At 38.8% G+C, this 1,153,433-nt stretch overlaps 2 protein-coding genes and 2 non-coding genes across 4 annotated transcripts; 3 read left to right on the top strand and 1 right to left on the bottom strand.

Annotated features, from left to right (window-relative positions):
- The first annotated feature begins 38,229 nt into the window (after positions 1-38,229).
- On the top strand, positions 38,230-131,734 carry GAP43 (growth associated protein 43). The gene is made up of 3 exons (XM_057697487.1): positions 38,230-38,480; positions 89,723-90,314; positions 131,042-131,734. The coding sequence occupies exons 1-3, from the start codon at positions 38,451-38,453 to the stop codon at positions 131,128-131,130; spliced, it is 711 nt and encodes a 236-aa protein (XP_057553470.1). The 5' UTR covers positions 38,230-38,450; the 3' UTR covers positions 131,131-131,734.
- A 71,221-nt stretch (positions 131,735-202,955) lies between these two features.
- LSAMP (limbic system associated membrane protein) lies at positions 202,956-828,987 on the bottom strand. Its single transcript, XM_057697840.1, has 7 exons — positions 828,397-828,987; positions 476,598-476,830; positions 411,637-411,762; positions 242,878-243,012; positions 233,876-233,996; positions 233,242-233,390; positions 202,956-203,072 (listed from the first exon to the last, which is right to left on the bottom strand). The coding sequence occupies exons 1-7, from the start codon at positions 828,549-828,551 to the stop codon at positions 202,975-202,977; spliced, it is 1,017 nt and encodes a 338-aa protein (XP_057553823.1). The 5' UTR covers positions 828,552-828,987; the 3' UTR covers positions 202,956-202,974.
- Positions 753,573-753,707, top strand: LOC130830653 (small nucleolar RNA SNORA70). The gene has a single exon (XR_009047826.1). It is a non-coding gene; the product is annotated as a small nucleolar RNA SNORA70 (small nucleolar RNA).
- Positions 828,988-1,047,222: 218,235 nt separating the features above from the next.
- LOC130830706 (U6 spliceosomal RNA) lies at positions 1,047,223-1,047,332 on the top strand. Its single transcript, XR_009047873.1, has one exon. It is a non-coding gene; the product is annotated as a U6 spliceosomal RNA (small nuclear RNA).
- Positions 1,047,333-1,153,433: the final 106,101 nt, after the last annotated feature.

Here is a 1,153,433-nt window from a genome sequence, read left to right as displayed (position 1 = left end):
TACAAATGAGGAACTTCCCTGGTGGTCCAGTGGTTAAGACTCTGCACTTTCACTGCAGGCGGCACAGGTTCGATCCCTGGTCAGGGAACTAAGACCCCATATGCTGCGTAGTGAGGCCAAAAATTAAAAAAAAAAAAGAATGTACAAATGATTCCAAGACTAATAATAATAATAAAACAATAAAATGTAACCTTAATGAATTCTTATCATGGGCCCGTGCTGTGCTAAGCATTTTCTATGCCTCTCCTCATTTACTCATGAAAATGTCGCTTTAGGGAGGCACTAATATTGTCTCCGTTTTATAGCTGAGGAAACTGAGGCTCAGAGAGGTCACACAACTTGTCCAAGGTCGAAGAGCTAATAAGGGGAAGAACAGGGTTTGAATGAAGGTGTATAGACTCCAAAACCTCACTTGTTACATTGCATCAAGAACTTCTCAATTCTCCTCAAAATGGTCATTTACACTTTAGAAAAAAATAATGAAAGAAAGTATTTATTTATTGAAAACATAAACTTTCTTCAAAGTTGAGGATACTGATGTTGAAGTTAGACCAGAAGAGCAATTAACAAGAAAATATTTGTAGACCTGAAAAAAGAAGAAAAGAAAGTGGAGCACAGACAGATATTGGTGTTCTCCACGGTTTTACTGTGAACCAGTTGAGATTATGTAGACTAGAATACGTACGGATTTTCTTTCACTGCCTCTCTCCAGAGTTTTAGGACACGTGACAAGACTCTGGCATGGTCATCTCCAAAGCATTTCTCTGACTGAGAGCCAGCAAATAAAGTCCTTGCAGTTTCCATTAGAAATAGTTTTGATATAAGCGTCATATAATATTGGAAGTTGAATGTAACAGATGGAGTTGAAAGAAAGGACTAATGGCCAACGTACTTTTAAGATTTTTGAAATATGCATCTATTATATATATATATCTAACATATATATAATATACTATCTATTTCATATATGTATATTTATATTACCTGTACTTTTCTGTACACCCCAGGAGGCCACTCAACATCAGCATCAATTGGATTCACACTGGAGATGAATGGATTTAGACAACCACATGTGGAAAGAGAGCAACTGCTGCTCCAAACAGACAGATGGAATTGTGCCCTGAGCATTCTTCCAAAGGGAAATAAGAACAAGAAAAGAAAAGATTTGGGGGTAGGAGCTAGAAGAAAATAAGCCCAGACAGAGCACAAAGTTGAATGGACTCAAGCTGAGCAAGATGAGGGGAGGAGGGACTGGTAAGGAGATTCACGCCACCCTTGTCCATACTTTCTACACATTCCCAGCGGCATCCACATCTGGAGAACTTTCAAAAATTTCAGACTCCTGGGTTCCACCCACAGCTCAGTGAACTTGAGAAAGTCAAGTTGTTTCTTACTTGTGCATCATTGAGTCACCAGAGCACGTAGGAGCTTGGAGAAGCCGTTGCATTTTCAGAATATGAAAAAGAAGCTACCTCATTATGTCGTTAAGGTGGTGAATCTACTTGCTGGAGACCTGAACCTGCTACGCACTTCCTGCATAATGTGTGGTGGATGAGTGATTGTTTTTAACATCTTTGTCTCGAAAACCAAAGTACATCATGCTCCCTCCTATGACAAAGGAGAGGAAGATATAGCAATTTGTGCATCTTCGTAAAAATAAACAATACAGATACCGAAGGAGCTTCACATTCTATTTAGGTAAACCAAACATATAAGCCATGTTTTGCCTACTTTCACTGGTTTCCAGAACTGAGTCCCAGATAAGAGGTGATATAGACTCGGGGTAACTCTTTTCATACAGTAGTGCTTCTTAAGGTATCTGTAGGGTCCCTGGCTCAGCTTTTGGTATATGGGAGGATGGTTGTTAAAAAACAGATTCTCAGGCCCCAGTCTACACCTATGGAATCCTAATAATCTCTGAGTTGTGGGGTGTGGGTATCTGGTTTTTAACAAGCTCCCCAGGAGATTTTTATGCACAGTGAAGTTTAAGAACTATTGCTCTGAACAGGAACAGAAATACATTCATCATTGTAGGCTTTTCAATGTATTGAATATAATAGGTGGCCAAAATAACATCTGTTGCATAAATGAAGACATGAAGAAAGAAATTATTTCATCCTTGATCCTTCTAGTAGCATGTTTTCATAATCAGAGGCCTTGGTAGGTTGTGTGTAGGATGGGTAAGGCAAGCTTTAAGCTCTACCTCCTGATGAGGAGGGAGCTTTATATACAGAAAATGCCCCTTTCAAAATGATCCAGAAAGACTTTGAAGAAAAGCCTCCAGGGAGCTAATTAAAGAGTCAGAGGCAGACAGGCTGCTGAATTAGGTCTTTCGTAAGCCACTGAACTCAAGAAGGAAAATCGTAGACCGGGAATAACCATGAAAAACCCTGAGACTGGGGATATATACACTGATAGGAAAAGGTCAGGGGACAGATCATGGGCAGTAAACTTGTGGCCAGAAGGGACAAGGCAGCCAAACATCCAGCTTCTAGAAAACATTAAGTCTCTATCCAGAGCAGGAGAGAAGACTGGAACTTGAGATACTTCAGAGTCTACCTTTAGTGAACCTTGGGGGTTGGGGAGGGGCACCCACGGAGGATGTCAGCGGAGCAGAAGAGCTGCCTGGGCAGTAAAGCGCAGAATTCGGGCAGTGGCTCCCTAGTTTTAAAAAGAACTTTCATAATTCGTGGGTCTGGTCCCTTTGAACAAACACCAGAGGCTTCTGCAGGCAAGGTGAAAACAGGCCTCCTTGAAGAGTTAATTGTTACAAATTGCTTTTTACTATGATTAATTAAATTTTCTGTTCTAATGTTATTTGTTTAAGTTACGTTGTAGTGTAACCCTTGGTGACTTATATTCCAAGCTGGCTATTATCACACACGTCCCCATATGCTTTAATATTTTCCAAATAAAGAATTCCTTTCTTTTCCAGCTTTTAGTTAGGTGGAACCTTCAGACAAAACAACTTAGCAGAAAGAACTTAGGAGATTTTCCCAAGAATGAGAATTGTAGATGCTAAAGCTTCACAGGACAAGAGCTGTGCAAACGGCAGGGGACCTGTGACAGCCTGATCTCGCATATTGCTTCATCCACAGCTTCACACAATGTCGTAAGAGCGGAGCCATAGTGGGTGATGTAATTACTCTGAAAATAGGCGGTAGAGTCCCAGCTTCCTTCCTCTGCACAAGGACGCTAATGGAGCCTCCTTGACCTCAGTTCTCTAAAACCCTCGAATAGCATGAAAGAAACCCTAGAAAGGGGAAGGGCTTCTCCAGAATTCCTTTAAGATGCAAACAATCTGGCCCAGTCCTGCAGAAACCACGCAGATCACAGCCAACTACTGCCAAATAAAGCAGCAAATCCCTCTAATTAGAAAGGCCAATTAAAGAATTCAAAGGGAAATGGTGAATCCCTTATCGTTGAAGGTGAAGGGTGCCTTTTCTCTTTAAAACGTTAATCATCTGTGAGGTATTGTCCCAGGATGAGGACCCTCAGGACTGCTTATGACCAGCGTTGTGACAAAGAGTGAGTCATCCAGCAGACACAGTCCGGAAGAGACGGGCAATCCAAGTCTGCTGGCTGTGTGCTTCTTTTCTCTTTTTTGCTGCTTACCTTGGGCTCGAAATTTCTTGTTCCATCATCTGACCCAATAGCTCACATGAACCACAGTTTTCCTATGGATGGTAGGGTGGTAGGTAAGAAAACGGAGGGTGGGTTAGGCCAGTTATGACCTGTTGGCAGAGAGTCAAATGAATGAATAGCTTGCTAACTAAACTGCCATAGGCAAGTGCACCAAGGAATCAGTGGTGCAGTTTCCTGTTATTTCTGACTTAGAACTTAAGGAGACTTTTTTTTTTCTATTGAATCCACTTAGGTTCTTAAGTAGGGAAAAAATACTAAATTGTCTTATAAGGAATGTACAAAGGAAATGTATCCATCTGAGATACTAGAATGATGCTGACTTCTGTCTTTGGTCTACTTTTTCACCAGCTAACATTTATTGAACAGTTTACTGGGTACCAAGCATTGGTCTACGTACTTTCTCTGAATTCTCTCATTTCATCCTCATGATGACTTTTTGAAGTAGGTACTGTGATTATCTTCCTTTGACAAATGAGAAAACTGAAGCCTAAAGAGGTTAAGTAATTTGCCTAGGGGTAAAAACCTAGTAAGTAACAGAGAGACAAGACTTGTACCTGGGGCAGTCAGACCCCTAGAAGGATCTCCTAGTCAGTTAATACACTCTACCACCCTTGATGAGGTTGCCTTTGCAAAGTGTTTGTTAACAGTAATTATTATCAAAATCTATTTAGTTCTCTGATTCATTGAGATGATATAATAGACCTATTAAAATTTAGCATATGCAAAAATGTGGAAAAAATCAACATTTCTAGTAATGATGTATCTTCTTTAAGCTCAATCATTGAGGAGTAGAAGATCTGCCTGTGATTTCATTTTTCATGTATCTTAAAAAAATAAAATAGACCTATTTGACCTATCCCCTGTACTTTTATTGCAACCAATGAAAAGAATGTACAGTTAAGGATAACAAAAGAGACTAGAAATATAAACAAAACAGTTTATAACATTTTCAAATGCTTCCCCTAAATCATTTGAATGATTCTGCATGAAATCATAATGATATGCTCTCCTTTGAGATAAATTGCTCGTTTTCTTGATTCTAAGATGCAAATTTTTTTCACATCTTGATGTTTTTGAAATTAGTACATGCCTTATAATCAATGTGAACCTTTAATATAGAATTCTTTATCCTCCTTCCACCCTCCGAGAAACTGTTATTAAAACTATGGTGTATCTTAGAATCTTAAAATAAAAATATATAGTATTTTACATTCTTGTTAAGATGTATAATACTAGGTCAGTCAATATAGAATGCCCACTCTTTTGCTCTACGGACACAGTTGGCTTTGCCCAAATTGGCGTTTTAGGCATAATGGAAAAAATACTAAGTATCTTTTAAAGCTTATGTTTAAAAATATAATTGTATGTCTACATGTGGGATTCTAAGTACTATTCTTCCACTAAAAGGGACTGTGGTTGATTCTAGGACTGGGGCAGAGAAAATCCAGGCTGAGCTCAGAACATCTTGCTGTGCTACAAAATAATGATCACAAAATGATGAGGACGTGTCAAATGGATACAAGAGCCAGCTTGAGAAGGCTCCACATAGTTTCCACTAAACGAATATGTGACAGTTTGTGCTTTGAAATGGATAATTACAGTAATTTATTATAATTCATTGAATAAAATAAGAACCCATAAATCCAAATTGATAATAAATTAATACATAAATAAATAACGTGTGAGACGGGGAAGCTTTTCTTACAATAGAATGTTACATAATAAGTTGGAAAGAATTATAGAATTTAAAAATCACTATTTTGCAGTCATCCCTAGTATTCAGTTAAGTATATCATCACGGGGTGCTATAATGATTGGTGAAAGTTTGATAAGAAACAGGGTATTTATATAGTCTCAAAGTCTCTTTCCACAGATTTCTTGTTAATATCAAGGGGGACCATGGTAACCTTCCAGTGGAGAAATCTGACACAGAGCACTTCAACCATGGTCAAAGTTAATATCACCAACAATGGGACAGCCTGACATCATGTGTCTCCTCATGGGATGCACATGGAAGGACACAGCATTTCTTACATGCCATTCCTGCTGCCAATGGATAACTGGTATGGAAACATGAAGAAATATCAGACTCCAAACAGTTGATCTGTACTCTTTTTAAAATGTCAGTGTCATAAAAGACAATGAAATCCTGAGGAACTGTCCCAGATTAAAAGCAACTAAAGAAACGTGATAAGTGAAAGAAATGTGTTATCTTGTATTAGATTCTCAATTGGCCATGGGATGGGGAGTATGGCTGTAATGGACATTATTGCAACAGTTGGTAAAATCCGACAATGAACTTTCTATTACTTAATAGTACTGTATGAATATTAAATGTTCTCAAACAACTATACTGTTTATGTAGGAGCATGCCCTTTTTTTTTTTCAAAGAAAACTTGAAGTTTTTATGGGTAGACATGATTACGAATACGTTCAAGTGATTCAGCATAATAATATATATCACACACAGAGAGAAAGCAAATTAGCAAAGTGTTAGCAGTTGGTAAATTTGGATTAAGAGACTACAGGAGTTATATTTATTATTCTTGAGACTCTACTGTAAATTTAAAATTATTTCAAAATAATTAAAATAGCTGAAAAGTATAATCCATTTGTATTCTGTTTAAATATACTTTTTAAAGTAAATTTTGAAGAATTTGTGTCCATGGATCTTTTGATAGAGGCTGAAAACTTGTAGCAAAAAGCAGTAAATAAGTAAACGTAATGTGTAAATTAATGGTCAGCCCTAGGTTTCAAAAGAGATTCTTGGAAAAGTTGTTAGATGAAGGAAAATCTATTTGGAAAGACGATTTTATATAGGACCTTGAATTTTTGTTGTATGATTCTTCTTATCATCTGCTTTTGGTATAAAACAAAAAGAAATAACCACTTTGAAATTTAAAGAATTTAAAATGTAAGCAAAATAATTGAAGTGTTAGATGGTATAATTGCCAAGTAAATGGGGTAAAGTTCCTTGTAAGGACATTTGACGATAAGCCAATATGCTGAAAAGCAGAGTGTGAATCCCGGAATGTATTTGTCTCTAAGAAAAAATTCTGAAAGAATTGTTTTATAATCTTCCCAAGCTAGAACCAGAATTAAATTAAGCAAGCGTTGGTAACAGTTAAGAGTTACACATTGGTATCTTATATCACGTATTTATATTTTTTTAATGTAAATGCACTTATAATCTTCCAAGTAGCCTATCATTTTTATTATACTATCTTCTGGTTATCTTTTTGTATACCGTCATCTTTTCGTATGTTATCTTCTGGTTAGTTCACAATTGAATTCTGATCTCTTGTGGTTTAATTTTGAAGGAAAGGTAAAGTTGGCTGCAGCATGTCCCGTGGTGTAGGCCCTCAATTATTCATGGTCATAGGCCATGGAGCCACAGAAATATACCATCATTAGCTAAGAGGAAGTCACCTGATTCGTATGGAAGTTGCAAAATGGGAAATGCCATTGATGTCTAGTACATGTCTTGCTTTCTCTAGTATGTGACTCAGGGTCACACGTATATTTAACTAAAATCTTGAAAGACCAATGCTGGTATATACAGAAAGACTTTCCTTTTGGTTCTCCTTGATAACTAATGACTACAGCGGGCATCTCGGGTATCTCTGGAGACTTCGAAGAACTTTTCTTTTTGTTAACGGTATGGAAGGTTATAGAAATGTGTTTCCCTTCTACCCGCTTGGTAAAACCATTTAAAGCTGCAGTTTTCTTATTTGACTGTCTAGACTTATGAGAATATCAAAATGCTTGATAGGCTAATAAAGCTGACCTTGACATAGGCATTCATTAGGCCTGAATTAGAGAAACCAAAATTCAAAATCATCAATCCACAAGTAGTTATTTAGTACTGATTATGTGGGAAGTATCTCCGAGCTGCTCTAGGAGAAACACAACTCAAATAGTTCCTCTGTGCTTCTGGAGCTCAACTCTACAGAAGTAGCCAGGATCAGGCAATATATTCCAAGGGTCCTGGGAGTGGTAGAGGGTGAGGACCAGTGAGCACTGGGGCCGTCTCTCCCTGCTGCGATGGGACCCAGCCTCGTTAAGCAAGAGCCAAAGACCACAGGAGCTCTGTAATACCCCAAATGTGAGAATCAAACGCAGGAAGGTTGTTATTTGATAAGAAGCACATAATATAATTCAAGTTTCCTTCTTTTTCTTATTTGAATAGAACTTTTTCTCAGTTTGGCTTCTTAAAGCAGCTGGGGTGGGGGAGGGAAGGGAAAGGGGACAAATGCCAGAATGGGTTCTCATCAATCACAACTATGACACAATCACTTAGAAACTCAAATTTCTAATTGTGAAAATGAGGCTAAAACTACATGCTTTGCTTTGCACCGTATACCTGGCGGGTGGGTTAAGAGAATCGTATGAAAATATATGAACGCACTTGGAAGATAATTAAGTGCTATAAGAATGTAGAGGATTGTTAATAATATCTGACATTTATTAAGCACTTATCATGTGCCAGGCATTGTGCTGGCCCTTCTATTCATTACCTCACTTAACCCTTCCGCAGCCCTCTGAGGCAGGCACTATGATCCACATTTCAGTAAGGAGGAAACTGAGGTTTACAGTGATTAATGGCACAAGAGAGAGTCGGGCTCTGGTGACCTAATTCAAGAGTCCCCACATAATTATTCCTCTTACCAGCTCCCAGTTAATTATGGGAGAAGCCAAAAGAGATGTGTGACCATTGTCTACAGCAGGGCAGAAGCAAATCCCATGCCCTCTCCCAGTGGCATCCAGGTTTGGGTTTGGGGTCAGCACAGGGATAAAATGGTGCACCGTGCTGGGGGAGCCAGGAGTGCATGAAGAAGGCAAGTCTTGGGGAAAGGAGCAGTTCTCCGGAGACACACTCAATCCCTTTGCCTTATGTATGCACAGGCGTGCACACTCCAGCCCTGGGTATTTAACCAAGCTAATTTCAAACTAATATTCAAGGCTTACAACGAAGGCACTGATTAATCTATTAGCTGCACTTGGTAACAAGCTGAGACATTATTGTTTCAACTGCTCTCTTCCCTGCTCAGAAGCCCCACAGGGCTGCCCCGTGTTCTCTAGCTATGGGTTGAATGGAAGCCCCCATGTTAGTGAACAAGGCCACGCAAGGACACAGTTTGAGGCCCAAGTGAGGAAGATGGCAGCTGATTTGGGGGACCTTGGCTTCTGTTTATAAAGGTGAATCCAGATGTTGCTCCAGCTTCCCACTACATCTTAGCAAAAGCCTGACGCTGAAAGCAAAAGGTGAGGTGAGGTTTGCAAATAGAACCCCAGAGAAAATGTGCGTGTACCTGTGCCTCGTGCAGAAGCAGGAAGGAGGGGAAGAGAGACGCAGGCCAACTGTGGAGGGGGCTTTGTCTTTGCTGTTGGAGCGAGTGGTAGCGTTTCTGGCTCTGATGGAGCCTGCCTGGCGCCAAAAAAGCTTCTCCCGCACGATGTTTCTCCATCCTCACCTGTAACATCTCCTCTTGTTCCAGGCCCCAACAGGAAGTAGCAATCATGTGGAATTGTGTGTTGGCAACAGCAGTAGCTAGAGATGAAAGTCACTGTGTAATAAAATAAATGCCTCAATGCTGTCCAGTTTGGAAGAGAAATCTCTGCAGATTCTGGCCAGGCTAACATGAACAGCAAAAACACATCAACCGTGCTATTCTGCCTTGCCCTTCCTGATCCCTTCCCCAAGAATAAGATAACAGAGGTGATGGAAGCCACTCGGGGTCCTCTGACTTCCCTCCTATATCCGGGCATCCTTCAAACACACCCTGCAGCTCACTGTCCTTTGGTTTGTTATGTGTCAGGCTCTGTGCCAATCACTCCGCATACATTACCTTATGTAATCCTCACAATGCGTCTAAGAAATAGGTGTTATTATCTCTCCCCTCCCTGCTTTTTTCTTTCTTACAGACAAGGAATTTAAGGCTCAGAGAGAGTAACTTGCAGGAAGTCATACAGATACACAGAAATGAAGTTGCGGTTAGAATCCATTTTGTTCAACTCCAGAACCTGGGCACTTACCCCCACGACATACTGCCAAACTGCCACACCTTGGGGATGTCCCAAGGAAGGATAGCGAAGCAGGATTTTGGCTCTGGTGACCTCAGGTTGTGTGAGCCTCTGTGTGTAGTACATGTAGGTACCCATGCTCATTTTAATTCTTTTTTCTGTCTCTTCCTTCCAGCCTCCCACCCCCCTGCGCCCTATGTACTCCTTTTACCTGCCTTGCCAGTTTTCTTATTCTCAGTTCTCTTGTCACCTGCCTGAGGAACTAACTCATATGCGCATGTTAGAAATTTAGTAATTTAACTGTCTCCTGAATATTTGCATTTTAAGAGAAAATAAAGAGTGAGACACTGATAAAAATGCACCAGCCCTTCAAGCAGGAGTGGGTCCAGATGTTTTCTGGGAGAAGGGAAAATGATATTTGGGGGACCATGAATCCCATCCCTGGCCCAGAATGGGCAAACACAAAAACTCACAAACAGACTAACATCAGAGGTCCCGGTATTGGAAGAGGGAAGAGAGACCAGCCTGATCCTGTTTGAGAGTGTCCAAATAAGCACATTTTGGGGTCTCAAAAAGAAGAATCCTCATAGGCCCTAAGGAGAAAGGATCTCCCTGTGTCGCTGTGGCCCAGGTCAGGCAGGGCTGGGCTGGGAGAGTTAGCAAAGAGAAGCATGGGGTCTCCCTGGCAATGCCACTCCATGCTGCCCACCAGCCCAGGGTGGCAGGCTCAGCCTCTCTCTGTGCACGTGTCACATCCCATGGTAGCCCTGATGCACAAGCTCAGGGTTTCTGTAGCATCCAAGCAGCAGAACCTGTGCTATAAGTTTCATACTGAACAACAGAAAACATCCTTTCTACTCTCTCACATTTAGTGTAGAAATACAGGCTCCAAAGGAGAAGGAGGAATAGAGTGCAGGTTTGGGGAAAACTACAGTATCACCCTGGTAACATCATTCGTGGCACCATTTTTCCCCCAGTCCCAGCCCATCCTTAATGCAGCCCTTTATAGAGCTATAGCCCCACACAGAGAAGGCCACGTGAAGTGGAAATTTCTTATGTATCATGCTTAGTTGGTCTCTCCTCTCTCCTTCAATGCATGTGCCTTTGATGTCGGTCTGAATGTTTGAGTTCACCTGTTCTCTTCTGTTAAGCAGATCTAGTCATGATCTTTGTTTCCTTTTCAACAACCACCCCTCCTCCCCAAACAGAACATAACAAACTCTATTTGGACTAGAACTTTTGTTAATTTTGTCAACTGCTGTATTTCCAGTGCCTAGAACTGTACCTGTACGTAGTAAGTGCTCAATAAATATTGAATATGTAGTTTATGGGAAAGTATGTAGCTTAGCTTTAATACCCAGAGCCACCCATTGGCATTTGGCCAAATATTCCTAGCGAAGCACCTGAAATCCCCATTCCTGGGCCACACATTGCGACACAGCTGCAAATATGTTGCTTACTCAAGTAAATGCACAAGACAGGGGGGGTGACCTATCTAGGAAATCAACTTTCCCTTCCCAGAAATTTTAACCCAGATCTTAGCTATCCTACCTTCTGAATCTCTGTTAAGAGCCATAATGTTAAAATGCACTTTGAAAAGACAACCTATGGAGAATTCCCTGGTAGTCTAGTGGTTATGACTTGGCGTTTTCACTGCCAGGGGCCTGGGTTTGATCCCTGGTCAGGGAACTAAGATCCTAGAAGCTGTGTGGTGCGACAAAAAATAAATAAATAAAAAAGAAAAGAAAAGGAAAGAAAAGAAAAGAAAAGACAACCTATGGAATGGGAAACAATATTTGCAAACCATATATCTGATAAGGGGTTAATATCCAAAAATATATAAATAATTCATGCAAATAAATAGCAAAAAAAACCCCAAATAACACAATTGCAAAATGAGCAAAGGACCTGAATAGACACTTCTTCAAAGAAGATATATGAAAGGCCAACAGGTACATGAAAAGATGATCAACATCGCTAGTCACTAGGGAAATGCAAATTAGAACCACAATGAGGTATCACCACATGCCTGCTAGAATGGCCATCATCAAAAAGACAAGAGATAACAAGCACTGGCAAGATGTGTAGAAAAGGGAACCTTTGTAAACTGTTGGTAGGATTGTAAATTGGTACAGCCACTATGGAAAACAGAATGGAAAAATCCTAAATAAAAAAAAACAACTAAAAATAGAACTACCATATGATCCAGCAATTCCACCTCTGGGAATATAGTCAAAGGAAATGAAAACACTAACTCAAAAAAATATCTGTACCACCACGTTCACTGCAGCATTGTTTACAATAGCCAAGACATGGAAACAACCTAGGTACCCATCGATGGATGAATGGAAAAAGAAATTGTGGTGTATATAGTCGTTCCTAGGTATCCATGGTTGGTTCCAGGACCCCTCTCAGATACCAAACTCTGTGGATGCTCAAGTCCCTTATATAAAATGGTGTAGTATTTGCACATCCTCCCATATACTTAAAATCATCTCTCGATTAACACAATGTAAGTGATATGTAAATAGTTGTAAATACAATGTAAATGTCATGTAAATAGTTGCCAGCATGTGGCAATTTCAAGCTTTGCTTTCTAGAACTTTCTGGAATTTTTAAAAATTATTTTTAATCTGTGGTTGGTTGAATCCACGGATGTGGAACCCGAGGATACAAAGGGCTGACTCTGTGTACAATGAACATTATTCAACCATAAAAAATGAAGAAATCCTACCATTTGTGACAGTGTGGATGGACCTTGAAGGCATCATGCTAAGTGAGATAAGTCAAACAGAGAAAGACAAATACAGTATGATCTTACTTATATGTGGGATTAAAAAAAACCAAACTCATAGAAAGAGATCAGACTTGTGGTTACTAAAGGCAGGGGCTGGGAGGATGGGGAATTAGAGAAAGGTGGTCAGAAGGTTCAAATGTCCAAGTACCAGGGATGTAATGTACAACGTGACGACTATGGCTACCATGGTGTGTGATGCGTAGGGAGGCTAAGAGAGTAAATTCTAAGAATGCTCATCACAAGGAGAACAGTTTTTTCTTTTTTCTTTCTTTCTTGCTTCTCTGTTTATACATATATGAAGAAATGGGTGTTAGCTGAAACTATTGTGGTAATCATTTCGCAATCAATGTAAAGCAAACCATCACACTATATGACTTATACAGTGTTGTACGTTAGTAATTTCTCACTAAAACTGGAGGAAAAATGCAGTTTGTTCATTCATTTATGCAGCTGACATTTAGTGAATGTGAACATGGGGCACCAGGCACACTTCTAGGTATTGGAGCCCAGCGACAGAAACACAGACATGGGATGTATACCCCAGTGGAGTCATTTATGAAGAAGAAAGGGCTTCTGCAGTAAGGCCTCTGCTATTCATTTTTTTCTGGAAGATATTTGGCTGGTTGTGTCATCAAAGTGGCTGCATTTTGCCTATGAAACAAACATTCTAGTGATGGCTGAGGTAGGGAGGATACTGGCTGTCAGCCTTTCACTCTTTGTTGCAAAGAATTAGGAGGAATACTCACAAAAAGGAAACTAAAGAGTTGATTGAAAAGGAAAGAGAAAGGTGCTTCTGAGGGGTACTGGTATTGAAGGTTCTGAAAAACAGGGGATGGCCGTAGACAGATGCAGAGACATCTGAGTATCTGAAACCTAACACCCCAATACCACACTATGAATTAGTTTCTCAGGCAGGTGACTAGAAAGCAGATGTGAGCTCAAATTCTAGCTTTCCCTTTCCTTAGCTCCCTGTCTGGACGGATTCCATAACCTCAGCCAACCTCGATAGCCTCACCTGTAGATGAGGACGATACTGTTACTTAGACCATAGGCTTTTGTGGGGCTCAAGGCCCAGTGCCTAGCTCACAGAGGTGACTGGACAAATGACAATTACTGCTTAATTATTGGAGAATGAGAGGGAGCAGAGATGAAAGGGAGGTAAGAAGTTCTCCAAAGATAAACCTTAGTTCTGATTTTTGCTAAAATGAGAGCTTGTCCCTCTTTTCAGAAAGCAAACATGAATGTTATTTAACTTAGGTTGAGTCTCACGCCTTATTTTTGTCTTTCCCTAGCAATGACTCTTGAACTTTAGAGTACATGAAGCTCACATGGACACTTGGCAAGAAGAATCCAGATTCCTGGATTCAAACTTGAGAAACTCTGATGTAGTACATCTGAGGCCAGGCCCACGGATCTGTATTTTAAAATGTGCTTCAAGTACTTTTTGATGACTGTTACAGGCGGATTCTACTTTGAAACCTGCAGAAGCCTGCAAAGCAGAGGCTGTCCAGGACACAGAAGCAGCATACACCATAAATAGAAGGGATAAGCAGAGGTTAACATGCAGAGTGTAGTAGTAGTCATTATATTTGGAAGAGGCCTGACTCAGGATGTTATTTGAAATGAGTGATATGTTGGACAGAGGCCCTGCTATTTTTCAACCTCTCAATAAAACAACTATCAGTTTGGCTTTGTCTGTGGGACCTAGAAGCCCAAAGTTATTCCCAAATATAGAGATATTTCATAGTCAGATGGTAGCCTGGATCTGCCCTTTTTAATCTCAATGATTCAGAACCACGTACATGACCTTAATTGTCTAAGTCTTTACAACAGTTCTAGGCTTAAGTAAGTTATTTCTGTAATCGAATAACTATTCGCAAATAACCAATTTCACAAAGTTAGCAAGGCAGGAAACCAGCAAGAGCAGACTTCCTTAAGTAGCACATGTTCCCATGTGGATAATTGCTGAGGACTCTCTCTTCTCGGACTGTCAATGTAACCAAAGGAATCTACGGAGGAAAAAGAAACAAGAACAATAATGGCAACGAAAAAAATTTTAAGTAGAAAAGAAAATCACAGAGTCCCAAATAGAGTTAGCCATAGTAGCCTTCTTTAATAGTGATGGGGCTGTCAAATACAAACTTACTGGTAGCGTAATGCCATTCAATCCTAAATTGAGAGGTGTTCTAGGAAAATGAAAGTTTGTGTTTCTAGAATGCCAACATGACTAGTTGAGTAATGAAAAATCAAACCAGCAGAATTGTCTTGTCTGCATCCATGTTTTGCACACCTTTTTTTTCCACCACATCCCAGCATGCATACATTTTCTGCTATACTCCATGGGCTATTCCCCAAAGTAAAAAGAAACATAGCATGGCCTTGTGATGGTGTAGTAGGCTGTTACACTGGTGGCCCCAGAAGACCCATATTGGTTTTCAGCCCTTGGGTAGTCCCCTCCCACGTACAGTATGAGCTAGAGGATGGTTTGGTTAATGAGATATTAATAAACATGACTCAAGCAGAGGCTTGACAAATATTTGCACGTTGGGGATTGTGTTTTGAAATGTTCACTTTTAGAAGCTAGCTGCCATGTTATAAAGGAGCTCAGTCTTGACTACTGAATAATGAGAAAACAAAGAGAAAGAGGCCCTGGGGGACCATCTTGGATGTTCCATCCCCAGCTGAGCTCCCGGTTGAATGTAGCCCCTTGAGTGATCTCAGCTCCACCACATGGAGCAGAAGAATGCTTAGCAGAGCCAACAATCCACAGAATTGTGAGAAATAAAAGATCATTGACAGGAACTTCCCTGGCAGTCCAGTAGTTAAGACTCCACAATCCCAGTGCAGGAGGCCCAGGTTCGATTCCTGGTCGGGAAACTAGATCCCACATATATGCCTCAACTAAAAGATCCCACACGCCACAAAGAAGATCGCGTGTCTCACAACTAAGATCCGGTGCAGCCAAATAAATAAATTTGAAAAAAAAAAAAAAAAGATCATTGACATTTGAAGCCACTGGGTTTGAGGGTGGCTGTTATGTAGCAACAAATAGTTAACGTAGAAATTGGTACCTAGAAACATAGAAATTGGTACCTAGAAGTAGGGTTCTGCTGTAAAGCCTAAAGCATATGACATTGGATGGCTTTAAAATATACCTAGGATTTTGTTTTTATTCAGGTAGGTGAGGTCAACAGATTAGGAGATGATTGCCGTTGAAAAGATAGTTTGCTTTCAAGAGGAAGCGGCATGCTACACTGGGGAAGCACTGGGGTCTGTCAAGAAACAGGCATGAGGGAAACACATGGACAAGAGTTTTTATTGTGGTTTTCACGGGAAGGACAGGGTAAAACAGGTAATCAGGCTAAGCAGTTTTAGGGTTGGTTACTTTGAATAATATCAGCAGGCTCTGGGGTGTAGAGACTGTCTTGAGTTGTGTGATACCTGGCCCTGGGATGATTAGGGCAATGAGTGATGTGTGAGAGCTCATTAAGGGAGTAGTTGGTGGGTATGGGCTCTTAATTAGTTATTTTGCATATATGAGGAACAGTTGCAGGGTAGTCATTTGCTAGCCCTCAAAGGGGACAGTCTCTTCTGGGTCAGCAAGGTCCCAATATATAAAAGCATCATGATATACAGAAAATTAAAAAAACATGGTTAATACAGGATTTGGGACTGCATGGAAGATGGAGGCCTGAAAAGTGAGGAAAATGGTAGCAGAGGCTAGAAGAAAGCTAAAATTTCTACTGAAGGCTGGAGAAAAAATTAATAGACAAATGAAGGAAATGGTCACCTTGGGGTACCTTAAAAGATAGAAAGATTAGAAACCTCATAAAGTTGAGAATTTACCTAAAGAGACTTCCAGGCAGAATATTGAATGTGCCAATTAGTGCTTTAAACTACTTATGACAAAGTATTGCCAAAAAAACCCAAAATAAATGCTGAAGAAAGTACTATCCAGTTTTCAAGCAGAATTTAGAGGAAATATTTCCAAATCAGGACTTTTTGGATGGTTATACAATATAACTCTTTCTTATTTTCTGTTTTTTCAGTGGGTTAAATATTCTAAAGTAAGACTTTTCCTCAGGGGTAAAGATCAACTCCAAGATGCTTTCAGTAAAATGAGGTTTGAGGGCAAATATCCAATCGAGGTCGCAGATGTCTGATCCCTTGTTTAGGCCTCTGAAAGATTTAAGGCCATGCTTTGTGGATCCTCTCACCTAGACAAAATCACTTCTGAGAATCTTAAGTGTATTTTACCATAACACACTTACTCTCAGTTCAAGCGAAAGAGCGATCTATGTCATTAAATTTGTGGGTGTGGGCTTTTGTCTAATGGAATGGATTTAAAATTTGATATCTAGAAAGTCCCTAGCAGTTTTAAAGGAGTTGTATCAGCTTAGACTCAGAGGAATGGGTCAAAATGAAAAGATGTCTCTGAGCCACCAACTTAATAATGACAGGAAGTCATCTAAGAGTACTATTCAGCTGCAAGCACAGCCATAATTTATAGAAAGGAAGGCCATCTCAGAAAGTGAAGCCACAAACCCAGATGATCACAGAGTGTAGAAGAGTAGTGGGTTAAGGAACCACTCCTGAGGAGTGTTCAATACAACAAGCATTCCCCTCCCCCTGGTGTCCTGTGCCCAGATGGACGATAGAGCTACTGTGGAGCAATAACTATATACCCTGGTCCTCCACCTGCTCTCATTTGTGGAAAGAGAATGTCTATTGAGGTTATCCTTTCTTGTTTTCACCATTGAATGTTGGATGTGTGAGGCAGACAATTTGTTTTAATCCATAGAAGATTAACCTGAAGAACCACATTCAAGGGACCTCATCTACACCTGAAACTGATTCATACGACAAGATGCCAGCTACCAAGCCTGAATCTAATGCTGAAATGGGATGACACTGGTCCTGGGAAGAAGGCAACTTTACCTTGAGTGCAGGAGAGATATGAATCATTGAGGACCAGAAGGCAGACCGTGGTGTTCTCTTACATTGGTGGCCCCCAGTGATTCATACCTCTGGGCAGTGACACCCCCGTGTAGCCCTCTCCTACTTTGCCTCTGGGATTGGCCATGTGACTTGTGTTGGCCAATGAGATTTTAGCAAAATGATACAAGCAGAGGCTTGATGAGCACTTGCACCCTGGAGTGCGACCTCTTGGCACACATCCTCTTGGAAGTCATATCCCATGCTGTGAAAGACTAGACTACTGCATAATAAAAAGCTGCGTGGAGAGAGGCCCTGGAGGATGAGAGGCCACTTTGGATGTTCCATCTTCCATTGAACTATCAGTTCAATGCAGCCACAGGAGTGACCTCAGTTACACTGTGTGGAACAGAAACACTGCCCTGCTGAGTCAATCAGCTCACAGAATCATAAGAAATGATAAATCATTTTTCTTTTAAGCCAAGGGATGATAAACTACAGCCTGCAGACCAAGTTTGGCCCACCACCTGCTGGTAAATATAGTCTTATTGACACAGTCACACCCATTTGTTTACATATCACCTGTGTGGCTGTTTTTGCTCTACAATGGCAGAGATCATACATCCCACAAAGCTGAAATGTTTACCATACAGTCTGTACAGGAAATGTTTTCTGACCCCTGTTTTGAGCCACTAACTTCAGTAGTGGTTTGTTACACAGCAGTAGATTAATAAAACAGGTGTTTTACCTAAGGAAACTAGAGAAAACTGTAAATTTGCACTAAAAGTAAGTATGTTACCACAGGAGAAGACAATGGACAAAGAGAAGTAAAGAGAGAAGAAAGAACAAAATGCCCAGAGAGGGAGATGAGATGCAGGGAGAAGAATTGATTAAAAAAAAAAAAGGAAGACTAGGGGAAAGGGAGAAGAAAGAGAGGAAGAGGAATAGATTTCCTGTGGAGTGAATATTATAGTCAAATGTAGTGTTTGAACATTGGAATTTTTTGATTAATAGCTATGGAGTCTTGTTTTTATTTTGTATGGTGGTGGCTAGTTATATTACAATGAGTGAAGGCATCAGTGCCAGTTGTCAGTACAACATTCATTTTCCTTTAATCAATGCCTCAGAACTGTAATTTTTATTGTGTGTAATACACTCAGCTAAAATACTAATACTAATGACCCCAGACTATCTTCAGCAGGGAGTAGTCATGTGTCTTAGTCACTTGGGAGCTGATATAACAAAATATCCTAAAGTGGGTGGCTTAGAAACAACAAAAATTGATTACTCGTGGTTCTGGAAGCTGGGAGCTCCCCACATCAAGGGATCAGCAGATTCGGTGTTTGGTTAGACCCTGCTTTTCTGGTTCATAGAAGGAGCCTTCCAGCTGTAACCACACATGGTGGAAAGGCAAAGGAGCATTCTCAGGCCTCTTTCATAAAGACGCTAATTCCATTTATGGGGACTCCAGCATGAAGACTAATCACCTCCCAAAGGCTCCACCTCCTAATACGACCACATTGGAATTAGGTTTTCAACATATGAGTTTGGGGGGAATACAACCTATACCATCACGTGACTCAGTTCTGGCCAATGAGATGTAAGCAGATATCATTGGTAAGGACTTTATGGAAAACCTTTTGAAAGGACAGACAGCTGGCTTTTGCTTCCTTTTGCCTTTTGCTTCTGTCATTTTGCTCATTCTGCTGCCTAGGTCTTGGATGTGATTTGCATAATCATAATTAGCATCTCATAACCACGAAAATTGAAGCCCTGAGCTAGGGATGGTGAGGCAGGAAAACAGAATGAACCTAGGTCCCCAAGAGCACTTCTGAGTGGTCACAAGGATCTTGAGCTATCCACCTGCATACTTTTTGTTATGTGAGAAAAATGAATCCCTTCTCTGTTTATGCCACTATTTTTCAGGTTTCTGTTACTTACAGCAACAATAAATTATAACCAATCCAGATAGCATCCTTACCTTTTCTTAGGAATCCAGTCCTATCTTCAAAATTTGGCAAATTGAAGGGTGAAGAGTTGAACTACAACATAAGAACTGCTCTCCCTTTTTCTTGAGCTATAGTTGAGTGTTGATCAAGCTGTCTCTACTCATCGTGTTGTAAATGATAAAGAGTAAATGCATTCTTCTGATATTGAGGCTTCTTGGAAGTGAGAAATAGAAGTTAGACTTAATTACTAACAAAGTTACATTAGACTGCTTAAAACTAATGTCTCATAACTTTCCCTTAAGTTGCACATTCTTTTAAATCCACTAAAAAGGTAGATGAGAGACTTTTGTAAGTTTTAGTATGGAAAGATCTGTGGCACCATTGAAATAAAAACCCTGTGTCTGTTTTATCTTTTTTTCAACCTATGAATTGACTGATTGAATTCCACAGTGACCTTCAGGTAGTTCTTCTGACGCCAACAAATTCTCTAATTATTCAACACCAACTCAGTGTCTAATAATTCAATTCAATTCAATTCAGACATTAACTATGTGGAGTTAGCCCAGACTCTACAGGTTAAAATCTCAGCCCCACAAGACTGCCTCCACTTCAGACACCTGTTTCAAGTCCTGGGCCAACGGTATTTCTGACTAACCAGCTATCAGTTGGGGGTTCCCACAACTCCTTCCTCAGGTTTGATAATTTGTTAAAATGGATCACAAAACTCAGGAATATACTTTATTTATGTTTACCAGTTTACTATAAAGAACAAAACTCAGAAAAGCCATCTTCCGAAGTGATGCACAGGGCAAGGTAAGGGGAGCAGGGGCACAGAGCTTCAGTGCCCTCTCTGGGCATGCCACCCTCCCAGCTACTGAGTGTGTTCACCAACCCAAAAGCTCTCTCAACCTCACTGTTAAAGAGCTTTTGTAACCCACTTCCCCGCCCAGAGTTGGCGGAGGGGAGGAGGGAGCTGAGTATCTTCCACTCTCTAATCATTTGTGTAGTCTTTCTGAGGACCAGCCTCCATCCTGAGGCTGTAAATCACCTCATTTGCATAAACTCAGGTACTGTCAAAAAGGGCTTCTTTTGGATAATAAAAGACACTCCTATCACCCAGGAAATTCTAAGGGTTTCAGGAGCTCAGCTCCAGAAACCAGGAAAAGAATAAACGAATTTCTTATTATAGGACATCCCTCATTCCATTTTCTTCTTCTAGCTAACCATAACGATGACATACACACAAAATCCATACAGTACTTTCCCAAGCAGTTAAGGAGATGAGTATGAACTTCATAAAATCTTCAACTCTTACACCTGTTAGAGGAAGCAATTGTAGCCTGTTTTTAAACTCTGCAGATAATCCTTAAGTACTAGTCAATAAAAGTCACATAGATCCCATGTGACATTTCCACCACAAATTCTCCATATAGTCCATGTTCTTTCCAGGCAGACAGAAAAACATTTTGTATGAAAGAAAGTGCAAAGGTCCTCAATCTGGGTCAATCTACTCAGATGGATTCCCTGAAAGATGGATTCATCTATTTATGAAGAGTGAAAGTGTCCCCATTGTCAGCTTGTCAAATCTTTCAGAATCTTTGACATCTCTGAATATCCCAGTTCAAGGCCAGAAAAAAAAATAGTATTTCCATCTGACATGGAGATCAACAGCTTTTTAGATTATGGAATGATTGTTTGAGTTCATATAGACTAAGTGTTACCCAAAAGAATGGTTTCACCTCTTGGTGGATGTGGAACTGAAAGACACAACGAAGCCAAATATCAGGAGAAGGCAGGGTTTATTATTACTTGCAGCAAGTAAGGAGAACGCCAGGGAGCTTTCCCAAAGCAGTGTCTCCTTGAACAGGAAAACTGAGGAAGTTTAAAGTTCAGGGTACATGCACATTCACAAGGGTCAGAAAAGGTCTGTATGTTCCAGTTGATCTGGTTGTTGAGTGCTTCAGGCTAATCTTTACCATTGAAACAGACTGGGAGTCTATACAATTGACACATAATCTTTGCTATTGTTACTTCTCTTGCCTGTTAACAGTTTGTTTCTGCATTCCTAAGATCATTAATTCCTGAGACCTGTTCAAGCCTTGTGGCCAGGCTTAGGTCTCAAGATGGCTTAGACCAAAACTGGCTTCTCCTATGTTAAGAAAGCCATGTCTGGTTCTCTTTCTTTAGGGACGCCCTACCCTATCTCCTTACATAAGAAGAGGAGAAAATCTATAAATGGGACAAAGGTTTAAGTCAGCTTTGCTAACTGAAGTTCTATCTAGAAGAGGCAACATTAGAAGCTTGAGACTTTGAGAATAGAAGGCCTCTCTGGACCTTCAAGTCTGTTAAATCTACTTGGGGGAGCTGCCCAGACGGTGGCTAGTTTCTGCATAAAGTACTCTTCTTACTCACACATCCAGAGCCCACCCACCCCTGACTGCCTAGCCTGAAACTTCGTCTCCTGACTTCAAGTACCCCCAAGGGCAGCTGCCTACCCTGACCCCTCTCATACCCTCCCTTGCCCACCCTCAATCCTGATAATCAGTTCCCTGCCCCAGTTGGTTGGACCTGAGCTTACCTGACCTCAAATCCCATCTGTTCCTGCATACACACTGTATCTGTGGTTCAGTTACTGCAGTGAGTCCCCCACCACTACCATTTAAAAATGATACCTGCCAAGAAAAAAACATGCATTCACACATATGTACAGACACAACATACGCACACATACACACAAACAGTTCAGCACGCAAAGCCAGTGATCAGATTGTTGTAAGGCTGAGTCCTGGAAAAGAGAGGTAATTCTGACCCTTTCCTACTTTTCTTTAAAGCTTTAATATAAAGTTTTCTCCTTAGTCAAAAGTTTCTTCAGGAAATAAAAGTTTTACAAAATTATTTTCTGTGCCTGCATGTACCAAAGCAGTTAGTCAATTCTGATAATTTCATTCAAGTAAAGAAATACGCCTGAAACAACTAATAGATTATCAAAGATACAACTCTGTTTAATGCAGTGTTGTAGATACCTCGCCTAGAAAAGCTGAGGAGTACAATGCAATGGTAAAACTTAGTAGAATTTGACCATTATAGAAAGGTATGAAAATTAAAGCTGGATATATAGTAAAGTAGGAATCCAGTGGGGGGATAAAATAGATCAATTCATTTTCAAGATACGAACATCATATATCTAGAATAGATGGTCTAAATATTTGGACGTAGATTATAGCTAATCTAAAAATGCATAGGTAGAGATAAATGTAAGCTAAATATCTATGTAACTGTTAAAAAATATGTATGCAACTGTTATTTTTGCTTGTATGTAAAATATAATTTATACCAATGTTCTGTTTAATGCTTTCAAAGAGAAAGCCAATTGGAAGGCTCATGTAAATGCAGCAGAAAAAACTGAAACACAGAACAAAATAGGTTTTCTAATAAGATGTAATAAATAAGTAGGAATATAAAAAGAATGATGACGAAAAAAGTAAAGTAGCAATTGCTTTAAAAATCTGTTATTAGTAAGATAAATTGAAGACAGCAGAGTAGACAAAAGCTAATGGCAAAAAGTAAGTTGGAGATAAACACTTGGTGAGTTGAGTATTCCTAAGTAATCAGAGTGAAAAAACTGCACCTGAACCACAAAAGGCACAAAAGCTAGGAGCCAGCATCTGCTTGGCAATCTTGTCTGTGTAGCTTTACTGAACTGACCCAAAACCCTGCCAATTTGTTTTGTTTTGTTTTCTGCCATCATAATGGATAGTTACTCAGCAATTGATTGTATCATTGTGCAGTTGGTTGGATTTGGTCATTAAGATGGATGGAATGATTGGACCAAGTGTTTCATGGTCTGGTGGTCTTGGTAACCTTAATGACCTAGTTGTATCGACTGTGCAGAAACCTGACCACCGTGTATTCTCTCCATCTCCAACTGATATATTCTTATAATCCATATACTGTCCTTAGAGCTGTTTCCATGTTGTCTGTATTTTTTTTAAGTCTCAGAGAAATAAGGAGCTGCTGAAGGAGATCTAAAATTAACACAAACCAACAACGTAACTATATTAAGACACACAAATCTGTAAACATATTGTAGGTAATGAATTCATGAACACCACCTACTACTGAGATGCTTTTTTTAAAAGCTGCAAGATAAATTTTTCCTATGGAATTTATTAAATTAAGGTTTGTAGATCCTGACATGCCTTCTTCCATCCCCCACCCCGATAAAATTTTAGGTCAAACATTAAGTGTAAATTGGATTCTAGCAACCGCAGGGTGTGATGCCGGATCTCCTGACTGCATTCATTAGTGCTGCAAACCTACAGGATTGGTTCTGTCTCCCAGCCTGAGCCACTGCTAACTGAGACTACTGAGACATTGAATTAAATCCTGACCTATAGACCTGAGGCCCAAACACTCAACTGTGGCTCTTGGGTTTTCTTCATGCTTTCCAAGCATCCTTTGCTGCCCCTCAGCTCCAAGTGCTGGCATTCCAGGGTGAGCCCTGGATGCCTGTGTAGCCTGTGATATAGTACTACCCCTGGTATTGGACCTGGCCACTTTATCTTATTTCTGATTAACTTCCTCCTCCTTGGTTTGCAACCAGTCATCCAGAGACAGTCAGCCGCTCTCTATCACCAGGGTCCCACTCTCAACTGCTGTACATCTGTCTAGGACCCAGACCCCACCTGGCACCTGTCAGCTCTCCACTCCAGGAACTGGAGCCTTGCCCAAACATAGCCTTCTGGCGGGGATTCTACAACATATGGGCACATCTCCCAGAATCACGACTGCCACCTGCCTGGCTCCCAGGGGCTCACCCCCTGCTGTGCCCTGTCCTACTGGATTGGACTTGGTTCCCAAGATTGCTTGAATCATGCCTGAGCTTGCTCTACAATTTCCAGCTTGGCTTTTTCCTTGCCCTTTCTTGGACTAACTCTATAGTCCATCTCCTTGGCTCCTCCTCCACTGGCCCAATGCTTCTAATACTTAACATGTTTCTCCTGCAAAACCCACTTACACCTCAACCTAGTGAAGGAAACATCAAACTGAGGGCCAGTGTTTCTAACACTGTGTTAACACCAGTCATTTTGACCCCCTGGGTCTTGGTGATCTGACCTCTACAATGAAGGGAGTTGGAGCACACGATGCTGAAAGCTCCTTTTAGATCTGATCATTTTTAACTCTGTGAAAAGGCTTAAGATTTGGTTTAGAGATGTGAAGACATTATAAAATGAGCATATGTACAGTTGATGAGAGATGTGTCTATTAGGATGACTCAAAGGTCAATATTATACATTCTGTTTTGGTTCTATTTAGTATCACCTTCATGATCTAAAAAAGGGAATAAGCAGAATGCTAGAGAAAATTGCAAATTGTATTAAAATTTAAGTTATTTATTAGCACTGGTGAAGAGAAAATAATATAAATGGGCCTAAAGAGTTTAGAAAGATGAATAAAATAGATCAGATTTTTGTCCACAAAAATGCCACTATTCAGAAAGAGAGAGAAAAATTAATCAAAATAGATGCGGTGCATGTGGGAAAGGCAGCATAAACATTGTCCAAACTGTTCAGAGACAAGTTTGGTGCACTTTTTGAATTAAGAAAGCAATGGAGTAATGTAAGATAAAAACTAACACAGATTGGGAAACAGAGCCATGATGAGACCATTCCATCTAATCATACCCACTGAGGTAGGCAGGACTTAATTTCCAACTACTTTTTTTCTTACTTTTCTTCCACTATGAAAGCTAAAAAGAAAACCAAGATATTTACTTTTCTAATCTCCCTGATTTTTCAGGTATGATCATTCAACTCAGTTCTGACCAATGAATCATAGGACAAAATCTGCAGGAAGGATTCTGGGAAAGCTATTACTTTCTTATAAAAGGGACAGATATCAGTGCTGCCCCTTCCCCCTCATATTGCTTGGAAAGTATCTGTAATATCTGGAGCTGCAGCAGCCATTTTACCACCAGAGGCCACACATGGAATAGGGGGTGGGGGGTGCAGAGGGAAGCAGTTAAAGATGGCAGAGAAGGAAAAAGAGTCTGGATCTCTAATGATTTCACCCATGTGATAAGTGAACGCAAGCAATCACGTACCAGCACAGTTCTTGGTATAGAATACAGCTCAACTCTTATTTTTGTCATAATTAATTAAATTTGGTTTGCTACTTATAGCTCTAAAACCTTCTTAATACACCCATTATGTTCCTGGTTTTGTATTAGCACACACATACAACTGCTCCAAAAACTTTCACCCAACAATGATGACTTACGTAAGTGACAAAATTCTGTCTATAGTACCATTTCTTGGACAGCACAGTTGTATTTGGAAAAATTTTACTTCTGTTTTCAAAAATTAAAATGAGGAAAAAGTTTATCCCATGAACTAATGAGTTTAATATTGGTGTATTTATCCAGAGTTGAATATTGAAAGTCTGGTTCGAGAATATAGATGTAAAAGCACTGATCCCCAAAAGCCAGAATTAATTCACCAAGAAAAATTCATGCCAGTTTCCATATTACTTTCTTTGACTGAGGTATAAAATATTAAAGAGAGAAGTCACTCATTCTGTGAAAATTTACTGAATTACCTCCTGTGTGCTGGGCCATGTGCTAAGAAGTGGGGATAAAAAGATAAATAAAATTTGATTCCTTTTTTTAAGAATTTGTCAGTTTCTTAATTTCTGTATAATGATGGAAATAGGCGGGTAAGTAAATACTGTCAGTAATGTGTGAGAAGTGCTTGACAAGGGCCTGAATGAGAAAGAATAGTAACATATAAGAAATGGTGACATAAGGAGAGTGGTCATGTTTCACAGAAGAGAACTTATTTTAGCTGCTAGTTGGAAGAATGGGAATTACCTCACTAAGCCATGAGAAAAATTATTCTGTGAATTGTAGTCAGCACATGTGAAAGCATGGGGATATTAAGGCATAGGCTTCTTTGGAAAACGCAGTGAATTAGGTGTTCAAGGACGTGGAGAGGTAGGTAGGTAGACTGTGTGGTGGTGAGGCGTTTGGACCTTTTCCTGCAGTTAGCAGGGAGTTACCGTGGGAGAGTAAGCAGAGGAGATTCTTGATCTGGGAAGGATGTTTTAGAAAGATGACGCCAGCGGTGGGTAGAGGATTGATTAAAGTAGTGAGACTGCAGACAGGGGAAATAGAAGTAAGAAATCTATCACACACACAAAAATCAGACAAGAAACAAGAACCTAAAGTATTAATATCTAGAGGATTTCGTGACATACTGAATGTGGGTGAAGAGGAAGAGAGAGGTTTCCAGCACATTTTTGGCCTAAGCAAGTGGGTGAGTGGCCAGTCCTATAAACCAGAATAGGGATTACAGGAGGAGGTGCATATTTTGGTGAGAAGATGCGGGGGGAAGATAAGATGTTCATTTTGGGAGAGTGAATCATGCACATGGAGATCTGCACTTGAAGCACAATTGCAACAAGTTCCCAGCTGAAAATACAGAACTGGGAGTCGTACAGAAAGATGTAGTGGTGGTGGAAGCTGTGGGCCGTGGAGACTGAGGAAGAGAACTCTGACAAGAAGAAAGAAAAGGCATTTAGAGATGGACAAGGGGAACTGGGCAAGTGAAGTGTCATCGAAACACAGATAAAAAGAAAGTAAAGAAAAAACAAAACAGGAGTGTTTAGTCTTGAAGCTGCAGAGAAGCATTATAAGGTAAGAAATAAAAAGGTGTGTGTGTGTGTGTGTGTGTGTGTGTGTGTGGAGGGAGAGAGAAAGAGAGAGAGAGAACAACTACAGGGTTACTGGTGATGACCTAATTAAAGCCAATGGCTTGGTGAACACAAAAGGCAAATAGCCAAGAACTGAGAATTGAAGAGGTGAAGAAGTGCAGATGGTGGTGGGCAGGGGGACACAATGAGATGCACAGCTAGGGTTAAAGGAGAGCATTTTATTTATGAAGAGGTGGAAGAAGCTAGACTCTTTGAAAAGATGAAGCTAAGGATGCAGTTGAGAGGAAGACGATGATGATATAGGAGAAGGAATAGGAAGACTAAGTTCTCTGAGGAGTTATGAGATGGTCTTCCAAATATGCAGGGGAAACTTTCATCTCCACTTTGCCAGATTTGCTTGCACATAAGTCTGAAGGTGGCAAAACAGCAAATGGGTGGAGTCCCTGCCTGGATGCATCTACTTTCTAAGTGAGAGCAAAGACATGGTATTGGTCATGCTAAGAATAAAGGGAAGAGATGGAATAGTAAGCCCAAATAATTGAAAAAAATGAAATATGCAATCTTCCAAACTGGAAAAGAGCAGAGTGGAGAAGCAAAGATTCTCCAGCACTGCTTCTATGCTATGTTTCTATGCTAGTGGCGTGGAGGTAGAAGAGGAGGGAGATTGAAAAGACAGGAAGCATAACTGATGAATCTTGGAGAAAGTGATCAGCTTTGCATAGGGGGAGTGTACTCTTTTCTCTGATATGAGAAGAAAGAGGTTAAGAATTTCTGGACTACAGTCATACACTTCATAAATAATCTCTTGAGAGTCTTATAGACATGGTGGAGAGATTTGGACTGGATGTGAAGGCAATTCAGTAGACAAATACCTTGTTGAATCAATGCTGATGAATGGTTTAATGCTGTGTGGAGAAAGAATTGTATTTGCATGACCAAGGATTCTGTCCTTGGCCCTGTCCTGTCGGGCATTTTTTTTAATTCAATGCCTCAGACTGAGATATATAAGACTTGCTCATCAAATGTGTAGATGACATGAAGCCAGAAGGGATAGAAATAACAGAAATGTGGGATGACAGAATTAGGATCTAAAGAATTATTGACAGCGTGAGAAGATTTGTTGCCTCTAACAAGACAAAAATAAACAAGAATACGTACACAATATTTTACCCAGATGAAAAAATAAAACAAAAGTTAACAACAGAACTAGACAACTTCAGGAAGGTGTGAAGGGTACTTGGTTTAGCAGGGCCAGAAATAAACAAAGGTTTCAAAATTTTAGTTGGAGTAAATAAGTGGTATGCTAGATGTGGCTGGATGAGCTTTTGCAAACTGTTAAATTTTCAGGAATTTTGTAACCTGGTAGTTAAACACAGGATGATTAAAAATTCAACTATTTATAAACCAAAAATTAAATAAATTATATTAAAAACAAATAATAAGTATTCAAAACGTATCACTTCCTGATTTAAAAATTGTTTTTTACTATTATCTATGCTCTTGAGATTCTTTATGTCTATTGTATCTGCTTGGTAAAAATACTATACTGTGTTGTTTTGCTGTGCATCTCTTCCCAGCTCTGCACTGAGTGACACCACATTTGCAGTTTGAAAAAGGCCATGGTAGGAATATTTACACTAAGGAAATTGGCAAATACTACAAATAATGTCTCCTCCACCCTAGCTCCTGGAGAGCCAGTTGTTAAATATATACCAGCACACCACTGAATAGGTTCACAGTTCATTGATACAGTGGTGGGACACACACGCATACACACACACACACATAGCGCACTTACAGTTCTGTGATGTATTAATTGATACTTAACATCTAAAATTATGGCCATGATTTTTTCCTTTCTCACCTCAAGTGTAATTTTGGGTTAGGGATGCTACATGTTGAGGGATATAAAGAAATTGTAGTGTGTTGAGGAGATAGGAGCGTAACCAGAGTGAAAGGACTCAAAATCTTGTTAAGTGAAGAATAGCTCAAGAGATGTGTAGTGTGCAGAAGACTCAGGGAGGATGGGTGAATTGTATTTAAACATTTGCTGAAATAATATATGAAAGAGCTATTTGCAGTGGCCCCAGGGAATGCAAACAGGACTACCAGAGGGGGGAGACAAACATTAGTTTCTACAGGAAAGACTATCCCAACAGTTGTCAGAAGTTAAAATTGAAAAGCTTTGGGAAGTGACGTGCTTTCCTTTAAGCACAGGATGTTTTAACATTTGGAAACATCAAATGGAGAGCTTGGGCCAGATGACATTACAGATGTCATCCAACCTCATGGGATCTTTGAAGTTCAGGGGCAGGCAATGCAAATGACTGAAAACATGCAGGGCCCGACTTCTGTGAAGCTGATTATTTGAAGACTTATTAAGAGGGAGCACATTTCCTCATTGTCCACATCTACTCTGATGAAGGCCCAGAAGATGACAATCTGCTAAAGTGAGGGAAAGAGATTCTGAATACTTAGGCATTAGGAATGAGTATGACACAACCTTATAGAGATTTCCTCAATTAAAAAAAAAGCAAATGAAACTTTGGGGTCATTTGTCAGTGTCAGGGAGGCAGACAAGGTAACATTTTTGAGCTCTAATTTCTATAATTCTAATCTTTCAAAGCTGCATAATCTAAAGAATTGGATTAAAATAAATAAAATAATATAAATATACTAACACCTTCTAGTATTCAACATTTATACATGGATTAGAGAGTGGTGTGGTCTGGAGTATAGTGAGAGAGACCATGGTGTGGTCTGGAGCATAGTGCACTTGTAGGTATCCTGGGAGAATTATTAGATGCTAATTTTGTCTGGAAAATTCAGACAGGGGTGTTGTTACCAACAAAGAATCTTGAGAAGCCTAAATGATGGAATTTTTTGTTGAATTTTAGATAAGTTTAGGGTTTTGAGGTGAAGGAAGAAATAAAGAACTTGGAAGTAGAAAACTAAATAATCATCAGAGTGGTTTGGGGGGATCTTACAGGTACCCGGAGGGATTTAAAGGAAAATTAGATGAGGATTATTGGGAATATATATATTCCAGAAACTCAGGGCAGAGAAAGTTCAAGAAAAGTCTGTGGACAGTGTACATTCGACATGGTAGATGTGTTTTGATGGCTTCACTGTGAATGTTTAATGTGAAGAAGAGTAGACTTGGATTTCAGACAGAGAAGGACCAAGTTTGTTAAGCAAAGAAAACTCAGTTCTAGATTTGATCAGAATCATGGTGGAGTGAAGGGAAGGAAAAGGGGGAAAGTTAACCCAAAGGGTTGGATTATAGGATGAACTGTCCTTATTGAGTGAGAGTTGAAATCAATAATGTTTAAGTAAAGCCTATCAAGATTTCAAGCCAAGATGAGTAAATTAAGTAATATGAAGCTATAGATCTGCAATTTCTTTTACTATTGTATAGTATACAAAATCTCCCAACACTCCCCCATTCTATAGAAAATAGTGCATCTTAGAAGGAGGTATTGTGAAGCATCATAGTCAAAGAGTTATCATAAGATGCGGGAGGAGATGAAACATGACAAGTGTAGGGATATTGTCTTTGGAGAAGGACACGTGCCTAATTACCCACGTGATGGCTGTTAACATTTAATTGAAACCAAATGAGGAACTTCATGTTTGAAGCCCACCAGGAAGCTGCATTTTGTCATTTCTCCAAGCCCTGTGCATTCCGGAAGGAAATTTAGAAGAGGACAAAATCAGGTTAGGAGTGGAAATGCTGAGAAATGTAACCACGTTTGTGTAGAAAATAATAAATGCAGATAAAAACCGTGGGGATCCCGAAAATCAATGTCTAACAGCCTTCCTCCCTCCCTCTTCCCCTTCTTCTCTCCCTCTCTCCCACCCTCCTCCTCTTCTTTAACGGTTATGTATTCAAGACTCAATGGCTCTATACTCAATACTGGAAACCCGAAGCAAATTGACCAAGATGCGCATTCCTCCAGGTTTCCTCACTTGCATGGACCATGTGCTACATGTTTGTGTGTGTTTTTATAATTTGAGATAGTAAGATATTTTAATAGCAATCCGTTAGGACTCCTACCTCTTTCCACTCAGACTTCCCCTCAGCAACCCTTGCTCTCATGTCAGGCTGGGCTGAATGACTGTGGGCAACTTTGGGAACCAGGTAATATGAGGTTGCATTGGTGTTACATTTATATTGGGTGTAATGGGATATATTTACATTTCACGCAGATTTAAGTTAAGGCCAGCCACCCATGGCTACAAGGAATACTATGGGCCAACTCACCAGATGTGGCATCCTGAAGTTCAGGACCAGGGGCTGAGTTATAATATAAATAGCTCCTGGCCTACACCACGAGGCACCTGAGTCATGTGGCAAAGATGAGAAACAAGTTTGGAAATGTGTGACTCCAGAAGCTAGCCTGTGGGACAATCTTCCAATCATCAGCTGTGTCCATTTTTAAGTGGGAGATTCAGTTCTTAACAAAGCCTGACCAAAACCAAAGCTCTTTTCTGTCAGGAATAAATTCGACAATGGCACATAACTCAATTATAAATGTATAATATATATTTTCTCTTTCCACAGCAATTATTTGAAATAGAATTTCTCAGAATTCCCGTGTTTTTGTTCTACTGCTAGTGGCCTACACTGAAAATACATCTGTGAAATCTCACAGATGTGAAATCTCACATTTTAATCCTCTAACTAAAACAAATCCAACCAACTGTGTTAGACTAGATTATCCTTTCCATTTTCCTTTAGAATATTATATACAAAGTCGTTGTCATACAAAGAGATGATCAAAGAACATGGAGCCAAAAAAAAAGTGAGAATTCTAAAGATGTGTCCGATAGTTCTTTAAAAATATATTTATTTTCCTGACTTTTGTGATATGTGTGGTATAAATCAATTTTTAAAATATATAACTTATGATTTTGCATTCCAAATAAATATTCACTTTCATATTTAACTTGTATTCTTTTTCTTAAAGAAGGCTTTCCCAAATCATATAAGCTTTAGGTCTCATAAAACCCATATATGCCCCTGCAGGAAACACCAGTACAATTTTTTTTAAATTAGAAAATAGTGCTTCCTATGCAGAAATGTGCATCCCAGGGAGGAGGTAAGCTGGTGAGTGAACTACTGCAATTCTTTGAAGGGAACAGAACAGAGGTGTGTGAAAAGTTCTGTGCCTCCTTTAATGATCAAATTAGATGAAATGCTCTAATTTCAGCTTCTGATGGTGTGTTGGTGGCAGAGGTTTGTGTAATATGATGGAATTTTTCACATCAGCTGCTTAAAAGCCTCAGGAGGCCACTGAGTTCGATTTGTTCACGCAGGCAATCTCAAACTTTTTTGGTCACCGCGTGGCTACTGAGTCTTAGCTTTCATCTTCTCTTCCTGTACCACTAGCACATGGTTCCCTCCCTGAGATATCCTTGTTCTTGGGATATTGGCTACTCAGATTCAGATGGCCTCCAGAGTGTGCTGGAAGGAGAGACTTTGAGAGGATTGGCGGCAAATCTGGAAAGATGGAAGAAGATTTAGAGGGTCCTAAAAATGATCCAGGTCTTGGCTTCGGACTCCTGTCTGCCTGCGGGAAGCAGGAGGAGTTCTGGCAATGAGGCCGTACTGAAATGCTATCAGCCTAATTAATATGGTGACATCACATCATAGAGGCTCGCCTTTCCTTGGAACCAGATGCAGCATGTCTGCCTGGAAGACTTTGGCAGGCTCAGACGACTTCTGGGTCTTCTTTCTTACAATCTGATCCCGTGTTGCACTTGAACTTTTCAATGCGTCCATAAAACAAGCACTTTCAGAACTGACTTATCACCTCCCTTACAATACCAAGTCCCTTTCTGGACTTCCTCACATCCTAACTTTATATTCTCATTCTCCAGGCTGCCCAAATTCAATCTCCAAGCCAATTTTGGTTCTTCCATTTTTCTCTTCCCTCTTGATATTCTTCTGTGAGGCAAATGAGACAGAATATGTAAAGCATAAAATATGTGATACCTGAAATATAATAGGCAATCAACAACTGACAGTTCACTTTCTTTTCCACCTTCCCTTCCTGATCTAGGCATTAGAACAGTTCCATGCTCCTCTCAGTGAGCCCCACTATGTCTCTCTCCATTCCATACTATAGAACGTCACCATAGGCATTCTCTACAGTGTTCCTACTCACAGCCTTATGTTTAATCCCCTTCCGTGGGTTGACTTCCTCAAAGAGCTGTATTCGAGTCCTAACCCCTAGTACCTATGAATGTGACCTTACTCGGAAAAAGGGTCTTTGCAGATGTGATTAGGTTAAGGAAGATGAGATCCTCCTGGATCTAGAGTGGACTCTAGAGTCAATGACAGATGTTCTTATAAGAAGAAGGGAAGACCACGTGAAGATAGAGGCAGAGATTGGAGCGATACATCTTTGAACTGAGAAATAGCAAGGACTGCCTACATCCCTGAGACACTAGTATAAAGGTATGGAATGGATTCTCCCTCAGAGCCTCTAGAAAGAACTAATCCAATCAGTACTTTAAATTCAGACCTAAAAAATGTGAGAGAATAAATTTCTAGTATTTTAAGCACCTGAGTTTGTGGCACTTTGTTATGGCAGCCTTTGGACACTAATACACTCCTTTTGCCGTCCTTCTTAGCCTGGGTGTAGCCAACGCTTCCAAGGTTCTCTCCTATGACTTTCCTTTACAACTGCCCCTCTTCTGCATATCGACAGTCCTGTGATCAGGTGATGGTTATTTGTGCATTTTGCCTTTCCTGATGTAATCCTTTTCCGTTTTCTGAAACTCATTGTGTCTTCTCTGCTCAACTCTTAATTATGAAGTGAAAGACATACCCTAGTCCGCAGTGATTTCTTTCCCATTTTGAATTCTTATAGCACACATTTGACACTGAATTCTGTTTTGTTCAAAGGACACTTGTTTTGCTTTTCACGTGTGTGTATCTCCTTGAGGACAGGATGTTTTTGCAGCATAGAAAATGTTGGATACATGAATTCAGTCGGAAAGTACCAATTAGAGAATGCAGGTGTTACCAGCTAAATTGTCTCCTTAAGAGTCACATGTCAAAGCCCTAACCCTCACTACCTCAGAATATGACTGTATTTGGAGACAGGGCCATTAAAGAGGTAGGTAAGGTTAAATTTATGTGGGTAAGTTCTAATCCAATTGGACTCATGTCCTTTAATAAGAGGAAATTTGGATACAGAGAGACACCAGGGGTGCAAGTGTACAGAGGGACCACCTGGTGAAGAGGCAACAAGAGGGCAGCCATCTGCAAGCCATCTGCAAGACCTAGAACAGACCCTTCCCTTATGGCCCTCAGGGGAAACCAACCCTGCTAGCACCTTGATCTTGGTCTTCGAGCCTCCAGAACTGTGAGCAAATAAATTTCTGTTGTTTAAGCCACCTAGTCTGTGGTATTTTGTTATGACAGCCATAGCACGCTAGCAGGTAAAAGGCTAAGACTAAAAGTTAAAAAAATGAACTCCTGCAAGGGGGAGAGAAAAGATGAACATATTCTCTACCTGATTGGGTGACACTCCTTTCTCAAATACCAGTCACAAAATGGCAGATTATCTGGCAGAGATCTTAGTAAAGCCTAGAAACTTCTGGGTTTGTTATGAAAAGCAACATCACTTTAGTATGAAATTCAAAGAGCTCTGAGAATGGAACTGGGACTGGCCTTCACCACTCTTTACCCTCTTCTAGAATGATGCTATTACCTAACCTATAATCATGAAGGTACCTGATAGTCTCATGAATTAATCACAAATCTAAAATTCTTTAAGGACTTAAATGTAGGCATTTTCTGGAATTAGTTATAAGGGTATACAGATTAGTGACCCATTGAAGAGTTAGCTGGTGGGGATCAGGACAATACCAGTTATTTAATTTATTTTTATTTTATATATATTTTTTGCCAAGATCATATCAGCATGTGCTTTTTTCTTCCTCATGCTTTTGCCATCCTATAACCTCCATTGCTTAGAGGAAAAATAATGTATTAGAATCTATTCCATGTTATTCAAATTAAATTTGGAATCTTGAGCTCGCTTCTGGGAAGTAGTTTTTAGAGCTTCATTGACAGAAAGTAGTATGTCCAGAGGGAGGCATCCAAAATCGTGAGGACTCTAAACACTGAGGCATCTGAGTAGGGCAGAAGTAGCTAATGTTTGGTCAGAAATATATATACAGAGGGCTCGCTACTGGATGCAGGTATCAGCGTATTCTTCATGGCTCTTGAGGGTAAGGGCTGGGCCTAATAGGTGGACCTTTCAGAATGCTGATTTCATTTCAACACAAAAACTTCTAATACATAGTCTAAACTCCTAAGGACTGAAGTAACGAGGTGTAGAAGCCCGTTGAGTGTCGATGTGTTTTAGCAGTTATCAGGGTTTGGAGTTGTGGCTTTACCTCTTATTAGCTGTCCTAGTCTAGTATTAGACTAGTGTCCTAGTCTAGGTACTTAATTGACTTAGCTTTAGTATTCCTATCAAAATGAAAATAATAATTGCACCTATCTCATTTTGAATATTAGATGAAATAATGTATGTAAACTGCTGAGGAAACTGATGTTAAGAGGGATGGTGTAACATGTCACAAAGTTCATCCAGGCCTGTGCCTGGGTCTGAGCTCTAGACTCTGATTTAATTATGCCACATTGTTTCTGAGTTTTCTCCCAGAAAATAAAGGGGTAAAGAAGATATAAATGGAAGGGCTGAGGGGAGTGCATTGAAAGAGAAAGGAGTTGGCCCCTTTCCATAGCCAACTATGCTCCTTAAGTTATGCCACAGAGTTGATGAAATGACCTTATCTATGAACCTGTTTAAATCCCCTAATAAGCAAAATTTTCTCTCTTGCTCCCGGTTCTCGTCCATTCTGCTTGCTCCCTTCATCACCTCCAGCCCCAGCAGGCTAAGTAGGAGGATCCTGATCCTCACGCAGCAGGAATGGCTCTTTCAAAGCTCTTTTTGACCCATTCTTTGCCCTCTTCTATCACTTAAGTACATAGACGGCTGTTTTGGAAAGCTTGGCTCTGACTGGGCTCATTACAGTGTTAAAAAAAATTATTAAACTCAGAACCTAATTCTTTTTTTAATCATTAAATATGAAAACCAAGAAGCAAACTGAGAGGAGTAAAAGACCAAGTAAGGCTCGATCGGAAGCAGGTCATGCCTAAGAAGACCTCTGGGGATAATTTATAATTACCCCCGGGGAATCTCTCTGAGATAGTCCATTCTGAGGTGGGTGTACCTTGAATTTTGTCCAAATGTATTGAGCACCTATTAAGCTCAGTGATCTGGATAGTAAGTGTGATAATAAGCTGTCTGGTTGACATGTATGAACCAGGCTCGTGTATGGGATGGACTAGAAAGAATGTGAGCTGTTTAATTGGGGCTGCCTGTCATCACTAATGAACAACAAGAGTTTGAAAAGTTCTTTGAGATACTTACTTGAAAATATCACCAAAATTTCAGAAAAGTACAGTCTCTGAGGTAAAGCTACTATGTGCTGACAATGACTTCATTGTGCTTTTCATACATTATGTTGTTTGGTCCTCAAAACATATTGGCAAGGTTGACATTATTATCCCTGTTTTACAGATTAGAAACTAGATGCAGAGAGCTTTGGTAACATTCCCAAGATCGCATAATACTCTTCTAAAAACTATTTTGTATATACTTTTTTGAAAACCATATTTTCCTCCACCCAAATTATGAAGAACCATAGACCAAATTGAAGAGGTAGGCTTCGTGATATATCTTTTCTTCTCATAACAGATGAGTTTACTTTTATTTTTCTTGCCCAAACTGTAAAATATCATTTTGGGTGTGCCAACTAAAGAATGTCCCTAGCCACCCAGCTCTGTGAGGATTACATCATCAGCCACTGCAGTCACTGACCTTTAGTACACCCTGAAAGGAGTTCAGGGTGGAAATCAGGAATGAGGCACTCCGTGCTCTGGGAAAACTGGCAGAATAGGCCTTCAGATAGATATTTTCAGGAGAAATTTTTGAAGAACTCAGATTCTTGCATCTTCCCGTACTTAGAAAAGCACTAAAACCATTAAGCAAGATATTTGTTCCTCACAACTAGCAGTAATCTTCTACCAAGATGTATTCTGGTTGCACTTACTCCCTTCTCCAAAATCACATATGTGCCTACCTCCTCCCTTATCTCTTCAGAGCAGTTCCTCAGAGCTATCTGGAAGGCAGTCTCCCAGGCTATAGTCCTTTGTAAGTCTCCGCATAAAACAGATACTCAGAGTTCTCACATTGTGCTTTTCTATTTCAGTCGACAGCACCATTCATATTACACAGATTTATTTTTCAAACGTGCTCAGCTTTTTCAGTAAAACTAGAAGAAACTCCAATTTTCAAACAGGTATCTGCACTAAGAAAAAAACCACCATGTGATTTTAGATACAGATGCTAATTCGTAAACATTAGTTATTATTTCTGAACTCGAGTGCTTAGAATGCTTAAAATGCAACATATTCATGTAGATTGTTAAAGGATTTTGGAGCATGTATGTGATATGTCTGTGCATATCTAAGTTTTATACATATGTATTTAAGTTATATATGCGTAGTGAGTACATTGTACACCCAGGGCATGATATTCACATGTTATTTCATTTTTTAAGAGAAATTCACCCTCACAATTATTAACTGTGCATCAAATCTAAATAGCAGTTATAACATATTGTATAGGTCTGGCTACTCATTCAGAATAGCTGTTCTTTGCTTTTATGATACTGGGAAGAAAAAAGAGTTAGCAAAGAAATAGAAGCATTCCTCAAGCCCCTCTTCTGTAAAACATATTCCATATAATCTCCTGAACAGGCTGGAATATCCTTCTCTGCCCCCACCCCACCACCCTCTCAGTGCAGTGGGAAAGTCGGTGGGTAATTGGGTCCAGATTGGAGGTGTTTAAATATTCATGAGGCTGGCAGGGGACTGGAGGGGGTGACTGTCTCCAGTGGGGGTGGGGGCTGGGGGAAGTGATTAGTCACTGAAAGCTAGTGAACAATTCTGAGAAAGAGATCCAGAGACCGGGAAGAAAAGAGAGAGATAGGCAGTGAGTGGGTGGGGAGAAGGGAAAAGAGGAAGAGAGGGAAGAGGAGAGAGTGAGAGCCAGAGAGAGAGAGAGCATGTGCGGTGAGCAGTAGCTGTGGACCTTACAGTTGCTGCGAACTGCCCTGGTGTGTGTGAGGGAGAGAGAGAGAGAGAGAGAGAGAGAGAAAGGGAGGGAGAGGGAGGGAGAGAGAGCGTGCTAGCGCGAGAGAGCGAGTGAGCCAGCGAGCAGAAAAGAGGTGGAGAGGGGGGAATAAGAAAGAGAGAGGAGGAAAGGAGAGAAGGCAGGAAGAAGGCGAGGGACGATACAACCATGCTGTGCTGTATGAGAAGAACCAAACAGGTAGACCTAAAGATTTTTGCTTCTTGCTGTTGTGAAATTACCAGAGTGCAGTATTTCCCTGTAAAGGTAGAAAAAATATTTTAACTGCTTCTGCTCTGGCCATGGTGCTCGCGTTTCCTTAGCATGTGGTAACTGATGCTTGCATCCCAGCTTTAATTCTATTCTTTCACGGTCTGGTTTTGGAATGCTGCTACTAATTAGGATGAGGTTAGAAAAAAAAGTACGCCTGTTTGGCTAGAAAAAAAGAAGATTTTTTTTGGCTGTTAGTAAATGTTCAGCGTTTCAGGTCTCTGGTTTTGCGGGTCTGGATACGGAAAGGGGTGTGGGGGAGAAGATGTGGGCTCTACCTACAAGATGGGGAGGCAATCCTTTATATTTTTTGCGAAAAGCGAGGTTGAAAGAATAATATTCAGTAATAATGAGTATTGCTTGTTCTATCGTACCATTTTCTCACATGTGCTGCGGAAGTAGCCTCATTTCCTACATGCACGAGCTTCAAATGGGCGCAGGTATTAGTGGAAAAACATATGAAGGTTTAATTAATTTATTTTTCAATGAGTGAATGAAACTGTAATTTGGGAGATTTTTTTTTTTTTTTTAAGAGAATCTAGAGACAGCTGGTGCTGTGGGAGAAACTGGCCGTGTAGAAGGGGAAAATCCCCTTCCCAAGACCAGCAGCCGATTGTGCTCCAGCTGGTCCGAGGAGAGGGTGGACCACGCCCCTAGGAGCTTTGAGCTCCGATGGGATGGGAAAGACGAACCGAGTATTACCTGTTGGAAATCAGGTCTCTTCTCCTTTTCCTTTGCATCCTTCCTGGAATTGTAGTGACCAAAGACGGACTAACATTCCGGATAATAAGCATGGTGACTCATTTTCATCAGGAAGAGGGACACACACAAGATTAGCAAGAATCAGAGTCCCCTCCCTCCCTCTCTCCCCCACTGCTCAGGTTTTTCTTCCATTTTCAAATTGCTCACTTATTTCTTGAAAGACATTTTAGAAACTTGATTGGGGTGATGGTGGGGAGAAATAACTAGTTCGGTATTCCGCAGCAACCGCCAGTGCCGTGGCATTCTCCAAAGGAAGCTTTCTAACGTTGATTGGAACACGTTTGAGTGATTTGGGCGAAGGTTAAGGAGAAAACTGGGTGTGGGATTTGGGTGACTGTGTGCTTGTACGTGTGTGTGCGTCTCTCTGGGAGGGGAGGCGATCTTCGTCAAAAAAGCCCTTTGCACGCTGATTGTCTTCGGGGTGGGGAGCAAGAGGTAGGATTTGGGTAGTATTCCTGTGCAGGTATTGGATAGGGGGCAATTTGTAATACACTCGCTGCATCCGAAGGGGGTGGAGGGAGAAGTGGAGAAGAAACAGGCTGCCAGCTTTGCACATTTGGCCAGCGCCCTGGAAGGGGGGCTGGGGGCGGGGGCGGGGTAGTGAGGATGAAGGAGAAGGAAGAGGAAGGGGAAGGGACACAGAAGCAGAGTCTCAGAGCAGTGAGTGGAGAAGGTGGTGAGGCAGGGCAAAGATAGATAGATGATAGATAGATAGATGATAGATAGATAGATAGATAGATAGATAGATAGATAGATAGATAGATAGATAGTAGATAGATATAGTAGCAAGCCCCTGGGGTTTTGTGAGTGGTTTGTGTAAGAGTGTTTGGGGAAGAGCATGAGAGTCTTACATGTGGCACTTCCCTAAACGGCTCTATGATTCCAGAGACTGATGCTTCCATTGGCTCATTTTTCAAACCAGGACATTTCCTCTCCTTGTCTTCATTCTAATGCATAAATACAGTAGATACAGGTGGCTGGGTAAGCACACTGTCAAGGAACTGTTCTGAGGTTGCCTCACTGGTGAGCTGCAGAAATAAAATTTAGGAAGGGGGAGCCCTTAGGAAGCCAATGCTATTCATTAAAATAGCTTTAATTTGGGGAAAGAAGAAATATGCTGGTCTACAACTTTTTTGCCACCCTCCGTGTACACACACATGCATGTATGCACATGCCCCCTCTGACAAAGGAAACCAACCATGATTTTTCGAAAGGGAATTGAGGCTAAAGAAATTCCCTTCCCCAAAAGGGGACAGCTGCCTTCACTTAGGTCCTCTCACTGCCAGCCCCAAGCATTTACAAGGATATGTGCAAAGTGTTGAAGCTGAAATTGTGTGTTTCGGGAGTTGCAGAAATTCACATATAAATGTATACGGTATCCGCATACTTCACGTACAGCAGTCATGCATGTACTCTGTATGGTTTCTGTACGTCGGCATGTGTTTTAGCATAATTCATATTCAAGAGAGAAAATGGAAAGGTATAGAAATAGTCCTATTTTGCCCATACATCTTATACATGTGTACTTCTGTGTGAAATGGTCATGTCCCCTATTGACCACTGCTGTGTATCATTCACATAAGTCGGTATTTAGGATGCCATTAAATCAGATGGAAGGAAATGGTGTATTCAGGGCGTGGGCTCACTCTACACTGACTGGCATTTCTATAGCCTGAGTACTGAGGTCTCACACAGGTTTCATGCTTGTGGGTGAAATGATCCTATATCAGTCATGGCAGAATCCGATTGTGTTTGTCTTTCCTCTGCCATCTATTCATCATCTGAGTCCTTAACAGGGAATAAAACAAGGGCAAAACCCTGCAAAGGTCTAAACTCTGCCACACCCATGAAATCCAGCAGAAACGTGGGAGGGGGCTGGAGGGATTGCACTTCCTTCCTCTTCCACTTGAGCTGCATAAAGAAGTGGTCCTGAATTTCCGAGTTGTAATGCATTGCCAATGGCTGAGGAGAAAGCATAAATGATCTCTATTAGCCGTTAATTACCACGGTAGATTATTATAGCAGAAAGAAGAGAATGAGAGTGGGGTGGAGAGGAGAAGATGGTTAAGGAGTGGTCAAAGGAGGAATAAAATAAAAGAATGCCAGAGATTGTATTGGCTTATGATTTTCAAATGTCTTGGGGCTAACTTTAAATAGCTTAATTACCATGCATTTTGCAGATGATGAAAAACTTGCAAGATCTGTATCCACAAAGCAAGAAAACTGTGAGGTGTTTCTTTTGTTTAAAAATAAAGACTTTAATTTGTAATTGAAGTGCAAAGAACACCAATGCAAGCAAGAAGCCCCTCTAGCCCTCACCCCTTCAACCCCCACCAACATCTGCAGTTTTCCACATACAACAAATAATCCTTATCCTTGCGTGATCTGTGGTGCAGACTTCCAACCTTGCTGCGCCTTTCCCTTGCAGTGTTGGAAAGGTGTGGAAGGATGCTGCCTTGCTGCTTGGTGCAGACGATTTCTCCTAGTGATAAACTGGATTCCTCCTACATCTCACCGAGCCACACCCAGTGTCACCCAGGGACTAAGTGAATTAATTAAATAGAGGCATTGTACTTAATATAATTGAAACTGTTTTTTTTTTTATTGGTGATTTCTACCACACATTTCCAAATTTAAACAGAAGAAGAAATCATTTAAAGGGCATTTTTTTCTGCCAAATTATCCAGACTCACAGAGACTCTTAGAGAATTAATGGTGACTCTAGAAATGCATTAATATCTGGTGACTCTATAATTCCTTCTAAGCCGTGCCGGGGTGCATAGACAATGATCCCTGCTCTCTCATGCTGACAGTCTGTAACTCAGGTCCCCTCCTTCCCCACCCATGCTGAGGCAATTGGGATAAGAAAATGTAGGGTTAATTTCTCTCTTGCTGAGCTGGCAAAACTACAGAAACCCTTCATGTTTTATCTAAAGGGGAGCACTCCTGTTCACTGAGAAGGAGAGTGGCTTAGGGTCTCCTTCGCCTCCATCACAGTGAAATTATCAGTGTTAAGCCTGGGGCTGATTAATCTACATAGTCAGTTTTACCTGGCTCCGTGAGGAAGAGGGAGGGTGTGTCTTTGAGGCAATGGTAGGCGCATATATTAACCAAATGTTCCCCTTGTTCACATCCATAAAGTAAGACACATCTAAAATCCTCCCCTAATACTAAAGGGACATTTCGAAGGATGCACATACTCAGGTCATCGAAAGAGAAGATATAGCATTTACCTAATCACGTCCCTATTAGCTGTCACAGAGGCATTTAGGCAACCAAGCATGTCTGTTGTCAATCAGAGAAGTGACTGTGGGCAGGAATTCTCCCTTCTGAATTTCTGAAGTGTGGTCTGGTTGCCCCTGCACCCCTGTGTTGATCCTCAGAACATTCTCTGTTGTATTGGGAAGAGCACTGTGCTGAGAGTCCTTAGTTTACACCACTTACTGATTCTGTGATCTTGAATGAATCACACAATCTTGAGCTTCAATTTCCCTATAAAATGGAGACTAAGAAACAAAAAATGAAAACGAACAAACAAGCAAAAACCCACCATGTTTTACCTTAAAGGTTTTTGTAGGCTTCAAACAAAATTGATATAAAAACAAAGATCAATACAAATGTAGGAAAATTTTCTCTCTGAGGTTTGCAACATGAGGCTTGGCTCAGAAATTTCCAGTCTTTCAGGATTGCCAAGTGCCTACTGAGCTTCCTTTTCCTGTTAGAGAGTAATTCCTTCTGCTCATCATTGATTCCTCCCCTTCATTACTCCCCATTCGCTATTCCATTTACTTTAATAAGGCTTCTGTTCCCATAATTCCATTGAAACATATTCTGAAAAAGACACCATAGCCAGTGACTCTTTAGTTCACATCCCATTTGATATTTCTTTGGTATTTTGTACTGTTGTCCCTCCCTCTTCCTGAGACTGTCTCTGCATCTGGCCCCATCATTGTTCTCCTCTTTCTCCTCCCTCTCAGATAGAGCCTTCTCTGTTCTTGGCTGGCTTCTTTCATTCTCTCCCTCCCCAAATATCAATTATCTCCCAGTTCTTTATCTTGATCCCTTTCTCTTCTTATTCAACACACTAATTCCAGGTGATCTCATCCACTTCCAGAGTTGGAACCACCTGTGTGAGTTCCAAATCTGCAGACTGGATATCTCTCCTGAGTTCTGATCCATAGGTATCTCTGTCTAGATATTTCAGAGACACCATGCTCATTACGAACAAAGTCAAACTCAGCGTTTCCCATTTTGTACCATTTTCCTCCAGATTCCCACTCTTGTTGCTATAACACCACCTATCCAGCTTGCAAACTCTAGGAAAATGAGAGTGATCCTAAAAGGATTCTTTTCCTTCAGTGGTCGAATCTAGTTATGAAATCCTTCGATTCCAGTTAAAAAGATTTTGAATTCATCCTCTGCTTTTTCACCGCCACCACAAACAACCTGGTTCTGACTTTCACTACTTTCCATCTGGACGAAGACAGTAGCTTCTTCCATGGACTCCCTACCTCCATTTTTCTCTCCTTCCATTCTTGCAAATAGCACTGCTCTTATCTTCACTTAACACAAATCTGGCCAGATTATTTCCCTCCTGACAGTCTTGTAATGGCTCCCTGTTAGCAGTAAGCTAAATACAAACTCCTCAGCATGGATGGCATGATCTAGTCTTTCCCTTTATTTATTTATTTTTTAAAATTTGTCCGCACCATGCAGCATGGGGATCTCAGTTTGCCGACCAGGGATGGAACCTGTGCCCCTGCAGTGGAAGCATGGAGTCCTAACCACTGAACCACCAGGGAATTCTGGCATGATCTAGTCTTGGCTCTCTTTCCAGTGCCATTTTCAAACACCTCTTCTCTCAACTTACGACACTACATCAGTACTTCAGGCCTTGATGTCTTTGCCCTATGCCTAGACAATGTCATTTCCCTCTCAGACTGGAACATTTCCATTCCCCCTGTAAGAGTCAGCTCTTTTAAGCCATTTTTGACACCCCTCCACACCATCCGATGTTAAGTTTTCTTCTACCTTCTTTGTGACCACAGTGTAGTTTGTACAATCACTATTACATCACTTGTTACACTATACAGCATTTGTTTTTTCATATACTGGTGTCCATACTGTAAACTGCTTAAGGGAAAGGGTGGAATCTTAATAATTGTTCTATCTTCAGTTGGCACATAAAGAAACGGATTTTAACTGTGGATAATTTGCTAAATGAATACAGAACTAGGTTTACAGTCTTTCCATAAGTTGTGGCATATCTAAATGGATGGAACCACTACTAGATATTTTTTTCATCTATTGGCATCAAATTTTGAAGTGGAGCTTATCATCATTGATTCTTATTATTGACCTATAGTCATGAAAACCATCAGTTTTTAATGGAAGCAGGTACAAAATGCAAAACGAGCCCAAGTATACTGTGTTTCTCCAAAGTACTATAACTGGTACTACCTGAAAATGTCCCTTTGATGTCCCCCTCCCCACCAACCAGCATATCAGCCCCACCCTCTGAGGGTGGCCATGTCCCAGGTCAGACACACAGGGTTATCGTCATCTTGAATCTTCTCGTGCCCTTCCGTTTGGCCCCTAAGTGCTTACACATGTTGCTTTTTTGCACAACTATCCCAAATAGACTCTGACTCAGTTCCTCACTACTCAATTATTTCACTGATCACACAAACTTTAAAAAAATGCTTGTAGTGTTGGCCTCTGCTCAGGGGCCCATGTCCAAGAATTAATTTCAGTTTCATTTGGGTATCTTTTCTTCCCACCGAACTAGCCACATAATAATATTCCACAAAGAGAAATCTTACATGAAGGTAAAGGGAGGTTAAATGGTAAGTAATCCCTCAAATGACTGTGAAATAAATGAGAATCAGGTCAAGCTCATCTTTCTTAGGTTTGAATTGGCTGAAGGAATTTGGATTCTGAGGCCTCTAGTGGCCACTATGGGGCACCTTGTGACTACAGCTGTACCTGAAAATACTCTTTGCCAGACCCCAAGTGATGGACTTTCTCTGACTGAATTGGCATGGCCTTGAGAACAGTAGGACAAAATGATCTATCGGTGAAATTGAGTAGCATTTCCAGTCTCCACATCCTTATATTATATCTTGGTCATGTCTCTCAGTCTCTTTCAGTCTCTCTCTTTGAGTTTTCCTATTTTATTTTCCTCCTTCCCTCAGGCCCAAGTGGAGTTTGTATAATTAAGTGATGCCAGCTCATTCTAGTGTTTAGTGGGTGAGGCCATAATAGGAGAATTTTAAGAAAAAGTGCATCCCTTCCAACTTTGCAAATAGGTATTTTAGACAAAAGGGGTACATTAAGCTATGTCTGACACATAGTGGCCTCTCCATAAAAAATCTTTACTGAGGGAATACAAGTAGGAAGGGAGGGATCATCACGATGGGCCATTGGGGAATATGTTTGTATACAGAAGACCATAGCTGTGTGCCTGTTGAGAGCTGGCTCTGTGTAAACACATACCCACTCTATTGGTCCCCCTCGCAAGGTAGCGGTGGTCAAAGTTACCATTCCGGCTCCTGTCTGCTTAGAACAGAGGGATACCCTTGCAGGGAGTTCAGGTTGTAGAATGGGAGTGTGACCCTCCAGATTCCCTATCCTTAATTATTTACAAGTCTTATTTTCTTAGATGTTGTTTGTTTAATGTCCTGTTTCATGTCTTTGTAGTGGAATAAACCCTACCCTGGGTTCTAGACCTGGCTCTGCCAATTGCTTGTCGTGTGACCTTGGGTAAGTAACATCAACTTTCTGAGCCTCAGTTTATTCATCTATGTAAGTGGGCACATAAAAAGAATACTCCACATCCAGTCTTGCCTTTTCTACTAGGTTGGCATGAGGCTCAAATAAAGTAATCAAATAAAAGTGTTTTGCAGACAATGTGTTTTTCAAGTGTAAAGTATTATTAATTGATGAATTCCACACATTAAAACCTAAAGTATTCACAGTTCTATGCCAAGAAGTACCCTTGCTCCCCGTATAGAATATACATACATTTTGCCATTCCCACCCCTCCTCCCCTATTTTCTACAGAGTAAATATTAACCGTGCTAGTGGATGGGAGCATAGCATATGTTTACCATTTCCTTTGAAAATTTCAGTGACGGAACTTAAGCAAATATTCAAATTGTCATGCGGCCCCAAGGATCAGTTCAAAGGCATTAGAGATATCTACTGTTTTGTTTTTTTTTTAATCTTTTTCTGTTTTAGTCTGTTCTTCACATTTAGATTTCTCTTCTCCATTTGCTGAATTGGCTGCTTCTCTCCTATCCCATCCCCACACCCACCTCCCTTCCAAATTGGGTTCTCAGCACTAAGATTTCCAGGCATGCTGTGCTCATATCAATCACATGAGGACCAAGTCAGGCAGAAGAGTAGAGAGGGAATGTGAGGCTGATTGGGAGACTGCAAATGGGGATGGAACCTGGTTGGGGAAAGCACAGTTTGAAGACAGTCACCTGAGCACCATTTTCATACAACCTCAGGGTTCCTCAATGCATCAGGAATTAACCTTGATCAAAAGTGGTATACAATCCTGAGCCTTCTCCAACTCAAGTCTAATACCAAAAATAACCTAAACTCTCAGGATCTCTACAAAGGACATTTCAGTTCTCCTGTGTCCCTGGTTAATTGCGATGTTACCTATTTAATAGTACAAAATTTATCCAATTCTCATACAAGCAATAAACTTTTGCAACCCAAAGGATCTGATTTCTTAAAGTGTGAATGACATTCAAAAATATTTTTAAGTATAACAATTGGATCAAGTTTGTCCAAGAGATTTGTTATTCTTAGAAGCCAGAAGTTTAAAATAGAAAAATTAATATCATGGATATTTTGAAAAATACTTTTATAAATGGGGCTGGTATAGAGTTTGATAGAAAAATACATTAACTAGAAATTTGCAAATAAGCTGGTGTCCAGTGGGAAGCAGTTATTTTTTGAATTATATTTATAACTGGTTAATGATCACCTTTACTCTTTCACTCTAGCCACATTTCTCTGTCTCTATCTGTGTGTGTGTGTGCGTGTCTGTCTATCTGTCACTCCCTCTGTCTCTCTACACACACACACACACACACAAGTACTTGTATTATTTATGTGTCCTTTGATTGGATATAAGTAACAGATACCACCTTTAACGGTCCAGAAAAGGGATCTATTGAAAGGAAACTAGATATCACATGAAATTAAGAAATTGAACAGCCAAGCTGACGGGAACCAGAGTAGATCCGGGAATCTCAACTTAAGGAATTCACAGACTTTCTTTCTAGAGCCCTGCATTTAAAAGACTCAGTTACTAATAACCCCAGCTTCTCTGCCTCTCAATTAAAAATTCTAGCTGAGAGATAGAAATATATCTCCATAGATACACATATACAGAGAAAGAGACAGTATGAGAGAGAATGAGAATGAATGAATCTCATCAGTTCTTCTCGGCTCAGCTAATTACCAATAGACCAATCATCTTTGACTGGAGGAAGGGCCAGATCAGGTGGTTTAGACAATTTCTGGAAACTCACACCTGTGAATCTAGGGAGAGAGTAAATTGGCTGAGACAGAGTCTCCTGCATGTGTACCTGTACGTCTGTAATAGGGAAGCTCACCAGATTAGGAGGGATTTACCTCAAATGTGGTAGATCACTATTTTCCCTTTGGCTGTTTTCGTTTAGCCTGTATTATACATTCCCATTATTGGTATGGTTGTCCTCACCGATGGCTCTGAAAGGAAGCAGTAACCACACAGATAACTGATCTCATGAGCTTTTATACCTAAAAAAGAAGGGTTAGGGCAAATCTCCACACCAGAGTTGACAAGTGCTAGGTTTTCAGTCTTTTCCAGAAGTTGAACTCTGGCAGGTACCACCTGACCAAGAGGAATACCAGCTACCATATATTCTTGCTAATTTGGCATGGCGTAACTTTGATCTAACTTTCCCTTTCTGGTTTGCGGAATTCATTTCTGGGAAAGGACTGGGCAATAACGGGTGTAAAACATCTCCCTTGAATTTGTATCAGAGAAATGCTACTCCTTGATGGTAGTCATCTCATTTTGAATGTCCTTGAATTAATTCCAGAAGTAATCATCATATTTGTCTATTTTTAGCAAATTGGCACTTTCTAAAATATTGAGCTGTTGTCTCCATATGCACCAGTTTGCTCTAAATGTAGAATTTTGGTAATTAGCTTTACATCCCTTATTTGTATTCCCGGTTCCAATAACTATTCAAAATGTTATTTTTAAATGAAAATTTCAAAGACCCTAATGTCGTCCCATTAATGACTACATAAAAGAGCTAGATGAGGCAAAGAAAAAATAAACGAAATGATCTCCAAAGGTTAAGCAAACTCAGGAATTGGCTGCTTGTCTAAATGGCTTCAAAACCTCCTAGTCAGCACAACCAGCCTAAGGACTAGCCTAGACCAGGAGCTGTTAAAATGCAAATCCTCTTCCCACTCCTACTTTGCCTTTTGGTTCAGAAACCAATTTACCAGTTTGGAGTACAAACTGAGAAGTAAAAGCCCTTCTTTTTTTTTTTTTTTTCCACAGCATCCTGGCTCCAGAGCCTGTGCTTTTTTTTTTTTAATGAATTTATTTATTTATTTATTATTTATTTATTTTATTGGCTGTGTTGGGTCTTTTGCTATGTGCAGGCTTTCTTTTAGTTGCCGTGAGTGGGGGCTACTCTGCTTTGTGGTGTGCAGGCTCCTCATTGCCGTGGCTTCTCTCATTGCGGAGCACGGGCTCTAGGCATGTGGGCTTCAGTAGCTGCAGCACACGGGCTCAGTAGTTGTGGCTCATGGGCTCTAAAGCGCAGGCTCAGTAGCTGTGGCACACAGGCTTAGTTGCTCTGCGTCATGTGGGATCTTCCTGGAGCAGGGATCGAACCCGTGTCCCCTGCATTGGCAGGTGGATTCTTAACCACTGCACCACCTAGGAAGCCCCTAAAAGCCCTTCTTAGTTGCCAAACTAGATCCTTAACAGCTATTCCAAAAGGTGCATTCCACAGTTCTACTCAAACTCCAGTAGAGACAATCATCTCTGATATGTACAAAACAAAACAACAAAAAAATCAAGGCAGGATTCTTTAAAGAGAAATTATTAGTTTCTAAATAATTAACTTGCAATTAGATTTCTAGATACATATTATATTGAGGGCAGCCCTCTTTGGCTATCCAGGCTCTTAACAAAGGGGTTCTATTGGGGTAAGGGAAATAAGCATTGAGTATATTTAGAGTGGACATTGCATTTCAAAGCCCTTTTTATTCAAACCTTTATTTGAGAGATGTAAAGGAATAGTGAGACTTTTTAAGTGATCCATTGTAAAAATCCCCCGTTTCATCTTCAGCTAGTCATTTGGAGAATTTTTCATCCAAAGTTTTATTGGATTAATATTTCTAAACATTTCTGAGATTTTCGAAAGGAAGGAAAGACTATTATCTCACTTAAAAAATATTGGCTCTTTCTTTAGACAAATCTGATTTGGGGGTTTGATTTATTCAAATGTAGGGGGTTTTTTTGCTTTTTTTTTTTGTTTGTTTGTTTGTTTTTGAAGAGTATGCACCGTTTGCAATCTTCCCTTAACCATTGAATGTCACAGACTTATTTACTCCAATGAAAGAAAGCTGATTCTGTTTTCTCTATCACCTTGAAAAGCTACTCTGGAGAAATCAGGGTAGTATTTAGTATGCATTTGAATAAATCTTTCATGCGAATCTAAATTCAGTGCCCCTCATGGCTTTGATTGCCTTTGATTGAGAATACAGAGTGATAGCTTTTGATAACTCAGCCAGATTTGTGCTCCATACTGATGGACAGTTAACTGGAGAGCTGAATAGAAAGCATCAACAAGATCTAGTTTCTTGCATACTTCCTTCCATCTTGAACTTCATACCTTACCCCTTTGGAGTGATACTAGTGTAGAAGAGGAAATGAAGAGGACTATTCTTGAAAAGGGATGAGGAATTATAAAATAGAATTACTGTTTGGAATTGGGCCATTGCCCTCTAGTGAAAACTGTCATGGGAACATAAGACCACAGATGGCTCAGACTTTACTTCTGAACATCATCTGGGAGATACAGTAAGCCCAGATTAAGAGTATTTAGGAAAGAATCCAAGATGCTTGGGCACTAGTATACTTAAGTATTCTTAAGCATACTTAGGACCCAATTCAGTTTTTATCCTCACTTAAGTGAAAAGAAACTTGATTTTTGGCTAAAAAAAGACTGTGTATCTTTCAGTAATAATGGGTTTTCCTGTAGGCTGCATAATTCTTCTATATTCTCATTCTAGTGTCACTAGAAACTGATTGGCTCGTGTATAAACTGGTTTATTTTATTAAGCATGTCTTATCAAAATTGCTATTTTTTACTGAACTTGGGTATATTGTAAAAATCCATAAAGGACCAAACTATGAGAACCACAGGAAAACCAATAAAAAATTAACTTTCCCACAATCCAGGACTTCCAGATATTAAAAACATTATTTTTTCTTTTATCTTTTTGTTATCACCTCAGAAAGTATCATGTTAAGCTAATTATCTTCTCCCTAGATTAGGCCTCTGACTCCCCTACTCTTGACAATATCTTTTTGGAGACACCAGCCATTCCCAGTTATCTAGCTCATAATATGGAAATAACTAATTATTCTTCCTTCCCTCATGAAAGCCATACTATCGGTTACCAAATTCTATTTGCAATGTCTTTTGCTTCTTCTGCCAGCCTTTCTCAACCAGCATTCTAGAATAGAACCAAGCTCTAACACCCTAAGGCCCTAAAGCCCATAATTATACGTAACGAATTAACCTCTTTCCTGTACATCTAGACCAGTGCTAGTTACATGCCATCCCTGGCAGAATGGAGACAACACTTAAATCATTTTTTAAGTGTTCTGTGGATCAGATGAGAAGCCTCAGCTAAGAAAGGCTGGAGAATCACCAAAATTCCCTGCTTTTTTGGCATCACCTCTGCACACTGCATGCTGGTTAATCTTACTTCTCACTCCCCTTTTCTCTCAAAATTTCAATGCTTTTTCTTTGTTTAGAGCATTAATTCTAATTTATTTATTTATGAGTGTTTTTCAAGGCTTATCAGAATCGGATACCAATCTCCTATTCTTGCCTTACCTCCTACTGGCCCTGCCACTGACTAGACGTGTGAATTTAAACAAATTTAGTCTCCCTGGGCTGTCATTTTCCTCTATATAAAATAAGAGTATTGAGCTAAATTGTCTCTAAGGCTTTCCAACTTATAAAATAGCATGTTCTATAGCAAAGCTCCTCCTCCACTTTGGCATTTTGTCTCAGCCAGACTTAGTATATCCCTGTACTTTTGTTTATTGTCAGTTCCATTACTTGGAAAGTCCCTTTGGTGTCTAGTTCAATTTCACGCACCCTCTGAGGCTGAGTAAAAGCTTACCTCATTTGTGAAGGCTTTCCTTATGATCAGTGACTTCTTCCCATCTTAAATCTAAAGCAGCACAAGCTACCAATCCTGTTTTTTCAGTATTCACTAAACAGAGCCCTACTTGATTATCCATTAGTACTTGTATGTACCTGATCTTTCCGAACTAGTTTGCAAACTCTTTGAAGGTAAGGTATCGAGTTCAGAGCCTGGCTCAAGAAACATTTGATTGTTTCTGAGGGAGTGTACAAAACAAATAGATGTATCTGTAAACTCTCAGAAAGACAAGTGGGGCTGTTTTGCATAACCTCTCTGGGACATTAGAAACCATGCCTTCTCTTTACTTTCTTGGTTTCCATAACACCTATTTCTGCTGGTTTTTCTCTTCTCCATCCTTGGTTTCACATTCTTTTTCTTCCCCTTGGCTCCTCTTTCTCTACCAATCCCTGAAAAGTTGTTGTTACACAGGCTTTTGTCCTTATTCTTGCATGTTCTCACTCAACAGATGCTCCAAGAATAATCTAATCCATGCCTACAACTCCTACAGGACTAATGGGTCTCAAATTCTCCAGGATCTCTAGCCAAGTCTGCTTCCTGGGCTCTAGAGCTTTGTATCTAACTGTCCACTAAAAACCTTGTTCTGATGACCCTCAGGAGCCCAGTCTCCACTTCCTAGAAATGTCTTCCTCTCTTGTTCCCAGATCTTTTCCCCATTCTCATCCAGTCATCCAAATGGAAATGGAATACTGATTCGTTCCCCCAATCTTCCTTTTACCGTTAGATGCTACTACTTTTTCCAGTTTCTATAAGTAAAGAAGAAACAAAATAGCCATTCATTATTGTTTTGCCGTCACCCTCTACCTTGTCTCTGTCCCCTTTTCTTCATCTCTATTATCATCTCTAACCCAGTTGTCTCTCATGGAGACTAACACAATAGCCTTCCCTTCTAATCTCCTCTCTTTCACCCTCAATCCCTTACAATCATTCTCCCTTCAGTAGAAAGAGTGGTCTTCTAAAACGTATCTATCAGATCATGTGTTTCTACCACTTAAAAACCTTTGATAACTTCCTATTCCACGTAGAACCAAAACCAAAACCAAAACTCATTATTACCAAGACCTATAAAAGTCTACATGATCCAGGACTTGCCTTCTCCTCTGAATTCTTCTTATAACCATACCCCTCTTGCTCACCAAGTCTACTGGCCTCCTTTTAGTTTTTAAAACACACCAAGCACATTCCCTCTTCAAAGTCTTTGCATGTGTTGCTCTCTCTACCCAGAATGCTCTTTCTCTGACTCTTTACTTGAGAAGCCTCTGTGACAAATCCTTCTGAGTGATGTCCAGGTCACTTTCTAACACATCACCCCACTACTTTTATTTTCTTTAAGGATTCCTCTTAATACGAATTTTAAAAAATTTACTTGCTAATTTTCTGATCCCTGTGTATCCCTTCAAACTTCAAATTCTACCCTTCTTCATATCCCACACTCCATTGTGATTGTACAGTTTCATGGAACAACCCATGTTACTTCATTCTTTCTTCCTTTCTAAACACTATTCCCTTTTCCTGGAATGTCTTCCTTTCCTTTCTTTTCTACATAACACGTTTCTATGTATGTCCATGATGTGGCTAGAGTTGTTTTCTTCTTTGTGGAGAGTCCCTGATCCTCCAAGAAGATATGTGCATGCCATCACTGTGTCTAATACATGCCTGTAGGACAACATTCAACAGACTTTATTAGAGGTACTCACGTGTCTGTCGCTTTTGCTACACTGGTAGCTCCTTTAGTGTAGGAATCAGTTTCATTTATTGTCTTATGTATATAGCCCGAGTTCAATGCCTTGCACATAACAAGCTCCCATTAAATAGAAATTGAGTAAGTGAAGCCCACATAGATGACCAAATATCAGTGTCTAATGAGTAGTATGTGATGGCAAAATTCGGTTATGTCTAAGGCAAACGTTGCCCAGTTCCTACCAATTAATCATGGAAACTGCTCACTCTGGCACACTTTATAGTTAGGGATCTGGTAGATATCTCACACAGAGCTAAGACCATACAGACTTGGATTTCACCCAAATACGGCCAGCTGGTTGCTTCAGCAAATAACAGTCCCCATTTTGTAGAGAGATACTTCAACACGGAAAGATAGCCATACTTGACACTATAAAGTTCTTATGACTTGGACTAAGAATGAGTAGCCATTTAAAATATATGGCTGTAGTATTTTCAACCCATTCATATGCCTTTCAAGCTTGATGCTAAACATTCAACATTTCCATATATAAAACTGGTGTCTCCTGAAACCCCTTCCACAGGAATCCTGATGAAGTTTCATATCCTTCTTCTTTGTTAATGATTTGACTTGTAGTTGCATATACGCACTCTCTCACTCTTTTTCTCTTTAATTTCTAGTTAGAAAAAACAAATGCACTATGATGTTTACTTGTTGTCGTTTTTTCCGGTGCCTGTCTATGTGCTTTGGAAGCATCCATCCATCTGTCCGATGGTGTTGTACCTATCCCCAAACTGATAAACAAAAGGAAAGATTTTCCAGCATGGGAATGAAGAAACAAATGGCCAGGTAATCGTTGACTTAACAACACCTAGCATATGTCTCTTACAAACATATGATTCCTTCTGGAGAGTGGAGCTGAGGAGGAATGGGTTCCCCCTTGGAGTTCTGGAGAGGGAGAAATAGTCTTCCATGTAGTCTGTTTCCTTTTTAAGAATATATATGAGACAAGAAAGGAGAAGAATGGTTCATGGTCATTAGGTAGATAGGTCCCTTTGGACTAAAGCTATGTAACACAGAGATTAAAAATACTTTTCTGGTCTGGCTGGAAACTTAAACGCTCTTTTAGATTTCTTTCTTCAGGAAATGATATTCTAAGTTTCAAGCTGCTAACTTGCAAAACAAACTTTGGAAACACATCCCATTTATAGGTTGGGGTAATGCTCACTCCAAAATCAAATTTGGGAAGGACCAAAAGAATATAATTTTCCTGTTTAGGGAATGGGTGAGCATAAGGAAGGCAAGCTGAAGCAGACTTCAGCTGAACAAAATGAGTCACTTTTCTCAGTTGTACATTTTTTATTTCGGTAATTACGTGGGAGGTGGAGAAGATACATGAGTAGTTTGGGTTGCTGAGAAAGTAGATGAGAGAAGCAAGTACTCAACGTTGGAGAAGTTGGATTGGTGCAATATGGTGGAAATTTGAAAGACCCACTAGACATGGGTGGAACACTTGGAGCCATTTCTAGAAGAGAATTCATTTTCCATCCCACTGATCTAGCCAGACATTCCTTTGTTTTCTCTTTCCACAGACTTTTCCATAGCCTATTTTCTCAACAGACCTTTTAAAGAGAGGAACACCATTTTCACAGGAAGGTTCTGGCCTTCTCAACTGATGTGTACCCAGAGACACCACAGTATCAGGCCACTGTAAATTTTAAGTTGCCAATGACCTTATCATATTCAAGAAGAGCCAACAAATCTGGGTTGCTCTGATTAAACAAAACTTCAGCCAAATTCTCTGGAACTAAGAAGGGAGTTTTCCTTGGATTCCAGTGGCGGGTCAATGGGTCAGGTCTAAGCTGGTAAAAACAAAGGTTAGAAAATAGACTAAATCGACTAGAGGATAACAAAATCTTCTAGGCACTCTCTATACATATAGACACCCTCTATACATATAAGCTTATATTATCTCATAACATTAAGTGGTGCTATCTTCTCCACCTGAAATGCTTTATTTCCTCCATCTGCCAAACTATGTTCTGCCTCCAAAAATTCTGTTGAAAAATCTTTTACAAAATCATTCCAGACCTTTCCTCATTCTCCATCTGGATCCCTGTTGCGATCACTGTAGTAACCTCCCTAGTAACTCCTCGTTCCCCATATTGTTTATGTGTGTATATATATATGTACACAGAGAGAGAGAGAGAGAGAGGAAAGAGAGAAAGAGAAAAAACATTTTTATGTTTTGTACTTATGGTCCTTTCCTGTTTCCCTAGACACTGCATAAGTTTCATTCCTGGGTTCACCACTGTCCTAAATATCACAAGGCATTGTACTTCCTACTACCTTTTTTAATCTCCCAGGGAAAAATTGTCATCCTCTTTCACTGTATGCCTGGTGGTAACAATTATCATTGATTAGTAGAGCTAAAGGGATCTTAGAGATTACCTAGTTTGTTTTTTAAACTTCGAGTCACAGCCCTATTGATTCCAGATACTTCTCAGAATCCAAATACATAAAATAGATAAAATGTGCTGTTTGGCTAGGGCAGAGTTTGGTGACCCAGCCTCTGTCTTGTCAGTTCCCTCCTCTCTGCCCTGAGGCCCCTCTGAAGAAGCCTAGGGAGCAGAGTTTGGGAGACACTGATCTACATCCAATCCTTCACAGTGCAGATGTTGGGAAGTTAAGGTCATTCAGCTCAGAAAGGGCTGAGCTGGAATTTCTTCCTGTGTCTGTGCCACTTCTTTCAGAGGGGTAAGAGAAGATCATGCTTTCAGTTTCTGGATGTACATATCCTTAAATATTCTAAATTTGTGAAGTCAGCATCTGTGTGGTTCATAAATGGACAGGGTTCTTTTACAAATGAAGACTAGAATTTTTTGTGTTTTCCAACTTTTGACTCATTTCTCTTATTTTTCAATTAGTCTTTTTCATCAGGACTAACTTTGGGAGACAATATTTTCCTCAAATGTTATTTGGAGGTCATGTATTCATTCAATAAACATTTATCAACCAACTACTGAGTCAGAAATTATGTAGAGTACTGGAAACACAGAAACAGTTTTCTTAAAAAAAGAAAATCCTCTACCCTCAAGTAGTTCACAGTGTAGTGTGGTAGACCTACCTGTGTCTGTTTCAAAGTGCGTATTCTACAATATGCTCCTGGATAATTTTATTAATCTCAGGTGTATTTTCTTAATTGCTCAGGGATATTTTCTGCTAGGAATACACTAGTATTTCTTCTCATGTAGAGAGTGACTATCCAATCTGCCTTGTAGGCCTGCAGTGTGAGTTTTGTGAATAAGAGAACATTCATAGGTATTAAGACTAAAATACCGCAACATCAAAGGATTTTTAAAGATTAAATGTGTTTATATCTGTAAAATACTTAGAACTATACCTGGCATTTAGTGAGCACTGAATGAGGAATTGCTTGTTATTGATGATGCTGATGATGTGTCCATGTTGGTTGAATCATGTGTCTAAGTATCTTTCGGAAGAAATTCCTCAAGGATGAATTTCTGGATTTGGGGAGTGTGTGTGTGTGTGTGTGTGTGTGTGTATGTGTGTGTGTGTGTGTACATGTCTGAGGTTTAATGAACATACAATTGGTTAACTGACAAATGAGATATTAATGTCACTGATTTAAATTTTGCGCACCCTGTGCTCTCAGTGGTCTTTAGGGCTAATATATATTGGTTCCTGGAGTCTGGAACTCAGAGATATAATTAGCCTACCTTATAGATGCGGCTAACAAAATAAGAATAGAAATTTGAGCCTGCCTCACACTTTGAAGGTGGAGAGGCTCATCACTTCCAGGCAACTGGAAGGTGAGCATCTCAAGACTTAGACTCAGCCACTCTGAATCTTCAAGGAATGATGCAAAGATGCAATGGCAATGATAAATTATCCTCAGAGATGGTGGCATTTGGGGTCTGGTGTCTGTGGTGCTCATGAACTGATGTCCTAACCAGTCAGTGGTCTTGCCTTGACTGTGTTTTCTGGGTCCAGCTTGCTTTCTTTGGTTCCGCCTATTTTTTGAGGCTTGTCTTCTGGCCTTCCCATCAGTAATGTGAGCTCTGATATTATGTGAATTCAGTCTAGTTTCTATGCTTGCATGCAAGAAACTGCCTGGTACAATCTTATACTCAAGAAATCAGATCAAAGCTACTAATATTGTTCCATGTATTAAGGCAGCGGCCTAAGGGCTTTTGCACTTACTGTTCCTTCTGCCTGAAATGCTTTGTTCACACTTCTTTTTGTGACTTGCTCCCCTACTTCCTCAGGGCTCTGCTCAAATCTCGCTTATGTAGATCTCATCAAGGAGGCTTTCTCTAATCATCCTATACAAAGCAGACACCACCCTACATTCCTTTTCTCTCCTATTTTATTTTCTTTCATTTTTCACTCTACCCTCGTATCCACCGAAGATATTTATTTACTATTATCTGTTGACACCAGTGGCATGTAAACTTCACAAGGGCTCCCTGACTCTTTTAGTCACTGACATTTCCTGGCACCTAGTATAGTGGCTGGCACATATGAGATGATCAATAAATCTTTCATGAATGAATAAATGAGTTTGAATTCTGCACAGATGTAATAATAACAATAAGCTAATGTGCTATGGCTAATACATTCATTCCACCTTCCTCCATGTTCTTGCTTTCTCTCCCTTAATCTTGACCATCAGCATCCCATATATTTCTTTACACCTATCTGTCAGTCTAAGATGTGATACAGCCAATTTCCTAAGAGTAACGAAAGCGGAATTCGGTCCTGCCTACCACTACAAAATGCTTATTATCTCTCCTTTTACATTTTAATTGTTTAAATATTTGGGGAGGACTTCCCTGCTGTGGTAAATTTATACTCATTAAATTGTCAAACGTGATGGTATTATTTATTTATTTGATGCAGGCACTGTAAGGGGAAATGCTTGCTTTTGCCACTGGCACCATCTGGCTTTGACTGATTATTGTATTTTACCTGATAGTCTTTGGACAGAACTATCAGGGTGATGAATGGGTGAGAGTGGGAGGAGTTCAAACACTGGTTGAGAAAGGATAACAAACCTGTAGCAATAAGTCAGACACCAGGAGGCATTCTAAACACTGAATAAGATAGAACATCCATCGCACCTCCTATTTGCATTCCAGGTTAATCTTCAGAGAGTCAACATGGCAAAAACATTCCAAGATAAAACTAGCAAGATCTTCTAGAAAAGATTTAAGTTGCCAGGCAAAAAGAAAAATTTTCTATGGTTACTGAGTGTGCTGTGATTCCACATGGCTGTGGTTGTAGCTAGAATTCTGATTATATCTTTTCACATGATCAGTAACTTATAATCTTATGCAGATTTAAATAAAAATGAAAATTTTCAAGACATTCCAACATTCTAAGAGAAAGTTGGATTTGTGGGAATTAGAGAATAGAATGTACAATAGCAAATGAGGCTACAATGGGCAGGCATTGGGTTCTGGTGTTATAACCTGATCTTGAACAAAAACCTAATCCCCCTGGCACTCTTGAAGCCTGACCTTCATCAGAGGCTTCATTCCAGACAGAAGTGAGGCGACAGCTTTGTTAATGTGGGGCATCTTCAGCCTGCCTGGATTCATCTGACAGTCTCGTTGAGGCAGGAAGCCTAAAAAAGCTACCACTAAATCTTTCATTTTCCCCAGAGAGACATCTTTAAGGTACATGTATGGCTGCCCCCATGTTAGTCTGGTTTATCAATAGATCACCTATCACTTTCATAGTATCTTCGAGTTAGAAGTGATTTTAGAAGTCATCTTGTCTATGAAATCACTCATTTATTCATTAGGAAACATTTATTAAATGTCTACTATAAATTAAAGGATGTAGACTGGAAAAATGAATCACATATGGTTGTCCCCTCTACATATGCATGAATTCCTCTTCATGACATCATTATTAGGTTGGAGTTCAGCCTTGCTGGAATATCTCCAACATTTTGGGTGTTGTTGCTACTCACAACATCCCTCAAATGAGAGAAAGCAGGTTAACCTCACTTAAAAGGGGATTAGCGCCCAACCAAAACTTTGCTTACCCCACGTCATTCAAAGAGTCAGATGCAGAATCCTTGAAATCAAAGTCAAATACTTGAAGCTCTGAACAGTTAATTTAGTGAACTCTTTCACCTTTGTTTTCTTGTCTTAATCCCTGTCGAACTTCGCTGTGCCTGGCCATTCTTCATGTTCATTCAGAGATGGGAGGTAAATACCAAATTTGGATATTTGTAACCAATGAGTTTAGTCTCTTGTTGCCGCTAAAAAATATCCCCAAACTTCTTAATGTATTTCAGAACACTTTCCCTTCTTAATGAATGAAGCTTCATCAGCTCAGTTTAGTTTTGTTTGCACAGAAAAATCAAGCTTTGGAATAAATCTAGAGTGTTAAAATGAAATTCCGACAATTGTCAAATGCTTTGAAATATCTCAAGAAAAACACTTATTGAGGCTTTTCAGCATTTGGCCTTGGCAAGAAGATAGATATTAAGAGTTCCCACAAAATGAAAAATAAAATGGCATGTAAATATATACCTATATACATAAAACCCAAACTATGGACTTTTAGGGATTTTTGAGATTTCTAATTTGGATCTAAGGTAATGGTCAATTGCCATTTGTCAGAACTTTCGTTTAATAACAATTTTAAGAAATTGAACAGTGGACTAACTTAAATTTTTTTTTAATGTGCTACTAAAACCAAAGCATATTAGATTATGTCTCTGGATAAGATTATTCTTAAACCATGATTTAAGGTTCTCCTAATATTCCGTCACTGTCAGGGTCCAGAAACTCAGGGCCAAGGGTAAGTCAGCCTTAGATAAACAGATTGTCTGGCTTAGGCCACCAATCTGTCCAGCATTTGTGACCTATAAAGATCTTTCCTGCAAGCATCTCTGCTTATGCCAACTGTTTATATGCACAGTGGAAACTTCCAAAGCTGTCATTCCCACGTTTTCTTTGCTTATACAACTAACTGCTACTATGCTGAGACTTTTCCTTTCCTCCTTCCTTCCTTCCTTTCTTTCTCTCTCTCTCTCTCCCCCTCCCACCCTCCCTTCCTTCCTTTCTTTACAAAGAAAGGCTCAGTTAACCCATGAGTTTGGTCAAGAATAGAAGTTGAAGGACAAGACCTGAAAATTACAGCATTTAAGCTTTGCACAGTGTCTTGTGATGGAGCAAGGACTCAGGGATGGCTACTATAGGTGGAGATTCAGAAAGAGTCTAATGAACGAGAGTGATGGGGAGATCACACATACACTTCAAATCATTCTGAAGAAATGGAATAAAATAGAAATAATCTAAGACAGAGTGGGGGGAGGGGGTGGAGCTCTGCAGTTATTCCAAATTAAGCACAAACCCTCAGAAATATTTGCAATACCCTAAATTAGTAGATTGCCATTTCTTTTTCTTTTTTCAGTTTTTTTTTCCATTTTATTTATTTATTTATTAGCTTTTTGGGGGTACACCAAGTTCAATCATCTGTTTTATACACATATACCTGTATTCCCTCCCTCCCTAGACTTCCCCCCACCCTCCCCATCCCAGTCCTCTAAGGCTTCATCCATCCTAGAGTTGAAATCCTTCTGTTATACAGCAACTTCCCACTGGCTATCTATTTTACAGTTCGTAGTATATATATGTCTATGCTACTCTCTCACTTCATCTCAGCTTCCCCTTCACCCCCCACTCCCCCCAAACCTCGAGTTCTCCAGTCCATTCTCTGCATCTGCGTCCTTGTTCTTGTCTTGTAACTGAGTTCATCAGTACCATTTTTAGATTCCGTATATATGAGTTAGCATACAATATTTGTCCTTCTCTTTCTGACTTACTTCACTATGTATGACAGATTGTAGTTCTATCCACCTCATTACATATAGCTCCACCTCATTCCTTTTTATAGCTGAGTAATATTCCATTGCGTATATATGCCACATCTTCTTTATCCATTCATATGTTGATGGGCATTTAGGTTGTTTCCGTGTCCTGGCTATTGTAAATAGTGCTGCAATAAACATTATGGTACATGTTGCTTTTCGGATTATGGTTTTCTTTGGGTATATGCCCAGGAGTGGGATTACTGGATCATATGGTAGTTCTATTTGTAGTTTTTTAAGGAACCTCCAAACTGTTTTCCATAGTGGCTGCACCAACTTACATTCCCACCAACAGTGCAAGAGAGTTCCCTTTTCTCTACACCCTCTCCAATATTTGTTGTTTCCAGATTTTGTGATGATGGCCATTCTGATTGGTGTGAGGTGATACCTCATTGTGGCTTTGACTTGCCAAAAAAGCAAATAACCCAATCCACAAATGGGCAGAAGACTTAAATAGACATTTCTCCAAAGAAGACATACAGATGGCCAACAAACACATGAAAAGATGCTCAACATCACTAATCATCAGAGAAATGCAAGTCAAAGCCATTTCTTATAGAGAAGAAATAGTCAGGAAAGATCTCAACCACAAGAGACCCCTCCATTGAGAATTATTTGCAATTTAGTGCCATATCATGTGTCAGAAACCCTTTTCTCATCCTATTTTAAGTGTTAAGTATCTCTTTCCAGGAAACTAAATAACCAGCTCATGTTTCCTGAACCCCTAGTATGGACCTAACTGTATTACTAATATGTACGATGGGACACATTGTGATGGGCAGGGGAACGTAAACCCCGTCATCAAGAAGGGGAAAGAAGGCTGATGTTTAAGAAAAGTGTACAAACTAAAAAGTAATACTCATGAAAATAACAAAACAAGGCAGTGTGTAATTAAAGAATATGAGTGATCTCTTTAATTAAAGAATAATTAAAGAGATCAGTGAGGTGTCGTTGGAGGAGGCAGAGGAACACGAGGGCTTTAAGGATGGGAAAAGTAGGAGGGTGTTCAAGACGAGGGAGAAGAGACGGTATTCCAGCTAAGTGGGATGATGCAGTGCCTGCTTGTGGAGCCTTGAGGAGACCATCTTGAAGAACGTGAAGAGTGTTTGATGGTAAGAGTTAGGATGTAAAATGGTGTACATGAGGCTTAGCAAAAAAAAAAAAAAAAATTTAGCCTGCCATGGTAAGAAATTTGTGCCATGAACAGCTTTTGACTAAATGAGTGACATGAAAGATGTATTTATGGTACACATGCATGCAGGACTGCATGGGGAGACTGGAGACAGGAATGCAGGTTACAAAGTTATTTTTAAAGAAAATAAGAATGAGCAAATGAAGGCTTGAACCAGGGTGTTCACAACTGGAATTGAAATGTAAGACTAACTATAGGCCTTTTGAGAAAAATGGACCATTTTCAGTTCTTATAGGACATGAAGAAATGTCTCTGTCAATACATGTGGTCTGTGACCCTTCTAATTTTTCTGACCAAGTGACATGTGGTATAGGCAGTATGACAAGGCAAGTCATAGAAGCAGTCCCTGTTTTAGGCAATTACTAAGAGCCCTTCTGCAGATCTATTCGCTTTTCATTTTCACTTCCCTAGTTCTTGGATTGCAGCTCTATATCCTACCTTTATTTTCTGCTTCTGCCCCCTTTGGGTGGACCCTATCAAATATGCGTTCTGGGCCTCTGAGATTGGGAAACCCCTGGGCAGTGGACTCTCAGTCCTGCTCTCTTCTTTAGTCTTGGACACCATCTCTAGCATGGACTCCATCACCCCATTTCAAACCCACTGAACTCTGTAAGCCATGCCAATTCCCACCAATTTGCCCTGTGACAGGTAGAGAAATGAAATATGATTGTAAGATTTCTAGCTTAGATAGTGGAGTGGAAATACTCTGGGCAGAATTCATACACTTGAAAGGAAAAGCTGGTTTGGTAAGGAAGGCGATGGTTTAAATTTCCAGCATGATCAGTAAGAATGAGGCATCCAGAGATGCCTAACTGAAGATTCGGAAGTGGAAGGAAAGATAACAGGTGCAAATGACTCAAAGGGAGATTGAAAGCTTATTCATCTTCGTGGGCTTCAGTCGAGGGAGAGTTAGAAAGAGAAGAGCTGAGGGAACGGCTTACTCTCCCTTCAATGGCAGAAGATACTTCATTAAAAATCACTTAGTAAAAGAACTAGCATAATCAGAATCAGAGAAGGCAGTAAGGAGAAATCTTCAAAATAGAATGGTGAACACTATGAAATCAGAGTGATCCATGAGGATGAGAATGGAGAATAGACCACTGCATGTAGGATGACTATTAATAACCTCTGGGTGGACCATTTAGTAGAGTGGTGAGGACAAAAGTTGGATGGTAGTGGCTTAGCAGGGACTAAGGTGGAAGAAATGCAGACAATTGGCAGAGACCACACCTTTTACATTTTTGGCACTGAACAGAGGAAGAGAAATGAGATTGTAGTAAAAGGGTGCTATTTTTCAAGCTAGGGAGAGACCTGTGTTAAACAGAGGGAAGTGTAGAGAAGGGTAGACTGAAAGGCTAAAGGAGGAAATGTCACATCAATGAAGGGATGGGTGCAAATTCTTAGATTTCAAGAGGGTTTCTTGTGGAAAAATGATATCCCTTTGAAATAGAAAGGAAACAGAAGTGGATGAGAGGTTTGTTGAATTGCAGTAGCATATATGCAGGACATCCTGCCAAAATCCTGAACCCCCTTCCTTTTTTTCCTCAGTGAAGAACTTTGATCAACTGCTCAGAGTAAAAATGGGGAAACTAACACCTTCAGGGTAGTTTACTAAGCAACACTAAGCAGCATATTCCCAAGTGGTTTGTGGACACCTGACTGTGTATCACCTAGAGAAGCTTTTAAAAATGAAGATTCTTGGAGGAGAAACTTCATTTACAAGCTCCTCTGATGATTCTTTTGTGTGTGAATTCAGGAACCAGTGCCTTGATGGGAGGTGGCGCCATCTTGAAAACACTGTCTAATTTAGAAAGGTAGCAAGAAGCTCCAAAGTCTCTCATCCTGTGGCCATTTTAATCTTCACATCCCTCAGTGCTCCCTTCACTAGGTATATTTCCATGGGAAAGAGAGTAAAACTCAGGCCTGCATCAACCTGCATGAGCTCTTGGTTATATCTGGGAAAGCATAAACGTATATCTATAACCAAAAAGAAAACCTCAATACTGATCCTGTGTACACATGAAATTTAGAAGATGATGTAAACCACTTATTTTTCCCACTGAGTTTCCTTTCAGTCCATTATGAGTTTACTTCAGGTAGGCATCCAGGTGCCCCCTCTCTCTCTAGGCTTCCTTTCTTTTCTCTTTCCCCCAACCCCATTTTCTACCTTTTTGTCCCTCCCTCTGCTGCCCCACCGCAATTCCATCCTAGATTTCAGATGGGATACTAGATCTTTATGGTTCTGCGCATTGTGCCATGTTCTGTCCTAGAGGGTCAGCATTGGAAGTTTCAGACATTTGGTCCCTAGAGCTTTCAAAGCTGCATATGTAGAAGATCAACTGACATTTGCTTGCTAACCTTGACTACCTCTTGTAGTCATAACATTGATATATTGTTATGTATTAAAAAGAAGAAAGAAAGAAAGAAAGAAAGAAAGAAAGAAAGAAAGAAAGAAAGAAAGAAAGAAAGAAAGAAAAAGAAAGAAAGAAAAAAAGAAAGAAAGAAAGAAAGAAAAAGAAAGAAAGAAAGGAAGGAAGGAAGGAAGGAAGGAAGGAAGGAAGGAAGGAAGGAAGGAAGGAAGAAAAAGGTTACTATAAGTTGCCTAGGGTGAGAAGGAGTGAACATTGAATGCCACAACATTAAATTGGACCCTGTCATCAAGAGCAAGCATATCCTAAGCTCATTTCTTATGTAAATTGTATATTTTTCTTTCCTTTCTCTGCATTCCACTTTATCTACCAGTGCAGAAATGGAAGGTTTTAGTTTCTCTGTCTCTTTCTTCCAGTATATTGATATATTCAAAAGAGTAGAGTAATTTTGTCCATTTTTTACCTGACCTATGTTTTTCTTAGGCATGTGTACTTGGTCCTCCCTGCCCACCACACTGTTCTAAAATTGCTCTCTCTGAGGTCACTAGTCACCGCTTCATTTTCATTTCCAAAGTCCTTTTCTTGGTCTTCACTTAACAGTTTCACCCAATTGGACTCTGCTGGACACCTCTTCCTGGCATTGATGCTCTCTTCTCTTGGCTCCTATTCTGGCCCCTTTCAATTCTTACTCTCCTTGTCTAGGCTTGCTTTCACTAGATCAGTCGTTGTTTCTTAATCTAACCTTACTCCTCATAAAGAGTAAAGGGGAAAATAGTATGTGGAATAAGGTAAAATCCAATTCTGCTACACTGGGATCTCTCTTATTGTTTGGGACTCATATGCTAGGCGGCCCTCAATAGGGAAGCATAGGCATAAGTGATAGAGTTCTGTAAATTGTAGCTTCTTCCATCTCTAGTTGGATTCCCCCTTTCAAATGTTTGTAGTTGAAACTGACTCCATCACCTTTCTCCAAAATCCATCTTTCCCTTTGAATTCTCCCCTTTCTGTTAATTCTTCCATTCTCAGTGATTTTATCATCTTACTTTCTATATCACATATTAGCTGTACCACACATTTAACTCTGAATTTACACTACTTTGGTATTTATTTAATTCTTTAATTTTATTTCTTATTACCATACATAAATAATAAATATTTGAGGGCAAGAATTGCATTTTTTACATCTTTATAGTTCTGATTCCTACCCAGTGCTCAATAAATGATTTTTATTGTTAAGCTGTTTCAACAAAGTTGCTAATGTTTCGCATATATTTCTCTCAGTGTGGTCGTTTTTGAAAGAGTTGACAGATTTTAATGAAAATTAGTAGATATGAAGATTTAATTGTGGTTCAGACCACCATCTTGAGACAAAATGGCAACTAATAAATTTACTGGTAAGGGATTTTTCCTAGCATTATTAACAGTGGGTTCTGTAGAATTTTATACGTTTGTACTGAATGTGTCCTGCTATTTAGAACCTCTGACAGAGTGAGGTATCAGTCAAAAAAAATTTGAAGTTGAAGGAGCTAGAGTTAGGTTAGGTCATGCAGATACCCAAAGGAGAGGTAAGGTTGAGCTAAACATCAAAAACTGGATGCCTACACCTTATTTGAGAGAATACTGACAGCAGGGAATATACATTTTCTTAATTTTTATTGACCAAAACATAAGGCAGTTTTTTCAGTGTCAAAAGAGGTTAGAAAAAGATTGGAGAAATAGTTTATGCTCTCACTTTGTGTGTGTTAGGCCATTAGTTTACCAAGGGTAACCTCTGCTTCTTAAACTTCCCAGTCTCTCAGGACTAGGTTTACAGATTCTTAGAATTAATGAGTTGGAAAGAATTTGACGATTTAGTTCAAACTGCTTGTTTAGAGATAGGCGACTTGCTTCCTCTGAAGCCCCACCTTTGTACTGGCTCTAGAGTTTGAGTAATTCCATCCAAATGGAAATGTTGCTGTTACATTATAAAGTAACATTTCTTGCCCTGTTCATATTTAATAAATTTTCCCATGAAAAACTAGATTCACTTTTCACTTTGTAGACAATTTCCCATGAAAAAATAGCTTGATTTCTCACTTTTCAGACACTAAACATTTGAAATTGAAAAATTAGTCCTAAAGAAGAGTTTTCAAAATATATAGAACAGTAATAGGGAGGAAATATCACTTTCCATCTTCCCCCATGTCCATTCCTCCTCTACCCCAAATCCACTCTATGTAAGCATTTATGCATTTCTTCTGCAATAATTCTGCCATGTGTAAGCCTGGAAAACTTAGTTCAGTTGACTCTCATTAGCTTGAAGTTAGTTGCTCTGATGTAAAATAGTCTATATTTCATATATTCTGTTGTTTTAGTTCAATTTATCAGTTGGCCACTGTATGTGCAAGACAGAATTGGTGCTCAGAGCGAAGTACAAAGTCTTTCGAACATTGAATATTACACTTGTTTTAGTATGACCCTAAGCAAGTCCCCTACTTGTCCACTTATCCACCTACAGTGGATGAAACAGCAAATTACAAGAGTTTATCTGAAAAGTTCTTCTCTGGAGAAAGAGACTTAGGAAATATAAACTCTCCTAACTGAAGAGCCCAGCTCTTCCCAGGACGATCTGAGAAAATGTAGAGCAAACCCAATACTACTTCAGCACACCTCTCTCACAGTCTTTTTTAAAAAGCCCTATTTTGTTTGAACACTGCATTCCTGAGCCTAAAGAGTGCTTCAGCAAAAATCTTCCTTCCTGGGGGCAAAAGCAATCTCACAGTGTTACACTCTCAGAAAGGCAGATACTGCTGAACGTTGACTGGACAAAAGACGGTTTTCTTTTTCCTCCAGCAAAAATTTGCTCCAATTACACGAGAAAGAGACACAATATGATGTTTATTCCTGTTTACAGATGTTTAACCAGTGCCCCTTCAGAGGGTCATGTGTCTACAAACAGCATCGTGGTAATTATATCCATTGCTGTAGAGAACAGATGTGGAAATTGGTGGTTTCTTGGGGGAAGAGAATACCAAGCCCACTTTCTAGAAATGTACCCAGTGCAACACAGCTGTAACATTCTGTGCAGAGGTCTTTAATGTCTGTAACTGCATGTGCTTACATTCAAAGAATATAGGAGTTCAGTGGGGCAGAAAAGTCCAGGGGCACCTAGAAAATGATGCAGATCATTTGACGTGTTTAGAAATTCCTAGTGATACTGGGCACATCTCCAAAGCCAAAGAAGGTAAATCTTTGATTCTAAAGTTTTCCTGGCGAGAAATATATATTGAGAAGAGAGTAGAATGCAGAAACCTCTGATACTTCGCACACCTCTGAGGTCAGTGCATCCTAGCTATAACAAGAGTTTAGTGAGGCTAGATTGCATCAAGGTGATCATACTTTGACCTGTGAACACCAGAATATCCTTAAACTCACCATTTCAGGGTCTGGCAGGGATCAGGGGTCACTGGTCCTCTCCTGAAAACTAGAATTCAATGGTTCCTTATTTTAAATGCCTATGTCACCTGGGATGTAACAAGAAGAATTAGATGAAATCTAATCTATGTCACATATTGTGTACAGAGATCCAGTGTGTGCCTAAAGGGTGAGAATTCTTCTGAACCAAAGCTATCTGTGCCTTTACACGTACCAAAATTTTACAGAAGACAATATGTATCCTATAAATTAGTAATCGTGATGAAACACTGGAATTTAATTTGCATTTACATTGTATACAATAATATGAAATGCCATTATGCCTAACTTGGAAATTTTGCTTCTGGGGCAAAAAAAAGTGTAATCTTTTTCCAGCCTACGCTTTTCTGCTTTTCATGATTCCACATAAACGACCCAGCAGCACTAAACTGGGTCTCTATGATTGAAATGTAACAGAGGAGCAACCTAACCTGCTAATCTGTACCTTTCAGGCCCAGATGGAAGGATAATAAAGAGACCTGCCAAGCGCCTTAGGCCAAAGCATGCCTTTTGACACTAATGGTCTAATTCAGCTATCTACTTTGTCCCACTTTCAGCCTTCTCATTCTCTGTGGCCCTAGGGACTCAAAGGAAAACACAGGAGGTGAGGAGGCCTAGCGTCAGCTCTATCACTGGTGGCCTCACTCCCTCTATAGGCCTTGGTTTCCATGCTATGAAAGGACATGGTTTAATGATCTCTTCTAGGTCTCATGTGTTGGGCTGAGCGTGTGTATGCACGTTGGAATTTTTTTTTTTAATATTATTTATTTATTTGGCTGCACCAGGTCTTAGGTGCAGCTTGCAGGATTTAGTTCCCTGACCAGGCATTGAACCTGGGCCTCTTGCCTCCCCGCATTGGGAGCATGGACTCTTAACCTCTGGACCAGCAGGGAATTCCCTGCATGTTGTAATTTAAGACAGGAATTCTTGGTCATATGTGTGGGATAGCTCCAATTGTCTCTAAAACCAGGAGGCAATGTGGTAAGAATAGAAAATTCTGAGTGATGCTTGATATAAACATTTTCAGTAAAATCAAGGAAGCTATTTCCAAACAGAAACATGGCTCAGCTTATCTTCCTCGTGGTCTAAGCCCACTAGGGGCTTATTAAAACGCCTTTCAGGCCCTCTGCAGTGCTACACCAGACTTCCTCAGTCAGCATCGTGGAATCTGCTTTACACAAGCACCCTGGTGGAAAAACATGCTGAAGTTGCAAACCCTTCGCCTAGGTGAATGAACACTTCTTCTGCTCATCTGTAATTTGGTTGGGAGAAAACCATTAGTCTACCCTAATGGAAACATTATCCATCTTTCCTGTTTCCCAGAAAATGTTAGTACCTTAGTAGGACAGTCTCTTAGAAAACAGCTTCTTAGGAGAGCAAGCCATTTCTTAGTTACAAATGGATTGTTTTTCAAAAATAAATAAACTTGGAACTTAAAATGCTTTTGCCACAGAAATAACATAAAATGATGTTAATGTTTCCAGATCTATCTATAAAATTCAGTTTGATCCAAAATGTAGCTAGAATTCTGTACATTTGGAATGAAAACATAGGAGAAAACAATAATGTTATTGGGTTTGGGAAAGTAATAGAACCAGTTCTTTATATCTAATTTCACACACACACACCCCCATAAAAAATTCCCTTTTTTGATCTGTAGGTGTTATGCTAGCTCCATTCAACAGTAGCCAGAATGGAAATTACAGCAAAACTCTTGTTTATTAGGTAACTTTGTGTCATGATGGGATTCTCAAGAGGAATGAGAAGAGGGGTGAATAAAAAGGAAATTTCACATGTTGATTGGTCAAAAGAAGTACCATTGTGGGGAGATGAACTCGGGGCAGGGGGCAAACAGAGAAAAAGGACATGAAGGAGGAAATGAGTGGTTTGTGTGAGCAGATGAAGATCTGCATGGAAGTGTAGGAGAGGTGAGTTGCTTAGGTCTAAGCAGAAGAACTTGTTGGATGCATGGTTGCCCCAACTCCCCCCTCACTCCCACCTCCACCCCATCTCAGGCAGAAGAAAGGAACAGTGGGTAAGAGATTTTGTCAATTACCGATAGTTACCACCAGATGGCGAAATTCACCCCAGGCCTCTTGCTACTGGTCAGTTTACTGGGAAAAGGGGAATTGGGACTATGTGCATCGCTTAGTTACTCATTCATTTATTCCACAAATACTTACTGAGTGCCCCCTATGTCCCATGAACTATGTTAGGAACTGATGTTGACATGGCCAACCCAACAAAGTCCGTGCCCTCAACGAACTTATAGTTGGGTGGAGAGCTAAACTGGCACAAGAATGTCCCTAGAATATTTGTTAATATTCTTCTTATATAGTGAAGTACAGGCTTTCTCCTCTGGTGACTTGCCTCATTGTCAGCCCAGACAAAACCAAAGATACACAAAGCCAGTAATTCCTTTTCTCCACGAACCTGCCCACACCTGGAATTCTGCCTCTCAGCTTCTCCTCCACCCCATCCCTTGGTCTTTCATGATCCAGCCTTCAGTCTTCCCTCAAATAAAAACGTACTAGCCTTTAGCCTCTTGCCTTCAAAATGTTTATCTTAGCTAGATGACCGGTATTAATCTGATTAACCTAGAGTAGAGGCGTTACAGAATTCCTCACTTCTGATATTATTTGCATTTTAGGTAAGCTTGCTGGGTTCTTGGTGTTTGTTTTGTTTGCGTTTTGTTTTGTTTTGTTTTGTTTGTTTTTCCTTTTCCACAGTGCTTCCAAAGTCTAGTAACATTTAACTTTAGGGTATTGGACACCTCTGACATTCTTAGAAAAGCTGTGGTCATTCAATAGCAAAATAATCAGATAAACAAACTGCAAGGCACATTACTTCAGATTCAGGGACACCCTGAAGCCCATTCTTAAACCTCACAGATTTAAAAAAAGAAATCTATCATCTCTCTATATCTATCTATCTATCTATCTATCTATCTATCTATCTATCTATCTGCCTATCTATCCGTCATCTATCTATCTATCTATCTCGTTCAAAGAACTGACACAAAGCGTGGGAGCTTGGGGCACAACGTTCTGGGAAGCAGCAGAAAGGGTTTAAGCAAACTTTCTTATTTCGCCTAAGCAGGGCAGGTTCTGATTCGTGTCTCTCCCCGGTTTCTGTCCTGCGCCGACAGCTGACAACTGACAGCTAGGTCTCTCTTCCGCAAGCCACTCAGCCTTTGTCTCCCGGCCCCCTCCCCCTGCATTTTGACTTGGGTTTCCGTCCCACAGTCCCTCTTCGAGTCTCATTTTCTGCCTCCTTTAGGCGTTCCCTCCGGTCTCTCTTTAGGGTGACCTCATCCCTTTGTTTCTCCTCGGCTGCCACCCGTCAGCCCCTCCCTAGGCCCTCATCCCCGGCTGCGGGCGTGGCCCGGCCGTTGGGACCCAGGGGACCACAGGGCGTGGCTCGGACCCGCCGCCCCGTGAGCCTCGCTTGGAGCCCTTCCTCCAACGCTCCAAACCTCCGGGGAGAATTCCCGCGCCCCGGGAACACCGGGAGATTTGTTTTATCTTAACGAACACTCACAAGTTCTCGTTGGGAGATAATTGCTTCTTTCAGAGGTTCGGACAACAAAAGCATCAGCCGGCGCCCCAGGCCTGTGGGTGGTAGAGCCGCGGCTAGGGGCGATGCGCGGGCTCCCTCCTTCGCCCTCATCAGTCCGCGGGCTTCACCTCCCGCCCGCTGCAGCACAGCCGCACGGCCGCCAGGGACCGAGCCCCCTGTCCCGTCAAGGTTGCACAGCGGGTGAGGAGGGCACAGGAGAGAAAGCTGGCTCAATTGCAAGTCCCACTCCTGTCCCTCCCAGTTTTCCCTTGCTTGGGGGCTACAAAGAGCATCTTAGCTTCGCTCTGGCTGTTGGCACCTGTTTCTCTAGCACAGGCGGGGAGAGGCCGAGCAGCGGGCAGGAAGGTTTCTGTATATCAGCAGGAAAAGGCCGTTGGAAACTAAACAGGAATACCTTGTCCGCAGCGTGTACAAAGGCGAGAAAATCAGCTAAGGTGAGGGCCAGAGGCAGTGGTCCATCCTTGAAAAACAGAGTTATCCAGGCTTCCTCATTTGATCTTTCCATTTCCCACCCATGAAATACAGGCTCCACAGACAATTTCAGATGAGTTATTTTGGGGTGGGGTGGGGGGAAGGAGGGTAAATAGAGCAGGTGGGAAGAAATGAGATGACTTCTGTAGGTGCGGCCAAATGTACAACCCTCCCCCACCCCCGTGAGATTTTTCTCTTAGTCCGGAAACATGGTACCAGCATATGTTTTCCATTCATTCCATAATATTGTTTAAAAATGATTAAAGAACACACTTTGGGTGATACAGACAAACTTTATTCAACATTTCCTGAAGCCAGCAGTCTCTGGTCTCAAGGGCCCAGACACCTGCAAAATGGGGCAGAAAGCAGGATGCTTTTATAGGATAAGGAATAAGGAACAAAGAAGTAAGTATAGAGCCCATAACTGGTTCAGCGTTTGGGGACTGGCTGACTGGTTACACTGTGTTTCTGGTCAAATGGATCACTTACATGGACATGAAAATTATCTAACCTTCAGTTTACTGACCTAGCACCCTGGGCAGGAATGGCTCCATCTTGACCTGGGGGAATGGAGGTGCTGCAGAGGAAAGAAGACCAACCCTATTTGCAAGTGATGAGGGTAGGAAGCTGATGGGAGTTGGAGCGTTCTCTCCCTGTGTTCTGACCTCTTTTTCTTGTTTAAATAGGTTGAAGCCAACTGTGGCTGCGGATGAGTGATTTGCATATCTTATTTATTTATTTTTAGCAATCTTGGTGATTTTTTGCCCCAACTAGGACAGTAGATTTCATTCAGATTTTGCATACAGATGGACAAGTTGGCTTTAAAAATTGTCAAGTAACACGTTCCTTTAGAAGGCTTCGCTCTCTCAAACAAAGGCTCTGGGGAAGGCACAGCTTTTTGCTGACTGATAAATGATGTATTCTTGCATTCTGAGAGGGTTGAAATTAGGTGCTTAAAGGAAGACCATGTCTGTTTTTCTAATAAGGTGGGCCATTTGCTAGTTCACAGAGCATGCAAGTAAAGGCACCTTGAACTGTGCAGAATCAAGAGTCTTGGCCCACAGGATTCTGGCCAGTGGACAAATTCTGCGCTCACTCACTATGGTGATTCTCTCTGGGGACTGGCACATTTGAGAAATATCTTAGTCTCATGAAATGTTCAGTGTACTATATAACTGATTTTAAAAGGTAAGTGACAGTAGAGGTTAAAGTGTATGGGGGAGACCCTGTCCATTCCAGAGCAGGATTAGGTCACAGTCAACTTCTCTGATGCTTTCTTTTAGGGAAATAGAAAAATGAAACATATATACATTTGCACACAATTAGGACTTTGATGCTTTGAACGTTTGAGTCTTGAATCTCCTAGTGTACAGACTTCCTCAGTGTATAGACACAGAAACTGAGGCCCAGAGAAGCAAAGAGACTTCTAGGAGGTTGTAGTGGGGATAGAACCTGTCAGATTTACAGCCCTGGTCTCCTGATTCAGGACTCTGGATAATTTACCTGCTGTTTCTTATTTCTCTGAATTTCATAATAGGGGCACCTCTGAAATTGTACTTTCGTTTGAGGAGATAATCAAAAGGAACTTCCAGGACAGGTGTGTTTAGTCTGAACATCACAGGCGAGTACATTTCACACTGTGATGTGCAAAATATTTGTGAAAATGCAGATACTGATGAGTAGATCTGGGGCAAGGTGAGAACACGTTGCTGCCCAGCTCTCGGAGATACGGATGCAGCCACTCTACAAGTGTTGAGCGGCAAAACTGTGGCCAGAATCTTTCCTCCTTGCCTTTTCTTTCTCACTGATAGAACAGCCCTGGGGATTTCAGGAGCCCTTGTTTTTCATGTTATCAGGTCACTGTGCTCCCCCAGCTCATCTGGATGCCTTCCACTGCTTTGTCCTCACCCAGACCTAAGGCTGTTAGAAACAGTCCCTAGAGACAGGGATCTTGAGCTGGAGGATGTGATCTTTTGTCTAGTGACTTAGCACCATCTAACTTGCTTCCACAGAACCTTTCACACATAAGCAACTTGCTCAAATCTGATAGTTAAAAAAAAAGTCTTTTTTCTCTCACACAAGTGGCCTCCCAGCTGCAGCTCATTTCTCTCCTTCTGGGAGTGCAGCTGGCGTGGCGGGTGCTCACAGGCCTGGCCCTGCCCCTGGGGCTCAGCAGGTCTCTTTGTGCATCTCCCCTTGAGTGGCTTCTGTCCTGCACCTCTCCAGCTGCGTGTGTTACCCCGATTCAGGTCTGAGTCCCTCTGTGCACCCCCTGAGTTGAGCAAACAGCTGAGCAATGGCAGGGAAGGACCCTTCTAAGGCGGGTAAATGTCAGTGGCACCCAGCTCTCACTTCTCTGAAGCTTGCCTGCCTCCCAGGTGCTCTGCTATGGCTCTTTAAGTTGCTCTGTGAGCCCTTTTCCTATCTCTCTTATTATCAGCTATTCTCAGGAAAGAAGCAATTTAATCCAAACTATCATACACATTCACGAGGCTTTTATCAAGGCCTTCCTATGTGAAACAGGGGTAGAGAGTCTATACAGTGGTAGAGGTGGTGAGCTCTGGAGTCTGACAGCCTGAATACTCAAATCATAGCCCTGCACCATTAAATATGGAGCCTCCCCAATTATCAGTTTTGTCATCTGCAACAATAATAACACCACTTATCTCATATATTATAATTCTCATACCTACCTCATGCATTTGTTATGAGATTTTCCATGCAAAACATTTAGTTCAGTGCCTTAGCAAAGTGATCAATAAATGTTAGCCTCTAAAATTAGAGTCCCGAACCCAATTCCAATGTGATGGGGGTAGGGTGGGGAGGGTGTCCTAGCTGGGTGTCTTACAATTCAACTCAATTCCACCACTATCTACCCCGAGATAGCAGACTCCACTGGTAAAGTGTTCAGTCCTGCAAGACACCCTCCACTTCAGACACCAATCACAAGCCCTGGTTTTTCCTTGTGCTTCTGATGGATTGGCTGCAAATTGGAGGTTCCAACGACCCCCTTCAAAACAGGATGCCAATTGCAAGTCCAGGTTACTATCTATACCTCTGACCAACTGGCTGTAAATCAGAGGTTCCCATGACCCCCTCCTTGGATTTGATAAATTTGCTAGAGTGGCTCACAGGACTCAGGAAGCCCATTTACTCACTAGTTCACAGGTTTATTATAATAGGAGATAACTCAAGAACAGCCAGATGGAAGAGATGTTTAGGGCAAGGTGCGGGGGAAGGGCACGGAGCTTCCATGCCCTCTCTGATCATGCCATTCTCCCCAAATCTCCTCATGTTTACCAACCTGGAAGCTCTCAAACCCTGTTTTGGGTTTTTGTGGAGGCTTCATTACACAGGCATGATTGATGAAACCGCTGGCCATTGGTGACTAATTCAACCTCCAGCCCTTCTCCCCTCCCAGGAGGTCAGAGGGTGGGACTGAAAGTTCCAACCTTTAACCACAGGGATGGTTTTCTTGGCAACCAGTCCCCCCTCCCTCCATCATCTCATTAACATAGCAAAGGACACCTTTATCGCTCTCATCACAGGAAATTCCAAGGAGTTTAGGAGCTCTGTGTCAAAAATAAGGATGCAGACCAATATAAATTGTTATTATAAATCACAATATCACAGCCTCTACTATTAATAAGACAATACTCCTGTCCTCAGAGAGTTTATAGAGTAATGGAGAGTTTGAAGAATAGGTACATCAATTACTACAATGCAAAAATAGGTGATAGATAGACAGATTAGATAGATAGATAGATGATAGATAGATAGATAGATAGATAATAGATAGATAGATAGATAGGTATGCAGAGGGAGATGTTTGAGACAGACAGATGTTTGAGGATGGCCAAATTGTAAGTGAAGTCACAGAACCCAGGAGCAGTTTTCAGTGAGCCCCCTGTGGAGTTTCACATAAAGGTAAACCCTGCCCCAGAGACTGGCAAAGTACACCTTCAGGCTAAGAATGGTTTTTACATTTTTTAATGGTTGACAGAAAATCAAGAGTAATGATATTTCATGATCCTTTACAATTATGTAAAATTCAGATTTCACTGTTCATAAATAAAGTTTTATTGGAACATAGCATTCTCATTCACTTAGGTAGCAGCTATAGCTTATTTCACACCACAGTGACCGAGCTGAGTGTCCGTGACAGAAACCTTATGGCTCAAAAAGCCAAAAATATTTACTACCTGGCCCTTTGCAGAAAAAGTTTGCTGACCTCTGGACTTCCCACTTAAGAGGATGCAAGAAAACTCTTCAGCCAACGAGGTGAGGATTGGGATGAGTCACGAAGGGTGTGTGGGGTTTCAGCGGACACACAAGATTGGAGGGCCAAATTGTTAGTGACATCACAGAACTTTTGGAGGGAGAAGCATGTTCAGTGAGCGGTATGTGGATCTACTTGGTTAAAGTAAAGGGTGTGCTCATGAGAGAAGCAGGAAGGGCAGACTGGGTCCATTCCAGGAATTTCTCCAATGTTGAAGCGATGCATATCTTCTTAGCTTGCTAAGCAATGGGAATATTTAAAGACTTTTTGGGGCGGGGGAGGGCATGTTATGATGAAACCATAACTCTATTTTAGCTTAATCTCATAAAAAATGTGTAGCACAGAGTGGAAGACAGACCAATGAAGAGAGCTTCTATAGTGTTGGCTTTCAGTGCCTGTTTTAAACCTTAAAATAAGGGAATAATGCTCCACGGTGGAATTTCAGACATGTGGTAAAAGGAGAATCTTTATGTCTTTAACGTACACCCACTCCGCTATTGCCACCAACTGTGCCGTTATTACCTTGACTCTGCACAGTGATTTAAACCTCCTGTTGTATGTCTCTGGGGTGCACAGCCAGGCTGATGTGCACCCACTTACTAGAGGCTGCAGAGGTACCGGGCAGCTACCAGAGTTTGATGTGACTTTTACTATGACTTTGGCTTTGGGATTTACTAGGGGATTATTCTAACCTAAAGCCATTGAGTTGCCCCAGTCACAGGGGGACATGGCTATTGAATTGCCCTGGGAATCTTTTATTCCTAGTCTTGGGTCTAGGCCTGAGCTGACACAGGAGTATCACTGATTTCCGATGACTAAATCAGAATTGTGGGAAGAGTGGTGGCATTATCCTACCTTCCTGGAACTCTGGAGTTCAGCATAGTCTCCAAGGCTTCCGCGTGTTATGACATGTCTGTAAAGCTCCCCAGTTTTTGGAGTTTCACAGTGCTGGGCACGGACTTGGTGTTCTGTGGGGCACTTTGGGTCACGTCAGGGGCTTACGGCACATCTCACAGTTGTCTCTGCATCAAGAAGAAAGGAAAGTAATTTTCACTGACTTTAAGACCTCAGAATCAGACTTAATACCTCCTTAATTTTACCCAATTACCCAGCCTAATTGTTTTGGCTCAGAGATCAGGTTATCATAAATCTTTGGAAGGCACCTTCATCTGGATTAATCCAGAAGTTGGAGAATCTGCTTACCTAGTTTCGAAAACAGATAAGAGGGAATTTCCTCTCCTTGATGGCTTCAGAGAGTGCAGTGTTTTCTCCCTGCAAAACCACAAAGCTGGTTCTTCGTGCCGTGATGAATAGTCACTAAACTCCTCCAAGGAGCTGTGTGGCATACATAGTATATATTTTTTTGAGAATATAATCAGAGCAACAAGCGTGACATCCATGGAACAGTTCTAGATAGATTTCTCTAATTGCCTCGGTACAACTGTGAGTCACGTAACAAGAAGAGCTGGTTCAAGAAAAAGGCAATGTTTAATTCAGGAACTCTGGCTGGATTTAAATGCTCAGACTTTGGAATAAACCTTTACCACCTGCTCAGCCCCTTGCCTCTGATAAGCATAAAAGTGGCTCCAGCTTATTCTTCTGCTTTTCTCATTTAATTAAATAGCCATGATTCCTGACCTGAGGCCCTCGTCTCACACTTCCCCCAGTATTTCTTTCTCTGCTCTCTGATATTTTCTCTCTCCTGCTTTCAGAATTAATAGGAAACCTGGTCTCTGGGCTGTTCTCAACATCTCAAGTACGAATCTTCCCTGTCAAAATCTTCACAAGGAAAACGAGTCACAGCATCACCTGGGTGGTGAGGTCCTGATACCACAACCCCTGCTTTGAAAATGTATTTGTACTTTTCTACTGTAAAGAGATTGTGACAGGGGAAGATGAAATTGGGGTGACAGCTCTGAAGCCTGTTCTTTTAGATGCTGGTAACTAGCTCAGCCTTGGCAGGCATTGGCTGTGACCAAGTCCTGCTCTGGATTCTCCCACGCTGCACTCCACTCTCACATTGCCTGGGAGCCTGGAGAAAATGCCCACAGCGAGTAGAGCAGCCCTGTCGTCCTAGGCTCCTTTTACTCCACGTGCAACCTGTACAAGTATTTTGAGTTCAAATCTTAGCTCTGCTACTTCCTAGCTGTGTGATTTTGAGCGTCATTTAATGTCTCTGTGCCTAAGCCTCTTCACCTGTAAAATAATAGTACCCATTGCATAGTCTTGTTAGAATTACATTTAATAAATGTATTTGTGTATATATATATATATATATATATATATAAAACGTACAATAAAGTGCTTAGAAGAGTAGTTGACACATAGTACTATAAAATTTTTCAATTTATTATTAGAATTATTTTCTGCAAGGATCTGAGGGTATTTTTCATAGCTTCAAAGAGGTTTTCTTTTGAAATGTGCATAGTCCTGAAAAATTTCTCCATAAGCTATCAGAGATAGAAACCCATAAAATATTTATCAAATACTGCACCCAATCCCTGGTCTCCAGAGAGTAGCAATTTTCACTTCACTTGTACTTTCTTCTTCCAGGTAATTATTTATTGAGTTTTTAAATACTAGACATTTTACAAATACTATTTTCTTTCATCCTCAAGAAATTCTGCACAGTAAGTATTAGTATCCCAATATGAGGGATGAAGAAGCTGAATTCTAAAGAAATTAAGTAATTTATTCCAGGTCATACATTTAAGTCATGGCTGGACCAGAACTTGAACTCAAATCGTTTGTGCCAAAAGCCATGCCAGGGAACACGTAATCAATGAGTGTTAGTGCCTGATGGCCTAGAGAGAATTCGATGCCAAAAATGAAGGGAGGGGCAAGAAAAGAAGAATGACAAGGATAACAACATTAGCAAATTTAGACTCAGTTATGATTTACAGCTTTTTCTAGAGTCTTGCGTAAATATTTGCCCTTAAACAATCCAATAGCTTGGGGATAGAAATCCAGTTGAAATGGAAGTAAGTCTATTCGTCTTGAAACTCTATGCCATTGACCTGACTTCCCCACCCCTCCCCACCAAAAACACTCAATTGTTTTTTTCCACACATGGAAGAATACACAACACATATTCTAGAATCAGAAAGAAAACATACGTGTTCTTTCTTTTTTCCTTTATTTCTCAAGTAATCTTCTAAATGGGCAATCACTGACCTGGTGATTGATATAGACCCTAAGGCATATACAAATTATTGTTGACAGATAGCAATGTCCCCGCAAAATCATCCCATCAGCCACCTCATAGAAATAAGCATACTGTACAAAGCAGTATGCTTGCTGTGCAAGTGCAGTTTCAAGAAAAATCACCTAGATGCCCTTTCCAAGCATGTTCCTGCCCCTAATCCTGCCTATGTAGAGATTCTGGAGCCACCTGTTATAGGACCTGAAATGCAGACCAGTTCTGTTCATTAAAAAGTACTTCAAGTAGTCTTAGTGCTGATAATAGGATTGCTACTTAGTCAGTGACACTTTTCTTCTCCCCCTCCCCTTCTTCCTCTTCCTCTTCCTCTTCCTCTTCCTCTTCTTCTTCTTCTTCTTCCTCCTCCTCCTCCTCCTCCTCCTCCTCCTCCTCCTCCTCCTCCTCCTCCCCCTCCCCCTCCTCCTCCTCCCCCTCCCCCTCCCCCTCCCCCTCCCCCTCCTCCTCCTCCTCCTCCTCCTCCTCCTCCTCCTCCTCCTCCTCCTCCTCCTCCTCCTCTTCTTCTTCTTCTTCTTCTTCTTCTTCTTCTTCTTCTTCTTCTTCTTCTTCTTCTTCTTCTTCTTCTTCTTCTTCTTTTCTGTGTATTTATTGTTGAATTCTTAGATTGAATTCTCTGTTAGTTTCCTTAAAAATGTAGGGAGATTGGAGCCCTAGATCTAAGACCTGTTCTACCATTTGTGGGGCTTTCCACCAATCTGTGTTTTGGTTTCTTTATTTTATGAAGGAGATAGCACACTTGCTCAGTCTACTTCATTGAAACTCTTCAAGGAACAATTTTATGAGATGGAAAGTACCTCATAGCCCATAATATAAAAATTCAAGTTACTGTCACTTTTTTTTTAAGTGAATGGCATCTCGAGTTCTTTTCCATCTCCTATCAACTAGACTTCATAATGACATACACTCTGATGACACATGTTATGTACCCTCACTGTGTATTAGGTACAATGACACTCAGAGTAGTTTCACTAACTATCCAATGGGTGTGCGCTGGATAGAGCTGGAAATCCCAAATCTTGATGTCCCTCTCTCCTCAAGACCATGTGCTCCTAAGCTAATCCTTCACAAAGTGTTTGGCATCTGCCTCCACAGCTTTTACCAAAGATGGTAAATAAACGAGCTGTCAGAACCTGCAGGGCTGTTGTTTTCCTGGTAGTGGAAGGGATATAGCCAGATAGTGAGATAGAGATATTAAATAGTAGCTATATGAGAGTTTTTGTGGGACAGGGGGTTGGGGGGGGTGAATAGATTTCTAGTTTAAGTGAATTTTCATCACCAAGATGCTGGACCATCTGGTGGTTTAGACATGGATAAAGTTAGAGAGAATTGGTGTGTTAGGTGTTAGAAAAGTAGGATTATGATTTATTCATGACAAAGTAAACAGATCTGCCCCCTTCTCAAGGATAGGAAAGAACTAGATTGAGTATTGTGGCATATTTAAATGGTTTTTTGCTTATCTCTTTGAGGATAGATAGTACTATAGAGTGAAGGAACTGGACTCTCCCCTCCCTGGGTGGAGATACCAGCAGTCATGGAGATGAATAAAGTTTCATGGACTTGTCTAATGGTGATGTAGAAATTACCCTGAGATGAGAGTGGTGATGACAGGGATTATGATGGGAAAATTAGCTGTCCCTTTTTGAGAATGGACAATACATCAGGGACTGTGCCAGGTACTTTATATACATTAACTCATGTAATCCTCCCAATGCCCCAGTGAGATAGCCCTGTTATCCCCCCATCTTACAGACAAGGAAAATGATGAAGTCAAGAGCTGGTAATTCAGTGGCAGAGCCGAGATTTGAAGGTACACACATCTAACTCTATAGTCCATGCTCTTACCACTGGAGAATACCAGCTTCCTACAAGCTATTTTAAAAAGCACTGAACAAGGAGTGGCATTGAGGGAAGGCTCAGTCTTTAGAGTCGGGATAAACCTGGGGCCTTTTCTGTTTCCTAATTTATCTCAATTATAAAGCAGGCACAGTGATGTGTTCCTCACATGGTTTTGATGAGAACCGAATGGAAATACTAACTGTATACTGACTCATTGAGATACTAACCCATAAATGTAAGAGGAGAGAGGGATATGGTTGCTGGAGAATAGCTCGACAAAGGCCCTGAGCATTAGTTTCCCAGAGAGAAGCAATGATGCTCAGCCAGTTAGCTAGGTGCTGCCCGTTTACATGCTCTCTGATTGATAACATGGCATGGCAGGCAGTCACTTAACAACAACTACAAATAAATATTTTTGGAGCATTACCTATGTGCCAGCACTATTTTAGGTACCAAAGCTTTGAGGATTGTACAAAACTGACAAGTCCCTGCCTCCAGAGAGTTTACAGTCCACGGGACAATTCAGTTAATAATGAAATAAAAATATTGTATATATCAGGTGAATATAAGGACAAAGAAGAAAAAACTAGGTAACTAGACCAACAGTGACAATACTTGGGAAAGGGCACACATTAGAATGGTTGCGGAAGGTCTCTTTCACTCATTCGTTTGTTGAACAAAATTTATCAAGTACTTAGAATGTAATAAATTTCATTTCATAATGAAAGAGGTTTAAGTAAGAAACAAATAAATCAATAACCACTATCCAATATAGTAGGAAGAATATAGCAGTTTAATTAAATATTTATCTCATGTTTTATATTCCTGAACATCTGATCAGAGACATTTTGCAGTGTCTTACCTGAAAGGAAGGCAGTTTTTGGCCACATTCCCTGGGCTCTGGGGCTTCTCTTCCTGCGGGTTGGCTCTGAGCATCTTCTCCAGCAGTTGGGTGTGTAGTTTGCTCTTGGGAATGTTCAACTGGGTGGGCTTCACCTGTGATGGTGGTACAAGGGGCTGGCTGCCGGTTAGGTAGCTTTCTGTCTTTTCCCAGATGTGTTGGCTGCCCCTGTTTTCCTTCTTTCTCCAGTTGTTAGCAGAGGAAGCCTCACAATCCCTCTCACGGTCTGGTTTGTGAGTCCAGCCCCTTCAGCAGCCTAACGGGGAGTCCTTCTATTTTGTTCCCAGCTCAGCGGCCACTGTAGGCCTAGAGACCTCTCCAAGAGCAGGGTTTAGTATCTCCTCACCTTGTCCACTTCTCCCTCCTTCCAGCATGCCACTTAAGAGGTAGTGAACAACTTGTAGAGTTAGCAAACAACATGTAGAGGTAGTGAACGCTAGTACCTGTAGTGAACTGCAATCAACAACTCTCATCAGAGAATCTGCTTCTGCTGCTCAAGGGTTGAGCCCCTTCCTTTCAGAGTTGACTCTCGGCAGGTGTTTGCTTGGGTGTCACTTTGACGCTTCATTCAGTTAGGTGACTTATACCTCTGTTTGCCATACCTAAAGCATTTCTGAAAGAGGTTAGTCAAATTATTCTGTCCAGCATGGGTCCTGAGTGGTAGATAAGTATGTGCCTCATCTTATGAGTATGTACATCTTCCCAGCCCCCATTTGAGGAAGGAGGGCTTCCTTCCTTGAGTATTTAAGAAACTAGTCATCTCCAGCCCACAGCCTTAGGCCCTGAGGCTCATTATACAGACTAAACAGAGGGAAGGAAAGAGTCTCCAACAATCTTCCATGACTATTTTCACCTCTTCAACGTGTGAAAAGCAGAGATATATTTTTGAAAAATAATTTGATTGCTATGATTCCAGCCGAAACATGGGTAAGATGAATGTCAGTTGTTTTCTCTTAAATTTATTTCCATTTCTAAGTGCTTTTAAAATTGTTATTATCAATGTCATTTCTATAGTTTTGTGACTTCTCTCCTTGTCTGATCCCTGCTCCTTCATTTCTATAATTGGTTTCTCTGTTCAACCTCACCACATGAAGTCAGTTATTCAGATAGGTGTTGGAGAAACATATACCTGTCTTAGCCAGATGCTCTTGAAGTCCATCACTGGAAAATGAAGGATTTGAAAAGCTGACAAAATGGAATCCCAAATTAATTTCCCTATCATCATCTTTCTGAAATGGCAGTAATTGAGAAGTTCAACCTTTGGATTCATTCAACAAATATTTCAGCATCTACTATATGCCAGACACCGTTCTAGAAACTGGAGATTCCACTGTGAACAAAATAGACGAAGTCTTTTATATGCTGACTTTTGTCTGTTAGAAGTTGCCAGTTATAATATGCTCTTTGCCTCATCTCCATCTGTCTTTGTGGGACAAATAGAGTTATACGTATACAAAATAAAATAAAAGATAAGTCTTTCGAATGGAAACTGAGTTCTCCACCAGTAATGCTTTATACTGAGTTGAATATGTCACCTCGTATTCTTTAGGAAGTAGCTAGGTGGTACGTGTTAAATAAATAATATGTGAAAGTGCACTGAAGACCTGTATCTTGATCACCAGCTATAATCTGAAAACTTTACATTACTATTCCAGTTTCGGATGCGGGATATTTGGTTTTCTATATAGCCGGTCAGTCAGTGAGCATTTTATGCCCACTTATTATGACTCTGGAGCTGTGGTGTTATCCTGCACGCTTCATCGGAAGGGGAGAAGAGAACTCCCTCACTACCACTGTACCAGGACTTGCAAAGTCACTCTTGATATCTCACGTTCCCTTGGAGAATTTCTATTATCGTATGTCCGTGTTCACACCTGCCCAGGAACCAAAAAAATGCTCTTCACTGGACTGAAAATCAGAGTGTAAAAAAATGGCCATTGTTGGCTATTGCACAACAGTTTCATAGCATCTGCTTGCATCTTGCCCCCCACCTCCTCACACCGTTAGACGTGCAAACCAGATTGAGTGTTAAGAGACCCCTGTATCCCAGCTGTGCCTATTCATCATTTAAATGGCACCTTCTTCCCTAGAAATGCCCAGAAACCTGAAGACACTTCCTCTACAGAGCTGGAGAAGGTTGGCCCATCCTCCTTTCCCTCCTCCATAAGGGGCAATTCTTTGGATTTCTGATCTTTGACTAGATTCAAAGCAAGTAAAGCAAGTACAGAAGCTCCACTGGGAGCTTCTTCAATATGTGGACATTTCTCCTAAAGTATATGCTATCAACTATGCTCAAAGCCAACTAAGCTGAAAAATAGAGTGAAATTTTCTTATGTGGATTTCACTTCAATAAATTATTAATAAAAAATAGAGTGAACCAAAAGTAGATATATGTTAGATTCATACATGTCCATCCATACTCTGTACTGGTTCTGAGATCTCTGGCCCTTTGATTTTGCTTCTTGGAAATATCTTTTGCTCAGTCAAATTGGAAATATTTTGGTTTGCTAAAGATGTTCTTAGAGCTGGTGCACACCAATTATTTTTTAAAGCATTAAAAATTCAATCCTGTTTCAGAGAAAATTTGAAGTATTATCACCGTAGTATTTAGAGCTAGCAAAGGAGATAGAGGGCCACATTTTTCTGTGCTTGGAAGGCTGAAGTATTCCTATGATAATTAGAAAAAGTTAAATAAATTGAAGTGTCCCAGTTGAATGGATGATGTTATTTTAGTCCTGAAAGTTAGGCATTTATAGATTGTTGCCTAAAGCTCTTTGGTAACATAATAAACGCAAATGTTTGGACATCTTAGACTGAATCCTAATTTGTCTACTCTCTCTTCCGCCAAGAGGGAAAGGAAACCATTAACCAGAGCACCAATGTTGGGTATGAGATAGCTAATTCTTATATTTGGCTTTCTTACCTGTGATTCTTAAATGGGGATGAAAAGTATTGCCCTTTCACCTAACGACTTTAAAATTTGACTAGATCCCAGCAAGTTAGTAGAATGGTACCCTTCATCTTCTTCAAACCAATTGTCATCCAAGATATTAGCCTTGGTTGAAAAATAAAGATTTCCCATACCCTGGTTTTCTTTAAGACTTCATAAATTACAGAGTTCTCAAACAAATTGTTCAGTAAAAATTCTAAACTATAGCAATGAAGATTCCTGAAAAAAATTATGGTAACTCATCCTGACCCTCTTCCTATGCGTAAGGAAATGAATTGGCAAGTCCACATTAGTTAATTCACAAATAGCAACAATCCCATGTAAAAATGAAAGAATTTCATCAGAGCTCAGCACAAAGCTTATGGCCAGACTGAGTTTAAAACATAAATATTTTTAATGAGACTATAAACTGACTCTTTTTAGCCATTAAATACCAGGCTCCCCTTTTTATCGACCTCCTCCATTGCTGAATGACATGTTTAGACTATTGGCCTTCCTATAGAAGGGGATGTAAGGTCAGGTGTCTCTTTGAATTCCTGGGAAATGATTGATTGTTAGATACTATGAGGTTATTTTTTTAAGAGGTATTTTATTTTTATTTTTATTTTTTTAAGGGGTATTTTAAAAAGAGTCCTATGTGGCTAGATACAGTCTCCATCTGCTCACTAGTGTGTCTGTGGTGGCCAGCCCAGGCATGCAGTATTGTTAAATGAAGAGATGAATCAGGATGGTCACATGATGCTTTATGGACAATCTTCCACAAGAAAGACTAAGTTATTCCAGGTCACTGATGCAATAAAATTGGACTTGGGGGTGGGTGGGAGGGGAGAGGACCTGAGTTCAAATACACATGGGGCCACTGACTGATTCACTCATGCTATCTGTTGAAGCAAGTGACTTAACTTTTCAGGGCACAGGTTTTCCCTTTTAGAAGCTGAAAGGATTGTGCTGAGTGTAGTGGGTAATCTCTGGTTTCTCTAGGCTCACCTGTTCTTGTTTTAGGCAAGCTCTTCCATTTCCAGTTGGGAAAATGTCTATGTAGCCTGACATCTTGGGCCTCCCCCACAGCCAGTCTGGGGAAATGTTTTCTTTCTTCTTGTCTCCTTTCTCAGCAAAATACACTCCCAATACAGCTACCTCTAGTACCATGAAAGGAATTTTACCAGAAAAGAACCTGTAGTTTAAGCCATATTTACGGAATTAATTACAGGTACAAGAGAAAGATGCACACACACAATCCGAAACTGTCTGGCTTAAGACCCAGTTTTTACTTAAAATATTTTTGTTTCTGGATGCCTCTGTTCAATCACTTAAGTCTGACCTCATCTTAGGCTGGTTTCCTCCCTCCCTTCCCCTCCTTCCTTCCCACTCCCCTCCTCCTCTTCCTTCCCCTCTCTTCCCTTCTTTTCTCCTTCCCTCTTGATCTCTGTCTCTTTCCCTCTGACTATCTGTACAATTTGTATTAGTTGTCTATTTCCACCCAATTTCTAAAAATCCAACCCCCCTAAATCTCTAATAATATTAAGTGGTCCAGCAGTTCCTCCAGGAGAAGCTGCATGTCTGTGGGGGTACTTTGAGCACTTCTTTAGGTGTATCTACCTACTTGGGCACCCAGCTCTCGTAGGATTGTCTCACGTCTCTCCTAACTATGGTTTTTCACTTCTCTCCTTTCCTGCCCACCCCCTCCTATCTTGTGTTCCTGACACTCCTGGATTGTTCAGGTGAGCCTAACCCCACAATCTCGGCACCCAAGTCTAGTCTGAGCCTTTCTAAATAATCATTTTATTGTAGAGGCTGTGCCCAGAAGCTTAAGTCCTGATTATGCGGAAAAGTAAAGTGGCAGATGATCTGAGAAACTGAGAGAGAGAGAGAGATTGGGGATAGAGGTGTAAAGAACTTGGAGGGGTTCTTCCTTTATCCCTGTAAAGTATCTTCTTTATGTCATTCAGACTCTCAGCTTTGTTCCATGTTTTCTAGTGTTTTAAGAGTTTCATCCCCTTTCCTTTGCGTTCCTAAAGAGAAAGGGTGATGTAGTTTTCTTGAGTCACCAGAGGGTCTTTTCTGCGCACCTGCCTACTAGGAAAGAATTGGTTTATTTACTTTCACAAGGAGCAGTATTTGTATTAAAGAACCACTTGGCATCAAGGCCCAAGTGCCGATGTCCTATCCTGTAAGATGGTGCCTCACTCAGAAAACTCAAGATAGAGTCAAATAAATTAACAACATCTTGGCTGCATGCTTCATTCACAACTGTTAATTTAACCGGGTTACGCTTCCATCTCTGAGCAAAGAGCTCCTGGCAGGCACAGCTGCTCCCCTGCCCCAGATTGTGCTGTGTGCATCCCAGCAGGAGTCATCAAGAGCAGCAGGAGAGCAGGAAGGTGTAGTGCAACAGAGCACTGAGCAGCGTGGCGGCAAGGCATCGGGAGGAGGGAGCAGAATGGGCCCCTCCAGAGTGCTTTCATGCACTCCATTTTTTGTAGGGATACATGCGCACTTAACTGAGGAAGAAGAAAAACTTGCCTTGAGTTTTACCAGAAATTTATCAACCCTGCTTCTATTCTCACATGTTCGCTTATTTTCAAAAATACCTTTGTGTACCCACTAGCATGTTGTTGGACCTAAGCAATACAGGCCCATATGTTTGTCCAAAGAATGTCAGACAGGTCTACGTCATGACGAACAGGGTCTGGGTCACTCGGGCAGAACTGGTATGACAGGTGGAAAGCATGCCTTGTGTTGGCCAGCTGTGATTTGCATCCTGAACTGGAGCAAAGGCCAAGGTCAGGCCAAGGTTGAGATTGGGGCCAAGCAGAGGACTTGGTACATGATAAGCGTTTTTAATTATTGGTCTCGTGAAGGAAATTTGCTGCATTTTTCACTGCTGTATTTTCCCAGTTCCTGAGACAGTATTCACAAAAGTTAACTAGACTGATTGTGGTGATTATTTTGCAATATGCACAAATATTGAATCACTATGTTGTATACCTGAAACTAACATAATGGTTATATGGGGACTATACGTAGCCACGCTGGGGTACCTTGGTGGGCAACGGAGCTATATAGAATTCTGAGTACTTGCCTAGACATTTCTTTTCATGACTATACCTTCTACTCCTATCCTCTGATTTAATATCCGTGTGGAAAAAGTTATTTGCAGCCTATGTTACGCTGTAACATGATCAAGTTGTAAAAACTTTGTATTCTAGTCTCACGCCTTCAGTCCTAGGATGGTTCTATTGATGATGATATAAAACTAATTTTAAGTTTAAATTGTTTCGGGAATAAGAAATCGTGATTTAAGTGAACACATGCCACTCTTTCAAAAGTGGATGCAGTGTTTTCCACTCTTTTTTTTAAAACTCAGGGACAATGACCATTTTCTGAATTCAGATTTTGAAGGTCTGGTATGTTCATTGCTGATGCTGGACCACACACAGAGGAGAGTAAAGTCACTTTGTCACCAGCATTCTGAGTTATCACATCCTGAACAAACCCCTCAAAGCCCTGGAACTTATCTGCATTTTGCACAAGACCCTGGTGGAATTTGCTGTTTAAAACCCTTACCATACTCTTTGCCCCAAACCTATTGGTTTCCTGACCAGACTTAAAATCTTGGGGAAACAAATAGACTTTTCCACAGTATTTTTTTTAAATCATAAAGTCTTTCACAGAGTTCCTCTCAGAAACCCTGAAAAACCAATATCTTTCATAGCTGTCTGATGAAAACCTAGGGTGGGTGTGGCTTGAATTGTCAAAGTCCATCCACAAAAAGGCTGACTTAAGTTTGGCAGGAGAGACATTGACTTGGGGGGGAAAAAGACATATAAAACCATGCCAGTGATCCTGGAAGGCCAAAAGGACATTAATTTTCCCATAAAATAATGTGTTCTCTCTTAAATTCTTCACCAGGGAAAGAGAGAGGCTTGCTTTGAATTTCCAGGGTATTGCCGATGTCTTGACTCCCAGTAAGGTGCCTGGCACAGAATAAGTCATTCAATAAGTGTTTGTCGAATGCTGTGATTTGACGGAAGAGAACATTACTCCATCTCTCCTTTTTTTCTCCTTTCTCCACAAAGGTTGAAAAAAACGACGAGGACCAAAAGATTGAACAGGATGGCATCAAACCAGAAGATAAAGCCCATAAGGCCGCGACCAAAATTCAGGCCAGCTTCCGTGGACACATAACGAGGAAAAAGCTCAAAGGAGAGAAGAAGGGTGATGCCCCAGCCGCCGAGGGGGAGGCGAATGAGAAGGATGAAGCCCCCGTCGCTGACGGCGCTGAGAAGAAGGAGGGAGAAGGTTCCGCTCCCGCCGAAGCGGCCCCCGCCGCCGGCCCCAAGCCCGAGGAGACCGGCAAAGCCGGCGAAACTCCTTCCGAGGAGAAGAAGGGGGAGGGCGCCCCCGATGCTGCCACAGAGCAGGCAGCCCCCCAGGCTCCCGCCGCCTCGGAGGAGAAGGCCGGCTCTGCTGAGACAGAAAGTGCCACTAAAGCTTCCACTGATAACTCGCCGTCCTCCAAGGCCGAAGACGCGCCAGCCAAGGAGGAGCCTAAACAAGCCGACGTGCCTGCTGCCGCCACCACCCCTGCTGCAGAGGATGCTGCTGCCAAGGCAACGGCCCAGCCTCCAACGGAGACTGCGGAGAGCAGCCAAGCCGAGGAGAAGATAGGTGAGCGGCCTCCAGGGTCAGACGCCACGGGTGGGGGTGGGGGTGGGGGGGCAGGGGGCCTGTTCGGAAGGCCAGGCCACTTGTGCCATCAAGGGAGAGGGGATAATTCTCGAAGGAGTATTGAGGAAATCAAGGTAGGCGGTGCTGAATCCCCCAAAGTGGCAGGACTGAGAGCTAACTCTGGCCACTTACATCCCCAAACATCTCCAAGCCCGAGCGAGAAGTCGGCTGGGCCTGTAGAGCAGCCGGTACTGGACAGATCTGGCAATTACCTTGTTAATTGGATTGGCATAAAGAGTAAAACTAGGTAATCCTGTTTGAAAAAAAAATTCTCTGTGCTGGGTAGACTTAGTTTAATAAGTAATTACTGCAGCTACGTATATCTTATGGATGGGAATTAGCTAATGTGATTATTTGGCTCTAGGAAGTGCCTGGTATAAATGCAGCCAACTCACTATTGATTCAGATGATGTAGTTTGTGAATTGCCGGCAGCAAAAACATAATCTCAGACCACCTTTCCCTATCCCACAATATGTTTCTGGGCATTCTCCCCACCATCAATCGGTGAGTAGTGTGCGTGTGTGTATGTACGCTCAGAGAATGTTAATTGTAACATTAATCGGGGTCAAACTAATTAGGAAAATACGTCTGTTGATGTTGCCAAAAACAAAAGAAAAACTCCAAATATAGAACATGTTGTGAAGTCAACCATAAATTATTATTTTATTATTGAAGACACTACTTTCTACCATACACATATATAATTGAGGGTTGACTATAATTATAAAAAGGTACTAGATTCTCTTTGGTTTGGAGCTCTAACTTGAAGTGTTTCCACTATTATTGCCCAAAGAGCCTGTGCAGAATTAGAATAGAGCATTCAGAGTACAAGGTGAATTTAAGGGAACTTCAGCCCTCAACATTAGACCTGTCCCTCACCCCAACCCATCCATAGTCATGAAGGAAGCCAGTAGTCTCCAAGGTCTTTCTCTAGCCTAGTATGACCCATGAATACCTTTCAGCCCCAAATGTTAAAGCTGTTTCTGTGCCAGTAGAAAATGTTGGGTTTACTCCTTTAGAATTTAGTGACTCAACTCACAATGTGTCCAAGGACCCAGATTTGGACTGGACCACACTGTGCCCTTGGGAAAAGACCTCCATGAGGATGCGCTGGGAAATGCCTTGCTATCTGACTGGTAGATCGAGAATGTAATTATTGGAAATTTACCGTGATACCATTTTTCCACATTAGATACTGCAGGATGGTGGAAGATTATTCTGGATATTTTCAGGTCTACTTCTTTCATCTTATCCCCCAAATTCTGTGAGTTAGAAGCCAGATTATATTAACTCTTATTAGCATTCTCTAGCATCAGATAAAGCACACACCTCTTTCAACCAGTGACTCATTTTAAATCTTTATTCTAACTACATACCTGCCCCAGGGGCCAGACCTTGAGGTTGAGAAGATGGGGATATTTCCCTGGAAAAGGTAAGACATGTGATAAGAATGGCTTTGGTTTTAATTTACTCAGCAAAACAAACCTTGTTAACTATTCTTCTTTAGGTTTAAGTTCCAGCCTTAGATATGATGGCTGGAAATCACTTTGCATATGACAGACTACCTGTTAGGTAATTTTCATACATCTTAGAAATTACTTATGATTTAAATAGATAAAATATTTGACATTGCTCAGATCATATTTTTAAACTGGGATTTCTGAAGTTGTAAGTAGAGACAGAAACACATAATGTGATTTTAGGATATCCTCATGATTTGGATTAATAGAAAGGAGGACTCCTTGAGTCAATGAAAAGTCTAAAAATAATAATTTAAAAGAAATTCAATTTTATTATTTTTCAAGTTATGATAATTTAAATGAATTAATAAAATATTTTATGTCGTACCTACTCAATTAATGTCAAGTGATGAATGAATGAAAACTGGACAGATTCAATTTAGAGATAATAATTTGTGTACTCACTCATCTATTCTTCCTGCAGCCCTGCTTACTCCATTCACTTATTCAATTAAAAATGTGTCTGGTCAATGAAGGCCAATAGGGATCGTGCTCTGTCCTAAATTTTACAATTTCTGACTGAAAAATTCCTCAGTTAGCCTGAGTTTAATACGCACTCTGCAAGGTAATTGAAAAGTATAGATGAAGTTCAACTTGAAGGTAGTCACAAAGGGCAATTTATTTTACATCGTTTCTGAGCTTTGGGTAGGTATTGTCCTCTTGGTTATATCTTGAAATGCTGCCTGTAGTTGCTTTCTGGGCTGATGTATCTATTAGCCTTGCCTGCTATAGGTGACAAGAACAAATTACCCAGATACGGTGAGTCTCATGGAATCACAGCAACTAGAGGTGACAAGGAGATCCATCACGGCGTATCAAGCCCAAATTCCCAGGGGCCCCGTGCCACATTTTCCGCTTTCTCCTATTGGATTTCATTCTAATCCAGGTTAAAAGAACAATATTCCCAATTGAGCGCTACCATTTAGGAATGGATGTCTACCCTGGGTCGCTTTAGGATTCTGCGACTGCCCGCAGGGGTGCAGAGAGACAGTCTGAGAGGGTGGAGTGAGGTTGGGGGCAGAGCAAGCCAAAAGAGAGACTCAACACAAAAATTGCTGTCAGTAAGAGGTTCAGAATTTTGGACCAGTCTGATCACTACTTTAATACTCATGGAAATTCCTTCTAAATTGTAAATGTTCTGTTTATTTCATTTCCTTTACTACTGGTGGGTTTATTGCAAATGGATGCCATTTGCCATAGGACCTTTGGAATTCTTGCAGTGCCCCCTCCCCACCCCCCTGGCCTTTTTTTTTAATCCTCCGACTGTAGTTTCCTGTCTCTGCTGTGCCACTCTGTTTGCCCATCTTTCCATATGTCTATGGCCAGAAAATGTCTGTGCATTTCTGATGATGATCCCTTTACAGGAGAAGCGTTTGTGGGTATCTTTAGGACACTGCCTCCCTTCAGCCATGAGGAGAGGACTTTCAAGGCTCTTTCAATGATAAGGTCTTTGGCGTCTCCGACTGGATAGTGTCACTGTGCTCACTGGACTCTCGGTGAAAGAATTCTCTGCTAAGTCTCTTTTTCTCCATGATGAGCCGCTGACTTTCCCCAATAGAGGACTCCGAAATTTCTGCTCTGGCTATATTCGGTGATGTCGTATTACCAGGGGAACACATCACATCCAGGAGGCTAGAAATCAGAGATGTTTTGACTGGGTAGCTGCCACAGGGTACTTAACCGGTACTAGCAGGATGTGTAACTCTGGGTGACTCTAGCTTTTCTGTCTGTTGACTTTGGCTGCATTTTATTTTCGTGGTTTCTTTACCTTTGTCTAATTGGAACCATCAGCAACATCTAGGCGAGAGAGGAGTTCCATTTATCATTTCTCTGAATAGCAGCTCAGTGTCTCTGTACCTCTCTTCCTTCTTTTTCTACCTCCTTCTTCCTTCCCTCCCTCCCTCTCTTCCTCTCTCCCTTTGTTCTTTCCTTTTCCCCTTCCATTTATATTAACTTTCTACCATGCTAGGCATTAGGGTCACAAAGATGCCTTAGTTATGGTCGCTGATCTTTAGGAGTTCTGATTTGATAGTAGGGGTGGGGTGAAATTCAGGGAGCAGTTTTGAAAACTATCACAGTAATAATCTCAATTCAATTAAGTTCTACAAAGAGATATGGAGTATCTTTATATGCAGATGTACTGTGGGACAAAATATGGATGAGACAGTGCTTTGTGCAGTTTGCTACATGCTAAAAAGGTTTTTATGTAGTGTATGTCTCTATAGCCAAATTAGTAACAAAAAGAATAATGCAGATTTTAAGTTTCTGGGAAGGTAATTATGTGTAAAAAAATGAAATACCCAGCCCACGTCTTTGGAGTCAGAGAAATTCTTTACTTTCCCCAGAACAAAATGTTCCAAAGGCCCAAGATAGCCATCCTTAATATTCTTAGCTCTCCAAAGGACAGACCCACTTCCACCGCGCTCTGTGTTACATGTGAGATTTCCTTAGAATATTTACGCTTATTTGGCAGGGTGCCTCAGAAGCGGTTTAGATTTGATATGTGGTTTCAGCCACTTCCCAAATTTATACACAACTCATAAAGGGTGAAACTTTGGATTGTGAAAGTCCACAAATGCTGTCTATAAAACATGGGCACCCTGTCAGCTACTCAGTGGCACGCTGCTTAAATACTGTTGATCATTAAGCTTTTATAGAACATTTTTATATTGCTGGACTAATCATTTCCACTGGCTTTTCTTGACAACAATCCAGTGACATTTGATAACATTTTTCTTTCTGCTTTTACATTCTGAGAATCGGGGCAAAGGAAATGGATATTCTGCCCACAGACACAGTGACAAAGTAGGGGTCAAATGCATAGACCCCTAAATCCTCACCTTAATCTTAGCCTTGCTGTTCTTTACCTCTCTTTTAAGGTGCTATGTTTTATCTCAGTTCCTGCATTTTCTATTTACCTTAGCAGTTGTGACAATTTCTGATTATTGTCGGGAAATACCAACCAGGTCCTAGGATATTTTGTGCCCTCCACACCCAGTAAGATAATACTAAGGAAAGAATGTTGAAGACCAGGGGTATAGTCTCCATATTTGTACGAATCAGATGTGGGGTGTTCGGCAAGTCATTGCTTTTCTCTGGGCTTCAGTTGTCTCATCGTGAAGAGGAGGAACTAGGATAGTTGGTTCTCAAGGTTTTTTCAAGGTTTAAAATACATAGTTTCTATAATAGGTAGCAGTTAATGAGCATTTATTAAGCACCTGGGCTAAGTGCTGTGCGGGGATTATCCCATTTCATCATCAGAACCATTCTGTGTGTGAGTGCTGTAATTTCCTTTCCACTTTTACAGACGTGGAAACTGAGGTTTAGAGAGATTGAGGCACCTAATCAGCATCAGCAGCTGGCAGGTAGCTAAGCCAAGAGCTGAACTCTGACAGCCTGATTGCAGAGGTCCTATACTGAACCCTGACACCCAGGGAGGAGTGAAGACGAGAGGACGGTCTAAGAACCCTAGCATCGTGTCCTAATCTAAGACCATCCCCCTCATTTGTATAATTGGATACCCCAGACTCTTGTCTGGGAATCATTAGTGATCATATTTCTAGACGGGTATCTAGTAACTAGCCACACTCCTTGGTCATAACTTTCTCACATCTCCATCACCCTAGGGTTATTGGGAATATTAAACTGGTTTTGAGTCTTGAGTTCTTAGTTTGAAAATCCTTCAAGTACTATTTGATTAGGCCTCAGAGAGCTATAAGATCAGTTAAAATTGATTGCTCTTAACAGGAATACTGCTGACTCCATTAAATATGCCGGAAGAGCTGAAATTTAGAAATTGAGATTTTCAGAATTCAATCAGATGAAAGCAATTTTATGTATTATCGACAATTCCGACCCTAAATTTAGCTTATCAGAATTAGTATCTTTCAGAATTCTTGTTTATATCTGTTCCTCCCTTTTGGCAAGTACACTTCCAAAGGACCCTGATACCTTTATATTTACAACTAAAATAGTATAAAGAACTTAATAGGTAGGACAGATAGGAGAGCAGTCACTGTCTCTTCAAACAAAAAATTTAAGCAGACAAAAGATAAGAAGAGATGTATTTTAGAGTCAAGAAACTCATATTGTGAGGCTTTTTATCCATTCTTTTATAGCTCATATTTAATAACTACTATCACCTTATAAAAGAAGCCAGTAAAGAGAAAAGCATGTAAGTAACTCCCCCAACTTTAATCAGTGAAACTATATTTGGAACCAAAAATCAAACAATACTTCTTGAAATGTAGCATATTTTTCAGTTACTGATGCATATTTATCAATTTTTTTTTTCCTCTACGTACACACACACACACATACATATACACCCAATTCCAAAAGGATTACAAGGAGGAGGACGAAGAACCAAGAGTGGCAAGAGTTGCATAGTCAGGCCATTTGGCTAAACATGGGGAAAGAACAGAACACCCAATCTAATGGACTAGAAAGCACTGAGTGGTCATTACTCTTATTTTGTACTCACAATTATAGCTTCGTTAAATAAAGAATGAAAAGCTTTCTCTAACCAGACATAAAAGGAAGGGAAGAAGGAAACCAGTAGTGCTGCTTAAAGCTGCAAAGATGGAGCCCTTGATGATCTCCCAAGACTCTATGGTTTACAGCATGCACAAAGAGGATGGAAAGGTTTGAAAGGATGTGTACGTTTTGCCAGCCCTCTTGGTCATGTTTTAATCTTGGGCCATAAGAAAATGACTGAATCAGGTGCTGGACCGCAGACGAATTCATATCATCAAGAACATTTGAATCACTGCCTTCTTCAAAAATCTTTAGCCAGTTATTAATCTCACAGCAATAAAAGCTTGGCTCTCTAAGCAAATAATTTATTTTGAGGCTTATTTAAAAGAATTGCCCATAAAGTGTTTTCACAAGGATGAATAGCATCATGTTTTTAATAGATCCAATATCTCGTAGGAAGCATATAGAGCAAATGGTCTGTGTTTTCAGCAGAACAGATTAAATTCTACCTAAAGTTAGGAGACCTGGGTTCTTGCTCAGCTTCTGCTGATGATTTCAGGCCAGCTCTTTTGCCCTCTCAGCCTAGTTCCAACATCTTCAAAGTAAATGGGTTCAACTAGGTTGTCTCTGCCTTTTAGCTTCGAAAGGCAAGTATGCAGCAGTAGACTTAAAGAGGCATCTGGTAGAGTGGGCATGTGGCCTCTTACTCAACCATTCTCGCTTCCCTGTAGTCTCTTATTTTCTAAACTATTAGATAGTGGGTTTAGGGGACAAGGAAGATAGCAGAGAAGTCTGGAGAGATGGACAAAGATTTCAGGAAGAGACAGCACTAAGAAAGTCTGTGGTTACACTGGAAGCCCAGGAGACTGCAAGGAAACCTCAATGGACTTTCCTAACCCACTTTACACTTGAGATTGAAAATAAAAAGTCAACGATGATGTTTTTGGATATGGTTAGACTTGCTTTTAACCTCCCTGAGATAGAAAACTACAGCTTGAGTGGCTATAATTTACTGTCAATAGTTTCACTTTCATCTTAGACTTTATTATTAATTTATTTTTAATACTCATCTTATTTCATTAAAGTAACTAAAACAACTTCAAGAGTATATAAAGCCTTGGATTCTTGTGTAGAGCAATGGATGCATTTGAGAGACAATTGAAGTCGATATGCTTTTCAAAGATTTTGTCAGTAGAGCTTCATTAAAACATAAAAATGATATGAATAGGCCTAATACAACTTTCCTCCGATTCTTTTATTTATTCTAGAGTCACAATAATTGAATCTTTGACCGTTAGTGAAACTGGCTAAGAGGCCCAAGTATTTGAAATTGGGCTATTGTACATCCCAAGAAAAGATGGTGTAGATGATGCACAAGTTAGATATGCTTACTCAGCAATTCGCACATGTATTTTCAATTTTTGAAAATTTGTGGAAGATAAAATATTTTAGTTCAGTCATCTCACATCATTCTATTTGGAATGGAAACTGCGGTATCTTCAGGGGAAAAGAAAGTATCCTAGGAGGGCTATATGCCTTTCCTTATGAATCATATTCAATATTAATGTTCTTTCCTGGAGGCATGTATATGGTTAAGTAAGTCCTGAGGCTAATTTTTTGTTTTTATTTTTTTCCAGTATGGGTTAATAGAATCTTTTGGATTTTAGAATAGAAACCAGAAGCCTTTCACCTAAATGGTCCCTTCTCTGTGTCTCTCAGAGTGGAGATGAACATTTTTATAGCTCCACAGGAATAGTCTCTTTGCCTTGGGGTATGAAAAAGTGCAGAATATAATTCAGATATGCACTGTCTTCATGCCTATAGCATACTCTTCTGCCAACTCACAAACACACGTGTGCATGTGAAAACACATGCACACACAGACACACACACACACTCAATATATAGGGAAAGGTTGGCCCAGGATTTCAGGCCTTTGGAGGAAATCTTGAAGAACAATGAACTACACATTTTCAGAAAATCTAGAACAATGAACTCAGCAAGCAGTGGGAAATGGCTTCAGGCACATCTCTCTGTTTCTTAGAGGGGGTGTGGGGAGAGTAAAGCTCTTTTCTCTGCTGGTTGTGTTATTGAAACGTGTTTGTGAATCTACAATGAGATGGGGAGAGCTAGGTGTTAGGATTAAGGCTACCTATGGTGAAATTTATAGTGGTTGAAAATTAAAGTCTTGCTTAGGCTAATTAGGGAGAGATAGTCCAGGAAGACTTCTTGGTGTAGAGTTGCTGCAGCTGAATCTTGAAGGACAAGATGTATCTAATAAAAAGGGTTACCTTTTATTAAAAAAAAAACTTGAGAAACCACCTTGCATTCAAATTAACACAAAAATACAAGTAACTTAATTCGCATCATAATTCAGCAGTAGCTTTCGAAGATCAACCATCAGCGGGAAAAAGCTCCATCATACGTTTTGTTTATTGTTGAATCTCTTACACCTATAGCAATGGGAAGTAGAAGGCAGCCAATAAGCATATGATGAATGAGTTAACGATGAATGAACAGGGACTTCCCTGGCGGTCCAGTGGTTAGGACTTCACCTTCCACTGCAGGGGGTGTGGGTTCCATCCCTGGCTGGGGAGCTAAGACCCCACGTGCCTCGCGGCCAAAAGAGCAAAACATAAAACAGAAGCAATATTGTAGCACATTCAATAAAGACTTTAAAAATGCTCCACATCAAAAATATCATTGGAAAAAAAAGAATGAATGAACAATGGTATCACAGTAGAGAAAGTCCTAAACCGATCTAAAAAACTGGATTCTAACCTTAATCTAATTCTAACTTTTAGCACTCAAATTACTTTGAGTGCGCGTTTACCCTTTCATAAAACAAAAACATTGGACAGAGGGTTTCCAAATCACTACCATTTCTAAGATAGCTCGACAGTGGCCGTTATGACGCATCCTAACTTACTTGCATATTCTTAGTGACAAGGGGAGGCACACACTTGCTCAGACAGAAAGCTGTGCTGCTGTCCACCTATCTTGTATTTTGGAAGCTGAACACACAAGCTCCCGGGAAACTTGTGTTGTTACTCAGAGGCATACGTCATCCTTGAGGTAGCCAGGATTCACACCACTTAGGGCTTCAGACACCAGTGTGAGCATTTTACATTATGTTCAGGAACATATTGAAAACTAGAGGAGACCAAAGCTGCTCCCTTCTGAACGCAGGTGATTAATTTCATTCCAGCCCCATGAGTGACCTGTGTGTGGCTCTTGCCAGTGTGTGACAGGTACACCCAGGGAAGGAATGATCTGCCAGGTTCCTTGGCTCCTTTTCCTCATCTGACATGTTTAAGTAATCTTTGCAAGGTGTTATGAGTCTCCTGAACCTGCTGTGCCCCTGCTATAGGGTGAATTGTTAATATGGTCCCAAACCAGCAGTGCTGGGACAGAGACCAGAAAATAGGCTTTCCACTCCTGTTGCTGATTCTCCTTTTCCACGGTAGTGTAAACGTACTTTGCATACAGTTTGTGAGCCGTGCAGGCTGAAGACCACAGGGGATGCTGGACTGGGAGGCTGAATAGATTTTCCCCCAACATGTAAAGTGTAACTTGCAGCAACTCTCATGTATTTGATAAAAAGACAGAAACGGTCTCTAGTTCAATTTAAAGGGCTAAGGAAGGCCAAGGTTTAGCAATGTGGTCACAGCAGTCTCCCCAGGGCTGTAATCAGATCCTCTGAGAAAGAAAAGCAGTTATGAAACATGTCTGTCTCTCTCCTTCCTTCTCCTTTAATACAGGTGGCTTGACTCTAGTAGGTGGAGAGGAGAACCGGGCTTCTATTGGAAGATACAAGACGGTTTCCCTTTTTTTTTCTTCTTTACTTAACATATAATAAACTTATTCCAAGAAATTATATGAACTAAAAAAATCAGTACATTTAAGAATGATCAAAACAAATAGCCTATGAATAATAACACCGCAAGTTACTTGAAAATAATTGGGAATGTTAATTGTAGTCAATTTCTAAGGACCACAAAAGCCGGTTTCCTTTCTCTAGACTGTTTTTAAAAACGGAAAAACAGAAGGTAAAAAGTGAAGTAAAACCTTGTCACCTTCTGATTAGCTATTCATGTATGCTTTTTACGCCAGCAGAAAAGTAGACATTTAAGATGTACCATTGTATTTGTATTACAGGAGAACCATCTGAATACAAGGTTTGTGCCGTTGTCAAATTACATAATGTCTAGGAGGAGAAACCCCTCTCTGTTTTCCTAACATCCTGATAGAGCAGGTTTTTGTAAGAGTACCATACAGTAAGTGAAGAAATTGTTTTTCATGTTCAAGATGAATCTGGAATTCTGGTTCCATGTTTATCACATTAGGAGTCTCCACCAAAAGGTTAGTTTGAAATATGAGTGAGAATGAGCGTTTATCACACTTTCAGGTATTACTGAACAATATTTCTCTTTCGCACTCTCTCCCTATATTGTTTTATTGTTTTAGTCATTTTCTGGCCATCTGCCCTGAGGTACATGACGACTATCACTAAACATGGGTATGTGCTGCAATGTAAAAAAAAAAAAAGCCCAAAACCTAAAAATCATTCATGATTGATGGTTTTATTAGATATCTGCAGTAATGTGTTTTGTGTCAAAACAGAACAAAACAAACAAAAAACCCTAAACTCAAAAAGCCCTGATGTGTAGTGTTTGCTCTCAATTCTCCCATCATGGCTGATTTCAGGCTACCGACATGTTGCCACCCGACACACAGCTGGGAAGTGAGGCTAACAAATTGCTCTCAGTAGCCAACGGGAGCCAGCTTCATCGTATCCCAAATCCATATATTTTAATAATTTAATAAACTTTACTTTTGGTGACTAAAATACTGGAACAATGATTATCAGTTCTCAATGTATCAGTATAGAAACATACATATCAATTTATAACATTCACATAGTTATTGTATACATTGTATTGAGAACTAGTTTTAACATTTGCAATGAATTCTGTTGTGCACTGTACTCATTATAAAGGTTAAGAAAAAGGGTAAAGATTAGAATTGTAACAATTACTACTGAAGGGATGGACGGATATATTGCCCTCAAGAGTGATCTGAGATGCATCTTTTTAATGAATTGAAAAGCCTTTTATCTTTTCAGAGATGAGTTCAGCATTCGGATTGAATTGTGACCATGGCTGACTTTTCTAACGTCTAGTGCAGAGGAAGGGTTGCCTCTTTCCTTTCTTCCTAGTAATTTTTAGCGCGGATGATGCTTTTAATTCTAGGCAGAGCACTGTGAGTGAATTCATCAGATAGCAGGATCAGATTAGGGAGTAATTTTTAAAGGGTGAAGCTTTCCAGATTTTTAGCCTGGGCATCGTTTGTTCAAACAAGGTTCAAATGTATATACTAAACCCCCAAACAGAGCTGATCTGGTTGAGAATGGTAGGGGGAAATGGTGATGGCTGGAGAGGCCTGGAGCTCCTTTTACTCTGCTCCTATCCCTCCTCTCTAAATGGACCTTCTCTGGGCTCTGAAATATAGTTTGAAAAATACAAATTTAAGGAGTTTCTCTGGTACTGACTTTCTACACATGGCCAGCAAAATGGTCAAGTCAGATCTGAACCTGTCAGTCTCACTGCAGTGCTCTTCCCGACGAGTGTGAAGAGCTGCAGCCACCCTGATTAAGTAGTGAGTTATGTACATTATTTAGAAGGTGAACAGAACCCCCCTCCCCCAGTATTATATAGTCCATTTGCTTGGTCACAGATATGATTGGTCTGAGTAACCTCCAGGCACACTGTTAGATACATTAAACTATGTTCTCTCTTATTTTGGTTCCAAATAGTATTAAAGCCATGCAAAATTTATTTCATACATAAGAAGTCCACATTTTATTTTCTAAAACCTTGTTTTAAAATCCTAAATCAGAGAATTTTGAATCAATTGCCTTGGAGCCCTGAAGTTCCAGGGAGTGGACCTCAGAAGTGGTTTCTGGGAATTAGGTTGTTTCACAGGGGCCAGGTTGGTGGCCATCTGGGTCCTCCACCATCCCACAATCCCCTATTCCTCCACTCACGATTTCTGGATCTTAGTAAAACGTTGGCATTTTAACTAATAATAGCTGAAAATTACGATTGTAAACTTAAGGCCAATTTCAAAAGTCCTTGAGTTTTGGCAGTTGATTAACAGTCAACTGAACATAGTTCAGAACCCATATTTTCATTTAGGCACCCACTGTATACTCAGCTTCAATTGTTTGTTTTACAAACAGATAATCTTCCCAGATATAGGACTTGTTCAAATTTCAGTTGTTCAAATTCAAATAGGAATTTTTCGGATTGTTCACATTCTATAAGAATTTGTTTCCTACGCAAATTGTTAAAAAATGGAAGTTGGATGACTCACCCAGGGTTACTAAGCAAGGCTACATAAAATTACTACATCCATAGCTTCTGAATCTTTAACAAAAAGAAACAGACTAATAATGCAGCAATATTTTTTAGTTCTACTCCAATTTGCAACATAATTGTATAAACAAAACATTCTCTCTGATGAGGTACCACTTAAGGAATTCCACTTGTGTGCTTTTGGAATATCCACAAAAAAATAAGATTTCTAAAAAGCTAAAGCCCCAAATCTGTCTCAAGAATTCTAAAAAATCTGTCACCTTTCTTTCTTCTGCTCCTCAGTCCCAGTGAATAATAGCTGTCTGTGCCTCTGTCTAAAAGGATGCCAAAAAGGAAACACCCATGTGCAACAGGGTCAGTTCTTATTTAACTCCAGAGATTAACATCCTAAATGTCACTTGAATGATTAACATCATGTCGTGAAACAGCTCAGCTGGGTAAAAAGGAGTAGATCCAATAATGGCAGGATAATCTTAGGCTTAGGGCTGGAGGGGCTTTGACTTATTATAACTTCTAACAGACAATTTGAAGACCACTCATACAAAGCTACAAGCTTACACTTATCCATACAAATACCCTACATAATACCTTCCACTGTTTACCTTTGGAATGAAATCTAAGTTATAACCATGACCTACAAGGCTGCATATGATCTGACTTCTGCTTCTGTCTCTGATCGTGTGATGTCCTACTCTGCTCTTCCTCACTCTTCTCCAGCCATCCCACATTTCTTAGTGTCTCTTGAACACACTCAGCTTGTTTCTATCTTAGGGCCATTGCATTTGCTTTCTCCCTCAGTCTTCCCATAGCTTCCTCTTAGACCTGAGGTCTCCATTTGGATACCACTTGCTCAGAGAAGACTTTCCTGACCGTTTGACCAGAAAAGCACCACCTCTGCCAGCCCCATCAGTTCTACCCAATTTGTGTTCTTCCTATCACTCTCAGTGCCTAAAATGACTGTATTTATCTTCCTAAAATGACTTATCTATCTCTCACTAGACTTTCTGTTCCCTGAAGGCAGGGATGTGGCATCCTTCAGCACAGCACCCCCAGTGCTCCAAATGGATCTCAGCATGTAGATAGCCCTCGATGGACGTCAGTGATTGACTAATAATATGAATTTTGTCTATGGAGAGATTTATCTTCGTAAGCAACTTGAGAAAGGGAAAGCATCATTTCATTTTTCCAATTCGAAGACCTGCAAAAAAAGCTAAGGATTTTTTAGACAAGGGTCCAACTTTATTGCTTAGAACCAAACTCTCATAGGCTTTATAAATCAGAATCCTCTTTTCCATGACCTGTCACCCAGGCACCAGGCACTCTGCATCTGGAAGAGGGTGTTTGGCTCAGAAGGGAAATTGGTTGGAGTGTGAAGTCAGGAGTCCCAGGAAGAACCAGGTGAGGTGTGGTGGGGACTCTGCATTGAAGAAAGAGGAAGTAGAAAGGAGCAAAAATGGATTAGAAAATGGGAGAGGAAAAAGGGAGAATAAAACTCCAGAAGTGGAAATATCAGAGGAGGCAGAAAGAGTAAGAAAGGAAGTAGAGAAAGAAGAGAAGGTAGAAATGAGAAAGAGGGAAAAGGACTCATGGGAAAGGCAGGACTGGAGGGGCAGTGATGGGTGAGCAGAGGAGAGACACGCAAGCTGTGGGTGCCCTCTAGGTCGGCTGCCAGCACACCCTCTGAAATGGGCAGGACACATTTACCTTCCTCTCTGGTAAAAAAATATGTGGTTTTGAAGGTGTCTTCCCTCTCTAACACTCTCTATTCTCCACTTCACAAATAGCAGGCCCTAAAAGCCTCCCTGGCAAATGGATTTTCTGTCTCGGAGCAGATCTAAGTGGCAGATGGGGCCTGGCTCCCTGAGGACAGACCGGTTCCCCCTCCCCACCCTCAAGGCTCACTATTGTTCCAGCCCTCCTGCAGCATCAGTCCCCAGCCAGCGCAGCCTCAGCAAAGCCAGACACTGCCTCTGCCTGTTTCCAGGCAGGAAAAGGAAAGGAGAGGTGAGCTTTACTGCCCCACAAGTTTAGATGGAGGTCTGTTTTCATCCTAATAAGAGGGGGAGTCAAAAATTATCCTCACTCTGGCTGTAGAATTTATTTTAACTTTTAGAAAAGACAAATCCATCATTTTTTGACATAATCTCCTTGCTTTTCAATACACTTTGTCCATCTGTCAACAAGCTTTCGTATTCCCTCATTAAAAAATGTTTTAGGCTGAGCTGTGCGCTACGAACACACCACTGTCTTCACTTCTTCATCAGAAGTGAATCTTCATCCTCATAGGGCTGCTTTCAGGGGACCAAACAGGTGAAAGTCTGGTGGAGCAAGATCAGGATTCTAGGGAGGATGCTTGAACACCTCAAAACGAAGTTTTTGCAGAGTGTCGACAATGTGGGCAGAAGTGTGTGGACATGCACACCCTCAGACCACGAAAAACAAATCTGCACGCTGCTCTTTTGTGCAAATCACAAAGTGGGGCATCCATTTTTGCTCGCACCGTAGTTACAAAGGAACTGATGTAATACATTCACACCTGCACAGCAGTGACTGGGGAGATGGCAGCCCTGAAAGAAAAGAGCTGATAAGACAGTGCAGCCAACAGAAGTTTTAATATAACCGGAGTGCAGAAAATGTTTGACTCACCCACGTACATTATTGGACTCCAAGGCACGTATCAGAAACATTTTTTACTTAGAACACCTCATAGGGAAACAGTTTTGGAATTGTACCATCCTGGGTTCTCACTGTGTGGCTTTCATGATTTGTTTAATCCCCAATCTCTTTACTTATAAGATGGAGATAATAACACTATTAATAACACTATTAAACAGTTGCTGTGAGGTTTTAATAACGTAACATATTTAAAGAACCTGGTACAGAGTATGTCTTCAAAGAACATTACTTTGCTTTACCTTTTTTTTCCTGATAATCTGAAATGAGTGGTTCTCATACTCCCCTCTCCCCATATGGAAATCCTCTGGGCAGATCTTCAAATTGGAGAAAATGAAAGCAAGGATCTTCTATCATCTTTTCGTATGTAAAGGTATTAGTAGAAGAGATTCTTTTATTCAGTAAATGAAGAACTACCTTTTTTTTGGGGGGGGGGTGATCCGAATTAAAATATCTCAAAGAGTATAAAGTACTACAAAAGAAAAATGCATTACTTAATGGATACTGCAACAGTAGACAGAGAATTGCAACAGCCATGGCTTTAGCCAGCTCTCTTCCTTAGAGGGCTGCAGTGCAAGGGAAAGCTCAGAGGTGTTGGAATTGGACCTACCTATGTTTGAATCAATGGCCTAGTCTCTAACCAGCTTTATGCCGCTAGTGCAACATCAGTTTTGTTACGCTAACATCAGTTTTGTCATCTATGAAATAATATAATATCTTCTTTGCTGAACTTGGTAGTTGTACTCAATAGTAGTACTAAATAGTAAATAGTAGTAAATTAGTAGTACTAAATAGATCACATGTAAGGTGCCCACTATGGTATTTTATTGAACACACAGTTAGTGTCTAATAGAAAGTCACCATTGCTTCTGGTTCCTTTCATCTGAAGCTATTGGGAAACTTTATTTTTTTTTCCTGGCACTAATTCTGATTTCATAAAGGAAATTAATGAGCAAATAGGACATGTTTTATGGCCAACGAGAGAGACACATAATGATTTGCAGCCTCTTCTGGGAGTCGGAGACTATTCTATTTGGCCTACCTTGTAGCTCAGCAAGATTACCAAGTCCTTACATTATCGGTAATGATTGAGCTTGGAAGTCAGCCAAGGCCACCAGGTAGTGATGTTAATTTAGGCTCCATGTAATTGGTCCCTGGGAAACTGCGATCTAGGGATTCAATAGAAAATGTGGGGGTCCCTTAAGGGAAATAACTAATACACTCTTTCTAGGTAGATACCAACTATAAACCCTCACATCTTGGATTTCAATCTTACAAACTTAGACCTAAAAGGAAACTTAAAAATCTTCTACATGTGGGAAGTGGGTGGACTTCAGAAGGGCCCTTTAATCTCCTGAAACTATTTGCAACGTGTTATACTGGGTGTGAATATGGGTGATATTCTGGTGTCCTCCTCTTTCATCAGATATTCAACTGGGACTAAGACACAGAGATTAAGATCTGCCATACTCAGACACCTTCCAGGAGATGCTGTATTGTTGGGTTTTAATGAAAGATGAAACATGCTCCAGGATCTAGCTTGCATGGTCTGTCCATGGTCACATACTGAGTTTGGATCAAAACAGAGGAGATAAACTCAGAAGTCCCACAGACTGTATTTATTTATTAATATCTATAACTTCCATACTGCACTAGGCACTATGGGGAGATAGATGCATAAAAGTGCATATCTGTTATCATGGAAGTTATAATCTGGTTGAGAAAAAAAAGTAAGTCTTAAAAGAAAAAAAAAATCCAGGAGCAGTCAAGAACAATGTAAGTAAGTGCTAGTTTGCAGGCTGCAGTCTGTAATTGCAAAGAAGGAATTCCAAAGTTGAGATGATGGGAGGGTCCTAAGGAAAGAAATGAACGTCACTATGGTGTATTGGTGAAGATGCTGGCCCAGTAGCTTGTGCAGTGTGGGGAGGATGGGATATGCTGAACCTGCTTATTAGAAGCCATGAAGTGGTCAGAGGACTTCACTCTTAGTCTAGGGGTTAATAGAGGGTGAATAGAGGGTGGTTGAAGTTTTTACTTTATTATATTATTTTTACTCCAGGAATGACTCTGATGTTTCTACAAGGTCTACACAAAGCACAATCTACACTCACTAATAATTTTAGCTTATATGTTGAAGTAGCTCCAATGAATAGTCTTTGACTGAGCTTTTAGTCGTTTTGGAAGGACTGAAAAAAAAAGAATTTCAGGACAGCTTAAAAATAGAACCCAGTCGCAGTAGGCTCTTCCAGCCCTAGTGCATCGCTCTATCACTTGTCTGCAGCACTTTCTTCCTGGAGGGTGATTCCAGGCTTTGCCTTCCACCCAGGCTCGCAGCGTGGGAACTGAATTACGCTGGTGCCCTCTGCTGGGAGGAGAGAGGAAGTTCAGTGGGAAACAAAGGTGTCCTGGTCTTTGCACTGCAGGGACTGAGTCAGTGATTCTGGGCCCATAGCAGGATTCATTTAGTTCTATTTACAGGCTTCCCAGCCAGGTATGCTCTGGCATCATGCCCAAATTCATTAACCAGGAATAATTACATTTTTATTGTAAGGAAATTGTCAGCTAGCTTTTTAAAATAGTCCAAGAAAACTGTCCCCTCTTACCCTGAGAGTTAAGAGCTGGACCCTCCTTTCACTGAACACAGTACCATGACTCATGGTGGGTGTGGTCATCGTGCTACCAAACAATACCTCCTGAGAGGCCAGGGAAAGGCTCAGGCCATTTTTTTTAATCCTGTTCAATTATTGTTTTCTTTTAATGGCAGGGAAACACATTGATATTCACTGCTGATTTCCTGGCTCAGATCATCAGAATTAATGCCATGGTGTTAAATCAGATTTAGAGTGTCTACTCTGGTGTTCCTGTAATACCCTGCTCAGCTGATTTTTTGCTAGAGGTGAAAAAACATTCAGTTGTAATTAGGAAAGGGGTAGGGGAGTGCTGAGAAGGAACCCAAAAGAGAGAAGAGCTGTGAATTCTCATGTGTGCAAATTGGAGGCGAACTTCTGAAATAAAATGATGGGTGTGGGGGAGGAGAGGATGGATTGAAACGATCATTTCCAACACTCCACTTTTATTTTATTTTATTTTTTTAGGATCAATAGCTGGGACATGGAGGTCTGCCTCTGGTTTCCATAACAACCTGGCTTATTGAAAGACTGCAGGCTCCACAAATCCCCAATTATCAGCCTTGCAGGGCTTATTAATGGAGCTGAGGATCCCAGTGAGGCAGGCAGCTCATTGCTGGCACGTGCCTGGTGGGCTGGTGGGAGGGTGGAGGAGATGAGAAGGGAAGATGTGTGATGAGACAGCAGCCGTTTGTCCCCTGTCACTGAGGGGGCTGCAGCCATACAGGAGGCTGTGTGAGCATCTCTCCAAGCCTTGAGTGGCTGCGGCTGCTGCTGCAGAAATCGAAGTGGAGATGGTTTTTTTCCAGCCCCACCCCAAAAGCCATCCATCTGGAATAAATCCAGATGAATATATCACACACCCTGTATGTTTATTGAGCTCCTATAATTAATTGAGGCTTCCTCACAAAGACAATGGTGACTCTATATTACTAATATTAACTCAAGCCTTAATTAACATGTGAAGCCAACCTAATGCATATTAGATAGCTTTGAATTACTCAGTCTTTGGTCTGGTGTTCGCTTATTAAGTCCTTGCTGTAGAGTAACTGCAATAGCAACAGTAATACCGGTGATGATAACAATATAAATAACACGTACTTGTCTTGTGCCGGGCTCTCTGCTAAATGCTCTACATGGAGTTTCTTGTTTAAGCCTCATAATGACCTGGTGAAGAGTGGTATCATTGTCTCTTTTACGGAAGTCAGAGACCTTAAAGGACTTAGGTCACGTGGCTAGTAATTTGAATATATCAGGGTCTCATTTCTGCTCCGTGCATACCATTATTTTTATTCTCCCCTTTTATTTAATTTGGATGTCCTCGAGACATAAAAGGAACAGCACATTTAAAGTAAATTCTGTGTTCTCCAGTGTGATTGGGGAACAGAACATTCTGGCTAATCAAATGTTGCGATTAATAATTGCCATCGAGTCATTATTGGATTTCCAATTAGGAAAGGTTTGAGATACAATAAAATATATACAACATTAGAAGTATAGTAATCATAGTCATAAAATGGTTCAGGACCATTATACAAATGTCAATTTTTATTGTGATGCAGAAATGTTCATTGAAAAAGATGTCTGTTTCACAGCATGCCAGGCAAACTGTTTTTGTAACATAGAGCTATCAGTGCCTTAACACTTGGAATTTTATCTGTTTCAAAATACTTTATGTGAACTACCACTGAAGCTCCATGTGATCAGAAAAAAATCTTTTGGGGTCTTTCAGAGTTAAAGAATATTAGTGCTTGGTAAACCTCAAACTCATTAAATACTCTGGATCCCTAGACTGTATTTTTATTAAACCGGAACCTTACACTATGTGGAAAATGAAATATGACACTCCCTTGAGGTAGTTCAATCCAAATCTGCCATAGAGCACTGTGAGAGTAGATCAAGGTTGGCAGAATTTTCATTATAGTTGCGCAATTTTTTTATGCTTTTAGTGCGCACAACCAGTAATATTATAGAACTTGTTCACAAGGACTATACCTTATTAAGGATTAAGCGAAGTGATGATAAGGACTGTTCGGGTTAATACTTACTGAACACATCAACTAAGTATTTTATGTCTCATACCTTACAACAACCCTATGAGGTAGGTACTATCCCCATTCTGTGGATGACGAAATTAAGGTGCGGTGAGGTTCTATAACATTCTCAAAGTGTCACATGTGGGAAGTGGTGGGCTCTCTATTCAGACTCAGGCTGTCTAGCTCCCGAGTCTGTATTTTTCACCACACGTACCCTCCCACCCTCCACTGAAACAACTTTTGCCAAACTCACAAATGACTGCTTTCTTGCTAAAATCCAATGGTCAATTCCATGGCTCATCTTCTCCGGCCGCCAACAGCATCTCATAGTTGATCACTTTCTACTCTTTGAAGAAATGCTTCAGTTACTATTCTTCCAGCATATTACCTATTCCTGATTTTTCTCCTAACACATTGGCTATTCCTTTTCAGTTTCTTTTGCCCTCGCTTCTTCATCTCCTGGTTTCTAACTGTTGGAGCCTCTCATAGCTCAGTCATGGACCTCCTCTTCCCTACGTATATGTTCTCTTTTGGTGATCTCTCCCAGTTGATGGCTTCAAATGTTGTCTACAACCTGATAAATCCCAGTGTTCCATCTGTAGCCCAGACCTCTCTCCCTGCTCCAGACCACTCAACTTGTGTATCTAATAGACGTCTAACTCTAAACATTCTGAAAAACAAACACCTATATTTTCTCCCTGAACCAGCTCCTTCTCGAGTGTCCCCATCTCAGGAAATGGCAAGCCCAGTTTTTTCCTGAGGCTCAGGCTCCATATCTTGGAATTATCCCTGACTCTTTTTTTTCTTTTCCGATATTAAATCCTTCAACAAATCTTGTTGGCTCCACGTTCAAACTACATCTAGAATCTGGGCACAGTTTCACTTTCTGTTGCATCCATCTCATTTCAATAAAAGCCAAGGTCTTAAAATGGCCCTAAAGCCCTCCATGATTAACCTCCCATGTAGGTCACCACTTGGAGTTCGTCTTCTCTGTTCTCCCTCTCTTGCTCCCTTCTAGCAATACTAACACCTGTGCTGCAACCCCAGCAAACACATGTGCTCACATCCAGGGCACTGCACTCCTGGTCCCTCTACCTAGAAACCTCGCCCCTTTAGATGCTCACTGAGTCACTCTTTAACCTTCTCCAGCAATTGTTCACATGTCACTTTCTCAAAGAGAGTTTCTCCCTGTTTGATATTGTCACGTCACCCCCATTCCATCAGTCTCTATACTCCTTCCCAACATTAGGTTTTTCATAGCTCTTACCACCACCTGACATGCTATATATTTTACCTGTTAATTTCTAGAATAATGTAAGCTCCACAAACAGGGTGTTTTCTTGTCTTATTATTATTTTGTACACTGCTATATCCCCAGCAACTAGAATAGGAACAGAGGACTCCATAGATGTGTGAGAAGGAAGACACCTCCTTAGTCAAACAGAGTAGCCGAGTTGATCTTGATGGTCAATGCATAGGTAGCAAAGGTGACCCAAAGTCACTGTCACATTCAGTTGGTTCACTCCTTATCACCACTGCAGGAACCTCTCCCCTGCCACCTGGACAGACATTCCCCCTTCTTCCTCTGCCCTTGCAAGTTCCTTGGAGACACCTATAATTCTTACATGTAATGCCATCCCTCCTAGTGATGGGAAGATGTTGGCGGCTGGACAGTGACTATAACTGGACTGTCAGTGGCACCAGAGGACAAGATCTGTGTCCTGTCTCACTGCCTTATAGTCACTCCCTACGTGGGACACAATCACAGGGAGGAAAGTGGTTTCATCTCCCAATGCAAAGGATACATCTCTGAAAGAGAAGCATTTTAGCAGTTCCAAACCACTGGGAATTCTGCCCTGACCAAAAATAGATGGCATAAACACATCTTTGCTTAGGAGGGAGCTGCCTTTCTTTCAGGGTAAGTCATCAAATCAAAGTCATGGAAGCTTTAATGTCTAATGAAGAGTCTCTGGTGGATTAAAATGTTCTACTTATCACAAATGATAGTTAACTCAGTATTTACCTATTAGTAGCCCTTTTTGAGTGTGTAGAATTTGCCTAATGTTGACCATAGCTCAGTGTGATTGGAACATTGTTTCATACAGGAGCATGTCTTCAGAGGAACCGCTGCATGAAAATTTACAGAATCTATATATGTATATATATATATATATGCATCTCTGTTGGTTTTGATTGGTCAGAGTCCAAGGGTTAATTCTCATACCATCTTTGCACAATTAGAAAACAGTTTCGTGACCCAGATAACACCAATAAAATCAGTAGGTCTTCTGTTAGACTGTAACTGTGATGGGTAAGATTGCTGGAGTAAAAGCAAAACACTGTGAGACAGACAGTAAATGTAGTCTGGGTAGCTGTAGACAAACTTCGGTGAGAAAGGGCTGCTCTGCATCACCAAAGGGCTTGGAGGTCCCTGCTGGGTGGGGTGTGTGTGTGTGTGGTGGTGGTGTTTAGTCAAGGAAGTGGAGTGGAGAGATGTGGGTAGGGGTGGGAATGGGCGCAAAATTATGTGATGAGAGGGATGGGGTGCCAGTGCTATCTGAAAATCCCCATCCAAAAGGAATATGTGGGGGGAAGCGACCAGGGTTACAGCAAGCAGCTGTAAAGCTGAAAATCTATGGATTGGAAATCTCTGATGAGAGGCATCTGTCTATGAAGAAGAGAACAAGATACACTATGTGATGTGTGATTTGGCCGTAAACTGGTATCTCTTCATTTCTTGCTCACCCCCTCAACCATCCCACCACCAACCTCCTTTATTTAAACAGCATCCCAACCCTCTCCTAGGACAAAGGAAAATGGGAGGAGCAAGAAGAGTGGACACGTCAGGTACAGAGCTGGGAGGAATCTGAATCTCTGGGTGCTTGTCAAAGCGGCAGCCGTTCTCGGACCGGAATATCCCCCTCCCGAGGCTTCCTCGGGCAATTGTTGACGGTGTCTGTTTGCCGTGGAAAGCTTTGGTTTACTGAGGAAGTACTTTGGCACAGGCAGGAGGTTGACGGGAATAGAATCATTCCAGCTCAACGCTTCATCTTTCGCAACCTGTGTCCCGACACCTGCCGGGTGCAGCAGATTTGTACCTTGTCACCGCGTGTGGAATGCGCGCGAGAAAAATGGTAACGAGGGTGGTGCCACCGTTTCACAGAGAGTTGTGTTTCCTCTTGCTCTCTCCGTTATTACTCTACACATTCTGTGCCATCGCTCCCAACCTTCCTTCCTCTCCCCCCACCACCAAGCTCCCAACAGGATCTCCTGAGAGTCGTTACACCTCAGCCCATCAGCCAAAGTTGTGGGTTTCCATGGTTACCGGGCAGCTGGTGTCTAGACACTCTGAGAGATGCCTTGCCATTGAGCTGCGGATCCAGCTTCTATCACGCACACCCCTCCCCTCCCATCTCCTCTTTCCTCCCATTTTCTCTTTATTTACAGCAGGAACGAATGCCAACACAGGATGGAATTTCCTTTTGACAGGCCATTGAAGGAAGGAGGGGAAGAGAGAGAGGGTGAAAAACCCAAACTTGCTGTCTCGTCATATCAGTGAAGTGAGAAAACAACTGAAGTGACAGACCCAATGTGGTTCGCTCTTTCTTCCTCAGGAAGGGTTTTATTTAATTAAAGTATGTTAAATTAGGAAACAGTGCCACTAGTCCGTTGGGAGCCATCAGCATCTTTAAGAGCCGGTAAAAGCCTTTCAGGATAGGGCTTCGGCTGATGACAGTGGGCTGATGTAGAATCTTTTCACTGTCTCTGGGCAATCAATGTAATTTCTCTTTCTGTGCTCAGGGCAATCACACATTCGTAAGTATGACGAGAGGGAGAACTCCAGAGGGAGATACAGGCGATTCCGAGGAAGGACCTGAACCATGACATCTCAGATCTAGAAAAGCCAAGTTTAATCTCTCCCCTGTTTCTCCCAAGAAAGAGAAAAGCAGCTCCTGACAGCCAGGAGCTGGCTGGCACCCACCGGCGGGCCTTAATCTTCTCCTATTAACATCCACAGTTTCATAGGACACCAACATCAGGCTTCCTGTGATGGTTCAAGACAAGACAAGACCACCTTAATCTCGTCTGAACACAGGCTGAGCATGGACATTGTCTAAACCATAAAATGGCCAAATATTTCCCTAGCCTGGCTGTATGAATGATGTGCTTACCTCATTCTTCCTTCCTTCTAGGTGATATTCATTAAGATGTCCAGCCATAAAATGAAACCTGTTTCATGATAGCATTCAATAAAGGGCAAAGCTCTGCTTTCATGAATCCACCTCCAAGTCCCTTAGCACAAGCCCGGATAAGTCCTTTCCAACCCCTCTTCCGGCCACATCTCATAGTTCCATGTCCTATGCTCTCCTTAGCTTCATTGTGTCAACAGACCAAGCTTTGTTCAACTGTGGGTGTGTTCCTAGTATTTCGCTAGACCCTTCCACATAAAATTTCTTTCCATGTTATAATTTATACTCAAGTTAGCTTCAGAAAAAAAAATCATTTTCTCCCACATTTTTGGAATATTTTCAATACTTTCTCCGCAAATTTACTACTAACTCTCCCTGAGTTCACCAATTCTCCTTCTAAGATCTCATAAAAATCTAACCTATAAAACAAAAGTAACTCCTACTTTACTTTTTTCTCCCTCGTATTTTCTTGTGTTTGGTCTCAACATTAGACAAGATGGCCCAGGTCCCCGGATGAGTTTAAACGCCTCTGTACTACTCTTGGGGACTTCTATGACTTTAACAGTGATGGCAGAGACATGAGGGTCAAACAGACAACAGACATAAAACAGGTCCAAGCAAAATTATAGTGAGACTACGACAAAAAGTTTTATTTAGTACGCTTCCATTTAAATCACAAAGAAAGTTATGTCCCCTGTTTTAGACTCACTGATATCCAATAATTGGTTTGGGGTGGCAACTATCTCCCCTCTCTTTTTGCATTATCCTCTGTAGGCTTTAAATAACTCTTACAGCTACCCCTATCAGTGACAGCAGAGGAGCTTGCAAGAGGGCCACCTTGGAGGCAGAAAGATGTAAGAGATGGCTGCATTAGTTCAGACACTAGTGTTGCCACCACTCCCTGAAACGCTAGCCTATATACTGTCCTATGTCCATCTAGGCTACATCAATGAAATTACTTGCCATCAGTCTTTCAAGTTGAGTTCTATGTCTCGTTCTGGAATCAATGTCACTCTCACTCCTAGACTAGGAAGAATTAAAGAGCCCCACATGCAGTTGGCTCAACATCAAGTCAACTTGTGCCCAAACACTAATAATTTGTCTCTCACTTGGGAACAGTCCCACTAACTAAACTTCAGCTTGGTTTTGCTCTACCTAAGTCCCTGTCTCATTCATCGCATATGTACTCCGGTTTCTCTGAGACCAAGACCCTGCTTATTCTCATCCTGTCTCTTAGAGATGGAGATCTTGTCCTTGGTCCCATGATTAGGGGAGCCTATTGCTGACTAAGATACTTCCCTACGAGTCCATGGTCTGTCTCTGCTGGCCTTTATCTAGTTGCTGTGTTCTACCAGCTTCCAACGCCTGTTGACTACCCTCGCTGTTGACCTTCTGTTTGACTATTGCCCTTAATCATATACTTCATATACTGTGTCATTCACACTCACCTGTCCTTTCTTCCTCTGACGACTACTGGCTCCATGCCCAAGCTGTCATAGTACGGCTAGTCTCTATTCCCTTTTAGTTTGCCACATTTTTCATCAAGTATATCAGTACAGTACTTATATTTATTTGCTCTTTCCATTTCATGGCCTCAATTAGAAATATGTGATGCTGAGAAAAGAGAATCAATAGACATGGGTAGCTGCACATGCAGAGGGAGGATTTTAAACTTGGATCACTAAAAGAATGGTAAGGCTAATCTCATTATATTTGTAGTGATAGTGGTTGTGTGATGTCCAGTATGGACTGAGATATAGAATTGGAGCCAGGAGGAGAGTCAAGGATGTAGACAAGTATTTGGCAGTAGAAATCGGAATCTGATGTATATGAGGCCAGGAGTCACTAAAGCTTATGTTAAAGAAAGCAATGTGCTTACAGTGATGTATAGGGATTAATAATATGACCGTGATGAGATAAAAGTGGTGGTTACCTGGTTATGGGGTCAGGGTTGAAGTCATTAGAGAGAATGAGTTATTTGATGCGGAGCCTGTAGAGAGAATGCAGAATTTAATCTTGGATTGTGTCTTGTTAGGAGGTAGGGAATAAACACCAGAGCCAGAATGGCAAAGAATAGCGGGGAAACAGCAAACATAAGTCCAGAACATGGTCTTCATTGAAGTTAAGAAAAAAGGAATATTTTAAGAAGATGTCAAAAACAAAAATACACCAACAATTTAGGAGTTGATTTTGTTTAGACTATTGCAATAGGGACCCCAGCTCCCAAGATCATAGTGTCTTGGCACGGTGGCTTTCCCTTAGACTTTTACAGGAAGAGTAGACAAGTTACAGGTGGGATGATTTACAACTGGAGTTATTGTGCAATCAGGGGAAGTCTACTCAGCTGAACCAGATTCTTTTTATCTCTGTGTCTACCTTGTTTCAAGAGAAACAATTCTATTCTCAGCTACTCATTCATGAAATGAAGAAAAAGTGCAAGGGTCTGTGTCTGGCTTTGTCATTTGGTTCAGGCAAAGGAGGAAAGCTGTGTTTGGCCTTGTTACAGGTGAACAAGGGAATCATGCATGAGTCTTCGGGAGTCATGAGAGAGAGAGGCTCATATGGGGAAGAGTGTTTTTACAGTCAGCCATTTCCTAGAGCATAAAAGGGTGGGAAGATCTCAGAAAACAGAAGGTTGGGAGAATTTCTTAACAGCCATTATTTTCTGGAGCATAGAGCTCAAGTAAAGGTCAACTCTGGCAGAAGGAGTAGTCAGAAAAACATCGAGAGCGATGGTAAATGAAAAAAGGCCTTATGATTTGGATATAATTTTGAGGGCGGAATTTGAGGAGAGCACTGTTAGAAAAATGGTAGAGTTAAAGTCAGCTCCTAGAGAACCAAGAGAGGTGAGGTGAAGAAAAAGTGGCATAATTAGAATTTATTTTTTCATGAAGTTTGTTGATTGAAGAAGAAAAGAACAGGCCTTCTTGAAGAAAGAGGCTGTTATCTTTGCATTTTTGGACTGTCTTGTACAAAAGAAAACATACTGAGCATATATTTTGTTCTGTGTTATTCTAGAGAAAAGAACTCCATAAGAACTTAGGAGAGGTAGATGTTAGCTGACTATCAGGAAGAATTTACAGTTAGAGCTGGAGTGGCCTGTTGTAGCAGAGTCTGTCTGTCTGCTAGGAGGATTCTGGGGGGGGGGTTCCTGTATTGGGTGAGTTGTTGCTGGCGGGTCTCCAGAGCTCCTTTCTATTCTAAGGTTTCTGTACGTCGTCTGATTACTTTCAAATAAATAGGGTTTTGAAAGAAGGAAGAGAGTAGGAGGTAAATTCTAGACATAAGGTATGTCTTAGAAAATGGCTTTATTAGAGAAAGAACACTGGGTGGAGAAAAGAGAGAAAGGCTTCAGCAGGATGATTTCTCCAATGGCAGTGCTGTAGGATGGGCAGGACACATATGATTCTATGCTTCTATCTCAGGTAAGCTACAGACTCACCGTGAATCTTTATTCTTTAACTACTCATTGTCCCAATGTCCCCAAATAGCCAAGGCTATTACATTCTTTGCCACTAAGTAGAAGAGCTTTGAGATCTTTACTAAAAAGAAAGAAATCAGTACAAATATGAATATCACTTTTTCAGTATAGTTCTGGTTGAGTTCCAGTGAGTGCTATTGATTCTTAAAGCAATTTTTCATTCAAAGGCAGTGCCGTAATTTGACAGGCCCCAGGAAGCCGAAACACACAATGTGTGCAAAATGAATTGTCCCAGCAAGAGCTGGGGATTGCATCTATTTGCCTGCATGAAAGCATATAACACAAACAACTTTTATAGGGCTTTCTTGTAACAATAATTTTTTTAAAAATTAATTTCAAAATTGAGTTAACCTTCTCAGTGGGCTTTTGAACACTCTGCTTTCATTGGGAAGTGGAGGGGGTGATAGACGGGGGAATGATACGCACTTTTATTTCCTCATATCAGAACAGTACTGATCTCTTACAGATTCCTAGGTATGACAGCATGTGTAGTAATTTCAGCTATTTCTGGACTGGCAGTATCCAGTAACTCTTTAGTCATTTGGTTTATGAAACCTGCCATAATTAATGATAACTCTTCAGCCTAAGCCACCAATTTTAGAGGTTCCCATTTTTTCCCCGCTCTAAGTAGAAAATCCACATCACCTCTCACCATCTGTGTATAACGTGTTCAAGTCTGATACAACAGTAATCCTCAGCCCTGGTTCTGCAAGCCTCTGGAGTATCTAAAATTACTTCTGGTAGCTCTTAAAGTAAAATCAGGTTGAGTTTACCTTGTATTTCACAAAGGAGAGAAGGGATGGAGGGAGGGAGGAAGAGTGGTGAGGGAGTGAGGGAAGGGATGGAGGGAGGGAGGAGAGGGAAGGAGGGACAGACTTACACAGTGCATTTAGGATTCCTAGGGAGAGATGCCAGTTAAAATCAAGCAGTGAAATTCATCATCCCCAAAGGTTGTGAGAGACACGATGGTGTTATGGGAGGACCAATGAATTCTAATTAGCTGTGAGACTTTGGGCAAGTCACAGAAATGCTCTACCTTCGGTTTTTCTCAGAGGGAGTGAGGGGCTGAGATCGGATAATCTCTAAGATCTCCCTCAGCTTTCATTAATCTGTAATTTTACAATTACATGCTCACTCCATGACAATATGTACAGATTTGTATTTTTGTCCTGAATTATGTGGTTTATCCATTTGCAGTGATAAAATTAGCAAGACAACTGCCAAGTCTTTAGTTTTCTTTGTGCTGTGTGATACAGCCATAAGGGAAAATTAAACAACACAGATAAATAATTGTCTAGCTAATCTCAATTGCTACCCAAACACATCGTGGTGAGGCCTGACAAGGCATGGGCTGAATATGACTCATAAATAGAGTGCTTCTATTTTAAAATTTAAATGGTATCCAAGCAATAGATATTCATACGTAGGAAAAACTTTTAGGCAGCAGTAGTCACTATTGGAGTGACCCTTATAGAGTTAGAATTATTTCGAGTTTGGGTTTCTGTATTTTAACCGTGGAGTCAGGTAATGAAATTATGTAATCAGATATCAGATCATGAGAATTGGCAAGTCTGTATCTGCTTTTGCTTTTAAAGACAAATGTTGATAATATTTGTAATAAGGCATATTAACTCAATATATGTTAAAACATTACAAATCATTGGTTAAATTTTTTAATTAAAACCAGCATAAGCTAGAAAATAGTTCACTAACTTTCTGAAGGTCTGATAGACACAAAATATTGCACTTTTGTAGCTGATACTAGATAAGATCTAGGATGACTCATTGTTGAAAATAGTGAGTATAATAGAAATACCTCAGGAAACAAAAGCATTTGAAATGGCTGGTACAATACCTAAGCAGCCTGTTTCAATAAATGGGAAAAACTTCAAGAAAGAATAGCTAAGAGAGTAGATTCAATGAAGAATGACCAGCTAACACAATCAGCCTGTAGGACGTTTCCTCATCTCCTAAATATGGACCTAAATAATTAACATCAAATACATGAGGTTTGATTTTTAGAAAATTATTAACTTTCTCTGAAGTGCAGGAAGGGGAATTATAGATAATCTTTGGGGGGGGAGAGATGCTAACTTCAATCATGTTTGATCAAGATTCCAAAAGAAATATGGCATTTCTTTGCCTGGAATTCTCTTAAGAAAGTGGCCACGTCCTACTCCATCTTTAATTTCTTTATTCTTCAGAGTTTGCTGGAATTCCCTGCTGGAGAAGTCCCAGAAGTGAGAGCATATTGTGCATAGGCAGAAGGAATAACCCCATCAGGGCGGTCTTCCACCCGGCCTCAGGGATTTCTCCCCCCAAACATGCCTTGTCCACAGATGACTGCAAGCCTTCCCAGAAATGAAAAGTTCTCTCTCATAATAAAGCTGGAAAGTCTCACTTTATCTGATCATTTTCCTGAAGGTTAAGGGGCAAGAAGTCCTAGGTTTCTTTCAAGTCTTGGATTCAATAATTATTATTGAATCAGGGAATTTTTCTTAAAATTGGATGTACTGTCTTAAGCCTGGAGAATTGCAATCCCCTCTGTAACTTGCCTACAGGACACAAGACTTACTATACATCTGAGGGTAGGGGGTGCCTTTGTTCTTATTCTTCCAGTATAGAAAATGTGCTTTCGTTATAAACTGGAGGGAATCACATGGAGCTAAGCCCAAGGATAAAGTGGTTTCCTTTGAAATCAACTGACTGCTATTTAGGTGTGCAACAGAGAAGATTGTCCTCTTCTTAAGCAGGGGCACTAGCAGAGACTTGCTTGCCTTTGGAGACGTTGCTATTCAGCAGCCTTGATTCTTGCATCACAGAATCATGCCTCTCAAGTTTGGCCAACAGTCAGCTTTGCCCTGGAAATCATTTTTGGACTTTAGACCTTGACTTCAAAGCCTTTTTTTCAAAGAATTATTATTATTTTTTTTTATCTACAAGCAAGAACTTTATACGGCACAGACTTCTCTCTCCCGTTCTCAGGATACTTGAAGAAAGTTTCTCTTTGACTGTGGGCTAGGAGTGGGTAAGCAGGAATTAGCGGCAAGAGAGAAAAGATGACTCTCATTTATTAGGCACGTGGGTGAGCGAGGTAGTAGCACCGTGTTAGGTTGTCTTTTTTTTTCCCTCTCATTTAATGCTCATTGCAAATCTATGAGGTAGATATTATTTCCACTTTTACTGAAAAAGAAATAGGAGAGCAGGGATGGTATATGTTGAATACCAATATGTGAAAGCCCTTAGCACTGGCCTTGGAACATAGTAAACAGGAAACCAGTGTTAGTTCCCTCTGCTCGCTTAATAATAATCACCGATATTTCTTGAGCAGTTTACGGAAACATGCCACTCATTATCAAGTACATTAAATAATTAACACATTTGAGTGTTTTAATAACCCCATGAGATGGGTACCAATATTAACACCAATTGCAAATAGGGAAAATGAGGCAATGAGAGGTTAAATAACTCACTCCAAGTCATGGCAAGTGTCAGAGACAGAATTTAAATGCAGATAGGCAGGCTCCAGAGCCAGCTGTCTTAACCACTCCTCTGTGCCGTCTAAGAATAGAGATGCTTATAGTAGATATCTATTTTTACATTTGGGTTTTTTATATCTGAATAACTTGTTATAAAATTAGAAGACATAAAATTAAAATTAGTAAAAAGAAAAAAAGGAAGATGATGGAATAATTCTTTCCATGCCTATAAAGCAGAATAATATTAAGTTCCTTTTTATAATACAATATTTTGAAATTCAGACAAACCTCTGTTATTTGGTCATGATAACAATACAGGTCCACAGTTTTTATGCTTGAGGTAATTCACATTTTATCTACATGACACAAAGCATATTTGGAATTGTCCCCTTTTTTCATCACTTTCTTCCCTCCTGTAAATATTAAATGCCTGTCTTGTAATAAGCGTGGCACTAGTAGTTGAGGTTAATATAGACGCTTTGATTCATTAAAAATACATATATTTGCCAGGCACTTTTCTAGGCATGTGGAATTCATCAGTGAACAAAATAAAAAATCTCTGCCTTTGCAGAGTTTAAATTCTTCCAAATATATCAAACTAATTTGAGAAATTAGTTCACAGTCAAGAAGACTAGAAAGATACCACAAACTAGGATATAATGCAAGGGATATAATTTCTATACAAATAATGAGAAGGAAGTGATTAATTCTGTGTAGAATAGGTTTGGAGGTGTGGAAACATTTGAGCTAGGTCATGAGGGTTAAGCAGCAAACCCAAATGATTCAAACCTTGAAGACTTGCTGTGTACTTTGACTAAGGAAATTGCCTGGCCTGCTTCCCTAGTCCAGTCTTTAATTTTTGGTTAAAGGAATAACTTTTGTCCCATTCCCCAGAGTCAGAGCCTGAGAAGGGACTCTTGTACGAATATTTTATTGGTGGAAATCTGTAAGGGAATGAAGAAAGAGGAGAAGCCAGGGGAAGAAGACAAACGAGGTAGGTTCAGGAAAAGTGTGATCTCAGCCTAATCCCACAGACAGCGTGAAAGCACAAATTGCATCACAGACAGAGACTGTGTCTGGAGTCACGGGGAGCAGAAGGGGCGTGACCTCTCAGGTACCTCAGGTTGAGGTGGTTCAACTTACATCCCCCGCCCAAGGAGCATGTGTGGGTCCCTGGCAGCCAACACCTCCAGCAGCTGGGAGATGGGGACATGGGCCTGGTAAAAAGAGATCTGAGAATGTCACCAACAACATCTGTAAAAGGAGTATAGGACATCTGGAAAGCATAGGTAGGGATGTAGAGACGTTGAGAATTTTTGAACAGCCAGTGAGGGGAGAGAGAATATTGAGAATTGGATTTTTTGGTATCTCTTTTTGCTTTGGTGGGCCATTTATAAAACCTGCCATAGTCATTATTTATTTTTTTACTTTATTTACTAAAAAAGTCTTAGAGATGTGAGTAGTTTAAATTTTGGAAAATGGAAAAGGTTGCACTGTTATTTAGGACTTCTGATTTGGAGTTAGTTCTTGAAGACAAAAGCAGTGTGACTATCTTTTATTCTGATTAAAGGGAACCTCTTTCATTTTGAAGCCAGAGTCCAGATATGTATCTGCCTGGTATAATTTAAGAGTCTTACCCCAGACACTCCTTCCCCTTTTTATTTTTCCAGGGATAGTGTTTTTAAAATGTTAAGTGCCTTTAGGCAATGCCTGCTCTCGCCAGGTCCCCATGGACCCCGCCGCTGGATTTACCTGTGGCTAGATTTCCACATTAATGTCATCTGCCTGGTGCCTTAGACAGCTGAGTTTATAAAGGCTTAGAGCAATGCAACTAAGATTTTCTCCTAGCTAGATTCTCCTCACCTGGGATCCTATGAGGTGAAAGGGGAGATGCAGAGTTGAACTCTGGTCAGGTGGGATTTTGAACTTTTAAATATATATATTCTGCAGAAAAGAGTAAGACAACTTTTAGGCTGAACTGCTTCTCATAGTCACTGCTAGCAACACACGATATCACAACAGCACTTTTCTGTCCCTGACACGGCCCTCCTCCAAATGTCTCAGTGTCATAGGAGCCGGCATTGTTTGTACTGACTCCTCATTCCTCTGCTCCTCCCACGTCCTAGCCTAGCCGTAAGCGATGCCTCAACACATCTACAGATTTAACTGCCAAGTCAGCACAATTTGGCTGAGGGGAGGGATGAAGGAGTGAGTCTACTTGACTGTTATGCTAGAGTGGAAATACCCCCCCAATTTTAACTTTTTTTTTCAGTCTTTAAAAGTTGACTTATTCATTGTAATGATGAAAAGAAATCATGTTAACACCATTCAATTTTATGTGATTATCCCATCTTGTTCCAGAAATGACTTAAGGTAACTACACAAGCCACATAAATTGTAATTTTTGATCTTTCTGCATGTTTCCAATGGAGGAAGAAGATAGGACACTCATTCTTGATGGTTTGATAGACATTTTGTACAGAGAAAGTTTAAGATGTTTTCAAGGCCAACTTGTACCTTCTTTGACTTTTGTTTTAATTTAAAAAAAACCTCTGGGTTATTTCTGTTTCAGAATAAAACACTAAGTTTTGTTCCAAAGGTTAGAAATCCTGGGTTCATTCTCAATTTCTGTAACAGAGTAGCTTAATTAATAAATCACTTGTATTCTTATTCAGAGACTTTATAGGAACATTCTAGGCGAGAAGCCCTCTTAACCATTTATCTGAGAAAGAAGATTTGTTTTCCTTTGGGGAATTACTTTTTGCCTCCTGGGATGAGACTGTTAAACTTTGGTGTTTTTTACCCAAATCCCACAGGCTGGATTAAAATCTCAACATACTATATGCTGCACTTTAAATTTTACAAAGTGCTTTTAAATACCTTCCTTCAATGAGGTGAGACAGTCTTTATTATCCATACTTTTTATAGATTAGAAACTGGAGGCAAAGGAAAAGTAACTTCTCTGAGGTCAGATGACTAATTGGTAGCAAGGCTAGATAGAAATCAGCTTGGTCCTAGGCTGAAACTATGGACACAAGTAGACTTGTGTATGTATGTTTCAGATATCACTGGGACCTTGCCTCTGAGTTTTCTCTTTGGTTAAGTTTTTGTTTGCTACTCTTGGAAGTCCTCTAGTGAGTAGTGTGATAGGCGATAAGATTATTCTCTTTCAAAGTCTCTGAAAGCAAGGAGTGGGGGCATCGGTGATATTTGCACCATTCGACTGACATCACAATGCTGTGTACTAGCTCAGCATTTTAAAAGGAACTTAAAATGTAAAACATGATAAAAATGAAAAACAAACGAAATAGCAAAACGTGACTACCCAAAGCCATGATCCAGGCTCCAGACTGATATCTGGTACACAGCTCAAGAGGGAGACCATGTCATTAACAAAGGGATATATGTGAGTTAGCGACAGAATGTTCTTTTTATTACTTTCCTTTGAGCCTTGGAGATAATGATGCTTAATACTCAAGAAACGTGAAAATCAAAAGGGAAAGGAAGCAAACACCCCAGCCCAGTGGTGGTTGGTAGAGTGATTGTGGGCATGGCCCCAGGATGATAGCAGCTTCTGTTTAATCAATGTTGACAAGGCTGGGGAGAGCTGGGCAGGTCCCAAGAGGTAATGTTTTACTGGGAAATCCACTCAACCTAATTTCAGTAATGTAGGGCTGTGGAGGGGCCTGGACCGGTGCCAGTAAACAGGGCCATTAGAGCTCCGTGTAGGCGACGGCAGCTGGGAACCCCGCCATCCCTCCAACAGCACTGCAGCCGGGCTGCCTGGCGGAGCACACGAGCAGCCGCTGCTGCATATGCTCCTGGTATTTGCTCACCAACAGAATGCGCAGACGTGCTATTCTCACCCTTTCGAGGAAATGAATGGAATGCATAATGGCAAGAGCTGCTTCCAGAATCTGTTTCAGCAAGAATCAGAGAGCCCGTTAGACATACGTATTTCAAGGACCCCTGTGAAATCATACACCTAGGTCCCCTTATTCTTTTCAGGTTACCACCACCTCGTTCCAAATGGATGTAGAAATGACTTTCATTTTTATTTCTGTCTTACTGTGGTCTTGATCTTTCTTAGGACTGGTAGTAGTGGGTCAAGAATGTGAAAACTACTAGAGTTTTTCGTATGTCAAGATTTAGGAGTTTCATTAGAGCTGCTGAAGTTTTCAAATCCAGGAGAAGCGGCCTAGGAGAAAACATGCCCCTTTGAGCTGAGTTCTTCTTGCCTAGATGTTACTTTTTCCTTTAGCACCCTTCTCTCACAAACAAGACACATGACAATAATTACTAGCATATGAACTGCAAAAAGGCACAGCTTTCATTGCTGTATCACCATTGCATTGCATTGCATTTGAAATGCACAGCACAGTGCGTGGCATGTAGTAAAGGCCTAGGACCTTTTACTGAATAAATAAATGAATTAATGAATACATTTCTTTCTTCCCTTTTGAAGCACGTTTCAACTCTAGAACATGAAGAATACATGGCTTTACTATCCATGATGTTAACTTTCTCTTTTTAAGGTGACACAGAAATGATAAAATTCATGGCGGCCACTAGTGAACATGGTGATTTCTAAGAGGTCTTTGGGCCCAGAAGGCATAATGTTTTTGTCAAGGCTAAAATGCCAAGGCTGAAGAAGGGTATAGCTCTTTATCAGATTCTCACATCGTCTCTTCAAATTGTAATTTTTGAGAATTTATTTAATATAAATAAAAATTATTAAAATTGCTCAACTTTATTAAGAAAAAATTTTTCTCCTGTGTTAGACCAAACTGCTAAAACATGTCATCAGTTTTTGTTTTCTTTATTTGGGGGCATAGTCTATATCATAATAAACTTGGATTTGAGGATCGATTTCCCCTGGTGAGGATTGATTTGGGGGGAGAAGCCATCCTAGGTAGAATAGTAATGACTCCTAGTGAGGATAAGTTCACTAGTGACATGATAGATACATATAAGTAGGGGATATATACAGTTGACCCTTGAACTGCACGGGTCCACTTATATGTGGATTCTTCTTAATACTGAATGCTATAGTACTACACGATCTGTGTTGGTTGACTCTATGGATGTTGGATGTTGGAGACAGAGGAACTGCAGATACAGAGGGCCCACTATAAGTTATACACGGGTTATTTTCAACTACTCAGAGGGTTGGCGCCCCCCAGCCCTGCTGTTGTTCAAGGGTCAACTGTGATTCACTTGGGGATCTTTCTTTTCCTGTAATGCCTTAACTGAAATAACAGTATTAATGTTAGGTTTTCATGGTTAATATGAGTAAAAGTACTAGTCAGAGCTAAACTAAAATAGGGAGAACATGTTCTACTCTTTAACTTGCTGGATTTCAGCTGTCACAGCAGGCTTTCCTCATTCACCAGCTCCGGGCCCATTTACTTCTCTCACTTGCTCTATGTCACTTGGTTCTGAATATCTCATTCAATCATTAGTTTCCACAGCCTCTCCTTAAGTAACAGCTGTCTCAGAGGGAGGTTGAGCCTCTAGATGGGGAATGTGATTATTTACCCTAATTAGATCATGGTTATTGGAGTGACCAGTTGGCCTTGGCCATTCATCTATCTTTGATACTCACCATGATGATCAAATGGTGATAAAGATTAATATGTAATCTTTAGTATTTTGCATAAAATACTAAAGATTACATATTAACTCATCTCTAGCATTCACAAATTATGTAATTAGTGCCAGAAAGGGCCAAGATCAGATTTCATATTATTCAGGACTAATCAGAATTCTTCCCTCCATTCTGAACTGCTTTGACAAAGACCAATTCTTAGACTTCATAGTCTCCGGGCCTACATACCTGTGGACCCCTTGCTATGGCTCGTACTCCGAGCCCACCCACTCTTCTTGGGCAAAGAGACAGGCAAGGAGAGCAATCTAGAATAGATGCTACCTTGATGGCTCTGTCCCAGGTTGAAATTCACTGTTGCCACTCACCGAGAGTGTGGTCCTTTATCTTATTGTGCGTCAGCTTCCCCGGCTATGAAATGGGATGATGAGGTAGCTGTGAGAATTAATGAAATGACACAAGGGCACTTGGAACTGTTCTAAACATGTAGGAAGGACTCAGATATGTTACCTAGAGCTAAACACTTTATGCAAAGTGTCAGGCAAGTCACAATTTATGGTTCTTTCCATAAAGACCTTCTTGATCTCCTCTGGTTGAATTTGACCTTCCTCAAATGGGGAAACCTGGGCAAGTAGGAGACCTAGATTTTAGTCCTGGCTTGACATGAGCAAAACATATGATTTAGAGAAAAATCTCTTTATCGGAACTACAGTTTCCTCATCTATGAAATGAGGATGCCCATTCATTCTTTCATTCAGTGAGTATTTCTTGAGGGCCTTTCCTGCACAAGGTTCTGTGCTGGACATGGGGGGTAGGGTTGGGGCGTTCAAAGTTGAACGAAAGTAGATACTGTCATTAGCCTTGAAGAGTTATGGTTTAGTGACTGGGTGATCTTGAGGTCCCTCTCACTGCCAACATTCTATAATCATGGATTTCATTGCCTATGAAAGGTATGTTACAAAAGGCTTAAAGAAGAGCAAGGATATTTGCTGGTTTTCTCACTTTTCTTCTCAATACCTAGAAGAATGTCGGGCACATTGCAGGTGTTCAATACCAATTTATTGAACAACTAAATGAATAAACAGTTATATTTCAAATACTTTGAAGCATTTGAGAGAAATAATATGTAGCTTGTGAAGCTCTTTTAATAAGGAACAGACAGCAATGACTTCCTGTCACAATAAACAGATACATGTCAACTTTCACCTTTTCTGTGGCCCCAGGCAAAGAATGGCAAGAGAAAGTAGGGGAATTTGGGAGAATTTAACCTGATTCCACTCCAAAAGTGGACAGAAAGTGTAGCTGCTTCTCAGAATTATCTGGATCTTTGCCCTTTTGTTTTCCCCTTTTGAATTGTGTTCCTTTATTCCACAAACATGTCTCCATTCTCACCTTTCCCAGCCTGACTTCAACTTTTCTCTTGAGTTTCCTAATCTCCTTCAAATCACACACAATAGCTCCCAAGTTTTTATTTCAGTAAGTGGTTTGAAGTCTTTTCTTGCTCCTGCAGCTAATCCTTCTATGTTCTTCTAGACAGATTAAATCAATATTCCATTTCTTTTGCAGTTTGAAGAGGGCACTCACCATGTTGTTTCTCGGGACTGGTAAGGATGGTAAACCACCTGTAGTCTCCAAAGGTTTGGGTAAGGCTACAAAACTAAATAAATTATCTGAAAGAATTCCAAATTACTATAAAAAGATCTAACAAATCTGGAAGCTTTCTTCTGGTAGAAAATGAAATGATGCATTAGCACACCAAAGCTCTATAATCCACAGGGAACACCACTGATACATAGGGTATCATGAAGATCAGAACTGGGTTAGTTTCATCCAAAAATTTTTGTTGGAAAATGTGATTAGTCTGCTGGTGCTTCAAGAGTTTGTATTGGTCACCTTGGAGAGCGATAGATGGGGGGCAAAGGGGAAGCTGGGACGAAGTGAAAGAATAGTATTGCCATATATACGCTACCAAATGTGAAACAGATAGCTAGTAGGAAACTGCTGCATAAAACAGGGAGGTCAACTCGATGATGGGCGATGACTTAGAGGGGTGGGATAGGGAGGGTGGGAAGGAGTCACAGAAGGGAGGGGATATGGGGATACATGTATAAATACAGCTGATTCACTTTGGTGTACAGAAAAAACTGGCACAACAATGTAAAGCAATTATATTCCAATAAAGAGCTTTAAAATGAAAAAAAACTTTATGAGTAGTAGTAGATAGTCTCACTAGGATAACTACATTCTGAAAATAATTTACAGTCAGTTGCAAACCCCACATAATAAATCAGGCTTAAAAACTTTGGTCAAAAACAAGTCATTGTAAGATAAAATGGCCTATCATAGTTACTACCTTACTTACCAGAGCAGCCTCATTTGATTCTAAAAAAAAACACATCTATTTTCAAAACAATAAGCGTTTTCTGCTACTGAAGAGACTCAAAAGAATATTATTAGATAAATGTTCCAAAGAAGGAACCCCCAAAAATATATTTAGCAGCAGTGGTCTTGTTTGGATATAAATGTTCAGCTTTATCTGAATATAAATATATAGCTGACTGATTTCAAAGAAACGTTTATGAGCTCTTCTAGTGGTCTCCTAAAAGCCCCCATTTCTGTAGTCTTAGAGAACATCTCTCATTTCTTAGAAATATTTGTTTGAAAAATTGACCCTTGGCTGACATCTGGAAACTTGAATTTTGAGAGAGTTTTTACCATTCCCTAACTAAGAGTGTTCACTGTGCCTACACTCTTTGTGCCAACAATGTGGTTTATGCTGGGCATCTGTTTCCCTCCTGGGAGTCTGGATTTGGTACATGCTAGGTAGAGGGTGCCTGCACTACCAGCCTCCAATAACAACCCTGGACTTGTAAGCTCAGTTGAGCTTCCCTAGTCTGTGACATCTCACACATGTCACAATTCATTGCTGGAGGAATTAAGCACATCTTGTATGCTTGTATGACTCCATGGGGAGAGGACTCATGGAATCGCGTGCCTGGTTTCCCCTCCAAACTTTGTCCTGTACAACTTTTCCCTTAGTTTTTTGTTTTTGTTTTTTTGTGTTTTGCTTTATATCCTTTCACTGTAGTAAATGGTAGCTGTGAGTAGGACTATATGCTGAGTCTTGTGAGTCCTCCTAGCAAATTAGTGAACCTGGGGGAAGTCTTGGGGACCCTGATACAGGGAGTTTAGTTTAATAACAGATGTGACATCAGGGCAAATGGAGTCTCTTTCAATTAGCTGGCATATTAGTAAGCTGTCTGTAGGATGAAATCTATGAGTTCTATCAGGAAACCAGACAGAAGAGTAATTAGAAAATCACCTCTTTCCTAAGGAAAAAGTGATCCTTTAAAAAGAAACAAAGTCTTTCTTATTAAGCAAAACACACTTGCCTTACCGATAAGTGTACTCACTTGAAAGCTTTTTGACTGCCAGAAACTAAAAACTACTACAGTGGCTTAAAGAAGTTGGTTACTTTTTTTCACATTAATAAGAAAAAGTGTGAGGAAAAGTGTCCAGGAGCAGTATGGTCGGTCACAAGTGGGTTTTTTCCTGTCTTTCTGCTTCATCTTTCTTAGTGTATAGTTTTTCTCTTCATGGTCACCGGGTGGCTGCTGCAGTATTGGGTATTGTTTGATGTTGCAGTCATCAGGAAGAGGAGAAAGTAGAGCAAACACCTCCTCTGGAGTCTTCCCAGGGAATTCTGTCTCTAAGTGGCCATCACTGGGTGATATGGACGTTCCTAGCTCCAAGTATTCACTTTCCAGCCTTTGTAATACTAGAAATCAGAGATGAGAGAGTTGGAATGGATGTTGAATGACCCACATAAAGTATCTGTCATGATAAATCTGACATTGATGCAAAAGAAATAGAAGATCGTTTTGGACCCCCGGTGTGTGGATACCTTGATTGAAAGGCTGAGAGATTAAACACCGTGGTAGTTTCCCTTGAGTGAACTCCTTGCCCACAATATCACGGCTTTGTTCCTAAGCTCTTCCCTGTGTGTTGCTGAACAACTTTCTGGGGGTAAACTCTTCTGAATCTGGAAATTATATTACTGAGATACCAATAATCTCTGTTTATCTTCAATCTTTTATGAAGTGGTATGGAAAGAAGAAATGCATTGCATTATCATCTGAACAGATGAGACAAAATACTAACTCTCCTTCCCCCGCCCCCACCCCATCTGTTTTCTTCCTCAGAAGCTGTAGATGAAACCAAACCTAAGGAAAGTGCCCGGCAGGATGAGGGTAAAGGAGAAGAACGCGAGGCGGACCAAGAACATGCCTGAACTTTAAGAAATGGCTTTCCAAGTCCCCACTCTCCCCTCTCCTGAACCCTGTCACTCCCCACCCTCTTCTCAACTCCACTCTGAAGTTTCCCTTCCTGTCCTGCTCACGTCTGTGAGTCTTTCCTCTCCCACCCACTAGCCCTCTTTCTCTCTGTGTGGCAAACATTTAAAAAAAAAAAAAAAAGCAGGAAAGATCCCAAGTCAAACAGTGTGGCTTAAACATTTTTTGTTTCTTGGTGTTGTTATGGCGAGTTTTTGGTAATGATGATCCAATCATTTTGGGAAATTCTTGCACTGTATCCAAGTTTTTTGATCTGGTGCGTGTGGCCCTGTGGGAGTCCACTTTCCTCTCTCTCTCTCTGTTCCAAGTGTGTGTGCAATGTTCCGTTCATCTGAGGAGTCCAAAATATCAAGTGAATTCAAAACCATTTTTCTTTTCCTCCTTTTCAATGTGATGGAATGAACAAAAAGGAAAAAATTCAAAAACCCAGTTTGTTTTGAAAATAAATAAATAAAGCAAATGTGCCAATTAGCATTAACTTGCGGCTCTGAGGCTCCTTTTTCAATCTGAATATTAATAAACCATGAGAGTAATCAAACTCCAGTGGCTCTGTGTTTCTGTTCCACTTCATGACTTGGTTTCACACATTGGGGTTCTTACATTTTATCTTTTTCTCTGGCTTTCCAGTCTGATATCAACAACCCTGACAAAGAAAAGATGGATGAAACCATAGGGCTTCAGTCAGAACCAAAGGTGTAGGTCCTCGATGGGACTGCTGGGCACTATATTATTTTGCAGGGCTGCTGTAACAAAGTGTCACAGACTGGGTGGCTTAAACAACAACAGACATTTATTTTCTAACAGTTCTGGAGGCTTGAAGTTCAAAATCAAGGTGTTGACAGGATTGGTTCCTTCTCAGGGCTATGAGGGAAGGATCTGCTCCAGGCCTCTCTCCTCAGTTTATAAATGGCCATCTTCTCCCTATGTCTCCCCACATTATATCTGGGTATTTCTATAGCCAAAATTCCCCTTTTTGCCGTATTGAATTAGGGCCCACCCTAATGACCTCACCTTAACTTGATTACCTCTGTCAAATCCCTGTCTCCAAATGAGGTCTCATCTGAAGGTATTTGGGATTAGGATTTCAACGTGTGAATTGGGGGAGAAGGGATACAATTCAACCCATATCAGGCACTAAGACTGCTTCTACTAAGATCACCCCAGAGTATTTTCATGACTCAGGAGAAGTATCTGATGGAAAGTTATTCTAGGTTTTGCTAAGTTAAATAATGTAGAGACATGCATAACTCTTAGACACTCCTAGGCTTTTGTTTAGATAATTTATTTTTAACTCGAGCATTGACCTGGTCCATTTAATTTTTTTTCAGTTTATTAACTTCTATTAGACTTATCCCCACACAAGGCATCTGTCAGACTCTGGATTAGTTATAATCATTGTTCCTGCCAATAGTGACAGTATATAAAGAAAAGGTCTACTTTTAGCAGGTCCATCCTTTTCAAATTTCCTTCCAGTTTCTGTTTTTTAATACCCTCTACTAGAAGGTAAACTGTTCCCATGAGAAACAAAGCAACGTTCCTAAATCTTGAAGCATCTAATGGTGTTCTTTTTCCCTCTAAATTTCGTAAGTCGATCCTGGTACGAATTCTTCACATGTCATACTCTGCCCTGACCCTGATTCTCATAGGTAAGCATTGTCAATGGACTCCCTTCAGCTTTCTACATTCATCTGCACATAGAATTTCCCAACAAGGAAGATAAAATTGTGTCAAAGCCTTCAAAATAATGAAGATTATGGAAATAAGTGATCTTTGGAGATACAACCTACACCTTGGTAACTCTGCTCAGCTTTGTGTGGAGCTGGTGCCCACTTAAGGCTTTGAAAAAAGCTGATGTCACGTGAAGGATGAGTCCTTACTCGGTCACGGGGTTTTTCCTTGTCCCTGACACTAAGTGGAAGAAGAAATCACAAGGAAAAAGACCTATAAGGAAAAGCATAAAAAGGTCAAAAGGAAAGTATCAATAACATATTAAAACAATTTAAGAGTTTTGAATTTATTCTGAGTTGGTATGATTTCCACAGAAGACTTTGCAAGTATCTGAGACTCAATCTTGATCTGATTATAGTCTCATCAGATGTGAGAAAAGGTGTTGGAAAAGGTTATCCGTGGGTTGGAGCCATATTGGCAGGATATTTCTTTAGGAATTGTTTTACCCCAACATTTTTCTGGTAGGATAAAAGCTTTAATTTGTTTCCCAAATCTATACCTCAAAGCAACATTCCTGTGACCTGGCACCATTCATCTTCTTCAAAGTATAATTCTAAACTTCTTCCACTGAATCCATAGTCTTACTGAAAGCAATAGCATATGACCTTTTAAGTCTATATTAACATACACTGTTCAGTCATTTTACTAGTTGTGTCAGAGTTGGAATTTTGTTTTTGCTTATGAATATCTATTTTTATTTGATTTTTAAAATCTTGTCTCCTTAATAGAATTTTAAAAATGGGGGAAGACACATCAGAGAGGCGTGTAATGATCCTAAAAGACATGCCAAGGATAACTGCAGCCCTCACACTGATACAAAACAATGTGACTCAAATATATACACTACACACACAAAGTCAGGTGATACTGGAAAATACAGACCATTCAAGATACAAAAACAAGTATATTCTAAATTCTGTTCAGAATTTGATGATTCTAAAACATCTACGTCTGGATTACTGTTTAAAAAATAAAAACTAAGTTAAGGGCAAGTTAAAAAGGCTTCAACATTGACAAGTGATTCTTTCAGGTGGTGATAAGTGATATTCTGGGCACCAGACCCAATATTCAATTGACAGCAAAACCATGGCCATGTCTGCATGAAGTAAATTCTTTTGACTGAGGCATATTCTTTAGGTCTAAAATTTCAGGCATGATGTAATACGTTTGATCTCTTTGAAGATGAAGAGGTTTCTAAAATAGAACCTTTTATTCCCATTGCCCTACTCACACTTTGTTCATCCTTCAACCTTTTCCACCATCATCCCCCCAGTGTCTTAGTTCAGAAATCTAGAAAGCAGCCTGACTCCTCTTTTTCTCACACAACATTTAATTCATGAGCAAACCTGCTGATGTGTATTCCAGAAGAGAATGAGGATAAAACCTGTGCCTGCTATTCTGAACAAACCTACACTTTCTGTAGCTCCTTTGAGGTTTTGTTTGTTTTTTGTTTTCTAATAATAGTCTTTTCCCATATTCAGCTCATAAGAGAGACTGAGGGGGGATTACCAAACTCTATCTCAACTCCCTAGGGAAAGGCACGCTGGAGCTCACAAAAATGCATTATTTCTGACATCAGCCCACCCCAGGAAAGCTGGTTCTGCAGTTGGCATGGAATCCTGAGCAATGGGAAAATCAGATTAATGAATGATTTCCATAGAGCATTATTAAGATCCCCACAAATTTCATTAACTTTTTTTTTTTATCTTCCATACATTGTCTGTTGTCATGGAAACACAGCTTCTGCTAAGTTGCCTATAAAAATAATTTAATGATTGGTGACCCTTCTAGCTAAATGTTAGCTAATGAACATTAAAAATGTGGGCTTATTTTATTTCAAAAAAACTCACTTTTTCCTCATGCCTGCCTATCATGTAGGAAAAGTCTGCATGCACATTCACCACCTCATTCAGTCACATATTTACTCCAATGTAATTGCAATTTTGTCCTTCTTCCTAGAAAGAAATTTACAAAGGAAATGAGGATAAGGATATAGCCAAGACAATGATGAGTCATTAAATATTCTTGGAGAATTCTAGTAAAGGGGCAAGGACATTTTGAATGTACATTTTCTAGCAGATTGTTATTTGATTTGTTTTTTCACAGGTATGTGTCCTTGTTGGTAATTACAGCATATTTAGTGTCACAGATGGTATCTTACTAAGTACATCTTTGATGAAGTGAGATGCCTCCCTACAAAGAAAAGTGTTGCCAGTTAACATTGAACTACATATAATCAGGCTATGAAAGCACATGGGATTGTTATGGAACCTTAAAATAATTTTATTGTTTACTCAAATAATACTCTTTCATTGTGGAAATGTAAAAAATATAAACAAAAAGAGGTTAAAAATAACCCACAGTTTACCACCCAGAATTGAGTGTCTTAACATTTAGAGATACAGCTTCATGTAGCATGTCTGCTAGATATCTGCCTACCTCCCTTCCCATGTATTCTCCACTTGTCTATTAAGCTATATCCATGTGTGTATAGATATATACTTAAGGCTAAAATAGGCTTATGCTGTAGGTATTATATTGTAAACAGCTTTCCACCCTGCAGACGTTTTCTTTTTTATTTTTTTTTAATAAATTTATTTATTTATTTTTGGCTACATTGGGTCTTCCTTGCTACATACAGGCTTTCTCTAGTTGTGGTGAGCAGGGGCTACTCTTCATTGCAGTGCACAGGCATCTCATTGTGGTGTGCAGACATCTCATTGTGGTGGCTTCTCTTGTTGCATAGCACAGGCTCTAAGCACGTGTGCTTCAGTAGTTGTGGCACTCAGGCTCAGCAGTTGTGGCACATGGGCTTAGTTGCTCCACAGCATGTGTTATCTTCCCGGACCACGGCTTGAACCCGTGTCTCCTGAACTGGCAGGCAGATTCTTAACCATTGCATCACCAGGGAAGTCCCTGGAGATGTTTTCAATCAGACTGCTAAATAAGAGAGGATTTTAAAATTCATGGTTTCCATTGCTGCTTTCCAGTGCCCTAGTGAAGCCTGAGGTAAAAAGAACAATGTGTAGGACTTCCTAGGTGGCGTAGTGTGTAAGAATCTGCCTGCCAAGGCAGAGTACATGGGTTCAATCCCTGCCCCAGGAAGATACCACGTGCCGCAGATCAACTAAGCCCATGCGCCACAACTATTGAGCCTGAGATCTAGAGACCGTGAGCCACAGCTATTGAGCCCATGTGCTGCAACTACTGAAGCCCATGCGCCTAGAGCCTGTGCTCTGCAACAAGCGAAGCCACCGCAATGAGAAGCCCGCACACCACAACGAAGATTAGCCCCCACTTGCCGCAACTAGAGGAAGCCTCTGTGCAGAAACAAAGAACCAACACAGCCAATAAAATTAATTAATTTAAAAAAAGAAAAATGTGTAATTCTGTATACACTTATTAAAATATCATTCTGTGTTTTTTTTTAAAGCTCTGTATTGGAATATAATTGCATTACACTCTTGTACCAGCTTTTGAGGTATACCAAAGTGAATCAGCTGTATTTATACATATATCCCCATATCCCCTCCCTCCTGCGACTCCCTCCCACCCACCCTGTCCTGGCCCTCTAAAGCATCATCCATCATCGAGTTGATCTCCCTTTGTTATACAGCAACTTCCCACTAGCTATCTATTTTACAGTTGGTAGTGTATTTATGTCTATGCTACTGTCTCACTTCGTCCCAGCTTCCCCTTCACTCCCTGCCCCCCCAACCCCGTGTCCTCCAGTCCATTCTCTGCATCTGCATCCTTATTCTTGCCTTGTCACTGGGTTCATCAGTACCATTTTGTTTTAGATTCTGTATATATGAGTTAGCATACAGTGTTTGTTTTTCTCTTTCTGGCTTACTTCACTCTGTATGACAGACTCTAGGTCTATCCACCTCATTACATATAGCTCCATCTCATTCCTTTTTATGGCTGAGTAATATTCCATTGTATATATGTGCCACATCTTCTTTATCCATTCACCTGTTGATGGGCATTTAGGTTGGTTCCATGTCCTGGCTATTGTAAATAGTGCTGCAATAAACATTACGGTGAAAGTTTCTTTTTGGATTATGGTTTTCTCTGGGTATATGCCCAGGAGTGGGATTACTGGATCATATGGTAGTTCTATTTGTAGTTTTTTAAGGAACCTCCAAACTGTTTTCCATAGTGGCTGTACCAACTTACATTCCCACCCACAGTGCAGGAGGGTTCCCTTTTCTCCACACCCTCTCCAACATTTATTGTTTCTAGATTTTTGGATGATGGCCATTCTGACCACTGTGAGGTGATACCTCATTGTGGCTTTGACTTGCATTTCTCTGATGATTAGTGATATTGAGCATCTTTTCATGTGTTTGTTGGCTATCTATATGTTTTCTTTGGAGAAATATCTATTTAGGTCTTCCACCCATTTGTGGATAGGGTTATTTGCTTTTTTGGTATTAAGCTGCATGAGCTGCTTGTATATTTTGGAGATTAATCCTTTGTCTGTTGCTTCATTGCAAGTATTTTCTCTCATTCTGAGGGTTGCCTTCTTGTCTTGTTTATGGTTTCTTTCACTGTGCAAAAGCTTTTAAGTTTCATTAGGTCCCATTTGTTTATTCTTGATTTTATGTCCATTCTTCTAGGAGGTGGGTCAAAAAGGATCTTGCTTTGATGGATGTCATAGAGTGTTCTGCCTATGTTTTCCTCTAGGAGTTTTATGCTGTCTGGCTTTACATTTAGGTCTTTAATCCATTTGGAGTTTATTTTTGTGTATGGTGTTAGGAAGTGTTCTAATTTCATTCTTTTACATGTTGCTGTCCAGTTTTCCCAGCACCACTTATTGAAGAGACTGTCTTTTTCCCATTGTATATTTTTGCCTCCTTTGTCAAATATAAGCTGCCCATATGTGCTTGGGCTTACCTCTGAGTTCTCTATTCTGTTCTGTTGATCTTCCTTTCTATTTTTGTGCCAGTACCATACTGTCTTGATCTCTGTGGCCTTGTAGTATAGTTTGAAGTCAGGAAGCCTAATTCCACCAACTCTGTTTTTCCTTCTCAAGATTGCTTTGACTATTCAGGGTCTTTTGCGTTTCCACACAGATCTTAAGATTTCTTGTTCTAGTCCTGTGAAAAATGCCATTGGTAATTTGATAGGGATTGCATTGAATCTGTAAATTGCTTTGGGTAGTATAGTGATTTTCACAATATTGATTCTTCCAATCCAAGAACATGGTAAGTTTCTTCATCTGTTTGTATCATCTTTGATTTCTTTCATTAGTGTCTTATAGTTTTCTGCATACAGATCTTTTGCCTCCTTAGGCAGCTTTATTCCTAGGTATTTTATTCTTTTTTGTTGCATTTGTAAATGGGAGAGTTTCCTTAATTTCTCTTTCTGCTCTTTTGTTGTTAGTGTATAGGAATGCAAGAGATTTCTGCACATTAATTTTGTATCCTGCTACTTTACTAAATTCATCAATTAGAGCTAGCAGTTTTCTTTAGGGTTTTCTATATACAATATCATGTCATCTGCAAAGAGTGACAGTTTTACTTCTTCTTTTCCAATTTTGATTCCTTTATTTCATTTTCTTCACTGATTTCTGTGGCTAAAACTTCCAAAACTATGTTGAATAATAATGGTGAGAGTGGGCACCTTTGTCTTGTTCCTGTTCTTAGAGGGAATGTTTTCAGTTCTTCACTATTTAGAATGATGTTGGCTTTCGGTTTGTCATATGTGGCTTTTATTATGCTGAGGCAATTTCCTTCTATGCCCATTTTCTGGAGAGTTTTTATCATAAATGGATGTTGAACTTTGTCAAAAGCTTTTTCTGCATCTGTTGAGATGATTATATGGTTTTTATCCTTCAATTTGTTGATATGATGTATGATGTTTATTGATTTGTGTATATTGAATAATCCTTGCGTTGCAGGGATAACCCCACTTGATCATGGTGTGTGATCTTTTTAATGTGCTGTTGGATTCTGTTAGCTAGTATTTTGTTGAGGATTTTTGCATCTATATTCATCAGTGATATTGGCCTGTAATTTTCTTTTTTTGTGACATCTTTGCCTGGTTTTGGTATCATGGTGATGGTGGCCTCGTAGAATGAGTTTGGGAGTGTTCCTCCTTCTGCTATATTTTGGAAGAGTTTGAGAAGGATAGGTGTTAGCTCTTCTCTAAATGTTTGATAGAATTTGCCTGTGAATCCATCTGGTCCTGGGCTTTTGTTTGTTGGGAGATTTTTAATCACTGCCTCCATTTCCATACTTGTGATTGGTCTGTTCATGGTTTCTATTTGTTCCTGGTTCAGTCTCGGAAGGTTGTACTTTTCTATGAATTTATCCATTTCTTCCAGGTTATCCAATTTATTGGCATATAGTTGCTTGTAGTAGTCTCTCAGGATCTTTTGTATTTCTGTGGTGTCCGTTGTTACTTCTCCTTTTTCATTTCTAATTCTGTTGATTTGCGTCTCCCTTTTTTTTTCCTGATGAGTCTGGCTAATGGTTTATCAATTTTGTTTATCTTCTCAAAGAACCAGCTTTTAGTTTCATTGATCTTTGCTATTGTTTCCTTCATTTCTTTTTCTTTTATTTCTGATCTGATCTTTATGATTTCTTTCCTTCTGCTCACTTTGGGGTTCTTTTTGTTCTTCTTTCTCTAATTGTTTTAGGTGTAAGATTAGGTTGTTTATTTGATATTTTGCTTGTTTCTTAAGGTAGGACTGTATTGCTATAAACTTCCCTCTTAGAACTGCTTTTGCTGCATCCCATAGGTTTGGATTGTTGTGTTTTCATTGTCGTTTGTTTCTAGATATTTTCTGATTTCCTCTTTGATTTCTTTAGTGATTTCTTGGTTGTTTAATAGTATATTGTTTAGCCTCCTTGTGTTTGTATTTTTTACAGTTTTTCTCAGGTAATTGATATCTAGTCTCATGGCATTGTGGTCTGAGAAGATGCTTGATATGATTTCAATTTTCTTGAATTTACTGAGGCTTGATTTGTCACCCAAAATATGATCTATCCTGGAAAATGTTCCATGTGCACTTGAGAAGAAAGTGTATTCTGTAGTTTTTGGATGGAATGTCCTATAATTATCAATTAAGTCGAGATGGTCTAATGTATCATTTAAAGCTTGTATGTCTTTATTAATTTTCTGTGTGGATGTTCTGTCCATTGATGTAAGTGGGATGTTAAAGTCTCATAATATTATTGTGTTACTGTCAATGTGCCCTTTTATGGCTGTTAGCATTTGCGTTATGTATTGAGGTGCTCTTATGTTGGGTGCATAGATATTCACAATTGTGATATCTTCTTCTTGGATTGATCCTTTGATCGTTATGTAGTGCCCTTCCTTGTCTCTTGTAATAGTCTTTACTTTAAAGTCTAATTTGTCTGATTTGAGTATTGCTACTCCAGCTTTCTTTTGACTTCCATTTGCATGGAATATCTTTTTCCATCCCTTTACTTTCAGTCTATATGTGTCCCTTGGTCTGAAGTGGGTTTCTTATAGGCAGCATACAGAGGGTCTTGTTTTTGTATCCATTCAGCCAGTCTGTGTCTTTTGGTTGGAGCATTTAACCTATATACATTTAAGGTGATTATTGACATGTGTGTTCCGATTACCATTTTCTTAATTGTTTTGGGTTGTTTTTGTAGGTCTTTTCCTTCTCTTGTGTTTCCTACTTAGAAAAGTTCCTTAAGCACTTGTTGTAAGGCTGGTTTGGTGGTGTCGAATTCTCTTAACTTCTGCTTGTCTGTAAAGATTTTGATTTTTCCATCAAATCTGAACGAGATTCTTGCTGGGTAGAGTATTCTTGGCTGTAGGTTTTTCTCTTTCAGGACTTTCGGTATATCCTGCCATTCCCTTCTAGCCTGCAGAGTTTCTGCAGAAAGATCAGCTGTTATCCTTATGGGTTTTCCCTTATATGTTATTTGTTGCTTTTCTCTTGCTGCTTTTAACATTTTTTCTTTGTGTTTAATTTTCATTAGTTTGAGTAGTATGTGCCTTGGTGTATTTCTCCTTGGGTTTATTCTGTATGGGACTCTCTGTGCTTCTTGGACTTGATTAAATTTCCTTTCCCATGTTGGGGAAGTTTTCCACTAGAACCTCTTCAAATATTTTCTCAGACCCTTTCTTTTTTTCTTCTTCTGGGATGCCTATGATTCGAATGTTGGTACACTTCATGTTGTCACCAAAGTCTCTGAGACTGTCTTCCATTCTTTTTATTCTTTTTTCTCTTTCCTGCTCTGTGGCAGTTATTTCCCCCATTCTATCTTCCAACTCACTTATTCGTTCTTCTGCCTCAGTTATTCTGCTGTTTATAGCATCTAGAGTATTTTTAATTTTGGTTATTTTGTTGTCCATTCCTGTCTGTTTGCTCTTTAGTTCTTCTGTGTCCTTATTAACTGTTTCTTGTATTTTCTGTATTTTGTTATCGAGATATTGGATCATCTTTACTATCATTACTCTGAATTCTTTTTCAGGCAATTTTCCTATTTCCTCTTCATTGATTTGCTCTTGTGGGTTTTTTTTTTTTTTTTCTTGCTCCTTTGCCTGCATGGTGTTTCTTTGTTTTCTCATTTTGTCTAATTTATAGGATTTGCTGTCTCCTTTCCCTATGCTACCTAGTAGTAATTCCTCTTATTTCTGCCCTCTGCCCCTTGTGGTGGGGTTCATCCAGTGTCTTGAGTAGGCTTCTTGGTTGGGGGGTCTGTTGTCTGCTTTCCACTGTGTGGCTCTGTGTCTTTTCTCTCTGATGAGCAGGGCCATGTCAGATGGTGTGTTTTAAGGTATCTGTGAGGTTAATATGGCTTTAGGTAGTCTGTGTGCTGATGGGTGGGTTTGTGTTCCTGTCTTGTTTGTAGTTTGGTGTGAGGTGTCCAGCACTGGCAGTTGCAAACAGTCGGGTGAAACCGGGTCTTAGACTTTGATACAGGGCTCTGTGAGAGTTCTCTACAGTTAATCTTCCCTGTGTCTGAGGACTCCCTAGTAGTCTAGCATCATGGATTCAGTGCTCCCTCCCCAGAGCCTCCTACTTGACTTCTGATGGAGTAGTCCAGACTTCAGAGGTTGCTTGTCCCAGTTATGTTGGGATCTTTGCAGTCCTTTCTTGTGTCCGAGGTCATCTTCTGGTGTTCAGCTGGTTCTCTGTGGGAATTATTGCATCTTTTGGTGTATTCCTGATGCGTCTGTAGAGAGGGATGCATTCCACGTACTTCTACTTTGCCGCCATCTTTCTTCTCCATTCTGTGTTTTGAACCAGATGGGAAGTTTAACAAAAGCTCTCCAATAAAAAACATAACTATGTAGAAAGGCCTTTGTCACCCAATCAGTGGGTACACCATCATCAGCCTCATCAACCTGCCTGCTGGTGGACATGGGCCACGTTGCCAGGCCAGGGAGCTGAGGGGTGATGGGGAAGGAATGGTGCCATTGTGCAATAATGCATGAAACAAACACACAGCAAAAACAAACAAAAATTTTTTTTGAAATTTTAATATTCTGTTTATTGTAGACATTTTTTACATTCATTTTGATTTTTAAAATATTGCATTAAATATTGATATTGTTCATCTTGATCACACATGTTTTTGATGCACCTCACTCGCCTCACACTAACCCCAGCCCTGCTGCTCACAAAGGGAATGCTAGAATCATGTTCTCTAGAAGAACGTTTTCTAATTATGGCTGGGCAGCTGTGATTTTGTGAGGTCTTGGTGATACCCAGGGACTGGAAGGCTCGTGGGTGGCATTGGCTCATGAGGACCTGAAAATTAAATGTCTAATATTCCCAGAAGTTTCTTTGCTTTTGAGAGATATAGACACAATGGAGTGGTTCCAAGCTGGTGGGGGCTGGGACGAACTGAAGAATTCATGACCTACCTAAATAGTCTGAAAATAAATTAAACAATAAACAAGAATAACCAGGATGTCAAACCAATCCACCAGTTTGCAATGCCTAGAAGGCTTTCACCACCCATCCCAGCTGTGTTTATCCCCGGGCTGGAGAGAGTACAGTTTTGAAGCAAGTCACTTCAAAACTCATATTCATGAAGGGCTCATTGACTGTGCACCATGGGTACAAACTTATTTTTAAACTATAGATAGGAAGATGATGGATATTTCATCTTATGCATCAAAGTAAAAAGAAGGTCTCTCTCTCTCTCTCTCATAATTTTTTTTAAGCCTAGAGGGAAGAATTATGCTTTTTAAAAATTCCCCACCATATTGGGGGAAAAAAGATGCAGAGTAGAAACAAAAGGAAGTGTTTGGGGTCTGTCTTTTTTGTTTTTCTACCCTCATTGTCCTCCCCCTTCTTCCTTTAGGGAGAAGAGTAGGGATGGCACCTAGAAACCCAGGAGTGTTCATTAAGCAAGGGGTGATGTGGAGCGGCAGAGTGAGAAAAGAAGAACCAGGGTCTCAGTTCTCACAGCAGCAAGAGTCAGGGAAGGCTCTAAGCATCATTTCCACCCCAGAGGGAAGGCAGCCTCTGCCTTAGGGCTGGGGTCACCAGCAGTGCTCTGCAGTCCTGCCCTTGCCAACTTTCTGACCTCCTACCAGCCTGGACCTAGGAATCCTGCCTTCCCCTCCCTGACATAGCCTACCCTGTCTGCATAAATGATTCCTGCCAGACTACAAACTGCTTAGGTGTGAGATTTTTGTCCTGCTTAGTCTTGTATTCTGGTTACCCAAGTGTCTGAAAATAGCAGGCAGATACAAAACAAGTGCTTTAAAAACACATGAATAGGTTAATGAATAAATGAATGAAAGGGCTTTGATTCTCACCTGTCACTCTCTACCTCCTTTTCCCTTCCTTTGGTTTTGCAAACTTCTCATGGGAGCTCCAAGTTGCAACCCAGCACCACTTGTCCAAGAAGAGGGAGAATTATTTCCCTGAGAACCTAGGGAGACACATATCCACCCAATGATGAACTTGGGGTAACAATGGCCTCAGGACACTCACAAGTCTTGATTCAGTCACTCCATGATGACTGAGAGATTCCAGCCACAGCAGCCTCCTCATTGTCCCTGCTAGCTCCACTCTTGACACTTCTGCCCGCTCTGTTCTCTCTGCTTGAAATCCTCTTCCCTAGATATCCATGTGACTCTTTCAAGTCTTTTCTGAGATATCAACTTCTCATCAGAGCCTCCCATAACCAGCTTGCTCAATATTTTCTATCACCCTTTCCTGTGAAAGTATTCCAAGTAAAGATATCTCCGTTAAAATACTGTATCCTTTACTTAATTGCTCAATTGCTTTATTCACCTATCTTCCATCACTAGACTATAAACTTCATGAAGTTAAGAACTTTCTTTGTTTTGTTGCTCTTTCTATCTCTTAAGACACTGCCTGGCATTTTGTAGGCTCTCAATAAATGGAAATGAATGAATCTCTCTCAAAATTGTAATCACAAATTTTACTTTAAGTGATTTAAATTTGGCACATGTTTTTGACCTTCTCACTTTTAAAACAACGGAGTTATCCACGGACCACTGTCTCATAACATTACTTATCAGTGGACGTCTGTTTTTCTTGCCCACCTGGCATCCTTTCCATTCCTCTGGCAATAGACTACCTCTTTCTTATGTTTAATCTATGCTGTTTAGTTTTAATGGAGCTAACTCAGAATCTTTTCCTCTTCTCCTCATCATAGGATAGATACAAGAACCAGCCCTCACCAATTAGACCATACATCTTCTGGACACAGTGATAGACTTAATCATGAGCATGTGACTTAAGCCAGTCCTCCCATGGAATCTTCTGCCAGAGATAGCAGGAAAAAAACCTTTTTCCTGGTAGGACTGCTAGACAAGTGAATGCATTTCACAGATGATGACTGTTTTCTCACCACGTGAAATGAGCTTGCCCCCCAAATGGAAAGAGACAAAGTCCTAGTAACATGGTTTGGTTGCCTGGTTTTAACAATGCCTTAAAACAAGTACTATTCTTGGACTTTTCAGTTATGTGTGTTAATATCCTTTTTTGCATGAGCTAGTTTGAATGTGCAATTTAAGAGATTCCCAATATATCAGCCCCTCCATGCTTGCCCCAGCCCCAGTAACCTTCCACATAGCTGGTCCTGGTTTCTTGGTGCCCAGACTTTTGCACAATATCTGCGACTTAAGCATGGTGATTTGCTGTCCAAGGTATATAGTATATCCTCATTCTTCCCCAACATGTTGATTTGATATTTTCAAGATTCAATGCAAACACTGAAAATGCTGAGAGACAATACCATTATGTCCACCGAGGAGGAAAACATGATAATATATAGCTAAGGTTTGAAGTGAGTTTTAGGGATGCCAGTGACATTTTCCCCATCCCCAAACTCTGAGTGAAAGTCATAAAGCATGTTGTATGTTTAGAAGAATGGGATATTGGATGTGATCTAATTTTGAAATCATAGGTATCACCTTCAAAAATCAAATATTTTTTTACATCAGAACAGCATATGGTATGAAAGTAATTATACATCTTAATGAACACGAATCCTTTCCTATTAGCAAACTATGTTGAACAAATATTTTTAAATATTTACTCTGGGTATGTTACTGTTATGCTACAATAGAGTGGGTGTTTAATGACATAAAAATTAGTATAATTTTTTTTGCCTAGAGTAGAAAATACTACATATGTATATATATACACACACATATACATAACACACACTCATATATGTATGTATGAATATAAATGCATGTATATATGTATATATACATATTTAGTATGTGTATGGTGTATATCTATAATATATGTATATAATAATGTGATGAGGTGTAGAAAGTGAGATAAGAAATAAAAATTGAAAACAAAAATAAAAACAGAAACACTGGAGCCTCACCTTAACAGCTGTAACAAAACCAGTTGTCACTAGTATCTATCCTGGATTTTTTCCAAAGGAATTAGGATATAAGAAGAACTCATTTAACCAAGGTATCACTTAAAATAGGGGTGATCAGCTAGCACCCCAGGCCTGCTCTGGAAAGGGGCTTTATTGTATTCCTGAACAGGCTAAGTTATGTTGTTTCTCTCTTCTCTTTGCTGGGCTTTTCTCCAAATAGTATTTGTGAGGCATAAGTTGGTGCTATCGCAGCATGTTGTGTATTTTTAAGTTCAAATCCTCATCTACTACTTTAAAGCCATTACCAGGGCAACTCAGATGGACTCACTTCTACTTATATATGCTCAATCTCTGTGTTCTGGCTACTCCACAGGAGCCTAGAAGCTACTACAGTTTCAGGACATCAACTGATTGCACAGAAATATATTAAGCCCTAAACACAGGAAGTAGCACAAGAAATAAGACATGATCCATACAGTTAAAAGATGCTGACATGAAACAGGTAGGTTTGTGAGGGCTGCTATAGAGGAATAAACAGTTCTGTGAGAACCTGGTAGAGGTGTTATCTAAACCTGGCAGAGAATAATAAAGGCTTCCTGGAAGAGGCGAAGAAGTCAGAAATGCTTAGTCTTAAGCGATGAAGAAACCTCTTGGGTGATGAAGTAGGAGAAAGATATTCCAGCCAGAGAGACCACCCTTAGACTTTAAGACACAAAACAACTTGATAGAATTGGACATGGCAAGAGGTCTGTATGTCTAGAGATTAGATTACAAGGGGATATGTGACTTTGTACACAGAAGAGGCTGGGAAAAAAGTGCTGCAAATATTTGTAAATTGTTCAGAAAACTAACTAAGGAGCTTTGACTTTATTGCAAAAAAATGGTATGTAGGAACTTAACTACTAGAATCCATCTGGGATAGAACTCAAGGGGTGGTAAACTTAGATGGAAAATAAAAGATGTATTTATTTTTACTGATTATTATGTAAAATAATAATTATTATAGTGTCTCTTGTGTTTGTCTTCTTGGGCTGCTAACAAAATACATAGACTGAATGGCTTAAACAACAGACATTTATTTCTCACAGATTTGGAGGCTGGGAAGCCCAAGATCAAGGTGATAGCAGACTTGATTCCTCATGAGGACCCTCTTCCTGACTTACAGATTGCCACCTTCTTGTTGTATCCTCGCCTGGCAGAGAGAGAAAGAGCTCTGGTGTCATACAAGGGCACTAATCTCATCATGAGGGCTCCACCCTCATGGCCTCATCCAAATCTATTTGCCTCCCAAGAGCCTCACCTTTTGATCTGTAATGTTGAGAGTTAGGACTCCAGTCTATGAATTTTGGGGGGGAAAGAAACACTGAGTCATAACACGTTCAATTATGTATGTAGCTAGCAAAATACAGTGGTACTAGCAATATCTGTGACCCTGTTATCAAAAAAGATCAGGTACTTTTATTTCATATTACAGTTATTACAAATACCTTGAAATGTTTATGCTAATCAGTCTTCAAAATTTTGCTAATGAGATCTACTGCTACATCTTGTTATCAACAAAGAAGCACAAGATAACAGTATCACAAATTTTTGAAAAAATTCAGTAACATATTTCACAATAATTTGTGCTATAATTGTGTGTATATTATTTGATTATTTTCAGACAATATTCTGAGAAGGAGAATAATAAGTGCTGATACTTGGTCAGCTGCCAAAGGATCTATGGAACAAAAAGGTTAAGGACTTTATATTAGAGATATTTTAGAGATTGGATTTGAGGTTTAAAAAGAAAATTGACGATACTGCAGAGTACAAAGAAGTTGGAAAGATGAAGACTCTCGCGAGGAGGCTAAAGTTATTTTTTAGGTGAGACATGATGGGGAATAAACAGAAACACTGGAAATAAGAGTGAGAAGAAGGAAACTGTGGGAAGAAGTGAGGAGGAGAAGATGAGGCAATGGAAACAGCACATGCAAAGCCCTGAAGTGGGCAAGAGCTGGTTGTATTCTAGGAAACAAAAGTAGAGCAGTCTGGCTAGAGGTGATGATTAGAGGGCAAGTGGGACATTGTGAGACTGCCAGGGTAGAATGGATCATGGTAGCCTTGATTAGGAGATTGCACCTTTCTCTAAATAGAACAGGAAGCTGCTTAGGAACTCAGGGGAGTCAGTGTGATTTGAACTGTAGATAGTATTTCAATCAACCTGGAGAGAGAAGACTAAGCCTTGGGGCACTCACAGAGGCACCAATAAAGCCAACCAACAGGCCACCCTCAGAAAGTCAGGAGAACAGCCATGAAAGTGTAACATTCTTGAAAAAGAAGAGTGTTTCAAGAAGGAAAAAAATAGGGGTTCACTGTACCAAATGTAAAATTGATTTTATTGGTGTATAATTTGCATATAACTAGATGAACATATTTTAACCACACTATTCAATAGGCTTTGACAAATGTATATACCTGTGTACCTCTCATAAATCAAGATATAGAATATTTTCATTATCCTTCCAAAGATTCATTTTTTTGCCCTTTCCCAGTCCATTTCCAGCCCTACGCAACTCCCAGCAATCATTGGCCCTCTTTCTGTCACTATATATATGAGTTGTCCCTTCCAGATTTTCGTATAAAAAGAATCATATGGTATGTACTCTTTGTGTCTGGCTTCTTTCAAGTGGCATCTTTTTGAGATTCATCCAGTTTGTTTAATGTACCAGTAGTTCATGCTTTTGCATTGCTGAATATTATTCTATTGTATAAATACAATATAATCTGTTTTTGCACTTACCCATGGTATATTTGGATTGTTTCTTGTTGAAGGTTATTATGAATTGAATTGCTATTAACATTTATGTATAAGTCTTTGTGTTAACATGTTTTTATTTCTCTTGGGTAAATAATTAAAAGTGAAATTGCTGAATCATATAGTAAGTGAATATTTAATTTTTTAGGAAGCTGAAAAACTATTTCCCCAAGTGGTTATACTGTTTTTTTATTCTAATCAGCAATGTGGCATAGTTCTGCTTGTTCCAAATTGTCCCTCACCAACGTACCTGATAATGTCAGTCGTTATAATTTTGGCCATTTTAGTGGGTATGTAGAGGTATCTCACTGTACTTTTAATATCTTCCACTGATTAGTGACCAAAATCCCAGCAAGCTTTTTGGGAAAAATTGACAAGGTGATTTTTAAATTTATTTGGAAAGGCAAAAGACCTAAAATAGGCAACATAATTTGGGGAAAGAATTAGCTTGTATGGTTTACTATAAATATAAATGTAAAATTTATTATAAAGCTACAGGAATCAAGATAGTACTTATTGCCATATGTCAAAGGAAAAGAATACTGAGTTAGGAAGTAGACCCACAGTTAATATGCTCAATTGATTTTTTTTAAGATTTTTTTTTGATGTGGATCATTTTTTTTAAAGTCTTTATTGAGTTTATTACAATATTGCTTCTGTTTTATGTTTTGTTTTATGTTTTTTTGGCCTCGAGGCATGTGGGATCTTAGCTCCCTGACCAATGATGGAACCTACACCTCCTGCATTGGAAGGCGAAGTCAACAACTGCACCACCAGGGAAATCCCTGTTCAATTGATTTTTGATAAGGAGTCAAGATAATTCGATAGGGAAAATAGTAGTCATTTCAATGAAAGACATTAGAACAATTAATAACTGTATGGAATAAAATAAACCTCCTCTTACATCAAATAATATATGAAATGGAACTCGAACCATATAATAGACTTAAATGTAAATGCTAAAATTATAAAACATCTAAAAAATATAGGAGAAAATCTTTGTAATCTTGGGATAAGCAATAATTTCTTATATGAGGCATAAAGAGCATGATTTATAAAATAAAAAAATGATAAAATGAATCTCTTCAAAATTTGAAACTTATGAACTTTCAAAGACAGTATAAAGGAAATGAATAGACAAGCTACAGATTGAGAAAAATATTGAAAGAAAATTCTTATAACTCAATAGTAAGATAAAATATATAAGATATGTAAGATATACATAAAATAAAAATGAGCCAATGAAACACTGGCCAAAAGATTTTAATAGAGCTGTCATACAAATAGCCATTAAAATAATTCTAAATAACAGCTTCTTTTCTAACTACCTAGCTAAATAAATAAATAAACAAATAAACAAATTAATGTGTAAAGGAACATAATTACATTAGATATATACATTTCTTGAAGATGAATCTCATTTTAGAAATATTAACATATGAAAAATCCACATTTTAGGAATCAGAAAACACGTCTACCCATCTTCAAATTGTCTCCCTTCCAGGTTGTGACTGTCCCAGCACTCAGGGACCTCCTGCTTCTCAGTTCCTCCATAAATCTTTTTCAATTATATTAGAGAGGACCTTTTCACTCCATTCTCTATGTAGATTCAGAACTGACACTTCCCCGTTACTCAAGACTCTCCCAAATCTTAATTTCAAACATCTCCAACCTAGTTTAGAAGCCATCTTCCAGGTTTATTATAACTATGTTATATTCAGTTAAAATTAAATTGCTTAGAAAGCTTGAGTAAATGTAATGTCACATGCAAAATGGTGCCTCTCCATGGCTTTGGCATCCTGCTGGCTAAATCTTCCTTAATATGGGTAAGCCCTTACCTGAGAGCAATCTCAAGTTACATAAAGTAATAGCAAGCTGAATCATGCATACCGACAAAATTTCCAGATCATTTCTAATTGCTTGGTCTTTGTATTATACTTCATCATAAGGAAAAGAAAGAGTAGCTGGATTTTCTGCTGATGGTAAAATTTATAATGCAGACAACTGGAAAAAAGAAAAGAACATGTTTTGATTGGTATGACCAGGTTGAATAGTTAAGAGAGTGAGCAGAACATAAATCCAGAGTCCTCAAAATCTATATTAATACTCTATGCTTATTGTTTTCATCTCTCTCATATTAAGTTGGCTTATTTAGCAAAGGAAAATGGAAATTTTTTTTTTTTTGAAGACAAAAATCTTCCCTTATGTTTCTGTAAGGAGCTAAGAGAAGGAAACATCTGCAGGGAAATGCTGAAGCATCGTTATTATAAGCAGCGTTCCTTTTATCATTATTTCAGCTTCAGTTTCACCTTCAGAAACAATCATCCTTCCTTCTTTCTTTGCCAGCAACAGGCAGAGCTAGAATGGCAATTGCTAAAGTTGGGTGAGAAAAATAGCTTTGCCCTACTCCCACAATATTGACTCCAGCTCTGCTGATAATGGGGTGACTGGTCTAGTTCAATGACTTAAGCAGATCGGAGGTCCATGATTACACCAGGGGACATTCCTCTCCTCCAGGAAACTGCCCTTTTTGGGATTTGGTCATGTAGTGAACTCCTGAGAAATAAGAAACGTAAGAATTTATCAGAAGTTGGTGACAGATTGCCAACGGGATGTAAAGGGTGAAAAAGAGAGAAATTGAGAGTGGCTGTTTGTTTGTGAGTCTGAGAATTTAGAAGGATGCTGGTGGCAAGGAAGATAGATGGAATCGTGTGATCGCAGGGACGTTTGACATTAGATAAACAACTTGGCTGTTTGCCTCTTTAAGCCCCATTTATTACTACTTAGACTGAATTGATTTTTGCATGGCAAATATTGACTCATCTTTCAAAAGCCCCAGCTAAAATGTCACCTCTGTGGAGAAAACTTTCAGACACTCCCCAGGCATTTAGTTGCCTCTCCAGGGCCCACAGAGTACACAGTACATGTACTGGTCATGCTGCTATATTTCCCATGCTGTAATTTGCTGCTTATATATTTTCTCTCTCTGACTAATGAGTTAACATGGTGTGGTAAAAAGAGCACTGCTTTGGAATAGACAGATTAGTTCCAATCCCACCCTGTCACTATAACATAGAGAACTCAGAGATAACTAGGTTACATGTAACATGGGGACACTAGCAATTTTGTGGGATTGTGGTGAAGATTAAATCAGAAATGTATCCCACAGTTTGGCACAAAGGTAGCACTTAATTCACGCTCTTCTTATCTCTTTATCTTGTCAAGATTATGTGCTTCTTGAAGGCAGGAATTGGGTTCTTGGGATCCTTGGTTCCCAGCACAGTGTGTGTACCCAATAACTGTTTTCTGAATGCATAAATTGTTCCACTGTGTCCCTTAGCTCTATGACATCACCTCTTCTCACCATCACTGTGAAGTCCTTATGTGTCCGTCTTCTTCACTACACTGGGAGACACTCAAAAGCAGTGGACTATTATTACATGCACCACCAGCATACTCCTGCTATTCACCAACTCTTCATGGCTCTCTGCCTTCTGGCCACATGCTAGGATTGTACTTCTTGTTCTCCTTGTGGCTGTGTCTGGGTCATGTGACTAGTTCTAGTCATTGAGTTATAAGTGTTAGTGGCTTCCTGACATAAGCAAATATGTGCCCATGTGAGACTCTCAAATTCTTTCCATCTCTGCAACTGGTAGTACTCAAGATGGTCAATGGCTTGTGTCCCTGAGTGACTACAGAGCGGAGCTCCCACCTCCCACCCACAATCTAGGAGGGACAAGTTAAGTAGTTAAGAATATACCTTAGTTGATTTAAGTCACTAAAATTTGGGAGATGTTTGTTATTGCAGCCTAATGTCACCTGTCCTGACTGATAGAGGCAGTAATGGATAGAATGTGTAATATTATGCTCATTAAAAGGCAATTATAAGGAGGCATGTTCAATAAACCAAATTTGTAGTATTTTACTCTTTAAGAAGAATTTTAGAAGTATTCTATCATTAACATGACATAATCCCATGAAATGGCTGAGCAAGGGATATCATCCCATCCAGTAGATGTGGCAACTAAAACTGGCAATTGATACCCATGAGACCTTCAGCAACTTATGCAAAAATTTTCAGAGTCAGGAGTAGAATCCATGGTTTTTGCCTTCCAGACAGTTGGCCTTTGGCAAAACCACACAGGAAATATTAGAAACATATAATTCACATTGATAAAACTCCTACTCTTGAGAAGCTTACAATTTCACTGGGAGTGAAAAGACTTCAAACAGTTGTAAAACAGCAATGAAAGCTTTGACTTTGTCTAAGTTCTAAATTATAGGTATAAGGGAATGAGCTATAGAAGATCAAAACCAGGTAAGATTAATTTGCAATAGAAGAGTAAAGCAGGAGTCTTCGTAAAAAGATGAGATTTGAGATCAGGTGTATAGCATTTTGTCTGAAAGAATTTGCTCTGATGAAACTATGAATTATGTATTGTATCAGACAATTGGTTAATTCTTACTCATATTTCAGGATTCAGCTCAGATGCCACCACTGCTGAGAGGTTTTCCCTAACTGTCCCCATCTGCTTTTTTTTAAACAATTTTTTAAAATTTATTTTTATTTTTGGCTGTGTTGGGTCTTCACTGCTGTGCACGGGCTTCTGTAGTTGTGGTGAGCGGGGGCTACTCTTTGCTGTGGTGCACAGGCTTCTCATTGTGGTGGCTCCTCTTGTTGTGGAGCATGGGCTCTAGCTGCACAGGCTTCAGTAGTTATGGCACTCAGGCTCAGCAGTTGTGGCACATGGGCTTAGTTGCTCCACAGTATGTGTTATCTTCCCAGCCCAGGGCTCAAACCAGTGTCCCCTGCATTGGCAGGTAGATTCTTAACCTCTGTGCCACCAGGGAAACCCTGTCCCCATCTGCTTTAAGGCTCCACTTGCCATGCCACTTAACTTCTCTGCTAGCAGTCCACTGTATTAAAATCACCCATTTAATTGTCTACCCAGTGAGTTGCTGATTAGATGCTAAATTCAGTTGTTCATTAAACTCTAGGATACTAAGGGCAGGGACCAAGTGTTTTTTGCGTACCCAGCATCTAATGCTGAGGCTAATGATTCAGTAGTCATGCAATAAAGTTTGTGATGTGGACTGAAAGTTTTTGTCTCCCCAAAATTCGTATGTTGAAGCTTAATCCCCATTGTGATGGTACTAGGAGGTGGGGCCTTTGAGAGGTATTTAGGTCATGAGGGTGATGCCCTTATGAATGGGATTAGTGCCTTTATAAAAAAAGTCCCCACAGAGCTCCCTAGTTCCTTCCACAATGTGAGGACACAGGGAGAAGTCAGCAGTCTGCAACCCAGAAGTGTGTCTTCACCAGAACCTGACCATGCTGGCACCTTGATCTTGGACTTTTAGCCTCTAGAACTGTGAGAGATAAATTTCCATTGTTTATAAGCCATTCAGTCCATGGTACCCCTTTATAACAGCCTGAACTGACTAGGACTGTTTATGAGTAGAAATTGCAATATTTTTCAATGGCCCAGAGAAAATTCTGTAATCTGGGGAATGCTTTACAGATTAACTGATTCCAAAACATCTTGGTCAGTGCCTACACCATCTCTTTGAGGAGTTTACACAGAGCACATCAGCAGGAAAACGGTTTTCCTTTCTCCTATTCCAGTAATGCCAGAGTTCAAAAGAGATACCCATTTGGGCTCTGAGTTGTTAATGATGAACATGGAGGGTCTGAGAACTCAGAAGTGATTTTTATATTGTATGGAGGTGGCTAAAGAAAGGGAAAGAGGCATATTTTCCCACCAGATCAGAAAGCAGAAGGTATCCCCTATTATACACCTACTGACTTAACTGGTCCTGACAGCATGGGGGCCATTAATAAAGCTTTTCTAGCCTGTCACATGCATGTGCGGGCTTAAAGCCCTGTTCCCCCAGGGCCATTAGAAAGAGGACTGGGTCTGCTCCAACATATGCATCTGTCAGGCTGATGTTGGCTACTTGACACTGGAAATGCCAGGCCTGGCTGCTGACCTGACCAATGAGGCCAAGGCCGTGCACAGCTGTGGTTTGGAAAGAAGTTGGGAGAAGAAGATAGTTTCTGTGCATATAGGAAAAGACATGGAAGAGGAATACACAATGAAAAGAAGAAACATTTAATAAGCAATCATTTTGTGCTCTGAGATGCATGTGCTTTGCTATGTTTAATTCTCATCACACTATTCTAAAGTGAGGGTTGTATCACTCTCTCCTTGATCCTGAATTTCTTCTCAACATGGAGGTAAAACGCCTTTCAAAGTAATGCCAGTCAACGTGAGAAAACAGGACTCTTGGACGAGAAAGGCTTACCTTTAACCACTTGCTATTTGGTCTCTCGTGCCTTTTTGTGGTAAAAAGCCCAAGAATGTTGGATGCCTGAAAAGAATTGGCCAAGAGAAGCTAGAGGGAAGAAGGCTAGAGAGGAAATGGAGATTTTGTCGTGGTGAGAAGCATTTTATTTCATCCCTGCCTGTTTTGCTCTGAAATTGCCTTAGTACCTCTGAGCATTTCATTATTCAGCTCTTTCTCCATTTACAGAAGGGGGTACAAGGTTTAATGGAGTCCCTTGGCTTTTCCCTTTGAAATATTCATGGACCTTTAGCAGTTTCTTTCATGCGCACCTTCTCCTCCATTAGGGAAGAGATCTTGGAGGAGACAGTTGAGAGGAAGCAGCGCAGGGGGAGGTATATGCCTGGGGCGGGGGGAGCTTACTGCCAGCTGCAGGAATGGAAAGAAAGTGCTCATTCCCCCAAGGAGCTTGCCTGCCTCCTCCAGACCTGGAAGAAAGGGAGTGAGGAATGGTGCATTCTGGGAAATGGCTTTTGACTGCGTCATATTTCCGTGCCCACCACCCACCCCCACCCCCACTAGACAGGAGTCTACCAGGCATCAAGTAATGAGAAACTGCCTCCATGAAAGGGCTTGGGGAAGGGTCAGCAAACAAGAATAAGGCGTGAGTGGACCTCACGTTTCTCAGAATGGACCTTCACATCACCACCTCGGGGCCCCTGCTCCAACATCAGACCCACCCCCCCCCCCCCAGCTGCTTTCCCTGCTTGCATCCATCTTCTGTCTCTCAGACGTAGGAGTAACACAGCATCACACAGTGACATAGTGGGGACCCTTGAAGAGTTTAATCCTGGTTTACTCACGTGAAAAACAATACACATATATTGTTTTCATTTAATACTATTGTCTGTCTACTAAACATGAATCCTTTTCTTGAGCAAAGTCTAGCTCTTTTGATAGCTGTCTTTTACAGAGTACCTATTATGTTCCAGGTACCATAACTATCTCGTCAAGTAAACCCTCTTTGAGAGAGAAGTAATTTGAAGCTGAGAGAAATCAAATAACTTCAGACTTCTCTTGGGGGAGCTAAGATTTGAACCCCACTCTAATTCCAAAGCCCAAGCCTTCTTCATTTTTCTGCCTCTCTTGCCAAAAGTAGTTTGAGAGTTCCAACCCTTAATATCACTAAAAACAAACAAACAAGCAAATGTTTTTCAAGCAAAATATAGATACTCTAATTTTAAGCTTGGGGGATTTATGAATTACCCCAATTAAATGAATAAGTTAAAAATAAATTAAGAACATAAATTAAATAAAAACCATAATAATTGCTCATTGTAAGCTTATATAAATATCATGTAATCAGATATAAATCATGTTAAATGGAGAAATACCTATGGGAAGGAATTATGAAACTGCATTTATGTGCATAAAGGAAAAGCTACATAAAACTTAGAGATGCAATAAGCAGGCAAGATAGAAAAAGAGCGTCTAGGAAAAAATAGATCATTTATTAATACCGTTCCTTAGGCCCTAAAAATTGTCCTCCCTTTTCCTAGGTATTCTTTCATTTAACATAATCTATAATCAGATTACATGATATTAATATAACATCTCTTTCTATTCACTGAATATATATCTATTAAGCAATGATAACTAACATTTATTAAGCACTTATGGTTTAGGCACTGATCTAAGTATTTTATATATATATATAGCCACATTTAATCCTCACAATGGTATGAAGTCAACATTATCTTTATTTCCATTTATAGACGAGCACACAAAGGCATAGAGAGGTTATGAACTTGCCCAAGGTCACTCAGACATGGCAGAAACAGAAACCAAACTCAGGAAGTCTGTTTCCATACTGCAAAAGATACATCTCCTAACATTTTCCCCCACATTCACAGGTGTATCTTTTATAGGAAATGCATTTCCAGATCCCAGTCTCGAATCCACCATCCTACACTATTTCTTAACTAAGTGTCAGGTCCTGAACTAGGCCACGAGACGTGAAGACACATGCAACACTCTCCTAAGGGTCTCACAGTCTCACAGGAAATAAAACCTGGGATCAGGCCTCTCACCCATGACCTCTGACTGAAGCCTCCCAAATATCCAGCTTTCTGTTGATATTTCAGTGAGTCCAGGCCCCAGAAGCCCAGAAAAAATAAGTCCACTCCCCAATAGGAAGCTAACACTGAAACAGAATTAATTATGTAAGAGATGTCAAATAAATATAAAGGAGCATTAAAGTACTTTACACCATTCTCCTATAACATACCTCCTGAGGTAGAAAAGCAAAAATTGACATTAGGTCTAAAAATGAGCTCTGATTTATCTGAGAAACCATTTGGCTTGCTTGCCCTGGTATGCTGAAAAGGCAGTTCTGCCTGGCCATGTAAAAATAGAGCTCCTCCCCTCCCCCCATTCAGTTCTGTAGGGAGCGGGTAGGTCTCCTGCTTTAACTACTGAGATAAGAGAAGCAGAGATGAGAAATGAAACAGCAGGTTAGATGGAGTTGGTGCAGGGCCAGAAGCCGAGTTCCTGTCCCTCATTGCTATGTATTTTTTTCCTTTTACAAAAGTTAACTTTTCTTGCAGAGGCTTTAAAACACAAAGCGATATTATGCAATCATCCCAACCGGGATAGAGGTTTGGTAGTCTTCCTTGTGGCCTCAGTTAAGTAGATCACCAGGCAATTTCTCTGCAAAGGTCAAATGAGTAGAATCCTCCAGTTTCCCATCTCTAAGACCTGAGATGGAGCTAAACATAAGCATCAGACATCAACTATATATGCCCCCACTGTGTCAGAATCTGATAGAATACATCAGGATTAGGGTCCAAAAGAGGGTTATGAGAGCGAAATGAAACGCTGAATCTTGAATGCCAACCTCTTCTTTCATGAAATACCTCCATCTCACAGAATCAGCACATTTACGCTTTAATACAATCTCATTGCCAAACTGGTAATGACCTCATCTTCTGATGCTCATTTAAGTTAAAATATTTACCTGCAAATTGTACCTGCAGCCTGTCCCTACACATCATTAGCAACCATTTTATATCCTCAGGGATCCCTCCAGTCCTTTGTTTTCAGTGAAACGTAGCTAATACTACATAATTCCTCAGATTATTGTGACAATTACATGAAATAATATACGTAAAAAATGTTAACAAAATAGATGCCTGGATGTGATCGGTCTACTGCAAAAATGGTTGCAATTCTCGAGCCCATTATGTGTCCGTATCCTTTGTAATATGACTTTGGAGCTTCTCCCCTGAAGAGGTGAAGCCTATTTCCCAATCCGGGCATCTGGACTGGCCTTGTACTTGCTTTGGCCAATAGAATATCTCAAAAGAGATGGTGCATCTTGTAGGCTTTTGCTCTCTCTATTGTTCCGCTGCCTTTGCCGTGAATAAGCCTAGGCTACCCTGCTGGAGGGATTTCAGGGAGAACGAAGGCTGTCCTAAACCAGGCAACAGATAGCCAACAGCCAGCCCCCAACCAGTGAGGGAATCCATCCAACTTCAACAGAGCCTTTACCCAGATCACTACAGATGCATGACTGAAGCCAGTTGAGACCAGAAGAAGCATTCATAGACTTCAAAACAATAGTTGGTGTTTTAAGCCATTAGGTTTGGGATGATTTATTATAAAGCAGGAGCTTAGCGATATCCTGAGCCTTACCTTGATCCTCTGGATCAGAAGACATAGGGGTGGAGCCCAGGCTTCTGCAACTTTAGAATATGCCAGCTCCACACTTGGGGTGTTGGTTTAAAAATGCACTTTTCTAGGATCTATCCCAGGCCTAAATCAGAAATTAGAAGTAAAGGGACGTGGGATTTCCATGCTTAACAAGCTCCTTAAATGACTCTTAAATCACTGATAAGACGCAATGCTCTAAGACAGCCCTTTTCAAAGTTGAAAATACATGCCACACTTTAAATGAAATTTTCTCTGTCTAGCTAGAGTCATAGAACTATAACTTCAAACTTAAAAATAAAGTCTCCTTCAATTGAATTAGGAAGGAAAAACCTTACAGCTAAAACTATGCAATAGTTTACAAACACACAACTTTACATATAAAAATTCATGAATCAGATTTTGGCAAGAATGAGTGGCAAGATTCAAAGGCCCTGGTTGTACAGCCTGGCTGCACGTTGGAATCACCCGGGGAACCTTAGCAACCGAGCTTGGGTCGCAGCCCCAGAAATTCTAATTTCATTGGTATATGCTATGCACTGGGCACTGGGATTTTTAAAACATCCCTGGGTGACTCTAACGCGCAACCAAGTTTAAGAACCACAACTCTAAATTCTGCTGTGCAGCACCATTTCCAGGTAAATAAGAAAAAAAGGTGATAAATCAAACAAAACAGGTGTGTGTCATGTGGTCATTAAGATTCCCTGCGATGGTTCAAATTACCTACTCTTCAGGAAGCCTTGTAGCTCAGCTGACATCATGTATCAGCAGCCTGGAAGGAATCATGGGACGCAGAAATCTGTCCAGATCCTTCTTAAATTGCTAACTCATTAAACTCTCCCATAAGATTGGATGATTTGGCCAATCAGTTGGAGACTTGAGCGTCTACCCATATTCTACATGTATTTTTTGTAAGTAGGCACTTATTCTAGGAGTATTTTTCACAGTATATTAAGTGCATTGTCAATAACTGTGACTGGAGCACATATCTGATGAGGAATCTTAGTTTGAACAAAGTGATTCTGCCATAGCCTTAAGAGGTTTTAGTCTTAGATGACAACGGCCGACTTTACAAACATCATCGTGAGTAGATGCCTTGATTAATTAAACTGTCAATGCAGTGTGCTGATGTGATGTGGAGTCCCATACCAGCCCCTTCCCTTAGTACTTGAAATCCAGATTAATATAATTCCTTAACATAAGCAAGGGTAGGAAGAGAAAGAATATGGCACACAGGTCGACACAAAATTTTGCTGACTCATCTGATAACTAAGATTTTTAGAGCTGTGATTTTAATTACTCGATCAAGAATGGTCTGAAACACCTCTTCCTCTGCTGTACTGGTTCTTTCCTGCTGAGTCTTGATTGTGAAATAGAAATTTAAAGATATCAATGCTCATCATTGTCTTATCTGTGATGATAGAACAATATAACCACCAACAAATACAAGACAATCATTGAACACTTACTGTATTCTAGGGACTGTACTAAGGTCTTTATAAGCATTAGCTTATTTATTTTAATTCTTACAGTTGCCTTGTAAAGTAGGAGTTATTATTATTATCTGCATTTTACACATGAAGAAACTAAAGCACAGAAAAGTTAATCTCCAGAGGTCCCTCAACAAATAAGTAAATAAATCCAGTGGAGTCAGGATTGGATCTTTGCCTGATACACTCAACCACTAGACTGTAGTGCTATAGGTAGCATGCGATGCACTGTAATGACACTTACCAGAATCACTGTATGTGTAGAGTTGGGTAGAAATGTCGAGGTATTTCCAAATCCTCTGTTTATTTTATGGATGAGAAAACAAAATCCCAGAAAGATAAAGTGATTTGTTCCAGGTCATTGCGCAAGTTTCTGGCAGCAATAAAATTAGGACCCATGACTCCTTAGAAAATATACTTAGGGCTCCACATTTTTAAAAAATTCTTAAATTTTGAATTGTTATCCATAAAACCCAGGTTCCAGAAATGTTTCTATATTCTAACACATATGCAAAACGATGAGCTCAGTTTCTGGTACACAGTGAGTACTCAAAAATATTAGTACTTCCCTTGGCATTTTCACTAAGATGTTTTCTCTATTAATTATTCAGAAGAATTTAAAAAAATATACTTGACCTCTAGCCTGTACACCCGCTTAAAACTGTCTTCTTGGCTTCTCCTGATTACTCTCCACCTCTGTAAAGATCACTTTCAGTCTTCTTCAAGGCTTCTTTTCCTTCACCTGTTCCTTCATGCTACTATTTCCAGATTTTGTCTTCCATTCTCATCGCTTCAGTCTATACATCCTCCCTGGGCAATTTCCTCTCTGTCTACTGCTTCATCTACTTCTTGAGTGCCGATGAGTTAAAAAAACAAACAAAAACAACAACAACAAAAAGAAACCCTGTATCTTGAGGTAAGACATTTCTCCTGCGCTGTAAGACTTACAGTTCAAACTGCCTACTATATACCTAGATGTCATCCTCTCTGAGGTTTAGGGACAATATGAGTCAATGTGGAACAGTTGAGGGGATGGTGGGGATGGCAGGTATTTGTGTGGGACAAATGCAGTTTCCCCCCAGCTGTCCAAAATGGATTACCTGCTCCCCCTGACATGTAACAGCAAAGCAGACTAATAATTCACGACGACAGAGACGTCCAGTGGATGAGCCAGTCCTGCTTACAGCGAGAGTCCAGAACGCATCATTTCAAAGATATATGTTAAAACCTCTATTTTAGGATATAAAAGTCTTTTCTTCTTTCATTTTTTTCCTAGGCAAACTGTGTATGTTTATGGATGCGGAAGTGTGTGTGTTTATACGTGCATACTTATATACACGCATATATATTTATATACATAATAAACATTCATATGTATATGTGTGTGTGTATATATATATATATATATATATATATATATATATATATATATATACACTTCCCCCCTTTTCATTGCATGGTTGAAAGGTAGTTGGGTGGGGTGGGGTGGGAGTGGAGGCCAAAACACTCACATGTTTATTCGTAGCATGAAAATATTCATCCAACCGCCTACACACTTTCCAAGAGTGAAATGTTTATCCAAGTGTTCACAGATTGTGCCATGCTGCTATGAAATCATCCTGACGTGCCCAGAAGCATCCCAATTACCAGGTACTCATACGCCGCCCACAGATCTTTCTACAGGGCCACGCCATGGACTGAGGCGTCTTGTGTCTGTCCGCCTGCCTTCCCAGACGCAGAGCCATGGGAAGCATCATCACTGGAGCGGTTGTCTAGAGACAGTGAAGAGCAGGCAGAAAGGCTGCACTTTCCCGGTGGAGAGCAGAGTAAACGCCCACTGCTGCCACAGCGTTTTAGTCCACAGGGATGGAAATGTTCACTTCTAGGTGGCGTTCAGCACATAGACTTAGTTTTATATTTTATGAGGGTATTAATTCTGAGGCCAGTTTTCATTTTCACTCTGTGGCAGTGCATATTCCTAAATTCAATTTCCTATAGGCACAAAATATATTACTTTGGTTGTACTATACTCTGGATATGAAAAAACATAAAAAGGTGGGAGACAATTTTTACTTTTACTTCCCACCTCAATTTATCAACCAACCTTCCCACGGTAAAATAGAATTGTCTTAATATTAGTATTATTTCAAATTCCCCCTGAAAGTGGATCATTGTCTATACGATTGAGGGCTTAATTAATGCTATTATTTTATAAAATTCAGAAAACTGCATGTATAAATTCTATAATTAAAGATCTCCATGAATTAGCATTTGTTATATGTATATAATTAAAACTTATCTCTTCATCGGATTTTCAATTTTTACATACAAAATTTTACGTTAATTTTAAAAAGCTTGAAATCAGTGTAGCATGGTAGAAAGGTTATGAGACACACAATGCTTGGAATTTTAAATTTCTCTTGCATTTTAGTAACTGTGTGACCTTGGCCAAGTTACTTACTATCTTTTAACTTTAGTTTTCATATCTGTAAATTGGTAATAAAAATGCCTACATCTCAGGATTAAATTAAATTAAGCACATTCTAGAGGTTAGTTCAGAGCCTCTCACCTCCTCTAGGACATGGGAGGGAAGGTGACCTGAATCTTCACCCTGTTCAGTATGGCTGGAGTATGACAGAGAGATGGCTTTTGTGCCAGTGAAGCAGGAGCTCTGTGAGTAAGACTAAGAGTCATTGGATTTAGCTTCCGTTCTTCAGGTCCTAGCAGTGTTCAGAATCTCTCCTCTGCTGGTCTCTGAAGCACTCCCATGCGCTGAGCCCTCTAGCACAGCAGGTCCCCTCTCCTCTTCGATCCCAATAGATTACTAATTTTCAAGAATGGTTTTGGATGAAAGTGAAGAGGCACCTCTTTACTTTCTCCACGTGTCCCCCACAGCAGGAGGGAAAGATGATGCAGATAAAACCAATTTGTAAGAAACTCGCCAAAGCAGTGTGGTTGTTTTGTTGCAAGGGCATTTTGTTAATGTGGACTCATTGAAAGCAAACACTCTCTAAACTGTAGCCGGAAAAGAGGAACAGCAGGCTGAGCCCCCATTGTACATTAATAGCTGAAAAGCTGTCCTGTAGAGAAAGAGCCATTCAGACCTAGCTCCGAGATTCAACTTCTCTCAGGTTTTGTTCTTGTGGGATAGAGTTGGAAGGCGATTTTCTTGGTAGCAAGACAAAAGAAGTATAAATAGCTCAGCTATGGCTCAGTTCACCTTCCTCCTTGAGCACAGGGCACAAAAATGGTGGATTCTTAAAAGATTTAGCAGGACCAGAGATGGAAAATCTGCCAAGGAAATTCTTCTATAGAAAAACAAAAAAAGGTATAGGGCCTGATCTACAAAACTGATTGTCTCTAATTTAAAATGTCTCCACAGCACCAGGGTTTTTATTCTGGATGAAGTGGGCTATAGAGAAGGTGACAGATGACTCACCCACCCTGACAAATTGTAGCTGATGACTCAGTATCCTAAAGTGAACCAGAAAAGATAAAAAGATGAGAAAGGTAAGGCCGCATTACTTCACTGCAGGGGCTTAAGGAGAGGATGGAGGGGCCAAGATCTTAGCGAATTCTTTTTCTCATGGTAGCCGCTTGTACTCTCATTGAGCCCCAAGACCAAGGAGCAGACAGATCAGAAAAGCGATTTCTCATCCCACTCTATTCAGCATTAATGGCATGAAATCCCATTAGTGCACTCTAGGGGTTCGTTTCTAAACAGACGATGGCCTCCGAATCAGTCTGCCATGCATAATCATCTGGCAGTAGGGAAATTACACAATCAAAAATTTAGCAAAGCACCATGAAAGGCAGCTATGTGAGGTCATATCCGTTCCTTCTTTTGTGCAGACAAGAGGAATCACTTTAAAGCCAGCAAGAACAGATTTTTGCTTCCTAGCTGAATTCTCATGATCAAGCCAGGGAAGAGATTGTATATTCCTTCAGAAGAGAAAGTAAGAGAAAGGAGTTTTACAATTATTTCCTAAATAGATAAAAATAATTTTATCCCCCTTAGATGTTCCCGTGTTCCTGACCCAGCGCCTTTAAAGGAAACCGTCCCATATTCCTGTCTCATACAATCGCGTCCAGGAGGACTGTCCTTTGCCCCCATCCTCCACCTTTACTGTCTCCTCGGCTCGCTAGGCCTGCTTCTCCAGTAGTTTGTCAGACTTCATCGCATGAATTTCCTTCAAATGCATGTGTGGTAGCGAAATATCATCATCACGCATCTCACCCTTTATTTTCAGATACCTTTCTTGTTACATTTATACAGGTCCTTTCTGTTCTTAACATGAACTCATATAGTACATTATCTCGATTCCTACAACTGGGGTGTGACAAATTCTATCAGGATGCTCTCAAATCCTCCTTTCTGTTTCTATTCTCACAGCCATCACCCAGCTTAAAATCTTATTATGCCAAGCGAAGGTTATTGCCATCTTTATTCTGGTCTTTGTATCCTCAGTTATTTTTTTCTTCAATTTCCCCTGCTGCTAGAGTAATCTTATAATAGCAATTTCTTGGTTTAACTCTCTTTTGCTTAAATGGCTTAAATGATTGGCTTAAATAAATGAATTAAATTATTTATCATATAAAAAGGCCCTTCAGCCTAGCATTTACAGCCCTCAATGTAAAAGGCCCAAGTTACCTTTTTTTAACCTTCCTTTTAGCCATCATTTCCCACCTGCCTCTATACTTCCTTCTGTAAAAGCTCTTTGAGGAGTTCACTGTGCCAGATCTTCTAGAGTAGCCCTGTGGCCCCACCCATCTGACCACAGATAATTGGACAAGGGATAGACAACTGACCCAGCTGGACCAATCAGATTCTCTGTCCAAGGAATTTGGATTTAGGACTCAACAACTCAGTTGGTTTTGTAATATTACTGGGCTTAGATGGTAAGATAGATAAAGAGTGTGTGGCTGTCACTTTGTTACAGCTATTTGGGGCCATGGATGCTAAGAACTGGACGAAAGGAACACTCTGCAGAAAGAAGCACATAAACGGAGACAAAACCCAGAAAACAGCAAAAATAGGAGGCCCAGAAAGAGTGAGAGATTAAAAAGTAGATGCTTTGGTTCCTGAAGGCATACCTACCCTTAGTTCCACACAAACATGAGGTTTGGCTGGTCTTCCTGCCCTTGGGTTCCATGTAGTACTCTAGTACTTAGAATAAATCCCCTTTAATTTAAGCTAGTTTGAGTGAATTACTATTTCTTGTAACTAAACAGTCCCTGACTAATAAATATTCCCTAGGGACAGCCAGATTAGCCTTCCTACCAGGCCTGAAATACATCTTGCCATTTCTCACACCATCCGTCAGAAGGGCCCTCAACTTTCATTTTCTCACATTCTTTAGCATTCATTTCAGGGCCATTTCTTTTATCCACACTTCCATAATCGCCCTCCTCTCAAAGATAGAACAACTTTCAGCAATTCTGCAATCTGAACGTGCCAAGAGAATTTCAGGAAACAACTTCTGATCTATTGGATCTTTATACAAATAGTTCAGGAGAGAAAAACTAGGACAGTCCTCTGGTTTGTTTCAGAAGAAGGAAAAAACCCTCTCTCACTTTTACTTAGGGGTAAACCAATTCAATGAATTAAAAGACGTTTGGGTCATTGAACTAAATCTTCCATCTTTAGTCCCCATTTGGCCAGTGCCTTGACCTTATGCCCTGCCCCTCTACCAAGATGCAATTTTTATCTTAGTGGTGTAATCCCATGACCCCGGTTTAGTGGTGGGTGATACAACCTCCCCGGGTGGGTTGGAGGAGGCCACCCTGTTCCCTTTCCTCCTGTAGTCCAAACTGGCCACTTCTGACTGTCAGCTGACACTGAATTTGCCACCCATGGTCACCTCAAGGTCTCTTTTCATCAGCATCAGTGTTCCATGTGCTCCTTCTCATTGAGTGTATAGTGCCTTGGATATTTTCCCCAGATGATTCAAGCTGAAACTAATTTTCCCCCTATTTTCACGGATCCTGTTTTGTACTATATTCAGAACAATTTTTTTCTCTTACCTTGTGTATTAGAGGAGCCTGTTGAATTATGGGCCTCAAGTATGTGGCCCTGGATTTGCCCTGACAGTTTTGCAGTTGTATTGTGCACGAGTTTTGAAGCAGGCTGTTTAGTAATTTCTCCTTCATTGGAAGCCTCTGCTGAAGAAATCTCATTTGATAGCAAATACTGTTCAGATTCTAAGAGTCACTATATTTGGACTTTTAAAAAATCACTTGTACAATTGTTAATTCAAGTTTTATTTTCATCAGTCTCTTCAAGATAAGCCTTCAATTCTGTAGAAATCGTATTAAAGATTTTTGATATGATTCTACCACTTGTTCTGTCTGGGGGATGCTCGCAGCCCTCGTAGACCCTGACCTTTGCCCGTCAGTGTCGAGTTGATACATCCTTCCTAAACACTTCTCCTTGACTTTCTGGACTTGGGAACCTACTTTTCTAGTCACATGACACCTGCTAGACCCTGCCCTTTATCAAAGCTCCCCTTTCTGCTTCCTTCTAATCATCCTGTTCCTGAAGATTCCCATGCTCTGTTTTAACCAGATTCTCTCCTGAAAAACAGTCATGCAATACATATATTAGTTACATCTAAGCAGACCTTTCTTCTGTAGTCCTCTGGAAACTAGATTTCTATTACATGGCCTTGCTCCTTTCCCCATAGCTGGACATGCAATCCAAGCTCAATCATTTATCCTTTTTCCTTTTGGAAATTGGAACAGAAGTAGAAGTATCATGTTTATATGCCTATAGGAACAATTTAGTGGAGAGCAAATATTCGATGAATTAGGAGAGAGAAAAGGGAACTTGCTGGGTCAATGTCTTTGAGTGAAAAAGAATGCATAGAATCTAGTCCACAATTTGAGATATCATGCTTTGCACAAGAGTATGGGAATCACCTATTGTAACAGGAAGGAAGAGGTGTACATAGGTACAGATGCTGGTAGGTAATAGTGTAGTTGGATATTCTCCACTGACTGTTTCAACTTCCTCAGGGTAGTGGGAAATAAGTCACCAGGTGACGGTAAGGATGGGCAAGGAGATGTTGGAGGTTAGAAAAGAAAAAATCTGAATAGTTGTAGAGGAGGTTGGGAGAGGGAAGTGAATCACGCAGTTCGATTGCCTGGTAGTGGTGAGGGCCCACTTGGGATTCGAGATCATAAATTTGAAGTTAGTGTGGTTGTGTATTTTTCTCCAATTATGTTCAATGGCACAGGTACAGTTTGGAGCAAACAGAGTTCGATTCCAGCATGGAATTTAAGCATGTACAAGGAAACAAACAAAAAAGTGGAGAGTTACGAGAGTGACTTTAATGATTGAAGAAATTAGCTGGGTAAGGAGAAGAGTGAGGGTACCAAGGGGGCAGGAAAAAATAACAGAGTGGTAGGATCCAAAATCTGGAGGTTCACCTAGAGTCAAAGCATTGTTCAGATTGAGATAGGAGAGGGAATTGAGCCAGAAACATAGAAAAAGATGGGCAGAGAATAGGAGGCAAGAAGACAAGGTTCTAAAGGATCTGCAGTTATTGGTGATGAAAAATAATGTGAGAGTAAGTGATTGAAGTTAGGGAAGAACAAGATATCTGGAGGGAAAGAGTTAAAAAAACTGAGAGGTGAGGGTATTGGAAGGATCATCTCGGTGCATACAGAAATTATGAAAAATAAAGGCAATCCTATTATTAGAGAGAGTTACAGTAAGCTAAAAGTGCAACAACCAAGAAAGGACGGGAAGGGACCTCCCTGGTGGTCCATTGGTTAAGACTCCACACTTCCTATGCAGGGGGCATGAGTTCGATCCCAGGTTGAAGAACTAAGATCCCACATGCTGCAAGGCAAGGCAAAAAAAAAAAAAAAAATAGGAGGGGAAAATGGCTTAGGTGTTGGTAGATGTAAAGGGTGATGGAGGCTATAATCTAATGTCATGGAATTCAAAACGGGAGTTTCAGGCAAAAGGAAAGGAGAACAGTCTGAAAGTGGCAATGGGAAACAGCTGCTCAAAATGATTAGACAACCAAAGTTTATTGAGCTTATTAATTGCTAGGCAAAGTCTTAAGACACTAATAGGTCTTAACCCATTTAATCCTCATAACCATTTGATAAAGTAAATACTGTTATTACCCCTATTTTAAAGATAAGAAAATCAAGATCCAGAAGTATAACTTGCCCAAGGTCATACAGGCAGACTAGCTCCAGGCGATGTGCTTTTTTTCTCTTAAAAAATGTTTTTACAACCTTTTCATTTATAAATAATTTTAGACTTACAGAAAAGATGCAGAAATAGCACAAGAGAGTTTCCATATTCCCTTCACTTGGCTTACTGCAGTGTTAACATCTTGCGTATCCTTAGTGCTCTTATGAAAAACCAGAACGTGAATGTCAGTACAATATTATTAACTAAACTACAGACTTTATTAGAATTTAAGCAATGTTTATCCTAACGTCCTTTTTCTGGTCCAGGATTGAATCCAGGATGATGTATTGCCTTTAGTTTTTATGTCTCCTTAGTCTCCTCCAACCTGTGACAGATCCTCATTCTTTCCTTTTGTTTCATGAACTTGATGCTTTTGAAGAGTTCCGGTCAGTCATTTTGTAAAATGTCTCTCAATTTTGGCCTGTCTAGTTTTTTCTCACAATTAAATGGTGGTTGTGCCTTTTGGACATGAGTATCACAGAAGTGATGGTGTGTCCTCAGTGCATCATTTCAGGAGGTACATGAGGTCAATATATCTTATGTCACTCTGAGCACTTGGCTAAGGTGGTGTCTGCTCGACTTCTCTACCATAAAAATACTGTTTTTCCCTTTGTAATTGATTAATATCCTGGGGGATATACTTTGAGACTATGCAAATATCTTGTGTCTTCTCAACAAAGGATCTGCTCTTAACTACCATTCTATATTTCTCCTAATCAGGATAATTTATTGGGGAATAGGGAACCTGTTCATAGAGAAGAGGGCATTTGATCTAAATCAGAAGCTAGATGTTAATAGGCAGAAATAAGAGGGAAGAGTATTCCTGGCTGAAAGAACAGAATCAGCAAAGGCTCAGAAGTCTGAATGTGCATCTTGCATTCAGTGAAACTGGTATGTAGGCTGTATGTGTGGAAAAAGTGAGAAATGAAGCTTAAGACATATAGGAGCATAGATCATCCAGACCTTGAATTCTCTGCTGAAGAGTTTGGACACATCTTCAGTTTCCAACAAATTGTAATTTTGGTGGGGGGGTGAGGGTGGGTTAGGGGAGAGAAGTCATACTTTTTAGAGCCTGTATCTTCATCTGTGAAAGGACGTCAGATAGTCTCTAAGGCACCTCTCACTCATGAAACTTTATGATTCCATGAATTGGTAACATATTGATTCTTTCCATGCCATTGTATACATAGCTTAGTGGTTTTCAAAAATCTACCCCACGAGGCCACTTTCTCTTTTCCTCTCCTGAAATCATACTCATAATCTGAGCTGTTTCAGCTGAAGAGAATGCAGAAACTCATTAGCCATACTCTCCCTCCCCATCCTCCACCATTATCTCCAATCAAAAATACGAAAGAAAAGGAAAGGTTTATCTGGGAGAATGATGGGCTCAGATTTGGACACAGCTGCATTGAAAGGATAACAGGATTTTTTTCTTTAATCAGATACAAAACATAGGATAAACTGTGAGGATTCCCTTGCTTTCTTGTACAATCTGCCATGGTAGGTGGCAATAAAACTAGAGGCCAGGAAGTTCTTTCTCCTGGTACCATGATTTTAAATAATTCTAAGATGGTGGTAGACAGAAAAGAGGAGAAAAATGTACAGAGGATAATTGGAAAAGCAGGAAAGGATGTCAATAAGTTGACAGGAAATATAAGAAGCATTGGTTCTGCCATGAATTTGGAGAGCCTTCTGAAAGGTCACCTTGATCCTTCCATTAGGCATTAGAAAGAAAAAGAAAGGGGTACTCAGATCAGCAATTAAAGGGCTTCCTAAATCCACTCAATTCTATTAGCAAATGCAGCTTTGTAGCCAGGCTACATTGGTAAAAATAATTTTACATTGCCTCCTTTTTATTACTGAATGCTGTTATGCTTTATAAAAGAGTCCCAGACGGATGTTAAAATTTCAGATCAATGAAAGACAAACTATGATGTATTGTCACCAGGTTCTTGCTGTTCTTCATGAGCTTATTCTGTAATGACTCTCTATGTACTGGGTGGTGCCTTTGATGGCCTCCTGGTGTAGACATATACAACAATTTTGAAACCTAGCCAATTTACTGGACCCGCTTTAGATCGCTCATCTCATCTTAAAAATTAGTTAATAGTTTGTGTGAGTTTAACCATTCTAATTTTTTCAAGTGTATTATCATAAATAACATCACAGTTTTTGCTTTCTGGGCTATCAGTATCAGGGATATTTTATTTTACATCTGCATTACTCCAGGAAAGATTTAAGATGGCTTCGAGGATACAAGCCATACATCAAGATAACGTAAATTAGAAGCAAATGAGAAAGAGAAAAGTTAAACAGCAGGTCAGGACATAAATTAGAATCAGAAATGAAACTAATGCAAAAACAGATTCCTATTCTAAGCTTTCTAGAATCCATTTATATAAATTCTAAGACTATAAGGGCTTAGGAAACAAGTTTTTCTCAGGGGGGAATAGGCTTATTTCTTAGACTATAAAGACATTGCTCCTGAGGGTTTTTACAATAAGGATGCCACAGTATCAGGAACAAATTCCTCAACAACATTCTTATGTTTGAGGCAACGCATATTGTAGGTCTGCTTCTGAAAAAGTCCCTCAAAAAAAAAAAAAAAAAAAGAAAAAGAAAAAGAAAAAGAAAAACAAAGCTTTGTGGTATCATACCAGATACAATTTTGAAGAAGCTATTCTAGAAGGCTTGGAAAGGGTTGGTAACACAAAATCCATCGAGTTAGCAGCTCTGCTGGCATGATTTAATCCAGAGGCAGGTTTGTACAGAATCTGGAGAAATGGATGTACTGCAGACCACCAGGCTTTACCTGCTCTCTCAGCTAAGCTGGCTATTGGGCAACAATCATGCTATAATATAGTCAGGGACATTGTTCGTTGGAGGAAACAGAGATCCACATAGTTGGTACAAAAAAAGGATGTAGCAATACAGAGAGGACTCCCACAATTCAAATATTTAAATACAAGAAGTAGAGAACAGCTGGGCTTTGTGGGAAATGCGTCTGGGAACTGCAAAGAAACAAAAGCAGCTGATTTACCTGTCTTTTTCTCTGGGCTTACCTTGTCATCTCCACCATGTTGTATCTTCATTTTATATCTGCTATTTTCTTCTCTCTAGAGAGGCTTTGCCACCATGGCCCAGAGCAGTTACTCCAGGCCTTAGAATTAAAAACTCAGCATCCATGGATGATAAAAGTTCACTTGAATTGCCCAAACCCGAATTCCCAGGAAAGGAACCTGACCCAGCTCTTCTTTCTGACCTGCCACAGGCAGCTGTCCAGTGTTCAAAGGTTAGAAATGACCTTTGAATCAAATGTTTCTTGGTCCAAAGAGTGTGTCTAGAGGTGGGGACACTTGGTACAGATCTTAGGTGTGACACTCCAGCATGAGCGTTATAAATAGGGAGAGGTTCCAAATGTGACCAGACCATCTCTCATATGTGGCACACCACCTAGCTAACGACACTTCTTAGGAAAACAGCCGATTGCTTGGTCATGTTTGGGATGTCTTCCAGACGGGGCAGGTTGGTCCAAACTAATTCAGAAGAGTCTTTTGGGGGAAAGCAGAGAGATTTATCTGCTGTCTCCTTTCCATCGTCTTTTCCCTGAGTCAGAATTAGCCCCATAGAGTAGTAGTTACCCCACACTTCCAATTTTTGTTACCTGGGTGCTTCTGCAGCTTCATGTAAGTTCAAAAGCAGCGGGAATAGCCACAGTCCTAAGTGACACACATGTTTATCATAACTCAGCCCTTAGCCCATGTTTCCAAACTAGACACCCTTTTTGTTGCCTGGTTACGTAAAGAGAAAGTGCCTTATGTCCAAAGGGAATTTGTGTAGAGTCTTTGCCCATCTTACCTTTTTTGCTGTACTTTCTGCCTGTATGGACCAGAGAGTGGGTAACAGAGGTGAAGGGAGAGAGAGGGGTCACAGGTCCACTATTCCTTCCTCGTCCCTTCTCCTTGGTCATACCAAACTCTAGGACAATTTACTTGATTCATTGCACATTTTCTAACATTTATGATTAAACTTTCCATCTGTGAAAATATTTTAAAATAAATAGGTCTATTCAGTTAATCAGTGGTCTCTAAAGTTGCATATGTACAAGCTGATTAAACAGAGTGCAAAAAAATTACAATTTCTATTTATATATTTTTACTTCACCTTTTTAAAATATTTATTATTTGTGTGTATTTTAAATTATGTACAACACATTAGTACAGAAATGCAACCACATATAAATATACATGTTTGAGGGTATATGCTCAAATTATTTTCTAGATTGGGTATATGATCTAAAGTTTGGAGCCCACTAGCATTGAAGTCCCAATGAATGGGCATTACATTACAGTTTTTATATCTAGAGAAAGATGAACAGTTCCCATTTTGGGCCTATGGCCAGTTCTGCCTCCAACATCCTCGTAAGGACCTGGTCCCAAGGCACATTACATTATGCAGCACATTATGCTTTCAAACCACTCACCCTTTATTTAAATATTTATTTTGTATGAAACACTGGGAGACAGATTGGACTATGGTCATTTATTTATGTGTTTAATTTTGAATCAGAAAGTTTTAAACAACAAGAAGTCCATGATTAACATAGGGTGAAGGCCAGCCTCTGGGTATCAGCTTATATCAGCCTACAGGGTTCCTTGGTATCCTTTGAACTGGGAACCAGAAAGGCAGGCATTTGTTTCTAGTGACCACTCCATTAGATAATATGTACCTCATGCCCTGGAATCATACCATATAGGCTCTCCATGTATATTAATATATGTAGATGGTCAACAATGGTTGAACTAGGTGAGGCTGAGAGCTAAGAGGACTCAAGGATCACTATTTCAGTGGTGACTAAGGGACCAGAGATAGAGGGCTACCGGTATAGGAAGAATGGAAGGGCATTGATACTTAGATGAACACTTTCCATTTTATTATTACAAAGATCCTATAAAATTGGTGTTGATGTCATTAGACAAGTCACTCCTTCCCTAAGAGCCTCAGGTTTCTCATCTAGATAATGTCATCTTGCACATAAGTGCTGGAGTTAAGATTTGCACCCGTGACTCTCTGACTCCACAGCCCAGGCACTCTCTGTCGTGTCAGCTTTCCTTCCAGTAATTTAGATTTGCTCCAGAAGCCTCACGTTGACACCCAGGATACTGCTCATAAATATAGATATTGTAAACTTAATACTTAGTGTGATTCATCTTTTTATTAGTGTTCTGGCTGCTGTGCAGAGAGTGCATTAGAAAAGGAAAAATGGAAGAAGGAAACCAGTTAGAAAGCTCTTACAGTGGATCAGGCTTGTGTTATGGGGGTGGAAATAGAGTTGAAAATATTTAAGATGTGTTTTGGTGATAGACTTGACAAAGCAAATTGATGGGATGAAGGAAAGAGAGAAATCAGGGTTGACACCTAGATTTTTGCCTTAAGAAATTGGGTGGATGGAGGGTCAATTCAGAAATGGAGACATCTGGAAGAGGGGCAGATTGTGAAAGATTAGAAAAAAATGTTTATTTTCATAATTAGGTACACATAATTAATTTTGTTGTGCATTTTATTTACTTTTGACATCAAATCCTATTTAGGCTTGCATAGCAGACATGGTATGTCCTGTATGAATGCTTTCTTAATCCTTAAAAAATACTAGAAGCCACATTCATGGTACTCTGACACTGGCAGATGTCCCATTGCCTACTTCATTCAATAAATTTCCACTCTAAAATGAGAGGGGGAGAAAAGAAGGCGGCGAAGTAGAGAGAAGTGGAGTGCATCCCTCTCCACAGATGCATTGGGAATGCACGGAAGGACGCAGTCATTCCCACAGAGAACCAGCTGAACACCAGCAGATGACCTCAGACACCAGAAAGGACTGCGGGGAGCCCGACACAGCCGGTAGGGAGGCATCTAAGAAGGCTCAAAGAGGGTGAGGCGGCGGAGCTGTGGCAGACGGGAGGGAGTGAGAAACATACGGAGGGTATGCAGCGCAGCTCAGCGTTCCTGGACCGAGACATCCATCCGCGGCTGAACGGAGGGTCCAGGAGTGGGAGCGTGGGAAGCGGAGAGAGCTGGTTCAGGGTGAGAAACATTGTTGCCGGTAGGGTGACGGACCGAGAGGACAGGAGGGAGGAGGTCCGCGGAGAGGAGTGCCCGTCCCTGAGAGCTGCCCGGCCATGATGGCGGCTGGAGGCTGCAGGCTCACGGGCGGGGGGGAGGAGCCGCGCGCGTAGCCTCTCCCTCTCTTTCCGCGCCTCTGCAACAGGCAGTGGAGAGACGCCCGTGCTCAGGGATAACAAGCACCCTCAGGCACTCGGGCGGGGCTAGATTTAAACCCCTTGCAAAGCCAGCAGCAGGGAGGCTGCGGAGAAAGAAAAAAAAAAAAAAAACAACAACAGCAACAACAACAAAAAAAACCCGAGAGAGGCCCAACTCTAAGACTTTCTGTTTACGCCTGAGCCACCAGCGTCCCTCTGCAACAGGCACCTCCAAGCCCGACTGAAACAACAGTGCGCCACTGCTCACTCACTCCCAGGAGAAGGAGCCACTATTGTACCCTCTCCCTCCCCACACACCGACACTTACAGACGAACAATAAAGGAACCTCTGCTGGTCACAGAATAACACAAAAAAACCCAAGGCAAGGAGAAGGACACTTACAGCTGAGACGCTAAAGAAACAGAAATAGTAGTATTAATACCTATTGAACTGGTCCATTCTGGGATCAGTTCTGGATTTTTTTTTTTCTTTTTCTCTCTCTCTCTCTCTTTTTTTTTTTCTTTATTAAATACAATCTTAGCCCTAAGGGATCTACAAGTTTTATAACATAATTTTTTAATGATTTTTTTATTCTTTTTTATTTTTATTTTTTTGCCTTTTTATATACTTCTATATCTAGCTAAGTTTTTGGTAGTACGGACAATATATCTCTCATACTTTCCTTTCATCCCTATCTTTTATACATTTCTATTCCTTTCTTTTTATTTGCATATTTCCAACCACATTACGCTCTTCTGTTCCCCTTTCTTCCAGCCATTTTAAGTTTATTTTACCTTAACATACTTATAAGCAACACTATCGGTCTGCTCAGACTCCTTGCTCTATTCTCCAGATGACGCACTGCCTTGGTATTTAATATTAGGCTTTTGTCTTTATCTTAGTTCTTAGTACAGTTGTCTAATTACATTCTGAGAATCTCCATTCTCTCTGGTGGTACTCTGGCTCTTTTCTATATTTGATCCTAGCTTACAAAATCTCCCTGGATTAATGTTTGTATGTGTAAGGTGTTATTTGTTTCTTTGTTTGTTTGCTTTTGCGTTTGTCTCTGATTTGTTCTGTTGCAGTTGTCAATTTCTGTTGGGTTTCTCCTTGAATATCTGATAGCACACTGGGGTTCTGTCAGGTCTTTCTAGAGCCTTATGTCCTAATGGATTCAGTAATTGTGTGTCTTATACATGTATGTGTTTCCTAGACTTAATATTCGTTTAATCCAATACTTGGACATTAGTCTGAAGCTTGGACAGTCTTCTATAAACACCTCTATCACCAGGACAAGCAACCCCAAAAGTTTGGACAACCATGAGGAAACAAAGAAACCCCATGCAGGCAAAGGAGCAGGAAAAAAACCCACAAGACCAAAGAAATGAGGATGAAATAGGAAAAATGCCTGAAAAAGAATTTAGAGTAATGATAGTAAAAATGATACAAAATCTCGATAACGAAATAGAGAAAGTACAAGAAACAGTTCATAAGAACTCAGAAAAACAAACAGCAATGGATAACAAAATAACTGAAATTAAAAATACTCTAAATGCTATAAGCAGCAGAATGACTGAGGCAGAAGAACGAATAGGTGAGTTGGAAGATAGAATGGGGGAAATAAACGCCACAGAGCAGGAAAAAGAAAAAAGAATAAAAAGATTAGAAGACAGTCTCAGAGACCTCAGTGATAACATTAAGCGTACCAACATTCACATTATAGGCATCCCAGAAGAAGAAGAAAACAAGAAAGGGTCTGAGAAAATATTTGAAGAGGTTATAGTGGAAAACTTCCCCAACATGGGAAAGGAAATAATTCACCAAGTCCAAGAAGCACAGAGAGTCCCATACAGAATAAACCCAAGGAGAAATACACCAAGACACATATTAATCAAACTAATGACAATTAAACACAAAGAAAAAATATTAAAAGCAGCAAGAGAAAAGCAACAAATAACATATAAGGGAAAACCCATAAGGATAACAGCGGACCTTTCTACAGAAACTCTGCAGGCCAGAAGGGAATGGCAGGATATACTGAAAGTCCTGAAAGAGAGAAACCTACAGCCAAGAATACTCTACCCAGCAAGAATCTCATTCAGATTGGAGGGAGAAATCAAAAGCTTTCCAGACAAGCAAAAGTTCAGAGAATTCAGCACCACCAAACCAGCCTTACAACAAGTGCTAAAGGAACTTCTCTAAGTAGGAAACACAAGAAAAGGAAAACACCTACAAATACAAACCCAAAACAATTCAGAAAATGGTCATTGGAACACACATGTCAATAATCACTTTAAATGTAAATGGATTAAATGTTCCAACCAAAAGACACAGACTGGCTGAATGGATAAAAACACAAGACCCTTCTATATGCTGCCTACAAGAAACCCACTTCAGACCAAGGGATGCATATAGACTGAAAGTAAAGGGATGGGAAAAGATATTCCATGCAAATGGAAGTCAAAAGAAAGCTGGAGGAGCAATACTCATATCAGACAAATTAGACTTGAAAGTAAAGACTATTAAAAGAGACAAGGAAGGACACTACATAATGATCAAGGGATCCATTCACAAAGAACATATCACAATGGTAAATATCTATGCCCCCAACATAGGAGCACCTCAATACATAAGGCAAATGCTAACAGCTATAAAAGGGGACATCGACAGTAACACAATAAGAGTGGGAGACTTGAACACCCCACTTACATCAATGGACAGATCATCCAAACAGAAAATAAATGAAGACATACAAGCTTTAAATGACACATTAGACCATCTTGACTTAATTGATATTTATAGGACATTCCATCCAAAAACGAGAGACTACACTTTCTTCTCAAGTGCACATGGAACATTTTCCAGGATAGATCACATCTTGGGTCACAAATCAAACCTCAGCAAATTCAAGAAAATTGAAATCATATCAAGCATCTTCTCAGACCACAACGCCATGAGACTAGATATCAATTACAGGAAAAAAACTGCAAAAAATACAAACACATGGAGGCTAAACAATTCACTCTTAAACAACCAAGGAATCACTACAGAAATCAAAGAGGAAATCAAAAAATATCTAGAAACAAATGACAATGAAAACACAACAACCCAAAACTTATGGGACGCAGCAAAAGCAGTCCTAAGAGGGAAGTTTATAGCAATACAGTCCTACCTTAAGAAACAAGAAAATGATCGAATAAACAACCTAACCTTACACCTCAAACAACTAGAGAAAGAAAAACAAAGAAACCCCAAAGTGAGCAGAAGGAAAGAAATCATAAAGATCAGAGCAGAAATAAATGAAAAAGAAAGGAAAGAAACCATAAGAAAAATAAATAAAACTAAAAGCTGGTTCTTTGAGAAGATTAACAAAATTGATAAACCATTAGCCAGACTCATCAAGAAAAAAAGGGAGAAGATGCAAATCAACAGAATTAGAAATGAAAAAGGAGAAGTAACAATGGACACCTCAGAAATACAAAACATCATGAGAGACTACTACAAGCAACTCTGCGCCAATCAATTGGATAACCTGGAAGAAATGGATAAATTCTTAGAAAAATACAATCTTCCAAGACTGAACCAGGAAGAAATAGAAACCATGAACAGACCAATCACAAGTACGGGAATTGAGGCAGTGATTAAAAATCTCCCAACACACAAAAGCCCAGGACCAGATGGGTTCACGGGCGAATTCTATCAAACATTTCGAGAAGAGTTAACACCTATCCTTCTCAAACTCTTCCAAAATATTGCAGAAGGCAGAACACTCCCAAACTCATTATACGAGGCTACCATCACCTTGATACCAAAACCAGGCAAAGATGTCACAAAAAAAGAAAACTACAGACCAATATCACTGATGAATATAGATGCAAAAATCCTCAACAAAATACTAGCTAACAGACTCCAACAGCACATTAAAAAAATCATACACCATGACCAAGTGGGATTTATTCCTGGCATGCAAGGATTCTTCAATATACGCAAATCAATCAACGTGATACATCATATCAACAACTTGAAGGATAAAAACCATATGATCATTTCAATAGATGCAGAAAAAGCTTTTGACAAAATTCAACATCCATTTATGATAAAAGCTCTCCAGAAAATGGGCATAGAAGGAAATTACCTCAGCATAATAAAAGCTATATATGAAAAACCAAAAGCGAACATCGTTCTCAATGGGGAAAAACTGGAAGAATTCCCTCTAAGAACAGGAACAAGACAAGGGTGTCCACTCTCACCACTATTATTCAACAGAGTTTTGGAAGTTTTAGCCACAGCCATCAGAGAAGAAAAAGAAATAAAAGGAATCCAAATTGGAAAAGAAGAAGTAAAATTGTCACTCCTTGCAGATGACATGATATTATATATAGAAAACCCTAAAGACTCTACCAGAAAACTGCTAGCACTAATTGATGAGTTTAGTAAAGTAGCAGGATACAAAATTAATGCACAGAAATCTCTTGCATTCCTATACACTAACAACGGAAGAGCAGAAAGAGAAATTAAGGAAACTCTCCCATTCACCACTGCAACCAAAAGAATAAAATACCTAGGAATAAACCTGCCTAAGGAGGCAAAAGATCTGTATGCAGAAAACTTTAAGACATTGATGAGAGAAATCAAAGACGACACAAACAGATGGAGGGACATACAATGTTCCTGGATTGGAAGAATCAACATCGTGAAAATGTCTGTACTACCCAAAGCAATTTACAGATTCAACGCAATCCCGATCAAATTACCAATGGCATTTTTCACAGAACTAGAGCAAGAAATCTTACGATTTGTATGGAAATGCAAAAGACCCCGAATAGCCAAAGCAATCTTGAGAAGGAAAAATGGAGTTGGTGGAATCAGGCTTCCTGACTTCAAACTATACTACAAGGCCATAGTGATCAAGACAGTATGGGACTGGCACAAAAATAGAAAGGAAGATCAATGGAATAGAATAGAGAACTCAGAAGTAAGCCCAAACACATATGGGCACCTTATCTTTGACAAAGGAGGCACGAGGATACAATGGAAAAAAGACAGCCTCTTCAATAAGTGGTGCTGGGAAAATTGGACAGCAACCTTTAAAAGAATGAAGTTAGAACACTTCCTAACACCATACACAAAAATAAACTCCAAATGGATTAAAGACCTACATGTAAGGCCAGACACTATAAAACTCCTAGAGGAAAACATAGGCAGAACACTCTATGACATCCATCAAAGCAAGATCCTTTTTGACCCACCTCCTAGAAGAATGGACATAAAATCAAGAATAAACAAATGGGACCTAATGAAACTTAAAAGCTTTTGCACAGTGAAAGAAACCATAAACAAGGCTAAAAGGCAACCCTCAGAATGGGAAAAAATAATTGCCTATGAAACAATGGACAAAGGATTAACCTCCAAGATATACAAGCAGATCATGAAGCTTAATACCAAAAAAGCAAATAACCCAATCCACAAATGGACAGGAGACCTAAATAGACATTTCTCCAAAGAAGACATACAGATGGCCAACACACACATGAAAAGATGCTCAACATCACTCATCATCAGAGAAATGCAAGTCAAAGCCACAATGAGGTATCACCTCACACCAATCAGAATGGCCATCATCACAAAATCTGGAAACAACAAATGTTGGAGAGGGTGTGGAGAAAAGGGAACTCTCCTGCACTGCTGGTGGGAATGTAAGTTGGTACAGCCACTATGGAAAACAATTTGGAGGTTCCTTAAAAAACTACAAATAGAACTACCATATGATCCAGTAATCCCACTCCTGGGCATATACCCAAAGAAAACCATAATCCCAAAAGAAACTTGTACCATCATGTTTATTGCAGCACTATTTACAATAGCCAGGACATGGAAGCAACCTAAATGCCCATCAACAAATGAATGGATACAGAAGATGTGGCATATATATACAATGGAATATTACTCAGCTATAAAAAGGGATGAGATGGAGCTATATGTAATGAGGTGGATAGACCTAGAGTCTGTCATACAGAGTGAAGTAAGTCAGAAAGAGAAGGACAAATATTGTATGCTAACTCACATATACGGAATCTAAAAATGGTACTGATGAACTCAGTGACAAGAACAAGGATGTAGATACAGAGTATGGACTGGAGAACTCGAGGTATGGGAGGGGGCGGGGGGTGAAGGGGAAACTGAGATGAAGCGAGAGAGTAGCACAGACATATATATACTAGCAACTGTAAAATAGTCAGTGGGAAGTTGTTGTATAACAAAGGGAGTCCAACTCGAGGATGGAAGATGCCTTAGAGGACTGGGGCGGGGAGGGTGGGGGAGACTCGAGGGGGTGGGAGTCAAGGAAGGGAGGGAATACAGGGATATGTGTATAAAAACAGATGATTGAACCTGGTGTACACCCAAAAAATAAAAAAATAAAAAATAAATAAATAAATTTCCATTCAACAGCATTTATTTAATACTTACAATATGTCTAGATCTATGAATTTCTATGAGGCATTCAAAAGAAATATAAGACATAGTTCCTGGTCTCAAGAAATTTATAATCAGTTTTCCTTTTATGCTTAATATGCATTTTTAATTTTTCAACAATTTTAAGTTTCCAGAAAACTTTAAGTTTAGTACAAAGCTATTTTTTCCTCTGAGCCATTAGAGAATGTTACCAACACAATGCTTCATAATCCCTGAGTCTGTTATTGTATATTAAAAAAAAAAAAAATCTTCTACATAACCACACTATAATCAACAAATCAGGAATTAACACTTACACTTTACTCATATCCTATTTTCAGATCCCACTCAAGTTTCACCAATTATCCTAACAATGGTTTTTAATAGCAAAAATATCTAGTTCAGAACATGAGTTCCGTTTAGTGACCATGTCTCTTCAAGTTTCCTTCAATGTGGAATAGTTCCTCAGTCTTTCCTGGTTCGTGACCTTGATCATTTTGAAGATTGTTGGCCAACTATTTTGTAGAAATATGTATGTAAATACCTCCTTCCTCATTAAACTTTCAATTTATTCATTGATCTATTTATATCAGTGTGGACTCACCTATTTTATTCAATGATTTGTAACCTGTTGCTATCTCTTAATTTTAATGTTCAAATTATCCCAGATTTTGTCAGTGATAGTCCTTTCAAGCTGGTATCTGTCCTTTTCCTATGTCTCTCTCATTCTTTGTGCTCTTTTTAAAAAAACTTTTTGATACAGAAACATGCTCCAGGTTTATTTTATACTTTTTCTGCTCTGACCTTAGAATCAGCTATCTCCAAGGACCCTGGTTCCTTTTATTGGGGAATGGTATTTAGAAAGCAATTTCCAGGAACTAAGTGAGCTCATTACTTTAGGGTGTTGGTGCTCTTAGTGAACAGTGCTAGGGTTATGTCTGTGCGCACACACATACATGTGCATACGTTTATATCCACAGTTATCTACTCTCATCCTTCCATCTACCATCTATATCTATCTATCTATCATCTATCATCTATCTATCATCTACAATCTATCTATCATCTGTCATCTATTTATCATCTATCATCTATCTATCATCTATCTATCATCTATCATCTATCTATCATCTATCTATCATCTATCTATCTATCATCTATCTATCATCTGTCTATCAATCTATCTATCATCTATATCTATCTATCATCTATCATCTACCATCTATCTATCATCTATCTATCTATCATCTATCATTTATCTGTCATCTATCATCTATCTATCTATCTATCATCTATATCTATCTATCATCTATCTATCTATCTATCATCTATCTATCATCTATCATTTATCTATCATCTATCATCTATCTGTCATCTATCTATCATCTACAATCTATCATCTATCATCTATCATCTATCTATCATCTATCATCTATCTATCATCTATCTGTCTATCTCTCTATCATCTCTATGTGTATCTGCCTTTATTAAAAATTGTGTTCACACCAATAGCTCTGATTCCATCCTATCACAATAGAGTTCATCCTGCTTTCAATACCCACCCCCCTCCTTCTCTGAGAAACTTAGCTCCTATCATCCTCGATATGTTTATTTATCTGATCAGTTCCCCTCTGTGTTACTGCTTTCCCACTGCTGTGGCCTCACTGTGACACGAAGCTTCAGGGCCTCTCATGTGCATGGACACCTATGAATGCTGTGAGTTGACAGGGGTTCTAGCACCTTCTTTTTTTTTTTTTTTCTAGCACCTTTTTGATGGGAAGGGAAAGCCAGGTCATAACCAGGACAATTTTGCATGTCAGCATTTTTGGTAAATTGCTTGAAGAAATCTCAGAAGAAAGAAACTGGAATGTCAAAGGTGTCTATTATTTGTTGGGATTTTTTTCCCTCATTCTAAATAAACATTTACTTTCAGCAGTTAGTTTTTTAATAAAAATTGTATAGTTTTATCCTGAGATAAGGTTCTCTAAACTGAATAAGATTAGCTACCCCAAATTCTAAATATTTACTTTCAGCAGCTACTTCTTTTGTATTCTTTTTCTTAGATAAGCTTCTCTAAATTCAATAAAGTTTAAGCACCCTAAATTCTGGATTTGCCCGTCTATACTATGTATTTCAGATGCATTTTCTGATTTACAGCAGGGCCCATAGGCAAGCTTTGTGATTGTCAAATAAAGACACTGAACCTCTGACAACTTAGATCATTTGCTCAAAATCACACAGCTTGGAATTTGAAGCCAGCTATTCTGACGTCAAGTCCACTGCTCTTTCTCATATATCACACTCCCTCATGGATTATAACCTTGATGTAATGATGGGTCGGAGTTGAAGAGCTACTCCTTTAGGGAGCAGACAGTTTTTTTATGCTTGTTGAAATATGAGTAGGGAAAATATCTTTGCTTTTTCTCCACTAGGCAGGAAGTGCCTGCAAAGTGTACAGATTAGTGTAGACCCTAGGGAGGAGTTGACAAACTACAGCCCACAAGCCAAATCTAGTCTGCCAACTGTCTTTTTTCCCCCTGCTTGTTTTTTGTACAGCCTGAGAGCTAAGAATGGCTTTTACATTTTTTAACTGTTGAAAAAAAAATGTAAGAGCAATATTTTGTGACAAGTAGAAATGACAAATTCATATTTCAGTGCTCATAAATAAAGTTTTATTGACACAGATATGCTCATTCATTTATGTATTATTTCATGCACTAATACAGAGTTGAGTAGTTGCAACTGAGACTGTATAGCCACAAAGTTTATCATGTATCTACTACTATCTGGCCCATTCTGGAAAAAGCTTGCCAACTCCTGAACTAAAATCACACACTCATCTGCCTTTAAGACTTGGCACCACCATTTACTAGTTGTATGTCTGTGAGCATTTTATCTAAGTCTTCATGCCCTATTTTCCTCAGATAGAAAGTGAGGATAACAACGGTGTTCACTTCAGTGGTTTATTACAAGAATCAAATTTAGCATAGGAAGCCCTCTGTAAATGTTAGTGTGCAAGTATATGGATGTTGGAAAAAAATTACATTTTTTTAATTTGTCTAGGACAAATTAAATGATGGTTCAGCTCCCACATATTAAGACTGGCAGGTAAACTTACCTCCATCATTTTTGAGGGGGCCCTCTCCCCCTCCTTTGGGATCATGCAAGAATCCCAGAGGCTCAGGAGCATCCCCAGAGAGGTTTGTTGTAGGTGATCCCCGTTGGTCTCCTTGATCCAGCCCACATGGCTTAACCCCAGCCAGGGAGCTCTGCTAGTGATTCCCCCTCATGGCCAGCACAAGAGATCATGGGACCTTCAACACAGCTCCCATACCTGAAGCCCCAGGTATCACAACACTTTTCTCTCCCAAGCTCTGCCCATCCCTGGGCACTGTGTGGAAGCAGAGGGCTGATCTATTTGTGATACCCTTTATCAGGCTATTCTTCCCAGGCTCCTGAATCCAACTCTGATTTCAGGTCAACCATTCCCATTGTCTTCATGGAGAAAGGATCCTCCCCATGCAGCCTCCTTCTTCTCTGAGAGCTCAGTTCTCAGCCTCTGTGAGCCCCGAGGCATCTGAATGCCTCACAAGGCCGTGCAGGTGAAAAAGCTGAGCGTAAGACAACAGGGTGAGGCAGGAACTGTGGCAAACTTGCCCCTGCTCCTTGCTTCCTGCCAGTGGTTGCCATTTGGGACCAACATCTCCAGATGTTCTACTTGTTCAAGGGAGGCTGTAAAGCTGCGTAGTTACGTGAAAATTTCCATTAAAAAAATACCTTGTGGAGGAAAACACTCTGGAGGCTGCACCTGGCTTAAAGGCAGCCAAAAACCCTAGGTTCTCTAAAAGTAAATAAATAAGGCTTCTAGCTCCTCTGGAGGTAGGAAGACCCCAGACCTAACTACGTTCTTGGCAGGGAAAAAATACCTCTCCTGCTCTCAACCTGAAACCACACAAATAAGACAGAATTAATTTCTCAATCAACATTATTTGGGCATATTGCTATTAGTTATTATTTTACTGCCGATCACGTAAGAACAGTACATGTCTGGCACATAGCTAGCCCTCAATAAATGTTTATTATTACTATTTTATTAATGATATTACCCCCTCTCCACCCTATTTTGGAATATTTTAGGAGTGGAATCCCAGCGGGGCACCAGGAGGGTGTGTTCGTGTGAGTATGTGTGTGTGTGTCGGGGACTGACCTGTGACAGACACATTCACAGAGCTCCAATTCCAGCTACGAGGAGCCTGCAGGTTGACAGGTGGCGTTACCGCCACCTGCCGTCCAGTTCGCCAAACTGTCACTGCTCACAGCCGCGCCCGCAGGGCAGAGATGCTCACCCGGCTGGGGCTTCTGGGCTGAAAATCAATCGTCCCCTGCAACACACGCACACACACACACTCACACACACTCACACGCACGCACGCACTCTGCAGGCCGGCTCCATCACTGCCTGGCCCCAGGGTGGCCAAACACAGAGCGCCGCCTTTTAGATCCCTCCTGACCTGGCGACAGGAGTGGCCTGTCCAGCTACCAGGGGAGGGGGACTAGGAGAAGAGCGAGCAGGCGCGGGGACCCCAGGGGCCCAGACTGAGGGCAGCAAACAAGAACGTCGGGGACACGCACGGCTGCGGGGGGTGTCCGGTGGGCTCGCCCCGCTCTGCCTCTTTTCCTTCCCTTATCAGAGGCAGCATGACTCACTCCTTTGTTTCTGGAAAAATATCTGTACTAGCCCGAGGCGGAGTTCACCCCGCCCGCACTCATCGGGAGTCGCTTGCCTATTCGCTGCGCCCAGCAGCGCTCGCCGGGGACGCGGGCAGGATCCTCACGCGCGCTGACAGCCGCCGTGATGGCTGACACCGAACCAGCGACCTTCCGAGCCCTCCTCCCAAGCGCTCCGGGATGTGCTTGGCGGTGGCGCTCGCCCGCCGGCGCGCACCGCTGCTCCCTCGTGGCTGATGCGGGCATCGCAGCAGCGCCCATCCCACCGCCCACCTGCAGCCCCTGCAGCGTCACCTCTGGGTGTTTTTCAAAGGGAGCATTTTTACAGCTCCATTCAGCGGCTGGGGATGGGAGATGTGGCTCTCAGGTTAATTACTAATGAATGAGAAGGGGGTGTGTGTGTGTGTGTGTGTGTGTGTGTGTGTAGGAGAGAGGGGGGAGAGAGAAGCTATAAGAGCATGTTTGTGACAGGATAATGGAGAGGAGAGAAAGGAATAGGAAAAATGAAGGAAATTAAAAAGCCAGAGAGGCAAAGTGACAGTGATGTGGGAATAGAATGACAGCAAAGGATGCAGAAAGAACGCGGGGAGCAACAGTTTGATGGGAGACGGGAGGGGACTTATGCATGAAAAAGAGGGGAGGGTTTGACATCTGTGAGAGGTAAAGTTTCATTTCGGTGAAGTGAACCTTGTGAACATTTCAATATACCTCTCGCCTATTTTACATCCCATTTTGTTTGGCAGCTGCTAGAAATGAGTTTCCATTTTTCTGTCTTGTTTTAATATTCTCATGTCTCCCACATCACTAGATCGTCAGAGGCAGAAACAATTATGCCATACATTCCTGTCTGACAGAGCCCCCGGGTGCTCCCGGGCTTATTCACGCTGCCTTGCCCAGCCGCCATCAGCCACATCTGCTTTTGTTATCTGATCCAGGTTTCAAGCTCACTCTCTCTCCACTGACCTCTATGGGCTAGTTTGTCCTTTGGGAAATAGACCAGTAGCCTCTCAGAATCCAAATGTAGGTGACACACACTCTCACAAAGGCTTCTGCCACCTAGTCATCAACAAACAAACAAAGCAAAGCAAAGCCCAATAGCAACAGATAGCTTCAAAAATGAGTTCTTTTGAATCACATCTGTAACTCCTGACCTCATCCCTTTCATCTTCTCTAGAAGTACAAAAAAAGAAGAGAGGTTTCTGCAAGGTCTATGCCAGCTATTGCTCGCACAAGCAGTGAGACGTTGAAAGGGATTTTCCCTACCCCAGGCTCAGTTACTATTTGCCAATATTACCCGATCTTGTTCCAGATTTGGGGGCGGGGGTCACATTTAGAAAGCCTGGATAGGATGATAAAAACTGTTTTGGCAGGAGATAACTCAATGCATATGGGCGTGGGCAGTGATGCCCAAACTCACTCACCACAACAAATGGTCTCATGAAAATGTTTTGGTCAATACAGCTTAGTTTGCCATACGAGGAGTGGTTGCCTATCAGCATGATTGAATGGGGAGGGAGTGTTGGGCATCTCATGGTCACTCAGAGGGAGCTCTCAGCGGGGTGGCCATCTTGGTGTTTGACCCTTATTCTGGAATATATTCTAGGAATGCACTTTGGAGATAAAATATTTCTCACTGAGGTTAATGGATGGTGATGCAGATAAGAAATAGGAAGAGAAAAATGTGTTGGGCCCTCAAAATGCAAACCCTTTTTGTAATATGGTTATTATCAAACAGGGAGACATATATTACTCTTGTCTCAACCTGTGAGGGTCCGAAGATGCTCTGCAGGGCCAAGGTAAGACAACCCTGTAGAGGAGAAGCATGTTTACCATAGGTTTTTCAGAGACAGTTGACGATGTGTCTTCACATCATTAAATAATCGTTTAATTATCTTCCTCATATTTGAACATTTACATTTCACTTCCTCGGTTTCCTTTTCACTCCTTTTTGACAGCTCTTTCTGCTTGACTCTGCTTAGCGTGTTTTCTTAACATCCTCTATCAGAGGTTCAGCCAAGGAGCCCATACTTTAGTGGGTTTCACTGTAGCTGCAACAGGCTGAGTCTGCAGTAGAGGTCAATGCGTGCGTCTCAGCTCCACGCTCAGTGCTGTGACATGAGAGCCGTCTCAGAGAACTCGGAGGAGTCTGTGGACCTACGCTGTGGAGCTGAGAGGGGGACCCTCTCTAACTGTATTTTCTATTGAGATTGGAAATGTGGTGTGCGTGTGTGTGTGTATTAACCACCCCCACGACGTACATACTAGTATTTCTTACACTTATGCACAAATTTACCACTTTATAAGCCTCAGTGGTTTGCCTTCAGCTTTGGAGTGAGAGTAGAAATACCAGTCCCTATAGTAACTGTCACCCTAGGGTTGAAAAATACAAACATTTATCAAAATCTCACATGGACCAATAAACTTGCTCTCTGTATTGGATAACTGAGACTACCAAAACAAAATGCCACAGACTGGGTGACTTAATCAATCAATCAAGAAATTAATTTTCTCATAGTTCTGGAGGCTGGAAGTCCAAGATCAAAGTGCCAGCTGGGTTGGTTTCTCCTGAGGCCTCTGCATGGCTTGCAGATGGTCACGTACTTGGTGTGTCCTCACATGCTCTTTTTCTTGTGTGTTTTCATCCCTGGTATCTCTTCTTTTTATGAGGACACCATTCATATTGGATTAAGGCCCCACCCTTATGACCTCATTTAACTTTGATTACCTCTTTAAAGGTCTTATCTGCAAACACAGTCATATTCTAACGTTCTGGGGGGCAGGGGGTGTCTAGAGCTTCAACTATGAATTTTGAGGGGCCACTATTCAAACCATAACCCCCTCCCAGCAGATTCGCATGGGCTAGTGAAGCTGGCAGCTGAGAGTCCTCTTCTGGGTTCCACAGGGAGAGAGGTCTGTAGTGGAAACCACACTAATGTTAGACCAGAAGGCCTAGAGGTCAGGAGCTAGGGTACCACTATTCAGCCAGCTCTGTGTCCTTGGTCAGGCAGTCAGTTTTCTGAGGCTTAGTTTCCTTATCTGTGAAACACGGACTAACTCTTCACATCCCACCGTTAGTTATCATTGCATTCATTATTACTATGTGGTGCCCTGGGATAACCATGTAAAGAAGTTCTGTGAAATGATATATGCTGCTTCAATATATAGTAATGTTATAGTGAATCTTCTGAGTGGTGACTTTCCTTTGCGCTAGGAGATAACATTGTGGTTAAGAGTGGTGCCTGTGGAAGATCTGAGTTTGGATTCCAGTCTGTTCGTCTCCTTTGGGCCATCGTTTAATTTTGAAAGATTCAGTTTCTCTCCAAATACCATGGGACTAATAATATCAGCAGTCGTACAAAACTCATATGACGATTCAGGAAAACAAAACGTATAATACGTGTGGGCTTGAAAATGGTTTATTTATCACCACTGTCAACAATGTGTGTCTGTAAAGTCTTCCCTTGCCTTTGCCCACATCACCTTAACCTCCAAATGGAGTTCGGCCCCACACTTGATTTGGGGTTCCTGAATAATCTTCATGACACCCTTTTGTGCCAACGACTGCAATTCTTTCTTCAGTAGGTTCTCTCTCCTCTTCCTCCTTTCCCCTCGCCAGCTTTCAGTGGGATGGAGCTCTGCAACTTTGTAAAGATGGAAAAAGCACTCATGAATCCTCCTTTCAGACGTATCACCTCCTCTCCATTAGAGCAATCCCATGTCATGTCACACACAAGCGTCACAGCTGTTGCTTCTAACAGGCAGTGCTGATTGACTGCCACCACTTCACCTCGCTTAACACTCTTTCAAAACATCCCTCTCAGCCTGAAGCTTGAGGAAGCTGGCGGGAATGAGGACCGAAAAACAGTATTCCCCTTCTTACAGGGGCCTCTCAGGACCTAGAACAGCGCCCAGCAAGCAGTGCGAGCCGATGGGTATTTGGGTAATGAGTGAATACATGAATGGTGTGTTGACAAGAGAGTAGCCAAAACACTAAACCTGTTTTTCAGTGACAGATAATACATGGGGAAAATCCCAGAAGGGACAGTGATAGAGGATGGCGTGAAGCTTAAAGTCGAGGAAACGTGTGTGTGTGTGTGTAAGAGAGAGGAGCAGGAGGTACAGTTCAGAATCAGTTTTTTTTTAATTGAATGAAAGATTCTTTAAATACTACACTGCTTTACAATTTAGTTTCACACACATGATTTCATAGAATCCCATAATAACTCTTTTTTTCTCCTACCCGTACATTGCCCCTTCTGCCGCTTTCCAAGCATCAAATCGTTTAAAAGTCAAAGGAGGAATCAGGACACTGCACACAATAAAGGGTTCTGAAAAGCTACCCCTTCTGTTTATAAACCGTTCACAGCGCCATCTTTTAGGGATCCAGTTCAACTTGGACCCAGCTCTAGCCAATCATAGTCTGTTTGGCCAAACGGTAGGACTCTGAAAGGCTCATTAAAATGCTGTATTTGCATCACGAAAGGATTGACTTATACGTCATTGTCAAATGTCTGTCTTTCCAGCCCGACTTAAACTCCAGTGGATAGGAGCTTGCCCTCAGGGAGAAAGTGGAAAATCCAGCGTGGTGCCTGGCCCACTGCAGCCTCTTCATGAAGACTGCATAGCACGGTATTTGGTATCCGTGTCTTCACCCCCTCCAGAGTTTTTTCCGACCACTCCCACTGAACAACCTGTTAACTACGGATCAGCAACCTTGCATCAGCAGCTGCCACACCCCTCTGCATGCTTCTCCCTTTTCAGGTTACATTTTGCACCGCGTCAACAAATGGTGGTTTTCTCTCTCTCTCCGCCTTGTCTGGCCACGGGTGTCTTCACTTAGCTCTCCTTTCTTTTCATAGCTACATCGCGCGCGTGCCGATCTCCAATTAGTTACTTTGTTATTTATGTGATGATATTTTAGGGCATATTTATTTCAAAAAAGGATAATGTGTTTAGCAAATGTTATATATGCAGGTGGTTTTAAGTGGAACTAAATGCGGCAATTAATGCTAACGAGTCTGCTGTTAATGTAATATTTTTGGTGTCAGAATCATGCATCACTGGGCGTTGGAGCCTCAGTTTGTTCAACAGATGCTGATTTTAATGGCTACATTCTCCTCCCATGGATAAGTGAGCTTTAGTTAAATGTACCATTAAAAATAACCATTTAAAATGTTAATGAAAATAGAGGCTGTATCCACCAGGAATTTTTGTTTTAACCTCTGCTTTATTACGTCTTATTTTCAGAAGGACTTTGGGGAGGTGAGGAGCCTATTGCCTGTGTAAGGTGCTTTAAACAGGAAAAGAAAGAAAAGAAAAGGAAAGCTCGGTTCTTTGCAGTTCAGATGTAGTATAGATAGGCAAGCGCAAGAAGAAGGGATCCGTGGGGAAGGTCAACATCACAGCAGCCCAGGGACTGAAGGCCTGTATTGTTAACACTAACCATACTTGGAAACGAACTCTCTTGTGTTTGCAGTTCTTGTTTGTTTTCAATGTTCATTTAGGATGTGAGGCAGTATTGGGTAATGGGGGTTCTTGGTAGTTCAACTAGTTGACACTCAAATATCTTGTCTTCCTGAAAGTACTATGATTCCATCACAAATTAGGATCAAAGAGGGAAAAATACCAAGATGTCGCTGCTTAGGAATAAGGATCTGACCCTTGCTAAACATCAAGAGGCCTGGATTGGGCTCTCTCATGGGAAGATGGAGTTTGTATAACAAAGGATTAATAGATTCCCAGGGAGAGCTCTGTACCTTTCTCCGTTGTATCACTAGTTGTGCCCTGAGACAGATTCTCCAGGTCTCAGAACGTGGCTGCGTGGTGACCGGGGATAGGGTAGAGGGATGTCTGTGGTTTTGGGGGGGTCCATGTGTATTTAATGGGTATGACCCAGGCCACCTCTTGACTCGCTGTTTCCTTAGCTGGGCTACCTAAGTCTCCAGGCCTGGCTAAATCAGTCAGGGAGGTGTAGCTGGTACCGGCTGCGGAAGGGCTACCTAGGTGGGGATTGGCCAGACCTGGGGAGCATAAGGAGCTTTTTCAAGGGCACAGTCCAACACTATTGCTTGTAGGAACTGACTCTATCCAGAAGGAATTTTCAGTCCTTCCCCAGGCGAGTCCTCTTGGATCTGGGAGCTTTCATTTTCTTTTTTCTTGCAGAATTTACTCAAATAATAATGTATCTGGGTGAACTGATGCTACTTGAAGGGTATGAAATCTCAGAATTGCTGGCTCAGAGCTTGAGAGTTTACAAATTAAGGCAAGAACTCAGTAGTGCAAGTTAGACTAATGGTCTAGGAGCCAGAACATAAGAGAAGGGTAGAGAGGCACGTTCACAGTCCAAGGGTTTGGAGTCCAAGTGGTAATAGCATAGAGGTGTGTGGGTGGGGCCTGCGGTTGCTGCAGCACAGCTTTACATTGACAACTGCCTGGGAACTTCTGATGGCTCTTAGGCTGGAGCTGCTTTGGGTTACAACTGCACCATTTCTCTTAACCGGACAAGCGTCATTCCCTGCTCCTGGGTTTCTGACCAGGATCTACCTCTGGTGCTCGCTCCCACTAGTAGGAGCATCCTCTCCAGGCACACAGAAACTGAGATAGAGGTTCTTTGGGAAATAGGAGTCTTTGCTCCCAGATCAGTGGATATCTAATTTGATCTGGGAGGCTAGACAGGGGCAGGGTGAGCAGATGGAATGATACAAAGTAAAGCTAACGTGGCCAGTCAAAATTTCACACTGTCCCCTGGAGTGAAGACCTAACGTCTTGTTAAAACAGACACCAAGTCTGCCAGCACCTTCTCATTGCGGATGGTTGGGTCTATGAGAGGTGGTTCCGTTAGATGATGTACCCGCTCCGTACATGTTCTCACACACAGCTCCCAGGGTTCACTGTAGATCATTAATAGTATGAGTTTCTTTAGTCAGGGAATAATAGCTTTGACTGATGGAAATCTACCCCATCTGGGCAGTCTCCAGTCTAGGGAAGAGAAGGGAACAACTTAGGTAGGAAAGTGGAAAGAGGACCTTTTTCTCTTCCCAGCAAAGACCATTAAGACTTGTCTCAGGATTACAGGCAGCCAAGTTTTCCATATTTGTGTAACAATTTTGTGTGTGTGTAACGGAGGGATCTGCCTTTTCTTCCAAAGATTTAAATTCAGACATCTTCCACAGCTGTGGTGAGGTTATAGTGACTGGTAGAAAAGAATTCCACATGGAATCAATTTGTTGGTTGCATTGAATACAACTCCGTTCTATTGTGACAAATGTTGATAAGCCATTAGCCTTTCGCCATGCTAGTGCTGAAAGAACCACGAGGGTGGAAAAGACATGGTCCTTTCCTTAGGAGATCACAGACTCACCTTCCTCCTGGTTTCACCTGCTGTTTTGGACATACTTTTAAACAGATGGGGGTAGAAATAAAGGGGGTAGAAAATGGAGGAATACGAGAAGGAATTTCTTCTGGGCTACCAATGGTAACAAAGCCTCAAGCTGGTGTTAACTTTTTAAACCTGAAGCTTCTGTGGCTTAAAGGAAATGAAATCTCAAGCCAGCTGGGGACAATGCTAATTGGGACTCAAGTGGTTTTTCACAAGATCGGTCATGGGAGGTATATAATAAAGACTTTAGCTAGCCTTCGTCCCCAGTTCCTGGGAGGTAATCTCTAAATCCTTGGAATTTTCTAAGTAACAGGAGTTTCTTTGTTATTTCATGTTCGGCCCCCTTGGACCACACTTGATAGTTTAGGTAATGAGGGGATAAATGGTGGGCCCCTGGATAGTTTATGCTAACAAGATGACTCAGGGTGGGGCTGGCTGTGCCAGAAAGGCTGGCCAGCCATGTGGTTAGAGCACTGGGGCTCTGAGTCACGTGCTAGTGATATCAGCCTGACCTCTTGGCAAGGGAGGAGGCCTGGAAGATTGAGTTCAGCTGTGTAGCCAGTGATTCAATCAATCATGCCTAAGCAGTGAAACTCCAATAAAAACTCCAGGCGTCACAACTTGGGTGAGCTTCCCCGGTTGGCCACGCTGTGCATGGTCGCCCGTTGATGTGCTTGGAGGGTGATGTGTCCTGACTCCACAGGAAGAGGACAGTGGAAATTTCATGTTTGGGACTCTCTCAGACCTTGCCCTACATGTGTCTCCCTTTGGCTGATTCTGATTTGTATCCTTTTGTACAATAAAACTGTGAGCATAACACTTTCCTGAGTTCTGTGGGTCATTCTAGAAATGATTAAATCTGAGAGGTTAGTGGGACGCTCCTGAATTTGTAGCCAGCTGATCAGAAATGAGGGGGGCCTGAGGTCCCTGAATTTGTGGCTGGTGTCTGATGTGAGGGCTGTCTTGCTTGAGAACTGTGGCTTTAACCTTGAGTTTGGCAAACTCATTGAAGGAGGGCGCTTGCAAGAGTTTTATATAAAATTCAAATCTGGGGAGATTGAGGCCAATTTTAAACCGTCTCTTTGAACCAGAGGGGAGCAGAGGTTTTGCGTCTGTCTGAGACCCTCTGCTGATTGTTGACTGTGGTCATGAGTGCCCCTCCCTCTCCCTGTCCCCCACCACCCACCCGATTTGGGGTCAGTTCTCTTGTTTTTTCTGACCCAGTTTGGCAGCTTGCGGTCAAACTTCACACCCTCCTGATCACTTCTGATGCACAATTCATCTACCTCACCTCTTTGTGTTGCTTACTTCTCGTTTCCTCCTGCCACCTCCTGTCCATCCTGTGCAATGTGATAGGATTCCATAGAGATTCTGCAAACATGTGGTGAAGGTAACAGCTCTCAGCAAGAACAGAGAACAAACTGCTTATTTGATAAGGAAAAAAAAAAAGTGGCTTCAGAAGGTAATTTATTTCCTCTTACTGCTATTAGGCTGGATCTTATTAAAACTCAACCTTAAAGATAACCCCTATTATGGAGATTTTAAAGGAGTATATTCCCTAATGACCTAATGATTTTTGGTATCCTGTCTTAAGGTCTCACTTAAGTCGAACAATCAAAAATTCGTAATGCTTTATCAGTAGCTTTCTAATGGTGATTTCTGTTTATTTCTTATGATTCCTTAAAGGAGAAAAAGAAAAAAAACTTTCAGAGACTCTCTTTGCTTAGATGAAGACACTTATTTTAAATACCACATGCTCTTCTGTGATAGAAGAGACGTTGACAGAGGGCCTGCAAGTGATTCTTCAGTGTGCGGTCCACCCCTTCTTCACACAGTTTTCATTATTATTGGCTTCATTTCCTATCTTATTCATGAAAAACTTCCAAGAAGCAGTGCAGTCAACCACAAGATCACTGACTCAGGTCAATGAAGACACATCTCCTTTTCACGTTTATTTCATTTTGTTTTAAGATCACAGAAGAGCAGAGCATTCATACGTGTAAAGTAACAGAAGAGAGGAACAGAATTTAAATACACTTAAAAAGAAAAGGAAAAAAGCTTTTTTTTAATTTTAATTTTTTTAAACACACACTGCGCTTTTTATTTTCCTTCACAGAGCTAGTATCCAGGGAAAAAAAATCCACCCAGTAAACAAATATAAAAAAACCTCAAACAACAAAAAATCCAAACAAAAAAAAAATGGCCATGAGTTTTTGTCATCAAAGAAAGTTTTGTTTATGTCTACAGGAATGAAAAAAGGAATATATTCATATATATATATATTTATATGTATATAACACTGTTAAGAAGGAGAATTCTAACCCAGAGCAGGATTTATACACCCTTCAACAGAGCAGTGAGAAGGAAGGGGTGACCCAGGGGCAGGGGAAGGAAGTTGGAGGCTTTCTCCCATGCTTCTCTCCTTCTGTAATTTCCTCACTTTATCCTTCTCCCTCTCCCAGTAAATACTTAGGGAGTAGAACATGGTCATAATTCACCAGGATGAAACTTTATTCTCTGGTGAATAGCCAAGACTTAGGCAAGTGATTTAAAAAATAAAGAAAGAACGGCTCCAGATAGCTTAGAATTACTGCTGCGTGCCAGGAAGCTAGTGGTTCAAAGGGTTTTCTTCATTTGCAAGAAGCAGATTTTTACTCTGTGCCTGGCTTTACATAGAGAGGGCTTGTGCAGAGAAGAATGTAGCTGTGGGAGTCGCCCAGGAGCATCACTCAGAAAGAGGCACCTCTGAAATCACCCTGGAAATGGGGAGCTGTCCCACGGGCAGGTCATTCTCTCACTTGAGTTTCATACATACTCTAAGCACATTGTAAACCTTCATCTATAAAGAGCGATACTAATGCTGGGGAAGTTATGAACAATCCTCGTTTTTCAGTGCACAGGAGACTAGGATTCTTTCTGTTCTCTTAAGCAATGCATGAAAAGCTACCATTGGACAGATGCTAAGTTGAGCATCTAGGATGGCATAGGGCTATACTTTGATGGGTCAAGACAAGTGCACCTGTACTCAATCCATCCAGAACATGCCACAAGATGGTAATTCCTCAATAATCACCCGAGAAACCATCCTCTCTACTTATGCTCTGCTCGGAGTACTTCACTCTCACATTTGATTTTGGCCTTCACCACTCATTATATTCAGCTCTGTAACCTGCTAAAATGTTTGTTCTTGTCCTATTTTCAACTTGTCTTTTTAAAATGGTATTGACTTGTACTTTTTGAAAATGAGGTTTGTTTTCTCTTCATCCATTTACTTGACTACATAGCCTATAAGTCAAGTTTAGGGAAACTTATGCCATGAGAAGTTCCTTCCAAAACAAAATATATTATCTTGCCCGTTTCTCATAAAATAGTCTTTGAACTTGTGTGGGACCACGTGCTTATGGCCACCAGCACAAGCAAAGAATTTTAAGGACAACCATTTATTATCACAAGGCACTTGGCCCCGGATGAGAAAAATCTGATGTTTCCCTTCATATGCACAACCTCCTCATTTATTACACGCCTAATACCTAATCCGGCTATTTTCTCCCTAAGAAAGATTATTAGAATATAGTTCAACAGTTAGATTTTATAACATTTCAGCTAAAGAAACAGTTCCAGCTCTCTCAATGCCATCAGTATAATTTGAATATGTCCCTTCTCTACATTGCTAAGAAACGTTGATCAGAAGAGAATTATAGAACCAGTCCAGGGACCCTGTATTCTAGAAAGTTTTGGCTTTTTGAAATGGAGATGATGGAATGATGGTTCTGAGAAGTGACGATCACACTAGATCAAAGAGATCAAACCAGAGACGACAAATAGCTGCTTAGAATGAGGAACTGGGCACAGAGCTGCATAAGAACTAAATTCTTAGAATCAGAGAGTTTAGAGATGACAGAGGTTTTAGAGATGTCATCCAAACTTCTCACTTTCAGGCTGAGAAAACCAAGACTCAGAAAGGTTAACTAATTTGCCTAAGGTCACATGGCTTGCTCGTAGGCTAGACCCAGGGCTAAAACCCAATTTTCCTGACTCCCAATCCACCTTCCATCTACCTCACTTTATAACATTGTCATTTATCTTGGGTAGAAGGGTGTACTTTAAGCGTGGTATTAATTTGACCTAAATTTCTTTCAAAAACAATCTTTGCAGAAAATTCATGTGGTGCCTGAAGTGATCTCTTTGATGACTCCTTATGTACCAGCTGTGCCGACTGCAGAAGACGTATAATATGTCATTCTGTTAAACACATCAGACAGTTCAAAAAGACTTCAAGAGAACGTGCCTAGAGATATTTCCGATTAAAATGTCCCTGTCCTCATTTGCAATAGTCAGGATAGATATATAGAAAATAGGTCTACCAGCTTAAGTGAGAGGAGCTCTTTCCTAGGGTGATTTGGCAAGATATTTCTCAAGGATATAGCATTTTTTTAAACATCCTTCAATTTCTTAGGATTGAGATGAGAAAGCAGCTATCCCAATGTCTTTGTTGGCTGGAAAATAAAAACTGAGTTATATTTTGCTCATTAAGGTATAGGTGACTTACTTTTCTTGGAGCTATTGAAATGAGACTTCTTAGGTGGTAAGCAAGAAATAACAAGAAGACACTTGAGAGCTGATGTAACAGACACATGAGCCCTTAGAACTCCATCCTTCCTGTCTCTTTGTTTCCCTTGCTCTGGGGTCAGGTGAGACAACTGTGGCAACGGTTGGGAGAAACTCCACTTAGGTCCTGAAGGAACAAAGAGGTGGCCTCCTGTGACCTGGGCAGGATGTGAACCTTTAACAATTCTGTGGGTCTGCTTCCTTTTGCTGAGACAACCTCGTGTTTGGGCTGTTAGTCATCCTTCTTCCCATTCTGACCTGTGACATGCTTTGGTTTTTATTTGTTTTTATTTAATTTTTTTCTTTCAGATTCGTAGGTTTAGCTGAACTTGGGCCCTGCATGAAAAATGAAGTTTACATAGTTTATATTATGTACATAAACTACTGATTTACATTGATTTACACATGATTGGTGCCTAATTTATTAATCAGCACACAGTATGTAAATGCGCCGAAAGGAAATCAAGATTTTGAAATAAGTTTTCCATAATATCCACAAACATTTACGCCGGGGTAAATGTTAAACCTACACCTTAACGTTAACACCAGCTTGCTTGCCAACGGGAAAGGCATGTACGTTGCTGGGTGAAGACAAATTCTTTCTGGAATATCAGTTGCCCACATTTAACAACATAGCTGCAAATGAGAACAGCAGTTTACTTCCCTTCCACTACATGCACATAACTGTAAACTCCATTTTGCATTTAGTGAGACATTTACAGATGTTATGCCAACCGCTATGGAAAATTTACACCACTGGAGCAAATGCAGTCTTTGGAGAAGAAATATTTTAAACACTTAAGAAAGAAGGAGCCTTCCTAAATTGCATTTGCATTTCTTAACTCAGGGTTGTAGCTAACCATTTTTGTGGTGTGTTTAATATGTGCCTTGAAAATATTAATAGTTTTTGGAGGTCAGATACAGCGTTGCACTTATATTTCTATAAAAAATGATAGTTATTAGGAAGCAAGACTAAATACAGGCTGAAAGGTTATGAAGTTGAAGAGAAAAATAAGGCCATGGTTATTCCCACAGGACATGGTCCATAAGCAAATTCCTTTTAAACAAATCATTACAAAGTAGAAAAATGGGGCTCCACGTCTTTCTAAATGAAGCAGAGCTCTTTTTTTTTAAACCAAATTCAGTACTTTTCTTCCTTTTAAGTTTAAATCATTATTCTAGATTTGTTTTATAATACATACAATATTGTAAATATAGCATCTGTAAACATAAGATTTAAAAAAAGTACATACACATATATATCACTTTTTCCACAAATAATTTAAGACCTGCACAAAAACAAAATGGGAAATTCTGGAACACAAGCCAATAGAAACAGTCAAACCACAGCCAACCTGGGGGTGGACCCTATCATTCTGGAGTGGTTAAGAAGCTAATAACTCAGTAGGTAATAACTCAGAAACAATTTCATGCTGAGGAGTTTAGTTTTTGTGTGCAAAGGAGGTAAGTCCATTTTTGGAGGAGAAACAGATTTTTGTTTCTGTCCTCCAAGAACGTGAAAATCACGAGTACTTTTACAAGGTCTCTATGAATAGCCCCAATTGTCTGAAGATGTAGTAAAAACAAATGGCCAGGGCAAGGGTGACGTCTGTCTGACTTGGAAGACAAGGCAAAGGTCAATCGGACAATTCCTCCCAACAGAAAATGCAAGGACTTTTCCCTAAGCCTTAGTTCTTTTAGGGCAGAGGGATTTTATGTCTCAAAACTGGAAGGACTGTTCCTCCAACAAGGGAAAAGCTTCTGATGAACGATTGCACAGAGGATATAATTCTGCAGTTGTAGAACCTAGGATAGTTTTCATCCTTCAGGAAGTGCCCTTGGTCAAGGTCATCACTGCTTTAGTTAACTGCAAGTCAGGTCTAAGGATTTTATTTTATGAATGGTGGAGTTTCACGTTGCATACAAAGGACATTAAATATATTAGCCATTCAGATTAATTGATGTATTTCACGCCTCTCAGTATATTGTTTCCAACCAGTTGGTTCTTTTCATTGTAGAGTTTCAAGCTTTGATTACCAATGGACAAAATTCTTGAACAAAGTTATCACACTGTGATGAACTAAATTCCAAGAAAGCCCATGTTTAAACTTATTCTTTTGGTGTCAGTCCTCTGGCTTCTACCTTTTTCCCAACCTTTCTCCAAACTATGCTTTCTTCCATTTATCACATCGCTTAAAAGCATCCTCAAACCTATGAGATTTCTGGGGTCAATGATTGCTCTGAAACAGGATACAGGACAAAAATCCCAGATCCTACCAGAGATATATGCAAACACCACAACATTCAGTATATGTTTAATTATGTTTAATATGTGGGCCATTATAATAAAACTCAGGGAACAAATGGTGCTGACATGGCAAAGACATTCCTTTCAATGGATAATCTCCTTCCATAAAGCAAGACCTTGTCTTTAGAATAGGGTAGAGACAATAAGAATTCTAGGTGTATAATGAAAACCTGTGACATGCCATGGGAATCTGTTCCTGAAATTGATACTAAACTGAATTAACTCCTGTTACTTTCCTCTTCTTATATAGCTTTAAATTAGCATGCACTCCACTGAAGCTTCCACTTAAGGATATGGCTGACTCTTCAATATATGGGAAATATTGATCATCAAGATGATGAGCTTTTATTCCTGTACTAAGAAGACCAAACTGTTAGAGAAATCCCTGATTGTCAATAAATCAATGTTGCGTAGGAATATGGGTCACCTTCTCTATGTTTTAGTAGCTACCATCTCAGATAAGAATTTCCATCCTGTTTCAGGATCTGCCACAAATACTTTTACCCACCCCAAAGCCCAACCTGTCCTTCTGGTTCATGTCTAAACTGCAAAATTGTAAAAGAAGTCTGGTGACAAGCTTTTAAAACAAACAACAGAATCCCGTAGAAGAGATTAAAATTACTGCTCATAAAGGAGTTCATTACCCTCAAAGACAAGACTCATCGCAAAGAGCCTTCAGTTAATAAAATCTATCAAGATAAATTTCACATTTATTTCCTTCCTTCCTTCCTCCCTGCTTTCTGTCTATCCTCCCTCCCTTTCTTCCTTTTTCTCTTTCTCCCTCCCTTTCTTTCTATTTCTTCCTCCCTTCCTTCTTTCCTCCCTTTCTTCCTTCCTTTTCTGATTTGCAGTTATGAAATTTCCTATTTTACATTACATAACGGCTATTTTCCAGGCTCTAAGACTTGGTGAGGTACCATATTTGGCTCTGCTGAAATACAGTCAATTATGGCCTCGAGAGCAATCCTCTGTCCTTTCGTTAACTGAGCCATTTCCAATGCCTCCTATAATCTAAGTGAAAGCAATGGTTGGTTTCCTGACAAAGATCTCTACATACAGAGAGCCAGCTCTCTCTGTAAAGCCTTTCCTAAGAAAATCTTTCTGGTGCCGTGGTGATGCTGACCTTTGTGGTATGTATATAACTTTCGTCTAAATGATTACAAGTTTCTGAGTTCTTCTGGTTAAGAACGAACTCACATTTCAGTGTTAACAGCAAGATGACTCTTGTAGATGTATACTTAAACACCACACTGTATCTTTCTCAGGAGACTAGAAGCCAAGAGTGAGCAGGGAAGATGGACTGGAATGCCGTTCCTCGTGGCCTGGCCTAGAATAATGATGGAATACTATGAACGGTGGTACTGCAAACACCATCGGTGGATGAGATGGGAGATGATGTGGGCAACCAAATAAAGTGTTAGCCTGGAGAGAGCTACAAAGGAGCACAAGGAGTATCCACTTTCCACTATGGCCAATGCCTTGTATTGGGACTGTGACACTATTTCTACCACATGAGTAGGGACCTGGGCGCCTGTAACTCTCCCACCTTGCTCACATTCACTGTATTTTATCCGAAATAGGGAAAAATCTCTGCTCAGGGAACTCCATGGGGCAAATACAGTGCTATTTGAAGATCGGAGAGGGGACAAAACAGGGCTGCTTAGGAGCTCCATGGGACTCATCATCCTTTCATTAGGACTTAACACTTGGAGAGCTTCCTGCGTCTGGGGGTTTGCTCCACACACGCCACAGATGCTCCACACATGCGGCAGAGCAGGACCAAGTCTGCCAAAAGCCAGGACATACACGAAGCCCTCAGACTCGTGAAACAAGAGTGAAATCAGAAACCTTCTATCCTAGGTCACCTCATCCACATCACTGATCCCTTCTACCGTTTGCTCACCCCATCAATAGTAGGCACTTTCATTGACAGTGATAGAGGGACTCTGGACTGGGTTCTGATGTCTGGACTGGGAGGAAGATGAGGTTCTGCCCGAAGGCACAGCTTGGGCTGAGTACACACTGAGGTCCTGTGACAGCTGTGTATGGGGGGGGTTCTGCTCCTTGCCTCCTTCCCCCCCGCTGGCCCCCAGCACCTTGTCACAGCCGCATCTCAAGATTACAGTGAGGGACAGCATCTACAGCACGATGAGTCTATGTACACGTGGACCATTCCCTCGGCATGCTTTAGAGAGAGGCGCACACGCTCACACACACGTACACCCACGTTGAGAGCGAGAGACAGCACGCGCGCACAGTGGAGAGAATTAAAATGGCACTTCCTAGCATCTGCGGCATGACTAGTGCTGGGGGGGTGGGGAAGGGAAGCAGCGGCGATGAGGATAAAGAGGGGATATCCGGGACAGATGTGGGAGAGATAGAACACACCGGAGGGAAAAGAGATGGTCTTAAAAGTTGGAGAGAGAGTGGAGGCAGGAAAGCCAGATAAAGGCTCAGGGCAGGACTCCAGCATGGATTCCATTGATAGCCTGAATGGCTGAGTCAGCGCAAGTAAAAAACAGAATAAAATGATGATGGAAATATAAACACCAACTGCAAGACCATATTTTTTTTCTTTCCCCACAGATGAAAAAGGATGAAGGAAGGATAAAGTGTGTGTGTGTGTGTGTGTGTGTGTGTGTGTGTGTGTGTGTGTGTGTGTGAGTGATAGTGGTGGGGGTTAATATCCATCTGGTACTTCTTCACTTGTCTTATTTTTACAACATCGGATCTCCTCACCATGATGGAGTCTTTACACCGTGTACACTTGCTTAGATATACACATTTCTTGGTAGAACTTTTCCCACCCTGAATTATACTTGAATTTTTATTGATGGACTTCAAAATTGTTTAAATGTTGCATTTTCTTCTTTGTTTTCTTATTTTCCCCTTCATTTATAAACACACAAAGTTGTGAAATAAACAGTCTCCCCCCCATCTCGCTCGCTCTCGCTCTGTATCCTGTGTGACGCATTTTTGTGTGTTTTTTTTAATTATTTTTAAACTTTTATTCTATTAACATTTGCTGAGAAGGCAGAGCAGAGATGCTGCCAGCAGCCACAGTGGTACGGCCAGACTGATGGATCCGTTTATTCCTCTCACCGACCCAGGTCCTGCAGTGCAAAAGGGAGAGAGAAAAGAGAACAGTTACATCCTGCCCACACCACGTCACAGCTGACAGCTGACTGTGTCAGAGGTGAGACTGGGCCATGTACCAGCATCTCAAAGTCAGGGCACTCGTATACAGCCCGAGAAGGGCTGCTGATCTTTTCTAAATCCTTCTCCTGGAGCTGTAAGTATCTTAAGGGGTATCATTGGTTGAAACACTTCCAAATACAAAATGCCATCTCCAGAGAAGACCCTAAATTGGCTGCCACTGATGTGTGTGATGCTGGATTGGTCTTCTCTTCATCCAACCTTGTCTTGCCTGCTCTGCTCTGCACAGCACTGTGATGCCATCCCTCATTAAGATTCCAAGCATTGGTGAGGGTCCTTCAGCGGCCAGACGCGGGATCCTCCTGCTAATTCATCACAGCATCTCCATCAATGAAATGTGGAGCCAATCTGTGACTCTCTCCTTTCTCGGGGCGGGGGAAGCAGTAATTATTTATTTGTTTATGGGGGAGGGCAATTGTTTCAAAGGAACATTTATGGCTAGGTGGCACCTTAGCTGCAAGGCAGAAAATAAGGCAACTCATTGTGGACTCTTAAGCAGCAGCGGGGGATCATCTGGTCCAAACTCTTCATGTGACACTTTGAAAATAAAAGCCAAAGACAACAATTACACCGGGAAACAAACAAACCTAGCAAGGCAGGTCCAAACTGGAAGCAGAGCTGAGACTTGAATTTGCCCATAATTCATCCCCGAGGGGAGGCCTGTGGGTTCCCCACTGCCACCTGAGTTTTCCCAAAGTGGACACGATTTCGGGGATGTGGGTGTGGGAACAGAGAGGAAAGTGGGATAGGGATTCGTGTGCGGACACAAAGAGAGAACTGGGGTAGCAAGTGTAGGTCTGACGAGCTTGTCTTCTTTGCTTTGCTTGATCCCTTTTCTCCTTTTGTACAGTTCTGTTCATTTAGGTGAATCACAAGAGGAAAACAGTATTTTTCACAACAAAGACCTTTGGATTCAAGACTGTATGCTTAGACAGTGACATTCAAAAGAGAAATTCATGTGGCTGTAATTATGGGTCACTTGGAAGTTTTGAGGGTACAGATGGAGATCAATGGGTGTGAGTGAGTGTGTACGTGAGTAAGTGTGTGTGTGTTTAAACCTAGGATGGTTTTCAAGAGCAATGGAAACATCCTCTGGTATGTGAACGTTTCCAAAATTGTCTACAAACATACCAGATCAGATGTAAAATAACAGGGAAAAAGTTGAATTCAAGAATGTTTTCCCATCTATATTTTACATAAATAATAATAGGAACAGCAACAACAACCAGACACAACCAAGAAACCTCTACGAAGCACTTCTTACAAGTACTGTTATAAATGCTTTGCAGATATAAGCACACAACCACGCTACGAGGCAGGTACTCTAGAAAACACTGCTTTACAGTGAGATAAGGAAGGCCCAGAGAGGTTCACTCCATCGCAGGAGTTTACACAGCTAGTAAGCAGAGGAGCTGGGGTTTCCCTGGGCTGCTGGCTCCAGAGTCTTTGCCTGTCACCACTACCCAGTGAGGTTGCACAGTGATGGGGTGCCGGTGAGTTTCTTGTCAAACAAGCATTCGGCAAATAAAATCTGGATTTGTTTAAAATGGTAGCCCAGAACAAACAAAACAACAGGAAGGCATCCATTATCTTTGAAAAAAATGATTTTCAATAGAAGATTTTTTACTAGAATGCCTTCTTGAGAATACTAAAAATATCCCTTAATATAAAAATATAAATATATACAAAGTGTGAACGGCATAGTTGCAGTATAAAATGAGTGTTATGATATGTTGAGCTATGGAAATACAGAATAAACAATTTAAATATTCAATTAATTCTTAATTTTTCTGAATGGCTGTAGGATCACATTAAGAGAAGGCACTTTACCTTCAGGTTCATGCCTTTCTGAGGAATTAAGTTTCAAGAAGATTATATATCCTGCACAAAGCACCTGATTAGTAATCGTTGACCAGGCACTAGAATCCAGGTGTTCTGTCTTAGCTCAGTGTTCTTCCTCATTCACCCCCGCCCCGCCCCATTCTTTTTGGCCTTTAGGGACCTTTAAGCTCCCTTAATGGCAATGCCCCAGGGCTTCTGGCCTGATGGCAGTGTTTCCCTATCATTTCAATTCCTCTTTAGGCTTCAGATGTCATGAGCTCTGTGGCGCATTTGTTTCGATTAGTGTGTCAGTGATGCTTCCAAAACAGAGAAGGACTCCACACAAATTGAGGCCATACAGAGTTAAGCAAGAATGACTTTTGTTTTGCCCTAGGGATAGTATGAAAACAGAAGGTCTTCAGAAAGACTCACTTCTGCCTATTTCCTAAATCTCATTTTTAGTGCTGGGACAGGCTAGATTATCTTTCAGACATCTTGGAGCTGAGTGGTACCTGGGGGAGTCTAAAAAGTCTATTTGAAGGGTAGTAAATATGTGAAAAAACAAAAATGCCGTCATTGAAAAGTATGATATATGCATATGTGAACCTAGATAAACATTTCACATATAACATTGTTGCTAATGTATGTGCTCATATATAATGCAGATACCAAGAGGAATATACTCATTATACCCATACTCATATATACACATATGATATACACATATATTACAGGTCTTTTCATACACATAACTGAGAAATAACTGTTACTTTCATGTGCTAGTCTATGTTCTACATAGGGAATCCCAGTGTGACTGTGTTAATAATCTTTAATTTTATCTCTAATAGAATTATTATTACATGTTTGAAATGTATTTTGTGGATCTGTTAAAGATATTTTCATCTCTATCAATTGTTATTTATTAAGTGCTCTCGTATAGCTATTTGATGTACTTATATGACTTGCTCTTTTCATAATTGGTTTGAGAGTAAATAAATAGGCTTGAAAAACATACAAGGGTAAACGGGTGATAGCTGGCGAATGAACACAAGTGTGTGTGCAACTACAGACATATATACGACTGCATAGGAGACTACTTCAGTTCATGGCTATTTCTGGGAAGAATAATCAGCAAAGTCATTAATTATGTTTTAGTTCATAGTTATGAAATTTCTGCTTATTTGGGGAAATGCAAATGATAAATCTTATTTCCCACACCAGATGGCCACACTCAGCAAGTGCTTTTATATACTGGCAGATATAATGAAACCAAGAGTCTGCAAACATAAATTAGCCTTAAGAGTAGATGGGCAAATAGAACCACAATTCAAAAATTGCTACATGTTGTTCATACAACAGACAAAAAATCATATCTTGGTATTTAGCCGTACCCTATATGTGTGTGTGTGTTTATCTAGTGAACATTCAATATGCCGTTGCATTGTCATTACTGTGATTAACTCTAGAAGTCTGGATTACAGAAAGGCATGAAATGCCCCTGAATCAAAGGCATTAGTTTGCGAAATGAGTCAAGGCTTTTAGTGTTTGACTTGAAGGTGCGAAATTTAGCTGCAGCAGGACTGGTAATCCTGAGTCAGCACACCAGGTCAAGGTTCTCAGCCCCAGAACAGGATGACAGGTGAGACCCTGTGTCTAGGTCGAAGCTGGACCACACTTTGCCATGACGTTGCTTATCAAAGGGAGTTTGTGATGAAAGGCAAGATTGATAAAACATCCTGAAATTTCAGGATCTGAGAACTGGGGGGCAAGTCTGTACACTACAAATCGGATGCAGGATGCCAAGCCAATTGATCTGTCTTTCAGTAAAATCGCAATGAAGGGACAAGGTGATTTTTCAACACCTGCTTTAGAGACTGTGTGCCTGGAGACACTTGGTGATTCAATGTGGCCAGCATACTTCTGTTGCTTCTACTGAGTACTTCGGGCTCTTTTCAAGGATTTGGGACTAGATTTATTCAAAATAATCATGAATCACACCCTCAGTGACCCCTGGGCTTTCCTTCCAGTCACTCAGATCCAGGTCATTTATAATTTTACTCCTGTACAAAGTTCAGCCATATAAGAAAAGAAGGGCCAGGTGAGTTTAAGTTTGAATTCTCCTTAGAATTATTAAGGATTGACTGACTAAAAAATAAAACAAAAATATAAACAATATACAAAACAATTGTTAAGCAAAGGAGAAAAATAATCTCCTAAATGTGTCTTAGATATTATCAATATCTAGATGCAGACTGAGGTCCCTCCGTGTCCTGGGAGCCACGTTTAAAGGGAAAAAGACTGACTTTGGCGCCACCTGCTGTCCACTTTCCGCCAGTACAGCTTCCTCTGAGTGAATGAATCCAGCGGGGATGAGAGCCTATAATTTCCAGGCTGGAGCAGATTGGAAGAGGGGTTATATTGATATTTTTTTCACCAGTGTGTCTTAGAATTAAATTTGCATTCCTTCTCCATGATCCTTTATGCATTAGCTCCCCTTTCTATAAAGTGAGTCTTGGTTAAGGCTCAAGTATTCTCACAGTGAAGTAGGAATTATCACATCTTTTCTATCAAAACAGCATCAAATATTTTGACTTGCAGAATTTGGAAATTTTAGGCCATTAGTTAGAATTCCTTTGAGTGACACTAGGAATTTTTCTTGTTGGTCTTTGAAATTAAAAAAAAATCCTATGCCCTATTCTCCCCTCCACACCAAAGCTTTGTCCTAGCATTATGTTCTACTAACATCAGCTACTTAAGTTTCAAATGTAATTGATAATCATGGCATTGGAGAGAGAAGAAGGGCTGAAGACAACAGCAGTTAATACTTCTTGCTGCAAATAATCTTGGCCCAATGTACATATTTCTGGTCACTTCTCACCGGCTGCATTCGGTGAGGACTTTCTAGCACTGGTCGTAAACAAGGTGCTGGCCCTTTCCTGGGTGTAACCAACAAGGTGTCCACAAGCTCTGAGGCTCTGCCTTGGCAGGCTCTAAGCACCACAAGAATAGGTTCTCACTATTGAGAATGATCTTGGTAATCTCAACCCCTTTAAAACTCAGAGAAGACATCTTCACAGGAGATAATTACCAATCCACGTGGGTGGCCATGAAGATATATGGCGGGTGGTGTCTGCCACACAGATTTTTCCGTGGCTCTGGTCTGGAGACAAACACTGTTAGGGATTTCTGTTGGTCTTGTAAAGGTGACACCTCAGAATTGGCAACTGTTTGACTCTTAGGGTCCACGTCATGAAGCTTTGACTTGATTGCACTGTCTTTGTAGGGGAAAGTATGTAAATTACATGCCACACGGCTGACAGAGTTACGTGGGGCAGTTGGAGGGCACAAAAAGGCAGTTCCCGGGATATGCCAGCAGCCCGGGTATAGTGTAGCAGGGAGAGGGTCTATGAAGACCTGGGAGAATGCTCAGGCAGGAAGGGACATTAAATGCTCAAGTGCTTCATTTTAGGAGATGCTGCTCTATCTCCCTGCTACTTGAACAGCCAACAGGGGATGGTAAAGTAGACTCTCTGTCCCTACTGACAGCCCTGTCATTGGGCAGTGAACATTTCCAAAAGTGCAGCTCTGCAGGAATTAACCACGGGCACTTAAGGAAAGTGGGAGGGGGATAACTGGCTCAGTTCCTGAGATTTAAAAATGAATAGCTCTCAAAAGCAATACTGGGGTCATGGGTTGGATCAGGGGATTTTGCGGGGGAATGAGAAAGTTCACAATTCGGGAAAAAACAGTAGCAAAGGTGTTATGGAAATTATTATCACAAATTATTGACTTAAAATAAATGAAAGGGCATAAGGCCCCAACGTATTGCTACAGAGGCTTAATGGTAACACACAGAAGGTAATCAGAAATAAGAACCATACCTTTTTGCTTGAAGTGCACGGTGGTGCCAATTTCTAAAGAGAAAACATTTAGCAAAACAAAAGCAGGTAAAAAATTCTGTATCAATTGAGAATAAGCACAGAGGTAGTCTGGTACTCTCCACTGAACGAAGCATGAGAGGAAAGATGGAAAGAACGCTCTCATAAGAACTTCTATTGGTTGAGACGGAAAGAAAGGCACATGGAAAGAAATTGTTTTGTTGGAACAAATGTTGTGCAGTTGGAGGTGGCAGAAACAATGTGCAACTACACATACTTGATGTAACACGTGATGTGTGCGGACAAGTACAAGAACTCTGAGGATGGCATGCGAAAGTGCTCCTGACTGCAATTTAGGATGTATCTGGCCCCCAACTCCCTTCTACCATTTTGCCCCTGGTTTGCTCTACTCAAGCCAATTGCCTTTCTTCCTTTTCCTTTCTTCCTTTTCTTCTAATATGCTAAATCCATTCCAACTTTCAAACCTTTGCACTTGCTGTTTTATCCTCTTGGAATGTTCTCCCCCAGACCTCTGCCTGGCCTACTCAGTCACTTCATTCAGACTTCTGCTGAAATGTCACCAACTCAGGAAGGATGTCTCTCATCAACTTCTCAAAAATGGTACCCTCTGTTACTTCCTATTATTTTACCCTGATTTGCTAAGCATTGATAGTACTGGTCACTTGGCATCATGTTATACATCTGCCTATTTGCTTGTTCAGAGTTTATCTCCTCTGTTAGAACACAAGCACCTTCAGGGCAGCAACAATGCACGTCTTGTCAACCACTGTGTCCCTGGTGCCTAGATTAGAGTCCAACATGTAGCAGGTGTTCAATAAATATTTGTTGAGTGTACAAATAAATCTCAGGGCTGGAAAAGCTTCTATAGGTCAAATACTTGGATTCCCTTTTAAGTATCCTTATCAATTCAACCACAGTACTTAGATCTTTAGAAGTAAATATGGAAAATTTCCATACTTTGAATCTCAGGACCAATGGAATGATTGATCAGATACAGGAGCCCAAACCATAGCTGTTGGATAGGAATTTTCTTCTCTGTGAAGATCAGGATGTAGCCCTGCATCCCTGAAGGGCATGCTTTCACTAAGGGAGTAAAGTGACTTGGACTCTGAAGCCGAAGAGAAGCTTTTGATTTGGACATCCAGTCATCTCATTGTCCTGCTTGAAACTTGTACGTGCTTTCTTACGGCTTCCAGGATAAAGGCCAGTATCCCTAGCGTGGCAACCATGGCTCTGCCCTTTCACCTCTCCAGCCTCATCAATGTTTATGATCTCTGCATTCCAGCCCACAAGCCTCCCTAATGCTCCGTGGTACCAGGTTTTCTCTGCTGTGGGGCCTAATGATACCTCCACTAGGAATCCCACTCATCCTTCAAAATTCAAACTCCACAGAGAAGGCTTCCTTAGACTCCTTGGTAAAATTAAGTCCCTTTATTATAAGCTCTATCCTCCTTCATAACACTCATCTCAGTTTTAATTGCAAATGCATTTATCTGAGGTTTTGATTAATGCTTATCTCCTCTAGCGGACTGTGAGTTCCATGGAGGCAGGGGCTGTGTCTGTTCCGGTTCCCTGTTTAGCACAGCAAATGCATGACGGCACTCTGAGCGCACAACGGGCCAAAACAGAACGGGCAGAATCACTGAAATGTGAGAAAAATAAAGATATGCCAAGCATCCTCCTAACAGAGGATCTGAGGCTGTTAAGACAACAGAGAATCTGAGTAGCTGAACTCTTCATTCTCTGATACAGCACAAAGGGGTCAGATCTTCAGAATCAGGTCTGCAAAGTTTCGGAGGTTCAGAGCAATCTACTAACCCTCTTCCTTGCAGATTTTCCATTTGCCCGTCCAGAGGAGACCACAAGGAGAAGCTCTCAAACAGCAGGATGTGTTCTAGCATTCTTATGATGGCTCTAAGAAGGGCACAGTTGTCTTAGTGTCTGAAGTCCAGGAAATGTTTGGCTACAATTCAGTATTAGCAAAACTAGCGTCAGTTAGGCTGCTCATAGAGCAAGCTGGGTCTACATGTAAGGACAGTTTCCCTGAACTGGTCAGATGTAGGGCGGGAGCAGGTGGGGAGCCCAGTGTGCATGTTCTTTTATACCATGATTGCTGGTGCACTTCTGAAGATACTCAAAGCCATCAGCACCTGCCCTTCTGTCCTTGAAGAGCTAGTCCATTACTTGCAGAAGGATGGAGGTCCATTCCGAAGCTTGGAGCAAGATTTCTGCTTCTCCCCTAGCAGAAGGCAGCAACTCTCACCTTAGAAGTGAAGTGAGATCCTATCAAGATATAAAACGCCAGTCTCCACCTGTTGAGCACACTGATCATCTGACCACAAACCTTTCAATTGTATGTTAAACACGCTGACACCTGCTTTCTTTTGTAACACCTGCTCTCACAAGTTTTCTTTGAAATCAGCATATTGCCTTAAGATTTGTTGAAAATGCACCGTAGAGAACGGCTTATCATAAAAGGAGGAAACTGAGGCCCAGGGAGGCTAATCAGTTCCCCAAGGTCACACAGACAGTGAGAGGCAGAGCTGAGACTGAAATTCAGGGCTCCCAGCTCTCCAGCCAGAACTCTGTCTGTTATTCACAATACCCCTCTGGAATTTTAATGCCAGCAAGGCTGAGTAAGTATAGCCTATATAACTCTAGGGTTATCACTGGGACATTTAAATAATTCAGTGTTGATGGGGGAAAGTTTGGCTCTGCTCCTGTGCAAAGTGCAACTTCTTTCTTGGATCAAGTCTTTTGGCTTATCATTCTCTAGACTTTATGAGGGCCTCTCAAGGTCACAGAGTGATGCTCTTCACCCAAAGGGTCTTAGATCCCTGAGGGGATCATCCTCAGGTAAAGAACACTTGGTTTCCCGTGTTCCATCCCAGGCCTCATGGAATAATTCCAAGCAATTGTTCAGGAACCTGGGCAGGCAGGGAAACTGACAGTTCTGTGTAAGCTGGAAAATGTCACTTCACTTCTCTTTGCTCGTTTCATCAACTGTGAAATAAGTTTAATTAAATGCTTCTTATAAATTTTTTCTATTAGGCAAGTTAATTATCATACTATGCTCAGAATATTGCCAGACACACAGTAAGTGCTCAATAAATAAGAGTTGTTGCAGGGAGATCAACTCGATGATGGGTGATAACTTAGAGGGCTGGGATAGGGAGGGTGGGAGGGAGTCGCGGGAGGGAGGGCATATAGGAATATATGTACAAATACAGCTGATTCACTTTGTTGTACAGCAAAAACTGGCACAACAGTGTAAAGCAATTATATTCCAACAAAGAGCTTAAAAAAAAAAAAGAATAAGGACTATATTCACATTACAAAAAAAAAAAATGAGTTGTCGGATTTATGGTAAAAATTCCTTCTAGAGAAGATTGTCAGTGAAAGTTTGGTGGAAAAAGAGACAAATAGATCTTAAAAATAATCCATGGCAGTACAGTTTCAAAAATTAAAAAAAAAAAAAATCTGCAACACTATGGTTGAACACTGCAAGATGCTACGGCACTGAAGTGATAGGGAAGCAGGCTGATTAGGCAGTGTTTTGGTCAGGAGGAAACTAGCAATGGGTTAACCAGTCACTGGCTTGGGCAAATGGATTTCTTAGCGAACAGACAATTAAAAAGAGTTCAACAAAGAATTTAAAAGCATTGCTCAAATATTACACTCTATAAAAAAAATCACAAAAATTCAGATAAAAATATACACTTGTATAAAATATCTTTAAAAAGCAAACTAGCTTACCAGTTAAATTTTAGGAAGTCTTCCCTATTGAAGCAAATGAACTAGTTTGTGAAATACTAATGATCTTAACAGTTGAAATTCAATTTGTATTTAGAAAAAGAGAAGAGAGTGCTTATTTTGTACTATTATTTCCTCCTCATCCTCTTTGACTGGAATAGAACATTCTCTTTTGAGGAGAAAAACGCCAAATTTTTTTGAGCCGGGCTCTTTGAAAACTTGGTTGTATGCTGCCATCTTGTGGTAATTCTAAGACATGTTCCTTTGCGCCGTCTAACGTCCTCACCTTTGTCCACGAGGTGGCAGTAGTGAGAAAAAAACTTTTTTTCAGAGCAGGCAGGAAATATTATTTTCAAAAAGGAGTCTTTCCTACTACAGACAAGAAAAAAAATTTTTTTTTGGTCCTTAACAACTGACAATTTTTCTTTCTTTTCCAATGTGAAGGCGATCTCAAGATCTTGAGTAAAACTGCCTTGCCAGGGATACCAATTCTGTAGGGATTCCCTGGCCATACACATTAGAATATACCTGTAACCTACAATTTTTATGCCTCTCGTGAAAACTCTCCACACCAATCTTGCTTTAGCAAATACACTTAACAAGAAAGCATGGCAGTGCCAGTCTAAATAATAAAATAAAAAGATAAATCTGCAGCAATACAATGGACAAAACTTGTGGTGGGGGGGGAATGGTACTAGTTCAGAGAAAGTTCTAGACGTCTGTGGACGCATGACTGTCATATGCTTAGATCTCAGCTCCTGAGGAGGGGTACAAGGAAGCAATGGCGAAAAGAATTTAATACTAGAAAAGGCAATTGCCTTGGCAAATTTGTTTATGCTAATCTGTCTTTGACTTTTGATTTACAGATTCTTTACAACCAGCTGTGTTAGACAAAGGTGCAGCACCGGAAAGAGCAGACTGGGCCTTCCTCCTTGGCATAGACAACGTCTTCCTTGTCCACCACTGTAGCCTCAGCTCACTATTTCTCTAGCACAAAGTATGTGTTCAATAGATTTGCAGAATAGGTGTCTGAGTACATAAATGGAAAAACGAATGAGTGAATTAATCAGTCGATACCTTAAGAGCCTCCCTCCCTAAGATTCTAGGTAGAGGGAAATTTTATTCTTTGAAACCATCATGTCTTAACACAAAGGCAAAATGACTGCTGTGAATTCATAGTCATTTAAAGAATGATATGGGGCTAGGAGGTCCTTTTATTAGTTCCCAAATCCCTGGCAGGTACAAAATTTTCTGGAGGGCTGAACTTTATTTAAGAACTCATGAAATTTAAAACTTAGAAAATAAAAACTCAAGCTTTTTTTGTTGTTGTTCAAAGGCCACAAGATTTATTCTTTCCTTTCATCTGCCATTATATGGTATGATTAGGTCTGTCTGTCTGTCTGTCTCTCTCTCTGTAATTAAAGTGAGTGCTGTGAAGGTGAAAGATGCTTCATTGAAAACGTTAGAGTTCACAATTTGGGAACTCCCTTATTCCCTGAGGAAATTTCTGTATCTATATTTACCAGCAGTTTTGCCATTTTGCCTTCTCTAAATTTTATCTGGGAGAGGAAGTGAGGGTACAACAAATCCATGAGGAGAAGAATTGATTTTCAGCACTTTGACTCTTGACAACTTGCCTCTAACCCTATGCTTATCATCGTTCATTCCAGTTCACAGGTAGGATATGTAGAGTTTGGTGGTTTGTATTGTTTGTGCAATCGTTCTAATTTCAGGGTATTTACTTGAACGTAAACGGCTTACTTTTCAATATGCCATAGTTATCGGAACAAGGAAACAGTCTCTGTTGTATGTGGCACAGCTCATTCTGGGAGGCCAGTCTTCTGATGAGCCCCAGGTTTTGAAAATGACATCTTAGAGGGCTTAAAATAACTGATTGCACTTTTTTTTTCCTGGGCCAGAATTAATAAGAGTTTATGTGCAGGGGAGAGGGAGGGTCCAAATTCAACAGGGGTTTTATCCTTCAGTTGCCTGGGAAAAGTGAGAAGGGATGGAGTTAAAATCATTAAGAAATTTAATTAAATAAATGTATAAGAATATTTGAGGTGCTGCTTCTTTCTCCCTCACTGAAGCATAACGTTTGTAAGAGTCCTCCATGGGAATTTATGTTTTTCTGCACTCTTTTGTGTTTTGTTGCCAAGGTTTTGAAAAATAAAAACTTTTTTTTATTATAGTGGATTAAAAGGGGAACATTTTTATTAATTCAGTTTTCAAAGTCACACTCCGAAAGTTGTTAATTTCTTTCTCAATGGTTTCTCTGCTCTACTTGGAGGCTTTAGGGATTAGTAGCTTCTACTTACAAGCATTATTATTATTTTCCTTTTTACATAGCAAAAAGATATGCCTGTGGTTTCTATTTGGATTGTTAAAGTTTTTAATTTTCTCTTTTGCTATATTCACGTTTTATAAACCCTAATGCCTAATATTTTTAGCGTAATGTTCACAGTAATCATTCTGGGTCTAGTTCAGGGGGAAGAGCCAAAATAGAGAAATAGTTCTAATCCTCATGCTTTAAGGTTATTTCTGTTTTCTTAGTTATTTCATAGGTTGAGCGTTATCCTGACTCCTAGGAAAATATATGACACTGGCTGGGAAAACTAAAAAGTCTTAGCATGTTATCAATATTTGAGAAGGGAAGGTGGCCTCCCCCTTAGCTAGATTTGGGTCAGAAAGGAATCCTACACTTTACTTTCAAATACGCCTAGGGGCTTTTCCTTTTATAGTTGACCCTGACGAGGAATGGACTTAGATGTTTGATGTTGTTTCGGAGTGAGTCAGAGACATGAATATCTTACGAAGCTTTTTGCCACCCTGGACATACAGTGAGAGCTCTGTGCTCAATGAATGAGTAAACCCACATCAAAACTAATCTGACATAATTTCTCATTATGTGATGAAATAATGGAGACACCCCATTCTCATCAATAAGTGAGCCAACCCTCTACTAACTAAACGTTCTATACTAAAGAGAAGAGGAGAAAATACTTTTAAAATAAAAGGTCATTTCATTAAAAGAAAAAAGACAGATTTGTATAAGTACCCCAATTTAAAGAGAGAGCCTAGGAGGTCCCACATCTGAAAGGGGGACCCTTACTGGAAATCCTGGAGCTGACACAAGGGAAATCTCTTGTAAGATGAGTCAGATTTGACTTAGGACCTGCAAGAGCTGAAAGCGTGCTTGTCCCTATGGAGAGAGCACTGGCCTGGGGGCAGGAACACCGCTCCTGGACCTGTCTCTCCTATGACCTTGAGCAAGTCACGGGAACAGGCCCAGCCTCAGAGAGGACAGAAGACAGAGAACAGGTTAGGTGTTTTAACCTGAATATTTCATAGTACGCCGACAGCTCAAATATTCCCACAAAACATTTGTTTATATCATATTAATGGTGCTCTCTCTAAGGAGAGAGATTATATATAATCTTTATTTTCTTCTTTATTAGTTTCATATATTTTCATATTCTTCCATAATGAGAATGCATAACATTTATTATCAGAATAAAAAACTATTTATAAAAATAAATCAAGGCTTTTTTTTTAAAAAAAACCTCTAAATCTGGGGAAAAGAAAATAATCATTTTCTGATTCTTTAGCTTTGCGTTGACATCATTACAAGCAGACTGAATTTCTTTCCCCACTTTTTAGTTGGCTGGTATCATACAGTAAAACTAAAGAGAGGCTAAGATAGGGGAGGTCTAACTTCCATATGGAACATTGTCTTTACAGTGTGAAGTGACAATGCAATAAAAAATGTATTATACGGGCTTATGAGGTCCTTCTGGCTGTACGCTTGAAGTAATCGCCCTGTAGAGGAAGTAGAGGTGCACGAATTGACTTTAACTGCTATGGACTCTGCTCAATGGTGACATGGACTATTCTGGAAAGTGCAGACTCACTAAGCACTCCTGAGATAAAGAGAGGGTTTCTTAAGTGTCTTACAGCAAGTCAGCCTTCTTAAATCCTGCGGGTTTCTTATTTAGCCTGAGAGGTTTAATTTTTAATAATCAGTGAATTAAAATGTTAGAGAATGCCCATTGGGCTAAGTTTAATCAAGGAGTTTCCCTGGGTCACTCCACCTAAAAATACTTGTAAGATAGAAAAACTCCAGAAGTAAATTGTTTGAATCAGCTATCAGTAAGGTATTAGGGCCAGACATGCACTTTCTGGCCCTTAAAGAAGAAATAAGTACTTCTGCCCTTGTGCCTAGAACATGCCCATTGCACCTGTGGGTAAAATCCTGGCCTTTGTCCCTCGTTGGAATTAAAGAACAGTCATCTCCTTTCATAAAGAGCTACCTCCCAGCCCAATCTACTTATTGTTGGGGCAAAATAGATTATACTTTCCGTGTTTAAAAATACACGTTTTATGTATATTTTGAAGCCTTTTGTGCCTTCATGTATTTGACTTGCTAAAAAAGGATTTTACAAGTACAGGTTTGGGTAGGTCTCTAGAGATTTTCCTCCTGTCTGGTTTCCTTCCTCTCTGTTTCCATGCTCTAAATTGTGAATTGCAAATCCATTTTAGAATACATTTTAGATTTAAATTCTAAGCGATTCAAAGTGGTCTTTAATCCATTTAACATGTGTTTTCATTTTGCATGTTTCCAAATCAAAAACGTTCAAACACCATGAAACAAGGTAACTAGCCCATGGAATTTGAATGCAGAGATAACAAGTGAACTTGTGAGATTTCCTGGGATTTTAAGGCTCTTGGAAATAAGATAAGGGATTAAAACACAGTGCTATGCTCAGAGTTACCCCTGAGTCTCTGTCTGTGGCACTGAGCGCCGTAGGGCAGGACTTGGTGAAGGCGGTTCTGCGTTGGACCCTTCGCAGTGACTGTACTACTTGGAGCCCCAGGACACCTCAGTGATTTATCTGTAATTCCTGCAGTGTCACTGACTCCAAACATAGCATCATCGCCAGGTTCTAGAGCAGCTCCTGGAAAATACAGATGGCTGCATACAAGCTGACCGTTCCTACAACTAAAATGAAAACCTACTATCAAACCTCCTTGTTGAGAGGCTGAAAGTTTTCCCTAGATGTTCTGCTAGGTAATAGGCTCTCGGCATCCTCCAGAAAACTCACCTCTATAACACCACATACCATACAGTATACACTATCCGTACGTGTCTGTACAATCAGGCTTATAGGTCTCTTTCTTGTCTTAAATGTGTAACAGGTAGAAATGTCCATCTCCTCTCTTTTAACTCCACTGGTCTATCACTTTTCTTTTTAAACAGGCCAGATGCGAACAAGGAAGAGTAAGAAACTCTTAGGGAAAAATGTTTTTTTTTTTTTCAGATTTTCAAAATTAATTAGACCATATTGCTCAGCTCTCTCTGGATTCTAGACCTCTGCATTCCTGGGATATCCTGCTCCTCTCTCCCTTCTCTCCTTTTAGCCTGAATTCTGAACTTCACTTTCACCTGCGAGCCTCTCTGACCAGTCCAGGCTAGTTAAGGTGCCCCTGTTCTATGCTCCCCATATACCACACAGCTTTCCTCAACTTAGCAAAGCTTCCTGTGATTACATAATTCATCATGTACTGCCTCATCTGGTCTGCAAGCTCTGTTAGTGCAGAGGTCATGTCTGGCTTGTTTTCCACAGCCCTTCCCAAGACCCAGCTCAGAGCTTGGCACAGACAAAGAACTAGGATAGTATATTTTTTTTGAGGGAATGAAGAGTGTAATCAAGATATTGTACATTGTCAAATAAACTTCATCTGGGCCAGAAACTAGCGCTCATGGCCCATCGAGAACGAAGTTTATTTCTCATGATCCTGACGGTTAGAAATCAGAGGAAGAGGAAAATGAGCTCTAAAAGGAACCATACAAAGCAAAAGCAAGTGGAGAGTACATCTAAAAGCAGGACAAGAAGTGATGCTATTCGTTTACTGACAGAATGGGAAGGTTGATCCTTAGGGAAGACCAACCTTCAATGGAGGAGAGCAAGCCAGCTTTTTCAGCACTGCAACACGAAGTAAGCAGCTTTCAACAATGAACTTACCTGTGTTCAGGAACTCCAGGGAAGAACATAGAACAAATCTTCCAAGTTACTCTCTAACTTGTGATTCAACAAAGAGAAGTGCAAGCTACTGTTTCTCTCTTTCTTTCTCTTTCTTTTTCTTTCTTTTCTTTTTCTCTTTCCTTCCTTTCTTCCTTAGTTGTTTCTGCCCTCCAAACCTCCACACATATAATTGAGAGAGCATTTTAGAATGGCCAAACAACCTTCCAACACTGAACATGGCTGGTGGCGCTTGGTGCTGTGTGGGCTAAAGAGGATGGGATGGTACACAGGATGGGTACTCAGCCAAGGCACAGTTATCTCCCACCGCTTTTTTTTTTAAAACTACAGGATGCTACTGTTGCCCCAAACAACAGTTAAAAAAGCGGTTAAAAAAAAAGTCATACTGGAACTGCAAGTTTTGGAAGGTGAGTGGGTTAAGGCAGAATCTCCCTTGTGAATATGGGGCAGATAAAGTAGAATGGACTGATAGCTGTGATTTATAGCAAAGATACTCTGTTTGCAGTAATATCTAGGTATTAAAACATACATATGTGTTACAGAGATGCAGGAAGTGTTTTCTTTTATAATCAGCATTGTGATGAGTGAAGTAGTGCAGTAAATTCTGGCGGTGCTTGGCTCCCCAGGGTCCAATAAGGAAGCGTGATCAACGATTTGTGAGGTCTCTCCCCCTGCTGATTTGCGGTGGATATAGCTGGCAATTCTCAGTGGAGTCCTAGTGAGTGGTCTGCCTACTCCCATCATATATCTGGGTACAAACGAACACCTTAAATTGGAATTCCAAACTCATTATGTCATGCTGTGTCCTGACTTGGCAAGTGTGTTTCTTCACAGCAGTATACAAGGGGAGATGGAAGGTGGGGCCCCTTAAGCTGATTTCTTCCCCCTGTGGAAGTGCTTGTTTAATTTAATACCTACAGATGACTTGTGATGATGAAAGACCACTGTGGGCACAGAGTGACTGTATGAGGGAAGTTGTTACTAAGGTTAACATGTATCTTGCCTCTTCAGAAGTAGATATTTCCTCCGGATAGATGGGATAATGTCTTTGTGGTACTTGCATGGCTGGTAACAAGTGTGGATGCTAACTTGTTAGCAAGTGAATGCCAACACCATCAAAAGTTTTCTTTGGTTTTATTTGAAAGATGTCAAAGACAGTGTGTATACATAATGCAAGATGAATATGGTGGGAAATGTAGAGAAAAAGAAGATCAAGAAATAGAGATAACAGGAATACGAATTTCAGGTGAAAAAGAAAGAGGGAGCCAAGGGGTAGACAAATGAAAGATTATGCGTGTGCAGGACTATACTATGAAATCTGTCAGGTGCTGAGACTGCATTGATGATTGAATTCTTGGAAGAATATGTATTCTTTCTTTTTGATTCTTAAGTAGTACCACTTCCTTTAAAGACTCTTGATCCATATTAGGTCTCTGAACCCACAGCGAAGCTTCCAAGGAAAGGAGCTCCTTCCTGGCTACACCCAGCAATGCTCCTCTCGGTATATCGCTCCCCCTGCTAAACACGACACTCAGGAGAACCCTGAGGCGAGCTCTCCCAAGACCAGAGGGACCTGCAACAGCATTTTCTATCCATTCGAGATCCTGGTCTTCTCACCCTTTGAGGCAGCATGCCAGCATTTTCTGCTGCAAATCTCACTGAGCTCTTAGGCAGCTTTATTCCTTTTAATTAAAAAGACAAGACTGTCAATTACTTAAACTTAATCCCCAATTGTAATTGTTACTTTGGAAGATTTTTTTCCCCATGAAGCTCATAGAAAGGAAATATTTCCATCAAATTAAAATTTAGTGGGAGCTTGGATTTAAAAAATCTTCATCTTCAAGTCTCTGCTGGCTCTAGAAACCTAAATAGCACAACAAGTACAGGGAGATCACCAGGAAAGGCTGACTGATGCAGGCAGATCCAGCCTAGGAAAATAGGAAAAGGCACCAGGACAGAGTCCCAGGACTAAAAATTCTCCTACCTCTAAATGGACGCTGTAGCATTTTTAGTCATTTAGCTTGAAGCTAAATGTAAATTCAGAGAGAGGTAACACTTCCAAGCCTCTGTAAGACATTTAAATAAGAGCGTGAATAAATTTCAGAATTATTCTTGCTAGAAAATTTTAACAGGGAGAGAACAAGAACTGTTTAGGAGACAGGGCAGAAGCAAGAATGAAAACGTGAAAAAGCAAAACATGAAAGTGGATTCAACAGAGAAAGTGCTTGCTACAATTGGATCTCAATCAGTAGTTTGGGCCACCTATTAGTGGTGGGTCTAAATCACTGAACTGGCAGGTGAAGTATTGATTCCAGGCAAAGTATTGGCACAGTGATCCCACTTGGGACAAACCAGGAGGCAGGAGGAAGTGAGACTCGTTCCCATTAAAGGAGTCAGGGGATGGCTGTCAGGTATTCATGTCAACTCTTAATTATCTTCATGTGGTAATTAATCAGGGCCCATGATTCTGCTGTAAATTTGTGTTGACATGGCTCTCTAAGTTCTATCAATAAAAACAAAGCCCTTGTTTCCATCAGCTAGTGGGAAAGGAAAGATGTACTTAAACACTGAAGCCTTTCCTAGGACATGCTTTACACCTTTGACCAGAAAAAAAGGGCATGTTCTTTAGACTGATGTTTATGGACTAGTCTGACAGGTGGTAATATGCACACGGGCATCCGCAGCAAGTGTGTGTGTGCGTGTGTGTGTGTGCGCGCCACACAATAGGGAATGGTGCAGCCTACAGCTCTTCTTAAGTGTAGTATTATGATAGTAGTGAAAAATAATGAAAAGTCTTCTTTATCTGACCTTGGGATGCATCTATATTTAAACTTGTTAACAGTGTGGGCATTTCAGACATCCCTAAAACCCAAAATACATCAAACTATAATGAAGCCAAAGTGCACTTTTATCTAACTAATATCCAGGCAACATGATACATGATACAAGTACATCTTTAACTATAAATACATCTTTAAAATCATAAGAGATATGTGTATCTGAATACGATTATTTTGAATTCAAGATGCTTTCTTTCTAGGAACTTGAAGCTCTCTTTTAGATATTATTTAAAACACCACTTTGAGCTTGTAGGCATGAAAAATATAATTTCTTTCCCATTTCACAGTTGGAAAAACTGAATTAAAGAGAACAATGCTAGTAATTATCCATGATTAATAGAGGTGTGTATGTAAATCAGCCTGAATAAGTGTGTGAAATTAGATGTGCCAATGCCAGATAGCTCTGCTCATGTTTTTTAAAGATGAATGCTTTCAAATCTCTGTGTGAGTGGGGCATGCATCTCTGTGGGTTGAGTGGGTCTGGAAATGAACTTTGTAAAAGTGTACGGATATTAAGGCAACTGTATTATATATTATAAGCATAATACATAAAATAAATGAGATGAGTGTTTAAAATTCATTAGACAGATATATCCAATACATATCTAATGAACACGAATGCATACATAATGGTTATTTATAATGTACTATAGATTTATATATGTGCCTGGGTGCAGCAAGAAGTAGATTGGAATTTGGGTGTACTTTGATGATTAAAAGCATGGGAGAAGGAGCACGTTAGTTTTCCCAGGGGTGTGGGGATTAATTGGATTAATACGTGCAAAAGCCCTTAGAACACTATTGTTACATGAGAAACCCACGATCTATGTTAGCTATTATTATTATTTATTATTATTACCATTATTATTAGACAAGCTGAAACTGCTATTATAATAAGGAGCTGAAAAGAAGCATTCTCGCATTGATACCTGGGATAGTATCCTACAGAAAATACATGAAGCTATAGGGGTAGTCTAGTCACCTTTATAGCATGGGATCTCTGTAGGATTTTTCTCCCAGTCTTCCTTCCATGCCAGTGGAGTCTGATTTGAGAACCCATTCCTGGGAGTGCCTGGTGAGGGCAGGTACATCTCCTCCTCTTTCTGGAGACAGCATCTGGCTGTAAGGATGTCAGGCCTGCCCATGGTAACACCAGTCTCCCTGTGGGAGGAAGCAGGCCAGGAGGACTGCAGATTCCTGCAAGCCTGGTTTGTCTGTGGGTTGGATTTTAATTTTTTTTAAAACTTTCATTTGGGGAGGTGTTGTTTTGTTTTCAGAGCGAGCTTTAGACAGCTGTATTAATCATGCAGACCCAGCCATGTGCAATGCGTTTTATCAATGGAGAAACAGGAACGGAATGGCAAGCAGCTGTGAACAAACCCAGTGCAGTGCCTGAACCTGGAAGATAATCTCAACGTTTCTCAAACCCACTCGCCACACGGGGTTAGTGAATGGAAAGGCTGTTCACTTGGGATAAATAATCAGATGGGAGGCAACCAGGGGAGACAGATTCCAGGGTTACTAATTTTTTTTTTTTTTTAAGTGGCAGAGATTGCGGCCAGAGAGCCTCGAACTCGAGGGAATTCTTCACTTGAGGGTGATAAACACACAACAATGGTGGTTTGTCCTCGTCCTTTTCTCTTCTTTCCCTTTAACTTCCGGAGGCTGGTTTCATCACCTCATGCTGCACCTGCAGTCCTTCTAAATGTGAGAGCATCTCCGGGGCACATGTCCATCATGAGGGGCTGTGCACAAAGAAGCTTATGGGGAGGAGATGGGAGCAATGTTACCTGCTTCTCAGTAGTCAGAGCCCTCAGGAAATGATTTGAGATTAACACAGTGAGAAAAGTTCCCTCAGACATTTAGAGCTGGCTCTTTCCTCATTTGACAATTCAGTGGATTTTCTGCAGCGATGTAGTCAAGGCTAGTTATGCAAATATATGCAATTCAGGACTCATTTCAGAATAAATAAACCTAAATTAAAATTAATGGGAAAAAAAACACCTATCAGAAACAGATCAAAAATGGGACACTATTTGTTTTAATTAATTAACTTATTTATTTATTATTTCTTTATTTCTGTCTTTTAAATTAAGGAGCAGGGAAGCACCTTGATTTTTTGGTTTGGTTTTGTTTTTGGCATAAGAGGAAAGGGAATTCGAAAATTTCTGATTGGCCGCAGACAATACAAATTATCCTTTGGTGTAATTCCAGTATTATTATTATCACTGCAGAAAATCAAGCAATATGAGGAAGGAAACCCAGGGGAAATACATTTGATTCATTGAGCCTTGTTTTTGTTTAATCACAGCTTGAAGGGGTTTAGGACCGCGTTCCTGCTGCGACTCCGCTTCGTATCCCCCGTCAGCTTGATGAGCCGCGCAGAGCGGGGGCGGCGGGGAGGCCCTCCAGTGAGGGATATTAACAATGAAGCAGCTGAAATTAAACATGTGTTTCTGGTATTGGAAAGCAGGAGGGAAGGTTCTCTTGTTCTATGATGGGACGACGGAAAAGGAGCTTGGGGACTTTCTCTTACTTTCAAAACACCTTAAGGAATTTAATTGGCTTAGAATCCTTCCGGCCATTTGCATCAACCATCTGCTTACAGACATCTTCACACTTTACAGCGGAAAGGTAGGATTCCACATAGATGATGACAATATATAATATTTAATTAAGTGAAGGTGTCTCGTGCTAATAGTTATGACCACAGTGAGGCAGTCATCTTTTCTTAGATACTTCTGTAGTCAAGGGGCATATAAAAAAAGGGTAAGGATCCCGTATGTTAGTATTTTTTTTCTGTTGGAAACTGCATTTCACATGGGCTGCCATCTTGATTGGAAAGAAGAGGAGAAAACAGGTTTGATTCTAGAAAGTAAAAGTCCTTGTAAGGAACAGGGGAACTTAAGAGGGCACTTACTATAACCACCTCTCACACCAGCTACCCCAAGTCTCCATGAACAGCTTTTCAATTTCTACCAGCAGAAGCCCTCAGTATTAGTAGTAAGATAAACTATATTCTCTAAAACTATTGGCTCTAACGAAGCTATCTACAGTTATCTACAATGTAAAATCAAACTAGGGTCATTCTCCAATCAACAATTCCGTTTGTGGGAAAATATCAAGTTCAGCAAAATCCCACATGCTCCATCCTGGTCCAGACTGTTTTTCAAAATCAAACAGCTGTCCTTTGTGAACAGTCTCTGGCTTAGTTTTGTTCAATGTTACTTATAGAGTGATCAGATAAAATATTTGACTTTGTGGCTGTAGACCTGCACTCACAAAGGATACCTCAAGTCAGAGCTACACTGTACAAAGCTCATCTTGATGGAGCGTGACTTCTTTGAAAATGGTATCCATTGCGACAAACGTGTATGTGCGTGTTTGTCACATCAAGATATTTGCAAGATGGCAACAAGATAAAATGGTGTCAATCTCTACAGCAACGGTAGAAGATAAATGTCTTAAAATAATTGTGGCATGTCAGGAATTCAAAATGGGATACTTTCCATGAACACTAAGTTTCATGTCAAAGTCTGAAAAACAGGCACATTTTAACAGTCTTATTTTTAGGGGCTGCAATAAGAAACAGATTTCATCAATGTTTTAGGGAAGAATTTTATTCAACACAGTTCTTCTAAAAATAATTTGGACCCTACTTAAAATTTGAGAATAATTCTTTTATTAAGCTGTCTAGTTGATCCTTGAAAGCTTGCAATTCTCATTTCTAATACAATTAAAATAAGTTTGCATATATGTGAATACATACATATGCAAAACATTGCATTATTGCCACTCTGCATATCTGCACCCAATTCTGGCCTAATTTTTAGTTTGGACAAGTGTTAATGAAACATGATCTGTCTTCAAACTTATAAAACAGCAGCTTGCTACCTTCAATGCTGAGCACATTTCCTTTAGAGTGCATATGATAATCTTGTTTAATTGGATTTATTTTTTCCACACTAGGCCCCGCATGGCGTACTTTCCATTTTTTCTTAGGTCTTTGAGTGTTATTTGCAAGTCACTTTTCTGGAATTTAATTTCAATGGGAGGTTGGTTTCATTTCAGATTTTTTGTATTGTTTTAATTTTATTTGCCAATTTGCCTTTAAACAGCCTTAACTAGAAGGTTGGGGCTGTCACTTGCATCTAAACATGATGTAGGAGGCAAAATGGAATTTGAGTGGGTAGAAGGGTCTGTGAAAAGGAATATGGAATGACTACCTTGTTTTCTTATTTGTGTTTTCTAAAATAGTTACGTTTAAAAGGAAAAAGCCCCCAAATTGGCCAAGATTTTAAGAAAAAGTAATGTCCTTATAATCTGGCTGAGTTCAACTTTTGATAACAGATAAATTCATTTTTACAAGTAATACACATGATTTCAGATTTGGATTGTAGAAGGTGGTCAGTTAGAGGATTCATATTTTTGTGAGCTACAGAATTTTAACTGGCTGTGTTCCAAATATGTGGGTTCACAGATACCGGTAATATGTAGTAATTGAACAAAAAATTGCTTTCTGAGCTTAGCGCTGTCTCCTCAGTTACCGACCAACTTGAAGTTAGATCAGGTACAGACCAGTTACCTGCCTTTCAACTAGCAATTGAATAGTGAGGGCAATTGACTGACTTTTTTTTTGAAGGTTTAAAGAAAAAAAATGATTCCTATTGGATGTGAATGTTGTGAATGTACTTCCCGCTTTTTGTGTTTTGCACATAACAGGTGATGGAGAATGACCCAGGAACAGAGCTACAACGATAAAAATCATACTGACCTTGAATGGGGTGGGGGATTGTGGGTAAAACACGCTCTAAAGGGGAAAAAATAGTAAGCATCATGGAGAATTTATATAGATAGATGGATATAGATACATCTTACTCGTGTTTAGCTACTCAGACAATTACAAAACAGATGAATTTTCATGCCTGTGGGATCATATCGCCTGTAAAGTGTCTATCCTTCCTGCCAACACTAACTTATCAGAGAGCCATAGTAACATTTAAAATCCAAAGCCTTTAAAAACATTAGCTAGAGTAGGGGAAAACACCTTATTGTGGTAACCCTACAAACAGGATCCAACTCTCCTCTGGAAAACCCACCAAGATTACAGATTTTGTGGAGGGTGGGTATTGAGGATGTTTAAATTAGCAGTGATCAAATTCAAGTCATGCATATCGGTTCTGGTTCTGGACTCTAACTTATGAACGTGTCATAGGAGGGCTCCTTTCCTCCCTCTGAGCCCTCCAGTTCATATCAGCTTTAGCCAAGCATCTGGAAAATTTATTTTGGTAAATACGAATTCAACTTTTCCCTCAGATTTTTCCTTCCACATTATTGGTATCAGTGCAAGAGTAATGCCAAGATACTAAACTTCTTGGCATGATATAATTTGATCTTCAGTCTTTTCCTTAATCCCACCCTCTTGTGATAATATAATCTCATCTGAAGTTTGATTAACCATTCAAATTTGCTTGATGACACATCTTGTTGAGTAGGAAGACGTGCTTTTCTTTTAAACACTAGGGTCTCAGCTTATGAGTCCCTCATAGTCCCATCCCCAAGCTACTGACCATAAATTGAACATGGTGAAATAGTTCAGGCTTTAAGGTACCCTCTATTTGTCTCATCGAAAGCCAGGTGTAACTCTAAATCCTCCTCCGAGGCTCTTTCAGAAAGATAGAATGTTGCATTAGGGACGGGGTGCATTACCTGCTACCCCCAAACCCTATAGTATAATATAATCGTAATACTTTTCTACATTCCTCCTAGCAGCTTGGTTAGATAAAGACCAGTGATAAATAAAAATCAACAAGAATCAAAACCATAAAAAGAAAAGCATATGTGTATGTTCAAATCTGATCTGCCTTCCATCTTGCATCATAAGCTTTGAAAGAGGAGATTTTGCCTGGAATTTGGGCACTCAATACATCTGGACGCTAAGAAAACTCAGTCTCCTCGCAGAGTGAGCTTTCCTCTAGCTTGGATGAAAGTTGTGGCTTAAGGGCCAAAGTTTTAATAAGTGCATTAAGATAGAACAAGTCAATAATAGCACAGTGAACAATTGTGTCTTAGTTACACAAGTGTCAAGGAGAAAAATGTTTTAAACCTCCACTGGTTATCTGGTATTAAGTTTCCAGCTTTGAAAATAAATAGCAAAACTGCTTTCAGCATTTATAGAGCAGTTGGAGACCACTGTCCCATATTATACTCTATCTATCCTATTTTATTTTTATTATTACAATTATTATTCAGACCGTTTAAATGACTTGACTTAATATTTTCTCATCCCACTGTTCACAGCTGGGTAAATGCACTCTGCCCTCATTTCGACAAGACCATTTATATTGCTAAACCATCCCATCCACCCTCCTCTTATCGCCTCTTCAGTGGTTTCCCAGCTTGTTATTATCGTCTTAGCTTCACCCTGTTATCATCATCTTAGCCCCATTATGCCCCATTAGTTATTCTCGTTCTCTTAATTCCATCCTACTGGCTTATCATTCCTTAGGTGCTTCCCCATCTCAGCCTCTTGTCCTTATTCTTCCACCATCATTTTGCTGTATTTTGTAGTTTATGTCAGGGTTTGTCGGCTCCTGTAAGAGTGTAAAGTGAAGCAAATACCACTTAAAATGAAAAAGAAACCTCCAACTTTTAACGTTCAAAAGTAGGGGAGAGCAGGAATCTTGGGGCTATACGCTCTGTCTTTTGGCTGCAAATATTTGAGGAGGTCAAGGTTGCTTAGCAACTGATTGGGAGGTTTTTAGGAACAGAACACTAAGGCTGACACCGATGCTATCTGCTGAGCTCTAAGTCTTAAGTCTGAGCTTTGGTTTCTTCTCTGATGAATGGGGTGGAGGGTGTTATTGGCTGGGACACCATCAAAAACAGTTTAATTGACATTCACACTTTGAAAGAAACCCCTCTGAATTAAAAGCACCTAAATGACAAAAGCTGGAGTTGAGGGTAGGGTATATATAGAGATAATTTATTAACTAAGATATGATTTTATTTTCCAGGGGGTATTAGAGATGTTCACTGGTCTCTCTGGAAGTAGGTGTATTCAATGCCTACTCTTAAATCTTAAACTAGTCCTGGTGCTCATCTATTTTCTATTGTATCCACAGAGAGCTCTCATAAGGAGTTTGAAGCCAGTCTTTCGGACTGCGTGTTGATAGTGTTCAAACAACTGCTCAAACTGTTTTACAACCAGGAGTAGCTGGTTAACAGGCTTTTCCAAGTCTTAACTAGCATCATGAAGTGGTGTATATTTAAACACTGGGCCCCAAAGATAATAACTTGAAATGGCTTCTAAAGAAGCCGGGAGGCCCTCATTTTAAAGGCTTTCTCCAGTGCTGGGTTGCTTAGGTTGTACTTGAAATTTAATCAAGTATAGGTTTACAAGTTAATGATCCTTTAGAATTAAAAAGAAAATTTTGGCACCTCCTACACACTGATGTGGTATGGCTCGGTGTAGATTTCTTTGTATTTTCATTCCTTTGTACTCAGTAGCCTTAACATACCATACCAATCCACACATGCCTCTAAAGTACAAGGTCATTGATCAGTAGGACTGTCCTTCTTGAACATGTTGAAGACTCCCCTCGCAGGGTCAAAGGCTGAGCGCAAGGCTGGACTCTCTGCTCAGAGTCTCAAAGTGCCAAAGACAAGCCAATGGTCTCACTAACTTAATGGACCCAGGCTGGTGAGGGTTAATGGGAACGGATGTGGGAGGTGGCAGAAGCAATGCCCCCGGGTGGGAAGAAATATAACAATATTTGGTCAGTGAAAAGACGTCATTGAGGGAAAAAAGGAGAAAGAAGTTAGGTGTCTTTTCACTTCTAAACTACAAAAGACACATCTCCTAACCTTTTCCCTACGTATGCAAATCTAGCTAATGTGTTAGCCTGGAGCCTGGGCCCTGGAGGGAGATTACCTGAATTTAAATCCCGCCACTTAATAAGTTAGTGGTAATTACTTATTACCACTAGGTAGTTAGTTACACTAGTTACTTAACCTCTTTGTATAATGGAGAAATATGAGCGCCTAGTAAGGCCGTCCTGATGATTAAATGAGATCACGTATGTCAAGCGTTTGGCACATGCGCAGAGAACCTTGTATGCATGCACTCACTTGATAAGAAGTGATGATATTAAAATCACCTTCCTTATTCTTCCTCCCTATCTGTTGCTTTAAAAATAACTCCATGTAAGCAATGAAACGAGATAGCTTTCCTCTGCAGGTGCCTTGCAGTCCCCAGCATGGATACAGAGAATCTATGTTACACATGCTGACAATGGAATGTCTCTTGGCATCACCAGAGGTCCAAGTCTTCACCCATGTGATGCATATTCCTGCATCTGGCAAAAACTAAGGCGCTTAATCCTTGCCTGTATACATTGTACCATTGGATTGATGTGTTCAGAGAAATGATATAATGCAATACTTTGCCGAGGATGAAAAAAAGCTATACAAGGCATTACGTGGAAATACAGACTAAGGTACTATGGATCCTTAATAAACAGAATGCTAGAATGTATGGAGGACAAGACAGATGAGAAAGGAATTCTTCCACTGGCTTAGGAAAAACTACTATGAATACAAGGTGTTTTTGCACTCTCATTCAATTATTTTGACCCCTTTGAAGATCAATATTTGAATAGTGAAGAAGTACATGTATGTATGTGGTGGAGGACAAGATGTATCGGTGACCGCAAACTGACCCTGTGTACAAAGTCAGCACATGTCCCCGTGGTAGACATGGAAAATGTGCCGATGCACCCATGAAGATGGATCATCGAGCCCTCTTCAGGGGCTCTGGCTCTCGGCTTCTACCTGCTGCTGCCTCCGGCTGGCAGCAGCTCACCAGCCGCCTTGTCTGCTCTGGACTGGCTGGGTCAGCAGGGCACCCCGCCGCCCACACAGTGCTCTCTGTCACGGCGGCTGGCCCAGCATCTCTCCCCTCCTGACCCTGTTCTGGGGAGAAGTACCGCCCCAGGCAGTGTCTTCCTTCTTCCCAATCAACCTATCTACTCTGAATCTAAGCGACAGGCAATCTGTTCACACGTACTTTTTCTCTTTTTTCCTTTTATTCTCTTTCTTTCCCCTACGCACTTTCTCTTTCTCTCTGTCTCTCTCTGTCTCTCTCTCGCCTGTGTAAAACTGGCTACCATAAAGCCACATTCCCAAAGATCCAGTATGAAGCCTGTAAGAACACCTTTCCCAAACCCCAATCGTGGTGGCAGGGCAGGCGTGGTGGAATTGCTGCTCCTGTTATGTAAGGAGCAGAGCTCTCCCTTTAAAATGTCCATACTTAGGCCTTGGGTCGAAGAAACAGGGCAGTAGATTCACTAATGTTTGGCAATTTTAATAGCTTCTTTTCGCCTCAAAGCCCAGTGACCCTTTGTGTTCTATTCTTTGGAAAGTATGACAACTCCTGACTTTCCCATCAGGTGGGAAATCAGTTCCAAGCCGAATGCTGAGGCATGCGCTGTCCTCGTGCTGCCACGTGCAGAGGGGGTGCCTGTGTGGGCTGCTCTGCAGCGGGCCCGCCAAAAGTAGCACGTCGTTAGTCACGGCCCTGTGCTCTTCTCGGATGCATGAGGATGACGTCTGTGACGTCATCCCGGGCAGGGTGACCAGGACACACTTGCCCCATGTCTTGATTCTTGGTTTAAAAACAGAAATTCTGTAAGGTTCTTGACATTTGTTACTCTTCCTGGGTTGAGTACTTTAAGTGAACTTTTGTGAACAGGACCATGGTATTTTAGGGCTGGAGATTACCTTTCATCACCACCAGCAGACCAGCAGTATCTCCATTATCTTTGACGTGGACCATGTTCTTTCTCTCCTCCTCAAATATTTCCTTTTCCCCTCCTCCTCTCTTTCTCTTTCTCTATCTCTCTTTTTCTTTCTTTCATATCTGTGTGAAATAGGCTACCATGCAGTCTAGTCCATCCCTCTATCCTTCTTTCCCTTCCTCTCTCTCAGTCTATAGGTATCACTGTATCTATTATTTGAAATATATCGTTAGCACATTCCTTCTTATAGGTGGGATAAGAAGAAAAGATACTTTCATGCAAATTTATAGTTGCTCACTTTTTCTAACTAATCCAATGATCCCATTTTCTCTTTTCCAATCCCTATAAAACCTCTTGTTAAGTGTATGTTTTTCTACTTAATCAGCTCACCTTAGATTTGTCAGATTCTCAAATTCATAGTTGAGGCTCTTTCCCCCCCTAAGTATGAATCCCTAATGTCAGTAATGAAACAGGTAAGTACACTTCTTAAAAAATACCTTCTCAAGTGTCTTGAGATACCAAGGTCTCTAGCTTAAGTAAAGAACAGTGATGTCTGGTCTTTGCAGACAAGTAAACACGGGTATGAATTTTAAGTTTCATACTGATGCAGTATTTGTAGCATAGCTGTATCCCATCAAAAAGTTGTGAATGAGAAACTGAAGACCTAATTTAGAATAGTTTGTGGTGGTTTTTTTTATAAGCAGAGTTGGATTTTGAGCAGTTTTAAAATGGCTTTAATGCTATGTTTTGAGGGAACTCTCACTTGAATAGATTTTTCTCCTAAAAATCTTTTTCTTGAAGGCTCATCTAAACTGAATAAAGCAAGATGGAGACATTTATCCTGGTCATAGTATTGCTAAATTTTCCAACTTAGCCTGTGCAGAAAAGAAACAAACAAACAAAAAAAGACTTCCTAGTGGCTTGTTATTTCAAAATAACAATAATAATAATAATAAACTTGTTGGACTTTCTCATTTAGTCCAAATGAACTCTCTAGCCCAGCATGTGCTAACTCTTTTGTTTGTTTTACTTATTCTGACAAACACTTTCTTATTCTAAACGTCATCATTTCCCCTAATCTCACCTTTCATACTTTTGTTTCTCAGGAGGCATTTGATTCTGTGCTCAAAGCTCCCAGACCAACAAGGCCGGGGGTCAGATATCCGACTACTCAAGGGAAAGGCTCTCAGGTGGGCTTTCCTATCAATACCAATGACTTAAAACCACTTGTCCTTCCTTAGTCTGCCTTGAGGATCTTCTTTGGTCTTCAGAAGAAGAAGCCTTGCTCCTCTCTCTCACCATCCTGTGTCTCTTCCAAAAATATATCAGACAAGTAATGTTTCCTGCTGTCATATGGAAACCTTTCTGCAACCATTTTTCCTCCCTTAGATTTTATGTTTTAATCATTCATTCCATTCTTCCTCTTGTGTTGTTAAAAATACTCTCTTTTTCCAGCCTCTCCTTCTCCCAGCAACTTAACCATTCTCACTGAATATTTCTCCTTCAATCACTCCCATCACTCCCATTTTTAAAGTGCCATCCACTTTGCAGGATCTTAAATCATCTCTCCTCCTTAAAGAGATCATCACCAAAGAGATTTTTGTTCTCTGAATATTCTTACAGTTTAACCAACAAGGGGAAAAAAAAAAACAAAACTAAAACCAAACCAAACAAACAAACAAAAAACCAAGGCTGTTTATCAAAAGTACACCAGGGAATAGAGAGGAAAGGTATTCATTTGTAAATCTCGTCTTATGCAGAGGGATTGTGAACCTGTGTTTCGGTTTCAGTGGTTATACACTGATTTTTGTTTAAGTTTACCTTTAATAATATGGGAATGATATTTTGAGTTTCCCATGGGAGAACTCCAACAACTTGGTCCTCCCAGACGGGGTCCCTGCTTTGTCATACTTACTGAAAAGGACGAGGCTGGCGTTGGTGACCCCCAGGTTGTTGGCAGCCACACAGGTGTAGTTGCCATAATGCTCCTCGGTGACGTTGGCCACCGTCAGGGAGGACTGGCCCTCCGTGCTCTTAATCTCAAGGCCATTGGCACTGTTTATCCTAAGGGTTCAAAGACAGAAGAGTAAAGAGAAACACTGATGAAGATTTGGAAGAGTAATTTCTTTTTCATCATTATATTGGAGAAAAAGGAGAGAAAAGAACTAGTTAGAGCTTGTTCCTGCTCAATTCCTCATTTAATCATGCAGTCCTACAGGAGAAGAATCAAAGTCCATTGATGGAGGAGACTTGGGAATGGATGTTTCATTAGGCTTTGGTTTCTGCTCTAGGCGAGAAAGACATGCAGGTGGAAACTACCCGCGAACCACCTGCCTCACCCTATGCAAGTAACCTGAGTGCTTTCGGCTTCAGTCTAAGAGCTACAGCCCCAAAACACTTGGTAAAAAGCCTTGGAAAAGGAAGAGTGTAATTGGATAGGTCTACATAATTACAGCCGGGCTTGGCTTTGTCATTAGGGCTTCTGGTTTCCCTTGTGGAGCGGGGGAGACCTGGCGGAGCAGTGGGGACGCAACAGGTTTGCCACATACCTGGTGTCATCCCGGTACCACTCAAAGTCAGGCGCAGGCACTGCCGAGGCCTCACATTTGAGAGAGGCTTTTCGTCCGGTGGTGGCTTCGTTGCTCTTGGATTCCGTGATAGTGGGAGGATCTGTGGCAAGGACAGACACACAGTTAACATGAGCTTCGGATGGTGCTCCAGAATTTCCACGCGAGAAGGAAGTAGAAAGGACAGTTTGATTACAGAGGGGTAGGACAGGAATGGCCTTAAAGCTCCATTTACATGAATTATGTGATCTGCTGAATGGGACGGATCACTAGAAAACTAAATAAAAATAAGAGATTAATGAAACCGTAGACTTGGTTTACTTAAACGGGACACTTAACAGGGTTTTATGGAAATGAAATCTAGGATATCTTTCTCCCTCCTCCAACTGTTATTCCAGTCGTAAGTTATAGTATTTGCATAGTTTTTTTTTTCTTTTCATAAATTAAGTGGTGATACTAAAGGACTTGGGATTTTAAGTGTATAATTAGAGCATTTTTCTTTTTCACCATCATCATTATATTTTTATTATTGTTACCTTTGGAGATGGCAGTAAGAAATCTAATGAAAATAAGAGAGCATTAAAGTCCTCTCAGCCCAAGCTTAGCCTGATATTGTTGCAGAAATTCAGGAAAACAAACAAACTAATATCAGATGATTGCTATACTTTTTTCCCTCCTCTGTGTTCCCTTACCGCTATGACCCAGGTCAATTTTGCTTTTATGTATGAGGGTGCAGTTTGAAGTCTATCATGGTGCATAAACACCTTCCTGGGGTACCAGTCTTCCGTTCTCTCTGGCAATTGTGCACTTGGTTCTTTCTGCTTAGGACTGGGTATACAAAATTGTAACGGGCTTGAAATGAGCTCAGAAACACATTTTCATTTGCCATGCTTCTTTCAAACAATCCCATGGAAAGTGGAACAAATGTTTACAGGTCCACAGAGCTGAGCCACGATGGTAAACTTGAGCTCTTGGCTTGATGACGCTGTGTTTGTGTAGGTTATGGACCCTCAAGGAGAAAAAGACTTCTGTCCAAAGGTCATTTGCCAGAAAATGGCAACTTGGCTGTGTGTGCATGAACGAAATAAGCCTAAACCACCTGTTCATATTTTATAAAGGAAAAAGCTTATTTAGGTCAATTAGTAAAGTGAACTCTAGTATACAAAATTCATTGTCATCTCTGCTCTTCAGCATCTGGTTTGGCTCACTGCTTTTCAGGGTTTTATCCTCATACTCAAAACCTATTTTCCAAGTTTTCTGCCTATAGAAGACCTGGATCCTCTTAGTTAAAAAGGATGGACAAAAGCATCAGGTTAGTCTGCAATTTTCTCCCCCATTTCATTTTCACATCAGCTTGGACATCTTTAAATCACTGTCACAGAGAGGAGTTAGAGCACATTTGGATAACACCACCAGCCCATGTACAAATGTGTGGACTTCCCACCACATGCTTTATCTTTCTGAGCCTTGGTTTTAATATCTATAAAATGAAGAAACCACACAATAATGATCTATATAGCATTCCTTTCAATTTAAAAAGATACTAATTCTAGGGGACTTCCCTGGAGGTCCACTGGTTACGACTCTGCACTTCCTCTGCAGGGGGCATGAGTTCAATCCCTGGTCAAGGAACTAAGATCTTGCATGCCACACCGTGTGACCCCCCCCCCAAAAAAAACACAAAAAACCGATTTTTTTAGTCAAAACGGCCCATTCTTCACAAATGGGCATTCGGTTGCATTAGGACCCAAGTGTATTTTCATAGCCATACCTCCTTTAACCATTAACGCTTAAATTGCTAATTTCAAAATTGTAACTCATTTATCTAATACATGGGTTGGGAGTCAGGATTAGAAATCAGAACTAGGATACCATAGGTCTGGTTTTGACTCTTAACAGAACTGTGGCCTGGACAAGTGTCTGTACCAGTTTGAGATTTTTTCTTTCTCACCCTTTAAAAGAAGAAGTTAGCTTAAAATGATCACGAAGGTTCCATTTAAAATTCTTTCATTCTATGATTGGTTATATAGATTGTTAGAGCACATTAGTTCAATGGTTAGTGCAATGATTAGTGGTAGTGGTGTGGATGGGGGAGATATTTGTATAGAGGTGGGGCGTGGAGTAGAGGTTAAGAACTTGGATTTAAAGTTTGATAGACCTGAGCCCATATCCAGTATATGTCCTTCACTATCCTTCATCATTAGGGAGCTCAGTACTTTGTCTAGAGTTACACTGTCTCAATTTCCTCATCTATAAAATGCTGGAACCAGAGGCAGGGAGGTCCATTTGGAGACTGCTGAAGGAACCCAGAGATAGCCTGCACTAGGTTTGTGATAAAGGGGCTGGAAGGGAATGAACAGATTTGAGATTGAGAGCTATGAGCTTCAGAATCGACAAGATCAGATGTGAAAAGTGAGGGAAAAGAGGAGGAGTGCCAAAGATAACACCCAAGTTTCCGGCTTGGGCATCTAAGTGATGCCATCCACTGAATAAATGTTAGTTTCCCGTCTTCACCTCTTCGCTGTATTTGGCTAGGCTCTTAAACTGCCAATGACTCTGCAATCTGTAGCATGTTGGCCAGAGAGATGATCTTGCTTGTGATTCAGTTGGTTTGTTCAATTTCTCAGTTTGTAAAATGAATGTTAACCAATGTTTGTGAGTTTCTGGAGGCGCATGGTTAAGACTGACAAATCCTTAATGATGACTACTGCTTTGCTAAACCAGGCCCAATCTGGACCAGACTCCACATTTTCCATCACCTCCACCTCTGGGGTTCATAGTTGGGTCACCTCAAAATAATAATCCACGGTGGAAGTCTTCCAGCCCCTCCACCATGGGACCAGGAACACAAGTCTCAGCTGTGTAGTTTTATGGGCCAGTTCTTCCTGACTCTGGATGGTTCCTTCTATGTGGTGGGAGCTCATTTAGTAAACCTCCTTGCTCTGGGACCCAGAGGCAAGGACTGGTTTTTCTAACTGAAAACTTAGGGAAGAGCAAAATTAGTTTGTTTGCTTCATCTCTTCCCTTTCTTCCTTCTGGGACCAAGCTTCTGCCGGGGAGCAGAGGTTCTTCTCTGTGTCTCCATACTGATGTCTTATGTGGGCCCTCTCCTTCCCGCTCTCATGTAGGCAGGCCTGGCCCGGTCCAGGGCTGCCATGACTGGGGAGGTAGGTTAGCCTCACTAAGCTACTACCTCTAATTACCTTGATCTCTAATAAGGGGGGCAACTGGGGCTCCTGCATGTCTCTACTTATTTCTCAATTTGTTCAGAACCTTAATAGCTAAGTAGCATGGGAAGGGTGGCAGTGAACTAAGGCTGAACACTTTAAAACGCATTGATCTTGGGACAGGATGATACTGGCCAACTACAAACGCCAAACACTTGCTCCTCTCTTTGAAAATCTAGGAAGTTTCTTGTACTAAGGTATAGTCACAGATAAGATAAATGTGTGAAGAGTTCATTACTTCCAATATTTCTCAAATGACACAATGGTGTGGTCTGTTCCATAGCTTATTGGAATGAACATTTCAAAATTCATTTGTAATGAATTCTGTACAGGTGAGGCTAAGAAAAGTGATTACAAATCATATTGTGGCATGCCTAGTATAGTTAAAATAATAGATGTCCTTGCTCAAAATATGGCTATAATTAAAATCTGGCCTAATAAAAATGCTGCATAGAGGTCCATTGTTATTCTTTACATGACTTTGCAATAGCTTACGATTGTCAGAGGACTCATTACTTTAAAATTCTGGGTTCTGAAAATATTAATAAGGGCTTTCTTCTTATATCACCAATAATAAGACTCTTTCAATTAGAATGAATAGGATAACAATGGCAGTGGCCTGGCAAACAGAATATCATTCATTTAATCTTCCTAATGTTTGGAATAATAGTATAAAGGAACAAAATTTTAATAAAAGATTCAATTTATAGATATTTACCACGTGTCAGCACTCTACTAGGCTTTATTTATTCTTTTCATCCAAACAGTAGCCCTGGGAAGTAAGGATTATTAACCCCATGTTATGAATGAGAAGACAGATCTACAGAGGGTGAGTACACTGTGCAAACTCACGTAACCAGCATTTGATGGAGTCTATATTTGAACCCATGTTCTGAAGCCCATGCTCTGAATCTCCCTGTCTTTCCATTTAAATGAGTTCCTTTAGAGATAAATAAATTCTTCATAAGGAAAAACACCAGTTAGGGGAGCATGCTGGTAGCTTAAAAGGTAAGTGTTGCATATTTCTGCTCTTACAATGTACCCCAAATGGCACAACATGCTCTGGCATAGTGGATATGAATCCACATTAGAAATCAGGAGATGTGGGCTCAGTGTCTGCCCGTGCCACTTAGGTTGTCACCTCTTGAAGGTGACATTAATTCTTGGAGTCCCCCACCTTTGAATGTAGATGATAAGACCCGCCTACCTAAAGATGAAATGTAAAGATGAAATGAAATCTCACACATCAGAGCACATTTAACACCTGAAGTGATTACATTTATCATTTTTATCACTATTACCCACATGGTATCTTGGAAGGAAAGAGGGCTTTGGAGTTAGACCTGGGCAGCGTCCCAGCTCTGCCACGCGCAGGTTCTTTGACTTTGCAGCAGACGATGCTTACCTTCTCTGAGCTTTGTTTTTGTCCTCTGCATGGAGATGATTTGATTATCTCCAGGGGTAGTGTGTGATAGTGGACCAACGGGGTGGGGGCAGAGAACACAGGCAATAAGAAAGCTATTGTTTCCAGAGAATTTAAAAACAATAATAAAACTAACTAAACGTTGTCTTTTTAAAAAAATCAAAAAAACAAACAAAAAAAATCACCAGGTACCAGCAATTCTAAACGAAACATACCAAACAATGTCAGTGATAAAGTAAAAACTCCTCCTACTGGGGCAGACCGGGCCCCTTACACCTCTTTCCCTGGTTGGCCACTGTTGGTGTGATGATTACAGTGAATCATACAAAATCTCTAATAGAGTCTTGGTACTCTGGAGGTACTCAGAAAATGATGGTTCTTGTTCGCATTGCAAAGTTATAGTGGAAAATCACAGTTCTCTGGATTCTTATTGAGTAGGTCCTCTGACGATCCCATAATAGATTCATAAACATTAGGATGTGTCTTTATCAATATGACCCCAAATACAAGAGGAAACTAAAGGTTGACATGGAGAATGGAGAGGTGTAGCCATGAATAGTTAGAGAAAGTAACCAGTTTGGTTCCATGTTGAGCAGTTTTTTCCTCAACTTTTATCATTAGGTGATTTTGAAATCAAAGTATTAAAGAGTCCAGTTAAAATACAGTTATATCATCTGGAGATGACAGATGTCTCCAGTCCCAACTGTGGAATCCATGGTAGGTAACCTCTGCTTCCTCTAAATAAACGGCTATCAAATGTAAGGGTGAACTGTAGAAATGTCAGCATCCCATGTCCCCCAGCACCTATGTTGGGTTGGTTAGCTCTGGACACCAGGATGGAGGAAGACCTGAGTTGAAAGGGAGATGAGAAGAGGAAAAAAAAAAAAAGTAATGAAGACTGACAATATGAACCTAGTTGGAGAGAGAGCTGTAGGAAAGCTGAAGGCAGGACTATTAGCTGGTCAATGGGGTGGGGGTGGGCTGGCTTGAGAGCTGCAGGCAGCTTTTGAGAAGAATTTTTCCAGGAATAGGAAGAGCGTCCAGTATAAGAAGAGTCCAAATAAAATGAACTCTTCACTTATTGAACACTTACTATGCACTAGACATTGTCCTTGGGATACTGGGCAGTAGAATGAGACAAATCCATAAATAGTTACTTTTAATGCACCGTGAGAACTGAAATGGGGGGATTATACCTAGAACCTATAAATGAAAGGACAGTTGTCCCTATGGCTGGAATCTGGAAGAAATTAGCAGCTATACTGTAAGATACAAGAAAACAGAAGTCCTGCCTATTGTACAAAATTTTACTAAGCTTATTTAGTTGAAGAGATTTCAGGTCAATAATTTAGCTTCTGTAAACTCCAGGACCTCCTACCACTTAGAAAATAGATTTTGCATGTCAAATGGCTATGTACAGTGCTGTAGACCAACTGTGGAGAAGGATTATCCATGAGAAATAAAAAGGAGAGACGGTAGAATCCAGCTTGTGAGCTTAACATGAGGAACTGTTGTCTCTCTTGTTTACTGCTCTAGGTTCTCAATGCCCTGCAACAAATATCTGTTGGGAACTGAGTAAATGAATCAATGAGATGCTAGTAGGAGAAAATTACCAGCACTGTTTTTTGTTTGTTTGTTTGTTTTAGTGGTACTCTGGGTCTGTTCCATTATGATAATCTGTTTAGCCATTAATTATTTTAGCCATCCTGATCCCCTGACCTAATTCCAAATCTTGTGTCTTGAAAAGGGAATCAGCTTAAATAATGGGACATTTTCATAGTAAGCAGGCTTCTATGAAGTGACAAAATGGAAATTTCTCAGTTTGCATGAGTTTTCCTAGCCAGACCTGGTTCAGTAATTTAATCTTGCAGACGTCATCTACTTAATACAACTACATTTGAGTAGGGTGAATTGTTTGAATAGGACAACAGGTGCAATGGCTGTTGTCTTAATATAATATACACAAAACTTATGAAGTGTTAGTAAAATGTGATTGATTTAGAATATGCTTCCTGATTTGTTACCAATATAAATTTGCAAAGTTTGGTGAAATAAGAGAGCAGAGCTTATCTGTGAGATTTCCCCCTATCCATTCAGTAAACATTTACTGAGCAATGTTCACAGGGTTGAGCATGTGCTAGGTGCTGCTGGTTAGGACAGACTGGCTGACAAAGCTCATTATAGTTTTCTATGTAATTTGTGATGACATGTCTTTTTAGAATCTTGAGGCTCTGTCCGTATTCTTCGGTGGTTCACTCATGGCGAGGAAAAGCTCACATTTTATAAAAGGCTTTTCTTGAAAATTATCAGCATTTTCTTCTGGTCTAAGTTACACTTTGGGGACAGTCAAGAAGGAGCAATGTCAGACTAATTGCGCTAATACTAATAGGACCCAGGCGGCTGGCTTTGATCTTGGGAACCATCTGCAACGCAGACTGCTTTGATGTTTCACACAATGGAAGCATAAATATTGTCTATGTACTCTATGATTGGACTTTCAGAAATCTAATTAAGATGAAGGTCAATTAAGAGAAAATAAAATCTTAACTCCGAAAGTCAGAAAAGCGGTGGAAGATGACGGCATGGCTGTGTGTACATAAAAGAAGCTAACTAACCTAATTATAAACTTAGATAAACACCCAGAGAAATGGCCTTTCATGTGAAAAAAAGGTCCTAAAGCATTTTATAACATTGAGATCATTAACGTGTCTTTGAAACACACCCAGAACTGGAAAAGAATAGTAGTACTGGCATTTCAAAACTCTATTACTTAAAAATTCGCAGACAGCGACAGGATAAAAGCACTCCGGACCTCATCAAATGCATCCCCTTGCTTCTTGGAAATGAGTGCCATAAATGCGATGGTACAGTCCTATCTGTTAGGTTCTCCTAGGTCTGGATGAAGGGGATTTTGCTTTCTGTTTCAGAAGGCTGCCAGGCTGGAGCAAGGCCACAAGGAGTTAGTGCAGTCCAGTGTTGACCGGGTCACCTACAGCAAGCTTCCTTGGCTCTTTATGCCCCAGTTTCCAAAATTTTAAAGTCAGACTACAGATGATCTCACGAGTTTACTGCGAGGATTAAATAACCAATGTAAATCCCTCAATCAGTGCTGCACATAGTAGGTACTACGAATTGAAACCTCCTCTTCCTCTTTCTCCTGAGGGCATGGGCTTTAGAATCAAATAGGCTGGAGTCTGAATCCTTTTTCTTCCTTTGCTTTCTGTGTCACTCGGGAAAGGGAATTATACCTTCTAGGGTTCCAGCGTTTCAAACAGTAAAAGGGAGTCAATTATATCTACCTTGCTAGGGACTTTATACAGAATCACTAGTGCACAGGTTAACTGCATGGAAGGCTTAAGATAACGGAAAGTAACTGATCACCATTCAGAGCATATTTTCAAACATGGGTTAAGATGTGTATGCATGCGTGTCTGTGCACCTTTGTGCATGTGTACATGTATGTTATATGTGCATACGTGTGTATGTGCGGAGTGTGTATTGTGTGTGTGTATGTGTTAAACACACAGGAGGGAAGAACTGTCAGGACATCCCTTTATCCCTGTCACTAGCCACAATGATGTGATGTGGAACTTGAATTTGAATGACTTGGGAAGTCACTCCTCACTGAACAGGGTAAACAAATTCTCTTTATTCCTTTGCTGGGTGACACACATCATGGACCCGCCCCCGCCCCCTGTCTTTTGAACTACATCTAAGGATCCTTTCATCTGAGAAGTTCAAAGTATGCCCACTTACCTATGCATCTTAGCGAAATCTTCCTTTCTAATGCCCATACTTTGGGACAAATAGATAACCAGTATTAACTTATCAGGTATCCCTCGTAGCCACCAGGGACACGTGGTATCGGACCACAGTGGCTTAAATTTATCCCCAAGGCCAATTAGTTCAATAGCAGAGGATAAAATATGATCTTGAATTATTCCCTTCTGACAAACAACGCATTAAGTTGGAAATTCCAACAACGAATTGTTTTTTCCAAAGTGGTATGACCTTCGTCTCCGCAAAGACCAGAAGAGTGATTGCCTGAAATGCTAGTGCTGTCTGATGTTTTCTTAATTCTGTAATCTGAGTAAACGAGTGGATTGTTAAATGCATTACGGGTTATATTTAGAGTTGGTACTGTTGATTTATCAAATTCAAAGGCCAAGTCCTGCCCTTGGATGTGTCCAATGTACAAATGTGCATCCCTGACTAGAGCAGCATCTGCGTGAAATGCAATATTCTTTTGCTAACAGGATCTTTAGAGCTCACTGGAGGTGGAGGTGGAGGTGGGCCCTGGGCACTTGGCCCCTGCCGGCTCCTGCCATACTCACAGTTCACAGTGACCTTGACTTGTTTGACGTCCGCCGAGGAGACTTCATTGGCAGCTTTGCACTCATATTTGCCTGATTGCTCCCTGGTGATGCCAAAGATCTCCAGATATTCTTCTTCTCCTTCATATTCTCTCCCTGAAAAACAGAGGTTTGCATTATTTTTTTTGAGTTTAAAATATGCAGCAGATCACCTCCTTTTGCTTTTTGGAAGCAATAAATCCACTTGGCTTTTCAATAATTTGACAGTGTTCTTTGTCTGAGGTCAGGGGCTATAGAAGCAGACCCCCAAGACAAAAAGTCGTGTGAAAATGATTAAGGAGGAAGTGCTCTCAGGAAAAACTGGTGGGTGAGTGGGAGAGAAAGGAGCCAAGCAGGGGTGCAACACCAGGTCTTGTCCCACAGAGGGCAACTAGCCTCAATCCCTCAGGGAGTCCTGGGGACAGCACAGCCCCTACTTCCACGCTCTCCTGACCAAGAGTCAAGAAGCTGAAGTGTTTATACATCACACTCATCAGTCACTGGTTAAAGGCTTAGAGCAAAGTGGGAGTTGCAGAGAGGGGCATGCAAATCGTAAAGGGCTCAGAGGGGCAGCCACTGAAGTGCTGGATCATCAATTAGACCATATGCTGCAAAGCACTCTGTCAGCCAAAGCTGGCATTAGGACAAGTGGCTTCCTTTTGAGAAACTGTCACTCTTCTCCCCCAGATTCTGTTCACAAAAGTCATGTTTGAAACCCTGTCTTATACTTACGGTTTCCTTGTTCAGTGTTAAACTACAACATCAATGAGACTTTCAGGCCATGGACCAGATCCAAGAGATTGTGCTGCTGATGGTACGTTTTGTCACATGGGAGCAGAGGACTAGGGAGCGAAATATCATTGGCTTAACCCAGTGGGATTAGGGATCAGGAGGCCCTTTTTGGAAAATTGCACAAAGTTGGATGTGTCCATTTTTGTAAAGAATTGTCAAAATAGGCAGGATTAGGGGGATATGTGTAAAAAAACAGTTGATTGAACCTGGTGTACCCCCAAAAAAAATAAAAAAAAAAAAATAGGCAGGATTGTTTAATTCCACTGATTAAAAGACTATTTATGAAGAGAGAGAAATAGAGAGAGGAAATGGAGGCATGGAGGTGGGAGTGGGGGGTGGAGAAAAAGCGGAAAGAGAAGGTGAAGAGGAAAGGGGACCGAGCAGGGAATAGCTTGGCCAGAAAGGCCTACAGACATCAGCTAAATTCAACTTCCCTCACCCTCAAGTTACAAACCCCACTGCTGTTGTGTTAGGACAGAGCAGCGGGGAGGGTGCTAGAGAATACAGTCCTGCCCCCATGAAGAAAACTTGCTCCTGGTCATCCTACACTAAATGGTCCCAATTAATAGCTCTGTTCAAACACCACAAGCTGTTTTCCTTTTCTGGAAATTCCCTGATGGCCAAATCAACATAACAGCCAGCCAGCACAGAAACAACTTCACTGTCTAAATATGTCAGCTAAGCCCATTAACTAGGCTCCCAATAGAACCTAGGGCCTCTTTGATAGCATTCTATAAAAATACTCCAAGCTTCAAGTCTTCTGTTAATTGTCAGTATCACTAGTTTGGAGGAAACTTTGTAATCCCAACAACAAAAAGGCAGTGATTATAATTATTTGGTTTGGAGCCTTGCACATTATCTAGCACATGCTTCTACTGAAAACTTTTTAGAATTAGTCTGTAAGTGTATAGCTGCATATTATTTATAAAAGGCCACTTGTTTTTCCTGCCTGTGTTTTCACCTTTTTTATTCTCCGCGCTCATGAAAGTAGTCAGACATGACTTCTCATGCCACAGAAGTAGAATGTGGTAGGAAAGAAAACAGAAATCTTAGAAAGGGTAATAGTTACTGGGTTAGCTGGGAAGCACTTGGGCTTGGAGGAGAAAAAAAGATCTTTCTAGCATACTTGCAAGTATGAACTGAGAGTCATGCCAGCAAAGTGATGCTAAGAACCTTCTAGCTAAATATAAATACCCTGAAGACAAATGGCAACACTGACAACTGCAGGCCAGAATAGGAGAAAGCTCATTAAATACCTGAAGGGCAAAGGTGGGATTTATAGTAAGACAGCATTATTGATTTTGAGAATAATGGTGGATTATAATGAAAAAAGAGTTAAAGATGAGGTCAGAATGGTTTAGGATTTCTGCCTGCCCTGCTCCTGCATCCAACAACTTTACTCCTAGGTTGGTACAGAGTTGTTAGTAGAAGAAAGGGAGAAGGAGGATAGTCTTCTCAGAGATGGCTAAAAACATTGAATTCTTTTCACTTCCCATAAAATACCTAGAAATGCTGAGTAATGGATCCCTACCTTGCACTTTGCATTTCTGAAAGGTATAAACCTGTTCCAGGCATGGGAAAGATGATTTTTAGCAACTACCAAGGCCCTACCCATTTGGGAAGATGGCACCTGTGAGAGTAAACATTAAGATGAACTAGAGAAAATAAAAGAATATTTATTGGGCTTGGGACCTGGGATTCTTACATAAATACCAATGTAGATATTCATCCTCTCCTTTTTCCCTGATAAGCAGATAATAAAACAAATCTTCATGGGATGGAAGTTCAGTTCCATATCTCTAGGAAGAATTTCCCCCAATACTACCTGGGGATGAAGGGGGGTGGTTTCCATTAAATACCCCACCCATAGGGCAGAAAGGTCATCTTTGTTTCTCCCATGCCAACTCTCTTGCACTCTGACGGCCACCTCTGTCTCTGGCACACAATGTGCACAGGTGGTTCACTAGAACAGGGGAGTCTCAAAATGCAACCTGAAGATAGGTAAGAGGAACTAGATGGTCTTCCCTCATCCACCATCTTGACAAAAATTTAAAATATTAAACAACGTCTCTGGGCCCTTGTCATCCTTCCTTTATCTCGTGGACCCTTCGTTTGAAACTTACCCTAGCACTTCTTGCTAGTCTATTTTTCTTGCACCCACGGGCGACTTAACTCACAACACATTATCTCTCCTAGTTCACTTGAGCATTTCTCATTAATCCACAGTGATTCGAGAGGAAATGGATTTTTTTGTTGTTGATAAAAAGTCAGAGAACCAGATTGTAAATTCCTTGAGGACAGTGTCTTGCAATATCCCCATGCACAGCACAAGGTTTGGCACAGATGAGTTACTGAATAAATGTTTGTTGAGTTAGCTGAATTGAATTAAGAACCGCAAGCAGAAACTAGAGTCAGATTCAACACATTGTCTAGCTTAAGAGAACCAAATATTGAAAGGTACTTTCTGTACCTTCTGTTCTTTCTGTAACAGAAGCTGGGGCATAAATCTACTCCCTTTTAATGATCCTAAAAAATTGCCCTTTAACTGGGGAAGGATGGGTGTGCTGAGTACTCTGCTGTGGAAATGCTGAATGGTGCATCTCTGGCTGTGTCCTGAGGATGTATCTGCTATGCGGATCTATTATTTCAGGAAAACCTGCACAGACACCAGTAGAGCCCCAGGTGGAAATGGGTACAGTGCCATTCCTTTCATCTGACCAACTGCAGTTTCTTGTTTCAAGGTATGGAATACACCACGTTAATCTTGCATCACAGAATTTTAAGATGCACTCAGACCTTCTTGCTCCTCTGCCTTGGCCCCTGTGTGTCAGTCCCCATCAGGGCACCTTTTCTCCCATTCTTTCAGATCCCTCTGACTAGCTGTTCTCAACCCAGGTGTCCTGTCACCATCTCCCTATACTCTCTCAAGAGAAGACTCTTAGGCCAGGGTCTGAAACTCAACCTGCTGGTAAATTCTCTGCTGGAATAAAGCCATATGGCTAACATGTGGGCCCTTCTCTTGTTCCTATCTATTATTTTCTGCCCTTGTATAAATGTTTACTTGAAATGCAGATTGCAATATTTTGGTATTTTATACATCTCAACCTATTTCCACAAGCTTGCTCACGTCTCCGAGTGTTATATTTATTCTGGGATCTGGTGTTTAGTTTAAATCTCCTTTTGCTTACTGCGCTTCTGTGTCTCCTGGCAATATGCAGATACCAGGCTAAATAACTTCTCATCCTCCTCAGTGTATGTACCTTTCAAACTCTTCACATAATTAGCATATTGCCTCTTAGCCACTGTTTACTCAAGTTGTACATATTAGTTCTTTTAATATTTCTTCATAAGTCGGAAAGGAGGGCCTCGAGCTAATGGCAAGAAGAAAGTGTTCTTTTCTGTGTTCCCTGATGTAAAGGCAAATCAGCCAGGAATAACGCCAATTAAAATATGCCAGGTGCCACCTTCTGAGGACAGTGCCTTCGGCGGACTGTGATTTGGTGAAACCTGTAGCATTCACATTCCAAATGTTGATTTACTTAGATTTCCAAGGTCAACCAGGCATTTGGAAGCAGCCATTTGGAATTAAATACATTTCCTTGGTGTTTCTCTCTCTCTTTCTCCCATTCTCTCCTTCTTCCTCTCTCTTTCTCCCCTCCCCCCCACCCCTCCCACCGCATGCATATATACAAACAGCTATTTATTTACATATAGCCATCCACTCAGACTTTTAGGAAACAGCATGTAAATTCACTAACTCCCAAATATTTGCTCACTAAACACAGCAAGCCTATTCTTGAAAATTCTCCAAGGTATGACATTCAATACCCTATTTGGAATTAAAAAAAAAAAAACACTGCTACCCTAATAATCATTATGATACCTGTCTTTGTTTTCCTTTATCTGAGATACAGGAAATAAAATTTAGAAGATTTGTTACATTCGAGTGTTTTATGACTTTAAAATAGAATTCCATGGATTTTTATATGTTTGTTAGGAAATGGATGAAGCATTTTTTCCCCACTATTCTGTGAAGAGTTTTATAAGTATAACATCTCTGTAGATCATTCTTTTACAGAAGGGAAGATGGATTTTCAATGGGGTTGACATTCCCTTTACTCACCTAAACTAATATTTTTTAAGTAAGTGACTGTAAACACATTGGCTATAAACACAAACACGTATACAGATGAATGAAAAGCAAGGAAGTGGCACCTGTGGGGTGTATATATGTGTATGTGTGCATTTGTGTGCGTCTGTGGTCGGAAAGGGGAGTGAAGAGGGTGAGAAAAAGCCAGCTGTGAACTTCTACCTTTAAAAATAAAAGAAACAAGGATGGCAAATAAATCATGCCATTTGAAGTTTCCTGTGCGAACTTCAAATGCTGTAACAAGTTTCTGTTCTTAGAGTACATTTCATGTTTTCATTTTTTTTTTTCTCATCCTAAGGACATACTCACCTGTTTCTGTTTTTGCTTCCCCTACTTTTTTTGCACAGCACGTTCTATACAGACATGCTAACAAAAGGAAGAGAGAAAGAAACGCAAGAAATCTAGAAAAAATGCCTGTGATGGTGTTCTGTTTATATTTCCAGCCATGTCTCTCTCGAGATCCTTTGAAGTTTTTGTTTCTCGGCTTCACATCCCACCTGAGAGACCCTTTAGTGTTTGACAACATTTCTGTCCAAAGGTGGAAACCGCTCCTCATCTCCACCTCTCATCACCCATCAAGGGAGGGGTGAACAGTGGTAAATGATCCATGATTGAAAGAAGGCAGGGGTAGGCGGCGGACACAGCTGCCAGAGCAGCAATCTTAGGAGAATAAGGAGACACGGGGAGAGTAATGTATTGAAGAGAATGAGGGGGGAAAACCAAGAGAAGTGATACAATGAGGATGATTATAAGGTAGAGTTAGAAGAATAGAAAAGAAAGAATAGAGAATTCTCTAGAGACAGAGGCATTTGCCTATTAAGATATTTGAGCCTACATGGAAGGGAAGGGGTTGGTTACTCTGCTGTAGAAATGTTCCCTATTTGAAGAGTAAGACACAGCAGGGTGTGGATTATGCAAACTGGCCCCATGTAGCCCCAGAGGGTGTGGCCAGTACCCAGAAATCAGAGGCAAGCACAATCCCGGGAAAGATTCACAACTGGCTTTGGCTCTATGAATGAACATGGGCCAAACAAAGAAGAACGCCCTGGCATTATTTTTCCTGGCATCCAGAGAGATCCAATTTATTCCAGTTTATGTTTTTGCTTTCACATACAAAAAATCAGCTAGTGGACATAGTTTGAGCTCAGCATCCACCCGGAAGCTGCCATCCACGCATCCTTTTCAGTCCTGGGCCATGGCATTTCGGTATTGTGCACATACTTAACCATTATCCCCTACTTGGGGTCCGTTTTCAGAAACTGTTCTGCTCTTCTAAATGCTAGGCTTGGAATCAAGATCCCCCATGTTTAGTTCTCTGATGGGGAACCGTACTGATGACAGTGAATCTTCCATTGCAGGGACCACATCTGGTTTTGCTCATCATTGTACTCCTAGTGCACAGCACGATGCCGGATGCTGGAGTGCTCAAGAAATATCGCAGAGGGACTGTGGAAGGAGCTACCACTTCATAAACACACACTAGGTGCTTTGCTAAGTAGCTCAGACATTATCTTATTTAACTCACAGTACCATTAAGATGAGGAATCCAGGTTTAGAGAGGACCTTTAAGGCACCTGCCCAAGTTTATAATGATATTAAGGTAGAGGGGAGGTTTGAACCAGGTCTGTGGACCTCTGGAGCCCATTTCCCCAACTAGGCATGACTATTTCTATCATTAGAGATTCTAGTTAGCTGGATTCTTAGCTCTCAGAATCTGCTCCATTTCCTTCTTCTGAATATAAAAGTGAGGTTGAGAATGGGACACTTGGGGAATTTCCAAAACAGTATAGCTGAGTTATAAATAAAGGAAGTAAAGAGACAGCCTTCAGCTTTTCTAAGGTTTGTCTACCTGACTTGCTTATCAAGAGAATCAAATAAAGCAAGAAATGAGAAAAAAGCTGGTATTTAAAAGTTCAGACTCACTCATTTATAGAGGAACCTCCAAAAGCAATATAAAGTCATGGTACATGTGAATGCCAACAGACAGCAAAGGATCTACAGGAACACTGTCAAATGCACTTATATTAGGAAAGACTTACTGGGAGAAGTGAATTTTCAGGAAGTTGAAAAACACAAGTGAAGAGAATCAGCGCCAGCAAATTGTAAAAGGGTGTGGCAATCTGGTTATTCTGCCTGAAATAGAGTTCTCCATGCAGGGGAAATGAGCAGTGTGATATGACAGCAGGACACAGGCTAGGGTGTGAGGGGTGGTGTGAAGATTCTGTATTTGCTATGTTCAGTATCTCTGCATCTCAATGAAGACACAGTGGAGCCTTCTGGCTTCCATAAGGTACTGAGTAAAATGACATTCAAAAAATGATTTGTTTTAAGCTTTCTTCCTTCCATCTTTCCTCCCTACCCTTCTTGAGAAAACAGGGTATGTAAGTATACAATTCCACAGAGATTTTATTTGTTTAAAGTCCTTTGTATATTAACACCACTTACGCTTGGTGCCAGTTTCTTTGCACTGAGTCCCAACATGTATTGTAATAAGTAGCCCTGTGAACTGCTGTGAAAGTGGAGATGGTTCTTCAAGGTTGTCAAACAGTCATCATCGACCCTGACTAATTGGCAGTGGCTACCTGGAGCATGAGAAGAATGCTGAGGCAGAGTTTAGACTCTGTGGGGGTGAGTGGCAATGTCTGTGAGGGCAGGAGAAAGGAACGTGTGCCACCTCCTTGGACCCTCACCGGCCCTGGGGTCTCTTGTGGTCCACTTGAGTTTTCTTGGGTATAGAGAAATGTATCCTAAATAAAGCATGTAGGTTGAATGCTAGTGACTTCCTGGGTTTGAATGCAGTTGGTACTATTTGGGAAATTAGGAAAGAGTGCTTATTTTGGGGTGAAGATAATGAGTTCCATTCTTGACATGGTTGATATCAAGTTGAAATATGCTGGGGAGTGCCTTTCATAGGCACTCAGAAATGGAGCTGCTAAGAGACTAGGGCTAAATGTGGATTAAATGTGTAACATATACATTGGTAGTAATTCAAGCCACTGTAGTAGGGACTATAGAACATTTGTATGATGTAGCATCATGTCATGAAGCAAGGAATCACTGTCTTACTTCTTTTTTATTATTCTGGGATAAGGGGAAGAAGAAGCAAAAAGGTAAAACTGGGGGAAAAAAAAAACCAATACTTAGAAGACTCCTTTGGAATAGAATAGATAGAAAAAGTCCTGCAGGTGTTGATTGTTTTCTAGACTATTTCCCAAGAAGGGGGCGAGGCAGAGATTAGAGCTGCTGGTCAGAGGCAGCAACAACCAAGATCTTCCACCATTGTCATCAAAACTGTAGGGGTTTCTGCGACCTGTCATTAGCGATCCTGCCATGGCCAAGGATTAAATATCAAGAGAGATGAGAGAAGCGGTTGCTGTTTTCAAGAGTCACGTAAATCAATTGGCATTTTGTAAGTGAATGTGTTAAACTCAGCAGGGCAACTGCACTGTGGAGGGATTGCTGGGCATAATTTTGTGGCTGCTGAGAAGCCTTTGAAAGGTAATTAAAACAAAGCAGGCGATGACCCCATCTGGCCCTCTGTCCTTTCATCCTGGGCCCTGATGTTGCAGTGACCTTAGTGGGGCTCACCCTCAAATCTCAGCCTCACTTCTTCAGCTAGCCTAACTGCTGAAAGAACCTTTCGATCCAATTTAAAGAACTGTTCTTGCTTAGAGTCAATAAACAAGTAATGCAAAGAAAAGGAGGCGGTAGGGATCGGTGTAGGCCAGAAAAGAAAATGGTTTAACAGACTCACAGACACAGAGAACAGACTTGTGGTTGCCAAGGGGGAGGGAGGAGAGGGGAGGGATAGACTGCGAGTTTGGGGTTAGCAGATGCAAACTGTTATATATAGAATGGATAAACAACAAGGTCCTAGTGTATAGCACAGGGGACTATATTCAATATCCTGTAACAAACCATAATGGAACAGAATGTAAAAAAGAAAGTATATGTGTGTTTATGTGTATATATATATATACACAGATAGATAGATATAGATAACATTTCAATTAAAAAAAATAAATAATTGAAAATTAAGAAAATAAAAACCCAGTGAATGAGATGAAAATTAAAAAGAAAGAAAGAAAGAAAGAAGAAAGAAAGGAAGGGAGAAAGAAAGAAAGAAAGAAAGAAAGAGAGAGAGAGAGAGAGAGAGAGAGAAAGAAAGAAAGAAAGAAAGAAAGAAAGAAAGAAAGAAAGAAAGAAAGAAAGAAAGAAAGAAAGAAAGAAAGAAAGAAAGAAAGAAGAAAGAAAGGAAGGGAGAAAGAGAAAATAGTTTAAGCAGGTAAGGAGTCCAGCAATTGGCTTCTTTCCTTTAGACCAAAGTGTATGAATGGGGAATTACCCATCAACACTCAGGTTGGGTTGCAGCCCTCTGGGGACCAGCACCCCTCAGTCCTGGCTGGGGTTTTTCAGCCTCTCTGTGGAGCAGATGGATTGCAGTGGGAGTGAGGGTCCTCGCTGCAGCGTTGGGGGTACACTGGAGAGGCCGGGTGGGAGAGACCGGGGCAGCTCCCGCCTGCTTTGGAAAGCAGTCGCTCTCCCCAGCTGGGCCCAGGAGCTCCTGGAAGGCTACGAGGCCAGGCGGCCAACGCTTAATAAGAAAACAGCAGCGATTCGTCTGCACCGCTATTTATGTTTCAAGTGCATGACAGGCTGTCGGTGCAAGTGAGGGTCGCTAAATTTACTGCCTTTCAGATTACTGCCACAGTCTCTGACTTGACAAGTCACTTCATTTAAAAAGCACTGCGTGAGGACGTTTCCTCCACTTCTTTTTAAGTAAAAACAAAGGGAGAGAAAAAGGCCACCACAGAGGTTTAAATGATTGAAATGAAGAAAGCCCACAAGACTGCCTTAGCCTGATGGAAGGGCACTGCTTTCACACACTCCACTCTAATGAAAGTGGCAAGTGAGGGAAAGGGATGACCCCGAAGTTCTTGGTTTGACTGATTTGTGGGCTGGATGAGATTTTTATGTGGCGGGGAGGTGGGTCATCACATGAGTTTTCATACCTGTTGAATTTGAATGCTTAAAGCACATTCAAATGGAGATTCCTTCTAAACAATTGGATATAGATGAAAAACTACTTGTTTTTTTACACTTCATTTCTTTATCCGTTCATTTGTTTTCTGAGGCCTTTATAAACGGAAGAAGATAACTGTAGACAAAAAGGAGGAATTAAAAGCATCAAGGGGTTAAGGGTATTGAAGGGGTAACTGAATGCTGAATAAGAGTAACAATTCAGAATACACATTTTTGATATAATAAGACCTAAATACTTAAAAATACGTGTGCAAGTAGATTACGATCTGAACAGTAGAGCATGACCTCTGAGTACAATTATATACAGTCATTTGACAAATATCTATTGCTAGCATGTGCCGGCCAATAATTTAAAAAGGAAGTACAAGAAATAGAGGAAGTAGATGAAAGATATTATTAACTCTTATGGAACTCACATTCTCATCAGGGATAGATACAATTAAACAGGTTTGGAAGGCCTTGACTTTATTTCACATGAGTGGGAAACAGATTAAAGGCTTCAGGAATTATGTATACTTGGACTAGTTTCTGTTAATACTACTAATCATATTTTCTCAATGATTTTAAATGCTACTCCTAATTACAACTTGGTTTTTTTCTTGATTCTGTTCTGTTTTTGGATTCCTTTTGACTATTCCGAGGCCAGTCTCCTACTATGTTAATCACCATAGTTTTTAATGCATTTTAATGAAAGATATGAATAGTTATTGCATTAGAATTTTCCTGATTCGTTTCACCTATTTTTTCACATGAACTTTAGAATTACTTTTTAAATCAAACGAAAAAAATTTGATCTTTCTTTTGGGTTTATATTGGACTTATAGGTTAATTTAGAAAGATATATCTTTACAATCTTGATTCTTTTTTATGCAAGAATAAGATATCACATTTAAGTCTTCTTTATCCATCAATTGTTTTCTTTTCTTCCTAAGTCCTGAGAATATTGCATTCAGCTTGTTCTAATATATTTTATATTTTCTTATTTCTAGCAAATAGGGCCCTTTTGCCATTATGAAACTGGTATTAGTCATATTTAGAAAAAAATAGTTTTGTATGTCAATACAGTACTTAATTACCTATTGAATTTTATTCTTCTCTTACTGTTGCTAGAATGGTGTTGAAACAGCAGAGTATCCCATTTGGAAAAAAAAGCCCTCATGTTATTCACCAAAAGAAATTCAGATAAATCAAATTATTTGAAATTAAAAATTAAACTATAAGAGTATTAAAAGAAAAGACTAGAGTTTGATAATATTGAAGAAGGGAACACCTTTCTAAGCAAGTCACAAAACACAGGAGCCACGAAGAAAAAAAAAGATTCATTCGTTTGACTACCTATAAAAAGTAAAAAACTTTCCACAGTACAAAAACTTCATCAACAAAGTTAATATCACGTAAATAGTAGGATGAAAAATGTCATTATAACATATGACATAAAAGGGCCAAACTTAAAAAGTTGAATTTTCAAAGTCAGTAGGCTGAACTGAGTATTTTGGGAGACAGTTTGACAATATCTACTAAAGCTGAGGATGTGCATGTGATCCAGCAATTCCATCACTATGTGCAGAGATGTTGACAGCAGCACTGGGAGCACCCACAGGGTGTGGAGGGTAAATAGATTGTGGCATATTCATATCACAATACCAGAGAGCAGAGAAAACATGACAGCTCTATGTGGCAACATGGGCAGTCTCCCAAATATAATATTGTGTGAAATAAATAAAACAATCAATACAGTATAAATCCTCTCCTATGAAAGTTACAGACACGCAAAACTAACCTATTCTTTTCCGTGAATGCTGTATAGTTGTAAAATTACACAGTAAAAGCCAGGAAAAGATTATCACAAAATATTTCACAGTGTTATATCTAGTATTTATTATGTGTTTACTATGTGTCATGTTTTTCATATACATGTATTCACTTAAGAAAATTTCATTCACATAATGTAGTGCTATCCAGTCATAAAAAAGATATATTGATTATAAAATACTATGTATAGTATATCTGCTTTGTGCTGTTATGTACATATATAAATGCATACATTCACATATATGCTTTTTAACACATTTGCTTATAAACACACAATGTCTGCACAATATTAGTAGCAGTCTGACTTCTGGATTATGGAATCGGGAGAGCCAGAAGTGTGGGGTCAGGGAATTTCTCTTCATTTTACGCCCTCCTACACTGCTTGGATTTTTGACATAGATCATATATTACTTTTATATTAAAAGTTTCTTAAAAATGGAATTGGATTTAATAATTTCAGTACAGGGGAAAGACACACCCACCCTTGTGGCTGTGTCCTCAGGGCAGGTTTCTCATAATGAAAAAGAAAATCTCTGAGATTTTTCTATTTCTGACATAAAGAAAGAAGAATTAATAGGAAAATAAGACACCAATACCAAATGACAGGAGGAATGGTAGCAAGAAAGTTGATATCACATAAAACCTGAGGAATTCTCTAATTAGCTTGGCAATAAGGAGGTTTAACGACTGTGCGTGGGTATTGTCCATTTCATTCTAACTCCTGCACTGTGTCTATTAAAGAATTGTGACCTGCAGGCCCACTCTGCCCTGAAGCAGTGAGACTCGAGCCTGGCCCATCATTACAAGCTCTTTGCCCACTATCGGGAGGGGTGTGGACTTCCGTGCTGACCGTGAAGGCGGCAGGCACCTGTATGCATAGTCAGTAGGGTACCTTTTCTCTTCCTGTTCTCCACCCTGTGTACTAGTTTCCCGGATTGCTCTTTGGTCTTTGTTGCTGGCACTCCGATTGCACTCCAGTCCCCAGCTGGGGCTAACGTAGGGCTAGACTATGAACTTGACCCATCATCTAGGTGTCAGTAATACCGTTCTTCCATGGCTGGAGGCTTTTGAATCCTTCTTTCTATCACTGATTAAGAGCTTCCTAGCCTTGATGCAGCACCGCCACCCAGAAATCTCTGTGCCCTGCTGCTATCCGCGCCTTCGGACCTGCGTATTCTGGGAGCAATCCCAACCTGATTTTCTGTAATGATATGATCTACGAGTCTTCCAGAAAAGTGGAGGCGGTCTGAGATGTGGGTAGAAAGAACCCATCCTTCGTTCTAGTGTATTTCTTCTTTTATATTCCTTCAGCCCAAGCAAAATTTAGCTTCTAAGCTTATCTTTTTTTCTCCCTGGAAACTTCTAAATTCACTAGTGGCTGAGGCCCCCCAGGGCCTAACAGGCGAGAACCACAAAATTACTTCCTTAAAAGTATACAATTTATAGGATCTATATAGAGACATTTTATGGATGGAGAGAGCAGGTACTAACTAATACCTGTCACACAAAAATACTAGGCTCAGTATTTTTTTCCCATAGTATATAGCACAGAACTTTGTATCTCAACCAAGCACATAAATGCACTCAATCATTTGTTTATATCAGACAACTTCCCAGCCCTGTGCTGAAGCCATTTGGTCTCACTCTAGGAAGCTGATCAGTCTGCTTAGAAGGTTTTCCTCCCTCTTACCTTACAAGGATCTCACTGCAACCACACAAAATAACTGTATGTACAGAGATTCAGCTGCTAATGGATTTCAATCTAGGCCCTGTCAAACGCTTGTTGAAGACACTTGATAATTGCAAGGCATATTGTTAGGGACTGAATGTATCCTCCCAAAATTCATATGCTGAAATCCTACCCTCAATGTGATGGTATTAGGATGAGGGTCCTTTAGGAGGTGCTTAGGTCGTAAGGGTCGAGTTCTCATGAATGGGAGTCGTGCCCTTACAAAAGAGACCTCAGAGAGCTCTCTCGCCCCTTCTGCCACGTGGGGACATAGGAAGGAGGCTGCTATCTATTTACAAAGAAGTGGGTTCTCATCAAATACTGAACCCACTGGCACCTTGATCTTGGACTTCTCAGCCATAAGAACTGTGAGAAATAAATATTTGTTGTTTAAACCACCCAGTCTAGGATGCTTTGTTATAGCAGTCTGAACTGACTGAGACAGCCTCTCTACTCAGTACACTATTGTCCATTTACGTAAGAGTCTCTGGAGTCTACCCAAGGATCCCATATTTAGAAAGCAGGCAACTTGGACCATAATTATTTCCTAGAAATGGCTTCACTGACATGACACCACAGACTGCTCTATGAAGACTATTAAAAATTACCATTACGAACACATTTTCTGTGTATTTCATAAACTTCAGTCAAATATGCTGTCAAATACATTACTCAATACCCTTTACAAATGGCCTTTGTACATCAGATCTTTGCAGAAGATCATGTCTCCTCAGATGAATTTTTAAACTCTTGCTGCTATTTTTGAAATTAAAAAAATAGCTTTGTGAATCAGTGTTTCTTCCCTTTTGTTTTCACTTTAGAAAAATTATGCAAATATTGTGCCAGGCTTAGTGATCACCTTATCTCAGATTCCTGCCAGCATCTATCCCAGTGCCTCTCAAAGTGTGATCCAAAGACCACCTATGTAAAGACCACAGTGGGAGCTTATAACAGGCAGATCAGTGGGCCCTTCCACAGGCTTAATGAGTCAGAATGGCTTGGGGTGAGGCCCAGGAATCCATGTGTTTATAAAGCTCGCTAGGTGATGCTTGGGCATACCTACATTTGGTACCCATGCAGCTGATCTTAGTAGTCTGACATACAGAGGCACTGCCTTTTTCTTCTCTCAAGGGACTTCAATTACCTGCAGCTGACAGGTTTAATCTTCGCCTGGGATTGGGGATCAATCCAGTTTCTAGGTCAGGGGAAATTAAGGGGAAAAGTTAAATTATCAAGAGAAGAATCAATGTTCTGCATTGAACTTGACACTCAAGTCCCATCACTGAGCTAACAATTCCTCTTTTTGTTAGTACCACTTTGTGACACTCAGGCTCCTTACATAACTAATTCATCTATCTATGTAGACGTATTCTTTTCTCTTTACAAATGAAGCTACTTAAGTTTAGCAAAGTTAAGAAACTTACCCAACATCACACAGATAGCAAATGGTACAGCCAAGATTTCTGTGTGACCTTCGTGTTTTTAACCATTAGATCATATTTTAAAAGTCTCAGTTCCTTTCTTGGGACTAACTTCCATTTGCCTACCAGTACTAGATACTAGGTTCCCATAAAAGCCAATGCTGACTACTCTGGGCTGCCCGGAACTCTAAACAAAGCCTGGTTCCCAGTCCCCAATTGTCTGCTGTCCCTTTACTTTCCCCTCTCTCTCCTGCAGTTCACTTGTTTCGCCTGGCATGATTGCTAGATTTTCATATTGTAAAAATCACCAAGAACAGGTGATTTACATGCAAAGTTGGATAAGAAAACGCAAACTGCCTTTCCTACCTCCGTTATGCATGAATTTTTTTTACAAAGGCACCTTTGATCAGTGGATAAGCTATCCGTGAACTTGAAGCATGACTGACGGATGGCTGTTGACCTCAAGGAGTAGAAGATCTTTAAGAGTAAATTAATTTATAAACAGATGAGAGATTTAATTTCTTTGGATCATGTTACATGGGCGTCTGAGCTATTCTACCCCACACTCTTGTAGACTGGTTGTAGCATTTACACTAAAATTACACGTGGCCAGCATGACATGTAGGCAGATAAGGTGAGGCAAAGCAGGGGCTGCCTGTATGGTGAGATCTGACAGGTTGCCAGGCAGGATAAATTGCCTCAAAAATATCAAACTTTAAAGCTTAATTATTTTCCCATTAAGACTCCTTTTACAATGTAAATATTAATGCTAGTGGTTATACCTTTTATCAGCTAATGTCTTAATTCTCAGTGAACACCTAAGGGACTTGTCAGCCTGCAGGCAATCAGGATAGGTAGCTGAGGGAAGAGGTTCTGAGGAACTGGGAGGATTGGACTGGAAGAAGAGGACACTGTTAGGGAAAGTGGCGGGGGGTGGGGTGGGGGGGCAGGGGTCACAGTTCAATACCACACTGAATACACTCTGGCTTAGTGTGTCTGAATGTTGGAGGTAACACTGAGACAGAAAATCATTCTCACAAATATCTAAGTCTTGGTGTGAAATTAGTTGCAGATGGGGATAAAAAGGTCCTGGCTTATGACATCTATAAATAAGTCAGTCTTGGAATAGATATAAAACACACAAAAAGTCTTTGGGTTCCTTTGAGGTCATGCTAGGTGGTTTTTTTTTTTTTTTTTACTAGTCCAATCTTTTTTTTTTTTTTAACTTTTTATTTGTTTATTTTTTACAATAAACTGCATATATTTAGAGTGTACAATTTGGTATCCCAGTCTCCCAATTCGTTCCCCCCCCCAACCCTCCCTGCTTTCCCCTTTGGTGTCCATATATTTGTTCTCTACATCTGTGTCTCTACTTATACCTTGCATACCGGTTGATTTGTACCATTTTTCTATAGTCCACATATATGTGTTAATATACAATATTTGTTTTTCTCTTTCTGACTCACTTCACTCTGTATGACAGTCTCTAGGTCTATCCATGTCTCTAAAAATGTCCCAGTTTCATTGCTTTTTATAGCTGAGTAATATTCCATTGTGTGTATGTACCACATCTTCTTTATCCATTCATCTGTTGATGGACATTTAGGTTGCTTCCATGTCCTGGCTATTGTAAATAGTGCTGCAATGAACATTGGAGTGCATGTGTCTTTTTGAATTATGGTGTTCTCTGGGTATATGCCCAATAGTGGGATTGCTGAGTCATATGATAGTTCTATTTTTAGTTTTGCAAAGAACCTCCATACTGTTCTCCATAGTGGCTGTATCAATTTACATTCCCACCAGCAATGCAAGAGCATTCCTTTTTCTCCACACCCTCTCCAGCATTTACTGTGTGTAGATTTTCTGATGATGCCCATTCTAACCAGTGTGAGGTGATACCTCATTGTAGTTTTGATTTGCATTTCTCTAATCATTAGTGATGTTGAGCAGCTTTTCATGTGCTTCTTGGCCATCCGTATGTCTTCTTTGGAGAAATGCCTATTTAGGTCTTCTGCCCATTTTTTGATTGGGTTGTTTATTTTTTTGATATTGAGCTGGATGAACTGTTTATATATTTTGGAGATTAATCCTTTGTCTGTTTATTCATCTGCAAATATTTTTTCCCATTCTGAGGGTTGTCTTTTCATCTTGTTTATAGTTTCCTTTGCTGTGCAGAAGCTTTGTAGTTTCATTAGGTCCCACTTATTTATTTTTGTTTTTATTTCCATTACTCTAGGGGGTGGATTAAAAAAGATCTTGCTGTTATTTATGTCAAAGAGTGTTCTTCCTATGTTTTCCTCCAGGAGTTTTATAGTGTCTGGCCTTACATTTAGGTCTTTTATCCATTTTGAGTCTATTTTTGTGTATGGTGTTAGGAAGTGTTCTAATTTCATTCTTTTACACGTAGCTGTCCAGTTTTCCCAGCACCACTTATTGAAGAGGCTGCCTTTTCTCCATTGTATATCCTTGCCTCCTTTGTCATAGATTAGTTGACCATAGTTTATCTCTGGGCTTTCTATCCTGTTCCATTGATCTGTATTTCTGTTTTTGTGCCAGTACCATACTGTCTTGATTACTGTAGCCTTGTAGTATAGCCTGAAGTCAGGAAGCCTGATTCCACCAACTCCATCTTTCCTTCTCAAGATTGCTTTGGCTATTTGGGGTCTTTTGCATTTCCATACAAATCGTAAAATTTCTTGTTCTAGTTCTGTGAAAAATGCATTGGTAATTTGATCGGGATTGCATTGAATCTGTAAATTGCTTTCGGTAGTATAGTCATTTTCACAACGTTGATTCTTCCAATCCAAGAACATGGTATGTCCCTCCATCTGTTTGTGTCTTCTTTGATTTCTTTTGTTAGTGTCTTATAGTTTTCTGAGTACAGGTCTTTTACCTCCTTGGTTAGGTTTATTTCTAGGTATTTTATTCCTTTTGTTGCAATGGTGAATGGGATTGTTTCCTTAATTCCTCTTTCTGATCTTTCATTGTTGGTATATAGAAATGCAAGAGATTTCTGTGTGTTAATTTTGTATCCTGCAACTTTACCAAATTCATTGATTAGCTCAAGTAGTTTTCTGGTGGCATCTTTAGGATCTTCTATGTATAGTATCATGTCATCTGCAAACAGTGACCGTTTTTCTTCTTCTTTTCCAATTTGGATTCCTTTGATTTCTTTTTCCTCTCTGATTGCTGTGGCAAGGACTTCCAAAACTATGTTGAATAGGAGTGGCGAGAGTGGACATCCTTGTCTTGTTCCTGATCTTAGAGGGAGTGCTTCCAGTTTTTCATCATTGAGAATGATGTTTGCTGTGGGTTTCTCATATATGGCCTTTATTATGTTGAGGTAGGTTCCCTCTATGCCCACCTTCTGGAGAGTTTTTATCATAAATGGGTGTTGAATTTTGTCAAAAGCTTTTTCTGCATCTATTGAGATGATCATGTGGTTTTTATCCTTCAGTTTGTTAATGTGGTGTATCACATTGATTGACTTGCATATATTGAAGAATCCTTGCATTCCAGGGATAAACCCCACTTGATCATGGTGGATGATGCTTTTAATGTGATGTTGGATTCGCTAGGTGGTCTTTTAAACTTGCTGTTGTACACCATGATGAGAGCAATAATGTCCAGGTTTTCAGAAGATAATTGGGTAAATTCTGAGCAGGAGGTCTTGGAATGTTGTCAAAAAATCACGAGGCTCTCAAATCTCCTCAGCCTTCCCTTCCTTGTATAACATTCTAAAATACTGTTGGTTTCCAGAATGCCAAACCTGATTATATCAATATCTCAGCATAACATGTACCAATGAAACTTTCGGTTCCTGGTCTGAAAAACCTTGCTATTTCAAGGTGAAAAAAGTTGAGCACCTGAAATCACCACCTCTGGACAGACGGTTTCACCTGAAGGCGAACTTAGCAGTGGATCTCAGGGAACCCTGTCTGACCTGCTGTGTTCAGGGGCAGAGGAGACCACAGGGAAGATGTGAAGGCAGGAAAGCACAGGGAGGAAGTCATGCTGCAAACAGGAAGGCAACAGAGTGGGACACATGGAGATCGCAGGAAGAGAGCCAGCAAATCAGACCATGGGCAAGAGCAGGAAGAAAGTATCAGAATTACCACAGCCTGGAGTAGACTCACAGATACCTACAAAATCAGCCTGTTAGCGGTCAGGGCAAACAGGTTTGTTTTGGTTGGTTGAACCTAAGCCTATTTAGAGAAAGACTTCCTTTAGATATGACATAAAATCACCATGCTAAGAAGCAGTTACCTGTCATCCTACACATCTGAGAGTAAGTGAAGAGATGAGCATATGACTGCAGAAGTAGCTGGGTATAGGAAAGCTTAAGGGTCACAAAAGTTTGGAGTGGTCATTCCTGACAATGTAGCGATAACCTTTAGTCTTCTTTAAAAGACTGGAGGCTCAAATTATTATTATTTTTTTTATCAATATCCCTGGTCTTGATATAGTTCCAGATCAAAGCACTCTCTGCATGTCAGGGATAAGGAAAAGGTTTGTCTCTGTGTGCAATGCTTGCCTAATGAAACAGCTACCTAGAGAACTGTTGAGTGCTGTCATGGATGAGAGCTGTTGGCTGTTGGCACGGGATACGGGTGTGCTGGCTACATGTGAATTGCATGTGCTAATTGCACCTTGGTTAGACCATGGTAAGGTTGGATCCTCGCTAATCAAAACAACACAATTCAAAACAGTGAAATGTCTGACATCCCCTCCTGCAATCCAAACACTGGCCGCTGATAAATCTATCCCTCTTTCCTTCAAGGGGTCAGAGTTGGAGCATCTTCTTTTTTTTTAAGAACTTTTATTGAGACACAGTTAACATACAATAAACTGCATGTATTTAGAGTGTACAATTTGGTGTTTTTTTCTTATTAGTAATGTATATATGGCGATCCCAATCTCCCAATTCATTCCCCCCCCTACCCTCCCTGCTTTCCCCACTTGGTGTCCATATGTTTGTTCCAGAGTTGGAGTATCTTAAAGCAACTCAGGAATGAGAGGTATTTGGAAGAAAATAGGAGTGTGTGTGTGTGTGTGTAACATATTTATTCAGGGATAGTTGGAGAAACGTGACAGAATTTGGGTTACCAAGAACGTGGGATTATTCCCTAACCTCGAAAAAATATATTTTCTACTAAAAAGTCAAAAATATAAAACTTTTTATGGCTGAGTAATATTGAGTTATTTGTAGTGAGGTGGATGGACCTAGAGTCTGTCATACAGGGTGAAGTAAGCCAGAAAGAGAAAAACAAATACCGTATGCTAATGCATATATATGAAATCTAAAACAATGGTACTGATGAACCCAGTGACAGGACAAGAATAAAGATGCAGAGATAGAGAACGGACTTGAGGTCATGGGGTGGGGGTGGGGGGCAAAGGGAAAGCTGAGATGAAGTGAGAGAGTAGCACTGACATATATACACTACCAAATGTAAAACAGATAGCTAGTGGGAAGCTGCTATATAACATAGGGAGATCAACTCAATGATGGGTGATGCCTTAGAGGGGTGGGATAGGGAGGGTGGGAAGAAGTCGTGGGAGGGAGGGGATATGGGGATATACATATAAATACAGCTGATTCACTTTGTTGTACAGCAGAAACTGGCACAACAATATAAAGCAATTATACTCCAATAAAAGGCTTAAAAAATAAAATAAAACTTGAGGCACGTGTATCTAAAATGAAATTTAGCTGAAGTAAAGTTTAAAAATAATTTCACTCAATTTAATTGTATAGATTTGATTTCCTTTCTGGAAAAGACACAAGTAACTTTTCCAAATTACATCCAGGACATAGGTTCTCAAAACTTTTCAGGTAGCAGAGCACTGGATAATCATAATACTCTCTGTCTAACAATACATCCAAAAACAAGAAGCTAAATATTGAATTCTGTGATTTTGTGTTTATCCTGCACCTACATTGCAATGTTAGATTTTGATTCAGAAAAAAAATGGTGTCGACATCCAAAAAATTGAGAATGTTTTATGGGACAAACTTTGATCAATAAAATTCTATTTTATTCAGTAATATTTTTCTTCTATGCGTGAGTAAAAGAATGCCAACATTCCATTTTAGCAGCAGAACCACTAAGTTCAGTTTCTGGAATGCCAGTGTTCCTCAGCACATAGTTTGAAAAGCTTCCAAAGGACAAATCAGTGCAATCATGCACAACAGATCAACTAAAATCAAGTGAGGTAAAGATCCACTGCCAACTGCCCAGACTTTGATAGCCATAAGTGAAAAGTCAAATACAATCAGGGAATTGGCTTAGGTTCTTCATAAAGCTGAACTCTATCTCATGCTGCAGAGAGAGAGAGAGAGTCAACAAATACAGGAAGGGTGCCTTCCCTTTGTAATGAGTACCAGCTCCTCAGAATAAAAGGTAGAGTAGAGAATCTAATTTGACAACTATTACATGAACAGCACTATGCTGGAAGATACCACAAAACATAAGAGGACAATACTGAAATGTAAACAGGACGTAACTATTTAGGAAACCATTATATTAATAACAATGACTTTATAATAAATTGGCTTTAACTGTTTATATTCATTACCTTGGATGTTCTAGTTTCCTTTCTCTGAATCTGATGAACAGTGCCCAGAGACAGTAGACAGTCATTAAAAGTGAATTTCTTTTTAGCCCCTTTTTCTTTCGGTCACAGCCATCTTTAAGAGGTTTTACCTCCCAGACTCTGCATAACCTGCCCTATATCTGATGAACCACTTATAAAATCTAAGAATGGAGATGTAACACACATATCTTTGCAGAACAAAAATCTTTCATTGGTGGCATATATCTAGATATCTATATCTATCTTAGTATTTTATTGATAACCAAAAATGCTTTTGAAAAAATATTTCCTGAAACTGTGGTTTATTTTTTTTTTCCAAATTTGTTTTAAGTTGGAAGCAATAGAGGGGCAGAGAGAGGGTTAGCAAACAAGGCCCCATGGGTCAAATTTGACCTGGTGCCTGTTTTCGCATAGCCCATAACTAAAAGTGGTTTTTGCACTTTAAAATATTTCTTAAAAATTAAAACACAAACAATATTTTGTAGCATATGAAAATAATATGAAACTCAAGTTTTACTGTTCATAAATAGTTATTGGGATTCATCCATGCCCATGTATTTATTTGCTATCTATGACCGCTATCAGCTACAACAGCAGGGTTTACTTGCAGCAACGATCACATGGCCTGCAAAGCTTAAAATATTTACTACCTGGTCCTTTATGGAAAATATTTGGCAACTTCTGGTATAAAGGACCATACTATAACATGTTAAGTCTGGAGAACTGCATTTTTCCTTGGGCTGTTGTGTTTCCCATCTTTTAACAATTGGGGAATGTAGTAGATGACCACAAAATTATACTTCAGAAATGTTCTATGATCTAGGAGCTAAGCAATTATTTTCAGATAATTATGGTATCAATACCGATGAGTACACTTTTCTTTTTAGGTCATCTTAAATATTCTGCTAAAGCAGAGGTTCTCAAACTAGAAAAAAATAATCTGGAGAACGTGTTAAAAAAGAAGGCCCAGCTCTGGAAGTTCTAGTCCAGTAGGTCTGCCGTGAGCCCCAGGACTCTGCATTTTAACAGTGTGGGGATGATTCAGATGTACACTCTCACTGCAAAAGCTTCACAAAGACACCCTGGTTCACAGGTTCCTTTGCCCTGGACTCAACAAACCTGCCATGATGTTTAAAAAAAGCTTTCAAAGCTCTGGCAGTAGATCTGAACTGAAATATTTTATCTTGCATCCTGAGACTTTCTAGGGAAGAGAGTCCTGCACTTGCCACGGAGTTGCTCCTGGGAGAAATGCAGTAAAAGTTAGAATCAGACTGACAGCATTATACTTGTTTCTTTCCAAAAAAGCCGAAAAGGCCCCAGGCATTTCTTTTGCCTGCTGGAGAGACAGTGATCACAAGCCCATAAGGTGCACAGAATTTGGGTTTTCACAGCAGAGAAAAGCCGTTATATGAAATCACACACAAACTCACAACAACAAGATAGGAGAGAAACGCTCAAGAATCGGTCACAGAGCCTTCAAATTATGAAACTAGAAATTATATTTCCAAGAGTTGAAACGTTTTCCCCACTGAGAATAGTATTATCCCAAATTCTGGGAGTTCTTAAAATTGATAGACCATAGAAGAAATGCCATGACATTCTCATAGGGACTGGCAACCTGGACTGGCCAAACGGTTTAGACCCTGAAACAGAGATATTCATCCACTCCCCCTTTTAAATTATCCTCTTTGCCCTGAGTCAAGGCTCAAGACTAAGTCTATTCATCAGGGACAGAGAAAGAATGGCTACAGGGAAACAGAAGACGATCATCCTTAGAAAGGCGCAGCCCTGGGAAATCAACCTTACTATAGGAGGGTCCAAAGTCCCTAGAAGATCTCGGGAAAGGCAGCGACTTAAAGGAAAAAAATGTTACTAGTGCAGTGCTGAAACAAAGAAGGCATAAAGACAGGATACCCCTATTTAAATTCTTCCAGCGTACAAAGAGCAATTCTACCCAAAGAAAATCAACATGAAAGCAGTGTGCGTGTGTGTGTGTGTGTGTGTGTGTGTGTGTGAGAGAGAGAGAGAGAGAGAGAGACAGAAAGTGTCCCCAACTTCCTACTCCTTTACATTTTTCTCTCTGTCTCACCTGAAGGTGCCTTATTGTCTGACTTTCCCGGGATACTGCTGACACTTTGTAAGATTCTAGGAAGAAATAACACTTATGTGAATAAGCAAAGCAGGAGTAGCATCGGCTTTCCACAAGCTAGAAAAGCCATGGCGTACACTGTCAGTCCTTTTGCCTCAGGACATAAAGTGATCGCCAGCTGGACTCAGAAACATCCCTACACCATGCAGGGCCTTGTGAGAAAGAAGAGTTATAAGCTGCTCAGAACAAGTGTGCAGCTTGGCTGGTACAGTTAAGAGGATGCTGGTTCTAAAAATATTAAAATGTTCGTGTCTAGTTGTTTATATCTCAACATTTCCCTTTTTTATGTCCTTTTTTTATTTCTTCTTAGATTTCTATTGATTTACATACTCAGTTATTTTTGAAGTCCTGAAAATACATGAAGAAAAATTCAATATAAATACAAAGAGAAAAGGATTCGCAAGAATGAGTGAGGAAGTGATCACATGCATAGTTCTTGAGTAGGCTCGTGTGTGTGTGTGTGTGTGTGTGTGTGTGTGTGTGTGTGCACGCGCGCAAATGTGAAAGGAGGGGAATAAAGAGGATCTCTACTGTTCAATACATTTTGTTCTCTCCATTCTCCCAAACCAAAGACATCGAAATCATTTATGCTTCAGTGCTTGGAACAGCTTGAAAAGTCTTCTGGGCAGGTAGGATTTCCCCATCTTCCACCTTTAGACATCACCTGGTCTCTACACTAGCTCCCGAAGAGTCGGCAAAGGCAAGAGAAAAGGATGCAGGGATTAAGAAGAGGGACCACAGAAGAGGGTGCGGGAGAAAATAGGAAGTAGAAATCTGGAACAGAGGAGGGGTATGAGTGCCAGGAGAAGGACAACAATAGAAGGTGGAAAAGTGAACAGAACTGATATTCTTGAGGATTGAAAAATGAAGAGTTTAAATGGTGTGCAGGATGCAAGTAAGAAAAGGAAGAGGAAAGATCATAAGCATTTACTGAGTGAAAGCTATGTGCTAAGAACTCATGAATTATATTATTTAACCTTCTTGAAAAGTCTGCAATATTAAGTACTGTTATCTCTACAGATGAGAAAACTGAAACTCAGAGTTAGTTATTAAGTATCTGGTCTAAGATCACACAGATAGTGGGGAAGGAGAAGAGAACTAATACTAGTTCACTAAACAAATACTTATTGAGAGCTTACTGTGAACCAGACATGTGCTAAGCAATTTCACACATACTTACTCATTAATTCAGGAAGTATAACATCCATGTATAACATATATAGTGTGTATATATATATATATGTATATGATCTATATATATATAACATATACATATATTTATAGACATGGTAAGGCACAGAGAGATATCGGAATTATTTTTTCAAGGTTATAAAATAAGAATTGACAGAATCAGGATTTGAATTCAGCTCTGTTTAGCACTGAAGTCCATGCTCTTTTTTTTAACTAAAGCAGAAATTCTATTTCTGAAATAGGGAAAAGGGACTAGACTAAAAAAAAAATCTATAGCTTGAGAGAGAAGAAATCCAGAAAGTAAGAGAGATATGTATTCTAAGATATGAGATACTTGGTGAGTAGATCAAATATAGTTAGATTAGATTTTTAAACTTTTTGATATAGCAAGAGACTCAGAAAATTTACTATAACATTTACATTTGATTTTTCTGGTCATTCTACCTTATTTTATCAGTTTTGTTTCGTTTTGTTTTCCAAAATAAGTGAGTTTAACAGATTTTTGGAACTGAATTTCGGGATCCTGAGTTTATAGCTTTGCCATTAACTTTGAGCAAGTCAGTAAAAGTCTCCAAAGTTCAGTTTCCTCATCTGTAAAATGGAGGTTATAATACCTTTCTTGATGACCTTATAAGATGGCTATGAAGTTCAAAAAAGGTAACATATGCAAATTACCAAGTATTATATACTTATAAGTAAATGCACACAGTTAAATTTCATAGTATTCTTGTCTTAGGCTATTGGAGAGCCTCCAGCTTGCTCCTCCTCTGTCCCCTCTGGAGATCATCCCAGGAGTCCACTTTGCATGTAGGAGTCAGTCCATAAAGGTGCGCGCCCAAGGAGCTGACCACTAGCCATTTGCACGTGCCAGAGCCTGCAGGTACTTAGAAATATTTTACACTCTGAGCTTCTGCCATCTTATAGGTTTATTCTTCCCTCTTGGAGCCTTCCCAGAATTTTTATTGTATGTTTAAATCTATTCAAGCCTTGAATATCGCCTCTGACTACTGCAAAACATCCGTTTGTTTTGTTCGACATAATAGAGTTGGAGCTTTTAGTTTTCAGTGTACAGATTAAAGCAAACAAAACATGCTGTCCCTCTTCTGCCAGAAAGACATTCTTCTCCTCTCTGTCTGGGCTTTTTCTAAGTCAACCTTCAAGAACCAAGTCCATATGACAGCTCCTTTATGAAGTCTTTCTCAGCATCTTCCCTTCTGCCTCTTCCTCTTAATCCCTGCTTGAAACTACCCCTATTCTCAGCCTAAGTTCTTTTCCGTCTCCCTATACTCTCCAGTAATTTTGTTCACGCAATTATGGTGGCCTAGATCAGGTTGTACTGACATCATTTATATACATTTCTGTCTCCCTGACTAGATACGAAATTCCTAAAGTTAGGTCTCCAGGCCTATTTATTTTTATATCCCCACCCCCATTTGTTCATTGACTTGTACATTTATTTGTACCTTCAACTAAATCTGTTACTGAGTACTTGCTACATGCCAGACACTGTGCTAGGTGCTGAAGACACAGAGGTGAATAAAACCAGCCCATTTTCATGTTCACAAAGCTTGCCTCTCAAATGTGTGTGTGTGTGTGTGTGTGATTATTTAAGTCTGTTACAACCCTGTTCAGTGCTAAGAAAGCAAAATCACCTAAAAAAAGCCACTTACATTAATATCTCAAGACGAAGTGTTTTATTAACAAGTAAGGAGTTCACAGAACATAGTAAGTGATTTAAAAACAAAACAAAACAAAAAACAAATGAAAGGCGTCCTCAAATGAAAAAGATAAGTTTAATATAAATAGCTATTATTTATTTAAGGCTTTTACACATCTATATTATTTCAGGTAATTCTCACAAGGACCATATGAGAGAATATTATTGCTTTTATTTCTTTTTATAACAACTTCAAAATGAGTGCATTAGAAATTAGACAGTGAGTCAAATGTAACACAAACTGTCTACTTTCAGTCCAAATCACAAATTACTCTGGAGAGCATCTTCCAAATATTTTTCTCAGAGGAGATTTTATCCTTTTCCTTCCTATCAGAGAAACCAGCCAAGTAATCTTTATCATTTGAATTTATTTGTTTTAATTGTATTTTTTATCTTCACTGCCCACATAAGATTTCTTCATACCCTCACCAATACAGTACTGAAATATTTGAGTGAGAGGTTAGAGTAGGGGTTTTATAAGTAGTTGTAGTATTTCATTTTAACAAACATGATGGGTTGTAGCCATATCTCTATAAATAGACACCTATTACTAGAGGGCCTAGAATAACTTAATAATATCCCAAATATCACTATGTACTACGTGTGTCACATAGTAGATTCTCAATAAATGACGACTTCTTAATGATGAATCTGATTTTTCTTTGACAAGGCATTGCTGTTGTGACTGACTCTTTATTTGTGGGTTTACGGCCAGGGTTAAAGACTATGGTCAGAGGACAAAGAGAAGCTTGCTAGATGATGGAAACTGTCCTTGTTCGGACCTCATCAGCATCAGCTGATGCCCCAGGGTTTTTGAACCCGATGCCAAATATAGGCCTTATGACTGCATTAAAGAAGATTACAGTTCTTCCCTACAGGGTCACCACCAGGAAAGAGTGCAAATATGCATCTATCTTGAATGAACTTTACAAAATATGACCCCGGATGAACTTTATACAACAGTGTTTTTCTTCTGAAGTTTAGGAATGGTACTCCTAATACTGTAAGAAGCATAACAACAGGCTGATGGTATATTTGTATAAAGGCAAAATCCTCCCCTAACTTCCATAAACAGGTGATTGATTTTCTTTTCTTCTGTTTGAATTCTTAGAGCACAGAGGAATTCCTTTCTGTTCCAAACTATAAGGAGGGCTCTGTTGGGGAGATTTGTCTCTGTAGCTAATTTTTTATGCTAATCAGTCATATGGTTATCTCCACTTTCACACCTCTACTGATCCAGATCTTTCACGTGAATTATCTGCCTTGGCCCTGTAGAGGATTTCAAACTCAGTAATGTCTTGAGTGCCTCATTCACTTCTGCTCAAACAAATGGTTGTCATAAAAAAAGCAAATTGTTTTCTGAAGCAACAGATGACACCCAGAGTTTCATAGCGCTTATTCACTTTACCTTGAGGAAGACTTCATTTCCATTAGATATTTTACACATCCGGACCAATAATGCATTCAGACGCACCAATCGGTACTGCTAGGAAATGAGCATGTCGGCAGTGTTTAACTACAAAGGGGCCCACGAAGCCAAATGCTTTCTGCCACAGAGTATGAAGTTACTATTGATTTCTCTTATTGCTTTGCTGCATTGATTTGATTTCTGTTGCAATCCTGCCACAGGTCCATTCTCTGCACCAAGACTCCTGCATCACAGCCGTGTGCAGTGACTTCACCCACGTTCCTGCCATCATGATCTCACTCTCAAGATCTCACCCAGGACTTCCCAGCTACCCTGCACTGCTCATTTCAACCACCCCCAGCAGTTTTACCTGTCCCTCTTCCGTTCTCTTTTTCTCTTCCTTTATCCTTTTTTCCTCTGTTGTGATCATAAACATGTGAGAAACAACAGGGTGGGATTTCATAAAATCCTTGAGTTATGAACTGAGAAGATGTGGATAGTTCCCCATTATCAGGAGAGCAGTTTTAATTAGCTTTTTCTTCTTATAGTTCTTCCTCATTCTGTCCACACTCTCTCCCCTCCCTAACTCACCCCTTCCTTTTTGGAAGCTTTCCAGCAATAAAGCAGAAGGAGGCAATCTGAGAAAGGTTAGGCAAACACAACAATATTACCGGAATAAGTAACATATTGCTCATCAAACATTTAAAATCAAACATTTAAAATCAACAGTTGCTCGCTCGATCTGCCAATATTTTGAGAAATGCCAGTTTTACTGCTAGGTGCCACTTGGCTTGAGCTGCTTAATTCATGATTTGTGAACTGACATCGGGGATAACAAAACCATATTCCAGTTAGGATTTTGCCGTCAAGAGGAAAGCTGAAATATCACAACTCCCTGAACTGTTTCCCTCTCCTTCCTGCCTCCCTCCTTTCCTCCCTTCCTCCCACCCTCCTGCCTCTGCCTTCATTCCAGAAACAAATGGATGTGTTTAAACAGTGAAATGTGTTTGTGGAAGATAAATAGTTTATCTTAAATATACTGTTGTAGTGTCAAACCAAGTCTCAAATACATGTACATATTTTATTCACAGACATAACATTTCAAATGAGCAGCTTTTTTTTCTTTTTCAAACATTTATACATGAATGCGATGTCTACGAAAAATAAGAAAGGAAGGACAGTGTAGCTCAGATCTTATCAGTATTATGTGCAGATCTCATCAAGACCATGAGCCCAGAGGATAGTATTTTGTTCCCCAAAAGGCATCCATTCCTAACTGGCAGCAGAGAGAAGTCTCAAGATTTTTAGCACATCTCTCTCCCTCCACCCATTTTGAAGTTTTGTTGTATTTTTGTTTTGCTGCCACCAATGTGTCACTTCGTGCTTAAGGCTTCCAATGCTATGGTCATGTTCTGTGTATATTTCAGCAAGGAAATTCTTTGGTCAGTTGGAGCATCAGTAACTGTGTCCCAGGCACTGTACTATTTGAGGGAGAGGAGTTGTAAAAATAAATAAAAAGTGTGCTCCCACCCTTAGGCCGACCACAGGCTACTGGAGAGACAGCGAAGCAGAGGGATGATGACGGCATGCTGCACTCATGCCGGAACTGAGGTGTTTTGATCTTCTGCTACAATTCGGGCTTTTCAACTCAATGGGATAGGATGTGTACCATCAGGCCAATGAGTTCCACCTCCCCGAGCCATACCCACAGACACTGTTTTCCACCACAAATATGAGGGGTGTGGAGGCCCAGGCTGATGCACTAAAATGACAGTTCTCGACATCCACAGAGTCATGGGGAGATGATCGTGATTAGAAGAGAGAATCTCACAGGGAAGTGGGGTGCTTCATGAATGTCCTCTCAGAACACTGGTGTGTCTCAGCTTGAGATAATCTCAGATGGAAGGGGAGCAAGGAAAGATGATGGAGGGCACTTTTCATAAGCCTAATACCATCGGTCATGGGATGCGACGAGGAAGCACTTTTATTCTGGTTATAAAGAGTGACAAACAAGAGACAGGCAAAAGAATGCATTCTCCTCATTCCTGATTCACCAATAAAAGATTTACTTGATACTTTGAGAACACATTCTATGACAGAACTGTAATAACAGGGACTTCCCTGGTGGCGCAGTGGTTAAGAATCCACCTGCCAATGCAGGGGACACGGGTTTGATCCCTCGGCTGTGAGGACAGCACATGCCGTGGAGCCACTAAGCCCGCGAGCCACAGCTATTGAGCCCGCCTGCCACAACTACTGAAGCCCACGTGCCTGGAGCTGGTGCTCTGCAACAAGAGAAGCCACGGCAATGAGAAGCCCTCGTACCGCAAGGAGAGTAGCCCCCGCTCGCCGCAACTAGAGAAAGCCCATGCGTAGTAATGAAGACCCAACGCAACCAATAAATTAATTAATTAATTAATTTTAGAAAATTGTAATAATAATGATGGTGGCACATGTCACCAACTCCAGAAGTAAGTGAGAATTACTTGGGAATGGATCTACAAGTGTGGCAGCTACAAAGGATTTGGTGAATCCAAACAGCTTTGGTGAATTACAGGGTCAAATTGAGTAGTAGAGACTGATGCTTTGGAAGCTTGGTATTTGCACTATCTGCAAGTCGAATACATTACTCCAAATCTGCAGTACCCATATCGCAGACTTTTGCTGAAAGCTACATGACAGTGTATTTACGATAGGCCTTAAATAACCACTCTCATGCGTTTGGGGCTGCAAGTTCAGTCAAGTTTGCATCATTATTACCATTCCTTGGGCTTGCAGAGGGCAAATTTTATGATCCAAGAAGTACAAGTCCAGCCAAGCAGGTAAGTGAGTTCAGATTTATTGTGAAGATACACTATTCTACCCTTTTCTGCTGCCCATGATACAGGTCCACAAGTGTGTGCATTTAACAAAATTAATGGAAATTGTCAATTTCAAATTACCCAAGCCATTGGATGCTTAGAGGATCATAAATGAATAAATGAAACCCAAAGATAAAACTCAAACTTTATACTGCTAAAAAATTTCAAATTCCACTTCCATCACTGAAGCATTTATTAGTTATTATTAGGTGGAAAATCTGACCAACATGGGTTTTATATGCCTCTTTAGAGCTTGTACATACTAGTTTATATTGCTAATAATAAATAGAAGCTGACATTATAAGGTAGGAAGAGGAGATGTAGTCATTTATTCCCTCACTCATTCAACAAACACATCCTTAGTGCTTGCAACAGGCTCCACTAAGCATGGGCTATACAGATGGAGGGCAGGGCTCCTGCCCTTCTGGGGTTCACATCTGAGTGACAATTTTGCGACTAAACAGCAAGCCCTGAGCAACTGAGAACTGGCTTATTGGCTAGGCCAATGTGTAGATGAGAAATAATGGCATCTCACTGAGAAAGAGGTCAAATTTTCAAAAAGGAAGCCCAGGTAAAACTAAGAGCCATTGAGTATAAGCCCTGGATACCACAGTCTTTTTTTTCCTGATCCTTCATTAAAGAGGTTTTTAAGGCAACCCCTGTATCACAGACTAAATGCTTAATTTGACTTTAAGATGCCAGTATTAAACAGCATCTGTGAATTTAAATTTATTTAATTTAAATAAATTGTGAATTTAAATTTAAATTTATTTAATTCTACATTTGAAAAAACTCCTAATTAGATATAAACATTTAGACCCATTAAAGATACACACAAATAAAAATACATTTAAAAGCTCTTACAGATCTGAACACACTGATGACCACAGACATCAAGGGACAAACTCTAATGCTTAAGCCAACATAAACTGGATGGCTGCCTGGACGTCAGTGATTCCTCTAGTGACCATTTCTGTGTCACCAGCTTCTGGACAAGCTGACTGATTCCAGGGGGGAAAATGACAGGATAGATTAATAAACTCTCTCCTGGAAATGTGAAACTTGAATGGAGAGTCTCAGAAAGAGATATTTCATTGATGGCATCATGCTACAGAGAAATTCCCCAAACATCTCCTGCTTAAGAGTCACTTTATTTTTGCTTTATTAAGGACTTCTTTTCTTTTTTTCTTTTCTTTTCTTTTCTTTTTTCCTTTCCTTTCCTTTCCTTTCCTTTCCTTTCCTTTCCTTCCTTTCCTTTCCTTTCCTTTCCTTTCCTTTCCTTTCCTTTCCTTTCCTTTTTTGGTCAGTCTTCAATAAATATTTAATAAATTTGATTTTGCAAAAACAGCTGTGTCTTTGGGTTTTCTCATCTTTAAAATGGAGATCAAATTGTACCAAAGTCACCTTCAAGACTTCTTTCATTTCCAACAGCATCTGCCCATGAGCCCATGTTCCAACATGAAGCCTGTTTCATGGTACAGAAACAGGCTTCATGGTACAGAATGACTGTGTGCATATGTGCGTGTGGCAGGGGGATAAACCTGAAACCAGACAGCCCGAACAGAACACAATCTGCAAAAGTGCACTGTGGCTCTTTTACCAAGGATATATTCTCACCTTTTCCTTCAAGTCTAGATTTATTCCTGAAAATTCTAATAAATTCTGTTCTGCCCTGTTAGGTCAGTTAGTTTCTGTTGCTGACCACTGGAGAACATTAACAGAGATAAATACTCGACAACCAACTTTTCCTCTTGAGATACTCAGAGTCTCTATAAAATAAAGGGCCACACTGGCAATTCTGTTTACTTACCAAAACTTCAAAATCATTAGGATAATCTAAGATCAGGCCTATGTAATCATTTAGTAGCAGAGAATTTTTTTTTATGTTAGAAAATCACATTAAGAGATCATTGAAACCTAAATACTTGAAATCTGCTGTGTTAAAATAATGTACATAGTGCTTTATGTACCATTTCCAGTGAGACTGTATCATCCTTACACCTAAAGCTACTAATGCCATACTTGACCAGGTAACATTTTAATAACAGTCTTTCCATTTTCATTCATAGATGTTGTTGCTAAAGGTGGCTGTATACCTGTGTTCAGGTAAAGGGTTAACACATAACCATCCCTCTTTGTCAGCCTGGGCATCCTTGAAAACTTCCCCAGGGTCAATAAATTAAGTTGGCATCCCTGTGCCTTCTGTCATTTGAGGCCCTGCGTTAGGCCTATATAGAAAGAGCAATCCATATACCCAAGTGATTTGGGTATCACTTGCCAACCCTGCATTTCCAATTATTCTTTTTACCTAGAATTACAGAGGCTTTCTGCATTGCTTGGGACCTTGTTTTAATGTTTTAATGGTCTTCTGCTCACCTTCCTTATGATCTCACCCATCCAGCTGCTTGTGAATTTTGTTGCTTTTACCCTCCCAATGAGAGCTATCTTAAGAGCAAACATTCTTCTTTGACTGCTTCTTGGCTTGTTGTGTTCCTGGACTTGGTAGTTGTTTATATTCACTTGCTACTTACATGTGAGTTCTAAAATGACACTGATTAAGCCAGGTGGGACATATGCAGATGCTGAAGGAGACTAATAGCCATAAAGAAAAATTGGAAAAATATCCAATTCTTATAAAATGCGAAGTTAGAATAAGATTGGGCCATGCTCATCTCTTCACTCACCTAATACATATTTATTGATTACTGCAGTCTATGCTTTAGGTAGCTAGTCCAGATTCCCTTTCCAAAGGGTGCCTATTTCCTAGCTGCTGTGTGAACTATGGTTAGCAGCTTATACCTGTGGCCTTCTCTGGAGAATTTTTGGTGGATGGGAACTAAGATGTCCGGAAATTTGTGGGTTGCAACTTCCCTACTCCCAAGTGATTAATGACACCCTGATTGAGGATTAAGCCTAGCCCTTCTGTCTCAAGGTGGGACAACCCTGCAGTACTAGCGACAATCCAGAGCCCCACCGCAGACCAGGACAGAGCTGGCTTCATGCACTATTCTTCTTGGATCTTTCCCCTTCCCTATCTCACTTCTGTCCTTCTTATAGGTTTTTTCTGGGGAACACTCCTCAATAAATCACATAACCCTGAATCTCTGTCTCAGGCAAGGAACCTGACCTAAGGCAATCACCTACTTTGTGCCAGGTACTAGCACTAAACATGTGAATAAGACATTGTCCCTTACCCCGAAGTGCTTAAGGTTCACTTCTTTTCTGGATTTCTCCAGACACATTCTGGTCCAATAATTGCTGATTCAATAAATGATTTTCATTTTCTTTTTTGGCCACGCTGTGGGGCACGCAGGATCTTAGTTCCCTGACCAGGGATCGTTCCCCTTGCAGTGAAAGTGCAGAGTCTTAACTACTGCACCACCAGGAAAGTCCAAATAAATGATCTTCTTGATTCACAATTTCCTGTTTTTCTGAACCTATACCTTCTTGATACACCTTCTTTTAATCAAGACCCATGTTCCTAAAACATCATGTAATAGAGTTTCTCTAAATAGAGGCACATTTGAGGTGGCACATGGGAGTATGCAACTAAAAGTGTTATTGTTAATCCCTTCACAAATTGAATAATCATGAATTTACTTTACTTTGAAACTTGAATTCCATTATATCATGTTAATATAAAGAAGGTACTGCTTTACCAGGTCATGTATTAACACCAAAGGAATCTACTGGTGCTTCTAACCCCGCCCCCCTTCTGACTTTTGGACTACCATCCCTGTTTTTATGGTTGTGATATTTTGGCCCCAAGGCTTCCATCCTGAGATTACCTTGTGCTGATCAAAGCCAGCTCTTTTCCCTTATTCCTTTACTCTGGGCATGTGGGTGGAATGGCTATAAGTAAGAATTTGTGCATGATATAGGGAGAATAAGGCAAAGAGACTGAATGAGGAACAGAACTGACGTTAACTCCTATTCCACTAAATTCCAAAGGATTATTCACATTTTTTTTTGGTTCCTAAAACTCTCTTTTATCAGTTGCCACTGGGAATAAGAAAACCACTGGCTGGGGCTTGGGGATATCTTAATTAAATGGAGGAATTTGTTACACTGTAGCCCATTAGTACAAATTTGGATAAAAGAATAGAGAAGTGATTCAAAAGGATGAGAGGTATGAAGGTCAGGAGGCAAGAGGATAAGTAGAAAGATAAATGAAAGAAAAAGTGGTTGGGAGAAGAGTCGTGATGTGATTGTATTTTGAAGGCATCAGGGCTGGGAAATACTCATGACAAGACTGTGTAGGTATCCCAGGGACAGGGGATGGGCGTATGATTGGGCCTATAGTGTAGACGGCATAGGCGGTATATGCGGATAGAGTATGCGTAGAAATCAGGTCCACAGTGTAGCTGATTGGGTCCCTGAGCAAGCACTGAGTCCACATCTGGGGCTCTGTAGAAATCTTGGATATGAATCAAGCATAGGGTAGCAATTCTGGCTATTCTCTATTTACTTACTATTAAGCTGTTTACATAAAGAAATGGTAGGGTATTGTAACTTAGACGTGAAAAAAAGAACACTACGAAAGGAGAATGAGTCAGGGTGGCACAAGTGGTTAAAGCTAAAATGAAGTATTTTTAAAACCTCATGAGGGGATACAAGGATGAAGAAAATAACTAAGTGAATGAAGTCAAATATAAATGAGGGACATGACATTAACGATAAGTCCAAATGGCTGAGAGTCTCAACTAATTTCTTAAATCTTGTTTTAATAAGAAAACAATTACTGTGTATGATTAGGATATAATTAAGTTTCTGCAAAAACAGCTCTTAAAAGCAGAGAATGGAGTTAATTGGAAAACTTGGACATTAATAAATCAGTGACTCTGGGTATATGATGACTGCAATTGACTGGATAGTTGAGTGTCACAGTGATTAAATTTGATTTTTGCAAAGGTATGAAGGAAAGAGAGAGCTCTATGTATGTCCAAAAGATGTAGTAATAATGGATGAATGGAAATAATCTTCATAATGGGTAAAGAGAATGATTTTGGAGGCTGACTTAAGCAGTTTTTAAAAGGAACAGATCTTTATAGAGAACAATCCTAAACAACAAGATGACAGGTAAGCAATATTATCTCGAGAAGAACAAATGGTGGACATCATTTCTGATAGCTTTATGGTGGACAGAATCACAAGCAGGTAAAAAAGTCAACACAGGACAACTCATACAGTTGAATTTCAATAAATGTGAACTAGTACAGATTTTAATTCGATTCAAATTCAATCTGAATTTAATGCTATTAGTTTGTCAATTAGTAAACATCTGTCATGAATGACCAGAGATCTAGTTCTGCTGATTTCTTTAGAGGGGGTATGATAAGGTTCATCACTGTCACAAGAATGACTATGGAGAAACTGTAGATGACATAGATTTAAAGATATTGCAAATGTCAGAGAACAGAAAATAATGCAAGGAATGCCAATACGCAAATATAAACAGAAAGCATCTAAAATAAGATTGAGTTTGGGAAAAAAAATGTTCTGGCAGAGGGGAAAACAATCTAACAGACACATGTGTTCAATAAGAAGATGAACCTGGAAATCAGCAACACTAAAAAAAGAACAAGTATGAATGATTATAAGAAACACAAGTATATTCTGAGTACAGCAAATATAAACAAAAAGCTGTTCTTTTAGATGCTGAGCATAAGGAGGCACTCTTCAAGGTCAGAGAGGTACGTGTAGATACAACACAGGAAAACTGAATAAAAAAAGAAATGTTATTTAACACCTAGTATGTGCAAAATACTAAGCAAAGCTCAAAAGAAAGTATATGAAACATGCAAAATTGAATATCTTTATGACCCAAATATAAAAAATGAGGAAATTTACAGAATAGAAGAGCAAAAACTGAGATGAAGATGCTGTAAGAATGCCACAGACTCACTTCAACAAGTACTCAAATTTAACACCTGCAGTGTGCAGTGCAATGTGATTGGTGTTCTGAAATAAAGCAGAATTTGTATTTATCTGTTCCTGTTCTCCAGTGTTTTATTCTTCTTTGGGAGAGAGATTTATATACAACAGAATGTGTCTTGTATTCAAGAATTTCAGGAGTTATAAATGTGGTGTAGTGGAAAGAACAGTAGAGTGAGCAGAGATCCAAGATCCATTGATTTATGAGATTGAGAGGTTGGGTGAGATAATCTCAATTCTCTTCCCTATGTTACAATTCCATGATTTTCAGTTCTAAAGAAGAGACTAGAAGACTAGAGGGAAAGTGAGGCTATATCAACCAAGGAAATAAAAAGAGTAGATTGAAGAAGATAGGTTTAACATCAGCTATAGGCCTGAGCAGCTGGTCAAAATCAAGGCTGTGCACATGAAGGAGTCATGCTGTAACTAGCACAGGTTAAATTTGGAAGATAAAACATTTTTGGGAGGCAACTATCTGCCACATAATGCACGATGCTTCTTTATCTCATTTAGATACTTCTGATCAAGCAGCATATTGTAAGCAACTTAGAAAAGCAAGGCCAAGTTAGAAGCAGGAATCACGCAGGCTGATGCTGCCAGGATCTGAAGCAGTACCATGGAGAGCTCCCACTATGCCTGAGGGCCTGAAGAGAAGGCTGCCCTGGCATCCCATAAAGTTCTCCATCAACTACAAAGTGAGCACTTGAGTTCTTAAAGTACCCAGTGAAGAGTAACTTTGGAGTTTTCATCTGTAACAGGGCTTTGTCTACCCAAATATGGCTTTTAATGAAGGGCTGGTTTCTCAAGTATTTGGCAGAGTTTTATTCTTATGTCTTTTAGTCTCTGGTGGAAATTTATTTTTTGAGAGCATAGATCCTTTCTAAGTCTTCTCCTTTGTCTCAGACTCTCTTGGTAAAGGAACTATTTAAAAGAGCACAAAGGAGTTACTGTTGAACATGAATATCAAGGTGAATATACATCCACTCATTCCTTCCTTATTTTTATTGAATATTTTATAATATTGCTATGTCTACATATTAAAATATTAAAAGGAAAACTGTAAGATAGCTTATTAATTTCTACCCAATAACACAAAAGTTAAAGTTAAGGGAGAATCTTATTTTAACAACAACAGGCAAAATGTTTGTAATTCAGATATTTGCTGTTTATGATATGTTTTGTGATGTCTTGCAGGCTTCAATTTAAAAGGTTAGTATGGATAAATGAATGAAGAAAAGTTAAGGTGAAATATTACAAAAGCATATTCAAAAGTCAAAAGCATATTCAATAGAATCACAGAATGTTAATTACGGAAGGGATTTTAGAGATTTAATTCAAGTCCTCATTTTACATTTGAGGTAACTGAGACCAGAAGTTAGTAGTTGATAGTAGCTCCAATTAAAATATAAATCTTCAGACACCTATTGCTTTGCTGTCTTTTTCTTAAATTACATGCTAATCATCACTACTATTCAAATTATGATCTCTGAATTTTTTTACTGGTTCACCAGCTAAGTTATACTTATCCAAATGTTTACTCTCAATTTCTATATTTATCTCGTAAATATATACATATTTATATGAGTATAATGTATATTCATAGACAGTTAACATTTTACCAACTGGCACTGGTCCGTCAACCACACTTTAAGTAGCAGTGACGTAAATGACAACATGCACCATTTGAAATTAGAACAACCAAAGATGGTTTTATAGAGTGGAAAGATGCTATGTCCAAGTAAATGAAGGTCCAAAATTCAACTCTAAATTCTTCAATTTTTCCCTTTCATTTTAAATACTAGTGGAATTATGTTCCTGGATTTTCCTCAAACAGAATTATTAATGCTGCTTTCAGTTCTGACTTTTGGTGTCTCTAGCTAATCTATTCCTGATCTCTTTTTGAGTGGCTGTCAGAAACGAAGTGGGCAAATGGTGCTGGCTGAATAGGCTAAAGCTTCATCTCTACAAACCCACTTCATTTATGACCCAGGATAAAATGGAGCAGTTGTCTCGAAGGATGGAATGTCATTTGCAGGTTAACGATGTGTTATCCTTTCTTATGTATTTTGGAAATTGGAAACCACCTTTAGATAGCAAGTCAACTTTTTTGCCCAAATTGCTGAATGTTTCATTGTTGCTTATGTAAACAGAGTTCAGCAATAATGTTCCCTTGGATAAACATGCTCAACTTTAATCATCTTTTAAAAACCATTCTCCTGTGACGAAGGCCTAATACAAATGCCAAGCCAGCATCAGCAATAATTAACATGCGAGGAATTTTATATGTTCTTGATGTTAGAACAACAGGTTTTCTTTGAACCACTTTGACCTTAAAACATGGGGCAAAGTAATAGCCTACATAGACAGGAATGGCTTTCATAAGAACCCAAATCATTTTTTAATCAAAATTTCAGCATATTCAATTAGTTTTTAAGTAGCTGTTAATACTGTCTAATATTGAATACATACTCAATGGTAGAATGGACTATGATTAGCGTGGCGACTACATGAAAGCTGCCTTTCTCCTTTCCATTATGTACCTTATTAGTATAATTTTATTATGTCCATACATTTATGCAAATATCAGAAAGTCTAAGAACAACGTGTTGATTTTTATCTTAGAATACAAATCAAAGTAAAGATAGATTTTATTTTAATAAATTGCAAAAAGCAAAGTTCTGCATATATTAAGACCACTTCACTGCTCTTGATAAAATAAATGAGATGCTTTAATAAATACTGGCCATCTAATAATTTCATTTAACTCAGATGTTGCTCTCCTGGTTTTTCATTAAGTGGAACAATTATATTAAACAAATTCATGTAGGAAGATAAATATTTCAAATATTTTTAACCCATTTCTTCAAACTACAGCCAATTTTGGGGGTGGGGATAGGATGTGTTATGTTTTCCAGAACCAGGGACAGAAGCTGAGGCCACTGTCAATTAATGAATCATCAATTCAGTAAGCATTTGGTGTCTATACATATCCACAATATTTTAAGTGACAAAGGAGACAGTGGTTAGAAAATATGTAGGAATGTAGAGTAGATGACCTCAGAAAGACTGATGAATTATGCACTCTGTGAATCGCAGGTGAACCAAGGCTTGCTTCGTCTGGCTACAGTGAGCTTAATCATGCTCAGAAACCACAGAGTGAAGTACTGACTGATATTTATCAGGCAGTAAGTACCATAAGATACCAATTTTCCACTGAATCTAAAATCACGGGCAGTAAGGCAAGCCACATCTCCCATATCGTAAGGGTCTTCGCTCTACGTGGAGGAAATACCTGAGGCCTTGGGTCCCCAGATCAGAATTTTTCTGGCATCCTTTTTGCTTACAGCTGCAGCTCTCTGACACTGAGGGGGCTGTGGTGAGGTAAAAGATACTGACTGCTCTTCACTATTGTTACAAATTGTATCTGAAGCGAAGGGCCATGAACCCTCAAGATTTGTAAGGTGAGTGTACCAAACCCAGAGAAAATCACAATCACAGATTGGAAATTAGAATGTGATGATGAGGCAGTTCACTGAATCAAAGAAATTCTACACTATATTTAGATTAAAAAGTGGAAATATGGAAAACATACAGTCAATCTTATTAAGAATTTAATGGTAAGTACCAAATACTTATTACCTATATTTATAAAGAACGCACAGGTGTAGTTCAGAGATACTGTGGGTTCAGTTCCAGACCACTGCAATAAAGCAAATATCAAAATAAAGAGAGTCACATGAATTTTTTTTGGTTTCTCAGTGCATATAAAGGTTATTTTTACACTATAGTCTAGTCTATTAAGTATGCAATCACATCGTGTCTAAAAAAGCAGTGTACATACTTTAAAACTTTATTGCTAAAAATTGCTAACCACCACCTGAGACTTCAGTGAGTTGTAATCTTTTCGTAATAGTAACATATAAAATCACTGACCACAGAGCATCATTACAAATGTGCTAATAATGAAATTTTTAGACATTGTGAGAATTACCAACGTGTGACACAGAGACAGGAAGTAAGCAAATGTTGTTGGAAAAATGGCACCGATAGGCTTGCTCAAAGCAGGGTTGCCACAAACTTCCAGTTTGTAAAAAATGCAATAAAGCGAAGCACCATAAAATGAGGTATGCCTGTATTAAGCTTGTAAAGAGTCTGTGCTCTGCTTAATCCGTGCTGGGTAGTACTCTAAGCGCCTCTATTTATGTAGTCTTCACGTATTTCAGCTCACTCTCCTGGGCTTCGCTCACTTGCCCTGAGAATAACATGTCTTGCTCCTGAAGCCTGGGCTCCAGCCTGAATACATGTAAAGTTGACCTGAACTCAAAGAGCAGCTAGAAGCCAACCAAGCTTACCTGACTTGCAGCCTGATGTATACTCACACAGCAGAGCCTTGCCTAGATCAACTGAGACACGGTTATCTTGAAAATCTATGAATAGGAGGGTGAATGCTTATTTTTGAAGGGTCAGAGTTAGAAGGAGGTTTGCTACACAACATTATTGTGCCAAGAACTCACACAAGTATTAATCCTGAATCGACTGAAGCAATCACTGGCTAAATGGTAGACATTCCCTTAGGCAAATACAGTGACATTCATCTTGTCATTTGATTGGATGTAGATCAGGCATTGATGAATAAGAAAGAAAAAAAATTATCCTTTCATATTCACACTCAAAATACGTGTATGTGTGGGATGTGTATGTGTGTATTTTAACACACAACCCTGTTGATTCAGAAAGAAGCATAAAAATCCTTCTTCCAGTTTTTTTCTCATAAACTATGAAATACCACAGCAAGACTTAAAAGAAGTAAAAGCTCTTAAGTGCCAATTAATTATCTTGTCATTGACTTAGCTGCGCTAAGGGCTACTTCTCTTCATACATTTGTGTTTATCTTCCTATTACACCCTAGGCCTTTTGTGCAGCTTCTAGTCCCATCTGTTCCCAAATCTAGCTTTTATTTAGAATATAGTTGTTAATTACCTCCTTTACATCTCTCTGCTGCTGCACACAACCACACAACATCTGACCCTCTGCCAGTGTCTCAGTGTCTTCTGCTATCAATCCCTTCTGTTATTCAGAGTGTCACATCTTCCCATTTTCTCTCTCAAATCAGCATCTTCCTAATACATTTAAAGAAAAGTGTGGAATATACTCAAACTCTTTCTCATGCATTCCAATCCCTGGTCCACTGTTCCACTGAAACCCTGTTCTCCTTGAGGACCAGACTTCCATGCTTCCTGCCTGGGCTCTTGAGGCTCACCATCTTTCTTTCTGGTGTTTTGAAATGTTCAAGAAAAGAATGCACAGGTTGAACTGATTTCTATTTTCTTTGCGGTCCTTTCTCTACCACCCCTATCTTAAGACTGTTGGAAGTATGATACCTTTAAAAAAGAGGAGAGTCAGTTCTGTGGCACAATGGGATTGTTGAGGTTATTTGGAATGGAAGCCTTGTCTGTCCTAACTCTTCGGCTGGAAGGAGTGAATGTGGGAGAACAAGAAACAGCCATTCCACACCAGCGTTTTGAGCACTAAGGATGTCAGTCCCTCTGAGGGCTAGAGTCTGTTTTCCAGCACATAGAGTGAGTAAACGGGTCCTCCTCTCCACTCTGCCTACAGTAAGCTGGAATTGAAAGGATGCTCTTGAGGATGGGCAACATTCCCTGTGTTGAAAACTGGAATGCAGTTAGCTGTCATTCTACTTAATGGAAATCTTGCTCTTTTGAAATTGTGTAAAATATGAGGTTGAATATCTATATAATCTAAATATCCTTAATGCCAGATGTCATGTTGGTGAATTTTCAGAGTCCTACGCACAGCTAGGGGTGTGTGTGTGTGTGTGTGTGTGTCATGGTTACTAAGAAATAAAACTTGGTTTCTGGTGCTCAGACTGGGATTATATTTCTGTCTAGGAACTTCAGAGCAAGTCAAACGATAAAGTCTGGGTGTAGATCCAAGTCCCAGAAAAACTGGTATTTCTCATATGAACACATCATCGAATTAAGTCGCAGAAGGCATGATTTTAAGCTCTGGTTTGGCCCCCAGTTAGGTGTAACTCATAAATGGATAAAGGAGCATTAGAGTATCAATGGCCTTAGAGAGTGAAATGAGAGTGAAAACTAGCAACAGGCTTAGAGATTAATATTCTATAACTCTATATGATAATCCTATAAGAATAATTTTTTACATCTGAACTCTCTATAAACAATAAAACACCAGTAATTCTGTTTAGGTATCTCTACCAGGCTATTGTCTAAGACACACTCCTAAAAATCGAACACCATGAGAGAAACCCTGTCCATGTTTCCATCACTATTAAAACAACATGAAAAACATACAAATTGTATTAACAGCATCTTATATTGCATTTAAATATAGTTATAGCAGAAGAGATACTTTTAGGTACTCCCTCAAAACTGGCAAGAACATCCTCTTTTGCACCTCTCCCACTTGTTATTGTTTTCAGACACAGTGTGTACCTAACACTTGTTTTATGTAAACAAAGAAAAAACTCAATAAACAGTATATCCCTTCATACTCTGTAGCAGTAAACTTCCATTTTAATGAGATTTGGATTCAATACAGTGAGTTCAATTTCTCTTCAAGTTGGTTAAAATAAGATTCCACCTGAATTTCTAAATCTCAAAAGTATCCATAGCTCTATAGACAGGCCCAGTGCAGAAAATGGCAATGCACTTTCTCTCAGGGTCATTCTGCAAATAATTCCCTGAGCGTGTGGACAGGGTATGGCGCATCAACCCACAGTGTTCCATAATTATTAACGATGTTACAGATGCATAGTCATTTAACTCTACTTGATAATCCAACAAGAACAATTTACTTTCTTACCATAATAACTAAACTCTGTGTGAAATAATATGGCACTAGTAGTTCAGGTTAGGCATCTCTTCCAGGGTATGTTATTAGTTTGGCATGAGGATACACCTCACATTTCCAATAAAGGTTAAGATGTTGTCCCAGGTGGAGGAGGCTGAATCCAAATTATGAGGGTATTTTAAAATTAATTAATTAATTAATTAATTTTGGCTGCATTGGGTCTTCATTGCTGCATATGGTCTTTCTCTAGTTGCAGTGTGCAGGGGCTACTCTTCATTGGGGTGCATGGGCTTCTCATTGCAGTGGCTTCTCTTGCTGCAGAGCATGGGCTCTAGGCACACGGGCTTCAATAGTTGCAGCACGTGGGCCCCGGTGGTTGCAGCGAACAGGCTTAGTTGCTCCGCATGTGGGATCTTCCCCGCCCAGGGATTGAACCCGTGTCCCCTGCATTGGCAGATGGATTCTTAATCACTGTACCACCAGGCAAGTCCCTAGGGTATTTGCTTTTTAAGCCCTCTAGCTTCCTCTCTACTGTTTCTTTATTTTTTGTTTTGGCCGTGCCGCTTGGCTTGTGGGATCTTAGATCCCCAACCAGGGATTGAACCCAGGCCCTTGGTAATGAAAACATGGAGTCCTAACCAGTGGACCCCCAGGGAATTCCCTCTACTGTTTCTCTTCTATATTTCCAGAGCACATATCCTGCTCCTGCCTGTGTAAAGCCTTTCATAAGTCTATCTTTTCTCTTTCCCACACAACAAAACACATGAAAATGAAATTTCAGTAAAAGATGTAGTCATGAAGCCTTTATGTACTCATGTGTAAATGACTGATGAGGCCTGTTGTATTACATCCCCCAGAGATGCTTCCATATGGAAAGAGTTTCACACACCAAAGGGATAAGTATCTCATGGTGAAAGCCTGAGTAGCCTTAGTCCTCTAATGAAGTCCTTCTCAACTAGTGTGCTGGGTCACACAAATGTGATGGAAACTGGTTCCTGGTATGCAGAGATACGGAGCCCCTTAGCCCTCAAAGAAGCCGCCCAATACCTCTCTCATCATGAGCAGCCTAGTCTAGTAAGCTGTAAAGATGTCATCATTTTCCATGCATTTCTTGATGTGAAGAGTTTGTGGGAAGTTTGGTTTGGACAAAGGTAGGCTTTTTGGGAGGGGAAGGAGTGTTTCCATCGTGACACAAATTACGCCACAGTGTGCCCTCTATACACTTTTCTCATCCAGCCCTAGCTTATTCCTAAAGATACTCCCAGTTGTGTGTGGAATGAAGGCCAGGAAGCAGAGGTAGACTTACTGGCTACCTAACTGTCCTAGAACGGTGGCAGGAATGGCCTCCATCTTCCTCCTTCCTTTTATCCACATTCATTGCTATGTTGCTATGATATTTTGCAGGCCCCTCCCACTTCTGACTCTGGGCTCAGCCAGATGACTTGCTTTAACCACTGAGATTTAGCACACTGTGGCTTGTTCTGCTCATGCCTTTTGCTACTGCCATGAGAAGAAACATGTCTGGGCTGGCCTGATGCAAGTTGAAGGACGTGAGGAGAGCTGAGTGATCCCAAGTCAGGCCAGTCAAAGCTTCTTAGATCAGCTGATTCCCTCAACATACAAGTGATTCCCAGCCAAGATCAGCAGAGCTGCTTTGCCAATTACGCCACACAAATGAGCAGATATGCTTATTGTTGAATGTCTCTGAGTTGTGGCTGTTTGTTATATGGCATTATTCAAGCAACAGATAATAAGCTTATGCTTCAGGGTCACTTACTTGCCAAGGTCCCTTTCTAAGCCCGTGGGAGAGGCTTTAGCTATTTGTTCAATTTGGCTAGATATTTTGTAGAATTTGCAAAAATATGATATTTTAATTACAGTGGGGGCACTTCCCTGGTGGCCCAGTGGTGAAGATCTGTCCTGCAATGCAGGGGATGCCAATTCGATCCCTGGTTGGGGAACTAAGATCCCACATGCTGCAGGGCAACTAAGCCAACGCACCACCATGAGAGAGCCTGCATGATGCCAACTACAGAGCCCATGCACTCTGGAGCCTGCGTGCCACAACTAGAGAGAAAACCTGCAGGCCACAACTAGAGAGAAAACTGTGTGCCACAACGAAAGATCCTGCATGCCACACTGAAGATTCCGTGTGCTGCAACTAAGACCCGATGCAGCCAAAAAAATAAAAATAAATAAATAATAAAAAATATGTATTTTTAAAAATCACAGTGGGTTACAACTGTTGCCTCCTTTCACCCCTCTTCTCCATCACACTTGTCCTAGTTGTGGGTGGTATTGTAGTGGCTTCAGTTATCTTGGGAATCCTGCTAAGGGGAAATTGAATTGGTGCTGCCTATAGATAGGTTGAATGGGATATGTTTATGAGGTTCACAGCTGATTCCTTGAATAGATAAGTTATTATTATCACCCTAGTGTAAGAACGTAGTTTCCTCCCACTGTTCTGTCCTACTCAGTATTGCAGGGACGAAGATTATAACATGATATGAACATATCTTCTATCACCCAATACCAGAACTACATGAGTAGTGAAGGACAAAGTTTGAAGTGTTCAAAGCCAAAGATGGTGAATGGAAAATTCTTCCAAACATCAGACCTGTAAAATTTAAGCAGAGTAGTTCAGCCTCTTATGAAAACTATCCGGCAGAATCTACTAAAGCAGAATATTTGCCTACCCTAGAACCCAGTCCTAAGAACACAACTAACAGAAGCATAAAATCCCACTCCTAAAACATAGCCAACAGAAATGGGTTCATATCATCATTAAATGCCATATAGGAGAATGTTCTCAGCAGTGCTATTTACAATAGTCCAAAACTAGGAACTGCCCAACGCCCATCCATCCATCCATCAATGAATCAAATTTTAAAAATCATGGTATATCCACACATTGGAAAACTCTATGTCATAAGAATAAACTATTTAAACTATGCATATATTATAAACACACTAAGGGAATGAAACCAAACACAAAAAAGAGTATTAGAGGGATTCCATTTACATAAAATACAAAAGCGCACAACTAATGGTTACTCTTGTGGGGGTAGTGACTGGAAGAAGGCAAGAGGAGTGCTAGTGGTGTTAAAACAGGCAGAGAGCTACATAAGAGCAGAGAAAGGGAGGCATGGGCCAAATGGCAAGAAACCATACATCTTGTGAACAATGGGGGTCTTTGGACAGACAAAGAAAAGCAGGAACTTCCAAACAGACAGGAAACCATGCACTTGGGGCACCAAGAGTCCTGGAGGCAGGCAAAGAAAGGTGGGAAAAGGCAGGAACTTCCAGCATCGGAATGTAACCTTCTGTTCGTTGTGCCCTCATGACTGTAAAAATAGCCTTGCATATCAGCAGGACTCATCATGCACCTGGCCACGACACTTCTGATCAAGGCTAAATAAGGACAAAAATGTCTCCTCCCCTTGGGAAGGTGGAGCTGGGATGAAAATCAGGAACTAGAACCCCAAACCCTCCCTCCTCAGTGAAGACTCTGCCCATTTATTTTCACACCGCATGTAACCAGCTTCCCAAAGAAACTCAGGGCTACTGCTCACCTGAGTCTGCCTGCTCTCCCCCGAGAGTGTGCTATTGCTTAATAAATCCTACATTTTTTGCTCTCTTGACTTCTGTGTCTCATCTCTGAATTCTTTCTGTGATAAGAACATGCTCTCTGGTTACACGCGTGCTCTATTTCTTGATCTATTTCATGGAAGTATATTTGTGAAAACTCATTGAGCCACACAAATATGAAAGGGGCACTTCTCATGTTTATACTTCAATGACATATTTGAAATATTGTAAACAGGAGATTGAGCTATCACCAAGATGGAAAACGTTTCCTTTCAGGAATATATTGATGACGCAGTACATACAATCATGAGCATTATATATAAATCCTATATTTTATTTTTTATGTAAACTGGAGGCATTTATCAGCATTCTTTTTTTCCCTGTACAACATGTTAATTAATTAATTAGTTAATTTTTAAAGCTCTTTATTGGCATATAACTGCTTTACTCTTGTGCCAGTTTTTGAGGTTCACCAAAGTGAATCAGCTGTATTTATACATATATCCCCATATCCCCTCCCTCCCGCAACTCCCTCCCACTAGCTATCTATTTTTACATTTGGTAGTGTATATATGTCAATCAGCATTCTTCTTTTTAGGAAAGTAGTTTGTCACATTACTAGAAATATTAGGTATGGTGATATGGGAAGTTGTCTAAAAAATCCCTCCATATCACTGAATCAAGAAATACTTAAATTTCTTGTCAACTTTACGCAAAACATTAAAACCAACAAGGATAACATAAAACTCTTAGTTTGCCACTAGAATGAAGACACTGGCAACACTCTGGTTAAAGATTGTTGTCAATTCAAAGAATATTTAGGAGTAGTCACTGTATAAGAAAACTTAAAATGCCTTTATATCTTACAGCTCAAAGATGACAGGATTCCAATAGAGGTTTCCTTTTTGCCAAATTGACAACATTCCAAAATATTTGCATGATGTTGCCAGTAACAGTTGTGAAACTCAAAGGAATTTTTAAAATTATCAATACTATAATACAAATTTTGATCATCGGTAGCAAAAGAGAAATTACATTGTCTTTATACATATTCTATAGAAAGTATTACAAGAATATAGCCTTACAAAGAAGCCATCAAAATATATACAACACCCCCCAAAAAAAGGAGGGGTAAAAGTATTAAACGTATATCAGCAGTTAATTAATAAAATGATATTCTCTTGATTTTGTTACATTTATAGTATGTACCAGTTTTTAAAGTTTATAATTTATTGCAACATCTATTTTTACTTTAAAGAAAAATTAACTTTTATACAAAACCTGTATTCTTTTTTTTCAAGAGGACCCCCAAATTATGGAAGTTTTAAGCCCTATAGAACCCAGAGGCCCATGCTGGGAATCACCAGGCATATTCCACAGCTATGTGCGCTAATTGCAGAGCTGTCTCCTGCTAGTCAGGATGTCACTGCTTCAACCCCCCGGTCCCTCCTTCTAAATCCTATGCTGTAGGTCAGTCAGGTCTTCTTTTCTCCTTCCCTACTTTCCCTTTCCCTTTCTGTTCTTTCTTATTCTTAATTTAGACTGTCCCATTATGCACTATAATCTGAATTAAAGTATGCATGGATACCTCTTTACTGCACCAGCCCTAGCTGAAGAATTTAGACATCTCTCTTCTAGTGTAATCAGACAAACGTCTCTGATGCACTTACTTCATGTAGAGCAATCATATCCAGATCTCTGATTCATCCAGCTGAGTCCTAACATTTTCCTCACTGCTTACAATTCCTTGCCTCTGGCTACTGTCTATACCCTAATACTCCCTTCTGTTCTTCCACTTTGTCCCTGTTTACATGCAGCACCTAAGAGCAAAGGTGAGAAGCTGGGAAATAAAGTATGTGCTAACCATGCGTGAGCTTGTCCAAGACCCTCTGGATGAAAGAATATCCTCACACTGAAATGCTGTATGAGTAAGGAGAGAAAATGAGGTCATTCTGAGCTTTCTACGTTTCGGCTGGAATTTGGGGAAACAGAGAACACAATAAAGGAAAAAGCAAGGGGCTTCTGTGGCAGACCATCTTATTTAAAATTATCATCTTCTGAGTTAGGACCACTGACTCGGTGTTTGGATTTAATTCACTGTTCATGAAAAATGAAAACCATTGATACATATTTTTTTCCCACAAGGAGTTCAGAAAAAAAGTCTCAAGTCACTGAAAGAAGGATTAATTTGCCTGTAATGAAACTGACATGCAGGGAAAATTTTAAATCAATCTCGTGCTTAAAAGCAGAACAACACTGATGGTGCCTGCATATTTCTCCCTCTTCCCACTGCTAGCATGTTACCAGTGAGCACATATTATGCATGTTACCCACAAATCTTTCTTCTATTTAAATTAAAAAAAGAAACACCATGTTTTTAATCAATCTATTTGCACTTGGTTGTCAAAACTCACAAAGGCATTTTGATTTCCTTTCATTATTCTCAAGAGAACCAAATGCAGATGAACAGAAAAGAATGAAAAGGAGGGCAAATTAAGGGTTAATACACCTTGTTAAATTCAGAAAAATGCAAAAAAAAGAAAAAGAGACGTGTGTTTATTCACGGCCTTTAAAAATCTGTGCTATACTTCTTCCCAGTGACAATTACCAGAATCACCAGGTATAAATATAGGTTTTTGTTCTTTCACTATCAGATTGTTCTTCTATGGTTTTTTTTTCTATTTCACGAGCAACAGCTCTTGACATCAAAACAGTCCAGTCTCTTGAATGTGAATTACAGGGTCTTAGAGGCCAGGTAGGACCATCTCTAAGAACTTTGGGGACGTATCACTTTCGTGTTGTTGGTCAAAGATCTTCTACCGACAGTCAAGAGACCAAATGCTCATCAAAGAACCAAGATAGATGGAGTCAGATGACTCCTAGCAAGTTCTGGGTACTGGGAGCAAGGTGTCTTGGCAGGAGCAGCAGACTCTCCATTGGTTACACAAACTGGCTGATTATTAGAACTTCCTGAGTGCAATTTTCAGAGTCAGCAAATAAAAACACAGGATGCCCAGCTAAATCTGAATATCAGATGAACAACGCATCATTTTGTCATATAAAACTCCCTTTTTTGGGAGTGCATGAAGAGGTGATATGTTTCTTTGAATGGCTCTATGGAATGTGGGAGGAGCAGGTGGATGGAAGTAGCATGAGAAGGGATGCGTGTGTTTAATACATAATAAGGACACATGACAAACTTGTAATTCCCTTTCAGTGTATTTATTCCTGGCAGAATAAAAATCTATCTGTAAGACCATATTTATTCAAGACTCTTTGGAAATGATTCCTTCCGGAGAGCCAAGTTTTTTGTTTGTTTGTTTCTTAATAGCTGGAGAGTTCCATCTTTAAGCAGTAAGACATTTTACATTTTAACTTCTTTGGATGGAAATCTTTCTTAAATGTATCACACATATAGTCTTGCCATTTTAAACAGAAAACGCTGCTACTATTAAATCAGCTTCTTTCCTTGAAGAGCCAGGGTTATAATAATGAGCATCTATTATTGTAAAAGATTCTGATATCTTTAAAATTCATTGAAGAATCTGTTGGACTATTTGCCCCTTCACTAAATATTGTCTCTATTCTGCTCTGAGTTTTAAATTTGTTTTTGTTTTTCTGTCTTCTCCTGTCAGGTTATTAACTGTTATTCGTCCTCTTTTCTAATTTTTTCAAAATTCTTTCTCCCTTCAATTTGTTTCTCCTTATCTCCTAAGGTTTAAAAATACGACAGCAAGGCACTAAATTCAGCTTTTAGAACTGTGTGAAATTTAAAAGAGCCCCATATTAAGGCCCTAAAGGGGTCTCCCATGAAGAAAGTGCATTAACAGGTAAAAAAAATGACCACAAGCTGTCAAAATAGTTGCCATATAGATATTCTACTCACATTGACTGCTAGCTAGTCCCAGGTAGGTGTGGTTACGAGGTGGGCACTTATCTATCCCAGGTAGAAACATAAGATGTAACATACTGCCTCTGGACATATACACAGTGGTGCCTGAGGTAAAAATTATCATGGTAGAAAGGAGGGTAGGAAAAGATGGGACCAGTTGCTGTAGGATAGGTGATTCTGGTCCAAGGGACAGTAAACACTGGGGCTGTCAGAAGCAGTGTATAGAGAGATCATCTCGTCTGCCATTCACCAGCTTATATGATGTTTTACCATTCATTTCATCACCCTGTGTCTTGGTTTCCTCATTTGTAAAATGATGTTGATAATTAATACCACTTTGGGGAAGTGAGGAATATTTCTGCTTCTGTCATTTTTCTACACTGGTCATGAGGGATGCAGTGTCTGCTCTTTTTCCATGTGATCCACACCTCATTCGTCTCAATGGAAGGACTTTCTAGTGGAACAGAACCTCAGTCCTTATGGTCATGATTTACAAGTGCAGAGTTTCTATATCCTGAGGGTTGTTTTCTCAGTTCCACCTGGCACTTCTGTGCTCACGCATGGAGGGACCTCTTGCATTCCCTGGAAACAGATCCTGAGCAAGGCCTGCTGTTTGGGTTTGGCTCTCCATGTCTGCTTCTAGTCCCACTCCTTGTCTCTGCCACCGGTTGGGTAAATGCAGACCTAGAGGTTTAGATATGTGCGTGGGGGTGGGGGTGGGGGTAGGGTGGGCAGGGAATAAATAAGAAGCCTTACTCCAAGTTTAGACTCTAAGTCTCCTGCAGGTGCCTCTTACCTGAGAAACCCTGAGCTGCACAGGGTTGGGCTATGTTGGGGCGGGGGGCGGGGTGCACAGAGGGCATGGTGGAGGGGTATTCCTCAGATGCTTGTCCAGCTACTTACAAAGCCAGTAATTTACTCCCTTCTTTGGTTGGTGTTATTGTTGCATATAATTTTCTCTACAGCAAACTTGGAGGGAGGAGGGTAGAGCAGCATGAATCTAATTCAGCCCCATCTAGAAATCTTATCACTCCCAGGCATGATGGTGATTACATGTTATAAAAGCCTGACACACAGTAGGCCCTGTGTAAGAAGGGAGGGACTGAGTAGAGGAGAATAAAATGGTAAAAGTGGTAAATCACAGTGTTCTACCTAATAGGGAGGCTGTGAGGAATAACTAATGAATGATTGTAAAACCTTTTGAAAGATAAAGGCTATAGAAATGCAAAATAATAATATCAGGGAAGTAGAGATGTCAGTTGAATATAAAAGAGACAGCTTTTATTCCCATACAAATATCTTGGTCACCATCAGCACCAGTGGAGAAGAAAACAGAAGAAGAGTATCTGACAGTTTAATAGTGTTTTGTTAAAAATAGAACACTTTTTAAGAGTATCTGGACTTTCTTTAAAATGAAAAGATGAGACCTGACTCACTGCCTGCTGGAATAGATTCAGAAGTGCCTCTGGCAAAAATCACTGGCTTTTCCATCTCCGATTTCTTACATTAATTAAGTTGGGAGGGCAAATTTGGTTTATGAGAGGAATAACGCCAGGAAGCCACGCTGGTGGGAAGAGTACCACTTCATGTGGGAGCAGTCTGTGAGTGTCCAGCTCTGAGCAGCTCAGCCTTCCACCCTAGATTCAAATCTCACTCCAGATCCAAATCTGTGGCCCATCGTATTCCTCCCGAGGATGTCCTAGGGGTTTAGACAAACTCAAGACAAAGCACCAGGTTACGGACTTACATTCAGGAACCTGGGGTGAGGGGGAGCTCTTGGCTCTTTCTATGAATGTTCTGAGGCTGCATTGCCTCAATTTTGAATGAGGATATCTGCCACGCAAAAATTATTGGGTCGGCCAAAAAGTTCGTTCAGGTTTTTGCGTCTCTTACAGAAAATCCCAAATGAACTTTTTGGCCAACCCCATAGTTTCTCTGGCAAAATAACTGGGAAACACTGGAGTTAAAAAACAAAAAGCAAACAAAAAAACAGCTTATTTTTAAACGTAAAAGTTCCTAAAACATTTAATATGTTAACATGTATTGTGAATTTCCAAAATATAAAGGCAGTGTATTCCTCAAATTTTGTTGACCATGGAACTGTTTACCAGAGTGTTTAACAGGATAAGGCACAAGGCACACTTTGGGGAATTCTGTTCTGGGGCCCCCTACAGATTTTTCTTTTTGGCTTAGGCTTCCTCAGCATTTTCTAGGGAGAGCTGAATTCCCAGAAGAGCCAAGGAAATGGAGTTGAGGATTTCATTTCAGTCTGAACAAGCTATTTAGGTTGCATCTCAGACCACTTTAGCACCAATATATGATTCTCTAAATTTGTTCCAGTGTCTGCAGATTGCTGTATACATTCAGGCACCCAAAAGAGAGTTTTTTGAGCTTAACAAGATATGATTAGATTGAGACCCACCTAGGGACCACCTAACGGTCCATCTTCCCTCACTGTGCCTGAATCAGGCAGACCTCACTTTGAAGAAAGCTCCGGACATGGGGAACATGATGCTTTCTTATTTGAAGATTGTGAGAAATCTGCCATGATGACCACGCCACTAAATAGTCATAATGGGAGCTCAAACACGGCAAGAGAGGAACTAGTGTGTATAAAGTTTTCTTTGGCCACTTTGAGCGCACTCTGAGTTTGGGTTACAGAGGCCAAGGGGCTGTCAGGTAATGGTTATCTGAAGCCGTACACCAACATATACAGCCATGGGCATCTCAGATGCCACCACAGTATAAATGTAGACAAATTAGTTCAGTATCTAGAATCCAAAGGACGGAATTGTGCTGAAATCATGGAAAAGGAAAAAAGAAGCCTCATTTTAATGTGTTAAACACACACACACATAACTAAGGCAGCCAATCTGAAACCGAAGCAGATGTATTCAGGGTACAAAGAATAACATTTTTAGCTAGCTCGGCTTCCTTTCAAACGATCTTTTTCAACAGTGAGAGCTTTCTGAGAAATGCATCTATATAGGTACAAAGCATGTGTCTCTGTGACAGCAGGAGTCTTTATTTGCATCAGATTTGCTCTAACACCTGTTTGTTTCAGAGGGCACAGCCGTCCTAGGAAACACTCCAGAAAAGAGATTACATAAAAGATGCCTTACTTCGGAAAGAAGAGGCAGAGCAGAGCATTCACAGTTCCTATAAATCACTGAGTCTACTTTCCTTGGTGACTAAAAGAAAGGTGATTTTAAAAAATTATTATTAGGAGAGCTGTGATTACCCTTGTGTGTATAACTGCCTTATGCCTATTTTTAAACCATGTCCTTGGACCACAATGAGTATTCAGTAAAAGGTGTAGAGTGAACTATTTCAATAACTCAATCCTGCACATCCACTAAATCTTATTTGTCAAATTGCTGTGAAATCTAAATGTGATGCTGTTTTATTCTGTTGATTAGAATGATCTGGCATCTCTCTCTATACATAGTCCAAACATCAACTTTGCACAGTCAGCAACAGTCTAGATTCTTACACATCCCGAGAAGGGGACATGGCATCTGGCTCCACTTTTAGATTGTGCTTACTACCGACAGCATAATTCTCTAAAAATGGCACTGGAGTCTATATTTATTCACATTTAATTTATTTCGGAGGGACAGACCCAGTTTCCAAACTGAAATATGGTCTTCCTGATGACCATTAGGGAATGTCCTGCTTTCTTAAGATGAGAAAGGCAGGAAGACAGTGAAGGACTGCTATATATATATTATAATCCTTTATTTCCTCACGGTGGTGATCTAAGCATGATAAATAATTTGGATGTGGAATTATACTTCACTATTTACCCTTAGGATATCTGACTAGCCTTCCCTAAGTTTGACAGATGAGAGAATTTCGGTGTGGATTCTGATTTTAGAGATGCTACTTTCTTTTTTTTTAAAGTTAATTAATTAATTAATTAATTGCCTGTGTTGGGTCTTCATTGCTGCACGCAGGCTTTCTCTAGTTGTGGCAAGCTGGGGGCCACTCTTTGTTGCAGTGAATGGGCTTCTCATTGCGGTGGCTTCTCTTGTTGTGGAGCACAGGCTCTAGGTGCGCTGGCTTTGGTAGTTGCGGCACACGGGCTCCACAGTTGTGGCTCACAGGCTCTAGAGCACAGGCTCAGTAGTTGCGGCGCAGGGGCTTAGTTGCTCCGCGGCATATGGGATCTTTCTGGACCAGGGATCGAACCCATGTCCCTTGCATTGCCAGGCAGATTCTTAACCACTGTGCCACCATGGAAGTCCCAGAGATGCTACTTTCTAAACCCAAATTCTACAGATGAGAAAACTGAAGCAGGACAAGAATAACAGCTTCATCAAAACTCAAATTGCTATTTGATATCAGAGCTGGCATTTCCTACAAATTCTGACCTTAAGGCTCAAAGACCAGGGATTTGAGGATCATCTACATTTACTAATTTTCTGCATAGTGATAAGTTAGAAGGGTCAAAGAGTGGATATACAACCAGAAGGAGAGAGGTTGGCTGCCCCATTGACTTGACTCCTGTTTTTTATCTTCAGTATCAAGGGGGAAACTGACAGGAAAATAACAATGGTGAACTAGAAAAAAACAGTATTCTCTTGTTAGGTGCTTCCTGGGCCCATGGCACTAACACAGTAGATTCTTCATCAAGGTGAAAACAGCTGATTTTGGCTTAAGGCTATAGCTCCTGGAGTCGAAAATGTCTAGTGTAGTATACACTATTTTCTTATTTATTTGGAAAAATTCTTCTTTACTGAAATTTTTACTTTTTCCCCTCCTGATCCTGACAAGGCAAAAAAGAAAGTTTTCCATATCTTCTTCCCACACATATTCTCCCCACCCCTCTGTGTTCAACTTTGCTCTCGTCGTGAGCGGCAGGTTCCTCTTTAAAAGCTTCCTGAGGCCATCTGTATGTCTTCTTTGGAGAAATGTCTATTTAGGTCTTCTGCCCATTTGTGGATTGGGTTATTTGCTTTTTTGGTATGAAGCTTCATGAGCTGCTTGTATATTTTGGAGGTTAATCCTTTGTCCATTGTTTCATAGGCAATTATTTTTTCCCATTCTGAGGGTTGCCTTTTAGTCTTGTTTATGGTTTCTTTTGCTGTGCAAAAGCTTTTAAGTTTCATGAGGTCCCATTTGTTTATTCTTGATTTTATTTCCCTGATTCTAGGAGGTGGGTCAAAAAGGATGTTGCTTTGATGTATGTCATAGAGTGTTCTGCCTATGTTTTCCTCTAGGAGTTTTATAGTGTCTGGCCTTCCATGTAGGTCTTTCATCCATTGGGAGTTTATTTTTGTGTATGGTGTTAGGAAGTGTTCTAATTTCATTCTTTTACATGTTGCTGTCCAATTTTCCCAGCACCACTTATTGAAGAGGCTGTCTTTTTTCCATTGTATACTCGTGCCTCCTTTGTCAAAGATAAGGTGCCCATATGTGTTTGGGCTTACTTCTGAGTTCTCTATTCTACTCCATTGATCTTCCTTTCTATTTTTGTGCCAGTACCATACTGTCTTGATCACTATGGCCTTGTAGTATAGTTTGAAGTCAGGAAGCCTGATTCCACCAACTCCATTTTTCCTTCTCAAGATTGCTTATTGCAGCACTATTTACAATAGCCAGAACATGGAAGCAACCTAAATGCCCATCAACAAATGAATGGATACAGAAGATGTGGCATATATATACAATGGAATATTACTCAGCTATAAAAAGGGATGAAATGGAGCTATATGTAATGAGGTGGATAGAACTACAATCTGTCATACAGAGTGAAGTAAGTCAGAAAGAGAAGGACAAATATTGTATGCTAACTCGCATATACGGAATCTAAAAATGGTACTGATGAACTCAGTGACAAGAACAAGGATGCAGATACAGAGAATGGACTGGAGAACTCGAGGTATGGGAGGGGGCGGGGGGTGAAGGGGAAACTGAGACGAAGCGAGAGAGTAGCACAGACATATATATACTACCAACTGTAAAATAGTCAGTGGGAAGTTGTTGTATAACAAAGGGAGTCCAACTCGAGGATGGAAGATGCCTTAGAGGACTGGGGCGGGGAGGGTGGGGGGGACTCGAGGTGGGGGGAGTCAAGGAAGGGAGGGAATATGGGGATATGTGTATAAAAACAGATGATTGAACCTGGTGTACCCCCCAAAAAAATAAAAAAATTTAAAAAAGCTTCCTGAGGAAACTAAAGCAACAGGAGCACATTTATGGACTACTGTTAGCTTCTGTGGACAAACTCTGGAGTCTCTGCTACAAGAAACATTCTGGGTCTGAGCGTCTACGCTTAAACTGTCAGCAATGGCAGCTAAGAGCAACTTACATAATCATTGCCTTTTGCCAATTTAGAAGCAAAATACTAGACAGGAAGGCATATGAAGAGGGCATATGTATAATAATACATTTTTATAGGTTTCAAAGTGTGTCCTCGGCCGCCTTCTCTTCTTGTTTTACTTACTTCACTTGGGCTGCAATTACTCCCTTGACGTGGATGCCTCCCAAAACAGTGTTTCAAGGCCAGGTCTCTCTGCTGAGCTATAGATACATATTTTCAACCATTTCTACACACATTAACCTGGATGTCACACCAGCATTTCAAAAGCAACATGTCAAAACTCGACTTTTCATCCTATCATCACAAATCAGCTTACCTGCCTCTATTTCCTCTCTCAATGCACAGCATCTAAATCCCCTCAATAACCCAAGTCAGAAGATTGTTAAATCATCCTAAATTTTCAATTTCCATAATATCAACATCCAATTAATTATTAAGTAAAATCTTCTAAATATAGCTCCGATACATCTTCCTTTCTCCATCACCATGGCCTTAGTTGAACACATTATCTTACCTCATTAAGGCAACTAATTTTTAGGCATATACAGAATATTATACCCAACAAGTGGAGGATACGAATTCTCCTAAATACATATGGATCATCTACAAAAACTGGCCACATTCAGGAATAAAAAAGCATGTCTCAATAAACAGCACTTTTATTTACAGATCACAATCTCTGGGCAAAAATGCAATTCAAATTATGTCAGCGACAAAATTTGACTGGGAAAAAAAATAACCCTGTCCATTTAGAAACCTTAAATAACTCAAGGGCAACAGTAAAAATCATAATAAAATAAGAATGAACAATAATAAAAATACAACAAACCAGCTCCTCTGGGTTTCAGTTAAAGCAGTTCTTAGAGGGTGAGGTATGACATTACGTCCTTATGTTATAAAGATATTGAAGATTAATGAGCTCAGCATATACTTTTAGAAGTTACTAAAGGAACAACATAATAAACTCATAGAAAGTAGAAGAAAAGGGTAACATAGATAAGACCCTAACTTGTAAAATGGAACAATAGGATATAAACATAGAAAAAATCAACAAAACTATAAGTTGGTTCTTAAAAATATTAAAAATTATCTTCTCTGTCAAGAATAGTCAAAAAAAAATAAACAGAAAAGAAACAAATATTAGTAATAAAAAAGTGGATAGAACTACAGATGCTAATCAAAAATTGAATGTCACTACAGATGAAAAAGATGAGGAACCATTATACATACTTTCAGAATTATATATTGGGAAATTAGAAAAATTTATGTCAAATGCTTTTAAAAAATGAGAGGAAATTTTAAAATGCCAAGCAAAATAACTTATCAAAACTGATTCAAGAAGATATTTTAAAAATTTAGTTTTATACTTATTTTAGAAGTTTATCTGATAGATTCAAATCTTCCCACACACAAACAAAAAGACAGATAAAATTGTAGGAAAAAAATCAGAAAAAAATTCCAAATTTATCATACTACTCCTGTATTTATAAACATAGGAAACATTTTTTTTTCTTTTAATTTAATTTAATTTAATTTTTTTTTTTGGGGGGGTACATCAGGTTCAATCATCTGTTTTTATACACATATCCCCGTATTCCCTCCCTTCCTTGACTCCCCTGGAAATATTTTATAATTCATTTTATTAGGCTAGCAAAACTTTGAAATTATTTCCAAATCTGTGTCCTAGTCTCCTCTCTCACTTCTACCAGATCTACCCTTCATTCTCAGCAGGAAGAATGAAGAAAATGCAAATCTGATCACACCCATCCTTTGGAGACATTCTTTCAATGGTTTCTTGTTACCACCAGGATAAACCAACAAAGCTCCTTCCTCCAGTGTCTTGTCTTCTCATTCATCTTGTCTCTTGCCTGGCTTTCTGACCTCATCATGCATTACTCCCCATGCATTTTGGCTGCATTTTTCCAAAGCTGCTGTGTTTTATGCACTTCTCTGCTTCTTCACTCAAAACACTCTCGGACTTCACATTGTTGTCTTTTAAAACTAGATTTAGTCAGTCCCTTATTTGGACCCCCAGAAAACTTTTGCATGTTTTCTTCATAGCATATATCTAACCATATGGAACACTGCTTTTGATGATAGTTTGTCTTTTTCACGATAATATGAATTTCTTAAGGGAATTTGTTTGTGGGTCTCCAGGGCTCAGCACTACATTTCAGTGTATCGTGGATGAAATGCTTTTCTGTATAGCTTGTCTTGCAATTTAATCGTCAAGTAGAATCTTATTTCTGTGGGAAAATAAATTCCAAGGTACAAAGAACAACCACAAATGCACTTTTGGAATACAACCCATTTGTAGGTTGGGATCTTCTCTGTTAGTCATGAAAAATTTCTCAAAATTTGGGATATGGGGAGGTAATAAAAGCATCTTTCTTTCCAAAGTACTTCAAAAGACAGGAAGCTCACAGGTGCTCTGACAGGAGACACTGATGATATTGGGAAGCATTCTTTAGTGCACAGGCACATGGCATCCTGAAAAAAAATCAATGTTTCACCTTCCTCCCTGCTGGGTTTCATTTCACAATACAGAGCTATCATTACAAGCCTCCAAAATATACCTGTTTGGTTTTTCATCTGTGAACAACATTACACTGATTTCAATTAAATTCCAAAATAGGTACTCCAGAGTCCTCCCTAGAATTTTTAATATTTGGCCTTTAATATAAATTGATCCTCTGCTAGTGAGTCAGTAACACAAAACCAGGAAAAGGCTTTGAGAGTTATTAAAGTCACAGGCTGTGCAGCTGTATAGGGCTTACTTGGGAACATGTACTATAGAAAATGCAGCCCTACATAGAGAAGCCACGTGTTTACAATACACCAAAGGCCTGGCATAAGAACTCAGCAGAAGATGCCAGGATGCTCATTGCCCTCAGCTGCACTGGCACTTGCAGTTCTCAGCAAAAGAGGAGGCTTCATCCTGGCTGCCCCGCAGGAGCATCACCTAGGGTGTCAGTTGTGAGGGGCCTCTGGGAGTGAGAAAATACTGGGCACTCCTGTTTTGCAACATGCTGGGGAGGTGAGATGAGGTCAGCCAGAATTCCCAGGTCATGAGGCGGTGGCAGAACTGCAAATAGCAAACATGACTTTCTGGCATTCAGTCTGTTCATCTGACCACTGGACCCTGGAAACAGGTGCTGAAACCTTACGGAAAGCAATTAGAGCTCCCATCCAGATTACAGGCTTTTGCCAATGTCAAAAGGAAAAAAGAGCTGATGAGGTTACCAGCTCAGGGAATTTCACTCTGTGGCTCTCGCCTTCAGTATTATGCCAGAAACGCATTCAATGATGGACTTCTGCCATTTATAACGCATGTCATTTTGTCTTTGGGAGAGCCGTGGTAACTAAGTGAAATTACTTTTATTTATTCCATTTCATCTCTCAGAGACCAGCATTTATTAAGCATGATACTGAGATTACACTTGATTTCCCCTCAGTTTTCTTTTATTGTTTTTTCGTGCAAGTCTTGGGGAAAATAATATTGCTCTGAAGAGCAGATGACTTAAATGAATCAGAGGTTGTCTGGGTGTAGGTACTGCCGTGAGATCAACTTTATTACGAGTTGTTATCATAGTTATTGCAACATGTAGCTATCTGCAGAGTAAACTTCAAAGAGCAAGCAGTTCACAGCTCTGTAATCCAAAGAGGGAAGCAGCATGGAAGAGCAGAAATAGCTTTAACTTTGGAATCCCATTTCTCTCTCCTAGTTGCATATCCAGGAGCAAGTCACGTCAACCATCAAAGGCTTCATTTATTCCTCTGTAAAATAAAGCTAATAGCTTTGTTTGCTGAGGGCTTTAAATCAACTACTATGTAGAAAGAGTTTGGCACAGTTTTTGGCACACAGCAGGTGCTGCTTGCATGTTAAGTCCTGTTCCTTATTTTAGACATGTTTTTCCAAGAGAGCTCAGAGATAAGATGTGGTCCAATAAGCAGATATTACATTGTAAACTGAATCAGAGTCAGCTAATTATATCTTTGCTAGTTTGATCTCAAAGAATGAGCAAAATAACTTTTGGGGGCTGATTTGAATTCTTTGATTCTACACAGAGAAACCCAAGTAACAATAAGCCTAATAACTTGATGTCAGCAGCAAATTAGAATAATTGGAATATGGCAAACAAACTCCCTTTCCTTCAAAAACTGCACCAGTAGGTTGGTTTCCCATCTCCGTCCTGTACTGCTAAACAACGGCCAACACACCCAGTAGAATTTGCTACGGTCGCCCTCAAGTCTTGTTTGCTTCCAGCTTGCTCCCACTTGGATCTATTTCCTGTTTAGTTCATGACCTTGGCTCCAATTTTCATTCCTGCCTTCTCTATCTTATCCATCTTCTGACTTTCTGCTCTCCCTCAAGCTCACTGTAGGCTACTTCCCCAGTCAGAGCTGCCTGACTGCAGCGAAAGAAAATTCACAAGGAAGTGTAAAATAACAAAAGGTAGTTTCCAAATAATTGCGAACTGGTTTGTGAATATAATATAAACTCAAAAGTAAAAAGGTTTTTCAATGAAATGCTTTAGCTTATAATCAAAGCAAAATCACAGACATATTTGAAGCATTTTGCTGAAGAAAAAGAAAGGCATATGTCCAGCTGTTGGGCAAGACAGGACACTTTGGAGGCTATTCAAAACCTTCTTATCCTGAAGATCAACACGACACTTGCTGGGCAGTTTCCACTCGGACAACATAATTTGTCTCATGTCACTGCTGAGTTCAACTACCTGCAGACGGATCTTTAATGTTAAAAGAGTGCTAGTGACCTACGCTTAATTCATGGGGAGATTTTAGGCCAGTCTATGAAATCCTGATCTTTAACCAAAAGGGGAGGATGAGAAAACTTCCCTAATATTTTCTTAAGAAAAAGAACCATCGCTCAATACCTACCCCCACAACATCGAATCTAATGATTTTAGGTCACTTCATCCCTTAGAAAATTATGTTGTACCAAGCTCATTCAATTACAGACTTATCCCTTATCTTACTATTATCTTGCTAACAGGAAATCTTCAGTATAATCTGCCCATCTGTAAGGATCAGAATAAAACATTGCAAATGGGCAGATCTGCAAAACTCGAACCCAGGAACTGACCTTGGTATTTAACAAATGGAGGGATGAGATGAACTCCTGTTTAGGTCTTCCATAAGCCTAACCTTGAAGTTGCTCATAGCTTGGCCCTTTTTCTATAATTTTTCAGATATTCAGCCTCTGATATTTGTATAGAACTTATTTCTACTATGACCAGAATACAAAAGAGAAATATAAAAATAAAAGGACAAGAGACAGCATTACTATGCTGCTTGCTTTTAGTATATTTCTTTGAGTGCAAAAAAAGCATCATTTCTGAGTCATCTTAGATATGGAATTCACAGGAAATAAATCTACATCAGAGACTTTACAGCTTCTTTTCTGAAGTCCTTTCCACTTACAGCATGGCTGTCTTCACGTCCACCTACCTAGAAGATCAACCCAGGCACAGAATCCCTCCTGCCCTCAGTCAAGAGTGACATAAGGTACTCTAATTCATTCTTTAGGATTCCAAACGAAGTAATCCTTACTGTTTGTTTGCCTCCCATGACCTTGTACTTATATTTAAATAGTATAACTTTAATCTTTATCTGAAAGTCCCAACTTAGACCCTAATTCTGGAAAAAACTGGATTCCTGTGTTGTTCTATACACACTTTCTCTATCCTAATGGCTGTCGAGATTCAGTATCTGTCTAGGACTGAGAGGTGACCTTACTTCAGACCATCTTCTTGCCTCATCCGTCTTTACCCTTCATCTCCCTTTTGCCATCCCGATAACACAGATTACTGATTCCCACTGCATTCTGGAATTCCAGGCATTTTGGTTCTAGATTTCTGATTCTCTGCTCATTTGCCAGATCTCATATTTCTGCTAGCTCCCCATCTTGGCTTCTCTTAGTCTGCACAATCATGAAAGGGGTCTTTTTTGGCTTGTCTCTGTCATGACATATGAATGTAAAACCAGTTGAAAGATCTCCAAATGAATGATTCAAGTGTTAAATGCCCAGGTGTTTATTTCTGTTCCTTTGGTATAGTCATCTATGTAACTTACAATGGTACTTTTTTTAAAAAAAAAATTATTTTCTTTTTGACTGTGTTGGGTCTTCATTGCTGCACATGGGCTTTCTCTAATTGTGGTGAGCAGGGGCTACTCTTTGTTGTGGTGCGAGGGCTTCTCATTGTGGTGGCTTCTCTTGTTGTGGAACACGGGCTCTAGACATGCTGACTTCAGTAGTTGTGGCATGTGGGCTCAATAGTTGTGGCTCGTGGGCTCTAGAATGCAGCCTCAGTAGTTGTGGTACATGGGCTTAGTTGTTCCACAGCATGTGGGATTGTCCCACACCAGGGATCAAAACTGTTTCCCCTGCATTAGCAGGCAGATTTGTAATCACTGCGCCACCAGGGAAGTCCTAGTACTTACTTTTATTTCAGGAACCATATAACATTTCCACCCCCCCCCCCCCCCACCTCCTATAAATACAGCTTGGCTTGGCAACTCCTATTTCTAGGTGTTGACTCAATCTGTAGGTTTCTATTTCCTAACTTTTTTTTTTTCTTAAATTAGGAAATGCATTACTTCTTAGGATGGGCAGTTATCTGTTCAATAGGTTGAAAGCCTCCATCTGTTTGATTTTGGGGAGATGGTGCCACAGGATAAAACTTAAAATGTTCTAAATAGCTAAAGAGATATATCATCTGCATGCCATCAGTTCTGGTCCAAAAGTAGTAAGAGACTAGTCAAGATAAATATATTTCAATGAGAAATTTGCTGTATTAGAGAGGAGATAATTTTGCTTTCATTTAGCTCATTCTACTTAAATTTCTAGTACTTGTGTTTTACTTTTCTAAAAAGCCAACACAAATATATGTATCCTCCTGTTTGCACTACTGTGTTTAAGTTAGTTACTTTTTGCTTGTAAAGACACATCTAAATCCTTGATTCTGTGTGCTCATATTTGAGTTTGTCTTAATAATAACAATACTTTTCACATTACAGAAACATATTCTCTCATTTGATCCTATTGTAAACCTGAGAAGAAAGTAAGAAAACATTTTTTTATTATTCCCAGTTTACAGAAGCTCAGAGAAATTAAGTAAAATATTTAAAGTCCCAGGGCTAGTAAAAAGTGAAATCCAGGTATTCCTCTACATTCTCTGTTTTTCCAGCCAGCACTTCTCACGGGTTTTCACTCAAGCACACTGGGAAGCAGAGTTGTGCAGATTCTTGTTCCTATGGGTCTACAATATAGTTTCAAAAGTCTATTGTAAATGTAAGATGTCTTTGATGTTTCATGTTTTATAAAAATTCAGGCAATATTTGCATTCTCTCTGTAACATATCAGCGTGTGTTTTAATGTAAGTAATGCCTCCTCTAACTTTTCCACCCTCTCATTTTATTTTTTTAATTAAACTTTTAAATTTTGAGTTAATTGTAAATTCACACGTAGTTGTAAGCAATAATCCAGAAATCGCTGTGAACCTTCTATCTAGCTCCCCCTAGTGGTAAAAATACGGCACAATACCACGATCAGGATGCTGACATTGATACAGTTAAAGATAAAACATTCCATCACCACAAGGATACCTCACGTTCCTCTTTTATAGCCGTAATACTGCCTACCTGTCCCCACTTCTTCCTTAGCCCTGGAAAACACTAGCATGTTCTTCATTTCTATAATTTTGTCCTTTTAAGAGGATGAATGAAATTGCAGAGTACATAACTTTTGGCCTTGGCTTTTTTCAGTCTATAATTCACTGGAGAATCATCTGGGTTGCTGTGTGTATCAATAGTTTATTCCTTTTTATGGCTGACTTGTGTTCCATGGAATGGATATACCACAGTTTAACTCCACGCATTGAAGAACATCTGGGTTGTTTCTGGTTGGGGTTATTATAAATAAAGTAGCTATAAACATTTGTGTAACAGGCTTTTATGTGAATATAACTTTTCATTTCTCTGGTATTAAATGCCCAGGAGTATGGTCACTGGGGCATATGGTAGTTGTATGTTTAATTTTTTAAGAAAATGCCAAAATCTTTTCAGTGGCTATACCATTTTACATTCCCGATAACAATGTATGTGTAATTCAGTTTCTCCAAATCCATTCCATCATTTGGTATTGCAATATTTTTCATTTTAGCCACTTTGATAGGTATGTAGTGATACCTCACTGTGGCTTTAATCTGCATTTCCCTAAGTTAATGATGCGGAATGTCTTTTCATGTTTATTTGCCATCCATACATCCTCGTCAGTGAAATATCTGTTCATTTCTTTTGTTCATTTTCTGAGTTGGTTTTTTTTTTGTTTGTTTGTTTACTGTTGAGTATTAATGAGTCCCTTATATATTCTAGATATCAGTTCTTTGTCAAATAAGTAGCTTCTCCCACTCTCTAATTTTTTTTCATCCTTTTGAGAGGTTTTTTTTAGGGCAAATGTTTTTAATTTTGATGAAATCAAATTTATCATTTTTTCTTTTTATGAATTATGCATTTGGTGTCAAGTCTAAGAAAACCTTGTCTAGCCCCAGGTTGTGAAGAATTTTTTCTCTAAAACTTTATAGGTTCGCATTTTATGTTTAAGTCCCTTTCTTGGTCTTTTGGTTAGAGAGAGCAAGCTTTTGTTGAGGCTTTTTTGGTCTATGTCCTTTGGCATTTCCAGGTTGCCAGTTTCTGCTACTCCAAGCCCGGGATTTATAAAATAAAAACAAAAACAAAAAGGAAACCACAGGGAACTTACAACCATGTTGTTTCTTGCATCTCAAGGTCCTGAACTAGTTTGCCTTTTTTCTCCAGCCTTTAGAGTCTTCTGTGTTTGTTTTATATGTAATATGTAGGGCTTTGTAATTCTATTTTTCTGGAGGAATAGGATAAATAAGTCTATTCCATCTTTCCAGAAGTGGATGTTCCCCAATTTGACTCTTAAGTAGAACTTGATGGTTTAGAAAATGTGTCATGTTTATTCTGGCCGGCGAGCTATATTATTTTAATACGCTCTTCAAAGTCCATAGCGCAAGACTATAGAGAGGACAGATGCTTCAATAAATTGCTGTATTTTCATGTTGATGATTAGAAACCGAGAGACAAAAATGGATCTTCATCAGTTGAGTAATCTACCCACTTAATGACCTCTAAGGGAGAGAATATAATTGATGTCATTTTTTCTCTCAGATTTTATATTCCTCTAGATATATAGCAACTTGTTTTCCAGTGTTTTTTCTCTGTCCCACTCAATCGGGTGTATTGACATCTCCAGCTCACCGGCTGCATGACAAAGCCACATCCTTACTGACCTACAGGCTTCTGTCAGTCTACAAATATTTACTGAAACCCCCCAGGGGCAGAGACCTGTGCTCGGTCCTTAGCAGGCTAGCAGCAGCCAGTGTTCTTTGGCCTTCAGCCTCCTCAGAGCAAGGACTGTCAGACAGGTGTTTTAGTTTAAAAAAACTGCCCTAGAAATGCCTTTCTTCAACAAAGCTCTTGTGAGGCTGAGTCTGAGTATTATCTTCAGAAAAGGAAAAAAAGATTATGTAAACTCCCCTAACCACTGATGAGGGAGCTCTCTTTGACGTGGAAATTGAAGAGAAAAGTGAGTGATGCATCATTAATGTGGGCTCTTCCACGAAACATCAGCTTTTCCATAAGGACAGTGTCTTCTTCATGTATGTCTCCTAGCATGGTCCCTGGCACAGAGTAAAGGCTAAAATCGATCTACGTCACGTTGAGCTGCAATCATGTGTAAAGCCATCTAGACTTTGAGAAGGAGATGTCCAGGGAACGGAACTTCATAAATCCAAAAGTATTTCAAAAGAAGAAAGGGAAAAAGAAAGAGAGAGAAAGAGAGAGGGGATGGGGGGAAGAAAGAAAGAAACAAAGAAACAAAGAAGGAAAAGAGATAGAGACAGAAACTATTAAACCAGTAAGTTTCACAGAATCACAAATATGAGTTAGAATGATTAGTGATTAAAAGAAAAATAGGCCCCTAAAGACATAGAACCTTCAGAGAACTGACAAAAACTCTTGTCAAGGGAAAAATTATTCATGACACTTAGTAGAGACAGTAAGGCTGACTTTATTCAATATCGTTGAGGTAGATGTAGGAACCACTACAATGGTGTTTTGCAGTAGAGGAGAGAGATCGGGCTCTACTCTGAATACAACAAGGAAAAGTGGGAATTTAGAGCCAAAGAGGAGGATGGGGTTCAGTGGATGGAAAATTAGTAAGGGGCAACGGGGAATTCTGGTTAGACCGACCTAACAGAATCCTTGCTGAAGGCAGGTCAGGGTGATCAGACGTCACCTGGGGGATGGTGGAGGATAAGGAGCCTGATTTGTCAAGGATGATCAGATGTTGAGGATGGGGGAGTCTGGCTAACTGACCGACTTAGCAGGATTCTTGATAAGATTGGATGATACAGACGTGAACGTGGAAGCCCAAAAGTTACAGCCTTGTCAAAATGTGAGCTCGGAAGAGCTTGACCAAACTTTGATCAGAGAGAGACTCTTTGTCACTCTCCCCTTGACCAAACTTCAGTCAGGTTCCTCTGAGCCATCTTCCTGATCAGGCCTCAACCTTGGCCTCTGTATTTGCTGGGACAGCATAACCCAGTTTTAGCAAGAATCTAGCTAAGTCAGTTTAGCCAGAATCCCTCTATCCTGATCACCCTCAATATCTGATCAAATTCCTTATCCCCAGCTATGCCACCCTTGATATCTGATCATTCTGGCCTGCCGTTAGCAAGAATCCAGGTAGGTCAATTTAAAGGTTAAGATATTCCTCTTAAACATGGATGTCTCCTCTTAGTAATTTTGATCTGCCAACCTCTACCACTCCCTCGCTCCAATCCCCTGCACCAACTTAGTCCTTGGTTATAAATCCCTACTTCTTCTTATTGTATTGGGAATTAAGCTTGATCTCTGTGCCCTACTGGGGTAGTCTTCATATATTTCACGGATATGAAGTTAGTTCTGAACGAAATCTTCCTTACCATTTTAACAATATCAGAATAAGTTTTGCTTTAACAGACTGTAAATCTAGAGGAGAACTTTAGAGGCAGCTTCTTTTCTCCTTCTCTCTCATTATATTTCTTTTTATTATCCCTAAGAGTTAGAAAAACTGAAGAGATAAGCATTTCTCTTATAGCTACCCCTAGATCTGTGCTTTTTAGCTGCATGCCACATAAAACCTGATGTATAGTGTCAGGGAGAATGGGGTCCTACATGCTCTCAGGCACAGAGATTCAAAACTTCTTCATTCTTCCTAACCTCTTGGGATTTTTCTGCACTGCTGGCAAGTTGGAACTAGGAAGTTTATTTTTATCCTTGAAAGGGCCGTATCCTGGGTTTGACTCAAAAGGGGGCGAGACAACAATTACCTTGAAAGGGGCAAAGTGGGGGAGGGGTGCAGAAGGTGGGGACTGTTTATGTTTTTTATTTACCAGGAAGCCAGAAAGCAGAGAGAGGATGGTGCCTTGCTGTGATATAGAAACTGTCTGAAAAGGGATGTCCTCTCACCCTTTCCTTGCTGTTATGTAAGTGAAGCTGGAATTGGGACACCCAGGATTCGCTGCACCTTTCCATTCTCTGGTTTTTTTTAACTGGGACCAAACACCTGAGTGACAGTTTGACATCCCTAACTTGGCTGAGACAACTCCCACACTGTAAAATATGGCTAACTCAGCTCCCTTATCTTGGGCAAGGTCTTATTGACTACTCAAGTGATAAATTTAGAAGTGTAGACACACAATTGGGTTTCTCCGGTGTCTGCTTGCCTACTTCTAAGTGGTTTGGCTGACTACAGGATTTTGCTGCTGGAAAAGACCTTTGAGATCGCCTAGGTCAACTCCTCCCTTATTTTATGGATGAGGAAAAAGAAGTTTAGAGATGTGAAACAATATGACTTAGATCATCCAGCTAATCAATGGCTGGGGTGCATCTTGAATCTAAGTTTTTTCACTCCCAGCTTTTTCTTCTGCATCACTGTATGAGAAGCTTCTGAGGTCACCTTGCTGCAGCCTTTAAATGTTAGTCCTGGGAAGTATCTGGTGATAGGATAAGCTTGTGCTAGATACAACCCTTAGAATATTATGCTAACTCTGACCCAGAAGGGAGGGTGGTTGACATACAAGCCACCAGAAGCACCTTGGGAAGACCACCATGTTTCTAGTCGTTCTCACTTGACAGAGAATGAATGAGATGTGGGTGTTTTGGTTTTGTGGCTTGTTTTTACTTTATAGATGAATGAAGCACATGTGAAATGTAGAATATTAAAGCTTAAGGTCCAACACCAATCATCCAACAGAGAAGTAGATGCAAGCAAATGCCAGAGGCCACAGAGGATGCTTGGCCCTGTTTACAGGGATGCTCCCCACCTGCTTCTTCTCTTCAAAGCCCACTGCTTAATCAGCTGAGGCTTCAACTGTAAGGGATTCAGAATCGAAAAGAAATGGGGAGCTTCAAGGGGCTCAGCAGCCAAGAGGCAATGTAAACAGATGTTCACGATATGGAAGTCGAAACATCTGAAATATACGATAAGCAGGTAGAAATTTAACTTTCTATAACACATCTGTCAAATATCACCACTTCCTCTCAAGTATAAATTCCTATCATCTAACAGATCTTAATTGTTCTGTATAGCTCAATCAAGAGCATAAAGGCCATTCAATCCTTTATGACATTGGTGTATAAGATGTATCAAACTAAGGAAAATCTCTATAGGGCTTAGTGGTAGTCTTTTTTACCTTCTCTTACACTAATTTCATTCTCATTTAACATATGTCCTTTCCCCCCCCCAGCTTTATTGAGATATAATTGACATTTTGTAATACATTGTGATGATTTGATACACGTGTATATTGTGAAATGATTACAATAATAAGTTTAGTTAAAACATCCTTCACCTCACATAGTCACCAGTTTGTTGTTGTTATGGTGAGAACATTTAAGATTTACTCTTTTAGTGACTTTCATTCTCTTACACTAATTTCATTCATTCACTCTTTCCTTTAAAATCCAACTTTCCAGGCATTTTAGGTAATAGTAGGAACTTAAAAATATTTCTAGGATAAAGGAAAGAATGAATATAATTTCATTTATTTCTCATGACAACAATCTGATGCAATAGATACTATTCTCATACTGCAGATAGGAAAACTGAAGCTCTGAGATTGTAAGTTACTTGCCCAAGGACGGAAACTACATCCAGGTCTGTCTGTCCTCAAAGCATTATACACCTTGCATGTATGTCTTTATACTTCTAGAGACTTGGGGAGGATAAGGATAGAAAGTTTTGAGAGAGAGAAAAAAGTGGTAATATTCACCTTATAAAGGGTAGCTTCACTTTTCTATGAATGAGATCCCAACGTGTACATTATTAAAAAGTCTAAGTAAGAGACCCATGGTTCTGTAAAATACCGAATAGAGGAACAAGGGGCCCTACTAATGATTTCCTGAAACTCGCCTCAGGCTTGCAGCTGGGAAGGAGGAAATGATTGCATCCCAAGGCACACAGTAACTTACAGTGGATGGTTTCAGATATTTCTCAGGTTGGGAAACTTAAGGGAAAAATCAAATATTAAGGTGAGGGCTGAACTAGGACATTAAAAAATGTTCAGTAGCCCTGGGCAATCCCTGGACACTGGCTTCCACACTTCTAACTTGCAACCAAATCTTTGGTTCCACCACTTCAGCTGATGGTTTTTTTACTTGCCTTTGCTCATATGTCGTTGCTGCCTTCTGAAATAAAACAATTCAATCCAGGGATCTTAGAAACAGGACCCGTCTCTCAGTGAATTCCTCTTCATCGCTTTTCCAGAGGTAGCTCTGACGTTGTGTTATCACCAACCTCTCTTCCTTCCTGATCCTTCTAAAACATATTTCCCTTTGTTTTCTTCCCATCCTCAAAAACTGCATTACCCATGTTTTTGTTTTGCACCATCCCTAAAGGTCACTATAGTGTTTTCATATATTTTTTCCATTCCTTCTCCTTCTACCAAGCACTCTTTTAATCTAGTGAACACATTTTTCACGTTCATCATAACTACTAGATATCTGAAAGCTTGCTTTGGATAAGAATAGTATCCCCAGTAGGAAAAAGGATTAATTAGGTGTTTATTGGATATTCAAAATGGAATGAAATTTTCTTCACTTTTCCCATTTTGCAATTTGCCTGAACATTTATAAAACTATTTATTTTAATAAGTGCAGTACATTAACCATGTAAACATGCTAATGACTAAAAATCCGCTGCCTTGGCATCTTCCCTGGATATAAAAATTATCTGCTTATCAGAGAGATTTTAATTATGTATTATTATTTCCTAAGAGCACCTCCTGTTCCAAACTGATGCGGTCTTCAAAATGCAAGGACTGTTCAGTGAAAGCTTCATAAGAAGCAAAGCAGAACCTGCGGCTGACACCGTGGCTGTGGGCAGCAGTCAAGTTCAACCGCACATTTCTATCTGCTGACCTCTCTGCCTCTCTGATCGTTCAGGTCAGTGGTCCCCTGACTCTTAGCAGGGGACAAAGAAGCAGTTTCATTCTTTGAGTGCCATTAAGACCCAGGGTCTGTTGGTGGATTCTCATGTGGGGACATTACCAGCACAGGTCTAGGATAAGATTACGCTATTCCAAGCAATGCAAAGGTTAGGGATTATTCTTCCTGACCATGGTAAAAAAAAATCGCCAAGTGAAATCAAATGCTCAAAGATTTCTGTCGAAGCTGAGGAATGAATGATGTTATCTGGTATGACATTATGTGTCCCTTCAGTTAAACAAACCTCTATTCAATCTTTCAAGGGACACTTTCTGAGATCGTGATAACCTCTTAGGATAGCCTGCTGAATTTTGAGGTGTGGGGGAGGGCTTTTAATTTTGTGCCTGGCCAAGACTCTTACCTACCTCAGTCTCCTACTGGCATGGCTGTGATAAAAGGTACAGGAACGGCCCCACAGTCAGAGCAATTATTCTGGCCCTGACCGTGGCTTTGGCTGGGTGATGATGAATTGTCACTCTCAGTGGTGGCTTTGCTCAGAGTAAATCCCTAGATGGCTTTAGTTTTAGATTTGGGACAAGATTCTGAAAGACAGCATTTTGTCCCTATTTTCATGGTGCTTATATAGCTCAGAGATCAGGGGAGGGGTACCCTTAACCGCCTTGAAAGTAGTTTGGAAGGAGTTCAATTTGACCAGATTAGATAATAGCTACTGAGTATTTAGTGCTTTCTAGGTATCAACCATTGTCTTAAACTCCTTACATGCGTCATCTATGTTAATCTCACAATCTTAACACAATCTACACTGCCTCTCAGGATAGGTAAAAAGAGGTGAACTATCTGACCCAGAAGAGTTGATGCTTCCCTACTTCCTGTAGGACAGACCACACAGCACTTGAAAAATTCTTCTATTTTTTCCCCAACTGCCCTGCTTGATGCTGGGTTGTCAATAGGACATTCTATATTTAGCTTTCTGAATCTAGAAATTAAATGCCAACGCGATCCATTCAGAGTCGTGTTTCTGTACACCTCGGTTTGTTTAGCCTTGAGGGAAAAAGTTGCAGGTGACCTTTCTTTGTTGTGCTTACCGGACTCAAAAATACATATAGTTAAAGTAACTCAACCAGAGCAGCTCAGAAAGATGGATGTAACTGCCTCATAACAGGTCAGAGCTCTGCTGGTCAACACTTTGTTTTTTACTGCAATTATAGAGGGCTGTTGTGGGTTAAGTATGCACATGGGGTGTGTGTGTGTGAACGTGTGAATTCTAGAGGGCTGTTTTAGGGGGAGTGTGTGTGTGTGTGTGTATGCATATATGTATGGGGTGTATATCTGTGAATGAGTGTGAATGGGGTGTCTGAGATGTGAATAGTTAGCCTCTCCTTCGTTTACTTTACTTCCTTTCCTGCATCTGAAAGTGCTACAAAACAGGTTTTATTAATTTTTTTCACTCACTCAATCTCCACAGAAAGCCCAGGTTGCAAGAGGTAGGTTCTGATATAGATTGAAGTTGGTGGATTCTCTAGAGTGTTCAATTCTGGGATTAAAAAACTGAATGCACTGTAATCATCTATCCCTGAAAAGTATAAATATCTCTTTCATATATATTATGTATAACGTTCTCTCTCGATACACACACACACACATACACACACATCAGTTAAGCTTGCTTCAACCTAAAGAGTCAGTGATTCTGGAAAAATGCAAACTCCTTAGGGAGGTATATGAGAGGTTTTACAGCATACTTTTTATTTTATTTTTTAAATTAATTTACTTATTGGCTGTGTTGGGTCTTCTTCGTTGCTGTACATGGGCTTTCTCTAGCTGTGGTGAGCAGGGGCTACTCTTCGTTGTGGTGAGTGGGCTCCTCATTGCTGTGACTTTTCTTGTTGCGGAACACAAGCCCTAAGCGCATGGGCTTCAGTAGTTGTGGCACATGAGCTCAACAGTTGTGGCTCATGGGCTCTAGAGCTCAGGCTCAATAGTTGTGGCACACAGGCTTAGTTGCTCTGCGGCACGTGGAATCTTCCTGGAGCAGGGATCGAACCTGTGTCCCCTGCATTGGCAGGTGGATTCTTAACCACTGTGCCACCTAGGAAGTCCACAACATACTTTTAAAAAGTCATTTAAAAGAAAGAGAAAAGAATAGTATAGTAGTCTAAAGCATCCTGGAGACTAATTTGGTTTAGATCCCAACTACATCACCTGCTAGCTGTCAGCCCCCATAAAAATTTCATCTAAGCCTCAGAATTCTCATCTGCAAAATTAGAGATAGTAACCGTTATGTGTAGGGTCATTGTAAATCTTTTTAGAGCAGTGTTAACCATAAGCACACTGTTGTACAGCAGCTCTCTAGAACATTTTCATCTTGCATGACTGAAACTATATTCATTGTAACACTTCCATTTCTCCCTTCCCCCAGCCTCTGGCAACCACTTTTCTAACAGTTGACTCTAGAACAGCTTGGGTTTGAACAGTGTGGTTCCACTTATACAGGGACTTTTTTCAATAGTAAATACTACAGTACTACATGATCCACAATTGGTTGAATCTGTGGATGCAGAACTATGGATACAGAAGGACCACATATATAGAGAGCTGACCATAAGTAGGTTTTTGACTACATAGAGGGTCAGTGCACCTAACCCCTGTGTTGTTTAAGGGTCAATTGGATTTTCTGTTTCTATGGATCTGACTACTTTAGATACCTCATGTGAGTGGAGCAATGCAGTACTTGTCCTTCTGTGACTGGCTTATTTCATGTAGCAAAATGACCTCAAGTTTCAACCATGTTGCAGCATATGTCAGGATTTCCTTCTTTTTCATGGTTGAATAATGTTCCATTGTATGTGTATGTCAAATTTTCTTTATCCGTTCAACCATCGATGGACATTAGATTATTTCCACCTCTTGTCTATTATGAATATTATTGCAATGAATATGGGAGTGCAAATATTTCTTAGAGACCCTGATTTCAATCCTTTTGGATACATATTCAGAAGTGAGATTACTGGGTCATATGGTAGTTCTAGTTTTAATTTTTTGAGGAACCTCCACACTGTTTTCTGTATTGGCCACAAAAATTAACATTTCCACCAACAGTACACAAGGGTTCCCATTTATCCACGTCCTCTCCAACACTTGTTATTTTCAGCTTTGTTTTGTTTTGTTTTGTTTATAGTAACCATCTTAATAGGCATGAAGTGATGTCTTATTGTGATTTCAATAATTAATCATGTCAAGCATCTTTTCATATACATGTTGGTCATTTGTATGTCTTTTTTGGAGATATGTCAATTTTTATTATTTTATTTTATTTATTTTATTTTTTTGCTATTTAGTGAGATCTTAAATTTGTTAAGACTTGTTTTGTGATCTAACATGTGATCTATTCTGCAGTATGTTCCTTGCGTGCATGAGAAGAATGTGTATTCTACTGCTGTTGGGTGGAATGTTCTATTGATATATATCTGTAAGGTCATTTATTCTATAATGTTGTTCATCACTTCTATTTCCCTCTTGATCTTTTGTCTGAATATTTTATCCATTGCTGAAAGTGAAATATTGAAATCCCCTACTATTGTCGTGTTGCTGTCTATTTCTCCATTCCGTTCTATCAATGTTTGCTTCATATATTTGGGTGCTTTGATGTTGGATGCTTATGTATTTATAATTATTATATCTTCCCAGTGAATTGACTCTTTTATCATTATATAATGTTCTTCTTTGTCTCTTTTGACAGTTTTTGACTTAAAGTCTATTTTATCTGATATAAATATAGCCATCCCTGCTCTCTTTTGGTTACTATCTGCATGAAATATATTTTTCCATCCTTTCACTTTCAGTCACGTATCTCCTTAAATCTAAAATGTTTATCTCAGGCTTCCCTGGTGGCAAAAATCTGCCTGACAATGGAGGGGACGTCGGTAAGAGCCCTGGTCCAGGAAGATCCCACATGCCGCAGAGCAACTAAGCCCATGTGTCACAACTACTGAGCCTGTGCTCTAGAGCCTGCAAGCCACAAATACTGAGCCCACACGCCACAACTACTGAAGCCCACACACCTAGAGCCTATGCTCCACAGCAAGAGAAGCCATCGCAACAAGAAGCCTGTGCACTGCAATGAAGATTAGCACCTGCTGTCTGTAATTACTGAAAGCCTGTGCACAGCAACAAAGACCCAGTGCAGCCAATAAATAAAATAAAAAAAAATTTTAAATTTAAAAATAAGTAAATAAAATTTAAAGTGGTTATCTCATAGACAGCATATGTTGAATCTTGCCTTTTTTATCCATTCAACCACTTTATGTCTTTTGATTGGAATTTAATCCATTTATATTTAACGTAATTATTGACAGGGAAGAGATTACTATTGCCATTTTGTTAATTGTTTTCTATCTGTCTTGTAGCACTTTTGTCTCTCTTTTACTCTTCTGCTCTCTTTGTGTTTCATTTTTTTTTTTTTGTAGTGATATGCTTTGACTCCTTTCCTATTTGTATGTGTGTGCACGCGTGTGTATCTTCTATAGATGTTTTCTTTATGGTCACCATGGGGATTTCATAAAATATCTTATAGCTATAATAATCCATTTTAGCTGATAAAAAATTAACTACAATTGTGTATAAATTCTCTACAATTTTGCTTCTCCCCCTCCACACACTTAATGTTATTGATGTCAAAAAGTACATCTCTATATATTATGTAACCATTATTTTTATGGCTACTTTTATAGTTAATATATTATAGTTTTTTTACACTTTTGCTTGTTTTCTTTCTATACCAGAAGTAAAAGTGATTTATGCACCACCATTACAGTATTACAATATTCTGTATGTAACTATATATTTACCTTTACCAGCAAAATTTATACTTTCACATATTTATATGATGCTGTTTAGGGTTCTCTCATTTCCACTTGAAGGACTCCCTTTAGCTTTTCTTATAAGTCTAATGGTGATGAATTCCCTCAGGTTTTGTTTTCCTGGGAAAGTTTTTATTTCTTCTTCATTTTTGAAGGGTAGTTTTGCCAGATATAGAATTCTTGGTTGGCAAGTTTTTTCTTTCAGTACTTTGAATATATTATCCCATTCCCTTTCGGTCTGCAAGGCTTATGTGAGTAATCCACATAGAGTCTTATGGGTATTCCCTTGTTTCCCTCGTACATGACAAGTTGGTCTTGCTGCTATCAAAATTCTCTTTTTGTCTCTGATTTTCTACAATTTGATTGTAGTTTATATGTGTGTAGATTCTTTGAGTTCTTCCCAGGTAGAGTCTGTTAGATTTCTTGAATTTGGATGTCCATTTCCTTCCCCAGATTTGGGAAGTTTTCAGCCATTACTTTTTAAAATAAGCTTTCTGCTCCTTTTTCTCTTCTTCTTCTGGAATTCCCATAATGCAAATATTGGTCTGCTTTATGGTACCCTGTAAGTCCATTAGACTTTCTTTATTCTTCTTTTGTTGTTGTTGTTGTTCCTCCAACTGGATAATTTCAAATGATCTATTTTTGAGTTAGCTGATTCTTCTGCTTGATCAAGTCTGCTGTTGAACCCCCTAATGAAATTTTCAATTCAATTATTCTTCAGCTCCAAAATTTCTGTTTGTATCTTTTTATATTTTCTCTCTCTTTGTTGATATTCTTATCTTGTTCATGCATTGTTTTCTTTGGGCTGTAGAACATCTTTATGATAGTTATTTTTAATTCTTTACCAGGTAGTTAATATATCTTTGCTTCTTTAGGATCAATTTCTGGAGATTTATTTTGTTCCATTTATTGGGACATGTTTCCTTACTTCTTTGTGTGTCTCATAACTTTGCCTTGTGATCTGAAATTTGAAAAAAACAGCCACCATTTCCAGTCTTTACGGAATGGCTTTGCATGAAGGAAGACCCTCACCAATCAGCCCAGCTAGAGATTCTTGGGACCTCTGAAACCTTTCTTGGGAGGTTGCAATTTTTCTGAGTTTGTGTATCCAGTTTCACAATTAGAGAGGCATGTTGTTTTCCACCCCCCACCCCCACCCCCAGGAGTTTATAATTTCTTGCTCCCCCTGGTGTCTATCTGTGGCACTGAAAATTATCTCGTTCTAGCAGCAAGTTGTCCTGTTCTTGTTGTCAGCAGCCACCAGGCATCCAAAGTCAGCTGGTTCCCATCAATGCCCATAGTAAAGAGAACAGATATCAGTCCTGCATGCATTCATCCAAAAAGCTGGAATGCTGCATGCATGCTCTATTCCTCTGCTTCCTTCCCAAAGGAGAAGTCTTGAGTTGGTGTCTTCTCCCAATCATGATGAGCTGTGCTAGCCACAGCAAGCCATCTCCCGCCTTTGTTCCCAGTGGCCCTCAGGCATTCAAACCATGTCTGTTCTATCAGCACCTTAAGTGGAGCGAAACAGAAACTAGTCCCTCAGGCAGCCCTCTAACAAGATGGAACATTGGACACATACTCTACTCTTCTCATTCCCCTGGGGGAGAAGTCACAAGGTAGTGCATTCTCTCCTAGTTCGCAGCTGGGCCAGTTTGGGGGAAGGGCTAATAAAATTTCTTTTTTTATCTGTTTCAGTGCCATTGCTTTTGGCTTTGTGCTCACTTGGAGTACAGAAACTTCTTAATTGGATTTTGGAATTCTCATAAAGGTATTTTGGTTCATATATCATCGTTAAATCAGTGTTTTTGTGGGGCAACAAGCGCTGGGACTTATTCTGTCATCTTGTCAATATCATTCCTCTGTAAGTCTTAATTGAGATAATCTATGTGAGGTGCTAACCATATTTCTGATATATATGCCCAATATATTCCATTGGCTATTACTATCATGAAAATCAACTTCTTCTACTTTACCGAACATTTATACTATTTACTGAACACATCATGTTTCCACGTCTTATATTGTGTCTTCTGCCTGGGATGGCCTTTTCTTCCTTTTCCACTCAGTGAACTTTTACTTAGCTTTCTAGAAGAAGTCTGAATGTCATGTTCATTGTGAGTCACAAAAACACAAACAAAAAACAAACAAAAAACAAAACACCCCACTCACTTCTAAACTATTCATAGCACTTTTTTTCATTTTTACTTTAAAACCCATACCACATAGTATCATAACAGGTTTTAGCATTATCTGTCTTGGAACTTCAGAAGAGGGCCACTACCTAAACTGATCTGTGTTTCTATTCCTGACCCCTGTCTTCTCTTTCTGTCCAGTATCTAGCAAGGTGACTGGCATGAGGTGCTTATTAAACGTTTACCAAATGAATTGTATAGGGTATCCGTGCTGCTTTCCTGGAATCTCCAGGAAACCTGATTCAGTTTCACATTAGCAAGAGATAATAAAGTTTTGTTCTTTCTTAATTTGAATTTTTTGGCCTTGACTAAAATTCTTAGCCAAAATGAAATGTCAGTGGACTTGCTCTGTATGCCTTTAGAACAGTGAATGCATAAACATGGCAAAGACAATGTTGAAATTAAAAGGAAACTTACAGACTGCCCAAGCATTGCTGTCTCTCATTTACTAGAAGGATAAAACAATTTATATAAAGTCACTTAGCCTTTTAGAAAGAGGGAAGACATTGCCTCATTTTGGGTTTGGGTGGAAGGCAGTTTTGAAAGATTATTTCATTGAACATTACCTAGGCTGATGAAGTAGAACAAATTTTCTGTTCTTATTGTTCTCTAGAATTCTTCATTGAGTCTCTTAGGAAGATATACTAGGGGAATATAATACCTTTAAAAAAAAGTACATTAGAAATTATGCATGAATAAATGTTGGATCAAATTGATGTTAACTAGAAACCCATTTTAATTTAGTCCTTGCAACTAGAATCCTCCTAAAACATAAAGTCCTACTCTGTTAGTTCTGTACTACACTTAGACCCAGGCTAGGGAATCCCTTGATGTGGGTCTTACACTTCAAAGCAGGCCCTATTCTGGCCCTTCTCTGGCCATTAGCCTTCTCATGAGACAAAGAACCCATGGGACTCATAGGGCATGCCTTCCCACAGCCAGTATCTACCCCACATCTTTCTAGACCATGCTCTAGGTATACGGGCCTCCAAAATCCCCTGCCCAAATAGCTCCTAGTCTGCTCCGAGGCTCTGCCTGGGCGTCCTTCCCAGTCTATTCTTTGGAGGGTAGGCCATGTCTCAGGTGTGTGTATTCCTAAACACACAGGTGGTAGACAAGAGACAACTGTTTATGGGGAGTATGTATGGATCTTGGACACATGGGCCGGGATGTCCACACATGTGTTCAGAAGGCTGCTTGTGCTATGAGACAAAGCCAAGTGTGGAAAGAGGAGAGGACTGGGCTAGGAGCCAGGATCCAGGATTCAGCTCTCAACACCACCATATTCTGGCACAGAACTCTGAGGTAGTCAAGGATTTTAATTCACATGTGGCTTCCATGACTTCAAAAAATAATTTTATAAGTTAGAGGATAAACTTTTTTTTAAAAGCTTGATTTGTAGCTTTAAAATATATATCTATTAAGTTATGGGCCTCCATTTTCATTTTTGCTCCAGGACTCAGCATTAAGGGAGGACCTACCTGCCTTGGTAAGTACTAAGTGTCATGAAAAAGACTAGATGTGTTTTGATAATTGCAGCCTGTACAATAATATAGATTAGAGATTTTGCAAACATTTTTCAAATATAGCTAATGTGAACTGACCCTGAAACATACCTTGAAAATTCTTCCTAATTAAACCCTCAGTTATTCACTCATTTATTTCAAATTTTGCTTTTTATTCTAAAAGTGGAATGGCACTGATTGAGTGTTCCAGTTAATTGGGTCAATCAACATTTTTTTGAATAATATTATTTATGAACTGATAGAAGATGTTGACATGCATAGTGCAGGAAAACAGGAAGAGGAGAGGCTGAATCAATGGGAGGGGTTTCATAAGGCAAAGCAGATGCATTTAACCAGGCTTTGGGGAAAACAATAGGTCCAAAGGGCAAAATCAAGGAAGAGAACTGAACAATACAAATGGTAAATACATAAGACACAAAGAAAACAACAGAAGTATTGTAGTACCTCCTAGAGTGCATTAAAAAGAAAAACTTGCAAGGGAGTGTGTTGAACATTATGTGAGATGTATGAAGAAATGTGGAGAACAGGTGCCTGGAGATGAGCAGATGCTGTCTCCATGGCCATGGGCACTGCTGTGTTAATTCTGGGCACTGCACTTAAAAAGGAATGTGAGCACTTGGAGCATGTGTAAACGAGAGTGACTGGGATGATAAAGACATCACCTTTTATACGGAGGGATTAAGAAAAAAGTGCCGTCTTCAAAGACCTGAAGGACTGCCGCATGCAAGTGTTACTGAACTTCTTCACAGTCCCAGAGGACACAAGGGCAAAGGACAGGAAGTCACAGGTTAATGGGTTTTGAATGAACACATACATAAACAAGTTCCTAGTATTGGGAGCATACCTACACAGTTCCACAAGGACAGAGAAAATACTTGCTGTGTTCACGGCTGGATCACTAGTATAATGGTTCTTAAACAAGGCTGAACATTTGGTGGAGCCTTTTGGAAAAATAGGCATATTTAATCCCATCACCAGAGATTCTGATTTAGGTGTTTTACTGGGGTGTGCTCCTTTGAAGACCTGAAATGTTCCGGAGGGATGCTGATGTGCTTTATAAGTGAAGAACCATTGTCCTACTGTGAAATATAAGGCCTGGTACATGCTAAAGCTTATTAATTTATTGATTCTGAACCTCTGCACTTGTTGTTCTCTCTGCTTAGAATATTATTCTCTAGACTTCTGAGTTTTGCTGCCTCACTTCTAAGCTAGGACCATCTAAGATAAGCCCATCTGCCATTCTCCTATCAGTTCTCTTTGCCTTGTTTTCTTTCTCTTTTTTTTTGTACTTACCCCTTATCTGAAATTCTATTTGTTTTTCTATCTATTGGTCTCTTTGCCACTAGAATATAGGTTCCATGAGAACACTGACTTTGTCTTATTCTCTGCTTTATATTCATGGCTTAGAATAAAGCCCGGAAAATCACAAATGCTCAACAAATACTTGTTAAATTAACAAGTAGAAACTGCATGAATGAGAGCTTGTTGATTGGTCGATGGCTTGATTGAGAGATTGAAAGACAACTCACCACTCCTTGCGGAGAAGTTATTCAAGCAGAGGTTGGCTGACCACATTTTTTGAGGATGCTTTGGGGCAAATCATGCATCATATGTAAGGTTGATCTCAAAAGTTTCTTTCCAGCCACAAAGATTACATAGGGGATGGTGAAGAAGGAGAGGAGGAGAGAACTGGCATAAAAAACAGCAGAATTAGGAAGGAACTAGAGAACACTGGAGTGAAACAGCTTGCTGAGAAGCTGGCTATGACAGCTGACTTGTTGAAATATTCACCACACTCTGAAATAACGGATGTGCTTTGAGGGATCTCTATGAGCATTTGTAATCTGCTGCTTTCTATGCCTTTCTCCTCCTACCTGCTTCCCACACACAGCAGCTTGCTGCCTGTCCCTCCAATCCCAGAAAGTGCTTTTTCTTCTTTCCCAAAGAGAGGACTAGTCCCACCCCACCTAACCATGGTCATACATTATCCCATTCTTGGAGAAAAGCATCTGATGCCTCCTTCCCTTAATTCTTTGCCTTCCTCTCTTTCTTCTCCTGCTATCTGCCCTTGCTCACTCTTCTTGGGCTATGCTGGCCTTCCTGCTCTTCTTTAAACATACCAGGCCTGTCCCCACTTCAGGGCTTTACCCTGGCTACACGCTTTGCCTAGAAGGTCTTCCTCCAGAGGCCACTTGACTCCTTCCCTCCCCTGCTTCAAATTTCTGCTCAAATATCACCTTCTCAGCGAGTCTGATTTGACAGCCCTATTTAAAACAGCAGTCTTGCCCTCTCCACATACTCCTGAGACCATTATCTTGCTCCATATTTTTCACTGTTCCATGTACTCCTTGCTTGATAATGTTTTTAAATTTTGTTATTGTGTCTAATTGACCATATGCCTTTCCACAACAATTCCTCATACTAGAACGTTCATGAGGAGAGCAAAGCATCTTTGTTTTGTTTGAAATTGTATTCCCCAGGAGTAAAGGAGTGCCTAGCATATAGTACATGCTTAATAAATGTGTTGAATGGCAAAATGAATACGTGATATATTAACATTAAATAAAATTCAGCAAAGAGTTCACTTAACAATTCTCACCCAATGAGAGAATTGGGAATCCCTGATTCTTTTTATTTCAGAGTCTCCCTTGTGTTCACATTTGTTTTTCTTCTTCAATGATTAATTTACTCAAAAAGCACTTAACAGCACTGTGTAAAGAACACCTCACTGAGTTCTTGAAAGAGGCAAAATCAAGAGAAGACAGTCCCAAGCAGCTCGCTATGCAGCTATGAAGAGAACACATGGACAAGAATATCCTGTGACGAAAGACTGTGTGTTATCAGGATGTCCCTGGCAGTCCAGTGGTTAAGACTCTGAGCTTCCACTGCAGGGGGCCTGAGTTTGATCCCTGGTCGGGGAACTAAGATCCCGCATGCCACTCGGTGTGGCCAAAACAAACAAACAAAACAAAACAAAACGAAAGAAGACTGTGGGTTATCAAAAAGGCTTACACTACATTTCCTTGGCTAATACATAAATGTGAGACATATAACAGCTTTTTTATATTTGTTTAATGGAAATCGGGGATTTGGGGGAAGATGGGAGCTGCCTTTAAAATGTTAAGTGCATATTGTGAATTTCTGGATTTGTTTTACAGAATTTGCTAAATCCTATAAAGGGATAAGTGATAGGACCTCTGGGAGGAAAGGCCCTGTGGCAAACAGAGCGATTGTGGGAGGTGGAGCTAGGCAAGTGGGGTTGAGGAGGGTGCTGGGGAGGAGGGGCATACAGGAGGAGCGTAAGAGAAAGAAGAATGAGTCCAGCATGTTCAGAAACCATGGCCCCAGGATGTACAAGTTACACTCTGTAACCATGGATCTCGGGTCACAGGCTAGCGAAAGGAAATGGAGAGAAAACGAGATTCCTGAGGGAATGTTAAGGTACTTTCATTTGACGTGTTAAGGGCAGAGAGAGGAACACAGAGGCAAGGATTTATAGCGTGAGAAAACTACTGTCATGAGTGTTGGGATGTTAACGTGCCTCTGTGCCCTTGATATGTGGTTTATCGGGCAGGTTTTTGATACCCTATTTGTATAATACAGGAAGTTGAACATGGCTACCTCTTAGCTGTAATAATATTCTACGAGAATCTCGGCTGCTTAATGTGGACTGTGAATATAACTAGATGAAGGGGCGTCTCTAAGCCCTACCAGGAAAGCATCTTAATATTCTAGTGCTCCAAATGGAGACGTAAAGGTAATCAATTAACTCAGGAATGGAGAGTAGAAAGCATGGCAGACTAGTAAAACAACACAAACCTTAACCCTGACATCAGGAAGAGAACCATAGAACATTCAAGAGAAAGAAAGGAGGGTCTGTAAGCACTGGTGAGAGCTACAAATCTGGACAAGCTAATGAGGTTACATGGGACTGCACTTGTGACATTATCTCAAACCTCAGGCCTCAGGCCTCAAATAGGAGATATGTGAACTAATGATATTCTGCACAGAAGTGGTGTGAGTGAGAATGTACAGAAATCCCCTCCCTTAGTTTCATAGTGGTGGCTCTGAAGAAGAAACATCTAGGTCTACTGAGAAGGTAGGTGAAAATTCACACATGGTATAGTTTATAAAATACCTTGGCAGAAGGTCAAAGAATGTGGTGTTCTGCAGAAGCTCAGCCATTAACCAGCTGCACAGTCTTAGCCAAGTAAATTTCACCTGTGGAATAGTTGGATTATAAATTCCTTTCCTACTCAAAGCCCCAAAAGAGCTCCTCCTGAGATACACAGGGCTAGGTCTATGACTCAGCAGTAAAAGCAGTGAACTCCAAGAGAAATTGAAAGGATAAGTGCCCTGCCCACCCCTACCCCCCAGCCCCCTCCATTCTTACACTCTTTAGTTCCTTGAAATTCTACCCTTGGTGTTGATCTTTTGATTAAGTGTAGTTTTATTCCAGTAGTCACCTTAAAGACACCACCATTCCTGGAAGGGACAATGCTTGACACCTAGTAGGTACACACAATAAATGTTTATATACCAGAGCTATATATCACCAGATCCTTCATTGAGTGACATGTAAGATAGGTCTTGTGAGGTATGAGGACCTATGGGTATACAGTTTGGAATGGAGAGAAGGATTAGTTATGTAGTTAACTACATAACCAGTGCCTTGGGATGGGACTCCAACACCAGCTCCATCCATTTTACAGTTGGGTCTGATGCATGCTGAATTAAGAAAAAACCTTATTCAGTCAAAATTACAGATTTATTTTTGAGAGTCAGAATGCAGCCTTTTTACCTTGTGGCTCTATGGCTAACAGAAATAATAAAGGCTTGATATGCATCTATTAGGGGTCAGGCAGTGTTAGGTGTTCTGTTTTCACTTTTATTATCTGAGCACCTTCTCTAGGAGGGATGCTGGGAGAGTCAAGAGCAACAGTATGGCTATTATGTGGCTAATTTGCTACCAGAGAGAGGAGAGAATTTCTTAGTTAGGACAGTCTCCTAGTCAGTATGTTCCCAGGGGGACCAAATTGGGAAACCCAGTCTACAAGAAGTAAAAGGAGACATATATGAAGGAAGAAAATCCACTCCAGCTGAATGGAAGTAGCATTTCTTATCTTTGTATCACTGAGTGGCACACAGACCAATGAAACTTTGTAAATCTTTTGGTTTGAAGGACTTTAAATACATCAAAATATTTCACTGGTGGCCTAGATCTCAACTTACACATTTTCCACCTTGAGAGATGAGAGGAGATTAACTGTTGCCTCTGTCTTTGGAAGTTTCTCTCCCTAAATACTTTGATACCACAGGGCTTTTCCTGGCTTGTTTTTAGGAGGTCATCTGGTCCTCCAAGTCTAGATACATGGGATGAGAATGTGAGCCTGAAAATCTTAAGGGAATATTCTGTTGCTTTTTTTTTTCTCCTTACATTTTATAAGACAAGAAGACCCAAAAAATTATGTCTTAAATCAAAGCGAGTCCCAGGTTCTTTAATGAACACTTCTTGCAGAAAATGCAGTAAGGTCAATGTAGCCTGCAGATGGTGAGTAACCCAGTTGGGTGTTTATTCTAAATATATCACTGCCAGTATCACCCTGAGCAGCACCCCACTTCCTCCTTCCATCTGGGATTTCCCACCAGATGGGGAGAGAGCTCATTAGTAACCAGGGTGGGAGAATTGATGCTAACACCCACCACAGCAGTTCCGTCAAGCCCTTCACTACTCTTCCTTCTGCCTAAACTCCCAGCAGCCTCTGGTGAAAACCTTGGCCATGGCCATGGCGCACTGCAATGCCCAGGGCCCCTCACTAACACTCCACTTTTCATGGAGGTCATGACTAAGCCGAGCAAGACTTTCTTTGCCTGCCCCCAACTGAGTGACCTGCTTTCACAGCAGCACGATTTCTCTCATGAGATTGTTTCACAAAGAGAAGAATGAAATCAAGTGTCAGGGGGTTGGATCAAAGTGATTCTTATGCTCTGAGGCACAGGGTCAGACTGCAGGTACGATGAGCTCTTGGACTAGGATCCTGGGGAGAGCACCTCCCCGCCACCCTCATGTCTCTCCTCTTTGTCACGACTGACCTTTGAAATTGTAGAAAGGATCCTCCCATGCAAATACTTGAATTGATTGCAAGATTCAAAGACTATCTAACATATAGCTATTCTTTTGCGCATGTAGCTCATCTGACACACATTCCTGTGCTCATTCCCATGAGGTAGAAACTATTATTACTCCAAGTTTATTCAAGGAGGAACTGAGGCTCAGAAAAATGTTGAGTAACTTGCCCCGAAGCAGAGTGCTAGTAAGTGGCAGAGTGGAGATTTTAACCCAGTTTCATTTATCTCTATAGTTTATGAGCTCAAATCCTAAGACACAGCAAGTGATGTATACCTAGCACCGAGCTAGGCAACGTGGGGGATGCAAAGATGAAAGCGACCAGGTGTGGCTTCGAACATCTTACAATGTAGTGGTTGAGACAGACATCAACCTTAAATTATAGAAAGACAATGTAAGGAAGAATGTGAAAATTGTGGGCCTGAGTCTTCTGACCACAGTGCCACACTCAACTTCCATGTAATTCTAATTGACTGACAGGGGAAAACTTTATAGAGTAATTATAATTTTAGCTGGGCCTGAATTGATACATTTTTTAATCAGAAAAGCTTTTCATGGGGGAAAGAGTGTGCAGGTCTTTCCAGGCAGTGAGGAAAATGTATACAAAGGCTTAGATGTGTAATAAGATTGCAGGGTGGATTCCAGAATCACTAAATAGTCAATTATGGCTAGAAAGGAGAGACAGTTCAATGCTAAATCTAAAGCCTAAAGAAGTATTACCCAGATCCTATTTTGCACATACAGTGCAACTTAGATATTATGAAGATCATAGGGTGGTCAATTCGGAGGAAAAATCAAAACACATGGAACAGTTCTGTAGATCATCTCTAGATATTCTAGGTTTATTAATTCTTAGTCTTTTCTAACATGGTAGTCATTCAAAAAAAATCATATCTACTTCATGACTTCATTCACTAGGGGAATATTTATCCCATTAAAATGTTTTCTGATTACTAACAATGTGCAAGTCACCAGTTACATAAGAGAGTAACGGCCAAGAAACACATATTAAATTGAAGAAATACAATTCAGTTCAAATGAAGAGTTAAAGCACTGGCACAATAACTCTCCATGCTAAAGAGTGGGCACGTAGTGGACACAGGAGTTGACATGACTGTTCGAGGAAGGAGGAGAAAATGAACTAGCCCTTGAGCATTCCTTCAAATGATAATGATCTGGAGGAAGAAGGAGAAAATAAATCAGGAGAACCAGAGTGAGTGAAGTGAGAGCTAGCAATCAAGGAAGGCTAGAACACAGAACTCACAAAAGAGAGTGCTTTAAGTCTAGACAAGTATGGGAAGACTCCATCACAGTGATGCATGCCAACCTGAGTTTGGACCCTACTAAGACAGCAATGGGAAACCACTGAAGGTTGTTCATCACGTAGTGACAATAGCAGAGCATTAGAAAATCTGACTCTGCAGTGGTAATTCTGAATGGGTTGGGGTCAGAGAGACTGGAAGTAGGAAAGACCAGGCGGAACTCTACAGCTCTGGCTCAAGTACGTGGTCATAATAGTGACAATGAAAAGGATGGGATGGCTTGAATGTTGTCACAGAGAGAAGATCAACAAGTTTTGTGGACGACTAAATTTAGGGAACAAAGGAGAAAGAAGAATCAAGGTAATATCAATACAAGATGAGTGGAGATAGAATTATTAATATTAAAAGAATCTAGTTGTCACAAAAAAGATCTATTGGCCATGTGAAATTGACTTCCAAATAAAATGATCAGCAGGCAGGGAAATTCAGGTCTAGAGCTCAGAACAACCTGCTTTTAAGCTCTGGACTATATAGGCATAAGAGCAGCTCTGGAAGAATTGGTAGCGAGAGAAAAGTAGCAGAAAAATAAGGAACATCTCTATATTCAGGCGACAAGGAGATGAACAGCCATCGAAGGAGATAGTAGAACCTTGGCAAAGTGTTACAGGACAAGGAGAGGAGAGAGCAGTGTCAGAAGCTGCAGCGCTGTTAATGAGGACGTGTCATTTGGTGCTGGTAACTTTCTGGGGAGGAAATAGTAGAGTGTTTGGGACAGAAGTCAGCGCGTAGGATTAATATGGCCAAGGAAGCAGGGGCACTAAATGTAATCCATTCTTTTCACAACTGGGACACTGAGAGGAAAGGAGAAAGATGGAGCACCGGCTTGAGGAACTAGCAGGGTGTCCAAGGGGAATTTTTACAATGGAAAACATGATTTCACCAATGTCTTTTAGATATGGCCTTGGAACTCAAAAGCTTAGATTTATACCCCCTAAAATAGCCCCCCCAAATGGTTTCCTTAAATGTATAGTTTACATTGTGTTTTAAATGTATTATTGAACTGAATAAAAGTCCTACATAAAATACAAGTATACTATATTTTATTTGAACCTTTGGACCACGAGAAATTGGGCAGTGTATTACATAAAATAGCAGTACTTGATGAGCTAATGGTTTGAGCAGATACAGTTTGTGTTCTGACATTAAGTCAAACAATTTATTTTCTTTTCCCCACAGATTACTTAAGTCTGGCTCTTTTGCCATACGTAGAGGAACTGTGCAGGTCATGGTTCTGGGTGTGTCACTGACCACCTCTGCAGCCTGGGGCAAATGAATTGGCTTATATGGGCCTCTACACCACTTTCTAAAAATAAATATTCTAGACTCAACCTCTTAGAAAAATTCCAGCTAGTAAATGTTATGTTTTCCTTTCCTTGTTTTAGCTGTATTTGGGGGAGGGTATTGAAAACATCATGCACATATGATGGGTAGGATTAGAAAATTGGTCAGGCTTTAAGAGAAAAAGTTTCAAAGACTGAGCACTGAATTACTTATTTGGAAATTAGGGTAGGACACAGATGAGACAAAGATACACAAGTCACCAATGGGGGGAGAAAGAGAATGACAGTTTCTGGAATGTTAAATATAAACCTGAAAAAGAAAATAAAAGGGTAATTCAATAAATAAAATATGGAAGCATAATTCCTTCTGTGGTTATACTAGACAAGGATTTTCTGTTGGCTTAATTAATAAGAATCCCTGTAGTAGTCTTCCAACCCATAATACTTTTGCCAGACACTTGCCAGACTCTTTGGCTGTATCCTATTTGGGAAATGAGAAAGGAGAGAAGAGGAGAGAGGGAAGATGGAAACAGAGGAAGCAAAGCTCATTTAGTCTTGATTCTGAGGATGATGAAAGAACTGCAGGCATGAGAGGCCCTGAGAGATGACGTCTCTGCTTTCTGAGAAAGTAATGTGGGACAAAGAGCCTCTTGAGAAAGTCAAGTGGAGAGAAGCACAGATAACGGCAAACTGCAGTCGTGGCTTCATGGTTCTCGGGAGGCAGTGGACAGGGCCTGTGTGCTGTAGTTCACATACTGCTGGTCCATTAGCCGTAGGCGGTGCGATGGTCTGAATGTTGTGCCCCTGCTCCACCCCCGCCCATTTAGATGCTGAAATCCTAACCCCCAAGGTGATGGACTTTGGAGGTGGGGGTCTCTGGGAGGTGATTAGATGATGAATCAGCCTTCATTAATGTATTAGTGCCCTCATAAAAGTGGTGCTAGAGAACTCCATTACCCTTTCTGCCATGGGAGGGTGCAGTGAAAAGACAGCTATCTAGGAAGCAGGTTCTCATTAGACACCGAATCTGCCAGAGCCTTGATTCTGGACTTCCCAGCCCCCAGAACTGTGAGAAATAAATTTCTGCTGTTTATAAGCCACTCAAATTATGGTATTTTGCCATATTGGCCCAAATGGACTAAGACAGGTGGCTCTGCTATTTTCTACCAAGTTATCTCTTCATCTCCGTCTCCACTGCCCTGGGACAGGATGTCAAAAGGCCTCTCTCATTGGGAGTGGGTTGGAGAGTTGCCACTTCATTCCTTTCTGATTTTGAGACATATCTCTGCACCTGCTGTATTTTATATGAGAAAAGACTGCCATCTCAGAGTGGCAGGACGGAGGATGTCTTTGGGGTGGCAGGAAAGGAAGAGACAAGGATTTTTCACATCATGACAATTTCGAGAAATAGCAGAATGTTTTAGTATCTGTAAAAGCTAGCAAGATGTCATGACACTTCTTGGCTGTAAATAGAACTCTTTCAGAACCCGAAACGTAATTTGAGGTGTCCTGCCAGCCTCCTCTTTTTTCTTCTCGCTACATATGCTGTAATACCTGTCCCAGGCAATCCCATCATTTGTGACTTTGTGATCTGACCAAACCTTCACTATTTTGGTATTAAATTGGATTTGAACTTGGGTCTCAATTCAATTCAGTTCAATTAACATTTATTGAACAGCCACCAGGCAAGGTCTTCAACCTTCTCTATAAGTCACATCCAAACCCCTCTAAACAAGCAAATTGAACTGGAAGTCTGAAAGAAGGACACTTTTCTAAAACACTTCCAGTATCTTTCAGTGTTTTGCTACTTAAAGTATCTCAGGTTTGCTTTAAAAAGCAGTATTACTCGGTAGCTGAGAACACTAAGACTCTAGATTTCATGTGGATCTTTACTCATGTAGGGAGAGCGGGTTCTGCCAAAGATTCTGTGGGTCAGATTCAAATGGTAAGTCACGACTAACATGGCCACAGATTTGAATTGCTGCCACTGGCACTTCAGAAATCAAAATAAAATGAATCCTTCAGTCTGAACGCTTCATGCTTCTATTACCTGGATGCTTTTTTCTTTACTATTTACTAAACCATTTTGAAAACACAAAGAGTGAGGTGTCATGGAAAAAGAATCCTGGATCCCCACAGACTGGTCGTGGGACTCTGGACAAATTAACTGATCTTACCTGGGTTCCTTATTTCAGTAACATCTGTCATCTGTCCCACAACATCGAGCACATTAGATGATCAATTCTTCCTCTTACAGTTATACATTGGTCATTAAATGATGTCCTTTATATACGTAAAGAGAAAATCATTAAATGTAACAACTGGCTTTGTTCTCTCTATTCAAATGCATTTTAAATGTTTAGTTTGTTGGGTTGAGATAATGACAACATTATTACTGTAACAATATTATTGCAAAAAGAATAATATCTTCTTGCTTGAGGTCGGTGGTCAGAAAAACAACTGATGATATGTTTGACAGACTCCTTTTGATTTTAGTCTGGACAGAAAATTGGAGTGATGGTGGAAGGTCACCTTTGTTCTGACTTTTCGAGGAGTTGACAAAGACCTATCACTAGTCTCCAGAGTGAAGGAGGATAAGTGAGACACCGCCCCTCCCCGCCGCCCAGGTGATAAGGGAGAGCAGTGATCTAGAAACCAAGCCTTTGGGAGCCTGGTGGGGGGCGGATTCTAAGCCAGGGGAAAAGCCATGTCCAAAGTTAATGTATTCAACTCATCCCTTTAAAATTATTATGCTAAGGTCCTACAATATTCTGGGCACAGTTCTAGGTTCAACTAATACATCTAATATATCATATAGTAGAGCTGCTGCATTAAAATTAGCTAAATTAGGGAAATTTTGATCCCAGGAAGGAAGTTTGGGGAAATGTGCAAACTAGATCTGAGTAACTTCAGCATTTGACAAAGCTGTAATTAATAGTTATCATTTAGTTAAGTACATAAAATATGTTTAGAAATTTTAATTAATTTTAAGATTTCTCCACATTGTATCTCTTTCATATACTTATGTATTATACTAAAGATGCCATCAAAATAATATTCATTGTTAAGATGCTTTAGATCACAGTGCAATGTAACCTGAAAATGTGTACCCTATCTTAGCTTTTTTATATAAAATTTTTTTTTGAGGAGAACCTACCACTTTTGCTATTGAACTATTAACAGCAGTACCTGGAATCAGCTTCTGGAATTTCAGGTCCAATGAATAGAGAATATAGTTCAGTGTAACAGAATTTTATGTGAATTGTAGTTTAAAAATAAAATATGGTGGCATAAAAAATTTAGTGTCTTGCATTATATACAAATTTTAGAATACAGTGGCTGATCTCTTAATCAGCTTCCAGTTTACCACATCCGCCTTACTTAACACTCTATTTCTCTGTTAAAAGGGATGCCCATAGCTTGCTGAACGGTATTGGCTAATACTGCGTGGCTACCTATTGCTTCCACTGTTAAGCTGTATGCTTACAATGACATGGTTGTGTTTCTTATCAAACCTATTTCTCACAGTTGTATTAGTAATTGTAATTAAGTAATTTAACTTAATGTTGTATAGACTGCTAAAATACATGTGAAAGAAAAGGTTTTTATTTAAACTATATTCAAGACATTGGAAATACTCATTAAAGGAAAGTTGTTTATAAAGTATTATTATATCACATGTGGGCAAGACAACTGTAAAAAGAAGAAAAGCAACCGTAAAAATACTGCAGTCAGGTTATTTTATAAACTTTTCTAGGTTTTCACTACGCTTAAAATAATGTAAAACAGGAAATTGAGGAGAAACATTATGGATGTGGTTTATGAGAGAAAAATAACATTGAACTCTAATGAGCAGGCCTACACTCACAAAATATTATGGTGCTAAATCAAGAGATAAGGGTATATGCTTATTTGTATACACTGAAATATTGCAATATTTATGGGATGTATATTTTCTTATGATTTCCATGTTTGAGCTAACTTTTCCAATGACCAAACTTAATTTCCTATTATATCAGGTTCCTTCAGTAATGAGTATTTCCCAAAATACTTAACAAAAAGTCAAGAATTACTATATCAGATGAAATGTTGAATAAGCTATAAACTGTATTTATGCTCTTATAACACGGAGGCACCAATTTAGCTAAGCAAAATGTCAGTCCATGCCATATTTGGTAGAATTAGTCCTGAATAATGTAAGTTTTCAATTATAAAAGGTTTTAAAAAGCACATAAAATGCAGATACAAAAAAGACTCATAACACACAAAAATTTAATTGTCTAGATGTATCTTATTAAAGGTAGACATGTCAATATAGAAGGATTAATAGCGATTTTCAGTATGTGAACAACTGCAGTCACATAAGGCTACCAAAACAAACATTTGTATAAACATCCATTCAAACTGAAATACCTTTTTTTTTGGTTTGTTTCTGTGAATATATTCCTTCTGAGACACTGAATTCATCCACTTCAGTACCTTGCTTTTTTTTTTTTTTTTTCAATTTCAAGCACCAGGACAGCAGGTACTCAGTAAATATTAATTTATTATAAGAACGTGTAACTTGATAGCTTTTATTCTATCTGTTTCATTGACTTTCAGATTTTGGGTCTATGACTTTCAGTATATACAAGAACAAAATAACAAAGGGAATGTTCTTTGACCTTAAATGATGGTATAGAGGTCAAGAAATGACATGATATATCACAAGATTAGTTTGCTGTATATGAATACAGATGTCCTACTCACAAATAAATTTAGCATTGAAATGTTTCGATGAAGCCCCAGTCTTAGTTTTCCCATCTTAAAAAGATATAAAATAATAAGTGAGGAGGATATATATATATATATAATTTATACATATAAAATATATAAACATATCATATATATTTATATATATATAAATAACCTAAAATAGAACAAAACAAGCAGGCATTGACCTCATCTCAGGATTTAGCATCATGTTCCTTTCACCATATCAGGTTGCTTCTTGAAGGATAATGTTTTATTTCTTTTACAAAATTATCTTATTTTTTCATTACATTTTCCCTAGTAGTTGTGTAGAAAAGTGATATTTATTTAGTAAATTTTACTAAAATCAACATACTGCAAAAGAGAACCAGTAATCTAGCTAGTTGATGAAAGAAGAAATAGTAGATTTCACGCTGTACAAAGACAGAAATGGAAGGATAGGTTAAGGAAAGAAAACAAAGAAGTAAATAGTTTTGCAAACAAATTTGGTGTCAGTTCTGAGTTCCATCATAAGTATTGTCCAGCTTCAAGTGTATGTCTTTATTACTTTCTCCCTTATATGAAAACGTGGCTCCCTTGAAAAACTCTAGTATTTCCCATCACCAAGGTCATCATTCTATTAGTATCCAGAGGAACTAAAGGGTAAAATCTCAAAAAAGGCTCGAGCATGATGATTGAGTCAGTTTCTCCTCTATAAACTGATAATTATCTCACACTGTTATAGAAGTATTTACATGGTGGAGAATATATATGTGCTTTAAGAGGGTGCAACATTTAGAGAAGTGTTCCACTGTCTTGGACACAACATTTGAACTGTAATATTTCTAGTTTCACTCACATCTTTTGTTTTTGATTCATCTAATCACCATAAATATGATGATTCCATATCTTGTTTTAATATGTGCTAGAAACTCTCAATGTGCTTGTTAAAATGCATTCCCCACCCCCAGCCCCAAGATTCAGATTCAATAGGTCTGTAGTGAAGCCTAGGAATGAGTATTTTTAACACTCTCCAGTACATTTTCATGCAAATAATCTGTAGACCACATTTCGGAAACTTTGAGTAAAGACCTGTCTTGAACTTTTCAGTTGATGTTAAAGATGAAAAGCGAATCACACTAGCATCCGTGGCTTTAACAGTCTCCTTGTATATAGTTGTCAACATTAGCGCTTTCACAGATTGATTTACAGCCCAGTGGAAGGAGATGAGAGTAGACTCGAGCATAATACAATGCAATAAAAGAGTACTCAGTGAATTGCAGGGATGAACAACGTAAGTTAAGAAGATGAAGAAAAAATAGTTTTCAGTTGTAAGGTTCAAGATGAACTCCTTTGAAATGAGATTTGAAAGTTGAGCATTTACATGGGGGAGAAAAGCATTTTGGCAATGGAGCAGGTTATTAAAAAAAAAAAAACACCTGGAAGAAGATTTCATCTGTGGTGGAGCAGGTGAGCCAGTGAGGCAGGAGCACAGGATGCATGTCAGAGAGTATTGGGAAGAGAATTTGGGGAGGTCCGCTGGGCTGAGAATTAGGTTACCGGTCTATTGGTCTTCCTTGGTTTGGCTCTGATTTATCAGAAATTCTTCATCTGGATTGGCTCCTCCTCTAGACCAGTTGCACATACTCTTCTAGGGAATTTGGGAGCTGACAGTCCCTCCCCTTTCATTGGAAAGTCAAAATGAACCCCCTAATTGAGGGGACCACCCTCAATGAAAGAACAAGTTGGAAAGTAGTTTCTTACTATTCTGCTCCTATTGTTAGACTGACTGTTATCCCCTAAAATTAGTTAGGCCCTGAGCACGTGACAGGTAGGCTGTCTGCTCTTAATTCCCTGAGATCTTACTTCTGTAAGCCCCCACTAAGAAGATTTTCCTTAAGTAATAGGCAGCTGTAAATCCTGATTAAGCTGTTCTCACTTAAATGGGCTCTTGCCTGGAAGATGCTACTTCACCTTCTCAGGTCTCACCTGAAACCTGAACTAGACTGCACATGTGGAGATTCAGAGCTCTCTGCTCTTCATTTGCCCTCACAGCTGCCTCTGGAGAGCCTCTGGCAGGACCTGGGGTTGTGAGTAGCTCTTAGAGGATCCTACTTTTTCAAGAATGTCTGAACTAGTCCTTAAACAAGGACAATTTCCTTTGGGGAAATTCCCAATTGCCTTCTAACTGCGTCGTTCTTTCCCCGAGGGAGAATGCGTCTCCTCCTAACAGACATTTAGGAGTAAGTTCCCAGAAGCTCTCCTTCTGGTGGCTTAAAATCTAGGAATGCCTTAAGAAGAAAATGATATATAACTAAGTGCACAGATTTCTAGTGCTATATTAACAACAATCATTACTATTGTTTTTCCACAGTACTTAATGAGGATGACAGCTGGTGGTGGTGATGAATTTCTGACTATATACTCTTGCCAGGCGCCCTCTGGGGAAGGAGCTGCTGCTGGCGGAGGCATTTAGAGTTTGTACTAAACTCTTCTCAGCAGGAATGTCCTTGTTGGTGCTGCTGAGGAGAGGAAGGACTGAAGGTGAGGTATTAGTTCTCATTGAAAGTAAGAACATATCGACCATAGGCTATTAAAGACAATCTCTCTGGATACATGTGTTGTTATCAATAAAATGACAGTGTTGCCTATTTGAAATTCAGCCTCATGTTTCACACTGAACCCTTGGGTAGTTGTCAGTGGAAAACTTTGGAGAGGACTTGATCAGCTAAGCTTCAGCTCATGCAACTCCACCCTCTTCTAGTTTAGTTGTTCCTGATGGAAACAAAAACCAGTGGGTCCAAGGGCTCTGAGACCCCAGTGCACCTCCTTCCGCCAACACTAAAGTACTCTAGCTACCACTTATGGAGTGCCTATAGGACAGATAATTTATAAATTCTCTTAGTTAATAATTGTAATAGCTCTTTATGTTACTCTCATTACCCAAATCCTGCAAATAAGGAAACTGAAACCCAGAGTTAAGATATTGTTCAAGGACACGTATATTACAAGCAGCAGAGTCAGAATTTGAACCCAAGACTATCTGACTCCGTAGCCAGACCTTTTTAACCTCTGTAATATAGTGCGTCTTTCTAGTCTACTGGGCCCATCCGTGTTCCGGCCCACTGTGCACCTGCTCAGATTATTTGTGTTACCTGAAGAGTTAGGTCCCCTAACTGAATTCCCTTCCTTCCCCATATCTGCCTATCAAAAGAATATATATTTATTCAATGCTGACCATAAGTATCATCTTCTCGATAAAGACCTTCCTAATTTTCTTTTCCTCTTTTCTACACTCCTCTAACCAGATATGGGCTCCATTTTTGAATATTTTCAATAGCTTTCTTACAACTGGCCATTTAACTGGAAACCCTCAAGTCCTGGCTCATATACAGCCCTGAAAGACTTAATCAAATATTGGTCATATGATGGATGTTCAATAAGTATCTATCAAATGTAACTTGCTGAACGCATTTCTAGAATTCATCTGGATGAGGGCTCAGAATAAGTATCTGTCCTACTAGGTATGGAGGTTTGGGATTACAGGTCTCTGTCTCCCATGGGGAGGACTGAGGGTTGTGGTATAAGTTTCCAGGCTCTACCAGGCTTCAGATATTGTAAAGACAAGAGAGTCAGGAGAAAGTACTTAACAAAGGTGACAAAAGTTTGAAGCTTCAGAGCCAGTGAACTGTGACTCATGTCACCTTCATACTGTGCAGTATTCTTTTTGCTACATCATGCTGACACAAACAGAATGACCAATGACATTTCAAATATCTTGCCTTCAATATTTCTGGTCCTAAAGTCCAACAACGTTTCCTTCAAAATGTTATTGGACACTTTAGAAGAAATCAGACCTCAGCCTTCAGAAATAAAGTTATCTAACAGCTTTTAAAAAACAGTTTCAATTGATAGAATCTTTACTGTTATAGAAACTCTTTGCTCAAACAGATACCTCACAATTATTCACAGGCGGACCACCAAGAACAAATTTTGCTTTCGAGTTCTTACTGACGTTATCACTCACTCAATTCAGCTCCATCCTTTGTGAAGGCAACTTTACTGTACTCTTCTTGCGAAGTTTTTAAATACAGTGAGAGTTTGAAGAAAAGACTATTTTAAAGTCAAACTCTTAAACAGAATATTCTCTGAAAACTCTACTTACATATTTAATACACTTTGATTGAAAAACGCCTCCCAGTCAATATGAAAATTAATGCCATGAGAGTTCCCATGTCTATGTATGACAAAGTAATTGGTATTATATTAGCTTTTCTCTTGAGAAAAAATATAAAAGTTAGATTTAAAAGAACCCAATAAAACTCTTCAAATTAATCAGAAAGCAACCAAGACAGCTGGAAATGAGGGGCGGGAAGAGAAGAAGGGGGTTAGGTCCCAGAAGAGAGGGCAGCCCTTGAGGTAAGTCCCATATTTGCAGCTGTGTCTTTTTTTTTTCCTTTAGAATATTTATTGATTCAAAGTATGGTGCAAAGAGGCCAAGAGAAAGCAGAGGTCCCTGAACTGGAGAGATATGTACACACACATACATAAATAGTGCCACCAATGCAGCTAGGACATGAGGAGCCACAATAGTGGGATCTACCAGAAGTTTTCCCTGAGATATGTCAGCTTCCAAGATGTATATGCATAGGACAAGATGCCTAGAAACCAGGAAGAAAAGAGCTCCTAAGAGGCTAGAAAATAGAAACAGAGATTTTGTCATTCTCATAGTACTGAGCCGTGATAATTAAAGTTAAACTTGCTAAGGGGCCCTGTTAAACAACAGACTTTCCACTGAGACCTTTGAAAGACTATGCCTCAAGTGTAATAACAACCATGAAATAGACGAGCTTTGATTGGGTCAAGTTTGATTGGGTCAAGTTGATCTGCCCACGCTCTGACTGCTGGAGCGTGAGAAAACAAATCCTATTGGAAGAAGACAGCATCGCTCCAGGTCTCTAACCAATATTGTTTAATACAATTCCTGGTATCCAATAAAACATCACCAGACATGCTCAAAAATAGGATTCACTGACGAGACACTAAGATAAAATATATATAAAAACGTTCCAAAGAAAAACATACCCACAGGTGATCTGGGTATTGATGCTATCAGATGTAGATGTTAACACCTTTTAATTAATATGTCTAAGAAAACGGAAGACAACTTGGACAATTTTAATGAAGAAATGAAATCTCTAAAAAATAGTAAACTAGAAACCTCAGAATTTGAACTAATACTCAAAAGACAGATATAATAATGAGTAGGGACATCAGAAGACAGGTTGATCCAGATTTAAGCATAGAGAAATTTTTTTAATGAAAGGAAATACAGCAATGGGTATACAAGACAAATAAGTGAATTGGAGTTCTAGAAGCAGAGCAGGGAGAGAAAATAGAGCAGAAGCCCTATTTAAGAGATACCAAGAAATTCCCAACAGGAACAAAGGATATCAAACTATCAATTCAAGAAGCTCTATAAACATTAAGAAGGGCATATTCAAGAAAACCACACCTAATCATATCATGCTATAACTACTGAAAATCAAAGGGAAATAGAAATTTTTAAACACTTAGTAGGGAAAGAGACATTACCTTCATTGGAGCAACAAAAAGACTGGCGGACAATATTTTAAGCAGAAATATGGAAAAAGACAATGGTATGGCATCTTTAAAATGCTGAAGAAAAATATCTTTCAATCTAGAATTCTATACCAGTGAAACAATCCACTAAAAAAATGAAAGCAAAATGCATTTTTTTCACACTAAACTAAGAAAATTTATCAGCAGGAGAATAACACTAAACATTAAAAAAAAAAAAAAAAAGAAAGAAAACAATACAAACAGGAATTCTTCAGAATGAAGGCAATTCCACATAGAAGCACCATAGTGCAAAAGAAATAAAGAGCATCCTGAAGGATGAATGTGTGGTCAATCTAACTGAATATCTATAGTTTAAAACAATAATAACATCTTGCATTGCTCAAGATATATGTTGCATTAAAATATGCTATAGAATAAAGTGGAAAGTGGATAAACTAAATTGAAGGATTGTTTTATCTGGGAAGTGGTAAAAGTATTAATTTAAGTAAACTCTAGGACTTCCTAGGCAGTGCAGTGGTTGGTAATCCGCCTTCCAATGCAGAGGACATGGGTTCAAGCCCTGCTCCAGGAAGATCCCTCATGCTGTGGGGCAACTGAGCCCGTGTGCCACAACTATTGAGGCTGCACTCTAGGGCCCATGAGCCATAATAAAGTAAACTCTAATAAGTCAAAGATGCACATTGCCATCTTTATGGTAACCACTAAAAGAATATTTTTAAAAGTGTATAGTGAAAAAACTAACAAATGTGCAATAATTTTTAAAATACATGAAGGTATGAAAAAAGAAAAAAAGAATAAAAAAATAGGACAAAGAGGAAACAATAATATGATAGCATGAAATATCAGTAATTATTTTATTATATAAATTTATTATATAAATACATATATTATATAAATTTAATATATATTAAATATAAATGCATGGAATATTGCAATTAAAAGATACAGGCTGTCAGACTGGACACCAAATTATATGATGTTTCAAAGAGATACATCTTAAATATAAACCCACAAAAAGGTTGAAAGTTAAAAAAAAGAAAAAGCCATGCCATGCCAACTAAATAAAAGAAAATTCATATAGCTATACCATAATTTAAAAAAGACAAATTAAGGCAGGATTTACTATAGAGATAAAACAGCCATTTCATAATAATAAAAGAATAAACAATATATAAATTCCTAAATTTGGATGCATCTAATTGCATAGTTCCAAAATATATAAAGCAAAAGCCATCAGAACCAAAGGGAGAAATAGAAAAGAATGCAAAGTAGAATACTTTAACATATTTTTTTCAGTAGCTAATAAAATGAAGGATATGGAAGATTTGAAAAACAATTGAATAGTGCCCTAATTGATCTATATAAAACACTCCACACAACCACAGTATGAAACGTGTGTTTTTCAAGTGCAACTAGGACATTTACCAAAATTTACCATAATCTGGGCCATAAATCGAGTCAATAACTTTCAAAGTACTGAAATCTTTCAGAGAGCATGTTTTCTGATCACAGTGAAATTAAGCTAAGACTCAATAAGAAAAAAGTAATTAGAAAAGCCCCAAATATGTCAAATTAAGCAACACTTTCTAAATAAGCCATAGGTCCGAAAACTATTACAATAAAAATCAGAAATTTTTTAAACAGTGTAACAGTGAGAACAAGATATAAGGATGCAGCTAAAACAGTATTTGAAGTAAATTTATATCTAAATATATTAGAAAGTTTTAAAAGGCTAGAAATAATGATATAAGAATTTATGTTAAGAAGCTGTAAAATGAAAGGCAAATAAAGAATAATAAAAGGTAGAAATTAATAAAGCAGAAAACAGACTTACTATAAAGAAAATAAAGCCAAATATTAGTTTTTAGTAGACTAATAAAATTGATAAACCCCATGTAAGATTATTTGCAAAAAGAAACCCACCAAAACTTCTGAATGTTAGAAATGAAAAGGTGTACAATACTACAGAATTTATAGAGAATAAAAATATAAAAACTAAATGTAAACAATTCAGTGCCAATGAATTTGAAAACTTGGATGAAAATAATGTATCTCTTAAAAAACAATTCATCAAAATTGGCACAAGAGATAGAAAATCTAAAGAGTCCAATATCTACTGAAGAAATTTAATGCATAATTAAAATCTTCCCACAAACTATAGGCTCTTCATTGATGGTTCTTGCAAAGCTTTAAGCTAGGAAAACAAAAAATTCTTCCAGAGAATAAATAGAAGGGGAAATATTTCCAGAGTCATTTTCTGAAGTCATTACAACTTTGATAACAAAGCCTGAGAAAAAATGCAAGAAAGTATTTATTATTTAAGCCAAATTTTTTATAAATGTAGATGTAAAAATAAAATACTAGCACATTAGAATCATATATATTACCTTATATAAATGTAATATTTCAAACTAGGTTAGATTTTTTTTCTCAGAAACACAAAGGTGGTTTAACGTTTGATAAAAAGCAATGTAGGGACTTCCTAGGTTGCACAGTGGTTAAGAATCCACCTGCCAATGCAGGGGACATGGGTTCAAGCCCTGCTCCAGGAAGATCCCACATGCCGCAGAGCAACTAAGCCTGTGTGCTACAACTATTGAGAGTGCGCTGTAGAGCCCGTGAGTCACAACTATTTAGCCTGGGTGCCGCAACTACTGATCCCACATGCCTAGAGCCCGTGCTCCGCAAAAAGAGAAGCCACGGCAATGAGGAGCCTGTGCACCACAATGAAGAGTAGCCCCTGCTCGTCACAACTAGACAAAGCCCGTGTGCAGCAGCGAAGACCCAACACAGCCAATAAATAAATAAATTTCTTAAGAAAAAACCACAGCCAATAAATAAATTACTTAAAAAAAAGCAATGCAATTCACCATATTAACAGAAGAAAGAAGAAAAAGAGTATCATTTTCTCTATATACGCAAAAAAAGGATTTTTAAAATTTTAATACTCATTCATTATAAAAACTCTGTAATTAGCAATACAAAGGAATGTTCTCAATCTGATATAGCGGGTCAACCAAACATCTACAATAAATGTTACACTTGTGTTTGAAAAATTTCCCTGAGAAATTAGAAATGAGACAGGATTTCTGCTGTCCCTTCTAATCACACTATACTGATGCGCCCAGGTAATGCCATAAGGCAAGAAAAATAACAAAAGTTAAGAGAATTATAAAGGAAGAACTAAAACTGTCATTATTTGCAGATGACGTGATGGTGTAAATGACATATTACATAATACTGAGAGAATGATACCAAGCATGAAAGAGTACATATTATGGTATCACATTTTAGTTAAAAAGAGAGAAAGAAAACCTCTTTCTAGTGAAAGAACTAGTCATGATAGTGGTTACTCTGGGGAGGGGTAATCGCTGAGGAAAGGCAAGAGGGAGGTATTGGGGTTTCTGGTCATGTTTTATTTCTTGACGTTGGATGTGGTAACACTAGCATGTTCACGTTGTGGAAAGTCATCAAAATGCATAAGAGTTTTAATCTGTACTGCACACACATTATAATTTAATTAAAAGTTTATAAAAATAACTTAAAAAATAATTGCCTAGTAACCCATGCCTATAACAGGCTTAGATTCAAATCGACAAGTTGGCAATTGTGGGATACACGTTGGTGAATGAACTGGTGGGAGAGCGGAATAAACTGAGAGGGTGAACCTGGAACGAGCCAGCCTCAACAGGGAACATACTGCCAGTGGTGATTCTGTGCGCTCTTGTCATGTAACAGCTTACTCAGGCGTCTCCAAGCTGGGAGCTGGCTGATGGGAGGGCCACTGTCAGGGGTCTGTCCAAAGACGGGGCATTTAGGAAAGTGTTCAGGAGAGAACTCAGAGAGAAAGTACATCTGTGTATAGGCAGGCCCTTTGATTATGCTCTGCAGAAAGGCGTTGTTCATCTTACTGCAGAATTTGAGTGTGAAACGGAAAAAAATCTTGGGCCCAAAGAGTCAAGTCCAAAAACGTTTCAGTCTCCTGGATCAGGTCTTAACAATAAAGATGGCCTAGTTGAAATGATATGAATTTTCAAATACACATCCTCATAAGTAACAAACCTTATTACAAAGATAAGATTTTATTGAGTGGAGATTTCATTCATTTGGTTTCCAGTTCCTTTTCTGCCTCCCTTCTTTACTGCTTATTCAAAAAGTCCTGGTGTTTTCTCAGGCTCAATAAGCTTAGTTAGGGTCTGATCTCTTGTGAAACAGATTTAGGAAGAGGATAATGTGACAGCAAGATATATAAAAGCAAAGAGCAACAGATGAAATAAATTTAAGATATGAAGGAAACTATCATAATAGTAAAAGCCAATACTGAATGCTTATTGTATACTATCTTTAGGTAAAATGCTTCATTATTTAACTCAATCTTGACAGAAACACTATAACGTGGGGTTAACAAAAAGACATTGTTAACCCCATGTTATAGACAAGGAAAGTGAGGTTTAGAGAGTTGAAGTAATTTACCCAAAGTTATAGAGCTGTATGGTAATTGGTAGAGAGGGGATTTGAACTTCTTTCAGTCTGACTCAGAGCCTCTTCTCAAGCACTGTATCTCACCTATGCTCCAGCAGAGACAGCCATAGGGAATGTCCCTCTTGTTTGGTTCTCAGATCCCTTCATTCAATTCCTGCCCATTTTTTCCTCCTTTTTTTTCGTCCCCATGCACGCCTGTTTTGTTTTATTTTATCTTTGAAAAAGGAGTGTGATCACCTGTGATTATTGGGTTGATTTCCCGTGGCACATTTTTATGCTGAGTCATTTTCTACGCGTCCCAGTCACATACGCATGTGTGCAGTGGAATCAGACCAATGTTAATTAGCAAAACTGATCAGTGAGGCAAGTTTAATGGGATGAAACAATAGTATAGTCTATGTTTATATATACATGTACTCATGATAAGCCAAATAAACTCCCTTTGGAGCGGCACTTTGGGGTTTTCTGCAACACTGTCTCCAGTCAGGCTTTCTCTTTCCCCAACTTTTCCTTCATTGGGATAACTCAGCTCAGTGTTCTAGCTAGCAAAACTCTGGTACCAGTAGAGCCACCATAAACATGACCTAAAAAGGACTTAAAAATTAAAAGGGTAAGGTTGTAAGGAATCCTAATAAAGTAGGAAGACCATGAAATATGCAGAACTCCTTACCATGGGCCACAAGTCCTTGGAGAATCTGGCCTCTGCCCACCTCTCCAAAGTCTTCTTATGGCCGGGGGGCTTTCTTCCACCGTGCTCACCTGCATTGTCCACTTTTCTATTTCCTCAGTCCTTGTCTGCTTTGGAGACTCCTTTGGTTTTCCTGGTCCCCCCTGCCTGGAATGCCCTTTGCCCAGTTCTTTCCATGACTGGTCTATTCTTATCGTTCAGGTCTCAGGTCAAATGTCTCCTTCTGTGACAGGCAGTCCCTGAGCTCTTTTGCTAATGTAATCATTCCTAAGCCCTTGACCTCCTCTTATGTTACTCTAGTGATTTTACTCCTTTTGTATCACATATAATAATCTAAAAATATCTTGTTCATTTGCTTTTTAATTGTTTATTTTCTGCCTTATCCCCCAATCCCTTTTCCTTATTCCCAGCTGGCATGTTATATCCATAAGGTGCTTGATGAATATTTGTTGGAGGTTTGTTCCTTCCTTCCTTCCTTCATTTAATTTTCTGAGCCTCCCTGTTTGGAGGGTTCTGCAACTTTTCCCCTTTCATCTCTGGCATCTGGGCTGCCTTAGGCAGCCAACCTGGGAGCACAGCTTTAGTGTAGACAGCCCACAATGGGCCTTTGCTGAAGGACAGGGCCTTGCCTCTACTCCCCCATCCTTGGACATTCATATACTTAGCTCTGTAAGATCTAGTGATGGGATGAAATCGACCTGCCTGCTCTTTCAGATATGCAGGTATAGGAACACTGCCATGGGGAACAAGAAAACCCAAGTTCTAAATATGCAGGAAGGGGCCAGATACATTGAAATGGATATGACAAATGTAGAAAGAGGACTGGGAAGAATGCAAGAGCCTGATACATTCCTTTTAGACACATCAGCGGCAACACTGAGATAGAATACTCAGCTGCACTAAAGACAAGCTCTTTCAATGCTGGGACCAAATATAGACTAGAATAAAAGGGCAATGTGTTTTTAACAAATCACATGATTTTAGGATGGCTGGCAAGGAAAAGGTATTCTTTTACCAGAGCCCAGCATTTATTAGATGCTGCCTTTAAGATAGTCTCTGATCAAAGAGGAAGACACGGACTGAGTCTTTTAAAGTAGCTCCATAATTATTTCCTCCTCAATGTACCATATTCTGTTACCAGATTGGGTTCTGCTGGTTCCTGGCCTTGTGGGTCCAACTAGTCCTTGTCACTTTGCACCAGTCCTTCTGTACTTGACTTTGGCATTACCCTTCCACCTGTTTGCCCCCTAATGTTTCTGATATTTTATCTATAACTTAGTGGTAAGTCTTGACCCGAGGCTCAATCTTTGCATCTTCAATAGGATTTCTCTGTTTTCTTGAAGCTTCTCTAGAATTATAATTGTTCTACCCATGTTCCTGGTTTACTCCTAATACCTTCTTTACTAAAATAGCTCAGTCGGCCATGTTCACATCCCACGAAATTAGAGGTGATATCAGACTACACGCATTTCTTTAATCCATTCATTTACAAATATTTACTAGGTATCTACTGTATGTGAGACACTGTACTACCAGTAAACAAAATCAGCACAGTACTTATCCTCAAGGAACTTACATTTGGGAATGGGAGACAGATATTTTAAAAAGTCGTTGTAAGATTGCCAATGGAAAAAGAAGAGGTGCTAACCCGACACGCAGCTGTGCGTGTGTGTTATCAGATAAAACTTTCTGGAAGAAATGCTGTCTAAGTTGAGGTCCAAGTCATAGGTTGAAATGAGGCAGGTACTCTGTAAGAACAATCGTAAAAGAAAGTCTCTCTCCTCGCTGCTCTTAAGGCACCACATCCTGCCTGCTCGGCTGGTCAGGGAGCTCATGCAACTCTGGAGTTGTCTTCGACACAGATCTCCAACACGGGTCCTATTCATCCTGAAAAGGTGAATGGTCGCTTTCACTTAACTACTTGGACAGGTCAAAGGCGTGAACTCTTATGCATAAATCCCCAACGCCCTCATTAGACCGGCAAAAGATCTTTTTTTTCCAAGAGTTTTACTAGAAAATTCAAGCTACTGCCAAGGAGGAAAACTGAAACTGGTCATACATTAAGGACAACAGGGGTATAACCCGGTTCAAATGTAGGCTACCATGATATACCATGCCCTGAACCTCACTGGAGACTCAATACCTTCTATGATAAGTTTTAGAAAGAGCTTGTCACCTCTTCCATGATTGTTATCTCCAAATAGTTATATTGGAAAACTTATAATCTGACTGAGGAGGAAGATTCAGCAAAGCACTAGGGTATGAGATCAGAGGTTTGGGGCCTGAAACCTGCATGTAGAGTTCTGCAAGAAAGATCTTAACTAGTAGGAGTGCTATCCAAGAATGACTGACTCTTCATCATTCGGAAAAACCTACCCTAAAAGAGAGAAGCCTCTATTGTAGTCCAGCTAGTCACTTCCAAATGACCTGAATGCACAGAGAAGAAATGCTCTGCCTTGCCAGACTGGCACAATTAATTATCTACCCCCATTAAATTCACTATTTCTGCACCATGGGCTTTAATTGACTCTTGACATGCAGCTAGTTGCCCACCTCTATTCTTAGATAGGAACTATTTTTTGGGAAAGATATTCATGTTCTAAAGATATCCCTTATGAGAGATTCACTAAAGATTTGGATTTAGGTCCATGTCAGCTTGCTTCCATGATAGAAGAAATCCAAATGGCAAGAAGAGAAAGAAAATGTTAGGGACTTATAGTTAAAAGCTTTGCAATTCTTTAATTACTTTCCAATAAAATATATTAGTCTCGATTTAACTCTAGCACATAAGAATTTTCAAATGTTCCTTGGATTTAAGATATTCATCTCTTCAGTCCCAGTCTCCTCTTATAGATTTCTTAGAGAAGAAGTCAGTCCAATATTCTTCAGACACCATAAGCCTCCTGGAACTTGCAAGCCTACTTCAATTCAGAGACTTTTGAGAGGCCCACCTAGTCTAAATATACCCCCAGCAAACATTTATGGTCAAAATTAATACTCCAAACGTTTACAATTATCTAATTTTGTTTTGAGTACTCTGATGCCATCTCCATTCCTTTTTTGTGAATATCTTATAGAAATTTAACTCAAATTATCTGAATGATTTATGTGGGGTAAAGATACTCATGATATACATTAGAAGCCTGGCATTTTTATTTGAAGTGGTCTAATACCTATAAAAGGTCAAAACTCGTATCAGAACACCAGAAATCTCTGCTAATGATAGATGCAGGAGTCCATTCTATCCCACATTCATTCCCAAGGGCTACAACCAACTATGGAAGTGGCTTATGTTGGAAACAGAGCCTGTGTAGGAAGCTATTAACTTGAGCACTTTGTGGCCATTGACCCGCACTCAGTGATAACTTGTCAATTCTATCCTGGCCTCAGACTGCATTCTAAGTATCCAGAGGCCCATCACCAATATATTTACTTTTTATTTTTAATCTCTTCGTTGGGAAGACCTAAGCCCAAATACACCGGTGGCAACTGGATGCAACCACCTGACCCTCAAAGGGGTAGTGGGGACAATAGCTAATTGACCAGTTTTCTTGTCATTACATAGCATTACACTGTGAGTTCTACGTCAGGACAAAGGAGCTGAGAAATTTTCTTTTTTTTTTCATGTCAGCATCAAATGACTGCGTGGTGTAATTTCAATGAACATGATGACTCAGTTGCTTCCATCTCAAAGCCCTGGTACCGTCCTGGTGGTTTCAGTGTACACAGCAAGAAAATACCTTTTTCTGGAAAACATGGTGACCCTCTTATAGAGGAGAGCTCTCAAAAACATGCTCTCCTAAACCATATGCCTTCCAACCATAACAATCATCACCTTGTTATGGGTGGTCCTTGTCTATTACCGCTATGTCTATTACCCCCATTTTTGCCCAATATTTTCAGGTAGGTGCTGCTCAAGTTTCTTAAGAGTGGAGTGAGAGAAGGAGGGAGCTCCTCAAGGTCGCTGAAAGGGAGAGGATAAGAAAAATTGTACAATTGCCAGAAATGTAGTAATAACCATTTCTGAGCCTGTTACTTCTTTTGAGATGAAAATAATTACTTTTTTGTTTGCTTATTTATAATTATTATATATATATATATACACATACTTTGGCTCATTTTATGAAGAATTTGAGGTGCTGCATAAACACATTGTTACAGGAGTTGTACAATGACTTTCTTAGTGTCTTCTTTATAGAACATTAAATTTAAGAGGGAAAATGACTATCTGTAAGTACTGAGGTATTATAACAAATCTTACAACTACATGTTTTATTTTGCAACTAGATGACAAATGACTAAAAGGTAGGGTCTTCAGTGAGTTCAGAACAGCATTTTTTTAATTTATTTATATTTTTAGTGTTACTTAAACTTGGTTTTTAATCCCTTTTTAAAATTTTTATTTTATATTGTAGTATAGTGTTGTGTTAGTTTCAGGTGTATAGCAAAGTGATTCAGTTATACATTTGCAGCAACAGAACAGTGTTTTTAAATGGGGAACATTTAAAAGCTTCAAAGATGTTTGTGAAATTCTGTGCCAACATTGTTAATATTTCTCCTCTGTTTGCTCAGACATTGTAAGTCATGTGTGGTAAGTGAGGAGGAAATGGAGGGCAAATATGAGGTTGATACAACCTCCCTGAAGGTCAGCCAGTGAGCTGGGGGGAAGGACAGAATTAGAACTCACACCCCTCCATTTTCCAGGCTGATGCTTAGCCCACTGGACCCCACTGCCTCTGACTCAGTGCATGCATATAGACTGTGAAACACAGATTGCCTGAACATATGGCGGAGAGGATGAGAAGATAATATTCCATAGCGGGATTCATTTCTGCAGACGGGTGGCTGCAAAGGCTGTTTTTCTGCAGAGCATTCAGCAAGCGAAGCGTTAAGCGCTTTTCTTATTTCTGTCTCCAAATGAAACAACTTTTCCCCTTGAATGAGATCCATTTCTGGGCGTTCCTATTGTCAAGAGAAGCTGGTGGAAGTGAGGCCAGGAGGTGTGCAGGCCTCCCCATAGGTTACAGGGAATAATCGATAAATCCCACGCTGAGCACTCAGCGTTAGACCCAGAGAGGGGCCTGGTAATTGTTCCCTCTCCTTTCTCAGCAAACCACAGCTTGTATTTAGGACACAGGTTCTAGCAAGTTCTCTTGATAGAGATGCTTCTAATTCTCCTTAGCAATAATCTACAATATTCTATGCTTTTCATACAGCCTATTACTTTATTTCTATAACTAGATGCCACTAATAATCTAGTTTAAGTACTTCATAAAATACCTTGGACAAGTTATTATGGATTTTAGCCCCAGATTCTTTCTTGAGCAGGATACAGAAATATAAAGTTTGCAGGGAAGAGAAGGAAATCAGAGCGCATGAGACAGGGATCAAGGCTTCCAAGGCAGACAGTCCAAAAGCGTAAGGACTTCAGGCATGATTTAGGGCTGTGGTTTTCAGGTTTGTGCATACTCCAAGAAGAGGAAGTGGGGAGACTGCATGGATAGGGTTCTGACTTATACATTTTATACCTGTGGTGTCTAACAGAGTTCAATGTCAGAGTTTGGTTGGAAAAACAGAGGGTTTTGTAACACAAAGACGGTTTTCAAAGCCTGATTTAGGAAATAGTTGGTTCTATACAATAAAGTGTAGTCGTTAAGAGCATGGTGATTGGTTTAGGCAGAATACAGCTCTGCATCTACTAATCCTTTGAACTTGGACCAGCTGCTTAGCCTCCCTGGGCCTTTACGTCCTCATCTGTAATAACAGGGTAATAATATTGTCTACCTAAATATTATAACACATAGAAAGAAGTACTTGACATTGAGACTGGCACACAGTAAACACTCACTAAAAGGTAGCTGCTGTTAAAATTTTACCACTGCTATTACTATTACTTTTGCTATTGTTATAGATCTATTCCAAAATGGATTCATTGCCTTATTTTAGTTTGGAATTCAGGTAGAATGCCACGGGACTCCGATGATCTGACCATAAACGATGGGTTCCCGCACTCACAGAGAGACAGAGAGAGCAAGGGAGCATGAAACATTCTGGTGGCAACAGAAACAGAAAGATCTTACGGAAAAATGGTGTTTCAGGGTCCAGGCCATGCTGAGGGCTGAACATGCCCCGTGCAGAACTGAAGACTTGCATCCCTTACTGTTATGGGCTGAATTGTGTCATGCCTGCCCCTGGCACCCCCAACCTTGCCCCAGCAAATTCATATGCTGAAATTCTAACATGCAGTACCTCAGCTTGGGACTATATTTGGAAATGAGGTCTTTAAAGAAGTATTTAAATTAAAATGATATCATTAGGGTGGGCCCTAATCCAATATGATTAGTGACCTTATAAAATGAGGAAATTTGGACACAGAGCGTGCAGGGGGAAGATGAGGGGAAGAAGACACAGGCAGAAGACAGTCACCTATAAGCTGAGGAGAGAGGCCTGGAGCAGGTCCTTCCCTCACATCCCTCAAGGAACCAGCCCTGCTGACACCTTGATTCAGACTTTTAACCTCCTGAACTGTGGGAAAATAAATGTCTGTTGTTTAAGCCACCTAGCAAATCCCAGAGATTTCATATTTTAGTTTATTCCAAAAGGTGGCTTTTCTTTACCAATCCAAATGCAGGCAAAACAGTCTGAGGCCTGGTATTCCCCTGCAATTTCAGTTCTACTCTTCTTTTTTCTAAGTAGAATGCTACTGGTACCTGGTTGATCTTTAAGGCACCCTCCAAATCAGCACTGAATTTTTTCAGCCAACGTATTTCAGCCAGCTTTGCATCTGCTATTCCCACCCTACGCCCATCCTTTCAGAATCTTTGTTATGGCACTGCTGGCACGCGGTTGGCGTTGCTTTCCAGCTACACCCTGGCGCCTAGCATATCCAGCACTTAGAAGAGGGCCTTAAAGAGTTAACAGTCAAGGTTTTAATCAGACAATATAATGCCTGCCAAGATAATGCCTCTGGAATACCCTGGAATCAACTGTTAATAAAAGGCAAACAATTAAAAAAAAAATCATTGCTTTTTTTTTCCCATAGAGAAAAAAAATTTCTTTTTAATCCAGCTGCACCCAAAATGAAATCGCTATCAAAGAAAGCTCCCCCATTAGCTGTCAGTTCACAGCAACTTCAATCAGCTAATGTGTCTGAGCCTGCGGTAACATCTCCCCAGAAGCCTCCCACATGCCAAGCTTGACTGCTCTGTTCGAGCCACATTAAACCTGTCTGCCATCAATCCCCAGGTTTCCTTCGCAGCGGCAACTTAACTAGGTGAGGGAGCTGGCGTCACCAAGAGGCAAACGCTGCTTTAGAAGGACCGAGAGATGCTGAGAGAAGAGCGATGATGGAGAAAAGCTAGATATAGGCCATTAAGCAACAGGGTTTTTCTCCTAAGATCTTCTTGTATTGTCATTTCCATGCAGATGTGTTGTTTTCAAACTTTCTAACATCGGAATATGCAGTGGAAGATGAGTTAGGAAGCACCAAATCACGGCAGGCTGGCCACACCTTCATACAATTTTATCTTATGGAGAACCCGAAGGACACTATGCCAGTTTCTCTCCACACATCTTGTAGAGATGGAGATCCATCTTTTTCCAGGATGGGCTATAGCTGCTTTCAGAATTCACAGCGAGAAACACTAAGAAGAGCATATTTTCTTTTCACCCTTTCAAACAAGTCTGGCTGGAAGCACATTCACAGTGTGTATCACCACTGGGGAAGCAGACCTAACTCCCCGCCAAAGCTGCCAATGAAGGGGGCCTCACCTCCAGCAATAGGACCAGAATGAGAAGTAACTTAGTTAACTAATCAGAGAAACCGTCTCCCAACCAGTTCTCCGCACTAGCAACCAGAAAACCACATGCGCAGCTCAGCCTCTCCTTTACTCCGTCCTGGAGGCCAGTTTCACAGATTGCTTGAAGACCACAGCAGGGCTGGATCTGGAGAGGCTTGTGGGAATAGAAGCTGAACTTCTATTTGAAATGCCTCCCTCCTGCTGTTCTTAAATAACACTGACAACAATAATAGGCATTTATAACAATTGGGTCCTTCAGAACCTTTATTAAATCCTTCCAAATATACTCTCTTACTTCTATCCAGCAAAGATAATACACTTTGTGTCAGGTGCCCAGAAGATAGCTGCATAGCTTTTGGCTACTGGAACTACCCCCTGTCTAAAATAACTCCCTTATTTGTGTCCAGGCTCCGACAAATGCTCAGCAAAAGCATTGACCTTCAAATTTTTTCAACCCAGTAATGTGTGCTATGTTGTTATAAAACCACAGAAACTCAGTAATGAGACTTTAATGATCCACTTGCTGGATCACACATTTGAATGTGTGACATTTGAATGAGCATTGCAATCAAGCAGCCACCCAGTCTGGCCTTGAAATCCTGGGATAGAGAATATAAAAGTATGAATAAGAATCTCCTCCATTCTGGCTTTCGTTGAAGATCATTTCCCCCTTAAAATGCTTAAACTCTCTTTTTTACTAATTCCACTTAACACACCCCTCTCCCCAAAAAACCATGACTATAATGGCAGTTTGTACAGACCATGACCAGTATTGGAAGAGTAACATTTTCTTCTTGTCTTTTATTAGACAATTGGGGATAATTCTCTAAGGACACAAACTGGCATCGCGAAGACAGTTAAGACCTTGAGTAAGAAGATACAGGTGTGAGTCCCAGCTTGATCAATTACTACCTTGTAACTTGGGAGGCCTATCAATCTCCTATCTATTTATAAGATGGGAATAAAGCGGTATGTCCTCAAGAGGGTTGTTGAGAGAGTTCAACGGGATAATATATGTGAAAAGAATTTGTAAATGGTAAATTACTACATATTCTTAAATTGTTTATTCCTTTTTTGTTTTTTTAACTTTTAGCTTATTCCTTGGAAACTTGTGCCAACGTGGGTAGAAAAGAGAAAAGGGCAAGAGTGTGGTGATTTAATTAGATCCATAGGACATTGCCTTCGCAGGAGTAGTTGGAGGCCCCAGCCCTTTGGATTTCAGCTCGTTGATATGTGGTAACTTAATATGCAAATGAAAGACCTCAGAGGGCACCCAGTCCTCACATGTACCAATTAATCAAAGGAAACAGTATCATCCTCTAATTCCACTAATTAGAGGATCATCCGTAAACTCCTAGGTTTCTGAGCTACGGAGGTTTAATAAATTTGTAATAAATTATGAGTAATACATTAGCCAGGGACTAAATTGCTACTGAACCATACGCCGAGAGGAGGGCTCAGGTTATCTGTACATGTGAAGGTTTTTTTCTTAATTTCCATTTTATTATTTCCCATCCTGAAATGTTCTGAACACTTTGGTGGTGTGGGGCCACAGATCCCCATGGTTCATAGTAACAGGGGGTCCAGAAATAATATATAAATGCAACTATTAAGTAGTGTGATTTAATTTTAACAATTTAAATACATGTATAATTCATCCAAAGGGTTGCTTGCTTTAAAACAGTCACTTTGTGAATTTATACACTTGTTCTAATGATACACTGTTGCTAAAAATTAGGGAATTCTTAGACAATTGCCTTCACATACTCATTCATTTGACTCTCCTCCAGAGGGGCAAATTATCAGCTGAAGGTAGATGTGAATTCGAAGGTAGCTGAAAGATGTTTGGATCTACTCTGGTTATTAAGGTAGGTGATCAAGCAGAATAATGGTATCTGTCATCACTTGAAGGAACCATCTCATCACCGATATGCCCCTGTGAAGGGATTGATAGTGCTAGAACAAAACTCTGGCTATCCGATTTGACTCCATTGTAAGACTGGATTTGATTGAAGGTATATTAGATGTAGCTAGTTTAAATCTGTTTAAGAGGCTTTTGGCTTTTAACCTCACTCAGAGTACAGGTGCAACAGATGGAGCCCTTTGCTCATGCTGTCCCTATACCTAGGGTGTTTTGTTCCAATTCAAACTCTACCCATTCTTCAGTGTTCAACTTATATGCGATCTCAATAGAAAAGGTTTCACTGCTAGTCTCTAATTGGCAGACTTGCTCTGTTCTTTGAGCTTTCCTTATACCCACTTGAACCTCTTTTATGGTACCTATTACTTTCTGTGTTTTATTGTGTTTGGTTTAATATAGCTCTTATCACTTCTTATAGATAGTAACCTTTTGAGGAGTAGGATTTGTGTCTGATTCTTCTTTAAATCTCACATAACCAGCTCAAGCTTTGAATATTATATTTACTCAATAAATATTAGTAATTGAGTAATGAGTTATGGAGCAGTCTGGAGATTTTACTTATATCTCTCTATTTCTATATATATAATCTATGTATATCTACATCTATCTCCCAACAACCATGTATACAGAAGGATGTCCAAGAAAGTATCTAATTTACTTACATAAAATGTCACTCATTGATGAAATGTTAAAAAGCATCTCCTTTAAAATTAAAATAATGCAAGAATGCCTTATATCACCACTTCTATTCAGCAATATGGTGAGGTCCCAGCTGGTACCACAAGACAAGAAAAAAAAATATCAGGACTAGAAAGAATGAAAGGAACAAAAATGTCCACCATGCACAGATAATAAAAATGTCTATATAGAAACCCAATAAAATCTGTACATTTTGGGAATTAAGAGAGTTTAGAAAACTGGATAGCTACAGAATGAAGAAACAAAAATCAACTGCATTTCTATATACTAACACAATTCAGCTTGAAAAGGATATTTCCAAAAAGATAACAATAGCAGCAATACTGTAATACACTTAGGGATAAATCCAACACATAGGTGCTGGACCTTTTTGATAAAATGTAAAGCTTTATTGAAAGCCATTAAAGAAAATCCCACAAAGGAAAAACATACCACATTCATGAATAAGAATACCTAAAATATTATAAAGATGTGAGTTCTTCTCAAATTGATAAATAGATTTAATGTAAGACTACCAAGTGTGAACTGTATTTTTTTGTATTGTTATTGAACTTGAGAAACTGGTTCTAAAATTTATGTGCAAGGACAAAGAGCCTAGAGTAACTAAGAAATACCTGAAGCCAAAAAATAAGATGTGGAGAGGGTCCTGATTTTTCATATAGCAAGTCTACTTATAAATATAAGGCAAATATGTATGCAGATATTTTAATACAGAGAGAAAGTATAGATAAAGGAATAGAGAACTAGTTCTCAGAAACAAACTTCTGTTTATAAAAAAACTTGTATAAGATTGAGCTGGCATTTCAAATTAGTAGGAAAATGTTAGGCTATCATAATTGTACTTAGACTATTTTAGTTATCCACGGGAAAATAAATGAAATTGTGGTCCTATTCTAAAATACATAAAAAAATATCAATTCTGGGACTTCCTTGGTAGTCCAGTGGTTCAGACTCTGTGTTTCCACTGCTTGGGGTGCAGATTCGATCCCTGGTCAGGGGACTAAGAAACTCCATGCAGTGCGGCCAACAACAACAAAATATATACATATGTATAAAATATGTATTATATAAAATATATATTCTATATGTATATATATATTTTATATAAAATATATATTATATATTATATATATTCACATATATATACATATGCATATATATATATATATTGGGTTGGCAAAAAAGTTCCTTCGGTTTTTAAACAGGACACATTTTTCATTTTCACCAAGAACTTTATTGAACAATGTGTTCATCGTTTCGTTCCACTATCTTCTGCCATTTTTCAGGCAACTTCATAATTCTATCTTCCCAAAACTTTTTATTTTTTTGAGCAAAGAACTGTTCCAGGTACCTTTTACAGTCTTCCAGGGAATTGAAATTTTTTCCATTAACAGAATTTTGTAAAGACTGAAATAAATGGAAATCCAAAGGCACAATGTCTGGTGAATACAGCAGATGAATCAGAACTTCCCAGCCAAGTTGTAACAGTTTTTGCCTGGTCATCAAAGAAACATGCGATTTTGCATTATCCTGATGGAAGATTATGCATTTTCTGTTGACTAATTCCAGATGCTTTTCATCGAGTGCTACTTTCAGTTGGTCTAAATGGGAGCAGTACTTCTTGGAATTAATTATGTGGTTTTCCAGAAGGAGCTCATAATAGAGGACTCCCTTGCAATCCCACCATATACACAACACCACCTTCTTTGGATGAGGACTGGCCTTTGGTGGGGTTGGTGATGGTTCATTTTGCTTGCCCCATGATCTCCTCCATTCCACATTACTGTACAGTATGCACTTTTCATTGCCCGTCACAATTTGTTTTAAAAACGGAACATTTTTTGTTACGTTTAAGTAGAGAATTGCATGAGGAAATATGGTCAAGAAGGTTTTTTTCGCTTAACTTATGTGGAACCCAAACGTCAAAGCAATTCACATAACCAAGGTGGAGCAAATAATTTTCAGTGCTTGATTTGGATATTTTGAGTATTTTGGCTGTCTCCCACGTGGTATAACATTGATTGTTCTCAATTAATGTCTCCATTTGATCACTATCAACTTCAACTGGTCTGCCCAACCGTGGAGCATCATCCAGCAAGAAATCTCCAGCACGAAACTTTGCTAACCACTTCTGACACGTTTGATCAGTCACAGCACCTTCTCCACACACTGCACAAATCTGTTTTTGCATTTCAGTTGCATTTTTACCTTTCTTGAAATAATAAAGCATAATATGCCATAAATGTTGCTTTTTCTTCCATCTACAATATTAAAATGGCTACACAGAAATTCACCAATTCTGATAAATTTTTTTTAATGCACACTGATATGAGAGCTGTCGCAATACAATCTAACAAAATTGTTTCAAATGAAGTTAAAGACAGCTAAGGGCTACTAGAACCATTTTATGGAAAAAACCAAATGAACCTTTTGGCCAACTCAATATATATATATAAATTCCAATCCATTCAACATCATATATGCGAAGATAAAGCTTCAAAACTTTTAAAAGAAATTGTAGAGATATTTTACAACCATGAAGTGAGGAAAGATTTCTCAAACAAGATATAAAAAGTTTAAATCATAATGGAAAAGACTGATGTATTCAACTATATTAAACTAAAGAACTTTTCATCAACCAACATTCTGAAAAAAATAAAAAGCTAAGACAGCAAGAAGATTTTTTTGCAATATTTATAACTGGTGAAGGGTTATTATTCAGAATAAATGCAAAACTCATAAAATCAATGAGAATAAGATAAAGCATATAAAAATGGGAAATATATGAACATGTAGCTCATAGACAAGGAAATCCAAATGACTAATAAATATATGAAAAGATGAAACTATTATTAGATACAAAATTTTAAATGGTGTTATATTATTACCTATCATTTTGAGAAAAATTTAAGTCTGATAATTTTAATTGTGACCAATATACAGAGAAACCAAATCTTAATCTTCAGATGGGGGTATAAATTAGTCCAATCAGTGTGGTAGAGCCTGCTAGTTACCCCCCAATATTTGTCTTTTTTTCTTTTGCAGTGATAAGAACTCTATTTCGCAGTGATAAGAACTCTATTTCACAGTGATAAGAACTCTATTCCTGTCCAATTGGAAAGACTTCATTTCCCAGTTTCCTTTGTAGCCTGATATGACCATGTAAGTTCTGGCCAAGTAGATACAAGTAAAAGTGCTGTGTGCATCCTTGGGGAAAGGGCTATGGAGTTCTTATTTCTTTCTCGTTCTTGCCAGCCAAAATGTGGATATTCTGGCTGGAGCTTCAGAAATGGTTTGGACCTTGAGATGACCTTGTGGATGAAAACTATACACTGAAATGACCTATACAATAGAAGGAGCCTGCATCTTTGACACTGTGCCTTACCATCTTTGGACTGACCACTCTCCAGAATTCTTGAACCTGAGATAGAAATGCATAGTTTTAAACTACTGTGATTCTGACTTTTTTTTTTACATACAGCCTAACCTAATCCTAACCAATACAACCTCATTATGAAAAGGTTTGGCATTATCTCATGAAGTTGAAGATGTGCATATCCTACAGCCCAGCAATTTACTCTCCTAAGTATGTGCCTTGAAGAATGACATCCTTATGTGCACCAGGAAGTATGTACAAAAATGTTCATAATAACACGGTTCTAAGACTAAACACTAGAAATAATCCGAAAGCCCACAGATGAAAGAATTGATAACTCGTTGTAGTGTTTTCATTCAATAAACTACTAAGACAGAGCTAGGAGTAAACTCAGTCTCTAAGGAAGCCATCAGTATGACATAATTTATAAAATTCAACAATAAGGAAACAAACAATATATTCTTTAGGATTACATACATCGATCCAATTTGTAGATAAAAGCAATGCAATAATAAATTCAAATTTAGGATAGTCATTACCTCTAGTGTAGGGGGAGAGGGCTGCAATCAGAGAGGAGCATAGAGGGAGCTTCAAAATACTGATAAGCCGCTTTTTTTTTTTTAATGCTAGAAGCCAAGTACAAGGATATTAATTTCATTATTTTTATTTTTAACTTAATATATGTTTTATATATTCTTTGAATGTATAAAAAGTTTTACAATAACAGTGGGAAAAAGAGTAGGGAGGACAAAGTAGTGCTTGGATATCGAGGTGCGTGTGTGAAATCTAGCTCTGGGGACATGAAGAGATTTAAGCCTAACCATAACTCTTAGGCTTAAGCAAAGTTGCTAGAGCAAAGCACTTCTTTCTCTTCTTTTAAATATGCAAATGATTATCAAGGATGTGCAACCCAAAGGGATGAAGGTGACCAGCCCTCTGGCAAGGAGACTGAAAGCTCATGTCTAATTGTCACCATCACAACTGTCTCCACCGTTGCTACCCCCTTCACCACCATCTTGATATGATTACTTTGTATTAAGTCTGTCATGTTCCTGGCATTTTACTAGGTGCTTTATATCATTATCTCAATACTCAACAATCCAGTGAGCTAGATATTATTAACCTTTCATAAGATCTACTCCAGGTTAAGTTCAGAGTGATGAATGAACAAGTCTTGTCATAGCTACTATATGGCAGTACCTGGGTTCAAATGCAAACCTGTCTGTTCCCAAAATGTGTCCTCTCAATCATCATACTGCTTCTCTTATTTCAAATATGGTTATTTTTTTACTGTCACCCCTTCAGTTATAATAATGAGTACCACAGCTCCTCTGAAGCAATATTCATAGAGATGTTTTAAAGTGTTAACAAAAAAAGGAAGAATAGAGTGAATAGATGACTGACTAATGACAATAATTCTGAAAGGTAGAAAGGAGACACATTGAGAGAAAAGAAGCAGGACATTCTGAAAAATTGAGGGTGAAAGAATAGAAATGGAGCAAGACAAATTAAAACCAGAGAAATAGGCAAGAAAAAGAAAAGGGGGGGGGGGATCAGGAGAATGAACAGAAAACAATAAGACCATCCTAAAAAATTTACTTTTTTCTTTTCCCCAGAAGCCTCTCTCCTCACCTTGGAATAGGTGTTTCATCTTTTGAAATGAGTTGGATAAACAAAAAGAAAAGGTTGAAAAGTAATTTCAAGTCCACAGAGCAAATCCTAAGATAGATTGTGTTTCCCTCACAAGACTTGCATCCAGAAAGCTGTCAGGTCTCATGTTTTGGCAATAATTATACTAGTAATAATAATTATACTGCCTAGCTGGTGTCTTCCTCTTGGCAGCATGTGTGTACCAATCGGTTGGTCACAATAATATCTTCAAGTTCACACACTAATTTGCATGAATCCATTTCTTAGTCTATAAAAGTAAGGGCTCTTTCCTGCCCTGGGACCTCAGTGTATTTGGGACTGTCTATTTGGACATCTGCGCTAATGAGGTGCTTTTAGGTCAGAACAAAGAAATTCTTGCTTTAACTTATTATGTATATTTGAATATTTTAGCTATGCATTTGAATGTACATATCACAGATATGTGTAGAAAATTCTTTGGGGTGTGAAAACCCAGATTGTTAGGGTAAAAGTATGACACTTCGTACTCGTAAAAATTCTTTACAAATAGGCTATCTATTGGGCTTCCTAGGTGGCACAGTGGTTAAGAATCTGCCTGCCAATGCAGGGAACACGGGTTCGATCCCTCCTCCAGGAAGATCCCACATGCCCGCGGAGCAATTAAGCCCGTGCGCCACAGATACTGAGCCTGTGCTTTAGAGCCTGTGAGCCACAGCTATTGAGCCCATGTGCTGCAACTAGTGAAGCCCATGTACCTAGAGGCTGTGCTCTGCAACAAGAGAAGCCATGACAATGAGGAGCCCATGCACCACAATGAAGAGTAGCCCATGCTCGCTGCAACTAAAGAAAGCCCGCGCACAGCAAAAGACCCAACACAGCCAATAAAATAAATAAATAAATAAATAAATAAATAATAGGCTATCTATCTACTTATGAAAAAGGGTAATTTTGGTACGGTTGGTTAGCAGGTCGATGTGTGAGAGAACACTTCCTACTCTAATTTCTGTGATTTTTGTGCAGTCATGAGATCTATTAGCTGTATGTATTATGTGGTTTTAATAGCAATCACTGTACATTATAATTCATTTAATCCTTTTTATTTTAATGATATTATAGGAGCTGAGGATGTGAGAGAGGAAGGAGGCAGACAGAGTAATAGGAAGAGTTCATTCAACCTCTTTAAGGCAGACCAGAGCCAGAAAATCCAAGGGTACATTCAGATAGTTCTGAGGCATGAGGATGAATCCTGTGGTGGGTAGGCAGTGTGTTTGTGCTGGAAGGGAAGCTGTGGAGCAGTGGGTCTGGAGTCAGGGAAAGGCTGCAGAACAGATTTCTTACTCTTCATTTTAAAAGCTCAAAATTATGCCCATACAAGGTTAATGAGAAATACTATTATGATGAAATAATAATATTTTCCCCAAATTTCACAATAAACAGGTCAAAAATCTAGTTGACTTTCTAAACTAGGACAGTGATGTGTTTAGGTTATAATGGCAGGAAAAAAAAAAAAAACTACTGTTAGAATTTCATGATAAAGCTCTTTAAAATGGTTGTATCTTATCTTTAAAAGCCCTAAAGGGGAATACTTTCTCATTTGCTTTCATATTACTAAAAGGACTCTTGTTTTTATATGAAAACTAGTTCTCATTTTTAATGCACTAATTGACTTAATACTACTGAAGCTTTAAACCCATTCTGGGTATCAAGTCTTATTTTCCTAATTATTATTATTTCATTGCTACTGAGCATCAGTAATATGCTAGATATTATCTTCATAGCTCTTCCTAAAAGTTAATAACAATATAAAGGTTCTCTACCCTTTTGGTGATTCCGACACTTAATTATCTTAGCCATTAACTCTTGTCAAAGTCATAATCACTCTGGATTTCCTTTACATACCAGATATGAAGTTAACCATTTAGAATAGCTATTAGATAGCAGGCTGCTTAAGGAAAAGCTTCATTTTTTTCACATAGAAAGTGCTTAATAAATACTTATTGGATGAAGGAATGAGTGGGTTCAGTTATTTGTGTAGGTTTAGCAGAAATTCAGCTTTTTGAAAAATGGGTTCCATGCTTACATTTTCCCTGATTTCATTCCAAATTGCATTGAATTATTATTTGAGAAGGTACACTTCCTAGTATTTTTTGTGGCTATATCACAATATAAATCTTATAAATTTTATATATTCATTAGATATTTCAAGAATACAGATATCATTAGGTTTAGGACACTAATAGGAAAGATCCAAAGGGAGAAAATCTATTAATGCTGCTATAATTATAGACAGCATCTCATTCTATGAACAAATTACATTAGATCATAAAGAAGGATCTGGAGAGTTACTAGAAATAATGTTGACAACATACAGCATTTCTAAAGAAATATAAGGTAAAAGGAAAACCAAAGGCTATTGGAACTAAATCAAACTACTAAGGAGAACTGCAAAAATACATCACCTAACTCTAAATGGAGAAATTTGGAGAAATAAATATATAAATGCCAAATGAATAGAACTATGCCGTAAACCAGGTCAATTTTACTCTACGCTAATTATATTTTGATAAACTAGACTAAGAAAAAGACCTTTTCAAAGTATAATGTCATTATTAAAAATTTTCTCCCATTACTATGGCTTCAGTAAAGTCATGGAACTCATTACCAGAAATGGGTGATTGTTGCAGAAATCGATCCCACGAGAAACCAAGCACCACACTCGGAGGGTTGGAGAACTCAGGTTTATTGAGCCGGCGGTCCCAGATGAGCTAACGCTCCAAAATTCTGGGCCCCGTTCTAGGTGAATTCTCTCCTTATATAGGTTAAAACACATAGCTACAGTTGGCATTAATTGATTGGCTACAGTTGGCATTAATTGAGGGGATTAATTGATTGGCTACTCAGTTTTCATAGGTTACAGGTGATTACAGAGCGCGGGCGTTACTAGGGGTCACATGCAAAGGGTTTTCAAACAAAGGTGGGCAGGCAGAAAGCTATGAACTCCAAATTTTCCTCACCAGATTGTAAACATAAAAATATTTCTATCAAGATTAAGAGTACTGACTTTGAGGCCAGACAAACATGGAAAGCTGAGTTATGTTATGTTACTTTGGGCTAATTTTAAAAACACATATAAACACCAGCTAATACATTGGTGAAACTTAGAAAAGAGGAGCTATGTGATAGGGTTTTGTGAGAATTTAGCATGATAATATATATGACACACTTAACATATAGCCCCAAACATTTTGAATTATTCTGTAGGGCAATCAACAAAGGCTTCACAGAGAAGAGTGAGTAGAAAGAGAACAGAATGAACAAAGGGATTGAGACAGACAGGAACATCCCATGTTGTACTTTGAATGCGGTATCGGATTTCTGAAAGGGAGAAATGGAAGACACATCTAGAAATGTGGGATATCACCAGATGGTAGATGGTGTTAAATGTTATTTTAAGGAGTTTGGATTTTATTCAATGGGTAATAAAAAGCAATTAAACATTTTGGAGTAGTAGAACGACATGATTCAAACTCTACAAAGATTAATTTGCCAGCAATCTATAGGGACAGATAAGAGGTGAGGACAGCTAGATGTGGGAAGTCCATCTAGGAGATTAATACTATACGTGACACGGAGGTCTTGAATTAGAATGGGAGTGGTTGTGACAGTAATAAAGCAAATATATGGATTTGGGGAATGGTTTGTAGGCAGAATTGATAGGATTTGGCCTTGGAAATGGAAGCTAGTGAGGAACAAGACAGAGAAACAAGTCAAAGCCGTTTTTCAGGTTTACAACCTGGGCATCATGGAGTGTTCCTGAGCCATTAAAGAGATTTTATTCGAAGATTATGGGTTCTGCTCAGGATAATTTGTGTTTGAGATACAAACATGCAAGATATCCAGGTGGGCATTTTGGTCCATCTATTGTAAATACAGATCTGGAACTAACGAAAGAGACTGTGATACAGTTTGGGCCCTTTTCTGATTTATGAAGATGATTGAAGCAAAGGACTGAGGACAGAGCCTTCAGGGGTGCTTGGCATTTACAAGACAAAAGGAGGAAGCCGATGAGACAGAAAAGATAATGTTTTCTGAGAAACTAGCTTCAATAACCTATGAAGGCAGGAGCTTGATTAATGAAAGTTCAAGACTGTGAGAGAGAGAGAGGAGATGACCATGTGGAGACAGTATCAAGATGACTCATTCAAGAATGAACAGTATTTTCTTGGCTTCTGTACTTCTGTGCCCAGCCAGTTATCCTCCTGTTTTTCTGACCATCAAGATTTCTAGCCACTAAACCACTGACTTTTTCTCAGTCATCATTGTAGATAACCTCTCAGTAACATCCTATGTTATTGACCTCTTGAAAGTCTTTACCTAATACCTTCTATGTAAACCACAAATCTCTATTTCTAATCCTTGTCTTTTTCCTAAACCCTAGCCTTTCATTTCTAACCATCTACACAGTCATTTTCACATGTGTGTCTACATGATACTCAAACTCAGTACGGCCCAATAGTCCCCTCTTTCCAAAGCAACTTCTATTTTGGCTTTATTTCACCATTCTCTCAGCTGTGATTGTTAATTTTATCTGTCAGTTTGACTGGGTCACAAGATGCCAGACTTTTGGTCAAACATAATTCTGGTTGTGTCTGTAAGGGTGTTTCTGGATGAGACTAACATTTGAGTTGGTAGACTGAGTAAAGCAGGACCACAAAGAGATCCTCCTGAATGTGATGGACCTCATCTAATTAACTGAAAATGTAAATAGAACAAAAAGGTGCAGCAAGAGGGAACTCAGCCTGCCTGAGCAGGGACATCAGTCTTCTCCTTTCCTTGCGCTGAAATTTACACCACCAGCTCTCTTTGTTGTCAGGCCTTTGGAATCAGACTAGAACTACATCACTGCTTCTCCTGGGTCTCCAGCTTGCTGACTGCAGATCTTGGGACTTTTCTCAGCCTCTAGAATCATGTGCATCAACTCCTTATATAAATCTAATTCCTTGGTTCTGTTTTTCTGGAACCCTAAATAATATACTAAGTTATCACTGTTTGAAACCTTTCCAGGAACTTTGATTTTCTCCTCTCTTTCATGTTAATCATTAGTAAGTTTTTCAGCTTCTGTCACCATGCTTATCACTCTTCATTTCCTTTGATACCACTCCAGGGGGCAATTGAAATATCCTTCAAATTGCATTCCTGTTTCTCCTCATTTCAATTTGTTCTATTTGTGGCTGCCAGATTTGTCTACCCAAAGAAAGTTTTGATCATGTCAAACAATTTCAGTGGCTTCTTGCTCTCTACTTAATTAAATGCAAATTTATTAGCTTTTCAATAAATATTCTCCATAAAATAGTTCCAGTTTTTCAGAGGAAATAAAAACTCCCTTATTTGGATTCAAAAAAATTAAGAACACAAGAAAAAGATTAGGGGAGATAGCAAGGAGAAAGGGATAGAAGGAAGAAATTGGTTTAGTAGCTATAAAATCAACTGATTTTATTGGAGACATACTATATATGAAACCATATAACTCAGATTGGGACTTGAACCCACATGTCAGGATTCAAACTCAGCCAAAACCCAGATAGGTTCTTAAACCCATGGTCTTTTAATTGAGATCACACACCTGGTCTCAGGACTTAATGAAGCTCAGGTTCTTGATGTCTCATAGCAGAAAGAATTCAGTGAGAGACAAAGTGAAAGAAGTGGATTTATTTAGAGAGAAACATACTCCACAAAATATGGGTCATCTCAGAAGGTGACAGCAGTCCCAGGGTATGGGGTTGTCAGGTTTTTATAGGAGTGGGTAATTTCATAGGCTAATGAGTGGGAGGAAAATTCCAGCTATTTTGGGGAAGAGGTGGGGATTTCCAGGAATTGGGCCACTGCCCATTTTTTGACCTTTACGGTCAGCCTTGGAACTGTCATGGCACCTGTGGGTGTGTCATTTAGCTTGCTGATGTGTTACAATGAGACTCAAGGTCTAGTGGAAGTTGACTTGTCTACCATCTTGGAGCTATTTGGTTCTAATCAGTTTATGTTGTGTCCTCGGGTTATGCCATTCTTTTAAAGGTTGTGCTCTGCCCTCTTCCCTCCTGTTTCATATACACAACAAAAAACTCAATCTACTCAAAAGTGCTGAGCAGAAACAACAATCAAGAAAGGTCACCACCATTGAAGTGACTTCTATACTTGTTTGAAGAAAAAGATTTCAGAAGATACTAGAAAAAGATGATCCTGCAGGGATGGACAATACAGTAGGACTTTATCCTATTTGATCAGGATTCATAGTGAATATTTCATTCAGTACTAGATATTACCCTATAAGATGGATAGAGAAAAAAGTGGAGAACATTCTTAGGAGAGCAAGCATGATGTTGAGTAACGGAAATGAACTTTATGTCATTAAAGTCCATGTTATATACTATGTTATATGGGATACTGCTGAAGGAACTGATGATGTTTTACATGAAAATGAGAAGATTTAGAGGGACCTGAGATGTCTTTTGAATATATAAAGAATAATCAAGAGAAAAGGTAATTTAAGTTGTATAGTATGGCCCAGACAAGCACATTTGGAACAGTGGGTAAAAAGAAGATACATTTAGGCTCAACGTAGAAAGAAGTTTCTTTTTTTTTAAATAAATAAATAAATAAATTTATTTATTTATTTTATTGGCTGTGTTGGGTCTTTTTTTGCTGTGCGCGGGCTTTCTTTAGTTGCGGTGAGTGGGGGCTACTCTTCGTTGTGGTGAGCGGGCTCCTCATTGCCGTGGCTTCTCTTATTGCAAAGCACAGGCTCTAGGTGCATGGGCTTCAGTAGTTGCTGCACACGGGCTCAATAGTTGTGGCTCATGGGCTCTAAAGCGCAGGCTCAATAGCTGTGGCGCACAGGCTTATTTGCTCCGCGGGCATGTGGGATCTTCCTGGAGCAGGGATTGAACCCATGTCCCCTGCACTGGCAGGCAGATACTTAACCACTGCGCCACCTAGGAAGCCCCAAAAGAAGTTTCTTATAGTCAGTGCTAGCAAAAGGTGTACTAGGTTACTTCAGGAAGAAGTGAATTTTCTGTCATCAAAAGTTTTTAATTTATTCTGAGAAGAATGTTACAGGGTTAATTCAGACAATAAAAGTGTTGAGCCATGTGACCTCTAGGTTGTCCTCCAAACCATGGTATCTAGGATTCGATCTTTCTAATGCAGATGTAGTCCAATCCCTTTAACTTTACCATAGGTGACTACCAGACATGGCTACTCAGAATCTCTTATGTTTATACCTTCCCAACTCAATTTCTTTGCTCAGGTTTTGATCTTTTCCTGAAATTATCCTTGGCTGACATACTCCAGCAGCTTGAATTGTACCTAGATTGTTCTTCCTTACTGAATGTCTCCCAACTTAAGTATCTTCTCCTTATTATCCCAACTACTAGGTATGATGTATTTAAATGAAAGAGCGGGAATGAACATAACAGAACACTGAAAAATCTTTGACATTTCTTTTCCTCCTTCCCTCCCTTGCCCCTCCCCTCTCTTCTCCCCTCTCCTCCCCTATCCTCTCTTTTCCTTTCTTTCTCTCTTCCTTTCAAGTTTAAATATATAGTTGACTGGGGCAAGCTCCCGTGGTTCCAGTTGTAAAGGAAGGAAAGAAGGACAAACTAAAATAGAAAGAAAACACCATTTTCATAGCCTTGAGGAGCTGAATGAATTAAATTCACTTTAGGTTATTAATAAATTGGTAAATGTTATGACAGATGCAATAGCTGTCATTTTTGAGTAGTCATAAAAGGTGAAATCCCCAAGGACACAGCTCTGCGATTTGGAAGGGATGTGAAAGGGCATAGCCTTCTGCCTTAAGGCAAGGAAATTACAGTCAATCCCTTCTCCTGGGAGAGGCAAAAGCTATATGAAAGAGAAAGGTAAAGGACAACTTTGGTTTTATGTGGATCTTTTAAACATTGGTTCCCAGTAAGAATATGATGGGTTGAAATAGTACTTTAACATTCACAAGATGCTTTTACATACACCTTGTCATCTGATTATCACAACAATGAGGTAAGCAGACATCCTAATCCTCATTTGCAGATAAGGAAACTCAGTGAGGCTAAATTATCAGGATCTTAAACATTCTATTCCAATAATCTCCCTCCCCCCATATAAAAAATGATTCATCAGTAATTTGCTATGAATTTTTGAAAAATTCTGGCGCCAAACAAGACATTTTTTTCCTTTCGTGATAGTGTCAAGTTACAAGGAGAAAATAAGCTCAGAAATGTGGTATTATTAATAGTATTCTTACTAAGTAAACCAGCTCTAAACTTTGAAGATCTCATCCAAGGTAACAAACAAATCTCACTTCATTTCACAGATGGGAAAATGAAAAGGAGTCAGTGAATAAAAAAGATGAGTGGTTAGAAAAAAAAAAAAAAAGGAAAGGAAAGGAAAAGAAAGAAAAAAAAAAAGAAAAGAAGAGAAAAGAAAAGAAAAAATAGGGCCTAGCAGTGGATTGCTGATGGAGGCTTGGTTTTTAAGGAAGAAGGAACTGTCGACGGACTGAGCACCACCATAAAACAAGCAGAATTAATATGATGCCCAGATTTGATTTTGCAGTTAGGAAGAAACTGGTGATTGCCACATTTAATTGAAAGCAAAAGAGGTGACTAAAGAGATGAAGTCCACTGTTTTGAGAGATCTGGCCCAAAAGAAGGTATCTGCTTATTGGTAGAAAAGACAACATTGTAAAACAGAAAATAAACCAATAAAACTGAGTCTTATGTGTTTAAGGGAGAGAACTAAGAATGAATAGAGAGATACTGAAAAGGCAAAAAAAAGATCAATACAAGAAGAAGGTTAAAGAAGCATTTAGAAGATAGGAAAAAGAGCACTAAAGATAGAGCCAAAGGAAAGAAGAGACTACAGTAGCTGGTCTTATTGGAGTTCTTCCATCAATCTTAGAACACTGTTTAGCTAGTACTAATATTTGTTTTAGGGAGGATAGTTTGAAGAGGAGAAAAGAGAAGATAAAAATGCTGATGCCCAAGGAATCAAGCTCACGTGGCAGAAGGAAATGAGAAGAAGCCAAGAATGCTGTGGGATTTTACAAGCTTGAAACTAAAGGAAATTCTTGTCATATGCATTATGGAATGTATATGAAATATTTGAAAGAATTAGATATAAGTATTTCCTAGCAGCAGCAAGGACTCAGTTGATATGAGAAAGCATGGCTTTGATGGTTCTATGATTTTCCTTAGCAGTACCTTTGGGCCCAGGAATATAAACAGAAATTAGATAGTGGTTATTACCCTGATCAGAGGTTTAGAACATAGTTTCTTGATATAACCTTGGAATGAGCTTCCAAGGGAGACCAACAAATCTCCATTCCCTAAAATCTCCAAGAATAGAATAAACAATGAAGTTCCTTTTGAGTACTCTGATCCCATGAATAATAATTTTGATCACCACACATCAAATTTCTCTCCTCTAAATAGATAAAAAAGGGCAAAGATTATTTCTTCTAATCATGGTGTATTTTCCATTAGTCCAAATATTAATCTCTGTATGCCATAGGTGTTTAATAAATGTTTGCCAAGTAATTCTAAGGCTTTGGAGTGACTGAGGCAACTTTAATGACACATGATTTTTCTGCTTAAAGATGCCCTTCCATCATTAGTATATTTGTTCACTGTTTTCCTTACATAGTCTATTAAGCTAAATTCACACACTCTTTGGCTCTAAAACCAATGTATATTTCAGTTTCAGTAAGTTATGGTACCTGTAATTCACTGCATCTTATTTTACGTTAAGCCTGTCATACAAAATACATAAGAAACCTTGTTAGACTCCAAGATTTTATCCTAGAATTGGGAGAGGTTTTGATATTTAAAAATAAATTCTCTTAAAATTTCAGACTACTGATCCTTTGCCAATTCATTTCCCTCTTAAGAAATTATCACTTCAAACACACCAGTGAACAGACAAACAAAAAAAGATCACTTCACGTATTCATTACCATTTAGTTTCACAATAATACCAAAAAAAAAAGTAGATTGTAATTTTTTCTCTCCTACTGAAGTTAGCTGTTGAAATCTTCTCTTATAATTTGGAAAATTTCCACATTTCTCAGAACTTCTAAATAGATAATGTTTTGCAATTCCTCAATTTTTATTTTGTATATAAAAGAAAAATAAGCCTTATAGGGATCCCCCTGTTTGGAGTTTATCTTTCTATTAGTGTAAGAAAAAAATAGTCTTAATTTTTACTTTGAGACTACAGATGGTAGGAAACATTTCTATACTATTTTTCACATGTATTCCCTTAATCCTGGTTTTATAAAAACATAATGGAAAATATTGGAATACATCAGGTTGGCTGACACATCCTGGAACTCTTAGATGCCTTGAATAATTATTGAGACCTTTGGGTTATTATATGTACCAAGTCTTTTGAGGTTCATCCACCTCTCTTTTCCATCTAAAGGAGACCTTGGTCCCTGTGACTTCAGAAAGGACAAGCCCCAAGGTCCCAGCTGCATTCCCCTTTTATCCCCTAATCTGAGTCATCTCACTCAGCTCCTAAGGCCACGTATCTCTTGCTGTTCTCTATTGCATGAAGTGGCCTTTATGCTTCAGAAAATGTAAAGGTCATTTTCCTTTCTTTGAAACCTCACTACATTTTGTTACTTACAGTGTCAGTTTCAGTAGAGGAAAACAGAGAGGTGAATTGTTATTCTACTGGTGATAACCAGAGCTTTGGGGAGTACCTTTGAGAGTTGTTTTCAACCCTGGATCACAATGCCAGTGTCCCAGACTGAGTTCCTTTCCCTTTTAAACACCATAAACTATAACCTAACAATGACATGGCATTTGTGGCGTGAAACGAAAGTTGTTCCATAAAAACTGCTTCGTCACAGAAAACATTTATAAAGAAGAGAGCTCACTGAATTAACAATGAAAATTAGGATAGGGCTAAATGATTTTGCCTTCCAGAGCTGAGTTCTTAAAAGATTTTGAGAAATTAACATCCACTACAGCTTTATGGTAAGATTCTTTCTAAGATAAATCATTAGATATTAATATTTACCTAAAGTGGAGCCTTTTGTGGTAAATAGAAAGCAGTAGGTATTACCTAATAAATTCCCTTTTGTTTGTTTTGGACTTCTTTTCTACTGTTGATAGTAAGATCTTATAAAAAATTATATCTTTTTGATGATTTTTTTTTGATGTGGACCATTTTTTAAAGTCTTTGTTGAATTTGTTACAATATTGCTTTTGTTTTTTATGTTTTGATTTTTTGGGCCCTGAGGCATGTGGGATCTTAGCTCCCCGACCAGGGATCAAACCTGCGCCCCTTGCATTCAAAGGTGAAGTCTTAACCACTGGATTGCCAGGGAAGTCCCCCAAATTATATCTTTTCTAAAGCTGCAAAGTACATTTTCCAAGCCTATTAACCCTGAAGCTTTGCAAAATTGCACTCCAATCCATTATTTTATAATCATTACATACCTGAATGCTACCTTTCATTCTTTTTCCGACATAAACTGGTTACTAATTACATGAAATGAATACTGATTGGATGGTCTATTTGCCATGAACTGTGATTGGCTAGTTGCTCAGAAGCATGACGGTCACTTGCTGAATTGTTTTGTACTTTAGTCAATATTGTCCCATGTTCTCTTGCAGTCCTGATTTCTGGGAACATTATTTAACAACAACAAAAACAACAAAAAACAAATCCACACATCAGAATTCGAACCAAGAGGCCTTGCTCCCTACCAACCTCCAAGGCAGAACTCCAGCTATGGAAATTACACTATTCTTTTTCTCTCACTTCTCCAGTGCCGTAGTCAATCGCACAAGGAAACCTTCACATAAGTATCCAAAGAAGCCCAACCTTCGTGTGACTAGGGGTTTAATGGTAAAACGTCACTAATGATGGAAAAGCGTAAATTGGAGGTCCAAAGTGTATTCATTTCAATCACGTTTACACCTTCGGTGAAATTTCTTTAGAAAAAAAGGAACATTAATGCCTTCACATTTTATTTCTCTTTGAAGGAGAGAGAAGCTAGAGAACAAAACTTCATCATCTCTACCAATGTATTCTGCAGACAGACAAAGGATAGAGTTGAGACATTCCAAAGCTTTCATCAACTGTTACTGGCCAACCAGAGGCAGTAACACCTTTATGCAACTGGTAGATGCGCATAAAGGATGAACTGTGTGTAAAGAAGAAAACATTTATAGACAGAAAGGCAGGGATGGGTGGCAACTGCAGGAAATGCAGACGGTATGACTCCTGTTCAGGAGACACATTTGCCAAGTTCTCTAACTTCATATGTTAGGAACTGAGCTTCCAAATTATCTGGATGGCCTACTGCTAGCTCACACTGATTTTGAACATTGTCTCATAAGAGACAGAGTCCTGATTTGAATATTTAATTATTTATTTTAAATGAAAGGGGGAAAAATCCTCCAAGTGACCCATGATTCCTCTGGTACAGAAGTTAATGAAACAACTGAGAAGTGAGATCTCCAGAGGTTCTTGGCGGCGCAAGTTCCCATGTTCGGTACTCTTCAGTTTCTCGGTTTTTTGGCCTCTTCCTGTGTTCAGTTTACCCCTTTTTGTTCGCGTCTTTCTTTGCTCTTCTTTCTTTCTCTGAGGCTCCATCCCCCATTCCTCCGGCCCCTCCACTTACCAGCAGTGCTGACTGTGTTTGTCCTCTTTCTCTCTTGTATCTTCCTCACTGTCTCAGCCAGGGCTTTTCAGGTACCAGAGATTTTTTATTTTTAACCGCTTCCTCCTTTTCTGTTTCTCTGCCTGTCACTGTCTTCGCTTGCCTCAGCCTCCTCCCGTGGGCGAATCTTTATCTCTTTTCTCTGTCTTAACCAATCATTGCCCATGGAGGCAGTTTTCTTCCTCCCTTTCTTCCTTCCTTCCTTCCTCCCTGCCTCCCTTCTTTCTTTCCCTTCTTGCTTGCTTGCTTTCTTTTTTTAATCCAGTATAAGGCAAAGTATGAATAGTTTGTCAGAGATGTCATTTGAGATTCTATTTAAAAACGAAGCTATGGAAAACCAAACTTTTCAATATTTGTTTCTTGCTGCCCTCACCAAAACCAGAATACAACAAAAAGCAAAACCCCAACTAAAAACCTGGCTGTCAAGATACAAAGAGGAAAACAGAGATGGATTATTTCAGTCATTATAGGAGGATCCCAACATCTAAGGTGATATTTAGCAGTATAAATTAATTAATTAATGGCTAAATTGCAAATACGTTCTGTTTTTAGGTTTTGTGCTCTTCAGTGTTAAGATTTCTGATGATTGTGCATTGAGTCAACACATATTTACAGAGAGGGCTGCCTGTAAGTAGGGTTTTCCAGAATAAGCAGTTAACATTTAGTCAGAGAAAGGGCAATGTACAAGGAAGGGCAGAGCACATGAGAGGGCGGTGTCTTCCAGGAACTATAAATTATTTGGGGCCTGCGGGAAGATGGAGGACAGGAGAGAGATGTGTCTCCAAATAGGTAAGGGTGCAACCACAGAGTCTTCTCTGTGTCAGCACAAACTTAATGGTATTAACATGAAGGCAATGGGAAACTACTGATGGTGTTTAAACAGAAACGGCACATGGCTAATTTATATCAGAAAACAATCATTTTATAGCTCTGCAGAGAATGAACTGGAGAAATGTCAGAGAGGAGGCAGGAAAACCAGTTAGGAGGCTCTTGCAGTATCCTACCCAAGACATGATAAGAAAAAAAAAAAGGAAAGAAATAAGAACAATTCAAGAGATGTGTAAGTCACACGCTTAGTGACAAGTTGGATATGAGGAGGAAGAAAATATTAAGAATCTGGGATGACACTCAAGCTTCTGTCTTGAGTGAGTTGTGGTGCCACTCACAAAGAAAGAAAACAAGAGTAAAAATGGGTATGGATGGAAAATATGATGAATTTAATTTTGTACATACTGGATTCATTTATTTCAGGAATAATCAATGGAGATTTTTATCAAAGCGTTAGCTATATGAGCCTACAACTCAGAGTAGGAGTGTAAATTGGAGTTCAGTTTTTGGAAGGCACAAAATATAAACGGAGATGTAAATAAATTGAATTATCCAGGGAGAACAGGTACAGTTAGAAGAATAAGACTTTTTTCATTCATTTTACAATTGTTAAAATACTTATTGAGGGTCTACTGCAGGTACAAAGAGATTAGGAAGCTTAGATCTGTGGTGAAGGTAGAAAGAAGACAAAATGATCCTTGTCAATTCATTCACATTCATTTACATATTCAATACATATTTATTATATTATTACTACTAAGAATCTAACTGCTTCTTAACCCAAACAGTAGGAGATGGTATTTTAAAAGACTTTGAATAACAAAAGGCCAATAAAGCCTCTTAGTTGATTAAAGAGACTCAGGACAAAATTCATAATGGGGTGGCCCCTCAAGGTAGTTACCATTAAGTTGGTGGGGGGAGGATGTAGAGCTTAGAAAGCAAAAGGAATAAAACATGTTTGAGCACTGGGTTCTGAAAAGAACACTGAGCATAGTAATTAGCACATGTTGATGACTCGAAAATAGATCAGAAACCTACTAAGATATTGAGGGAACTGTATCACCAAAGAAATCATGAACTCAGACTGAAAAAGCCAGAATTTCTGGGGAAAAAAAGTAATTTTTGAATTTGTATTTAATTGAGAAATTGGCTGAAGAATTTCATTGCTGGATACTTTTTTAAAAACCATGGGCTACCACGAGCAGAAATTGAGCTTCAAAAGTTGTGTATATTTTTTTTCATAGTTTAATTTTTACTTTTTATATAGCAAAAGTAAGCTATGAGATTCATGTACAAAATTAAGCAGTATATTAACCCTTAAGTGACAGTGAGAATCGGGAGTCAAGATTCTAGTTCCTAGATAATAACACTGTAATAACTCTATAACATTAACAAAAGTTGTGTAGTCTTCGAAGAGAACATATTTCCAAATCCCTGCTTCAGATGTCATCAGGAAAACGGTGGGTGAGTGCTAGCCTCGCCCCCCCTCACAGAGGGCAGATCTAGGAGCCACTGAGAAAAAAGTGGCCAAGACCACAAAGTCAGAGAGGCTCAACAGCCACCAGGTTGGGGGGATGGGGCTTTGATAATATAACAGCCAGTGAAATTTTGGAATTGTCCTGGACTCGTGACCAATATGTATCTCCCATTCATCTCTCTTCCCAGTGAAATAGTTTATTGCAATTATACCATCTCTGCTCCATCACTGTATATTAGGGATATGCATGATGGGAGAAGGGAGGAGACAGACAACTTATCTTTTTAGGTCCTCATTTGTTGAACGGGGAGGAACAATACCTGGACCTCATACGTAAGGCTGTGGAATTTGAGGTGCACATGGTGACTGGGTTGTCTCCCTTAGGGAGGGGATCATGGTACTCTGTGTGAAAAAAGAAGTCTGTGACTATCTGGAGGCCAGAAGGGCTGACTGTGGCAGAAAAATGGTTTCTGTAAGATGCTTTTTACCGTATCTCATTTCATTTACTTGTTTCTGAGCACAAATGAGACCACATTTTTAGCCCTCTGTGCAATCGGGTATGGTCCAAAGAGTGAGTTCTGGCCAATGAACTATGAGTGGAAGTGAAGTGTGCTTCTTCTGGGCTGAGGCAGTTATGAGCTAGTGGCCCAGCCTGTCCTCTCCCTCTTCCCCCATCACAGTGACCTTGGAGGCCACGAATATAGGATGGCAGAGCTACAAGCTGGAGAAGAATGATACACATAGGACTATAACATGAGCATGGAATACATTTTTATTGTGTTAAGGCACTGAGATTTCAGGGACTAGAATGGCAGTTACGATTAATTATCCTGACTGATTCAGACTCCCTTCTCCTCTCTTCTCCACTCCATATAAGAATAGTAAAAACATCCACTAAGTAAATAATATAATTAGAATCAACATCCTCAAAGTTTAGAAAACATTCATCAAATAGAATATAGTTTTACAATGTTTCATTTATGAAAGGTTTCTTGGATGATTTGTGAATTCCTGTTCATGCAATCATATGATTAAGCATCAGGACCTATTGTACCTATATATCAAGTTTTGCATCATACCTACAAATGATACTTCTGATATAGGATTTTTAATACAGGTATATTTTGCAATAATGAAAAAATGCTTCAATACAGAGCTTCTTTCTATTTAAACAATTGCATGGAATGGCTCCCCTATCACTGTATACAAAAAATCTTCAAATCCTTCAAATTCTTCTAGCAAGTCAGAACTTCTACTTTCCTTCTAAGCTTTTCTGTACATAAGGGCGATAAGAAATTATATGCTTGTGATGTTTCTAAAGCTAAATGTGTATTTCCTTTCTGATCACACTCTACCTGGATGACTTTCCATTCTGTAATGTCTACATTGTCTCGTCTCCTCTACAAATATGAGAAGATCCATCTCACTCAAAAGCTTTCTAACTACAAGAAAACCAGACAAATGTAAACAACTACAATGGGTAACTTTTTTTTTTTTTTTTAGCTTACCCAAAAAGAATTTTCATCTTTTATCCTTTTTTTTAAAGATCTTTATTCGAATATAACTGCTTTACACTATTGTGCCAGTTTTTGCTGTACAACAAAATGAATCAGCTGTATTTATACATATATCCCCATATCCCCTCCCTCCTGTGACTCCTTCCCACCCTCCCTATCTCACCCCTCTAAGCCATCCCCTCACTGAGTTGATCTCCCTGTGTTATGCAGCAGCTTCCCACTAGCTATTTTACATTTGGTAGTGTATATATGTCAATGCTACTCTCTCACTTCGTCCTGGCTTCCCCTTCACCATCCCCACCCCCCGCCCCTTGTCCTCAAGTCCATTATCTACCTCTGCATCTTTATTCTTGCCCTGTCACTGGGTTCATCAGTACCATTTTTGTAGATTCCATATATATGAGTTAGCATACGGTACTTGTCTTTCTCTTTCTGGCTTACTTCACTCTGTATGACAGACTCTAGGTCCATCCACCTCACTACAAATAACTCAGTTTCATTCCTTCTTATGGCTGAGTAAAATTCCATTGTATATATGTGCCACATCTTCTTTATCCATTTATCTGTTGATGGGCACTTAGGTTGCTTCCATGTCCTGGCTATTGTAAATAGTGCTGCAATGGACATTGTGGTACATGTTTCTTTTTGGATTATGGTTTTCTCAGGATATATGCCCAATAGTAGGATTGCTGGGTCATAACTTGATTCCTTGATTTCAGTGATAACAAAATCACACAAAAATTTTCACTTCAAATGATCCCAAATGGATAGCTTATTGTCATTCTGAGCTACTATATTTCACTTAAAATGACACAGTTAATTCTCTTCTTACAGCGTTTAATTTGGTTCCATGTACACATGGAAACAACAGCATACTTAGAAGACTAGTAGCAAGGCAACTAACGAGTGCTCTCCCATGCTTGCTTCTGGAACAAGTTACACATTGGCTATCAAAGCAGAGAACAGAATGGCCCCAAGGTGAGGCTTTCTTGATAATGATTAATTGTGGGTGGACTTAGTGTGAACTCTTTAGAAAAAACAGAATCTTGAAAATTAGAGAACTATAAACACATTTTGGTTTTCTAATTTCCTTCATTTCTGTTTTATTAGGAAAACAATACCTTCCATTATCAACATGGCTAATATTTTATAAGTTCTGAGTTGATAAGTGTTCTTGTAGTTAAAAAAGTCATCCAGATGTCCTTGCTTATTTCATCAACACCATCTATTTTGTTCTCTTTCCTGTTATGACTGTCCAAAAATGTACTTGAAAACAATTAAAACTCTTTTCACCCTGCAGAATGATTTGGTTCCCTTTCTCTTGCAGCTTGCCCTTCTCTCCAATAAAACTATAACATTTCTCTAAATGAGAGGAGCACAGTGATATCAAACAGACAATACATTTCTTAAAGGGCATTCAATTTTCACACTAAATGAGTTGTTCTGAGGATGAGAGTACAGTTCAAGTTATGTGGTACATAGAAGTGAAGAAAGTGAAAGAAATTCGCAGGGAGAGAAAAGAAGTAGGGGGAAAAGGGAAAAGGGAATAGCTTATGTTCTGTGTATAATATAAATAGAGAAAATAAATGCTGGCTACATCCTTGATGAGTTTCTGTTTCAAATAATCAACAAACACCACAACTATAGTTTTTATCATACTTCACACAACATACCTAGAAGGGACTTCTTTCCAAGAAGATACTGGTAATTTGACAAATATCACTGGTCAAGAAAGAGTGCTTTTAATTTGTACTAAAGACAAGCTTGATACTGCAAATGAAGCTTGATATTGGACACTAGTATTATATCTGGCTACCGACATCCAAAGGGACACATAAATCCTCTTGTTGAAATTTTTTTTCTGTGCTCTTTGTCCATCTGCTAATAATTGAAAAGTATTCTATCAAGAAACTAGATTCATATAATCCGTCTCCTCTACAGTGGTAAAGAAAAAAATCTCTGACTGTATGTTGGAATTTCTGGGTGCAGCCTGGTATATCCTTATTGTCAGTGACCTAGGCATATTGTACAAGGGTTTGTAGTATGTCTGTTTCCAGAAGGGAACCAATGTCGTTTTGGCAATATATTTTGACACCAGAGTTATTTTCTTCAATTCTTAGATGTAAAATAGACTGGATAGGACAGCTTGTTTTGTAGTACTGATTTTTAGTTAATATTATTAATGATAAGTGGACCAAATCTCGGCTGCGGACTTGACTTAGAGCAATCCAGGATCTCGTTAGAGGCATCCAATACCTAGCAAAATGATCAAAAAGAGTATTCCATGCATCACTGGGGGCTGTAATGTAAGTGGAGAGGAGTCCTTGCATAGGATGAACATTTAGGATCAGCCTTAAGATCTAGAGAGGTTCCTGAACTGAGTGTGTTAGAGATGACACAGGAAGAGATTTGCGTGAGGATCAAGAGAATCCAGTTCCTAAGCAGCTTCTACACAGTAGATGGTGGTTTTAAAAACATTCCTTTATTGATTCCTCCTTGAAATGTAATCCAGTCAGTGAGATGGAAATCTCCTTACACTTGAGTCTTATTTGTCATAATTATGCATCTTTAGGGTTTCATAATGACTAATTTAATCACTTTGCCGTTTGTAGGACTATAACAGCCAATCATGATAATAGGTTTGGTATTTGGTAGGAACCATTTAACACCCAAGAGCCCTTATTCTGAGCCTCTTGACGCTACTTCAACTTGACAGGCAGCTTCTGATTAGCACACGTTGCAAAACCTTTGGTAAAATGCTCATTTCATTTAAATAAACGCTGTGACCTAGTAGTAGGCATGTTGTCTTGCAAACAAGGTCACCATGTGAAAGAAGTTTCCTCCAAAATGCTTATTCTTTTCCTAGCCATCCATTATGACAATTTGAACACACCAATCAGCTTCTCTTTCCTCAAGTATTCCAAGTGTAGCTTGGTTCTAATTGGCTGCTGATAATGTACCAGGACTTTCAAAACAAACCCTGCCACTGTCATTGAGTGATATTGTGAAAGTCACAAGCTACGTCCACCTAAAACCTACCATTTTCCTATCATTAAAGGAGTTTTCCAATAACTTGTCACACTAACATGATGAAAAATGGCACAAGATCTTAGGTCATTTGTTCTCCACCGTCAGTGGACATAAGGATAACCCAGAGAGTATGATTTAAATGTAGATTCTCAGGGCTTATCCTCAGAGGCTTGTATTTATCGTGTCCAGGATGGCCCTGGAAAACTCCATTTAACAAGCACCCCAGTGATTTTCATATAAGTAGCACACGATCACATCTTGAGAATTATTGTATAAGACCAAGTACTGGTAGATTGGCTACTATAGGTAAAGTTATCTCAGCATTTTATCTAAATGCATTGATAAAATGGTTTTCTTTTTTAATTGTTTTTTCTGCCTATGCTTCCATCTCCTCTAAACTAAATAATCTCTTTTCTAAATTATTTTGTAAATGAATGTTTGAGCACATTTATTTCCTTGGGAAAAAAAAGAAGGTAAGAAAATACAGAGCTTTTGTACTTATATTTAAAAATGAAGAGAGATTAGACTTTGGAAAGCTTTGCCAAGGTCAAAACTCACAGTATAGCATTTGAGTATAAGATGTGGGTTCAAGTACCAGCTATGTCATTTACTAGATTTTAGTTATTTAACCCTCTAATCCTCGGTATCCTTATCTGTAAAATAGGGATAGTGATATATATCTTATAGAACTCCATAAAAATTAAATATAATAATGCATATGTATATATATGTATACACTAAGATATATATACACACACACACACATATATATCTTGTATAGATTTATGTATATCTTAGCAAACTACTTGACCCAGGGTAATCTCATATCTTCATTGTAATCATTAAGGGACTAGAGAGAAATGTTAACATCTTTGAATATCTTTATCTGGGGAAAGGAAAATGTAGCTTCTAGCCATTCTCTCTAACCTAGTCTCCTGGTCTTCCTTACAAGTAAATGTAGTGATGAACCAGAGAAGAAAAAAGTACCATTTAAAGACCAACAGGCTGCAACCCTGGAGGGAATGCCACGGGATTGCACTGCAGGTGGTTAAATGTGCTGAGGTTGGCCCACGCCCAGGAATACCGCTGCAAGCTCAGATGGCAGGAGTACAGCAATACCCTGCTCTAGGGTAAATTGCATCATCTGGAACTATCTCCTTTTCCCTGCCCATGTTTGCTCTTGCATATGCTACCAGATTTTTCTTCTGCTCACAAATAGTCCAGTGCCTTGTTCTGAAACAGGACAGGTGGAGGTAGCTAACATGACTGCAGGAACTGAGTTATTTTCTTTGCTGTCAGTATAGTTCGAGAAGAAAATGTGCAGCACACACGATTTTGTTATGACATACTTTACAAAGCATGCTAGCTGAAGAACAACACTTTGGGTTGTTTTCCCCAGACTAGATGTCCTCGTCCCCCAGCTCCAGCTCTGCTCCTGCAGCAGTCTGGTGTGATGCAGATGGGGACCCGATCAAGATAGCAGCCTAAGCCCTCATTTGCGATGGCAGCTGTGAGGGCCAGAAGGTGGGTGAGGGTGATGTACTGATGAGTTACAGAATTGCAATTCTCCCCAGGGTCAAAACTCTTTTTTTTTTGTTTTGTTTCTGTGGCTGCTGCAAAGGCACCCTCCTTCCTCCTCTTGTATCAGGATTAAAGCCAGGATGATACCGCTGAGTGGATTTGGTCATTTGAAACCTTACAGAGAAGTCTTCTCACATAATGCAAATAAATACCAAAAGATTTCTTTTGCAAAATGTTTTCTTTATAGAAAACGTTTCAAAAATGCATTTATTTTGTGTATCGATGGCCTTCCTTCCTTTGTGGAGGTTTATGATGTGATGCTGACATAGTTCATAAAGATGATGAAAGGGTACCCACGGGATAACTTGAAGTAGAAGTGAATTTACGGCAAGTCAAAGCTATCTTGGGGTGGATAATTAAGAGGTTGCCTTGACGTGGCTGCTCATAAATGTATCTGCTGCCCCAATTAAAGCTATGTGTCAGGTCAACACTGACCTCCCTCAGGGCTCTCTGTGTCTTCAGTCACAGGACGTTGAGAACTTGGTGGAGGCCCAGGTTTTCTGCTTCTCTTCCTGTCTACCTGGCTCATACTGGTTATACGGATGGTGGCAATTTCTCCAGCCCTTGGTTTCAGGTTTCTAAAGCTTGATATAACGTGCAGATATCTGGCCTCAAAGCTATGCATGGCTCAGTCTTCTATCCTGTAAGCAGGGAATAATTTTACATTTCCCCTGCACACCATGTAGGGATATTCTTATTATTTATGTCAATGTTTTAGAGCACAGAGATGCTTGAGACAAAATGATAAATAAATGATTACAAAAAGAAACAAACAACAATCCCCCTAAATTTTTCCAGTGGCAGTTTGAATATATGACATAAACCTGGTCTCAGCTCCAGTGTAAAATCCAACATGTTCTTTTGACAGCCTTGAAAATGTTAGGAAAAATTCCACTTTTGTTTTTCATTCCAACTGCTGTGTTACCTGTGGCCATGAATTCCTCTGATCTGTGGTGTATCTAGGAGATGTAAGGGATTTAGTATTCCATAAAAGAATCAATTTCTCAAAAAGTCTGACTATATTACATAGGTTCAGATAATCTTATTAACATTTAATGATTATGTAAACTAAATTCACTTATTCCTCTTTTGAAATTTGCTAATAATTTGTCTCTTGAAAGTTTTCTAAGTCATGACACTTCATGCTAATTTGATTTTTTATTTTCATGACTGTTTCCCCTGTGTTCTTAAAGGAGCAGATTTTATTTTTCATTATAAAGATTAATGTACATTTTTTTTAAACTTTTGCCCTGAAAATTGTGACATTTTTGCAATGGTGGTATTTAAAAAAAATTTTAATGTAAAAAATGAGTTATTTCTTTTTTTTTTTTTAATTTATTTATTTATTTATTTATTTATTTATTTTTTGGGGGGGGTACACCAGGTTCAATCATCCGTTTTTATACACATATCCCCATCTTCCCTCCCTTCCTTCTTAAAATGTAAAATGATCACGTTTCTCCACCCTTTCCCTTTTCTTATTGATATGCAGTATGTTTATTCCTGACAAATGTATGAATCAAAACCAGAGTGTTGATTTATCTCAGCAAAGGCATGTTACACTTGAAAAGAATGGTGCTGATAGGTCACCTGAGTGCAGACTCTTCGAAAAAAACGCAGACTGTTTTCCAGGTTTGAATTCTGTTCTGAGAGTCTAAAAATTACAAGTTCAAGTCCCATCATTTCCATATGGTAGAAGTTGAGACAAAATAACTTTTGTTATTGTTCCTCCCCCCAATCCTGTGAAAAGAACCTGCCTTTGGAAATGATCAGTACAGCCGGGCACTGCCGCAGTGACAATTAACAATCAGGAGAGTGAACTTCCTGGGTGTCAGAGTGACTTCTGCTCCCCAGATCTCCTGTTCTTAATGGTGGCATATTCAGAAAAAAAAAAAAAAAAGAAAGAAAAAAGGAAAAAAAAAGCAGTCAGTTTCAGGGCAAGCAGGAGGAACAAGGATGGAATTTCATGAGTCTGGGGACTTGTAAGGAGTGACTCTTACAAGAGGACAAAAAGTTAGTCTCACTATAGGCAAGAAGGGAATTATGACCAAAACAACCATCACCTCCCAGGATCAACTTTATTTGGTTACCCAACTTGGGGGGAGGGTCATATCAGTTATAAAATTATTTAACTATAAAAATGTCAGGATCCTATGTCTCTTTCACAAGGCTTACTTTCTCTTAATACTGTTGTAGTCCTTATCTGTACCTGACGGGTTGTGCTGTTGAATAATCATTAGAGGGGCCACATGTAACTGCTGGAAGGCAGTTTCATTCAGGCACAGAGTTAGTGATCCCTACATACTGATAGCGGAATGTCTTTGGGTTTGTACGGATAGCAGAAATTAAGCCAATCTAGAGTCATTAAGATTGAATCCTCTTTTTGAGAGGCTTGTTTTATATACTAGACTTTAAAGTGACATTTGGCCAGAGCAACGCCACACTTCCTTTGGCTTCAACTTGAAGGGAACTACAGTCCAGTTTAGCCATTAAATCTTTGCACTGTGCACTGACTGGGATTTGGTTAATAACAGGCATTTGCATGGAGATGCTGGGGTGATAATGTACTAGAGAATGTCTTTCCCTCATCCCTCCCTGAAGCAGATGGAGCAAGTGTGATACAGATATAAGTGAGAATGTACCTATCTGGGCATGGCATAATGCCCATTTTTTCCAAAGACAGGTGCAAATAAAAGTTTATGTTAAGCATTCCCAGAAGCCTCCCTGTACTTGTGTACCTACTATCATTGGTCTTGCTGGTTTAAGCTTGTCAGCTTTTCCCACATAGAATTCATTAAAGGAATTTGCCATAATTTTTATAATAAGAGAAGAAGGCTGTCCTGCCCAAGGGTCATCCATTTTCTTTGTGATGCCACCATTATCCCCATCAATAGAGAGAGAACTAAGGGTACACATGATCCACAGTTTGCCTCTTCCAGAGCTTTGTTATATCTTCAGCACAAACTGCCTCTACATGTCTGAGATTAGTGCCGATCCCAGACAAGGGGGCCCTTGTTCCTTCTGCTAAATTTTGCATCCTTCCTTTTTCCAGTATTCAGGACCTAGGTGACTGCTAGACACATGATACAAGCTACTCAGGGAATATTTGTGGATGGTGATGGGAATAATTATTCCAAACCACAGACCATTAGTATTTTCTCTGACTAAGAATCACCGAACTCCTTAATCACTGATTTTACATTTTTGTTGTTAGTGAATTTAAGGAACTACATACATTCCAGAGGGTGTTCAGAAGGCAATAAGATAGTTTTAGGAACAGATTCAGACTTTTTTTTCCCCCCAATCACCTATTTTTTGGGGGAGAGATTTGTATCCTCCATTGATTTATTTATTCAACCATTTATTTCTATCAGTATAGAATCATGGATACTTATTTTATACTTTGAGTTATGATCCAATATGTTTTATTTTGTTGCTCAAATTGTTCTAACTTCCACAATCACCTATTTAAACGATCAGTGTTGTACCAGGTTTACAGAGGTGGGGAGAAAGTAATAAAATTGGAAGGTATATGTTTTAGTTCACTTGGCTTTACATGTTAGTAATAGCGCAGAAGAGTCATTCAATGCAAAATTGAGAAAAGTAATAAACATTACTATTGATCACCAATGACTTCTCCCCAAGATCAAATTTTCCCATAAAATTAATGAGCCTTTATTAGGAGTTGTTAAGGAAACCGGTATATTTTAACCAGTATATTTTATTTCTCTAGGAAGCATCAACGATTTGTCTCTGGGGACATATGAATAATTATCAGCAAAAGCTTAGCTTGAGACATAATATACTAACAATCAGAACTCTGGGTTGAATAAATACCTGAGTTCCATTGATTACGACTGCCAAACAACTGGTTAAAGGAGTAGTGTAGAATATATTAGAATTTAAGCAAAACACTTGAAATATATGGACTGGACAATGGTAAAGTGAGTTCATAATTGATTGAAAACTTTTCCCAGAAAATTAATTACAGGACTGATGTCAATTCGAGGAACCCAGAAAAGAACATGATAATCAAACTATAATCAGTTAAACATTAAAATAGCTGAACCGCGCAATAACAGGAATAATAATGATCACACTTTGAAATTTACTACATGTTAGCAATAGTTAGATGGTGGAATAATATCCAAAGGGTGACATGTTGTGGTGTGACATATGCAGATAAACCCCCATCACTTTTTATTTCAAGCAAAGTCTTCAGGGGATTGATGTTTTGTTTAGACTTTTGTAACAAGAATTTCGAGATCATTGCCTTATTATAATATTTCAACAATAAAACAAATCTAGTAAGATTGCATGTAGCAGAGATAAATGCAAAGTCTTTCCCTGACATTAAAAAACAATGATGTAAATTCAAGATGGGAAATAGACGGCTCATTAGACTTGTGTGTGAAATCATTCACAAGCTTTTTGTTTGTGATCTCACAGTCATTGGTATGGCTTTGGGCAAAAAAAAAAGAAAAAAAAATCCACCAAAGTCCTCATGAAACTCATGATAATTCATATAGGTTAAATTCATATAGTTTTTGCATATATTTTGTTCATTTCTCACTTTATTACAATTTTCTCAGGAAAGGTGGTTTCCTTATCTCCCCTTAGGCTCCCTTCAGTTTTCAAGAAAAATAAACCAGGTCTATTCAACCTCAAGGGAAGGACGGGTTGGATTCCTGCTTCAGAATCATGCTCCAGACCTTCCTCCCCATCTCCCACCCACAGAGATAAAACCAGACAAAGACAGGACTCCTGGTCTCTTCCCAGCAGGACAGAAGAGAAGTGTATCTGTTGGCAAGAACCCTGTGCAGGCTAGGGAGTGAGTGCCTCCCTATGAGTCCTAGGAGTTAGTTATTTGTTATCTAGCCTAGTGGAACTCACACGCCAGTGTGTATAGAAATCACAAGGAAAGCTTGTTAGAATGTAGATTCCTGGACCCCATGCCCAAGAGATTTTTTCGGTAACTCTGCAGAAAGGCTTAGAATTCTACATTTTAAAAATATATAACCAAGTAGATTCAGTTGATGCGTTCATTCATTTGCTAATTAATTCAACATATATTTTTGAGCAGTAAATATGCTGTGGGCACCCTTCTAGGTTATAGCAGTATCACCGAGGATAAGACAGTGATGTACAAGATAGACAAAGCACACATCATCGTGGGACTTGTATTCTACTGTGGGGCTACAGATTTTAAAATCTCATAAATAAGCAAATAATGAACTTTCAAATAGTGACAGTGGTAAAAAAAAAAAAACAGCAACAAAAAACCATAAAATAGCACAATGGCAAAATAGTAGCAGATAGTGTGTGCTGTTTGAGCTAAGGTGATTAGAACAGCTTTCCCTACAATGCTATATTTGAACTGAGGCCTTAAGTTGAAAAGAAGCATGTGTGCATGTACATGCATATCTGTGAGTCTGAGGCACAGGATGTACAGCAAGTGCAAAGGCCCTGAGGTAGGAAGAAGCGTGGTGATCTTGAGTAACAGAAAGCAGGTCAGTGTGGCTAGAACAGGGTTTCTCCACAGTAGAACTATTGATATTTGAGCTAAATAATTCTTTGTTTTGTGGAGCTTTCCTGTGTATTGTAGGATTTCGGTAGCATCCCTGGCCTCTACCCACTAGATGCTGGTTATACCCACTCAGTTGTGATAACCAAAGTGTCTCCAGCCATTGTCAAGTGTCCCTTGGGGGACAAAACCAGCCCTAGTTGGGAACCACTTTATGGTAGAGCTGGCGGGAGAAGCAGAATGGTAGAAGGTGGGGGTGATAAAACAGAGAAAGGCTAATTCACATAGGACTATAATGATCACTGGATCTAATTCCAAGAGATTCTGGAAGTCATTGGAGGGTTTTAATTGGGATTGGGGGAGTTATATAGTCAATTTATGTTTTTAAAAGGGCACTCTGATGCTAGGTGGGGAATAGAGGAGGTAGCAGTACAGCAGAGAGATGGCAGGACTGAAATAGGTTTAGCAGTAAATATTGTAAGAAGATTGGATTCAGAAAGTGTATTGGAAGGACCCCTAACAGGATTTTGAGTGGCCAGTAGACCACACCTGAAGAAACAACAGTCTTGACCTTTGCTGCTCAAAATGGGATCCACAGACCAGCATGATGGTCTTCACCTGGGAACTAAGATGTACCATCCCTGACCCTGCCTCCCCAGACATGCTGAATCACAATTTGCATTTTAGTAAGACCCCCCAGGCAATTGCTATGTATGTCAAAGTCTGAGAAACCAGCTCTAGGCTAGCTCCTCATTTTATTTAAAAAGAAAAGAGATGCTCTGAGAGGAAGGGCGGTCTGTCCAAGTTCACAGAGAGAGTCAGGGGGCAGTCGTAACTAAAACCCACTTCTCCCATCTCCTGGTTCCGGGTCCTCCCTAGCAGCCTGCTCTGTAGGATAACGTGTATCTCCTGTTAGAGCCCTTCCTTAGCCAGAAATTGCAAGTTTGTCCCTTAATTCTCACAGGACAAGGAAAAGTCACCCTTCAAAAAATAAAAGATTGAAATTCCTCCAGGGAGGAAGAACGAAAGAGCCATGGTATCAATTTAGAGCAAAAAAGCGTTTAAAAACCAATTACCAAGCTGTGTTGCTGCTGCTCACAGGGCTGGCATCTTTTCCCTGCTCAGAGTGTTAACATTGCAAATACAAAACAAATCCCTTGAAAAATGATGCCAGGATTGGAGCGTGGGCAACGATGATGAAGCTTTGAGATCAGCCCCTGCTCAGAGAGCTGTTCGGCTGCGTATTCAGTGGCAGGAATCTTCTGGATCACAGGCAGCAGGATTTGCAACTTGAACCATGTTTCTTTTCCCCCCAGGTAAAGAGAGATCTTAGAAAACTGAGTAACAGTCTGCGTTCTCCTTGTCTTTATCATCCTCTTCTCTTGCTAGCCCAGACTTGCCCCTTCTCATCCTCCAGGGAAATGGACCATTTGTCAAATACTCTTCTCCTCAAAACCTAAAGCACAAAATAGCTACTGTCCTTTTTGGCAGCTCCTACAGAGCTAATATGCTGTGCTGATCCCAATATGTGGGCCCCATCATATCTTAAATTAGAGAGCCTGCTTTGCAGGATGAGCTTGGGGTGAAAGAAGGATAAGAAAAGTAATTCGAATCCTCAAGGCTGCCTTTCATTTGAGAAGATACCGATCTCTATCTCTAAGCCTTGGGATAGCGAGGGCAGCCCTGCCTCCTTCGAAGCCTGGGAGTGATTGGGTGAACCACTTCTGGGAAAGGGGTTTTCTGATTTCCTGGAGTTAGGGGGTTTATAAATGGCATATAAACCAACCGCTGTCTGAGCACGGTGGTTGGTGGGTAGGCAGACGACCACAGGCTCACACGGAAGGAGGACAAAGCTGAGCGCCTTTTTAGGGCTGGATGTGAAAGCGCTCCTCTCTGTAGGGGTCTGGCCCCCGGAGCACACAGCTTCTGTCATTGCACAGCTGTCATCTGCCATTAGCAGGTTCCTGACAGGGACATGTGGAGTTCCCCAGTGCTTCTCCCCAGCAAGCGAAGCCAGGCAGTGATGCAGGGGTGTGTGTGTGTGTGTGTGTGTGTGTGTGTGTGTGTGCTGGGAAGAGACAACAAAGAAAAAAAAGTGAGATTAAATTATAGTTCTGAACACTCAGGTATTTACACAGTATAGAGGGAAAAGAGAGTAGGATTTGAGCCAGATTTTCCATTCCATCATTAGGGACTGTGGGTAAGTCATTTTATGCCTCTGGTTTTCATTTTCCTTCTCCACCCACGGAAAAATAGCAGAAACCTATGATTTCTAGACTCTTTAGTAAGTGCCAGGCCCCATATCAGAGCACATTGTAGGTGCTCTAACTTCATAATAACCCTATTAGACAGGAACTATTCTTTTCTCTCTCTCTCTCTTTTTTTTTTTTGCAGGTGAGGGCACTGAGGCTTGAGAAGGTTAAATAAATTTCCTCTACGAATCTCAGACAGAGGGCGATGGAGCCAGGATTCCACCCCAGGCTGCGTAACTCTGGAGTCCTCAGGCACCAGCACTGTGCCTCCTCAGTGGTGATGCCCAGCTCATCCTGTGTCTGGGGTCAGCTGAGGCGCGGGTAGGAAAGCACACTGTACTCCAAGTGCTGCAATAATGTTGGCCATGGTTATTTAAAGAATGCAGCACTAACTTCTTTACTCATTGAGTACTTGCTGCAAACCTGGTTCTCTTCTACAAAGTAGAGTTAGTTATCCCATATGGAGAAGGGGAGTGAGAAAAGAAGCTATTGGCTCTTTCCTCATGTCACTTACATTTTATCAAGTGTTGGGAAGAACAATACTGTTCTCTGTATAGCAGGTTCATAACATCAGAAATCAGGGACATCCCATATGCTTACCAAGTGAAACTAAAACAACTGCTTACCTAACCCCTGTTCTAGTGGAGGTCACTGCTGGCGAGTTCTAGTACTAAAGAGCATTTTACAAGTAGCTCTTAATAGTAACCAGGAGACCTCCTTCTATCCCTCATCCTATCTCTCTCCAGGAAATTTCAAGGCAAATACCTGAAATCTGTATTTTAATTCTGAAATAGTTATGCCGCATTCCCAAAGCTGTAGTTTAATAGACATAGTCTAGGCACTACATCATAGTAAATGATGGTTTATCTAGTGTTCATCACGTGGAAATGTTACTACCAAGAGGTGCTTCTGTACTTCAACGGTACAATGACAATTGATGTTCACAACGATTAGCCCTAGGCAGTGCAAGTTCCTAAAGTGCTTTGTAGATCATAAAAAGAAGAAAGAAAAGTAAAAAAGAAAGGAAACAAAGAAGTTTCCATTGGCATATTTTTGCATTATATTTTATCATAATAAAATTTGTTGAATATTAGTAACCAGAAACAAACATGATGATATCATGGATTAGAGCACGTCCATTCCCAATGATGCCAAAACAAGTAATTCTGTATGGACACAAGCTTAGTATCGTTTTCTTTCCCCAAAGCTCAAGCCCATTTTATATAACTGCATGTCTGGCTATGAACAGCTCTAAGAGTTCACTCCATGCATTAGTGTCTTATTACTCCTATAACAAAGTGCCACAAATTTAGTGCCTTAAAACAAATAGCCAGTTGTAGAGGTAAGAAATCCCAAACGGGTCTCACTGGGCTTAAAATCAAAGTGCCAGCAGAGCTACATTCCTTCTGGAGACTTTAGGGCAGAATCTGTTTCCTTACCTTTTCTAGCTTCTAGATGCTGCCTGCATTCCTTGGCTGTGGCCCCTTCCTCTACTTTCATGCCAGCAGTGTGGTATCTCCAAATCTCTCTCTCGGACTACAACTCCTGGTTTTGTCATCACATCTTCCTCACTCTGCCCTCCTGTTTCTCTCTGACAAGGACCTTTGTGATTACATTGAGTCCACACAGATAATTCAGAATAATCTCCCCATCTCAAGATTGTAACTTAATCACATCCGCAAAGTCCCTTTTCCCAAGTAAGACAATACATTCACAGGTTCTGGAGGTTAGAATATAGTTATGGGGGACATTACTCTGTCTGCCACACTCCCCTTAACAGTAACTCGTTCATCACAATGTTTTCTTTCTCTATCCTTTCCCTTTGACTTTGAATATTTCGAAGCAGTAGCCTCTTTCCACATGTAATGGGTAGGGTGATCCCGAAATGAAAATTACCAAAGTTCATTAAGATTGAAGGAAGCAAGTGCATACAGAATCTCTACTAATATTTGATCAACGGGGTCAAAGCCAGCAAGAAAGGGGCAAAGTGGACAACTGTCTGCTGAATCATGTATGGCCTACTAGTCCTTATGCTCCCCAAACGGGAGGTACTGCAACTTCTATTTATTAAACTTTTCCCTTAATTATTTGAACAACTTGAAGTTAGACTATAAAAGGAAGAAGGAAAATGATGGAGAATATTTTCCTGGTGCCAGACAGTGGAGAACATGAGAGGAGACTAGGAAGGAGAAATGAGGAGGCAGAAAGCCATGCTGAAACAAGCTTTGGATGCCATCTGACAGGCCTTTTGAATGTGTGGGTTTGGCTGCATGCCCACTCCACCACGTACCCTACATCCCTCTGTGCACTGCTAGAGAAGCAGGAAAGCACATCCTTGGAAAAAACATCTCAGTGCACCCAGAGAAAAAGGGAAAGTCATAACTAAGGTTATGGGAGAGACAGTAGCCAAGGGGGTAGTGGAGGTTACAGCTGTTGTGGACAAAATATTCAGACAGAAAGGAAATTTACACAGGTTGAGCCAGATGAGGTTTCTGTTTCTCAGCTGGTAGACACACGTCCTCTCTGCTAACCTTCTGCCCTAAACTTACATTGGCTGCTTGCCTCTGAATTATGTTGCATATTTTTTTATAACCTCAAATTTGGTTGTTTCATGATTCTTGCTATTTGCAAAACCAATAGGGTTTAAATAAGACATCTGAAATATTCATTATAACCAATGTTTGAAGTTAAAAGATTCATCACTTCGAGCCCAGGTAAAACACAGAAAAAGTCCTCTATTGCTAAAGCACTGGAGCAAAGGAAAGATGAAGGAAAGATGTGTCACTGTTAGCTGGGTCGGTTTTCTTGGTTCTTTATACAGGCGTGGTCACTTGTAAATAGGTGCCTTTGCACACAAACCACACCTTTTTCCATCAGAAATTTTAATGAAACAACAATCATAGCAACTATCTTTATTAAGAGCTCAGCAGGTACTGTGGGAAGTGCTTCATGAACATTATTTCTTTAATTCCCACAATAATAACGAGAAAGTCAGATTATTCCCCCCATTTTGTAGGTCATCACATGGCTTAAGGAAGTCATTTTGCCATGATCACGCAGTCAGCAAATCACATCTAAAACTCAAACCCAGGTTAGCCTACTTCCTAATTTTTTTCCTCTTAGCAACAATGCATATTTCCTTTGTGCTCTTCTATAAAGGTCTTTATCTTCATAGGTAAACTCAGAGAATTATGCAGTATTTAAAATCTCTTCTCTTCGGATTACTTGATAATAAAGGCAAAGTCTAATTACATTTAAGTTGAATATGACAATACTTGGAGATTCCCATCCTTTGCCTCTCAAAAGTCATTTAGGTTTGTAACGCTTGAATTTCATCATTCTTTATTTATTCATTCATTCAGTTTCTCTGCAAAGCAGATTATAGTGGGTTGAATGGTGGTTAAAAGATATGACTAAATCCTGACTCCCAGAATTAGTGAGTGTGTCCTTATTTGGGAAAAGGATCTTTGTAGAGGTATTTGAGGATCTCGAGATGAGGTCCTCCTGGATTTAGGATGGCACCTAAATCCAATGACTGGTGCCCTATAAGAGAAAAGAAAGGGAGACTTGAGACACCCAGATACAGAGACACAGAAGAAAAAGCCATGTGAGGACACAGGCAGAGATGGGAGCTACGCTGCCACAAGCCAAGGAAGGCCAGGAGCAACCAGAAGCTGGAAGAGGCCAGGAAGGATCCTCCCCTAGTGCCTGCAGAGGGAGTGTGGCCCTGCTGACACTTTTTCTGTGGACTTCTGAACAGTGAGAAAATAAAGCCACCATGCGTGTGATAACTTGCTGTGGCAGCCCTAGAAATCTAATTCACAGGTATATTTTGATGATGCAGATATGAAGATACTTTGGCAAACATTATGAAGGGAAATTGTTTCATTTGTGACTATAACTGAGTCTTAGGAATGTCGCTTTCTATCTTAATTTCTTACTAATGTAAACAGAAATCACAAGGTATGGGAATACGTATTTCTAAAAACCTAAAAGGTCCAATAATATCAAATTCATACAAATAACATAAGTAAGTCATGTATACATATATATGTATGTATACATGTAAATGTATATATGTATAAGCAAATGTATATAACAGGAATAATGTAAATATACATAAAGTCTTTGTTTCACTTGTATATTTGATTGGTTTCTTGTGAAAGGCCAACTGGGAGAAGAATTCATTTAGAGAATCTATTAGTATCAGGTAGATTTTTCTCTGCCCCTGATCAAAGCCAAGAATGCCCCTTGGCAGTGGTCTCAGGTCCAATCCTTAATTCATAAGTTATTGCCTATAGAACTCTGGGCTTGAGCTGGGAATTGGTTCTGAAAATTCATGGAATCGTTCATGAGTGACTGGCCAGTATCTCCTACAAAAATTAGCAATTACAAATGCTGAATACCTTGGACATGACTGGCATGGGGTAGACAGTCCGCCCTTAACAGGAGTAGTTGAAACTAGTGAGGGTATAATTAGCGTTGATGGTAGCAGAAGTAATAATAGTGGTAGTAATGGTACACGTGGTGAGAAAAGAACTAAATTCTCATTTCCGTTTGTCCACATCTCACAGCACTCTCTCATTTAAGACAGAAGCACCAGAGAACCAGCTCTGTATCTTGGTGTTTCAACGGATAATGAGAATCTATTCCAACCCAAAAAGGTACACCTTAGGCAGCTGAGATTTTAAAAAATGGATTCTCTGTATCTGATAAGACAACTCTAAGCCTATTTCCATAAGACGACACTATTGAGGATCAGGTCAGAAGCAAGATGAGGTGCTTACAGGCTGCCATGGTAGCAGCCCTTTATACATCCTCCAGTCACCAATCACCCACCCTTGCACAGCAGGATAGAATAAGCTTGTGAGTTCCTGCTGCAGCCTGACACTTCCTTGGCAGAACCACACTGTAGACAAGAAAGAGGCCTGAGTGAAGATTCACACACATTCTTAAAGGCATAGCAACACTGCACTCCAGCCTCAGCAGAGCCCCTGATCCACTCTGACACCCAGCAGCTGAGTCAACCTGCTTCGGAGGCCTTAGAGCACTTCAAGGTTCCCAGGGAATTATCTCCTCTAGTGACAGTCAGTAGCAGAACTGCCAAGGGCAGAAGTTATAGCTACTCACACACATACAAGACAAATTATCCTTCCAGCCTGGTCTCCTGTGTTATAGGAATAACCGAACGGGACGTGCTTTGGGTCTCCTACGGGTTCTCCAGCATTATGGAGACGACATCAGGGGTTTCCTCTATTGACAGGACATTTGGACTCTGGGAGGAGAGTGAGCAACAGAAGTGCTATTGCCATTCCCATTGGGTCTCTGCATTACGGCTGCATATCCTGAGTTTAAGACAGGATGTATTTAACGCCAGGATATATCCAATCCTAAAGAATGTGAGAATAGAGCCACTGCAAGTCTGCGCCCCAGGAGCTCAGAGAAAGACAGATGAGCCAGAAGTCCAGATGGTCAGCATCATGAGACCAGACACTACGTGCTATGGCCTGAATTTTGTTCCCTGCAAATTCCTACGCTAACCCCTAATGTGACACAATTTGGAGATGGGGCCTTTAGGAGGTAATTAGGTTTAGATGAGGTCGTGGGTGTGGGCCCCTCACGGTGGCATTAGTACCCTAACAGGAAGATACCCCAGGGCCTTTGCTTGCCCCCTCTCTCTCCATTGTGCACACACCAAAAAGAGGTCTGGTGGGCACACAGTGAGATGCCAGCTACCAGCAAGGAAGGGCCCTCTCCCCAGAGGCTGACCATGCTGCATCCTGGTCCTGGACTTCTTGCCTCCAGGACTGTGAGAAAATAAATATCTGTCGTATAAGGCCCCCAGTCTATGGTATTTTTTTTATGGCAGCCCAAGCTGAATCATATACTACAGTGACAGTTAAAAAAAAAAAATAAGTGGGCTTACTTAATTATTTTAAGTACGTGGGCTTAGAGAACTCATTACAGGGGCAGCAAGCATAGTTACCATAATTAATGACTTTCTGTGAAAATAAAAGGTGTCTATCTCTTCTCTCTTCAAGGAACAAGGGAATCCACCTACCTTCTCCCAGATGGCTCCTATAGTAAGCTGTCTACATTCCAGAGTTACCCAAAGAACTGCCCACGTCTGTGCCCATACCAAATGACCCTAAGCTACGAGCAGCCAGGTCCTCAGTACCACGTGCTATATTCAGAATGCCTTCTGTTCTACAGTGAAATTTTGGAATTTGGAATTTGTTGCAATTTAAAGCAATTTTCTCGTGGCTTTATTTATTTATGTATTGGAGTGGTGAGAATTTTTTAAAAATACAAAATGTCTCTTGGATTGCCTCAGGAACACTAATTTTCTGTACCCATTTTCCCGTCTGCCTTTCAAATCCCTCATTCCCTGCTCTGGACCGGTCTTTCCAGCCAAAACAGCATAAAGCCTCAGTGACCAGGTCAAAAATTTTTTTAAAAATAAAGACTGATGTCATTCAAAGACTGACATTTCAGTTTTTATTACTAGAATACCTTGAAGAATTAGATCTGATTTGCATTGCTATTTGCCAACCGAATTATTAAAGTTCGTTTTTTTTCTTTTTCTCTTCCCCTCATCAGATTTTAGCACTTTCGTCCACAGCAGACAAAGTCACAATTTAACAATCATGTGACTTCACGGAGCCTTCTGGGCTTTGGAGTTGTTGACCAACTTGAGAAAAATACCTGACTTGATGGACGAAATGAATCCGATGATGACACGTAAAGGAAATGGCAAGGGGTTTTTTCGTTTTTTTCGGTAAAGAAGTCTGCTTCTCACATACGTTTCTTAAGTGACAGGGGGTAACTTCACTGACATGTCTTTTGTGGGCAGTGTGACCCCATTTGAGTTACCTATTGGGGTTTTTTTGTTTTATTAGAATTAATTGTAGCCTCAGTGTGCTGGGGGACTTGAAAATGAACATGTATGCCTAGAGAAGGTTGCGGATTTCAGAAATGTGTGCACATTTGAAGTGATGTGTTAGCCTCAAATATCATTAGACTGTAGATGGAAAAAGACAAAGTGGGAATTTCTGTGCAGTTGTTACTTCTAAACCTCTTCATCTAAAGTGACAGAAATACTAGCCATAGAAATGCGATAGTGCGTTTATATATCAGATAGTTTTAGATACATCACACACACACACACACACACATACACACACAGAAACCAGTCATTGCAATGTTGCCTATAGATTTCATTATTACATAGACTCTCAAGTGTTCCTATGATACTTGGTCAAAATAGCACAGAATCCTATCTCAAAAAGATGCATTTTCTTTACATCCTGTATAGCGCAGGGGTTCTGTAAGTTTGTGGTACATCAGAATCACGTGGCAGAATTGTTAAATTACAAATCCTTGGGCCCCACTCCTAGAGTTTCTGGTTCCTGTAGGTCTGGCTTGGGGTCCGATAATTTCTAACAAGTTCTTAGGTGATGTTAATGCTGCTGGTTTGGAGACCACACTCTGAGAAGCACTGCTCTGGTTTTATTACTTATTTTGGTCAAATGGAATGCTTCATTGCCTTGCAGTCAGTTCTTTCTACTATCTAACCAAAATGACTACTGTAATTTGAGCTTTGCAGAATCTAATAGTAACAGCAAGCAATCCTTGAATAATGCTTTATTATTAATAAATCACTTTCATGTACACTATCTCACTTCAGACAACACAGGAATCTTGGCAGGTGAGCAGGTATTATATTATTCATATTTCACAGATGAAAAGTAGAGAGCTTAAAGGACTTACCCAAAACCTCTAAAGAAGTAAATGGTGAAGAGCAGAGACTTGAACCCAGGCTTCCTAACTCTAAATTCTGCATTCTTTCTACAAAGTCACTCTTTCTCTTAATCTCTTACAGTTGTTGGAGAGTTTTACACTGTTCAAACTACTTTCATATTCATGATTTCATTTGATCCTTCAAAGCAACAGCACGAGGCAGGCAGGGCACATATTACTACCTATATTTTGTAGATAAAGTCATTACAAAAGATGATGAGACAAGTGGCTACTGTCTTTCAGACAGTATTTCTTCATACACTAGGCTAAAATTTTCCTGCTATATTTAGCAACAGCATTTGATATAGATACAGCATCAAATGGTTCCCCTTTCCAAGTCATATTCAATGGCCCAGTATTGTAACCCACTCTCATCCCTACGCCAGTTTTTTTTGTTTTTGTTTTCTTGGGAGGAATACATTTGGAGGGAAAGAAGGTGAGGGTGAAATTTAGGATTACTAGTTAGTAGGAAAGGGAAAAATTCTTTAATTCTAGACTTCAAATACTAAAGAAAAGAGGTTTCTTTACATACAAAGACTTTCACCTCTAGTCTAGGGCTTTCCAAAGTGTAATATGCATACAAACCACCTGGGCATCTTGATAAAATTCAGATTCTGATTCAGGGGGTCTGGAGTGGGGCCCAATATTCTGTATTTCTAAAAAGCTCCAAGGTGATGCCCAATTCTGTTGATCACAGTCCAAATTTGATAGGCAAGGGTCAATCCTATTTCTCAAAGCCATAATTATTTTTACTATTCTCTAAACCATCTCTGAATCTCTAGAGTGAAACAGAGACATTAAAATATAAAACAGTGTAATAATATTTGGTGAGTATTATGCACATTGTGGGACTTCCCTAAGTGTTTCTCTGTTGTAGGCTACTTACAACATCTCAGCATCTTCCAGCCTATTTTGACCTCAAGATCCAGGATGATGCCAAAAATGTCGCCCATGGACTAGCAGAGCCAACGTTACCTGGGTGCTTGTTAGAAAGGCAGAATTTCAGGCCCCATCCCAGACCCACTGAATCAGAATTCACATTTTAACAAGAGTCTCCAGATGATTCTCCAGTACCATAAAGTTAGAGGATCACTCATTTAGATATTTTTGCCCTCCTGTGCTTACACAGTCATCATTATGCTTATGTGGCTGGTCCTCTGACTCACTGACAGGATCTAATCCTACAGAATCCTGGAATTCAGCAAGAGATGATCTAAGTGTAGGGGGAGGCAGGGAATCTGTATTTTTAAAAACTTTTGCCTTGAGGTAATCCTAATGATTGGCCAGATGTAGAAATCTAATAAGTGGAAGTGAAAATCATGCCACAGGCAGCTACAGCCAGGAGGGAATCATAGGAGATGTTATCAAACTTAGTGGAGGTTCCTTCTTCAGATTGACTCAACCTGTGAACTGCCCTCTACTACCAAAACCAGGGTGGGCCTGAACTTCTGCCACCCAACCCCCAAACCCCACTATAGCACTAATTCATCAGTGTGACAGTGCTGAGAGCTTTGTTACCAAATATTTAAAAAAAACAAAACAAAACAGTTTTCCCAGATACAGAAATCTGCAGTAGGCATTTTACAGTGCGTCTTACAGAAAGCCAATGTCCTGTATATTTGAGATACACATGATACAGCAAAGAAAAACTATAGCTTATGAAGATTCTGTTCTTAAAGTCTAAACTTTAAGCATATTCTAACAGTTGGACATTTAGCTAGAATAAGTAGTTCGTTTATTCATTTAATAAGTTTTTACTGAGCACTTACTCTGTGCTAGGCACTATAATGGAACTAAGAACATGTCGGTACCTGCTTTCATGAGGAAAATAGTAAAAACATAAGCATTTAAGGCAATTACTGAGTGTGATAAATGCTGAGAAGGAGAAGAACAATTTCTTTTCTTTTTCTTTAAGAACTGTTATTGAGATGCAATTGACAGACAATAAACTGTATATTTAAAGCGTACAATTTGATTTTTTTTTCTCATTAGTAATGTAAGTATGGCAGTCCCAATCTCCCAATTCATCCCACCCCAAGCCCCTGCTTTCCCCACTTGGTGCTCATATGTTTGAGAAGAACCATTTCTGATAATAAATTAGTGATAAAGAGAATGTCAAACGATGTGATACAAGAATGTGAAGATGTGATACAAGAATGTGAAGATGTGATACAAGAATGTGCAGATGTGATACAAGAATGTGCAGATTTCAGAGCATGCTCTGTAACCCAGTGGATAACGATGAGAGCCCCACAGAAGCAAATCAGCGCATCAGGGCAACAAAGAAGAAACAGATCTGAACAGGACCCAGAGAGCTTTCCTGAAATTTCCTAAACCTTCTCAGTAAGAGATTAACGAAACTATTCGTTAGATAGCCTTAGTTACATAATTCTACGGTACCATTTGCAGTTTGCTTTCTGTTCATTCATGCTTTCATTATTTGTCAATGTGTATTTAGTTTCTACTTCATGATGTGAGTTATTTCCCAGCAATACTATTTTTATAAAGCCCTTAACTGAACAACTCAATTGGTTGATTGATTGAGCACTTATATGCCAAGCGACGTGATGAGAATACACACATAAGTAGGACACAATTTCTGCACTTTTATGGATCTTATTAATATAATCTAGAGATGGTACACCATTAAAATGCAATTTTACTACTTCTAGTATATGGCTTCCTGTAGGGGGTGTCATCTTGAAGATCTCAAAAGAAAAGTTTATAATAGCAAAATGATGATACAGGTGAGATATGAAATCATATTTCAAGAAGAAACCCAGGATGTGTGAAGGCCCCAGAGCAAGTGGACAAGGCTTATTCGTTTTTTTTCTAACTTTTTGAAATTTTATATTGTAGTATAGTTGATTAACAATGTTGTGATAGTTTCAGTGAACAGCAAAGGGACTCAGCCATACATATGCATGTATCCATCCTCCCCCAAACACCCCTCCCATCCAGGCTGCCATGTAACATTGAGCAGAGTTCCTCATGTTATACAGTAGGTCCTTGCTGCTTATTCATTTTAAATATAGCAGTGGATACATGTCAATGCCAAACTCCCTAACTATCCCTTCCTCCATCCTTCTTCCTGGTAACCATAAGTTCATTCTCTAAATCTGTGAGTCTATTTCTGTTTTGTAAATAAGTTCATTTGTATCATTTCTTTTTAGATTCTGCATATATGGGATATACGATATTTCCCTTTTTCTGTCTGACTTACTTCACTCAGTATAACAATCTCTAGGTCCATCTGTGTTGTTGCAAATGGCATTATTTCATTCTTTTTAACAGCTGAGTAGTATTCCATTGTATATATGTACCACATCTTTATCTATTCCTCTGTTGATGAACACTTAGGTTGCTTCCGTGTCTTGGCTATTGTAAACAGTGCTGCAATGAAGATCGGGGTGCATGTATCCTTTTGGACACTGTTTTTCTCCAGATATATGGACAAGGCATATTCTTGAAATGTAAGTAGTATAATCTACCCACAGCCTAAAGTTTAGTGATTAGGAGTTTAGGGATAGGAAAATAAGTTGAATGAAGGGCTCTGCTGTGCTTAGTTTGAACTTTATCCCAAAGGCAATGGGAAATTGGGAAATCAAGCAGGAAAATTAACACAACCATTTTAAAATTTAGAAGTAGTATTTTGTAGTAGGGGTAAATACGTAGTAGCAAGAGGTCCAACTGGAAGATTGGAGAAATTGTTGGTCATTTTTTGGTGTCACTGTAGTATCATTGCCTTAAATACCAATTTTGTATAAAAAAATCATTGTAATTTACAACCTATAGTTTCTCTACAGCTATAGTTAATAAAGTATTAGCTGTTACATAGCCAGACTGTGGGAAAACTATCCTCTAGGAGAAGAAGCATGGACACACAATAAGCCACACCAGAAAATCTCTCCCTAACAAGATGTTGTTGTCATGTCCTTTTGAAAAATGAATACCTCGAGTGAGTGTGTTCAGAAGTGATGTAATGTAAGATGTGACGTATTAAGACTAGCCTTGGTGAGAGCATTTAAAAAGTCTCCCTGATTGCTGTGTTATAATGGATAAAGATGGCATGGAAGTTGTTTAGAAGGAAATTATCAGTCGCCCCCTAAATTTCACTATGGAACTCTGACATATGGATAAAAAATAATTAAAACAGATATTGAAAATAAGAATATCAGTAATTGCTAACACTGTGCTAAGGACTTTGCCTCCAAGTTCTCTTTTAATTCTCATGATAACCTTTGGCAAAGATTTTATTTTTAGACCTATTTTAAAATTAGAAAACACAGACTATTTGGAATAATGGTGAAAATATTTGAAGTCACAAGATACTGAGAGCTGTGGACGCTATTTCTGTTCTTCTATGCCATGTGAAAAACGTGATTAAGCTATTGCCCTCTCCCCTGCTGCCTCCCCCATTTGACACAAGTTTCCAAAATGTCCTAGAGCACTCAAATCCACAAGGACAAATCTAGGATGGCTCACTTCTCTTTTGGAAGAGTTTTCTGGGGATCTGATGACAGATCTGGGGAGGGTAAGAGTGAGATGCTAATGGTACAAAGGCATCTGTACAACACTCTTCAGAATGGCCAGCACAACTGCTTGTGGAAATCCTCTCATGCCTTAAAGATTGTCAGTGTCAGTTATTGTGAGTTTCTTAAGGATTTTTAAGGTTTGGAGGCCAGTAATCATGTAGTTAAATTTTGTAGTCTTCATTTTCTAAGTTACCCATTTGTTTTACTGACAAGGTTACTGAAACAGTTTGTATTTACGAATACTTGATTAGGCTATTATGGAATTATATGCATGGGAAAGAATATGTTCCTGGGCTAAATTTAAGATATTCACACACAAAAATAACTATCTATATACCTGCTACACTGGTATACACTATATTGTATATTTAAAACCAATATACAAGTAAGGTTCTGAAAAGCAAATACAGCAAGATTTTTCTTTATTTTCCTGCTCTTTGAAAAGGGAAACCAGGAATATTAAAAAGTAAAAGGAAATAATGTGTGCTAAAGAAAGAGATTTAAACATTAAAAGTAGCGTCATTAAACACTAACATCATGGTTTCACATAAAGATGCTGGTCTGGATTCTTCAATGAATTATTGTATATGCTCCTTCTCTGCCTAGGATACTCTTCCCTCCCCTATTTTGCTGGCCCGGTCCCATTCATCTTGAGGTCTTAGCGTAAGCACCCCTCAGGGGAGCTTTGCTGGCCTTGCAGATTTTGCTATATGGCCCCGTTTTATGGTCTTATGGAATGCTATAATTTTCCTTTATACTATATAAATCTAATTAAGTGGTTATTCATGCTATTATTAGTTTAATACTCTACTTTCTTGTTGAACTATAAGTTCCATTTGTGCAGGGACCATGTCTGTCTTGCTTCTCATTTTGTCCCTTTACAGAGCGAGCATTCTATAAATAGTCTTGCCAGAAGAATGAATTAAAAGCAAGATCAAAATTAATTTAAATATAATTCTGTATTGATGGAAGATATATTTTAAAACCAATATACAAGTAAGACAGTGAAAAGAAAATATAGCAAGTTTTTTTTTATCATTTTTCTGCTCCTGGTAAAGGGAAAATGAGAATATTAAAAATTAACACTGTAAGAAATAAATAAAAGCAATCAATAGAACCAGTTGAACCGTTATTCTTGTTTAAATGATCACTAAACAGTCAAGACCCTTTACCTGCAAAGTGCACAGGTTTGATTCTTTCACATCCATGTACTACCAAGATTGACTTTTAGAACATTCTGGAAGGTCCATACAAGAAAACCCCAGAGAAAGAATTTCCTGAAACTTCAACTGTAGATCATATAATCTCTACATTCTCTGTATAAAATGTAAAGTCATACTAATTCTTACATGTTATCTGAAAAGGGCAGATAACAGTTACTTGCAACATGTGCTTCTGGAATTCAACTTAAAGAAATGAATTTAGTTTAACATTATGTATTTCTCCCAAACCCATGAGGGCGGAGTCTTGGCTGGACATACTAATAATTGGGTGAGTTATAAACTTAGAAGTAAGACAGATGGAGCTATAACAGCAATGGGGTTTAAGAGCACCATCAGGCAAGGATTCAAACTTGGAAATGAATTGAAAGAGAACGTCTGGCCAAGTGATTAAAACTCAACTTCCAAAGAGCATAGGGATTTCACACTCTGAAAGAGTCCTCTTAGTTCTTCTTAGAACGATGTTTTCCCACCCACCCTATCAAAATAGAAAATATTTCTTTTTTTATGGAAGTATAGTTGACGTACAATACTATATAAGGTACAGGTGTAAAATAGAGCAAGTCAAATTTTTTAAAGGTTATACTCCATTCATAGTTGGTATAAAATTTGGGGGATATTCCCTGTGTTGCACAATATATCCTTGTAGCTTATTTATTTTACACATAATACTTCGTACCTCTTACTCCCTTACCCCTCTATACCCCTTCCTCACTTCCCTCTCCCCACTGGTAACCACTAGTTAGTTCTCTATATCTGTCAGTCTGTTTATTTTTTGTTATATTCACTAGTTTGTTGTATTTTTTAGATTCCACATATAAGTGATATTGTATTGGTCTTTCTCTCTCTGGCTTACTTCAATTAGTATATTAATACATATATGTCGAATCTAGAAAAATTGTATATGATCTTATTTGCAAAGCAGAAATAGAGACACAGATGTAGAGACAAACAAATGGACACCAAGGAGGGAGGGGGGTGGGATGAATTGGGAGATTGGGATTGACATATATACAGTATTGATACTATGTGTAAAATAGAGAACTAATGTGAACCTACTGTATAGCTCAGACCCAAATGGGATGAAAATCCAAAAAAGAGGGGATGTATGTAAATGTATAGCTGATTCACTTTGCTGTACAGCAGAAACTAACACAACATTGTAAAGCAACTATACTCCAATAAATAAATAAAAATAGGCTTGAACAGAAATAAAATAACCTCTAGGTCTACGTTGCTGCAAATGGCAAAATTTCATTCTTTTTTATGACTGAGTAGTATTCCATTGTGTATTTATATCACATCTTTATCCATTCACCTCTTGATGAACACTCAGGCTGCTTCCATATCTTGGTAATTGTAAATAATTTTGCTATGAACACAGGGGTGCATGTATCTGCTCGAATTAGTGTGTTCATTTTTTTAATAGAAAATATTTCTTATGCAAGCTTTCTATACGTGGTGTTGATGTCAAATCTGGCTTCAGGCTTCTGGCTTGGACAAGAGAATTGTATAGTGCCTGCTAAGTTGTTCTCAGCCTAAGGGGCTAAGTTCTCAGTGCGCCTTTTGAGAGTTTCAGGTATAGAAAGCTACTGAGGATGTAAAAACCTTTGTGGAAATGAAATGCATAGAAAATCTTTAACCATGAACAACCCTGACACCACATGAGACACACTTGAGAAAGGGACTTCCTTTGGAATGTGAGAAGAAAGATTTAGAAACAAAATTAAACGAAGATGGGAACAGGGAACAGCGTTGCTCGCAGAAGGGAGATCAAACACTCCATAGAAAATACATGTTACGGTGCAATTGCCCTCTGGGAGTTACAGGATTATGAAAGTCTAACTTAATTAAGGGAGAAAATAGGTCACATTTAACAACTGCATATGTGACACATCATTCTGACTATACAGAAGAACTGAAGAGGAGAGAAAAATTATGAAATCAGAAACACAGGAAGGCAACCGTAGAATGCATCAATCTCTTCCCCTCCATCTACGTCGGGTATGTGTTTTGATTTTGTATATATAAAAAAAGTTCACCATTCTTCTACTTTCACTTTTTAAAAGCACTTGCAATGTTTGAAAAAGGAATTTCAGGTGTCAAAAGAAAGAGAAACAAAATGACCCAACCAAAAGTTTTTTTTTAAAAAGAACTGAATTAAGAGGTAATAAATATTCTTCTTCTCATAAAAATATACTTTGTGCCTACCTTCCTTTCTCTCTCTTGTGTCATCAAATGACAGGTAATCAGGTACTTGTGAACCCTGTATGAAATCTTCCCCCTTTCACAGCTCAACATCCCTGTGGGGTCGAGCTAATTACAGGTACATTTCCTCTGCAAGGCAGTCACACTCTGTACTGTTGAAGGCACAATTAATTATTGAACAAAGCTAGCTGGAGTTTTTTGCTCATATGGCCATGGGTTGCGGGCAGCTTTGCTGTCACACAGGGAGCAGAGCCTCTTCTTTGGGTGTCTCTATGAAAGACTTTGCATTATGGGCTGAAAAGGATCACCCCCTGTTTCCAAAATTTGAAAAGGGAAAAAAAAAACCATGCAAAACAAAAAATCCTAGTTTCCTGTATAGAATAGTAATGGTAAATTCTCTCTCCTGTCATCAGCCATATGATTATGACCAGGTGGTTATTTAGGTCAGATGTGAAAGAGATGAAAGAGTAGGCTTGGGAATTAATATCCATTGTAGAGAGAAATGGAGTCTGCCCTCGAGTCTGCAGCACGGAGCTAGTTTTGCATGCACCGGAATAGAATTTGACGCGTGGAGAGGGCCTAGTTAGAGGATTATAGGAAAATAAAGTTCTTTCCCTTGAGATGTCTTTAGGAACTCAATGGGGGATATCCCCAAAGCCTCACGGAGTCATAGATGAGTGCAGAAAAATCCTTGTCCTGTGCCCCAAGCCATAGTCTTGAGCAGGGGTCTGTAAACTATTCTGTAAAGGGACAGATAGAAAATATTTTAGGCTTTAGGGGCTAATTCATATCAGTTGCAACTAAACTCTGCGGTTTTATTAAAACAAAAACAAAAACAGCCACAGATGATATGTAAATGAATAAGTATGGCTGTGTTTCACTAAATATTTACGGGACCTGAAGTTTGAATGTCATATTTTTTGTGTGTGTTAAATAACAGAATTCTTTTGATTTTTCCTAACCATTTAATCATTTAAAACTTGCTCTAAGCTTGCAGGTGATGCAGGTTGGATTTGGCCCAGGGACTGTACTTTTCTGATCCCTAGAGTGACTACTGGGAATCCCTGCACGTACACCAATTTTTCTAGTTGATTTTCAAGTCCCTAGGGTTCTCTGACTGTATGTAAATGCTGCCTTTATTTTGGAAGATCTAGCTTGTACTTTGGTCTTTTGATGACTTGAAACATCATGGATAACCAGGTTATTCAGGGTTCAAACCATATGTTTACTATCACTAAAGAGTTTACTAGAGTTAGCCATGAAGATCTAAACTCCTAGAACAAGCCCGGGAAGGCCTTGAAACTCTGGCTCAATCTCATTACTTTTCTGAACTGAGGGGATAAAAAAGAATATATCTTTAGGTTCGGCTCACCAATAGCATTTTTCCCTGGGAAAAAAAAAAAACTATTTACTAGTACACCAAAGGAATAAAATATTTTTATTAATGCAGTTCATTCCTTGATTGTAACTTGAATATAATCTACCTTCCTTCTCCCCTTCTTTTATCTCCATTTATTCCATTAAAAATTGAGATTATAAATAATATATGTATATAAACATTTAAATTAATTACAAAAGGTGAGACAATATGAAAGTAAGGTAAGAAAACAAGATGAATGCAAGAGTGTGTCTGCATATGGAATGATGCCAAAAATCCCACATAGTTTGTTTAAAATCCATGTCAATAATGTGTAATTTATATATGATTTCCTCTATTCTTTTATAGACTGGTCAAAATTTGGCTCCAGGTTTGGTAACAGTCAATACAATGAAGGATTCATGATTATTTGTAAAACCTCATTGGGTTCATTTTAAAAAACAAACCATGGCTTAGAAAAAGGACAGTAGAAACACTGAGAAAAAAGAGGGACTTTCTCAAAGTGTCCTTTCAGAGGAAATTATGTAACACAGTTAACAATCTCTCAAAAACAACATTACAGAAAATGGAATGGTTTTAGAGGATATCTTTTATAATATCCTTAAATATGTGCCCAAAACTTTTATACCAAACTGTCATTTAGTAAAAGCACTTCTCCATGGGAAAGGTCTAGGTGTCATGGGATTGAGGGTTAATAAAATTCCATTCAAGGAGAATGTGCTCTGGAAAATGTGCGGAAAATCCAGGGAAGTGTCTGTGATATCCAGAGGTTCACACTTTAAATAATCCTGCATATGTATTTTCCTCCATGTGAGGTTTAAAATGGGAATGCGAGGATATGAGTTTGAGGTTGACCCCCCAAATAACTGCCTCATTTATTGCTTTTATATATTAACAATAAATGACAAGTTGTATGCAGTAACAACAAGAGTGGGTTTTGAGTGACATTGTCTTAAGAAAATAGAAGCATCTAATGAGAATAGCTGCCCAAGTAAAAGACCATTCCATAGGTTAGCCCAAACTTCACCTGATAATTTAAAGGCTAATATGAAACAGAGGCCCATATTCTCACACCACAAAATACAAAATTGTTTAAAGATGCTATAACCAAACATTCCTCTGGGCTGGCCATTTAGAATTATCTCAGGAGAGCTCCCATCGTCAATGCACAACAATTTTTCACGGTGTTCATTTCAAAATTAATATATTATAAACTAAATCTTTAGATATTTAAATGAGAAAACTTTAAAAGAATATCGGATATAAATCAGTTAAATGTTGGGGGCTATCTACCAAAATAAATGACATTTTATAAGAACAACTGATCCATAATTCCTCTTTCTGGAAAAACTAAATATCAGGCCCCATTCTGCAAATACCGTGTCATTTGCAAAGGCATGGTTTTGTACATGGGTGAGTCAAAAATTATCTGCACTCTGGTTATGTTAAAACTTCTATAAATTCTACAGCCAGAGTGCAGATAATTTTTGACCTACCCTTGTATATAAGAAAATAATCTGCATAGTAGGGGAGGATGCAGGCAGTTAACCCTAAATAATTTTGTAAAATATTTAAATGAAGCTCAAAAGGCAGCAGAACCTCAGAACCCAGTTATAGTGGTGGTAGTGGGAAGGAGGAGGGGAGAAGGAAGAAGACATTCCTGAGACATGGTTTTCTGACTTTTACTGAATTAGCATCAATAGCCAGGGATACATAATGAGCTCGTGCAGTTTATTCTGTACCTGGGGCCCCTTCACAGGGCCAGATGCTAGGAACAGGATATTAGAAGTCACAAACAGTTTGTATTATTCCTGAAAGATTTCTTCACAAGGCCTACATATTGGGAAACCATATTTAAAAGCAAAACAAAACAAAAAACATACAAAGAACTGTGGAAATTTAATCCATAGAAAATATTGCCTCAAGATATTCAGGCACCAACCTGGAATATATTTCAGACATAATATTAACTCATTTAATGTATTTAATGCTTCCATATTTATTGCCATGGGGAAGTATTCTATTGAAAATGAAGTACATCTTAAATATAAACCATAGAACTAAATATATATATATATATATATACACATATATATGTATATATATTTCTGACATAATATTAACTCATTTAATGTATTTAATGCTTCTATATTTATTGCTGTGGGGAAGTATTCTATTGAAAATGAAATATATCTTAAATATAAACCATAGAACTAAATATATATACACACATATATATGTATGTATATATATATTCCCTATGGTTGTAGACTTTATAGAGACGGACACATTAGTCAAGACCAGAGATGACCCTAAACAAGTCCTATGTCACTATTCAAATAGTGTTTTAATAACAATATACATGCTCGCCTTTTGGATCTAATGGAATCACAGAAGCATGAGGATGTTCTAAATAGTGTACGGCATCTTGGGGACTGGAGGGTTGCTTACCAGTTGGTGTAAGGTGCCTCCAGGTAATAACAGGTTCAGGACGGCCATTGGCCATGCAGACCAGGGTCACGTTGCTGCCCTCATTCACAGTGACATCCGAGGAAATGTTGGAGATCTTTGGTGGAACTGTAAAGACAAAACCAAATGGAATATGTAAGCATGTCAGTAAAAGCAGGTTTGCAGTACTGGTCCATGCGACTAGAAGTGGCAACTTTGAGTGAAGTGCTTTTCTGACTTAAACCATCTGCATTTTTGTGTTAAGAAACCTAGGTGCTTTAGGACCTCCTCACAGACTTAGTGAGCAGGTGAAAAGCATGAGTCCTACTATAAGGTGAAAATCTCTCCACTAAGGTCAAGTGCTGCAGGAAGTACGCAGAGTAATATAATGAAAATGTCTTAGCTCTTTTCTGATTACAATGGACCTTATTTGGTTATTAGAGAGCATGCCCATTTATACACATTAACACCAATTTTTTTACCACTAAGTATTACCCACATTTATTTCCTTATGTATATAAAATGATTATAGTCCACTATTTCCTCCAAATGTCAGGAAAAGAAAAGCAGTGTTATTTAACGTCAGACTGCATAGTTGTGTCACTAAGATGCAGTAATACCTGGTTGCTTAAAAATCTAGCCACATGAGGAAACACTTGGTTAATCACTACAATAGAAAGCCTCTAAATATCATCTTGGTGTGTGACAGGCCTGATGATGTATCTTAGAGCTTAAAAATGGAATTAATAAGGCCTATGTCACAGACAGGTAGACATTACAAAAATAATATTACTCCTAAAACTATTACCACCAATACTGCTAACACTTTAATAATAGCTAACTTTAAGCATTTACTAGACATAAGACCTTATGTAGATTACTTTATAAGTCTTATCTCAATAACTCCTTATAATAAGGAAATAATACCCTATGAGGATTTTATTTATGGGTGGGAACTAAGTTACAGAGGAGGCTAGGTGAGAAGCAGAAAACAGATTTAAATCTAAAAAGACTTCAGGGCCCACGCTCTTAAGCCCTGCTTGAATGAAACTTCATCTTCACAATCCAGGCTACCAGATGGCCAAAAATGACGGAAATTACTTTTTGGTGATGTGAGAAATGAGTCCCCAAGGGCTAGCTGTACTGCCGTCTGACTTCCTTCATTAGTGTTCAGGGCGGCAACATTAGATCTCACCCTGGTGGGCTTAAGTGGAAAGTGAATTACTTACTCACAAATTTCATCACAGAGGTTATGCACTGATTACAAATTGCAGAGTTTATGCTTTGACTGTTATTTTCCCTTTTTTTTTTTTTTTTTAACTCTTAGTTGCTTATGCCGTCCCTGAGAAATTATGTGTCAGGGGGAGGGAGGAATACAAGAGAGCATGAAGGAGTTCAATAATAAAAAACTCTTATTTTTTCTCACTCTTCCTGCCCATTAGAGACTCTGTGCAATGATAAAAGGAACAGGAACATTTTCTGCTTGTAAAGCTGCCTGACAACTGTATGATCCCTGCCGATCCCTGTTAGCAGCTATTAATGGTACCTGGGCAACTGACCAGGTCAGAGTGTCACAAGGAGGAAGTGGGAGGAGGATTCTCTTGACCTTAGCATTCTTCTCACAATGACATCTTATATGGCCCCTGGGTAGGAACCAGTGATTCCAAATCAAACTCAATGGCAGAAATAGAATGTAGTTGATTCCTATGGCTTAGCAATTTCTATTTGCAGAGTTTCTGTTTCCCCTTAGGGTTAAGAGTAGTTTTCTCATATTCATACACTGACTTGCAATATACTCTTCCAGACTTTTACAGTGAGGACCTGAAAAGTTATACACATGTAATAGGGAAGAACATGAGGCACAGGGCAGAATAATAGCTTGTCAAGGGTGATCCCATCACAAAATATGGCTAGGCTTAGAACCCAGAGCTCCTCAATGTACAGTTGTTCTATTGTTTAATAGTCACAGTTTCTAATTCCCAGTCAAGTAAGCCATGGTTCTGAACATGTCCCCAAACACCTACAATACAACCTTTGATGGTGTTTGAGAACAAGGCTTAGACATCCTAGGTACCTTCCTCAACAATCCAAAACCTGTAACAGGAAGCTATATAGTAATGGTTCAAAGTTAATTCTGAATTCCAAGACAGGACATAGAGTAGAGAAAAGAAATACACATGTGTTCTGATTAAACGAAAGAAAAAGTGGAGTGGGAAAGACTCCATATCCCTAATATTTAAACATGAAAATTTACAAAACAGAAAAAAATCTCCCATGGTCAAGATCCCAGAGAGCTATTATCTATGATAAAATTTACTCACATTGTCTCTCCTTTATAGGAGGAATATATATGTGCTAAGGACTTTGATGTTACACGACAGGCAAGTGGAGTCACTTGCTCAATGTCACATAGACAGGTGGTGATAAAATTGGGAATAAAATCTAGAGTAAGTAACTACTGGGCTATGTTTTGGCCACCAAACTATATTGTTTCTCCTAAATAAGGACAATGTATTCAGGTCCTGGATCTCAGATACTGGAGATACAGAAAGTGTGTTGAACAGTTAGAAATGTACTCATGTTGACATTTATATCCTGCCTTCCTCTGGGTCACTAACCAATAGTTTTCACTCCATCATTTATGTTCCTACTTTATTGTACTTTGTATCAGCTTCTTCCCATAAGCATTTGGATATGATGTAGTCTTTTTGCTCTAGAAAGAAATCCCTCCCCAAATCCCATCTTGCCTTCTTACCTACTTTCAAACTTAATCTCTAGATTTCTTGAAGGAATTGTTCTATACCATGTCTTCATTTCCCATTCACACTCTGACCTTCAGTGCAACCTGGATTAACCTCCAAAGAAACTGCTCTCAAGAGGCTCTCCAATTTGTTTGAACCATATTGTTTTTAGGTCCAATGAAAATTCTTGTTATTATTCCTATTTTGCGCTGAAGTATTTGACTTTGTTTTGACCATAACCTCATTCTTCCTTTCCTTAGTTTCTAGGTCACCAAACGCAATTGCTTTTCTTCTCCTTCTGGCCAGCCTTCGAAGTTTAACTTTTGGGCTTATCTTGTCCCATTCCTTAAACATCTGAAGGTTCGATCACTGTCTTCTTTTTTTACATTATTCAGTGTGATCACTCACGACTCATCTACTCTTTAGCTTCAGAAGCTAAGGCCATGCTATTGATGACTCTCAAATCAGTATCTTCAGCCCATACTCTCATGACCCTTCTCATGACCTTTATATCTGCACTTTCAATGAACCAACTATGCTACATCTCCATCAAATGTCTCACAGAAATCCAGGATTCAGTCTACTCAGAAATGGGGTCATCCTCCTTCCCAGAGAAAACTTGTAATCCTGTGCTCACTTTTTCAGTAATGGTGTCACTATGCAAACAGTCGCCCAAACCAAAAAATGTTTATCTTCCTTGACTTCTCTCTCTCCATTATTGCCCCCATATAAAATGGATCCCCCAATTCTATGGCTTATGACTTTTAAATATCTCTCAGTTTCATTTATCACTTTCAATTCCTATTCCTACTAACCTTGTTCCAGCCACCAGCATTTCTTTTTTTTTTTTTTTTTTTGCCTGAATTACTGCAAAATCATTACAAGTAGTTCCTTTGCCTCTAGTCTTCCTTTCTCCAAGCTCACTGTCATTCATTCACCATACTGCAATCAGAATTTTTTTCCCCCTAAATTGCAAATATGAGTATAGTATCCTCTGGTTAATCTCATTGCCCTCAAGATAAAATCAGAACTTCTTAATATGGCTTAATGGGTCATTCATAGTCAGCCCCTGCTTCTCTCTCCTGCCTTATCTCCTCTTTCCTCTTCATTGCATCATCCAGTCAGATCAAACAACTTTTGCTGCCTGGAATATACTATCTTTGTTTACTCCCAGGCATTTAACATTCTATTTGTTTCTACATGGAATAGTCTTCTTTCAATCTTCATGTGGTTATTCCATTTTCTCCTTCAGGTCTCAATTTGTCAGCTTGTTTTCTCACTTTTTCCAGGAAGCCTGTCCTGTCACCCCCCACCCCTGCACCCACTCCTGATTCCATATTGGGTGCCCCTCCTGTGTTCTCACACTGTACCCTGTATGTCTCCATACAGCACTGGACCATAATTGCTGGATTAGTCACCTATGCCTGTCACTAAACTGAAAGAGGCAGACAGGAGGGCCTTTGTTTTCTTGACCACTGAGTCTTGCAGAGCACAGTACTTGGAATATGGTAGGTGCTCATGGAGTGCTTGAAAAAAAAAGCAAGAAATGAATGAAAGTTTTCTCCCCAAACCTTTTCTGAGCTCAAGGAAGTCATCTCATTAAATTTTTGTCTGAAGAGCAAGCTTTTATTCTGAACCAGTAAAATACAGCTTTTATCAGTATTTCTTTAGTTACCTATCTAGTCATATATTTCACCATCAACTTGGACTCAATAAAAAAAAATTGACCACGGGGCAGAAAAATGTTCATATATTTTAGGAACCAAGATAAACTTGGTGTCCAACTTCCTCAATTATAGATTTTTCAGGGTTTTAACTTCTTTTATTCTTTTCTATTAGGATATATATATATATATTTCCATGTATGTAATTTTCTTTGCTTAATGATTTAATAGTTCCTTCCTAGTTTCCTGTAGCAATTCATGCAGTCTACATTTACACCATCACTGATAACATAACATTAAAGTGGGAAATCAAAGTTTTTAGTCTGTTACTCGTAAAATTTTTATGACGATTCTGGGAAGTAAAAAGTATTTTTATTATTACTGTCATTTTACAGATGTGGACGTAAGGGACAAAGTGGGTAAAAAAATCACATTAGCTAAGGAATTATAGAGCTAGTAGCAAAACCAAAGGCTTACACATTTCCCAAACTTACCTCTTCCTCTATATTACACTCACTTTTGCAAAAGTGGTTCCAAATAGTATTTTTTACTTTATTTTAATTCTCAGTAAGGATGACTACTTAGGAAATACTATTTAACATGATAACCTTATTTGCATCTGCAAACATAAGTTGTTTATCAAAATCACTGTAATATTGATTCATGCTTAATTCTTGGGTTATCACAGTACTCTGGGTAGTTTTTGTTCGTTTTTTTGTTTTGGTTTTCTCTTTCTAGAGTATTTCCTAACAATTTTATTCAAAGGATATTAATGTGATTTATTATATTTTCCTAAATTTTATGCCATGAACCATTTATTTAATGTTTTCAACCTATTCAGTTCAGTGAATAGGTTTTTTGTTATTTTATTTCCTTTTTCTTACCAATTATTGAAAGCTCCTTATACCATAAGGAATATTGACCTTTTGTTATCACGTTATTTACAATTTCCCCAATTTATTCTTTCTTTTTTTTGCTTTGGCCGTGCAGCATGGCATGAGGGATCTTAGTTCCCTGACCAGGGCTGGAACCCTTGCCTCCTGCAGTGGAAGTACAGGGTCCTAACCACTGCACCACCAGGGAAGTCCCAATGTCTTAATTTTTTTGTTTATCTTTCTTTTGTGATTTCTTTTCTGGGCATATTAGGTCTTCTTTTTATAACATAAGATCAGTTAAATGTTTATCTACTTTTTTCTTTTAATGGTCTGTTTCATTTTTCAAAAATTGAACTCTTTATATCATATGGGATTTATTTCTGGTGTGAACTGTAACTATATTTTCCCCATACTTTTTGGTTAATTTCCCAAATGCCATTTGTTAAATAATATGAAATGTATAAATCATTTTGGTTTTCAGAATTACTCTATATAGTGCTACCCATTTGGCCAGAGCAATATTTTCTGGGAAATGTAAATATAAATCTTACTTACCATGCCAAGTAATTTATCAAAATATCTGAAAATATGTCACAAATCTTTCAGATTATCTTGTTACCACACTATCTTCGGTGTTGCCAGTTTTAAAATTGTTTATTAGAATAACACCTCCTAAAATCCTGAGTGAAAAACATAATTTAGATACCCCTCTTTCAGAACATTAGCAAAATTCATTATTCAAAGTAATCCTCAGGGTTTCCATTGTGGAAAAAAAAAGTAAAATGAGTGTGCCACACCTAATAGCTCTAACTTTAAAATGTGAATTATTACACTCACATATGTTTGATGTTAAAGAAATGCATGGCTTTTTTTCTTCTATTCAGTATAAAGTGAATGACAGTCTCTAAAATAATGCTAACATCTTGTTGCACTTGGATACATAAATTCCTTCAGCTGTGTGCTGAACCAGCATTAAGTAAGATTATGACACAACCAATCTGGCTCTGGCACCCATGATTTTATAGTTCCTTCTCACTCTTTTTGTAATTTTCTAGATCTGTAGATCTCTACCAGATCTCCAGGGTCTGCCCTGTTTTTTTGTGGACTCGGAGCTGCCTGTACATTTTCGTACAGTTCTCCAGGTTCAAACTCATTCCTTCTTCTCTTCTGTATGAGACTAACATCTCTTGTGTATGGCCAAAAGTGGAAATGCAGGCAAAGTCAGGGACATAGTGGAGTGTTTTACCTGCCCAAATCCATGCCTTTTTCTTCTGGCAAGACACTCGATTTTTCCTTTGGAGAACTACTTCTCATCCCACTGCCACTGGTTTGTTGGGATTGTCAATCAGGTGACCTGTTTTCCTCAGCCAAGGAAAATTACCTAAGTTGGGTATTTCAGACTCTCCCTCCTGAGAACTTGTTTTTTTATAAGAAACAGTTTAAAAGAGGTAAAAACTGATTGACTGTGTTAATGGCTCCAGTTTTCCACTCTTCCCTGTTTCCACATCCTTTGCCATGCCGATGCCCTCCTACAGTGGATGGTACACATTTTTACATTTCTGGACCACGTTACCTGTTTTGGCCAAAGATAAAAGTATAGGTAATACAAGCAGGACCTTGACAAGTGCTGGCACAATTGGACTCACTTGGTCTTCTGCCTCTGCCATCACCATGAGAAGCACGTGCTCAACTAAGCCTTTTGGTCCCCAGAGAAGGAGGATGGGAAATGGCAAATAGGATTGACAGATAAAATACAAGGTACTCAGTCAAATATGAATTTCAGATAAACAACAGATATATAATTTTTTTTAGTATAAGTATGTTCCAAATATTGCATGGGATATATTTACACTAAAAATTATTTATTAGCTATATTCAAATTTAAGTGGGCAGTCTATATTTTTATGTGATGAGTTTGACAACCCAGGAACACACTCACCTGAGTGAAGCCCAGCCTAGAAGTGTGCTGACTGGTACAGTTCTGAGAAATAAAGAATAACTATTGTTTTCTGACCATAAGTTTTGGACTGGTTTGTTCATCAGCAGTCGTTAGCTAATACATAACATCAAAGGACAGCCACCTGAAAGGACTATTATTTTTCACTAGTGTCTGCAACTTGCATCCCTAGAATGCATGACTTTATACTTTCCATGCCAAGATTTTTCTGCTTTTCCTTTGATTCTGTAAGTTTTTCCATATTATTTCAATGTATCACCTCCTTATATCAAATTGGCCAATCAATTTCTGTTGCTTAAACCAAAGAATCCTATTTGTTGCAAACTGGGAAGCCCTTATAATAAGGGAAAAGTCTGAAGAGGGGCCTTTTCATAGAGGGAAAATTGTTGTCATCTCTGCTTAGGTACTCGTTGGACTCCCACAAAACCAACTTTGTCGCTTGTCTACCATTGGCTCTTATCTATCCACATACATTGCTTTAAAAATAATCCTAGGTTTGCAAGACCATCTAATTCTAGCAGTGCATGTTTTAAGGCCTCTATCCTTGGTCCTTAACTGACCTGCCTATGGAAAGAAAACCACAAGTTCCAGAGAAGGGGAGAAAAGTGGTAATTTGGCTCATTTCCCCAACCTCAAATAATTAGTGGTTATTACTTGTGTTCAATTCAAAATGTTACTCCTAATGGTACAAATTAGCAACAAATTGGTCTCAGTTATTATTCATTTGAAGTTGGGGCAAGCTGTATGTACTACTATGTGTATGGTGATGAGGGAGTGTTAAAAACACAACACTGTCAACTTCCTAATTTCTAACCTTTCTTTCATAAGGCTAGACAAACTTAAGCCCTATCTTTTGCATATGCAACAGACTATGGGACAGTAAGGCATGCATATATAAGAATGGGGTTCAGAAATCTACAGGATATTTTTTGAGCAGCATTTGGCTTTAATACACGATCTAAGAATTCAAAAATAAGAATAAAAATACACAATGCAACACGTAAATGCCATCTTGTGAAACATCAAACATCCATCCAGCCTGGCATTTGCCTCTGAAAATACCACTGAAGCATGTCTTGCTGCATGGTGTGGTAGTTTCTAAGATGGGTGTCAGGACTGGAAAATGTAGCACAGTGAACTAGATTGAGAACCAGGGAATTTTGACCCTGCCCTGACACCACCTTGCAAGGTAACCACGTGTTTTATTTGCTTTTAAATTCTCGTCATCAGGCACATTGAAGGTACTTATATTTTGAACGCCTAAATGAACAAATTCATGACATAGTATTTAAATCTCTTTGAGTCTTAGTTTCCTCATCTGGTAACTGGAAGTAATGTGCAAAATTGACATTAGGCAGTGTTACAGGATTGCTATTAGGGTCAAATATGATAATGCACATGAACTTGTTCTATAAACTGAAAGAGGTCCTGTAGTGTAGCCATTATTTATTACTTGCTAAAACTAGCTAAAAAAAAAGTGTTGGCTTAATTCCTTCTAAGATAATATGATAAAAGAAATTTTTTTATGGTTAATGGTATTCTAATTATAGTTTTGCAGGTACCATTATTGCCAAAAGGTGTAGGTAATTATTATAATTCATAATTGATCATTAATACTGGTATTAACAATAAATCACCCCAAAGACATGAACTCAGTTCTTACCTACTAATGGGCAGAGCTGTGTCAGTATGTCAACCCTTCAGTTAGTGTCTAGACACTTTATACCCACAACAAAAAGTGACATAAAGATATGGGGGTGTACAGCCATAAGTAAAATAAGTTTTTTCCCTGAATTTTTAGAGGTTTAACTATTGGGCTCCCAAGAAAAAACACTCCAGGTGGGGGAAGGATCAATTAGAAGGTTGGGATTAACATATACACACTACTATATATAAAATAGATAACCAACAAGGACCTACTGTATAGCATAGGGAACTCTATTCAATATTTTGTAATAACCTATAAGGGAAAATAATCTGAAAAAGGATACACACACACACACATATATCTGAATCACCGTGCTATACACCTGAAACTAACACAATGTTGTAAATCAATTATACTTCAATAAAAAAAGAAAAAGAAAAAAAAAAGCACTCCGAATAAAATTTTGTCACCCTTCCTTAATTTGTAATGCCTCGTATACAACAGATGTTGCCAGGTGTTTTGTGTCTGTAATTTGAGTCTCTGAAGCCTTAGATCTTGCAGCAGAATAAAATAACTAGCAATGATAACTTCTTTTCCACAAGTACTAGCTCCCACTCCTATTAGGATCCATTTACAAAGCAAGAAACATCAGCCTCCAAAGTATGTACTTGAAAAGGAGCACTCTACAGGAACATGATTCCTTTTAGATACAAATTTCATGCGTGAGTAGGAAAATATGGAAACTGTAGATTCTTTGCATGTCAGATGAAGTTGAAGGCAGGAGAAACTCATCATGAGCATCAGTTACTCAAATTTCTCTGCCAGGAATGATTACAAATGCTGCACTTACGCATGCAGCAAATGATGAACAAAGTTAACATAAATAAAGAGGAATGATATGCTAACAATTTAGAGAAAAAGACAAAATGTATGTATAAAACAAAGCAATGCCAAGTGCCTTACTGACTGGTAATGTGGTAAAGTCAGGGAAATTGCAGTGAGGAAGCTCATGAAAATGACATTAAAGCGTGCAGTCAGGAAAAAGCCATCCTCTTTTAATCCTTTTTTAATCAGACAGGAGCAGTTTCTGAACTGTACATGCAACTAAAAGTGTCTGAAGCTTCACTCACCAGAGTCCTCTGAGATGTAGCTGGCATTTGACTATGTTGGCCAAGGCTGGGTAAGACACACTCTTCTGGGCCTTTGAGCCCTACATTACATAACATTTTCAAGTGGACCAATGATTTCTGACACTGTTCTAGGTAATCAGATTTACACCAAAACAGTCCCTTACAGACTCATCGAGACACTATCGAAAGGCAGGGAGACTTTGGGTCAGCCCGCTCTAAATAACTCAAACACAGTAACCATGGGATGAAGAAATGCTACGAGCTCACTGACACACCACTCAGTGGTGGATGTGTACTTAGGGTGACACACGTGTGGCAGGGCTATCTGCATCTGGTTGAGTTCTCTAGTGCACCTAAAAAGAAAGTGTATTAAATTGGAATTTTTTGGTATTTATTAACTGTTCAGAATTACCCTAGAATCTAAGTGTGCCGGTTGGTTTAGAAAGGGGACAAATTATTCAGACACCAACATTTGCATTCATGGCCAGCTAAGGGCGTCCATTATTGCTGCTTCAGCAATAGGTATACTCTGTGGGACATCAAATGACTGTTCCCATGTATGGGTCATTGCCTTGCTAGATAAGAGCGAATGCAACTATCCTGCCTCTGTTCACTGAGGCTGCACTTACTCAGCAAGTCAGCAGCTCCTCCAAAATCTCCTACTCCCAGACCCTTATTCCAGCTGTTTCGATATTTGTTTTTGCTAATCTGGCAAAACACCCAGAAGCTGACTTAATCGATAGATGGAAGGAATGAATCTGTCATCTTCCCTTTACCTAGGCCAAATCGCTTTCTTGTTTCTGGTACTTACAGAACCGTCTTTAGATGCTGTCCAACCAGAGCAGATGGTTTTGTTATTTGGCAGCAATGGGGGTACTGAGCAGAGGGAAGCTCAAAAATATCAGGCTACTTAGGGTAGGTGGCAAATAGCAACTGGGTCATTTCCAAGCTCTGAGAAGTGGCACCCTGAGGCTTTATAAGAGAAAAGAAGAGTGCATCTTTTCCCCCTTGCACTCAAAGACATATTTTCTATGTTAAAGGGAGATGTTCGGTATAATTCTTAGAATAGGTGAAAATTCAGACTGTATTCCTGGCACCTACTAAAAACCCACTCCTTATTCCATGAAAAGCCTGTAAGATTTAGCCCTAAACCATGACATATCCTTAAAAGCTACAAAGTACTTTATGGGCCACCAGTTGTTGTTTTTTTTTTCTGTGTTCCCTTATTTTTCTTAAAAATATTAAATGTGAGAAAAACATTACCTGTATCCCGTGGACGAATACTTTAGCTAGTAAGAGAATATCATAAACAAGTCTTTATATCAAAAGCACAGAGGATTTTAAATCAGAGAGAAAGGAGCTGTAGGTGATCAGGGAATAGAAGTATAAAGGGTTCAGAGACCAATGTGCTATCTATTCTGCTTAAGAACAGGGGTATGTGTATAAATACAGCTGATTCACCTTGTTGTACAGCGGAAACGGGCACAACATTGTAAAGCAATTATACTTCAACAACAACAAAAAGAATAATACCAACAACAACATTTATCAAGAGCCTATGGCACGTAAAGGCACTGTGCAGGGCGTGGGGCGAGGGGAGGGTGGATAAAACAATGACAATTAGGACCTAGATTATGGCCAGTTTTTATTGTTTCAACAAAAGTGCCAGTATCAGCTTATCACACAAATACTCAGAATATTTACTCTAACATTTTCAAAATGGCTTACTGTTCATTTCATTTTGGGAATCAGAAATACGTAGAGCTAACTGTAGTGCTTGTAAGAATTCCTTGCACTTAATGATTTCATGCCCATATTACTAGTTTAAATTCTATTTTTTTTTAGTTGCTCAAGGCATATAGTGTTCTTTGAGTGTAGGGAAGGAGGTAGATTCTAACAGAAACCAACTAGGGTGAACTAAAGCATGCCTAGGATACAATGAAAATAATAACATTTGTTTCTTGCCACCGCTCAAAGGCCCAGAAGATAGACTATTTAGACAAAGAATAGGTTCGACAGGAGGTTTTTAGAATTTCTTTCTCCGCATTGCCCCTGTTCAAAGCTTACCATAAACCATTACAAACAGAATGTGGAACATTCACGTTATTTACTTCTAAACAAATAGAGTTACTATTGTGAATTAATACATTCATGCCCATTATAATTTTTTCAGAAATTATATACAATGGTGGAAAACACAGTAATTGTCGGAAGTCTTAAATGTAGCTAGGAGAAATACAATACTTTCTGCAATTATAAGTAGTTTTGAAAATTCTGAAGAGGGAAATAGGTGTGCAGCATTTGTGGTAGGAAGAAAACATGAAAAACAAAACCTCAAGCTTATGAGTATGAACTAGATCTCCATTTTATCTTTGCTTGCCCTTTGTTGGAGGAGCAAACGAACATCAAATAATGAAAGAAGATACAAGCAAGTAGAAAAGTAAGGAGAAATAATAAAAATAATAAAAATGATTAGTAATAATAATCTTAGGTAGTATTATACTACACAATTTGTAAAACAGTGGTAGATACTTTGCCTTCTTTGATCCAAACCCTATCTCTGTGTGATAGCTTGATCAATTTCACTACCACCACTTCCTACCTAGGTATGAGTTGGATAGCTATTGAACTTGAAGCTCAGTAAAGTGCATTATCTTGGCCAAGTTCTCAAAGCTAGAAGGAGAAAGTACTAAATTTATAACCAGCTCTTCTGATTGTGTTAAGAAGATCCAGAAGACCCTGACATATCGCAGGCTAGATTATCTATTGCTAAAACAGGAGATGCTGCCACGTCGATTGAATTCAACGGCTGCCAGGATAACCTGGAGAGGTAGGTAGTTGTCCTGAGTACAGTGACAGAAATGCTGCTGACTGTATAGGGACTCTGGAAGTTTGGCTTATTTTAGTTTGTTTTCTCTGCATTATTCAGTTCAATGAATGTGATACAGTTAAGAATTTGGCTTCCTGATTTTGAGGTATATTTTTTAATAATGCTGACAATATTCATATCTGTAATGTGAAAACCTCAAACAATTTTACAGTAGAAACTAGAGCCGTCCTCACATACCTTATATACTGCCTCTATCACATTTCCTCTCCCTCAGTTTGGCCGGTGCAAATGGGATTTCTCTTCTCTCTCTCTCCACTTCTTAAAACTCAAGAGGCGGGCATGACCGTGGTGGTGGGAAAGAAATGTTCTGTACCTGCTTCTACAAACGAATCCCGAATGGGGTGAGTCTCATAAATCTTGAGCTAAATGTGAAGTTAGACTTGAAGGCACCTCGGGTCCCACCTGTTTGTTCAGGGCCCTAGGCATGTTATGGAAAAAATGCCAAAGATTTCTCTTCTCTTGCTTCTGTACCCTGTTGCAATTTTATTCAAACTTCCATGTCCTAAGGACACAAACACTGCCTATCAAACTCCTCTCCACCTGGCTCCAGTCTCACACATAAACATGCACAACACCTGTGTTTAGGAGAGCTGATCAATTCCTGCAAAAAGCAGTCTATTGGTAACATGCTGCGAGGCCAGAGCACTCTGGCAAATGCTTTCTGAGGCAGCGTGACCCTCCACGACTGTGTTTGTCTTCATCTCACAATGCGTGTCTTTACATGACATGAAGTGTCCACTGACCCTGTCTTGCAACAAAAGATGGTTTCAACTATGAGTGGAACTCTGGGTTCATATTGAGAAAAACTGACAGCTGGGAAAATAGAGCAGGGTCAGGGGACAAGGTGATGCAGACAGATGTGAGTGAGGACAGGTGAGAATCAACAGCGCTTCCATGAGGGGAGCAGGCGGAATCTCTCCTGCTTGGCTCTGCATCCGCTCTGGTGTTGCCCTGGCAACCAGCAAGGGTAGCAGCTTGTCCACAGGGCCTAGGCCCAAACCCTACAGAAATGCTCTATAGAGACTCTATGAAAGCATGAGCATTAGATGGGAAACGTGAGCAGACTCATAGTCTCTGTGCATCCTGTGTCTGTCCCAAGCACACGAGGCAGGTTGTGGAGCAGGAATCGGGAAAAGGTGGTCATGGTGGTCACACAATTGGATGTACCTTGGCCCAGTCAGTCCTCTTGTCTACCCGCCTTCGACTGACTGAAGGCAGCTGATATGGTAGCTGCTTTGTTCTTCATAAGCCACAGACCTCACAAGGCAGAGACATGCTGTAGCAGTGAGAGGAGTTCTCATGTTTTCGTCAGTTCCAAACAGCTCCAGATGGACTGAGAACCAGGCTTCTTGGCCACCAGAATTATTCTTGAGTCTCAGCCCACATCCTTCCCTGTTCAATCCACAGGGAAAGGGCAAGTGCTCCCTTTGTCTGTTATTCTACCCATCCTTCCTCTGGTCTCAGCCAAGTCCCTTAACTTCATCTGGAAAGTGACATGGCCCTGAGCGTCTTTGGCCATGGAGGATCTTCGATTTCCATGAGTCAGAGTCATTCATACCTGTCACACCAGCATGAAAGCACAGTCCCCAGCCTCATGGGGCGTCTCATTAACTGTACGCTAAAGGAGTGAAACAAATAACTTACTGCATCTTCAAGGCCATGTGTAAAATTCCATGGAAACAATGAATCCTCAAGGCCACGTGTGATTATTTTGCTCTCTTAGCCTTTTGCTAATGCTTCCTTCCACTAATTATACAGCCATTACCTTTCTCTTCATGGTAAAAGTCCAAACTGCCCATTTTCAGCTATTTGCCCTTCCTCTAATGATTAGAGGCTGTATGAGAGAAGATAATATTCCCTCTTTCCATGTCCTGTAAATTGAATATATGCCCACAGTAGCTAAGGTTTAAATTTAAAAGAAAATCTTCTCCATCATATTTAACATACATATGTATGTGTGTGTGTATATATATATATATATATATACACACATATATATATACACACACACACATATATATAGTGTTACCGAAGACACATATAAGAATGTCAGACACCTCCCTCAGCCACTTTTCACGAAGCTCACAACACATTATGCTTTGCCTTATGCTGGTCCCTCCGATGGCTTTGGGAGTCAGATCAGGTTTCAGCTATAAACCAGCTGGTGCCATTCATTTAAAGGAAAACAGCTCTGTAAGTGAGCAAGATTCTGATCACTAAATCTAATTACAAAGTAGAGTAAATTATTATAAATGTTTTTAGGAGTGTCTTAAAACACTGTAAAAAAGAAAAATTATCAACCAAACAGAAATGTGCTATGCTGCTGGTTGATAGCATCGTTAGGGATTAGGACATTCATGTGTGTAAATGTTCTATGCTCTGGCTATTTCTGACACCTGAATCTAGCGTACACACATTAAAAACTTTATAACCTTCCTCTCTCATTCCATCAGACGCTAAACTGTTCGACTCAAAGTACATCTTAGTTTATAGATCTTAACGGGGGTAACAGGAACATTTCACTTACACTACACTGACGGGAACTTCACATCGTTCCATGAAAATGCTAACAATTAGTCAAGGGAAGGAAAAGGCGGTGGGGAAATGAAAGAGAGGACACTTAACATGGATGGGTGTATCTCCCAGCACAGAGCCATCCTCTTCTATTTAACCTCCTTCATTAAAATATTTCAAATGCCACGCATTTTCCCCATCACAATGCAAAACCAAAGACAGACACATTAACATTTCATCTTTGGCTTCTAAGCTAGCTGTCTGCCCAGGCATTTCTTACATCAGTTGTGTTTGTACTCTGTCAGGGCATCACGGACCTCCTCCTCGAGTCCATCTGCTTCCTCAAGGGATGGATGTGTGCACTCATCACGTCCAGAATTCTTCAGAATGCTGTTTCCAATTCATTGTCCACTATGCCCTTGGGAGTCGCAGGGTAGGCTATCAGGGCTCACCAAGTATCTGTGTGTTTCTCTGCATTTTCCGACCTCCTGTGCTTAGTTTGGGACCATGTAACTCGGGTCCGGCCAATAAAATGTTGAGGAAAGTGAGGTAAACCACATCTGGGCTCTGACCCTTTAAAAAAACCAGGTTGTCACTCCAGCCCTTTCCTGTCATGGCAGCTGTGGAGATATAGCTGCTATGTAGCAAAGGGGGCTTCCTGACCAAGCCTGGACTTCATAAGCAAGACGGAAGCCTCAAGAGTTCAACGATATCTGCTGTGGCAGCTCACGTTAATTATGCTGATCAAAACATCACTGAGAAGAGCTAAGTATACAACTACTATTTAGAAGTGTACTGGCCTGAAGCTGGACACTGGATATGATGTTCTCTCAGGGTCCCTCCTATTTCACGATGATGACTGTTGAGTGAAAGTCCTCTTCTTCCTTCAGTGAAGACGTTGGCCTTTGCTAATGACTACACAATTGATCTTCTACTCCTCCATTCCTTTTTTGACTTTAGGACCAATTTTTGCCTCCTGCCTGCCATTGACTATCACCTGGGAGAAGTGTAGGACCCTCTCCTCTGCTCTGTGATGTGGAGGCCACAGGGCAGAGTTGGAAATGGTAGTCTTTCCCCAATTCTGTGCCTTACTCTCTCTCGCCACCTATCAGAAGTTTTCTACCTGCACCCCTGCCTCTGACTATAAGCCTCAGGTGTTAAGAACCTGGAGGTGCCTGCTCCTAGGCCCCTCATCTATGTCACATATCCTAGAAATTTGGTATTCTCAAGTTTGAATTTTATAATTTCACATACGATGCATGATGTGAAAACAAGAGTTTTATAAAAATCTGAGCAAAGGTAGCATAAAGGAATATTATTTGAGTTAGCAAAATAGTATTTCCCATCACAAGAGTCACAACCTCTATTCACAACTATAGAGATAATGAAACAGTACCAGATAGTTCTAGAACTTGCCTGAGGAAATATTCTACTAAAAATGCTTATTTTGTATTCCAGGTATTATAACCAAGTTTCTCTCTATTTGCATATGCTTACTAGTAAATAGCACAGCTGCCTGGAAATACATGAGTCCTGGGTTATATTTTTGGCTTTCCCTCTGTCTTGGTATCTTTTGAACCTGCAGCGTTCTGTTCTCTCTTTTTTTTTTCCCTCCCCCCAGCTAGAGGAGGAGGACAACGCCTCAGGAATTATTTAAGGCAACTGTGTTACTTAATCAAGGCAAAGGACTCCAGGACCTCTGTATTAGTTTCCCTTACTTAAATACAAAATCATACATTATCAGAACAAATATGGTTTCTAACACGGGAGGAGTATGTCTTCAGCTTTCCTGTCGTGAAATGGTTCTTTATTTGGCATTCTGCAGGCCTCATTATTGCACAATCATTTCTTCATAAGAAAAACATAAAGAACTTTCACTGAATATATTTCTAGTACAGGAGTTATTTTTAAGGCCAACCAGGGAGAATTTCAGGATACTAGTGAGGCGGACATGCTGAAAATGTGCGACTCTGAATAGAAGATAAGATCTGACCCACATAAGTAAACAGTTATCTAAGAGCAGCTCCATTCACTAAATATAAGGCTTCAAGGAGACCTAGATTTTGAGCTCCACACTTCCTCTCACTCCCAGTAGGGCTCCTTCAGGCCACAAAACTTCTCCATACCTCAGTGTATGCATCTCCAAAAATAACATATGCTAATTTTCTAGGTTCCAGGATGGATACAAGGAGTAACTAAATCATTTAGGGAAAGTATATTGGGTACATATGCTTAAATACTTTTTTCCCAGAAATCAGAAAAGGAAGATCAAATTGAGTCAGGATTGTATGGTTAATATGACCGGTTTTCACGTGAGGCTGTAGAATATGTCCCATGACTCTGTAATTATACTTGGCCTAGCACATGTTGTAACACTAATTAGGGACTCAGGAATTAACCTTTATAGTCTGTATATAGATCAACAGTATCCTGTATACAGATTCTACCCAGCCTCAGAGGTGTAAGCTTATTCTATTGATAAGGCAGTTTTAGGAGTCAATCAGGAAGGCTCCTCCTTGAGTTGGACCACACAGCCCCAAGGCTCCTGCTTCCCTGTACATGAGAGGTCAAGAGTCTAATGTCAAAGGTGTGGGTGTGATAAATGTCCAGGCCAAAGAATAACTCAGAGATGTCTGAAGACATAGAGGGGTAGAGACCTTCTCTTCCAGTATGTATTTATAAAGTAGAATTCAGTGGCTAGACACTGGGCTCTGAAGACAGGCAGGTTCCCATCCTGGTTCCTTAGCTTACTAGCTGTTAAATCCTGGGGAAATTGTTTAGTCTTTGACTCAGTTTTCTCATCTGCGGAATGAGGAACTTAACTTGTCTCAGAGGATTTCCAAGTGGTCAGGGAGATAATTAACACATGTGAAATACTTACCCTGATGCCTGGAATACAGCAAGTGCTCATAATAAATGCTGTTGGCCTTAACACACGTTAGAGCCACCTGATCGGCATGTGGGGACAGTGGTTTAAAATATTTTTTTGGAACACATGAGGGAATGAATGAATGAATGAATCAATCAATCAATCCATGAAGGACAGAACATATCTGTCTAGAAATACACTTTTAGGAGGTAATAGTGACCGCTAATTTCTACTTACGTTGATCTGTGATATCTCTGAAGAATAGACTAAAGTATCTACGTAGCATTTGTTCTTTCAACAGTGTGATACACTGAATGCTTTCTTTCTATTTCTAATATCATGGCTTTCATATAAGTCGAAACCCAGCTCCCCTGCTGAGCTCTGTACTACAGTGGCCTAGCACTGCTACCTTTAATTGAATGGAATTCATTTGGTAGGTCTAAAGTAAAATAGAGAAGTGCAAATCAGAAAGGCAAGGGAGGGTACCAGAACAGAACTACTGCCCAAATGCTTGTTCTTTTTCCATGACTAAGAGCATCTCTTACATTGGTTAAGAGTTACAGTCGACTGGGAAACCACGAATGAATAATTTCTCTCTTGTGCAATTAAAATACCAACCTTAAGGCAGCATTAGAATATTCTGCATAGCATTTACTTCAGGTTTTCATGAGAGAGGGAAAAAAAAAAACCTTCATTTGATGCAGTTCCAAGGTCTTTCTTTTTTTCCTGCCAGGGTTTGAAATAACCTATATTTAAATGTATAGAGGTGTCTTCAGAGAACCACAGGCAGAGAATTAGAAGTCTGTAACTGGAAGCATCTTTTGGGGTTGAGAAATGTAAGCTATTGTGAAAGCTCAACAATACATGTTGAAATAATTAAATCTTTTAGAAATGATTGAACTGGAGGTTTTCAAATAAGCAAATCTACATTTGTCATTCAGCATTCTTTTTATGGAAAGCTGGTGTGTCTCCCTCCTGTTTAGGTAATTAAAAATAGTCACTTGATGATCATTCATTATCAAACATTTTTGCACATGGAAAAAAATGTTTGGGGACTGAGACCTTGCTTACAAAATTTCATCCTTCAAAGGAAGTCTTTCTCCAGAAGCTATTATTCCCTATCGGAGTGGGATTAAAAGCGTTACTTCACGCCTAAGTAACGTGTTCACAGCACAGAGTGTCTCTCCCTTGGTGGCTGGGTTCCAGTGCCTGCATTTTATGTAGATGCCATGTGCCATCCTGAAAAGCTGGACAGTTTCCAGTGGCATTAGGGTTTAGAGGAAGAGCTGCTGCTTCTTAGAACTTTGCTTCTCTTATGAATATTACTGTCTCAATTTATCTGAACGCAATGAGTGGAAAAGAAGGTGGGAATAAAATGCATACACAGAAGCCTCTATCTAACCGTCCTGCTGGTTTGGTCATCACAAAAAGAGGCACAGGAAAACCTTTGAGAGTTTGGAGCCTGCTGCGTGAGAGAGATAAAAGTGGAAACAGCAAATTGGCTGCAATATGAATGGCAGGTGCATTTGTTCACTGGAGGCAAGTTGGCAATTTAGTTTTCAATGACCAGCTTGTTTCTCTAACATTCACCTTTCAAAGTCCTCCCTTGCCCTCAACTTACATCGCCAAAGCTCTGCCTCATCTTGAATCCCTATGCTCCAGGTAATGGCGACTCTTTATCCTGTTCCTTTTTGGAAAAGAATGTCCTGGTCCTCTTCTCTGCTTATTGGGTATTGGAATCAAAAAGAAAGGAATGGAAAACTTGCTGAAGCTAGCAGAGTGGAGCAACGTAGCCAGAGAGAAAGCAAATGTGTGTTGTGTATGGATGGTTTTGTCTTATCTGTATAAACACAAACTGAGGGGAGGGGGAACTCTCCCACAAAACACTGGGATTCTGACCTCCCTCCAACGTTTCTACAGATAGCAGAGAATTCAAAGCCTTTGTTCCTACTGCCAGGATGGGGCTTAAGAGATGCAGGTCAGAGGAGAAGAATTCAGAACTGAGAGGCTGAAGAGAGCAATCCGTCTTCACTGAAAGGAGAAGGAGAGAGGTGACAGTTATCCAACTCCCTGCCTCTGATAAGCAAGGAGAAATGACTGCTTTCTGGGTACAGCTGATCTGGACAAAAATTCATTCATTTCCCCTTTACATAAACGCACGCATAACCTTGAAATGTACATGACATACATGCCAGCCATTACTTATTTTTGTATCTGGAGTTCCTGTTATATTGGTTGGTCCTTCACCTCTATGCTTCCATCATTATTAACTACCTTAGCAATTCCTCTTTTGAACATCTTTGGTAGAGATGGAAAAGATCACGGTAGGCTCTTCCATGAGAACTTCATTTTAGGGATTCTAAAGTATATGGAGTGAACAAGGTCACATGATTTTAAGGCCTATTCTAGTCAACAAAATGGCAAATTGACCTTGGGCAACAATCAAAAGAAGAGTATATAACAAATAAGTGATTTCTGAATTGCACAGCTGTCCGGTAATGAAACATCAATTTGTCAAATATGCCTGTCCCAGGCTTAGCTGAAAACTGATGGAGCAACGTTTTCTCAGAATTGTTTTTCCCCTTTATGAAATCAAAGGCCTCTGAGTTTAGGCAGGTGAATAGAATTCCTATTCAAAGTTCAGTTTGTTTATAAATGAATGACTACACTGAGTGTCCCCCAGGATGGGGCCTCTTCTGCCTGTTCCTATTGTGGAAGAAGAGGGGGCAAAACTTAGATGTTTCACCTTTCAAGTGGGATTGATCATGCCATAGAAATGTGCACCATAAAGAGTGAAACAGTAGAAATGGCAGTAGAAGCTAGCACCAGATACCAACAAAAACCCTCTCGGTATTCTCAATAGATACAGCTCCTGAGATATTATTGCATTTTAATTCAGCAGGAAGGAAACAAAGTCACGCAAATGTTTTGAGTGCCATAAAATTCAAGTGTACAAAAGTAAACCTTGACTTCCAAATGGAATACATCATTTGATATAGAAAACTGTTTTAAAACTTCCTGGATGTGGGAACATTTTCTCTATGAATATACTTGGAGTGTTAACTTACGCTTGAAGTAAATTATATTATTTGCTTTTTCTTGCCACAGGCCTCTGCACACTGCTACAGCAGAACCTATATGTATGTGTATGTGTGTGTACATATATACACGTATACACACACGTGTATATATATATACATACAGATGTATACAATTTAGTTAGATTTGTTGAAGCTGATTGTACACTAAGTTTATGGACAATGTTAGGTGATGAACAGGACCTTCACTGCCTGAAAACTGTGTCTACCATTCTGAAGCATGTGTGATTCTTATCAAGTTCAGGATTATCTATTCTTGGGTTCCCACTGTGAGAAGATGTGAAGGGTATGATAACAATACATAACATTTACTGAGAACTTATTAAGTGTTTTGCGCTTATGAATTCGTTGAATCCTCTTTAGCACACTAGGAGATAGGTACCATTAATATTTCCACTTTAAAGATGGGGAAACTCTTACATAGATACTGTTGTATAAATAGCTATGTTCCTGCTAGAAGCTCCAGGAGGATAATGACCCAATGTCTTTTTTTCTGTCTATCCCTGATGTGTTTGGAAATTTTATACCTTTCTACACATCTTTCTAGTGCAGGGCCTCTCAGCCTGGCACTACTGACATTGTGGGAGGGATAACTTTTTTGGGGGAGTTGTCTTACTTATTTACAGAATGTTAAACAACACCCTGGCCACCATCTACGAGATACTAGTAGCTCCTCTCCCCCTTCTCCCAGCCCCCAGCAAGTTGTAACAACCATAAATATCTTCAGACATTACCAAACATCCCTAGGCAATAAAACTACCCCTGGTCGAGAATCACGGCTTTAGAGGGTTGTGCTGGATAAGCTAAGGAAGGGCAGTGACCTACCAGGGCATGGCCTCTCTTTCTCAAAGACAATGGTAGCTCCCACACTAGAAGGCTTGATCCTGAAATCAAATTACTCTTGTTGTCTCTGGCCCAACAGTAAAGTTAACTGTGGCGCCAAGTTCTTAAATAGCTCTAAAAAGCATACCCATTTCATTCTTCAGGATGGTGCTCATTTACCAAAAAGAGAGAAAGGATGGTTTCACATATTACCTTTACTTTTAAAACATGCATCTCTGGAAATTGCACCCTTTTTAAATAACAAATCAATCAGTTATTTAGAAACCTTCTAATGTACATTCTCGCAGAAGGTTCTTCGACGAGCATTCTGTTTACCTTCTCCTACGTCGAATGCGAGCCATGCAGATTCCCACAGGCTAATACATAATGATTAAAGTCAGTTTAATGTGAATAGACATGCAAAGGTAGCTTGTGATTCTGCTTGAGGGAGATGGGATGCCACTACCTACCAAACTCGGAGCAGATGTCCCCTCAGCACAAGCCAACAAAATGGCACTTCCCAGGCACTGAAGCAGCATCACAGTGTGAAATACTATCCAACAAAACTTACTAGGACACCACCGTGTTATCTCGCTGCTCTGCGAGGAGGACCTGCCAATAACACCTGGCCTGCGTGCAAATGGCTCTTTAGAATTGGATGCAAAATGGAAAGAATCCATGCTTCACGTCTTTTTGCTTAGGCTCTCAAAGGTTCTCCTACTTTACTTCTCTGATCCTTCTTTACCAACTTAAGACACAGGTAACGCTACTCCCCTTGTAGTTCTGGTATTATCAAGTAAGAATGCCTTCTGTACACGGACAGACAGAACATACTCAGGGGAAATGCTCAGGGTTGATTACCTGGCAGTGTGTTGTGTGCGGAGAGAAATGCTCCTCTGCTTTCAGGATGGAAAGCAACGGGAATAATAATATGTAAATTGATGTATCAAGATTTCTGAAAGCTCAGCATTATTTTCCCTTGCCCAAAGATTTCAGCTCGCCTTATTAACTATTCTAACAACCCTGCCTTTTTTTTTGTTTGTGTAATTCTTGTTTCCTCCCATTTAGCACATAGAAAAAAGCATTAGTAACACTCTTGGTTTTAAATGAACCCTATTAATATTCGCCTCTGCAAGGAACTCTGGGATAATTTTGATAAATGTGGCCATGAAGCTGATCTGACAGAGCTGAGTGTGATGTTTGTGTGTTCACGGGGAACTGCTTCATGCACAAAACGAGGGCAGATTGCGACGGCGAGTCTGGCAGGTCTCTATTTCTGAGCCACAGCTGGCAACCTAAAGGAGAAATGTAATTGTACTTAAAAAAAAAAACACACAAAACAAAACAAGCAACCCTTATGAAGATAAACCCTACTACTTTCTGATTAGTTCTGATTAGGTTATTTACCTATCAGAATCCTCAGCTCTCACAGCCCTCATTGGTTAGACCCAGAAAGCTGCAGGGGAGCGTAAAGAGAACAAAACCTGGGTATACAGAAGAGGTGAGCACACGAAGCTCAGGCTGCCTTTCTATTTCCCCCAGCGGTGGAAGTTGCCTCTAGGAGACTAGATGCCTTGCAGGTGGGATTACATTTCCAGGATGGAAGGGAAAAAAAAAGTCAGGCTGCCATTTCTGAAAAAGCTTTATAGTAGATGTCACAAGTTGTTAGATATAGGATTATTCTATATACATGGGTTGCCTGAAGACAGCCTCGCAAAGGCTGTTAGCTTTAAAGCGGAATATATAATAAGTGGTGGGTACTGGAGGGTTATGAGTAGCATAAAGACAATCATTAATTATGCTAAAGTATCTTCTAGCCTAAGCAGGATGAAACTCCAAATATGGGCACACAGAATAAAGAGAGAAAATTTAATTTCTCTCTACAACTACCTCCGAATGTTGCCCTTTTTTCTCTTAAATATTCTTTTATTAATTTTTATAATGAAATTTGATTCTATTTGGGGAACCAGTTGTCCATTTTCTCAACACAAAAGTACATAGGCCATCACAATAAGCATCTCGGAAGAGCACACTGGAAGGAAACAGGTAGGGAGTGAAGGTAATAGTGATGGTGTTTTGGTGATCATATCCTGGCAAGAGATGGCAAACCTGGGAGAACACGATACTAGGGTAAAAAATGTGTAAAGCCACAGGCAGCTCAGAATACTTGTTCTTGGGGAAGGGGGAAAAAGTACAAAAAGTGGGCTTCTTCACAATCTTGATATTCCTTAACTATTTCTGAGAAGCAGAATGGAAAGGTTGATGACTATACACAGCTATCATTTATTGAGTGTATATTATAATAACAAGGCTTGTTCTAAGAATGTCTTATTTAATAACCAGATTCTTCTTGAGATGTAGATATTATCATTAAACCCACTTTACACATAATTAAACTCAGGCTCAGAGAGATTCACCAGGCTGCAAAGTAAATGATGTCACTCTCATGAGACAAAAACACAGGTTCAAGTTTAAGGTTCCCAAAGTCCCATTGCCTACAAGCTCAAGTCTTGCCTAACTTCAGAGGAGAAGCTCTTTTTTTCTCTACTTACTCTTGCTCTTGACAATTTGGCCCTTGTATTAGGAGATGGGAAATACAAATCCCCTTTGCTAGGCAATAAGTGTGTTGCTACCCAAGCCATTCTTCATCCATATAATTGTCAGTCTTTCTCTAAAGACTCATGTAAGCAACTCCATTAACATCATTTTTAGACTTTGAAAAGGCACAACAAAGCTGTATTTTTTTTTCAAACTGACATGGCTCTTACCCTGGGCTGCATTGCCTTTGGGGCGTGATGCAGCCCTCCTGTTCTTAACTTGGTTGCTGGGAGTCTGCACCTGGTAGAGGCAACCCCATCTGGCTGTCCAATCAGAACCCATTAAGCACGGAGGGAGACTGCCTGGAAGTGGAAAATATGGAGCAGAGAAGCTTAGCTTGGGCCACATGACTTCGCCTTTGCAAGAAAGAGACAGGAAAAAACATACAGCCCACACAGCCTACAGAGCAATTGTTCCTGCACAGCAACTCTGGTCTAATTGATTTGGACACCACGGCTAATTTTCCCTGAGACATCTGTTAGCACACATTAGTGGATGTCGTTAGGTAGGAAGGCACAGAGTAGAGGGGGAGCAGAGCTCAAAGACCCTGGTTTGGGGAGACTGGAGCAGACGGAGTAATGACAACAGAGTCTGCCAGCACCCCAGCCACGTCAGATACTTCTGCTGCAGCAACCCTGAAAGGAAATAGTAATGGCTGGGAAGCCATGGCAGTTGTGTGTAACAGTCTGATCCTTTTTTGTGTTTGTTCAAATAATAAGTATTTTCTGAACTTCCAAGGGCAAAGGAAAGGTGCTCCAGATACCAACAAAGCCAAAACAAACATAAAATAAAGATAAGCACTGTCAATACTTCTTTTCTTCTTCAACCAAGTCTCATTCGTTCTTGTATTTCAGACACAGCATTGCAGTCATCATTCCAGGGCTCACTCATATTCGACTCAGGCAGGTGATAAAATGCGGGTCAGGTCAGAGATGTCCAAATCATCTCCCGTTGCAAAAGGCTGAGAAATAAGTCCTGTATTATTTATATTCTTTCTTATGCAACTGTTCTCAGATACTTAACTGATGCCAGAATGCAGTTTCTGTCCTTTGGGACATGTTTTGCAGTTGAGCAAGTCAGAAAACTCATCTGATGCCCTCAAGGAAATCCTCCCTGAGCTGGTCTATACAGATGACTACTCTCCCAACGAATACATTTAAAAGATTATGATCCTCTTACAGAAGCAGTACAGCGTTATGCATTGCAAATAAGCTGGAGGAAGAAAAGGCTGCAGCTCAGTCCAAAACAGAAAAATCCTACACATAGGCAAACACTTCTATCAGTGATATAGACCTAATCTTTCCCTCACAGCTCCTGGCATCCATTATAACATACGCCTCTAATCATTTCATTCCCCTCTGAAGATCTTTACTTACCCTAGTCTGCAAGGAGGAGTCAAATATCCTTCACAGCATGTTCAAAGTTCACCATATTCTGGTGTCAACTGATTACTCCAGCTTCATCTCGCCAAATTCCTGTGTTCCTCTTACTTCATTTAAAATGGACGACTTGCTATTTCCTGAGCATCCCAGCCAATTCTACATCTATGTGTCTCTTTTGACCACCTGGATGACTCTGGCTTTTTTTCAAGCCCTTGCCCCACATTTTCCTCTTAGTGAAAACTTCCTCATATTCCAGGGAAAGGGTCAGTCCCTCTCTGTGTGTCAACTGGACTTTGCCCATGTTTCCATAGATTTTGTTACACATTATATAATTTTTTGTTTGCATTACCTATTCTTTCTTCTCCTCAACTTCCCTCCTTGGCATCCACTCGAACATCTAGCCCTTGATGGCAGAGCTATGTTGTTAGCCATCTTTGAGTTTCCAAAATCTGGTGCAGTGCTTGGTATATAAAAAGCCCTTAATAAATATCTGCTGAAAGGATGGATTTAGGAACAAACTTTGCTACTGAATATACTGTTTCGGTAGTATGTGGTCGAATAACGGGTTGGAGAAGAGTATCAATGGTAGGACTTCTGAATGACAAGGTATCTTTCACTTGGTAGAGTTGACAAATGTATCCATCTTGAAAAGCTTTGTCATGTGTATGCATTCTTTACGTAAGATGGCAAAGAAAGACTCACCAAACATAATGTCCTGGATTGTCACCCAGGCTACCAAGGGAGGAGTATCTTGTGCAGTGCAGTTCTGAGGATTAAATTATAGTGGATTATATCTGAATCCACCTTGAAAAGTAATGAAATAAAGTGGGGTGACAAAAAATAATGGACAGGGTACCCACAAAAGCATATCTCTGAATAGTGGGACTTAGCTATGTACACTCCACCAGAAGAAATATAAAATTAACAGTCACACAACTTCCATTGTGCCTAGATCAAACAAATATAAATGTAACAACAGTCTTTCCTACAAGCTGCTTTTGGCTTCCATACTATCTTAACGATAGGAGAGGGGAGAACCAAACTGAAGCACTTATTTAGTACTTATTTATTATATATCAGGCACTATGTCAAGTCTTTTAAGGTTGTTTTAGACAAGGTATTCTCATCCCCACTTAACAGGTTAGAAACTGAGGTTTAATGAAATGATACAATTCTCCCAAGTCACAGATCTCAAGCTGCAGGAGCAAAATCAAACAAGTGCTCTGGTTTCAAGGCCATGACTCTTTTCACTATGTAACAACTTTCTATTTATTTCCTGCATTATGATATAATACAAAATAAAGTATGATGCAGAGAACCCACAGGAATTAAAAATAAAGAGGGCTGAGATGCTACTGAAATAGAAGAGGTGAAAGGCAGTGCAAGGATGGATGAGGTGAGGTTCACTGCTATAACTCTCGTGGGAGCTGATGCTATCTGTACGAGTCCAGTTGAGCACAGAACCTCCTCTTGGTTCACGCTCAGATAATGATTAAGAGAATGATAAATACAGTGCCTGCGTTATAGAGGACTACAACGTCCTAGTGGAGCTCAAAGCCAGGGGTGTCCATCTGTCCTAGCTTTAATGGGATTGATCAGGCTTTGCTATCTCTGCTTTCTGCCAAATAGAATCAGAAGGCATCCATGATAGTTATTTGGGAGCAGTTTTTGGCTACATAAGTGGCTGTTAGTAGAATTTATGGACAGTAAAGCTTGATTCAGGGCCAGCCAGTAGCAAAATCAGGGAGTAGACAGTTCATCTTCGCTGCGTTCCTAAGTGTTCCATTCTTCCCAGCCATCATTAGTCAGGAAAGAAAGACTTTGAAACATTCCAGTACTTCGTAGCAAGGTGTCGGTAGCACCTGCTGCCTCTCTCCTTCACCCTCTCCCAACAAAAAGGTGTTTGCCTTTTAAACTGACTTAAGTTCTGTGCCTGTAGTGTCGTTGCCACAGAGCTTACAATAGGGTGGTTACTTCTGTAAGTGTCTTTGCCCACCACTCATAAAGCTATTTTTTCCTTTTCTTGACTGGATACGAGGGGCCTCTAGCTGCTTCATCTATTTCTCAACGCTTACTTTCTTGGATCAATTAAGTATTTTTTTTCTGAAGAAGGAGAATTCTGGATGTATAAAAATGGATTTTTAGTATCAATGATCATCCTTCAGAAATTAGATAAAAACATCAGTGTCTTCACCTTCTTTTTCTATTGCATGCATATTTTAACCAACATCAATTGCTGAACCAGAGCAGACAGCAAGGTAGAATTAGGTACTATATATGTTTTTTAACTGAGGAAAGCCAAAGGTCCTGCTTACTTACCCTACTTAACAGAGAATCTGTCTCTTTAAACAAAAGATAAAGTGTTCCATGCAGGTCAGGGATTATTCTTTGTTCTGGATAGTTTCCATTTGTACACTGCCTCGCAACCTAGATTCCCTCTGCTCTGTGCCCTGGAAAGCTGACCATATGAATTATGTCAATGGCATCCCTGCCTCTGGCTTCCAGTTGGTACTGGCCGGTGAGGAACACTGCTGAGAGATTTGCAGGACTAGGAGAGTGAGGTCTAGGCCCTCACGGCCCTGGCTCCTGCACCAGGGTCTCCACAGGCTGCCTGCCGTCTCCCACAACAGTCCCAGCTCTTGTCAGAGGCTCCCAGCACACAGCTCTCTCTTTTCCTGGCTTCTATTAACTGCTCCCTCCCGTTATCTTCTTCAGACCTATAGGCGATTACAGCTTCCCGAAGTTCCTAGCCCCAGAGCACTGCACTGTCCCCTGTGATTTCCTTATCCCCTGCCTCTTGCCCAAATATTAAAAAATATTCTCTATTAAACGCTTTTGAAATTATCCAATTTGAGTGCCATCTGTTTCCTGCAGGGACCCTGAGTGATAAAGCCCTATAACTCAGATCTACCTTTATTGTGAAGCCTGAGTATGGTCCTTGAGGAAATCAGAAAAAAAAAATAAATGCATCCACTAAGTCACAGGGTCGAAAATGGGCAGTTTAGCCTAGAGAAGCAACAGGAAACCCGACGAATTTCCCATGCCAGATACCGGCCATTATAACGTGGCTCCCATTTACCCACTAAAGTATGCTTCCCAGCCAAGGTTTTAATAGCAAAATAAAAGGTCTGGAGTCAGCTTTGCTCTCCCCAGGCCAAGGGCATATTTCCCAGTTACTTCTAAATGACTTCTTTTTTGAAAGATCCAAAACATGAGTCGCTATGAAATGCTGTCTTTTTTTCCAACAACCATAACATTTATTTGTATCAGCCATGTGATCAATGACATCTTGTGAAAGATAAATTGCGTCTTGGAAGGCCACAGAACAGGGCACCCTGGAGTGCAGAATTCCAACAAGACTCTAGTAACACGTCCAGAAATTCCAGGAAGGTGTCAAATACGTTTTACAAAGTGTGCAAAATAGTTTACATGGTGATCTAATGCAATCTTCCTCCATGACTGCCTGCAGCAGAAACCTGGTTGGCAGTGGAAGTAAGGGACCTATGTGGGAGCCTCATTTCCCCTCCAGACGTATGGAACCTGCAACTGAAAAGAAACCCAGAGCTTTGGTACCTGGCACAGCTCAGAGCTGTGAATCATCGAGGCTGGTTCAGGAGCAGCAAGGTGAATGGCGGTGACCTCCCTTGTCAGGTTTTAGCCTCCTATACACTTGGCATGAAAAACGGGGGTTTAAAATAGCTTTCCTGCAGGTTCCATGTGACTTGTCACTGGACCCAGACAGCACAAAAGGGCTGATTAGTGAGGCAAAAAAAGAGGATCTTCTCCTGAGATGACTTCCAAAAGCTGCTTCTTGCAGCACAAATCTCCCTTTGAAAATGCAGAACTTGCTGGGAAAGGCAACAGCATTCTCCCCTCTAAATGACTGAATTTTGCTTGGATTTTTTTTTTTTTTTTTTTTTTTTTGGATGAAGATCACCTTCCAGCTCCAACAGTCTTTGCTTGAGGAGGAAATGAAAATCCAAAGGACATTCTTTTCCCAAAGCCATGACCCTAGCCGTCTTTCCCCTGGCCTTCAGCAAAGAAGCCAGCCTCTTCTTCCCAGAGAGTTGTGAACAGTGGCTTCCTGGCCAGCTCTGGCTACCAGCAGAGTCACAGGAGGATGCTTCTACTTTGGGTGCCCACGCAGGACGTGACAACGTCCCCATGCATGTCAGGGCTGCCGGTTGAAAGGCACCGGTAGGTGCTGATCTGCTGATCGCTGAAATGGTGTAGGGGGCTGGGGAAGGGATTGATTCCATTTTCCTCTCCTGATGAAGTAAAATCATTCCCTGGGGAAATACAAGTGGAACAGCTGCCATCCTACCACCAATGGCTTCAGAAAGGCTTGCATCCGTTTCTTCTTTAAATGTTGAGTGAGGCACAGGAAAACAAGGAGACGTGCTGAGATGTGAAGTGAGGTAAAGAAAACAGAGGGAGTTAGGACTTAAAAGAAGAAAAGGGAGTGACAGCGAGAGAGGCCATGAGCTGAAGAATTGCCACTCCAGGCTGGTCAGCGATCCAAATACTTCGGGATGGGGCATACAGGGTCAACAATGGATGCTTCACAAGGATATCCTGACTGATAGCTTATGATTGTGGACAAAGTCCTCTGTGCACAGAGCTGGCAGCAAAGAGAAGGGAGAGGAAGAAGAAGGATAATGAAAGGAGGAGGAGAAGACAAAGAAGAGGATGAAGAGAAGGAGAGAATGAGAGAGACAGAGATGAAAATAGAGATGGGAGGAGGGAGGAAGGGAGGGGAAAAGACAGAACATACATCATCACTGAAAAACTAGAGGAAAATATAAGAAACACTGTATGTGGCTTTGGTTTTATTTCCCTCCTATTCCATCAAACATCTTGGGTTGGAGGTTTTACAAATAAGTACTTATTTTATATTAAGGAAACATTCGTATAGAACGTCTACTCTCTGTGTAAATTTATTATGAGGATTCCCTCCTCCCAAGATTTTGTGCAAAAAAACTCTCGAATGGCTGTATGTCTCCAAGTCTCTGGTGGGTGGACACTGTGCCAGTGAGACCAAAAGTTCAATGTTAAAGGATGTTGGGACAACGAGACAAGACATTCTGTAAGAGTTCTCGTGTTTACACTCCCATTAAGAAGAAATCATTCACCAGTTCCCAGGCATTTGGGCTCCATTACCCAGGACACTGTTTTTAGAGAGGGTTCATACTCGTGCATTCCGGTAGCAAACAAGTCAGTATGATGTTGTTCTGGGAGCTCACGGGCTCCCAGACCTATTTCACATCTCATTGCTTAGCTGGATAGGATTTGATTATACACGCTCTTTGGCCTCTCTAACCTGGTGGAGAGAATCAACAGGTTCTGAAGCAAAACTTGTCCCTATTAAAGGCAGCAGAGTAGAATGCAGAGTGAAAAAACTGGAAATGAGATTGGAGTAAGTATGTTATCCTGGCTCTGACTCAGTGACGGGGAAAAGACGGTCACCCTAAAGCCCTGTGGCACTGTCCATCATCTATCTGCTGCCCACTGTCACCAAAAGTAAACATTCTTAACTTACAATTTCGAGTATCTATCTTCTTATCATATTTGAGAATTATATATCCCAGTCCCAGATCTGCAGCCCTGACTGCAAAGGTCAAGTGTTCTATTCAATTAGATCATGGTTATTGAGCTTCTAGCTCAAGGCACTTTGGAGAGAAATAGGCAATTTATTCATGATTTTTTCCTACTCTCAGAGGTCTTACAATCCAGAGAAGGAAACAGGCATATAGACAGCGAGAGAACAAAGAAATGGGTGACACCATGGAAAAAAACAACAAAATAAAAGTTTTGAGGAGAGACATATCACTTTTGGATGCTGGAAAAGTCTTTTTGAGGAGACAGCAATTAAGATGAACAGAAACACTGAAGAACATTGAAGGGGTGAAGAGGGAATTCTAGGCTGAGGAGTACTTTGTGTAAAGGTTCCAGGGTGGCAAAGTTCATGAGTTTTCCAGGGATAGTCTTCCAGACAAGTAGCTTGATAAGACTCATACATGGGGAATGTAAGTAAATGTAATAAGAGACATGGTTGGAATCTCAGGTTATAGGAAATGCATATGAAAGATGAACGTCAGGCTGAAGTGTGGTACTTTATTAATAGGTATTAGTAACGTGGAATCATTCAAGTGTTTTTGCCTAGAAGAGTAACAGACACGAGTGTGTATTTAAGGGCAGCTTGAATAACAAGATGGATTGGAGGGTTTTAGATTAGAGACAATTGCTAAATCTGCTTTTCTTTCAATCCAACGAATACTTAATTCTCAACTTTTGAACACTGTGTTGATTTCCTATTGCTGCTATAACAAATTACCACAGACTCAGTGGTTTACAGTAGCACAAATCTTTTTACAGCTTTAAAGGTCAGAAGTCCAAAATGGGTCTCACTGGTCTAAAATCAAGGTTTGGGCAAGGTTGCGGGGAGGCACTAGGGGAGGATTCACTCCTTGCTTTTTCCGGCTTCTAGAGGCTGCCCACATTCCTGAGATCCTACCCCCCACCCTCCATTTTCAATACAAGCAGTGTAGCACCATCAGCTCTCTTTTCTCTGACTCTCTTTTTTCAGCATCACATCTTCTTCCCTGACTCACTTATGGACCTGGTGATTACACTGAGCTCACTTGGATAATCCAGGATAATCTCATCTCAGAGTCCTTAACTTAATCACATCTGAAAAGCCCTCTTTGCCATGTGAGATAACATATCACAGGTTCCCAGGATAAGGATGCGAACATTTTCAGAGTAGAGGCATTATACTGCCTACCACAGACACACTTAGCACAGAGTATAAAGTATAAAGGCAGTGGGTGGAGTGTGATCCTCCAAGCGTGAACGCTTAAAGACCTGTCCTAGATTTCAGCCAGTGAAACTGACCCTATTCATAGTTTCTCACTGGCAGATCAAAATATTCTGGGAGGAAAGGGCCTCAGTTAGAATTGTGCTGTCCCGCCTATATATTCAAACCATTTTGCATTGACACTTCTGATCAATACTGAATAAAGATTTAACAAGAATATGAAAAAACTACATTCGCACAAAGTCATGGAAAAAGTAGAAAAATAATTTTTGCAAAAAATAGATTAAATATTTGAAAAACTGAGATCATTCCTCTGCCTGTGCCTGAAACATGAGCAACAAAGAGTCTGACATTTATAATCACGTTTACCACCATGTGGTGATGTCCTGTTCCAAGATCACAGAATAATAATGCCCTCTGTTTAGGGTACTCCTTTCTAGGGCTTGAAGCTTTGAAAGGTTTGGTAATTTTTTCTAACTCTGTATTATATTTGCAATGCCCCAGGAACATGAAAATATATTCTGAAATATAAGTACAGATGATATAAGAATGTAATACAAAGATATGTGGCCTGGGATTCAGGGAAATACCATGATGGTCCCTGATTTGCTGTATGATTAGGGCCAGACTAATGAACATTATCGTACCTCAATCTCCCTGTGCGTTTCTCAAGTATTAAAATATATTGACTCTGGGTATGCGATGGAGATGTTGTGGGATGAAAACGATAGTGTACGTGAAAGTCCTCTAAATAAAGTTCAAAATTAATGGATGTTACTGTCCGTCCATTCATTGACCGTATGCAATTTGTCATGCATGGTGCTATACTGGGGATACAGTGATAACAACATGTGGCCTAAAGCCAAGAGTGGAGGAGCATAGCCTGAAAACAAGTATAGTGAATTGTGATCAGTGCCGTAAGAGAACACGTAGAACTTGTGTTCACTTACCTTATTTGACAGTTGAATGGTCACAGATGAACATGATAATGTGAGGAATCTATTTAGAATGATGTGGGCAAGTGTTCTCTAGAAGTCAAAGGGGTTCCAACCTTTGGAGATAGCAATATACCTGGCATACAAAACAAATTTAAATGACTGCATCTGACAGCGTGTTCAACTCACAGGTAACGAATGGAGAGGAATAGGGCTCTTTGGGACTCACTGCAGACCACTTTTCTCATTCCTGGCTCACTCTCGGACCTATTTCAGGATCAGTCGTGTTTGTCATTCTTCGAACGTGTGTGGAAGGAGTAAAGAGTGATTGGATAAAAGTGACAGTAAATTCCATATGCTTCCTTTTAAAATCACTTATATAGCAAATCTGCTTAGTCTACATGTCAGGAGAGGGTTTTTTCGAGCTAAGGTTGCAAATTCCACGTAGGTTCTGAAATTCTGCCTGTTCTTACTTCATCACTATTTTCAAAGGGTTTGCAGTAGGAGTACATCTAACATTATAACTAAGCAAAAGATGGAAAAGGAATCTTGTTTTATGTTTTTTTTTCCCCACAACTTTTTTGATTTGATAGGACTACTGAAGCAGCAACTACATTAAGCCTGGGGGCTTGCCTTTTATAAAATAATATCTCTTATTCCATGATTACAAAGAAGGATATTAGCTCTCCATCCTCACTCTGATATTGATTTTATTTATTTATTTTCACCTCTGGGATACATACCTGCCACAAGAAAGAGCATAAACTAAGGGATAGAATTGTCATGTAATTACAATATAACGTTTTGCATATTAATACAAAGCTTATCTACTTAACTGAATGAGAGTCATTAGGCTGTGTCTTTCTCAGATTGGGGATGGATGAAATTGGATCATCCACATTCCTGCCCATTCTCTTCCACGACCAAATATACAAGTTGAACTCATTTAGGATAAAGTGAAATCTGGTACAGAGCTCATCAGTTCATGTAGGAATATGACCCATAATTAAAAATATGATTCCAACAGATAAAAATGACCTAACCCAGATCATAATTGGTACTTATTATGAATGGAAAGCAGAGAGCACAACATATCATACAAACATTCTTCAAAGAAGACTAATTCTAATTAACTCTCTGAATGTAAAATTATTTTTTAATAATAGTCATCTTCAAGTTCAGAAAGGCAACTCTATAAAATAGGATTTCAGAGCCCATTGCCTCCGTTCTCCATATTTTCTATGCTCTGTCAATGCCTCCTTCATTGGCCAGAGATCTCAAGTGCTTACAACAGACCTTTCTTTTCTGTTATGGGAGGAAAGATAACCAAGAGACACATCCTCGCCAAGGCATCAGGGATCTAGATACATCACCCCCTGAGTAGTTTGTATTCACTGATTTCCAGATTCACTAAACAAATCTCAGTGCCTACTACACACTGAGCAGTAGCCAAAGACGACAGTTATAAAGGGAACAATAGAAAAACAGCCTGATGTGAAATAGAGAAGGATGCATAGTAAAACTGAGCTAGAAGAATTCTGAGTGTAGCCTCTATAAAGCTAGGACACAGCACTCCTACCAAAGCCTGACCTTGACCACAGCACCTGCTAAGACCTCTTCTGAACAGATTTCCCACTACCGTCTGGATCCATTGACAGTCTAGTTTATTTGTGAAAGCTGCAGACCCAGTGGTTCCTAGGAACCCTCACTTGGGACACTGCTTTGCTTATTGGCTTTTACTACTTTTATTACTTTTACTAATAAAGCAAAGATGAAACAGTTAAGAAATTTAAATACATGAACCAGGTACTAGATTATAGGTAAGGGCACTTCAGTGTGTTAGAGGTTATTTTGGTATTTTCAGTTATACATGCATATGTGGTTTATCTTCATGGACAGTTATCTTGTATTTTTTACCTGCCTATCATCTTTTCTTTAAAGAATTATGCCTAATTGCTGGGGCTACTGTACAACTGGTACAGTGCTGGTCACCTGACTCAAGCTAGCCAATCAGAATACGGTTCCCCTTAGAAAGAGTTCTTGGTTAATGAGTGGGCATGTGACTGTAACAGGACCAACCAAAGTCTTTCTTTTCATGGGCTGAAATGGCTGAAGAAAGAGAAAGAGAGGAAGGGAAAGGAGAAGGAGATAGATAGAAATTTATAGATTCTCCTCTCTCCTTTAGGGTCACTTTTCCATTACATGTAAAATCCCTGACTGAGAATAAGGTTAACATAGAAGAAATCATAGCCAAGAGGTACAGAAAGAAACGGAGTACTTATGACATCATTTGAACTTCTGGATCCAACCATACATGAAATTAAACCACTCCTATATTTTCCAGTTACATGAGCCATACCTTCTCCTTTCTACTTATTTTGATATGAGCTTTTTCTATTAATTTATTCACTCTAAAAAATAAAAGCTCATGGCTATGGTTTGAACATACACACACACACATATACACATAAACATATACGATATACACACATGAGATGAAATAAAATAGAATTGATTCGACAAAATGAATCTGTTTTGAGGAAAAGGGCGTACTGGGTGTATGTAATGTACTTGCAGCTTCCTGTGTTGTGTTAACACAGGTATTTGAGAATGAGTGGCCTTTATTTCAGTGAAACTGTAAGGGGGTAGAACGGTTACAGTGGGAACAGCACTCTACTGGAAGTTAGAAGGGAAAAAGTCTGCTGCATTACTACAGTGAATATGCTTTATTTTTTAAATCAGAAAAGGAATGAAGGCAGCTACAATCTGGAAGTGAATCGAGGCGGGTCTAGGTTCCAGTTTCAGTTCTGCCACAAGCTGGCTCTTTGATTATAGTTTCCTCCTTTGTGAAATGGGGTGGGGCAGGGGGTGGAGCAGTGGCTTTCACACTGGACTTAATGATCCCTAGGTGGTTTGTGGAGCACTTTGAGGGGTAGAATGAGAGATGGGGCAACAAAGGAGGGCTCCCATACCCTTCTGCCCTGCTTTCTAGAGCAGCTCTAAACATATCTCATTTATATACTGTTTCAGCTTCAACTGAAGGGTTCCTGTGATTTAATATTTGGGGAGGAAAGTTTTAAACTTTTGCGTTTAATGATCCCCAAGTCCCCTTTGCTTTTAACACTCTTTGAAGTGAATTTCCAAATTAAATTTTCTACCAAAAATGTAGTACCCTACTCACGGAAAATAACCATTTTCTATAATTGCTTTTACTTAATCCAAGCCTGTTGATTACATTAGGATACTCAGAATTTTCACCTGTGTAAAGTATGGTGTATGAAATCAAAAAAGAAAACAACTCGAGGATGGAAGATGCCTTAGAGGACTGGGGCGGGGAGGGTGGGGGGGACTTGAGGGGGGGGGGAGTCAAGGAAGGGAGGGAATACGGGGATATGTGTATAAAAACAGATGATTGAACCTGGTGTACCCCCCAAAAAATAAAAAAAATAAAATAAAATAAAAAAAAAACAAAAAACAAAAAAACAGATGATTGAACCTGGTGTACCCCCAAAAAAATAAAAAAAAAATTAAAAAAAACAAAAAAACAAACAAAAAAACAGATGATTGAACCTGGTGTACCCCCCCAAAAAAAAAATTAAAAAAAAAATAAAGCTTTATCAAAAAAAAAAAAAAAGAAAACAGTGTGAGAGCTAAAATTCCTGTTTTAGATATTGTACTCAGATTCAGAGCACTTAAGGACTAGAGAAAGCATGAACCCCGTTTCTATCACTGTGACATAAGAGATAAAGAGGCCTGAAAAAGAAGACTACAGATCAATGACTTACGTGCTGCTAAGGCACATACAAGTCTTCAGCCTCTTTGCCATGAAGAAATGGACTAAACACAGAAGAGTAGCATTCATAAACTGGTAAAAGGGATTTGTTAATTTGTTTTATTTCTAGCATTACCAATAAACATTGGCTCTATGTCTACTCTGTCCTGGACACTTTGGCAAGTGACTATAATATACAAAGGGCTATGACATGTTCCCCATCTAGTTAAGAACAGACTTGAACTCAAACATAAACACAACTGCAATGGTTAGGGTCCAGAGATTAAATTTTCCATGTCCAAACAAGAGCATAGATCAGTTAGCACCCGGTTAGCTGAAGTTTCAAATGGTTTAGGTTTTACCCTAAAACATTATTTAACTTTCCTGGTGTAGTAAAGAGGTGAATTATTTTTATCAGAGGATATTTAGTATCCTACAGAGATAAGGCATCAGAAGAAGTACTTGCCTTCTGCCTTACTGAACTTTCTCCAACGACTTATATTTTGAAGGAACTAAAAGCAAGAAAAATACAATTCGGAAAAGATATGTTCCCTCAACTTGGCTTGACACTTCGTTTACCAAAATGGAAGAGTTGTAGAGAAGGTATGTAGCTCCTGAGCATTCTGAAGATGAAATAATTACTACCTTTGTTTTACTTTTCTGAGCTATGTCCCTTCTTCCTGCAGCATTTCCTACATCAAGCATCACAGTTCACCTGGGAAAAGGCACAACATAGCTCCAGCAGAGGAGTCAATGGGCTGAGTTTTTTTTAACCAGGCAGGGCGAGTATTTTCCAGTACAGGAATTTACATTCAAATCTCAGCCTTGATAACGTAAAGTTCTTGTACATGCAAGTAACCAAACAGACATAAATGTGGTCTTTTAATTAGATGTCTGGAGTTCCACTGGCTCACTTGGCCACATCTTAGCTTCAGATGATGAAAAATCACCTGCACCCTCCATGATGAAAGGCCCCTTGCCCTGGCAGTGGGTGATCTTGTGAATCACCAGGAAGGGTAACAGGGAGCCCTCACGGATCCAACTGAGCCTGCAGGCCTCCTGCTGGAGGAATGGCTGCCCTGCCACACCCCTTGGGGTTCTCCCTGAGTTCTCCTGGCCCCAACCCTACTCCTGGCTGAGCACAGCCATTCTATGATTTATGTTACACAGCAATGCCTCCAGGCAGAAAATACTGCCAATAGTCACTTGCTGTGGGGGACTGGGAAAATGAGAAGACTTTCTCTGGGTGTTTTTCTGCCTGTCTCCTTTCTTCTCTTTTTCCCTTCTCTCCCCTCTGCTTTCATCATCTCCCCTCTTTACCCTTCTCCCCTTCTCTCTTGCCTAAATCTTCTCAGCAGTACACTTCTTTACTAGCAGAGTTGTGAAAGTAGCAAAATAAAAGCTGCTTGTGAATTTTTCTCTTTTTCCTCTCAAATCAAAGTACAAAGTAGGGAAAATGCACAAATACATTAAATCTTCTTTGAAAGAGGCAATGCCAACACTCAGTGAAGTTATAATAGCTAAGAAAACTTGAGGACTAATGAAAGGTAGTTTCAAAATATGAGAGATGGGATCTCCAAAAAGTAGGGATTTAAAAAAAAACAAAACAAAACCTCATTCATTCAATTCACTAAATTCTAATGCTTTTATATCCAAGGCAGTAAGGTATGAGAGATACCCAAATAAAAAATAAAATCCCACAATGAAAAATAAAAAATAATAAATTTATAACATTTAGAAGTTTACTTTCTAGTAGACAGGAACATAGAGGAGACATGAGACTATTCAGTTTCAAGTTGCAAGGGAGATGTAACCATTGAGAACAGAGTCAGGGTCTAGGAGAGAGACCTTATTGTAGTGGTAATGCTTAGTATATTCTCACAAGAACTTTTTAATATTTATGCTTCTATTTTGCAAATGAATAAAAAAAGGTCTCCTATATTAAGTACATAGTTAGTAATTAACAGGGTTAGGATTTGAATCCAGGTTTCTTTGCTCCAAAGCCCAAGCTCCTTCCAGCATATCGCATAGGAAAGAGAATTCTGCAGAACTCACTTAATGGAATATAATTTAAAATGAAACTTATGTAAGTAACTATGATAAACTGCTTTTCCTCAGGGATTTGAGGGAGCAGCCTGCCATTGTCAGGCTCTAATTTTCGTCCCTGTGTGGACATGGTGCTCATGTGGTACAGACTAGTCTGTGTGGTGAGAGGTAGAGTCAGGTGGTGGTGGTGGTGGTGGTGGTGAGTACACCCGGAGTCCTTCAACTCCTTCAGGTCTTTCCTCAAATGTCACCTTACCTGGAGGACTCTTCCTCACACTATAATTTGCAAACACTGCCCCCCACACCTCTAACACTCCTTATTGCATGTCCTCCTTTTCCTCTGTAGCGCTCTCTCCATCAGACACACTGTGCATTTTTTCTTGTTTATCTCCTTTATTGGATGTCTTCTTTTCTGGAATCTAAGTTCCATGAAGAGAGAGTTGTGGTTTATTCTTAAACATCTATATACACTGCTCTGTTTAGAAGGCATATAGAACATATTATGCAAATATTTATTGAATATGTTAATCGTTACTAATTTGGGGGCGGTATGTATAGTAGGAAGAGCTCAGGCATATTATTTATATTTTCATAACCTATTTTATTTGTTTATCTCTTAACAAACAATATAAGTATATGAAATAAGATACTGATCCAAAACTGATGATAGTTGTTTCTTCTGAGGAGAAAACCGGGAGTGAAAATTGTGGTCAAGGGTGCACAATAAATTATATATCTTATAATATATATTCATCAGCTCTTATAAAATTAAAAAGCAAGTAAGTAAAAATAAGGCAATGAGATGGAATCAGCTTCGATATTTTACTATTACTACTGTTTTCCTAGATGAAATTTGCATAGAAACTTCCAACATGCTTTGCTATGACTGGCACTCAATGAATTAATAAATAAAATATTTTTCAGTCAAAAATAACAGAAGAGTAGTGTGAGAACCACAAACTACGGTTAGGATTAAAAATATAAAAGCAGGATATATTGAGATAAAGGATTTGTTGGGATAAAACAAACTACTAATATTTTTGCATAGTCCTTCCCTAAATTCCAAATGACATAAATACAGTTTCATTTATTCTCCAAAGCCCAAGATACAGGAAAAACAGCGTGTTACTACTTTTCCTTTTCAGAGGGCAATGAAATAATAACAGTAATAGTGATAATATTAAAGGCTAACTCTTATTAAGTGTGTATGCTATATGAGGCACTGAACCAATCACATATACAGGTACATGGATATACATATGTACGTATGTGTGTATCTATCATTTATCTGTTTAATTTGATCACTGAAATAATTCTAGATTTCTTGGATCCAAGATTTGCATATTTCAATAGTGTTAGAAAATTCTTGACCATTATCACTTCAAGTATTTCTTCTCTCTTATTCTCTTTTCCTTCTGGAATTTTACCATTTCATGGTTTCACACTGATTAGAATGCTTTGTTGTAGGTTTTTTCAACTCTTTAGTTTCTATATGTGTTTCTTCGGATAATTCCTATAATCTGTCTTAATGTTTTCTGATTCTTTTTGCTCTTGTATCCAGTCTGCTGATAAGATAATCAAATTAATTCTTTAAGTTGATGTATTTTTCATTTCTAATATTTCTCTTAGGGTCTTTTTTTAAAATAGATTTCATCTCTCTAAGTTCATTTCTTCATGCATGTTGCAGATTTTCACATTAAATCCTTTAACATATGTATCATAGTACTGAAGTCTTTTTTGGTCATCTCTGGGTTTGTTTCTATTGACTATATTATCTCTTAATGAGGAATTCTATTTTCTTGCTTATATTGCCCCATAATATTTTATAACATGTGCATAACAGAGTAGAGATTGAGATAAATAATGTATTTGCACTTAAACAAAGGCTGGTCATTTCTACTTCTGGGCTGTTAGTGTTGAGCATTGGGTAAATCTAGCCTACAGCTGCTCTGAATTTGGACTTCTTATTTTAGTTATCTACAGTACATCACTGAGGATAAATTCTCCCAATGACAGATTGACATGCCTTGGTCTTAATTAAGATCTGGAGTGCAAGAGGTCTTTTCTCAGTTCATCTATTCTACTTATGCTCAGGCAGGACCTGTATTCTTTCTCCTTGGTATCAGGGGGATGGATCTCAGCTCTCCTGTCCTTCCCTTAATCGTAAATGGCCACTGATTTATACTCAGTGTGAAGCGTAAAGTGCACAAGGGTTCTGTTTGCTTCTTTCTTTGCCTTCTTCCTCAGACACAGAGCGGCCCTTAAATTTCACTGCTGCTTCTCCCTCAAGTGTAGGCTATAGACAGGCATAACTTACTTAGTGCACTTCACTTTACTGCATTTTTTACAAATTAAAGGTTTGTGATAACCCTACACTGAGAGAATCTATTGGCACCATTTTTCCAACAGTGTTTGCTCACTTTGTGTCTCTGTGTCACATTTTGGTAATTCTTGCAATATTTCAAATTTTTTCACTATTATTATATTTATTATGATGATCTGTGATCAGTGATCTTTAATGTGACTATTTCAAAAAGATTATGACTTGGGGAAGGCTCAGATGATGGTTAGCAATTTTTAACAATAGAGTATTTTTTTATTTAAGGTATGCCCATTTTTTTAGACATAATGTTATTGTAAAATTAATAGACTATAGTATAGAGTAAACATAACTTTTCTATGCACTGGGTAACCAAAAAGTTCGTGTGAATTGCTTCATTGTTATGTTAACTTTATTGTGGTGCTCTGGAACTGAACCTGAAATATCTCCAAGGTATGCATGTACAGCTGCCTGGTGTGTGGTAGAAAGCCTGAAATGGCTTTTCCCAAACAACTCAAGGACCTTAGATTGCTTTAACTAACATCTCATTCCTTTATCTTCCTTGGTATCATTGTGTTGTATTAAATAGTTCTCTCTTATTTTTAATTCCCAAATTAGCCACTGATTTTAATTCAAGGCCTATTTATAATTACCAAAGTGCTTGCTAATAGCTTTGTTCACTATTTCTTACATTTTACTCCTTTCTTCTAGGTTTAACTTTTATCTTACTGAAAAACATTTTCCACCTAGAAGATGTATCCGTGAGGTGTGTGAGTGAAAAAAATTTTTTATTTTGTTGTGAATTTTGAATAATGCTTTTACCTGAGTTGATTTCCAGGTAGCTGACAGTTATTTTCTCTCAACCCTTTAAAACAGTTATTCCATTCTTTCCTAAAGTCTACTGCTACTGAAGGTCTTTAAGCTGCCTGTTTTTCCTATGTAGGCACTCTGATTTTACTATGGGTATTTTGAGACTTCTTTCCTTTGTTTTCCATGTGTTTCACTTGCATCATAATATGTCTGAATTTGTGAGTGTTTTCATTCTTGGTATTTCTGATTGAATGAGATTACTTAATGTGTGATTTATGTTTTAAGTTCTGGAAATTATTTTCAGACCCAGTTCAAGTAATATGTATCCTTAATTTATTTTGAATAGAATAAATAGAAAAAACTCCTATTAGAGGAGTTTTTTCTATTAATTTTTTTTTATCAATTCTGCAATTGATTCCATGTTCCACGTCTTTATTATTTTATTTTTCAGATGTTCCATATGTTACCAACCTGGGATTCATTCTTGGTGATTTGTTTTGATCTGTCTTCCAACTATTTAACACTCCTTCTTCTGTGTCTAACCTGGAACTTAACTCTTCCATGGAAATTTTTTTGGTTTTGGTTTTGTTTTAATGTATCTATTCTTTTTCTTTTCTCACAATATCCTGTTCTTGCCTAATGGATAACTTGTTTGAAAATTTAAGAATACTAATGTAAAGCCCTTTTAGATTGTCCTACAATCAGCACTTCCTCAAGTATAATCCACCTATATATTGGACTTCCACAATATATTTAATCACATCAAATTATCTCATGAGATTTATACATTTTAAATCTTTGAATTCATCTTGAATGGAAATTATTACCTGAAAGGAGCCCTAGGTTGAAGATACTCCCTATGAGATAGTCTCATACACTTGAACAAAGAATGTCAAAATGTGGTAATCCTGAGCTCAATATCTATACATTTTTAAAATATTTCTTAATTTGAAAGTAAGAAAGACTTGTGCAGGTATTGGTATATTCCTAGTCTCAGATCTAGGTGTTATGAGAGCTACTAGTTCTATTCTGGGTTCTTGGACAGGGAGACGGAATTACTCCAGACCCAGTTCTTACAGTGACAAGTCTTTTCTGACTCCTTGCTTAAAGTGTGGAGACCAGATCCAGCAACTCCACTCTGCAGAGGGTCTCACATCTTACTTAGTTCCAGTTCTTGAAATTAAAGTCTTGGCACTTAATATAACCAGTTCTGCTACTACTGTGGACTTCTACTTTTAAATTCTATATACCTCAGTGTGTTTTCCCTTCATTTTTGGCATCTGAAGATTACCCTGTTAATTATGACACAAACACTTCCTTTTCTGATGAATGGCTCAGATTAATATGAAAAACCCCATCTTAAATATATGTGTTTAGTTTCGTGCCATCTGTGGAGAATTCCTATCATTTTTCTATTTAGCCCAAGGAGGAAGACAAAGCATTTAACATTGTGTGGTTTTATAGTTTCATCAACAGCCACTAATTTTACTTCTCTTACCTAACTGAAGAGAAAGGCATAAGATCATAAAAAATATCATCTGATTTTTAAAATACAGAGATCATAAAATAGGATTTATTCTATCATAGTACATGGATATAATTTGTGTCCATGTGTGTAAGTTTACACAGACATATCTAGTATGTTTACATTATGCCAACAGAACTACTTTTGTATTTAAACTAAATGTAAGTATAGCATAGTTATCTCTGAAAACTCATTTTATCAGGAAATTTATTTTAAAAACTATATTCTTACTTCAATACTGTAATTATTGTTCAAATTATTTCTAGAGATTATTTTTGGAAGTAACTCCTAAGATCTTGGTACTAAGGCAACATATATTTGTTACCAAAACTAAATCCCAATGTTAATATTGAAAGTATGTGCTGAACTGGCTGATATCATGTTCATTAAAGAAATAAAACAAAGCAAACATTCATAAAGAAGTAAAAATTCCTTTCTTATTACTGTCCATAAATTTATCAGTAAAAACATTTTCCAAAAGAATGAAAAGGTTACATTTGAAGACAAGTACACCAAATAGAGCAGGCTCTTGTGAAGGATAAACATTACTTGAATTTATAAACAACTCATATTGTTTATAAATTAATTCTGTTATTTATTATCACTTCGTGTGTGTATGTGTGTGTGTGTGTGTGTACAAATAATCACCTTGAAATCAGAGGAAGTTCGTCTAATTTAATCCAAATACTAAATCTGGATATCTGTTTATGGTGTCCTGATCTCTGGATTTGACAAATTTTATTAAGCATTTTATAAGTGAGATTGCTGCACACTTTCTAGTAATCTCTCTGAGTTACACACAATGTTTTTTAAAAAACATTTAAGCTGATGGAACACACTGAAGAAGCAAACGCAAGACCCAGCCTGTTTTTTTTTTTTTTAATGGGAAAAAGAGACTTCTCATCTGTTGTCAAACCAATTCAACTCATATCATACTTCAAGGGATTGACTTATCAATCCCATAGGATAAATAAACAGAATGGTTGTGTATCCTGCTCTATGAAAGCCCAACATTGCATTGAGAACAGGAATGCAAACATCAAAGATCAATTAAGAAACGAAGCATTTTAAATCATGTCAATGTATGGAAAATCAAATGCAGATTATTTAATATAGACCTTCCAGTGGACATCTATCGCAAAAAAGTAAGACTAAACTTTTTCTTTAGAAGGAATGGGAAATTATCAAAACTGTTTCTTCTAACCCCGTTTACATCCAGGTATCTGATTCCCTGCCCTCTCTCCATGCTTTGAAGCAGCCTTTAATCTACTGTTATTCGCTTTGTTTCTTGCTGTTAATTTGGTCAAATTCTAGGTAAAGACAATAAATGAGTGCTGATGTAGAGGAGTAAATCAATGGTTATGGCTATATGTTCTTCCTTTTTAGGGTTTGTTCTCAGAAAACGAGGGTTCTAGTGAGTCAATAATTTGGTAAAGCAAACCTCATTAATAATCCCTAGAGGGATAACCTTCTCCTCTTCATTGTCATGAGACTTTGGCATTTCCTATACAAGATAAATATAAAAACTTTCAGAAACTTAGAAAATGAATTTGTATGTTTTTTCTCCTATGGCAATCTAGGCTGATAAGGATTTAATATATTTTTCTTAATATGAAAAATCTGTAAAGAATAGCCCAGATGTAGCTAACATGTTTTTAAAGAAGATAAAATTTAAAAAAATAATGATAATACATAATATTAATTGAGCATCTATTATACATCAGGTAATGTGATAAAGACTTAAGGTTACATTGTTTTCAACGTCTACATATACGTGCACGCATGCGTGCGCGCACACACACACACAACTATAAAAGTGTAACTCTCCCATTCCCTTTTTACAGAAAAGGAAACTCAATCACAAAAGATACCATAATTTGCACCACATCACACACCTAGTGAGTCAGACAAGAAAATCATTCATACATTCTGACCTTAGAACCTATGCCCTTAAGCCACTATGCACTAAATCTTTATGGCTAAGTTTGGAATTTTGTCAGGTACTTATTCTAAATGTCTAGTTCAAGTTTATACAAAATAATAATGATAATAATAATAATGAAATACTCAAAAATTTTACCATGCATAAGCTGGTTTTTCAGATAGATATTTTTCTGACATAGAAGAACAGAATTCAGCAGCAGCATTAAAAGATGACCTTTCAAAAAAAGAAAAAAAAAGAAAGAAAGAAAAGAAATGTCTCCAGAAAACAGGTGGACAGCATTCTGTTTGGAACCTGTGACTGAGCCAGCACAGAACTCTGTGAAGAGCTGTTCACTAGGACTGTGTGACCAGTATTCTGAGAGTGGGTCCTAACTATGCCCATGCCAAGCCAAATAAGGAGAGAAATTACAATGATTAAAAAACAATTCAATTTATATAGCATTTATGACATTTATTATTTCATGAGACAGTAATACCTCAAGACAGTTATAGCTCTAGTTTTTTTAAACTAATCATATATTCAGTTTAGTTTTCTATATTTGGTTGATATTTGTGATAACTTATTTGCTCTAACTGTCTACACTATGAAAATGCTGTTCCAATGACCTGTTCTGTACTCGTAGGTAATATTTGGAATAAATGCAGCCATGTGGATCACCCTTACTTTCAGAACTGTTTGCACAAACAAGTTTTCTTATTATAATCAAATCATTTATGTATCCATTCCTCAAATAGAGATTGTATTACCTAACACCACACATTATACAGGTATGCAGAGAACATCGCCAGCAAGTATATTATCTAAGCAACATCTTCAGATGGCCATTTCCCTGCCAACTCAAATTAAATACTCCCAAGAGAATCATTCACTGTTTTTTCTTTATATCCCTCCTCAGTGTCCAAGGAAGCAGCATGTTAGGACAACAAGCAAACAAACAAATAAACATGACTTCTAGAATCAGGCAGACCTGAGTTTGAATCATGGAACCAACACACATTAGTTGTATGAACTGAGTGAATTATTTAATCTTTTCTGTCTCCATCACCTCCTTTGTAACAGGGCTGATCATAATCACCCTAGAGGGTATGTGTGAAGTTTATAGATAGTGAATGTGAGTGTCTGGTACTTACAGTAGATTCTTCAAAATGGGAGCCCACTGAATTATCGTGACACTCGACGCCACTCTAGTGGAAACATGCTAAGACACTTAGGTGCACTTTTAAACTCTTTATTGGTTTTCTGGTAAAATCTGAATATTTCTGCTTGATACACAGTCTTCATCTGTTAAAAAAAAAAAAAACTGCCCCAATCTTTTTCATCCATTAGAATTGTAGTCTGAATACCTTCTTTCTGATACGATATTTTCCAGGAACTGCCTTCCAAAACATCCTATTTCAGATTATCTTTTCCATCACTGCAGATCCCAGTCATCATTTTTACCAAATTAATACCTTTTGACCTTAAGAAACTTCCGATCTCACAGTGAGTAAAGACTAAGATTCCATATATGACATCCTCACCCTAGTACATCTCCTCCTAATCGCCTAATAGTTCCTCTGTTCCTAAGATCATTTCCACATATTCATGGTCTGTTTTATCCAACTCCTGCTTCTTTAAAGACTTTGTATTTTTTCCCTCCAAAGCCCTCCCTTCCATTTTATACCTGATCTTTCAAACAACTGCAGGACTTCCACCTGGTCCAGAAATCCTACAATATTATTATTTAAAAAGAGAAGTCTTAGCTGAGTTCGTATCTGCCTTAGTAGAGCAAGTCTCATCTTCTTAAGTCCTCCCCAACTTAGGGAAAAGCATCAGTAATTCCCTTTAATGTACAAATCCCACAATTCTCTCTTTAGACTTCAATTTGACTAAATATATTCCTTTAATATCTTCCTTTCTATCTGTGTATGATGCCTTAATATCTGAGCTTGTACCCTCCTAGAGAGCATATAATGTGTCTGCCTCAAATGGTAGCCCATGCAGAGAGATACTTCAAAAATACTACTGAAGTCGATGAAGAGGGAGATGAACAAAAATGTGGTATTACTGGCTAACTTGCAAAACACAAAACTCTAAAATTCTAATTTTACCCAAACCAATTCTACCATCCCATGCCCAGAGGCACTCAAGCAGCGAGGTTGCACAGCTCACACACACTGCTGTGAAATGCAGACCTCATACAGCAGCCGAGGTACATAAATATGCAAATCATAGATGTATACAGACACAGCCTTCCAATAGAGGACACCAGCTGTCACAGGCAGCAGAATCACTTCGAGGACTTGGCGTTGGTGAACTGGCAAATATCCCCAGGTTGTTGCTGCCCCATCAATCACGTGCCGTTTGGCCAGGCTGCATTCTTGAACAGGTTTTCTCCTCCTTTACAACTCAGTTTAACGCAAATACTTTTTTTTAAGGTGATGAAATAAGCTGTTATAAAGTTTGATTTGAGTCGAATAGGGGAAGTGTATTGTTCTCTGGACACATCCTTTCCTGCATCTTGCCATTAAAAAAAAAATCTATACTCCACCTTTTCATCCCCCACCAAAGAAAATAAAATTAAAACATCAAGCTAATGTTTTGTTTCTCTTTACTAAAGAACCATTAGGAAAGATTCTTCTGGGATTCGGGTAATGAGCAATGTGCAAAGTTTAGCAGTTTGTTCATTTTTTTAAAGAGACTATTGAAGAATATCGTCCCAGAAAACTCTAGACCCTGGAATGATTATCTCAGTGATTGTGAAATGAAAATGGAATGGGAGGAGGATGAAAATATATAGTTAGTATTCACAAACCTGTGGTACCCCCAAAGTCTATGGAAACTCCAATTTAATGGGGAAATGAATAAGAAATTTACTTCTCAACAAACAACAAAGAACGGTTTACAACCATAGAGGCATTCTGAGAGAAGTAAATATGTCATTGATTTTAAATAGCAGTATTATCCAACAGAGAGCAGATCAATGAAAGTTGCATAGGTTTTCAGATGCTTCAGGATATTAAAGAACAATCCCATTTCCCCCTTCATAAACCACTCCATCCAGAAGCGTAATTTAAAATGTGCCATAAATCATTATCTGCTCAGCAACCAATCAGCATTCAGGAAAGTTATATCTACGTCTCTTCCTCTGCCTTGGAACTATCTGAAATGCTCTCATTTTTGTTAACGTGTAGGCCTGGTACAGTTCTTCTGACTGGATGCTTGATAGAAAATAATAAGTTTTCTTTCAGATTTAATATTTTTTCATCATAGCAAATACTAGAAGAGAAACCGATATTTTTCTTTGGAAAACTTAAAGTACTCAATAATTATTAGTCGGGTGATGTTCATGATACCCCTTGTAAAGAAGTATTATTGCTTTAAAGAGATTTATTGCTGTTTCAAAGATAGAGGGAACAGGGTACAGATAATTACAAAGCTTTGCTCCTTCCATACAAAGGTAAGGTGATGAAGACTCACTATGAATAAAGACTAGGATTTTCATCGACTTTCAACATTCTTTACATGATTTTATCATCCAATGTGAATACTCCCCTGTGAACCTGGATGTTTCTGTTAGAAAGTAAGACCATTAATCCACCATCCAGTACTTTCTGAACCTTCTATTTTCTGAAGTTCTATGTGGTTTTAAAGAGAAACAAAGCACAGTCTATGCATGGTGGGAGTATATACCTTTACAGGAGGTGAGATGTATGTTCAAATAGCCATGTTATAAAGTGGAATGGTGAAATGTGTTGATAGAGAAAGTGCTTCTAGTGTTAGAGAAGAGAGAGCTTGCTTGTGGATGGTAAGGTCAAATGAGCCATGATCTGCTGAAACCACTCTACCTAGAGGGTGCAGGGTGATTTTTAACACCTCACTGAGAATCTGTTATTCCCTTGCTTAAAATCTTCAATTGATTCCTATCACACGTGGAAGACCCACACATCTCTCCCCCAAAACAAAGGAAAACAAAAGCCCTAGCATACCTTCAAGGCTCCATGTAACCTGGCTGCCTCCTTGTTACTCATCCCTCTTTACTCACCAGGGTCTAGCTCACTGGCCACATGCCCTAATTCTGCCTGGAATCCCCCTTCTCACATTTGATGCCTGCCTAACTCCACTTTCACAACTTTGGGGAAGAATTTGATTATCCAGGGATAGAGTATGCACATAGGCAGAAATTCATTCAGAACAATATGTTGGGAAAAATCATTCAGGGCTAGACTGTTCCGTGTGCAGCTGTGAGATGCTGAAAATTTTTGAGACGAGGAATATTAGTATCAGAGCTATATTTCACAAATATCTAGAAGTGATATTCAGGATAATTTAGAACACAGAAAAGTGGGAGCAAGAGATACAACGTTTCTTGGAAAAAAAATATGAGAAAGAGGTAATGATGGCCTAAATTAGAGAAGGTAAGAAAGCATGATTCAGAAAATGTGTGAATGAGTGAATGGAAGAGACAGATGGGGATGGAGAAGTTAGAGATAACCCTGTTTTCAGGAGATCAATTATGCCATCATCAGAAATGAGGAAATCAGAAGGAAGAGGAGAGGATGCTTTGGAGGAAAAGATTAATTTTGACTTGAGCACAATAAAGATGAAGAGAGAAAGAAATGTATTTCTACAATAGAATTTGCCTCCTCTCCCCCCACCAAAAAAAGGGCAAGGCTGGCAATGGAGACTTGGAATCAAATTACACAGACGTGACATTAAAGATGAGGCCATCAATGGACAAAATCTGAAAAGAAGAAGCAAGGATAGCGCTCGTGAAACAGACATAAACGTGAAGATCACACACCTAAAGGATTTCAGCTGACATAGTGTGAGAGACAGAAGGAACGCTAGAATAGAGCATTATTTCAGGAAGTAAGGAGAAAAGAAATTGCAAGAAAAAAGAGAATGCTTAGTAGTGTGCCAAAACAGAAATCAAAGAAAATGACAGAAGACTGGCTCTTTAAAAAGGAGGGGCAGTGGGAGGTCATAAACACAAAATACGAAGACTAGGAAAAGCTGTTGTAAGCAACTGAGTTTGAAAATCAGCAAGTGATATTTGAAGAGATATCCAGAAAACATGAAAAATCAGCTGAGGTTAGCACAACTTTGTAGCATACTCAAATGTTACAACGTCCCATTTCCTAAACACCTTTAGTTAGAGGGAGAAAAGGAATATGGAAGTTACTCATCAGTAGGGGCTGGAGAGGTCAAGACAAGTCAAGATCAAATAGATCTGAATTTAGGGTGCCAGTAAGGATGCCACCAAAATGTCAGACTGTGGGCTCCAGCCTGGGTAAACAGGCAAATGAAGCAAGTACATGGTTAAAACAACATCCAGGAAATCCAGATAGAAGGGTTTCTGTTTGGACTGAGAAATTTTATGCAGTAAATTGTTTATGCTACAATTTTACTTGATCTGATGAGACTGACAAAGTCCTTCTCACACAAAATCTGTCTTTATTCCTCCCCCCCAAGACTCGTAAGTGTTTGTGTGTATGTGTAGCATGACCTTTATAATATCTCTTTTAGAAAGAATATATCTTTGTAAGGTGTAAGAAATTAAGGCCTTAACAGTTTAGAATACATGATTTTATGACTGCTTCCACCATAGAGAATAAAGAAAAGACAGAACACTTAGGTGAGAGAATAATGGAGGGTTGAAGGAGAAAAAAGTAAATAAATAACAAGGAAAATAAAATGGAAGTAGAAGTTGCCAAAGAGAAATTTTGCTCTCTGAAAAATTTTATGAAAACCTGTTCTTTCAATAATCATGAGTTTATTATTTAACAATTCATAAATGATTTTCCAGATAAACACGTACACAAAAAGTAAAATTTGAAAACTAAGTAACATAATTTTACCTATAAAAACAACACTCAAAAAATTAATGTACAATCTATTCTTGGTATATTTCATTCTGTCTTCTTTTTCAATGGATGCATGAATGCATATGGTGTAAGTTGTATATTTATTATAGTTTATAAAATTGAGGTTATAGATCATACTGTTTTGTAACCTGCCACTTCAATTAACCATACATTGCAAATATATTTATTATATAATAAAATGTTTTATAAATCATGTTTTAAAAAGCATGATAGTTAATGGCTACTTAGATGCATAAATCAGAGTTTTTAGTTGGAAAAAACAGGAAGCATCTCTGGCCCTCTTGTACCTGTCATTTCAACTGGGAAGTGAGCGAAACCAGAATCACGCCCAAAAAGTTTTATGAGTGGACATGACTGCTGGTGACTCTGAACATGAGATGACATTGCTCTCACCACCACCAACATGGCCCTAGATCCAGGTCTTAGTGAAACATTAGTGATACAGCCACTCCTAAATAAATTCTCTACGAGTGCCACCAATTGCCTGAACAATTGCCTAAACTCTTTGGTCTTGATTTTCTTGTATCAGTAATGTCTATTAATAATTCTGAACCTGGGACAGGTACAGTGGAGTTTCAAGGCCTGGATCTCATGTCCATATCCTAGTTTTGAGGGTATCTGAATTTTATTTCAGCTTTTACTCTGGGTAGTAATGTCTGCATCCCAACATACTGAAAGGAGGGAAATTCCTAAACACAGGGAAGAGGTTTGAATGTTGGGCAGTCATTATCATGTCCACTGTAAAAGTATTTCTTCTTATGAAATGACCCCAATTTTACTTCCTCATTCCTTATTCTGAATATTTCAGGTGTTTTCCAGAATTTATTAAAAAAAATATCCTGTGATGACCACTTTGTACAAAAATCTGTGTTTGCATTTCAGAGGCTTTTCTTTCTACACATTCATAGACATGGAATTACTAGGTCAAATGATACACATATAGTTAAAAACTTTGATAGACATCCCTACATTACCCTAGCAAAGTTTCTACTAATTTACACTCTCAACAGGGAAATAGAAAACTGTCAGTTTTCCTATTGACTTGCCAATTCTGGCGAGCCACATTCTATTAACCCTTTCCCAGTATTAGTGGTTTAAAAATTATAATTTATTGCTGTTTTACTTTCCACTTCCTTGATTATTAGTGAGGCTTTACACTTTTCCAGATGTTTGCTATTTTCAAGGATCCTTTTGTAAATTGGCTATTTATGTCCTTCAACAAATTTTAGTCATATTTTCTGTATTGATTTTTTCCTCTTTATTGATCTGTTGAAATCTATTCATATACCAATGTCATTAAGGTTTTATCTGTTACATATTTTGCTTTTGAATCACTTTATCCCTCCTCTTAATTTTAGACATTTACATATGTATTTATTCATTTTTTGCTTTATACTTTTTTTTTACTTGTTTTTAGGCTAAGAAAGCTTTCCTCACTCTGTTCAGATACATTTTTATCGGTGGTTCTTTTAGGCTTTTCCTTTATTTGATAGACATCCCTACATTCCTCTATGCAAAGTTTCCACTAATTTACACTCTCAACAGGGAGTTATAAAGGTGTCAGTTTTCGTTTTCCTTTATTTTCTGCTTTTAAATCTTTAAGGGATCTGTTATTAATTTTCATGAGTGGTTGTTCAGTAAAAATACAATTTTATTTTTCTTTAATTATTCAAAACCATCTGTTGAATAATCATACTTTCTCCATGATTTAAAAAAAACCTGGATCTAATGTATGGTATATGTGGTAGTGTTTCATGCATTTCATTTATATCCACAGACTTGGTCATTCTTACTTCAAAAACATACTGTTTTTGATCATTTTAGCTTTACAAAATATGTTAGTACCTAGAAGTAGAGTAGAAGTCTTCCTACCCCGATAAAACAAGTTTAAAAAGTGTATTGGCTATTTATGCCCACTTATTCTTGATAATTTAGTTTGATAAATTTAGTACGATTTCAATAAAAAATCCCCCAAAGTAATTATTAGATATATAAAAACATTTTATTTAACTTGGGGAAAACTGTCTTCAAATTATTTGTGTTACCATTCAAGAATGAAGTATTTTCTTTCCATTAAAGCAACAACAACAAAACATACCCCAGAAAAGAAAAAACCCCAAATAAACAAACAGAAAAAACCCTTTCCTGCCAAGTAAAGTGGTATCAATCTCTGCTTTTAGGTTCTCCACATTGTTTATTTAATTTATTCTTAAATGTTTTTATATTATTAAAGCTTTGTAAATGGGCATTTTATAGTATATTTTGTAAGTGCTTTTTATAACCAAATATAAAAACTCTTAATTTTACATGTTTTTTCAGATAATTGAACGACTTATCAAACTGCTATCAGTGCTAATATTTTTGGTCATTAATTTATGAGGGTTTTCTTAAGTAAGTAATCACTTTATCTGGAAATATTGTTATGTTTCTTTCCTACTTTCCCACAACTAAATCTTTTTTTTTCTTTTTGCAGATTAGCTTTATTTTTTTTTAATTAATTTTTATTGCAGTAGAGTTGTTTTACGATGTTGTGTTAGTTACAACTAAATCTTTTTATTTTCTTGTCCCATTGCATTGACCAGAACCTCCAGAATAATGTTAAATAATAACTGGTTGTTGGTATCCTGCCTTATTCCTGAATTAATTACTATTGAGGCTAACCATCTTTTTCATGTTAAAAAAGACATCCTTTATAATTAGTTCGCTAAATTTGTATTTAATGAAATAAAAAATAGAGACTGGTTGAATTACATCATATGCATTTTTGTTGGTTATTGGGATTATCTCATGATTTTTCTCCTTTGACTTTTTGATGTAATGTATTTGATTCATATATTTCTTTATAATGAATTATGCTTGGAAAAAATCCTGCTTGATTACATAATATTTAATATAATTTTGAGTTTTATTCACTGATATTTAATCCTGAGACCTACTTTAACTATTATTGTTTGCTTTTAGTTTTATTTTAAAATAATTTCAAATTTGCAGACAAATTATAGGAACAATACAAAGAACTTCCATATACTCTTCACCCAGAGACTCAAGTTTTGTCTATTGTCCCAATAAAGTCTTTTCTAGAAAAAATGATCGAATGTAAGATAACATATTATATCCAGTATCATATTATGATAAACTAGGGCATTTCTTCTGTCTCTTCTGACTTTCATGACCTGGACATTCATGAAGATTACAGGCCAGTCTTTCTACAGAACATCCTTACATTTGGGTGTGCCCAGGATCTTTTTATGCTTAGGCTCAGGTTTTGATAGAAATATCACAGAAGTGATGCTATATTCTGCTCACTGTATCCTATTGTTTGGCACATGACGCCAATTTGTCCCATAACTTGTAATGTTAACTTTGGTGTCAGCTAGATTTCTCTACATTTTTGTCTTTTGTATTCTTCTTTTCCCTGAATACTTTATGGGGAGCTACTTTGAGATTAGGTAAAACTCTTAGTCCTTATTTCACTTTCAGCTATTAGTTTTAGAATCCATTGATGTTTCTTGCCTGAATTAATTATTTCTGCAATTGTTGCCAAATGATAATTTTCAATTCCATCATTCCTTCTAATTATTTGTTGAAATTCTATTATAAGGAAGAGTTTTATATCCTCTTATTTAATAACTGTTGTTAAATTTATATTACTATCAATATTATAATGTATTGCTATCATTTATTTCAATACCCAAATTGTCCCAGAATTGGTCAGTGGAAGTCCATTTCAAGCTGGCTTCTGGGTACTTTGGACATACCTCATTTTTCTTTGAGGACTCCCTAACTTTCTGGCACAAAGGATGCTCCAAACTCATATTGTTCCTTCCTCCCCCCAGCCCTGGAATCATCTATCTCTTCTAGTAGCTCTTGTTCCTTTTGGTGGAAAGTGATGTTTTAAAACGAACATCTGGAGGATGGGTATGCTCATTGCTACTAGTGTATAAGTGCTCCAGCGCCCTCTCAGTGTATGAATCTAGGAAATATACACACATATTTAATCTGTTTTTCTTTCTACCTAGGCATCTACCTTCTAGTAAAATTCAGTGAATAAACACTAATTACTCCAATTTCAATTCAGTACCACAGGGCTCATTTTAGCTTTCCCGTTTACATATGTATACTTCTTTTTTCCAATAATAAGAAACCAGTTATCATTATCCTCAATATATTTATTAACTTGCTCAATTCTCTTGAATGTAGCCAAGGTCCTAACTCTCCATGACTGCCTCCCCACTCAGATGCCGTTCTTTTGTGGTCCTTGGGCACCGTCGTGGTTGTATCCCCTTAGAAACTCTCCTTGGATAGACCCTGGCACAGGCCAGGGCTGCTTTCCCACTACACTCCAGCTTGCCTAGTTTTTTCACTCAAAAGAAGAAAAGAGACCTTATTGTCTTTTGCATATTTTATCTATCACTGACGCAGACCTAGGATTTGACAAATTTTAAAGAAAACACAAACCATCTCATTGTCTAAAAATACATCACCTATTTATAGGTAATGAAATGATGAACATGCCCATATATTAAAATATATATATATATATATATATATACCATCGTTCTTGACTTTTAGATATATGAATTCAAAAAACTGTCTTTAAGATTTTTAAGAGGGACTTCCCTGGTGGCGCAGTGGTTAAGAGTCTGCCTGCTAATACAGGGGACACTGGTTTGATCCCTGGTTGGGGAAGAGCCCACATGCCACAGAGCAACTAAGCACATGTGCAGCAACTACTGAGCCCGCGCTCTAGAGCCCGCGAGTTACAATTCTGAGCCCATGCACCGTAACTACTGAAGCCTGAGTGCCTAGAGCTCGTGCTCCGCAACAAGAGAAGCCACTGCAATGAGAAGCCCGTGCACTGCAATGAAGAGTAGCCCTCGCTGGCCATAACTAGGGAAAGCCTGCGCACAGCAATGAAGACCCAATGCAGCCAAAAATAAAGAAATAACTAGGGAAAGCCCACACACAGCAATGAAGACCCAACACAGCCAAAAATAAAGAAATAAATAAAACAATAAATAAATCTTTAAAAAAAGATTTTTAAGAGTACACAGGGTTTTTTATTTTGTTTTACTGATTTTTTTGGGGGGGTCCTTTCGTTAATGTACAGAAAACATAAATGCTACAGATGATGTTAATTTATGGCACCTTACGGTACTTTTTGAAAATATTTGAAAGAGTAGCTTTGCTTATCTTAATAGGTAAAATCTCTGTGTAAAACCCAGCACATCTGTAAGTAGACACATAGATATTATGTAAATGTAAGTAAAAATAACTGTGACATAGACTTGTAGCTCAACTATCTAGCACGTGCAGATCCAATACAAAATAAACGCCCACTCCCAAATTTCCTAATTACCATCAAAATTCTGACCAGGAGGTATTAAAATCCTTGTTGGTGTAATGATTCAAGAACATACTGAATCTTTGAATACAGCTGAACGTTCACTGGTTTGTGTCTTCAAGTAGCTTTCTTCCTCTCACGGAGTCTAGGTTTTTATACTGAGCCAGCTCTGGTACTAAAATAACTTTGTCTCTCTTCTCTTATTTTTCTCATCTTCAAGAAAGACAAAATCTAGGTTAGAGCAGAAAGTATGTGGATGTTAATAGTGGCCTTATTTTAATAACTAAAATATGGACTTCAGGTACCTATATGGAGCTTGGAGATCGTAATTAATTATGAGCGGGTTGGCTTGATTTAGACAAGACTTGAAGTCCTTCCTATAGGGGGACTATCAAATTAAAACTGCATGAAGTAATATTCTCAAATATTTTAGCGCCGAAGTTTCGCTTCTTTCCATTACATTGGCTATCTGATTGCAGATGTGGAGAGTGATGTCCTTAAAGTCTGAACCTGACCTATTAACAGCCAATCAAGAGGCTATTGTCTGAAAAATTAAGCTGAAGAGTAAGAGAATTAGTAGACTTTAGCACGTAAAATCCAAATAAGAATTCCAGTTAATTAGTAAGATTCTCAATAATCAACAGAATTAACCACCAGATAAAATCTAACTAAAGAAGATTTCAAATTCTTTATGTCATTAGAACATTTAAAACATGTATAGAGCTGCAGGCTAAGTTGAATTGGAATGCAGCAACAAACACTTTGTATGAAATTTTGTAGCCAATGTTAAGTTATTGAAAAAATAATCAATGCAACAGGATGCTGATTAAGGAAGGGAAAGAAGAAGGATGGAAGGGAAGGAAGAACAAAGGAAATAATGAAAGAAGCAGAGAAGAAAGAGATGAAAAGAGATCAAAAGGATAGCTACTTGGAGTTCTGGGTAGTAGAGTTTGGTCAGAATTAGGAATGCTTCATAGGACTGCAAAATGCATCCAAGAATTTAAATATTAGAAACAATAAGTTCTAGACTAGCATTCATGAAAAAATTAAATATTTCCTAACACTTGAATTTTCAATTATTAAATTAAGAAGGAATCTACAGACAACTGTAAGCCAATATGAATATTTTTGGATTAATGAGATACAGATAACTAGGTGTTTTAAGTGCAGGAATTTGAAAAGAAAGGCCTAGTGTGTTTGGTCTTACAAGGAGTCGACGTTCACATTTTTCCAATAATTATATTGGTTAATTAAGGTAATTATGCAATACAGTTCCTTACAAGTAATGGAGAGATTCCCAAAATCCACATGTGTGATTTGAGTCATAGTGATGGGAAAAATTTCCGGGATTCTATTTAATATTATAGTGCAATTTAAATATTAACTAAGAAATACATTTCAAAAACTCCAAAATGCTTTTAAAAAATTATCTCCAATTTTAGTATATGCAGGTGAGGCCATTTTAAAAACAATGTTAACCACATTAGAACAGCATAAAAAGAGAGCAAAAGACTCAACATGGAAATTACCACTCTAGTATGGGTAACAGACTCAAGAATAATGTAATACATTTATTGAAAATATGATAAATGTTGTAAGGTATGGTAAATGAGATATTTAAAAACAAGATTCACATTTTAAAAATATCATCATGTTAGGATGTCCACTGTATTCTCATACACATGGAGATTCTTAACGTTAGTTAAAAAAACTATTGGAGTTAATTTTCCCAGGGCTCAAGAAGATGAGATTAATCTCTTTTTTCAATGAGTACTCAGGTTTTTTTTTATTTTTTTGGATTAATGGCCTGAGTATGGAAAGCGGCCTTTTTTTTTTTTTTTAGAACTTTTATTGAGATACAGTTAACATACAATAAACTGCATATATTTAGAGCGTACAATTTAGTATCCCAATCTCCCAATTCATTCCCCCCCAATCCTCCCTGCTTTCCCCACTTGGTGTCCACATGTTTGTTCTCTACATCTGTGTCTCTATTTCCGCCTTGCAAACCGGTTGATTTGTACCATTTTTCTATAGTCCGCATATATGTGTTAATATACGGTATTTGTTTTTCTCTTTCTGACTCACTTCACTCTGTATGACAGAGTTTACACAGGTTTATTTTATTTTACTTTTAATTTTTCTATTACAGGGCCCTAATACCTGCTTCACAGAGTTTTAGATATAATTTGATGCCATGTCATATGGGAAAATGAGCAGGCAGGCAGCAGCAGCAAATCCCTCTCACTGATTGCTCAGATTTCTAGAAGAGTAGCTCTTCGTTTTTCCACAGGTATCTGAATCACCTGCAGAGCATAATGTATTTGCAAATTTTGGCTGCATTCCCAAGGCTTCTGATTCAATTGTTCTGGGAGTGATTCTCAGGAATATGCATTTTAAAAAGTATAATAAACCAAACTGTTGACTTTTTTGCAGCTTATGCAAGGATCAGATAAAGAGAAATATTGCCATAACACAAGTGCCTCCATCTGTGGCATGATCAGAAAAAACACACAATCATCAGAGGGTAACCTTTGGAGAAAAAAAATGGACATTATTAATAGGAAGGATGCCAAAGGAATCTGTTTATTTTATTGAAGTTAAGGGTAATGTTTTCTCAGTCTTTGAGTATAGAATCCGTAAAGGAGGTGGGGTAGGAACCAAAATATCTCGCTTTAGAAATGGGTCCCATCATATATTAAGTATCTCAAATGAATGTTTATGTTTGAATAGCCTTGGCTTCCACAGATGCAACATTTACTATTACTAATCACAAGTGATCCCAAAGGTCATTATTGATTTGTGTATTTGCTGATGCATAACTTTCACCTGTATTCCTCATGAGGCAGATGTGTGGCGATGTCATTTAGCTAAAGATTGAGTTTAGTGAACCATGTAGCATATTTATTTCAGCACAGGTTATTTTGTGTGTAACAACCCTCATGAACAGATTAAAAAAAAAAAAAAAAAACCCTACTTTCTCTCTGAAAAATAATCACCAAAGTAAGAGAGAAAATGTTGGCGATGTTGAAAAAGTCACTAACGTGTGGGAACATGTAAAAGGAAAGTAAGCTTCCAGGGGAGATAGGATGCAGGAGAAACGTGGGGGGACAAACACTTCAACATTTATAAAGTTGAGACTTTTGAAGTCCAGAGCAGTTTAATATTTCAACCATTTTTTTCCCCCATCTTTGATACCTGAAAATGGACAGTTTGGGGAGAGGAGATTTTCTTTCTACATGACTAAGCGAGGTAAGAAGCCTTAGAGGGCCTAAGATGTTATCATTGAAAGTTAAGGTATCTGTCAATCTATCTTTCCTGTCTCACACCCAAGAAGATTAGTTTTAGGACTATTGGGGGAGGTAACATTACCTGAAATTGAATGGAATTATGCAGGATTATTTCCCCAGATGTTCTTAAGGTACATACTTCTTTTAAAGTAGTGGTTCTCAAAGTGTGGTCCCTGCCCCAGCTGCATCAGTATCACCTGGGAATGTGTTAGAAGTACAAAGTATCAGGCCCTACCCCTAGAACAACTTAGTCAGAAATTCTGGTGTGGAGGAGTGCCACCAACCTAAAATGGAATTTAACAAACCCTCTATGTGTTGCTGATGCATGCTGCATGTTGTCCTCAGACATCCTTAGTAAATGTAGCTAAAAACTTAAAGCTGATGCTGGTCTAAGAAGCCCTTTAGAATCTTAAGGAAGTAAAGCTAAAGACTGGATGCTAAGGAAAAAGGACAACTGGAGAAAATGCACTTCAGAGGGACCTGAATAACAGCTAAAAGAGCCTTCTGCAAGGGTAACAGACAATGAGTGGAAGCAGGTGTTAGACTCTGGGCAGCACCCCAGGCAAAAGTGAGCCTCATGAGAGATACTCCAGTGGCAGCAGCAGCAGCATGGTTGTTTCCACAGTGGTTGTCATCATCATCAACATCACCACCACCACCATCATAGTCACCATCATCACCATCACCATCATCACCACCACCATCATCATCACCATCACCATCATCACCACCATCATCATCCCATCATCACTACCATCACCATCATCATCCCCATCATCATCACCATCATCATCCCCATCATCACCACCATCATCATCCCCATCATCACCAACATCATCATCAACATCACCACTACCACCACCATCATCATCATCATCAACATCTTATTGGTGAGAACACATGATCTCCGGACACTGGAGCTAGGGGCTTACATAGATCATGTAATTTAATCCTGACAATTCATTAGGAGGGTTAAAAAATTTAATTTTATCTCTATTTTACATATGACAAAACTGAGCCTTAGAGAAATCAAGTGGTTTACCCCACAATTTATTTAAGTATCAAGAAGGAAAACTGAGATTTGAAGCCCACATTCTTAACTACTATTCTTTGGTGATATCTCACAGCATCTTTGAGCTAAAGGTAACCTCACCATTGGGCAAAGAAAAAGAATACAGTATTTATTTGTTTAATGACTAGTTAAGCAGGATTTGCAGAAACTATGTCTGGTGAGCAAGGAAGAACTTGAAAAATTGAAAAGACCCTTACATTCTGAAGGAAGGTGCTGTAGGACTGGAGGAAAGAAGAATGGCAGCCATACCTAGAGGCAGTGTCTTTGATGTGGTGAAAACATGTAGAGCTAAGGCATGGAGTAGGAAGCAGTGTGAACAAACAGCGTGAAGGGGTGGAACCACTGACATAATCACAAACTGAACGTCCCGAGGGGAAGCGAATCAGCCATCTGGTGCTAGGTATCAAATGCCAACATCCATACAAATGTCCAAAAAATCCCCCTTCATAATGCAGGCTCAAGGAGGAGACAACCTTTCTTCATCACCTTTACAAGAACAGGCTTTGTGGCTCATTTTTCTTTTAAAGCAATATGGTGAAAAAGAAAATACTGTAATATCTTGAATCAAACAGATATGGGTTTTTTCACCCTATACTAAGCCAACAGGCGGCTCCTTATTGTTTCTGAATTTCAACCTTTTTCATATTTATAATAAAGTTATTAACACCTACTTAATAGTTATATTATTAGAATCAAATGAGATAATGAGTAAACAGTACCTCTACTTAGTTTTTCTCCATCCTTTAATATTAAGTTGAACTTAATAACATTAATTTCACTTGTGCCCACATAGTATGGAGGTATAAGTGGTGTGATCTAACCTAGTTCTAGCTCTGAGTCTCTCAAGATGGTCATGTTTGTAGCTATAAAAGTGCAGAGATGAATAAGAAAAAAGGAAGAGGGCTTTGGGCACTAGGCACTAAGAGTTCAGGCATGAATCTGCTAGTTCTTAAAGAGTCATAGAGGGTTTCTCTGGTGGCACAGTGGTTAAGAATCTGTCTGCCAATGCAGGGGACATGGGTTCAAGTCCTGCTCCAGGAAGATCCCACATGCCAGTGAAGCAACTAAGCCCGTGCGCCACAACTACTGAGCCTGTGCTCTAGAGCCCGCAAGCCACAACTATTGAGCCCATGTGCCACAACTACTGAAGCCCGAGCACCTAGAGCCCATGCTCCCAGACAAGAGAAGCCACTGCAATGAGAAGCCCATGCACTGCAGTGAAGAGGAGCCCTCGCTCGTCGCAATACAGAAAGCCCACAGGGAGCAAAGAAAACCCAATGCAGCCAAAAATGAAAAATAAAATAAATTAAAAAAAAAGTCATAACAAAAAAGTTTCCATTCCAATAGAAAGTGCTTCAAATTTGATTCCTGATCTGCTTGGCTTCAAACTACTCCCTGAACTCTCTGTGTGACCCTTAGCAAGTAACCTAAATCTAATTAACTTCTGTTTCCTCATCTAGAAACCAAGGAATGTAATACTCAGATTGCCCAATTTTATTCCCTATAGGACAATAGACATTCTCTAGCTGCCATCTCTAGTAGCTTTCCAATCACATTAAAGGCTGTGAAGGTATTAAAATTGTATAGGAATCTCATAATATAATGTGGAGCTGATCATCAGATAAAATCTATTCTAAGGGGCCTTAAATAAACTAGTTATCTCCCCTCCCTCTGCCATTAAATGAGGTAGAACTTCTCCTTTTGTCTTGAGGGGTGTATGTGTGAATGTGTGTGCTTGTGTTTTGAGGGAGATGATAAATTAAGCCATTTACATATTTACACATCTCTACTTATATTTACACACTTAAATGGGCTGCCTGAGATCCAAACCCTGGTATCTCTTATTAAGGAACTCAAGCACTCTCCACTAAACTACAAGGAAAGCATTCTATGCTTTGATTGTGATAGGAACTTTGTAAGTCAGTAGACATGCCTTTTACAAGCAATAAAATGAAGCTGTCAGCCATTGCAAATGGACCAAGATGGAGGTCACATGACTAAACCACCCCTGCATCAAGAAGTCTCTGATGTATTTTACTCTGGTTTCAATCTATTAATCAGAGGAGTTGGGAGAGCAGTAATTTAAATGCTGCAATAATCAATTCCATAACACATTAATAGAAGCTACAGTCAAACTTTGCCATGCAACTGACTGCATTGGAATCTTGACAGGAGCCTAGGGCCATGCCTAATTTGCATTAAATTTACATAAAATTGTAAATCAAGACTACAGGAACACAGCCCTAATATTTGTTAGTGCTTAGATCCTTCCTGATAGATGGATTGAAACTGCTGGTAGTTTGACTCCACTTGCAATAAAACTGTGCAGCTGATCAGCTTTGTTCTCACTCTGCAATTAAGGGGAAAGGGACCCAAGAGAGCTATAGTTTGGGGCCCTGCGTATACCATTTAGGGTTTTCATCCTGTAAAACCGTGACTCAGATGTGCCCTTGGAAACCCCAATCTGGAAGCAGATTATCCCTGATGACTTTGCAGGTCTTCGTCACTGCACTTGCTCACAAATAACTTGCCATTAAATGGAGATACAATCTACAAAGAGAGCTAGCCAGCTGTGAGGATGTCAAGGCCTCTGGAAATTTTTATTTTTCCAAATAACATTTACTCTCATAAAAACAGATAATTAGTGATATTCTTTAGATTGAGAACAGATAAAAACCAAATCTTCAGCAAAAGCATCCAGTAACTAACAGCGTGATAAAGTGGACTTCACGTGCTTCTGAGCATTCTGTGTGTTCTTGTGTCCCTGTGGACACAGATGTGGCCTTTGCTGTGTGTTTTCACACTCAGGGCTAAAAGAAAACATTCTCACCAAGGGTACTGGCTCACAGTGGCAAGACTCCTCTTTCTACATCCTCCTTAGTTCTCTCATTTAAAGTCTATCCTTTTAGAGAGAAAAGAGATACTAAAGTACCATAATGTGTTTGGAAGTGTTGTTTTATTTCAGAAAGGATTATTCAAGCATTTTGTATGTCATGGTTATTTTCTCACCTCTCCTTTACCACCTTTTCTTACCTTGCACGATCAAGTAAACTTGGGAGGTCTTGGGCTCATGCTGTGTCTGCACGGAGCAAGTGTAGGAACCCTCATCGTAGACATCCACCTTCTGGATTCGGAGGCTGTATTCCAGAGAATGGCGTTTCTCCAGCTCAACCCGAGGGTCCAGAGACCACTTGTCATGCCCAGCAAAAATGATGCCAGAACGGTTCAACCAGGCTACCTTCGAGTTCTTATCTTCTACAACGCACCTGGCAAAGTAGAATAACAACATTAGAGCCTTAGCCATACCTGGATCTACATTCATTCTCTACACAGTTTGACTCAAAAAGGCCAATCAAGAGAAATAATTATGTGCAGGATGAATCATGGCCATGCCATGCCATGTCTTAGAGTCCTAAACACTGTCACAATTTCTCCTTTAAGATCTAATTATCATCCAATGAATGGATGTCATTATATTATACCCAATGTGGCAATAAACAATCAGTACGAGTAAGCAGACAAAGTTAAATAGATACTGACTTCCGGCTGTATTATCTCCCTCTTGTCTAGGAACAGGTCAGTCACACAGAACTCCATTTGTTTAACTAACTTTGAGAATTAGACAGTTGATGATGTGGCATATTTACTCAGCTTTGAACTGCGTTTTTCCTTACGTTAGTATTTCCTAAAGACTCACGTGATCAAGTTATGCCCCACCACTGCAGGAATTAGACGGAATTTCAGAACTTGCTTCTGCTCCTTCCAAATCTGGAATGCCCGCACCCAGGAGTGAGAAGTGTGTGAGCAGGTCCAAGGGTAAGGAGACAGGTGTTGTATCAGGAAAATCAGAGCTTGTATCATCTTGCCTAAGCCTGGTTCCTCCTGCTGAGGGCAGTAGGTTGTCTGCTGGCAAGACAGCTTGCTACCAGCATTTCTGGCACAATAGGATAAATTCAATCTTTTATGGTAGATGAAAAACCTAATTTTGTAGTTCTTATTCCAAGAAACGTGAAGGAAAAAATATCTATTTAAATAACTACTTATTTTAGAAACGTAAAAGGGTTTAATGCAGAAAACCACACTCCTTCAATTTCAGCAAGAATCTGGAAATGGAAAAATCAAGCGAAAAAATCTCCTCTCTGTATCCCTTTGGCAAGATTTATGTCTGCCCCACAGGGAGATTGTCTCAGACCCTGTTCACAGCTGCAGAGCCAGCTGCTCAGTACTCTGGGGCATGAGGGATGGACAGAAGGAGCCAGGAGCATGATAGCAGAATAATTAAAACACCATGTTCCCCTGTAGTTTCCAAACCAAGTCCAATCGGGTTTTCTCTCAGGTCTAAGCAGCCAAGCATGGACAGGAAGTTGATGCACGATCCACAGGCTGACCGCTGTAAAGATACAGAGGCCAACTCATTTCTCTTAAAAAAAGGAGAAATGCCGAATCTTTTAAAAATACCTCACCTATGGTTCAAAAGGCCTCCTCATCCCATTATTTTTGGGGGAATTGCATATGTCAGCAGACATGAGAATTTTATTTAATTACTTGGGTGCCGTGATACACAGCTCTTTCTTTTCTTCTCCACCTATTTATTTTCAGAAACATAGGTGGATTAAAGTATCATTTAGTATCTCCAGTATGTGTTTCTCTGCCATGCAGGTATTATCGAGATTAACTATGTTTGATCTTATAAAGCTCCTCTAAACAGGAGGGCAAAGCCAACTTAATGGATGCTTGCTGCTTCTCTCCAGACTCAATTTTAATTTTCCTCCCCTATTTTTTGGGGGCATCATGTCTCTGTCCTTGGTGGTACTTGTGGCACTTCTCAACTTAGAATCGGTTATGAATCAATTAATAGATTATTTGCCATCTTCTTCTAGATCATAAAGTTGTTGATGTAGGTCTCCTGTGTTTTTCGTTTCTACTGAGAAGAACGGACATTTCTCTCTGCAAATGCATTTTAAATCTTCTATCACATTTATCCTTGCATTTTTCTTTATCATCTACACAGCAAAACACAGCAGTAACTAGGTATGTTATTACATAGAGGTATTCCTTGAATGCTGTGTAGCCCGGGATAAGGCTTTAATATGTTCATCTTGAAAAAAATGTATGTATTTTACATAAATATAGCCTATATATCAAATAAAGAGAGATTTTGCCTTATTCATTATGGTACCTCCAAACACTAATCTACTGTAAAACAGACCCTGGTAAACGCCTGTAATATGAACTAACACTGTTATATATGCAGAAAGAAGACAAATGGTTACCTGCATTCCACCCCTCATCCCACCCACTAATGAATTGGGCAGATTTCCTTATCAGTATAAGGTAGAGTTTCTAAGTCAAATCTTTAGGGTCTTTTGGACATTTTAGCAATTTTTGTCTGTGGGGAAAATTAAAATTAGCACACAGATCATTATTCTGAATTATTCTTTGAGAGAGTTCAGATCTATCTTACGTAAAGAAGTCATTGACTAGGGGGAATGAACTGGGAGATTGGGATACCAAATTGTACACTCTAAATATATGCAGTTTATTGTATGTTAACTGTATCTCAATAAAAGTTCTTAAAAAAAAAAAAGTCATTGACTATTTCAGTAAAATTGCCAGACCCATAAAAATGCATCTACCGAAACAATACGTTATGTGGAAATTTTGCTGTGACAATCTACATAACATCTTATTTTTACATTGTGCTTCATTCATACTTACTTTTCATACTTTTTTTTCTTCCAAATTAGTGAAAGGTACACTAGAATACCTCCATACACACATACACTCTTACTTTTTACTAACTCAGTATAATTAGCCAACTCCGAGCACCAGAAGAGCACAATGCAGTATTTTTAAAAAGGAAACTATTCCTCCAGATATTTAAGGGTTCTTTATTTATGTAGTTAATAGTTCAGAGTATATGTGTTGATTCTATAAACTAGAAAATAATCTTTCTACAACATGGCTAAAACATTCATACTGAAAAATGAGCAAAACAATCCCACAATTTCAGAATTAATTTAACGTTAAAAACATTTAAATTTTGATTTAAGGTGGCAACTATTTTAAACCATAAGAAGTGCACATAAGAAAAAAGATGGTGAGAGTCAAAGTAACAGTTTCAACTACACAAAAGTGTGGAACTTTTGTTTAAGTGAAAATAACCAGTCACATAGGGTAGTCACAGATGCCTTGCTATTCGGAAATGAGGAAATGCTGATTAAAGGCAGACCCGGGTTCCAGCACACACTGACTAGCCAAAAGGCATCACCAGCTTGCATTTAGAAGGTAAGTGGCTTACATGTGCATTAGGCATGCCCATGGAGTAAATGAGAATTCTCATGCCACACCATCTGTAATACGGTAATGAATTATCCCCCACCCAGAATGCTGCTGCAGTTCCAGACAATCTGATTCAAAGCTAAATACCTAGTGACTTTACCTTCAAAATCAGCTTTGGCCAAAGCAGGGAAAGTCTAGAGAGATAGATTTTTAAAGTCTGTGTTACGTGTTGTTTGGATTTAACAGAATGTTTCCTACAGGAGCTCTGGATATGCAAATCATTCCAGGATTTAGAAAGGACTGCATGGTAAAGAGAGTAGGTGTTGGTGCCAAGAGGAGTGGGCAGAGAATGACCATCCAGTCTAGGTGGGATTTCTGGGGATGTAATACAAAGTGTCACCTCTCTAGGAAATCTTCTCTGATTAGTGTCTCATCCTTTACTTGGCTCATTCTTATGACCGCAGTATACTCCACACTGCATGAGAGTTATCTGTACTTATCCTTCCTCATAAGATTATTAATGAGAGTGACCCTCATGAATTCACCTATGGAGTCTTAATGGGGCCAACAGCATAACCCACTGTGTAGACAGTGGGCACTCACTGAAATGTGGAATCAATAAACTGAATTTAATTTAACAAACTGCTATTAGATCAATTATCAAATATTTGTTAATTATCTAATAGGTGCAGGAGAGATGGTAACTATTTTAACTTTTCTTAAGTGATGATAAGAATTATCAGACACACGGAAAATTTAGAGAGAATTATTGAGTGTGGCATTAACACGAAATCAAAAGAGAGAAAAAAATTGTTCTCAGTAAAGAAAGATCATTTCTGGGAATGAAATAATCTATATCGCATGTGAACAACAGTGAAAAGAAGTGTAAAGCACTAGATAAACATTCAGTGAGTTGCCCACATTAATCACGAACCCACAAATCTCAGGTGGGTTACTTTCTTTAACTCTGAACCTACGATTTTTGTTTTAAAATCAGCTTTAAAAAAATAACAGGAAAGTCAAGCAAACACATTTCTAACTTCCCTGTCCAGTATGTGTGAATTCATAAAAGTGTCACCAAAAAGTCGACGCACCCGTAAAAATCCCAAGCATTGAATCTCTGCGAATACTTTACACCGAGTATATCATGCACACTTACACAAATAGGTACACTGACAATTCCACTCACACTGCAGTAAGTCTGGGGAGTATGCTTTCAAAACGATGACTATAATTGGAGGCAGAAAAAAAATGCTAAATTTGGCTTGTACCAATAGATTTCTTACTAGCATTTTTACTGACAGTACATCCTTGCTGTAAGTGATACACATCTAACAGATATTAAGCCTGTTCAACTGCTACTAGATACATCTCATTTTTAATAAGCATTACTGGCAGCTAAAAATGGACCAAGTTAGTATTAGAATTTATCCAAACTTTTCTCTACTTCTCAAGAGTATAATCTGGTATTTATTCATGAATAACAAACAAATACATTTTACTTAGTTTCTCACCAGTTATCTATCTTCATACGTTTTAATTATAAGGACTGGGGAAAGTGGAACGGGATGGGTGAGAGCGATGTGTTTCTTAAATGAAGAAAGAACAGTTAGATGAGCGGTTCTCAACTGGGGGCAATTTGTGCTCCCAGGTGATATTTGGCAATATCTGAAGACATTTTTTGAACGTCACAACTGGAAAGGGGAGGTTGCTACTGGCTTCTGGTGGCTAGAGGCCAAGGGTACTGCTAACCATCCTACAATGTAAAGGGCACCCCAACGACAAAGACATAGACCATGCAAAATGTTGGCAGGGTTGAAGTTGAAGAACTGAGTTAGACCTTGGTCTCTTGGTTTAAATATCTGGAAGCACCGGTCAAACATCTACAGTGCAATACTGTTTTTTCATAAGCATATGCTTCTTAATTTATAAGCACTTCACTGCCACCAGCAAAGTCCTTGAATTATAAGTTCATGACAGAGACATTACAATAAAGACTAGCAATACTTTGGTTGTAAGTTAGTAGTTAATGAATCATGCCCCTTTGTTGTGTTTTAGAATCTTAATTATACAACAATATAATCTTGTACACTGTTGATAGTACATGAGACAGCTATAACTTAGTTCCTTCATAAATTAATGCTGAAGAAATCATTTAACCTTCGTGTTTTGGTTTTCTCCCCTTGTATAAAAAAGAGGAATGGGTCAATAATACTTAGGACAGGTAAGGGAGAATCAACCCAGCTGGGGCAAATTTGACTTTTTAAGGAAATAATTAGCCATTAGTCATAGAAAAGCTATTTTTTAAAATTAACTTTTACTATTTTTTTCACATGTGAGTCTCTCTCTTTTGTAAGATGTGGATTGATTCAAGATATGGATGGGAAGGAAATCTTCAGGAATGTGTTGGCCCCATTATTTTGATGCTTTTTGTTTTATAACTTTAACCCTATAAATAAAATCCTTAGTGAATCAGCAAAACTACCATAGACTCATTTCCCTCTAGAAGGAAAGACACTTGGTCTGGAAATTAATGCAGTACATTCTCAGCATTAGAAAACGTTCTAAGCAGAGGATGCAGTAGAGTATCAGAAATATCCCCAATTCTGAGTCAAAAGTCATTTTATCATATTATTTTAAGTATAATGAAGTCTAGCAACACATAAGTAAACACATTAAAAAACACCAAATTAGTTAGAAGCCAAATCTAAAGAATTTTGAATTATTAAACATTTTGGATCATCTCTGATTTACTACCACGTTCTAAGATTAAACTCAGAAAGAAATAAGAGAATAGTGAGGCTTCACTGCTGACCCTCAGAGGCACTCCTGCTTCCCTCTCCCGCAACAAGAAGCTTCGGTTTTCTAACTGCCTTGCTCCCATCTCTACTTCTTTCCAGACTTGACTTCTGGCTTTGACCACTGTCTGCTCTCTTGGCCTCATTCTCTTGTTCTTGTGCATGTCTGCTCTCTTAAACTTGATCTTCTGTAGGGAGACACTGAATCTAGATTCATGATGGTTTATCTTCCTAAATTCATCCTGAATTTTAATCCAATTAACACCATTTAACCATGACATCATCCATATGATACGATAATCTCCCCCACTATAAGTCCTTTGTACACATTCGTGCACAAGTGCCCGCACGCACACGTGTATATGCACACACAGTAGTGACAGATGTTCAGAAGGGTGAGAACACAGAGGCAGTAAAGCACAGGAATCTGATTCATGTGAATCTATTGCTGGTCACGATGATTCAGGAATGTGCATACTATTGATGGAATGTTACGGTAAAAGACATACACTGTTTGGTTCCTGAAGGTAACAAATTTAAGCTCTGACCTTCAGTCTATTTCCTTTTGGAAAAGGTAAGTCATTTAGCTTTCCTGTATCTTAGTTTTTTCATAAGTAAAATGAGGTTCACGATACTTTTCCCAACCTCTTAGAACCAGTCTTAGGGTAGTTCTATGAATAAAATGACATGATATACATGGAAACATTTCATGAGATGTAAAACAATACCTATGCTTATACTCATACTCTCTCATGGTAGAGTATGGTAAATAAAAAGGAAATAGTCATATATAGGGATGACTATAAGGAAAATAATGATTTACCCAAATCATTCAAAAACTTCATCTCCTTATAGAATATCTACTAAATACATATCAGATCAACTATGTATTTCTTTAAATTCTCAATTTGCATTAGATATTTGTATGTGCTATACTGACAAAGCACCCTTTCTTCGATTGGGTTACTACCCATTAGAATGATTTATCATCTATAAAAAAAAAAAAATCCACTGTGGCAAATAGTAAAGCCAGGACAATCTGTGCCATCCCCGGAGCAATAAAAAGTCCTCCCTAGATATTTTTGTCTCTTATTATCACTAGGGAGCACCTTGTCCAGCCATATACATATTCTCACATATGTATATGCTATATTTTCAGGTTCATATTCTTGAAGGAGCATAAACACATATTCCAAGCAGGTGGTACAGGTGAGGAGAAGGGCAAGTAGAGAAGGAGCAGAACCACCTAATTAAGAGTTGAATACACCTCAACAGTCAATTCTAGGAAATCTGTGTTTCTCTGGTTGTCACATTAACAGTGTCTCTCTACATTTACATAAAAAAATGAAAAAGAGGAAGATAAAAATTCTAAAAAGAAAATTTGAGACTGAGACCAGGAGAAAACTGATTTCTATCCCAGTCACAGCTGGACTTCCAATCGGTCCCAGGAATTTTTATAAGTGGTTGGAAACAGCTCTTCTAGGTTCTTTTGAAGAGTCTTGGTCCCTTTAGAAAATAAATCATCACCTTAATCACACCATCACTCAAGATTCCCCATTTCCTTGTTAGTGGTGGGGTAGAAAAGCCATGAGTTCTGTAGTTTAGTAGCTTTAGGCAAGTTACTTAGTGAGAAAGACAGCATGGTGAGTGGTTACAAGTTAGGATGAGAAGCTGGTTTCCTGCTCTGAATTTTAGCTCCATCACACACTCACTCTGTGATCTTGGGACATTTGCTTAACCTCTCTGTGCCTGGGTTTTCTCATCTGTAAAACGAAAACTTCAGTGGGTAGTTGTTTAAATGGATTAATTTTAAACATAGAGAGCAGCACCGGACCCTAAATGGGTCCACTATTACTGAAGAACTTCAGTGCTTTTCTTCAGCAAAACAAGAATAATGACTGCTTCTCATGTGATTGTGATTATTAAATGGGCTAACGTATTAACAGTACCCAGTGAGCTTTGGAAAAGTATCATAAATTTTTGTGCCCATCACTTTTCATAATTTGAATCTTGGACTTTTGTTCCATAGAAATCCCATTTTGGAGCTAAATCCAGCAATCTCCAGATATTATTGTTTTAATTCAATTCCTTGCTTAATAACAGGCACATCTAGGGAAACTACCTTTTAAGGGCCTATGTTCTCTTGTGTCTGGTCCCTCTGGGTGATAGCTGGTCCTCTAAAGCCCATAAACATGAAATTGAAAGCAGGATAGTGATGCAACATGGTTAGAGTGCAGTCGTGTAAACTTAGGCTCTAATGGCCATCTGTGGAACATTCTTAGAGGATTTGTGACATTCTGTGCCTAGAGAGCTCAGGCCTTACATGTCTCTCCACTTGTTTTTTGTCTTTAATTTTTGACTGTGTTGGGTCTTTGTTGCTGCGCACAGGCTTTCTCTAGTTGTGGTGTGAGCAGGTGCTACCCTTCGTTGTGGTGCACGGGGCTTCTTATTGTGGTGGCTTCTCTTGTTGTGGAGCACAGGCTCTAGGCCCGCGGACATCAGTAGTTGTAGCACGCGGGCTTCAGTAGTTGTGGCTTGTGGGCTTAGTTGCTCTGTGGCATGTGGGATCTTCCCGGACCAGGGATTGAACTTGTGTCCCCTGTGTTGGCAGGTGGATTCTTAACTACTGTGCCACCAGGGAAGTCCCACCTCTCCACTTGTGATCAGATAGAACCCACAAGAGGCTCTCTCTTCAGGGTAGCCTGGACAGAGGACAACAGTGGGTCCATGTTGTATTTTGTGATCTGCTGAGATCTGCTAGGCAGAATCTGGTTTCCTCCTAGATTAGATGAGGCATACCCTATGCTATGTGGACCCTCAGTTGCAAGAACAAGGCTCATTCCTTCTTCTCAGTGCCTGAGTGGCAATTATACTCTCACTGAAGTAGCGAGAATCTACACCCCTTTGCTCTCCTTTGAACTGTAGATTCTCCTCTTTCCTCCCCACTTGCTTGAATGAGGATGAGAAGCAATTTTAAAGCTTGCTTTTGTTTAGATTCTTGCTATCAGTCTCTGTGCTCTGTGAAAAATCTTTCTCATTTAGAAGGAGAAAAACCCTGCCTTTAAGTTGTACCTTTGAAAGCGTAAAATTAGTCTTGAAATCCTGGCTCCAATTTCTAGTTAAAAATTTCACTCACTATGCAATTAAAAACAACTCCACAGCTATTTAAAGAAAATGTTGTTGCCTTTTGAGTCATTACAAAGTAAATATAAAAAATATGCTAAGTTCTCGAAGGAAAAAAATGTGCTTTGTAGAGCGAAGGGTTTACTCTTTATCTCATTCCTGCAGTAGGGAGAAATAAAAGTGCTTACAATAAATTATAATGCACTTAGGATGAGCATTCTGGTGTATGAGGCATGGATGGCTATAAAGTCAGGAGACTATTTTCCATAAGTCTCACTTGAAAACCCAGCCCCTTACTTTACAGTCATCATATACAGCATTATGTAAATATTATCATCGGAGCAGAATCAAGTTATAACATGACTCATCATTACATGCATTTAGATGTAATTTGGATCAGATTTATGCCTTCTAAGTTATGACAATTGATAGATATAGCCTGTGTGATATAACAGAGTTAGCATATAGTAAGTATGTAGGTAAACAATAGATAACGAGACTGTCTATCGCTGCTGCCATTAGAAAAGGGCTCTGCTGTCTATGTTGCTTTTACTGGTAGAGGTAGACATAAAAGAAATAAAGGCAGATAAATATAAAGAACAAAAGAAGTCTTAATTTTTTAAATGTACATTGTGGACTCAAATGTGAAATAGGGGACTCTGGCAGCTGCAAATTGAAGCAGAACATGTTATCCAACAGATCCATCTCAGGCGAAGGAAATGTAGTGGTCCCCTCCCCCGGCTGACAAGAAACCGATAGATCACTGATGAATGCTTATAAATCACAAGGACAGTTCTCACATGGAGAATTAAAATCATAGGGATTTTTCTGACTTCCATGTTTGCTTTTTCCATCACCCACTTTCCACCTCACCTCATCTCTATGTTTCCTGTCTCCAAAATTATTTTTTTCTCCAGCACTTTCTGCCAAAGGACAGTGGTATGAGGAGGACTTCACCTTTGTGCGACAAACTATTTTTGCGGTTTTTCTCCTTTCTCTAGCCCTCACTTTTTCCCCCTCATATAAACCTTTCCTTGAGGCCTTGTTTCTCCTTGAACAACAATTAGGACATGAATGGGACTTGGAATCACGTGATGAAAAAGAGCTTCAGAAGTTACCAAGAGGCATGAAGGGAAGAGCCGATGAGCTTTAGAGGAAAGCCCGCCTGGCAGAGCTCTTGGAAGGAGCTCAGGCTACTCAAACTGGAGGATGATATCTGCAACTACAATCCCCAGCCTAATAAAGCATTGACCCTGGGAGGGCAGTAAAGGTGAGGAGAAGTAACCAGTGTCTGGACTTGGGAGAGAGAAAAAGTCAAAGGCCATCACCTCCTGTGCTACTAAATTCACCGAATAACTTACCTGAAATTTCACAGCCAGCCTGAGTTAAAGAGAGAGCCACAGATGCTACAAGGTGGAGGTCATATTCTGAGTTCTAGAAAGACCCATATGATTCAAAAGCACCATCTTTTTAGCCTCAGAGCATTTGTATTCCATTTTCCCACCCTCTCTGTCCCTGGGACACTCTAGCTTTAAGAGTGTGTTATGGAAGAGGCATCTCTTCTCACAGTGACTCTCAAAAAATGGCTGTTAAATGAAAAGATGGGCAGAGAAAGGGAAAGAGCTAAATCTAATAAAGCACTATTTTGAAATGGTTGCTTTATTTCTTCTGAATTACTTATCAACATTTATGATCAAAACCTTTCGAAATGGTACCGGGAACTCAGTTGAAATCTCCATATGTGCTCAGGAACCTGACCTGAATAGCAGCAAAAATTACATTGACTAATTAATAGTTAACATAATGTTGATATTAATTATGTTGATGTTAATCATAATGTTGATATTAATAGTCAATATTACATTGATTAATAGCCACTCTCCATCACAGACACATCAACCTTCATCTGTCTCTATCAAGACCACTTTCAGAACGATGTTGTTAATCCACTAATTGCCAAATCCAATGGATTTATTTTAAGTATTTGTCTTATTTAACCACATCATAGCTTTCAACACTATTCACCACCTGTTTTCATTTTATTGTCTCTCCTCCTCAATCTCCTGCTATTTCTCAACTTGCATAATCAGCCCCCTCTTTCTCCACTCACCTTTCATATATTGTCGTTCTCCAGGATTATATTTTTCTTTTATCCTGGCCACATGGAGTAGTTTTCATATATTTCATCAGGTTTTTTTTGGCTTTAATTACACGTCATCAGATTGAAATTTAAAATGGCATACTCAGCTGCTCCACATAGATTAACTGAAGGCACCTCAAATTCAGCATACTCTGAATTGAAACTCATTATCTCCTATCATACTTTTGTCCTCCTTCCAAATTCCCAATCTTAGTTATTTAACAGCATCGTAAGCCATCTGCGATTATGTACTTAGGAGCCACAGAGCCATCCTTGTTTCCTTCTTTCTCCTTCAGGTCATTTTTGTAATCACATATTACTTTTACATTTCTTTCCCCTGAGATCGGCCTCTACTCTCCATCCTCACTGCCGCTAATATTGTCTAGGACTTCTTCATCTCTTGTCAATATCACTTCCTACTGATGTTCTAGCCTCCAGTATTGCATCTCTCACCTACCACTACACCACTCATCCTTCATACAGAACAGAACATATATAAAGTCGATCATATTCAAATGCACTTTGTCTTTGACTTGTAAAAGTTCACCCAGATTGTCAGCTCAAACTACCTTTGCAGCCTGCTCTCTCCACATTACACTCCCCCTCTGCCACAAATCTTATTCTTTACATAAAGACTCCACGTTCATTCCTCCTAGCTCTTTTTTCCCTTTCATCTAAAGTATGTTTTGCAACCTTTTTCACTTGGCAAGCTCACACTTACTACACAGAATCCATCTCAGACGTGCCCTCCCTTGTGAAGCATTCTGCAATTGCCCTAGTTGCTTGCCTGCTTGTGCCAGCATTTTAATGCTTTGTTTTTCTGCTTCTTATCATAATTAAGAGTGAAACATGACCATGTCTTCTCACTCTTTGCATTTCCATTGCCATACAACGTACCTGGCAAATAAAATCTCTCAACAGCCATTCAATGGGTCAATGAGTATACCAAGAATCTTACTCTTCTCATCTCACATTCTTAGAGATGTCTTCTTCCTAATACAGTCTTGAACATGGAAGACTGTTACTATTCCCAGTGGTTTCGAAAGAGGAAAAAGGAGGCAGGATGAGGCCCTTTTGTCTTTTCTAAATCAGCCATCTTATTTCCCTCATTTGCCACTACCACTTTCTCTGCCTCTCTTTGCCTGGAAGAGATGATAATATCTTTTCAATAATATGTCTATGATACACGATAATACATATATAAACAAAACATGTAGTAGAAACTTTGTAACTAATAATTTCTGAAAATACGCTTCAGAGTGAAAACATGTTTTCAAATATGTCTCTCCTCTTGTCCAGTGAATATGAACATTAATATTGCTTTGTGTCTCCTGTCCTAACGTTCACATTTAAGTATGCAAGTGAACATTTTTAATTCATACTCAGATGCTGTACTGACAACTGACTACCTTCAGCAACATAAGCTAATCTCTATGAGTTTATAGAGGGGCTGTGACTGCATCATAACCAATTTCTCACTGTTTATCTCAAGTGAAACAGGTTAATTTGATCTCACAGAACTTGAAACATTTTTCTATCCCCACTATTCTTTACTGCGAAATTAGCAATTTTTGTTTCCTTCAAGATAATAATATGACCAAGAAGACAACCAGAAAGGGTGGTAAAAAGGTATATAGAATGGAATTTTCTTCACTGATCCTTTATTGCCTGGAAGGCCACTGAATTTACATTCTAGAGGCTTCCAGTCAACAGGAGGCACTGTAGCTATTCACCTAAAACTATGTTCATTCTTTAATATTGGTAAATTTTGTCCCACATTTCTTTTCTCTGATTATTACAAGATACAATATTTTCATTATGGATGTCAATGTCCAAATCAGCAATCAGGATCAAGCAAAACTTCCCCAAAAATACTGCATGGGAGAGGGATAAACATTAACAAAAATTTTTAAATGATTTAGAACTGAGCTTATCTCAGCCAAATGGATAATAATATATTACTGCTTCTTATATCTTGCCCTTTCTTGTCCTCTAAGGAGAAATTTCCTAAAGTTCCTCTTCTCTTACCCTCAATCACAGTATTTTCCAAAAGAACTTTACTAAAGAAAGTAACCAAGATAGCTTATGAAGATATGGTCTTATATTCAAACTTCAGGAAGAGTGGTGTGGATGGCTTTCTTCAGAATTGGAATAGTTAGTCTCTCTACTGTCTTAAGGACTGTATTTATCCTGTCTTGAGACTACAATGTAGTAATCTCATAGACATGGTATAAGTCACTTATTTTTGTTCATATTTTCTGTGTCATTCCATCTTTTTTGCCACACTCTTTGCATTGAGAACATGAATCAATCTAAGAAAACAGCTTATTTATATGTCCTTCCCTTTTGCTCTAACATACTGTGAGTCCCTTAATCTTTATGAACATTCTTATATCTGGATAAGACCTAGTGCCGTGTCACACAATGCTTCACATTAAAATTATAGCTCTGTTAGACTATAAAATTAAGGAAGTGAGAGTCTCTAATTTCTCTGTTCTGAGTATATCAGTGCAGAAAGGATTTGAGTGCATGAAAAGCCTGCAGGCATTTAATAAAAAGTTATTTAACAATTAAGGTAATTTCAGATACACAATTTCCTACAGATAACTCTACCTCTGTATAACAGCTAAATCACAGATACTGTGATTGAGAGTAACAACATAAGAACTTTAGAAAATCTGCCATTAGAGGCCAGAATCAGAGCACACAGGGCAAAGAATGTATCGTTCATTAAGTAGATGCTTCCTCTAAGTGAGTCTAAACTGATTTCTTTCTCAGTCATTGAGTATTACACAGGGCTTCTGTGGCCCCCAAAGAACTCAGTGTGAGCACTGGCTGGTGAGTCCGATCTCATCATTTCAAACCCTTTGGCAGTTTTCACTTACAGATTTCTCCTAATCATGAGCTCTTTAGCTGCAACAAAATGGCAAGAGAAAAATAAAGCAAGATCAAAAGACACATATTCAATGCAAAATAGCTCAGCCTGTTAGCCTGAAGCAACAAATAAGTGAAGAACATTCTCCATTGTGTAGTAAAGTGTGTTTCTAGGAGGCTAATGTTAGATGCAAATTTGCCTGAGGCAACATTAAAAAACAAAAAACAAAAACAACAAAAAAGAACTCAACAAGCCAACAAGAGCAAACCAGGCCTGCATTTTCTGTCCTTCCATGCAGCTCATCTAGTCTTGGTCCATCATGTAGGAAATCTCATATTATTTTACAAGGAAGCGTAGAAGAGATTAACAATCTTACATAAGCTATCAGCCCCTTCTATTACATTATTTTGGCCTAAATCCTTCATTTAAAAATAGCATAGAAGGTCTGATACCAGGTTTGCACAGGACAAAAATACTGGAGAAAATAAGTTTGTTACAGGCCTTTGCAGACCACCCACAAGTGAACTACTAAAAACTCCTTTAACATGGGAAAACACAATTAACTCTGTTGTGTTACTCTATGGTACCAAGCCTCCTCATCCTACCTCTCCAGCAGGTAGGGTGTGAGAACAGACCAAAAATCTGCCCAAAAGACCTTACAGATAGCTATACCATTCCTTCTCAAGGTAAGACGAAAAGCTATTAAGAACATACTCGCTCTTGACTTAACAAACAGACTTCTACTTGCTGTCCTTATAAAACATTACTTACAGCCATAGTGGGAGTCAGCTATAGAAGAGCTGTTACCTGGGTGGCCCAGGTTCTTTTAGAGCAGATTTCATGTTAGAAAGAGGGCAGGAAAAGTGTTTGAACATCAGCAGGCACAGATCTAGAAGAGCCATCTCTTTTCTAGAAGACTTTTGAAAGTTTAACTGGGGGGTGGGATAGCACACTGAAAGCATTTACAGGGCTCTCTGCTAAGGACGAGACATTTTTCAATTTAACTGGGAAAAAACATTTTTTGGCCTCAGCTGGTGATACACAGTGCAGGGTAAAGAAAAGTATTGCCAGACTATCCTTTGAGACTCTGTCCCAGCCACAGTAGAAGCATGATGTGAGAAGACTAATTGCCACAATGACTTCCCAGCTTCTCATGCAGTCTACTAACTGCCAGATACATCCCTCTCAACAGAAACAGTTTTGGAGCCAACTATAGAACAGTTGGCTGTGGACTGCTGTATAGCCAAGCAGGTGTTATCATTGAGAAATGGTAAGCACAGGTAGTAACAGTCTTCCTTTGATCAATACGAAGTTTTATTACCTCTGATTGGTGCCTGACAGAGGCAATTCCTGATACTTCTGGGTTCATGAATTTGCACTGAGGCAGGAGCTAATTCTTCATTTTCATCAATGCCATTAGAGCATTCAAAGTTTATTGAGAATCACTTAATAAAATGTTGATTTCAAAAGGTCCCTACTTGGAAGCTTGTAGGTGTAAAACCCTAGGTAAAAGGAGATTCTCACAAAGTGATATAGCTTATGATGGTAATATCAATAGTTCTTTTTCTTTCCCTTCCTTCTCCCCTCACTTTAACATCATTTTTTTTTTTTGCCAAAGGTTATGAAAATTTTGTTTAGTGTGTTATTTGCAAGACTATCTGTTTCCTTTCTGTTTCATTAATTCTGCTAATTTTTCAATTAATTTGGGTAATGCCATTCACTCTGGCTTTTACTACTCTCCTGATCAGAGTTTTCTAATGGAAGAGCGATATTGGCTGGCTGCGTTTTCAGTGAAGTTGCAGTGGTCTCTGTAGCAAATGTTGGTGCAAAATCAAGGGGACTCTAGCAACAAGTTGGCAGCTTGTCAAAGTGACTCTGCTCCTTTTAACTAGCACTGAATTCTCAGAGGCAAAGATAGGGAGAGGAATAGAGGGTTTAGATAACATAAGACAGCGTCTCCTCCAGTCTGTGAAAGATAATTCCTCAGTGGGACTTGCCTGGACAGAAACCATGTGCTCATGATGAAGCCTGCTTCTTGCAGGAATAAGACTTCCCTAGCTGGATAACAAAACAAAGTTGTGTTCTCACATGGACTGCTGAATGGCTAGGACAGAGAAATTAGAGATCTGCAAATGTTTTTTTTGGTAAGTAATTTTTTCCATCATTTACTCTTTTTTTTTAAGTGTACAATTTGATATTTTGTTTTCTTATGAGTAATGTATATATGGCAATCCCAATCTCCCAATTCATTTCCCCCAACCCTCCCTCCCCACCCCTGCCACTTTCCCCACTTGGTGTCCATATGTTTGTTCTCTACATTTGGGTCTACAAATGCTTTTAACAATGGAGTTCAAGATCAGGATAGTGATATCCTCTAGAAATGTAGATCCTGGAACCATAATTGATAAAAACCCAGCACCCTTTTGGTGACAGAGTGTATGCAAATATGGGCACCTTAATAAAGGACTCAAATGCATGATGGAGGGCAGAATAGGAGAGAAGAACAGAATTCAGCCTGACCACATATTCTAAACCAGCTAGCACATCTTTTCATTAGAACTCAAAGGAGGGGCATAGGATGGGCAGTGAGCATCCAGATGACTGTTACAAGAACAGTAATAAAAGACCTAGGGATTAGAATGGCTCACAATCTGAGAAACAATCACTATTTTACAATTAATGTTAAAATCCACGCTCAACTTTTTAGTATTTTAATAGATGGATCTTTTGATCCATGGGTCATAATATCTTAAAGTTTCTGGAAACATTGGAAATAGCCTGGGGAGTCTGCAATTAGGTGGAACCCAAAAGGCAGGTCTGGGAATTCCAGGGAATTGTTAGTAACTAGAGAAGGAAGGCAGGAGACAGTCTGACTTGAGAAGAGAACAAGAGGAGCTACCTAGCCTCTCTCTCCAGGGAAGCTTCTTTCAGCCCCCTGGGCTAACCAGCCCCACAATATCTACATCATCTACACCTGTATTTCTCTTCTACTCCACACAGGCCATTTCAACAACAGAAATGTACCATCTACTGTATTTACGAATAACTGATTCAAGTGAAATATTCTTTTTTACATTTTAATCAGTCATGACCTAAACGCCGTCATGACTTTAGCTTTTGATATTTTAAATTGGAGTTTCAGTGTTATACATACATCCTGATAATTCCATGGCTCTGAGAAAAGATTCTTAAATAGTTTCCTAACAACTAATGAGTTCAAGCTTCTAGAAGTCCAGTGTCTAGATGCTTTTTTTTCTTAGTGTATTCGGGCATATAAAAAATTAGAATTATATCTACAATAAATAACAAGAAAAACAGGAGACAGTATGTGTGAGGCAGAGAGAAAGAGGCACACACAAACTCAGTGTGACACAGTGTAAGAAACAGAGAGAGAGAGAGAGAAGTGCTGCAAAGCAGCTATTGGAGAATCAGATATACGTGCTGAATGGAAAAATCAAAGGAAATTCTACTATAGATATTCCGAATGACCTTTTTTAAGTAGGAGATACATAAACGAAATAAAAATATTTGTATTCAGAAGTGCTAAGTCATGCTCTCTTTTCATCTCAAGTCCCCACCAGCCCACCCCCTCCTTCCTGTAAAACAGCAAACTTGAAAGATAAGTAAATGACGTTGGGGAGGAAAGTCTAGAAATTTCGTAGTAGTTTCACTGCATGTTTTATGATTATAAACAACATTTGTTTGGCATCAAAAATCCAGAAAAAGAAAACAATAAAACATACACAAACTAAAAACAATCAGAATGTCAACAATGCTTATTTCTGGTGATTTGTATTTAAAGTCATACTCACACAAGCACACTTCTGTTTAACTGGAATCACATTGAGCTTACATTTTATATATTTATACACCTATAAATGTACATATCCTTGAACTCTGCTTTTAAAAATTATTACACTAGACAAGTAGTGCCTGTTAATCACTGAATAATATAATTTCCCTCTTACCTACCTACCAAGTAGCTCTTGAAGGTGTTCCAATAAAGTAGAAATTCTCTATAACACACTGGCTATAATAATTTAGGCAAATTACTTCAACTCTCTGAGTGTCAGTATCTCTGTTAGATTGTTTTGGGGGCTTAATAGAGCGTTACATGTAGAGACCTTAGAGGAGAAATAGAAACTATCAATAATTGTTACATATTATTGTTGTTGTTGTTATTATTTCTATTGTTATTATTATATTTACTAGTCACAAAAGTGGAATGAAGAAGGATGGGATATGAGACTTTTACTTTTTTTCTGGATCAAGTGGGTCAATAATTGCAAGATACAGGGAGAAATGAGGAGAGTCCCAGGAACATCTGCTCCGAGGAAAACACTGATTGAGGTATAACTTACTGAGCTGACCTTTTAAAACAGAAGAAAGAAAATAGTAGAAGACCACACTGAAAATGCTGAACTTTATCTCAGCCCTGTGCTCCCAGAAAGCAAGAATGATTAAGAAATCATCACCCCTTACCTTTGTGTTCCAGGCAATGGCGAACCACAAGGGACCACGGTGTCCTCCCATCTTAGGAGGTAAGAGTCATCTCCATCCCTCCTCATGACACCCATAAGGCTCTGATGAGTCCCTTTCCCGGTAAAACACTGACTCCCTTCCCTCTTCTGACTGCAAGAACCTGAATACTATTTTCTGTTAATTGTCTAGTTTCTTTTGCCTTTCACAAGTGTCACAAAGTTCTCCATGCTGGGTTACCTTTTGGAAGAGTGGGCTGGGAGCAGTGCCCAGAGCAATCCTGAACAGTGCATGGCATGGCAGGAAGAAGGTAGAAAGGGAAGTTTTTATTCCTATTTGGGTGTGAGTCTGTTCTTTATACTATCTCTCATTTCACAAAAATATATGCATTCCAGAAATATATTTTTTTCCTAGTGCCTTAGGGATTGCTATTAGAAAAACAGAGATCCCTAGGAATCATAAAATCCTGAGATGTAATAAAATCAGACACTTAAGAAAGCAGTAGTACCACTTTTTACACTCACATATTTAAGGGAAATAACTCTGTTTTATAAAACACTAACAGTAATACTCTCAACATTTATAATCTTATGATACCCACCAAATAAGTCATACAATGAAAGCACTGAAAGTGAACCCCTCAGGTAGGTTTCAGACTCCAATGGTCTGCTTTCACTTTGGATTTTTCCTCCAGGTGGGTCATAAAGTTAGGAATCTGGCATTCTTTGTCTATTCAGCTTAGTTATTACATCAGTGGGAAGCAGAGTCCCTACATTTTATTATGTTTTCCTTTTATTTTATGCCACTGGGTTAACAGTTGAGAATCACCACTTTTAGTATCTAGAATAGTGTGCAAATGTAGATGCTTTTCAATAGTATTTTATGAAGTGGAAGGAATTGTTTTGCTTACTATCCATCTCTTTATAATTGTTTGCAGGTTTTGAAGATTTCTGGAAACACTTGAAACGGAATCTTTAGTCTAGCTCAGATTTTATAAACTGATACAATGAAAACAATATGGCTTGCATTTGGCAGACATTTTTTTCTTAAAATAAGCCAATGCATTTATGTTAGTTTTAATAGAGCCTGAACAGGAAGCAAAGCCAGAAGTACCCAATAAATTGCTTTTAAGCCAATATTGTTGAGAATTTATTTGTATTTATAGGTGTTACTAGATTTAATTCCCACAATCTTTGTAAGACAGGTACTCTTGATTATTCCTATTGTACAGAAAAGGAAGATGGTCACAGAGAGGTCAACTACATTGTTCAAGGAATCTTAGTTGATAAATGGTGCTAGGGATGGTATCTAGTTTGCTTTCTACCTTTATTGCAGGGCTATAATCCTATTCCTTCTCTCTGCCTCTGTCCTGGGTTCAGGCTCTATTTTCTCTAGTCCATATTTTTCTCTTTTTCTGTTTATTTAGTTATTTTTGTGGAAAACACCCTCTAGTAACTTTCTGATTAAGATATGTGACATGTAAATTATTTTATGAATTTTATGTCTGTTGACCAAATGTGAGTGTTAAAAAAACCTCAACTTTGTTGAGTAGAGCGCTTTAGATCAGAAACCATTTTCCTTCAGAATTTTGAAGATATTTCCCATTGAATTCTAAATGCCAGTTTTGCTATTGAGAAGTCCAAAAATCACTTTGGTATCTTATCCTCTGAATGTGACTTGCTTTTCCATTCTTTCTCCTACTTGGATGTTTATTAGTTCTCTGTCCCAATGTTCTGAAAGTTCAAGGTGAAGTGCCTTGGGGTGGGTCTACTTTCTTCCATCGAGCTTTCAATCCTTTCCATCTGGAAACGCCTATCCTTCAGCTCAGGAAATTTTATTGAACTATTTCATTGATGATTTGCTTCCTTCCTTTTTCTCTACTTTCTTTTCCTGTAATTACTGCTATTTGGATAGTAGGTCTCCTGGACTGGGCCTGTAATATAATCTTTTCTTCCCTTCCATTTTCCATCTTTTTGTCTTTTGCCTATACTTCCTGTGTGATTTTCTCAGCTCTTAAAGTCAATACATCTATTGTTTTTCATTTCTACCATCATGTTTTAAATTTCCAAGACCTCTTGTGTATGGGTGCAACACCTTCTCTTGTTTAAGAATATTAATAATATTTAAAAGTTTTCTCCTGTTCAAATTCTCTCTCTTTTCCCCAAGTTGCCTTATCTGTTTGTTTCTTTTGGTTTCTCTCTTTGGTGTTAAGAGGCATTCCTTAGGTATCTGGTAATCTTCATATGCTATTTATATTTAAAATGAAGAATACAATGTAGTGAGTTCTTGGAAGACTCTCTCTCCGAGCCCCATCAGAAGTCTGATCACCATGAGGCTGCCATGCTGCGGAGTCCATGCACAGGAACTGCGGCCAAGCATTCTAGCTGAGCCCACCCTTCCAGTCTTCCTGACAAGGTGCCAGATGCGTGAGGGAAGCTCACCTGGGACCCCCAGACCAGCTCAACTGTGGGCTGCAGAGCACGAAGCAACCCTAGTCAACACTGCATGAAACAGAAGAATCCCCTAGTCAAGCCCTGGCCTGGCTCCTGGATCTTGAGATATAATCACGCGGCTGTTGTTTTACGACAGTAAGATCTGGATAATTTTTATACAGCAAGGGATTATCAAAACATTAGATTCATATGGACTAACAAGGCAAGGTGATATCTAAAATACTGGTGAGTCAAAATGAATGCAGTTTGAATAATGACTTAAAAAAATGGCGATTAGAAATTCCGCACGTGTGGGTGGGACTCTTTGAAGATTTAATGGCAGGGTGATCTGGCTGTGCTGTTCCTCCAAGAAGCAGTTTATTATCCCCTGATATTTATTTATTTATCTATTACTTTTAAAATAAGCTTTATTTTTTAGAGCAGTTTTATATTTACAGAAAAATTACAAAGTCAGCATCGACTTGCCATAAACTCCACACCAATCTCTCCCTGTTAACATATTACATTAGTGTGGTACATTTGTCACAATTAATGGGCTAATATTGACACATTACTGTTATTAACCAAAGTCTGTACATGACTCATATTTTCTTAGGTTTTGCCTAATATCCTTTTTCTCTTCCAGATCACACGCAGGGTACCACATTAGGTGCTAAGTCTCTTTAGGCTCCTCTTGGCTGTGACATTTTCCCAGACCTTCCTTGTTTTTGATGGCTTTGATAGTTTTGAGGAATATTAGGTATTTTGTAGAATATCCCTCTATTGGAATCTGTCTGATGTTTTTTTCCTGATGAGACTGGAGTTCGGGGTTTAGGGGAGGAAAGCATGGGCAAAAAGTGCCATATTTATAACCCCATATTAAGGGTACGTACTGTACTGCCTCGTCACTGTTGACAACGACCTTGATCACCTGGCTGAGGCAGTGTAGGTCAGGCTTCTCCACTGTACAGTTACTTGTTTCTTTTCCCTTTCCATACTCTCCTCTTTGGAAGGAAGTCATTATGAGCAGCCCACAGGTAAGGAGTGGGGAGTTATTCTATATAGATCATTTAGAGTACTTCTGCATGGGAGAGTTCTCTCTTTCCATACTTATTTATCCAATCACTTATTTACATCAGTATGGACTCACAGATATTTATTTTATGATGCCCCCCCTTTTCTTAGATCTTTCCTTGTGAGTGAGTTATAGTCCCCAGGAAAGAGTTGCACAGTATTCTGGTTAGAGGATAAAATCTGGCTGTAAATACACTGGAGTCTCAGTGGAAAATTAGGGCTAAGGTTGGAGTCTTGCTATTTAATATGCAAATATTATGCACCTGACCCTCAGATGTATTTGGTGTCCCCTAGTACAAAGACCCAGTTTTAATTTCTCCAGAGATTGAAACCAAATTATCTTGCTTAGTTTAGTCAAGGAGAGTCAGCCAGGGGCATGGAGAGAGGAAGGGATCTAGAGATTTAACTCACTTTTCAACATGATTCAAACAAGTTTTCTTATTTTAGTTGTTCTTCCCTCAACCTTGATCTTTCCCCTAATTTCAGTGGTATATGGTGCTGCCAATTCCTGAACAGTTTGTGGGAAGAATTGGTTTGGTTCTCAGCTCTTCTTGTTGCTGGCTTAGGCTTCAGCATTTTCATGTCTGCTAAATCAGTTTCACTCATCCATCTGCTTTACAGCTTCCAAAATTGCTTTCGCTGTGCTCTCCTATCTTGTTCTCCCCATCTCCCCTTGTACGTTTGCCTTTAGAGACAAAAAAACAACAACAACCCTTTATAGCAGGTTTAGTAGAGTTTGGGGAAGAGTGAAATTGGAGGTGTGTTCAGTTCACCACCTTTTCACAGATTTGCTCAGGATTAGAGACAGCTCCGAGAGACAGAGGCGCTGTCTCACTCATCCTTGTATCCCCATCACCCACCCCCCACCCATAAGCTTGATAAAGAGTAGGAGGTAAATACTAAGTGAGTCTCATACATGAAAATAGGAAGCAGAGTCAGGACTCAAATACAAATCTATATCCAAGTTAGTTTTTATTTTTTACATTGCACTAAACTTCCACCTCGTATCAGTTATAAAGTTTGTATTTTCAACATTTAAAATAGAATTTTTCATCCACGCAATCATGCAGATCAGTACTTTTCAAAGTTTTATGTGTGTACATATATCCTGGGGGTTTCTTAAAGTGCAGATTCTGATTTGGTAAGTCTGGATGGGCTGTCTCTCTGCTGGTCTAAGAGCCACAAACTTGTATAGCAAGAATGTTTGGTAATGGGTTTATAGCACTGTATATTCTGGCATTATAAAATGCCATTTTACATTTTATTTCTTTGTAAAGGTACTATTTTGCATAACAATTTTGTCAGAATCAGGACTTGGACAGCAACAAGTTGAGTTGTCCTGGGAAAAGGAAGAACCAGGAGCTCAAGTCAACCTACTGCAGTAGAAACTAAATTCCATCAAATATCCATAAGATTGTTAACTGTGGAGAGATGGCTGGGGCTAGGTATTACTACAGACCACATACATGTGTGTATTCATATAAATTTTTATTTATTTATTTATTTTTTTTTTTATTATTATTTTATTTTATTTTTTGGGGGGGTACACCAGGTTCAATCAACTGTTTTTATACACATATCCCCATATTCCCTCCCTTCCTTGACGCCCCCCCTCGATTCCCCCCCACCCTCCCTGCCCCAGTCCTCTAAGGCATCTTCCATCCTCGAGTTGGACTCCCTTTGTTATACAACAACTTCCCACTGACTATTTTACAGTTGGTAGTATATATATGTCTGTACTACTCTCCCGCTTCTTCTCAGTTTCCCCTTCACCCCCCGCCCCCTCCCATACCTCGAGTTCTCCAGTCCATTCCCTGTATCTGCTTCCCTGTTCTTGTCACTGAGTTCATCAGTACCATTTTTAGATTCCGTATATGTGAGTTAGCATACAATATTTGTCTTTCTCTTTCTGACTTACTTCACTCTGTATGACAGATTGTAGTTCTATCCACCTCATTACATATAGCTCCATCTCATCCCTTTTTAGAGCTGAGTAATATTCCATTGTATATATATGCCACATCTTCTGTATCCATTCATTTGTTGATGGGCATTTAGGTTGCTTCCATGTCCTGGCTATTGTAAAGAGTGCTGCAATAAACATTATGGTACAAGTTTCTTTTGGGATTATGGTTTTCTTTGGGTATATGCCCAGGAGTGGGATGACTGGATCATATGGTAGTTCTATTTGTAGTTTTTTAAGGAACCTCCAAATTGTTTTCCATAGTGGCTGTACCAACTTACAGTCCCACCAACAGTGCAGGAGAGTTCCTTTTTCTCCACACCCTCTCCAACATTTGTTGTTTCCAGACTTTGTGATGATGGCCATTCTGATTGGTGTGAGGTGATACCTCATTGTGGCTTTCACTTGCATTTCTCTGATGATGAGTGATGTTGAGCATCTTTTCATGTGTTTGTTGGCCATCTGTATGTCTTCTTTGGAGAAATGTCTATTTAGGTCTTCTGCCCATTTGTGGATTGGGTTATTTGCTTTTTTGGTATGAAGCTGCATGAGCTGCTTGTATATTTTGGAGGTTAATCCTTTGTCTGTTGTTTCATAGGCAATTATTTTTTCCCATTCTGAGGGTTGCCTTTTAGTCTTGTTTATGGTTTCTTTTGCTGTGCAAAAGCTTTTAAGTTTCATGAGGTCCCATTCGTTTATTCTTGATTTTATTTCCATGATTCTAGGAGGCGGGTCAAAAAGGATGTTGCTTTGATGTATGTCAAAGAGTGTTCTGCCTATGTTTTCCTCTAGGAGTTTTATATTGTCTGGCCTTATATGTAGGTCTTTAATCCATTTGGAGTTTATTTTTGTGTATGGTGTTAGGAAGTGTTCTAATTTCATTCTTTTACATGTTGCTGTCCAATTTTCCCAGCACCACTTATTGAAGAGGCTGTCTTTTTTCCATTGTATACTCGTGCCTCCTTTGTCAAAGATAAGGTGCCCATATGTGTTTGGGCTTACTTCTGAGTTCTCTATTCTGTTCCATTGATCTTCCTTTCTATTTTTGTGCCAGTACCATACTGTCTTGATCACTATGGCCTTGTAGTATAGTTTGAAGTCAGGAAGCCTGATTCCACCAACTCCATTTTTCCTTCTCAAGATTGCTTTGGCTATTCGGGGTCTTTTGCGTTTCCATACAAATCGTAAGATTTCTTGCTCTAGTTCTGTGAAAAATGCCATTGGTAATCTGATCGGGATTGCATTAAATCTGTAAATTGCTTTGGGTAGTACAGTCATTTTCACGATGTTGATTCTTCCAATCCAGGAACATGGTATATCCCTCCATCTGTTTATGTCATCTTTGATTTCTTTCATCAATGTCTTAAAGTTTTCTGCATACAGATCTTTTGCCTCCTTAGGCAGGTTTATTCCTAGGTATTTTATTCTTTTGGTTGCAATGGTGAATGGGAGAGTTTCCTTAATTTCTCTTTCTGCTCTTCCATTGTTAGTGTATAGGAATGCAAGAGATTTCTGTGCATTAATTTTGTATCCTGCTACTTTACTAAACTCATCAATGAGTGCTAGCAGTTTTCTGGTAGAGTCTTTAGGGTTTTCTATATATAGTATCATGTCATCTGCAAAGAGTGATAATTTTACTTCTTCTTTTCCAATTTGGATTCCTTTGATTTCTTTTTCTTCTCTGATTGCTGTGGCTAACACTTCCAAAACTATGTTGAATAACAGTGGTGAGAGTGGACACCCTTGTCTTGTTCCTGTTCTTAGAGGGAATTCTTCCAGTTTTTCTCCATTGAGAACAATGTTGGCTTTTGGTTTGTCATATATGGCTTTTATGATGTTGAGGTAATTTCCTTCTATGCCCATTTTCTGGAGAGCTTTTATCATAAATGGATGTTGAACTTTGTCAAAAGCTTTTTCTGCATCTATTGAAATGATCATATGGTTTTTATCCTTCAATTTGTTGATATGATGTATCACGTTGATTGATTTGCGTATATTGAAGAATCCTTGCATCCCAGGGATAAACCCCACTTGATCGTGGTGTATGATTTTTTTAATGTGCTGTTGCAGTCTGTTAGCTAGTATTTTGTTGAGGATTTTTGCATCTATATTCATCAGTGATATTGGTCTGTAGTTTTCTTTTTTTGTGACATCTTTGCCTGGTTTTGGTATCAGGGTGATGGTAGCCTCATAGAATGAGTTTGGGAGTGCTCCGCCTTCTGCAATATTTTGGAAGAGTTTGAGAAGGATAGGTGTTAACTCTTCTCGAAATGTTTGATAGAATTCGCCTGTGAATCCATCTGGTCCTGGGCTTTTGTGTGTTGGGAGATTTTTAATCACTGCCTCAATTTCTGTACTTGTGATTGGTCTGTTCATGGTTTCTATTTCTTCCTGGTTCAGTCTTGGAAGATTGTATTTTTCTAAGAATGTATCCATTTCTTCCAGGTTATCCAATTGATTGGCATATAGTTGCTTGTAGTAGTCTCTCATGATGTTTTGTATTTCTGAGGTGTCCGTTGTGACTTCTCCTTTTTCATTTCTAATTCTGTTGATTTGCATCTTCTCCCTTTTTTTCTTGATGAGTCTGGCTAATGGTTTATCAATTTTGTTAATCTTCTCAAAGAACCAGCTTTTAGTTTTATTTATTTTTCTTATGGTTTCTTTCCTTTCTTTTTCATTTATTTCTGCTCTGATCTTTATGATATCTTTCCTTCTGCTCACTTTGGGGTTTCTTTGTTCTTCTTTCTCTAGTTGTTTGAGGTGTAAGGTTAGGTTGTTTATTCGATCATTTTCTTGTTTCTTAAGGTAGGACTGTATTGCTATAAACTTCCCTCTTAGAACTGCTTTTGCTGCGTCCCATAGGTTTTGGGTTGTTGTGTTTTCGTTGTCATTTGTTTCTAGATACTTTTTGATTTCCTCTTTGATTTCTTTAGTAATTCCTTGGTTGTTTAGGAGTGAATTGTTTAGCCTCCATGTGTTTGTATTTTTTGCAGTTTTTTTCCTGTAATTGATATCTAGTCTCATGGCGTTGTGGTCTGAGAAGATGCTTGATATGATTTCAATTTTCTTGAATTTGCTGAGGTTTGATTTGTGACCCAAGATGTGATCTATCCTGGAAAATGTTCCGTGTGCACTTGAGAAGAAAGTGTAGTCTGTCGTTTTTGGATGGAATGTCCTATAAATATCAATGAAGTCGAGATGGTCTAATGTGTCATTTAAAGCTTGTGTGTCCTTATTTATTTTCTGTTTGGATGATCTGTCCATTGATGTAAGTGGGGTGTTCAAGTCTCCCACTATTATTGTGTTACTGTCGATGTCCCCTTTTATAGCTGTTAGCATTTGCCTTATGTATTGAGGTGCTCCTATATTGGGGGCATAGATATTTACCATTGTGATATGTTCTTCTTGGATGGATCCCTTGATCATTATGTAGTGCCCTTCCTTGTCTCTTTTAATAGTCTTTACTTTCAAGTCTAATTTGTCTGATATGAGTATTGCTACTCCAGCTTTCTTTTGACTTCCATTTGCATGGAATATCTTTTTCCATCCCTTCACTTTCAGTCTATATGTATCCCTTGGTCTGAAGTGGGTTTCTTGTAGGCAGCATATAGAAGGGTCTTGTTTTTGTATCCATTCAGCCAGTCTATGTCTTTTGGTTGGAGCATTTAATCCATTTACATTTAAAGTGATTATTGACATGTGTGTTCCAATTACCATTTTCTGAATTGTTTTGGGTTTGTATTTGTAGGTGTTTTCCTTTTCTTGTGTTTCCTACTTAGAGAAGTTCCTTTAGCACTTGTTGTAAGGCTGGTTTGGTGGTGCTGAATTCTCTTAACTTTTGCTTGTCTGGAAAGCTTTTGATTTCTCCCTCAAATCTGAATGAGATTCTTGCTGGGTAAAGTATTCTTGGCTGTAGGTTTCTCTCTTTCAGGACTTTCAGGATATCCTGCCATTCCCTTCTGGCCTGCAGAGTTTCTGTAGAAAGGTCAGCTGTTATCCTGATGGGTTTTCCCTTATATGTTGTTTGTTGCTTTTCTCTTGCTGCTTTTAATATTTTTTCTTTGTGTTGAATTGTCGTTAGTTTGATTAATATGTGTCTTGGTGTATTTCTCCTTGGGTTTATTCTGTATGGGACTCTCTGTGCTTCTTGGACTTGGTGAATTATTTCCTTTCCCATGTTGGGGAAGTTTTCCACTAGAACCTCTTCAAATATTTTCACAGACCCTTTCTTGTTTTCTTCTTCTTCTGGGATGCCTATAATTCGAATGTTGGTACGTTTAAGGTTATCACTGAGGTCTCTGAGGCTGTCTTCTAGTCTTTTTATTTTTTTATCTTTTTCCTGCTCTGTGGCGTTTATTTCTTCCATTCTATCTTCCAACTCACTTATTCGTTCTTCTGCCTCAGTCATTCTGCTGGTTAGAGCATCTAGAGTATTTTTAATTTCAGTTATTTTGTTATCCATTGCTGTTTGTTTTTCTGAGTTCTTATGAACTGTTTCTTGTACTTTCTCTAATTTGTTATCGAGATTTTGTATCATTTTTACTATCATTACTCTAAATTCTTTTTCAGGCATTTTTCCTATTTCCTCCTCATTTATTTGGTCTTGTGGGTTTTTTTCCTGCTCCTTTGCCTGCATGGTGTTTCTTTGTTTCCTCATGGTTGTCCAAGCTTTTGGGGTTGCTTGTCCTGGTGATAGAGGTGTTTATAGAAGACTGTCCAAGCCTCAGACTAATGTCCAAGTATTGGATTAGACGAATATTCAGTCTAGGAAACACATACATGTATAAGACACACAATTATTGAATCCGTTAGGACATAAGGCTCTAGAAAGACCTGACAGAACCCCAGTGTGCTATCAGATATTCAGAGAGAAACCCAGCAGAAATTGACAACTGAAACAGAACAAATCAGAGACAAAAGCAAAAGCAAACAAACAACAAATAACACCCTACACATACAAACATCAATCCAGGGAGATTTTGTAAGCTAGGATCAAATATAGAAATGAGCTGGAGTACCACCAGAGAGAATGGAGATTCTCAGAATGTAATTAGACAACTGTACTAAGAACTAAGATATAGACAAAAGCCTAATATTAATACCAAGGCAGTGCATCATCTGGAGAATAGAGCAAGGAGTCTGAGCAGACCGATAGTGTTGCTTATAAGTATGTTAAGATAAAATACACTTAAAATGGCTGGAAGAAAGGGGAACAGAAGAGCGTAATGTGGTTGGAAATATGCAAAGAAAAAGAAAGGAATAGAAGTGTATAAAAGAAAGGGATGAAAGTAAAGTATGAAAGATATTTTGTCTGTACTACCAAAAACTTAGCTAGATATAGAAGTATTTTAAAAGGCAAAAAAAAAAAAAAAAAAAAAAAAAAAAAAAAGAGTAAAAAATATCCTTATAAAATTATGTTGTAAAACTTGTAGATCCCTTAGGGCTAAGATAGTATTTAATAAATCAAAAAAAAAAAAAAAAAAAAAAAAAATCCAGAACTGATCCCCGAATGGACCAGTTCAATAGGTATTGATACTACTATTTCTGTTTCCTTAGCGTCTCAGCTGTAAGTGTCCTTTTCCTTGCCTTGGGTTTTTTTTTTTGCGTTATTCTGTGACCAGCAGAGGTTCCTTTATTGTTCGTCTGTAAGCCTCGGTGTGTGGGGAGGGAGAGGGTGCAATAGTGGCTCCTTCTCCTGGGAGGGAGTGAGCAGTGGCGCACTGTTGCTTCAGTCAGGCTTGGAGGTGCCTGTTGCAGAGGGCGCTGGTGGCTCAGGCGTACACAGAAAGTCTTAGAGTTGGGCCTCTCTCGGGGTTTTTTCTTTTTGATGCTGGTTTTTTTTTTTTTTTTTTTCTCTCGGCAGCCTCCCTGCTGCTGGCGTTGCAAGGAGTTTTAATCTAGCCCCGCCCGAGCGCCTGAGGGTGCTTGTTATCCCTGAGCGCCTTAGGTGGCCCCGCAGGGCGTCTCTCCGCTGCCTGTTGCAGAGGCGCAGAAAGAGAGAGAGAGGCTATGCGCGCGGCTCCTCCTCCCCGCCCGTGAGCCTGCAGCCTCTAGCCGCCATCATGGCCGGGCAGCTCTCAGGGATCGGCACTCCTCTCCGCGGACCTCCTCCCTCCTGTCCTCTCGGTCCGTCACCCTACCGGCAACAATGTTTCTCCCCCTGAACCAGCTCTCCGGTTCCCACGCTCCCGCTCCTGGACCCTCCGTTCAGCCGCGGATCGATGTCTCTGTCCGGGAACGCTGAGCTGCGCTGCGGACCCTCCGTATGTTTCTCACTCCCTCCCGTCTGCCACAGCTCCGCCGCTTCACCCTCTTTGAGCCCTCGTAGATGCCTCCCTACCGGCTATGTCAGGTTCTCCGCAGCCCTTTCCGGTGTCCGAGGCCGTCTGCTGGTGTTCAGCTGGTTCTCTGTGGGAATGACTGTGTCCTTCCGTGCATTCCCAATGCATCTGTGGAGAGGGATGCACTCCACGTCTCTCTACTTCGCCGCCATCTTTTTCTCCTCATATAAATTTTTATACCATACCTTATACCTTCCTTATACCAAACTGATTTAAAATGGCTTCACTATGCATGCTAATAATATTTATTAAGAGAGACAAGGAAATCAAGGCAAAGGGGAACTGATGAGAAGAAAGATAAAACAAATGTCGAGGTTAGTACACAAAATATATGCCATGGTTTCTGCAAACTAATGACAGGGGTGTCATAAATATGTCCCTGGGCAGTCAGCACAAAAATGGATAGATACACAGTCATTTACATAAGTCACTATGGCTAAGAAGACAATTTCTTTAGTTTAGTTTCACAAAGAGAAGGCCATATAATCTCCCATACAATACTATCAAGGACACCTTGAGAGTAATAATCTCATATGGAAACCCAGATAATATACATTTGTTCAGGCATGAATTTAGGTGCTGATGATGGAGAGATAAAAATAAATAACCTTTCTTAAGGAGCTCACAGTTTTATGGGGAGACTAAGAAATTTCAAATAAGATGTGTATGACAGAAGTACAAGGTTTGCTGGTAGCCCAAATGAGGAAGAAATTAACTCAGACAGGGGAATGATGGGGTTTCAGACTGGTTTATGGAGTAAGAAATAAAATCATGCCTGAATAAATGTATATTACATGTTGCCAAAATCTCTAAAAATACAAGATCTTAATCTAAGTGGGCACTGCATTGTGGTCCGTAGAAGTAAAAGCAAACAAACAAAGAAAAGAGATGAGAGAAAATATGTATAACTAGGGAGTCCTGGCAACAAATGTGTGGAAACTGTCTCTGGAAGACCGAAGTTCAAGGAATCCGGTAACTCTTTGTTTTCAGTACAAATCAGGGACACAAGCTTCTAGGGCCCCAGTGTAAGGGCAGTCCTAAAAGCAAGGTTCACAGGAGACTGGCTGCAGCTTCTGGAGCAGTCCAACAAGCTAGATGAGTGGTCCTTAACCAGTTTTGGTTCCCAGATACCTTTGAAAATATGACTAAGGCTATTTAACATCTACTTAGGAAAACTCTAAATGTACACACATGCAAAGTTTTTTAATTTGGGCTGAGGGGTTGTAAGAACATCACAGACCTTTTTAAGATTTCCTTAGATCATGAGTAAAAAACAAACTCAATTTGATGGATACATCAGGCTATCATTATAATTTGAGACTGGGAACAATTTAGATACTCTTGGGAACTCCCTTTATTTTAATTCTGTGCTCATCTAGTGACCTTCTGATTACAGAATATCAACAAGTTAAGGTGAATGACAGACTCCACGAAGCCCATTACAGGAACCCCAGGTTGAGAACATTCAGGCTAAGGGCAATGTGAAGGCTGAGACTTGCAAAGGTCACAACATCTTTGACTTTTTTAAAAATCCCAATCACGTTTCATGTGTGTGCACTTTTCTCATTTACTTGAACTCCCTGGCATTTCTGCAGACCCACTAATAATTGCTTACTGTTAAGACCTAAAGCTAAAAACTGAAATACTGTGCTTTTGCTTTGCATGGAGACCTCAGTGAATAAAAGATAAGTGCTTTCTCAATGTACAAATATTGGGCCCAGCAATGAGTTTGCAACTCTTTGGACCTTCCTAGAGAACACAACCACAAACTTCACAGGTCATGAAAACCTGTTCATTCAGTTAGTTTAATCAGCACAATTTTGACCTTATGTGAACTTACTTGCAGGTTTTTAAAAATGAATCACAGACTTTTCCCACTATTAGAATAACAGCTGATACAGCATATCTCAGTCTCTACCTAGGTCCCTAGAACCTACAAATGGTAACTCACAGTGAGTGAGATGCCAGGTGGTGCCAAGCATTTTTCTGCACAACATACATGTATTATCTCAGTGAAACTGTCCCCCTGAGATGCCATGAGGAAGGCGCTATGGTGATGCTCAGTTCAGAGGACAGAACTCAGGGTAAGCAACTTGCCTGAGTTCATACAGCTAACGAGTGGCAGAGCCAGGTCAAAGCTCAGGCAGGCTGATACCGGAGCCTGCATTGTTCATTGTTTCACTATACTCTCTCTCAGAGGCCCTCATGCAAAAATAAAAATCAATGTATTAACACAGTGGATACAAGATAAATGTGGGAATAATGGGGGAAGCTGGTTAAATAATATTACTTGAATTCAATGGAATTCTATGCTGTCATTAAAATGTAGTCAGTGGGCTGATAAAATAGTCACAATATATTGCTAAATGAATAAAGCAAATATATTGTATAGTAAAACCCACTTATACCTTCACACACATACAGAAACACAGGAACTCACACACATGAATAAGGGATATACAGTATATATATCAAAATGTTAATCATGATAATTATGAAGTGGTGGGTAGATAGTTTTAATTTATTCTCTCAAGAACGTCCTTCTCCTGATCTTTGCGCAGCTGGCTCCTTTCTTGTGTTCAGAGTTTAGTTCAAATGTCACCTTATCAGGGAGGTCTTCCCTGACTCGTTGGTATGAAGTAGACAGCTATAGGTGCTCTCTTTATATTCTTATTTAAGAACTATATCATACTATCAATATTTATTATCTAAATAGTAAAGTATTTATTTAGATAAATACTTTATTATTTATCTAATAATATTGATAAATAATATTGCCACAATATTATTTGGCAATATTTATTGATAATTTTTATGTATGGTTTTACTTTTCTATTATTTCCACTATAATTAATCTCCATGTCCCTCTTATTTGTTTCGGTAACTCTTAACTCAAATTTAACCAAAAGAAGTTCACAGATTCTCACCCTCCACCCATCTCTACATTCAGTCAGAGTATCACATGTAACTGGCTAGCACAGAGCTCTGGTAGCCATGGGCGACATGGAGGTGATGCTCCCTGCTCTCAGAAGATTACTTCTGGTGAGTTCGAAAGACTTTGAAACAAGTTGACTCTTGAACAACATGGTCCACTTATTCATGGATTTTTTTTCAATAAATACATACTAAGTACTACATGGTCCATAGTTGGTTGAATCCACTGATGCAGAACTGCACATGTGGAGGGTGGATTTTAATGTTATAGGTGGATTTTCGACTGCATGGAGGGATGGTGCCCCTAACCCCTACAATGTTCAAGGGCCATTGGTAACTGATAAAAGATACATAATGGTAATATAAAGTATAGGGACTTACAGGAAAAACTAACTTTTCCTGAGTTATTTTTCAAACTGAAAAAGCCAAAATAACTCATTTGTTTTTTAAAATTATCACAAAACTACAGAAGCAATTCTCATGGTAAAGGCAATAATAGGAAAACAGCAGTAAATGATTAGTGTTTGATCAGGTCTCCTTTGCCCATTTATAAATAGATATAAGCAAAGGTAGAGTGAACTACCTTCTCATTTGCATTTGAGTGACTGTGTCTTAACAGGAGCTTTGGGATAGTAGATACTTTCTTTAGTCATGGAGCACAGCTGAAGCATTTTTTTTCCCTCAGAGATACAGTTTTTTCTCTGCATATATTCTAAAGTTAACGTACTTCTGACATGCCTATGGAAAGAAATAGCAAGGAAAGTCTAGGTTTTTCAACTTTGATGGCATTCTAACAATAGACAAAGCTATTCCACATGGGAAACATTATGATGTGGAGGAAAGTTGGAAGACTAATAATTACTAATTTACCATTGAACTTGAAGAACAAAAGCCATTCTGCTTTAATTGTTACACTCTCTCCTTTATCTCTTTCAATAACACCATTGTGAATCAAAAGTGTTCTCTTGGATTATGTTTTTATTTTAAATGAATAAGTGTATCCAAGATACTAGGTATGATATGTTAAACTTTAAAGGTAAAAAAGAAATCACTCTGCCCCAAGACTTTGTTAGCATAGTAGATACTAGTACGGTTTACCCAATCCACCTTTGGAATATGTCCTAAGTGCCTTGACTTTGACACTGTGCAATAGTTCCAGAAATTTTGAGATGAATTATATTTCAGAGAATATAAGATATAATTGAAGAAAAGGTCAATTCACTAAGAAACTACAGGAATACAACTTTGGAACAAGAGGTGATATGTCTTTCTTACTACCACTAAGATATGATTTGGAGAAAAACACTAATGCACTCAGGAACCATAAGAGTACAAGTTCAGGGCAAACGCTTCCTTACCACCTTACATGGTCAGATCGGTAGGCATAAAAGCAACAAACATGGAATTCTCTTCATGCATCTGGTGGAAGACAAATTTCTCATCTAGAAAGAACCATGAAATCACTCAGTATAGACCACTGATGTGCAAAAATGAAAAGTAAGTGAGCAACTTAAATAGAGAAAGGCCTACAAATGTTGTAAGTTTTTATCCACTGAAACTTTTGCAGTTTGAATAGGAGACCTACTACGCTCATATCCCAGAGAACCAAAGACATCATTGGTTCTCACTCATGAAAATGATCTGTGGGCTCTGAGGCTTTCTGAGTTGCTCCACAGTCATATTAAAGTATTACACTCTTATCTTAAACTAATCCCATCTTCAGGGAATCACCCAGGGTGTTTGTCTCAAACCTTGAACAGTTTATTTTGATTAAATCATTTGGGAAAACCAAATCTAAATATATATATATATCCTTCACACATAAGCATTTTAAACTAATTAAAATGTAAATAACTTTGAAAACACTTTAGAGACTGATTTACCACCAACCATACTTATAAAAGCAAATTACAGTTGTGAACAAGTTTCTGGCCAAGAGAGATTTGAAAACACAAAATGAAAATGTAAAAATATGAGGAAAAAAGAAAGGGACTCAATATTCTCCATTTTACTTCAAGACTACAGAATGAATGGAATTAAGCAGTTAAAGAAATGAGGTTTTTATAACAGTTTCAGATTGCTGTAGACTTGAAGATGACCACAGATATACTCAAAGAAAAAATACAATTAGGGTCACAAATATTCATTTTACACACACAAACAAAGGGTTATTGTTTTCATTTGAAAACTTCACTCCTAGTCCTGCTCAGCAAAGAACTGACTGACCTTTGCTAATTTTGAGGGGACAAATCAGCAGTGTCTGGAAGGATGCAGAGATTTGGGGTTTTGAAGGGAAACAGAAAGAGAAATTCCTCCCTGCAGCACATCTGGGTCATTTATTTCCCAGGGACCTCTGGCTTAGCCTCCTGTGCTCTCGTTGTGGATGGTGTCCCAGCTCCGTTGTCTCTTTTCCACTTGAAAGCAGAGAATGGTTTCTGTTATAGGGGGCAAGACAGTGACAAACCCATTTCCATATATAAAGCCAACTCTGCAATATCATCAAATGATAAAGTCCTTACAAGAACAAAATGAGGTTTCATCTGTTTTGTGCCTATTTTTTCCCAACAATAATCAAGGGATACCATCTTTTGGGATATTCTGTTTGCTTCCCCTTTCTCCACTTCTCTCTCTTTCATAGTTGTTAATTATTCATTGGTGTTTTTGTCCCCTCCTACTTTTTCTCTTTTCTTCCATGTATTCCTTTATCTTTCCTTGGGGTCCATGTTCATTTTTGCAATTTGTCTTTCCTCGTTAAGAGTTTTCATCCAATGGCATCTCTCTTTCATTCAAACTCCTTCACTGCCTTGACTCTCCTCTCTGCTTTTGTAACACCTTCACCAACTCTTTAACTTCCTTCAACTTGACTTTCCTAAGCTCAACAGGAATTGGTTTCCCACAGATTGACTGCATTTATTTGCTGCTTTATTTCAGTTGGAAAAACAATAAAATGGAGGGTCAGTTTGTACCCTAGTTCCTAGGAGTTTAGCTCTGAACTCACCTTCAGTCCAGTACTCGTAATGAGCTTTATAAACTAGAGCAATCCAATAAATAATAGAGAAAAACAAACAAACAAAATCTTGGCAGAGTGTATTTGATGGTATTTCTTCTGGCAACAATGAAAACTGGGAATGATTTATAATTAGTAACCAAAAAGCGAAAAGACGGTAAGGTTTAGGGAATTAGGATCGATGGTTGTGCCTGGGCTCATTGCTCTTTCATAGTAAATAATATTCTTTCACACACTAAGGAATCCGAGCTGTGGGGAAAATGTGGATGATAGATTCTGGACTTTACCTTCATGCTGCAGCATTTTATATCCATTTGCAGACAGGATTCTTCTGCAGACCCCAAGAAAGAAGATAGAGAGGTTTTTTGTTTGTTCATTTTTTGTTTTGTTTGGGGGAAGAAGATTGGGAAATTGAGATAAACATGTCTTTGGACTTTGAATATACCTTTCCAAAGCTTCTAAACTTTTGCCTACATGGAAAGAAAAATTGTGACAAAAACAGGGAAGCTCAAACATGCAGCCAACACATCTGGATGTCAGAATGTATTTTCTCTTTGGCAATGTGCAAACTTGACTTGAATCTCAGAAGGATCAATATGAGTCATGACTCACCTTTGCTGCTTCACTGTAACCAGTGAGATTCTGCAGGTATATGGAGACAAAAAGCCAGTGCACAAGTCCTTTCTTGAGACCACTGTCAATGGACATGCACAAAGGATACCAATCCCTCTGCCAAATTTATTTCAGAAGTAAAGCAGTGTTGGTTCAAGATCTAATGAATGATAGGAAACAGTAGCATGAATTATGTCCTTCATTTATGTTTTTTAAGCATGTAAGTCCAGACTCAGAGCCCTATGTTGTGTGCTTGCCTACATGAATAGGATTTTGACCTATCCCTTAAAGGGTTAAGAATCCAGCTGGAGAGATTAGGAAAGTCTGTCAATAAATGTCACTACTTGCACATGAGATGTGTCTGGATCCGAACTCTTGCTCTGGGAAATTTAAGGCTTTCTGCGAAACAGAAATCTAGTTAAATGAAAAGTGCTGGTTTAGATCTTAATTTTTTCTGTAAATTTTTCAGATGTCTACATTCATTTTTGTGATTTATTTGTAGGGAGTAACTCAAGTGATATAGAAAGCAACTCCAGGATTTGCTAATAATTGTCTACTAATAAAATGCAAAATGCATAGGTTCTTTATTATTTAATTTCCTGTATTAAAGTTCAGTTAATTTGGATACCAAACAAGTTTGGTTTACATATTGAATTATATAGTGGCTGATCTAATTGTCTGAACAATTTTCTGTGGATACTGATAATCAGTATATCCTTCCTGTGTCTTTTGCATCTATAGGATTCACTATAGTCAAACAGTAAGAGACCACTATTGTTATTTATTTATTTTTTAGTGCAATACAGGCATATTTTAATGACATGAAAGGATGCCCAACAGGTGGGGAAAAAGTAGAAAACACTGTTCAAATGAATACTATTGAAGTATATTTGCAAATCTTAAATCATTTTCAGGAGATGTGCAAATTCACAAGTACAAAAATATTCACATTTAAAAATAAAGTTGGGAAAGAAAGCTCTTTTTAATATACCTCCTCTCAAAGTGGGGATTTGTGCTCTAGAAAGGTTAAAAGCTGAGTAGGCAAAATTTTTTTTTTCAGTGTTTGCGGATGTTTCTTGTAGAGACGGCTCTTGAAGCAAATAGTAGTGAAATTATTTGACTTTCCCTTTTTTAAATAATGGAGACATACTGAAAAAAAGACATTTTTATGTTTCTGCTGTTTACTCATTAGGAGAATTAATCTCATTTTAAGAAACATACATTTCCTCTGAAACCACTGTTTTTAAAGATCAGCTTCACAGATCACAGTGCTTAGCATCTCTGCTAGAAGTTTCAAAGCTGCACTGTCAATCATTCAACAGGTTCCTGAAGACTTAGATTTGTCTTCGTTCACACCACTGGGCAAACAAGGTGTTCCAGGCCCTTGGACTATGGTTATTGGCTTGCTTTAGTTTTTAATTTGAATCTCTGGTATGATTGTCTGCAACTGTCAAATTTTAATATTCACTCATTCATTCAATACGCATTTACAGAATGTTTTGTATGTTTCAGGAAATGTAAGTTGGGGGGATCACAAGGGTAAAGATATAACTGTTGTGCTAACAAGATCATAGTATAGTGGAAGAAGAGTCATATGGATTGAACAACTATGATCCATCAGACTTCTTTTTATAGACATCTCTTCATTTCCTTCTTCCAATGAAGATGCTCAGAGAACCTGGGCAATTTCACACAGCTGGGAAGAAGTAGTAGTAAAATCCAAACACCTGAGTATCTGACTCCAGAAGTCAGACTCTCCTCCCACTGAGTAGTGTTCCTGGAAATTGGTAGAGTGGTTTCTTCCTTTATGTTTCGTGAATGCTCATGGGTGAGAGGTTAACTGTATTTATTCATGTTACTTACCCTCAAAACAAATTCTCATAATTACATTGCGGTCTGCATCAAGTGATATAATGGACAAAGTTAGGAAACACCAGTGCTGCCACCTATTCGGAATGCACACTGGGACACCACTTCAACATTCCAAAGAACAATATCACCTAAGTGACCATTGTCCCTGTATGTGAGGTCCACCCCCTCATTATAATTGCAGGAGGCATTTCTCCCACTGTTTGGCACAAAAACTTAGAGAAGAGATCCAGACAATATATTTCTTCAACTAAGATTAAGATGTAGGATAAGAACACAATGCAGAAAAAGAGGGAAAAATTTAATTCTCACTTTGATGTGACCTCTCCAAAAAAAAAGAACATTAAAACAACATGTCACTAATATTTTTGCTCAGTGCCATTCATATGTCACCCGAGTTAACTAAACACCTTTCAGCAATGTGACAACATTTCTGGGTATTTGTCAAAAACAAATGTTCAGGCTACTGAAAAATATAAAAATCACAAATAGGTTGAATTTGGTGGATTCATAAATGTGCACGGAAAGGCAAGACTGTGTAAGATTAAGTGACTAAATTTATATTACATCCATGATATCCCTTGAAAAACTTAACAGAATGTGAATTCATAGAACCTTGATATTTGGCAATGGAAATGTTGATAAAAATTTATTTGGCAATTTAGAGGACTGTCAGATAATAGACTAGGTACACAATATAATTAGAAATACTGAACTTTCTTCTGCATACACAATAGCTCGTGGCAAAGCTCTGGGTAAATCATGAACATAAGAGTGGAACTGTATTGCGTTTCACAGAACATCCTCAGGCCAAAAAAGACAAATAGGAGAGGTCCTGATTAAATATTTGCTCAGAAAATACCCTCTGATAATATACTGCCAATTTCCTACCTTGGGTAAATAGCACATCCCCCTCTTCCAAGGTAAGCAGGTCACTGCTATATTAGATTCTATTTACAAAACAGGAACTCTGGCCACAGAACTCACAGCAGTTATGTGAAAGGCATGGCGCAGCTGGTCTCAAAACACTGTCAGGGTGACCTTTGGCAAAGACCTAGTGGAAAATCATTTTCCCTAAAGGAAACCAACACCCCTCTCCCTATAATCCTGCTAGCACGATAGGGTATTAATGAAGCAAGCCCTGCTTCCAGCGGCCGTAGCACAAATTGCCTCATTTGGCTTGGTCAATGGGAGGACAAATGCCAGGCGGGGATATGCACACATGAGCATATGCAAGGTTTCCATGGAAATGCTACCCGTTCTGCCTGAAAGGCTTGGGGAGGCATCCAGCCCTACAGGGGTAAGCCGTCTCTTTCTGGAGGTCAGCCCAGTGAGAAGTAAAACCTTAAGAAACGCACCAGACTGGATTCTCTGTGTTCATCTAGTGGGTGATTAGAAGGATTGGGTTATCGATCTCATTTTCAATATTCACTGTCTTCCGAACACCAACTCCAAAAACAGTAGCCTGGTGTTCTTTTATTGCAGAGTCCAAACATAAAGATGACAAGCTTTCCCAAGCATATCAGGGGACACTCCCAGTAGTTTCAAACACAATATTTTAAGGAGACAAATGTTCTAGGCAACGGTGCCAAAAACCATGCTTTCTCGCCCATCACATGGCTGCTCTACCTAGCTCACATTCTCCTTCCCTTCACTTCATATATCTGCCACTTCCTCCCCCCACCCCCCTCCTGTTGCCTGTCTCCCTTATTTACAAAACTATTGGTCTATGGTTCAGGGAGTCACTTGGAAAGTAATCTGGCTGATTAAGAGTCCCACAAGCTGGTAGAGTGATTTAGTACACAAATGCCAACATTATCAACATCTGAATAGGAAGCTTGGGTTGACTAAATCTCAACTGTACAGGTACAAATACAGGTTGCAAAAGTTCTTACAGGAGCTGGTTTGTTCTTTTCGAACATAGCTCAGTAGCCTAATGCCTGACTGGTAAAAATTATTATTATTATTCAATATTAAACATGGACTACAAATGCTTCCATTTTAAAGATAAAGCTTCACAGATGGGACAAGAGATACTTGTATTTTTTTTCTATATATCATTGAGTATGTTCGAAATACAGTTTGAAAAGGGGCATCTTCTTACGATAGTGATGAAACTCAAGAATAATTTCTTCTTACTTTTAATTCTCACTGTCCCTCTTTTTTAAATATTTTGTTAAAATACACCTTTTTAAAGACAATACAGTAAGTATAGTTTTTTATATAAAGTATGGTCACAGCTTCTTCCACATAACTAATAAAAAAATTACCTACTTACTTTTAAAAAAAATTCTAAACATATATCTTTCTTCATCTCTTATCATACTTCTCTTTCCAAGTCCTTCCACTTCTTGTACACAGTTTTGCTCTAATGAACATGTATTGTTCTTTAGCCATTCAAGCTTCATTCACTTTATTTAAGGATCCATGTAAAAACACACACTTTCAATCTCTCTGCCTGTGTATGTTGGCTAAGACCCACTTGCTGACTGCAGGGAGGTTGTTCCGGGCTAAGCCAAGCAGTGTATCTGTTATTGGTTCAGAGAAAGCGATGTGATCCAATCAGAGAAAAAGTGGAATGAGGAAGTTTGAGAATTTGATTGACTTCCAAAAGAGAGAGGCCTGCCCTTCCCAGGGCATTTAAAGCCCAAAGGATACACAGTCTAGAGCTGCTACAGCCATGTTACGACCACGAGAAGAGAGCTTATCTGGAAATAAAGTCAACAGGGAAGCAAATAAGGCAAGATAGAGACAAAGAGGTGAACTGACACTTGCAGCTAGCTCTTCCACTGTGTTTCTCACTTACGTGAACCAATAAATAAACTCCCTCAGTGCTGGAGCCAGTTTAAGCCAGGTTTTCCACGACTCATAAATTTAATGATAAACTCACCCTATAAACAATGCCAAACAGGTAAACAGAAACTGAGTCCTATGCCAGTAGCCCCCACATTTTCAAGTCCAAAGACCTCTCTGAACAACTGCTGTGCTAATCCTTTGTAAGTCAATATCGAGGTACCAATACAGCTACTCAGTGAAGAAAACAGTCCAAAAGCCTCAGAACTAATGTCCTTTGAGGCCTTGGAAGACAAGCATTTTTAACCTGGTAGCATACATCATTTCACAGGACACTCAGCAGCTGTGATAAGCCTCCTAGCACACTCGGCAATGAAGGGAACACACAAGGTCAGGGTACCTTCCACGCACTGCTCCACACCTGATGGATTATTTGTAATAAGACGCAGTTGTTCACATTCCCTTTGTGAAATAAGAACTGTAAGGACTTGAACAAAAATGAAAATATAATTTTCTCACAAACATCTCATGACTAGAAATTCCCCAAATTTTTAAGAGAAAAAAATCTTCAGGTAGTTCTCTCTCATTTTGTTTTCCTACAGACGTTCCTTTTTCTTCCTCTCTCCTTTATTCCCTTAGTTCTCTCCCTTACATCTCTTTCAATAGTTTAGCCCTTTTCTCTCTCCTTAACTAGAATGACAGCAAAACAATTTCAATCGATTAGTAATTAATGACTTGATATGATTTGGTGAATCAGTTCATAGTTTATTTTAGCCTTAGCATATATATACCTCCCCAACTACTCTTTCTTGACTTATCCTGTAAGGAACCTCAATTCTACCTATTTCCTATTCCTTCACGGCATCTCCTCCACCACCTCCACGTTGCTATAAATACAGAGCAAGGAAGGGTTTGGCAAAATAGAATGAGATCGTGATCATAAATCTTTCCTCAGATCATTAAACCAAAGTTTCCTGACATAGCCAAACCTCTTCTCTGGGCCTGAATGAGGCCCAGACATTTTTATAACAGGAAGCCTCAAAAAGGAGATTTCAAAGATTAGCATTTGCCTGTTCGTCCAATCAACTGTAGGAAGTGCAGAAGACTACTTCACGAATTCAAATTCTGACTCAGCTGCACAACCCATGGGAATCCGAGCAGTTGGCTTAAACTCAGTGAATCTCAGTTTCCACATAAATTGAGGATGGTAATACCTACCTAATTAATTAATTCAGCACATATTTTTTAGCACCTGGCTAAGCATTATTCTAGGGGTTCATGATACACTTTGATTAAAATAGTGAAAATCCTATTTTAATGGAGTTTATATTTTACTTAATAGCATTGTTGAATGAACTAAATGATATAATGCAACCGAATCCGGAGCACAGTGCCTAGCACTCGGTAAAATACAACACATGGTATCCAAGGTGAGATTTCATTTCCAACTAGGGTATTCATAAAACTAGTAATGCTTTTTTCTGTTATAAATTCCTCCAGTCTCTTAAAGGTTTTTGAAAAAAACTCAGTAGGAGGGCTACGCTTTGGGGTGAGCCAAAATATGATTTGAATAAGCCAGACCATTCCCTGGAATAAAGTAATGGGGCTGAGTTGGGGGGTTGAGTTTGTTCAAGTTAAGAGAAGGACAATATTGCTTTAAAAAAAAAAAAAAAAAGACAAACATTTTCTAGAATAAATTACTTTTAAGCCATCCTTGATTTCTTTTTAAAAAACCTTCTTTGTGAAATTCATCAGCAATCCTACTCCCCAGCTGTATTGTGTATTATCTCCCTTCCCTGCCGTTCTATTGCTACTTCCCTAGATACATTTCTGTAGTCCTAGCATGAGCTACCACATCTCTGAATTACCGGCAGTCAGAGTCATCCTTAAAAAGGGAAATCAGACCATCCTCACCAGCTCTAAAAATCTTCTGATGCCTTTTAAGTGTGCTTAGCATAAAATCCAAGCTCTCTTCACGATCTACAAAGCTCTTATATCATCTTGCCTCTAACTCTCATACTTCATAATCTGTCAATCCATCCTTACTCACTACGCTCCAGACACCCCTGCCTTCCTTATCAGGCAAGTTTCTGCCTCACAGCCTTTGCATTTGCAGTTCTCTTTGCTTAAAGTGTGGTCACTCCCTTCTTCTATATTTGCATTGTTTACTCTTTCCTAGTTCAAATTGTATCATTTCAGAGGAGCTGTGCTGACCAATAACCTCTTCCCATCCTCCAATCACTCTCTTTTCACATCCCTTTCAAGAACACTTGCCAAGAGTACGAGTCCATCTTCCCCATCTGGACTATAGGGGCCCTGAGCAGAGATTTTACTGTCTTGTTCTCTGTATCTCCACTGTTGAGCTGTAGGAGGCATTCAATAAATATTGGTTAAGTAAATGTATAAAATCTATGAAATGAATAATTCTCTGGGCCTGCACATAGGTATTTATTTATACAATTTTGCCAGGCTTTCAACAATCATGTAAAATGTTATTAATGACATGTTTATGGTGTGAAAGACACTACAGGCATATAGAAAGCATTCAACATATATGACCGATACACATTTTCCATTTGGTTTTTACAGCGGCTTTGAGGGGGCAGCAAGATTATGTTTATAATCATTTACATCTTAGGGGATTAAAACTCAGAGAAAGTAAGTTTGCTATTCAGGAATTCACAGGTCATAAGTGGCAGAGTTGGGATTCAAATCTAACTCTGTCTGACACTAAAACAGGTGTTCTTAACCTTACAAATGTCACCATCAACTGTATCTTCTCATACCCGACCAGAAGTGATAACCTGTCAAAACTAACAAGGTACATGGAGAGCATTTACTGAGTATTTACCATGCATAGGGAATTACCTACCTTAATTCTCACAACAACCCTAAGACACAGGTCCCTCGTTTTTCAGTTGAGAAAAATTCAGTTCAAATGAGTCAGATGGAATTTGAATCCAGTCTTGTCTGAATCCTGAGACTGAGCTGTTAACTACTATGGGACAGCATGTCCCTGACCCAGGGAAAGACAGTATTACTTGCCAAGTCACAGATGACAGGAACCACTAGTCTAGGCTCGTGCTACAAGCTGGGTGCTGCCTTACTGCATGGCCAGCACATTTGTCTTGGTCAAATGACAGATGCATTGTGTCTCTAACTACGGAAACCAGGAATCACTCCGCTGGCCAACCACCAACTCTCTGTCAAGTTGGGGAAAAACAACTGGAAGCCTAAACTTCCATTATTACATTAGTGGTGTCTCCTTCATTTATTTTGTAAGAAATAAACTCATCCACTGTTTCAATTAGGAAGTTTCAAATGAGATTGAAGATAACGCATCCCATAATTTCTCATCCTTCCCTGTTTCACAGGCTCAGGCAGAGCTGATTCCAGGATGGAATTTGCACTCTCCTGATTGATGAGACTAATAAAGTACCTTTATTGTGATATAAATAGCCTTAAAAATGTCCTACAGAGTCAATATTGGTACTTGATGGCCTCACACAGGCAGGGTCCTTGTCTTAAGCAGCACTAAAGCTTGATGAGTTATGTTTTCGAAAAAGTTTGTCATTGAATTTGGATATTGATTTGTGGGGCTACAAGGTGGCAATACCCACATTAGTGACACAGATGGAGCAAACTATTTAAAAAATACCCATTTCTTTCACACACGTAATACATCAATAATTTTAACAGCCTGCTGGATCATGCAGCTTTGGCAAGGGATTGGAACATGCACAGAACAAATCACACAGACCAGGGACTATTCAACCAGACCAGGGACTATTGCTCTACCCACACTTCCGTGATAGAAGATCACGGTGGACACTTCCAAGAAGGTAAGCATGTGCTTTCAAACCCATTTCTCCATCACACATGCACTCACACACTCACAGAGGTGAAACCAGGTATAATAACAGAACAAAATGTTCTAACTCTAATGACTTCAAGGCCCTTGGGTTAAATTCTAATTGTTGAATTCGAGAGTAAAGGCTATTTATTAATTTCTTTGTGTCCTGGGAATATCAAAAGCCAAACGTTACAGCCCTTTATAAATATAGTTATTCCAGATCTTTGTTTCTTTGAAACTTCTGTTCTTACAGTTTCAAAAGTTGCTTTCAAAATCGATGCTTTTCTCTCTTCCTGCCAATTTCCTCATGCTTGGCGGTATTATCACTTCTTGTCTATTTGTCCACTTTTAACTGTTTTCTCAGTCTTTATCCGTGTGTGTATGTGTCTTGCCTCTTGTGCATGTGTGTGCCTCTACACTTGCAAAAACAGATCAGAAGATGACACAGACGTAAGGTAAGGGTGTTATGATGTCAGGTAAGGGAGTTACAATGACAAAGCCATTCATTCAGTCAATTTGTCACAAGACGATGGATTTCTTTAGCTCATTATATCAGTTTCCTAGGGTTGTCATAACAAAGTACCATAAACTAGGTGGCTTAAAACAAAAGAAATGTATTTCCTCACAGTTCTGGAAGCAAAAAAGTCCAAAATTAAGGCGTTAGCAAGGCTCCAAAGGATCTAGGAGATCCTCTTCCCGCTTCTGGTGATTGCTGGAAATTCTGGTATTCTTCCATTCTACAGACAACACTCCAGTCTCTGCTTCCGTCTTCATATGGCCTTCTTCCCTTTGTCTCTCTCTGTCTTCTCTTTTTCTGTTTTTACAGAGGTACTCATCATTAGATTTAGTGCACACTCTAATCTAAAATAATCTCATTTTGAGATCCTTATCTTAAAATATATCAGCAAAGGCCTTTATTCCAAATAAGGCTGCATTTTGAGGGCCCAGGTCTTTTGGAGGGGTCACCATTCAGCTCACTTCACCCATTTATAGACTTTCAATTTAATTAACTAAAATATACTGAGGTTGTCCCTTTTTTAAACATGTAACGCATATTTTATCTGGCAATGATACGTACTCTAAGACAAACCACAAGTATAAAAATTTGGCTAATAACATGGAAATCAAAACACTATCCATACTAGTCACTTTTCTCTTTATCCTTCCAATAAGGTTACATATAACATTTACATCTTTTGAGAAATGGTCAAGCACAGTCTTCCATGCTGAAAAAATAATATATAGCAAGGTTTAAATAGATTTTTGTAGCTCATCCAGCTAATCGATTTATTTTGGAATTACTGATTGATCTTCAGAAGAGTTTGAAACAAGACAGAAAAATCTTTTTTATTTATCTATTCATTTATTTATTTAGCCGTTTATTGGAATATAATTGCTTTACACTGTTGTGCCAGTTTTTGCTGTACAACAAAGTGAATCAGCTGCACCTACACATATATCCCCATATCCCCTCCCTCCCACGACTCCTTCCCGTCTTCCCTATCCCAGCCCTCTAAGTCATTACCCATCATCTGAGAAAAATCGTAAGTACTTATAAAATTCCACAGACTAATGAGGAGACCATTGTGCTTTATATTAAAGAAAATTGGGTTCACGGTAACCTAGATAATGATGTCCTCGTCAAAGAATAACGAATACTCACAAAGGGAGGGGGGGTATATTTGTGTCTATAGGCAATGAATACAAATAGATCCTCTCAGACCTTTCCAATTAAAGATCTCATAGGAATCAACATAAAACTAATAAATACATTCATAGGGCAAGAGCTTAAGAAAACAAAGCTTGACCATGTTAATGTAATAAAAGAACAGGACATACAGAGAAGCAGTGCTTTCATATATGAAAAACCTGGGGATCTTATTAAAATGCAGATTTTAGTGCAGTGGGTCAGGGGTAGGTCCTGAGATTCTGTATTCTAACAAGCTCTCAGGTAATGACCAAGGACCACACTTTGAATATAAGCATGGTTGTACAGAGTCAAGCTATAACAACAGGGCTGATAAATATTACAATGTCACACCGGCTAAAGATTATAAGGCTTTCAATCATTCAGCAGACATTCATTGGGCTCCTATTCCGTGCCGGTCATTGTGGGAGATGCAGAGATAATTCATAATCACAAGTTTCTCTCTCAGCTGATGGTGGATTTTTTTTTTTCAGGCGTAAAATCTGACATTTACCTTCTGTTTTGAACACTAATAGGGAAATATTAGAAATAAAATATTTCATCAATGGGCAAAAATATGAATCTACATTTGGCCAATTTTTCTAAAAATTGATGTAATTGGTCTCTATCCCAAAAAAGGCACACCCTCCCAGCAGTGAGGGTAGCATCCTTCCTAAGGACTGCTCTCAGAGAAATGCCATGGCAATACAACTCTTGGGAGGATCTGGGAACCCACAATCAGACTGGTACTGTGAGTTCTAGGTTGGAAGCAAATGCAGTGATGAATAGGGATAACTCACAAAGAGAGGATAAAACATTCACAGAAGAAAGCATTTAATTTCCAGAAAAATCGATAGGTTCTTGCTTTTGAATTAATTTAATTCTACACACCGCTAAGGAGATGCACTAGAGAGTAATGGCCCCGGATGCCGAAATCTAAATTTATGTGATTGCCTCTTTTTTCATGTTGGCTTGAGCTAAGATGGGGGAGTTCACAGGCGGGCAGCAGCCAGGGCAATTTGTTTATGATTGTCGTTGAGTCAGTTTTGATGAGAATCCACCAGAGACTATCCTGATCACGACAGTGGTCTAGATGTTTGCACTGTCAACTAAGCATATATAGTGAGCGGTTTACATATATGTAATATATGCAATATATTAAATACAGTATCAGGAGGGTCGTAGAGTGCTGGGAAACTTGCCCTATGAGGAATCTGCTTGCGCTGCCTCTGGGTGGAAGGCAGCAATGAGTTCCTGATAGACTTCAGGCCTGAAGATTCAAAGCAAGTTGCAGTATCATGACTTTTGACCCAGTAAACTCTCACTAAAGGGCAACTCTTATGCTGGCAGCAACACAAACACGGCTCGTTCTCAGTGACCAGTTATGAAAGGATGACTGTTCACATTTAAACTTATTTTGATCAGAAACATTCAAGACTACAGATTATTCAGTTTTTACATTAGACCTGAATTTTCACCAATCAGTGGACTGAGGGCTCTGACACCAACCTGCCATCATGGCATCACTGAGGATGGCAAATGGCTGTTTTAACGCCATCACCAAACCTCGTGGCATAAAGTAAAGACCAAGTTCTGTCTTCAAAAGTTTAACTGTATCTCCTCATCCCCAAAGCCAAATATGGTGGATGAAATGTTTGGTTTTGCTATCTACATTGATCAAACTATGCTGCAGGAGTTTATGTGCAGCTATACTGCTTCTTAACAACCTGTGGGGCTTTATTTTCCTCCTTAAAGGTTTATCCAGACCAGTTTAAAACAGCACATATGGGCCCTATTTTTAGATCTATAATGCTTCTCATGGCTCCTGCCTTTGGGGGAATGGGAAAGATGTGGCCAGAGAGAACACACTGCTCTCTGTTCTCTCCTTGGTCAGGAGTTCCATGACTCACTTCAGGACAGAAAGGGGAGCATTGTGCCTGCACACGGAGTTTTCTACTGGGTTACAGTATCTTGCCTGTGGTTCTTATGGAACACATGCCCTACTTTTCACAAACCAGCAAAGGGGCACAATAGAAAAGAGATAGTTTTATCAGTCCGAAATCTTACCAAGATTCCTCCAAGTTTCTACAAGTTACAAATACGTGTGATGGAAGACACAGGAAGGGAGACACAAAGGATCCCTGAACACTGGGTTGGACTCTCAGAAGGAGGCATGGTCTAAGGTCTTAGAATCTTATAGTCTTATGATGGCATGATGGAAAGGGTTTGTGTAATTCTCACTCTGAACTATACTTGACAAAATAAGATGCACTTTTAGTTTCTCAGAAGTTGATTCCTTTCTCCTGATGCCTTTCTCCTATAGACGTGGACTCTGAAAAAAACTTGAGGAAAAGCCAAGTGCAATAACTCTAATGTACCACCAGGTGACAGTGTTTCTAAAATTAATCTCTGATTCTAGAGCACCCAGGCCTGTTTCTGCAGAGGGGGCAACATTTTAACAGACAGGTGAATGAACAATCACACCATTGTTTTTAAACAGCAAATCAAACTAGTTACTGAATTTCTTTTCCTAATTCCAATTATTTAAACATGATGAGATCACAAAATCAAGTGACAGCGGGGGAAGTTTAATCTTGTGCTGAGCAGGCCAGAATGACTGGATCTTCTTAGAACGTGGTTAAGCAGTTTAAAAAGTTGATTTTCAGCAACCCCTCTGAAGCTTAGGATCCACTAAATTAAACTAGAGAAGGTAGAAGATGGAATTCATATCTGTCACATAATGGCAACAACATACAACATGCGACCTTAAAGAAATAGGTAATCAATTCATAGCCCAACAAATTTCATGCAATTTTGTCCAAAAGCCATATCTGCTCGAGGGTTTATATTGACTAATATAGATAAAATGAGCATTTGGGATTCATTTGCTGAAATGGTCATGATTTTATGGAAGTGAAACTACAGAGGGGAAATGTTTAAACTGATTCAAATAAAGTAGGGAACTTAGGTTACTGGAAAGCAGAACAGGAGACAAAGGAGAGGGAGGAGGAAAAATGATCAGTGGTTTTCTCCATAGGCTTGGTATTTGACAACTGAAAAGGATTTACGTTGGCCTGAATGGAAGAGTCATTCAAGTAAAACCCTGTGGAGCTAGTTCAAGCAATCAGTTATCCCTACATCTAGGAGCAAACCAGTGCCTAACTGTTACAGCTGATGGCTTAAGTTTTACTCATTTCTACCAAAGTGTCTCCAATACACTGACTGTCAGGGTGATTGAGATCCTATTTATAGTTTATTTGAAAGTATATATACTTTATCTTAAAACTTATTTACAGTAAGTGGCAGTGCTGTGATGTGCTTATAAACAGAGTTCTCCCCATTACATACCATTCCACTGCTGTCTCCTATATCTATTTCTGGGCAGATTGAAGACAGATGAATATAAGGGGGTGAGAGAAAGGTGAGAAGAAGTGGAGGGAGGGATGCTTCAGAAAGGTGTGTATTAGTGGAGAAGCGTGAAAGTATAATTACCGCTGGAAAAAGAAGTAGCATGCTCTCAGCCTTCTATTTCACCTCCTCCTCCCCTCCATTTCCATTACACTCTCCTTTCTCATAAGTAGCTCTACACCCTCCTTTTCTCATTACTACTTCCCCAAATCCCAAGTTAAATTACAGAACAAGGCAGGAAGAGAAATGACTCCTTAATACCGCTGAGTGACTGCACCAATACATACATCCCATGGGAGTCCTCATGCGGTCAGCCTAGTCTACATGCCATAAAAAGGGACACTGATGGCCTAAGGAATCACCTTATGTTTTATGTCAGGTCCCCCAGAAAATGATCTCTGGCCTGAGACTTGCTTGCAAAAGCTCTGGAGCTGGAATGGCCTTTCAAAGTTGAATAGCCTTTAAGCAAAGGAAACTTACTACTCCACATCAACCAGTCATTAAATGTGATCTGTCCTCAAGGAGAGGGCATGATGTTGGCAAGTGGCTGCCTCTGGTTGAGAGGAATTCCCAGAGAGGGAATCAGTTGAGAGTCACAGGCCACCGGTATTCGCAACAGCTTGGAATCTGTCCCTTGTCCAGAAAAGGGGATCTGGGCAGTGCACATACAATATCCATTACTAAAGCCTGGACTTGCTCCGTTAGGCAAACCACTCTCACTACTATAGTGGCAGGTGAATTGGTTGGTTATGACAAAATGAAGTCTTTGGGAGTAAAACACTCATAGCATGGGTACTAATGATCGTAAGAATTTAGTGCCTTTATTCCAGGCATTTGAAGGTTGTTAATCTTAGACTGTGCCAGAGATTTATTTTACATTCACCGATGGCAAATCACAAGTTAGCATGGAATAAGTGAAAACCAGTTTGCAGGCAGATTCCATTTATGCAAACCTGGAAAGTAGATACAGTTTTTAAGTTCATAAAATTAAACCAAAAAGCACATCTTGTCCAACCTTTCATGTGATGCTTTTGTCCCCTCTGTCACATCCTAAGTAACCATCCAGTCTGTTTATGTGCACCTCAAAGACAAGGCCAAATCTACAGCAATATGCCATGTGCTGACATATCTGACAACTTCAACATAAAGACAGATTATCTATTCATCTATAATTTTCAAACATTGGTCTTAGTTCTCTCTTTAGGGATTACAATACACAAACTTAATTCTTTTTTTTATGCTATCCCTTCAGACATTTGAAGACAGATCGTGACCATTCTAACATGAGTTAAAGTCCCCTCATCACTTTATTCTCCTTAGAAAATATACAGTCCCCATCACTGAACTGAATATAACAGTGAAAAAAATGATAAAAAATTTGTTTCACTTCCTCTTGAATCAGTTTTATCATTTATTTTTTCTAAAAAGTCCATTTTATATGTTTTCAAATATGTTGACATAAATTTGTTTGTTTCTCTTATGATTTTAAAATTTATACTATATTTCATGTCTCCTTTTACACCAATCGCGGATGTTTCTTGCTTGTTTTTTAATTCGATCAACTATTGCATAGATTTTTCTATATTATTATTAACCTTTTCATAAGAATTAGTTTTTGAATTTGTTTACCTGCTCTATTTCTTTGTTACTTATTTCATAAATTTGTTGCCATCCTTCCAGTTTCTTTGGGTTAACTTAGTTCTGCTACTTTGACCTTCTATAACTAAATTCTTAGCTCATTGTTTTAATCTTATTTCTTTAAATTACATTTATTTATAATACACACCAAAATTTCCTTCTTGAATTAGTTTAGCTGTGTCTTAACATATTTAGTATATAATGTTCTCATTAAGTTCTAAATACTTTGGACCTCCCATTATGATTATGCTCTGATACATTATTTACATATATATTTGTTTGTTTTGTTTTTGTTTTTTGTTTTTGTTTGGGTTTTTGGCTGTGTTGGGTCTTTGTTGCTGCGAGCGGGCTTCCTCTAGTTGTGGCGAGCGGGGGTTACTCTTCATTGCAGTGCGAGGGCTTCTCATTGCAGTGGCTTCTCTTGTAGAGCACAGGCTCTAGGAGCACAGGCTTCAGTAGCTGTGGCGCATGGGCTCAGTAGTTGTGGCTCTCGGGCTCTAGAGCGCAGGCTCAGTAATTGTGGCACATGGGCTTCGTTGCTCCACGGCATGTGGGATCTTCCTGGACCAGGGATTAAACCTGTATCCCCTGCGTTGGTAGGCGGATTCTTAACCATTGCGCCACCAGGGAAGTCCTACATAATTTATGTAGAAGTGTGTTTTTTAGTTTCACAGCATATTAAATTGGGAATGGGGAAGTCATTTTATTATCAGAGTTACCTTTGAGACTTCTAATATGGTCAACATTTTAAAATGACTCATTTGTACTTGAAAAAAAGTTATCCAATTGCTTTGTGCAGGACTCTAGACACACTCATATTTAACCTCCTTAACTGTGTTGCTCAAGTTCTCTATATCATCACTTTTTTTTTGGTATTTTTCCTCTCCAGATTTAAGTGAGGGTATATTAAATTTCCCACTCTGTTTATATTTGTCAATGTTTTTGAGTCATTTGGTCAAATTTTTCTGGATATAATTTAAAACTCATTTGACTACATACCAACTCAGGTTTATCACATTTTTATTGATAAAAATCTATTTTGTCACTTATTATTGTTACTACATCATATTCTTTTATTTGAATTTGCCTGGTTTTCCCATTATTTTGTTTTCAACCTTTCTGTGTTCTAGATGTACCATGGTTTTAAAATAATTATAAATATGCACTCACATATACACACAGAAATACACATATCCAATTGAAATAATCACATATAACTATAGTACAGTTGGGTATAGAATTGTAGAAAAATGATTATTTGCTTTTGTCACTTTTGCCTTCTAGTCTGTATTGTTGCTGATGAGAAGTCTGCTTCTACTAAACTGATGCTTCTTTTGAGGCATTCTGTCTTATTTTGTTTGGTTGCTTTTAATATTACATTTTTTGTTTGGTGTTCTTTAGTTTTACTACAAGGTGGCTTGGTGCAAATTTACTTTTGTTTATTCTGCTTGGGACCTTTCTTTTTTAAATCCTTAAGACTTTCTTGTCCATTATCCCTTTGAATATTTCTTCTTCCCAATTTTACCTACTTTCTTTTTCTGAAACTCATATTAGACCTATTTTGGAATTCTCATTCTGTATTAGAGTTCTTCAGAGAACCAGGACTATATATACATGTGTGGGGGTGTGTGTGTGTGTGTGTGTGTGTGTGTGTGTGTATCCTTTCAATTATTTGAAAGAGAGCTTTCATATCTTCCTCAAGTCTTCTCCAAATAACTTCAGTTCTTAAAAACTAAATCTCATATGCCACCTGTCTTTAAAAAATAGTCGGAAGTGCCACCTATGCAATTGTGAATGAATTTTTCTTATTGAAATAGTAAACAGAAAAACAATTTCTGCTTTTTCTTCTGTATTCCAGTACTATTTACCTCATATCTCTATTTCAAAATATGTAAACCTTATAAAGTGATACCTGTTTTATATACCTCCATCTACCACTAAATCAGTGACCTTCAGAGCAGGGGTTGTGCCTGGCATATAATTGGTCCCTAAAATAAGGTTGCTTTGAATTTACAAAGTTTAAAAAGCTTTAATAGTAACAGATCATGAAGCATCTCCTTTTCCGTGGGCTTCGAAATGAACTATTTGCATGGGTAAAAGAGGTGAGACATAGCTTAGCAGCTGCTATTATTTGCAGAAACAAAAGGGGCCTTAGAGATCTTAGCTGACAAAAAGCCCAACATGAGTCAATCATATGTTGTTCCCCTTTACACAAAATGCCTCCTTTAGTGCAGAGAGAAAGTCTCATTTTTCCTTCTGTCACCAATACTAGCACATCAATTGGAACAGTAATTGTGTGTTGTATGACTGAACAGAACAAAAGAGGAGATGCTGACATGGTAGTGTGTGTTTCGTGGGGAAATGCTGTCTGACCAGGGTAGTGAAAGGGAGATTCTCAGATACCTAAAGAGTTGTCAGACAGAAGATGGATTAGGACTTTTCTGCGTGGTTCAAGTGAACAGGATTATATCCACTTGGTAAAAGTTCAAGGCAAATCAATTTGGGTCTCAAAGAAGACATTCACGACAGTCTTAACTATATAAAAATGGAATGGCCTTTGTGGTGTTGACGAGATTGAAACACAGCTTATTAGAAGTGCTGTTTGAAGGAAATCATATGAATCATTAAAACAATTTTGAGCAAGATGACTTTTCAGGCTTCTGTCAAACTGTGGTTTCCAGTGTTTCGTGGTCAGGAGGTAAAGCTGGATCATTATCCCCCTAATCCTGATATAACCTGTTCCCCACCCCTTTTTTGTACATAACTTTGTCAGACTATTGATTTGAATTGAAATTGTAGTCAGTTTGACAGCCAAAGTTTTTTACATATGCCAAAATGGTAAACTTGACGTATATTCTTACTATCTTGTTTTCTGAGATTTGTATCATTATTCTAAATTCCTGAAAACTTCTAAAATTCCCGGTCTACTACTGAATATGTTATATGTGTTCATCCACATTTCTGCTGCACACCCAGTCACTGTGCATTACACCCTCATATAATCCATTGACAGGAACAATGACACTTACAATAAGCCTTAAGAAATTCCCTCTAGGTGAACCAAGCTTTATTAAAATTCTATTCTTTTTTCTCTATTCCGTCACCAATGGTAGCACGGCAGACGTTCTCCAGTGTTTTGCTAACATTCACCATGCTACATACACTCCATTCTTCTAATCAACCATGTTTTGTGAGATGGTCAGAGCTCAGTTAGACATAACCTGATTTTTAGTGATCCCATCCTAGCTCATAGTGATCAACACTTTCTTTTCTCACAATTAAGTTAGTAATTTGTCTGTAATATTTTTCAAAAATTGGTTAACAGGCCCTATATTATATGGTTTGGGATATCCATCGTAACTCTTTTTCAAAAAACTGGGGCCCCGTTTTCCTATCTCTAGTCTTCTAGTCCATTGCCTTTGATTTTTCAAAATTTTCCAATCAGTTTGTTTTTGTGTTTTTTTTAAATTTTATCAGCAGGCACTGGCGCATATTTCATCTGGCCAAGGAGAACTGAACTCACTTAAGGCAGTTACACACTTACATTATTTCTACGTTTTGAGCTTCATCTTTCCCAGTTGGAAAATCTTTCTCTGTGACCCAAACAGAAAATTTAAAATGGGAAAAAGTGGTTTGCGTCTTCTTTTGTCTGAGCCTACCTCTTCTTTATTCTTTCACTTAATGTGAATTAAACAAATATATAATCCTTTGCCCTTACCAAGTTTTCCCACACTTCGCCTAATTCTAAGACTTTCAAACATTATTCTTAGAGGTTTGTGGCAGTTTTTGACATTTTTTTCCTGAATCATATACTTAATATTTTTTTCTGCAAAAACATGTTTCTTCTGTTCATGATAAATGGTGTTCAATGTGTACCCTCAGAGCTAGTTAAAAAAACAATGACAACCACAACAGAAAACAAAGAACAAGGAATTGTGTTTGATTCATTGACAGTTTATTTATACAAATCAACCATTTATCCACTTTCCTTTTAAATGAAACGGAGAGTCACTGTGCAGACCCGAAGTGATGCTTAGAGAATGTCACACAGGTGATTCCTACTACCCTTCTCTGGATTATGATTATTAAGAAGAGCTCAAGTCAGTAAAGACATGAGCAATGCAAGAAATTTACCTTTGTTTTTCCTACATTTTGACGCAAAAATCTTATACTTCGCTACAACATAAAGGACTTTGGTTCTATTACATTTATAGTCACATCCAGTTTCAAATAAAAGAAGTTGTTCAGGGCACAAACTAGTGTTTTAGAGGTGATACTGAGCATCTCATAAGTTCGCAGTAGTCTCTAGTCATGTGGAAAATTTATACCCATAAGTTCTACTGAGTTAATGACACCAGAACATAATGATAAGCCACCCAACATCTTTGTTCCACGTCAACTCAGAGACTACATTTACTTGCCTTTTAAAATGCATCTGTCACAGTAATTTAACATGTGACTGGTAAACAGAAAGGGGTCTATTCCAGACTCAGAATAAATGAGTAACTAATATTGAACAATAGCCTCCAGTACGTTTCAAAAGAAACATAGAAAAGATTTTGGACAACAGCACCTCCTCTCCGCTATCTGCAATCACAGCAGTCAATAGAGAAAATGGTGCAGGCGATGAAAAGACTAGTTATAACAGGAGGCCCACTGCTCTGCTGAGACACAGCCACCGAGCAAATGATTGCACAAGATCATCTATTCAGCCCCTAATGAGCTGTTGTTCGTGTTCTGTTCAACCTTCCACTAGCCGCCAATTATGTTGACAGTTAGCAGTCTGAGTACTTATTTACTTCTCTGGGGAGTGGGTTTAGGTGCAGGATTGTGGTGAATGGACCACGCCATAGCTCTCATATCCTCTAAGTGCAGACTCCAGGGGACCCTGCAGGATAGTTAGATCTGTGCTGGGAGAAAGGGAAAGAAAGGAGGAGGAGAAAACAGTTTGCTGAAAAGCGCTGGAAAGAGGGGTAGGATAGGAGTGGAGGTTGTGTACTGCCTTTGCTGCCCCTAACAGGAAATTACAACAAATCCAAAAGGCTTGGCCTGTGACTAAAGCAGCATTTGTTCCCGACCATTAAACCTGGCTTGCTCACCAGAAGGATTTTACAGTCCCTTTGACCATGTTGAAAATTTGAGGATGGAGATAATCCCTTTCACTCCTGTTTTTGTGGTCTGCAAAACTGTTTGAGAGATTGAACCTTGGGCATTTGTCAGCCAGGTCTAATGCACATTTTGCTCTCTTTCAATGGGTATTCAGCAGACTTCAGATCTATAAAAATTCGACTTAGTCCTTGCCTATTTTCTCATCTATGGGGGCTGGGCTGCTCAGCGTTATCTGAGAGGTGCCAGCTGCTGCTATTACGACAGCATTCAATGGTTCATTTATCTGAATATGTACTGTTACTTGGCAAGATCTTAGGGAAGGAGAGACTTTGTTGTGATGGTGAGGCACTTCTTTTTTTGATGGGGCTCTTGAATAAATATCATTTTTTTAAAAAGGGGGTTCTCTGAGTGACTGGAAGCATTTCTAATACACATACTGACTTCAGCAGCTGAGAGATATATGAAAATGTCTTGTGTATCCACACTACCAAAAAATATACATTGTTGTAACAGCAAATATCTCTCTAACTATAGCACTGAATATTACTCGGGATACATATGAAAAAGCAATAACTACATTCATTAATCTGGTTGCAGTTAACTGTGTTCAATTATTACATGACTTATAAAATGTTGAACTGAATGTACAAAGCTGATTCAAAGGTTATACAGACTTCACTAAAGCCATTCAGTGAGCTTTAATTAGTAAATTACACTCTTCTGACCTCATGAGTGTGTTAGAATTTCACACACTTGCTTTTCACAGCAGGGGCCTGGACTTAGTCATCACTTTCAATTAAACTAACACAAGAAATCAAGGCCTAGAGTTTAAGTCAACAAATTCTTTTTTAAAATTCTCAATGTATAAATAGATCTCTAATTCATAAAATAGCTAATTATTCTTCCCATAGTAGACTCTAGCTATTGTTTGATAATTGAGTGTAATGTCTGTACCTGTTGACTTAAATATCCTTAGACACTGGGTTTAAAGAACCTTTTAAAAGTCTCAAGAATAAGGAGGTATTTTTCAGCAGTATCATTATAACTTTTTTAGCTGTAAATGAATGCTTTAGGTGAAGAAATTCAAATACCGACTACATGGTAGTAGAAAGAAAAGTAAAAATGGTGTCTATTATCAATAAAAAAGATTGGCCAAATAAAAGCTAGAGATGAGAGAAAGGGTCAAAGGGGGTTGAGGGCCAAGAAAAGGAGTTTGATGGTAAGTGATACAGTTATAGAAGTCAGAATGATTAAAGATGTAATGAAAAGAGGCACGTAGCTATCTATCTCAAGGGCTGGAAAATGCCCTAAGACAGGGAACAAGCAGTTTTAATTTGACCCAAAAATGTTAGAAGTGAGTTTTAAAATATAAAGAAAAAATATGAGAATGTAATGGTATAATAAAAATTACTAATTTGGAGAGAAGAGAAACTTGCTGAATAGGTAAAAATCTAAATTGCAAAATATGATAAAGAAATGCAATTTCACTACTTTAGCATACGTAAAGTAAACTGTCTTTGGTTCATAAAGTATTTCCAGGTAGTGCCCTACTGGATCTGCTTTAAGGACTGGGTCATTCCACAGAATCTCAGATGAGGGAGGGAACATAGATATAGCCTATTTTGCATCCTTAACTAGTGCTTATAGAGTTTCTGCTTGCCACAGCCCATTTTCAACCCTTATTTCAAAATCCTTCCTTACATTGAGCAAAGGTAAGTCCTGAAGACACAGAACTGAGAGTCAAACCCACTGGCATCAAGAATCTTACAACTAAATGAAGGACACAAAAAAGTAACAGTGGAATTCGTGAACACTGCATTAGATGATGGGGGCTATATGCATAGGATGCAATTGGGTATCAAAGGAGGATGTTTGTTTATTTGAGCCTGAGCTGAGGTGAAGAGGACATAGTAGGAAGGGGTTTCCTAGGGGTCGTAACATGTCAGATGAGTTTTTAAAATGTGTAGGAGTTAACCCAGTATAAGTAATAGAATGGTATTCAGAGCAAAGGTAATACATTCAAAGGCCTAGAGAGTGAAGGGAGGTTGATGTAATTAGGGAGCCTCTAGATACACAGATAATGTTGAATAGGTGCATATTCCTTTTTAAGTGAGAGATCTAGAAGTGACACAGGCCTCTAGCCATAATGAGACCAGCAATTAGTTGGTGAATAGAGGAATAAGAATTTCCTTATATTTCTGTTCAATGTTTTCTTCTTTTCCTTTCAGTTTATCTGACCTCTCTCGATCTGACCTCAGGCCTGACTGTCACCTCTTGTCTAAGATGATTCTTGGACTTTGTTCTTCCTCACCACGCTTGTTTACTTCCTGGCCCAGATCAGGTCTGACATAAACTCTTGGTGCAAAAGTTATTTTAACTTGATTATGTTTAAAATTTTTTCAATGCCAGGCCATTCTTTGGGCTTATTCTCATTCCCTAGATTTGTAATACACACTAGAACTAAGAGCAAACACTTATTGAGGGCTTTACTATGTGGCAGGCATCCTTCTAAGCACTTCCCATAAACTCATTTATTCCTAATAATCACTCTATAATTTATCTGCATCAATTACCCACATTCTAAGATTTAAACTGTAACTTGGACACTAAGGAACGTGCAGAAGAAGGTCACAGTCAGTAAATGGAGGAGCTGGCGTGTACATCCAGGCTATCTGCCTTCAGGGTCTGCCCTTTTAACCACCACACTGCACTGGCCTCAGCTGCTTTGCTGCATTGTGCCTCAGTTGTACTAAACTGAGCTTGTATACCTTAGGCTGTTGATTGCATCTCTTTATTGTAGCAATGATTTGATCAATAAATACTGAATGAGCAACATCTATGTGCCAGGCTCACTGTCTTAGGCATCTAGGTACACAGGTGGAGAAATCATGTGGTTGATATTCTTATGTAAGTTAAATTCTCATGGTGGTAATTGAAATTACAGAAGGTCATGTGAGGCAGAACCTATAGGAGGACCCAGAAATCATGAAGTCCAATTTACTTATTAGGCAAAAAAGGAAAATATGACCCAAAATAAAATTCATTATAAATACACTCACACAACTTAAATTTATAAACCTATCATTAGAAAAGTGTGGCCTAAAATCCAGTCTCTGTACTCCAATCCACTGGTTTTGTCCCTTACATACTATGAAGCACATAAACAACATTTGCATTAAAGAAGAGGCTCTGAGCATGGTCTCAGATCAATCAATCAATCAATCGATACTTAAAAAAGATTAGAAGTAAATTTGCCAAAATATTTTCAGTGTTTACCTTTCTATGATACTACGGAGTTTTGTTAAACTGCCCTTTATATTTTGAAAAGGACTTACACTGAAGATACACAGTCAGAAAAATGTTTAAACTGACCAAAAAAAAAATCCTTTTCTTAAAAAAAAAAAATTCTGATTGTTTAGAACCACTTTAGGCACTGTTGCAAAATTCCTTGAAGTTTGAGCTCTTACTCTGCTCAAGTTCCTCCAAAGTGGAAGCCCCTCTGTTATTTTTTGGCCGCTCTAGACCAATCTGAGAACTCAAGGGATTTCTCAGACTGTACCTACAGTGACTTAGCTAACGACTCAACCCAACTATGGGAAAATGAGAGTGATTCCGTATTTAGGAGCTCAGGTCTGCAGGGTTTCTCCTGAATAATGGCTCTAAATTATGCCACATGCATGGGGGGCTTGCTTTTTCCTGAGAGAAGATGACATCAAACTGTGCTATCTCTTCAGTAAATTGACTAGGCAAAAGAACTCAACAAGGATGAAAATAGCTTTGGTGCTGGAGGAGGACACATACACTTCCTGGTAATGATTCTAGTGATTAAGGAGAAAGAACCAGATCAACCTGGAATCCACAAATTGTCTCATTTTACTAAATGGATTACAGTCCATTTTCCCAACTCCAATACAGTGAGGTGGATAAAATTTTTCAAAATTTTTTTATAGAATGATGGTTGTACATAAAGCCAATAGCAGGTTTAATTCAACACAATAGGACTTTTATCAGATACTAACCATAATGTGATTACAAATTCATAGGAAATTATGGGTGGGCTGTCATGTTATTTAGAGGAGGATTGGCATTGGCTCAATTAGATTGTCTTTCTCTCAGCTTTTGCTTAGGGCTGAGAACCAATGTCAGAGTCAAAGGAGCCCTCCGCCTTGAAACCTCTTAATTCAATCTTACGGGATTTCTTTAAGAGTAGCTTTAACACTACCTTTAACTGAAACCTCGTCTAAATTATAACATTTATAGTAGTTAGCAATACTCATTCATTATCTTCACTAACAAGATCTGGTAGATTTGCTCTACAAATAAGAAAAAGAAAAACCAAGCAAGATTTTATATACAGTTGTCAAATCTTTGTTTTTAGGGCATCAAAAGCAATGAACATACTAGAGCTCTAGCAATCTAAGCATTCTAAATCTGTGTTCGCTTATTCCCCCAGAATTGACAGATCTCTCAAAATAGCTCATATCATGGAATAGCCTGTAATGATAACCTATAACATAAGCAGCTTAATGGTTTTCCTACGCCAATGTACCTCATTGTGCGGTTGTGAGGATTAAGAATTATTGCACGTAAAGCACTTACTTGCTGTTCTATTATATCTTTTCAGGCAATAAAGCAATATGCCAAGAGAGATGTGATTCAGATGATGACAGTGAGGGTGACAGGCACTGTCCTGATAGCTGCCCATCATAAATACACACTGGACTACCATGAGGAAGTGCAAGGCCAAAGATTCAATTACATGTGTTATGCCACTTGGTATATTACATCCCTTGCCTAATTTAGAAGGACATTTTTTTTTAAAAATTTCTTACTTTCCCCAAGATTTTAACATGAAAAAAATTTAAACATACAGAAAATTGGTCTGCATGGTGAACACCCATACATCCACCACTCAGATTCTACAATTAACACTTTATTTTATTTGCTTAGAAAGGCATTTTTAATAGCAAAGCTTGGAACACAAAAAGTATTGTCATAAACTTGAATTTATCTTAAGTGACGCATTCACTGACAAAAGCAGTTGCTCGAGGTTTAACATGCTCTGGTAAAATCCATTCTCCATAATTAGTTAAAATCTTTTCAAAACTGAAAGGGAATCTCCTCGCCTACTGGTTAAACGTTTCACAGCTTCCCACTGGTCTTAGGTTGATGACGATTTTACCGTGTTCAACAACGCCCCGCCTGGTCTGGAACCTGAGTGCTTCCTGAGTCTCGCCTAACTGGACCCTCTCCCTTTCACCTATACCGGGCTCATTTCAGCTCTTCAAACATGCCTTGTTCCCTCCTTCTTCAAGGCCTTGACACATCTTCTTCCCCTTTCCCTACTTATTTTGCTTGCTTAGCTTATCAATGTCCTCAAAGAGGTTTCCAAAGTAGGGGTGTGCACCTTATGAGGAATGAAAGCCAGTTCTTCAAGGACTGGAATAAAAGAGAAAAAAAAAAGCTTTTATTTCTATTTGCTTTCACCTAGCTTGAAGGTGAATTTTGCTTTGAAAATATTGAAATATCCATAGGCAAGAATACATACAGGTAATGTACACATAATAAACGCATATCTGGAGTATAAAAAGTGTTTTGAGGTCACAGCCTCAGATCTCGGCACAACTGTTACCTCATCATGGATGTCTTCCTTTATTAATCAGCTTGACAACATCCCCCCTGCAGACTCAGAGCAGGATACACTTCTGTGAAGCAATGTGGTAGTTATAATTTTACATTTATCTCTGAGACTATTTGATTACATCTGTTCTCATTCACTGGACTCCTGCGTGAGGGCAGGCACTGAGGTTTAGTTTTGATGATCGTTTGTTTTTTTTTTTTTTAAATAATGCTTAACATGTTTTCTAATTAATAGCAAACTCTTGGTAAATATTTGATGAATATAGAGGTATGTGCTTATGTGTGTGTGCACATGTGCATATATATGAAACATAAATGTATGCATTAGAAACATATATTAGAAATGTATATATTTGAAAGACATATCTATGTGTGCATACATCTATAAATTAGCCAAAATCAAAGCTCTTCAAAGGGAGAGCTGAGGTTTTTTCCTTCTCTATTTGTAACCAATAAACTCTTCTCCATTTCCTTTCTCCACTGATTTCAGTGGACTGTCTTTGTGTCATATGTTTATTTGCTATAGACTTATCAGGACAAAGCTCAAATATCGGCTGGGTCCAGTAATTGCAAAACTGTTTGCTGTAAAACAGATTAAGAGGCCCTACTCAGCAAGCACTGAGCCAAGTTCTTCCCTGGCCACTTCAGGAACATGTGGCAGGGCTCTGTAATGTGATGGATAACATATGAAGTGCAGAGGGCTGCCCATATGCTGCTGCAATTTTCCTGTACAAGATGTGCTCTTTGGACTTAATAACGGTGATTTAGGACACTGGTGAAAATTCCAGTTCTCTTTAGGTCTCCTTCAGAGTTTCCAGGCAGGGGGTGGCAAACCTATAATTCCTCACTGCAGGAAAGAAAATGAAAGAAGGGAAAAGAAACCCCTAGGACTGACTTGCATCAGAACTGATCAGATGAGTTTGTGCTACCTGTCACAGAAAGGGACAGATATAGCTGCTGAAATCCTGAAAGTTGAGTAAAAAAACACAGGAGGGCACAGAAAACCCTTCTAATTTGGGTTGGTGTTCAAGGAAGAAATGCTGGAGATATAGAGATAGATATAGATATAGATAGATATAGATGCATAGATAGGTGTAGATATACAGCTATATATAACCAGTGGTGAGATTAGCAAAATACAGGTTTGGTGTTTGGGAAGGGGAACAAGATAAAAGGATGCACATAAAAGGATGACAGGGTTTTGGTGGGCAGGAAGTATGATGTGATGAGAATATGGTTATAAAATATTTTAAATTAAATCAATCTTTACTTACAGAAAAAACAAGTTCAGAGTGCTACACTTATTTTTTAAATTTTTTAAAAAAATTATTTATTTATTTATTGGCTGAGTTGGGTCTTCAATGCTGTGCGTGGGCTTTCTCTTGTTGTGGTGAGTGGGGGCTACCCTTCGTGGCAGTGCGTAGGCTTCTCATTGTGGTGGCTTCTCTTGTTATGGAGCACAGGCTCTAGGCAGGCAGGCTTCAGCAGTTGCAGCACATGGGCTCAATAGTTGTGGCTCGCAGGCTCTAGAGCGCAGGCTCAGTAGTTGTGGTGCACGGGCTTAAATGCTCCGAGGCATGTGGGATCTTACCAGACCAGGGCTCGAAGCCGTGTCCCCTGTATTGGCAGGAGGATTCTTAACCACTGCACCACCAGGGAAGCCCCATAGTGCTATATTTTAAAAGGATACAAGCAGACAAGAAATCTTTCGGAAGAAAGAGACGAGTATGATGAGATGACAAAATATCATACCGAAAATAGAATGGTTCCAAAAAGCAAGTCATAATAAGGATGTAACTAGGGGAAGGGAAAGCTCTAGAGGAATGTGATTGGTAGTACGAAGCGGAAAAGGGTATTTGTGAAAGAAGTATCAGGTGGAGAATTAGGCATAGCCTATATAACCTTAAAAAGCAGCATTGGAACCTGTGGATAGATGCTTTACAGATAGGGTTCAACTCCATTTAAGGAAGGATATTCTTAGAACTCTGTGATGATCGGGTAGGCAGCCTCAGGAAGGAGAGTGAATGTGCATCACTGCAGAGGGTCAATCACAGCCCAGATAATGGGTTTCCAAACCTGCCAGATTAGCAGGTCATCCCGGGAACCTCCCGACAATGCCCAGACTCAATACAAGTGATCCTTATGTCTAGGCGAAGTGTAGGACCCCAAGCTACATGAGCATTCAGTGACGGCACAGACATAATTCAAGCAGGGAGGAGTAGATAATTTTTAAGATTCCTTTCAGCCCTCAGACCCTGATTCTAAGTGTCTTTATACTTTCTAGTGATAGTAACAATCAAAGAACTGACAAAAGGAGAAGAGCATCAGAGAATGTTTGAAGGATTTTATGGTTTATGACGTTTTTGGTGAGAATTTTTAGTTTCTCCAGGTGTTCTTCTACTTTGTACTTTATTCTCTGGTTATGTTTGCTAATGTAGTCATTGGCAAAAAGAACAGGTGATGATTCAAACCATTTAGAAATTACTCTCCTGATGGGAATCACTTTATGACGCCCTAAAACATGGAGGGCGAATATATCTCAGTGAAAAAAAATGAGAGAGAAAAAATAACAAAATAGAAACAAGCAAGGGAGAACTATTTAAAATAAAATATATTTAATACCATTTTGGTGACTGATATATGAATGTGTAATAGATGTGTGGACATACCCCAGGAAGCATTTTCCACTTCACTGCAGATAGAAAACATTTGAGAAGTTTATTAGCATGCAGATTTGCAGGCCGCACTCCTGAAATTCTGATTTAGTGAGTTGTGAATGGGTCAAAAACTTGTGTTTTTGATGAGCAGAAGGAACAATTGCACAGGCCATATTTAGAGAAAGAATATTTTACAGTGCTCTCTGATAGAACTTTCTGCAATGATGAAAATGCTCTATGCATGTGCTTTTAACGAGGTAGTTCCTAACCACGTGTGGCTCCTGAGTACTTGAAAAGTAGCTAGTGCAGGTGAGGAACTGTTGGATTTTATTTAATTTGAATTTAAATTTAAACAGCCACTCGTGGCTAGTGGCTGTCATATTGGAGAATTCAGCTTTAGAATATATGTACTTTGTTTTGGGACAAGGAACATGCAGTTTTCTTTTGTATTGTACCCACCACAGTGTGGAAGCAAGCGACACTATATCGCAATAAGAATAGCATGAAATAACATTTTTTGTGGGGTATTTCCATTCAGTCCATGAGTGAATACAACAGTATAATTTTATATTCTCAGAGTAAACGTTTTTCTTTCTATCCCAGTCTGTAAATAGTGAGTTATGTCATATTCATAAGGTAACTAAATGAAACATGTGTAGTTAACTCCATTGATTTGTACTTAAAATAGCTGAACCCTGGGAAGGAGGTACGTTATTGGACCATACGACAATCCCACCAGTTACCTTCATGACATCTCTTCTGGTAGGTGACAGGCCAAGCACATAAGCCTTGACTAGGTGTTAGGAATGGCGGTAATATAGGCTTAAGACACTCCCCAAGTGCACAGACCTCTCCTTCCTAAGCAAACACTAGGAATACTGTCTGTCAAGAAAGTCACAACAAAAGAAATCGAGATGCCAAGCTATCTTATGAATGGGTTTAGTGCCAGTAAATATTCTAAATCACAGAGCATCAGGACATACTATTCACACACCAAAAAAGAGACAACACGGCAGATTCTCCTTCAAAAATTAGTTGGATTCCTACGTCAGGCTTAGCAGGGATGTGAAGCCTTATTTTTACTGGACCTGTGCTGAGAAACATTTAGCTAGAAAAGCTACAAAATACACACACAAACACACACAGACTAAATAGATGGGGTTTGGCAGGCGAGGGTGGGGAATAGTGGATTGGGATGTTGGAATGAAAGTGCATAATCATGTCAAAATAACTCACCCCCGAGCAGAAAAGAAAATAAAAGGGAAGTAGGGCAGAAAAGAAAGAACACTAATGGGTCCGCCTCCTTCGCCCCCAGAGACAAAGGTTCTTTCCACACATTCACATTAGCATTTTGGCATCTGAAAATGAATTCTAGTGCTGGTCTATACCAAATTACTGCTCTCCTAACCAAAGTCTTAGATAATCTCATGGGGCTGGAAACAAGCGGTCTTAGAGAACTGTTCGTAGAGATTCTGTGATCGGCAGTTCACGTCTTGTGTGTGGGTTAGTATTGGCAATCTCCCATGACCTGTACAGCTTGGTGAAGTCGCCTAGTTCCTGAGAGAACCTCCCCTAAACAACTGGCTCTGGCCAGAAAACAAAGCAAGGATGGATTCTGAAGCCAATGCTTCTAAATCTTTCCCCAGTGATGTCAGGATATCATGAGGGCTCACTCTGTAATAAGAGTTGGGAATCTATTGCTATTATAATGTTTTAAAAAGCTATCCTCTACATGGGACATCCCAGTATCCCTCAGTGGCAGCCCTTTGTAGGTTCAACTTCTTTGATCATCACAATTTTATAGATGCAAGAGAGGAAGCTCCTATTGCTCAAGGTCATATAATAAATCAGTGTGTTTGGTTTGGGATTAAAATCCTGGTTTTCTGATGCTTAATCTCAGGCACATTTTACATTTCCACACTATCCCCTACCTTAATACCGTGTTTCTCAAAAATTTCGTTAAAGAAGTTTACAGATTTCATTTACAAGATAGAAAAAGATTGGTACCCACTGTTGTGGGTGTTACTTTTGCACTCACAACTTTGTCTTTCTGCCTATACGTGTGTGTGTATATGTGTGTGTGTGTATACATTTTGTATTCCAAGGCTGTAATTTTGCTGGAAGTCCTGGTCTTGATAAATCTCTGTGACCTCCAGCTCTGGCAGCAATTCTAGGCTTTGTTCTCCTGCTTATGGAATTCCCTGCACAGGCTCTGTTATGACTGCATGGCTTGGAGGTGGGCCTACCTGTCCCCTACCCCTAGCCCACCCCCCACCTGGCCCTGGCCTTCTTGCTCTCTGGCCCTCGAAGGAACAACAGATGATTGGAAGTTCCTGGGTCTGTGGAACGAAAGGAAAGGAGCTTGGAGGAGAGAGAAAACAAAAAAAATGAAAAGAAAAAGCAAGAAGAAGGCCACATATGTATATTTTACAGTTTTCAAATGCTTTCCCATTTGGAAATGAGATTCACACATGCATCGCAGGGAGTCTCTGAGTTAGCCAGACACATTCATCGCTAAGGTTAAAGCTTGCGAGAAAAGTTTTCTAAGTATTACTGACTTCTGTTTTGTATTCTGAGATTGTTCTAACTAATTTCTCAGCTTGAGTTGGGTCCTTTGAATCATGCATATGCCGAATATTTGCACACATGTTGGATAATAGTCCTTTTTAACTCAACGACACATTGTGCTTCTTAAACCCCTGTCCTGTATACTTAGGCCACAAGCAGCTGGTTTTCACAGTCAGGTCATTCAACACCCAACAATGCCCTGTTACTATGGACAGAGCAACAGCCTAATTAAATCCCTTGCAATTCTAACACTGCTTCTTCCCTTCCGTTTTTCTGACTCTATCACCTAAGAATTGTGCCAAATAGCAAGGAAAATGAGTGAGGACCAGCAAGAGTTTTTGAGGTGAAGACGTGCGCGTGGAGAAGATGTTTTATTGCAATTAATCTTATTTCATTTGAAATCAACATGGGGTGGCTTATGCACCTGATACACATGGAGTACCTTTATACTGCAGATCCTCTTCTCATCATTTCAGATATAAGCGTGCATGTGATGCATTCTCTGCTCTAAAGGAGCCTCTAGCTTACTGAGAACAATACCAGCAAAGAGTGTAACTGCTGTGTGCACGGCGTCAGGGGCCCGTGAAGGAGCTGTACCCACCTAGTAGTACTGAGGTATCAGCAAGGGCTTCCTGTGGGAAGACAGTGAATTCTGACTAGTACAAGTAGGTGGCCTCTATCAACTACTGCTTCTGACTCTGTCTCCTTACTTGTAACTTTTAAAAAGATCCCATGCACCAGGGCGAGTAGATGTAAACATTCGCTGAATCTACCCCCTACATAGAGACCACAGTGCTTTGTCCAGGCATACACTGAGTATGTGTGAGCAGAGAATGGAAGGAAGTTGAAATTCTGTACACTGAGCATATAAACTAAGTCTACCCACCTCTGCCCATTGGATGGGCGCGGAGCTGGTTTCAGAAGCCTGGCCCCAGCTTGTCTGCAGTCACCGCTGACCCCTCTTCAGCCAGAGCCTGGCTCCACCCTGCAGTGGTGTCCCATCATTGCAGCTTTCTCCTCTCGTGTTAAATCAATAGTTTATGACATGTACAAGGGAAAGCTGTAAAATTAATTTTGTCCCCTGCAGTGTGATTCCTATCCTGTTTGCTGGCAACATAATGAATATGTTTGCCCTCCAGACCCCCCGCCCAGTAGAGCAATTGGAGGATAAAGAAAGAGAAAACAGGAAAGCACAATTAGGTAGATGGATTAAAACTGGATTAATCAGAGGCTTAGCTAAAGATAGGCACATGCCTTGTGCGTGTGTTTGTGTGTGTGTGTTTGTGTGTGTGTGTGTATCCATATGTTTTCTCAGAAATCCACTAAACAGGAGATGATAATTAAGGAAAATGTGGGCTCTATCTGTGCCTTGGCAATTTAAGGGTGGTTCAGATAGGTTATTTTTAATTATGATGGAAATTCAAGCAGAACAGGCTGGCTCTACTGACTCCACAGGCCTCATCTGCTGTCACCCCCACCCCTGCCTGCTCCACTTCTATGCTATAAAAATGCCAAGTTCCTTATCACCAGGGACCCTGCACTGCTGATCCCTTGAATGTCTTCCTCTAGTCTCTGCATGATTGGCTTCCTCTAAATGAGTTCTCAGCTGCCCTCCCACCCCCATCCAGGCTCTCCTGATCCCTTTAGTTCTGTTGCATAATTTCCAGAGCCTTTAGCATCTGAGAATATCTTGTATCTATCTATCTACCTATCTATCATCTATCTATCTATCTATCTATCTATCTATCTATCTATCTATCATCTATCTATAGAATATGCATGCATTTCCTTTTTTTAAAATTTGTTTCTCCCACTAGAATGTATTTGGTGGGGGCAGGAAACTTGTCTATTTCATTCCCTGTGCAGTCCCAGTAACCACCATAATACCTACCATGTGTCATTAGTCAATGACAGGCTGAATCAATGAATAAATGATATATTGAGGTAAAAGTTATTCAGGAAAAAAAAACTCCGTATTTTCAGCACCTTCTGCTATTGTAACAACACCCTAATTGATAGGAGCACAGACAACCTTTATACAGCACTTACCATGTGCCAGGAACTATTCTATGCTCTTTGCATACTAACATATTTAATCCCTACAAAAAAACTTAGGAGGCAGACACTATTATTATCCATATGTTTTAGATGAGGAAACAGGCACAGAGATCTCCAGTGATTTTCCCATATTCACAAAGTTACAAAGTAGCAGCACTAGTATTTGGACTTAGGCATTACAACTCCAGAATCCATGCTCTTAGGGACTATACTAAACTGTCTCTCAGTTTATATCATTATCATAAGCAACTACAGGCACTCAGCACAAATAAAACAACAATAATAACAAAAGGCCAAATATGTATGTGTGTGTACATATTTTTTTATAATTGCATCAGACCACGGGCTCCCAAAACACACAGTCATTGCTACCAGAAAAAAATCTGGCATAGATATTCAGAGCCCTGTGACTTGAAGTCACATCACTGAACCTATTCAGGTTAGAACTTAAGCAATATATGCAGCTGTACTGCCTATGAGTGAAGACATATTTATTCACAGCATCATTTGGGCTGAGAGGTTGTTACACATATCTACTCTTCAGAAAGTGTGGAGAGAAAGGGGTGTGTGTGTGTGTGTGTGTGTCTGTGTGTATGTGTATGTGTGCATGTACACAAAAATTATGGAATTTAAAATGAGAAAAGAAAGGCCTCAGAATCTTATGAAGTAGTATAGCCTTTGTACCTGGCCCATATGTCTCTCCATTTATCCATCCATCCATCTATCCATCTATCCAACCAATGGCTGCTATGAGCCCATCACCATGCAAGTGATGTAAGCAGGGGGTGTAAGTAGTGACCAAGGCCAATACTGCCCCTGCCCCCCATGGAGGTACATCCTGGCATGTATTGCTCTCAACACTCCCCACCCTTCATCCATACAGAGCTATTATGTAGAGCCAATTTGTACACAGGGCAGAGAAAAGTCTATGCATGAGTGTGAGGACCAAAGGCAGAGCAAGAAGAGAGGCACGGCCATCAGAAGAAGCGGCACTGGGTAAAGAGGGAAGGACTTGTGTGAGGAAAGCAGCAAGTAGGAAGCCAGGAGATGAAAGCAAAGGGACCTGGGGAAGAGGCAGAATCGAAGAAGGAGTGACAGTTTGTACCAACAAACTCAGCAGGTTGATCCCATGTATGCAGGACAAGTAGAACTGTTCAAGTTAAAGCATGTTTTAAAGTGTTTTAAGATATATCAGTGGAAATATAAAGTTGTTCAAATTGTTCCTTTTCCTAAAAAATACAAAGGACTCCACCAGCCCATCACTACTGTGTTTGTTTTGGGAAGATACCCTGAGAGCTCTTATTTCACTACTGACCCATGGGTGTGTTAGGGTTCACGGGATGACAGCCCTGGGGAGGGCTCTCCATGCCACGGATGGCAGAACTATGGCTATGTTTCATAAGAATCAAAGGACATTAATTTACATTTGGAACAAGCGGGAAGAAAAAAAACCATCATTTTATTGTCAGTTTTGTTCCAAACAACCCACCCCTCACCATGAATGCCACGTAGACCTTTGACAGAAATTCATGCTAGAAGTAGGATGTAAAATTTTAATGAGATGATTTTGATGTTTACAACCTCTAAGAATGTCCCCCAAAAGTCATGTGGTGGGAGGCATTTTCTTCTACTTTTCCTGTGTATAACTCTGCTCCTTGAGCATTTAACTTGGCAAGTCCTGACAAGATGGATTGGAATACCCCTGGCTATACAACGTGTGCTTGCCTCTGTGGTGTGAGTTGTCAGGGAGCAGGACTGCCTTGATGACCTGAACATCTTCCCCACTGACGCCTGAAAGTCCACTATTAGTGATTAATGCTTAGGAGAAATCCAGGAGCCATTATGGATTAGATATTTGTAGGTTCAGTTTCTTAATTTAGTTACCAGCAAACACAGTACAATTCATTATATATTTCTAAACATGAAATCTAATTCTGCTGTCTTTTTCTAAAATGGAGATTGCCTCAAAAGGGACATTTGTAGAAGCCTTTAAAACTGATTTGTTGATAAAATAGTTTTACTCCTTGTACTTATGACACAGGAGAAGGCATATGAGAAGAAACAAAAAGGCACGAAATACCACCACTTAAATTGTGCTTTTCCCCCTAAACTGCCTCTGGTGAACCTAGTAGTGGAACAGTTGTTCTTGAAGACCCTTTGCTATTTTGCTGTTTACATCCAGACCAGGAAACAAAATGAGAGAGAATGAGAGAGACTGGCTTAGGCAAGTGCTGACCACAGGGTCTGAGGCGTCCAACAGAGGTTAAGCTTCCAGAGCCTGTTTCCCTTCCAGTTCATCCCCTTCTCCCTGTCTGCCTCCCGTGATGAAAGTGTAGCAGTGAACAGCACAGTCCTTTTGGCTGTTTCTGGGAAATCTGGAGCCCAGCAATGCCAACACAACACTGTCCACTCTCTGCAGAGAAAGCCATCACCATTTAGAAGGAAGGCCCTCCAGAAATTAAACATGTTTTTTATAACCTTGTTTTACATTTTAAAAGTAATTCTGCCCAAAGATAATTCAATTTCTTTAAACTCGTTCCATTCTTTGCAGGATCAGAAGAACCACTGATGATTTCTGCCGAATAGGTTTTAAAAATCTAATTTATTTTCCCCCAACTCCTGCTGTTGATTACTGGCAGTGGGTCTTCTGAAACTAGACTCATCTATTTTTAATGCCTGCCATGCAGTACATTTTTGAATTAAATGGGTGTGAGTTTGAGTAAAGCTTGTGCCTCTTGTTACGGGCTGTAAACACCAACAGTAGACACTGGCAATTTTCTTAGCCAAAGCCCACTGTTATTAACAATTGATGGCCTTAAACCTCATCTATGAGAAATCATACACCCAGGTCTCTTGTTAGTCTTCACTCTATTTATTGTGTTTCTTGTGTTTGTCTGTGTGCTTTATAACAATGCTTAGATTTTTAAGACACCAAAAGTTTTTCAAGTTCCTCTTCAATGAGGCAATGCAAAAAAAAAAAAAAAAAAGTATCTCTTTAAGACTAGTCATATGATAAGCATAATTAAGTAAAATTCAATTTGAATATTTTTCAACCTACATTAAAAGCAAGAAAAGTAAGAAAAGTGTCCAAATTTTAGCTATCAGTTGCCTTAACTTGCTGTATAAGCCAATCAGAGGAGACCAGTATTTATGATTCAATCTAATTTCCTAATGGCATAATACAAACAGTGTAATGCGCTTGTTATTGTGGCTGCTTTTTGCCTAACTTAAGAGGCTTTGTAAATATAGATAGAGGTAGATATATAGATATAGATAATTATATCTGTATCTATAGAGATACAGAGATATAGATACCTATCTATCTAGAGGTAGATAGATAGATAAACAGTTGAATTTCCTACTATAAAATGTAAAACTTGCTTTGTGTTACAAGCATTGGATTAAAAGGTTATTATCATGGAATAATTTTATGACTGGGAAAGACAGTTATGCAGAATGTTTAAAAACATGAGTTCTGGAAAACAGTACACTGACCTCTGTCTCTTACTTGTTATATGATCGTAGCAAATTAGTTAATCTCTCTAACCCTTACTCTGGAGAGGGGCATAGTAAAACCTATTTGAGGTTGTAAGAATTACATAAGATAATATATGTAATGCATTTGCTATGTAACAAGAGGTGGGATTAACATTCAATGCATTAATAGCTGCTTGGGTGCTTTGACTATAAGAAAGAGAGGATCCTGACATAGGAGTTAGACAAGGAGGTTGTTTATTATCTCACACAAGAACAGCAAGCTGAAGCAGGCTCCAGGGTGGCATGTTAGATTGTTGGCTTTGCTTTTCTGCACTTCCCAACAACTCCCTCCTCTCCATGTTGGTTCAATTCTCAGGTGCAAGGAAACTCTCCAAGAGACTCCTAACAAATTTTTTCTCACACATCATTGGCCAGAATATGGTCGTGTGCAGAATAAAATATGGGTTAAGAGCATAGAAACTGAAATGAGATGGCTTGAGTTTGAATTCCAACATTACAACTCATACCTGTTTGTCTTTGGGCAATTGCTTCATTTCCCTGAGCCTCAGAATCCTTATCTATACAATGAGGATGCTCAATACTACCCTCTTCATTGGATTGCCGTGATGATTATTTGGGTTAATACAAAGCAAACACTTAGAAGAGTACCTGGCACATAATGAATGTTTAATAAGTATGAGCTATTTTAAATTCTAAACCAATCACTGAGAAGAGGAATGAAATTACTATTATTGGCTTAGATTCATTTATTAGCTGGAGAAAGGATCACTTTTCACTGAATCATGTGGAAGAATAGAAACTTTAATTGAGTTATATTAGGCAGGCAACTAAGTCTGATCACCGCACTCAAAGCACTAACACTGTCACTACTTCTCTTAGTTTTTAGTAACATCACCACATTGCTTTTCTCCCCAAATGAGAATCCATTGGCTCAACTACAGGTGAGTTCTATGCGATGGTTTGATTTTTATCTATTATTTCGAACATAGAACATCTTTTTGTCAGCAAGTGTATTTTAAAAATACATTTGCACAACTACTTATCATTCATGATATCTCTGAACTAGGACATCATTCTAGCCTTGAGTCATTTTAAGTCTACTGAACCCAAAGGGTCCAGGACCCTTGAACCCATCCTTCCTCTAACTTCTCCACAGGTCCTAGTAAGGTAAGGCAATATCAAAATGGAACTAATAGAGGTAGGAATACAAGGAGCAGGTGGAGAAGCCGCTAGATGAGAGGGGAAGAAATTATTTATCCATATCTCCTTGGAATTCAACACAGTGCCCAGTGCATTGTGGTTCCTCAAAAAAAAAAAAAAAAAAAAAAAAAGGCTGATGAATACAGGACAGAATGAATGGGCATGGGTGGATCCTTGATGAGGTGAGCACATGTTCATTCAGAAACAGTTTATTTACATAATAAAATTAATTTAGTTGGTATACAGTTCTATTAATTTTGGCAAATGCCTAGTCGTGTAACTACCAACACAATGAAGACACAGACTTGTTTTATCATAGTTTTCCTCTAAATTTATTCAATAAGTATCAATTGATCTACATCCTGTCAGGTACTGGGCAAGTATCTAGTTACAAATTGGTGAATAAAGAAGATATGACCTCTAACAATGTAGCAATGTAGCTGACTGTATGTTCACAGTCCTACATAATTTGATGACAAAAAAGGTTTAAAATGTCACCATTCCAAATAAGTGAGAAGTAAAACTAGATGTTTATTAGCAATTCTACCGTTTTAAGGTTTTTCTTTCAAATTTTGTTGAAAGCTCTTAAGTTCTTTTAAGCTAATTATCAATGTCTCTGACTTCTACTAAAGGTAAGAATATCCACAGGAACCAGATACAAATATCTGGAATTTGTTACTGGGGCTTTCCAAACAACTGATTTTTTTTTTTTCTGTAAGCTTTTGTAATAGAGAAGAGAGAACGTAGTGGGGAATAGAGGCAACTTCAAATCTACGTTTTAGGAGTATCTGAAAACTCCCAAGGAAGATCATAATAAAGAGAGGACATGGGATAGATATGTAAGCGCCCAGTTAATCTCAATTATTCTCTCCAGAAGGTCTGCTTCCAGAATCATGTGTTATCGATGTCGTGTGTCATGATTCAAGCTTTGCTCAATAACCTAAAAGTGAGGATCAGTTTCCTTTTATTGCATGGTTGAGTGAAGCGATTCTTCCCCACCCCACACCCTGACAGGAAACAGAACAAAGTCTCCACACCTACAGCGACTACTGGGAGACAGGGAGAAATGATTCAAAGGAGATGAAAGATTTCCACTGTCTCAAACAAGGCACAAAGAGTGAAGGAAATTGTCAACAGTACAATCCACTAAATTCTCAAAAATCTTAATATCTACTTCTTTCAACATGTATGAATTTTGTGTCAGTTACAAGAGCCAGGGTAGCTGCACTAAACACTAGGTTAAGCAGAGGAAGCCCCTATTTGGGAAAATCCCCCTGCATTTATTTTAATGGCCTTTCCCAACTTTGGAATAATGGAGCGTGATATATATGCTGTGACCTTTTCAGTGTGTCAATTAAATGGCTAAACACTGATCAACTTGCAGATAACAAAGATCCATTAGAAGAACATTAATAGTGACTCTAGAATTTATAGTCCTGTGCCAAATGTCCGCTAATAACTCAGGAGTTAAAAGATATATAAACTGTTTGCCGTTACCTTCTGTTACCATTTTCTTTACAGCTGGGATAGGGCTGTTTAATCTTAAAGATGGAAATCTCTCTGTCTGTCTCTCTCTCTGTCTCTGTACCTCTTTCTCTCTCTCTGATGCATGTAATATGTTTCTGATCTATCATCAAGTATTTGAAAACCTAGAAATTGGATTATTGAATTATAAAGGAAGTTTAAAGAAAAGTGTTTTAATTAAAGGTAAAGACAGAGTTTAGGTAACAGTTGACGTCATGGCTGGCATAATAGATGAAAAAGAGAAAGAGGGAGAAACGGGTTTTTTTTCCGTAACCATTGGAAAAGCAATCTCTGGCTTCTCTTGCCTTCTTCCTCTTCCATCTTTCCTAGTTCCGAAGATGCATTCACACAGTTACATTGTTATGGGACAATCTATTTCCTACCCCTTTTGAAAAAGTATCTAGCACTTTGATTAAACAGTTTTGGGTCCTCACATTCCCATACTTTCAACTCTGACAGTTTAATTTCCAGACTCAGAACTTTTCCAAATCAGAAAATGCCAGATTTGTGCATTGTCACAGGTAAAAATCAAAACAGTCTCATTTATTTCCAAAGGTTGTTTAGCTGCCTTTGGACATATTTATTAATATTATGACTTAAAAGATTGTTTCTTACAGTTTATGGCTGCAGTCTGAGCTACCACTGCAATTAGTTCTTATAAACTTCCCAAGACAATAACAAACAACACTCTTATGACTATTGGTAATGACACCTTGCATTTATATGGTGCCTTTTATTTGAGCTGATCCCTAAATATTCTACAAGCCATATTCTTGGGTGTCACTTCACCCGTCTTCAGTATGCAGCCACCTCAGGGTAAAAACGAATAGCTGTTTAACATAGCACTGGCCCACAAAATCACACATTAAGATGATTATTCGCTCTTCAAATCTAAGGGGATTTTGTAATAATAGCAGTCATAATAGCTATGTCTTTTATTATGCTCATTCTTTTGCCGTACTCATAGACCAGAGGCATTATTCAGTAAAGAAAACACAATAACTTCATTATAAAACACCAAAAGAATACCCTATGAAATTTCTGGTCATCAAATCCAGTCACATATATTTGTCCCTTCTCCTTCGCTTCCACAACCGGGGTAACTTATTAAATTTTAGGGAGATTTTTGTGTCTGACTCTCATATGGCTTTCTCAGCTTTCTGTTCCTTCTTTACATACAGCTAAGTCTATTTCAAACACAATATTCACTTAATCCAGATCATGCAGAGTGGCTCCCCGCTGTCTATCTCATCATATACAAGCTCTATCAATTTCCTTTCAAAACTGCCCATCCACCTTTCTCTTTTCCATTATTTTCTCTGAATTTTAGTACGCGTATTATACTTTCCTTTAACCCATGCCCCATCACCTGGCCGAATTCTTTTGTATTTCACACCTTTCTGCATGGGTTAATGCCACCCATCCTCTGTCCACAAATGGCTTCTCCATCAATATAAGGACAAGTCTAGACTCCAAGAATTCTTCCTTAATAAATAAATTCACCACCGGAACCATCCTTTAGCTTATGTGGTGATACTTTCTCATAGTGTATCAAAATTGTCCCAAGACATCTGAGATGATCATTCTCTAGTTAATTTTTAGGTTTCCTCAATTAGACTATGCTCTGCAAGGCCAAGGACATGCCCTCTTATTTCTTTGACTCTACCAAAGTATCTAGATCAGTGCTGGGAAGCCGAGGAGGGCTCAATAAATACTGATTAAATGACTGTATGAGAGTATATGCCCAAGGGAACAGATTTGTGGCAGCACTCACACATGCCAGAACAGGACCACACAACACACACATCTTAGTAATCATGACCTTTTTTCTGGGGTAGGAGGGGGGAATCTGGGTCAAAGTTGGTGTCGTAGAAGAGCAAGCAGACATCTTTGCAGGTTGGCTCACGATGAAGGCACTTCTGTGCTGAGAAGCAGAGCCAAGTTTCCTGGCACTTTCAGTATAATCCAAAGAACACTGTACTAATGGTTATAATAAATCCAATGAAGTCTCAAACTGAAAGATGTGAAAGCCTAACACCCAAAGGCAAACTTATTTTTCTGTTTATAAAATTGCACCCTTCTGCAATAACACACAATCATAAAAAATTTAGAGGTAGAACGGGCTCAGAGGTCACCCAGATTAACCCTTTACTTGATGCATAAATTTCTGATATAATATTCCGGCTACAGATAGTTCTCTACCTTGACAGAGCTTGGCATGAGGCTAAAAAAAAAAAAAAAAAAACCTGCAATATTTCAATCCCTTTCCTCACCAGTAGAGTCAGCAATGCAGAAAATAACAACTGGTATTTTCAGACATATTACTGAGTACCTTATATGTGCAAATAATTGTACTAGAAACAGTAGGAAATGGGACAATTCACAGATGGATGAGAAATAATCTTTGCCTTCAAAAGAGGTAGGAAGGTGTAAGTCTGCAGAAAAGGAAATGCTCAAGAGAGAAATTAAAGAAGTTGTTAAGTATGGGACTGGTATAGAAGTAATCATTCTACATTTAAAATTGGAACACAGTGAATCATTGACAGAGACTGTCAAACACCTAAGAGCAAACAGTACCATTTCATGATCGTGCCCAGTCTTGACACATCCACTGCCATGATCTTACCTATGAAATTAACGAAGGATGCACCAACCAACCAAACAAGCAAACAAATAACCAATCAACCAAGCAAGCAAAGTCTCTTCCTTACTGACAGAAATGATGGCTGTCAAACTGTAATACCCACTAGATAATAAGGTACATGAGGCGGGTAACTAAGTCCATTCAGGTTCAGGCTGTTACAACAAATTACCAGAGAGGGATGGCTTATAAACCACAGAAACTTATTTTCCACGGTTCTGGAGGCTGGAAGTTCAAGATCAGGGTGCCAGCATGGTTGGCTGACAGCCCTCCTCCTGGTCACAGACTTCTCCTTATATCCTCACATTGAGGAAGAGACAAGGAATTTGTCTGGGGGTCTCTTTCATAAGGGTATGAATCCTATTCCCATTAATTGCCTCCCAAAGGCCCTAACTACTAATGCCATCACCTTTGTGAATTAGGATTTCAACCCAAGAATTTAGGGAGATACAAACATCCAGACTATAGCAGGAACCATATGTAGTTTTAGTTTGTATGCTTAAACTAGTTAGAACTAGCAACGTATCTAATCTCTGGTACATAGAAGAACTCAGTAAATACTCATAGAATTCTTGAACCATATGATGATGAGCGGGAAGTGAGTGTGAAAGAAAGTAATAACATTCTGCCTCCATGAGTGACTTTCAGGCGGGATGAGCATTAAAAAAGTGAGAAATGGGTATCAAAAAGCTTCTAATATTTGAAGGATTGTTTAGGTTAGTATCAGGTTTCCATACCTCTGGATTTATCCCCTAATATAGTTGGTCTCACTTTTTTTTTTAACTTTTGGAACTTTTGTTGTTTTGTGAATGCTGTTTTCCAAAGTAAAATCATACCTGGAACCCAAGTTATACAAAATATTAAAAGCAAAGTTGGCAAAGGTTGCAGCTTTTCTTATCTGAAACATCTTTAGAAGTATCTTACAAATGCCAGGAGTCACTGGGATAAGGTTTAAAAGCCGTTGCCCTGAAAGATTCAAGAAGTACATTACAGTTCTAAGGTATAATGTCGGTGTACTTGTTGTAGCTTTGTATGTAACACTGATTTTAGGAAAGAACAGTAATTTCCAAGGCTGACATTTCTGAATTGTAGTGTATCTCAGAGATTTAGGATATGGAATGTTTGGATCCCACATTTTATAAGTGACAAGGGGAACCTGTCCAAAATCAAAGGGGAGATACCCCACTCTGATCAAAGTTAATAGGAACCCATCTACTATAAAGAACATGAATATGTAAGAAATCTCCCAAAAGGCAAGCATGATACAGCCCTCTTGAGATTCAATAATTGTAAAATAGGTCTGGAAGTTTTTACAATGTAGCCAAAGGGGGTTTGTGTATATTTTATGCTGTGAAATACCACATTATGAGCAAGATCAGGAGCAAGTGTAAATAAAAGAGAAATGTTTTAAAAAATAAAAACAGTTCCTTCAGAATTATCCAGGGATGAGAAGTATAATAGATCTCAATGAAGGATTTTGTAAAAATTCATCTCCCAGGGAGAAAAAAAGGGAATGGTGGTGATAATTTTATCAGTTTTTCTTATAGCCTAGATGAGCTCACCTTCAAAATAACTAAAAGCAGTCACTCATCCATTCAGCAGGTAGCTACTGAGCACCTACTATGTGAAAGCACCCACTATGTGTCCTAGTTTTTATAGGAATGTGGAAATGGATAAATGCCTCTGACTTGTGGGCATTTACAATCTAGATGGAGAGGATACTACTTCCATAACACAGCTGCTAAGGATACACGGCAAATCATGCTAAGTTTTATCAGAGATATTTGAGTTAAATCAATGGAGCGTCTTGACAGTAGGAGAGAGGAGTTTAGATTTTACACGAAAACCCACTGAAAGCAGGGTAAGAACATAGTGATCTCTGTCTTTAAGGGCACTCATTCTGACAGTCCTGTGCATGTGTGTGTGTGTTTATGTGAACATGCGCGCACATGCATGCAAAAAGACAGAGGCTAAAGTAGGCTGATCAGTTAGGAGGCGGTTATAAATGTGGGCCTTATTATCTAAACCAGGGAAATGGCAGAGAGAGTGGGAAGTACAGGCTGGATTACAGGTATATACCATGAGTTCTAGGAAAGATGAGGATGACGTATTCCCTACAGAAGGCTACCAATGAAAAAGAAACACATTCTTGTCATTTGGGAGCCCAGATAAACCAAATCTATTTCTCTTCTGACTGTCTATTTTAGCCTCCAAAATAGATAATAACCAAAAAATTAAATTAAAAAGGAATTAAAGGGGCATTTTTGGATAAAACTGCAAGTTCTTTCTTGATAAAAACCTCTCACCTGGAGCTCCTTTAAGTGCACTCTGGTCTTCCTGTCTTTACTTTCCACTTTCCGCCTTCTGAAGTAGTCTGAACCCTTGGGGTTCTATCAAATTGAGTTTTAACCACTTCATAGGTTCATGAAAAGATGTTGCATCCCAGTAAAGGTCTCAGATACTCAACTCTTAAAACTTGAAAAAAAAAAGTGCCTCTTGACAGCAGTGGCCTCCTCCCATTTCCTGAAGAATGACCCCTATACTTGCATCATAGTTTAAATTTCTCTAAGAGTATAGTCAAACAGGTTGAAAACAAAGACTTATAGACTGAGGCTTCTTCCTGTCTGCTCCTGCTGCTTCAGGCTGCAACCTCAGTTCCCACAAACCACAAAAACCTTTGCAGGACATCTCCTGGAAACAGTTTCATCTGTAAGCACTTCCTCACATAATTCTTCAGCTCAGCAAACAAATACGCTAGTAGGAGCACTGGGGTGCATACATTTTGTACTCAAGCACTTCCCAGGGGAAAACCCTGTCTATGCTTGATACCTGAGCATTGAAAGATAAATTTCAGTAGATGGAGGTGGTTAGAGAGGGAACAATTGATTAGATGAACATGCTTGACTGTCCCCAAGGATATTAGTGTCAGGAAATGTGATGAAATTGTACCTAACCAATTGCTACTAGAAAAAAAAGCAAACTTTTGACCTCCCAGTCTCTTTGTTTAATTTTTTTAATAACATGCTTGCACTTGACCAAAGAAATAGTATCTGTTCTAAGTACACGTAATATATTTACAATAGCACTTTCACAAAAAGCTTGTGCTCAGATATTGAGGTGTTATTCATTTTCAGTCAATCGTTTTTGTTTTTGTTTTGTTTTCATATGACAAATATTTTTAAGATTATAGCCATATACTTAGTCCCTGGGACATCAGAGGGGATACGTACAAGAAACGTATGTCAGGTATCATGCTTTTGTTGGGGACATATGCCCGGGTTAGATGGACATAGTCCCTGCCCTCAAGGAACTTAGAGCTCACATGGAGCAGGAGGTAGACATTAAACAAATTCCTGTCTATGCATCTGCTTTCCTAAGGAGAAGGCAAGAATATACAGTGGGGAAAAGACAACCTCCTTAATAAATGATGTTGGGAAAACTGGACAGTTGCATGCAAAAGAATCAAACTGGACTGCTTTCTCCCACCACATACAAAAATAAACTCAAGGTGGATTAAAGACTTAAATGAAAGACCTGAAACTATAAAACTCCTAGAAGAAAACGTAAGTGGTGCACCCCTTGACATTGGTCTTAACAATATTTTTTTGGCTATGTCTCCTCAAGCAAGGGAAACAAAAGCAAAAATAAACGGGACAGCATAAAACTACAAAGTTTTGCATAGCAAAGGAAACTAGCACCAAAATGAAAAGGCCTCCTAATGAATGGGAGAAGTCATTTGGAAACAATATGCCTGATAAAGGGTTAATATCTAAAATATACAAACAGCTCATACATCTCAATGTCAAAAAAAAAAAAAAAACCCAATTAAAAAACGGGCAGAGGACTTGAATAGACATTTTTTCTTCAAAAAAGACGTACAGATGGCCAACAGTCACATGAAAAGATGTTCAACATCACTCATCATCAGCGAAATGCCAACCAATACTACAGGTACCATCTCACACTTGTCAGAATGGCTATTACCAAAAAGAAAATAAGTAACAAATGTTGGCGAGGATGTGGAGAAAAGGGAACCCTCACACACTGTTGGTGGGAATGTAAACCAGTGCAACCACTACTGAAAACAGTATGGAGGTTCCTCAAAAAATTAAAAGTAGAAAACTTTCATGTGATCCAGAAATCCCACTTCTGTCTGGATATTTTTCCGAAGAAAACATATATATGCCATCTGTGACAACACAGATGAACCTAGAGGGGATTATGCTAAGTGAAATAAATCAGACAGAGAAAGACTAGTACTGTATGATTTCACTTGCGTGTCGAATATAAAAAACAAAACAGTGAACAAACAAAACAAAATAGAAATGGAGTCATAGATGCAAAGAACAAACAGGTGGTTGCCAGAGGGGAGCAGGATGGAGCAATGAGTGAAATAGGTAAGGGAAATTAAGACATACAAACTTCCAGTTACAGAACAAATGAGTCAGGACAGTGAAATGTAAAGCATGCGGAATACGGCCAATAATAACGAAATATATAGGTATGCAGTATAGTGACAGATGGTAACCAGACTTATCGTGGAGATCATTTTCTAATGTATAGAAATATCGAATCACTCTATTGTGCACCAGGAACTAATATAGTGTTGTAGGTCAATTATACTTCCACAAACAAACAAACTCATAGGGAAACAGATCAGATTTGTGGTACCAGAGGCAGGGAATGGGATGAGGAGGAACTGGATGACGGGTGGTCGAAAAGTACAAACTTACAAGATACATAAACACTAGGAATGCAATGTCCTACATGATTGGTATAATCAATGCTGCTGTATGTCACATATGAAAGTTGCTAACAAAATAAATTCTAACAGTTGTCATCACAAGGAAAAACATTTTTAATTTTTTTCTTTTATTTTGTATCTATCTGAGACGATGGATGTCTACTACAAGTATTGCACTATTCATTTCATGATATCTGTAAGTCAGACCATTATGCTGTACACCTTAAGCTTATATAGTGCTGTATGTCAACTGTATCTCAATAACACTGGAAGAAAAAAAAACAGCTTAGATTTGCAGATCCTACCACAGACTTTCCAAATGAAAGTCTTCTTGTGTGAGACCTAGGAATCTGTTTTTGGGTAAAGTTCCTTGGGTGTCTGTGTTTCAGTCTATCCAGTGATTGCATTTAGGAACCACTGTTGTGGAAAAGTCATGGGGAAAAGTTGAATGTCAGTTACAAATTTTATTAAAAATAAGTAGAACATGTTGTGTTTCAGCTTCAGTGAGAAATGCCACCCTGCTCGGTACAGGCAGGCCCCAAATGTGTTTTGTTTGAAATTTCTTTTTAATTAAAGCAGCTGGAAATCATTTTCCTGTGGAAATAACCTGGTAGATACTGGTCAACTCCAGGAATGTACAATGAAACTTCTGTAGCCAAGAATGCAGCCAAATAGCAGTGCCATGAGTTACGACTTCAGTTATCCCTTGGGTTATTTTCATAAGATATATCTTCTGTAAGAAAATAGACACCACCTTCTAGAAATTAATTGCCTCATTTATTTGTTCATTAAAATATTGCATTTAAAATATATATATATTATATATATATATATATACACACACACACATATCTTCATATATGTTAGGCATTGTGCAGGGAAGCAGAGATATGACAGTGAATAAGATGGAAATAGTCTCTGCCCTCGTGGCCCCTGCAGTCTAATGGAAGAGTCTGCCAATTAAAACAAGCAATTAGAATAGGGTATCTTAAGTGCTACGACAAAATGCTACGGAAATGCCCAGGGATGACACCTGATTCTTTCAGCACGTGTTTCTGTGTGTGTGAGGAGGGAGTAGGGAAAAAAACAAAGACAAGAAAACTACCTGAAGCAAATCTTGCCTAATATCATTTTTAAACAGAATGAGGATAAAAGGCACTAGAGTCACCTGGGGTTTCATTGTTGTTATTTGTCGGTTCATACAGATGCTTGAGTCCCCACACTAAACATGCTGAATCTCAGTTTTGGGAGCGGGGATTGAGCCTGGCAATGCATATTTTTAAATATTTTAATTGTAAAATATAAAATACATTTCTTGAGTTTCTTATATACCAGGCACCCTGCTATACATTGGTAATACAAAGAGGAAAGGCTCAGACCTTATTATCACAATGACTATTGTTGATTTACTGAGAGAAATCTATAAACAGACAAAGAACACAGGATGCAGTAGGGTCCACAGTGCCTATTAATCATGAGTTTAACTGTCAGTCTCTGAACGTTTACAAGTGCATAAAATATAGCACTGCTTTTGCTCAGCATCTCCCCTCAGTTTCCAAATTTGACTTCAGAACTGGACTTTAGACTGAGGTAAATGTGTGCTATTAACTTTGATTATTTTGAAGTTGGGGACTATCCACACGTGACTTGTAGGGTAAGAATGATTGAGTCAGTAGGAGCAAAACTAAACTCCTAAGTGGATGCCCTCTTTAAGGAGGCCCCTGAATTTAAGACAGAAGAAACAGCACAGTGGCTTCCCTCATCCCCAGCATGGCCGTGCCCACTTTTGACGGTACCAGGGAAAGTCAATTGACTTCCCTATGATCACATGCTTGTTGTGTGGAAGGCACAACATGTGGTGTTACAAGATATGTACAGCTAAGACACTGACCTTGGAAAGATTTTAATTTGGGGTAATAGAGGGGAGTATTAAATGGGAAATAAACACACGCATAGGTGTCAGGACAGTGTAATGGGTTAGTGAGGGCATATATGGGCTGTGGACTCATAAAACAGAGTCTTCCCAACTTTCTGGTTGGGTGATTTTGAACAAGTTACTCTATATTATAGAGCATAAGTTTCCTTACCTCTAAAATGGTGATAACGACAGTGCTGACTTTACAAGATAGACTTTCTGATACCTTGTTTGCATTCAATTAATAAATGACAGTTGCTGATTTCAGTATTAATAGTGGGACCATCTTGAGAGTTTAGTGAACAGACAACATTGCTGACCAGAAGATCTGGAAAGGATTATAATAGACAAAGACCAGATGGAAAAAGTATCCCTGATAATGATAATAGTAAGAAGAAAAATAGATATCAATATCTAGGAAACATTTGGGAATGAACAAGTAGGACACTGGGGTGGGGAAGGAAATGGACATATAAGTGGGAAGGAAGTATAAAATAGGATACTGAGCCCTAATAGAAGAGGACCTTAAATACTATGTCAGTAGGAATGGGAGCCATTCTGTAAGCCATAAGGCTTTGAGCAGGAGGGAAAACATTATCAGATATGCTTGTAGGATGCCAGCGCTGAAAGAAGCATGAAGACTGAACTTGAGAGAATGGACAGTGGAATCTGGGAGACCCATCAGAAGACTGTGAAAGATTAGAAGGCTCTGAAATCAACATCTTCATCATCATTACCATCACCATCATTACAACTGAATTTACAGAACGCTGCATGTATCAACTAATTTAAACTTCAACGCAGTCCTGTGATATAGTTTACTGTATTTCTAGTTTGCGGATGAGAAAACTGAAGCACAATGAGGTTCAATAACTTGCCCAAGATCACAAATTGAGTTAGTAGAAAGACAGGGATTCAGTTCTAGAGCTTGCACTCTTGATCACCACATTACATTGAAACTTAGAGCAAAGAGAAGAGAAGTAAAGGGTGGTTTCAAGATGATAGAATCAATATGACCAGGTAACTGAACTGGGTATAGAAACCAGGAAAAAGGGGATGTCAAAAATAACCCAGATGTTTTGAGCTGGGGTAACTGGGATTTGGAGGTACCTTTAAAATATGAGATTTGGGGTGACAGAGTTTATTTTTTGGTGGGGAGACTTGAAGAACATGTTGCAGGTACCTGCAGGGGCATCCATGTAGATGTAAACGTGCAGCATGTGGAAACATTTTGAAATATAGATCTGTGTGTTAGAAGAGAGAGGAGAAGTGAAGGGTGTGGGTGGGAATGTGTTTGTAGGAGAGAGAAAGAGAGAGACAGAGAGGAGAAATATGGACTACAAAGAAATGAATCCAAAAGTAATCATGTAGAGCTGAGCTGAATCAATAAACATTTGGTTCCCTAATCCCTTTTTGTTAGCCTTCCACATGACCTGAAACACCACCAACCACCTTTTTTTTTTAATTTATTATTTTTTTGGGGTACACCAAGTTCAATCATCTGTTTTTATACACATATCCCCGTATTCCCTCCCTCCCTTGACTCCCAGCCCCACGCTCCCTCCAGTCCCCCCCACCCTCCCCGTCCCAGTCCTCTAAGGCATCTTCCATCCTTGAATTGGACTCCCTTTGTTATACAACAACTTCCCACTGACTATCTATTTTACAGTTGGTAGTATATATATGTCTGTGCTACTCTCTCGCTTCGTCTCAGCTTCCCCTTCACCCCCTGCCCCCTCCTAAACCTCGACTTCTCCAGTCCATTCTCTGCATCTGCATCCTTGTTCTTGTCACTGAGTTCATCAGTACCATTTTTAGATTCCGTATATGTGAGTTAGCATACAATATTTGTCCTTCTCTTTCTGACTTACTTCACTCTGTATGACAGACTGTAGGTCTATCCACCTCATTACATATAGCTCCATCTCATCCCTTTTTATAGCTGAGTAATATTCTATTGTATATATATGCCACATCTTCTGTATCCATTTATTTGTTGATGGGCATTTAGGTTGCTTCTATGTCCTGGCTATTGTAAATAGTGCTGCAATAAACATGATGGTACAAGTTTCTTTTGAGATTATGGTTTTCTTTGGGTATATGCCCAGGAGTGGGATGACTGGATCATATGGTAGTTCTATTTGTAGTTTTTTAAGGAACCTCCAAATTTTTTCCATAGTGGCTGTACCCACTTACATTCCCACCAACAGTGCAGGAGAGTTCCCTTTTCTCCACACCCTCTCCAACATTTGTTGTTTCCAGATTTTGTGATGATGGCCATTCTGATTGGTGTGAGGTGATACCTCATTGTGGCTTTGACTTGCCTTTCTCTGATGATGAGTGATGTTGAGCATCTTTTCATGTGTTTGTTGGCCATCTGTATGTCTTCTTTGGAGAAATGTCTATTTAGGTCTATTCAACTACCTATGTCCTATCAAATGTATATTGCAGTATCACATTTATTAAGTTATGGGAAAAGTCCATATCATTTTTTTCCTGTTTAGTTGACTTTCTTGTCATTAAAAAGCTAGGGAGATGTCCAAAATTATTATCTAATTTAGTAATTTATAGCACAATTTAAAGACTGGAGATTGAAGAAGGGGCTGTCACAGGACAGGAAGAAGTACATAAAATATTCTCACTTGTTAATGAGTCCTTATCACCTTCACAGAGTGTATATTTGAAGCTTCGTAGTGCTGGTCATCTGACCTCTTGATATTTTCCCCCTATTCCTTTGGGAATTCAAACCCTGAAACAACAGAAGTGAAATCCTATGCCGGTAGAAAATATTTTTCAACTGATAGAGGTGCCAAAGAGTAGTATCTGAGAGAGTATGGTTAACAACCCTACAGTAAAGCTTGAACATTCACATTTTCCCACTTCCCACTAAAATCCATGTGAAACTAGCATCCTTGAAGACACAGACATCCTATGTTATGCTATTCATATATTTAGTATCTACCACTTGTAGACTAAAAAGTTCTACAAATTTAAAATCTATCAAAGGGGAGCATCTTTTCATTTGTCCTCAAAACTAATTTTTTCAAATTTCTAGGGGGTGTCCCATCATGCTGTTATATCATGCTCTATTAACAAATGGTGCCCTCACTAAGCAGCTCTTTCATGGTTTGGTCTCAAATAAGCTCTCTTCTGTGGCCCATTCTTTCCAAGCTGGGCTCCCATCCCTTCGGTCTTTTAAATTACTTAATCTCCACTTTCTGTGACTCTATTTTGCCACGTGCAGTTCAGCTGAACAACAGCAGTGTTGTGTTTAGTTTTGAATGACCATCTGATGACACCATCTGATGATGGGTAATTTTACTCACATCAAATTCAGATGGCGTCAGTAGAAAATAACATATAATGGCTTTTAGATCCCCTATTATGTTCTTGCATGACCCCTTATACTTGCCTATATTGGGTCTCACCTGTCCCTTCATTGGCCAATCGCAGCTTCTCTTGATAGCTTCTTTATTCCCATTTATTTATTCTCATTGAGGTGGCATTTCACAGCCCTGGAAAGACTGGCACCATTTGGGAGAATTATTTCCTCTCTTGGATTTTTCAGAAGAAGTATAATGTGTATAACTTTGTATTGAGCCAATTTTTTGTGTACTATCTTTATGTTTGATTTCCTATTTTTGAGTAAGATCCTGGTCCATATCAGAACAAAACATTTTCCAAATATGAATTTTTAAAGGTATTTAGAAAAAATTATTTTAAAATGTAAATTCAGAGGAATCTTTGTAGCTTTTTAATAAATTATTTCCACTTATAGAAGCTGTGCTGCCTTTCTCTCAACAAAGGAGGATTTGTAAGTTTTATTGAGTCTTTTCATTATACATAGCACTTATAAGACCAGGATGGAAGTAAGGTAGCCAGCGATTCTGTCATCATTTTATCTAGTTATTCTGACTGGAACACTGGTACTGCTCAGAGCTCTACTGACCTGTTTTATAAATAAAGGAAACTAATATTTCGATCAGTTTTTCTGATTTCCCTTTTTTCTGTTAAGCCTATTATGCATACAGGGACCTTCAAACGATGCTTCACATTCCCTAAAAGATTCTGTCCCTTGCAGTACAAGTCTAGTTCAGCTTCAAGTAGGCTCCTAACAAGGATTAGGCTACCTGATTGAAAGATACTTTTACTATTTTATTTTGAGTAGCTCTCATGGGATTCGCTTGTGTTTATTTCTTGCATGTTTGGTGCTTGTTCTGGTTGGTTGGTTGATTTTCCAATTCCTCTAGCTGTTCTTCTCTCTCCCAGAGATGCCTTTTCTGTTCCTTTCAACAAGAGATATTTTGATTAGCTGGTTATTCAGTTTTGTTTTACTTTCCCCAGCTCTTGGTCTGTTAGATCCTCTAAAGCCATTTATCATGAATTTCCAATGAGGTATTTTAAATGTTTTCAGGTTTCTTGTGGTTTATAACTTTGCAGATCTTCCCTATAAATTTTTTTTCAATTCTCACATTTTGGCACAGTTTCCACTCCTGGAGTTTAATAGCTGAGTGATAAATTTCTTCATTTTCCCCTCTTCCTCTAAAAGTGTGTGTGTGTGTGTGTGTGTGTGTGTGTGTGTGTTGTGTTTTGTTTTTACACATTACACATATATCTCCAGCATTAGCTCTTATTCAAATCCTTATTAAGGATCATTTCTAGACATTTCTTTTTCATTTGAATTCTAAACACCTGTTGAGAAGTAGTCACTTATCCTATCTGGAAATCTTATCATTTCCTATTTTTCCCCAATGTGTGTACTTAGATACTCCATATCTGGCCAACTCTTAGTTATTATTACTTGTCCTTCTTTTATAGATTCTCCGTGTCCCTCCATATTTTAAAATCAGGCTTATTATTTTGGCGAGAAAATCTAGAGCATGTCCCTTAGGGCCATATTTTGTTGTTTAAGTATTTCCACACACAGAAATTCTCTTGTACCACTGTTTCATTTGTTCTATAGGGTTTTTACCCTGTTTCTATTTGTACCCTCCTTCATACGCAATGCTTTAGACCTTTCTATGTAACCTTCTTATAGATTCCAGAGGCTATAAGCACAATACTCTTATTGGTTATCTTTCCTCCTCAACACCACCTGGTTTTAAAAACAGCTATCTCCACCAATGTTTACCAGATGTTGAGTACAGTGCAGTGCTTTAAAACATCCTGATTATCTTCTGTCATTGTATAGCAGTAAATGAATGTTCAGGCTTTTTATTCACTGTGGTAGCATAAGTACTTTCTAGGAGACAATCATTTCTCTAGCCCATTCCTGCTCTATAACCAGTGTTGTTTCTTACTGATGAAAATGGGAGAGTTGGGGTGAAGGATGTGAACAGGGAAAAAGAAGTAGAAAAATCTCTCTAGTTTCTCCTTTAAAGAAAAGTAATGATTTTCTCCCAGAAGGAAATCAAAGGCTGCATGAAATGTCTGCTCCTTTAAAAAATGTAAGCTGATTTTTTTAATGCCAGGCACTTTTATCCTTATAGCTTAAAGGCAAAGAATGAATGAAATGTAGAAAATGAAGAACATGTGACAGCATCAAAGAAGTAAAGCAAAGCTGGAGAGTGTGTGTCTGGCTATGTCAGGCCAGGGTGGGTGTTTCTAGGCAGACCATTAACGCAATCTGGCTGCCAGATGAAATCTTTATGAAAGGGCAGAAAAGATCTATAAAGACTTCTTGATGTTTTAAAGGAAGCTCTCCTTTATATCCCCCCTCCCTTTTTCCCCTCCTCATCTTGCCCCCACCAATGCCATCCCACTTGTGAGGCAATCCACAATCATCGGTAGAAGTGTTTTATGTTTTAAAGCGTTTGGATCTTGGCTTGATCTCTATCGTGAGGGATGCTGGAGCACTTTTCATTTCTGCTGGGAGAAAATGGTGAAATGCTGGGTAGAACGGGTAAATGCTTCTAGGAGATACTAAGAGGCAGTGGTTAATCAGAGTGGAATTAATCAAGTCCTATTTACCTAATCAAGATAAGGATTATTTCTTGAATAGACTTAATTACATCACGTTGGCACCATTAGGACATCATGACAAATCCCCTCATTTTATAAAGAGGAAATCGAGCTTCAAGGGCTCACAATTAGTCCAATGAAATTACAGGCCTGCAATCCATTTCTCCACATTCTTGCTTCTTATACCATATAATCTCTCTCTTTACTCCCAGAAGACCTCAATTACCATCTCCCCTCCTGCCTTCTCTTCCTTGGTATTTGATTTCAGCCCTCTGTCTGAATATTTGGCCAGCAGACTTCGCATCAGCTGGATATGTGTCTGAGTGTATTCAAGTCTGTGGCTTTGAACAGAGCTGGGTTAGCATAGCAGGAAGGTTCTATTATCCCTGAGAGTATTCCTGGGGGTGGGGCATGGAGAAGGGCAACTTTGGGTGAGGGCATATTTGTAACCATGTTCCCTGGGACAATAAAAGATAAAACAGAGGGTGAGTGTATCATGCCTAACCTCTCTGATATTCACAGTTCTTCTAAATGTCTTAACCCTCCTATCTTCTATATCTACATCAGCTCCTTGGCCCATATCACACTTTCTCCATATTGCACTTGTACGTAGGTAGCACCATGATAGTTTAGCTGGACATCGTAGTGAAGTACAGTGAAAAGTGGACTGCTTAGGGGAAACCCAAGACCTCCTGAATTGAAACCCTAATTGCCAATACCCATCTTCGTAGCTTTGAGCACATCACAGATGGAAAGATGAAGTAAAATGAAGAGGATAGATTTCAGGACTTTTAAAGTGCTTTTCAATACTAACTTTCTCTAAAAACCAGGGGGTAAAAAAGCAGCCTTTCCATCCTTCTTTGGTCCCTACTTCCACTCTTCTTTCTCAATTACCATGATGTTTCTATTGCCTCAGAATGTCAGCAGTGCATTTTTCAAAGTATCAAGGACTCAGCAGAACATGAAAGCTTTGTATTCTTCCCATTCCTTTCCCTCTTGAGATGAAATCTCTTCCTCCACAGTTATTTCGCCATAGGTTACCGAGTTAGGAAAGTTCCCTCAGACTTATTCAGCATCCTTCTTTATCCAGTACACAACTTCCCCTCACACACGCCAAAGGTACATCACACCTGGATTTTTTCCTTACATAGTTACACAAGTCATACTCTTACCTTTGCACACATTTTTGTATGCAAATAATCCTAACACATAAAAAGAGTCTCTTTATAAGTGTGTTGGAGTTCCTTGCTAATGTCAAACATCACACGCACATGTCTGTAAATGCCCTCCCTGTCCTGAACACTTATTAGGGGAGTTCGTTGCCTCATTTAGTGATCCAGCTACGCATGAGGAAAAGAAGATGTGGAATATCCACAGCCTCAGGCTCATGCCTTTTTCTGGCAGACTCCCCAGGAATAGTTAACTTTGAGACTATCATAGGCGGCTCAGTTGGGGAGAGGTCTAATATGACAACTTATAACATATTAAAGGATGCCTGGCATCTGCACAGTTCCTGGGCTCCTAAGGGAGCCATTAATCTGTTCATCCTCAGGGTTGCGTCTTCTTTGCTCCGAGACCCCAGGGATTTCAGCTGTTTCTCATTGGCAGCTGCCGAAATTCACTCCATCCTGTGACTTTCTGGTCTCCCTCTAGTCTGTCTGTGGAGCACAACACAGTCTCTTTATTGGCTCTCAAGTTCTTGCTGGCCCTGACAGATGCACACAGACCCCTTTTACTCTTATCTGCTAATTTAGTGCTAATCATCCCTGAGAGACAGAAAATAAGAAAAATAGAAAACGTGATGCGTTTTTTTATCTCAGTCTGCACTGCATGTATTTATTGAGTTTCTACTCTATTCTGGGCATCAGCACTTCAAAAGTTAGTGAGAAATACTGACTTCCTCCAAGAGTCTCCCAGTCTAATGGTCAAAACTCACATATACCCAACAGAGACTATGAGAGAAAGATGAAAACAGAATGGGGAAGGCATAGTAGAATGGACAGTTCCTGTTATGTTTAAAGTTAAAAATATTCCCAAATCGTGCAATGTTTTTGCAGTCTTCATCTTATGACTATTAATCATATAATTTATTAATTCAACAATTATTTCTGAATATCTACTACATGTCAGCTTTATTCCAGATACTGGAGATACAATAATGAAGAAAACCAACTAATTTCCTACTTTATATTCTAGTGGAGGAAACCAATAATAAACAAATCGACATATAGTTCCAAGTCATGATAAGTTCTATGGAGAAAAAGTGAATAAAAGTTAATGTCAGTGAAGACCTCTCTGAGGAGGTGACATTGCAGCAGAGGCCTGAGGAAAGTAAGGTAAAGAGGACTAGGAGATGGTACAAGGGAAGAATTTTCATGGTATAAGGAGGAAGAATAGCAAAATTCTGAGGTGAAGATGATGTTGACAGTTTGAGGATCATGAAGAAATCCTGAATGGATAGAGAAGAGCCTCTCAATTGGCCATGATGGAGGTATTAAACCATGGAAATTGGCAAACACTACAAATTAGGGTTTCCTTGGTATGGGTCACATATATTCAGAAGATATTCTGTCCGGGCATTGCCACAAACCCAGAGAAAAAAACCTACTTCTCAGACCTCCAGAACCATCTCTGTTCCAGAGAAAATCTCCAACAGAGATGAAGAGTCACAGAGCCTCAGCCCTGTAACCTTAATGATGGGAAACTTCTAAAGCTATTTGGGTCCAGGGTAAAAGCTCAGAGGCATTTTGATACAGGTTTTTAAATGCCTATATTATTTTGGAAGAAGCCATGGCACACGTACCCCTTTTTATCAATGCAGAACCCCAGTTTGCCTTCTCTACATATTGTCCTATGAGGTTACATCAGATACACCAGATGTAAATGCTAAACACAAGAGACACTGACCCATACGAGAGAGGGGACACAAAGAAGCTGAACAAAGGATGAAATAATTATTTCATAGTTTAAAAATACTGAGAAGGGTCCCTATAGAGAATGAGTATCAAGCCATGTGAGATTAAAAACCAATCACCAGGATGAGCCTCAGGTGCAATAGTAGAAGCAAACACATACTCTCTTTCTCTCTCTCACACACGCACACACACACACACACACACGTGCGTGCAATGCATTAAGAAATCCTTACCTTATAAATCTTCGTAAGTCAGCTAGATGACCTCCCTACCCCCAACCCAAATTCCTAGACTGAGCAATTGTTACACAAGAGATTAAAACAATTATATGTGATACTTAATTAAACATCTATACTTCCAGTGAGTGAGGATTTACCTTCTTTTCCCCCCTTTTTATTAGAGGCAGCCCAGAGATAAAACCTTCAAGTTATGAGTAATTATACCCTGCTGAGAAAAGTGATAGAGTGCTACACTCGGAAGGACTTATCAAGCCCTGAAATTGTGAAGTCAACACTTAAGACTTTTTTTTTTATTATTATTTTCTCCAACACTAACAGTTTCCCAGCTTGTTCCCAGAGGGAGATAAACAAACAGTATGTACCTGCATTTTAATGGGAATAAACAGGACTGGCTCATTCACTTTTTTACTACACTGGCTTTATATTTCTAAACCAGAGGGATACAGTGAAAAGTGCATGTCTCATGGACAGTGGAAAGCTACAAGGTTGGTAATATTTTCTGTTATTATTTGGCATAAATGGGATCATAACACTTTGTAAACAGAACTTAACAGCTTAGAATACTCTTTCGGATGGTACTAGGAAATGGGGAAGCCGCTAGATGCCTTCTAAGGCTCACACTAAATGAGATGCCCCCCTTTCTCCTATACCTTCAGTGGAGGAAAACACAAGAACCAAGAACCACTGGCCTTCCTCGAGCGGTGTTCATCCTAGCTTCAATATGGGTTATCTGGCAACACTGCTTAAGGTTGCAGTGGGAATGGCTGAGTGTGTAAGGCAGCCTCGAATTTACTTTTCTCAGATGCATGGTTTTATCCGGGCTCCATGGATACCTAACACATAGATCCCCAAACTTTAGACTGCATAAGAATCAGCTGTAGGACTTGTTAAAATGCAAGTTTTGCTGGGTTTGGGATGAGAACCAGGAATCTGCATTTTAATAAGCCAGCACCCTAGGAGATGCTGATGACGTGGTCCAAGGGGCATACACTGAGAAACAGTCTATAAACAAACAGGTCTTAGGAAGTCTGTGAATGCCTGATACTGAATGAAATAATTACTGAATAGAATTCTTATGACCACACATTGTTTTGGATTCTAAATGCATCTGCAGTCCAAAGAACGTTAAGAACCTTGGCTTCCCAGATAATTTGAGCACCAGGGATTCCACTCAACTTTTGAATCCCAACCAGCCTCACGAAGTCCCAGAGGCGATCTGGCAGCTTCGCTTGAGAAATGAAACTCATTTCCCTGTGGTTTTCTCTGGTTTCTTGGTTTAGCTGCTGTGGTCTGAATTTGGCTTTCTGTTCTGTCTCATTGTCCAAACGTTCCTGTGTGATATTTCTGCCATTATCCAATGACATATTTCAGGGCTTATCAGGGGAATTGAAAGCCATGTTTTCTAAACTATGAAAGTTTTTGGAAAGAATGGTAGATGTTTAAAATGTCCAAATAACAGCTCTGGATCCTATTCAACCATATCCGAATTATTTGGTTCTGGAATCAGATTTAACTCCTCCATCACTTAGTTATACATTATGAACTGGATGTGTAAAATCCATGTACTTAATGGACAGGCCTTAGCTTTTTAATCTGTAAAACAGAGTCAAAAATATGTTTAAATTTCTGAATTACAGTGAGGGAAAATGAGATAACAGACATAAACTTAAAAAAATGTTTAATATTCTATTGCAGCAAGGTTTTTTTTTTTGTAACAAAAACATTAGCATTAAAGCAATTATATTGCAATAAAGAGCTTTAAAAAATACATTAGCATGGCTTCTGTGACTCGAGTGTGAGATCCATAAGAGCACATGACATTACATTAAATATTAATATAATAATTCATAAGCCAAACAAAGGCTTTATTAGAGCCTTTCTGATTGTTCCCATCTGTGAGAGGTGGCTTGAGAACCACCTTTTTGTTGTGATGGGAACATAGGAATTACCCTGAGTTGGAAAGAAATGGAGCAAGAATAGGTATAGGAGGAGATATCAGACATTTTTTTTAATTTATTGTATTGAAGTATAGTTGATTTACAATGTTGCATTAATTTCTACTGTACAACAAAGTGATTCAGTTATAAGTATATATATACACATACATATACATATGTATGTATATATGTTTTCTTTTTCATATTATTTTCCATTATGGTTTATCACACGATATTGAATATAGTTCCCTGCACTATACAGTAGGACCTTGTTGTTTATCCATTCTAAGTATAACAGTTTGCATCTGTTAACCCCAAACTCCCAACCCATCCCTCCCCTGTCCCCCTTCCCCCTTGGCAACTGCAAATCTGTTCTCTATGATCAGATATCTGTTCTAAACCCTAGCAATCTACTTTTTAATCAACTGCCTCTCTGCCCAGCCATCCTCATCACCTTTTTGCATTCCACTGCTCCCTAAATTTTTCCAGCTTCTCCAGTAAACCTTTCCTTACTTTCCTTCTCTCTGCCTCAGTCTTTTTCTTTTCCAATTTCACTCTTTCTCTTTATTTCTCAATATGCTAGGGGAATGAAGTTAGAGCAAGTTGGAAAACATGAAGGCATACGAAAATATTAGCAATAAGTGACACCTGGAAAGATGGAAAATTAAAGAAGAGACTTAAGTGCATGAGTCAGCAAATGTGGGGAGAATCTGTGCTCCCCCTACCTCCGTGTGTCTGCTACAACATTGGTAATGATTAGTGCTATGTCACTCTCCCCTGGTTTACAGCAAGTCTTCTTATGAAGCAATTAAGATCCTGGAAGAGATGGTCACTAGGAATCTTTTCAGCCCTAAAAGGCTGGCTGATGAACAAAGCTGTCCAAGCTAGAAACTAATTGCCAGGCTAATTTCTTTTACCTGGTAAATATAATAGGCTTACACTAGTACCAGAGGTGCTTCCACTACCATTTAATTAGATAACTGTTGTAGTGATACACCAACCACTGCACTGTGACAGAACAACTCCATTGGTAGATAATTAGTTTCTTGGGCAATTAGAAATAAGGCTGAAGGTGATGTTAAAATCTTTTATTTTTATAACACTTCAGTGTTTGTAAAGTACTTTCATACACATGAACTCATGAAGTCCTCATTAAAATCATGAGGTATAGGCACTATTTTCACATTTTACAAAATAAGAATTCTAAGCTTGCAATCATTTGATTTGTTCTAGGTTGACAGGGACCTATAAGGCCGTCTTCTATCTCCCATGAAAGGTGAAGTGATTCTTGATTGTCTCAGTTTTTCCTGTGTTGTTCAGGTAACTGGAGGCTTTGAACTCAATCTCTTCCTCAAAGTTTCCATCTATGGAGTTGTCACAAGAGGCATAAAGCTTGGAATCATTAATTGCCTTGGGAAAGTAGGGTATCATTTGTCTTGTGATGATTTTTCAGATTTAAATGAAATGCTTCTCATCTGAAAGACTTGATGAACCTTGTAAAAAGATTTTATATTTCCAAAAAGAATGTTTATTACAAGGCAGACACTGTGCTAGATAAAGGTGATCTCCTTTTGCAATAATATACTCCATTTGGGGACTGGAACTAGTTCAAATTCATATTAAAAACAAAAGCTGGAGAAGACTTGAAAGCCTGGCCACCACAGCGTAGGAAAATATACCTAAACCTCTCCACTCTTCAGCCCACACCATCCAAACATTACGGTGAAAGGAAGAATACAAAACCATGAAAGCAAAACATTAAAACCCTGGCTAAAACAACAAAATAATAACTGAAACACTCTTTAGGAATTGAATTACATGCCGTACGACCACTAGCTACATAATCTTCTCTTTGCTGACCCCATTTCATCCTATATCCACTTTTAGTGATGCACAGCCTTTCCTTTTAGAGCTAAGCCACGCTGAGTTTTCAGACAGAAAGCTGAAAGCCTTTTGTAGCTGCATTCAGGTTGCAGTTGGAACTGGCTCTTCCTAAAGCTTACAAGTTAAAGCAAGTCCCCACCCACTAGAAAGAAGTCAGCACAAAGAAACACTCCTACGAGGAGGAAGTGGAGGAAGTGAGAGATAAGAGATGAGAAGTGACTATAGCCTAGCCCTTAGGAAACGGATACAAGATCTTGCTGCCTAAGTCAAAGTATATCAAGCTGAAGATGGCCAAATGCACATGGCCACCACGTGAGACTAAAACAGAAATGCAGAGAGCAATCTAGGAACAATGCTGACAGCGGAACAGACATGCAGAGAAAAGCTATTTTCTTTTTCAACTTCTGTGGATCTCAAGCACCACATTCTCAAGCAATAAACTGCAGTGCTGATGTAGGGTGTTCTTAAGTGACCCCTCCCAGCCATCCCTTCATCTTGCCTTATGCTCAACAAATCATTGTTTAAGGTTCAGATTTGGTACAATATAAAAAGATGCTTTATAAAGAATATTAGAGACATCAATGTTCTTGGCATTAAAGTGGATTCAGGGGAATACATATCTCTCTGCCAGTCCTTGGCTCTGTTACTCTGTTAAATTAATTAAATAAGGAGGCCATCAGACTGAGATGGCTCTAACGCCAAGGCATTCAAGTTTGGTTTGGTGACAAATCAAAATCTAAGGCTGTAAATACCTCAAGGTTAGGAGACTGAAACCTAAGGACAACCAGTCACAGCAGCACTAAGTTTCAAGCTATAGCCAATCAATACTCTCCTTACTTTGCTTCTGCCTTTTCTCTACATAAGTTTTTTCCCCAGCTCTGTTAGACAGAGTGCTGTTAACCACATCTGGTTTGGCACTGCCCAATTCAAATCAATTTTTGCTCAAATAATTGCTGAACATTTTTTTTTATTTTTAAGCTCTTTATTGGAATATAATCGCTTTACACTCTTGTGCCAGTTTTTGAGGTACACCAAAGTGAATCAGCTGTGTTTACACATATATCCCCATATGCCCTCCCTCCCACGACTCCCTCCCACCCTCCCTATCCCAGCCCTCTAAGTCATCACCCATCACTGAGTTGATCTCCCTGTGTTGTGCAGAAACCTCCCACTAGCTATCTATTTTACATTTGGTAGGTATATATATGTCAGTGCTACTCTCTCACTTCATCCCAGCTTCCCCTTCACCACCCCCACCCCCACCCCACCCCGTGTCCTCAAGTGCATTTTCTACATCTGCATCTTTATGCTTGCCCTGTCACTGGGTTCATCAGTACCAATTTTTTAGATTCCATATATATGACTTAGCACACGGTGTTTGTTATTCTCTTCCAGCTTACTTCGCTCTGCATGACAGACTCTAGGTCTATCCACCTCATTACACATAGCTCCATTTCATTCCTTTTTATGGCTGAGTAATATTCCATTGTATATATGTGCCACATCTTCTTTATCCATTCATCTGTTCATGAACATTTAGGTTGCTTCCACGTCCTGGCTATTGTAAATAGTGCTGCAATGAACATTGTGGTACATGTTTCTTTTCGGATTATGATTTTCTCCAGGTATACGCCCGGTAGTGGGATTGCTGGGTCATATGGTAGTTCCATTTTTAGTTTTTTAAGAAACTTCTAAACTGTTTTCCATAGGGGCTGTACCAACTTACATTCCCACCAACAGTACAGGAGGGTTCCCTGTTCTCCACATCCTCTCCAGCCTTTATTGTTTCTAGATTTTTTGATGATGGCCATTCTGACTGCTGTGCAGTGATACCTCACTGTGGCTTTGACTTGCATTTCTCTAATGATGAGTGATGTTGAGCATCTTTTCATGTGTTTGTTAGCCATCTGCATGTCTTCTTTGGAGAAATGTCTATTTAGGTCTTCCGCCCTTTGTGGATTGGGTTATTTGCTTTTTTGGTATTAGGCTGCATGAGCTGCTTGTATACATTTTGGAGATTAATTCTTTGTCAGTTGCTTCATTGGCAAATATTTTCTCCCATTCTGAAGGTTGTCCTCTCGTCTTGTTTATGGTTTCTTTCGCTGTACAAAAGCTTTTAAGTTTCATTAGGTCCCATTTGTTTATTTTTGATTTTATTTCCATAATTCTAGGTGGAGCGTCAAAAAGGGTCTTGCTTTGATGTATGTCATAGAGTGTTCTGCCTATGTTTTCCTCTAGGACTCTTATAGTGTCTGGCCTTACATTTAGGTCTTTAATCCATCTTGAGTTTATTTTTGTGTATGGTGTTAGGAAGTGTTCTAATTTCATCCTTTTATATGTAGCTGTCCAGTTTTCCCAGCACCACTTATTGAAGAGGCTGTCTTTTTTTCATCATATATTCTTGCCTCCTTTGTCAAAGATAAGGTGCCCATATGTGCTTGGGTTTATCTCTGGGCTCACTATTCTATTCCATTGATCTATATTTCTGTTTTTGTGCCAATACCACACTGTCTTGCTCACTGTAGCCTTGTAGTATAGTTTGAAATCAGGAAGCCTGATCCCACCAACTGTCTTTCCTTCTCAAGATTGCTTTGGCTATTCAGGGTCTTTTGCATTTCCACACAAATCGTAAAATTTCTTGGTTTTGTTCTGTGAAAAATGCCACTGGTAATTTGAGCTTAACATTTTTAAATGCCTCAGCTATCTGTTAACCACTCTACAAGCCATTCCTCACTCTTCTGCTTCTCTTCTGAGTCACTGTGGAGTGACTGGTACAGGCTGCACTGCCCAGACTCTCCTGTCAGCTGAGTTCATTCATTCAGGGTGAAGCACTGGCAGAAAATGAGAGGATAGGGGCATGGGAGAGGCCAGGGTGTCTCCCTCTCTTTGTCTCTGCCTTGGTCGCCATCTTTAGCTGTAACTACATCTCCTCTGGAGATCAATCCCTTGGCTCTGGTAATTCTAATCCTTCCCACTGTCTCTGTAGTTGATGCTAATCTCTGGATTGCCTCAGTGCCCTCTGAATGGCTCTTCACAATTCTGTCACCTGTGTAACAAATTTTTTGGATTTAATTTCCTTTATTTAAATGCTTTGAGGGATTTATGTTTCTCTGGCTGTGCCTTCACTGATTCAACCATCTTTTTTTCAGACTTTCTAGTATTAAAATCTATTTTAATATTTCTGATTAAATCATTTTGACATATTAGTATTAATTGATTTAACACAAATGTAATTAAATTAAATAGCCAATATATACAATCTATTGCTCTAAACAGTTTTGCTACTAGTAAGTAATCAAGGAGAAAAGTTCCATCTGTCGTTATGGCCGCATTAGGTCCCATCTTATCACAGCAACTAGAATAATTTCTGGCTCTAGTAAGTTCTCTGTAAATATTTGATTATGACCTTGTCTTATCCATCTCCTTATCCACAGAACCTAATACAGTGTCCAACTATCAATAATTATTTGTTGACATGAATCAAATTGGAAATAATTCTACTAAACCCATTTATTTCATGCAAATTTACCAGTGGGCAGATGGAAATATTTGAGTACTGTCTCAAGTAGATAATAATTAGTAAAAGCACTGGTTTCATTTCTTCCCAATATACTACCTAAGCCATCTTGTTCATTTTTAGGGACTTTTATTTCAGCTACTGTTGCCAGGATAAAATTTCAACTTTCTATGAAAATTATATTGGGTTGCAAAGAGAATTTAGGAACAAAAAAATAGAAGGCATGTTTCCTTTTTAGAAATCTGACATCATATGTAGTCAAAATACAAAACTAGTGCCTGCCTTGGGTAAAATTTTAAAGGGGTGAAATGTATCTTTCTTTCTCTCCCTTCTTTCATTCCTTCTTCCCAGCAGTCTTCTCCTTTAGAGCACCCTCTCTCCAGGCACTCCCTCATTCAAGATCTCACCTCCTTCTTGGGCTCCCATACCCATTCTGGCCATATCCCTGCTAACTTGGATTAATTCCCAAAAGCCTTCCATTGCCTGGGTTTTTCATTGCCATTGTCTCTCATTCTGTTACTCTCTTCACCTGGGGGCCAGCTGTCTGTACCTCCTAAAAGGCCCATTAAATTAAATGGAGACCAGAGGCCAATCAAAATCTCTCTCTTCCAAATAGCAAGTGCTTTTAAGCTGCAGCCTCTGATAGATTCTCTCTCCCCCTCTCTCTCTCACTCTCGCACACACACACATACATACACATGCACAATCTGGGTCTTTCACCCATCCCTTATCTCTGTTTGCCTTTGCCATCCTGGAAAGACCAGCATGGCTTTGGGAGAGATACAAATGGACTGCATGAATGCAGACTCTAGGCGTGGAATTTATAACTTTGTCCTTGTCATTCCTCCCTCCAAATGTCTCACCTCCGATATTCACAAAGAGCCAGGTGCTTCAAGTTGCAAACAACATCATTTTTTTAAACTACAGTGCCAGGCAATCATGGTTTACAAACTAGTACGAAGTATACAGACTCACCTTACTCAGCTAGATCGGATAAGTTACAGCTCTATAGACTCAGCATATTAAGTTAAAGATTGCTTAAAGCACTGTGCCAACTCTTCAAAGCCTTCCCTATTTCACTTTCTAGACAGGGCAGCAGATTTTCTAACCAAATTACTTGGATTGATCTCTTTTCTTCTCAGTACAATCTTTTCTATATATATATATACATATTATTAGTTGTATATATATATATATATATTTAAGAACTTTTACTGAGATACAGTCAACAGACAACAAACAGCATATATCTAGAGGGTACAATTTGGTATCCCAATCTCCCAATTCATTTCCCCCCAACCCTCCCTGCTTTCCCCACTTGGTGTCCATATGTTTGTTCTCTACATCTGTGTCTCTATTTCTGCCTTGCAAACTGGCTGATTTGTACCATTTTTCTATAGTCCACATATATGTGTTAATATATGATATTTGTTTTTCTCTTTCTGACTCATTTCACTCTGTTTGACCGTTTCTAGGTCCATCCATGTCTCTACAAATGTCCCAGTTTGTCTACTAACTTTGGGTTTTGTTTGCTCTTCTTTCTCTAGTTTCTTTAGGTGTAAGGTTAGATTGTTTATTTGGGATTTGTCTTGTTTCTTGAGGTAGGATTGTATTGCTATAAACTTCCCTCTTAGAACTGCCTTTGCTGCATCCCATAGGTTTTGGATCGTTGTGTTTTCATTGTCATTTGTCTCTAGGTATTTTTGGATTTCCTCTTTGATTTCTTCAGTGATCTCTTGGTTATTTAGTAGTGTATGGTTTAGTCTCCATGTGTTTGTGTTGTTTACAGTTTTTTTCCTGTAATTGATTTCTAATCTCATAGTGTTGTGGTCAGAAAAGATGCTTGATACGATTTCAATTTTCTTGAATTTACCAAGGCTTGATTTATGACCCAAAATGTGATCTATCCTGGAGAATGTTCCATGTGCACTGGAGAAGAACGTGTGATCTGCTGTTTTTGGATGTAGTGTGCTATAGATATCTATTAAATCAAGCTGATTTATTGTGTCATTTACAGCTTGTGTTTCCTTATTAATTTTCTGTCTGGATGATCTGTCCATTGGTGTAAAGGGGGGGTGTTAAAGTCCCCCACTATGATTGTGTTACTGTCTATTTCCTCTTTCATAGTTGTTAGCATTTGCCTTATGTATTGAGGTGCTCCTATATTGGGTGCATATATATTTATAATTGTTATCGCCTCTTCTTGGATTGATCCCTTTATCTTTATGTAATGTCCTTTCTTGTCTCTTGTAATATTTTTAATTTTAAAGTCTATTTTATCTGATATGAGTGATGCTACTCCAGCTTTCTTTTGATTTCCATTTGCATGGAATATCTTTTTCCATGCCCTCATTTTCAGTCTGTATGTGTCCCTAAGTCTGAAGTGGGTCTCTTGTAGACAGCATATATGTGGGTCTTGTTTTTGTATCCATTCAGCCAGTCTGTGTCTTTTGGTTGGTGCATTTAGTCCATTTACATTCAAGGTAATTATCGATGTGTATGTTCCTACTACCATTTTCTTAATTGTTTTGTTGTTGTTTTTGTAGGTCCTTTTCTTCTCTTCAGTTTCCCGCTTAGAGAAGTTCCTTTAGCATTTGTTGTAGGGCTGGTTTGGTGGTGCTGAATTCTCTTTGCTGTTGCTTGTCTGTAAAGCTTTGGATTTCTCCATCGAATTTGAATGAGATCCTTGCTGGGTAGAGTATTCTTGGTTGTAGGTTCTTCCCGTCATCACTTTAAAGATATCATGCCACTCCCTTCTGGCTTGCAGAGTTTCTGCTGAGAAATCAGCTGTTACCCTTATGGGACTTCCCTTGTATGTTATTTGTCGTTTTTCCCTTGTTGCTTTCAATAACTTTTCTCTGTCTTTAATTTTTGTCAATTTGACTACTATATGTCTTGGCATGTTTCTCCTTAGATTTATCCTGCCTGGGACTCTCTGCACTTCCTGGACTTGGGTAGATATTTCCTTTCCCATGTTAGGGAAGTTTTCAACTATAATCTCTTCCAATATTTTCTCAGGTCCTTTCTCTCTCTCTTCTCCTTCTGGGACCCCTATAGTGCGAATGTTAGTGCATTTAACATTGTCCCAGAGGTGTCTTAGGCTGTCTTCAGTTCTTTTCATTCTTTTTTCTTTATTCTTTTCTGCATCAGTGATTATCACCATTCTGTCTTCCAGGTCACTTATTTGTCCTTCTGCCTCAGTTAATCTGCTATTGGTCCTTCTAGTATATTTTTCATTTCAGTTATTGTGTTGTGTATCTCTGTTTGTTTGCTCTTTAATTCTTCTCAGTCTTTGGTAAACTTTTCAATCTTTGCATCCAGTCTTTTTTCAAAGTCCTGGATCATCTTCACCATCATTATTCTGAAATCTTTTTCTGGAAGGGTGCCTATCTCCTCTTCATTTAGTTGTTTTTCTGGGGTTTTATCCTGTCCCTTCATCTGGTACAAAGTCCTGTGCTTTTTCATTTTCTCTATCTTTCTATGGCTGTGGTTTTCAGTTCCACAAGATGAAATACTGCTGATACTGCTTGATACTGCTGTCTGCCCTCTTGTGGAGGAAGCTATCTAGGAGGCTTGTCCTTCTCAGTACAATCTTAATTCCTCTATTCCAATATTAAACCATCTATTTCAGATTATTCTTAATAATAAGAACCTCTGGTTCTCAGAACACTAGGAAACTGAGAGCTATGGGAATGATACATTCATACCAGATGGGCATATGGGCATCTCCTGAGCACTAGTACAAGACCCAGGCCTTTTTCTCAAGTAGATGCAGTTTAGTGGGCAGACACATGCTTGGCCTGCTTAATTATAAAATGATGCATGTATTTTTATATCTATTTACCCATCTAACTGACTAGAAAGTAATTAGTTCTTCCTAAAGAATTTCAGGAAGATGGCATTTAAACTGAGGCATGAAGAATAAATTAAATTTCACCAGTCATAAAAAGGGGGAAGGTATTACACAAGAAGGAACACTGTGAGAAACGGCTTGGAGATACAGACAAGAATGACATGCAGGTAAGCAGAAGCCACCTGGTATGGAAGGATAGGAATGAAAGAATGAGAAAAGATGATGTTGGAAAGTGTGGGGAATAAAGTGTTGAAAAAAAGTGCATGGACTTTCCTTTGTAAGCATTTCCGTGAGACTAAATTCAGGGACATCAGATGGGAAAATGTCACTGCTCATAACGAGATATGATGACAATCGTGGCTGTAGGACTAAAATAGAAAAAAATAGATTTGATGTTCCTTTGGGAGGTAGAATCTCCAAAAGTTGGTGACCAATGAGTTGGGTAGTTTAATGCAGAAGAATGAGAACCTCAAAATGCCTCCACAGTTTCAAGTTTTCGTGACTGAATGAAAGAGTATTATTAACTTAGATTGTGTACTCTAGCCAAAAGCCAGATACATGGGCAGGGGTAATGTTTAGATGTGCTATTTAGAAAAGGAAATTTAGAGAAGTTTCCAAGAAGTTAGAAATCTGAGTGGGAATTTCTATTAGAAAATCAAAGTGCATTAGAAATTACTCTCGAGATATATGCTAGTGAGTCATCAGTGTTTTTCCAGGGTTAAAGCAATAGGAAGTCTGGAGCTGAGTGGGAAGAAGGCTGAACAGGAAAGCTTCAGCAACATCTACTTTTATGAGATACAAGGTTAACTTGGTCTTACATATTTTAATCTCAACTCAGTTGTCACTTCTTTCAGGATGCCTTTCCTGATCCTCAGTCCCACCAGTTATCTGTGCTTTCTCTCTGCCTCCAATCATACTCCATTGCATTGTCATTGTCATTACTCTTAACTTGCTATATTATGTTGGTTCATTCACCTTATCTCCATTGACATACAGTTTCCTAAAAGCTGGGACTGTGTCTTCACATTTTTGTAGTCCAAGAACATATCACAATTCTTAGTGTAGGGTAGAAATCTAACGCATGTCTACTAGAATAAATGAATGAAGGAATCAGTGAATGAATGAACAGAATGAAGAACAGTGAGAGAGAATTATCAGAAAGATGAGTTGAAGGCAAGTCAAAGTTTCAAGAAGGCTAATAGTGTGAAATGTGAAATAGAGGAATCAAGTAGAGTGAGATCAGGAGAAGGGCTTGAGTAACCCAGGCAAGTAATATTTAACTGGATGTTTGGCTTTTTTTTTAAAGAAAATTATTTCAGGGAACAGAAATCAGAATTCCATTCTTTGAGGAATGTAGGGAAGGGAGGAAGTGGTTCCAGCAACCATTGACTATACTCAGAGAAATTTAGAGAATTAAGGGAAAGTGACAGTATGGATGTCGATGTTGGGTGACAGGGGTTATATTTTTGGGAGGAGGAATCTGGGAAAAAATGGTAAAGATTCCCACATGAGGGAAACTGAAAAGGTGTCTTGTGTGTATAAGGAACCAGGAGTGAGGGATATGATGATAGAATAATCAAGAATGAGGGAAAAGATACATATTTTTACTGCTGTTCACAGTCTCTCTCTCTCTCTCTCTCTCTCTCTCACACACACACACACACACACACACACACACACACACACTCACAGCTAAAGGCATAGCAGGTATTTTCTAACCACTTGTTGATCAACTAATGAGAGGTTTAACACTTATTAAATGCCAGGCATTTATTATGAGAGTGAGTACAGTTTTCTACTGATACTCTGACATTTTGGGAAGCCTCAACCACACTACTGGGGGAAGGGAAATATTCACAGCTATATACAGGGACTTTAGTAAAGGATATTTTAAAAACTGTTTCTGACAAGCTATAAGAGGGGGTTTTTTAGCCACACACTCAAGCTGAGCACAGCATCATCTGGGTATTGTTCCCCTAAGTACAGAAATGTGGAATGTGCTATCCCCAATTAAGAATCTGATGCATCATATCTGGTTTCCTAATGACGGTGGATTTTTCAGAAGAAAATAATTGTGACTTTCTTGTCTACTGTGCAATGTGGTTTATTGAAGACAAAGTCCAGCTTTCTGGCCTTGCTCCTCTGTAGCTGCAAGACAATCAGCTCCTGACCCCAAGCAGGCGTTCAGAACCCCACTGGCTTCAAATGTTAATTGTCAGGAAATCACCCAGTCCTCTTTAAAATCTGCCAGAAGACTTGATTCCGTGGCCTTCTGCAGCAGTGAATTCAACAGGTTAACTCTATATCTTGTAAAAAGTGTTCATCTGTTCTAAATTTACCACCCGCTAATGCGGTGGAGTGACCCTTTGTTCTCCTGTGAAGCAACCGAGGAAAAGCAAGAAAGTCAGCGGCACAGCTCAGGTAAGACTGGTGCTGCAGTGTTTTCCCTTTTCTTGTTCGCTTCTATTTGTAGGTAAATAAGCATCCAAGCTCCTGTCTATAAAATTCAGTCCAAGCTCCCACCACCTTGTCAAACTCTTCAAGGGAAACATTATTGCCTTAATTGCTTAAACCCAATTTGCATAATATGGAGTTCTGACAGCCACAAAAAAAGGGATTGCAAAAAGGAGATTAACAAGTAAGGTGTGCGCTCAGCCAAGCCTGTGTAGTTTGGAAACGAGAGCAGAGAAGAATTCATCGGATGGGTGGGTTCACTGTTTCATCTGCTCTCTGGCCCTCCCCCCTGCACCTCCTTCTCGCCATCCCACCTTCAGGTTTGTTTGTTTTTCATTTGCATGCATTGGCTCCTAGCTTGTGCCTAGACTGTTAATTGCCATTCCCAGCAGAGCCTCCTTCAAGCCCTGGTAAAGCTCAGGCAGCACCAGCCATTACAGATTTAAAAACAGCCTGGTCTCTTTATACCAAGCTCATCCAAACGTTCAAAATGTTCACACTTGGGAAGGTAGAGACTGTGGCTTCCTCACTTTTTTGTGCATTGGTGTTTTTTCAGAAAACAAAATTGATTTCTCTTTGGAAGAGTCATGGATAGTCAACTCCACTCTGTGATTCCCATCAGGACCCTCCTCTGTGTGCCCCCAGCCCCCAGGGCATAAGTCTGTCTGTGCCATCCTCTTCTTGGAGCACTTTGGTGGCTTCCTGTTGCCTACAGGTTAACAGACCCTTTAAAATGGCTTCTAATCTAGATCCAGTCACCCCACGTTACTTTTGTGAAAGGAAAATGTTCCATTGACTAAGGCACTTGCCCAGGAGATACAGAAACTGAACGCTGCTTTATTGCAACTCATCTAACCAAATGGAACTGTTAAAGCACCGTGAATTTTGAAACTCCTTTCCCCGAATCCCCAGAGCTTTACCGGACCAAACTGAAGACTCATTCCTGACCAACAAAAAGTGGAACTTATTTTAACGAAATATGTAGAGACCAATAGACTCATTCCATTCTATCAAGGGTCCTAGCTTTTCATCCTCAGTTAGCATAAATGTGATGAATTCCCAACTTCCATTACTTATAAACACCTAACATTTCCCTTCAGTGAACTACTCAGTGAATTTCTTCACAGGTGTTGCTTAGCAAGTCAATAAACTCACTTTCTTCCCTGAGGCCTTTGATTATTCTCTGCTGCTTGTAATTCTGTGCTTGCCCTAGCCGCCATCTCTTTATTACATAACACTTTAGCCAAGACTACCCTGGACGCACCCATCCACATCCTTTCTTTGGCTCATTCCTACCCATACTGAATACTAGTTCCAGTAACCTGCTCCAGATAGCCTTTCCTACCCTCAAATAAACTCTCCTGGATGCTGCTATTTTTGCCTCCTACCCTGCAAGTCCCTATCTCTTTGTAAGTTAAGCATCCAAGCCCCAATCATTGTATGCAAGCACCACTAAAGTTACCTGAGGAGAAATATAGAAATGTGTTCTTTGTGCTGAAGTATACAAACACAATTGATTTTTGTATATTTTTTGTATATTGATTTTGTATCCAACCACTTTTCTAAACTATTATATAGTTCTTATAGTGTATAAATCCTCTTGCTTTATGTAGACAATCATATTTTCTTCAAATAATAAAAGCTTTATTTCTTGCTTTCCAACCTTCATGCCTTTTATTCTCTTTCTTGTCTTACTGCTCTAACTATGAAGCGTTCAGTATGAGGATGTGATATTAGGAATCTCTGTCTCATTACTGGCTTTCAAGGCAATACTTAACTTCACCATTAATTATTTTGCTATATTTTTAGATTTCCTTTATGTGGTTAAAAAGTTCCTTTTAATCCTAATTTACAAAATGTATTATGAATGTATATAAAATTTTATCAAATTTTTTTCTTTATTTTTATATAAATACTTCTTCAAATTCTACTCTACTTTTAGAAGCTTGTGTATTTTTGCTTGTTTTTTCCCTACGCATATAGTTTTCCATTTTTACATACATGCGGGATTATTTAAGGCAGTAAGTTTCAAGCTGAGCTGTCTTCTGCTCTCACTGTGGCTTCAGTGTGTGTATATGTTCAAATGCGTTTGTGGGGAAGGGACATTAATTTTGGAGAAATAAGAAGAGTTCAGGTGGAGCCTAAAGAAAAGCAAACAGGATCAGTGAGCTGGTACTTAGTCCTTAGTCTAGAGTCTCAAACTGAACAAACAGATTTGGGAATTTTATTTTTTGACTATTCACTTAACAGGAAACTATTTAGAAACAAACAATATGTATCTGGCTTTGGTGTCCCATGTTTTATGTGTGATGGTGATGACGATGGTGATGATGGTGATGGTAATGATGGTGATGATGGTGGTGATGGTGGTGATGGTGGTGATGATGGTGGTGATGATGGTGATGATGGTGATGGTGTTGATGGTGATGGTGGTGATGGTGATGATGGTGATGGTGTTGATGGTGATGGTGATGATGGTGGTGATAATGGTGATGATGGTGATGGTAATGATGGTGGTGATAATTGTGATGATGCTGGTGATGGTGATGATGATGATGGAGATGATGGTGATGATGACGGTGGTAATTGTGATGATGGTGGTGATGATGATGATGACGGTGATAATTGTGATGATGGTGGTGATGGCGATGATGATAGTGATGATGATGATGGAGATGATGGTGATGATGATGGTGGTGATGATGGTGATGATGACAGTGTTGATGGTGATCATTATCATTTGGAAACATAAATACATAGTAGGAACCAGTAACAGAGAAAACTTCTAATAGTGAATAGCAATGAAAAGTCCGAGACGGATGATCAAAAAGCAATAACCAAGGTTATATTAAGCTAGATTGACTTTACACTCTGCCAACCCCAAAACATGGGAAATCCGAAGGCTCTTAGGGTGTTTAGAATAAATACTGAGAATATGAAAAGAGGATGGACAATGTGTGCTGACCCATTACTCGCAGCTTAAACATGGTAGTGGGCAGTAATGTGCTGATTTTATGTGTATATGACTGAATTCTTATTAGACGTCCCCAATTTGGGCCCCGGACTTAAAAGAACTAGTCAATCTGGCAAAACAATGGCAAGTAATTTGGGGTCTGAATTTATCTTGAAGGAAGAGGTCGATATCACTTTTTGTTTATGAGGATTTTGCCTTTTACCAGCCCTTATTTTCAGACATAAACAAAATATGTGGGATGAGGGGAGAGAGATCATAGCAGGAGTCCCTGGTGCACGGGTTAAGGTTTGTGTCAGTATTCTGATTGTGTTTCTTCACATGTAATAAAAGAGAGAAGTCAGGTTACAACTGGATTCTGATTATGACAAAGACTATGAAAAGAATGCCAAGGAAGGAGGCTTTTACCCAATCCAGTGACGCGGGATTTTATTGCTTGACACAGTTTGTTGAGCAGCCATGAGGCAATTCACAGTCTAGTACTTCTGGGAAATAATGAACCGTGTGTGCTGTGATATCAAATAAATGGAAGTTGGAATTGAGAGAATGCTTATGATCAGCCAATCGGAAAGATGCACAAAGTTCAGTTTTAGGTGCAAAATGATTCAGGAGTGATGAGAAAGTTACCCTCTGAGCAAATTTTAAAGGTGCTAAAGGTGAAGATTTTCTTTCCATTTATGGTGATTCCAAAATATTTCCTGATAAAAATCAGAACAGAAGAAAAAGCCAATTTTAAACAGCATAGAGAAGGAAGTAATTGAGAAACTAATCCATCCAGACTGACATTTTCCTAAGCATATTCACTAGGCAATTTCACTTCTACCATTTACCCTATTAAGGCAGAGATTTAATTTAGAGAATTTTGTTTAGAGACAAAATAAAACTTCAAAGAAACTACAGAAGTAAAATTAACTTCAAAGACACCCTTCTGAGTTGATTAGATACTACAAATGTTTACTTAAGTATTTAATAACCATCTAACTAGCACTTAAAGCTTATAAAAATCATGGAAACAGGCTTTGGAGTTGCAAGTTTATGTAAACGCTAGTTCCTTGTAGCATTCTTCCCTCTTCATCAGTTGGGTAAGTGTAACCCTGGGTAGATATACTGGGGAGCAGCAAGTTGCAGGGAACCTGACTCATCTGTCCCTTTAAGCACCAAATTCTGCTGCTTTCCTGCACTAACAGTGAACCTGTGTGAAAATGTAAAGATTTTAAGTCTCATAGTAAGCCAGAAGTAATATGGGAATTTTGTGTATCACTTTGTAATTTGTATTTTTTCAAATGATATTCATAGATTTACCAACTGTCTTTTTAGAACTGTGGGACATTAAAGTACAGAAACTTCACACTGAAAAAAGACAATGTTAAAATTATTGATAGATCAAGGGCTCTAAATTTTAAACATATGAACTTATCACTCAACTCGAGTTGGAATCAATGGCAAATTATTTTTCAAAATAAAGCTGTTTGCTTTCTGAAAAGCAAAATGTACTGTTATAAAAAGGGAAAATTATAAAGTAACAAACCCCCAAGTAAAAATTCTGAGGGGTAGTCCCTGGCTGTTCCCTAGTCTTTCTTGCAGTCAGTGCAACCGCAAGACCAAATTCTGGTTAACGCAATGTGAGTGAAAGTGATATGTGCCACTTCCAAGTTTGCACTTTAAATTATTAAGCATGTGTTGCCTTGGCACCTTGCCAAGAGCCTGCTGCTGCGAGAAGGTGAGAAGGGGAAACATTGCCTGCGCCAGGGAGATGGAAGCCACTTATTAAACATGCAAAACCACCCTCATCAAGACTGCCTCCCTCTAAACTGTTACCCAAGAGAGAAATGACCTTCTATTGCATTCCTGTCACTGTTTTTTTGTTTGTTTGTTTTCTGTTCTTTTTTCCTGGTATATTTGTTACAGACTCCTAGCCTAAACTCCAACTAATTCAGCTGCCAACCAACCGGAGAAGGCGTTTAATCAGAGGACTCTTTGAGCTGACTCTGAGGGAGATGATGGGTGTGAACTGTCCAGGAGTGGGTAGGTACGTGCAATGTAAAGCGATCAGGATAAACCATGGCAGGTGGGGATAACTGAGTGGATTAAAGCAAAAAGCGTTCACTAAGAAAGTGACAAATAGCAACTGAGATGTCCTTTAGTTGGTGAATGGATATATTAACCAGGGTACATCTAGACAATGGAATGTCATTCGGCATTAAAGGGAAATGAGCTATCAAGTCCTGAAAAGACATGGAAGAATCTTAAATGAATATTACTAAGTGAAAGAAGCCAATCTGAAAAGGCAACATACTGTATGAATCCAACTATATAATATTCTGGAAAAGGCAAAATTATGGAGACAGCAAAAAGATCAATGGTTGCCAGGGTTAGCGGAGGAGAACGGATAGGAAAAGAACAGAGGAAATTTAAGGCAGTGAAAACAGTTTGTATACCATAAGGATGGATACACATCATTATACATTTGTCTAAACTCATAGAAAGTACACCAAGAGTGAACCTTAAGGTAAACTATGGACTTTGGGTGATTATGTGTCAATGTAGGTTCACTGACTATAACAAATGTACCATTCTAGTAGGGGATGTTGATAATGGGGGAAGCTATCCATGTGTGGGGACAGGAGGTACATGGAAAACCTCTGTACCTCTCAGTTTAGCTGTCAGCCTAAATCTGCTCTAAAAAAAGTCTTTAAAAGCTCCAATGTTCATTTAAATTTGGTGATTTTATATGTAAATTACACCTCAATAAAGCTGTTTATAAAAACAAACAAAAGACGTAAAACAAAGAAAATGGTGAATAACAGGGCTCAAATATTGAAGAATCACAGGCATTAACATTGCAGATAACCCAAGAGGTCATGTGCTCTCTTTCCCTTCTCTATAACTGAATATCTCTTACAATATGTGGAATAAGTAGCCATGCACTAGCTTCTTGTGCAGGAGAATCACTGTCTCACAAAGGCGCACATCCCTTTTTATACAGATCAAACGTTAGAAAATTCTTCCTTAGATGAATCTGAACTCCAGCTAATCTACTAGTCTCCAGTCAGTGGTTCAAGTTTTATTATTGCAAGTGACAAAAAAGAAAAAAAAGTCTAATCCTCCTAATATGTAACATTCCTTTAAATCTTAGTTTCTTATGTCTTCCTTTAGCCTATTTTCAAATAAACTCCCTCAGGGTTTAAATTTGTCTCTTACCTCCCATGACATTCAGGTCCATTGCCATCTGGATTACTCTGTAATGGATCTTTAGTTTGTTGATGTTCTTTAAATGTACCCAGAAGTGAATGTGCGACTCTACGTATCCTCTGATGAGGACAGAGAAGAAAAATAATATTCACTGCCTTTGTTTCGGGCACTGTACATCTTGTAATGAGCAGAGGATCAAATTATGTGTTTTTCTTTTTTCTTTTTTCCTGGTAGCCCTGCTTTATTATCTGCAAGCAATTACTCCTCCATCTCATCTGAGATGGCATGAGTGTGGGAGAATCTAGAAGCAGGGAAACAGAAAAAAAAAAAAGATTTTTGTAACAATCTAATGCATTAGATGAAAAGGAAGAAAGAGTTACAAGAAATTATTTAGAAAAAATAGTAGGCAAAGTAATGAATTAGATGTGAAAAGTTAAAAAAAAAAAAAAAAAAAACGGGAAAAAAAAGCAACCACACGGAAATAACTGCGTGTTTAAACAAGAGACTTAGGAAGGAGGAGGTCGGGAAGGAGGTATTAGAAAGAGGTGAAGAAGATTCTTTCAGTTCTGTTGAAATGTTCACAGCTAGTTTCTGTTTTTCTTGATGGAGAAAGGAGAAAAGTAAGCTACTTTGGAAACAGATCATGTTCAGATGTAAAATGGGACAGGGAGAGGAACGCTTGTTCTTCTGTACTGTTTAGAACCATGATGGGAGAAGAACAGATGGTTTGGTGGTTAAGATAAGCACTTAAAGTGAGGCTGTTCTTATCCTAAACTTATTCCAAACACCCAAGTTTCTTGAATCTGCAATATGACATTGGAAATATCACAATCAGGAAGCTTTCAAATGAGATTTCTGGCACTTCCTGAGGCAGTTGTATTCTCCAAAGACTGTTTTAATTAAGACTCAGGAGATTAATTCTCACTGTTGATGGCTGTGGTGGTATGAGCCCACACCTTCACCAAACAGATAAATTTATGCAGGTAATTGAGCCAAAATCCTTTAATATCAACTCCCAAGGATGTATGGCTGTTTTCATCACCAAGCCTGTAAAGCTCAAGGAATCGTTCTTGAAAGAGCAAGGGCTAACCTTCTATGAAGTAAAGAAACTAAAGAAAGCATTTATGTTACAGAAGACTGACTAACAGCATATCATAAAATACATTTGGCCTCAATTCCAGCTCTTTTAACAATGGATGACTTTGGGCAAGTTATCTAATCTTCTGAGCTCTAGTTTTATGATTTGTTCATAAATGCATGCATTCTTGCACTCATTGCTTCCAAATTAATTAAGTGCCTACTATGTTCGGCACAGATATTAAGACACAGTCTCTGCTCCAAGGAGTTTCTATCTAGTGGGAAGAAGCACATTGGATTACAGTTTTCTCTTCACTTGTTTTCAAGTGATGTCATGTGCAAAGTACTATATGAAACATTTTACATAGTATTTGCTTATTTATTTTGCACAAAAGTTTTATGAAGATATTAGTATCTCCAATTACAAATGAGAAAACTGAGGATTAAAAAGTTTAAGTAATTCACCCAGTTAATGATTTAAAGCAGGTATTTCTAATCCTGGTACTTTTGTTCCCAACATCTGTACCACGTTACTTACATGTGCCTAAGTGCTGGGCTGGGGGATGAGAGAGGCCCATGGGACCCCTGAGGGGCTCCCATCACAGGCCACAACCCACTAAATATTTAGTTCACAGGGTTTGGGAGAGGCTTTTATTTCCACAGTGGTTCAGGTGAAAGGATAGCGCAATTTTAAGATGGACACAAAGCATATCTAGTCAAATTCCTTCAGCATGTGGAGATGCTACTGAACAATCTGACAATGCAAGAAAGAATAGGGGATGTGGAACTTGTGGTCCTGGTGCTCAGGAGTGGGAAGAAGTGTGGGGAGCTGGGGAGGGGAGGTGGGAAAGGAGTGGGAATCCGTCCTTTCATATAGTCACCTTCCCAGAGCAGTAGGGCCCATGAGATGGTGGAAAAGGCAGACTTATAGACTGGATTTAAGAGAAAAAAGACGCAGGCTAATGACGCAATCCATCCCAGGAGGAAATAACATGGATCCAATGTCAACATATTACCTGTGGCTCGCAATGGATCATAACAGGCTTTATCTGATGAACTTTGTTTTAGAAGGCATAAAAACAGTGGGTGTCTCCTAGTTATTTGCCACCAGAATATACTCACAATTTTACTGTTTAACTTAAAATCCTCCTTGCCACCACTGCACCTCCCTTTCCCACCACATTCTCCACCTGCCAACAGTTTTGACATAGATTTGCCCAATCTGCTTCCCAGTTTTACAGCACTGAGGTCTTCTCTGTACCCAGCAGTACTGCGTGGAGTTCACTGATAACCTCCCATGATCAGGCACTTCTCTTTTAAATGGGCTGCCTGTCTCCCCCTTCTGCTTTCATTTTTAGTACCATGTACTCCAGTCTTCAGCTTTTGAACTTGATTCTGAGTGGGCTCACATTTCTTATTGGTAACAGTTTATGCTTGTGCCCTTGAGCCCTAGTAGCAAAAGAACTGCATACATTTTAATAAAGTTTCTTGCCATGTTGCCTTGTCATCTGCATATTTGTATGTGTGCATACGTGTATTCAATATATATATATACACAATATGTATCATGCATAAGACGCACACGCGCGCACGTGCACACAAGGTAGTTCTAAAAGGAACAAAGAACCAGAGGAGGAGGGGCAATGACAAGAGATGAAAGGAGCTGAGGTTGGAACAGAAGCTAAATGGCGAAGGTGTATGCTAGAGAATAATTTATCCGTCATTGAAAAAGAGAGTACTGTGACCTAGGGACATTCTGTGCTGCCAAGCTTTAGGGCAGGTGGACAGTTCGAGACACCTATTTCCTATTCCTGTCGGGTGTCAGGATTTGCTGTGTCCAGCCATTACGGATTCTCAGGCATCATAACTTTAGGAGTTCGGGATTTCTATTTATCAAACTAGAACCGAAGAATGAGATAAGGGATTTGGGAGCCAACTAGTTACTGCCAGAAACAAGCACCATGGATAAGAGGCAATTCTGACATGGGCAGGATAAGTGGCCACTCTGCAGTCAAAGAGTATTACATGGGATTCAGGAAGCGTGGTTCCAGTCTTGACCCTGAGACTAAGAAACATGGAAACAACAAAAATAATGCAAACATTTTTTTCAGATACTGAAATCACCTGTTTACATATAAATACTGCTTCATTTCATCTTAAAACTGTCCTATATAAAAATGCAATTATCCTACTTTATAAACAAGAAAATGGAGACTCAGCAAGTTAAATTAACTGGCCCAAGTTAACAAACCTCATAAACTAACGGAGGCAGGCTTTGTACTAAGAACCTCAGGATTTCAGATTATAGCCCTCTTCACTCTCCCACCTCACCTCCTAACTAACTAGGGAGATCACACAGCCATTCCAGCTGTCTTGAGCCTCCATGGGGTTGCCTGTAAAATTAGACAGCTTGTCTAGATCAGCGGTTTCCAAATATGTGTATGTATATGTACATACATGTGTGTCTATGTGTGTGAGACAGGGAGAGCATCCATGATCACAAAATCTTACACAGGCTTTGCTGATTGTAACAGACACTGGTTGTAACAGACACAGAGGCAGAGTTGTGCTGATTAAAGACTCCGGTGTCTCACCCCCTCCATCCCCACTGTGACCCTGAAGAGAGGCCAGAAAACATACAGCTTTGTAGAGAATAGTTTGAATACCTCTGTGTAACATTCTGTGAACAGGAGTGTGTGTGTGTGTGTGTGTGTAGGTGGGAAGCAGTAAACACACTGACATGGCCTTTTTCTATTGCTCAATTTCAAAAGACTTTCTGATCACAGTTTCATAGTGTGGGAGTTCATTCAAAAGATAATTATTAAGCATCTATTAAGATCAGAGTCTGAGGAGCCAGTCTCACCTCCATCACTTGGAGTTGGCAGCTGCTTTTCTTTCTGGAAGAAAGACCCATAAAGATGAGGTTGTACAAATCCACTGATTTGGGTTCCAGTTCCAGCTCCAACACTGAGCTACATGATTTTTGGAACCTCTCCTCTCTCTGGACGTGGTTCCTCATTTATAAAATGAAGGTGATCTCTAAGACCCCTTCCAGCTTTGACATTCTATGATGTTATGCCTATTTTATGACTTCAGAAAAACAATTGGATACTTTTTCATTTCCATAGTGCTACATCCTATGGGCTAACAGTTGCCTGCCATGGGTGAAATTACTTTTTAATAACTACTTATTTGGTGCTCATTTTAAATTTTTAAAGTATCCCCTTCAGGGCATAAACACATTTCTATATCTAGCTATTTAAATGTGAGGTAGGAAAAGGCTTAAACTCATAATTTTGCATTCAAATTCTGTGGGTTGGACTTTTAATCTGGGTGTGAAGTCTGTGTGGTAAGAGCCACGTTTGAGAGTTGTGTGCCGTGAGCGGTATACACTGGGGCCTGGGGAAAGGAAGAGGAAGAAAGGGAACGTGCCCCATTTACAGAAGCCAGGGATGGGTTCTGGGAAGGAATTTCACATCTTCCTTACCTCAGCTGCTCTTTTTTCTCACCCATTTTTCTGAATAGACTTCTGTGATTTTTCCACAAAAATTCTCTTTTCAAAGTACATAAATTGCACAAAGGGTAACATATTCTTCTTTAATATAATAGACACAATGCAATGCATGCAATCTACAGGAACTATTAACCTAGATTCATTCAAAAATGTTTAACAGGGTAACAAATGCTGGAGAGGCTGAGAGTAAAAGGTACTCATACAATTTGCTGACACTGTGAAATATACAACCCTTTGGGTAAGCAATTGAAATTCCAAAATCAGAATGACATTCCTGGTAATACTAGCCAAGAAAGTACAAAAATAGTATTCATCTCTTCACCAAGTATTTATTAAGCACTTGCATTATACCAAAAAGTATCTAAATTGGTCAAAAAATAATCACAATTTATCTATAGTAATCAAAAATTAGAACCAATATAAACGTCCACGTGTAGGAGATTGATCTAGTGTGGCATATCAATTCATTTAAATATTATAAAGCCACTTAGTGTTAAATACGTAAGCCACTTAACATTAAAACATATATAGAACATGAAAACTACTGAAAATGTTTCAGCTATCATGTTAAATAAAAAAGCAAATCATAAAACGGTTTGTACACAAGTATCTCAAACCACATAAAATATGTACTCATATGGTCAGTGATCTGAAAGAAATAGGAAAAAGTGAAACAAGTTTTTATTAAAGTGATGTTATTGTGTGATCCTTTTGAAGATGGTATTAAATCATGATATTATAGTACATTTATCCAGCAATAAAAAGGGGCTGTGTCATTCCCTAATGATACATCATGTGAATGTGACAGTATTTAGCTACAGGAGAGACTTCTTAAGGTTCATGGTGATTCCAGTTCCACAATGTGGCTCCCTGAGGTCTCCCCATTTGTGAGCACCAACTACATAGAAGATTATATAACCCTTTGGGAACTGCTTATCCTTTCACAGCTCTAAGTCTTCCTCTAGGGGAATAATGGAAAGTGGCTCCTTTGCAGATTTCATAAATTTTCATTTTCAAACTTTCCCCCTCAGTCTTTTCTAATGAACTTCCTTTTCAAAAAAAATCCTTCCTGAAGTTGCACGCTGTAGCACTACCTGTGGGTATGATTCCCCATGTGCGAATGTCAAATTTAATTAGACTGTGCTCTCTGGTACTTAATGACTCAACTAGACTCACAAGTCCAAGATCATAACCTCCCTACTAGGCTGCCGAGTTAGCTATTTCGAGGAACAACTATTCATGTTATCAAACTATAATTATTTTAAACCATGCCCAGAAAATAATACAACTAGTAATGCTCACTTAATTAGATCCTTCACCTGAGGATACACAAGCATTTTACAAAATTTCTTCACTCAGTCATATGCATAATACATGCAAGAAACAGGTGAGTAATATTAAAACATACTTCTAAGAGCTTCTTACAGAAACAGAAAAGACTCATCCTCGATTACTTCCTTGTAAGAATATTTCGACTCACTGGCAGACCCTGATGAAATCAAATGAAACGATATGGAATCCAGAACTAGATAACCTCATAAACATTTTTTTAAGGCAAACAGATAAAGAGGATATATTTTTCTGGGTTCAAAAATGTTCTTTTATTCTGAGTATCTTTGGAGCCTGTTCACTTTCTAGCTCTTCACTGATCACTCTGATCTATAAAGTGCCAATAAACATGTAACCAGTGAGACAACACATAACAAAAATATCAGGACCTGAGAAAAAGCTTTATCAACTCTACAGGAGTCAAAAGGCACACAGGAAAAGGCAGCCTTATATCCTGCGTGAGGGACACACTCCTTCGGCCCATTTGGCTTGAAGCAACACTTGGGAGACCACGTTGCTCTATAGAGTGCTTCCAGCCCTAGAATGATCTTCCAAGTGAATCCTTATCTATTTTGTTCCCCATTGTTACCCAGCACCTAGGACAGTATATCTTGCCTATAGTAAGTGCTTAGTACGAATCCATACTTGTTAAATAAATGAATCTACACTACTTTGGATTTATTGATCAGAAACAAATTTTCTCAGCTTGTAACTGAAATACTTTGCCCAATGAATGGACTTGAATAGTAATTTGAACACACTAGCTGTAAACAGTACTTTACGGAACATTCTGGGGAAATTTGAATATGGACCATATAGTGGACACAATAGTGGCCCCCAAAGGATATGTCCAAGCCCTAATTCCCAGCACCAGTGAATGTGACTTTTTATGGAAGTAGGTTCTTTGCAGATGTAATTAAGAATCTCAAGATGAGATCATCCTCAATTTAGGGTGGCCCCTAAATACAATGACTCATGTCCTTAGAAGAGAAGACACAGGCCAAAAAAAAAAAAAAAAAGAAAAGAAACCACATGCAGACACAGTTGAAAAGGTCCTTTGCAGACACAGGCAGAGACTGCAGCTATGCTGCCACAAGCCAAGGGATGCCTGCAGCCACCAGAAGCTGGAAGAAGCAAAGAGGAATTTTCCCCTACAGCCTTCAGAGGAAGTATATCCCTGCCACAGCTTGATTTTGGCCTTCTGGTCTCCAGAAGTGTGAGAGAACAAATTTGTCCCCTAGTTTGTGGTAATTTGTTGTGGCAGTCCTAGGAAACTAATAAAGACATTATAGTAGGTGGTATTAAAGAATAAAGGAATTATTGTTATTTGTGTTAGGTGTAATAATGGTATCGAGGCTAAGTAGGAAAATACATATTTTTTTAAATTAAAAATGTCATTATTTAGGGGTGAAATATCATATCTTTAATTGACTTTAAATACATCATCCAAATATAGATGATCTGATAAAAGGGTAAGAGTTGTTGAATCTAGTAATTAAATATGTGAATATTTACTATATTATTCTATTATTTCCTGTGTACTTGAAAAAATTAAATAAAATGCTGAAAATAAACATTGCCCTAAGCTGTCTTGTATTATGATATTTAGTTCTTTAAAATAACAATCAGTTCTCCAAACAGACACTCAATTTTTACAAATTATTCTCGTGTCAAAAAAGAAAGCTCTAACCTCCATTTTTTTCTTCTACACTGTGTGACTGGCTTATTTAATCTTTCCACACTATGCTCTATGCATCTAGCTGTCCAGTTTTCAAAATCAAATTGAACATTCTTCAAGGTACGTCTTCAAATCTTCCTTTTTCTCAGGTTACAACTATTGATTTAGCCAGTGAACAATCAACAGGTTTCTCCCAAATTCTATCCCTAATTCTTCCCCCAAACTTCCTAAGCGTCTATACAGAACAGCAAGCACAAATCTCCACACCCCTCCCCCCAGTCTCCTGTCCAGGCTGATAATCATGCTTAATGGTCAAGTCTCCTCCTCAGATGACAGCCTGTCTCCTTAGCTTCTGAAAATAGCTGATTGTCTCCCCCAGAGAGATGAGATCAAAATCTGACAAACTGCTATTCATTTTACTTCTGCGAGAAGGTGATCCCAGCAAATGAAATTTCCTTTCTAGTATTCCTTGCATCTCTTTCATCTGTTGCTGATCTTTGCTAGGGGGACAGAGCAGTCCCTCTGCTCTATTTTAACACCAGAAGCTGTTCTTCTAATTGTCTCTTAGTGACAGCATCCTCTGGCCTACAGAATGTCTTTTGATCACTGGACTATCACTCAAGGCTCCAGCTGCACTACGGGCGTGCCCTTGTCTAGAGTCAGTGACATGTAGTATTGTCTATACTTTATCCTTTTATGGCCACATCCTTGCAGAATTATGTATTAGATGGTTTAATCCCTCGAAGGATACTGTTTTCTTCATCTGGGTAGTGTGGACATGTCACAGTTGGGCTTCCTACAGAGCATGGCTGGTATTATTACAATGGGAAGACTATCTCTTCCAATCTCTCTTGCAGTGGATTCTGAGGAACCAGGCTCCACGAATTTCCATTCCCACAGCGCACCGCACACACCACCACTTAACTGTCTTTTGCAGCCCTTCCTTCCTCCTCCCTCCACTCTGTAACAAATTCAAGTCATGGATATTTTCCCCAGAAATACGCAACCAGTGTTTTATCCTAATTACTGGTATCCTATCACCAAGGTATTAAAAAGTTTCTCCTTGAGAATGAACCATGGGTTTGCCACTCTGCTCCAAGTACTTCTAAAACCAACTCCCTTCATAGTGAGGCATCTGAATCATCACAAAGTCACTGTTTAGGATGCGTGAAATGACTTTACATTATCAATACTTTCCAGTATAACCTGTGCATATGCTTGTGAATGACACCTCTGCAGCTTCTCTTGCCCTGCTCTTCACATAGGTAGAAACTTTTCATCTTTCTGGTCTCAATTTAACCACTCCTTGGAGTGGTCTTAGCCCATCACCCAATCTAAAGACCCATCCTCCAGGCATATTTTCATTGTAGCGCTAATCAGAATATGCATTTATATAGCATTTTGGGGTTAATATTTACTTCCCTCACTTGGCTCCAAGCTCCATGTCTGTTATTTTCATCACCATACCTCGCACAGTACCAGATACATGTCAGATGGTTAAACGAGTGCATGAAACATACAATCCATGTCCATCTTTACCCTGTTTAAATGATGCCTGACATACATTTTTAGACTCAAGCTTTTCTCTTAGAATAGGATTTTCCCTCCGCTTCTCCTTCTCTATTTTTCTTTTTCCTCTCCTATCTCTCCTCTTATTTCTCTTATCATCATCTCACCTGTCCTCCTTCCTCTTTTCCTCTCTCTTCTCTGTCACCTATGAATTTTATGGGTGACAGCTCACATATGGAAGATATAGCCTCACTTACTATCTATTAGGTAACGGACAACAGAAATGAGAGCTGATTTATAGTTAAAGGGTCATAACTTTCAATCACATAATTTTGCCTAGCATCCCAACAGCTGTGATTTTAAAAGTCTTATCAAAATTCAGTCATGCTGGTGTTGCTTCAAAACAGACTGAAGATAAAGCACTCTACATTCTACTAATGCATATTAATCATATACAAAGATGTATCTATCTAAACACATTGATATATGTTTGTACATAAGAAGCACAAGCTGGGTTTTGGGGGAAAAACTACTGTAAGCCAAGCCTAAAATGCAAAACTTCAGATGTGCAAGATAAGTAACGCCTGCCTTCAAAAGGGAGAAAACATCACTCCTGTTGGTTTCCATAAATTTCATTTGTTTGTTTTTTCAATCCTTCTTATTTTAGGCACACCATAGTTTTTCCCACACTCATCAAAAGTCTTCTTGAAGAGGTTGCAAAGTATCAGAGAAGACATTCCTTCCTAAAGCCTCCTGTGATAGTAAGCGATGATGTCAATGTTGCCAAGGTTAAGCAATACATTAATCATTCTTGAAGGATACACAAATGTGAAAGAGACACACCCAAATGTATAAGTTCACCGTAAGCATCAGGAGAATAGTTACAACTCACGTTCTAGAATTAGATAGACCTAGGTTTGAGTTCAGGTTTCACCCCGATTAATCAAGTCACTTCAGACAAAGCCTTGGACTCTTTGAGACTCACTTTTCTTTATGTAAAATAAGGGTATAATAATATCTACTTGATATGGTGATTAAATGGGCTTGAAATTGATTAGTGTAATACAGTAGTAAGTATATGGAGTAAGTATTCAATTAAATGATAGCTATTACTATTACTGTGATTATCTTCAGTATTGCCATGTTGTTGTAGCAGTGATGGTGATCACTTTTTGTCAAATGTGAAAAGAATGTGGCAAAAGAAGGGAAGCCAATTCTAAGTGCTGTCATATGGAAAATACACCAAGTAAAGCAAATGGGGGTACCACAAGAAAACTAGCCTGAACTCTCCAAAGGAGATTAACATTACTTTCCTCTTGACTCATGAAGAAGGCTGAGGGCAATAGGGCAAGCAGATAGCCTATTCAATATCTCTTCTAGTATTTCCTACAGGCTCTTTCAAATGATAACTTGAGGAACCATTTGGGTAACATCAGCTCTGTCACATCTGGATTAAAAAAGTTGTAAAAACGTGTGACAAATTCAAATCCAAATAAATGTCACATTTCATAAAAATGTAAATAAATTCAGCAATTAATTTTCTCTAAACTTGTTTTCATTATTTGTTTGTAAGCTAGCTTTCTCATGGAAATTTCACAAACAAAAGAAACCAACATTTCTTTTGAAGGTGTTTTCTTGGGGGGATTATAGCTTTATTCTACCAAATTAAGATATTCAAAGAAAAATGAACAGAAACATTTGCCTTTCTCTCATATCCTCAAATAACAACACAAAGTTCAATTACCTATTTAAAGGAAAAAAAAAAGGAAATCTAGAAGTTATAAAATATTCTCAGAGTAGTTATGAATCAAATCTAAATTCATATCAATATTAATACCACAGAGTAAAAATTAGCTGGAAATTCCTACTTATTTTAAAATTTTATAGGCTAGACACAAATTTGCTATATGGATATCACTGAGTTGCACTCCTGAATACCAATAACTACAGGCAATTGCCAATATACAAAGCATGCATTCCAAAATTTCATTTATAATTCAGTCGTTTGGAACTGGCAACAAGCTTTTCCCATACAAATACTTATAATTTGTGGTTAAGTTCGTAAATAAGGCCACACATGCTACTTTTACATGGAATCATTATAAAACACTTATATCTACAGAAAGAAACTAATTAATATATACTTTCAATAATAAAACAAACTAAAATAATGAAATAATAAAATTTTAAACTGGAATAAAGTTTATTACTTTATATTTATTCAAAATTTCATGCATGGGAGAAAAGAATGGCAAAACTCAAAAGGGAAGAGAGGCGTGGTGTCTTTGGTAGAATTTCCAAAGAAGGCTTAAGGGTATCTTCAAGGCCTTCAGAGGTTATTAGGCCAAATTCTCTTTTTCCCTAAGTAATTTCACCTTACAGGTGGTACAGGTAGATTTTCAGAACCATATTTAAATATTATCAACTAAAAAAATGTAATGGAGAGAGAAAAAGAGAAGGTAAGTGAATTACCAAGGAGCTTTGAGTGAGGTCGGGGGAGGCAGATTTTAAATAAGCATGCAGAAATGTCTGGAAACAAAGGAGATTGCCTGGGAAGAAATCTGAGCTGTATGCAGAGAATGACAGGGGTACAGGATTGTGTATAAGCCTTCGGTAGCAGATTAAGAAAGTGCTGGGGCAGAAATCGGGGCCAACTTGTTCTATGAGCGGTCTACAAAATGGCAAGGGGTGCTTCTTCATGACATTTGGTTGCCAGAGAATGTACACAAGTTGTAAGAAGGTAAACACTTAGTAGGCTCTGCCGCGATGCACTTATTGAGCCTTTCATGCTTGTGGGAAGGACACTTTTTGCATGGCTTTACCAGGTTGATATGCAAACCTTATGATCTTAGAAACACTCAGCATTGGCTAGTCCACTCAACAACAGCCATGTATTGGGTATTGGATTTTAGCTTGTTAGCACATCATGATACTGCTTCTTAATGAGTGGAACAAAAACTAAATGGGTGGTAGAAGGGTCACTATATTCATATATACTGGAGTGCAGCTATTTTCATATATTTCAAAATATGTGTGATTTCAGGCTTCCCATCTGAAAGTAGATCCAGCAAGAAGTCTAGAGAGACTCTATGAATAACCTTTTCCCTATAATGCAATAGTGTGGCCCTAGTCTGTGGGCTATGTCATTTTCAATTAAACAGTGGCTCAATCAGTGTGAAGACAGCCCTTGTATTGTTACCATAGAAAGGTTTCTCCTTGGTGACTAAGCCTTTTCCAGCTGTTGAAATGCTCACCAATTGCTGCCTCAGCTTCTGGGAGCCACTCGGCTTGTGAGCACCAATGCGTTTACTGTACTAGTAATTAATGCCGTTAGCTTTGTAATTAAAAAAAAAAAAAAACTCTGTGCCTTTATACTCGGGGTGATAATCCTGCAAGTAAAAATTAATTAAAATGAGATGAATTGCCTTCAGTTAAACGAAACGGAAAGAGAAAGGGAGGGGGAGGGGGAGGAGGAACCGAAGAGTTTGCAGCCTTTTTAATGAAGCAAACTGAGGAGGTTGGGCTTCGAATTTCCCGGATTCTTTTCCCTTTGTTACAGTCTGGGTTAATGGAGCCCAAAACTATCAGTTGGTGAGGGAATACAAAGAGGTTGCATTTTCCCTCCATTGGGCTCTGGGTCACTATGAAGACCACAAACAGGAACGCCTATGTTTGTCAAGCCCCCTTTAGTTTTCCCTTATCGGTCTGTTTGAAGTAATGGGCTGTGAAATTGGCTTTTAGATTATTATTAATTAGATCTGATGCCTGATTTTTTTCTAACACTCGATGCAGTGAAAAGGTCTCATTCTTTTTATAGGACCAAGTCCTGACAAATTCAATCATTGATTATGACAGACCTTGAGTGGGAAAAATCTGACTTCCCATCCTGAAAGCAAAGGCCTGGTGATCACCTCCCACTCTCCTGAAGTTTCTGCGTTCAGCCTCCCAATTTTGTCTGAGGGGCACAGCTCTTTTAAATTAAGGTAACATACCAGCTTTCTAAACCTCATAAAGGAAGAACAATCAACTAATCAATAAACATGTGCTTAATGAAATCCTAGTGTGTACTTTAGGATGCTGTCAGTGCTTCAGGGGATACAGAAACAGTGAAAAAAACAACTAGTCTTCGAAGAATTGATACACTTACTAAAAAACGCAGCTAAGTTGCATACACTACTGGCAAGTGGGCAACATAAGTCTGAAGGCTTCACTCTGACACTGCGTGAAACAGGTTTGTATAAAAGAAGGGACCCAGTGGTCTGAAAATCAGTAATGACTTCGTGGGGAGAATGAACCAAGGAAAAAGAGCAGAAAAAAGAACACAGTTAAGGAGCAAAGAATTCCCATCACAGCTCAGAACATACAATTTCTATATATATCAAGTCATTGGTCACGAAGGGAAAAAAATACTGTCAGCAGGTAAATAATTGTGGAATTTTTCTAGTGCTCTCAGAGGCTTCTTTTATACTCTAACAATTACTGGCAGACTCCTTTGGTTGTTTGGCATTCTATAGACTGTCACACATTGGACAGTCTATCCTTTTAAGCCTTGACTCTCTGATATGCCTTCATTACATTTTCAGCCAGAAACATACTCCCACAGTTTACAGATGGGAGTCATTACATGTTCATCTTTCAAAGTTAGGACCCAAGTCTTGGTGCATGAACTGAGCACATTTAGAAAAATAATACATTGAACCAACAGCTCTCCGTGTGAGTTTTGAAATTCATACAAGAGATGCTGGGGAGCCTTCAGATAATCTCTTAGAAGCACTAAATATAGTTCTTCAAATTCCACAGTCATCCCACGTTTGGAGCCACTTCACTAGCATCGCCAGGTAACAGCTTTCCAAGAAAACGGTAGTGTGACCATATGACTTATTTTTTCAACGTCTGTTCTCAGATGTTACAGATTGTAAAATTAGATTCCTCAGATTTAAGAACGAAGTTGATATTCTTTTCGTGAAGCCATCTGTATTTGTGCAAAGGGAATTTCTAAAAGTCCCTTCAACCAAAGACGTTTAGAGAAAAATGTTCGCTTGGTCCATTCAACATCTAGATGGAAAGCCTGCTGACAGTCTGTTGAGCCCTAGAGAAGCTGCCCAGATGCTTTATAAAGGCCTTGGCTTGGCTGCAGAACATCTGCAATTTCCAAGTAGGGGAAATCAATCCAAGCTCCAGCTAGTTCAGCCTGAGAGCGGGACAGGTTAAGAAGCTTTTTTTTTTTTTTTTTAATTTTTTAGCAGCAGGGTAGATTTGCTGCCTGAGGCAAGGAAGGTCCTGAGTCTCAAATGAGCACAGGTCTTAAACACCAAGGAAGTAGAGCTATTAGGTTAAATGAACCTAGCTGGGCTTTGATGGATGTCAGATGGGCTTCTGAGCAGCTGCTCAACTACTGAAACTAGGGAGAGGCCTATACCAATGAGAAGCATCCTTTTGCTACATTAGTCAGAAATTAGCAAGCAAGGGAAATGTATTTAACCACCCCCCCCCCCCAATTCCTGCCTGCCTTTATGATGTGTGAAACTGTACTATCAAGTTGTATGGCACTGACAAAACTAAAATACACAGTTGATTCTTTTTCTAGCTGCTTTTAATCATTCCTTACAACCTTATAGAAAAGGAAACTACAGTTTAGAACATCTGAGGGCTCGCAAGAAAAAATATGCAGCCCCATTTTAATTAAGAAATGATGGACTAGATTACACTTATGACACAAGAGAAGGCAGACCTTGAAGTAATGAAGCAGTGTGGGGAAAATGGGCCTTAACAGAAATGATAGTAAATTACCAGTTTAAGGCGAATTACTGATTTCCTGTCACCTCTATGAATTCCACATTGAAGTTCAGTAGGTAATGGTCACATGGTTTACTTGATTCTCCCCTCCTAGTTCCAGAAGGCATAGCAACATGTTCTCTGAGCAGCAGAAAATTCTCCAGCTGACTGGTTCATAGACTCTGCACTTGAAGTGCTGGACTTACAATCTGGTTCCAGCAAAGAACTGCTGACTGGCAGCTGGCACCTGCACAACTACTGGCTCGCATACTTTAAGGCTTGGCTCTTAGAAACAAATACAGTGAGCTCTGGGATCTTGGAATCAGCTGCACAGGACATAGCCTAGCTCTATACATACTCTTCCTGTGATAGTACAGTCTTCTGTTGTGGATATTGAATACGGGCTTTGCTTAGGTTTTCACAGGTCTAATCACACATCCCATGGATTGGAGAATACAAGCTCATTCATTTTTCATTTTAACTTCTCTTGGGATATGAATGTTAGGAGAAAGAAGAAACAATGAAAGGGCATACACAGAGAATAATTCATGAAATGACCAAATGCTGCCTGATAAATAAAAAGGTGGAATTTGGTAAAAGACAGACAGTGAAAAACACTATAGTCAGCTTCAGGACTTCATTCATCTCTCTCTCTGTCTCCCTCTCTCTGTCTCCCTCTCTACCTACCTACCTATCATTCTCTCTCTCTCCCTCTTGCTCACTCTCTCTTCATCTAAATAAGGAATCTTATTCCACCAAAGACAAATGATATCTTATTTAAAACTTAACCATAAAATTAGCATCAGAGCTGACTGCATTAGTCCTGACAGAGTAGGTATTAGAAAAGAAATAAATTTTCTTCTAAATGTGTTAACGGAAAGATAACAAAGACAAGGCCTCTTCTGAAATATGAAATTTATCTTTTCTTCCACATTCCAATTTTTAATTCTCTGCTCTTGTACTGAGGACATGAGTACTTGGACTTCTTGATACTGAAAATGAAAACAGCTATTTTTACAGACCTTTTCTCTATCATTTTCAATTCTGCAGTGAAATGCACATCACAATATGATGTTCTATGGAAGATGTGAGTTCTTTAGGAAATGTTTGAGATATTGTCGATAATAACATGCTTTTTAGAAACTCACAGCCTATATAAATATACTAAAGGCTCTGAGAAGTTCTGTAAAAAGAAAGACTTTAAGTCAGAATCCATCAAACCTTTTGACTATAAACATATTTTTTTAATGTTACACAACTATATTTCTGCACAACAAATATTCTAAAAGACATGATTGGGACGTGACATTACAGTGCAAATACCGATACTCAAGTAGGCCAACATTCAAATTTTTGTTTTCCTGATAAAGTTTGTTCTTAACGTTGAAAATTATAATCCATATGCATAAAGGCACAGAGAGGGGAAAATGGAAGGAGAAAGGGAGGGAGGCAGAGAAAGACAGGGAAGGAGCAAGGAAGAAATAGAAAGACAGAGACAGAGAAAACAGAGAGAGGGAAATTAATTTTGCCCTAAATCTTAAATAATTTAATCTCCAAATCTTTGTTTTTTATATGTAATAGTAAAAGTAATGTTATATAAGAGTACAGAAAATGGAAATGACATTTGAATATCTACTATGTGTCACTCAATTTTAAAAGGTACATTATGTATGTTATTTCATGAAGTTAGAATAATTATTGCAAAAATCACCTCTCTGAAGACATCAGAGTAAATCTAAGATATGGCTTTACTATGTATAGAAAATAACATACCTCCACAATTCCTGTGACTATATTCTGTTCTTACATTTGAATTAAATAAAGGACTGAAGGATAAATCTTGTCTGTATTATTTTAATCCAGATACTATACGGGATTTAGACTAAAATGAGTCTAAATCCCCTTACTTTCTAGCTTTTACATCTCACTTCCAAACATTACTCTTTCCCACATGTATCAACCCAAATTTTAGAATTATTTGATGTAGTTCTGTGAAAAATGCCATTGGTATTTTGGGGATTGCATTGAATCAACAGACTGCCTTGGGTAGTTTGGTCATTTTAACATTATTAATTCTTCCAGTCCATTAGCATGGTATATTTTTTTCACTTGTTTGCATTGTCTTCAATTTCTTTCATCAATGTCTGGGTAGTTTTCCAAGCATGGGTCTTTTATCTCCTTAGTTAGATTTATTCCTAGTTATTTTATTCTTTTTGATGGCATTACAAATGGAATTGTTTTCTTAATTTCTCTCTGATAGTTCATTGTTAGTGTATAGAAACAACAGATTTCTGTATATTACTTTTGTATCTTGCAACTTCACTAAATTCATTGATGAGTTCTAGTAGTTTTTTGGTGGCATCTTTAGAATTTTCTATGTATAGTATCATATAATCTACAGATAGTGACAGCTTTACTTCTTCCTTTTCAGTTTGGACACCTTTCATTTCTTTTTCTTGTCTGATTGCTGTGGCAAGGACTTCCAATACTATGTTGAATAAAAGTTGTGAGAATGAGCATGCTTGTCTTGCTCCTGACCTTAGAGGAAATGCTTTCAGCTTTTCACCGTTGAGTACGATGTTACTTGTGGGCTTGTCATATATGCTTCTTTTTATGATGAGGTATGTTCCCTCTATACCCACTTTCTTGAGAGATTTTTATCACAAATGGATGTTGAATTTTGTCAAAAAGCTTACTCTGTATCTATTGATGATCATAAGATTTTTATTCTTTTTATTCTTCAATTTGTTAATGCAGTATATCACAATGATTGCTTGGAGATATTAAACCATCCCAGCATCCAGGGAATAAATCCCACTTGATCATGGTTTATGATATTTTTGATGTATCATTGAATTCAGTTTGCTAATATTATGTTGAGGATCTCTGCATCTATGTTCATCAAGTATATTGGCCTGTAATGTTCTTTTTTTGTAGTATCTCCGTTTTTGGTATCAGGACTTGCCTTGTAGAACGAGTTTGGAAGCATTCCTTTCTTTAGTACAATGTTTAGGTTCCTTTCTCTTTATTTTTTGTACATATTTAGGCTTTTGGTTTGTGGTAACCAGGAGGTTTATAAATACATATAGATATAGCTATATAGATATATAGATATACAGTATATATATAAAGTAGTTTAAGCTGATAGTTGCTTAAATTTGAATGCATTCTAAAGGCAATGCATTTTACTCCTCACGCCTCATGTTATATGTTTTTGACATCACATTTTACATCTTTTTATACTCTATCTCTTAATTTCCTATTGTAGCATAGTTGATTGCACAACTTTTGTCTTTCAACCCTCATATTAGCTTTTTAAGTGGTTGATCCACTGCCTTTCCTATATACTTGCCTTTACCAGTAAGATTTTTTTTTGCATTCATATATTTTCTTAGTTCTGATCATGGCCCTTTCTTTTCTGCTTAAAAATGACCCTTTAACATTTCTTGTAGGGTCATATTTACTGGTGATGAACTCTTTAGTTTTGCTTTATCTCTCCTTCAAATTCTGAATGATAACCTTACTGAGTAGAATATTCTTGGTTGTAATGTTTTCCCTTTCAGCACTTTAAGGGTATCTTGCCACTCCTTTCTGACCTGCAAAGTTCCTGCTGAAAAATCAGCTGATAGTCTTATGGAGGTTCCCTTGTATGTGACTAGTTATTTTTTCTTACTTCCTTTAAAATTAATGTTTATCTTTCGCTGTTTTAATTATGATGTATCTTGGTGCGGACCTATTTGGGTTCATCTTATTTTGGACTCTCTGTACTTTCTGGACCTGTTTTCTTCCCCAGGTTAGGGAAGATTTTAGCCATTATTTATTCAAATAAGTTTTCTGTCCCTTTCTCTCTTCTCCTTCTGGGACCCCTATAATACAGATGTTAGTATGCCTGATATTGTCCCAGAAGTTTCTTAAGCTATCCTCATTTTTTCCATTGTTTTTCTTCCTGATGTTCTGATTGGGTGAGTTCCGTTATTGTTTTTCATGTCATTTATGCGTTTTTTTGTATCATTAATCTGCTATTGATACCCTATAGTGCTTTTTTTAAAAAATCATTTTAGTTACTGTATTCTTCAATTCTTATTAGTTCTTATATTTTTAACTCTTTATTGAGGTTTTCACTATGTTCTCCATTCTTCTCCTGAGTGTGGTGAGCATCTTTATGACCATTATTTTGAAGTCTTTATCAGGTGAATTACTTATCTCCATATCATTAGGGATTTTTTTTCTTGGATTTTATCTTGCTCTTTCATTTGGAAAATATTCTTATGTCCACTGATTTTGCTCGACTTTCTATGCTTGTTTCTATGACCTGGGCGAAACAGTTTTCCTCCTGGTCTTGACGGTGTGGCCTGGTGTAGGAGCATCCCCTGTGTAGGCTGTGTGTGCTGGCAGCTTTGGCAGGCTGGCTGGATCTGGAGCAGCACAGAACACGGGGTGTCCGAGGGCATGCTGCCTCGGGGCTGCCCTAGCAGAGTTATTGGAACTGGAGTAAGTGTAGGCCACAGAGTCCCAGAGTGTGCAGTGCCAGGGCAGCCATAGTGGGACAGCCAGAGCTGAAGTGAATGTAGGCTAGATGGGTCCCGGAGCATGCTGTGCTTGGATACCTTGGTGGGAAAACTAGAGCTGGGCTGGGTGTGAGTGGGGGGAGGCTGGGGAACACTGCACCAGAGCTACCTTGGTGGGATGGCTGGAGCTGGTGTGGGCCAGGAGCTTGGGGTGCACTGGGTAGCCTTGGCAGGCCACCTAGAATTCCTGAAACATCTTGCCACCTGTGCTATCAACGTTGAGAGGGAATGAGAAAAATGTCACTCTCTGGTATCTCTGACCCTGGAGAGAGTTCCAGCAGTTCCCCATAGACACTCCAGGATTAGTAAATGAATTTTTTTCATGTATAGTCTAGGTGCCCTTTAAACTACTGTTTGTAGAAGCTATTCAGTCAGCCCTTAGTTCTTTCTTCTTTAGGAGGAATTGTTCTAAATGTACGTGCAGGCTCAGTGTGCCTATGCAAGGAGGTGTGCTCAGGGTTTCCTATGCTGCTATCTCGGACCATTTTCAATTTTTTTTTGTAGATTCTTTATTTGTAAAGCAAAATAACTATATTAGATGACATAACTTATAAGGTCATTTCCTACTCCAAAACACTACGTCTCTACAATTTAAACAATATATATTTTTTCAGACACAATTTCCCCATTTAAAATAAGCCATTTCAAAATCTGAAATGTAACACTGAAGACACTAAGGTTCATTTCTGATGTGATGTCAAAAACATGCCTGTATAACTTAGAGTACAAGGTCTAGTCCTATCTTAACATGCTATTGAAATCCACTCTCCACTCTTTACATACTTTTTCACAAAGAGCCAAGCAAAGGTGAGCCTAACATCAGGATTAGTAACAACATATAGATCCTATAAGTACTGTGTTCCTTTTATCTTAATAAGTGAATCTCTTTGTTCAATATGCTAAAAAGAAAGTGCAGCATTCAAATCATGAGCAATTTGGTAAATTTTATCCTTTGTTTTCTCTCTTCTTTTGCTTAGCCTCTATGATAGCAAAGCAGGGAAAAAGGAGAGCAAAAAGCTTTGCCATTATATATAAGGTAATGAGGTATGTAATGGAAACTTAGCACAGTTCTAGGTACATGAGCTTCACACACGTCTCCTAACCTGATTAGCACAGAGGTACTGTGATTACAGGATATCTACTTTCATCCTCTTCAATTACTTTCACCATCGTTCCCTATACACTCACACTAGCATTGAGTCCTCATGAAAAACCTTAGAGACACCGTTAGCCCTATGTTATATATGAAAAAACTGGGGTTTAAAGAGAATTCTGAGTGGCCAGAAGTCATACAACTCATGACTGGGACTCAAACCCAGGCCATTTAACTCTGAAGCCCATGGTTTATATTTGCACAATTCAACAACACACTAAATCAAGTTCTCATGTGTGTCTTAGAAAGATGTGTGATGGAGAGATAGAGTATCAGTGGGATGACATACAAAGACCAGTCCAAATAAATTCCTTCAGCAGGGTTTCTCAGCCTTGGCACTATTGACATGTTTGGAAGAATAATACTTTAATGTGAGGGAAAGCCCTGTACATTGCGGGATGTTTAAGAGGTTCTCTGGCATCTACTCACTAGATCTTATCAATATCCATTCCTTCCCCCATCAAGATGGGACAACCAAAACTGTCTCTAGACATTGCCAACTGTTTCTCTGGAGGGTAAAACCACCCCAGGTTGAGAAGCTCTATTCTAGAGGAATGATGTGTTTCCCATGACCACTTGAGTTGTCAGTCCCCACAAGGGTCTCAGTATTTATCACAGGCCTTCTGGAGCTTGGACCTTCCTTGTTCTCTCCTACCAAGGGATTGACTCTCTCAAAGGCTCACTAAACAATAAGATCATTTTGGCCTTCCCTAAGCTAATCAAGATTTTTTGGTCACTGCATCACTGTTTTAATCCTGCCTGACATTTCTGAGAAATGTTTAAGATTCTAGAATAGAAGCATAAGTTAGTTGCAATTTTGAAAACATTTTTTCTGATCTTTTTACTATCCCTGCATAATTGTGATCTGCTTCAATATCTGCCCTGACTGCTATAGGTGGTTACTCATGTTTGGGACCATGGCTAAGCAGACAGTACTTTCTGAGTCTACCTGTCTATAGTACTTATTTCATGGCCCATAACTCAGGTGCAAGATATCCAGGAAGGGCAGGCACGAAGAAGAGGAAGGAGATAACTGTGTCTAATACCTTTATACAAAACCTATTTAATGGATGGTACTATGTTGTCATGTCAGTTTTCTAAACTCTCTTCCCTGTGCCTAATATAATCAGCACATAAGATTTCAGTCCATCTGCCCCTCCTCTAAAATTAGCTAAGAAAATACAAACCTGATATCAAGGCATCCCATATGTATTGGGATTTGCTGACTTGAGTGGAAAATGCGCTTAATATAAAAATGAAATGATGACATGGCTATCTTGTGTTTTTTTTAGGAGCAGCAATCCTAAACCACTCTACCTGTAGTCTTAAAAACAGACTGAGTTTTGTGCTTTTATTTTTCCTCTCACCCCATTCATCACCAGCATTACATTCTATAATCATAACCCAACTGACAAGGTTTTGATGACTCACAAGGTGAGAGTGGATTTAGCTTAGTTCTCCCTATGTGGCGAGGTACAGTTCTGCTGTCAGAAATGATGAGTAGTAGACCTGCATTTGTGTCATGTCACCTGTGATAATCCAAGTCTGGAATAAAGGGGATCTATTCCAGTTACTCTTCTGTGAAGGTTGCTGACCTCACCACAGGACTGTGAAATGTATATAGTTCTCTATGAGAAGAGTAAAGTGGATGACTTGGGGTTCCAGTCATGATATTCTACTGAATAAATGTTCAAGTGGGAACACACGTGCACGCACAACAGCCATATGTCTCTGTCTTGATAAAGTTCACTTACTGAACTAGAGAAAAGTGAAGTGACTACCTGGCTCACTAGACTTTATAATTAACAAAGTTGAGTTCCAAAAATTCTAGAATACACAATCCAGAATGTATTTTTTTTTAAGTAGAAAAAAAGATTGGTGAAATCAAGACCTATTGAAAGCCAGGAATCCTATTCTTAAATTCCTGATTAAATTTAAGACAAGGTACTACATTAAGGAAAGTTTGACTCATTGAATAAATTAATATGTAACAAATAAGAAATGATTTAACTTTTTAAATGATTTTGAAGCAGAAAAGATAAATCTGCAGAAAAATCAGAAGGGGCCAAAGTGTATGTGTGTGTGTGTGCATACATTTTCCAATTAGTAGTGGAATACAAGGTATATAGTAGTTCTATAAGAGTCACGCATTTTAGATTTAGAATAATTTTCAAAATGTAATTCTTATTTTACCAATATGTAGAATACATTTAACAGGTTTCCTAACTAATGGTCATCTAATCTCTGCTTGAACTCTTCCAGGGATAGAGAGCTTACTATTTAAAAGATCTATATTCTTCTGTTGGATGGATTTATTTGCTTTGTCATTCTGATATTGGTCTGACATCTTTCTCTCTCACCCCCTCCATACATCTCATTCTCACTAGCCCTAGATCTGACTACGCAAAATTAGTTCTACTAATTCAGAATTAATATAACCCTTCTTCCCACTCCAGTCCTTTATGAACTTGGAGAGAGCCATGTCTGTCTTTCTTCTCTAGGTTACATTTATTCATTTAGGTTACATTCCTCGTATAAACAAGTTTATGATCTACAAACTTTGACATCTGAAGTTCCCTTAATTGGACATACTCTAGTTGCTGTTGCTTTCTTCAATTTTTTTTCTCACGTTCGTGATCATAGTGTATATACAGTTAGTTACACATAAGCCACTGAGCATCACAGCATAAGTATTCCTTCACGGTTTTCTTCAAGGTTTATGTTTTTAGAGTAGTTTCAAGTTTACAAAAAATTAAGGAGGTGGTACAGCGATTTCCCATATACCCTCTGAGCCCTCACACATGCATAGCCTCCCCCAATATCAACATCACTTACCAGAATGGTACATTTTTTTTAACCTACATCAACATATCATAATCACCCAAAGTCCACAGTTTCCCTTAGGGTTCTCTCTTGGGTTGAACATTCTATGGGTTTTGACAAATATATAAAGACAAACATCATTATAATACCATACGGAATATTTTCGTTGCCCTAAAAATCCTCCATGCTCTGCCTATTCATCCTACCTTTCCCCTCTGGCAACCACTGATTTTTCTGTTGTCTCCATAGTTTTGCCTTTTCCAGAATATCATACAGTATGGAGCCTTTTCAGATTGGCTTCTTTCACTTAGAAATTGCATTTAAGATTCCTCTATGTCTTTTCACGGCTTGACAGCTCATTTCTTTCTAGCACCGAATAATATTCTACTGTCTGGATGTACCACCGTTTATTTATCCATACAGCTACCAAATGACATGTTGGCAGCTTCCAAGTTTTGGCGATTATGAACAAAGCTGCTATAAACATCCCTGTGCAGGTTTTCGTGTGAATATGAATTTTTAACTCTTTTGGGTAAATACCAGGGAGCACGACTGCTGGATCATATGGTAAGAGTATGTTTAGTTTTATAAGAAACAGCCAAACTGTCTTCCAAAAGGGCTACACTAGTCTGCACTCCTACAAGAAATGTACGAGAATCACTGTTGCTGCACATCCTCACCAGCATCTGTTTTTCAACTGGGTTGTTTGTTTTCTTATTCTTGAGTTTTAAGAGTTCTTTGTATACTTTAGATAGCATTCCTTTATCAGGTGTATCTTTTACAAACATTTTTTTTCCCCAATCTGTGGCTTGTCTTCTAATTCTCTTGATATTATCTCTTTGCAGAGCAGAAGATTTAAATTTAAATGGAGACTAGCTTATCAATTTTTTTTCATGGATTGTATCTTTAGTGTATCTAAAAAGCCATCAGATAGTCAAAGTCACCTAGGTTTTGTCTTTATATTGTCTTCCAGAAGTTTTATAGTTTTGTATGTCTATGATCCATTTTGAGTTCATTTTTGTGAAGGGTATAAGGTCTCTGTGTAGGCTCATTTTTTGCATGTGGGTGTTCCAGTTGTCCCAGTACCATTTGTTAAGCAGACTATCTTTGCTGGACTGTATTGCCTTTCCTACTTAGTCAGAGATCAACTGACTTTATTTATGTGGGACTATTTCTGGGCTCTCTATTCTGTTCCACTAGTCTATTTATACACTTTCACCAATACCACACTGTCTTGATTATTGCAGCTTTATAGTAAGTCTTGAAGTTGGCCAGTGTCAGTCCTCCAAATCTGTTCTTCCTTCAATATTGTATTGGCTATTCTGGGTCTCTTGCTCTCCATAGGAACTTTAGAATTAGTTTGCTGATATCCATAAAATAACTTGCTGGGATTATTTTTTTCGTATTTTTACAAAATCTTTATAATGTAGAAAATGTTCTCAAATTACATAATTAATAGTTGTTATAAAGAAGTGTGTTCTCAGAACAAATCAAGAAGCTCTACAAAAACAAATATCCTTTAATCTCCTCTCTATGAAGGAGATATTCATGAATGAGTGCTTGATTGAACAAGAATACTAGCTCATGAATGATATTTACAAGACAAGTGGAGTCCAGGTCTCTGGAAGCTTCTATAAGACCCATAAGTTTCCATAAGACCTTAATGAGAAAACCACATCACTGGACCTGGATCTGCTGCTTTTGGGATATCAAAACAAAACCATCTGGGACGGGGAGGGTGGGGGGGAGTTGAGGGAGGGAGGGAGGGAGGGAATACGGGGATATGTGTATAAATACAGATGATTGAACTTGGTGTACCTCAAAAAAATAAATAAAAAACAAACAAACAAACAAAACACAAAATCTTGCCACTTGGCTCCAGGTAGGGTGCGGCAGGTGGGGGCAGAATCCACAGTAACAAAATCCATAAAAAGATCTGTAGGGACTTCCCTGGCGGTCCAGTGGTTAAGACGCCACGCTTTCACTGCCAAGGGCCAGGGTTCGAACCCTGGTCAGGGAACTAAGATCCCACATGCTGCACAGTGTGGCCAAAATAAATAAATAAGTAAATTTTTAAAAGGTTTGTAGTAAGGAAGAATGCTATATTATTAATTTACATTGAGAAATATATCTCTCAAGTAAACCAAAACATTTACACTAGAGCTGGCTAGCACAATCTTGCCCCCAGAGAAAACACTATAGAAGGAAAACTGAGATTAGAAGTTCGCTTGATGAGCATGAGATCAGAGTAAAGCCAAAATGAAAAACGATCTATACAGCTACAGCACCAATTACAGAAGGCACATTCTTAACTCATGTCCATGGACCCTTGGTCTTTAAGGCATCAGTGAAACCCAAGATATTATAAGGGAAAAAAGTGTATTTATATACAAACATTTATTTTTCAGGAGTGAAAAGGCAATGGTTTCATCAGATCCTCAAGACAGTCCATAAAACAATGTTAAGCATTAGACAATATGTCCTGCCAAGTGAACAGGAAATCTTATGTCATCTAGTACAGAAATTTATTTTCTAACACAACTTACAGACATGCACACTTTTCTCTTTCACTCACTTTGTTCCAGGTTTTTAGCAAGCCACCGTTTTTGTTAATATGCTCTTCACGTACACAATTTCTTAATGTATATGCTTCTTTATATTAAGAGCTGCCCATAAAAATATATAAAATTATGACACACATCACAGCCTTGGGGGTATACTTGTTTCCCAAATTCCCTATCACATATTTAAGGACAGTTTCTTAAGGGTGGCTACATCTACAATCAAAATGTCATCCCCTGAATATCTCCATGTTCTAAAGGTATCATGGATAAGCTCCCAAATCTGTGTTCCAGCATCCTTCAGAGACGCAGCATTTGCAAGGGTATATCTATTGATGTGGGGAAGATCATCCTACACAAAGAACAGCAGATTTGTATTCACCACTTTTGACCTTTATGTATCACTTTTGGTAAGTTGAGAGCCTGGAAACTTGACACAGCTATACAACTACCTTAAAAGTAGGACTTTTTCTTTAGACAGAACTTAACCACATGGGTAGGTTTTCCCTTCCTCTCTGAAATATTCAGAGGGCACATTCCCTCCCATGTGTTATTTTGCTCAATGGCTTCTATCTCTGTGGAATACAACAGCCGAAAACTACCAACGGAAGAAGAGTAAAATAAAACAGACTGCCAAGAAAAAATATCCAAAAACTCATTGCAGAGAGAAGGGAAAAATTGAGGTCTCCACAGATGAGTGCTTTTAATTAGGAAGAGGGCTGAACGGCAAAGAGCTTATGCTAATAAGCAGCCTCTTTTAATCAGCTTATTAAAAAGAAACATTTTTAACAGCCAAAATAGTTTCAAAAATGGTAATTATTAGAAAAGCATTAGCAGGTTGATGGTGGGGGAAGAAAGAGCTGGTCATGAACTGAAAATAAAAAGCTTTGTGAATACGTCGGGCAGGCCCAGTGGTCCTGAAGAAGTGGGACAGCACCAGTGCAGGTGTGTTCTGTGTCAGCTGCTTCTTTTTTCTTTTATGAAAGACTAACTCTTTTCTTTTCCAGGTCCCCTGGTTTCCCATTTTGCCTCTTTTCTTTTCATTTTTTTTTCTCTTGCTGCCCCTTTATCATTTCTAACATGTTTTCCCCAATACTTTTCCTGCTTCTTTTTGTTCCAAGGCTTTGGTTCCACTTTCTTTGCTCTTATAAATATGCTTTCCTTGTGCACCGATCTTTGCAGTCCAAACTTGTTCCATCGACCTAACTTGAATTTTAACATGAAAAAAAAAATCTATTAATATTTAGCTTGTAAGAAATATTTCCAGTACTTTCACTGTGTTCTGCATCTAGTTAGGAAAAAACCTCCAAATAGTTATTGAATTATAATCCAATATGGATTAAAATATCAGGATATCTTACCCTGAAGCAAGCTCCTAATTTTATTCTTTGTTAAGGTATAAGCAAAAAACATAATCCTCTGAGTCTTTAAAAGAAAGGGAAGGAGATAGGATCAAGATGGCAGAGTAGGAGGACGTGCACTCACTCCCTCTTGCAAGAGCACCGGAATTACAACTAACTGCTAAACAATCATCGACAGAAAGACACTGGAACCCACCAAAAAAGACACCCCACATCCAGAGACAAAGGAGAAGTGCAATGAGATGGTAGGAGGGGTGCAATCGCGTTACAATCAAATCCCATAAATGCTGGGTGGGTGACTCACAAACTGGAGAATAGTTATACTGCAGAAGTCCACCCACTAAAGTGAGGGTTCTAAGCTCTACATCAGTCCTCCCAACCTGGGAGTCCAGCAACGGGAGGAGGAATCCCCAGAGAATCAGACTCTGAAAGCCAGGGGGATTTGATTGCAGGACCTCCACAGGACTGGGGGAAACAGAGACTCCACTCTTGGAGGGCACACAAAAAAGTGTGCTCACCAGGACCCAGGGGGAAGGAGCAGTGACCCCACAGGAGACTGAACCAGACCTACCTGCTGGTGTTGGAGGGTTGCCTGCCGAGGTGGGGGGCAGCTGTGGCTCACCGAGGAGATGGGGCACTGGCAGCAGGGGTTCTGGGAAGTGCTCATTGGCGTGAGCCCTCCCAGAGTTGGCCATTAGCTCCACCAAAGAGCCTGTGGGCTCCAGTGCTAGGTGGCCTCAGGCCAAAGGACCAACAAGGTGGGAACACAGCCCCACCCATTGGCAGACAAGCAGATTAAAGTTTTACTGAGCTCCGCCCACCCAGCCCAACCCACCATCAGTCCCTCCCATCAGGAAGCACCCACAAGCCTCCTAGATAGCTTCCTCCACAAGAGGGCAGACAGCAGTATCAAGCAGCATCAGCAGTATTTCATCTTGTGGAACTGAAAACCACAGCCATAGAAAGATAGAGAAAATGAAAAAGCACAGGACTTTGTACCAGATGAAGGGACAGGATAAAACCCCAGAAAAACAACTAAATGAAGAGGAGATAGGCACCCTTCCAGAAAAAGATTTCAGAATAATGATGGTGAAGATGATCCAGGACTTTGAAAAAAGACTGGATGCAAAGATTGAAAAGTTTACCAAAGACCTAGAAGAATTAAAGAGCAAACAAACAGAGATATGCAACACAATAACTGAAATGAAAAATACACTAGAAGGACCAATAGCAGATTAACTGAGGCAGAAGGGTGAGTAAGTGACCTGGAAGACAGAATGGTGATAATCACTGATGCGGAAAAGAATAAGGAAAAAAGAATGAAAAGAACTGAAGACAGCTTAAGAGACCTCTGGGACAATGTTAAACGCACCAACATTCGCACTATAGGGGTCCCAGAAGGAGAAGAGAAAGAAAGGGAAATTAATGTAGAGTGTTGATAAACAGATGATGGAAGAGGATCAGAAGCCAACCAGGGGACGCCGAATGATTAGAAACCCTCGTTATAAAGACAGAGGAGATGGTATTGCTTGACCCCAGGGGCAAAAACCAAAACTATGCAGGCCTGTCCTAGGGATCTGGAGTCACAGAAGAGACTCAGCAGCTGCCCAAGATACCAACTGCAGCAAAAAGAAGAGAGAGGGAAATACTCTAGCTATTCCCTTTCTCTTGTCCTCTAATTTCTCACCATGCCTTCCACTGGCTGAGCCCAGCAAGATGTCAGCTTAACGGGGGAGCCTTGGAACCAAAGCCTTTGGAGGTCAGACTCCAGCCAGAAAGAGGGGAGCAGGGCAATGTGAGAACTGGACCGGAGGAGCAATGGCTTTGGGGCCAGCATGCTCCAGCTCTTTAGCATAGAAGGAAATGGACTCTTCTCTTTTTTCGTTTTTCATCTCCTATATGTTAGCAAATCGTCAGTGCCTGGGTTGAAATAGAATTCAAATATCTATGAGACCCCAAATATGAAATATTTGGAAATTTCTTACGTTCTCAAGGTCTTAACTACTTAATGCATGTTTTAGCTTTGAACTAGCTACCCTGAAACAGTGAGGTTTCAAGAACTACCCAGTTTGCAGACAAAAATCTCCCCTCTTTATCCACATGGGATGAGAAAAACAACTTTTAAGAAAACAACTTTTTCTGAGTTGCTGCCTAGGCATTTTACAGAATAATAACTCTGCTCACACCCAGAATCTGGGCATTTAGATAAGGACTAGAGTCTAGGGTGTCTGCTGTCACTTTACTTTTTCTTGGGCACCTTTTAAAATAACCATTAAGATTTAAGCCCACAAAAAATTAGTGAGCTCCATGCCGGCCACCTTATAAGCGATAGGCGCTTGCTACCTGCTATCTTCTGCTCACCCGTAACCTGGGACGGAGGTCATCCTTCCCCAAAGTGGGAGCTCAGATGCTGAGGAAGCTTCCTGCTGCCCCTGTGTGGGTGTCCCATCTTGACCTCCTCAGTCAGCAGGTCATAATCTGCATATTCCTAATTCAATACACCAGCTCCAGCTTCTCAGCACAACTGGCAGCAAGGAGGATGGGACTGTGGGCATAGTTTGTATCCCCTTGCAATGCCTGAGCACTGTGAATGGCTTACTAACTTCCTCTCCCACACCGCTCAGTCTCTCGAGGAAGGAAGCACTGCTTGCTGGTGCTGCAGTGTTTTGATGCTGCCAGGTGTTGCTGGGAATCCCCACCCTAAATTGTTGTTGCCATAAAAGGTCAGACTCCCTGTAGAGACCAACCAGCAGGCCTCCGTCTGAGATGGATGTGTTTCCCATTCGTCTCTAAATGAGACCCAGCTGGGTATCAGGTCTGGCAGTGATGGCTATAATCACATGCAAAACTTCCTGCATTGAGCCCAGAGGAACTAACCAGGATGGTAGAGCTCTGCCTCTATCCCCCAGGTAGGGACCAGGGCATGAGCTTTCAGGTCCTGAGAGCCAAGGAGTGTTCCCCTAGATTAGTGTTGGCAAGGGAGGCTGGTTGCTGGCCCCAACGTGTCCCCAAGGTGTTGGGCTTGGGGAGCCAGCCTTAATCCGTGACAGGGGCAACGGCATCATGGCATGCCAGGGGGACAAACACTGTTGAGGCAGGTGCCTCCTATGTTGCTGCATTCCTTGCTGCTATTGCAAAACTTCCCCCGACTCCCTGGGATATGTGGAATCTCACCCCTGGCATGCTACATCAAAACAAATACTCACTAAAGATGGGGCCACCAACCGCATAGTACCAGATCCTCTCGAGTTCACAGAAGAGGTTAAAACCCACTAGACACTTGTAAGACCTCTGCTCAAATGGCTTGGGATTTATTGCACATGGCGGCACATCAACATGCCACGTGGCAGGTGCTACGTTCTTGGAGCTTGGGAGCTTTCCCCATACGTTACATAACATTGTACTGGTAGAGGTGGACCTCGGCCCCACAGAGGTTGGTTTGGACACCCTAGAATGGGAGGCAGCAGCATATACGCATATGAGCTGGGGAAGAGGCAATCCTGTGCCGGGTGTTTCCTGTTACTATCCATCCTGCCAAAATGTTGTATGATGACCAGCACGAATGAGAAATGCAGACATAAAACTATACCATGATAGAATTGCAAGGTTTTCTTAAAAAAATCATCCAAAGAGAGGAGAAGGGTGCTGATTGGCTCCTAGAGGTCTTTGGAACTGGCTCTGAGTTACTGCTTCCAGCAGCTAAGATGCACTAGCTGGCTGGATTGGCCAAAGATCCCCAAATTAATCATTTGTTTTTTAAAAGAAACCCAAGGTGTTGAGGGACCAATCTATTAGAGACACCCTAGAGGAAACCCCAGACTTGTCACTGCAGTGAGGATGCTCCTGAATACATCAAGCCACCAGGGCTGGAGACAAAATAAAAAAGGGGATGGACTCAGAGGAAAAGTAACCCCCACCAAGCTCCGAACTCACCAGGGTAAAGAGGATGCTCCCCTCTCCTGACCTGGATTTTATGACTTGGCACGGGCCCCACCGTCTGTCACAGTTATTCCAACTCAGGCTCACTTCCAGTGAACAGCCGTGGATGACGTGCACCTCCTTGTAGTGAAATTGGGGTGGTTCAGTGGGTATATCATTTTGCTCCCACAGACTCCCTGAGCATCTCCAACACAGAGGAGGCACCCTTGGGACCAGAATCTAAGGAGTTCTTCTTAAAGTCACTCCCACACGTCATAAGATGCTGTTACAACTCACAGAAGTGTCAGATACAGTACAATAGGCATTAGACCACATTAGTGCTGTAGCTAAACATGAAAAAGAGCATTTTCCTGAAGCCCAAATCTTGTTTGCCGGTAAAAGTGAAAACGGCCCTGCTGTCCCTCAGTCAGGAGCCCAAAGCAGGGGCCCTAAAGGATATGAGGGCCTCCAGACCCCGTACTGGAGGGGTGGTGCCTCAACCCAGCACCTTCCCTCATGAGATGACTAGGAGGCCTCTCTGTATTCGGCAGATCTGGAGATCCTGGGTCTGTCATGACTTCATCTCAGGACAGCCCGAGCTGAGCTAGAAGCCCTCGCTCAGATGCTGCAGGCTCTTTAGGAAGCTGCGGGCCCCAGTGAGGGCAGATGCTGTTACCTCTTGGGATGCCCCGGCCCTGGCAGCAGGATCCGGGATCCGATACTGTAATTTCAGAGAGTGGCAGCCACCAAAGCCCCTGCCCTAGGGACCAGGGGTTCCCTGGTTGTCCCTCCTCCAGGAGACAGTTCTCCATATACTTCTCTAAATATCCCTCTGGACACAAAATAGACAACATTTTACCGCTTTCATTGACACTGGATCCCAAATTGCAGTGCTTCCTGGGAACCTCTCCAAACATAAGCAAGGGGCACCCTGTAAATTACAAAGCGTAGCACGTAGAACCGTAGAAGGCTTCCATTGGATGTCACTCCTGGAACAATCTTTATGAAAAGCCTTTTAGTGGCGGTGGTGCCTTTGACCTATCCTTTCCTGTTACAGGTGTGGACGTCTTGATGCACCGGCACGCCGTCTGGAGCAAACCCCGATTCCTGGCCTTCCTGGTGGGAGCTGCACACCGGGAGCTCATAAGACTGCCGCTCCTGATTAAGACAGCAAATACGCCCCAATGTCACTTGTGACAGGGGCCTGAAGGACGGTGGCCCATAATTCAAGATGTATTATAGGAAGAAGTCATTAAACACACCATTTCTCCTTTCAATTCCCCGGTTTGGCCAGTAATAAAGCCCGCTACTAATGAGTGGTGCCTTACAGTTGACTGCCGAAATGTAATGGTCAGGTGCCCCTGTTAAGACTCCCATTCCCAACACTGTCGGGTTAATTGAGAACATCCAGAGGGCTCCAGGGGCTACTCTGCCATGATTGATCTAACTAATATGTCCTATTCAGTACTGATCACCGAGGAGTCCCAGCTGCAATTTGCCTTCACGTTCAAAGGCACTCAATACACCTTTACCTGGCTGCCTATGAGGTATCTTGCTGCCCACGATCTTTGCCAGCAAGCCCTGGATGCCCTGACAGGGTCCCCCTTGCACTATCTGGCACTATATTGATGACATTCTAATCAGGGCCCCTTGGAGGATGCAGTGTGTGAGGCCCTAACACGGCTGGTGATGCACCTGAAACATACAGGTTGGGCTACTGCCTCACCTAAAATTCAAAGGCCAGCCACCGCTGTTAAATTTCTGGGCATTAATTGGTCCACTAAAGGCTGAGAAGTTCCACGTGCAGTTAAGTATCAACTGTTAACTATTCCGCCTCCCACGACGGCATGTTCTCTTTACATTTTGAAGGCAACACATACTGTACTTACTCATCAGTCTCAGACATGTTTATGCCGTCATGCAAATCCTCCACATTCACTGGAGGGAGGCTCCACAGCAAGCCTTATGGCTGGACAGAGGTCATTCATAAGCCCTCTCCTGGGTTCCCCCCGGCTCCTCCTTCTGGGTTGAGACAGTGGCCACCGTGGACTATGGGTCCCGGAGCCGATGGACTAAGCGCGGCTCCTCCTGGCTGCCTATGGGCTTCTGGACCACACGGCTGCCCTTCACGGCCACCTGTTACACACCCTGAGAACATCAGACTCTGGCTGCTTATTGATCTTTGTTAGATACAGAGGTGCTCACAGGACCATAGCCTCTTCTGAGTACCTATGTTCCCATTATGCCATGGGTAAGGGACATCTCCCAAGAGCAGCTCAGCACAGCTATAATCGCTTCTTTGCTAAAATGAAAATGGTACCTTCAGGAACAGGCTAAACCCAACGTGGCAGGTCTTTCCAAATTGCAGGAGGATGTGGCTTCTCTCTCCTCAGCCCCCTGCCCATGGGCCTTGAGGAACTGGTGATGGTACCCCGCTGCCTAAGCCCCCGGTGACCTGGGGTGGCCCCTGGGAAGAGCTGATGGAGCAAAACAGGAAGTCTGTGTACTTCCGGATGGCGGCAGCACCACCATCAGTGGTGGAGCCTGCTGATGCGTGGCAGGGGACCATCCTGCCAGCGGCACCACAGTCATCAAAGACAGCAAGTCGGGGTTGGCTCAGCTTGCTGAGCTCATGACAGTAGAAGTGGCTGCGCAGAGTGCTGCTGACCATGACAAGCCTCTTATCCATATTTTTACTGACTCGTGGGTAGTTGCTAACAAGCTAGCGCTTTGGCTGGGCCAATGGCAGCAGGACAATTTGCACATTCAAGGCCATCCCATTTGGGGTCCCCTGGTTTGGCAGTCCATCGCCCTGGCACCAGTCACAACTGAGGTCGCTCACGTTTCATCCCATACAAATGCTACCATATCAAAGGCTGTCTTTAACCGCAAGGCGGATGCCCTTGCCCAAATCCAGGTCACCAGCCTTCGGGGCTCTCAACCACTGACTCTTTACCAACAGCTCTGCGGGCTCCACCCACTACCACAAAACCACAGCCTCACCTATCAACCAGTCCTCAGTCCACCAATCTGGCCTTCCTTAATCACCACTTCCATATTCCTTACTCCCTGGCAGGATGGTCCCATATCTCTTAGGGTTATGGGGACCTGCTGTCACCTGGGCCCGGGGCAGGGGTGTTTGTCTTAAGGCAGTCCTTACAAAACACATTGTTTGAATTCCAAATTATGCTCCCAAACCAAACAGTGGAAACTGCCCCGTCAGGCTCTGGTTCCGCACTGGAACCACCCTTTTAGTGCTTTGATTTCACAGGGCTGCTTCCTCTCTCAGCAGACACTACCCACTTTGCTATTATATGAGTGGATACTTTTACTGGCTTAATGCTTGCTACCAGGAACACTTCTGTGGAACAGGTAATCTCTTTCCTTTCTAAGTATATCCTTTCCCCATTTGGCCCTCCTGACATCATTAAGTCAGATAAAGTATCTCATTTTAACCACATAACACACCACTGGGCTCTCCAACAGAGCATCCAATTGGAACGTTCATCTCCCACACCAGCCACAGGCCTCTGGCATTACTGATCCCCACTATGGTCTTAAAAAATCTTTGCTCCTCAAGTTACAGGGTGGTAAATGTACGTCTGAATGCACTTCTTTGTTGCCGGAGGCATTAACACTTTAAACTCTGGGCCATATGGCCTCCACTCTCCTCATACCAGCGAAGCTTGCCTGGCCACGCTGCCTAAGATTGTCATCATGGGTGTATCTCGTGCCTGCATCTTATGGGACAATATTATTTACATTTTTCGCCAATATATTTTCCCCTTACAGATTTAAAATGTCAATCATCTCACTTTCCAGTTTTCATTGGTGACCTGATCAGGGACGGGTGGTTAGCTACAACCCCCTGGCCCTTTAGAAAACAGACCCATCATGCTCCTGCTGGACCACACTTACCTGCTTAATTGCAATGTATGGTGGCTTTAGTGGATGGCTCATTTCTCCTCACCATACCTCCCCACAGGGAGTGGAAATAATTGTACCTGGACCCACTGAGAAAGCACAGATCTCTAAAAGGGGGTAAGAGGCACTCATGTTGGTTGTCTCCAGCAACATTAGAAGGAGACAGCATGGCGCTACAATGACAACACTTGGACCTACTCCACTTTGGAGGAGGCCACCAATGAGCTAGTGACCCACAAGGGCCCCATAATAAGTCCGCTACTGATTTTACTCCATGCTTTTTGTATCATCTAGGTCATAGAGCTTCTCCACCCTAGCAAAGCAACACTAGAAAGCTGCTGGAATTGCACGGCACTTGCCTGCAATTGCATCCCAGGATGGGGGGGGGTGGGGACAGCGAGTGTCGAAAGTCAGCTCTAGAGGGGCTGCGCCCAAAATGCCACCAGTGTGGATACTAGCCAGGTGATTCAAGCCCTCTATCTTAAATGGGACCAATGGCACCAATGCTTAAAGGACACCAGCCCTGCTCAAATGGTCAAAGCCATCCCGACCTCTGGCCATTACATTGCCCTAATTTCAACCCTAATTGGCTGACAGGCTTATGCAGTTCAGACCCACCCCTGGGAATACAGGACCAAACATTACATTGTTGGGAGCATATAATTGGCTTTTCTTTAAACCAAGGCTGCACATGTACCTCCAATCTTTACTATTGATGGATGGAAACCCCCTATGCCTCAGAGGGGAACAGGGCCCAGTCATAGGCCAGGTGTGCCCCAGAGGACCCCCCAAATTTACTAACACTCTTTGATACCAGTAAATGCTCCTGACATTGCAAGCAAACCTTAATCAGGACACTTGACATCTCTGTGACCCCGTTAGACCCCTTGGCCCCTCGGTTCCCCTCCTGGGTGGCTCTCTCCACGTGTGACAACCGTGGAGCTAACCATGCCCCAGGCCAAGACTTCATGGGATACTGCCTCCTCCTGAATGCTGCCTCCACAACTTTCCACTGCAGCGGACATGACGCCGAGGAAGACACGGCAGTGATGGCGGTGAGCCCTCCCCAGGAGTTGCTTGTTTATATACATTCCCTGCCAATGACCCCCTTGAGTAGCATTTTGCAGAGTTAATGTGTTTACCTCAGAGCCCTCAAGCTTGCTCCAGTGCTTGCTGCTCGAGTGTGAGGTGATACCCTGACTGCCAAGCTGCTGTCTGCTGTGCCTCTGAGCTGTGGAAGGCCAGGCTCTGTGTCAAGGCCACAACCTTACAGGGGCCCCTTGAAACACTTCACTTCGCTGCTTGCCATCACGCCCATTAGACTGGCCCACCTCACATGTCCTACTGGGAGTTAGTGAATTTAGTTACTGTCAGAAGGACCCCTCCTCAGCTGCAGAGGCTGCCACCACCACAGCATCCTCCCTACACCCCCCAGGACCACATCCGCAGGGTCACCTCCCTCCGCCACCCTGAGGGGATGCTTCCCCACCATCACCACTCAGGGCTCCACAATCCTCTCATCCATGCTCTCCAACAGTCTGAACACTTTTATACAACGGGCAGAAATCAGAGCTCATTTTGGGGGCACCTGTAAATAAATGGTGGCAAGGTACTGGGCTCAACGAAGAGTTAGTGGGCTACCCAGTTGCTTTACTGACCCTGCCTCCGTGTGCCCAACAGAAGGCACCCCATGTGTCCCCGTGGCTCGCCCGGCCCTTCTCTACAGTGCTCACCTGCTCCCACACAGGATGCAATGCAGTACGTGGCACCCAGCAGGAGCCTCCACGTTCTGCTGAGCACCCAGCAGCCTAGCCATCGAGGGGGAACCCCACTTAGTTCAGTTTCTCTGATCAAGCAGTTGGTGTCCACTCTGGGTCCAGTGCCCAAGGGCTGTCACACATACGTGTTTCTCCACCCGTGCACTTCTTCCTCCCTCGACTTCCAATCCATTTGCCTCCTTGCTGGCCCCTGGGGAGTGCTGTTTGTTCATACCAATCTCCCATGGGCTACCCTCATAAATCACTGTACAGGACCCCCATTGGGCTGTTACACCCAAGCCTAGCCTTAATGCAACAACAATATGATTCTTTAGCACAGCTAGTTTGTGATAACCATTTAGCTATAGATCCCTTACTGGGCCAGGAAGGAGGTGTGCACGCTACAAAGGACACCACCTGCTGCATGTATATTAATAATTCTGCACAAATTCAGACAAATTTACAAAAGATGGCTCAACAGGTACAAGTATTCCATAATCTCACCCCAGATTTTTAATCAAATATCTACCTTACCCCTTATCCAAGGGCTTTTAATTTCCTTTTTTGGCTGGACCCCAACAAATGGTGGGATGGTTATGGACCGGATTTCAAACTGTTGTTTGCCTACTGATGTTGTTGATTGCCATTTTTGCTTTGCTCAAATGTTGCATGTTCTGGGTGACCAAAATCCTGCCAGTGGCTTTTAACAGTTCCATTGTTCCGATAGTGTCTGTGATTCTACCTAAAGATTAATGCCTGGGCATCACGGGGTCAACGGCGATGAGAAAAACAACTTCAGAGAAAAAAGACTTTCAAGGAAAAAACTTTTGTTTTTCTGAGTTGCTGTCTAGGTAGGTTACAGTCTGATAACCCTGTTCACACTCAGCGTCTGGACATTTAGATAAGGACTTGAGTTTAGGATGCCTACCATAAGCTCCTGCTTTATCTTTTCTGGAGCACTTTTTTACATAACCACTTAGCGTTCAAGCCTACAAAAAGTTAGGGACCTCTGCCCCAGCCACCCTGTAAGCAACAGGTGCTTGCTACCTTTCCACCTGTTCTCTTGTGACCTGAGACCGAGGACTGCCTTTCTGCTATGAGCCCTCACTTCCAGGATCTGTAAGTTACAAATCTTGTGACTCTACTTCCTTCCTGTGGGTGTACAGTACTGAAATTGTGTCTTCAGCCAAAACCACTCGGTGGGTTTCACTGCCCCAAAGTGGGCGTTTGGATGCTGAGGGAGCTCCCTGCTATCCCTGTGCAGGTGGCTGGTACCTCCTCATGCCACAGGTCATAATATGCGTATTCTTAATTCAATACACCAGCTCCAGCTCTGCACACCATACAATTTGGGGAAAGTCAGGGCTAGGGAAAGATAGGGTATCTGTGCAGCTGCAACCTCCATTTATTTCACAAATCATATGCTGCTACCAAACTAAATGTGTATAGGGGTGTGGTAAGAAGATGTGGAGGAGTAGACAGAAATAAAATTTATGACAAGCGTTTTTGATTCAAATGCTAAATTTAGTCTATTATAAATAATGTGAAGACAATTATGAAATTTATATTTCTATATTATTAGTATGGTGAGCAGCAGAAAAAGCAGAATCAGGTAGTCTAATTTCGGTGTCTATGTTGCTTGGCAATATTTTTCAATTTGCCCCCAGTGAGTTCTCTTGTGCATAAACTCCTTGTGGTTGAGTTCCTAAACTTTTACCACTCTGCTTTGAAGTCCATATCCCAAATACATTAAAAATAAATTCCTCTAGGTGAGATCTTCCACAATTTCCCTTCCCACTGCTTTAACATCTATAGCTTTATTCATCTTTACTTGTTCCCCATCATAAAGGAAGTACTCTGTCCATTCTCCCTGTAGTCCTGTGCTACCCTAGGCCATAGGTCCTATCCTCTCAACATCTCTGGCTATTGTTTCTATCATTTAGGTTCTTCCTTTGAAACTGTCTCTTTTATCTCTTTCTCAACAACAATCATCGCTTCAGTTTTCCTCTACAACTTGGTTATACCCAAATCTATGCCCACTGATGTAATCCCTTATCATGTAGCCAGATGTATTTCCAACCGCCTACCAGACAAATCCATGTTCTTACTCTTGACGTGCCCTCCATGAAGTCACTATCCCTTCCAAAAATTCTCTGCTTCCTTTATGCTCATCTATTTAAATCCCAAAATAGAAATCCATCCCTTTACCTGGAATATTCTTCCTCCCAATCTTTGTGTGTCTGGATCTTTCCTGTAATTCTCCTCTTTGCTTCAGAGACTTTCCTAATCACACCAACTGAAAACAGCTGCCCTGTTGCTCTGACACAGCATCCCATGTTAAAGTCCTGCTGAGCACCACCATCACTGGATAATGCCACTCATTTGTTTGTTCATGTATTGTCTATCCCCTCTGTCTTAGAAAATAAGCTCCTAGGAAAGAAGGATTCAGTCTTATTTACTGCTGACACATTATAGGCATTCAATAAATATTAAATGAATTAATAAACCATGATGTCCTGATTCCATGAGATATACAATCAGGAACCAAATTTTGTTGATCCTACCTCAGAAATATTTTTCCCCTGTCTCTTTTAATTCAGATTCATAGTATTTTTCCCCCAGACTACTTCCAATGGTCTGACATTCCAGGCTCCCTTCACATAAAGCATCCTCTAAATTACCATCAAAATCATAATTATCATAAAACAAGTGATCTGATCATGATACTTAGTTTTGCACATAAAAATCTCTACTGTTTTCTTACTGCTTAAAAGGTAAAATACAATTTTTTTAAGACAGGAATACACGGGCTTCAAAATCTGGCCCACATTTTCCTCTTAGACTTGAATTCCTACCTTTTTCATCTACACCCTATATTCAGGCCATATAAAATTTCTCGCTTTTCTCCAAACATGTCAGGCCTTTTCATGACCCTTAGTTCTAGCATATACTGTTCCCTCTACATAAAATACTTTTCTTTCTTCATTGGAGAAATTATAACAATTTCTCTAAAATCCAACCTCAATGTAGCCTCTTTTGTGACATTTTCCCCACATCTTAGCAAAATTGGTTATGTCCTCTGTGTTTTATTTTAGCACATACTACATCACGCTTCACATATATGTAGGCAGTATGCCTCCCATTGGACTGTCAATTCCTGTAGGACAGGGAACATACCCTAACCATCACTGTATCCCTATAGCTTAGCACCTATCTGCAACAGAGTTTGGTAAATACATGAATTTGTTAATTCAAACACATGAAAAACTATAGCTATTTTCTTGGGAGCTGTCTATTTTCTCAAAGGAAATCAAAATTGAGGCACAGAAGTTTTGACTCTAAAGGAAGAGAGAAAGAAGAAAGGTAGTCTAAGTGGAATGTACTTCAGAAATAAAACGCATCGTGAGTCCTGAGGTCATTTTCATTGTGTTCTCTTTCTTTACCCTCCATTGCTCTTTTAAATCAATAAATCAATAAATCAATAAATTTTCAATAAATTTTAAAGTACACACATAGGCCAAAAGGTATATAGGTGGCCATTTTCATTGTGTTCTCTCTGTTTACCCTCCATTGTTCTTTTAAATAAATAAATAAACAGATAAATCGATAAATAAATAAATTTTAAAGCACACACATAGGCCAAAAGGTATATAGGTGGCCTGTATTACTTTCATTAATTTGCATAGAAACAGCAAACCAAATAAAGTTAGAATTAGAAAAAATCTTTAGCAATCACTCAGTCCAAACTTTTCACTTTCCCAGTGAGAAAACCTATAAGTGAAATAGGTTTGAGTTGCTTAAAGTCACCTAGTTAATAAGCAATATAACCTTAATTTGAATTTCCTAAAACAAAGATTAATGATCCCTTCACCACCTCATATTTTTGTTTCAGACATTTGTTGGTTCCCAGAATTTAAAACACATTCTTATTTGTTCTGACATTATTATTATTTCTACTTCTTTCAAACACATGCTACATGCTTAAATGCAATTTTCTGATATATCACTACCCAATTACATTTATTGGAATAAATAGGAAGATAAATACAAAAAAGCCCAGTTATATACAAAATTTTGCTTAATAAAGAATGTCAGAAGTTCAATCATGTTACATGCACACAACAGGGGCCTATGGCCCTTAAATGCATGTAATTTAAAATCTCAATACCTTTTCCACAAAAGTACCTTATTTTCATTGTTATGTTCTGATGTGGATGATTACAGCAGGCAAATGCCAGCATTCGCAGCCCTCGTCCTAGTTTGTCTGAGAAAATTACGCCAAGCACGCAATACCATCTGCTCCTGTAGCGATGCCATCCTTCCATTTTTCAGCACAGTGATAAACAACCCAACCGCATGTCATTCTCTGAGCTCCATAAGCACCTCAGGGCAGGAGAGGGGAGGGGATGTGGGCCCCCTATGTCACATCCAAAGGGATGCATATGACACAGAAACAGACTCGCAGATATAGATAGCAAACTAGCGGTTACCAGTGGGGAGAGGGGGGAGGGAAAAGATAGGAGAATGAGATTAAGAGGTACCAACTACCAAGTATAAAATGAATAACACACAAAGATATATTGTACAGCACAGGGAATAAAGATAATATTTTATAATAACTTTAAGTGGAGCATAATCTATGAAAATACTGAATCACTAGCTTGTTTACCTGAAACTAATAAATATTGTAAATCAAATACACTTTTTTTTTAAAAAGTGATGCACATGGCAGGGCAGGGGAAGGAAGACAAACTGAGTGAACACTGAAACAATGAATGGGAGGACAGTACTAGAAATACTAAAAGAGCCACAGGACAGAAAGATTCTCTCCTACTTTGCAAGTGTCCTGGAAGTGGTGACGATCGGGCAGAAGAGTGGCAGAGTAGGGATGGGGTGATGTTCATTCCAGAATATTTTGAAATCAACAAGCCTTATATCAACTTTTCCATTATCATTTTTTTTGTGACTCTGGTCATCTCACTAATAGAGAAATGGTCAGAAAATAATACATATTAGAAAATAAGCTGGTAAAATTATATAGAATGGTGTAGTGTTAACAATTCATGCAGGGCCCACATACCATTTTCGGTAAGTCAGAGAAGTGAGGTCATAGAATTTTCTCATCTCAACAAAATGATGTGAAAGATGAGAGAATTGCAAGTCTGGGAGTGACCATTATCTAACACTGAAATTGTTTCTGCAATGCCTCTTTGTGTTTCTGTTTGTCCACAATCAGTGATAGGAAACTCATTATCCTCTTCTATCAGACCAGGACCTTTCTATTTATATTCCAGACTTTCCAGATCTTTTTACATATATATCTGTCACAGTCTCTTAGTTTATGAATATATAAAGCAAATTGTTATGTGGTATCAATGTCATCCTCTAAGACAATAATAAGTTGAAGAAATATTTTAAAAAGTTAACATGTCAAGAGATATTTTCCTGATTTAAGAATGAAAATCCTATAAATATGACAGAGAAACAAAATTATAGAGGTAGTTGGAATTTGGAGAAATTGTGGGAATAAAGTATACCATGACATTTTGGAAAGGAAGAAGTTTTGGGATTAGAGTGAGCTTATGGTTGTACTCAAGGGGAGAAGTGTTTCTATGGATAGAAACCAGGAGGAAATATGAAGCCGAATTTTGGCCTGGAACCAAGCATGGAATCCAGAAAGAATGGTCTTTAGTAACTGATGCATTTACCTAATCTTTGACTACTTAAAGTACAGGTGAATTACATAGTTAAACTTAAGGTGACAATACAAACTAACCAATGGGAATTTTTATCAGGCCAATTTGACCCATCTGAGAGAGTTTAATGTGATTTACTTATTCTTCCTTCAAATTATAATGAAACAGCACATATGCACATAGAGACCTAAAGAACATGGTGGGTTTGAGTCCACACAGTATAGTAAAGAAGTCATAGGAGAATGACGAAAAGAATGGTGACCTTGAGGACATATTCTCAAAGACATATTCTTTAAAAGTGACACTACTAATCCCCTGGATAGTGACAATTACCAAACTCTCTGCCAGGTAATGTGCTAGGTTCCGAAGAAACAACCATGAAGCAGACAGATGTCCTACCTCTAGAAAGAAGCTCATAGATTAGAAGGAGTTTGCTGCACACATAACTGATTCACTTGGGAGCAGGGAAGAATACCTGCCTTCTGGGGGAAGTTAGAAATGGCTTCAGAAAGGAAATAGTATTTGAGCTTTCAGGACTTTGAAGGATGAGTGGGGTTTCAATAGTTATAAATGGAGAAAGTGGCATGTGATATATGGATACCAGCTGTGATATCCTAAGCAGCTGTGATATATGGTTAAGAACTATGGGGCACAATAAGCTGTTTGGTCTATATCGTCCATTCTGCAAATAGATCTGCTTGATTTGGCAAAAGTCAGGCAAAGGAGACAGGTCGTCTTCCATATCATGGCCAACCTGCTCAATTTTCAGGCCAGTCACTTTGGACAATTTTGATCTCTAGCTCTCCTCTACCCTGCCCTGCTCACACCCCATCAGGGTTGCTTGAGTAAGAAGCCAAGCCAAAGATGCCTGTGTATGAATGAAAGGCTGGCATTTGTTCTTCAGGCTGATACAATCCCCATTAGAAGACCCTTTAATAGACTAAAGTTTAATAAGACTTTTGATACTGAGAGAATCAGGGGGTGTGTTGATCTAAGGGATGTCCAAGCTAATATACCTTGACTTCAGGATTAATGAGTCATCAAGTCCCTTTATGTGATATTATTTTTGCTTTGGTGCCTGGATGACACAGCAAGTTTTCTGTCGAATTCTGGGAGATAGTAGTGCTCCGATGCTTCTGGAAACTAGTAGAAGGTCCTTTAATGTCTAGTTTCTGAGCACTGCACACCCAGGAGACTCCCAGAAAATAATTCTCTAACAAGCCCCTTTATATCATACTTGGCCAAAGTTATGGACATATATACTATTCTGTGGCATAAGTTTAGTAGTATTATTATAGTTTTACCAATGATAATATCATACTTTCAACAACCCCTGCCATTAAAATGATCATTTATAATTTACAAAATGTGTCTAAGTGCATTATCTCACTTGTCTCCCATGAGCCCTAAGATGAGAATTATCATGAACCCCACTTTACAAACAAGTAGGCTGAGATCCAGAGGAATAACTCACTTGCCCTGGATCACTCAGCTGTTTGATAGCAGTGCCACAAGAAAATAAAAACAAAACAAAGAAACAAACAAACCAACCCAAGAGATCTTCTTCTTCCAAATCCTATGCCTTTAATGCCCCAGAATGACCTGTGTCATTCTGTACCATATAGAATCGAATTCAGTATAATGAATGATAGGGTGCTTGGCAATGAAACCCATGCTGTATTTTCTCTCCAATCTTCAACAGAGATGTCACGGTATTGTTATTTTGCTGTGAATACTTGTTTCAAATGAGGGAACATCTACCTTGCTGCCTGAGACACAATGTCAAACCCAGAGTGCCATGAGTTTCAGGAACATTCTATCAACTCTAAAATAATGCAGTCTACTCTTGACTATGCATTTGGTTATGCTTCCCTTATTAAAGAGTTGGCTCCTTCACTCTGACTTCCATTCATTTTTAATTCATCCCTCTCAAGAAAATCTCCAAGAAAGAACCAGATCTGTGTAGAGATTAAACATAAATTATTAACAACACTGGAACACCCATTTCCTATCTCCTCTTTTGGATGCTCAAAGTTGTGATGAAAAAAAAAGAAAAAAGAGAAAGCAAAGAAAGCAAGAAAAGAAAAAAGGAAAGAAAGAAAAAGAAAACATTGTTGTCAATGTGCCCACTTTTATATTAGAAGTTGGACAAAATATTCAAGCAGAGAATGGATGACCAGCTCATCCTTTAGGTGGGACCCCTTCAAGGGACAGAAGGTTAGCTGTCCATGTGCCCACCTCCATCTTGTTCCCATACGTTCAGACCCCTCCTTGCGGAGACACTTTACCCCCTTTCAAACACATGTGGCCCGAGCAACAGTCTCTATTTTTAAAAAACATGTCCCTGCCTTTTACATAGATCAGCGGAAACAACAAACTATTGGAACAAATTATTGTTAATTTAAGGTAGAAACATCTGACTTGAGCATCAACTTGACTTATGATTTCTCTGATGAAATCCTCTTTCAAATTTTATAAACTCTAGAATCTAAAATTACCGATTCAGCCACAAAGTATAGTTTTAATTTCTGAGGAGGGCATGGTTAGTACAAAAGGTAGAGATGAGAAGGAGGCAGCAAACACATGAATATCATGAGAAGCTTTCTAACCATTGTGGATCGTGGTGGGCAACGCCACCCAGCAGGTGCTTTACCCAGAAGGTCAATCACACAGAATTCAGGTGAATTCATTAGCAAAGGAGAGGTCACAGATACACATACAAGCAGGTGAGATGAGATAGTTCAAGTCTCATGGGTCATTCTTTTCATCTCAAAGACTGTAGAGGGCAGCTCCTTTAAAGAAACTGAAAGAGGCAGGGCAAAATATTCAAGCAAGAATAGATAGCTGGCCCATTCCTCAGGAGGAATTCCTGTGAGGGTGAGGAACTTAGGCTGAACGACATTTAAGAACAATTCCAGGGCTAAGATTCTATGAAAGATTTCAATCTGCAAATACCTTAATTTCATCTTATGGGAGTCTTGCTTTGTTTTGGGGTTTTTTTTAAACTAAAATTCAGAGCTTATCCCTTAAAGCATGTTGTACCTTTAAATTTAAATGGATGGTAAACAGCATTATTTGTTAAGCCTTAAGTCCTCAAAGCTGAAAAACTCATTCTGCTTCTCGTACATTTGACCAATAGTGACAAATCACCCGCTGTAGGCAGCCCAAGCGGCCAATGTTTATTAAATGTCTCACTCAACCCCAAGCCTCATGAATTGTTTAACATACAAGGGAGACAAAAAGCCAGTATTTTTCCTTGTGTCAGCTCTCCTCAGGAGCGTCTCTGCTCTGCTCCTCTCCCTGCTGGCCAGCAACAGCATTAACATTCATTGTTCTTAAACACACGGGGGCTTCGGGGACCTCTGTATACACAGCCAATCCTGTGCCAAGTGTCTACGAATGCGCACCCAGTCTACAAGCACAAAGAGGCACATGGGGGGGCCACGCTGATGGTATACACTTAGGAGGGGAGGGCAGTGGGCAGAAAGTTCTGCCACCGCTGAGAATAATTCACACGTGCCAGAAAAAGTACCCAGTAATCTCACACCATGAAGAAGCCCTCGTAAAATCAGTACGGACAAAATGAGACTTTTCAAGTCACGCATTTAAAGTTAGCCACAAGAAACCACAAGAAAGCTGGATTAGGTAACTGGCGACCTGCAACACAGAGACTCTTAACCAGCCTCAGGGAGAGCTCAAGAATTTCACCATTGTGGCTTTTTTCCCACACTACTTTCCTCCACATTTTGTAGGAAAAGATAGGAAGGCGCCCTGTCAGAGTTGTAGCATCTCCAGAGGCACGTGTAATCATGAGTCTCTGTGATTCTAAGTAGCTAAACATTTCTAATAAATAACTTGGATTTTTCTCAGAGAATAAAATATTGTATTGCAGCATGATAGACGTGAAAAGTTCAAGGAAAATTGTATTGCCATAAGTGTCTACTTAACAGGCATTCATTGCTACTAGTTCTATACATAGGTTTCAGCTGGTCCCACAAATATCCCCACAAAGTTAACCTTAAAGGATTTCTTAACTGCTTTGTAGCAGTCCCCAGGAAGGCCAATTCTATGATGCTGATCATTAAGAATTAGGGGACAACTCAAGTGGGTTGGAAATGTAAATCCTGATCAACAAAGACAGAGGTCTCTTCGGTCTGCAATACTTGATCATATTAGAAAGGGACCCTAAACATTGAATAAGTCTCTCTCTTTCTAGCGTTCTGTGATCAACATGACCTTGAGCTAAACCAGCAGTCCCTGAGCTATTCCAGACTTGGACACTCTTTCCCTCCTTCTTTTTCCTAAAGGGAGAGCTAGCGATCTTCTTATTATATTACTATTGCAAGGGGGTCTAAGACAGGGATACATTTTTAAAATTGAATAAATACAGAAATGAAACAATTCACCATCTGCACATACCAACCAACCACATAACATAATTGCAGTAATCAGAGGTCATCCATGGAAATGCAGAAAACCGGAGGTGGTATTTTCCATTCGTGACATCCAATCCTCAAACAAAGATTTTCTGTGGTGATTGTAAACAGCAGTTAAACTCCCTGGAGAAACACATTTTCCTAGAAGACTGCATGTATGTGGCTCATACAGCATGTTTTTATTACTATTATTTGTCTCATCTTTCACATATCTTTGCTGATGAAAATTCACAAAAAACGAAAATAAGACTGCAAAGGCAAGGGAAAAAAAAGAGTCCTAGATAATGGCAAATGTAATAAACCTTAATAATTCTCTCTTGCTTGTTCACATAGCTGAATCTAATCTTTAGGAGGACCTATGCAGGTTACTTTTGCAAAAACAGAAAATTTTCCTTTTTTGTTCTACATTGGACATCAGCAGCTGTTGTGCTTCAGTAGACTCAGAAGTTTTAGAGTAGCAAGGGCAAAAAAAAACACTAACAAAGCTAGAAATTCAAGAGTGGAGGACAATGCCAGGAAAACGAAGTCGAGTGGTATGATTCAAGCTGCCGTACAGGTCAGGACGATAGCTCTTCTTTCTCAAACAGGCCCAACAAGACCACTCTCATTCTCTAATCATCATAACATTTTATAAAGTGCACACTTATTTTCAGACTATCGAGTTCTTCCCAATTTAAACACTGCGTGCTTCTTCCCATTAATTTCCTTTTCCTACAATTCCATGATGATCCTCTAAAGTCCAATAGCACTGACTGTGCACATCCTTCATGGGGGACATTTAATATGATAACCTGTAGTTTCTCTTTTAATACACCCTGATTATACATGTAATATTCCCTAGGGACTGAGACCATGATATATCATCTCTTAGTATCTCCAATTCCTGTACCATCCAATACAGTGAAAGAGGTAAAAATCACCTGTTGATGATAAAAATTTCTGTTTCCATTTCATAACCAGCAGTCTGTCCATTACTGAGAGCTGGATTCAATACTTCTTATATTCATTCATGCAACAAATAGATTTATATAGAATTTCACTCACCACTGCCTACTTGCTTATCAGAAAAGGACAATGACATAATGTGGCCAGAGCATGAACGAAAATGGAATAGACTATTAAAAACAGAGAAAAAGATTAAGAGAAGGCAGCCCAACATGCCATGGTAAACACGACCGTTACCTCCATCTCTGCCTCTCATGGGTAAACAAAAGCAGTTCCTCTCTTCACACCTTCTCCCATCAGCAAGGCCAGAGCATAATCCTGCTGGAACTCAAATTTTAAGCGAGTGCCGTAACTTCATCAGGGCTAGAAAAAAAGCCAGCCTGTGGCTTTACACCAATCTCTGACTACAATCATTTAGTGATTTGACTTCTTAGTTTCAATCTTTTTGGAAGAGAGTCTAACAGTTGGCACCATTTCCCAAGAAACTTCCTAGAATCCAAAAATTGCTCCATAATGTATTTTTCTACAAACCTTTCTTGATAAAAACTCATAATTGTGCAAAGAATATTCACTTTTGCACTGGGTGTTGTCCAGTCTCTCAGACTCCCCTTTTTGTTTCCCTGGGGAGAATTTCTGATAGGAAATTTACCCTCATGTGTCTTTCTTTATACTTTTGTGTGAAACTGCATTTTCTGTTTCCATCTCATTTTAGAGAACAGCTCTATTCTAGATTTTTATAGGCATGACCCTCCTCTTCTTGATCCACCCATAATCACCACTGGTGATGTTTGTTTCAATAACATGCTTATGTACTGACATGACAATTATGGAACTGGAGTAATAATAATAATAAAAAAAAAACCAGCACAATTGAGTGCACTAGATTCTCAAAGAAAACCTAAAAGTGTAACTACACTTTAGCACATAAGTTAAGGAACACTGGCTAGAGAGATGCAAAAGAACACAAGAGAGAGAAAAGGTAGCATGCTTTAAACATGAATTTATTGGCAAGATTGCTACAGGGTAAAAGTCTTTAGTTGGAACAGACACAGTATGGGAGTACACATGCTAGAACACTTTGGTTATGTGCCAGAAGTCTTTTTCAACAGCCACTTTGAAACATGTATATTTATAGACAAAGAGAACCATAAAAATTGCATATGGTCTTCTGACCACTTGAGCACTTAGCTTCAAATAGAGAAGTGAAGTGGAAGCCAATTCAATCTTTATTCTCCCATTTTTTAATACTTTGCTGGCAAAACATTACACCTGCCATTACCATTTGCTACTCTTAGTTAAATCCCTGAAGGCCATGCTCTGAGATTCCTAAGACGAGAGGCTGCTGCCTGTTATAAGGGGAAGGGTTGAGCTTCCATAACAATTAAATAAGTCCCTCTAGGAATCCAAATCAGCTTGGGCTTTAGGAGGAAAATACCTGCTTTAAGGAAAAAGGAAGAGATTTTTATTACCAACATAGCCTAGAGGTGAAACCACGCTTAAGCAGGAGGTGCTGTTTGAGAGGTTTGTGTGTTTATTTATTTTTTTTGGTGACATATTGAATCATAATGGAAACAGTCAGAAACCAATGGGTTGTTTATATTGTGACCATTGTCCTTCTTTCTGGTTTTCCTTTTTCTTGCTGGTGCGTCCCTGTTTATCCGATCTAATGCAATAAAATGCATAATTAATTTCTAAACGCTTCCGTTGAGCGGTGCAATTTGTCAAGTTGAGTTGTTAATAGAATTAAGCTTTTTATCAGCGATTAGCAAAAGAAGGTAAAAAAAATTAATTACGGAATTGTATGCCTCCCTGGTTCAAAGCCAGGTTTTGGATTAAATGTTCAATAAAGGTTTCTTGACACGTTATAAAACATTAGCAAAAGCTGCTTTCCTCTAGTGTGTTTAGAACCTGTCTCCGTGTAAAACCAACCAGCAAGGAAAGAGCATTTGGGTAGATCTTTGTGCACACCAGCATTGGGAAACAGAAAATCACCTACACAGCTTATCGAATAGGAAGAGCCATTCGCAAATCCCATATCCAATAAGGAGTTAATATCTAAAATACATAAGGAATTCATACAACTCAACAACAAAAAAACAACCTGCCCAGTTAAAAAAGTGAGCAAAGGATCTTAACAGACATTTTTCCAAAAAAGAAAAACAGATGCCCAACAGGCACATGAAATCAAAGATGTTCAACACCACTAATTATTAGGGAGATACAAACTGAAACCATAATAAGATATCACCTCACACCTGTTAGAATGGCTAGCATCAAAAAGACAAGAAACAACAAGTTTTGGAGAGGATATGGAGAAAAAAGAATCCTCATATACTACTGGCTGGAATGAAATTGGTGTAGTCATTATGGAAACAGTATGGAGATTCCTCAAGGAATTCAGAATAGAACTACCATATGATCCAACAATTCCAATTCTGGGTATTTACCCAAAGGATTTGAAAATAAAGATTTGAAAAGTCATGTGCATCCCTCTGTTCACTGCACTATTATTTAAAATAGCCAAGACAGGAGAACAACCTAAGTGTCCATCAATGGATGAATGGATAAAAATGATGTGATACACACACACACACAATGGAATACTACTCACCCATTAAAAAATGATGAAATTGTGCTATTTGCAACCACCTAGATGGACCTTTTGAGGATATTATGGTTAATAATAATAGGTTAAGTGAAATAAGTCAGACAGAGAAGGACAGATGCTATATTATTTCATCATATGTAGACTCTAAAGGCAAAACAAATGAACAAACAGAACAAAACAAAAACAAACTCCTAGGTAGAGAGAACAGACTGACGGTTACCAGGGGGAAGGGGTTTGAGGGGTTTGAGGGGTTTGTCCTCCTCCTCCTCCTCCTGGGTAAAGGAGTCAACTGTATGGTGATGGATGGCAGTTAGACCTTCAGCGGTAACCACTTTGTAGTGTATACAAATGATGAAGTATTATGTCTTACACCTAAAACTTACATAATATACCAATTTTACCTCAATAAAAATAATCACTTTTACAAAATACTAAGGAAAACCCTGGTTTCCCTATACTGCTCAAGAGAACAGGCAAGCTGTAAGCTTACAGGTGTAAAAACCAAAAACCTTTAATTTTCGATAGTGTGATTTGCAGCTTGAGCAAAGTTGAACAACTGGTTGGATCAAGTAATAGAACAGAGCATTGATGACATGATTAATATAATATGCCTTGTAGTTATATACCACATACCCAAAAAGGTTATTATGTAAAGGGTCAAAAGTAAAGAACTGAAAGGCAACTCAGAATATCTGATCATCTCAATTCACTTCTCGTATGCTTGGTACTCTCTTCTCTCTCCTGTGTCCTTGTCACCTCATCTTCCTATAAAGCTGAATAACTGAATCTATTTCATTCTCTCACTTTCTCTAGTCCAAGCAAGAAGGATGGAGAGAAAAGGATGAATCCGATGGGTTAGACCCTGACATCCACTGAGTCACTTTTTACGAAGGGCATAAGTTACTCCCCAGCAGCAGGAAACAAGCCTCATTTTACCTTGATTCAACTGCTTGTACTCAGGGCAGCAAGCACTTCTTACCTGCTCTTCCACATCTGGGGCTACCGTGCTAGGGCTGGCTGTCCACTTCCAAATCACACACTGGGGGCACCTTGGGGCAAGGCCAGGACATGGTTTCCATAGGAAAGTTTGTGCTCTTCGAAGAAGGTGCACTCATTGCGCAGATCCCAAGTTCGAAGTTTAGGTTGGGAGGTCAGAGGTTGCCCTTCAGCCTTGGTGTTAAGTCACGTTCTCTAATCCCTCTTATGGCAGAGAAGGAACCACTGGAGTTACAGGGAACTTTTACAGACTAATAAAATGGGCACACATTTACAAATGGAGTATACGAAATCTATGCATGTATATACCATCTCTCAGAAACCTGGGAGAAGGAGTGAGTGGCAGGCACCAAACGTACCATGTAAATAAAGCATTCTTCTCCTATCACAGGCTCTCCTAGTTCAGGCTTCTATAACAAAAATAGCACAGACTGGGTGGCTTAAACAACAAACATCTATTTCTCACAATTCTGGAGACTGGAAAGTCCAAGATCAAGACACTGGCAGGTTTAGCGTCTGATGAGAGCCTGCTTCCTGGTTCATGGATGGTCGTCTTCTCACTGTGTCCTCATGTGACAGAAGGGGTGAGAGAGCGCTCTGAGGTCTCTTTCTTATAAGGGCACTGATCTCATTCATGAAGGTTTCATCCCCATGAACTAATCACATCCCAAGGCCCTATCTCCTAATACATCACAGTGGGGCTTAGGACCACAACTTATAAATTAGGAAGGGAGTAGTGATACAACCATTCAGTCCATAACCAATGTTTACCCTTTTCTCCTGTTTTCTTAGTCCTCGTTCTTTCCTTTTATTCTCTTCCGTATTTTCTGCTTTCCAACATTCTTTGGATAATTTCCTGGGTACACAAGCAGGACTCAATTTGTAAGAAGCATTCAGAGCATCACAGTACGACTATCTTATGCAACAGGTTTGGATTCTATGAAACAATGCTATTATTTTACTTCCTATATAAATTATAGATTTGTACTAGATAGTTGCTGCTAATTATAAAATAAACAATAACAATAGATATCTGGTTGAGACTTGTAACGAGCAGTGTGATTCTTCTGGCTGTTTGAATTTGAGCTCCATGAACTCTAGGGACATTTTTAGTCTTGCTTATTATTACTGTAACCTCATTATCTGGAGTTTCTGATTCATAGTAGGTTATTCATAAATATTAGTTAAATCAGTGAATACTTATACTTAAGTGAATGTTATTCTTTGTCTTTTTCTTATTTCAACTCTTCTACTGAAATTTTTTTAAAGTATTTCTTTGCTTACTTCCTCAGTAAACATGGAGACATACTTTGACTTTCCTTAATGACTCAGAATTTTGCAGTGCCTCCTTAAGTATGAGTAATATTAATTAGCACTATAAAATTAATAACCTGACAATTATCAGGTAAAATAGGAGGAATTAAAACGGATCCTCATTGACCCTAACTTGCCAGCCTGCTTGCTTTTTGACTGATTCTTTTATTCTAGCTTGTTTTCTTGTACTTTATCTCATTCTCATAAAAGAATGAAGAATGTGCAATTCGATGGCCTCCTGAACTAGATTTAACACAGTTGCCTTTCTACAAAATTAATGAGTAAATCTAAGGATGAATCTATCTTCTCCCAAATTACTTTCCAACCTTCATTATAATCTCTTACCATTTGTATGTCTCCTTTGAATTTTCAGTAGCTTTGAAGTATTTTTTGTTAGCTAAACATTAACAGTAACAGTTAAATATGAAACCTTTACTTTCTGTTGTTTTTTTTAATTGAGTAAAAATCTTCTCCATTTAAAAAATTAGTATATTTGAGAATCTTAATCTCTAAAGTACTAAAAACAGTGTCAGGGGTGATTTTTTTCTCTTTTTTATTAAAATTTAGTAGAATTCTAGAAGAAACAACATTGTAAAAAAAAACCTTATACTATAATTAGGTGATGGAAATCTCTTTTACAGAAATGTATCATATTCTAAGTAACATGGAGGTCCATAGTTTGAATTAAGAAAGCAACAATTGCAAATAGGAAAATAAGAAAATATTATCACACCTTAGCGCTGCTTATGAAAGTGAGCACAATTGCCTAACAGTAAAATAGTTATTATTTTCAGCTGGACATATCTGCCACAGTGGTCCCTTTGCATTATTTTACTGTGATTATATATGCAAAGAGACCACTCAATAGAAAAAAGAGAGAAAGAGAATGACATTTATGCATAAATTTGTACTTTATTAGCAAATGGTTTATGTGTAACACCCTTGAAAACTATAGTAATGATTTTTTTCATCAATAAAAAAAAAATTTTTTTTTTTAAAACCCAATCCACAAATGGGCAGAAGACCTAAATAGACATTTCTCCAAAGAAGACATACAGATGGCCAACAAACACATGAAAAGATGCTCAACATCACTAATCATCAGAGAAATGCAAGTCAAAGCTACAATGAGGGATCACCTCACACCAATCAGAATGGCCATCATCACAAAATCTGGAAACAACAAATGTTGGAGAGGGTGTGGAGAAAAGGGAACTCTCCTGCACTGTTGGTGGGACTGTAAGTTGGTACAGGCACTATGGAAAACAATTTGGAGGTTCCTTCAAAAACTACAAATAGAACTACCATATGATCCAGTCATCCCACTCCTGGGCATATACCCAAAGAAAACCATAATCCCAAAAGAAACATGTGCCATAATGTTTATTGCAGCACTATTTACAATAGCCAGGACATGGAAGCAACCAAAATGCCCATCAACAAACGAATGGATAAAGGTGTGGCATATATATACAATGGAATATTACTTAGCTATAAAAAGGGATGAGATGGAGCTATATGTCATACATAGTGAAGTAAGTCAGAAAGAGAAGGACAAATATTGTATGCTAACTCACATATACGGAATCTAAAAATGGTACTGATGAACTCAGTGACAAGAACAAGGACGCAGGTGCACAGAATGGACTGGAGAACTCAAGGTTTGGGAAGGGGCGGGGGGTGAAGGGGAAGCTGAGATGAAGCGAGAGAGTAGCACAGACATATATATATTACCAACTGTAAAATAGATAGCCAGTGGGAAGTTGTTGTATAACAAAGGGAGTTCAACTCGAGGGTGGAAGATGCCTTAGAGGACTGGGATGGGGAGGGTGGGGGGGGGGAGTCAAGGGAAGGAGGGAATACGGGGATATGTGTATAAAAACAGATGATTGAACTTGGTGTATCCCCCCAAAAATAATAAATAAATAAATAAAATTTTAAAAAAATAAAATAAAATAAAAAAACATCACACATAAATGCAGTTGTTTTGTCTTTACGTAACCTAATCTGTTGATATTTGAATTTGGCCTAACCCTACACAAGGATTATCTTTTTTTTTAACCAAAACATATCAGTTCCTTGGTCCTCTAACACTGTTCAGCATATTTAGTAATTAGGACAACAGAAATATGAAATTCTGCAAAATTGTGCAGTTGCTAAGCATTCAGCTGATAAATTTTCATAACGCACATTTAGCTATCCAATAACATGTCAATCTTAAAACGCCAACGCTATCTTACCAGCAGTGCACATGCTTCAATCAGTTGTATTTACTCAAGAATATTTATTTTAGCTTATTTACGATACATTGGTCCACAAAGAGCAGTTAAAAACACTCAAATAAAATATGGTTTGTATGTTCTAATATTGTTCTATGAGTAAAAGATACTATGCGATAGTTATAATTGCTCCCAAATCGTAAAGAATTTAGATGGGCTCATTTTCGCTCCTGACAGTCTACACTCTAAAAGAAAATTGGAAAATTCTGTCCAAGCTTTTTCTTATGTTCATTGTTCCTCAAAATTATATGTGTTTTCCTATTTTAAGGCTTGTAACAGTTTGATAGATTATTTTTCTATCTTTCACAACTAAAAGTCAATATGACAGTGATGTGTATGGAACTAGAATTGAGAAAGCACTGCATCAATATGTGTAGTTATGGCACTGGTGGGATTGGTAGTGAAGTGCGATGATGTGGTCGTGTCACCTACAGTAATCACTCATCTTCCGGTGGTTGAGTGTACAGGTGACTGGGGAATTCTTTAGGTAACAAATATCCTCAGATAGAAAAGTGTTTGATTCTCCTACTTCTTCACTCCTTGCCACCTAATCCAACTACTGGCCTTATCCAACACCTTGCCAATTACTAGCCTCATCTCTACAATATCAATGCTACGTGCTCTGTCTTTTTTCTCATTTTGCTTCATCTCACAATACAACCTTTCTTTTCTGTAGTTTTTCTCCGCAGTTCTCTACCTGCAACTTCCCAGGTATGGACGGGGTGCTTGAGAGGTTATATTTTCAAGTGCAAGTGTTTGCTTCACAAATAGATTTACATCTCTGGTTTGCATTCAGGAAGATGTTCTCAGGTGATTGATGGAATCACCAAGGAAAAGGATGCTAAACTTTTCTTCCTTCTAATCCTTTCAGGAAAGATCCTTCTTTACACGTATAGCACTTTTAAATTTCCCAAGGGGTTACACAAACACACGTTATTTCATTTGACATTTACAGAGACCCCCCCCCCAGTGGTAGGTAGAACTCTAACCTCTGGGCGTCTCCCTCCTAATCCAGTAATGCACAGATGTAAAAAAATAATAATTAAAGCACATGACCTCAATATATACAACTTGTTTTCAAATAATACACAAAAACTGCTTTACTAATGTATTATAAATCACAGTAATATAAGTGCAAAAGATATAAAAATAGAAATAAAAATGAGTGACATTAAAAAATATAGAATTTCTAATCATTTCTTCAAGACCTCAGGGCATAGAATCCTGAGACCACTGCATGATCTGCCAGGCCATTAGCAACTGCAGTTGGACACTTAACTGTAGCACTGATCCATCACCTGGGGGAGGTTCGTGGGAGGGGGTGGGGTGTAGCATTTGTAATGCTACATGCAGCATAACCCTTAGGTTCCTACCTCTGTTCCCACTTTCTCTGGCTTGAGCCAGATGAACATTTGTGAGGCTTAGAGGAGTGGAAGCCAACTCTGTGCATCCGTGCCTTGGGGAGGGAGAAGCTGGGCCCAAGGCAGCATTTCCTGAGGGAGATTCAGCCTTCAGCGAGAAGTGCTCTGAGTGTTTGTTGTAGGGGGTAGAGGTGCAGGTAGGGATAGAGCATCCCCTGGGGGAGGATGAAGCTGATTATCATTCTGGGCACGTGAAACAGTTTGTGCACAATTAACTTTTCTGAAGCATATTCCAGAGCTTTCAAATTATGTTTTGTGTAGTGTAATTCTACCCTATTACCCTTAGCCACATATACCTTGGTATCACAGTATTGTAAATCATTCCTTTGCCTCCTTAGCGGTTACAACTTTCTGATATAACACTTGTAGATAGTAATCATGCATATTCTATCCTAGTTCTCGCAGCAAAACTAGAGCTATTTTATGCTTCTAATCTTTCTTCATGTGTCCTAAAGTTTTTTAATCATCTTTGTTGTTGGTTTCTTCTTTCATTTCCAGTTATCAGTATCTTTCTGATCCTGGGGCGCTCAGACTTAGAAGGAGAATGCCAGATAGAGTCTCACCTTACTGTATAAATAAGAGCCATGGGCTACAGCGTTCCTGTTCTGTGATAGTTTGTCTGTTTATGAAGCCAGTGCTTTTATACATGTTTATTAGCTTAGCATCAGGTTGAATTATCAGCATGTCACCTTGCTATTTAGAAAGCTATCTGATTTCCTCTTCTTCATGTCATCCTTCTAACTTTAGCTGTCTTTCTCATAGCTTTGAATTCCATTTTTTTTCCCAGTTTTGCTTTGTTCAATATAGTGATCTGTGGTTTGCCGCATTTCCTGTTTAAAAAACAATTCAGTTGGATGAATTGGGAGATTGGGATTGCCATATATACATTACTAATAAGAAAAAAAACATCAAATTGTACACTTTAAATACATGCAGTTTATTGTATATCAATTGTATCTCAATAAAAGTTCTTAAAGAAAAAAATAAAAAAATAAAAAACAATTGCCTACCTAGGAAATTAGCATAGTATCTTGCACCCAATCTTTTCTGAAGATTAGGTTCTTCAGAAAATTCTTAGCCTACTGTGAGCAGGTCTACAGAATGTACTGATCTTGGAAATCTTTCCAAAATGTGCTAACTTTGATCAGTGTCTTTGCCACAAGAATGTGCTGCTACTCTCCATTTGGGTATGTACACTTACATTCACATATTTTCCTAAATTAAAGGAAGAGAGGATTGAGCAAATATTTTAATACTCCATATGGTCAATGTACACAACAGAAGAATCACCTGAGAATGTAATAAATGCTAAATCACTTCTCTGATGACCCTAATGAATCCTCTTCTTACCATTTTCTTATTATTTTTCTGACCCAAATTGAGTTAGAAATATGCATACTTTATTTGCTAATTTAGGTGTTTTTCACCCAAGTATCAGGACTTGTGCTAAAAAAAAAAAGTCATTCCAGTATCCCCAACTCGTTATGCAAACAGGACCAATAAATACCACCTGTAGTTATGCCTTTCACTTGATGGTATTGAATCTGCGATTTGATTTTAACCATCAGGAAGTAGCAAACATAAATTATAGATCTGACATTGTGGCATGGGAAGATTTCAATCTTCTTGGGCTTCTAGATTTTAGGGGATAAATGATAAAAATGCTGACAAATGTCCTTTCTGACTCCACATTGAGGTACTGAGTTCTCCCGTAAATGCATTTTTTGTGTTAATGTTTTAGACACCTCTGACTCATTAACGTGTTCAAGATCCTGTCTGAGATCCTAGGTTTTGGGGCTAGAGGGTTGTGACTTTCTGTATTCTCTGTGGACACCAGATAGATGGCAGACACTTTTTGGTGCATGAAAAATAGAGCTACTAAATCTTGTTTAGACTATTGTATCAGAAAAGCTACCATGGCACAGAAAAGAATGCAGTAAATTTCTGATCATAAATCACTTAGCACATCTTGCTAAAGGAGCAGGGAAAGAGTTTAAAAAGATATCGTGTGCTTAAGAGGCTAGCAAGAAAAAGAAAAGGACATTGACTGGGGAAGCATGAAATCATCGAAATCAAAGCAAGCCACATAATTTTCAATTTTCTGTGCTTGGAATCCTCTTCTAGGTCCCTCATGAGGCAGGTGCAGGGATTGAGGTGCTCAGATACACTCACGGAAGCTGGCATGGCGAATGCCCAGTGAGCCGAAAGCCCAGTGATCTTGCTTTGTAGGCTCCTAGAGCAATGGTTTGGTTAGGGAGATGGTCCGGGGTGGGGCTCTGTCACTCCAACCATCCTCAATGGGGAAAGCTGCCTGCTCGCTTATGGCCAAAGAGAAGATAACACTCAGAAGAAGAGGGAGGAAAAAAATGTTGCTGTGAGGCAGCTTATTGAAGTTATGAAAGCCAAAGATAACAAAGAATGTGATCAGGACACAGATAGGAAGGCAATCATAATGAACTATGTATGTTCTCAATTGCAGGAGCTGATCAGTATACTATAAAAAGGATGGATTTTTTTTTTGTAGTCATATTTTTGGTAAGAAACTATATATTGAGTTTAAATAGTATTTTCAGCTTCACTTCAATGAAGTGAAGCATACTTCTCTGTGGCATATATCAAAATTACAAGTTTTTATATTGCTTCTCATTAGAACACTGGTTTTATGTTTTTCAGTACAGAGTTCTAGAAATGTGAGCTTCTGTTTGTAAGACTCAATACAATTAATGTTAGTGATCCACTCACATCACTAATGTTTATGTACATGGAAAAATATATTACTTTGTTGCAACCTTTGACTTCTAAGGAATTATGGCAGCATGGTTTTGAGGCCAGGATTCTTCCGGAAAGAGGAAGGGAGTCATCTGTGGCTTCTCTACTAAGATAGGAGTGGAGCACACTCAGCTGCTCCGGAGAATGCAAAGCAAGTGCAAAGCGCAGATCAGTTCCGAGAGGCTCCCTCTGAAAACGACGGTGTGTTGCTACTGGGCATGATGACATTGAAACATGTCTGCGTATCAGCCTGCACTTGGCTATTACCACCTGCCTGTCTTTAAAGGGCAGTGCCACCTTTTACCATTAAGTCATCTGCTGGTTCTGCAGATTGCTAGGTAGGTAAACTAGATCAGCAACTTAAAGTGGAAGATGCTCAGTATTCTGCTGCCTTCCTGGCCTCTTCCTCTGTACCTGGTAGAACTCTAAAAATTTACTTTTTGGGGATGAAGAGATAAGAAAGTTCTTCGTCTGGTCTTCCTTCAGATTGTTTGCTTAATCTGGACCTCAATCTGGATTTCATTTTGGGCCAAGATGGAGAGTTATCTGGATCTGCCTGCCTGCCAAGGTTGGGCAGTTCTGAAATGGCCTTGAGATATTTCTCAAAGGGGAAAGGGGGTGGCTTTCAAGACACGAAATCATAGCTCGAGTGCAGTCCCGCTGAAGGTTGGCACAGTTCAGCTTCTGGCGTCAGACTCTTTGGGAGGCTCACAGGAGCTAAAGGAGATTGTTCAGTGTTTCTGCTTTGCCGTGAAAAACAAGGGATATAGAGGAGTTAGAGAAAACAGAAGTGGGGATGGGTAAACGTTAAACTCATCAGCCCTATTCTATTTATTTTTAATCCACTCATTTTCCAAGCCTCTATTTCATAGTCATCTATTTCTTTGACAATCTCTCTAGTGAGTTGACAACTGTTTTGTAATGTCCATGACTACATATACATTATTATATCTTTATATATTGATTTTCAGTTGAAGGAGGCTGGAGATTAGGCTCTCATATTAAACAGATTTATAATGTTGCACATACTTTACTGAAAACCAACTTTGGCATGAAAAAGTATCTGCTCAGGAGTACCACGGCTGTCAATTTTTTCCTTCCTGGGAAGGGTCACCTACAGAGAAGCTAAAGTTTGTGTTAGAAAAAAAATTTTTAATTGGGAATTTGGCACTTGTCTGTTATGACTTCCAAGAGATTCCAGGACTGCATTCCTATTAAGGCTGAACGTGGAATTGCATTTGGTACTTTTATATCATAACAGGTTTACATCTATCTTTTTGATGATATGGTAACTTCAAATCTACATACAGAGGGCTCAGAGCCCTGCCATCTGCTTCCCCATCAAAAGAAACACAACAGTTTATATTTTGCCAGAATATGGCTTTAGTTTATATGTCCTGCTGCTCTCACCACAGGAATTTAAATAACTGTTCCAGGGTGATGGAGTCCTTATGAGGGGAAAGTTCTCCCCCCCTCAATGCCTTGCCTCACACCAGTGTCATAACCACTGTCCAGAGAAGTGGTATAGCATCTTTCCCGCAGGTGAGAAGAAAGTATCACAGTCAACTATCTTGGTCATTCTTTGGAGCTTACATACAGGCCTCCTCAAATGTTTCTGTGCTGAACAAATAAGACCCCACTAAGGTTCCTTTGTCAGCTTGTGATTTGGGCAGTTGTTTTCCCCGTGTCCTCTTCCCCTGACCTGGGCTGGCAATGTAACATACGTTGTGCTCTCCTATTAAAATCAAAGGCAACATATGTTCTTATCTTTGGCTTAAATTTCTAAAAGTTTTTACCTTCAAATAACTATCAGCATGAACGGGGAACTTCAGGCTTTTGTCTGTTGAGTTTTTTTTAACATAAGAGAAGAACTTTATTTTCTCCTCTTGAGAGTTTCTCCAGGGTCACAATTACCTAAAACTTTATACGTAGCATTTAGCACCCTTTCTACCCCTAGCCAACCTCTTCCCTTCCTTTTTTCCCCCACACAAGGGGAAACTGTGGAGAAATACTACTTAATTATCACACCACGTAACTAATTAACAGCAGGCTGTTTGTGTGTGGTATGCTAATGAGATATTAGAGATCAAGCATATTTTACTGACAAGACATGGGTTCCTATTCTGCCCTTCACCTGGCTGTGGATTTCCAGCTGACAGTTAACGATGATGAGATTGGAATTTATTACGTCGCTTGCAAGCCAAGAACTTTTCGAGAGGGCAGAAAGGTCAGGCAACAGAATCACTCCGAGGAAGCAACTCCGGAGCTGAAACCAAGAGACAGGAAAAAACCTGAGGATTTCATTTATAGGAAACCATGGAATGTGTAGAGCACCCGAGGATGCCCGATAAACAGGGAACTTTCACTATTATTTTCGGTGACCCAGCGATGGAAGATGAACGCATCAGAAGTGAATTATTGATTAGTTACTTGTATGTGTGCCGTCGGTCCAGATTTGAGTGTATTCGTTTCTAAGTCCTCCAGAGACAGCCTAAAAAGATTGGCATTTCACAGAGAGGTGAGGTCAGAGGCGTACAGGGAAGTGTACAGAGAGGAAAGAAAAAGGATACAGGGAGAGAGGGAAAATGGAAAGAATAAATATTTATAATCACTTCTGTCTGATTCGTGAGGAAAAGATTACAAACGGAAGAAGCAGGGATGTTAGCAAGACGACAGTCACATTAATGCTAACATTAAGGATAATTAACACTGGGTGTGCCTCTCCTGGAGGCAGATACCTGCTAAGCGCTTTAAAAGAATCCACTGGAGAACTCAGGGTTGCGGGGGCGGGTGGTGAAGGGGAAGCTGGGACGAAGTGACAGAGTAGCATAGACATATATATACTACCAACTGTAAAACAGATAGCCAGTGGGAAGTTGCTGTATAACAAAGGGAGTTCAACTCGAGGATGGATGATGCCTTAGAGGACTGGGACGGGGAGGGTGGGGGGGACTCGAGGGAGGGAGGGAATACGGGGATATGTGTATAAATACAGAAGATTGAACTTGGCATACCTCAGATAAATAAATAAATAAATAAATAAATAAATAAATAAATAAATAAATAAATAAATAAATAAATAAAGATTATCTTACAGATGCCCCATCCTAGAGAGGACTATGATAAGATCAATGTAGGGTTCTGAAGCAGAGTGTCTCTGACCACTATCTCTAAAAAGAGATTCAAAAGTGAGAATTTCTGCAGTACATCAAGGAGAACGGGCTTCCACTGTGTGCACTCAGCTGGAATGCAAAGCACGTGCTGCATCTTTTAAGTGTCCATATCCTCGGGGTCCAGAAGATAACAGGTACCCATTTAGGTGGAAAGAAACAATAGAACGTTAACAAGGTAAGTGAACTTTGAGGCAGTCCATCCCCTTTTGTTAATGAATAGTAATGAAGGTCAGAGAAGAAGAAATGGCTGTTATGAGTTGATGCCGGCGCCGCCAGGTACTTCGGATCTAGTTCTTAACCACTATTAAGAAAAACGCATTTTTGAAGCAATAGAATTAACACCGCAAGGAACTGTATTTTGCTGTCCCCCCAGTGTTTGCACAATGTTCCTGATGTGCTTCTGTGGGTGTTCCCCTTAAGTCAGGAAGAACTACTCCCTTTCTCCTCAAGTCTTATCATCAGCTGAAAGAAGAAAAGCAGCAGTCAGAATTCATAGGGAAGTCCCTTACTTGCAAAAGGGAGAAGACACTATGTCAGGCCCATCTCTGCCTACCTAGGAACCCCAGAGTTAAAACGTTGGCAGAGACATTGTCACTAGTGCAGTAACTCGCATAGTGAAGTGCTCATGAACTAAGGAACCTGTTTTCCTGCTGTCGTGTGCACTTCAATAATAAAAATGAAGTCTCTGTGTTCTCTCCAATATTTATTCATCTCTTCCTCCCCCATAAGAGAGTATCTATATTATTGGCAATTAGTTCATCTAAAAACCTCCATTTTATAGCCTCCTTTGCAATTGGAGTGGCCTCATGAGATGTAAGGAAGTCAATGGATAGAGGCTCCAGCACGTTCTCTGAAGGAAAGATGGAAACAATAGCTGGACCTCCAAAACTGTCCTTGAACCTTGAGGATGGAAGCCATATGTTATAGATGACAAAGCCAAATGATAGGCCTAGGGCAGTTCTGATATAATTTCAGCCCAGGATCTCTCTTCTGGACTATTTTATATTAAAGAAAACTAAAAGCCCTCATTTGTGTAAGCTGCTTTATTTGGGCTTTCTGTAACATGCAACTAAACTTAACCCTAATAATTCATCCTCTTTCTAGTCTCCTCTTACTACTCCTAGACTAATAAAAATGGCCATTTCCAATTTTTCTTTGTGGTAGATAAGACACCACCACCCCTTGTTACTCTAGTTTAGAAAAGGGACTCCTTTTGGTAAGCAGAGTAGTCGTGTCGGCTACAAATACATCTTGCCTAGCTAATCAAAACTCCTTTTCCTTGCTAAAATTCAAAGACTAGGCATAAATCCATACCCTATGCTTCCTGTAAGGCATGGCAATTCTTTTTCTTCTTTCCTTCTTAACTATATCTGAGGAATTCATGGGGGGTGGATGGAGGTCTGGAAAGAAAAGACAACCAGCTTCTTTATATGCTGGTATTGCCAGGTGGGAGCCTAGAGGTTCATGGCACCTCTTTAACATCCTTAGTGCCCTTCAATTTGTGGGGGTACCAGAAAGAAGCATTGTTTTTTGGAAATTTTACAAGTGTAAAATCCCTCCGTTTGGGGTTTGACTTCAATATTTTGTGTGTGTTTCATGAGTTCTAAAGATCTTTCTTTTCTCTTTCCACTGTTTTTTTAAAAAATTCGTTCATTTTTGTTTTGTTTCTTTTGGACTTCACTCATAATTTTAGAAACTGTTGCACGTTTAAAGAAATATTATTCTTCTTTTGAAGGATGAAGGACAGAGTTGGTAAGAGGGTAGGAATTTCCCTGGAGTACAGAAAAGGAATTAACTTTTGGGGCATTGAACAGTAAATGAAACGCAGTCCAACCAGATGGAAGAATCTATGGAACAACAGATCTTTCAGTGGGCTGGATAGCCATGCTATCGCTGTTAGTGTACCAACGAGTCCCGATTTCCTTGTCTAGGTAGGACCTAGACAAGCCCTCCCATTGAATGGTCCCAACAGCTCAGGAAGCTGCTGTGTTGAGAAGGGCTCTATCCATTCCATTCTGATCATCATCACTGTCCATTCTCTCCCATATACTAAGCACAAGATTTTTTTTTTAAGCTGTTTATTGAAACAAAATTGCTTTACACTCTTGTGCCAGTTTTTGCTGTACAGCAAAGTGAATCAGCTGTATTTATACATATATCCCCATATCCCCTCCCTCCCACAACTCCCTCCCACTCTCCCAGCCCTCTAAGTCATCACCCATCATCTAGTTGATCTCCCTATGTTATGCAGGAACTTCCCACTGGCTATTTTACATTTGGTAGTGTATATATGTCAATGCTTCTCTCTCACTTCATCCCAGCTTCCCCTTCGCCTCCCCCTAAACCCCATGTCCTCAAGTCCGTTCTCTACACCTGCATCTTTATTCTTGCCCTGTCACTGAGTTCATCAGTACCATTTTTTTAGATTCCATATAGATGAGTTTGTATACAGTATTTGTTTTTCTCTTTCTGGCTTACTTCGCTCTGCATGACAGACTCTAGGTCTATCCACCTCATTACATATAGCTCCATCTCATTCCTTTTTATGGCTGAGTAATATTCCATTGTATATATGTGCCACATCTTCTTTATCTGTTCACCTGTTGATGGGCATTTAGGTTGCTTCCATGTCCTGGCTATCGTAAATAGTGCTGCAATGAACATTGTGGTACATGTTTCTTTTTGGATTACAGTTTTCTCTAGGTATATGCCCAGGAGTGGGATTGCTTGATCATATGGTAGTTCCATTTTTAGTTTTTTAAGGAACCTGTTGCCGGAAAACCGTCTAGGGAGTGGATTTGTGATCTCCAAAGGAAAAGAATTTCTCCTCAGGATCAATAACAAGCCGTCTGCTCAGGTATAAGTAACAGAGTAACAGTTTAAGAAGAGAGTACAACAGCTTCCCGCACAGACACCAGAAGGGGGTAAAGAAAGACCCAAAAACAGGCCCTAAGTCCCATAATTATATACCTTTTTCTAGGAGTTAATTAGCACAAACATTCAGAAGATCATCAAAGAGCTTTACAATCCAATAAGTGCCTCCCTGCTTATGTTAACCACTACCGGGGGTTATAAATTCCAATGGAATGTACACAGCTGGGCCCATAAATTTTTCCTAACTTGATGTTTTTTTTCCTGCTTAAGCTTATCAAACCTCCATGCTGTTTTCCATAGTGGCTATACCAACTTACATTCCCACCAACAGTGCAGGAGGGTTCCCTGTTCTCTGCACCCTCTCCAGCATTTATTGTTTCTAGATGTTTTGATGATGGCCATTCTGACCGGTGTGAGGTGATACCTCACTGTGGCTTTGACTTGCATTTCTCTAATGATGAGTGATGTTGAGCATCTTTTCATGTGTTTGTTAGCCATCTGCATGTCTTCTTTGGAGAAATGTCTATTTAGGTCTTCCACCCATATGTGGATTGGGTTACTTGCTTTTTTGGTATTAAGCTGCATGAGCTGCTTGTATATTTTGGAGACTAAGCACAACGTTCTTTCATGCATCTCTCAATTATGCCTAAAAGGTAAAAGGAGGGACAAGTACAAAATTGTAATAATGAGTGGTTACAAATTTCAACTTTGCCATATATGAACTGTGTAATAATAAGTAAGATATAAAACCTCTGTAAACCTATTTCCTCATTTATACAATATGAACTGCAACCTATCTTATTAAATGTTAAATGAGCTACACAACACACATGTTATATACTTTGCCCATTTACAAATCGCATTTGGACTTTCGGCATCCTATACTCAATAAATTGTTCAAAAATATTTATTGACAAACCGTGCTCAACAAATACTTGCTTAAGTATCTGTTCGCACTGCTTTGAGTGCTTGCTGAATTTTATATATGTAATGCTACTCTGTATTTAAGCTAACAGTCAGCGATCTTATTCCATTGTGGAGCAACTCTAACAACAAGGTGATCATATACTCCAAACCAGGACACTTTTGAGAATGAAGGGAGACACTGTTAATAATTACTTCAAAACAACTGATGTAAACTGGGATTGTCCTGGGCAAATAGGGTTTTATATATATATGATCACCTTCTTACAAAACACATAGCTCTTTGTTTGATCCCTTGGTCAGGATCACAAATGAATTTGTAATTGTGAAAGTATGCACATGCTTGATTCTCTCAATGTTTAAGCCAAGAGAAGTCCCCAAGCACTGCACAAGTACGCCTTACACTGCATGACGCATTGCTTCCTGAAAACTCTGTTTATTAGATTTTTAATAAGTGAAAGTACATATACATTCCCATGAGTACTCTATAAAGAATCTCAATACTTAACCATTTTTAAAGTGATAAAATTCTAAAATCTGAATAATCAATCCTCCCATCGGGAACTCTGGTATCCAATTTATTTGCTTATAAAGTTTGTTTAGTTTTTTACTGAGTTTTCCAAAGTATGACATACCTTTAGGCGAGAGTCTTGTATGCAACATGTCCTAATAACATGTGATGGGTCAATTAATCACCTAGGACACTTTTAGTCATACAAGACCATTACTGTGATGAAAGTTGTCCCCTTAATGGGGACACAGAAACAGTAGAGGACTGTCACTGAGCAATATGAAAGGGCAATTTCCCTCCAAAACAGCACTCCATGTCCCTGGGTGGCCACAGAATTAACATCCTTCTGTCCCATGAAATTCAAGCAAGGTTGACTGCAATTGAGGTTGTGGAATTAGATGGACCACAAAGCTTCTTTACAGCATTTGAGACCTAGATTGTGATTATCTTAGCAGTTGAGTTTGTCCCAATGATTTCAGGAATTCCAGAGATGGGTCTGGTCCGTCAGCAGCAGCCTTGGCCCTTCAGTGATCAACAAGGACTAATTAAATGAAACACAGGTTAAGTTGCTCTCACTTAGGTCCAAGATAATGTATTCCTGGAAGCACCTGGGCACTGTAATCGCTAGACGCTGGATAACTTTGACTTGCTAAGGGAGTTGCAATGTTTAACATATGTTGGAGGGTCACAGAAAACCTTTCAGCTGTGACTTTTATGAGGGCTCCCAGTTTATCCTGTTTGAGCTGCGAACACAAAATACCACTTTACAAAAGATGTTAAGTAGCACCTTAACATGTTAAACCCAGCCCTTTCATACAACCAAACACCCACTTGAATAGTTTTATATAATAAACAATAACAATACCATAATTTACAGTCAGGAAAATTTCAAGTGCAATCCAGGTTGTGTTAGTCACTAGCTCTGAGATCTAGACAAAGCCTGTTTACTTATCCAAACTAATTACTGCATGTGTAACATTATAGGATTGGGGCCATATGAACTAAAGATTCCTTTCGTAACTAACAATTTAGGAGTAGTTCCTTAAAGCCTAAAAAACAGATAGAAACCTAGGATGTTATAGGATGATACAAGGATGTTTCATGGTTCTATGGCCAAGAAAGGAATTAACTCAAGACTTAAGCCAATAAAAAACAGAATTCAGCCTTTCTGATATGATATAGCTTATTTTCAGCATGTAAATATATCATAACTACCATAATATGTTTTTCAGTTTAAAAATTAGTGTCTAATGTTTAAAAATTAATGTCTAATATATAACTTGATTATACTCTTTATCTTACAGAAGAGGAAATAGACTCAAAGGAGTTAAATATCATCTCCAAGTTTGCTAGAACTTGAAATAGTCCAGATTTGCTTATTCCCAGTTAATTTGCTTTAAGGTTTAGATTTCTTCAGCTGGAGAGTAACAACAAAACTGGATTATGTTAATAAACAGTTGGTGCTAGGCGCTCTAGGATTTTTTGAACAAGACCATTCTTTACCACCAGTAAGAAACAAATGGAAACATTTTTCTTTAAACCTCTCATCTTATATCATAGAAATACTTTGTGGACAGAGAATAAAATGCAGTTTGCTGAGGGATAACGAGCCAATTTATAGTTAATCTGAAAGAGAAGCTGGCCTTTTATTACTGTTTTGTGGGAGAAGCAACCCAGTAATGATACCGAAACTCATCTTTGGTGTCCTTTCTGCTGCAGAGAAGGACAGCTAGAAACTAAGGAGAGAAATAAGAAAGTACAGTGGAGTATTTTCCTATATATTCTATCTGAATGGAGTATGGGGGCAGAGGTGAATTGACTGAAATTCCATGGTGAAAGGAAAAAACTAAACAGTAGTGATGAAATGGAGACTGTATTTTAGAAAAGCAAGTAGCATGAAAGAGGAGATGGATATAAAGATGAGAGGAATTCCTGAAGCCCTTTATCTCTGTCTTCACATTGACCACTTACACACACGTCTTGTGATTTACAGAATCACACATAAACATGCATATAATAAAAACAGAGAAACCATACATGTGTGAATAAGCCTTTCTATCTAGTGATGCATTTGTGCATGGACAGAGGCTTTTCATGAGTCCCATTATATCATGGGATCAGAAGCCACTAATTAAGTATTCAGAGAAGGGCAAAAATAACACCAGAAAACAAAAACTAAAACCTGTTAACACCAAGACTTTGAATTGACATTCTTTCACTGGGCAATATAAGTCCCATTGTTTGATACAAAATCCATCTGGATTCGCCTTCTTGCATTCATTGAATGCTTATTCCCAAGCTAACTCTTTGATCATGGCCACAGGTAGTTCAGTATACATCCTCAAATCTGTCATATGATGCCCTACTGACTAATGAGGAGATGTATTTTCTTGATGAAGAATTAACCTAATTTTGGGGACTTCCTTGGTGGTCCGGTGGTAAAGAATCTGTCCTGCAATGCAGGGGATGCAGGTTCAATCCCTGGTCAGGGAATTAAGATCCCACATGCTGGTGGGCAACTAAACCCAAGTGCTACAACTACTGAGCTTACGCACCTCAACTAGAGAGCCTGCGTGCCGCAAACTACAGAGCCCACGTGCCCTGGAGCCTGCGCACCACAACTAGAGAGAGAAAATCCACACCCCACAACTAGAGAGAAGCCTGTGTGCCACAACTATAGAGCCCACAACAAACAGCATACGTGCGCAACGCAACAGAAGATCCCGCATGCCTCGATGAAGATCCTGTGTGCCGCAACTAAGACCCGAAGCGGAAGGAAGGAAGGAAGGGAGGGAGGGAGGGAGGGAGGGAGGGAGGAAGAAAGCAAGGAAGGAAGGAAGATTAACCTAATTTTTGTTCTCTTTCTATTTTGAAGCAAAGCCTTTGAACTACATCGACGTTTTGTTTCTCTTGGTCATGTTTTGGTTTTTGCTTTGTTTTGATTCAAAGACAATAGGAATAACTGTTCATCTCTGGTGGAGCCATTATTTTCTGCATGATTTTGGCCTCTACAGATGCAAGGCACAAATGTATCCTGTCATCCTCTATATGTAGAAATCCATTCTAAATAGGTGGTAAAAAAGTTGATCAATATGAAAAAAGAATCCAAAAATTTTGATTTGCTATTTAAATGACTTAGCTATAATAAACTTTCCTTGTTGTTTGATTTTCTACTCTTTCATGGAAGCAGCACTTTGAGTATAAATAATGTCTCAAAATCAGGTAAATTATTTCTAGGGCTTTATGACATGCTAATGTGTTCCCTTGGATTTCCTGAGTCCTTCTGGTGTTATTAAGTGCTGTCATTCGTTGTTTGAACACTACTTAGAATTGCACACTGTTCCCCAAAAGGTCATCAAAGCACTTAATAATTTTACAAAGAAATAAGCAGGACAGAAGACCTTATCTGTATATCAAATGTGAGTTCATGTGTGACCTGCTACACCAGCCAAACAGCTGTCCTTATCAATCCTACCTCCACCTCACCCCACCCTTGACTAGCACAGCACTGGATACGGACTCCATGACTCCCCATGCTCATCCTGGCATCTAAACTGATGTGCTGTGTACCCTCTGACCAGTCACAGATGGAAACCTAGCCTCATGTTAATGTAAAAAGGAAACTGAGAGAAGTAGAAAATTCACGTAAAATGTATTAGCGAGAGAGAGAACCAGAACCCTTGTGTATAACATAAAAATTATTAACTCCAAACATTCTGTTGGGTTTGTAGTTTCAGTTCCAGATAGAAATTAATTACCACTCTCTGGAGAAATCTATTTCAGAATGTGTAATTATGACTTTTTATATTGAATTACATATATGCGTAATGCATTCTCCCTTTCTGCCTCTCCCTGTCTCTGTCTCTTTCTGATTCTCGTGTGTGTGTGTGTGTGTGTGTGTGTGTGCACGCGTGCGCGTGCCTGTCTGTCTGTGTGTCTGTCTGTCTGTATCCCCAGAAGAGCCTGGATGACCACTTATCTCAGATTTGTGAAAGGTGATTTACCATGGACTAGAAGAGTAGCCCAGGTAACTAAAAGTTTCCTTTCAAATGTAAGATTCTCCTCTGGCTCTTCTCTGTTATTTTCTATCTACTTCCTTTCTGTTTTGTCACTAAATTTCACCTTTTTGTTGCCAATCATCTCAGAAGAGTTTTCCTGCCTGGTCTTCCTCACATTTAGTATATTATTTTCAAAACTTACATTTCCCTTTCTGACTGCCTTTGAACTTTGCTCTGAGTTTCCATACTTAGTCCATGTATTAGAACTGGAAAGACATACAGGTTGTATTGGAATATGATAAAAATAAATTGCTATTGTATTGTGTAGTTTGTACTTCTGCTTCATTTTTGCATTATTAACTTGTTGCCCCTTTAACTAGGATTTAGGTAATGGAAGAATAAATAGTTGTCAGGAGCTTTTAAGAACTGGGAATGTAAAGAGGAAAATGTTAATAAAACTGAGGCTTTTCTATGTATTAAATGCTCTCTGACTGAAATCTATACTACTGTTTTGTTTACTTTTGAAGCATTTTTTTCTTATGCTTTTTTATGCTTAAAAATATTGGTCTACATGAAATAAACTTCCTTGATCTATGTACTAGAATTTTAGTAATTAATTCAAAACATAAGTACTGAGCACTTACTAGGTGCTGAACAAATAGTTTTTCTCAGATCTCGAGCACTAAAAACCATAGCCTATATGAGGTGAAAGCTGATGAAACAGTGAAACAAAAGATATCTGTCACTAGAGTTGGCAAAGAAGTTTTTGTTTAACTTTTTGTTTTTACCATTTTCTAATTAAAAGGTTTTTACAGGAAAGGATGACATTTATTTGCATGCTGTAGCCTTTTTTCTTAGCATTAACAAATTAAATGTGCAAAATTCAGTTAACTCACTGGATACTGGTATTATATCCATATCTATACCTATACCTGTACCTATATCTATATCTGTATCTATATCTATATCTATATCTGAGGGTATTTCCATGATAAATAGGAATAGCATCAAGTAGTAGCATCTAAGAAACTGCTGCTCACAGCACGGGCTTTTCTTTTTGAACTGCTTAAAACATTTGTTGGCTATTCTATAAACATGGTCACAAAGTAATTTTTGTTTCCTGTCTTCTTCATAAAATAACACCTGAAAAACATCTATGTTTAACCATCTCAGTCATTTTTCTGGAAAAATCCAGTGTGTGTCTGTAGGTGAGGGTTGGGGGTTTACAAGATAAAGAAGTGTTATTTATCTAACTATTAAACATAACAATAATAGAAAAAAGTCACACAGAATGTCACTGCATTTTCTATCTTTTTAGCCTCTTTTTAAAAAAATTAATTTATTTATTGGCTGCATTGGGTCTTCGTTGTTGTGCATGGGCTTTCTCTAGTTGTGGCAAGCAGTGGCTACTCTTCGGTGGAGTACCTCGGTGAGGTACACAGGCTTCTCATTGCAGTGGCTTCTCTTGTGGTGGAGCACGGGATCTAGGCGCACAGGCTTCAGTAGCTGTAGCATGTGGGCCCAATAGTTGTGGCTCTCGGACTTCAGAGCACAGGCTCAGTAGTTGTGGTGCATGGGCTTAATTTCTCCATGGTATGTGGGATCTTCCCGGACCAGAGATCTAACGTGTGTCCCCTGCATTGGCAGGCGGATTCTTAAGCACTGCACCACCAGGGAAGTCCTAGCCTCATTTTTTAAGGCTTTTACAGTAATGCAGAAAAATCTTTAGGACAAAACAATAATCCTCCCAGACTTTTGAAAGAGGAATTGTGGGTAAAAGTTCAAAATCTTCTTCTTAGGAGGATGAAAACATCACTAGCAATAATGAGAAGTAAACCCTCCCTGCTCCCCTTCTCTATATGTACATCTCTTACTCAACTCCATTCTTCCAATCTGGGACCTAGCTTTCAGTTAATTTTATTCCCATAACAGACAAACAGGAGGAAGCCAGGATAAGTTGTAGGATCATTCTTCACTTAACTGAACAAAACCAAATTGGGCGAAGGCACAAAGGTGGAATTATGTGAATTTTAAGTTCTTGAACTATTTATAAGCACAAGCTAAGGGAGATTAAAAACAACAACAACAACAAAAAACCCTGAAGACTATAGATTTTAAGGGCAACCAGGCTTAGAAGGGGCTGTGTTTTAATATTAGAGCTAAACGACTTAATGGATTCAAAAAGCTATTCCTTGGAGGCATAAGTAATGGTATCTCCAGGGAAATATTTCTTTATACAGTCCGACCTCCATATCTGCAGGTTCCGCATCTGCAAATTCAACCAACCACAAATCAAAAATATTCCGGAAAAAAAAATTGCAGCAAGTTCCAAACAGCAAAAGTTGAATTTGCCACATGTTGGCAACTATTTATATAGCATGTACATTGTTTTAGGTATTTTAAGAGATCTAGAGATGAGTTAAAGTTTACTGGAGGAATTGCATAGGTTATATGCAAAACTACGCTATTCTATATAAGGGACTTTTGCATCTCGGACTTTGGTATTGCACGGAGATCCTAGAACCAAACTCCCGTAGATGCTAAGGAACAACTGTATAGTATATAAAAATTTAGTATAACTGCTCTATAGTTTAGGACTTTTTTAAATCTTGCTAGGAGGTGGTAAAAAGAGAGCACCATCTATACCTAGGAAATATTTAGATTAGAAAGTAAATGCATCCACTTGCTTTCCTCTTGGTAGGGTTTGATGTACCTCTTAAAACCTTCAAAAAGATACATTTGAAATTTAAAGAAATATGTTACTTTATTCATGATTACTCAACATTACTTTTAAGAGTTACTTTAGGCTGGAAATAAAGGTACCTCAAAAAAGAGTTAAGAAGTTTCATGGGTAACAGATACATAAGGTATTACTAAAAGAAGAGGGTCTTTGTAGCAGATACTCAGCTTAAAGATTGAAGTCTACAAAGAAATCCCATGAGGAACAGTATATGAGCCCAAACACATGGAGCTGGCCTGGTAGAGCAATTCTTATTGAGAACATCCTAGACGACTTGCTGAGAGAGGCAGCCAGGCAGTGTCCATTACTGAATGGGCTAAGCACCAATGGTTACCAAGCAGGAGCTCTGGAATGAATAGGACTCCAATGAACAGGACTCTGGAATGAACAGGATGGCAATAAACAGGACTCTGATGCATTGATGTTCCTCACATTTGTTCATAGCCGTGGTCATGACAAATGCTGTCCACCCACAAGTTAGTACACATAGAGCAGAAGACAAAGAATTAGATGAATTGAAAGAAAAGCCAGGAGTGGCAGTGGGGCTTGCGGTTTTGGACGCTTGGTCTGTGCATCAGTGAACATCTGAATGATCATCAAGCAACATGCACTAGCACATGATCCCTGATAAGGAAGGTCAAACGATATTAGATCTATAAACATAAATAAACCATTATACTCTAGAGGGAAGTTTTGTATGGTTAACTTGTAGCTAATATTATCAGTCAACACTTGTTGATTCAGGTAGCATACTGAACTTTCTAGGTAGGTAGCATCATCCTAGATACAAGAATTTCCAGGGCTATTTTGCCCTGATGCTTGTTCAATGTCTGCTTTAAACACCGTAATTCATTTGTTCTCCGTGTGCCAGTTTTTATACATCTACAAAAGAATGTAATCACAGTCTGCCTACCCATGCATACATATGTCAGATCTGTAACAATCACCTGTTATACGGGCTGCAAATGTCCCAGGATAGATGTACCATTTGTTTAGAGAGACATGATGGCCTCAGCCTATTCTTATTTTCATCACACAAAAGAAGAAAGTCATGTTTATTGCTTAATATAAGAAGTTGTCCTATCTTTTGGACACTTAAATGATATTGGTAATGTGATGTACGAGATTTCACTGCAATGTTTAATAATCACTGTAACCCCATTTAATGTTATTTATCTGTATGAGATATTGTGCTGACAAAACTGCACATTTAAGAGAGGGGCTGAAAGCAATAATCCTATAATAAAAGTGAAGTGTATTAAAGATGGAAAGCACTATTACCACAGGTAAAATCCTTTGAGGGCGCTGAACGTTTCTCTTATTTATAATTTAGTCCCAGCAGGACAATCCTTCTGTGTGCTGATTATCAGAGCAATTCTAGCTTTGGGGGGCAAAAAAAGTCACATGCACACCCAGAAGCTGAAATAAGCTTTTCCCTTCGTGTGATTTAAGAGCTATTGTCACTCTGTGGAACTCTGCAAATTATTCCATTTGAAAATAAGTCAGCTCCTAGATTATATATTGTCTAGGTTTCCTCTTCCTGCTCTTTACTACTGAGGACATTTAAATGAAACTATTAGCTAATTTTTTTTTTTACTGCTTATTCTCCACCTGAAGTTATTATCCTCAAATCATGACATCATACTCATCTGCAAAGCAACCAAACAGAAACATGAATCCAGAGGGGGATGTGAACAAGACGAATGGAGAGGTTTGTAAGATGGAAAGAACTAGGAAGAGAGGGATCCCTGGGGACAGGGGCACACACATGGGTCTTTTCACCTCTGAGTTGCTGATTTAACTTTACCTGGGTTTGAAGTTGCTGAGAATTGCTTCTGTTGTGAGGTTATACTGGCCATAGATAAAGTCAGAAATCCATTTTCTGTTGAATAAGTATCTACCAAAATTATTGACAGCTTCTAGGATGACAATGTTGTCAATGTCTGATGTGAATCAAGTTACAACTCAACACCCAACACCTAGCCCAGCATAGATTTTTGTTGCATAGATACTTGATAAACACACCTTTATTGAATTAGAAGGTACATCTGCCAAATTGAATGCTTTGTTAATCCTTTTGTATTAACTCATCTGTCTCAAACAAGATGGGTAGTTCTTCTGGCCTAGGGTCACCCTCCAGGGACAGCTGAGGCAACCTCTGTTCTGCCAGTGACCCGGGAGGGTATATGTGATGCTTCATTCTACAAAACTGTCAGCAAGTCTTTGCACCTGTTTTTGGTTTTAAATGTCGGAGGGCTTCCATTAAGATTCATTTTGCTAGTACTTGCCACTTGAATAAAATTCAGACATGAGTCACAGGAATGTATTCACCTTTTTTTGTCCTATATTTTAAAATTATATTAAATTTTATGTGTCCTCAGGAAAAGAGAGGTATAGAGGAAACCCTGGGAGAGTAAGAGAACCTTTTGCGTTGCCCTCAAACACATACATGTCACCCCTTAGTAAATTACTGGTCACAAGAAGTCTGCCTTCCAGAGAAAGTAGAATCACACAAGAGCACCACCTAAAGCAGAACGGTCTTCTCACAAAAGGCCTGATTTCAAGATGCGTTTTTCCAAAATGATGGCATCCCTGATACTAGCTTTCTCGGCTGCCCAGAAAGTATACTCCCCTCTTCAGACAAATGTCTCTTCTTTAGTTTAACTATGGTCTCTGACTAAAATTAGGTGTAGAAGAGCAGGAAGCTTATTAGTAATTGTGTCTGTGTCATGTGAAATGCTCTGTGCTGATTTTTGCCTGTGCTAGTCTCAAATCTTAGGAAATAATATAAACATTTAATATTTTTAAAAGAATTATGTGCTTGCCTAAAGAAAATACACTCTTGCTTATTATATTTTATGGCTTGTAATTATTGAAGAAATAAAATTATGTTCAATAATACTGCTACTTGTATATTGCTAACTGCTGAGTATATATTATCTGTATTGAATTTTGGAAATCTGTTATATAGTACATGAAGACTTCATCTAAAATGGTAAGCATTTCTGGAGACACGTTTTCCCCAGATTCCACAAATTAATGATTATTGAACTCTGTTGTAAATGAGTTTTGTACATACTGTGAAAGATTAGCTACATTTACCCTTTTCCCAATATTATCTCTTCTGGTAAATGTCAGGAATACATTCCAAACACTTACTATTATTTATAACCAGTCCTATTTAGGAAAACAATAAACTGAAAATCTGAGTTTGGGCCAAATTTGGAGCCTGTGATACAGGCATTTAAAGGAACGTCTTTATATTTAAAAAACTAAAAACACTGGTAGCCTCAATTACTGAATGCTTATAAAATTTCTGTTTTGGTGCAACTTAAGACATGACAGAATCTGACCAGAAACATTTATATCATAGCAGACAAAACAATAAAAAGCGGTAACGGTATTAAATCAATACATAACAACTGTGTAACCTTCACATATTTCACCTAAATCACATCAGTTCTCCACCATGACAACTGAGTGACGAAAGCACAACTGATATTTTTACTTTGGAGATAAAGACATAGAGGCTTTGAGAAGTGAAGCATCTCAGGGTCACATGACCAATGAGTGGACCTGAAGGGACCTGGACCCAGCTTTCTGAGCTCCAGTCTTCTGCTTTATTCCCTGTACTAAACTGGAAAGAGGGGCATTTTCAGGGACTTGGTGACTGGAACTTTCCATTTATACATGCCAAATTGTTCTCCTTTCCTAAAGTAGCTTGGCTGTGGGTCAGGATTCAATAGACTGAAGAAAAAGATTCGGTATTGGCATCAATTTCCATGGGGCTGGCCAGGAATTTTTTAAAATGCTGTGCTACTGGATGATGTTTAGGGGCTGGAGCTTCTGAACAAACTTGTATAGGCTTAGAAATAAAAATCTTTTGGGAATGTGGTTCACTTACAGGAGGAGGCAACTGACAGCACTTGCTAGGTTACTGGCTTTTATCCGATTGCTCCTCTTTCTTGCCAAAAGTTTCATCTCGATCTTTCATGATTCTCTAGCCAGGGGAAGTGATCACTCAACACAGATTTAAAGAATGGAATAAAAATGACATGCTGCCTCTTGTGGAAAGCCTGAGAAGGTGTATTTTTTTCTTCCTGACAAAATATCTATCTAATAAGTAAAAGAAATCATACCATCCTCAAGAAACTGAAAGACATCAAACACACAAATGAAAATGAAAGTGGAAGGGAAATGGAGGAAATGAAAATGCAGGTGGTGGAATAAATATGAAAGAAAAACCAGCAGTCCCATCTTTGAAACACTAAGAGTCCTGGGACTTACGAGATTCCTGAAGCAAGGGAAGACAGGAAGTGCAGGAAGTTAGACTGAAGAGGCTTTGTGGAAGAGAATTTTAAAGAGGTTTGAAGAGGGAAAAAAGAAGGATATTAAAGATGCATGAGGGACTTCCCTGGTGGCGCAGTGGTTAAGAATCCACCTGCCAGTGCAGGGGACACCGGTTTGATCCCTGGTCCAGGAAGATCCCACATGCCACAGAGCAACTAAGCCCATGCGCCACAACTACTGAGCCTGAGCTCTCGAGTCCATGCTCTGCAACAAGAGAAGCCACTGCAAGGAGAAGCCTGCGCACTGCAACGAAGAGTGGCCCCTGCTCTCTGCAGCTAGAGAAAGCCCGTGCACAGCAACAAAGACCCAACACAGCCAATTAATTAATTAATTAATTAAAATAAATAAATAAACAAATAAAGATGCATGAAAGTGGAGCAGAGGAGGGGCAAGGGAGGACAACTTGTACCTCCTTTGAAATTCTTACAATGTACTTTTTAAGCTTCACATGAGTTGCATCTTGCTGTTTTCAAAAAGAAGTGCATGTTAGGAAAATTGGTGAGACAGTCCATTTCCTTTAGTGTTCACAACAATTATCCATTTTGTAATTAGGTAAGAAAGCATGACAGCTATCATCACTCATAAATGTAAACAGAAGAGTCCTACTTTATCTCTACAAGGAGCAGATTCATACACAAAGGTTAGAGTGTGCATTAACACTGAAACACAGGCACAATCATGCTATCGTACAGGATTTTTTTTTCTTACAGGACCCTTGTGAGGACTAAATTTGAACAAGAAACTATTTTTTTAAATATTAGATGCTACACAAATAATAAAATGCTATTACTATTATTATTTTTAGCATGAATGCAATTCCAAGGACCTATCTCTTCATGTTGGATAGATGCTCTGTTATGTCTAAAGACACTAGCTACATCTTTTGAGAGGAAGATGATTTCATTTAGAATACGACCCCAAGCAGGAACATATTTAACTATGAATTTTCTATGGCTATTGGGTATTTCCCCGTATTGTCTACATCATATTTTTGTCCTAATCAATAAATGTTGGTTATACTTACATCTGAAAGGTGTTGATTTGAAATGAAAACATCCTTTTTCAAATTAACAGTTTCATTAATTAACCTTCTGACACTGCCAATAAGAAGGTTCACTGTTGTTATGGAAAGGGATGCTATTTAAGTAATCATGTATGTGCTACCGCTTTATTTTCTATAACAAATTACAGATGCTCTTTAAAAACATCTTCACTCTCTACTAAAAGTGTGAATAAGTTTGATAAATTTTCATGCTCAATAATATAGACCAGGCTCATGCTGAGCAAGACTTAACTGAAATAGTGACAATTTGGTTTGATGTAACTATGGAGAGAGGATGAGACATAGAGAAGGGGTGAGAGGTGAGGCTCAGAGCCAGTTGCCTCTGGTTTCTCCCATCCCCAATTTTACAACGACAAAAACACCAGGTAATATCCAAAATATCTCTTGGAGAGTCAGCCTCTGGAAACAACCTATAGTTTGGAGCAAAAAAAAAAAAAAGAAAACCTCCACAATTCTGCTGTTTCAGACAATGGTAGAGATAAGTTCTTCTTAAAAGTTACTTAATTGGCATTAGTCTGTCATCGTAACATTCTTTTTTTCTCCTAATATGTTCTTTCCGTATTCCTTATGAAACAGAAAGTTATAATATTACTTTCTTAATGGCTTCTGTAGAGCAGGAATGAGAGTTACGTCTTACATATATCATACATAGCGGTTCCCATGCTTCTTAATCTGTACATACTTATGCTCCCAGGCTCTGAAACCTACGTCTTGTGGCATGCGGGCATGCGGATTTGAACTACGTGCTAAGCGACCATATAAAACAACAATGACAACAAGAGCAAAAATGCTCTGGAATGTGCCTAAACCAAGGATGCGGTGATTTATTTTTTGCCAAAGAGAAGATTTCTCATTAAGTCAGGAATTGCAATTACATTTCTATGAAGGAAATATGAGAAGCAAACATACATGGCCCACTTTACAGTTGACATTGAGATCTAAACTGAAGCCAATGTCTTTTGCAGACAAAACAAGCCTCAAGCAAACTCATGGAAGTGCTTGGCTTAGACTCCTTGACAGTTTCTGTTTCCATGCCTCTTACTCCCTCTTCCACGCCCTCTCTTTCAACAGGCCGCGTATTGCCCTCATCCTGCTCCTGGCTATCCGTGGCCCCATCAATATTCTATAACAATCTGCTCTGCTGTGAGAGCTGGCTGCTCTGGACGCATCTCTCTGCTCTCCTCCCCTCAGTGGAGTGTGTAGTAACAACAGCAGTACCAGGAGTAGTCATAACAGTTGACATCTCTGAATACTTTAAGCCTGGGTGGTCCTTAAATAATTGTTGTCTTATTTAATCAATACGACAAGCCGGTAAGCGGGGATATTTCTGGCCACAATTTGCGAATGAGTAAATTAAAATTCAGAAAAGTTATATCTTACGCTACCAGCAATAAAATCCTATAGGGGTTGAGTGAGGAAATGGAACTGGTTCAAGCTCAGGTCAAACTCAAAACACATGCTCTCTTATGCTGGACTTTCAAAAACCCTGTAAGTTATTATTAGAGGTGGGTATAGAGAAAGACAGTATCAAAAAGCACAGAGGTCTTCTGAGCCAGTAATTTGATGCCACAGAGATAAACTGCCTATAAATAAAACCCTTACATTTAAGTTATTACTTCAGCTAGGTTGGGTGAACTAAAGTAAGTATTTTCCAAGTATATACTTTTGTAAAATTTAAGCCTGTATTAGAACATACGCAAGGCTCCTCAATAAATGAAGTAATAAGAAGGACAACTTCCTAGGTGATATTAATGAAGACACAGCCTGCCACATGTTATACGAGGGGTTGAGAATATTACAATGTAAGGCTTGGTGGAGAGAGATATCAAATACCAAAGGGATTTCATTTAGGAAAAAAAATACCAAAGGGATTTCATTTTAGGCTAAAAGACTTTTAAACCTCTCACCAACATAAAAAAACATAAAAGGTTTGAAAGCTAAAAGATAGGAAAAGAGAAACTCTTAGGAATAAGCTGTGCTATGAGCCCTGTTCCTAATTGATTGATGGCTCCTCAATCACTTCAAGAGGGGCTTCAACAGGACTAAGAGCTTTTAGGCAGTTAAGGGTTACAATGGACTTGCAACTGACCTTCATGAACATTCAGAAGGGCATGAGATAGACTGAAAGTGGAGCCAAGATAAAGTGATTATATTATTTGGTCTTCACTCCCTAGTATTTCCAAGAATCTTGGGGTTTTTCTTGTGCATTAGACATATTGCCCACATGGCAGAGAGCCAAGATGAGGTCCTGTTGGGTCCTTTTCAATAGGGTAACCTGTAGAGGAAAGCAGAATTAAGCAAAGATCAACTGAAGTTATGCAACTTGATCACTAAGGCTTTAAAAGAAAAAGAGGATGTATTCAGTGTGGTCAAAAGAGCTGCAGGTGACTGCTTCCCAGAGATGGATGCAGTCTCCTAAGAATCCTTGAAGGTATCCATTAGAGAGTTAGCTTAAACTTTTTCCAGGATTAGAGAATGCAAAACTGTCTTATAAAAGTACCAATAGTAAGATGCTTCTTCTTCTCCTTATGCTTTCTCCCTTCCCAAAGCCCCAAGTCCAGACAAATAAAAAAGGAAAAATAACAACAACAAAACCCCCAAAATACTTACTGACTTACTGAGTGGAAAGGAAAGAGAAAATAAGCTGGTACCCCCCTTTCCCCAATTAAAGTAAACCTTATTTTTAGATGGGAGAGAAATCTTGAAAATTGTTGACTAATAGGGCTTGACAGTTTACTTTTTAATCAAATCTATGCTTTGTACTTAACGTTACCTTTGGGCTTTGTATTAGCTGAGTGACCAGCAAAGTCTCGGTCAGGGATAGGGAAAAAATATCTCAGTATATAAATTTTGAAGAGATACTAGAAAATCAAAAAATCAAGATGATTTATAATGAAGCACATGAGCCTTGCTTTTTCAAAGTCCAGATAAAGGGTATGATGGTATGAGGAGTCTACCCAATAGAAAATGACATTCCCTCCTCAATTTTCTCTAGTTTTTATTTTTCTTCTCATTATAATGGTCCCAACTTACTCAAAATATTTGATTTATATGTAGGTTTGTGATTTTACATGTGGCCAGAAAGATTAGAAAAATGGGACAAGTGCATGAAAAACACTGTTATTACCTGTGTCTTCCAAAATTAAAGATGGAAAAGATGATTGGAAGTCTGACTTTAGAGCTCCACCACTGTGAAAGTCATTGTGTTTCATACCTTAAATTGCTTCTCTATTGTCATGTTTCCTCTTGTAGAATAATTCACTACTTAGGTCCTTTAATTCAGAGTTCTGTACCCACCCCCAAAATCATCATTTTTGTATGTACTGATCTTACAAAGCTATCAGTATAGTTTTTAAGATTCTTCTATTTTTTTAAATAATTTTTTCCCTAGGAGAGAACATATACATTCTTTAGGACTCAAAAGGACCTAGAAGTTATGCAATTTGCTAACAATGTATTTGCATATTTCTGGTTCAACAATTTAAAATTGAATTTTATCTTCTCAAGGCTAATGGCTAGCATATCACAGAAATCATTTCTGAGAAATTCAGCCTATCTTCTTTCCTACCAAGAGGTTAGATCTTTATAGCACTCCATTCCACCACCCCCCCTTCTTTTTTTTTTTTTTAAGGAAAGGCAGACTGCCACATGCAGCACCTCATTTGGATGTGTCTGGAGTCTTGGAAGCTTGACTACCCTACGTTCTCCTACAAATGGACCTGGAGAGCATGTTTGGAGGTTCTAACAGGGAAGCACATATAACATTCCACTCCTGACTCCAGCGCTTTGTTCCTTTGGTACTGAAGCAAGGAGAACTACTGAGTTTAATTCCCTCACGGCTGTCACCCTGCTGTATATAAGACAGCCCATCAGCAGTATCACTTCCTTCCAATAAGCTCCCAAACCAAAGAACCCAGAAGACACTTTCCAAACTTTACAATCCCCCTAAAATGATCAACTTCGTCTGAAATTCAAATACTTGATTTCTGAAATGACCGAGTCCATCCATAACACCAAATTATCTGCTCATCAATGCTATTTGAAGAAATATGAAGTATGATGCAACTATGAAAATATAATAAACCGGGGCAAGTATTCCTCACTTCGCGGTAAAGTATCTTTGCTTAGTAAATGGTTGAATGGTCTAGCTACTTTCAAAGATAGAAACCAGAAGGAACAAAGCGAGTAAAGGTCTTGATCTCAAAGTTGAGACCAAAATCTTTGATCCCTGAGGCGGACGGATTTGAAGCTTGAGCTTTAGGGTTGGCTCAGCTTCCAACTGGCTAAGTGGTTTGGGGAACTCTCTTCAATTTCCCGACCCTTAGCTGTACCAAGCTACCTTTTAAAACGCGAACTACCTCATGTCACTCTTGTGTAACGCCGACTCCTTAGTGATTGATTTTACAGGAGATCATCACTTGCCACCAGCCCCTGCTTTACTCTTCCTCCTCTAGATATCCTGGTAACCTTGTCAATTCTCAGGCAGCCCAGTCTTTTCGGTGCCATTGCCATTTCTTTTCCCTGGAATGTTTTGCCTCCAGACTTCTGCATGGCTCATCCCCTCTTCTTCCAGGACTGTGCTCTAGTGTAACTGCTCTTTAGAAATGTGTATTCTTTAAAAAATAAATAAGAGTATACTTTCTAAAATACCCACCATCTCTCAAGCCCTACACTGCTTCAGTTTTCTTCCTAGGATTTATGTAAAAATCAGGTGATTCTTTTGGTATTATGAGGTACTTATTGTCTTATCTCACAAAAATGTAAGAGTCATGAAAGCAGTGACTGCTTTCACACCATGGCATTCCCTGCATCTAGAATGGGCCAGGGGTGGGTGTAGTAGGTGCTCTTTGGATATCAATGGCAGATAAAGATAAACAGCCTCTTTCTTCCACCATTCTCCTCCCCACACTAACATCAGCTATAAAACCCTTAAAAGAGAAATTGCTTGTGCATTTGCGTGACTCTTTTAATGGGAATCTGGGAGAGAGGGAAGTTATGTGCCACTCCAGAGCAGTTCCCTTGGAGAAAAGAGCTGAAAGGGGTAGAGCTCTTTTAAAGGGGAGAGGAAAGCACACTTCATCTCTAGGGCTTACAAAAAGGAGGGCAAAGACTGTGAGGGAGCCAGCCTAGGTCTGACACATGCCTCAGAGGGCTTAACTGTCGAGAGTGTCCTGTGGTTCACAGCAGTCCTAGCCCATGCTTTGAAATTCCAAGAGAAGAAGAGGGCATTTGAGGCAATGTCCTCTTCATGTCCTAGGAAACAAGGGAGCTTTACAATGCATATGGAATCTGCTCTGCAGCCCTGGCAGGCATCCTGCCTTGGGAACGACTTTCTTACTTCAGCCAAAGACCTTGAAATGGAGACCTCATGTGTAAATATGTGCAAATGTTGAACTAAATTTATCCCATAAAATTTTTAGGAAACAACCTTGCCATGGATACAAGCTGTTGAATACATTATCTGCTGGGGTTAACAGGGTTTCCTTTCTGCAGAAATAAATAAATGAAAAGAAAGCACTGAAGGGTTCACTACTCCAGATTTGTCTTTAATAACATTCCATTAAAAATGACGGAAAGGCACAGCTCTCACGGTAATTCAGGCTCAGAGCGACGCTGTACTCTTTCAGGCTCACGTCCTCAGATGAAGCTTCTGTGGCTTTAATCACTGTTCTTCCTCTAACTCACCCCCTCCAGCTTTTTTTTTCTTTCATTTTTTGGTCTATCTTTCCATCTATCTGACCATGGCTCATTTACCTTGATTAGCAGAGGAACTGGTATCACATTTTTCAATAACGGCTAGTGATTTTTAAACTATTTAGACCAAAAGTTACATAAATCATCTCTACCATGCAAAAACAGGAATCGTGATTTTAAAAAAATGTGCTTAGCATCAAGTTAGTTTTTATCAGTACAAAAACCTAATGTTGAATATTAATACCAGAGACTTCCCAGTTCTGCATTTCCCACTTTGATACCATGTCTATCCTCCCTAAAGCTAAAAACAAAACATAACTAGGACCTAAAAGGTCTGTAAAGAGACACTGTCACCACAGGCTGTGAGTACCTTATTCCTTTACATCTATGTCCATCTCGATATAAGATGGAATATTCCACTCTAGTCTCTCACTACTTGCTTCATAATAGCCACTTATAGAATAACCAGAATTTGCAATGTTTTCTTAAGGGTTTATGTGTAATTTGTTCTTAAAAAGTTAACTGTTTGGGGGTTGGTGGTGTAAGTGTGTGTGTGTGTGTGCGTGTGTGCGCGCACACGCGCACGTGTGCAGAGTGTGGTGGTGCCACACGCAGAGAACTAAAATTGATCTTTGCAGAGAAGACACTGGTGTGGTACTGTTTGCATTCTGAAGGTGAGGTCAGAACTGCTGAGCACTCCTCCGTGATTTTCCCATCTATAGAGCCCTCACCACGTGACCCTGTGATAGGAAAAGATGCACTCTCAAGCACGAAACCTTAATTTACAATCCACACAAATCCCTCTGTCAAAGTGGGTTGAGGGCATAATCACCAGGCTTGCGTGCAGTGTGTGTGTGTTTGTGTACACTGGCGCAGAGAGGCTGCTGGGAGATGTTTACTCCTCTCTGTGTGCATTACATCTAGCTCCATCGCTTACTGCAGCTTGACGGAGTTAACAGTTTCCAAAGACAAAAAGGTGAAGATTTCACATATGAAGGGCTTGGAAAGCAAAACCCATTTTCAGTAGAAAAATAAACCTGAAAAAAAATGAATATAGGAAAGGGAAGAAATTTAAAAACATTGCTTCCTTATCAGATGAAAAAGATGGAAAGGGAAAGCAATGCCATTTATCTACCTTTACCATTCTCAGCACCAGCGTGTCCCAAAGTCCCACCTCCAGTCTGATTGTGTCATGCTCCAGTCACTAATCCCACCCATGCAGATTTTTCGGGCTGCTCTTACAGAACTCTTAGCTTGCCCTCAACCACAAGCATTAATGGGCAGCTTCCCTAAGAACTCTGCACAAGCCTCAGACTTTATGTAATTTCGAACCAGCTGGCCTAGACTCAGGAAGCATGATGTTTCCTCTTCATTTCTAATAACTTTGACCTTGGAAGAGAACAGAGAGTGCCACCTCCCCCGAAGAAAGGCAGGAGAAAATTATGTAGGATACAATGACCATATATTAAAGGACACGGTATGTTTCTCTTCTTTATTTTAGGGGAAGGAGGTGGAGCTTATTATCCCGGTGTTCTTGGTGTAGTTATCTGTACGAGGTGGAGGGAATGGGGAAAGGAGCAAGACAAAAATGCCCAACGAGGGCCCGTGGGTGAGGTGGCACCCAAGCCCTCTTGGGAGTGGATGAAAACTACTATTGAACGTCATCCCTATGGGCCTGCCCTTTCTCACCTTCTACTTCTTCCATTCTCCTCTCTGCATGCACTCCCCAAAGAAAAGACAGATGAAAGGAGGCATGTTTAAATGCGAGCCACACAATACAGTTGTTGGAGAAATGGCAGAACTGTCATTTAGCCTGTGCCCTCCTCCCCACCACGACTATCACAAGCAGTGAATTAAAATGTGTTCACTGGTGCACATGGCATTACTCTCACCTTGTTGATTCCCCACTGGGGACCTACAGGGTAAGAGTTCTTGCAATTTCTAACTCTTTAAACCTAAAAAAGCCAGTTGAAAATTACTCTCCATTTTGCTGTTCTCTCTCTCACAAAATCTGAAGGTTTTTTGCGCTAAGACCCTACCAATACTGAGAATTTCAATTTGCCAACTTCCCCATAACATATACCAGCTGAATTTTTTTCAACCCACTCCCATCTCTTGGGTCTTCAGCACAGCACTATTCATTTTCTTGGTGTAAAGCAGTGAGAAGTTTATTTTGCTCTCAAATCACCTGGTAGAATATTTTTTATAAGGTGACCTCAACAAGAACTGCTCTCGTATTAACCACCCTAGTATTTAAGACATGATAAGACCAAGAAAAGACAAACAAATAAACAGTAGTCCAATTCATCTGAGAATAAATGAAGTGGAGTTAAGTTCAATTTTCTATAAATATTTAAGCCACTTCACACATAGTAAAAATAAATCTGTGCTTTTCCAGTCTTGAATCCCATGCGTTTATTAGGTTGGCTTCAAACGATTTGCTCTAAAATACAGTGCAGGCTTAGAGATGGAAACTAAACTCATAGAACCCTGAGATTTCTTGTTTGCTTATCTGTTTCGTAAAATTCCATGGAAGAGACAATGATTAGCACCTACAGCAAATAAGAGAAAGCCTAACACAAAAGAGAACACACCAATTTATGAGAGACAGGAGTAAATCAAGACTGGTATTCCCCTGAGATATAAGTAAACAGTTCTCAAGAAATAAGGATAGGGGTTTGCAATGTTGAATCTTTGAAAATCACTGCACACTGTACCATTTTTCAAAGATATTCACAATGAACCATAACACATAAAAGGCTCTGAAAAGTCCTATTTTCCCAAAGCCTGCTTAAATTTGGTTAAACTGTTAAACAGCAATTCCTACATATATCTAACTTAGAACAGGCTTCTTCCAGGAAAATGGAATACCCACAAACACTTATAGGATGGCCTGGTTTGTTACAACTCACTTAGGGAGATGGTCAGTTAGGTCAATAGCCAAATGATGCAACAAGGCTGCAGAAGACCCACTGACTTCATGATCACTTTCTCCCACCTTTCTACTCTGTTCCTTTTATACATGCCATTTCCCAACCCAGGTCCAGGAAAAGCATTTATTTGACTTTCTGAATTCAAAGTAGCTCAATGATAATTTTCTATGAGTCAAATACACTATCTGGTGGTCACTGGGTGGCACATCCTAATGGAAATCTTAGCCCACTGTCTCCTACACAACCCTCACTTATTAATTTTTTAATCGTCAACTTGGCAATATAAAAATTAGCTAAGTAAACGTATCAGTTTGCTGCAAAGAATGGACACTCACTCAGGCTACCTTTAGAAAAGAGGATTTATTGTAAAGATGTGAAGCCTGAAACTAAACCTCAACTAAAAACTTATCACAGTACAAGGCAGCTGTATGAACTAGTTACTTGCCCCACTTCTCTCTCTCTTTGGATTTCTTCCGGCTTCTCTTTTTATTATCTACTTGGTTCATCCTCTCATATTTCCTAAGACAAATACCAGAGGCAGCTACTCTGATTGGTTAGCAAGTCATTAGTTACCCTATTGTGCAGAGTTCTTTGTATCGATGGGTCTCATGCATTCTAAAGATGCCACCTTTGGGTTGGGTGTACAACTCCCTCTTTTAGTCAAAAAGGCCTTTGTTCAAGCAGCCTAAAGTGACTTTCATAAGACGAAACTGGGTTAGTGGTATTTTAGTTCATAAGAGACACTATATGTGACAATTTCCTTAAACGTCACGTCCATGTACACTGCCCCTTGCTACACTGATTTGGAGGAAATAGTAATTTCACTCCTTGTGCTGTACCACATTCAAAAACAAGTGGACATCAAAACTTGGAATCTGTATATTGAAGAATTTCCTCCCATCTTCCCCAAGATAACATGTAAAATAACCTAGACACAAAAATACTGTCCTACTTGGTCTCTATGCCCATAAGTTCTCCCTGATATAATCAACTCTATTTTCTGCTACTGCATTAATCTAATTAATAATGGTTAGGCAAGCCGTTACTCTCTTCAAAAATCTCCAGTATCTCTCCTTGTACTCAGGATTCCACCCAAACTCTGAAATTTCACTGAAGACTCTCTATATATCCTAACCCTGAACTATGTCTCTAAATTTATGTGTTCCTTCAGTCTAAAAGGAAACTGCAAGTCTTTGCACTGGTTGCTAAGGACACCAGCCAAATTCTCATGTTTAAGTCTTTTCTCAGGTCATTCTCCCTGCTGGGCACGTTCTTCTCTGCCTCTTTACCCTAATTGAGCCTGCCTACTCTTCTGCACATACATGGTCTAAATTATAAGCTTGTGCCTTACTAACTGGGGTTGACATATATGGCTAGGTGAATTGGAAACAGAATTAAAAAGGAAACAATGACCAGCTTAGATTTTCTGGAGGCAGAACTAGGTCTTTGAGGACTCTGCCATATGGCTTGGCCATATGCACAGACTATATTGAATCTGACCAAAAGCACTGGCCTAGTAGTCATGAGATCTGGGCTCTAATCCCAGATATGGTACTAACAAGCTATTTAACCTTGGGCAAGACACTTAACCTCCTTGGGTTTCATTATCTTCATCTCTAAAAGAAGTGCTTTGGCCTAGATGATACCTGGAGTGTTTTCAATTCCTCACATTCTCTGATGCCTTGATAGATGTTTTCACTCTAATTTGAGTTGGCTTGATTGGTTTGCCACAACTAACATTAGGTTAGGAAATGATCTAGGTTAAAATTGGGGCATAGGGATTCATCCAAAGCCTCACTTCAGATATACAGTCAAGGTTTAGTGGTTTCTTTCTTTCTTCCTTTAAAGCCCAGGTATTTCTCATGCCCTACAGCAACTTCCTGCACCCACATGGCTTCAGACAGATTTGGGTACTTGAAACTTTGGCAGAGTTCCCCAGCTGTGAAATAGCCACAACCACTTGCAGACCAAACTTCAGGAGTTGCATTAATCTACAGTTTTCTTGGGAAACACAGTCATTGACTAATGCATGCAAGGACCTGGCAGGGCTCCTATTGTTATGAAGTAAACTGCCAGGCAACAGTTCTCTGGAGTTTTTTTTCTTTATTTCTCTTCTTACTCTCTTCCACACCGCTACACATTTCCCCAGCTCTAAGGTCACCATTCAGCAGTCTTTTTCAAAGTACATTGTGTAATAGCAACTCTAGTTTTAAAAAAAATTCCTGGAAAGACTCATATTGTGTCACTTTTTGAAACATGCTCTCTCTGAGAACACTATCCACATAAAATGAGGCCCCTCACAAAAAAGATGCACAGGAGAAGGTATTTTCTCTTCTGACCTACAGAGCTGTGAGTTAATTTAAAATTTATCTTTCGTAATCTCCCTTACTTCTTTTATTTATTTTATTTCTGCGGTTTAGATGGAATGTACATTTCATAATTAAATGCAAGTAGGAAATAATATCACACTGACAAAGCTCCTAATCTCCCCAAGATATTAATAGGCAGTACATCAAGTCAATCCATCTTTAATCCTGGGTCTCACTATTCAAAAGCGGCATGTAAGAATGGAAAGAAGATGAGGTCAACCATAACTCCTCAAATGGAGATGACAGAAGACTAACTGTGTATATGTGATGGAGATAAATTGTGAATATGGAAAAATACATCATGTGCCTTACGTGTTGTCTACCTCAAAGGGTAAGTGAGAAAAAAATTCTAGCAGGAAAGAGGAAATCAGGCTTCTAATCTCGGCCCAGCCATTATTTAACTGCAAGATCTTGGGCAAATGCACCCAGTGCATTTCCAGGGTTTCCTGAGAAATCAATAAGACAAGGCCAACATTTGAGTTTATAATTTGTAGTGTGATTTACAAATGTGAGATATTGTTCACAGATCTTTTACTCAACCTCGGTGTATCTTGATCTAGCCTCCTGGCTTCTGATCCGTAGTATAAAATTTACAGCAAAAAATGACTTCACGAATGATCTTGTTCCCCTCCTGCATTTTCCAGAGACGGTAACTAAGCTCACAAGGTTAAATGGTTTGCTCACATAGTTTCTCTGTTGTCCTAAAAGCGTTCATTTACAAGATAGCAAACCTTGTAAGGGCAAGGGAGGGTAAAGCTCAGAATAACATAAATGTGCAATAACCCAAAGGCTATCACATTAACCTTTTTAAGTCCATATCCTATGGGAAGGTTACCTCTTGAATTGTCTTGTGTCAACCTTAACAAAAGAGAGCAAAAAACAATTTCTTTCTCCATTTATTTTCTTTCTTTGTCATGAATGAAAACCAACTCAGAGACCTTCATTTGTAACATCCTCACTCCCTAATACCCATCATCATTTTCTTCAGAGCATGTTCATCTTATATCTTTTTTGCTTTTTTCCTTTGAGGTTGGGACACCTCCTCCAAAAGTCCCTTGTTACTGACACTGTCACCAAGGTGATTTCTCTTTCAAAGGACTCAATATTCAGTATCATCCCCAGATTGTAACCAAATCAGGAAATTTTATGAAGGATGTGGCTAGTATCCATATATGGATATCTCTTCGTTTCAAATTCTAATAAAGGCTATCAATAGTCCTGAAGATCCCCTCCCAAACCCAAACATTTTGCAAACTATGAGAGTTATACAAATACAAGATGATAATGCTTCATTTCCTATTTTCATTAACAGACTTTTTTTTTAAAGATGGAACGCAAGCTAGAGGGACAAGCAGAAACTCAAATGTTCTTAATTTACAAAATAGGGGTTAAGAAATATTGTGTATGCTTCACAGAACAAAAAAATGGAGCTTTCAATCTGGCTATAAACAGTTCATACAGAAGTGACCAGTTAGAGAATTGAGAATAGATTTATAACCATACCGAGTTGGGGAAGTTAGGGGATAGTTTGAATGAGCAAAATTGTTATCTACTATGACATGAAGTCAATACATAATATCTAAAATTGGCAAATCTATTAACATCATTATAAACATTATAGTGAGATATATGGAGCTAATCAACATAATAATTAAAACAAAGTATAAAAGTGGGAAGTAGGATTTGGGGGTGGATACAGCAGGAGATTATTTTATGGGCTTAGCTATATGCATGTATTATTTTGAAAACATAAACACACTCACTAGAAAACACACTTTTTTCTGCAGGTGATTTACAACATGAAACCTATGCACAATGAACTCAGAAGATGTTGGTTACTTCATTTATTGTTTAGTTGTATCATTTAGGGGTTGAATGAATAAATAATTGAATGCATGATACAATGTATCACCATCATCATCATCACCATCACCATCATCTTGAACCTACACCTCCTGCACACATACCTACTAACTCCAGGCTGTAAGAACCCAGATCATGGTAGGTAGCTGAGGTACAACTGCCTGACATTGAACAATGGTTGCAATCAGTCCATAGAATGGATTTTTCATATAAAGATTACCAACTATTAATGGTTGAATTTCATAAAAGAGGCTGGAAGGACAATGTTTGGGGAACAAGATTTCTATGCAATTTTGAGTCCTGATTTTACTATAATTATTTCAAATGTTGATTGCTACATCTTACTACAGTCTACTAAAACATTTGAATATTCTAGGTTTCAGAAATAAGGAGCAAACAAATAATCACTTCTATTTCAGAAAAGTAATTTTATACAAAATGAATAAAAGCATACAGAAATCAATCTGAAGTAAAAAGAAAATTTTAACAGACTCTTTATAACAAAAAATAAGGATTTTTTTTTTTTTTTGGTTACCATAGTGGCAGTGAATTTTAAATACCATTCACACAGATTCAGCATTATAGTAATCAGTGTTTCCTATTGTGCTTCAAGGTATTAAAAGTAACATACAATGTTACAAGCTTAGACAACCATTTAAATTTAAATATTAAGAAATGTTATGAATCAAAAGTTAATTTATATGTTCTCTGGATAATACCTGATGTGGGATATTATAGGGCCAGCCATTTCACCATTAACATCAAATAACATAAGTAACCCGCACTTAACTTTCAAGCCTGCAGTGATTAGACATGGGGTGGGGGCGGGGGAGTAGTGAGGGAGGGTGACAGAGGGTATAAAAATTCTACTTGTTGCCAATAGAACTCACAGCATTTATAATGACTACAGGCTAGATCAGAGGAGTTGCACCGTTCTTCCTGCAATCTTTTCCCAAAGCTCAATTAAAATTCATTGGCAAGGGAATGGGAAATCAGAAACTAACAGGGCACATTTTATCTCCTGGCCTCAGGGGGTATAAGAATTCCCCTGTGTGGAACACAAAAGATTGATAGAATATTGGAGGGAAGAGGGTGATAAAAGAGGACATGAAAATCATACCTTACAGTTCAAGGAAAAAAAAAAGTGGTCAGAATTGATATCACACAATTGTCTTTCTCTTCGGGAGTCATACATCTGGCTAACACTAAAGGAATTTTTAATTCTGAATAAAAGTAATGCTGAAGGGAACCTTCTTTCCTTGGTTTCTACTGCCCACTTGGAAGAACTGCCAACGTATAGGAACACCTCAGTGTCTGACTCTCTAAGACAGTGTTATTTGAGCATCAGGTGACATCCATGGACCCATATTTCTTGACTAGATGGAGCTAATCTCCACTTAAAAGCAAGCTATGCAAATTAATTTATCCTTTCTCCATCTTTAAAAGCACAAAGCTATAATTCTAGGTAAGTGTGATTATTCTGTAGAGTTAAACTTTCTGCCATGTGGTCTGTTTGAAGGTCTAGACACCAGGGACAGAGTGGAGGGAGGCAGAGGGGACAAAAAGTGTTAGCATATCCTTTTAGTCACAATTTCTAGAGTTTTATTCTCCAGTTGGCTTTATCAGTAATAAGAAATCACCATCTTATCATTTCAGATGATGTACTTGTCTTCTGTGTTAATTGGATCAGAACCCAGAAGGGCAACACCCACCCAAGCCCCCAAAACCAAGATCCTATGAGTATTTTGCTATGAAAATAAATGCATCAATGAGACATCATCTGAGGAAATATACACACCCTTAAAGTTTCAGGCCTCAGATCAAAAAGGAGACTAGAGTAGTTTTCATGCCTTTAGAATAGCACACTAGGAAATCCACATACTTGCTTACATAAATTTGGATGGGACGTTAAGACCCAGCTTAGAATCAAGCACTATTCCCACTGAGCTTCCAAGGTCCATGTCTGTGCATGCTAGATGCATTGCGGCATTCTGGCCACATAATGCAATGAGTACGAGTGTGTATGCACTCAAAGCACTGCAGACAAAGTAAACAACCAAATCAACTGCTGAAGAGCCTGAAATGGACAGACATTGCAGCTGCTATCTACTCCCTTAGCTGATCACCTACTGAACTTTGAATACAAGGAAGACTTTCTTCTTAGGTATTGAACAAGACAAAACTGCTACACTTTATAGACTATTTAAACCCTAAAGGTTTCACTTTACTGTAAAGATACCCTACAAACAACTCACACTAAAAGGGATTTGTTGAGAATAGCCCAGAACTACACTGTTTGACTGTAGTAGTTTTTGCTTTGTCCAAATGAGGTAGTTTCATGTCCAGAGAGTGCTTCAGGTGTTAGGCTTATACCAGAATAAGGATTGTTTTTTAAGAAACCCATAAATATCTACCAAGAATCCATTCCCAAGGGAAATACATTAGACCAAGCATTGTGGGGGATTCAAAGAAATTGAAGACATAGCCCTTATGCCATGGGGGCCCCTGAAATCTACAGTTGAAAGAACCTGGAAAAACAGTCCAAGTTTCTCATTTTGAGACAAGCAACTCAAATGACAAGAGTCCAGAAAACTGAAATGACAAGCCCCAGATCCCACAGCCAGCAGGGGGAGACCGGAACTGAAAGCCACGTGCCCTAAATAGCCTCATATAACTCACAGCTGTTGCCTCTGTTTGTAGATGTGAAAAGTGTAACAAGAAGGATGTCAGGACTCTGAGCACCATGTTTTACCTCTTCCCAGATTTTCTGCAAAACTTACAAATATGACAAAATGTTGTGACAGGATCTCTTGTGGATCTTAGTGAAGAGACTGAATTCGGTATCTAAATTGAAAATGGGCAAAAGAGAGATGAGGATACATACAGATAGAAAACAGAGGCAAAGAAAACTATAAGACTAAGTCCACAAGAGTGTTCAATACTCTTCTAACTGGAATCACTAAAATCTCAGGGAGACCACTAAACTTCATCAGGATTCAATATCATTGGTATGGTCAAAGAAATGTGCCCTGGGTAACAAAGGGTAATGAGTCTCTCCAGCTGACATCAGAGATATGAAATAATATTCCATATGCTAAAGAAAATACTGTTTGATAATTAAAAATAATAAAGTCTATTTGATACATAAAACCTTTTTATTATTCCTTGGGGGCCAAAACCAAGAATTTTTCTTATACAGGTGATGATGTTGTCCATGATTTTGTCTATTGATTTACCTAAATTCTAAATGCTAAGTTTGGGTCTGATCATATAGCATACTACATTTCAATCCCTTTAACTTATTCTTTTCAGCCTTGTCCTGGGAGATGTCTTTCTAGATAGACTGAGAGTAAAAACCACGAGATTATTGTAGGACACACTAAGCAAGCTGATAAAGTCAACTAACTTATCTGTACAATGGTTTCTTCGTATATAATATAAGAGCTAGAAATTATCTTTTTTGGAAAAAGCATTTATTCTTTGAGCTCGTGGGAGCGGAGAAAAGCACAGTCTTTCAGTTCGGCTCACATTGTCTAATTTTATCTTCATTATTCTTCTTCGGTGATACCCCTACTACCACCTTTTCTTTTCTTCCAGAATCTACCAACCCTGTACTCAGAATAAATTTCCGGCTTATTGGCTCTCTCTCCTTTTATCTTCTTTATGTGTGGCATCTCTGGCAGCCAAACAATCTTCCAAAGGCATTCTGTGACACAGTTCCTCAATGCACGTTCTATTTCTCTTTATCACCCATCTAGGTATCTATCTATAAATCCATCTAGCTATCCATTGTGCTTTTGTTGCAGACGCAGCTACCTAAAATATAATGCAACAATTGACTTACTATCTCTTGGAAGCTAAAGAAACCTTCTGTCTGATTTTTCTTTTCTGGCTCCAACAGAAATCCCTGCAGAGCCATGGACAGAAGGGAGACACCCTCCGTCTGTTCCCCTCTCTAATTTTCTGCCCAAAATTATGCCCAGTTTTAGCAAATAAATCATGGACTTAAAACCAGCAGCTTTATATCTGCTGGCTACAACATATCTGAATATGTTTGAGAGATGTGTGTGTTCAGAAGTGAAAAAAAATAAGAGTTAGGAGACTTTTCTCAGATTTCTGAAGTTTTTTAGAAAGAGAGGGGATTGGAGGAGAGTACAGAGGCATAAAGAAATTTAAGCAGCATTGTTCAGTAGAAAATGTATTTAAGTGTTCTCAGTCTGAAAAGATGCAGTCATTAATCTGCAGCTTTGGGGCAGTGGGCGTGGAGGGACCTAGCTCGGTAAAATTATTTCCTTATCTATCAATTAAAGTATGTTATATATGTTTTGAGAACTAATTTCAAGGGGCAGTTTCACTTTATTTCCTGTTCTTCTTCATGCTGCAGATAGAAATGATTTTCAAGTCAGGCTTAATTAAGCACCTGGAATTTTTAAATCTGCAAGAGCCTGTTTATGATACTGGTTATTTCCTGGTAATACTTAGAGTTTCCCCTCCTGTACCACATTCCTGGTGCAAGAAGCAAAAATAGTTACAACCTATCTTTGTAGAGGTTTCCAAAATTGAGCAGCATCTACCCTTCCATATGGTGTATATCTGCCAATCACATGGGGACTTTGGAAGAAAAGTGTGTGGAAAAGAGACAGAATGGAACCCAAAAAAAAATTTTTTTTTTTTTTTTTAATTTTAACCAGCAAGAGTGACAGGATAACGCAGCCTTAATCAAATGACTGAGCACTAAGTAACAGACTACAGATTGTCTTGTGTTTTGACCATCTAAGTAGTCTGCTCTTCAGTATCCCTAAGGAATGACCACCCATAAGCCCTTAACTGGTGGAGCAGGAGAAGCAGAAACACAGTGACTAAATTCTTCCAAAACAGGAGCTATGGATGGGAAAGGATTACTATTGATATGCTAAAAAGTCACTGATGTATAATCTGTGACAGGTAGAGCCTACAGGAGACAGAATGTCACATAATAGGAACAGTATTAATGAACAGCAAATTCTTAGCAAGTATGAAAACACTATATTATGAGAAGACTGTGCAAAAACCACACAGGATTTTGGCCATTCCTTCAATATCCATTTGATTGCAAAAGTGCACAGTGATGAGAAAACGCTACAAATTCAGAACCATTTTAAATGAATTTGAATTTTACTCACCATAACATGTAGCAGTTACATTGGGAAATAAAAGCAATACATATATAAGTTGAGACTATGCTTTATTCTACTTACAAATGTTTCTTAGTGTGTATATGTTTTTGAGGCTCTGCAAAATTTCTCTGGCTTCCTAGGTACCTAAAAGCCCTAGACCACTGGGCCAGCTCAGAATTGGACCCAGCCTTAGGGGTAGAGATTCGGAGATCTTTACCGTGGCTACTTGCACATGAGGCGGGCAGTGTTACGAAGCAGCCTACAGTTCAGGAAAAAAACAAATGGTCTGTGGGAAAGTCCAGTCCTGGTCTGGGAAGGCCTAGAGAGACTCGGCCATTCGAATATCTCAGAAAACCAAAAGCTAGCGAGGAAACCATCAACTTGCTGCAACTATAGCCACCAGTCAAGTAAGCACCGAGCCCGAGAGCTCAGGAAAATGACCCACTTCTTGCCGACTCAGACAAAAAGGCTTCACTTAGGCCCAGGGAAAGTGTCTCTAATAAGGCCATCCGTTAACCGCGTCGCCCCAGTCCCTCGCAGCAATTCTTCATTCTCTGCCTTCTCACCTCCCAGCCTGAAGCCAGCCATTAATGCAGCAGGGACGGAGGAAAATGAAGCTGTTGGGCTCAGTAAATATGACTGAGCTCCACTAGGAAACGCAGCCCCATTATTTAGGCTCCCGTGTCTAAGGCACGTGTTGATCACATCCATTTAGCAGAGAGGTGAAGGGAGAAAGCGGGCTGGCTGTGCAGCAGCCCTCAGTCATCCATCCCCTTGATCAGGCAAAGCCATGAGAGAGCAAAGGAGAGAGCTCAGCCACAGATCCCAAGGGCCTGAACCCAGAGCGCTACAACCTGAGAAACCACATAGTCACAAAGAAGGCGGCTCTGGGCAAGTGTTCAGGGGTCTTGTAATTTACTCTCTGTTCTCCCATTGACTTAATCTGTATCATGCATGGAGTCAGTTGAATTTGTAGCCATGATCTGTCATGTCTATAATGGAGATAATACTCTTTATCTCATGACATAGGACTGCATGTGATATTCATAAAATAAAAGAGCAAACTAACATCTGGAAACAGGATACTCAATTTGGGGAAATGATTTAACTCTTTCAGATCATCTGCATCTGTCTTTATAAAAACAAACAAAAATAAATACATAATTTTTTAATAGCTTGTTACTAACCTAATGTCTCAGAATATTGTTTCACTTAAAAATAAAAAAAGTTAATATATTGAGTATACTTTAAATATCTCTTTAATAGTTGGAAATGAAAGGGCAAAAAAGAAAATCTGATATCACCCAAAACTAGGATCATTGCAATTTAAATATATCCATGAATTGAAAATCCAGAACTGGAAATATGCAATTAAAATGTCACACCCATACGCTTGAGACTTAAAAGTATTTCACCCGGGGTGAACGATAAGACCATCAAATTACAGGTAGGTTGCAGCTGAAACTGACCCTCTGACAACCAAACACTGTTAAGGACAACGGACACTGAATTCAAAAGAAAGGTTAACTCAACCTCAACAAACAAACAAAACAATGATAGAGACTTCAACAAACAGAAGCAGACAAGGCAAGATGACAGAAGATTGTGTCCATAATATTTTTTTAATATTCTTTTATTTTAGAGAGAGGTAAATTGTCCACTGTTTTCCCCAAAATGTTTTCCCCAAAATGTTCTCTTAAGAAAGATGTCCACCCTGAAGGGTCTGGGAGGTATTTTCAGTAATGGCCTGAGATTTATGCATTTCACTGGATGAGTCACTGGAGATATGACTGGGCCTCATTTTTCATACATATATTCATAGTAAAAAATATTCCTGCCAAACTATGAAATGAAGGCTTTATAAAGTAAATGAAAAAAAAAAAAACTGGAATAAAAGTATAAAATTTTAATTTTAGAAATTATAAAGACAGGTAGCAAGCAAAGTATTTCCTTGACCCAAAGCCATCATGATAGAACTTGCAATTTCTCTCCTCTCCAGTAAAAAGCTTTTCTAAAGAAAAATGGTTGATTGCAGCTACGTTGGACATGGTGAGAATCTACCCACATATCCATCACCCAGAGCAGCTCTGCTGGACAAGGATAGGTAGATTCCCCAGCTCAGGTCTTTTCTTTGTAACAGACACTGCCTGAGGGCTACAAATATTAATTCTACACTCATTTACTATAGAGACGATGGCAATCTGTCAGAAGGAAGAATGTGTTCTGAAATGAAGGCGCCAATAATTGTGACCTAATAATGGAATAGAAAAGGTCCACTTGTTATGGTAATTGCCAGCGGCATTCTAAATAATGTGTTTAGTTTGTTTATCATGGCACATTTTCAGAAAATGTTCCTTTCCAAATAAACATGCCTAAGCTAGCCCAAGGCAAAACTGTATATAAGTAACTTTTTTCCCCCTAACATTCACTATCCCTCTGTAAGTCTGCTAGTTTTACCTGCTCCTTCTTCCATTACCTAGTTCTTAGCCTTCACCTTTCTAAGTCCCTAAAATAATTTTTCCCAACAGTTATTTATAACAGCAATCACCTCTATAAACTCCTCCTCACACAATCCAATTTAGGTAAAGACCACCTCCATTCTGCTAACTTACTACAACAGGAAGGATAGCACATCAATGCTTAATGTAGTGCCTGACACATAAGAGATACCCCATAACTTTTGGGGGACTGTTGAATAAATACCTCTCACTAAAAATATGAACAGTATTTGATTTATAAGTCTGAATGGCTATCGTGTTTTACCACGTGTTTGCTTTGATAAAACCTAATAGCCATTCAAATTTAACAGGTCTGGTTTGTTTTGTTTGTTTTTGTTTTTGTTTTGTTTTTCTTTAAATGATTCTTCTATAATGCCTTTTATGCATGAAACACAGTAGGAAGTAAACAACTAGCTGTGGGATAAAAAGAACATTTAGATGGATGGCTGGTTGGATGGACAGCCGAATATCATTGTAGGGAGAAAGCTGACATCCCGGTAGCACCTATCTCCCAGTGTTTCCATTAGGATATACAAGATGGGAAGCACTAGCCTACAAGTTAGTCATACATGTATTTGTCAGTCTATCAAGGAAATATACAATTTTTCTAAACCAGAGAATCCAGAATTTAAACCGTTTTGACATTTGGCTCTCCACGATCCTAAGTTCTAAGTTATACATATCCTGAGTTGGTTTTTGTTTTTATCTTCATTTCTTCATGAACTCTGGAATTAATGTGTGCCCATGAATACTGAAAAGTGAAACAACTAGAGAGGCCTTCTCAATCTCATGCAAATGCCTGGCTTCATTTTGAATGAGGGTAAATAGCAACTGAAGTGTCAAGTTGCCTCTGAGTTGAATCAAGAAAACTGCAGAAGCCATGCCTCTTGTAGAAGACATTTGGGAGAAATAAAGATTTTGAGAAAAGTGCCATATGTCATTAAAGCTTAGAAAATATATGAAAGATCTGCATCATTTTTGCTTATTTCAAATTAAAAATATTGAAGAAGCAGGCTCTAAAGCGATTGGCTAACCTGGCATCAAAGAGTTGAATATATGTCTAGAAATAGACATATTTTGGCACATAGGCATAATGCCAATATTTGGCATATAGGCCAATAATCTCTAATGGACTTTCTTTCTTTCTGATTTGTAATTCAATGTTTATTATGTCTGAGACAGAAACAAAACTAGAAAAATATGCCATTTTTACTCTCCTTGAATTTGAGGAGCACTGAATTTTTCCACACTGGTAAAAATTACACCAACAGATATCCAGCAACGTCTCAGTGATTCAGGGCATCTTCATGATCTGAACGTGGCCCAGAGTAAGTGCTTGTGAAGTGTACAGAGAGGTTAATCAAAAATGTTACAATCACTAAGCCTGCAAGAGAATAATCTGTATGTGCAGACTGGCACGAGCGTACCCAGGGCACAGCAGATTTAACAACTGGACGCACAGAGCAATCTTTTACATGGTGTGTGATATTTGGGTTGCTATCTATTATATCATTGTGAAAAGCAAGTGTGAACTGATGGAAGTGTTAAAACAGCCAAAGGAATTTAAGGAATGGCATCACTGGAAAGTGGGTAAAAGGATATTAAGTGACAGGGCTGTAGTTATACCTATGGAGGAGTGAGATTAGGGGGCAAAGCAGGTATGAAACGCCCAAGAATAATCATGAACATAAATAATTTTCACTTTACTAAATGTGCATGGTTAGTAATACATATGCTCTCTCATTGGCTCTGCTAACTCTGCTCTGTCTGCCTGTCTGGTAGGATGTTCTATGCAGCTCAACAAAGATATTGAGCTACTACTATATGCCACATCCTGAGGATCTGAGGACCAACAAGAGACAGCCTTTGCCTCAAAGAGTCAAGAGTTCATTGGGAGGACACAGACACACAAATGGTTCCATCCAATATACTTATAAGCAGAGAAAAACAGATAAAGTACAGGAGTATACAAAAAGGATAATTAATGATGTGAGCCCTGGGGTTAGGAGGGAAGTTCATAATTAGGGAAGCATCTCTTAGGAGGTGAAAGCCAACTGGACATCCAGACATGAAGACGTTACAGACAAAAGAAACTACAGGGACAACATTGTGAAACAACCTGGAGTCCACGAGGAAACAAGTGAGCCAGCCACTTGTGTGGAGAGATGAGTGTGGGGGTGAGGGTGGGGAGCTATAGGAAAGGAAACTGAGCAGGGAAGCACATATGACATGCCTGTAATCATCCAAGATGAAGACAAAAGATTTTAAGCAGGTGAATGAGAAGGTCACAGGTAGATTTTAGAAAGAGTTCTCCAGCAGCAATTAGAGGAAATAAATTTTGGTGTGAGTGTTTTTAGGAACATAAGGGATCCTATTATAATGACCCTGCTGATTGCTGATAAGGACCTAAACTCAGGCAGTGGTGTTCATGGTACCTAAAGAAGGATATCCACATGATGTTAAAGTAGAATGAACAGAAATCTATGCTAGGATGTCATTGGTGGGAAAGGTGACAAAGGAAAGCAAAGACTATGCCACTTTTCCGCTTCTCATGCATAAGGAGAAGAAAGTCACAAGCTGAGTTACAGAATCCAGGATGAAGATCAGGGAGAGAAGTTAAAGCAATCGACTTAAAGTGTTATTAACACTTCAAGACAGTACTAGGTAGGTAGAGCTAATACAAGCTTGGCTTTTAAAGAAAGATCAAAAACAAGTCAGCCTCCTTTTGCTTAAACACATTGTTCCAATGTCCTCCCCTATTTCTATGGTAGGGCCAACAAATTACAGACGTGCAGGACTATATCACAGTTCCTTCATAATATATCCCTATTATAGCCATAGCATCTACTGTAACAGCAGAAAGATTTCATTACAGGACTAGCTCTTTTACACAAATAGGTTAATAAAAGAAAACAGAATTACTAGGTTAAGAGGTTAAGAAAAGAGATGAGGATAAGAAGACAGCCATAAACTTTCTATGGTTCTAAAATCTAGAACCACAGCATTGTACAGTCTATCCTGTCCCAAGTCATTTCATCTTGAATAAAGAAGTCCTAGAAAACCCCAAAGCCTAAGCCAAGATGCTCTTAAATCAAAAACAATCTGACTCAAGCACAATCTACCATCTCTAGCCTCATTTCCTTCTTATCCTTCATCTCCTTCAGGTTAAAATAATGTATTATGGTGCAGCTCACAAGGGGAAAAAAGGGGGGAGGGGTTGGAGAAAAATATAATATGTTATGAAAGTGCAAATATCAAAACCCAATGAAAGCAAATGCTTCTTAACTTCACAAAAAATACTCATACTATGTATGTTCCTCACAGTTGTGCATGTATTCTCAATGTACCCTCATAAGACTCCTCTTGTAATAGGAGACTGAAAGATGAAATTTCTAACCTCCTGAATATAACAGAAGGAAATGGCTTTCTGAAGTGAGGCTGTCTGAAGTATGACCACAAATAAAAAACTTCTCTCATCTCTCAGCTTGAGGAAATTTGACGTTCTGAAGAATAGTTTCCCTTTCTCTCACATAAGCTTATTTCTTTGGTGTTTCTTAATCATATACTTATTTTTTCTTGAGTTAATATTTTGAGTTTTGATTCTGTGCTCAGCACATGTCTAAGCTTCCATATTAGATTATTAGCTTCTTTGGAGTAAAACATATTTATTTATTTATGTAACAAATATTTACTGACAGACTATCATGTATCACGATGTGTGCTAGACCCTGAAGAAATAATGGTTTGTGAATGCAGATACACTCCTTAACCTCAAAGGGGAGGTGGGTGGGGAGAGGTGAAGTGAAGGGATCATCCTTCGACAGAAGAGGGAACACTGCACCCTCCCTCCTGGCTCCATAGTAACAGGAAATGGGAGGCCGGAAGGGATAAGTGAAGGTGTACTCAGATTGGAATGTTTAAAGTCAGGAAGTGGAGAATGTTCTCATATGTAAAACCCTACAAGGTGTGATCATTTGCTGAGAGTTGGGGAGGGCAGGGTTGGAATCTTTTATTCAAGTATATATTCTTGGCAACACTAGCACAGCTCTTAGCACGTAACTAGTGCTCCTGAAATGGTGATTGTGTAAAAGGATTTTTAATGGGAGTGAAAGAATGAAGAATTAAGTGAATAATTGTTGCGCTTGTATTTAAAGGACCTAACTGGTCAAAAGTTAATCAGGGCTGCAGAAGTGCCTTTCAAAGCAGATATCACTGAGTCTGTAACCTAGGAGTCCTCCCTGAGCGTAGTGAAAAAAATGTCCAGAAGATTTTACTGTCCAAACTTCATAGCTGCCGGGAAAAGAGATGAGTTGGAAAAGAGAACTATAAAACAAAACTTATAATACACGATAATAGGATCACTGTTTTCTGCATGTCTCTTGTTCTATTTTCTGAAAGCAGGCACATTTTGAGTGAAAACAGGTTTTACGTCCCAGCAATAAAGAGGTAGAACTATAAAAATATATGTCATATCAGCAGGCATGTCTCTAAATAGAATGTTTTACCAAGTTTCCCAAGAGGCGTTTGAGGCCCTTTAAATTATAGGGTATATGAGCTTCCCTGCAGGGCAGCCTTTGAACTACAACTCATTGTCAGTCTAAAGCAGGGGTGGGAAATGAACCTTTCTGAAATGAAGAGTGTGTTCTTCGCTCAGCATTTCTAGGTTTCTCCCTTAAAATGGATGCCATCACCAAGTAAGAAAAGAGATGTATAATCAGTATGGGTCAAGTGAAGCTTAGTAATTTTAATTGCATTCATTTAGGGGAAAAAAATTCTCACATGTTAACCTAAACCTTCACATTTCTCTCTGCCACGTTTGACTTAGGGCAAAGCAATCAAAAACTGCCAGTGCTCACTTAAGTGGACAGAGCGATGCAATAAGTAATTCAGAAGAGCAGATAATTCAAAGATCACCTCTATTTGGGTTTATAATAACATTTTCATCGGATGTACTTTCTTAATTATATTTTTCTTAGGTTAATATTAAAACTAATTTGCAATCCTTCAGCATATACTAGCTGGGTAGCAGAGGCCTGGAAAAATCCTGCTCTTCAGAAGGAGCCTACTTGGGTCATACAGTACACTGGGGGTAATTCCCAGAGAACAACCCAAAATAGAGTGCATTTAGTGTGTGCTCCAGCCTTCTAGGACTGCTCCCCCTCTTGGTGACAGTACTAAGGAAATCTTGCGGGGCTTTCTCCTTTAGGTTGGGCCTCTGAAGAAAATCCTGATTCACAAAAATAGTCATGCACTGTTATTCAAAATAGTAAAAAACTGGAGACAACTTAATATCCGACAATAAAGGACTAGTTAAACAAATTATAATACATCAATAAGATGGTTTCTTGTACTATTAAAATAGCATTTATGGAGAATTTTAATGACTTGAGCAACAGCTTATGATACACCATAAAAGGGAAGACAAAGCAGGTTATAAAACTGACTCCTATCATCACCACTATGTGGTTAAGAGCGCAATTGCAGGAATCTGGCTGTGAACATCTGATTCCTGGTTGCAGCAGTTATTAAATATTTGACCTAGAGTAAATTACTTCACCTTTCTGAGCCTCAGTTTCTCTACCTGTAAAATGCAGATAATAACAGTAACTATCTTGTAGTGTTGTTATGAGGATGAAGAGCGGCTTAATGTACTTATAAAATGCCTGAGACATGGTAAGCACAATTAAGAATACTATTTTTATTTGTTTTAAAACAACATAACCCTGCTCATGCTGTTTGTTCTACTTAGAAATACTTCCTTTTTAAAAATTTAACCTATTAGCTCTTCCTTTCCATCTAAGGTCCAGCCCACTGGTCACTACACAGAGTACGGAGCTTTTTCTCATGACTCCCCCCCAGCCCCCACCCCCGTCAGAATTCATCACCCCTTCCTTTTCAATGCCAGAGCATTTTGTAACAACTCTACCCTCACATCTATGCTACAGGGTGGTAATCAAAGTGTGTCTCCTTCCCCATTAGACTAGGGGTCCTGCAATATTAGGGGCATGTCTCATTCCTCCCTGTAGCCCCAGAGCCTGGCCAAGTGCCTGGTACACGAGAAGTACTAGGTTCACTTTGAATTAATGAATGAATGAATGCAAGCTAAGTTCCACGAGTGAAGCAGGTAGGAAGGAAAGGTGAAACAGCAGTGTCTCTGTGACTTCCAAGGGCTCAGGTATACTCTTTTGGAAGAATAAAGAATATTTTCAGTGTGTACCTCATGATTCCAAAGCCTCAACATTTCTATGCTCTTTCTATTGTCTTTCCTAAAATATAATACTTGTCCTGATAACTGAAACAGGGTGGTAAAACAGAATCAAAAATGAACTGAGGAGTCAAAAGCCTGGGTTCTACTGCTGACACTCAAACCGGATGACCTTGAACAAGTAACTTAACCTCTTTGAATGTAAAATAGGGATGATAATACATACCGTGCCCCTATCTCCTTCACCGGGTTATTTTAAGTATCAATTAGAGAATGCACACGAGAACATTCTGGAAAGGTGGCATACAAATGTAAGATATCATTGCTAGTTCTTTTGCTGGTAAAGCTTTGCTCATTCAGAAACTCAGAGTTAATAGCAGACATTTTACATATTTACATTAGCCTGTAATTCTTTGACAAGATTAAGAACAACCTTTCAGTATTTCTCTTTGCCTCATTTTACAGAGAAGTTGTTGGAAAGATGGACAGGTTTAAAACTGTTACAGTTCTATGGAACACACTTAAAATGAGGAATGTGATTCACATTAATATTTAAATATACACTCTTCTTTGTTCTATTTATAAAGCATCAATTAGCAATTACGTTAAAGTGCCCACATAATTCCTACTTGGTTGCCAGCATCCTTCATCCTTGTCATTACATAGACAAACTGAGGCACAGCTGGGTCTATGTGTGCTATTGTAGATTACCAAGTATGATCTGGCATAGGAATCGGGAATTCCTTTCTAACCCAGAGATGCCGAATAGAACTTTCTGTGATAAAAGAAATGCTTGATAATCTGCACTATTCAGTATGGTAGCCACTAGCCATATGCGGCTTTTCAGCCCTTGAACTGTGGTCTGTATGATTGAGAAGCTTAATTTTTAATTTAATTTAATTTAAATTAATTTAAATTTAAATAGCTATATTTGGCTAGTGGTACTTACTAAATTAAACAGCACGGTTTTAACCAGTCACTGTATTTAGCATGAGGATTTGCTCATTAGCCAAATGAACACTTAAAAAAGAATGATATTATTTTATAATGTGAAAGAAAACTCCCACACAGACTGTCATGATGGCCACAGTATTTTCCTCACTGGAAGGACGTTATGATCAGAGGTTAGTTTAAGGGGCACAGAATCAGCATAAGAAGGCTGATTAGATGATTCAAACATTTAATGGCATCCACTTACAATAACCTGGCCAACAGAACAGACTGGTCTTATTGCCAGAATACTTGGTCCATCAGCCAAGACTTTCCTTGTATATTGCTTTGGGGGGTATTGCTGCCCCTGCTCTGGTGACTCTCCTTTCCCTGGTCAACCCTCTTTTTGATGGATAAGTCTTTCCTTCTCTTTTTCTCCAAACTCACACTTCATGAGTACTGGCAGAGAGACAAGTTTGTCCCATCTCTTTGGCTTTGCTTCCCCATAACTCTCAGTCCAACACACAGATCTCCCCTTTCAACAGCTGGAGAAATGCTGGGAAGGCATGGAAGGAAAAGAATATTTATTTTAACCCTTCTGATAAGCAAAGAACTCAACCTGTCTGGGAACAGCCGTTCCTTCTTTTCCTTCAGACACACCGTCAAGAGCATCCTAAGGTCAGACTGTAAATCATGTAAAATATCTTTATCTTTTCAAGGCAGTTTTTCACCTATATTATAATCAAGGACAAGAAAGGTCACAGAATTCTGGCAATACAAGTCCTTGCAGCGGCAGGTGGGAGTGAAACTTTTAGCTGCTGAAACTGCTCTCACAGAACTAAGCCAGGTTCTGGGAGGAGCTCATTCTCAGCCAAGATGAGGTCCTTGGCTTCCCAATTTGGTGTATAAGAGATTCTGATGTTCATTAAAATGACAAGCTGACAGAGTGAGGCATAGGCAACCTTTACCCACTCATCAGCTGTCCAGTCCTGAAAGCTCTGGACTATTTCGATCCTCTAGGCTTTCTGTATATACAGCTTTTCAGACACAAGCCTCAAATCTGCCCAGCAAGATTCCTAGTTATTCCAGAGATGACCTTTGAAGTTGTAATTCTATATTTCCTGATTTATAAAGAAGTTTCCCAATTAGAAAGAAAAATGTCTCAAGATAATTGAGTAGTGATGAAAGGCAGCCCAAGATCTTAATTTCATGGATTTTCATAACTTTGAGTTTACTTAGTATACTTACGAATGCCCTCTTTACACAGATGGGAAATTTGGGCCCAGAGAGGTGAAATAACCTGAGGAAGAATATACACATAGTGTCTAAGCAAAAATGTTGACAGTTATAACTGAATGGTTAGAAGATCAAATTATGGTACTGAAGTGCATTAGTTTAAGTGCACTTTAAAACATAAGATCTATTCAAGCCAGCAAGGGTGAAAGCTAGGCATTTCTAGAATTAGTAGGTCTTAGTCTAAAGCTACTGACAACTATTTTTCATAAATCATGATGTGATTTCTAAGACTTAAATACCTTGGATATTAAAAAGTCAACCAAACAAGCTCAAACAGGTTTCCATAATCCCCACTTCCTCCGATCTATTTTACCCCTTCTTATAACAAGGGGTAACATATTGTCTTGGCTATCAGCAGTTCTCAAAGTTGCCTGGGCTCTGGAATCAATGGAGATTTTTACATCTGGTCTTTTAAATTATAGATTCCTTGGTCCCAACCCAGAGTTCCTTGATTGCATTCTAGGATCTATATTTTTCATAAATTCCCCAAGTAGCACTGATGCATCATTTGAGAATCACTGTTCAGAACATTCAATACCATTTACACTGAATTAGAGTTATTTCTATACCTGTCTTTTCACCCACTAAATCTGAAAGAGGTGGACAAGGATTCATTTTATTCCATTTATTTATTTATTTATTTACTTATTTATGGTCTGGCCCCAACCCCATTCCTTGCATAGTGATCTACACAATGGTTTAGAACCAAACACATCTCAGTTTGAATTCCAGCCTTGCCACTACCAATTACATGACCTTGTGCAAATTATAAAACTTCTGTGAGCCCCAGTTGCTTGTCATTATATACACATCAAAGTAAAATATAAATAATAAACCATAACAATATGAGTTTTGGATAAATGGTAACTAGTGGTTGTAGTAGTGAAGGATAGTGCTATTAGCAGTAACAGCAGTAGCAGCGGTAGTATTAGCAGCACTTGCTCAATAAATACCTTTTGATTTAACTAAAGAAGAGACTGAAACAATCCATATATCAATAATCTAGAAGAAATAAGACCCTCTACAATAACTAAGACCTATATGAGGAGTAAACAGTGAGCCAACCTATCAATCATAGTGGTTCTGATTCACTTCCATTTGGCACTGTCATCAAGAAGGTAGTAAAATGTGGTGGTCTAGGTCCGTGCAGCTAAAACCCTTTTACTACATCACTCTAAATCTGTACATTCCCTATACATTCCCGTTTTTCTCTTCACACCCCCTCTCCAAAAAAAGCAAAATTTTTGAAAAAAAAAAAAAAACGCCATTGTGCCAGATCATTAAAAATGCATTTATATGGGGATTGGCCACAGCTGGCAGTACATGGGAGTAGGTCAGGCAAAAAGTCCTCCTTAGAAATACTCACTCAGCAACCTTGATGGTCTCTGGACTCCTCTTTGTCCTCTCTAGAGGACACAACAGAACCCCTGAGCATTAAAATCCTAAGATCCAATCTAGGAACCTGGACAGGGTCAGTCCCCGTGTAGCATCAAACATGACAGCTGATGACACTTACCCCACCCTCCTGGACCACGCTCACCTCCTTCTCTTTCCCTCTTTGCTACTCTGAGATCTTATTCGCTCTCCCCTGCTTCCTCACATTTTTGTCATAATCCATTCCGTTTCCACTTCTCCATGACTTTCTCCCATTTTCCATGCCTTTTAACCTATCCACAGTTCTCACAAGCATTTCTCAAGTACACCAGAGCACACAAGACCTATCAGCTGTCTATACTCCTCACAAGAAGCAGTGTGGGTCTCCAGCCTTACACACACACACACCAGAGGGTTCCTCTCGGGAACCTGAGGTCACTGGAAGGATGAAGGAAGTCATAATAATACCACAATGATAGAACAGTAAGGTTATTATACAAATGATCTTTAAAAATAAAACACCCAACACGCATCTTTGCAAGCATGCGTATATGCCTGTCTTTTGACCTGTAGACACACCACTAACTCACAGAATATGTGCATTTCACTCATGCCATTGTTCCCCAGCACAATTTTATCTAAAATAGGATTTCCCACCTGATTTTGCAGTGATAGCCTTAGCCAATTATTAAGGACTTAGTAACGAAAACAAAGACCCCGAGCTCTTTGAAAGAAAAGCGTGTTCTAGTGAGGACCCCATATCTAAAAATAACTTTGTGGGTATTTTTTTTTCTAACAGTCTCAGGTGTACCCCTTAACTTCCTGATTTGCTTAACCCATGGAGGCCCAGCCATGAGGACACCATACGACTCCATGACTTTCTAACCTGTCCTTCAATTCATCACTGCTGCTTTATAACACTCTGCAGTGCTCTGCTGGAATCACATGAAACAAAGTGTGCCCTTCTGCTGATGAAACTTTGCTGTCTGTGGCGATATTTTAGCCTGCTGCCTGGGTAATTACACGTGTAGCTCACATTAGCAGCACAGAGCGACTGGAGGCGGGTGTGTCCGGTCTCGCCACACAGGGCCCTGCAATGACGTGACGGGCCCCTTGCCATCGTCTGTCACTGAAGTGGCAGCTGCAATAAGCTCGCCCAGTTCTGCCCTCTCAATAATCATCTGGGGCTGCCCGTGCTTCCCCTCCTTCCAGCGAGGGCAAGCACCTTCTGCCCCACGGGGGATGGGCACAGATTGAAACAGGATGTCATGTGCCTTGGAAAAGTCAAGGTTGGTTCACAGGCCTCTCGGGGCAAAGAAGGGTGAGAAAGAAAGGAAAACTAGCAGTTATAAAAACTTAGAAAGGAGCAGGCCTTTAGCTAAGCACGTTCACACATGTCATATAACTTAATTCTCACAATAACCCAGGAAAGAAATGAAGCTCAAAGAAGGTAAAATAATTGCCCAAGGTCACCTAGCTAGTTTGAAGCAGACCTGGTTTTCTAGTTCCTTATCCAATGTTCTTTCTACCGAAATGTGCGTAATATTCCCACGTTCAGTCAACAGAGATTCATTTTTATATGGTATGCTTCTCAAGAGTCAGGTTCCAGAATTAGACTGAGTTCAAATCCTAGCTCTAACATCTATTAATTATACAACCTGGGTAATTTTTTTTTTTAATAAAAGATCATCCAGTGTATTTCATTCTGTGAAGGTTTTTGTTGTTGTTTTTTGGGTTGTTTTTTTTTTTCCCTTTCTCTCGTTTGGAGAATTTTCTTACCCTCTATATACATCAGTTCCTTATTTGTAAAATCAGATTGATAACAGTATGCACCTCATAGAATTGTGATGAAGCCCAATAAATTACCCATGTAAAATCCTCAGCACAAGGCCTGACACATGGCAAAGATTTCACGAAACTCCTGATAGAGCTCGTGGGGAAGACAGGAGCATAAACAGATAAATTACATGACAGTATGTCAAATACTCAAAGAAAGTTTACAAGAAAATGTTGTGGGATCTTTGAGGAGAATCCCTACCTAGCACCTCCCAGCCTGTAACATGAGAAATGAGCCTACCTTAATAAAAGGAAAACAAAAGTCACAATGGTGTCCATGGAAACTGGCTGTGCCAGCAAATAGTTACGGGTTTAACCGCTAAGGACAGATAAGGTGGTTCCAGGGGCCATTTTTTACTTAGAACTCTCCTGCTTGTTTCTGGAAGCACTCTGGGGTTGCTGTATCAAAAGCTTAGCCTGACCATTAGTACTGCTGTTTCTAGAGCTGTTAACATTTATATAGAGCTGAACTCATCTTATTCAAACATGCCATATATAAGACCAAAAAATGAATCATTTTCCTTTAAAAAGAATCTCACAATTCCCAGAAAATGGAGAGCAATATACATTTCTAGTGTTTTTTTGTTTAATCTACTAAATGATGATATTTAAGCAATATAAATCAGATAAAAATATCATTGATCCTTAAGTAGAATGACCCTCAAGTATTTCACTCCAATTTTCTCTCCAATATTGTGCTGCACCAGCTAACCTGAATGATATGTTATTTCCCTAAACAGGTCTTCAAGCTTCCTGGCCTCCAGACTTTGCTCATTCCAGCCCCTCCATCTGGATTGATCTTATCCATATCCCAATCGCTAGCTCTCAAATTCCACTTACGGAGTCCCCAAGATTCATCTAGATGCCAACTTCTTCCTGAAGCCGCTTTAAAAAATCAAAAATTTCCTCAGACGTAATACGGGTCCAGACTTATCTACATTGTCTTGTTCCAAAGCCCCCTGGTACTGTACTAGTTCTAGATAGCTTTTTAAACTGAGACCCACAGCACGTGAGTCTCAGTTTTTAAAAAAAGTAAGGAAGAAAAATCTATGTATTTATCTTTGGGCAGGGACAGAGAAAAATGGAAAAAAAATATGTTAAATACTTCAGTCAATCAATTTAGCATCCATTATATGACAAGCACCATAGAGAGTTCTCCTGTTGGCTACAGAAGAAATAAAATACAGTATTTCTGTCTTTAAAGAATTCATGCTTAAAGAAATGAGGTACATACCAACAGAACAGTTAATTTCAAATGTAAATATAAGATAATAATAGCCTGTAACATTTTGCTGAGTGTTTACTATATCAAGAACTGTTCTAGGTGATAAAGTGATCATCTATCTATCTATCTATCTATCTATCTATCTATCTATCTATCTCTTTCTACTTGCCTATCTATTCTTCATTTTATACTCTCCATAACTCTAAGAGGTTGGTACTATTATTATCTCCATTTTACTGAGGAGAAAATAGAAACATGGAGCCTTCACTCAATTGGTAAATGATAAAACACTGATACCAAAATTCACGTCCTTGATGCACTGTCTTTGGTCTATGACAAATAGTTACATTTTGGAATTATGAATACAGGTCCAGAAACTAATGGCATTTCAAGGAGGAAAAAAGTCAGTATATTCAAATAAGAATCCAGGTGTTCAGAGAGAGGGGCATTAAAACAGAAAATACTCCTTGAACCGTTGAAGAAGTTCAAGTGTAACATTAGGGATAGAGAGAGAAACTTCAACAAAGTTACAGAGATGAGAGCTACTTTGGTCTGTGTGCAGAGAGTGACAAATAAGGGCCAATAGGTGAAAAAAGAACACCTGATGCAGGACCTTGACCACAGGTTAAAGAGTTGAGATGTGATAACAAGTAATATGGAGTCATCATAGGCCTTAGTGAAGCAGTAGGATCCTGGATTGGACCTACAAGTCATTTGCAATTACATACCTGTAAATAGGATTTCGTACTATATCACACAATCCTATATACTTGATTCTGTTCTTATAATGCTTTTCAGGTTGTGTTAGGAATCCTTTATTATTTAACGGTGTACTCTCCATGCCTAGCAAAATCCCTGGCAAATGGTAGGTGATCATAAATGGTTGTTGAATGAATGTATGAAAAGAAAGTTGGGAGAAAATAGGATAGGGCAGTATGGAAAAGCAAGAAAAAGAAGTGTATGCTTCAAACATGAGGAGGTAAGTGTAAGAGTTCATGCCAACATGAAGTAAAGAAGGATGAAAGCCGAGAGGAGGTCATTCAGTTTGGCTGGAGGGGTATTCGGGTGATACTCAAGAGTACTGTTCTAGCGATATAAAGAGCCCGCTCAAGTCTGCATGATGTTAAAGAAGAAAATGAAGGCAACAGATACAGTCCGTAATTCTTTTTTAGCTAGTAGAAGAAAAAGATATTTGTAAGTGAGCAACTGGATCAAGAATGCATTTCTTTTGGAGGACTTCCTAGGTGGTGCAGTGGTAAAGAAGCCTGCCAATGCAGGGGACATGGGTTCGAGCCCTGCTCTGGGAAGATTCCACATGCCACGGAGCAATTAAGCCCATGAGCCACAACTATTGAGCCCATGAGCCGCAACTACTGAAGCCCACGCGCCTAGGGACTGTGCTCCACAACAAGAGAAGCCACTACAATGAGGAGCCTGCACACCACAATGAAGAGCAGCCCCCGCTCGCAGCAACTAGAGAAAGCCCGTGTGCAGCAATGAAGACTCAATGCAGCCAATAAATAAATAAATAAATTTAAAAGAATGCAAGTCTTTTAAGAAGCCAGAAGTCTCTTGACTTAACCTGTGAATGCAAGTGTCTTCTGTGAACTCAGTAATTAAACACTCTTACTTCTGATGGCTGCAAAGGTGCATCAAATCCTTGGGCTTACTTGGACAACCTACATGATACTAATCGGAAGCTGGTGTTTTGACAATAGATTGTATGAACCAGACATTGAGAAATTAAATGATTCATCTAGAGAATTCATAGCAAGTCACAGATAGACACAGAACCTCATCTTCATTTAGTTTCCACACCAGAAGAAAGAGACTGGGCACGACCGTCTCTGAAGCTCTGCCAGCCTGACATTCTCTATGTCTACACAGATTCTGCCTCTTCATTGCCATCCTTTACCCAGTAAGCCTCCAGCTTCTCCCCAAGCCAACTGCCAACCTGACCTTTGCAAACGATCCTTGGTTGTCTAATTAGCTCCAAGTGAGATTTCTGTTATCCCATGGTTATAATTTTAACTAACTCAAAATTACAAGAAAAGTTAAATAACAAAAGTAATTAAACATAATGTCGTTAGCATGCAATGTACACATCTAATTAATGCCAATACCCACATGAAGGCAAAAATTCATGAAAACAAAAGTCAATGCAATATAAACTTTATTTGGATACTCTAACAAATGCTTCCTTAAATATTTTCTCTGAAAGTGGAGCATTTGGGGATGATTAAGGATAATTAAATGCTGTAAGAGTAGTGATCCATTTGACAAAGAGAATTAAAGCTATGAATGATTTCTAATAGAAACGTGAACCCCCAACCCATATTCTATCAGCCTGGCACCCTTTCCGTGAGAGGCAGGAGGAGTGCAGAAAGGAACACTAAAGGAGTGAAAGGCCAAGTTTAAGGCTCAACATTTTATGTCCTAAGCCAGTTATAGGCAAGCTCCTTTGCTCAGATAAAATAGTGTTGTATAGAATTGGGAGGGGTGGGGGGGTGGGAGGGGGAGAGTTACAGAATAATGCAAACAGTAATTTGTAAACTGAATTCATGGATTATGGCCCAGTTTTCCTTACACAGTGATATTCATTTAATGCCACTGGAATATATGTATTTTACAGAAAAGTCATATGCAAATTAGACTAAATTTACTATGCTTCTTTTCCTCTGTAAAAAAAAGTGAACAGATTAGAGATTGAGATTTCCCTACAATTTGGGTACACAGAGTCCCTGTTGCAAGTAGTAGTTTGTCAGCCATGTTGGAGTGATTAGTTTCACTATGTCAGGCATCACCCCAGATTCGCCATTCAGTAGAGCCCTGCATGGAGATGGATAAGTGATTCTCTTTTTAGTCTATATCTTAGATCTGCACCAGCACCATTCATATTACACACGGGAATCCAACTATACAAGCTGACAAAGAACTGGGAAGGACTTACACGTGCCTGGCCAATTCACGAGACACAAGCATTAAGGAACAAAGTTTGTTTTTAATCAAATGGATTTTCCCAATAAAATAAATATAAAAAGAAGAATATTAGCTGGAGACTGTACATGAGAAAGAAAAGGGATGTGTGTTAAATTCCGCATCTCCCTGCGGATCGGCACCCCTCTAAAGGTCAACTCACTAGCCTCAGGTTTAATTCCCTTTCTTGCTGCTACTGTTCAGAGGTAAATGCTCACTTTTTATTAAAAATCAAAAGCACAGGAGCTTGTAATCCTCTAGACTCAAAGTTTGTGTTTTGTTTTGTTTTTTTAATAAAAATGGAAAGTTTAGCTCAAAGCAATAGCAGCTAAAATTAGAGTGAAATCAGCAGCTGCTCCCCAGGGAAAATGAAAAACCAAACACAGGTTTGTTTTTTTTGACTACAATTTATGTTGGGTTTTTTTTTTTTTCTTCTTCTTCTTCTTTATATTTGGAAGATTTGCCAAACATTTGCATGTGTCAGCAAAACAGTATTTTCTGTTTGTAACCCCCAACCTGTACACTTCCCAAATAATGTCAGACACAAGCCTTTCAGGAAAAATGTACAAGAAAACTGCTATTGTGTTTTCAATGTCACAGCCCTTGGAAACAATGGCAGCAATTAATAGCATTAGCAAGGCATTAATCTGTACCGCCAGCTAAACTTTCCCCACACTTCTCCCTTTGTACAGTTATGTCAATACACATGACAGTGGGCACAATCCAGAAGCACTAGATTCTCTGAGGATGCTGTGGCATCCAGCTGGGTGTGTTGCTCAGAAATCATGGTCAGAATGGGTCATGAATCAAATACAGGGACAAACGTTAAACGTCATTTATCATCACTCTCACCTGCTTCTCTCTACCCTGTCCTCTGCTTCAGTTTTTTCACTGTTCTCTTGACACTGGATGTTAACTAAACTTGTGGTAATCATTTCCGAATAAATACATGTATCAAATCATTACGTTGTACACCTAAAACTAATATAATGTTATATGTCGATTATATCTCAAAAAAATGATGATTTTTCTCTCCCTCTCACCATTTACTACCCCAAACCCAACCCTTATTACAGTGGCAGCACTAGCACACACTTGGCATATCATAAGCAAGCAGTGAATAGAATCGCACTCTTCGGTAAACTTCTCTCAACATTTTTTCCTTCATCTGTCTTCAGAGTTTCCTCTTCATGCCTTCAGGATCATGGTGAGGGCATCTAGGATGAGCATTTTTCTTCCAACCATCTTTCATGCAAGAGCCACTTGGCCCAAACCTGCCCCCTTCCTCTCCCAATGACTTCTTTTGTGAAGATGCCTTTCCATAGGAGACATTTAAAGAGGAAATCTCCCTACTTACAGGAGCAGGTTTAATCACAGTGACCATAGGAAGAATAACCATGGTCATCATTAGCGGTTCACCTTTATTAGGTGCTTTCTATGTGCCAAGTTCCATGCAAGGGGCTTTTCAGGCTCTTTCTCACTGAATCCTCACAACTCTATGAGGCAGGTGCTATTATTGATATTTTACTGTCGAGGAAATGAGTTAAAGGATTAATTAGCTAAGGTCATATAGCTAGTAAGTGATGGATGGAACCTTGGTTCAAATTTAAGTAGCTTTGACCTTCACTCTTTCGTATCAGTGTTAATGTTGCAGAGCTCCTCTCCTCTCTCCCTCTCTTTCTCTCTCTCTGTCTCACCAGCCCCCCACCTCCACCCCCACTCACACACACACTCACACACTCATTCTTAGGGCCTGGAAAGAAAAGAGTAAATAGCTTCTAAACTTCTCCTTCTCCACCAAAACCAACCAATGGGGTCAAGTCTGGAGCTGTTGGTGAGAGAGGGTTTGGACTCTGAATTTAGCCCTGGTTATTTTCAACAAGTTTCCTGGATCTGAAGCTGAGGTCATTTTTAATAGTTGTTTTCTAAAATTCATTCAGTCTCTATAGGATTAGTGATCAATTAATGTGTGAAATGACACTAGAAAATAATCTGAGACAGACACATGATGAATGCAATACCATTTCAAGGGAAGACATAGTATTTATAGGACAATAAAACAGATCTGTAGTTACATTATCCACTGAAGCCAAGCTATGTTGTAAGGGTCATCAACCCATATGTTTTATAACATAAACTTATCAACCAAAAGGGTTAGGAGAATATGTCCCATGGGCGGTACAGTTTGGGATAATTAGACACATTTGAGGGATTTTACATCTTTCTCAGTTGCATCCTACACTATCCATTTTGAAAACTGATAAACTATTGGCCACTTCTGGTATAATAATTTTATGATCCAATATAAAAATAAATTTTATTGTTTTACTGAAGTGGCCATAACCATTCTATTGAGTTGTAATATGGAAATATGCGTGTCTCTTTTATACGAATTCAGCCAAGGATATCCAGATATTTTTCTTTAATGTATTTTTGGGCTCTGTAAGTAGACTTACGCTTTTTTCTTAAAAAAAGAAAATATTAGTAGTAGATGGATTCTTGGTACACAAGTCACATGCAATGGTGTTGTATTTGGGTATGCAAAATCTTTGAAACCAACTGTCATTTCTTTTGACAGATGGTAACTTTAAAAGACTTATTATAGGTCAACAAACCTTCTTAACTTCCAAACTCACTTAGGGGAATTTGCTAACTACTTACCAGACCATATTCTTCCTATTTAAATCTTTCAATCTTTTAAAGTTTATTTCTATTAGTCTTTCTTGCCCTCCTTTTCTCTCTCTACCCCTTCCTCCCTCCTCTGCTTTCTTACCCTTCTTTGTCTACCCTTCCCTTGCCCCGTTCTCTGCAAACTGAATCAGGCCAGCTAAGAGTACAGCATTTATGTTTTTCAAACCACGAATAGAACCAACTTTACTAGCTGTGTATGAACAATGGGTATGCATCTAGATTTGAATAGTTAGATAAATATTCATCTAAAACTGAGACTGTGCCAAAGAAAACTGGCTGCTTGGTCATCATATGGGTTTTAATCTGTATACTTTGGTCATAGAGCAGATTTACCACAAAGAATAGGGTCTTACTATAAAGATATGTTGTCTAGTGAGCCAGGAAAGATTGAAAACTAAAACTCAGTAAGAGAAGAAACTATAGCAGAACAAGGTCGCAAGAAGAGCAAGAACCGGCTATATGGGTCTACCACAAATGTGACTTAGCTACTCTCTACAAATCTCCATCTCTGAATGCCCACTTTTCTTCCAAGTGCCAACTGGATGGTGAGTTCTCTCGCCTTACTTTGGAGCACCTTTTTCTCATCCTCACAGCTTCTGGGTAATCACAGGTTCTGTTTTCTCACAACTCGAGCTACTTATGACAATAAACTTATGGATTCTCTATGTGATTAAGCTTCCATTTCCTTTGCTAACTAAGCCACTTTATAGTAACACTCCCAATACAAAGTCCAGAGTAAATCTCTTTAGCTCAGTTTATTATTTTACATGGGCTATACCTTAGGCCCGTTAATAGATTCATATCCCAGTTAGCAGACACCCACTTCAGTCAGTGAACTGTGGTATGGGTGAAATGAGAATAGTTTGGACAGGAAGGCAAAACCTGATAACTTAAACGGTTTCTCAGCAGAGGCTGTAGGTGAAGGGTGGGACAATTTCCTTCAGATGGGGTTGTGTTCATTGTAGGCAGCATGGTGGAAATGTTTAACTGAAATATTATAAACCAACTATGGAGAGAAAGCAATATTTTCTACCACCCTTTTCCTCAGATCACCTGATCTGCATATTTCTGTACCTATGTAGATTTTCTTTCTTCTTGATAACATTCCTTATTTCTACCATCAGTATCGGACAGAACTATTTATCCCAGATTCTTTTTTTTATTTTTGCTGTGTTGGGTCTTAGTTGCAGCACACGTATCTTCATTGTGGCATGTGGGCTTCTCACTAGCTCTCTAGTTGTGGCGTGTGGGTTTTCTCTCTCTAGCTATGGAGCACAGGCTCCAGGGTGTGTGGGCTCTGTAGTTGTGGCACACAGGTTCTCTAGTTGAGGCACATGAGCTCAGCAGTTGTGGCACATGGGCTTAGTTGCACCACAGCATGTGGGATCTTAGTTCCCCAACCAGGGATCAAACCTGCATCCCCTGCATTGCAAGGTGGATTTTTTACCACTGGACCACCAGGGAAGTCCCTACCCCAGATTCTTAGGTCCCTGGAAAAGCAGAATCTTTTTCCACCTAATGTGTATTCCACCATCTCTTTAGGTTGAGACTAACTCTTTCAACCAGTATGTAGACTCACTTGCTGACTCTCATCATGGCCCTCAGAAATTCTTAGAACATACTGTCCTGCTTTCTGAGCACAGAGACCACTCACTGCTTCCTTTAGAACATTCTCTCAGCTTTGACCTCACCATTTATTGCTTATGAAGATGTAAGAATTGAAGATCCAAAACAATCTTCAATTCTTCTTCCCAGGGTCAAACTGCAATTGTTCAAAGAATCATTACACAGCCTGTGGGCTGAGACATTGTTCTTTTCACAGAACATTAACACAGTTCAACCAATAACAATTTATCTGCATTGAGGTCACCTGATTCTTGTAAAGGCCAGGAGACCTGAACTCCTGCAATTAACATTAGAGGAGCTGTTTTGGTATTGTTTATTTGAGTAATTTTCTGTATGCTTGTCTCATGGGGAACTGTTATCGGAAAGCAGACATAAACTGATGATTAGTTCTTTCTGAAGTTTTCTTTGTGAATAAAAGGGACAGTTTTCTTTCTAGAGCAGTGTAAAAGTATTCCTCCTAGAAGCAATAACAAATTTGAAGGTGTCATGACATCTAATGTGGTCCCCAAATTCTTCAATTTTCTGTCTATCACTGGGTATAAATCACAATGATATAATACTATTTCTCACCTCCTTACCCATCTCAGATCATCAAACATAAATTCATTTATTCATTCACTCAGCAAATACTTGTTGAGTGCCTACTCCTAATCAGGAGCTGTGGATACAGAAGGATACAGTTCTCATTCCTGACCTCACAGAACTTAATAGCACAGTCTGCCTATTTTTTCCTCTTGTTTTTAAATATCAACAGCTACCCTGTAGTTATTTTAACTCAAGTATCACTAACCTCCAAATCCACCTTGAAAGGTAATGGGAGCTCTACTCCCTAGGTGAAAAAAGTGAGGTTCAGCTAACAAATCAATTGGCTTAAGCCCATAGGACTGGAAAGTTGCAAAGTCAAGTTTAAATCAGTCTGTCTGGCTTTAAAGATCACCCTTTTTTCAGTTCATTGCACAGCCTTCAAGATTAGTGAGTGTCTGTCATTTGCATATGTGCCAAGAATTAGGGTTCTAAAGAGGTATAACTAATTGGACACTATCTTATATTTTACAATCTATTGAAAAAAAAAATAACCTATGTAAAAGTATGTTCTCCTTATATTGTTATTTACCTAAGCGTTATTTGAGTGGTAGAGACAAAAGTGTTGCTTTAAGTCAAATCTTGTCTTTGAACCACAGCTATGAATCACTACTCAGGGTTATTACTCTCAGGATTAATACTCTCATATCTGATTTAGGCAACTGAATGGAGTTACTTGTGGAATGAGTAATAATGCATTTTGGCATCTTTGAAAAAGACTACTCATCTATAAGCTCATTAAACTCAATTGCACTTTTTAAGAAACAAGTATATATTTAGCAACTACCACCATTAAACAAAATTCCATTCCTTATGTTAGCTATTCTTCATTAAGCAACCACCATGCATACAGCACTGTATTAAACTTAAAGACAATTCTTTGAACTATTGGGACTGAAATCAGTCTTTCAAGGGCTACAAAAGTTCAGACATGTTTTTTGTTGTGCTTAAGAAACACTGCAACTCTGGGAGATAGAGACACATGACCTTCATGGACACATAAGAGTTGGCAATTTATGTTTTTGAGAGATAGAGATAGAGGTAGAAGTAGAGATAGAGTGTGTGAGAGAGAGAGAGACAGACAGACAGACAGAAAGTTCTTCCCCTCTTAAAAAATTTAAAGACTTTACCATGTTAGTGAATTATTCTTTAATCTCTCATCTGCATATTCTGAAATAAGCTAGCTATTCTTCACCTTCTGTTCTATGTATGTATGTTGCTGATGTAGTCTGGCTTCTTCTCATCCTGGGTTTCAAATGACACCTCAAAGAGGCCTTTCCAGACCACCTCATATAAGCAGTCTATCCTCCTTATCTTATCTAAGCAATGAATCTCCACAAAGCCATCTTATTCTATTCCTACAGAGGAATTTTGCCATCTGAAATCATCTTGTTTAGCGTTTGTTTCTGTTTTTAATCTTTCCTTCTCTACTGGTCTACCAGCTCCAGGAGTGCAACAATGGGGTCTGTGTGGTGACAGTTGCGTCCTTAGCACTCAAAACATTCCCTGATCATTTACTAGGCATTCAATTGTTATTTTTAGAATGAGTGAACATATAAATGAGTGAATGAGTGAACAAATGAAGGCAGTGAAAAACAAGTTGGCACCACAGGGGCTTCCCTGATGGCGCAGTGGTTAAGAATCCGCCTGCCAATTCCGGGGGCACGGGTTCGAGCCCTGTCTGGGAAGATCCCACATGCCATAGAGCAACTTAAGCCAGTGCGCCACAACTACTGAGCCTGCACTCTAGAGCCCGCGAGCCACAACTATTGAGCCCACACCCCGCAACTACTGAAGCACGTGCACCTAGAGCCTGTGCTTCACAACAAGAGAAGCCACCGTAATGAGAAGCCTACGCACTGCAATGAAGAGTAGCCCCTGCTCTCCGCAACTACAGAAAGCCCACGCGCAGCAATGAAGATCCAATGCAGCCCATAAATAAAAAATAAAACAAAACAAAGAAACAAAAAAATAAGTTTGCACCACAGCTCATATTCCAGGGCTTTGCCTATTTTTTGTAATTGTTATAAATGAGTCAAAGCATAGGTTTCAACTGAGGTACTCAATTTATCTACTAAACTTGTGGCAAGGGACTTCTCACCACACTCTCAGCTCTGAGCTGAAGCAGTCTTTCCTGTTTAATTCTGTCTCTGTGAAATCCAGCCTATGAAAAGTCTTTCTAAACCTTGAGCTTTGCCTTTGGAATTAAGCAGACAGCAGCAGCTCACAGATTATCAATCTTAGTTTTTCACTGAGATCAGATCCCAGAAATTTGACAGTTTTAGATTACAATGCCCGATGGATATAGACATCCATATAGCATGTAGCTAATAAGCCTTTTCATTAACAACACCAGTGTCACAGTCTATTCATTCTGAGCTCTTAGAGACCTGAACCACAACAAGACCTTGTTTTCCCTAGATGTTCTTCTTCTTTTTTAAATTAATTAATTTATTTATTTATTTATTGGCTGTGTTGGTCTCTGTGGCTGAGCACGAGCTTTCTTTAGTTGCAGTAAGTGGGGGCTACTCTCTGTTGTGGTGCATGGGCTCCTCATTGCTGTGGCTTCTCTTGTTGCAGAGAACAGGCTCTAGGTGCGTGAACTTCAGTAGTTGCGGCACATGGGCTCAATAGTTGTGGCTGATGGGCTCTAAAGCGCAGACTCAGTAGTTGTGGCGCATGGGCTTAGTCGCTCTGCAGCATGTGGGATCTTCCTGGAGCAGGGATCGAACCAGTGTCCCCTGCATTGGCAGGCGGATTCTTAACCACTGCGCCACCTAGGAAGCCCTTCCCTAGATGTTTTTCTTTTGGTTTCCTCAAATTCATCTTTTTGCTACAAGTCACACTGGATGCCCATAACCCCCGTGTGAAGAGCATTTTCCCTTGCATTGAGAGAAATTATTTTTCTCTTCTGCAGCTTGTCTGCTCTAAGCTGGCCCACACCAACCAGGGTGCCTCAGCATTATCTACAGCATTTAGGATTTTATAAGCAATTACATTCTCTCGTAATGTCTCTTCTTTTTCAAAGGCTATTTGAGTTGATATTTTATTCTTGACTCTTCCAGACTTAGATTGGGCCCCTCAGCCTCTCACACCTTCTACTGCCCTTCTTTATAGCCTTTCCTGCTAGCAAGGTATTGATAAACGTTTGTCTTGCTGACATAGTCCAAGGCAGTACCTTTTTTTTTAAATGATTCTTGACCATTTCTAGAAGAACTGACCCCAGATGACTATGTTAGCACATAAGCTAGCTGGTTTAAATGCTTTTTAATGAGGAGTCATTACTTGCCTCTTGCGGCTGCCCTCTGCTCTAATCCAATCTCACCTTAGTCACACACACTGAGCCCCTGTCTTAGCAGTGTTCCCAAGCTTATGAAGTGAACGACAGAGAAGGGAAAGTCACATATTTCCCTTAAAAGCTAACATCTTTGATTTCAGTGAAGGCATAGAGGTCCCTCAAATATTGAAATAAATCAAAGATTTTATTTCTAATAAGAGGTAGAATTTCCAAAGCTGAAAAAAAAAAAAACAAAACAAAACACCTAATATGCAATAGAAACACACCATCATATTTCTACTTTCTTAACCTCACCTCTCAAATATTATCCTTTCCCTCTGTGATTTCTGCTCTCTGAATTTATAACAGTTATATTCTCTTCATATGCATATCAGATGCAGGGGTTTAGGGTTCAAGCAACACTATTTACATCTAAGTTGAAGGTGCCAAAGAACTGAATATAGAGCTAATTTGAGCCCTCAATGGTCAAAGTATTATCTGGGGACCCCCACAGCAGAGCACTTCTATTTTTATAATAAAAAAATAATTCTCCTTACTTGCTACCAGCCAAAGAGAGGCTTAGACCCCAAACTCTCAGAAGAAACAGAGTGAAGCAAGCACAAACATATCGAAAGACATTCATGATTTTTTTTCCCATGGATCCCTTATCCTTGTTTTCAACTGATGATCACAGGCTGAATAATTGAGGAGTGGGAAATTGGACTCTACCCACATTTGAACATTCAGACATATCTCTGCAGAATTTTTATTTCCAATTCAACTAAGTAATGACTGATCTCAATTTAATCAATCAAATCATCTTTGTAGACATTTCAATTCAATCTTTAAGATGAATTCTGAACCTTAGACTGGCCATCATTCAGTGTAGCAGTTTAATTCTAACGTAATGGTCTTCCGTACACCTGAACAGTGAAAAAGGAAAGAAAGGCGACTTTCATCAGGATTTGATTCCTATTCTTAATCAGAATTAATCTAAAATTAATTTAAAAATTTTTCCTGCCTCTGTTCTACCTCTCTTGGTAACTGCTTAGAGACTAAAAAAGAATCACATTGCTTTAACATCTAATTGAATCCCAATTTCTTTGAACAGGTGAACACAGCCATCTTCTGGTGGACCTCTGCTCGAGTGTCTCCCAACTCCCAGTGTCCTTGGATCCTCTGTTGCACAATGAGGCTAGAATACAACGCAGCAATAGGGACCAACCATGCCAGGATACCAGGAGCTCATGAGCTAGGAAAGCAACTTAGAGAAGAGGAAGAATCACTGAACCTCATATCAGAACACCTGGCTTTAGTCTATATTTTGCTTCTTCCTCAGCCGTGTGACTTTCAAAAACTTACATCACTTGTCTCCACTATGTCATCTGCAAAATGGGGAAACTTATCGTGATCTCACAGGGCTGATGTGAGGAAAACATATGTGAAAAGCTGACAACCATGATGCAGTGAAAGAATATTAGCTGCTAACATTACCCTTCAAGATTTTCCACAATGTCCTTGCCAACCTCCTTTCACCCTCATATATCACAGGCTTTCCATGCCCAGATTTTCAGTGGTAAGGGTGGGGGGCGGGATAGGTTTCACTGAAATCAAGCAGCAGAAAGCAAGAGTTCAAGGCCCAAAGTGAACTTGAAGCTACTCTATGGAGTCCTCATTGGTGAAGAAAGAAAAAAGAAAGGTAGAGACTTGCTGAGAAAAACATCTGGTCCCTCAGCTTCCAGTTATGTTTTCCTTAGATCTGTCCACGTCTGATACTTCAGTGCGTTTCACATTTTATTGTGCAAACGAAGGACCTGGGGATCTTGTTAAAATCCAGATTTTGATGTAGTAAGTCTGGCCAGAGCATTTCCAACAAGCTCCAGCCAAGGCCAACACTGAGGGTGATGGATAACATCTGGAGTAACAAGGTCCTACATGACCCTCCATGATTTGTTGCCTGCTTCTCCTCCCACGTGTCCTACCCATGTTCCTGCACTTTACCTTCTAGTAAGACCAAACCATTGTTTTCAGGAACACTCTAGTGGTTTCTTACTCTGTACTGTAGCTCATCCTCATTTCTATGCTTAGAATATTCTTTTTACTTCACTTTTAGACTCTGCCAAAAGATTATCCTCTCCAGGATATTATCTTGTAAACCCCCAATCTTAGTTGCTGCCCTGTTCTCTATGCTACAGTACCTTCCTATCAAGGTTTAAGTTTATATGGCTATTTCTTCCCACTAGACCCTGAAGTTATTAAGAACAAGAACTCCATCTGGGTTTCTACATGCCCAGCTTCTAGCACGCTTTGTGGTATACTAGAGAACTTTGTAAATACTTGCTTAGCTAAGTAGTGTATAAAGAACACACCAAATTTTAGACCCATACCTGACTGATCAGGTGGTTGAGGATCAGGTAGAATGTCAGTCCCTAATAACAGCCTACTATGCTTCTTACTATGAAATAACACCCAGCTGGCAATAAGTATGATAGTGACAGAAGTCGAAAAAAAGAAAAAACAGAAACTGCACCTTTAAAAAATTTCACTGGCAGAGTGGATTAGGTTAGCGTCTGTGTAATACGTCTTGAGGACACCAGTGAGACTCGCACCCATCTCATCCGTGCTGAGACATTACAAAGGTCAGGACACTAGAGGTGTGGTTGTGCAACCAACTCCATCAGTTACTCGGTTCTGTCCCTTCTTTCTGAGGCACTGATTCCCTCACCTCCCTTTTTCTTGTATGTTCCTGTCTGATGCTTTCTCTATGGTCCTCTTGATGCTCACTAGCCAAGAATAGAAGGGTCTAGGCCCACTCCTCTGCTCTCATCTTCCTTTCTCCAAGCTGGAGAGAAGGAATTGTGGTAATTCATCATATAAAAGAAGTGGTCTCCCACAGTCACCTGGAAGCCTGAAGAGATGCCAGGCCAAGAATATTTCCCTTCATCACATTCCCTCTCTTTCCATTATGAATTTCAGCTACTCTTCTCTGGGCCTAAGAGAGCTTTCCTGCAAGTCTGACACTGCTAATGGAAAATTAGATTTAGAATTCTTCATTGACACAAATTAACATACATAAGATTGCGAAGAAGAGGTGTAGACGTGTATTTGTGTTCGTACCGTGACCTCTCAATAGCATATTCTATTCCCAACGTAGGAAAGAAACTCAAATTAGAGATTAACATTTTAGGTAATATATTTTGGCATTATGTGCCTAATATGCTTCTATAATCATTAATTATTAGGATTGTCATGTAAAATGAGAACCATTTGTTAACATTTAATACACTGAACATGCAGGGAATCCGAAGTAATAAATGAAGGTGGTTAGGAGCTAATGAGAAGAGCTGAAGAGTGATGAGGCATCATCATTTAGCACCTTGTCAACAAGGAAGGCCCATCTGTACACCAACACACCAAAACAAAATGGGAAAGCGATGATGCTATTACACATGGCCGATGAAAATCGCTAATTATCTTTCTTCAAAGATGGCCCCTTTTTAACCTAAGATATTTTCTTTTAAAAACTAAGTTTTTGTATATTTTTCTATATGCTTACAGTGAAAATTCTGAGTATATTATTCTTACTATTTAAGATTGAAATAAATCTCCCTGACTCTACAATATAGGACGACAGCTTGACGTACATAGAAATAAAAGCAAATGAGTTTGAATTTCCAGATCTTAATAATGCAGAATTTCATGGTCATCAAGATGGTTTCATAGCTATGAATTATGTGAAACATCACCCAATTCAGAGCAACGTGGAGCAAGGAAATTTTGGCTTCCTAAATTGTGTGAATTATAGGGTAGTTTTTAATCAGAATAGACTACTGCATGTAAGTAGAATTTAATATATGTTTAAACTTATTTGTTTAATGAATAATTGGAAACATGAATCTAACTTTAATAAGCTCTATGCCAAGTACTGAACGTACATTTTCTAATTTAGTTTTCACAACAGCCCAATGAACTTGATCCACTGTTCACTCTTATTTTAGGGTTAAAGAAACTAAAGCACAGTCTCCCAAGGCATATCAGCTGTAAGTGAAGAAATCCACATATAATGTCTTTTAACATTCAGTTAAATTTTTTTCTATGAAAATTGTTAAACCAACATAATTTTAGTCATTTCTGGCTGTATGAGATTCTTTGAAATTAGATTTCCCTATTAAGAATAAGAGTAAAAATTGTTAGTAGAAAAAACATTCTTAATAAATACGACTTTTCGATTTTGGCTTCTTCATCGAAAATGTTAAGTATTTTAGCCAAATCTAAAATTCTGTGGTGCTATATATGCAAATGCTTAACTATCAAAAAAAGTCACAATGTAGTGGTGGCCAAATTTTCAAAATTCAATAGTAAATCAGCCAATACCAGGTGTTCATACATTTCCCAAATACGATGGGGGAGGATTTTATGATGTAATGGTAAAGACTAGACTAGAATAAACTTACCATTTAACTTTACTTCAAATGTTAGATGGCATTACATCTAAATCCTTTTCCAATCACTTCCATTTTACTCTCAGTGATTACTTTAGGGGGGGAGGGATTAGTGTCATGCCTAATAAATAAGCAATAAGAATCTAGTTAACTTATTTATAATTGTATATATATATGTATGTGTGTGTGTATATATATATATAAAGTCTGCTTGCATTGGGGTGAATGAAATTTGGAATGTCAATAACCTAACACAGCACGTACCAAGTGTTTAATAATGACTATTTTCCATTTCTTTTTCCTATATCACTCTTCCAAAAAATTTAGTCAAAAGGGCAATTAACTCACATGATCTTTGTACAGTGTTAATTTATTAAAGCACATTATGCAGTTAATTCAATATCTGTTGGGTCTTTACATTGATTAGAATGTTAGACAACCTCTACTGGCTCTTCCAGGGCTGAAGAAATTTAGGAGTCATTTGGACACGCAATTTTACTGGGTTCAAATACAGATAATGATATCTAACTTTGATTCAAAAGCCAAAAAGTCATCTTTACTGCATTCTGCACTATAGGTAACCTTGTCCTTTAGAATGTTTGCTGACCTAATGACTAATTAATATTAAAGAAGACTCTAACTACTTCATAAAGGTCAACCACTTAACCATCGAACTTCAAAAGACCCTCCTAGTGCCCGTGGGTCCCCTTGAGGAACAAGGACAGAGAAAGAAAGAGAGCTTGTTAATAAAGACCTTGCTGGCTCCCGCAGCACTGCCAATGGCAGGATCTAAGTTAATGCTTCTTCACCTTGAGTGTGTTTCAGAGTCACTGAGCAACTGGTTAGTAATTCTGATTCCAGGGTCCTACCCCCAGATTTTCTGATTCAGTAGATTTAAGGTGAGTTCTAGACATTTTCATTTTTTATAAAACTCCTCATGGATTCTGATGCAGACTGTTCAAGAAATACACTTTTGAAGACACAAGAGAGCTGGACCCAGTCTGAAATCACCAAAGAAGAGAGGAAGGAAGAAAAAAACGTTTCCTGTTTGCTTTTTGCCCTCCACAACCTTACCCCACTCCTGCAAAGAACATGACATGGTTTTCATTGGGTTTTGCTTGTTTTATGTACTTCTTCTAAAGACTCACCTCTATGAAGGCTCTGGAGAACATGATTCTACCTGATCGCATCTCTTTAGCCTCCGTCAGGTATAGTTATGAAGCAATGGCTGAGATTTGGGAGGACTTTGGTCCAGTAAACTTAGCAAGCTGCGTTTAACTTTCCTGCCCAGTGGATAAATACAGTGGGGTTCTCTTCATAGCCTCTTTAATTGAATTGCAGGTCAGTCTCCTTAGTAACCTGTTCCTTGCTCGAGATAACTACCAGGTACTTTCCAGCCTCAAAGCTACAGAAAGCTCTTCCTGCAAGCACTTTTTCCTCAAATCTCTTCATCCTCCCCAGCGGGTCCCTTTAGTCTCTTCTCTGCCACTCCATGCATGGACACTAGATGTGTGAAACTCCTGACAATCCGTAGACTGGAAACCAGGCAGATAAATTGGAAGCATCCTTTCTCTTTTAATTTAAGGAGTGCTCAAATTCCCACTGACGGCGCTGGTTGCTGATGCAGCCGTGAGAAATGATGTGTAAGGGGAGAAAGAGTTAATAGATCTTATCAGCCGTTCCTCCTAAGGTGTGGACGGCCACCCACCCTCTGGTTCTACACCTCAGGAAAAATAAATGCTGAAGGATGCTGACAAGGCTCTTTGAAGATGTTTTCATTGGAGTGGAGCTGCTGCAGTGCCACCTCAAAGTGGTACTTCTTTGCACACGTCAAGTTATAAATATGCAAATTGAATCACTGGGTGCTACTAGCCCAACCATTCACAGGAGAGTAATTACCAACAGACCAGCTTTAAGCTGGTACACCCCTTGCTGTGATAACTTCAGCAGAGATTTTGCTTAAAGTCCTATCATCCATCCCCGATGAGATGGGGAAGGAAGCCCCCAGGATTCCTCTGGCAAATCTAGAGGTGGTATTCTGTAAAGCTTCAGGGGCCTCTCCAAAGCAGGGAGAAGAGATGAAAATGACAGACATGCAGTCATAATAGCAGAGGCCAAGGAGTTTACTAGGTTGGAACAGCCCTTCCAACGGTGACTCTGGCTGCAGGCTTTTGAGAACATCTTCACCTACAGAGGCAGTGTAAGTAAAACTTGGTGCTTAATTTAGTCCATCTTTCTAAGAATCATGAGAAATTTGGTAAAACTACAGAGTCCCAAGCTCCCCTCCTAGAGATTTTGTTTCAGAATCTTTGGAGTCCAGAACTTGTTAGGTTTATCAACCAATGTTGATGAATTGCAGCCATCATGAAGAACTACAACATATAAACCAAAGCCATAAGAATCAGACTTCTTCAAGAACCCATATCAAAACAAATTATAGAGGTTTTAAACATGTCTGAAATGGATACTTCCCCATGGGGAAATGGGGTCCACATCCTTGAACCTGGGCTAACTTAGGAAACAGCTGACCAATAGCGCACAGAGGAAGTGACACTAAAAGATTTCCAAGTGTAGGTCATAAAAGATGATATAGCATCTGCCTGATTCTCTTAAGACACTTGGCTTTCAGAGCCTTGATCCACCAGGTGAGAAGTCTCAGGCTGCCACACTGCATAGGAAGGTATCACTGCAGGTATTTGGGCTCACTGCCCCAGCTGAGGAGCCAGCCAACAGCCAGCATTAATAGCTATATATCTAAGTACAAATGCCTCCAGATACTGAGTCACTCCAAGCCACTGAGTCACCGCCAGCTTTGAGTCTGCCCAGTTGAAGTCCCAGATATCGTGAAGCACAAAAAAGCTGTCCCCATTAGGCCCTACCCAAATTCCTGACTCACAGAGTCTTGGGTAGAACATGCATCATGGCCAGAAATCATGCAAGGTATTGTGGGTGGAGCAAGGATTACAGAAGCTGATAGTCCTGGCTTTGTCATTCAATTATCCTTGTCATTCAGTGAAAACCTGTGTGGTTTTAGGTAATCTGCTCATGCTCTCAGAAGCTCAGATTTACAATATATTAATTGGAGAGAAAAGTACATCTCAGGATTGTGGTAAAGATTAAGAGGCAATGTGTAAGAACGTGTGCCTGGCACAGTGCCTGCAATGTAGTGAGAATTTAATAATTATTGCTATGATCTTTGTTACTGTTATAAGTAAATACCAAAGATCCCTAGATATATCAGTGGAGATCAAAGCCATTACCACTAATGATTGAGGGAAATCAACAGAACACATCCAAGTCATGGCAAATAAATCTTAAGATAGAAAAGAGGACTCCAGAATCTGCCCTTCCCTGCATACTCCTTGTACAGACAAAACACTGTGTTGAAATATTTTATCCCAAATCAGAGAACCCAACATTTTCCAACATGAAGGCTTTTTTTTTTTTTAATGTTAAAAACAACCACTGGACTCTCATGATAGTAGTATTTATGTTAGAAAAAAATGCATGTTTTGTTACTAACCATAACTTCTATATACATATTTAAAGTAGCAGTGTATATCTGTCACACAGCCCCAGATGAGCCTATGCAAATAGTGATCGGAGGCTCTATCAGAATAAGTGTCTTCACTGCTCAGTAAACCTCAGAACCTAGAAATCCTTATGACAAGTCAATGTCCCTTTCCAATCCCCTATGTCTATTCTCTCCAAAAGTGATACTACATAAGTACGCCCAATCAGGAACATGCTTTGAAGTTGTCTTTGACTCTTTCAACTTAACAGAAGGGAAATATTTCTGATGAGCTCTGTACACACCATCAGTCCTCCTACAAGAGGAGAAGCTGATGTGATTACTTGTGTGCATACAGAGGAAAGAAAAGCTAAATGATCCTTTTAGGAATCTAGATAGTCTCCAAGTAACAGAGATAATGACATTTAAATACTTTCCATAGTGATTTTTGTTTTAGCAACTCCAAATCATGCAAAGGTAAAATGTAGTCTCCATGAAAACATGTATTAGCAAATTCCCAAGAATCTCCATTAAGAAAATAATCACAATTAATTCACATAATTCAAAATGGAAAGAAGTGGAAAGAATATTCTTATGTATGAAAATAGTGCCAAATAGTATTTTTCTTGTTGGAGTATTCTTAGCTCAGGTCTTAATAAATCTCCTTAAAAATGACATGGAAGAAGAGTTATTTTCATTATGTTAATGATCTCCTGAGTAAGGAGAGAGTAGAAATAGCTCATTAATGGAACTTGCAGGTGATAAGTTAAGATGTATGGCAGGCACCTCTGAAGTTCTAAAGATGTTATATAAATGGACCCAGAGAGGGTAGGGATATGACTCAAAAAAAAAATGAAATTCAGCTTAGAAAAATGAAAACCAATACATCTTGAGCAAAATAAGTCAATAGACAAGAGAAACCTGGAGAGAAGTAACACTGATGGAGACCTGGACCTAATAATAGAGGACAAATTAGATATCAGTTTGCAATGTGATATGGCTGCCAAAGGGGCTGATGCTATTTTGAACTGAATACAATGATCTATTATATTGGGGCAGAAGAAAATATAGAGAAATGACTCCCACCTTCCTTGATTCTGGTTAGGCGAAACTACAGCATCAGGCCTCTTGACACGTGTTAAGAAATTGGACTGAGTGCAGAGGATAGCACAACATGATTAAAGAAATGGAATGATGTATTTATCGGAAAAGAGTAAAGGAACTAAATATGTATTGCCTGGATAAGTAATAACAAACAGAGCTAGGATAGCACTAAGTCAACATTTGAAAGGTATAATTTTTCTCAGGTGAGAGGGTTACATAAATGTAAAATAATAGCAACGGTATTAAGACACCATGAAAAAGTATACAGTTAGTGGCTGAGATCACTTCCCGGTATCAGCTATACTGACAACAATTGTTTCATTTGCGTATTGCTGTTGAAGACCGCTGGACAGATCCTCTTCTCAATCTCATGGTAGAGAAACTTGAGCAGTTGGGAGTTGTTACTGGGAACAATTAAATTTTGTGGACTGCAGTTTTCATGCCTTTCTTCACACTGGTCTCCATTACCATGCTCTTCAGTCAAAATGTTATTTCCTCATTCTTGTTTCCAGAACCCACATCACATCTTGCTTTAAATTACCCATCTCGGATTTCCTAGGTGGCACAGTGGTAAAGAATCCACCTGCCAATGCAGGGGGCATGGGTTCGAGCCTTGCCCTGGGAAGATTCCACATGCCACAGAGCAACTAAGCCTGTGCGCCACAACTGTTGAGCCTGAGCTCTAGAGCCCATGAGCCACAACTACTGAGCCCATGTGCCACAACTATTGAAGCCCACATGCCTAGGGACCATGCTCCACAACAAGAGAAGCCACTATAATGAGGAGCCTGCGCACCACAATGAAGAGTAGCCCCCACTTGCAGCAACTAGAGAAAGCCTGTGTGCAGCAAGGAAGACCCAATGCAGCCAATAAATAAATAAAATAAATAAATAAATTTATAAATTACCCATCTCTAGGAACTTTCTCCTTCTAAGTAAAAAAAACAGAGGAGAGAAAATGGAGGATCTGAACCAATTTATACCAAGATGCTAATCTGTGAGATAACAATTTAATACATTTCTCCAATATATGCGTAAGGGACAATATTTTTTTCCTCACAAAGAGGTTTCTGCCCAGTGAATGCAGACTATGTTTTGATGTGGACCATCTCTGTGTCCTTCAAATCACATTCTCAAAGCTTTTGAGTGGCAAATGCTCCTATTTGGAAGTGCCCCCTGCACCATTTCAAGCTGCTGGAATAGCTGCAGCACAGTCTTAGAGATTGAATGGCTCGATTTAATAGATGTTTGGGGTTCTGCATTAAAACCTTAAGCATCAAGAGCATGTGACATGCTTTATGACATATGAAGCTGCGTGGGGGAAATTTTCATGCAGCTACAACGAGCCAGGACATGCTCTATTGGAAGCATGGATGCAAGAGAAATATAACTTAGCTCCCTCCCAGCTCTAACATTCTATGACTCTATAATTCAGTGACTGCAGGATCATTTTCATGATTCAAGAGTCAATATTGATGGATTCCTTCCAAAGTGAAAATGTGAGCAAGAAAGTGAAGGAGAGATGAAAAGTTGTCCCATGATGTGATAAGTATTTACAATGCCAGGGAGATACAACTTGGGAACAGAGTAAGTGATAAAGTACGTAGGATTAGCAAACAAAAGGTGGGGATAGCTGAAGGAAAACAAAGCAAAAAAAGAACTGCAGTGACCATGCATCACTGATCCCTGGAGTGGAAGGGAAGCAAATGTAAAATTCCTGCACCTAGTTGTGATGCATTTGGAAAGACAGGATATCTTGCTCAGGGGAAACTTTAAAGAGTCAGACATCTGCTATTGAGCAAGCACAGTGAAACACGGGTCACCAAAGAGCCCCTAAGTTACAGAGAGGACCCTGAAAGTAGACAATGCAGGCAGAGCAAAAACCTCCCCTAGATTTGCCACTGACTGGCCTGAAGGGATTGATGGGGAATGTGAAAGCAAGAAAATAATCACCAGGGTCCGCTTGTTATTTATTTTCTAATAGTAAAGAAAACAGTTTCTTAGGTTTCGGTTAATCTCCTAATACAAGTGCTTTAATGGAAACAAGATAGTCACCTGAGGCAGCCAGTTTAGCCAAACATGGTCAGTAGAATGCATCACACTGTATATAAAGTGACCTGTACTGCTGGCCACAGGCAGTCTTTATGATAGATTCAGGTCACTCAGGGTTTACTGGTAGCATGGCTCTCTGTGTTGATTATTAGTGGCCAAGCATAGGAAATATTTTTCTCATGTCTCATAAATTTCTTCAGCTTCCAAGAGGCACTGCCCAGATCAACACAACAGAAGCTGAAGACAGAATGCAGGTCACTCTGAATTGTGTATGTAGGCAGGATGAGCCAGCCTGCAGAGTCTGTTTTGGTTTCAACCACATCCAGGTAGGGATTCTTCAACCACCTGATATCTTCAAATGAACCTGGATAGTTTTCAATTATAGCATCACCGTATAGACATTGTGAGAGTGTAAGTCTATTATGTATGAGTAAGAGGGAAGCTACATAATATGTGAAAATCTCCTTGCCACAATTTTAAGGTACTAGTTGTGCAAAAAGCAATATTTCAAGAAATACAAAGATTTGGACTACAGCCTTATAAGCGCATCATGCAGCTTATCACCAAAAAAATTCAAATAAAAATTTAGCAGGAACATGTGATCGCATTTGAATAGTGGTACCACTCACTGACAGGTAGTTTTGCCATATGGAATGGCTACACATATTAGGTCATAAGTGCACTGTACTTCTGCTTTTAGTCCAACTCAGCTGAGATTTCATAGATACAGACAGGAGACATACATAAAGATATGAGTGGAAAAAAGACTGTTAAATTGTCAAAGGAAAAGCAAATACCCCAGAATTCCCCTAGTAATTCATGGCTGTGGGACAAGGTAAGTCCAAACACAAAGTAGCCACCAGTCATTTGGCTATCAAGCCAAAGTGATGTTGAGGGGAGACATTATACTTCAACTCAATGAAAACTTGCAAAGATATTTGAGAAGCCCTTCAACAGAGATTTTATTTAACCATACCATATTTACTAAAGAAATCTCTACCTTCAGCCTCTTCCATCCCACCTCTCATAATCATCATATCTGAAACGCACTTAATGCTAACACCTAGAACCGCCCGCTCCCCCGCAAATGACCCCAACTCTAATTTTCATGCAAGCTCTATAATAATTGAATAATGACTATCTAGACACAAAATGTGTCAGGGGGCCTCATAAGTATTGGGCTGACCAAAAAGTTCACTTGGTTTTACGTAAAAATAAAAGACATATTTTTCATTTCCACCAAGAATTTCATTGAACAATGTATTCATTCACCAAACTTTTTGGCCAACCCAGTATATTTAATCCATACAACAACCCAAAGAGGTAAGTGCTATTATTCTGATGTTAAAGAAGAGAAAACTAGGAAGATATATATTTGTACAGGCAGTTTAATACTCAAGGGTCGAAGCTAGGTTTGGCTAATTCTAATGTTTCCAGCAGAGAAACAATGAAAAACAGATAAATAGGTTTCCTTAAATTCATTTAGACCCCACTCTCTGATTTCTATATATTTAAGGAACTCCAGGCATTCCTTAAAATTTGCCTTAATTTCTTTTAGGCTATAAACAAATAGACTGTGGTTCCTATGTCTGTGTGTCTGTGTGTATACACATACATGTACCTATTTTATGTGTTCAGTAAATATCTACTGAACATATAATTATGTGCTAGGCACTGTGCCAAGTACTATGGATAAAACAACTGACATGGTCTCTGTTCTCACAAATATTACCATCTATCTGCCTGCTCTGCTTGACGAGGTAAAGTTATTTAAAACCAAATAGCAGTCCAGGGCATTAAAACACCGAGGAAGTTGATCCCCAGTGATTGATAAAGGGAAATATGCAGCTATGTATGGGATCAACCATATGTGAGTGATCGACCGTCTCACAGTATTGCTGTCATCACCATCATCATTACCCTAGTTACAAACTAATTTTATTATTGTGAAATTGGAGCAATTAGAATTCTGCAAGCCTGCCAATACTCAGAGCAAGAGTCACCTGAAGACATGAGAGCAACTAGACACCTGTCCCAAGGTTCAGGACTCAGAGGAAGTCAATCTTCTCTTTTCTGTCAATGAGCAGAAAATTAACTACCTTATGTGAATGACAATCATTTGAATCGGGATGTCTCCAGTGACTTCTGGAAACAGGCAAACTGGGATGGATACTCAGTTACATTTGGTAATAAATTCGCGCTCTAAATTTTGTTGATTTTTGTAATTTCAGTTGTTAGATTTTTATTTTTCCCTCAATTTCCAAATAATGTTACTTTTCAGGACTTTTTTTTTTCTTTGATTGATCTGAGGGAGGAAACAATGTTTTGTTAATACCTAGATATTACATCAGGAAGACCAGCAAGGGTTCCCTAAAATTGAGTGTCAGTTGCTGGTCCAGCTACTAAGCCTAGATGAGCTGGTGTGATGAGCTGATGAAAAAACAAAAAGCAAAACAAAACAGAGAAGCAGAAAACAGAATTAGGGATGTTAACAACTACTGACTGCTTCCCACTGGAGGGTTCCTTTCCTACAGATGCCATTCTTGGTGAATAAATACGGTACGCCACACACACAATCTAAAGGAAGAGTGCATTTCGAAACGAGATGAAGGAAGAAACTAGGAAGGAGGCTACAAATTAAAAAGTCTGAGTGTAAATTATTAAAATTAACACAGATCCTAAAAGAGGTAGATTTTGGAACCTCAGGCAAAACTTATGAAGAAGAAAATTACCTTCTAATTGCAAATAACCACATTGCTGCAGATAAGCATTTCATGGAGATGGGTGTTACTTTGCATTGTTAGATGTTCCCATTAATGAGATTTTTAAATTTTATGTGCACCATGTATGTCCAACGAGTTTGCCCCCCTACAACCAGAACAAATGATTTACTTTCTAAGGGTTAGCTGTGGCTCATCAGATAGAGTTCGAATACCTCTCTCTCGTTTGCCTGGGTATCTGTGGCCCTTTGGGGCTGATTCCTCTTTTTATTTTCATTGCTATTATCCTTATCAATCACAGAATTTTAGAGATGAAACGACCCATATGGATGACTGTCTGACACCTTCATTTTGCAGAGGAGAACAGTGAACACCAGAGAGGCCCCATGTATTGCCACATGTCACACAAGTATCTCGGGCAGGCTTGGGAACTTATTCATTCAACGAAATTCATTAAGTACCAGCCCTGTGTTGGTTTCGGTTCTACACCCATCCTAGAAGAGTGGTCTCCGGACACATCCTCAAGTGTCTCCTCTCTCCCAATACCTTTAACTCTGCATGTACATTTACCTACCACAGTAAGAATAATTTATACAACAAATCCCTCTGCCCCTAAAATCAGTTCCTGGACTTGGTAAATAAACTAATAAAGAGGATTTATTTGTGTAGAGTTTTGAAAAATATCCAAGTGATGCTTTCAATTTATGCTGAAAACAATAACACAGAAAAAGTATCGCACAAAGGCAGAAAGAACCCAAAGTATTGCTGGAAGAATTCAGGGCAAGTGCATTTTCTAATCTTGCTTAGAGCTATGCACTGAGCACTAAAGTGCCGATCATTTTGTACTTACAAGACAGAATGAGGTGATAGTAATAACAAGCCTCCCTTCTACTCATCTGAGTTTTGATGATGAAGGTCCATCTTTTGCTTCTGTGTACAGAACTTGCCTCTTCCGCCTTCCCCTCATCCTTAACTTGAAGCATTTTCACAGTTGGTAGGTCAGTCAAATAATTGCTTCAGAAAGCAAATATTGGCTCTCTTTAGACTTATAGGCAAATTCATTAAGGTCTAGTTTAACATGGTCAGGCAGTAACAATGTATGTGCAGAGAACTGACACTAACTGCAATTGAAGGCTCTCATCATTTATATCAGGATAGCCTTTGCACCTTCCTTCTACTATCTAGCTCAGTCTTTCTCCTTCCCAGTCTCTCTCTTTCTGGCTCTCTGTCTTTAAAATATTCAAATATATTTGTTTTCATGGATTGCAAGAGTTTCCACTTTAATAATAACCCATACGATGGACTTTAAAAACAGGAACTGCAGGTAATGACACAGCACCAAACACGCAGCCAAAACTAAGCGGAGAGGACCATTGCTCCATGGTCCATCCACACTAGAACCCAAGAAATGCACAGTGAATTTCAGGTGACCTTTTTATCCTACTTATAATCTTAACAGCTAGAAACAGAAATACTGTATTTTGAAGATAAAGGAATATGACAATGTGAAAAAATGGAAAAACATCAAATGAGAGAAGGAAAGAGGGACAGAGAAGGACAGATACAAAGAAGTAAACAAGGATGGAAAACATTACTGTCCATCACTTATTCAATCTTTTTTTTACAAGTAGACTCTGAAGTATGTACATAGGAGAAGCAGATGATTAAAGTCTAGGATATGCAGAGTGATCACACACCTCAGCCTGTGGGGACACCTGTTCCCACAGCATAAGTCTTCGTAGCACTCCTTCCATGCTCAAAAGTTGCACAGTTGAAACAATAAATTATACGGTCGCCCTAAGGATAGAAATTACTCTCAATAGTTTGGCAATTCTACAAGTGAATAAAATTTATCTCATTTCTGACTTACAGCCCATTGTTTGAATGAATTTGATCCCAGTCAAAATAAACTAAGCCACAGTTGTGTTCTTGGAAACCTCTCAGTGGTAGACAAGATGAACGCCTAGCCTGACACCAACACACCAACAGCCCAGTGTACTTGGCATTATGACTTCACGGTCATGTGTTCAACTTCCTTTCTCTTTAACAAGGCACCCGATGTTCAAGGTTTGGTTCATCCTACGTAAAAGAAAGGGCAGTAGTAATTAGAGACAGCATTGTTAGGAATAGATGTTCTCTAATTCCCTGTGTCCTTAGTAGTAAATTAAAGGTACGTGACTGTGAAACCAATAGCAATTACCCTTCACTCCCATTGCACTGAAGGCATTAGTTACATGCCTTTTCCACTGGTGAAGCAATATAACTACCAGTATTCAATCCCAACCACAGGATTAATCCTCATTAACAGCTATTTTCGGAAACAGCTTTTCTTTTAACCCACTATTCTAAAAAAATTAAAAAATCAATAAAATGACATGCAAATCTATCAAAAATTTCCTGATGAAGATGGGGAAACAGACATTCTTAGCCATTGCTGGCGACAGTATGAACTCTAAAACCTGCCTGGAAATTAATTGGCAATAACTATTACATTTAAACATGTATTGCCCTGACAAGCTGATGCCACCTTTGTAATCGGCATAACGGTTAGGAGAGCAGGCTCTGGTTGCAGACTGCTGGCCTTTGAACCGTGACTCAACCTCACGGCAGAAGTGTGAATCTGACCAAGTTACTTTAACTCCCTGGACCTCACTTCTCTCTGCTGTACCCCACTGTATAGAGTTAAAAACTACAAACAATAAATGCTGGAGAGGGTGTGGAGAAAAGGGAACCCTCTTGCACTGTTGGTTGGAACGTAAATTGATACAGCCACTATGGAGAACAATATGGAGCTTCCTTAAAAAACTAAGAAATAGAACTACCATGTGACCCAGCAATCCCACTCCTGGGCATAAACCCAGAGAAAACCACAATTCAAAAAGACATACACACCCTAATGTTCACTGCAGCACTATTTACAATAGACAGAGCATAGAAATAACCTAAATGTCCATCCACAGAGGAATGGATAAAGAAGATGTGGTACATATATACAATGGAATATTACTCAGCCATAAAAAGGAATGAAATTGGGTCATTTCTAGAGGCGTGGATGGACCCAGAGTCTGTCATACAGAGTGAAGTAAGTCAGAAAGAGAAAAACAAATATCATATATGAACGCATATATGTGGAATCTGAAAAAAATGGTATAGACAATCTTATTTACAAAGCAGAAATAGAGGCACAGATGTAAAGAACAAATGTATGGATACCAAGGGAGAAAGGAGAGGGTGGGACGAATTGCGAGATTGGGATTGACATATATACACTACTGATACTATGTATAAAATAGATAACTAATGAGAACCTACTGTGTAGCACAGGAAACTCTACTCAATACTCTGTGGTGACCTAAATCCAAAAAAGAGGGGATGTATGTATATATATAGCTGATTCTCTCTGCTATACATTAAAACTAACACAATATCGTAAAGCAACTATACTCCAATAAAAATTGAAACAAAAACTAAACCTACAGTATAAAACTGTAGGGAATGAATGTAACACGCTCAGAAAAGTTCTGACCTAAAAGCAATCAATAACAGCTATTATTTTTACTATGATTTAGAAATAAAAGCACCAAATGCAAAAGGATAATATTGAAATTACATTATATTGTTTCCCAATGGAAAAAATGGAGACAGGGAGATGTCCATCAAGATAAGAATGGTTAAATATACAATCTACAAAGTGGAATATTATATATGTAAACTTTCTTAACTGAGTTAAATATGTATCTATTGTCTTTGGGGTGTTCAGTATGAAAAGCAAACTATAGACTTATTTGCTCAGTATCATCTCACTTTTTAAAAAATAAATGAACCATTCCCAAAGAAACACTCTATATGTATTTATATTCATTCTACAAATGATTTTTGAGCACTGTCAGACACTATTATAGCAATGAATTACAGCAGTAATAAAAACAGACACAATGGGGATATGTGTATAAATACAGCTGATTCACTTTGGTGTACCTCATAAGCTGGTACAAGAGTGTAAAGCAATTATATTCCAATAAAGAGCTAAAAAAAAAAAAAAACAGACAAAATTTCACCCTTAAGAAGCTTATATTCTAGTGGGCGGGGCCCACCAAAAAACAAATAAAATATATAGTATGTCCAATGGTGATAAATGCTATAGGGAAAAAAAAAATCAAGCAGTGTAGTTGCACACAGGGAGAACCTTAGCAGGCAGTGGTGCTTGGGGAAATCCTAATTTTAAATAAGGTGGTTAGGACATGTCTCTTAGGGGAAAAAAAAGACATTTGAGCAGAATCCTAAAAAGAGGTGAAAAGATAAAGTATATTTCTATGTTTTCTGACTATGTGCATATGTTTGTATATTTTGTATGAACATGAAGAAACATATAAAAGAGAACATACCAAGGTATTAAATTTAATAACCTCTGAAAATATACAGATGGGGAGGGGCCAAGATTGAGGAAGGTTATTAATATCTTCTTTTCATATTTTTTATTGGTATAACTGTTACTTTTGACATTAAAGTAATTAAGCAAATTAGAGCAAGTAAGTAAAGAAGTAAATGGAGGAATGGAAAACATCAGAAGTCAGATTAATAAATTGCCAGTCACAGCACATAGTAGGTGCTCAATAAACACAGGTGGAACTGAAATACAAATGTGTCCCTGTATCACACAAGAACCTTCCAGGGTCTGGCAGATAAGGCAACTGAGGCCAACAGAGGTTGAATGTTGGTTAAGGACACACAAGTTTTAATTGCTGACACTATATATTCTACCCCAGTTTATCCCAGGGAATTTCCTACAGAACATCCTCCGTAATTTTGTAAAGAAGTTCCCTCTTTTAGCCCTGAAGACTGCCTGAGAGTCTGTTGAAAAGGTTCCCAAAAAGGAAGGAGGGTTGTGGGAGTTTGGGCTTGGGGTGGAGAATATAAGAAAGAGCCGCATTACTGACAGCAAAGATAGCGTACCTGCTGTGTCCTACACACAACACAATTGATTTGTTTGAATTGTGCCTTTGTTTCTTCTCTATACCCTACCTTCCGGTGGACGTGCCATGAAAGAGGAAAATGATCAAAAGCTAAACATCTGAAGGGAGAAGAAACAGAACGAGGACACCTCAGCAGCCTCAGCCCCTGAATAATGGAAAGGTGGCTTCAACACCTGACAGGGGGACTGCAGAGAGCGCTGACCTTTGCTGTGTCAGGAAAGGATCCTGAAGAATTTTCCTGAGTCAGCAGCGTATTTACATACATACCCATCCATCCTTGCTCTCATATTACATGTAATTGTGTCCCTTCTCAAATGAATAGAGTCAGAGCTCCTCAGCCTGGACTAAACATACTCTTTCTATGGATTAGAAGAATACTCCACTGAAAACTAAGAATGAATGGCAGTGATGAACTAATTAAATAAATAAATGCACAGCCCCACAAGCTGTTGTCTGTTTATCTGGATTGCTTCTGAAAGTGTGAAAGATGTTATTGCTCTCCGGTACCATTCCCTTCAAACTGGCTGCGCTGGCTCATGCAGGATTTGGGTAAGCACATTGGGAAATCTTGAAATGTTCAAGGACACTATTAACCAGAAGACAAACAAAGACATTATCTCATTTCTTCTCAAGGACAAATACCAACCAGCTCCTTATTTAAATATGCCAATACCACCAACATGTGAATATTATCTTCTTTCAGTTAACAGAGTGAAAATATGGGTGACCACTTCAGAGGTAATTTTAGCTAATCCTTCAGACATTGCGACATGATTTTTCATGAGCTCTTGTAATTTGGTTAAAAGGTTAATCAGGCTTCGTCATATGCACAGATAGAGAACGCAGACACCTCCTCTAGACATTTAAGCAGAAAGCTCCGCTTTACTTAAAAATACTCCCTGACTTCTCTGACATTTCCACCATTAAGGTTGTCAACAGAGGGCATCCTTTGAAAACCACTTAACATTCATGTGGGGTTGGTGATCAAGGTCTTTGGGAGAGAACAGGGTTCTGATAGGCATACAAGGAGAGAGTAGGGATGGGAAAGGAGAAGATGAGACTGTTTCAGAGCATGAGACTTGCCGGTCAAGGCCAAGTGGAAAGGGAGTGTTTTTGTGGGGAGCCCCGGGCCTCACGTGGCGGGCAGTGTAAAGAGAAACTGAGGAGAAGCAGGAGAAGGCAGAGGTGAAAGCAGGAGTGGGAAGAGGAGAACGAGCCTTGTTCACTTTACAGTGCAGGCTAGAGATGCTCTAATGGCGGGTCATTAAATAAATCTCCTTTGAAGTTTTAAGCTCTAATATGGAAATACTCTGCTAGATAAAACTACAGTCGTAGTTCCTTTACCTCGCCTCTCCAGAGAATGTGGTGTGCCTCAAAGTAAAACATTCAAATAACTGAAACGGTCAAAAAACAGTCAAATAACTATTTCTTTAATCTCTAAAACATGCTTTCATTTTAAGTTTTTCTTCTTAACTAGTTTTAAAATATATCAATTAATTTTTTTAATCCACATATATTCCATTCCAACAAGCATCAATTGTTTTATTGCCTCATACACTGCATTAAAAGAACTTTTTTGGGGTCTCTTAGTGTATGTACATAAGTTATCTGCCCCAGTATGGAATGGCTCAAACCCTGTCCTAAGTTTGTTTAGTTTCTTCCCATGGTCACTAGTTGCCTATACACAGAAGTGCTTGCATCTTTTATAGGATTTGGAATAATTTCATATCCAATCAGGTTAAAATCACAAGTATAGTCCACCTTCTTCTAAAACTCTTTCAGCTGGGCTCTGTTTCCTCAAAGTCTTCCCTACTTGTTCTCGTGTTCATAATACCTTCTGGAGGATAGTGATTAGTTCTAGTCTGACCTCTGGTTAATCTGGGTATGATACTTAAGTAAAAATATAAGGATCAGGAGACAGGGATGCAGCTGCAGGCAAACCAAGTGGAAATGAGAGTTAATAATGCCACATGCCTGGGAAAGTGAGTAAGTTATAAAAAGGGTTGGGTGACCTAACTGGGAAAATTCAGACAAAGATAAATTATACTCCTCTACTCTTGCTGAATTATTCAAAATGATCAATTAACTCAGGCTAGTTCTGCCCATAAGAGTTAGACTTTGAACCCGTTTAATTATGGTACTTGATGATATTTAACTCAGCACTTTATTATAAACTGTCTTGGTATTGTTATTTAATTGCTTTACATTCACAAGTTTTATGTCCTCACCAGGACTACAAACACCTTGAAGGCAGGGATCAAGTGTTCCCACCATTGTGGGTTTTTCCACAGCTATTTAGATAATCCAGTGCACGTAGAGGACCTGCTACAATGCTGCATTGAATTTAATTGTTATATATGAATCTTTAAAATTAAGCTGAAGTTAGGATAATATAAACCTCTTTTTGCTACTATCCAGCCCAGTGACAATATAAAAATGGGAGAAAAGAAGAAGAAACGTGTTTAAGTGTGGGTATCCAGACATTATGTAATAAAAGTCATAAAATTCATTTTCCATGCCATATTTTAATATAATGGAAAGCCTGTTATGTACATTCCATTGAAAGTTTACAGATATGTGCATATTCACATAAAGCAATGGATTATACATTATGAGACCCCCTTCAGAAAATAATAATTTGAGTCTATTAACCAAATGATTCAATTAAGAGAAAGTTCATGAAAATCACTGTTTTGATAGAAGAGCTTCTAAGATACCTCCACTGCATATCCATTCAATGATTTATTATTTTTTTTGCTGAACCTGACAACTAGAGCATTACGACAGAGTTGGGCTGAAAAGAACATAAACAGGATCTGCTCATACCTTTCCCAGACTTTTAATCTTTGAAGCTGGAGCCACTTAACACTAACATTTACATTTCACACTGGTCAGGGAACATTTCAAGGCATCTAAGCTAACTGAATAGTCTTGCTTTACCTTCATACCCAAATTCTGAAATTAACTGATAATCCTATCCCTTCCAGCCATAAATCCCTGATCCTTTTTTAAATTAATTAATTTATTGCTTTTAATTCTTATTGGGGTATAGTTGATTCTCAATGTTGTGTTAGTTTCAGGTGTATAGCAAAGTGAGTCAGTTACAGGTAGGTAGATAGATAGATAGATAGATAGATAGATAGATAGATAGATATAGATGATAGATAGATAGGTAGATAGATAGATGATAGATAGATAGACAGACAGAGAGATGATAGATCAATCCACTCTTTTTTTAGATTCTCTTCCCATATAGGCCACTAGAGTGTCTGATCCTTTTTAAGAACATCCTTGGATCAAAATTCAAATCAGAAATTCCTAGGATCAAATACTTGGATGCAAACTGCAGACCCTGCTGTTGCTGCTTGCCTCTCGCCTGTATTCTATTTGTAACCACCTTTTCAGAAACACTTGACCACCCCGCCTAGATGTTCCAGGCTTGACTGTCTCTACTACTGTCTGAGCATGGTTCTGCTAATTACCAACTATCTTGCTATGAGTTAAGTCTTCGTTCAGTTGATAGAATCATAGCTCCACGGTTTTTCCTTGGAGCTTGAGTATTTCCTTGTACCTAGAATCATAGAATGATAAAAAAAATTTAAAGCTCAGAGGGACTGAAGAGATCCTACAAGTTTAAACCTGAATTGGGCATTTAACGTAAATGCAGAATCTTATGGTAGGTTGCCTTAGGGTCTGCCAGAGGAAAGACCAAACACATATCTAGTCCCCAAGCATTCTCTAAGGAAATAGAATCAGGTAGACACTGGGGGCATCATCCTTGGCTTTGTAATTCTGTAAGGGAAGATGGGGAAAGCCACAGACTCTAAGGCTGCAGGAAAAGTGCTATTTGTGTGTGTGTGATATTTCTTTCAGGGAGAGAAAATCAGAAGACTGGGTAAATGTACACAACATTTATATCTAAATACCGTGGCTAATTCCCCAGCACTCCACTATGGATGTTATTTGTTTCTTATATAATAATACACAACTGGCTTTTATATTAATTCAAATAAGTATCTGACTCTATTAGCTACCGATTCTATAAAGTGAAATCCACTGTGTAAAGATAACTTGGGTTCAGCACCGTATTTGTTTTCCATATGTATATGTGCACATATATTCCGAATTTTTAGATTTGAGTAATATCTGTAATAAGGAAAACAAGCAAATTCATGTAGTCTGCTTTGTATTTTCTTTTAAGATAATTATTTTTTTAAAAAAATAAGGTTTCCTGCTGATTAGGAATTACTGTACGAAAATGTCTTTTCAAAAATTTTTTCCATAGAAAGTCAGTTTCTTATAATTATAGACCTAATCAAGAGCTAGGCCCTTAATTTAACCTAACAGAAAGATCATCAAATTGCCAAACATGATTACTAGGTCTGACTACCCCAATATTACTTTTTAAGAGTTAATGTTGAAAACTATAATTTTATAATAAGCTAAAAGCAGATTTCACTCATTTAATTAATCTCTATGTAATTAAATAGAAAAATTGGTTATGTTTTATTAAAAAGTAATTATTTTCAACATTTTCCCTGAAAAGTAAAGTACCAGAATTTTCTTTGACAAATATGAATCTTTTGTGAAATCACTGGAGACTTCATGGGATCAAAGTCTTTTCAAGTTCAAAAAAAGACAAAGAGTATCCTGCTGAGATTACTCCAAACACTGACAATTGATGACACCTATAGGTTTAGTGAGTAAAGTAGATGCTCCAAAACCATGCCCAGTGGTAACTAAATCATTCACAAAAGCCTGGTCTAGGAGATGTAAAACCATAATTCACCCTGTACATTACAAGACAATAAAATGTTCATTTATAAAGTATAATCCTCAAAAAGATGGTCAAGTATGCAAACTGAGTGGTATTTTTAAAGACCAAGTATGTGTATATGCTGCATGGATTTTTAGACAAGGTTTACAACCACTGGGCCCAATTATCTTGTTCCAAAGCTAATATGAAATAAATAATAAATAAACCCTGAAAACAGACTCTAAAAAATGTTATATCAGTTTATGTTCTTCATTGGAAGCAAAAGAAAATTTCCACTAACGCTAACATAAGGGGGAAAAAATGGAACTGACTGGCTTCACAAGGTAAGACAGAGAATTAAAAAAAAAAAAGTTGAACTGGGACTCACAGTTGGAGTGAAGCTAGGAAGGAGCTAGGAGCCAAGGAACACGGGCAGCCTGGAAGAGCTGAAAAAGACAGTTTTTCCCGAGGCCTCTAGAGAGAATGCAGTCCTACTGACACCATGATTGGAGATTTCTGACCTTCAGAACTATTTTATAAATGAGCTGCTTTTAACATTCATGTTTGAGATTTTGTATGGACGTATGCCTTCATTTTCAATGGAGAATACCTAGGAGTGGATTGTCTGGATCATAGATACGTGAACTGAGGTTCTACGATGTTAAGGAACTTGATCATAGTCACATATAGTAACCTGCAGAGCTGAATAGAATTGCAGACTACTGACTGACCAAGAAACCCATCCTCAGATTCAAAGGCTGTGCCGCCATCTTGGCTCTGCAGAGGAGAAAGTTGCTGGTTGAGACTACAAGGTGGGCGCTGCAGTAGGAACTCCCGTTTGCCAAGATTTGAGTGCAGAGCAAGCCACAATCAAGACCCTTTCCCACAATTCCTCTCTCTCGTCTGCCTCCTGACCGACCTGGCCCTCAGTGCTTCCCTGCGTGTCCTCCCGTGGTGTGGCCTGACTCCTCCTCTGGAGAAGGTTGTTCAAAGCTGACTTTAAGAACTGTCTTTTTTGCTACTTCCAGTCTACTGTCAAAACACACCCAAACACAGACATCTGAGAAAGAACAAGGTCAAGTAGAAGGGTCCCATCAGACATTAAGATCTAATGTAGACTCCTTCTTGCAAGATCACTGGAATTAATACCAACTGCTGAACAATCATCGACAGAAAGACACCGGAACTCACCAAAAAAGACACCCCACATCCAGAGACAAAGGAGAAGCGCAATGAGACGGTAGGAGGGGCACAATCGCATTACAATCAAATCCCATAAATGCTGGGTGGGTGACTCACAAACTGGAGAACAGTTATACTGCAGAAGTCCACCCACTAAAGTGAGGGTTCTGTGCCCCACGTCAGGCTTCCCAACCTGGGAGTCCAGCAATGGGAGGAGGAATCCCCAGAGAATCAGACTTTGAAAGCCAGCGGGATTTGATTGCAGGACCTCCACAGGACTGGGGGAAACAGAGACTGCACTCTTAGAGGGCGCACAAAAAAGTGTGTTCACCAGGACTCAGGAGGAAGGAGCAGTGACCCCGTAGGAGACAAAATCAGACTTACCTGCTGGTGCTGGAAGGTTGCCGGCAGAGGTGGGGGGTGGCTGTGGCTCACTGAGGAGACAGGGGCACTGGGGGCAGGGGAAGTGCTCATTGGTGTGAGCCCTCCCAGAGTATGCCATTAGCCCCACTAAAGAGCCTAAGCTCCACTGCTAGGTAGCCTCAGGCCAAACATCAAACAAGGTGGGAACAGAGCCCCACCCGTTGGCAGACAAGCAGATGGAAGTTTTACTGTTCTCCGCCCACCTAATAGGATTAAAGTCTTATTGAGCTCTGCCCACCCAGCCCTACTCACCATCAGTCCCTCTCATCAGGAAGCATGCAGCAGTCTCCCAGATAGCTTGCTCCACAAGAGGGGAGACAGCACTATCAAGCAGTATCAGCAGTATTTCCTTCTGTGGAACTGAAAACCACAGCCACAGAAAGATAGAAAATGAAAAAGCAGAGGACTTTGTACCAGATGAAGGGACAGGATAAAACCCCAGAAAAACAACTAAATGAAGAGGAGACAGGCACCCTTCCAGAAAAAGAATTCAGAATAATGATAGTGAATATGATCCAGGACTTTGAAAAAAGACTGGATGCAAAGATTGAAAAGCTTACCAAAGACCTAGAAGAATTAAAGAGCAAACAGAGATACACAACACAATAACTGCAATGAAAAATACACTAGAAGGAACCAACAGCAGGTTAACTGAGGCAGAAGGGCAAGTAAGTGACCTGGAAGACAGAATGGTGATAATTACTGATGAGGAAAAGAATAAGGTAAAAAGAATGAGAAGAACTGAAGCCAGCCTAAGACACCTCTGGGACAATGTTAAACGCACCAACATTCACATTATAGGGGTCCCAGAAGGAGAAGAGTGAGAGAAAGGACCAGAGAAGATATTGGAAGAGATTGTAGTTGAAAACTTACCTAACATGGGAAAGGAAATAGCTACCCAAGTCCAGGAAGCACAGAGAGTCCCAGGCAGGATAAACCCAAGGAGAAACACACCAAGACATATAGCAGTCAAACTGACAAAAAATTAAAGACAGAGAGACGTTATTAAAAACAACAAGGGAAAAAAAAACAAATTATATACAAGGGAATTCCCATAAGGTTAACAGCTGATTTCTCAGCAGAAACTCTGCAAGCCAGAAGGGAGTGGCATGATATACTTCAAGTGATGAAAGGAAAGAACCTACAACCAAGAGTACTCTACCCAGCAAGGATCTCATTCAGATTCGAAGGAAAAATCAAAAGCTTTACAGACAAGCAACAGCTAAGAGAATTCAGCACCACCAAACCAACCCTACGACAAATGCTAAAGGAACTTCTCTAAGTGGGAAACTGAAGAGAAGAAAAGGACCTATAAAAACATAAACAAAACAATTGAGAAAATGGTAATAGGAACATACATATCGATAATTACCTTGAATGTAAATGGACTAAATGCGCCAACCAGAAGACACAGACTGGCTGAATGGATACAAAAACAAGACCCATATATATGCTGTCTCCAAGAGACTCACTTCAAACCTAGGGACACATCCAGACTGAAAGTGAGGGGATGGAAAAAGATATTCCATGCAAATGGAAATCAAAAGAAAGCTGGAGTAGCAATACTCATATCAGATAAAATAGACTTTAAAATAAAAAATGTTACAAGAGAAAAGAAAGGACACTACATGAAGATCAAGGGATCAATCCAAGAAGAAGAGATAACAATTATAAATACATATGCACCCAATATAGGAACACCTCAATACATAAAGCAAATGCTAACAACTATGAAAAAGGAAATCGACAGTAACACAATCATAGTGGGAGACTTTAACACCCCACTTACACCAATGGTCAGATCATTCACACAGAAAATTAATAAGGAAACACAAGCTGTAAATGACACAATAAATCAGCTTGATATAATAGCTATGTACAGGACATTACATCCAAAAACAGCAGATTACACATTCTTCTCCAGTGCACATGGAACATTCTCCAGGATAGATCACATCTTGGGTCATAAATCAAGCCTTGGTAAATTCAAGAAAACTGAAATCATATCAAGCAACTTTTCCAACCACAACGCTATAAGATTAGAAATCAATTACAGGAAAAAACCTGTAAAAAACATAAACACATGGAGGCTAAACCATACACTACTAAATAACCAAGAGATCACTGAAGAAATCAAAGAGGAAATCCAAAAATACCTAGAGACAAATGACAATGAAAACACAATGACCCAAAACCTATGGGATGCAGCAAAGGCAGTTCTAAGAGGGAAGTTTATAGCAATACAATCCTACCTCAAGAAACAAGACAAATCCCAAATAAACAATCTAACCTTACACCTAAAGAAACTAGAGAAAGAAGAGCAAACCAAACCCAAAGTTAGTAGATGGAGAGAAATCATAAAGATCAGAGCAGAAATAAATGAAATAGAAACAAAGAAAACAATAGCAAAAATCAATAAAACTAAAAGCTGGTTCTTTGAGAAGATAAATAAAATCGATAAACCTCTAGCAAGACTCATCAAGAAAAACAGGGAGAGGACTCAAATCAATAAAATTAGAAAGGAAACAGGAGAAGTTACAACAGACACTGCAGAAATAAAAAGCACCATAAGAGACTACTACAAGCAACTATATGCCAATAAAATGGACAACCTGGAAGAAATGGACAGATTCTTAGAAAAGTATAACCTTCCAAGACTGAATCAGGAAGACATAGAAAATATGCACAGACCAATTACAAGTAATGAAATTGAAACTGTGATTAAAAATCTCCCAACAAACAAAAGTCCAGGACCAGATGGATTCACAGGTGAATTTTATCAAACATTTAGAGAAGACCTAACACGCATCCTTCTCAAACTCTTCCAAAACATTGCAGAGAAAGGAACACTCCCAAACTCATTTTATGAGGCCACCATCATCCTGATACCAAAACCGGACAAAGATACTACAAAAAAAGAAAACTACAGATCTATATCACCGATGAATTTAGTTGCAAAAATCCTCAACAAAATACTAGCCAACAGAATCCAACAACAGATTAAAAGGATCATACAACATGATCAAGTGGGGTTTATCCCTGGAATGCAAGGATTCTTCACTATATGCACATCAATCAATGTGATACATCATATTAATAAATTGAAGGATAAAAACTACACGATCATCTCAATAGATGCAGAAAAAGCTTTTGACAAAATTCAACACCCATTTATGATAAAAACTCTCCAGAAGGTGGGCATAGAGGGAACCTACCTCAACATAATAAAGGCCATATATGACAAACCCACAGCAAACATCATTCTCAATGGTGAAAAACTGAAAGCATTCCCTCTAAGATCAGGAACAAGACAATGATGTCCACTCTCGCCACTACTATTCAACATAGTTTTGGAAGTCCTTACCACAGTAATCAGAGAAGAAAAAGAAAAAAAAGGAATCCAAATTGGAAAAGAAGAAGTAAAATTGTCACTGTTCGCAGGTGACATGATACTATACATAGAAAATCCTAAAGATGCCACCAGAAAACTACTTGAGCTAATCAATGAATTTGGTAAAGTTGCAGGATACAAAATTAACACACAGAAATCTCTTGCATTTCTATACACTAATAATGAAAGATCAGAAAGAGAAATTAAGAAAACAATCCCATTCACCATTGCAACAAAAAGAATAAAATACCTAGGAATAAACCTAACCAAGGAGGTAAAAGTCCTGTACTCAGAAAAGTATAAGACACTAATGAAAGAAATCAAAGATGATACAAACAAATGGAGGGACATACCATGTGTTCTTAGATTGGAAGAATCAACATTGTGAAAATGACTATACTACCCAAAGCAATTTACAGATTCAATGCAATCCCCATCAAATAACCAATGGCATTTTTCACAGAACTAGAACAAGAAATTTTACGATTTGTATGGAAACGCAAAAGACCCTGAATAGCCAAAGCAATCTTGAGAAGGAAAGACGGAGTTGGTGGCATCAGGCTTCCTGACTTCAGGCTATACTACAAGGCTACAGTGATCAAGACAGTATGGTACTGGCACAAAAACAGAAATATAGATCAATGGAACAGAATAGAAAGCTCAGAGATAAACTATAGTAAACTAATCTATGACAAAGGAGCCAAGGATAAACAATGGAGAAAAGGCAGCCTCTTCAATAAGTGGTGCTGGGAAAACTGGACAGCTACATGTAAAAGAATAAGTTTAGAACACTCCCTAACACCATACACAAAAATAAACTCAAAATGGATTAAAGACCTAAATGGAAGGCCAGACACTATAAAACTCCTAGAGGAAAACATAGGAAGAACACTCTTTGACATAAATCACAGCAAGATCTTTTTTGATCCACCCTCTAGAGTAATGGAAATAAAAACAAAAATAAATAAGTGGGACCTAATGAAACTTCAGAGCTTCTGCACAGCAAAGGAAACTATAAGCAAGACGAAAAGACAACCCTCAGAATGGGAGAAAATATTTGCAAACGAATCAACAGACAAAGGACTAACCTCCAAAATATATAAACAGTTCATCCAGCTCAATATGAAAAAAACAAGAAACCCAATCAAAAAATGGGCAGAAGACCTAAATAGGCATTTCTCCAAAGAAGACATACGGACGACCAAGAGGCACTTGAAAAGCTGCTCAACATCACTAATTATTAGAGAAATGCAAATCAAAAAGACAATGAGGTATCACCTCACACAGGTCAGAATGGGCATCATCAGAAAATCTACAAACAGTAAATGCTGGAGAGGATGTGGATAAAAGGGAAGGCTCATGCACTGTTGGTGGGAATGTAAATTGATACAGCCACTATGGAGAACAGTATGGAGGTTCCTTGCAAAACTAAAAATAGAGTTACCATATGACCCAGCAATCCCACTGATGAGCATATACCCAGAGAACACCATAATTCAAAAAGACACATGCACTCCAATGTTCATTGCAGCACTATTTACAATAGCCAGGACATGGAAGCAACCTAAATATCCATCAACAGATGAATGGATAAAAAAGATGTGGTACATATATGCAATGGAATATTACTCAGCTGTAAAAAGCAAGGAAACTGGGACATTTCTCGAGACATGGATGGACTTGGAGACTGTCATACAGAGTGAAGTGAGTCAGAAAGAGAAAAACAAATACCGTATATTAACACATATATGCGGACTATAGAAAAATGGTACAAATCAACCGGTTTGCAAGGTGGAAATAGAGACACAGATGTAGAGAACAAACATATGGACACCAAGTGGGGAAAGCAGGGAGGGTTGGGGGGGGGGATGAATTGGGAGATTGGGATACCAAATTGTACGCTCTAAATATATGCAGTTTATCGTATGTTAACTGTATCTCAATAAAAGTTCTAAAAAAAAAATCCTTCTGTCAATCATGTAACATTACATAATTTATCTTCATTCTGGCTACTGAGAAGTTCAAAAGAAATCCATGGCTTATCTCGATTCAGTACTTAATAATATATGCATGTTTAATAAACTTACCTTATGGCTTAAATTAAAAAAAAAAAAAAAAGTTGAACACCTAGGCCTTAAGAAAGTAAAATAAAATGCCAGGGAAGCTGCAGAGAGCATGGAGGCAGGAACCCATGGAGAGTGTTCTTAGTCTCATCTCCAGGATGCATGAGTTCCAGTCACTTCCCATCCTGCTCCCTGTTCCAGCACTTCCAGCATTCTGCACATTTAAACTGCTGAGAAGACTTGTTCAGTCCAACCCCCCCAATCAGAGGAGAAGGCGTCAGAGTTGACAGCCTAAACAACAACAGGTGGAATGGAGGAGTGACAGTTACCCAAAGAAAAAGCTAGAGTTGCTTTTACAGGAATAAAGAAAAATGGATCCTGGCAGGCCAAATCCTTTCATTCAATGTGGGCCTTCATTCAGTGCAGATATTTGCTGGACTTCAGGACAGAGCTAATGTATGAATATAGGAGAGTAGTTGGATGACAACAGTCTAGACGCCTTAGAAACAAGGCACTAACCTCAACTGCAGGGACACACAAGAGGGAATTGCACAGAAGCCTAAGATCCTCCCCATATTTGGAAGGAAAACAAGCTTTGCTATGCCAAGTTACATCTGACAGGAGAATAAAAAAAATGAAGCCCATTAGTTATGCTCAGTGCTAGAATACAATAATCAATTCACTAGTTGGAATGCTTTTTTCAAAACTTTGATATGAGTGATATATTAGGTGAAAGACATTTGTCTTCATGTAGACCTGCTTGTATACAAAAAGGTTGACTGAATAAAAGTCCATACTATGAAATAAAAATGTGAGATGTTCACATATTATACTTTAATAATAGGTGCTACTGGTTTCAGTGCAATTTTTAAAAGAGTAATATGTACAAATAAAAAGGTAAGAATTGTTAATAAAACAAATATGGATTTGAAAAATGTATTCTGTAATTATTCTTCCCCACCAAAGAGCACTTTTGGAGTTACATAGGATGTAAAGAGATAAACAGTCCAGTTATAAACTTTGGACTATGTTTAAACATCTGCCCATTTTCTTTAATATTTTTACCATGTATAAAATCTCTTTTGCAATACTGAAGAAAATCTGATTTCCATGAAAGAAATTTTGGCTTATTTGAGCCTTTCAATGGCTGGTGGTTATTATAAAATACCATATTTCAAATTATATTTTAAGCTTACTGAGAACAGAGATTACGAGCTTCATTCTCTTCTAAGCTAAGGTACATTTAAACCATGTATATAATATATTTCAATTAATTAATCCATCAAACAATGTGTAATGATTATTTCCCTTTGAATTAGTAGGTCCTAAAAGAATAGAGTTTTTTCTGTATGATATAAATACATAGGATCAAGATTTGAAGCTTTTGAAATGGTAAAAATAATGAAGATATAGACTAGTCCTCTCTTCAACACAAACACTATGGAATCACTCTGTATCAGACCAATCATGTCACCTTGGTAACACAGAATAAGTGTCAGAAGTCGACCTAGCTCCAAGTACCTACATTGTGTAAACACTGCATAGCCTATACTCTTTTTGGTTTTTTTTTAAGCTCTTTATTGGAATATAATTGCTTTACACTATTGTGCCAGTTTCTGCTGTACAACAAAGTTAATCAGCTGTATTTATACATGTATCCCCATATCCCCTTCCTCCCACGGCTCCTTCCCACCCTCCCTATCCCACCCCTCTAGGTCATCACCCAGCATCGAGTTGATCTCCCTGTGTTATGCAGCAACTTCCCATGGCCTATACTCTTAAGCTGCTTTTGGATGGGATTTGAACACTTAGGCCTTAGGAAAGTAAAACACCAGAGAACAGAACTTGAAGGCTGGAACTCAATGAGTGTCTTCTTAGATTTAATCCTAAGGATGATGAGTTCCAAGACAATATCCTAGAGAGCAAACTGCAGTTTAAGTAAACTTTGTTGTTGTTGTTTTTCTAGTGAAGTGGGACAAGAGAGACTAGGTTTCCATTATCTTACTTCTACCAAAAGCATCTCTTTCTATGACTCGTCAACTTTTCAGGAAGGTAAAGACCAGGATTAATAAGCAGCGAGAATCAGTACAGTATGTCCAGCAATAGTTTTTGCCACTGATTACTCAGACTATTTATCAGTGTCTTTAAGCGGCCATCCATATTTGTCTGCACACAGAATTGCCATTCAGGGTCTTCCCATACATATTTTTACATAAGTAGATAAAAAGTTTCAAGGAAACATGGAGGAACGCTTCAAAGGATCAAAGAAGTCCAGGCACATGATCTCTAAGGAGGTTTGGAGGAAGTGCCTGAGAAGCAATGCATCTGTTCATTTATTAATTTAGAAAATAATTTATTGAGTAGCTACCTGGTATTAAGGGCTGGAGATTCAGAAACCGTAGATCAAGTCTGTGCTCTTAAGGTTTACCGTCTCTGCTTTGCCTTAATAATGATGACTGAGATTAGGAAATAATTCTAGGTACCAAAGTCAAAGACCTATTTATTTTGCCATATCATTTTTTTTTTTTTGAATCTTTCTTATCTATCACACCCCACCTTGTCTTTGTGAGTCACTTTCTGGCCATCTGCATTGCATAGCCCATCACAAAACATGAATGGTGGGAGAGGTGATGAGATGATTTGATTTGCCAGACTTTGGGAATAAGGCAGCTGGCACATCCTGTACCTAAATCAATTACTCCTATGCCTTACCTAAACACTTCCAATTGGTATATTAGACATTAACAACCTGTTCAATAGCAATTGATTAGATTAATGGTAAGATAATTGGATGCTTTCATTAGAATAGTCAAAGGTATGGACATAGCCCAATAACATCCTTTATTTCTCGAATATGTATATCTAAGGACTTAAACTAGGGAGATCAGAAGTACTGGCATTTTCAATATAGTGCCATAGATCTATTTCTTAAGCTGGGCATGAAGTACATGTGTGCTGAATACATCATAAAACACAAAAAGAGAAATCAGACAGACAGCTATTACAAAGACATTAAGACAAATATATCTTATATGTGTATCCCTTCTTTTGATATTTCCTCACTTTCTAGCAAATGTACTTCTTTCTGACCTAAGTTTCTTCATCTCTGAACAGGGTATTTCTTTCCCTTTTTTACTTTTATTCATTTTCTTACCCGTCCCTTTATGTCACATGAAACCCACTGCTTACAAGCAAGAGTAATTATTCACTGTTTCTCTTATCTTTGTTTCTCCACACATTCCTTCCAGGCCCAATGCCTGTGACTGTTTGCCATCTGAGAGTGTGCTGGTCTGTAAGCACAAATGAACGTTCTCTTAACCTAAGGACATGAGTGGCAGGTGAGTGAGTGGCAGTAAAATTGCTTCTGGTAAATGCAGGTGGGTGGAAAATGTTAGCTGCCTGATATGTTCTTTTAAATGCTGTAATAATATTTCTCATTTAATTAATAGTGTGAGGAGAGCACTGGTAAAGGCTCAGAGGGATGCCTACAGTGTTCTTCCACAGCTGTGCACAGAGGAGGTGGAGAACCTCTCCTGACAGGTTAAAATCATGCTAATACACAGGAAACAGGGTTGAAGGCAACCTGACACTCGTAACTCCAAAAGAGGAGACAGCCAAGAGTGGGCAGAAATCATGTGGACTCTTCCATAAGCCCCCCAAAATACTTTTGTTAATACTTATATAGCCTACCTGTATTTCAGAAGACATATTTTTAAATACAGAAGATCAAGTAGGAAGTTACAATGAATCTTCATAACTGACAGTGACTATCTGGACTCTAGACAAAGTAAGAGACCAACTAGAAGCAAACTAATTTATATTTGTTCAAAAAAACAGGCTCAAAGTTAGATGCATAGTATTTAGCCCAGATCTAAATGTAATTTATTAGCTTCCTCTAAAAGATGACTAGTTTAGAGAAGTTGGCTCTAGTTGAATAAGCTTCACAGCATTCAAATCCAGAGGAAAAACAATCCCTATAATCATGTTGGACACTTTTAATAGAATTTCCTATCTGTGAGTACGATGTGGTAAAGGAACCACTTGTGACTGAATGCTTCATCAGGACAGGCTATAACAGAGGTCAGTACTTCTATTCATTGTGGGATTATTTTTTAGAGAAGTAACAAAAGCTTCGGCCATCACCGACAGAAGTCAGAATATAAGAAGTGTAATTATTCCCAGAAAAAAATTTGTATTTTCAAGACCTAGGTAATATGTATGCATAATTATATGTATGTATGCATGTATATATGTATACACATACACATGCATGTATGCATATTATACAGATACACATGTACGTGTAAATATATGTGTGTGTGTGTGTATGTGTGTGTATATGATTTAACTGAAAAAATCACCTAAGGTTGGCTATAAATTTTCCCTATACAAAATTTCAAAAACAGGCAGCATATTAAAAGATGAAACATAAGTTCATGGCCACCTAGAATTTTACTTCATCAGAAAAGAATGCTTATTTTTAGTAAACCTAGGTAGCTATGAGATTAACAAAAAAAAAAATCTACAACTGATATATGGTAATCTGTGCTCATGGAAGTACATAGGTAATGTTTAAGGACAAATTGAAGAAGAAAGCTTAAGATCTAATATGTAAAACTTAGCCTGAAGTTTTAAAGAAAAAATAACTGTATTAAGTACATAACACTGAAAGAAATTCACAGCTTTTCCACAAGCATAAAGAGGAAAGCCAGGAAAAAGAAGACAGATCCTATGATATGAAGGTTCTCACATAGAGGGTTTGAGGAATACAGTAATAAAGAGAGAGCCTCTGCCTACAAAGACCTTACAACCTACAGGTTGAGGCAGACAGGTGCAGCAAATAGTTTTAATAAATGTCTGGATGTGATACACAGAGAGTGGTCAGAAGAAAAATACTATTTACAATACTGGCTGCAATTTGAGCCAAAGGATAGAAGCATTCATTCCAAGGAGAGATTACTCTTACCTTCCGGAAAACCTCTTTCTGGAATTCTTTGGTTGTATTCCCTCTCCCCACCCTGGTAGGTCTATCAGAAAGAAAGGAGATCAAGAAGTAATGACAACCAGGGATGTGGGCTTGCCCTCTAGCAGCTCTAGAATGAAGAACTGTTTTATGACATGGTACAGGGATCTAGAGAAGATGAAGAGAAAAGGGGTTACGTGAGGAACATAACGGTAGTCTGGGATCTTAGGGGAGAAAGATGGGTACGGGTTGAATAGTGCCACTCAAAATCCATAGGTTTAAGTCCCAACCCCTTGTATCTTAGAATGTTATTGTTTTTGGAGATACAGCCTTTAAAGAAGTGACTATTTTATTTTATTTATTTATTTATTTATTTATTTATTTATTTATTGGCTGAATTGGGTCTTCATTGCTACACGCAGGCTTTCCCTAGTTGCAGCGAATGGAGGCTACTCTTCATTGTGGTGCACAGGCTTCTCATTGCAGTGGCTTCTCTTGTTGTGGAACATGGGCTCTAGGTACACAGGGTTCAGTAGTTGCGGCACGTAGGCTCAATAGTTGTGGCTTGCAGGCTCTAGAGCGCAGACTCAGTAGTTGTGGCGCACAGGCTTAGTTGCTCTGGGGCATGTGGGATCTTCCCGGACCAGGGCTCAAACCCATGTCTCGTGCATAGGTGAAAGGGTTCTTAACCACTGTGCCACCAGGGAAGTCCAAGAAGTGATTATTTTTAAATGAGGCTTTTAGTGTGGGTCCCTAATCAATATGACTGGTGTCCTTATTTAAGAAGAGGAAAAGACACCAGGGGCATGTGCACACATAAGGATGACAGTGTGCAGAGGCAACAAGAAGGCAGCCATGTCCAACTCAAGGAGAGAGGCCTCAGAAGAACCCAACCTTGCCAGCACCTAGATCTCAGACTTTTGGTTTCCAGAACTGTAAGAAAATCAATTTTAATTGTTTAAGCCACCTAGGCTATGGTGTTTTGTTATGGTAGTTCTAGCAAATTAATACACAGAATTAATGTAGTTGGGATGAAAAAAGAATATTAAAATGAAAAAAAAATGTAATTCTAAATGTTTTTATTTTGTGCTATATTCTATGTCCCTTTATCATAAAGCCTTTAAAGGAACTCTATGTAACAATTTTGTGCTTGTAGTAATTTGGGGGAATAGAAGAAAAGAGGTGTTTATGAAACACAGGTCACAGAGACATCAGCTAAAATGAGGGAGTCTATAAATACACAATCAAGAATTCAACAAGAGCTGGGGGATTCTAGGAAGATGGTGGAGTAGAAAGCATCAGAAATCTGTCCTTTCCACCTAGACAGCAATTGCCCCAGCTGAATCTAGCTAATGTAACTCTTTTGGAATTTCTGGAGTCTATTAAAGGCTTGCAACTTCCAGGAGAGGGCTTGGATGGTAAATTGTGGTTAATTTTGGTCAATTTCACTTCTTAACACAGTAGCAGCTACCCATTGTCCATGCCTCAGCTCCATGGCAGGCAGCTGTGTATGTGATTATAGCCTGCACCCAGCTTGTAGAAACCAGGGTGAGCAAAAAGGACCCTGAGTTCCAAAGATTACAGATCTGTGCTCTGATTGCTTCATAACACAGATGTGAAGATAAAAAGGAAGAGGCCATTGTTCTTGCACCTCCTCCCATTATTGCAAACTCCTACCCCTTCTGGCTAAATTTCAGAAGAATTAAAGGATTGGGAATATTTATCCCCTTATTTTCCTCTTTTTTCCCTCTTTTGGGAGCCAGACATTGAAGACTAAGATAATTAAAAGCAACCACATAGATGAAGGAAATTAGAGAATCACTGAACATTCCCAGGGGAGGACACTGGCTTGGAAAATACTTGAAAACAACTTAGGTTTACCCCCCAGATTCATCTGTATCACAGAGGCAGTCTATAATAATCATTAAAAGTCTCCAATCAAAAGATAGATTAGCAGAATGGGTCAAACAAATGAGCAAACTATATACTATCTACAAGACACTCACTTTAAATCAAAAGACACAAATAAGTTGAAAGTAAAAGGATGGAAAGTGATACCCCATGCCAGTAGTAACTAAAAGAGAACAGGGGTGGCTACACTAATACCAAATAAAATAGACTTTAAATCAAAAAAGTTACAAGACAAAAAGAAGGGTATTACATATTAATAAAAGGTTCAATGTAGCAAGAAGATACAACAATTATAAACATTTGCACACCTAATAACAAACCATCAAAATATATGAAGGAAAAATTGACAAAAATGAAAGAGATAAACAGTTCTGCAATAATAGTTGGAGACTTCAATATCCCACTTTCAATAATCTACAGAAAAACCAGACAGAATATAAACAACGAAGAAAAGGACACAAACAATACAACAAACCAAGTAGATCTAACAGACATATACAGAACACTTTACCCACCAACAGAATACACATTCTTTTCAAGTGCATATGGGACATTCTCCAGGAAGGATTTTATGTTAGCCCACAAATTAAATATCTGTAGAGAGATATCATACAAAGTATCTTCTCTGACCACAAGAGGGTAAAGTTAGAAATAAATAAAAAAGGAGAACTGCAAAATTCACGAATTTGTGGAAATTAAAAAACACACAAAAGTCAACAGGTCAAAGAAGAAACTACAAGGGACTTTAGAAAACACTTAGAGATGGGTGAAAATAAAGTCACAACATACCAAAACTTATAGAATACAGTGAAGGAAGCACTGGGGGAAATTCAGAGTTAAAAAAGATTACATTAAAAAAAACAAAGACAGAAAAATCTCAGATTTAACAACCTAACTTTACCACTTACAGAACTAGAAAAATAAGAACCAAACTCAAAGCTATCAGAAGGACAGGAATAATTAAAGATGAGAACAGAGATAACTGAAATAAAGGCTAGAAAAATAGAGAAAATTTCTTTAAAAACCACAAAAATTAGTTATTTAAGATCAACAAAATTGGCAAACTAAGAAAAAGAGAAGAGGTTCTAATTAAAATTAGAAATGAAAGTGGAACATTACTACCAATTCTATAGAAATTTTTTAAAAAAGATTATACTTTGCAGACAGTTAAGCTAATTGTGCTCTTTTTCCCATGGGGGTCCAGTGTGCAGTGGCTTCAAAGAGCAGCCTCCTTGGTAATGTATGCAGCCTGTTGCCTGTATGGGTTGCCCTAAGGGACCTTAGAGTCAGCCTCTTCCAGTAGGCATTCATGGCGAGCATGCTGTCCCCAATCTAAGCTTCAGACAGGTAGGTAAGATGCCTTTGGAAAGCCCCAGGGCACAGTGGCCAGGGTCAACATTGGCCAAGTCGTAATGTCCATCCACACCAAGCTGCAGAACAAGGAGCATGTGATTGAGGCCAAGTTCAAGTTCCCTGGCTGCCAGAAGATCCATATCTTCAAGAAGTGGGGATTTACTAAGTTTAATGCAGATAAATTTGAAAACATGGTGGCAGAAAAGCAGCTCATCCCGGATGGCTGTGGGGTCAAATACATCCCTAATTGTGGTCCGCTGGACAAATGTTGGGCCCTGCATTCATGAGAGCTTTGGCACTGTCTCCTCCTTATTCATGCCCACCAATAAATCCTACTTTCCTGTCAAAAAAAAATAGATTATAAAAGAGTACTATGAGCAATTGTACACCAACAAATTGGATAACCTAGATGAAACAGACGGATTCCTAGAAACACAAAACCTACCAAGACCAAATGATTTAGAGACAGAAAATGTGAACAGACATAACTAGTAAGGAGATTGAATTGGCAATAAAAAATCTCCTGGCAAAGAAAATCCCAGACCTGGTGGCTTTACCAATGATTTCTATCAAACATTTAAGAAAGAACTAACACCAATCTTTCTCAAACATTTCCCAAATAATGAAGAGAAAGGAACACTCTCTAACTACTTCTATGAGGGCAGCATTACCCTGATACCAAAATCAGAAAAAAAGACACACCACAAGAAAACTAGAGAATAATAATTCTTAAGGACACTTATGCAAAAATCCTCAATAAAACACTATTAATAAAAAACAAATGATCACCTGAATAGATGCAGAAAAAAGCTTTTGATAAAATTCAACATCCACTTATGATAAAGACTCTTCAGAAAGTGGGCACAGAAAGTACATACCTCAACATAATAAAGACCATATATGACAAACCCACATCTAACATCATACTCAATGGTGAAAAGCTGAAAGCATTTCCTCTAAGGTCAGAAACAAGACAAGGATGTCAACTCTTGCCACTTTTATTCAATATGGTTTTGAAAGTCCTACCCACAGCAATTAGAGAAGAAAAAGAAACAAAAGGAATCCAAATTGGAAAAGAATTAAAACTGTCACTGTTTACATATGACATGATGCTATATATAGAAAATCCTAAAGATACTACCATTAAACTACCAGAGCTCATCAGTGAATTTGGTAAAGTTGCTGGATTCAAAATTAATATACAGAAATCTACTGCATCTCTATACACTATGAACTATCAGAGAAATTTAAAAAGCAATCTCATTTACTATCACATCAAAAGGAATAAAATACTTAGAAATAAACCTACTTAAGGATGCAAAAGACCTGTACTCCAATAACTAGAAGACGCTGATGAAAGAAATTGAAGACAATACAAACAGATGGAAAGATATACTGTGTTCTTGGATTGGAAGAATTAATATTGTTAAAATGACCATACTACCCAAGGCAATCTACAGATTCAATGCAATCCCTATCAAATCACCAATGGCATTTTTCACAGAACTAGGACAAAAATTTCTTTAATATTTGTATGGAAATACAAAAGGCCTCAAATAGCCAAAGCAATCTTGAGAAAGAAAAACAGAGCTGGAGGAATTAAGCTCCCTGACTTCAGATGATGCTACAAAACTATAGTAATCAAAAGAGTACGGTACTGACACAAAGACATAAGATCTATGGAACAAGAGAAGACAATCTCCTCAATAAGTTGTGCTGGTAAAACTGGACAGCAGCAACATGTAAAAGAATGACATTAGCACATTCTCTAACAAACACCATATACAAAGATAACCTCAAAATGGATTAAAGACGTAAAGGTAAGATCAGATACTATAAAACTCCTAGAGGAAAACATAGGCAGAACACTCTTTGACATAAATTTTACCAATATCTTTTTGGATTTACCTCCTAGGGTAATGAAAAGAAAAGAAAAGTAAACAAATGGGATCTAATTAAACTCAAAACCTTTTGCACAGCAAAGGAAACCATAAACAAAATGAAAAGACAACCCACAGAATGGGAGAAAATATTTGCAAACAATGCAACTGACAAGGAATTAATTTCTAAAATATGCAAACAGCTTATACAGCTCAATATCAAAGAAACAAACAACCCAATCAAAATATGGACAGAAGATCTAAACAGACATTTCTCCAAAGAAGACATACAGATGGACAACAGGCAAATGAAAAAAAATGCCCAACACTGCTAACTATTTGACAAATGCAGAGCAAAACTATGAGGTATCATCTCATACCAGTCAGAATGGCCATCTTTTAAAAGTCTACAAACAACACATGCTGGAGAGGGTGTGGAGAAAAGGGAACCCTCCTACACTGCCGGTGAGAATGTAAATGGGTGCAGCCACTATGGAGAAGAGGATGGAGTTTCTTTAAAAAACTAAAAATACAGTTACCATGTGATCCAGCAATCCCACTCCTGGGCATATATCCAGAGAAAACTATAATTTGAAAAGATACATGTACCCCAATGTTCATAGCAGCACTATTTACAATAGCCAAGATATGGGAGCAACCTGAGTATCCACTGACAGATGAATGGATTAAAAAAAGATGTGGTATATGCACACAGTGGAATATTATTCAGCCATAAAAAAGAAAGAATGCCATTTGCAGCAACATAGATGAACCTAGAGATTTTCATACTAAGTAACATGTCACCCTTACCTAACACCATATATAAAAATTAACTCAAATGGATCTATGACCTAAATGTAAGAGCTAAAACTATAAAATTCTTCAAAGAAAACAATGGGTAAAAGCTTCACCATGTTGGGTTTAGTAATGATTTCTTGGATTTGACAGCAAAGGCATAGATAAAAGAAAAAAATAGAAAAATTTGACTTCATCATTTTATTTGAATATGTACATCAAAAAACACTATCAACAGAGTAAAAATCCAACCCACAGAGTAAATATTTATAAATCATATATCTGATAAGGGATTAATATTCAAAATATGTAGAGAACTCCTAAAACTTGACAACAAAAAATAAATATTCCAATGCAGAAAGGGCTTGGATAGACAATCCTCCAAAGAAGATATATGTGATCGATAAACATATGACATGATGCTCAAGATCACCAGTTATTATAGGAATGCAAATCAAAAGTACAATGAGATACTACCTCATGCCCATTAGAAAGACTGATCTCTAGTTAAAATGTCTTACCATATAATGTTAATACTGTGTAGATGACACTTTCTTTCATATACAGCATGAAAGATGATACACTGAACTAGATATTAAAATGTGGAAGCAACCCAAGTGTCCACCGACAGCTGAATGGATAAGCAAAAAGACAAATACTGTATGATTCCACTTATACGAGGTACTTAGAGTAGTCAAATCACAGAGACAGAACATAGAAGGGTGGTTGTCAGGAGCTGGGAAGGGAAGAATGGGGAGTTACTGTTTAGTGGGCACAGAGTTTCAATTTTACAAGATATAAAGAGTTCTAAATGTGAATGATGGTGACAGCTGCACAATATGAATGTATTTAATATCACTGAACTCTAGACTTTAAATGGTTAAGACATATCACTCTAAAGTGATATTCTATAATCAATATTGAAGTCTCATGGAGTAGTTGACTTTGGATTGGTTTTTCATACATTAAAGGTGATGAAGAAGATTCTAGGTTGAGTAAACCAACATGATCAAAGACAATGTCTGCAAACCTCTTAAGAATCCCAGAGTCTGGTGACACAAAACAAGTGAGAATGCACATTTTATCATAGTGACCTCTTCAGGGTCCTCCATTTAATATCTAGTTCAATGTATCATCTTTAATGCTGTATATGAAAGAAAGTGTCATCTACACAGTATTAACATTATATGGTAAGACAGGTCAGCAGTAAAGAGATTGGACTATGAATTCATTTATGATCATTAAAAAAAAAACAAACATGATTGAAGCCTTGTAGGACAATGAAAATTTTCTCTGTGATGCTGAAGATAGCATTGGTTACCTAGTCATTTTCAATAAAACTACATTAAGTTGTAATAAAATAAGAAGTTGGTCTTGTACTGTATTCGAGAGAACTTATTTTTTGTGTGATTTTCATGAAAAGCTTCTAGAAAACTGGTAGGCATTTGTCGTTGCATGGGTATATGCCACTTGACACTCAGTACCTATCTTCTAAGAGTTTTAATAAGCTTGACAAGTATTATTACAACATTAAATGCATTTTACTAGAGATGAGTTGAGGTGTGAGGATGTTAAGTGTCTGACTCCATGTCACCAAACATGTCAACTATAGAGATGAAAACCAAACTGGTCATCTGCACCTCAGCTGCTAGATTTCGGATTGTATTGGGCTGGCCAAGAAGTTCATTCTGGTTTTTCTGTGACATCTTACAGGAAAACACAAACAAACTTTTTGGCCAACCCAATATTTTGATCTATTATCCCTGAATTATACAGAATTTCAATGAAAAACAAACAAAAATATAACAGAGGATAGTCGGGAAATCACTATTGGCAATCACGTCTTACTTTGCAAAGCCGCTATACTGTTAACACCTCATTTACGGATGAATTTTTGGTGTCACCCAAACTACAATCAGCCTACAAATTTCTCCACAGGTTAGGCAACTGATCTAGACTTGCGAATTGGAAGGTCACAATTCCAGGACCCTAGAGTCTGAACTGCTACCAATGGAAGTTCTGAGAATGAGGAAGTTGTGATGTTTTATACAATCATCTCTCAGGATCCATGGGAAATTAGTTCAAGGACCCCCCGTTGGATACCAAAATCCTTGGATGCTCAAGTCCCTTATATAAAATGTTGTGCATACTCCTTAGTTGAATAAATAATGGTTCAGCCAAGATGTAAGATGCCTCCCTGCCAGCTGTATTGCTCCTTAAATCCTTCTTCTGCCTTGGGCCAGGCAACAAAAAAGGATGATTCCCTTTGGTAAATAAGCCATCTACTTCACAGAGCTAATATCATGAGAAACGAAAGAGCAAATGTATGTGAAAATTGCTTTGAAATATATGCTACGCTTTCCAAATTCATGCTACTCTGTCTTCTTTGTCTATCATCACTATTATGGTCATCATTATATTACTACTGAGAGAAGAAAGGGAAGCTATTTAACCACTGTTGGGGAAAAGAACTCTAAGCTGTGTTCCAAGCTGAACTGTTTTGGATTGCTGTTTGTTGCTGGGACAGTATTTGAAATAGATAGATAGATAGATAGATAGATAGATAAAATCAAAAAATAAAACTTTCACCACTAAAAAATAATTTTAGAAACAGTTTTAAAGAAAATGAATGCAATACATTTAGCAAATTCATAAAATATCTAAAAAATGAAAATAGCCAGTATATGAACCCTTATTCCCTCCATCTAATGCTAAATAGTACTAACATTTACTACTTTTTCTACAAGGATTTTTTTTGTGCACAAGTTTTGTTTTTGTCTTACACTGTGACTATCAGAGTATACATAAAAATGTGGCATCTTTCCCTTTTTCTCTTCTTTTTTATCAAAAGCATTTTTTGTTATTTACATAACACCAGTGCTTAAGGGTGGATTTCACATGTAATATCTCTAAGGCGTTTTCTTAACTTTCATAGTTGAGGATCATAACATCATCCTGAAATTAAGCACTGAGAAGAAACTGAATATAATCAACAATTTAAGAGCATTCTAGATTATTATTTTAGTAATTGAAGCCCCTAGTGTTTTCAAGATTAAAAACATAGACCGATTTTATAATAATTTGTATATATTTTACAATAAAAATAATAATTTGTACATATTTTTACTGTGTATAAATTTCCTTTTTACAATTTTTATCTGACTGCAACAATACACTAAGTTCATTAATATTCAGGGAGTTTCACGACTATTATGGCAGGATTTTCTCTTCAGAACTTTAGAATAATTAGAATAATGTTTGCCTACAAACTTTTAGAACACAATCTGTAAACTGGAGAGGTGCTGCCATTAAATGCTGTGTGTCTTATCAATTCCTTATAAGGAATACTCTGGATTCTGATACATACAATCATAATAAGGTGAAACAGTTGCTGGGTGAATTAATTTCAAATACTGATGATGAACTATTCTTGAACCTCATTACCTATTTCTCTATTTTTTTTTATTTTATTAATTTAGCTGCATTGGGTCTTAGTTGTGGCATGTAGGATCTTTCATTGCAGTGAGCAGGTTCTTCACTGAGGGGCACAGGCTTCTCTCTAGTTGTGGCATGCGGGCTCACTAGTTATGGCATGCGGGCTCAAGTAGTTGCCCTGTGGCATGTGGGATCTTAGTTCCCCAACCAGGGATCGAACCCACATCCCCTGCATTGGAAGGTAGATTCTTAACCATTGGATCACCAGGGGAGTCCCCTCATTACCTATTTCTCTCATACAAAAATCTTGTGTCTCTCATTTTGGATAAAATGTGTGATGAAAAAGAATTCTTTCTTATTACAATGACAAAATATTTTCTCCTCACAGACCACACCAGAGCTTGACCTGATGTTTCAAAAACAAAAGACAAAACAAACAGTAACAACAACACTTCTTCCATTAGGGGACTATAGTGGGATTGGAGTTTTATCCTTGAAACTACACAAACACTTCATGAAAACTATCATTTAATTTTTGCTGTTAATGGTTCTTTGGGTTCATGCAAATAAAGAACATTTCTCTACTATCAGCCAATCTGTCTTTAAGCAATTATTCTTAACACAGTTCTTACATTTAACTAACAAGCAGTGTTTTGATTTATATATTCAGATATCTCCAAATTAGGTATTTTTACTGATGCCAAAATAAAACTTAAAGGAAATTAAAGAAGGAAAACACATTGTAAAGATGCCCCTGTGGAGTCAATTAGCCCTATTAATATTTATATAATCCATCACTTAATGCCAAATCAATCTCTGTAAAATGTTTTTGGTAATCAGTTCCATGTTCAATAACCTCTCCACAGATATTAAATAAAACCCAACTTTCAGCTCTGTATTTTAAGACAGCCATCAACATAATTTGTCTTCTCTATTTGTACTATTTCTAAGAAAACAATTGCAAACCTTTTACCTTGTATTCCTCCTTTCTTCAGCCTACCAGTGCAAATAGTATTTCCCCCACCATACACAGACTCACTATTGAATGTATTGGCCACTGTGCTACATTTTCTTCAAATTCATAGCCATTCACCTCTTTCATTGTCATGATTTTCATGACTGCTAATAATACTCAAATTCTGTAGAACTCTTTCTTTTTATAAAGACTATGTGTACCTATAACACACACACACAATACTTATATATTAGAAAAACATCATTGGTCTCCTTTAACCAATAAGGTAACAGAGAATGCAGCTGACTTGAAAATAACTAGTTAATTGGGAGCCAGAATTAGAGCCAGCAACTCAATTCAGCACATCTCTCTGAGTGTATCACGCTCCAGGTATCAACACCGCTTGCTCTTTCTCCCCACACCCCAGAAAGCAGACTCATGACCTGGTCCCTGTGCCAACGGTTGGGGAGTGGGGTTAAACTTTGGAGTACCTGAGAATTTTTGTTTCTGTCTAGGGCCTAAAACCAGGCAGAGCTGTTCTTCCCCTTCACAGTGCCCTCCTCTGTGTAGAGTCAATCAAATGTCCTAAAGGGCATCAAGGCTCATGACTACAGAGTCAACCTGGGGTCCCACAACCAGACCCAGTTCCAGGTGAGTGGTCTGGATGATGAATTGCTCCTGGTGGCTGCTATGATATTTTCTTCAAGGGATATATAAGATTAAACTACCAGAATGGTGCTGACTCACTAATTTGGGGGCACTTTTCACAGTCACATAGTTAGAGGCCTCTACAAAAATATTTTCGCATTACCCACTCACCCTAGGGATGGCCTTCCTCCTGTGGGTATGAAGCAGAATGAAAAGAGGTTACAACAGTGCAGAGAATAATTTAATACTATACATTTGTAGTGGATTTTACAATTCATAAATTTGATCCTCATAAGAACTTAAGTAATTAATTAATTCAATAAATATTTATTGAGAGTCTTCTGTTTTGGCACTGAATTAGACACTGAGGATTTGTAGACTTACAAGATAGATGGTATCCGTGATGTCTCGAGACTTGCAGTCTAGTGGTATAGACAAAAATTAAACTAATTATAGAAATAAATTGGTACAGATGAACCAGTTTGCAAGGCAGAAATAGAGACACAGATGTAGAGAACAAACATATGGACACCAAGAGGGGAAAGCAGGGGGGATGGTGGTGGGAGTGGGATGAATTGGGAGATGGGGTTTGACATATATATGTTAATATGTATAAAATAGATAACTAATAAAAATAAATTAATTAAACTAATTACAGAAATAAATAATCATCATGTAAACATCACAATAAGGTTGACTTGAGAACTCCCCCCAACCCTCATTAGAGGACCACCTCACCTGGTCATATGGTAGATATAGCCATAAGATAATTAAATGATTTAAATTTACAGCTGACTAAATTGAATCTGACAAAGTTAAATTAACCTTGGTCAAGGTCACATAGTGTGTAGATGGCAAAAGTAACACATGTAACAGGACTTATGCTTGGCCTGTTCTTTTTACTATCAGTAACTGTTTAGACCAAAAAAAAATAGTGCTACCTGATGTAAATGAGTTCATTCTTATTGAAAAGAGCGCTTCTGTGTTTGCAGGAATTTCAAATGTTATTACCTAAGGTAGATTTTAAAGTCATAAATAAGTCACCATCAATGAACAATTCAACTGTATTACTGACTACAAATTTAATTGCTATGGTAATTATAAATAAAGATGATCACTTTTAACTTGTCTAACCAAGGATACATCTTTATATGTTCTCAGTGTCATGCAGGGAAATAAAACACTCTGCTGGAACAGAAAGTGACTGGGTGGCTGGAGCAACTTTTCTGAGAAGGTGAGAAAGACAAGGACCCAGACCCAGAGATCCAGGGACAGGCACTTCAGTAAGTGAGTACAGCTAGCCTGAGTCATGGAAAATAAAGTATATGTTACTGGAAAAAAGGCCAGATCATGTGTGGCCTTTGTAGGCTGGGGCAGGAATTTGGATTTTATTTTAAAAGCTATGGGAAGACTGTGATGAGTTCTAAGCAGAGAAGTGACATGATGTGACAAATTTTTAGAAGATTGTTTGGATCAAGTGGACATGTGGAATAGAAATAAAAGTTGATACTTAAGAATCCTCTAGAGAAAGTTAAAAGGTATAGAAGGAAAAAAAAAAAACTGACCACAGGTAGATGCCATAATAAACAGAAGAACCAGGGTGAGGAGAAATATTCTGGAAAGCAAGGCAAAGAGTCATACATGGATAACCTAACGCAATGTCATAATCTGGATGTATGTGCAGGCAAATGTAGAATTAAAAGAGAGAAACCTAGTCATTGTCTTAAAGCCAGATGCCTTCTGTGTTCAGAATTTCTGATTCAGCATTCTTTAGTCACTGGCGTTCCCATATGTAAAACTCTATATACTTGGAGCCTTTTTAGGGCACCACCATACACTTTGTGTGACAGCAACATTTCTCTGAGAACAAGGGCTTTAGATGTAGACCATATCAGTATGAGCAACTGATTCAACCTCACTGATCCATTGGTAAAATGGGGTCATCAAGAGCATCTACCTCCTAGGCTGCTTCTAGGGTTGCTATGGGTAGAAAAAAGATAATCTTTATAAAGTGCTAAGCACAGTAATTACAGAACCACACGGAATTACAGTTACCTGTTACTAACATTATTACTTATATGTCAGATTCAAGTTTTAAAATCTATGATTACTAAATCAATTAATGTTCCTTATATTTTGGTTGGCATATAATTGATGTATACCTCATTAACTGGTATTATCTAAGATTAATGATATATTCATTTAATTATGCCCTATATTTCCTTTATCTTTGTGCTTTTGTCTATCTTTATTTTCTTTGTTCAATTGGTGAATAAAGAAAAGTATCGCAATCTCTACCCATCTCTGCTTGTCTCCCCCATCGGTACCCTCCTGAGACAACCAATTTAAAAAGCCTGGATGTATGTCTGTTCTCATATCCCTCCATGCTCATATTAACCTATACACCTATTATGGGGGTTATGTTTACAAAGTAGGGGCTGTGCTATACAAATGACTCTGTTACTTCACAATGCATCATGGACATTCTTCCATATTAATAGACTGAGATCTAACTCATTCTTCAAAGACTGCACAATATTTCATGATATGAATATACCATATCATCTTCAAGCCTTCTTCTATTGATGGATATATGGATTGATTATAGCTTTGTTTTTTTATTTGTTTGTTTTTATCTCTTACAACTATTGTTAGAGTAAACAAACACTGTGGACTTATATTCTTACAACTGATAGGCTCAATGCATTAATATCAGAATGCTAAATCAAAGCCTGCTTCCTATCTTATATTCTTCATTGTATGGAGATGTAATATAGGAATATTGAACAGAATTCTGACCAAATGGACTTAGGTTTTCAGACCTCATTAGCACTCCTATGGAAAGGGATGTCTGCTTTATTTTAAAAGAGATATTTACTCCCTTTTTGTTTGTGCCTCCCTTTTGGTTTCATCAGATCTAAATGAGTGAAGGATATTAATAAGTTGCTGGATTCTTTCCTATAAAGCATTTCCTTTGGTCTCTCTCCACTAAGGAGTCTCTATCGCAGATGTACAGCTTCTATGGTTCACTGGGAATACCCAATGAAACAGGCATTAACTACTTGACATATCTAGCACTGTGTGTTTGTGCATGTACACAAATGCATGGGTGCATTATATGCACGAGAAAACCATATATATTGGTTATCTCTTGGCAAACTTTTCTCACTGAGGACTGTATAGGAGAACAAAGTGAATACAAATTGTTCATTGCTGAAAATGAAGGAAATATTAATATTGTAATAAAGGACATACTCTTCATTATATCTTACAATAAAATATATTTCCCAGGAGAAGCCATCATTGAAGTTACATAGGAAAGAAAAGGGAAAAAATTTCAATGTTAGCACAACTTTTCAAAAACACACAGCTGCATAAACTGGAGATCACTTGGACAACAACCTATACCTGGAGTCCAAGGAGCTTTTGACAGAATTTGAAGATCTGCTATTCAAGATTTCACATTGCTTATTGGAGGATTTATTCTTTCTAAGAAATGGGTCTTGTTTTCAGTGGTTGTCAAGTTGACTACCACAGAGGTCACCTCTTAGATGTCAATTTAATGCATCCTGATATGTTACCATCCCTGTTAGGAGTACCTGCGTGCGAACATCAGTGTTCCCATTGGCCTAAGTGCCTCAGGACTGCACAATATGGGCCTGACTCTAAGGCAGGGGTTGGCAAACTATGACCCAAGGGCCTGTTGTTTTTAAAGCCTTCAAGAAAAAAAAAATGTTTTTCATTTGTAAAGGCTTGCAATTAAAGAAAAAAAGACTATGAGACGTGGCCTATAGAATCTAAAATAGTTACTCTCTGTCCCTTTATAGAAAAAGTTTGCTGACCTTTGCTCTAAGGTAATGTTTAAATATTTTTTCATTTAAAAAAAATCTCCAAACTTGTTATTTGTTACAGCTTTTGCCTCTTTGGGGAGTAAAAAGTGCACTCTTTCTCAATTTGACTCGAGGTGAGAAAGGACACAGTGCATTACTGTGCTGAGTTGCATCTGCTGAAAAAGTAAACACATACACACACACACACAAACACACACAGACACACACACACACACAGACAGTCTTACAGTCTTGAAGGAAAGGTTGCTTAAAAAGGGAAATGCGTAATGCAAATTCACTTTGACTATAAATGTTCTTAATCTCCTTTTGCCTGCTTCCCATCAACAGAAAAGGGACGGTTATTATCTGCCCCAACTATCTCACAGGGATGTTAAAACTGAGATGAGAAGAGATCTGAGCTCTTCAGTAGATGCTATACTGATCCATGGCGTTGCTATGATAATATATTATTTAAGAGATTATCAGTGAAAAATTATTTCACAAGAATAACTATCCTAGGAGAAACTTTAGAGGTGGCAGTGTCACCTTGCTATGTACTTGGGAGTATTTTCATATCTGAAGGCTCTCACTATTTTCTCCTTCCTCCTCTAAGTCTCTATAGCAGGTAAACTCCCTTTCCTGTGGCATTGATTACTAGTAGGTACCTTGCTTACTTAGATGTCTCATAGTTCAAAAATGAGTCATCACGGTGATAAACTTGATTAAAAAAATGATGCCGTGGACACACAGAGTAGACATGCAAGGGAAATCCAGAATTCTCTTATTTTAAAGCTAAAAGGACATTATCATCGCTTACCTAGCTCCTTCATTATGACTTATCCAGTTCCTTTATTCCTATAAACAGACACAGAGAGATGAAATGGCTTGCCCTTATAGCAGAACCAGGATTAGACCTTAGGGTTCTTGAGCTCCCATCCAGTATTTTTGGCAATAAAAAAGAAAAAGGAAATTGGAAGAAAAGATGAAACACGGAGCTTGGAAAACAATAAAATGAAAGAAAAATGGAGTACATAAGTACATATTAAAGTATACAGAAAATGACATATAGGATCTCTCTATGGGAGGAGAAATAGGAAGAAAGACTCAAAACGGGTGACAAGCTGGCAACGTATGTTCTTGTTTGCCAATGCCAGGACCATCCCAGTGAACTTGGGCCAAATCGCCATGACAATAATTAGCTCCAGTACTTTGACAGATCATTATGAAAACATTAGCAGGGCATTACTGAGAATTACCCATTTTTCACACATTGATTACATGCCACAGTTGACTCATTAGCATATTGGTGCCTAATAGCTGAGCTCTAACTAGCACATTCCTCCTTCATCTGAGACCTAAGCCTGCTAACCCCAAACCAAGCCATGCAAAGGGACTTTGTTAAATAAGTACAAATCCATTTCGCTTGTTAAGAAAGAAACTTATTCATCAAACCAGAGAATTATCCAGCCCATCTCCGCTCAGCGATGCACAGTCATCTACCATCGTCCTCCTTAAAGTGACACATCACGCGATTTAAGGACAAAACCCAACAGCACCATCCTCCACACTTTCTCCGCTTACTTCCCAGGCTGCCGCTGCTATCTCAGGTCTCCACAGGTTGCCTCTCGCTTTCGTGTCTTTATTCCAAGGTATATGCCTATATTTCATCCATTTCAGGCATCAATTGCCTTGGCTTATGGAACCACTAAATCAGTCGTCCTCAGCAGTCTGTACATTAGAATCACCTGGAAAGATTTCAAAGAAATACTGACGTATGGTCCACATCCCAGCTCAAACAACTCAGAATTTCTGGAAGTGGGACCTGGGCATCTGTGTTTGCTTATCTGTGTTAAGCTCACAAGATGAGTCTGATGTACGGTGGGGGTTGGGAGTGACTGCATTTTCAAATATGTATTCAGCTTCATTAACCTGGAGAACTGGGTGATGTGGGATATACGGAGGATAAAGTTAACAAATCGGTTGGATTATCCCCAATATTGATGACAGATGGTGCATTGTTCTCAGTACATGTGAACAATCTAAAATTCCTAAGCAGAGAAAAGGTAACTTTGAGGGGGTGTTTCGTGATTTTTTCCCCCTTTTTCTTGCATATCACCACCTGTCCACCCACACAGAAAACACATTGAATTTTGAGTCATATATTTTAGAAGGTGCAATTCTCTCACATGATTTTATAAGTGATTATGTTTTGCTAATTTGAAGAAGTCCAGCATGGGTCCTCAGGGCAAGGCTCCCTCCCCCACTCCCTTTCCTTCCCTTCACTTTCAAAAGCTGTATACCAAAACAATACTGACTAGAATATGTGAAATGAATTATTGAGATGCTTGGAGCTAAGCAGTCTCTGAGGCTGGCTGGATTATAGGACAAATGGGTGCATGTTAAGTCACTGAGTTATACTCAGTCACGGGGTCAGAATCTGGACCCTTTTATTTCCACAGGAAACTCAAGAAGGAGGAATAATACGAGACAAAACCAAAGAGAAAGAAGGTGAGGAGGAAATACTCCTTTATATGACACACACACTCTCTCTCTCTCTCAAGTCTAAAAAGGAAGACTGAAATTAGGTAGAATTGAAATGAGCTGCACAACTTTGGCCAAGACATTTCTCATCTTCTGGATTCAGTTCCGTATCTGCCACATGAGAAAATTGATTAAAATTCTTTTGATTCTCAGCAAGCAGTAAAGTGTTATGATTCTATGAGAAAACTTCTTAGAGTCCCAAAAAGTAGGGGACACATAAGCTGCCTTCAGCAATGTAAGGTAGATCTCTGGCATTAAAGGATTTATTTTTATAGCCCTGACTACTTGAGAGCACTCTTAAAGGTACAAGGAATATAATAAAACGTGAGTCGGCCAGGGTCAAGTAGAATCTCAAGTCCATAGAGGCCGTGCTATAGGCAAGCTTTAAGCCCATCCAGCCTGAGCAGCAGTGGGGCGTTCCTATTCTCTACTCACCTTTGCAAACCTAAGGATCCACAAGGATCTCGGGCTATGTCTCCCATGATTATTTAGAGACTCTTGCAAGTCTCCCTACATTTTATAGAAATGCCTTGACTTAATATGGTTGCCTATTTTAAGATATCTACCCTGTCCAATTATGTGGGGCACTGAATGGAGCAACTAATTTAAACGATAATGAATGCCTTGGGAACTGTTTGGGGTGTGTATTTGTTTACTAAGGTTGCTATAACAAACTGACTATTGAACTTAAACAAAAATCTGTGAATTTTCTTTCTCACAGATCTGGAGGCTAAAACTCTGAGATCAAGGTGCTGGCAGGGTTGGTTCCTTGATAGCTGAGAGGGAAGAATCTGTTCCAGGCCTCTCTCCTTGGCTTCTGGATGGCTATCTTCTCCTTGTGTCTTCATATCATCCTCCCTCTGTATCCAAATTTCCTCTCCTTATAAGGATAACATTCATATGGATTAGGACCTATCCTGATGACCACATTTTAACCTGATTACCTCTGTAACTGATCTTCAAATAAAGTCACATTCAGAAGCACTGTTTTGGGTTTTTTGGGGGGCAGGGCACAATTTAGCACATAACAATACGTGTTTTATATAAACACAGTCTTAGCAGTGGGTGATTTTAGTCAGTATGTGTACGTTGATCTTATTGAAATGTAAATTAAAGAAATCAAGCAAGGAAGATTTATTATTCTTGATATTAATACTATTATAAATAGATACCAGTTACTGAGTACTTACCATAGGATTACCTTACATGTATCATTTTATTTAATCCTCCAAATAATTTTGTGAAATTCTCAACATTAGTTTTCTCATTTTACAGATAAGGAAACTAACTCTGAGAGAGGCCCAGAGTCACACGGTTAGTAAAGCAGTAGAGGCAGGTTTATAGTCCAGATCCGTCGGAGCACCCTAAAGCCCCTAGCACACAATAAGTGCTAATAACACAGTAGTTAGTTAGTGTGGCACAGTGGTTTAAGATAGTAAAAGGAGTATCACAGAGGCTTTCCTCCAATATGTCTTATCCTTAGCCACAGAGTTAGTTTTCCTGAAGTTCTGTTCTAATAAAAAAAAAATAATTTTCATGATCTTACATCCCTTACCTCCTAAAAATTCAACTCTCTTGGGCAGACATTCAAGGTAACCCACCACCTGGCTATAACCTACACTGCCACTCCTAATGCCCACTAACCCGCCACAGTATTTCCAGTACGGTCACGTGGCACATCTTCTTTTTCACTTCATCTAAAATGCCAACTTCCATTCTGAAGCCTCCAGCTAATGTGAACAGAAAAGTCTTAATGGAAGAAGTAACATTTACACTGGATCTTGAAGGCTGATTAGAATTTTGACAGGTGGCCGCTGAATCTTTGGAGGAAGGAGGTGAACATCTGAGAAGAATAAAAAGAGGATGTGGTAGCAGCGCAAATGTTGCAGAAGCAACAAAAAAAAGTCAGGCCACTTGACTTAAGAAATTAGGAAGTCATTAGGAAGATGCACACATTGTAATCTTTTGGTCAATTCACCTGAAGGTAGAGGTAAAGGGACAGATGTTTGAGTATCTTTTCATTTAGCTTTTGATTCTCAATTACTCTTGCCATTTTACGTCTCTGGGCCATTTACACCAACAGCCATCTCTATTGCCCAAAAGGAGCTTTACTTTGCAAGTGGCTGGATCTAACAAAAGGATTTTTCTACTTTTGTAAATCTTTTTTTAAAATGAAAATAAGGGCTCTTCTACTAGATGCCAACAGAGGGCTCTGAAGAAGAGAAGGCAGATAGAATATATATATACATATTATAATATGACATCTTTTTCCCTCTCTTACAAAGTGGTGGCCCAGCAATGTAGGAAAGGTTTTAATTTTCAGCTTCACTGTCTTCTTTCTCAGTTCCTGATCTCCAACAAACAAAGTAAAGAGACAAATGCATACACAATTTTCTCTTGAAGATGATGCCAAAATGATTTGGCAAAAGACAACTGCAGGTCTTTCACCAGCTCTAGTGTCCACTGGGACCACAGTTCTGAAAGTTCTGAACGCAGGCGCATTTGAAGGTAAATCAAGGCTGACAGCAGTCATCTTTAAAAAAAAAAAAAAAAAAAAGATAAGCCTAATAGAAAACACATTGAGATGTAGAAATAGGAGGCCAGGCCAGAGAAAGAAGAGGTGCTCTTGTGAATTTCCAGTAGAGGGTTGCTAGGCAATAGTCAGAGGAACCAGTCAAGGGACCCAAGTTCTAATTGCAGATGTTACATTCTAGTGTTGCAGAGATGGGGAAGAGATTTTCAACAGTCAAACAGGATGCTGAGACTTCTCTCCTGACCTTGGGCCAAGACAATCTGCTTTTTAACTGGAGGCAACTGTAATCCATTCTGTGAACAGATGGCATAGAGGAAAAAATGCAAATACAGGCTCTCTAGTATCTATTCCAAAAGCTAGCCAACTTCCAGCTGTGGTAGGATAGGCAAGGGAGGATAAAGGTCCTAGTGGGTGGGGGAGAGTTGTGTAAAGAGCAGAAAAGAGACTTTCTAACAGTGAAGAATGACATGCAGAGAGGCCTGCTTTAGTTACAAATGATGCTGGACAAATTCACATTGTAATCACGTTTATACTTCGTAACTCTCCTAGATCATCCATGATTTCTGTCTTTAAAACAGGCTTGTGTCTTGTCCAAATTCTACATTCTTTGTGCTTCTGAATATAACAAAACACTGTTCATTATTATTTATTTTTCATTTTCTCTTCACATTAAACTATTGAAAGCCAGAAACTGTATTGCTAACGTGTGGCCATATGATTTACAAATGCAGGACAGGGTCACAGGGAAAGACCCAGCAAGAGAAGACCCTTCCCTTGACATAACCAGGGGGCAAACACACAAGCAAGAGTGAACGTCCACGTCCCCGAAACGTGCAGCGGTGGAAGAGTGTCAACTTTGCACGTTGATATTGTTCTGTGTTGATGTATATTCTATGTTGATACTCTCTACTGACTTCTCAACCTGGAAAGTGTTGATCATCAACACAAGTGCTACTAACTCTATGAAAATTTTGTTTAAAGTGCTAAAAAAGGAATTTCAGGCACAACATAAACTCTAATTACTAAGAGAAGAGTGTGGAGGTTTTGACCCCAAGAAGCAAGCACTCCCACAGCTGATTATTACTGCTATATCCGGCCTAAACAACAAGTGACAGTTTCAGCTGCAACATTACTTAAAATAAACAGACCAAATCTCCACCGGTGCAGATTCCATAGAGATTTTTACACTAGGTGGGAACTTAGACTTGATTACTTTAAAAGGATCCTCCAGGTTGAAAATTCCATGTGTCTCCTACATTCATTTTTTATATACATTTAGTTGCATTCAGCAACATTCACTGATACGATCATGTACCAAACATAGATCAAGGGTTCTACGTTTTCACAGATGAATAAAAATGTAGATGACATAACCTAAGTAAACTGTCACACAAATTAGAAGTTACAAGCCAGTGTGATATGTCCTGTGTTAGAGGCTAAAGGTGCTACAATTTTATGATGAAATAATTGTCTATTCCTCCAGGTTCAATGAGAGAAGACTTCACATAGAAGGTAAAGTTTGAGTAGCATCTTCAAGGATGGAACAAGAGTTTATCAGCCAATCAAAGAGGAGAGGTGGGGCTTCCTAGGTGGCGCAGTGGTTAAGAATCCGCCTGACAATGCAGAGGTCACGGGTTCGATCCCAGCTCCAGGAAGATCTCACATGCCGCGGAGCAACTAAGCCCGTGTGCCAAAAAAAAAAAAAGAGAGAGAGAGAGAAGAGGTGAATTAACAGCATTCCAGAGAGGGAAAGCTATGTAAAGACAAGGAAATAGGAAACAAGATGGTGCATGATGAGGCAGCTCTGTAAAGTTGGAAAGGAATAGGGGAGAGAAATGGATGAATGGAAAAAAAAAAAAAAACAAGGGCCATGCTATGAAGTAAAGACAATACCCATATTTAGCAGGCAACAGGTAGCCCATGAAGTGCTATCCTCTCTGCAGTAGATCCTGTCAGTGCTCTGCCCATATCCCTTCATATCCCCTACCATTTTCATGAATATTGTCTCCAAATGAAGTGCACTTAGAACAGCCAGCACCCTGAGGCTCTGTCAGTGGGCTGTCCTCAGGCTGCTAGAGGTTTTTGTTTTTGTTTTTGTTTTGCCTAAATATATAGAGCTCTTGAAATGCCCAGGAATTTCTGTCCCTCCCCCAATAAAGCCATTAACCAATGGTTCTAGGTGCTGGGATAAGTGCTAGGTGCTCAGGACAGCTTGGAGGTATGCCTTACCCAGTGAAATTTTGCATTATACTGTATTCTCACTTGCGATTCTTCCCCTCCAATACCCACTCTCCTACTCCTTTACTGGTTTTTCCTGTGAATATTTTCTTGGTAAGTCACTTTGACACAATTCCTCATTTCAGGGTCTATTTTGGGGGAGCCCAGGCTAAGGCATCCTTTTAATTTATAGCTGTGAGCTATTGAAGTGAATCTGTAGAGAAACTTGTCTCATTGATAAACTATAAAGCCATGGTGAAATTGGAAATCTGTTTCTAATTAGCTTAAGGTGTATTGCCAGGTTGGTGGCATTAAGAATAGATGAGTTTATACACATATTTTTGCCTGGAACAGCAAGGAAGTGAGGCTTTAGTTGTTTCATGTGCACTGGAGCGCTGTTTCATGAACGTGTCCTGGCTTGAAACTGATGCTATTACGGCTGGAGGACGGGTTAATTTGGTCCTCTGACTCCAGGTGCTTACGGAGCACCTCTATGTACCTGAGGTACCCTTTATGCAAAATGTTTCCGTTTCTTTTCCGTATTCCTCTCTGTATTGGAGAAAGTTCATTTCAGTCCTACATATATCCGATTAGGGGACAATCAAATAAGAGGGAAGGTTCTCACAGCGGCAATCACCCAGGGTCCCTGTTTCTCAGCCCCTAGTCCCGGCCCATTCCTTCTCTTACGGTTATTTCACTGTGACCCAGAAAAGGCTCAAACTCCTCAAGCATGAGAAGCAACTAAGTTATAATTATTTTTTGATATAGGTACATAACATTATCCATGATTATAATAACAGCACTGAGAATAACAATCATAGAGTCCATTAATGCGTCTAAATCCTGTGTTCCCTCTGCTACTCCTGGCCTGGGGCCCAAAACCAATTCTGTCAGTACACCTAGAGTTTCAGTAATGTTCTCCCCTGAAAAATGACACCTTGCCCCCTGCCCCCTCCCCCCACACGCAAATGCTTCCGTATAACGGATGCCAGCCTGCTGTAATTTTGACTCATTAAAGCATGACTCAGACCAGCCCCCTTATTATGCTCACTTTCTAATTACCAGGACTGGACAATTTTAGACAGAAAGCAAAACCACATACTGAGATCTTTGATGCTTGATACTGAGTGACTTTTTACTCTGGTCGTGACTCTTCCTCGCAACTCCTCATTCCAGCTTCCTCAGGTTTTTGAACCAATATGTGTTTTTCCTCCCAAATCCATAGCAAGAAGACATAATCCCTCAGCAAGATTTAATACATAAAATCTTTCCCCCTCTTTCCTCATCCTTTCCTTCATCATTAGCTCTTCTAAGCCCAGTGACTGCCGACATACAGTTGCATTTTTATCGACTGACAATGACTTAGCAAAGAGATTGCGAATACACTTATTTCCAAATATTACTGAGTGCTAGGTACCAGCTTCCTACCAGGCAGGCCATCTCTGTCCTTTGTTCTCATTTCTACAGTTCCTTTCCTCTTTATAATCACTAGTTCCCTTTATTTTCTATTCCTTCTGTCATTCTGTTTTTTTTTTACCCTCACTTCTACCCTGCTTCACATGTAGTGACTTGTACATTCATTTCCCTTCCTGAAAATAAGAACTTCAAAGAGGCATGAATGATCTCTCCTGTTTTAATAATTAAAGATGAATCTGCCACAAAGCTCGCTCTGCTGTTCCCAGTGTTCATATTAGATCAGAAATGGCATTTTTTAGCCCCAAAAGAAATATATCAGAGTAGTTCCCACCCTGAAATACATGGCACGAAGCCCAGCTTTTCCCTGGAACCAGCGTGTTACCAATGGGTCTGTTTCAAAGTAAGTGTCGTCAGAATATGGGAAGGAGGATTTGATAGTGTTTGATAATTCACAAGTTAACAGCTAAGGAAAGGCGGCTTATTATTAAAGGCAAATAAAACAAAATGAAGTCCAGCTGTCTGGGTACAGATAGAAATTACACAAAGCCCATAAGCCACTCTGGAGATCTCAATTGCTAGACAGAACAGAGCTCCGGGAGCTGCCAGCAAACACAAATCCCTTCTTTGAAGGGGCCTGCACCCTGTATTATCTCCAGAGAAAGACTCAGATTATGCAGTTTGCTTGGAAAACTAAGGTGTGACTAGAAACAGGGCTAGGGCAGCCACTTCATGGAAGGCAAATATGTTTTGAGTTTTAAAGTATTTTAACCTCTTTAGCTCCTATTGTTACCTTCCCCTTCTGCAGGATCGTTTTTTCTGGCCAACGGAAAATTGCCTATTTTCTTACAGGGTGGAAGGACAGCCTGCCTAGGGTGAAAATATATTGCCCCAGACTATCCAAAGTCATAACATTAATAAGACTGCTTCCTAATGGTCACAAGTATAAACGTGAGAACATGATAATAATCTCATATAAACTGTACTTATGTACCTTTGTTAGGTCTATTTATATCTTAAAATAATTGAAGTATTTCAAAGCTATAGAATTAGACATCTTTTTTAATCAACTAGGCTTCAGGGCTCTGATGGACAATATTCTGGAGAAAGTACTGAAGCTGGATTTGCAAAACTGAATAAATTCGACATGGCTACCTGATTCATTTACTGAAAAACAACGCATTGCATATGTTATTCACTAACTCAAAAAATCTCTAGGGATACTTTTTATCAGGTCAGGTTCACATCATTTCTTTAGCAATTCTATATTTTGTGACTTAATTTGGGATTTCCATATATACATCCCAGACACGTGGGAATATCTCATCTGTGTTTCAAGAGTTTTGTGTTGTTTCTACTTCCTACCTTCTGGGCCTGGGATACCTCTCCCCTTCATAACCACTAAAATTCAACAAATGCTTCAAAGCCACTTCAAATCCTGTCTTCCCTCCAGACCCTTCCCTGAATGCACACCTCCGCTCTCTGAGGAATTATGGTACCTATTGTCACCAGCATTCGTTTTGGTACTAATATGCTTTGTAAATATACCACATCTACTGCTTTGCATTGCTTATTAATTACTTTTATGTATCTATCATGCCCAACCAGTAGATTATACATTTCTAGAAAGCAAAGATGGTATTTTAGAGCTAGTTTCTATTTCCTATAGTATCTGTCGTCACATCCATCCTGACATCTCCCACTGGACTCTAGACTTCTTTAAACATCCATCTCCTCAACATCTTCCCTTGGAAGTCTATTAGGTAATCAGACTTACCATACTCAAAACAAAACTCTCCATCTTTTCCCTCTAAAATCTGCCCCTCACATTGTTTTCTTTATCTCAATCTTTAGAAGTTCCATCCTCTCAGTTGTTCATGCCAAAACACCTTGGATTCATCTTTCTGTTGTACTCCATGTCTCATCCATCTTGAAATCCTATCACTTCTATCAACAGAACAAATCCTAAATATGATCACTTCTTCTACTCCCACTGTTATTGCTCTTGCCAAGTCATCAACATCTCTCTTCTACTATAATACTATTACAATATGCGAATCGGTCTTCTTGCTTCCATCCTGCACACTGCAATCCATTCTCTACATAGGAGTCAGGAGGTCCTTTGGAAAATATAAATCAGATCATGTCATTCATCTTCCCAAGTCCCTCTAATGGCCTCACATTTCAGAGTTTGTATCAAAGTCTATACAGGGTAAGTGTAAAAAGTCTTAACAGTGACCTATAAAGCCCTATAGACGTGGCATTCCATTATCTCTTTGGCCTCATCTCCTCTTTCCACCACTCCCTTCACTTCAACACACTGGCCTCCTTGCTATTCCTGGAATATTCCAGGCAAGCTCATGCCTCAGAGCCTTTTCATCTGCTGTTCCTTCAGCCTGGAGTGCTTTTCTCTGTTCAAGTTGCACCCACCTACACCTTTGGCAATACACCTTTGGATACTTCTTTCCACTTAATTTTTGTTCTCCACAGTACTTATGAATATCTATCATACTGAAATGTTCACTTATTTATATCTATTATTGTCTCTCCCTCCATTAGAACATAAATTTCTTGTGAACAGGTATTTCTATGTGTCTTGTTCACTGCTCTAAAGTCCAGTGCTAGAATATTTCCAGGCAAGAAGTGGATACTCAATATATTATTTTGTTAAAGACACGAACTAATGAATAAACAGGCAGGAAATATAGTCCTGCTCAATGTGTAAGCTCTTATGAAATGAGTACAGTATAAAATAAATGGGAATTGCTCTGAAAAAAATCTCAGAGAAAGGTACTACCCAAAGAAAGTGTATTTCTCCTCCGGCACGGATATGTGGCCCACCAGGACTAACAGCGGTGGTAGGCTCCGGGCCCAACTCAGACACTTGTTACCTACATAACCTCGGAGAAGGCCTGGAATTCTTCTTTACTTGGGTATACATCTGTAAACTTGTTATGATGCCTGCCTTTGACCTGAGTGTTTTATATGTTGTTTTCTAAATTTTTCTCATGCTGTCTTCTCTGTGAATATTTAAGTTCTAAAATAGAGCTGAATATCTCTTTTACATAGCATCCTATATAACCTGGTAGTGCATATGTGATACAGGATTGGTAAAAAAAATAATTGTTATGATCCCAAAGTTTATAATCTGCCGTAAAAAAAAAAAATAAGGAACTGTGAACCATACATTTAAAACACAAAGACAAATGAGCTTCTGTAATACTATATTATAATCCTGAGCTTGACAATTATACCCTCAACATAATAACACCGACTCGTTCATAGTATTTGCTCAATAGACGTTCACTGAACAAAAAGACAGTAAAAAATATGTATATAACTAACTGTTGAGAGTGAGTGCTCATGCAAGAAGAGATAAATGAGGAGAGGGAACATGCTATGAGATGAGCGAGTGTGATCAGGGACACTGCGTCTCTTACTGAGTTGCCTCATAAGGCTCCAGGAAGGATCAGGGAGTTAAGGATTTGCATTTATTTTGATGAACAAAAAAAAAAGATGGTCCTTGGACTACATAGGAAAATCACCAAAAGAATGAATGTGTTTGGAGAAACTTTAGAAACGTGTGTTTAAGAAGGGTAAGGAATATTTAGTGACTGCTATAATCAGAGAAGAGGTCTTCATTTGGAAGGTAAGCATCTTGAACAATCTCAGTATAAAAGGACTATTCATGTTTTAAGTACATATATACCATCCTCCGTACTAGATGCTAGAGATGAATAAAACATCACTGTTCTCAAGGAACTGGCAATCTTTAGAGGGAGAAACACAATGAAATTAAATGAATTCAACAGACAGTGTTGCATATATAAGGATTACCTAACCAAGGCCACTGGTGGGTCAGGGAAGGCTTCATCGAGGGCATAAAAGCTGTGATAGAGACCCAAGGAAGAGCTGGAGTTAGACAGAGTAAGGGTTGGAAAAAGAACTGTGAAAGAGAAAATGGCACATTGGAGGACAAGGAGGAAGGTCAGTGTGGTTGAATTTCAAATGGATTGGAAAGTAAGAGGAAGGCAGAGGGGAAGGAAGAAAGCAGGCAGAAGATAATTTTAAATGAGACTGGGGAAGTGGATAAGTAGGGGCAAGATTACAAAGAATTTGTTGGCCTAAAATTCTAATTTTATTCTAAGAATAATAGGGAACAATCGAAGTATTATAAGAAAGGCAACAATATAATTAAAGCGGAATCTGCATTTAGAAAGCTCTGCCTACAGTATGTAGAACAGATTAGCAAGACAATACTGAGCACTAAAGCCAGTTGAAGCCTCTTTCAATGATATAAACAAGAAATAAGGTAGGTCTGGGTATGGGTAGGGATGATAAGGTAGGTAAACAAGGGGGACAGATTTGAGAGACAGATGTTAAAGAAGTGAAATTGATGAAACTGTGGAAAACATAAGAGAGAGGAAAGGTGATGAGGCAAAATGGTTTGGATCAGAGGGAGACAAGCAGCACTAGAAACGGGCCCTCCAGCAAAACTTCAGGTGAGGACTGGTGACAGAACAGAGGCTTTGTCAGTATGGAGGGAAAACACCCAGCTACGCATGAGAAGTATGGTGCTGGGTCTCCCTTTCTGACTCTGTGAGTTGAAGTCACATGCTCTGTGGAGTCATGGAGAGAAAGAATTCCTTTTGATCCACAAGTTTCTACCTCTAGTTGACCAGTGTCCCAAAATCTAAGTGTGTTACCAACTCCAATATTTCATTGCCACTCTTGTCTTGAACTCATTTATGCAGAAAGAATTGGCAAGATATGGCAAGAGACTATGTATTTAGAGTGCTGGGTATATGTATTCCTTGCTGGTCAGAAGTGAGGAAAGGAAATAGAAGAACAAAGAAAAGATGCAAAATTAAAGTATTAAAGCTGAATTCTGGCTCAGATCATTTTTCTATGTTTCATTCCTTCTGAACTACTCAGGAAAATCTGTGGACTAAAGATTAAGGCTGGACTAATACTTTCCACACATTTCAAAAGAGCTCTTCAATTTCTTTGCTTTCCCCATAGATCCCAGAAGAAACTAGCTGGTTAATCTACTTTGTTCTTACTTTGCATTGCTGGTATATAACTTCTTTTTTTTAAATTTTTATTAGAGTACAGTTGCTTTACAATATTGTGTTAGTTTATACTGTATAGCAAAGTGAATCAGCTATACATATACATATATCCCCTCTTTTTTGGATTTCCTTCTCATTTAGGTCACCACAGAACACTGAGTAGATGCTCAACATCACTAATTATGAGAACTACAATGAGACATCACCTCACACTGGTCAGAATGGCCACAATCAAAATATCTACAAACAGTAAATGCTGGAGAGGGTGTGGAGAAACGGGAACCCTCATACACTGTTGGTGGGAATGTAAATTGGTACAGCCACTATGGAGAACAATATGGGGATTCCTTAAAAAAGTAAAAATAGAACTACCATATAACCCAGCAATCCCACTAGTGCTATATAATCTTCTGATGAGAAGATTTTCCTCTCCTCCAACAGCCTTAGTTCACTACTGGAGTGCACTAAGTGTCAATATTTGGCATTGTTACTAAGCATGCCGAAAGTTGGGTGCCCTTCCACACCTGGCTTGCCAACATCAGCACCACTTTTAACCACTTCTGACCTTTTTCCTTTCAGTGCATTTTTTTCATATTTTTTTTAGTGCATTTTTTTCATATTCCATTTCTGACTCCTCCTTCAGTAATGTATTTGCTTCTCTTTAGATCTCTGCAATGGTTGATCCTATTGCTATAGTCACCTGTGTATCATGGGATGATCCTACAAGCAAATAATGTCCCATCTCCTCACTCTCACCTTTAGAAAGGAATTATATAAGTATAGGTTCTCCAAGAGAAGGCTCACTGATGGCAGTGCTGTAGTTCTGTTCTAGCCTTGTATTTTTCTGGGCCAACCCTGGCCTCCAGGACAACTGGGCCATGATCAAGGTAAAGACTTAAATTATTGGTCACTTAATATTCCTCTGCATTTTACCACATGCTGAATATCTCAAGAGCTTCCATATAAAATTCAGGAAACATTGGTTAGGTAAAAGCTTGTTGTACTGTATCTACATCTTTATATCACCCTACAACCTCCCGTGCTGACTTGATCATCCCTTCTAATCCCTCAAGACTCATGTCATCTTCTCTTACGAATCATACCTAACCAGGTCCTGACTCTTTTGCATGTAGAATTAGGTTTTTCTTCCTCTGAATAGCTCACAGTAAAGCAGCTCATACTAATAATTAATTCATTATTCACGGACAAGAGACCAAGTAAAGATTACATATGTTTTGCCACATAATGTCATATATGTATACATGTGTGTATATTAAATTTTACAAGTCTGTTCTACAGATCACTCTGTAGATTGTGATCTTGAGATCAAAGGCTTAGCCTTATTATTTTTGTGTCTTCACTGCTTAGAACTATCCTTAACATGTAGTAGGTAGTTAATATTTTTATGAAAAGAATTAAACTACTTGCCACTCCGTGAAGAATCTTATTTCATGCTTCCACTGCCCAATATAGAAAACCAAAATAGAAAATTCAACCACTGTCATTTTTCAATAATACACTTCACTCTGTCACTGTGGAAAACATTTGGTGACTCATAATCTAAAAATACTATAAAAACAGCTGATATGATGCTATTTTAAAGGGATAATTGTGTATTTTCTTTGTGATTGTGCATGTTAGGGCTAAAAAACAAACAGGCTAATATGTCTAAATAGCAGAAAGACATCAGCCCATCCACTCATTAAGGTACTGTTTGCATTTCTATCATGATGAAGAATCACGTTCCATTTAAGAAAGCTCTTGACTCTTGCTGGAAACTGTCATCCTGTGGAACTGCTGACTGAGGACAGGTCTGACTAGGAAAAGCAAAATGTGTGCACATTTCTTATACCACTCTAGTTTAAGAGCAGCTTATCTTAATATCTCAATAACCAGAAGGAAGATTTTTTTAAAAAATACAAACAAAAACATCCCTAAGATCTTTATTTAAACAAAAAAGCCATTTCAGTTGCTTATAGAAATATAAACATAACCATGATCCTAAACCAGCTTTTAAATAATTAGATTATTATTTATGGACATTAAATCAAATTAAGGATATATATAGATATGTGTGTATATATATGTACATATATGTAATTGACAGTTGATTTATTTACAGTATGTATTATGATTATCTTCAGTTTTAAAAGATAAATCTATTATATGACATACTAGATGCTATAAAACTCCACCTAATGCTTACTGTGCCTCTATGCAGCATTCCCTTATATACCTTGCACTCTGTCCTGACTTACTGGATATATGTGTTTCACTTGTGCATTAAGTACATCTTTACGCTTTTCACCTGCTTCTTGCCTTCAGGGACTGCTTCTTTCTCATCCACCTGTGTTTCAAGTGGAAGATGCCAAACACATTACTCCCAGTCTCTGGCCTCAACTGTTAGCATAGGATCCAGATACGGCTAATCCCTGTATCTCATTTCTCTCATCACAGTGATTACTCCAGAGACAGCATGAAACCTAAACCAAGTTCATCAGTCTCCTCCAAGGTAGGGTGACTAAATAAGTTACTGCCCAAACTGGACTTAATGAGAGTGAAAGAGAGTGTTATTAACAGTCATGCTGGGACAAGAGGCTTGCAGACAGTTTCCTAGACCACAAACAGAGACTAATGGTACTTTTAATCCCAGAGATTTTTCTGGGTGGTGTTGGCATGGAGAGTTTTAGCTCCTTTATGGTCATAACTCTGTAAGTATGAGTGTAAGCCCAGCACTGCCAGCAATGCTGTGGTCCTCCGATATGTAGAAAAAGTCAATGAGCTGCCCAAAAGAAGAGAGCCAAAAAAGAGAAAAGTGAAGATAGGAGGTAGAGAGAAAGAAAATAAGAGATAGTGCATGCAAGTTAGAAAATTAGATCCTACTGCATCCTGAGCCATTTTCCTTCATAGCCCTAGAGACAATTATTTTTTCCTTAAGCTATCAGGAGTTGGGTTTTGTTACCCACAAAACTCTAAATAAAAGGGGTATTGTAGGCCATCTAGCTCAAGCCCTTTATTTTATAGATAGGGAGACTAAGGCCCACACATATTAATTAATTATCTAAGGGTCTCCAAATATTTACAAGCAGGCATATAACTCAGCCCTTTGTCTTTTCTTCTATTTCTTTTTATATATGCAACATTTCTTCTCGATCACTCTAGAATTACGATTTTATTATTTCATATTGTACATATAGTCATCATTCCAAGAGAAGTCTGTGGCTCTTTTTTATCTTTCTTTAATTTTTGTTGGGGCATAGTTGATTTACAATGTTGTGTTAGTTTCTGTTGTACAGAAAAGTGAATCAGTTATACATATACATATACCCACTCTTTTTAAGATTCTTTTCTCATACAGGTCATTCCAGAGTATGGTTCCTTTAAAGAAAACTTCTTGACACACTTCCTATATCCCTAACCCAAGGAAAATGTAGTAAATACTTCTAGAACTAATAACAGATAAATGAATGAAATTTAGCACTTCATGGTCTGCCTTTTAGTTTCCTTTATAATGACCAAAGTGGACAAAAAATAATAATAATTACTATACACATGCACCAATGGGTAAATTTTCATTGTAAAGTTTGAATGCCTCCAAAAAACACCTACTTCTACAAGTATTAACTATGTGTGTATGTGAATGATTATGAAATTACAGCAACAAGAACAGCCAGTCTCCTTGAGATAATGGTGCTCACTTGGAAGATGAAAGACATTTCATCTAAGCGATAGCAACCTAGAGTTTAGAGAATAAAACATGTAACAGAACGAAACCTCCATGAGGATAGATACCATTTCCATCTCAGTAACTGCTGTCAGGAAAGGTAGAAATAAGAACTGGAGAACTACACTTGCATGAATGGTAACAATTGGAGCAGCCAGGTGAGTTAACATGGAGAGTGAAAATGAAAAGACACAGGAAGTCTAAGCCTAAAACAGAGTCAGGGCAGCTACTCAAAGCCAGCGGGCAGTTCAGCTGGTAGGTGGGGGATTGGTAAAGCGTTGCAAACAATGAACAATGGGTTTTCACTCCCATAAAAATCACTACAAATACATTCAGACACCTAGATATGCACCCTAAAGTTTGCTTTTAAAATTCATGTTTATTGAACACTTACCTATCAACCACTGATGCTAAATTCATCTGAAAAATATTCAGTTTATTTTCAAAGCTATTAAAAAAAAATCCCTTGGTCGAGATATAATCAATCTACAGCTTGGAAAGCATGCATTAACCAAGTCCACATTATAAAATTTAGCTAAAACTCTGATTGAAATGATTCTATGTGCTCTCAAAAAAACTGTGTAGAATACACATGGGTTTATTATTTTATATATTTTCTCAAGATTGATGCCGTGAATGTCTCTCATGCATGACTGATTAAACACATGAAAAATTTCAAAATTTAAGTTTGGCTTAGAATAATTTACATGTTAAAAATAAGGCATTTAATAGAAAAGTGTTTTTCTCCCAAAGTTTTAATTCATAGTGGAAGAAATAAAGAAATAGATGGTAATAGTTTACCACTTGAAAAGTTATTGTGGATTTTTAATAGCAAGAATGGGTTTGGTTATTTTAACCATGATTATATTGGTTGCAAGTTTTAGATTCAGTGCCTACAAAATCAAATTGAAGTGTCTAGTTCTTATGATCTAATGGTGAAAGCCGGAATTCTCTCCATTTTTTATGTCTCTGACAAACTATTAACTTCTGTCTGTCCTGTTGCAGTTACTAATAAGGTAAAAATAAGCAAGTTATTACTAGACCTAACTGGCTTGAACAGTCAATGTCAACTCCTTGATAGCACCTGCAGGTTCCTTGCATTGTGCCTTACATGAAGTGTTTTCTACCCATGTGAAGTTAATGGATGGAGAGATAATGGGTTGATGAATACAACTTAGTTGTATAAAAGGAAAATATTGTATCATTATTATTACAATGATGATGGTAATAATGAGGAGGAGGAGGAGGACCACTCTGTATCCCTGTAGATCTCAAAAGAAGGACTCTAATTTAGTGAATAAAATATACTTTTTTTTCTTCTTATCAGCTGACTCAGACAGATCACATGATTCTGAGGAAGGGGACAAATTTGTCTTTGTTGGACCAAAAGCCATGCTCAGAATTTACAGGAGAACTATAGATCATACTTTTTAGTAGTAATTTTCTTCTTGTCTTCTACGTAGTATATAAACATATGGCCATTCTATTTCTCTCCCTCTTACTGTCTCATTCTCTAGTATCCGAGGTTGATGTAATAATGCAACTCAGGACTTTAGATACCGTAACATTGTACAAAACAGGGATTTGTTGAAAAGAGATGAATCAGTAGGAGATAGTAATAAAAATGCCCCAAACCACTGAATTCAGAGGCCAAGAGTTCTTATTCAAATTGGACTACCTACAAAATATGTATTAAAAAAACATATTTACTTCCTAGAGGTAGGCACCTCAAAAGACTCAAAGAGCAAAAAGCAAAGATGAATAGTGCTGACCATGATATTTCCATGAGTAAGAGACCAGAGTAATTTACCACTCTTAACAACAGGGCTGTCTGGGTTGCAGTTTGGGGGTGTCTTATATCCTATTATATTACACTATCAAAATTGCAGGAATGGTGGATGCTATGGCATTACCTTCTAGACAGACAAGCTACTAAATTATTTGTATGGGGAAGATGAGCCATTTACTTATCTTCCTGATGTGGGCAGAAGATAGGTGGGGACTGTCTGGGAGACAGACAGTGGTGGGGACTCCTCTGTCTGGGTTTCCAATATGCCACTCTTTGAGATGTTCTATCTGACTGACAAACTCACAATAACAAACATGTCAGCAATCTGAAATGTTTCCAATATGATAAATCGTTAGAGGTAGCATTGCATCTTGACTTTAAATGAACAAGTGAAGAGCATGCAAAACTCCAAACAAATGAGCACTTTTTGTGACCAGAGTGCTAAGTATAAAATAAGAGAACTTTTTTTAATGAGTCTCAAATATTTTGATCTATAGGGCTCATTAGAGGTGGTATAGAATAATCTTTTTTCTCCCCTCAGGTGAAGATACTGAATCCACAGATGTGGAACCTACACAAGATCACGCAGTTCAGTAATAAATGAGATGGAGTAGAAGCCACCCTTCCAATCTGTTGGAAAGGATGCATGTGTGAACCGTGTTGGAGAGGACAGAAAGAACTATACAAAGTTGGACAAACTAGAAACAAGTGAAATTTGAGTTTCTTTTTAGTGTCTGAACCTAAAACATTATCTGGACTCAGAGGCACCAGATAATTTATGATTCCTGGGTTTTCCCTACATTCACTTGGCTGCAAATTCAAACGATATAATTTTCTTATGGCAGTTAAATTTCTATCTTGGTATATTCTTTTTTAGTTCTGGTTAAAATCTGGAAGCATATAGCTGTAAAAAAATGAAAGGTCAACAAACAACATGGTATCCAAAATCTTTTCTTACTTGGAATAATCATTTACTTGAGGTTGGGGGGACTCTAGGGATGTACTTCACGAACAAGTACAGGCCACAAATATCAATGCTGAATAAACTAACATATAGAGAGATGTATGCAAACATCCCACTCTTTCTATACCTTGGAAATCACATTTTATATACATATAGGTTAAAGCTTACAATATAAAGTAGAGCCTGAAATCAGTAAGTGGCATCGAAGAGTTCTTAGCTTTAAATTCTCGGAGCCATGGCTCTCTTTCAGGAGGGGTGATATACACGTCATCACAAATCCTTTTTTGGTTTTTCTTCTTGACTAAGCCTCACTGAACCCCCTCTATTATTCTGCTGGCATATATTGGCTTCCTGCCTTTCCTATTTATTATTTATATTTAAATCAAATAATTCCACTTTAACTTCCCATTTCTCTGCATCTTCTCATTCTTTGATTAGGAGTTAGGTAGAAAATGCTTACTGTTGCAATAGAGAGGGGAAAATGGGAAATTTAGAAAGCACTATTTTTCTTCTCTAAAGGCCCACCTCCTCTGGTTCTTCCACTCTGCACCCCCACGATAAAAAGCAAAAATTAAAATAAATGTTCGGTCGTTTTTTGACAGGCATTAGGTGGGGAAAAAAATGAGGAGAGACACAGGGAGATAGCAAGTAAAGATTAGCAACTAAACAAGTAGAATACACATGTGTAAAGAAGAGCAAGAGAAAGGCTAGAAAGAGGTAAATATCGGGGGGGATGGAGCAAAGTTAGGAGAAATCATGAGAAGTGAAGGATATAAAGAAAGAAAAAGACAAGTGATGGCTCTTTTTAGTAATTCTTAAGCCACCTGTCTTTGATTCTCAAAGCATCTGCTGTGAGAATATGAAGAAAATTTAACTTTCTGCCTTCACTAATTGAATTTTTTTAATTTAAATTTCAAGTTCTTCAAGAAGACTGATTTAAAAAAAATAGCCAAGCATATCTGTCAGTGAAGGGAACACACAGTACATCCCCATCAGTTCATCATCCATTCATAGATCCCTCTCTCTATTCCTCTTCCATCTACTTGTCTATACCAGTGTATTATTCATGTACGTGTCTTTCCAGCCATGCATCCTTCAAACACCTGTGTGAAGCAGATACAGAGGTGAGGCTATTTTGAACAAAGCAGAAATAACTTTGCTCTTAGGCTTAGAAATGTGAAGGTTATTAACATTAAATTCAGAATTATTGCTGCCTTAGTCAATAGCAACTGATGACCCTCAGTTGAGTCTCCAGACTGATTATTGTAAATCTTAAATAATATTGATTCACAATGGTAGCAAGCCTTTGAATAACCCCTATGCCACTTAGTTTTGTTTAGTTTTGCTTTTGTTTGTTTCCAGTAAGAAGAAATCAAGTTACATTCCCTATCTTCAGGCTTTTGCAACAAATGTTTCTGTTGTGAAGAAGGTTGAAGTATAGCTTGAGGATTTGCACACAAGCAAATGGTGATATATGGACGCAGGCGTGGGCTTGTTCAATCTTAGGGTATTGTTGTTTACTGTTCACGTGTCACTCTTCATGACTCTGGTTCATAATTTGCATGCCTGATTTGCCCTGTCATGTAAAATGATGAATTTACATGCTAGGATCCGTAAATTGAGCATGACAGGAGGAATTCAGAGGCCACTGCCTACTTAAGCCTAGTTTCCCAGGTGGACGCCGAAGGTATTTGTTTTTAGCTCCAGGTCCAACTCTCATTCAGCAGGGGGACCCATTCTAGTGACACTCAGCTAAGCATAAGCTTCTAGGAACACAATTAGACTCTAAATAAGTTCTGTCATATTTATATGGTATATTTATTAGATGGTATTAAAATATACTATTACATGAACCACTGTGGATAAGAAGTTAACATCAGAGGCTGATGTGAATGTACTGGGGAACAGCCATCGAGGTAACCATCACGTAAACTTCTTGTCATAGTATTTCTTATAAACTAATTAAGGATAAAACATGGACTTAATAAGAAATATGTTCATGGAGGAAATCTTAAAAGAGAAACACCAAACACTAATGCTGTTTTCCTTCTCTACACAGATCTGTGCCATTTAAATTTTGTATAGTGAGTATATATTGTTTATAACTGGAAATGTGATTTCTATAAAAAGTTACAACAGAAAGTAGTAAAAGTTAGTGTAAATAAGTAAATGGATAGATAAGCCCATGTGTTTGTTCTATAAGTGCAGAAAAAGATGTCTGTTTCTTCCTTAGAAGAAATTCACTAAACTAGAGAATTTTTTTGAAATGGGCAAACCTATAGTGTGTACCTTCAGAAAAGGAAATCTGAATGAGGAATGATATTCAGCATCCTTCCATACTGGGCATTATATTGATAAGAAGCAGTGGGTGTTAAACTGAGTTTTCCTGCCCAGGAATTTAATCACACCTGGATGACTGGTACAAACTTTACACTTATGTTCAACACATTGAGAAACATTCAATCCTGACTATGGGCACAGTAAAAATAGGCATATAATCCTTGCAGCCACCACGCGTGAAAGATAGCATTTCCTACATTTTATTGGCTCCGAGAGGTTAGAGAGATTGCACAACATCTCGCAGCTTAAGTAGCTAATTCTATCTGATTCCAAAGTCTATGGTCTTTCTATCACACCAGAAACATAATAACTGCAAAAAAAGCACAGCAACTGGTAGCGTGAAAATAAGTTAGCTTACTGATACTCAGATACACAACAGCTATGAAAGCACAAATCCTTCTTTGTTTCAGCTTTAAGTAGAGTCTTTCTCATAGAAAATTCCTCATTAAATACGTGGTCCAGTGCCTACCCAGACAGACTAGAGTCAGGAGACATATGTTCTATTCCCAGGACTGCTGCTGAGTCATTACACAGAAATGGAAAAAGTATTTCTACCCTTCTTCTACATCAGTTTCCCCATCTGTACACCAGCAATCGTAGTTGCCTCCTAGTTCCTTTGGAGGCCTTTTGGCAGCTCTAATGAATTATCACACGTAAAGCTCTCTAAGTTTCTTAGATGAGAGAAGGTTTTAAGTACAAAGCTTCAGGTTATCATTGACATTGTCAGGAGACACAGTAAAGCTGTTTGTTCAGCATTTTCCCACTTGACCCCTTAAGGACAATGCAAGACAGGTGTGGAAAGCGTATAATTTTTCAGGCCAAATTTGGTGCAAAGGCACTTTACAGTGACCTTGGTCATCTTCCTCTTTACTGATGAGGAACATCTCAGGGAGATGAAACATCTCTTTATGTAGTCTATTTTTTTTTTTTTGTTTTTGTTTAGCGCTGGGAAGTTGCTTTGCATGATGGGGTCTGTAGTTTTCACTCATCATACTTCCCTTTTAAAGATGAAAGGTAAAGTCACCTTTTCCAGTTTATACATATGGGAAACCGCCCTGGTAATATGGAGAAGTAAAGGCAATAGGTGAAATCAACTCCCTCCATTCTACCCTTTAGAAATAGCACTAATTAAGGCTGGAAGGGTGAGCCATAAATCCATTATCATGCTGATGCCATTGGCTAGCTCTGAGGCACTTTTCCTGCCATCATTTAATTACTACATGTTAATGTATAAATACAGGGAGACAACCAAAGATGAGGTAGGTAGAGAAGAAGCTGTGCTTATTTAGTTAATTATTAATTACTAGGAATTTTCAACAGTGGGACATTAACCACGCGCCCTTTTAAATGGTAATAAATAGCAGACATATGTCTAATTAAGGAGCTGTAAATGCTCTGGAGGAGCTGAATGGAAGGAGAAAGACACTTATTTACAGACCTATACTGAATAAAAAAGAGAATTATTGTTTCATTTAAAGCTTTCACATAGTACCTGCTCAGATTCCTAACTTTCTCTCCCTTCTCTGCCAAGACATTTCTCACTGAGGCTGGTGCCAAGGTAAAAAGGACTCAGGGATTCTTTAAATGGTCCCTTTCAAGAACAATCTCTTAGTGAACCTCACTTTCCAATTCTTCCTAAGTTTTCATTAGTAGGATACAATTTCCATCATGTTAAGACTATTTCTTCTGCATCTCTTGCTAAATCTCCATATAGCACTGAAATCGTAACTCTAATAGGATTCTTAGTACTCTTCATAGACTGCTGTACAGAATAGCAAGGACAGATTTTTTTTCATTAGATCCTTGAATCTCAGCCCCCATTAATGGAGGTTTTTAGTTAAATACTGAAGTGCCCCGAGATCATAAAAGGAAGTTTCACACAAAGACTTCCAGTGTCATGTTAGTCCATGGACTCTGGCAAAGCTGAAGGACACTGCAGAGCAGAAGAATTAGTGTTAGAGGAAACTCTTTGAACCTTCCTCCATCACCTGCTGGAATTCACCTCTAAAAGTAACTGCTGGTTTGTAAAATCTTTGTAGAATTACAGAATTAGTCAGTTTTTCTCATCTTGGCATACATTTCCTTTGCTTTCTTCTATTTCTAGTTTCTGTTTTGAAACACCCTCCCTAACTGCTTTTTATACCAAACCTTTTCATAGCAAAATTAGGTCACAGCAAAATGACATGTGATCAGACAAGTGCACAATGGTTGCCATTTGGTCCACCCAGGGAATTCTGAGCCAACTCCCTAGCCACACAGCTCTTCTCTCTTGGAGCCCTACTCCCCAAGCGTGGTAACCCTGCCAGAAGAAATGAGGTTTTCTCAAGCCTTCCTTTCTCTGGTCTAACTTGTATTTCCAAAGCATGAGCAGCAAAAGGTATATAATGACTTTCTCAATTTATCACAGGGCCTTCCTTCATGCAGTGATCCCCCCTTCCCTATACCAGCTGTATCCCTTTAGGCCATAGGTGGCTGTCTGTGAGGTTATATTACTGAGACTGTTATTACCACTAATCTGCTCCCCTACAGCTATTCCTGCAGATGGACACAGCTAGAAGTCCTAATTGTTCATATATGATTATACTACCCAACAGCCAGAATGGAGATGAAAACACAAAATGAACAGGGAGGCGAGGTGATAGATTATATTAAGTTAAAAAGATCTTAAAAGGAAAAGTCACAGAGGATTTTCTTGGCTCTGCCTGCCTGGAACTCCCTGAGGACATACAGTACTAATATTGTGGGCTCCCACATCAAGGGCATTGCAAACACTTGCTTTACTGATGACTGTTTCTACATCTCTGGCAACTCACTTGAACTCCCTTCCCCCTTTATGGAAGTGTTTTGAGAAACCAAGGACCTGTCTCAAACAGGTTTTTAATGGCAACATAATCTGCTACCACACAAGAAATATACAAGCACCAAAGGCAGGTTCCTAGTTTAGTAGCATCTTTAGAAATCACTAATTACATTACAATTTGCCTTGGATCAAAAGAAGAAGTCACACCATTTAGAACCTAAGGGGTAACCAATCCCCAAATATAAAAAAAAAAAAAGCACAGGGAATTTTATTGTTTAACATTATTATTTTTTGCCCAGTTTTATTGAGGTATAATTGACATACAACTTCATTATTGAACATACTTGTGAGTTGGTAACTTTCTAAACATTACAGAAAATGAGATAAACCTAAATATCAAGGGACAGAATCTTATTCTTAACATGAAGGGACAAACCTGGATATAAACCTGAGGTGCAGACCCTTAATAAAGTGTTGGCGAGGAAGTAGAAATTCACTCTTTGCAGTTAATACTAAAATCTTTTGCATGGAGCAGGTAGGAAAAATTAAAGTAGCTGAATATCAGGGAGTGTTTACCATCAGCATTGACTAGAAGTGATTCTCAAAATGTGGTTCCCTGGACAGCCCCTTCAGCTTCACTTGGCAACTTGTGAGAAAGGCAAATGACTGGCTCCACCCAGAGTTACTTAATCAGAAATGCTGCCGGTGTGGCCCAGCAATCTGGCTTTTAATACATCCTCCAGGTGACTCTGAAGCAAGCTAATGTTTGAAAATCACTATAGTGGTTTCAGTGAACTTAGGACTATCCCATTATGACCACTAATTACTAACAAAACTAGAAATGATTTCAAATTAATAAGGCTTGGGGGGGCCAAAAAGCATAATTTTGATGTGTTTGTCTGTGGTGTGTGTGTATATATTTATATATAAATACATATATATAAAATATATGTTATAAAATCTATAGAGATATATAAAATCACGTTTCTATATTTCATTTACAATAAATTAGGTTCTTCCAAAGAATAAACAATTTACTTGGAAAACCTATTTTAATGCTTAACAACATTTGATTAAAAAACACTTTCTCATTTATTAAGCACCTACTTTATACTAGGCACTGTCCTAGTTTTTACGGATATTCTATATAATCCTTAAAATATTTATACAAGCTATTTAAGTGCTCTCCCATGTGTTTATGTGCCCTCTTCCTTGTTTGTCTTGAAGGATGGAGAAATTTAATTTGATTGTTCATAGATTAGACATTCACTAAACCAAATAATTCTGTCACCACAAGCAAGGTCACTGTACTTTAAATTGGATCAGTACCAACTTCCTGCACTTTCTCCTCCTCTGTTTCCTGTTTCCATGTTGCAGGTAGGAAGAGACTACTCTGCATCAAAGAGTGTTGGTACACACATCCACAGAAAAAGTGTCTGATATCAATTGTGGTTCTGGACATCCTAGGTAAGTAAAAACAGAGAAAAATTCAAGAGAAAAAATGTCCAATGAAAGATGCAAAGGATGTTTCCTCAGATTGGTTCAAGATGGTGGAGTAGAAGGACAGGCACTCACTCCCTCTTGTGAGAGCACTGGAATCACAACAAAATGCTGAACAACCATTGACAGGAAGACACTGGAACTCACCAAAAAAGATATCCTACATCCAAAGACAAAGAAGTCACAATGAGATGGTAGGAGGGGCGCAATCACAATAAAATCAAATCCCATAAGTGCTAAGTGAGTGACTCAGAAACTGAAGAACAATTATACAACAGAAATCCACCCACTGGAGTGAGGATTCTGAACCCCACGTTAGGCTTCCCAATCTTGGAGTCTGGCAACAGGAGGAGGAATCCCCAGAGAATCAGACTTTGAAGGCCAGCAGGATTTGATTGCAGGACTTACACAGGATGGAGGGAAACAGACCACTCCGCTCTTGGAGGGCACACAGAAAGTAGTGTGCACAGCAAGACCTGGGGGGAGGAGCGGTGACCCCATAAGAGACTGAACCAGACCTACCTGCTAGTGTTGGAGGGTATCCAGCAGAGGCAGGAAGTGGCTGTGGCTCACCACGGAGACAAGGACACTGGCAGCAGAAGTTCTTGGAAGTACTCATTGGCGTGAGCCCTCCTGGAGTCTGCCATTAGCCCTGCCAAAGAGCCTGTAAGCTCCAGTGCTAGGCCACCTCAGGGCAAACAACCAACAGGGAGAGAACTCAGCTCTACCCATCAGCAGACAAGTGGATTAAAGTTTTACTGAACTCTGCCCACCAAAGCAACACCCAGCTCTATCCACCACCAGTCCCTCCCATCAGGAAGTGTGCACAAGCCTCTTAACCTCATCCACCAGAGGGCAGAGAGCAGTAGCAAAAGAACTATAATCCTGCAGCCTGAGGAATGAAAACCATAGCCACAGAAAGATAGACAAAATGAAAAGACAGAGGACTTTTTACCAGGTGAAAGAACAAGATAAAACTCCAGAAAAAAAACTAAATGAAGTGGAGATAGGCAACTTTCCAGAAAAAGAATTCAGAATAATGATAGTGAAGATGAACCAGGACTTTGGAAAAAGAATGGAGAAGATACAAGAAATGTTTAATAAAGACCTAGAAGAATTAAAGAATAAACAAAAAAAGATGAACAATATAATAACTGAAATGAAAAATACACTAGAAGGAATCAATAGCAGAATAACTGAGGCAAAAGAACAGATAAGTGACCTGGAACACAGAATGTGGAAATCACTGCCATGGAACAGAATAAAGAAAAAAGAATGAAAAGAAATGAAGACAGCCTAAAAGACCTCTGGGACAACATTAAACACACCAACGTTTGCAATACAGGGGTCCCAGAAGGAGAAGAGAGAGAGGGCAAGGACCCAAGAAAATATTTAAAGAGATTATAGTCAAAAACTCCCCTAACATGGGAAAGGAAATAGCCACCCAAATCCAGGAAGTGCAGAGTCCCAGGCAGGATAAATCCAAGGAAAACACGACAAGACACATAGTAATCAAATTGACAAAAATTAAAGACAAAGAAAAACTATTAAAAGCAACAAGGGAAAATGAAAAATAACATACAAAGGGACTCCCATAAGGTTAACAGCTGATTTGCCAGCAGAAACTCTGCAAGCCACAAGGGAGCGGTGTGATATATTTAAAGTGATGACAGAGAACAACCTACAACCAAGAATACTCTACCCAGCAAGAATCTCATTCAGATTCAATGGAGAAATCAAAAGCTTTACAGACAAGCAAAAGGTAAGAGAATTTAGCACCATCAAACCAGCTCTACAAAAAATCCTAAAGTAACTTCTCTAAGTTGGGAAACATAAGAAAACAAACACAAAATAATTAAGAAAATGGTAATAGGAACATACATATTGATAATTACCTTGAATGCAAATGGATTAAATGCTCCAACCAAAAGACACAGACTGGCTGAATGGATACAAAAACAAGACTCATCTATATGCTGCCTACAAGAGACTTACTTCAGACCTAGGGACACATACAGAAAAAGATATATCATGCAAATGGAAGTCAAAATAATGCTGGAGGAGTAGTACTCACATCAGATAAAACAGACTTTAAAATAATATTGCAGGAGACAAGGAAGGACACTACATAATGGTCAACAGATCAGTCCAAGAAGAAGAAATAACAATTGTAAATATCTATGCACCCAACACAGGAGCAACTCAATACATAAGGCAAATGCTAACAACTATAAAAGAGGAAATCGACAGTAACACAATCATAGTTGGGGACTTTAACACCCCACTTACACCAATGGACAGATCATCCACACAGAAAATTAATAAGGAAACACAAGCTTTAAATAACACAATAGACCAGATAGATTTAATTGATATTTATAGGACATTCCATCCAAAAACAGCAGACTACACTTTCTTTTCAAGTGCACATGGAATATTCTCCAGGATAGATCACATCCTGGGTCACAAGTCAAGCCTCAATAAATTTAAGAAAATTGAAATCATATCAAGCATCTTTTCCAACCACAACACTATGAGATTAGAAATCAATTACAGGGAAAAAACTGTAAAAAACAATATGCTACTAAATAACCAAGGGATCACTGAAGAAACCAAAGAGGCAATCAAAAAATAACTAGAGACAAATGACAATGAAAAAACAATGATCCAAAACCTATGGGATGCAACAAAAGCAGTTCTAAGGGGGAAGTTTATACCCATACAATCCCACCTCAAGAAACAAGAAAAATTCCAAATAAACAATCTAATCTTACATCTAAAGAAACTAGAGAAAGAAGAACAAACTTAGCAGAAGGAAAGAAATCATAAAGATCAGAGCAGAAATAAATGAAATAGAAACAAAGAAAACAATAGCAAAAATCAATAAAACTAAAAGCTGGTTCTTTGAGAAGATAAATAAAATCGATAAACCTCTAGCAAGACTCATCAAGAAAAACAGGGAGAGGACTCAAATCAATAAAATTAGAAAGGAAACAGGAGAAGTTACAATGGACACCACAGAAATAAAAAGCACCATAAGAGGCTACTACAAGCAACTATATGCCAATAAAATGGACAACCTGGAAGAAATGGACAGATTCTTAGAAAGGTATAACCTTCCAAGACTGAATCAGGTAGAAATAGAAAATATGCACAGACCAATCACAAGTAATGAAATGGAAACTGTGATTAAAAATCCTCCAACAAACAAAAGTCTAGGGCCAGATGGCTTCACAGGTGAATTCTATCAAACATTTCGAGAATAGCTAACATCCATCCTTCTCAAACTCTTCCAAAAGATCGCAGAGGAAGGAACACTCCGAAACTCATTTTACGAGGCCACCATCACCCTGATACCAAAACCAAACAAAGACACTACAAAAAAAAAAAAAATTACAGACCAATATCACTGATGAATTTAGATGCAAAAATCCTCAACAAAATACTAGCAAACAGAATCCAACAACACATTAAAAGGATTATATACCATGATCAAGTGGCATTTATCCCAGGGATGCAAGAATTCTTCAATATATGCAAATCAACCAATGTGATACACCATATTAACAAACTGAAGAATAAAAACCATATGATCATCAATAGATGCAGAAAAAGCTTTGGACAACATGCAATACCCATTTATGATCAAAAAAAACTCTCCAGAAAGTGGGCATAGAGGGACCCTACCTCAACATAATAAAGGCCATGTACGACAAACCCACAGCAAACATCATTCTCAATGGTGAAAAACTGAAAGCATTCCCTCCAATATCAGGAACAAGACAAGGATGTCCACTCTTTCCACTACTATTCAACATAGTTTTGGAAGACCTTGCCACAGCAATCAGAAAAGAAAAAGAAATAAAAGGAATACAGATTGGAAAAGAAGAAGTAAAACTGTTACTGTTTGCAGATGACATGATACTATACATAGAAAATCCTAAAGATGCCACCAGAAAACTACTAGAGCTAATCAAAGAATTTGGTAAAATGGCAGGATACAAAATTAACACACAGAAGTCTTTTGCATTCCTATACACTAACAACAAAAGATCGGAAAGAGAAATTAAGGAAACAATCCCATTCACCACTGCAACAAAAAGAATAAAATACCTAGGAATAAACCTACCTAAGGAGGTAAAAGACCTGTACTCAGAAAACTATAAGACACTGATGAAAGAAATCAAAGACGACACAAACAAATGGAGAGATATACCATGTTCTTGGATTGGAAGAATCAATACTGTGAAAATGACTATACTACCTAAAGCAATCTACAGATTCAATGCAATCCCTATCAAATTATCAATGACAGTTCTAACAGAACCACAACAAAAGTTCTAAAATTTGTATGGAGACACAAAAGACCCTGAATTGCCAAAGCAATCTTGAGAGAAAAAAAAAAAATGGAACTGGAGGAATCAGACTCCCTGACTTCAGACTATACTACAAAGCTGCAGTAATCAAGACAATATGATACTGACACAGAAACAGAAATATACATCAATGGAACAGGATAGAAAGTCCAGAGATAAACCCACGCACCTATGGTCAACTAATCTATGACAAAGGACGCAAGGATATGCAATGGAGAAAAGACAGCCTCTTCAAAAAGTGGTGCTAGGAAAACTGGACAGCTACATGTAAAAGAATGAAATTAGAACACTCCCTAATACCATACACAAAAATAGACTCAAAATGGATTAAAGACCTAAATGGAAGGCCAGACACTATAAAACTAGAGGAAAACATAGGAAGAACACTCTTTGACATAAATCACAGGAAGATCTTTTTTGATCCACCTCCTAGAGTAATGGAAATAAAAACAAAAATAAACAAGTGGGGCCTAATGAAACTTAAAAGCCTTTGCACAGCAAAGGAAACTATAAACAAGATGAAAAGACAACCCTCAGAAAGGGAGAAAATATTTGCAAATGAATCAACAGACAAAGGGTTAATCTCCAAAATATATAAACAGTTCATCCAGCTCAATAACAAAAAAACAAACAACCCAGTCAAAAAATGGGCAGACCTAAATAGGCATTTCTCCAAAGAAGACATACACATGGCCAAGAGGCACATGAAAAGCTGCTCAACATCACTAATTATTAGAGAAATGCAAATCAAAACTACAACGAGGTATCACCTCACAGCGGTCAGAATGGGCATCATCAGAAAATCTACAAACAGGGACTTTCCTGGTGGCGCAGTGCTTAAGAATCTGCCTACCAATGCAGAGGACATGGGTTCGAGCCCTGGTCTGGGAAGATCCCACATGCTGTGGAGCAACTAAGCCCGTGCACCACAACTACTGAGCCTGCACTCGAGAGCCCGTGAGCCACAACTACTGAGCCCATGTGCTGCAACTACTGAAGCCTGTGCACCTAGAGCCTGTGCTCCACAGCAAGAAAAGCCACAACACTGAGAAGTCTATGTACCGAATGAAGAGTAGCCCCTGTTCACCACAACTAGAGAAAGGCTGCACACAGCAACAAAGACCCAACACAGCCAAAATAAATAAATTGAATAATTTTTTAAAAAGAAGAAGGAAAGAAAATCCACGAACAATAAATGCTGGAGAGGGTGTGGAGAAAAGGGAACTCTCTTGCACTGTTGGTGGGAATGTAAATTGACACACCCACTATGGAGAACAGTATGGAGGATCCTTAAAAAACTAAAAATGGAATTACCATGTGACCCAGCAATCCCACTGCTGCGCATATACCCAGGGAAAACCACAATTCAAAAAGACACATGCATCCCAATGTTCACTGCAGCCCTATTTACAATAGCTATGTCATGGAAGCAAGCTAAATTTCCATCAACAGACAAATCGATTAGACTTCCCTGGTGGCGCAGTGGTTAAGAGTCTGCCTGCCAATGCAGGAGACACAGGTTTGATCCCTGGTCTGGGAAGATCCCACATGCTGCGGAGCGACTAAGCCTGTGTGCCACAACTACTGAGCCTGCACTCTAGAGCCCATGAGCCACAAATACTGAGCCTGTGTGCCGCAACAACTGAAGCCTACATGCCTGGAGCCTGTGCTCCACAAGAAGAGAAGCCACCACAATGAGAAGCCTGTGCACTGCAACAAAGAGTAGCCCCCACTCACCACAACTAGAGAAAGCCTGCGTGCAGCAACAAACACCCAACGCAGCCAAAAAATAAATAATAAATAAATAAATTTAAAAAATTAAACAAACAAAAAACAAACAAAAAAAACCCAAACGTACATAACCAGTTCTGTGACCTAAAATATGTGCACGCGCGCACACACACACACACACACACAAAACAGAAAAATGGATAAAGAAGATGTGGTACATATATACAATGGAATATCACTCAGCCATAAAAAAGAATGAAATTGGGTCCTTTGTGGAGACATGCATGGACCTAAAGACTGTCATACAGAGTGAAGTAAGTCAGAAAAACAAATATCATATATTAATGCATATATACAGAATCTAGAAAAATGATACAGATTAATCAGTTTCAAGGCGAAAATAGAGACACAGATGTAGAGAACAAACATACAGACACCAAGGGGGGAAAGCAGGGCGGTGATGGGGGGCAGGGTTAGAGTGGGATGAATTGGGAGATTGGGATTGCCATATATACATTACTAATAAGGAAAAAAAATCAAAGTGTACACTCTAAATATATGCAGTTAATTGTATGTCAATTACATCTCAATAAAATTCTTTAAAAAAAAAAAAGAAAGAGGCAAAGGCTTCCCTAGCAAACCAGGAGCTCTGGTCAGACTCTGGAAAGGACAGAAAAGCTTTTTGCAAACAGTCACTTACTAATCTCACAGAAAGGGAAAAAAAACCCAAAAAACGATGAAACTGGTTTTGAAACTAGTCTTTTTTTATTTGTTTATACTGCATTCATATCTCTAATATTTAATCGATTCTAAGGAGTGAAAAAGGAAGGAGGTAGAGAAGGGAACTGGGGGTAAAACAATGTCCAATAAAACAAATACATATTATCCTTTTTATAGAGAACTGTCTTCATTTTAAACTGACTGTTGTACATTGTCAGATCATCATACCAATTTTCATTGTGGGGAATTTATATTTTTGGAGAGTGAATTTTCTAGCTCATCTGGAGACTGTTATTACTGTTTGATATGACACGGTGAAAGCAGAAGTGGTAGAAATATTCACTAGAGAAAAAAAGTTAGTGGAAGCTTTATCGTTCCCTAAAATATCTCCTGCTCCCTTAGTAGCAGGTTCCTCAAAATGTTCTACCCAGCAGTGCAGTGGATTTCAGTAATACATCCATCCTCTGTGGTTTCCTACACAATTCCTTCAGCATTTCATGATGTTGCCTGGCCTGTGCCTTCCAAGCTAATTGACTGTTTGATGGACCTATTCATTCATTCATTCACCCATTCATCAGACACGCATTAAAAATACAGGCCTGACCTCAAAGACCTTACATCTCAACCATTTGGAACAAATAGAGAAATCATCCAACTCAGGGTCCTCATCTTAGTGGGAATTATACTTCAGCTAAAACTCACCTCGTTCGCACAAGAAAGCCCAACTAGACTCTTTAGTGTGCCTTGAGGTGCTAGAAGGAATCAGTCTGAGAGGACTCCAACTAGAATTACTGGGTCTTGCAGAACTTCAGTGAGGGCTGTGAGTTCTACTCTGTGTTGGCTGCAATAACCCTGCTCGACAGCTTGCACATGCAGTGCCGTTTAATTCCCCAACGGTCCTCAGCAGCAGTGAGCAAGTGTTCCCAACTGCCCATTTCTTGCCCTTCACTTTGTCTTTTACTGACCTGTCTTTAGTCAAGCTCCCTTCCTTCCCACAGGCCCCTGAGCTCTGCTTACCCCCAAGCTTGAACAGCACGAAGAAAGCAGACCTTGCCTCTGTATCAGTTTTTCCTGAGCATTGGCTGGCCACAGAGGGATACTTTCCTGCCCGACCCAGAGGTCATTTCTCCTTGCTTGTCCAGCTTCCCCTCAGATTCTGCTTATCTCTGCTTGCCCTCCTTTACCTTATGAAAGAAAACCTTTTTCTGTTTGATTTTGAGACACATGCAGATTTCCGAGATCAGTGTTCTCCCTCTTGTGACAGTCTTGTTTTTTAACTGAAGTCTCTCCCTATCCAAGTCCAGATGGATTTTTATTTGGCAATAGTTATTATGACCATTTTACAGATGAAGAATGTGAAGCTCTGAGTGGCTGAGGTATATGATGGTCATCTGAGATCATAAATAACAGAGTAAGGAATTATAGAAAGATGTGTCCAAAAAATGGTTATTGAAACAAGGTAATGACAAATATTTCCTGCTTCACAATATGGTTGAGGAAGGGCTAGAGATATATTGGCCCAACCTGACCAAGGTCAGAGGACAAAGTTAAATTTGCTATAATATATAGGTAGGTCCGTGGGCTTGAGATCAAGAAATAGGTTCCTTGGTGCTTTTCAATCTGGAAACAAAATGATCGGGGCAGGGGCTGTTCTCTTTGGAACTGTGGCAGGAAGAATTACCCAGATTGTCTCAGTCTTCTATCTTGGAGAGAGCTGACATACCCCCAGATTATGTGTATAAATGATTACTGCAGACTGGCATGACGCAGGCATTTGAAACTTCCCACAGGTAAAGTGTAAACTCAAAGCATCATAATAAATAATAATAGTGCTTTACCCTTCAAGCTGCATTGTAATGCTGCTGATGTCAAATTAACATAGGCCCTTGCAGAGAATGCAAATGAAAGACTCTGAAATATGTCACCAGGGCTTTGGGCAAAGGATAGGTGAAAAGCAGCCAGAGGAGGACGACAGGTGGTCTAGTGGGGGATGGGGGTGAAAGGAGCAGGGCTGGGGCAAATGTATTCTGTATATTTTGTAAATTTTAAAATAAGGTGTTTATTCCAATTCAAACACTTTCCTTAAAGCAATGACATTCACAAAGGCTTCACTGTATATTCTTGAAATTCTAAGCATAGAAATCATACATAAATTCAAAGAAGCAGAGTTATAATTCATATGGGCTTTATTTCCATAGATTATAACTTCACATTATTCTGTAAAACCAAGGTAGCATGGGAAATGGTTCTCAGCCATTTGCCCTCAGTCAGCATTACTGAAATGAATGAATCGACAAGCACTAATTGAGCACTTTGACGTGCCAGAAACTGTGCCAAGGCTGGGCAGGACGAGGTCTCAAGGAACTCACATTTTGGGTTAGTCTATTTGTCTTCCCCACTCCTAGCATTCTCCACAAGCCCCAGCCTACTTCTGAGCTCATCTCCTTCTCAAGATCCATCCTGGACCAGCTTTCACTACTTTTCCAGATTCACGTCCCTCTACTCTTGCAGGATGCAACTCACCCAACTGCTTGCTCTCCAAAACATTCACAGTCCCTCCCTGGTGGGTGCCTGTACATGTTTTGTCCCAGGACTGGAAAAGCAGTGAGGCATTTTTACTCACAGTTGTGGTGACCTGTGACTGCTAAATAGAGGGTTTTAAGGGAGCACCAGGATTAGCGCTGGAGGAAACAAAACACTAGATCACTAGTTTGAGATACTACATTTGGAAAGAGGTAATAGAAGCAAAATGGCAATAAGAAAACAGTGGAGTTAAGGTATTTGAATGTAGCAAGGCAGACGGTGGTGACTCTGCTGCAGCTTTCAAGTAAAGTACATGCTGACTTTGACCTGGCTATTTAGTGGGGCTGGAATTTAGCTGACACACTACCTCAAGCACACCAGCACCTTCTGCACATGCTAACTTCTCTTGGAATGCTCTTTTCTTTGCCCTTAAGGTAAACACCTAGCCATCCTTCAAGGCCCAGGACAAACCTGCTCTCTTACATGAAGCTCCCCCAGTTTCCTCTTGTTCTCATGGCTCACAGTACTTTGTTTTGTACTTCTCACACTGCTATTCTGTGATTTACCTACTTCCTGGGTCCCCTGCTAAGTTGAAGGCATGCCCACGATGCAGACTTTACTTGGTCATCTTGGTCTCCTCAGCATTTAGAGAGTACCTTAATAATAACTAATACATATTGTTACACAGACTCAAAGAAGAAGCAGGCAGGAAGGAAAGATGAGAGTAGGGAAGCAAACAGCAAAGGAAGGGAGGGAGAGATGGCAAGAAGAAAAGGGAAAGAATGAAGGAATCTCTTTTTCCTTCCCTCACTTACATTTGGGAGCAGTCTTGTAAGTATATGCTTTTCTATTTTCACTTTTTAAAATCTTATTTGTTCTATCTCCCTTTTTTTTTTTTTTTTTGTAACAAAAAAATGTGTACCTCTCAATTCTTGAAGTTCAAGAGGAAAAGGTCCCCCTCTTTCCTCTTTTTTGGCTCAACTAAAAACTCAAAAGAGAGACATCTCTATTCCTTTATTCTGAATGCCATAAACTAAGCCTGGAATCTGGCCTTCCACTACAGTGGATTTCAAATCAGTGGTAGGCAAGCTAAGGTTTCATTTCTTCCTCTTCAGAAGGAAGAGACTCTACTTCAATTTTAACAGGGTTGTTCCTCTGAGCCAGCCCTAGCCACGCGGAAACCCATTTGGGATGGGGCCAAGGGGCTGTGCTGGAGGACTGCTACACCAGAGTGCGAGCAGAGATTAATCAATCCAAGACAACATCTGTCAGGATATTGAGTCTGGCTCTTGTTATCAGCTGCCTGCACTTCAGGAGCTGTGTAATATTCAATTTGATTATCTCTCACCTGCAAAGAGTAGGCTTCTCTCTTGGCTTAAAAATCACTGGGACTAGCTGAAGAGGAATCGATCCGTTGGAGAAAATGCTGACAAGAAAACCAAATCAGAAATAGGACAAGGGGATGAGAAAAGAAGGGAAAGAGAATTTGGCTTACATCCTGACTTTTTTTTTTTAATCAGCTGGCTTTGTTTCCTGTTGCTTTAAGCAAATAAGTCTCTGTTTCAGGACCTGTCAGTCCTGATTATGATAAATAAATGATGACAAGAGAGTAACACAAATCTTTTGTGTTGCTTTGAGGTTCCGTTAGTAAAATAGTTTTGCCCTTTGTCTCTGACTACCAGGACCCTGTAGGTCTTGTGGATTTCCTACTGGAGGGATCATAGCAAGGACCCATGACACTTCACTACATTGCAGAAAAAAATATTACATCCTAGAGAGACAGGAGTGACAGATTTGAGACTAATCACAGCAGTTCTAATAATCTAAACTCCAGAGATAGAACTGATGGCAATCTTGAAAAGCTGTACCATCTCTAGGGCATTTTTTTCATAAATATGTGTTTATTCTATTTCTTTCCCTTTCACTGGTACCTGGATTTTCACTTGGTCATTTTCCTGTACAATAGCAAAGTCAAGGCAATTTTTTTTTTATTTTATTTTTTTTTTTTGGGGGGGGGGGTACACCAGGTTCAATCAACTGTTTTTATACACATATCCCCATATTCCCTCCCTTCCTTGACGCCCCCCCTCGAGTCCCCCATAAGTCAAGGCAATTTTATGCCATTTATGTTTATTTTAAAGTACTATTCTTTCTTCTACTGCACTGTAAAACTTCCCAATCCAATCTTGACCACTGATCTCATTCATGAGACTTAGTTATTTATCTCAATCTGCTAGCTGAAAAGCTCCATAGATATTTTAATGTCATCTCAAACTTAGCAGGTCTGAAAATATAATTTATCATCTTTTCCTCACCAAAAGTGCTCCCTTTTCTTAATTTTCTCTTATTTGCAAGCTTGAAATTTCAATGCCATCTTTTATTCCTCCTCAATCTTTGCCATGTGAGGTCACCCAGCCACAAATACTTTTGATCATTTCTTCAAGATATTTCTCATCTTATTATTTACTTTGGTACCACACTCACTACTCTAGGTTATCCCTTTATCATCAAACGCATGCTACCACAATACACTTCTAGATGATACCCTGTTTCCAGCCTTTCCCCCCCTTCAAACTCTCCCACAGGCCACAACTATGATAGTTAGTTACCAGATCACTTCCCCGGCCTGAAAAAATTAAAATTAAATTCAGAATCCTAAGCCTCGTACTCATGGTGACTCACAACTGACACATTCTACATATCCAGATATATCTACCTTGCTTCTCTTTGCAATCTTCCTACTTACCCAACAAGAGTCACCATTTCCTAAAATCACCTTGTACTCCATCATTCATGCTCACACTCATACTATGCTTCATCCATACCAATCCACTTTCAATTCCCTGAATTCGCCATACACCTTTAAGTGTCTGTGCCTTTCCACATGCTATTTCCTCATCCTGAAACATCTGTCCTTAGTCTTTCTAACCATAATGGGTTAACTTTTTTTTTGAATATTAAATATTCTATATTGACGTCATCTTTCCAGCAGTTTTTCTCCTTCTCTCCCAATCTGCGTAGATGACTCACAAGGATTCTCCAAAAGTACTCTATGCTTTCTTTCTCTCCAGCATTTTACCTGGTGATGAATGAATGGATGAATGAATAAATAAATAAAACTATACTGTCTGGAAGTGCTTACTTTTCTATTCTTCCCACATCTGTACAAAGTTAACCTTACCATCCTCGGAGGATCTTTACTTGCCACGTATCTTTGAAGACTTTCTTAGCCATGCTAGATACAAGTGATTCCTCTCTTTTTAAATCCCCTAAATATTTATTCAATACGTCATTTACTGCTTTCATTTGGAAGTTATAGTAATTAGATTATTTCCTGTGTTTCTGGAAGGTTTAGGGAACAGGTTAATGAGATTTTAAGTTAAATTAGTTTTATAATTATTTAAATTTCTTTGTTAGAAAATTAGTGCTCTAGGTTTTAGGTCTAGACAATGGTACTAGTAAAATGGGAGAGGAGTAAAGTGAGGTAGATTGGGTCAAGATTCAGAGTATGAAGACAAGTAAGATCTCAAAGATACTTATTTGGGATAAAACAGTACTCTTCAGGACTTCCTAGGTTGCTCAGTGGTTAAGAATCCACCTGCCAAGGCAGGGGACACGGGGTCAAGCCCTGCCCTGGGAAGATTCCACATGCCGCGGACCAACTAAGCCCATGCGCCACAACTATTGAGCCTGTGCTCTAGAGCCCATGAGCCACAACAAGAGAAGCCACTACAATGAGGAGCCCGCGCACCACGATGAAGAGTAGCCCCCGCTCTCAGAAACTAGAGAAAGCTTGTGTGCAGCAATGAAGACCCAACACAGCCAATAAATAAAATAAAATAAATTAAAATAAATTAAAAAAAAAAACAGTACTCTTTAAAACAGGCATCTGAGCAAGGCAGACTACTGGAAACCCAGGTGTGTAAATTAACAGGGTGGAAACAAACAACATCAAGGCAAAATGAGCCAATTTGGACCAAAAAAGGTAGGGTAAGTTGCTTTTTGTCCAACATGTAGATGAATGTAACTCTCAGTATTCATGTACTTGCAATGGCTATTTAAACATTAGAGCAAAGCATTTTGGATACATAATTGAGCAACCAGTAAATTTTAATAAACAATACTTCAATAAATATAACTCCTATATCTCAGTTTCTTTTGACTTAAAATTCTACCTTTTCTTCATTTTGCTCTTTTTAACATCTAAAAGTAACAGTGTACCTACACTCCTTCATGTGTACGCTAATGCATATGCATCACTCCTACATTAAATAACTTTTGAGAACAAAAAAAGGCCTTATTTATCTTTGTACATAATACAGTACATACTCAATGAAAGAACCATATCTTGCACATCCTTCAGAAAACCAGGCAGAACAGGCATGGAATACTACAGACTTCAGGCATGCTGTGGCAATGACTGATGTGGGAACAAACTAACAGGTTTTGGCTTCATGGGCCATCATTCCCTCCTGAAATACAGCCATGTAAAAATAAATAGACTGGGGGGCTTCCCTGGCCATCCAGTGGTTAAGACTCTGCACTTCCACTGCAGGGGGAACTAAGACCCTGCATGCCGTGGCGCACAACAAAAAAAAAAAAAAAAAAAGATTGGCAAAGGTACAAAATCAATTCTATAGGGCTAGGATAGATTTTTCAACAAATGGTTCTAAAGCAAGCAGATATTCATATTGAAAAAAAATGAATTTAGAACCTACTTCATACAATATATAGAAATGAATGAAAAGTGAATCATAGACCTGAATGTAAGAGTTAAAACCATATAAATTTTAGAAAAAAACTTGGAATAAATCTTTGTAACTTTGGACTAGGTGGAAAGTTCTTAGATCTGATACCAAAAACACAATTCATAAGAGAAAAAAATTGATAAACTAGACTTACCAAAACTAAAACAAAACAAAACAAAAAAACTTTGAGTTCAAAATAAAAAGATGAGCCAGAGACTGTAATAAAATATTTGTAATTTCATATATCTGATAAAGGACTTGTATCCAGAATATATAAAATATTTATCACCATTTAATTATAAGATGAACAGCCCAATTAAAAATGAGGCAAAATATATGAAAAACATATTATCGAAAAATATACAAATGGCTATTAAGAACTTGAAATGATCAACATTAAGTTTTAGGTAAGTACAAATTAAAACCATAAGCTACAACTACATATCCACTCAAATGGCTATATCAAAAATAAGAACATCAATAAATATTAGCAAGATGTGGAGAAACTGGAACTGTATATATTGCTGGTGAGAATGTAGAAGAGTACAGTATAGCTACATTGATTGAAAAACAGTGTGATAATTTCTTAGAAGTTAAAAATAAATTTTCCATACAATCCAGCAATTCCAATCCTACGTATCTATGGAAGGCAAGTGAAAATATATGTTAGCACGCAGAATGGTTCATAAATATTCATAGCAACATTGTTCATAACAGCCACAAAGTGTCTATCAGCTGGTGAAACGATTAAATATAAAATGGTATGTCTATATAATGGAACACCATTCTGTCATAAAAAAGAGCAAACTACTGAAGCATGCTACAATGATCCAAAAACATTATGCTAAATGAAAGAAGGCAGATGTAAAAGACCGCATAGTGTATATTTCCATTTATATGAAATGTACAGGAAAAGCAAATATATAGAGACAAGAAGTAGACTGGTGATTGCCCAGAGTCTGGAGTGGACATGGGGATTGACTAAAGCGGGAACGAGGGATCATTTGGCGATGATGGGAATGTTCTAAAACTACATTGTGGTGACAGTTGCAAAACCCTGTACATTTACTAATAATCACTAAATTCCATGATATATAAGTTATACCTCATTAAAACTGCTAAAAATAAATAGTGCTGATAAGCTTGTACAAAGCAGATTTTATGTCTCAGTTTCAATATTACACCTTCAGAGGGGCCTTATCTGGAAACACTATCCGAAGTACCCCCCTTCATAGCTTCTGTTTTATATCCTGTTAACTTTCAGTTATAGCACTACCACAAACTATAACTCTTATTTATGTATTGGAATATTTGTTTATTGCCTTTTCCTCAATTGAAATGTAAGCCCCATGAAGGCAGGTACTTTATTTCTCTCGTTTACCATTTTGTTCTCACAACTTAGGACAGTACCTGGCACAAAGACATGTTTAACAGCCATTTGTCAAATATATGAATTAAAAAAAAATGAATGGACAAATAGATACATGGCTAAGTAAATGGATGACCAACAATTTCTAAGCAAATTAGTTTTATGTATTTCTAGAAGACACAGAAAACAACCTTCCATTTTCAGAGGGGGAAAAAATGCAACAGAAGGGACGTGGTATTTCCGCATGATCAGGAAAGCAGGATCCTTTCCCCAGATCTGGCATCTGAGAATTTTATTCCCAAGGAGGACAAGTTGCCAGAACTGAGCACAGCCAACTTCCACCTCTCTTTTTCTTTAACCATCCCATTAACAAAGTGATTTTCTCTAGAGTCTAGATCCAATTAAGAGCAAGGGCAGCAGAGAGGAGAACACTAAGTGAAGCAAAGTTAAAGATGTTTAGGCACATCCCTCTGGGGGACAGAGGAAGCTTTATTGGCATTCCTCCCCCTCCTTCTCTTTTTCACCCTCCATCCCCCACCTCTTAAAACTACTTTGCAGAAGCCATCAGGACAAAGAAGCACCCAGCATTCAGCTCAGGAACAGAAAATAAATACACTGGGAATACTCCATGGTCCCTGGCTGAATACAAAGCAGTGATTCAGCAAACAAGCTGTAGCCTCAATGAGAAGAGAGAGCCTGCACTGAACACAGCACCAGGAACAGAGAGAGAAAGAAGATACAGAGAGGGAGGGGGGAGGAAAGAAGGGAGGGAGGGAAGAAAGAAGGGAGGGAGGGAGGGAGAGAGGGAGGGAGGGAGAGAGAGAAAGAGAGAGAGAACATCTAATGTCTTCACCATCTTTCCTTCTTGTGATGTCTCCCATAATAACAAGTTTAAATGCAATCTTAAGTTAAAGAAGAAAGCGAATAGGAAATGGACTGATAATATTACTGCACAAAGGAATGGAGAATATATGGAGATAAAAAAGCATCAGTTTTCTCTAAAATGTAAGATGAGAATGAACTAGAGTCTAAAACAGGTGGCAGAAATAGATGATTTAAAAAGAGAAAATAAAGAAAAATAATATCATTTATTTAGATCAGAATGAATCAGGAAGCTGTGTTCCATTCATGTTCTATGGCCACTGACTTCAATTTTCTTGCTTAAAGAGTCTGAGCTTTATTTCCAACATATATAGTGGGGATAATGTGCACATCCTCTTTTTCTTCTTCACTAGGGTCTGCTGAGTACTAATTAGGGAAAGCACATGACATGTCTTTAGAACTTTAGAGCACTAGGTAAACAGTGTGCTTTTTTGAAGTGGCTGTACATTGTTGGTGCTGAATAAACATTAAATCACACTCAAGTTTTGAGTCCCAGCAAGAGAGAGCAGTTTATAGTTCACTGGGGAGAGATTTCAATTTCATTCCAGCGTTTCTAAGCTAGTGACGAAACGTTACTAATTTTCTGCAGCGCTTCTTCTCCAAGGGGCAATTATCTGTGGGGGAAAAAATCAGGGAAAACTCTTATTCATGAAAGCTGAATGTTTTATAACTGAGTAAGGGTCATAGGAAGATGCAGAAGAGAGCAGTATGTGGGTAAAAAGTGGAACTCAGATGAGTATGGGGCAGAAATTATAAGGAATATCTCTAGGTTTTACATAGAGAAATTCAGTCTTACACAGGACAACAGAGGAGATACTGTGGATTAAATATCAAGTTATTTACTCAACAAAACCTACAGAACCTAGTAAGTCCAATGCCCTAATGAGAGTGTTCGAAATCCAGGCTTTCCATTCTTCTGATTGATGGAGCTCTGTGTGCAGCAAATAAGGCTGGGTGCCAGTTAATACTCTGCATATTAAGAAAACTTTGGGGAGTGTGCCATTTTATTATAATTTCATTTCTCCTGTATGCAGACTTCCATTTCTCTTGCTTTTCAACTAGATTAAATACTGTAAATCACAGCTTTATTGATAGGAAAGAAGGTATTTGCATTACTCTTGAAAATGCCATGCCTAGGAGGCCAACTTCACTAATGAAAATAGAGTGGAGTTTGCCCAGCCAAATAAATTGCCTACTGTGAGGGGGCTGGGCACTGAGATCTGGTGGCGACACTAGATATCTAAGTCAAAAAGCTTTTGCTAGGCCATCCACTCTAGAAATGCAGTTATCACACATCAGCCTGAAAATAATTTCAAAAGAATAGCTCACCTTTGGTATTTTCATTGGCCCTAGAGGTTTCACCACCTCATATTTACTGACAACAGGGAAAAATGTCCAGCAGATGTCCTCTTGTCGCTCCATACCTTTAGCCATATAGGATCCACAGAATGGAACACAGCAACGAACACACTCCACTCTGTACCTACCATTAAAATGAACTATGGAGCACTTTCTGCATGTTCAGCTCTGTTCCAGGCAATATATGGGACACAGAAAACAAGGCTTTATGGAAATAGCCGCGATCCAAACCAGGATTTCTGAATAACTAGTTGTTTGACCACGGGAGAGTCACTTATTTCCCCTGGAGCTTTATTTCCTCTTCTTTAAAATGCAGACAATGTGAAATACTTGAGTAACATCAGTACAAGTATTGATGGAGAGATTACCCAGAATGAGGTATTCATATGGTCTCCAACCTTCCTTGATTCTGTGATTTAGGGAGTTTGCATTCTAGTCGAGGGTACAAGCTAAAATGCACACAACCATTAGCAAACGCTTAAGCATGGAACTATTTGGTATTGCCTAGAAGTTCCAAACTAAATGAACAAACAAAGAAACAAACAAGGAAAAGTAATAAAATAAGGATGGGATAATTACCGGTTTCTTAAAGGAAGAAGGGCTTAAGGTGAGTAGAATTTATGTAAATTGGAGGGGAAAAAAACTAAACCATACATCCTGAAGGAAAATAAAATAGTAATATAAGAAAGGAAACACGGGCATGGGTGGGATATCAACAAACACTCCTGACAAAAAGAGAGAACGAGTAGTACAGAGAGATACACTAAGGCCTTTGAGATTGAGGCCGATGGGACGGACACACCCTGGAAGCTGATGACAGTTTATTGAGGAAAAAAAAGGAACTAATAAAAAGCTGTGTCTGCAGAAGAATCCAAACAGTGGTGACCATCTAGCATGTTAGACTATAAGCTCTACATTATTTACTGCTCATGGCCGATACTCAATCCAGGGCCTAGCATAAAGTAAGAAACCAATATATAGAGAGACGAAGTCAGTTATGCACTGATAAAGGTGTGAAGCAGAGTGACAGCAGTGAGAATAAAGAAGTCCCTTTCCTTAGAGACAGCTTATTAAATTTGCCAAGCATAAAGAAAAATAAAAGAAGTAATAATAATAATAACAATAAAAACTGTAACAGCACTGCAGCCCAACTGGGAGACCAAATCTGAAACGTAAATATATCTTCTGTGCCTGCTCTATGTCTTCCTTCTTCACTCTGAACCCTGGAGTTGCCATCCCCATCTTTCCTAAATGTGAAGCAACATAACAGCTGTCAGCATCTACAGTGAGGCTGTATCTTGTAGTAAAGAACGGTGAGCTGAAGTAGTCTACAGTGTGGTGGGCTGTGATTATAATTACTAACCTTCCTCGAAGTAAAGAAGTGTGTCAGAAGTTTGAAAACAAAGATCCCCTGGGGTTTTCCTTCTAGCACACACCTGAGATCGGTTTACTCTATTTAGCTTGCCCTCACCTCTTTACTGAAGTGCCTGTCTTTCTAACTTATCTCCTCTGTCCCCATTTAAGCTTCACCACAACCTTTAAGACTCAGCTCTTTCATTAAAAACGTCTGTAGTAACACATCAGCCCACAGCAATTTTTGAAGAGCCATCTGAGCCACCATTAGAAATATATTGCTTTCATTGTTACTTAACTTTTCATATGTACAAGTTCCTTGATGGATTAAAACAGTATGGACCCAGATTTCTGTGCAGCCCGAAATTTATACAGCATGGAGTCTTTCTTAAAAAAAAAAAAAAAAAAGACAAATTAAAAATTAAAGGCAAAGCTTTGGAGTAGCTGGCCAGTGCAAGTGAAGAACCCTAAAGCTAAAGCTTCACTGTAAATTTACTTCTTTTGGACATTCATTTAATCCCCACAGAAGGTCTAACAAAGGATTCTGCATACTAACTACCCATGTTACACTCTTTCCCTTAGCAATTTCATTTATAGTTTAAACTACCCCAATAGGGAAACAGCTGATGATCCTCAGTAACTCAGAACTTTTCTGAACACTACCCTCTCAGATTCACTTGCCAATGGGCACCTCTACCTGAATACCAGTGGACCTATTCTTTCCTAGTGTAGAATGGTCTGCAAAGTTTCTAAATAAGAGGATCCTTCTATCATCAAACAAAGATTCTTACCTCTTTGTAATTGAGGGATTGTCCAGTAAAATAATAAAAATAAAATAAAATAAATAAAACTATCATATATTCAGAAAATCTTTAATGCATTTTTCATTATACTTGAGTCTACAACAGATTTGAAAAACAGCAGTTCATTCACATGTGAGGTATAGAATGTCTATACATAATACTTAAGGTATATATGGAAGTTTGGACACTCTGAGATGATTATGTAGCTTCCTAAGAGACTAGGGCTTGGGAACTGATCGCCTAAACCTTTCCTCTTAGGTCTAAGGCTGAAAGAAACGGAAACTTTATCCACAAGGAATTAACTCTGACATATTTAGGACTTTGTTAGATAATTCTTAGGATCCCTTGTCATCTTTTCACAAGCTCCATTTTTATTTTAGCATCCACAGGTTTTTCATTGGGAAACTGTGACATTCTTGGAAATATTTTCAGCTTTAGGCACAGATAACCCACTTTGAAATGGTGCTATCTGTGTTTTACTGAAATCCTGACACCCGATCCTTCCCTAATCTGCTTGCCTCTAACCTGTCCCCTTCTTTTCCTTTCTCCCTTTAAATCTCCGCTTTTGTTTGCCTGGACTTTGTGAGCTCTTTCAAAACTATTACCCCAAATGCCACACTATGCATTCAAAAGTCATCTGTTCCACAGACAAAGCTGTGCATCCATGCTCCTTTCACTGTAAACACTGCTAAGGCAATGACAAGGTAATTGGCTAAGCAACAGGAAAGAGACTGGTTTCACACTCTGATAATTGCTGTTTATAAATTTTAACAGTTGAACTTTTAGGTAAAGTCGTTTTACAAAAAGGGATAAAATAAGGACACATGCATATGAAAAACAAGAAGGCAAAAATGTTGAAGTTGGTGAAAGAGACTGGGTTCAGCAGGAGGTGGAAGTGTGTTTTACCTAGATGCCACTTGTTGGATGACCTCATATTCAGTGACAGCAGAGGTTATCTGAATTGTAAGAACAGAAAATAAGATGTACATTGCTCGCTTTTTCATTACTTATGGAGAAGGCACTTGATATGAAAAGTAAGGGAGTGATACAAATAAACCACTCCTCAGTTTAAGAATAACAGATTTACCCACCAGCAAATAAAGTCCATGGCCACTGCTGCCCCACTTCCATTCTACTGGAGATCATCTCTCACGATACTGCAGTCAGCAGAAAGAAGCTTCTTAAATCAAACAGTGGAAGATGACTTAGTCCTTTCAGGGCTCAGACAGATTAGAGAGGTCCAAGGCCTAGGGAATCTAAGGCCTCGGTATAGGAAGAGAGCCAACAGGAAGCATGGATTTGGAGGTAGCAACATGTTCTACTCTTCGGGGCAGTAAGTGAGATAATAATTTCAGCCATGTTGACCAAGAGTTTGAGACAGGGTGAAGATTTGAAGGTTAACAAAACAATATCTTGTTTTCAAATTTTTTCTTTTATTTATATATATATGTTTTACAGTAGGTCCTTGTTGGTTATCTATTTTAAATATAGTAGTGTCATTTCCAAACTCCCAATCTATCCCTCCCCCCACCCTTCCCCTTGGTAAACATAAGTTCATTCTTTAAGTCTCTTTCTGTTTTGTAAATAAGTTCATTTGTTTTCATAATTTTTAAATTAAGATGGCAGCAAGATGGCCACAGGGTGGACTTCAGGCAAAATTACGTTAATATGTGTGCTGAAGTAATAGAGGTAGTCAGAAGATGTAAGCAATGAGGTCACCATTGACCTGATCAAACTCTATGAAGTTGGATGAATACAAAAGTATCTTTCTGAGATCAGATTTGATTTTGATATTCTTCCACACAGGAAGATACAACATCGAAATAGATCTTCTGTTTTAATGAAACACAGCCCCTCTCTCTTGAAATGTTTGCAAAGTCTCCAGTGGGAAGAAAGTAGTAAAGGTATGAATTTTAAAACCCACTGAAAAATGATTAGAGAATCCAAATCTGAATGGAATTCTTCATAAGCAATCAAGTTATAAAGGGATACCAGCAAAAATAAAAAAATAAGCATACATAAAATAAACTAGAATAAAAATCCAGAATATCACAAAAGAGTAGTAGCAAAGATATAGAGAAATCAACTTCAACTTTCTACTACATAAAGGGTCTTTTTGTTTTTGTTTTTGTAATAACATTTCTCAGTAGTGGTTACCTGGACTCTGCTTAAATACAAAATGACTACAAACTTATTTCTTCACGAGGAAATCGATTCCACGTGGCAGAGTCACAAATGACATTTATAAAATAAACACACATATACATACATATATATATATATAGTTGACCCTTGAAAAACATGTGTTTGAACTGCACAGATCCACTATACTTTTATTTTTTCAATAGTAAGTAGTACAGTACTACATGATCCTTGGTTGGTTGAATCTGCTATTGCAGATACAGAGGAACCTAGGATACAGAGGAACCAAGTATACAGAGGCGGGTTTTTGACTTCGCTGAGGTTCGGGGCCCGTAACCCCCACGCTGTTCAATGGCCAACTGTATAGAATCATCCATAGGTACCCACAGGGGATTGGTTCCAGGACCCACCATGGGTACCAAAATCAATGGATGCTCAAGTACCTTATATAAAAATGGTATAGTATTTGCATATAACCTACACACATGTTGCCATATACTTTAAAGCATCTCTAGATTATTTAGAATAACTAATACTATGTAAGTGCTTTGTAAATAGCTGTAAATACAATGTAAATGCTATGTAAATCATTGCCAGCACTCTGACAAATTCAAGGTTTGCTTTTTAGAACTTTCTGGAATTTTTTAAAAATATTTTCTTTCCACGGTTGGTTGAACCAACGGATACGGAGAGCCAACTGGAATTGTAGATCGTTCTTAACCTAGTCTTATAATAACCTTCTGGGATAAGAAGGTAAATATTATTATTATCATTTCATTTTATAAATAAAGGTCTTGAGGCCCAGTAGGGATAAGTTATTTGCCCATATTTACAGAGCTGGTAATTGGTAAATATGATACTTGGCGTTAGGTCTCCTGGCTCAGAAGCTGTCTTATTTCCATTCTGTCATTAAAAAAAAAATGTTCATACTTTAAAAATCATTCAAACTGATTTCCTTATTTAAATGATGTTCTGTTTAAATTATAAACTACCTTCAATTCTTTGCTTTTCTTTAATCTCTCTTTTCTTTCTTTCTCTCACTTTTATTGTTGTGAATGAGATATGGTATCAATACACACACACATGAATAATGTTCCTTTTTACACAGAGTTACAATTTGCCTCCCTATAGCTTGCACCAATTTTCACCTTATAATGCTGTCAACAAAGAGAATCCTTTTATCTTTGCGTTATACACATGGTAGAAAGTTTGCTTCCTGTGTTTTTATCCAAATATTGAACATGGCCAATGACAACCACCATCAATCAGTTTCTTTGTCATGATTATTCAATCAACTGAAACAAAAATCATTATGGACACATAATCTTTTCATACGTCTACTAGGACAAACCTGTCAAAATACAGATACTCAGAGTGAATGGCATTCCCCTGACCTACCAATCTGGAATTTTATTTGTTTTAAAGAAATTGATTGACCATGTTATAGTTCGTTCCCAGGGAACCCAGGTGGCTCCTAGTGATGGATCACTAACGAGGACAATATTGTATGCCACCAATACTGTGAGACCGTTTCTGTTTTCTACAGGTTTTCAGATGTTAGTAATAGTATTTCTACAATCACGTTATCAAGTTATTTTAGTGACCTAGGTTTCTGAACTTGTTTATATTACTCTAATCATTTCTTTATATGCCTGGATCTTTAACATTGAAAAGGATATAAAAGCATAATTATGATAATTTTCCTTGATAAACAAATTGAAATTTAATTCAAATTCTTATTTTTCTCTTTCAGTGGCCAGCTTATCTTCAGTAGGGATGCTAGTTAACAGATCACTAGATCTTTCGGTGACTGAGAAGGAAAGAAAACAGAAACGTAGTCTAGAATTGAGAACACAAAGAATTGATTTTAATTTTTAAGTTATTTCTCATTTAGCTAAGACAGTACTAATTTTTATCCTTTAATACAAGTAGAAAATGATGTTATATGATTTTACTTTTTAAGGACTATATGAAAACCAAGATGTAATAGAAACAATATTAAGTCTGACTTCTATTACAAGATAATTTTGGCTGTTGCATAATGATTAATTAAAAATAAAACATATTAACCAAAACCAATTCAGAAAGCCATCACATGATACTTTTATATATTTTATCTGTTTACATCCTTGAAAACCTGGAAAATTTGGTTTTCTGAAATAAACTTCTCCAATCATTAGTGCATCAAATTAATTTGGTTCCTGTTTAACTGTGCTATGACCCAAGTTCACAATAATATTCACATTTATAATCTGTATATGTAAATTTTATGTACATATGAAAGGCACATGTATGCCTTTACTTTTTATATATAATTATAAATACATGCTGAAAAACTGAAAAGTAAAATTAAAAAATCTTGTGTTCAAACACATCTATACAATATAGATTAAGTATGCTTGTGACACAAGTTGTTTACACATAACAGATTCTGTATAAATACATACTCTTATTTTTAGAATTATATTTTGAATTTTTTTATTATTATACAAGAATTAAGGCATTAATGCAAAAATATTTGTTTCCTACACTATGACATTTATAAGATAAGTAAGGAGTTTATTTTTTTTTAATTTGAGCATATCATCATCCCATTCATAACATCACGCATTTCGTCTGATTCACTCAACAATATAAAGTCACTTTATCAGACCAACATCTTTGTTTAATAGGCAAGTAGGAATTATAACAATTTTGGAGTGTTGAAACTATGGAGTCTAATTCCCAACTTTCTACAGACAATAGTTTTTGTGGAACTAAAGTCTAAGTCTCTTGATGTTAATTTAGAAATTTCTCTAATCTAGCAACATCCAATAAACTTTAGGCAGTTCCTTGTCATGGTAATGATATTAGATACTAGTTCATCAGAGCAGAGTCACAAAAGGTACATAGAAGAATAAAGGTCAAAAAGAGAGTCAAAGAAAAATCCGTTCATCTGCTAAGTTAATGATTCAGCAACAGAAAATGCTGCCCTGAAGACATGCTCAAGCAATTTCATCTTGAACATATGTAAGATGACAGCAACCTCTGGTTATCTCAGGACAAAGACCAGCCATAAACTGGCAGCCATCTGTGGCTCAAACCCTGTAAAATATCTGCCCTGATGTCGATATGCTAGGACGAGGTATGACTGAAGAAGCACAAAAATTAGAAATAAGGAAACCAGTTATTTTTCCCAATCAGTATTTTCACATGTATTTCGGCTATTCATGACTTAGTACTGAACTGTATCACTTCCATTGTTATCTTTGTTCCTGGAAAAGTAGTGTGGCAAAGAGTAGTATGTCTAAAGCACAACTTCAGAAAGGATGTTATTAACTTTAGATAACTTCAAGATATAAACATTTAATGTGGAAATGCATCATCAAAAATTATAAGGAAATAAATATGAACGCATTTTTGTATGAAAAGCTGGGTTGCATTTTTCCCTCTGACCTAATACAAATAACGCCCTTGTGCATTACGGCAAGACGCACAAAAGGGAATCTGGGATTATTACAAAGCCCACTGTACATTCAAGTTGGACCTTCTCCAGGAGTGAGTAATGAACCCTACACTGCAAACCTCAGGTAGGCTTCATTGTTCAGTATGAATAATTACTTGAGTTGAATGCGTGTGAGTGATCTGCCCCTTGCCTCATTTCACAACAACGTAGAACAGATGAGGTGAATATACCTGTTGCACAGTCCTGTTCCCAAATCGCCAACTTAGTCCCTGAAAGTCCACAGCCACCGCTAGAGGGAGAAAGTCTCAGCAGTTCCCGGAAAGTATACCCCTTCTCTTACAGCTCCCTGCAAGGCTGAGCTCACTCTTCAGACAGTGGATGTACCTCACTTCAGGAGCACGGAGTGACTCTTAGCTCTGACAGAAGCTGCTAATCTATCAGAGGAAGGAGCATACTTTGTCTGGGCTTCTGTGACTGAAGCTTTGGGATTCTCCAAAAAAAACCCCAAACAAACAAGAAAGCTGTCCTTGAAAAGAGTAGCTGCAATGAAATGTTCAAAGTATTTCCAGCCAACCCCCGTAATTCACTCCACTACTGATTAGAAGAGACTCAGTTTCTTATTTTACTACATCTTCTTCAACCACACATCCATCATCACTTCAGGGGTGGCTGAACTCACCGGTAACCTAACTTCCTTCATCCATGTCCCCTTCTACTTTGTTTCCTCTTTTATAAAGCAATTTCTGCTCTGCTTGATTTATAGTATGACTATTCCTCTCTGTTCAATTCAGTGAGCAAATATTTACCTGAGCATCTACAGGTACTAAGCTAAATTTGAAACGAAAAGTTAATGAAAATGAGACACTGCCTTTGCAGGGCTGAGAGTACACATGAAGCAAGATACAAGTGAATATAATTTTTAAGTGTAGTAAATGCTGCATTGAGGTATGCATATATACTGCAGTCATCCCACTTCCGGGTGTATACGTGAAGGAAACAGAATTAGTATCTCAAAGAGATATTTGCACTCCTGCACTCTTTGCAGCATCATTCAAAATAACTAAAATAGGGAAACAACCTAAGCATTCACTGATGTATGACTGAATAAAGAAAGTATGAAACCTATATCTATATACACACAATGGAATATTATCCAGCTATAAAAAAAGGACATCCTGCCATCTGTGACAATGTGACTGAACCTGGAGGACATTACGCTGAGTGAAATAAGCTAGACAGAGAAAAACAAATTCTACATTATCTCACTTATATGCAGAATCTAAAAAAGTCACAGAGGCAGAAAAGTAGAATGGTGACTGCCAGGGGCTTGAGAGCTGGCAGAAATGGGGAGATATCTGTCAGAGGATGTAAACTTTCAGTCATAGGATGAGTATGTTTGGGGGATCTAAAGTATACAGCATGATGACTATGGTTAATAATGTTGTATTGCATATTCGAAGGTTGCTAGCAGAGTCGATCTTGGGTGTTCTCACCCCACACACACACGTAACTATATGAGGTGATGGATGTGTCAATTAACTTGATTTTAGTAATCATTTCATAATTGATACATATATCAAACCATCCTGTTGTACACCTTAAGTATATAAAATTTTATTTGTCAACTGTATCTCAGTTAAGCTGGTGGGGGGGAGCGGTGCAGAGAGGCTATCAGCAATAATAAATAAGGTACTTAGCCCACTCTGGGGAAATTATGGAAGATTACGTCAATTAGATCGCGCCAGAGCTAACCTTGAGCCTAGAAAGAACAGCAAAGAGGCAATCTAGCAAAGAAGTATGGTGGGAGGGGTGGAGAGGGGGAAAGGAGAGGTTCCAGGCAGAGAGAGCATCGTGATGAAAGGAAAGAACCAGCATTGTGTGCGCACACACACTAGTGTTCTCATGAGCACCGTCTGTAAGTGGTTCCGAATTAGTGGACACAGTGAGGTAGCAGGTCGCAGAGAGTTATCCAAGCTAAGGGGCTCTGACTTTATGTTGGGGATGATGAGAAGCCTTTGAAGGATCTGGTGACATTTCTCAATTGATACTGGAAAACAATAGCCCTAGGATAGTCAGGTGAGCTTGGGTTCACGGTTCTGCCAACTGCCTGGAGCCTGGAAGGACTAAGTAGGCTAAAGATGTACTCCAGCAAGGTTGTCTATGGCAGGCATTAGCAAGTAGTGTCAATTTCTGTTTCATTTCAGACCTTTGTCTTCATCGTTACCCCACAAAGCTGGACCAGGTTTTATGATTACACAACTTACACAGCAAGAGTTTAAAAAGATGGGGCTCGCACTCCGAGATGCATCTCTGTCTCACCCCTTGTTACAACAGCTTTGACACAGAGCTTCAGTTCTAGGGACTACATCCCTCTCTTTCATTCCTTGACCAAGTTACCTATCTTGGTAATATGTTTTGGAAATACCCCTTATTACTGAGGACTCTGCCCTGTTCAAGTCACTGCTTAAGCCAAGGACTCTGTTTTGTCTCTGAGCCTCAGTCTTGAGGCTAGGAGCTGACAGACGTCCCTGTAACACTGCCTGCCTCCATGGGGGGCTCACTGAAAGCTGCTGACCTGTTATTTTCCCCTTCCTGTGCCCTGCCCTTTTTCTTTGTGTACCACATTGTACTTCCTTTGGCGCCACCGCTCACCTGCTAAGAAAGCTTCATGAGACCTTGTCCTGCATGTCACACCAGAAACTCCCCAAGCACCTGCAGCAGTGTCTCCACCATCCCAAGAGACAGGTCTAGATCTATTTCCAGTTCTTCCCAGATTACCACCATCAGTCCCAACTTTAGCCCAAAGCAACTTTTGTACAAATTAGAAAAGAAAAAAGTTCTACGTTCCTGAAAGAATTTGATACAATCTACAGTGTCTGCAATGGGTAGAATACCCTTTGAGGCTGTGCAAAGGGAGAGCCTGCCAACTGAGACCAGAACCTCACTGCAGCCATCCTAGTCGGATCTCCAAGAGGGACAAATCATAGGAGACTTAAACCAAGCAGAAGGTTGTAAGTAACAATTAGAAGGTAGAGTTGAGGAACTCAAAAGAAGTACTGGGCCAAAGGGCTGAGAATTCTGATAAGAAAGCTGAGTAACAGACAGAGGCATCAGAAGCAAGAAGGAAAGGAATTAAAAAGAAAACAAAAGCTGTTGAGGCCAGGAGATCCTGTAGAGGTTCTACTAAATACAAGAACAGCTTTGAGAATATGATACGACGGAGGCTGCAAGTAAAGAAAACCCATTTGGTTAAGATAGATGGTGAACATGGGAAAGATGGAGCATTTCCTGAAAAACTCCTCTTTGACCAGCACCACCTGGATGACTCTCCACAGGTAAGTTCAGCTTGGATTTGCAGGGACGAGAAGAGAAGAGAGGAGAGTAAGGAGAGGGTAGAGAAAGGGAGATAAGAGAAGAGAAGAAAGGAGAGGGGAGGGAGGGAGAGAAAAGGGAGGAGGCAAGGGGAGGGGAGGGGAGGAGAAGGACGGGGAGGAGAGGAGAAGGACGGAGAGGGGAGGAGGGGCAGAGGAAGGAAAAGAGAGAGGGAGAGACATTTTAGTATAATTTTTTAGGGGGGTAAAAAATGGCATATCATGGAATAACATGAAAACCAGGAAGACGATTTTCAGTTCTTTGTTTGGAATAAAGAGCTCTGAAATGAGAAATAGGAGGCATGAATTCTAGTTCTCAAATGGTCACTCAGATCTTTAGACAACCAACTAAATTTTTCTCCTCTCAGTTACATCACTTTAAAATGAGTGGGTAGACTTCCTAATCTCCAAGGCCTTTGCTGTTCTAAATTTCTGCTAATCTACCCTATAGTAATTAACAAATCCTGAAGCAAAGTATTTTCTTCTGCAAAGGTTAATCACTCATTAATTTGAGATTATGTTTTGATTACAGGTGACTACAAAAAAGTGTTCACTCATACTGCACTGCTGATAACAAACTCAACTATACTCTAAGATACATATGACTTTAAAGGACAGGAAAAGAAATGATACAAACATCAAATGGCCAACCTTAACCACAGAAGTAAAAATAAAAAGCGTATTTTATTGTTTTCTAATGTTATAAAAGTTATTTCCTACTGTGACTATAATGATAATAATCTTATTAAGAGCTTACAATTTATGCCATTTTATAGTTTACAAAACACTTGGATACATAGTATCTCATTTGATGATAAAAATCTGGCTTGTGTAGTAGGCCGAGTAACTGTCAGTTATACTCATTTAATAGAACAGACTATTTAAAGATGTTTAGATCTTGATCTTCTGACTACAGTTGGCCCTCTGTATCCACGGATTCTGCATCCATGGATTCAACCAACTGCGGACTGAAAATATTTGGAAGGAAAATTCCAGAAAGTTCCAAAAAGCAAAACTTGAATTTGCAGGAGCACTGGCAACTATTTACATAGTATCTGCATTTTATTTACAACTATTTACATAGCATTTACATTATATTAGGTATTATAAGTAATCTAGAGAGGATTTAAAGTATCCTGGAGCATGTGCATATGTTACATGCAAATACTATGCCATTTTATATAAGGGACTTGAGCATCTGAAGATTTTGGTATTGAGGGCGGGTATTGGAACCAATGCCCCGAAGATACCACGGGATGACTCTACTTGTTGAACATTCTTAACTTACATCCTTGATAAAAATTCTTTATCGTTGAAATAAACACTAGTCTATTAGAATTCATCTCAACTTGTAAAGTTGAGATGAATTCTACAAACATCTAGCTATTATTTTGTAAATCATATTTGTGGCAAATGTGACAACATAAGTACACAAAAGTAAGCCTGTTTGAATAAGACCAAAGAAATTTTCCTTGACTAATAGTCTCTTTTCTCCCATTAAAAGAAAAATCAAAAACTGTTTTGTATCTTTTGTGTCTTGCCTAACATAAAGGAAAGAGAGAATACAACAGATTTTAAAAATCAAGTTTTAATACTATGTCAAGAGAGACTATGTAAACTGAATCCATGTTAAAACAGTCACTCCATTTTCCATGACATTGTAGGGATGAGACTGTGTGGTAAAGAAATGGATCTATGATGATCTCGTTCCTCTCTCTCAATTGAACTTGTACATCTTTGCTGATGAAATATTTCCCAAACAACACACATGACTATAATTTTTTGCTACCTATCTAGTAAGTGCTGCCCTGAACATGGTTTGTAAAAGAGATTTTTCAACCGGTAAAGCAGCAGTTCTCAGCTCTGTGTAAATATAAGAATCATTTTTTTAAATAGCTATGTCCGAGCCCCACCCCAAACTAATTTAATCAGAATTTCTGAGAGTAGGGAATACGTGCTTCATTATTTTTTCAAAGGCCTCCAGTAGAGTGTAACATGCAGCCATGGTTGTGAACTCTCTACAGCAGCATTTCTCCAACTTTCGTGTGCTTATGAATCACTTCAGATCTTGTTAAAATGCAGATTCTGATTTCGTAGGTCTGGAACAGGCCCTGAGATTTTGGAATTTAGCAAGTGACTGTACGATACGAAGATGCTCACAGAACACACTTGTAGCAGCAAGAGTTGGTGATTCTCAAACTGGGGCCCAGCCCTGCAGCATCAGCAGCATCTGAGAACTTGTTACAGATGTAGACTTCAGTCCCTACCAGAGACCTGTGCAATCAGAAACTCTGAAGGTGGGGGCCAGGCAGTCTCAGTTTTCATAAGCACTCCGGGTAATTTGGATACACCTTCAACTTTGAGAAACTCTGGTATAAAAAAAAGAGCTTCCTAAAGTCTAAACAACTGACTACATGTGGTTGGAAAACCACTAACACTTTACGCTTTATGTAGCAGTTTACAATTCACCAAACTGAACTACTTTACCTCTTATGGGCTCTTTAAAACAATCCCATAGAGTCATTAAAATAGGTAATTTCATCATTTTATAAATGAAACTGAAGCTCAGAATATTTAAGAGATGTTCTGAAAGTCATGTAGCATGCAAGGATAGATCCAAAATGAGAGCTCAACTCTTCTGAGTTGTACAAAGGAACAGACAGAATATTCAGAGGAGAACAGGGCCACAAGCTGTGGCCTGAAAGGGAAGACTCTCTCAGACTCAGGTGATGACAGTGAAGGGGACCAGCACACATTCAGGCAACCTCCTATCAGGTGAGTCACAGACATTCGTACTTGGAGCTCTCAAAGACAATAGCAAAATGCACTAATCCTTCTTTTGCCTGAGTTTGCTATTATGTGGACCCAGCTTCAAGAAACACAAATGTTTTAATCCTCACCAACTGATTTAGTGGATGAGTCAATCTTCGGTTACTCACTCCACAATGGTAAAAATAGTTCATTCAAAGTCAAATTACATAGAACAATCACCTTAACATGCGCTATATGTATGTTTCATACTTACAGAAACACAAATTATCACAGTTTCTATTTGTCACATGAGATATGCCTGCTGTGTTCCTCAGGACATAAATGAACAGCAAGTGATATAAGTGCACAAACATCCTTTAAAAAAATGTATATAATCTGCCATATTTTTAGACAACACATAGTAGACTTTACTCCATTATTTACCAAATGTATTTGATAAAGGACTCAATGGGGAATGAACAGTCCTTAAAATATCGGTAATAACCTCTAAATTTTGATTACCTTTAGTGAGTTAGCTACAGAAAAGAAAACTTCCTAATTGTCTCAAACTCTCCCTGTAGACCCATGCCCATAAAGTTTGTTTTCAAATAATGAATAAATTATAAGTGGTAGAAAAATCACATATTGTGTCAGGAGTTAGTTTGATTGTTGATAGCTTCTTTGTGAATGTAGGCGTGCCAGATGCTTTATAGAAGAGAAGCCATTTTCCCCTTAAATCTGCACAAAGTTTTTATATTTTACTGTCAAATAATCACATATTTTTAATGTTTCTGCTTTTTCTCCTGATGTAGAAACAAACAAGGAAATAAAGACCAAGGATTTTGAAAAACTAAAAATTTAACTATTTTAAACTCAGGTACTTAGTTTCTTACACCTAACATTTATTAGGTACATTTACATTTAAATGGGAAAAATGTTACCACCATAAAAGGTTTTATAATATCCTGAAAATATCAAATCGGGTCAGAACTATGAAATAAATTCAATTTCAATACCCCCCATTTTAAATATTTAAAGTCACAACACTAGGGTGGACCTTCTGCATGTTACCACATACGCACTTATGCAATATGTCCAGATACGTATGTATATGCAATTTTTACAAAGTTACCTTATGAGCAGATATATTGGGGTTAATTATTTTATAATGATCTTTTCAGCCATATGCTGCTAATATTGAAAATAAGAGTTAGTGGGACTGTTAAAAATAAAATTTTAAAGGTTGAATTGAAACACTATTTGTATTTTGCCTTAACTTATCAAAAGAGCTACATGGTTTCAACCCGCCAAGATTAACCAGGAAGTGAATCCCTGTGGGAGCCTGTGTGCAAGGATAGAGGGTTGGAAGGACCGGTGCTAGAAACTCACCCAGTAACTGATGAACTCTTACACTTGTAGGGGTGGCAGTGAGGCAGGTGGGCTCTCTTCAGAAAAGCAATTGAGACTTCCCCACCAGTAAAGTCCTGTGGGTAAATGTGTCTCCCACTTTACTGTGCAAACACGTGTAAATGCAGATTCTAGTTCAGCAGGATTTAGGAAGGCACCCCAGGTGCTGCTGCTGCACCACTGGTCTGTGAATCACACTTTGATCCTCTGCCTTTGAGATGGAAGATGGTGCTGTGGTTTCCTTTAACTCTTAAAGGATCTCATAAAGGCGGTCAAAAAGACCTAGAATCTCTTCTGGGTAACAACAGGGTTAGGTTGGTATACACAAGATTCTCTCTCTTTCCATCTAGTTTTGTCACCTTCATTCTACAGTCCTTCTTTTCTTTTTCCTAAAAGATAGAAATTACTGAGCAAGACCCCAACACTAGCATATAGTCTCCTATCAAGATGCACATGTACATCAAAGATCATAATTATACAAAAGTAAGCATCAATTCCCCCCCAAAAAAACACGTGTTTCATGGAAGTAAGGCAGTGAAGGTAAATGTTTTGGGGACAGTTAGCCAAACTCCTGTCACTGGACCACCAGAATTACAAACCTCCTTTGTCTCCAGTTGCCATTTCAGACCATTCAAGGCCACAGATTCACTGAGAGAAGATTTTTTTCCCCTTGCCATTTCACTTTCTCAGTGCCAGACATCTACTGTGGCTTCCAATGAATCAAGTTCTCCTTCCTCTCCTCCCCTGGAAGCTCCTGCTCCCAGTAAAATGTCACAAATAAAGTGGAAGCAAGCCTTTCCCAGGCTAGACTTGTAAACAGAAAGCAACAGTGCCATTCTTCACCAGGAAACTGACCCACAAAGCTTACTGGACTCAGTTAAAGAGATTGAGAAGAAGGTCAGCTAAGAAAACAAAGGGAATTCTCTCCGTATTACTTCTGATAGAGCTCCACCAACCCAGAAACGAAGCCTTGTCCAAGGCAAAGGAAATTAAAAAAAGGGCATGTTAGGTGAGCTCTAGGAAAGCAATGGACTCTCAGAGGTGACTTCTTTGCACGCTCTGTTTGTCTGTCATCTCTTTCCCAGGGAATAACTGCTTCTATATTTATTTTCTATTCTCACTACCCCCCCCATTTCCACACTGCAATGTCTACTAAAGTGTAATGCTTAAAAACTCCATTTCTTTTGACCCATAGACACACAGAAGCACAGATACATCATATACAGATATTGATGTAGTAAGAGTGCCTCTCTTAGACATAGACTTGTATGACTACAATGTACGAAAATATAAGAATATCTTTTTTCTTCTAAATTAACATTTACATGCTTATCTAACTCTGATAACTATAGCTTAAGATATAAATGATGCTGACTTAGAACTTACAAAGTTCATGGTCATTTAAATAAAAACTTATACACCCAGAGTATTCACTTTTCCCATATTCATTCTTATAATCAGTGAAAACAAATCTTTCTAAGAATAGCATAAATGTACATAGAATGCTTCATTTGTAAAGGGTTAATGATATTAGGGAATATGAATGCTAGCAGTTGATATGGCATGCTTATGTGTTTGCAAAAACATTTTCTGCATCATGTCCAAATCCCTTTGCAAACGGATAAATTACTCTATAAATCTTATTACTCCATGTGGATAAATCACACATGCAGGTTTTACAGGGTTGGAGAGCTAGAAGGGAAAATGCACTTTGGATAGTAGGATCTTTGGGATTCATAATCACCCAGTGCTCAGGAAATGAAGAAAGGAGTACTTACACATTAAGATCGTCTTAGTTTTTATACTCTGCAGCAACATAAACACACACACACACACAGCATGCACAACATGCACAACACACACATTCCTCTCTAACAAGGCGAGAGATCCCAAAGCAGGACACTGTGACAGCCAACCAAATTTATTTCTGAGAAAAGCAAAGAAAACTTTGCTGCTGTAGGCAGCTCTGCTACAGAACTGCTCCCCGATGCCCCAGGGTTTATGCACTATCAGCTTCTTGCACACAGATTAGAGGCTTCTTTTCTATCGGATGCTGCTTTTTATTGCCACAACAAGCAATATTAGCCAGATAGACAGACTGACACTAGGTCATTTTATTTGGATGAAATGAGATTTTAAAGGATCTCCAAGGAGGAAATTTTCTTTCATTGCTATTATTTATTTATTTAGCCTCTGACAGAAATTCAAGGAAAGCTATTAAAAAGGACAAAGAGTATATGCAGTGGACAGAGACGGGAAGAGAGAAAAGAAACACAGGAAAACTGGTGAGGAGCTTTTTAGAAACAGAATTATGGCTAGGCTCCATCTGAGTTTCTCCAGCTCACTGTCCCTTATAGGGGTCAAACTCCAAGGACTTGGGACTCTTCCTTTCCAAATTTCAATCCCAAATTATATTTCAGAGTTTGGCAGAGCCGCATAAAGATGCTGAGGTCAATAATCATTCTGAAATCTCCATTTTATGCCAGGTTAATTCTTTCCTAACCTCTGTGCTTAACACTCCTATTCTTAAATATAAGCAATTTGGCAAGTTCCTTTTTTTTTTTTCCTTCTCTTCATTCTTGGGTTGATTTCTATCCACATTTCAGAAAAGGCTCAGTAACCAACCAAAGTTCTAAGATTGATTTATTGCCCTCGATGTCAATGAGAAGATCCTTACTGAAAGTCTCCTATCCAAACTATTGCTGGAGCAGAGTGAGAGCCTTTATGTACATGTCGACACGTACATACACACACCCCACGGAGAATGCAATACTGCGTACCACTCTCTGAGAGCCCATCATTCAACAACTCTTCTTTCTCAATCCAGGAGCCCCAACAAAACTCTTAAGTGCATAGCATCTGCAGTCACAAAAGCAAGCATACTGCCCAAGTGTCACTAATACCACAGATGAAGTTAGGCTTCCTCGGGAACAGAAACGAGATCCTAGGAACCAAACACCATGTAACCAACCCTGCTGATCCCTGACAGGGACCAGAACCCCCTTGAAATTTGTTGCAAGATACCTCAACCAGTCCGTAAGAAGCACGCGCGCGCGCGCGCACACACACACACACACACACACACACACACACACACACACAACCCCCCCACAAGCCTGCAGCATCAGGAGCTGGAGTTCAAGGAGAAAACACACACACACACACACACACACACACTCAAGCGCCGCAGAAAAGTTGCCCGAAAGCCCTACCTGAGGATGGCCGTGTCCCCCTGCCTCACGGTGATGTTGTCGGTGCCTCGGTTAAAATCCACGCTGCGAACGGGCAGTCCTGTGGGAAGAAGGCAGAGCAATCTCAGTAGGACCAGCGGCAACTGTTTCCGATCAGGCTGAACTCTGGCGACCATGGTGGCCACGCCGCGGTGCGGGTCGCGGGCTGCTCGGAGCGTGTGTGGCTGCTGCTCGCCGAGAGGGCTCTACAAACCGAGGGCTTTCATCCACGGCGCAGGCGGCGCGCGCTTTGCCAACCTGCGGTCCTTTCCACTTTGCTTCCCTCTTTCCCTCGCTCAGTCTCTCTTCCCTTTAAGACTTAACAAAGCCCTCACCAAACCCGAGCAGAGGTGGGAAAAAGTCAAAGGAACACAGTTTTAAAGGAGAGACTACACATATAAAACCCCCTAGAAAAGATGAAGAGAAGGCGGCAAAAAGGAAGGGGTTCTCTGGTCTCTCTGTGGCCGGATGCTCCTTTGCCGGCGTCTGCGCGGAGCCTCTTCCCTCCGTAACCCACTTTCCCGGGCGGGCGAGGGAGCCGGTACCCAGCCTGCCAGCGAGTGTAAAGAAACCCACACAGCAGCGGCAGCAGCCCAGAGCCTCCCTCCCCCTCCTCCCCTTCCTGTTTCTCCCTCCAGTCCCTCCCTCCCTCCCTCCTCTCGGCACCTCCCCCGCTCCCCCCTCCCCGCCCCGGGATTTCAACAGCCCCTCCGCGTCATCCCCTCAGCCCTCCCCTCAGCGTGGCCCCTCGCTTTCCACAACTGCCCCCTTCAGCAGCAGCCAGCCTCTATGAAAGCCTGATGAGCCTTTAGGTTGTCAGGACAACAGCTCCATCTGAGGCCTGGCTGATTTCCTTAAGAAGAGGGGATGGAGCTTGGAGGTACTGTGCAAGAGAAAGGGGAGAAGGAGAGGGACTCAAGCTATAAAAGAACGGGAGAAAGAGTTCAGGGAAGAAGAGGCGAAGAGTGAAGAAAGAAGGAAAAAGGAGATGAGGAGAGCATGCCAGGAGAAGGCAAACCTTGACAGATGGAGGGAGTGAAACAGAGAAGGACAGGAAAGCCTGAGGGGTGGAGGGGGACCAGTGCTGAAAGATGGGATGAGGAATGTGAAACAGTGGAGTCTGAGATTAAACGCCAAAGTCGATTTCAAAACGAAATATTCCTGGCAACTGGCTTTTCATGCTCACATCTTGTTCGTTCTTTCCTCTCTCCTACACTTTCTTTCATAGGATTAATAAGGTTTATTTTCTTTCCTTCCTTTATCCCCTCCCCCTCTTGGAGCCCCCTTATGAAAGATGGATTGGACACAATGCTGGTATTGAGTGGTCTGGAGTGTGAATGCTTGGTTTGTCTTTTCCAAATGCCAGCCTCAGCAGCTGATCCCTGATCCCTAAATCAACTTCACTCTCCAGGAAACCCTTGCTCAGTCCCACACAGGAGGAGTGGTATTAAGGATTATTGTTTCAACGTCACGTTGCTGTTGCTTCCCAAATTTTTACTGACACTTGCTTCTTAAAATGTCCATATGCAAGGAAGGATATTTGTATATCAGAGAGCTTGTCACTTACAGGGTGCCACTAAGGCTGCATAGAGCACCTCAGTGAGTGGAAAACAGGTGACCATCATTTGTCATTCCTTCCATTCCAAGAGTCAATCCAAGTGATGGGGGCCATGAGGGGCCTGCAGTGTTAGTCAGTCACGTGACCGCCCCAGACTATTAGACATCTCCCTCGGTACCCACGCTGAGCATGAAAGATGGGAATGGACTCACCCAAAACGTTTTGGATTTTATTAATTTGAATAGTTAAGGCATTCACATGGTACAAAAGTCAAGTGGTACAGAATGCTGTAGGGTGAATTGTAGCTATCTTTCCTATCCCTGTCTTTAGGCAACCCATTTCTCCTATTTGGAGGCAACAAACATTTCCAGGTTTTTATACATCTTTCCTTAAATATTGCGTGTACATACAAGTAAAAACACAAATACACAAACACACACTCACATATTATGTTCACCTCTCTTATTTACACAAATGATTAGCCAAGGACATTAAAAAAAAAAAAAAAGGCATATGTTTAGGAATCTGTATCAAACTTAACCAGAGTACAAGCCTAAGAAGGCATTCACTGTGCTAACACCAGCCTTGTCCCTCCAGAATATTCAAAGAATTTATCCGCTATATTTGTCAATTTAAAAGTTAGATTCACTCTTACTGATTATGTAAGGAAAGGAAGGAAGACCTTTTGTTTTTTAAGAAAAGAACTTGAAGTTTGGAATCCAAATTGTCACAAATTCAAGATTGGTGGAATTCAATTAATTTTGTTTGTGCTATGCATTAAATTTTATATAAATTAAGTTGTCTTATATTGAGGCTAATAAAGAGTCCCAGATAATAAACCAATGATGTTCTACCACTAATTGGTAACCGAACTGTTTAAAACTTGGGACCCATTTGCCAAGGGAAAAAATGGTTCAGTCAAGCACTGGCTGAACAACAAAACCCATAATCCTGTGGTTTCCAATATCAATGGGGAAATGAGCTTCAAATACCAAGTGGAGAAGGAAGGATTACATAACTCCACGCCAAGACTACAAGGAAAAGAGCACCCGTCCCCACCCACCACTGCCAACAAGCTTCACAATCCCTGGCAGGATTCTTCTGAGCTTTTAGAGATGAAGGGTTGTCTTAGACAAAGGTTTAGATATAACATTTCTTTTGGTGGGTGGCATTTGCCCCATGTTAGGAGGGAGGAAGTCACAAAGGACTGGGGCTATTAGAACATCATCCATTGATGATGGTAGGTGAATAATGTGACCCTGCAAGGAGAACTAGACACTTGAGGGGAAGGAGCAGATATATCAAGGGTACGAAAATTCTCTTGCATCAGTGGACTTTGAATGAAGAAAGGAGGAGGTTTTTCCAGGACAAGGAGAAAGTATGGTGGGATAGTAGCATATTGTTTGCAGTAGATGCCTAGACATGGTTGTCAACTATTGCCTGTTGACAGTTACCTACAAGTTACATGTAGGACTTGTCTGGTCCTAGGACAAAGCACAAAGTTTAACATACTGGGGTACAAAATAATTCACTCCAGAGTAGTAGGAATGTGGGATCTGTAGCAAATCAGTCAGATCTGGAGTTTGTCTCTATAATCATTCTGAGAAAAGGATAAAGTTAATCAGGATTATAATCAGAATGTAATAGACCAATGCCTAACTTCCCCAAGAGGATAAAATCATAAGTACATATTTATGTAGGAAAAATCATATAATGCAATTAAAGTGGTTTTTTTTAATACTTTCATGAGATAAAGTCCATTTCTTGGCAACTTTTATTGAGCTAAACTGACTTACTGTGTGCGCTGGAAATAAAACACAAGAAGAAGACAACATTTAAAACAGTTTCTAATTTAGAATGTTGGATAATTCAGACTGAATTTCTAAACAATTTCAAAATCATGAAGCTTATTATGTAAGTTATTTAATATTTATCATTTAGGTCCAGGTGGCACTCCAAATACAACTTTCTAAACCAACCCTTGGCTTAGTGGGAACACCCAATAATTGATGAATATAAGAAGAGAAGAACGATTGAGTGTCCAAGCCCACTTACGTGGTTAATCTCATCATTTACACAGTAATAAAGCTATTTGTGGGTATACTATAAACTTATGTTTCAACTTTATGTTCTCTCAGAGTCCTTCCCCTTTTCACTCCCTCATGGACTCCTGGTTTTCTCTTCTCTGTGATCTCTCACTGAGATCTAACACATTCTAACAAATCCAATAGTCTTTATATATTGATCTCATCCTAATGGTCACTCCCCCAAATCTACTCCAATATTAATTCCTCTGATTGCTTTCCTAAGAAATGTTGAGTAAGAACCAAATAGATGAGTGACTGAAATTTATACAAGCTATTTATTTCTGTAAACTATACATTCTTCCAAGAGCGCTGGCAAAAAATGAACGTTCTTTCAGGTTATTTGTGAGGCAAGTATGGCTGTTAGCTATGTGAAACAGCCATCATTACCCAAATAAGATGATCTTAACTACTACTTTAAAATAACATAGTGCCTTTCTAAAAAAGGCTTTAGAAGATTCTGGCACTCTCCGGGGACAAACGCTGCAGCAAAAACAAAAACTGTCTAACGTCTGAGCACCCTAAGAAGCATGAAAGGTATATTCTTCCATTTAGCTTTGTAAGGTAATAGGCTCCCAGGAAATCCAGATGCAGCCTGGAATGAACAATTAATTTAGCTACATTGGTTGCATTTTATGCTAAACATGTCTATAATATTATTAATATATGCTCTACTTTTCTACCGTTGTAACGTCTTAATCATTATAACTCCATGCCTGTACTTTACTTACGTAAGTGGAATTATCATATCTATGTGAACTGGAAATGTACAATTGTTCATACTTCTCCTCAGGATTTCTGCTATGACATTCTCAATGATTTCATCATAATTTAGCAATATTCAAGTATCTTGGTTTATGCGCATAAGCATGGTACTATCTTGTGTGAATTTCCTTTGGAATGCAGCTCCTTTGAATACAATACCTTCATTTGCATGTGTCTCACTGCCTAACAAAATCAATCAGCTTCAAGTCAGTTAAATAATGTTCAAATCCTTACTCTAGAACCCTCAGTGATGTAAAGCATTCAAGCCATACCCTGCACAGTTAAAAATCGCTCTTTCATGGTGTGCTTTTGGTTCATGCCTTTGTGGTTCATCGTTATACTGGTCTTCTGCTTCTTTTTGCACACATTCTGTTTTAGTAGGTATCAATGCTTGGATGTGTCCAAATTTTCACAAGGTCTTTGAGATTCTTGAGCAGCTGCTTGGGTCTTCCCCTACCAACAGACTTACCCTCATAGATATGCCATTATTTCATAGACATGTACTCACTAGCCCTTGGACCTTCCTCTTTTTTTAAACTGCTCACTCTACCACTGTGGACAACGAGGCGGCAGGTGCCAAGTAATGCTGCGTCTGCTCTTTTTGATCTAGCCCTCACGTATGGGAAGAGCACTGCAACATGTGGAAAGATGGTGGTAGCAGCACCTTCAGTATAGCAAGATGTTAGTACCAGCAGGTAATCAGGCAATGATATCCTCTATTTGTGGTTGCTGTAATAACTTGGATTCCTAGTGCAGGCAGGTATGCAATTCCATATACAGACATGCTCACGAAGTTTATGATTCATCCCTTCACTCAATACACTTTTATTGATATGGTAGTGAATCAAAACAGACCAAGACTGTTTTCACAGAACTTACAACCTTGATGCAGAGATAGACACTAAACAAGTAAAAACACATTAATGTCATTTTAGAGAGTAAATGACACAGAGAAAAATACGTGTGATAGAGAGAAAATGGCCTGGAGGTTTGGTGAAGGGAACATATGTCCTGAAATTTAAGGAGGCAGCCATGCAAAGTCAGCAAAAAGAGTTTCCCAGATAAAAGAAATGGCATGTGCAAAGGTCCTGAAACAGGAATGGTTATGTCATACACCAGGAACCAAAACCAGAACAATAAACCTGGCATGCAGTCTGTACGTGTGTTGCATGAGGTAGGTAGAAAAGTAGATGAGATTAGAAATTGAGGCGGGATCGCAATGAAGAGATTCCAAGGTGAGCAATGTAGATTTTTATTCTAGTGACTTGACTGGTCAGTAAAGGATTTTAAGCAAAGGATTGACATGAGCTAATTTATTTTTAGTAAGACTGCACTGAATACCATATGGAGGAAGGACTGTAGAAGGACAACGGTGGAAGTAAGGAGACAAGTAGAAGGAAATGTTAGTCATCCAGTGGCAACTGGCTTGGACTGAGGGGGTAGCAATAGGAATGGAGAGAAGACTGAGTTGACTAGTATTGCTCATGATGAGAAGACCCTCCCCAAATAGGTCATGTTCTATCACAAGTCATCAATGTGTTCCATATACCAGCATCCTCTCTTACAATACGAGTTCAGTTCTGGTGTTCCCTTGCAGGAAGTTGCCACTCACCCAAAAAGAGTTGACAGAATGCCAAGTGGACTGTTATTTATACCAGCTAGTCAGTAAAAATAAGTAGATAAAAACTGAGTCCCAGGTGGTGCTTTTCTTCAGGTATAAACTTTGCTTACCCTTAATATGGTTATTACATGTTAATTAGGTGTCAGTATAAGAAAGTGTCTTGTTACAGGTTAAGAAATACCTAACAAGATGAGCAGATGCTATTTAATTGCTAAACTTTACTAAATATTCTCTTACATATCTAATATCTCTATTTAGCAGGCAATAGCTATCCTGCTAAATATAAATGGAGTGCCTTGTTAAATACCTTGAGGCTATAAATCACGTAAATAACACTGATATGTTTTCTCAAGAGTTTACTGACAATATTGAGCTGCAGGTCAAGTCTAGTGTTAGGTCATTACATTATTCAAAGGGTCCCAGAAGTTTGTCTGCTTAAAGGTGTCTTTCTTTACTGTCTGTAAATCACATTCTCAGCCTTCTCTGCTTTCAGTAGTGATTGCAGGAGCACTGCCTCTATGAGAGGAAGAGGATTCACAAGATGCATCTCATCAGTCATGTTATCATATACAAAACAATTCATTAAAGTAATCAATATTTTTGAGACCTACTATATGACAGGCACTGTGCTAAGCCCTGGGGAAATGATAATACACAGAATTGACACCCTGCTCTAACGCAATCTAACGAAGGGTATGCCACTGAAAGCCCCTCCTAGAGAAGGGCCAACCATCATCATTGTACAATGACAAGGCCGGCCTTTTGAACCTGCTCGCCACTATAATGCAGAACCAAAATTAACCACCACATATTCCCAATTCTCTCTGGCACTGAGAAATACCGCAAAATAAATTCAGAGTTCTTACCTTCAGGAACCCACAACCAAGATGGAGAAGGAAAGTGAATACACATTGAACAGAGAATAATTGAGTGAATAATTGAGGACTAGGTTATAAGGGAGCAAAATCAAGACACACTGGTGGTTCAGAAAAGGTGATTGACAAGGAGGCTTCTTGGAGAAAAGTGGTATTTTAAGTAACCCTTGGCAAATGTGTAAGAGGAGGATGGAGGAAAGCAACATCTTATGCCCGGCCATGAGAATCAGCATGGAACATAGTACGGAACTGGAGGAAGACTCATCTGACTAGCAGGGAAGAAGAGAGGGAGAAGGCTGGGGAGAGATGCTGCACCAGGAAGAATCCAGAATGCCTGAATGAAGACTCACACTTCATCTCATCATCTCATACTTAGAAGGCTTCTTTAGGTTGTGGAGGAGTGAGATGAGACACTGACATCTGAGAGAGATTATTTTGGGAATGGCAGGTTAGAGGTCAGAAGGCAGATGAAGTAGAGAAACTAGTTAGGAGACTAATAAAGCTTTTGGTGACATGATGCGAAAGGGATGAGCATCATTGATTATATACACACTTTCTTTCTAATAATGATGAGAAATAAATTCCTTCCCTCAGAGACTACATTAGTGGGAAAGGTAAATTGTAGGAAAGTATATAGGGGTAGAAATGGAAAAAAGTTAGAATGAAAAATGACTGGTTTTTGTAAGTTGGGGTCAGTGAGGGTCTTGACAGGCCTGATAATGAGTGTGGCTTTATTCGATATGCAAAATAGAGCCATTAAAAGCTTTGAGTAAGAGAGTGACATAATCAGACCTGTGTTTTAAGAAGATGACTAACTGGCAATTGAGTCGAAGATGGATTGGGACAAGTCAAAGTCAGGAAGACCAGTTACAGAGTTTCTGGAAAAGAACAAGCTAGAGATGATAAAAGCAGACCACAGGGCAATGACAGTAGAAAGAGAAAAAAGGTAAAGACTTTTACAGGAATTTCGGGGGACTGATGGGATTTGTCAACTAATTGGATATGGATGTTGAAATAGGACAGACAGAAGATTCCGCTACTTTTGTTATTGTTGTTGTTTGAAGTCCAGGCTGATAAAATGGGAAAGTTGAGTTAAGAAGCTAGTTTTGGAGGAAATTTAGAAATTCTACTTTTAGAATTCTGGATTGGTTCCTAAACTGGTACTCAAATAGCCTGTACCTCCAGATGGACATGCTCAGGAAGTTGTCACAGGAATGACATTCTTCACAAGGAAGGCTGTTTCTGAGTTCTATAATAAACTAAGCTCCCAAAGCAAGATTCCCCCCATATTTTTCATTGTGCTTTCTTTCTTTCTCTCATTTATTTCTGTAACTTAAATATGTAAATATGGCACTGAGTAAGTGACATTTTCCAATAATATGAATCTCATTTTGATTTTTAAAAACATGTACACATAGCATTTAACTGATTCTGTTTCAAGAAGAAATACAATCTGAACTTGTCTCCCTCTGCTGGTTGCACATTGAGGTATCATAGGTCTTTTTAAACCACAGTAATAGTAGAAAGAAAAATATCCAATAATAATTTGCAATGCACAAGTATGGGACTTTATAGTCCACCATGCATAGTGACACACATAATTTTATATTTTATTTTTACTGCAACCCTGTGAGATATACAGTACAAGTATTATTACCCCACTTGTCAGAGGCTTCAAGCCATTAAGCTCTCATATGAAATTAGAGATATTAAAGGAAAATCAGGAAGCACATGTAATTAAAATAATTGCATAATGTTAAAGCTGCAAAAGAGCCAGATCTTTTTTGCACAGTCCCCCCATTTTGCAGCTGAAACACAGAAACTTAGAGTTTACACAGTTATTTAGGATCACTGAAATTAGTATTCAGACAGCACAACTCTCAAAAAGTGCTCTTTCTACTGTATCATGCTGCCTGACTAATAATGTCAGCATGTTAATCCTTTACATCATAGCTGAAACATGTGCGCAAGTAGATTAGTTTAGAAGTGCCTATTTTTCTAAGGCTAGATATACATTGCATCCGAGCAATCCACAGCTGTGTTAAACTTATAAGCAAGTAAGAAACAAAAACAAAAGCAACGTACATCGGTTGGACAAACAGATAGCAAGGCGAAGACCAATCCTCAATCAGCTGTTTGAATAGACTTGTGCTCTGTCCAGTCTGGGCTCTAGAACCACAGGCAACGTATGAGATGATTTTTAGGGATGCGAAAGTGTTATAGATTGTGTCAGCAGAAGAACTGGAGTGGAATTCCTTACCTAATAACTTCCTGGGGCATTCTCTTCTTCTTTATATGCCTTGCACAGACTGTGTGCTACAGCTCTCAGGCGATTCACCTGACATGCTACTCTCCAAACTTAGCTCCATTCTTAATGGATATTGCCATTCTCTCTTGGCAGAAAAGAAAAAAGCTAATTAAAGTAATTTATACTTGTGTGTAAGTGACTGGTAAATTCCAACCTCTGAAAGGATACTATTATACAAGCAGAGTTTCCCAAACCCAGTAAATCTCTAATAGGTGAAGTATGTAGAGAAGATATTTTTGAATGGAAGAGTACTTTCATAACTTTCATTTCTTACTGGCAAGAAACAAAGACCTTTGGGCCAACGACTGTGAAAGTACCTAAAGAGATCTAAAATTAAACTTAAAAAATAATCTACATGATTTTCACCCCTTAAATCATAATATCTCTTCACACAGAAAAAAATCTTAGCCTAGACCGTCAAGTAAACACATTGTACCTATTAAAAAAAAGTTTTTATACAGGTAATAGACATTGGTAAGGGATAGAGAAATAATAATATAGCAAAATTTTATATAATACACACATACAGATATAAACAAATGTAAACAACATAGACAATTCCAAAATACAGACAATTTCCAATACACTTGGTAAATATTCCCAATACCCATCTCTAACAATGTATCAGATAAAATTTTCACACAACTTTTTTTTTTCAGTAGCAAAATCAAAATCAGAGTCTTTTTTTTATTCCGTGGCGTACTCTTTTTCTACTGCAAGAAAGCATGACAGAGTATTGATCTTAGGATGGAATCAGGTTGGTAAGTGGCTATAGAAGTCTTTTGTGCTGTTTGGAAGCACTGAGAATGAGCTGATGCCAGTAATATTCGCTGTTCCAGGAAAAACAGATTATAGTTAGAGCTGCGATGGAGGAAACATCTAGCTTGGATGCAAGGGCCATAGTTTTGGTGGGTGGGAGGGTAGAGAAAAGGACAAGCAGGTGTGGAGGGTCTGAACTGTGACAGCCCTGGATGAACAAGAGGGAGTGTGAGTCACCACAAACAATGAGAGAAGAAAACGTGCAAGGAAGTAAAGGGAAACTTGCAATGTGATCAATTATCTCTTAAAATAGGACATTTTTATTCATCAGCTGATATGATACAGTCTAATGCTGCTACTTGTTTTAATGTATACAGCAACTGAGTAAAATTATTTCTCTTGGGACAAAAATTATCACTTTGATATTAAGGAGCAACACTGTGATAATTCACAATGTCTTTGTATCTCTACCAACTTGGATTACATTATTTTTGGTTTGGAATATTACTGGCAATAATTTTTTTTTTTTTTTTTTTTTTTATTATTATTTTATTTTATTTTTTTGGGGGGTACACCAGGTTCAATCAACTGTTTTTATACACATATCCCCATATTCCCTCCCTTCCTTGACGCCCCCCCCTCGATTCCCCCCCACCCTCCCTGCCCCAGTCCTCTAAGGCATCTTCCATCCTCGAGTTGGACTCCCTTTGTTATACAACAACTTCCCACTGACTATTTTACAGTTGGTAGTATATATATGTCTGTACTACTCTCCCGCTTCTTCTCAGTTTCCCCTTCACCCCCCGCCCCCTCCCATACCTCGAGTTCTCCAGTCCATTCCCTGTATCTGCTTCCCTGTTCTTGTCACTGAGTTCATCAGTACCATTTTTAGATTCCGTATATGTGAGTTAGCATACAATATTTGTCTTTCTCTTTCTGACTTACTTCACTCTGTATGACAGATTGTAGTTCTATCCACCTCATTACATATATTTTTGGTTTGGAATATTACTGGCAATAATTTTTGATTACTTAATTAAATAAGAATGTATTGATCACCTACTATGTAAGTGGGTATTCTGAAAGATCTGTGGGAACCATTTAGCATGGTCTCTATGATAAGATCTTCCTGTAATAAGAAATTTTCAACCTTTTTGGGGAAAGATCAACCAATGGATTGGTGAATGATTCCAAAATTGTATATAATTAAGTCTGCAATTTTGGAAAAAAATGCCCTAAATGCAAAGGAATTCAAACATAAGGAGATCCCTTCAACTTTCTATGTGTCAGTCAGGGTACTATGCACTGAGGTCACAAAGAAGCCCAGGGAAAGATTCTTGCTCTCAAAGAGTGAACAGCTGGGAAAGAGATACAAACAGTTAAGCAATGACAATATGCATAAACTATGCAAATACCTCCATTGTACTATGTCCATACAAAGGACACCACCTAATCCAGGCTGGAGGGAAGATTTTCTGAAAGAGAAGGTAACTGAGCTGTGTCCTAAAAGAGAAGGTAGGACTTGGGGTTGGGGTCCTTAGGGATATTTGGGATGTTAACAATTGGAAATGAGTGTAGGGTAAAATTCAGGAGGGCCAACAAAGGGATAAATGCCAAGTTAGGAGCCAACACCAAGGAGCAAGGCACGGGGGCAGGGAAGAAAGCACCCCCAAACAGAGGGTATCCATATTGGGGAGTAGTAGGAAACTCAGATAAGAAAGGTGGAAATGGATTACAAAGGTCTTAAAAGACAAGAAGGGAGAAATGCATCAGTAAACAAGACACGTTTTATTTGGGGAAGCGGGCAAGTTCTTGAAAGTGGCATTTGGTGTAGCAGTTGCATAAAACGGAGGGCCCAGATACGATATTATCTCAGTAACTCAGGCTTGAAAGGTAATGACTTTTCAGCTGGGTGGAGAAGAAGGATAAATGTAAGAGATATCAAGAAAGAGTCAAAAGGAAGTGTTGAGTAACTGGATATATGAAATGGATAAGAAGAAGATATTCAAAATGAGACGTGTGAATCCCCCTGAGTTTCTGGAGGACCATCACTGAAAGAGATCAGGGAGTTGAAAAAGCAAAGTGGAGTGTGCTGGGGGATGGCGGGGGAGACCAGTCCCTCCTAACCATCAGGCCTGCCATTTGGTCAGCTGCTGCTGCTGGAGGGAGTGTGCGCCTTCATGGATTTGGTTGCATCAGCTCAAGTGGTGTGGATTTCCCAGATGTGCACAATTAAGAAAGGAAAAATTTCAAAAGGAAATCATATGATCCTTTCGGTATTAATACTTATATTTATGACTATTCATAAAAATACCATTAATAATTCTCTAATGTCCATTCTAAAAATGTGATACACACTTTGGAACATATCTAAAAGACAGGTAACACCTGGGTTAAAGTGGACCTTACTCACTAAAGTTCGATTGTCCTTAAATTTCTGTTTAATATAACCCTATTTTTTTTTCCTAGCTCTCACTAGATCTCATCCTCAAATTCTTAGAAAGTCCAAAATATTCCAGCATATTCTTTGCTCACTGTTCATCATAATTCTTTGCCCTTGATCTTCTCATACCTTTCTTTATTCTAATCGATTCCCAACTAGGGCCAGGCCATTAAAAAAAAAATTCTGTACTTTCAAAACACATTTTGAATGTCAAATAAAGTTATGGAATAGTTTTTCTGATGATAAATAAATAATGAGCTTTATGTTGGGAATGCTAGATTTGTTTAAATATTAAAGAAGAAATTTACAAAAGATAGTTATAAATATGGAGCAGGGCTTTAATAAAGGATCCAGCAGTGAAACACAGATTGGGGCGTGATCAGGATAAAGGTGAGAGTTGAAATGCATGTGCATGTGTGTGTATGAGAGAAAAGAAGAAGAATAGAGACTCAGAGCTGCACCTTGGGTAAGGTTTGCCATGTTGGAGCAAGAAAACAAGGAAGAAGCAAGCAAAGTTGTTCTTGGAAAACAACAGGTCCGGAGTGACTCTCCTTTCGTCTGTAGAGCACAAAGTGCTTTCACACTCATTTGTCTTCACTTGGCACCCTATTGCACTCCAGAGAACTCTTTGGAAGAAAGATATCATAAATGGCAGGTATTAAGATAATAAACATAAAAATAATAATAGATATTCAAGACTTTTAAATAGAAGGAGAGTGCTGCCTGTATTCCTCACTAAGTGGTTTGCATCAGTATCAAAGGATGAGCACTCCGTGTAGAGAAAGCTTAGGACATCTCCATGTATGCAATGAGGTGATAAACACCCTGAAGGAGAGGGGTGGTCTCCTTTCCAAATGTTCCCTTCTGTCTTACCCAGAGCTGCATTAGGCCTGCCACTAATTCAGCAGATGATTAGAGAGATTCATCAACAGATGAATAGAGAGATGATTGCTCCATGTATAATGGGACTTCCATGTTCCCAAGAGAAATTCTAACATCACAGGCCGTAACTTCATCATTAGCAGGTGATGGACCTTAATGAAGGGAATGGTTTAAATACATGTTGGATGTTTTTGTTCTAGTAAACAACTGAAATGAAATCTACTCCCTAAAATGCCATTTTATAATAGTTACTCCAATGTGCAAATACGGTTTGAGATGTTGATGCTATCCAAGCATTTCACAAATGAAAAAGATTACCTTTGGTAACCAGCACTAAATTATCATTTTCCCCAAGAAACACTTTAAATCCAGTTTGAAAAGCTATGGAACATTACACACACCCCCACACATAGAGGAACACATGCAAAAATATGCCCATCACAAACATACCAAAACCCAGTTAGTGACTTATTAACCAGTTACTTTTTGTCCAGTGACTCATCATTAATTCATCTAAAACCTAACGATGTAACTGGCATAATTTAAGTTTCAGATTTGCTTCTAAGTTGTACTCAGTTGCCTCCAGATGGGGCAAATGAGGTACCAGAGAACTGAAGATTGAAACCTTGAGCTCCAAGTCTTGGAAAGATGTTCATAGAGGGAAAGGTAATATGTCTGGTGCTATCTTTGGTATTATACGTGGTTTCTGAGCTCAAGTTTTCATATTTGACAAATGCAAATCCTACAGATATTCAGATATGAGCATGAGATTTGGTACATCCTCACTGTATTTTCAGCCATTCAATTCTCCCTGTCACCTGGAACCTCGGGCTCTGTACAGCACTGATTCTTTATCATCTCCTCTTGCCTAGGCAGAGCTAGACAGAGTGTTATAATGTACTATATGTCATCGTCCCAACTCTTAGCAATGCCTCTCCTTGCCTGAATATTAAGGAAAAAAGTGTTCTTGTTTTTAAAGAAAAAAATTCAAATTTATAATCTAAGATTTCTGTTACCAGATAGTAAACCAATTCAAAGCAAATATTTAACTTGCCATTATTTTTCCTATTGATGAGAATCTAAAACATTTTCCATTATATGAAACAAAAAACAGGCTAGCTTAGATCATTTCTAATAAACTATTCTTATATCCCCTAAATCATGAATGTAGATCCAACAGGTTTAGCTGTACCTCCCAATTTTTTTTCATTGGATGGGGCCATAGCATGAAATCTAGCCCTTTCATTTTACAAATGGAATAACTGAGATCCAGATATTTTAAAGGTCTTGCTCAAGGTCACACAATAGATCCTAGGAGAGCCAGGAAGAGAATGCATTTTTTTTCTTATTCTCAGTTCAGAGCTTTGATTGAAACGTGTTGAGAGGATAAAGGGGAACATACATGAGTGTGTGTATAAACGTGTATTTGTATGCATGCATCCCTCTGTTTAGTCTACTTCCTTGGGTAGAACATCCCTACCCCCTGCCCCCTCTCCCTGCCTCCGACTTTTCTTTATGCAGCAAATGCTTCCTCCTTAATCAAGACCCAGTTCACACACCATCTCCTCCCGCCTTCCGGCTCCGCCTCAGGCAGTGCCCATTGCTTTATCTTCCTGGAAAGCAGTTGAGTCATTTGCGTAGCACAATTGTTAAACACATCATAGTTCTTTGCAAATATTTCTGTCTGCTTCACTGGAGTAGACTATGAACTGTTATCACTATATTATGAATTCCTTAAGGATAGGATTCATAGCCTTTTTGCCTTGGAATGCATGGTGCCTAGAGCAGTGCTTGATGATGGTGAGAGCTCTGTATGGGGTTGTAGAAATGGCTTGATTTAATTCAGACCGATGGAGCAAAAACTTTCATCTTCAGAATAATTACTCTAACTAAGAATTGTACTGTTACTGTAGGTGTCACACTGCACTTCACTTTACTCAAGTATAAGGACCTGACCTCAGTAAGTACTTTGTGGGATGTTAGGGGTGGGCCACGTGCTATTTTTTCAGAAGCAACACGGGTCTATGCCCACAAATTTGATAACCTAGATGAAATGGACCACATCCTTGAAAAACAGAAACAACACTGGCACATACATTGCCTAATAAGTCTTATTCCAAAGAAAAGGTACCTTTAACTTCTCATAACCTATGGCAACCTTCTATGTGAAGATATTTCTCAGCCATTTATAGCTATTCTGTTAAAGTCATCAGAGATAATCTGCGGTTTCAGGCCTCATCTTAAGTGGGTGATGCTTCAGTTAATGAACTGTTCACTAGCCTGCAGAGCTGCTACTGGGGAATATCTGAACTATCATATCTATTTTTGTAAGGCCATAAACAGATTATTTAGAGAAGGCTACAATTTTGGAATATGTGAATGAGACCTCTGAGGACAAGAGAAAGAAGAGCCAGCTATCTAGGTCAGCTGTGTCTCCAGTGACGGATGGTAGAAGTTCATTCATCTGAAGCTCTACGTCCAGACCTCCACAGGCTGAAATATGACAGATTTTGATCAAGGGAAATTAGGGAATCACTCACATATTTTGCCCTGTTTTAACCTGTGACATCATCTCTGTCTTTGTTTTTGGTCTGTTTCTACCTTCTCTCCCACCCCACCCCCACTTCTAATTCATAATCAGTTTAGTTCCTAAAATGTCCTTTCTGTGTACCCCTTTATCTTTTTTAGGACTATCTCATTGTTTTCCCTTTATCTTCACCTTTTACCTTATGTCCCACACTGGACAATTGAAAACGGGAGTTGAAAGTTTAAAAATTACCTAATATGTGTACTAAAAACATTTTCTGTTTTTTTGTTTTTAATTTTCCATTTAGCTTTCAGTTCCCAAGCACTCTTGCTAAAGGAGTGTTCGAATATGAAAACAGTAAATTAACCCAAAATATTTACTTTTGACAAGAGGAATGAAAAAGGAGCCAGATACTATTAACTGCTGGGGGAAAATGTGAAACAAAGTCCTTGTCCTCAAGAACATCCTACTGCAGCCAGTAAAGCAGACACACACACAGATTGTTTTTTGCTTATGCGTGATCTTAGATTGAATTTCAAATTTCTGTAAGTCATTGGCTCGTGGAAATTCAAGGATTCCCACTCTGCATTTTGAAATATTAAGTGACACAAAGAATGGAATATTAAATAGGAATACTAAATTGGGAACATAAGGTAATCCTTCTAGACCGTTACTGAAATTGGCATAGACTTTGAAGACTTGAGACACTAGTGAGAAGGAGGAGATTTGGAGAGGTTCTAAAACAGAGCCCCCAAAATGATTAAAGCAGTTAGAAAAATTAGCAGATGTCCATCAGTTTGGAGCCAAGTAGATATTGTTGTTGGATGAAATCAGAATCTGCCCAAAGGCTTTAGGAAAATAATTCTGTAAAGTTCATGTTTTTTAAGCCATGAATGTCCCCACAACTTCATTTTACTGACACTGCTTTAATCAGCCCCAGGTAGCTCAATCCTTTTCTCGGCCCCCTTCTGGACGGTTGGGCTCACCTCATTTGTAACACCATCTCAGCAGAGGGAGGATGCAATCATCAGTTTTTACTGCCATTACTTCACCCTCTAGACTCAGTGGCCCAGCCACAAGTTCTGTCCTTCCATTAGACCCTCCCTCCTCTCCATGCTTTACACTCTCAGCATTATCCTTGACAGCCAGCCAGTCCTAAAATCAAGCATATCACAGGCAGAACGCAATTAATCAGCAAGTAACTAGATGTTCTGAGCCTTCTGCAAGGCTGAGATTGCTCACAATATTGTGTTTGTGTGTATAGAGTCTATGTATATATATACACACACTAATAGTACTATGATAGTGCATATATATACACACACATACATTTTATATTTTATATCTATGTATCTATATCTATATATAAAACTAGCTGCCGGGTACTTTGCCAGATGCTAGAGATACAAGGAAAAATCAGATATACCTCTAGTCTCATAGTTTAGTAGAACAGGAAATATCACCCAAACTAACACATTAGCACACCAGAAATTTGAGATGGTGGAATAGACATCTGCAGGAGGAAGAGTGAAGACACAGAGGTGGGACTGTTCTCAAGGTATCTGAACAGGGCAAATAATTTCAACTGCTTAGACGAGAAGGAGCTGACAAACATTAGAATGACAGTTCCTCTTACTCATCATTTGCTTCTTAAGATTTCAGCCATAAAGTAAGCCGACTCTCCAAGATCATCAAGCACCCCAAGTGAGATTTCAGCCGAATGTCTCCGATTTACAACCCTTGGTGAGGGCATCTGATCTGAAAACCAACAAAAGTGGGTGCTACAGAAACTTTTCAAGATAAAAAAAAATTGTTTTAATATCAAATTTCACAGGCTTGTGACTGTATCAACAATATACAGATGAGAGCTGTCAGAAGACTATCATATAAATGTGTTTTCCCACCCAAAGAGGCATTTCTCCCTTTCTTCTCTCAACTCTGTAGTGCATTTACAGGCCTCGGAGTTAATTCAAACTTGGAAATTGAAATTTCAGCCTTAAATAAAAAGTGAAATGTTCAGGATTTTCCCTAAACTTAAAAACCCCAAACAATAGCAATCCTATTCTGAAGTTTAAAAAAGAGCTGTATGAAATTTTTTTTGTGAAAGCACTGTTGATCAGCATTTTGCAAATATCTTTGGTAGAGAATGATGACTTCATTGGGAAGGCAGGGGACTCTCCCCTCATCTAGTCCCCAAACCCACTTTTACTTATTGTTGCAAAAGACTGAATGAACCTGGTCAGATGTCTGTCAAGGCACCTCTTGTTAGGAGTGGGTCACTGAATTCAGTATTTCCCTATATAAACTTCACTGAATCACTGGGGAAAGGAAGACAGAATGGAACAAAGTAGCCCGAGTGAAAAAGAACTGGCAGAGATTAAATCCCTAAAAACCTTTTGCTGGGATGTGTTGGGATGCTTTGCCCCTCTCGGTTGTAAACTTGATCAGATTGCATTGGCTATCAAGGAATATGGAATGTTTAGTCTTCTGATCCAAGTTATTTTCACATGGTATTGTCACAGTTCCTCTTCCTACTCTATTTATATAACTGTTTCCTAGAGTAGTATTGATTTGAGGAACATTACTTCCCCACAAACTCATCTTTCTCTAATGGTGAATATTGTTTCTAGATGTTTGTTTTCAAATCAGCCAGTCAACAATAAGCTTAGTCGACAATAGCTTAGCTACCTGTTCCATCAGAGTAAATCCTTAAAATCCAATTTAATTCTCTCTTCAAGGGAATTCAAACTTCTCTAGGAGTGTTTGAATCTCAGACACAAAAATGATACTATTAGAAAGACCGTGAGATGTTATCCACTTCCCTAGTTTTCAAACTAGGATCCTCCAAATTCTTGGACTTTTACACAGGTGACCCACGGCCACAGTGTGGAGTGGGAGGAAAGAGAATGTCAAGAAAGCTTTCAACAAAAGAAACAAGACTCTAAGCTGCTTTTATACACTGAGGCTCCACTTTCAATTTCATCTGATAAAAGATCTTTTTGTTCATGGATGAGAAAGAAGTTCCAGTCCGAGACAGATTCAGTAGCTTGTTGCAGGTCACTCAGCTAGTGACACAGCCAGGATTAGAACCAGGTCTGCAGAGGAGCCTTCATCTACTAAGTATCTTCTCTGCCACTCTCTACCCAACTTTTCTAATTTCTCTTTCCATCCTGTTGGCATCTACTTATTCTGTTTAAAAAATGATCCCCTTCTCCCATCTTCTTTCAGGACATTACAGCTGTGTCTAGAGCAGTAATAGTTTCTCTATGTATTTTATTCAACATCGTTTTCTCCTCAATTCTGAGAGTACTAGAGTCACTAGTAATATCATCACCTTCCGCACTGGTGATAATTTATTTAGAGGCTTTCAACTTTCACAGATTTACACATTAACTATATTGGTGTAAACTCAAATATCCTTATGAAGTACACAGAAGGTACAAAAACTCAGACCCAGAAATGAGAAACAACATGTCCAATGGTTCATAGCTATGCAGAAGCACGAGCAGGGCTGTGGTCCTATTTCCCAGTCTCCACTCTTTCCACTTGACCACTCCAAATGAAAAGAAGGATTTGGGGGGATGTGGGGTGGTTAAATTCCCACCTGCATGGAAGATTTGTCTGCTTTCCCTTGACATTTCAAATGACTTGGTTCCTTATTAAATCAGTCATGCATAAACTTACAAATTACTCCCTCACCTTGCCAACCACACTACCAGCCTGCTGAAGCAAGACCAAAGGGCCAGAAGTTCCTTCATAAGCTTTTCTTCACAGTCCACATGGTTGACTGCCCCTTCATCTAGGCATTTCTGCAGCCTTTACATTTTGACAATATTTTCAATACAACTGATCTTTTTGGGACATCTCATCAGTCCTACATTTTCTTTTCCATTGAGTTTTTACTCACATAGTCACTCTGCTCACACCAGAATATTTCATTTTGGGGACAACCCTGTGTAATATGCTACCAAAGCCTTTGACATTACATTTGCCCCTTGGTAAAGATTCTAATTCCTATCTGAGTATTCAAACTAGCAAGCTTAGGAGACTGGCCAAATGCAGTAGATACTCTACATAGAAAGTAATCAAAAGCAAAAATAAACAAATGGGACTATATCAGACTGAAATAGCAAAGGAAATCATCAACAAAATGAGAAGGCAACCTAATGAATCTTAGAAAATAGTTGCAAATCATATATCTGATAATGGGTTATATCCAAAATACATAAAGAATGCATAAAACTCAACAGCAAAAAAAATAATAATAATCCCATTTAAAATGAAGAGAAAAAAATAAAAAAATAAAATAAACTGAACAGAAGATCTGAACAGACTATCTGATTTTTCCAAAGAAGGCATACAGATGGCCAACAGGTACATGAAAAGATGCTCTACACCATTAATCATCAGGAAAACGCAAATCAAAACCACAATAAGATATCATGTCACACCTGTAGGATGGCTGTTATTAAGAAGACTGGAAAAAACATGTTTGTAAGAATGTGGAGAAAAAGGAATCCTTGTGCACTGTTGGTGGAAATGTAAATTGGGGCAGCCACTATGGAAAACAGTATGGAGATTCCTCAAAAAATTAAAAATAGAACTACCATATGACCCAGCAATTTCACTTCTGGGTGTTTATCTGAGAAAATGAAATCACAAATTGGAAAAGATATACACACCTCCATGTTCACTGCAGCATTATTTACAATAGCCAAGATATGGAAACAACCTAAGGGTCCATTAGCGAATTAATGAATAAATAAACTGTGGTGCTTACATACAATAGAATATTATTCAGCCATAAAAATGAATGAAATCTTGCCATTTGCAACAACTAGATGAAATTCGAGGGCATTATGCTAAGTGAAATAAGTCAGGCAGAGAAATACAAATACTGTATGAACTCTCTTATATGTGGAAACTTACCTCCAAGCTCCTAGATACAGAGAACAGATTGGTGGTTGCCAGAGGTGGGGGGGAAGTTGGGGGGGGTAGGAGAAATGGGTGAACCATTTTTGCTTTTTTTTAGTTTAAATAAATTGAATTTTTAAGTGCTACAAAATTAAAGATGAATGAACCACCCATGGCATAAAATTATTTTTCAAAATAAAGGTTTCTAATGCTATACTTCTTTAAAAAAGTAACAATGGCAGGAGAAGGCAAATTCCCTAGCACTGGCATATCCATAACTCCAAGGTAACGTGCACATATCCAATTAGATATATAAAAGGTATATATTAAATAAATCTCATGCAGCCTTTGAACCCTTACCCTCTCTACAATATAATGGATGCAGAGACCAGAAAATAGTCCAAGGTAGAAGGACTAACATATCCCCACCACTGCCATAATTTTCATCAAAATCTAAAGATTTACAAAGAGTTGGCTCCATTTCCTTTATCCTCTAGCTGAGTGGAGGCACTTAAATGGTAGTGATACTAATAAATCCTGATCTGAAGCTCATGCTCTTTGCCCTACAACAGGCAGCTGCGAGGTTAAAGGTAGCAATTCGAACACCCGCTGAAGGGTGAGGAACTTCTTTATGGTCTCAGTAATTCAACTTTCTATTGAAAACTAGCATCTTGTAGAAGTCATAGTAAAAGGCATTTCTGGGTCAGTCATGGAGAAATGATTACAGTCATATTTCTCTATTGCTTGATTAGGTCACTGTTCACTAAAGCCCTGTAACCATCAGCTTGTTTGAGCTGTCATCTCATACCTGATACCAACTGTGGTAAGCGTCCCTATAACCAGTTTGGAAAACCAGTTAAAAACAGAAGATGGTTTACTTCCTCTACTATGAAGAGTTTTGAGTCATGGATGGTTGCCTTCTCACTGTGCTTTTAAAAGAAGAAAGAAAATGCCTTCAGTGTGCTGGGAGCAAAAATACATTCTTTTTCATCTGAAACCATTCCTTGCATCTCACTAAATATTACTGAGCATCCACAAGTAGCTTATCATCTTATCTATTTGCAACAGCAAACTGAACGTATTAGGAAAACCTCAAGACTGATGGAGCCTAGCAGCCCAGGAAGCTTTGGGGAATAAAATATCTGACAGCAGGTGGCCTGGGTAGACCAGCTGTATGACTGTACATAGGAACTGCCACTTAACAGGTTAGGGCAGCTTGTTTCTGTAGCTTGTGGGGAGTTGGACACAATTCTATGCCCTTTAGACACTCTGAGCTGCCATGGGAAAAGCAGGCATTTCATCATGTCCTGTGCCTCCTTGTTCATGTGATTTTAGCTTGTACTTGGACAGAACAGTTTCATGTGCAGGAGTAAAAACATCAGTCCCAGGAGATACTGGACTATTGACCCGGAGTCCATATGTCAGTAATCTCTTTCCCTTTTGGGATTGGTCAGTTACCATGGTAACTGGCAGCCAAGGCTTATTAGTGCTTGTTAGTGTTTAAAAGATGATTTATAAGCATATAAATAATTGGCAGCTCATTAGCAGGTGGGGCTCCTGAACTCAGCTGCCTTTGGCAATTATCTACGGGATTTGAGAGTTGTGCTCCTGTCCTCTGCAGCTGCCTGCTTATCTGGCTCAGAAAGTATCAACCTTGAAAATAAGGCAAAGAGGAAACAGTTCATCAGTGGGGCGGGTGGACCAGACAGTGTGACCAGTTGAGGTTGCTCACCTAGCAGAGTACACACGGACAGATGGGAGGAGTACAGGTTGCCCACTTTCAATTTTTCCTTCAGAAAATGTACATACTGTATCCTGAAAAAAAACCTTTGTATCTTGGCAAATTCATTAGGAATGGAGCCAGACTTACATATAAGGTGTTGTTTATATTGGAAGAACTCCTTAGCTAAGAATACCTCCCTGAACTAGCAGTCACAGAAGCTCACAGTTCATCAGAATAGATTATTGCATTACTTTCAGCTGTGTGTGTGTGTGGGGGGGCGTGGTAGAGGGAGAAGGGGGAGGGGGAGGGAGGGAGAGAGAGAGAGAGATTGAGAGCTGTGTGGGTTTTTTTGGCGTCTTACAGGAGAATGAGGCTGGGAGATAAATGGAGTAGTTCAATACTCCAAACAGTAGTAAACATGATAACTTTGGAGAGACCCAGGACAGCCTGAGAAGACCTAAGAAAACATAGCCCTGAATGTCAGAAACTGCAAGAGTTTGTTGATCAGAGCCACAGTTTTTCCAAACTGCAATTTTCAAAGACTAAACCTGACTTAGAGAATTCTGAGGTTTGGGGATTTTGTTTTTGTTTAAATTTTTAAGGACCTCTTTCAATATGTAATATTTTTCTACAGTTTTAGAGTCCTGAATAACTAAGAAAATATACTCATTGAAGATTATAATGTATTCATCTAAGAAATAATATATTGATTATTGTTATTATTATTGCTATTTTGGCTTGAAATAGAAGAGAGGGAAAATGGGAGGAGAATTGAAAGACACCACAATGGTAATAAGAAATCAAAAGAAAGACTTTGAAAAAAGGAAAGACTTTAGAGAGAGACTAAGAAAAGGGGAAAACTGGAAGCTAAAAAGATGTTCCATCTGAAGCTTATTTCTTTAATTTATAGGGAATCTTAGGAGTCTAGACCTAGGCATAGCCAGGCAGTGCTGCTCGAGGGATGACACAAGAAAAGGTAAGAATATCAGCTGTGTATTGCTCTGTAGGGCATTCCATCAAATCCAGGAGGTCACAGACCAGCAAAGATGATATATATCTCAAAGCCGGAGAGACTGATTAACCCTTCAATTATTTTAATTTCTGTAATAGTGTATTTTCTCCCTCACTCAACTAAGTACCTAATTCCACTGATGAAGCACCTAACACCAGAAACGTGAAAGTGTTATTCAGATTGATTAAACATTACATTATTTATGGAAATACCTTTCTGTTTTAATAGTTGGTAGTGGTACCCTCTACAAAGTGGGGGGTAATTAACTTGATCCGCTCTCCATCTTGCTGAGATTTTTTTAACATATTCTAATGCTCTCTCAACAAAAGCTCCACCCCAAGTAAAAATAAAAATAACAGGCACTTATATAATTTTTACCATTTTTCAGATATCACCCTAAGTAGTTTACATATAATAACTCATTTAATCCTCTCAAAACTTCCATAAATTAAACACCCTTATTATCCTCTTTTTACATTTGAGAAAACAGATGTTTAAAAAAAAATTTGCTCAAGAAATCAACAAGGAGTAAATCATAAACACGAGAGACTGCCCTCCTGCTTCTCTCTATTCCATCAACAAATGTATTGAGTGATGGTTCCACCTCCAATTATGAAGTAGAAAGTTATAAATCTATCTGTCCCTTAAAAAAAAGGCAAAGTCATTTCAAAGAAAAAAAAACTTAGGGAATTTGCCTCCAGCAACTCTGTACTACAGGACATGCTAAAAGTAGTTGTTCAGGCTGAAGAGAAATGATACCAAACGGAACCCCAGAGCTGCAGGAATAAATAAAAGGTATGGAAGAGAGTAAATACCTGTGAAAATATAAAACAATTCTCAATCTATACCTACATTTATATCTATCTATGTATATCTTTAAAAGACTACAGAGTGGGCTTCCCTGGTGGCACATGGTTAAGAATCCACCTATCAATACAGGGGACACCGGTTCAAACCCTGATCTGGGAAGATCCCATATGCTGCAGAGCAACTAAGCCCGTGTGCCACAACTACTGAGTCTGTGCTCTAGAGCCTGCGAGCCACAACTTCTGAGCCCATGCATCACAACTACTGAAGGCCGCATGCCTAGAGCCTGTGCTCGCCAACAAGAGAAGCCACAGTAATGAGAAGCCCTTACACTGCAATGAAAAGTAGCCCCCACTCTCCACAACTAGAGAAAGCTGTGCACAGCAACAAAGACCCAACACAACCAAAAGTAAATAAATAAATAATAAAATAAAACACTACAGAGCATTTAAGACAAAAATAATAACAAATATATAGAATATATTGAGGGTTTTTTTTTTTTTTAGCATATATAGAACTAAAATACAAGAAACAAAGTGCTTAAAGGGCAGGAAGAAGGCAAAAATAAAACTATATCATTTCTGACATAGCCTATTATTTGAAGGTAGGTTATAATGAATCTAAGATTTATATTGTAATCTCTAAATATATTCTGTCCAATAGGGTAGTCAGTAGCTACATGTCCATATTATATTTAGGTAAAAAATAATCAAAATTAGATAAAATTAAAAAACTCATTTCCTAAATTGCACTAGCCACATTTCAAGTGTTAAATCACTACATATGTCTAGTGTCTACCATACTGGGTTGAACAGATAGAGACTATTTCCATCACTGAAGAAAGATATTTTAGACAGCACTGCTCTTGATAAACCACTGAAATACAACACAAACACATATATCTAAATATCAAAAATAGGAGTAAAAAATATGATTTACCTCAAAGAAAGCAGAAAAGAAAAACAAAGAAATAAATAATACATGGGGTAAATAAAAACCAAAGGAAGCCAGGAGATTTAAAATGACCTACATCACTAATTATATTAAATGTTAACAAACTAAAAAATCCATGTAAAGGCCAAGATAAGATATAAAAAAGACGTAATTTTATAGATTTTGTGTAAAGACAGAGAAGTTGAAAGTAAATGTGTAAAAATTTATACCACTTAAACACTAAGATTAAGAAGCCTTATTTTTAAGACTAAAATTTGTTGTGTTAAATATACTATTTAAACACTAAGATTAAGAAAATGGTGTCTCTATCCTTATACCAGATTATATTGACTTCAAGGGAAAGAATATTACTGGAGAAATAGAAGAACATTTCATAATTATAAAGGAGTTGATTCATCAGGAAATTGTAACAATTCTAAATGTGTATGCAATCAATAACAGTATTTAAAAATACATGAATGGACTTCCCTGGTGGCACAGTGGTTAAGAATCCACCTGCCAATGCAGGGGACATGGGTTCGATCCCTGTTCTAGGAAGATCCCACATGCTGCAGAACAACTAAGCCTGTGCATCACAACTACTGAGACTGCACTCTAGAGCCTGTGAGCCACAACTAATGAGCCCATGTGCTGCAACTACTGAAGCCCACATGCCTAGAGCCCATGCTCCACAACAAGAGAAGCCACTGCAATGAGAAGCCTGCATACCACAACAAAGAGTAACCCCCGCTTGCCACAACTAGAGAAAGCTTGCACACAGTAATAAAGACCCAACACAGCCAATAAATAAAAATAAAGTAAATAAATTTATTAAAAAAGTTACATGAAACAAAACCTGACAGATCAAATGGAGAAGTAGACAAATTCACATTTGTAGTCAGAGATTTTATATACTCATTATTCAATAACTGTATGTATATAATTCTACACCCCAAAACTATAGAGTCTTTACATGTGCATGTGAATCATTCACCAAAATAGACTATATACTAGGCCATAGACAAGGTCTCAAAATATTAAAGAATTAAATCATAATTTTATGTTATATTTTCTGGACTATAATAATTCTCCAGAGTGTATTCTGGAAAATATACAATGGTATCAAATTAGGAATTAATTTTAAAAAGCATTATAGAAAACCCTAAAATATTTGGGATTCAACCTCCAATTTCTAAACAGCCCATGGATGAAAGAAGAAATCACAAGGGAAATTATAAAATATTACAAAATAAATAATATTAAAAACATGGTATATCAATATTTGTGTGATTCAGCTAAAGCTGTGCTAGAGGGATATTCATAGTAGAAAATATGAATGATTTAAATGATCAAAACTTCTACTGTAGAAGCTAGATAAAATAAAACAAATTAAGCTCAAAGTAAATAGTAGAAAAGAAATAATGAAGACAAAAGCACATAACCTCACCTCACACCAGTCAGAATGGCCATCATCAAAAAATCTAGAAACAACAAATGTTGGAGAGGGTGTGGAGAAAAGGGAACTCTCCTGCACTGTTGGTGAGAATGTAAGCTGGTACAGCCACTATGGACAACAGTTTGGAGGGTCCTTAAAAAACTACAAATAGAACTACCATATGATCCAGTAATCCCACTCCTGGGCATATACCCAGAGAAAACCATAATCCGAAAAGAAACATATACCATAATGTTTATTGCAGCACTGTTTACAATAGCCAGGACATGGAAGCAACCTAAATGCCCATCAACAGATGAATGGATAAAGAAGATGTGGCATATATATATACAATGGAATATTACCCAGCTATAAAAAGGAATGAAATGGAGCTATATGTAATGAGGTGGATAGACCTAGAGTCTGTCATACAGAGTGAAGTAAGCCAGAAAGAGAAAAACAAATATTGTATGCTAACTCATATATACGGAATCTAAAAAAAATGGTACTGATGAACCCAGTGACAAGACAAGAATAAGGATGCAGATGCAGAGAATGGACTGGAGGACATGGAGTTGGGGGGGGGCAGGCATGAAGGGGAAGCTGGGACGAAGTGAGAGAGTAGCATAGACATAGATACACTATCAACTGTAAAATAGATAGCTAGTGGGAAGTTGCTGCATAACAAAGGGAGATCAACTCAATAATGGATGATGCCTTAGAGGGCCGGGATGGGGAGCGTGGGGGAGAGTTGTGGGAGGGAGAGGATATGGGGATATGTGTATAAATACAGCTCATTCACTTTGGTGTACCTCATAAGCTGGTACAAGAGTGTAAAGCAATTTTATTCCAATAAAGAGCTTAAAAAAAAAAGACAAAAGCAGAAATCAATCAAATATAGAACAACAGATAATCAAAATGTCAAAAGTAGAATCATTAAAAAGATTAACAAACTTTACAAATTTCTAGCAAGACATCAAGAAAAAAGAGAGAAAATCAAAATTATCAACATTAAAAACAAAAAGGGGACTTCACTAGAGATTCTACATAAAATAAATAAACAACTTATGCCATTAAATTCTATAAGTTAGATGAAATGGACAAAATCTTTGAGTAATAGACATATAAACTGTCATGGTAAGAAATAGGCAATCTAAATAGCCTTATAAATACAAAATAAATTGAGTTCATAATCAAAAATTTTCCTACAAAGTTTCTCCTGGTTCAGACAGCTTTATTGAAATTTTATCAAGTATTTAAGAAAGTAATAATGCCAATTCTACATAAATTCCCTCAGGAAATGAAGGAGGAAGATACACTATTCAATCAATATAATTTGATACCAAAACTTGGCAAAGATATTATAAGAAAAAACTATAGACCAATGTCTATTATGCTCACAGAGGCAAAATTCTTAGAAAACAATGGAAACAAATGGAGTACACACACACACACACACACACACACACACACACACACACATGCATACACAGAGTGATACAAGTGATGCTGATGCATCATGAACAGATGGATATTATCTCAGGCATGCAAAGGTCATTCAACATGTTTTTCAAAAATCATTTAATATAATTCACTATACTAATAGAGTAAAGCAGAAAAAACATGTAATCATCTAAATTGATGTAAAAACTACATTTGGCAAATTTGAAAATATATTACAAATAAAAACTCAGCAAACTAAGAATAGAAGGAAACCTCAACTTGATAAAAGACGTCTGAAGTAATCCTACAGCAAATATGATCCCTAAATGCAAAATTTTATATGCATTCCCTATATTCTCCCAAGGAAGACAACTATGTCCTCTCTCCTTATTTCTATTTAATATTTTCCTGGAATTTCCCTCCTATGCAATAAAATAGGAAAAATAAATAAAAGCTTGAAGATCTAAAAAAAAGAATTAAAACTGTGTTATGTGCAGATAAATAAGTATATATGTAGAAAACTTCATAGAATCTACAAAAAGGGACTAGAACTACTATGTAAATTTAGTGAAATTGCAGGATTCAAAGTCAATTAACAAAAATCAAAAGTGTTTCTATACACAGCAATGAAAAATTAGAAAAAAAAAATTTACGATGTCATCAAAAATATTAAATAGATAGGGGAAAAATCTGTTGAAAAATATTCAAAATCTCCACAATGAAACTACAAAACATTGGTGAGAAATTTAAAAGGCCCAGAAAAATGGGGACCCATACTTATGCTCACCAATAGAACTTGGTATCTTAAGCATGTTTTTTCTCCCTTAACTGATCTGTAGATTTAATATAATACTTATCAAGTTTCCAACAGGCTACTTTGAATGCAATGGCAAGCTGATTCTAAAATTTGAGTAAATAAGAATGATCTAGTGTAGTCAAAACAATCTTTTAAAGAATGTGAGAGAACTTATCACTATCTACTTCAAGATTTACTACAAAGCTACAGTAAACAACACAGTGTAATCATGGACTTAAAAGATATAATATACAGATCAATGGAAAGAACAGAGTCCAGAAATAGACCCACACATATAAAGTCAATTGGTCTTCAGATAAGGCACTGAGTGCATTCAACAGAGGAAAGTCTTTTTAACAAATGGTGCTGAAACAACTCAACCCCTATACTCCAAAAACAAAATTATTAGTTTGAGATAAATCTTAGAATTAAATTAATAAAGAACAGAAGAAAAATAAGAATAGTATCTTTGTAACCTTGGGAGTAGGCAAAGATGTTTTCAACAGGGCACAAAATCAGTAAGTATAAAAGAAAAAAAAAATGATAAACTGAACTTCATCAAAATTAAAATTTACGTCTCAGAACTTCCCTGGTGGTCCAGTGGGTAAGACTCTGCATGCCCAATGCAGGGGCCCTAGGTTTGATTCTTGGTTTGGGAACTATTAAGAGTCTGCATGCTGCAATTAAGAAGCCCACATGCCACAGCTATGATCCCACATGCCACAACTAAAAAGATCCGGCATGCTGCAACTAAAGATCCTGCATGCCACAACAAAGACCCCACATGCCACAATGAAGACCTTGTGCAGCCAAACTACATAAATAAATAAATAAATAATTTTTAAAATTAAATAAAATTTACATCTCATTAAAATAAACAATATTAAGAAAATTAATAAGCAAAAAACAGATTGGGAGAAGGTTTCCATAATACATATATTTGACAAAGAACACATATCCTGAATATATAGAAAACTCCTATAAAGCAATAAAAAAAAAGGCAACCAATCCAGTTACAAAATGGGTAATGACTTGAACAGATACTTTGCAAAGAAGAAATACAAATGACCAATAAGTATATGAAAGAGTATTCAAAAATGTCCTCCAAAATTGTAAGACTATTCACAGTGACTTTCGCATTCCTTATTACACAAGTATCCATCCACAGGAGAACGTATAAAGAAAATGTTATTGTCATGAAATAAATGCTACTATGTAACTAAAAGGAGAAACTACTGATATATACAACATCATGAATATATTTCAAAAATGTTACGAGGAGTAAAAGAAACCAGGCACAAAAGTATGAGTTGTATATTGACTCAATTATTTGATTTATGTAATTTCTAAGAAAATATAGAACTAATCTATGGCAATAGAAATTAGAAAGTGGTCAGTTCTGAGGGTGGGTAGAATGAAAGGGAGGGTGACCATAAAAAGGCATGAAGAAATTTTCTAGGGTAGTGTAAAAGACATCATTAAGAAACAGAATAAGTGAGCCACAGACTAGGAAAAAGTTTTCATAATGTGCATTACTGACAAAGGACTCATATAGAGAATAGCTGTATTCTGTATATGGTTATATGTACAGAATTGCTAAAATTCATCAGACTGAATGCTTAAGTTCTATGCATATTATTGTAAGTAAATTACCTCTCAAATATATATATATTGACCATCTACAAGTGCCACATTCCGTGCAACTCACTGGAGATACAGTAATGAACAAGACTCTGCTCTCATAAAACTAGAATATCCAATAATTGGCCTTTTTCTAGGCTATTCAAGGACTTAGAACTCAAGTACATCCTTCTCTTTATTGTCAACATAATCAACTATTTTGTTTCTCAATACATAATATAGTGAAAATGTGCTACCTAAAGAAATCGGGAGTCCTGAGTTTCACTCACATTTCTGTCACTGACTAGCTTTACGACTCTGGATCACTTTTTATTGTTAATATCTTTATCTACAAAACACGGGTTATCCTTTTAAGCCCTACATCTTTACTGACTTTTATTTTTATTACATATACTAATGATATCTATTTACCATGAACCTACAAATTTGAAGGGGAAACTTTATCGTGGGAGGAGACAGCCCCAATTTCTTGACCACAACATAACTGCCATCACTTGCTATTCTATGGTACTCCCACTGAGCCATTTCTTGTGAGTTAAAACAAGAGTTTGGAGATACTGAGTTCTGACTACTCTTGACTTTATTCAAATCCTAATTGCCTTTTTTAAAATGGGGTTTTTCAATTATGTTAATTCTGAGAAAGAGTGACCAACCCAGAACTGAAATCTTCAAATAAAAGACCCCTGTTGTAGAAAAGCCTTTTTAGTTTGCCAGGTGTTGAAAGTTGTGTTGTTTTGTTTTCTTAAGTGAATTAGTTAAGACTCAGAGATGGGAAGGAATCTAAAATCTGTATGCCCATAAAACATTCTCTCTTGTAAACATTTAGAGAACATGCAAGAATAAATTGCTCTTTTATGAGGTCTGCAGAGAAACATAATACCTAACTTGCTTTTGTTGTGATTTTCTGAATTTTGCCTTTCTCTGAAATTGCTTAAACTGTTTTGTTACAGAAAAATAAACCGCAATATTGCCAAAACTTCACACAAAGGCCCCTTTCCACACCCTGTGCTGCTCACTTTGTCTTGGAATCTGCAACCTCTTCTTTCATATCCTCCCAGTCAGTGTCCTTCCTTTCTTCCTGTGCACAGTCTTCAGCTTACTTCTATCAATCCTTTTCTCTGTCAGCCTATACTCATAACCCCTTAACCTTCTCCATCATTCTCAACACCTCTTTCCAATATCATTAAGTCATTCATTAACTTATTCCACAAAAACTGACTGAAGAACAAATAATAAATTCAAGGTGCCGTCTAGGTGCCAGGGATACAGGGGTGAAAAATGTCTCGCCATCCTGGAGTTAATAGTCTAAGAGACACTAAAATAAGAGTCATAAGTGTGATTGTTCTTCTTTATGAAGTCCTCTTGCAATCTTTTAATTTGGTCTGAGTGTGCTTACATTTACTTTTCAGTGGCCCTTGATTCAAGGTGTCAAAGTACACCAAGCTTCTCTCTAAACTGCCAACTACCACTACAGTCTTCTGACTGACATGTTTCTTGCCAAAGGAATATTTTCTCAGCATTCTAAAAATGTATCTTCCCAGCATCTCCCTAAGTAGCAAAAAGAAAAAACTGGTGAAAAAGGAAGGACAAGTATGGTCACTATTCTATTCCTTTTTGTGGCTCTCTGTTTCTAACCATTTGCCTTTCATTCTCCCACTCATATATTCACTTAATGATTATTGATTTACTTACAATTATGTATTCAGTGCTTACTATGAGCCAGGGACTGTGCTGGATAAGTAATATCTGATCCATGTCAAAGAGGAGCTCAGAATCAAAAATACTATCTCAAGCTATCCTGGTACAACAAACATAACTGCCTTTGCCAATCCAAAAAGTGAAATTTCCCCACTCTGTTCAAATATGTGTTTTTAATATAATGTTTAAAGGTAAAATAAAGGCATTTTCAGTGGTGATATATTCTACTAAATAGTGTTTGATGTCTGAGTGTTATGTGTGTGTGTATAAATATATATATATTTACCTTACATTTTTCTTAACATCCTATTCCTATAGAGGTCTTTTCAGACTACTTTTGATGCAAACTGCATTCTAAGAGGGCCTTTAAAGTACACAAAACATGAGGTTAGAAAATCATTTTTAGACAATATATTTTATGAAAATCGTAAAGCATAGATTTAAAATATCTTTACCATATCCTCCAAAAAACCAAAATACAAATGACAACACACACACACACACACACACACACACAGAGTCATTCAATTTAGAAGAGAGTGGTAATATTTTTGGTTTCTTTAATTTGTATGAGAAATGATTACTGTTATAAATAGTAAGAGCTATTTCTATTCCTCAACAAGTATTTATCACGTCTGAAGTTCCTTTAGGGTAAAATTCATTCAATCAACACTTAAGAGCTAGTTACTAGTATTATCTATAGTTTATAGATAAGAAAGGTAAGCAAAATAGAGGTTAAAAAACTTGATTAAATACCAAGTATAAATACAAGATAATAAAATCTGATAGAAAAGACACAAAATCTGCCCAAAAGGATCTTTAATAATAGACAACAATTATTTTAAAATAATGAATTGAGTAAAAAGTTATGGAATGCTGCTTAAAGGACACCAGTTTTTTTCTCCTGACTGAAACCTGCCTTTGGGAAATTTTTAACCTCTTGTCTTCATCTTCCTTTTGGCATTTTACCAGTTTTGAATTTCTCTTAGTTTTCTTCCTTCTCTTCTGCAGTTGAAAAGTTTTAAATGACTGTTGAAGAGCCCATCTGTATTCTGTATATCAGATGGGTTTGAATATTGCATTTTAAACTTTAAAAAGCTCCTTTGCCTCTTGGGAGAAATACAGCACGCTGTACTCATTTGGAAACAAAAAAGGGACCCCTTGTTTACTTTTCTGTAATTATAAACAGTTCTCTAATTTTCTCATTATTAACTGAATGTATAAAAAGTTTTAATATTATAGCAATCTCAGCAATTTTTCTGTAAAACCTCACCCTCTCTCATTTTGCCTTCCTCTGAGATTTCTGTCCTGTGCTGTCTGTGGAGGGTCCCTCTGCCCTTTGTCACTTTTCCGTGGTGTCCTTATCTACTTATGCTATGCACGCCTTTCTCCTAATCCTCTTCCTATACCCATTATTTTTCAATATTATTAGCCTGGATTCTTTTGACATAAAGGCTTAAAAGCCACTGCCTATTTCTGTCTGTGTTGCCAACTTTTCATGTCCCTGTCACAGTGACACCTTAAATCTCTGACAGCAAATGTCAGAATCTCCCAAATTGTACCATAGACCAGCTTCAGCTAAATTTCATAAAGTATTGGGTAATTCTGATTAAAACAATTGGTACCTCTGGGAATAAATTACCTTGATGGATCTAAATCCAAGACACTGGCTATCTCAAAATGTAAGCCTGATTTTGCATATCATGTTCAAAACAAGCTAGTTAGTCCTTAATATTCTGACCAACAATTTCAGTGGCTGTCTCCAGGTAAATAGGGGACAGGCTTGAGTAAGCAAAGTACTCCTAAAATACTGAAAGTTTAAGTATTTTTCCATAGTTTTATAGCAAATAATAGACCTGTGATATAAAACAGATAAGGTTAGAATTTAAAAAGTAGATAAAAGCCTACTTAGTCCTCATTCCCTGCCAATTCCCTACAAACTTTTGACTTTTAATTTCTAATCCTGATATACTTACCTTGGAGGCAATGCTCTCATCGCTCCTGTTTTTTATCTCTGTGGCATTTTAATATATTCTCTCTTTCTTTTTAATTACTAGTAAATATTGAATAAATTTCCATTTGGAATAGGGATCGCAGCAGATTTGTACAACTTAGCTATAAAATCTCACAACGATCTTCTAAAATGTTTTCTGAACCTTGGTTCAAAAATAGATTTTTCTCTCCCTAACCTTTAAAAATGGTTTGAAATGTAAAAGGACAAAGTGACTCTTAAACAGAGTCACAGTGACATCTGCCAAAAGCTAAAAATATCTCATTGATTTAACAGGCCAAATTTGTAGCCACTATGAAGTCCTAATATAATTGTGAATGCCCTATGATGGGCTACATGGGTAAAGTAATGTGTTTGGAGAATTACATGGTAACTCAAAGAGACACTGATAAGCTATATGTTACACTTTTGTTCCAGAGGCAGGAAGGAAACATTTAATCCATCTGATTTGATCCAGAAAACTGTTTTAATGGTATTTGGAGGGAATTAGTGACCTTTTCCTTCGTTCCAGCCCCACTATTCAGCCATATTCCATCTTATATGATTAGGCTTTGCCTTTGCAGACAGTAACAGTACCTAATCTGTCAAGTTCATGATTAAAACACAAAAAAGTTGAATTTTGTAAAGTACTCCTTTCCAAATAATTTTGGCTAGAAATTCTCTCTCTGCTCCCTGCTGGGCCCTGATCTGTGAAGCAGTTGCTTAGATGGGGGCTCTCAGACTTGACTCACCCTAGGATCTGTTCTAACTGCTTTCATCTCCCAGATTCCTACTATGATTCAGAGGTTACGAGATGCCGTATAAACTAATAAAGGTATAAGAATGTAGGACTCGGGGGCTGCAAAGTAAGAGTAGGCCATAAAGAGAGCACTGGATAAATAAAGGGGCAGTGTTATGGGTAGAAATGTGTCCCCTCAAAATTCACATGCTAAAGTCCTAACCCCCAGTACTACAGATGTGACCATATTTATGAATATGGTCATTTCAGATGTAGGTAAGATGAGGTTATTAGAGTGGAGGGGCCCTAATCCAATAGGATAGGTGTCCGTATAAAAAGGGAAGATTTGAAATAGACACATACACAGGGAGAACATCATGTGAAGAGGAAGGCAGCAATTGAGGTGATGCTTCTAAAAGCCAAGGAATGACAAAGATTTCCAGAAAACTATCAGAAGCTAGGGGCAAAGTACAGAATCTCCCTCCCAGCCATAGGAATCAACCCTACTGATACCATGACCTCAGATCTCTACCCTCCAGAACTGTAAAACAATGCATTTCTGTTGTTTAAGCCACTCAGTTGGTGGTACTTTGTTATAACACGCCTTGCAAACTAACATAGGTAACCAACTTGGGAAGAGGGCCTGTAGACAACTGGTGCAGGTATAGAGGTCAGAGGAGAAGGAAAAGCCCAACAAAACAACAGGTACCATGGCAGAGACGCAGCCATGCTGACTGACCTTCCTGCCATGCGCCAGGGAAAAGCCTGGATCCCAATTACCCAGAATCAAGGCTCTCACAAGGCGGGAGCAAAGGCTCAGACATCGGCAAGTTGAAGTTATGTGGAGAGACAGCAAGAGAAGAAGGAAAAAGTGGCTGGTTCCTGTGACAGAGTGGAGGCCAATGGGGCAGCAAAGCAGGATAGAGTGGAGGCCAATGGGGCAGCAAAGCAGGGCTGTGACTGTAGGGTCTCAAATCCATCACTTTGTTATTCAGGCAATGGGGGTCACTGGAAAAAGTCAGTAAGGGGTTAAATACTGATCAAAGCAGTATTTAGAAGGTTTCTCTGGCAACTGAGTGCAAAAGATAAATTTTGAAGGATGAGATGCAGAAATGATTCGACCTTGAGCTTATTACTTAACTCTGGCCTCCTTATCTGAAAAATGGAACCAAGCATATAATCACTGGATTTTTTTGCAAGAACTGAGATAATCCAGATACAACGCCTGATACAGTAAGCCCTTCGATAAACAACAGAGGCTGAGTCAGATATGTTCACAACTATAACTCACATATATTTTCAATTTAAATGTGGACATTAATATTTCTCCTTGTTCCTTTTTGACTGTCACTTCCTCGAAAACAGTACCTGTAACTATGCTTGATTTTATCTCAGGCAACATTCACCAAATTATTATGCATAAGGAAGAAATATACATTCAAGGCATGGGTGGATTATAAACGATGGAGAAGAGAGAGGGTGCCTGCTGAGTTCCCTTCACCACTCCCCAACCTCTGCCATCCTCTCAACGTAAGGCTGAGTTCCAGGCTGAATCCATCATAAGAGAATCAAAACACGCTTGTAAATTTGGGCCTCATTTGCTCTAATGAGATCTCGCTCTTCCTCCATATCTGGGGGAATATAAAGCCCTGAATGTCATGATTCAGAGGAGAGATAACATCTCTTTATATCTCTCTGCATGCTAACCTATTTCGATACTGTGTACTTCTCAGGGACGAGCGGCTATGCAAAGTCTGGAAGAAAAGTACCTGAGAGGCCACCTCCTCCTGGGAATGTTTCAGCTTTTCAAGATTCTAGGTCATTCCTCTAGCTGATATTTGGAGTTCATTCCCACTGGGAGAGAAATCTGCTCATACAGCTTTTTAAAAAAAACAACAAAAAAACAATTATTGTTTATCCATAATCTAATAGAAACCACTTTAAAAAAAAGGCCTCATGTGGAGTTTTTCTTTTTAAATTTCATCAGGTAAAGAGTAAGGTGCATTAATTTAAGGTAATTTGATTAATTTTAAGTTAAATTAATCTAGCCACCTCCTGAAAAAGGCAGCGTTTAAGTGTTTACAAATGGCCAAATAGAGAAACTCAGTATGGTTGATGACATTCGTCAGGGATGGATAAGTTTGTTTAGGGGCAGAAAAGTATATTGTGGTGATAGGGAGACTGACCAGGAAGCCTTTCTAGCCTCTGGTGGACTAGTAACTTCCTGTTACAAAGAACGATGCTCCTTGAAATGACTGGATGTGAATTTCATCATGACCTGCCTTCAAGCATCAGGGAACTTCCTTTTGGTAAGCATAGCAGGAAAAAATACAGGAAAATATGAACTGAGACTTTTAAAAGCAGATGCACTTTCCTTTTGCAGAAATGAGAGATGTGTCGTCATGTGAGATGAGTGATTAACCACGGGTAGGATTTCTGGAGACAAGAAACTCCCTAAATTAGCTTGTCTTGCAGGCATTTCAAGTTATAATCCTAAGCAGTCTTTATAGTTCTCAATCTTACCACACTTCTGCAGAAAATTCACAAGTTGCCTAGAATGAGGGATTATGTTCTCTAAGCTGTGGCCACAATAAAACCACTACCCAAGAGACATCTGTACAATTTTTAAATTTTGGAAGAATGAAGCAGCTTCAGACTACCCATAAAACCCTCTTCCTCCTCTTAGTTTTCTTTCCCAATTTCTTTCTAATTGGAATGTTACAGATATATGGTGTATCTTCATATGCAGGTGTCTTTGTATCCAGGTGTGTAAGTGCTGGGTTTATATACTTGGTGCGTATGTGTGTATATGCACCTGTGTTTATGAACAGTATCCTTGGCTCTTACCAAACAGAATTTCCTAGGAGGGTACTGCTTTCTTCTAAACCATGATATGACATTGATGATTCCTGATAGCTGTCTGCATTTGCCATTCCAAAAATTTTTTAATAACTACTTTCTCACCACTTGTTGCTCCACCACAAAAACATATCAAATGGTACTAATTTAGAAACTGAGATTAGTTATGACAACACTTGCCTCATTTTACAAACACTTCCAACAGTTAGCATTCTGGCCATTTGGTTTCCATAGGGCCCAGAATTCTTTTAAAATTAGGGAGACGACTTCAGTGAAGTTCGCAAAGCACACATCAGTCAGCATGTACAAATGCACACAAAATGCAAAAGCTAGTTTGCAGCTCAGCAGCAATTGCTATGGTTATCCATGTATTCCCACTGCTGTGCAGAGCGCTGCACAAATACTGGGGGTACAATCACAGTTCATCTGAACACAAAGCTTCACGGAAAGATTGGCAGAATTTTCCACTAGAACACAAAGGCTAACTTCCTAAAAGATCAAATGGCTCAAGGAAGATGAAACACATTGGCCAGATCAAACTGGCAAACTGGTTGCTTCCCAAGATCCTATATTTCTTATCTCCACAAAGAGATCTTGAGTCAAAAGCAAGTGCCTCAAGGTGGATGAACGTTAAGACATACCCACTGTAGTAGGGTTCTCAAGAGGTGAGGGGGTCTGCTAAAGCACATTTATGTATATGAGTTAACAAGGTACCTCAAATATGAAATAGCCTGCAAAAAAGAGTGGCAAAGAAAATTTTAAAGTAGGAGAAAATGACAACAGAACTTCAATTACCACTTCCTCAGGAGGGACGTGCAGTCCAAAGGCATCTACTACACACAGCTGAGGACGACACGCAGCCAAGCCCCACTACCTGTGCACCATGAAGAACTTGGCAATCCAGCAGCCCACAGAGGACTGTTTGATCCTGGAGTTCTCTCAGCTGGGCTTCATTGGGAAGATGTCCAAGTGGTTGAATCTGGCCCTAAATATGGACTTTGGCCTCACATTCTACCGGGACAAGCCATCGAATGGCTCCTGGGCCATATCATAGAAGGGCGTGAAGCACTGGGACCCGCAGAAGGCCAACCTGCTGATTTGATTCACTGTTCTGTGTGTCTTTTTGTGCCAATACCATGCTGTTTTGATTACTGTAGCTTTGTAGTATGTTACAAATTCTGGAAGGATTACACCTCCAGCTTTGTTCTTTTCTCTCAGGATTGCATTGGCAATTCTTGGTCTTTCATGTTTTGATATAAATTTCAGGATTGTTTGTCCTAGTTTTGTGGAAAAGTGTCCTTGGTACTTTGGTAGAGGTTTCATTAAATCTGTAGGTTGCTTTGGGTAGTATGACCATTTTAATCACATTGAATCTTCCAATCCAAGAGTACAGGATTTATTTCCATATTTCCATTTCGTTAAGTCATCTTCAGTTTCCTTTATCAGTGTCTCATAGTTTTCAGGGTATAGGTCTCTCAGTTCTTTGGTTAAGTTTATTCTTGCATTTTTGTTTGTTTGTTTAAATGTGATTGTAAATGGGATTTTCTTTTTTTACTGTCTTTCTGGTATTTTGTTATTAGTGTAAAGAAATGCAACAGGTTTCTGTATATTATTCTTGTATCCTGCTACCTTGCTTAATTCATTTATTAGTTCTAGTAGTATATAGTTTTTGTGTGGAGGCTTTAGGGTTCTCTATATGGAGTATCATGTCATCTGCAAATAGAGACAGTTTTACCTTTTCCCTTCCAATTTGGATACACTTTCTTATTCATGTCTGATTACTGTGGCTAGGATTTCCAATACTATTTAGAGGCAGTGACAGTGGACATCCTTGTTTTGTTCCTGAATGTATCAGGAAGGCTTTCAGCTTTTTTACCATTAAGTATTATGTTGGCTGTGCATTTTGTCATAAATGTCCTTTATTATGTTGTGATATGTTCCCTCTGTATCCACTTCATTGAGGCTTTCTCTCTTGAATGGATGTTGAATTTCATCAAATGCTTTTTATGCATCTATATAGATGATCATGTGGATCTTTTTCCTAATGTGGTGTATCACACTGATTGATTTGCATATATTGAAGCATCCTGGTGACCCTGGATTAAATCCAACTTTATCATGGTGTATGACCCTTTTTATGTATAGTTGAATTCTGTCTGCTAATATTTTGTTGAAGATTTGTGCATCCATATTCATCAAAGATATTGGCCTGTAATTTTCTTTTTGTAGTGTCTTTGGTTTTGGTATCAGGATGTTGGTGGCCTCATAGAATAAGTTTGGGAGTGTTCCCTTGTCTTCAGTCTTTTGGAATAGTTTGAGAAGGATACATGTAAGTTTTTCATAGTGTGGTAGAATTCCCCAGTGAAGCAGCCCTGTCTTGAACTTTTGTTTGCAGGGAGTCTTTAAATTACAGATTCTATTTTGCCTCTAGTGGTTGTTCTGTTCAGATTGTTATTTCTTGACTCAATCATTGCAGGCTGAATGTTTTCAGAAATTTGTCCATTTCTCATAGGTTGCCAATTTGTTGGCATATATTGTAACTGTTCATACTATTCTGTTATGATTTTTTTGTATTTTTCCACTATTAGTTATTATTTCTCCTCTTTCACTTATTTTATTTGGGTCCTCTCTTTTCTTCTTGGTGAGCTTAGCTAAATGTTTGTCAATTTTGTTTATCTTTTCAAAAAACCAGCTGTTGGTTTCATTGATATTTTCTGTTTTGTTTTGTTTTTTAATCTTTTATTTCCTCTCTGAACTTTATAATTTCCTTTTTTCTGCTGATTTTGGGCTTTGTTTTGTTTCTATTTCTTTTAGGTGGTGGGTTAGGTTGTTTATTTGAGATGTTTCTTGTTCTTGAAGAAGGTCTGTATGGCTATGAGCATCCCTCCTAGAACTGCTTTTGCTGCATCCCACAGAATTTTGTAAAGTTTTATTTTCATTTGTCTCAAAATATTTTCTGATATCCTATTTCATTTCATTGTTGAACTGCTAAGTTTTTCAGTACCATACTGTTTAGTCTCCACATATTTTTTCTTTTCCCATTTTTCTGTGCTCGATTTCCAGTTACATACTGTTATGGTCATAAAAAATGCTTGAAATAATTTTTGTCCTGAAACTTGCTGAGGCTTGTTTCATGACATACTGTGTGGTCTATCCTGGAGAACGTATCATCCACACTTGGAATGAATGTGTATTCTGATTTTTTTGAATTTAGTGTCCTGTAGATGTCAATTAAGTCTAGCTGGTACATTGTGTCACATATGACATCTGTTGCCTTAGTGATTTTTCTGTCTGGATGATCTGTTCTTTGGTGTCAGTGGGTTCTTTAGATCTCCTACTATTATTGTATTGTTGTCAGCTTCTCCGTTTATGGCACTTAGTGTTTGCTTTATATATCTAGGGGCTCGTATATTGGGTGCATATATGTTAATGAGTATAAAACCTTGTATTGATCCCTTTATCGTTATATAATGTCTTTCTTTGTCTTTCATTATATCTTTTATTAAGTCCATTTTTTCTTACATGAGTATTGCTACTGCCACTTTCTTATTCTTTTCAACTTTCTTATTCTTTTCATTTGCATGAACTGTCTTTTTCCATCCTTTCACTTTCAGTCTGTATCTTATAAGTGAGTCTCTTATATGCATGATATTGAAGGGTACATTTTTTTTTAAGTCCCATCAGCCACCCTGTGTCTTTTGGTCATAACATTTAGTTCATTGACATTTGAAGTAAATATTGAGATGTATATACTCATTTCCATTTTGTTCCTTGTTTTCCAGTTTTTTTGTAATTCTTATTTGTTCATTTCTTCTTTCTGTTTTTCCTATTGTGGTCTGATGGTTTTCTTTTGGTTTTTGTGCATCTATGGTAGGTTTTTAATTTGTAGTTCCTGTAGGGTTCATGTATGCTGCCCCATAATTATATCTACTTGCTTTAAACTGGTAATCATTTAAGTTCAGACACAAAGATCTACATTTTTTACTTCAATCCCCCACATTTAGTGTTTGTGATGTCCTATTTTACACTTTCATGCTTATCCTTTTGCTGTTTACTGTAGTTATAGTCACTTTTACATTTTTTGTGTTTTTAATCTATGTACTGGCTTCCTTAAGTGATCTTCAATTCTTGTTTTATATTTGCCTTTTCTATTAGGATTTTCTCTTTCCTATACATTCTTATTTCTTTTCCATTTAGAGATTAGTCAAAGTTTCTTTTAGGTTAGGTTTAGTATTGCTGAATTCTTTTAGTTTTTGCTTGTTTGATAAATTCTTGATCTCTCCTATTCTTAATGATAATCATACTGGGTATGATATCTTAGGTTGCAGATTTTTACGTTTCAGCAATTAGAATATATAATGCCACTTCCTTCTGGCTGGCAAAATTTCTGCAGAGAAATCAGCTGACAGCCTTATGGGAGTTCCCTTGTCCATGATTCTTTGCTTTTTGCCTGCTGCTTTTGGAATCTTCTCTTTATAATTCTTGTGATTTTTATTATGATATGTCTTGGTGTGTGTCTGTTTGGGTTCATCTTATTTGGGACCGTCTATGCTTCCTATACCTGGATATCTGTTTCCTTCTTTAGGCTTGGGAAATTTTCAGCCATAATTTCTTCAAATACATTTTCAATCCCTTTCTCTTTCTCTTTTCCTTTTGGAGCCCCTATTATGCATAAGTTGGCACATTTTATATTATCCCATAGATCTTGTGTGTTGCGCTCTTTTCTTTTCTTTTTCTTTTTTTCATTTGTATTTCTGCCTGCTGTTCTGTATGGATGATTTCCATTATTCTATCTTTCAGATTACTTTTTGATTCTTCTGTGTTATCTAGTCTGCTATCCATTGCTTCTAGATTGCTTTTTATCTCAGCAATTGAATTATCTATTTTTGTTTGGGTCTTTATAGTTTCTAGTTCTTTGTTACAATGTTCTGTACTTATAGTGATAATTTTTCTTAATTTAATTAGCATTTCTGTTACCACCTTTTTGAATTCGTTGTCTGGTAGACTAATGATCTCTGTTTCAGTACTTATTTTTTCAGGGGTTTTCTCTTGCCTTTTTAATTGGGAGTAGTTCCTCTGCCTTTTCATTTCACTTAGCTTTCTCTGTCTCTATGAATTTAGGAGAAAAGTTACTTTGTGGTCTTGAAGGGGTGTTTCTACTTGGGAGCATCCCTATGTACAGTGTGTATGCCCAATGTGTTAGGTATGAATCAGGAGTTTGGTGTAGATGCCAGACATGTCTTTCCTCATGTGTGCTGGCTGGTGTCGACTTGATAGGGGGTGTGGTTAGTGTTGTAGAATCTAAAGCCTGCACAAGGTGTAAGGAAAGACTTCCTCTCTGCTCCTTGGCTGTTGCCACCCTGTGAGGTATGGGGAGTGCTCCCCAGTTGGTGGAGCAATAGCCCAGAGGGTGGGCTCAAGCAGGCTCTGTCCCCTTTAAGTGTTGCCATTAAGTGAGGCCTTTTTCACAAAGGAGGGAAGTGCTGAAGTAAGTGGGGACTGTGCACTTACAGAGGTCTGATATGCTGCCTGTGTAGGTATCCACAGCTCCACTCAGAAGCAGGCAAAGGTCACTTCCCTTCCCCTGTTGAGGTCATCCTAGATCTAGTGCAAGGGTGTGGTGTGGAGTGGGTGGAGCCAGATCGTCCACTAGGTTGGGCCCAGGGGCTGGGGTGTTATAACTGTAGGAATTGAAGCAGCTGCTCTGCCATGAGAGATCTGGGCTGCTTCTGGGGCGCTGGTATAGCTAGCACCAACAGTATCTGCTACCGCCCCACCTGGACCACACTCCAGGACCCCAGGCTGTCTCTTTGTAACTAGATGAGTGTATGCCTATGGTCCCATTGACCCAGATCCTGTGCTTGGGTGTGGTGTGGGACAAGTGGGGTCAAGTGTTTGCCCCACTTGGGTTCAAGAGCTCGACGAGGGGGCAGCCACCAGTGCAGAACTCTCTCCACCCCGTTTGTTGGCAAGCCAGCACTGGTGCACACTCTGATGGTGGAGTCTAGGCCTCTCCAGCCCTTTCAGAAGCCAAGGGGGCTTGTTTCCTTTACATAGGACTGGGATGCCCAGTCTGTGGCTTGACCTGCTTGGTCCGCAGCATGAGAGTCTTCCCCTGTGAACCTTCTCTTCATTTTAGATCCTCTTAGGGGCAGAGGTCCTGACCCTTTGCCTTTCTCCATTGTACCTGGTTACATGTAAGTCTTTCTTGTAGCTTTGGTTGTATAGGTGTTCTTTTGCCAGTTTCCAATTTTCCATGACAATTTTTCTAAGTGTATTTTTGATGTTTTGTGGGGGGAGGTAAGTTCCACGTCCTCCTATTCTGCCATCTTGATCCAGTCCCCACAGATTTCTATCTGCGCTCTTCCCTTTGCTATCTGTGTGATTCTGAGTAAGTCCTGACCTCAATTTATTTAGTCAGAAAGTTGTACATGTGTGTTTGTGTGTATGTCTCTTTCTCAAAAAGATTGGAGAGAGGGTTAGGAAGATAAGAAAACTTTTAATTGGTGCATTCAGCCAAGCAGTTCAGCAACAGAACATTAATTTTTATTTTAATAATGTGATTTTAATTGAATACTTTGCTGGTGCTGCACTAAATTGGGTCTGTTATTTAATATTACATTAAGAAAGATCATCCCCCTTCTATAACTAATGCCACCTCACCCACACTCCCAAATAATGTTATCCATTTGGGAACAGGAAGAATTTAAATTACTATTCCTTGAGGGATTTTTTTTTTTTTTTTTTAGCAAAAACGGGCTATCAATAGAATAGAAAGTTGTTTTAGAGTAAACAAAAATACAATTGAAATATAGCTTTTTTTATACATTGTGGCAGTGATCTCTCACTGTCCACTGAATTCTATTATGTTTTTTTCTCTGGTAATACAGTTGTAACTAGGAACCTCCCCTTGTAGCTAGATGTATCTGTATGACTATATCTTGCCAATAGATATGAGCAAATGTTATGTGAGTCACTGTCAGACCCAGGCTGTTATAAAACGTGGTGTGTCTCCTCTGTGATTGTTTTTTTATTTCTCTGGCTGGATATTTATTATGACATGGCTCTATGGGATGGTGAAACAGCAAGGTAGAAGGAACCTGGTTCATAATGAATACTTGGAGTAGAGTTTTTCTGCTCACCTGAGTACCTATCCAGGCATGTCTATTGTGTTACTACTGAAATTTAGGTGTGTTTTGTTACACTCTAACATGCCCTACCTATTACACATGCCTCTTTAGTTTGGTTATATTTCTTAATAACTGTAAAAAGCAGGAAATATCCATTGGTGGGTTGTCTGTTTCTTCTGACATTTTTGAGGAGGGACAGCTTTTAATAGGGAGCTTGTATTAGCAGCCTAACATTCTGTTAGTGATTGTAAGTCCAAGATTTTGAAAATCTGATTTTTTTTTGTGCTCATAACCATTTTTTGAAAAGACTATGTATTTTGACTTAAAAAAATGAGAAGAAAGAAGAATGTAAAGCAAATAGCAAAGTAATTGCAAAGTTTGTAAATAGCAAAGCAATTGAAAAAATAAGTGAGTAGGATGGTTAGATGTATAGACAGATAAAAGAGAGAAGTCCAGAATGTAGGTGAGCATGCAAGAGGACCAGCTCTTTCCTCAACTTAGAAGTACGAATGTTGCAGTAATGGTGTATCTTCCCATGGGGTAGCAAGAAGAGTATGGAATTTAGAATCACACAGATGGAAAATGGCATTTATTGAACAAGCACAATATGTCATGCACTGTCCTACATATTTTCATGTACAGTTTGTACTTTCATATGCATGGTTTCATAAAAACACTGCAAGTGAAAAACTATGCTGTTCACTTTTCATGGTGAGAGATGACTGAGGCTCAGTTTTACCATCCCTGAATTATATTGCAGGTATGTGGATGAGCCAGAGTTAGAGTTAAGTATTTCTAATTTTAGAGCCTGTGTTATCCAAATTTTATTATTTATGGGGACTTGGTAGGTAATTAACATTAACATAATAATGCATACATACTTACAGGTATTATTAAAATTCAAAGGGGTTATTGTCATCAATACATTGAGTGAATTTTACTGTAACTTAGAAACATCAGGTCTCCTGTGTTTCATAAGAGAGCATTTTGGATTAGGCAATGGATTAGGAAACTATATGGATTTCAAGAGAAGTAGAGGGAGTAGAAAATAGGAAGGAAAGTGAGTCGGTACTCCAGACACCCTGGCTTTGCTGACTCTCCAGAACTCAAGTTCTGTTCTCTGCCTCCAAGTCCTGTTCTCTTCCATCCTCAATTCCTGTTCTTGACTTTATATATCCTTCAACCTCATCTTTTTATTAAAATATTTCTCTGCTTTTTGTCATTACTTTGTGGCTGTGTTCAAAAGTGAGGTAAAATCAGCCATTCTAACAAATTAAACCACATTGGTTGGGTGATATTGTGTTACTATTCAATGATTTTTTAGATGCTGTGTCTTAAGCCTAAGAGTTATTATAAAAATCATATTTGAGGTACTAATGAGGGCTCTGGGAAACATATTTTGGGACCAGAATGCTGGCCGTAAATAATGTCAATAATAAGTATATTTATTATGTATGGAGCACCTGACATGTACCACACCCTATACTTTTTACAAGCATTATCTCATTTAATGTAAATAATAAACATATGAAATGGTACTATTGAGGAAGGAACTGGAGAGGTCAGATAGATTGCTCAAGGTCACATATTTTGTAGAGTGGTGCATTTTCAGTCCAGTCTATCTGTCTTCTAAAACTGAGGCCATAACCACCATGCTTTATTGTATATTCTGTGGATAAATTATCCAAGGGTTATTTTCTAGGTGGTGGGATTAAAAATAGGCCTTTCAAATACTTTGAGCATAGAGCCAGTATTTTAGGTGGGGAAAGGGGTAGGGGACTTGGCTACTGAATCTTAAATCTAATGAATGAAACCTAAATAGCAATAAAGTGTTGATGCTAAAGTATCTGCATACTAAGAACATCTGTGAAATTCAGTAGGATGTCCAAGGGACAACAATAAAGAAATGGGTAGATTTGTTAATGAAACTTAAAGATGTAGATGCCAAAATGTATGAGCAATACTGTGTTCTGAGGGAACATCACCTTGTGATTACTTATAATTAAAGATAAGCACTGCCTCTGCCTTCTAAAGGAACAAAGATGCCCACTGGACTTGGGATGCCAAGATCAAAGAGTTGTACTTTTTAGGCATCTCCACGTGTGGACTATTTGCAGCAGGGAGTACTTGGGTGAACTTTTGAAAGTAAAAACAAACCAAACAGCCTGTACATTTCTTCATTTTTGTTTGTTTTAATTGAAGTATAGTTGATGTGCGACATTATATTTTAGCTGTACAGCAAAGCGATTCTGAATTTTAATGTTTATATTCTAATTATAGTTATAAAATAGTGAATGTTTTCCCTGTGCTGTACAATATATCCTTATTAATTTTATACATAGTAGTTTGTACCTCTTATTCCTCTACCCCTACTTGCCCTTTTCCCCTTCCCTCTACCTACTGGTAGCCACTAGTTTGCCCTCTATATCTGTGTCTGTTTTTTTTTGTTGTTGTTAAAATCCCTAGTTAGTTCTATATTTTTGATACCACATATAAGTGATATCATACAGTATTTGTCTTTCTCTGATTGACTTATTTTACTTAGTGTAATATCCTCCAAGTCCATTTGTGTTGTTGCAAATGGTGAAATTTCTTTTTTACAGCTGAGTAGTATTTTCTTGTATATATATACCACATCTTTATCCATTCATCTGTCAGTGTACACTTAGGTTGCTTACATATCTTGGCAATGGTGAATAATGGTGCTGTGAATTTTGGGGTGCATGTATCTCTCTGAATTAGTGTTTTCTTTTCTTTTTTTTTTGGACACATAGCCAGGAGTGGAATAGCTGGGTCATATGGTAGTTCTTTTTTTTCAGAGTTTAAATATTTATTTATTTATTTATTTATTTACTTACTTACTTGTGTCTTCATCAGGTCTTTGTTGCAGCATGCAGGCTCTTTGTTGTGGCATGTGGAGTTCTCTGTAGTTGTGGTGCACAGGCTTCTCTCTAGTTGTGGAGTGTGGGTTTTCTCTCTAGTTGTGGCATGTGGGCTCTGTAGTTTGCAACATGCAGGCTCTCTAATTGAGGTGTGCTTGCTCAGTATTTGTGGCATGCAGGCTTAGTTGCCCTGTGGCATGTGGGAATCTTAGTTCCCCAACCAGGAATCAAACCCATGTCCTCTGCATTGGAAGGCAGATTCTTTGCCACTGGACCACCAGGAAGTCCCTGGTAGTTTTATTTATTTATTTATTTATTTATTTATTTATTTATTTATTTATTTATTTATTTAGGCTGCATTGGGTCTTCATGGCTGCACATGGGCTTTCTCTTGTTGTGGTGAATGGGGGCTATTCATCATTGCAGTGCGTGGGCTTCTTATTGCTGTGGCTTCTCATGTTGTTGAGCATGGGCTCTAGCCTCACAGGCTTCAATAGTTGCAGCATGTGGCCTCAGTAATTGAAGCATATGGGCCCTAGAGCACTCGGGCTTCAGTAGTTGTGGTGTGTGGGCTCAGTAGTTGTGGCTCGCAGGCTCTAGAGCACAGGCTCTATAGTTGTGGTGCACAGGTTTAGTTGCTCTGCAGCATGTGGGATCTTCCCAGACCAGGAATTGAACCTGTGTCCCCTGCATTGGCAGGCAGATTCTTAACCGCTGCTCCACCAGGGAAGTCCCCTGGTAGTTCAAGAAGCTTGCATACTGTTTTCCATAGTGGCCAAACCAGTTTACATTTCTGCCAATAGTGCACGAGGATTCCCTTTTCTGCACATCCTACCCAATATTTTTTATGTGTAGTCTTTTCAATGATAGCCATTCTGTTAGAGATGAGGTGATATCTCATTGTGGCATTAATATTTCTCTGATCATTAAGGATGTTTATCATCTTTCTATGTGCCTATTGGCAATGTTTATGTCTTCTTTGGAAAAATTCCTATTCAGTTCTTCTGCCTAGTTTTTGATCAGGTTTATTTTTTGATGTTGCACTGTATGTGCTGTTTGTATATTTGGGATATTAACCCCTTATTGGTCACATTATCTGCAAACATTTTCTCTGGTTCAGTAGGTTGTCTTTTGTTAATGGTTTCCTTTGTTGTGCAAGAGCTTTTGAGTTTAATTAGGTCCCATTTGTTTACTCTGCTTTTCTTTCTTTCTTTTTTTTTTTGCCTTAAGAGACAGATCCAAAAACATATTGCTACAATTGATGTCAAAGAGTGATCCACCTATATTTCCTTCTAGGCGATTTTATGGTTTCTCGTCCTACACTTAGGTCTTTAAGCCGTTTTGACTTATTTTTGTGGATGGTGTTAGACCATGTTATAGTTTCTTTCACATGTAGCTATCCAGTTTTCCCAGCACTATTTATTGTAGAGACTGTCTTTTCTCCACTGTATACTCTAACATCTTTATTGTAGGTTAATTGATCATAAAGGCATAGGTTGAATGCAACAGGGAGCTGGTACCCAAACCTGACCGCTGCCCCCTTCCCACATCCTGCCCCCAAGCCCACCATTTTTTTGCCCCAAAATGGACTGGAGCAGGGGCAGGAAAGGAGCATAGGCAATGCAGTCCTGGACCCTCATTGGTGTTCACCCTCTCTTTCAGATAGCCTCTGCTCTTTCAAACCTGCTCAGATCCCAAGCAGGTTGTAGTCTCTGCCTCTGGTCTAATGTCCAGAAGCAGGCCTGCCTGCCTCCAAGGTCCCATCTACAATAAATAGGAGTGAATTATATAAGCGTGAAGGTCATTGGGGACCATCTTGGAATTTTGTCTATCGTAATCCTTCTTAGATGGTGCCCATACAAATCAAGGGGCCAAAGATGGCGGAGTAGGAGGACATGAGCTCACTCCCTCTTGCAAGAACACCAGAATTACAACTAACTGCTGAACAACCATCGACAGAAAGACACTGGAACTCACCAAAAAAACCCACCCCACATCCAGAGACAAAGGAGAAGCCGCAATGAGAGAGGGGCGCAATTGCGTTAAAATCAAATCCCATAGGACTTCCTAGGTGGCGCAGTGGTAAAGAATCCACCTGCCAAGGCAGGAGACATGGGTTCGAGCCCTCCTCTGGGAAGATTCCACATGCCACGGAGCAACTTAGCCCGTGCGCCATAAAAAAAAAAAAAAAAAAAAAAAAAAAAAAATCAAATCCCATAAATGCTGGGTGGGTGACTCACAAGCTGGAGAACAGTTATACCGCAGAAGTCCTGAGGGTTCTGAGCCCACATCAGGCTTCCTAACCTGGGGATCCAGCAACGGGAGGAGGAATCCCCAGAGAATCAGACTCTGAAAGCCAGGGGGATTTGATTGCAGGACCTCCACAGGACTGGGGGAAACAGAGACTCCACTCTTGGAGGGCACACAAAAAACTGTGCTCACAGGACCCAGGGGAAAGGAGCAGTGACCCCATAGGACACTGAACCAGACCTACCTGCTGGTGTTGGAGGGTTGCCTGCAGAGGTGGGGGGCAGCTGTGGCTCACTGAGGAGACAGGGGCACTGGCAGCAGGGGTTCTGAGAAGTGCTCATTGGCATGAGCCTTCCCAGAGTCTACCATTAGCCCCAGCAAAGAGCCTGTAAGCTCCAGTGCTGGGTTGCCTCAGGCCAAACGACCACCAGGGTGGGAACACAGCCCCACCCATTGGCAGACAAGCAGATTAAAGTGTCACCGAGCTCCACTCACCGAATTGGATTAAAGTTTTACTGAGCTCCGCCCACCCAGCCCAACCCACCATCAGTCCCTCCCATCAGGAAGCACCCACGAGCCTCCTAGACAGCTTCCTCCACAAGAGGGCAGACAGCAGTATCAAGCAGTATCAGCAGTATTTCATCTTGTGGAACTGAAAATCACAGCCACAGAAAGACACAGAAAATGAAAAGGCAAAAGATTTTGTACCAGATGAAGGGACAAGATAAAACACCAGAAAAACAACTAAATGAAGAGGAGATAGGCACTCTTTCAGAAAAAGAATTCAGAATAATGATGGTGAAGATGATCCAGGACTTTGAAAAAAGATTGGATGCAAAGATCAAAAAGTTGCAAGAAAAGTTTACCAAAGACCTAGAAGAATTAAAGAGCAAAGAAACAGAGATATGCAACACAATAACTGAAATGAAAAATACACTAGAAGGAACCAATAGCAGATTAACTGAGGCAGAAGGACAAATAAGTGACCTGGAAGACAGAATGGTGATAATCACTGATGCAGAAAAGAAAAAAGAAAAAAGAATGAAAAGAACTGAAGACAGCCTAAGAGACCTCTGGGACAATGTTAAATGCACTAACATTTGCATTATAGGGGCCCCAGAAGGAGAAGAGAGAGAGAAAGGACCTGAGAAAATACTGGAAGAGATTATAGTTGAAAACTTACCTAACATGGGAAAGGAAATAGCCACCCAAGTCCAGGAAGCACAGAGAGTCCCAGGCAGGATAAATCCAAGGAGAGACATGCCAAGACACATAGTAGTCAAATTGACAAAAATTAAAGACAGAGAAAAGGTATTAAAAGCAACAAGGGAAAAATGACAAATAACATACAAGGGAACTCCCATCAGGTTAACAGCTGATTTCTCAGCAGAAACTCTGCAAGCCAGAAGGGAGCAGCATGATAGCTTTCAAGTGATGAAAGGGAAGAATCTACAACCAAGAATACTCTACCCAGCAAGGATCTCATTCAGATTCGATGGAGAAATCAAAAGTTTTACAGACAAGCAACAGCTATGAAAATTCAGCACCAGCAAACCAGCCTTACAACAAATGCTAAAGGAACTTCTCTAAACGGGAAGGCATAGGTTTATTTCTAGGCTATTTCATTAATCTATGTGTCAGCTTCTGTGCCAGTACTATGTTGTTTTGATTATTGTAGCTTTGTAGTATAGGCTGAAGTCAGGGAGCATGATTCATCACGCTATGTTCTTCTTTCTCAAGATTATTTTTGCTATTTGGGGCCTTTTAAGTTTCTATATAAATTTTAAAATTATTGGCTCTAGTTCTGTGAAAAATGCCTTTGGTATTTTTATAGGGATTGCATTGAATCTGTAGATTGTCTTGGGTAATATGGTCACCTTAACAATATTAATTCTTCCAATCCATGAACACAGCTTATCTTTCAAGCTGTTGTGTCATTGTCAGTTTTTTCCACTAATGTGTTGTAGTTTTTCTGAGTACAAGTCATTTACCTGTAGGTAGGTTTATTTATAAGTATATTCTTTTTTATGCAATGAAAAATGGGATTGTTTCCAAAATATCACTTTCTGATGTTTTATTGTTAGTGTATAGAAATGCAACAAATTTCTGTGTTAATTTTGTATCCAGCAACTTTACCAAATTCATTAATGAGTTCTAGCAGTTTTTTGGTGGCACCATTAAGATTTTCTATCATGTCATATGCAAATATTTACAGTTTCACTTCTTCCTTTCCAATTTGGATGCTTTTATTTCTTTTCCTTGTCTGTGGCTAGGACTTCCAATACTATGTTGAATAAAAGTGGTAAGAGTGGGCATCCTTATTTTGTTCCTAATCTTGGAGGAAATGCTTTCAGCTTTTCATCATTTAGTGTGATGTTAGCGGTAGGCTTTGTCATATATGGCTTTTATTATGTTGAGACATGTTCCCTCTGTGTCCACTTTCTGGAGAGTTTATCGTAAGTGGGTATTGAATATCATTAAAAGCTTTTTTTTTTGCATCTATTGAGATGATCGTATGGTTTTTTATTCTTCAGTTTATTAAGGTAGTGTATCACATTGACCGATTTGCAGATATTGAAAAATCCTTCCATCCCAAGGATAAATCCCACTTGATTATGATGTGTGATCCTTTAAATGTGTTGTTGGGTTTGTTTTGCTGATATTTTATTGAGGATTTTTGCATCTATGTGCATCAATGATATTAGCCTGTATTTTTCTTGTCATATCCTTTTCTGGTTTTGATGTCAGGGTGATGTGGCCTTCTAGAATGAATTTGGAAGCATTCCTTTCTCTGCAATTTCTTGTAAGAGTTTGAGAAAGATAGGCGAACTCTCCTCTAAATGTTTGATAGAATTTATCTGTGAAGCCATCTTCTCCTGGACTTTTGTTTGTTGGCAGTTGTTAAATTATGGATTCAATTTCAATACTAGGAATTGGTCTGCTCATATTTTCTATTTCATCCTGGGTCAGTCTTGGGAGATTGTACCTTTAAGAATTTGTCCATTTCTTCTAGGTTGTCCATTTTATTGGCAAATAGTTGTTCACAGTTGTCTTTTATGAGCCTTTGTATTTCTGTAGTGTCACTTGTAACTTCTTTTTCATTTCTGATTTAAGTGATTTGGGCCTTCTCCTTTTCTTTATTGATGAATCTGGCTAAAGGTTTATCAATTTTGTTTATCTTTTCAGAGAATATGCTGTTAGATTCTTTGACCTTTTCTAATTTCTTTTTTTTAGTCCCTATTTCATTTATTTCTCTTCTGATCTTTATAAGTTCTTCTACTGACTTTGGATTTTGTTTGTTCTTTTTCTAGTTCCTTTAGGCTTAAGGTTAGGTTGTTTATTTGAGATTTTTCTTATTTTCTGAGGTAAGCTTATCTTTCTGTAAATTTCCCTCTTAGAACTGCTTTTGCTGCAACCCATAGGTTTCGGATTGTTGTGTTTTCATTTTGCATTTGTCTCTAGGTATTTTTTAAATTCCTCTTTGATTTCTTCAGTGATCCGTTGGTTGTTTGGTAGCATATTATTTAGCCCCCAAGTGTTTGTGGTTTTTGCAAATTTTTTTCTTGTAGCTGATTTCTAGTCTCATAGCATTGTTGTTAGAAATGATGCTTGATATGTTTTCAGTTTCCTTAAAATTACCAAAACTTGTTTTATGGCCTACCATGTGATCTATCCTGGTGAATGTTGCATGTGAACTTGAAAAGAATGTGTATTCTGTTTTTGGATGGAATGTCCTATAAATATCCACTAAGTCCATCTTGTCTAAGGTGTCATTTAGGGCCAGTGTTTTTTGTTTTGTTTTGTTTTTTGAATTTTATTGGAATACTGTTGATTTACAATGTTTTAATTTCTGCTGTATAGCAGTGGTTAAGATATATCTCTATCTCTATATTTATATTTATGTCCATGTCTATGATTTGTCATATTCTTCTCCATTATGGTTTACCACAGAATGCTGAATATATTTCCCTGAGCTATACAGTAGAACCTTGTTGTTTTTCCATCCTATATTTAATAGTTTTCCTAGCTAACCCCAAACTTTCAATCCTTCTCTTCCCCATCCTCCCTCCTTCTTGGCAACCACAAATCTGTTCTCTATATCTGGGAGTTTGTTTGGTTTTTTAGATAAGTTCATTTGTGTTGAATTTAGATTCCACATCTAAGTGATATCATATGGTATTTTTCTTTCTCTTTCAGTCTTACTTCACTTAGTATGATAATCTTAGGTCTATCCATGTTGCTGCAAATGGCATTATTTCATTCTTTTTTATGGCTAATATTCTGTTGTATGTGTGTGTGTATGTATATATAACACACATACACACCACATCTTCTTTATCCATTCATCTGTCGATGGTCATTTAGGTTGTTACCATGTCTTGGCTATTGTAAATAGTGCTGCTTTGAACACAGGGGTGTATGCAATTTTTTGAATTATAGTTTTGTCTGGCTGTATTAAGGTCAGTGTTTCTTTATAGATTTTGTGTGTAGAGGATCTGTCCATTGATGAAAGTGGGGTATTAAAATTCTCTACTATTACTGTGTTGCTGTCAATTTTTCCCTTTATATCTGTTAATATTTTCTTTATGTATTTAGATGCCTTTGTGTTGAGTGTATATACATCAATATCTAGAATTGTTACATCTTCTTGGTTTGGTCCCTTGATCATTATGTAATGTCCTTCTTTGTTTCAGTCTATTTTGTCTGAGTATTGCTACCCTGGCTTCCTTTTTATTTCCATTTGCATGGAATACCTTTTTCTACCCTCTCACTTTCAATCTGTATGTGTATTTAGATCTGAAGTGAGTCTCTTGTAGGCAGTATGTATGGGTCTTGTTTCTGTATCCATTCAGCTACTCTAAACCTTTTGATTAGAGCATTATTATATTTACATTTAAAGTAATTATTAATATGGATGTTCTTATTGCCATTTTGTTAATTGTTTGGAGGTTGTTTTTGTATGTCTTTTGTTCCTTTTATTTTTTGTGATTTGATGACTATCTTTAGTTCTGTGTTTGAATTTCTTTTTGTGTGTGTGTATCTATTATAGATTTTTGGTTTGTGGTTACCATGAGGCTTGTGATTACCATGAGGCTTGTGGTGAAAGTGTGTGTGTGTGTGTGTGTGTGTGTGTGTGTGTGTGTGTGTATGGATGTTTTAAGTTGATCTCTTAATTTCAAATGCATCTTAACAACCCTTCATTTGTACTCTCCTCCCCTCATGCTTACCGTTTTTGATACCATATTTTACATCAGGTTGATTTGTGTATTCCTTCACTGCTTATTGTGGATATACATGAGTTTACTACTTTTGTTTTTTATGCTTCCTGCCAGCTTTGTGCATGGATGATTTCCTTTACTGTATGTTTGCCTGTACTGATGAGCCTTTTCTCTTTTACTTAGAGATCTTTAACATTTCTCATAAAGCTGGTTTGGTAGCACTGAACTCTTTTAGCTTTTGCATATCTCTGAAGCATGTCTTTGATCTCTCCATCAAATATGAATAAGAACTTTGACAGGTTGAGTATTCTAGGTTACAGGTGTTTCCCTTCCATCACTTTAAATACATGGTGCTACCCCTCATGGTTTTCAAAGTTTCTGCTAAAAAGTCAGCTGATAGTCTTGTAGGAGTTCCCTTGCAGGTAATGTGTTGCTTTTCCCTTGCTGCTTTTAATATTCTCTCTTCATCTTTAATTTTTGTCATTCAATTACAGTGTGGGTTGGTGTGTTCCCCTTTGTGTTACCTGTACAGGACTTTCAGTGCTTCCTGGATTTGGATGTCTGTTTCCTTTCCCCGTTTAGGGAAGTTTTCAGCTAATATGTTTTCAATCATGTTCTCAGCCCCTTTATCTCTCTCTTCTCCTTCTGGGACCCCTATAATGAGAATATTAGTGCTCTTGATATTGTCTCAGAGGTCTCTTAAAGTATCCTCTTTTTTTTCTTCTTTATCATCAGTAATTTCAGCTACTATCTTCTAGCTCACCAGTCTGTTCTCTGTATAATTTAATCTACTGTTGGTTCCTTCATGTGTATTCTTCATTTCAGTTACTGTGTTCTTCATCTCTGTTTGGTTGTTTTTTAATAATTCCTAACACTTTGTTTAAAACTTCTCACTTCACACTCTGTGCCTTCTTCTTCCAAGTTCTTTGACCATCTTTACAATCACTACCCTGAACTCTTTCTCAGGTAGATTGCCTATTTGCACTTCACTTAGTTCTTTTTCAGGATTTTATCTTTTTCATTCATTTGAAACATGTTCCCCTGTTACTTCATTTTGCCCAACTTGCTATTTTTACTTATGTGCATCTGGTAGCTTGGTTGTGTTTCTCCCCCTTGAAGAAGTGGTCCTTTTTAAGAGACATCCTATGCATTCTGACAGTGCACTCCCCTCTTGTCACCAGAGCTATACGCAATAGGAGTTCCCCCATGAGGGCTGTGTGGACCTTTCTGTTTTGGTGGGCTGGCTATGTGTGTGGTCTGGTAGCTTTGGTTGGTCTCCAGTCTGTTTGGTTGCCAGTTCCTTCCTTGTGAGACAGCTGCCATCCACTGTTTGATGGGACCAGGTTACACAGAGTGCTGGGTTACTGGTAGGTAGAGTCTAGGTCTTGGAGACCCGGGTCTGTTGCCTGCACACTGGTGGGTGAAATCTGGGGCTTGTGCCAGCCTACTGGCAGGCAGAGGTGCGTCCTGGGGTCTAGTTGCAAGGCCCAGGGGTCAGAACACTGGTGGGTTGGGCCAGTTCCTGACACAGTTTACTGCTAGACCTGTGGTGTCTTTAAGCTTGTGTTAGCCTGTTAGTGTGTGGGGCCTGGGCCCAGCCAGTCCCAGGGCAGGGTATGGCCTGCTGGTGGGAAGGTTGGGATTGTGTTTTCTCATACCTGATATCTGTCCACTGGTGAGTGGGGGTGAGCCCAAGGCTAGAGCTGGCTTGCTGGTGTGTGATACCAGGGCCCAGTCAGTCCCAGGGCAGGGTCTGGACTATTTTTGGTGCAGACTGGACCTTCAGAACGTAACCTGGTTTTCTTATGGCTGGTGTCTGCCTGCTGGTAGGTAGAGTGGGGCCCAAAGCTAGAGCAGGCTTATGTTTGGGTGAGGCTGGGATCCTGTGGAATCTGGGACTAGTGCTTGCTCACTGGTGAGTGGAGCTGTGTCCCATGGTCTCTTGGTGGAGAGTCCTGGGGTTCTCAGGTCTACTGCCTGTGCACTGGTTTGTGGAGCCAGGTCCTGGGCCCTCTAGTGAGCAGGGCCACGTCCAGAGGCAGCTGTGGGCCAAGGGAGTCATAAAGCAGCCTGTCTGCTGGTTGTTGGGGCTATGTCCATGCCCAGTTAGTTTCTTGGCCTGACGCATCCCAGCACTGCCCCCAGGGTGGGCCTGGGTCCAAGGGCTAATACACTAAAGGCAGGATTCCAAAATGGTGCTTGCCAGCACCAAAGTCCAGGTGATAGAATGAGCTCCAAACAATGGCTGCCACCAGTGTCTGTGTTCCCAGGGTGAGCTGCAGTTGCCCCCTGCCTCTCCAGGAGACTCCCCAGGATCCTCAGGTAGGTCTAACCCAGGCACATACCAAATTACAGCTTCCGTCCTGGGTTATGGAGCATATGCAACTCTGTGTGCATCTTTTAAGAGTGAACTCTCTGTTGCCCTCAGCCCTCTAGGACTCCTGAAAGTAAGCCCAGCTGGCCTTCAAAGACAAATACTCTGGGGGCTTTTCTTTTTGGTGCAGGACCCACAGGCTAGGGAGCCTGACATGGGGCTCAGACCTCTCACTCTTTTGAGAGAGCCTCTGCAGTTGCAGTTTTTCTCCTGTTTGTGAATTGCCCCCCTGGGGGTATGGAATTTGACTATTATGCAACTCCACTCCTCCTACTTATTGCTATTGCTTCCTTCTTTATATCTTTAGTTGTAGGAGATCTTTTCTCATGGGTTCTCGACTCTTTCATTGATGGTTTTTATGCAAAGAGTTGTGATTTTGGTGTGTCTGTGAGAGGAGGCGACCTCAGGGTCTTTCTACTCTGCCATCTTGCACAGTAATCCAGGAATAAATATTTTTGATAGAGTGCTGTGTGTCTTTAAAAAGACTTCACGTTTGCGGAAGCAGGCATTGGAAGGGTTGCAGCTCCACATTATGTTGGAGTCCACCCTGTACATTGTTGTTTGATTTGCATAGAAGATATTGGTGTATTATGGGTTCTCAGAATATATACAGAATGGAAATATATTATTTAGACTAAAATAGAAAATAAAAGCAGTCTTGGAAAGGATGGGACAAATATTAGAAATGACAAATCAAAAATAAAACTTTTCATAGTTTTAAGACTGCTTAGCTGGGTTATAAAGAAAGGGAAAAGTATTTAAAAACTACCAAGAATAGCAGTGTCTTTTTATTATTGGTTCAGTTTCATATTAGGACATTCTCCCTCCCACCCCCCCACCCCCCCAGGCAAAGATGGCTGATATTTACTTTAAAATATGAGCACATTAATGTTATGATAGTTATTCCATGATTCTCCACTTTGTGACCTTTGTCTTCTTTCCATGAAAAATTTTGACTCCCATTATTCCTGTAGGACCTAGAGTCTAAGTGTAAAATCATTTTAATACTGTACGTGTATGTACAGTTATGGTTATCGGATGCTGGACAGTGAACCCACTAGAGATAATTAAAGAGAACCAGGGAAGTATTAGGAGCTCGTAATCTGAGCCAACAAAGACCTAATGATTAATTGGATAATATCAATCATCTCTGCCTTGCAAATGACCAGGAATACAGGGGCTATTCAAAGAGGATACAAAAATATGATAGAAAGATAATAAACCAATAATTGTAACTATACAGTGATTCCTCCCACTAAACTGCAAGCACCTTGAGGGCAGGCACACCATGTTAGTTCTGTATGTGGCCTTAATATCTGGTTCTTAGGAGTCAAATTCTTGCATTGGATAGGAACTTGGTAATGAGAGTGGGGGGTGCTTGAAAATGTCAGATGATGATGTGAGGCCAATTTACCACCAAGAAGCGAAGTTGATCCATCATGAAGGAAATAGGGCTCTTACAGATGAAGCAGAAGTAACTACCCCTGGCACACCATAGAGTAGGACTAGTCCCACAAGCAAGTTAGGTAAATCAAATAGGAAAAAAAAAGCAATGAACTTCCACCTAACCTGCAATGAAAGAGATCACCCTGAAGGCTCTGCCTGAAGACAAAACTGTAATCTAGATCATGAGACAGGCTGAAGACCAAAAACCTTATGGTTAAACCAAAAGAAACTTGGGGTAGCTGTTTGAGTGTCTCGGTCAGCTATGTATTCCTCTACAATAAATTCTCATATATTCAAGGTGAGGAAAAACAACAATTTCCTAAAACAAGCCGAGTCTATTTTTAGCTAATCATTCAGATCTGAAATCTTTTGTTCTCATTGCCCTTATATATTGTTTTTATTTAAACTCACTTTTCTATTCGAGTAAAACCTAGTCATATTTAGTGAAATGACAGGAAAACTTTACTTTCCCACACACTATTTAGGATATACAGGGACATTAATGGACCTTTAAAGGTCAGATATGGTGGTATCCATGCGAAGGAAGGGACATTCAGTCTGGGCAGAGAGTGCAGAATCAAGGAAGGGAGGTGTCTGAACATTTCTAAAACTTACCAAAAACAACTAGAAAGCACCCAAAGGAAGTGTGAAGAGTCAATGGGAAGGAAGACATTTCTGAGAGCAAGACCTCACGAAAAAGAAGCAATCCCTGTTTTTCTGCAGTTATCCAGGCATCATAGACTGACAGTTTATATTATGCATTAAAATGTACTGCAGATGAACTGATTGTGTTTAAGATGATGATCCAAAGAGGGATAAGAATCCAAGGAAGAGAGATTCATTAAGACTGTGAAGTTAATGATTAGTAGAAGAACTTCAGCTAGACTTGTGCCATCTTTATGAAGAACTAATATATGGCAAAAAAAAAAAAAAAAAAACAAGGCTGATTCACAGACTGAATGAAGTCTAACACTTCTGTAACAGACACAGATCTGTACACTTTCAATCATCATTTGTTTAAATTGATAAGCAAATCACCACCATCATAATATGTAATAAATAATGGATATTAACTAAACAGTTTGTTATAGAAAACAAGTACTTTGCATTTTCCTCAGCACTATTATGGACTGAATATATTGTGGACTGAATATTTGTGTCCTCTACCTACAAATTCATATGTTGAAATCCTAACCTCCAGTGTGATATTATTAGGAAGTGGGGCCTTACGAGGTCATTAGGTCATTAGGGTCAAGAGCTCTCATGAATGGTGGGATTAGTGCCCTTACAAAAGAGGCCCCACAAAGCCCACCCTCTTTCTGCCATGCGAGGATAGGATGAGAAGTCTGCAGTTTGCACCCTAGAAGAGAGCTCTGAACAAAACCTAACCATGTTGGCACCCTGATCTAGCACTTCCAGCCTCCAGAACTGTGAGAAATAAATTTCTGTTGTTTACAAACCACCCAGTCTGTGGTAACTTGTTATAGCAGCCTGCGCTAAGATATTAACTTAACAGAAAAATTTTAGTAGTACAGGCAAATTCATTAGTCCTAAATTATATCTGTATGTATACATGTATATGTGTGATGTATGTAATATATACACATATATGTATGTATTATATGCAGTATGCATATATGTGTATATATATGGTAGTATTAAATTCAACAAATGTATTAAAAAACATTTTAAAATTTAGAGAAGTGAATATGTTTTTTGGCAAAATACTTTTTTAGCCATGTGAAAAATCCCTTACCTACCATCTTTGGATAAATTCTAATCTCATGGGCTCTCTTGCCACACTTTCTTTACCTCTCCTCACATTGCCAGCACATTTAAATGAATATAAAATGGATAAAATGTGGGTTCTTACAGTCACTTACTTCAACTGACTCCTTTCTAAAATATCTTTGTCTTCTCTTACAGTCTCTCCACTGTGCTGGCCTGATCTTATTAGCTCTGTAACACATATCTTTCCCCTTACTCGCCTACTAAATGCTGTCAAATTAATCTATGAAATTAAATCCTTGCTTAAAAATCTTCCATTAGCTTTCATTGACTCTGGAAGAGCAAATACCTAAACCTGCCATTCAAGGTCCTCCGTAATCTAACGCTACCTTGCACTTTTTTCAGTTTTAATTCTTACCTCACCTATACCCTTTCCCTGCATACAAAGTGATTCATTGATACACTTTCACCTTTGCCACTTGGTTTTGTTAATGCACATTCCTATTCCCCAAGCTCATGTACTTGCTTATGCCATTCCTTTTGCCTGGAATGATGATTTCTATTCCAGACATCTATATCTGTTAAATCTGTACACTTTAAAACATGGTTCAGTGCCATCTCCACTAGGACTGCTTCTTATCCCTACAGCTAGGGGTAATTTCTCTCTCTTTCAGGCTTTTTAAAATTTATTGATTATAACATCAATAATAATACATTGAATAATGTTTATGACATGTTGCCTTGTACAATTCTAAGTGCATTTGTTTTATTTCTCAACTATTTTACAACCTACTTGAGAGTAGCCATTTTCATTTGTCATATTTGACCTTAGCAAATGACACAAGAGATACTTAATAGAGATTTATGAATGAATGAGTGAATGAATGAATGAGTAGATCTTTGTAATCTCCAAAGGTGTGTAAGACGTGGTGTCTAACACCTGGTAGTTAGGAATTTAATTGAAAGTTGGAAGTGAATTGAGTGGGAGACCCTCCAGGAAACAAAACTCTGTTTGTTTCTCTATTGTAAAATTAAGAACTGTAGGAATCCATGCCTTAAAACTGTTGCATATAAACATGCTATCAGTTTTTCATTTTGTTCTAGTGATCTAAATTTGGTCTTTCAATTCATTGGTTAATTTTATTCCTAAGTATTTTATTTTTTTGGATACAAATTTAAATGGTATTTTTTAAAAAATTTCTTTCCAGTATTTCATTATTAGTGTAAAGAAACACAGCAGATTTCTATATATTAATATTGTATTCTGCCTTGCTGAATTCATTTATTAGTTCTTAAAGTTTTTGTATGGAGTCTTCAGGGTTCTCTATGTAAGGTATCATGTCATCTGCAAATAGCTTTATCTCTTCCCCTCCAATTTGGATACCTTTTCTTTTTCTTGTCTGATTTCCATAGTTTGAAGTTCCACTACTGTGTTGAATAGAAACGTGAGAGTGGGCATCCTTGTGTTGTTCCTGAATTTAGTGGGAAGCCTTTCACCTTTTTATTATGTTGAGATATGTTCCCTCTGTCCCCACTTTGATGGGAGTTTTTTTAAATGAATGCATGTTGAATTTCATCAGATGCTTTTTCTGTGTCTATTGAAATGATCATGTGGGTTTTGTCTTTTGTTAGTATGGTGTATCACATTGATTTGCCTATGTTGAACCATCCTGGTGACCATGGGATGAATCCAACTCAATCATGGTGTATGATCCTTTTTATGTATTGTTGGTCTGGTAATATTTTGTTGAGGATATTTGTATCTACATTCATCCAAGATACTGGCCTGTAATTTTCTTTATTTTTGGAGTCTTTCTCCTGTTTTGGTATCAGGGTAATGGTGGCCTCATAGAATGAATTTAGGAGTGTTTCCTCCTTTGTAATTTTTTGGAATAGTTTGAGAAGGCTAGGTATAAGTTCTTCTTTATATGTTTGGTAGCATTTCCAAGTGAAGCTGTCCAGTCCTGGACATTTGGTTGCAGGGAGTTTTTGTTAATTTTTTGTTTTATGTAAGTTTATTTATTTATTAATTTATTTATTGGCGGAGCATGGGCTCTAGGCATGTGGGCTTCAGTAGTTGCAGCACACAGGTTCGATAGTTGTGGCACATGGGCTTAGTTGCTCTGCAGCATGTGGGATCTTCCTGGAGCAGGGATTGAACCTGTGTTCCCTACATTGGCAGGTGGATTCTTATCCACTGCATCAGCTAGGAAGTCCTATTTGTTTTTAATTACAGATTTTGTTTCACTTCTAGAGATTAGTCTGTTCAGATTATCTGTTTCTTCTGGACTCTGCCTTGGCAAGCTGTATGTTTCTAGAAACTTGTCTGCTTCTTCTTTGTTGTCCAATTTGTTGACATATAACTGTTCATAGTATTCTTCTATGATTTTTTGTATCTCTGTTATTTTTCCTTTTTCATTTCTTATTTTGTTTATTTGAATCTGCTCTCTTTTCTTCTTAGTGACCCTGGCTAGAGGTTTGTCTATTTTGTTTATCTTTTCAAAACACCAGCTCTTGGCTTCACTGATCTTTTCTGTTTTATTAATCTCTATTTCCTCTCTGGTCTTTATTATTTCCTTTTTTCTGCTGACTTTGAGCTTTGGTTGTTCTTCTTTTTCTAATTTTTTCAGTTGTTAGCTTATGTTGTTTGAGATTTTTCTTGTTTCCTGAGGAAGATCTGATTCATTATGAACTCCCCTTTGACTGCTTTTGATGCAGCCCATAGATTTTATAAAGTTGTATTTTCATTTTCATTTGTCTGGAGATATTTTCTGATTCATTATTTAATTTCATCATTGACCTATTGCTTTTTTCAGTAGCATGTTATTTATTCTGCACATGTTTAGTCTTTTCCCATTTTTCTTTCTGTAGATGATTTCTAGTTTCACACTGTTGTGTTCAGAAAAGATGTTTGAAATGAAATCATTTCTGTCATCTTGTTAATTTTGTTGAGGCTTGTTTAGTGATAGTATGTGGTGTAAGAGAACATGTGTGCTTGAAGAAAGTATGTATCCTGGTTTTTGAGGAGGTAGTGTCCTGTAGGTATAAATTAAGTTCAAATTGGTCTATTGTGCCATTTAAGACATCTCTTGCCTTATTGATTTTCTGTCTAGATGATCTGTCCATTGATGTCACTGGAGTGTTAAAGTCTCTTACTGTTATTGTATTATCCTCATCTTCTCCATTTATGTCTTTTAGCATTTGCTTTATGTATTTTGGTGCTCTTATATTGGGTACATATATGTTAATGAATAGTCTTCTTGTATCAATCCCTTTATCATTATGTAATGCCGTTCATTTTTTTTCTTTATGGCCTTTGTTTTAAAGTCTATTTTATATGATATGAGTATTGCTACCCCCACTTTCCTGCTGTTTCTATTTGCATGAAATATCTTTTTCATCTCTTCACTTTCAGTCTGTGTGTCTTTCATCCTGAAGTGAGCCTCTTATAAGTAGCATATTGCAGGTTCTTGTTTTTTAATCCTGTATGCCACTGTATGTCTTTTGAAACCGTTAGTCCATTGGCACTTAAATTATTGATAGGTATATATTTAGTGCCATTTTAATATTTGTTTTCCAGTTTTTTCCCTTCTTTGTTCAGACCTTCTTTTGTTTTCCTTGTTATGGTTTTATAATTTTCTTTTGTAGTCTGCTTGAGTTCCTTTCTTTTTGGTTTTTGTTAATCAATTATATATTTTTGTTTTGTGGTTACCATGGAGTTCAAGTATGTTGACCCATAACTATATCTACTTGCTTTAAACAGATAGTTATTCAAATTCAATCACATTCTAAAAAACTGCATTTTTATACTCCCCTCCCCCATTCTTTGTAATTTTAATGTTCTATTTTACATCTTAATGCCATCCTTTTACTGTTTATTATAGTTATAAATGCTTTTACAATTTCAATTGTTTTTTAATCTACATATTGGTTTTTATAAGTGATCTTCAATCCTTTCTATATATGTGCCTTTCCTGATGTGATTTTTTTTCCCTTTCCTATATATTCCTACTTCTTTTGTATTTAGAGGAAACCTTTTAATATTTATTTTAGAGTAGGTTCAGTATTGTTGAATTCTTTTAGTTTTTGCTTGTCTGAGAAATTCTTTATCTCTCCTTCTATTCAAAGTGATAATCTTTCAGAGTAGAGTATCCTAGGTTACAGATATTTTCCCTTTCAATTCTTTGAATATATCATAGCCCTCCCTTCTGGCCTGCAAATTTGCTGCACAGAAATCAGCTGATAGCCTGGTGATGGTTCTCTTGTCCATGACTTTTTCTTGCAGCCTTTAGAATCCTCTCTTTTTCTTTAAATTTTGCCATTTTAATTGTGGTATGTCTTGGTGTGGGTCTGTTTGAGTTCATCTCATTTGGGACCCTCTGAGCTTCCTGTACTTGGATATCTGTTTCCTTCTTTAGGTTTGGAAAGATTTCAGCCATAATTTCATCAAATAAATTTTTGATCTCCCTTCTCTCTTTTTTTTTTCCCTTGGAACCCATATTATACATAGGTTGGCACATTTTATATTATCCCATAGATCTCATATTTTGTTTTTATTGCATTGGCCAAAAAGTTCATTCAGTTAGTGAATACATTGTTCAATAAAATTCTTGGTGAAAGCGAAAAATGTGTCTTAATTTTGCTTAAAACCAAATGAACTCTTTGGCCAACTGAATATAATATGTATTAATTTTTTAAATTTGTCTTTCTATCTACTGTTCTGATTGGGTGATTTACATTATTCTATCTTCCAGGTCACTTACTCATTTTTGTTTCATTATTTAGCTATTCATTGCTTTTAAGTTGCTTTTTAATCTAAGCAATCAAATTATCTATTTTTGTGGGTTTTCTTTTCTGTATTTTCTAGTTCCTTGTTACACTGATCTGCATTTTTGTAGATAAGTTTTCATAATTCTATTAGTATTTTTATTACTCCCTATTTGAGAGCTGGTGTGCTCTGTTTCATTATTTGTTCTTTCTGGGCATTTCTCTTGCTTTTTAAATTGGGAGTGGGTCCACTGCCCTTTCATTTTACTTAATTTTCTCTGTCTCTATGAATTTAGGAGAAACAGTTATCTACTGTGGTTTCAAAGAGGTGTTTTTATGTGAGATTATCCCTTTCTAGACTGTGTGTGTCCACTGCCTTCATTGAGAAGGCTAATTTTGATATAGACACCAGCCACATCTTTCCTCAGGATGTTCTGGCCATTATCCACTTGATAGGGGTGTGATTGACTTTGGGGGGATTTAAAACCTTCTCAGGATGTGAGGCAGGTCTTCCTCTCTGCTCCATAGTGTCACCTCTCTGTCAGTGGTGGGGGTCTGCTTCCCAGTTGAAGTAGAAGCCCTTAGTCAGGCTCAGTCAGACTTCATTGCCCTTGAGAGCATGCCCTGCCCCAAAGGAGGTGGCTGCTCACAGAAGATCTGTGTGTTGCCTGTGTAGGCATCCATGGCTCCAGTCAAAAGCAGCCCAAGATCATGTCCCTTCCCTTGTTGCGTTTGTCCCAGATGTAGTACAGTGCTTTGGTTTGGAGTAGACTGGGGCTAGGGGTCAAGGTGTTGTGACTGCAGGAATTGAGGTGGCTGTACTGCCACCAGAGTTCTGGGCTGTCTTTGTGGCAGATTTCTCCCAGGACCCGTCTGCCTCAGATCTAGCATGAAGCTGTGGTGTGGAGTGAGCTGGGCTGGGGTCCTCTCGCTGGGAGATAAACCTCTGCATGCTCCTGAGAGTGCTGACAGAGGCTGCCACCACCCTACCTAGATCACATCAGGACCCCCAGTATGTCTCTGTGTAGCTAGACTCTGTCTCTTCCCAGGGCGGTTGGCCCAGATCCTGCACCTGTCTGTGGTGTGGAGTGAGCAGGTCTAGGGTGTTCACCTCATTTGGATTGAGGAGTGTGGGCAGATGGCAGCTGCCAATGCAAGGCTCTCTCTGCCTGATTATTGGCAAGGCAGCATGAGTGTACTCCTCGAGAGCAAAGTCTGGGCTTCTCCAACCCTTCTGTCTATCCCAGCAGTTCTCCCACCAGCCAAGGGGGCTATTTTCCTCTACACAGGACCCTAGGACTGGAGTGGCCAGATTGTGACTCCATCTGCTTGCTCCTGAAGATGAGGGTCTGTCCATGTGGACCTTCTTTTCAGATCCCTCCAAGGGATGCAGGTCCTGACCCAGTGCCTTTTTTCCCTCTTACCAAGTTACATGGAGCTCATCCTTGCAGCTTTCATTGTATGGGAGTTCTGCCAGTTTCCAGTTAGTTTTCTGTGAGAGTTATTCCACTTGTAGATGTATTTTTGATGTTTATGTTGGGGGTGGGGGGTGAGCTCCACAGCCTCCTACTGCAACATCTTGATCAAGACTTGTTTAATGTAGGTGACTCTTCCTTACTTACCTAGTTACATCATTCCTCAATTTATCATTAGTGTCAGATTATGCAGTGATAGGTCCACTTGGAACTGGGTTGATACTAACAATGATTAATATTATTAGTGTGGCTAGGTGTCTTTCCAATAGAGAAAGTTTGTTTAAAATAGTTAATAAAAGTCAAAGCTCCAGAGACCAATTAAGAGAAATTTTTTTCTGACGTTCAAGAGAACTAGAGGACGGTTTGCTCACAGAACTGTCTGGGTTGCTATGTTTTATCTCTTATACTCAAATGGAATTAAGTATGCAAAGGATAAACATCACTATACCAGGAAAGAGCAAGTGTGCCATGGAAAATAAAGAGGCTGTGAACTGCAGAAAGGAGTAAAATAGAGGATAACATATGGTAATAACAGAGAAGTCTTGAATTATGTCCTATTCAAAGTGTCCTGCTAAGGAATAAAAATAGGGATAGTTTTCAGGATAAGTGAAGAAACCAACATATTAAAAATTAATCAAGGAAGAAAGTTTTTCATCTCATGGGCAGTTCACCACACATATCCCAGCCCACCCCATCCCTGTCCAGTAACTTATTTAAAATCCATGGCAGAAATAAGAAAGATGATGGAAAAAACAATGATAAGCAAATGACATGTTCTTATGGAAATAGAAATAAAATCCACATAAAATTCACATCATTAAATCTTTTTTTAATGTACAAGCTGACTCTGTGTAATAATGTTGGAGTCAAGAGAGAATACTTCTTTACATACATCATGGTGTTTGAAAGTTTGATTAGCACTTCAGATTCCTGTTTATGGAATATCAAAAATAATATTTTTGACAAAGATATCTAACCAGAAAATGTTGGGAGATTTATAAAACCTATCTTGCCATTGAATCATAGCTTAAGGCCATGGTGGAGAAACTTCGTTTTAGGATAGTAATTTAAAAAATTTTTACTTTATATTGGAGTATAGTTGATTAACAATGTTGTGTTAGTTTCAGGTGTACAGCAAAGTGATTCAGTTATACATATACATGTATCTCTTCTTAAAATTATTTTCCCATTTACTTTATTACAGAATATTGAGCAGAGTTCCCTGTGCTATACAGTAGGTCCTTGTTGGTTATCTATTTTAAATATAGTATTGTGTATATATCAATCCCACACTCCCAATTTATCCCTCCACCCTACCTTTCCCCTTTGATAATCATAAGTTTGTTTTCTAAGGTCTGTGAGTCTTTTTGTGTTTTGTAAATAATTTCATTTGTATCATACTTTTAGATTCCACATATAAGTAATATATGATATTTGTTTTTCTCTGATTTACTTCACTTGGTATGATAATCTTCAAGTCCATCCATATTGCTACAGATGTCATGATCTCATACTTTTTAAGGGGTGAGTAATATTCCATTGAATATATGTACCACTTTTTCTTTATCCATTCATCTGTCGATGGACATTTAGGTTGCTTTGTGTTTTGGCTACTATAAACAGTGCTTCAATGAACATTGGGGTGCATGTATCCTATCAGACCATGTTTTTCTCTGAATATATGCCTAAGAGTGGAATTGCTAGATCATATGAGAGCTCTATTTTTAGTTTTTAAGGAACCTTCATACTGTTCTTCATAGTGGCTGTACCAATATACATTCCCAACAATAGTGTAGGAGAGTTCTCTTTTCTCCACACCATCTCCAGCATTTATTTATTGTTGGCAGACTTTTTGATGATGGCTATTCTGACTGGTGTGAGGTGATATCTCATTGTAGTTTTGATTTTCATTTCTGCAGTGTTGTGCATTTTGACTAGCTGTATTTCTTCTTTAGAGAAATGTCTGTTTAGGTCTTCTGCCCATTTTATGATTGGGTTGTTTGTTTTATATTGAGCTGCATGAGCTGTAGATTTTTGGAGATTAATACCTTGTTGGTTGCTTCATTTGCAAATATTTTCTCCCATTCTGTGGGCTGTCTTTTCATTTTGTTTATGGTTTCCTTGCTGTGTAAAAGCTTTTGAGTTTAATTAGGTCCCATTTGTCTTTATTTCAATTACTCTGGGAGACAGATCAAAAAAGATATCACTGAAATTTATGTCAGAGGGTTCTGCCTGTTTTCCTCTAAAAGTTGTATAGTATCAGGTCTTACGTTTAGGGTTTTAATCCATTTTGAGTTTATTTTTGTGTATGGTGTTAAAGTATGTTCTAACTTCATTCTAAAGTATGTTCTAACTTCATGTAGCTGTCCAGTTTTCCCAGCACCACTTATTGAAGAGATTGTCTTTTCTCCATTGTATATCCTTGCCTCCTTTGTCTAGATTAATTGCCCATAGTTGTGTGGGTTATGTCTGGGCTTTCTGTCCTGTTCCTTTGATCTATGTGTCTGTTTTTGTGCCAGCACCATACTGTTTTGATGACTGTAACATTGTAGTTTAGTCTGAAGTCAGGGAGTCTGATTCCTCCAGCTCTCTTTTTCTTTCACAAATTGCTTTGGCTATTTGGGGGTCTTTTGCATCTCAATACAAATTTAAAATTTTTTTGTTCTAGTTCTGTGAAAAATGCCATTGTTAATTTGATAGGGATTGCATTGAGTTTGTAGACTGCCTAAGGTAGCATAGTCATTTTGGCAATACTGATTCTTCCAATTGAAGAACATGGTATGTCTTATCACCAGTGTCATATTCAATTTCTTTCATCAGCATCTTATAGTTTTCAGAGGATAGGACTTTTGCCTCCTTAGGTAGGTTTATTCCTAGGTATTTAATTCTTTTTCATGCAATGGTAAATGGGATTGTTTCTTTTAATTTCTCTTTCTGAGAAAAACAAATATTGTATATTAACACATATGCAGAATATAGAAAAATTGTACAAATCAACTGGTTTGCAAGGCAGAAATAGAGACACAGATGTAGAGAACAAACATATGGACACCAAGTGGGGAAAGCAGGGAGGGTTGGGGGGGAATGAATTGGGAGATGGGGATACCAAATTGTACACTCTAAATATACGCAGTTTATTGTATGTTAACTGCATCTCAACAAAATTTCTAAAAAAAAAAAAAATTCTTTTTTGATTTTTTTGTTTTTAGTGTATAGAAATGCAACAGGTTTTTATGTATTTTGTATCCTGCAAATTTACTGAATTCATTGATAAGCTCTAGCAGTTTTCTGGTAGCATCTTTAGGATTTTCTCTGTATAGTATCATGTCATCTGTAGATAGTGACAGTTTTACTTCTTATTTTCCAATTTGGGTTCCCTTTATTTCTTTTTCTTCTCTGATTGCCATGGCTAGGACTTCCAAAACTATGTTGAATGAAAGTGGTGTGAGTGGACATCCTTGTTTTGTTCATGATCTTAATGGAAATTTTTCCAGCTTTTCACTGTTGAGTATGATGTTAGCTGTAGGTTTGTCATATATGGCCTTTATCATGTTGAAGTAGGTTCCTTCTATGCCCATTTTCTGGATAGTTTTTAATCATAAATGGGTGATGAATTTTGTCAAAAGCTTTTTCTTCATTTATTGAGATGATCATATGGCTTTTATTCTTCAACTTGTTGATGTGGCGTATCACACTGATTGATTTGCAGATATTCAAAAATCCTTGCATCAGTGGGATAAATCCCACTTGATCATGGTGTATGATCTTTCAATATATTGTTGGATTCAGTTTGCTAGTGTTTTGTTGAGGACTTTTGTGTGTATGTTCATCAGTGATATTAACCTGTAATTCTTTTTTGTGGTATCTTTGTCTGGTTTTGATAGCAGAGTGATGGTGGTCTCACAGAATGGGTTTGGGAATATTCCTTCCGTAATTTTTTGGAGTGGTTTCAGAAGAGTAGGTGTTGACTCTTCTCTAAATGGTTGATGGAATTTGCCACTGGAGCCATCTGGTCCTGGACTTTTGTTGGGAGTTTTAAAATAACAGTTTCAATTTCATTGCTTGTGATTGGTCTGTTCATATATTCTCTTTTTCCCTGGTTCAGTTTTAGGAGACTGTATCTTTCTAAAAAGTTGTTTATTTCTTCTAGGTTGTCAATTTTATTGGCATATATAGTTGCTTGTAGTAGTTTTTTATGATCCTTTGTATTTCTGTAGTGTCCATTGTAACTTCTTTTTCATTTCTAACTTTATTGATCTGAGCTCTCTCCCTTTTTTCTTATTTATTTATTTATTAATTAATTTTTGGCTGTGTTGGGTCTTTGTTGCTGCATACAGGCTGTCTCTAGTTGCGGCAAGCCAGGACTACTCTTTGTTGCGGTGTGTGGGCTTCTCATTGCAGAGTTTCTCTTGTTGCGGAGCACAGGCTCTATGTGCATGGGCTTCAGTAGTTGTGGCATTCAGGCTCAGTGTTTGTGGCTTGAGGGCTCTAGAGCGAAGGCTCAGTAGTTGTGGTGTACAGGCTTAGTTGCTCCGTGGCATGTGGGATCTTCCTGGACCAAGGCTCAAACCCATGTCCCCTGAATTGGCAGGCAGATTCTTAACCACTGCACCACCAGGGAAGTCCCCATTTTTTTCTTGATGACTCTGGCTAAAGGTATATCAATTATGTTTATCTTTTCAAAGAACCATCTGTTTGATTCATTTTCTATTGTTTTCTTCATCGCTATTTCATTTATTTCTGCTCTGATCTTTATGATTTCTTTCCTTCTGCTAACTTTGGGTTTTGTTTATTCTTTCTCTGATTGCTTTAGGTGTAAAGTTAGGTTGTTCATTTGCATTTTTTTTTTGTTTCCTGAGGTAAGATTGTATTGCTATGAACTTCCCTCTTAGAACTGCCTTTGCCACATCCCATAGGTCTTGGATTGTTGTGCTTTGGTTTTCATTTGTCTCTAGCTATTTCTTGAGACCCTCTTTGATTTCTCCAGTGATCCTTTGGTTGTTTAGTAGCATATTGTTTAGCCTTCATGTATGTGTTTTTTACAGTTTTTCTTCTTGTGATTGTTTTCTAATCTCAGCATTGTGATCAGACAAGATGCTTGATATGATTTCAGTTTTCTTAAGTTTACTGAGGCTTTTTAGTGGCCCAGCATGTGATCTCTATCCTGGAGAATATTCCGTGTGCACTTGAGAAGAATGTGTATTATGCTACTTTCAGATGGAATGCTCTATAAATGTCAACGTCCAACTGATCTAATGTGTCATTTAAGGCCCTTGTTTTCTTATTGATTTTCTGTCTGGAGGATCTGTCCATTGATGAAAATAGAGTGTTAAAGTCCCAGACTATTATCGTTTTACTGTTGATTTTTCCTTTTATGGCTGCTTTATTTGCCTTATATATTGAGGTGCTCCTGTGTGGGGTGCATATATATTTAAAATTGTTCCATCTTTTTCTGGCATTGATCCCTTGACCATTCTGTAGTGTTCCTCTTTGACTCTTGTAATAGTCTTTATTTTATTTTATTTATTTTTATTTTAAAGTTTATTTTGTCTGATATAAGTAATTCTACTCCAACTTTCTTTTGATTTCCATCTGCAAGTCACCTTATCTGTATGTGCCCCTAGATCTGAAGTGGGTCCTCTTGTAGATGGCATATATAGGGATCTTGTTTTTTGTATGTATTCAGCCAGTCTATGTCTTTTGGTTGGGGCATTTAATCCATTTACATTTAAGGTAATTATTAATAAGTATGTTCTTATTGCCATTTTATTACTTGGGATTTGTTTTTGTAGGTCTTTTTTCTTCCCTTACTCTTTTATTCTGTTCTCTTGTGATTTGATGACTATCTTTAGTGTTGTGTTTGGATTTCTTTTTCTGTTTTTGTGTATCTCTTGTGGATTTTTGGTTTGTGATTACCATGAAGTTTTGCTATAGCTCTCTATAGACACAAGATTGTTTTAAGTTGCTGGTCTTTTCATTTTAAATGCATTTCCAATATCCTGCATTTGTATTCTTCTCCTTTCACAATTGCTGGTTTTGATATCATATTTGTTTGTGTTTTCCTACCTTCATTGTATGTTTGCCTTTACTGGTGAGCTTTTTCCATTCATATTTATTTTCTTTCTAGTTGTGGGCTTTTCTTTCCCTAGAACTAGGGAAGTTCCTTTAGCATTTGTTGCAAAGCTGGTCTGGTGCTGAATTCTTTTAGGTTTTGCTTGTCGGTAAAGCTTTTGATTTCTCTGTTAAATCTGAATGTGAGCATTGCTGGGTAGAGTATTCTTTGTTGTAGGTTTTCGCCTTTCATCACTTTAAATATATCATGTCACTCTCTTGTGGCCTGCATAGTTTCTGCTGCAAAATCAGCTGATAACCTTATCAGAATTTTCTTGTATGTTATTTGTTGCTTTTCCCTTGTTGCTTTTAATATTTTTTTAATTTTTGTCAGTTTGATTACTACGTGTCTCAGCATGTACCTCCTTGGCTTTATCTTGCCTGGCACTCAGCACTTCCTGGACTTGGATTACTGTTTCCTTTCCCATGTAAGGGAAGTTTTCTGCTATTAACTCTTCAAATATTTTCTCAGGTCCCTTCTCTCTCTCTTCTCCTTCTGGGAACCTATAATGTGAATGTTGATGCATTTAATATTGTGCCAGAGGTCTCTTAGACTGTCTTCATTTCTTTGCATTCTTTTTTCTTTATTCTGTTCCACAGTAGTGATTCCCCCATTATGTCTTCCAGCTCACTTATCTGTTCTTCTCCCTCACTTATTTTACTATTGATTCTTTTTAGTGTATTTTTTATTTCAGTTATTGTATTGTTCATTTCTGTTTGTTCTTCAATTCTTATAGGTCTTTGTTAAACATTTCTTTTATCTTTTTAACCTATGCCTCCATTCTTTTTCTGAGATCTTGGGTCATGTTTACTGTCATTACCCTGAATTGTTTTTCAGGTAGATTACCTGTCTTCACTTCACTTAGTTGTACTACTGGGGTTTTATCTTGTTCCTTCATATGGGAAATATTCCTTTTGCCATCTCATTTTATATTAGTTTCTGTGATTGAGGTTTCCATTCCACAGGCTGTGGGGTTATAGTTCTTCTGCTGTCTGCCCCATGGTGGATGAGGATAAGAGACTTGTGCAGGCTTCCTGGTGGGGTGCAGGGGACTGGTGCATGCCCACTGGTGGTGGAGCTGGGTCTTGTCCATCTGGTGGGCAGGGCCATGTCAGGGGATGTGTTTAGCTGGCAGCAGTGCTCAGGAAGACTTTAAGCAGCCTGTCTGCTGATGGGTGGGGCTGTGTTCCTGCCCTCTTGGCTGTTTGGATGAGATGTCCCAGCACTGGAGCCTACATGCTCTTGGGTGGGGTCAGGTGTTGGTGAGAAAATGGCAGCCTCCAGGAGAGTTCATGCCAATGAGTATGCCCCAGAACTACCACTATCAGTTTATTTGTCCCTGCAGTGAGCTACAGCCACCTTCTGCCTTTACAGGAGACCCTCTAATACCAGCAGGTAGGTCTGGCCTAGGCTCTTATGAGGTCAGTGCTTTTTTTCTCTGAGTCCTGGTGTGCACGAGACCTTGTGTGCAACATCTAAGAATGGAGTTTTCATTCCCTCTAGTCCTGTGGAATTCTTGCTATCCAGCTCTGCTGGCCTTCAAAGCCAGATTCTCTGGGGCCTTCTCCTCCTGTTGCCAGACCCCCAGGGTGGGGAGCCTGACATGGGGCTCAGAACATTCACTCCTGTGGGAGAATTTCTGTAATATAATTATTTTTCAGTCTGTGGATCACCCCCCCAGTGGGTATGGGATTTTATCATGATCACACCCCTTCTATCGTCTCATTGCAGCTTCTTCTTTGTCTTTAGATGTAGGATATTTTTTTTTTGGCAGGTTCCAGCATTTTTTCATTGATGGTTGTTCAGCAGTTAGTTGTGATTTTGGTGTTTTCGTAAGGAGTGGTGAGCTCCCATACTTTCTACTCTGCCATCTTTAAGATAGCAAATGTTTTTGACTTTGCCAGCCATAGGGTCTCTTCCAACTCTTCAGCTCTGCTGTGGCAGCATACAGTTGGCCATGGACAATATGGAAATGAATGAATATAGCTGTATTCCAATAAAACTATTTACAAAAACAGGTGGTGGGCCAGATTTGGCTGGTGGGCTGTATTTTGCCTTCCCCTGTCTAAAGCAAATGATAGTGAATAAGATTTTAACAACACTATCACACATTATTTAATTTTCTGCATAAAAAAAGAACCAAGAAACTGAATCCTCTGCTTTTTAGCACAATGAATAAATAACTAATCCACTTCAGACACATTCATTTTACATAAAGAAATATGTTATGGTATTTGGTTTCACAGCCTATCTGTAAGATAGCACTTAAAGTGATCTATGTTCATGAAACTGTTAGCTAACTTTGAAAAACTTAGCAAGGAAAGTAATAATGAACACTAACTCCTAAAGATATTTGAACTTTTTGATGAGTTTCTTAAGTCTTAAGGAATTAATGATAAAATTACAAGATTCAACAAAATTGTAAGCTAAAATGTATGTATTTCTGACATAATAGGCTTTTCTATCCATCAGATGTTGTTCATGGCCAAAGACTGTGAGATTCCAAATAATGGCAGATTGTTTTATTAGCTAGCTTGCAAAAAATCAGGAAATTTAATTTTGAAACTTTAAAACTGGTAGAAGGAAAGGTTCTTATCTTCAATGGTTTTACAGAATGAGCATGTCATTGTACTCCAGTGTTGGAAGTTCCCTTAGTAAAGGAAACTAAAGGCAACATTGTCTACAGGTCTTTTTGTACAGCTACCTTCATCAAGGTTTTCAAGGTTTTTCTTTTATACAGTGGGGATGAGAGCATTAAGGCAGTATGTCTGCTTGATGCTTTGTGAAAGAACTTGTTCCACTGGTCCATGAGGAAGCACAGGCAGGCTTAGGCATGGCCCAGTGGAGGTTCCAATGCTAATCCAGGTTAGGAACTTGGGAGGAAGCTTCTCATTATTTTATAAAAAATAGTCCTTCTAAAGTCATGACCCTAGGATCACCTAAATGTCAGGTACATTGTTAGGCACTGCAGAAGGCATTTCAACCTTGGCTACAAGGTGACAAAAGCAGATAAAAAACTGGGGACAATTGTTTCTTTATCGACAATCAGGAAACTGTTTTGTACAAGCTAATGTAAACACTATTTATTTAATACTAAAGAAAAACCATCACATCTTCAAGTGGTTAGTCTAAGGTCTCACACACTGATGGTAGTCATGGAATTATAGATATTACTGCATCAACCTCAGCTTAAGTGCCTTTTTTTTTTTTTACTACTTTTCAAGGACTTTCAACCTTTTTCAAAATACTCTACTGTGATAGGCAATGCATCCTATAACTGTTGATAAATAAGTTCAATTTATTAATCACACCAAACTTGCTTTTTTCATCTTGTTTTCCTTCATAAAATTAAAATATTAAGTATGGAAAAATAAGCAAAACTTCTTTAAACTGTATTTGTATTGCCCTTCATTTTTCTTCCTTTTAATATTTCTGAATTTTATAGTCATTTTTATTTGATTTATGTTTCTCTTAATAGAGGAAGAACTTTTAGATTTTAGCTCAAGTGGAAGGAAGGGATTGTGATTGACTGAAGATCAGGAAGAGTGAGTATAAGATGTAAGCTCCGCTATTAACAGATAGTGTCACCTCAATTGTCTGGGGCCTGGGTTTTTTTATCAGTAAAATGAAGTCTCTCAATGACTTATAGGGAGCCTTACACTTCAGAGTGATATGAAATACTTTTGATATTGGAATCCCTGAAGTCTCACATGGAGTAAAGATGCTGAAGAAAAGTTAATCTCCCTATATATCCCCCCATTTCTCTGTCACTCTGTTTCTGTCTCTCTCTCAGACATACAACGTTCTACAGTAGAATCTGCAGGAATTTAGTTATCCTGACTATTTAGTGCTTGTACCAAAGAAAATGCCAAAATTTTGGGGTTCCCAAACATATGCGTATTACACACTACTCAGGATTGATAAGTGATAGTCGGGGTCTATAAATAGATGATGTATGGATAGTTGGACATTGATAAAGGGAAAGGGAGGGAGTTGGGGAGGAAGGAACAGGGGAAGGGAGGAAATAGAAAAGAGGGAAGGTCAAAGAGACTGGTGAAATTTTTTGGGTACTAGAACTCTTCTACACGTGATGTTACATAAATAACAACCTCTCCATGATAACTTTTGTGGATCCAAGAGACTGATGCTTTAAATTTGGTAGTTCTGGACTTAATGCAAGACTGGATAGATGAAACCAGGAAGCTAATCTATTACTAAGACTGTATGTCTGGAATACTTTCTGACTATGCTATTGGTACATAGAGAAGAAGAAAACAGCTTTTCTGTTATGTCAGTTAATGTCAATGTTTAATTGTAGGATAAGGATAGAATCCCTTGATATATTTTGCAAATTCTGAGATGTTGGTCTTGGCAACCGATTAGAATCATGTACCAAGAAAACTGAATGAAAACTAAAATTGTAGTGAAGTGCAGCAAACATACTAAATCTTTGTTATTTGTTCTAACTTCTTAGGGGGAACATGGATGAAATAAATAATGGGGCAAAAAAACCTTCTTAGAGACTCCTGCAAAAAGAATCTTCCTTAAAAGAAAAGGAAGAAACCACCGAGTTAGAATAGCTCTTACTTTTTAACTGCTAAAACCATAAGTAGTAGGGGTAAGAAACAGTGAGTCTTAGTGAGCATTTCTATTGCAACTAAGTTTCACAATTTTGAGGTAGATTCAAGGTATCTGAAACTCTTGAAGACAATCCCTGTTGTGCCATTTCCATTTGTCTCAAGTAAGGAAATACTTTTTCTGTAATATAGCTCTTTCTTTGGCTGTGCTACACGTTTATGATCATAATCTAATAGAATAGCACTATTATCTCATCAGTGATTCCCTGTGAGATATTATACTGTGTTCTGAGTTTACTTCCAAAGTTTTAATCTGTAACATTTGCATAGTTTGGGTCCTAAATTCGAACTCTATTCTCTGTTTATGCTGTAACAAACAGACATAGCTAATTGTGTCTAGATTAGTAGACCAGGGTAGAGGGCAGTTAATTTTCCAGAGATCCCAATCTCCCCCACCTAGTATGATAAAAAGGTAGCTATTTGTTTTCATAACATCAAACAAAAATCTATTTGTCTAACTTAGTTCATTCTCTTTTGTACTTTGTTTTTTTCTTCCTTACTTTTATTTTTTATACTGTGCATCTCTCTAACGGTTGCACAGTCATCTGGAAAATATGGTGAAAGAGGGAAAAAGCTTCTGCCACATCAAAGGTAAATAAGGTTAAACTGCCCCAAGGAAACAAAATAATAAAATCATGTGCTAGATAAGACCTTGGAAGATACTAATTTAGAATGGCCACTGCCCTTCAATCCAAATTACACCTAAAACATTTCTAGGCTAGTAATACAATTTTGAAAGCCTTGTAGAAAAAAAAAATGGAGGCCTAAAGTGTTTAACATTTTTAGAAAATGATAATGTATTTCAGCATGTAAGCCTTGGTGTCAAGACAGTCTTCCTTATGTTCAACTCAATTCTGACAGTGTGTTTTCGTGTTCTTTCTTAGTAAAGCCAGGGTATATTTAGAATTAATACTTTGGGCTAAATGTGATTTTTTTTTCAGAGACTCTCCTGTCCTATAGGAGCAGAGGAGAAAAGTCAGAGAAGACTTGTTTCTCCTTTTCAGATATATAAAGTAAGGCACTCACTGCCTGAAGAGGAAGGAAAGGTTGCAGAGCCTGGGATTTCTTGACTCTCTCAGTAGTAAAGACTCTTTACCTCCTCAGTGGGAGCCTGAGCTATCAAGGGTTATGTTCCTCAAACTTAACCATGGTTGATAGGCTGTGTGAAGGGTTACCTCATATCTGATTTTGGATCCAGGGCTCTCCACAGCTTCAGTATCTCAAGAAGAACTGATATTTCAGTTCATAATGATTATTAGGACTCCAGTGAAGGGAAACAAATTTGAAAGACCCTTTACAGGTAGAACTTCCCCCAAAATAGTTATAGACTAATTGAAAGGTGGTAGTTAATTCCAATGCCTTCCTTTGGGAAAAAATTATATCACTGGATTGATTATACTTTGAGAGCCAATATACAGAGTTTATATTTTGTTTCTCTAGTGTTAACTGTTTTTGTGATAGTTTTACTAGTTTCGTGTTAATTAAATTTCATTATTCTGTACGTGCTAACAATTACCCTATGAGCTCATGTTGTGCTACTTCTCTCTTCTGTCTACTCTTAATCCTCATCATTCTTTAGGCTTCAAATGCTACCTAATGAATCCCAAATGTATGTGTCCACACAGTACCTCTTCCTTTATCTAGAGTCTTCCAGCTGCCTAACTGCCATCTCTCCATGAAACAGCTATTTCAAAAGCAGTGTGTCCCAGACAGAACTCTTCATTTCAATCCCTGCCACCATTCAACCTGATCTTTCCCTGGTTTTTCCAATCTCAGTAAATAACATTTCTATTATTCTAGTTGCTTACGTTAAAAAAAAAACATGGAAAAATTCGAGTCATACCTTTTTTTTTTTTAACACTCTGTGTTCAACCAATGCATGGAATGTTAACCTTTCCCTCAAAATATTTCCCCAAACTGGCCACTTCTTACAACCACCATAGCCACAAACTTTGTCCTAGGTACTCTATTTGTCTGGATTATTTTGAATTCCCTAGCCCAGAGTCTACTTTCTAATCAACAACTAGAGGAATCCTTTAAAAATATGTCGTCTCATCACTCTGTTTAAAAATACCCACTGGTTTCCCATTTCAAACCAAGTCCCACATTATTCACCTCCTACTTACCTCTCGGACCTCATTGCCTATTAATTTTCTTCTACTTACTCTCTTCTAAGACACATTGGTCTCTTTGCTAATCATTGTCTTCTGCCTCAAGGCAGTCTTACCCACTATTTTCTCTCCCTGGAAAACTCTTCCCAGGTATCTTGAAGAGCTTGTTTCTTTACTTTCTTCAGAGCTCAATTCACGTAACTTCAAAAATCCTTCCCTGAACATCTCGTTTTAGACATGCTGCCCCTTCACTATCTCCCTTATTCCACTTTATTTTTATTCAAAACACTTTACACTCCATGCCATTTTATTTAAAATTCATAAGCTCTTTAAGGCAGAATTTTTTAAAGTTGTTTACTACCGTATCTGCAGCACCTAGAACAACAGTTGAATGAGTCTTTGTGAGACCTTCTCAGGCACAGAAATGGCTGTTTTCTGGGCTGTAGATACGACAAAGCATTCTGCAAAATCATTAGCTAATTTTCTAAGCACCAAGCAATTCAAGTGACATATGAATCCCATAGCCTACACTTAAAATTCTGAACTTTATAAACTTGTAACTTTGGAAGTTTGGAGGAGGGCGTATTAAAAGGTGGTCAGGATTCTCTACTGCATGCACTGGTGAAATAACTGATTTGTTCATTCATTCACTCATTTGACAAAAGTTTCTTAAATCCTATTCATACAAAATGACTTGCTCTAGAAAAATGTAAAGTTGATTCAGAGATCGATCAAGATGGCAGAGTAGGAGGACGTGGAACTCACCTCCCCCGACGAGTACATCAAAAGTACATCTACATGTGGAACAATTCTCACTGAAAACTAACTGGTAACTGACAGAAAGACTCCTGTACAACCAAGGCTGTAAGAAAGATCCACATGTAATTGGGTAGGAAGGGGGAGAAAAATAATCAGGCCAGGAAGGTAGAATACCAGGTGGGGAGTGAGCTGTGAGAGCCACAGATTGGGCGCCCTAGTCCTGGGGTCCCATACAGGGGATATGGGGTCCCATATAGGGGATGTGAGCTCCCTTGGCTAGTTGAAAGACTGTTGGGAATAAGAGGAGTGTTGTGGGAAGCCTGGACTCCTCTCATGAGGAGTGTGCATGCAGTGGTTGTGAGGGGAAGGCAAAGAAGGCAGATTGAAGATTACTCCACTGTCTTCCAGGTTCCCTCCAACTGCCTCGGTGCATGCCCCAGCCCAAGCTGAGCGAAAACTCCAGCCCCACTTACTCCACAGCACAGCATAGCACTGGATCTAGAGCTACCATGACCAGGGTGAAGACCTTACCTTGGGTTGCGGAAACTACCCATCCTGAGGTGGAGCCTGGTTTGGGTGGTGACAGCCACTGTTGGCACTTAACTCAAGCAGCATATCAGAAGCAGCCCAGATTGACAGGAGCTACTCTACCATAGCACATCCCCGATACATACTAGGAGTCCATGAAGCCCTCCCCACAGTGTGACTCCACAACAGGGTTGGGGTAATGGAGGCTGGGGGCAGTGATTGACTATGAGGAGCAAGGGACTTGGACTTGAGGCTACATGTGAGTGGAGTGAGAGAAACAATTGCCAGCACCTGCACAAGTAGTGCATTGGAGACAGCTCAGACCTCTGTCTGAAGCCAACATGAATGAGTGCCTGCAACAACCCCCCCTTGCTTCTCTACTCCCCCACTGTGAGGCAAGTGTCCTGGTGCTGGGAGTGGAGAAAGCACATACTTAAAGGAAACAGGGCCAGTTCTGGCCAACCCTCAGAGCTTTTGGACCAGCAACTTGGGATCAGACCCTGCCATTGATAGGGTGGTGACAGCCACTGATAAGAGGGTAGGTCCTGCCTTACACCCAGCTCTAACCCCACTGTCTTCCAAAGTGATAGTTGCCAGCATACCCTGAGGAAAGAGGTGACTTGTGTCCATGTCAAATCTAGCACTCCCATTGGAGGTGGTATACATGGTCTACATAGGGGTTCTCCCTCATAAAAATACCACTTCCAGACTGCAGTAGGTAACTGTTTTGCCTAAATGTATAGAGGCAGAGAAAGTTAAGCAAATGAGAAGGCAGAGAGGAACTGGGCTTAATGGAAAGAGCAAGAGAAAAACCATGAAAAAATAATTAAACAGAAATAAAAAACTTACCAGATAAAGAATCCAAAGGATTAGTACTAAGAATGTTAACTGAATTAGGGGAAAGGATAGATGAACACAGTGAGAATTTTAATGAGGAACTAAGAAAGACTCAATCAGAAATGAAGAATTCAGTAGCTGAAATAAAAAACACACTAGAAGGAATGAATAGCAGCCTAAGTGATGCAGAAGAACTCGTAAGTGATCTGAATGATAGAATAATGGAAATCACCTAATCAGCAAGAAGAAAAACAGACTTTTAAAAATAAGAATAGTTTAAGAGATCTCCAAGATAGCAGTAAGCATACCAATGTTTGCATTATAGGGGTCCTAGAAGGAAAAGAAAAAGTGAAGAGGATTGAAAATGTACTGGAGGAAATTATGGCTGAAAACTTCCCTAACTTGAAGAAGGAAACAGATATACCCTGGTATGGAAGCAAAGAGGGTCCCAGACAGACCCATACCAAGACACTTCATAATTACAATGGCAAAAGGTAAAGAAGCAGCAAGAGAAAAACAAAGAGTCATATACAATTTAATCCCTGTAAGGATGTCAGCTTAGAAACTGAAGCTGAAAGTCTTTCCCCTACACTCAGAAACAAGGCAAGGATGCTCACTCTTGCCACTTCTACTTAACATAGTATTTGGGAGTCCTAGCCACAGCAGATGAGAAATAATTAAGAGTCATTCAGACTGGAAGGGAAGAAGTAAAACTTTTTATTCGCATATGACATGGTGCTATATACAGAAAACCCTAAAGTCTCCACCAAAAACAAATGAAAAACCAAACTATTATAATAAATGAATTCAGTAGAGTTGCAGGATACAAGATTAATATACAGAAATCTGTTGCTTCTCTATGAAGTAATAATGAACTATCGAAAAGAGAAAATTTTAAAAAACCCCATTTAATATCACATCTAAAAGAATAAAATACCTAGTAATAAACTTAACCAAAGAAGTGAAAGACCTGTACTCTGAAAACTATAAAACATTAAGGAAGGAAACTGAAGATGACATAAAGAAATGGAAAGATGTCCTATGCTCTTGGATTAGAAGAATTAATGTTGTTAAAGTGGGCATGTGATCCAAAGCAATCTACAGACTGCAATCCCTATCAAAATATCCATGACATTTTTCACAGAACTAGAACAAATAATCCTAAAATTTATATGTAACCACAAAAGACCCAAATCTCCAGAGCAATCTTGAGAAAAAAGATCAGAGGTGGAGTTATCATTCTCCCTGACTTCAGAGTATACTGTAAAGCCACAGTCATCAAAACAGCCTGGCACTGGCACAAAAACAGACACATAGTTCAATGGAACAGAATAGAGAGCCCCCAAAGAAACCCATACATTTGTGGTCTATAAATCTACAACAAAGGAGTCAATGTACAGTGGAGAAGATAGCCGCTTCAATAAGTGGTGCTGGGAAAACTGGACAACTACATGTAAAAACAATAAGATTAGAACATTCCCTCACACCATGTACAAAAATAAACTCAAAATGGATTAAAGACCTAAATGTGATACCTGGAACCATAAAATTCCTAGAAGAGAACACAGGCAGAACACTAAAGTAAATCGTGGTGATATTTTTTTGGATCAGTCTCTTAAGTCAAGGGAAATAAAAGCAAAAAAACAAAACAAAACAGAAAAACAACAAATGGGACCTAATTAAACTTAAACTAAGCTTTTGCACAGCAAAGGAAACTATCAACAAAATGAGAAAGATAACCTGTGAAATGGGAGAAAATTTTTGCAAACAATATGACAACAAGGAGTTAGTACCCCAAATATATAAACAGCTCATACAAATCAATATCAAAAAATAACAATGCAATCCAAAAATGGTCAGAAGACCCAAATAGAAATTTTTCCAGAGAATACATACAGATGTCTAATAGGCACATGAAAAGATGCTCAACATCACTAATCATTAGAAAAGGCAAATCAAAACAACAAGAGATTATCTCATACCTGTTGGAATGGCTATCATCAAAAACAAACGTTGGTGAGGATATGGCATGAAGGAAACCTTCCTACACTGTTGGTGGGAATGTAAAGTGGTGCAGCCACTATGGAAAACACTATGCAGGTTTCTTAAAAAACTAAAAATAGAACTACCATATGATCCAGCAATCCTCTCCTGGGTATATATCTAGGAAAAACAAAAACAATAATTTGAAAAGATACACCCACCCCAATGTTCATAGCAGCACTGTTCACAATAGCCAATATGTGGAAGCAACCCAGGTGTCCATCAACAGATGAATGCATATGGAAGATATGGCATATATATACAATGTAACATTACTCAGAGAAAGACAAATGCTCTATGATATCACTAATATATAGAACCTAAAAAATAAACATACATAGCAAAACAGAAACAGACTCACAGATACAGAAGACAAACTAGTGGTTACCAGTGGAAAGAGGGACAGGGAGAGGGGCATGAGAGGGGTTATGGGATTAAGAGATACAAACTACTAAGTATAAAATAGATAAGCAATAAAGATATATGGTATAGCACAGGGAATTTCAGCCATTATTTTATGATGACTTTAATGGAGTATAATCTATAAAAATACTGAATCACTATGCTGTATGTTTGAAACTAATATAATATTGTAAATCAACTATATTTCAATAAATTAACAATCTGTAATAGGAAAAAAAAGGGTTAATTTAGAATATGTCCTCAGATAGCTTATTCATCTAAAGCAAAGGTTGTGATTTATAATAATCTGGTTTCATTTTACAGCAGCTACTTATTTTTTAGACATTTCTAGTGCAAATCAATGCTCCAGAAATATTGAAGACCCCACACATTAGAAAATAATATCAACAATAAAATTATTAAGCAGATTGGAATTCAGAAGTGACTGAAAATCCACACCTTAACATTCCTTGAAATTGCTGAGTATTTTCATTTACCATTTACTAACTAAAACCTGAGAATTGTTGTCAAATAGATAATATAAAATTACTGTTGGTTACCTTTTTATAAATGCTATATAATTTTGTTTTAATTGGGAAGCCTAACTACCACAAGATCACTTCACCTTCAAGAACTTCCAAATTCAGCAATGATGAACCATGTCTGTAATTTGTTATTTTACTATAGGACACCAAAACCAAAATTAACTTACTTAGTAATGATTTAATTGTGAAGAGGTAGGAATTTATATTTCAAAATTAGAAATAAAGACATAATTTAGATTGCAGAAGTGGGCCAAGTAAATTTGAATTGAAAAAAATAAAGACGCATAGATTGCTATAGAAATGGAAAGAACATCTAATAAATATTGATTGAAGTGAGCCATTTAGAAAGATGAGACTGCTGAAACATACTAGATGGCGATTAAAACAAGAGAAATATTTATTAAATGCGACTGATTTCTTAGGGTGTTTCTTGGACTAAACAAATATAATTTGATATCTTACTCATATCTCATTCTGATACAGGCTTCATTAAATCTGAGGTCTTGGATTTGAAGGGATATCATATGTTCCCTTCAGTTTTTAATCTCTTTGACATATCAGTTTGATTCTTGGAAAGGTGCTGAAAGTCACAGACTGAAGTCTCTTGATTATCAGTGAAGCTGTTCTGCCAGTACTAGCCAGGGAAGACAGCCTGTCATGAGGAATATCAGCCTCTATAAGGGCAGAGATCTTTGTCATTGCCAAGTACCTAGAGTACTGCATGGCACATGGTAAGGATTCAATAAGTAATACTTATGTCTGTATCTGAACTACCCCTTAATGTATTCATCTGTAAATGAAGTGATCTAATCATATAAAATTTTACCTAAACGGGATCTAAGATTTAACAGTTAGATATTAAAGGGCGTTACCCCCAAAATAGATTCTATGTCTCAAATACATTTGGGATACAGAGAGTTAAACATTAGTAGGAATTTCTTTACTGAAGGGCTTTTATATGTAAATATGCATTGCAAATATCCGAGAGAAACAAAGAATGTGTAATATTTCTCAAACCTTTCTTTTTCCTATAAAGCATTTGTAAAAATTATAATTCATAAATTACCATATCTTCCCCCATCCATTGGCTTATAAAAATGGTCTCTGCTCATTGTTCAGTATTGCTCCATTTGAAAAATACTAATCATGTTCTTTCTTACTTCCTCTACAGCTACCTGGGATTACACAGCAAAAGAAAGCTACTTTTTGTTGTTGTTCTCTTCTTACCAGTGTGGACAAATTAAAGCTGAAGTCTGAAGCAATCTTTGAAGAATTGTAAAACCTCATGAAAAGCAATGGGCTTAATGTCCCTTTTTAGGTAAGCATGGTCTAGATGGCTACCCCTACTCCTTAGTTTTCTTATCCTTTTAGAAGTGTGTCCACAGCTCAGAAACAATCTAGTGTTGAGGAAAATTAAGGACCTAGTCTTAATGTAGGATCTATTCTTAAGATGCTAATGATATCTGGGAAATCCATTCATGAGATGCTAAACAAGCATGTAGAGGTCTCATCCCTTAGTTGATATAAAAGGTTTTCTTAAATAACTGATGCCTAGATCCAAGCCATTTCTGTTCGAATAGTTATCTTTTTGGGGTTCCTGAGAAATCTCTTCTTTGGTAATGCAGGAAATTCTGGAAGTGCTAGAACCCAACATCTTTCTCTCCTCAGACCCAGCTTCTGAAGAGTTCTAGATTCTTCTTTCTTGTCTCTCATTTTGTAATGAGCTATCCATCAGCTGCATTTACCTGACTCCCTGAACATTGGAGCTTTATTGAGATTTTTGGTTCTGCAGTCAGTCTGTCTGAGTAAAAAAAATCACAACTCTACCATTTACTCTCTGACAACTAATTTCTATGCCTCAATTTCTTCTTTTGGATGGGACAATAACATTTTTTTAACCTCAAAATTATTGTGAGGATTAAGCAAGGAATGGCACAAAGGGGGCTTAGCAGTGGGCTTAGCACTAAATGAGTTTTCAGTGAACGTTTATTATTAATAAAATCTTCTATAATAGTCCTCCTCTCTCCAACACTGTGGTGACCTCTATCCCCAGGGACCTATATTCTCTTAACTTACTCCTTTTTAAGATTCTGACTGATATTGCCCAACCTAAATTAGATAGAAGTAACTATTGTTTCTCCAGTAACATTTAGCTATAGTGTTTACCATATATAAGCAAACTGACAGCTTTGGTACCTACCAAAGAGAGCACATATTCAGATGTGTAAAAAGGAGGATTTCTGGGGAAGGGAGAGCAGAGAGGAAGGGAGGTGTTGAGAAATACTGAATTTTCCACCCTGATGGTTTGCACTGATTAGTCACCATTTAATTATTCAGCAATACATTTCATTTTGAGTCTACAAACTCATGTTTTTGCTATATCTATATGACATGCCTAACCTGCAGCAGCACAGTTGATTCTTTTTTCCCCTTTTTTCCCCTGCCATATTAGCAAGTGAGAGCCAAACATTTAATCACAGCTAGATGACGGTGCTCTGAACAAGCTGTCAAAGAAGCTAGAATAACTAGAGCAACTATGGCACAATCGGCTTGTTTTCAGTTGTCTAAGCATGGCCTGAATCTCTCACTTCATTCAATTCTTTGTTAACTCTTATTTCCTGGGATTTAGTTTTTATTGAATAGTTAGGGGATGGTAAGAGAAACAAGGATGTAAAAAGTGAAGCACTGTTACTTGCCAGAATTGTACGGCAAATGCTTAGGAGACATGACAGCTAGTCGTATCCAAGGGCAGCAAACACACAGCGGGCTAGCACTGTCCCTCAAACTCCTGATCAAAACCTTCTAGGTACATTAATGAAGTCTCTGGTTTAAGTGTTCAGTGTGTCTGCACATCATTCTTTATCATTTCTTTTCTTTTCCCAGGAGAAAACAAAGGAAAGGCTGCTCATCTCCGCAGGGATCATGCATGACAAATTTTATTCGAAAAGGTAAATTTATAAGGAAAACGTGTGACACCAAACGTGTGGAGAGATTTGGAAAGTGAGCAGCATGTCAGCCAAAACTGTAAAAAAGAAGCTAACAAGCAGCAACATTCTAATGAGTAAAACCAAAGTGAAAAAAGTAGGTGAGGATTGGGCTGAAAATGGAATGGCAATCAAGTTGGCAAAGATAGAATAACCCTAATTTATAGAGAATCCCAAATAAAAATGAGGGAGCTTTGCTATTGGCAGCTGGACTAAATGACGTTCTTGTTCCTTCCTCAAATTCTTCTCCTAGTGAGAAGCCCTCATGGTCATAGGAGTCAGAGACATTGCCTGATAAGTGTCATCAAAGATGTTGTTTTATGCATCATCCACTGCCCACGTTAGGAGTATCCATGAAGAAGCTTTTTTCAGAACAATGTTCTTCCTGCCAGAATGGTTTATTTTATCCTTGTCATATTCAGAATCTCATTTTGATTTATATGTGTGTCCATCTTATTTTTGCTTTCCCAAGAAACACCCTCTGAGACAAGGATTAAAGTTAAAGTAGTGTATTCAGGAAGGGTGCAATGCTGGCAAAGAAGTGGTGAGGTAATATAGAAAATGGAAGGCGATGAAAAATCGACCATGGCAAGCTACTGAAACTTAATCTCACAAAAAGACTCTGGGGAATGATAAAAACACATGCCTTAGAACAGTCACTCCCAAGTGGTGGGGGAGTAGAGGTATTTGTATACCAACTCCTGCTAATCTTTCCCTGAGGCTGCTCTGGGGAGTTAAGTTCTCAGCATTTCTGTCTGCTTTCTGAAGTTCTGGGGGAGAGTCCTAGGACAGAGGCAGGTAGGGTCACCTGAATGCTGGATGGAACGTACTATAAGGGTTAGGCAATATAGGCTAAGCGCCGATAGCATCTATTATAGTGTTACTGGTTTGATTTTTGTTTTGGTATTGACATCTATAGAGTACAGAATAAAACAGAGGCCCATGTCCAACAACTGTACAAGACATTTCACGTGCTTTTATATAGTTATCTTACAACTTATCCCACTTATTCTTTGTGCCCATTTTCTCCTTGCCCTATTTTTTTATATATTTACTTTATGTTTGTATCCATTTATATGTTTCTCTGTATCATTTTTAGAAACACTCAGTGTAAGCCAACTAAAAGGCTCAGTGATTAATTCAACAATTAAATATCTATTATGTGTCAGCACCATTATTGGCACTGAAGATAAAGTGGTTGCCAAAACATGTATGGTATCTATCTCTCCTGAGGTTACAGTTTATTTAGATTCTCCCAAAAGAACTAGAGGATGTGACATAATTCAATTAAAGTCTGTAAAAGATCTACATAGTCTTCCCAATAGCTTCTAAGGAGGAGGTACTAAAAGTTGCATTACTTTTACTTCCTTCTTGGCAGTTTTAACCAGTTAGTATATAAAGTTATGTAGAGATTTTAAATATGAAGAATAGATCAGATATCCACAGTCCATCAAGACTCATTATAGGAAGTACCAGCTAATTGCGTCTTTAGTTGTAGCCTTTGATACTGTTTTTTAATTCAAAAACTATGAGAACCTGCTTTGTGCCAGGCATTAAGTTACACCCTTAGGACACAAAGATTAACAATATATGATTTCTACCTTCAAGGAGCTTACAGTCTGTCTGGCAGAGAAAAGAATAACGAGTAGTGCCAGAGCTAGGGTGTGCAGTAAAGTAGCACATGACCTACGCTGTTATTCATATGGCATCAGATATTATTTCTGTCAACCCAAATTTGGGGAGGCAATATTTTAAAAGCACACATATTTACTACCTTAACTGTGGTTGAATTGCACGAGCTATGACTGTGTTCAAAATGATATGGTCCTGTCAGAGTAGATAACCCCCTTTAAACATCTATCTGTCTGGTACAGATATAACAACTTGTCCTCACCCTGGTTGCACAAAAATGAATTCAAAACTACCATAGTCCTGCAGCCTTACCACAAATCATTCTCCCTAACAAGTCTCTCACATGGCGCTTAGATTTAGAAAGATTGGGTAAAGCTATTTGCTACACATTCAACCAAAACTATAATCTTCATTTAGAGAGTCTTAGCTAGGGTCCAAGACTGATAATGCCAGTAACAGCGTTTTAATTAGAAAGAACTCTCCTCCACCAGTTTCACTTCTGGGTATCTAGAAAAGGACCATGCCCTCCCCGCAAAAGCATGCCTTACCCTGTTTCGAGGATTTCGAAATAGATATGGAATCAGTTTTTAGGCCTGCTTTCAGGATTTGGCTAGTTATTGGATATACACATTAGGCAGAACACTTACCCCAAGTTTATCACATCTGTTTAAGTTCTGAGGTCCCTGGATAAATGTTAATAAAGAACTCTTCACATTTGTCTACACCTGAAGTAGAAATGGTTGTCTCCCTTTAAGATCTCAAAATGAATATGTAAATACTAGTTTTCAAAATAGACACAGGAGTTGGAAGAGTAAGGAGAAACTAAGCCCAGAGTGAAGTCAGCATCATGGCACCATGAATAGTTCCCTTTTTCTCTCCCCTTTGATTTACAACTAATTGGACATCCATAACCAGAAGAAGGAAAAAAATACCTCTGTACAGCATATCAGGATGATCAAGAGATCCAGCCATCTGTGTATCTGTAAAGGGATAGATTAGACCATGGAGGAGGCAGCATAGTAAGGTAAGTGGCGGTGGCACTGGCACCAGAAGAGGTGGTGAGAGCAGAGGTGGTGGCTGGCCCAGCAGTGGGCCAGCACATCCTTTCTGGCAGAGGAGATGGAGGGTGAAGATGATGAGTGGGGGTCTGCCCAGTCACATGCACTGCAGCTGGAGGGACCAGTTACTTTCCCTGAAGAGAGACTGCAGAGACGGAGGGAGGAAAAAGAAAGTAGTCAAAGATAACTGAAGGAAAGCATCTCCTGCTATCTGCACTGGGAGTTAAGAGGACCACCCATGGACCTCTGGGACCCCCAACTTGAGGATCCCCCTACCAGGCCATGGACATGCCCCAAATGCCAAGTACACACTTTCCCCCACTCTACCACCAACCCACTTTTTTTCTTAATGCACACACTACCAATCTTAGTGGTGAGAGTCAGCTGTAGTAAGAGAAACCAAAAACTTGTGCTATAGCATGACTTTCCACAAAACAAAGGGAAGGCTACCAACCTGCTGAATTGCTAGAATCAAAGTAAACAAAATAAATAAGTAAAGTGTTTGCTACTTCACAAGTGGCGGCAGAGGCTGCCAGCCAAACACTATGAAAAATCACAGTAATTTGGTATCACAAAAAGAAAATGAAGATTTTCCAGCAGTTGACCCCAAAGACATGGGAGTTGTAATCTAACTGATAAACAAATTTAAATAACTGCTATTAAGAAATACAGTGATCTCAGGAGTAAAATTAACAAACAGAAGGAGTATTTTACTAAAGAGGTTGAAATTCTTGAAAAGAACCAAACAGACATTCTGGAGCTGAAGAACTCAATAAGATGAAGAATGCATTGGAAATAGAGCAGATCACATGGAAGAGAGAATTGGTGAGCTTGAAAACAGAAATAAAGAAATGATTCAGGTGGAAGAGAGAGAACTAAAAAGTGAAGAAAATCTACAAGAATCATCTGACTGTATTAGAAAAGCCAACTTAGGAATAATGAGTATCCCAGAAGAAGAAGATAGATGGGAGCAGAGGGTGTATTTAAATAAATAATAGCTGAGAACTTCCTAAACCTGGGGAAGGAACTAGATATATAAGTCCACGAAGCTAACAGAACACCTGTCTCAACACAAAAAGACCTTAACCAAGACACATTACATTAAAACTTTCAAAAGTCAACAATAAAATAATTTTAAAGGCACCGGGGGAAAAAAAGACAGTAACATGCAAATATACCATCATAAGGCCATCAACAGATTTCTCACTAGAAACCCTACAGACCAGAAAAGAGTACAATGACATATTTAAAATACTGATAAAAACTGCCAGCTAATACTCTTCAGATATGAAGAAGCAAAGGTTTTCTCAGACAAAGAATAGCTGAGGGAGTTAATCACAGCATTAGACCTGCCTTATAAGAAATGTTGAATTCTTCAAGCTTAAACGAAAAGATGAAAGCACAAAAAACTTTAATATAATAAATTGTGGACTTCCCTGGTAGTGCAGTTTGGTTAAGAATCTGCCTGCCAATGCAGGGAACATGGATTCGATCCTTGGTCCAAGAAGATCCCATGTACCATGGAGCAACTAAGCCCTCATGCCACAACTACCGAGCCTGTGCTCTAGAGCCCGTGAGCCACAACTGCTGAGCCCATGTGCCACAACTACTGAAGTCCACTTACCTAGAGCCTGTGCTCCACAACAAGAGAAGCCACCACAATGAGAAGTCCATGCAATACAACAAAGAGTAGCCCCTGCTCGCCATAACTAGTGAAAGCCCGAGGGCAGAGATGGAGATCCAACATATCCAATAAATAAATTAATTAATTTAAAAAATTATTAGAATTAGAATACTGTAACTATTTTTTTAGCATAGCATATTAAACTCTTAACTATAGCATAAAGGTTGAAGGAAAAAAGCATTTAAAATAACTATACCTACTCCAGCTTGGTAGCAGAATTATAGCACACACACACACAAAAAAGAGTAAAAGGATGGAACCTCTATAAGCAAATGAAGATACATTGCTATCAGCAGAAACAGGATAATTTTATCTATGAGTTGTTTTATGTCAACCAGAAAAAAAGTCTAGAGCAGAGAAATGAAACCTAAAGGGGAGACTGAGCAAATCACCATGGGAAACCACCAACTTACAAAGGTAGACAGAAACAGCATGGAGAGACAAAATAACCAGAAGACAAAAATTAAATGTCAGTAGTAAATCCTAACTACTTACATTAATAATCATCCTAAACATAAATGCATTGAACTGACCAATCAAAAGGCACAGAGTGGCTGGATGGATTAAAAAATAATAAAATGAAAACAAAAAATAAGACCCAACTATGTCTTGCCTACAGAAGACTAATTTCAGCTCTAATGACACACCTAAGCCCAGAGTGAAAGGATGGAAGATGACATTCCAAGCAAATGGAAATGAAAAGAAGGCAGTCATAGCCAGACTTTTATCAGACAAAATAGACTTAAAAAAAAAAAAGTAATGAGAAACAAGGAAAGCCATTATATAATGATAAAGGGGTCAGTACACCAAGAAGATATAACAATCATAAGTATATATGCTCTCAATACCCAAGCACTGAAATATATTAAGATATTAATAACAAATATTAAATTAAAAATTTTAGGGGACATCACTTATATATGCACTCTAAAATACAACACACAAAAAACTAAAAATAGAACTAGCATATGACCCAACAACCCCACTACTGGGCATATACCTGGAGAAAACCATAATTCAAAAAGATAATGTACCACAGTGTTCACTGCAGCATTATTTACAATAGTCAGGACATGGAAGCTGCCTAAATGTTGACTGACAAATGGATCAAGAAGATGTGGCACATATATACAATGGAATATTACTCAGCCATAAAAAGGAATGAAATTGAGTTATTTGTAGTGAGGTGGATGGACCTAGAGTCTGTCATACAAAGTGAAGTCAGAAAGAGAAAAACAAATACCATATGCTCACACATATGTATGGAATCTAAAAAACTCAGTGGCAGAGGAAGAATAAAGATGCAGATGTAGTGAACAGATTTGAGGACATGGGGAAAGGGGAGGAGAAGCTGGGATGAAGTGAAAGAGTAGCATTGACATGTATACACTACCAAATGTAAAATAGATACCTAGTGGGAAGTAACTGCATAACACAGGGAGATCAACTTGATGACTGGTGATGACCTAGAGGGGTGGGATAGGGAGGGTGGGAAGGAGTCGTGGGAGGGAGGGGATATGGGGATACATGTATAAATATAGCTGATTCACTTTGTTGTACAGCAGAAATTGGTACAAGAGTGTAAAGCAATTATACTCCAATAAAGAGCTTAAAAAAAAAAACTATATTGAAGAATGTGCCATACCTCATTTGAAAACTAATTTTAAGGCTAATGGTAATCAACATAGTTTGATATTTGTGAAAAGATAGGCATGTATATTAAAGGCATAGAATAACGAGTCCAGAAATGAACCCACACATACATAATAGAATAATTTTCCACAAAGATGCCAAAGCAGCTTGACAGCGAAAGATATGTCTTTTCAACAACTGGTGATGGGGCAGCTGGGTATGTGGGAAAAAAACATTAACTCATTTCACACCATCTACAAAAATTAACTAGAAATAGATTATAACACTAAATGTAAAATCTAAAACCATATTAAATAAAAATAAAAGTGATAGGCTTTGTGACCTTGTAGTAGTTAAACGTATCTTACACAAAAAGCATAAAACATGAACTAAAATTTGTTAAACTGAACTTCACTGACATTGGAAACTATTCTTCAAAAAAATTTCATTAAGGGAAAGAAAATGGAAGCCCCGACTTGGGAGAAAATATTTGCAACACACATAGCAGGCAAAGAACTTGTATGTGGACTAGATAAAGAAATCCTACAACTCACTAATAATAAATGGAGCACACTAAAAATAGACAAAAGATTTGAACATAGCCATTAAGCACATAAAAATTTGCTCAACACCATTAATAATCAGAGAACTACAAATTAAACCCACAATGAGATACCACCACACACTTACTGATTGGTCAGGATGTGGAACAACTGGAATTTTCATATACTGGTAGTGGAAATATAAAATGCTAAAACTATTTTGAAAAATGCTTTGGTAGTTTCTTGGGAAGTTAAGCAGATACTTTCCATATGATCCTCTCATTCTACACACAGGTATTTTACCCAAGAGAAATGAAAACATATGTCCACATAAAGCCTTGTGTATCGATGTTCATAGCAGCTTTATTTGTAATAGCATAAAACTGGAAATAACCCAAATTTCCATCAATAGGTGACTATTTAAACAGATTATAGTATATCTACACAGGTAATACTACTCAGCAAAAAAAAGAAAGAAGTTATAGATACACACAAAAACACGGCTAACTCTCAGCACCATTGTGTCCAAGAGAAAAAAACAGAGAGAAAGAATACATGCTGGATGAGACCATTCAGATAAAAATTTTTAAAAAGTACAAATTAATTTATAGATGGCAGATCCATGGTTGCTAAGGATAGGGGTTGGGAGAGGAATGCACTACAAATGGCAGAAGGAAATTTGAGGGTGGTGGAAAGACTGGTGATCTTGATTGTAGTGATGGTTTCATAAGTATATACATATATCAAACCCCCACAAATTATGCACTTTAAATATTTACAATGTATTAAAAATCAATTGTACACAATAGTTGTCCCTATGAATTCAGAATCAATATTGTCTTTCTATGTCTAATTTTTTATGCTGAAGTTAAAATATACTTGTACCATTTTCTGAATAAATTTCATGCTCTCAAGAAATAATTTTTGCAGCTCACCCAAATATTGTGGCATTATTTCCATTTTTAGAAATCAAGTATACATTTTATAAAAATTTAAAAATGCAAACCAAATTTGTTTACAAGCAGATAATTCTTAATAACTAACCTCTTAAAAAGAATCATACATACAAGTCTGCATTTCTTCTTACTAATTCTAAAATATTCCTTTTAACAACCTTGACCATCCATCAACACATACATAGACATTGATGAGAATACTACCCCCCAAAATTTACCTAACAATATGTAGTGACTTAAGCCCCTGCCTCTCTCAACTTCTGGACTACAAGCATCAAAACCTCAAGTGGCTTCTCTAACTAACTGTTGAGTTTTACTTTCTTCTTATAGGGGATTATTTTGCTTATCCTCTGATCCACTAAGAGCCAGGTAAGAACACCAGTCAGCAAAAAAAAAAAAAAAAAAAAAAAAAAAATAGAAATAGGATAGAGAAATATGAAGACACTCAGAAAATTATTTAGGGAGAACTGGGAAATGTCAAAGAACTAAATCCTAGGTCTTTTTGACCTGTTCTTTTAAGGTTTTATGGTGTTTTCTTTAGTGCACACTGGAGACCCTAAAAGTATTATCCATGTACTTCTGCCAAAACCAGTAGCTTTAAAAACTTTCCTAGGCCTGGGTTTCTGTTCTTTTCTTTTTATTTACTCTGTAGTTTTCCATAAATACATACCTGTTTTCTGATTATAAAAGTTACAGTTTATATGAATATGTGTAATGCATATGTATTTATTATGAATAAATAAGATGATACGGAAATGTATAACAGGGAAAATTTTAATACCCTATAATTTTATTATTTGGTATATATCTCTTCATTTTTTAATGCAATTTTCTGTTTTTGTAAACAATGTATACATACACGTGCAACCCATGTGCACTTTGTCTTTTCAAAATTTTACAACATAGGACTATACCTCCTATTCTAAGTTTGTTTCTTTTCATTTAACAATGCATCTTGGATATTTGTCCATATGTGGACTTAGATCTATCTTACTTTTTATATCAAGTGTATAGTAGCCTATTATATGCATATTCCAAAATTGATCCTAATTAATCCTTTATTAATTGAGATTGTTTACAATTCTTCACCATTGTGATGGATGCTGGAAGGACAATCTGTAGGTGTATGTGTATTTTGTATACTTGTATGACTATTTCTGTGTGAATGTTATGTAACAGGAATTGCCAAATCAAACATTTTAAATTTTAATAGGTATATTTAACTTGTTTTAAAAAATTATTGTGCCAATTTATATTTCCACCCATATTAAAAGAAAAATTTCCACGTTACTTTCTGATTGTTTAGGTGTACATTGGACAACTAAATAAAGCTAAGCCATTGTTCTCCTTTGTGGCTTTTCCACAAAGTTTAAAGTAAAGCAAATTCTTCAGATAAGATGTTCATTACATTGCACACTCAAACCCTACAAAACCCACAGGTGGTTATGCTAATGTTCAAAATATACCACACATGGACTTGAGATGTAAGTGGATCTCCCTTGCACAGTCAGTTCCAGAACACAAAATCACCTTTATCGTCTTGCTCCTTTTTTTCCTTAAAGTCTGTTTCACATACCAATATATAGAAGAACCACCAAGTTCCATATTTCACATAAAAGTACACAGGACCATTCAAATGCCTTGAATGTTCATCCTTACACCTTTTGACACAAAAAAAGGAAGGATTCAAGTAGTGTTATTTCATCAGCTTCTCTGCTGGACAAAGGTGTCTTTGCTGATGGAGCGGAAACTCTTTGCCAGCCCATATTCCGTTGCCTTCAAAAGCTGTTCTGAATGGGAGCCACTGCCATTATGTGAATAAGTCATGCATGATCCCTGGGTATATTATCAGTCCCTTGTGGGACATTTTTACCAATGATGAAATGTTATTGTTGTCAGTGTCAGACATTCAGTCTTTATCAGTCTCCTTCATGACAGCCCTCGTTATTCAGGCAGACTTCGGACAACTTCAAGGTGAGAACTTTCAATACAAGGTCAAATGGACCAAATTTCTTCCCTATCCGCTGCTCAACCATTTCCCTTCCCTTTCATCATGACTCACAGATCAACCTCTCTTTCTTGAGGACTGCAGTGAGAGAAGTCCAATGGCAATTTCATTTTGCTGGGATTCTAGAACCATCTAAATAACAGAAATTTACATTTCCTCACTGTGTCATCCCTAACGACTTTAATTATGTCCTTAAATGTTGACACACATCCTTATCCACAAAATTCCTGTGGAATCAATTTTATACACTAAAAATACTCAAGGGCTTCAGAACTAGAAACATTTTTTTCAGATTTCAACTATATGAACTTTGGCCAGCTACTTAACATCTCTGGGCCAGAACTCTCATCTCCAAAAGGATCAAATACAACCTTCCTTGCAGAAATATGAGGGTGAGTCAAATACTATCAGCACTCTGGCTGTAGAATTTATCTTAACTTTTAGAAAAGACAAATACATCATTTTTCAACATAACTTCCTTGCTTTTCAATACACTTTGTCCATCTGTCAGCAAGCTTTTGTATTCCCTCATTAAAAATGTTTTAGGCTGAGCTGCAAGCCATGAATGCACCGCTGTCTTCACTTCTTCGTCAGAAGTGAATCTTCATCCTCATAGGGCTGTTTTCAGGGGACCAAACAGGTGAAAGTCTGATGGAGCAAGATCAGGACTCTAGGGAGGATGCTTTAACACCTCAAAGTGAAGTTTTTGCAGAGTATTGACAGTGTGAGCAGAAGTGTGTGGATGTGCATTGTCATGCAAGATTATAATGCCCTTGGAGAGCAGTCCCCTGCATTTAATCAGAAGTTTAGGTTTCAGCTCTTCAATAAGAATCTCACTGTAACAAGCACTGCTGATTGCTGAAACTTTTCCCTGATAATGTTCCAATACTGGCCCTTGAGAATCCCAGAAAACTGTAAGCAACAATTTTCCAGCTGATGGTTGACTTGAACTTTTTCTTGGTCGGCGATTGAGGATGTTTCCAATCCACACTCTGCTGTTTACTCTCAGGGTTGTAATGATGAATCCATATCTCATCACCAGTAATGATTCTCTTTAAGATTTTTTCACCTTCCTTAGAGTATCGGTCCAAATTTTGTTTGCAGATATCCAAAGGCTTCTGTTTATGCTCTTCCATGAGTTGTTTGGGTACCCATCTCACACAAACTTTTTAAAACCTAAGTCTATCGTGGACTACCTTGCTATGGTTCATATTATTGCTTTTCATTATAAAATACCCCTTCTATTTCTAACTTTAAAAAGAGAGAACAAACTAAAGACATATCCCAAGTGCAATATCTATTGGAGCGTAGGATCACTGAAAAGGCAAAACCTCCTGAAGGCATGTGTTCATTAATTAGCTAGCATCTTCAAAAGAAGGTAAATAATCATATGATGAAAGAAAAATCAGTAGCAATTATTTATATAGATTTTCTTAAAGCCTCTTACACTAATTGTTAGTTAACTGAAAGTTGTTAACCAACAACAACAACAAAAAATAGAATTATGATAAAGGAGGCAGGTGTAGGTAAAATAAAGATAGAAAACAAGCCAATTGTACATTTGAGTGAAAAAATATAGTGGACTTACTATAAGTCCTGTCTTAAGTACTGTTATTTTAAGTTCTGGAATATGGGATGAACAATGAAATTTCAGGTTTACAGGTTACTTTGAGTTCATTGCATATTCAAATGCAGAAAGAGGACTTCCCTGATGGTGCAGTTAAGAATCCACCTGCCAATGCAGGGGACATGGGTTCGATCCCTGGTTTGGGAGGATCCCACATGCTGCAGAGCAACTAAGCCCATGCACCGCAACTACTGAGCCTGCACACATAGAGCCCGTGATCTGCAACAAGAGAAGCCACAGCAGTGAGAAGCCCACACACTGCAACGAAGAGTAGCCCCCACTCTCCACAACTAGAGAAAGGCTGCATGTAGCAACGAACACCCAACACAGCCAATAAATTAATTAATTAATAAAAAATAAAATGCAGAAAGATCTTAAAGACTGTGTGTTGATTTCACTTGTACACAGTATCTGATAAGTAACTTGACCATGTTCAAATACCTTTAGGAAAAAAAAAGTGTTCAGAAGGAGATTATGGGCCTTTCAGTAACTGTAAGCCTAACAGGTAACAACCAAGAAAGGGGTGTGGGAACCTGTTCTGATTAATCCTTGAAACACCTGAACTAGTGTTTCTGTAGAGAAAAGTTTAGATAAATAATGAATGACAGTAATAAAATGTTTTTAAGAGGGGGTTACGGGTATTTAGAATACATCTCTCACACTTTGAAGCAAACATAATTAAAAACAATATTATATTCTCCTACCTAAGTGTATCCCTTGTATCTTTTTTAAACTACCATTCAAAATAAGCACTGAGATAACGATATTTTTATCCACTATGGCATCTGTTATATTGCATTTCTTGCTTTTTCATTCATACATCAACCCATTTTAAATACTTGCTATACGTAAGCCACCAGGCTAACCACAAAGATGACAACCTGAAATGGACAAATGTCTGTTCCCTAGAACTGCATATATTAGTGGAAGAGAGAAAGGGAAAAATGTCGCAAAATGATTAGCCTTAACACAGAAATATGGTAAATATGGTAGGGAAATAGAAAAAAATTATATTGTACAATTTTTTAATGAGTTTGGAAATACAGTAAATGTTCACCAAGCATGCTGTATAATCAAATTAGGGTTAAGAGTCTGAAACATGGAAAGAAGCCTCTAAGAATACCTGTATGCAGTAGCAAGAGGAGTGGATGACTGGTGGGCCAAGACTGGTAGCATTGTTATTCAGTATGGGAACAGGAGCTACATAACACAGAGTTACTTTGTAAGTTCTTAGTGGAGAACCTATTTTAAGGCTGTAATAAAATTCAGGTGTAAATTACTAGACTATATGTTTAATTACAGTAAATGGCATGCATATTCATGATCAATAAGTAGAAAGCAAATGGATGATGCAGTGCAACGTTTGTATCCCATGAGTCCAGGCTATGACAACATCTCTCTATTTAAAACACAAGATAAACTAAGGGAACTATGAAAAGCCCAATACTTACAGCATCTTTTCTTCTGGGTTTTCTATTCTCTTTTGGTTATTACTGTGTTTTCTGCAACGTCAGTTTGTTTAAACTTCCCTCCAAGTAGATAATGGCTTCTAATAAAGGTTCACATCTCGAAAAAGAGTGTGCTTGATAAAGTTGAAAATATGAAAAAAAACCTAACTTTTTTTCAAAATATTGTGATGACTTACTCCTTTAGCACCAGAATTCAAAAGACCAAATTCACAGCTTTGAAAAGGAAGGAAAAGACTGAGGAAATTAGAGAAAGTCTCAGTTTTGTTCTGGCCACTTTATTACTTTAAATGAGATGGCTTTTAAAAAAAGGTTTACCATATAGTTTAAAATATTAATAAAAGCATGAGGCTTAACTATACATGTGTACAAGGTTTCTATTCAACAAGCACACCAACACAGTCCTAGTGGCTATTAAAGTATCAAGATACTTCCACAGAGATTGGTAAAGAACCACTGTTCTGGGGTTCTCAAATGCCGTACTCCTCAGGACCACTAGAGCCCAGTCCAGGAGCCTCAGGTGTGTACTTCCAGCGAAATACTGTTGCTTGTTAATCTTTCCTACCCTCCAGCCAGCCAGCTGCTGATGGGAGCAACAGAACTCCTGGAGGTACGTAGTATCCTAGTATCCTATTTGATGCTCATCTTCCCATCTCTGAAAGAGTTGGGCTCTGGAAAAGCCAAAAAAGAAGGGGAAAACAGGTGAAAAGGAATCCTGTGAGCTTCTACAGGCACTGATTTGGTGTTTCAAACACTGATGTAATGGGCAACACTCCAACAATAGAAAGGAAGCTGAAAGGGGTAGATGGGACTGGTGAGAATCTGTTTCACTAGGGACCAGGGGAGTATCCTTTCCACCATCCCTGTTGAATATAGTATTCATTTTATGGTTCAGGAAACTGAGACAAAGAAAATTATTCAGAGCTTAAATAGCAGAGCAAGAATTTTAGTCCAAGAAACCTAGCAACAAATCTTAGTTCTTATTGTCCCACTGTACCACTTCATGCCTGGACTGAAAGAGTAGGTTTCGTCTAGTCAAATATAGCTTTCCGTTAAATGATGCTTGTGTTTGAGCCAATGATTAATGTGTTTACTGTATTTTTAAAATATCAAACATTATGTTAAAGGCTAGAATGTTTTTATTGTAATTTCTGTTAGGTGAGCAGAAGCTGAAAGTGAATTAAGTGCCACTGACAATATAATTGACGTTAAGCGAAACTCTCCAATTATTGGAAACCCAGTCACCCAGTGACTATGACTTCAACAGAAATATCCCTGAGAGAGTCTGATGGGGTTTGCTATGTCAAGTCATGATGCAGAATGGAGCATCATTTCCTTGTTGGCAATAGTATTAAATAAAAGATCAGACATGAGAGAGCAAAGGAACCCAGTTATCTGTTGAATCAAAGTTTTGCACAACGGCTTGTATTACTTGGAAAACAGATTTGTAATATATACAATTGAATATGTTTAGAAAGTAAAATGGAAGCTAAAAATTTTGGATTTACAAGTTGATTTATATATTAATTTTTTATTGCCACAGTGATTGTTAAATAGTATTAAAATCAGTGCATGTATACAAAGAAAAAAGGTTAGAAACTATACACCATAATGTTAAAATTGGTTATATCTGGGTGCTGAAATTAGGTACATATTTTGCATATACATCAATGAACATGTATTACTAGTATAAGCAGGAAAAAATGTTATATTTTTTAAGTGCTGCTTCTTTACAGCCTATCTGTTCTTTTTTCCCCAATAGTTGAAATTCATTTATGCTTTAAAGTTAAATTAAGCTTAATCTTAAATATTTCACAGGACAGACAATACATTTTCTTGAGTTTTCTGTAGACAGGTTCTTTAACCCACTGTATTCACCAACTCCCTTAACCCAATATTAACCTCAGAGGTCTTAGCTGCACCTGGAATTCTAATACAAACATGGAACAATTGAGGTGACTTTTTCAGAACACTTTTAATTGTCCTGCTTCCTTGCTTTCTCTACCAATCCTCACTTTTCCCAAATTACCCCCACACACATACACACCAATCAAGCAAACAAGGAAGGGAAGAAAAGGCTCTGTTTTAAGACTGCTTCTCACTTTGGTGAGTAGAATATTCCACAGTGTAATCAGCCATGGAAGGACAAAATTGCAGTTCTTGGGAAGAGGCTCTTCTCAGAAGATTGCCACTTAAGGGGTCATCTTGGATTCAGTTTTATATCTCACTGGTAGCATGTGCTCATTCTCTCCAATTAGAATCATAACATATTCAAATGGCCTGAATTTTCATCCCTGTTTTCCCTAGAAAATTGTTAACTGACCAGAGGAGACAGCAGTGGAGAGGCAAGGTTATATGTTCTCTCTCCACCCCAACATAACAGAGCAGGAGTTCTCCCCTGCACTTGTCTAAAGGTCCCTGTTTATTCCTGATGGAGATAATCTTGAGTTTCAATTTGCCCAGAACACAACAAGAGTGCAGGTAATTAAAAGATAACACTTACACAGGACTCATTATATGCCAGGCAGTGCTTTAAGTACTTCATAGTTATTCACTCATTTAATCCTCACACGAACCCATGATACGTCTACAGCAACTAGACCTACCTGAGTAATTTGCTCAAGGCCATGTTCTAGTAAATGGCATAACTGGGATTCAACGGCAGGCAGTCTAGTCACAGTCTTTAACCATTATGCTATAGTGAAATGGGCCTGAGAAGGGGTCCAGGTCACACAGAAGAGCTCAGATGCAGTCTGAATAAACCCTTTGTGTTTCTGGGTTGGAACCAGAAGTCCCTAGTTGAGAGAATTAGGAAACATGCACTAACTCTCACGTAATTGCTGGTTTCAGTCAACCAAAACCTTACTCTCTTATCTCAAAATTGAGAAATTCCATAGGAATTTAGCACCCAAACTTTCCCCCACCTATTAAGCATCTGTAAAGGGTGGGGGTGTTGGTATTAATAAAAACTTCTTCAGGGTGAAGAATAAGAATAAGAATTCAGGGTGAATTCATGAAGATCTTGGGAAAATACATATATATATATATACACATATATATATATCTCATGGTGGCTGACATAATAGGTGTCCGTAAATGGTTATTATACACAAAAACAATTGAGTTTGGATGATGGCACAAAGCTTAGCATTTAGGAACCATAGAATGTGAAATATGGTTTCTGTCCTTAAGAAATTCATAATCTCACAAATCTGAAGAAAGTCAGAAAACAAACCTTAGAAAGCTAGAGAAATAATTGTCAAATAGGATCAGAACTATATGGCAGCTATCTTGAGAGCAGGCTTCTCACCACACCTCTACATTATCTCTCTCTTTTGTGTTACTTATAGACAATGATTACAGCATCCTCTTGATTCATTGCAGGTTACCATAGCGTCAGATGCCATTTTCAGACTTCTTCCATTGGTGGGTGTCCCAACTCATTCCTGGGAGAGCTTCCACTTCTCATATTAGTTCAGAGCCATTTTCAGATGGATTTCTTATCCACAACAAACTGAATATCTTTTAATTATGTTTAATTCAAATTTATATAGAGCCCCTCAAAATTATATACAAAGATGATTACTATTAGTAGCAATTATAAGTATTGTACTCTGACAGTTTATATTTGTAAGTTCATTTACATTACATATATCAGTGTTAATACAGCACATTATATATGCACACTGTTTTCTAAATATTTTCTGTTCCTTAATTATTTTTTATGATATACCTTTCTTAAAATTCTACTTTGTTTTTCTTCCTTTCAAGTTTCCGGCACATGTATAAAACACCAGGATATTGAGTGAAAAAAAAACTTTAGAGGATTGATGGTGAATAATTCCTGGTTACTAACACACTCACGTTTGGGGGCAGGGCAGGGGGGATGGCTATAGCATTTGGGTCTTTAACACCTAAGGAATTTGCTAGAGAATCAGATGCTCATCTCATTACTTCCACTGAAAATCTACTTCCTTCCTCCAGGGCTTTTCGGTGGATTTTGTAGAATAGGGGTTTCCTAGTCATCTCCACTTGTGAGAGATACTGTACTGGTAAGATTTCCATGATGAATTCTCCCACTTCCGAGTTTGGAGTGATTTCTAACATCTGATACGGAAACGAAGAAAGCAAGTGAGGAAGAATTTTGAAAAAAAAAAAAAGGTTATGGAAATAGCTGGGAGTCTTCCTGCTGAGCCATCCCAGAACTAGAGTTTTGAATAATGCATGTTCCATAAATCTAAGTGTTCAACTATGCCACATTTTAGAACAGGGAGAGAAAATAATAGCTACTGTCCACGCTTATCACCAATAATAAATTGCAGGGCTCCTGTGTGTGGTGGCGATTAATGCAAAATGCAACCCAGAACACATAACTAAATAAATAGATAGTTTGACTTTCGTGGGGGTTATCTCTCTTCCTCCTTCTTTTTCTCTCTCCTCTCTAAGTAGAAAATACATTTTTTAAAATCTCTGGAACACCTACCCTATTCTGTTTGAGACAGACAAATGGGCTTTTTTTCCCCAGGCAAGGGCAGGTGAGAGAGAGAGAGTGTGAATGCAAGCGTGAGTGTGTGTGTATGTATGAAAGAGAGAGAGAGAGTTTCTATAAGAAAGAGAGATAGACAGAGACAGAGACACAGAGACAGAGACTGAGCACTCCGTGGCAGGCCGTTGCAGTACTGCAGGATTCACATACACTAAAGGGATAAAAAGGGAGAGTGTGCAGAGTGGCTGCATAGCTTTGGGAATCAAGCATAGTCACGTAACAAGCAAATTTTTAGAGAATGAATCTGCAGAGGAACACCGACTCTGCTTTTGGTTAGATTTTGAAATATTTTATGTAAAAAATAACTCCCCCAAATCCTTCAGAAATTAAAAATACATCAACATTTGCATGAAAAATAGATATGGATCATGCATCTGGACAAGAGAACCCTTTCAGAAGGTGAGAATTTAAACTCCATCATAAATCATTGCTAGCAGTTTTTATAGGACCCCCTGAGTACTGCTCTATCCCAGATGGAGCCATCATTTACTGAGACCCTTCAGTTCGTAGACATTTTACACACAGTTCATATATTAGTTTATTTAATCTTCTCACCAAACATGTGATAGTTTAGTACTGTTATCTCTGCTGTTCAAAGGAAGAAACAAGCTCAGAGAGACTAAGTAAATTTCCCAAAGGCACCCATCTGCTAGGTAGCAGTGTTGGGATTTGAATTCCTTTTCTGGTAAACATCAACACCTACACTCCTTTCACTCTGCCATGTAGGGGGTTGCCAGACAAAATAAGGCCATTCAGTTAAATTTGAATTTCAGATGAATAAAAGATAATTTTTTAGCATAAATATGTCTCAAGTATTGCATGGGATAGACTTATACCAAAAATGTACCATTATTTATCTAAAATTCAAATTTGGATATTTTCTATTTTTATTTGCTGAACCTGGCCACCCTTGCCATATGTCTTCTCTGGATCCATCTGTCTATTTTCAAGAGGGAGCAAAGAAATGAAAGGGAAAGCCATTCTTCATGGAAGAGAGAGTATTGAGGCACTTAGCCCACCAAGTGTTAGCATGTTCCTATGCGAAAGGAATTCAGTCTAAAATGGAACTGGAGGATATGAAATGGTGACTCTCACATGTGCACCCTCAGAAGAATGGAACTTAAGAGCCTAGATACTGATTTCCATTACATGCCTGATATACAGAAGACCAAGACTTACCTCTTGACCAATGAACATCTGCTAAGAATCTCTACCTATCCTCAAGCCAGTGAACTTACTGCTTGGACTCTGGCTGGACTTGCCCCTCTTTGCGCTCCTTACCCATAGATACAGCCTACCCCAGGGACTTTCCTGGTGGTGCAGTGGTTAAGGATCCACCTGCCAATGCAGGGGACAAGGGTTCAAGCCCTGGTCCAGGAAGATCCTACATGCCGCAGAGCAACTAAGCCCATGTGCCGCAACTACTGAAGCCCACACACCTAGAGCCCGTGCTCTGCAACAAGAGAAGCCACCATACTGAGAAGCCAGTGCACCATAACGAAGAGTAGCCCTGGCTCACCACAACTAGAGAAAGCCCGTGTGCAGCAGTGAAGACCCACTACAGCCAAAAAATAAATAAAATAATAAAATAAAGCTTAAAAAAAAATACAGCTTACCCCAGACCTTCAAGGACTAGCCCGTAGCTTGCTACAGCATGCGTCTGCCCAATTGCAATTCCTCTGCTATTCGCAAATAAAAGCAATTTCTGGTAATTTGAGCTTGCCTCAATTTACCTTCTTTAGTTTGACAGCACCAAGGTACCTGGTGCTGTTTGGAAGATTACCAAAGTTTCCAGGATAATGTCTGGTGTCAAGGGCAGCAAAAGTGTGGCAGTTATACCATGAATTGGGGAGACCACTGAACTGACAAGAGTAACCCTGGATTTCAAACCTGCCACTCACTGGAGGGATCTGAGTGGTCTGTAAGCCCTAACATTGTCTTATCTTCTCCACTATACATATGTTCAAGGAAGAAATTTGTACCCAAAGATTTCTTTGTTTCCACATTATCCCACCCCTTCAGTTTGCAATTAATGTCCCAGCTCCCCATTCACAGCAAAGAAAAACGGTTCAACTGTGGGAAAACTCCTAGAACTGTTTCCTAGTAAACATTCTTGGGCCTTGGAATGTAACATCTGGCTACACAGCTGAGACTTCAGTATTGGCCTTGCCCATGCTCCCTGCCCCAGGCACCTCTGCCTCTCTTAGAGACCCATGCTATAGCCTCTAAGGTGTGGACCATTCTTCCCAGTTTTCTTCTCTCCAGATTCTACCAGTCATAACCTCTTTGTCCTCTGCCTCACTGGCCTAGCATTCAGCCTTTTTGCTCTCTGCTAGGGAACTGATAACTATCATGTGAGCTAATCTGTTAATGACCATCAAAGGGCTTATCCCTTCCAGAAAGCATCTGCTGCCCTAAATGCTGTTAGCACCAAGGCATAAGTAGGCTGGTAATGGACATATTTTAGATCAAGGAGATGTTTTCTTATCACTATATTACATCAAATCAATGATGTGCCAATCCCCCACCCCCACGTCATGCAACTGATCAACCAGTGTATCTGTTTCCCTCACCCCATCACACTTTTCAATTTATTTAAGCATCGTATATTAGGAAAACCAGTATTTTCCCCGATTCTTAATTTAGGTGTAGTTGATTGAATGGAAGTAACTAAACCTTTTGTACAGAAGCCTTGTTTAGTCAAATGAGAAATCATTAACAAAAATGACTCTACCAGGCAAATAAATTGCTGGCTCGTTTTCCTCATCACACTCCTCCAACCCTCATTTGTATATTTTTTTTAAAAGAATTAATTCAGGTTTATCTGTCTCTAGGATACCTTTTCTTACCCCCAACAAATTCCCTCATTTATATCCTCATTGTATCGCATATGTCTTTCCATCCTAACACTGTGGTTAAACTTAGGAACTCAGCAGCTACACTGCCAGGTGCAGATACTGACTCTCCCATTTAACAGCTGTGTGATCTGGGACAAGGGAACTTCATCTCTCTGTGCCTAAGTTTCTTAACTGTGAAATGGGATGATAATGTTTCCTTCCTCATAAGGCTGCTCTCAGCCCTGAATGAATATATATATGGGGGGGGGGGGTATATATAGCATATAGAACGAAGTCTGGCACACAGAAAGCCTGGCATGTGTACATACTGTTATTTATTTTATACATGTGTTTATACATCTGCCTTCCAAAAGTATAAGGTTTTGGAGAGCAGGAAATTTGTGCAGTTCATGAGTAGCATTCAGTGCCCTGCTCATTGTCAGCACTCAATAAATGACTGCGTAACAGATATATTCACATATATGATTCCAATGAACAATATGAAAATAGGCCTGAGCTCTTCTTCTGAGGTTAGAATGCCAAGCAACTCAAAAATAACATTTTTTGTGTGTAAAAGTCTCGACGGCTATTGAGACCTCCAAACTCCGAGAATGAACAGTAGTTGTTTCGCTGATTGATTTGCTGATTTATCTATGCTTTTGTAGTGTCTGGCCTAAAATGACTAGTTTTGATTGTGAATCACTTTGCTTCCATATAGAAAATCCTTCTCTAATCAAAAATTGTTTTTCTTCATGTTAGCATTTATTTTCAGTTAAATTCCCACTTATTCAAAGAGCAATATTTTGAACTACTCATTACCTATTCATGTGTGCATATATATGTATATATTACATATATATGTTACGTATATGCATGTGTGTACATATATGATATAAAGACCTATACCTGTAAAACAATCTGACTCACGTTTCCTCCCCAATATTTACTGTAAAAAAAAACTTTATTATGAAGACTCAAGTTCCTATATTCCCCAAAACTAGGTCCCAAGGATGCCCGCCTGAGGTATAATTAAAAACTAGGTCACATCTGTTTTCCCTGCTCCCTTTGTAGCCAGGCTTTGTACCAGTGGGCATCGAAGCCCGTCATGCTTTTTTTCTCTTTCCCCCAATCCCTTTGCCTGCCAGCTGCCCCAGCCACCACTGCAGGAAGCCAAGATCATTATCTTTTCTGCTCTACTCTTTGGGGGCTTTCTTTTTATCAAAATCCAGTCCACTATTGTGAGCTAATGTGTTTATGGCTGACACTAACTCAGTCTTCCCAGATAAGGGACATATTAAAGTTTACATAACACCCAATCACATTTCCATCACAAAATAGCGATAGAATTTTGCCCTGAGGTGGGAGGAAAAGGAAGAGTAAGAAGGGAGATGAAAGGCTTCTTCAATTCCCTTACATTTCAGCAAATCAGTTTAAATTTAACAAATATGTTTGTGTTCCGCACAATGAGAAGGGAAGATGGCTCCCTGCTCTCTGGTAGTCGGACACCTCGTGGGGATCCGTGGCTGTGCCCTGGTCTGCTCAGGAAGCCATTTAGCTCTAACCCAGAGTGAATGACACCACATGAATGTCTGCAACCCCGGAATTCACACTCATACCTAAGCATCCTACTATGTCGATTACTCCTGATAGGGGAGAGTGGCAGAGAGCAAGAAGAAAAGTGTCAGACAAGTTATCTACAGTATGAAATCATGGGATATTTCTTTTATGAATATCAAGTGTGATCTATATCAATATATCCTAGGTTTAACGCAATTCTCCAAGGTCAGAAAATTGAATAAAACACTGCAAGTTCTTATACAGGGCCCCTAGGAAGGTACCCTATGAATTTATGATAAACACCGAATCTGTTTGCACAATCTGGTAGTGTTCATGCCCCATCTGAGTCTTTCCTGACCCCAGGACACTTCTCCTTACAGGACAAAAGGATGCACAGTGCCCTACTTGTCACCACCACAGAGAAAGATTTTGTTCTGTTGTTCAAAACTCAGCTGAACGTTATATTGTCTTTTCTTTCACAGTGAATAGCAGTGAAGAATTAATTCACTCTTGTGATTTTTATGGGGTGGGGAGCTTTGGCAAGATAAAATGAATAATGAATTTCTCTCACTATAAAGGACTAGTAACAGTTTACTCCTGCAAAAATAAATCATCAGTGAATGAGCAAATGCATACATTTCCAAAACCTAACAATGAGAACAGGATAAAATGAGAAAAGAGTTAATATGAAGGGGAAACCAAGTAACTCTAAGCTTGTTATATTTCTCAGCGAGCTGACTATAGATTATTATGCTGGGTCCTGAACACATTTTATACTCCTGATTTAATCTCAGTCTGGGCAAAATTCAACAGTTTTACTTATCACGATTACAGAAACCTGATATTCCTTAAATCCTAACTTGGGAAACACAGGCTAAAAATTCCAGCCTTCCTTTTAATACTGAAATACTTTGAGCCATTTCCAGGTAAGTGAGCAAACAACACAAGAGTTATCAATGAGATTTTCTTCTCTTCAGCAAGAGCCCATTCTTCTTTTCTGGTTCATGTACTGTAATCAAAGACACCACTCAATAATGCACGGTGTGTGGAGAAGGAGACAGAAGATGGAAGGAGCATGAATGTGAACACTTTTTTTTTTAAATTTTGCCCAAGAGAAATATAAAGTCATTTGTCAGACCAGTGATTTTGCACTGTCATATGCTATGACTGCCAAGAAACACACACACACACACACACACACACACACACAGTGGCGTATGTAGAAGTATCAGGAGGGGTGTGCTTGAACAAACTGCACTTGTGAGCAGGGCAGCGTTTGGTACCAACTGCCTTATGTAAATGTATTTACCCCTAATTTTCATTTAGAAGATGCAGATCTATACGGATGCTATCAATGGCACAAATAGTATAGAATTAGTATATAACTCATATGATATATTTTAGTTGCACTATTAAAGTATTATTGGTTTTTTAACAACAGAAAGTATATATAGATAGCATTTTTAATATTTACTGGGAAAGTCACCTCTGGTGTGCTGATATTTTCACTCTAATTTGGGTGGGCGAAAGGGGGAGGATAGCCATGTCACTTGCAGGCTACTATAGTCATCAGAAAACTTCATTAGCCTTTATGTTAACAGCCGATTTTATTAAACAATAGTGGGAAATCAACAAAGTAAATTAGAATCTAGAGCTCTTTAATATTACCTTTCACTAATTCCTTTAATTTAAAAAAAAAAATGTGGAATGTGGAGAATTTGTCTTTTTAGAGAAAGTCTCTTGTGGTGGGAGAGAATGATTTGCAACTGATGACAGATGGTGTTAACATTTACAATTTCCTTATTTTTCATGTTTGGGGATGGAATCAAAGGGAAGAAGGATCAGGCAACAGTTGCACCCCCGGATATCATTTATGGCACCTTTCCTGGACATGTTAAATACACTTTCAGAATAATCATCCTGCTAACGGGTGGAATAAGGTCATTGAGAGGAAGCAACTAGAATGGTGGGGGCGCCAGTGCAAAGCTCTGGTCAATAGTCCTGGAACTGGCCCTCTCTGGGGCTTCGTTCCTTTAAATAAATACCATGTTTAATGTGACTCTTTGTTGATCACTAGATGAATCCATGAAATAAAGGCTGTAAATTTTAGATATATAGATAGCTCTCATATATATCGACATCTCTATATAGATGTATATCAGTATTTCATTCCTTTTTATGGCCCAATAATTCACTGTATGGCTAAATGACATCTTGTTTATTCATTCATTTAAGGATATTTGAGTTATTCCTATCTTTTGGATATTGAAAATAGTGCTGCTCTTAACATTCACGTATAATTTTTTTTTAATATCTGTTTTCAATTCTTTTCGGTGTATACCTAAATTATTATTTAGGAGTTACTGGGTCATATGTAATTCTATGTTTAACTTTTTGAGGAACTACCAAACTGTTTTCCACAATGATGTCACCATTGTACATTTCCACTATAAGCTCCATTTTGAAACTAGAAAATTAGTATTTATTAATATCAATGCAGGTAAGTTTAAAATATTGGCTTTGCCCTTTTCTATTCTAGGCATTAGTAAGCAAAACATTTTCACGGTTTCTGATGTCTTCCTGACAAGGAAAGTATTTGTCTTTACATAGAAGTTTAAGTTATAAGTTTGGGGACCACGGGAGGGTCTTTGACTTTCAGGCTATATAAGCGAATAGAATGGAAAATCGGGCCAGAATAATCATGGATCTGGAGGGCACAACGTGATCGTACCAAGTAATTTACTATCACTATACTTTGAAATGGTCCAGAAATGGAACAAGTGAAAGAAGCAACAGAAAGCACAGGAAGTGATCACAGGAGTATGATAATGTGGAGTTTAAATACAGTGTAACAATCTATAAATAAGTGATACTGTCACATTTAACAAGCAAAATACACAGGTAGGAACCAATGTCAATTTTTGTTGCCTTACAGGTACAAAGAGCCAAAATGCCTGTCCCCACTGCTGATACATCATTTTGAATGTTTAACATCTAAACAATGAATACAGTTTACTGGGACTAAAATACACTTTTAATGGAAATCAGAGTATCTTATTATGAAATCTTTTTTCTTCTATGCATTCACTCCATTGCCCGCTAGAATTCTGCTAGGTGATCTGGGAATTCAAGGGAAATGGAAATGCTGAAGAGTTTTTAGTTTAGGTGGTACACAGGGAAAATACTTACATAATAATCCAAGACAGAAAATAATTAACTGACAGAATGAATGATAAAGCATGAGTTATGAAATTACCCTGAGAAGTTCTAGTAGAGCAGGCTTCATGGAAGAGGAAGAGGGGCTTATGTTCAATGTTTATAAGCAAAGGGGAAGAGGTAGGGAATCTAGACCCTGAACATACCATGAGCGGAATCCAGAAGGCACCGGGTGAGGATGGAATGTCCAGGAGACGATCCATAGAACACTCTATACAGAAAGAACTCATGTAGAAAATTAATAAAATGAATGATTGGGAAAACAGACTGTGGTCAGACAAATTTGGGCCTTAAATGTCAGGTTAAAGCCTTCTACCAAAAGAAGGCATCTCCTGAAAAGCTTTCAGTGAGGTGAATTATCATCAAAATATGATTTTAAAATGCCATTTGACTGTGGGGAGCAGGACAGATTGAAGACTACAAAAAAGAGAAAGAGACAGGGGTCTGGGGGCCATTGTAATAATTCAGGACTCTGGTAGTGAGGGCCTACTTTACAGAGGTGGAAATGAAGAGGATGGAGGAGGCAGAGAAACGGCAGCAGTTGGTGGGTAGATAAGATATAGTGGGTAAGAAAAAAAGCCAAAAAACTCAAATTTCAATAACGGTTAATGAAAACCATATTGTGGTTACTTTGAAATTGTGGGGAAAAAAACTGATCACAAGTCATCAAAGACATAACATCACTGCAAAACTGTTTCATGAACTAATGGCATGAAAAAATTAGTTTTTAAAAGCATCCCTCTGCTATTTATGTCTGAAATGTATAATCACCAAAACCCAAAGGAGAAAAGATAGGGGGTAAATGATTCCAGATAAAATTTTGATGCAAAAAAAAAAGTTTTCCTTTAAATCTTGAATACATAAAACACGTGTACATTTCCCTAAGACACAGGGTGAATAATGACTTTGGTGTTTTGAAATCCTCAAACAAGTTGCATAATATTTCTCTATAGATCTATTCAGAATAATGTCAGTGTTCCCCAGCAATTCTTTGGTGGTGGATTTTATTCTAATTTTCCTTTTCAAATCTTTTGGCAATTCTTCAGAAAATACTGCGATATTCCTGGAAGGTTGGAATTTTTCCAGAATATTCAGAGTATCTGGGACCATTCTTCCTTTACACATTGATGGTGAGCTTTAGTAAGGTAACGATGCCTTGTGTTCAGATCCACTCCAGCTCTGAAGCTAATGAAAGTGTTGTGGTTAAGACGGAGGAATAGCACCACATTTGGGGGGCGGGGAAGCTTAGTCTTTGAAGACATTTACCACATTTTCTATGTCCTTACGTAGTTGCTTCCTGTGTATTCATTCACATTCATTTTTTGCCAAGCCGAGACACGCGCAGTAGGTAGATTTCAAGGAAAGAGAAGGAGGAGAATTTAAAGAGATGTCTTGGAAAGCCTCAGAGTGGAGAATACAATTTTAGCCAGTGTCCTGGTGCAGTTAAGACTAAGTAGGTACAATCTTAACTTCACTGGGCTATCTGACAGGGGGTGGGAGGATGCGCTTTTCTCTTTAACAGCACTCTGGGAGGGTGTTTTATTTTCCCTTCCCATGAAGAGCAGAACTGATTGAAATTGATACATTAAACACTCCTACAGCAGAATCAGTGAATCGCTACCACTGGTGTAGCAGTTGTGATCACTTGAATACCTTGAACTAAGAGTCATAATCCAGTGTTACCTAATATTATGAGTGCAATTATAAAATAGCTGTTTCTCTTTCTGTCTCTTTTAGTTCTGAATTCAAACTGGTCAAGTAAAATCTGCACATCTCAATGAATAAAATTATCTGATTTTCTAATTATTGTACTTTGAATATTTGTGGATTTAGGGAATATTTGCACTACCCTCTATCTTTTTCATTTTAAAAATACTTTTGTAACTGTAGAAACTAACACTGAATAGTATATCCAACTAAGCATCTGCTCTAAGTGCATGCGTATTGAATTAACCTTCTAAATTAACTTCTCTTGCATCTTTGTCTACCTTTCTTTCCCATTTCTTCAGACACCTCTAAACTAATTTGAAAAAAGTCACACTCTGTTACTAAATATGCAATTGTAAACTTTTGTTTGTTAAAGGGTATTCAGCTCTAAATCTAAAGTTGCCTTGTATGTAACTACTTTTGCTTCAGGACCAAGGAGAGAGATACAACACTGTCATCCCCAGTAGTGGGTGGTAAAACTATCATAACATGTTCGTGAGAATTTGGCATCATGCCAAAGATGAAGGAAGCAATGCTCCAGAATTTTCCTCATGCCTAATATCTTTGCTGCCTCAGAGGACTATATGAAAACAACCTCAGAATGCACTAGGCTATTGTAAGAACTCTGATATCTATTTTAGTCCATCAAGGATGTAGAAACACAAAGTATGAATTAAGGGGAGTTATTAAGATTAATATTCACTTCTTGCTGGATGTGAGAGGGCAGTTCATGTTGAAACCAGTGGTCCACCAAGTCCCACACTGAAAGAACCTCTCCATCCACAACTCCATCTATCATGAAGGCAGTCTATCTTTATGGTCTTTAGTTTAGTAGATTAAATCTGGCTTGAAGATATACAAGATCTATAACTCTTTGGGGCTTTCGAGATTCCCCCTAGATATTGCAGAAAATTGGAACTTTAGCAGAGATCCTTTAGAAGTTCTTGCGGGAGAATTTAATTTTTACTCCCAAGAAAGGGAAATTGTCTCTGGTGACCTTTAAAGTGAGGTAGCATCAATCTTAAGAAAACTAGAATAGGAAAACATAGGAGCTAGTTCTATTTCAGAATCCTGACTTAGATATAGTGAAGGTTATAATTACTATATTATAATATTTTAAAGTGGTTTATCATTTTTATGCCACTGGGAAATTTCAGTTGGAAATCAGTTGATTCTTTTCCTAAGTGGGGGAGGGAGGAGTAAATGCAGTTGAAGTATTAATCTACTAAAGCATTTGGTTTTACATTTTTTCTTCTTTTTTTTTTTTAATGTCCTTTTTTTTTTTTTGGCTTCTGCCAACTGAAAGGGCCTCTCTGCCAGTGCCGGGATGAGTCTGGTAATGATTAATTGATTTAGCTGTCAAACCAAGGCAGTGTGTATATAAGCAGGACAATAGTGTGAGGGGCACAGGCCGAGTTTTTATGGGGAAGCTGTGTTTGGGGCCCCTTTGTAATAAAGAAAGGGTGGGGGTGGCAGTGAAGAAGGAAAGATAAATGACTATACACATGAGTGTGTCCACAAAGAAGTGCATTATTAAGGGAGGTTTCAAGCTTCCAAATATCCCCTAATCCTTGTTTATGTGGGCACAAATTTCCTTTACCTATCATTATTCCCTGTTAGCTAATTACGACAAAACTTACAATGTATCAGTTTACATTCCGGCATTGTCCATTAAATCTTTTCCAGCCTTGGCTGTCCTAGGCCTATGGGGAATTTACTAAGTTTACTATACTCTGATTTTCCTGAAAATGGAAATAAAACCTATCACAGAGGGGTGCTATGAAGAAACACACAAGCACTAATCTGATGTAAAAATAATATGCTAATGTGGGGACTGTGTGAGATTTTGTTCTCACATTGTGTGGAGGTAGATCTTCATAACATAATATTATTTCAGTCAATCAGCTCTCCACAATACATAAGGCTTGGAGTTGTTCAACCTTCTTGATTGAGTGGACATTTAAAATAATTGAAGACATTTTGCTCTGTTTTTATTAGTTCAGTCCCTTGAACTTATTGATAAGATTGCTAATGAAACCATGTCAAAATACTGAATTTTCTTCCCTTAAAGATAACCTTGCCCTTAAAAGTTGAAATGCAACTTCTGTATCTACTGATATTCTGAAACTCTTGGATTTCTCAAAAACACCATTCTTATTTATTTTCTAGGGTCCAGGGTGGGGGAAGGGAAGAATGCAAATAAAATCATAAGTCTAATGTTTTCTAGAGCTAATGTTATAATTCAGGAGTCTTATCAACTTAAAGAGGGGTAGTCAAATCCTGACAGTGTTCAAACTTTTAATCATATATGGAACTAGGTTGAGTTGCGTGTGTCTGTGTTCACAGAGAAGTTAGTTTACCATGCATATCCACTGGTAATAGAGAGTGGTATTGCTTGAATCTAACCTTTTCTTTTAACATATTAGTGAGCTATGGATCTATAACCTTATCAAGTACTTAATCATTGGAAACTTAAAACAGAAAACATCTACTTCTTACATTTAATTTCATGGAAAAAAACAGTTCAACATTATTTTATTGCACCATTAAGTCACTGTATCTGACAGTTTTCTCTGACTAAAGACAATACTGTCTTAAAAGTACAAATTATATGCAATAATAAATTGGTATACAGTGAGAAAATGAAATGTATATGAATATCAAGTGTATAAGTGCATGAATTCTAGTACCACCTCTATATGACTATTTTTAAACAAAGTTCCGTGGATTTAGTCCTTAAGAATTTTGCTAATTTAAACTACTAAGATAATGGGCATATCATTACACTGCTTCCACCAATGAACCTGGATCTTATCTACTCTCATGATGATAATAGTTATTTATTCAGCAGTTACTTATGCTAAACATTTAAGCCCAGGTTTCTTAAGCCTCATAGCAGCACTCAGAGGTAGCCATCCTTTTCCACATAAGAAAACTGAGGCTAAGAAAGGATACTTACATTTCCTAAAGCCACGTAACAAGTGGCTGCACTGCAATTAGAAACCAAGTCCATCTTATCCTAAAGTTCATCCTATACCATTGTCTGCCGCAGACACTCTCAATTCTGCTCTCTGACTTCTGCTTTTAAGTCTAGTTTTCTGTGAATAAACATTCCTGAAGGTTTTTCTGCTTTGTGTCATTCCAACTCTTTGCATAGACAATAGAATTACTACAGAGTTCTACATGTCTCTTCCAGGAGATAGGCTTCATTTACTGTTCTTTGCTTTATATGTTTTCGTTTTCTTTCCTACCTTATTGTTAAGAGTTTTTCTTATCAATTTTGGGTTTATGGTCTTGGTACTCTATATTTGATTCCTCATTCAACAACTCTACAACATTTTTATAAATGACTTTAAAATTTGATAAAATCTAAACAAACAAAAACAATACAAAAACTTTGGGCAGTTAAAGTGTATTAGAAACTGGGCTGGGAAGTCAGGCTAAGGGACTTATTAAAGTGCAGTCCATAAAGTAACTTAAGCCAAAAGGAGACAGGCATGTAAGCAAATAAATTAGAACACAGGTAATAAATACAATGGTAGGAACATGAGTAAGTTGTGGATGATGCTTTGAGAACTGATTAATTTTATGGAAGCAGAGGAACAAAAAATCAGAAAATGACACCTGAGTTGAGTTTTGAAATATGTATAAGAGTTTGCCGGGTGGGGAAGGGAAGGCTTGAGATGGTTATGGTAGGAAGAAGGGATTTTGGGCTGCAGGCAGATATATCATGAGTGACCCAACTACCAGGGCATAAGTTTGAATTACAATTTCCCAAGGATGATGCTAAAAAAGTGCCTCTCTCCAAAGCCATCATCCTAAAAATGCCAACACCCACTTATACACATTCTTCATGTCAGGATCTCAGAATACTCTCGTGGCAATTTAAATGTAAGTTACACCTACACTCTGTAGGTGTATGTTCTGTGTGTTCTCCAAAGATCTTATTTGACCTTATTATTCATTCTTTGTTATTTTATAGACTAGAGTTCTTGGATCTGCTTATATTAACAGAATCAATCATTAATACCATTCTATAGATAAAGGAGCACAAGACAATGTTAGTATTATTATTTCTTTAAAATTTAAGAAATTGTTATTTCTTTATTAATATGAAAAGGTCCAAAGCAGAGTGTGAATATCTTAGCCATCAAAGATGAAAGTTGAAAACTACCAAACTGGACTATATTGCTTGAGGGTAAGATATAGGGGCAAGCACCTTTTAGCAATTCTTGCATACCAGGCTTTTTTCTAATAAATGGTTTATAGCACTAACTCAATTTAAGCTTCACTACATCCCTCTGAGGTGGGCCTTACTGCAAGTTTCATATTACAAATGTGTGAATTGAGGCACAGAGGAGTTTAGCAACTTGGCCAAGTCACACACCTCACAGGCATAGAGTTCAGATTCAGATTCAAGCAGTTTGGTTCCAAAGTCCATGTTCCTAACCACTGACTGTATTAGGCTGTTTACTGAATAAAATAGAAGAATCTTGTTTCTTTTAAGGTCATTCATCAAATTATTATTCAGTTCAACTTTTTCAGTATTGTACACTATAAAGACACATGGATAGAAGTCAAAGTCTCTGTCCTAAAGAAGCTTACAACTTTTCTTTAAAGATAATATGAATATCCAAGGCAACTGGAAGGTACAGCAAGGTGAATAACAGAAGCAGGAAGCAAAAAAGCAAAATAACAATAATAGAAAAACAATAATAAAATTGACTTCATTATTTCATTTTGTGATAATTTTGGTTACTTATTGAGTACAGAGCTTTACAAAAGTGTTAACAATCTACAATTTCAGGGGGTTTATAATCTAGCTAGGGAGATTTTTTTTTACACCTATGTGAAAAGAAACAGTGACATGAGGAATATACCATTAGATAAGTGAGAGAAGAATTAGTTAAAAAACAGTCAACGAGCCCATCAACAAATGAATGGATACAGAAGATGTGGCATATATATACAATGGAATATTACTCAGCTATAAAAAGGGATGAGATGGAGCTATATGTAATGAGGTGGATAAACCTAGAGTCTGTCATACAGAGTGAAGTAAGTCAGAAAGAGAGACAAATATTGTATGCTAACTCACATATACGGAATCTAAAAATGGTACTGATGAACTCAGTGACAAGAACAAGGACGCACATACAGAGAATGGACTGGAGAACTCGAGGTTTGGGAGGGGGCGGGGGGTGAAGGGGAAGCTGAGATGAAGCGAGAGAGTAGCACAGACAAATATATACTACCAACTGTAAAACAGATAGTCAGTGGGAAGTTGTTGTATAACAAAGGGAGTCCAACTCGAGGATGGAGGATGCCTTAGAGGACTGGGGCGGGGAGGGTGGGGGGGACTCGAGGCGGGGGGGAGTCAAGGAAGGGAGGGAATACGGGGATATGTGTATAAAAACAGATGATTGAACTTGGTGTACCCCCAAAAAATAATAAATAAATAAAATTAAAAAAAAAATAGTAAAAGATTTAGAAAAGACAAAAAAAAAAAAACAAAAAAAAAACAGTCAACTAACCTATATGGGAAAAGAATCTGAAAAACAATAGATATATGTATATGTATAACTGAATCACGTTGCTGTATACCTGAGACTAACACAACATTATAACTCAACTGTATTCAAAATAAAATATAAATTTAAAAAAGAAATAGTCATTTAGTGTCTATTATGTATATCATTCTATACCATGCATAGCAAAATGCAAAAACACTTTGTAAACAAGATCAGTGATAAGCATTAGTTTATAATATAACAGGAAAAAAGAAAACACTCATATAGAATTCCTCGAGAAAGACTGCTAGGTAACAGAGTAACAGATGAAAGCTGGCAGCTTTGTTGATGCATAAAGTAAAACGATGCAAAGTAGAAGAACACATCTTAAGATATATGACAATCTTCAGACACTTCCAGGAAGGTGAGAGGTTTGAACTGCTACTAAGGAAATGAAGCCCAGGCACTGGCTGGGTGCTGACAGCACAACCAGTACAGGGGCTCCAAACACCATGAAGGAAATGAGTCAATAGTTTGAGGGGGTATGAGGCAACAGGATGTGGCCGGAATAGAGGTAGGCCAAAAGGAAGAGTGACAAGTGATGCCACTGGGGAAGAATGGGGCGGGCAGTTGATAGAGGGTCTTCAGTTCTGGGCTTGGAGTGAAAATGTGACTCAGGCATTCAGGAGCCATGTTGGTGGGCTGGCGTAGAGAGGGAAAGAAAAGACTGTCTGGAAGCTGTGTGAAGGCTAAATTGTATGTAGGAGGGACTCAGGCCAACAACTCAAAGTGAATGGACTCCTAGGCTAAAGTAGAGGCTGTAAGATTAGAGATGGAGCTGAATTTGAGAGAGACAGAGAGAGAATTGAAGCAAGGGACTGATTACAAGTTATTAAGACAGCCCCAAATGTGCTAACTGAAACAACTTATTTAAAAAAAAAATATTAAAGGACCAAGAGAAAAGATAGCCATTAGAAAAGGAAGTAGAGGAGGGTTAGAATGAGGAGGAAGGGGATGAGGAAGGTGGGGTAGAAAAGGAAAAGGACTGTGACTGTGTGTATGTGTGTGTGTGTGTGTGTATGTGTGTGTGTGTGTGTGTGTGTGTTGTGATTCACCTAAAAGAATCACCATACTCATAAGCAGTGTCAGTAAATCAATTCTACAGCATTTTCTTTTATCTTTCAATTGCTATAGTAGTAGGGGCTTAATCTTTAGTGTACATCCAAGTGTATTCGGTAGCGGTAGGCAAATCTCTCTTTCTCTATCACAGGATGTATGTTGTACACGTAGAACCAGCAGGTGCTAATCAATAATTGGGCTTTATGGAACAAAATAACATTTTCACTGCGCATATTTGCTTCCATAATACCAAGAACATGCAGATTTTTCTCACAGGTATTGCAGAGATTTTTTTGAAATATGTGTTGTCTGCATTTAGCATTTCTCATGAATATTTCTAATACTCATTCACAATGCATACAGGTGTTAACCACAGCTTAACACATGCACAGCTGGTTAGGAACACACTGTTTGTAAATCGTAACCTTTGTAGGATGCCTATATTTTTCAAGGCCCTGCAGCATTGAACGTGAGGCAGGGCCCACTCTGCTCTATCCATCTCTTGACAGTGCATTCAAGGAAAATAGAAAATGATGGCCTCCCAAATCTGCACATTAGTGAACACAAACTCAGCCACACAGTGACATCTTTCTCCTTAAAAATAATGATGCAGACTGTCTCCATTACTTAAGGAAGCCAGAGCTCACACTGAAAGGTGTCAAAAAGCACTGTATTATCCCACTTTGCCTGGAGCTGCCTTGACAGCACCTTTCCTGCCATAAAAGTGTATTACAGGCAGGGTAGTAATCAGCCAAGAAGTTAGTAAGAAAAAATAGGTTCTTTTAAGAGCAGGGTGTGAACCTGTGAACATCATAAAAGGAGTTTACCACCACACTGACTAAGGGAACAATTAGCTCCCTGCTGCCTTAAACTAACCAGGAACAACACGGCCCCTTGCTACAGGTTGGTGAAGGGCAGCAGGGAGTTAATTGGTTCTTTGATGAAAACAATGATGAATGCTCTGCAAAGCCTACTAAGTAACAACTATGCTGAGCCCTAAGGATCTTTAATAAGAGCTGCCATAGGAATGTGCAGAGAAAAACCAATATGGGGAAAAGTGAGAGACAGATGGGAAATGAAAGGGCGAGAGGCAGGAGAGGAGCTAGATGATACTCAGGCAACAGAAGGAGAAAGCAAAAGTCAAAGACAGAACAGGAGAGACAGCAAACTGAATTCAGAGTTTAGTTCAACAAATTTAACCTAATCCAATTCAGCAGGACTTCTCTGAGATGTCCAGCAACTGTGCACAATACAACAAAGGATGGTCCCCAGCTGAGCTATTGAAGAGGTCCCCTAAGGGCCCCACAACAGCAGGTGTTCTATTATTTCTTTGTTTTCCACCTACTGCCCTAATTAACTCAGTGGACTCTCACCAGCTAGCACTGAGATTCTAATGAGACACAAACTCAAGACATACGCTAGATTAAGGAACACCAATGTTGCTGTGTAAGTCATAGAAATGTTTGTGAGGGGAAGAAAACCCAGGCAGGAAAAGAGCCACAATTGGAACTCTTCCTCATCTCTTCCCTTGAGTGTCTGTCTATAGGAAACCAGTAGATTTCCTCTTGGTTCTCCAACTGGGAGGATGACTGTTGCCACCATGTTGGTCTCCATACCTGGGCCTTTATGATAAAAATAATGATGATAGCTGTTTATTGAAAATTTACTACCTGCCACTCACTGTGCTAGATGCCAAAACTGTTTTTTAATCCTCACAGTGATCCTAAAAGGAAGGTATTATTATTAACTTCATTGCTCAGAGGTCGGTACCGAGAGCTCAGAGAAGTTAACTGCATTTCCCAAGCCCAGGTAAACAAAAGGCTGCTGCCTTCGTTCAAGTCCAGGTATACGTGGAGCCCAAGGTTAAATTTGTTTCACTCATGTGCTGTGACTCCTTACTTTTCAGTAACTAAAAACTGGAATTTTGCTAAGCAACATACTCTTTAAAGTAATTATAAAAATAGATTAAAATTTTTGGTTTGCCAAGCAGGCAGTTCATAAAACAACGTCGACTGGGATCATCAAGGTGAATGGATAAAGATACTAGTCAAATCTCAACACTTTTCCTCAATTAATCTCAACTGGTTCCATTTTTCTTCAGTATATTCACTACTTAGGCACACAGGCTGTTCTCACTCTCCAGGGAAATTCTACTTCTTAATCCTTAATTTTTAGCTAGTATCTATGACCAGATGGAGAATCCTTCTGTGCTTCTTCACCAGAGGTCCTAGACACTGACATCTTCTTGTTTCTAAATTCCACTCCTTCTTAGGATTTGCCATTAATTTTATTTTTCCTGTCTAAGAAATGCCCTGAGACACCAGCTCATTGTATAACAAATATGATTGTTATCCCTAGAGAATAGTATATTCTTTAAAAAACTGGGTTATATACATCTTCTTGCTCTTAACGACTGTAACTTTGGAATACACCAAGAATCTGACCACTTCTCATCAACTTCAGGATGCTACCCATTAGTCAAAGCCGCCACTGACTCTTGTACAAATGATTCCAACAGCTTCCGACCATGTTGTACTCCTTTCACTACTTTTCCTCTGCTGTTTATTCTCCACAGAGTAGAGAACAGCTGGGATGATTCTTTGATATCCTAAATTAAGACTGTGTCCCTCCTCTGCTCAAAATCTTCCCTGGCTTTCCTTCTCACTCAGAGTAAAATCTACACTTCTTACGATGGCCTAGAAGGCCCTACAGGGTCTGCTTCTTGCCTGCATCCTCTCCAGCCACACCAGCCTGTGCGCTATTCCTCAAGCATGAGCATTCAAAGCATGTCCCCACCTCAGGAACTTTGCATCTGCTAGTCCCTCTGTTTAAAGGTTCTTCCTCCAATAGTCATGCATCTCTCACCCTCGATTCCCTTGGGTCTCTGTTTAAGTGTCACTTGATCAGTAAAGCCTTTCCTGACAACCCACTATACACACTATTTCTTTCATTTAAGGTGACCTTTTCTTTTTTTTAACTTTAACATTGCTGAGAATTAGACATATCTTACAATTGATGGCATCTCACCATTATAATTGGAAGCTTTTCTGTTCTTATTGGTGGATAAATATAGGTGCATATTGGCAATTACTCATGTCTTTGGTTTGATGAAATACAGCAATAAAGCCCTACTTACTCACTTCCACATCATCATGTTTTATGCTCCATTTTATTTTCTCTCTACATCACCCTGTGGTATGCTATATATTAGTCTAATTGCTCATTTTTTTTCTTCTTCAACTAGAATGTAAGTCCCATGAGAGGAGGAACTTTATCACTTTGGGTCACAGTTGTACTCCCACGTCCAGAACTCTGCTTAGCATGTATTAGACACTCCATAAAATACTTGTAGACTGAAAGTTTCTCTCTGATATTTCATTCAGATATGAGCCTGTCACCCTATACACAATCACCATTTACCTCACAGTATGAAATAGTTAACAGAGAGACACTAGATTCTCATACACAGTAAAAGGGGGTACAGTCTATCCTGAAACTATATGCACGAAAAACTGGAAGCAAACCATTAACCATCCAGTGAAAAATCATAGGCATATTTCAAAATGATAAAATCTTTAAGGTATCTCTATAGCCCAAAGGGGGCAGAAAGTAAATATCCATCAAACATCCTAGCAACACTCTTAGTTGATAAAACTGGCCTAGACAAGGGGCTCTGTCAGATCAAGCAGTTTTCTCCAGAACTATTTGTAAGGTCATTCATTCAGAAATTTGAAGAACAACTCCATTTTAATGACTCATTACTGTTTGCAACGTGTTCCTAAAGATTTCCGGACTTTACAGAGAACACCAGCCATGCTGGAGCCCAGTCTCTTGTGCGTGTGTGTGTGTGTGTGTGTGTGTGTGTGCGCACACACACACATATCTACCAGCAGGGAGGAAGAGCTGCTAAAACCCTGAAGCTGCCCAAGTGCATCCATTAGCAGAGGATCTAGTCTACGCACAGATTTCCAAAAGGTGTGAAATATTTTATGCAATGTATATTTTATGGCTTTTTAATGGTTTTTTTGTCATAAGCCCCTGTAAATAAATGATTTACCAGTGTAGTCACTGAAGCACAAGATCATTCCCTTTGTTTTGGTAACTCGGTGAAAACTTTAAAATTCTGTGACTGGGGTCCCCAGAGAGCACCTCCCGACTTGTTAAAACAAAGGAATTTACAGCAAATCCCATGAACTCGTCTCTGAACAGTCACCAGAGTTTGATGTCTTATGTGTTCCTCTATGGACGTGAGCATTGCAGTGCTTTGTGGACCACAGACTTGCCTGTGGAAACCCAGCTGCTCTGAGTGGCAGATGTCGCTGTGAATGCATCTCCCTCACTAAGGTTATATTTTCTGTCTTCTAACTTAATAACCAGACCAATTTTAAGGAAAATTGGGTTGGGAGAAATATTTTGAGACTGAAGCTTTCTGTGTCAAATACGGCACCCTGGGGCCAGGTGATACAGCGGGGAGACGGTGGGCATGGAACGTGATGACTGACAGGCCCTGGGAGCAAGTGTGCTTTCGGGTGTCACAATCAACTTCATGTATTTTGTCTTGGCCTCAGATATCCTTAAATAGAAACTACCCCCACTCCAAATAACGTGCTTGTGGTGATTCCAGAAGACACCATCCTCCTTTGAAAATAAAAACAAAAACCATGCTCCTCTCTTTCAACTCTGCATCCTAGCTTTCTGGCATTTGCACTTGAAAGTTTTCCAACACCTTTGAAGTGAGAGACTTGAGATTTTTCTGGCTGCTTAGAGTACATAGTTCGGTAGATCTCAATATTCCTAGGACGGTTGAGTTTTTTTCCTGTGCTTTCAGTCACAGGAAAAGCTCCTCTGTTACAACTCAGTACCATGTCAGGGAGATACCGCTCTGGTGACTCCTTTCCTCCCGCTCACTGGCTGTTCAGAATCTGGCCAGAGAAAGGCTTCTTTTGTCTCTTCTCTCTCTTTTGGTACACAGGAGGGACACTGGAAAGGTCTACTTTTAAAAATAAACATCTCTGCACATATGTTAAATTTCTTTCAGGGAAAATAAAAAATTATTAGAAATCAAGTTGCAAGTGAATCAACTAGCCATCCAAAAAACATGCAGCTAAGGGGAGCAGCTGGGTTTGTTTGCATTCCTGGTTGATTTCAGAAAAGATGTTATGTAAACCAAAAGAAGAAAATGTTATTTGACCCTCTTTTAGGAAAAGAGCCCTTTAAATGAATAGATGATTCCCTATGTTTTACAACTCCTCTACTCCTTCATGCAAGGTGCACACAAACTTTTTCAAGTTGGTGTTATGCCCATCCTTGATAGTTTACACTCTTTTGAGCAAACTGGGCCTGACATCCCTCATGGGAAACACCTACCAGTGTATAAAACTAGAAGTAAGGTATTATAGAGTGGGATCGATAATTAACTCCAGAGCAATGGACATCAAACTATAGTGGGCTTAGGATTCGAAGAAGATCTTGTTAGAGCAACTGTATCAGAATCGCTAAGTGGGGCCTGGGAGTCAATTCTGATCGTATATGTTGGACGATTCGGATACAAGTGATCTGTCGGCCAGACCCTTAGAAATCCTGGCTCACAGAGGTGACTTCTCTGTGGGAAGTTTATGGAAGAAACTGTTAACTTAAAGGTGTCTTCCCCTTTAGGTTTTCCATATTATCTAATAGAAAGCCATTTTTATTGAGGGATTGGGGGGGCACTCTTAAAATATGAATATATTAACTTGAAAAATAAGTACATTTAATGTATCAAGGACTATTAAGATACTGAGAATAGAAAACGCATTGCTAGACCTCAACCAGGTGAAGAATACTGAGAGACTGCGACGGGGGAGAGTTAGTGAGTCACCTCCATAGGGCTCAGGCACACTAGGCATCGGCAGGAGATCTACCAGGAGTCGGTGGGCTGAGATTTCTATATATGACTGAAAACAGTATATTAGCCACGCCTATGCATTCATTACCTTCCCGTTTACAAAACGTTTTCACGCACAATTCTAATTTTATGCATTTATAACAACCCTCCTAAAGAAATTAGCAGTATCAGAAGGATATTGGCAAAATGTATCTAAAGTCACATTTTCTGGATTTAAATCTGCTTCCCTACTTTCTACCTTTGTATATTCAGACAGAAAATTAACCCTTCTGTGTCTCAGCGCCCTCATCCGTGTAGTAGGAATGATACTGCCTACCTCGTGAGGCTGCAACAAAGCTCAATAAGATGAACACAGATTTAGTCACCACAGTGGCTGACACATAGAAAGAGATCAAATGTAAACTTTGCTTATTTTTCATTTGAAAGGGAAACTGAGACTTAGAAAATGAAGTGGGTCAAAATAGCCTGCCAAATAGTCCCTCAAGTCCTTTCTGCTACGCACACAGAAAATATATGTGTATATGAGTATAACATATAATATATATTATAATTAAAAGAAGAAAAAACAGTGGCAATATTATCTGTTGGTGCCAAATCAGAATGTATAGACTCTACAGCAGTTTGCGATGAAAATGCCACAGACCTTGGACTTCCCTGGTGGCACAGTGGTTAAGAATCTGCCTGCCAATGCAGGGGACATGGGTTCAGTCCCTGGTCTGGGAAGATCTCACATGCTATGGAGCAACTAAGCCCGTGTGCCACAACTACTGAGCCTGCGCACCACAACTACTGAAGCCCAAGTGCCTAGAGCTGGTGCTCCGCAACAAGAAAAGCCACTGCAATAAGAAGCCCATGCACTACAACAAAGAGTAGTTCCTGCTCGACACAACTAGAGAAAGTGTGCGAGCAGAAATGAAGACCCAATGCGGCCAAAGTCATCTTTAAAAAAAAAAAAAGTGCTCCTAAATTAAAAAAAAAAAAAAAAAAGGAACAAAAAGAAAAAAGAAAAAGAAAATACCACAGACCTACAGACACCGTCTGGCTCCATAACGACTTAGCTCCCCTCCCCCAACACGCATGCAGCGTGTGACACTTCCTAACACACTGGCCAGTGCCATCTACTACCTCTCCCATGGGGAATAAGGTATAAGAGAAATAAATCACCTCCAGCCGCTCCTACAAAGGGAAAATGCACCAGAGTTGTTATTTCCTTAAAGCTTTTGATCCAAGCGTTAAACAACAACGGTTACAAAGCATAACGTGAGATTTTCCTTCTCTCACTCGCCTAAGTATTGAACTCCAAATTGCCCAGTTAACACTTGGAGCGTGTGCTCCGCATTATATATGGAGGAGAAATATTGACAGTGAGTGCACTTAACTAAGCCCACCCCATGCTCTGAGGTTCAAACCAGAGAGTATCTGTGATCAATGCCCTCATGGAGCTGTTAAAAAGCCAGTGTGTACAAGACTCTGGTCTCCAGATGAGGTCCACAATATGCTTATTAAGCTAAAAAAAAAAAAAAAAAAAAAAGAGAGGGAAAGAAAGAAAACACTGGACTCATGTGTATCAAGTGGCTAGGTGCAAAGGGAACCTGATCTGGGAAGGATTTTAACCTCTGATCTGCAGCGTCCCTTTCCTTTCTGTCCTGTGGCTTTTTAGTTAAAAGCTTTGACAGAGAAGCGCTTCGAGTCATCTTTTTTTCAACTAAGTAGCTAGTTTTGTTTTTCCTTCGGCTTTGTTTTATATTCACAATTTAGGGTTCCCATTCATCTCATGCTATTTGTACCTAAGTCATTACACCCAGGACTGCTGATGTTTAAATGGTCGGGGCAGAGCAGCAATGGTGTAAGATTAAACTTTAGGCCTCCAAGCAAAACTCTGCCAAGGACTTACTCTCTTAAAACTGGAGTCCTCCGGATAAACATAGGAAATTTCCTGCCTTAAACCAGGGGACACTGCAAAATTTCAGTGTAGCACATGTGTTGTGACCATTAATTTCATGCTAGTTGAATGTTTTTTTGCCTATAACAGTAACTTCAACTCTCAGTATTTCTAGCAAAAGTAATTCCAACCTCTAGCTATAGACATAGTCCTGCTCACTCCCACTGAGTATTTCACTGGTAAATGTTACCACTCTCCTGGCCTCTGAGTTCAAATCACTGTGAAAAGTGTCCTCCTGCCAGTTGTCTTAGAGCATGGTGCTGATAAGGTCAAAGACAGCTGCGGGCCTGATTTGGAATACTGGTGATGACATCACTTTAAGACTCAGGCAAGATAGGATTAGCAGCCAAAACAGCTTGCCAAAGAGTCCCTCAGTCCAATTCCTACCAACAATACAGCCAGGCCACAGCTAGACCAGCTTCTGATTTGGCTTGCTGTATGATGACATGTTGGCTGTATTCTGAAAACTTTTGAAAGGACAAGCTAGCTTCTGGAATTCATTATAATTTTAGGTTTGTGTATTTGACAGTATCCTCACAATTTCAACTGAGACAGTCCCAACTCAGACTAGCTTAAGAAAAAAAAGAAATTCTTGGCAATGAAAGTCCAAATATAGATCTAGAATCAACTACAGCTGGGTCCAGCTCCTCCAAAGATTGATAATCAGTCTTTCTCCTTCTCCATCTCTGTCTCTCACTCCTTTGTTCTTCTCTCCCTTCCTCCTTCCATCCCTCAGCTTTGTTTTCTCTCTCCGCTAGTTTTATTCTCAGGCACATTTTGTTTCCCCACAGAGGGAAATTCTGTTAGGCACAGCTCTCGGAAGCATTTTCACCCACATAGCTTTCATAAATGGCCCCATGAGGACTCTGAGTCCTCAGGCTGGGTCCCCTCACCACTCCTGAACCAATCGCTGTAGTCAGGGTGGGGGTGCGGTGTTCTCATTGGCCAGTTTGTGTCAGATACTTTCTCCTGGGCATACAGGCACAAGTACAGTTATAAGAGAAAGGACTGATGTTCTTTAAAGAAAGGGATGGTTGACCAGCAGAAAAATTACATTTCATTTTATCAGATATGGTCAATCAGATTACAACTGTCCAGCACTCAGCCTAGTTTTGTATCTCAAATAGGAATTTTGCTTTGTGTATCTTTTCTCTTAAACAGGCTAGTGTACAATCTTCGTTTTTTTCAGTTGTGCATTGAAGCAGTCTGCTTGTTTTCATGTTATAGTGCATGGAAACTACTAAAGATGTTTTTTGTTTACAGAATCCCCTAGTGAAATGTCTCCAGGGTTTCTAATGTTGTTCATCATCATATTGAACTAAAAAGCTTTCCAGCTGCACAGGGAGGGTGTTCCTGTGCTGTCCTCCAAGCCTCTTGTGGTTTGCAGAACAGCAGTGTAAGGACTTGCATACTGATGGATCTATTGTGGCTGTGTTCCACTTGACCAGTTATGGGGACAAGGCAGCCTGGGCATCAACGGTGCTGGACAAAAACCCATCAAATAGGCTTGGTGAGTTTCCTGGGGAAGACCAAGCTTGTAGGAGAGCTGTGGTTTTCTACATTTTCTAAAGGTCTTTGAACTTTTCAAAGTGAATTAGCAGAGGGTGGATTTGTCCTTCCAATTTTCCTACAATTGTAATTTCAAAAAGAAAAAAAAAAAAGAATCACATAGTAAACTGTAGCCAAAATTATTCTGTTATTCCACAGGTCTCTGAAGGATGATGTCCTACAGAAGAGTGTCAGGATGCTAACTGGGATTTCCCAATATAGGAAATGATTTTAATCAAATTAATGCACTAGACCAAGCCAGGCAGCTGTTGCTTTGGTATCGGTGAGTAAAATGAAAAGATAAAGGTGTTCTAATATTACATGCCTTCAGCTTTTGATAGTTTTTCCTATTTATGAATCAAATTGCTAGGAGGTAGTTCACATTTCATAGAGTCGAATATCCAACTATTTTGAGACAAGTAGGGCCATGCATGTCCATGCTCCTTATCAAGAACTCTCAAAGTGTAATGTCATGGTCTCACTTCTTTGTAACGCCAAAAGTCAAGCTGCATTCAGTGTTACTCCTGCCATTCCACACCTAGGCAGAAGACTGATGAAGAAGGGGACTAGAGAAATATACTCTAGACCGATGGGTAACATAGTTGATTTTTCCTGTTCCAGTATCTCTCTACACATTCCTTCCCCCTTGCTGTTCTCTGCTTTGAATATTAGTTCTTCCTCAAAATCATCTTTTAAAGCATGTCGCTAGAGCAGAATCTATGTCATACAAGCACTGTATACTGACCACATGGATGCTACTGCATTTACCTCCATGGATACAGACAGAAAGCGTCAAACTCATGGATATATGCAGTGAAATATGAAGGGCATGACTCTATTGCCTTCATCAAACGTGCAAAAAAATTTTTTACACACGCAAGTTAGCATGCGTGCTAACTCTTCAGACCTGTGAGAGAGAACCACAAGAGTGGTTTTTGCCATATTTTTGGATGCCACTAAGATCAGCTGCCCGCATGGGAGTCACAGTTGCTAATTTGCCATGTTTTCACCATTTATAATTCATCCAGATACAATTACTAATTAGCTGGTGTTGGTAGAGTTGTGCGCAAGTCAATGCCTTGCTGATCTGATTCCTCCTATTTTCTGACATATCAGGGAAAAACAAAACAAAACAACAACAACAAAAAACAAACATGGTTTGGATGGTTTCTGTTCCAAGAATCTGAATGCTCTTCAATTAGAGTAACTAATTAGACAAGCCAGTTTAACACCAAACGTTTGAGACCTGGCATATTTGGGTAAATGGAAATGTTTTCCACGTGCTAGATGTTGGTGATTGAAGTCTCAATGTAAAGAAAACATCGATGCCAGATTGGGGAAAATAATTCACTTTTAAAGTATTTCATGGAGGTTTTACTTGTGGCAGTTTATTAGTCTATTACTCAATTGTCCAATTTCCTTTTTCTCTTCCTTCTTTGCTTAAAAAGCCCAAATTAGGTTCAGAGCAGCACTGTGCTTAGGTAGAAACTCTTTTCAGTCCCCTTTGCAGTCAGAGACATCCATAGTATCTTTTTCTTGTCTCTGAGGTGGAAGTGGATATCTGCTAGGGGTTCCTGAGAAAGCTCTTGTTGTACTGATGAAAGAGAATATTTGTGGCTGGCATAACCCTGCTCTTCTTTCTGCCTTGAATAGAAACCAATATCTGAAGTTGAGGCCATCACCGTACAACCATAAAGGAAAGCCCAAGAATATTGCCGATATGTTAGCCCTGGCAACAATGAGATACTGAACTAAAAGCTACAGCCTCCTACCTCTATCCTTCTTGATTTATGAGAAAAAGAAACCCTTACTTTAAAAATCACCACAAAATGGGTTTTTTGTTAGTTGCAACTGAACCCATGAAACTGACACATGAACTTCACCTTCTCTTATACTGTTCAAGAGCACCACTCAAGTGTAATCACCAAATGAAAGGTTCAACATCAGCCAAGACAGTCACCAACACAGCCTCTGAATTCCATTCAACTTAAACCCTTGACAATTATATGAACATGTGAATTATAGTTTTCGGGGAGTTTTCTGATATGCATTGTATCCTTGAAGGTTGTTTCCTTAATATTTACAAGCTGTAATTAACCTCTTTTTCTAAATAAAGGAAACTAAGGGTCAGAGAGGACAAGTAATGTTTTAAGGGACACAGAGCTAATAAATGGCTAAGTCATGACTAAAGCTCAAGTTTTCTGATTCCAGGCCTGGTGTTGCTCTGTCATAACACTGCACCTAGGTCAAAGAGGAAGGATAAAGAGAATGCAGCCCCGAATTCAATACCAGCAGTGGAAAATTCTATTTGTCTTTTCCAAACCTGGAGGTAATGCAAGCTGCATGTAAGGTAGACTGAAATAAGAGGGCTGGAATCTAGGTAGGGGTGGAACTGTGTGGGTTCAGGTGGTAGGGAACAGGCTTCTCAGGTCAGAGCTCTGGGGTATCACTGTCTGTGAGTGCTGCTGGTTTATCCTCTTACTTTCCAGCAGTGTGACCTCTTCCACGTGTGAACCCCGCGCTCACTGGGGCAGCACAGAAAACACTATTGGTTGCCCATCTCATTTATAACTTGAACAGAAAAATATGCTCCATATCTCTCAGTTTCTTTTCTTTGGGGCCGTCATTATCTGTTATTTGGAAGTTAACTATCTTCTCGAACTCTGGGAAGCAGTCGAGAAAGCTGCTTTACACAGATGTATAAATAAATCAAACTGAGATACAGCAAGTTATGTTAGATTTTTCTAGCGTTCATGACCAAAATCAACAGATATTAGAGAGCATTTCTTGTGAACAGCAGTCAGGTGCTGTAAGCTTGGTACTCCTGTCATGCCCAGAGGTTTTCAAATTATGATTCTTGATTTACAATTCCTGAGTTTTATGCCAGAGACAAGTGAGGGTCTAAGGAGATTCAGCGTGTTGTGTCAATACAGCAAATCTTCCAAACACAAATCGCTAGGGGCCATGTTATTAAGGCCATCTCTCTCTTTTTAAAAAAAATATTATTATTATTATTATTATTTTTAGTGTGCTCTTCTCATTCATAGGCCAGCTTTGTGGCCCTCAGCTGCATATAATTTGGAGAATACCTTCCCACTGTGAACTGGTTCTATCATGCCAGAAATAGTACTGTTAGCTATTTCAATCACGAACATTTCTCTGGAGGAAATTATCTTCTAGCTCTTTGCATCTTCCATAACCTTCCCCACAGTGTCTTACACAGTGTAGGCCCTAAGTAACAGGGGAAAGTCTAAACAAGAGGAAGCAGATATAGAAAGGCAGACACCAAAGATGGACTTCAGACTTCAACGTTTTACAGCTTTGCCTTAGGTTAACTCGGGCTGGGGAAAAAACACAAAGGCAGCTCACTGAGCCATTCCAGTCCTGTATTTTGCTGCAGGCACAGCGAGATATGGTTTTTCCCTAAGTCAGTGACCTTTGTGTGTCTGGTATTGACCTGAAGGCATAACAAGGCTGTCAGGGATGGTGTCTCTCTTGTAGAATCACATCCCTTGAATAAAAGAGAGAATGCCTGAAGGTAGTAGGGTAATGAGAATGAAGACAACCCAGCTGCAGCACACAGGAAAACATCTCTGCTGCAGACATTTCCCTATCAATCTATTTAACACCACTTCTAGTCCACTTGGCCCCATTCCTATACTGAGAGAGAAAGCAGTTGTGCTGGAGCAGGAGTGTTCCAGAGCATTAGCCAAATCCCAGTATGAATGCTTAACAACTTACAGTGTTTATTAAAAGTACTCCATTCAGGGCTTCCTAGGTGGCGCAGTGGTTGAGAATCTGCCTGCCAATGCAGGGGACACGGGTTTGATCCCTGTTCCAGGAAGATCCCACATGCCGCGGAGCAACTAAGCCCGTGCGCCACAACTATTGAGACCGTGTGCTGCAACTACTGAAGCCCACGGGCCTAGAGGCCGTGTTCCGCAACAAGAGAAGCCATGGCAATGAGGAGCCCGTGCACCACAACGAAGTGTAGCCCCCCACTCACTGCAACTAAAGAAAGCCCATGTGCGGCAAAAAAAAAAAAAAGGAGACCCAACACAGCCAATAAAAAAAAAAATACTCCACTACACAGAAGCACATTACCTAGAGATCTCTGCTGGTGACATCACCCCAAATCTCTGTGCCATTTGAAGCGGGCATAAGATCCTTCTTCCATTCCTGTGTGAAGCATTTATGTAGCTGTGTATCTGTTAAAGAGGGGTCATGTTGTTTCCTAGAACTGGCTGCATGTCAGAGAAATAAGCCTAAAATAGGATATATACCAGATCAACTTCATCACTCGATAAACACCGTGTGAATCTAGTTTGGAACACAATTTGGCTATGAATCTTTAACATGATTTCTCCAACACAAGGCACAGCATTAATGACATTGTAATTAATATACGAAATGGATTCCATTTATTACCCATGCATGAAACATTATCTTAGAGATTATTCTTTAAAAAATGTTAACCCTAGACTGAATCTCCTTACCACTTCGTTGGCGTCTAGGTCATTGTTCCTGCCTTTCCTTGTCTCCTTCCTTCTAAAAAATACCTGCTTTTTGACTACTTAAAGCTGAATGAACTTGAGCAAGGTTCATTGTAAGAATCCAATGGCATCACATATGTGAAGATGTAAAATATAAGCATTATGCAAATGTGTTTATTACTACTACTGCTGACTTCTGTAATTGAATGGAGTGGTCCTTAGGTAACAGGCATTGCCCTGAGTGCTTTGCATATATTATCTCACTTAATATAATTCTCACAACAATCCTGTCAGGTGAGCACTATCATTACTTTAGTTGTACAGAAGAGGAAAATAAGAGCTAGGGAGGTTAAGGAACTTGGCTAGCATGATACAACTGCTAAATGTTGAAGACGCAATGAAACCAAGTCCCACTAAAACTGAGTTCCCCTGTAGAGTTTATGATTAATCTCTCTATCCAAAACGTTACTCCCTTTCTTGTGCACCCCTAACTCCTGTTCCCCTTAGGACTGAGGAATCTCAAAGAAAAGGGGGGATGGAAACTAAGCAGGACCATGTGGGGGGTCCTTCCGAGTACAAAAGCTATTCTGTGTCCCCGTTTCTTATTTATAGGAAAAGGCTTTAGCCTCCTAGGCCTTCCCTGAGGTTCCAGCAGTTGCTAATTAGGAAAGTGAGGGAATGCAGAAACAAAGGAAAAGCAGTCAAAACACAACAGTTCAGTGATAAAACGGAGTCCCAGGTCCCCATCAAGGGATATACGCAACAATCTGACACAAGTCTGTGGGTTGCTCTGTAGGAACTGACACCCCCACCCAGGTGAAGGATGGTGACCACATGTACAAACACAGAGCCCCCAGACTGGTTGGAACTGGAAGGCTGATGACTAAGATTCCTGAAGCAGCACCTTCAGCCAATCAGAAGAAACTTATGACCCCTGCAACCCTCACACCAAATGCAGCCTTTACACACCTTATGCCCTGGCAGCCAGTAAGATGACCTTGCTTATTTGTAAACTCCAACATTTAGGTTTGCTTGGCTTCATTGTGCGTTAGGCACACAAACTTGGATTCGACAACAGTAAAATCTGATGCCAAACCAATGTAATACAGTTAAAACATAATATAGATACAGATCTTACGGAGCTGCTGTTCGGGATTATCACTACCACTGTTCCCCTCCCAAAGCAGGGTGAATGGAATGTTCCTAAACTCTTTTTACTCTGAGGAAGCTTCAGGAAAATTCATTCTGTGCTGATTAAGAAATGGAGAGTAGATCTCTTTCCTGGTCTCTAAGTAAAACTGGAGTCTACCAGCTATTGGCATACACTTGTTGGGGGAAGGGTATTGGTAGGCTGTTGGACCTTGGCTTATTGCAAGGCCATCTGGAGCTGGAAATGGTGATACAACATCTTCAGCCACGGCCTACCCCTCCCTCAAATGATCCCACAATTCCCCATTCATTTGCTCTAGAGGTTTTAGCTAAAGGGCTTGAGTAAAAGTTCAGATTGCCCTAAGGCGAAATGAAATGACTATTCTCTAGGATCAGTAATTCAGCTTTCCTCATCCCCTCCATACAATACTTCCCTCTTGCAAGGTATCTTGTCACAGATGCAAAATAAGCAGGAGATCACCAATGGTGGAAGTCCTCATCTCAGCCTGCCCTTCCAGCACCCACAGGCCTGCCAGATTTTCTGACACAGCTTATACCTCTCTCTCACTGCTGCCTTTGTACACTGGCCTTCCTTCTCTTCTTCACATGCACCAATCTCTTAAGGATTTTTGTATCTATACTTGCCGTGGCAGCCCCCTTATTATCCAGAGCTCAATTCAGACGGTATTTATTTGCGAGGCCTTCCTTGAATACCTGTTCCCCTGCACCCTCTCAACCCCTCACTTCCTCCCACTTCCCCTTATTTCTGTTGTTTTCTTCAAAGCATTTATTACTACCTGGAGCTGCCCTGTTCATTGTCTGTTTACCACTCTATTATTTTTCCTTTGGGATTTAAGCCTCTTGAGAGCAGTGTTTCATTGACCACTGTATCCCCTACATCTAGTTTCTAGCTAAAGCAGTGCTTTTTAAATTTTAATGCTCAATACTTGACAAATGAAGTAACAAACGGGTTGACACAACTAGTTCAACTTCTAGCACTGAAAGATCAATAACTTCCCTGAATTACTGTAGTATGAGGTTGGCCGTATGCAATATTACATTATGCAGAAGAGAGTTAAGTGGGGAATCGTACCAGCCTCTCTCAGTTATTTTTGGCTAGTCCAGAGCCCAGGCTTCAGCACTCACTTGTGGCCGTGTGCTGCATTAAGAGGAGATTCGCCTTTCCGCACCAACAATATCTCATAATCGTTCCTTTAACAAACCTCAGTGTAAAAATTGCGGGCCCTAAAATATGAAGTGAGTTCACAACATAACGTACAGGGGAAACGTTTAAGGACTACTGTGTTAAAGCCCTGTTAAAATAACTATTCTTAACAACTTTGGAATAAAAGTCTTAAAGTTCCTCTAAGATTACAGCATTCTTGCTATATCTAGTAACTGTCAGTTGAGGAAGAAACACTAGACCTTAGGGTCCAACTCAAAGATTCAACCTCTAATCTGAAGGAGGAAAGGCAGATACAGAGGAAAATACGGGAAAACACAGAAGCTCAGACAAAACTCCAAAGGTTTGAGAAAAAAAAAGTGTGTGGCAGCTGAATCATGCTGAAGAAAAAGTGAAAGAAGAAAAGTGATGTCGAAGTGGGCAGAGAGAATATCAACACTATTAATAAGTTAGGAATAAAATGAAGAATCAAAATTTTGGGGTTAAAAATGTGTGAGAACCTCTAGGGAGATATACAGAAAAAATGAAGTTTGTTAATGCTAAGTGCACTAATTGATATTGGGGATGACTCCCTTTCTACACTGTGTCCTGACTGTTGCTTCAGTCTCTAGAATAATAAGGAAGAGTAATCTTCATGTAAAAAGGATGCTGCTAGAAGGAAATGGATTCAGCGTGGGAGTATCTCAAGTTCTTCTCAGCTCTATGATTATACAGCATTTGGAAACACCTAATCTTTGAAAAATCTAAAACAAAAATGATATATTCCATAATCTCATCATCTTTCTCAAAGAGTAATCACATTAAAATCATGAGTAGGGCAGTTAAAACATAAACACACACACACACAGAGCCTGAAAGTCATATGTACATATGAAAACTCTAATAGATGCTAGAGGGTATTCCATCAGTGGTGACCTGAGATGGATTAACAACAATAATAATGATACTTTTCATTGTTTCCTTTAATTTTTATTTTATCTTATAATTTCAAAGAGATTCTTCCAAGCAAAACTTTGCTGTCAAATAGGTGAAGTGTTTCTTTTCTGAAGAGAAGGCTTTGCTGGGCCTAGCAACAGTATACACAATAGATCCAGGCATCAGTTCCTTCTCTTGAAGCATGCCCTTCATCTACTTCTCAAAGTCCTAAGAAAATAAATTAAATGATGTCCTTAAAGTTCTCTTAGCTGCTGGCGGCTTCACAAATGTGAAGCAATGTGTAATCTGGCCAGTCAGGACTGTTAATCCTCAACAGCTACAGAAGTAAAGCGAGTTCCTATCACATGGGGCCCCTTGGAGGTAGAGAGAGCCATCTGGTTGCTTACCTTGAGTGAAAAATTGGATTTGGAGCAGAAAGCACAAAGAGTCCCTGGAGGAAGGCATGACCTGGGAACCTGCCCAACCCTGTGAGGCATTCGTACACACACCTGCGTGTGTTGTCCAGAGGATCTCCTGTGGATGACAACATTGCAAGGGAAGCAGATGCAGAAGCACACACACTGCCCCTCGGAACACTGTACTAGAAGGAAAGAAGGGATCAAGAGACAGGACCCAGAAAGGCAGTTGGTCGAAGGTGAGAAGAAAAGATTTTAAAGGGACTTATTTAAAAAGGTGTCTTTAAGGTAATGAAAAGCAAAAACTCCCTGCCTTCCTTGCCATACCCAAGAATTTAGGAGTTCATTCCTTGGAAACTTAGCCCTTTTATTCTTGATAAAATGTTTTAAAAATAATTTCAAACTTACAGGAAGTTTGCAAAGTAAGTATAGAGAACTTCTATATATCCTTTCCTGGTTTTACCAATCTGTACTACTTTGCCATCTTTTTCTTTCTCTCTCATTAAAATAAAAGAATTTATTTTAATGTTGATATATGTATATATTACATATGCACATTAAACATATATATGTACATCTCAAATTCACAAAATCTAATAAGAAAATGCTTATCTATCTATAGCCTATATATTCCAATTTTATTAAATCAGACAGTTACGGCCTTTTTAGCATTTTTTCCCTCCAGTATATGATCCAGCAATTCATGGTTATTTTTTGCATTTATTTGGCATATCTGCTATTTCATCCTATTTCCGTTGAAGAAATATAAGCCTGGTTGGAATATTACATAAGTGATGTGTCCTTCTTAGGGTGTCATATCTGAAGGTAACTCGTCCATCTGCCACTCACTGGTGACGTTAATTTTGATCACCAAGCCAAAGTGTTGTCCATTTTTTCCACTGTATAGTAACTATTTTTCCCCTTGCAACTAATAGGCAATCTGTGAGAAAACAGTTGGGGATTATGCAAATATTCTGTTTTTCATCAAACTTTTCCTCTAGATTTAGTATCCATCCATAATTCTTGTCTAAAAGAACTTGTTCTCTGATCGTTGCAAATAATGTTTTCCCAAATTCACTACTCTCTCCAGTGATCAGTTGGCATCAATTAGGAAGAGTTTTCCTTTCTTCCCCATTTATTTAATTGTTTGTTTACCTATTATTTATAATTACGCATTCATGGATTCCTATTTTATCCATTGTTATAATACATTATGCTTCTTAATTTTGGATGCTGAAACTATTCCAGATGCGTACAATGGGAGCCCCTTCAAGCTGGCTCCTATTTTCTTTTAAAATGCCTCCTTTTTTTTCCTTTTTCTTTCATTCTTTTTTTCTTTTCTTTTTTTTTTTTTAGGCACTTCTTACACAATAAGATGTTCCAGGCTCATCTTACATCTCCCCTGTCCCAGCCCTGTACACAGCCATGCATGTATTCAATTAGCCCAAGTCCTTTTAGTGGGGAATGACATTCAGAAACCAACACGGAGGCTTTAAGTGTGCTCATTATTCCTCAACTGTCATTGCTTCTTGTGCTTTCAATGGAAATATATGTTCCTACTGATATCTCCAATTTCTATCTAACCCCAAAGGGTCTTCTTGCCTTCCCACATCCCATATTCCCTTTTATCACCAACATCACCACATTTACTGATTTGTTCAGTCCTATAGTGCACACAAATTACTTTCAGAATTCTTATACCTACATCACCACCAAAAACAAAACAAAAGGGTAAACAAGAGTTTAAGATTTGCTTGTAGTTTTTCCTTCTAGATTGAGGGAAGTCAAGGTACTGTTCAAAAGATAGGTGTGTAGACACTTAAAACAGTGTATTTTATTGAGTGTAAATTAGATCTTGGTAAGTATATAATTGTATTAAAATATTTAGATTAGTTCTTTGTTTTCTTCCTTTAAGTGTGACTCTATGCTCTTCATTTAAAAATGGTTGGGGGGAGAAAAGATGGTGGCGAAGTAGAGGGACGTGGAATGCATCCCTCTCCACAGATGCATTGGGAATGCACGGAAGGACGCAGTAATTCCCACAGAGAACCAGCCGAACACCAGCAGATGGCCTCGGACACCAGAAAGGGCCGCGGGGAGCCCGACATAGCCAGTAGGGAGGCATCTACGAGGGCTCAAAGAGGGTGAAGCGGCGGAGCTGCAGCAGACGGGAGGGAGTGAGAAACACAAGGAGGGTCCGCCGCGCAGCTCAGCGTTCCCGGACCAAGACGTAGATCCGTGGCTGAACGGAGGGTCCGGGAGCGGGAGAGTGGGAACCCGAGAGCTGGTTCAGGGTGAGAAACATTGTTGCCGGTAGGGTGACGGACCAAGAGGACAGGAGGGAGGAGGTCCGCGGAGAGGAGTGCCCGTCCCTGAGAGCTGCCTGGCCGTGATGGCGGCTGGAGGCTGCAGGCTCACGGGCGGGGGGGAGGAGCCATGCGCGTAGCCTCTCTCTCTCTTTCGGTGCCTCTGCAACAGGCAGTGGAGACACGCCCTGCGGGCCATCTAAGGAGCTCAGGGATAACACGCACCCTCAGGCACTCGGGCGGGGCTAGATTAAAACCCCTTGCAATGCCAGCAGCAGGGAGGCTGCCAAGAGAAAAAAAAAACAACAACAACAGCAACAAAAAAAAAACCCCTAGAGAGGCCCAACTCTAAGACTTTCTGTTTACACCTGAGCCACCAGCGTCCCTCTGCAACAGACACCTCCAAGCCCAACTGAAACAACAGTGTGCCACTGCTCACTCACTCCCAGGAGAAGGAGCCACTATTGTACCCTCTCCCTCTCCACACACCGAGGCTTACAGACGAACAATAAAGGAACCTCTGCTGGTCACAGAATAATGCAAAAAAACCCAAGGCAAGGAGAAGGACACTTACAGCTGAGATGCTAAGGAAACAGAAATAGTAGTATCAATACCTATTGAACCGGTCCATTCTGGGATCAGTTCCGGATTTTTTTTTTTCTTTTTCTCTCTCTCTTTTTTTTTCTTTTTTTCATTATTAAACACTATTTTAGCCCTAAGGGATCTACAAGTTTTATAACATAATTTTTTAATGATATTTTTTATTCTTTTTTTTTTGCCTTTTTATATACTTCTATATCTAGCTAAGTTTTTGGTAGTATGGACAATATATCTCTCATACTTTCCTTTCATTCCTATCTTTTATACATTTCTATTCCTTTCTTTTTATTTGCATATTTCCAACCATGTTATGCTCTTTTGTTCCCCTTTCTTCCAGCCATTTTAAGTTTATTCTATCTTAACATACTTATAAGCAACACTATCGGTCTGCTCAGACTCCTTGCTCTATTCTCCAGATGACGCACTGCCTTGGTATTTAATATTAGGCTTTTGTCTTTATCTTAGTTCTTAGTACAGTTGTCTAATTACATTCTGAGAATCTCCATTCTCTCTGGTGGTACTCTGGCTCTTTTCTATATTTGATGCTAGCTTACAAAATCTCCCTGGATTAATGTTTGTATGTGTAAGGTGTTATTTGTTTGTTTGTTTGCTTTTGCTTTTGTCTCTGATTTGTTCTGTTTCAGTTGTCAATTTCTGCTGGGTTTCTCTTTGAATATCTGATAGCACACTGGGGTTCTGTCAGGTCTTTCTAGAGCCTTATGTCCTAACGGATTCAGTAATTGTGTGTCTTATACATGTATGTGTTTCCTAGACTTAATATTTGTTTAATCCAATACTTGGACATTAGTCTGAGGCTTGGACAGTCTTCTATAAACACCTCTATCGCCAGGACAAGCAACCCCAAAAGCTTGGACAACCATGAGGAAACAGAGAAACACCATGCAGGCAAAGGAGCAGGAAAAAAACCCACAAGACCAAAGAAATGAGGAGGAAATAGGAAAAATGCCTGAAAAAGAATTTAGAGTAATGATAGTAAAAATGATACAAAATCTCAATAACAAAATAGAGAAAGTACAAGAAACAGTTCATAAGAACTCAGAAAAACAAACAGCAATGGATAACAAAATAACTGAAATTAAAAATACTCTAGATGCTATAACCAGCAGAATGACTGAGGCAGAAGAACGAATAAGTGAGTTGGAAGATAGAATGGGGGAAATAAACGCCACAGAGCAGGAAAAAGAAAAAAGAATGAAAAGAATAGAAAACAGTCTCAGAGACCTCAGTGATAACATTAAGCATACCAACATTCGAATTATAGGCATCCCAGAAGAAGAAGAAAACAAGAAAGGGTCTGAGAAAATATTAGAAGAGGTTATAGTGGAAAACTTCCCCAACATGGGAAAGGAAATAATTAACCAAGTCCAAGAAGCACAGAGAGTCCCATACAGAATAAACCCAAGGAGAAATACACCAAGGCACATACTAATCAAACTAATGACAATTAAACACAAAGAAAAAATATTAAAAGCAGCAAGAGAAAAGCAACAAACAACATATAAGGGAAAACCCATAAGGATAACAGCTGACCTTTCTACAGAAACTCTGCAGGCCAGAAGGGAATGGCAGGATATACTGAAAGTCCTGAAAGAGAGAAACCTACAGCCAAGAATACTCTACCCAGCAAGAATCTCATTCAGATTTGAGGGAGAAATCAAAAGCTTTCCAGACAAGCAAAAGTTAAGAGAATTCAGCACCACCAAACCAGCCTTACAACAAGTGCTAAAGGAACTTCTCTAAGTAGGACACACCAGAAAAGGAAAACACCTACAAATACAAACCCAAAACAATTAAGAAAATGGTAATTGGAACACACATGTCAATAATCACCTTAAATGTAAATGGATTAAATGCTCCAACCAAAAGACACAGACTGGCTGAATGGATATAAAAACAAGACCCTTCTATATGCTGCCTACAAGAAACCCACTTCAGACCAAGGGATACATATAGACTGAAAGGAAAGGGATGGAAAAAGATATTCCATGCAAATGGAAGTCAAAAGAAAGCTGGAGTAGCAATACTCATATCAGACAAATTAGACTTGAAAGTAAAGACTATTAAAAGAGACAAGGAAGGACACTACATAATGATCAAGGGATCCATCCAAGAAGAACATATCACAATGGTAATTATCTATGCCCCCAATATAGGAGCACCTCAATACATAAGGCAAATGCTAACAGCTATAAAAGGGGACATCGACAGTAACACAATAATAGTGGGAGACTTGAACACCCCACTTACATCAATGGACAGATCATCCAAACAGAAACTAAATAAAGACACACAAGCTTTAAATGACACATTAGACCATCTCGACTTCATTGATATTTATAGGACATTCCATCCAAAAACGACAGAATACACTTTCTTCTCAAGTGCACACGGAACATTTTCCAGGATAGATCACATCTTGGGTCACAAATCAAACCTCGGCAAATTCAAGAAAATTGAAATCATATCAAGCATCTTCTCAGACCACAACGCCATGAGACTAGATATCAATTACAGGAAAAAAACTGCAAAAAAGACAAACACATGGAGGCTAAACAATTCACTCTTAAACAACCAAGGAATCACTACAGAAATCAAAGAGGAAATCAAAAAATATCTAGAAACAAATGACAACGAAAACACAACAACCCAAAACCTATGGGATGCAGCAAAAGCAGTTCTAAGAGGGAAGTTTATAGCAATACAGTCCTACCTTAAGAAACAAGAAAATGATCGAATAAACAACCTAACCTTACACCTCAAACAACTAGAGAAAGAAGAACAAAGAAACCCCAAAGTGAGCAGAAGGAAAGAAATCATAAAGATCAGAGCAGAAATAAATGAAAAAGAAAGGAAGGAAACCATAGCAATAATAAATAAAACTAAAAGCTGGTTCTTTGAGAAGATTAACAAAATTGATAAACCATCAGCCAGCCTCATCAAGAAAAAAAGGGAGAAGATGCAAATCAACAGAATTAGAAATGAAAAAGGAGAAGTAACAACGGACACCGCAGAAATACAAAAGATCATGAGCAACTACTACAAGCAACTATATGCCAATAAATTGGATGACCTGGAAGAAATGGATACATTCTTAGAAAAATACAATCTTCCAAGACTGAACCAGGAAGAAATAGAAACCATGAACAGACCAATCACAAGTACAGAAATTGAGGCAGTGATTAAAAATCTCCCAACACACAAAAGCCCAGGACCAGATGGGTTCACGGGCGAATTCTATCAAACATTTCAAGAAGAGTTAACACCTATCCTTCTCAAACTCTTCCAAAATATTGCAGAAGGCGGAACACTCCCAAACTCATTCTACGAGGCTACCATCACCCTGATACCAAAACCAGGCAAAGATGTCACAAAAAAAGAAAACTATAGACCAATATCACTGATGAATATAGATGCAAAAATCCTCAACAAAATACTAGCTAACAGACTCCAACAGCACATTAAAAAAATCATACACCACGATCAAGTGGGGTTTATCCCTGGGATGCAAGGATTCTTCAATATACACAAATCAATCAACGTGATACATCATATCAACAAATTGAAGGATAAAAACCATATGATCATTTCAATAGATGCAGAAAAAGCTTTTGACAAAGTTCAACATCCATTTATGATAAAAGCTCTCCAGAAAATGGACATAGAAGGAAATTACCTCAATATAATAAAAGCCATATATGAAAGACCAAAAGTCAACATTGTTCTCAATGGGGAAAAACTGGAAGAATTGCCTCTAAGAACAGGAACAAGACAGGGGTGTCCACTCTCACCACTATTATTCAACATAGTTTTGGAAGTTTTAGCCACAGCAATCAGAGAAGAAAAAGAAAGAAAAGGAATCCAAATTGGAAAAGAAGAAGTAAAATTGTCCCTCTTTGCAGATGACATGATATTATATATAGAAAACCCTAAAGACTCTACCAGAAAACTGCTAGCACTAATTGATGAGTTTAGTAAAGTAGCAGGATACAAAATTAATGTGCAGAAATCTCTTGCATTCCTATACACTAACAACGGAAGAGCAGAAAGAGAAATTAAGGAAACTCCCATTCACCATTGCAACAGAAAGAATAAAATACCTAGGAATAAACCTGCCTAAGGAGGCAAAAGATCTGTATGCAGAAAACTTTAAGACATTGATGAAAGTAATCAAAGATGACACAAACAGATGCACGGACATACCATGTTCCTGGATTGGAAGAATCAACATTGTGAAAATGACTGTACTACCCAAAGCAATTTACAGATTCAATGCAATCTCGATCAAATTACCAATGGCATTTTTCATAGAACTAGAGCAAGAAATCTTATGATTTGCATGGAAACGCAAAAGACCCCGAATAGCCAAAGCAATCTTGAGTAGGAAAAATGGAGTTGGTGGAATCAGGCTTCCTGACTTCAAACTATACTACAAGGTCATAGTGATCAAGACAGTATGGTACTGGCACAAAAATAGAAAGGAAGATCAATGGAATAGAATAGAGAACTCAGAAGTAAGCCCAAACACATATGGGCACCTTCTCTTTGACAAAAGAGGCACGAGTATACAATGGAAAAAAGACAGCCTCTTCAATAAGTGGTGCTGGGAAAATTGGACAGCAACATGTAAAAGAATGAAATTAGAACACTTCCTAACACCATACACAAAAATAAACTCCAAATGGATTAAAGACCTACATGTAAGGCCAGACACTATAAAACTCCTAGAGGAATACATAGGCAGAACATTCTATGACATCCATCAAAGCAAGATCCTTTTTGACCCACCTCCTAGAATCATGGACATAAAATCAAGAATAAACAAATGGGACCTCATGAAACTTAAAAGCTTTTGCACAGCGAAAGAAACCATAAACAAGACTAAAAGGCAACCCTCAGAATGGGAAAAAATAATTGCCTATGAAACAACGGACAAAGGATTAACCTCCAAAATATACAAGCAGCTCATGAAGCTTAATACCATAAAAGCAAATAACCCAATCCACAAATGGGCAGAAGACCTAAATAGACATTTCTCCAAAGAAGACATACAGATGGCCAACAAACACATGAAAAGATGCTCAACATCACTCATCATCAGAGAAATGCAAGTCAAAGCCACAATGAGGTATCATCTCACACTGATCAGAATGGCCATCATCAAAAAATCGGGAAACAACAAATGTTGGAGAGGGTGTGGAGAAAAGGGAACTCTCCTGCACTGTTGGTGGGACTGTAAGTGGGTACAGCCACTATGGAAAACAATTTGGAGGTTCCTTAAAAAACTACAAAGAGAACTTCCATATGATCCAGTAATCCCACTCCTGGGCATATACCCAAAGAAAACCATAATCCCAAAAGAAACTTGTACCATCATGTTTATTGCAGCACTATTTACAATAGCCAGGACATGGAAGCAACCTAAATGCCCATCAACAAATGAATGGATAAAGAAGATGTGGCATATATACACAATGGAATATTACTCAGCTATAAAAAGGGATGAGATGGAGCCATATGTGATGAGGTGGATAGACGTAGAGTCTGTCATACAGAGTGAAGTAAGTCAGAAAGAGAAGGACAAATATTGTATGCTAACTCACATATACGGAATCTAAAAATGGTACTGATGAACTCAGTGACAAGAACAAGGATGCAGATACAGAGAATGGACTGGAGAACTCGAGGTATGGGAGGGGGCGGGGGGTGAAGGGGAAACTGAGACGAAGTGAAAGAGTAGCACAGACATATATATACTACCAACTGTAAAATAGATAGTCAGTGGGAAGTTGTTGTATAACAAAGGGAGTCCAACTTGAGGATGGAAGATGCCTTAGAGGACTGGGGCGGGGAGGTTGAGGGGGGACTGGAGGGGTGGGGAGTCAAGGAAGGGAGGAAATATGAGGATATGTGTATAAAAACAGATGATTGAACTTGGTGTACCCCCAAAAAAATAATAAAAAAAGAGAAAAACAAACAAACAACAAAAAAACCCCTTGGAATCTCCAAAAAAAAAAAAAAATGGTTGGGATTATTTGTTTCTGGTTGGAGCTAGTTATCGGTGTTCTTCTTCCTTTTGTTATTGATTTTTTATTTTTTAATATTTAGAACACCAACAAACTTCCAAAAGCCCAAACTACACAAAAAATTCTACTCAGAGAAGTGTCACCTTCTCCTCTACCCTGCTAACCTTGCTGTCCTGCCAGTGCCTTATAGATATAAGTTATTTGGGTTATGTCTACTGTATTTCTCCTGTAAAAGTAAGCAAATATACGCACATTTTATTTCTCCTTTTTCCTTAGACAAAATTTAGCATGTGATATATATGCTTTTACAGTGACCTAGTTGTAGATAAGACAAAAGTCAAAAAAAGATAAAAGTATCCTATTATTTAATTATTTTTATAAATACCCATTACCTGCATTAGATGTATAAAAACACAAGATGAAGAGAATTCTTATTGACTTCTCTTTAATTCTGGAGTCTTTTATCCAGTTGTTCAACTCTAGTATATTTGTAGATTATTTTCTTAATAATCTTAATAATTAGATAAGCAGACTATATGTTACTTTTTAGCTTTATCTTCAACTACAGTTGTTCAAAGTCTTCCTACTTTCATTAATGCAATGGTCTTCTCTAATCCCTCCCCCACTCCTTTTAAGCTCCAGTGAAAAAAAATTCAATCCTGGGTTGTTCCTCTTGAGTTCTTAAGTTCTATAGAGAACCTTCTCCCTGCTCATTACCCCTTTCTCTTTAATAACAGATTTGTCCAGATTTATTAGGCTCCTGCCCTCACAGGGAGGAGCTCATAGTATGCAAAATAAGTCTTCAAGTCTAAAATCAATAATCACCACTCTATTACCATACACAGTTGGGATTTTTCAAGCTATTTTACTGTAACAGGTGCTATAAAGTATATTTCATATTCTAATAAACATTTTGGGTAGTGAGGAAAAAAATTCTGGACAAGAAGCCAGGACATATTCCCCTGATATGAGTTATTTCCTTTAACTTCCTTAAACCAAATCAGCCATCTGGGCTGTGCATGTATGTGTAGTACTTGTGCTTAGCTAAAGAGGGATTTAGCCATTGTCATAGCTCTTGGGAGGCAAGCTCTAAACCCATCGCATTTCCCAAGTGATAGATGTGTCTTCATTATTGACAGTGGGCCCCTCACCCACACCTGATTGTTTATGCTAACAAGGTGACTCATGGAGGTCCCTAGATAGTTTATGCTAAGGAAATGACTCAGGATGAGAGCTAGCCACTCCAGAATGAAGGGTTGGTGCTCAGGGAGTATAGGTGGGAAGCTGGAGACTGAGTTCAACTACATAAGCAATAATTAAATTAATCATGCCTATGTAATGAAACCCCAGTAAAAACTCTGGACACCAGAGCTCAGGTGAACTTCCCTGGTTGCAGTATTCCATGTGTTGCTATGCGTTGATGCCGGGAGGGGAACATTTCCCTGAGGACAATGGAAAAGTCACATTTTGAAACCTCTTAGATTCCTCCTTACACATTTCTATCTTTGGCTGGTTATAAATTATATTCTTTTATGCTAATAAAACTGCAATCATAAGTATAACACTTTCCAGAGTTCTGTGAGTCATTCTAGCCAATTACCAGACTTGAGGTTGGTCATGGGAACCCTTGAACTTAACAGCCAGCTGCTCTGAAGCAGGAGGGGCCCTTGAACTATGGCTGGTTGTCTTCAGTGATGGCAGTATCATCACTGAGGGAAAAGACTGTGCATTTTGCCTATTTGAAATGTACAAAAAATGAATTAAAATATGACTTTAAACCATTTTACACCCCTAAAATTCCAATTCTGTGCTACTTTCCATTTTAGATTCTTATTTTCCCAACTTCTTTGTTCATCTGAAATCTGAGGAAAACAACCTATTGAAATATATACATACATACATCTGCCAATAAACAAAATAAACAGAATGCCCCTAAAACACAATCTTGCTAATGGAGACAGAGAAAAAGAGTTATAGAAAAGAGGCTCTGCTTCCAAATTTGTTGACAATTTATGAATGATCTAAAATGGTAAAACACATGCCTTTTAAGCATGCAATTCTCTTTGTCTGTCTATTCAATGACATCACTGCTGCTCCTCCAAAATTATGAGCCTTTAATTACTCCTATCCAAAAAGCAAGGGTCCACTTTCTGTCTAGTTACGACCTGCCTGTGTTAAACACTGCCCGTGAACATACCCTGTTCTGCATAATTACCTCACAGTAAAAAGTTAGCAGATAAAAACAGAGAGATCTGCTTTTCTCCAAGCGATTCAAAACCTGAAAATTAGATGTCAACGTTCACTCAGATCCAGCTCTGTTTGCTGCAGTGCAGTAATTACTAAATGAAAAAAAAAATTAATCCAATGTATTTTTTATTCACTGCCTCATGCCTTTTTGGAAACAGTCCATCACCGAGGCAAAGAAATAAAGCACAAATTGGGAATATGTACTAGATAGTGTGTAGTAGCTATACTAGAAAAGCTCCCTTGCTAATTCCAACCCCTGCCCCAAAACGAGCCTTGCTAAGGTGACTGCATGTAGGCTCCATCAGGCGGGGCACGTGCCAGGGCTTCTAGGATGGCACCCACCTCCAGGAAAAGAGGCTGAGTAACGGATGCAGCAGGCAGTGGGAGAAACATTACTGAATATTGTAGGAAAGCCTCCATAAAACAACTTTTTCTTAACAAGGCTATACCTTCAGCAAGGTTCATGCAAATTAATGCTAATTTCTAACCTTTTTCAGGTTAATGTCAGTTCTAGGAATGAGGGAGAAAATGACCAGACAGCATACAACCAGTACTTTTCTGAAGCTTGTTCATTCATTGTTCCTTTCACTTATTCTATAATATTTATTGCATATTTACTAAATTCTAGGGATGATTTTAAGTACTATGGATGCATCGTGTTTCACTAGATAGACAGGTTAATATCTGCAGACCATGTAACTAGCTTACGGATTATTGAACGCATAAGCACCGGCAAGTGAGCAGGACTAGGGAAAAAGGACACAAACAGTTGACCCTCAAAATTCATACTGGTATGTAAGGGTAGAGAACTTTGGCTCCATGTGCAATCTCAGAGAATGGACAAGGAACTCATCATTTCAGGGCCTTAGGATCTCTATCACACTGGTTCACTTTCATGACATGTCCTAATAATGCCCAGGCATCGTAAAAAAGCTTGAGGAATATTTCTCTACCTTCGCATTTCTTTAAAAAGCATCTTTAAGGTCTCCTAGAAGAAACAATACAAAAAAAAAAAAAATACAGGTGGCAAATGCAAATAACAGTTTTGCTGAACAGTTCTGAAAGCAAAGACACGAAGGCAGAGACAAATTCTATCTTAGCTATTATTTTATGCCCATTGCCAAATAAAATGGCTGGAATGCATTAGAAGCTCAACGATCTCTTGTGGAATGCACGAATGAATGAATGGTAAAGGAGATTTAGGGGAAGGACCTTAGGGAGAAAAAAAATCTGTGTTACATAAAATAAAGCCATTTTATATCTTTTCCCATAGCAGCTAAAAAGCAGCTACTTCCCATGAGCCACATTTTTATTAAGGAGGATTTACAGGCACTAATAAATTCAAGACCTCTTACCACAGACCTTAGGAGAAAGATGTGAGCATGGTCGCTTATAGATGTGTCTTTATGGAGATTGACAAGGCTGATTGAGGGGTTTATTATTTTCCCAGGGTAATTCTCCAAGAGTGATGCTGTGCCTCCCAAGACTCATCAAACCCACCACTTGCCACCCACTTTGCTGATTCAAGTGAGAACAAATGGTTGAGCCAGAGGAACCCTGGAATGTATCTTCAGCGACTTTGACCTTGGACAAGTCATCTCCTATTTCCAGGCTTTATTTTCATTATTTTCAAAGGGAAAGCATTGATGCCAATGGTATTTAGGGTCCCTTCAAGAACCTCAATTCTATGACTTTAAAGCCTGAGTAGAAATTATGTGTGCGAGTGGAATTTTCATCTAAATTTAAAGATCGTTGTTTTGGAAGAGATTTTCGAATTTAGATACTCAAAGTGAAGATCACTCTGCAGTGTTTCAAATGAAAACATGCCAAACGATAGCTTTTAATGCCAAAAATATGGATTTCTAGAAAGTATATGGTACATACCACAGCGTGGGGAAGAATGCCGGACAGAAGACAAGAAATCTTAAGAGGATGAAAAAGAATGCTCATACAACATCACATATAATAGAGAACTACAGGGTTGATTGAGAGAGGAGAAAAAAAAAAAAAAAAAAAAACGTGTGTATGGCTGTCTGGGGGACTTTTCACTGTGATTCTCCAAGAATAAAAAGTTACAAACTTATGACTTAAGATACTATAAATCAACACACAAAGTGTGGGAAATTAAAAGTGAGCTTGGGGAACTTCCCTGGCAGGGCAGTGGTTAAGAATCTGCCTGCCAATGCAGGGGACACGAGTTTGAGCCCTGGTCCAGGAAGATCCCACATGCCACGGAGCAGCTAAGCTGGTGCGGCACAGCTACTGAGCCTGCGCTCTAGAGCTCGCGAGCCACCACTACTGGGCCCACGTGCCACTAATACTGAAGCCCGAGTGCTGTAGGGTCCATGCTCTGCAATAAGAGAAGCCATTGCAATGAGAAGCCCATGAACCGCAACGAAGAGTAGCCCCCACTCTCCACAACTAGAGAAAGCCTGCATGCAGCAATGAAGACCCAACACAGCTAAAAAGAAAGAAAGACAGAAAGAGAGAGAGAGAGAGAGAGAGAGAGAGAGAGAGAGAGAAAGAAAGAAGGAAAGAAAAAGAAAGAAAGAAAGAAAAGAAAGTTTGGATTTTTAGAAAGTTATAAAGATTTAAATATGACCTCAGTTTTCAGAAAATAAGACCTATGGTGAAGATATGGAAATGCAAGAGAAATTTTCTGATCTGGCAACGCAGTGGGAAGTGTTTTGGTGAAAACAATTAAGATGATTCATTGAAGCAATACTCCACACATACCTCTATTATGGTCTCTATGACACTGCATTGTAGTGACTGTTCAGATATGTTTCTTCCACTAGATTGCAAGCTTCATGAGGGCTGAAACTTTTTTTTGCAGGATTTACTATAATTGCTAGAACAGAGGAACTCAATTTGTGTAGAATTAATGCTAAGCCAGTGTTAACTACGTATCGACTATTTGAATAAAAACACAAAAATAAAGTACTGCATGATTCCACTTCCCTGAGGTATTTAAAGTAGTCAAACTCATAGGACAGAAAACAGAATGATGGTTGCCAGGGGCTGCAGGTTGGGGAAAATGGGGAGTTGTTTAGTGGGTATAGAGTTTCAGTTTTGCAAGATGAAAAAGTTCTGGGGGTCTGTTGTGGAACAAAGTGAATATATTTAACACTATTGAACTGTACAATTAAAATGGTTAAAATTATAAATTCTATCTTATGTGGGTTTTTTTTTTTTTACCATACTTAAAGTTAAAGAAAATTTTAAACACAGAACATAATCTATAATTAAGCTACTCGACAAAAGATATCTAAATATGTTAAAGATACAGATGGACAGCTGGTCTCAGAAGGCAGGGAAGAAATTATTTACTCAGAAAGTCCATATACTTTTTACCGCAACCTCTAGAGGAGCACATGTTTAAAGAATGAGTAGTGTTGGGCTCGCTGGACTCTCAGATTCATCCTGGAAGCATAGCTCCAGCGCCCTGCTGCTCAAGGACTCCTGCCATCTGACCCCGTCTAAGGAGGCATGGACAACCTCCGTGAATAATGCCCTTCTCATCCTCCACTACACTGGCCTCCAGAGCCATGAAGGACAGTGTGTCCGTTTATAATTCCCTTGTGACAGCCGGACTCCCAGGTGTGAAACAAGCTGATAGTCAATTAAAGAGGATGTGGCACCTGCAATCTTTCATTAAGTCCTTTGGCAGCAAACACGGTTATGGACAGTGCTTCTTTTCTTCTCCCCGAGAAGCACCTCCTGGATTTCAATTCTGAATAAGGAGAGATGTAGGGGATTCTTCAGAATTCAGTCCTGAAAAATAACTTCTTAGATGGATATTTAAAGAATGTCAGTAAGCAACCTCCTGCTCTTGCAGGAAGATGAGGAGGAATGGATCTAATTGCATTTCCTATCAATACCATCAAGGAGAAGGAGGGGCAGGAGAGAGGCGGTAAGTTTGACAGTAATAGTTTTCAGCAGCTCTGACAAGCCAAGAAACTTCACCGTTCATCACAATTTCCCCTCTCTGCTGATTTTAAATGCAAGCCCCTTACTTTAAGCCTGACTGACTTCTCTCTTGATTCAGAGTAATTGGGATCCTCAGAGGCTTCCCAGAAGGAAACATTTGCTGGTTGTATCATCTCTGGGTATTAACACTAGGTAGTAGTTTGGCTTATGTTCAGTATCTCTGGGTATCACATTGGGAACTGAGAGTGTTGGGCTGCTGAAACCCAAAAAGCCCACAATGGGGGGAAAAGTCACAATAGCAGTTTCTTCTCTCTTACCTAGATCATCACCCATTTCAATTACATCGTGTAATAGAAACCATGATACAGTCTGAAATCTTAAGAGATCAAAACAATCCTGAAATATTTCCAGCCTCTCCAAACCATGCTACAGGTATGCATGTGTGGAAATATGAAAACATAAAGTACATATTGCAATCACATTGATTACTACTTGTCATCATTACAGATGGGCCTGACGAAGTCTAGGATTTTAATGAGCCTGTATGGATTTCATGGTCTACTTTTGGTCTGAGAGACAGCAGTAGCTCCTTTCAGTGGGATTGATTCCAACTCTGAAATTTTTAAGATCGGCTTGTTTCCCTTTGGATGGGATACTTGTCTTATTAAACGGACAAAATACACGAATCAGATCTTTAGGGGAAAGTAGAAGGAAGAAAAGAATGAATTTCTAGGGAATCTGATTTATTAGAGAGTTAGCACGGATAATTCAGAGCTTTTTCATGAACAACTTTCAATACCCAGCTGCTTCAGCTCTTCCTTCACTTTGCCTGTATAAAATATTCGAAGAAGTATGACTTATAATATCCTCCAGTCTTTAGGGCATATTTTTTTTGAACTTAGCAAAGAGTTTTTCTTTTTTCTTCACTTATCTGATCACATATTTTAACTGTAATATTCATATGGGTACCATTGTGTATACTTGATGGGAGAAAATTTTGTAAATGTAAAAAATCATCACTTTTGTGTTTGTCCGGTAATTCTAAGTCAAGACTCTGAGCACTGCCAGCTTGATGTGATTGCACTCTCTCACTACTCCTTCCCCCCTTCCCTGTTTTCTTTCTAAGTAGTTTAGTAGAATTGACTAATACAACCTTGTCCCTACAGTGTTACTGTAAGCCTGATTCTTGGAAATGCTTGAGTTGAGGAGGTAATACTTGATAAGCTAAACTCTTTAGTTATAGCTCATGTAAGAGCACAGACCCAGAATTTTCTATCTTTTCTCAAAACATGAGTCCATAGATGAGGTGGTGTTGCGTTTTCATTTTTTCAGGAGGCTGGGTGAATTTAACTTTGACTGTGAGCCATTAATCCGCAACTATTGTCCTGGCATACTGGAATTTGGGAAAGAAGAACTTTGTATTAAGGGTGCAATTGTCACAGCACTCAATTCATCAAGAGGCTCTTCTTTTTCTCCAGGGGAATAAAAAGGATATGAAACTTCTGAGTGAATGTAGGAGCAGCTGAGACTTGAAAACAGAAAACCTGTATCAGTCAGAGTTGTCTTGTAGTTTTTGAATAAAGCTTGCATACCTTTATATTCTATTTCCTTCTGATTCCCAATCACCATGTGTTCTGATTTTTGCCTCTCCTGTCAAGTCAATTTGTTTCTCTTTTTCAAATGTATTCTCTGACTAAAATGAACTCTTCTTACTTTATCTTTACTCCTCCCATTTTCCGAGCACCATTTTAATTACGGTGGAAATGTATAGAAATATCACATCTCTTATAGACACTATGCAGAGAGCAGATGCAAAACAAAAGCCCTCAGGACACAAGTGTTCTTATCAATAAGCTTCAGAGACTGTCAGAAAAAAAATGACTTAGAGAAACAGTCATAATAGTTTACGTCCTATTTCACCTTTGATTCAAAATAGGAGTCAGAGGATTCCATTGGACAGCAAGACAACATTTTCCCTCCTAACTGATGATCTGACTTTTGAAATAGAGTTTTTAAGAAAAGCTCAGCAGAAGAATTTGGGGTGAGGGGTAGTTAAAAGATAAGGGTAGCAAAAATGTTGGTTTTATCATCTTTAACCATGAAAGGAAAGTGTGTGTGTGTGTGTGTGTATGTGTGTGTACACGTGTGCTCATAGTGTGTGGGGTTTGTGTGTCTGTATCTGAGACATAATGAGGGAAATGGATAGAACTGACAGCTGTAAAAACATCTCAGTAAGTGTTGATTTCCTACCATCAATATGCTTGTGATCTCTGATTCTAAACTGATTTCAGAACTCTGAAGTAGGCATATTTCTCCTTGCATTACTCTCACATCTCTGTAGGAATTTCCTTCTTCCCTTCATTGCTCACAGAGCTCCCCCACTTCAGCTTCTCATTCAGACCCGATCTTTCCTGGCCATGCTAAACACTTCTCAGAGTTCTGAACCTTTGCATGAACGTTTGCTTTTCCATTTTCTCATGTGTGTTTTCTAAGGCAGGTTTACCCAATAAAAGAAGCTAGATTATAAAGTACAAGATATTGCAAGGAAGTAAGATAGATCTAGATGAAATTGCTTAAATAGACAGTGTAGTTTTCACCACCTGCCTAGATCATCACCAGAATTTCAGATGAAAGACTCTGGGAGTCTGTACTCAACAGCAGCAACCCTGATGGCGAATTGTATTAAATACACTGAATGTACAAATAGGCCAAGAATGTGTCGTGGCTTGCTTGGAAGTGCAATATTACTAATTTGCATATTTTGCAAGTTATCACTGAGATTTGATGATTTGTCCAAGTAAAGTGCTTAAAAATATAAAAGTTTAATGGGTTCATAGTCCATTGCACTTTCTGACATTGCCTGTTGACACATCCTAGTACATTTTAATGCTTTTTCACACTTGACATGGCACTACTGTACAGTAATTAAGTTCCCATAAATATGTCCAGTCATGATTGCTATTTAAACTGATTAGCCATTGATTCGTTCATATCGATTCAACGACAACTCTGTTTCTCAAATTTAAACAAGTCAACAAGATTATGACAGTCTTAACTTACATCATTTAACTTGAAGAAAAAGAATAAGAATAAGAATAGACTAGGACAATATGTTTGGCATTGATCACTGTAAATTCATTTTTAATAACTGTTGAGTATACAGTGTACGTACTTACATTTTCTTACAAGAATGAAAATAGGGATTCATGTGAAAAGTACTCAATTTACAAAATGTCCCTAGGAATCCAGAAATAAATTGTAAAATGAGATGATTTACTTCATCTCAGAATATTTACCTTGGCTAAGTAGATCAGATGAGTTTATGCTGTTTTACATGCACATAACTCTTAAATTAAAAAATAAAGGCGAGTATTCTGCCTGAAAGCATTCCCTAACTGCTACCCTTCACTTTGAATTCTTCTGAAAGTGCTCTTCTAACTCAGACATTTACATAGCCTAGGGATGATATCCAAACTATGTAATCTGGCATTTGGAGACCCACATTTGATTTTCCAACCTTGTCATCGACTTCTCTCCAACATGGCCTCTCTTTCAGAGGCTTTTGTCTACTTACCTTCTACCATACAAAAACTTCCCAGAATCTCCTGCACAATCCTCTCTACTCACTGATTCCTTTGCCTTGACCTTTCTTTGAAGTAAATGTTTTGGGATTTTTCCCAATGGCTGTGTCTTTTCTTTCCTCCTATCCTTCCTCCACCTTAGAATGTAAATTATTCAGAAATGATCCTAAACTGTCACAAACGGTCACATACATTTTATGCTTCATAACTCTAGGGAACTCTATCCACAGGGCCACCATGTAAACAGTGAGTCCTGGAGACCCGCCTCCTTCCACAGACTTTGTAACTCAAAATCAACAAGTAACTGAGCAAACCGTGGACACACATCCAACACTAACAAATAACAAATTCAGGCACCATTTTAAACAGAAGAAAATGAGAAGAACAAAATGAATGAAGAAAATATTGACTCCACTCATGCATCTGTCCAGGTCAGAGAATTTTCTTATCTTCCTGATAAATTGCTTTGTTTCTTTACATTTTCCTGCCACACCCTCCCCCCTCTCCCCCACCCACAAGTGTACACTGGGAAAACCAGTTTACAGAGCACTTTGGCAAAGTTGAAGATTCTCATACTCTACACACAGAAAGTCCACTCCTAGGTATACATCCTAGAGCAACATTGGTGCACGTGCGTAAGACTTGTATAACATCATCACCAATTCCTTTGTGGGCAAATGGTGAGCCTGCTTGATGGACGGAAACACAGAGTTTGGTGGTTAGATCCTCCTCTTGATCCAGGGGAGGTATCTTGCAACTGGGAATTTGACCTCAGTTATGCTCCCACATTGTGCCTTTGCATTGATAACAACCTCATACCAACTTCTTTTGTTTGTTATTATTGTTCCTATGAAACAACACAATTTGATCTCTTTTCTGATAGTTCTGATAAAAACTCAGGAACTTCTTTTTGAAATCTTTTCCCATTTTAGCTTCTCTGACATTCTATGACACTGTTCCCCACCCCCCACTCCCCAGTCCCATGATCACTATTTCCTTTGCTCTCTCTTTTTTTTTTTAATAATCCTTTTCTGATTTCTTTCCTCTTCTTGTTCCTCCGATGGTCATCCTTTAAAATTCACATCTCTACTTTGTTTTTCTCTGTATAGTCTGTCTCAGACACCTCATACAATTATCACATTTCCTGATCATCTCTTTGTAGAAGATGGATAATAATGTCAACTTATTCATAAATTCCTGACCTTTTCTCAAGTTTTGTGCCCATATTTCCAATGCCCTACTGAACATGATAAATGGGATATGTTGCCATCCAATAAAATTTAATGAGTCTAAACAAACGTTACTCCAATGAATCCTTCCGTCTCTGAATCTGTTAAGGTATTATCAGTCTTTCCCCAAGGATTGAAACTTTGAAGCCATCTTTTTCACTTCCTTCTACTTATCTCCCCTAAACACCCAATCCATCAGTAATCAAGGGATGCTAATAATTCATTCTAAATTACTTCCCACATCTGGCACTTTCATTACATTCATATAATTACCACACTGCATGTCCTTATTACTTTACATCTGGATTCAGATTAAGATACAGGAATTATTTCGTGAGCACCTGTTAGGTGCCAGAGACTGCTAGCTGCTTTCACAAATACTGAATGCTTTTTTCTAGATTTTCTGTCTTTTAAACTATCCTCAACCCAACTTTTAGGTTAATATTCATAAAATACTTATTTAGTCCTCTCTCTTTTCCCCTGGCAAAATCCCTCTCGTGGCAAAGATATTTCTTTACTTCTCTTCACTACTCCACTGAAGCTACATCTTTGCTCACTGCTTTATATACTGTGATATATTGAAAAAAAAATGTCCGTAGACTTTTCCCACCCTCAAATGAATACCACTTTGTGATGTGACTAGCTTTGGACAGTGGGCCAAGAGGAAGCATGACTCAAGCAGAGACTTGAGAAGTGGACTTGCACTAGGACTTGCCCATTCTTGTTGCACTTGGAACTGAAACTGAGAGGACCCTGTGGAGCTCCTGGGCACAAAAGACTTTCTGTGTCCCCCATTTCTTGATTACAGGAAGTAGGCTTCATTCAGCTTCCATGACCTTCCCTGAGTTCCAAGGAACAAGTGGGTTCAACGGGTTGCTAATTAGGGAAGGGAGGGGATGTGGAGACAAGGGAGGAACAGTCAAAAGAAACAACAGTGCAGCCTTGGGGCAGGGTCCTCACCTCCCTCCCCAAGGGATATACATAACAATATCTGTGAGCTATTTGGCAGATACTGAAACTCCCACCAGGTGGGAGACATTAACAGTATGCTGCCCACAAGCACACAGACCCCAGACTGGTTGGAACCAGACTGGTTGATCATGCTGATTCCTACTTACCTCACCACCGACCAGTGAGAAGATGGTCCATGAGCTGATCACTCCCTTTTTGAACCATTACTAAAAACTGCTCACTACCCCCTCCAGGTCACGACACACAGTTTTGAGGGCATTAGTCTGCTGTGTCCCCCTTTGCCTGGCAAAGCAATAAAGTTATTCTTTTCTACTTCACCCAAAACTCTGTCTCCAAAACTTAATTTGACGTCGGGGTACAGAGGCCGGATTCATCTTCAGAACCTTGAGAACACCACATTAATGAGCCTAAGCCAGCATGATGGAGAAGCACTCTAGCTTACAGTGGAAAATCACCAGACATGGGAAAGAGGCCTTCCTTCCTTACCACCTATGCATGAGAGACCCTGAAGAAATCAGCAAAACCCGCCTGGACTAGAAAAACTATTCAGCCATCCACAAATCACGAACAAATCATGAAATTATTTGTTTTAAACCACTGTTTTGGTGGGGATTGCCATGCAGTGAAAGCTAATTAATACCTTGGTTTAGTTGCCTTCCTTTGGATATCTTTCTTAAATACTCTGGTTCCATGACAGTCTTTTTCACTGAGTGTTAGGGCATTCTGACTATACCAATAGGTCGAGGAGATCCTGCTATTTTTCTCAAGCAATCTTATCGGTGTCTTTTTCATGGGAACAACTGATCTATACCACTTATCAGGCACTTGACCATATCCTGCCTTACTATTAACATTGCATGAGCCTAAGTCTATTTTCTCCAAGTAGGTAACATATTTGATCTATCTCCTTAGAATTTTGGTATCATTTCAGGATTTATCAGCATTCCATGGCCAAAGGAGACATTCAGTAAATAATTATTGATTAAATGAAAGATCCCGCCACAATTAAAAAAAAATTAAATAATTTTAGTGCAAAAGTGGGTTGATAGTTTATATGACTGAAAAGACCATATTCAACAAGGTTGTATATTTGAGCACAGTTCTCTTTTCTGCCCTCCTCATGTGCTCATCTCAGAAATCTGACTTAAGAATTTGCTGTCCAGAGAAATACACAAGAGCAAAACACAGGGAAGGGTAAGACCCCAGCTTGCCCTTCCTATATTTTTCTAATCCTTCATCATAAGTAGTAAGATGAAAATGGTTTATCTCATTTATCTTTCAGCTTTATGTCAAATGTACATTGTGATATGCATAGGATACACAATGAAGCTGAGACTTTTCTTTTGCAGGACCATTAAGTTAGAAATTTCTGGCTTTTATTTTCTGGAGTGCCTACAGCATTTTTACTTCAGTGCTGCATTAAAGTAATTTTTACATTTAATGTGGAATAAAGGCAAAGCTGTCTCACAATGCCCTAACCACAGGTACATGGGTGAACAGTTGTCTACAGATTATAGCTTGGAAACGGATTCAAAGGAAAGCTAAGAAAGGCAAAACAACTCAATTTGGAATGTGAATCAGCTTTGGAATTGGCATGCTTCAGTGAGAATGGTGTGTTTTCTTTCTTGCTTCAGAGATGGTTCCCCAATACCAATTCTGCTTCCAAGAAATAAGGGTGTAGCATTCCAATCTGGAGAGGTTTTGAATGGAAATGATAACTATATGTAAGCATTTATTTTTAATAGCAGGTTGATGGAAAATGCATATGCTATGCAAAATAAATGCTTACATATAGTTATCATTTCCAGGTATTTTATCTCCTGTGTACCTATCAACTTTCATACCTTAGAGTTCTGGTCCATGAAAGTCCAAAAAGAGGGAAACTTAAGTATAGCATCTGAATTAAATGAATATATAAAATGAATTAAAATATAATCTGTATTTCTCTAACAATTAGTGATGTTGAGCATCTTTTCATGTGCCTCTTGGCCATCTGCATGTCTTCTTTGGAGAAATGTCTATTTAGGTGTTCCGTCCATTTTTTGATTGGATTGTTTTTTTGATATTGAGCTGCATGAGCTGTTTGTATATTTTGGAGATTAATCCCTTGTCAGTTGCTTCATTTGCAAATACACTACCATGTGTAAAACAGATAACTAGTGAGAACCTGCTGTATAGCGCAGGGAGCTCAGCTCCGTGCTCTGTGGTGACCTAGATGGGTGGGATTGAGGGAGGGGAGGGAGGTCCAAGAGGGAGGGGATATATATATATACACATATAGCTGATTCACTTCATTGTACAGCAGAAACTAACATAACATTGTAAAGCAACTATAACCCCCAATTAAAAAAATATATATAGAATAGTTACAATTTTTTTGCAATTATGGCTGTATGTTTGGTTTGTTTTTCTCTTTTATGTCTAAAGGGCTTTGTCTGTAACATTCTTCAAGGAAAAGAGTATGATAATACAACCTTCTTTGTTCTTGGATTTCTGATTAATTCTCGGCTATATTTAATGATTCCACAGAATTTTCTTTTTGCTAAAAAAGCTACACTCCTCAGTGGAAATATATTCGCAGTTACGTAGGCATGAAGTTGCCAAGGAAGAGACGGCAGAGAAGTTGAGCTTGAAACAAGTGAAAGGACTTAGATTCTTCCCCTGTTTTAAATCTTCAAGGCTGAAGGTACTGTTTTGCTCACTCAATCCCATATTCCGTTATTTCATTGATAAAAAAATGACTGTGCCAAAACTAGCAGCGGGAAGATGTTTCTTCATAAGTGAATAAAGAAACTGTGGTATAGCCATATGAGGAAAAATTATTCAGCAATAAAAAGAAATGAGTGATTGAGCAACAAAAAGACATGGATGAATTTTAAATGCATATTGCTAAGTAAAAGAAGCCTGTCTAAAAGGCTACATATTGTGTGATTACAATTATACGACATTCTGGAAAATGCAAAACTATGGAGACACTAAAAAGATCATTGGTTTCCAGGGATTCCAAATCTGAGTCAGGGGAGGTAAATAGGTGAAGCCTGGGTTTTTTAGGGTGGTAAAACTATTCTGTATGATACTATAATAGTGGACATATGACACCATGAATTTGTTAAAACTCATAGAACTTTAAAGACAAAAAGTGAACCTTAATACATGCAAATTAAAAAGAATATATTTATGAGGTCGAGGATCCCAGATAGAATAAAGAATGTGAAAAAAAAAAATTAACCATATCACAAATCTATGACGCCACCTCACTGACGAGGGTGGGGGAAAAGGTGGTGACCTAAGTAACTCTGGAAGTTGATAAAGTTGCTTCCCATGGGAGTCTAGGTTAACAATTCTCAAACAACCTTATATGTATAGTGGAATTGAAATGGGAAATTTAGTGCAAGGTAAACAGGAAATTTTTATACCATCTTAATTTTTTCATTAAAATTGAAAAATAAGTTTATTAAAAATATTGTGCATATACTTTGTTGTGTGCTATTCTAGACTAAAAAGAAGAAACTAGGCGTTTATAATCTAGTGAAAGGATATGATAGAGCAGTGAAGTTTACTGAACATCTGATCTATTTTTATAGCTGCTATATGATTTTATCCACTATGTTATTATCTCTATTTTACAGATGATGAAAATGATTAAGGAAATTATAGAATTTCCCAAAGGCCAAATAGCCAAGACTGATACTGCAAATCTACATGCCTCAAGGCTCATGCCTCTTGCACTACTAAGAGTTCCTTTCACCTGAGTAGATAGGATACATGTTCAGATCATGGAATTTGAAACAGCTGTTATCAAGTGCCATGAGTGCAACCAAAAACACAGTGCTGGTTCAAGCAGGGCCAGGTTTACTGGGCTTCATGGCAGAAGGAGCTTTGGAGTTGGATATTCAGTGGAAAGTAAGATTTTGATATATGAGCAGAGGGGAAAGTAATTCATGAGAAGAAAATAGATGGAGCTGAAGCCCCATGAGACAGGGTCTGGGAATGAAAGCTGGCCTAGTTTGGACAGAAGGTGGTACTGATCTATGTCAATACTGGGGAAAAAAAAAACAATGAAAGAAGGTTTCTTTCCCTACTTTGTCTTTCTTTCCCAAAATCCAGACTGAGCCTCAGCAAAACATCATAATGTGGAGATCCCTTAATCCCTTGGTGAACATAGCCAAGACCTAATAGAAGTGTTAAGTATATATACGTACACATACACAGAAACCTTATACACATGGAGCTTCTACCCATTAGGAGAAAAGTGAAAGTGGCCATTTATTAGACCTCATTATTGTCAGGCTTATGCTAGGTGCTTTTAAATTCATATAGCAAGTACCTATTTTGAACCAGACATTATTCTAGGCAATGAGGACCCAGCAACATAGTTTCTCTTTCTCATGACAGTATGATTATTCATTTATATGTCTACGTTTCCCGCTAGATTATGAATTCCTAACATGCAAAAGATCACTGAGGAAAATAGCTTCTTTCTCTGACTTTAAAATACCACCTCCTTCTATTTTTTAAGACTTAATCAGGTTTAAAGTAATTATTTTATAGAGAAGTAAAACTTTTTTTCCCCTTAAAACGAGATCTTTTAGTCTTGGACTAATTATCACTACAGGCAAATGATTCCTGGTGGCTAAATTTTCTTGGCCTAAGAATGTAGAGGAAGTTGGGTTTCAAGAAGATTTTGGAAGAGAAAAGTGCAATGTAAACATTTCATCCTCTTGAAAATTACAGACAATCTTTAAAATTTTTCATTTACTAAAAAAAACCAAACCTATGGCCCATCTAGCATGTGTCAGGTAGTGTGCTTCGTGTTGTTGCCTCGTTGATAGAAAGGTACTTGGTCTGCCCTCAGTGAGAGTGCAGTCTGGTGGAGAAACAGGCACATAGAACATTCACAATAAATATATGAATATCATTAACTTTTCACTGAATATCTACTATGTGCCAAGCACTAGCCTAGGCAGTGGAAATATGTTGCTAAACAAAATCAACTCAATATTTCCTTAGGGAGGGTATAGTCTAGAGGGGAAGATAGACATGAAACAAGTAGTTATGTCTTACCAACTATAATTATAGACTACACCAGGGTTTCACAACTTCAACACTATCAACATTGTAAGATGAATAATTCTTTGTATATTACAGGATGTTTAGCAGCATCGCTGGTCTGTACTCCCAGTAGATGCAAGTAGTACTCCTCTCTCCCAATCCCCCTGCAGCTGTGCCATCAAATATGGTTCCAAAATTGCCAAATGGCCCCGGGAAGAATATTGCCCTAGGTTGGGAACCATAGTGCTACAATACAAAATGTTGAGAAATCATAGAACTAAGGGATTTAACCTAGCCCCAGGGGTCAGGGCCAGCTTTCCTATCAAATGGATATTTAGGTTGAGAGCTGAATGTGAGAGATCTCATTAGGTGAAGGAGTAGTGAAAGGGCCCAACAGGGATAGATACTATTGTAACTTGACTGCCAGCAAGAACCTTCATACCCTTGAGTTCTAACTAACTAAAGTGAGCCTGAAACCTTCCCCCTGCATCTCCTTCCTTTGCAATTGAGCTTTTCTTTCTATATATGTATTGCCTGTAGTTTACACTGAATTGTCTCTGTTGTGAAAATCAGTCCTTCCTTGATTGTTCCTGAACCCCCACCCACCCCACATACATACATGTATACACGACAGCATGTAGCAAACTTTTTGAAGATGTAAGGAGGAGGAAAAGGAGAGGTTCAAGAAATGCAAATAACTTCACACTGAACACTCAGCAGATCTGTTCTCAAATGTCCTTGAGCCTCTCCTACAAAAGTGCAAGTCTCCTAGTCCATCACCCATAGAATCCCTAATCTCACACTGGCCCCTTTTCCCTCAAGACCCAACTTCAAAAACCAAACCAAACCAAACCAATTTCTCCAGCAGAGAAGTTTACGTGCTTTCTGCTGCTTGGATTTCTATTGACATCTAAACACTCAGTGTTGCTCCTTCTACTGAAGGTAGCTTACTAATTTTTTTTTTTCCCAAATAAGGGTCATGTTCAAAAACAAACACTGATGCCAGCTCTTAAGGTAAAGACTTCATCTTGTTATGCTGATGGTAGAGTCATATGAAGGCTATAAAGAAGGGACACATGAGGGAAAGTGTGCCCAAGTTGTTTGTTATACAAAGAGAAAGACTTTACAGAACCTTGCAGAAGAAATAGTAGTTGTTAGGACAAGGAGGATGGAGAGGCAAACAGGTATTTATAAGGACCTGAGTAGAGACTAACCAGGAGTGAGATTTGAACATACCATGGGAGAAAGCGATAGGAAATGAGACTGCAAAAGGATGAAGGGAGGACTGGGGAGAGAGAGGAATAGTGAGATAATGTGACAAATGCCACACTCTGTGTATGAGAATTTATAATACAGGTAATGTTGGAGTCATTGTAAAATTTTTTATCTTGTAGAATACATTGAACAGTTTTTAGAATCACTGACAGAATTTGCCACCTGGTCTCAGGGAGGCCAGTTAGGAGGATAGAACAATGAATATTCCAAGTAGGAGATGATGAAGCTGAATCTAAGGGGAGGTGGTGGTGTTTCATGGTTAGAAATAATAAAAGTAAAAAGAGCTAAGGAGCTAACATCTAATGAGTGCCCTGCACCAAGAGCTAAGCTCTTGACAGTTATTAACTAATCTACCCAACGATCCTATGAGGTCATTACCAATGTTGTCTTCATTTTACAGGGATGGTTTCTAATTTGCCTGGTCATACAGTGAGGAAGAAGTAGAACAATGATTCTAACCCAGGCTACCCAACGTGTGCTGCATTTACTACTCTTCAATGGAGCCAGAGTTTCTTAGGGTGTAAAATCAAAGGGATAGAAATTTCAGAAAGTTTTTATGACTGTGGTCTCAAAAATTCTTAGGCATGAGTTATAAAAAGATATAATTGAAGGGTTTTTTGTTGTTGTTGTAATTTTCCATACATACGTTGCTAGGGCGCGGTACATGATGACTTAGATATAATACTAAAAGAGAGGGAATCATCTGGAATGACTCCACAGTTTTTGTTTGACTTGAACATCAGCCATTAAAAGATGTGGAGAGCAAGGGTGGGCTGAGTTATTAAGTCTAATTTTAAGCATAATGGTCTTGAGACCCTTAAGTACATTTCAGGTAAAAATGACTGGTAGGCAGTTGGGCATAGGAAGCTAGATTTCCTTGAAGATCTCTGAGGAATTTTCTTTTAATTACATAATAACCAAATCACAAGTGGCTTCCAAAAAAATGTAATGACTATTGTTCACATCTGTGACCATCTCCACTTGGAGACCAAATACACATTGCATATCTCCAGATATTGCCATTCAAAGTTATTTGCACAGTCTTCCTCACTTTAGCAAATCACAACTGTAGCTCCCCATCTTTCTACTGTTATTCAAGCCAGAAAACTTAGAGCCTTCCTTGATGTCTCTTCTTTTCTCAGAAACCACATCCAATCTATTAACAAGTCTTGATTTACCCTCAGAACAGGTCCAAAATTAGACCTGCTGCCACTGTTGTTCAGCCTGTTGCTTGGATTATTTCAATAGTCTTTTAACAGTTAAGTCTGCTTCTTTCTTTCCCGCACCTCCTGTGGTATATTGTCAACACAGGAAGCAGTGATCTTTTTAAAATGTAAGGCTTGTTTGGATGGAAGATGCCTTAGAGGACTGGGACGGGGAGGGTGGGGGGGACTCGAGGGGAGGGGGGAGTCGAGGGAGGGAGGGAATACGGGGATATGTGTATAAAAACAGATGATTGAACTTGGTGTACCTCCCCAAAAATAATAAATAAATAAATAAAAAAAAAATAAAAAAAAAAATAAATAAATAAAATGTAAGGTTTGTTTGGTAAATTGATGTTCAACCAAGCCACTAAGCCAATACAATGAGGAAAGGAAAGTCTTTTTAATATATGGATCTCTATATGAGAAAAACAAAAACAAAAAACCAGAACTCCTTAGTTCCTACTTCATTTTATATACAAAAATTAACTTGAGATAGAAGATAAAGCTAATTGTAAAAGCTAATATTATAACACTTCTAGAAGAAAATAGAGAATAGCTTTGTGAACTTGTGGAAATGTACTATACAGGACATATCAAGTAAAGATCTGAAAATAAAAATGATTAATTGGATTTCTCTGAATATAAAAACTTCCGGTCATCAAAAGTTTCCATTAAGAAAATGACATAGGCAAACACTACCCTGGGAAAAATATTTGCAATACAAATGTATGAAAGTAGCACTTTTCAGGTGAATATTAAAGAACTTCCACAAATCAACAATACAAAGACAAGTGGCTCATTTACACAATGACAAAACACTTGAACCTGCCAATCACAAAGATGCAGGAATGGCCAATAAGCACAGCAAATGTGCTCATCCCCTTTAGCCAAAAGACAAATGTAAATTAAGACAAAGGCAGACCATTTCATACCCACTTGTATAAGTAAGATTATTAAAATACTAGCAATACTAGTGGAGAGCAACCACAACCCTTATGTGATGCTGGTGGGAGTATAAGGTGATAAAGCCACTTTGGAGAACTCTGAGGCAGTTTAAAGTTGAACATGCATCTACCCTATGAGCCAGCTCCATGGCTACGTATATACTCAAAAGAAATATAAACACTTCCTTGTATTCTTCAGATAAATACCCGACACTAAACTTTTGGTCTTGAGCATGCTGTAGTGTAAACAGAAGTTGAAATATGATGTTGTATACATAAAACTTACATGTTCTAAACCAATGTTACCTCTATACATAAAAAATAAAAACAAAACAAAAAGCAAAAATACACGTGTCCTCAAAAAAACATCTTAGCAGCCTTATTCAAAACAACCCAAACTGGAAATGGCCCAAATTTCCATCAACAGGTAAATGGATATTTAAACAATATAAACAAATAAACATTAGAATACTACACAGCAATAAAAACAAATGGGCTGTTAATTTATATAACAAGAGTGAACTACATAGACATAATGTTGAGCAAGAGATATCAGACACAAGAGACTACAAACTATATGGTTCCATTTATATAAGGTTCAAGAACAGAAAAAGGAGAAAATTGACTAGAAAAATGCCCGAGGGAATTTTCTGGTGTGATATATCTTGTTCTGGGTGGCAGTTATTTGCATATATACAAAAACATGATTGTCAAGACTCCTGCTTAAAGTTGAAAATTTAAAACCAGTGCACTGTATTTTTTGTAAATTATACTTCAGTATTAAGAGAGAGGAAAAAACACAACAAAACAAAAACCCACAAGGCAGATCACGTAAGCCTGTAAGTAAGCCAAGGTTTTTACAAAGGCCTTAGAGGTCTGGACGTGATCTTCCTGTCCTCAGCTCCACTCTGTTACTTTCAGACCTCATCTCCTCTGCAGTCCTTTCCTTCACTCTGTTCTTAACCACTCTGGCCTCCTTGCTGTTCCGTGAACATATCAAGCAAAGTCACCCCTCAGGGCCTTCATGTCTGCAGTTTTCTTCTTCTAGAAAGCCCTTCTCCAGAGCTTCATAATTTGCTCCACTGCTTCCTTTAGTGTCTACTCAAACGTCATTTTATCATGAAACCTTTTCTGCCAACTCTATTAAATATAACTTCACACACACACATACACATGCACAGAAGCACGTACATACACACACCTATACAGTACCACCACCATCAGAATCCCCGTTCCTCTGAACTGCTTTCTTTTTCTCTGCAGCACTTTATACCATCCTAGTTATTATAAAATTCGCCTCTTTGTTATTATTTTCATTTTTAACAACTATTTCTCCTAAGTAGAAAAAGTGCTTATTAGGGCAGGGACTTTGTACTTGTACTTCTTCATTCTCAGTATCTAGAACAGTGCTTTATACACTGAGCTCTTGACAGATATTTGCTGAGTAAATATTACTTCAATATAAACAAGTCTTTTAAAACTTAAATAAGCTATGAAATCTGAAAAAAAAAAATAGACTGCATAGCCAAAGAACAGACTGGATAAATGAAAATATAAGTAACTACATAAATATGGAATTAATAATAGGACAGCTAGAGTTTTGCAAAAGTTTGTGTGTCAGGTAGTGGTCCATGTCAAAGTTTAAATAAGCTAAACTCATGCACACTGACAACTATTCTAGCTAGAGAAACACATTCCTTCATCGCAGCCTTGCAAGTGATTGTATTCAATGTTATTAAAAGGCCTGTTAATTGTATCCTAATGAATTAAGAGGTAGTAAAGCAGGTAGGGTTTTGTTTTTTAATTCATCCAAGCTTTATTCGTGTTCATAACATAGTAATATAATAATGCTAATTTTAGTGAAATAAAACATTTTGGATCTGAATAGAAAGTACATTTAAGCCTATTTAGAGCTTTATTTTAAAAATAATTATGTATTATTTTAATTCTCTAACTTAAACTGTGACCGTTAGAGTGCAGCTAATCCATCTTTTTTTCTTTAACAGTTTGGCAAGAAGTGGGTCCCTTTCACCTCAGCTCTACTTTACAGTGTGCAAAATAATTGACCAAAGCAAAGACAGTGATTAAAATAAAAGAAAGGCTCTTAGGAAGATGATAGATATTGAAGATAAAGACATGAAACTGGAACTTGAGAAAGAAGGTAAAGGATATTAGGAAAACACCTTATAGAAATGCTGTGAAAACACTGAGACAAAACTAATTCTTTCACATGCTTCTAGTTTATTCAACAATCAAAAACAAAAGCTAGCCCAGAAGTTGTAAGGGTTGAATTAGAAACTCCATAGATAGAGTAGGAGGCAAGAAATAGCCACTGAAATACACCATTTTGAACAGTTTAAAATTAGAAGGAAGCTTACCAAAACGATGGTGGGCTGAGCGACCTTCCAAGTTGTACACACTGTAAGTTCTATCTGAGGCTGTCCTTGATTCTAAAATCAAAAGCATGTAGGGGAAGGGTCTAGGCCCACCAGCTTCTAAGTCAGAATTGTTACGGGAAACTATTGAGTATTATAGGACCTGAATACACCAGACTTATTGCTCCGCATTATCTATTTCACTATGCAATCTAGGTCACAGTATACTGATCCTCACTTTGAAGTTTGAAATTCATAAAGCCATATCGTCTGCCATACGCAGGTCATTACATATCCTCAGATTTCAAAGCAAAATAATTATGATACCTTAAATACAAATACTTAAGTAGATCTTAAGTATACATACATACAGAGAAAATAAGAGAGAGAAAGGAAGTTCATGGTATAGAAAAGCCACAAATATAAAAACAAGAAGGGAAACTAACATTTATTGACTGTTTCCTATGTGCCCAGCACTGTTCTAAATTGTACTTGCATTATCTCATTTGATAAAAATAATGATAAATCCAAGGTTATCCCTGTGATTCTGGCCATGAAACTTCCTTGCAGGTAAGACTATGTTTCCTTAAGCAGTTTTGATATTTTTAAAATAACTAATCTACTTTAGCTAGAGTCATAGATTTGGTCTTTAATACCAACTTATTTTCATTGTGAATTGTGATGAGGGAAAGTTCTAGCAAGTATAAGTACCTCAAAAATGCACTCATGGTACCTTCTGATGTGGCATAATTTTTCTAAGTTAGGATTCCTTATAAGCTTTTATCCTTAGGAAGAGTTCTAATCTTAAAAAAAAAAAAAATCTGGCTCAGGATGTGTCTTTTTGCACAAAGTGAGAGGGTAGAACAAGTAAGTTATCTGGCGGGTAGCTTTTCTTTTTCTCTACTCTCAAGCCAGTATCAATGAACTGACAAGTAACACTTGCCTTAAGAATTTGGGAAATGGTAGGTTTAGGAAGTGAGGAATTCTTGTAAAATCCATGCTTGAAAAGAAGTTTAATTTAGAATAAATGAAAAAAAAAAGTATAGCCCAATTTGAAGAAAAAGGGATAGAGGAAGATTTGAAACAGGAACTTCTAACCTTACTGACTTCTTGGCTTTGAGTTTAGATGTCATTAGTCAAATGATAGAGCCCTGGGGACATTAGCCAGGAAAGACCCAAAAGAGCACAGGGAGAAAAACACACATTTGGGCATGGGCCTGCCCTGTACTCCTTGAGTGCAGGGAGGAGGTGGCTAAAGAGAGAGGGGGATCATGAAAAGTCAGGGCAATGACAGTCTAATTGTGTTGAAAGCAGTGTGTACATTAGGACACTGAAAAAGATAAGAAAACTCTTAAGGCAAAAGTGGAACAGGATTGCAGAACCAGACAGCATAAGCGACTCACATATAAGAATTATAACACCATTACAAAGGGCCATCATTTGTACTTTAAAGAGGAATTACTTATTAGAGCTTTTCTCTTCCATAGTTATCCTATAATTAAGTAGTACAAGAGAGACGAGTCTCTGGTCTTCACTTTTGGCCTACTTGATGCTGGTAGGTTATAAAATCTTGTGGTTTAGCCAATGCACAGGTATACACTAGACCTGTCATTGGACATCTTTGTATGGCAAAAGTTCATAATAGAGTAAAAACTGCCTCTCTAACAGTTTAAAAGGCTTCTTTATTTCAGGTGGGTAGAAAATACTAAGAAAAATCACCTGAATTAAAAAAAAGTTCACATTTCATTCCAATTAGGGAAGCATTAAACATTAGCAGAGAAGTCAAAGATCTCAGAAGTCAGTCCTGCTCTATTTGACTCTATCCTTGTAAAGAGTGCTGTGTATATTCTCAGAGAGAGGAAGGAAAGATTATCTGTCATGTAGGATACAAATCATGCTTACTCAGGAATGCTGTCTTAATAGTAAATCAGTAGAAATTACTGCCTAGAAGAAGATATTATTCATTTTCAACAATGTATCATTTGCAGGTGAGAACATATTTATCTTATTAATATGTACAGTACAAGTGTAATTCACTTTACCAAAGTGTTTATGTTCAGCCCTAGATGAAATGGGTATCTTCATAAGTTCCCTCTTTCTGTTTGAACCACCATTTTCACGCCTTCTTCACTCTTTAGCTCACCAAATGCATCCATCTCTACACATCCACCGAACAACTCTAAGTTCGCATTTCCCTATCCAGGCCTGCCTTCAAGTCTCATATGCTGGTCTGTTTGTAGTTAAATACGTTAACTCCTAATCTATCTTTTCCCATGTCATCCCACTAAAGCTTATCTCTACTGTCTCCTTTGGTAGGAAGGAAATCCCAGGATATGGTGAATAGATCCAGGCTAAGCTCTTAAGACCTGATAATGGAAGCTAGTGCCACTCCTCTGAATCTTCTGATGGGGGGATAACTCCTTCAAAGGAGGAACTATAGCTATCTGTGGCAAACTAGTGAGGGAAATTTTGTCGCTGAACTTTAGGAAAGAATGTGCTCTTTCTCAAAGAGGCTACCTAGAGAGCAGGTGGTGCCTCTCCAAGGGATATGTTTTTTTTTTGTTTTTGTTTTTTTTTATTATTTTTTTGGGGGTACACCAAGTTCAATCATCTGTTTTTATACACATATCCCCGTATTCCCTCCCTTCCTTGACTTCCCCCACCTCGAGTCCCCCCCACCCTCCCCGCCCCAGTCCTCTAAGGCATCTTCCATCCTCGAGTTGGACTCCCTTTGTTATACAACAACTTCCCACTATCTATTTTACAGTTGGTAGTATATATATGTCTGTGCTACTCTCTCGCTTCGTCTCAGTTTCCCCTTCACCCCCCGCCCCCTCCCATACCTCGAGTTCTCCAGTCCATTCACTGTATCTGCATCCTTGTTCTTGTCACTGAGTTCATCAGTACCATTTTTAGATTCCGTATATGTGAGTTAGCATACACTATTTGTCCTTCTCTTTCTGACTTCACTCTGTATGACAGATTGTAGTTCTATCCACCTCATTACATATAGCTCCATCTCATCCCGCCAAGGGATACGTTTTTTAAAAGAGTAATGAAGACACTGGTAATTGTGTTTCAAATGTAAAGTTGTATTCCATAACCATTTGATAGTAAACTCAGTGGTGGTTAGCAGTTTACTCATTTAACCAGAAATTGTGAGTGTCTTCCTATGTTTGTACTGGCAAACTAACTAATGCATTAGTCTAAATACTTTCTGCAGTTTCTTCACAGACATGCTGCCCTTCAAAAAAAATTATATATACTATATATTATATATAATATATATGTAATACATAAAGGATATAATAAGAGCATCTATTATAATTCTACTTTGTCACAGGAACCAGCATTCCTGCCTTTTAATTTTCATTCATTCATTCATTCAATTGACACTGAGATCTCATTATATGTCCAACACTTATCTTGGTGCTGAATATGGAGTTTTTTTTTTCATAGAGCTATTTTAAAGGTCAAAGTTCCATGAAGGAATGTGTGTGTAGAAGGTGGAGGGTGGGGGGGGGGGGGGGTTAGTCATATACTCACATGGGAGAGGAACTAGCAAATGATAGCAAAAAAAAAAAAAAAGAATCATTTTGAGTGCAGAGTGCTCCTTTTGTAACCACGGGGGTCAGTTCTAGGACCCTTGTAGATACCAAAATCCATGGATGCTTAAGTCCCTTATATAAAATGGTGGAGTATTTGCCTATTACCTATGCACGTCCTCCCACTTTAAATAATCTCTGGATTACTTGTAATACCTCATACAATGTAAATGCTATGTAAATAATTATAAATAAATTGTAAGTGCTATGTAAATAGTTTCACTTATTGGAGCTTTCTGGAATTTTTTCCCCAATATTTTCTACCCTCAGTTGCTTGAATCATGAATGCAGAAACCATGTGTATGGAGGCCTGACTGTACAGCAAAATATGTATATTTTCAAAAAGATATAAATAGGATGGAACAAGAAAGTGTTGAAAAAAGAAAAGGACAACATCTGTTTTCTAAGATAATACCTAGGTTATAGTTTTATTTCAAAATCCAAGTACACATTTTGGGGAGGATGGGTTTTTTCATGACTGATGATAACATTTCTAAATATTCTATCAACACATTGTTAAGAGTCATCTAATGACGTTCTAATCATTCTGGTCTGGCCTGAGTCCCTTGTTTATGCTTTGCATCATATGAAGCATTCAGTTCAATACGACAGCACATGTGTTCTAGATGTTTTATATATAAATACTATCTATCTATCTATCTATCTATCTATCTATCTATCTATCTATCTATCATCTATCATCTATCGGCTTTATGGAAGAAAGGGAAAGAGAGCCTGAAGGTGGGTAACAGGATAATCAGGGTAAAGTGGCAGCCAGTCAGATGAATAAAATGAGTTCTAGAAGAGGAAAAGATAGAGAGTGATTTCTCAAGTATAAGCTAAGTCCAAGCTAAAACCAAGGCAAGAAACCCAATAGGATTTATATGTGATGACAAGTGACAAGCGATTACCATAACAATTTTCCTGGAATGGAGTCCACCTAATCTCTCCTCTAAGTCTCACACCAACTGCTCTGGCTCTTGTAAAGCTCTTTGCAATGATACATGTGTGAACACAAGCAACAGAATTGTCAAGAATGAATTTTTTCTTAGGTTTTTAAAAACCCAAAATGACTTTTGGTTAGTCCCGATTAATATTCAGAAAGAGAAATGTTTATACTTTCATTGTTATTTGTGAGTTAACAAATGTTTCACATGTGGATAGATTTGTTTGTATGCTGGGGGGCTGGGGGAAGCTGCCTCCAAAGTAAGACTGCAAAGCGCCTTATCTCTGACTCAGAAAAATGTGCTTCTTGAGAGAAAAAAATCTATTTCATTACAGATTTTATAAACGCCTTTAAACAACAACAAAAATAAGAATTTAACTGCCAGCCTTCTGCTTGCTCACTTTGAGGTCTCTTTCAGAATCTAGAAACAGTAAATGAATGTTTAACCCAATTATTCTGAACAAATGCTTCTTTTATATCCAGAGTCTCAGCCCACAGTTGCCATTTCACTGACCTAACTCTTACTTCCTGACAGGTGATGGCAGGTCCAAAGTATTTGACTGTGATCGCATTTCCTGTCTTTCTCTCCTTCCTTGTTTCTTCCTCTTGATTCATTCTTAAGGAATCAGTTTGAGTTATTCAAGAGTTGGCTCAAATATTACGTGCTGTGTGAAGTCCTCTTTGACACCCCCCCCCCCCCAGGCAGAATCAGTTTCTCCCTACTCAGAATTCCCACAATAATTTGCTGATACTTCTCTTCTTCCTACCCTGATGCCTTCTTTCACCCTGTAGCTAGAAGGCAGAGATGATGCATTACTCTATTATTCTATCCCAAAGAGCCTAGAAAAGGGAAAGAGAGGTTGACGAAGGAACTGAGGGAAGTAGAAAAGGCTAAGAAACAAATCTTAGTAATAGCTAAAATATAGGCGTGCTCACCCATGCCAGAATAGTGTATAAGTATTCTGTGTATTCATCTCATTTAATCAAACTATGTGCCAAGCACTTTACATATACCATTGTTTTTAGTCCTCACAACAACGCCATAAAGTGGCAGTTATTCATATAACCATTTTACAGGCAATGAAAGGAAGACTCAGAGAGGTTAAATCATCTGCCCAAGGTCAACCAATCAGCAAGTTAGAGCAGGGACGTGAAGCCATGTCCAACTGATCCCAAAGACTGTGATCTAAATAGCTATGCAACTCTATTAATTTGTGGAGCTTTGAGGAATTTGGCAAATGTAATTTCATTGTTAACAATACACACTCAGGATAGATGACGCTGGTAGCAGGTAGGATAAACTGCCTAGCCTGGAGACTGGAGAGATGAACTGCAGTGACGAGAAAAACTAGAGAAGATGCATAGGCAGTGACAAGATGGAGAGGTTATTGCCATATGTGATAATAGATAATAACCCTGGGCTTATGGAGTGTGATTCACAGTCCATTCTGGCATAAAGCTTAGTTCCAAACCAGATATAATTTCACTTCCTCTATACACTAATCAGAACGGTGGTTAACTTGAGATATGGGCCTGCTTTCATGTGGGCCTGCAGCTTTGTGACAGTATCAGAATCTCCAGGACCAGTTTGGGCCTTATCAAGTCAAAGGAAAAGCCCCAGGTGGGTGTCATGGGATGTCTCCTAGTAGCCTACTCTCTGAATCCTGCTAATACCTGGGCAGACTAAAAACTTATCCTCCACTGATAGTGCTTGTTCAAAGATCAGCAGAGGGTTATACATATTGGCTCACATTCTGAATGGCCTGCAGCTCCTTCCTAGGAGACAGCATCAGAAATAGAGCTGTCAATCACAGAGGGACCTTCTAGAGTAGAAGATGCCAGCCCTTGAAGTGAGATGAAGCACTGCTGTCTGGGGGAGAGTTAGTTAGGATGTCTGTTGGTGTGTGATGCTCCAAGCTAAGAGTTGCTAATCATGCAGGTTCCCTTCGAACCATGGTTCATACTTCCCTGAGAGGGTTATTATATTATGTAACAACTACAACAAAACAACAAATGTAACAACAATAACAACAAAAAGCAGCGACACTAACAGTTATTAAACAGTTACGATGGGCCAGACACTCTTTTATGTGCATTATATCTAGTAACTCATATAATAAAGATAAATATATAGAGATGTTAATGTATAATTATAGACCTCAACCATACCTAGCTCAAACGCACAGTAATCCTCACACAAAACATATGTCCAAATCATCCAATTATCAGACAGAATCCAGGAAACCTGAACCCTGGAGTCCTTAGGTTCCAGGTTGGGAGATATTTATGCCTGCAAACAGTGACAAAGTCTAGCGTAGAACTGTAGCAAAGCTTGTAGAATTTTTCTAACATTGGACTGGGAAGGAATCAATTCAGTTGTAGAGAAGCGCATTCCACATGTAGAATTTGAAACCATGAAAACCAAGATCGTCTTTTAACCAAAAGGAAAATTGTCGGTAGAGCTGTTACCATCGCCACTTTATGCTGGAAGGATACTTGGGAGAACGTAACAATTAATAAAATAAATTTTAATAAATGGATGTTTGTAAACAGGAAATAAACTGCTCCAATTATTTGACAAGCATGAAGAGTATTCTGGCAGCTAAGTGAAATGTTTTATCGGCCTCTCAGCCACTCACCAACCAATATCTTTTCTTGTACTTAATGTCATCCACTTCCAAAGGAGCCATCTAAAAATATTGTTTGAGTCATATCCAAGTAGGAAAATGTGTCCCTTGGATTCAGACACAAAGGATCTAATGCTCTAGGAGGCAGCTTAAGAGGAAAGGAGACAACACATACTGTTACATTGGCAAGGTTTCTTTGCAATGCCAGTAAAAATTAAATTGTGCCAATGGCAGTCTTCTAATTTCTCTATCAACAGAACGTATTTTATATCCTTACTTTCCCTCTCCAAGTCTCTACTCTGATATCTCCTAAGGTCACATCTATTGACATCTTCCCTAAAAATATCCTAATAAAATTCTTGCTACCTATTCCCTTTTTTAAGATCAGCCTCATTCTTTAGATACACTCTCTGGTCTACGTGTACCTAATTACAATGTGGCTTCCGAAATATCTCTTGCTCAGTAGTTTTTGAGAGGAAAATGCAATAAGGTAATACTAAGATGAAGTTAGACTATTAGTTCATGTGTATAGATGTTATGTACTCCTGCTTCACCAAAACTCTAAATCCAGACAAGTCTTTAGAAATAAGAAGGCAATGTTAGAAATACACTGACACATATTTGTAGAACACCTAGGAGACTCTCATCTCTTTGTTCCTCACAGCAAGATTCTTAAATGGGAGTAATTTTTCTTATTTTGTGTGCATGTATATAATTTATGTGATATATATACACACATAGGACATATACATGTGCATATACATGCCTATACATGTACACATGCTTATACTTAAATGTGTGTATCTCTATTTTTTAAAAAACTTATAAAACTGAGTCAAATTGGTAGACATCTAGAAATTGCTGAAGAGGGAAGGAAAAACCTCACTATTTACAATCCCTGGTTTGAAAAAAAAAAAAAAAAAAAAGACTTCCATAAGAAAGAAATATTTTAAAGTTTGACCTGGAAAGGTGCCACTATTCTACAAGGATATTTTTAGGAATTATATATTATTGGGAAGAAAAGAGATCTTCAGTGTCTGAATTCACAATGGCAACCTGTCTTCCTACACATATAATAATGCAAGAAGTGTAGGATATCAAATGAATTCAAGGACTAGGGGATTGGGTTGACAGCTGTCATTTCTAGTTGTTTCAACCAAAACCCTATTTAAATCCCCAAATGCAGCTTAGCTTTTCCACATTCTAGTTTTTAATTTGTAAATCGGGATTTAAAGTGTTTAACTTCTTTGGAGCATATTTAACACTTTCCAATGACATTAGATCACAGTAATTTGTATTTTTAAAGAGATATGGGACTTTGGATGAAAGCAGTTATATAAGTACAAAATACTAGTATTTCTCTATATCATGAGACAATCTTAAACAAAACAGAAATAGGACAGTTTCATAATCTATTAAGAAATCAGAGGTACATTCAGCTTTCATCTTAACAGCAACAGTATTTTTCTCCTCTGGCTTTCAAGCAGCGTTTACTTTAGCAAATATAAAAAAACGTGTATTGAATATATTAAGTCAACATTTTTGTACATAGATACACGTGGGCTTTTTCTTTTTCTTCCCTGAAAGATGGGATTAGGTTGGGCAGCGGTAGCTGTCGGAAGCTCAAACTCCCTGCCTCCCAGAATGGGTACTTGTAATTAAAAGCTTAGCTCACCTTATCCTTCCAGTTTCCCAGGCGAAAAGTCAAAGCCTGCATTTAATTGAGTATATATGTGCGCATGTTTCTAAAACCAAAGCTCCTAAAAGAAGCAATGCTTAGGAGGCGAGAAGGCTATGCACAGACAGATATTTGACACAGAATCAAAATTAAAAGAAAACAGAGAAAAGGGGATGATGTGACAACAGAAATGTGGTACTCTGTTCCCTTTTGGTTTGCTACCAGCCAGAATAGGGAGTGCTTGTGGTTTGGCATTTCTACTTAGATAAGCGGCAAAAACAAATCAACACAAGTATGCTGAATTTGCCTGATGATTTGCCACGAACATTTTCTATTTTTTGGTTGGTGTATTTAATCAGAGCTCTGTCACAACTGGGATTAGAATGTGGCAGAATCATTCTGTTGAGGGAAAGCCAGCATCGGTGTGCCTAGTGGAGCCTCTCTGTAGCATGGAAGTCGGGCTGGGTGGGTTACCGGAAGGATGGCCATTCAGGAATCGAGATGTTGACCAACCTACAGGGGATGCAGGATGCAAATCTCAAGAACTCTGGGCCAGAGTTTTTATTTTTAAGCAGAAAAGAAAAGTTTCCAATAGCAGCTAATAAGCAGGAGCTAGCAGGTCGGGGCACTGGAAATTAAATAGCGAAAATCCAGCCTTTGAGAGGGTTGGATATAGCGTTTCTAATATGCATTGTGAAATAAGGAACCTTTTGACTGGATACAGAGACCATATCATGATCAGCAGCAGCAAACTGAACTCAGGGATGAGCCCTGCCCTGGATGAAAAAACAAAGCCTGAGGAATACAGAACAGAAAAGGAGGTCAGGATATCTAGAATCACAGTGCCCAATGCAGATAAGTCCTTAGGAAGCTACTGCTTAATAAAAAATGAGGGAATTCTCCTTGTACAAATGGAGAAACTCAGTTCCAGATAGGGGAACGGACCTGCCAAAGTTAAAATGTTAGACAGTGCATCATCACAGCTAAAACCCAGGCCCCTCCCAAGGTTACAACACCTAACACTGTTCTCTGTTACCTAACCCTACAGAGCAGTATGGAGATTTCCTGGGGCTGAAGGTCAAACAAGTCTGGGTGCTGAGATCAATGGGAGTCAGCAAGACCAGGCAGGCTTTGATGAAACTGTCACTGAAAGTGCAAGAAAGACAAAGTAGTCACCCTTTGTATCAAGACAACTGTGAAAAATGCTCTGGTCATTACTGTTTATATGGCAATGGGGTTGTCTATGGTATAGTTTCAGAAAAGATGCTACTCAAGAGCCAAACTCCTGAGAAATCATAGAGTTAAAAACATTGGTAACTAGGGGTCACCAGGATGGAATGTGCCTTTGGAGACTGGAGCTACAGAGCACTCATTCTGTACTGGAGTAAGTGACCAGCCCAAATTAGCCTCCCAGGTTGGATATCTTAATTTCCTTTTTGGCCTCTCAGACTTTATATGATCCTTAGAGGTCTGGCCTTATTGACCTCTGGCAAAATTGCTGAAGTAACTAACCTATTTCCCCTCTCAGGGTCTTAACCCTCATCTAAACATTCATCTTGCCCCTGCACAGACTGTAGCAACTATTTCCTCTAGGGTATTTGCTGATAAGACTGAAGTGCTACCTTTTACCTGGGTCCATATTTCCTCCCTCCTTCCCTCCCTCCCTTCCATTTCTCCTTCCCTCCTCCCAAATGGCATGTGCTTAACATGTCAAGTTTTTAATAGGCAAGGAAACAAATCTATGATTGAGGAAATTCAAGCAAAGACAGAATGAGCACAAAAGAGCGAGGAGCGATATAGTCCTTTTACTGCTCCTGAATCACACGATGGAGGTAACAACTTCTTGGAGCTTAGCCCTAGAACTATGGGGCACTAAAAAGGGAGCCCATACTCCAAGCCCCAGCAAACAACTGGTTTATTGTTTGAGGGGTGGACGTGAACAAACTTTCCCTGGACTTCAAATAGGGAAATTGAGGAAAGCGGCTCCACTAAAGTACCAAATGAGACGGAGTCATCCCTTCCTTCCCAGTACTGCAGTTTAGACTGGAAAACATCTTAAGATGCTCTAAACTGAAAACCTCGCTCACCCCCTCTTGTGAAATTTTACATGGCTTTATAGAAAGCAATTTCTTTTTTAATACCAACTCTCACCTTAAGTTCTGCATCAAACCCCAGTTTTCTATCTCATCTCAGAAGTTCCTGCTTCAGAAAATCATCTTTGTTATTCTGTTCTCTCTCATCCTCTGCTAAGAACTAGATCTTGTCTCTGAGTAGTTTGCCCAGCTCTCTCTAGTATATTCTCTGCTGCACAAGGACACACTATCCCTCTACTTCCAACAAACATAAGACCACAGGTTTATTGATTTATAGTTGTTTAGCTAGTGTCTCCTAGCAACTGTTTAAGATACAGAGAGAGTTTTTCAAGTCATAGAATCCCTTAGTACACAAAATAATACAGAACTTTAAATTCTTTCTTTCAGCAAATAAAAAGGAAATAACATCAAACATTAGAAAGAGGTTGAGGGAAACAAAAAACAAGAGTAGGGCTGGAAGGTCTTCCCCCACCTAAGCTCTGTATGGGTTTGTCTCTTCTTGTTATACATGTGTCATGATGGCTATATTATATAGAAACATGGCTATTCTTCTGTTGTCTGTGTAGAACCAGGGTATTCATTGATAGATGAGGTCATGGAAGAAACTATCAAGTGTTGGGGAGGGGTCCTGAATTTGTTAATAATACCTGTTGTCTTGTCCCGATCTATACTTTAGAGAGTTTAGGTGTATAGGAATGTAGTGTTAGGTGCTGGCTACTAAGATGAAGAAAAGACTCAAGAAGAAACAAATTTTTTTTTGGAGGAAATAAGCAGTAACACAAGAAAGTAAGATATGTTTTTTCACGTGATATCCACCAGAGAGTCTAAGATTATTATTTGCAGTCTGTGTACGGACTCCAGAGAATCCATGAATTTTATCAATATACAAACGCTTTACATGAGTGTTTATGTGTAATCAGTAAGAAAATCCGTGATTTATGTTAGGTTCCCAAATGTCTATAATAGCACAACAGCAAGAAGACATGAACTCCCTGATGATTTTCCTTTAATAGTATGTTGCTCCGTTATTCCAGACTTGCCTTGGCTACGGTATGGGCATTAAACAAAGGGTTATTTCCCCTGGCTATGACCAGGGTATTAAAAGAGAAATCACGTCTCATGGACATTTTTGAAATGGCAGCATTAATAGCAAAAAAAAAAAATCTGTGGAACTGGAGGACACACGGTTGGGGGGGCGGGGGGCGAAGGGGAAGCTGGGATGAAGTGAGAGAGTAGCACAGACATATATACACTATCAACTGTAAAATAGATAGCCAGTGGGAAATTGCTGCATAACAAAGGGAGAACAACTCGATGATGGGTGATGCATTAGAGGGTCGGGACGGGGAGGGTGGGGGGGAGTCACGGGAGGGAGGGGATATGGGGATATGTGTATAAATACAGCTGATTCACTTTGGTGTACCTCATAAGCTGGTACAAGAGTGTAAAGCAGTTATAGTCCAATAAAGAGCTAAACAAAACAAAACAAAACAGAAAAACACCTGTGGAGAAGGTGGTTCTCAGAGGGAAGGGGGCATTGCATGCTTCAGCTCCTTTCTCCATAACAGAGTATCTCAACAGCGCTGGCCCAAGAGATGTGAGTGTTGCTTTTACCCCAAATGGTGTTTTTTCATAAGGAAGGACTAAAGACTTTTGTATACGATGACATCCACCCTAGATGCAAATGATATGCAAATGAGGCCAATTGGCACCAGCTTGCTTCTTGCAACAGGTATCACAGATTTTTAAATAATAGATGTGAGCTCTAAATATACTAAACTCTCATCCTACCTCCATGAAGAGATAATGAAAAGCAAACTGAAGTAGCACTTGTTGGACCATCAAGGAAGCACATGTCCTGGAGTTCCTCAGTTTACTCGGTGTACTTTATAGCTGCCCTGCCTACCTCACAGGATAGTTATAAGGGACAAATGTTCAATGAATGTGAATTTTACAAACAAACACCAAAGTGTGTTTCATTATCACTGTGTATTTGTGTATATCAGCGCCTGGTACATTAAGCATCCCCTAGTGGAAAGGAAAAATGGCTCAAACATTGGGCGGTCTGGAAAAATGAATTGTAATTCTAAATATGCTCTCTTAGACCCAACAATTCTATGAAGAATATAATTCAAAATTACACATCAGCATATAATCAGATTAATATTAAATCTGTATTTTTAAGAAGGTTCATGAGTATTGTTTACAAAAACATAAAACTTAAAGTAACCAAAATACTCATTAATAACAACGTGATTGAACAAATAATATTAACACACAATAGAAATCTATGCAGCCATTAAACATGATGTAAGTCTATCCTTGTTGACACAGAAATCTCTGGATAAGAAAGGGTACCCCCTTTAGGGTTTTTAGCTCCTCAAAGGCCCAAACAGCTAGGCCCCAAACAGTTCCCACCAACCACTGTCAAGATTCAACCATGAAGAAAAAAAAAATTGTAACTAAGTATGGTGATGGATGTTAACTGGACTTATTGTGGTGAGCATTTTACAAGATATACAAATATCAAATTATTACACTGTACACCTGAAACTAACGTAAAGTTATGTCAATTATACCTCAAGAGAAAAACGATTCGACATGAAGAGGCAAAGTAGTGCAGGAACGCATATCACCTGCTTCACAGCTCTGCCTGACGTCCACAGGACTTATCATCAGCATTTAAAGCGAGCGTCTCCCACAATCCATCAAATTTCCAAAGGCCAAGTCAACATTTTTCCTTCTTTCTTTCCTCTCCCCTCTCTGCCTAATCACTTTTCCTGATGCCAAGCAAATTCTCCTTGTAACTTTACATCAAAGGACAGAAAGGCTGTTTGCTGGAAAGATTGGAGAGTCATGGATCAGCAACTTTCTCTTACTTAAGACTTAAATTCCAATTCCTACCGTATCGATGTAGAGGGTAAGGAGGAGAAAAGAATTTACATGTTTTGAGCCAGCTCTTTTAATATAAGTTATTTTTTTAGGTAAATTTCAAAATTATCCTTACAAGTAGCTCTTTTTCTCCCTCATTTTTTTTCAGATGCTGAAACCAAAGCACAATGAAGTTGAGGAACTTGCTTAAGGTCATGGATGACACATGACATACCTGTTTTTGATCTTAGGGTCTATAGGACTCCAAAGCCAAGGTACGTCAGTACTTATATCACTTATTGAATGATATGCCAATCACTGTACTAGGTGCAGGTAATACACAGCCATGGTCTTTGCCTTCAAGAACTTCACACACTAAGAAAAAAGTCTGTGAGGATAATGCTGTGACACAATAATTTCGCTACATTCTTTTTTATTTTTTTTTATTTTTTTTTATTTCACTACATTCTTTAGGAGGAGCAGTACTTGTTATCAGATTTTTTATTTTACAAACACACAAATTCAGAAAAAAATCAAAGAAATTCTCTGAGATAACAAATCTGACTCGGGTTGGGAGGCCCTACATTAAGTCAAAAGCACGTAGACGCAGATAATTTGAACAGTTTTTATGTTGCACATGCAAATTCTGTTGTGCCAAATTGCTTTTTAAGGTAAATGCCAATAAATTTGGTATTAATATGCACTTACCTAAATTCACAATGTCATCTAAGGAAGCAGGTTTGAAACACACGGCACTTTTTAAAAAAGAAGCAAACTTTTAATCGGGGGAAATTTGGAGATTCAGGGAATGTGTTTTAATTGAGGAAGTAAGCGATGAGAATTATATAAATAACTTTCATGTGGGATCCTGGCAGTGTGGACCATGCTCACTACGCTGCATTATAGATTAGTTATGATACATCCTCACTGCAAATCCGTGGCTTGGGTTTCATGTTCATTCGCAATATTACAGAAAAATACGATTTATTTATGTGTGTCTTCCTTAAACAACAGAGTATAAGGAATGGATACCTGTGTCACATTTAGCTATATTTTACACATGATCCTAATTTCTTTCTTTTATCCTTGTGATAACATTTTTGCATTTTTGTACCTGCTCTCCGAGCAACCTTGATGAGAAGATATGTGATTTTCAAACAGGAGAGGGACGTTCATTCTCATCTGTGTATAAGTGAACAACTACACATGGAAAAAGAATAAGGAAATAAAAGCCTAGAGGTACTTATTTTCTCTTTTTCAAGGCTTAATATATGAGATGAAATACAAATGAAGATGGGGACCTGGGTAGTACCCTCCCCTCCTGGATTTGTAGCTGCCCTGTACATCTGCCTGTCATGTCGTCCAGGGGTCCCCACTGTGAAAGCTCTGGACTGAATATTAATGGTACTCAAAACCCATGTCCATTGCCTCCTCTTTTCCTTCTAAGCTGTGAATACATTAGCATCTCTGGCTGACTGAGTACCCAGCATCAACCTACAATATATCCAAGGCTTTAATTAAAACATAAAAAGGGTACTTTCAGATGCTATGTCAACAATGTTGCCCATATGAATGGAATGTTAGAAACTGCACCTGGAAATATTATTCAATATTTCCTTTCCCCCTTGCATGTGGCATCTGTCATAATGAAAGCTGCTGACTTTTGCTTAGACTTCTTACCACTCACCAAGGGCAGCACGGAGCCTGACACAGGAATCAACACAGACCCGGAAAGCAGCAGAAAGGGCCGGACAGCTTCACAGCTGCTTTAAGATAAACTCTTTACTTACTTAATAGCACTTCCTAAATCCAAACTGCTAGTGTGATGTCTCTAACTCCTTGGTGTCAGTACCTTGTCAAAATGATGGGTACCACTTGATATCTTTTTAATTTGCAGTTTTCTAGTGTTATTTGAGAGCTGGAATGCTTTTAATATTATGCAGCCATTTTTCCCATAAGAAACTAGTTTTAATTTCGTGCCAGGAGTATGCAGAGTGCATACAGGGAAAATGTGCTTTTGGGTGCTCACAGGCTGGGGTTTAATCACCACTCTCCAAGTCAGCATTCTATCAGGCTTGTGACTTTCCAACTTCCAACCATTAGGCTGCTCAACTTTTACAAAGGCAGAGAGGAAAGGGGGATACATGCTGCAGAATGATTTATTGGAGTTGTAATGCTGGGACAGCACAAAAACCCCATAAATATTCTTCTTAATGTTTTACTTTGTATGACAGCCTTCGAGTGATCTATTGTCTGACAATTTTCAAGATGGCTATATAAACACATTTTTTGCTGCAGCCTATTATGCGATGAAGTCTCCGCAGGCTAATATATGGAACCAGGCTGTGTTCTGGTGTGCACAGTCCTGATAGTAGAGATTTCTATACCTAAAAAAAATCTATCTTGACTTTGTACTGTGGGTTTCATCTCAGCATCTCAAAAGCGGAAAGAAAAAAAAGGGAAAGTAAGAAAACATCAGTTAACAGTACTATATAAACGTGTTTTCATTCTTATGAGAATCTCATTTTCTACATAAACATAACTCACAACGTTAGAATCTCTTTTCTCATCTTTATGAGATCGTATACATAGCCAATGTTTTGATAGTACCTTTTAAACTAGATGTTTCAAATTAGATAGGTGATTAATTTTTTTTTGGTAAGGCAGTCATCAAAGACACTAAAAGTATAACAAACCCTGCAGAAAGACTCCTGGTACCTATTGAAATGAGATACTGTAACACAAACCCATATTTATTATTCTGTTTCTGAAAATTGGCCAGAATCTGATCGTCTAATAACTTTAGCCTGAACCACACTGTGCCTTGCAGCAAAGGAGTGGGGAGGAGGAAGCTATCTGGAAACAAGGAAATTTAGGCTCGAAGGAATAATCCTAAGGTAGATGTGATAATTCCAAGGGAAGAGAGTTCGAAGTCTAAATTGCTAGATTCAGAGTAGCATTGGGAATCCTCTAGGTTTAGGCCAGGATTCCAAAAGGTCTGATTTAACAGAGGAGAAACAAGGAAGGACAAAAGAGGGACTGACTTGATATCCAGCAGTAGGTAAAGGAACTGAGCCATGCGGTCTGGGAGGTGCACTGGGGTTTAAGTGAGGCAGCAGCCAGGGACAAACGCTGCCAGGAATAGGATCTAGACCCTGGAGGAAGAGATCTGCAGGAGCTGGAAGCCGGCTCTGTGCCCTAGACAACTGGGCTTGGGGGTCATTGCGAGGGGCCCAGAAGGGCAAGCAGCTCAGTAGCATGGAATGGAAATGCAGAAGGAAGAGGGGGAAGTGTGAATACAGAAAGAAAGCTGAGCTTGGTGCTAATGCAGGCCTTGGGAGAAAAGGGACACCTGGCATAGGGCTACAGACTAATTTTCTTATTCCTGCTGATAGAGAATTAGTTTCTAATATACCGCCAGGCCTGAATCTTAATGATTCAGGAATTAGGCAAAGCTGAGCAATCTGTCAGGAGCTCTTCAGTAGCCACAGCTGGGAGTACAGTGGCAGAACTAACAAAGAAGTCCATACATAGCGGGGATCTTTTTTATTTTAGGAAATTTAAAATAAATGGGAGAATCCATTTAAAGGGACACATTCAATGCTTCAAGAATACATAAAGCTTAACTATTTAGAGGAAGAGAATTTGTGCAGATGGACTCTTTTGTCACTTGCAGATATATAAGCCATATGTTCAAGAATTGTTCTGTAGGTATAGTATGCATTCAGTCTGGTCTGACCACACTTGGAAAAGAAAGGTGTTTCTAACGCAAGGCCTCAATTCTGCTTTCAGTATCAGAAGAAATGCAGTATTAGAACTACTTCCTTATTTGCAAACTAAAAAGTTGGGAGAGGAGGGTGCAGAAGTGTGAATAAGAAGGTCGTTAAGGTCCCTTCCAACTCTAACATCCTATGGTTCTATGACTCGTTCATTCATGTAGCACATTGGCGCTGCTGGGGGCTGTATCTCTAACAAAAAGTTGAATCCCACCTGCACAAGGGCTGTTTGTAGAGGAGAAAAATTCTCGATGCTTGTTTGCTTCCTGAATGTGATTAGCCAATAGTTAGGAGCCTGCAATTCCCCAGTCCCTCCACCAATCCAGACCATTCACCTGTCAGGGAGATGGCAGAGTTTACTGAAAAGAAGACAAACTGCTCTAATACCAAATCAGATGAATTCTGTATTAATCTATACTCATTGAGTCAGAATCTCTTCTGGAAAGGCAGAAGTTGGAAAGCCTGGGGTATAGCAACTGAGCCTGATTTGGTCACAATGCTTCCTAATCCCATCTAACGCTGCTCAAATTAACATGGCATCATTTCTCTTCATGAAAACGAGCTCAGTTTCTCAAAGGCCCTCGAAGAGAAAAAAGATGACTTTTCCAGCAGCAAAGCTGACAAACACTACATAGGCACTGCTGATTTTTATTTACTGGGTCAATTAAATATTCTTTAAGAAATTCTTGAAAATCCTACAACTACTTTGATAGATGTTCTCATTTTATGTATTATAGTTTCAGTTCAATAACCATTGATTGAGCAAAAGAGATGAAAATAGAGGGAAGTAACAGCATCTGCTCTCATGGTACTTACCATCCACATCTATACTCTTCAATACAGTAGTCAGTGGCCAAATGTTTTGGCTACTGATCACTTGAAATGTGGCTGGTCTGTATTGAGAGTTAATGTAATGTTACATACACATCAGGTTTCAATGATTTGGTACAAAAAATACAATGAGAAGCATGTCTTTAATTTTTTTATGTAGATTATATGTTGAATGATAGCATTTTGGATACACGGGGTAAAAACATTATTAAAATTAAATTCCTCTTTTTTAACATTTCTTAATGTGGCTGACAGAAAATTTAAAATTACATATGTGGTTCACGTTAGTAGCTGGCATTATATTTTTATTGGACGGCACTCGTACATAACCTGGCAGAGATAGAACAAGTAAACTAAAACCCCCTGAGTCAACATGACAAGTTCTAAAAGAGGCCACAAGTGAAATATTATGGAAATTTGGAGACAGTATAAGTATAAGCCATAAGAGATTTCCCCCACCTCCCTGCCCCTCAAACCTATCCATTACTGGAAACCCACAACTAAGTTTCTGTCTTTCCTGTTGTTACAAATAGTTAATTAGCCTCCTGTCTAAAGCTAATGCTTTGTTGTCCCTCACCTTCTTCTTGCAGACTTACTCAACAAGAGTTTTCCCTCTCTTCTGTATTTTTAATTTTGATCTTTTCTAACGGACCTTTCTCTGTACTGAGTAAACATTATCTTTCATAACTTAAAACATCTTTTTTTCAGCCTATGTTTACCTTTAGCTACCAGTGTCCTTCTTTCTACTCCTTCACAGCCTATTTCCTTATAATAGTTCTTATTTGCAGTGTCACCATTTTACCTCCCACTAAGATTTCAATTCAAGGCAGTCTTGCTCTGCCACCCATGAGTCTGCTGAAGATGATTTTGCCAGTGTTCCCAATGATTTCCTTTGGCTAAATTCAACGGGCACTTCTCATTCCTTATCTTACACAATTTCTCATCAGCATTAAACTCCTACTGATCAAGTCTTGGCTTATTTCTTACTATTTGTGCTATCACACGCTTCTGTTTTTTTCCTCCGACTTCTCTGGCCATTTCTTCTTAGACTCCTTGACCATTCCTTATATACTGGCATTCTTCAGGGTTATGTTTTAGGTTCTCACTTCTGCATATTCATCTTGAGTGATATTGTGCTCCATTGTTGAGTTAGTGACCATCAGGATATCAAACATGATCAAATCTAAATTTTCAAACCCTCTCTTCTTTCCTGTAAATCCAATGTCCTACTGGATAAACTTTCATATTGTAGTTCAATCATAACTATCAAAGCCCTTACTCTCCTCCCAGGATCAGCTTCTATCACTTTTTTGATTTGTTCTATGCTCAGATCATTGGGAAATTCTGTGTATTCCTTAAATATTCTGTGCCTTTTCTCACCTTTGGGCCCTCACATATCTTTTCCTTCTGTATCGAGCCTACTTCCCTCTTTCTTATTCATCCTCCTGACATGTGGTGAATTCTTATTTCAGCCTTGGCATAGATGTCAGTTTTTCTTAGACTCCTCCTTTCATCGCTTGAGCCTGGGCTAAGCTCAACTTCTTGTGTCCTCATAGAAACCTGTGGTTCCTCCATATACCTTTGCAGGTTGTCATGCCTCTCTTTCACCTCTCCCTGGGCTTAGAAATCCTGAAGGCAGGAAACTCCTATTGATAAATTATTCATCATGTATTTCTAGCAACAAACGCTGTGCCTAACATATGGTAGCTCATCAATAAAAGTGTATTGTTTCCGGATAGAAGAAGAGAACTTCAGATGGACAGAATAAACGGTTTTCTGGCAGAAGTGGCATTTTAGAGGGATCTTGATAGAGGATGAAATTTTATCAGTTGAGGAGAGGTATTTTAGATAGTGGAAATAACAAAAGCAATTGGCAAAACACTGATAGGGATCCAGGAAACACTTTATAGGCCAGCTGGGAAGCAGGTCAAATACATGTGGAAGGACTAGTGTAAGATTAGAGAGAAATTTTGTTATGAAAGACATTGAATGCCAGGCCAAATATGTACTTCATTTTAGAGTTATTGAAGATTAACAGGAGATCATAAAAGACTTTTGAGAAGGAATGACATGATTGGTGATATTTACCAAAAAAAGAGTAAGTAGCAGTAATCTGTAGGATGAATAAGAATGAACATTTTGATATTTTAATAATATTAAAAGCTAAAATCTCTTACTATACTTTAAATATATGGGGTGATGGAAAGTAGAAGGGAAAGGGGAAATGAATGGATGAGAAGAGAAACAAGAAAAAGGCTTAGCATCTGAATAAAGGCAGGCAAGTAGAAACAATTGAAATCAAGCCAAAATAGGCCTTGAATTTAAGCCACAATTATCTTCAAGCAAAAATGATCACTTAGGAAACTCATAATCCTGCTAGTGTGTAAATATGGCCACATGTGCCTGTGAAAGCAAACACTAAGGCTTGTTCATAAGTGTCTCCTACAGCTGAATCAGCAGAGAGAGGAAGAATTTTTTTCTCATTTAGGGGCAGAGAGATAAGCCCCAAAAGGGCAGGCTAAATAAGTACCATTTTCATCTAGGCATTTGGACCAGATTGATGGATTCTTGGAAATTAGAAAGTGTCGGTCTTTACCCCTTGAAGAATGAAGGGAAAGATGAAATGGCTCAGAACAGTGCGTCATCAAGGATGAACCATTTTCTCTATATCCTCTCGAGAACCGAGCCATTATGTAGGATGGGACATAGAAATTAGTGGTTTGAATAAGAACAGCATATAATGGCAAATGGAAGAAACTGTCAAGGGTCATTCAGAAAGTTAACTTTTCTCAATAGAAAGCTGGGCTATGCTTTTCCAAAAAAACATGCATTACATATGCTTCAATAGCTCTACTCCCCTCAAAATATTTACCATTAAGAAGCCATCTCTCCGTTCTGATGAGGTAAAAGGCTTCTGGCTCTTAAATAGGGAGGGAGACAGGAAGAGAGTAAGCCCCGCCCCATACTGAATATCTTTGTTCTTAATTTCAAATCAGCCATTTCAATATATGTATGGTAAAGACACTCCTAGGAGGGCATTTTCCTGTAAGCTAGTGATGTGAGAGACATGGGAAGCAGAGGACATGATAGACAGCCACAGAGCCTTGGTTCTTGGGCTCATTCTATTCCTGCCAAAAAGGTTTTGTGATCAGGGCTGAGCTAACACTCTTATAACTACATAATATTTAAGATCCATCTAGATCTGACATTGTTATTAAAAACAAAAAAAAAGAAAAGAAAAAAAAATTTGGTCTTTGTCATGGGTTCCAGGCACAAAGCTTCTAAAACCCTTGTAATTTCCTGAGTGATGGAAGTGTCTTTGTTATTCGGGAGCCCCTGGGATCACACCTGGGATTACACTAATGATACTCCTGGTGGGCCCTACACAGCCGCAGGATGCAGCCTGGGCACCAGGAAGACCAACTGTGTGATTAGAGAGTTGGCAATTTTGAGCCAGCCTGACCTCTGGCGGAGGGAGCGGAGGCTGCAGACTGAGTTCATCATGCGGCCAATGATTTAACCAACTGTGCCTAGGTAATGATAACCCAATGTAGCTTCTGGACACTGAGGCCCAAGGGAGCGTCTTGGTTAGTGGACATGTCGATGCACCAGGAGGGTGATGAACCCTGATTTCATGAGGCGAGGGCACCAAAGCTCTGTGTTTTGGGCCCTCCCAAACCTCGCCCTATGTGGCTCTTCATTTGGCTGGTCCCAATTTGTATCCTTTATAATAAAACTCTAATTATATTAAACTGTAGCATTCTCCGGACTTCTGGGTGGTGTTAGGGTGGATTACTGAACCTGAGGGGGTCCTAAGAACCCCTGAATTGGTTGCCAGTCAGTCAGAAGTGTGAGTGGCCTGGAAACTCCCTATGTGCATCTGGCATCTGAAGTAAGGACACCCCTGTTGGGGACCATAGCCTTAAACCGGAGAAATCTGACACTAACTCTGAGTGTTTAGTACTGGAATTGAATTGCAGTATTCCAGTTGATGTCAGAATAAACAATATTTTCCTTGTGCAGGGTCAGAGATAATTAATGAACAAAAGAGGGGGGAACATTCTTTCACTCAACTTTTAGTACATTATGCTTGAAAGGAGGTATGCTTGGCATAAGAGTGGTAAATCCTAAGAAGTTTGGGTTAAAGGCATAAATCTGGTGGTTTTTCTGACCTTAGCGAATTGTGAAGAAAAAGAGTACCGTGGCAGCCTTGTAACCCCGTTGCACTTATAGTCCTCGAAAAGATTGCTCATTGTTAGTACAAGCATTACAAATATGTTAAGTAGATTCTGGGTCAAGCTCGTCCAATATAGCATCTCATTTGTATCTCACAGAGAATTTAAGGCTAGTAACATGAAGCTATACCCGACACCTGATGACTACTTCCATTTTCTCCTTCATATAAAACCTGCTGAATCATATTCCAAATTCGCAAGACTTCATTCTCATTCTGCCCATAGCATCTGGGTGGAGGAAGGGAGAGAGGGAGGAGGGCAGGGGTGAACGTGGTATTATGTTCCTACTCTCTTGCTATCTACCTCTCAAAAGGCTTGTACATCAAACAATAGTGAGTGATGAGAGGCAAAAAAGCACCATCAGGTCTCTCTCTCACTAAAGGGGTTTAGACTTTCAACATGATGAATTCTCTTTGATAAAAGAATAAAGAGACGTGTTGTCTCTAGAGGAAGCTGCTGGGGTTCCCATGGTCTTCACAATAGGCAAAGCACCAGCTATCCACCTCTCCTGGCTCCTCCTTGTTTTGTCTCTTCCACATGGCTAAAATGAAAGACAAAGATGTCCAATTCTACTCAAGTATTTTCTTTTAAACTACAGATAGACTGCTACCTCCCTCCTTTTGAAGGACTGAGCTTTTGGGAGAAAAGAAATCATAAAAGGACATTTTTTGTTAAAGGCTGCTGAATAATGAGGCCATGAAGTATGAATGGGACATGTGGTCCTTTCAAAGCATCATCAGAAGTATCGGTGCTATAGTCATTTAGCCATTTACCCAAAGGAGCAAACACCAGATCATCCGGTGACACCATGCTCTTCCTTCTCCCCCTCTTTCTCTAACATTTTGATTAAATATTTAATCATTAAGTTATTCAGGAGCTTGAGAAAAATTAATCTTGGGTCAGTCAGTATTAGATTTTCTAGTGAGAAAATGAGTTCCCCTGCCTGCTTCTGGATCCAGCAGGGATTGTGAGTGACTCCAGCACTTTACAGGAAAATTGCTTGTAACCTGAGAGCTGAACTGTCCTTGGAATACCAGTTAGTGTCACTTTAAGATGAACTGTATCCTAAAAAATGGAAGTTTAGAATTTAAATCACATGGCTGCCCTTTGCTCAGCAAGTAGAGCTATTGTTTGAAAAATCTGACCCATTCCAGTTTTCCTGTTCTTCCTTCTGCTTCTTTTTGTGTAGAGAAACACATGTCTAGATACATGCAGATGCATTCACACATGCTAGCCAGCCAAGGTCTGCAGTAAACTACATTCACACTCCCATCCTTTACCCATTAAGTTTCAAAACATTCACAGCATTTGTGAAGTCACAGTTCCTAGATTCTTGTTTATACTGGAAAACCCCAATTCCTGGCCTGTATACATATTAAAACTTATGATTGCATCAGTTTATTGGGTGACAAATTAAATTGACTGTGACTATAAATATGTCAGAGTCAACGATGGAAATTCAAGGCTCAGACTCAAATACTACAGAGTGGCCAGAGTCCCTGTGCAGGTCAGGTCAATGTTATCTGTACACTCCTTGCAGTCTCTGCACAATATTTATGCATTTTCCTCTGGAGAGTATCCATGCTGATGGTTGGGAGTCATTAAAGGAGCCATGACAACTGATTTTAGTCTTCAGCTGTGCTCAGACACATGCTTACACACAGAGACATTGGTCATTCCTTAGTTTCCACCCTAGGCATCTCTCTCTCTTTTCTTGTGTGGTGACAAGAGAATACAATTGCAGAATCAAATAGACCTGGTCCTTTGTCTCTCACTTTCTAGTCAGTGATCTTGGATGTGGCAATGCTGGACATGTCTTATCACCATGTTTCAGTTTCTTCATGTGTGAAAATTAGGATAATGATGCTTACTTTAGAAGATTATTGGATGGATTAAATGATGTTATATTTAAAAGCTCAGCATAAAGGTTGGCCCCTTAACGAGTGCTAAAAACATGTTAGATTCCTGTTCATGCAGAAAAGTCACAAAGCCTAAGGCATCATCTGAATAAAGAAGGAACCATTCAGAATATTTGAGCCAAGGTCAGGAATGTTTTCTTTCCAAGGTGGAGAACTAGTGTGCCCCTGTGTATGATCTTGTCCTGAATCTTCAACTCCTCATCCAAGAAGCTATTAAACAGTTCCCTAGACAGCCATACAAAAGGGAAAGAGTGGGGAAGAAAGGAAATCAGTGTGCTTCTCCCTCTTCTAGGACACTGTCATTTTGGTTTAAATATCATCATTTGCATATTTTTTTTTATCTGAACTGAGAAAGGCCACTTTCTCGCACCTAATCATCAGGAAGCAGGAGGCAGTAGTCTTGGAAACTTTTATCAATATGCCAAATTTTATTTTAGTTTATAATTTAAAAAGTGAGTGAAATGACAAAGATGTATCATTTCAAAGACTGTCTTAAACATATTAAAAAGTTCCCTCTTTCTCTGTCTCTCTCTTGAGACTGGGTAGGAGAAGGAAAACATGGAAATGAAGTGGGAAAATAAAACGAGAAATAATCAGGATCCAGAGAAGGGAAAAGTAGCAAAATCAGCCACCCCCACCTCCTTCTGCATGTATCAAAACATCAGAATGGTAAAGGAACGTAAAGTTAGAGGAAGCAGAAAAGAAAAATGGGGAGGGGGGGGCAGCATATATTTCAAAAGATAAAACAACATGAACAGTCCCATTGCTTTAGTTAAAATCATCACTGTGTAAAATGTTTCTTAAACTTCAGTGCATATACAGTTAAACTAGACATTAGAAAATTACATAGAACTGGCTTCAATCTGCTTTTTGGGAGCAAAAACTTCCAATGTGACTAATAATAATAATAATAATGTTTCCTTTAATTTAAAATATGACAGGTAATATCTATTTGAAAATAAAATTTGAAGTAGATTCCTGGAACTTTAATGGGGTGCGATGGGAGTGTGATAACATCTGTGAGCTCTGTTGCCTATAAATAAGCAGTAGAATGGACACATCTAAAGACCACAAAGTTCATTTTTTCTACAGTCTGTATGTACATGTTCAAGACAGAACTTTCTTTTCACTTTACTTCCTTTTGTCTTTCCTCCATCACTCCTTGAGTAGAAGGCATCTTTGGTAAGACAGAGTAGGAGCCAGACATATTTTGGCATAATAAGTCATCAAAGTAATGTGATATGTACTCAAAGTAACATGAGTTGCCAAGTATCATCAAGAGAAAGATGCCTTTGTCCATAGATGTCCTGCTCTGAGGACTAGATATTTCCAAAACACCTATCAAAGATGCACAAGAAAGGCTTGACACTCCTTTCCAGGACAATCTTATGACTACAAAGACCTTGGGATGTGCTTTCTTGGATGGAGCCAGCACAGCTTGGCAGAACTGGGGATCAAAATAAATGACCAAGGAAAACACGAAGGAGTATATAAAAAGAAAGGGTGATCCAAGAAGACACAGCAGATGCCCTTTGTCTCAATGGAAAAAATTAAAAGAAAAGCAAAGGAAGATTTTCCCACATCCTAAGGTCTCTACCGATCTAGCTCTGTAACTCTGTGTTCTTGTCTTGCTTCATGCCCTACTTTGAATTTCTCCCACTTCATTGCCTCCATGCCATCACCCTTCCAGGCTGCTCTTTTTAAATCTCCTGTTCATGCTCTGTTTCCTGTACTTACCCTCTAAATGTTGGTATTTCTCAAAGTTTGATCTGGGTTCTTCTGTTTATCTTGTTCTTAGAAACTTCACAGGACAGTTCTTTCTAGTCCCATGGCATCAATTGCCAACTACATGCAGCTAACACACACACACACACACACACACACACACACTCCAGACGGCTCCTAAACTCTAGGCTTGAATATCCAACTGGCTAATTAAGCACTTACACACACACACACACACACACACACACAGGCACTTCTGAAAATCAGCACGTCAAAGCTAAAATTCTCTCCCCCAACAAATTTACTTCTACTTATCATGATTTCAGCAATTGCTCAAGTCTGATATTTAGTTGTTATCCTTGACTCCACTCACTCTGCAACCCCTTCAATCCAATCAATAACTCAATCTCATGGAATCTAGCTCATAAATCCCTTTAATCTTTCTACTTTTCTCCATTGTTACTGTCACCACTGTCATTCAAGGCAACATCATATTTTGCCCAGAACACTACAATACCCTCCTAATTGGTCTCCTTATCACTGTGTTAGTCTCCTCAAATCCATTTTCTACTTTGCAGTTAGAGCACTATTTCAAAAGGACACAATTTCACGTGGCATTTCCCTTTATAAGTCTTCAGTAGCTTTTCATTTCATTTCAAATGTGGTCCAATCTCCACCCCACCAACCTCCCAACACACACTATTGCTCTGCTCACTTTTCCAGCCCCATCTCTAGCTTCTCTCTCACTAGGAATCCACTCAAGCAATAATAAATGCATATCATATCCTCAAAAACACCATGTAGTCTCTTTTTTGCTGGGAATACCCTTCCCCTCTCAGCTTCTGAATATTAGTGTAGCACTCAAAAATGATGAGGCTTATCCAAAGAAGACACACAAATGGCCAACAGGTACATGAAAAGTTGCTTAACATCACTAATCATGAGGGAAATACAAATCAATAACGCAACGAGATATCACCTCACACCTGTCAGAATGGCTATTATCAACAAGACAAGAGATAACATGTGCCGGTGAAGATGTGAAGAAAACTCTTGTGCAATGTTTTTGGGAATGCAAATTGCTGCAGCCACTATGGAAAACAGTATGGAGATTACTCAAAAAGTTAAAACTAGAACCACCATATGATCCAGTAACCCCACTTCTGGGTATATATCCAAAGGAAATGAAAATAGGATGATCCCGAAGAAATATCTGCACTCCTATGTTCACTGCAGAATTATTCACGATAGCCAAGACATAAAAAACAACTTATGTGTTTGTCAACAGGCGAATAGAAATGATGTGAGGTAGGGAGGGTGGGAAGGAGTCATGGAGGGAGGGGATATGGGGATATATGCATAAATACAGCTGATTCACTTTGTTGTACAGCAAAAACTGGCACAACAGTGTAAAGCAATTATATTCCAATAAAGAGCTTAAAAATGATGTGAGATACATAAATATATATAGAATATACATATATCCACTGGAATTTTCTTCAGCCGTGAGAAAGAAGGACATCTTGCCATTTGCAACAACATGAATGGACCCTGAGGGTATAAGTGAAATTAGTCAGATGGAGAAAGATAAATACTGTATGATACCACTTACATGTGAAATCTAAAAAAGCAGAACTATAGAAGCAGAGAGTAGAATGGTGGTTACCAGGGGTGTGGGCGTGGGGGAAATGGGGAGATGTTGGTCAAAAAGTACAAATCTCCAGTTATAAGATGAGTAAGTTCCGAGGGTCTAATATACAACACAGTGACTGTAGTGAACAATACTGTATTATATACTTGAAAGTTAGAGAGTGAATCCTAAATGTTGTTACCACCAAAAAGAAATGGTAATTATGTGATATGAGATAGGCGTTAGCTAAAGCTATGGTGTTCATTTTGCAACATATAAGTGTATCAAATCAACACATTTTACACCTTAAACTCACATAATTTTATGTATCAATTATATCTCAATAAACCTGGGAAAAAATGAGGTTTAGAGAGGAGCCTTGGCTCTGCCCCTTTCTAAATATGTAATCTCTAGAAACATACTAGCTTTCTGAATCTGAATTTCCTCATTGGTTACTCAGAATGATTAGTAAGGTATCTTAGGAGTATCTATTTCATGGAATAAAGTTAATAGATTATTTAATATTACAAATTTCAATTAATATCACCGAGCTTCCACTTTTGTACCTGTCAATGAAAGACAATGCTATAGAGTAGTTGAAGATTAAAACACATAATATATGTAAAAGTGTTCTATAAACTTCATGTATTATTCTAATTAACTTGCTATTCAAAATATATAACATAGTAATGTTATTATTAATTTATTTATTTTATATCAAATAATATGGGCTGAATAGTCCTGAATAGATTTGTGAATTAAAGAAACATATGCTACTTGTCAATATCCTATAGGCAAAAGCTACCAGAGACACTTGTACTAGAAAAAAATTGGATTTATCAATTCACTGTAACAATAGAATTAAGCCACATCTTCTTTATCCATGCATCTGTTGATGCGTATTTAGGTTGCTTCCACATCCTGGCAATTGTAAACAGTGCTGCAGCACATATATACAATGGAATTTATTCAGCCATAAGAAAGAATGAAATTGAGTTATTTGTAATGAGGTGGATAGACATAGAGTCTGTCATACAGAGCAAAGTAAGCCAGAAAGAGAAAAACAAATACCGTATGCTAACTCATATATATGGAATCTAAAAAAAATGGTACTGATGAACTCAGTGACAGGGCAAGAATAAAGATACAGATGTACAGAACAGACTTGAGGACATGGGGTGGGGGGGGCAAAGGGGAAGCTGGGACGAAGTTAGAGAGTAGCATTGACATATATACACTAGCAAATGTAAAATAGATAGCTAGTGGGAAGCTGCTGCATAGCACAGGGAGATCCACTCCATGATGGGTGATGACTTAGAGGGCCAGGATAGGGAAGGTGGGAGGGAGTCATAGGAGGGAGGGGATATGGGGATATATGTATAAATACAGACGATTCACTTTGGTGTACCTCAAAAATTGGCACAACAGTGTAAAGCAATTATATTCCAATACAGAACTTTAATAAAAAACAGAATTAAGCCATGAGGAACTATGGGATGTCTTAGTAAGATGGTGTCAGAAAGGACTTGTTATAAGAACGAGGCTTGTATTGGGTGATTTGGGGAAGATTTAAACAAAAAGAGTTTGCTTAGAACTAGATGCTATCAGGAAGCATTTGATTTGTTTAATCAAATGTTCTTTTATCACCTCATTAAAAATATTCACAAAAACACATACATTGTGTACGGTTTTCATCTTGCTTTACAAAGAGATGCAGTGAAGGAACAGATAGAACTTCATTAAATAATAATATAACAGGTAGAAACACAAAATACCTTTTAAAATCATTCACTTAAAATAATTACCTTGTGTTTTCTGTTAAAAACAATATTAATGTTTATACACTGCTTTGTGTCAATTTTATCACAATAAAACTGGGAAAAAACAACATTAATAAAATTTACTTGTAAAACTAACACACTACAGAAGTCAGGTTGAAGATGGCAGGTTAGGGACCATTATCTGCTCTCCGCAGAGCCACTTGGAAGCTGTAACACAAATGAAAAGTGAAGAAGGAAAGCCCATCTTCTCTGAAACTAGCAGATAGCAACAATTTCAGACCAAAACTTATGAAGATGCAGATTTGGGACCAAATCAAGGGAGGCATATCGCAGCCAATCCAGAGTTCTATAGACTCTAAGTGGGCTATGGCATTTTTCAGAAGCAGTTGGCATGACCCTGAAGATCAAACAACAATCTCTCATTGGAGTATCTCGCGTGTGGGCCCCAGGAGCATCCTGGGTTCCTTTCCTTGGGGATGAGGGACGAAAAAGCCACTAGATAACACTCAGGTGGTTGGTATATGCCATCTTTTTAAGAGGCAGGTAGGATGAGTTTCAGGTTGGAATGTGGACCAACAAAGGATGGGTAAAAGGCAGCTAAAAACAGCTGGGTAAATGCTAAACCACCACGAAGAAGGCCTGTGCATCTGCCAAGCCTAACTGGGAGTGTGTGCATCTCCTGCTGATCAAGGAGGCAGAATCTAAAAGAATGAAGACATGCCACATTGGCAGAGAACTTGGTCGAGTCAATGAGAAAAATGGTCTAAGACAACCTACCTGATTTGAAGATTTTGTGTTCCTAAATTATTCTGCCCACTCCACTATTTTTAAACAGTTGCTTTATAAAATAATAATTATGAAAGCATTATATATTCTATCCAAGGGATATGAAGAAAGCTGTACTTGAAAGAACATTTATATAATTAAATTCTTACATCTCTTAAAAGGAAAGAATGAAAATATGGATTAATTATTCAACTCAAGAAATTAGAGCAACAAAATACAATTAACAGAAACAAAAGGAATGTATTAATAAAGATAAAAGTTAAATAAAATTAATATATTAAAAACTACAAAACTAATAAATCTAAGGACCACTTTTCTGAGGAGAAAAATCACTGATATATTACTAGTTAACCTAGACTATAAAATAAGAGAAAAAAATTACAGAAACTCAAAATTACAAGAATGGAGAACCATTTGGATATATCAGACACCAAAAATTATATAAGAAGCATAATAAGAGGCTTTTTGTTTGGCTTTTTATTAAATGTATACTGATACCTGCAAACAGTTGCATGCAAGACAAAACTGACCCAAATAAAAGCAGTAACAAAAAAGAAAAAAAATGATATACGGTACCATCAAAAGAGGATAAAAAGGCAGCCTACAGAGTGAGAGAAGATACTTGTAGTACATTTATAACAAAGGGTTCAGAAATCATTATCACAGCATATAAGTAACTCCCAAAATAAATAAGCAAAAGACAATTTGGCCAAATGATTTAACAAAACTTCACAGAAAAGGATCTCCAAATGACCAAAAAATACACAAAAATGTGTTCAATTTCACTAGCCATTCCTAAAATGCAAATTAAAACCACAGTATATAGAAGGATCCACAAAATAAAGTGACTTAAATGAAAAAGAAATTACCAAGAGTTGGTAAGGAAACTCATACGCATTAACCAGTTACTCCTTACCCCCGCCCCTCACCTTCGGTAAGCACTAATCGCCGTCTGTCTCTCTGGATTTGCTCATTCCAGGTACTGTATAGAAAAGAAATGTCACAACTTGTGATCCTTTGTGTCTGACTCCTTTTGCTTAGCATAATGTCTTCAAGGTTCATCCATGCTGTATTAGGCATCGATACTTCATTCCTTTTCAGGTTGAATAATATTCCAGTGCATGGACAAACCACATTTTGCTTATCCATGTATCAGCTGGTGGACATTTGTGTTGTTTCCACCTTTTGGCTACTGTGATTATTGTTGCTATAAACATCATGTACAAGTTTTGTGTGAACATCTGTATTAGCCTGCTAAGACTGCCATGACAAAAACACCATAGGTTGGGTGGTGTAAACAACAGTAATTTATTTTCTCACAGTTCTGGGGACTCGCAGTCCAAGGGTAAGGTGCTGGCAGGGTTGGTTCTTTGGGAGGTGTCTCTCCTTGGTTTGCAGATGGCTACCATCTCACTATGTTCTCACATGGCCTTTGCTCTGTGCATGTAAGCCCCTATTATCTCTCTCTTCTTATAAGGACACCCACCATGTTGAATTAAGGTCTTTGCTGTTATGACCTAATGTAATTTTAGTTACCTTTTTAATATCCCTATGTCCAAATGCAGTCACACTGGGGCTTAAGGGCTTCAAGACATGATTTGGGGGTGGGGAGGGGGAACACAATTCAGTTGATAACAACATGGCTAGGTTGAGATATATACCTAGGGGTGGAATTGCAGAAGCATATGATAATTCCATGTTTAACTGTTTGAGGAAACACCAAACTGTTCTCTAAGCGCTGCACCATTTTCAATTCCCACCAGCAATGTATGAAGGTTCCAATTTCTCCATATCCTTTCAACACTTCTTATTTTTCATTTTAAAATAATTATAGCCATCCTATATGAAATGAAGCAGTTATTTCATTGTGGTTTTGACTTGTATTTCTCTAATGACTAACGATGTTGGACATCCTTTCATGGGCTTATTGGCCATTTGAGTATCTTCTTTGGAGATATGTCTATTCAAGTCCTTTGTCCATTTTTCAATTGGGTCTTTTAGTTGTTGAGTTGTAAGAGTTGGATACTTGTTAACACTGCATTTTATACATGCATATATCTTATAAGCACACATATAATAAACACAAACATATATAGAGATTTCTCTCTCTCCACTAAAAGTCAGTATCATGATTAGATATGGAACATTTCAATGTATTCTCATTAAAGTTAGTACCAAAAATAGAATGCCCAGTATCACAAATATTTAACATGATTCTGTAATTAATTAGCACTACAAATAGACAAGATAAAGAAATTAGGTGTACACTAATAGCAAAGTATAAGAAACGTTGTGATTATTTAGAGAAACATTATGATTATTTATATGTTTATAATCTGCAAAACTAGAGGGAAAAAAAAAGCATTAATCAGTAAATCTAAAATATGACACAAATGAACTTATTTATGAAACAGATCTACAGACATAGAGAACAGACTTTTGGATGCCAAGGGAGAGGGAAGTGAGAGAGGGATGGATTAGGAATTTTGGATTAGCAGATACAAACTATTATATAAAAAAATGGATAAATGACAAGGTTCTACTGTATAGTACATGGGACTATATTCAGTATCCTGTTATAAACCATAAAGAAAAAGAATGCATGTGTGTGTATATGTATATATATATCTGAATCATTCTGATGTACAGCAGAAATTAACACAACATTGTAAATCAACTATACTTGAATAAAATAAATTAAAAAAATAGTTTTTCTGCATACAAGCAAATGCCAGTATAAATAAAAAGGAACAAAATATCCCATTTATAGTGGCATCATGTTGCAGTAGAATTACGCTTCACAAGCCATTAACCAACCTTAAGGTTCAATTTCCTTATCTATAAAATGTGTATAATAATCCGTATTCCATCCTACTTCACAGATACAGTAAGGATAAAATGAGGAGGAACTTGCTTGGTAAGGTGTAGAGAACTACACAGACAGTGCTGCCACTAGCACATGGAAGAGCTGGACTGGCTGTGTCCACTAAAACTAATTTCAATGGACAAACACATATGCATTTGACCTTTTTCAAAATCTTCAGAAGCTCCTGACTCGAGTCATTTTGAATTCTGATTTGTCTCATTAATTAACATATTATTTTCTTTCCAGGTGGCTGTGCAGCCATCCAAGTGAACTCAAAGTAGGATTAACTGCTATGACAAGATTTAAAATAGTTGGGAATTATCGTAGTTCTTACAAAAGAAAGGAAATGCAACGTAGAAACAACCTAAGAATATCGACTATTATATGTATGAAAAGAAGGTAAGAATGACTTGGAGGAAATAGGGTGCGTGGTTATGAATTTTTGAGGCTAAGCTTAAGTACACAGAGTTTGCACGTTCAGGCATTACCTTCTCCCAAGGCATTATCTTCTCTTCTCTAAGGCTAATACTGTAACATTGGAGGTAGTTAGTGATACTCATCATTGAGTCACTTGAGATAGGCATTTTATGAGGGTGCTCAATTCTGACTATGGACTAGAATCACTCAAGAGGCTATTTTAAAATATCAATACTCAGGCTCCCCCTGCAGAGATTCTCATTTATATGGTCTAGATTGTGACAGGGGTATTGGTCTTTTTAAAGCATCGCAGGTGATTCTAATTGCAGCCAAGGGCTGAGAACCAGGCAGTCATTGGATCCAAATGGAAAATCCAGTCTACCCTTTCTCCATTCCCTCCTATAGCAAGTATATTTTTTTTTCAAGCAAACTATGAAATGCTGGACTTCTATACCATCTTTCAATTAGGTAAGTCAAACACCTTTCCTTTTATTTTTTTTCCAAAGTATGAATTACATAAGTTTCATATAACTAATGAGGTAAGTGAGTAATGGTTAGGATACATTAACTCACTCCTCTGATAGGCTCTAGCAATGTTAACAGCAGTGACAAGACCACCACCCAGCACCAGGAAAGAGTGCTGTATCCAAATGAAATTGTTTTGGGGAATTTAGAGACACAGACGATAATTAACTTGCATTTGGATTTGGCTAAGGTGTCATGAGTTAAGACCGCAAAATTATATGCCTAAGATAGATCTCTAATTCAGGCAAGCCATCTGGATCTTGACTTTACATATTATCCAAAAATTACTGCACCCTTAGTAGACCAAATATCCCTGTAGTTGCGGGGAGTATTCATTTCTTCACATATGGTACAGCCTTAAGTGTACTGCTTATGCTAGCTAAACAATAAAAAAGAGATCTGTTTGGAGAACAGTTCACTAGTGGCACTGATTGCTGGGAAATCAGATATCTCCAGTCATCTCCCAACCACATTCAGAAGAATTTTAATTTACTCTAAGCACAAACCAGGACCACAGTCGTTACACATACAGACACAACCACCCAACCACTACCCCACACATCCTTTTGTTTTTTTCCAAAACCAATCTAAAATTTAAAGTTTACCCTAAGAAAATAATGTTCATAGGAAGTGTTTTAAGGAATTCCCCATGGGGCAGACTGTGATAGAGAGAAATGGTAAATTCGTAGGGGAATCATTACCTCTTTCTTTCCTGTTTCATTCAGTGGCTGGGGCTTGATGCCCTTTGAGGGTAGAGACTTGGAGGCTTTTGTCACAAATCTGCATCAACGGTTACATTAAAATAAGGCACCTTTATCTCTGCCAACTCAGCCTTGCCTGACACCTAGGAGTTAGAACACGAACCTCCCTTTTCCTTGTCAACAGAGGCAGCCTTGCTGAGGATCAAAGTGGCTTTCAGTTAGCAATCCATTTTGGTACTCACTGAGTCATTCTGGGGTCCCTGAACACCGGCGTCCCATGGAGCTAGGACAGCTCAAGGAATCCTTATCATCTAGAGCCGCCCCCCAGAATCTACTCCAGGACAGAGATACCTCTGGACCTGGGGTTCCCTCTAGTGAGTGTGCTAGTATGGCCAACCTAGGAATGCCAGTTTTCAAGAGGGGCACAGAATATAATGATACCACCAGGACCCAAACCCCTATAGATGAGAAACCATATAGTCTCTCAGGCAAACTCCTTGCCTATGATCTATTCAATGTAGCCATTTTGGCCTCAGAGTAGTAGTTACTTTGACTCTTGTCTCACTGAGATCCCATGGGCATCAGGCTTCTGGAGAATGGTAGATTGGGTCTTGTATTTGGCAGACACCCTGGGCTGTAAACAGAAAAACTGACTTTGGAACAATTTAGGGGAAAAAAATCCAAGTTTATCACAATATACTGAGTGGTTTTCACAAACATAATTTATAAAAGACAAGAACTCAGGCATGTCCCAGGATCTGAGTTGCAGAAACTTACGAAAGATCTCATTAGGGCCCTTCCATCCAAACCATTGATCTTCAGCCATTGTATGTCTCTGGGTCAACCAGATGGCCATGAACACCTCTAGGTAGTCACATTTTAATCCTTCCATAACCCCAAGATCCTATGGGTATTATGTCATTTTATACTTGAGAGGAATTTGCTCAGATCACCTCACTAGTCAGTGCCAGAACTATACTCAAAACTGTATTTCTTAAGTCCAAATTTTATGTTCTTTATCTTCTCATATTACTTTCATGACTTAGAATAAAATTGCTGGAAAGGCACTGAAGTAAATATTGTAGTGCTGTTCTCTCCTCCCAGGAGAGTTTGCTGGGAGATACTGAGAATGCCAGAGTGAGGTTTAGCAGAATGAGGCGAAATACGTGGCTTTCTTAAGGAGCAGTATTGGATATAAAAAAAAAACATAGCCTTTGGAACCCAGTAATCACAAGTTGAATTCTGGCTTTTTCTCCTATAACCTACATGACCTTGGGCAACCTTCTTGCACTCGCAATATAGGTACAGAAATACCTACTTACAGATTCTCGAAAGAATTAAATGCGATGATGTAAGAAAATCTCCCAGCAGAGTAAACCTAAGTGATTTTAATAGAATAGGGAAGAAGGAGAAGTAGAAAAATAAGAGAAACTAGTAACAGGAGAATACAAATAGGGAAAATCAGATGGAAATAGAACAAACCCATCTAGGGAATACACACCACTAAACCAGAGGCTGGTATAGTGGGAAGCTGATACACAACCGAGGTAATCAACAGGGCCGGTAGGGTTTGATCATAATTCCATCTTTTGACTGGCCTTCTACAAAGCAGAGGATGCATAACTTAGAGACCATTTCAAGAAGCAAAAGATGGCTGATGGGGATTCGGCACTGTGATTATTCACCAAGGAGAAGATGAGATTCCGTGCTATGCCAGAGATGGAAATATCACCTTAACAAGCATGGACAGCCCCCAATGGACTATAAAATTCATTTGGTGGCTGTGATAATTCAAAAGAGCCAGGTGGCACATCAGTAACAAGGGAAGACATAAATTTTAATTCATGAGGCTCATCAGTGTCCTGGTCAGAAAGGGACAAACCCTAACTCTCCAGCTCAGTAATCCAATCTAATGGGAAGAGAAAGCATTTTGAAGTGACATGTCAGTACCGAAGACCCTGTCTAAAAATTACTTCATATGGGTGTGTGCACGTGTATATGGAATTGGTGGCTACATTCTTGAAGGGGTCGTGTGAATGGGAAACAATCCGTCAATTTTTGAATTATCTATACGCTAACACTTCTCATCCTCAAGGCAACTGTTTCTTTACAAAGAGTCTGATGGCTTTATTACTACCTTCAGTCAGTAGGGCTGACCAGGCTTTGTGTCCTGCAGGGAAAAGAAGACTTGCTTATGTAATACAAACATGACTCTAAAATGGAAATACGTTTTCCTTCACTAATGCACTCTAAAAAGTAATTATCTTTTTTGAGAAGATACATAAAACGTGACAGGCGTGGTTCATGAATTTGCTAAGTATTCTCTGAGGTAGACACACTCCATGTTGTTTTACAGACAATGGACCTTCCTATGTAAAGTACTTGCACCTACACACGTGTAACCATGCATCTGAGATGTCTAGCACATCACCTAAATTAAGCAGCTGCCCAATAAAGATTTTAAAAGTCTGTGATGACCTAGAGGGGTGGGTTAGGGAGGGTGGGAGGAAGGCTCAAGAGGGAGGGGATATGGGGATATATGTATACATATAGCTAATTCACTTTGTTGTATAGCAGAAACCAACACAACATTGTAAAGCAATTATACTCCAACAAAGATGTCTAAATAAATAAATAAAAAGTGACCGAGTCCTGTCCAGTCTACTTTTTTTTTAACATGGCTTAGACTTTCTCTATTCAGTTTCTCCCTCTTCCTATATATAGAGACAAAGACAATAAGATACATTGATATATATTCATACATGTATATGATACATAACTATACATATAAAGACCTATCTATTTACTTCTCTACCTCACTGCCAGCCCCTTAGCACAGTCACTGCCATCTCTGCCCTGTACAATTACACTCACACCTAAGCACCAACCCCCACCTCGCCATCTTACAAGCTGGCCCTCGCAATGATCACCAGAACCATGTCTCTCAGCACAAAACCACCCCTGAAAAGAATACTGCCCTTGGTTTCATCTCAGATTCATCTCCATACCCCCACCCCTTGCTCCGTCCCACTTAACTGGCTTTATTTGCCACTGTGGCACCTGCTAGGACCTGGCAAGATCTGTGTGTTTTTGTTTTCGTTTCCTTGCTTATTGTCATTCCTCGTTCATGTTATGTGAACTCAGTGAAGCAGGAGATTTGATGTATTCACGTCTCTATCATTAGTGCTTGGAGCAGGGCCTGGCACGAGTAGGGACTCAAAACGTATTTTTTCCATAATGAATGAATCCCTATATCAACTAGGTAGAACACAATGCCTAATACAGAGCAAGCAGCAAAAAAAAGTTTGTTGAAGAAATGAATGAAGAACATATCAAAATTGAAAAAACACATCTAAGAGTTCTCAGATTTGTGAAGAAGTCAAAGCTAGTCTTTGACCAAATCTCCTCTTCTCTGTATTACCTCTCTCCTGTTCCTCAATGAGCCTTATGGTTTTGCAGTTAATGAGAAAATAAAGTCTGCGTGAATTCTCAGGTTGAGGAATACACAGGCTGAATTGGGGAGGGTATAGGGCCCCTTCTGCCTATTTAACCAGCCCATTCTGGGCACAGCATGCCGTTATTCTCCACCCCCTTAAAAACTGGCATGAACCAAAAATTGATAAATTGACATTATTCTGCTTATATGTGTAATCAATTAACACTCTGCCTACTCATTCATTTCTTTCTGGGCTTCCTCCAAAAGCTCTAAATCTAACAGACAGTGGGGAACAACTGTGAGACTATCATCCAAACTAGTCAAAGGAGAAAAAAAGCTTCCAAAACCAGAAGCAAAATAGTCACATGATTCCCCCCTCCTCTCAGGCTATTATATGCATATTTCCAGAACATACTTCACAGGAGTATGAAAATCCTTTAAATCCTTTAAAAATCCATTTTTCTAAAGCTAAGAATCATAAAAGAGTTACCTTAAATCTATCCCGTTTGAATCAGATTTCCCCCTTTAAAAAAAAGTCAATGGAGATCTTCTAGGATCAGCTGCTTAAGATATTTTCTTTCTTAATACAGTAGTCCTCCTATTCATAATTTTATGGTTATACAAAAATTTTAGTACATTTTTAGAATATAAGAAAAAAATGATGACAATAAATTTCTTAGGGAAAAAAATGTTGAGATGCAAATAGCTCTAAAACAATTGACCACTCACTTATTTAGCAAATATTTATTGAGTGTCTACCACGTGTCAAGCATGGTGCTAGGGGCTGTGGATATAGCAATGAACAAAAGAGACACACATCCATGCTTCAAGGAACTGTATATTCTATTTGGATGGGGGAGATGCACATAGAAAAAAATTAAAATGTCAAACGTAGTTTGTTAAATGGATTTAACTGCTATGAAGTCAAATGAAGTAAGAAAAGACAATGGAGGGCACTGAATTGGGTAGTGGGGCAATTTTAAATAAAGTGGTCAGGAAAACCTCCCTGACATGGTATTACCTAAGTAAAGACTGCTCGGAGGTAAGGGAGAAACCCAAGTGAACACCTGGAGAGGAAACTCAGATACCACACCCCACCTTTGATTTCACAGGTACACTTAAAAAGCACATCTGTGCATGTCATATTACTTATGGCAGGGTTTTTGACTGAAGGGGAAAATGATATATCTAAAGAGTTTGTTCTATTTTGGAAGTGCATCTTCTCATCTCAAATTTGTTGTTCCCCTTTTTTGTTTCTGGATGATTCACTTTTCCTCATTTTACCTTATTAATCCTTACTTTTTTTTTATAATGAGGGAATTTACACTTTCAGATAGATCTGTCATGGGATTGGTTCTACTGTGTAATGATCAAGGTGTGTGCTGCATAATTATTAGAAAACCATGATTTTTAGCACAATCAAAATGCTCAAATTGCCTACAATTCAGAAACAGGTGGTAAGCAGGTGAGAAGTTCCTTCTCTCAATCTTTTTAAAGGAAATATCCATATATAGCAGAATTGGGGCTGAATTATTAGCTTTGGGCAATTTGTACAGGCTTAGATGCTCCCATGTTGGACACTTCCTGTAATCAACTTGATACCGACCAAGGAATATCAAATCATTTGCAAAGAGAAGGTCTTATATGGGTAAACAGCATTAAAAACCCAACGATCATGGAATAAGAGACTGAGTTGGAAGAGACTGTATGCATATCTCTAATGCTAAAATTTAGCCTTGTAACATAGACAGGGATACTAAGGCACAAGAGGTAAGTGGGATGCCAAAGTTACACCAGAAACCAAAAGAAAAGTGCAGACCTTACAAAAAAAGGAAAAAAAATGTGATAAGAGGTTGACTGAAATGGGACACACAGAAAAAAGGCACAGAAGTTGATAATGTTAATATGATATAGTTAAAGCAGATTTCATTTAGAAAGAATTGAAAGGTATGAGCTGCTAAAAGAAAGAAGGTAATGCAGTTGCTCAAGAATCTTGTTTTTGTTATTATTGTGTACCATCATCCTAACCTACATGGCATTCCTCTTTTACCTCTTTTCCTCCTCGAAGCACTACTTCTTCTCTACTTTTCCCTCTCTTGGCAAACACTATTGCCATCCATCCAGCTGCTCAAGCAAGAAAGAAGAGTTATCCTTCACTCTTCCCTTTTCTTTGCATCCCACATCCTCACCCTTCCTTCTCTAGATCAGACAGCCACCTTCTGGATTCTGAAACCTCTCTTATTGGTCTCCCTGTTTCCGCTTCTGCAGTATTCTCCAACACCCATCTATCTTTCACAATGTTGTCAGAGTCACCTTCCTAAAACCCAAGTCACTTCATCTTTTGTCTTTCTTAAAACTCCCCAATAGCTGCCTGTGAATTTCAGGTTAGAACCCAAACTACCAATGTGTTATACCAGGCTCTTCATGCTGGTCCCCTTGCTGTCTCTTAAAAGCTATCTCCTGCCACTCCCATTCTCCACACTGGAAACTCCATTCCTGTCCAGCTTTCCCACTTCTCAGAATGGCCACCCTCTAATCCACAGTGTTTGGTTTGCCTACCTCCTCCTCCCTTTCAAACTCAGCTCAGGGATTATCTCTTCCAGAGAATCTTTTGTCCTTCCTCAGGCTAGGCAAAGTGACTGTCCCACATTGTCCCACAACTCTTTCTACATATTTCTCCTTAAAAGAGTAAATTGGGATATCTATTTCTGTATTTCCAGGTGGTAAACAGTCCTGATATATAACAGGCATAAATTAATGTTTGGTGAATGGACAATTAAATGCATGCCAATCTACTGGTTCCTGAATTACAAAGAAAAATAAAACGAGGTGACTTACTTCAGAGCTAACACTTCATTATATTTGGTTGTGGGTTTCTCTAATAGATTATATAATGATTTAGTTTCCTTGAATAAAGATGCTTTTGAGTTATGATTTGAACAACCTTAAAGCTTCATTTGTACTTAAATTTAAAGGAGCTTGTTTATTTCTGAGTCGGATTTGAACTCCATTTGATACCACGTTACCAAATTCAAACAATTCTACCCGCCTTTCAATTAAGTGAAAGGAGCAGTGACTTACAGGAACTGTCAATGTATTAAAAATGTTGCAACCACTTTATTTATAGAGCAACATAAAAATGTAATTCAGGTACTTTAAAAAAAATGACACAGACTAAGCAGAGAAGATGAGCCAGAGGGGATTACTTAGTGATCTAAAATTCCGCTCTGCAGTATCGTGAACCTCAGCTTCAAATCCAGCCTCAGTCAAGACAACCTGTCATTCTCCGGAGACTGAGCACTGCCTATCTCGTGGTTCACTGTGTGTGTTTTTCATATTGCTTGAGGACTCCATGTACTTAAAAAACCTCATGGAGTTTTCTCATAAATGATAATTCTATCCCTAATAAGCTTAGCCAAATTCAGAGAACTCCTTGATATATAACCGGCAGCTCCGGATAATGCCCTGGGGTTGTTAACCATTCTACAAAAATCAAATTCAGTCAACACTGCAGAACTTGACTTTGCCAGAAAGTTACCTCATGCCACTTTTCCCTCCTCACCCAGTGCCCCCTAATAAAGTGAGTGTCTAATTACTATTAATTGATTTTGCATGAGTGGCAATCTGTTTTTTAAAACCAGAGAGAAGCAAGTCTTTGACTTCTCAAGTTTATGGGGGAAGTGACCCAATTAAGGGTCTGGCTTCTATGCTTCTAACTTCTTTTTTTACACAAATGACAATACAAACAGACTAGAAGGAGACATCTGCATAACTTGGGAATTTTATGATTGATAGAGCATTATCTTGTCAGCTGAAGACACTTGCATGACAAGGATTTATGATAGAAGGAGGTTCCTGGTTATAAAGAAATAGAGTTTAGTCTGATAAAGGACTTTCAAGATTCTAAACACCACCCGCCTCAGGGCAAGAGGATTAGTACTGCTATGTCAGAACCTAGTCTTATCATAGTCTGAATCCAGTTAAGTGGGAAGAGAAAAGGCATGTGACTCTCAAGATACCAATACAAGTGCAAGTGTGCAAACACACATTTAGAGAATGTAGAGTGCAGGGTGAGAGAGGGCTGAGGAGTCGGAACAGGGAGAGTCATCAGGGCTCAAGGGAAAGGAGCAGAGAAATTCAAACAGTTGTCTGACTGACTCACAGTTGTCTATCAGCCAAGGAGGTGAAAGGGTAACAATAGCATCAAAGAAGCCTTCAGTCATGCAGGAACCACATTGTATTTAAAGTTTGGACAAACAACGTGTGATCTTCTAAGGAGCCACAGAGAATCTTAAAGGCAGGCATATATCAATGGGCAAATTGAATATCTGCCCATAAGTCCTGGAATCAGTCTGAGAGAGTTTTTCCTGAGGCTTTTCAAAGGAATAACAAAGCAAGAAGCTCTTTGGAAAATCACAACCATCTCAAACCAAAGGTGTTCACGTTCTTCCCTCAAGTGCTCCTACTGATTTCTGAACAGTAGAGATCTGAGTGTCCCTTGCCATGTCAAGAAGACTGAAGTGAGCCTGCAGAAACAGAAGCTTTTACCCACGTGGGCCGTTTTTAGGTGGATGGGAGCTGAGGCAAATCACCTTCATCAGGCGCCACATGAAATCAAGCTAAGGCTCATCTTCAGGAAACGTTTTTTTAGCAAAAGCACAAGGGCAACGTGGAGTCCAGGGGGCCAAGTGGAAGGCCTTGGCTTGGAGATGGATTAGAAAAGACTGAATAGGAAAGTGCCTGCAGGAATATATACACACTCACTGTGGGCATGCATATTGGCCTGTAAATTTGCATGTTAGCCCCAGGTGGTCTTCGTGGGTGGGTGTTTCTAATTTCTTCAATACCAGCCATCTCCTCCCTGTAAGGTTATTTTCCATCTTCCTTTCAAAACAGTGGGCCTCAAAGTATTTATCATATACAAGAAATGGCTTGACCCTGGGTGTGGTAGTCAGAATAATTGTCCCCCAAAGATGTCCACAACCTTATCCCTGGAATCTGTGAATATGTTACTTTACACAACATCGGGGATTTTGTGGGTGTGATTAATTAAAGACTGTGTGATTAATTAAAGACCTTGTGATGGAAAGACTGTCATGAATTACATTGGTGGAGTCAATATAATCATGAGGTATGTAAAGGATGGAAGAGGGTGGCAGAAGACTCAGAGAGGAGATGTGACAACAGAAGTAGAGGTCAGAGTGATGTGTGGCCACAGGCCAATGAAAGCAGGCAGCCTTTAGAAGCTGGGAAAGGCAATGAAACAGATTCTTCTCTACAGCCTCCAGAAGGGATGCAGCCCTATTGACTCATTTTAGACTTCTGACTTCCAGAAATGTAAGATGATACATTCATGCTCTTTTAAGCTACAAAGTTTATGTCAGTTTGTTACAGCAGCAATATAAGACTAACACACTGGATGAGCCTCTTTGCAGATATTCTTTTACAGGAGTATCACATTTGGACCATTAATTTTCTTAGCGCACGTTTGTCATTGATGCTCTCATTTGCCTTGTGATGAGCACTTGCTACATTCTACTCACTCTTCCAGGAGCCAGACAGACACAATCTGTCTATCTGGAGCCTGCCTTTAGTAGCTTATGACCAAATGGAAGTAGATATGGTAGGAATAAGGACAGAAGTGTGCCCAATCTATGAGTACATGGGACTCAAGGGTGAGGAAGATCATTTCTACTGAGGAAAATGATGGGAAGATACGTTCTTGAATGAAAATTTGAAAGATGCTTTGTTAGTTGTCAAATGGAGAAGAAATGAGAAGAAAGATCACTCCAGGCAGGGGAGTTGGATGAGTAAAACTCCAGATGCTGAAACAGCTGGATGTGCTCTGGTGGGAATATAAGTATCTATGCTGATAGAAACAAAACTGGAGGCCTAAGTTTAGAATATAAGGTCTGAACTCTGTCTTGTGAGTGACGGAGAATACTAATAAAAGCAGCATCAATTTTAGACCTATGTTTTAAGGAAGTGCTTAGGTAGAAAGCCAGAGTCAGAGAGAGCAGTGAAAAAGTTAAAGGGATATTGCTATAGTCCAAGCAAAGGTAATGCAGGCCAGTCTAAAGTAGTAGCATAAGCAACGGAGAGAAAGATACTGAATCAAGGTATATTACAGAGGTAAAATCCACTGGATGATGATAGATTGGGTACAGTGGGGAGTAGAAGAGTAGTTTAGGATAAAATCTGAGTTTGAGGATTGGGTAGCTAGTGTGCTATTTTCTAAAGGTGGACCTGCAGGAGAACCAACTTGGTGAAAACAGGTAATGATTTAATGTTAAATGCAAGTCTCCATCTTATGTATTCTTTGAGATTCTATCATGAAATAATAAATATGCTATATAGAGAGAAGGAACCATATTTTCTGTCTTTAGCATTTCCCTTGCCTACCATATCGTTGGGCACATGATAAATTCTTTTCGAATTGAAAAGAATATTGTACTCAGCAGGAAAGATACGTGTTTTGATTCCAATTCCGATGTGGAGTTTTGGGTTTAAAATTACCCTGAAGGTCAATCAACATACTTCTAGGCAAAGGCATATCTCTTGGAAATGGATTAAAGAACTATTGATGTTAGAATTTTTTTTCTAGCATGATGCGTTATCTTCAATATTAAGAAAAAGAAACAATTCCTCTTGTATTCTCTTTAATTTTAGGTGTAACTACTAAACAGGGTAGAATTTCAACAACTTTTTTGAGAATCTAAGAAACTGAACAGGTATTTTTGAGTACCTACTGTGTTCATGGAGTTCCCCTAATACAGAGAAAGAGGTATTTTTTTATTCTATTAAAAACTGATTCAAATTTCTGAAAGGCTGGTCAAATCCTCTGCTGTACAATTAATGACTAAAAGTTAAAAATACTGAATTAGGGCCACCACAGCTAATTCAGTCACAGTGGTAGACGTGACAGAGTGAAAGAAATTTTAATTCCCCTAGCGTTGAATCTACTCAAGCAAAATGGATTTTTCCTTTGACTTGAATCAAACACTATCCCAATTCACCAGTTAATATACTTTATTTTGGCTCTATAGTCAACTATAGAGGAAAAAACATCCTAAGTTTTTCCCATTCTAATATCAAAAAGGAGTAAGACCTCCAACAAACAAAATTCTATAACTGAATACCGAGAATAATATGCTAGAAAGATCTCAACACCAGAGCAACACACTCAGGGATCAAAGCAGATTTGAGTCTTAATTATATGGCAGTGTGCAGAACAAACCTGGAGTCATGGCACTTGGGGAGAATAGCTGGTGAGAGTTTTCTAGATGCTTTCATGGTGTTTCCTTTGCATAAAGCAACAACAAACAAAAGATAAGGTTGTAGGAGTTCATTATTAACCAATGGTAACTGGTAAAGAAAATGGTGGCATTTTCTGGCAAAAAAATCTGTCAGTAAATATCATTTCAGAGGTTTAATCTTGCAACCAGAGTCAGTAATTGCTTCCCTATTCCTTGAGCATGAAGGACTCAGAGAGTAAATGATTTATTGTTCTGACAACATAGAACAAATTTTAATATTTTGAAAAAAAACCTGAGACCTATTAATCCTGGCGTGTGTTACTCTTAAACCCAAGGAAATGAAGAAACATTGATCTAATTTCTGCCTTTCAAGAATGAAATTATATATTAACCACAGCGCACCCAGCAGCATACACAACCAGCACCCCCAGAGGTAGTTAGCCTGATATCAGAATTGTGTTTTGCTAGCTAAATACTGTCCCCTCTATGTCATCATACAATTTATTACAGATAGGTTGCTTGATCCAGCAGCCAAGAAATCAAATCAGAATTCTCAGGAAGGACGTGGTGAAACAAAGGAGCAAAGGGGCCAGACACAAAAAGGTAGCAGACTTTAGCAGTGCCTAAGAGTTACCTGGTACTTTTGTCAAATGCATATTCTGATTCAGTAGATCTGAGGTGGGACTGAAGATTCTGCATTTCTAACAAGCTCATCAGAGATGTTGCTTATCCCAGGAACCCACTCTGAGTACAAAGGGTAGCACTTTTCTGTGTTTAAGAAAACTCAAATCACCAAAATAATAGCTACACTGCATATGTGTCCCCAATTTTTCCTCATATTATCTTTTATGGGATTTGTTGAACATCATCTCATTTGTTTTGTTTGTTGTTTTAGTCCATTATGTTTGCTGTATTATATACTGACCTGTTTTTCAGACAAAGAATAGCATCCCCTCATTTACCACTGCTTCTCAGTTAGACTATGAAGCAAGCACTGCATGTTTGTGTTACTGTCTGTTTTAAAAGACACCTGCATGATAACCTTGAGTGGGACTTCCTACCTGCCCTCAAAAAAAAGGAAAAGAAGAGTAAATGACAGAATTCTGCAAAATTCAAGCTAGTGAAGGGGAAAAAAACCAAGACTGTCAGTCTCCAAGGAAGAGAGTACTGTGATTATTAAAAATAATTATAAAACATTTGAAAAACATCCTTCATGCTTCAGTTTTCTCATGTGAAAAACTGGATCGGACCAGAAGGTCTGCTGTGGGTGGGGGATTCAAGACTGTCTCTGCTGCTGTCTAAATATTTCTTCAGCTGAAGAAGAAACATTTCCTGTAAACCTTATTCATGAAAGCCAGACTCTCTTGTCAACTAAGAAGATAGAGGAAAAATAAGGAGTCAGGTAAGGGTAAGGAAGAGAAGAGGCACTTCACCACCTGTTTCCTCCTTTAAGGGGTACTCCTATCAGAAGAAAAACATCCAAGCCAGCTCTTTACTTTTACTTTACACCATGTCTGCCAGGAAAAAAAAAAAAAAAAAAAAAAGATGTTCAAAACAGTAAAGGAATCAAATAAATATCACACTATATGGAAGGCAAGAGTAGTAAAACACAATGGCATTAAGCTTACCCAGATCTGTAGTGATGTTCTCAATAACTGACTTTGTTCAGAAAAAATCTTATTTACTCCTGGCTTACATGACTAGCTGCATTTACAAAATAGAGTGTGAGATGCCTCCCAAAAGGTGTCAGACTCCATTCACTTTGACAAGGGCAGCACAGGCAGAAGTGGTTTTGCTACTGTCTGCTTCACGGTCAGCATCTGTGAAATGGGAATCCTAGCAGTGAAAGCATCCACAGCTCTCGTGGAGGAATTAAGCTGATGCAGTGTGTGAACAACAAGTGTTATTGGCACCATTATTACTATCACCGCCTAGCCATATACTTCTAGACACAGAAGGAGATATAAAACTTGCTCAAATAGGATAAATCTTTTTTTTCCTGGATTCAAATCAACCAGTTGAAATATTCATTCAACACAGATGACTCTGATACTGAATCAGATACTCCAAGAGAAACATAAGAGAGAATGCCCATCTTCGTGCTGCCAACAACCTTATTAGCCAGAATACACTAATATATATGAAGTGATTTATGAAGTCATTTTAGAATAGCCCTAGACAGTATATAATCAAATATTAAATTACACACAGTCAGGTACAAGTACTAAGAAGGGAAGGGAAGGGAAAGATCAATACATGCTAAAATGGAAAGACTAACCCTTTGGGCAAAGAACACATTATCAAGAAATCAGAATATATAGTTGAATGTCACATGGGGACTGGGCTTGGTTTTGTCACCTGTGAAATGGGAATGACAGTACTACGTACCTCATAGGGCTATTTCAAGAGTTAGATGAAATGTGAAAATGAAAAAAAAAATCTGACTTTGTAAAGCAAGACACATTTTTTGTTTTATTATTGTTGGTGATTAGCCCATCTTTTAGGAAATGAAGAGGATTTATGCTGTCTTTGTAAGATGTATTATCTAGAGAAGAGGGAGGGCAGTTATCTAGGAAAAGAGGAAGAGAGGAAGAAAAACCAGAGGGGAAAACAAGCACTGGAAACACATAAGAAAGATGGAGCACTGGCAAGGAGGACAGTAAAAACCACAGGTGGGTACTCACTTCGGCAGCACATATACTGAAACTGGAACAATACAGAGAAGATTAGCATGGCCCCGTGCAAGGATGACACACAAATTCTTATATTTTAAGTTCCATATATTTTAAATTGAGAGACTGAGATTGACATATACACACCACTATGTATAAAATAGATAACTAATAAGGACCTACTGTATAGCACAGGGAATTCTACTCAATACTCTGTAATGACCTGTATGGGAAAAGAAGAGTAGATATATGTATATGTATAACTGATTCATTTTGCTGTGCACCTGAAACTAACACAACACTGTAAATCAACTCTACAACAATAAAAATTAATTAAAAAAAAACCCCACAGGTAGTTGACTTCATTTTTAAAGAAAAGTAAATAAATAGGGTTCATTGATGTGGAAGAATGCCAGGAGTGGGCAGGCATCAGCAGCAGGCTCCTCAATCCTGCCCCCCCTCCTCCGCTGTTTTCCTGCTTCCAGACTGTCAGGCTCTTTCATCATGCATCCCTGGTCCTCAGTCCTCCACAAGCTGACAAAATAAAACAAGGCAGGAGAAAAGAAAACAGCAAAGGAAAAAAAAAAGACCACCCGACTCTCCGTACTTTGATACAAGGGAAAACAGAGGAGGGGCACAGGGGAAGCAGAGATTAGAAACCGTATTAAATTCTCCCCTTGCCTCGGGGATGGTGTTTCCGCACATGACTAGTCCTGCTCCCAAGCCAGAGAATTTACTTTACCCCATGGCCACAAGCAAGGCGGGCTGGATAATAAGAATAATAGGAGACGGCAATTCCGTGGATGTAAAAGGTACACATTCAAAAGAAGGAAGGAGAGAAAAGACAGCAATGGAGAATAAAATAAAGGATTAGCAAGAGCTGGAGAAAGATAAAAGAACGCGCGCAAGAAAAATGGTTCATTTGTAGAACTAATACATTAGGTAAGACTCTAAAACATTGTCCCAGGTTTGAGAGACTTCAAGGGGATTTTAAAAGAGGACAAGCCCACTAGGGATCTGAGTAGATTATACAATATGCAAAGCTGACTTGCAGAGGAAGAATAAGATGATTTACCACCTGTTCAGCTCCTACTATGTGCCTGGCATTCTGTTGGGGCTTTACATTCCTTAAATGCGTGAATGTTTACTATTGTTACCTACAGGATGTAGGCTGCTCAGAAAGCTTGAATTCCCTGAAATTACCTTCCCACCCTCCACAACAATGCTCACTTCCGTTACAGCCTCAAATCGCAATTGAAAATTAGTCTTTGTGCTTTGTGAGGACCTAGAGGGTGGGATAGGGAGGGTGGGAGGGACGCTCAAGAGGGAGGGGTTATGGGGATATATAGATACATAGAGCTGATTCACTTTGTTGTACAGCAGCAGCTAACACAACATTGTAAAGCAATTATACTCCAATAAAGATGTGAAAAAAAAAAAAGGAAAGAAAATTAGGCTTTGATTTCTTCTATTACAACATAGGTATGTAGGGCCTTCCCTGGTGGCACAGTGGTTAAGAATCTCCCTGCCAATGCAGGGGACACAGGTTTGATTCCTGGTTGGGGAAGATCCCACATGCCGTGGAGCAACTAAGCCCACGCACCGCAACCACTGAACTCACACGCTGCAACAACTGAAGCCTGTGCACCTAGAGCCCGTGCTCCACAATGAGAAGCCACTGCACTGGGAAGCCTGCGCACCACAGTGAAGAGTAGCCCCCACTTGCTGCAATGACAGAAAGCCAATGAAGACCCAACACAGCAAAAAATTTAAAAAGAAAACCAAGAAACAAAAAGCACAATACAGGTATGTAAAGTATAAGGCCACAAATTTCAGAAATAATTAAGCCCAGGTTAGCCATCTCAGGTAACTGAAAGGAGGTAAGATTAGTGATGAAGCGGAGAAGAGGGTGGAGAAAGAAGATTCTAGGGAAGAGACAGCATTCTTATAATTCGGGATCCAGGGTTCTGAAAGAGGAGATATATAACTGAGGGCACGTGTTTCCTATTCCATCACTTTACCTGGAGCACGTGCCAATGACAGAATGACAGGTGTGTACAGGACGACTTTAGAATTGATAATAAATATATATCTATATCTATCTATATATAGATATGTATATCTGAGGAGCAAGTAAACTCTGCTTTTGTGAGAACTGAGAATATTTCTAGTATTCTGAAAGAGTGAGGCAGTCAGATATCTTAAAGTAAAACTAATTTAAACACACACACATCCCATGAGAACCTGGGTTTGTTGAGGTACAAGGGTGTTACAGGTAATGGAGTCAAACCTCATCTCATTTTACAGGTGAGGAAACCAAGGCCCAGCAATATCACATGACTTACCCATCCCACACCATGCAGCTAGTTAGAAGCAGGCCTGCTACAAACAGTAAATGCTGGAGAGGGTGTGGAGAAAAGGGAACCCTCGTGCACTGTTGGTGGGAATGTAAATTGATACAGCCACTATGGAGAACAGTATGGAGGTTCCGTGAAAAACTAAAAATGGAATTACCATACGACCCAACAATTTCACTACTGGGCATATACCCAGAGAAAACCATAATTCAAAAAGACACATGCACCCCAATGTTCATTGCAGCACTGTTTACGATAGCCACGTCATGGAAGCAACCTTAATGTCCATCAACAGATGAATGGATAAAGAAGATGTGGTACATATATACAATGGAATATTACTCAGCTGTAAAAAGGAACCAAATTGGGACATTTGTAGAGACATGGATGGACCTGGAGACTGTCATACAGAGTGAAATAAGTTAGAAAGAGAAAAACAAATATCATATATTAACGCATATATGCAGAATCTAGAAAAATGGTACAGATAAACCAGTTTGCAAGGCAGAAATAGAGACACAGATGTAGAGAACAAACACATGGACATCTAGGGGGAAAAGTGGGGGGGTTGGGGTGGGATGAATTGGGAAATTGGGATTGCCATATATATGTTACTAATAAGAAAAAAATATCAAATTGTACATTTTAAATATATGCAGTTTATTGTATGTCAATTATACCTCAATAAAAGTTCAAAAAAATTAAAAAAAATAAATTTAAGAAAAAAAAAAGCAGGCCTGAAATTGATATCTGATGACATTCACCTACTATTTTCTACATTACCCCACTATGTTATCTCACGGAGGTGTCACCATATCAAATAGCTCTGCTTAAAGTATACCTTGGATTGAAATGAAGCTGAGCTCAGGCAAACAATTACAGACCTGTATGACAGCTGCTCATGGGGTATGGTGAAGCTCACTTATGACGCAGTGGAAAAATATGGGCTTCCTAGTCAAACGGGGGCAAAAGATGCGTAAACTAAAATTACACTTAAATTGTGTTTTTTTTTTTTTTTTGGCCAATTATACATTATTTTTATTATCCAGTTGCATGTTATGAGAATTAAATGAAATAACATATATAAGAGGCCCAGCAAAGTGCTGATTCTCTTTTCTTCCCCCAATTATCAACAAATCCCTGTCTTTGGGGGAAAAAAGTAAGTGATTTTCTTGTTAGTTTTCCTGAATACCTTCAAGATCTTCTCCCCGCCGCTGCCTAATTCTGCTTAAACTCTTTTTTTCAGAGACAATGATCAAAAAGAAAATAGAATTTTTTTCTTGATTAATCACCCACCCCCACCCTCACTCCTAGGGTGTAGGAAATTAGAGGCAGGAGAAACTTACTACGCCTTATAATTGTCATGTGAAGAAACAATGACAGAGCAAATATCTGTGATATTTTCCCAGGAGCCACAGAAAAATTCTGAAGTACAAGTAATGTTGGGCCTGCTTCTGTATTTTATAAGGAAGAGTTTGCACATGTTGTCATGAGGATGTATGTAGCCAGGGTGCTTGTGCACCTACCCTTTGGTTTAACATCATCTATCTCATTCTGGCTGGGCATGTACAAAGAAAAAGACTTTGGATTGTGGCCGGTTATGTTTAAATGTGCAAAGTCCCATCTTTGGCAATTTATATGCTTTTCTGTTTTCTATACTGAAACTTGGAAGCAAAGATTCTCCCGATTTTAGGTCTTGGTTTTGTAAAAGAATAAGGGAGAGAATGTAAAATGAAAATGATTGAGCATGCCCTCTATGCCAAGAACCACTGCAGATATTTAATCCTTAAACCCATCTTGCCCTCTGGAAGGTAAAGTAGAACATTTGTCTTCTGACTCTCTACTAGCACTAAAAAGAACATTTGGCACATAGTAGGGGTTTACTATGTATTGATATTTGTTCAATGAATAAATGAACAGTCCACCAAGCTGAGTAGCATTACCTTCATCGTACTGATAAAAGGGCTGAGAGGACTTCCTAGGTGGCGCAGTGGTGAAGAGTCCGCCTGCCAATGCAGGGCACATGGGTTCGAGCCCTGCTCTGGGAAGATGCCACATGCCATGGAACAGCTGGGCCTGTGTGCCACAACTATTGAGCCTGTGCTCTAGAGCCCGTGAGCCACAACTATTGAGCCCATGTGCCACAACTACTGAGGCCCATGTGCCTAGGGCCCGTGCTCCACAACAGGAGAGGCCACTACAATGAGGGGCCTGTGCACCGCAGTGAAGAGTGGACCCCACTCACAGCAACTAGAGAAAGCCCCTCCCTGTGCAGCAACAAAGACCCAACGCAGCCAATAAATTAAAAAAAAAAAAAATAGGGCTGAGAATCAGAAAAATTAAATTTCCCGGTCATGGTCTTAAACACGACGCAGATCCAGAATGTAAATCAGAGCTGTCTGTCTTCCATTACCAGGGCTCCATTCTCTCTACTATGTTGCCTTGGTAGAAAGAGCAATGGATTAAACACAGTTCATAAAGTCTCATGGCCTAACAGGTACAGAGGTGAAACATTTTATAAAAATGAAAACTATGTTAATTTAATTCTCCCTAGTCTATGATATGACCATCTTCCCTGTCCACCGACCAACTTAAGTCTTACTGAAACAGGTACATCATGAAGCCTGCAGGTATAAAAGATCAATGCCAAGCGCATGTACTGAGATACTTTCCAATGATCAAGGGCAGCACTATCTCTTGGACAAAGATCCTGTGTTCCAGAGGCTGCAGAAGATGAGCAGTGTGACTACGGGCCAGTCATTCAGTGTCTCTGATTCTCAGTTTCTTCAGCTGTAAGTGCTGGGGTGTGGGAGATGGCACACCGTGTTGGTAGGCATTGTTCCAGCTTTAATATTCCATGATTCCTTCCTTCTCAACCACCATCAGACACTCACAATGAAAGAGTTGAGGACATAGACTTTTGCCTCGTTTTCTCTCTCCTCAAGGAATCCTGCTCCATTTTTATAACTGTCACATATATGTCTGTAAAGTCTATGCTATGACATTATGAATTGGGAAAAGGAAGTAGAATATGTTCATCCTTGCCAAGACACATGAACAGTGAGAATTGCTTTCAGTGATGGTCACCTATCCAGTACATATACGTCTTTCTACATCTTTACTCCTTCTTTATTTAATTTTTTTTATTGAAGTATAGTCGATTTACAATGCTGTGTCAGTTTCAGGTGTAGAGCAAAGTGATGAAGATAAAATATATATATGTTTATATCTGCATCACTTTGTTCTCTCTATATATATATCTGAATATGTATATATTCTTTTTCAGATTCTTTTCCCTTGTAGGTTATTATTAAATATTGAGTATAGTTTCCTGTGCTACACAGTGGGTCCTTATTGGTTATTTATTTCATATAGAGTAGTGTATATATGTTAATCCCAAACTCCTACTTTATCCCTCCCCCCCACTTTGGTAACCATGAATTTGTTTTCTATGTCTGTGGGTCTATTTCTGTTTTGCATATAAGTTCATGTGAATCATCTTTTTTTTTTTTTCAGATTCCACCTATAAGTGATATTATATTTTCATTTTTAAAATTATTACTTTGATCAGGTAGATTTTATAGTTTCACTCCTTATTTACCATTTCCACTTTATGGTCTAAAAATGTAAGTTTGCTATGGATATAAGCTTGTTATGGATAAAAACATGACAAATTTGAACAGTGATTACTGCCACTGAACAGGCTTAGCCAGGAGTTAGAACATTTCGTTGATTTTCTGTGACTTAGAGTTATGAGTTTTGACCATGGTCTATAATGGAGAGGCAGAAAACACCACTGAATGAAGTGGGCAGGAATGAGTAAAATAATGTAGTAGTGAGTAACAGCTAGCATGGACTCCATGTTGAAGGGAGTAGCAGGGACTAGTAGAGACTGTGGCTGAATTAAGACCGCAGGTCCTGCCTACTGAGTTTAGCCAAATTTTGCCATGTACAGTTGTTGGTCTAGGGTATCTAAATCTTACAATGTTCATTTAAAAAGTCAGATATCTGAATTTTTATATGAAATGTGCCCATTTTCAATAATGGCTCGATTTCTAAAAATAAACAAAAACTATAGGCCAAATAAAATATATTTGTGGTTTGAGTTAAGCTAGCAGATTACTAGTTTGAGAACTAGTAATTTAGAAAGATCAATCTCTGAGAATTAGTGTTTCCTTCTTGTGCATGCAGAGTGTGTACCTGTGTGTATATGTTTGTGTGTATCTGACTTAGCAATCAATTGCTAGACACACACACACACACACACACACAAAGGAGCATATTGATGAAATAATCTGTAACCTCATGGGAAACACAAATGGAGTTCCCATGACACCCTAGATTGTTCTGTTAGACAAAAGCTACTGAAATCTACCCTGGGCTGTCTCTCTGGAAACAAATTCCACATTAAAGACTTGGAGAAATATCCTACTAGGGGTTGGAAGATGGTTAAGATCAACGCCTGTGGGTAGAGGATGACGTGTGCTAAATGTGGGTGGAGATATGTTTGACTGCAAGAAATAAAAAAGGCCCCTCTTAAAGGTGGACAAATAAAGGAATAAGAGAGTGATGTTATAAACCAGTCTGCACACACAGATACATCCCCAAGCCAACTCTAACTTCTTGAGCATGTTTCTGTTAAACAATGGACACTCTATTTGGTATACAAGTTAAATTTTTCTCTGTGTTTTTAATTTTAAGATAGTTTTCCAAAGTTTCAGTGGTATGATGTACATGCTTATATAATTTTTTAGAACACTATTGTAGGTAGGAAGTAACTGACAAGGGCATAACAAAGGAAAACCCACCCTGCCTTTTCCTCCATCCCTGCGGAGGCCACTTTGAGGGTCTCGGCTTTATACAAAGGGCTCTGCTCCCCATGACCTCTCTGACACACCAACAACATGTGTGCAATAGGCCATGGCACAGCAAAATATGACAGAAAAGAGAAAATGCCACACTGAATAGTGGAGCTAAAGAACTGGAAGAGGAAGTGGCACAAACTCCTCCTCGTCCCAAATACATTATGGAAAAGTAATCAGAAAAGTGATGGTAACCACAGACTTGGGTTACAACCACACAGTGAGATAACAGAGCCCCAGCTGGGGTTGGAATAATTTTCTGTCCCTTATTTCTCTACTAAATTTTTTTTTTAAATTCCAAATACAATATCTCTTATGAAAGAAGATTCTCAGTGTAAGTACTCCTTTTCATACAATGCAAGCTCTTTTCCCATTCTCTACTCTGAAACTTACTAGCAACACTGAGGTGTTTGCAAAATTGAATCCTTTTTTTAGACTAACACATTTTAGGAGTGAAGCTTGAAGTGAAGATGAAAGGAATGTAAGGGGATGTGATTACCTTTATCACACAATGGAAAACAATAATAAGGTATTCTACTTTTCTGTACTGCACTTCCCTTACTATCATCACATGCAATAATCCCCTTGGATATTCCCAGCTACCCTGGGAGTTAGAGAGAGCATGGATAATTACTCCATTTACAGACTCAAAGGCATTGCTCAATGTCACTTTGCTGGGTGAACTGAACCTAAACTTCGATTCCTATGAATCCAATTATGGAGCTTTGTTAATTGCGTCTGTAAATCTTGACCTTACATTCTCACCTTCCAAACCCTCATTTAAGATAAAGTTATCAAAGAGAAGATATGAATTAATAATTAAACATCATACTCTAACTAGGCCTATATTTAAGAATTACCACTGGTGTAAATGTAAATGGGTATTATGCAGGCCAATAAACTTTGGAAATGTTATCAGGGTTCTAAGTAATAAGATCATGTATACTTATTTTCTCTGGCAACTTAAATGCTAGACAATGTACACGCTCTAAAGTAACCATCTCTGTCTTTCTCCTCCTTACAGCACAAAGTAACAGATGGGCTATCTCAACTAAAAACGTCAGCACTTTATTGACCAAGCTTCTGCTAGATTTCATAACAGCAATTTGTGAATTATGATTTCTCCTTTCAGGGACTAAGGGGACATAATTATTATTCAGGAAAACCTGTTTTTTTTTATTCTTCCATTTTAAATGTTATTCCATTTTTAAGATGCTTGTATTTTTTTTCTCATTTTACAATACAGTCCTATATAAGAAGTATTTCCTTTCTGACTCATAATTCAGTTCTTAGACTATTAGACCATACCACCTGCTAGAGAGTAACATGCATCTCATTAAAGATAGCTGCCATTATTAATGATCAAGCACAGTTCAATGAGTACAGTAAAACCTTAAACATAAGCATAAAGCAAAACGCTAAAGATAAATTAGGGCTGCAATGAAACTCAGCTTCAATAAAGCATCTGGCTGAAATATCTATATTCAGCTTCAGTCTAATACACTACAAAATATTAACTATGGGCTTTCCACATAACAAATATTTATACTTTAATCTCTCATTCATCCTATAAGTAAACCTAAACCTAAATCTTGAAAGATAACCTAAAAATCTTTCATGGAAGCTATATAAATATAAATTTACAGAATTTATTTCTTTTGTAGGGTACATTTTATAAATTGGGTATTATCTGCATTAGCATGGTACAAGGAATATGCTAAATGTTTTAAATTACTGGATCCAAATTTCCCTTCTGCTTTCGTATTTGAGTAAAACACTTCTCAAGATAATATTTTTCATAGTTTAGCATTGTTTCTCCAAATGTGAGAAAGGGTCTAATTTGTGGCATTATGCTACTGTGTTTTCTTATCTTATTAAATGATGCCATTTTCTGCTTTTCTCACCCAAATAGCATCTGCTAGCCACAAAACTAGAAACGCATCTTTTTAATTAAATGCTTATTTTATTTTCCCTAGGGATAACACAGTGTAGAATTACTTTCTCAAGATTTACTGTTTTCTTTCCCTTTATCTCAGGCCCCAATATATATTCAACATGTCCTCTGAAGTAACAACCGTCCTATCTGGCTGAGAAGTGATGGACACGGCTCCTTAATCACGCTGTACACTCCGTTCTTGGCACCTCCATACCCGAAAGATATCGACAAATTGGATGGAATTCAGAGAACAGCAAGAAAAATGATTAAAGAGATGGAGACATTGACTTATGAGGAAAGATGAAAGGATGAAATCTGTATAGCTTGGCAAAGCAACAACTGAGGTGGCGTATGATAACTGTCTACGAGTGTTTGAAGAATGTAAACACTGAAGAAGAGAGGGAACTTTTTAGAAGAGTCTAGGGAATAAGCTGAGCAAGAGGACAGAACTGAACAAATGAGAGAGAGAGATGCTAAGAGGGGATGTTTGCTTATCAATTGCAGTTTCTGATAAATTACAAACTGAAATCTAAAGAAAAGGACTGGCATCTCAGGTTTGTAGGTTACCATCAGGGTTGACCTACATTGAGAAAATGGCAAGGGAGAGAATAAGTAGTGTTTGTTTGCACGTGTATATACAATATGTGTGCTGTCGTTTTCAGTTTACCAAGTGTTTTCACAGGCATTACCTCATCAAAATATCACAATGACCTTATGCCATTATTAATTCATCTTAAATAAGGACATGCTGAAGTTTACTTCTGCATAAGTACTGAGACAATCAGGAAAAACACAAGTAAAACATCTCTAACCCTGAATTTATAATCTGTTCACTCTCACAACACTCTACATTCCAGAATTCCAATATAGTTTATATTCACACACATTTTAGATAAAGAACTTAAGGTGATGTTTCAGGCAATGGTCTGTCTTCATTCTACCTCTTTTCTTGCTGTTCTCTCCTGGAGTAGATTAGATATTATGTGCTCCCAGGGAAAATTTTTGTGGTGAGTAATCTCTTATTGTGATCGATGACCTAGTGTGAAAATGATTCCTGCTTCAGGTGTCTGGGTACCCCTTTCCCTTGAGTGATGGATTTCACTGCAGCTTCACACCCTAACTCTGTTAACCAAAGCCCTCTGATCATTCATTAATGCAAAGTATTGAGATGCACTGATATCCCACCATTTGCAAGGATATTTATTGCATAAACAGAATCAAATTCTTAACGAGATGGAACTCAAATGTACTAAGAGATGTCATTTGTGTTTTGTTGCCAGGTTCAGCTTCCTGAATCCTTTCAACCATCTACCACATGCTAGGTAGGTTTGCAATGGAGATCACCATGGAGAATAAACCAGGTGTGAACACTATTGTTTCTAACTAGGGGTTGGTACTAAATCCACTGAAGGTTTCTGACACTAATCAACTGGAATATGTATGAGCTATGAAGACACCTTTTGCACAGAGTCTGGACTATATTCTCTTTTTCCTTGGTCCATGCAGTGATTTCCTATTAGCCTTTGCTAAGTTCTTGCTGGAAACAAAAAAGGACACATTTCTTATCCATTAGGAAACCCAAGTTACCTATACTATAACAGCTATGGGGAAGAAGTGAAAGAATCAATCCAAAACTACATAATGTAATAGGAAAACAAAGATCTCCCCCCACATCAGGAGAGTCTTCCTTGCAGAATTAAGAGCTTTTAGAAATTTTGATCTTCGCCCTGGAATTTGTGGACCTTCACACAAAATGTGTATCTTTCATCTAGAACCTATAAAATCCCATTCTTAGAGAAAGTAAAGAAATGGGGAACATTGCCCTTCACTTTAAAAACCACAGAATTTATCCCAAATATAAGGAGAGGTTAGCAGGTAATGGTTTTGGCGTGATAGCCCTTTGGAAATGCTATCATTAAAATAGTGAAATCTACTTTAGAGCCAGCTCCACCTGTTAGATCTTAGATGAATGCAAGTTTTTGGAACATATATGTTCTGTAGTAGTATGTCTCAAATTTTAATGTGTTTCTGAATCATTAGGGGATCTTGTTAAAGTACAGATTTTGATCTAATATGTCTGGGCTAGGGCCTGGGATTCTGAATTTCCAATCAGTTCCCAAATGAGGTTCATGCTGGTGGCCCATGTATCACATTAGGAATGGCAAGACCCCACAGGGCATTTCCATTCTGACTGCACCACACAGCAGTGAAAAATGGCTACAAACTAGCCATATACATAGGAAACTTTACTTTTGATTTATATTCTCCATTTCTTGATTTATATCTCCATTTCATACAGCATTAGGCATTAACGGAACACATTCAGGTAAAAGCAGGCACAGATGTTTGTAGTTTTACATACAGTTGTTAAAACATTTTCCTTCTTTTAATTCAGGCCTAATTTTTATAAGTGTGTTTCTAAATCCATGCTCTCATGAAAATGCTATTTTGGAAAAGGGCTCTGTGGAATAGTCAGCAGGGTCAGCTTGTTGCTACTGGCAAAGGCCTCAAATGTAGACCATTGATGCTTTTACCAAACAGGGTTAATATGGGGTTGCTATATTTGTTTCTGATGGAAGCATTAATTTCTAAAATACAAAGTGACAACATGTAGCATTTCCTCCTTTTGCCATATAGAAAGCATCTCAAAAAAAAAGAAAAAGAAAAAGAAAGGGGTTCTGGCCTGTCTTGACTGCTGAGAGACACTTTTTGCAAGGAATTTTTAAGCTTCAGCCCAAAAAGTGGTCTTCTGAACATCTCTCTGGAGGATAAAATGCAAACTGGGATGATGAACCTATCAGTGGCTGCTTTGGGGGGTGGAGGAGGGGCCCCTCAGATCCAGTGAATCATCAAGGAAACCCAAGGCCTATTTTTCTGTGAAGCTGAACTTCAAAAAACAAGCCAAGAGATACAAAGGGAAAAGTGTGACTGCTCTGACAGCAAAAACAAGCAAATATCTCCAGAGGGGATTAGTCCCTCTGCTTCAAAATAACCAAAACAAAGAGAGCTGAGCCAGCTTCACTGGAAACACTCCTGTCCATCAAACAAGAATGAGCTCAGCGAACAGCACCGATGAGCCCGACTCAGACAGCCTGGATGGCTGATACCAAGCAACACACTTTCCTTTCAAGACTGAACTTTCCAAATCCAGTTCCCAGGGCTGTTAGAGGTCATCAAGCTCCACTCCATGGAAAGCCAGTGTGCCCTTCACGGCCAGCCTACCGGCCTGTCTTCCAGGCTCTGTTGGAGCGGGAGTGCTCCTGGTTTCACAAAACAACCTTAATTGCTGAAAATATATCCTTAAATTGGAACCAAAATTTAAGTTGACTTTATGAGGAAAGTTTTGGCCTTTGGAGAAGAAGTCCAATTTCCCTTCCATGAGGGAACCCTTTCAATAAAAGGATGGCTATCATATCCCCCAAGCATAGCCCTTTCCCCAGTTTCATCATCTCATGTGGTGGTATACAGATTTGTTTTTTTTTTACCATCCGATTACCATCTTGTTTCCAACGGCTCTTTTAAAAATATATTAGCAAGGGACTTCCCTGGTGGTCCAGCAATTAAGACTCCACGCTCCCAATGCAGGGGCCTGGGTTCGATCCTTGGTCAGGGAACTAGATCCCACATACTGCAACTGAGAGCCTGCATGCCGCAACTAAAGATCCTGAATGCCGCAACTAAAGTTCCCACATGCCACAACTAAAGATCCTGCGGGTGGCAACGAAGATCCTATGTGCCGCAACTAAGATCCAGTGCAGCCAAATAAATATCTTAAAAAGTAATAAAATATATTAGCCAAACATAAGACTCCAGATTTAATCTAATTGGTGCAGAGTAAGTATGGATTTTTACCTCCCACATCCTCTCTTCTATTAACTCAGTGTAAGATCACTCTACTCTTTACCATAAGTTGTGCCAACAATCGATATCTGTTTTTACATGAACTGATATTAAGTTATATTTCCCCAAAACCTGCAATGGAAGTTTTAATCTAAGTGTGGGACTTCACATTTCTTCCTATTGATCTTCAGCTTGTTCACTTTAGCTCACGGTTTAAGCTGACAGTCTTTCGAATTTTTATTTTGTCATTCAGAGTATTGGATAGTCCTCACAAATTCGACTTTTGTTGGAAATTTGATAGGCAGGACCTCTATTTTGTTATCCAAGTCATTGCTGAAAATATGATATAAAAAAGGCCCAAAGCAGATATAAATGCAGATTGATAGAGATTTTCAGTATATTTTATCATCCAAATACCAGTTCGCTTAAATGCTCCATCTTCTCTTATTTTCATTCTTCCATTACTGGCCTTAAGCAAGGCTTGTGTTTAGGGGAACAAACCTGACCTGAAAGAGTCCTCACTTTGACTATGGTTTCTCATCCTTCCGATTTCCTCCATCTAGAGATAAAACCCAAGACTCAACATAAGACTCAAGTAAGATAAGACTCAGGCCTAAGCAGCAGGTGCTCTAAACCCCCTAAGTCTTGGACAACACTAGACTTCTCAGCACACAGAAGATTCCACTGGACACTCAAAGAGGTCAGATTAGAGGCTTAAGTGGCTCACGCTCTGGGAATTTAAATGATGATTTGAGATCAGCTACTACTGTAAGACGCATTCCTCATGGATGGACTTCAAGGTGTGTTCCTACTAAAAACAACATAAAATACAATTTAGGGAGTTGATAACTTTAACGGACAATGTGATATCACAGTAAGTCAGCAGTTTAGGCTTTCAGTCTGCTCACAGAGCTAGATTTTGTTGAAGGCAAAATGCTCAGCATGGTAACTAATCAGCACACTCTCTCCAAACATCCCCTGCCTTTATTTTCGGTTGCTTGTTACTTCAATTCACACCGATTTATCCTCCCTCACAACTCAACCCACAACTTTCTCATTGCCTGACCTGAGGCATGGATAGCAATTTTCAGTGTAATCAACCAGAGGATGTAATCAGTGCAATTAACAGATGGATTGGGAATACTACATGAAACCTAAATTAAAATCCCACTAAAATCACTGTACTGTATCTGTAAATACCCACACTGAACAAATATTTCTTGGGATAAGTTTCTGCCAGTGGGATGATACTTTTAATGTAAAACTTTTAATGAGTTTAGCCCCCATCCGCATCCTCCATTCACTGATTCGGCATACTTTATGGAGCACCTACAGTATGCCTATTCTTATGATGAAACAAAAATAGGATGTGATACCTTTCCTCAAGGAAGATTGGAGTGTTGAAGAAATAAGACTTAAAGTCATGAAAATATTCTGAAAATAGTAAAAGACAGTGGTAGGCTAAAAATGCAAACAAAAAGAAGAGTTTTGTTTGGCTCTGCTGCAACCTGTCTGAAATTCGATGGGTCATCATTATAATTTCCCTTAACTCCTTTACCTCTCTTCCTCTCCATGTTACATCATTCACGCAACCTCCTGTCCCCTTGCTGAACCCATATGTCCCCTTTGCCTTGCTTATGCAGGAGCAGCTAAATGGTGACAGGAAGGGGATGAGGTGGCAACAAAAACCTAAAGCCAGCCTGACTGGTTTCACTTCAATTCATGACCATTAGCTTATTTGGTCCTGACTGCTGCCAAAATACTATTACTTTCTTCAGTAAGTATGCTTCCCCCTCTCTGAATTTATTATTTCCCATCTCTTAACTTTCCTTAAATCTCTCATTCCCTCCTCACTCTAAATTGATGACCTGCCTTAAACTTTGTTAATAAAAAGCAGTATTAGAGAGAATTCTTTTATATTCTCAGTAACACATTGGAAAAACCAACGTGTATCTTTGTCCCTCTTAATTCAGCCTAAAAACATTCCTTCTCCTAGAAGAGGGAACAACTTTCTATCTGGGTACTGAGTTCTATCCTCGTATAATTTCTTGAGGCCTTTGGTCCTTCACTTATTCTTTCTCAACTGTTTGATAAATCTTTTCTTCACCACTGGATTATTCCCATATCCAAACATACTCATATTCAAACACTCTCAGTTCCTCTCATCTTTAAAGAGAAGAAAGAAAGAAGGAAGAAAGGAGGGAAGGAAGAATGGGTGGGTGGGAGGTAAGGAAGAAGGAAAGAAAGAAGAAAGGAAAGTCCCCTAACTTACCATTTCCCTGGGCTTCACTATTTTTCTGATCTCCTTCACAACCTTACTTCCTTATCTTTTATTCATCATTTTGTTCACTCTAATCTGGTTTTGAACTTTACACTCCAACAAAATAGATTTTCACTAATAGCGTCCATGTTCCATATTCCAAGCATGTTTTCTTATTCTATCATAGACAGCATTCCACACAATAGACCACATTTTTTTTTTCCCCTCAAACACTCTCTTCTCTCAGCTTCCCTGAAGCTACTCACCTCCTGGTTTCTTCCCAGCTCACTAGTCACTTCTTCCCAGACCTTCTTTCTGGCTTCTCCTCCAACAGACTTAAAAATACAAAGTATTTCAATATTCCTTCCTAGCCCATTTTTCTTTATCAATACCGTCTCCCTATTGGTCTCATCCAGACTTTTGTCTTTAAGTGCCATCCCTATGCTAAATATTCCCAAATTATGTCTCCAGTTCAGATTTATCCTGTGAGCTCTGAACTGTCTATGCATGTTTATACTTGGATTTTTACAGGGTTTTCTGTTTTAACAGGTTTACATTGAAATTCTTGATTCCTTCTTCCATCTCTAAAATGGGAGAGAGCTATAGAGGGAGATGGATAAGTTAAGGGACCAAAGGGTGAAATAAGAAAAAAAAAATATAATTGGAGTAAGGGAGAAAAAAAGTTGAATGATTTTAACTGTGGTCCTGGTTAGAAAATGGGACTGTCACGTTTAATAGGTAAGAAATGAACATCTGAAGAGATGACAGAGTTGAATCCATTATTAACATGAGTATTGAGAACTAAAGTAAAACTGAGTTGAAACTTAAAAGAGCCAAAGAAACCAAAGTATTAAGAAATCAGCATGTTGTGCTAATCAGCCACATGGAACCTGAAATCACATAGGATGATGACAGGATTTGGGTGGAGCAATTGAAAAGAAATTATTTAGACGGATAGAGACCCAGAATGGTAGAAAATAGATGGCATGAGAAAAAAAAAAAAGATTTGTTCTATTTTGTTGTTTTTTTTTTTTTTATGAGATCAGAGAATATTGGTTGAGAATAACCAATATTGATCAGGGATAATATGACTCCATTGGCAAAATTATCATTCTCCACTTTTTGAAAGGTTTCCTGGCACAGCAGTATCCTTGGGAGTGAATTAAGCTTCGGTTAATGTAAGTGGTGGAGGGAAGGAGTTGAAGATGTTTGAGAGTTAAATTATCATTGGTCAGACATTCCAGAATACACAAAGGAAAAAACTGAGAGTGATAGAAAGATAGATTAGGTGAGAGGAATTAGATCATCAGAATAGGAATGAAAGTACGGGAGACAGCAGATGACATAAGGACTTGACAGACGACATAAGGACTTGACATAAGGACTTTAATCAGTGATTAAAGATGGCAAGAATTTGAGACAAAGTGATTAAATTCACTTCAGGTTTACAAATGGAACTTCAAGGTTATCGTCTCCTCTGATGTAGGTACAGAACTTTCCAATGGCTTTGTGACTGTGGTACTCAGAACTCAGCAATGAAATTCATGTTGTTAATTTATTTTCTTGTTGAACTTTATAGAAGATTTAAAACAAGAAACACATGGTGGACATAAACGCGGTAGATTCCATTCTTAGTTTATTTTTCTTAGTGGACAAGATGTCTCCTATGATATCAGTAGTAAAATAGACTCGTGGGAACTACAGATGGAAAAGATACATAGGATGTGTTTCACACTATCCATTATTTGTCGTCTGGAATATCATTCAAAGTGGTTAACTAAATGTACATAGTTATTCCAAGATATCCTCATTCCCACCCCCAATTATTCCCTTTTAAATAATCAGTGTAAAACACAATTAAGCATTTATGAGTATGAACATATGAAATACACTTTCAACTGAAAAGTCAAAAATTTTTAGAGTTTGTCCTGGAATATAATTTCTATGAAGATTAAATTGAGTTAATGCTTCTAATATATCCAGTGAGTTAATTCTCTCTAGAATGGGATGCAAGAGATAAACATTCTTATACAATAGGGAGGTGGTTTCTGAGATTTCTTCCTGGGTGTCACTACTTAAAGTTCTTTCACCATCTCACAGCCCTAAACAACCACATTAAATGATGTCTAAACTCAGCTCTCTAGCATCTAATTCTACATCTATCTGATTTCTCAGCTCTTTTCTCAATGCCAGATGACTCCCTGCTCTCCAAGATCTTTAGAAGATGGAGCTGTCTTTGAATGGCTAGCTTCCTTAATATGTCCCTAACACCATAGATTAGTTTTTCCTGGTTTTGAACATTGTGTAAATGAAATCATATGGGTTTCATGCACATTATTGAGTATTTAGTTATAATTATGCTGACAAATATAAATTTAGAAATATAAGAATATTCTAGCCAAATTTTACTACAGAAAATGCCAAAAAAATGCCCATTTTGGTTTCTTGCAATGATACATTTTTCAATTGAAAACCGGTATCAGTATGATAGGAGAAGAGGCATATTGTATTAGTTAGGCTATGTATTAGGCTGTTATAACAAAGAAATAGAAAAATACAGTGATGTATACAACAGAGAAATTGATCTCACATAAAAGTCTAGGTAGATGACTTGAGTATGGTATGGTGGTTTGATTTGGTATGTTTTGGTATGATTTGGGTTTGAGGGTAGTGGGTATTGTCAGTCTCCCATTTTTAACATGTGGCTTCCATTTCATGATCCAAGAAGATGTTTTAGGTTCCATCATTATGGACACATTTCAGCTAGAAGGAATGAGGAAGGACATATCTCCTCCTCTTAAGAAAACAGCCCCAAACTTGAACATAACCATTCCTGCTCACTTTCTATTAACCAGAACATAGTCACTGGACCACACCTTTCTGCAAATGAAGCTTGGAAACGTATACTTTATCTGGGCGGCCACATGCCCAGTGAAAAGTTCTATTACTGCAAAAGAAGGGGAAAATAGATATTGAAAAACAACTAACAGTTAGTGCTGTATACACCAAGTTTTTGCTCTAAAGTACAATGGTTGGACTTGTCCCACGTATCTTACAAAAACTGTATTATCATACAACTGATACAAATGTATAGTTTGCACAGTTAGTATAATTGATGATTATGTATTTTATGTGTTGGTTTGTTTCATATCTATCTCTTTCACTGGACTCTAAGCTCCAGAAGGGTAGGGATCATGTCTATCTTGTTAACCATTTTGTAATCTTACTAACACAAATAATTATTTGTTCAGTAAATGAACATGTGAAGGACTCCACATTGAACAGTGTCAACCCGTAGCTTCTTTACCAGGATGCACGGACCCCCAAAGCTGGTGGTTATGAAGAGGAATCAAAACAGTGAAGTTAATATCACAAGAAAGTTTTTACCTTCCAAGATGGATAGCTAACCAAGAGTTCCAGGCCCAAAGTGTGCTCGGAGGAAAGCCAGATTCAGTCTGGTCATGAGGAAGCTTGTGACTCATGTGAAGCTGGTTCCTGTGTCATGTTCCTACCACATGCTCGTTTCTACCAATTTCAGATTCCCTTTTTAACTGAATGTGCCCATTTGCTTATATATCCTCCCTTGAAAATGAAAACATCCCTGTGTACATTTGCAAGCCACAACGTTTTATGAGGATGAGTTCTCCTTCAAAGCAGAAGATAAGCCAATAATGTGCACACTGTAATTGTATTTTTTGAAAAAGTGTCTTAAAACAGTCAAGCACTTAAGCTTAGAGTGAGTAATATAAGTGGGGTCATCTTTTACAATAATTTTGTCATAATTTTGCATGGAATATATCAACTGTCCACTGCATGGGTGAGAACCATATGAGAAGGCTGCCGAGTGTATTCACTTCCATTACTTCTACTCACAGGAGTCTCTGGTTTAGCTCAGAAACCATTCTTGTGTGTCATTCAGGCAGAGGTGGAAACACTGCCGCATGGGAGAAAAAGAGAAGGAGAGAGACAGACAGACAGAGAGACAGAGACACAGAACGCAAGGATGATTGTCTTGCTACATGCCACTGGCCAGGGACAGATCAAGCCCATTTATATACAGAGACACCATGTCTATCCATCAGCCATTTCAACACTGTACGACTTGGAGAGGTGAAGCAGCAGGACTCTGAGAAGCTACAATCAGGCAATGTCTCAGCCACTGTTTCTCTGACCTAGACATTTTCCTATTCTGCTTTAATACCAACGAAACTGAATGCATTTCCTAGTCCCTAGCATCCATTTGGTCTCCTCTCCGAGAGCCCAGGTAAGATGGCGGAAGGACTGCGCTTGCACAGCCACAGCTGGCAGCTTGGTTTCTGGACCCATAATCACGCCAATCAGTGCTTCCTACACAAAACCTTTTCAACAACCCCAAAGCCAAAGGCCCCAGTTGATGCTACCAGATTTCTCTTTCAGCTTAAGTCTTACAATTAGGCAGCTTTGTGTTTTTTCACACTTACGCATTATGATGGGTATTTAGGCTGTGCACAATAGTCTCCAAGAATATGCTTCCCCAATCCATGCCTTCCTCCTACTCAGCAATGTTGCTAAAAAACGCAGAGATGTTCAACAAAGGTCATAAGCAGTGCTGTTGTCGTTAAGGCAACAGTTTATTTTCCTTTAGCTTTTTACTGGAAGAAAGCACAGTAGAGAAACCTCCGTAAAGCTTCATGCCCTGCTTTGCCTTTACAGCCTGGCTTCTCATCCTGATACACAAAGAATTGAAGCATTTTGCTCTTGTAGCTGTGCCTTCGGAGAAATTGTGTGATCAGACCCACCCATAACAAGACATAGACCCCACCCGCCTTATGTGGTGAAAAAAAGAAGTGGTCATTTCTGTTGCAACTGTAAAAATAGAAGTTTTATTGTAGACTCTGACATTGACAGCTATACAATAAATGTGTATGGACATTTTAGACGTAAGTAAAAGCTATGATCATCTTTTTTTCCCCCAATACAAAGCAGTTCACAAAAGCACCAACAGCCCAGTAGTCAAAATGAAAATAAAAACTCAAAATTGAACATAAACTTACAAACCTCTCATTCTTGAGAGATGAATGACACAAGATTTAACACAGGAAGTGTAGCATCCACATTTTTGCTCTGTGGGGGGCTTGGTCAGAGAGAACAAGAGAAGGATTTATGTTTCTGTTGCACTCCAATTAAGAAATGGAGGTTTTCACGTAGCAAGGTACAAACACAGATAAGAAGGCGAGATAAAGGTTTCTAGGGCTCTTTAGGGAAAAGTAAGCAAAAACAAAGTATTCTTAGGATGTTAGGTAATGCAGACAATCAGCATTTTGCAGAATATTGGAGGGTGCAAGTATCCGCGAGAATCAACAGAAAACAGTTCCACTTAAAGTGAACTTTTAGCACTTGAAGACACAATTCTGACTATACACTACTAGACACAGACACAGACTAGAAGAGATTAGTCATCTATAGAAGTGCCAAAGAGAATTCATAAAATGTGAAGCTAAACAGATTTAGAACTACCCAAGTTTAAGTAAGATGGCTTGGGCAAAGGCTTACAAAAACAGGACTAGAAAATGAAAGGTGAAGCCCAATCACATGATTTTAACCAGCCTGAGAAAAAGAAGAAAATGATTTGCATAGGTACATACAGGAAGCCAAGTGGCAAGGAAATGATGTCGGTGTCTCTTCAGCATAATACAGGTCAGAAGGTTCCTTGATGAGGAAACATGTATCGCTGGTTGGCAAATTTACATCTACTGATGGAATGGACTGCAGATTATATACCATTATATCCTGAAGTACTTCACCACCAAGAAAATCATTGCTTTTGCTCCATGCTCACCTAGCAACTTTTTGATAAAAATAACTGGTTCCCCACATAGGTTTTCTAATAGAGGAGGAGATGCAGTAGCAAGCTGACATGAATTTTTGGTCAGCCTGAGACTTCCATTAACTTCTCTATGATTTAGTTTTCACCTCTGCAAAGTGGAGTTAATAACAATGTGTGTGCATGAGAATTAAATTAATATACATATTTAGAGTAGTGCTAGAAATACACTTGAATTCCAATTAAATGTAAATCTTATCATTGTTGTTACAAATTATTATGCTGACAAGAAGCTGAGTTAGAGAGGTGGAAATTAGTCCCCAAGACTTGAACACCTTTGAGAACAGTGGCAAAGACATTTAATGTTGGGGACCCGAGGTATCAACAGTAACCTTTGCAAGTTACTTCTACTTTGTGAAGCCTGAGCCAAACTATTTCCTTTTATCTGTTTCTACCCTGCCTCCCTCCAAAATTGTTCATACTTTGTAGGATGCCATTTTGTTTTCAAAAAGCCGGGGCGGGTGCGGGGGGGGCACGTCTTCTATAGCTAGACTTGGTACTCAAGGTTTATAAGATCCTTATCCTGAATAACTTTCAGAATTTTTCAAACAAGATGAAAATGAGTGGGGGGAACCACAAAGTAGGAGTCAGCAAGCTTTTACGGCCCAGAGACAGACAGTGAGTATTTTTAGCTTTGTAGGTGATACAATCTTGGACACAACTGTTAAATACTAAAGTTGTACCACGAAAGCAGCAATAGAAAACATATAAACTAATGTTCCAATAAAACTTTATTTACAAAAGCAGGTTATAAGCTGTATTTGGTTCACAGGCTGTTGTGACTGATCCCTACTATTGATTAAAAGAGACTGAAGATACATTATTAACCAATCACAATGGAAATGACTTAAAACTTGATTCAGACAAACTGTGATTATCTAGCTATCTAGCTATTTACCTACCTACGTACCTGTTATGAATTAGAAAAATGTGAATACTGACTGCATATTTGATTTTAAGGAAATATTGTTAGTTTACAGAGTGCTAATAGTATTAAGGTTATGTTTTAAAACAGCCCTATCTTTTAGAGAAATGTACTGAAATATTTTCAGATGAAATGATTTGAAGACTCACTTTAAAATTATTGAAAGAGTTATGGGATGGGAATATAGATGAAACAAAATTACTTAGAATTGATAATTGTTGAAACGATGAATACATAATATTCTGTCTACTTTTTAATGTTTTCAATTTTCTAAAATGTTTGAGGTATAAAAATACATAATGCAGAATCTCTTTCTCTCTCTCTCACACACCAACCCCCCCCTTCCAACGCGTGCGCACACATCCCCGCAAACCCACACAGTGAGATGCAGGTTGATAGCTTAAAGAAAGGAGGCAAAAACAAACTTTGATCTTGAGTTAAATGGATGGTGTATATGACATACAATGTATTGTGCTGACTTCAAAAGTATTCTCTTAAGTTATGTAAAATTATAGTTCAATAAGAGGTGCAGTGGAATGCAATTCTACTGAAAAATGAAGATTCTGGTCATAGACCTAGTAGATAGGGTACCATTTTCTTACTTTGGGCAAAGGAATCAACAGAAGATAGGAAAAATAGGCATGACTTCCCCTTAGAGGACTTCAATGTTGGAATCCAGAACACACAAGGAAAACCAACAATGGAAATTCGGTGAGAGATGTGGGAATCCATTTCTAATTATGGTTTTACAAAGCAAAACTCCAGGCTTTTTCACATGCTGTTTTCTCACCTTGGAATGTTTTCCTTCACCTGCCAAACTCTCCCCACCAATTTAAGTCTTGTTCAAATGTCACTTTGAGGCAGGATTTTACTCCTTAATGCTCAGACTGCTTTTATCAGTCATACCTGGTGTATCATAATTTATCTGTTTACTGGTCTGTTATCTCACCCCAACTATGATCATAACCCATTGAAACAGAGACAACATCTTGGTGTCCTGAGTAGACTACATGGGGCCTAATTCACTGCAAATCATCAAAAAATGTGTGAGTGACTCCATGGTTATTAACAGAGGAGAAGCAGTACTAGGCACTGTCTATCCTATACAAACACACAAGGTCACACCTAGTCCTCAAAAGGTTGTATTAGACTCCCTCTCCTTGTAAAATTATACCTACCTAGCCCACTTCATAATTACCTCTGTTGTTAATTCTTTTGCAACCATCTTTTCCTTTCCCTTTGCAATATCCACTTGGATTGTGAGTGTTGTGTGCTCTAATACAGCACTTTTAGACTACTGTTAGTTGAGGATATTTCTCTTGCCTTCACTGATCTTTGGAGGGTAGGAGTTATGCCTAGCACAGTATCTTATGTGATATCAATTCTCAATAAATTTGTTTATGTGAGTGAATGAATGAGTTGGATTGCTTTATCTGTACAACTCAAACTTCAAATTGATGTCAAGAGTTTCCTGGTAAACCTTTTAATCAATTTGTCAAGTCTATTTTCTAGAATCTGCCTAGCCTGAAAAAATTCCCTTAGGAGGTTTCTCTCCATGTTTAAGACATTTTCAATCTACCTGTCTGTTGGCAGTTAACTTCTTCCTCTCTTGCTGTCTCAATAATAAGAAAATAATTCCAATGTCTCTTTCCAAATTGCTCATTTCCTAACTTTCTGCTTTTCTAAAACTACTACTTTTCAAATTCCTTCTCTCTGCTTTTGCCCCCTAAGCATACCTCTGTACTTGTCACCTCAACCTTGGATAAAGCCAGTCCACCGTGACCCAGTAAATATTTTATGTTCCTAACATCAAATGTGCTTTATTATTACACTCGCCAAAAGCAGACTTGCAAGAACAAATTCATTTGAAAGACGAATGCTTTCATTTCCCTAGTGCTGAAAGTGTTTTTTTTTTCTTTTTCCTTTTCTTTCTCTAACCCCACAGTTTACCTTCCTTTTCTCTGTTAGTTACTTTTATGATTCAGAATTTCTATAACATTTGCATATCAAATTTATTTATTTGAAAGTCTTTTCAAATAGTTTGCTGTTTTCAATTTTGGATTCCTTTTTAATGCTGGAGAAAGAAATTCCTGATATCTGGAGTTCAACTTTCTAATTTTTACAGTCTAAGGACGATGCTTTTTTCTTGAGTAAAAAAAAAGGGGGAGGGGGGAAAGACAAAAAGAAAAAACAAAGGAAGCAGGCGATTGATAGAGTCCACCGCACAGAGTCATACTGCCCATAAATTACCTGATAGCCTGGACACTAAATTACCAACAAGTTATACTGCCAGTTATTTATCCCCGATCTGTTCTGTCATAGTACACAGCAGTATGCGTTGGGTCCAAACTACTAGGTAATAAAATTTAGGGGCTCCAAGACACTCCTGCACAGTTGTACGAATGAGAAGCTGTGCAAAAGCTTTGTTGGGAAGAACGTGACTTCTGAGATTAAATACAGCTGACACGCAACCACCATTAAAGTCAATAACACAGCTTCAGGAAGGGCTCATTTTAGACTTGAAGAGAGGCTCCTATAGCATAGTGTTTAGAAGCACAGACTAAGAAGCCAGGCTGCCTGGGTTGAAAAGCCAGCTATGCCACTTAGTAGACAGAAACTGGTTACTGAAAAGATTTATGCTTAGTTTGCTCATCTATGAAATGGAGTAATGGTAGTATGTATCTCATAAAGTTATTGTGAAGATCAACAGAGTTAATATAAGTAAAACACTTAGGATAGTGCTTGCCACAGCAAATGTTTAATATAATATAATATAATATAATATAATATAATATAATATCAATAGATTCATGTATTTGGGTCATGTACAAACCAAGGAGATCAGGTAGCTTATTGCCTAAGGATGCTTCCATATGAGCTGCTGAAGGGTGTCTGCTGCAATCAATAATAATTGTTACTTGCAGGTCTTGTGATCAAATTATTCCTTCCAAGGCAAGACTCTGTATAATTTACTGTAATTCAGTTGCATGACGTTCTGTCCCTAGCCAGCTATTGTTCTCAAATTATTCTCATATTGGTTTAGAATAATCCGATTTGACCCTTACTTAACTATTGCCAGAAAGATTAAACTAAAGTCTTTTGGCAGCCAAAAACACAAGAGCTCAGACCAGCAGTCCTGGACTAATCCCTGTCACCCATAGCCTTAGGGCAGATCTGTACCCTGCCCAAGGAACACCTTGGTAGGCACTTGGCCCAATGCCTTGAATGCTCTGTGACTAGGCTGTGAAAGGCCTCACTTGGGAGAACAGAAGCCTAAGGCGCCACTAAAGCCTCGCTCCAAAACAAATCCTTGGCAAGATAAGTTTATTTCTGGTTTAACCCCCTGAAGGATCTACATGTTGAAGTTCTGAAAGCTGTAGGTATTAAAACAAAGCTTTTTAACCATTGAAACTTAGATGGTATATTCCCAAATGTCTCCAAAGCAAACATAAAGCCATGGTAGTTCAAGAAAAAGGTGGGATTATAGAAGCTTTTGCAAAATGTGGGGAAAATAAAATGCTAGCAGCTTTGCAGTCTGATACTTTAGGGCAAGCATTGGAAAAACATGCACACCTGTGAACTCTGAAGCATTCCATATTGCACATAATGTTTGATTAATCACCAAAGTGATTATGCTAAGTGGCACCCACAGTAATTTAAGCAGATATATAAATGGTTTGTAATTACAGGATATTGGGCTCTATAATTCATTGCTTAGCAAAGAGGTATTTGTTGTATAATTACCGTATCTTTGTGAGATATTTGCTGTACATTTATGGTGTAGTTTATCCTGAGTTTACAGGCTACCGACCATCGTTGGTTCCCTCATGACTAAACTCGAGGATTCTTTAGTAAAGGGTAAAGCCACAGTTAGCTTGGCAGATGAAGCACTGTAAACTACCTGAGAGGGCTGAGAATGTGGAGAGATTTATGATATCAATATTCAAAAGGCAAAAACAGTTAACACTTGATTTTTCCACACCATTGAAGGGTAGCATTGGTGTGGCTAATAGGACAGTTCAAATACTGTGTAGTTTAACTCAAGTCACGGTCTGCCATAGACTCATTCTATGGTCTCCAGGCGTGTACATCTAATATGGCTTGGTAGCAAGAAACTGTGCCCTGTGTGCACTGGAAAATACATATATACCCCCCATAAAGATAATAATACAGAGCTGAGCTGAAGCGAGAAGCTGACAGGGAAGAATGGAAAAGTTTTTTTTTAAAATCTAACTTTTTCCTATACCCTATAAATATAATGAATAGATTTATTCATGCCTGTGAAACTGGCTGCTAGGTAATTGCGTCCAATTGTCCATTTCTACTAAGTAGAGAGCAAAAAATAAGTGCTATGTGAAAGAGAGAGAGAAGGAGGGAGAGAAATAGCAAAAGGAGATTTAAACAGGACAGCTTCACAGTATTTGAGAGTTTTTTTGAATAATGAATAACAATAACTGAGCTCCACACACAAATAATCCAGTTAACAGAAGGAGATAAACAGCTAAGAGAGTTTCATCTGATGGTAAATGAAAATTTTGAGATTTCTGGAGATAATACCAAATATCCCCAAGATGCCCCAGACATCGGGCAGCCAATTTCTTCCAATTGTGAGAATGTATAGATTCACACTTGTGCTCATACTCAGAGGTTGTGCATTGGTTACATCAAATACTTTGAGGAAATTATGACCTCCAAATTAAATAAGAATACATATCTAGATATTGGTAAGAGAGGAATGAAGTTAATAGGAATGAATAACATATAATGAATGCTTTCGGGCAAGAAAGATAAAGATATCTGGAAAAATCTCATCTTACATCAAGAAATTCAATTTGTCTGGTTAGGACAGGAGATACAGTATCTGGGCATATTAAGATAATGCCATGCTGGGCATTCATAATCTTATTGCTTTAGTTAGACACATGCAAAAAAATATGTAAATAAATAGAAAAGGTTAACAGCTTATTAGGGCTCTGTGGGTGTTAATCACAAATGACCCCAAATTTCGTTTTTGTTTGTTACCAGGAAGAGATTAAACTATGTCTGATGTCTGCACCATTTTTAGTAAACTTAAATATCTAAGAGCAAGGTTTTTGATAAAAAGTACGCAGAAACCATGAAGGTGTTGGAGATAGTATGCTTTAGAAGTTTCTAGGCATCTCTTCTGTGATGTTTACATCTCAGCCCTTGTGGCACAGAGAGTTTCCTAATATGACAGCCTGACCATGGCGAGGGGCCATTATAGACTTGTTAGGGCCCCAGAGTATGAACTTAAAGACATGATGCAAAGGTACTTGAACACACATACAGATGGAAAGATATGTATGTAGATGTATAGATAAAAACTACATGCTAGAATGATTTTCTAAAATTTCTCAATTTCAAATATCCTTTCTCGCTCTGTAAGTATACCTCCCAAATTTGTGATAATTTCCATTATTCCAGCAATTAATCTGCATTTTACACTTCAGGCATAAAAATGTTTTGCAGATGCCATTTTCACTTTAAACTTAAAAGTATCACCAAATATATATTGCAACTACTTAAATTCTTTCCGAACATTTAAGTCCAAAAGAGACGAGTTTACTCTAAACTTATATTTTCAGACTTTCCTCCTCTCATAGTTTCAACCTTACCCTTTGTACCCATGACTATAGCAGCTACTGCCTTTTTGTCTTTGCTTAAACACCACCCTGTCAGTGAAGTCTTCCTTGACTGCCCTTTAAAAAAGTTGCAGACCTTTCCATGATTACCAACCCCTCTATGTCCCCTCTTCCATGCTCTATGTATCACCAGTTGATATATTGAATATTATACATTTAACTATTTACTACTATTTGGTTCCCTCTGCAAAATACAACTTCTATAAGAGGCTGGGATTGTTTTATATTTTGCTCATGCTAAATCCTCAGCATATAGAAGACTGTGGTCTATAACTGGCTTCCATTAAATATTTGTTGAATAAATGGATCTACTCCCATGATTTCAATTGCAATTTTTATATGGTTTCCAAATTTGTTTCTCTAGCCTAGGACTCTTTCCGAGGTTTAAAATCCATATATTTAGCTGTCTGTTTGAATCACCCAAAAACATCTCAAACTCAGCATACCTAAGACTGAATTATCTTACCTCCCCACGTCTCTGCATCACCTCCTCTGCCTCCTATAATCTTTTATAGTCTCTTCTGTATTGAATATCAACCATCCATCCAGTTACCAAGTGAAAAATCTTGAAACTGTGACAAATTCTTATTGCTAGATCCTCATCTGCTCTTGTATCAGTCTCCTTCCTTTATTAACTTGTTTTAGTACCTTTGTTGAGGTACCCTTGTCCAAATAATGACAGTGGGCTCTTAACTGGTCTTGTTTCTCATCTCATCTCTCAATGATCTCTATTCCACAGTGCCAAAAAAATCAAAATCTAACCATGCCACTCCCTCTTACAAACATTCACTGGAGGTCAGACTATAAACCATTTAGTATAATAAAGAGACTTTGTTATGATGTAGCCTTTATTCCTCTCCACAGCCTAATTTTTCCATGCACTTTGAGCTCAATCTCAGTGTCAGGCTCTCTTCCAGTTCATAGGTTGCTTCATTTACCTATGCTCTTACTTATGTTCATCCTTTAACAAAGAACACTGTTCTTGGATTTGCAAGCTCCATCTTGTTTTTAAGATTTAGTCAAGCTCTACCTCTTCTATTAGTTTTATTCTCCTTTGCCCAGAGAGAACTCTTAACTCCTTCCTTTATACTGTGTCCTGTATACACTCTGACCATAGCTTTATACATTTATTGTACTCATGTTTATATATTTCTCCTCTGTCTCACTAGAACAGGGACCATATCTTACTCATCTTTGCAACCTCAGTGTCCCTCATACTGGGGAAAACAAGTACCTAAGCTGAATGAGTGAATGAGTGAATGAAAGAAGTATGAGTTTGGATAGAAGTATAAAACAGTCAACGTGGAAGGAATTAACAGGATAAAAGAGATGATAGAGTCATTGTAAGTTCATGAACAAGGAGGTGATAGAATGCAATTCCCTTTTTAGAAAATTTGAATCTATTACCAGCATTAAGGTGCTTCAAGTGGAATACAGACAAGATCTAGCAACTAGGAAGCCACTGAAGGAATCTAGAAACAAGATAGGGGAAAAAACCCAAAAACCTATCCACCTGTCTGAATTAGTTGCTACCATCGTATCTCTCCATGTCATTACACTTAAGATATGTGAAGAGTGTCTGTTTGCTTCTCCTACTTTCCCATTAGATTGCAAGCTTCCAAGGTCAGGGCTGTGTATTATTTGTCACCATGATGCAAATATTTGCCACAATGACTGACAAATGGCAGATAATACAAACATTTTGTGTGAGTGAGTGAAGAAGAAAAGTAACAGCCCAGATGAGGGTTGTGGCAGTGAGAAGGAAAGAAAGGAAGACAAAGTGCAAAATTCCAATGGAAGACTTTTCTGCTGATGTGTTGCCTCTTAAGTGTCCTAGGCATGGCCTCAATGCTCATGCATTACACACTACCTCTTCATTTCATTGGATGTCTTCCTTTTTCTCTCTTGATTGTTAAATCTCTGCTTCAGTGCTTGGCTGGTTTTTTGGTAAATAAGCATTCAATAAATCCTGACTGAACTATATTCTAAGCCTAGGTTTTTGACAGCCACTCTTCCTGCGAATCAATTCAAATGGTATCCTTAAAATCTATACTTATCTTGCACCATATCTATGTCCCACTAAAATGCTTCCCTCAGCTTATCTCCATCCCATCCACTTGTACCCGCTTTGCTACCAGCACCCACTACCGCATCCTCCCACCCTCACATGGTCCGAGTTCCCTTTCACTTAAGCCGTGACTAAATGCCTGGACACTTCCTGGGCCCTCTAAAAGTGTGGACTTCGTCTAAAAGTGCAACATCTTGAAAATGTGGGCCTTACATCTATGATCCTTGGATGCCCATAGGCCCATTGGATGCCCAATTTGAGGTTGATTAACTGTCATGATCTGGTCCAAACACAAAGGCTCAAGCGTTGAATGGTGTGAGTTTTGACATGTCCTTGATTGTGGCTGCTGTGTATTTCCTCTAATACAGTGAAAGACATCAGATTAGGCATACATATCTACGTATACCTATTTATGTATAACGTATAAAAATATAATTATCTTAAAGAAATTTAATTTTTCTGATAACGAAAGTGATAATAGTTATCAAAAAAAATCAAACTGCACAAACATAATGAGAAAAATAAACATCATCTGAAATTCTACTACCCAGAGATAATCCTTGCCACTGTTTTATAGGCATTATTCCAGATACTTTTTTCAAAATCTATATAGATAATAGAATATAAATAATAGAACATATCCATATTCCCAAATTAGATCTTGTTATATATTCAGACTTTGAAATGTGTGTTTTTCTTCTGTAACAATGTATCATGGAACTCTTCTCATGACAAGTTATAAATGTTTATCTAATTTATCATTGTCAAATGCTGCTTATTACAGTGTTGTGTCAATAGTTAATTAACCAGTCTTTATTACAGGGTATTTTGTTCATCCTTTTTTTTTTTTTTTTTTTTTTTTACATTATAGTGTATGCTGTGATGCTTGTTTCTGCACATATACCTTGGTGTCCTTGTCTGATTAGATGGTTTGGACAAATTCCACGAAGCAGAACTTCTAACACAATGATCCATAAGATTGTTGTATTCTAAGCATCCGACTATTTTAGTAACTTCCTTTCCCTGTGGTCCATTGGTGGCAAGAGCTATGGCCAGTGTCCCTGTGGATTGCTTTCTAGTACCAAAGAACTGATCTGGAATAATGTCATTAAAAACTGGAAATACATGAATTTTTACAGTGACTAATATTGTCTATTAAGATTTCTTTTTGTTTGTTTGTTTTGGATTTTAGTTACATGGAGTGAAGAGATATTAGAGGGGTTGAAAAGTATATCCTACAGTAATTTAATAGCCAAAGGGTTAGTTGTGTCTTGTTTTTCTTAATCAAGTAAGTATATTAGGATAGGACATGGGCTGTGAATATTAATGATAGCAAACTTCAGGGTGAGTTCTTCCAAATGCCATTTTCAAACAGAAAAACTGTGGACTCTGGTGTTGAACTTAATCAATGTTGATTGCTGTTTTTTAGGGCCAAGTAGGAAGGTGCAAACTGCAGGACAATGGAAGAGCAAAGAATTGGATTTTTACCTAGTTCATGCACAAAGGAACTAATTATTAGAACCTTTCTGACATATCTATTGCATTATATACAGAAGCTCAAGGCTGAAGGCAGTGGCAACATTTTCAATATTTCGAAAGAGAATTCTAAAAAAATGAATACAAAATAAAAAGAAGAAGAAAGAAAAGTACCACTAAAACAAATTCTCAAGTACACAAATATCAGGAATTTCACATTTCTGGTGCCCATGGTGACTGTAATTTGGCCCCATTGTGCACATACAATAATTTAGAGTTAAGTGCATATTTGGTAATATGAAATGTTGCATATGCTCCAGGAGAGAAGAGTCATGGTTGCTGTGGGAAACAGAACTCTGAATGTCCCGATTGTTGTTTTGGGAAATTGCAGACATCAGGTTGCGTTGGCATCATTTTCTACATTTAATAATAGATTGCTCCATCGTTGCTTTCAAGAAAGGGAGGCTTTTCCCCCTTTCTCCTAATATATTTAAAGTGATGGGATTTATTTTAAATTGAATTAACCAGAAAACACAGGTTCTTTATCGGATATAAGTGGCAAGCGGTAAGCCTGCATTCTGCCTCCAATTAAAAAATTTAATAGAAATAGTAGTTAAAGCGTTCTTTAAACTTTAAAAATATTCAACATGTATTAACTGGGTTGACAGACATAACATCTATACATTATCTTTTCAAAAATATTTAAGTGTATTATTAAAAAAAATCTTTCACATAAAACCCTTTCCCCTTGTGGCTACCCATAGTACCAGACACTGCAGTAAGAAGTAAGCATTGTCTGATTTCTCTGTATAAGCGAGTCTGCTGTGGCACTGATTGCATTTCAAATCATCACCATTGTCCTCTTTAGCCTCAAGATAGTTTTTCTATGCTGAGGCAACCGGGGCTTACAAAGGTTAAATAAATCACTCACAGTCAGAGAAGAAAAGCTGAGATAGAACACAGCCAGGTCTGAGGGATTCCCAAGTCCATGCACTTTCTGTTATATCCTATAGCTCCCGGCCTGCCTTGACCTGACCCAAGTATCTATACCCACCTAAGGAAAGATAACGGTACTAATGATTATCATGAGAATAATATGCAAAAGCCGTAGTAACACTGATAATAGTGAACTGGCCACAGCATCTGTGTGCAAGAAGTTAGGAACTTTGGGGGCTTCATATCTAAACTAAATACAGTTGCACGGAGGAAGAACTGGTATATTTTGTATTGCAACAATGGATTGGCATGGATGGACATAGCTTAAATCACAGAGGGCTAGCTGTGTGCTAGGTGCCATTCCAATCACTTTACAGTATTAACTCATTGAATTCTCATGACAACGCTATGTTGCAGTGATTATAATTATCCCAGTTTCACAGATCAGAACTCTGAAGCACAGACAGGCTAGGTAACACGCCTTAGATGCCACAGCTGTTAACTTTCATACTGTTTTCCATTAAGTGGTAGAACCAGGATGTGAACCAGGCTGCTTGGTTTCAAAGTTGGTGCTTTTAACCACTACGAAAGAAGACGAGCATTCTGAAGCACAGCAAGAGGGCTGCACGTAGACATGTGAGTGTTTTTTCTAGGTTGGTGCTTGGTCAGGCTTTTATACCATCCCACAAAGAAATATTGTATCGCCTCAAAATAACATAAGATCTTGAAAAAAAAAAAGGAAGAAAACAATTACAAGCTAATTTTGACCACCATTCCCAGCCATAAAGACCAATTTTTAAATATCGGCTTTCTTAAAAAAATTGAAGTATAGTTGATTTTAAATGTTATGTTAGTTTCCAATGTATAGTAAAGCGATTCAGTTATATAAACATACATATATTCTTTTTCAAATTCTTTTCTATTATAGTTTATTATAAGATACTGAATATAGTTCTCTTTGCTATACAGTAGGACCTTGTTGTTTATTTATTTTATACATAGTTGTGTGTAGATGTTAATCCCAAACTTCTAATTTATCCCTCCCCTAACCCCTTTTACCTTTGGTAACCGTAAGTTTGTTTTCTCTGTCTGCAAGTCTATCTATTTTGTAAATAGGTTCACTTGTATTGTATTTTAGATTCCACATAAAAGTGATATCATAAGAAATATCTTAAGAAATATCTTTCTCTTTCCGACTTACTTAGTATAATAATCTCTGGGTCCATCCATATTGGTGCAAATGGTATTATTTCATTCTTTTTTATGGTTGAGTAGTATTTCATTGTGTGTGTGTGTGTGTGTGTGTGTGTGTGTGTATACGCCACATCTTCTTTATCCATTCATCTGTCAATTGACATTTAGGTTGCTTCCATGTCTTACCTACTGTAAATATTGCTTCTATGAATACTGGGGTGCATGTATCTTTTAGAGTTTTCTCCAGATATATGTCTAGAAGTGGGACTCCTAGATCATATGGTAACTCTATTTTTAGTTTTTTAAGGAACCTCCATACTCTTCTCCATAGTGGCTGTACCAATTTACATTCCCACCAACAGTGTAGGAGGGTTCCCTTTTCTCCACACCCTCTTCAGCTAAAACATCAACTTTTAAGTCTTGCTGTTTTTAGTGATTCCATAAACTGTTCCCAACCCCCTTTTAAAAACACTTTTTTAAAAAATTGAAGTATAGTTTCTGTACATTACATACGTTACAGGCACACAATACAGTGATTCACAATCTTTAACGGTTATACTCCATTTATATTTATTATACAATATGGGCTATATTCTGCATGCTGTACAATATATCCTTGCAGCTTATTTTGTACCTAACAGTTTGTACCTCTTTCTCTCCACCCCCTATATTACTCCTCCCCCTCCCCTCTCCCCACTGGTGACCACTAGTTTTATAAGTTTCTAGCAACAGCTCATTTGTTTTTCTCACAGTGACTTGAGTATATATATGTTCCCCTATTCTGCCTTCCTAGAGATTGTGACTATCTTGTCAACATCTCCTTAAACCAACCTATTACATTTTCACTGGAACACTTTATTATGCCTCAGCCTTCTCTTCTGTAGGTTTTAATGTCCCCTTGGATTTTCAGCTTCCTCAATGCGACGTATATTGCAAAGATGTTCCCAAGTATTAGAAAAAGATAATGGTAAACCACACAGTATATTCGAAATTATATTATGATCTTAGCACTAAAGAAGACTTTATTTTCCCAATTACGTATACAAGTTCATCAAATCCTGGAAAGCAGGAAGGGAGGAACAGGATTTCATCTTTTCTTTTAATCATAATTTAAAAAATCCTGAAAAACAGCCTCTATCCCCTTTCTCCCACCCTCCCAAATTTTTCAATTCATCACTTGAATTAACCTCCTAAGCACTGCAGCCATCAGATAGCTAAGGCCCTATCTGGTCCATCAGTGGAGCCTAGTCACTCCAGCAGGCTGTGCTGAGCCAGGGGTGCAGGGCCCCGGCTGTGTGAGCTTTGATAAGCTGAGCAGAGCCTCCTGCAGACACTGCAAAGCAATTAAAACCGCAAAAGGGCTTTTCTCCCTCCCTTTTTCTCTTTCTTCTCCCTCCAAAGTTGAATAAAAATGATTTGATAAATTATTCTTTTCAGAGCTAACCACTTGAGGAAAAAAAAAAGAAAGAAAAAAGAAGGAAAAAAAGGGAAAGCCGCTCTTGAGAACTCATTATTAGCATGAATTCCCAGCACTCCAGCAATCATTATAGATCCACACAAGAGGGAAGGCAATGGAATAAAAGGACAGAGGAAGTTTTATCTCAAGGCATGCAGGAAAGAGGGAAATGTTCTCCTCCGGCTCAGAGCTCGCCCTCTTAGGCCTCGGTCATTGAAAGGCAAACCTCAAATCCTAAGAGTTAACTCAGATTTTGAATAGAAGGAAGAAGCATCTGTGTTCTCCATCAAGTCAAAGGGGGTGCCCTGAAGCCTGGCTGGGTCAGTGCCTTCACAGTAGGTTGGAGCCACAGGGAGCAAGTCAAATAACCAGGACCCCCTTATGAGGCAAAGGAAAGAAGGCTCTAGAGAGTTCAGCAGGGCCTCTGCAGAAGCCTGGAAACTATCAGACAAGAATGTCAAAAAACAAACAAAAAACCCAGAAAAATCAGGGAGAAGAAAAAATAAGAATTAAAGACATCAATCAAGGCACAAATTTAGAAGGCGTTCCATAAATATATTTTGCATGAATGAATAGCTTTCTTGCTAAAATTTGCATATGAGAAAGTTAGATTTGTGCAGTCTTCATTGTGTGAAGATGAAGCGGAAATACCTCAGATTCCAAAACTATTAGCGGATTCATAACAACCAGTAAAACCAACAGCCATATTTAAGGAGATGAAAAAAGAAGGATTGAAACTCCCCTGGCCTCTGAAAGGGAACACGGAGGACAATCTTTAGACTCTAATCTTAACTCTGTGAGCAGGAGGCCTGATGGACTGCTAACAATCTAAGTCACTCAATCAGCTAGGAATTCAGATTCATAAACATGATATAAAAGCAAACAACAATTGTCCTGTGACACTTGTGACAAGACATTATGACATTGTGCCGTAAAAGGCATCTTTTCCCCCCAAACACTTCTTCTCCCCTGTCCTCAATCACACCTTGCCTCACCAATCCTGTCACTCCTCTATACATGAAGCAAATAAAAATTAAAATTATATTGCTTTCTCTGGCCCAGTGGAATTGTGACACTTTGTGAAACAGTGATAAAAACGTATCCCTCATGTAGCCAAGCTTGAAGTGTGAAGGTAGAATGCTCTGAAAAAGGCCAAATAAAGAAAAGGTGGACAAAGAGTGAGAGAGAAATAGGGTATGTAAATGACAAATGCGTTGGAGAGGCCCAATGCAGGAAGAAATGAAGATATATAATCAAAGATACTTTTCCCTTAGAGTCGAGAATTTCTTCTGGATGGCCATGTTAAGTAGGCATCCAATGTCTCTTAAAGAGCATCATTCTTCCCAGCTCCTTACCACATGCATTCAACTCATCATGCTATTTCAGTGCCTTCTCAAATGTTTGCAATATCAAGGTCATTAAAGAAGCAGTTTGATTAAGCATAGATAAGTGCCAACCCCCTTGCTAGGTGTCAAGGCTACAGACATGGATACAACACAGTAACTTTCTTCAGGAACTTTTAGCCTCATTGACAAACTAGATACATGAATAAGAAATTTCAATATACCTAGTGCGGTGGAAGCTCATAGGAGTGGCATCTAACCCAAATCAGAACAGAGATAGGAAGATGGAGGAGATGAAGTCCTAAAAGTTGAAGATAATGAAGGGTTAAAGGGTAATTTCATACTAGGTGGGCAGAAGGAGTAAAAGTTCATAAACATGCAATAACACAACACAACTGGGAACCACACATTGCTTGATATGATTAGAGTGTGAAATTTTAAGAAGTGCCATATATAAGATGAAAGAGGTAAGCAGGGCCCAGATTACAGAGTGATAGCGCTGCACTTGGACATGACCTTGACTTGCACACATTACTTCCATTCATTATCCCACTGCCTTAGTTAAAAGGCCAAGTGCAGCTTGAAGGGATGCTGGGAGATAGTGTAGTTAAGTAGTCAACATTCTAGGATCAAGGGAAAGATGGATATTGAGAGCACAAGTGTCAGTCTACCACATGTTTATCCTACTGAATTTAGAGAGCTATTAAAGATTCTAAACACAAAAACATCATAACTATATTTGAAACCCCAATAAAGTATTATAGTAGAAATACAGAGAATGTATTATGTCATTTAATGGAATCAGAGAAGTCAGCTAGCAGAATGAGTAAGGTGCTGTTGGAAATCCAACCAAGGTGGGAAGACTGTGGCCTAGAGTCGAGATTAAGTTCATTTAATGGAAAAAAAAAAAAAGGAATTGTTTTTTGTATGCTTTGTTGAGTAAGATTTACCCTTGTCATGCATGTCTCCATCATTTCAAATTATTTTTGCCAAATCAAATTTATCTTATCGGTGAGGGTTCCCGGCGAAAGTCACAGCTTATGTAACAACCCAGACAGAATGGTTCGTATCAAAGAAGTAAAGATTCTGCAGCCGGTGTAGACAGGTTTTAGTGAGAAAAGACTCAGAAGTGATTTGGCAGCTTCTCTTAGGCTATGCTACAGATATGGGACTTTATCTGGTAATGCAGAACCACTGCTCAAGGGTAAACAAGGAAGTTGCGTTATCAACATTTTTGTTGTTGAAAGATCACCTGGATGCGGAGTGGGCACTGGATCAGAGGTAAGAGTGGCAAAACTGGAAGCAAGGAGACTTGGCATTAAGAGGACCATGACTCAGATCAGAGCATGCCCGATACAAGTCTCCCCACATGCAAAAACAGGCAGAACTGCAGGTCCAATAAGTAATTTACAGTGAAGGTAGGAAGGCAGACAGAGTTTACTGAAGAAAGCAGATGTCCTGTACTAACTCAGGAGCCAACAGAAGGAAGATTATCAGAATATTGCACGGAGGGAGTAGTTAAGAAGGCGCGAGCCAAGGGTACTGTTTTTAAAGACAGACTCTGAAGGGCCATCCATCAAAAGTAGCTCAGCTGCTCAGTCCCACTGCTCACAGGTGATGAAACCTGATCCATAGAACATTCCCAGGGTGTCACTGAATTGAAACATTGGAGGGTTTTACTCACCCTGAATAAGAAATCACTTGCAGGGATTGAATTTTAACAGAATATCTTTTCCTCCCACTTGTCTAACACACACACACACACACACAACCCTGCTGAAGTGTATGGCTGTATTAACTATAGACAAGATGGGAAAGGCGAGAGAGCACTCATCCTATGTGCTGCTGTTGTGACTGATTCACTCATTCAATCATTCATTTATACATTCATTTCCAGTATTCACAGAGCTCATTTAGGGAGTTCTGGATCCTGTAGTGGAAACAAAAGTAGTATGTGCTACAGAATCTCTCTTCAAAGATCACTGAGCTTAACATCATAAAATCCCAAGTAAACTTCAACTCTCTACATCATGCATGACATTCCATTACAATGTTCAGTTATGTGGTGGACCAGCCTCTGAACAATTCCTATCATACTGGGTTTCCTACCACCAGGTCGCTTATTAGGAGTTATTTAGTTCTTGACTACTACTCCAGTTCCTGAATTTCATGTGGGAAACTAATTTTTGTCACTTAGAATTTAAAAATTACATCCAATCTCTCTTTCATACTATAGCAAGTCAAGATTTTGAAGACTTTCTCATCTCCCCACACTCTAATTTCCAGGCTAAATTATCAACAGTTATTTCAGTATTTCCTCATATGTCATGAATTCCAGGCACCCCACCCCCCATTTGCCTTTATCAGCCTGCATTCTATGTTTGCTAGTGTATCACTTGATTATGTAAAGATAAACATATACATAAAACTGAATCCAATACTTCAGATGTGGTCCAAGTAGCTGGAATAGCTACTCTTGCCTTGATTGCTCAATAAATTTTTCCTCAAGGACTTCCATTTGGAGCAGTACAGCAAACCAGACCCTGTGAGAGACCCTTCTACTGCAATACGACTATATTCCAGATAAATTACAAAGGTACTTTAAACATATGACCTGATGTCCAGGTCAAAGTATAGAAAAATAGCATCAGAATAAACCCAAAGAAATAGAAAAAATGTTAACACAGTAGAATAAATTAATAAAATAGGAAATAAGGATAAAACAAGGACATTCAACAAAAGCAAAATATATCCCCATGAGAAGGCAAAAAATAGACAAAGCTTTGTCAGAACTGATTAAGAAAAGTAGAGAAAATAGACACACCATAATTAAAATTATAGTAACAAAAGTATGTGAACATCTTTATGCCCATAAATTTGAAAATTTAAGAATCTTGGACACACTCTATACAAATACAACATATCAAAGCTGATTTAAGAAGAATTGGAGAGTTTGAAGAGTCCTATGATCAATCATTAAAATATAGGGCGAGCAGTTAAAAATCTTCTCACAAAGAAAATATTTAGCTTAAGTTTCACAGAACGTTCTATCAAACATTCAAGAAAGAACACATTCTAACCTAATACTTTTTTTCTAGTAAATTTATATAAATAATTTTTTTCTAGTAAGCAGAAAAAGAATACTTGCTGATTTCATGAGCCTAGGATAACACTGGTACCAAAAGCAATCAAGGATGATATTAGAAAGGAAAAGTGCAAACCTATCTCAGTCATAACCTTAGATGTAAAACTCCTAATCAAAATATTAATAAAACACTAATAAAAAATTCACAGACGTGTGTGAAAAAAATAATACATTACAACCTAGTTGATTTCATCTCCGGCATCAGAAAGTAATACAGTAGAGAAACTATAAACTTAACTTTCTCCATTCACAGATAAAAAGACAACAAATATGCAATTATCTCAAAAAAACATAGGAAAAGTATTATAATAAAATTAAACATTCTATAACAAAGATTTTTAGCAAGTTAGGAATAGAAAGGAATTTTAAAAATTTATTTGAAAATATCTACATCCTTTATCCCTCCACCCCCTAAAAAAATGCCCAGTGGGCAGTTGCATATGAAGAACAGAAGCTTATAAAAGAAAACAAAGCTGGAGAAACTGCCTTGTATTCATCTGGGTGGAAGTGATTTTCGACTATACAAAAAATGAATATACTTACTCCATCATATGCCCAACTTCACACTGATTTCAACATCACTTAAAATCTCTGTATGTTATCCATACCTGGTACCTTTTCTCCTCTCCCTCCAGGATGTTTATCCTAAACTTCGCCAACTTTTAGAAGACAAAAGCCAGGAAAAGACACACCATGAGGGCACCTTCTGATCTCCTCACTGTCACAAACCTCCCTTAAGACAAGGGAGTACAGAGTCTGGCTACTTACTTGAAAGACGAAATGGAGCAGTAAGAACAAACTGGGAGAAAGAACAAAAATAATATCTCGGAAAACTGGCCACATTAAGAATTGGAGTTAGGTACTTGAGGCAATGAGGAGCAATTAAAAAGCTGTTTGATTTTTTTTTTAATCAAAGTGATATGTTGACGTGAGATTTTAGGAAAATTCACTTCAAAGAATGGAGGAGGTAGAAACCAAAGTTGAGGAGATAAGCATAATTTGATAAACAGGTGGACAGAATATAAACAAGCATTTTCCAGCTTTTTCCGACCCCATGGACATTTTTGTCTCTAGTCATTCACACTTATGTGGATTTTGTCAGATTATTAAAAATAATGGATGGAGTCAGTTTAGCCTAATTCATTCACTGGGATGGTTAATTTTATACATCAACTTGATTGGCCATGGGGTGTCCAGATTAGACGTTATTTCTGGCTGCATCTGTGAGGGTAATTCCAGATGAGACTAGCGTAGATTATCCTATCCAACTTGGGTTGGCATCATCTAATCCAATGAGGGTCTAAATAGAACAAAAGGCAAAGGAAGTTTGATTTTGCCCTACTGTTTGAGCTAGGACACCTCATCCAATCTTCTTCTGCCCTCGGATGGGGATCTGAACCATTGACTGGCTTTCCTGGATCTCAGGCTTTAGGGTTGAACAATACCACTGGCTTCCTGGATCTCCAGCTTGTAGACCACAGATCGTGAGACTTCTCAGCCTCCCTAATTATATGAGCCAATTCCTCATGATAAATATAAGTAAACAGATACATCCATAAACAAACAAATAAAGAAGTATTGGTTCTGCTTCTCTGGAGAACCCTGACGAGATACACTTGCTAATCCTATGGAAATGCAGTTAAGGTGATTTTGATGAGGAAGGTATAGGCATTGCTTGGGATGAGAATGTAAGAGTAGCAGCAACGAGAGAAGAGTTTAAAAGGAACCTCTACAAGTTAGAATTCAGGAATACATCCAGACTGTCAAACTTTAGTCTCTACCTTAATTTTTTTTTCCCCATTTTCCTTTCAAGTTTTACCAACACTAATTTTCTATGTGTCAGAAACCTCCTCACCTACCACAAAGTCCAAATAATCATTTTATCCATGAATGATTTTTTTGGGGGGGGGGGAAGTGGTTGATCTTATTGTGAGAAACAACGTGGAGAAAAGAGAATAAAAGTGATGTGTTGTGTAACTGCCTACAATTATTAATGTCTTTCAAGTTTACATACAACAGTCTTGGAATAAGGCCCCACATACCCTGCAGGAAAACAAGCCATTTCCAAGTTCCCCCATCTCTGGTGCTGGCATATGCATCCTCCAGATCTTCTCAGTTCAAAATTCTATACTTGAATTCTTTTCTCTCCTAAGTGTACCATATTAAATCAGCAAATTAATCCTTCTCGGTCTTCCCCAGCTTTCACTGATTCACCCCTTTTCATTTCCACAGCCCTCCCACATATCTTCATTCATGTTTGGATTCCTGCAACCATTCTCTGGTTGGTTCTCCCTGGGGTCTCTTTCCATCCTACCCACAGATGACAGAGAGCCAGCTGGCAAACATTGTTCAATTTGCTTTTCCAAAAACTGAGCTGCCTGCCTCTATGGACTCAGATCCAAAGCTTTCTGGTAAATGACTCCTTCTTATCAATCCAAAATCACTCCTGTCTTATTCCTCAAGAGTCCTTCCCTTTCATGAAACAAAATCCAATCTGCTTGATGCTCTGGACTTGTTAACTCACACATCTGTGTCTTCTTCCTTCATAACAACACCTTTTCTACTTTCTGCCAATATGTTTTTATCTTCCTTCGAAACTCATCTCCAGGGAGACTTTCCTGACTCCTTCTGTGTCAGCTCTTACTCAACATCTTGTGTGTGTGTGTGTGTGTGTGTGTGTGTAGACACATATGCCTACACACACTATTATTGACATATTGCATTGTGATTTCTCTCTAGTTGCTTCATTCAGGTCTCCGTAAATCTTAAAAAACATATTTTGTTAATGCTTTTATTAAGTTTTATTCAATAAAATTTCAAAATTGAGGTGGATAGTTATTAAAATCAATGGAAGACTCAAGATTGAATATAATTTCAACAGGATGAAAAGAATAGTGAGGTTTTCAAGAGATGAAATTACAGAAATAGATGGAAGTATTACACCTGGGAAGTGGTGGAAAGAGCATTCTGTTGTCACTAAACAGTGTGCAACCTTGGCAGGTCTATTTACTACTGAACTTTAACTTTCTATACCTGGAAAATAGAGATTGGACCAAGTGGTCCCTAGTACTCTTTTGTTTTTCCATATTCTTTTTTTTTAAATTGTAGTATAGTTGATTTACAATGTTTCAGGTGTACAGCAAAGTGATTCAGTTACACACACACACACATTTACACACATACATGCACATATATATATTCTTTTCAGACACACTAGTATATATAAAATAAACAACAAGGACCTACTGTATAGCACAGGGAACTATATTCAATATCTTGTAATAACTTATAATGGGAAAGAACCTAGTACTCTTTTCAACTTTAATCGTCTATGTTTAAGGTGGCAAATGTGTCTTCAGTGATGGTTGGCCCCCAATAAAAATCCCCACTCTAATCCCTGGAGTTGTGAATGTTACCTTACATGGCAAAAGGGACTTTCTTTTTTTTAAGATTTTAAAAAAATTGTAGTTACTTTACAATGTTGTGTTAGTTTTCTGCTGTACAGCAAAGTAAATCAGCCATCTATATACATATGTCCCCTCTCTCCTGGATTTCCTTCCCATCTAGGTCACCAGAGAGCACATTGTAGAGTTCCCTGTGCTATACAGTAGGTTCTCACTGGTTATCCATTTTATACATAGTAGTGTATATATGTCGCAAAAGAGACTTTGAAAATGTAATTAACATTACAAGCAAATAGGCCTTGAAATAGGGTGATTATCCTGGATTACCGGGTTGGGTTGAATGTACATGAACCTTTAAAAGCAGAAAATGAGGTCAGAGAGATTGGAAGCATGAGAAGGACTCGTAACCATCATTGCTGGCTTGAAGATGAAGAAGGCCACCTGGAGAGCACAGAAGGAAATGAATTCTTCCACAACCAGTGAACTTGGAAGAAGTCCGTGAGCCCCCGATGAGAAGCACAGCACAGCAGATACCTTGATTTTAGCCTAGTAAGTCTCTGAGCAGAGAGTGTAGTCATGCTGTGCTGAATTTCTTACCTACAGAACTGTGAGATAATAAATTTGTGTAGTTTTAAGCTGCTAGGTTTGTTATAGCAGCAATGAAAAAAATAATGCACCCTCTAAGAAGAGGGTAATGCATTTCTTGTTTTTCTAAACCATATTGTAACCAACATAGAGTAATCTTGAAATGTCCAGAGGGCAGCTGGATGTAAAAAACTGGAGCTCATAAGAGAGAACAAAGCTGGAGGTACTGACCTTAAGTCATCTAGACAAAAGCAATTGTTGACTCTATAAAAATGGATGCACTTACTAAAACATCTGAGTAAAGCTGGGAGAATAGAAGCATTTACACCTAAGTCTTTAGGAAGGTCCACATTTTAGTGATGAGAAAACAAAGGAGACAGAACTAAGGAGACAGAGAAGAAATGGTCAGATATTAAAAGTATATGTATGTCATATATACATACATGGACACACACACACACACACACACACAAAGGCATTATTAGAGAATTATTAGAAAGAAGAGGTGGTCACACCAGATGGCCCCATCATTTCAGTAAAGGAGGAAGCTAAATTTGTTGAAAGTCATGCTTGTTGGAACACTGACAAGAAAGTTCTGCAGTAGTCTTTGCATGAAGGTTCTAGAACACCTATTCAAGATAATGTGATGCTGCATCATTGGCAGTAGGGCCAGAATGATTTAAGTAGAACAGTGTGGGCATCTTCTTCCAGGATACACTGTGATTTAGAACCACAAGAGCCCTTGTGACAGCTGACTGTGTTCTTAGCTTTGGCATTGGTACACTTTGTACAGCAGAAGATGAACGAAGGAACATTCAACCTAGAACAGGGGGAAGAACAGATTTTCAAGAGCTCTTATTACAATAAGGAGCAGGCTGTGTGCCATGTTGAAGTAATTGGGATCCTGCGGGGGGGTGACAAGGCTTTGTGGTGCTGGAGAATAAAAGAGGTGACAAGCAGTCTGCCTTTCTGACTGCAGCACTTTTCCACATAGATCATCCTATTCAATCTTGTCAGCTCTCAAGCAGGTACTATTTATGCTCATTTTCCAGACACAGAAATAGAAACTCAAAAGTTTATGTGGCTTAGCCAACATTCCACAGGTGAGAAACAGAACTTAGGTTTGCATACTTTGCATCTGCCCCTAAGTTCTGCGGGAGGTTGGGTGTCTGGAAAGCAGTGCAGCAGGGACCAGAACCTGTGATGGCCAAGCCTATATGCCCGTTTAACACCATCACACCATCTTTCAGAATCACACTGTTAGTTATACCTAAGATCCTTAGTAAGTGTTTTCATACGCCTTGCTCATTTTATTCTCATGGCACACCTGTGGCTGGTTGAAGATTTTCTTATTCCCATTATATAAGTAAGGAAACTGAGGCTTAGAGAATGTAAGAGACCTAACCAAATATCACAGCTAGTTAAAGAGAGTTAGCATTCTTATACTAGCTTTAACCTTACCACGAGCAATTTTTTTCACTAGATACCAGATACATTCTTTGCATCTTTTCCTCTTAATTGTTTTAGCCTATCTTCCTGTCCCAGTTCATGTGCATCAAATTCCAGCACCCTGTGGCCATTGCCCTCTTTGCCCAACCAGAGGCAAGGTAAGGGACCCAGCCATTGCTTGGTAGTAGCTGAGCTCAGAAGCTACTATGCCTTTTTAGAGATCATCATCTTGAAACGCAAAGTGGAATTTGGGTATGACCTTTCTTGCACTATTTCAAATCATATGGAACTGATGCAGTACAGTGAGGATTCTTTCAGAAGACTGGCAGCTTCTGTTAAAAAAAAAAAAAAAAGTTGGCTAAGTTAATTTGTGTGTGAAATGGTAGAACATGTAGCAGTTAAAGAAAAGAAGTGATAGATGTCTTCGAGAAAAGAAGAAAATGGAATAGTGAAATGGAGAGGAAACAACGACAAAAAAACTCAGAGGAAAAGATGGGACCATGTCACAAGGAAATAAATTCTATGAAAACTGCTAAACAACAACAATACTAGCAATAACAACCCCTTAAAATGCAGGCTAAAAGAAAGTGAAGTGTCTCCCTCTTCCTTTCTTCCACTGCCCCATTTCACTTATCAGAATTTGCTAGATAAATTGCAACTAAAAAATCAATAAAAAGATTTGTTTTCTTCTTTCTGACCTTAGGATATTTCTTTATTCCCAAATTTCCACCCAATAGGGAACTGTGTGTATTTATTATTTATTTTATCCTTTTTCCTGACCTATCTCCTTCTCTCCTTTAAGAATCAGATGAAATGAGAATACGGGAGGAGAAGACCCATTGAAGGTTAGTTGGTACCTTTAGTCACTATATTAACGAGGCCAGGAGATGCCACAGCACTGCTTGGGCAATCAAATGCCTCAGTAATGGCCACAACAGCACTGGCCATTTCTAGGCTTTGAAAAATAAAAGTAAATCAGGCAACATCTAACACTCCATTGGATTTTAGTAACTTTAATTCAGGTAATGAGCAAATAATTTTACGCATTCCTCTTTGTATCTAGGCAGTGACTGGCTTTAAGATAGGAGTAATTCTTCCTTCAAATACACTTGAAGATAATTTGTTTTCCAGGACCTCTCAGGCCCCCCATAGAAAGCAGGATTTTGTACCTTCTGCAGCATGAAACTCAATTGTGAGATGGAGGCTCCCTCTACTGGCCATATTGTTAGTTGCAGGTGTGAGTTTTAACCTGCTTTGAGCTGCTAATTCCTTGTGACTAGTGTTTGATTATGGCTAATGAAGTGAGCACCAAGAATAATATCTAATTAACATGCACACACACCATTCTTCTCTGCAAGTCTAGAATGCAACAATCTATTATGAATAATTTAGCTTTTACTCTCTACTTTCTTTGTGCTTATTCACCGTAAGTATCTAGGATTTTTTCCCTCTTATTTCTGTAAGTAGACTGTCAAATTTAAGGACTGGGCTTTCACGTCATACTGACCCCAGCTCAAATGACAATTTTCCATTTCTACTGGATTGGAAGAATGATTTTTTTAAATTTACCATCTGTATTATCTTGGGTAAGTTTATGAACTTCTCAGAGCCTTGGTTTCTTGACGTTGGAAATGAAGTAACAGGCTTTCCTAGGCTTGCGAGAATTAAAAAGAAAATATGTGACAATATATACATAACTTTTCCTGACACGGGAGAAGATGATTCTCTAAGTAGTTAATATGTGCTAATTTCATTTTCATTCCTTAACCTTCTCATATGGCCAGGTCAATGGATTTAACTAGAAACATGATTTGAAGTAACTATAACAGTAAGAGTTGGATTTGTCTTAATTTTGAAAAGCTGTACTTAAATGGACAAGTATCTATCTGCCTCTTTTCTGATCAGGCAATGTGTTAGAGGCAGAGGCTATAAAAAGGACTGAAACAATATTGCAGGGTCCTTTCCTCATTCCCCCCTTGATCACCTGGAGAAGAGAAAGCTGTTTCCTGCCTCTGCCTTGGTTCCTACTCTGAGGCATCTCTGGTATTACTCACTGTAATTGTTCAACTGATGTTGATTGGACTAATCTTCAGCTGTGTGTCTTGGTCTCTACCTTCGCCTTTGTGAAGTGTAAAATACTTCCTGTCCAGGAGAGCCTGCCATTGAACATATACTTATTTTTCTCCTCCACATTTCTTTTTTCCCCACTCCCTTCTCTCAAGACTTTGAAGATGCTATGATGGTGCTGCTGTCTCACTCTGTACCTTTCATAACGGGAGCTCAATAGCTCCTCTATTGTTAATCCATATATTCCACTGTTAACGTTTCTCCCTCCTGTAGTATCTTATTCCACAACAAAGACCACTACCTACCAACACAGACAGATAAATATGTGAGATTCAGACTCGCTCGAACCCAGAGAACACAGTTCATGCTCTTAACCTGCCTTGAACAAATAGCACCAAATACACTATAACCATAAGAAAGAAATAAGAAACCTCTGGATCAGTATGTTGCCACTGCAACTCAGGAGTTTGTAATATCTTGAGTAAGCAAAAGCATGGTATGCAAGTCTAATGCACATTTCATTCCTAGTAGCTTTAAGATATAACACAAACTGCACTTTAGAAAAGCACGTATATCAAGGTGCTGTAAAAACAAAACAACCAACAAAAATTAAATAAAATGCAGACTCTGTCACACCTCAGAATAACTCTTTATCCATAATAGCCTTTAACAAATCAAATAGGTCTGTTATGGATGGAATGTTTGTGTCCCCGATCAAGATTCATGTAATGTTGACCCTGGAACAACAAAATTCGTGTACCATTCATTCCTGAATTGTGCGGGTTCACTTTTACGTGGATTTTTTAAATAGTGAATACTACAGTAATAAACAATTTGCAGTTGGTTGACACCATGATTGCAGAATAATGGATATGGAGGGCTGTCTACAAGTTATACGCAGATTTTCAATTAAGCCCCTAATCCCTGCATTGGTGAAGGGTCAACTTTATTGAAACACGAATCCCCAATGTGATGGTGAAGAGGAAAGTCAGAAACTTACACTCAGCTAAAAACAACTCCATGCTTGTTTGCTTTTGTAAAATATGCTTGCTGCACAGAGAAAAACAGAAAAACAGGATGACCTAACAAATCAGTGTAACTTTAACACGCTTTGCTAAAAAAATGGAATGTACTACACCTGCTCTTGTGAGTTTCTGTTTGGAAACTTTCATGCTCTGTAAACATGTGCACTATAAAAGTAAAGCTCACCCTGAGCTCGGGGCCCAGAACTTTGGAGCGTTAGCTCGTCTGGTGCCTCCTGCTTAATAAACCTGAGTTCTCCAACCCTCCGAGTGTGGTGCTTGGTTTCTCGATGGACCGATTTCTGCAACAATGGCATTAAGACGTGGGGTCTTCAGGAGGTGAACAGATCATGAGGGTGGAGCTCTCATAAATGTGATCAGTACCCTTATAAAAGAGACCCCAGAGAGGTGACTTTCCCCTTCCAACACGTAAGGACACAGCAAGAAGACTGTCTTATGAGCCAGGTGCTAGGCTCTCATCAGACACTGACTTTACCGGCACTAGATTGTGGACTTCCCAGACTCCAAAACTGTGAGAAATAAATGTTTGTTGATGAAGCCGCCTAGTCTATGATATTTTGTTTTGGCAGTCTGAATGGACTAGGACAGTTTCTTTTCCTAGAGTTTAAAACATGACGATATGAATTATGACTCTCCAGGAGAGGGCAAAGTATACAATAGTCACTAATTTAATAAATCCCAGAGTCATTTTTATTTCACAGTTCATCTCACTTGTGTTGAATTTTCTTCCTTGAAAACATAAATCTCTCTGGAAATTGCATCCTAAATGCTGTCTTTGGACCATAAGCTCCGTGAAAGCAAGGGTGGTGTTAGCCTTGATCTCCGAGGCATCCCTTGTTCTTATTACAATGCCTGATACACAGCAGGCACACAATTCATATGTGTTGAATTCAGTTGAACTAAACTGAGCATTTTTCCTTAAAATGTTTTTTTTAATCCAGGTACCTTTGAGAGACTGTGATAAAAGATTCTGAAAGAAATCAGTGGAAGTCCCTAGGGCTTCAACAATATTTGAATCTATAAAAGTTACTAAGGTTTGGTTTAAAACTGGTGGCATGGGGGACAGAGGGTTGGGGCGGTGGGTAGAATTCGCTATTGTAATGATTTTCTGCTATTCCCTCCTCATTGTCTTTTTCTCTCCTTGCAGCTCTTTGAGTTTTTATATTTGTTTTCCTTAGTCACATGTAATAACTAAAAGAGAACAACTGAGTCAGGCATTCTCTGCCACAGTTAGAATTTTAGCACAGACATGCTTTATATATGGGTCCCAATGAAGAGGAAAACGATTCAAACCCACAGTCACTCTTAACACCCATCTAAGTCTTCACCTAGCGGTACTTCCGCAGATTGACTATAGGTGCGTTCTGATGTATTTCCCTAGTAACCTTGCTTGGCTGGAAACTATTATACTTTCTGGCATTTTATCACTGCACGGAAGTCACAAAGTATCTTCCTTACTTCCTCCTCACCCTCACGAGGATAAGATTTGGGACCAGGAGAATCAGGGAAGGGGCCAGGCACCCCACAGGAATATCTGCCATGAGAAATTGTGAATTAATTAAAGATCTGGGCGGGATGAGGGACACTGCTGACATAGCAAAGCCAAGAGCCTGAAGCTAGTCTAAGAGCCTTGCCAAGACCCATGGTTAGTACTAACAAGGCAGGATGTAGCACCCTCCACGTAGCAATGAAAGTGAAAAGACCTATTCTAAGCTGGAGCACAGAGAACAGAGTTAACAGGATGGCATCTCAGATCCATTTTGACTCATACCAATATTCTGTTGGTCTTTCCACTGATATGCTACTTTTCCTTCTCTGTGTTTTGGCCTCTCAATGTCACACAATTTCTATATTTCATGAGACTCTTTTTCTCTTCCTTTTCCCTCCTCTACCTTTCTCTCCCTCTGCTTTCTTCCCCTTCTCACTCTCCCTGTGTCTATATCTCTTGTGTGACTGTGTCTGTGTGTGCCTGTTGTGGGAGAGGCCTCTGTTCTCAATTTCTCCAATATACTCGCCCTCACGCAGCAATCACTTTCAGAAATACCATGACAATATCATCCTCAGGCTGACAGAGGTACATGCCAGTACTCTCCTTAAGAGACATTCAAATGGATAAAATAGCCATGAATTAAAAAAAATGATCAAAAGAATTCTTAGAGAACAATCTCTGCTAATTAGAAAAAGAAAGGTACGAACCTACAAGACAGGTACTGTTATTGGTTGGTCCATTAACTATGAAAACTTCCATCAGCGTCATAGCTGAATATTATGAAAAGGAAGAAGGAAAATGCATGAAGGAGAAAACCATCCTCCCTTTAATCTCTGTCGTAAGTCATTGTTATTTACTCTCCGCATGACACAGTGCTACTAGCCATCTACCTACAGTGGAAATCTTCAAGCATCCAAAGAGTTCTGAGCATTAAAACTCACGTAGTTCACATGGTTGCTGATGGAGGTGCACATTAAAGGGATTTTACCTGTAATCTACAGCTGAGCGCCTGGATCCCAGCGCTCATGTCCCATAACATCTGAAAGTATGAATCTGGAGCTCAGTAGGGAGCTGAAGAAGAACATGCAATGCCTTGGCTTTCACGTGGTCTCTAAAACCAGAAAGGTGGGTGAAATGGCCTGGTAAGACAATATAATAAGGAAAAGAGAGAGGATTCTGAATTGAGGTTTGAGGCACTCCAACATTTAGAAGTTTGGAGATACAACAGTGCTTGCCAAGGAACCTGAGAAACAGACAGAAAGACGGGAATAATACCATGAGAGCCTGGGTTGTGGAAGCCAAGTGAAAGCCATGAGGCGAGAGGAAAGCCACTGTGCTGAAAGCTATTGATATTTAGACATAAAATAAGCCGAGGGTTGCAAAGCGTTTCTTGAATTTGGCAACACGTTGGTCACTGATGAAATGAGCAAGAAACACATCAATGGAAGTGTGGTGGGTATAGGCCAAGCAGGAGAGGGACAAACAATGGATAGAAGGGAGAAAATCATTCATAAATCAAATTTAAAATAATAAAGAAAAGAACACACGATAATGAATGGGGAGTGAGAGAGTGGGGGGCGGCATACGCTTTTGGTGACAGACAAGAAAGAGGTAAGACTGTAGCTTGAGGGCATGGCATTACAGTCTCAAGGGTTTGTGTTTGCTTGCCATGTGCATTAGTTTCTTTAAATGCTGATGGCGAAGGTATAGTAAAAAGTGAATAAGTGAAGATTTGGGAGATTATATATGTGCATGTGTGTATCTGTGCACACGTGAGAGAGAGTGTATGTGTGTGTGATAACTGATAGAATAGTGCCTCTCAGAAAGAGGAAGGGGTTAAGATCTAGAAAATTTGAAGAGCTGCACCTTTGGAGGGAGGAGGGATGCTTTCTCCGTAGTAACTAGAGAGGAGAGAAATAAAATCATAAGTAAAGGCAGATTTGTAGATTAGGTAATGGGAAGCAGAAAAGGAGAACTGTGCCATTTACTAGCTGGTATTTTCCCTGTGGAGAAAGTCGTTGGAATGTCACTGTATTTTCCCATACAAGCACATGCCAACGCCACCAATATAGGTAACAATCCCATATGAATAAGCAAAATAAATGTATTGGAAATTGTAGGTGGCTGAGATGCAAGTAATTTCAGAATTTTGGTTTGAGTATGTTATCAAAAGATACAGCACTAAAAAGGGAAATACAATAAATGTAAAGAAATATTTAGCAGCTACACTGCAGTACCGTGTTCTGAGCTTTTCAGACTACTTATCTTTGAGCCCAGTCTACCCAGAACAGGTCCCCAGCACTCTGTCAGGGTCTCTTTTGGAGATACTGTCAAGCGCTATTCTACTAGGTGCCAGTTAACCACACTGCCTTTTGGTTTAAGCAAATAACAACAGGCAGTGTGTGGCTGTATGTAGTTTTTAATCCTGTGCTGATATGCCAGCAAACAAAATTTCAGCACCTGGAAAATGTAATCATAATGTAATAATTTCTGCTTATAGAGCATTCACAGATGGACAAATATCTATTTTGTTTTTTCAGATTTGCTCAAATTTTGTGATTGGTATCAATTTACTCCAAAAGAACAAAGTCATGTTACTGCTTATAATGCTTACAATAAGGAAGCAGAGTTAGTCATTGTTAATGTTTTTTACATTTTTCTGTTTGATAATATCATCTCTATATTTATCAGAAGACCAAGGTATTATTCAAAATATCTAATATTTTTATAAATAATATTTCATAATCCAAAATTTGTGGTATAAATGAAGATTCAATTTGGAGTGTGGCTTAATGTTTAGAATCTATTTAAAGTTGAACGTTAAGGAACAGAAAAACTAGCAGGTCCCACGTCTACAGGTAATTCTGATGAATGTGGTGATAGTGATGATGCTGGAGCTGTACCGCTAGTGATGCTTAGATCTATGATACAAGCTCAGGGTAAACACTTTTCCCAAAACACACTCATAAAGATGTCCAAGGGACTGAAGGACACTCTTCTTTCACATCGTACCCACAATCTCCAAGCAAAGGAGACAGAGGAGGGAGCTGAAGGCCTTCCCTGTGCTCTGTAGATTTACAGATAATAAAAATATTTTCATGCTGGTGAAAAAGGACTATTGCTGGCCCAACCAATAAAGAAAAAGGATATTTTGTCCTAGGTCACAAAAAACATCTCTTGAAAAAAGGATGCTTTGGTCTTTGATTTAATACTTTGTTCTCTAGGAAGGCTGCCCTATAGACCACCAAGGGTGTCCTACAGCTGGTCTTTCTTTACTCCACAAATATTAGGAATAAGTGACTGGCCAGAAAGTCAGCTGATAGGAGACATGTTTCCAGGAAGGAAAAAATAATAGGTCAAAAGGTGGAATCAGTGCTGAGGCAAACAGTGTCACTATCTACACGTACAGAGAAGTAGATTCAGAGTTCAGACACTGTCACTTCAGATGATGAAAATGAGAAAATAAATTGTCTGCAAAAATACAGTTAAGACATTTTCACAACATTCATACTGAAACCATTAGAATTTTAGTGTCCACTGATAAAAGAATGGATAAATAGATTGTGGAATATTCATTCAATGGAATATTATACACTGATGAGAAATAAACATAATGCTAAGTAAAGAGAAAGTCCCAGAGAACTACATATATTGAATATCATTTTATAAAGCTTAAAAGCAAGTAAAACAAAGTAATTTATTATTTCAGTATATATACTCAAATATATAGTATATATTTAATATATACTATATATTTAAATATACATGTATATATATAAACATAGCAAATAAATAATAAATACAAAATTTATTGTATTTTTACAATAGATAAAATAGGTAAGCTTGGTTACCTTTAAGGAGAGAAAAGGGGGAGAAATAGGAAAGAAGCATAGAAGTAGATGCAAATTTGGGCAATATTACAGCCCTTAGGTTGGCTATTCATCATGAATTTTGCTTTGTAATTTATATATTTGTGTGTATGTAATAAGTATATGCATATAAAACATAAATAGGTATATATCCATGAATTATTATTTAAACAAAAAGTAAAGCAAAATAACAGTAAAATCTCAGCATTTATAGATGTTATTTCTCCAAAATATGAAAACAAAGTATGTTTAAGACACTACAGTTACAATTCTCAGTAACTAAAGATTTACTTTATAGGAAGTAATCCACCAGCACATTGCATTTAGAAGGTAGCATTTATGCCTCAATCTGCATTTTGAATCATTCAGTTGGCATCTTTTCCTAACTGTCTGTAGTATCCAATATGCAACGGTTGATACTACATAACAATATCAAAGAAATACACATTTCATTGTTTTTTCTGAATAAGAATCAGGCAGTCTTGACGCTGACATAGAATAGTCCTATCAGTTATATTATAAACCATTTTTGCAGCAATATTACACATTCTAGATTAAGTCATCTGAGCCATTTTAGACTGTTGACTATCTTTACTGTTTTCTGAAACCCACAGCATTTTGGTTCCTCAAGAGGAAAAAGTTATACTAGTATAGAGTACATCCCAGTAATCTAAATTAAGACAAGATAAACTGGGATCCTGCTGCTATGTTGTGTCTCAGAAATTCCAGCAAGTCCTGATTATACCAAAGGATGTCAACCAAATGTTCATTTTTCAATGTTTCTTCACCTCCACCACCAAAAGACTCTCTCTATCAAATTTTATGAATTGTTGCTTAACTTCTGCTGGGAGAATCATGATAATTACCTCTGCTTCTGCAGAGGTACAAACCTACTACATCAATTTTAGCCAAAAGATACACATCTCAAAAAAATCATTTCTCTTCTATGCAAAGCACGGACCCAATCATCTAGGAGGACTGGGTTTCCCTCGGCGCGATGTTAGGCACTAGAAAAACTGCCTAGTGCAGCAGACATCAAACATTGGCGGGGTGGGGCAGGCTCACCTCTTTGGGGATATTTTATACCTATCTTTCCAGTGACGTGTACGTACCCACATGCAGCAAATCAGTTTTCACTTTCAGGGGCTTATGTACTCCTGGAGCCCATTCACAAACTAAGGATCCACAGGCTTGTACTGCTGTGGACTGTATGCCTGATGCCTGCATTTTCTTTGGGTCAACATGAGTAATAAGGAGGGGGTTTAGATTGTTTATCATCACTTGCTTGAACTACTACCACAATCTCCTACCTGCTCTCTCTGCTGGCAGTCCCATCCACCTCTGTCCTCTACACTGCTACAGTAACGATCTCTTGAAAATGAAAATTTAATTGTCTAACATACACACACACCCACCACTCCCCACTGGAAAAAAAAGTTAAATACCTTTATCACTATTAGGAAAAAAACACAGAATTCCTTTGCAAAGCATCCAAGACCCTTGATCTCGCTTCCACCTACCTTTTGAGATTCATCTTTCACTATGCCCATCAGACCCTATGTCCTATGCAGTCTGCCTTGAAATCGCATACTGAGCCTTTGCACAATTGTTCCCTCTGACTGAAATATCAACCCACGGCTTTATTCTCATGTATAGAATTATTATTTACTTTTTCTAAGATCCAGAGTGGGTTTCTCCTTTTTCAGGAAACCTCCTTTAGCCCTCCCACTGTGTGTCAGATGCTCTTTTATTTTGCTCCTATAATAACCTATACAATCTCCTATTATAACATTTAACAAAGTGCCCTAGAGCAGACAGTCTCCTTCTCCAGGCTGTGAGGTTCTTAAGAGTATGGATTGGGTTTTTGTTACTTTATCCACAGTGACTGCAAAGGAATGCTAGACACAGTAAAAAACAAAGCAAAACAAAACAAACAACAACAACAACAACAACAATGTTCGTGTGGAAAGAATAAGTGAAAAGAGTAGCAGGCAGGAACAAGGTAGTTTAGAGGAAGAAAAACTTAACGGGATGTCTGCAGACTTTTTCTGGTCCTCTACTATTTTCTTTCTGAGTTTTCTTTCTTATGGAAAAACGAGTGGTTGGACTAAATGCTCTCAAAGGTCCCTTTCAACACTGAATTTCAGTTTTTATAAAACTGTCTGTTTAGTTTCTCCATCTATCCAAAATATACATTATTTGCATGTTTCATGATTTGAAGAAAGGAAGAAGAACAACTTTGAATTACATGCACTCAGCCAGAAGAAACCAGTAAAGTCCTCTGGTAACACTAGTGATAAGCTTTCTATTCAGTTATTTTTTTCTGCTGTAAAGCAAAAATAAAAATAAGTTTTCATGGTACTATTCCCTGTCATTTTTAAGTTAGAAGGAGGTAAGCAGATGACAGAAATGTAGCTAACGAGTTTATATTCCTTAATTCTTTTTTAAACAACTATACACATTCCTAAAATGGTTATTTCCAACAGAAAATAAAATAGAAAAGGCATATTCCCAGCATAAAGCTTAGAAATGAGGACCAGGACCTTCTCTGTTCTGCTAACCAGAGTTTCCCTGGTGCCAGGCACATATTGGTTGCTCAGTAAGTGTTTCTTGCGTGACAAGTGTCTCACCACATTTCTATTCAAATATATCAAGGAGACCACAGTCCAGGTAAGATTAGAAGTGCAGAAGAATTTTATTAATTTGCTATCTAACATTGTAAAATGTGTGTCTGAATATGGGCTGGATGGAGTGTTTATAAAGAAAGGATTTGCTAAGCTAATCTGGCTGTTCAAGTTTCAGAATGCAGATTTAAAAACAATCAGGAAAAAAATTCCAAGGATTATTTTTTAAAGTACCTATTTACCTATCAGTGATCAATATATTAATTTTATTTGATTTTAACCTGTTCACTGGAGTAATTACCCTCACAAATTGCCTTAGAGCCCTATGGCTGCATAAGATGCTAGTATATTTTTCTTTCAGCAAGGTATTTAGCTGAAATTCTTGATTTACATAAAGGAAAAATTTAAGTATAAGTATTTTCTTTATAAGTGAATTTTCCCTAAAAATATATGTTCAAAATAGATATATGTTTCAAATATCAACAGAAAGAGTTATTTCAGATGTACAGAGTGCTAAATGTTTAGGTGCTTGATAGAATATAAGGATGAATGAGGCTCCAATATAAGGATGAATGAGGCTCCAAAATCTAGGAAAATAAATGAGAAATATACTCGAAGGATAAGATACATCATATGCATGGCATGGCAAATATTACCCTTCTCTTCTGTATTGAGGGTTGGATAAGGGGACTATAGGATCTCTTTCTTGGCATGGCATTCAGCGAATTTATCATAAAAGAGGTATGAGGTAAGCTTGTCCTTGAAAGATATAGTTTGGAAAAGTGAAAGGTGAGGGGAAGGCATCTCTGGCATAGAGAACTACACGGCAAAATCTAGAACCTGGCTAACAAGGAGCACATGCAAGGGACCAGCTCACGGACAAAGTGAGATCACAGAGTAGGAGCTTCTGCAGTAAAGACCAGAGGCAGATTCTCGAGAACACTGAAAGCCACAGTAGGCACAGTGAGTTTCCTTCAGTGCCTGGTGAGCATCCTGTGAGAATGGACCACAGATGGAGAGACTGCTTCATCATCTCCCTACTCACGTACCGGGACAGAACTACAGGAGTGAGAGTGGAAGAATGAGGAAAACAATAAAATTTAAGGAGTATCAAGGCAGCACAGAGATGTCTTTAGAAAAGAGACGCACAAAAGAGTCGTGAGAAATGAATCCATTACTGAGAAAATGATGCTGTCAGAGAGAAAAGAAGCATCAGGAAGGAGAGTGGATTCACTAGGAAGATGATAAAGCTGTTTTGTTTATTTTTAAATGTTCGTTTTCAAAGTACCAGATGCTGAATTTCAGGTGACAGAGGGTCAAGGAGAAAAAAAAGGCCTGTTGGAGGTTGTGAGCTTGGTTCTAGGTCAGAGCTGGATATACCAATTCTTCAGAGATTCCCGACAGTGTGCTTGTTATCACAGCCTCAGGACCAATTACACAGCATAATATATGTAGCTGTCTTGCTAGGAAAACAGCTCTAATTGGGGACCTCTCCCCACTTCTATCTACTACCACATTTCTCCCCTTGGTCACCAGAACTTTGGCTAAACTAGTTGGAAACAATGTATGCCCAAATCAATGTATCATAATCCGGCAGTTTGAATTAAGGTGTAAGTGCAACATTTGAAAGTTAAAATTGTGAATGGCTTTTAGGGAAAAAAACTGAGCAATTGATAGATGACTTTGATGTAAATAACTGAGACTCTGAATGCCCAGCTGCTCTTAATGACAGTTACACCCAGTTAGCCCAGGAAGAAAGTGCCCAAGATGCTCTTTCCAAAGCAGCCTGGCATCACAGGCAAAGAGCTGGTTTCTGTCCCTGTTACTGCACCTTCCAAGTCCTTGTGGAAAGAATGTGGCTTTTCTTCTCAGGGGAAGGGACTGACTTGGTTGCTTGGAGTTCCTCAGCCTTTTTTTTTTTTCAGAGACAAGAGCTAGGCTTGATTTATTTGGGCGAGGGCAGGGAGGAGTTGAGACATGTTAAGGGTATAGGGGGAGAACAACCCAAATTGGGCAATGATGCTCTATCCACCGTGGTCCCCGAGAGGTGGTCTCTGAGTTGACATCTAAGGTTGGCGTTATGCATCCCCGCTTCTGCCACCCACCACCGAGAACAGCTGGTGGTTTTGCCATTCCCACCATCCCTGTCTCCTGTTCACCCTTTGCCAACCAAGAGCCAGGATGAGGGAAACTTTCATCTGGGGCTTGTCACTCCCCTCATGTGTCCTCGCTGGTGGGACCCTGAACGGTTCCTCAGAAGTCTGGGAGGATCCCGTGGTCGTGTCCTCTCCTAGCATCAGGGAAGATGGCACTCAGAGAAAACGAGAGTGGGAGAGGGTTAGGATAAAGGGTCTGGGGGTGGGGAGCTGAAGAATGAGGGGTAGGGTCAGAGGTTGGCCATAGGCCTCAGTGTGGCTGCCGTACCTGCCGGGGCCTGCACCAGTGTGCTGAGCTGCCTCTGCACACCAGCCCAGCCTGAGGGAGGGAGAACCCAGGGCCTCCCTACCCACTGTCAGCGTGCTCAGCATCCTGTCTGGGCCCTGGACAATTATTTCCTTTCTTCACATTTAGTCTGGGGAGGTCAAGAGGGAACCTCAAATGCTTGTTTCTAGCTTTAGATTTAGAAAGCACTACATCAGTTTAATGCTGATTTCCTCCTAAAAAGCAGACAGGTGAATTAGAGAGACAGATGAAACAGAGTTATGAGTCATTCACTTATCCTTTCCAGAGATTTTTATCACGGGCCTGCGACATGCCTGTTACGAACTTAAACTTCTGTTGACTCCATTTAGCTGGCAGGCTGGAAAATGCCAGTGGTAAGTAGTATTCCTTGAGGAACTCGGCATGCATTCTTCTCTCTTCCTCGATAATTCCAGAAATACCACGGAAGGCGTAATAATATCGACAATATTGAGTGTGCCTTGGGAAATCGCTAAACTTTAGAATTCACAAGGAAGCACATCTTCCGATCTCAAAATAGATTCCTGTAGCCTCCCTGCTCAAGCTCAGGGAATCTCAACATGTAACCGCTTCTCTGCCCAGCTGAGGGCGCAATTGCTCTGCTTTTGCAAATACATCCCACCTAACAATGCCTTTGGAAAAGAGCTGCCAAGCCATCTGCAGAGAGGGAGCACAGGGATAAAGAGGGGGTCAGGAGGCAGACAGAGTGGGCCTGGCAGATCTAAAATCTGTCACACAGAGCAGCCCCCAGTTTGGAGAAGTATATAAAAAATGACGTTTCACACATTAAACTCAAAAGCTTTTGTGTGATGAAGTATTTTAGGTTTACAGAACAAACAGGGTGACTCTTCAGTTTTGTCAGTGTGTATGGGTAGGGTTAATAAACATTTATTTTCTGTAATTTTTAATAGCTATCTAATTTCCACAAATACACATCAGTTTTAAAAACAAAACAAACCTAGAAGGCTGACTTGCAGTTTCTCAGCTTCACAATACATTTATTGGCACTGTCCTGGTTTTGTAATTAATTACTCGCCTCAGTTTAGGTACAAACTAATGTGACAGAAAAGTCATGTTTTCTGGGAGTACATATTTTCTCTCACTTTTAATGCATATCCTGACCCTTCATAATTCATTAATATAAAGCTAAAACAGCACCTCTTTAGATCTCACCTAATAACTTCATAATATATCTAAAATATTTATTTGCTGGACTCCTTCCCAATAGGAGAGTCGAAGGTTATCTGCAGGATGTCAATATTTACCTAGTGCATACTTAACTTCTTCCATGCTCAGACAGTCTAGGCTACAATCTGGAGCAACGTAGGCTAGGTAAAAATCACCTCTGCTACTGAAAACTACATATTGCTGCAAGGTGCTGACAGCTCTTGCTTTTTCTCTCCGTACTTCTTGGAAGGCCATGATATAGCTGTTGAGTCATGAGTGTACACACATATACAAAACTGAGTCATAGGCTTTCTTCCAGGAAGCTTACCTATTTAATCCACTTTAACGCTCCAGACAAGTCCCTTCACTAAGGTAGTCATGGATTCTAGGGCCCTCTCTTTATTTAGGAAAGCAATGCTGCCCAAGAAATTCCTTTAAGTCTTAAGGTTTGGGAGAGGTAAAGGTCCATAAAGAGACCAATTCATCAAAATCATAGATATGAGACCAGAAGGGAGATTATAGACAATTCATTTATACTCCATTGCCAGACTAATCTTGTTAAAGTACAGATCAATTCCTTTTACTTCCCTTCCCTTTATACATGGCATAAACCCATTCTCCTTGGCCTAAAGGTGACAGCCCTCCTTGACCGGGCACCAGCCAGCTCTTCCAACCTTCTTCACATCCCTCCATCCCTGGTAGGACCCTCTCTCTAGAATTCAGTGGGAGTGAAGAGTGGCCAGGTTTAGTAAAAGCAGTACATCTCCCAGCTCCACACATCTATCTGCGTCTTCGCTGACCCAACTAAACACAGCTTCTGCAGTAAGGTTTCCCCTAACATCCTCTAGAGACTTTGTACTCTTTCTCAAAATGTGTCACATCTAGCCTGCCTTATGATACTTAAGTCTTTTCTATTCAAAATGTAGGTTTTTATGAACATATATTTTCTGCCAGGCATAAGCTAATTGAAAGTAGACTCCATATGTGATGCATCTTTCTATCTTCTAAAACATTTATTACAATGCCCGGCACTCATAGGTACTCAATAAATGTTTACTGAATGACTTAACAAATGAATTCATTCACAGTTTCTTCTAAATCAAAGTTACTTCCTAGAGAGAGATCTGATAAACCTAAGTGTTCAAGTAATTCCTTTCGGTACAAAATTAACTACAAATCAGCTATCTAAATGCAGAGGAGTCAGTGCTTATTGAAGAGAAGTTGCTTACTTAATTCAATGGGTAATTGCTTGTATGTCTCTTTTGAAGGAGAGGGTTCAAAATAGGAGAAAAAGACCAAGAAGTCCCTTTATTAAAAACCTTCAGCTTTCTTGAAAAAATTGTGGAGAACTTTATGAGATACTGATTGGTGCCCAGAAATCCTAACAGTACTTCAGGCCTCAGTGACAGAAGCAGAAATAGAGGCCTCCTTGAAATTGTCTTTTTCCAGGGCTTCTGCTTGGTTTTAATAGTGAGACACGAAGACAGAACTCCAGGGAAGCAAAATAAAGCCTTTATAGCATTTAAGTCACATATGTATATAATTTGAATAATATTACATACAAAACATATTTATGTTATACATTTATAATGAAGACAAGAGGTTCAGCTATGCAGTAGGATTTGAGATTCCAAACACTCAAACTTCAAAAAAGCAAATTTTAAGTTGGCAACAGAATTGTTCTGAAGTTTTTTTTGAAGTCTCCCTTTAGTATTTTAAGAGAAATTGAACAATTATTTGCATTCACCATCTACCCTCTTATTACCCAAATATATAGTTTTATGAGTTTCTCTACAAACTTCAAAATAGATGCATATTTGGGGGACTTCCTAGGTGGCACAGTGGTTGGGAATCCGCCTGCCAATGCAGGGGACATGGGTTTGATCCCTGCCCTGGGAGGATACCACATGCTGCGCAGCAACTAAGCCTGTGCACCACAACTCTTGAGCCTGCGCTCTAGAGCCCGTGAGCTACAAATATGGAGCCCTCGTGCCACAACTACTGAAGCCCACGTGCCTAGAGCCCGTGCTCTGCAACAGGAGAAGCCACAACAATAAGGAGCCCGTGCATTGCAACAAAAAGTAGCCCCTGCTCGCCGCAACTAGAGAAAGCCCGTGTGCAGCAAGAAGACCCAACACAGCCAATACAATAAATAAATAAATTTATTAAAAAAAAATAGATGCATATTTGAGCACACAAACGCATATAATACATCCTGTTCGTTCAGTAGTTATTTTGGGCACTGTGATGGATAGAACAGATATGGAAGATAAGGCCTCAGCCTACCTCATTTAGATGGGAAAACAATTTTACTAAGGAAACAAATGAGTACACATTTATGCTAGTATTTCATAAAAAAATAAATAACTGGCATGGGTCAATGTGTATTCAGGAAAGGAAGAGTTAGTGATGACTTCAAAGTTTTTAAGAAAATTGATTGGGATTTTACCTTAGTCAAGGTGAATCTGAATAGGTGAAGATTAGGTAAAAACAGATTTATAAAGTGTGAGCAACTAAACAAGGACAGGATTGAAAATGGCATATTTATTGGACAGTAAGGAAATGGAGCTGATATAGAGCAAGCATTTATTGCATATTTACAATGTGGCAGGCACTGTACTAAAGCATCCGAGTGAATGGGTTGTACTAGGTTTAGTGGTACCTAAAGTGTGGTGTCCCTGGGCCAGCAGCATCAGCAGGACCTGGCAACTTGTCACACATGCAAATTCTTGGGTCCCATCTCAGAACTACTTAATCAGAAGTAGGACTGGGGCCTGGGAATCTACATTTTCACAAGTCCTCCAGGTAATTCTGATGCTCTCTACAGTTTGGGAACTGCTCTGTTGGAGAAAAGGAAGGAAAAACCCTGACCAGGTGTGCAAGACCTAGAATTCCAAGCAGAACTGCATTTGATGGATTAGAAACAGGAAGTCACAGACAGATTTTTACAAAACCAGTGGCATCCAGGAAGTGGTGTTTCTTTTGTGCAGGTCACTCAGAAGAAACATTAGCAGAGGCTAGGAGTCAAAAGAATTATGATTGGAACGCCTGAAGTCTCTATAAAAGTTCCCTTAAGTTATAGAGCTTCTGGAAAACAGGAGACAAGTTTAATGAAACAATTCCATCTTTTAAGAAAAATAAGTCACTCTTCTTAAGGAAGTTTCAATTAGATCATTTCTGCTCTCTGACTCTGTTCTCTCTGCCTTCTCTAGAGCCGAAATGAGCAGAATCAAGAACTCTGTACTTTACTTGGAACTACTGGGTAGAACTTCTCCATCTATCATCTTTTTCAAAGTGTTCTTGATTTTTTTATTGATATATCAACTTCAGCTATTAAGACGAGGAGAAAGAACTGACATACTGCCTGGATTTTATATGTTTTTATTTTAAAATTGTGTTGAAATAAATCCAAATCTCTGAGCTATTTATTGCAAATGTAACTTTTATACACACGCATACGTATGTATATATGTTCATAGGTATAGGTATATCCATTTTAAACATGTATTTTCCGTTTATAAATGCTCTGAGGAAGGATGAAGCGGTGCATTTAGCTCAGGTGCCAAGAGTAGATGAGGTGGTTGTTGATTACTTCAGGTAGAAAGGCAAAGCAAGTTTGATACAGCACTAGGCAAAGTCTGAAATGTAACGATAAGCAAGATTTTTAGACAGTTAAGTAATTTTTTTGAAAGTTAAGTCTTTCAAAAAGTATTTTAAAAAGCTAAAAGCTGAATGTTATAAGAACCACGTTAAGCCAAAGTCATCCGCAGAACGGTGGGTAGTTTCAGGCACACGATCATCTGTAACACTTGATAAACTCTGTTAGCCCAGAGCTATTTGGAGAAGCCTCTGCCCCATGGAAGGGTTTTCTGGAAGATAAAGGAGACTGACCAGGTCATGGAGGTCTATAGGGTGGGAATTGTCTATTCTCTAGAAGCCTGCATCATCTGGCCCTTCAGTCTAAATTAGTGGATCTTCATTATTTGGGGATTCCATTATTTGTGAACTGGCCTACTCACTAGAATTTATTTGTAAGTCCCAAATCAATACTTGCTGTACTTTCCTCATCAATTATGGACATGCATGGAGCAGCGAAAAATCTGAGATGGCCAACACGCATGCACTTTCCCAGCTGAGCTGCCTTCCTGATTCAGCTCTCACACTATAAAGAAACGTTCTTTTCATGGAGTAGTTAGTGCCATGTTTTTCACATTTTTTATGTTTTTTTTTATTGGCGATGTCACTGTTTAAAATAGCCCCGAAGTGTAGTGCTGAAGTGCTGTCTACTGCTCCTAAGTGCAGGAAGGCTGTGATACGCCTTATGGGACATGAGTTAGACAAGTTTCATTCATGCATGAGTTATGATGCTGTTGGTGTAAGTTCAGTGTTAATGAATCCGCAACATACAATCAATACAGTGTCTTTAAACAGAAACACATATAAACCAAGGTTATATATTGATCAGTTGATGAAAATGCTGTGACCAAAGGCTCGTGGGAATTTAATCCTATATTTATCCTAGAGCAATGGTTCAAAATTCGCTAATTCAGTGTTCATGGCAATTTTATAGAACATGACGAGCGCGAATAATGAGAACTCACTGCATTTTACATAAAACTGTTAGTATCAGCTCAAACATTAAATGCCCCATTTTTATTTGCCCCCAATCTTATATATGTTTGCTGTTATGGTTCACAATTTGGGGGGAAAGGGGGCTAGGGAAGAAAATATCATGTAAAGAGTGACTTGCTGACTTCCATATAAGTGTTTTACACATTAAGAATTAAAATTTTGCTATTATGAGTGGAATGACATGGAGGCTCCAGTTGTGATTTACATGTGCCTTTATTTATAATTAACATCTTAAAACATCAACCAACCATTCATAATGAGGAGCCTCTAGGAGTTTTCTGATGAAGAAAGAAACAAAGCTTTGATACATCGCTGCTTAGAAAAAAATTAAACTCATCTTAAACATTTGCCCCACACAGGCCAGTCGGGAGTCTCAGCATCACCGTGAATATTGGAGAAGCACCTTTAAATGTTTTCCTGCACGCATCAAACAGCAACTCCTGCAGAGGGATGTAAGCATCGTCCCAACGCCAGTCAGTGCAATAGCCAGAGACAAAGTCAGCTTTGTGCTGCCTCAGACATACAGAAAGTTCCCCTGAGTTCTGTCCCGATCCGCATTTGAGCAAATTAGAGCATGGCAAGCAGGTAGGAAAAGGGACTGGGCCCAAATCCTACCGCTGATGCATTACCTATAATTTGAAGGCTTCGTGCAGCCAATCAGAATAAGTGGATTGTAAAGCTTGAGGGCCATAAAGCAAAGTAAAATAAACAAAACAAAACTATATCCTGTGTCTGTAATACAATTCAATCTTCCTATCCACGATAGGTAAAAAAAAACAAAAAGAAACTGTAAAAGGTAATTTTATCTTTCTTCCTGTCTTACTTCTCTGTCTCCATACAAACATATTTCAAACACATGACTATTAAAATTCAAATAATCTCCCTCTGTTTCTATACTCTTTAGGCTTTCTGAAGGTCTTGAGAACCAGAAATTGGTGAGACAGCTCTCTCTATGTGTGTATCATGCGTGTGTCTCTGTCTCTATCTCTGTCTGTTCTCCTCTCCGCCCCACTCCCACCCCCAACACACACACTTCACACCATCTTTGCAATCAGAACTCTGTAGACCTAATCAGCATAATGGCATTAAGAATCTGGCTCAGTTACTACTGTGATTTAGAACATGTGTGTGGAATGTTGTTGCCTTTTCTGATTAACCAATGAAAAGAAACTTATAAAATGAATTAAGCCATAAAACCAGAGGGCTCTCTTACATTAGGAGAGCTAAAGGATAGAGGTGAGGGAGAGGGCAGGGTTAGTGGCGCTCTGCCTCCTCTTGCTCCATTCTGCATCAAGGTTGCTGAGACAAGAGGACCTTAGGGCTCATTCCATCTATTGATGATCCAACATCAGGGGGATTAGAAGAATGACATAGATAAGTAAACAGGGCTTTGGGTGTTTACGTAGCCTGCTAGGTCATTTTCTATTGGTCTGAAACTCTTCAGATGAAAATATACTTTTGGACATGATTAAAGAGGGTGATTTCCTACTGAAAAAGCTTCTTCTCACTGCATCGCTAGACTGTGTTGTCTAGTCTACTCACACCGAATGTGCCACTGAAACTCTCCGGGACAGAAAGCTAACCTGCCAGTAGTAAGTAGCAAGAAAAGAGCAGGGATTTCTGGCTTTGTAAGAGGTGGTGACACACAGTATGAATTCCAGTGTCTAAGGAATGACTGCTGCTCTCTGAGACTCAGAAAGGGAGACATATAAACTGACAGAACGCTGCAGTTCAGAGAGTAATTTGCCCCACAGGAGGTAGAGGTATCACCCTCGTTGGAAAAAATAATAGTAAGAAAGCCATTCCCCACAGTGGCTCAGGGGGAGTGGAGCTTTGAGGTGTCCCAGATAAAGGGAAGAGTCAGCTCATTAGGTGGAGGTGGGGGAGAGACAAAGATCTACTTGAACTGCTGCAGAGACACTTGGGCCCCTGGTGAGGAAGCCAGGCCGCCTCTTGGGGCCACGCTGGCTTATTAATAGGGATATGTCACATCAGAGGACTTGGCCACCTACATCTGCTTCAGAAGTTAGGCTAGTGTTTTCAAGCAGTAGCAAAAAGATCAGGATTTGGAGAAAGGGTGTAGTGAAAAGGGTCCCTGAGACACATCTTTTTTTAAATCTTGCAGGCTTTCAACAGTGATAAGACAAAAGAAATGGCAGAAGTGGGTTTTCCTTCTACTCTACAAACGAAGTCTCCTTTTCCAGGAAATTATTACCATGTAGAGGGAACTTCTTTGAAAACATATTATTGATATTCACAAAATTACAGGTGTTCTTGCTTTACAGGGAAAGTGATATAATAGGAAAGAACTAAGAAGCCTATATTTGAGAATAATTTTTAAACGATATTTTACTTTCAAAGCATTTTTAATTCCAAGCCAGGAATCTCCTACCCCTCATTGTTTAAATCTGATTCCTTTTAGACACAGGAAGCTATAAATGCACACATTCACAAAAGTGTTTCATGTATGCTATTTTACACAGTAGTTAAAACAGACATATATTTAGTCATCAAGGAACTTGTAGTCTATAATCAACATGATGTATATAACAGACTTTTCCATAAAAAAGTAAATGTGAACAACAATTTTATTTTCTATTAATGAGGTCTATCGTAATAGGGTATTTTGACCTATGAGTAAAACAAAAATGAAGCAAAAAACATTGTCCTTTAACGATGGAGTTGATTTTATGAACTGTGTCTAATTGTAAAATACAAATAAATAAATAAAGTGAGAGTAAAGAATTCCCCGGTCTAGGGGAGCAGGTAAGAAAAGAAAGGTGGTGTGAGTGACTGAATATCAGTGTGATGAGTCGGCACACAAGAGGACCAACGAGATAAAATGTTGGTACAGAGTCCTGTGTCAGAGGTTTTCAAGGTGAGGACAAGAAAAAGTGCCATTAAGATATTAGGCTCTGGAAACTAAGAGTGACTTTTTTAAAGGTTGGAGAGAATTGCAGGGCTCTATGATCAACGTGGTGAATGAAAAACGAAATTTTAACTATCGTGTTCAAAACAAACGATTCAGATCTTTAGATATATTACATGGATATAAACAGATTCATTGATCTAGAGCTACAAGGGACTTTGGTCTCATTGAGCCCAAAGGATTGATCTCACAGATGAAGACACTGGGCCTCAGATGAGGAAATGTGTGAGGCCACAAAGCTAGCTAAACGCAGAGGCAGGAGTAGAACCCACATTTCCCGGTTTAAAGACATGGGCTTTCTTCTAAAGACTATTAAACATTTTAGAACCACAGACATTTTCTATTAAAAACGATTGTGCGGAAATCCAAAATGTAAGACAGATGACACTTTCATTTCTTTTTTAAGAGGTGAGGTGTGTGTGAGGGGATTGGGGGGTGTTTGGAGGGGGCACCCCAACGCCACTGCCTCTTTCAGGGCCACTCAAAGGGCTCTCCAAGTCCCTAAGACAATTGAAACCCCCTGAAATACACGACCTTTTCTCCGTCTTCTGTATAAATGAAGAGCAAGCCAGGATACCTTAAGTAATGTCTTCTAAAAAGTATAAAGCCTCTGAGAAAGTACAATTCTGTTAACAATTAAGCTGCACTGCATCATCTTGAGAAAAAATGTAACATACAAAATTTATCTTTTCCTTTCTATTCTTTGAAGTTTCAATTAGTTTGTTATATTCAATCGTTCATTCCTTTGCTGATTTAACAAACATATATTTAACACGTATTACAAGCTAAATGTTGGGCCAAGTACTTGGGAAACAAATCCAAAACCTTTTAGGAACTTATCCCGTAGAAAGACTCAGATGTGATGAATAACATAGGTCTCAGCATGGTAGGTGGGTAAATCTTTATATTACTTAATATTATTTCAGATTGAAACTGAAAATACACTAGAACATCATTTGATTGATGGTGATCTGAATCTTACAACTCATCCCTATGTTAAAGGATGCAAATTAGTCCTACAATATAAAACAAGGAAATGGTACAGGCTTCAGTGAGTGAATCCATGTGGAAATGTCTAGCATGCTGTCTACCACATAGGTCAGGATCAATAAAGAATATTATTGTCAAAAAAAGAAAAAAAGAAACTTCCACATTAAAAAAAAAGAATATTATTGTCAGCTATTAGGTATTAGCTAAAGCTATTAGAAGCCACTTAGTGATTTTAGGCAGTGATTCAATAAGATCTGGGCTGTAGAATAATCACTTGGGCAGTAGTAGAAGGATAAGGTGGAAAGAGGTGACGTAGGAAATAAGCAAATTAGCTGGAAGGCTATTAAAATCGTCTAGATAAGATGCTACAGGGCCTGAGCTACAGCATCAGGGACCGAGAGAAGGCAAGAGATTAGAAAATGTTGAAGATAAAAATTCTTCAATATGTGGATCTGCCTGAATAGAAGAGAAAGTAAATATGAGACATTTATATAATCTATAAATATTTTGTAGATAAGTTTAATATTAAGGGAAAACATGGGGAATAAAATTGCATCAAATAAAGGGAGGGACATCTTTGCCAGCACTTTTCTGCCTGGGCAGGAATTTGAGTTAGACCTCTTCAGACTCTTTCCAACTACCAAACACACGCGTACACAGACACAAGTGCTCACTCACTCACAGAATGCATTCTTTTCTTTGAACTAGGAAGACCCTGGTGTCATAGAACCTCAGAGTCGGTATCCTTGTCAAGAAATATCATCTCCACTGCATGCATGACAGCAGGGGAAGGGAGCTCTCTGCCTTCAAGGGGCAACACACTGGTGACATTCAGTCATCAGTCCTAAATCCATAAGCCCAGCAATTCAGGAAGGTGCGTTTTGCCAATATCACCAGGGCTCTTAAGCAATATTTTATTTTGAGTCTTCTCTATTCCTAACATACTTCCTATGACAGGCATCAGCTATATCCACTCACCGCAAGAAGAACAATCCGTAATATTTGAAAGAAAAAAATAAAACGTGACTTCACATGGGAATCCAACTTAACCTTAAAACCATCCCAGGTATTTAGGACACTGTATTGGTGGTTTTATGAGGGGAAAAAAAAAAGTCTGATTCATATTTATTTCTATTTCTAATCACGATTTTAACACTATTCTCAGAAAATGTTGCTTTGATTGCTTTCTACCTCTTACAATTTGTGCCCCCTCAAGCAATTTTTCTGGCCTTTAACTGGCTCCAGATAGAGTATATACGACAAGAAGGCAATGCTGGTCTCCCAACCAACCTACCCTGGGGACACTTAAATAAGCTTTTAACCCATAAACATTTGCATTCAAAATGAAAAACCTCCCTGAGCTAAGTGATGTCAGGAAAAGTATAGCTCAGAGAAAAGTACAGAAGCTGCAACCAGACCGGGCCTCAAGAGGGCAATGCACTCTAGGGTGTTTAATAAATACTTGCCGGTTGACTGACTGTTGGCCAGTTCCCAGTGCTGAGCGGCTGCTGCCATCTCTGAGCACATAAATAAGAGGAGAAAACAAACCATCTAGAACCCCAAGCAGCAGGGCTGGCCTCCCAGGCATACGGAACAGCCATTCGGCTCTGCAATCTGATTAGAGGAGGGCTGCTCTAAAGACTACTGCCTCCAGATAACATTCCCATCAGCCTATCCACAAGATGTTTCTCTGCTAGAAGTGTCTATTTGTTAGGTTGAGGATCTGGGCTCTAGGAGTTTTCTGTCATAATGCAACATCCCTGTAGCAGTCATATTTTAGGCTGCAAAGCCTCCTGAGTACTCAAAAACGGGGTTATCAGGTTGCTTTCTTATATGACTACCATTTTGCTAGAGTCAGACACTGAAGAAGCTGTCATTTTGGAGGTGGGAAATGGGGAAGGATGGACAGCAGCTATGGCTCAGAAAGTTCAGACAAGTTGGAGACCCCAAAAGAAGTAGGGACCCAAGAGTGGTCATCCACGTCATCATTTTGCTTTGACAGGATAGTTCTGCAAAATGTACCTTTTAGCCAACACATCTAGCACACCAATTTATAGTTAAGGAGGAGGAATGGTTACATTCATCTCTCCCATCACTTTTCCTAGTATAGTACGGAGAGTTAAGATGTTATGGTGGGAGAAATGAAGTGCTTTTAAAAAACCACCTAATGTCATATAATTTAGGTATAGTGTTTATAAAGAAATACCCCAGGGCAAGTCAACAACCATACTCCTCTCTCCCAACTCTATCTCTGATATTACATACAAGCGTTTTTTCTGAGAAAAAAAAAAAACACTCAAGGCTGCCTTTAAGGGAAGAAAGTCATAAAGAATACACGCAGCGAGAGAGAGCTAGGCAACAGGCAGCCACAGACTAATCTCCTCCTGGTAAATGCGGAGTCGACTCAATTACGAGCTGGCCTTGGAGTGACTGCAGTGTCCTCACCACTGAGATACTTTCCCCCTCACCAGGGAGGAGCTGCAGGGAATTGCCTTCTGATATATCCGTCAAAGATCAGGCTCATTTCCATTTCTATTTCCCCCGGCTACCACACCAGTCTAGCCAGCCAACACATTGTATGCGGACACTGTGATACAACAGACGACTATTTACTGATATCCATGTTGCCTTCTTCTCCTCTTTCCATCTGCCAAAGTGACCTTCCAAATATACGAAGCAGATCCTGCTATTCTCTGGCTTGAACCCCTTGAAAGAGTCCCCATAGCTCTTAGAACAAGATTCCATCTCTCTTCAGTAGCCTGTAGTGGCCTTCTAGATTTTCCGGTGTCTCCCAGGCTACTCTCCACTGGCCCACAGCACTCCGGACACTTTGGCCTCTTTTCTTTCCTCAAATATGCCAGATCCACTTCTTCCTCACAACCTACTTGTTCCTGCAAGCTGCAAGCCCACCTTCCTTCTTTTCTCATGGCCAAGTTCCCATCCACTAGTAGGTCTCATCTCCTCAGAACTAATGTTGACTCTTCTTAAGTGGCTTACACCATCCCCACCCTTATTCTCTGTTAAGTCACCCTGGTCTTTCCATTCAAATATTATCAAAACTGTAAGTAGATATTCATCTACTTGTTTCTTGTTGAATTTGACCTAGACTGTAGCTCCTGGAAGGTAGCGAGCCTTGTCTAATTAATATGTTTCCGCTTAGTTAGTGTCTAGTACAAGCCTGGCACATCTTAGTTATTCATGAATTATTTGGCAAATGAATGAGTCAACTTTGATTTTTTAAGCAGCTCTTCGTCTTGATGCTTGGTCAGGATACAAAGGGTTAACAGAACACAAGAGTGGCGTATTGCTCTCCAGAAACTAAGCAAGGAGCTGAGATGCTTAGGGTTATTTTCCCCAAATTTTGTGTATTACAGTCAATTTAAGACAGATTCTTATTAGCTTAGCTCCCACACCCAAGCACAGTCATTTATATTCTGCTCCTTTGTTCTGAGTTTTGATCTGTGACAGTTTTAGATAAAGGAAAAAGAAATTAAGAGACTAGAAGAGGCTTGGTGAGGGAATAAAAAAAATCATCTTTCCTTACCCGTCAGCAGGTCACAGATACCTTTAAAATGTATGGTTTTGGAAAGCTCTTCATTTAAAAAGTACAAACAATACAAGTTAGTGTCAAATTTTCTAAATAACTTTGATGCAATTCAAACATATACACATCTATATATGCCAATAGTTCATGATTTGCAGTTTATATGCTGTTTTGTATGAAAGTGCATTTTCATGGATCAGATTTGTGTGAAGTGGAGAATAGCTGCAATGGAAACCAAAGCAAGACTTGGGATTTTATGGAAGCATGTCGGGCCTTGGCTCTTCACCCTGCTGCTTGACAGTTATGCCATCTTGAGCAAGTAGGTTTTCGGTATCTGTGTAGAGTTTCAGGTTCCTGAGCTGTGAAACGTGAGAGTTTCCATCTGCCTCACAGAGTTATCGTGGAGTTTAAGATACATGGTAATGTTAAAACATCCGGACAATATATGTGGTGTATTAAAGACTAATTCAATTTATTTTATTTTATTTTATTTTTTTGCTAATTCAATTTAAATCTAAATCTCTTCCCACTTTCCAGGAGATTTTAATTGATCTCTCTGCTAAAAATCACTCCAGTCTTGCAGTAAATCCAGTCATGTGTTTGGATTCCCCTCAGCTTCTATATTCTTAATTGGATAGTTCAGCCCAAGGTTTATTATAAAAGCCTGGATTCTACAATCAAATTACAGATCAATCAACAATTACAAGAAAAACAATTAATGGTTGGCAATGGTTTGGATTATACAACTGCAGCCTCGCTTGCTTTGCTTTCCCTGGCCTCACGCTCTCGCCTCCAAGAGGCTGCAGGTGTTCAGAAGGCTCTGAATAGCTTCCCTTCTTTTCTAAATTGATCAAGTGTCTATGTTCACCAATGAGATTCTTTCACAACGTATTTCTTCCACAAATGAGTAGGAGGGGAAAAAGACCTCTGTTTCCGTTGCTGGGTGTTTTGAATAAAAGAAGAGCTTCAGAGATGTGCTGTGAGACTTGACAGCAGGCATTCTCAACAGGGGTAACGTCAGCCCCAAGGGGATGGGGAAAGCTCTTAGCTATTACAGTGATTTGTGGTCTCCCAAAGGGCCACAGGACATGAAAAAGATATACCATGTATTATTGTATCAAAATTTCATGGGAAGGAGGGGCAATTAGAAAAAAAATTGTTTAAAAAGGGTCCTTGGGATGTGATAACATTGAAAAAGACTGGGAAATGCTGTCTTGGAGAAAAATCCTCTTCCCTTAGAATTCTCCTCTTAAAGCATCTGCATTTAGAACATAGCTACTCACAGAGAGTGGAGAGATTTATCAAAGATCTGTGGGTTGGCTTCACTCCCCTTTTGAGTCATGGCAAGAGCAGAGTTTGAGTCAAGCTGTTCTATGTTTGAATCCTGGGCCAGCCACCCCACCCCCACTCCCCCCACACCCACACCCCCTGCTGTGTGACTTTGGACGTGCTATTTAATGTCTCTGTCAATGACGGCAATTACCAGATTCTCATTGTGCCAACTCTGCAGGGCTGAGGGAGGGACCAGGGGTAAGAGTGTGTCATGTCTAGCCAAGGTTAGGCGTGCAGTAAATGGTTGCCATTGCTATTTTCCTGACTCTTGTGGGCAGGGGTGATGCACGGGCTGGGAATAGCAGCTCACAGTCCTGTAAGGGGTGAGCCTTGGGCAACACTAGATGAGAAAAGGGGCTGAGAACCTGGGATTGCCTGGCCTCCTTGATATCTTCCCTTGTGATTTAATCTTAGCATCATTCGACAGCTTTAGGCTGTGGAATTACTTTGTTACTCACAAATAATTATATTTTACCATGCTTTCCTCTGGGCCTATAACCTTGCCACTGTGTTAGTTTAATAATTATGGTGTTGCTGTATATTGCATGAGGAAATTATTTGAAACGCTTGTTCCTATCCAAGGCTGAAGTACAACAGTGTTTCAGCCAGGGAAAGGCTTTCCTAGCAAACGAGGGGGGGCCCGCTGCCAGCACTTCCCGACTAGTCACCTGAGGATTGGAGCAGTGCCGATCTCCCAGACTTCCTCCACAGAATGATTTATAGAGGACACGCAGAGCATAGCAAAGAGATAGATTTCATGCTTAAAAGGTTAATTCTTGATTTGATTTGTTTTAGAAGTCCCAGAGATTCAGCGGAGGACACGAAAGACAAAGAGAGAAATTACAGGGCTCGTGCTCTTCAAAGAGAATAATGGGACGAGATAAAGAAATGCACGGAAAGAATTATTTGGTGTTTCTCTAAATTTATCTGTTTAATTTTCTCATAATCCTCCTCCAATACGGCTTTCCTTTTGTACATCTTTCCTGCTCAGGTACTGGCTATCCTTTTATTCCATTGTCACTTCTCTCTAATTTCTCTCAAGATACATCCATTTTCACAAATGTATCTCATTGAAGGGTGAAAGAAGAGGGAGACAGGAATAGGGAAGTCAGAAGTGAATTTTATATGTAACATAAGGAAGATACCCCATAATGACGGCCAAATACAGTTCAAACACTTTCTTTTAAGCCTCAACTAAGGTTGATGAACACAAATCTCCTGCAGAAGGAGGTGCGGACAATGCCTTTGGTGAATTTCAAAACATATTGTTCCCAGCTACTTAAGTGATAACAGACTTAAAAAAAATCCAAAATACACTGTCATAATCACCACTAATATTTTATTTATGTTTTTACTTCCTTGTCTTGGGAATAATAGCACTGCTGGATATTTTGAGCACCTTTTTCCCAAAAGGCCAGAGGTTGGGCTATCGATTTTCACAGAAATATGGCAGTAACCCCACATTTCTACATAATCTTTCAGCCCCTTGGCTGTCAAATATATTTCTCAACAAGTGTATTTTTGCCTCTCTGCACCCAAATGAAGACAGTGGGACAGGCATTCACGCTTTCCTAAAGTAGGGGACGAAGAAGACTTTCTGACCTAATTGAGACTGTGGAAAAACTAATTTTAGAAGCCTAACAGAATTTCCTAGCTTGGATGTAAGCCAAGAGAGTAGAACACATTTCTTCCATCACCGTAAGTTTAGGAAAAGGACAAAAGGGAGGAAGAAGACAGGGTAGAGTTTGACATCATACTTGAAAGCTCAAGTATTTGTCAAGAATACTTTTTTAAAAAGTTTCTTATAAAAATTTACTTTCTAATATCAGATAGAGGCATCTGGGTTTCTGTATCTATCTATCCATCTATCCATCCATCCATCCATCCATCCATCCATCCATCCATCCATCCAACCACTGATGTCTCTCACTGCCCTGGATGTCCTCGATGCCCTTTATTAGTTAGCAGGGACCATCTCACAGTTTTCTTTAGTGAGGAGCGCTAAGGCAGATGTCTACAGCCAGCTTTTCTGCTTGGGCACCAGGATGTCAGTGGCAGGGCCTGAGGGAACAGCCTGGAGGCACATCTCTTCAGGATTGCTTCAAGGGTGGCTCTATCCTCCAAATTCCTAATGCATGCTTCCCTATAACATGTGATGAAATACACTCATCGGATGGTAGTCTCTGAAGTCTTTACAGACTGAAAAATCTTGTTCATTCTCTCTCTCTCTTTGTCCCTCCCTCTCTCTCTTCCCCACCTTCCCCACCCCATCTGTTTTGCAAGTACGCTCACTGGCCTAATACGTTTAGATTTCTTAAGGAAACAATTTAGGGGGGAAAAACGCCTTTTGTTTGGGAGCTTCATAATGACAGGCTGACTGATGCTATGTGGTGTTGATATACAAGTCAGCATTACACACTCCACTCCAGCTTCTTTTCTCTTTTTTAAAACTAAGCCTGGGTCTAAATCCTGCTTATGACATTTGCTTGCCTGAGGTCTTGGGCAATCATCTGACCTTACCGACTCTTAGATTTTTTCTTCTATAAAATGCTAATCATGAGACTACCTCCCTTCTACGGTTAAATATATGATGTATTAAAATATAGAATATATTATATATATATAATATGCTTAACACAGGCCTGGTGCATAGTATGTTTCATTATTATTATCTAATATTATTTACTTATAAATTAGTTTCATTATTAGTGTAAACATAGATCCTCTTAATCTTGTTTCCACGAGCTGGCTTGTATATAATTCTAAGGAACCTTAGGGGTTACTTAGGACCTATTTAATGATGTTACTGGAGTAACAGTCCTTTAAAACCTACCATAAACACTGCTATGGAAACATCAGGACAATTCGATGCTTTGAGCTGTGTGTAAGCCATCAACTTAAATTCAACATAAGGAATACAGGCTCCTAAGCTGTTTCTCCTCCACCACAGTTCTTCCACATGCCTTCTCCTTTTTTCAGAGTGGGGAATGTTAATGTTATCATTCTCCCACAGCCCAGGCTCCAGTCTTCATCTGCCATTGAATCCAAATGGTTCACTGAGTTATGGTCAAAATCCTCCCACTTCTTTCCCCATATCATCACCCTCCAGCCTCTCCCTTCTCTCACCCCAATATGATGGCCTTTGTACAGCTCAAAAAAGTTATGAAGTGCTTTCATATGCCTTGCCACTCAGATGAGTCTACCCCTTCAGCACTGACGTGCAGATGAATTATATTGATGCAACCAAATTCCGGAAATGTAATGTCTCAACCTCAGCCTCAACAGGAAGAAAACTGCGGAGAAGGACACCGACCAGTTACTACTCCCGTAGATCGTTGCTAGAGCGTTGTGGCCTTTGGAATTGCCTTAATCTAAAAACGTAACCAGATCACCTCTCATCACAACTGAATTCTAAACTCCTTCACAAGACCTGTGAGGACTTTCAAAAGCTACCTCTCTGTAGTTCTTTAACCACTGTTCTTGCCACTGCCTCACATAGGCACGTTGCCTTTAGTCACACCAAACCATCTGCTTTGGACATGTTATGCTTCCTCACAGGTTTATGAATTGGTATATCTTGCTGTTTAGAAAGCCTTCTGTTCTTGAATCTCCTTCATGAGTTCATTCTGTGAGACTCTATCCTTGTGTCTCCACCTCTGGGAAAACCTTTCAGCTCTCCTCAGACATTGTCAGGGTCCCTTCTTCTATGCCTTTGAAACACCTGAATTCCCGTCTATTATTACACAGAGCTCACTGTCTTTTTACTGATATGTCTCCCATGAAAAGCTGAGAGGTTCTAGAAGGGTTCAAAATTTTATAATTTATCTTCATATTAATTATATGGTATTCAAGGCTTATTGAATAAAAAAATGAAAGATGGAATAAAACAAGGTGTGAACTTCTCCTTTCAAGATTTCCTGATGATTTCAACTCTCTTGGTGTTGCCTTCTCCACAAATCATCCTGACTTGGAATACATGTACCACCTGCCCAAACACATATAAACGGAGCTAATGTGTTCCTACAACTAGCTTGACTGCCTACTGCTTCACAGGAGGGAGAGACAATGAGACAGGATGAAAGGCCCAAACACAAGATGGAGAAGGACCTTCAGATGGATTAACTGTAACCTCCTATTTCCCATCAGGATGAACAGGAAGAAAGTTTCAGCATCTCTAGGCCTCACAAGTAGCACCCATGCCTTTTTAAGTCTTTTGTTTTACTGCCTTGGGGAGATGTGAAGAAGAGCAAATCCAATGCCTTCACTAGCTGACGGTGTTTATCTCATTTTTAAGAAAGCAGATAAAGTATCTGTTGCAGTAAATGGAAAAAGACAGAATGAATTAAGCTTGAAAAGTGAAAAAAATGCCTGAAATGATCTAAACTAAATGGCAACTGATACTTCTCCTTTGTGATGTGTGTCTGGAGCTTGAAGAAGGGAGAAAAAAAAAACAGGTCTGAAAACACTTTGCTTAGCTATTAAACACTTGCGGCATTTTTCTTCTTCCTCTCATTATGGCAGTAAATTACAGCAAGGTGGGAGCCCATTCTTAGCCTCACAGAACTGGCTTCCTGCTACCACCCAAGTCACAGCCACCCCAATTAGTCACCAGCTGAATGACTACGCAACCACAGATTTAGATTAAAAAGCAGTTTTCAGTTCAAGACTAATTCACAGCAAGAAATGCTCCGCCCCTCACTCCACGACCTTTCAGAACACCATTGCTATACAGAGAATAACACAGGGTGGTGTATGCTCTTGGCATTCATCTTATTCTGGGTGTGAGGGCAAAATTTGGAGGAAGGTGAGGTTAGTGGTGGGGTGGTAATGTTCTTCCCAATTTTCAGGGTCCCTCGGGGTCTTCAACCAGTGCATAGGAGCACTGCAACACTGTGCTTTGTGGATGCTGGAAGAATTGAGTAGATGTGGAGAACGCAGAAGAGGAGTGCTAAAAAGAAGGTGAACTCTTAAATGGTGTTTAAATGATACCCATCCAATAACAGAAACATGAATGGATTGTACATGATGCAAGATGCAAAACACAGAGTCAGAAAAAAAAGGTGTGAGTTCCAGCTTTCCAACTTTCTAAATATATGACCTTGAGACAGTCACTAAACTTCTCTGATGATAATATCTTCCCATACATAAAGGGAAGATACCTACACTGCTCCTGTCTTCCTTATTGAGTTATTATGAGGATTAAATGAGAATATACATAATCATAGTACATTTAAACTATAAAAAGCTGTGCAAGTGTCAAGAAATTTCATGATCCTTCAATACAAGACCTCACCACCTACCGCTACTTGGACTGTTAAAGTTGGAGGAGACCATCTAGCAGAAACCATCTAGCAACCCACCAATGCATGAACCCTCCTCTAACATAGATGAGCAATGGGTGTCAGTCATTCTATACACTCTGACAGTGATGGGTAATTCACCACCTTATGCAATAGCACTTGCGTTTTTAGACACGGTGACTATTGGACAGTGGCTCCATTTAACTGATTAAGAAATGCTGTAATTTTCTTACACTTACTACGTACCAGGAAAAGGACTAATAAACAGTTTATAAGGAGGATCTAATCTAATGCAGTCCTCTTAACACTCCTAATAAAGCATATGATTTCCACTATTTTATATATGAGGAAAATGAGATTTGGAGATAAAACCGTTCCTCTGAGATCACACATGACTGAGTGTTAAGACACAATGTGGGTAAGCTTTTTGGATTGTGACAAGTTCAAAGAGAGAAATAATGCTGTAGCTCTGGGGTGTCTGATGACATGTTAGGAGAAGTATGTAATTGTTTCTTCCTTCTCCCTGTCCCTCTTTTCAGTGTGAATTTAGGAAAATGTGCCGGTGTTCTCTTTTTCCCTTTATAAACTGAGAAAAATAATACTTTCAAGGAGTCGCAGAGGGATGCCAGAGCAAATTAATGAGTTAATATTTGTAAGCGGCATTGTGACTCTTTTATAAAAGAATGTCCTAACTGGGAACCAAGTATTCCATTACCTAAGTGGGTAGGCAGATAGCTCAATAGTAATACGATAGCCTGGTTTTAAGTTCGGTTTTAATAATAGTGCTGTATTAGGTTAACAGGGAACAGAGCACCCCGCAGGAACAAAATCAAAGCAATTAGTTAACACAGATCTTAGGAAAACTGAAATAAAAGAACCACGGGATGCTCTCTGTGATTTGTGTTGTTCACAGTCTCTGCTGATGCTTAAACCATAGATGGATTTTCAGACTTGTCAATACCTTGAGATGTGTACTAACTTGGGAGTTGGTGGATGGATGGATGCAAACACGTGTGCTGCTTGACCCTTCAATACAGACTAGACCGAACCCTTCTACCCTCCTCTGGCTTCCCAGCTCCCTACTGGCCTTTGAAGATGTCATGAGACCAGCCCATTATGGTCACATAGCAGCGGGCTTAAAGAGAGTATGGATAACTGGGACACGATCTATATTCAAGAACAGGACTTACATTTCATCTCAGACTGAGATGAGACTTTTTTTCTAGCTTTTAATGTCAGTGTAGAAAGAAGCTGTTGTACCATTTCTTTTCTCCCTGCTACAGCTTTAAAACTTAGAACTCTCGTCTGACCATTTCAACAATAACAAAAACTATGTTAAGGGAGATTGCCTCTTGCAGAGTTAACCATGATTCTAGATACTTTTCTGTTCAATTATCCTTAAAATCAGGTATAGACAATTCATTCTAAGGCCATGTCTCCCTTGTTTCAGAAAAACTTAGAATTAAAGTGGTGGATGAAACACCACCAAAGCAATTTAGGTGTCATATGCAGGTCTGACTCTCCTCTTCTGGTTTCTCCTCAAATTCTCTGAAATATTCAAGGCATGACAATAAAAAGGAGGAGGAGGCAGGAGAAGACGAGGAGAAAGAAATAGAAGTCACCCATCATCATCAACATCAAACACAAGCGTTGTATAAGGAATAATTACAAAAATAAGGTTTGAGAAAAAGGGAAACTGGAGATACGTAAGTAAGAATATGAAAAAAGTGGAAAATACTTTGTCTTTCACTGTTTTTTAAATTCATGCCTTATTATTATTTATAATCCCAGATATTAAAAATTAGATAAATATAAAATAGAACAGAATCAGAAATGGCAAAAATTTTTAAAGGCACTAGAAAGTAACCTGTTCTTTTAAATTAGAATCAAAAAACTAGTTAAACACCTACTGTATGCCCAGCAAATAGAACCCATAAACATTTAGATTTACAGAAGCAAGCATAAGGCTACTGATAAGTTGTTTTTAAAAAAGGGAAGAGGAAAGAAGAGGCATTACTCAATTTATAATGTTATTTTTATAAAATAAACTTGAAGTAAATACAACAGTGTTAACATTTATTAACTGCATGGTGTTGGAAATTTATGATATAAACTGGCAATATCTCATACCTAACTGGAAATATAGAACTAAGGTTCAGTTGGAAATTAGGATGGGATACTTAATTTGAGATAACCTTCCATTTCCTATTATCCTAATTTCTCTACCAATATAGTACCCACCAGTATGTAACTCCTAGGATTTTCAAGCCAATAAAATGGCTGTTTATAATTGAAAATCAGATATTTTGCCTTATTCTTGAATTTACTCAAAACCCACACATGACAGTCATAATTCTATGACCTTTCCTAAGATCCGCACACTTCTCAATCTAGTATCTTTGACCTATTTTTTTCTAATGGGAAATTCTGAAGAGGGACTATCCTTCTCACTAAGCCCGTAACAAAGGACCACCAGGTGTATCAGTCTTCTTTTATTCTATGCATTTTTCTTTTGATACATTATCTGCAAAGTTTCCACATATGAGAGTGTAACAAGATATTGATCAATAGAATTTGGGACAAATAAAAGTAGAATAAGCAATCCTATTTTTCTGTGCTAGAAATTAGAACTGAATTCTATCCCTGATTCATCCACCACCTTGCTGGGGGACTGTGTGTGGACAAGTAACTTTATTTAGGCTGTAGTTTTATCATCTGTTATAATGATGATGTCAGACTAAAATCTTGCTAGAACTCTTTTCCACTCTGATATTATTTGATTTCCATGATATTCTAACTAAGCCTATTTGAATAATTAGAGAGCAAGCCTAGTTTTCAAGATAAATGTTAGCCTCAGAAAACACTGTTTCCAAGGGTGTTTATGAACCAAATAAAACAAGCTGACTAGCTCAACTTAACTATATTACCAAATTTTGAGGTGAGAAGTCATGTCCTATTTTTTACCTCCCCCACCAGAGCCTAACCTAGACTTTCCATAGAGTAAGCAGTAATTGAAAAAAGAAAAAAAAGAAAACCTTAATATTGATACATTCCTCTAACTTTTATAAAACATCTACAAGTTTTCATTTACAATATTTATTTAATAATCCAGCAGTCTAACAAAGTAGATGATACTTTACATATTTTACATTTGGGGAAACAGGTTCCCAAAAGTAACGACCTGCTTAAAGTCCTACAGCTAATAAGCAGAACTGCTGGAATTTGAGGTCCAGATTTTCTTTTAGGAGGTAGGGATGGATGGATATAACAAGATACTTCATAACGGCTAAAGTTTTCCCATTATCACTCAAAGGCATGAAGGATGGAACACACAGAAGGATGAGATAAGCCCTAACATCTATCACTTGAAGAGAATCTCGCCTTGAAACTAATAGCTTGAAGTCTAAGCTAGAGAAGCCAAAGGAAGTAATGGAGACCACTAAATTCAAAATCTTTTTTGCAATAGTTTAAGAGACTTGAGCAAGAACAGTCGTATCTAAAATAATTTGATACAAATGATCCTTAAAAGAAATTAACCCTTCACTTTGTCTTTAAAATTCTTTGAGAAATTTCTGATAGCAATACACATTTTATTGCCTTGTTAGCATTTCTAAATTTTCCTATATGCTGCACGTACATACCATGTATGTACTGCAATATGCACTATAATACAATTTGAAAAGAAAATGCATTGAGTCTATTATTACTCATTTAAAAGTTGAATTTCTCTTGCATTATTTTCCCAAAGTGATCAGAAGCATCAGGTTCATTCAAATCTTTTCAATCTTGACTAAATACTTTCAGGATCTATCTACCAAGTGTTATCCTATAATCAGAGACCCCAGAGAGACGGGTTATTTGTAGGCAGAAATAATTTTTAAGGTCAATCAGACTACAAACAATTCTTACTTAGTAAAAACAATAATTCCTACTTTTGGCTGGCTGTGAAGCATCTAAGTTGATTCTTTGGTATTGGTAAATTATGGCTTTTATACAAAATGAAATATATGCATTGGGTACATTTTGTCAAAAATCGGAAAAAAATGCCATTGGTTTTTCTTTCAACAAATTGACACATGCCACTGAGCCCAGTAAAGTCTATGTATTTCCCAAAACCTATATTAGATCCTATGGTATGCATAAGAGTGCAAGATACTGTACAGCACTTCAAAGAGTGAATTTTTAGTGGAACATACAGTCTACTTGGCCCAAGAGAGGTGAATTCTGATGATCCTGACTCTGCCTTTCAAGATGTCAACTCTATGGTTCATCACCTAATGACCAATCACCCTTTAAGCAATGGTTGAAAACTTACTTCTCATTCACGAATTTCCTATTACTCGGTATTCTGGCCATTACTCTTCATCTGAATTCCTCTGCTTCTTCATGCAGAAGTTGGAGACCAGCCATTTTGACTTCTATTCTGTGCATTTCATAGCCTTACTTCTGATTAGCCACCATTACTTCCCTAAGCTCCTCACATTCACGGTCAGCTCAGTCTGAGACCCTTTACAACAATCTGTATTTATTACCATACCCATTTTCTCACATGCTTTTTCCACCTAGAAGGCCATTTCCCATCCATGCTCCACCAACCCTTCAGGTATAATTGAGGCTTTACCTTCTCCATTAAAAAAGTCAAATCTTTTTAAAATTCCAAAACATTTTCCCCCCTCTTTAAACTCCTATTAAATTTTAAGTCAACATCACATTGTTTGGAATCCTTTTTTCTTCAATTTTTTTTTTAAAAGTGCATTAGCATTTTGCTTCCCTAGTCAGGTTGGCATTTGTAGTGAGGAGTAGGAGAGCATTGCTGGGTCTCCTTGAAAAGCTGTAAGGCTGATGTGGAGGTACCAGAGGTGAAGCTGTGCCTTGTGATACAAAGATCTAGGAAAGTTGGGTTGCATATGCTGGCACCTGTACGGTGGCTTGATATCCATTTTAAAGGTGGAATGGTCATGGACTAGACATATATGAAGACTCAAAATTCTAAGCCCAACCTATAAGTTCAGTATAAGTATAGTCAGGGAAACAGAATCCATGACAGATAGTTCATTAGAAGGAATTTAATTCAGGAAAGAAGTTACCTGATGATGGAAGAGCTGAAAACTAAACAGAGGATGACGAAGTAAATCAGGAAGTAGCAACAGCGGAAAGATACTGCCATCTCTAGAATCCAGGGCAAGAGAAGTTGTTATCATGGGCCTGGGAGTTAGGCCATGCATCAGGAACTGAAAACACAGCAGAGGCTGCCCTGTGAGAGCATGGAAGAAATGCAGAAGCACACAGAGATGGCTTATTTGCTCTCACAACCAATCTCCTACCAGTTCCTCCCACTTGCTAAACTTAGCAGAAGCCAACTGGCCACAGAACCAGGAATATACAGTTTGTAGGATCAGGGACCAGTGATACAAAGCAGAGCAGGGGGAATTGTGGGGAATAAATTTGAACAAAATGAACAATTGATTTGTATACTATATATCTGCTATAAATACACACACATATGCACTACAACTTTGAAATACAGTCAGGCTGTAGTCAGCAAAGGACTATAACATCTTGAATTGCAAAACTTAGGTGAATGTTACTATTAAATAATAAACTCTACAAAATATTTTTATGTGTGTATACATAATTCTTTACAACCCAGAAAGATTTTTATAGCTACTTGTCTTGAGAAAATAAATCCCAAGTTTGAAGTATATAATGAAACTATCTCTATACATTACTCAATTAGGAACTCTGGAGGAAAAAAAAAAAAGAGGTTGAATTCTATCTTTGTTACGTGCTACACTGCCTCTCCCCCAGTGGTCACCTCGTCCTTACTAATACTTAGCATTCTTCTAAGTTCTCCCTTATTCCTGGTTCTAAATGATTCTCTGCTATTTTACTAACTCGCTTCTTCAAGTAAATTCTGCTTCAAACACAATCTCCCCGCTCTCTCCAAAGTAAAGGGAAAGGCAACTGAACTTCATTAAATGCAATCATTGTGTGTACTTTACCTCTGGTTCAGTATTTGATTTTGTGCACCTTGGACTGTAAGTGAAAGTGATTGTGTCATTTTTGACATATTCAGTTTTCTGGCACAATCCAAAGACTAATAATAATGCTATTTAGAAAAATAGCAGCACTTCTGATAAAATTGTTCATAAAATATATGAATCCTTACTGAACTGTATTATTCAATATTTTCCTGCTATTATGTAGTGGAACAGAGAAACAGTATTGAAAACATTCCCATTAGAGTCCTTGTTTCTTCTGGAGAAGCATGTTCTAAAGGAAAGTTCACATTTCCATGTTTGTGCGGACCAGTCTTTCCTTCTCACTCAAGTGTTGCCTACTACACAGCTCATCCCAGTGTGCTGTCAAGGTTTGGGTCATTACACTGCAATAGATTCCAATAAAATAGCACTTGAGACAAATGAGAACAGCAATACCTGTTATTACCAAATATACTCCTCAGTTATCACTGCAGAATGAAATACTAAAAAAAGCTGGGTGACACACGACTGTTTGTTAGCAGTGGCAATATAAGTATAAATAAGAGGCATCAGAAGAGAATTAAAGATGATAAGTTTGACTTCTTTAGTAAAATTTCTGGTCACAGGAACAGATATGCAGTACATTAGCCCAAAATAAAATGCTGAGCTACTATAGGCAAAGGGTACAGCACCTAAAATTTCTCCAGCTTCAGATGTATTCCTTGAAAATGACTTTAGAGACAATTCTATATGAAATGTTTTTATATGTACATATTCTCAGTGATTGTTAAAACAGGAGCATGGTCTATAGTATGAATTTCATTCATTAACTAAATCCAAGAAATTATGATAATACCTATTTAATTATATTTAATGTTAAGAAAAGACCTTCCACTACATCTAAACTAAAGCTGTTTTTCAAATACTTCAGCATTCAAAGATGAACATAGTACTTACAGAGCTATTATAAGCCAGGCTTATTTCTATCTATTTAGATATACCAATGACTTCGATTTTCAAAACAACTACGAATTTTTCAACCTCATTTTAAAGATTAAACTGAAGCACAAAGATATCAAGAAACTTGTCCAAAACTACACTGCTGGTAGTGATGACACAGATTCAATCATAGGCAGACCAATTTCAGGGTTTCTACTCTTAAATGCCACTACCTTGGGTTAGATATGTGTAAGGTGCAGCTGTTCTGTTCTGGGGCCCATTGTCAAATAGTTTGGGAACACAGGGAGGAATGTGTAAGTTGCAGCTTGGTGAGGTAAGAAGTTGAGACAATGAAAAAAGTCCTTACAAGACAATGAAACACGTTTATTCCAGGAAAACTATCTGTAAAAACCTTAGCTAAAAGCTGGATACAAAAAGATGAATGAATTTTTCCTTAAATTAACAGTCTCCTTCTCAATGAATTTATAAACCAATTAAGGAACTTATTTTGTGGGGACAATTAGCTCATTGTCAAATGCATATTGCTAAACTCCTATGAATGGTGCATTAAATTAAAGAGAAGAGAATGCCATGATATCAAGATTCTTACTATCTCAAAACCATATACATCAAAAGTACCTAATTAATTCTGGAGACTTAAGAATTATTTAATCTAATTTTTTAATAGACAATTACACCCCCAACACCTCTTCCTATAACACATTGGGTTCCCCAAAATGACCTTTCCTCTACTGGGTCTTGCTCATGGGGTTTTCTATCTAGTGTGATTCTAAACTCCCTTCACCAAATTTCTATCCATCATCCAACCCCAGATCACAAGTAATCTTTTCACAAAGCCTTCTCTTAATTCCCAGTTCAGGGATTTCCCTGGTGGCACAGTGGTTGAGAATCCACCTGCCAATGCAGGGGACACAGGTTCGATCCCTGGTCTGGGAAGATTTCCACATGCCGTGGAGCAACTAAGTCCACGTGGCACAACTACGGAGCCTGCTCTCTAGAGCCTGTGAGTCACAACTATTGAGCTCACATGCCACAACTACTGAAGCCCACGCACCTAGAGCCCATGCTCCACAATGAGAAGCCCACAAAATGCAATGAAGAGTAGCCCCCACTCGCTGCAACTATAGAAAACCCAAGCACATCAGTAAGACCCAACATAGTCAATAAATAAATAATTTATTTAAAAAATTCCCAATCCAAAATATTATTTTTTTCTTTCATTTATAATACTTGTTTCTGATTTATATATATTTATGTATTCTACATTATTTTCATACCTGACTTTGCTTATCTTCACCACTCTATTAAGGGCTACATGAGAACCACATCTTTATTTTGTTCATTTATCCTCAACAATATTTAGCATAGTTCCCAATAATAAATATTTATTAAATGACTATTGAGTTAGACCTTCCTGATAAAAAGATGTTCTACAGCTAAGTTTATTTTTAATGTGTAATTTAATCAGTCCTATACAGAGGAATAAAAATTACATTTGTTTACTAACTTGAAATAATGTTAACCACTAACAATTTTAGCTATTTTATTTCATATGTGTGTATATTTGTTATATATATATAATGATATATTCCATTCTTATCCCAAAGTAGCTTATGTTTAGGAATTATCTAACTTATATGGCTTTAGATTTGCCACTCAAGACTGCATTATTGTAGAGTTTTGCATTTGCTTATAAAATTAGATGCAAAAATAAGTTAATGTATCATAAGACAGATTATAATTACACAGGAGTCAGAAAACTCAGAGTTCCTAAAGCAACTATAATTCTTTTTTTGAAAGTATCAATGAAAATACATATGTTCTCCTGTGACATTTAAAACCCAGCACAATGAAAACTTAAGATAGTATTTGAGAAGTACAGAATAAAGTGAAAAACCTAAACATGGAGAAATTTCACTATCTTAAATAGTTAAAAAACTTTTTAAAAGAGCAAATAAATCACATAGTTGATGAAAAGCCCATTTGAATATAAAATATCTTAAAGTTCCAATAATGCAAGGTGTTAATAACTGAGGAAAGCATTTCTAAGATATATAATTTGGGTCTTGCCTGAGACCCTCTAGCTACAGAGTTGCTATAGCAATGTTACTAAAGAAAATTAATGTTTGTAATTAGACCGAAGCTTTAATACTATAAATCCCACTACAGCTATTTATTTTCAAACTGTTAAGGATCTGTGGCTATTTTCGGGACTTGGTGATTTACATTTGTATTTCTGCTGTTTCAGGCCCACCATTTTGTCAATCTAGAAATTGTTCACTTAACTTCATTTAAGATTCTGATTTGACCCAATCCAGTCTCGATGAACACACACACACACACACACACACACACACTCTCACACGCCTAACAAAATGTGTTTGGGGGCTCTGTACTTAGAAAAACTGCAGAGATTACTTTAGTTTGTTTAGGATATGACACATTAGAGCAAATAAGAGGACATTAAAAATCTCCAGTGGTAAAAAAAAATACACACAGATTATAAATCTCCATCTTTCACTCTGATTTTTACGATATTTTAACAATAGCCACGGTTTTATTCCTTGATAGTCATTCAAGTAAATATGTTTTCTTTCTTTTCTTCCCTCCACCCTTTTCTTCTCTTTTTCTTTATCTACCTACCTACCTACTTACCTATATATCACTGAATTTCATACTTATGAAAGTATGGTGAAATAACAAACAGGAGGCCATCAGAAAGGCTAATTTAACTTAAGATTTACTAAGAAAAGGCAAATGAATTTCTAAAATATGTTACCTATATTTGTGTCAGACCATAATCATACAAGAATTTCTGATGAATCAACATGCATCTCAGACATCATACTGATAAATGAAAATCACAATGGTAACATAGCTGTGTAACTTTGGTATAGAAAAATGAACTGTATTGCTCTTCTGTAAAATTTTAGTACCAACATTTTGCACGACCAAGTGTTCAGAGAAGGAGTCTTTGGTTTTTGAGAGATCATCAAGATCTGAGACAACACCCAGTGAGAAACTCACAAGAAACTGAGTAGTAAACATAAATAGATAAACCAACATTGTAGTCCTTGTATAACAGTCACCAAATGACCATTTGGCTCGCATAAGGATTAAACCATCAGATTCTTAGATAAATGAAAACTCCGAACTCTGTGCAATTAGATCTCTAGCCAAGCAAAAACACACAAAGAGAGCTGTTACCTGAAGATGAAAAGTCGAGAAGCCACAATATAGTAGTTACCTGCCCCATACACATGACTTTTTCTGCAACAATAGAGTTTTAAAGGCAGGAATGGTAACTTACCTAAGGAGAGAAGGAGAAAAATAGGTTACTATAAGAGAACTTTAAAAACATCTTAAGCATGGCATATGTTGACAGGCAGAGCAGGGTCCATACACATAGAGAAATTACTAAATCCACTATGTATGCCCACTATAATTTTCCCTTTTCTAAATCCCTTTAAGTGCTCCTTGTTTTCCCATTCCTGGACTGCTTTCTCCTATCCACCCTCAGTTCACACCAATATTTGCAGTCAATTCCTCCTCAGGCTGGTTTAACTCCACTACCACTGAAATGTTTCTCAAAAGGGGTAATTTCATCCAAAGATAAAGAATCAGGATATTCAGACTAGATTCCAGACTTTTCTTCTTACTAGAGTACCACGTTTATCAAGGTGAAGTGAGTCAGAAAGAGAAAAATGAATATCGTATATTAACACATATATGCGGAACATAGAAAAATGGTACAAATCAACTGGTTTGCAAGGCAGAAACAGAGACACAGATGTAGAGAACAAACATATGGACACCATGTGGGGAAAGCGGGGAGGGTTGCGGGGGGAATAAATTGGGAGATTGGGATACCAAATTGTACACTCTAAATATATGCAGTTTATTGTATGTTAACTTAATAAAAGTTCTTAAAAAAAATAGATACAATGACTCAATGTGAAAAAAAGAAAAAACATCTGTGAAATGAAGGTGATTAAATAATTGGACTTAAATCTGCCTCTAGCTTCAGAATTCTAAGGGAAGGCAACCGGAGTGGCCAAAATAAATAATTTCTAAATAAAATATCAGATTTAACAGCTCTCAGTTGGGATAAAATTTGACAAGCTAGGCCCTTCCCATGCCAATTGCTTGATTTTAGTCCCTAAGATTAGCTATACTGTGCATAGGCAAGGCTGATTTGACAGCCAAGGCTCTGGGCTTATAGAGGCTACTGAAATTTATACAACTACAGTATCATTTGTGAAACAAAGAAGAGTGGAACTGGAGGTTAAAGGGGGGATTGTGGGAATGAACTGACATGACTTGGTAAAATGGATCTAGTTGCCCCAAGATGACTTTCAAACTTCTAAGATCAAAGGTCAAGATTGCTCAGTGCCCTTGTCAGACAGAAATATCTATCAGCACATGTAGGAAATGTGTGTGTCCACAAGGACACCTAAGCAGACACACTATGCTGTTGCAGCAGGGAAAGGGCTGGCTCTCTCAGGAAGAAAGGTGCTGTAGTGTTTGCAAAGCAGCTAGTGCGACCTCCATTTCCTTGGGAACCAGCTTGGAAAATTCTCTAGGTGCACAACCTTAATGTTTCTCCTGATGGAAGCTGAAGTGTTCACTTTATGCGCTGACTAATGTATCAGTTCAGTGAGAAATTCTTTGTAAAATAAGTTCTAGAAAAGAGAGAGAACCCGAAAATGAATTCCCTCTGCACAACATGTGTGTATGGTCCCATTAGCAGTCGCACAGTGGGCAATCGATTAGGGAGGGAAAAATGGCTTTCTTTATGGTAATGGATGTTGAGCCTCCTGGTGATAATTTATTTACTAGAAATTTTGCAGAGCTGGCTAGCACGCTGATGAAAACCCTCTGAACATGTTCATTTAAAAAGAGGAAAAAAGTGGCTTGGCTTATTTTTGAGAAATATTGTTATTAAATCATTGGAAACATATTGATAAAATATGCCTGAAAGCTACAGTCCTGTAATTTATCATACAAATTACACTGCTATTGACAAATGGCAATTTAATCCTGCAATTAACTTTAACAATGTGAATTTCTCTGTTATGCTTTTTTCTTTTTTAAAAGAAAAACCTTGAAAGACATTCAGTAACACTGTGCGAGGCTAGTCAGCAGTCCTGGCTTTCTTTAAAAGCAATCCCATCTCCCTTGTATTTCTTTTTGTAGAGTCATCCTATCCATCCACAGACCAACGTGTAAAACCAGGGTATTTTCACCCTTTCAACTCCTAGAGAATCCTGAGATAAAAGGGACTCCCCTACCTCAAATTTCCTTAATACAGAATGACAAAATGGCAGTTTGGTTCAAAGAATGTGAACATCAGGGTCAGAATGACCAATGTTTCTGTTTCACTTTCGTCACCTACTGGCTCTGTGAGGTTGGGTAAACGCAGCTTTTCACTGACCCTCAGTTCCTTCCCTACGATGAAAAAGGTGTAGAAAAAATGAAGTAACACGTATGTACCATACGCCTACGCTTACACTTGATATCCACTCGCCCACGTCCTGCAGCCCCCCTTCAAACAGTGAGACCTTCCAGAGGCTAGTATCTTTTTCCATGTTCAACTGGGGGAAAACCTCTCTCTTCCATTCCACTCAGAATGTGGGAGTGAGCTGCTCATTAGCAGGGGCAATTCAATATTCATTTACTCATACACATAATCTACTACTTGCCTCAGGAATCACATGAATATTGGGAAGTAGGGAGAAAAACGTTAGGGATAGTTATTCATAAAGGTGCTTCTCCAGTTGGCCTTGCTAATATCTAGCTATGAAACTGTTACAGCAATAGAGCTAAGGAGGGAAAAAGGATAATAAAGGCTTCTGACTTTGGAGACACAGGGATTTTATGCAAATGAATATAAGAGCCAATCAAAAATATAATTAAGAACAAAAATAAATTATATAAAATATATCAAAAAGATAAAACAAGCATGTATATGCATCTAACCATACAGCCCCAAAACATAAACCGACTGACTGAAGAGAATTACATAGATCAAATATTTATTTAGACTTAAACTACACATCTCAGAACCAACAGAATAGCAGACAAAAGAAAAAGATAAAGAAAGATATGGAATATATTAAGAACATGATTTGAATAGTTTGATTTAATAGACAAATATAGAACTTCACTTCCTATAACCAATAGATACATATTCTTTTCAAGTACCTATAGAACATTCATGAGAATTGACTATATGCTAACCAAATAAAGCATAAATAAATTCCAAAGATTTATCATTAAGACAATACTATGACAAAAATATAATAAAATCAGAAATTATTCACAAAAGGTAGAGCCAAGATGCCACAATTTGTCTGGAAATGACAAAGAAATCGCTGCCATTTCTAAACAAGTCTTTGGCTAAAGATTAAAAAAAAAGAGAGAGGAAAAGAAAAAGATTGAGTTTTCACCAATTATGGCTTTTTTTTTTTAACTATTCTGCCATAAAAAAGAATGAAATTTTGTCATTTGCAGCAACATGGATGAACTTGGAGGGCATTATGCTAAGTGAAATAACTCAGAGAAATAAAAATACTGTATGGTATCAATTATATGTGGAATCTAAAAATATAACAAACTACTGAATATAACAAAAAAGAAGACAACTCACAGACATAAAGAACAAACTAGTGGTTATTAGTTGGGGGGAAGGGGACAACATAGGAGTGGGGGAGTGAGAGGTACAAATTACTGGGTGTAAGATATACTGTACAACATGGAGACTATAGCCAATATTTTGTAATAACTGCAAATGGAGAGTAACTTTTAAAATTGTATAAAAATAAAAAATCAATTAAAAATAGAAAAAAAAGATAAAATCTTAAGACAAATTAAAAAATATTTGTGGCATTAAAAATGGTACATTCCAAATCATTGGGCACAGATAATTTGTAACAGAAATTTGTAGATTTAAGGGCTTTATCTGAAAACAAAAAAATATTGAAAAACAAATGAGCTAAACATTTAAAGTCAAGAATTTAATATATCCAAAAATACAAAAATGAAGAAAATATTGGGACAGAAATTACTGAAGTGAAAAGAGAGAATAAAACCATAAATCTGGTTTTCTGAGAAAAATAATAAAATACAGAAACTTTTTAAAATAGGTGAGAGAGACAGACAGAGAGAATATGCCACTGATGGAAAGTAAGAAAAAGACACAACAGAGAATGAGAAAAATAATAAAATGTTTATAAAGGACTATTATATAAATATCATTATATGATAATAAATATCCAAATCTAAACAAAATATCAGAAAAGTAGAAAATTTATAAATTAAAGAATAGAAAATTTAATACATAAATATCATATAACATGGTAATCAAAGATTTTCTTCCCTAAAAAACAAACAAAAAACTAGGTCCAGGTGATTTTATAGATAAATTTTGCTAAAATTTCAAGGATTAGATCATTCTTAAATTTTAAAAATTATTTTACAAAATAGAAAAATGGTAACTTGGTTTATTCAAGGAATTAAACACAATACAATAAATGGAAATTATAGGTCCATTTAAATTTTGAATATATACAAGAAAATTCTAAATACTCTTAGCTAATCAAATTCATGAATATATTAAAAAAGTTATTCTGATTAGAAAGTATACCCAAATTAGGGATGATTTAACATCAGCAAGGTAGCAGTGTAATTCGATACATTAATGGGTAAAGGAAAATAATCACATATGTATCTTAATAAATGATGAAAATTTATTTGCAAACATAAATATAATCTATTCATTAAAACTTAGAAAATTTGGAGCAGAGAACATCCTTAGTATGAAGAATAGTGTGTCCCAAAAACTAACAGAAACGTTATGCTCAACACAGAAAACTTAGAAACATAGTAAGATCATAATATCTTTACAGAGTTAACTGTAAAACTCTCTTAACATAGTAACTGAATAAACGAAGAGATACATTAAGCTCAAGGTATCATGCATTTCTATTATAAAGATATAATTTTTTCCTAAATTTGGTCTATAAAATAAACAAAATCCCAACAATTCTAATATGATATTTTGCAGAACCTAGCAAACATACCCACACACACAAAGGGTAAAAAATTAATTCAATACATAAGGCCAATTTTTGACAAAGAACAGCAAAAGAGGGACATTCAGATAATGAAAAGCACCAAAAAGACAGTATTGTACTGATGGAAAGAGAGATACACAGAAAAGAAAGTTCTTAAGTATGTGAATTTTTACATATTATAAAGGTGGTTCTACATATCAGTGGGAAAAGGACACATTTTTAGTAGATGGTCTTTAGAAAACTGGTTCACAAATATGGAGAAAAATGAACCTGGCTTTTTCCCCCAAATCATGTGGAAAAATTGACTCAAAATGTGTTAAAATCCTAAAGAGGTAAACATATAAAGTTAAATGAAGAAAATGGAGGGGAACATGTCATCAGGATAAAGAGAGACTTCCTAAATAAGATCCCCAAAGCAAAACAATTAGATAAACAATGAATGGTTTTGAGTACAACAAAAAGTTTTCTGAAACTATCATTTAACAAAAAGTTAAATGATATTTAACTTTTGGTATAGTTAACAAGTGAAGGCTTGGGAGAAGATCATTGTTCTATATAAAATGACATGATTCATATTTTGCTTATCCCAGGAACTCTTTAAAATCAACAAGAAGAAAGACAGGGAGCCCCTAAGAACAATGGATGCCGAAGGAACCCTAAATGGTTAAAAACAGTAGGAAAACACATGCAAACTCTTTCAAAATGAGAAAAATGAGGAAAACTGAAAGCCTGAGCCACCAATTAACACCCATGAAATTGGCAAGATTTAAATCGGAATGATTCCAAGTGTGGAGTGAGCAGGAAGTGAGAAATAGGGAATCCCCAGCATTGCTAGTGGGAAGATAAACTAGTGTAGTGTAATGGAGAGCAACTTGGCAGTATTTAGAGTAATTAATTAAACATATAGCCTCTGACACAACAACTCCTAGGCTTATACCTGGAGAAACTTTTTCACAGATCTAGGAGATCTGAACAAGCATGTTTATATCAGTCTTGTTTACGTTAGTGCAAAAATTGAAGTCAATCCATCAAAGTAAGAACAGATAAGAAAAATGCATCAGAATCCTCCAACAGAACACCATGCAGTTATGAGAAGAAACAAATTAAACATAATTAAAATGGAATGAATAGATCCTAAAAATTATACTCAGGGGAAAAATTAGAAATAGACTTTTCAGCACAACATCATTTATGTAAAATGACCCACAAAACCAGCATTATTTATTGAACAAAGACAGATACACATTTAAGAACACACATCTAACATATTAGCATAGCTGATTATGTCTGGGTAGGAATAAGGGAAGTGCATAAGGGAGAAAATAAATAAATAAGAGAGAGGCCCTGCACAGATCCAGGTTGAAAGTGGACCACAATATGAGATATGTGACTAACTCAATATTCTGCTCCCATGGTTAAGGATGTGTAAGGAAAACCAAAGTGGAAGCCACAGTCTGAATATACCTCTGGATCAAACACTCAGTCAAGTAACCAAAACTTCAAACTGCCCTGATTTCCCTGAAATGCTTTCTTCATGTCAGCACGACCTTACAGCTTCCTAGATAATCAGCTACAAACAAGTAAGCTTATTCAGTGAAAAGGAATATAAGTTCTTAGTAACCAATCATTAAAAGACACACACACCACCACCACCACCACCACCAACAACAAATGTGCTTTCTCATTCATGCTTTATGAACTGAGCTATAGCTACCGAGAGCCAAGCTTCCTAACCACTTTTTGTTGGAAGTCTCCCTGTTCTTGATTAGTTTGCTTCTTCCTCAATAAACTACGCTACATCAGGTAAAGCTCTCTGAGTTTTGACAGAAGAAAGGAAATGATAGGGGGAAGGGAGAAAAGGAGGAAGGGAAAGTGGAAGAAGGAAAGAAATTGAAGAAATATTTGGCAGTTACATAAAAAGAGCTCAAATATGATTAGACAAGTGTAAGTATTTTATATATGATGTGCTGATTAAAAATAAGGCCCGAGGTTGGCTCGAGAAGCTCAAGATTTCTCCTTAGTGTTACCATGGTCAGATGAGAGGGTCCCTGAGTTTTTGGAATCCAGATGACCCATCTCTGAATCCCAGAGACTCAGTGCATAATCTAGATTATATTCAATACTTCCACGTGTTTACGCCTCAAAGCCTGTCTCAGGTTTGGTGAGGAGTCAGAGTCACAGCCAGGTCTCTTCACTGCTCCACTGCAAGCAGGTGTTGAGAAAAATCCTGAAAATACTAGGTATAAAGAGCCCTCTAAGGTCATTTGTTTTAATGATTCTCAATCCTGGCTCTGCCTCAGTGTTTAAACTGCCCATGTCAAAACCCTACCTCAGCTCTATTGGGAGAATCTCCAGGGATGCAGACTGTGAATCTGTCTTTGGATGAGCTCTGTCTTTTACTGGCACGAGTAGGAGGACTGGCCACTGGGAACCACCCATCCCTTTTAACTTGCATTCACTGCAAAGAATCCTCCCAACAGGTGTCCAGCTCCTTCTAGAGAAATTGAAAACAAAATGGAAGAAAAAGATGCCCATAATTTGAGAAGAGAGTGCAATCTTATAGTTTCCTTGCTAAATATGCTTTCTTTAAGCCCTTCTATGGTGAGCTTTCCAGTAACTGAACTTTACTAACTACTGCTTCTCTATATAACTGAGGTTTTCTGAGGCAGGTGGAGAGAGAGTTTCACCAGACCGTTGCTAAACTCCAATGAATGTTGTGTTAATTACAAGTGTAACAAATAACCATTAGGAAGAGGAGTAAACAGCCCTTTGGGAGTATCTGAATATGAATAAATGCCCCTTCCTGTCCTTAGCACGCTACTGACATTTTGTCTATTATGGGTATTGGCCCCTTTAAAAGACATCAATAATAGACTTTGAATATTTAAAATGCACATGAAAAATGAAACTATTTTGACAGATTTACTCAAATTGTATGCAAATGTAATGCATATTTAATGCAAACATACATGTGGTTCTCTTAACTATTTCCTATGCTTCACTGTGCCTCTCAGTAAAATGCTAATGGCTCATCTGTGCTTCTTTCTTCTATTCAGCAATTAATTGTTAATACAACTTGTGTAGGTACTATACAATGGCTAGAATAAAAGAAATGAAAGAAAAGGTCCCCGACCTTGAGGATATTACATTCTAGCTGGGGAGAGAATACATGCCCCCAATCACCCAAACAGATTCATGTTTGTGAATTACCTATTGCTTAAGTGACACCACTCACAGATCTCTTAGGACCAAGAAGAAACCCTGGGAATTATCCTGGACTCCTTTATCACCTTATGCTCATGTCCAGTAAGTCACCAAACACCAGTTACCTTTCAAATTCACTCCCTTCTCCCTATTCCAAGACTTCTTTCTTAATTCAGCTCAGTAGGAAATAATGGGATAACTTTAAGAGCATCTCACTGGTTTCTCTGCCTTCACCCTTAATCCATGCTCTATTCTGCTCCCACAATGATTTTTCCAAAACTCATGCTTAAAATTCTTCAGTGACTTTCTAAATAATACCCTAAATCGTTTACATAACATTTAAACCTTTCATAATTTTTCCCTAACTGGCTCTTCACTTTTTAACTTGCATCCTGTTGTCAAGTCATAAGCAAAGATCTGCAATCCCTTTATGCACCAACAATCAAGTTTCTGCTAATGATGATATTTCCATTTGTAATGACTTCCCCTTTTATCCTCTCCCTTTCTCTTATGTGTGTGGTGAACTCCTGTACATTCTCCTAGAGTCAACTCAAATAGTCCCCAATATTGAGTCATATCACTCCCCCTCATTGAGATAGGTGCCCCTTCTGTATGTTTCCAAAGAGTTCTATGAATGTCTTATATCATTTTTTTGTTCCAATGGATATAAAAAGAAAATCATATATAAATCTAATAATGTGTATATTCCTTTATGTATGTCCCTTCCCTTAGTAACAAGCCCCATCCAACTTCCACACCACCCAGAATAATACCTCAGAGTAACAAGCTCTTGGTAATGTCCCTACTATTCTATAACTTCAGTTGTTTAGGACTATAGGCAGAGAGAATGCAGTTTGCAGTTCATTTCTAAGCCCCAGGTGATGGAGCACAACTTAGACTAACACCACTGTCACCACCATATCACCATTGCGGACACCACAACCTAATATCATCCCTGGGGAGCTTTACCACAGAGAGCCATTGTTCCTCATGGAGTTGTTTTCTACCCTCTGGGTGAGTTGGGAGGCTGAGGCAGGGGTGTGGTGGGAACATTTACTTCTTCTACCTCCCTATTAGACTATATAGCTCTTCAGAGCATAAGCTAGGCTCTGTTTCTCCTTTTCCTTTTTCTCTGCTTTCCCAGAATCTAGCATAAAGTCTGGCACATGCTACACTTTCAGTGATAGACAGAAGGATGAAAGAATGAATAAACAAATAAAAGTGAAGAAGTATAAAGCAACTAGAGAATAGTTCAAAAGCTCTAGGTATAAGGGAGTGCTTTCCTAGGTTAATAGGGTCAGATTGCTGAGAGAATTGATTATAAGGGAAGAATCACTGTGGCATAAAAAAATTAAGACTTAGGTGAGATTTGAACTGGATCTTAGCAAAACAAAAAATTAAATAGGCAGAGAAAGTTTTTAAAAAGTACTTCCAGATAAATATATAGATGGATATAGGGTTGTGAAAGGCAAAGGCCATATTGACTGCCACAGAGACTATACAGGATTGAGAGAAACTATGAGTGAGTATCTTCAGATCTTCACTGCTGGGTTGAGGAATTTACATTGATCTGGAATAGATAACCCATGTAAGAAACGGGTATAATGATGTCAGTGTTTGAAGACTTGATATATAAATTTCATATATCATTTCTGAAATCAAGGGAGAAAAACTACATTGGGTCTCTTACATAAGCAGAGAGTTATGGCCTCAGTTCATCTTAATTAATATATCACCAGATATACCTTGAAGGTTCTGGGAAGCACTCTTTGAGTTCTTTATACTAGGATCCCTTTACTGGTAACTGAAATGGGGACATTTTAAGTACATCATGATTGTTGTTTAACAGACAATAAGAGCAACTTTGTATAGTAGGGAAGAGTAGAAATTGAAGGTTTTCTAATAAATTGAATCTGCAAGAAAATATATAAAAGTGAAATATAATTTCCCAAAGGGAAGTGGTAGGGGACAAAGTTCAAAGCCAAGTATTATGGAATCTTAAATGGCCATAAATTATTATCTTGATTTTACTGTTTATTTGAAAGGAAAACAACATGAATTACTTCCTAATCCTGTATCTTAGACTTAGTCCAGAAATAGTTCATGAAAAATTCATTGTTAATTTAATTGAAAAGTTTGTTTTTTTAAAGTGATGGTTGACTAAAGTACCAATACCAAGCAGACTGTGGACAGAAACACAATTGAGAACAGGGATTATGCTTTATTTTACTTGGTATCATTAGTTCCTGGTACTTACGCAGCAGAGAATGAATGTTTGCTGAATGAATAAATCAGTAGTAAGAAGACAAGAGGGATTTGGACAGACCATAGGGGAAACCTAAAGCTTAATATTGACTGACCTATTAACCATAAACTCAGTATAAAAAAATCTGAAATAAACCTCTCTACGAAATGTGGAGAGTCTCTTTATACGCAATTATCTATACTTCTAAAGAATAAGTTAAAGAGTCCGGAAGGAACACATACAAGCAAAATAAAATTCCTTCTTCAGTTCAAACATTGATAATTTTCAAGATCACTATAACTCAAATAAGAAAAGTTACATTTGGGATTTTCCTACTTTCTACATCACAGAAAGACCTGCTAACTGCCCATGACAAACATGCACTGTATATCCATTTCCACCTTGCAATTTAGACCAAGTCTTTGTAGAAAATGAAAGCAGCATAAAATATGCAGACAACATCCATATCACTTCAGGCTCAAGATGAGTTGAGCATCACTGAAAATATTATGCAAATACAAAAATGTTTTCTGCGGCATAGGCCACTTAGCTGGGGCTTTCAACACCTTCAGATCTTGGAGAAGGGCAAAAGGATGAGTAATCGAATCAGATTTATTTTCACTAGGTGCCAAAGTAAGGGTTCAGCTAATTCTACCAAAGATATTCTCTCCTGTCCCTCCCCACTGGCTGCTCATGTTTTCAGTTTTAGTAACACAATAATATTACCGGGAATGGTCACGTTGTTCTGGATGTTTTATTAGGCCCTCTGCTGAAGAGCACAGTGGGCTGGGAAATAGCCAATTCATTCATCTCACTTGGTTTCACAATCACTCCTGGTCACTACAGCCCAATTAATCATTTTATAATGTGTATTGATTGGTCAGATTAGATAGACATCATTTATTTTTTAAAAGCAGGCAGGGCCACAGGCTCCCTTTTGGTCTAGGCAAATGATGAATATGACAGTCTCTTCAGAGGAGATGATTTTTGGGTTTATTTCACCAGATTGTCATTTGGGCTCACTAAGGTGTATAGATACTTCATTTCGCCAGAGAACCATGATCTTGCAGGGCATATTGAAATCTCTCTTAAAGCCAGATTAAAATGCTTCCCATCTTAATATACTGCAGCCTCTATGGTATAGGAAAGTAAGCACCAACATTCCTCTCTCCCATTGGAGAGAAGGAACTAGTGATTTGGATTTCCTATATTTATTAACCAAGAGCTAGGGAGAAAAAAATCATGACACTGAGTCCCCGAAACTTAGCATAGAGTCTAATGCACCCTCCATGGTATCTACTGTGTCCCCACTTGTGCCAGACATTTTGGACACTTATAAGAATTAATTAGTAGATTTAGGAACTGAAACATCACTGTAAAAACTTAGAACTCCAAACTGAAGAGTTACAGATTAGTTTCTATCATGCCAGGTAGAAGTGTTTTATGATAGTAGTGGCATACGTTTTTATTTATTCCTTAGATGCAACTGTTCTCAAATCAGAGCTAATATCAGTCCCCAAATTACCCCTATCAGGGGTAGCTTTGTTTATAAGATCCAGGAGAATGTCATTTCACTGTGAAAAATTTCACCTGACCCCACTGGTTACATACAGCTTTCCTTATACACTTTCGTTGTATAGTTATAAGTACAGCAATGCTCTTCTAAAAAGAAAAATAAAAAACAAATATTTTTCTTTAGACTCTGTATAAAATTCCTTCTAGGGAGACAAGTTTATTACAGATTACAATTATTTTATCATGTTATTTTAGGTTTTGGGGGTTTCTTTTTTGTTTTTGTTTTAGAAAGTGACTTACTCTAAATTGCATCTAGTAAAGACTACTTAATATAATTAATCATTTGTCGCCAAGAATTATTTACTTAAAACTAGAATGCTGAAAAGCATCACATCATTTTTTACTTGTGCCACTAAAAGTAATTGTGTAATTAGTAACCGGTTTACAGAAGCATGTTTTTCACATACTGCTGATAACCCAGGTCTAAATTGCTCTTTCCATCCAGGGCCCAAAGGCACTTTATAAATCATTGTATTTAAGTCTCTACTCACACCTGCTCACTCCCACACATAAACTGCAAATGGGGTGTATTTAAAGAGGCCATTTAATACTAGGATAACTACTGCAAAGAATACTCCACTGGAGTGAAATGCAGCAAAGTTTTAACAGATGCTCGGGAACAATAGATACCAGTAGAGGTACAGAAATAAAGAATGCCATCTCCAATTAAAACTACAGGAAAGATTTAGCCGGGAAGAATGTAATTATTCATTTGGATTTTGGCCAGGATACCAGAGCTAATACCCTTCATATTGGGAAAACTTTTTCTAAAGCTTTAAAAACTCATCCATGTAACAACTGCACTTTAAAATCTCGGCTGAAACAGTTTTCAGAGGATAAAAGACAAATAGAAATGGTCCCCATCACCACATCAATTTCATTATGGATTCATACCCCAAATGAAAACACACACATTTCCAGAGGTTAAGAATGGGAGGGGTCAGAAAGACTAGACTATGGGCAGTGAATTGAAGGATGGAATAAGAAAAGGTGCCCAGAATCAGGGGATTGACAAAGGATAGAGGCTGAAGGAAAAAGGTTTAAATTGAAATAATCAAATATCCTTTTGTTTTCAAGTCCTGTACTTCATTCCCACTTCAAGTGTTATTATAAAGATGACCTGGTAACAAATGAACTATAAAAATAATAATGGCATACCTGGAAAGGACCTTAGGGATTATTCCTGGTTTACTGAAAGAAAGACTGAGGCCCACAGAATGGAGGCAAGTGCCCAAGGTCACATAGTTGAAGATAATTCCATGATACACTCAGACATTTGTATTTGGAAAATTACATGATTACGACCAAGGTCCTTGCACACTTCAGATAATTCTAACCTTCATCAAATGTCCGCAATTGTGTAGCCCTGCAGGGCAGAAGCCAGGGAGATTTGTGTGCATGTGTTTATACGGCTTAATAGTAATCACCTTTCCACCTTATTATTTGTAGGATCAAAAACTACTCTCCATACCCTCGACTAGCAGATGGTGGAGAGAACATGAAAGCACAAAGTGGCATGAGGAATAAATTGGAAAGGAACATTCATAATAACTATGATTAGAAGAATTGAGCACAGTCCATAGGAAAATACGTGCCTGCCAAGTCCAATCCCACTTCCACTTCCACCTCCCTAACGATAACACCCAGGGTCCTTAAACACGGTCTTGGAATTAAAATGGATTGTTTGCAGCTGCTCACATGCAGGCTTATTCTGTTGGCCCCTCCCAGTGTTTACATGTGGCTTCCCTTCCCGGCCTCAGTTCATGCCAGGGAAGGCCATTTGAGAAACAACAGGACTGCAAGCTGAACAGAATGCATTTTATGAGTCCACTTGATCCTCGTCCATGTGCTGAGAGCTCGTAGCATTAAGCCATTAGCCCCGCTGCCTGGTTTTAAAAGGAGCCTGTTCTCTTAGGGTTTCCCCCTAACAGAGGTAGCTGTAGGATTCAGGCCTTTTTGCTTCTTCGATTCACTTTCTGTCAAGTTCCTCTTTCCCTCTGCCCATCTTCTGTAAATTCTGTGACGGTTGAGTAGCCTTTTAAAGCTGAATGTGGAGAAAGGACCACATTATATCTGTCTGTAGTAGCCACTAGTCATGTTCAAAATCCTGTTTTTAAGCAACTGGGGATGAAATTGTTCTTGGGTTTGGCCAAGTGCGGCCAATGAGAGAGTCACTGAGATTACGTGGGAGCATGACATGCACGTGGGCACTGAGGTGCCTCAGTGGATGCCGATCTAAACAGGGGGGAAGCCAAGGTCTGAACAGGGAGCAGGCTCTTCTTCTGCTAAGAATGAGAGCCCCCTCAGCCTAGTGGGTACTTCACACAGCACGGTCCCACCAGCAGATGACAGCATAATCAACATGTCTCTGGTTGAAAGTTAAAAATCATTTCACTTCCAGCTAGACAAAAAAAGCCATTAATTAAGTAAAATTTAAGCCCTGTATTACAGGTGTTCACTCTGGGGTGTGATATGGACAAGAATACTGATTTGGTTGCTATTGGCCTGCACTTGCCCAGCTTTAACACCAAAGAAAAAGAGACAAGAGACATTAGTGCTTTAATGGATGGGGGAACTTACATGTCCCAAGCAAGGTCCTAGAGTAACACCCCACCGTGTGCAGGAGATGGTGGCCAGGCTTCGCGGGGAAAGGGGAGATTGCCAGTGACAGGGGGATTGACCTCTGGTTGGCTCATTGATTACCAGGGAAACCAGTAGAGAGCACGCCCCTTACCTCCCCTTTGATAAGAACCATCCCCAGCTGGGGCCTGGAGCAAGGCTATAGGAAGGTCAGGCAGTGAGGAGGGTGTAGGTGAAGCAGGCACTGGTGGGGCAGGGGTTGTATGGAGAGCAAGAGAACAGCCATCTTGCATGGCCTGACCATACAGTTGCAAATACAGGGAACAGTACAAATTTTCTGCTTATAAAATTTTATTCTAGGACAGGCTCACCATTTCCCTAAACTTGCTCAATAAAATAAAAGAAAAGCTGCCAAGTTTTTCTTCTAGTTCTAAATTGCTCAGGTAATAAGCATGTATTTGAATGCTAATAAAGTCCTTTTTATTAGAACCCTTACCATGCCTTGTTCTTTCAAGAACGGCCATCATTTCATTTTGGGATCAACTATAGAAGTACTTGGTAAAGATGGATGGCGTGATCAGGCTCTACCCTAAACTCACTTTTTTTTTTTTCCTTCAGGGTTTTAAGTCATTTTCCAACAAGACCTAAGCTCATAGATACAAGAAAATATATTCTTCTCTCCACAACACCGTTGTTGTTGCTTTAAAGAGACAAAACCTCATTGAGATAAAGTGGGTGAAAAGTCAGTCACAATCCGCGCATATTAACCAAGCACGGATCATGGGAAAGCACAGCCCTAGGCATGGAAGGGCACAGCAAGAGCTAAAAGAGACTATTGGTTATTATCCTGCATCGGTCGGGCTAGAGCCATCTGTTTCCCGAGCCCTGTGTGCATGCTTCTCTCGTAGCTCTATCACACTCCACTGTCAGTGTTCGTCTGTCTTTCTGGCTGGACTATGAGTTCCTTCATGAGATCTTGATAGCTTTCATCTTTGTACACATAGGATTTACCATTATTCTTGCCACACTGGGGAGGTACCTAAATGAAGATATGTTAATCGAATAAATGTCGGTGGGTATTAGTACCCATGATTGCCAGGATTCTCTTTTTGTAATACTAGACATCCAAAGAATGAAGGATTATGTAGTTAGGCCTCTTTCCTGAGGAGGATTGTGAAAAGAATCCTCTGGTATGGGAGGGGGGTGGGGGGTGGAGGGAGACACAGTGTATATAAAATTCATTCAAAAGTATTTCCTGAGCCTAATCTACCCCAGGCATTGGGCCAGGTGTGGGAAACTGCAAGGCTATGCACAGTAGACTCAAATACCGTCTTTGGGATTTTACAGTCTAATAGAGAAGACATACAATTATGGCCAAATCTGCCTCCACAAGGAGACACACAGGGATGCAGTAATGGTGTGCTGGAGCCTGCTCTTACTTGAAATGTCTCCTAAAAGTCATTTGTTAAATATTTAGCTTCTTCTCAAGCTGGTTGTTAAATCATTATTTGACAAAATTTGGCCATGATGGGAGGGAAATCAGCAAACCTTACAAATCTGGGACATTGTTTTCACCAAAGAGAGTAGGTCACTAGCTTGCCACTGTTATTCCATAAATATATATTGACTTGAATTGAGTCAAATAGAATAAAATCAAATCAAAGCAAATTGAACTGAATTAAAATGAACAGACTAGACAAATTTAAAGTCTGCAATAATGTTAAGATAATTTTACTTTTTGAATTAAATTAAAACTATCTTTAGTATTAAAGTATAATTACTTCTTGCTTGAAAAAATCATTTGTTTATTGCTTATAAAACTATATGTTTGCTGTGAATGGTATATTTTTCTAGTATACCTTCATGAACTGGCCATATTTTGATCATCTGTGCCAGTTTATATCTTAGACTATAACACTTTTAATGCTAGAAAGCAATACTGGAATTTTAAATTATTTTTCAATCTGGACTTGGTACTTACTTGAACCTCACCTTGCTTTATTGATTAAGTTTATTTTATCTGTCATTTTTGATTCATATGCTTTACTGCGGTCTCTAATGCTTCCACATAAATTACACAGTAATTTTTACTGCATGTCGGTATCATCAGTACATTGGAGATCCTGTGAGGCTTCCTGTCATAGTGTGGTAGGTAAGAACAAATACACTGAGTCTAAAAGACTTGGGCTTGAATTCTAGCTGGTAGAGTGGCCAAATTGCTTATCTCCCTTAATCCTTAAAGTTTTTATCAGTTAAGTATGAGGAAGTACCTATCTCACAGAATGTGTGCTGATGAAATTAAATGATATGATGGATGCAGAAACTTTATTTCAGGGGCATGCACACATGCAGATAAAGCTCTGTAAATGTTAGCAACTAAAACGCAAGAACAAGCAATAAAAGAAGAAAAATCTGAAGTCCAAGTGCCTTCAAGGTCTACAAGATATCTATTGAAAGAGGAAAAGAATTAGATGAGATTGGTGGGTATACTCTGAAAATTTAGAACTAGGAAAGGAGAATAAATTGATGTAGTATTTCTAAGTATAGTCCAGGAGGCACACAATAATAATCACTTATATTTATTGGATATCTGCTATGTGCCAGGAACTCAACCCTCTAAGGTACTCTTGCTCATATTCTCATTTAGAGATGTGATAACTGAGCTAGAGAGAAGGTCTTCTCCAAGGTCTTGTCCAATGAAATGAAGCAAATCTTTAAATCTTGAATGCAGGCAATAACTTTAGAATATTACTCCTTAGAATATATCATACATATGTATCATATATATATATATATATATATATATATATATATAGAACACACATCTAATATATATTTAACAGACACATAGTGTTTATTTATAGGATCTGTTCTAGTCTTTTTCAGAAAAATATTAACTCATTTAATATTTGTAATAAACCTATGATAAAGGTAGTATTATAAATCTCATTTTATAAGTGAAATAACTATAATGGAGGCTCAGATAGGTTAAGCAACTTGCCCAGGGTCACACAGCTAGTAAATAGTAGAGTGGGACTCAAATTTAGGCAGTCTGGCTCCAGAATCAGTGAGCCACAAGGCTGCTCTACTCCTCAGTTAGAAGGGATTTTAACAGTCCGGTTACATTAGCAAGGTCATCTCTATTGTGGAAATATCTATGTGGTTTGCTCCACAAATTTCTAAGATATTCTTCCCAGGGACAAAAGTTCTCTGTGTGGAAAAAATTCTATACTTACTATGGTTTTGTTATGATTTGTTTTTCCACATTGCTCTCCATACATAGCAATTACTTGATACACCTACTTGATACACTTTATGATACACCTACATTCCTCAAAGAAAATTAGTAACCTGGTATTCTGGCTTTATAGCTCATTCTCTTATGAG

This window comes from Hippopotamus amphibius, chromosome 10 (genome assembly GCF_030028045.1).
Source record: "Hippopotamus amphibius kiboko isolate mHipAmp2 chromosome 10, mHipAmp2.hap2, whole genome shotgun sequence".
NCBI lineage: Eukaryota > Metazoa > Chordata > Mammalia > Artiodactyla > Hippopotamidae > Hippopotamus > Hippopotamus amphibius.
This window is presented reverse-complemented; position numbering and strand designations above follow the sequence as displayed.

Coding starts and splice junctions, on each gene's coding strand:
- GAP43 (XM_057697487.1), top strand. CDS start 38,451: ATGCTGTGCTGTATGAGAAGAACCAAACAG. Junction 38,481..89,722: donor GTATGAGAAGAACCAAACAG/GTAGACCTAAAG, acceptor TTCTCCACAAAG/GTTGAAAAAAACGACGAGGA. Junction 90,315..131,041: donor CCAAGCCGAGGAGAAGATAG/GTGAGCGGCCTC, acceptor TTTCTTCCTCAG/AAGCTGTAGATGAAACCAAA.
- LSAMP (XM_057697840.1), bottom strand. CDS start 828,551: ATGGTCGCCAGAGTTCAGCCTGATCGGAAACAGTTGCCGCTGGTCCTA. Junction 411,763..476,597: donor AGTTTACTTGATCGTGCAAG/GTAAGAAAAGGT, acceptor TTGTCTTTACAG/TTCCACCAAAGATCTCCAAC. Junction 243,013..411,636: donor GAGGCACCTTACACCAACTG/GTAAGCAACCCT, acceptor TCTGTTTTTCAG/GGAGAGAATATGAAGGAGAA.